Source organism: Manis pentadactyla, chromosome 8 (assembly GCF_030020395.1).
Source record: "Manis pentadactyla isolate mManPen7 chromosome 8, mManPen7.hap1, whole genome shotgun sequence".
In the NCBI taxonomy this organism is placed as follows: Eukaryota; Metazoa; Chordata; class Mammalia; order Pholidota; family Manidae; genus Manis; species Manis pentadactyla.
In genome coordinates, this window is record NC_080026.1 from 6,148,570 (window position 1) to 7,302,002 (window position 1,153,433).

General features: G+C 39.2%; 4 protein-coding genes and 1 long non-coding RNA gene across 7 annotated transcripts; 2 read left to right on the forward strand and 3 right to left on the reverse strand.

Annotated features, from left to right (window-relative positions):
• Positions 1-18,322: 18,322 nt before the first annotated feature.
• On the forward strand, positions 18,323-297,216 carry STK39 (serine/threonine kinase 39). Its single transcript, XM_036884016.2, has 18 exons — positions 18,323-18,678; positions 76,723-76,835; positions 91,804-91,912; positions 94,342-94,483; positions 95,720-95,775; positions 116,507-116,616; positions 116,876-116,977; positions 119,035-119,168; positions 129,167-129,215; positions 129,317-129,382; positions 175,283-175,405; positions 175,509-175,538; positions 182,576-182,638; positions 184,382-184,449; positions 228,739-228,791; positions 231,645-231,713; positions 286,529-286,593; positions 295,782-297,216. Exons 1-18 carry the CDS (start codon positions 18,495-18,497, stop codon positions 295,854-295,856), a joined length of 1,611 nt encoding a protein of 536 aa, XP_036739911.2. The 5' UTR covers positions 18,323-18,494; the 3' UTR covers positions 295,857-297,216.
• On the reverse strand, positions 231,582-250,509 carry LOC130684528 (uncharacterized). Its single transcript, XR_008998805.1, has 2 exons — positions 247,327-250,509; positions 231,582-234,162 (listed from the first exon to the last, which is right to left on the reverse strand). It is a non-coding gene; the product is annotated as an uncharacterized LOC130684528 (long non-coding RNA).
• A 66,261-nt stretch (positions 297,217-363,477) lies between the features above and the next one.
• B3GALT1 (beta-1,3-galactosyltransferase 1) lies at positions 363,478-889,444 on the reverse strand. 2 transcript variants are annotated; one of them, XM_036884265.2, is made up of 5 exons: positions 889,184-889,444; positions 708,252-708,355; positions 408,329-408,437; positions 375,112-375,253; positions 363,478-368,325 (listed from the first exon to the last, which is right to left on the reverse strand). In XM_036884265.2, exon 5 carries the CDS (start codon positions 368,096-368,098, stop codon positions 367,118-367,120), a length of 981 nt encoding a protein of 326 aa, XP_036740160.1. In that variant the 5' UTR covers positions 368,099-368,325; positions 375,112-375,253; positions 408,329-408,437; positions 708,252-708,355; positions 889,184-889,444; the 3' UTR covers positions 363,478-367,117. The 2 variants fall into 2 exon arrangements, with proteins under 2 accessions (XP_036740160.1, XP_057361438.1); XM_057505455.1 differs by lacking the exon at positions 889,184-889,444 and adding an exon at positions 888,345-888,429.
• Positions 396,210-407,718, forward strand: LOC130684521 (uncharacterized). Its single transcript, XM_057505417.1, has 4 exons — positions 396,210-396,294; positions 398,897-399,059; positions 399,256-399,634; positions 407,395-407,718. The coding sequence occupies exons 1-4, from the start codon at positions 396,210-396,212 to the stop codon at positions 407,437-407,439; spliced, it is 672 nt and encodes a 223-aa protein (XP_057361400.1). The 3' UTR covers positions 407,440-407,718.
• Positions 889,445-919,037: 29,593 nt separating the features above from the next.
• XIRP2 (xin actin binding repeat containing 2) lies at positions 919,038-978,393 on the reverse strand. 2 transcript variants are annotated; one of them, XM_057505456.1, is made up of 9 exons: positions 978,222-978,391; positions 961,381-961,541; positions 955,507-955,644; positions 936,927-937,037; positions 936,488-936,560; positions 935,451-935,584; positions 925,407-934,787; positions 923,225-923,343; positions 919,038-920,879 (listed from the first exon to the last, which is right to left on the reverse strand). In XM_057505456.1, the coding sequence occupies exons 2-9, from the start codon at positions 961,435-961,437 to the stop codon at positions 919,400-919,402; spliced, it is 11,493 nt and encodes a 3,830-aa protein (XP_057361439.1). In that variant the 5' UTR covers positions 961,438-961,541; positions 978,222-978,391; the 3' UTR covers positions 919,038-919,399. The 2 variants fall into 2 exon arrangements, with proteins under 2 accessions (XP_057361439.1, XP_036740075.2); XM_036884180.2 differs by having other exon boundaries at positions 920,742-920,879; positions 923,225-923,358; positions 925,406-934,787; positions 978,222-978,393.
• Positions 978,394-1,153,433: the final 175,040 nt, after the last annotated feature.

A 1,153,433-nucleotide genomic window follows, 5' to 3' on the forward strand; every position in this document is an offset into this window, starting at 1 on the left:
TAGTCAGCCTGAAGAACTGTCCTTTTTGTGCTGCAATCTCATTTTGGAAGTATTTCCTGACCATTTACGGTCTTCTCTGCTCACTGCAGTGAAGAGGATGCCGGGAATAGGAAATCCATCATTTCTAATGAATTAGCTTCCTCGGACCCGAGACTGAAGAATTAACATATGGAAATCCAATTCTGTTTAATACGGAAGGGTTATGTGTCCTTAAACTCTGTAAACCAACTTCTAACGTTGCCATTCTTCACAGATACCCCTGCTCCAAATTTCATATACACTTTCCTGTAGACTAAGATAATAATCTGCAAAGATGTCTAAGCAGAGTTCCATTATCTAGCCTTAAGTAAGGAATCCTGAATTTAGAAAACCAAGCGATAGGAAGATAAATATTTCAACATAGATGTTCTCAGAACTAATTATCTATGAAAAATATTTATTGGATTATCAACGGACATTCTAACAGGAAAGCCTGATGTACACTTGGCAATACTGTTTCAAAAGCCATCTTCCCTGTTCACATGTGGCAGATGTGTGATGCTGTGATATCCGAATCTCTTAGGGTAGGGAAATGGAATGTCCGAAGCCGTTGCACTATTTGATTTTTAGATTTCCAATAAATGTTCTTTGAGATGTTTTTTTCACAAACACTATAGCAACTTGAAAACAGAAATAGCACTCTAATTTACAGATACGACTTTTAGAAACATGAATGTCTTAAAGAGGAGCTGACATACCTAAGTTGCATCATAGTAATTTAAATTCAGAATATCCATTCCTAAAGAGGGTGGTTCCCAAGTAGACTGTGAAATTTGGCTTTGGCGTCTCTAACAAGTGCAGAAACCTTGTTTGAGCTCAAGTGGAACTCAAGAGAGAGTTGAACCAACATAAATGTGATCCTGATTGATGTGGCTGGGCCTCAGGAGCAAGTGCCCAGGGATTGTCCTCCGCGATCTTCATCTTCCATCTCTGCCTGCTTCTGAGTGTTGACTTTATGCTCTGACACCAAGGATCTACTTTCTCCCTATGTTTGATTTTGCTTTTTCAAGATCAGACCCTACTCTTGAAAATCAAAAACAAAAACATTTTTTAGGGTATCTTGGGCAGAATTTCTGGTGGGGGTAGGAAGCACAGGAATCTGTTTGAATAAGCACTCCAGGTGATTAAGTGCTAAAGGAGCATAATATTAGTAGTTGGACTTAAACAATGTAACTAAACCAACTGTTTTTAAATCTAATTTGCTTCTCTGATCCTGTCACATCCTTATATAAAAGCAAACAGTAGATGGACCTGGGTACATATGTCAGCATCAGTATGTTTAATTATTGGTATATTTAAATTACTATAAAATAAAAGCAGAATATTTGCATATTTATGAAAATAAGAATATATATGTAACTATTTACTGGTATTATGCTTGACATGGAAAAATCAGACACATTCAATGTAATTCGTAGTTACTATTATTTAATATTTTCCTTTCAGAGTTAACCAATGCAATTAATTCCAAAATCAAAGTAAATATGATAGGTACTGGAAAGGATGGTACAAACTTCTCATTATTTATAGATATGATATATGAAATATAAATAGTCTTTTTAGAGAAATAAAATTGCTTGAAAGAATCATGTAAAAATCTGATATAAATATGCCACTTTTCCATAACCTAATCTAGTTAATTAATGATATTAAATTAAAACCTCAAAGCAATTTTGGGTAAAATAGAAAAGAGCTACTTGTTCTATTGGTTCCTGAGCAAAAGTTGTATAAAATTCTGAAAAAAGTTTGGGATCTTAGTTTACCATGTTTTTATATGTACAAAGAAGAAAAGGAATTAAAATATGCAGTAGTTACACCAGAATAGGAGGGCAACACAACAGAACAAAATGGAAAATAGGGAATAGGACATATACGTATAAAATTATCTTAAATAAATAAATAAAATTATATATGATGAAAAGAGCATTACAAATTCGTAGGTAATGAATGGCCTAGTCAATAAATAGTGTTCATACCCTTGAAACTATATGTTTTGACCCAGAGATATGTGTGTAAATAGGAATCCCAAATAGTTACATATACATCTTTAGTACATGGCAACAGTGGCAATTTATAGTGAGAAATGGTATAGTTTACAGAATTCAGGCACTGGGATAAGTAATTATATCAAAAAAAATTATATACCTACCTGCGCTATCAAACAAAATAGCATATTCTAGAAGATTAAAACATTAAAATATTTTGGATAGAAATGCAAATTAAAATGAGATTCTTAATTACACTTATCAGACAAAAAGTTTGAAATCACACTATATTGGTGAAGGAATAGGAAAACAGGCATTTTTAAGTATTGTTTAAGTTAAAGGACAGGTATATAAGTCCCTTAGAGGACTATTTGGCAATATCCATGAAAATTAAAAATACTCATCCTCTCTGACTCAGTGTATCCATCAGGGATCTGTAAAGAAGTAGAACCAATAGGATGTATGTATAAAGAGATTTATCTTAAGGAATTGCTGCCCTTGAGAGTGGGGGCTGGCCAGCAAGCTGAAACTCACACAAGAATTAATGCTGCAATCTTGAGGCAGAATCCCTCCTTTTTCTGAAAACCTCAGTTTTCTCTATAAAGGCCTTCAATTCATTGGTTGAATCCTATTCACATTATTGAAGGTAATATTTACTTAAAGTCAACAATATTTTGACTTCACATCAGCACGTAGATTAGTGTTGGTTAAATGACTGGGCACTATAGCCTCCCCAGGTAACACATAAATCTAACCACTGCACTTACCAATTTTACTTCTAAGAGTTTACTGTAAAGCTATACTTGCCCATGTAAAGTTTTATACATATACACAAACACACATACATATATATGGAAAAATCCATTGTAGCATTTTTTTATAATAACAAAAGACTAAGAACAACCTAAATGTCTAGAAACAGAGGACTGGTTAAATATTATGTTCACTGAGATGAAATATCCATTGGTAGGTTAAAAACAAGATGCCGTTTGTATGAAAATATCTTTTAAAAAGTTCATACTCTAAGGTACTCTTAATATTCATAGACTATCTTTAGAAGAATATACAAGGACCTGTACAGTAGAGTAAGGCTAGGACAGAGACTTACCTTTTCTAGAATAGTCTTTAGCACCTTTTGAATTTTAAATTAGATCACTATGTTAATTATTCCCAAAATTAAATAGTTAAAAGGCAGCCTGTTTCTGTGTCTCCAGAATGGCTGGGATTAAAGATGGACAGCATCAGACGGCAAAGACATGGGGCAGCCAGAACTCTCATACGCTGTTGGTGGGGCCGTATGATGGTGAATCAACGTGAGAAAAGTTCTGGCAGTTTGTTTATAAAACTGAACCTGTATCTACACAAGTGTCTAAGAACTTCACTCCTAGGTGTTTACCTGAGAGAATGAAAGCATATGTCTGCAAAACCATACTACTGTACAAGAATGTTCAGAGGAGTTCATTCTCAATGACCAGAAAACCGGAAAAAGCTCAGGTGTTCATCAGTGAAAGAGTAGGTGAACCTACTTGGTATATTCATGCCATGGAATACCACTCAGTAAATGGAAGAAACTGCTTACTATGAACTAAATGTTTGGGTCCTGCCACCCATCCCCTCTCTCTCCCCACCCCCACCGCCAGTCATATACTGAAATCTAACTCCTGTGTGATGGTATTTGCAAGTGGGGCCTTTGAAGGGAATTAGATCACAAAGGTAGAGAGAGCCCTCACCCGGGGGGCTGGTGCCCTTATCGGTGAGACCTCGGGGAGCTCCTGCCGCTTCTGCCCTGTGAGGACACAGCAAGACAGCAGGCTGTGTATGAGCCGGGAGGCGGACTCACACCAAACACCAAATCTGCCAGGGCCTTGATCTTGGACTGCCCAGACTCCAGAACTATATGAAATAAAATGCTGTGGTTTATAAGCCACTCAACAGCCTATGGTGTTTTTGTTTTAGTAGCCCAAACAGACTAAGACACTACTCAGAGATGCAGCAGTATGGATAAATTTTTAAAACATTATTCTGAAGGAAAGAGCTGTTCAACAAAAGACTATAGATATCATTCCACTTACATAAAGTTCTAGAACAGGCAGAGCTGATTTAGGGTGGAAGGAAACTGGTACGGTGGTTGGCTCTGAATGGTGAGGGCAAGTATTGCTAAGAGGATAAAGGAACTTTCTAGTGTCAGTGGCCATGCCCTATATCTTGATAGGAGTTTGGGTTACATAGGTCAAAGCTTATAGACTGGTATATTTATGATTTGGGTATTTCATGAAACATTTTACTTTAAAAAATAATCTTAAACAATTAATGAACTCTAGTTAATGACATGTTTGCATAGTTCATATATAGTAAATATATGTTAAATATAATAAAGTAAATATATTTTCACCTATCATGGAAGGAAAGTTTGTGTTTGTTTTCAATGTAAAATATACAGTATTGGCTAGAAATCAGTGAAACAGGCACTTTTATACATGATTTATAGGAATGTTAATGTGTAAATAATATTTGTTGTTATTTATGAATCTAAGCAATTGGAACTGATGTCTTAAATTGACCATGTTTTCAAGTCAATTATAAGATGGGATACTAAACAAACATTTAAAAATGAGGATATCTAAGTTTTCATAAAATTTTTTAAAATGAAATTTTTATTTAAAAAAATTAATCAAATTATATTTAAAATTTTCTGTTAGAAGGTGGCCTAGAAAAACATACATTAAAATTGTATGAGGTGTCATCTGGCAGGAGTAATCATGTACTATTCCTTCTCTTGCATCAGAAGTTTTCAAATTTCTGTAGATAACATATTTTAATTTTGAATGGAGGAAAAAGTGCAGTTCTTTGAAGGAAGTAATCCCTATATTTGAGACAGGAAATGAAGGATAACTGAGAATAGTCGTTAGCTTTTGCCTTATAACAAATCACCCCAAAACTTAGTCTTTAAAACAACAACCATTTATTTAATAAATGATTCTGTTGGTCAGAAGCATAGCTTGGGCTAAACTAAGGGCTCCCTTGGTCTCAGCTGGGCACATTCATATGGCTGTGATCAGCTACCAGATTGGGTGAGGGTGGCTGATTGTTGTCTGGGGTGTTTGGCATTTTTCTGTGTTGTTTCTTGTCCTCTAGAAGACTAGCACAGGCTTGTCACATAGGCAATTTCATGAGAAATTTTGGCCATGAAAAATTCAGTTGACTTGGGTTTGTTTACATGACAATACATTCACACATGTGCGCGCGCACACACACACACACACACACACACACACACACATCCCTATACAAATTTTCCTCCTCCAAAGAGTAAATCTATTCTGTGCCTCCATTTGAACTCAAGTCAATTGACAGTTTACAGTGTTAGTATAGAAATGCTAAAGAATTTCTATCCAGTACCTTTTCCCAAGAAAGTCTAGAAAATACTGTGGGTATATACGTGTAGAAAAGTATGTTTATGTGTACAGATTTATACATGTTTAAAAAATAAAGAATTTTAAAATCTAGAGTGCACCTTGGAGATTACCTCCAGTCTCAGTTGTATACATATGAAATATTTGAGGTCTAGAAAATAAAGTGATTTAATAAATCCAATGCTGGTGATTTCTGAATTCAAGGAAGAATTTCACAAACTTTAGTAGATACGGACAATTGCTGCTCCACATCTATCCCATCTTCCTGTACCGAGGATACCAGGAAATTAATAACTATACTTGCCAGACTCCCTTGCAGCTAGTGTTCTGGACATGATTTAAGATCAACCAGTCAGGTGTTCCTGCCACTGGGAGGCCAAGGCTGTGCTTCTGTTGTCTTTTTCTCTCCATAATTGACCAAACAATGATAGAAGCATTTGTCTTTTTCTGATAGGTCGCCTGATCCTGTTGGTTTCCTGATGGTCGTGGTCTCCTGATCTTGAAGGTTTATTAACTATGGTAGAAGTGTGGTTCTGGAACTGGAGGATCCCTGCCTAGGGAAGATCCAGCAGCTACTTTGTGGCCTGTATTGGCTTGCTAGCTATGACATAAGAAAGGACCACAAACTGGTGTGGCTTAAAACAAAAGAAACTTACTGTCTCACAGTTCTGAGGCTAGAAGTCTGACATTGAGGTGTCAGTAGGGCCATGATCTCTCTGCAGGTGATTGAAGTAATGCTTCCTCTCCTCTCCTAGAGTTTTGGTGATTGCCCACAGTCCTTGGCTTGTGGATGCCTCACTGCCACCTCTGACTCCAGTTTCTCCTGTCCTTCTCTCATGTATCTGTATCTCTTCTCTTTTATCTTCTTTGAAGGACACCAGTCATTGGATTAAGGCCCATTCTATTCCATACAACCTCATCTTAACTTGATTATATCCGTAAGATCTTATTTCCAAATAAGGTAACATTTACAGGTTTCAGGTAGACATGAATTTCAGGAGAATACTCTTCAACCCAATATAGTGTCCTAATATGCAATGGTAATCTTTTTTGAAAGTTGAATCTAGCCTCATTCCCTTTATCCATCTCCCCCAAACTGAAAGTCTTTTGATATTCTGTAATAAATACTTTCCCTTTAAGTAGCTAGAATGGATTCAATTCTTTTCAAATAAACTCTGAAAATGTATCGTTATACATTTTTTTCCTTAAGTGTTCAATTTAAGGTTTTGCTTTTTATCACAGGTGTTGGTAAAAGAAAATGCTTCCTAATTTGAAACTTAAATCTTTCATAATCTCAAGAATTCATTTTTAATTGCTACCTCTGGGTCTATTAATAAAGCCCTCATTAGATACACATAAAGGAGGAGAACAAGCATTTATTAAGAGACTACTATATGCTATTTGTTGAAAGGCTTTAATAATTAATTGGGCAAGTACAATTTGTAACATGAATTTCACAGAAAAGAAAACTGAGGCCCAGAAAAGAGGTAACTTTTAACAATATTTTGTAACTAGTAAGTAAGAGTTTAATAAATTAAACAACAGTGTTTTTTTTTATTGCTCTGTTGTTCCGTGAAGTACTTTATTGGAGGAGGAGAAGGTAGTTGAAGGATTTTAAGTATTCCTGATTGATAGATTAACATGGCATCAATGATGCAATTATCCAGAATGGAAACAATTTAAAATCAGAAAGTCTGAATCTAAGAGAGTATTGTCCTGTCTAGTAAGTCACATTGGCAGCCATGGAGTAATGTCAAATATTGCCCCAAGCATTTTGAATCTTTTTTTTTGAAATTGCCATTAGAACTTGAGTCATGCTCTTTTGAATATCCTCAGTGGTGCATTTTCTTTCCTTTTTGGGTTGCTTCTTCCCTTTTTGAGTGGCTCTGATTTTAAAGACAATGGAAAAGTTGTTCAGAGCAAAGATTCATGAATAAAATGCATGACCAAGAAAAGTCTGTGCAGCACAAGATCTCACAAATGTTTTAGAATTTCTGCACAGTAAGCCTGCCTGTCTGTCTGACCTAGCAGATTAATTCATCATAGACAGTGCCATTTATGCTGAAGAAACAAATTAATATTGTCTTCATTTGTGTTTCAGGTAGGCATGCTTTCTTAGGTCACTGGTTTCTTGGAGTTGTCCATTCAAGATTTGGCACCTTCTTTTTAGTTTTTACTGGAAATATCAAGTTTACTCAAGTTTCTATTGTTCTAAAAAAAAAAATACTCCTTTGTCCAACTTCTCTTGAAAGGTCAGAATAAATGCCAAGTCTTCCCTGTGTCTGTTCATCACTCCAGATGCGGCACCGTCTTCGCAGAACCTTTGCTTCTGCTCAAATTGTCCTTTGCAATGAAGCTGTTTCATGGTTCTAAAGCACAAGACACGATGCTTTAACTCCAGGGGTCTGGGGTAAGTATGTTCCCAGCCTGGGGCAAATAAACCCGTGGAGCCGAAATCTGTCAAGGGGGAATAAACTTTTTTTGGCTCCGTTCATCTCTCTCCTGGCCGCCCCTGTCGCTCGTTTTTCTCATTTTCTGCTTGGGAGGCCAAAAAACCTCTCCTGTCCCAGTGTGTGTTCACCTCTCCCCCTGCTCCTTGTAAACACATACTGATTCAGAGATGGACTACTTCTCTCCACCCTTTGTAAACACCTATTGATATGGAGATGTACTAAGGCCAGGAGAGAGATTCTGGAAATACTGCAATTTTACCCACAGATGCTCAGCATCTCTCCAAGCAAGAAAAACAAAATTAAAGGTACAATAACACTTTTTCACCTAGACAAAGATCAGGAAGTTTAATTACCAGAGCAACTGCAAAAGGAGCCTTCAGAAATTGTCAGCAGACGTGTAAAGTAGTACAATCCCTATGGTAAGTCACTTGTCAATATCCTTTGAAATAAAAAATACACATATCCTTTGAAACAGAAATCCTACTTCTAGGAATTTTCCTAGAGGTATACTTGGACACATGCAATATCATACATGCAGATAATATTCACTACAACCATATAAGGAACAGCAAAAGAGCCCATCAACAGAGGTCTGGTTAAATTAATCATGACACATCCCTGTAATGGAATTTAATTAGCTCTTAATTACTTATCTTAATTAATTAATAATTATGTTCTCTATCTTGCTTTGGGAGGCAGTTATACCCATGTATTCAATTCTCAGAACATACAGATTGAATCTGAACATCTTTGTGAATGCATATTATACCTCAATAAAAAAATAAGAACATGAATAGTATAGTGTTAAGTTAAAAAAAAAGGAGTCCATGACACCTTTTCCAAGACATTTGTTAAGTAAAACAAAATGGGGTTATGGATCAGTTATGTATATTGCCATTAGTATAAAAAATAATATATGAACATAGCTGCATATGCATAGAGTATCTCTTGGCTGATGCAAGAATAAGGTGGTTGCAGGGCTTCTATGAAAGAGAATCACGTGGGTGGGAAATAAAGGCAGGAAGGAGATGCAGTTTTCACTCTATACCCTTTCTACCTTTAATTTTTTTTTTACTTGTTGGTGTATTACTTTTTTTAAAAGTAAAGCTCTTTCCTAATTAAATTTGTCATCAGCCACTGTTCCCATGATTAATTGCTTATTGAAAGGACAAATCTCAAAATTTGTCAAGAGGTGTATGAACCTTTCGGGTTGCTGGGCTGCTGCATTCCACCTCATGATAAACATTCTTGCTATCTTTAAACAATATTTGTGCCAATAAATAATATTTTGCTATATTTACACACATGTAAATAATATTTTATTGACATTAAGCTACCTCCATAAGCTCTTTCCTTCAGTATGGCAAATACTTCACTTGCTGCCTTAAATCCATAAAATATCTATGGAAGATACAAAATGGACCTCACCTTTTCATGAGAAAAGGAAAAATAAGGCCCTTTCTTTATGAATACAATGGGTTAAGGCAGTGACTAACCCACTTCGACAGCCCAGTTGCATAAATACTGAAAGGTAAGCCTGTTATTATTGTCAGTATTCAAACGATGTGTGCATTAAGTGACTTGAAAATATTACCCAAAATTTGTGATTTTTTTTCAAGTTTTTCTTTTATGTTTAAATGTTATTTTAAAGATTTAAGCTAATGAAAATGAAAAAATTATTGGGTTATCTACTGAAATATATCTCAAAGTTCTATAATATTACCTGGCCTTTTCTAGTCTCTTGAATCACATATGTAGACCACTGTCCTGTATATCTGAGGAAAGATTGATTCGGAAATTATTCATTACTTGATGGAATTAACTGTTCCATTTAGCTAATGGAGTCCTTGAAATACAGTCATAGAGCTTTTCGACCAAACTAAAAGTTATTTATATTGATTATTCCAACTAACAATTACCTTAGTAATTTTTAAAGCACAGATTAACAATGGTCATTGTTCACAGGGTATTGTTGAAGGTGCACAAATGTAGTTTTAGAAGTAATATTTAAAATATTTGGATGGAAGAATAGAGGCACATATGGAATTTTGTCTCCAAACTCAAAACTGTCAAAAACTGTTGCTTCCAGAAGGCATTCTCCATTCCTGGTGATTATTTCCTGTCTATATATAGCCTTACCTTCTGGCTTGAAATGGCATTAAACTTCATAGCACATCAGTAGTCACTTTTAATTAAATTTTAGTTAAGTTTAATTTAAAAATTTGTGTTTAAAGTTTTAATGTAATAATAGCAAATATGCCTTGTTGAGAGATAAATGAATGTAGGGCCGAGTTTAATTTTCAAGCTTTGGGATTGGACAGAGTGGCTTTGAATCCTAGATCTGCTACAGATCAAGTAGATTAGGGTTCAATTTAACTTACTTAACCATTGTGACCTTCATTTTCTCCATGCATAGAAATGCACAAAATATGATCTGCTTCATCAGGTTGTAGTTAAACATCAATCCAGCAGTATATCTAAAATGCTAACGACAATGTATCTATAAAATGTAGCTATTGTTATTGTTGTGAAAGAAAATGCTTTGGGTTTTTCTGAAGATTATCCTAAAGCAATATATTATGATCCAATGTTATATTTGTTATGAGGATTAAAATTTCATTCATACCCTCAGTGATTTTTTCCCATGTGGGGCTCTGACAGAGAAGACCACACCCAAGTCTCTTTATCATGGAAAAGAGGTTCTGTGGATAAACCTGATGAATTTATGGGAAGAACAGTCTTTCAAGACTTACCATTTTAAAACCCTTCATACATGAACCCTGTCTGAAGTCTCAGTTGTTTTAAATGGCCCTTCCTCTCCACTCTGCTCTTCTGTCTCAGCTTCAGAGGTCTTTCCACCACACCCGGACCATCAGAGGAGTTAAAATATGACCCTGAGGCCCAATAACTTGAATGTTCTAGTGGAATCTTCTAGGCAAACGACAGTCTTACACGACCCATCTCCCTACTCCCAGGGGACACATCATTTGCTTACATGTCTGTCTGCCCCATTAGATGGTAAGTCCATTTGAGAGTAGGGATGGGTCTCATTCATCTTTCCACCATTCCACAGCCCCATGCAGAAGGCTTACACATAGTAGGTACTAGTTTGTTTCTTCCAAATAATGCACTGAATATTATTATATTCTAACCATTTTGATGAAAATATTTTTAAAAATAGCTACTATTTCAAGAGTTCTTATTTCAAAAAAGCTTAGTCCTTTTTAATTGGTATCTTGTTCTAATTGTCATTTGTTACGTCTAATTCAGGAAAGCCATGGGTGACCCCTGAGGCTTTTAAAGTTGTCCCGTAGTTGGGAGCCCGCTGACTTGGGTGCTTTTCTAGTTGCAGCTTTCCTGTGTCACAGTGATATTCTCAGGGCGATCACAGTTATGTTCAACTCTTGGCTGCACATCAGAATCATCTAGGTGCCCAGTCCTACACGCAGGCTATGGTTTAGGAGAGCAGAGGTGAAACCCAGACAGGAGGAATTTCAGTCAGCTGCAGCAGGATTTTGAGGCCCACTCAGGCTGAAAAACAGCTGCACCATCTGTGGTTTCCTCTGGGGTGACTGAAGTGCTGTGTCTCTGGTCTAACCCGAGCAGAAACAGGCTATGCAAGGTTGCAAAACGGTGCTCTACTGGTCTGAGGTGGACTAAAAATGTTTGGCCTGCACAAGTATTATTGTTTTATAATTGTGAAATATTTCAAACATAAAGACCAGTAATGTAATAAAAGCTTGTAGACCTACCATCCAGTCTGACAAAACTTATCATTTTGCTATATTTATTATAGATTTTTATTAAAGTAATAAAACATTACAGATGGCACGGAAGCTCCTTGCATGCCTTTCTCATGCCTATCCTTTCCAGGGATAACAACTGCCCCAAATCTGGAGGTTATCATTCTGACCCATATGCTTCACTAAATATGTATTTATTCAAAGACTGTTGTGTTTTCTTGTTTTAACACATCACGTATATGGTATCAGATTCTGTACAGCATTTTATAAAATTATGCCAATATTTAAAAACTGAAAAATTTCACATAAAATCAAATTTGTTGGCTTCTCTTGAAACAACCGGAAGATCTGGCCCCAGGGCTAGCTTTCAGGTGTGACAACATGCCGTGCTGGGGCGGCACTGTTCGGTGTGGCATGGCCCCACTGTTCATACTGTGAGGACATATGTGCTTGCACCTGGGCCTTGTCTCCTTTGATGCAGGCTTGGCCCCTGATACTCAACTTCCTCCCAGTAGAATTTCTCTTTCTTCAAGGCCATTTCTGCTGTCCTCTCCTAACTGCTTAATAGCAAAGACAGCTACCTTCCAGGGTATCGCTAGCTGCCTCTAATATCTGCCTCTGTTTCCTATTTCTCCTCTCTTCTGTCTGGACTTCATTTGAATTTTCTTGCCAGTTCCTACCATGTCTTTTCAGATTCTTGACTTTAGCACCAGAAGAGAATAGTTTTATTTATATACATTTTAGACTTTGCCAGTAAGAAGTTAGTTATTTTGTTTAGCAAACTAAACCATCATATTACATTTCTGTGACTTTTGGTTTTGGCTCTTCTCCCTATTTTAAGTGTTCACATGTTTTGGTACCTTTTGGGGGCAGCTTGGGAGCTGGAAGATTGGATGCTGGATGAAGTGGGGTTTTATGGTTTATACATTTCATAAGGGCTGAGATCATTTTGTCTTTGATTTTCCCGCAGCATTTGGCGAGGTGCCATAACAAATTATAGTCTCTAAAGATGTCTTTACTGAATGAAGAACTAGTAACCTAAATTATAAGTGTTTTATTACAGAGCCCTCCTTACAAGTCAGGGCAACCCTGGCCTGCCTTTGTGTTTCAGAATGCATGCAACCCAAGGTGCCTCTCCTGATAAAGATCTGAGCCTGACAGGGAGACCAGAGAGGCAGAGGCAGAAGAATTCAGGGTTTGTGGATAGTTTGGGTGGGGATTTTTTAATAGAAAGAGAGAGGCTTTGAGACATCCTCAGTGTTTGGGAAAATCTGAAGTTGAGAGAAATGAACAAAATGTTATCAGAAGGTGCCGTCTTGTGTAATTAATGAGATCCCTATTTGTGACTCTTCAGTGGAAGAAGAACTAGAGAATCGAATTGCTTTTAATTGTATTTTTATGTCATTGTGCCTGAGACAGGACTATCAGGTTTTAGGTGGATTACATCATAAAAGAAATATACATGCCGCACAGTTTGACTATAATGCCTTTGGATGTTTTAGCAAAGGGCATCTTTGCTAAATACAGAGTTTTTCCACTCTGGTTACAGACAGTAGGGCTTCTCGGGAGACTCTCTCCATTAGGACCCAAGTCATGGTCGGGAACATCTGAGATTAATGACGAGGCATTAACTGTCACCAGAGCAATTTTGTCTGTAATATGAAATGCAATGGAAAGTCAATTTCAACAGCTGGTTGGAAAATAAATGAAAACACATGCCTGGAAGTTATAATTCATATAAGTTTAATTTCTCAAATCACATGTGATGAATTTAAAAAGCAGTGTCTTTGCAGTAATTCAGCTTAAAATACATTCAAGCCTCTCTTTCCATCTATGGTCAGGAAATAGGCACTAATGACATCTTAACACACACAATTATGTTAGACCTACTAACCCTGACTCACACCAGCTCTGGGCTTTGGGTAAGAGGCAGCATGGATGGAAGGCCCATGACATCTCGGTCAGTACACGAAGGGGAAGATAGCTTGGTCTTCACAGTTGGAAAGCTTCATATATTCTTGCATTTTTCAGGTGGACGTTTGCCATCTCCGCCAGGAATTCCCTGGCTAATGAACAAATCCTGGAATCCTGCTGTATTGGTTCGCTAGGGCTGCTCTCTCACAGCACCACAAACCGAAATGCTTAAAACAACAGAAACCTCTTTTACAGTCTGGAGGCTGCAAGTCCAAAATCAAAGTGTTGGCAGGCTTGGGTGCTCTGGGGGCTCTGTGGGAGAATCTGTTCCCTGCCTCTCTCTTAGCTTCTGGTTGCTGCCAGCCCTCTTTGGCCTTCCTTGACTTCTAGACACAGCACTGCAATCGTTGCCTCCCTGGTTGATGTGGCATCCTCCCAGTGTGTGTCTGTGACTCTGGATCCAGATTTCCTCTTACAAGGAGACTGGTCATTAGAATAGAGCCCAGCCTATGTCAGCATGACTTAATTGTAACTTGGTTACATTTCCTGAGACCCTATGTGCAAATAGGTCACATACACAAGTATTGGGGTTTAGGACTTCAACAAGTATTTTTAGGTGGTACAATTTAACCTATACTACCTGTCTTCCCCTGAGACCACCACCCCTGAGTCCCTTCCAGTCCGAAATTCTGGAGCCGCAGCAGGGTGTGCTCTGGGGGTCAGGTGCATGGCCCATCCCAGCTCATTTCATCCTTAAACAGCAACCCAGTCGTTTGGGGATGAGTATTTTAAGAAAACAAAAGGCTCAGAGACCTTAAGCTGCCAGCTAGTAGGTGCAGAGCAAGTATTTAAATCCATTTAAATTTAAATGACTTAAACCCATACCTTTTCTACTAGGCTCTGCCACCACTCTCTCTCAAAAAACGCTGGATCCTGGTCTTTGGAAGCAATTGTTTAAATAAAAATTCATCTCTTTCCCATTTTTCCCCTCAAATGTAGTTACTAAAAAGAGTAAGTATGAGAGAGTTGGAGAGAGAGAATCTGGTGATAGATTTTTCCTCCCAGCCAGAAACATTTGCCCTTTTCCCTCCGTGAAGCAGTGACTTTGTAGATTTCAGGCTGCCTATGGCAGAAAGACCAGCTGTCAATCAAGAGCACCTCCTATTCCTTAAAATGTTATAAATTGCAGATGTATATATCTACTTTTTTAGTACATTTGGGCAATTGGACTTTTAAAGGAATCTCATCTGTCATCAAGTTCCATTTCTCTGCTCCTTAAATAATTCTTAAATCTACCCCCTCATCATCACTTCCATAGCATGGTTCTGTTCACATACACATCTCTCTAACTTGGCTATTGCAGTGGCTTCCAAATAGTTCTCTCTGCCTCCAGGTTTCCTCCCATCTAACCCACCCTTGACATTGCTGACTCATTCTGCTGTTTAAAAGCATGTTTTTATACATTTGAAAAGTGTTATAGTCATTCAACAAACATTTACTGAGAATATTTTCTGCCAGATGTTAGCCCCCACACTAGGACACAGCAGTGAAGCAATGGAACAGAAATTCCTCCCCTTGGGGAGCTTATATTCTGCACAGTTCATGGTGCCATTATTACTTATCATCTTTCTCCTGTATGTTTTGACACAAATCTTGGCATGTAAGAATGACGATGCTGCTGCTGACACTGATGAGTGTTTTTATTTTATTGAGCATTTACTTTGTGTCAGCCATTATGCTGTCTACATACACATTTTATATCAACCCAGGTGAAAGTTAGTATGCTGCTGATTTGTGAATGAGTAAATGGAGACTCAGAGAGTTTAAGTAAGCCCAATTTGAGATTTTAAAAAACATGCTGGAAGCAAGATTCCAGTCTGGAACTTTCTTTCGTCAAGGGCTTGGCCACTACACTACCCTTTTTCTCTTAGCTGTTGAAGGGGTATAGAGGAGGAATAAAGTTTTCCTCTAACCTCTCAAATTTAGTAACTGGAGGCCTTCAAGTTAAACTGACAAAAGACAGATCAGCAAGAGGAAAAAACAAAGTTTATCTGTGCACACAATGCACATAGATGTGGGAGTACTTGGTGATAAATCTCAAAGGGGTGGTTGGAATTTCAGGCTTATATACCATTTCAACAAAGGGTGATAAATGGTGAAGAAGTGACTAGGCAAAGGAAAAAGGGGGTTGGACTTCCAGGTGGGGTAAATTGTGGGAAAGTGACTAGGAAATGTAAGGGGTAACTGAGGGTGGGTAAAGGTTGTTTATGCAGACTCATCTCCGTGCCCTCTCTGTGAGGAGAGTCCTTCTCCCCTTCTGGGTAAGGGTGAGGAGAGCACCTTTACACATGGAAATTTCCTTTAAAATGGAAATGCCATTTACAAAAGGGGAATTTATGCTCTGCTTTTAGGAAGATACAGGGAGGGCAGAGAGCTCTTCCTGAACCTGTTGTTTCTTAATTGCCTTCAACTCAAAATAACCATTATGCAAGAGTGGCATGTTTTGGGGTAGCATAATTTGATCCCCCTTCAGGATTTATGAATATGTAACTGAACCCTATATAAACATTTTTAAAGCAAATAATGACTGTAATAAGCTCTTTACAAAATGACAATTTGGTATATTCTCTTTACTTAAGGCAGTGGTTTGCTCTTCGAGGACATGACACTTTATCATGACAGAGTGGGGGTGCTACTGGCGTCTAGTGAGTAGGGGTTAGGGAAACAGACCTTTACCACACAGAATTCTCTGGCACAAAAATATCAGAAGTGCTAATGTTGAAAAATCCTGACATATAAGACAGATAAAAATATTTAACAAAATTTATGCTCTTTTTTTTTCTGTTTTAAAGTTGCTGACTGAATGTATTCTTTATGCATTGAAATATACATAAATATACCTTGTTTATAGTTCTGAGGCTTCCTCCCCTGCCATCTTACAGTTTAAATTTAGTAATGGGTCTTTGGGGAAAATTGCAAAGCGGTTGAATACTTTTTAAACAGATATATTTCCCAAGTTTTAAGTACCACTTTACTCAATTGTGTGTGGAAACATTAACTTAAAATTCTAATCTAATGCTTTTATATAATTTAAAAATATAATTAATGTTCTGTTCTCATATATGAAAATGATGTTAAAGGCCACTGGATGTAGACCTTCTTAAAACTGATTTATTGGTAGCAGTGATGGGTCTGTGATGAGTCAGCGGTTTTGCAAGTTAACATCCTAGTAGTTATTTAGAAAGTGGTCAGCTGGGTACTAATGTCTGGTATGTGACTGTGGAACAGCTGTTCTTTATGGGAAATTAAGCGATCTGTGTTTGACTTAAATCTGCACCATTGGTCTTGACAGCACCATGTTTTTTTCCCTTTTTATTAAGTTTCTGACCTGCACAGGCCCCCTTCATGGCTTGAAAGTCCAAATATAAAAGTCATATTCACTTAATTACTTTTCTTTTCCCTTAAAAATTATCCTTAACAGTTCTTTGGGGTGGGAAACAGCATCTGAAGAGGTGAGCAGGTATAGAGAGCTGCCCTGTTCTGCCCCTTTAAAACATCAGGAGCCTGAAATTTGTTTATGAAATTGACTGTTTCTTGATGGACATTAAAATTAATACAGTTTTTGAACACCTATACGTAAAAGAATGTACATTTTCTTAGTTCAGCATAAATTTCTGCCCACAGATCAGAGCACCTAGTTGCTTTATCCCAGCTGTTGCGTAATGCTGGAAGGGATTAAGGGATTAATATAAACTCATTTTGAGTTTATATTAATTTTTTTTGTTAGATATTGAACATTTCTTACTGAATGTCCTTTTTTTTCAATCATGTTTAAAATAAAATCTGAGATTTTTATTTGTAAACATAGGAGACAAGGTATCACAATCTTTCTCTTTTTTTTAATGCTCATTATTCTTTCTCATTTATTCAGTAGCCATCGTCAGGAAAAGATAATTTTGGCCAACTAACCGACATGTCAACTGGTTCACTGCACCGTGTCAGTGTAAGACAAGGATGGTGTAATCTTGGTCCTTTTTACCGAAGGAACACTGAGAACATTCAGGTTAAATATGACACCTGTAATTAGGAAGACCTATGGTTGTATCACAGCAGTTTTAAGGATGAGGTAATTTTGGGAGTGTTGAAAAAGCAGAAATTTTCGACGCAGTTCATGACACAGTGCATTCTCGGCCACCCAGCATGTTCTGCAAAAGACAGGCCTGCTGTTGTCCTTAAGAGTTAACGTGGCATGTTATGAAGGGTTTAGAATCAGGAACAAAGGGTCCGGATCTCTCTTAAATATCTTATTTTAACTTCTTAGGCCCTGACATCACCTCCCTGGGATCCAAGCGGCTTGGAACAAATGAAAAGTCTGTGAAAGCCAGCATCTAAGGAATCATGTTCCACTAAGAGAAAATAGACGGGCTGCGATTAGATTAGGCAAGGTGGGAAAGGGATACTGGCAGGTAGAGCGCCGGAAAGTTACAACTTGGGTTATTTTTTAACTGGCGTCCTGCAAACGGGCGGCATGTAGGCGTCTCACTCGCTAACTTGTAAATGAACTTCGGGTTCTCTTGAGCCGTGGAGGCTTCTGAAGCTGGGAACCTGGCAGCGGTTCAACGACCCCGCCCCCGGGGACCCCAGGGCCCCCTTCTGGGGAGCCGATGGTCGGGGAGGCGGCCGTCCCCGAGCCCAGGCACAGCTGCGCGCGCGAGACTCGGGGCGCGCGGCGGCCGCCGCCCCCTCCCGTCCCCGCCTCCGCCGGCGCTGCCGCCTCGCTCCGCCCGGCCCGGCCGCCCGCGCTCCCTCCCCTCGTGGCTGGCTTCGGCGGCGGCGGGCGGTGAGGGCGTGCGCCGGCCGGGAGGCGGCGGCGGCGAGGGGAGGGAAGTTTCGAGTGGAAGGTCGTGTGCCGGCCGGCGCGTCCTCCCGCTCTGCGCCGGCAGCATCATGGCGGAGCCGGGCGGCTCTCCCGTGCATGTCCAGCAGCCCCAGCCGGCGGCCCCGGGGACAGCGGCGGCGCCTGTCCCCGTGGCCGCCGCGGCAGCGCCCGCCCCGGTGACGCCCGCGGCGGCGGCGGCGCAGGTCGGCTGGCCCATCTGCAGGGACGCGTACGAGCTGCAGGAGGTTATCGGTCAGTGCGGCGGCCGCGGGGGGCGCGGGGGGCGCGGGGGCCGGGCTCCCTGCTGGCGCGCCCGGGGGGCAGGCGGCCGGCTTCGGGGCCTACCGGCTTCCACAGTTTTTTTTTTTTTTCCTACTGTATTTGTTCGCTCTGTCAGCGCCGGCGCTGCAGCAGGCGGCGCGGCGGATGTGACTCGCACTGCGGACGAGCCGCATGCTGCAAACTTTTATCTCCCGGGTCGCCGGGGCGGCGGAGCGGGGGCCCCGGCCGCGCCGCCGCGCCGCCCTCCACCCGCTCACCGGCGCCGCAGCCCGTGGCCGATGGCCACGCGGGCGCTGGGTGGGGTGCGGGGGCGCCGCCCAGGGCTTCCAGGGCCCCGGGGGGACTCGGCGGGCGCAGCCGCGCCCCTGCTCTCCGGGCTCCCCCCTCCGCCTCCGGCCCGCAGCCTCTCGCGGGGTAACGGGGCCGTGCAGGGGTCGCGGAGGCCCGGGATCTTTCCCGAGGCCGGGGAGGATGCTGGCCTGCCTCCCTGACTGCTCCGCTGCACGCCCGCCTGCAGCCCGGCCCTCCGCGCGCCCGAGGACCCGCCTCTCTCGGTGCCGGGGCGCGCCGCCCGCCGCCCAGCCGGGCCGCCCGGGCAGAGCAGGCGCCTTGGGCTCCTGCACCGGGTCGACGCCTTCCTCTGGTCCAGGGCCGCGCTGCACGAGTGAAACCCGAAGCTGTCGGTGATCCGCTCCCCGCCCTGCGGTGCCTTCCAGTCGGCTCGCCGTATCACCTTATCTTACATTTTTAAAAACCTGGCGGAGTCAACGGCAAGAAGCCGGCGTTACCCTTCCTTGGGCTGAGCACGTGAAGGGCCGGGAATTTGGGGCTGAGCCTTCGCCTAGAACCTCCCGTAGCGGATCAGCCCCTCTGGGAGTCCTGAGAACCCCCGGTCAGGGGAGCCCCCGTGTGAAGTGGGCCTTCAGCTTCTGACCTTCCTGGCGCCGGGGTGGGATGCTGCTGCCTTCCCATATGTTGATATTTAAGTACGATTATGAAAAAAGAACTCAGAATATTTATTTAAATTTTTTTTTTTTTTGCTTTTCATTAGAAAAAGTTCTCCACTCTCCCGTTTCAAAACTAAAACAGGTGTAAACCTCAGATGTTTAAATGAGCCTTTGCCATCTACAGTGTGAATGAAACACCATAGACAAATGTATATATATGTATTTTATAAATATGAGAAAATTTTATATGTATCTATGAAAACCATGAGCGGAACAGTAACCTAGGCTATGTATAAAAGCTACATATAACCTAAAATTGACATCTTTATCTAACAATTTTTGAAAACCCAGACCTTTCATTACTTTTGGCCAAAGTGTGCCAAGGGGTGGGGCTTTGTGTCAGCACCTGCGTTGAAGAACGTGAAGCGCTTCTCAAAGCCTAGAGTTTAAAGTGAAATCCCCATTAACCTGGCATATAAGCCCTTTCACCTTGCGGTTGTGCTACCTGCCCTCAGCCTGCTTGCCCTCTTCCCTGTTCTGCTCATACTGATTGTACCCTGAATACCCTGCTGTCTCGGTGGCATCTGCATTTCTGTTCCTTGCTCCCTGTGTGCAGACTCCTTTCTAAGTGCTCATCTTTGTAGTGAATCGAGCCCAGCTTCCAGTGCCAGAGTGAATGTTCCCTGAGAAGCCCTCTGCTTCTTCCCAAAGTCCCATGGCTTCTGCCCCTTTTTTTACACACTTCATAGCATTGTAAGCCCAGGGTTTTTGTTCGCACAACAAATCTGAGGGCCTGCTGTGTCCTAAGCATTGTGCTAGGTGCTAGCAGTAAAGCAATTAATTAAAAAAGGTCCCTGCCCTCAAGGACTTAGGAAGTTTATATATATGGCTCTATAGATTGTGACGTGTGAGCACTGGCAGAGCACGGAAAAGGGCATGAGTGCTAGAAGAAATGAGAAGCAGGATTTCCCACAGAAGATGCTTTATTTGAGCTGGAGTTTGATGCCTGAGTATGAGTTGTAAGGTGCCTTATTGTCTCCGTTGCTACCTTCCCAACCAGCTGTGAACCTCTCCAGGGTCTTACTTATCGCTCTGTTCTAGCATGTGGGGATGGTCCGTAAAAGTTGAATGATGGTGCTTGCCACATAGTCTTCTATAGGGTGGGGCCAGAATTTCCTTATAATCCATTTTATATGCTTTTTGGGGTTAATTATCAGGGTTAAAATGCAAGCTTTTTCTTTTGAAAATGTAATATTTTGAGCTGACCAATTTTCGTGAATTAACAAATGGAATCGTCATTTAAGTGTTGGGATTAACTGCAGGACTTCCTGCTTGCCCTACCGGCATCGTTAATTATGGTTGGTTAATTTAATTAAAAAAGAAATTTACCTGAGGACATTGAGAACAGAAACATCTGCTTATTACTCCTGTGCTGATTTTCCCATGTTCACACTGTGGGAAGGGGATTTTCTACATTTTAAATTTATCTCATGTTTAACTAAAAAGAGGTGGCCTGTGTGGAGGCCATGTTACCAAAAAATCAAACTGCTGGAATAGGGTTTTGCAAGGGCTTACTGTTTATAGGGAATTACAAACCCATTTCCATTTAGTGTCTAATGCTAGTTGGGTAATTGTGAGTGAACTTGTGGTTAAGCCCTTTTGCTTAAACATTACACTCAGAAATTAGTAGTTCAAACACTGAACCAGTTTCAACATGAATGTGGTTGGACAGCCTCTGCCGCTCCCTGCTGTGTATGCAGGTGTCACATGGTGGGGCCCCAGCAGTGCGAACGGTGACCAGCAGGAGGCGCAGGTGTGCCTGAGCAGGAGGCCAAGGGAGACACGTTCTTTTAACTGTCCAGCGTGGCACGGAGAAACTTTCTCTTCATTTCCTTCTGGGCAGAGGTTGGAGCCTCAAGATTAGGAAAGAATAGGTTTACTAAAGTCCAAACAAAGCAGGTTCAGTTGTTTGACTTCTGTTTTAAAAAAAATAAACACAGGATTTTGCAAGTCTGAAAATAAAGTTTTCCTTTTATTGTATTGTTCTTGTGTTGTAAAAGATCAATGGAGAATTTGTTCTGCTCTCAGGAGTGATCTGGTTCAGAAGTTTGTGCATGACCTGGAAATGATGTGAAGTCTGTTGGACGGAGCTTTAGACGCAGAGAGGGGTGGAAAACGTAAAACTATAAATTCTTTCTTGTAGGCATCGTTGTGCTGTTAGTAGATTTCAAATATTTTTCTCTCTTATAAAAGTAACTGGTCTTAGGAGGTTTTTTAGCCTGTTGATTCTCTTTATGCAGCTTTACTGATCTTCCTTTCCTCTCCATCTCACACTCACATTCCATCTTTAGAAGTAAAAGGGGCCCTCTGAATGCCAATTGGAAAGTTAGTTTATTTGTTGGTAATAATAGCACCTTGATTCACCAAACAAAGAATAAAAGGTGAATCGTGTAAATGTTGATGCCCATAATAGAAATGAACAACTTCAGGGAACTTCTCTGTCAAAGAATTATAGTCGTTGCAGTATCAGTGTCTGCGTTTAAATCAGAAAATTCCGGCAGGGGCTGTTAATCTTTGCTGATTTTCCTTAGAGCAACACTAATTAGACTCCTGCCTCACAGTATATTTGATTTTCTTAGTTTTTGTTTTGTATTTTTGTTTTTTAGGATGAGCCTTTCTTTAGTTTTGACCTTGACTTCTCAGTGTGGCTTTATTTTTGTCCTGGGTGGTCATTTAGAGTGGTCTAAAAGTAACACAGTTAATTTTTTGTTCTAGTCACCAAAAATAATTTGGTTCCTAGATTCTAGCCTTAGTTTGATAGAGGCCTCCTCTGAGAACTTTATTTCATTCCTGCGAGGCATTGTTTAACCATTTATGTCCTTTTTCCTCAGGCCCAGGTAATAGGGCATATGAACAGGTCTTCAAGAGGCAACACCCTTTCCTAAAATGATACATGCAAGCCTCCCAGAGCTCTCGCGCTTTGCTCCATGGAGGTCTGCAGCTCAGGCATTAGAACTGGGCTTATACATGTTCTAGAGGGATTTGAGGACAGCAGGAGTTACACTGGGTCACAGTCATTTTGTAGGACCTCAGAGGCGCAGAGTACTCAGTGTGTATTCTGATCCCCCAGACCTTCAAAACAGGCTGCTCTGCTGCTGCGGTTAGTTAGGCTTTTTTTTTTTTTAATTAAATGAGGCCTGAGATTCATGGCCTAAGACATGGCTTTTGATTTTTTGTATTTCACCTTTCTATGTGTGTGTACACATAAGGAGAAAAATGTATAGAGAAATACTCTTTTTAAATTCTTCTATTGTAAAATATACAGATAGACATAATATTTACCATTTTAACCATTTTCATGCGTACAGTTGATTAGCATTAATTCTATATACAGCAGAAACATTTCTTTTAAATGTGCTGTTCAAAAGATCATGTGGGAAAAAAATCCCTAGGTAAAAAGAAACTTATAGTAGAATTATTATAATACTTGCTTTATTTATACATTTGATTTGTGATCAATGAATCACAACAATTTTTTCCCCTGTCTCTTAGAATCTATTGAGCACAACATTTTGGATGCTGTTTGAGAATAAATTGAAACATGTTGGCTCTGGAGTCAGACGGCCTGGTCTATTTCATACACAGGCAATGGCAGTCACTGGCCTTTTGACCTTGAGCAAATTATTTAGGTGTGTCTGCACTCGGTTTCCTCATTTGTGACAAGGAGATGATAAAAATAGGGTTGTGAGGATTGAGAGAATGTTAAGCTCTTATAACCGTGCCTGGCACGAGGCATGCTCTCAATCAGTCTTAGCCATAACTACTAAAAAATTGCATTTGCTAATCAGATTCAAGTTACTGGGAGAGAACCGTTCTGCCTGCCTCTTGCAAGATTTTGGAGTTGCTTTGAGGAGTTTCTTGGCTTGCTGTCTCCCAGGGAGGAAGCAGGAGAGTTCGCTGCTAGCATCCTTCTAACTGGGGGGGAGGGAGGGGGGCTTGCAGGGGGAGCTGGAGACCCACGTGGGCCTGGCTTCACCTCCGCTGCGGGAGGAAGCTGGAGAGACCTGTGGGGCTCCTGGCGATTTGGACAGCTCAGGAGTTCAGGTGCCAAGTGGCCCTCTGACAAGCGGTGAGAGCATCGTGGGGAAGGTTGCTGGGAGGAACAACCTGGGAAGACCGCACTGCTGCTGCTGGGCTCGCCCTGCCCCTGTGCAGGCTGCCGTGCTGGCAGGAAATGCTGCTGACCACACTACAGGAAGCGCCACTGCGTGTCCCAGGGAGTGAGAGGACTGGCGTTGTCTTCAGATAGTCATCTCCATTGCCCCCTGTCTCCTCCCTTCGCTCTCTGCTGTCCCTCGGCTTGTAAGCACGCCCAGGCCTCTCTCCCACCTTTCAGAGCCGAGGAGAGCAAACTGAGACGCTTCACTACTGCTTCCTCCTCTCTCTTCCCTCTCTCACAGCTGAGCTCTTTGCTTGGCCCCTGCGATGGGGCTTGCGCTTGCGCCCGCTTGCAAAGAAACCACAGTGGCCGTCTGCAGTCTCCCTGACCCTCTTGTGGCCGGAGCCAGTGGACGCTGCAGGCCTTCTGGCCTCCTCGCTCTGCAGGCCTCGGCACCGGCTGACATTGCTTCTACTTTCTTGGCCGCCCCTGTACCAGAGCCACTTGTCTCTCCGTCTGAGGCTTCAACCACCACTTCCAGTGCTGCGGGGCTCCCTGACCTTTGGACTAGGACTAGGGTTTGGACAACCTTTTTATACATCTTAGTTTAGATGTTTCACAGAACTTCATACTCACAATTAACCTACCTGTCCCTTCACCTTTCCTCCAATCCTAATGCCACTCCCCCAACCTTCACCATCTTCCTTAAGACCCTCAAGCCAGAAACAGAAATGAGCTGTCCTGTCCTCCCATCTTCCACATCTAGTTGGTTGTCAGTCCTAAATATTCTGCATACTTGGTATCTTCCTTTCACTGTCTCTGATGCTTCCTCTTGGCCATCACTGGTTTAGTTCAGACCCTTTTCAGTTCCTGTTGGATTACTGTACTAACTTTCTAACCAGACTCCTGTCTCCGTTCTTGCTTCCAGCTCTAGTGTGCATTGTTACCAGAGTGAGCCTGCTGTGCCAACATTTCTATCTGTCACCCCCAGGATTAAACACCTTCCGTCGCTTTTCCATTATCCTTAAGAGTAAGTCTAAGTGCAGTTTTAAGGCTTTTTGGGACTTGTCTCCTGCCTCCCTTTCCAGGCATACCTCAGTCATTCCATGGTCAGGACAGACTCCCAGCCGCTGGGAACCGTTTGTGGTTGCAGAAATGTCTCGTGCTTCCTAGCCTTCTCTAGGCAGGTTTTCCCTCTGTGTGGAACACCGTTCTGCCGCCCTTCCCTTCCCTTTTCAGCTGTTTAACAGAGCTCTGTCTCTCCTTTTAAGTTTTACCTTAATTGAAGTCTAATATGCATGTGGAGAAGTGTACATATCATAAATGTATAGCTTGATGTATGTTCATAAATGGAGCACACTCTGATCTGGCCTCCCTTTTAGGACACAGAATAAATGATTTCTCTTCACAGACCGTTTCTGCCCCTGAGCCTGCTTCCCCTTTGCCCACGCTCTCCCGAGACTTTCATCCCCTGACAGTCCTTAAACGTCATGCGAGCCGTTTGCTTCCTTGCCTGTCCCACTGGATGTTAATTCCTTAACAACAGCTGCTCTGGCCTCCATATCCCACACTTCCTATGCAATATGGGCTAAATGTTTTCTGGGTGAAAGTCTGAATTCTCAGACAAATACTCCCTCCTTCCTTGTGAGAGAAGAACATTGCCTGACTTCTAAAAATGTGCCTCCCTGGATCTTGAAGATTTGATGTTGCCTGTGGTTAATGATGGTGCTTCTTCAGTTATGTTTGGGCTGGTCAGCCTCGAGGGCTCGGGGGCTCAGTCATGGATCCTCCCAGAACACAGGGGAGGCTCTTGCAGCACTTTCACCCGCCTGTGCCCTGCAGGAAGGCTGGCAGAGGCCTGCTGGGCTCGTCCAGCTGCGAGGTGGCCTCTCCAGATTAAAGGATGCAGAACTCCCTGCTTTTCACTTAGGCATGTGAAGCCGAACGGGGATGTCCCTGCACCGCTCTCCTGTCCTCTAGAGTCACCCATGATCTCTCCCTTGCTGTGCCTGTGTTTGCATGTAACCCCACACTGAGGCTCCGTGGGGTCTCTTGCTGTGGGAGATGAGGGATGCAGGCGAAACACACGAGCAGGAGATCTGGGCAGGTGGTTTTCACAGGAGTCACGATGGCAGGAGTTGTCTGTTTATAAGCAAGGGCCTGAGGGTGATGGGATTGGTGTGGTCCCTGCTAAGACCACGAAACTGAGTCTTTCTAAGGCAAAACCAGTCTAACAGGTGTTCTAATTCCTCTCTGGTGTATTTTTTTTCCTATTTAAGTAGAACCCTCCATGTAGTCCTATGAGGTCTTAAATTTTCCTACAGGGCAGTTTTGTTTAAATTACCCCCAAACAGCTCCAAGATGGTTGAAGTGACTCAACTATTTCAGGTGTTTCTTTTTCCAAATCTGCTGCTCCTGGGTCCAGTTTCTGATGCTGGAGAATTCAGTATGTTACTTTAGAAAGGCGTTTTAGATGTGGCCTACCTGGGACGTAGAGGAGAAATGGCTGTCCTATAGAGAACGGGTTGGCAGTGCTGCGGTCCTAGAATTGATGCAGATAAACGCTTTGGAATCTGCTGTGGGTAAGTGCTGATGTATTTTGTTTCTTCTCACTTGCCAAACAGTTATTTGGGAATAAACTCTGTCTCAGCTTTAGGAAACTTCTTGAACATTGAGGAATTAGATGTATTGACCTTTTAAACTGTATATTTGATATATGGGAAAACACCATTTTGTGATAGTTTTATTGTCGAACTTCTTCCATGTTACGTGGCATTTAGTAAAATTCTCAGAGCCCTGGGAGTGCTCATTCTGTTCTTCCCTTGGGTGAAAATAGACATCTTGGTGACACTTATGGAGCGTAGGTTTCCAACCTTTAGTCAGTACCGGAGCTGCATACCAGAACTACTAGTGTGGTAAGTAAGAGGTTGATGACTTTCTGCCATATTAATGGCCGATCTTCATTTGGGGAGCACTTTGGAAGCCACAGACTTGTGGCAATTCTGAGATGTCTCAAAAATCACTCTATTGATGGTTGAAGTTTTAGAAGAATCTGTGATGTTGTTTTGAACTGGGAGCACAATTTTTACAATAGTTTGTAACAAGGGGCATTCCAGTTTCTTTCTTGCCCTGTTTAATTTGGGGATTGAAAAAAGGTGATGTTTTCTGCATTGGTACCTATTGGCCTACTTAGTGTTGATTACATTTTAATTTGAATTATCTGTTTCTTCCTTCTTTTCTTCTTTCCTTCCTTTTTAATTGGTAACGTCACCATCCCTTTGCTTAAGTATGGGGTGACTCAAGAAAGCAGAGGAAGACATGTCCAGGGGAAGGAATGAGAGGTCAAGTCTGGCTTTTATAAGTCAGTTCCTAAGTGAGGAATGCCATGAAAATATAGGGACAATAAGGAAATTTAATTTTGGAGGAGACCAAAGAGAAAAGCCATTCTAGCGCCTTCATTTTACAAACACTGATGACTCTAATATCCTAGGTTGAAGTGATTTGTTTGTGGTCCCGAAGTCCTTAGAATCTCATGATTCTTAGGCCCATGATTCCTACCTCGTACAATATTTTCTTCCACTTACATCTCATTGATTCCTCACACTGGTGGGAAGGAAGAAATTAGAAATACTGACTTTGTTGAATTTTATACCTGCAATTTTACTCAAGTATAAATCTGGGAACATTTACCTTGTATATATCATAGTAAAAATCTTAATTTCCTTTAGAGGATTTCCAGTGATCTTCGTATTTATTTCTTCAGCATGGCTGAAGTTTACATGTTTATTTGACATGTAAACCTGGTGATATGTGAGCATATTAAGTAGCTTCATTTCAACCATCATCTTTTGTCTGGTCTGTTACAACAGACTATATTTTTAGTCTTTGGTTATATCCCACCAGGGAGTTGTGTTGTGGGGAGCGGGTGTGCGTTGGAAAATGCAGGCTGAGGAGCGTGCATATGAAATCCATGTGCGTCCCAGCTGCCCTTTGGCTGGAGCAGAATTTCTGTACGAGGCCAGAAATTCGAGTCTGAATTTCGACTAAGGTTCTAACTGAAACACTGGATGTTTTTCTCGCTTTGTGATGCAAAACTTACTAAACTGTAATCCTTTAATTACTCAAATACCAAAATGTCTTAAGCTCAAGGGAAAAGAGGGAACCATGACTCAAACCCACCGTTTAAGTGACTAAAATTGATAGAGGTATTATTTTCCCTAAGAAAAGTTAGTTTCACAACTTCTTTGTAATTTCATCCAAAAAAACTTACTTAGTCCCTTCTGCCCGGCCGGTACTTTATAACAGGGCAGGAACAGTCCCAGCCGAGTGCAAAGCTCTACGCTGCCCAGTACGGTAGCTCCTAGCTGCATGTGGCTATGTATGTTTAAATTAATTAAAGTTAAATACATATTTTGGGGAGAGAGGGACGAATAGGTTGAGTACAGAGGACAGTCACTCCGTGCGGGGCCGTAGTGGGGGATGCACGGCATTCTGCGTTGGTCCCAGCCCCCGGCATGTGCAGGTGCTCAGTAACCGAGTGGTGCAGCTGAGGAACTGTGGTCATTTATTTACTTGTAAGTCTGTGATCTGCGCTGTCCATTTAAGTATGTCACTGGGAAAGTGTTACTGGACAGCGCTAGATGGTGGTTTCTCAGAGACGTTCGGAAACTGACTGACTCTGGTGATGTGCGGGTCCACAGCTGAGGCCCCCTGTGTAACAGGCACTGCTGTGGACTTAGGGGCACCCCAGGAGACAGGCCGTGCTCACCTGATTTTTCATGTTTTCCTTCTCTGCTCTGCCTGAAAGCATAATTGATTCATATTTTTGGGACAACAGTTATTTTTCTGTGTGTGGTGAAACAGACACCCCTGTTGACGTAGGGAGATAGTTTTGAAGCATGAGTTTTCATCTTCCCCACTTAACTCCTTCTGGGATGTTCTTGTCATTACTGTGCACACAGAGGATCCTCCCCAATGAAATCCAGTATTTTGAGAAGTATCAAAATGTTACATTTCCTTAAGAACTCCCTTCAGAGTCTTAGGGTTGGATGTGGTAGACAGAATCACTTCAGTTTATCATCTTTTATGTTATGAAGAAATAATAGACTGAATAGGCTTTTTTTTTTTTGAGTTTGAGTCATGGTTCCCTCTTTTCCCTTGAATTTAAGACTTTTTGGTATTTGAGTCATTAAAGGATTAATAGTTTAGTAAGTTCTATACCACAAAGCAAATAAAACATCCAGTGTTTCAGTTAGAACCTTAATAGAAATTCAGACCAGTAACCACTGCTTGGGTAGGATACCTGCTTTGTTAGGAGAGGGAATTAATGACTTCGGGGTAAAAAAAAAATCTGTGAAGGAAGATTAACTGGGTTTAATTTGGTGCAGTTCAGGAACAGTCTGTACTTTTCTCACATTTAGCGTTCCCTTGGGTGACCAGGGCTGTAACAGAAAATATTTTACCATGTGATCCTGTTCTGTTTTTCCTTATGGATGCCCTTCCAAGTTCCTAAGGCCTCAATCCAGTGCCTGACCTTCAACAAGGATTGTTGTGGAAACATGTTAATATGGGACCTTTCCTGGACACTTGGGTGGCTGAAGGAGGGCGGGTGAAGTGTTTCTGTGTAGTTTCAAGTTGTGATCATTAGGACAAAGTGCGAATAGTGGTATTTTTGGCACGATTCAAGACCAGGGCTAGATGGTTTATCTTCACTAAGATAAATACTCATCAGTTGTTTAAGAAGTGACAGGCTCTAGTGCTCAGCGATAACGAGCCTGTCTGTTCATTTGTAGCCATTGTCTGGTCTGTGTCCATAGGAGCAGTGTAGCTTTTTCAGGGCTGTGATTTCAGGTCCCGCTTTTTAAAGCCCGTGAGAAATAGATAATGTAGGCAGCTCTGTAGCTTAGATTGTTGCCTACGTAGCCTTAAAGGTGGATAACTGATGGGCGGCAGTTAGGTAGGGAAGGCTGCAGTCAGGGACTGGTTTTCTTACACTCGTAGGCTGTGGTCCATTTAAGTCTGTCATATTAATAGTGAATTGTTTTGGCTATATATATTAGTTTAAAAATTAAATATTTCCTTGTCTCTTGAAGGTGCATGGAAGAAAGGGAGGGACAAAAATATGAAAGGTGGTGTTTATGAGGAATGACTGACTTTCAAACCGATTTAATTTTCAAATGAGTTAATATTCTTAAGTATTGTTTCCTTCAAGGGGGCATGGTGGGAGTGTGTCCACTTACACTTTGTAGCTACTTTTTATCATGAGTTCTAAAAGTTCCCCATCTTTATCAGCCCTCCTATGAAAAGTGAGACAGATTTTCTAATTGACATTAATTTGCTTTTACAGATAGTTCCAAAAATGTTTTAAGCAGTTGTCACTTTATTGTAATAATTAATCTTCTAAAAGATGACTCTAGCCTGGGCAGTGCCATTAGTTGCTTAAAGTTAGTTTTGTTTACTGTTGTTTTTAGTAGTTGTGCATCAATACTTCATAGAAGTAACGAGATTATCCGGAACTGTGTTTCGCGATCACGGGGAGCAGTTTGTCTAGAGGCAGGGAAAACAAAAATAAAAGCTGATGGTGGACTGAAAGGGGGAGCAGGGGATGGGGGATAGGATTCCAGAATCAGATCTGTCCAACGAGACCAGATGAGATCCTGAAAAGGCAGACCAGCACATAAGCCAGCAAAAGCCCTGAGACCAAGCAGGAGAAAGGAGAGAGTAAGAACTCAGGGGCATATCCAAGTTTAACATTTGCAGGAGTTCTGCAGGGGGTCAAGGCAAGGAGGGACAATAAAATTTTTCCCAGAGAATTTGAGTGGCAGCATCTTGCTGAAGTGGGCACCTCACTTGAAGCTTTGCCTTCAAGGGTGCTTCTGACCCGCTTAAAGGCTCCATTCTCTGAGTGTGGATTCGGCTGGTCTCTGTAGCAACTAGGTGTAGCTGTGTAACAAACTACACAGTTTGAGGTGTCAAAACTTAGAGGCTTGATATAACCACCATTTCATTTGCTCACAGTTCGGTGGGTGGTTTGGGCTGGGCGATTCTGTTGGTCTTGCCTAGCGCCAGTCCGTTTTCAGCTGGTCTGGGGCTATCTATTTACAGATGCTCTCGGGTGTGTGTGTGGTGGTGGTGGGGTGTAGGCTGTTGGCTGGCCCTCTCATTCCACTGATTCTCAAGGAGGTTTGCCTGTACTTCACCCCTTGGCTGCAGCAGTGTTCCAAGGTAGGGGTGGAGCTGCAAGGCCTGGTAGCCACACAGCTTCACTCTGCCTCATTCACTGGGTCAGAGCACATCACAAGGCCAGCTCGGATTCCAGGCGAAGGGAAGTCCATTTCCCTCCTTGCTGGGGGGAGTGATAAAGCCACATGGCAAAGGTTTATGGACACCAAGAGGGGAGGAATTCTTACTTCTATCTTTGCAAACTCTCTACCCCAGCAGCTTTATTTAGCCCAAGGGTGATGGTATATATACACTGTTTGTTGTTCATTTAACTTGTTTTTACCTTGTGGTTGGGGCCCTAATTACTCAATTACCTTCACCCTGGTTGTACAGTTTGGTTGATTGTAAGTTTCATAATCTAATATACTGTGTGAGCCATCCGTCAGAATGATTTTTTCTTCTAGAAAAGAGGCTTTAGAAATGTGTAACTTGGTAAAAAATTCTAAAGATGTTGATTCTGGTGTGACAGTTGAAGGGTGAAGGGTGTGTGTGTGTGTATTGCTGATCCTTTTTAGCCTCCCAAGTGTTTTATTCCAGACTGGTCTTCTTAAAACTCAACACCACATTAAAAATATAGATTATTTGCATGCATATGTAATTATTTCTCCTGCCACCTAGAAGTCAGTGAATTAGATCTATCACAGCCCTAAAAATAACATGTTGTCTATGCATTCCTCAGTTTAAGGGTGGATTGTTGTGTAGACAGTTATGAAAGTTTCTTTACTTTGAAGTTGATCCAGCAATATTTTGCTGTCAGTTTTCAAAAAAAAAAATTGCCAGCCTATTAGGATAAAAGGATTAGAAGCCTAGTAATAGTTGTTGACAGAATTTGTCCATTTTCTTTAGCTTATCAGATACTAAAATGGCAAAAATAATGGATAGGAAGTGTGCAAGTATACCATTTATTAAATTGCAAAGTCTTTCTGGTAAAAACCCTTATCATAAAATGTTGTATGCTTTTAGATGTGGGAAGAAGGTGGAGTGTTATCTTTATACATTTATGGATTTAAATGCTAAGTGACTTGCTGTTTGTTTCAAAGGGGAGATGGGTCTGTGCATGGATCCTAGATATGTCGGATATCTTTCCTGTGTGTGTTCCATGGCCTGTCTCATGTAAGGGAGAATGAGAAAAGCAAGTTACCTAGACCTCTGAGTTTTTAAATACTGAAAGCTTATTTAATTTTAACTTCCCAAATATTACCTAAGCAATAGATGGTCATTATAGAAAATTTGGATAGTACAGATGTGTAAAAAGGGGTAAAAAAATCACCATCACCTCATCTCCCAAGGCTAGATGCTGTTTGAATGTGGGTGTAGGAGTGTAAGTTTAAATGGGATAGGACTTTAAAAAACAAGTTGTGAATTGATATTTTTGGAAATTGATACTTTTTAGCATTCCCACTGAAAGGAAAGGAGCGACACACAGCAGCAATTCACCGGAGAATTCCGCTTTATTAGGGAAAGGTGCTGGGTTATATAGGAAGGGGCATGGGGTGATTGTGGTGTTACTTCTACGGGGCTGGTGGCTATTGGCTAGGTGCTGGGATTAGGGGGGCAAGGGGTGATTGGGGTTCAGATGGCGCCAGTGGGAACCGAGGACCCGGAAGAGAAGCAGGAAGTTCGCCATCTTATGGGTGGGGGCCCTTCATTCCCCCCTTTCTCCTCTGTGGGGTTGTGGACGTTGCTTTCTCTCTGACTGCTTCCTGCTGACCGGGGGCAGAGAAGGGAGTGAGGGCTTGAGGACTGGGAGGAAAGGGTTGATAGGACTCCCCACAGTAAGGACGAGTAGATGTGGACGTCTTCAGGTTGGAAATCAATGAAGGTTCCCTGTAACCAGAGGTCGAGGACTTGTTGATTCCAATGGTGCCAAGAGGATACGGGTGCCAGAAGCCAGGCATCTGCGGCCATTGTTTCCAGGAACAGTTTCCAGCGGGGAGAGGGGTCCATCTCAGCGCGTGGTGAGGAGGTCACGCGAGGGTGAGGGATCTTCTGTGGCTAAAAGCTGGTAGTTCCTGAGTAAAAGCTGGTTGAAAATTTGATTAGAGATTTTTCCGACTGGGGATTTGATAAACTTTACTATAGAAGGTAAGAAGAGACAGGCGAGAAGAATGATTATTATGGGGCCTGCAATGGGCCAGAGCCAGGTGAGGAAGGGGTTTGTTAGTATTGAAGAGAATGGGTTGGAATTGGAAGCAGGGTGGAGGCTGGAGGCAAGGTCGGTGAGTCTGGTCATGTCAGTTTCTACAATGCCGGATTCGTTGATGTAATGGCAGCACTCTTCCCGAAGGAAGACGCAGGTGCCGCCCTTCTCGGCTGTAAGCAGATCTAAGGCCCGCTGGTTTTGAAGGGTGACCTTAGCCAGCGAAGTGACCTGTCTTTGGAGAGAGGCCAGGGAATCGGCAGTGGATGTCAGGGCTCCCTCAAGTTTGGCGTTGAGATCTTTAATTGCCCATAGAGAGTGACCCAAGGCTCCTCCCGAAAACCCTGCCCCAATGGCTGAGGTGGTCAAAGAGATACTAACCATGATGGGAAGGAAAGTAGCCCTTTTTGTGCACAAGGGCAAGGGAGGTTGGAGCTCAAGAAATTCTGCCATGCTGTAAAGTGTAAGCTGTGGGATTAGGGTGACGGGAATGCAGGGTATATCAGAGTTGGGAGGCAGTGAGTTGAAAAGACTGCCATTACACCAAAAGAAGTGTCCCGGTTGAGTGAAAGTCTTAGAGCCGGAGGTAGGGGTGTAGATAGAGAGGCAGTGAAGTGCGCTGGAGGGGGGTGGAGCTGGGCCTACACAGTGGTGGATGGTGAGATTATCTGTGTATTCTGGTTCCCATAGGGGTATGTCTGCCAGGGGGCGGAGGGGTTGTCCTTCTGCATGGAAGGAGTAGTTGGAAATATTAAGGGGCACGGCGGCCAGCAGTGGGCGCTGTAGTGATGTGCACAAGAAACAATTGGCGGTGTTGAGGGTGTGGTTGAGAAAGATGGTGGTGTCTTGAATGAGCTGTAACCAAGAGTAGGAGTCGGGGTAAGAAGATGAAGAGGCGCCATCAAGAGTTTGGACAATAACTTTTTCTGAATGTTCGATGTCTGATGCAACTTGAGAGATCTGGGAATGAGAGGGAACATACTCTCGAGAGATATGAAGGGTACCGTGGGGGGTTGAGGACCCCCCATAGTAAACTGAGGCTGTGACCCTGGTGGCCCATCGAGAGTCCCAGGGATCTGGGATTGATAAGGAGAATGAGCTGTTGGGGTATTTTATGAAACGGTTGGAGGAGTAATACTGTGGGTACCGGGAGTTACTCATGTAGTGAATGGCACTGGAGGAGTGAATTTGGTGGAGGGAGGAAAGTGGAGGTATGAAGGCTTGGAGCAGCCTTGCAGAGGGCAGTCTGATGTGGCAATGAGGGCAGTAATTTTTGTTTGATGCTGTGTGTAAGTCTGTCTGACTTTGAATCGCCATACAAAGGAGGCTGGGGTGGCGGGGAAGACAATAGGAATGAGGAAAAAAAGCGAGAGAGCAGTAAAGGAGGAAAAAGTCATGCTTCGGGTATGGATGGCAAAGGGGGTGAACGGGATTTTGGAGGAAAGAGGACAGTAAGGTCAGGAGTCTGGAGGGAGGGAGAGTCTGTAAATTTTTGTAGGTTAAGAGATCCTTTAGGTGATGTGGGGACAGAATGGTAAGGGGCGCCCCGAATGTCAGTTTATGAGCTTCCTTCTGCAAGAGCTGTCCAGCGGCTAATGCCCGTAGGCAGGGGGCCCATCCCTGATCTGTGGGGTCTAATTGCTTGGAAAGATAAGCTACTGGGGCAAAGGATGGGCCATAATGTTGGCCTAGGACTCCTAGAGCTTGACTGGACCTCTCATGAATGTATAATGAGAAGGGCTTCGACAAATCAGGAAGATGGAGAGCTGGGGCTTCCACAAGGGCTCCATGGAGCTTAATGAAGGAGTGCCGGGGTGAGGAGGATAATGGTTCTTCAGGGGGGCCCTTGCTGAGGTCGTATAGGGGTCTTGCCAACAGGGAGAAGTTAGGGATCCATGCTCTAAAATACCCAGCCAGGCCTAGAAAGGAAAGGATTTCTGTCTTGGTTTTGGGAACGGGCAGGTCAGAGAGGAGCCGTTTTCTGTCTAAGGTAATGGACTTTCTTTGTTGAGATAGAAGAAATCCGAGGTAAGTGACAGAAGGGGAAGAGATTTGAGCTTTGACAGGGGATACTCAGTAACCTCTGGAAGCTAGAAGGTTAAGTAGGGAGGCAGTGTCAAGTTGAGACTGTTCCCACGAGGGACTGCAGAGTAGAAGATCGTCCACATATTGTAATAAGGTGGACTTGGAGTGATCATGATGAAACTGTTTGAGGTCCTGAGCTAGGACCTGTCCAAAAATATGGGGACTATCTCGGAAGCCTTGTGGCAAAACTGTCCAAGTGAGTTGTTCAGAATGTCTTGTGTATGGGTCCGTCCAGGTGAAGGCGAAAAAATCTTGGGAGGAGGGGTCCAGAGGGATAGAAAAAAATGCGTCCTTGAGATCTAGGACTGAGAAGTGGGAGGCCGAGGCAGGGATCTGCGATAAAAGGGTGTATGGATTTGGGACTAAGGGATGGATAGGGACGATGGCCATGTTGATGAGGCGAAGGTCTTGGACGAGGCAGAAAGATCTGTTGGTTTTTTTTAACAGCTAATATGGGGGTAATAAACGGGGAGTGAGTGGGTCTGAGGTAATTTTGTTTAAAAGATCTTGAATGATGGGTTGGAGGCCTATGAGGGCTGAAGTGGTTAGGGGGTATTGGGCCTGACAGATATACCGAGAGGGGTCACGCAATTTGATAGAGACAGGAGGACATAGAGCCATGGAGGGGCTTGTAATGTCCCAAACTCTGGGATTTACAGGGTGTATGAGGGCAGAACTGGAGCTTTCATTGGATAGAGGGGGGTCGTCGGCTATGAGGGCCATCAGAAAGGGAGTTCTGGGGGCTGTGGGAGTGGATATAGTTATGGAAACATGGAGGAGAGAAAGGATGTCCCGTCCTAGTAAAGGGATGGGACACTGGGGCATAACCAGGAAGGAGTGGGAGAAAGGTATGGGATTGTCTTAGATTGTGCATAAAAGGGGGGGTTTTTAATGGGAAAATCTGTTTACCTCCTACCCCGACTATAGGAGTAATGACAGGCGTGGTAGGGCCCCGGTATTCCCGCAAGACTGAGAAGGTGGCTCCTGTGTCTAGGAGGAAGGGGATGGGGCGACCGTCTACTATTAAAGTAACCCTGGGCTCCTGTTTGGTGATGGAAATGGTCGGGCGAGAAGCCCCCGGACCCCATCAATCTTCCTCTGCCAGCCCCACTACGGCGGGCTTAGGATGGGGGTTGTTCGTTCAGCCTCCCCTTCGGGTGGCTGGACAATCAGACCCCCAGTGGCCCTTTTTGTGGCATCCGGGGCATGGGGTGGTAGGAGATCTGGGGGAGGGGCACGCCCTTGACCAGTGTCCCTCTTGTCCGCACTTGAAACAAGCTCCTGGGGGGGGGCTTGTTTGTAGAGGGGCACCCAGGTTGTGGTTTTATCAGCTGGGCCAACATTTGGAAATTGGCCTGATCAGCCTTTTGCTTATGGCGTTCTTTCTCCTCCTCCTGGTTATGGAAGACTTTAAAGGCCACTGTTAGGATCTCAGTCTGTGGGGTAGCGGGGCCCTGTTCTAACTTTTTGAGTTTAGCTGTAATGTCGGGGTAGCTCTGAGCCAGGAAGTATGTCATAAGGACGTGTCTCCCGTCAGGTGTTCCTGGGTCCAGGCTGGTAACTGTAACAGGGCTTGAGTGAGTCTGTCTAGGAACTCGGAGGGAGCTTTTGAAAACTGACTATTTACGAGCTGCTTTTTTCAGACCTGCTATTAAGCAGCAGGTGAAGATATCTTGAGAGCGGAGACCCACGGCGGTGGGGGACTGAAGGGTTCTGGCTCAGTCTGTGGGGGAGAAACAGGCGATGGGGGTGAAGACGGAGGAGGCTCCTGGGACTTAGTTAGAGGGGGGCTGAAAGGCTCAGGCCTGATCTGCAGGGGGGTGAGGTGGGGGAGGAGATGGTGGGGGAGGAAGGGGGAGGGGCTGTGGTAGGAGAGGAGGGGGAGGGGAGTGGGCGGGAGGCTGCTGCGGGGGAGACGGCTCGCAGGCTGGGAGAACTTGGGGGGAGGCGGGGGGAGGAGGCGGAAAGCTTCGGTATAGGGAATCTCCTTCCATTTTTTCAGGCGCTGGCAGTAGTTAAAGGATCGCGAGTGACGTCAGGATCAAGAGCTCCCCCTGCCGGCCATTGGTTGTTATTGTCTAGGGGGCATGTCGGCCAATCTTGGGAGCAGTATTTGCGGAGAAGTTTTGGTTTTATATCAGGCGTCAGGGAGAGGGTGGCTAGATGCGTAAGCAGGCACCCAAGAGGTGAGCTTCCAGGGAGGGATGAGGAGGCTCCCATGGCTAAAGGACCGAGAAGGAGACACACAGGGGAAGACGAACGGAGACCCTCGGACTGGGAGCAGACGGCACGGAGACAAAGGGCGTCCCCGATGGTCCTTGGGGGTCTGCGGAAACTCGCATACGAGTCGGTTTCTTAGGAAGTGTGGGTCGTCACCCCGACTTCTCTAGGAAGGCAGATGCCGGAGTCCGAGGTACCTAGTATAGGAGTTTTCGGCGGACGGAACGGAAGGAGGGGGGGGGAAGGGAGCGTTCTCATCCCCAAGGAGTCACCTCGTTTATGGCTGTTGGAGGGGGGCCTGGGGGTCCGCCGCAGCCGTGAAGGCCTTAGGCGGGGGGAGCTCCCTCCTCGTCCCCGAGCGTCAGGGCCTTGCCGGACGATCACGGTCAATGGTGCTGCGATAGCTCGGGGAAGAGCGGCCCACCCCGGGGGAAAACTGACCCAAAGGGCAGAGAGGAGTGGTGAGTGTGAGGAGCCAGCGCCGGAAAAAGAGGACGAGGGCAAGCTGCTGCTGGTGTCGGGGGGTAGACGGGGCCCAGTTGGGGTGTCCCGCCTCCCGGGTTTCAGCACCAATGAAAGGAAAGGAGCGACACACAGCAGCAATTCACCGGAGAATTCCGCTTTATTGGGGAAAGGTGCTGGGGTATATAGGAAGGGGCATGGGGTGATTGTGGTGTCACTTATACGGGGCTGGTGGCTATTGGCTAGGTGCTGGGATTAGGGGGGCGAGGGGTGATTGGGGTTCAGATGGCGCCGGCGGGAACCGAGGACCCGGAAGAGAAGCAGGAAGTTCGCCATCTTATGGGTGGGGGCCCTTCACCCACTACTTTGACATTGAATTTATTTAGAGCAAGAAAAATAATCCAGTCTTAGATTACTATTTGCGTGGTTAGAAGTGATTGGTTTCTTGAGATTTGGTACACTGAAAATGAAGCATACTTTACAATTACTAGAGAGTATATACGTGTATTTTTTCATACTCAAATGTTTTCAGAATACATTTGCAGTCTATTCTTAATGTGTGTGTCACAATTTAATATTTCTTAGAAGTATCTCTTATGCTTGGCCTTTTGTCCTCTGGGTGTTATTAATCACCTTATTCTAGTATTGTTACTTTCCTGATTAGAAGGAAAAGTGTTTTACATATAGTTTGGTAATAGAGGAAAGTTAAGAGTAGGTAAATTTCTCATTGTGTAGGTGTGTTCAAACACAGTAATGACTTTTAGATTTCACATTGACCTTTCCTATCAAACCTAGAGCTGGCCATGTGAGAATTTTCTAGATTGGTTGAATATATGATATCTTTTGGTAGAACTAGCCATTTGATTTCATGGACGTGTGGGAGAAATGAGTCTCAAGAAATTTAATTTTATGATCTCAGTGTTGAATTTTTCAGTCTTTTAAATTTCAAGGATTTCATAGCATTTTGAACAAAACAATGAAGTAGCTATTGGAATGACTAGTCTTCATTAAAATTTTTAAGTTAGAAAGATTTGATTTGTACTTTTGCGAGTTACTGTAAAGATTTCCTCCAGCTGTTAACGCTAACTGCCCTCTTAGTCGCTCCCATTTCTGCTCCTAAAAGTAGGAAGGAATTAGCCCGAGAAGGTGTTTTACCTTTATCCCCTCCTTGACCCAGACCGAAAATATCCAAGACCAGGAGGAGAACGTGGTGGATGGGGTGGAATGGTGGTGGATTGGAAAAGAGACAGATGGTCATCTGAGATTAGGAAATGAAAGTTGTACCATTTTTGGGCTAAAAATATGGAATGTCATGAAGTTCATTACTGTGAACAAATTTGTGAAACAATTTTCTGAATTGGTGAAAAGTCTGGATTATATAGAATGTAACAAAGTGGATTAATATACCCTTTTGGCTGTAAGAGCCAAGGACTTACTAAAAATTACCCCCAAGTAATAAGGCTTTCTTTCTAAGGATGTGGGAATATAAAGATAGTTGTGGGTCCAGGGAGGTGTGGGAATGATCTCAGCCATAATCCCAGGTTTTGCAGCAACCTAGGGAAGACCGAGTCCCTGGGTCTTCGTGCGCGATGTGATCTCGTGAAGCCTGGAACTGCGCCAAGACCTCAGCAGCGGGAATTTTGGGACTTTGATTTCGCATCAAGGATCCTCTAACCTTGGTGTGATTGAGCCAGTCAGTGTCCGTCTGCTTTTGTTCATGTCCACCTGCTCGCCTCTAGCCTGTGGTCTCTGCTGAGGCACAAGTCTGACTTATTCAGAGCCCTCGTGGCCCTTCTGGCTTCTCCTTTCCTCTTCCCCTTTGAGCCACGGCTACTCCAGCTCATTGCTGGCTTCTCTCTGTTTCCCAGTATTAATCCCAAAGATTCAGAGTCCGGTTTTTACCACGGCCCTTGCGTAGGACATCTGCCAGCCCAAGTGCCTCCTAGGGTAAGGTCAGGAACGTGGGGAGGGGGCTGGGCTTGGGGCAGGCACCAGAGAGTTAAGTGTCTATTTAGCATTACTCTTAGGTAAGTAACCTATTCAAAGTGTAGCCATGATTAATGCACTTCTTTGTTAAAACTGTATATACTTCTGTTGTGTTTAAAAAAGTTTATTCCTTTAAGTTGGTAAATACATCTCTGGGAAGCAACCTCCCCTTTCCATAAGGAGTGTACATTGGGAAAACTTGTGCCCTCTCTCAGTTGTGAAGTACCAATGCCTGGATCCTGAGATAGGGCCTTGCCTTTTCTTCTGGACTTGAAAGTACTGTGAAATCGTTAATCCTGCTTATGTAATGATGGTGAAATTCTGAAAAATGAACCTGGAACCTGACAGTGCTGGAACAACTCATTCCCCTCCGTGAAGACTTTTATGTCAGCCCTGTCTTCTCCGTGCACATTGGGAAGAGTGTCTGGTCCTCCCGCCGTTTATTGGGTGTTTGGCACTCCAGTGTTTCAGAAAAGAAAGGTGGTTAGCATTTCTCCCGAGAAGTTCTCCGAAGTGCTTTGTTTTCTTCCTGAGGGTCACGACCAAGTGTTTCCCCCACCCCCTCACCCCCTCTTTTTTTTTTTTCTTTCCTGTTTTCCTCCCTCCTCCACGCCAATTTGCTCTTCTTTCAAAGTAATGGCTAGTGGGTTGAAAGTTTCAGTGACTCGAATTCCCGAGTCCTTAACTTAGTGCCTCTGAGCATTTTAAAGGGCAGTTTCCCTGTTATTTTTTTAAATGAGAACCATGCTCGTTCAGTGCTGTTTTAGTTTGGTTTTAGATCATTTGCAGTGTAATCTGATTTGAGAGGCAGCCTTTAAGCTCCTGTTTACCTAAAGGTTTTGATTATCATCTTGTAAGAATTTTTGTTCGGGAAAAGAAAGACAAACAACACATCTGCCTTTAGAAAACACAACCAAATGGTCTTGTTCCCTTTTGGAAAGTTTCTTCTGGTGGTCTTGAATTCGTTTGTTTTAATCTGCTTAAAAACGCCTTTTAGCACATAGGCAAAATGAAACATTATTTTATTAAAATCCGTACTCTTTATTATGTAGTAGAAAAATCTTTTGAATGCTTGCTGGTAAGGACGTGTGTAATTTAAAGCTTTGTTTTCGACAGCCTGGTCTTAGCTGACAGGCATGTTAATCTCTGATTGGTTTTGGGGAGTTGAGAATCACCTGGTGCCTCGCTTAGAGTGTGTTTATAAATGGGCTCCTTGGGTTTTCATCTTGTGAGATAATAAAATGAATTTTCCTGCCTGTTGTTTTGTTACAGATTTGACTGTTTATCTGATTACCAGATTTAAATAAAAAGTTTAACATTTTCTCTTTTGGCTCTATGTGCTTTTGTTTATCCTTTTTTTTTTTTTTAAATGCTGGTCTGGTGTATGTGTGTATCTGTAGTGGCCTTCTGTTCGTTTAGTTTGTAGCATGGTAGTGCTCCAGGAAAGTGAATTTTTTTTTAAGAATTTCTCATTCTTTTCTACTTTGGTTTAATTTTCATTACACTCTTGTCTTTCTCCCCTTGGAAGCGCCCAAGTGTGTGTAAATATGATTACATGTAGATTATACCACTGTGTATCATTCTCTTCTTTATGTGTATCGGGATAAGATTACATACAACCAAAGAAAAATGGTGGATAATAAAAATTATTTGACTCTTGGGGGAGAATTTTATCGTATCTCTTGAGATACATAATCTTTGAAAAAGGTGTTTAGAGTTAAAATTCTGGGGACTGGTTTGTTTGCTGTATGGAGACTTGAGGACTTGCAATGGTGATTCAAGCCGTCGGGAGATTCTGGCTCTCGCGTGTGGAGCACCTGCTGTGGGCCAAGGGCCGGGCCAGGTATGTACGGGCTCTATGCCTCCTCCTTACTTCATCCCTGCCAGGGTTGATGTGATTATCCCAATTTTACAAGTTAGGGAGCAGAGACTGGGGCCACATCACATGATCTTTTGAAGGTCACACAGCTGGATCTGAACCCAGTGAGGTATGGTTGCAAAGCCTGTGCCCTCTCCTGGGATCCCTTTGCCTCCCCTGCTTTTTCTGTCTGATCTGATTTTAGGATTCTCAAGCTATTAAGATGAGGTAATTTTAGGAGAAAGTCTCTGTTTTTAAGGCAGCATCACATGGGGGTTAGAGCTGAAACTTGCACATCCGGCAGGCTTGGAAGCCATTGGCCTGATTGCCAGCTTGGTGACTGTGAGCCAGTTCTTGACCTCATGGTGCTTCACAGTATTTCATCATCAAAAGGACCATCCTGTCAGCCTTGCAGGATAATATTAATGCATAATCAGTGATAATGATGGTTTTAATAAAAGCAGCTAGCCTTGTGGAGCTATTACGTGTCAACCCCTGGGCCAAAAACTTCTCATAGTTCATTTAATGCCCAGGACAACCCAGTGAGGCAGGTCCAGTCACCCCTGCTTCCCATAGAAAGCCCTCTTTCTACACAGGCTATTTTTACTATTTATTTTTTCCATACCAGTGCACCCTTCTGTTGTTGGGGAAAAGGGAGTATAGATAATTGAACATTCACTTAAGAAAATTCACTGCCATTCGGTAGACTTTAATTAATACCTACTCTATGGTTATTAAGGTAAAGTTTCTCCCTCTAAGCTTTTTAATCTACTAATAACTTTTTACACGTATAACTAATTTTGTAACGGGTTTCTTTTGTGTTAAAAAGGATTAATCTCAGGAAAACTGAAGCACTTATTTAAACATTTCATAAGCAGGAAAATTGTGGGCAGAAGTGCCTATATTCCAAAGCAGTTGTTTTGTGTCCTCACAGTAAATGGATGCTGCCATGTTGGTAGAAAGGGCTTTGGAGATTGTATGAGAGGATGATGGATCTTTAAAAAAATGCCCTCAACTATCTGTCCTTTTATCCTTTCTTCTCTACCACACTAAGTACCTACAAATTTAGTCAATAAATAAGTTGGGTAAAGCAGGAATCCTCATGGCCTGTCATCTCCCTGAATCAATGGTGGGGACATCAGGAGGTTCAAAAAAGTTATTAACATTAATACTCAAGTGTTGACAGCTGTAAAGGACACAGAATTCTGTCAGTGGACTCAAATGCATTTCATTATAGCAAAGAGAGAAAATCAAAAGGCTTTTGCTCATAGGCTTCCTAACATTGAAACCAGACTAAAAAAATCAGCTCAAACAGCAGACTATTAAACATTTAAAAGGAAAAAAAAACAACAACATGAAAACATACTGCTCTCTAAACACTCCCGGAATAACCTGGAATTTACTGGCAGGTAGTACAAGGCCTTGTATCCATTAAGGAAGTTCTTTCTCACTTGTTGGAGAAAGTGGAGCTGTGTTTCTCAGAACACCAGAAAGGATGGGGTGTGATGAGTCTAGAAAGACCTGAGCAGCTGTGAGCTGGCTGAAGGGCAGAATTTATACCTCCCTGCTTTTACCTGATCAGAGGGTGGCTTGATTATCTGCCATTGTACCAGCCATTGCTACATCTTGGTGATGTAAAGAGGAAACTCCCTTTGGGGTCTGACCTGGAGGAACTTTGAATGTCTACAGGAGCAAGCAGGGACCCACGTACACCCAGAGAGGTAATTCTCTACTGGCGGTGTGCAACTAAAGTGTAGCGCTAATCACCCCATCTCCAAGGTCCTTCAGTCTTTCATCAACAGCATGTCATATAGTTATTGTCAGAAGCCTAAAGAAAGGGGTTTCAAATCCAATTTAAGTTCCTGCCATCCACTGTGTATTGTAGTTTGTTCCAAGGCAGAACTGTAGTGAGAGATAGGACTAACGTTTTCATCGAACTTGATAATTCTCTTCATAACAATATCTGAGGTTCAGTGCTGTCTATACAAACATGGGTTAAATGCTACCAGTAGTTGCATATATATGTAAGTATGTGTATATGTATTTGTGCCTGACTCTTTGATGTGCATGTGTTAATATCATGCTTTTATCTTGTATGTAAACTGTGGACTCTGAGACCATTAGTGTTTAAACTTTCAACAAGGAAGAAAAATAATGAAAAGGAACAATGGTTTTTTTTGTTCTCTCCATAACTAAATTTGCCATTGTTCTGAGAGCTCAACAATGACCACAGGATGTGGATTTAATCAAGTTGTGCCTTTGAACAAAGGCATCCTGGTTGCAGTGGAATTTTTTATTTTCCGTCATCCTGTTCACATGTTCATTGCTTCCCTGTGCTAGAATCTATAGCAGTTCACTAGGATTCAACCAAGGTAACAAATAATAATTTCAGTGTAAGAGAAATGGACTTGAGAAGCAAAAGGAATGATTGTTTCTTCCTCTGTCTTCCAGATTTGCATTCATAGTCAAGGATTTTACCTGTTATTGGAAAATAAACCTTTCTGTGTAAAGTGGCCTACTTAAAATTATAACCCCTTGTTGAGTCCTGGATTTAATTGGAGGCGCTGTTTGATTGGTGGTGAGCCCTGGTGTAGAATCCTGATCTCCTTAAGTGTACATATGTACAGTTACATTATCTTTGACAAATTAATTTTTTTTTCATCCAGGAGAAACTAAAGCATTTAGTGGAAAACTGTTTAGACCAGAACTTCCCCTAGAAATACTGGCTTTCATTTTATGGACTGTTGTTCTTGACTGAGTTGCAGTGTCTTGCCCTTGATTTTGATGTCCCTCTTGATACTGCCTGTACATGTACGTGTCATCTCTTTGAGAGAAAAGCTTGTTTTCTGTGTTGTTAGTTGTCTCTGATACTCCATCAGTACTGTATTAAAAACTCCTCTACCAAGTACTTTACATGCACATCCTATTTAATACATCAAGCCAATGAGGATGCCAAAGCCCAGGATTAAAATTTGCCAGGATCAAATGTAGTTTTGGTCTCTCCGAAGTCCATGCTCCTTGCCGTTGCTGCTGTGCGGCTTGGAGTGGTTCTCTGCCCCAGGAGAGCGCTCATCGGCTGGACTGATAGCACAGTCACTACATCGCCGTCAAAATGCTTTGTTTGGCATTTATTGCTGTTGGTATTGAGCTGTATAGTTTCATTCCATTACTTTTTCTCACACTGAAATTTACCAACAAAGAGCAACATTGATGACCATGATTATTCAAGTAGGCAAGGTGATGATGATTCTTCCTTGCTTTTCTGTGCAGGGCTCCACAGCCGTTAGGGTTTGAGGCACAGTACGCAGGGAGATAAGCACGAAATGCTTACAGGATAAAGCAAGCTTGTGAATCAAAATTAGCACCATATATAAAAACTGTAGTTGAAAGCAAGACACACGGCGTAAAGAGCCTTGACTAGTCCTCCGTCCTGACCCCAAGCTGGGCAAGGGCCTGGACTTGGCACCCACGAAGCTGTGAACACGGTCCCATCTTTTTAAAATTAATTTTTTATTTATATATTTTTATTTTGCTATCATTAATGTACAGTTACATGAACAACATTATGGTTACTAGGCTCCCCCCATTATCAAGTCCCACACACACACCCCATTATAGTCACTGTCCATCAGCATAGTAAGATGCTATAGAATCACTACTTGTCTTCTCTGTGTTGTACTGCCTTCCCCGGGTCCCCCTGCCGCCACATTATATGTGCTAATTGTAATGCCCCTTATTCCCCTTATCCCTCCCTTCCCTCCCATTCTCCCCAGTCCCTTTCCCTTTGGTAACTGTTAGTCCATTCTTGGGTTCTGTGAGTCTGCTGCTGTTTTGTTCCTTCAGTTTTTTCTTTGTTCTTATACTCCACAGATGAGTGAGATCATTTGATACTTGTAAGTCCCATCTTTTTAAAGATTCTAAGAATGGCTTCTTTTGTTCCTGAGCCTGGATCATTAGACAACACCGAGCTTGCCTGGGAATCAGTTGAGAGACCAGAAGTTTTTTTGCACCGGGAGAGGAGTGCTAGCTTGCTACAGACCACTTGGAGGGAAGATGAGGGGTAGTTTTCTTTAGCAGAGGGCATCTGTGTGATTGGCAGTTGGTCTGGGCAGCAGAGGGACAGAGGAGACCTAAAAGACAACCCTCTGTAACCTAGTTCTAAGGAGGGAAGTGAAGGAAGCTGAGAGAAAAGTGCTCCCCTCTCTCAGGAAGGGGACAGGTGGAGACCGGGCCACAGACCTCCCGAGCGTGGGTTGGGAGGAGGTCCCACGCGTCATGACTTACCTGCGCTGTGCAGTCCAGCTGAGCAGCACATTGAGTCAGGTCTGTATGGAAAGTGAACACAGCCAAAATACCTGAAAATTTCCTTTCTTCCTTTTTTCCTTGCTCCCTCCCTCCCCAGACATAAAGAGACATGTTTGGGCCACCAGGGTGCTTAGGTATCATATAGGACTGGTAAGAGGGCTGAGATTTTGTCTGGCCAAGGTAACAGTGCCTCACCAGGACTGGTGTTACCGTCGTGGCTGCTCAGGATCATTGCTCATCTGTTAGACCCACTGGATACCTATTCTCTCCTAAACTATTAGTACTTGATGGAAAAGGGACAGAGAAAAGCACCAGTCATCCCACATCTGTACTGCTCTGCTCTATTTCATTTTGAAGATAGAGCAAGCAGTCTGGGACAACGGGTGATATCGATTGCCCTGATGTATTTCTGCCGCTGCTACGTCAGGTCCTGCTAGTCTGCTCTTGAAGATTTCATCCTTTTTTCTTGAATATTATTTAAGTCCCTTCATGATCTGGTCCCATTTTACTTCCATTTTGCTTTGTCAAGTAATCTTCCATTGCTCGTCACTACTGTTCACCACTTCCACAGCCCACTTCTGTGCCTTTGTTGTTGTTCAGCCACTGTCTAGAGTGCTCGCATCTTTTTTTTTTGCTCCTAATATATGTTATATGAATCTTTAATGGTTCAACTCAAACGCCCATCCCAAATTCTTGATTCATACAGTTCTTGGGGAGAATCACCTGCACTTGGATAATGCAGCTATTTGGGCATAACGCTGATTTGCTCTGGTAAAACATAAAGCTTTTAAGTTCCTTGAGAATAAGAAACATGTCTGTGCCGGGTTCTGTATCCTGAGTGATGTCTGACGCGGTTCCTGGCTCCTGGGTGGGAGCTGGTCATTCCTTGGCTGCTGCGTGAACATCGGCCTTTTGATTGTCTACTTGTTTCTCTGTCCACTTCAGGCTTTCCCTTCTTTCTTTTAGATTTTGGAATCTGCTTTTATTTTATTCTGTTTTTTTTTGTTTTTGAGAAGTCTCTTCTGTGCTCTCGCCTTTGCTTTCTGTGCCCAGAATTACCTTTGGAGAAATAGGATAGCTTTTTGATTTTGTGGCTCAGCCTTTCCAGTCGGATGTTCAGGGGCCTCTGTTGGGACGGCTGCGTCCTGCCGCTCACCCACGGTGGCCACGCACTTGCTGCGGAGAACTGGGGGAGGAAGGACACGGACACCTCTGTGCTTCGCTTGGTCTCCGTAGTGCTTCTGTACCCCAGGGCCACTGTTTGGATGGTGGGACCTTGTCCCATGTGGGTACTGTGACAGCGAACTTCCCAAGGCATTCTTTTGCCATTGCCATAGCTTCTGTGGTCGTATAAATCACTTGCCTCCTTTGGACATCAGTGCAGGCCCCTGCACCTGCTCCGCTGAAACAAAGGCTTCTCCCTTCCGAGGGGGGTGGCCAGCAGCCGTGCTCTGGGGGACAGAGCTTAGCTGGTGGCACCCCCTCCAGGTTCTCTGGGCTGGCACTGCCTAAATGCTTCCTCTGTCAGGATTCCATCAGCAGGGGGCATCCCAGCAAGTTCCAGTTACGGCCTCCTTACTTACACCGTATTATAAGCTGTTTGTATGATCCCTTATATATCCTAGTATTTTGAAAGTAGAGTTTAAGTGATTTGTTGCTAGTAAGCTCTTTCTGAGTTATGATGCTAACATGTACTTGACCTTTGAGATCAGTAGGCATGCTTTTTTTCTTTTTGTAGGACAACATTTCCAGGGCTGGCTTTGATATCTATGTATCTGTATCGCCTGTATATGAATCTCCTCTCATAGTGAAGGTCAATAGGACACTGAACAAGGTAAATCTATAATGGAATGCATTTCCTGTATGACTAAGGAATTCTAGCGCATTACTTTCCATGCACCCTTTGTGGAATGTTGTGAGTTAACTTGGGAGAGTGGGGTGCTTTTAAAGGTACTGATAGAGCTGCAGTGCACACATGATCCCCCCCTTTGAGTTTTGGGAGTTGGTCGATGTCCACAAGGAAATGCCTTGTGGCAGTGCCGCCCTAGCAGGTGGAAGAGATGACTCCTCTACCTGATGCAGCCCGTCTGCTGCTGCTGAGAACCCAGGGCTGGAGCTGACCTCCCTGCAGCCAGCAGCCGCCCACCCCCACCCCAACACCTGGGCTGAGTTTTTAAAGAGCTCTGTTCTGGGACAGTGTTGGGGGAAGCTTTCTGGTACCGGACTCTGGGGGTAGGCACTATACTGGGGAGACCTGCCTGGGAGACCAGAGTCTTCTCCTGCTCCTGAGACTGTCCATGACTAAGAGCTGCTGTGGTTAGAATAAGCTTTGCCTTTAGAAGGTTGAAAGCACCGAATAATGTCTAGTATTGAAGGCGGCTTATAACAAAGTTTCCCTGCCTGAAGACTTGTATTTCTCTAAGGTTAGCTCAAGCTAAGAATGGCGATTCGCCATGTCATAAGGTGACTCACCTTTCTGAAAAAAGACCTTAAGTCCCTTCTCCTGGACTGCCCCAACCCAGGAATTTCTTGTAGGAATTCCAAGGAGATCTTTAAAAAGCCAAACACAACTTTTGCCTTGGTGTATAGGCACGCTTCTGTTTCTGTCAAAATAAATTAGGCTGGTAAGTCATAAATTTGGAAAATATTTTGTGACTTGTGTTTATTATTTAAGAAGTAGAATAAATGGCTGGCCTCAAAAACAACAACAAAATGCCAAGCCAATCCCAGGTCAGTTGACAGATCGTTTTACTGTCTGCGGTCAGTAAGGATGCACCTTCTTTGGGGGACAGGAAGCCCTCCCACTGTCACCCTCAGATTTTATTCCCTCTTCCCTGTCCATCTTTCTTTTGTGACCTTGGTTTTTCTGCCTCTGAATATTGGGTAGGCAGATGAAGGCCCAGCAGGGAAGTGCTGGGAGCCAGTTCCATATCTCAACTGTTTATTTCCTGTCTTTCTTCCATGTTCCAAAGTTTCTCCTTACTTTGCTTTAATTAAGTCTATGAATGACACCCTTTGTCAAGCTTTTTGGAATGCCCTGTGGGAGGGATGCTATGCAAAAAAACATAATTGTATTGCATAACTGCCCAGTCCTTAGAGATTCCAGATTGCCATTGGCCCTGAACAGACCCTTCTCCCTGGCAGGTCCTATGAGGGCAGGGCACAGTGGCTCTGAGAGGCGGCTCTGACCCAGCCCTAGTACCATGGGGTTGACCTTTACCCCTGCTCTGATAAAAGGCTAATTTTAGATTTCTAAAATGCTTGTCTTTCCTTAGCCGAGAAGAGGATGTTTCTGTGTGTGTGTGTGTGTGTGTGTGTGTGTGTTTCCCTGTGTGATTTTTTCCAGCTGCCGTTTCTTCACAAATGTCAAGTTTGTCTCTCCTGTGTCACCTCAAGGCAACTGACATTCGTGTCTAATTATTAAAAAGGGCAAACTTTTAGACTGTTCTGATGAAATCAGAATCCCAGAGAACTCTGTTAGCTACACTGTAACTGAGCAGGTGACATGTTGCTGCTTGGCTTTGGAAAACAGATCCAGAAAGAAGTAGAGTTTCAGGCATGGCAGTTGGAGGAGCCTGGGGCCCCAACGTGAACTTCATGGACTTCCACTGACACTGTGTGTATCCTCTAAACGAATTCCAGCCTTTAAACTTAATACCAAACAGCCCGGCCAGGAGGTCACTGGGTTTAGGGAAGGGCCAGCTTGTTGCAAAGAATCGGACTTGAACTTGAATCATGCTTGAGCTCATAACCAGCTAACATATTTCTTTTTTCCTGTAAAATTAAATCAGCTCAGTTAGGAGTCTTGAAACAGGACCATCATTGCATTTTTTTGGCAGTTTGGAGATGAGAATAGTGGTTTGTTCGAGGGGCTTGGCTACGAAGGATGCCTATAAAACAGCTCTAAAAATTAACTTATTTCAGAACAGGGTTTTATTTTGGCAAAGGCAGTTGCATACCATGTTCACCCTTCACCATGAAACCTTCGTTATTTCGCATGTCATGTATGATCAAGTGCAAAATACTGAGTAAAGCAGGCTGAAAACGTGCAGATTCTGGTCAATCCCTGCCTTCAAAGCAACCCCAAAGGGTGTCAGGTATTAATGCAAAGACGGCCCCATGATATCCCAGTGGGTAAAAACAGTAAATGGCAAAATGGAGCGCAAAGGTGAATGCCATTTCTTTAAAAAAAAGGCAGCCAACCAAGATGGGGTTCTGGCCCTCAGATGCAGGGGGCCTCCTTCGGGCCCTGCTGGCGCTGGTGCTGGTGCTGGTGCTGTTACGGGGCTGCGCAGGGCTGCCTGGGCTTCTCTCCAAATTATGCTGATTCACATCATCTTTGGATTTCGCTTAGGTCTATTCCTCTTTCTCCTTTCCCCCTTTTAACCTTCTTGATTATTTATATTTATCCTTTAATTTGTAATATATATTCTTGTAAAATGTGTTGTTTTACACATGTGTTTTTTTGTTGTTCTTGAGGTGAAATTCCCGTAATACAAAATTAACCCTTTCAAAGTGGGCAAGTTATTTGCATTTAGTGTTTTACAATACTACATAACCACCACCTCTGTCTAGTGCCAAAGCTGCCATCCCTCCGGAGTGAAAGCACAAACCCGTGCAGCGGCTGCCCTCCGTCCCCTACCCGTCAGCGCCTGGCAACCATCCATCTGCCTTCTAAGCATTTACCTGCTCTGGACATTTCATATAATTAGAAGTACACAGTATGTGACCTTTTGTGTGTCTGCATATATTTTCCAACCAACTGTGTTGAGATTGAATTTACATAAAGTGCACACATATCTTTTAGCAGACCTTGTGCATAGGGGTTTTTTTTTGTATTTTTTTCATCAGTTGCATTTATTTACAGTAACTCCATCAGGTGGGCATATCGTCACCTCATTTTGCAGATGAGGATTAAGGTCAGGGAGGCTGAATGACTTGCCTGAGGTCACACAGCTTCTGGGTAGCAGGCAGGATGTGAATGTGGGTGGGTTTGCTCCAGAGTTCATGCTACTGACTGCTGCTGTCCATGGCCTCTCAGGTCTCTTACGTACATGTGCAGTTAGAGAGCTTGCTTTTCCCCAGACAACTGTATGCAACACAAACCAAAAAAGTGACTATAGAATATTCTGCTGTTTGTACCATAATTGAATAAAACCCACATTGATTTGTAGGATGGTTTTGTTTTGTTTTCAGTCATGCATCATATTGAAAGGAACAGTAAAGACCAATGAAAATTCTGAAGTAATAAATATTCGTTGTAGAAATATGGCCAAATAAGGAAAGCCACACCCACAAAGCACATACATAATTCCCCTCCAAGGAGGCCACTGCAGACATTTTTTAACATAGCTTTCCAATCTCTTCTATGCATTTTTTTAATAGGGGAAGAGAGAGCCCTTTAGGAAAAAGGATGATACTGCAAATGAAGTATTCTTGAAGGTTTGCAATATAGTGTGGACATATTTTTATCTAATTAGCAATAGTGAATATTTACTAAGTGCTTAAGTTGCCACCAGGGCTTTTTTAAGTATTTCACCCCATTTCACAGGACTCGTGGAGGTATGTTGGTCATTGTAGCTGATGAGATTTATGTATGTTTTAAGTTCACATAAATGGTTGTGTGCTCTACTTCATATTATTTCTTATTTTTTAAATTTAGCACTATATTTTTATGATTCATCTATTTACCTTGTTGTGTTTTGACATTTGTTCCCTGAGGGATTCCTTATCTTTTCCTCCAACTTGGGGTCCCCACCCACAGCACCACAGGCAACATCCTTGTACATGCCCTGCTGGGCCTGCGGGAGGGCTTGCTGGGATACATGTCCAGGGCCATGATTCCTGGGTCATGGCAGTATATATGTACTTAGGACTAAGGGTTGACAGAGGCCGATTTTTATGCACAGTGGCTGGGCTAGAGCTCACACCTCTATGCTGTATGTTTCTGTGGTTGCAAAAATAGGCACTTAGATGCTTATAGAAAGGACCCGAAGGGTAGACACCAAACTGGCAATACTGGGAAGATGCACAAGGGGATCAGGAAGGAGATGAGCCTCATGGTTCATGATTTGATACGTTATAAGGAGAATGTCTTCATGTGTCCCTTTTCATTATAATTTACTATTTAAAAACAGGTCTGAAAATGTAACCTTTAGCTAAAGTTTACTATTTTATGCCATGACCGCATTTGGAATTGTGAACGTGTGGGTTAGGATTAGTCCAGGTACAGGGCATGAGTTCTTTTGCAGCTTGGAACCTTTGGAAGCATGCTCTCAGCAGTTACCCGAGTGATACCTGCAAGCCCTCTTTAGACATTGCCTCGAGGTCCCCCACTGTTCAGGTGACTCAGAGAGGTTAAGTGATTTTTCCCAAGGGCGCAGGGTCAGGAGAGCTGGCCAGTTTCCATGCGGAGGGTGGTGCTGGAGAGGCAGCCTGGAGTAGAGAGCTTCTTTCTGGAAGGGTTATTGACTGGAGGTCAAGGTTTGGGAGGAAGGTGGGTGCTGTTTTTCCTTAGGCAGGTGAGGAGGAAGCATTCTCAAGAGCTGTAAGTTGCAGTAACTTCCTTGTGTAAACACTGAACTGAATGAATGTATGAGTTTGATCTGTTTACTGAGCACAAGGTATTAAGATAATCTCCGGCTTGTACAGGCTGCTTCTCTGTGGGACGGAGTTGTGCGCCGTCTCAGGTCAGGACTCGGGCTTCCTTCTTTTGACCTCTTCAGAAGTAAAAGCAACAGATGTTCCGGATGACTGAAGAGGTGCTTTTTAAAGGTGCCATTCAGGTTCCTCTTGGATGTTAGATTCAACTGAGACACCTCGTTTTTCTGTGGAGCCCAAGAGAATAATGATCAAAAAGTCACTTTTAAATAACTGGTAGAGCAGGGCTGTTACCTGAAAGGACCTCTCCCATCTCTGGCCCCCCTCACCTTTACCCACATGGTGAAAATGGCCTACAACTTGGTTTATAACAGACCAGTGGGTATTTGTGTCTGGATTTTACTTTCAGACCCAGGAATAGGAATCTTTACCTGAGCGTCGTGTGCAGGAGGAGGAGGTGCTTATGCACAGCTACACCGATAGGCTCTTTTCCACTCTTGCCCAGTGATTATACAGGTTTCCTCTGATGAGCGATTTGGAAATAGAAGACAATGTTGATGACGCTTTATGTAGTAGATGTAGATTTGCTACTTAAAATTAAGTAAAGTAAAAAAATAAGAGCAAATTGGAAGGCACATGCAGATATGAAGTCACATCTTTAAATTAGGAATGTTTCCTACCACCGAATATTATCCGGAACTCACTGGTTTAGAGGTTAAAGGCACAAAGCGTGGCTGAGAAGGCGGAACTTCTGGCTTATCTGTTCCCAGGGTCGATGAACTCTGTGTAAACTCTGCAACAGAAATGACCCTCAGAAACAGGTGCACACATTTGTTAAGTACCTGATGGTTATGTGCAAACCAATTAATAATTAATACTACTTCCTCTTGACTCATGGTTGAAATGAAGGATAATCACTTTGATTGAAATAGATACTTGTGTTGAGCAGAGAAGTCGAGCAATCCTGCCATATTTAGTAACAATCTCAAGAAGAAATAGGTGGGTGGGAGAGAGAACAGTCATGCCTTGGCTTTTGGGTAAAATCTAAGTTAGAGCCTTTTTAGTTCCCTGATTCATAGCTACTCGATAATCTTCTGCCCTGGAATAGCGAAGGCAAGATTTTTAAACGGGGTTGAGAGGAGCGGATGTTTGAGATTGTTCGGTGTGATGAGATGACCTTGGAGAAAACGGGTTAATTAATTGCCTCTCCTTTCTTAACAGTGTAATGCATGCTCACGATTGGTATTTTGGGGAGTGCATTTTTGCTTCATTTCAGAGAAAGACAAATAGAATAGTAATTAAATTTTTTATCATTGTGTGTAGATTGTCTTTCAGATCAGAAGAAAACCTTTCTGCCGTTCCCGCAGAAAACAAAAAGGAGACTAAAGAGCTTTCTGAGTGCAGATTTTAGATTCATTCTTCAAAGTGTGATTAACTAGAAGATAAACACATGGGCGTGTGTGTCTTAATGTTTCGCTGCAGCTTATATGATCTGGAAACGGGTAATGGCATTTACAACACCTCCAGGACAGAAACTTCTCTGAAACCACGCTATATATTTTTGTTCATATCTATTTTCTGAGCCTGCGTGTGTGGGCCCTTAGCAAGAAGGGGTGGGAAAAAAATGGTGATAAATGACCTTTGAAGCGAACTTTTGATATTTGCCTCACAATTCTGTGGGCTTAAGCCTTTAATTTTTACAATTGTGGGTGTTATTTGTGAAGACTCTGAGTATTTTCTGTATATTCTGAGTAGCAGCATTATGGCCCTTAGAAAAATGGAAGCACGTTTGTATGTCTATTTCATTTGCTCTGAAATCTCTGCAGTTGGCGTGCCCTTGCAGCGTAGGAATTGAGCTGTTTTTCCAATCACATTAGTGTCTTATGGTAAGAGTTTCAAAGTTACATATCTAAGTAGAATTCTAATTCAACTTAATGACTGAGTCTTATTTTTTTTCCAGAATAAATGTTTTTCTGGTGGTTCCTTGACAATTTCTATCATTCTTTTAAAAATCTAGTTGATTAAATTCATTTGACTCTTGCCTGACTTTCATCGCCATCAATACAAATTTATCAAACTGCTTCTGTGCAGTTTGTTCATCCAGGCCTGGGGATGGGAAGGAGAGGGGCAGAACCGAGGATTCCAGGGGTTTCCCGGAGGAGAAGGTGGGTGGGCCTCGTGGGTTTCTGTAGAAGAAGGTGGAGGATCTTTGGTGCCCGTGGCAGGCTCACTAAGCTTGTTCTCCTAGTCAGGAGAGGCCCGGCTGTGGTGTGGTAACAGCCAGCCCCCGGGATCACAGGAGCACAACACAAGGGAAGTGTCTTTCTTGCTCTCAGAGTCCTCTGTGAGTGGCAGCCGCCCCAGGTCCGCTGTTCTTTCTGCAGCCACTCAGTGACCCGGGCTGCCAAGGTCCCGTGGCTCTGTCCTCTGATAGCGGGAGGAGGGGAGGGTGGCAGGGGCTTTCCTCTGCCTCAGTGACGGTGTCAGTCCTCACTGCTCACGTGCCATTGTCCAGCCGGTCATGCGCCCCGCCCACGGCGAGGTAGTACAGTGCTTTTGTGCTTAGGAGGGAGGTACTGGTGAGCCTGGCAATGTCTGGTACATGTGTCTAATTGAGGATTGGGATCTCAGCAGAGACTGGAAGTAGAGATGAGTATTTGAGAGAAATCATTTACAGGAAAGGAAACCAGAAAAAGAAATAGGGGAGCGAATTAAAAGGGAAAGTGTACACTCTGAGTTCAGTCTTCTGTGATGGCTTCTCTGCATGTAGGGTCTTTATAACCCAGCCTGTATGCTGCCCTAGGAAAGTGTGAGGATGCAGAGCTGTGCAGCTCTCAGGAAAGTCAGAAAGGTTCTGTTGGTCCTGTTGTTGATTTCATGCTGTGTTGACATTGTCTGCTTCCAAAAGTGTACTTGGACTTGATTGATCGATATTTTCGGGTGGTGCAATCTTTTCGGTGAGCAGGTCCTTAAATCTGGATGACAAGAGGTTGTCCTGGCCAGAACTTAGGTGTTGTGGTGGCGAAATGCTCATTCCTACTACTGTTTTATCTCAGTGGTATTAGGAGAGAGTTAGTATGTACTCCTGTGCATATTAAACGTTATGAGGGCACTGGCTGTTATCTCTTTTAACAAGAGTATTCATTACTTGACCTTGACGTTGGAATGTGTGCACATACATCTCCTTTGCCCAGAACACCCGCAGAGAAGGGACCTACTGGGTCAGGCAATGAGTCGGTTATGTGCGTGTTCACTGCCCTGCTTTTTCATCTCTGATCTTGCCTTTCTGACCTCTATTCTTTCTTCTTAATAACTTGTCCTGTTTACTTTGCCTCCATGGTCCCTGGGAGTACACAGATCTGAATTTGGAGTTTATTCCTGTGACCAGGTGCTTGACATTGGGTAGATCGCTGCCGAAGCCTCAGCACCCTTATCTGTAACATGGGGCTGAAGAGCTGCTTCCTGAGATTCTTCGTGCAGTTGGCCCTTGAACGGCATGGCTGCTGCGGTGCCAACCCCCATGCACCTGCAAAACTGTGTATAACTTTGGATTCCCCTGAAACTTAACTTCTAGTAGCCTACTGTTGCCTGGAGGCCTTACTGATAACAGTTGATTATCAGATATTTTTTGTGTTGTCTTGTATACCGTGTTCTTAGAATAAAGTAAGGTAAAGAAAAGAAAATGTTTTTTTAAGTTGCTCTGAATCTCCAAAACATTTTCCAACGTATTTACTGAAAAAAGTCCTCATATAAGTGGACCTGTGTAATACAAACTTGGGTTGTTCATAGGTCAACTGTATTTAGTGATGTGTGCAAACTACTTCATTCATACTCAGCACATTTTCATTGCCCCATACGTGTTAGCAATGGTTAGTAGTATTGTCATTTCCCATATTTCAAGGCACATCTTAAATAACTATTTCATGAAGACGTGTTCTTCATTATTTCGCCAGACACTGCTATTACTTACTTCATTGGGCTGCCAAAGCACGTTAGACCTCGGCTGACATTTTGTGTTTTTCTTTTTGCTTACCGTGTATTTGCATTTGGAGACTTAACATCCCACAGGGCAGCAGGTGTCCCTCACCCATCACTGAACCTGCTGCATTGCCTTCATTTCGTGGTGTAGTAGGTGCTCAAGTAAAGGTTAAATTGAGTCAAAGTTGAGATGTAAGGAGAGAGAACTGATAAATTTATAAAATAGCTCACTTATTTGGGTGATTTCTCCTAAGTGGGAAGATGTAACTACTTTTCAAATAGTGCTCAGTTATTTCCCTAGAGTATGTACACGATTCCCTGTTTATGTAATTGAAACTTTAATGCAACAACAACAAAAAAGGAAAATTAAAGAAGTAATGAAAGCAGTGCAGAAGTCTGGAAAGATTGCCACAATCACAAAGTAGCAGTTCATGAGTACACAGAGGAGGACTGAGTGTGACCTTGGTCATTTACAGAGCTGAGCAGCGGCTTTTATTTTTCGGAACTCAGCTGCTTGCAAGGCCCGCAGCTTTCTGACTGGGAAGTTGAACCTGGTAAGGCAGAAGATGGGTATTGCATGAGTCTCTGGAAGTGGGAATCTCATAACATGAGTGGGTTTATGGGAGTTACGTTCCCTTTGTGGACCCGGTTTGTGTGAGTGGAGCCGGTCTCCGTCCTCTGGGAGAGGCATCATGGGTCTTCCAGCCTGGCCCCAGGAAGCTTGGGGATGGGTCTGAGTTCTCTCTGCCCTCCCTCCCTACCTTGGATTGATCACCGTTTTTGAACACTGGATCCTCAAAAATATCCTTGAGAAAACTTCTGTTTTTTCATTCCTTTATTCTCTTCCGGAATCTAGTGGAATGTTGGGTTTCTGTCTCATAAATCTATAACACTAAAAAGTGTTAAAAAATACAGAGAAACTTGGTATGTTGAGACAAGTACTCTCATTTTACAGTTAGGGGTCATGTGATTTTCACAAAGTCACCCAGGGATAAACAGTCTCAATCTCTTTGTACCACAACACTTTTGTCTCATCAGGTGTATTTTTGAGCTTGTTCTAGGAAATAGGTGTTTGCCGTATGCACTGGACAGAGAGACCTGGGTAGGCGTGCCAGGTATGTTCCCTTCTGGAGACCCTAAGGAGGACCCCCTAAAGACACGCTGTCAGGGATTGTACTGTGTGCTGGGTAACCAGATAGATGTTATGGGGCTGGTGGAATTACACAAACAGGGGCTTTGACTTGAAAATCTACCCAAAAGGAACTCCCTGCTAAAATACATTTCCTCATTTTCTTGCCTTGATTGTAAGCATAGGGCTTGTAGGATTATATTCTGAGTTGCTTTTTCAAAATCTGCCAAGGGAGTTGAGGTTTTCTATATAGAAAACCCACTATAATAAAACTTAAACTATAGTCCATATGATTTTCAATATTGAGTAATTTAGATTTGGCTTCAGACATTGTCTTTTTCTAAACTTGAATATTACAAAGTGAATTTTTAAATTGCAAAACAATATATGCTCACTGAAGAAAAACTGGAAAATGTGGAAAAGCACAATGAAGAAAATAAAAGTCACCCATAATTCCATTTCCAAAAGAGAAAACAATATCTTGGTATTTACTGTATATTCACAAAATTGGGACTATGTTATAGATCATGTTTTATAACCTGTTATTTCTATTACATATATTATTACTTTTCCCCTTGTCATTGCATATTCTAAGATACCTGCTGTAGAGTTACTTAAAAATTGCCTTCAGCATTTTCTTAGGAAAAATTTTCAAACATGCAGCAAAGTTGGAAGAAATTGACTGAATACCCGTATGTCCATCACCTGTGTTCTGCCGTTTATGTTCTGTTGCTTTATTACTTTCCCATCTGTCCATCCCCTTTGACCATTCACCAGTCCATCTTACTGCTTTTCCCTGCATTTCACAGTACAAGCCAGTGTGGCCTATTATTTTTGACCGAGCTCCTGTCCCTTCATAATTGTGTTTGGTTTACACCAGTATTCAGAGGAATTTGTCTTCTCTGAGAATACACAAAGAAAGCCCAGAAAACTTGCCAAGAGGATGCTGCCGGGTGGAGTGAGAAGGAACATCCAGGGATTTAAACTGCCTTGGAGCGGAATGCGCAGCATTAGCATCGGAAGTGGCAAACAAAGACCCTGGGAGAATGACCTTGTCGCTCACCTGCTTTTATGCCTAATTTAGACTCAGCACAGGGACAAGAAAAGCCCTTGAGGGGCTAATAATTCTCTCTCATGTTCTCAATGCTGTTAGAGGCCCCAGTGCTGGGGAGGTAGTGAACGTGGGTGGGCTTGTTGACGGAAAAGCACCTGAGCATGGTTTCCACGGCCTCCAGGAGGGGAGGGGCGGCCGACTCCAGGCGCCCTGGGGACCTGGGATGGAGCTTCCCCCACTTCCTTCTGCCTCAGGTTTGCTGGGCAGGAGATGGATGCACCGGAGCTCCACTCTGTAACTTCATTCTTGTTTCTGCTGTGGATGGATTTTCTGCCGGTTTACCTGCCTTTCCTGTCTGAGTGACAGGCTCTTTCTTCTGTTTTGGTGATGATAGTGGCATGTTCGGGGCCAGCGAGGGACAAACTTGGTGGGCACAGAAAGCTCCTCCTGCTTGTATCTCTCCAGTGCCGGCCTTTAAAGTTGCCTTAAGCTGTGTATCCCAAGGGGCAGGGCCAGGGCTGGTGGCCTTTGTGTACAGGTCCCCTCATAGCACCTTGTGTGTTTAGGCACTCAATAAATGTTGATGTGCAAGTAACCTGTCCCTGTTAAACCCTCTAGAATCCCTATAGTCCTGCTCTGTGAACACGTGGGACCTTCCACAAGCATTTCAAGAACATGCATGGGCTCTCCAAACCTTATAACCTCTTGTGTTTTCAAGTGGCTTCAGGCCTTCCAGAGAGAGAGCAGGCCCTTTATCTTTACCCATGTTTCACATCCCAAGATGTTCAATCTCGGTGTCACGTCAGCACCATTTAAAACGATTAAAAGCATCGACTTTGACCCTGGTGACTGCTCTGACCTGTTCTTTTTTCATAGACTCAGCCTTGGCTAAAACACCTTCCTGGGAACTGAGGTGTGTGGAGCCCTGACTTTACGTAACCAGGTCCCATAAGGCAAAGTGGTTCCTCTTCCTGTCTTTTGTCTCCATTTCTTCCTTTCTGTTTTCCTGAGGGCAGTTGGTCCTTGGCCCTCTCAGGCAGATCCTCCAGTTCCTGGGTTATCCAGGTTCCTTGACTTTTCCCTCAGGCCGTTTCAGTTCTCAGTGGCGGGGTTGGCCAGGACCTGGATACTTGGAAAGGACCCACTTTCCTCCTCCACCCGACACCTTCCTTTGCCCTCTGCAGGCAGAGAGCCCTCTCTAACTTGCAGAACTGTAGTCCTCTAGTGGGAACATTCTGACGACCTCTCCCCTCACCCTCTGGGACATTTGTCATTGTCTAGAGACATGTTTGGCTGCCATAACTGGAGAGGTGTGAGGGAATTCTATTGGCCTCTAATGGGTAGAGAATTATCTGGCCCAAAATGTCAGTAGTGGCGAGGCTGAGAAACCACGCCCTAGGTATGAAGGTGCTTTTTCAAAAATCTTGCTTGTCAGTGACGTTACATAACCTCCATGCCAGTATCACACTGTTCCTTATCGGAAGGATCCTCTGCACAGCTAACCTGAGTCCCGCAGGCCTCCGTCAGTCGCTCTGAGGCTGAGATGGAAATGTGCGCTCACCGCCTTTTGCCTGTGATCATGCTCTCCCAAGCTGATCGCAGTTAACTTATAAAATTTATTGTTTTATAGCCTCTTTTCTCTCTCTTTAGTATTTCTCGAGAAGTTTTCCAGATTTTTCACGTGTTATGTCTTAATTTGTAGGGATTTGATCCAGAGGCAGCATCCTGGCAGTGCGGCCACAGCTGCAGTGATGGGACTGGTTATCTTTGGGGTGGAACGGGGCCATTACATTTACAACAATGTAAGTGACGGTAGGAGACCAAGAAAGCAGTTACTTCTCTCACTTATTAGGGAGACATGTGGAGGGAGAGGTTATCCATATCCCGGAGAGCTGGATACAAATCTTAACTCTGCCATTTATGAAATGTTTGACTGTGGGCCTCAGTTTCCTCAGGCATAAAATGGGGATGAAATACTTAGTAGGTTTGTTGGAGTATAAAGTGAATGGGACTATGTCGGTGCTAGTGGTCATTAGCACTTGTTAGCAGGGACTTGGTGATTTATTTAACTGTGTCCATGATTTCTGCTGGAGAAGAGAGTTGAACCTTTGGGAAAACTGCAGAGGCAGTTTTCAGTTTGATGGCGGTTTTCAAACTTAAATTCTGCAGAAGAGTTCCCAGGTGGCTTGTTAAAGAAGTAGGTCCTCAGGCTACACCCCCAGAGACTCTACTTGGGAAGTTTGGCAGAGTCTTGGCATTTGTCTTTTTCATGGTAACCCATGTGGTTCTGAGGCAGGGGGTCCACAGGAAACGCCTGTGGAAATCCTGGTTTCACGGCTGCAGGTGGGCACAGAATGGGGGGCCTCAGCCTCCCAGGAAGCCTCCTCTGAGGCTGGTTGTGTTCGGTTTCTCTTGGGGCTGTTGACAGAGAGTGATCTTTTAGAATTGTTTTCAAGCAAGACAAAACTGTTCTTTGTCCTTGCTTTTAATGACAACTAGATATTTCTTTTCATTGGATGGTCTCCTTGAGCATTATTTTGACTCAAGAGTCCGAAGTCTTTTGGAAACCAGTTCAGGAAGCCAGGCTGGGACAGTCTCCTTGTTCATTGGCTGATGGGATTGTGATTTGGGGTGGGGAAGGAGCAGGTTGGATGGAGGTGGTGTTTATTCTCAGTGGGGGTTTTGGAAGCTTTTGAGGGGAAAAAAAGTGAAACATGGACAGGATTTCTCCCAGCTCCAAAGTGAGTTTTCCCAAGTCCTTTAGGAACGGGATGAAAATGACCATATTCCATCCACTTGCAAATTATCATGTCCAGCTTCTCTTATTTCACTGTACTGTGCCTGTCAGTCAAGAATATTGAGTTCATTAGTATTTTAAAGAGTTTCCTTTAACAGTCCAGGTTTGAGGGGTGGGAGGCTGGCTCACTGAGTGGGGGCTTATGATGACCACATCTTGCCAACTCCCAAAATGAATGTGATTTCCTGACATAACGACAAAATTAACATCCCAGGCTTGTGCAGAGATATATGTCCGTGCTTCCCCTGGGCCACGGTGCTGGGTCTGCACGTGCTTTGCCGACCTCCCCCTGTCGGATTTGTTTTACCCACACTTCGCCCTCAAGCACAGTGTCTCTGTGCCAGGCAGGGTTTGCCCCCCCCCCGCAATGTGGGCTGTGAATTCAAAATATTTAAAGAGAAAATCTCGGAAGGAATTTCCATCATTTATTTAATAAATGAAAATGTGAGGGAGAAATTAAAGGTCAACTGGAGAGTGTAGTTGGAAAATGTAAACTGTGTAAGATGTGCCTTTAAAGTTTTAACTCTTTGTTGGTAATTTTCCCTGACCAAGAACTCCCTTTAAAGTCCTGTCTGTTGAATCTAGTGAGTTTGAAGCTGTGGGTGTGAATGTGAACATGAAAAGTGTGTAAACCAGTCAGGTTCTTCAGGATTGGTGTTTTTCACTCGCACATATGTTTGTTACTCAGGTGTCAGTCTGCCTGAGTTACTGGAAGGTTGTTCTGCCTGAAAATGTTGGGTCCCTGACCCTGTGACAGGTAGACATTTCTGTGGATTTCATGTAATAACACCAAGGAGAGGACATATAATTCTTTATACATTGGTATAGAAATAAAAGGTGAATGTTTAATGGTTAAATGATGGTGAAAAATGAGAAAGAATTTGCTTAACTGAATATAGTTTTTATAAAATTCCAGTTTTGGCTTGTGGTATCCTTTAGATATATTTGTTTGAGAGCTGAGAGCTGGGTAAGAGGATAGTTGGGTATGCTGGTGTCTTGTAGCTTTGAAGTCTGCTGATGTCTAAGACTAATGGCATTGCCTTTGATATTTCCATGAATTTTTTTTTTCCTGATCAGTCATAGCCTTTCCCACTTTTTAAATATTGAGATTTGTAGTTTTTGATACCTAGGTGAAAAAGCCCATAAACATGTTCCTTTAATGATCAAGAGAGAAAGGAAGGTGAATGGAAAATAGAACATTATTTTGTTGGCCTTATTTGGTCATTTTGGTTCTTGCTGGAGAATGTGAGGAATTGAAATGCAGGTCAGATACTATCGTGAAACATAATATGACATCCAGATACTCTCAGAGCCCAAACATTTCCAAGGCCCTGCTGACAGCTTAATTATTTCAAGCAATATTTGATATGGCTGAATACCAGTTGTCCAAAGAATTTGGATGTCCTTTTTAGAGTCTTTGTTCAGCATAAGCCCTGGCACAGGACGTGAAAGTATGCATGCACATAATGTTGACGTACAGGGTTACCATTTTCTTTCACAAAGGGAATCGTGGAATTCTTTAAAGTGGTGGGTGCTTCTCCACCAGTGACTTTGAAAGACGACATGGTTTGCAAAGCTGAGCCATGTCTTCAGTTTTCCAGGATGGAGTTCAGGTTCTCCCTTGGTGGGATCTGGTCTGCAGACAGCCATGCTTTTTCTCCTTCAGACATTTCTTCTGAATGGTTGGACTCACCACGTAAGGATGGTGAATAGGAAACATGGAAAAGGTGACGCTCTGGTCTTCAAGGCTGGCGAAGAGTCTTCATAGACAGGCTGCTGCTGGGCTCCTCCTAAAGCTGAGAATGAACTTCAGTGGTATCAGCCTCATGTCTGCTACATAGAAAACCCCTTAAGTTTCAGGGTATCAGGGGATATGGGATTTTTCTTTCAAGCACTTTGTGAGGCTAAAGCCTCTGAAGCTCGCCTGTGACCTTCTGCTACTTTTAGCTTTGCCTAAAATACAATGCCGTAGTAAGAATGTGGAGGACAGCTGGGAAACGCAATTGCATGAGCACATGACACTTTTTTAGACATGCATTAAGGAGGTTGGATGCCTTAAAGGAACCTTTAGAATATGATATAATATTCTCTCTCTGTAATGTCTGTATGATTGTATATATATGTATAATTCCTAAGTTACTTGTACATTTTTAAATACAGCAAACTATTTTAATATAGAATGATACTCAAAGATTTAGAGAGTTGTCTTGTGCAGTGTTTGATCTGAGGACTCTTACCTCTAGTCGTTAGGCACCAAATGAAGGCTGAGACTTTGATGAAATTACCATGCAGCGAGAACCTGATTTCCCCTCTTAAGTCCCTATTCCATTCATTCATTAAAAAAAAAAAATCGCCACACTCTCTGGTGCATCTTTAGCTGATTGCCTGTTGTGCTTTGTGAGTTATTCTAGTATCCTAGGTAAATAATCCCCGATTGAGATTGATGTATTTCTTTTTTACTCACTTGGTTTGGCAAATCATTGACAAATAAATGATTTTATAAGCAATTTAATGAGTTACCAAGTACAGTGACTTTACAATGTCCTTGAAGACTATGCATTTGGCACTGTTTTAGCTTTTATTTGCCAATGGTGGGTTATTCCTTTGAAATTATTATACGAAACTGAGAGAAAGGAGGAATCAAGTGCCCAATCTCAGGATTAAAGGTGATAGTTTATGATTCGGTAACATGTTAGGATGTTGTGTTAGTACTAATATAATTGTAAGCATATTTTAGAAACATGGAAAACGTTTATGATCTAATTCACAATGCAAATAGCAGAATATGGAGCCCTAATTATTGTGATATGTATGTGAGTGTATGAGGGTGTGTTTATGAATAAGGGATAGAATGTAATATACAACCATGAAAACAGTTGTATGTGGGTAATGGGACGTTTATTATGATACTCTTTTTCGTTCTTTAGTGTGTTTTAATTTTAAGGAAGGGAGGAAAAGGCTTTCAGTGGACTAGATATTTCCTTGAGCATCTGAAAGAAAAAGCATAGGATGGAAAAAAAGTACCTACAAATACCAAATATTTGTATTTCTTCTTTTGATTTTGTAAAATGTTTCTTCATAGGAGGCAGTACACTCAGACATTCCCTTGTAAGAGGTGACTCAGAAGTTATTTTTTTCTCTGAAATATCTCTTGACTGTGTGGAAACACATCCCCCTCTCTTGCTTGCCTCTTCCCAGTAAATGGGAGACGACAGCAACTTGGTTTTTACATCTTCTCCCACTGTATGCTCATCCTTTCGTGTTCTTGATGTTGGAAGGTGATTGAACAATGCGTGGCAGCCCCGGCCTTTTCATTTATCATCTGGAGCAAGGAAAATATATTCTGGTGGCTGGCCCAGCTCTGGTGGCAGACTTTTGGGAAGGCAGAAGGTGAAGAGAGAATCAAGCCTATTCATTATAAAGCGGAATGATAAGTAGAGTAGAGGCGATTCAGCTTTAGTGCCTAAGTGTTTTCTTCCATAATTAACTTTCAGTCAGCCAGCAAATCCTGCAGCTCTGCCTCCAAATATGTCCCAAAACCCAATCAGTTTTCTCCTCTCCTCTTTAGTCATGCTAGCGCTGGCCATTGTTAATTTGTGCCTGCACATCTGTGGCAGCTCCCTAACCCGTCATGCTGCCTCTGCTCATGTCCCCGAAACAGCCTCACTTCCACAGCGTGGCCCGAGTGAGCTTTGTACAGCGTGAGCCAGATCACGCCATCCTTCTTTTCAAAACTCTCCTAAGCACTTGTTTTGGTCTCCAGGGCTCTCTCCATGTGTCCAGTCCCCTACCTACCTCTGGCCACATCTTTTTTCACCCACCCTCGTAGGCATGAAGCTCCAACCACGCTGCCCTTGTCTCTGTCCCTTGAGCTCCCCAAACTCATCCCTGCCTCAGGCCCTTTACGTGTGCTGCCTCATCATTTCTTGGAATGCCCTGCCCAAAAATCTTCGCAGGCAGCTCCTTCTCATCAGCCCAGATGTCACCACCTCAGAGAGGCATCCCTGACCACCAAAGCTCAAGTGCTTTCCCCACAGATCAATACTATATCCACTTATTTTTGTTTATAACCTTATCACGAAGTGGTATTATTTGTGATTTTTTAAAAACCTAGGCCTCCTCACCCATTAAAATGTCAACTCCAGGAGGGCAGGCACCTGTTGCTCTCTGCCTCTTTCCCAGTACTTTAGTGCCTGACATATTCTAGAAGCTCAATGAAATCTTTTGAATGAATCAAAAGTACCTCGTCTCTATCCTTATACGACTTTGTGAGCTGTACACTGAAGTATCTTCGAGTGCCAAGATGCTGTTACTCTTTGTGGGTTGGAGCCACTCTTACAATCATTACACAAAGTAGATCCTGTGCACCGCATCTCCACGAATGGTGGCGGCGGTGTTACATCTGTCTGTCCATTTTGTTCTCCTTACTGGGACTGGATGGGCTAAAGTAACAAAGTCAAGCTGACTGATGAGGAGACTGAATCTGGAATTTGGGCTTCTTCAGGATTTTCATTCACACACTGTACCTACTAGCCCACAGCCCACAGCCCAGAGCCTAGACCTGAGGGCCTGGCCATTATCACCAACAGGCTTTTATTGAATTATGTACATGGGGTGTCCTCTTGGCAGTGAGCCAGGCAAGTCCAGAGTGTAAGTAACTGCCTCTTAGAGCTTAGAGGTCAAGGTAGAAATATTAGTCAACCAGAAATTTGACAGCAAATATATAAAACTAAATACTTCCAATCATTTGTCAAGTAAGTGAAACAGAAAGGAGATAAAGAAGTTGATCTCTTAAGAGATTGATAGCAAGTACGTGTCAATCTAATCAGCCTAGATATTAAAAAAAGGTGATAAATGAGTGAGAAGCGTATGGCAACACTGTCATCCTAAGCAGCTCTTCATAGCATGTGTGTCCTCTTCCAGTTAGATACGGTCATAGATCTGGGGACCTGGGCCTCATGCTGTAAGAAAGTAGTTTCAATTAAAAAAAAAATGACTATTTGTAATAATCTTTTTTTCTTGGACTGTCAAACCAGGTGATCTGTGTATATTGAATTTAGACACAGTAATACTACTGTAAAGTTTAATTGTTTAATGTGAGTGTGACTGGGGACCCAATATATGTTGAATCAAAGTATTTACAGTGATCTGACTGTTCACCTTTGTTTATTATGCATCCTTAGTTGCCCATAATCTTTGTGAGATCATGTTTTGTAGATTAATAAAAGAAATTTCCAGGTAATTGAAGCCTGACTTAATTTCAACCAATAATTCAGGAAAGAATTTTGAAGTTGAATTACATTTTTCCTGCTGAGGCAAGAAAGTAGAGTTGTCCTCATCTTTGATTTGTGGCAAATTTCTGAAAAGTACCTGAAAAATCAAATAATAAACTTCCATGTTAGGGGGAGGATCGCTGAATCTTCATTTTTGAAGAGCTAAATAGACATAAAATCCCTGAAGGTGGTTCCTTAGGGAGGCACACCCTGTTGTTTCTGGGAGTCCCCAGGCGGCTGCTTTCCCGTGGCTCATGCCGCCCTGCCTGCCAGCACTGGGGGCTAGGAGGCGGGTCAGGAGGTTTCTAAACTTTCTACTCCTCAGTTTGGTTAGGAGGCGGTCCCTGGACCCTCGGGGGGGTGGTCTGAGTCAGCTAGCACCCCTGTGCCCTCGCAGTTCAAAGCATGTGGCCCGTGGGCCAGCTGCGTCATCACCTGGGCGCGTAGAGAATCTCAGACCCCACCCCAGACCTACTAATTCAGTGTCTTCACTTTCCCAGGATACACATTTCCAGTTTGTGCCTCATCCTAACCCTTTGGCCCCCAGCCCCAAGCCCACGCAGGAGGGAGTTCTCCTGATGTCCTGGGGGACTCCCGCCCGTGGCACCGTGGGGTCTCGCAGGTGCTTGGGCCTCGAGGACCCAGCGGGGTGGGGCTGGGGGAGGCGGACACTCACAGCTCTCGGGTGCTCCGGGGCCGCTGGTGCAGTGGACACGCTCTTTCCCCTCCCGCTGCGTGGTTGCCTCCTTAGAGCAAGTGCTCCTCTTGCCCCGCACCTCTTCTCTGTCCTTTCGTATTGCAGCACCATCACCCTGCTTCTGGGTGCGCCCCCGAGAGGGAGCACCTCTACCCAGGGGTTGCCCTGGAAGACTGCAGACGAGCGGTGAAATCAAATCAGATGGAGAGGTAGGCAGAGGTGGGCCAACGTTAATACAGTGGACTTCTTCCCTCCGAACTTGAGCGAGGAGAGATCTTCTGGTCACTTCCTGCTTTATGGATGTGCTAGCCAAGGATATTTAATCCCTGGGGAAATGGATCTCGAACAATGAATTATTTCCCTGCACAGTATTCTGTACACTCAATGATTGCAGTGTAATAATGAGTTGACTGTGAGTGCTGGCTGCCAGGAGTAGGGCTGGGAGAGGTGGGGTTAGCAGGAAGCTAGCAACTGGGGCTCCGTGGGAGGGGAGGGCCCCAGGGAAGGGGGACAGAAAGGCAGTTTTTTTAAATCTCTTACACCTAGTTCTAGTTCCATAGAGTTGTCTGGGATAGTCCAATGTTGATAATATTAATAACAGTCAAAACATAATGAAATGTTTATATGTCAGACATGGTCATTTATTACTACATTTGTGTGTATTATTTAACATTTACAGCCAACTGTGAGGTGCCACAATTCCCTTTTTGTAACTGAGGAAACTGGGGGACAGGTACCCAGGCGGCTTGCCCAAGGCCCCACAGCTGGGAGGGCTGCCTGGCCCCAGACCCCCACTCAACTACTACATGACCGAGAGGAAGTAGAATGGGCCTGGGCTGGGTTTGGAGGTGCAGAGTGAACATTTGGGGAGTGTTAGCTATTCAGAAGGGCCATTTTAGGAACTGTGTTCAAAAGCGGAGTGAAATGAGAATGTTTAAAGGCTGGCCTTTGCTAGGCGGAGCTTGGGGTAAGTGCCCACCTCCTGCTGGAGCTGACGGATGGCCTGCTCCCTCGGCACCTCCTTATTAAGTGACTGTCCCCAGGCGCTAGATAGACCCTTCTAGACTGGCTGTGTACTGGCCTGGTGCTCGGCAAACCACGTTCCTCCTTTGCATGCGCTCTGCTCCTGGGGATGCTGGAGAGGGGAGAAGGGCCAGGCTTCATCCTGCTGGCTTGCTGTGGCTGTCGGCTTCGTTCCAGGGAGGGTCTCACTCTCTTAGCCGCGGTTGGTTCTGGTCTCCAGCTTCTTTCCACATCCTGGAATCAGTCTCCCAGTGCTCCTCAGAGAATCCATCCCTAGTCGGTCCTCAGAAGTGGGAGTCCCAGGCCCAAGTGGACCCTCACTGAGACCCTGAGATGCCAGCATCTACTTCTGAGAGGGCTGGTGGGTCTCCTCGCCCACACTGGGGGAGTCTGAGCCGCCTGCCTCTTCCCTTTGACTCCCCTGGCCCTGCAGGTGGGGGTGGCTTCCTGCAGTTACTCCCTATGGCTCAATCCTTTCAGTTCGCTAACACTGTTGAACCATTTCTGTATATTGAATGCTATCTGTCGCAATACTTTATGTGGTTTCTGTCATCCTAGCTGGCCTCTTATTGCCCTGGCAGAGGAGGGGAGGGGGAAGCTGCTACCAGAATCTCTGGGTTTCAGATTTAAGGGTATAGGGGAATCACTGGAAAAGCTTATGAGAAATGCAGATTCCAGGCCTCCAGTTGTAATAATTCTGATTCAACAGGCTAGACATGGGCTCAAGAATCTGCTTTTTAAATGGACATCTTAGATGTTTCTGATATAATTAACCTGTCTCAGAGGCTTTGAGAAAATCTTCCCAAATCTGGGGCCTTCTCATGGGGCTGTTCCTTAGATCCTTAGATCTGCGGTGGGGGGCTGTGGATATGCTAATCTTTGATTAAAGGCCGCCAAAGTCGCACATTGCCCCTGGAGGCTGCATCCAGCCCACTGTCAGCCCTACAGGCTCTGACGCCTGAGCACGGAGAAAGGAGCATTTCCCCCAGTGTGCATTTCCCACTTGGCAGGCCTTGAACCCCCAGGTGTGTGCCCATTTAGAGGGATGCCTTTTGCTTATTCGTCCAAAGGCAGCCTGCATGCATCTGAGACTGGGCGAATGGGACTGACCCTTGAAGTAGATACTGGCTCTTACTTGTGCATTTAGAGGCCTTCCCGTTTCCAGGTGGCTTCGGGTTGGAACAGTAAGGAATTGGAGGCCGCCACCCTCCTGTGTGAGAGCACTACTGTGTTAGGAAGAGGACTCGTGTGTCTTTCGGCCTTTGCCAGTGGGTGTATCTGGGTGAATAGCAATGGACATTCCTTTGTGGAATGTTGGCTTCTCTTTGGTTGATTTAATCAGTAAAACGAGTGGGTTTTGCTGGGAGGAGTTGTACTACCCCCTCTGAGCAGAACAGGAAGTTTTTCAGTCCTACCAGATCACGGGGGTTTGAGTTTGCAAGGGGCAAGGACTTCAGTGTGACCTTTAGTTGAATATGGAAATCAAATTTGCTCTGTAGGAACGCGTCCCTCCTGTAGGCCAGGGCCTGATGCAGTGTTTCCTGAGATGGATTTAGAGGACTGCTGATGGCTCCTGTCCATCACCTCTCTACATTGTTAGGCGTTTTCTATCACCTCTTTATACTCAAGTGGAATCATCAAAGGCCCTACTCTATTTGTGTTGCTCCTGCATGCTGAGCTGTGGCCAGGGGATTCTATTTTTAAAAACTGAGGTTCCCGCCCCAATCTGATGGAACACTGCTCTTTAGTAAGAGCTTTCCTGTGACACTTGATTCCAGAATTGGAACAGATGTTCTGCAAATCAGAAATGCCTTGGGGCAGATAGCTTCCCAGGGCTCCTTCCTTGAAGTGAACAGCCACATCCAGCTACCTGCTTAAAGCACATGCAGTGAGCAGCCCAGAGATAACAGGCTGAGTAAAATTGCTCTTCTTGCTTCTAAGTTATATAGCTCACCTCCTGTTTGTGCAGACCCATCTTTGAACACAGTTGCACTTCCGTTGTCTCCAGGTGGCTTCCCTGGGGAGGAGTTGGCAGCAGTGAGTTACACTCACTTAGGACACTTAGAATGCCTCCTGGGTGCCTCAGATGGGGATCTCAGTGGAAGGGCTGATTCTGCGAGTAAGTGTGTGAGTGCTACCACGAGGCCCTGCTGAGTGTTTGGAGAGGAGAGGAGGTGACCAACTCTGCACACAGCACCTCAGGGGATTCATAGCCAATGCCTGAGGCCAGGTTGTCAACCAGCCCACATCAAAATACGATGGTCTTGAAAAAATAAATGCACGATCACAGATTATGTTTTCTACAGGTTTTGCATTGGTCAGTGTCCACACTAGGCCTAGAATCCTCAAACACAGTTTCATCTTCGAGGGTGGCTAACCTTGAATTGAGTGTTCTTCAGGCTAATTGTTAAGTTTTTGGTTTAGCTGACAGGAATCATATTCGTAGAGTGATTTTTTTTTTTACTCTCCTGTATGTCACTAAGAAAAAAAAGAAAATCTAGGAGTCAATCCCAATAGCAATGACATTGAATTAGATGGAAATTAGAGTCTGTTATTTAACAAATCCTTATCACATCATACTTCAGCCAGGTGCCTAGGATTTACCAGTAGCCCCTCATAACTTCATTATTGATTTTCTTTACGTTAGGTAATTCCAGTCCACATGCCTTCTGAGTTTTGTAAGTATAGTTGTAGGCTGTTTTTAAATGTTTTTGTGGTGGCTGTTGCTTTGGATGTCGCTTGGGGTCCAAGGCGAGCTTCTTGATATTCATGCCGATGTGATGCTGCACACCGGCTGCCTCTGTCTCTCCGATCAGGTCCCCAGGCTGTTTTTGTTTGCTGGAGGTGTTATCAGATAGTTCTAGCTGTCTTAATGTGCAGTGGCTGCTTTTCTTTGGTGAGACCTGTGATCTCTAAAGATTTTCACAAGCCAGGTGTTCCCAGTAAGGCAATTTACCCAGGTCAGTGATGAAGTGTAAGTTCATTCACTGAGTAGCTATTTCTCTACCTCAGTGGTCTGTCTGTATTTTTCAGTAGGCTGTAAATCTGCTTCAACAATCCCAGAAGGTGGCTCTAACTGGCCCTTTTGTTGGAAGCAGGACGTAAGTCCAGCCAGTTTGGCTGTCACACAGACCAGGCCACTCAGGAGGGTCATGGGTTTGTAGCTTCCTTGAGAAACGTGGCCTTGCTGTGCCCAGCCCTGTGTGGACATTGTCTGTGTACCGTTCATGCAGACAGACCAGTGGTGGTGCCTGCTTTGTAAAGGGGTCTGTGCAGCACATTGCTCAGAATACCTGTGTCCCTGTTTCTGCTCCTTGTGTTTGACTTGAGAGTTTACCATGCTCTGCCTTTCACATGGGATGCACCAAATGACAGGAGAATAACTTTATAACCAGTTATCTCTTTGTGTGAAATGGTAGGATGAGGTGGACAACGATATATGCCTGGATCCTAGGTACATTCACATATTTTTGATATAGTAGAACGGCAACTTCACATATATGTAATCTAATCAATAATTAAAAATTTGGACCATCAGGTAAGGAAGGATACATCTTTGAACCCAATTTAGCAAAATACAGCCTGAGGCAAGCTTTTATGTGACACACAATGCTTTTGTTTTTAAAAAAGTTAATTGCAAACCTTATGATATTAGGAAATCTTACACACAATTCTGAATTTTCCGTTTTTCTGTAAAAATCAGTCTTGCCATGCTGGGGCAGCGATCTCCCATGGCGAAGGGGCAGAGGCCGAATGCCTCTGTGCCCTAGCAGAGTGCAGGTGTGCGTCCATTCGCCCGCTGCCGGCTTCTGGCCCTTCCGTGACCTGACTGGTCTCATGGGCTTGGAGGCTGGGTACATGATAGAACTCGAGTACCTAGAGTAAGGCGAATAAAGAGAGAACTGGAAGAAATCAGTTGGACCAAAGCCCTTTCTGTTGTTTATTTACACACCACCCGCCCGCACATCCAGAAGCAAAGCCTGATGCAGCTCTGGACTCTGTTCACGGAGGAAGGACCAGGGAGGCATGATTAAGGAGAATGCTAATAGACGGGCAAGCTCTTGGTAAAGTTTTGGCTTGGTGCTCCGCATTTAAGTAGGATATGATGATGGAATGTCCTTCCACTGGGCACCATTAATGTCAGAGGCTAGTGTAATGCTTTTTGTTTTCAAAATCCCTACGTTTATGGGGAGGGGTTGCTGGACAATTGACCACATCCTATCTTTAGCATAAAGAAGAAAAATTCTTATGGACTAATACATGTTTTTTAAAATGCCAGATGTTTAATGCTACACTGCACTGGCGGGTGGGAGGCTGGAAGTAAAGAGAATGCTCATCAATAGAAGGGCTGAATAGCTTATAGCATATCAACATCGTGAACTATCACATAGCATTAAAACAAACTGGCAGGACACATCCATTGACCTGGAGGGATTTCCCTGAGGAGTAATACTAGCTAAGATTAATTTGTGTTTCCTATGCAGTATGCACAGTTCCCAGGGCTTTCCATGTATTAATTCATTTGATCCTCACAGCCACCCTGTGAGCTCAATGCTGTTATGCCCATCTTACAGATGAAGAAATTGAGGCATGGGGAAGTTAAGCCAGTCATCTGAGGATAAGCAGTTAGTATGTGGCAGGGCTAAGATGTGAACTCCTGCAATCTGGATGGATAAAGATTTAAAAAATTTTTATTTTGGTATCATTCATGTACAATTACATGAGCAACAGTATGATTACTAGACTCCTCCCATTATCAAGTCCCCACCACATACCCCATTATAGTCACTGTCCATCAATAAAGTTTTTTTAAAATCTTTTTTTTTTAGGCTAGATATCAAAGTACATTGTCAGTGAGAAGTTGAGCTATAGAATATTAATTCATAGCTGTTACTGAATTCTCCGGGTTCTTCTGTTTTAGACTCTTAGATTATTCATGTCATTTCACACCTTACAGACTTAGTTTTCCAGCTTCGTCCTCTTCCTCCTCTTAAACCAGCTGAATCTTCCTGGTAAGCAGAGTGAAGCTTTGTGCTGACCCATAACTGCTTTGCCCTCTTCCTTTTCCCTTGGGTGCTGTGAATCTATCTCCTTTAGGTTGCAGATGGAAAAATGAGTCCCAGAGAAGGAGCACCAAATATTTATTGGGTTGATGTTTCCAGGGATGTGACACATGTTATTGGACTTCATAGGTAGATTTTTTAATGCCCATTAAGGGCACTGAGGTTTAGAGAGAAATTAGGCCCAGCCTCACAGAGGGAATCAGTACCGGTGTCAGATGGGATCCTGTTTAACCTCCTTTTCAAGAATCTTCCTAACCTCAGACTTGGGAACTACAAGGAGCCTTCTAATGACTCTTGTCACTTATTGCTGTTGAGTTAATTAGGAAGTTTTTGAAAACTTCTAATTTGTAGGGCATTATTTACCACAAGTGAGAGTGAGAGAGTGACTTAGAAAGGCTTTTGTACTGGTCAGCTCGGGCTGCTATAACAAAACATCACAGACGTGGTGCCTTGAACAACAGAAACTTACTTCTCACACCTTTGAGGCTGGGAAGTCCAAGGTGTTTTCCATTTTGGTGTCTGGTGAGGGCTCTCTTTCCTTCCATTCCTCAGCCGTAAAGTTAGGGGTCAGACTGGATGGTCTTTGAGGCTCCCAGCACCTCTAACATCGTTCTTGACCTCTCTTGTAGTTGAAGCAAACCTTTAGATTCAAAGTAGAATCTCCAGAATTGTCCAGTAGGTGGTTAAACCCATCCATACTCTGACAGTAACCTCAGGTCATGAAGTTTCGCATTTATTCTTTCTAGAGAGAAGCTGTGGGCTGTTGTTCTTCAATCAGCTGTAGTTGTAAAGCAGTAACAATTATCAACTGTAAATTTCTCATAAAAGGCTTTCTCCACCCCTCCCACCCCCATCTTTTAGGTGTCTTATTTGTGCATCCATCTTCCACGTGTCTGTGGGTCTGTCTTCTATAGTCAGGGACTTCGCTGACCATGGGTGGTCGCCATATTAAATGCACTTGTTTTATCCTTTCTGGGAATTTGTCTTCATCTTCCCTATTTTTCAGTTCCTCTGACTTGAGAAGGTTCTGGGATGTGGATTAAGGATGGAGGTGTCAGACTGGGGGAGATTTACAGCAGGAAGACCTGAGAATGGTGTCCTATCAGCAGCAGATTTCTCTGCTAGGTGCCAGGCCTGGTGCTAACCAGCTACACCACTTTGTCTGTGGCTCCCTTCAGGGATGGTCGCTTCTTCTGGACACATTGGCTGGAAAATGCACTGTTCCGTCAGTAGGGCCGTGGCAGTGCTCGGCTCTGATGCCTGGAGCGTCTGGACTGAACCCCACGTGCCGTGCTCCTCAGGGCCAGGGAAGACGTGAAGTAGCTGATGGAGGAGGCACTGAGACGACGGACCTCCTCTGACCGTAGCACTCTCTCCTTGCACTGAACTCTGAGAGCGAGGCTCACTAAAGCCTTCCCTTTAGGTATTTCTCTTTTCAACCATGTAGGAGAAAATATTTTTCTAGCGAGGCCAAAGCCAGCGAGGAAGGGAAGAGGGCGCTCTGGCTTGTAGGGGGTTGAGGAAGGCGTGGAGCTGGGTGTCTGGCAGGCCTGACTCGGATCCTGGCTCAGGCATGTAACCGAGTGGGCAGGCTTCCCAAGGCTCAGTTTTCTCACGTATATAACATGAGGCTGATGACGAGAAGCATACAAGCTTGTGATGAGAATTACAGGAGTGAAATGCCTGCTGCACAGTGTGGGTGCATTTTCTTCTCCAGGAAACACAGATTGGACTTCTTGGAATGGGAGGCTTCAAGTTGGGGTTCCGGGTTGGGGTCATCATGAGGGTGACCTGCTCAGGTCACCAGGTCAGGGGCCCTGCTGCTGATGAGACCACGAGGTAGAAGAAAGGGCAGAACCTCAGCTCCAGACACACCCATTTGGGCCCTTCCTCGGGGTGGGAAGGCCACGGTTTACACTAGAAATGTGACACCTTTCCATCATGTATATAAGGAAAGCTAATACTCTCTCTTCCTTATAATCAAAAGGTGCCCTCTCCCCCATTTTGATGATGTTTGATGACTCATTTGAGAAGTAGTACCTGAAGGAAAATTTTAAGGAGAGAGCTAGCTGGTGACACCCGATCCCCTTTGCACAGTCCTGGGGACGGGCTGTTTCTCTCGGCAGTCCTGCCAGGGATAGAGGGTTTATGTGATCAGAATGAGATTTTTCGTATTCTTTGCAGAACTGAGATGCTTTAACCTGGAGGTCTTTTCGCCCCTACGGAATATAAATCCGATTAGGAGCTCTTTGTTCTCTGCCACAAATCATTACACGTCTACATTTTGCTCTTATAAAATACGGATAATGACATGACTCCATCTCCTAGGAGTTTGAGTGCATTAGCTAATGATCACGAAACCTTAGAAACAGGAAAATCATATGAATGCTGAGAGCTTTTGTAATGACACATTTGCATCATTTTCTTGGCATCCTTGAAATCAGCCCGCATATGGAGGATTGATTCCTGTTCTTCTAATTGTAGAGCAAGCTCACAAAAAATGAGCTCAAAGAGTGCTCACGGCAGATACGTTGTTGCAGCGTCTCTTGGAGGCCCTGAAGGAGCCCGGGCTGGAGTAGTTTCCTTTGGGCTGAAGTGGAAGAAGTGCTTGAGATATTTTATGGGCACTGAAGTTAGAAAACATAGGAGGGGAGGGTCCTCTGCACACTGACAATGTACGTGTCTTGTGCGCCCGTGACCTCAGACCCGTCCCTCTCAGCCTTCGCTCTGGGCGGCCATAAACACGCTGTTTTGCAATGGCTCTGGTGGTGTGGGTCACCTACCTGGATTATTAGCCTTTGGAGCACAAGATACTGTCTTTGCATCCTCCCAAATGAAGTCCAGTTTTTCCATTTTCTCCTCTAGATAATTACTTTGGGACTTAACAAATGGCAATGTTCTGAATAATCTTGAGTAGAAGACTTTCAAAAATTACATATTTATCTGTGAAGGAGGTCACAAATAGTAACTGGCCAGGGTGCCATTTGCTAGCTCATGTCGCTTTCATTTGATTTCAGGCAGTGGAGCTACGGCGGTGGTCCAGGCTGCGCTATGCAAACCCAGGCAAGAGCGCGTAGCGATAAAGCGGATCAACTTGGAAAAATGCCAGACCAGTATGGATGAACTATTAGTAAGTAAAAGCAAAGGGGGTCACCTTCTGGTTGCTTTCCTGAGCTTCTGGGTTTGTGGCGATGGGTGGGAAAAGCAGGAGGGAAAGCAGAGGCCACCTGGTATTGTCTCCAATTTGGACACCTGTTTTCCTTGGGAAGCAGCCACGCCTCTGCCTCTTCCCCTGATGAATTGTTCTGTACCTGGTGCGTGTGTTGCACAGTGTAGCAGCTTTGCTCAGTCCTCATAAGCCCCTGGGAGGGAGGGTCTCAGTCTTGACGCTCCCTTTTATACAATGAGGGAACAGATACAGTTAGATGCCCTAAGGTCATGTCACACTGAGCATGGAGTTGGATGGAGAGCATCTGGCCCTTGGTCTAGAATCGTGACACAAAAAGGAATTACACCCCCAAACAACTTGCTGGTCCTTCTGACTTGTCATAAATTACAAAGTCACCTACAAATTTCAGTTATCCTTGATACTGTTGGGTTGTTTGCATTTGGCTAATAAGGGGAGTTTGATTTTCGTACAAGACAACTTGTACTTCTTATTCTAAATGAAGTACATTACATAAATAATCGGGGCTTGTCAGTGTGGATATGGTTAGAGCACCATTGGTAGGTTCACGGGACATTCTCTCTTGGCTTCACTGACTTGTTATTAAGTGAACAGCTCTGCAAATAGTTATTAGTTGCCCAGCAAACTGTGAAAGGTTTGAGAGTTTAATCTCATAAATAGAGCTGTCATGCTGCCTGCCAATTTTCTTTTTTTTCTTTTGGCCATTTATTGAGGATAATAGAAAACTGCGGTGGAGAAGTTAACTGATTGGTCACCCCTTCACTAATCCCAGCACAAATATTAGTCCAGTCGCTCCATACAAGCTACAAAGTGTAATGACAGTTGGCTCCAGATGAAGCAGCCTTTGTTATATTCCACACTGAGAATGGAATGTCATTAACAAGAGCTTTTTGTCTTTATGCAGAATATAGCTTTTCTTTCAGGCTTAATTACAGTACACTATAGTATAAAGTAAGTACAAGGGTAAAACTGTACTTTTCAGATCTGTTTGGTCTTACATTTTAAATTAGGCTGCGCAAGTCATAGGTTTCGCTGGGATTAAAGGAACGGATTGCCAGCTAAGACTCAGGTTAAAGCAAAGACTCCCACAATTTAATGCCAATTGAAAATGTGTTTTTCTTGCATGCATTTAAGGCTTTTGCCCTCTTCAGAATTTCAGCTGTGTTTTGCTCTTACTGAAATTATGTCTGCATATTTCTGTTGCCTGCAGTCACGGTGACCAGTAAAACGGTGCCTTTGTCATCTAAGCAGTTTTCAAGGGCACTTTCCCTGAGGGGAAAAGGTGTTAAGCTGTGGGCAGTCAGGTCCTGCTCCTGCCACTGACTTTTCTGACTTGAGTCAGGTTGCCTAAGAGCTCTGTACTGTTTAAACAGAGAGTTGAATTGGAAGATGGCTAAGAGCCCTTGAGGAGTCCTCAAATGCCATGGCTGTACTACGTATGCATTACTTTTTTAAAAAATGTGGAGTATACATTTAAACTTCTGTTCTGTTTGGAAATAGTGCTCATGAATTTGCCCATGATAATTATATTTGGTTGTGGTGCTCTGTTGGAGGTCTTTTCACTATCAGCAGAATATTTATAAGAATCTGTATGCAGCTTGTGTACATGCGTATGTGACTGTTCGGGAACCAGCCTTCTGGGCCGATACTGCGGTCTCTGGCCTCTGCCAAGCCCTTAGTGACCCACAGCCTCCATCATGTTTTCCCTCTGCTGGCTTTTTATCAGCAGTCAGCTGCCTGTAATGGTCACTAGCTTATGTAAGGGTCCTAAGGGAGGCCACAGGAAGACCCTCATTCCAGACCGTTTCCTCTGTTTGTCTGGGACGAGGAGCCTTAGCAGTATCACTTGGAGGTATTCCGGATTTAGGCAGAACTATCAGTGTAAGGACTGGTGCTTGTATGACTTTGTGTTCGGCTCCATTGACACTAGGTTTTAGGGGTTATGAATTTTCTTATTAGCAGCGAACTAATTTCTTTCTCTCATTCCTTTCCCTGCTAATTGCCCATGTTCTGTTAATGTGGCATATATGCATAATTATCTGTTTTCATTTAAAAAGGTACATTGATTTATTGCTTTGATCTTGACTTAATCTTGAGTCTTCGGCCTTTTGATATCTCGATATTTCCAGAGATGGGGGAATGGCTCTTGTTCTTGAGGATGTCCCGGGTCGTTTGCAAACAAAAAGAAATGGAATTTACAGCATAAGCTGCCTTCTGCTGCCTGCTCTTACGGCCTAGCTATTGATGTATACGACAGTGTGGGGCCAAGCTGCTGTAATCCTTTCGATTTCTAACACTGCTGTGGCTTGCACTTTTATTCTCTCTCTGGGTTCACATTTGGCAGAGTTTGTACATCCGGTATCCTAATAATCCTTTAATTCCGTGTGTATGTGTATTGTATACAGGCCAGTGCTCTGCATCGTTCCACATGCTCAGCCACGTGTTCACTGGAAACCGTTGTTCTTGTAAGAACACATCCTTAGCTTGTGAAAGTGTTATGTCATAGAAGTCACAGTTGTCAACTATTTGCTGGCTGTGGGGACAGCTGCCTCCCCTGCTGGAACTGTATTGTCCCCCTGCCCCTCTCTTCCCGGTCCCCACCCACTTGTCCTGACTCCCGTAGTACCATGGGATGTAAACAGGTCGGGTGTGATGGCGCAGAATAGTTTTGGACTGGCCTGGACTCTGCTTCTTTCTGTGGTGGAGGCTTGCAGTGGCTTTTCCTGTGGTCACAGAGTTTGTTCCAGGTTTGGCTGAAGAAGTATTCAAGCGGCCAATGACTTCTGAAGCCAAAGTGATAATTACAGTGCCAGCTTCTGTGGGAACGAAGGGAGGACAGGAAATGTTTGACACGATCACTGATGCTAAATAGTTGGTAAACCAAATTTATACTTTTGAAATGAGTGCTATAATATTCCTCAAAGTTAATTTGGTTCCAGATCTAATAGACATTTATTAATGTATTTGGAATATCCGTAACACGTTTCTACACTGTGCTTAGGCCCCAAAACAGGATGAATTTTGGATGTATGTACAGGAGGACAAAGGCATTTGTTTAATAAAATTCATTTTATTTTATTTCAATAGCGATTAGATTAGAACATGCTAGAATAAATGTTTTCCTTGGCATCACATGAATAGCATTTAATTAATCTAAGCTAATTATTTACCTATGCATTCTTTTAAATTTTCATGCATGTTTTGGACTTAGAGTTTTAACATAACTCTCTAGGTATGATGATCTCGGTGGTTAATTTTCCAGGAGCTGTGGGGTGTTGCTGATTTGTTCTATATTCCTGACCATCCCAGCCTAGATGCTTTGATAATTTCTGAAATGTGTTATTCCAATATTTGTTAACCCCACCTTTGTTAATCCCACAGTGGTTGTAAATGACTAATAATTAGCTTAACACTCTCTAGGAGTTATTGGTAGTTTTAGAACATAACTTGTTAACTCTATAATTATTAAACCCTAACCAGATGCTAGGCACTGAGCTAGGTGGTGGGAAAACAAAGGTCCCTGTATTTGGGGACACTGGGGCTTGGTAAATGAGTTTCTTCATTTTTGTATTGGGTTGGTGAGATTTTTGAGCAAGGGATATGTTTCTTCACCTTTTCCCTCTATTTGCCTAGAAATGGTTTAGCAGATTGATAGATTCACTAATGTGTATTCCATCGAGGGAGCTCTTGCTTTCTAGTAGGAGTTTAAGGCTTGCTAAATGGGTCTGACCCGTTGACATGTAGACTAGCATATTCAATAGGAAGACAGCCTTGAGGTTTCTTGAAAGAGCTTAGTTCTCTGGGCTGTGATCAGCCTCAGAGGTTACGGGTGCTCCTCTAGGGCACACTTGGCTTCCTTTAAAACCTATTACGTGAGTGAAGCATTAATCTGCAATTTTCTGAAGCCATCTCTGTTTTTTCAGTCTCTGTCACCAGGTGATGCTGATTTTTCATAAATGTGACATAGTCCTTCCTTGCATTTATCCTGAAGTCCACTTGCTCCAACCTTCAGGGGACTCTCCTTTATTTTTACTGAGGGACCAATGAACATTATCATTCATTACCTTACTTGACTTGCTGATTTTTAGACTTTAACTCTATCCTTCTTAAGTTTGTTCTCTGGACTCGAGCTTCTCATATTTTTAGCTTGTCTTTAGCACCCAGTCACAGAAAACTGAGTAGCATTTCCTTGTACCTACACATACATCAATTGATGCCACCAAAACTTAGTTTAATTCTTAGGGGCAGGAGTGCTATATGAGTAGGAGAAATCAAGGTCCTGTGGCTGGCAAACCACTTAATTCTTAAAGAAAAAAGCCTATTTAAGTGATTACAATATGAAATAATATGTAATGATTATTAAAATCCTTCAGCTTGTGGTGGTTGACAAACCCGAGCAAAACTGCTTCAGAAACGATGGCCGCACACAGGTGATGAATGCTGAAACTTGCATCAGAGGGAAAATTGCTTCCGGGGTCAGAGGGCCTGCGGTCTTCACTTGGATCATGAACTTCCGACAGAGCAGTTTCACCTCTGGCCCTCAGTCTTCTCATTCGTTCAATAAAGAATTATGTTCAATGGCAAAATTTAATTTTTGTCACCGAACTAATACGATTCTGTGCATTTAAAAAGTAATTCTGTTAACCAAATCCCAATTTCGAATCATTTGAACAAAAACACGAATTACTAGCAATTTAATGCTTTATGGCTCAGGGTGGCGCGAAGTCACTCCAGCATTGTGGTGTAACGATACAAACCCACTGTGAATTCGTAGATGTGGGCACACAGCATGCCATCCGTTTCTCCATGTGCAGAGTGAAAGAGTTCCCCCTTCTCGATCTGGAGAATTCCAGTGTTTGCCCTTCTCTTCCTCTGTCATCTTTAAAAAGATATTTTGCTCTGTCTTACTGACGTTATTTGTAGATAGAGCAAGAACTTACTTTCCTCAGGACTAAGCCACTGCCCTCATTTTCCTCTCTGTTCTAATGTTATTTTATTGATTATTTTTCGTTTCTTGTGATCTGCTGTTTGCTCCCTACTCCCTGTTCTCTTCCTCTCTCCCTCTTCTCCTACTTTTCTTGTGCTCTTTAGAGGAACAAATCATATGACTGGCAGGTTATTTTGGAGAATAAAGCTCTAGATATGTACACAGGAATCTCTTATCCTTTAAAAAATAAATTGTAGTAATTGGGGACCTCTGAGCAGTCTAGTCAGAAGGTTTTTTTTTCTTCTTCTTTTTAATTGAGGTTTAAAAAATTAACAGAAATAAAAAACTTCTTTGCACTGTTTTACCTTATTCCCGTAACTGTGTCAGTACTTTTGCAAATCTAGTTTATTGTAAGAAAAATGATATTCCAATTTGAGGACATCAGCTTGAAGAGCTGGAAGCTATTATTTGTGTGTGTTTTTTTACTGTATCAATGAAAGTATTTTTCCATTCTTTTTGAACTAAAAAATTTTTAAATTAGTTAATTAATTATTCCTATTCCTGCTTATTCCTCATCACATGTGGTAATAAATTACATTTGGCTGTGTCTTATAGAATCTTTTATACCAAGAGTGTAACATTAAAATATAAGTCTACTTTACTGAATGTAATACTATTTTGAACATTTCAGGTCTCAAACATTAAATTTTGTACTGTTATTTGTCCCTTGCCACTTGACTTTATAATTATTTTCACATGGTTTCGTGTTTGTGTTTACCCAAGTATAGTCCAATTGAGGGCAGGAGTAGGATGGGAAATTTTTAAGAATTTTGAAGGTGTACAATTTTAAGAAATTAGAGAATAAATACCATATATACAAAAGTTATTTTTACAGCTCTAAAGTTACATTAGCTTAGGAATATGTATGATTTAGTTGGAGAAAACTTTCGTTTTTGGAACATCAAATTTAAAACTCATAGTTGATTCAGATGATAATTAAATATACGAATTGAATTTACTCTAAGTGTTTTTACACATTTGTTAGAAAATGGCTTGCTGAAATGTTTGTTTAACACCTCATTTTTTTTTTCAAAAAAGTGAGCAGAAATTAACATTGTAAGGACACATAGGTCTCTGGACTTGTATGTGCTTCATACCAAAGGGACCCTGCACACCCTCATTCTTAGAGTAGGAGAAAATGGGGCAAGCACTCCCAGACTGAATACAACTTCAGCTATGTCTCTCTCGTTTTTTTTTGTAACTCACTTTTGCCATCCGCATAGACTTCTGGGACATGTTGCTGCTTGGGTTGAGACAAATTAGTTTATCCTTTCCTATGTTATCTTTTTTCTTATTTTGGTTCAGTTATTCCCACAATTAATGACACTGTTGCTGAGAAAGGAGGGCTCTGCGATACTCAGAGAGAAGGTCAGAGAGTGACTGGCAGGGTTTCTGCCACTTTTGTCGGAGGGTTTTCCCCTGGGGGAGTGAGCCCCGGGCTGCAGATCAGACCCAGACACGGGCCGGTGGACACCACAGAAAAGGAAATGCCACATTTCACCTCTCCATTCTCATCATTTGTTGATGAAGCCAGATACACTTCTAGAAGTTGCCCTGAGGTTTCCACAGCATAAATTGGCTGACAAAAAAAATAAGGTCTTCATGTTTCTGTGTTTAATGAAGTCTTCCACTTTACCTTTTCCAGGATTCGTAATAAAGACAACTGAACGATCGCACAGCAGTTGCTGATAGCTGAGTCTGGTTCAGATTGCACGAGGTCAGCTTAAGAGCCTGCGGTCCCACGGAGGCATCCTAGTTACAGTTTGCTGAAGAACTTTTTAAGCCAACTCTGAAAGAAAGCGGCTCTTCCCCACTGAGTTTTGCAATAGCATTTCAGCATCACTCTCATTCTTTGCTTCCTTTCCTCACCTTGTTTCTCTTGAAGGCTGTGACTATTCCAGTGGCTCACACATTTGCAAGCAAAGTTCTTTATTTTTGTAGACTTTGTTTTGCAGAATGCCCACCTTTGTGGGATGTACATTGTATTCCGTCAGCAAGTAGGTCTTTAGCTGGTCTGATTACCCTGCTGATTTCAAGGGATTTTCCAGACCTCTAATGCCCATGACACTACCTTTTAAAACTGCTCGCTTGAGTTCTAAATCCTTCTCTAGGATTTAGAGAGGATTTTGTGATGAAGGCTATCACAAAATTTATGCTTCCCTTTTCCTAATTTCTTAAAAATTAAACTTTTCCTGTCTGCAGAGTATCTGGACTTTTCCCATTTCTAATCTTGCCTTCAATTGGAATGTACTTAGATAAACACAGATACCAAATTATATGAAAATAATTACAAAACTAAGTGGCTAGGAGCAGGGGGTGGTTCATTATAAGTGGCATAATCAGAGTATTTGACTACTCTTCCTTGAGTAGGTTTTCCCTGCTAATACTCTTATTCTCAAAGAGTCAAGATTTTGCTACGTATGTGGTATATAACTTTTTATAGGTAAAAAAGAAATCTCTGATATTTTTCATAATTGCAAATGACAATCCAGAAAATACGTCGCTCTTACAAGAGCCTTGTTGATCATTTTCTTCCATTTCTTGGCTGACATTTGAAATCATTGAAGTTTATGGGTTTTTTTTTTTGTCTTTTTAAAAAAATTCTGCTACTTACAGCATTGGGCTATTTATGAATATTGATTAGGTTACCCTTTATAATGACACTGATGTAATGGAAATGCAAACTGGAAAATGGCTTTTTGCAAAGTGTTTTTACTTAACATGGTTATCCTGTATCATTTAAGGAATTCTTTAAATGCTTAGAGTATGTTGCATAGATTTTAAGGATGTATTTGGTTATCTCTTGCGTTTGGAAATACATGTTTTATATGGTAGTGTTCATAAATCACATAGAGTTTTTCCTTTTTAGGTTAAGTTGCAGTGTGGAAATGTGCCTGGGTGTTAGATGTTTTTCTCAGCATTTTACTGAAGGAATAATGCATCTCAGTGCCTAGCTTGACAGCAGTGGTTCTCATCCTTGCCTGTGCATCAGAATCACCTGGGAGCTTTTGGAAATTCTCATTCCCATGCTGTATCCTAAACCATCACCATATCTAGGGCTGGGATCCAGGCATGGGTATTTTTTAAAGCTCCCCAGACAGTTTCAATGTGCAGCCAAGGTTGAGAACCGCTGCTTTAGAATAAAGTTAGAAATAGCATCTTCTCAGATTTAATTACACATGAGGTTGGAATTTCAGTAGGTTTGATTTTCTTAACTAAGACGGAGGAGAATATTTGGCCACCAATATCAGATAAAGAAGAGTTTATTTAGGATTTATGTAACTTATGAAAATATGCTAATTCAGTTAAGTATAGTTTCACATTTTGAATCCGGAATCCATTTAAACTGTTCCCTTTCAGTAATGAAATCTCCTTCCTTTCAGTGCTTTATGAATGTCATGGTTTTAGAGACAAAAGGAACTGGGTCTTACCTTATTCCTAATTCTTTCATCTTCAAACTTTAGTACTCTTTTCTGAACCCTTTGCATAAGCATATGTTTAGACTCCCTATTCCACAAGGGTTTGAGGTAGTGTATACCCAGGGTACATGAAATATAAATTAAATGCAGGGTGAGATAATCAGGAAAACCACAACAGGGGACCATGTGGAGCCAGGAATAAAGCTGCGTTCGTGGCCCAGTGACCTGTATGCGTGTTTACGGGACACTCCTGCAGCCTGCAGGGCACTCAGAGCGCCTCACGTGATGTTTCTGTAGGAAAAGGCAAGCGCTGCCCCTGCGAAGGTCTGTCTCTGTCTTTGAGGCGGAGGAAGTTGGGATGCTTAAGATGAGTGGTCGGTACGGGGATGCTCACGTGCAAAGGAGGGACTGCGACACTGAGAGCCTGACTTTCAACCCTCATGTTCTATGCTAGGCCCTTGGCAGGGCGCTTTATATATAGATCTTATTTCACAACAATCCTATGTAGATGGCGTCATTAAGCTCCTTTTACAGAAAAGGAGGCTGAGACTCAAAAGATACTGGATAACCTGCCCAGATGGTCAAGCCAGTTAGTGGCGTAGCCAAGCCTCCAAGCCGGCTGCGTCTTAGGGTGTGGAACTTCTGAAGAGGCCCCAGCTGAGTCGCATGCTTGTTAATCACGGTTGCTGGCCTGTCCATATTTTTTATAGGAGAAATACTTTCTTGAGGGTACAGGGGAAACAAAGGCCATACAGTAATATTAGAAAATCCCTTAAATAAATATTTAAGCACAGTATTTCTTTTTTTATTTTTATTTTTTTATTGAAGGGTAGTTGACACACAGTATTACATTGCATTAGTTTCAGGTGTACAACACAGTGATTCAACATTTATATACATGATAATTCTAGGTACCAGCTATCACCCTACCAAGTTGTTACAGTATTTTGACTATATTCCTTATGCTATACATCACATCCCGGTTACTTATTTATTTTACAATTGGAAGTCTGTTTATATATATATATATATATATATATATTTTTTTTTGTGAGGGCATCTCTCATATTTATTGATCAAATAGTTGTTAACAACAATAAATTTCTGTATAGGGGGGTCAATACTCAATGCACAATCATTAATCCACCCCAAGCCTAATTTTCGTCAGTCTCCAATCTTCTGATGCATAACGAACAAGTTCTTACATGGAAAACAAATTCTTACATAGTGAATAAGTTACATGGTGAACAGTACAAGGACAGTCATCACAGAAGCTTTCGGTTTTGTTCATGCATTATGAACTATAAACAGTCAGTTCAAATATGAATACTCATTTGATTTTTAAACTTGATTTATATGTGGATACCACATTTCTCTATTATTATTATTTTTAATAAAATGCTGAAGTGGTAGGTAGATACGAGATAAAGGTAGAAAACAGAGTTTAGTGTTGTAAGAGAGCAAATGTAGATGATCAGGTGTGTGCCTGTAGACTATGTGTTAATCCGAGCTAGACAAGGGCAATAAACATCCATGTATGCAGAAGATTTCTCTCAGAACATGAGGGGGGAGGTTCTAAGCCTCACCTCTGTTGATCCCCAATTTCTCACCTGATGGCCCCCCTGCGACTGTGCCTGTCTTAGGTTGTTCCTCCCTTGAGGAATCTTACCCGTCTCTGGCTAACCAGTCATCTTCCGGGGCCATACAGGGAAATGTGAAGTTGGTAAGTGAGAGAGAAGCCTTATTGTTTGAAAAGGTTAGCTTTTTACTTCTTTGCATATTTATGCCCTGTGGCTTCTATGCCCAGCATTTGTCTTGAGGTGTCTTTACCACTTGGAAGAATTATGATACTCGGTAAATTCGACATGTGGCACGAGTTCTATTTAAAGGTTGTGATTAGGTAGGAAGAAGAAAAGCTATAGAAGTAGCAGGCGGAAGAAAACCTGGGAAGACTGATTATTTCTTTGATGTATCTTCTTGTAGAGTAACTTTAGCATCAATAGGTTTTAAACTACTAATTAAATTGTGCACACACATTAACATAATAGGAATATAGTTACATAACCAAAGCATACCTGTAATTACCAGCCATCTCCAGTGAAACCAAGAAAACCAGTTAGGCACCTTAGGCATTTGTGAAAACTTATCTATGATATGGTGGATATTGTCCAACTGAACTTGAACAGTCTGAGAGAATTCAGATAAATTAGAACAACCCATTCCTGGGGACTGTTCACATCCCATATGTTCTTTTAACAGTAAATAGTCTGTGGTTGTAAGATTTTGGAGCGCTACACTTTGCACTTCTCCTAATTCTTGGTTGAGTTCCAACAGTATAGATCCAGTCAAATTTGTTGTTTTACTGTATGCACAGGCCAGCTTAGATATCTCCTTCATTCCCATGGCAAGTTCAGGAACTGGTGGGATGAGTGCATCTACAACTGAAGCACAGTATTTCTTAAAGGGAACATTGTGTGTGTGTGTGGCAGTTTTTTCCCCTCCCAGTCAACACTATTTCTGGAAGGATACCCAATTTTTGTATCCCCCTCCAAACCGGGTATGTCACATAGAGGCCCGTGTCATGCCCTGGGCTGGCCCAGCAGCAGTGTGGGGGCCCCCCTGGCATGATCTGCCTTCTGCCCACTTCGCTCCCGGCAGGGGGGCTGCTTTGGCTGCCGCTTCGGTTTTAGCAGATGCCCGGGCTTCCTCTTTGCTACTCCATTTTAGGTGGGTTTTCCCACCCTTGTGCAGTTTCACTTGTGACGTGTTTCAGATGGAGCCGCATGAGCAGATCCGGCTCTGGAAGCCACAGGGAAGGTCAAATGCTGTGCGACAGCTTGGTCTGGCCCTTGGTGACCCGTCTGTCTTATTTATCGAGACTTCCCGGGGAGCCCCTGGGTTGTCTTCCTTGACTGTAGGTGTGCCCAGTGTGTCAGCGGGTTTCAGAGCTCAGGGAGTTCCTCCCCCTTTCCTGGTGCTTTTCTCACCCTTTGAATTTTTTACCCTTTCCTGTAGTTGTGACATTCAAACTGCATTAATATCATACCCACTTCCTCCCCTCTCCTGGGGCCAGCTGCTGCGGGGTGGCGCCCCAGGCCGTGTCCCTGCCGGGGTCTCCCCCCGCCTCCCCGTGGCTGCTGGTGCTCCTCCCTTGCTCATCCCTCCGCCCAGGGGCCCCTCTGCCTGCCTCCTACTGCTTTGCCACCGTGAGACTGGCTCTGGACCCAAGGCATCAGTGTCAGTTGGAAGCCTGTTAGAAATGCAGACTCTCAGGCCCCAGCCCAGACCTGCCGGATCAGAATCCGCCTTTCCCAGGGTGCCCAGTGATCTCTGTGAGCATCAGGTTTGAGAAGCGGTGCTCCAGATCACCCTGATTCCCGGCTGCATCCTGGTGATGGGAATAGCCTTTGAACCCGTTCATTCTGTAAGAAGAATGGCATAAAAAGGTTTTTTTGTTGTTCTCATATCCAGTTCATTCATCTTTGGGGAATACTTGCATCCTTTTTAGAGAGAGGAAGAAATGAGTATGCTCGGGAATCAACGGTTTTGCCTGTCCCGTGAGTGAAGGCCGGGCACGGAGAACTGTGGGTAACGTGGCTGATAGACTTTTCAAGGAGGGGCTCAAACAGCATTGCTCATCACTGGTTTGAAAAGAAACGGAGACAGTAGTTCTGCCAAAAGAATATTTAATTCAAGAAATACTTACATTTTTCAGTTTAAAATATAAAAAAAGTATAAAATTTTCTTAATTTGGGCTTCAGTAACAGCAATACCACAGACTGGGTGGCATATGGTCAACAGAAACTTGTTTCTTACAGTTCTGGAGGCTGGACATCGTAGTCAGGGTGCCGGCTGGATAGGGTGGGGGCCCTTGTGCAGGCTCAGACTGCCCCCTGCTTCCTCCTGTGGTGGGGGGGCGGGGCGCTCTCTGGGGTCTCCCCAATAAGGGCACTAACCTCATTCATGAGGGCTCCACCTAGCGACCAAACCCCCCTCAAAGGCTCTGCTTTAATACCATCAATGTTTGAATTATGGGGACACAAACTTTGAGACCATAGCAAAATAAAAACATAAATTTTGTACCTCTCTAGAAGGCAACTAAACAAAAAGTTTATATATACATGAAAAGAAGGGCAGATAGGTAGAGCGTCTAGTTCTTTCTTACTTGCATTTCTACCCTGTTTGTGGCAGTATTACCTACAGGAGTTCAGCGATGGCGTAGGTCATGTCTCAGGCAGAGCCAGAAACCTTAGGGGGTTCTGTCATGTCTTGCAGCGTGAGAGGCTGTGCTGCGTGGAAAGGCTGTGCAGTACAACAGGTGGTGTAGGAGCGGGGACTCCGACCGCCTCGCCCCCCTGGTGAAGAGGGACCCCGGGGCAGCAGGAGGAAGAATGCGAGGTTATGGGTGGTCAGACGGATACAGCTGCCCCGCTGGGCCCCTCCTCTTCTTTGATCTGCCCTTAGGCTGCTCCTGAGGGGTATTAGTAGGGGTGGTATCTGTGTCCCCCCTTTTTTTCTTTTAAATTCCCAGGTCGTTTAAATGTCCATTTGGTACGTCTAGGATCTGCAGTTTTGAAGGCGTAGAATTTGGTGTGTTATATCCAGAGGTTATCTAAAAGAGTTTCTCTGTCTCCCTCACTCTGTCTGTCACATAACACACAACACACACACAGTTTGCTCACTGGGATGTCAGGGAACCTGATACTCTGAATAGGAAATGATACTGGCTACTAAATGCAATGGGCTAGAAAATGTGTTTTTCCAGATTCTGTCCCAACTTTGCTTCAATGCAAAGGATTTCCTTACATAGGAATATTGGTTTTTTATTGTGCATGGTGATTAATGATTTACAAGTTTGTACTTAGGCATTCCTTTACATCAGATACAAAGCAGGGAGAGTATAGAGCACACTTACTTTCAAGAAACATTCTCATTTCTGTGAACAACGGGGGCATCTGTTTAAACTGGACCCTGCTTAAAGCTCAGGGCTTCCAAGTGGGACAGCCCCACCGTGAGCAGATGCTGGTGACTTGAAATAGGAATGGCCTGGGCAGTGTTCCATTTCTGCTTTACAAGCATCTTATGGTATCAAAACCTAACACCACAAACAGATGGAAACTGGACCTCAGGTTTCAGATCTTGTTCAAAGGACAGGAGTAGCCAAATTGAAAAGTGTCAGATTTAGAAAACCTGTCACTGGTTAACTGGATGAGGGATATGAAGAAGGGAAAGTGTTGTTATATAATGAAAAGAAAACAGAAAAAAATAGTAATTTTTTTTTTTAGGAGTTTATTCTTGGTAAAAAGCACTTAGGTAAACACTTTTATTATGGTGTGTGTATATGTTACATGTCTTGGTATTTTGGCCAAGTCATCGGACATATAGGGCCTGGGTGGTTTGAGGATTGAGTAGTAATTAATATATGCAGATTGCTACACAAATGGAAATATTCTGGCCAGGAGATTTTAAGTTAATTCCAAGTTAACGAGATGTTCATTATTATTGAAAATATTCATAGGCTACATAAAAATGCTTTCCTTTCATCCTAAATACATAATAGCATAAATGAGGTTCCCTTGATGGCTTAGGTTATTCTTAGAGCCTTTGGGCATCACCTTGAAAGTGAGTTACCCGTCTGGTACCTTTGGCTGAGGGTTAACACTGACTGGGGCTTTATAGGAGTCCTCTGGCAGTAACTTGAAACACACTGCAGCAATATGAACGTCAGTATTGCAGAAAAATGTGGTTTAATGAAGTTGCCCGTTTGTTTGATTTCAAAGCTTTGTTATTTCATGTCTCTCTCTAAAACTACTCTGCGGCAATGTTTCCTAAATGATGACCCACAATGCATTATTTTCCTGCACTGTTCATGTAGATTCAACCTGACAGTTTTATTTCCTGTAGGACTTCCCACAGCCTCTCACAGTACTAATATTCCCTGTGACTCTTTTAGAGTGAGGTGTAATATCTGATGTTTCCCAAATTTATTTCACTTTGCCTCCCCACATGTATTTTTTTCCCCCCCTTGATGAAATATCAGCCGTGAGATAGTTTGGGAAGTGATACGCTTCACATTTTCACATGTATCTTCTCATTTACCATCGCAGCGGTCCTGAGAAACAGAAAGAGTTTAGTTGTCCCCTTTTGGGTAAGGGGAGAGCTGAGGTCCACCAGAGCTCAGGCTGGCCCCGGGGCCTCAGTCCCCTGATTGCTCACCCTGTCTTTCTTCTGTCTGTCAGCCTTCAGTTCAGGTAGGAGGCACTTAGTCGTGTAGGGTCAGGCTTTGTGCAGCGTGATATGCTGGTCTCAGGTCCTTCTGTCCTGTGGCTGGTTCCCCTATGAGAGTTCGTTCTCATGTCTCTTCTTTGAACTAGGTTCAAGCAGCCCCCCAGCTATGCTTCTGAGTAGGAAAGGGGTCCAGGGAGGTACTCCACTGGGGTTCCCTTGTGTGTTTTGCTTTCTGATTTTCAGTCCGTGGTACTATGTCATGTTTTGCTCTTTATAGAAAGAAATTCAAGCCATGAGTCAGTGCAGCCATCCCAACGTTGTGACGTATTACACCTCTTTTGTTGTAAAAGATGAACTTTGGCTGGTCATGAAATTACTCAGTGGAGGTAAGTGGGTTTTGTCATCGTTTACCTGCGTTTTGTTTGTTTTTTCCCCCTTGGTGTGAGCCAGCATATTAAAACTTTAGATTTGATCCATTCACTCCTGTATTTAAAAGTTTTGCTTGGTTTATTATTTGCCTAGAGAATAAAGTGACATTGTTTTCATTCTGTTTGTGCACTTGGTAAGGGAAAGCAACTCTCTTGAGCCTCAGATCACTGTTATAAAAGCCACTGACTATTTCATTTCTAAGGTACTTTCACATTCCTATGTTTTATTTCTTTCCATCTTTTAATATCACTATTTGATAGGGAATGATAAATCAGTTACTTTGTACTTAGACTGTGGCTAGTTCCTGTTTCAGCAATTCACTTTCCCTATTTCATATAATCTGGATAACATCCTTGAATGGCAGGTGTCACCATCCCTGTTTTTCAGAAAACACACCAAAGCTCAGGAGTCAAGCAGCCTGGCCAAGGTCACACACATAGTGACTGTTAGTGCTGGAATTTGTGACTGTAGACCTGTTGATTTACAAGCTATGCTATGCTGCAAATATTACAACCTTCACTTTACAGACCTGAAAATTAAAGTTTAGAAAACTCAAGTGATTTCCTTTATAACACCCAGACCACCTACATCCCTCACTCCTTAGGTATCTTTCTGAGACATGAAGTAGGGTTTAGGAGCAGAGAACATTTTGTGGTGCCTTGGACAGAGCCAGAACTGGCATAGCAGAGTTCATATTGCAGAGCCTGTTTTAACCTGCAGACCTACTTCCAGCTAAGGCTGAATCGGGGAGGCATCTGATTTTTTTTTGTAAAGGAAACCTTCTTGGGTCGAGCAGAGGCCCAGAGAGGGGATGAGGAAGGCACTGTGATTGCCTCTGGTCTACTTCTGTAGGTCTCAGTGGGGAGCCTGGGCGGGCTGAGCTCCGTTCTGTTCCCAGTCCTGTCAGTCCTGTTAGTCTGTGTTTCCTTGAGTGCCTTTGGTTTTGAATGAAAATGGGAAGGAAAAAAGAACAGGGAAGCCTGCTGGAGCCCAACCGCATGTTGAGTGCTGGGACTGCCATGGAGTTCTGGGAAGATGGTGGTTTGTCAGTAAGATGATCTCAAACCTAGTCTCTTCTTGTGAGGTTCCATCAGCTCTGAGGAAATGAGAATTCTGGTGACCCGGGATCCTGGATAGCCTCAAATATTCTGCTCAAGCTGAGGATTTTGCTTTCTTTCTTTATTTTCATTCCAATTAACCTTTCATAAGCTTTGGGCTTTTCAATGTCCTCTTGCCTGAGGACTTGATAGAACATTTCATTGTCCTTTTAAAATAATCCAGTTTAGTTTCCTTGGGCTTTAGGTAAGAAACAGGTTCCCACAGGTAAGGGGAATGTAGGCAGATGTGAACTCACTCATTTTTCTTTCAGCAAGCCAGAAATGCATACGTGTTGGTATGGTATATCCTTATAAGATAAAAATCAAATGGTTTTGGAAGTATCATTTTCTAAGTTATCCTAAAATCCTAGAACCATTGAATAAAATAGCTGTTTTGTTTCTCTCTGAGGGGAAAAATATGAATTTGTTTTCTTCTGTAATATTCCATCACATTAAATCTCTTAATGAGAGGTGGGTGGCTTGTCTGGTACAGTCATACGTGATGGGGAACCTCAACCCTCTTGGCTAATCGGAGAGTCAGGAGCCAAATTCCGGTGCTGAGGTAAGCTGTGTGTTAACTCTTCAGAAATGTTGAACCCTCAGGTAATTAATGGCTTTTAAAATGACCTTAAAGTTTGGAATATAATTAATATGTGTTGAAACATGAACTCACAGTGCCAAGGATACTAATCTGTTTATAGTAACAAAGAACTCTATTTATTTCTTTATTATAAGCCTGTACATTACGCATCAGGTAAATGAAAATAAAGATTGCCTAGAGTGGCACAGAGGACTTGTTGGGTGCCGAGCAGGGATCCAGAGGTGACATGCCCTTGCCCTCCCCTCCCACTTGTGCTGTAGGCGTTAGGGAAGGGCTGTGCTTCTCTCTCTCGGCAGTTCAGTGCTGTCTGTCCTCCTGGTCTCTCCTTTCTATTTCAGCTCAGACATCTTAAGCCCATTTTTGAATCTATAACCAATTTTATGTCTAAATCGACATAAACGGACTAACCCCGAAGGGACTCTGAACAATCTTCTGCCTCCTGACCCAGAATCCTTCTCATTAAGTTCACACTGAAAGAGCTCTCACCAGCTTGGATTAGTGTTTCTGGTCGCACACTTGCCATGTAATTGTCTGTATGCCTTGGGAATAATTGCCTTAGCTAAGTGAACAAAAAAAAATATATAGTTTGATGTTTGCATTTAATTTTCTGAACAGTGGCACCCTATCCTGGTAATGTGTAATGAAAGTGCTTACACAAATTTTTCAATTCTTCTGTCTGTCCACTTAGGCTCAATGTTGGACATCATAAAATACATTGTCAACCGGGGAGAACACAAGAACGGAGTTCTGGAAGAGGCAATAATAGCAACGATTCTTAAAGAGGTTTTGGAAGGTTTAGACTATCTACACAGAAATGGTCAGATTCACAGGTATGATTTCTGCAGAGATGTTTGAATTCAGCTGTTTGTATCTTTAGTCCTAGTTTGTAAAGAATATTAAGGAGACACCTATTTCAGGTAGGTATCCACATTATTTCTAACAGCGAGAGGCTAAATAGATGGGGGGAAAAGTACTTAGGAAAGAAATAGGGAATCGATTTTGATGGATTATTTTGGTATCCTCAGGACTGGCTTATCTACTTTCTCTGAAATAAGAACAAAATATAAAAAGTACTGAGTAAACTCATTTAAAAACCAGTTAACATACTAGTCTTGAAGTGTGCTCAGTTGAACTGGATAGCATCTCTAACTTTCTAATACAGGCTGAACAGTTCCAAACATTGTATTGTGCTAATTATTTCTGGCATGGCAGTGAGAGGGAAGGACGCAGCACTAATCTCATCTTCTTTGTGACATAAAGTGGGAATTCCTTAAATAGCCAAATAGCAGAGAATATGAGTGCTTGATGTTTCTTTTCAAATGGGTTCATGTTACTTGGGCTCTTAGGAATAATTGCAGGTAAATAACTATCTTCTAGTAATATTAATATTGTAATTCCCCTGCCTTGAACTATAAGTGAGCTATATATATATATAATATATATATATATATATATATATATATAATATTTACTATGTCTTTCAATTATTAGAAAAAATATTACTTTAGATAGAAACTTATAAATCGTAAATTTTTCTTTTTTAAGTGTTATGATTTATATATAGTGAAGAAGTTCAATATAGAATATTATAATTAGTATTTATAATCAGTATCCCCCCAGAGGAGATACTGATCAAATCCATTGTTTAAGGCGCTGGTGAGATTTAGAAAAATTATACCACAGACACTTTTAAGTAGCAGGAACACAACTCTACTTAGAATGGGCTTTCATTCTTGGTGAAATGATAGTATTGTGAGTTTATGGACAATCTCTAACTCTGTAATGTAAAATAAAGAATCTACTCACCAGTGATTTAATTTAATCTGGATAATGATGTCACATAAAATATGTGTTACTAAAACACTGAGCATCCCCTAAGAGCAAAGTATAAAATTGTAATGTACTCTTGTAACTATAAAATCTGTGATATAATTTTAATATTTATAAAATAACAGTTATGTTGAACAGCTGAATTATATGACAGTTTTTAAAAATCTTTCTGAGTGAATTAAAGCAACATAATATCTGTACCCCACAATTCATTCTCCTTTTTTTTTTCCTAATAGGGATTTGAAAGCTGGTAATATTCTTCTGGGTGAGGATGGTTCGGTACAAATAGCAGGTAAAGCTAATAAAGAAAAAATCCTAACTTGTTTACACAAGTATCACCATTTCAAGGAATGTAGAATTGTTTCTAAGAAATTAATAAATGCATTTATTCTGTTTTAAGAATGTATCTGAGCTGCTCTGTTACAGAGTATTTGGATCTGGGACTGAACATGTGTCCCTATCATTTTGATAAATCTTTGTTAGATCATCCTATAAATAATGCTATTTTAGAATATAACCTTTTGAGAAAGGACAATTTTACTTTAAATTTTATTGTTTTTGGCCTTTCAGATTGAATAAGGGTGATCTTTACATACCTGCAAGAAAAGCACTGTTGAGAGGTTTTTATTTTTTGATGTGTTTGGAAGTTTAAAGCATGGTACACATGAATTTAAAACCTTTATTTCTGAAGAGGAGGCTGAAAGACTTGTGAACTCTTAAAGCCTGTGGTTTATATTGCTGTGAAAATGACCTGCGTGGCTGTCCTTGACAAAAGGGAGGTCTGGAGGGGCAGTACGGGCATCCTGAGGGCGTGCCCCAGACCAGCACCTTCGGTGGGCAGAGCCGCTCATTTTGTTACTGTTCCATGAGTAGCCAGAAAGGCCCGGGGCGAAATGCAGCCCGTTCCTCAGCGGGCCTCTCAGCCATCGCTGCTTTTGGCGTCTGAGGCCCAGTCGTCCTTGCCTGTGCTGGACTGTCCCTGTCCTCGCAGCATCTTCAGCCTCTGGCCTCTAGACATTAAACATCACTATAGCACGTTCTAGCAACATCCTTGCTAAGAATCACTGATTGGTTTTTGCTGTTGACGAGTGTTGAAGTTTACTCCAGGTGTTTAATCAGCCTGATCTACTGCTTTTTTTTGGGTGGGAGGGGAAGATTTCTATCTTCTAGCATAGGGTCTTTGCATATCTAGTCCTTAGACCAAAACGATCACAGTCCGCTGTCCCAGTCTCGTTTCTAGAGAAATATGAGCATCTGGGGTTATTAGAAATGTGAGAATCCAGCAGAAAGCAGACACACCCCCAGCACAAAGGAGAAACCTTGAGTCATCTCTTTGATTCAGTGTCTGCCCCTCTGTAGGTGCTGGAGAACCTGTTGGGTGATGTCCTGGCCTGTATGACGAGGATGATGCTGACTTGTTTTCTCCTGTGTGACTTGGGGCAAGTTATTGCAATCTCTAAGCCTCAGTTTCCCCATTTGTTAGAAGATTTCCCATGCAGTTAAAGATTCAGGCCCCCGTGAAGTGCAGCATGTTTTGGGGAGTTGCAGGAGAGAACCCAGTTTGCAACCAGCAGGTATTTCTATATGTAGGCATTTTTTTCAGTTGTCTAAAAAGATATCAGAATAAAGGACCTTAATCTTTAGGACTCCAGTGAATAGATATGAGTTTTTAATTTTAAAGAAATATGCCCATTTGTAACTACTTTTTTATTTTCTATTTTTAAAAGGGTCTTCCAAATTGTACAGGTTTCATGTCCTATGAAACCTGGATCCACTTCTGCTTATAAGGTTGTTGCAATAAGTCAATAAACGTGAGAAAGGGTTGGTACAACCAAAAAATAAAAATGGGCAAAAGACAGGAACAGACAATATAGGTTTATTGATTGGAGCATTGTTTGTGATAGCAGAAGGCTGGAAACAACTTAGGTGTCCCAGTTAAATGGGGTATATGGTATATCTACATTATGGTATGTATATCTCCCCATCAACTATAATGGAAAATGAAAAACTCTCCATATACTGACATAAAAGAGAATTCCTAGGCTACCTGCTTGAGTGAATGCAATCAGGTGAGATACAATGTATATATTATATGTACCTTTTATGAAAGAAATGGGGAGAAATAATATCTCTGTATATTTGTACAGAGAAACACTAGCAAGATAATTGGGGAGGAAATTATATAATAACTGCATAGTGCATGTGTTTTATAACATTTTGAATCTGGAAGCATGTAAAAGTATGATCTAGCCAAACATGAAAGGAGATGACTCAATGAACATAATCAACTCTCAACAGCTCAGAGCCATGTTTATGCCTTTTATTATGAAAAAATTCAAACATAGCCCAAAGTAGAGAAAAATAGGAAGACCCTCCTGTACCCGTCACCTGGCCTCGGTAACTGTAGGCCTTCGGCCACTCCTGCTGCTTCTGTCCTCACTTCAGCGGCTCTTAGGATTCACGCTGAGTTTTGTTCTTGAACCACTGAAGTTAGCGCCTTACGTATGTGTATCTAGTCCTTACTCCAGAGAATGGCCCTTCTCCCGCGGGCTAGGGACATGATGGAGAAAGCACCTCAGCTAAACAGAGACAGCCGAACAAATTGTGGACAGAAGCTTTAGACTGTCCAGGGCCAGAGCGCTCTAGATGTGAAGAGGATAAGCTCTAGCGTCCCCGGGCTTGGTTACAGTTCCCAGGTCACTACCCAACCACGGTCAAGTCACTCAACCTCTTGAAGACTGAGTGAGTTTCCATAAAGGGGGATACACAGTTAACCCACCTCATCTTTCATCTTCTCTTGTGAAATCACATGTAGCTCTTCATATCCGGGCCTCTCAACGGCAGCCGGCACGTACGGGGCACTCGGTACTTACCGGTGGTTGTTAGGGTCACTGTTACTACTGCTGCTGCAGTCATCAGGGTCACCCCGAGGCTCTGAGGGGCTTTAGGAGTTATAAAAAGATACTGCTTTTTAATTATGGAACTTGGACATTCACTTGTCATTAATCTTGCTCTAAGATGATACGGAAGTATAGCTAATTTTCTCAGTTTTGTGCTGCAGTGATGATTTCTCACCAAGAGGGTCAAATGTGAACTGACCCTCTGCCTCTGAAATGCGAAGTCAGGTCAACCCCTGCCTTATTCTGCCACTTGGTACCCTGCCAGCCACTTCATCCCATTATTCTTGTCAGGTTAATGACCTGAGCTCCTCCTCTGATCTCGTGCGGGTTTTCCCATGTGTGTGCGGGTGGCCGTGCTGTGTGTAGCCCAGGGCGCATGTGCCCTGTGAGGGCTGCTGGGTCAGAAGGGCACGTGCAGGAAGTTGCCACCTGGGTTGTGCTGAGGATTAAAGGAGTCACTGTGCAAAGTGCTTAAGGCAGCGCCTGGCACATAGTGAGGACTTTGTGTACAGCCGTTCTGGGCTTCCCCTGGCATCCATTCTGTGTATGCAACCTCCTGCTTTTGTAATAATGAACTGGAATTACCATTTCCTGGATTGTCATGTGGGTTAGTAGGCATTTAAATGTGCACTGTCCACTTCTCTGGAGCTATAACTTTTTAGGCTTCACATTTAATTTCTTCCATATCCTCTGACCTGAGCACAACATTGAATTCAGTAGAGTATTAAAAAAATTTTTTTTGGTCTTAACTATAAAGTAGGGTTATTGATTTAAAAACATTTTTGTAATGTTTCCTTGGGACAGGTAGATGCTGCTGCTATTTCTGTTTCACAGGAGTTTGACTTTCTTGGTGAGGGACTGTCTGCGTCCTTTGCTGGCGTCTGGGTCTGGTAGGTGAAGCCGTGGAGGCAGGAGGAGAGTGAACAGCAGAGACTCGGCAGCAGAGCGAGGCTTTCTCTTTGTTGTTACCTGTTATATTTGGAAGAAGAATACATTGCTTTATTTATTTAGGCTGTTTATGCCCTTTCCCTTTATATCTTTATGCTTTTTAGGGACAGTTTTTGGAAATAAAAGTGAAGCAGGGGAGAAGTTTGCATTATTTCTTTGAATGTAATGTTTGTTTACCTTGAGAGTATTATTATGAGCCTTTTTAAAAAAGAGTGCTTTTGCTGTTCTAATAGAAAACAACAGTTTTTATTTAAGTAAACCACTCATTCTACCATATGTATATTCTCTTTCTCAGAACTTGTTGTTAGAAAAGGGAAAATTAAGAGGCCTAGTTGAGACTGTGAGAAACTCTCACCTTATATGCAACTAACAAGTGTGGTGACTAAGGTGACCAAGGCTATTAAGCTGGGTTTTATTCCTAACAGTACCAATTCTGTGTGAATTACATATATTTCTAATGACTGCAGATATAAACTCAGTAGCTAATGTGTATGAGTGCTTCCTGGGCCCCAGGCCAGCTTCCCCGTGCTACTGTGTTGTGACTCAATTCAGTCCTCACCATAGCCCTATGGGTTGTGCCCATTTTCCAGATAAGAAACTAAGGTACAGAGAGCGAAAGTAAATTGCTCAGGTCACAAGTAGGCTTCAGATTTGAGGAGTCTGGCTCCTGAGCCTGTGATCCCATGCCTGTGGAATTTCCAGAAAGAGAACCCTAAGTCTAGATTTAAATGACCACAGTTTCAGATGGAAGACCAATAGCAATTAATTATCAGCTCTTTTACATCTTTGCGTAAATCCGTTCCACTCTGGTGCCAGGGAACATGTTCAGCACCTTTTTCTTCTGCTACTTCAAGCTGAGACACACATCACAGGTAAGGTTTCAGGGAACAGGAGAAGCAATCATCTTAGGTGTTATTTGGTGCAGAATTGAGCACTGTGGTGTAGCCACACTCTTTTTGAGACTGGAAAATTTCAGATTCGATGTAATGAATCAAAACCCGAGGACTGCCTACTCATAGTTTAAAAGAAAATGCTTCATTTTACTTACTATTGTGTCTTCTGTGCTCAGAGAACCTACGTGTGTGACATTGTCCCGATAATAAATTGGATAGTAGACCTTGGTGAATGTAGTTTTTGCTGCACTGTGTAATGGGAGTGGCTAATTGAGAGTCAGGCTTTTGCCGTGGCCTAGCATTTTATTTCCATTCTGATGCTTTCTCATATTGTGAGGAAGAGCTTTGTGCTTTGGCAGGTGACTAAGCCTGTTTGTCTGGATTTATTGAGAGAGAGTATTCTAAGCAAACAGAAATTCATATAAAACAAGTCACTTTGGGGTGATCACTGCAAATGGGATTATCTTAGAATTCTTTTAATAGTGACTGACCACTCTGAGTTACATTAAAAAAATGTTGATTTCAAAACATTTTGATTTCTGAAGAACTTTTCTAGAAGCATCCTGCTACATTGTATAAGGTGGATCTTATGCTCATTTTCACTTACTTTTTGCCTTTTAAGCCTGCATGTATATGTGCGGGAATGTGAATTTCCTATCCCTAGCTCTCAGTAACAGTCCAATCTGGTACTGAGCTAAGGCAGCCCAGTACTCTAGAGAGTCGTTACCACATCTGTCTCAGTGTATCTGAGACCATCCAAATCAAGTTTACAGCTTTTCACTAAGGCGAACTGGTATGACTTTGGGTGATTTTCTGGGAGGGAGATTATCTTTCTTAGTCGGTCTTTGAATACATTTCCAGCTCCTGTCTGCATCCTGAACAACTGAAAATCCTATGACTAAACCTTAGGCTGAGAAAATATGCTGCCAGACTTACCTTGCTTCCAGCACTTGGATATTATTCTCAAGAAGCCAGAGGAAGGTGTGCAGGGTAGTGGGGTTTATTCTAGAGCTGCCAGATTCTTTCATCCTCCTTTTGTAGTTCTCTGCCACTGGCACTTTGATAGGGGAAGGAAAGGGTATTTGTATGCTGTAGAGCAGAGAAACCACTTGAAGCAAGGTGATAATGGTGTCCTGTGTGAGCTGGAGGTAGGCTCTGATTAATAGTAGGAAGCTCTAGAGGCCCCTGAGGTGGCCAAATCAGGAAGCGATGATGGCATTGTATTTATGGGTGCCTTGGCCTAGAGCTTACGCTCCAACACCAGACTGCTGTAGTTCACATCCTGGCACCACTCCTTTTAGCCCCGTAATCAAGCTAGGTAACCTCTTTGCACCTCAGTTTCCACATCTGAGCAATGAGAAAATACTAGAGGGTTAAAGGAGTTTACACACCTGCCATTTTAGGGTTAGTTTCTGTTGCTTTTGTATTGAAATGGGGGTGGTTTTCGTTATTCAGGGTGTCATAAGATCACAAACCTGTAGGCACCCTGTCTGACCTCATGCATATCATTTTGCCCTTCCTTATTTCACCCATCAATTTCCCCAATATGACCAGAGTGAAGATTCCACAATGCAAGTCTGACCATGTAGTTCCCTTGCATAGAGCTGGGAATTGCTGCTGGTGGACTAAAGCCCAAACTCCCTAATATGGCAGATGACGGCCCTATTTTTCTAGTCCCATCGGCTGGTACTTTCTGCTTCACTTCTTCACAATCCCCTTTCTTTTTTCCTGGTTAATTTCACCTTCACACCTCATTTCAGGGCATTCTTTCCTCGCGGAACCTCTTCCCAACCTTCCCTCCAGCCCCCCACCATCAGCGGGTTAAGCATCTTACCCTGGTGGCTAGGAAGTGCCCCAGACTCACTCCATCTGGATGGCCTGTTACACAGTGCTGAAATTGGGTCACCACATCCCCGTCTGCCCTCCAGATGATAGACATTCCGTGTTGTTCATCTTAAGACCCCCAGAAGTGCCTGACACATAGCAAGTATTCATGGACTTTTGGTCGACATGCTAGACCCGTCTCAGTGGTAAGAGGCTGCAGACGCAAGGCAGAGCTGAATGTCCAGACAAGTGAGGGTATGTCTGCTTAACAGGGAGGTGAAAATATTTAAAATATTTAGGGATGAGCTAGTGCAAATTTCTAAAGCTGAAAATAGTTTTCTTTACAAAATTTTTCAGCTTTGATTTTAGGCAAGCTCTGACTTAGCAGGATAGCAATGAAACGATTAATAAGTTAAAAGACTGAAAAGTTGGCACACTCAGAAAACAGCCTGCAAGTGCAAATTAAGATCTTTGGGGGTTTATAAAGTGCATTACAGCGAACCAAAATACATGTTTGGAGTTTTATAATCATGCAAATTATGGCTTAATGAATTATGCCAAAATCCACATATGTTAGTTTAGCTCTTTCTGTTTGTTTGTTTAAGTAAATAAGGACAGCAAATTAATGTGGTTCCCTGAATCTTGGGATCTTGACAAATCAAATGGTAACAGTTGGTGAAACCTCCTGAATGAATTAAGAATTCAATACATTCTGGGAACTTAGTTTTGCATTCCATCTGTATACCGTCGGCGAGAAGTACTTGGGGAGACTTTAAGTAGCTTCCCGTCCTTTAACAGCTGCTAACCATGGTTTCAGCGACAATTTAAGGAAGTCTCCCTGGGCGAACACACAGGGAGAGTCACTTTGCCCGGCCCCCGGAATATTCCCTCGCGGGGCACGTTCAGCTGCACGGAGGACAAGACTGAACTGCAAGGAAGAGCGTGCCGAGGGCAGGAGGCGGATGGGACTCAGTCTTCTTGCTTCCCCCCTCTCTCTTAAATTTTATATCTTACCACAAACTGCTGGGTCTGGAAGAGCAAGAGTCTTTGGCCCGAGAGCAGAGCAACCCAACTCAATTCTTCGCCGGGCAATTAAAAAAAATTTTTTTTTTCTGTTTCCCAGAACTTCCATTTGTTATAACAAAAGAGGGTGCTTTGCTGGTGAAAAGGTGAACATGAGGTGTTTGGGTTCCATACGTTTTAAGTGGTTAGTTGACAGATATTTACCGACCATTGACTGTGTTTCAGGTGTCGTCCTCTGAGCTGATACAGTGGTAAGCAGGGGGGACATGCTGTCCACCATAGTGGAGTTCACAGGTCAGGGGAAACAGACATTTGTTTAATATCAAATTTAATTTCAAAAATTTGTAAGTGGAGGGAAGTATTTATACCTGGAGAATCTAAGTTATCCACATTAAGTAGTTTGATAAATTGTCTGGGGGATGATTCTTAAATTTGTATTATAAATCTGAAAGATTTGGGAGAAGTGTTTTTGATCAGTAACATCTTTTAAGTTACTACCTAAATCATAAGTAGATCAGAGTGTTTTAGGAAATTTAAAGAATGAACATGTATTCATATTCTATGGGATATGAATTTAATGCGAGATCACACAGAGTATATTTGAGGGCACAGTGTCACCTCTAAAACGAGGTTCTTGGGCTCTCACATTTTCTCCTGACCCTAAAAGTTGAATACAGAAAAAAACCCTGCAATCCCACATCCCCCGACAAACGGCCCTTCTCACAGTCCTACCCGCTTCTTTTAATGGCAGCTCCGTCCTTCTGCTGAGCAGGCCAGAGGGCTGGTGCTCCCCGGCCCTTCTCTTTCTCTCATGCCTCTTGTCCCATCCAGCCTGTCAGGAAATCTGTCTGTGAACCACGGCTCACTGCCTCCCCTGTGGTCCTCTTGGTCCAAGCCACCACCTGTTCTTGCCTGGAGTGTGATGGCAGCCTCCTAAGAGGTCCTCTCCTGTGCCTGTTCCTCTGTTCTTTACACAGCATCCAGAGTGATGGTATTAAGCTAAGTTGGCTTCTATCACGCCTTTACTCAAAACCCTTCAGTGCCCTCCCATCTCTGAGTAAAGTCCAAATCCTTAGGGTGACCCACCAGGCCTTATGAGATCTGGCCCCTCATTGGCTTGTGGACCTCATCTCCTACTTTTCCCTTTGCCTGACTCCACTCCAGTCAAACTGGCCTCCTTGCCGTGCATGCTTCTGCCTCAGGACCTTTGCATTGACTACTCCCTCTATGCTGAACACTCTTTATCAGTTCCTCCTTCAGTTCTTGGCTCAGATGTCACATCAGTGAGGTTTTCATGGTTCTCCCGTGGTAAATTGTGGCCCCCAGTACCCCATACTCCCTATCACTAATCTAGTTCCTTTCTTATACATGTCAGTGTATCTGTATCAGTGGTTCTGAAGGTGCGATCTCAGACCAGTGGTACCACTGTCACGTTGGGAACCTGATAAAAATGCAAATTTTTCTTCTGTTCCACCTGCTGAGTCAGAAACTCTGGAGATGAGGCCTAGCAATCTATTTTAAGAAGCTTTCTAGTGATTCTAATGTACATACAGTCTGAGAATCACTGCTGTATATTTTTGTTAGAAATTTTGTTTATTATCTGTATTTCTCTCTCCTCCCCACCCCTGCCCCAACTTAAAGCTCAGCAACTTTAGGAAGGGCATATAGTCCCAGTGTTTAGAACTGGGAATGGCACTTAGTAGGAAGTCAGTACTGAATGAACACTGAACTATGTAGTACATTTAGATTAAAGGAGTACTGAGGAGCAGAGTTCAATGTATGATCCTCATATTTTAGTGACTCTTCAATGTTAAGGGTTTTAATGTGAGGTTCTCTTCTTTGCAGATTAAAAAAATCTGAAGATTCTTTGAAGGTTGTGTTAGCCCTGACTGATCCTTCTCAAAACTTTGTGGAAATGATGTAAATTGTTGCTTTAAATACTGTGGCCACTGGAATCATGCTATTTTAATCACTCCCATAGGGACCATCTCTTGAAAGTGTACAGATGGGTCATTCTGGTTTATCAGAACTTCTGATAGTAGAGCCAGTTGAGTATAGAGTTGTATGAAAAAGACCACCTGCAGGTATATGAATATTGCATTGCAAATTTAGACTTATTAATATTTGATCTAAGTTGCTTGTGCCTGTCTTTGCGGATATGGGCAGCCAGGAGCTCCCATTGACTTCAGAGCATGCCTGTGGCTTGGGAAATGATAATGCCTGTATAATATCCTTCCTGGTGTCCTTACAGGAGCTCTGTCAGTTCAGCCAAGTAGGTCTTGGTTAAGGTCATTCTGAAGGTCATGAAAGCCATCCCTCTCAGATCTCCTGACATCACTTTCAGTCCTTGGCTACTTCCTTGCCCTTAGCCACTCCCTTTCCCCCTCCCCCCTTGCATCTTAACTTTATGCCTTTTGACAGTCCAGCTGCCCTGGGCTCAGTTTTTGCAGCTGTAAAATGAGGAAGGTTGACAAGACTTTGTCCAAGGACCTATCTTGCACCAAAATGTTTGAGTTGGACCATCATTAAAGACATTCTCAGTTCTGTTTCAGAGCATTCGAATCACAATCTTGGGCATGGAAGGCAGAGTAAGCTAAGTATCTGTCCTCTGCCTACTTCTACTAGAACATCTTTAAATATATGTTTCCTACCCCTAACTGGGGAGCTAGGGAAAAATGGATTTGTGATTTGGGGATTATCTGTGCTTTTTCATTGCTCACTGCAGTTATCATAATTTCATAGAAAGTTGATCACTAGCGAGTTCTTGGCCATGGCTACCAATGGACTTGAGAAAGCTGACCTTGTACCTTCAGGACAGGTGGTCCAGGATTAATGTTCCAGCATTCCTGGGCACCTCTCTTCTACTGCTGCCCTACCAGGTGTGGCCTCACTTCTCACCACAAATTCACGTGTTTTGGGGAATGGTTCTGTGGCTCTGACCTTGGTGGGCAGAATTTCTGTGGTTTTTAAACTAGTGCCCTCCTTCACACTGTGCTGACTGTATTAGCCAGCTTAACCGTGAGCCGAGTGTAAACTGACATCAGCCACCACTTACTCTTCTGTCCTTCTGTCCCTTCTAAGCCTGTGCTGTCCTGATTGTGAGAACGGTCGAGGAGTAGGGTGTGAGGGGCAGCTTATATAAGTGTGTGGCGTTTTTACCAAGAATCCTCCTGTTGAAATTTTCCTGTAATTTGTCTTGTATCATTGTGAAGTGATGTTGGTTCCATGTTTAAAGTGCAAACAAGTGCTAACACTTCTCCCTTGTAAATAAGACTCTAGTGCATTAGATGGAAACCTATTGCTGGCAGTTTTGAGAGCCTATGCCTACCACAGGAGATGGCAGTCATGGGAAGGTTTTGGGTCTTTGTGTTTCTTTTATTTTGAAAGCTAAAACTCTATCTTTAGGGAATAAAAAGATGATGTCTTCTGATTCCTTTCCTTCTTTTGCTGTCAGCAAAGGCTATGAGATTGTCATTCTCTGAGGTCTCAAAAAACATCAGAACTGCCTTTCCCTCATTAATAGATGGGAAACAGATTTGTCCAGAGCAGCTGAGAAGTGGCTCTCCAGGGCCCAGACTCAGGAAATATGGCCAGTGGTGTTTCCTGACAATGAATGTTTGGGTCACGTGTTGGGGGCAGCTGCCCGTAGAGTCAGAGAAGGCCGCTGAGTACTGTGTGCTCACAAGGAATAGACGGAAAGCAAAATCAAGAGTCTCGTTTGGGGAAAGAGATTGGGTGGAGAGGGAGGGTTCCAGAGAATGCTCCTTGGTTCTGTCTGGTCCCTCTTGGGGTGCTAGCCTCTCGTCACCCCCAGCAGGACTGGAGGTGTGTCCCAGTCTGCAGTAAAGCGGTATATGACTAAGTGATCACTAACAGTTGATAGAGGGCCAGCATATGACTGACTTAAAGGGTGAGCAGATTCAGGGTTATTGCTTTAATAACAGTGTTGTCACCCTCACATACTTGCATGTCAGCGCTTCTCAGCGGGAGAAGAAGGAATGGAGTAGTACTACAAACCTCTGTGCTGAGAGTGGCACCCGCAGCCTGTCCCCTCTAGGCCCTGGCACCTCCAGGGAGCGGCTGCTACCGATGGACTGTTAATAAGTGTTATGATTAGAGATTATTTTCATGTATTAAAAAAAAGATTTTTTACAAATCTGAGTATTCCTTTCGTGGTGTGCCATGAGTGTGAATTTGCCCTGCTTGGCACAGTGGGTGCCGTCAAGAGTCCCTAAGTCAGACAGTTCTGTGTGATACACATTTTTAGTATTACACCTTGTGCTTACTGTGTCATACAGTACATGAATGCTCGTACATAAACACCGTTACCCTGCCACTGTCTAGCCACTCGTGTGTTTCTCTGCATGAAGAAGGGAAAGATGGGAGCCATAGAGTGGGCTGTCCTTGGAGGCCTTCCGGTCCTCCTGACTCATGCCGAAACCCCCTCCAGGAAGACTTTCTCGACTGCTCTGCACAGCCAATCAACTGGGGATCTCGCTGCCATGCACATTCTGATTTCATAGTTCTGACGTAGGGCCCAAGATTCTGCATTTCTCAGGGGCTCCCAGTTGATGCTGATAGTTTAATTAACAAGGGTCTAGACCACACCGTTGAAGATACTTCTCTCCTTTTTTTCCTACAAGTGTATTGTTCTGCTTTGAGGTTTATGTAAGCATAGCTCCAAACAAAAACGATTGGCAAAACAAGTGAATCGGACTCTAATCGCAGTGTATTTTTTTCCCCTTGAGACACCGGTGCACTTACTTGTTTTGATTTGTGCCCCTGGCATTAAAAGGCATGCTTAATACTAGAGCTGTTTAAAACTGCACAATTGCACTGTGTGCTAAATGGTCTCCTTTCTGGTTTTTACCAATACCTTTTGGGGATTGCAATGACTTTGGCCTCTAACGCAGTGGGTAACCCTTACCAGGCAGAAATATGAGTAGATGTGGCTGAACTGGGGAAAGAAAGGGGACTGTAAGAGTTAAAAGCTTTCGAGTGCAAACAGCGGAGGGCTTGACTGGCAGGAGATTAAGCAGCACAGACAGTCATTCTCTCATAACAGAAGTCTGGGGCATTTGGGTCCAGGGTTGATGCAGAAGCCCGGGGTATCACAGGGGTTGTGGGTCTTTCCTGCTTTGTGTTCTGCATCAATGTATGTCGGCCAACACCTGTCCCTGTGGGCTGCCTTTGCTGCCAGCAACACCCACCCCCGTGGGCTGCCTTTGCTGCCAGCATCCCAGACAGACGGGGGATGGGGAGCAAAGGAACCTTGTAGGGTGGTTCTTCTCAGACGGACAGTCTCCCCACAAGAGCTTGCACCACGTTCCCCAGGAGCTCCTGGGCCAGGACTAGGGCAGATCCCCAGCCCACCCACTGGGGAGTGCAGCCAGCGCTGTGACCGACTTTGATTAGTAGAATAGTCCCCTGAGGGCTGGTAGGGAAGAGTGGGGTGCAGGTGTTGGGTGTGCTACTGACAGATGTGCCACAAGGGCTCCTGTTATTGAGAACCTACTATGTATTGTGCTCCCTGTTTTATGCTTGAGAGGCTGTTGCTCAGAGAAGTTCCGTCAGCAGGGAGTGTCCTTGGGATTGCACACAGGCCTGTTCGGTTCTGAAGGGCCTCCTAGCTGTGGCAATGCAGCCCCTTCGTGCCCTCCGTCGGCACCTCCCTGCTCTTTGGTCTCATGGGTTGTTGGTGGAAACTCACTAGAAACCGTCAGGACCCCATGGTGTGCCTCTGAACAGGGCCATGTGGCCCACACTGAGTGTGTCACTATCTGGACACACTTAAGAGTTACACTCAAATTCATGTATGGAAACCCCACTGATTTCATAGTTCTGACACAGGGCCTAAGATTCTGCATTTCTCAGGGGCTCCCAGTGGATGCTGATAGTTTAATTAACAAGGGTCTAGACCACACCGTTGAAGATACTTCTCTCCTTTTTTCCTACAAGTGTATCATTCTGCTTTGAGGTTTATGTAAGCATAGCTCCAAACAGAAACTATTGGCAAAACAAGTGAATCGGACTCTAATCGCAGTGTATTTTTTCCCCCTTGAGACACCAGTGCACTTACTTGTTTTGATTTGTGCCCCTGGCATTGCGAATAGACCATGATTCGCAAAGGGGCTTTATTTCAAGAAGGGAACGAGCCCAGGAGGTGTTGACAGCCACTGTTTGAGGTCTTTCCACCTCAGCGCGCCGGACTCTGGGCCTCCTGTTGTCCTGGTTCTGCTGGGTTCTGCTGAGCACAGCACAGGCACCAAGGCACGGTGTCCCCCTGAGGACCTGAGGCGTCCCCTCTGCCATCTCCGAGCCAGCACTGCACCGCGCTCTCTGCCTCAGTTTGCAGGGGTCCCCAGTAGGCACACGGATGGCCCTGCCCCTTCCCACTCAGACCTGGCTCATAGTGCCCAGAGGTCACAGAAATAGCAGGGCTCCAGGGGAGTGAAAAGGTGTTTCTATTTAATTCAAAGACAAAAATAAAACAGGGAATCTGGTAGGAAAGGACAGGTGTAATTAGACATTAAAAAGATGGTGATTTGGGAGGCTGAGGAAGCCACGAAGCACTCCGCCAGAGCAGGTGGCCGTCGGTCTGCTCTGCCATGGAAGGGACCGGTGCTGGAAGCTGTTGGCTGCCGCACGCGCGCCGGGTTCCGGCGGGGCCGGGCTGCCTCGCTGTTGCTCCGATGCCCTGTGCGGAAAGAGTGCTGGGCTCAGCACTGTACTTCAGGAAGGTTAACCTGGGAGGAATGAGTAGCGTAGGTTGCAGCTGGAGGAAGCAGGCTTCTGACTGTGTAACTGCTGAAGCCTTTGCTTACACTCATCTGTGTTTTCCATCCCTCACCAAGAAAATCAGGGAGGAAGGGGCACCTGGGAACTACCAGCAAACAGAAGGTGCCTTTAGTGCCAAGCGTGGTATGGTGGGCATATGAATACATTTCTTGTAGCCATGTTGCTTAGGTCGTGTAATCATCACTCTATTTAAGTTAATATTGTATTTTCCCACGGTAGCTCTCACCAGAAGGCCAGAGTTGTGTCTCAGTCAAAGCTCTGTAGGCCCCATCGTGTCTAAACCCACACCAGCTAGACACTATTGTGCACAATAGCCCCATGCTTCCCCAGCCCAAGTGGGGTGCTGTACCACCGACCCACATTCTACTACAAAAACAACAAAGAAACAACTAAACACACGTTTAAAGCAAAAAGCTTCCCGTGGTTTGTTCCTAACAGAATAGAAGAAAAGATGTGCTTCTGTTTATGTAGTTGGCATCATTTTAACAGTAAGACACTTCTTCATGTGTTTCCTGATGTGTCCAGGAGTGGTGCTAACACTTTAGGGTAACCTGGGGACTCCGGAAGGCTGGATGCTGGCAGCCCTAAACAGGTTTCTGGGTGTTTAAAGGTACATTTCAGTTTTGTCAGTAAAGGCTTGAGAGTCTCATGAAAAACAAAAAAAAATTGGGGAATTAAACTATATTATGAAGGGATTATTTTTGATGATATAAATATGACATTTAGGATTAAGCAAAAAACCTCAAACTAGTTTTTCTGTGTTGGGTAATCACAACCTGATCTTTAGGAAAGAGCTTAGGAGGTGGGGAGTATTAGGTCCATTATTCTATTTTGCATTTCCTTTTCAGCAAAGAAAATACACTGAATTTTCTGGAAAAGGAAATCTAGGCTAAGTGATGAGTTCCTCTGTGAGGAACTGTAGATTTTATTCAGCCCCTCAGAAACTTGCTGTGTGGTCTTTGGCAAGAGGTTAGTCTTTTTTATTCCTCTTTTTCAAGTTTAATTATCCACTAAATCATCATATTTTCTTAGGAATTTATATTTGAATTCAAATACAGGCCCTGCTGGTCTTACTGCTGGGCTGTGGCCGTGGCCCTCCCTGCCCTAGTCCTCTTCCTCTCTTGAGCATCCTGCGCGGTTAGTTTTCCCGGACTTGGCTCCTCGCTGGAGAGAGGAGAGCGGCGGTGGTGCAGGGCGCTCAGTGGGTCAGCACCGCTTCCCTCACCTGGACCCGGACCCTGGGGCTGGGCCCCTCGGCTCTCTCCCTGCTTCCATGCTTTTCTGGGTCATGGCCTCTGGGGGGGGAAAAGCAGCTTCTCACAAAGAACTACCGGGGGTCCCTGCAGCTAAAGTGGTTCCCTCTGCCCAACCAGCCACCTGGAAGGCTGAAGGGACCAGCATCTGTACCCCAGTACAAAAAAACTGACCTAAGCCAGTTTTTTTCATGCACAATTCAGGTGCCTTTTCATAAATTTTAGTAGCTGTTGTAGATGTTTGAGGTCGGTGAAGGTTAGCAACTCACCCATAGGGCCACTCCCAGGTTTCAAGGATATCAAGTTTCAGACCAGATTTTGCCATTCACTAGCAGGCAAATCTTAAGAGTTCTCCCAGTTGGTGCTGTACGTGCATGGAAATCCCTGCTCTGTCCTTCCAGGTGAAGGGAAGAGCCTCTTGGAGCAGACATGCCAGAATTCCAGATGCAGTATTCTACACTTGTCTGACGCTGACTAGGTAGAGAACTGGTTAGCAGTTTAGCTTACACTTAGATTCTTTCTTTCTATTCATGCAAGAGTAGGCAGTGTGTCTACACCACTTGGGCCCCTCTCTATGTACTAACCATCTTAGCTTTCATCAGTGAAAGTCCATTTCTAACATGCACTGTGCCTGCCAGCAGGCAACTCTCTCCCCCAGTAGCTTCTTCTGGGCATTCACCAGCCTCATACTTATCTACGCTTAGATACAGGTGACAGAAATAGTTGTAGCAGCTGCCTCTCGTGTCTTGAATCAAATGCTTCCAGAAACTTCCAGCACTGTGTAACCTGGGTGTAGAGAAAATGAAAGTTCCCACTGCCAGGATTCTCACCTGGCCCTGACCCACTCGCCCACTGCACACGTGTGGGCATATGGTATTATTGACTGTATAAAGAGCTTGCCCAGGGCTCTGTGCTGCAGGGCTGCAGGAGAGCGGAGGCTGGAGGGGTGGCAGCTCTGAGGACAGAGACTGAGACGGCTGCGGGGCAGAGAGGCCCGGAGGCAGAGACCGGCCTGCTGCCTGCAGACCTGCCCTGAGGTGGACGGGATTCTAGCGCTTGACCCGCCACTGTGGGAATAAAGCCAGGTATAAACCCTTTCAGCCCAAGAATGTCTGATTGTCATTTTTTGGTCTCACCGAGTCCAGAGTGAACTTGTCCGGGGCTGAAACCCCTTGGTGAGACACTGGGTCAGAATGCCATCTGACCATCTGGGCTGTGGTACTGCAGAAGCCGCATGGTGTGTGTTGAAATCGTTTAGGTAAATTTTAGAAACCATAACCGCTCAGTTGGCAGACTAGTTTTGCAGCCTAAATCAGGCAGGTGAAGTGGCTTAACTTTGCTTTTCCACTTTAAAAAAGATGAATTTGTTGCCAACAACAAAGGAAGGAGGTTGATCTGGGTGTTCAGCTTTCTCCAGGGAAATCGGGGCATCTCGTCCGTAGGCCTCCCGGCAACTTCCTCTTCCAGCTAAACAGCAGCGCCTGCTTCGGACCTGGGGGGAGGCCCTGTGAACAGACTCCCGGGCCGCCCGGCAGCTTGTGCTGTTGGTTTCCAGGACTGTCTTCCCTCCTTTCCATTCCTGCCTGGTACCTTTAGATGTTTGAGTTTTTGACCCTTGACGCTGTCAGTTTTTCTTCTTGGCTCCGTGCGTGTGCTTTGCTCACACCGTGTCTTTGTGTGGGATGCTGTCCCCTTTGAGGCTTGCCTCTCCGAATCTTAACCTCATCTTCAAGGCCAGGTCCAAGGCCCGCTTGGAGGCAGGGTCTCCTGGCTCCGCTGCCCCTGCACAGACAGCATGGCATGGCATTCCACTTTGCACATTGTTCTGTTGTTAGTTGTTTTCCTATGTTTTCCCTCCTAGATGGTCAGGGATTCTTAAGGTCAGGACACACATTTTTCTCATATTTTATATCTACCTCTGTAAAAATGTTCATGCTTCTCGCCTCGGCACCGTTAAATGGCAGACAGTAGTAGTAGCTTGCTGATCTGCCCGACAATTATTGTGGGGCATATTTATACATAGTGCAAAGAAGGAAGAGGGTTATAAATATGAAAATACCTCAAAACAGGCATCTCTGAGAAGGCTGTAAGGAAGGTCAAGTGCCTGGCTGGAGTCCCACGGTTGGGAATAGCCTCATCTTTGGCCTGACTGCTGGGGGCCTGGCCCTTGCCAGTCAGGGCTTCGCTCCCTCCTGGAGGGTCTACCGCTCTCCAAATCAGGCAGCTGTGCTGCAAAACCTTGCAGATCCTCCTCAAGGCTTAGCATTCACCTATCAAAGGACAACTCCCAGAGTTACTTAAATCGTACACAACATATTAGGCAAAGGTGGATGCACTGCAAGCGAACCCCCACCCCCCCTTAACGTAAGGGCTGTCCCAAAGCCCCAAGGCACCAAGTATCAGGATGCCAGAGACCTTCTGTCAGTAACAAGACAAGCAGATTGGCCTCTCTTGATAGCCCTGCCCTCAGGGCATGATGTGCCAATCAACCAGGAAGCCTCGGGTGCCAGGCCACACTGGTGGGGGCGGGGATGGGCATGACAAGTCAGTAGTTGAGGAGGGCTGGAGCATAAGCGAGGTCTGAAGGTGGGAGTGGTGAAAGGTGAGGCAGGTGAGGAAAGGCAGTCAGTTTGCATGTTGTGCTGAGGATTTTGGCTTCTCCTCGGGGAGCCGGGAGCCTTTAAAGACTTTGTAGGGGGGGTCAGGCCTGTGACCTGGAAAGGTGGGGATGCTGGAGTATGGCTCTGGGAAAAGGAAGGGGGTGGTGGCTTAGGATGCCATAGGAATCCTGGCGTAAACCTATGCAGTGGCTGTGGGGAAGGAGAGAAGTGGATGGGTTCAAGCTGTGTCAGAGCTGTTTAGGCCCCAGGATGGTGGCATCCTTTCCGGTTGGATGCGGTTCCTGCTGGAGGCAGGGAGATGGGCTGGCTAGCTGTAGCCTTAGGTTCCATGTTGCCAGAGCAATGTCCATGGGTCTGACCCGAGCGTGTCTGGCTCCACTCTCTTCGGCTCATAGACGTGCCCCTAAGGAAGCAGGGATGCGTCTGCTCCGCCAGCCCCTGTTCACTGTCGTCTGTAAGCTGTCTCGACAAAATATACCAATTTTCCTGTTTACACAAGCACACCATGTACTTCAGTCAGAGTGCGTTCTGTTTCTCAGTACGTATAAATCTTCCTGTACACACATCAGCCATACATGGGAGAAGATTGTGTATTTATTCTGTAGTCATCAGGGTGAGTAGATTTTGGGTTGGTGTTTTCTGCTTCTGTAATTTTTGTTCTGAGCTTTAACGATGTTTAACCATCTGTTTATGACTTTAACGAGAGTGTTCTAAGTGGAAGCTATGAATAAATATGTGAGTCATGAAAGATACAGCATGAGGGGTATCGTCAGTAATGAATTGCTACTATATGTCTTTCTCAGCTGTTTTTGCAGCTTTAAAAAGGGCCCATGTGACCAGAAGAAATTTTTAAGGAATTTTAAGAAAATCTAATGTTAACTATGGATTTCTGTCTGGATTGTATCTTTTAGGAAGAGACTTTGGAGTTAGGGTTGCTCTGATTGCATTTAAAAGAATATTTTTCGTTAAAGCAACTTTCACCCATATTCTTCATTATTTAAAGATGAAATATTTAATATTACCATGTTACAAAATTACTTTAATAGAAATGGAGTGTTGGATTCATTGTTGAACTTCTTTTCAGAAACATAGATTAAGTTGGAATTAATATTTTTGAAAGCTCTGCCATGCTGTCTTTTCCTCAAGCTGAATATGATAAATGCTTACAAATGATTCCGGTCACCCAGCTCTTCTGTAAGAGAATTAATTTTATCCCCTCCCACCTGTGGGAGAGAGGTTCACTGGTGCCAGGGTTTTCTTTTCACAAGGCTTCATTTTTCTGACTTCCCTATAAGAATTCAAAGAATTTTAGAGTTTGGCACATACGTGCAAATTAAATTGCATAGCATTTTCAAGATATACTTGTGCTCAGTATTAACATGAGAGTAGCAGTTGGATCAAAGTCCATTTGTCAGTTTTTAGTCCTCTCACTTGTTGAAATCTTACCGCAAGCTGAGTGAATGTAAATGTAAATAAAATGAAACAGTCAACATACTTCAACTCAGGCACCTGCTCCCAGGGTTATTGCATAACTTACTGTTGCAGGACCTGAAGCAAAGGCTAACACATTTCTGACCTTGATGTTGTCCCTTGGCAATTGCTTGTCACCCCGGCAGTCAACAAAGGTCCCCCAAAGGGGAGCTACATGTGAGTGATTTGAAGGGGCTCATGCTGCAGAATCTGCTGCAGTGTTTAAAGTGCTGATTACCCTTTTTATTACTGTTCTCCAGCTTACTATCAAGCTGTCCTTGAGTTGGCTCCCACTAGCAGGTCTGGACTAGCCCTGGGTAGTTGGTACTTTAACTTATTAACTAATTGTAACCGTTAGTAAAGATCTGAGCAGAAATGCAGGCATTGATAATCACTGGGTGTTGCCTTCTCTGCCGTCACAGATACCCTTTTTGCATATTCGCGTGCACATATATGCAGTGTGCCTAAATAATTCACCTCATTAAAAGAACTCTTAGTGTATATTGTGGATGTTCAGAAGAGGATGACTTCATTCTACCAACCGTTCCACATGTGACCTATGAAAACTATCCAGAAAGCAAACATTGAAAAAGACCATCTCTGCTGACTGAGCCTCTCCTTTTGTGCTGACTACTACATGTGGGCACACCTGGGCATGCTGATTTTACGTGCCTGGGTTTGTGCATTTGGCATTACGATTTGGCTAAGATGTTAGCGCTGTTTAAGTAAGGGCATGAGAATGTGGAAGATGGATGTTATCCATCTTATATTTAAAAAGAAAAATCCCATCCCCAAATATTGGTGATAGGGAATTAAAGAGGCTAGGAAATTGTCATCATCATAATAAAAGAAAAATGTAAAGAGTTTTTATACCATATTTATAGTTTTCTTTTTTATTCTCATACTAGTTTTATGGCCTCCGGTGCTGTTCTCATGAAAGTTAAGATCCTTTATACTTAGGGCTTTGGGGGAATGTGTTTATATTTTATTGATGTAACCCTTTATGATTAGTTATGGCTTTTGATACCTTTTTGGCAGGAAATGTAATTCGGTGTGCTGAGCCTTGGGCGCGGTGGGCTTGCTGACCCGTTACTCGTGATGGTGTTCTCCGGAAGTATGGGGTATAGCAGGTGGCAGGACCGCCCTGCCCTATACCTGAGAGAGCTCTGTGGTGTTGGAACAGTTCATCACTGTTGTAAAGCTCACTAGGAAAAAAAGGTGTTCATAAGTCAGAATTTGTAAAAGCAATAATGTCTCACATAAAATAAGGGTTTTTTTTTTTTTGCCTTTCAGATTTTGGGGTAAGTGCATTCTTAGCAACAGGGGGTGATGTTACCCGGAATAAAGTCAGAAAAACATTTGTTGGCACCCCATGTTGGATGGCCCCTGAAGTCATGGAACAGGTAAAAAAAAAATGAAGGTTTGATTGACATAGTATAGTAGTATATAGATCATTAATTAATACACTAACATTTCACTCAAAGCAATCATTTTACTGGAATGCATCACCTAACTAGGATTTAATTCCCAACTGCTGGGCCTTAGTACTGAAGTAATATCAAAGTTGTGCATACACAGCTGTGAACTTCCAACATACAGTGGTCTTCATGATATGTAACGTGTCAGCTGTATAATCATGTTTTTCCCTGTTTCCTTTCTTAGGTGAGAGGCTATGACTTCAAGGCTGACATGTGGAGTTTTGGAATAACTGCCATTGAATTAGCAACCGGAGCAGCGCCTTATCACAAATATCCTCCTATGAAAGTAATTACTGTTGGAAATAACATGTTGGGTTTGAAATATGATTTAATGGAATCTGTTCTGTAATTCTCTTAAACACTGTCATTTTTCTCTTAGACCTGAGGAGAATTAGTGGAGGAATGCAGCCAAGTTAAATGTGGTTCAGTGTTAAATTCCCAGTTTTGAAGCTTGCTTTACATTCTGCATACAGAACTCACTAAAGAATGAATCCAGTTGATTGATGGAGCTTGAGAACTGTGACAGATGCTGGTCATTATTCTCTTGGTAGCAGAGCCCTCCCAGCCCCCAAGCAACCTAAAAATAGTTTATAGTGACATCTTTGCAGATAGAGTTTCCAAATTTTTAGGTCTTCTTTTTTTAAATGGTCTTTAACATTTCACCCCTGTTTGTGCAGTGTTGTGTTAGTGACTCATTGGAAATAAGTGTTTTTAGGAAATAACATACATTTGGATACTATTTTCAGATTTTTGTTACACTTTTAACCAGCCTACATCATTTCTCTTAGTTCTGAGATGGTGGTATTAGGCCTAACTTACCCAGCTAGGTTTTGTTTTGAGGCTGAAATAGTTTAGTGGAAATTTATATAACAGTATTTTACAGAGAATGTGGTCTGTGTTTGTTTTTACTTTTTCTAGGAAAGTATTGGAAAAACTTAGGAGGATTACAAAAGACGCAGAAGGATTAAAAAAAACGTTAAAGTAATTTTTATTGGTGAAAAAGTTAATGCATTCTTATCATAGACAATTTGGAAGAACAAACATAAAGAAGAAAGTAATCCATATTTAGCCACAGACAGTCCTTATTAAGATTTTAGTGTAATTTGTTACATTATTTTTCTCTATACACTTTTATACATATTTTAAGATAGCCAGGATTTGGGGGTGTCTGTATACATACCTGATTTTGATAACAGAAAATTTAAAGTTGAGGTGTAAACAATTGAAATGATCTTTTAGAGAAGAAGCCCTGAAGCAGCTCTTGGGAACTTTTTCTTCCACCTGGTTTTTCTGTATTCTTTTGTATTTCTTGTTTCCTTTCTTCCCCCACCTCTTAAGTGTTTCCCACCCGAATCTAAAGCCACATTGCTCCTCCCGTTTCAAGTCCTGCAGGAGTTTCCCCAGACTCCCAGTCCCCCCACTTTCCTCTGATTGCTGTTACCTCGACCAGCTATAAACTCATTTTAATCCTTCATCTGTTCACACATCCAAGAGTGTTCGAGGAGTCGTGGCGTGTATAGCATTTGCATAAATTAAGGCTGATTTATGCATTAATGAGGTTTAGTCATTTCATAGGTCAATAGCTTACTGCAGATTCTACCCTTTTTTAAAGCAAATCATTTTGATCTTACGGTGGACTTTTTTCCCTTTTTTGATTTGAAGGAGTATTTTGATTTTGTTTTGTCCCCCTTCGAAAGCAGCATGGGCCTTTGGCTGTGGTTGTGGCTTTTAATAACACTCTTGTATTCTGGCTTTTCAGTGTCTTACTGACTCAATTTTGCCCAGCCTTTAAGCAGTTCTCTGCATGTTTTCTCAAAAAAAAAAAAAAAGAAAAGGAAATCATGTATTAACTCCTGAGAAGATGTGTATTTATTTCCTAGGGCTGGCACCGTGTCACAGAAGCCTCGAGTACAGGCAGTCCCTTACGTATGAATGACCTGGCTGCCCTGGGCCTCTCTTGCCCTCCCCTCGGCCAGCCCCTCTCCCAGGGGAAGGGAAGGGCCCCGCCTGCACTAAGCCCGTGGGGATCTGTGCGCTCCTCAAGGCTGTGTGATACCAGTTCCCAGGACGCCCTGGGCTGCTCGCTTTGGGAGATCATTCTTAACCCACAGAGCAGATTTTGTAAGTTCTGTCAGTGGAATAACAAAAAGGTTAAAGGGCCCATGAACAGATTTGCAGAGGGAAATAAGTGCTTTGAATACCCACTTTCTTGGAAGCTAAAATCATGGGAAAGCACATTTATGTCTGATCAAGGACTGTCTTTGAGGCTTTATGGAACATTAAAAACTCAGTTGTAGGAATTGCTCTACTGAGATTCTGTCTTCCTGTGTGTTTTTGTTGCAGGTGTTAATGTTGACTTTGCAAAATGATCCACCCACTTTAGAAACCGGAGTAGAGGATAAGGAAATGATGAAAAAGTACGGCAAGTCCTTTAGAAAATTACTTTCACTGTGTCTTCAGAAAGACCCTTCCAAAAGGTATGTCAAACGTGTGGAGGAGCTAGTGACCTGGTCTGAGTCATGACAGCTTTGTGGGTGGACGGGGAGAAGGCGCCTCAAATGTCCTCTCGTTCAGGGGAAGTCCTGTTCTGGCCCCGATTTCCAACCTGTTAGTGGAAGGCAGCATGGGTCCAAGAGCGAGAGAAGTGAGGATGAGGGGTGGGCAGAGGAAAATTTTTAGAGTTTGTTAAGATTTGTTGTTGTGTAAGTTGAGGGCTCTGTCACCAAAGGAAATGAAGGAAAACAGAAATCAAAAGAAATTGTCGGCGGCACTTTCAGAAGCTGGGCTAATGCTCCACCTGAGTGTGAGGGCCGAGCTGGCCTCTGAGGAGGTGAATATCCTGCTAGTTCTGGTCTGAGCCTGGCAGGGCTATTGAATTTTGCATGAGCTTCCTTTGAGTTGCAGAACAAGTTAGTTGTGCTGTTTAAAAGATGATCAGTAAAGAAGATAAAGATTTTTACATTAGAAAGATTGATCACAACATAAACAGCAAATGGTTTTAAAGTAACTTTAGCATTTCCTCTTTATTCTTGGGTTATTGCCCTGCCCTGTACTGTGTCTATTTTCTCAGTTTGTTTCTTCTTGATTTCTGTGACTTACAAATATCCTGGGTGGTGATAATAGAGCCCAGGGCCTCTACACCTTAAAGGAAAACAGGAGTAATCGAACCAGCTGCAGGCATTGTCTGGGTAGGGTCCCTGTGCAGGGCCGTCCGTGCCTCGCTGTCCTAACAGAGTGAGTGTAGATTGCATGCCTGCAGAGGCCTGTGAGAAGTTACAGCCTCATCACCTGAGGGTCCTATTTGATACTTACACTTTAAGACATAAATACTGGCTTTTCTTCTGAAACTTTCTTTTTCAGGGAAGGATTCCTTTAATTTTATTTTAAATTCTTTATGAAGTTTAAGCCTTTCACCTTTACACAGTTATCTGCTGTTTGAGTAAGCCTACCCTTCTTTAGAGCAAACACCATTTCCATTATTTTACCCATTTGTAGCTACTCTCTTCATTCCATTACTTTTCACGGAATTTGCCTTAAATCTTTTCTGTATCTGTCACCTTTCTCTAGGAGTCGGGCCTGAAGACTGTGTACTATTAAGCCTCTTGAAATTATTTATTGTAAAGGGATGATTATTTTATCACACCTGTAAACTACTTCTGCTTAAACATCTTGGTTACCCTTTTCATTTGATCTGTAGGGCTAATTTTTCCTCCAAAGTTGCAGTGACCTTTTCTGGAGGTCACCTCTTCACTGTCCTGTTGGGTGAAATGCTCTTAGGTTCTAATTTTGTTCTGGAACACTTGCTTCCTTCGCCTGTGTTTGGTGTCATCTCCAGGCATAAATTTTTGGTATCACCAAGGCAAGGAAACAGAATTTGGTTCTCTAAACCAAGTGAGAGAAGTGTAGGCATACCTTGTTTTATTGTACTTTGCTTTATTTTGTTCTGCAGATAATGTTTTTTTTTTTTAAATTGAAGGTTGGTGGCAACCCTGTGTTAAGCAAGTCTATTGGTGCCATTTTCCAACAGCATTTGCTCACTCCTGTCTGTGTTGCATTTTAGTAATTCTCAATATTTCGGTCTTTTGTGTTTTATTATCATATTTGTTATGGGGATCTCTGATCAGTGATCTTTGATGTTTTGCTATTTTAATTGTTTTAGGGCACAATGAACTGCACCCATGTAACCTGGCAAGCTCAGTTGATAAGTGTGTGTGTTCTGGCTGTCCCCTGGACCGGGGTTCCCCCATCTTTCTCCCTCTCCTCAGGCCCTCCCCATACCTGAGACAGAACAATATTGGAATTAGGTCAGTTTATAACACCATAATGGCCTCTAAGTGTTTAAGTGAAAGGAATAGTCGCACATTCCTCACTTTAAATCAAAAGCTAGAAATGATTAAGCTTTGTGAGGAAGGCAGGTCAAAAGCCTAGATGGGCTGAAAGCTAGGCCTCTTACATCAAACAGTTCGCCAAGTTGTGAATGCGAAGGAAAAGCTCTTGCAGGAAATTAAAAGTGCTATTTCAGTGAGCACGTGATTGATAATAAAGTGAAGCAGCCTTATTGCTGATATGGAGAAAGTCTGAGAGGTCTGGAGAGGAGATCAAACCAGCCACAGTATTCCCTTGAACCAAGTCTAATCCAGAGCAAGGCCCCAACTCTCTTCAATTCTATGAAGGCTGAGAGAGGGAAGGAAGCTACAGGAGAAAAGCTGGAAGCGAGCGGGGGTTGGTTCCTGAGGTTTAAGGAAAGAAGCGTCTCCATAATATAAAAATGCAGGTGAGGCAGCAGGTGCTGATGGAGAAGCTGCAGCGAGTCACCCAGAGGATCCAGCTGAGATCATTAATGAAGGTGAGGACACTAAACAACAGATTGTTAATGTAGACTAAATAGCCTTCTATTGAAAGAAGAAGCCGTCTAGGATTTTCATAGCTGGAGAGGAAAAGTCAAAGCCTGGCTTCAAAGCTTCAAAGGACAGACTGACTCTCTTGTTAGGAGCTAATGCAGAGGGTGACTTAAAGTTGAAGCCAGTGTTCACTGACCATTCTGAAAATTTTAGGGCCCTTAAGAATTATGGTAAATCGACTCTTCTTGTGCTCTATCAATGGAACAATGAAGCCTGGGTGACAGCATGTCTGTTTGCAACATGCTTTACTAAATATTTTAAACACACTGTTGAGACCTACTGCTCAGGAAAAAAGATTCCTTTCAAAATATTCTTGCTCATTCACAGTGCACCCGGCCACACAAGAGCTCTGATGGAAAGTTGTTTTCCTGTCTACTAATACGACATCTGTTCTGCAGCTCGTGGATCAAGGAGTCATTTCAACTTGCAAGTCTCATTATTGAAGAAATACATTTTGTAAGGCTATAGCTGCCATAAACAGTAATTCCTTTGATGGCTGTGGGCAAAGCCAGTTGAAAACTTTCTGGAAAGGAGTCATCCCTCTAGATCATTTGTGATTCATGGGAAGAGGTCAAAATACTAACATTAACAGGAGTTTGGGAAGAGTTGGTTCCAACTTTCATGGATGACCTTGAGGAGTTCAAGACTTCAGTGGAGGAAGTAACCGCAGATATGGTGGAAATTGCAAAAGAACTAGAATTGGAAGTATGGCCTGAAGATGGGACTGAACTGCTGCATCTCAGGATCAGACTTGAATGGCTGAGGAGTTGCTTCTTATAGATGAGCAAACAAAATGGTTTCTTGAGATGGAAGCTACTCCTGGTGACGTTGCTGTGAAGATCGTTGATGACAACCAAGGATTTAGAATCTTCCATAAAGGAGGTCGATGAAGCTGCAGCAGGTTTGAGAGGATTGACTCCAATTTTGAAAGAAGTTCTACTATGGGTACAGTGCTATCAAACAGCATTCCTTCATGAAAGGAAGAGTCCGTCCATGCTGCACACTTAATTGTTGTCTTAGTTGAAAAAATTGCTGGGGGCACCCCAGCCTTCAGCAACCACCTGCTGATGAGGCAGCAGCCATCAGTATGGCAGCAAGCCCCTCTATCAGCAAAAATTTATGACTCCCTGAAAGCTCAGATGATAGTTAGCAGTTTTTAGCCATGAAGTGCTTTTTCATTAAGATATATATATACATTTTTTTTTAGATGTAATGCTTTTGTGTACTTAATAGACTACAGTATAGTGGAACCATAACCTTTATATGCAGTGGGGACCAAAACATTCATTTGGCTCCTTTGCTGCAGCATTCGCTTTATTGCCGTGGTCTGGAAGCAAACCCCCTGTATCCCCGAGGTCCCTGGGCTTGTCTTCCCTTAGCACTAGGTGATTACCGATGGTCTTGGCGCTTCTCAAACTAGTTGCGGTGCCACCTAGTGGTGGTGACGTGTAATGTTGCACAATTCAAGCTCTTTCAGAAAATGGTTCTGTAGGGGAGACTTACTACTGTACTTAATGATATAACAGTGTTATTTCTTTAGGTGATTTGTAGTTTGGCCAAGATAGATTAGATCACGATACGTTATATTTATATATATATAAGCTATATATATATAAATACCTAATGCAATTGAAATAACAATTTCAATAAGAAATAACAAACCATCCTTATTAATAATCTTGAAAGTCTTTTCAGGTTTTACTAATTATATGAGCTCAAATATCAGGGTCCTGCCACCCCACCAAAAAGTAACAATAAAAAAAAAAATCTTTCAGAAAGGAGCCATACACCATATATTCAAATTCTTAGTGTTTCCTTCGGTGTTCTCTTAGTAACGGTATTGATTTACAAAGTGTTAGTCATTTAAGGACTTCTTCCAGACGTTCTCTGTGTACCACGGTCCGTCCTCACTACTGCGCAGCCGCCCTCTATGACAAACGGTTAGAGATGGCAGCGGGGCAGACTTTCCAGGTCACTCTTTGTTTTGGTGAGAAGACATGCATGTGGGAAGTTTTGGGGAAAAACATTCTTGAAATGTGAGGGTGGAAGAAAGCAATACTGTTGAATTGTTTATTATATAAGATGCAATTTTAAGGCAGCCATTCGTTACTGAGTTAATGAGTAAACATTCAAGTGCTGCGCAATTCTGAAAGAAGCCATGCCTATTTCCTGTCTTCTCTGCCTTTGCTTATGTTGCCCAAGGGTTCTTCCTCTTCCTCCGTCCCCCTATTACCTGCCCTTCAACACTTGGTTCAAAGGCCCCATCTTCGTAGAGCTGGGTACATTTGGGTGAGATTCCTAGCTCTACTTTATCATCCTTTGCACGACCTAGTTTCCTTGTCTGTAAAATGGCCCTAATAACACCTATTTCATAGGATTGCTGTGGGGCTGGAGTGAGGTAATGCACTTGATTGAGGTAGCCACTGTGCCTGGAGGATCCTAACTATTCAGGAAATTGGGACACTGGCCATTTGTTTTTCACCTTTTTCTCCCTGTCCTAGTGGAGGTATTGCAAATTTGAGTTTTTTCTTTCACTATGTTAGAAGATACATCTCTGTTATAGTATGGACAAGATAATCTCTTGTAGTACTCATCACACTGTGTCTATTTACTGTCTCACACATCCAGTTTCCCATGAGTGTGCAAGTGTTTTAGAAGGAGAGTGTGTGACTCTTATCTCTGCATCTTGCATCCACAGTGTCTAGTGTGTAGTACATACTCTGGTATTTTCTTGAACAAAGGGAGACAACAAGGAGCTCGCAATTTTGGAGATAATTTGGACTCTGAAAAGAGTTTCAGAGACAAACCAGGTTCTCCTGGGTTGAGGAGTTAATTTGTGCAAGATTTCTGATATTTATATGTATTTCTGTTGCCTGCACAGAAATCGCCTGCTTATCATCTGAAAACAGTTGACTGGTACCCAAACTCTGGTCTCGCTGAGTACCCTTTTAGCGATGAATGGAAACATATCACAGGGGAACAGTGGCCAGGACAGATTCGCTCTTATATGCAGGAGCCCTCCGGCTAGTTGGGGAGGAGCTGGGCTTTCTGTCAACCTTGAGAGCTCAGGGAACTTACCTAATAAGAGAGAGCTGAGGTGCTGGAGCTCTTTGCCTCATGCAAGTCTGTGCCCTGCTTTGGCAAAGATGAAGAGTTGCTTATATTTACATACAGAACATTTTGCTGTTCCTTGAAAAAAGAATGAGCCTTAGTCTTGTAGATTACATACTTCCCATGGATGGCAACTATAAAAGGAACCAGCATTTTCTTGGAGTAGCAAGGGCTGGATGCTGCACAGATAAGTCCATTAGAAATGAATGAAATTTAAATACTTCTTTTGGGGGAGGGGAGGCGTTATAAAATGCAGCTCTGCCTGAGGTCAATGAGCTGTTAGAAATTTATAATGCAAATTGTCAGAACTGTTTAAACTGAATCATATTCCTCTTTTGAAAATCATTTTAAGTCTCAGTGGACTTTAGTTCATTCATATGTATTAGCTGAATCCTTTAAGAGGTTTTCTTCTGAGAATGTTGATACTTAAAGGCCATTGCATTGTTTTTAAGGATTTAAAACTGAATAATCTTTTAAAGCCTGGACCATTATTTTGCTTGCTGGTATAGCATTTTAGTTGTTCTTGTAAAGCAGTGTTTGTACTTATGTTACATTGTATTTCTTGGCATTGTTAGCAGCCCTGTATGACGTAAGTGTGCTTTCCTTGTACTCACGTAGCTAAGAGGCAGGCAGCGCTGATGGCTCCACATTAACCCCGCACTGCTGGTCGCTATAGCATGAAATTCAAACTAACAAACATGCAAACAAAACACCAACCAAAGTCAGATGGGCAGCATTTGCCTCATATTTTCCTGTACTTTCTATTCTGTTGTTCCCTCGCTCATTTTCTTCATTCTTCCAGTTAACTTTTGTCAAACTTTCTTACGTAGGATTTTACTCCAGCGTGTAGGCACTTGAGCTGATTTGAGCATGCAAAGGACCTGCTTTTTAGTTCTTCTCTGTATGGAGTAGAAACTGCCTATTATTTAACATAAATATTAAGCCTATAAAAAAAGGATGTAGCTTCTTTCAGTGATTTATCATTTCTTACGTCATTGTGTTTGTATATTTTCGATGAAGGCTAAGACTAGAGAATACAGAGAAAGTTTTCTCTGCTGCCTGCTTTCCCCCTTTACAGTTTTGCTTACCACAGAGATGACCTTGCTGGGGAAGGGAAAGTATTTTCCCAGCTCTGTATCTCAAGGTATGTGTGGCATTTCCCAGCCTTCTTTCTGCATTGGTCCTACACTGGCCCCTCAGTGTGCAGGAGGCGGTGGCAGGAGGCAGCCGTGCAAAGGAGAAGGGGAAGCGGTTAGCTCTCCACCTTCGTGCCCCCGTCGCGCACAGACTTAATGCTTCCTGTTTTCTGAACGTGAGTCTTTCATTTTCAGTGCAGCATTCTCCAGTCCCCTACTGCATTGAATCGATGCTTGGGATTTGGTGCTGACTAAATCTAGCCCCAAAGGAGTTGTGGGAAGTCCAGGAGTGTCCAAAAGTCAAGTAGCCTTACTTTTACCCCATGTTTGATGATGGTATGAAATCGAGCTATAGTTTTCTGGTCTGCGCCAGGCATTGGGGATGCAGAAATGAATACTGTGCATTCCCTGTCTTGGAGAAGCTTCTAAGCTGGTGGGGTGGAGGCAGGGAGACATGAGAATAGATAGTTATAGAATGCGAGTGTGGGTAGGTCGGTGTGTGAGCATCAAGCAGGGAGCGATGACTCCTGCGTGCAGGAGCCGGGGAAGGTGCCTCGGAAGCTGGGTGGCATTTCAGTTGGCTCTTGACTGATGCAAAGGCTGTGTCCCTTGGTTACAAAACATTTAAAAGCAAGAAAAGCAGCGTGTGTATTGTCATGAAAGAGCAAGGGATGGGTGAGGACGCAGGTAGTCGGCGGGTGGGGTTCCCGTGGGGTGCGGAGGGAAGGGAGGCCGGAAGCGTCAGTAGGTGCGTCAGGACTGGCTTTCTGTAGACGCCGACTGAGCAGTGTGGGCGATGGGGGAGAGAGGGGGCAGAGAGCCTGGCTGGGGGGCTTTTGTAACTGTATCGGCCAGAGGTGAAGAGGGCGGCCTTGAGTTCTGTAATCGGCTTGATTTTCTTGGGTTTCTTTTCACTTAAAAAAAAATGAAGTCGAAGTTATTTTGTATGCCTCTTGGTTTTCTAAGTTTTGTTTCACGTTGTGAGGCACCAGACATGACCGCAGGCCTTGCCCGGTGCCTTGTGTAAGGGCCGCGGGTTCCCTGCGTGGAGAGGGCGGGGGCTCTCCCTCTGCTTCCACCCAAACACAGTGCCGGCGTTGGCCTGTTCGGGGCCCCTCTTGCCATCCAGCAGCGCCCTTGAGCTCTTCTCTGCTAGGTTGCCTCTGTCATATTCACTGTGGTAAGTCTAGCCCCTGGCATCAGGCCTGGCAAATAGCAGATGCTCCTTAACTGTTCCCTGCGAGATGGAGGGATGAACGTGGAGTTGCTGGAGGCCATGAGCCCTCTGATGGTCAGTAAGAGCGCACATTGAAATGACAGCTCGAGTTAAATCATGTAGAATAGTTGCGTCATATTTAGTTCTAGTGCCTAACGGTACAAATTTGTGAATCTGAATGAGCTGAGGGTGTGTGTGGCACACTAAATGTAAAACGTGCCCCTCTTGTTAATTAGACCTTTATTTACAGAAAGCCATTAGCAGTTAGCAGCTGGGCACCATGGTGGCCTGGCCTCTCTGTCAGGTTCCTGTCGCCAGTGTTCCACTTGAAATGGAGGAAAAGAGTGATAACAGTTTAACTAGGAAATTTCTTTGCACAGCAATAAAGTTTGTGACCCCATAGACTTAACATGCTTTCTAAAGTGACGCACTTTATGACGTTGCCTAGTTCCAGAGCAGCAGATCCCAATCTTTCCAAGTCTGAAGACTCTTCTTAAATTGGCATCCCCTCAGCACCGCATTATTTGTACCTCTGGTCATCATCATGGAGAGAATACTGAATGATACTCAGTAATGCTTCCCTCCCCCCATTCTAAAATCTTTTTATTACGAAAAATTTGAAATGTACAGAAAAGGTAAAAAAAAAAATAGTACAGTGTTTACTTCAATACCACCACTTAGATTCAACAGTTATTCACGTTTTCTGTGTCTGCTGTATCTATTTATCTACATTTTATTTGCTAACAGTTTGAAAGTAACAGACTTAATACTTCAGCTTGCATTCTCTACAAATAAAGACATGTTCCTATGTGACCACAGTACTTTTCCACACATGAGAAAATGAACGGTAATTTCCTAAAATTGCCTGATACCCCAGAGTATTCACTTATCTTTATTTCCAATTGCCTTTTGTAGCTTCTTCACTTTCCCCCTCAAATGCAGGATTCGGGCAAGGGTCATGTACATTTGGTGCTGTTTCTTGAAGTCTGTTTTCATCTAGGACAGTCCCCTCTCCTCTGGTCACTGACTTTTTGAAGAGATGAGGGCAGTTGACTTGCTGACTGCCCTATACTGTAGATTTTTCTGATTCTTTCTGCATGGCTGCATTTTTTTAGAAGGAACTTTGATAAAGGAAGCTATTCTCTATGGAAGAATGTCAGTTAATACAAATAGAAGGAATGATTGCAGTAGAAAATCAGTATTTTGCCTCCTGTGGAATAATTTTTTAAGGCAGAGATGCTACAACTATTGGTAACAGGTCTCGGGGAATAGGATATTCATACGATGCCAGAGTGTCACCGGACAAGAATGCTTGCCAGTGGGAGAGCGGGAAATACACTCTTACAGTGGGGAGGTCTTGGGTCTGGGGATGAATTGGTTAAAGTTAGCATTACTCCAGTTAAGTAAGCTCACTGTGTATGCCTCTAATATGCTTCAGGAAGAGCTGTGCAGCATATCATCTATCAAATATTCTTTCCCCAAGGACTTGGTGGAACCTAATCAAGCCTTAAGACCTGACTCTCAGCTGATAGAAGGTAGAGGGTAGAACAGGTTAAGTGACACCATCAGGATATAATCAGACCCATCCAGTAATGCTTTTAAGTGAATTTGCATTTTATTAATCACCATCACATTTACTCTCCCTGAAAAACAGTCTTCCGTGTACACTTGAGACAGGGTTACTCAGAGCTTGCGCACAAGATAATGTGGACCCTTTGCAGTAACTGCTACTTTTGGGGAGTCACAGAACAACAGCTTCTTGTACAGCTTCTTAATAAATACAGGAATTTAGCTCACAGACGTGTCAGTCTGCCACCTTTTAGAAGCAGTGAATTTGCTCAGTGAAGTGTAAGGAACAAGGCTGGAAAATTGATATCCTGCCCCACATATTTAACTTATAGGAGTTGATGAATCTTGCAGCAGAGATGTTTGGAAAGAACTAGAAAATGGGCACCATTGTATTGAGTTGCTGCTCATGATTAATTTAGGTTCTGGTTTTGCTGTTCCTAAAACTGGTTTTCAGAAATACTCTAGGATTGAGTCATTTCATCAAGGCAGTGTAATTATTGAGTGGTCATTGTTTCAACTTTAATTTATTATTGATCTTTCAGGCCCACAGCAGCAGAACTTTTAAAATGCAAATTCTTCCAGAAAGCCAAGGTAACATGTTTAAAAACCCAAGTAAATCTGCTATTTTGAAATCACTGTGAATTTCTACTATCATATTTGATGTTAAACTGTGTGGAATGTTTGTTTTGCAGAACAGAGAGTACCTGATTGAGAAGCTGCTTACAAGAACTCCGGACATAGCCCAGAGAGCCAAAAAGGTGAGTGTTACCCGCGGCCTGCGGCCTGGGGGCTGTGGCCACCCAGGGAAGTGGAGCCTGTCGGGAGAAGGGAAAACATTTCCACGGACTCAGGATGTGTTACTTAGAGGTTATCTGCTTAGTGATAACTTCAGACACCCGCGCTTTGCCTTTTGGTGATCTCAGCTTGCTATTATGTGCTTGGGTGTGGAAACAATGTGGAACTCAAATGTTTTCATTTTTCCATTTATCAGCTTTGCTCAAAGAAGGTCAGAGGGGAGGGGATTGTAATGAGTTTAAGAGGTAAAATACCCTTCACCTGCATTTTACAGAAATGGAACAGCCATTTTTTAAACAGTTTGAAATGACAAAATGAAAAACAAAACTTGTTTTTAATGGTTATTTTCAGCATCTGTGGGATATAGGTTTTGTCCTTATAAAAGATGTATGGCCCCTATTTTAGTCTACCTTTTATTAACTAAGTTATGTTAATGATTACCTGAAAAACTTCCCATTCTAGATTTTAGATTTTTAAAATGGTATGTATGTTTGTGTATATTTATTTATGTATTTATCCAGAATTTTGTTTATTTGTAATTACTGCTTCCATTATGGCATGAAACCTAAAAAAATTTAACATCCGGTTTGCTTTATAGTTTCTTTTAAAATTTTATTAGCGATTTATAATTAAATATATTTATGTAGTCATGGATTTAGAAAGGGACGTCCTTTTTTCCCCCTTTTTACAGTTAATACAGGGAAAGCTGATAACAAATCTTGAGTTGTCTACTCTATAAATAAAATCATCAAAGAAATATGCATTAGAGATTGCATCTTATCATGCTTAGGTTAAGTAACTTTGAGCGTTAACTTCCAGACATTGCCTTTTCTAAAACATAGCAAAATGAATTTAGCTAATGCTTTTGAATTGCTTTCAAAACAGACTTTAAGAAGTGATCTGCTTGTGCAGGCACTGAGCAGGTCTCCTGGACCAACAGGATTCTTTGGGGTGGGCTGGTTGCTGGGCTGTGGGTCCAGGCTGGGGATGGGGGGCAGCTATGGTGAACGCAGAGAGCTGAGCCAAGGGTGGTCGGTGGGACCCGAGGAAAAGGGAAGGTTTGGCAGGTGGTCCATCAGAGTAGCACGTCCCAAGGGGCAGCACAGAGAAGCTAAAGCCTCGGTTTGAGGCACAGCAGGTAGAAGTCCCCGACCAGTATTTGAGGACTCCACACCAAAGGCTGAAGGAGGAGCCTCGGGGGTATTGGAGTCTAGCATGGGGTGTTTTGATCAGAAACCTGAAATGTCAGCCGAGCTAAAAAAGCCATTAGAAAGCCATTAGCATGTGCAGTTTGTGTCCCCAGAGAACATTTTTTTTTTCTATCTCTGCTGTCTTTGCTAGAAGTTTCATCAGCTCTCATCCTGTAACCGTTCCCTGAGAGGGGGTTTTCCAGGCCTGCTTGCTCTCCAGGGCTTTGCCTTCACACCCCTAGGTCCTCTTTCCAGCCTCTGCAGGGCAGTGTTTCCGAACGGTTCGCCTTCCCTCCCAGACCTGACCTCCCCGTGCCCTGTGTCTCCCTCTCAGTCACCTGACCTCAGAACACTGGGATTATTTTTATGTTTGAGACCTCCTCCCTCCCTTGTCTGGCCGTCCGATCCCTCCCCACGTTTCCCTCTGCCACACTGCTGGGATGTTTCCCTCCCGTTTTAACTGGACAATTGCCGGAGATTTCTCACTGTTCTCCCTCCAGCCCTCCTTTCCATTCTGTGCCAGGTGCTACCAACACAGTTGAACTTTCTGATCATGTCTCTTAATTGCTCCAAAGTGGTTCCCAAAATTAAAGAAAAACAAGCACAGGAGCAAATAAAGGGAGTTAAAAAAAAAAGGGTTCCTATCAGATGAAGGCCAAACTCCTTAGCCTTGGATTCATGGACCATTTCAACGTTCAGCCTTACATTCTAAACTCAGCTATAGTTCCCCATACATAACCCACGCTTTACTTTTGGGTCTTCCATCTATTTGAGAAAATGAAGAATCTGTTTGGGCTCTTTTTTTTTCTTTCTTTAAAAAAACATTTAAATTAGTTGTTACATATTAATATGCTGTACATTCCAAATCCCATTTTGCCTGTAAACACTAAGCATCTAGAGTTTGGGGAGACGTGACTTTTCCCAGCCATGTCTTCTGTCACTTACCTGCTCCTTGATTTTAGACTTAAATCTTGGGGCTCGTTTTCGTCATTCATCCCTTCAAATGGAAAGTGGCCACACAATCTTGGTGACACCATGAGGGGTAAAGGGAGGACAGACAGTTCTTTCAACAACTTGTAGAAAAGAGAGTGGCCCATAGTAATGTTCTTCTGGCTCTCCAGCCGTGTTCCTATCCTATTCTCGTTTTAAGGTGCACGTTAATGGTCAGCTACATTCCACGTCTGCCCAGAGGTTCTGTGGGAGGCATGCTGAGCAGAACATCAGTCCCACTGTGTAACTTGTCCATAGTATGTGCCGGCAAATATTTGCTGACTCAGCGGACATATATGCATACGTGACCACAGGAAGGCCATGTGACACTTTCACACTGGCCAGAAGCCCAAATACTTGCCATACACTTGTTCCTAGGATTCCTGTTAATAGCAAGCATCCCTCCTTCCCTGGGGCTCCTGAAACACCGGTGCTGTTCTTTTTTTTTTTTGAGAAAAAAGAGCAAGCCTTCTTGGTAGGCTTGGCTGCCAGGAAGTAAATTTTGTTTTAGTCACCATGTGCATTAAAGACCTTTGCCGTAGGGCATCTTTGCTTGTGTTAGGTTCTTACAGTGTTTACGTACATTGATTTAAAAGTTGTTCCGGGGGCCTTATTTCTGTCTTCGCATCATCGTCCGTTTGGGGCTGGACTTGTCTCTGTGGACTTCAGCCCAGCTGCTTCCAGCCCGTCTGCAGTGATGCCTCCCACTTGGTCATGGTCTGGGTCCTGCTGTAGATTTGTTCCTCAGAGGCTGCTTGTTGATGTTGGTCCTTTGAATTTTGTCTCCTCTGTTGTTTCTAAATCAGAAACAGACAGTCCATTGATAGACCAGTGTTTCCATGAAAACTGGGCCTGCTGACCAAATTCTGGGCATTTACACAACCTTGTTGATTTGAAATTTATTGTCGTAAGCACCAGTCTCTGCTTCTCCTCCCTTATGGTAACCAGCATCCAGAGATGTCTTCTAATAGGCATTTATCTTCAACTTGAATAATTCTCATATTCGGGAGAGAAAGGGGCTGGCGTGGTAGCGGCTCTCAGGAGGCCCCAGGAGCCCGCTGGAGCTCTCCTCCGGCGCCAGAGAGGCACAGGCCCGTCACGTTCAGGTCCGGGGACAATGTGAAGCATTCGTTGGGAGCCACGTGATTCCATGGTGGCCCGACTCCTCTAGATCAGGAAACAAATAGAGAAACAGACTCGTGTGGCTTCCCGGATAATTTAGCGACATAAAATGAATTTTGCGTGTGCAGTGATTGTAGATATTAGGGATGTTTGTTTTCTTCCTGGACACAGGGTATTTGGTCCATTCTGGGTTCTCTGGCTGACAGACACTGTTTGGGGGGTATTCTTTATTTTCTTCTGCCTTAATTTTTCTGTCTGTGAAGTGGCAGTTCTGACTCCAGGCATGTGGTAAGGGGTGATGAGAAATTTGATGTTTCTGGACCACAAGACAGTCTGTAAACTAAATGAGAACCTGCTAACAATGACCATAGAAACTAGGTTCAGAGCAGCAAACCTTACTTTTTCTCTCTGCTTACCCTTTCTTTTCACTTAACCTTGCACATGAGAAGGCTTCAAAGCCATTCCTCCTTATGTGCTTTCTGGGGGTCTGTCTCCAGCCATCTTTTAGGGTTTGAGAGCTTGACCATGTGGTGTTCCCCCATTGATGGATTTGCTGGGTGGGGAGAGCAGAAGTCATTTTGCTAAACTTGACTGCAGCCAATCAAGGCTGTGCGTTTCTGTAGTATCTCTGTGCCTGAGTCGGTGGTGTCTGCTTTATTAGTAATGTAAACCTTGCATCATCACATTCACACTCACAGCTGTAACTGTCTGTGGCTTAAACCCACCCATGGCAGGACAGGGGCAAAGGACTAATAAGTACACAGATGTCTAAATACTACATGCTTGGCCAAAAAGCATAGTGGCCAGATGAGGGCAAGGCGGGGAAACGTAATATACACAGTTCTTCTGTTGCGGTTGCCTGTGTTTTCATGGAAGTAGACTCGCTGGACGATTTTGTTTGCATTTTTTAAATCATGCAATTGAGAAATTAGAAATGGTTAGTATTATTTGAAGGAGGAAAAGGATATTGTATCACCGCTGCATTTGGAGGGAACTATTGTGAAGTGGAAAAAACGAGGACAGTATTTGTGGGCCTCAGAATTTCTTGTATTAGGCTGTACGACTGGCTTCATGTGAGGGGTCCAAGGTATTGTCTTCCTTTAATCTCCTGTGTGCATGGGGATAAATGGGTGGGAATATTACAATTAACTTTTATTTAATACTTAGTATGTGTTCATAATTTGTCCCTCCTGTTTTTACTTTTTTATTTTGAAAAAACTTAAGACTTAAAAAAAGTTATAAAAACAGTACAATTTCTGTACATGTTTTCTCTTGAAACATTTCAAAAGACACATGCTTCAGTCTGTATTTCCTAGACACAAGACATTCTCTTACATAACAGAATAATTATCAAAATCAAACATTGACACAGTATTTTGTGAGTTTTGCCGCTACTCACTTACCTAGTCCAGGATCAGTCCACAGTCATTGAGTTGTTTGCCTGCATTAGCCTCCTGTAATCTGGGATAGTTTTCCTTTTTCTCTCACAACTGTGCACCATTGAAGAGTACAGGCCAGTCATTTTATCGGGTGGTCCTCAGTTTGGGTCTGTCTAGTGTTTCCTTATGATCAGGTTCAGGTCATGCACTGTTGGGCAGGAACGCCTTGGAAGTGGTGCTGGCCTGTGCACCAGGTCAAGAGGCACGTGGTCTTGACTTACTCCGTGACTAGTGATGGTAACTCGGGTCACGTGCTTACAGTGGCGGCTGCCAGCTGCTTCACTGTAAACACAGTGACTTCTTAGTAGGAGGGATCCACTGATATTGCAGGTTTTCATTATACCGAACGTTAAAAGGTAAAGTACACTTACTATACAGGGTCTTTAGCCTTTCTTCAAGGGAACAGTTACGCCTTGTGTCACGATGGCTGTACATTCACAGGATGTTAATTACAGGACTCCCCCGTTAGTTCCAACAGTCTGGCCACTGCTGTCTGCGGACCTGCATGTCGAGGTGCAGGCGGGCAGCTGGAAGGACTGGGCCCCAGCCTGCGGGCCCGATGGGGAAGCTGCAGAAGCCGGACGTGTGCGCCGCCTGATGGCCCCGAGCCTCCGCTCTGAGCCAGGCATTACGCGTGCGGCCCTGGGGGTGAGACCTGACCCGTGCAGGGTGTCGGACACACGGCGAGCGCTCCGTCCGGCAGCCGCCACCGGGACCATCATGTAAACAAGGAGGAGAAGGGTTGTTGTGGCCACAGAAGACGGGCATTTTGGAAGTTCGTGGTCAAGCAGGGAGGGAGGGAAGTCCTGGCAGCAGGCTCGCTGGCGGGTGGGCGATGCAGGCTGTTTCCGTTACGCTGTTACCTTGGATGCAGAGGGGAAAAGCCCCTGGAAGCCTACGAAGTCAAGAAAAGAATGACCATCGTTAATTCATGGCCGCAGCCTATCCCCGGCCTTCATGTTTTCTCTCCTGCCCCGTCGCGGCGCTGGCGGCGGACGGGAGCCAGGCTTTCCCCGAGCAGCGAGGCCTCTCTCCCCAGGAGAAGGGCAGGAAGTGTGTTTGTGGAGACCGGAGAGTTGTAAGAATCCAGCTGACACACGGTGGCTGTTCCTCTACAGCGTTTAGGTCACTTCCCTGTCTGCTTCCTCCTTTACGCTCAGCCATTTCGCTCCAGGAGAGGCGGGGCGGGCGTCACCGCCATTAGCAGGCCTTGCAGGTGGCAGGTGCGGTGGCTCGGCCAGGGTCCCAAGGCAGTTCTTGTTTCTGGGTCTGTCCTTGTCCCACTAGACGTCTCAGGAGAAGAGACGGGGCAGGAAGGGTTTGCGGGAGAGAGGGCAGGCAGACGAGCGGTGGAAGAGCCGGAGAAGGCGGGGTACACGGTCATTCTTGAAAGGGTATCTCACCGCGACCCTCCCTTCCCCGAAATAACTCAGGGAGGCACGAATCCACACGACAGAGTTTAACGGCTGCCTCAGCGGAGCACCAGCTCGAGGGTGAGGGAGCGCGTTGTTTTGAGGAGTTGGGGTTGGGTGTGTCCTGCTACAGGGTCGTTGGTGATTGGGTCTTAAGGGGGAGCGGCGTGATCACCTGGTCGTTGGTGATTGGGTCTTAGGGTGGTGTGATCATCTGGACGTTTGTGATTGGAGGCTGCGGGAAACAAAATGGTTGCTCTTGATCTCAAGAAGCGGGTGCCTTAGCGTGCCGTGATTTGCCTTCATTTCTCAGAGCAAGCAGGCCGCCACGAGGGGGCACCCAGGTGCTGTCAGCGTCCTTGGGGGAACCCGGAGGACGGCAGGGTTCGCAGCTGCGGGGCCCTACGGTGAGACGCGCCTTCCAGTGCAGGCACCCCAAGACAGAAAGCTCGGGGACCGGCAGTATAAATGCTTTAGGATCTGGGCGTAGGGTGTGTGTCATGGGATGGGAGGGCCGCGGAGCTGGTAGATGGGGAACGTGGGGCGGGGAGGGGGAACCGGGCGTGCTGCTCGTGCACTGGGACGCCCCGTGCGGGGTGCTGGGGTTACGCCCAGTCGTGGCTGCCGCCTGACAAGCCCGTCGGTGGAGTCCTGGGTCGCCGGCCTTCTCTGTTCCAGGGCTGCCCGGTAGAGGACAGCGGTGGGTTTTAATCCCCTGCGGCCCCGAAAGGCCAACTGAGTCCGCGAGCGAGACCCCGTGCGGTCCCAGATTCGGAGCGCGAGGACCCCAGGTACCTTCCCCCTGAGCCGCGACGGCCCGGCGCCCTCGTCAGCTGGGCTGCTTGTTCACTGCGCCGGGGCGGGAGGGTGATGGTTTAAGCACTCCTCATTATTACAGTTGCATTTTTAATTATATTTTTATTAATGAAAGTCATATATAACATTTGTATTTTAAGTCATGTCAGAAACAAAAATCTCAACTTTGGCAATGGGATTGGAGAGCTTCTGGTGTTTCGTGGTCAAATTAGTGAATGTTCTGGGTGGCGGCAGGCTGTTCCCCAAAAACCCTTTTGGTCCGCGCCCCTCCGCCCAGAGCCAGGTGACAGGAGGGGGAGCAGGAGCACCTGGGGCTGTGGGGCAGCAGTGAGCGGACCGCGCGCACACGCTGGGTTACTCCGTAAGGTACCCGCGGGGGTTCCGCAGGGCCCGGGGGTGCACATTTTCTGGCCACTTCGTGTTTCCCCTTCCTCTTTACAGACCACCATGGGTGTTGGTGACACATCTGATTGAGGGGCTCCCAGGCTCGGAGACAGGAGGACTGTGTGGCTGAGGATGTTATTTTTCCCAGTGCGGAGAGAAGAGTTGACGAGAGAGGTTAACGTTATTGGCTTACCTGGGCCTGTAACAGGGACAGGTGTTCTCAGAGTGTAAGCTCACGGACGTTTTCATTATTGTGAAATGTTAAGTACATTGCTTTTAGTCAGTTGAGAATGTGTAGCTCTTTTGGTCTGCAGAGTGCCTTTGGTCACCAGGGGGTGCTATTAGAACAGTTCATTTCCTCCAAGAAAATGGACAGGAACTGTGTACTAGTCTGTAAAACCCTTTGTGGCCATAGATTTCTTCCTCTTGCATTGTGCCTGCCTTAAGGAGTCTTGACTGGTGTTTGTTCCGGGGGTGAATTAGGTTTGTGGCTTTGCTGACAAGAGAACAAGTAGCGGGTGGGGTGGGGGGAAGCATCATAAATTACTTTGAATTCTACTGGTGAATTGATTTGAAAGTGCACATATTCTGGGTAAGAGGTCTCTTTCTGGTGACACTGATTTAGAGCAGAAAGGACCCACTCTGGAAATTGTGATTTGCTAATCCTGGCAGCTCCATTTGGGGGCAATGACCGTATTTTCAGAATGAGGTATCTTTTAAAGACACCAATTGCTTAAGAGAGTTTTTAAAACTTTTACAGATCTTGGAGATCCACTTTTAGAAATTTGAAATCATGATACACATTCTGAAAATATTGTTAGGGATACTGTTTGTTCAACTTAGTTTGTAGAGAACTGATTGTTTTTTCTTACTGGAAATGAATGAGAAGAATCAGTGGCCATATTTCATATCTAGTTAGATTCTTGAGATCTGCTTGTTCAAATGCAGTATTAGCTTCTTTTTTTTTGCCTTTGGGAAATTTGCTAACTTTTTCTAAGCCTTGTATGCATCAACGAACTTTGAAATTTAATGGGCATAGTGTACTGGGAGGTCCCCAATTGGCTGCTCACCCAGTGTTCACTGCGCATCACTTGTGTAACATACAAGGTGCTGGTTGCCATTAAGGTGGTTTGCCTTTGTCCACCTTTCCAGCTCACGCTCATAACTAGCATACCATTTCTTTTAAAAGTAATATACCATGAAAAATGGAAAGGAATTTGACCATAGTTGTAGAAAGTTAGTGTAAAGAGTTAACAGAAGCCTTTTTGATCATGTCAAAAATCAGATATATGATCATACCCTCTTCCTGGCTTAAAACTGTTAAATGGCTTCCTGTCAATTATTGGGTAAGTTCCCACTTCCTGCTCCTGATAGGATGAGGCCCAGGTCACGTGTTGGCAAGGACCATGTGAGGCTCTCATGATCTGTGATCGGGCTGTCTCCCCAGCTGTTTGACACCTCTCTCTTGACACACCCTTCTGGAATTACCAGTTCTACTGTCCTGCCAATGAACTCCTGAAATCCACATGTGCTTTCCTCAAACGTACATGTACTGGTCTGAAGGCTTTTCCCCGAACTTGCGTCTTTCCAAGTCTAGCACCTCCTCTGTGAAGCTTTCTCATTCCCTGGCACCCCCAGGCAGTCCATCGGGTTTTTATCTGTCCTGTTGCTGTTCCCAGACACAGTTCCCCTGTTGCACTTACCGCTCATTTGCAGTTTATTTCCTCACTCTCTTGCCCTCTGTTCCAGACTGTGAGCTCTGGGAGTGTAGGAATGGTGTCCTGTTATTCCCAGTGTCCCCGGTGTCCAGAACAGCATCTCTGTCAATCAGTGACTGTTTCTGAGATTGAACGTCAGCAGGCCAGAGGGCCAAGTCATGATAATATTATGGGAGCTGGCGTGCGAGCGTGCAGGGAGGCAAAGGGAATCTGCTCTTAGTGTTAAAAGGGTATAGTTAAGATATTTTTCAGTTGGTGCTATATTCTTGCATTTCAAGCCTAGGACTCAGAGTTTATCTGATCTTAGGTTTAAAATCCTTTGTTATCTCCAACTTGCTAACGAGTCTTCCATGAGCCAGTTAAATTGATTCACCTTTGCCACTTTATTGTAAAATAGAATGCTTAGCTTTTATTATCTAACAATTTTGCATTATTCATTTTGGGTTATTTGACAGCAAAAATTTAGTCTCTTGCACTGAGCATAATCTAATTACCATTTTCTTCTCCCAGCCAGGATGTACATAAGTTTTACTATTACCTGAATCCATATCTAATTAGGAGGATATTTCAAAGGTAGATTTAAATTTGTTTTTATGACTCTCTAATTTTGGAATACCTGTTACTTACCCCTTTCTTTAGGGGAGATAATTTAAACTTAACTCTTTATATCATGATCCTATATATCTTTAAAGTATGTATGATATTTTGGAGAAGGGAAGGTGAGTGAGATAGAAAAAAATGGAACTTGTGTGCATAAAATTGGTGAAGAAGAAGTCCACAGCAATGAAAGGCATCTAGACCTTTGCCAGCCCCTCTGTGGTTATTCAGGAAATGTAGTGTGGTCAGCAGAGGGCGTCGTACACATGCTTAAAAAATGTGAGGTCAGGGGCTCTGCTTATTTTATGTGAATCATATTTATTTGATATAATAGAGGTGGATGGTGCCATTGTTTTTTTTTTTAAGTCCTGAAAAAATATGTATATACACACATGCACACACATACATATATATATTTTTTTGTAATTTATTTTTACTTTGAAATTAGTTTTAAAACAAATTAAAATTTAAGAGGCCCAGTTAAGGTTGCAGTCTGATACAGGATTTTCCAAGCTTCCCATTAAATTACTTCTGATAAATTTGAATACTAATTTAGAAGAATATAGTATCTTAATTTCTCCCTCCACATTCAGAAGGAAAGAAGCCCTTGTACAACTTACGAAGCAATAATGGAGCTAAGAAATACAAACAACAGCCTTTAACCCAAATTTGAAAGGCCTTTTGAAATTGTTTTGGTTATGCAGCCGCTTGTTAGCTGGCAGAATTCAGTCGGGTAGGAACTGGGAAGGGCCTGTTTTGTTATTCTCTTAAGGGGATAGGGACAAAGTACGGAGGGCTAAGCTATCTTAGGGGAAAGCAGTGGGAGGTAGGAAGGAGAGAGAGGAGGAGGAACTTTAGAAGCCAAGCCTGGAAAGAGGTGGAAAAGGCCCAAGAGTAGCTCTTGCTCAGGAAGCTGGACCCACAAGAGTCTGTGCCCCAGGTAAGACCAGGATTGGGGTCTTCATGTGGGCCCCAGAAGACCCTGGCTCTTCCACTTGCTTTTGGGATGAGCCTGAGCATCAGCTGAAACCCCCTATGCCTCATCTGTGAGGTGCAGACTGCCTCTGGGGTACAAATCCAGCCCTTCATCGGGCCTCGGTTTAGGCTTCCCTCCTGTTCTCCATCCCCAGCTCTCCACGTGTCCAGCTGCCCAAGGCTCTTGTAACTGCTGTTTGCTCCTCTGGAAGCGTCAGACCCCTGCATCTTCAGTCAACCTCCACTGTAGCTCAAAGAGTCACTTCTCCAGGAAACAGAATTGGAATCATGCTGTATTTATTGCTCTGTGATCCACCTGCATTTTCATTTAAGATATACCTGTGGACAATTTTTTGTGTCAAGAAATTCAGCTTTACTTAGTTGCTTGTAATGGCTGCTTTATATTCTACTAAGAGAAAGACAATAGTTAATAATCAGTTCTTTCCTGATGGAAAGCAGTAGGAGGTAGGAAGGAGGTAGGAAGGTACCACTCTTCTCTAAGCCTCAGTTTCCTCACCTTCCCATCCTCCGAGGGTTTCTCTGAAGTCTGAATGTGGCAGTTTTTATCAGGTGCTTATGTAGCATCCATAACATAACAGCGATTGTAGCGACTTAGGTTACTTGCAATTTTTTTATTGTTAACCACACTGGAATGGACATTGCTGTTCATACATTATTACATACAGTGCCACTTGTTTTTTAGAATATGTTGCCAAGAATGGAATTGCTTGGTCAAAGGATATATGCCATTTAATTGTTGATGCATATTGGCTTAGTAAGATTTAAAGTGGGAGGCACGGTATTTCAAGTCTCAGCCTGAGTCTCATCTGCAGAATAATATATCACATGCACACAAATGCATATTTTTAGCTCAATGCCTAGCATGTGGTATTTAATATTTTTATTTACTTTTTAGTATTGAAATGTTATCCATGTACATTTATCTTATTTTGCTTTTTCTATATCTGCAGTGAGTGATTTGGTAGAGAGCATTTCAGGTCTTCTAGCAGTTTTGAAACTTTGAAACTTTCTGTAACTTTAAAAGAGAGTAGAAAGTACCATGTACTTACTAAAAGCTAAACAACACTGAGCCTGTGATGGAGGTCGGAGGTCCCAGCCTGGGGTCTCGAACTCTTAGGACCATTAAACCAAGTCAACAAAGAGCTGTTGGTGGTGAAGAGCACAGGGAGCCCTATGGCTCTGCAGCCTCTTCTTGGACAAGGAGGTGTTGTCCCTGTGAGCACTGGGCCAGTGTGCGTGTTACGGGCGTGTTTGTCCATTACCCTGTCACTGCAATCTCTTCTGTCCAGAACAAATACATGATTAACTGGCCGCCAGCCTGAGAGTAGCCATCAGACCATCTCCACCCTCCTGTGCTCTGTGGTTCTAAGGTGCTCCTTGGGGAGGTCAGACGCCAGCCATCCGTGCTGCCCCAGGGACTGGTCATGCCCAGCATCTTCAGTCAGGGTCGCACCACCCAGCCTGGATGCTGAGTTTCTCCTCTCTTACTTTGTTATGTACTGGTGTCCGGTTCAGATCCCCTATAATGTTAACCAGTTAGAGCTTTTACAGTCGGAAAGCCCATTGTTCTCTTTTTTTGGAATCATTGCACAGGGCATTTAAAAAATGTATGACCTTGTGGTTATATCCTTATTGCCCCTTGGCTGGCTGGCTTTGAACCTTAAGTGAGTCACCACTCTTCTCTAAGCGTCGGAAGTCTGAATGTGGCAGTTTATATCAGATGCTTACGTAGTGTCCGTAACATAACAGCGATTGTAGAAATGCTTTTGCCTTCTGCCTGCATTGTGCCCCAGGGCATATTTTGTAAGGAAGGAGCCGTGTGTGATACAAGTGAGCATAAGAAAGTATTTAAATGTCGTGAGAAGCTTGTCTTGTTTTCTTATGGAAATTAACATCTGAGGTTAGTGAATGTCGCCCTGCTCTGTCCTTCTCTCTTCCTGTCTCTGCACAGCACTGGCTGTGAACATGTGTTCCGCAGATAAAACTCTCTCGCTCTGCTGCCAGCACACCCAGCCGCACTAGTTTCCTGAAGGACTTCAGATTATTGAGGTTTATTTAGAACTCTGTTACTTATTTCTGTTTTAATTGTAAGATTTCCAATTCCATTTATTTATGAACTTTTAAGTTATAATTAGAAATGTTCCCCATTTAATGTACATTTTAAAGTTCTAATGAATCTGTCTCTTAGAACAAAATAAAACTTTCCCAAAATAAATGACCTCAGACCACCCTCTCCCCCACTGACATTTCCTGTACTGTTATTTCTGTGGGATCCCTCCTGGTTTTCTCTTACTTACCACCTTGAGAGAGATTCTCACATTGCCCTTTCTTACAGAAACTTAATGCCTAGTTGTTGGGAAGCTTATTGTGCAGATACCCAGGCCCTTTAACCAAAGAGCCACATTCAGTAGCTCTGGGGCCATGACCCAGGACTCTGCATTTTTAATAAGCAAGTCAGTTGGTAGTGGTACAAGTGATTGTGACAGATCTGGTCTGTTTCCGGATTCAGAAGAAACCATATTGCTAAGCTCACTTTACAAAAAATTATTGGATAGTCCTGCTTTATGTAGACAGAGCTGAAATGCCCATATTTCACCCACTGTGCCTCTCCCTTTGCCCTCTGGCCTTGGGGCAGTGCTGTGCCCGCCTCTGTCCCTGACACCCTGAACTCTACTGGAGCGGCCCCTCCTTGTCGGTGCCTGTAAGGTCTCTCTCACCTGCATTCCACCAGCTGCCAACTAGGCTCCATTCGTGTGTAACAACAGGAAGAACCGGGCTGCCTCGGATCCAGGCACGGCACCTCTGCTCTCTAAAGGCTCAGCAGTGGTCAGGCTGCCTCACCTTCAAAGCTCAGTTTCCTTGTCTGAAGACTGGGGTGACTGCAGTAGTACCTACATCATGGAGCAGCTGTGATTACTAAATGGGACTTTCCACAGATGTAAGTTAGTGCCACGTTAGGAAGAAGTATGCAATATATTTAGCTTTTGTTACTTCATATCTTTTTCTTAAAACAGGGTGTATGGTGCTACCCATTTCACTTGGAATTAAAGTGGGTAGTGCTCCCTTACATAATGTACTTTGGTTCTCATAGTACGATAGAAGTAAGATGATCAAAAAATGCATTTAAATATGCATAAACCTTATAGATCTTTTCAGAAGGCTTAATGCATTTAGTAGAGTTTGCCTCTGACCAAAGCAGAGGGCTTCTCGGGGTAGGAGCAAACTTTATGCCCCCCTAAGTCTTCTAAAGTCTGGAATATTAGCAAACGTACTCCATCATTTCTTAGCTACAGGGAGAGAATACTGGGGAAGGAACTTTTCCAAAAGTGGGTCATAGGTAGCTGGTACCCTGGGGTCAAGATAGCCCCGAACTGTGCTCTTGACTTAGAGGCAGTCAAGTTCAACTCCAGCAGTTAACGAATGAGCTTGGTAATGCCAGAAGGTATTTTACAAAGTGTGCAGTTCCAGTGGATAATTTAAAGCTCCATGTGTATTCTGTAGTAAATAGGGTTTTGCCAGTTATGGAAACAGATGTGTTGGGATTAGGAAGAGAAGTTTTTTAAATTTGTTGGGCTTGCAAATGTTTTGACAGAGCACATTGGGAAACACTAAACTGGATTTGTCAGTAATGGCATTACTGGTGCAAGAGCAGGAATCACTATAAAGTGATTTTTAGGCCCTTTACCCAAAGCCTAGGAAGGTATAAAAATTTGTGTTATATGTGGTCAGAGGACATAATCACTATGTATGATGTTAACAGTAGCTATTCCACTTGTCAGATGAATAAGGAATGTGAAAGTGAGTAAAATCCCCAGTCACGTTCCAGAGTTTGCATTACGTTCACTGTGCTTTCATTTCACTATTCAATGTAAGTGAGGCAAAGGGAAGCCAGATATTTAATTCTGTGTATTATAAAGTTGAATGTAGGTACATAAATATGAAGTGATATTTTTAAGGTCAAGTAGTGAGTCATTGAGTCCAGATCTCCTTTGTTTTGTGGCAGCTCCCTAATAAGAAATGTTCAAGCTAATCCCACATTTAGGTGCTTTGCAGAGGCGAACCAGCAGGGCTGGTGCAGGCCGTGCACTGAGTATAATTACCCTGGCGTCCTTCAGGACACATGCTTCTTCTTTCAAGGCATGTGGTCAGTGAGGTGGAACATCCTTCTGGAAAGTTCCAAATCCCCAGTACCTTTCAGAAGGTTTCCTTATAGCTGTATCACAGCAGACACCCGCCAGCCCCGTGTTCAAGACCAGTGTTTGAAAGACCAATTCATCATGTTACAAAGTTATTCATCTGGGAAGTAGAATCAGAAAAAGGCAAAGTTTAGAACATTTGAGATCAAGACCTGAGGATAAAATCAGCCAACCTCTTCTTTTCAGTGTACTAGCTATGAAATTAACTAATGATTATTTTTAAGGTATTTTGTAAGCAATGCCACTGATGATGCTAGGTAGATATAAATATATCTGGTAAAATAACAGAGAATTTTTTAAACTTAAAGTTGTCATATGAAACAGCTGCCATCCTCCAAGGTGACCCCTCTGCTGTAAAAACAGCAGATAACGTGAAACACCCCCTCAGGTTCTTCGGAGTGAATTTTATATTACTATGAATTCCATGTGATTCTGGATTATAATTTAAGCTTTAACCCAGGTGTTGCTTAATCTGGGATGTAGTCTGTTCTTTAAAATTGTAGTTCTGTCCTATGTGCCGTCAAAGGAGAGGAAGTACTAATAACAACAAGAACAGAAACAAGAATAGTAACGATAATAGCTAATCTTTATTGAGCTTTAAAGAGATCAAATACCGTGCAAGTGACTGGCTAATGTTTTCTCATTGCATCATTACAAAATCATTTAAGTCAGGTACTGTTATAGCTCCCTGGTGCAGACGAGGAAACACAGGTGTGTAGACTGTAAATAATTTATCTGGAATCTCACAGCTGCTAAGCGTTGGAGTGGGAGTTTGTACAGAGGCAAGTCCTACTCTAAAGCCAATGGTTTAAAATATTACACAATCCTGCCTCCACACTGAGTGTCATTACTTTAAAAGTATATTGGCGTCTTGATATGTTACTGTTCTCAAGGTCTGTACACTAGGACTGCACAGCAAGACTGCCTTAAATGAAACCCTCATTGTTCTTTAAAGGAAGTCAGAATTCTTGTCTTGAATTTCATTGCTAAAGTGAGGTTCTGGAGTAAATGGAGCCCTTCCGTAGGACACAGCCAATTTCATTTCTCCCAGAATTGGAGTCATTACTCACAGAAGGCCTTGCCCTTTTGGTTATGAACTCTGCAAACCCTGGCTTTAAAAATTTTCAATTAAACGTGTACAGCTCCATGCAGTCTTCCTAAAAGATATGATTGGTATTTCCTGCAGATGTAAGCTCCTCTAAGAAATGGTGTTTGCTTCTTTAAAATTTTCCCTTTAATTTTCAAGGTTTTATGGTTGCATTTTGTCAGCCGGCACTTGCATTTGAAACTGATTTACAAGCCCAGACCGCCTTTCCCAAGACCCTTTACTCTATGCCAATTAGATAGCATCACATGTGGGAATTTTCTGAAGTGTGCCCTGCTGAAACAAGGGGTTGGCCTGCCTTTCAAAGGCCTGATCTGCTGACTGTGTTGTTTTGTAGAATGAGTTCAAGGTACCTGCGCGGGTCAGAGCTGATCTGCAGTTTGCTGACTCGTTTGGCTCTGTTGTCCCTAGAGGAGCACAGGCCTTGTTCTGCTCCTGGAGGCTGTCAGGCTGGAGGAGAGCACGGGGAAGCTTTGAAGTTCACCCGAATGCGTACGGTGGGTTGAGTTCTCTCTCATTTTCATGTGAACAAATTTTCCAGCAGTAATTAGAGGTTAAAATGAAGAAACACTTTGAACGTCCAGCCTGCCTTCCACTGCCAGAATTGCCTTTTCGAAATTATTATTCACATGTTGTTCACCTTCCCAATATGAACAGTTCTCATTCATTTTGACCCCAAAAAGTGAGATATTACACAGTTCTTTACCTTGCCTTTTCTCACTGAATGGATTTCCACCTCTGTACACAACACCCTCACTCTTTTTTATTGCTACTTACTATTCTGTGGTAAGACAGAACTTCTTTAACCAGTTCCCTATTGTTAGACATCTGGGTGTTTCCAAACGTTTGCAGCCACACACATTGCTTCATTATGCTTATATACATGCCATTTTGCATGTGTTTAAGTTTCTCTGTATGAAAAATACTCAAGGTAGAAATGGGCCATCAAAGGGTGTATACGTAAGTATTTTGGGTAGATGTTACCAAATTGTCTTCCAGATGTCATCGTTTTTAGCATCCTTACCTCCCACTGCTCTTAAGTCAGAATGCTAAGCCTCAGTAAAACTAAGTAGGAGCCCTAATAGTGGCCGAGGAAAACAATACAGATTTTTACCACTGCGCCCATTGTATGAATTTCTGAAAACCTGACTTCCTTCAATTCCATTCTTCACCTTCACAAATCCTACACAAGTGTGCATGTGCGCACACAAAACCTCTCTCTCTGGTGGACTCACAGCTTCACGGTTCATGTTGCTCTCAGCCGACTTTTTATGGCCTGTACACACTGTTCTCATTTTGAAACTCCACCTTATACTGCTCGCAGCTTAATTGTTTCCTTTGTCCCATCTGGCCTTCCCAGCAGGATTATTAGCTGCTGGAGCACTCTTAGCTTGCCCTCATTTTGTGTTCCTTCTTAATGCCGAGGGCAGTGCTCTGCACGTTGTGGGATTCCATTTTACTCTTCTCAGGAAAGCAGATTCGTTGTTTGGTAAACAATAATACATGCATATAATGAGAAAAGGATTGTGCATTCGAGTGCCGGATACCTAAAAACTCTGAAAAACCCTGATACAGAAGTATCCACGGTCAGCATTTTGTTGCACATTTTCCTGGTTATCTCTGAATATGTCGGCATGTTCACGGGCGGACATGTACAGTTTCACATATGACTCACACTGTTCTAACTGTTGGGTGCTTTGCTTCTCTTCAATAAAAGATGTAGATCTTTCCCATGTCCACCGATGTGATTCTGCATAATTTTTACTGGATATATAGTAGTTGTTTCTGTAAACACACCATAGTTTAAGCAGTGCTGAACTGATTGACATTCATTGCTCATAGTTTTCTGTGTCAGTGCATCTGACAGGTACTGGTAATTATCTCCACAGGGAGGGAAAATCTTAGAAATGAAAGAGCATGTGTTAAATCTTGGGTACACATTGTGGGATCTAAGGAAGTACTTATACAAGAGAGGAAAGTTTACGGAAATGGTGAGTACTGCCTCCTAGGCAGCCATCAAATTGTAGTTGTCTGTGGCCTTCAGTCGCAGCATTCAGTCATCTAAAATCATCAAGAAATTCTATACATAAATAAAAGGAAAAAAATCTCCAAGAGATACTCTAGGAGAAATAACCCTTGAGTGTATTTGTGAGTGTTCAAGCGAATCATTGCTCTCTTCCTCTTATCCTGCTGGGCAGTGGCTACTTGTCTTTCTCCCTTCCCCAAACTGTTTTGGAAAGCTTGTCTAATTTAGGATATTATACAAGCATTTTCCCTCCTGCTAAGTTGCAGGAAAGAGCAATGTTTTCTATTTCTTGGAGAATAGTTTGCTTAGGAAAGTACACAGTCTAATGAAAGGACTTCCAGCTATGGGTTCTTTTGAAGCCTACTTGAAAACATTTTGGCGTGTTTATTTCTTTACTACTATACTTTATTTCAGAAAAGATGGTTTACAAAGATGCAAACAATGGGCTGGATGAAATTTATTTGACAGATGAGAGAAAGGAGGTAAAGGGGAAAATAAGGATAGAAAAGTAAATAGCCAGGAGTAAGGTTAGTTTGTAAAATGCATGTAAAACATAAAATCGGCAACCATTGGAGTTCAAGAAAAGTTGAATATGAGTGATTTTGTATGGTTTATTTACAATACTAAGTCCCATGAAGTTGCTAGAGGTAGACCTCAGATTTGGCCCTGAGCCAGCATGATGGGCTTGTAGCCTTATTATCCTTGTGATTAGAACACAAGTCTCCTACTCAGGAGAAGTCCAGGTACCCCTGATATTGAGGCCAAAGAGAAATTCACCTAGAGAAGAGATTTTTGCAGTGCAAAGTCACGATCCCAATATGTCACAGCTGGAAGGGCCTCAAGAGGCCATCCTCTTCAGCCTTCTTAGGGTCATGGGAGGCCTTGTAGTGAGTGGTGCATTACAGGGGCCTCTGGATGGCGCACAGTCTGCTTAAGACTCCCACCTTGAATCAGTTGCCTAACCTCTCCTATCTACGGTTGCCTTGTGAGCCCAGTAAGAATGAAGGATTAATTCTTTTTTAAAAATTTATTTTGGTATCATTAATGTACAATTACATGAGCAACATTATGGTTACTAGATTCCCCCCATTATAAAGTGGATTAATTCTTATAATGCTGTCATGAGGATTACATAAGGTACTGCAAGAGAGGGAAATGCAAGTCAAAACCACAGTGAGATAGCACTTCATACCATCTATGTTGGCCATAATGAAAAAGACAGACAATAACAAGTGTTGGAGAGGCTATGGAGAGGTGGAGAAGTTGGAACCCTCATACTTTACTGATGGGAATGTAAAATGACTCAGCTGCTTTGAAAAAAAGGCTGGTGGTTCCTCAAAACCCAGGAATTCTCCTGCTAGGTACATACTGAAGAGAAAACATCAACTTTTGCATACAGATGTCCATAGCAGCATTATGCACAAGAGCCCAAAGTGGAAACAACCCTAATTAGCATGAGCTTATGAATGGAAAAAAGGATGCTATATGGCATGATTTATTTATATGAAATGTCCAGAATAGGCAAATCCATAGAGATAGAAGGTTAGTGTTTGCCTGGGGCTGGAGGCCAGGGGGAAATGGAGAGTAACTGCTAATGGGCGTGGGGTTCCTTTTTGGGGTGATACATTTTTTTTTCTAAAATTGGTTATGGTGATGGTTGCACAACTTTGTGAATATACTAAAGACTGTTGACTTGTATGTACACATTAAGTAGGTGAATTGTATGGTGGATGAATTATATCTCAATAAAGCTGTATATATAAAAGATAATGCAGGACAAAGCTCTTAGCATTATGCGGTAAGCAGAGATGCTATGTAAGTACTCAAAAAATGTAGGCTTTTTGTTTCTTAAACAAGTGGGGAAACCGAGGCCCAGAGGGGTGAAGTGCTGTACCGTGAGCATGTGGCTCCGCCGGCCTAAATGGGGTCGAGCTGTCCTGGAGACTGGATGAGCATGCGCTTCCCTGCAGGAGGGCGGCTGCAGACGCTGGCCTGGCGCTTGCTTGCCCTTCCCACCTGGAGCTTGATCTGTGTGACTTCATCCGGCCTTCATTTGGTCTTGAACCTTTCTGCCATAAAGATTTTCCCAATTGTGGATGCAATATAAACTTCAAAATAGTCAGCAAAAATAAATTCCAATTAGCCATGATAAACTGTTTGAAAAATTGATTCGTGACCCTGCCTGCTATAGACTTTCCAGAAACTGATTAGCCCATCTAAGAATTACCAGGGGCTTTGCTTTTTCCCCTTTCTCCCCACCAGCCTGTCTCTGGCCATTTCACTTTTCCGATTTTTCTACTTGAGACATGCTGGGCAATTAAAAGCAATGGAGACCCCTGTCTCTTCAGTTTTCCCAAAAGCAACTTTTGAATCTGTAGTGTTGGTGTGAAGTGCACTGTGGGTTTCCTATTAGAATATTGTGTGTGTGTGCATGTATGTTATAGTGTAAAAAAAAGCAACAACTTTGGCCACTGCGTCTGGGCCTTGTCGAATCAGTGTCACATGAAGGAACTACAGAGGTCATCATCAACCTAGCATTCTCACCCCAGTTAAATTGACAGGGTTTTAGATAATTCGAATTGCATTAGCTTGCTATATATGGATTGGTGTTAAGAAACATAAATTTTCAACAACCTGGACAGTGTGTCACTTTGTATAAAGCTCAACACCTTAAAAGATAATAGCTGAGCATTTGACAAATGTCATAGTAAAATGGAAGCTTTCTGAAAATTAGATTTCAGGAATACTCAGGTTTCCAGAGTAGCTCCCAATTGAGAAGCAGTTGGGGAATAAAGCAATAGAACCCGTTTTTGGAACATAAAGTAGCCACCAAGTAATAAACATTAATACCACTAACAAAGATATTAAATCTCCATGTTAACAGCCCCACTTGTGTTTGGACAGGCGGATTCACTCTCTAGATGTTAAGGCACACTCTGATTTATTAGGTCACTGTTGGTTATAATCAGTAGGGTGTCTATTGCTGGGTAATGAATCACCCCCAAACTTAATGGCTTAGCTCAGCAGCTGTCATTGTATTGTGACCTCTCATGGTTCTGGGGCACGACTCAGCTCAGCTAGGGGGACCTTGCTTGGGCTCTCATGTAGTTCCCCGTGACTCCCTAGTGCCTTCAGCGCCAACCCACTCCCATGGCTCTGGAGGCAGCGGGAGGTGGTAGCTGTCTGGTACCTCAGTGTGGACGGTCAGCTAGGCATCTCTGTACGGCTTCTCCATGTGGCGTCCCTTCCCCACAGCGTGGTGGGTGTGTTTCTAGAGCGAGCATCCCAAGTGGGCCGGGCAGAGACTCTGGCCTTTACTGACCTGGCCTTGTGTGCCACGCATGTTAGCTGTCTTTGGTTACAGGCTTTCCCAGACTCAAGAGGGGACTGAGACTACCCGTCTGTGCAAGGAGTGTCAGTGACACATTGTAGAAAGAGTGTGTGGGATGAGGAGTCTTGCGATCGTGTTGGAACATACCATCCGTGCAGTCACTTTTACAATTAAAGGCAAAAAGAGGAGACAAGGAAAGAAAGAAGGAAGAAGAGAGGCCTGGGGTTGGTGGTGCAGTGGCAGCAGTGAGCCGCAGAAGCCAGAATGGGCAGGAGGCGGACAGCTCAGGTGCAGGACAGACAGCCCCTGGGGAGCTGGGTGTCCCTGAAGCCTTCTGGGCCGACAACGACAAGAACTACACCTGAGGATGTATGTGCCTTTGATGGCCTCCCAGGCAGGAGTGCAAGGCCTGCTAACCAAACTTGTACAGCATCTGGGAGAGGACAGAGCCTCTGTCCAGGTGCTCTGATAAGCTGGCCACGGTCACATGTGGTGAAGTACAGTAGGTGTAGGATCAGAGTCACGCTGGGAGGGCAGGGATTTCTAGTCTCCTTAGAAGGGAGGGTGAATGGTGTGGGTATGAAATGGTCATGATTGTGCAGACCCCATACGTGAAGGTGGACACTTAAAGATGTCCTTTCTCATTCTCTCCTTACTTGGCAACAAACATTTATCTTGATTATTAAACTATGTGCGCTTGAGTAAAAGTAAAATATTCATTGGGTGTTTACAGTACACTAGGAGGAGGGAAAAATTAGACTGGTATCGATCTGGGTGGCAGTTACATAATGAATACACGCGTTTGAGTGCATACATGTGTCAAAATTCATCAAGCCGTGCACTAAGATTGCATTTCATTGTATGTACCTCACTATAAAATATTTTTTAATTAAAAAAGAATGCAAGTAAAAAAAAGCTAGTTATTGCTTTAGGTTGGGGTGTTTGACTAAAGAAGAGTAATCTAATGATGACTGTAAGTTTGGCGAAAGGAAATTCTGGGACAAAATACCCCTAAAAACCAAAATCAGTCAAAGGGAGAAATAAAGTTTAAAATCTGTTTATTGCTCACAAACTGCAGTCCCAGGCTGTCTTTCTTCTCTGCTCAAGCAGCAACCACACTGGCCCTCCTCCTTACTTCTCTGGTACAGATAGGCCCTCTGTTCCCCAGGTAATTACTCATTGGTATAGAGATGAACTTCTCCACCCATGAGGAAAGGTGCAAATGCACTAAAGCCTACTTGTTTACACTTCTGAACATCTGTTTATATGCAGATGTACCAAAGCCAGGCGAGAAATTCTGGAAATGTTTCAATTTTACCTACAGTCCACCCCTCCAGAAATCTCACCTTACAATTTACTCAATGTCCCTCTTCTGACCAATTTAGTAACATGCAATAGCAACAGCAATAAAATCTTGATAATCCTCAAGCAAGAGGATTCAGCCTATGCAGATTAAGTAAATGTACTTTATAGCACAATCTCTCACTAAGCACAAAATACGTTTCTACCCTTGTTTACTTATTCCTAACAATCATGCTAGATTGCTCACAAAACTTTTACCAAATATTAGACAAAGTCAAGCCTCTCTTTAAACATTATTTTCCTGACAACAGCAACACAATCATAATTCTCAAGCCAGAGATTTAGCTAGGTTACTTTACAGCACAATCTCTCACTAAGCACAAAAATACATTTCTACACTTGTTTACTCATTCCTAACAATCATGCTAGATTGCTCACAAAACTTTTACTAAATATTAGAACAAAGTCAAGCCTCTCTTTAAACATTATTTTCTTAATAACAGCAGCACAGTCATAATTCTCAAGCCAGAGGATTCAGCTAGGTTCAAAGTCCCATGCAGATTAAGTCCAAAGCTCGTCCATTCCAGCCATCATGGGGCAGCTGCAGCCAGGGGGTGCATCTGGGACACAAAGACCGTAGAAGCAAATAACCGTGATTGTCGGGGGCCAATTTGCTATTATTATAGGAATACACAGAAAGCCAGCTTCCAGGCCTTTTCCCCAAGGTGTCAGAAGAGCCAGCCATCGCGTATCTATGTGTTGAAATGTCCAGGGCTACATCCATTTTACTCTTAATTGCTGCACTCATCTTTGCAACACATGTCCAATGAAGTGGGTGCCTCGATTGCTCTCAGTAACTGGCAACCGACCATAGGCTGCAGAGAGACGCTCTAGGCCCTTCTTGGTGGTTTGCTGATCTGCACAACGTGCAGGGCACTCCTTCCAGGCTTGGCTGACTTCTTCAAAGGTGAAAGACAAGCCGCACCAATGGGCCCACATTGTCTTTTGAGGTGTCTGTGCCACGCCACTCCTTGGCCTTTGGGTCCAGTCTCGCACCCACCCCACGATGGGATAGGAGGTTATTACCTTGGTCGGAGATGTTCTGGTGATGGGCTCTGTAGCCAGCAAGGTGTGGCACACAGCAGCCAGTTGCTTCAAGGTGACCCGGACCTCTGCTCCTTTCCGTGGTTGTGGCCAGACTCCGGCGGCAGCAAGAGCAGCAGCAGTGGCAGAAGCAGTGGCCTTAGGCTCGGGCCACGGGCCGGGGTCGGAGTGGCCAGCCGCGGTGGTGGCGCCTCCACGACCACACGAGTGTAGACATAGGTCCCTTGGCACGAGTGCTGCTTCTCCCCATCATTTCTAGGGGCGGCCCTCCCAAAGGTCGCACCCATTATGACAGGTTTCGGGTTCACAGGAGTCCTGCTGACTATGCCAATTGTAAGTTTGGGGAAAGGAAATCCGGGGGCAAAATATCCCTAAAAACCAAAATCAGTCAAAGGGAGAAATAAAGTTTAAAATTTGTTTAAGCAGCAACCACACCGGCCCTCCCCCTTACTTCTCAGGTACAGATAGGCCCTCTGTTCCCCAGGTAATTACTCATTGGTATAGAGATGAACTTCTCCACCCCTGAGGAAAGATGCAAATACACTAAAGCCTACTTGTTTACACTTCTGAACACCTGTTGATATGCAGATGTACCAGCCAGGCGAGAAATTCTGGAAATGTTTCAGTTTTACCTACAATGACCTAGCAGTATTTCACGCAGTTGTTTCATTTACCCTGTATCCTGTATGTGTCCTGAGAACTGGCTAATACTAACTTGTTGTGAGGTCTGTAGTACATCATTTAGCTGCTATGTGACTCTGTTTTTCTGACTCCATCTGTGATAAACATCTGCACAGCTTTCAGACATATTGGAGACATGTTTGCAAGATGAAAAGCACACAGGAAACATTAAATACATGCTCCCTTGTGGTACCTTTTTAGACTGTGATTCAGTCAGATGTTCTAAAGCAGAATCATGTGAGACAGTGGTACAAACTCAAGCATTGTATGATTGCATTTATTCACTTCACTAATCTTGGTTGAACACCTGGAATGTCCCAGTTATTGTCCCAGGCTCTGGCATTCAGGGATGAGCAAGCTGGACGATGTCTCTGTTCTGTGGAACCTGCATAATGAGGGTTCCTCTGTGCTAAAGATCTGAAAATGCACGTGACTTCATGAAAAGATGAAATGGGTACATGAGCAAAGTCAACAGTGTGCCTTTTCAGACGGGGTCCTTAACGTTTCAGATAGAGGTGGTGTGGAAAGGGTTTTGCGTGGCTAGAAAGCAGTCTGCAGTGGTGTGATAGAACACTGGCCTTTTCAAAGTCATCATCTCAGTGCCAGGCGTGGCTTGAATAGTCTCAGAGTGTCAGAGGGCATGGTCTGCTTGAGGATACTTAACAACTTTAACCCAGGCTGGTATTAGGAAGTCAAGTTCAGTAGGACAAAGACACACAGTACTATGTGGTATGAAAGGGTCCTAGAACAGTAAGTTAATAGCTTGTTCTTATCTTTCTCCTTATAGTATTTTGGAAAGAATCAGATCTGTTGTAAGATTTTTTATTTTCCTATGCTTAGTAATTCAACACATAGAGTTGTAAGAGTATAATTTGGAATATAATAATATGGAAAAGGTCTCATAGGGAAGTTTATCTTTAACCTAGACATTATATCATTAATACTTTAAATCTCATTATACCATTATAACCTGAGTGCCACATCTTTCTTCCTGTATGGAGATTTTAGAGAAAAATTGTGACGTGATACCATCTTCATCCATTCATTTATTATCCATGTTCATAGTGATGATCTCAACTATCCCAAAATAGCTATATTAGGCTGCACGTGTTTCTAAGAAAATAGATAAGTCTACAGCAGGTTTTTAAAACCCAGGTATTTGGAGTCCACAGAGATTCATCCTCTGAGAGTTCTTGAAACTGAGGACACACCCAGTTTTTTCTTTCCAGTGTAGAATTCAATACAAACCAGCATTTTTGAGCATGCTGTTTTGGGTGTTGGACTAGATGTTTTACACGTTACCTCATTTTTCCTAATAACCTGATGAAGTAGGTGTTTATAACTCAGTTTTACAGGTGAAGAAACTGAGGCTTAGGCTAAGTGTTGACGTCCAGTGAGTAGTAAAGCTGGAATTTAGCATCACATCTGTCTCATGTAAAAGTCCTCTTATTAGCAACTGCTATGTTATACTGTCACCTAGTGGGGAGATTCTAATTACATCTTAATTCTTTCGTTGATTTCCTAAATGTTGTATAATAAATGTGAACCAATTTTAAATGCCAAAAACCTCAACCAATATAACTTAACACGTGTATTGTAATGCAGTTAGAATAAAAAACAAGTTTTTTTGGTGTGGTGTGAAAAATATAAAACTACACCCACTTGGACATTGTAACCCCATTTTTAGCAATTAAATAGATGCTGTAATTAATGCTTAAAATAAAATGCAGTAGATATTTAAGTATTAAGGTTTCTGCTTCAGTTATTTTTCTTGGGGAAAATAGCACCTATTGATTTAAGATCTTCAGTCCCAGATTCTAAATTGATTTTCTTTCATTGTCAGCGTGCTTAGGGGATTGTCTTGTAAGAAGAACAAGAGCATATTCTCTCTCTTTGTAGGCATTTATGTGTATAGAAAGGTTATTTCTATAGGTGATTTTTGAGGAAGTTTGGTGATTAAAGGAAGAGAGAGATGCCTGCACGGCTAGAAGGCTCAGTAAAGATTTCTGATGATAGTGGGGATTTGAACATTTTTCCCCTCTTCTTTTTCTCCTCCCACCACCATAATTTGACTTCAGGAGTATCTGTCGGTACAGTGGAGGCAAATTCACTTAAAGATTATCAGTGGATTTCAGGCTGTTTCTTCTCATCCCCCCACTCCACCCTGCCCCACACTTAGTCCCAGCGGCTCCTTCCTCTTTGACATTGATCTGTCCCAACCGTCCCTTGGAAGTTTTGCCTCAGTGGATCTTGGGAAGGACCCAGAAATCTGCAGTTTTAACAAATGACCAAGGTAGGTAAGTTGTATGATTAGACACACTTGAGAACTCCTGGGCTAGAGAAAAGCCTGCAATAAGAGAAACAACAGGCAGTGAGATTTTAAATCTGGATTGGGTCCAGAATGTGAAGAGCATTAGCTTGTAAGCCGTGGGTTTGGGACCTGGTGCTCCAGGCTGCAGGGAGCCGATGGCAGGTGCCCTGTAAGGAGGGAACAACTGTGCAAGTTGGGTAGTCCGAGGGACTCCAGTGGAGGTGTGGGGGGAAGGGGCAGGGGGATGTGCCGCTGGAGCTCTGGACTTGGAGGATCCTGGTGAACGACTGGATATGGGAGGTAAAGCACAGAAGGGAGACAGCAGAGTCCGAGGCTGTGTGGCTGGGAGGATGTGGAGGAAGGCCGTTTAGGAGGGAAGATAAATGCCAAGTTTGTTGGCATCTATTTGGCTTTGAAGCTCCATTGGGACTCCCGTTTGAAGGTCTGTAGGCAGAGGAAATGTGTAGCCAGGAGGCACGATGACTGAGGAAAGCTGGGTTTAGCAGTTGTCTCCATGGAGGTGATTAGATGACACCGCCAAGGAGGGCGTAGAGGACAGGTAAGTCCCGGGGAGCAGTTACGGGACAGGTGGAGGAAGGAGGGCGCTGTCACAGGAACCAAAACAGAGGTGCTCAGCAGTTTTGAATTCTGCAGAGATGGTAAGGAAAATGAGGTCTTATGGCCTTTGGGTTTTGCTCAGTTTTAATAGTAAGGGGAGAGGCTGGACAGTCCGAGTTCATGAGTAAAGAGATGACAGGAAGGGTAAGTGGGTAACTTCTCCAAGTTTGATGGTAAAGAGCAGGAAGAGGCTTCCCAGCTTGGGACATGAGGTTTTTGAGGTCAGTGGACACTCATGTATATACAAAAGCTCCATGTGGAAGAGGAGAAAGATGGGTGAGGTCGGGCGTGTGTCACGGAGGATCCTAGTGGGCAGTGGTTCTCAAGGTGGTTCGCAGGCTACTCACTCAGCGCAAGCCTGCTGTTCATGCGTCTCGTTCCAGGGCTGCACGTGGTGCTTTAGCTGCCCTGCGTAGGGTGTGTGGGGGACCAGCACAGCAAGCACTTGGAAATGTATTGGAAGAGTGATTTATGTCTGGAGTAGAGGGAAGGTACTCAGAGGTGAGGCGGGCAGTGCAGGCAAGGAGTCAGAACAAAAAATGCCTTACATATCTTGATGAGCTTAGGTATTTATTCTTTTAATTTTTTTTTCCTGAAAGCTCTGGGGAAGTGAGATAAGAATTTAAGCAGAGATGAACAAGGATGTAGTTTGCCTTTACAAAGACCAACCTGGCAGCCATGGAGGATGGTTTCAGAGCGGCAGGACTGGAAGCAGCAGTCAGGTTATCAGGATTCATGGGGACTTGGGGTAGAGCAGGCAGAGAACAGGCAGAAGAGCTACTTGGAAAGCAGAGTTGACATGACTTATGTTTGAAAAGTTTTAGTGGGATGGAAGGGTGAGAGGGAAGTGAGAGAGAGGGGGAGATTTTGGAAAAAGCCGGGGTTGACTTCCTGCTTTCTGAGACTGAAAGGTAGGAAGAAACACCTACTGGGGAATGTGTTGAGCTTGAGGTGCTCATGCGACGCCTCACCTTAAACGGAGAGGTCCGCGGACGCCCTCAGCACAGACAGGAGAGCTGAGACCGGGTGTAGCGCGCACACACACACACACACACACACACACACACACACACACACTGACGCCCTCAGCACAGACAGGAGAGCTGAGACCGGGTGTAGCACGCGCACGCGTGCGCACACACACACACACACACACACACACACACACACTGACGGCACAGACAGGAGAGCTGAGACCAGGTGTAGCGCGCGCGCACACACACACACACACACACGCACACACACACTGACGCCCTCAGCACAGACAGGAGAGCTGAGACCAGGTGTAGCGCGCGCGCGCGCACACACACACACACACACACACACTGACGGCACAGACAGGAGAGCTGAGACCAGGTGTAGCGCGCACACACACACACACACTGACGCCCTCAGCACAGACAGGAGAGCTGAGACCAGGTGTAGCGCGCGCGCACACACACACACACACACACACACACACGCACACACTTAGTTTTACTACTGATTATTAGATGTGATGAGAGGATTTGATTTTGGGTATCAGATCCCAGAGGGGCACTTGAGTGACTTGGGAATCCAGGTACGTATGCTGACACTTGCTCTCCCCCATCCCTTACCAAGGACTCCAAAGCTCCGATTTTCAAAAAAAAACAATAATAATAACCCTGTGAGAATATACAACTATGTTATTTATTGGTTTCTTTTTTAAATCAGTGGTTGGACAGATACTGTCTTTGTTTGGAAATACATGAATTGCAATAAATAGCTTTTCGGAATCTCTTACAGAGAAATCTGGGTTACTTATTTTGCTCCTCTGCTGAACTCCTTTTAGTGCTAAATGAACTAACAAAAATAGAATTTATGTCCCTTTTCAGTACTGAATCGAAGCACAGTTGAGACATGGCCCCAGAAATAAAACCCTGTTTGGAGCATTTTTACTCTGGAGCTTTCATCAGAGCTTGCATTCACTGTTGAGAATTAATTTTCCCCGTGAGGTAAAGAACGTGCGTGTTGTCCCTGTGGAGGTGGTATTTCTGTTAGCAACAGGTAAACAGTGAAGCTCCTACATTGTTCTTTTAGTTCGAAAAGCAGCATGTAAATCAGAGCTCAAGTAAGCGGGTATGATGGCCAGCTTCTTAAGAGGTGCCCTAACAGGCACTGTGACAGATGTGGGAGTGTGCACTGTATGCAGGTCTTGTTTAGACCCTGATTTGAATAAATAAAAGGCATTTTTGAGACAGTGGGAAAGATGGAACATAGATTGATACTAAAGTCTAGCTGTGAATTATTGGCGATTTTGTTCTTTGTGAAAATGATACTATGATGTTTTAAAAAGTCCTGATCTATCAGAGATGTTTGCTGAAGTATTTACATGTGAAATGATAAAATGTCTAAGACTTGCTTTAAAAATACCAAAGCAAGAAGCGTTGAGGTGTAAAGATGAAACGTTAATGGCAGAATGTTGGTAACTCTTGAAGGTGGGTAAATTAGGTTCACTATTCTGTTCTTAACCTTATGAACACATCATGAACAGTTCCATTAAAAAAAGCTTTAGCAAAGTGAATATAGTAAAATGAGAAAGCGAAGAACCCGAGGGAGTTGGTCAGTTTCTCGCCTGTTTTTGACATTTCTATGGCATCCATGGCACTCTTTCTGCGTACAGAGTGACAATCTTGCTGCCTCTGACCCACGAACCCAGGAGTCTGGGTGATGTCACTGTCCCAGCCAGCTCCTGGGCAGTGGTCCCCGCGCGTCCCATCTCCTCCTCCTCCAGGGCCTTAGCCTCTAGGCGACGTGGCCGTGCAGAGGATTCCTTGTCTCCTCACATCTTCGAGACTTTCAAATGAGTGACGTGGTGGAGTGATCTGTAAGGAGAAGTGAATGGGAAGGAAGGAGCAGAAGTGTAAAAGAGGTGTGTTTCCGCATGTAGTTGCTGTGATGACTTTATAATAATTGACTTTTCTTTCTTTCAGTTCAAACTTGTGCTGGAATCAGACCCTCCTCTCTTCCAAACTGAAGTGTCGGTGCTGTGTGTGTGCTTTTTCTAACTAAATTTCCATCCAAAGTCTCTGCCCTTTGCAGACATGTCTGGCAGGATAGCAAAATGAGTTGGTCACAAAGGGAATATGATTTCAGCGAACCAACACGGACTTGTTGGTGTCTCTGAATTTTCCCCAGCATGGTAGATGTCGCCAGGTCATCACAGAGGCAGACGGGCAGGGTGCATCCCTGTGGATCACCAACTTTGCTGTCAGTGTGGCTTTTAGAACTATGCCTTTCCTCTCAGATCTTCAGATTCTCAGAGGAAGACTCGATGTTTTCTTACTGGCTGCTGCTGTGTTTAAGGTGGAATAAATTCTAGCCCTCTAGCTTTCCTTTGCTCATCTATCAACCACATCACAGTGACGGGGTCCATGATGGCTGCAACATCTCTGGTACCAAATGCCATGGTGTGTTTCTTCCCTACATATGTGTGTAACAGTAACAGTATTATACCCAGCAGTAAGAGTGGTGTAACTTCATCTGGGTACCCAGACCCCATTCCAGTGTATGTAAATATGTGGGACGGGGTCTTCCCACACATATTTACACCAAGCAATCCTCGAACACCAGCAGGGTGTTGGAGAGATCAACTCAGTTCTGATGCTGTCTGCCTGGTGACAGCACCAGATTCCCAGGTTAAGGGCTGCGTCCTACAAGACTGCCCTCCACCCCCGACTCCAGACGCGGTCGCAAGCCCCTGGCAGTTCCCTGTGCTTCTGACCTGCCAGCTACAGAGTGGAGGTTCCCACAACCTCCTACTTAGGTTTGACTAATATGCTAGAGCAGCTCACAGAACTCAGGAAAACACAGTTACCAGTTTGATAAAGGATACCAGGTAACAGCCAGATGAAGAGACGCATAGGGCAAGGTCTCCAACTCTCCTCATGGAGCTTGGGGCCTTGGCTCGGTGGCACGTGGAGGTGTTCTCGTTCCCCGCGCAGAAGCACTTTCCCACCAAGAAGCAGGATCCAGCCGAGCCGAGCAGAGAGAGCATGAGCTCTTCTCTGAGGTTCTTGTGAGGGCTTCATCACACAGTCATGACTGACTAAACTATTGGCCATTGGCTGACCCGACCTCCAGCCCCCACCCTTGGTGGAGGGGTGTCCTAAAGGCCGTCATTAACATGAGAAAACACCTGTTTCACTTTTAAGATTGCGCTGTTTTCAGGACCTGTGGATGAAGACCAGTATACCTGGGAAATACATATTTGGTCATATGAATGACCAAATAGGTATTATAATTCATTATATCACAGTGGCAAAGGGCAGTAGTTTTCTAAGGATAAGACAAAATGCCTTTGAGTTGCAGGCTGAGATATTTGGCCCCAGAACTTCCTGTGTCTTATTGTTTTATCCTAGGGTTACTTATTCATTCATTTGTCCAACCAACATTCTTAGTAACTTTTAGGCACTAGTGGTCTATATTGGGTGCTGGTTCACATAGCAAGGTTTTCTGTTCACTGCAGCAAATTTCGGTTATGTTCTGGATCTGGGGATCATGGACATGAGGAGCTGCAGGGGTCTCAGGAGGTAGTGGGGTCTTAACTTGCCTTTGCCTTCTATGCCTCTGGCACCTGTGTGATGCAGTGTCTCCAGCCCCTGACATCCCTTTCCAAGGGAGGTGGTGGCCGGAGGATGGGGAGAAATTCCCTCCTGGTGCAAGGTTTGCCTTGGCAAAACTTTTTTGGAGAGCAGGAGAAAAATGTTCATTTATGCAAAAACTTTATAGTTGGTACCTCCTAATACCATAAATACTTGGTACTCTGCACATGAGGACTCAGAATAGGTTTACCTGCATCTTATGTCCAGGGCATGTGCTTTCCCAGCTCCAGTGTCTTACATATTTGAATATTTTCTTAGTATCTTTGGAATTCAGTAGCAAATACCAGATTAACATAAATAATAGAATCGATTATTCTATAGACATAAAATGGAAGAACATAAATCACCTACCTGGCTAAGAGAAATGTAAAAGGCAGAGCATTAATAAGCTTGCACTCTATCTACATTTCCTATGTGTATAAAAATTTATTGATATTTTCATTGACCAGAATTTCACGTATTACAATTCATTTATTGTATTGTAATGTGAATCTTTGATAGAGTTTGCTGCATAAAAATCAAATACTAAAAATGTTGGAAATCCTAAATGGTTACATTTATTGCAGTGCACGTTGTAAGTTGATGTCCTTGTTTTTTGCCCCACTGTCATGCCAGGGTTTTAGAAGTCTTCTCATGTTTAGTTCTTTAGTTTTTGAAAACTTGTTAGGCAACTCATCTTTTCACCACTTCTCCCCATTCTGGAAAAGTCACAATCTATAAACATTCTTTGGAATTAGGAATGGTTACTTGTCTCTCTTTTATACTACAGTGTTGTTCGAATTTTTTTTAAGACGTACATACATCTTTAATTTTTCAAATACTTGTTTTCACTGACAGCGTCATACCTAGTAATCATACAGATTCAAATGATGCAGCAGATACATCAGGTGAGCAGGCAGAAGGATTAACTGTTCCTTCAGTGAAGCATTCCTGGCCTCTCTCCATCAGTGACTTACCTGACTAGTGAGTTTGAAGAGAGAAGTGGGGCCCGCAGGGCCCGGTCTCTCTCCCTCCCTTTCTCCTGCAGCTGCCTGTGCATAGAGGGAGGTGCTCTCTGTCACCGAGGCCCTGTCTGTGGGGAGGGCTGTGCCAGTTATCCGTGCTGGTGACGGGAGAGGTAAGTCTTCTCTAAATCCAGGGATCAGTTAGTTCTCAAGGAAGGCTGCTGGCTCAACATTGCAGCTACATTCTCAAGTGTCACCTTTTTAAGGAGTAAAGAAGATGTTTTGACCCTTGTATGTTTATTGGTCTTTTTTCTAAATTAGTTCAGCTCTGGAGAGGGTGAGGGGGATGTTATGTATTGTGGTTCCTTCAGGGACACCACAGTGAAAACGAGGTCCCCTCTCCACACAGAAGCCATCACCACGTCCTGTGGATCCTTCCAGAAATGTTCTGCACATATACAAACGTATTAGAGATGTGTATGTGTGTACCTCCCCCATTTCTATGTTAAGCAGTGAGGAATTCTCTGTTCTCTACTAGCGTTTTCTACTTCATACATTTTGATGATCTATTTGATACTTGTTATTGGCTGCAGACTGTTCCACAGTACGGATGTTGTCTTGGCTCTACAGCGTAAGGACAGAAAGAACAGATGTGCCTCGGCTTGAGCCTCATGCCTGGTAAACAGTGAGAAACTGTAAAGCTGTGCTGCTGGCTGACGGGATAACAACTGCTTTCTGTGCTTTCTTTCTCATGGAAGAGGCATATTTATGTCAAGGGGAGAAGACTTGGTCCTTGCTAATGGGGAACGTACTAGAAATCTTCTATTTAAGGACCTACTTTTTCCAAGAACCTTTTGGTGACATTTTACTGGAAACTGTAAGATGAGTAATAACTAAAATGTATCATTAGGGCAGTTAGTGAGAATTTTTATAAAGGAACTCCTTGATACTGACATCTAAAAGTTATTTCAAAATGTTTGTTTAAATGTGTATATTTTAGAAGTCAGATGTCTTAGCGAAATTATAATACTACAGATATTTTCTGTATTATGTTCTATGTAAGAGTTGCTGGGTCTGGATGCAGTTTCTTTTCTACAGAACTGAGCACATTTGGGCATGTTTCATGGGTCATAATTTCTTAAGCAGATTGAGTTCTTGCCAGAACATTTTCCCAGGTGGTGGTGTTGATCATATTACTACTCCGAGTTAACGTGAATGATGCTTAACTACCAACTAACCCCTGATCTTTACACTGGGTGTCTTTACAAGGTAAGAATCCAGTCTGTATCATGGTAGTTTATATAACTTTGGTTACTTTTCCTTTTGTTGTTCTTTCTGTTCAACACTTTCTGTATTTCATTAGGAGACATTAACATATTCCATTACCAAAAACGAGTGGATGCCGCGGGCAGATCGTTCTGCTAGCTGATTTGGCTTTTGTGTTTTAATTCCAATAGTGAAGGTGCCGGATTTAGTGTACCAGTCAGGCTTCAAACTGAGAAAAATAACCAGTGGGAGATATAGAGAGAGATTTATCACAAGGCCTGGGCTCATGCCATTATGGGAGTAGGCTAGGCAAGTTTATAATCCACGTGGCCGGCTGACAAGAAGGGCAGGCTGGAACTCCAGGGCATGGCTGAAGCAGTTGTCCATGGTGGAATTTCTTCAGAGAAACCTCAGCCCAGCTCGAAGAACTTCAGTTGATTGAATCAAGCCCCCCCGGATTATCAAGAATAATTCCCCTTCTTTAAATCAATGATGGACTTTAATCCTGTGTGCTAAGCCTTGCATGTCTACTACGGTGCCTAGATGCGTGTTTGGTTGGATGACCACGGACTGGCGCTTAGCCAAGTTGACACCTAAAACTGACCATCACATCGTATTTCTTGGCTGCTTGTTAGAATTCTGGTTCTGGTGGTCCGTTATGCTCTGCCTGGGGCTGTGTTCAGTTGGCTGTGCGCTCTTCTTTCTCATTCCCTCCGCTCCTTCTGCAGTTAAATAAGTTGACTTTGTGACCGATCGCTGTGCCCAGGGTAGCCTCCACTCTGCTCTGGTGCCAGACATTTATCTTCTCTCCTTTGCCTTTGGTTTTACATGAAGTCTCTTTTCTCCTCTGTGTTATTTGTCTTACCAGGACAGAATGTTCCCATTGTTTTCTTTATTAGCTAAAGTTACAGATCAGCTTGGCAGCCACTCCAGCAGGAGCTTTAATTCTCAAAGACAATAGTTGCAAAATTGGATGCCGCTTTCTTGGCTGCTAGCTAGCTGTCATTGTTCTTTGTCACCCTAACTTGGGGAAATGCCATATTGGAGGTTTGGTAGGACTGAAACAGAGTAAGAAATCTAATTGCTTCTCTGTGTTTTGTGCTGCTGCTTCAGAACAGCTCCCTTCCAGCTTCCAGACCATTCTCTTTCAAGGCATTGCCCTTTCATGTTGGATTTCCAAAGTTACAAAATCCCATTATCATTATCTGACGAGAAACATTTATCAACTTTGATTCTTTTCACCTTAGAAAATGTTAAAGCATTGTAGGGAAGTTGCTACAAGTGTGTCCTTCACTGAACTAGCCCAGTGTTTTTGAATTGTTATTGAATTATAAGTCTTTCTCTAGAATTTTTTCTAATTGCCTACAGGACATTTTAATATACTCATTCCTTTATTCTATCATTTTACATTCTAAAAAGGGGAATGCCAAATTTTAGCAGAACTAGATAAGCACTGAATTCCAAGAGGTCAAGAAAAAAAAAGAGAAAGGAAATGTTAATGTGAATCACTGGCAGAAAGGTCCGAGATGTAGCTGTAGCCACTTATCTACGATTACGAGGAAGGGACTTTTTCTTCTTGGTATTTTAATGAGTAATAACATGGTAAGTGGAAAAAAAAAATTTTGTGTAAGTAGAAATTAAAATCTGAATGTTCAGAGGTCCAGAATACCCATAGTCAGAAAACACTAAGCTAAAAGCCAGGCACTGTAGGGTCTGTTATCTGTCATGGTAAGGAGTATCAAATATGATCTACTAATTGTCAAAGAACTACTAAGTATACAAAATGAAAATTAAATTCAGTTAATCACCTTATCAACGTCCTTACTCTGATTGCTTATCTCCCTACTGCTGTGTGACAAGTCACCCTAAATTTAGCAGCTTAAGACATCCACATCTGTGGGTGTCCTTTATTAAGTTCCTGTGAGTCAGAGCTTTAGGAGAGCCTAGGCAGGCTGGCTTCTAGTCTCGTGCAGCTGTAGTTGGATGGCGAGACCTCTTCATGGTGGGCTCAGGGCAGTCGGACCGCTCATGGGATGGCTGAAGGTGTGTGGTATACTGAGGGCATCCCGGTGAGCAAGGTGCAAGTTACATCACCTTCTCTGACCTGGCCCTGGGAGCCACATTGCTTAGCTCTGTTGATTACAGAGAGGCACAAACCCACCCAGATTTAAGGAGAGGGCACTGGACTCCATCTCTTGGTAGTGGAGTGGCAAGATTCTGGAAGGACACGTGGGATAGGAGATAGTGGTATGGGCATCTATGGAAAAAAACAATCGCCCTGTCTACTCTGTGGTCACAATAATTCTCATTCCTCCCCCGTGCAAAGGTACAGTCTTGTGCTTCCAAGACACTCCAGAAATCGCATTCCCTCTGGCTTCAGGCCCAGGGTGAGAGTCAAGGACCTTGCCACGTAAATTGGGCCTGGGTACAAATGAGGCTCCTCAGGACCAGTTTCCTGGATATACCTCCTTGACTACGGTTCTCAATAATCTGCCCAGTTCACACCCAAAACACGGCAGGAGGGCACACATCTTGAGGTCCGTCCTGCCCCAGAGGGGGAAAATGAGAGGCCCCCAGATCCGTGTTGCTGTCCCTGTTCAGCTGTTCTATGTGCCTCTTAATTCCACTCTCTGGGCTCTTGGTTCTGCTCTTTAAGGCATCTGTCCTTTTCCATAAGAAAGAGCCCGCATGTATAGCTGAGTAGCCTTTCTAGACTGCTTCCTGTCATAGAAGTTGAGAGATCTGAAGGTTCTCAAATTTTGTACTCTCTCTATTTCTTTCAGTCTAACCTGGCCACAGTTCCATAGTACATATATCTAAAAAACTGTGGGTTTTCTGTGAATCTTGGTGGGCTCATACATTGGACAAGAGCCGTGACCCCAGGATGCTCTGTCTGCCGTAGGGAGGCTGCTGAGGGATGACACTCGTAAGGTGCTCAGAAGCCTTACTGTTAGCGCAGAGCTTCTGCACGCATGCTGTTATGATGATCATGACTTAGGTCTGTTTGAATGTGTTCAGGAGTCACTGCCTGAGATCTTTCTGAAGTCTTGTCAAAGTGTCACACACTCACACCTTGGATTTGATCCTTGCTCGGAAGCCATTTCTTGATTTGAGAATTCCTTGACATCTGGGGAGGCTGAGAACGAGAAGCGGTTTCATATTTAACAGTGTTCTTCAGCTCCTCTCTCTCCGCTCACGTTTTGTCAGAGCAGTGAGCAGAGCCCAGGTGTCACTTGAAGCATTCTGCCTGGAGATCTTTTTAGCTAGATCACTGAGTTCGCTCGGTACGCTTCCATTTCTCACTTCAGCGTAGACACCAGCGTGGCTAGCTGTCACTGCACAGCGGGGTCCTCTTGTCCTCCAGCTCCGGTGACGCTGGCCTCACTTTCCTTCAAACCCTCGCTGACAGCCTTCTTAAAACAACAGTCTCATTATCTTGCACTGGGTTATGTCAGGAATTTGGTAAGGGCACGTTCTGACTCAGGGTCCTCATGCATCTGTGCCAACACCAGGGACGCAAGTCTGACAGCCGTGCGGCTTCCCTTGTTATTTAAGACCCTCGGTTTGGGGTGATTAGTCACACATCAGTAGTAATTGGAACACAGAACAATACTATTTTCTTTCTAGCCTTTGTCACCCTCGGGTCCCAGGACGCGGCCTGCTCTCCTTCCAGGAGCCCAAACTCCAACCCTGCCATGCCCACTGCCTCCACCAGGCCCATTCAGGGGCCTTCTGTGTTTTTCCATTGTCTGAATCCTAAGCCCTCTGCCTTGGTGTACAACAGAGCTGCAAATTCATAGGCCAAATTCATCCCACAGAGACATTATTCTTTAGACTGTGCAGAGGAATTTTTTTAACTCAACATACTTGTTAACATTAAAAAAATCAAGAGCATTCACCAGAAAGTCCAAATTACCCACTTCTTTGGTAGCATCTGATCGGCACCCTGGGGCTGCCTTCCAAGGCAGAGTCAGCTGAGGCCAGCACCCAGGTGGGACGGGCCCTCCAGGACAGCCGGGTCCCCGCTGGGCCGGCTTCCCATTTCCGGCCTGGCTTCTGGAGGCCCTGGATTTGCCAGTCTTGCAGTGCAGGCTTCACACAGCTCTTCCAGCCATATTCTCAGCTGTCTCCTTCAGCCCAACCCCTAGACCCCAGTACCTTGTGATCCAGTCACCCTGAGCTCGAGTCTAGAGTCAGTAGAACATGGTAAGTTCTAGCCTCTCTGGGGAGAATAACTTGTCCCCTGTTTCTGCTGGTGAGTTCTTACCAACCAGCCCTTCACACTGTCCTTCCGCAGACGGGCGTCCTCTCTTCCACGGGCTCCCTGTGTTTGTTCCTTTGTTGTTGTGCTCACATTTCACTGATGTTGTTAGCTTAGGTGTCTGTCCCCCTCTCCGAATGGTGAACTACTCCAAGGCGCAGGCCCCTATTTCCTTTGTCTTTTGTCTACGACTTGACACCAAGGTAGGTATGAAATAAAGCTTTGTTGACTGGATGAATGAATGAGTGATTCTTAAAAAAGGCTAAGGCCAGCTTTCTGCCCTGAAGGAGTATAGAGTATAGAGTTGAATATGTAATGGATATTACATATCCATTAAATGTAATACAAAGTTGGATGATATAAAGGTGCAGGGAAAATACCAGTTGGGAGAATGAGCAAAAGCTTCTTGGAATAGAAGAAAGAGGTAAGTGGAGAATGTGGAGGGCAGATCAGGCAAGGTGTGATGTACAACCTGAAAAAAAGTGGAGTTGTGAAAGCCTGTGAATTGTACACAGATGGGCTGTGGGGGATCTAAAGGTTTTTGTGGGAAATTAGCCTGGAAAGGGAATTTAGAGCTGGGGTGCGGAGACTCTTGAATAATGAGGCACTGGACTCATTCTGCAGTTAATAGTGACCTCTTTCCATTTTTTTTTTTTGAGAAAGTGCTCGTGTGTGCTGGCCATGTTTTTTTTTGTTTTTTTTTTTAACTCAGTAGAATTTTATTTTAATTGCTTTGTGATGGAAATAATTTATAGGAAATGTAAGCCAATACTTAGTGAATGCTATATGAAGACAATTTCTACAATCCCATATCTATCTATCTATACATACATACATATTTAGTATATAAGTAAATACAGATATATATATATATAATGTATATATATGTATACACACACACACACTTAATAGAAATAATACATTTCTTTCTGTTTTTCTGGGATTAGATGGCACAAACAGAAGCAGTGTATCTCCATCTTTCACATTTTACTCCTCCCAAGTATTCTATCAAATAATCAAGATTCCAAATTGTTATAAACAGAAAGAATAATTTTGCGATGACATCTACGTTTACCATTGGTCTACTGTCATATGACTAGTTATATTAAGTTTGAGAACCTAATTTCAATTTCATACCTTAACTGGCAAGGATCTGTATTTCCATTTTTGAGAAAAAAATTTAGGTGTAAAATGTTTTATTCTGTTTGCAGAATCTATCATGCATTCCTAATTATAAAGGAAATTTGAAAATAAAAAAGTTTTCCAGTCAGTTTGAACATACGAACACTTAGGGTTATAGATGAGGTAACAAACTACTGATAACTTACTAGTATAATTATATATAACTATGTTAAATAATGTATTATGTAACACCCTTTTATTTAGATATTTATCATTTGTTTTCCTTTCATATTTTGTGTCACTCAATATTAGGGCCTGACTTGCAGTAACGGCATTAATCATCATAAAGACAATTTTTGCATCATCTGACGGTTTTTCAGAGGATGCCCTTTTCATTTTCATCTGCATTTAAAAAAAATATAGCACTGTGTCTCCTCATGATGCTTTCACAGAAATGTTATCCTAAACCGTATGTATCATTGAATAATAATAAGATAGTTTTCCTCTCCAGGATTTATATGGCTATGTGTTTGGTACATAAGAATCAAGTAGTATATGTTGCTTTTAAAGATGAAATTTGAGAGGCTTGTATAATAAAATTGAGATATTTGCCATTGTAAAGTAGTTATTCCCAGATATAACTACTAAGTTTGTGTTAAATATCTGTGTCAAGTTTGATGTTTCCATGAGCTGAGTCTTACCAGTATTGTGCTGGTAAAACATCAAAAGCTGGTACTCTGGCAGTAAGGGGGAGCACAAATCTTAATTTGTACTATTTTCTGACTTCGATTGTATAAATATTCTTATCCTACTCAGGCCAGTTTTAAGCGACCAATGTGAAGTCAGCTGTCTTGCAGACTTTCTGAAATTGTAGCGGTGGGCCCTCCTGGGCCAGCGTGAGCCGACTCCAGCACGGATGTGTTCGTTCAGACAGCACCGGAGAAGTGGCAGGCTGAGGCTGGGGGTAGAGCATTACCACGTGGATGGAGGTGACCAACTAGAAATTGCCCAGATGTTCATACCCGACAGAACATTTGGAAAAGGACTAAGAGGAAGTTTCCAGGGTCGTCGGCTTAGGTGGGAGAGGGAAGGCCATGGGGAGCGTTCACTTGGGGAAGCAGTGTCTAGTGAGCTAAGAGCATGTAGCGGGCTGGGAGCAGCCATGTTTACGGTAAAGACTGAACAAAGAAGAGTAGGAGATGGGGAAGGACAGGAGAGAAGTAGCAGGAGAAACGGGACAGGTCTGGAGAGAGCATGAGGTGATAGAGGGTGGGGTTTGGCGGTGTCTGCAGCTTAGCATTATAGCAGCAGCAGAGGAGCGCGGAATTACATGACTGGGAAGCCATCGAATCTTGGGGAGCAGAAGAGTCCCCAGTGGGGACAGGTAATATTTTATAGGAGATGGAAGAATGAGGGTGGGCATAAGAAAGTAAGGGCAGAAGTTAGAGACAATCTTTAGAAGAAAGAGACGCTGGACGCAGTGACTGGCCTCAGAATAAGCTAGTCTGGGCCCCTCCTGGCCCATTTGGGTAGAAGCATTGGGGAGAATGGAGCATGTTTGTGATGGATGTAGGGGTGCTAAGGCCTGACCGTGTCTTGGAAGAATAAGTGGATGGATAGATGCGGAGCACAGCGGCAGGCATTGGTCTTTAAGGGAAAAGGGATCCATTTTTCTAGTGTCTAGGAGGGAAAGAGGCTGTAAAGGAGAGAGAGTGAACTTTATTAGGAAGAGAAGGGTCGGGTCTGGGGTGGATGGACTTGGTGTAAGGAGGTCCATCAGGGTAGCGGGTCAAGTTACTCGGGCTGGCAGGGCTGAGTGAAGGCGCATCCCCGGTGAGCAGCACAAGCTGAGCCTGCACGGCGGGGCCCAGACGTGAGCCACTTGCTGAACTTGCCCGTGTCCCAGTTTCCCTCTCACAGATGGGGGGATAAAATGATTCTCAGCTCACAGGGCTACTGTGAAGATTAAATTGGCGAACCTACTTAAAGTGCTCAGGCATAGGACTGTTACATAGACAACAGCTGCTGTTACAGGCTGGGGAAAGGGACTAGGCCAAGAATGCATGAAAGTGCTGGCTAGATCAGGGCTGACCAGGCTGGGGATCTTGCTGAAAGGAAGATTCTGAGTTAGTGGGCCCCTGAGTGGGACCCAAGAGTCAGCATTTCTAGCAAATTGCCAGGTGATACCATCGCTACTGGTCTGGAGACCACACTTGGAGGGTTGTAGCTGTAGGAGCACCGACGTCCCAGCTGGGAGCGGCCGGTGGTCATGCCGGGCAGGGCTGTTCTCCCCACTCTCTGCTGAGCCAGCAGCCTTCCTCCCAGGCGTGGACAGGACAGGAGGGGGCCTGCGTGCACGGGGCGCTAAAAAGTAGCATCAAAAGATGAGCTGTGGGCTCCTGCCCTTGGATGAGGGGAGTGAAGCCAGGAGGGCTGGTGGAAGGGGCAGGAGAGCCCAGTGAGGCCCTGCAGTAGGTGGGGGACCGAGGTGGCAGACGGGTGGTGGTCAGGCACAGAGGCCACATCAGAGTGGAAGATCGGGGGACAGGAAAAATTTTACTGCTTAAACCTTGCCGAATCTAATTTTATTGTTTTATTTTTGATGATTTAGAAGGCTTTTTGTTTGCTCAGGGGTGCCTCAAGGACATAACAATGATTAGAGACCTTCTTTATACTTCTGGGTAGCAGAAAGCCTGATGAGAGAAAAGCGACTGGGTGCCGCCCTCTGCCATGTGCAGTCGGCCCGTGGGGCCCTTGGCGGGGGAGCTTCCTGGCTCACTGGAGCCAGTGTGTTCAACAAGGGGAGTGCAGGGCTCCCCGTGATGGGCAGTCCTTCCAAGGAGGAGTCAACCAGGCAGTGGAAGCACCTGGCAGCTGCGTGGGAAGGGGGCACGCGGGGCTGGACAAATGCTTCTGAATTTCGGTTAGTGATTCTTTGGGTCCCCTTCACCCATCACTGAGGACTGTGCTGGAGAAACACACTCCCACTTCCGACGTACCTGACACCCTGTATTACTGCGTGAGTTTGATCCTGGACTCTCTTACACTGCCCTTCGTATCCTGCCTGTTCTGGGTCCTGCTAGTTACAGGAGGCTCCCGTTAGAGGCGCCCACCGGGAAGATCAGTCTGACAGCTCCAGAGGCTTTTCCCTCGTTGCTGGGACTCCCGCTCCCTGGCCGCTCAGCCCTGTCCCGGCTCTGCCTCTGACATCCGACCCTGGGCTTCTGAGCCATACTGTTTCTCTGTCTGTCTGGCTGAGCCTGACTTCTTTTCTTGTGGGAATCAGAACTTCAGTTCATTTCTTTTGTGGGTTTTCATAAAGGTGCTGTTTAGAGAAAGGGAAGCAACTTGCCTTTTCAGAGGCATGGGGTAGGTAGGACTGCTCAGTTGTATTTTATTTCCAGGCTTGGGAATAAATGTTACTACTGGACGTCTTAAAACTGTTTAACCTAACTGTTGCCAGCTCTGACCTGAGGACTTTGTGGGCTTATTACTCTCTAGCTATCACTCACATTGAGCTCATTTCTCTGAGAAGCACATATTTTTTTGTAATCCCGACAGAAAAAACTTCGTTCTACCTCCCACCTCTTGGCTTTACTAAGTAACAGAATAAGAGCCATGTGATGGTAATGCAGTCAGTTTTAAGGATGAACGACCCCCATTCTATTCTTCTTATTGTAGGGAATGGGGGAAGATAGAGGCTTTTAGAAACCTTTTCTTGAAGTTTTTACTTTGAAGAGTGTTCTTCAGTTACTAAATAAGAACCCCATTTGTTAAACTATGTGAAATTTAGTTGCCTTGTCTGTAAAAGGTAGAAGTTGTTTCCTGTTGTCCCTACAAACTCCCTACAAGGATGTAGCTTTGTAACATTGCTTTCTGGCTTCTTCAGCAGAGGTCACATTGTCACATAAATGCTCCATGAAACCTGGGGCTTAAATCATGCTGCAGGTTTTTCCCCCTTGCAGTAAATTGAGAGGATGTTCTTAATGAACATATTTGTATTATTCTTGCTCCTCTTAGACCAATTTTTTATGCTTCATAGATGTTTTTAATGTTCTTTGTCTTAATTTCTACATTTATTTAACATTTATTACTTGTAGGCTCCTCACCATTTCTTTCAATGTCTGAGGTTATAATCCTAAACGGGTTTTTTTCCCCCTCTTCTAGCAAATAAAACTAAGTGGGAGACAGGCTTTTAAATTATGGCCATATTATTGTCTATGGTTGGATTCTGATTGTAAAAATGGAACTGACAGCCATGTAAACATAGAGTGAGAGGAAAAAGAGCATAAACTGAATTTTATTTTAGGGTGGGAAGCTGCTCAATTTAAGTATTTTCAGAAAGCAATTTCCTTTGTATAATCTCTTGGGTGAATATTTGAAGAATACTAATTCATCAACCATGCTTGGTTTTTTCAGTTCCAGCAAAGACATTTTGTTTTGTTTCTGATACACAATTTTATCTTTTATTCTCACTTCTTAGTCAATAGTATGCTTTGTAATAGAGGTGGCTTTAAATTTTTTCTTTTAAATGTCATTGACAGGCTTTCCTCTGTGTTGCTATCATCATGATTAATGTTGCTAAGAAAATAATCAATTTTATTGTATATTTTGACAGAAAATTATTTTCTCTTCCCCTATGCATTTCTTTGTAGCTTTAAAAGGAGCAATCCGTTCTGAAAATCCTGAAGTACATTTCAGCATTTTTTTTCTACAGTACTTTGCTAGCATCTTTAAGCACTATTAAAATCACTATCATTAGAATAGGTCTTTCCAAAGACTCAAAATGCAAGTGGAAAATAATACCTGTCAAGCACAGAAGGGGTTGTTACTGAGGTGAATTAGTTGTTAAATGTTTTTTCTGAGTGTAGAAAGCAAGCTTTCTAAAAAAGAATTGAGCATAACTGCAATTATGAGTAAGAACTTTTTCCTTTTTGACTTCTCATGTTGGAGTTCCAGTCTTCTGGATAAGTGGTCAGGCTTACTTTTATACATTGTGAGCCCACGTGGCTTACGACTTCCCATGATCAGGCATGTGTTAAATGATTCCTTGACATTTAAGCTCTGTAATATTTTCCTTGGCATTAATGAAGCTCCTGTGATGTAACTAAGTTTCTGTTATGGAAAATAGTCTTAATTCACATCATCATCTTTCAAAGTCTTCATGGGACATTTTTAGACAACTTCTTTTTCACAGTTAATGTTCAATGGCACAAGCCGACTCACATCTGAATGGAAGTCTGAAGGCTTTCTTTCTTGCCTGAATTTTGTTCTTACAGCTGTGTGATCTTTGGTCCCTTCCTGGACTTGCGTGTCATCTGTAAAACGAGGGGCTTGGACTAGACCGTCTCCAAGGTCCCTTTCAACTTGGAGTTTCTCTGAATCACTAGATCACTGGCTGTTATGTTCACATCATGTTCCTCTGGTACACTTTTTTGTTTAATTGCTGGATGTTTCAGTTCATTTTTTTTAGGGCAAATTACTTTTCTCAGGGACTTTACATTCTCAGTCGTACTACCTTTTAAAACTTTTTTTTTCAACCACAAACACTTGTGGAAAGCATGCCCATGGATTACATCTCTACCCTCCTTTAAAAAACAAAAAATGAAATAATTGCAGAAGGCTGATTATAATCTGTGTAGATTACCTGGCGTGGCTGCTCCTGATTTTGCTGGGTTCCTAGCAATCTCACAAATTCTAAAAGTGCTCCGAGATGTTTAAGAATAGTTTGATACTGTTTTGTTATGCTCAAGTAGGTTGAGCAGAATCCTGGGAAAACAAGCATGACGTCGGGCTGTGAAAGAGCAGGGTGGCCCCACAAGGGCAGTTGGTCTTTTGCCTTACATTTTAGATCATTGATACCCCGGGGAAGTATGCTTCAGCAGCCTGCCTGATGCCCCTGCCTCACTTCCGTCCACAGTCCCACTGCTCACGTGCATTTCCTTGGGCAGTTCTGACACCTACCATGTGACCTTTTATGTATAATGATTAATCAAGTGTTCACTGAAGCCTGAGTGAAGGACAGGCTTGATCCTTCATGGCTGACGTGTGCGGTATTCCTCCAAAATATTTTCGTTCTACATGTTGCTTGGTAATGTATTTCAAGAAGGCAGACCCTTTGGAAAGAGCATGAGTGTGGGAGTCTGGAGGCTGTGTGGTCCTTTTGTGTATTAACTGCTGTTAGCTCTGAATGTACACCCACAGGTTCTTTTCAGGGAATGCGTTTGCTATTCACCTGCGTAGCACCGCGAGCTGACACTAGTCATATTCGACTAGTGAAGAGTGGGGTGGGTTTGTTTTGATTCAGGTAAGAAGAGTTCCTGGGTCAAGCGGTCACCTTCATAAAACTGAAGACGGCGACTGGGAGTGGAGTGACGACGAGTTGGATGAAAAAAGTGAAGAAGGGAAAGCAGCTTTTTCTCAAGAAAAGGTAAATACTATTGGTGATAAGCTTACCTGTGTACATTTTACTTTTGTGGTATTTTTGTCTGTGTGTGTATATATATATTAATGGATACATAATTGCTTTACAGTCACGAAGAGTAAAAGAAGAAAATCCAGAGGTGAGTGGTAGTTATTTATTTTCACTTTTTTTTTTTTTTTTTTTGCCACTGTCCCCAGCTCCCACCCCTGAATACCACTACACGCACACACAGTTACAAGAGTCTAATCCAACTGGAGAAGAGACTTCAAAATTCTGTTCTCATGGAGTAAAGAAAAAGAAATGGCATGTGCACGTTGCAGGACCCGTGTCTGAGTTTCTTTGGGGCTGATTCCTTTAGTGTCTCAGCCTCAGTTTTGTCCCCTGTGAACTGGTGATAATCAAACTCTTACAAAGTCGCTGTGAGGATTGATGAAACCACATACGTAAAGCATTCACTGGAGTCCTTGGCACAGACTAGGTACTCAGTTGATGTCAACTCAGTCATTACTGTCATGTAGAAAATATAGTAGGCATGCAGGTGAAACTTCTTCAAGATTTTTAGTTGACAATAAAGCAAGATATGAAAATGGCTAGAAAGCCTAGGTTGACTCTGTTGGTCGTGATTTGTCAATACCCTGGGTGACTTAGTGATAGGGAGTGCTCTTCGATGAGCTTTCTGGTGAGAACTGGACATCTTGTTTACATTTACTTCCTCTTATGGTTGATTATCCTAATGCCTAAGCTCAAAGGAGTTGGTAATTCTCCTATGGGAAATTTGAGCCTATTTAAATAGCTCCAAATATTTTACAGACCTAGCAATTTATACCTAAAAAACAAGACTTTGGGGCCAACCAAATGATGTCCATCCCAACTCTTTTTTTAAATACCAGACATTTTCCTTTAGATTAAATGGGGTAAATCCTATCAGTCCACTTTAAGTGGCAACAGCCACTGGACCTTCTTAAGACAAAACAGAGCTCCAGCCACTCCTTCCCTTGTGGTGCCTCCCTCCCTCTGGCCTCTTCCCGTCCTTCATGGCACATTGACAGGCCTTGCCTAGGCCAGGCACATGCACACATGTTATGCTAGGTTTTGAGCATGATCTCAACTAGGTATCGTCAGCTCTGCCCTCTTCTTGCCCACCTTCTATTTTATCCAGAGTCAAGTGCGGAGTCAAGGTGTTTCATCTAAGAGTGCCTCTAACTAAAAGCATCAGTGCCTCTAACTAAAAGCATCAGTTAGAGTGCCTCTAACTAAAAGTACAAAAGAACATGACTCAGGGAGCATTACTGCCTCCAAAAGCGTTTGTTACGAGTTCACTGCAGGAACCTTCATGGGGTGACACCCAGTGAGTCCTGCCTTACTCGTGCAGAATGATGGTGTAGGTCTTTCCTCATGAGGATTTGTTAAGTTTATTGTGACAATATCTTACTATGTGCTGGGTGAAATTGCTCCAGTAACTGATTTGTTATTTGGAGAATAGCCGTATCTTTAGAGCAAGAATTTTTCCTGTAGAGATAGGAAAGACTCATGTATAGCATGCTGTCAGTTGATCACCAGGCATCACTATTGACCTTCTTGGGTGGGAGATTTGAAAGTCTTCAGCACTTCCCTGTATTTAGACGCACTACCCAGTGGTATATCTGTGACTCCAAACTAGCTTATCATTAAGGAAACAGAGAGACTTATTTTTGTGAAAGAATACATGTTTTGAATGTAAATACTCCCACCAAATTTTAGGAACAATCAGCCCACCTGCTGTTGTATAGCTTCTCAGGCCAGTTTTTTGTTTTTTTTGCACATCGGCATTTCAGTACCATGGGCTGTGTAAGAGCTGCTACAGTGAAGGTTCCTCTGTCCTTTAAGCTTTTAACTAAAGTAGCCCCTGATTTGCCAGCCACCCCAATTCACTGTAAATGAAGTAAAAGGCATTTTTAAAATCTATTATAAAGGGAAATAAAATTGTTGAATATGTAAATATTCAGCAAACATATATATATGCCTACTGTTTTAGTAGGTGTTGGAGATGCTTCTGTGAGAAAAACAGAGTGAAACCCCTGCCCCCTGGAGCTTTCATTTTGATGGGAGTGGATAAAGAACATGCAGTAGCCTCATAAGTAATAAAGCATGTGTTTGTTACAGTGGAATAGGATTAATAGAGAAAGATGGAATGCGTAGACTGTACAGGTAGTCTGGCAGGGGTCAGTCATTTGAAATGGCTTGGTCATGGTAGGCCTTACTGAGAAGGGACATGAAGACTTGTTAAATGTAGGGTAGAATTAAATAGGGAAAAAAATGAGGGACCCCTTCTACCCTGCTGGTCCCTCTCCCCCTGTGACTGTCCTGTCTTTCTGCAGACGTTATCCATTTGCGATGTTTTCTTCCAGACTTTTTTTTGCTCATTCACATTCAAATAAGTACATAAATCTTTTACATCATTTTAAAACATGAATAGGATTATAAAAACTATAAATTTTCTTTTCTTTTTTTTCTTTTCAACTTGCCTTATCTTTGAAATCTTTCCACATTAGTTGTTGTAGATCTGCCTCTTTATTGTTAACTGCCAGGTCTCATCACCTTGGGTTGATTGAAATGGCTTCTTTCATTATTTCTTACTTGGTAAGCGTTAAGGTTGCTGTTACAAACTGCCTTCTGCTAATATGTTTGTGCATGCCTTTTGAGGGGCTTACATGCAGGTAAAGTATAAGTAGGTAGAATTGTGATTGCTTTGTTTGACAGTCAGCTGATTTTGAATTTTTATAGCTGCTGTCAGAAGGTGTACCACTTCAAATATCTTATATTTCACTTGTCAGTTATCCTCAGTACAGCTAAAAAAAAAAAGCTGTGTCATATATACAGCCTTTGGTAGCATATCTTATGCCTTTAAATACCTTTGAGGGAGAAAATGCTTATCTCTGCCAAATGGCATGTTTAAATGTCTGAGTGTTTATATTATAATAAGCTTTTCAATAATGCTTGTCATTTAAATCACAGTTTGGTTATTTACTTGACTATAAGTCACTGTAAGATTGGGATAGTATTTTATTCATATTTGTGTTCCCTGTGCATCCAGTAGACACTGTATACATGTCTGGTGACATGGATACCCACACACTGAAATACAGACATTAAACAAGCGCCTGAATAGGCATGTCATATTTATAAGTAGGTGGAGTGTGGGAATGATCAGAACATGTTGTACAACTGAGCTGAAGTTCAGAGAAAAGAGCCTTAGTAGTTCCATGTGCAGGTGAAGTTAGATGCGATAAAGGAATATTTTAGAAATGCTTGTAGTAAGGCAGAATGTCCAGGTGTTACAGCATTAGAGAAGATTAAGAAGGCCAAGGCTGGGTGTTTGTCAGAGGACACTGGGTGACATGCCCAGTACTGGGACATAATTGGAGATCACCCTCAGTCCAAGAGAGTTTCCAGGGAGAACTATAAAGTCCCAGAGTGACACCATTTATCTTGAGAGTCATAGCCAGACCCATTGAAAATTGGTTCTTCTGTGTTCCTAGCCTGATTTTTTTAGAACTTTTCAAAGAATTAGTTACCGACTGGTAATTAACACTTTGCAATAAGTAGGTGACTTATGCTAATTTCATTTATTTACTATTCCACTTGGGTGGTGGAAGTCAGTGGTGACTAGAGGTTAATAATGTAGCAATAATATTAATAATGAAGTTAATCGAACAAATATATTTCATCTGTGCCTGATTTCTACATGGAGCTACTGTGTTAGGCACGGTAGGAGTAACACAAAAGAAAGCAAAGAGCCTACTCTCTAGAAGCTTCTTATCTCTTTGAGGGTGGGGATCAAGATAGGGGGCCAAGGTATTTGCAAGCACTGGCTTCCTAAGGAAAGTAGTGTTTCCTAGCTTATATGGCATCCTAGCTTGTATAATACCTTCCAACTACTATTTCATTTTTTATTTCCTTTTTGACCAATGATTTCGGAATCTCTTTTTTCAGCCTCTGAAATGATATGTGCTTTATATTTTTGAAAATCAATTTTGCCTCATTCCCTAATTTTCTATATAAAATTAAAACTCACAAGTCCAGTTTTCTTTTGGTTTCCTTTAGCCAAGGAGGGCATTTGTTAAGGTTTCTATTAGGAAGCATTCTTTTTATATCAGTCACTCCACTAGGTGATGTGAAAACAAATGGTTTGCAATCCCGGCTCCACACCAGAAAAAACAAAAGCTTTAAAAATGCAGTTGCCTAGACCTAGTCCTCCGGGTGTGATGTGGTAGTTTGGGGTGAGGTTCAGGCAATTCTGATTTTTAAAAAGCTGCACACATGATTTGATATGTGGCTGGGATCAAGGACCACCGACTGGGAAAACTGCACCAGTCACTCTGAATCCAGAAGTCCACGCTGGAATCCAGGAGGATTGTGTGCTGAAATCCCTGAAGGTTTATTTTAAATATATGTCTATAAGAAATATCAAAAGAAAAGAAAGATGCTTCACAAAGCCCATGGAAAAGTTGTCCTTATTTTAGAAAGTGTAATGAATCCAGGTGGGAAGGTTTATTGACTGAAGCCCAAAAACGAGAATATTTGTAAAGAGAGTCTAGGCTAGGTTAATTGTGAAAATGTTCTGTTTCCTAATTCTGGTAATTTTTTTTTTCTGAGGAGAAGATGCATTGGGTATGCGTTTAGGTTGAGTTGATTTCACTAGAGATTAGACACAATGTGAAAGGTAAAATTATTGCTTATGTTAGTCATTGCTGTTGCCTGTTGATTATTAAAGCTGCCTTGAGCTTTTTAAAGTTATTTCTGATGACATCATGTTTTCCAAATGCCTGTCAGCTCTCATATGTGTGTGTTTGATATCCATCTGTAGATGGAGGGGAAGATTTGGTTTCTCCCTCCGAATTTATTATAGTTAGCATCAGTCATCACAGACAGCTTTCAACCTGACAGGTTTATGATACCAACTCCTACAAGGGATTCGGGTGGCAGGGGATTGGCTTCCCGACTAGTTGTCAGAAATCTTCCATACTTCTGAACATAAGCCTTTTATTTTGGACTAATTTTAGATTTAGATCTAAATCTAGATTTAGAACCTCACCCAGGTTCCTCCACTGTTAATTTCTTACATGGCCTGGGTATGTTTGTCACAAGGAAGAAACCAACAGGGCTTTGTTCCTACCAACTACACCTCACGCTGTATTTGTAGTTCACTAGTATGTCCACTAACATCCTTTTTCTGTCCCAGGATCCAATCTAGGATAACACATTGCATTTAGCCACAGTATTTTTAAAAATAGAAAATGCTAAGATGGAGCAGAGCACTATGAAACGTTGGAAAGCAGATGTTGTCCCAATCTTCGTTCCAAGTTCTTTTCTTCTTTTACTCGATCCCAGAGGCCTGTTCCCAGGGTGATGTCCAACATTAGTCTCCTCTTTTTCTCTTCTCCCTCTTGTCAAAATACCCGTTCTCTCCAATGTCTCTTACAACAAACTGTTTAAAAGCAAACAACAAAAATTCCAATAGACAGTTTATGTTATACTGTTGATGAATGACATCTGCTTAATGTATTAGCTTTTACTTGTAAGTTTATACATTTAAAAACGTATGCCCAAAAGGCATGCCCTAAACTGACAGAACAGGGTCCATAATGGTGAAATTTGGGGATTACAGTTTGTTGTCCAGGAAGATGGTCTGTACAGGGAACTCCGTTCCCCCCACTCCTGTGCATCTCTCCGCATGTTGTGAGGAATCATTTGTCTTGCTTGTGCACCCATGAGCCAGAGCCTGATCCCTTCCTTCCGTGCAGGGTTAGAGCTGCACAGTGCGGCGGCACAGGGTTCCAGCCCCCGGTCTGGGTGACTGGCTCTCTGTTCTGATGACCACCAAGAGTGAAGGAGCAGGACAGGAGATGGGGCTTTCCTAGGGGAAGGAGTTGGCACCTGTAGCACATGCATGCCATCAAAGTTTCCTAGATTACAGTAGTTCTCGGACTAAAGGTTGGCTGTTCTGTAAGTGCTGATACAGCTTTGGTTGTATTGCAAACCTTAAGATTGTGGAATGAGCCCAAAAGACTCATTACAAGCCCAAAAGAGTCTTTACTACAAGAAATCATTTGGTGTAGGCCCTGACCTTCTGGCTGGTTAATGAATACAGGCTGGTGGTTCTTTTAACATAGTCATTTTCCCACAACATTTCACTATGAAGATTTTCAAAATATAGCAACATTAAAAGCCTTTTATAGTGAACACCCATGTACCTGTCACCTGGATCCTGCCCTCTGTTATGTGCTTTATCATGTGCACATCCATTTACTCATTCATTAGTCCACTTCATTTTTCTGATGCATTTCAAAGTCAGTTGCACACATCAGTACTCTAACCCCCAATTCACTTCATTTCTAAATAACATAATTGTTCTTAAGGAAGTAGAGTATGAATTTTATGTCTTAAACGTTAGCAGACTCTTGTCACAGAGAATTTCTGATGACTCGATTATTTTAGAATTGATAGTTCAGAAAGTAATACATATATTTCATTCTTTCCACTGCTGTTTCTCTTTAGGGCTTTTGTCTTTCAAGTTTTGGTCAAGGGCAGAGTTCACAGTAGTAGGGCTTGAGGAAAAATATCTTTGGTATCACATTAGGGTCGTGAGAGAAAAAATACAGCCTATCACCTTGGCTTTTCTTTTGGGGGAAAATGTGTTTTAAAAATCCAACTGCCTTTATATGTTTCTAATATCCACTTAGTAAATTGTTCAAAGTAATGACTAAAGGGGCAAGTTTTACTAATCTGAACATTTTCATTGGTGGCCCTTAACTTTAGGTGAAATGATGTGACAAGAAAAAATGGTCCTAGGGCATCTTTCTGTTACCAAGAGTCAAATGTCCAGTAGTTCGTGCCTTTTCACTTTAGCTCAGTGGTCCTCAAAGAGCATAAGGATCACCCAGGGCACTTATTAACGATGCAGAGTCTCTGCTGTGTCCGTGAAATTCTGAATCATAGGCTAGGCAGGGCCCAGGGATCCTGAACACATGTCCCAGTGAGTCCAGTGAGGAAGGCACAGGGCCACACTTTGAGAAGTACTGCTTTTAAGTTACTTAAATTATTGATAATTTTTGTCTCTGATACTTGGGGCTTAATGTAACCACTCTGACCTTAGTTTTGGGTTCCTCAGCGCTGTAACGGCTGCTCTCTCCACAGATGGCGGTGAATGCCGGCAGTGTTTCAGAGCAGGTTCAGTCCCTTTCTGTGCAGGACTCTCAGGTACGTTTCTGTGCCCGTCATTTATGTTCACGATGCTTTGTACATAGATCTTTAGAAAACCCGGTATTTTAGAAAGACAATTTCAGGGTAGTGCTTCCAAATCAGGGGCTTGTAAACTGTTCTTTAATAGGTATGGTGAAGAGAGTCCTGTGACTATTGACCGTGATTTTCAGGACCTCCAACCTTTAAAATGATAGGTTCGAGATCAAGAGTTGATTCCTGGACTACTTCAGAAATTGCTGGTACTGTGTGAAATAAGCAAAGGAAATAAAATGACCCCCCACTTTGGTAGATTCTAGCCACAGAACATGGTAGTTAATTGATACTTCTCTGCTCTTGTTTGGATTTCTATGACCTGTTTTCATAATTCTTTTATCATTGAATTTTATGGGCCAGTTTATCTCTACAACTTGCCTTGTAAAAAACAATAGCCCAGTGACTGTGAAATACATTTATATTAGATGTTATATGACAAAAAAAGTGTGCTGTGAGTGGTGTTGGGGGCTGATGAAGGACGCCAAGCAGTGCGGGGGAGGAACTATGGGTATGGAGCTGGAGTGCAGGCCCCCGTTGTGCTTTTGCTGCGCAGTTAATAGGCAGGCCCTTTGGTTCTCAACCTGAGTGTGTTAGGAAGCATCACCCAGCCTTGGGATCACAGCCCCCCCACCCCCGCTTGCATATTCCACTTAAGTTCATTGCTATGGTACCTGATCTGTGTTTCTGAAAGCAGCTGTATACTGAGGAGACAGAATGATAGAATTTTGTGGTTGCAGGAAGCCTGTTTGAGGTGAGATAGCTAATCCTTGGCCCTTCCTCATAGCTGAGGAAGAAAAGCTTGCGGGGGTTGAATGCAATGCCTCACCTGCGGTCGCGCAGGTGCCTAGAGGCGGAGTCAGGACTCAGTTCCGGGCTCCACACTGCCTCCGACAACTCAGTGAAACACCTGGCGGTGAACTGTAGGGCTTGGGTGAATGATAAAAGGAAAGTTAGGAATAATAATGGGTCAAGGAGAGTAAAAGAAACAGGAAAAAGGATTAGAGTAAATAATATTGTATAACATGTTATATACATTTTCATATACGTTGCTTTGTTTTTCCAACAAACTTTTGAGACAGGTCTACGTCCAGTTTGTAAATGGGAAAATAGTTTCAGAGAAGGACTTGCTCATGGTTATGTAATTAGTCGGTGGCAGAGCCAAATCCCTTCTTTTTCTGCTCCAACAGGAAGGTCTGTTCATGTCGAGAGGTTCGTTGGAGTAGAGAGGGCCTGTTTATTTAGATGCATTCACGGTCGGTGATCTGCATTCAAGGAAACAGGTTCTAGGTGAAAATGGCAGGAGGGATAAGGTGGCCTCATCCATCAGGTCCCGTCTTCCTCCACATCCTGAAGTGCCGAACCTTTGTGTCTCCCCAAGGCCCAGTGGGTCTAGTCCGCGGCTCAGGGTACACGGCGCTCCTTTAGACGGCTGGCCCTGCTTCTTTGGACTCACTGAAGTTTATGCCATTTTGTCCACAGTGCCCCTCCTACGACTGAGGCTTGATGTGTGAAACATTTGTATCTGCATTTGAAATGGGAATTAGGCATCATTCCAACCTTCACACAGAGGTGTTATGTGGCTAAATAAGATCTTCTTGTGTAAAGACCTATTTCCATAAAGAAAGGGCTGTGTCAATCGAGGGATATCATGAGTTCATTCATTTGTTTGCACATTTACAACACTGTTTTGCTGTTCTGTTTTTCAAGGGCCCACCCAATGCTGGTGAAGACTGTCGAGCAGCTTCCTGTGCCGTGAACCTCGTCTTAAGGTTAAGGTAAATAATATTGTTTGGTTTGTATGGCCTTTCCTACTGTACAGTAGTCTGATCTCCTTCATTAACTTTTCATAATATTAGCTTAAAATAAAGTTGTTAACTTACTTGATTTCCCTAAACAGCCAGGGTATGGTGCATTCCCAGGACGAACTGCTCTCTTCTAACTGCTTACTAAAGAAGAATAAAAACAAAAGGCACCATCCGAGGGTGTCTGCAGGCTCAGTGTACCCTTATTAACTGCTTTCCCCTCGCCTTTTCTTTCTTAGGTTCTTCTTTTCTTTTCTTTCTTTCTTTCTTTCTTTTTTTTTTTACAATGTAACATCACAGTGAGAGATTTTTAATGAGTTTCTTTCACACTTCAGCAGTCAGTCCCTGACAGAAATAAACCATGCTTGTACTACAAGTAGCCTGTTCAGAACATTTTCCAGTGGCAGGTTTGATCAGCCGCTGTGGAGAAATGACAGGTATATTTTGAAAGAATCCTCTGTCTTCTAGGAAATGGAAACAAATGTAGTGCCTGGCAGGATAGTCTTTGTATCTAGTAAATGAAACCAGTCTCCATTTCAAGGATTTTCAGATTTTAAGGTCCATCTCAATGTATATTCTTTTTTAAGAATATGGTATCTCAAGACAAAAGAAATTGGTTTAAACTTAATTGCAAACAGCTTAATTTACTGGGTCAGTCAGAACACTGTCACATTTTTGAAGGTGTTTTAATTAAAGTAAGTTTATATACGTGTTCTGCTTTGACAGTTGAACAAGTGAAACACATGGCTAATGGACCGTTTTCAGAGTTGAGGCTGTAAAAAGTGGATTCATTCTCAAGGTCAGCGTTCAGCCCCCTGAGTTATCATGGTCTGTCAGGTAGACTGTTGTCACCATAATCTCCCCTTCCCGCTGATGGTCATCCACAATCTGTGGTGCGTATCACCTACTTACCAGGGAAACCTCCTAACAACCCTTGGTGTGGTTTAGTTCAGAGTTGATTTCCCCATCTAGAAGAGAAATTATTACAAGACGATTTTCCTTGTATCTAAAAGTAGCCTTGATTATGACCCATGATTAATGTACTTAGCAATCTCCAAAGAATAAAGTAGCCCCATTCCCTTTTTGTTCCCTTGGGAGCCAGGTACTCCTTTTATTTATTTTTTTCCCTTGTTCGTTTGTTCATTCATTGCACCAATGTTTATGAGAAGCCCACTCTGTGCTGGGCTCAGAGTCCGTTACTGAGATGCAGGGGTGAGCGAGGCTGCAGAGGTTACAGTCCAGACCACTGAGTGTGCAGTGTTGGAGATGACCTTTAGAATCCAATCATCCTGTCTCCTGCCTTATATATGCAGGACTGTTTTCTTTAGTGTCCCTGTTGGATATATACCCAACGCCTGTGCATCCTCCAGCTCATTATTTTTCTGTGATCACCCCTCTGACACTGAAAAGCTTTAACTTGTTCGGGTTTATCTTCCTCCTAAAGATGGAGCTGGTCTTCCTCTTCGGGGCTTCTTGGCCTCAAATTCTGCCCTTTAGAGCAAGTCAGGCTCTCCGGGTACAAGTCTCCTGGAGAGTGTTAAAGCACACATTCCTGAGCCTTACATCCAGATACTGTTTTGCTTTAGGTACTAGAACAATGGAGAACAAGTGCATTTCTCCATTTTTCTGAGAGCTGTTTGTATATTTACAAGGCTTGTTCTCTTTTCCTAGGCATACAGTGCAGGCAACGTAAGCCCTGCTTCTCACTATGGTTCTGTATCCCTTTCACAGTCCTGGCTGTTCACCTTCGTTGACATTCAGTGTGCACCTGCTCTGTTAACTTTTGCTCATAGGCCATGGTGTGTGTTCCCTGAGTTCATGGCTTAGATCCCTAGTATACAGGATGCTCCAAGAAGAAAGGGTTCCATGTGCAAATATGTTAAGATACACGGCATAGTATCCATCCTTCTGTGCACATACATACTTTCTGGGAAATCATAAGGAATTTTAACGTATTAAAGGTACTAAGAAGTTCAGTAGGAAAGGAATTTGTATTATACTCACCCCAAAATCTGTTGGACCTCAGAACTCTTTTCATGGAGTTATTTTCCAGTTTAATGTCCCTTTTAAATGCAACACCTGTATTTAAAAGCAGACCTCCAGAAATGGTCTTGGCAAGATGGAATATGATAGTAAGATTGTGTGATGTTTTTTTCAACTGCACTGTATATTTTTCCTAGATCAGCCCACATTTTCATTGCCCTTTGAAATAGCCTTGTCCTTGGTGACAATTCATCCTGACCTAATAAAACCTCTGATTTTGTTTTTTCCATTTGTAGGGCTATCAAGCCTAATTGTTTTTTGTTTTTTTTTTTGTAATTGAAGTATAGTTGATCCACAATCTTGCATTAGTTTCAAGTCTACAGCACAGTGGTTCAGCAGTTACCCACATTATTAAATCCTCACCCCCTCTAGGGAAGTTACTATCTGTCAGCCTGGGAAGATGTTACAGAATCACTGGCTCCATTCTCCACGCTGTACTACCATCCCTGTGACCAACTTATATTATGATTGAGAATTTTTATTCCCTTTTATCTCCCTTACCTCCCCTCCCACCCACTCCAACCCCTCCCCCATGGTCACCACTATTCACTTCTCAGTGTCTATGAGTGTATTAGTATTTTGTTCATTTTGCTGTGTTTTGTTTTAATATTGCACAAATAAGTGAAATCATAAGGTATTTGTCTTTCTCCACCTAGCTTATTTCACTTATCCTAATAGCCTCTAGGTCCATCCATGTTGTTGCAAATGGCAGAATTTTTTTTTTTATGGCTGAGTAATATTCCATTGTGTATATGTACCACCTCTGCCTTACCCATTCATCCCCTATCACACTGGCAACGTTGGTCCACTGGTTGTTTTTATTCCTGCTTATGACATGTTTCCTGCTCAGAATGAATGCAGTCAGTTTACTCTGCCTCCAAACAATCTCATGTCTTGATTTGTCACTTCCATCAGGGATCTACTCGAATATCAAACATCAAATAACTTTATTTAGAGAGCCCTTCTGGACATATAAGTTGCTTCCCTATCTTAGCTATTGTAAATAGTGTGTCATAAACATAGGGGTGCATGCATCTTTTTGAATGAGGGATATTATCTTCTTCAGGTAAATTCCTACAAGTGGAATTACTGGGTCATGTGGCATTTCTGTTTTTAGTTTTTTGAGGAACCTGCATACCGCTTTCCGCAGTAGCTGCACCAACTGACATTCCCACCAACAGTGTAGGAGGGCTCCCTTTTCTCTGCATCCTTGCCAATGCTTTTTATTTCTTTATTGTCTTTTGGATAGTGACCATTCTGACTAGTGGGAGGTAGTATCTCATTGTGGTTTTGATTTGCATTTTCCTGATGATTAGCGATGTGGAGCATCTTTTCATGTGCCTGTTAGCCCTCTGTATTTCTTCTTGGGAGAAGTGTCTGTTCAAGCCCTCCACCCATTTTTTAATTGGGCTATTTGCTTTTTGGGTGTTGAGGTATATGAGTTCTCTATATATTTTGGATGATAACTCTTTTTTCAGATAAATCATTAAAAAATATAATATCAAGCCTAATTCTGGACTGCAACTTGTGTTTTAAAACTCTCTGTGTGTCTTAACATTTATCATTGTAATAATGAGCCTGGTGGTTTTCGACTCATTGCCTGCCTACCATACATTTCACTCAGGATTGTCAATGTGTCATATTATTTACATATGGATATATGTCAGTTGCAACCTGATGAACTTACTTTTTACAACTTTATCCAAAACATGGATTAACATGTTCAACAGTTCAAATAGGGAAGACCTACTGGCATCTATGAGAAACCACTCACATTATGAGTAGCTTTTAATAATTAACTAGTATTGTTTGGTACAGTTGCTCAACCAGAAACAAATCTTGTTGACTCCACTGTCTTTCACTGGACATTTACATAACTATTCAGAAATATATGATAAAAGGATCTATTAAAAGTATTGCTGAAATTAAAACATATCAGTGGTATATTCCTGAATCCAACCATCTAGATACACTTTCAAAAAACAGAAATGAATTTTCAGTGAAGTTATGTTGATGCCTAATTGTTTGTGTACTTTTTTCCCTAAATATTGATAAGGTATTTATTTAACCTAGTGTTTTTCATATTTGAGAATTCTTGAATCTCTAAGAATATATTGTTGGACTCCTCTAAGGGCAATCCTTGTACTTTACTTTGAGAAATAGCCTTTGAAAGTTAAAAGCTCAGTGCTATTAAATTTTTGTGATATATTTCTTGAGCACCTACTCCGTGCATGCACTGCTCTAGGTGCTTTGATGTAGCAGGGGGAAAAAAATAGACAAATTTCTTGCCCTCTGGGAACCTCCATCCTAGAGTCAGGGAGAGGAATTACTCAAATACTCATATTACTCATATATCAGGCTCTCCGAAGGAAAAGCAGAAGAATAGTAAGTATAGGAGGTGTGATACTGTGTTAGGGAAAGCATGTTAGCTTTCTGCTGTGTGACAAACATAGTGGCTTGAAACAAAACCCATCATCTCACGGTTTCTAGAGATCAGAAATCTGGGCGCGGTTCAGCTGGATGATCAGCTGGGTCCCACCAGGCTGCACTTACGGCACGCGCCTCTGGAGCTCGAGGTCTTTGTTCAAGCTCTGTGGGTCTTAGTGTTCAGTTTCCTGTAGTTGTGGACTGAGGTCCTCTGCTCCTACAGGCCCCCCTGCACAGACAGCTTACAACCTGACTGCTTTTTTCGAGGGCAGCAGCAGGAGGCCATCTCCCCTTCCCTCCGAGGGCTCAGGCCTTCTGTGAAAGGCTTTCCACATGATTAAGACGGTCCCTTCCAGAGTGATCTCCCTTTTGATTAAGCCAAAACCAGCGGATTTGGAGCTTTAATTACGTCTATAAAATTTGTTCCTCTTTGACTCTTAGATAGTAAAGGAATTATCCTTGAATCTTTGGTAACCACGAATCTAAAGCCTGTAATGGCAATAAGTACACACCTATTGATAATCACCCTAAATGTAAATGGTCCGAATGCACCAATCAAAAGACATAGAGTCACTGAATGGACTGTCCATATGCTGTCTACAAGAGACTTCAAACCCAAAGACATACACAGACTGAAAGTAAAGGCATGGAAAAAGGTATTTCATGCAACTAACAGGGAGAAAAAAGCAGGAGTTGCAGTACTTGTATCAGACAAAATAGACTTCAAAACAAAGAAAGTAACAAGAGACAAAGAAGGATGTTACATAATGATAAAGGGGTCAGTCCGACAAGAGTATATAACTATTATAAATATATATGCACCCAACACAGGATCACCTACATATGTGAAACACATACTAACAGAATTAAAGGGAGAAATAGAATGCAATGTATTCATCCTAGGAGACTTCAACACACCACTCACTCCAAAGGACAGATCAACCAGAAAGAAAATAAGTAAGGACACAGAGGCACTGAACAACACGCTAGAACAGATGGACCTATCGGACATCTACAGAACATTCCATCCAAAAGCAACAGGATACACATTTTTCTCAAGTGCACATGGAACATTTTCAAGAATAGATCAAAACTCATGGTTTCTAGATATCAGAAGTCTGGGCGCAGTTCAGCTGGATGATCAGCTGGGTCCCACCAGGCTGCACTTAAGGCACTTGAATCTTTGGTAACCACTTGAGGCCACAAAAACAGCCTCAGTAAATTCAGAAAGATTGAAATTGTACGAACCAGCCTCTCAGACCACAAAGTTATGAAACTAGAAATAAATTACACAAAGAAAATGAAAAAGCCCACAGACACATGGAGATTTAATAACATGCTCCTAAATAGTCAATGAATCAATGACCAAATAAAAACAAAGATCAGGCAATATATGGAGATAAACAACAACAATAATTCAACACCACCAAATCTGTCAGACACAGCAAATGCCATGCTAAGAGGGAAGTATATTGCAATACAGGCCTACCTCAGGAAAGAACAATCCCATATGAACAGTCAAACTCACAATTAATGAAACTAGAAAAAGAAGAATAAATGAGGCCCAAAGTCAGTAGAAGGAGGGACATAATAAAGATTAGAGCAGAAATAAATAAAATCAAGAATAATAAAACAGTAGGAAGAATCAATGAAAGCAGGCGCTGGTTCTTAGAGAAAATAAACACAATAGGTAAACCCCTAGACTTATAAAGAAAAAAAGAGAGTCTACATACATAAACAAAATTAGAAATGAGAAAGGAAAAAATCGCTATGGACACCACAGAAATACAAGGAATTATGAGAAAATACTATGAAAAATTATATGCTAACAAACTAGATAACCTAGAAGAAATGGACAACTTTCTAGAAAAATACAACCTTCCAAGGCTGACCCAGGAAGGAAAAGAGAATCTGAACACACCAATTACCAGCAATGAAATTGAATTGGTAATCACAAAACTATGTAAGAACAAAATCCTGGACCAGGTGGTTTCACCACTGAATATTAGCAAACATTTAGTGAAGACCTAATACCCATCCTCATTAAAGTTTTCCAAAAAGTAGAAGAGGAGGGAATACTTTCAGACTCATTCGATGAGGCCAGCATCACTCTAATACCAAAACCAGGCAAAGACACCACAAAAAAAGAAAACTACAGACCAATATCCCTGATGAACATAGTTGCAAAAATATGCAACAAAATATTAGCAAACCGAATTCAAAAATACATCAAGAAGATCATCCATCATGATCAAGTAGAATTTATTCCAGGAATGCAAGGATGGTACAACATTCGAAAATCCATCAACATCATCCACCAAATCAACAAAAAGATGGACAAAAACCACATGATCATCTCCATAGATGCTGAAAAAGTATTCGACAAAATTCAACATCCATTCATGATAAAAACTCTCAACAAAATGGGTATAGAGGGCAAGTACCTCAACATAATAAAAGCCATATATGACAGACTCACAGCCAACATCATACTTAACAGAAGCTGAAAGCTTTTCCTTTAATATCGGGAACAAGACAAGGATGCCCACTCTCCCCGCCTTTATTCAACATAGTACTGGAGGTCCTAGCCATGGCAATCAGACAAAACAAATAAATAAAAGGCATCCAAATTGGTAAGGAAGAAGTCAGACAGTCACTGTTTGCAGATGACATGGTATTGTACATAAAAAACCCTAAAGAATCCACTCCAAAATTATGAGATCTAATATCTAAATTCAGCAAAGTTGCAGGATACAAAATTACTACACAGAAATCAGTTGCATTCCTATATACTAACGATGAACTAGCAGAAAGAGAAATCAGGAAAACAATTCCATTCACAATTGTGTCAAAAAGATTAAAATACCTAGGAATAAACCTAACCAAGGAAGTAAAATACCTATACTCTGAAAACTACAAGACACTCGTGAGAGAAATTGAAGAAGATACCCACAAATGGGAACACATCCCGTGCTCATGGATAGGAAGAATTAATATTGTCAAAATGGCCATTCTGCCTAAAGCATTCTACAAATTTAGTGTAGTTCATATCAAAATACCAACAGCATTCTTCAATGAACTAGAGCAAATAGTTCTAAAATTCATATGGAACCACAGAAGACCCTGAATAGCCAAAGCAATCCCAAGAAGGAAGAATAAAGCAGGGGGGATTACACTCCCTGACTTCAAGCTCTACTACAAAGCCACAGTAATCAAAACGAATTGTACTGGCACGAGAACAGACCCATAGAACAATGGAACAGAATAGAGAGTCCAGATATTAACCCAAGCATATATGGTTAATTAATATATGATAAAGGAGCCATGGATATACAATGGGGAAATGACAGTCTCTTCAACAGCTGGTATTGGCAAAACTGGACAGTTACATGCAAGAGAATGAAATTGGATTATTGTCTCACCCCATAAATAAAAGTGAACTCAAAATGGATCAGAGACCCAAATCTAAGTCATGAAATCATAAAACTCTTAGAAGAAAACATAGGCAAAAATCTCTTGAATATAAACATGAGCAACTTTTTCCTGGATGCGTCTCCTCAGGCAAGGGAAACAAAAGCAAAAGTGAACACATGGGACTACATCAAACTAAAAAGTTTTTGTACAGCAAAGGTTACCATCAGCAGAACAAAAAGGCTTCCTACAGTGTGGGAGGATTTATTGTAAATGACATATCCGACAAGGGGTTAACACCCAAAATATATAAAGAACTCACACACCTCAACACCCAAAAAGCAAATAACCCTATTAAAAAAATGGGCAGAGGATGTGAACAGACAGTTCTCCAAAGAAGAAATTCAGATGGCCAACAGGCACGTGAAAAGATGCTCCACATCACTAATTATCAGGGAAATGCAAATTAAAACCACAGTGAGATATCCAACATAATCTCATTAGGATGGCCAACATAGAAAAGACTAGGAAAAACAAATGCTGGCAAGGATGCAGAGAAAGGGGAACCCTCCTACCCTGCTGGTGGGAATGTAAACGAGTTCAGCCATTGTGGAAAGCAATATGGAGGTTCCTCAAAAAACTAAAAATAGAAATACCATTTGACCTAGGAAATTCACTCCCAGGAATTTACCCAAAGGAAACAACTTCTCAGACTCAAAAAGACACATGCATCCCTATGTTTATCACAGCACTATTTACAATAGCAAAGATATGGAAGCAACCTAAGTGTCCATCAGTAGATGAATGGATAAAGAAGATGTGGTACATAATACACAATGGAATACTCTTCAGCCATAAGAAAGAAACAAATCCTACCATTTGCAACAACAAGGATGGAGCTAGAGGGTATTATGCTCAGTGAAATAAATAAGACAGAGAAAGACAAATACTAAATGATTTCCCTTATTTGTGGAGTATAACAATGAAGCAAAACTGAAGGAACAAAATAGCAGCAGATTCACAGAGTCCAAGAAGGGACTAGTGGTTATTAAAGGGGAGGGGTGTGGGAGGGCATGGGGAGGGAGGGAGAGGGGTTTGTGGCGTATCATGATTGGTGCACATGGTGTGTGTGGGGTCACAGGGAAGACAGTGTAGCGCAGAGAAGACAAATAGGGACTCTGTGGCATCTTACTACACTGATGGACAGTGACTGCAATGGGGTATTTAGGGGGACTCAGTAAGGGTGAATGTAATAACCACATTGTTTTTCTCGTGAAACCTTCATAAAAGTATGTATCAATGATACCTTAATAAAAAAATGATTAAATGAAAAAAAATTATTTTGTCTTTGCTAGTCAGGTATTAGGAAACAGTGTGCTTGTCTTTCTTATCCCCTGAGGCCACGTGGACATGACATTTCTGTGTACTGAGCTCCATAGGCTTAGTGGGCAGAGACCGGTGTTCAAGCCGGTCTTTCGTTAGTCCTTAACTAATGCTATGTGGGTGACTGCCCTCTCCACATCTTGGAAAGGTCATTCTGACTTTTTTTTGACATAGCGTTTTGCAGACCTACCTGTTAGGAATACAGCTTCTTTCCTCCCCAGCACCCCATCCTCTTAAGCTGCCAGGTAAAACCCTCCCCTTCATTCTGTCAGTAGGAAACTGGGAATTATTTTACTTCTAACAATGTCACATTGTGTAAGAATTATTCATTCTGATCATCATAGGCAAAAGACTGAGGAAGCAAAGGCAAATTCCTTCCTTGAAAAAAATACAACATTGCTTAAACTTGCTTTTAAAACTGACCCGTTGTATGTAAGGCTGAAGAAAAAGGATTAGACCTTAGGCCTCAGTGTTATGTGCTGGAACTAGTTAACATGTAGATTTCCCTTTTTCTTGTATGTACTTTTCTGCAAATGTTCTCTTGTCCATTATGAATCTGGTAACCTCATCTATGTTATCAAAAAATTGAGAATCACAAAATTAGGTATAAGATAAGGCTATCCTCTTAAGCACAATCTCAGTGAGAAATATACCAAATGGCTCACCTCATAATATATGCCCTGTTGGTAGATGGTAATACAATTTCTAGTTTGAGATACACATTGTACAAATACTTTGCCATTAGTGTATTTTTCATAAAATAGAACAGTCATAAATTTGACATGAAACATATGTTTTTGAGAGTCAGACTCAGTGATTTGGAAAAATGATAAACTTATCAGTCAAATTATTAATTCCTTTGTGTCGGATGCTGTTCATAGTTCTGACAGCTCAGGCCTGTGGATGGCAGTTAGTTTTGCTCTAGGCGACTGAAACAGTTGTCGTGCCGAGATGCTCTGGGAGGGGACAGCCCATCGGTTTGCTCATAACATGTGTCCTGTTACCAAACAATATCACTAGGCCTTGATGGGCCTGTTAAAGACCCTAGACCAACAAAACAGTTTTCCTACTTATAGGGAAAATGACCTCTGTAATAGAATATTTTTTGAACAGAAATCCTTTACTATGTCAGTACTGCCTAATTTGGCTCATTAATTTAGTTTCTCTGTTAAAAAGTCAATTTAGCCATTGGTAATATATATACTTAGTGAATTATAATTTCATGAAGACAGCCGAAGCTGATAAAAACAATGTTGATCAGGGTTTCGGCATCAGTAGGCCTGAATTCTAATTGCACATTATCAGTCAGGAGGGATTAGAATTCTGAAGTGATTTCTCTAGCCTATAAAATGGGGTTAATTGCATAATTCTTATTAGTCAAGTGGTTGGGGGCTTGATTAATTTCCCCTGAAGGGTTAAAGAGTGTAGGCATAGTGTTCTGTTAAGGCAGTGCTCTTTAGGGCATGTTCTCTACCTCCCACCCCCACCAACAAACTACCTACTTAGGCTTTCTTTGTGCAAGGCTTTGTTGGAAATTCAAAGATGAATAAGGCAGGGTTTCTGCCCTCAAAGCGCTTCCTGTGTAGGTGGGGGGATCAGACTCTGCCCAAATGACTGGAACACAAGGTAAAAAGTGATCAATGTGGTAAGAAGACGAATGCAAAGAAGAGCTACGGGTGGTTAAAGGAAGGTGAAAACCCTTTTGTCTGATCGGCATCTTTGGGTTACTTGCTCGCATAGTAACCAGTGTTTATTTTTTTCAACATCCAGACTTGGAGAAGAGTAATAGTTAGGTAGCATCCAGGGGCAGCATAGGCTGTGATCTTTGGTAAGGGCCTTACCACACTTAAGTGATTTCTGTCAAGACCGTGTTGTTTTTCAGTGGAGTGATACATATTATTACGTGGGCACCAAGTTATTAGAAATATGATTCTTTAATATGAAAAATATTTGACATTTTACAAATTTTTTTTTTTGAGTGTTCTCTTTTGGCAATTTCCTTTCTTCTGAGAACTGGAGTCATTGTTGCACATCTTGGCTTCGCTGTCAGTGAGATCCTTGGAAAAGATGAGGTTGTGACTATGTACCGGACGCTGGGTGTGCTATGTCTTCTTTAATCAACATAAACCCCTACAGCATCGATAGTGTTGTTACTGACATTTCACAGATGAGATTAAAGTGTAAAACAATGGTGGTAATTTCTCCAGTATCACACAACTCAAGCAGAAAGGGGTCTTGAACCTAGGTACCTTGAACAGGCTGGCCACGTTCTTTTCCACTTGAGCTCCATTCAGTTCAGTTTTGAAAGTGCATGTACTTTTGAAGGTACACCAGTAAGAAACTGGTGTCCTTTTTAAGACTGTTCCATTTATCCATATGTCCATCAACGTTTCATGTAAATACTCTTTTAACAATGTTTCCTGATAGACTCATCATTAAATATTGTGACAGGAATACCTAAATACTCTGGAGGAGATGCTAAAGGTGACAGTGCTGATAACAATCAACATTTACAGTGTTTTATAGTTTTAAGAGCACTGTCCCATCACATGCCTTGTTCAGTTTTTCCTTTCGTCCTATTCGCTGCCCACAGACAAAACACAAAAGATTGGAGACGTAAAGTATCTTTCCTACAGTCACAGAGCTTAGTACATCGGTGGGAGACTGGGTCTTTTGATGTTAATCTAGTGTTATTGATGACATAGCACAGATGAGACAGGATGGTGCTGAGTGTAGGCCTTTTGCTTATACAAAATTCCTCAGTGAACATGGTAAAGGAAAAAAGATTGATAATCATAAAAATTTGGAACTATAAGGAAAGCAAAAGAGAATTAAAAACTATTCATTGTGAGATGTCATTTTTTTCTGACAATGGAGCAAGAAGATGTTTCTAAGTACAAATACTTTCAGCAATAGGGAATGTATTGAGTTCAATGTTTTCAAGCAATATATGGTCATCTTAGAAATTTTAAAAATCAAAGTAAATTAAAAAAAAGAAACAAAATCCATGATCTCAACACTGAGAAATACATTTTATTACCCTCTTGATAAATAACCTTATAGTCTTTTTTCTATACTTATGTTAATGAATACTTAAAATTATTTGAATGTTATTATTTTATTTCACATGACCTTATTTTTTATAATCTGCTTTATTTTATTTCACATGACCCATATTTTTTTAAATCTGCTTTGTTTGGCAATGTCTTTTCATACCAGTGAATATAAATGTACCCAATCCTTTTCAGTGGCTGCCTTATATTTTGACCAAATGTACCAAAACATGTTACTTGTAAAGTGTTATTTGATATTACTTAAAAAATATTATTTGATATTTGTAAAGTTTCATATGGTAGCATATAAAAGCTTATATATGTAAAAATGATCTGTGAACACTGGCCAGTAGAAAAATCCCTTTCAGCACTGAACTTTGACGTCGGTGAAATGCGCAGACTTCGAGGAACCTGAGGCCCCATGACTGAGTAAGCACCTGGGGATTATATGGGCTATGTGTGGCTTTTGGGTCAGAGGAGGTCACTTCATGTAGCAGCTGGCATTGCTTTCTCACTCTGTTAGGGCTCAGTTCTTAGAGCCGGATGTAACTAAAGCACTGTGCTAAGAAGTTGCAAAAGTGAAAGATTCCTGAGTGGACGATATGTTCACCAGCAGCAGAATACAAACTTAGGGTTTCCATTTTGCAGCATTCTTTTGGGTTCTTCTAGTGCATATTCTTCAAGAAATTTTCCCTTGGCTTACTTTGAGTACCCTGGGGTTAGAGGACGTGACATGTGGGACTTCATAGTCAGAGGAGATGAGAGATTGTCCTTATGCTCTTATACAATGCCTAATGTATGATGGACTCTTAATAAATGTGTGTTATATAAGTGCCAACTGAATAATCTTAACTAAAGGCATGTGTATCACAAACTTAATACCAGGATGCCTCACAAGCTGTTTTTCTGGTAGTTCTTTATTTTTTATTTATAGCCGAAATGTGTATGAAAAATCCTTTTTTATTAGATTTCCTTTACAAAAATTCCCAAGCAAGGTAATACTTCGGATGTCCCCTCTCTATTGCATATGGACTCCATGCTGTAAGAACTGCGAGACAAGTGTCAGCGGCAGCGAGAGAAAAGAAACCTTGTTAACTCAGCTCCTCCCAGGAGCACTCTGCCCTTCCCACAGACCCCGCTGGGAACACTTTTCCTAGGGTTGTCACCAGTATCCTTTGGCTGTGCCTACCTACCTCTCTCTGGGTCTCAGGGCCAAGTCTCAGTGTGCAGGTTTTGAAGTGTCAGTGTGATCTGCTCCCTGCAGAACTGTCCTCCTGATTTCTATAAGCCACTTAAACGTGGAGGCTGGCGTCCCTCTGCGGTGCACACCCATAGCTGTAGCTCTGACGTGGGGTGTCTTCAGGGGCTCTGTCTGTCATCTAACTTCGGAGAAGTGCAGTAAATGGTGCAAAGTCACATGACCAGTCACTGTCAGTGTTAGGAATGGAACTCCAATATGACCCTACAAGGTGTGGCCTCTTTGCCCTCCTCTGTCTCATCATAAGTGCCATAGTGCTCTAGCCAGAACCGATCTTACTTGTTGGTCCAAATGTTTGGTCACGTTTCCTGTAATTTCACATCTTCCCTGAACTCTTGCTGCTTTGTCATGAACTTTTTAATGTCATTGCACCTATAGGCATGAAGAAAAGATGTCTTAAAAATAGTGGGTACCTTAAAAAGCTCTGGTGGTATTTAAGTCAATGTTAATCATCTGCTATCCTGCCTGGCAATAGCCTGGAATTTTCACAAACACCTTCGTATTTTTAAGGTACCCTTTCTGTCACCATGCAGAGGCTGTCTCCCTTACCCTTTCTTATATTCCACCTTCCCTAGCTGCTGATGTGGTGACCTGCTGCTCTTAGTAAAAATTCTCCTCCCCAGTTTTATCCCGGAAGATTGTCTCTTAGGACTTGTGCTCTTGTTAAGAGCTGAATAATTCTTTTTTTTTAGATAATTATTTTTTATTGAAGGGTAGTTGACGCACAGTATTACATTACATTAGTTTCAAGTGTACAACACAGTGATAAAACATTTATATACATAATTCTAGGTTCCAGCTATCACCCTACCAAGCTGTTACAATATCTTGACTATATTCCTTATGCTATACATTACATCCCGGTTACTTATTTATTTTACCTTTGGAAGTCTGTCCTTTTTTTTTTTTTTTTTTTTTTTTGTGAGAGCATCTCTCATATTTATTGATCAAATGGTTGTTAACGACAATAAAATTCTGTATAGGGGAGTCAATGCTCAATGCACAATCATTAATCCACCCCAAGCCTAATTTTCATCAGTAAGAGCTGAATAATTCTGAAGACTGTTTGCTAAGTTACATTTCAGTTCCCGGTTACCATGTCCCTGGAGATAATGAGCAGTAAGATTTCTTCCTTGAAATGTTGAGTCTTGGAGAGGTAACAAGCATATTTCAGTTTGGGGGCTTTCTTCGCATTAACTCTTCTTTCCCCATTGAAATGAGACTCCCTGGAATACACTTTCAACTTTATTTTGCAATTCCCAGAGTGTTAGAAAGCTTTGTTCTCCTTGGTAAAATTCGTATAGTTGTTAACTGGTGGTGTAGTGGGAAATCTCTGCTTCCCAGTGAATTTCATTGGTTGGTCTTTGATTTCGTTTTCCTCTGCTGCTATACATAGCAAGTTAACACAAACCTAGGGGCTTAAAAGAGCACAAATTTATTGTCTTACATTCTGTAAGTTGGAAGTCTAATATGGTCTCAGTGGGCTAAAATCAAGGTGTCATCAGGGCCGTGTCCCTTTCTGGAGGCTCTAGAGGAGAATCTGTTTCTTTGAATTTTTTTTGCTTTCAAAGACTTTATTTTTTGTAGAGCAGTTTTAGCTTCAGAACAAATTTAAGAGGAAGGTACACAGAATTCCCATTTACCCTCTGACCCCACATATGCATAGCCTCCCCAACTATCAACATCCCAATAGAGTGAAACGTTTGTTACAGTCTGTGACCTACATTGATAGGTTGTTATTATCCAAAATAGTTTACATTATGATTCACTCTTGGTGCTATACATTCTATGGATTTGGACAAATGTGTAATGACATGTTTCTGCCATTACAATGTCATACAGAGGAGTTCCATTGCCTTAAAAATCCTCTGTGCTCTTCCTGTTAACCTGTCCCATACCCCTGGCAAATTCTGATTTTTTACTGTCTCCATAGTTTTGCTTTTCTCAGTATGACAAAAATATTTATTTTTGTAAATATTCTTCATTAAGTTAAGGAAGTTCCCGGTATTGCTAGTTTGCTGAGAATTTTTATCATGAATGGGTATTAGGTTTTGTCAAATGATTTTTCTGCATGTATTGATATGATCATATGATTTTTCTTTTTAGCCTGTTGTGATATATTAATTGATGTCCCAATGTTGAAACAACCTCACATCCCTGGGCTAACTCTCACTTGATTGTGGTGTGTGATTCTTTTTATACATTGTTGGATTTGATTTGCTAGTATTTTATTGAGGATTTTTGCATCTTTGTTCATCGGAGATATTGGTCTATAGTTTTTTTAATGTCTTTGGTTCTTGTGTTAGGGTAATGCTGGCCTCACAGAGTGGCTTAGGTATTGAATGGATTAGGAAGTGATCGCTCAGCCTCTATCCTCTGGTAGACATTGTAGAAAATTGGCATAATTTCTTCCTTGAATGTTGGTAGAATTCATCAGTACCCTTCTAGTACTGGTACTTTCTGTTCTGGAAGGTTATTAATTATTTATTTAATTTCTTTAATAGATATAAGCCTATGCAGATTGCCTATTTCTTCTTGCATAAGTTTTGACAGATTGTCTTTCAAGAAACTGTTCCATCTCATGTAGGTTTTAAAATTCGTGGAAATAAAGTTGTTCATAATGTTCCTGAAGTATTCTTTTAATGTCTGTGGGCTGTGTAGCAATGCCCCTTCTTTCATTTTTGATATTAGTAATTTATGTCCTCTTTTTTTCTTAGCCATCCTGGCTAGAGGCTTATCAATTTTATTGATCTTTTCAAACAACCAGCTTTTGATTTGGTTGGTTTTCTCTATTGATTTCTCATTTTCAATTTCATGGGTCTGATATTCACTCTGTCTCTTCAAATTGTGCTTTTGCCTTCTGGTATGCCTTGTAATCTTTTTCTTGATTGCCAGACATGAGGTCCTGGATAAAAGGAGCTGCTGTAAACATGCCTTTAGTAGAGTGCTGGGGAGGTGTGGGGGAGAGGAAGGTCCTGTAGTGCTGTGACTAGGTGTCAGTCTTTTAGTGAGCCTATGCTTGTAGACTGTGAACTGCCCAGAGTTGCTCAGTTTTTTCTCCTGTAGGTAGGACAGGATGGCTGGAGGTGGGTGTCTCCCTTCCCCCAGTTCAGCTAGGCTCTGCGAATACCCTTGCAGGTTAGCCCTGGTTAACTGGTTTCCCCTGAGGGCAGGCCTGTTAAGGGGAAGAGAGTTCTGTGGTGCATTTCAAAATGTTTCTTTTTCCCATCCCCCTGTCCGAAGCCTGAGGATTTTTTCTCAGGTATTTACTGTGGGAATATGGTCAAGCCCCTCAAAGTCAATCTCTTATGACTGTGTCTCTCTGATGTTTTCAACTCTGACCTGTCCACATTGAACCTCCAGCAGTCTGTCAGTTGTAGTTGAGACCACAGCACTGGTGTCCACTCATGAGCCTCTGTTCCTGTAAGCCAAGACCCCCTGTATCTGCCTGTCTGTTTCTCTAGTCTTGCGGACCACGGGTTGCCCTGTGTCTTCCCCTGTCTTAAGGATCTAAGAGGAATTGCTGGTTTTCAGTCTGTTCAGCTTTTCACTTGTTGCTCGGATGGAGTGATGACTTCTCAGCCCCTTTCTTGTGGAACTAGAAACTGAAAATGTCTCCTTGCCTTTTCCAGCTTCTAGAGTCCGACCACATTGCTCAGTTCTCAGCCCCCTTGGTCCATGAGCAAAACCAGCAACTTTACATCTCTGTGACCCTGCTTCTGGCATCAGATCTCTTTCTCTGACCACAGTGAGGAAAGGTTCTCTAATTTTAAGTACCCATGTGATTAGAATGGACCCTGGATAATCCAGGATAATCTCCTATTTTAGGGTCCTTACCTTAATCACATCTGCAAAGTCTGTTTTGCTATGTAACCTATAGATTTATGGGTTCCCATGATTAGGCTGTGGACATCTTTGGGTTGGGGGGTGTTATTCTCTCTGTCACATTCTTGAATGGTGGGGATAGTGTCTATCTTTAGTTCATGATGTATAATTTCTAACTTTTGTTATGCCTTCTTCCTGGTCCCACATTTCTTAAGCCACTTTCTCAGCTGTTAGGAGGGTAATTTGTGAAGGTAAGCCTTCCCACAATATCCCCAGGGTAGCAGTCTGCATCCTTGGTCGACATGTAGGCCCCTCTCTTGGGATCTGACACTCAGTTCTCTACTGGTATACATGTAGAGTTTTTCCAGATACTCACTTTTCTAAACAGTTGCCACCCTTTGCACATTTAATTATTTCCTAAGGAAGAGTGTGAACACAAACATAGCTCAGGGAAGTATCAGACATAGTCAGGGAGTTGCAGGAGCTCGGTCTGTGACTGGGAGTGCTAATTTCTGTGAGAACATAGACTGCTCACCCAGCACATGCAGGGCAGCGTGCAGAATGCCACTGCTTTATTTCCTTGGCTTCTCCTAACAACCCTGAGAAATAGATACTAATATTATTCTCATTTGTAAATGAAAAAATACCACCAAGTCTCAGAAGTTAATTTCCTTGTCTAGAGTCACAGTCCTGTTTAGCACCGAAGTAGGAATTCCAACTTGTGTTATCACATCCTGGTGGACACTTATTTAAATACTGCTCTGTAAAGCTTACATTGAAATAAAAGACCAGAAAGATACAGTGGTAAAGACCAGGTTATGGATTTTATGTTACAAAATTTTTTTTATTCTGTAGGTAAGGGGAAGGAATGAAAGTATTTTTAGAGTGATAGGCAACACAGTAAGAGAATTATTAGGACTTTGACTTAGAAATTGGGGTTTCTTTTTGTTGCTGCCTTCATTCATGTCATTATCCAACATTAGCTATGGTTTTAGATGTTGGGTGGCGGCTGGGAGAGGATTGGCTCTCTTGGGAGTCTTCACCTTCAGCTCACTCTCACCACCCTTGAGTCCTCTGTCCTGCTTGTTTCACACTATTCTCTGCATCAACTGACAGTGCAAAGAGCACCTGGGTAAAGGGCCCGATGGTTTGTGAGACACTCAGTGACCCTGCTGCCAGGTCTGTCTCTAGTCATCCCTTTTGCAAGGAGTGGTGAAAACCGTCATCTCAGAAGCAGGCTGCATGAGGCTGTCTGCTGGAGTTGATGACCTTTAGGCTGGAGGCTGCTGTTGAGGGTACTACATGGGTAAGGGAATGTCTGCACCTGGGGGCTGGAGAGGGCCTCTTCCAAACGGCCTACCTGGGCCCTGTGTTTATGAAAGATGATGTGGAACGTGCATTTACCTGAACTTGAAAGTGTAGACTGGGAAAGAGGCAGATACCCGCTGTATTTTAGGGAACCGTGGTAAAATAAGATCCCATCATTTGGGAAGGATCTTAATTTAATGATAATTTGGCTGCATAGAGATTATCTTCTGAGCTCCCAGCCTCTGGGTCACATGGAAATTAGACTGCCACACAAATGTTGAGAACTACTCTTTTTAAAATTAAAAAAAGAATTAAACTCTACACTTTTCTCTGGTAATCTACTTAGCTCAATGAGTTTTCCCAGTGAGGTAAACAGTTAAGTAAACATAATCTCCAAAGGAAAACAAGAATCTTGGTGGAATTTTAGTGAATTTAGGTAATGGAGATGCTATAAAGCACAGCTGCCTACAAAGTATGTAAATTGTATTAAAAACTCTTTGGTTTACATATAGTTGTAGAAATAATAACCTCCTTTCAAGGTAGTGCTGGAGGGCATCTGCCCTGAGCAAGAAAGCAAATCACTTTCTCTGCTGTTAGGAAGTCCTGGGGGCAGGTGGCGCTCCTCGCCCAGAGCATGCTGCGGGGGGCGCTTTAAGAGGACTGCAGTTCCTTACGTGGGGAATGTGCCAGCATGCCAGCTGATCGCCGTGGTTGTCTTAAGGGAGATTTTCCCTATAAAATCAAACTCTGCTAATTTGTCTAGAGTTGGCTGTAGATTTTTCTCGCAGTGGCACGGATGTGAGGTTAGCTCGATGGGAAAGCTGTGAGAGCCTTTGTACTTTGATCCATTCTCCTTTCATTGCTTGATTGTACCATTTTGCTCATTCCCCCGTAGAGGGAGAGCGTCCTCTGAGAATGTTCAGGTGAAGTATTAGTACTTTAAGAGGCAGAAACTGAGTGTTTATTACCACAGCATGGGCAAGCCCGCTTTAAGTCCTGACATAGTGAATCACGCCAAGGATCTTTGTCAGGTTGGCCTTTAGACTGCATTAGGCTTACTGCTCTGTGGCAGGGAGGTGTGGTGTTTGCTTGGGGTGTTTTTAGCAATATCCAAGTAGCTGAGATGAATTTTTTTGTCCTTGGATACTGTCTCCCTCACCTCCTCCCTGCCAGAAGATCTCAAAGGAACTGGGGAATTGAAACAATCCAGGCTAGAGGAGATTTAATAATCATTCATTCTTTTGTAATCAGTTTATTGAATAAGCTATACTTTCTGGGATGAAAAAAGAAAGTTTCATTTTTCTTTCATCACAGGTGTTGGATTTGTTGGTTCTTCCTTTCCCATTCTTTCCCATCGTTTCCCATCCTTTAATGGTATCTTGGGTATTAGGCCATAACTTTGCAGTCAGTCAGGATGTAAAGAAGTTGAGTCTAGTCTGAACGTCAGTCTCACATTCCGTGTGGCCGTTGTCCGCTCCCTCTCCCGGCTGCCCCCCTGGCTGAGGAGGAGACGCCACCCGCTCTTCCGCCCTTTCCCACCCTCCCCTTTTCACACTACTTTCTCCTCTGGCTTGTCCCTGTGTGTCACAGACTGCCTGCGAGTGTCTCCTGAAGTCAGTGTGCAAAGGCTCGCTCTGTAGTGGAGACCTTGGTGGGATTTTTTGAAGGGTTCCAGGCCAGCCCAGCTCCCCTCTTTCTCACCTGGGCAGGTGGTGCTCAGAAGTGGGTCCTGGCAAGGTGGCTTAATGTAGGTGCCTTCCAGCTGACCCCTTCGGCGCACCAAGCCGAGTGTGCGCAGGCAGGCTCCACAGCTGCTGCTCCTCGTCCCCACTCCGCTAGGCCTCGCCCAGGTAGCTAAGGGTAGGGCCAGGTGACAGATTTGCCGCATAAGCAGATGAACACCTGGGGAGCGAGATGCCAACCTGCCCTCCTTGCACGCACCTCTGAGGGCGACTCCCAGGGAGACTCCTGCAGTGCATGTGTGGAGGCGGGGAGCCTCCAGCACACTCTCCGGATGGACCGTTCAGGACTGAAGACCCTCTGTTGTTCTGCCCCCTCACCCCCCTCCAGTTCTGCTTACTAGATAGTTGAGGGAGTCAGGGGCCGTAGCCGGGGCTCTCTTAGCCATTCCGGCCATACATCATTAATAAACACTGGAGTGGCCGACCTCTGATCGCAGCACTCGTTAGACTACGGTGTACCTGACGAATGTTTGTTCTTAGCTTAGCATCTGGGAACCGACTCTGGAGCAATAGGAGAAGCTCCACTGAGCATCTGCTGATAATCATTCTCCTCACGCGGATCGGCCTGCTTGTGCGCAGGCTGCTGTGGGAATATCTTGAAGCATAACCCTTGGCCTTTAAGGATCATATTACATTTTAGTGTTAGGAAATAAAGCTATAAACATAAGATATATTAAATAACCATATCAGGCAGCATGTTATGAACTGCTTAAATAAATATAATTGATAATAAATGGTGTTTTTCTCAAATGTTAGTGGCCACTGGCAAAGCCCACCAAGTCTGCCTCTCGGACGTGTTGTGAGGGCTGGGGCAGCGGGCGCATCGGGAGGCGGCTGAGCGCGGTGCCTCCCACCTGTGCCGTGCAGCTCCTTGCGGGGCTCCGCAGGTTTTAAGGAACGGGGAGGGCGGTAAAGGAAATGTGAAAAGATACTAAGGCACAGTTTTAGGACTAACTTGATTTTTTTTTTTCCAGACTGAATTTTAAGGTGATGTAATTGTATTTTTGTTTATGCCTTTTTCGGGGGGTGGGGGCTGCATGGTTTCTCAAGCGTAAATGGGAGCAATGTGTGTTTGAGAATTGTGCCTGTACTTTTCAAGTCTGAAATAGAAGCCGTAGGAGCTTGCTGTTTACTAAGTGCTATTCGTTCTTGTCTCTATTCGTATGTTTCTGTATGTACTCGAAAGGAGAATCTTATATAACCCCCTCCTTTGGCAACGGCCCTGTTACACTTGCCCGTGTCCGGGCCTGTGGGTCGTGTTGGTTGGCTTGCGCCGGGTGTGAGGCGTGCTGGACTCAGCCTCTGGCCCGAGTCTGGTTTGTCTCCCGTGACGCATGCCCAGCAGCTGAGCGCCGCCCCTTTCACTCCCAGGCAGCCTTCGCCCACCTTCCCGGAAAGCTGTCTTGGTCTTGCTGCGCCTGCCCACCGCGGTGCGGTGGGGAGTGCGTGCATTTGGGTGTTGGTAGAGTCAATGGCGTGTACGTTTTATTCTGCTGCTTTTGCCTCTGTCTGAAAATGCCTGGTCTTTCTATGCTTCCCTTTCTGTTTCTTAGCAAATTATTAGAGGCTGCTCTTTCCGGTGCTTTCTCCTTGTATGTAAGCAGCATTTGGTCATAGTCCAGTATTCTAAAAAGATTACTATGATGACTGATCAAGCTGATACCCAGTAACGTCTCTAAGACTACAGTTGACTTTATGGTGCTTATTAAATCACCATGTGTAAGGACTCTAAATTAATCTAGTAGCCTCGGACTTCAAGATGCATATTGAGCGATAAGTCATATATTTTTCTCTCATTTTATTCCCTACTATTTGTGTTGAAACTGTGAACAGTCCATGCCTAAGGTCACCTTAAAGGGAGTCTATCTGCCATTAGGTGGCAATACCCTTGATGCACTCACCAGTATTTTGGGGACTTCTCCCATCTCTGAAAGGTCAGCTGTTATTTACTTATGTCCCTGTATAACTCAGGAAAAAGGAGCCACATAACAGTGACACAGTAAATGGCCTCTGGATACATTTAGTAGGTATCCGCAGTGAGCTGCTCTCAAGGAACATGGACTGTGGGCGCCATCTTGGTGCGGTCCCTGTGTCTCGCTCCCGCTTGCTGGCATATCTTAGAAAGGAGCTTATACACTCATCTGCACCCCAGTTATTGTGATTGCCACCCATGACATATCAGATGATCCAGCTCAAGACCAGCTGGGCTTATACTTGCATGTATGTTTAGACTGTATATGTTTGCATTCTTTTAAAAGCAGCTGTTTGTAGATCTGACTTCCAGTCAGCCCGAATCTAGGTGCCGAGATACTCCCTTTTAGGAAACTGACAGGTTCTTAGCATATTCTCAACTACTGGGAGCTATTAAAAATATAATAGGCTGCTTGGATAAGTATAGATGTTTGAAAAACAAATAAAAGCTGGGGCAGGGCTGAATGAAATGGTTTGTCTCCTATACAAGGCTGCTCCTTCCAGATTGGGAGAGGTGGTTTGTTTATCTATTGTTTAGAAACCAACACAGCAAGTTAAGCAAAGTGAAGAAATAAAGGAATATGTTCCAAATGAAAGAACAAGATAAAAGCTCAGGAAGAAACTTAATGAAACAGAGATGTGTAATTTAATTATAAAGTTCAAAGTAGTGATCATAAAGATGCTCACCAAACTGCAGAGAAGAATGTATGAACAAAGTGAAACTTCCACAAAGATGGAAAATATAAAAAAGTACCAAAAAGAAGTCAGAGAACTGAAGAATATAATAACTGAAAATACACTAGAAGCATTCAGCAGCAGACTAGATGCAGAAGACAGGATCAGTCAGCTTGAAAACAAGACCGTGAACTGTACCCAATCAGAGCAGAAAAAAAAAATAGTGAAAGAAAGCTTAAGAGACTTACTTGACAGCATCAAACATCATGTTCACATCATAGGGTTCCCAGAAGGAAAAGAGAGAGAAAGGGGTAGAAATTATATTTAAAGAAACAGTGGGCAAAAACGTCCCTAATATGGGAAAAGAAACATATCCAGATGATGGAAGTCCACAAAGTTCCAAATAAGAACCCAAAGAGACCCACACTCAGAGATATTATAATTAAAATGTCAAAAGTTAAAGACAAGGGGAAAAATATTAAAAACAAAAAAGGAAAAGAAACTTATTATGTACAGTGCAACCCTCATTAAGACTATCAGCAGCTTTTTCAGTAGAACTCTGAAGGCCAGAAGGGAATGGCATAGCATATTCAAAGTACTGAAAGAAAAAAATTTCCAACCAAGAATACTCTAGTTGGCAAAGTCATTCAGAATTGAAAGAGAGTTGTCCAGAAAAACAAAAGCTAAAAAGAGTTGATCAGCACTAAACCGGCTTACAAGAAATATTAAAGGGACTTCTTTAAGCTGAAAAGAAAGGGCACTGAATAGTAGCAAGAACACTTATGAGAGAGTAAATCTCACTCAGAAAGTAAATATATAATAAAGGTAGTGCATTAATTACTGAAATCTATTTTGGAGGTTAAAAGACAAAATTAGTGAAAGTAACTGATTACAATAATTAGTTAAGAGATATGCAAGATAAAAAGATGTAAAATGTGACATCAAAAACATAAAATGGGGGGGTGAGTAAAAATGTAGAGCTTTTGAATAGGATCAAACTTAAGCTGTTATCAACTTAGACTGTTACAGATGTTGTTACATGTAAGCCATATGGTAGCCATAAAGCAAAAACCTCTAGTAAATACACAAAAGATAAAGGGAATAAACATACCCTTATAGAAAGTCATCAAACTGTAAAGGAAGAGAGTGAGAAAAGAACAAAGAGAAATTACGAAAATAGCTAAATAATTAGCATAATGGCAATAAGCACATACCTATCAATGATTACTTTAAATGCAAATAGATTAATTCTCCAATCCAAAAACATAAAGCAGCTGAATGGATAAGGAGAATAAGCAAGACCCCACCTGTATGCTGCCTACAACAGACACACTTTGGATATAAGGACACTTACATACTGAAAGGATGGAAAAAGATATTCCATGTAAATGGAAGCCAGAAGAAAACTGGAGCATCTATTCATGTATCAGACAAAATAGACTTTGAAACAAAGACTATACTAGATACAAAGAAGGGTATTACGTAATGATAAAGGGGTCAGTCTAACAAGAAGATGGCAGCATTTGAAAACACTTATGTGCCCAACTTAAGAGCACCTAAATATATAAATCAAATATTAAAAGACATAAACAAATGGGCATCAATACATTAGTATTAGGGAACTTTAATACCTCACTTATATCAATAGATAGGGCATCCAAACAGAAAATCAATAAGAAAACATTAGCTTTAAATGACATGTTAGACCAGATGGACTTAACAGGTGTGTACAGAACAGTCCATCCAGAAGCAACAGAATACACATTCCTTGGAAGTGCATGTGGAACATCTTCCGAGATCAAATGTTAGGTCACAAAACAAGTGTTAACAAAATTAAGAGGTGTGAGTCTTTTCCAACCACAGTGGTACGAAACTGGAAATTACTTACATGAAGAAAACTGGGAGATTCACAAATATGTAGAGATTAAACAGGGATGGGACCTAGCATTAATGAAATGAAGGACAAAAATATCTCAATAGATGCAGAAAAAGCATTTGATGAAATTCAGCATCCATTTATGATTAAAAACTCTCAACAAAGCAGGTAGAGGGAATATAACTCAACATAGTAAAGGCCATATATGACAAGCCCACAGCTAAAAACATATTCAGTGTTAAAAAGATGAAAGCTTTCCCTCTGAGATCAGGAACAAGACAAAGGTGCCTATCTCACCGCTTTTATTCAAGAGTATTTAGAAAGTCCTAGCCAGAGCAATTAGGCAAGAAAAAGGGAAAAGCATCCAGATTGGAAGTAGGCAGTAAAACTCTCATTATTTTCGGATGACTACTATTATATATAGAAAACTCTAAAGACGCCATCAAAAAATTATTAGAACTAAGAAACAAATTTAGTGAAGTTGCAGGGTACAAAATCAATACACAAAAACTTGTTGCATTTCTTTACATTAATAACAAGCCAGCAGAAAGAGAAATTAAGAAAACAATCCCATTTACAATTACATCAAAAAGAATAAAATATCTAGGATTCATTTAACCAAGGAGGTGAAAGACCTGTACATTAAAAGACCACAAGACATTAATGAAAGAAATTGAAGACACAAGTCAAAGGGAAGAAAGTTTTTGCTCATGGATTGGAAGAATTAATACTATTAAAATATCCATACTACCCAAAGCAATCTGCAGATTTATTGCAATCTTACCAAAAGTCCAATGATTATATTTTACAGAAATAGAGCAAACAATCCTAAAATTTATATGGAATCACAAAAGACCCTGAATGATCAAAGCAAACTGAGAAACAACAAAGCTGGAGGCATCTTGCTCCCTGATTTCAAACTATATTACAAAGATACAGTAATGAAAACAGTATGGTATGGGCATAAAAACAGATACATGGATTAATGTAAATTAATAGAGAACACAGAAATAAACCCATACAGGTACAGTCAGTTAATTTATGACAAAGGAGCTAGGAATATACAATGGGGAAAGGACATTCTTTTTAGTAAATGGTGTTGGGAAAATTGGACAGCCACATGCAAAAGAATGACACTGGACCACCATCTTTTTTTTATTTTTATTTTTTATTTTTTATTGAAGGGTAGTTGACAACAGTATTACATTACATTAGTTTCAGGTGTACAACACAGTGATTCAACATTTATATACATGATAATTCTAGGTACCAGCTATCACCATACCAAGTTGTTACAATATTTTGACTATATTCCTTATGCTATACATTACATCCGGTTACTTATTTATTTTACAATTGGAAGTGTGTTTATATATATATATATATATATATATATATATATATATATATATATTTTGTGAGGGCATCTCTCATATTTATTGATCAAATAGTTGTTAATAACAATAAATTTCTGTATAGGGGGGTCAGTACTCAATGCACAATCATTAATCCACCCCAAGCCTAATTTTCATCAGTCTCCAATCTTCTGATGCATAATGAACAAATTCTTACATGGAGTACAAATTCTTACATAGTGAATAAGTTACATGGTGAACAGTGCAAGGGCAGTCATCACAGAAGCTTTCGGTTTTGTTCATGCATTATGAACTATACACAGTCAGTTCAAATATGAATATTCATTTGATTTTTAAACTTGATTTATATGTGGATACCACATTTCTCTATTATTATTATTTTTAATAAAATGCTGAAGTGGTAGGTAGATACAAGATAAAGGTAGAAAACATAGTTTAGTGTTGTAAGAGAGCAAATGTAGATGATCAGGTGTGTGCCTGTAGACTATGTGTTAATCCGAGCTAGACGAGGGCAATAAACATCCATGTATGCAGAAGATTTCTCTCAGAACATGAGGGGGGAGGTTCTAAGCCTCACCTTTGCTGCTCCCCCATTTTCTCACCAGATGACCCCCTGCGACTGTGCCTGTCTTAGGTTGTTTGGACCACCATCTTATACCATACACAAAAGTAACTCAAAATGGATTAAACATTTGAACATGAGACCTGACACCATAAAACTGGAAGAAAACAGGCAGTAAGCTCTTTGACAGAGGTCTTGGCAATGATTTCTCTTAGTCTGGCACCAAAAGCAACAAGGTAAAAATGAACAAGTGGGACAACATCAAACTAAAAAGCTTCTGGGCAGCAAAGGAGACCATCAGCAAAATGAAAAGCCAACCTACTGAATGGGAGAAAATAATTCCAAATCATGTATCTAATAAGGAGCTAATACCCCAAATATACTAAGGACTCATACAAATTAAAGCTAAAACACAATCCAATTTCAAAATGGGCAGAAGATCTGAATAGACATTTTCCCAAGGAAGACATACAGATTTCTGACAGGTACAGGGAAATATGATCAGCATCACTAGTCATCAGGGAAATGCAAATAAAAACCCCAATTAGCTACCACCTCACACTTGTTAAAATGGCTGCTATCAGAAAGATAAGAAATAAGTATTGGTGAGGATTTGAAGAAAAGAGAACACTTGTGCACTATTGGTGGGAATGTAAATAGGTGCACACTATGGAAATTTCTCAAAAAAGTAAAAATAGAACTATTATATACTCCAATTACACTTCTGGATATGTATATCCAGAGAAAACAAAACCACTAATTTAAGAAGCTCTGTGCATCCCCATGTTCAGTGCTGCAGCATTTACAATGCCCAAGGTATGGGAATAACCTGTGTCCCTTGTTTGCTGCACGGATAAAGATGAAGTTTACATATACACGATGGAATATTATTCAGCCATAAAAAAGAATGGAAGATTGCCATTTGTGACTACGTGGATGGACCTTAAGGGCATTATGCTAAGTGGAATAAGTCAGAGGACAAATACCACATGATCTCTTTTATGTGTGGAATCTTAAAAAAATACTAAAACTAAGCTCATAGATACAGAGAGCAGACTGGTGGTTGCAAGAGGCAGGGGCTGGGGGTTGGGAGAAATGAGTGAACTGGTTTTATTTTGCTTTGTTTTTAGATTAAGTTGAATAAATGTTTTTAGATTTGAGGTATAGAAAAAATGATACATGTTAACCTGTTGCACATACAGACAAGGACTTTAAAACCATGTCTCCTGAGAAAGGAATAATAATTAGTTTTATGAAATGCTGTCCTCTCCCCTATTTGAAGTGTTGCTTTCAACTAAGTCCTCGGTAACATCTATGTCTATTATTGTCCTGATAAAGAATTATGAGTGGGGAATCATTTTATATAAAGAGATCCTCACTCTAGGGAACTTCTATACTGGATAATTTGCAGTTCCTGAGTGAGCTTAAAGGAAAAGTAGAAATTGGAACCCTCTAGCTTTCAAGAAGAGATAATACTGCCCAAAGTGCAAGGTCAGGAATTGTGAGAAAGTAAATATCTTTACAAAGTAGTAGTATGTGCTTATGACAAAGTTCAGGGGAGAAAGCAGGAAGGTAATTGAGGAAGGAGTGTGGCGGTGTTAGCTGAGGCCTGCGTCTTTCACAGTGATTGGAATTGTGCCTGTACTCTGCTTTTGACTTCACCATAAGCTAATGTACCTCTTCCTTTTTGTCACTCCTGCATGACTTTGCAGGAGAAAATTCACATTGGCATTGCCTCTGGGTTTTAAGGTTTAGAAGCAGCTGCTGCATGATTTAATCAGGAGGAGAAATAGTGAGCTGTATCTGGGGGGTTGTTTGCCTTTTTTCTATACGTACACACATAATTGCTCCTATTACTGCAGTTTACATTTATTTTCAGTAAAAAATTTAGGACACATCAGCCTACATATTAGACTTCTCTCTATTAGTTTTATTATTATTATATTATTAGTTTTTGTTATTGGTGTGTTTTTGCTATTAATGGCTAATAAATAGAATTCCTCAGATTAATTAATTCCATTTGTTCATCAAAATTCTTTTAGTGCCCACCATATATGTTAAGCACTGTGCTTGGGTGTACAGAAATGAGTATAACAAGTAAAAAAGATTAATGGAACATACTCTGGTTTCTGAGTAAATGGTGGCCTTTGAACTGTATTTTGTATTTGTGGTGTAGATTCTGGTAATTGAAGATTGATTGGGTGGAGTTGGGTAGTAGATATAGATGGATGGAAAAGGTAATAGTTTTTAGCCATTGTGGTTATAGACTTTAAAAAATCAGATCAGAGCTATGGCCTGCCTGTCCCCACCTCCAAAGTGCGTATTTAACACATGCAGCATTTTGCATGCAGTTTAGGTGGGTTCAGAACCCTTCCATAGACCTCGTAGATCTAGGTTAGGAGGAAGGGAGCTCAAATTAAAACCCGTATAACCAGTTGTTACTAATTTTCCACAATGCCCAGACTCCATCATAACCCACACCTTTGAACTGAGCTAATGTGACTTGAAATACGAAGTGTTGTATATATTTGTTTGTTGTTTTGAATATATAAAAGGTGCTTGCTCGCTTCTGTGGTTGAGTGTAGGCTGTCTGCAAAGATGATTTCTAAAGGGAGATCTCTGTCAATAGGTGGATAGATGGGGGTGGTACTAATCCAACATCAGAGCAGGAAAATGGAAACTGCCATAAATGTTCTGAAAATAATTTATGTTCATTTGACCCCTTTGTAGTTTTAACTTCTGCTTATTGCTCATTGAAACAAATATTTGTGAGAAATGGAGCAGCGGAGATGGTATGCAACAACTCGAGCTAAGAGACACGAAGAGCAAGAAAAACACCTCAAGTAAACCCTGTTCATTTAACAGAATCCAGGTGCCCAGGAACTTTAATCCGCAGTTTCTGTTACAGACCTTTGCCCAGGTTCCCACCCCCTTTTGGCTCTTGCTTCTTGCTTGCTTCCCTGTCGCCATCCCCAGAGTCTGGCTTCTAAACTGATTTTTGGCTGATGTGGCTTAGGAGCCCCCCTTGGGTTTCCTTCTTGAGTTTCTTTTGGTTCCTGCATAATTCTTAGCTCTACCATCTTCTCTGGGCCTCTGTTCTCCTTTGTCGGAGACCAGGAGTACCCCACATGGGCCGCCAGTCCCCAGGCTCTCTATGAAGGATGCGGGTGGACTTGGGCATATAATTCATGTAAAACCATCTCTAGGCACATGTGCTCCACATACTAGGTATGCCGCCTGTTGGAAGTGGGAGGAGTAAACATTGTGAGAAAAACACTTTTTAAAAATTGTGTTGTTTTAAGCTAAGCAAGAATTACTTAACTAGAGGAGCTTTGTGATATGCACAGAGAACAGCATATTGAACAATGACTTGGAAAAGGGGATTGATGTGACATACTATAGAGCTGTTCAGAGGTGCCCAAACTTAAGTAAGCATTGATTTAACCACAGGATGCACGTGAGGCATTTGTTATTCCTACTGCCTTTTTTCAGAGGAGAGTGACGGTAATTTACAATATGAAAACATAAAGTAGAAGAAATAAAATGGAGCTAAAATGAAATTTTAAAACTATTGTGAGAATGGAGAGAGAATTGGACACCAGGAACCCAAAGTAATAATAATTATAATCACTGAGAAGTAAATGCAGCTCTTAGCTTCTGAGCAACCGGGAAATTACAGCTGTCTGTCTAGTTCTCCTTTCCTGATAAAAGTAAACCTGTATGATTCAAGGATTATACAGAGAGGCAAGTTTTTGCTTGAAACTAAATTCAAGAGAAATGTGTCTTATGGTTTTTTCTATAAAGAACCTTGGATAACATAGCAAAAAATTTGATCTGCAGTATTTTTGCAAATGTGCAAAAATGTTCTTGAATTGTTTTTCTTAGATTTACCGTCTTTAGAAGTCAAGGGCTTGCCCTAATTGAATTACAGCATAAAGTAATTTCTTCAGGGGCTAAACCAGGCTGAGAGCTGTTTTCGTTCTCCTCAACCCTTAGAGAGTGCCTGTGGTCAGAGATGTTAAGGAACTGCCTTTGGCAGGGAGAGAACAGAGTTAGTCCCGGTTAAGAGTGTGGCCACCAAAGTGCTCCTTTTCAGTGTGTTGGTGAAAGGGAATTATTTGGGGTAGCTATTAAACGAGCACCTAGAAATGTTGCCATTCTCATAGGAACGTTCAGAAAGCTGATGTTCATGTCCTCCTCCATCCAGATGAAGGAGCTCTCATTTGTACACATGCTGCAGAGAAGGAGCTGTGGGGATAGATCATGTAATTTTCTAATGAGCCTCTAATACTTTTTCCCAAGTATTCAGTTTATATCCCATAACTGTGAGTCATACAGTATAGAAGTGCTTGTAGCTTGAGCAAATCACTTTTCAAGTAGATGTGATCAAGGGCAAGTTGATCAAGTAGATGGAATCTTCCACAAGCCTAAGGGATGTCCTTTAGTACTTAGATTGTATTAAATGTTGCATTTGAAATACATCTCCTAGAGTTTCCCTTTAAGAGTTGGAAGGATCACATATTTTTCACTTCATTGTTAGCAAATGTTAATCACAAACCATAATGGTGGTTTTAGCATGCTAATGTTGAACTTGTTAAAACAGTCAACAGGCTCAGCTGCTTTGAGAGACTCCTGGTGGCACTGATGCTGCTCCTCAGACTAGGCCGTAGGCTCCCAGCAGGCAAGGGCCAGGTGTTTGTGGTTCTGTTTTTGTTTTTAATTAAATTAAATGCTGTTCTGTTTAACTCTATATGATCAGCATTCATTTAAATTTATTTTTTTAATCGATAGAATTGGCAGGTAACAGTTACAGGTGTACGACGTAATGATTCCATTATTTGTATATGTTGCAAAATGGTCACCACAGTAAGTCTACTTAACATCCATCATGTCACATAGATGTTTGTTTCTTGTGATGAGAACTTTTAAGATCTACTTTCTTAGTAATGCTCAAATACACAGCACAGTATTATTAATTGCTGTCATCCCGACAGTAGGTCTGTTTTGCTCACCTCTGTAGGTTCTGTGTTTAGCAAGTTCCTGCCACAGAAGAGCTTATCAAACACTTGTTAAAAATGTAAATGAACCAGATTCTAACCTTCCTATATGCTATGTAAATAATCAAGACATTATTTAGATGTATGAATGAGAAAGAGTTAGAAAGTAGCCCTTTTGAAAGTGGGATTGATATGTTAGGATATATTAGGAGGTATATTATACCTTCTGTTCCCTTAATAGTATAAAATTAAAAGGGTCATGTGCATGGGATATGTGTGACTTTATCTGTCAGCGGTTTTCACCTACTACTTTGGAGAGAGCTCTTTTCACTCAGCCTAATTGTTTTGAGATTTATCCATGCTGTTAAATGTATGAAGTCCATTCCTTCCTATTGCTGAGTAGTATTCGTTGTATGGGCAATAGCACACTTTGTTCATTCACCTATTGGTGGGCATTTGCTTTTCTAGTTTTTGCTGTTACAGATGATGGTGCTGTGAACATTCATGTATAAGTCTTTATATGGACTGCATTTTTCTTTTCCTTGGGTAAATACTTAGTGTGTGTCTGGGTCAGATGGCAGGTGTGTGTTTAACTTTTAAGCAATTGCCAAACAGTTTTCAAAAGTGGATTTCCCGTTTTTTACTCCCATCAACAGTGTATGAGAGTTCTGGTACCACCACATCCCTGCCAGTACATGGTGTGCTTGGTCTTTCATTTCAGCCCTCTAAGGGGTGGGTAGTGGCCCCATCATGGTTTTAATTTTCATTCCTCTGATGAGTGACACTGAGCATATTCTCATGTGTTTAATAGCCACAACAATGCGTTAAAACCCTAAACAAGTGGAGAAGTCTGGGCTCAAAGTCTCAGATTTGTGTTTAACATACTTCAGGGATAGTGCAAAGCACATAATCAAAGGTAAAATATATATCTTTGTTCAAATCAACACTTTATTGGATTCTTTGTGATTTCTGACCTGTAGGAATTCTTTATGTATTCTGAATATAAGTCCTTTATCAAATGTATGTCTTGTGACATTTTCTCTCATATTATGGCTTGCATTTTCTTTCTTAATGGTGTCCTTTGAAAAATGAAAGTTTTAAATCTTACTAAGTTTATTAATTTTTATTGGTTGTACTTTTTATATACCTAAATAAATTTTCACCTGTCTCTAGGTTGCAGAGATGTTCTATTTTTTCCCTATGTCTTCCTCTGGAAAGTTAATCATTTAGCCTTTAACATTCAGTTTTGTGAATGTTTTAATTTTTATGTATGGTATAAGGTGAAAGTCTATGTTCGTTTATTTTCCTTACAGAAACTCAGTTGTTCCAACCTCACTTGTCCGGTGAGCGGAACTTGTAGTAAATTTGTCACAATAAAAATAATGTGGGTTTTTTTGGGAGGGAAGGTAAGTTCAAAAGACTGAACTCAGATAGTCTCCCACCTAAGCAATCCACCTGTTAACATTTGGTGTCTTTCAAGGACTTTCTCCATACTTGTATGTCTGTGATTATTCCCATAGACAAGGCTCTAGTCTAAGCCAGTCTAGCTACCTTCATGTCCCATTTCTCTGAATGTTTCAGATTATCACCTCACCTCACCTGAGGATCCCCCATTTCACTGTTTTTCGTCCCCATTGGTGACCAAAAACACATAGGGTTGCTTTTATTTTTAAAATTTTAGCTGAGTTCTCTGCCTTTTTTCCCCCACCTAAATGATGATGAATCATTGTAGCACAGCTTCTCTTTCAAATCTTAGCAGACCTTTTTAAATGAACTTTTTTCCCTGCATTATAAAGGTAACACATATTCATTAGAGGAAATTTTAAAAATACAGAGTTAAAATAATCACCTATGAGACCGTCACTCAGGGATAAGCAAGATCAACATTTTGGTATATTTCCTTCTATTTCTTTTACTTTGCATATATTTTTTATTGTCCCAATTATACTACACGTGCAGTTTTGTGCCTTGCCTTTAGACTTAGTATTAACATTATAACCATTTTCTCATGTCAGTAGAAATCCTTTATAAACATTTTAATAGCTACATAATAATTGCATTCCATGGTTATTCTGCTGACATTTATTTGACTATCACCCTATCATTGAAGACTTAATTTGGTTCCAGCTTTTTGCTACAAACTAAGTGCTCTAAGGAGTGTCTTATACAGAAAACTGTCAAATTTATAATTTATTATATATATCAAGAGTCATAGATGCAGAATTGGTCAACAAGGGGTATAACTATTTTAAGAGTCTGGAAACATTGCCAAATGATCCTCTCAAAATATCAGTTCATACTCTGAGTTGCAATGAAGGAAGGTCTGATGGACTCCATCCTTGCCACTGTTTCATGTGTCCTATTATCATTTTGCAGTCGTTGCTAATTTTTTTATTTGGTAGATGAAAAAGTAGTGATTGGGTTTTGTAGTTTGCATTTCTGGCTGAGCCGCATGGCAAAATCCCCAGGTGGAAAATCTGAAGAGGGTTTGAAAAGACCTTTTCATTGTTACAGGGTTCCTAGGCCTAGTAAAATGACTTACCCCTATACGAGAAGAAAGTGATACGTTTATTATTACTGTGAAAGAATTCACACCATGTCCTAAAATGTGCATTAGTCTTAACAAAGCAAGCTTAAGGCTTTTCCTTGAAATTGAAAGGTTTAGTATAATAGCAAAGAAAGGAATCAGGCTATTCCCAGCTTATTTGCTCTTTGCGGTTACCTGCTGAGGTCCAGTGGTCATTATTTCCTCCTCTGGGTGCTCACAGATTATCCCTTTGATACTGAGGTGCGGAGGAGCATCCTCCTCATAGCAGTCTCTTCGTTTCTTCGCCTTTCCTAACTTCTCCCTAAAACGACTGTGCGTGCTCTTGCTTTATCACTGAGCAGTTGGAAGCCTGTTGGTAGACTTCCCAGTAGGCCTGTAGAAGGCAGAAGTGGGGCATCTGAGGGAAGCCCTTGACTTAGGTATCCAGTTGGTGCCATCCTTCTAGGATCCTGACCAGCCAGAGATGCCCAGATTGGTCTAGGAATATACGTCACCTGTTCCCCTTAAAGCCTCTGCTCCCGGACCTGTTGTCTAATTATATGGGTAAACATTCTTGCTCCACCCAACTACAGTAAAGCCAGTTTTAGAGAGAGTGAGCAGAGCTATTGGGCTGATACTGTTTTCTCAACTCTAGGGCTAGAATCATGAGGCTTGCCTGATGCCAGGAAGAAATCAATAATTGGGCACCTCTTTTCCCCCAAAGACACATGAGGATATATTTCTGACCCTGATGGAGTCTTGTAGTATCACCTTCTAAGGACTAAAAATTACTAAATTGGGTTAGAATGGGAGCCTGCTCCGTGAGCCTTCCTCACCAGCACCATCATCTTTCAGCCACATCAGTAACTCCCGTCCTTGTTCTCACGGTCCTGCAGGTTTGTACCAGCAGAGTAACCACATGGCTCTGGGCTAATTCCTCAGAAAAATATCCTGAGTTACACATTGTTGCTTAGTAAACCCATCCTCATCTGTCTTAATGTAAGAAACCTGCAAAGTGGCCTTGAATTTCCTTAGTAATTCTCCCGCCCACCCCCGGTTTGATAGACTTGAGTTTCCTCTATGCTTAAGCATTTATTTGCAAGTTCATTTTAGCAAATGTGAAGGCTGGGAATGACCTTCAGTCTGTTACCACTTCCTTCATCATGTAAGCAGTCCCCTTGGTCTTTAATGTGTGTGTTTAAGCAGAGGATGGTAGGATGGTGGGGATGCAGAGTAGCCGGTTATGATGGAGCAGGCATTTCAAAGGTGAATAAAGTGGCGTTCGTGATCCCAGTGTCTGAGGTGAGAATTCTCTTCAGGATATAGCACAACCTGTGCCTTTGATGTACCCCAGCTTGGTCACCTGCAGAGGTTTTTCCAGTTCTGAATTTTATAATTGGTCATAAAAAAAAAAGCTCATTGAGCACAGTCTGTATTCGTTGTTTCACCTCTGTCTTCTCTCCTCCCACACGCTGTCTGTGTGTTCTATGTATCTGAGCTGAATGAGTGAGTTTCTCTGCTTTTGTCATTGCTAACTCACAGATCAGTGTAACATCCATTTTAGTTGTCAGATAGATCTGATCACCTCTCCTCAATTAAATGTCCTGTTAACATTTTGTTTGAAGTTTAAAAAATTATATTTGATGCATATTTTTACTTCAGCAGCTTTGTCAGAAGAAGGGGAAGGCAAAATAAGAAAGGATCAAACTCCTCTCTGATTTCGCTTTCCAGAACTACCCATTCGAATCTTTTAGAATTGGAAGAGTAGTAATAGTTTACTTTAAATTATTATTCTAAAAGCAGAAGGAGCTTGTAGGAAAGCATATTGGTGATCACTTGTCAAATACTGAAATGAAATTAAATCAAGTCTTTGTGTCCCAGGCAAAGCAAGACTGTCACCACAGACATCCTTACTCTCAGCCTTTAAAACTCCTCAAGGGTGGAAATCTCTTTTCATTTTGTAATCAATCAAAAGTGTGGACAGCATTCTGGATGTGGGAGGTTCTCAGAACAAGCTTGTATCATCAGCGGTCTACTTTGATACCATTCCAACTCTTCCAAATACAGAGCTGTTTGTCAGCCAGATCCAGGCTCCGGTTTATAAAAAGCCTTTTCAGGTCATTTTAAAATGTTTTATTAATAGCCGCATCAGCCGGCTGAAGGAGGTCAGTATGCTTTGGCTGAGATAAAAATGAGTATTGTATTTTTTTTCCTCCCAGTTGGCTCAGTGGGAGATCCTATTAGTGCTCTAAAAAGTTAAATAATTAGCATGGCACCCACTGCTCACTGGGTGAGCCAAGCTGGTTTTTAATGTTCAGAATACAAAACATGGAAATGTCATCTTCACAATGCTGCGTGCTGTCACTGCAGAGAGCATTTCTGAATGATAGACATGTAATAACGGTGATGATGAGAGTCACAATTAAATAGCACTCCGGGCTTGGAGCACTGTTCCTCAGGCCATCCTGAGTCCAAAGAGGCCCTGGATAGTGGTGAGGATATCATTTGAATGACGTGTGTGCTGTCTTCTGGTGCAAAGGAAGAAAGTTGCCAGAAATGCTGGCCATACTGCTGACAAGTGGGGGCTCTCCGTGTTTCCTTTCTCAGGGAATTCGCCGAACCTGGCAGATGGGATCGCATACCTCAGGCACGTTCGGACTTCTGCTATACCTTTCTGCCTTCCCACAAACTCAGGCCTTTGACTTGATCCCACAAATTGGGGGATTTCAGTTATTTATAAGGGAGCGGGGCATGGGGTGATTATCAGGAGCCTTACCCGATCGTCCCAGTGATGGCACTCCCTGTGGATTGTGAAGGATTCCAGGGCAGCTCCGTTACTTGTCTCCTAATGTCATTTATTTATTTAATGCCATTCTCCAGCTCCACATGCTCAGGCCCCATTTATTCAAGTATTACTGGGATTCTTCAGTGGATACAGAAACCCGTATCCCCTGAAATCCTGTTGTGCATGTTGGGGTTTGTGGTCAGCAGCTGCCCGGGTGAGGTGAAGACATGAGGAAGGACAGTCCACGGGCAGGGCCCACCCCTGGCCTAGAGAACTTAATGGCTAAGGATTCTATTTATTGTCCCTGTTGTTGCTGTTCAGCTAACAACTGAACAGTTGCTGCGTGCCAGGCCCTCCCAGGCCCTCCCTCTTAGCTGCCTATGAAGTAGTTCATGCTACCACCTTATCACAGGTAGAGATACTAAGACACCAGTGACCTGCAGCCTAGTCAATGTTACAATTGGTATTTAAACTCAAGAACCATTGTCTTCAGAAACCATCTATGCCGTGCCGATCACACCCCAGCAAAAAAGCTTGTTTTGTTCCCCTTTGACTCAAAGGTTTTGAGCAGACGGTATATGAGGAGGAACGACGGAGAAGGAGGCTGCTATAAGGGCACATGCTGCTCCCTTGCCTTCTACACGTAAGACAAAGTAAGCGTGTTGTGGGTGAGAGAAGAGCCTGGGACCGAGGGACAGGTGGCGCAGCGGCAGTCTTGCCTGGTGGGGGTGTGAGGCCTTCCCGGCCCCCCAGAGACCCTCTGTAAGGCAGGCTGGGCCTGGCCCCTGGCTTGTACTGACTGTGAGTCTTGTCCAGTGGAGCCCACCTCCCCAGAGGTGACCCGGCCCAGTGCTCTCAGGAATAGCTTTGGGGCCAGAAATCTCATCCGCATAACAGACCCCATTTACCTCTCACAGGTTCAGGCCTCACGTGACTCGCACTCTGTTGAGTCGCTCTGGCCCATGTGGCACCTTAAATGCCCTCAGCCCAGAAGGTCATTGGTTGTTTCTTTGTCACTTGGGCATCTATATATGTTTGGGTCCCTCCCTACCTAGGGGTTTGGGCAGGTGTGCTTACACTTATGTCATGCAGCAGGTAAGAAGGAATAGTGGTCTGCTCGGTGCAGCGCAGTTCCTTGAGTCTTTGTGGAGAGCCTGCTTTGTGCCAGACCCGCTGCTGCCACGCACTCCGGGAGACACCCGGCAGGGCCCCAGGGCGCCTCTGGCCTGGCATGTGCATTCTGTATGTTTGCTGTGAATGCTTATCATGCTTCCCCTTTACCATCCCTTTGTCTTTCTTACTGATACTCAGTGACTTATTTTTTTTTTCACAACTAATTCTCTTAGATTAAATTTGATGAATAATGAGTGGTTATTTTATTTTGCCTCGAACTAATAGTGCAAGGCTCTATGCTACATTGATCATCTTGAAAAGGGCCCCCTGACTTTTCCTTCTGGACCCCCCCTCCCCCAGGCTGTGGTACTGTGCTTTGTACTTCCTTTATGAAAAGCACATCTGCCACTTTACAGCAAAGAAGCAACTTGCAAGTTCTTTACAGAATGCTTGGTATAAATATTCTGTAAGAGCTCATCTTTATTCAGCCTGCCATCCCTTCTAAATTTTTATTTAAATGTAGAGATCTAGAGAACTAAGTTAGTCTTAACAACTGGTCAGAGAGCAACAGACTGGGTGTAAAGGTCAGTCATTGAGAAAACCATCAGGAAGGAAATTACTGGGTATATCTTTTTTATTAGTGATTTTTAGATAAGAAAAATGCATGCTGTTAAGTCCTCCATTCATGGTGCACTTACACACACATGGGAGTTGCTTATTCAACCTTGTCGAGCATGTTTTTCAAAATCACTGAAATGTGAGTATGGCTCTAAAATGGGGTCCATGACTCTGACATGAAAATCAGCTTCATTTTTATTGTTGTTAACAACCACATGATCAATAAATATGAGAGATGCCCTCTCAAAAAAAAAATTATTATTTTCCTTGTAATAAAGAGAATTTTGAATTTTGGGTGGACATAAATAAATAAATAAATAATAATAAAAAAAGAATCAGCTTCATTATTTGACAGTCATACAGCATGTGTTTGAACACAGGCAAACAATTGTTTCGAACATTTGGAATAATGTAGTATATTACACTGCACTAGTCTGCTTTTGAGTCTTGTCCTCAGATACGCCCTTGTGATGGAAGTGGCATTGTGCCATTGCAGCCCAAGCCTCGTGATGAAGCCAAGGGTCTTTCCAATTTTGGCGAGCTGTGGAAGTTTGGAATTTTCCACTTTTGACATGCCAGTTGGTCAGTGCCATTTTGTTTATCTGGGACTGTTGAAAAAGTGGTTTCTTCCTGAAACATTGTAGTAATGAATCCTGTAAATTAGTGCTCTGGAAGTTGAGAACAAATTCAGCATGTGCTGAGGTATAAAGGTTGACTTTTTAAAATTTGCCAGGATCCAGAAGAGAAGGAAGAAGGCAACTGAGGTGATTGTACTTTAAAGATGACTCTATAGTAATAAGAATTGTGCATTCAGATCAGCAATGGGGTTTTTGGCAGGCCATCCATCAGAAGATAAGACTGAACTTCAGATTTCCTTTCTCTCACTTGCAGCAATCCTCAGGTTTAAAAAGAAAATCAATTTTGTAAAAACACCTGGGACTATTTTCAGGTATTAGCCCTCACTTTATGTCCTTTCATGCAGATAATGAGCTCCTTCACATCCCCTTGCCTTACTGGGATCTGTTGCCCCAAAGCATGCTTCCCCGACTCTGTTCACAGGTTCCTGCCCTTCACACTCTTCCTGCTTTTCAGCCCTGCTAGTGCCAGTTATTGGAGCCAATCAACTAACTCCATTTTGGAACAAATTGCCTAACTCCAACCCTCAAAAGAAAAAAAAAAGTTCTTTTTGCCTTGAGAGAGTCTTTGGATTTAAAAAACATTTTTTTTATGTTATTCTGAATAAAAGTCGTTGCCTAATCTACCGTCCTGAGAAGTGTGGCCCCATGTGGCTCTAATATATGTTTATTTCCTTCTGATGCCCATCAACAACCTATCCAATGCCTAGTTAACAAGGTTATATTCTATGCAACTGTGTATTTTACAAATAGCATTTGCTGAAGTAATTTCAAAAAAGTCTAGTTTAAGGATTTATGATGTCTTTGCCAAAGGGTCATCCCCATTAGACTGTAAATACATTTACTTATAGGCCATTTCTCCAAAGTGGATCAAAAGGGAAAATACCTGCTCAATCTCATTTATCCTTAAATTTAATTGCCTTAAGACACCACCTGTGGAAAAGTCAGGGCCGTTTCTGCCTGCCTGTCTGACCTAGAGGACACTGGTACTAACACTCATCGTTCCCTGGTCCTTCATAGGCTTCTCCTTTGTTGGTGGGTATTTTGCACCTAGTTGAAAGTGATCGTGTTCCCTTTAAATTTGCTAATCTTTACTATAGTTTTCCCTGGATAAGATTACACATGTAAATTAATAAGGAAATTAGAAGAATAGGAGAGTTAAAGTAAAGCATGGTTCTTGCTACTTTTGTGATCACCTGGCTAAAATCTAAATAATTTTACTGTCTGTGCACTTTATATCACTGCAGTTACACTAAAGTTCTCTTATGGCTGCCACTCTTAATTAGAGCACTCTTTAAAACTCTTAAAACAAAAATTGTCCTTTCTGTGCTCTGAAGTAACTAAGTTGAGAGCCTTGATCGCCCCTGAGAGGGAAACCAGGTAGTTGAGTGACGGCAGTGGGTGGGCTAAGATTTCCAGAATACCGTATGGTGCCTTTCGGCTTCTACAGCACGTGATTGATTATATGACCTATTTGAAAAAATTAATTTTCTGCCTCAGCCTTGTAGACATTGGTATTTGTGATACAATATGAACATAGAATGAGAAATAAGAGGTGTGCCTTAGCAAATGTTCAGAGTTTGGTTTGCATTTTGTTTCTTTTTTTAAGGATTAAAAGAGATTTTAATAAGAGTTATCAAAGATAGCCTGGGTCTAGAGGCTGTTACTCTCAGGTTTTTACCGCTCCCTCTGTATAGTTGCACAGACTTCGTTTCTGGCATTAAATCAAATCTATTTTCAGCTTCCCCAAAATCAAGAGTATCCTGTGCCATATCAATTAAAGTAAATGTACTTTCAATTAAAGGTGTTAAGTATGAGTCTGAAAAGATTAATCCTTTATAAAAGGATGACCTTCAGTAGTTAGATCCAATTAGGCATTTTTCCAGCCATATTTCATCCTGATGGGACATGTCTACTACTTGCAATCAATCATTGTGATGTTTTCAAAGGCATGTATTTTAGGTTCAGAGTCGTAAAAGGAAGACTGGACTATGCAACCTCCCGAACTTGAGCCCCAGTTGATGAAGATAGAGATTATGGGTACTGGATATTACTTTTGTGGTATTAATATTTAAAGAATCAGGATGTGCATGATGACATTCTGGACATGGTTCTTGACACCTCTATTTTCATAGCCTAGTGGAACAAACTGATTTAGACAAGACTGATGAAAAGAAAAGGAAAGAGGGCAGTGACATAAATTAGCATCAAATCAAATTCCTTTTTATTCATTTTCTCCTGCTAATAATGTCACGTCATTATTAAATGCACTGTAAATACTTGCTTTCCTAGGGCTGATTTTTTTATTGGACTATTTTAGTTCTAATTCAACCTTTGCTGACATATACCTCACAAAAACCAAGGCTATTAAATAAATTGAATGCTTGCTCATCTTAATATAGGAACATGTGAAACCTTAGGGAATAATGTTTTTTCTCAAAAGTGGAAGAGATTGAGCATTTATGTTTGTGTTAGATTATTTCCAGTATGGAATTGTCCATCCTCACAGTGGCACTCATTAAATTTGTAAACTTGGAAAAGCCATTGGATGTACTCACCTAAGAAATGGAAAACAATGAATACCTACTTTGCATATCTCAAAGGTTGTTTTTTGGAACCAGAGGAGGTTTAATTCATGAGATTTGATGCCAGCATTTCTCAAAGTGTTGTCTTGTGACTATTCGGGGTCCTTGAGACCCTTTCAAGGAGCCCAAGAGGTCAAAACTATTTTTACAATAATATTAAGAAATCATTTGCTCTTTTTACTCTCATTCTTTCATGCACCATACAGTGGAATTTTGCAGTGGCTGGCTACATGGCATGTGATATTATAACATTGAATACAGAAGCAAATAAAAGAATTCATCTGTTTTAAGCCAGACATTACAGAGTTGTACAAACATAGAAAACAGCACTTGCTTTTCACTGATTTTTCTTTTGTAAAGCAAATTTCATTAAATAATTTTTTTATGTTATTAGGTGATGGATTATTGTCATTGTCTTGAAATTTATGTTTTAGTTTTCAATGCAATAAGTATTGAAAAATGTAACCAGTATAAACAAATCTTCTTAATTGCATTTAAAAACCCAAAGGGGCGCTAAGACCAGAACGTCTGAGGACTGCTGAGATGTAGGAAAGCCCTGTGTAAATGTGTGATGACATAGGTAGTTGATGAAGGGAATTCAGGCTGCTGAAGCAACGCCCCGTGCTAACAGTCCTTCTGCTGGAGGCACTGATTGCTCATGACCTGTTCCACCTGCAGGGCAGGGTTGCTTATCTGGGGTCCAAGATGATCTCTGAACCGTGTACAGTTGTCTGCAGTTCCCTATGTCCATCATGTGTCTACACTTTTAGAGTGAGAGTCCACAGTTATCACAATTTTCACATTCTCAGAAGGTCCTAAAAGAAGCCCAGCTGCAGGAATTGCTAACATGCTCTAGTCCTTTTCTGTCTCTGAGAGGAGTAATGATAAAGTCAAGGTGGAGACACCTGAGAAGAGATGCAGAGTGGTTCAAGGCCCTTAAGTGCTCTTGGGCGTCTCTTGAGTTCTTGACCCTTTACTTCTGTGCTTGTACTGTCAGACTTAGGCCAGCTTGTACAGGTACCGGGGGAAGGGCTGTCTGTTGGTAGGTACCACGCCTTTGTTGCCTCTCTGGGCCTCCTAGCACTTAGTGTGATAGGATGTGGTATGACATAAAGAACCAAAGTCAGACTGTGGACCAAAAAGGGCCCAGAGACTGGCATCATGATTTGGTCACTATATGTAGAAACCAGGAGATATTCCCCTACCAGAGTTTTAGAGCAGACTGCCAGCACCAAAGGAGGAGGTTCATGAATAGGTATTCAGGCCATCTGTGTCTGTCTTGGACACCTTTGGCAGCTGAGCAAAAATAGTTGAGAACCTAAGGAGTTGTTATTAACTAATTCTGCCATCTGTTGACAGTTACTCTGTTCTTATGAGAATTTAAAACCATTCTAATTACAGCTCACTGTTCCTTATTATCATTTCTTGAAATTAATATGAATTGAAAATGCATATCTTAGATATTTACGTGGTCCATATTTCCCCAGTGTCATTTAATTCTTGAAGTATACATGCATAAAAATTTAATGGAAGCATTTTATATTTAAAGCTTAATATATTCTATGGGTAATTTCACAGCATTCAGCGGTCCCTACTATTTGGATAAAATTTTTTATGACAAAATCCGTACTTTATTTTTGTTTTTGCATGATTTAAGCAAAGTGCTGTCATGAGCTTCATCACTAAGAGTATCTACCCTGTTTGTTTTCACCTAAAAATAATTTGATAAAATGCCTTTTCCCAGGTAAAATATGAAAAATGTGTATTATTTACTCTAAGGGCTTTTGAAAATTTTAGTTATGAAGTTATATTTAAAGATACTGCTTTAGTGTGGAACTTATAAAATGAACGTTTTATTTTTGGAGTTTTGTGATATGAGCCTGTTTTTATAAGGTTAATTCAATCAATTCAATAAATTTCTCCTTTTATTATTGTCAAACTGTCTCCTCCCAGATGAGGAAGCATTTGGAGGTAACCCAGACTGTAAAATGCTCTCTGTGCATTAGTAGCATCTTGTAAAAATCGGAATACATTTGGTTTGATTAAACTCTGCTTCATTAGATTTTAATGTGCTCTATGTTATGTATTTCAGAAACTCCAGAAAGGAACTTAATGACATACGATTTGAATTTACTCCAGGAAGAGGTAAGTTTTAATTGAAATTAGTATTTTATTGCTGCAAAGAGCATTTCAGAAATTGATTGCAAGTGTGTAGTTATAATTTGCTATTCAAAAATGCTCTCTCTAAAAACAAAGGAGGGAGGGAAGGTAGGAAGGAAGAAAGGAAGAATTTGTGTAATTGTGGGGAATCCAAACAAAGCTATACTGACTGTGAATTTCAGTGACACGTGCTCCACAGTATGTATACACATACAAATTAAATGCATTTGTTCAACCATGACAAGAGGTACATAGTGATGTAGGGCCTAGAGGACATTATGATGAGTGTAATCAGAAACATACAGCAGTCCTAATGAGGGCCGAGTAATGAACGACATCAGACCAATTATTGGGGTCTGTTCCTAGTTCACATCGCACAAAGCCTATGTTGTGGAGTGTCTTAGCCTCTAAATTGCTGCAGCCTCTGCTGTTAAGCTTGGTAGGAACAATGTGATTCTTGCAACGTGATATAATTTCAATATTTTAAATAGTTATTAAAATGGCTTGCAGGCCAGACTGGTTGCTCTTTAAGCTCCTGGATCCCTGGAAGTGATAGAACCATGTCTCACTTCTTGGCATCTCTAGCACCTGGCAAGTGCCTGCTATGCCAGAGAATCTCAAGTAATTCTGGTTTACTAATGGGTAAGTAACATATATGAACAGCCTTTGGAGACCACAAGACTAGTTATTAAAATAAAAATTGCTATTTTCACTATCGAGATTATGACCAGAACAACCTAGATAAGTGAAAATCAGATGCTAATGCTAATAAGACTGTTAACTGTTTTCCCTGACCTCTGGTTTCAGATTTTTATGTACATGAAAACAGCCTTGATGTCTATATTGAGTATATTCCTAAAGTATACTCATCTCATATATTTGAATCTATTAATACATGTAAGCTAATAACACGCTGTAATTATTTCATGTCCTAGATTTCATGTAAATTTTGATTTGATTTAATAAATTGTATTTGCTAGAATTTTGAAAACTTGAAACTTTCTAGCTTTGTATCTTGTCAGTGAGTTAATTGCTTTGACCTCCCTGCCAGTTTATCACCGAGTAGTTAGGAACTCAAATGCTTGCAGGAGACTTCAGGAAATCAGAGAGTTCTATCTAAATACATTCAGGTTCACTTGTTAAAAAACCCCTGCTAGCCAAACAAAATATTGAGATTGTAAGGCTGAATGTTCTAGCCAGCTTCACAGGGCTAAGTCATGTTCAGAGTAGAGTGCTTCATTATGCTACCCTAGGTTCCATGCTATGGGATCATTTTTATCCCTAAGAGAATTTTTAAGGTGTTTTTTGTACTTCTAACAGTGAGTACAAAACCTCAGGTAAGCCTACCTTATATGGAATTGCACAGTTTAGTAAGTTTCCTGTGTTTTTCTTTTCCATTTTTTTCACTTTATTCTATTTCATTCATTATGAAATTGAATGAGTAAAGTGATAGGATACCACAATTTCTCTGGAAGTACAAAGAGTATACATTGACTCCCAAATGTTTATTGGATGTTTGGGAAATTGGGCCACGTGTGAAAGTGAGAAAGTGCACAGAAACGTAAGGAAGGTGCCTTTCAGATGATTGCTGGCTGCTTCATCATCATGGCTACACCATTTAATGAGAAATCCCTGTGCATCAGACACTGGGCTGATAAATGAACACATTAAAGCCCAGGGATTGTGAAAGATAGTGTGCCTTCAGCTACATAATTCACACGAGTGTGTGCGCACATGCCCGCACACACACGCACACTCAGACTTAGTCACCACACACACACTCAAGCCAACACAGATGAAGTTGGGAAACCCTGTCTGTGCTGAGGGCATCCTTTAGCATAGTGAACTGCAATTCCGTTTAGATGATTCAGCGGCTGTACTTGCTTGCAGTGCCTTCCTGTCTTTTGAAGACATAAAAGTCAAACTTTCATCGAGGTTGTTACCACTGCTGAGCCAGTTTGTTTTTATCCAGCTCTGGTTCTGGATGATTGTGAGAATATCAGAAGGCTTTTGGGACCACATCATCTTCCTTGTAAATACAGGGGTTCATGATGGTTCTTTTGAGCACATTGCAATTTATCAATTTCTTTTTATAAAGTCTTCAAACAGACTTTCCCTATTATGTTCCTTCATAACCTTTCAATTAAGTTATTTCAGTTATATTCACTTGCTACAGCCTTTTCAGTCCCATCTTTATGAGATTGCTAATTCCTGTCACTTATCTTTGAGAAACTACATTCTTTTATTCAACCACATTTTCTAAGAGAATGAATCTGTTGCTATCAAATGATCAATGTCATGTTAAAGGAGGCTCTTAATAGCATAAATTTAAATAGCTCTTCTTAATAGTCCAACAAGCTCATAGGCTGTTTGTACCAAATATAAGCTTGTATCAAATGCTACCTATTCAACCTTTGCCATAAATTCTGACTCAGTAGCTATTCATGAGAGAAAAGGATTGATGATGGCTGGAATTAACCTTGGCAAGAAAGAAAAGCAGTGTCACAGGGACCAGTTATGAGCTAACTTCTAGAAGTGCATGTGAGCATTAATTCAGACAGTAGCCAAAGGGCAAACGTTTCTTGGTTCACCAAAAATGACACAATAATTTTATATAACTTCTGTTGAATAAATAGCAAGATGCAAATTGTATATGGCAAAATGTATTTCACATTGCTTCTGATTTCTCCTCCTGATAGAATCAGAATTGTTGAATTTTAAAACACATGAGCATGATTTTCATAAATGAAAGATATGTATTTTACATCGAACTGGTTTGTTGCTTTTTATTATTTTATTTTATTGTTACTAATACATATTCATTACGTATTTGGACAGACACGGCAGATGGTGTTTCTCAGGAGCTCTTCTCTGCTGGCTTGGTTGATGGGCATGACGTAGTTATAGGTAAATCATTTTTTAGTATGAAGTGTTTTATTGATATATCAAATGGACATCATTTAGAAACAAGTTTTCATGAAGGAATAATTTACTCTGGGTTTTTGAAAATTTCTTCTTGCTCTTTTATATGAAAGAATTGTATTTAAGAGTCATATTTAATTTTCTTTTTTAAAAAGCTCTTAATGTAATTCTGTCTAATTTATCTGGACATGATTTATGTGATGCAGAACCTTACTTGTTGGAAATATAGCAAAGAACCTAGAAGACTCAAATGTCTGTGACACAGCAAAACTAAAATTCCATGCACCAATGTACAGGATCCTCTGAGGTCCTTTCTCAGAGGCTTTCTATTCCTTCCTCGATATAGTTCTAATGAACTTTGATGTTAGTTTTCCCAGCCCTTAGCGAGATTTATCATAAAGTCTTAAGGTTGGATGAGACTTAAAAGATCATTCAGGCCATTTCTTTCATTGAATAGACAAAAATCAACAGATTTCTAAAGTGATTCAGTATTTTTTGCAAGACCATGAAGCTGGGTTGTCGCAGGGACACTTCACTTTGAGACGGAAGCTCTTTCTACCCCTTTTAGAATCAAACAGTAGCTGCATGGAGATGGGGAGCCTGCTTCACACTAGCCTGCATGTGTGTTTCATTTCTAGGAGCAAGAAAATGACTGGTAGCCTCCTGACAAGGCAAGGGAGGCAGAAAGCTATAAGAGGCAGACCCTGTCATCTAAGAAAAAATGTAGCCTGGTTCTACCTAAGGGGAGGGTAAATAGTTCCATGCACAGCAAATTCTGAGTTTATGAAGATTTTATAATGTAGTCTGTTAGAGTATTCATCATGCTGACCCTAAGTAATCAAGATGAGTTAACATTGTAGTAATGTTAACTACAACATAGTAATTATATTGTTAATTATTATAATAACATATTAAGGGAATGTGTATTATGATAAAACTTCAGAAATATTCCAATCAAAACTGATGCTTGAAATTATTTAAATGGTATGTTTTAACTTAAAAAAAAAACCACTTAGCTGAAACTGGTCATTACACGATAAATGCTGGAGTGCGCGAGAGTTTGTGGCGGATGTAGTTAGGGGCCAAGAGTATTGTGTTCCTAGAACCTCTACATAACACACTCTACATAACGACACCATTGTAAAGTGAATTTATTCTGTTTAAATAAGAGCAACTGGGGTTTTAGTGGGAGATGAGAATTCTGACTAAAGAATCAGTTTCAAATGTATTATTGATATATAAACAATATGTCATAAATGTAAGTATACAAAGATAGATATCCAATTTTAAAGGAAAGTGATGTACGTGTCCTCATATATTCTGTCTTTTCACACTTTCCTATACGGTGTTTGAGATCTCGTGACCGCTAACGTCTTACCTAAGTTTTCTGATCCCGTGTGAGAGGGAGTTGAGTAAAAAGGTCAGTTCAACTTAGGTGTCTGCTGTAAATTCCATCTTAGACTTACTTTTGTTAACAATTCCTTGATAAAGGTAGATACTCATTCACATTAGAAAAAATAAGCACACACCTTTGTGTCTTAGTTTACCTGAAGAAATAAGGAGAAAAGTTAATGGCTAGATGAAGATACCCTGTAAGATATGCTTTCTTTAAAGAGAGCTGTGGTGTGTGGGCCATACATGAAGCCGCCAGAATGAAAAATTCCTTAGTAGATAAAAATGAAAATGAAAAATCTTTTTAAAACACCTACTAATGTTTCCTATTGGGCAAGAGGCTGAGGATCAAATAGTCTTTGATTTGAGTTGATCATGGCAAGTGGTAGGGAACAAAGAGAGTAAGAGATTCATGGAAAGATACCAGGTCATACCTTTTTTTAAAACATTGTCTTGCTTGAGGCCCACACTCAGATCTAGTGTACTACTTTCATTGCCCCAGGCTCAGCTGAATCTAAAGTCAGTGATTTCTTGGTTTTTTTTTTAAGATGGAAAATAAGGCATAGTTCATGTACAACTTAATGAATATGTTTTAAATACAAAGATAACCAGAAAACTTCTATCTTTCTATGCTTTAATTACTTTTCCAGAATTTTTCATTTTGCCTTCTTTCTCCTTGGGGCTGATGTTGGGGTAGGACGTTGGAGTAAGAGGAAGCATGTGCCTTTCTTCCTTATCTTAGTGTCAATAAAAATGCCTCAGAGGAACGTCCCACCTCAGAGTCATGTTTGCATATTTCATTTGATCATTGCGTAAATTCTGCAAGGTGGAGAGGACAAGTTGGTTTTAATGAGTGTATTATGGACGAAAAAGGAGGTCAAAAGAAGTTTCCAGGATATTGTCGCTTATCATCGTCTTTGAAATCGGGGCTCCCTGCCCAGAGCCTGGTCCTGGCCTTCCCCTCTGTGTACGATTCATCCAGTATCTTCAGCTTTGAAAAGTAAATCCAGGTGACTTTAAATGATGGTGGTTTTCATGTCTTCTGGAAAAAAAGAAAATAGCTGTCCTTACTTATTTTTCCCACATCAGATGATTAAAATTTTAATCATTGAGTATTTAACAAACAGATACATGTGTTTAACTTTGTCCCCTCTGACCCACCTCTCAGTTCTCCACTCGCTGCCTTATCATTTGTTTCCTTCTTTGTGAGATTTGTCCCCTCAGCACAGGAATCTATTTTTATTTCTTCCATCTTAGAACAGCCCTCTCTTCACCCCACCTCCCATTACAGCTATTTCTCTCCACCCTGTTAGAAAACTTAGACTCCTTCAAAGAACTGCCTCTGACTTAAATTCCCTTCTTACCATTGTCTCTGGACCCTACTCCAGTCAGGCTTTGACCTCCCCACTCCACTCAGACCGTTCTTTGTTCTTCTCAAAGCCCCACCGGGGAAGGCACGCACCCAGCAGGTGAAACGGCAAGCGCAGGAGTGAGTGTGGCTGGCGAGCAGCGAGCAAGAGGAGAGGGTGGGAGGTTGTGGGCTGTGACCGAGCGCCTGCGTGCTCCCAAGTCCAGTGGTTTATTCTCAGTCCTCACCTTGTGTGAACTTTAGCAGCACTAGCACCCTCCATGGCAAGTGTTCTCATTTGCTTTTTAAGACTCCTTTGGTCTGTCACGTTACTGATGTCCCCTCACTCTGCTGGTTTCTCCTCATCTCTCTGACCTGTAAACATTGACAGGTCTAAGGACTCTGCCTGGAATCTCTTCTCTGTTCTCTAATCACTCGCTCCCTTGGTGATCTCATCTAGTTCCGTGGTACTACCGCCTCCCAGTCTCTGATTCCCAGATTCATATCTCCAGCCCAGACCCTCCTTGAATTCCAGACTCATATCCAGCTGCCTTCTTGGTATCTTCACATGGAAGGCCAGTAGGTATCCCAGATTTCATTAACACCACCTCCGTAATCCAGCTCCTAGTGTCTGCTCCCAGCCAGCCCACCAGTTCCTCTGCGTTCTAAAGTGATGTCAGTTCCATCTTCTCAAGTTCTCAAGCCAAAAACCCAAGAGTTATCCTTGGCTTTCTTTCTCATACCCGACATCCAGTCTGTACGAATGTACCCGAGATCCAGCCATTACCCATCATCTCGCTTCCCATCCTATTTCAAGTCCTCGTCATCCCTCAGCTGAATTATTGCCTCCACCTCTGTGCTGGCCTCCCCACTTCTGGCTTTGTCTCCTTTCCACTTATTCTCATCCTAGCAGCCAGAGACCCAAGAAGTCAGCAGGGACAAAAGGCCACATAGTGTGACTGTATTTGTGTGAAATGACCAGAATATGCAAATCCATAGAATCAGAAAGTAGATGAGTGTTGCCAGGGCCTGCAGGGAACAGGGAAAAGGGGACTGGCTGCAAAGGGGTATGGGGTCTCTTTTTGGGGTAATGATGAAAATGTTCTGGAATTAGAAGTGGTAATGGTTGCACAACCTTGTGACAACTAAAACCACTGAATTGCCTACTTTAAGAGGGTGAATTTTATGATAGTGTGAATTATATCTCAATAAAAAAAGTAAGCTAGATCACATTAATGTTTCAAGTAAAACCCTCTAGCGGCTTTCCATCTCACATCTCAGTGGCTTACAATTCCATGATTGTCCTGTCACTTCTCAAACCTTTTTGCTCTCTCTTCCTCTCCCCTGTAGCTCGTTGCACCCCAGCCACTCTGGCCTTTGTATTTGTTACTCCTCCTATGGGGATGCCCCTTCCCAGGTACACCTGAGCTTAAATGTGAGACTGCCTCTCAAATGGGCCTTTCCTGGCCAGCCTACTTAAATTTGCTCCCCGTCTGCATCATCTACACCTCTTCCTTCCTTAATTCTTTTACCAAGTCTCTCCCCACCTAACAGGCTATATGTTTCATTCATTTCAGTAACTACAAGGGATTTTTTTCTTGAGCATTAACTTTCTTGAAGGCCAGGTTTTTAAAATCTGTTTATTAATTGCTGTGTTCCCAGTGCCACATGTGCATTTCACATAGTAGGCATTCAGTCAGCACTTTTTAGAGATAAACAAATACAGTTTTGAAATAGATATCTCATAACATTTACTTTAGAAACAAAGTCTATTTTGAGTATGAAATTCCAGTATTTTAAGAAGCTTACTTTCAAGAGTACAGAATTCAAGTAGCATTTTATAAATATGAAATATGTTCGCTTCACAAAGGCTGTGCAAAAAAATAGTCCAGTTCAGCTTAGAATGTTGGCATTTGGAGGTTTGAATGATTTCTTATATGTGTATTTTTTCAGCTTTTAGAATATAAAACAGCTAACATTTAAGTAGATTAAAAATCTTTTTTTTCCCCATCAGAGTTTTCTCTTGAATTGGAGTGAATGCTTAAGGCAACACACAAAAAAACCCTGGAAAAAGCAATAGTATGTGTTATGGAACAGTGAATGTTAAACCTTTTCCTGTAATGTGGCAAAGATATGTTACCAGAAGTCTTCAGTACCCAGCTTCAGGGTGATCTCCCTTTAGTGCGCCCACCTTCACAAAGCAGAGAGGACCCGGTGTAGTGATGGGATGGTTGTGTGCAGACGCAGAGCAGTGCAGAGTGAAATGTAAAGTAGACTGAAATCGCAAGGCCACTTAAGCTGTGCTTAAAGGCAGCACAGCCTTAGGCAAGAAACCGGGAACAGTTTTAGGCTTGTGTAAATGGAAACTGATAAGATTGGCGAGGACTCCTGGCTGGGTGTTGGTTTAAAAAATGTAAGTTAACTTGGCAAGATGCAGAACCTGATGGTATGCATGTATAAATGTGCATATCTTGCTTGGCTGGGATGGCTGATAAGCGAAAATAGACCAGATCTGAGCCCCCAATCCAGCTGTTTCAAAGACGGAACCCAGGGTTCACTGATAAAGTAAGAGCGGAGAAACTTGTTTATTTTGCCTCATACTTAAAATGTAGCCGATCAGAAGTTTTCCCTGTAAAAGAAACGCAGGGGAGAGAAAAAATCCAAATTCATATGTACAAAAGACATCAAAACTTCTGAGTTCTCTTCAGGCTTTGTGATGCATGATAATTTTGAGACTCTGAGTAAGTGTTAGAACCTCCACCACAGAAGGCACACCAGTGCATGTCGAAAGTAGCCAGTGGTCTGTCCTGCTCAGCAGCTCCTGCGAAGTTGTTGGCCTCTGATCCGCAAAGCTTGAGCCAGAGATCAGGGTTTGGCAGCGAGCAAGCAGCGAGTAGGAGAGGAAGCTGCCTGGCAGCTGCAAAGAAATGCCTACTGACTGCTCTTTGCTGGGGTTTCATAGCGTTTCCTGGCTCTGTAACAACGTATGTGCATTTTTTCCTTCAAGTGGAGTTTAGGACCAGGTGTCGGAATTTCTGTTTCCTGAGAAGGGAAATGTGTGTCGGCATTCATTTGTGCAGGTTTCCTCTGATGGATTTTGAGCCTCGCCGACTAGGTATCGTTGCGCAGGAAGCTGATATTGATGATAGAGACTCATAAGCCATCTCAGCGGGTCTTCTGACATACTGTTTATGTTCTTGAGGGGCTCTTTTCCTGCACAGGGAGAATCCTATTCAAAACCTGTCTGCCCTTCAAGATTCACCATAAATGCCACCTCCAGGAAGACTTCTCTGATGCCGGTCCCCACCTCAGCAGATTCTGGAGGGCAACTCTACCTTGTGGCGAATGCGAGCCAACTGTATTTTTAGTGCCATGTGGCTTTCATCCCACACTGCGTGCTGGTGCCTGCCTTCCCTTTGTGTGGAGGTGAAGGTGCCTTTAGGGCAAGACCTGTCTTCTGTTTTGTTGAGTCTTCCCCCTTCACCACACACTGGCACTTAGTAAACATGCCTATGTTTAAATGAATACATACTTGGCACATTAATGCTGGAATAGTGCTTGAGTTGATGGTACACTTAATGTTGCAACTTCTCAAAACGGAAGAGTAATTCCCCATCATGATTGATTTTTCTTTTCCCCCTCTCTCTGCCCCACTTCCCCTTCTTTCTCTCTTTCTAAAGAATGACTTGACAATCTTGCCTCTCGGGAAGAAAATGTGGTTGGTCTAGAAGACCTTCTGTCCCCTAGCGCTTGCTGAAGTTACACTCTTTGTCTCCGAGTGTGGACTCCGAGATGTCTGAGTCAGAAATTTTATCTTGGGTGCTTATTAAAAATGCACATTTCCAGGTTCCAGCCTAGAGCTATAAAATCTGGATTCTTGAGCATAAAATGTAGGAATGTGCATTTTTAATAAGGTGATTCTTATACACAGTAGCATTTCATGGCCACTTCTTTAGTTTCTGCTTGCAGTAACCTCTGGAGACTGTTTCAGCTTATCATCTGTATCTTCTTTCCACTCTCAGTGATCTCCTTTGTTTTTCTACCTTATTTGATTCTCTTTTCCCTTTAGGAGTATATTTTAAAACTGTGCCAGTTAACTTTTTAAAATTGTGAGTGTCTAAATGGTATAGATATGTGGTGGAGCCTCTGTGGTATAAATTTTTATGATAATGAGCCATTACATTTCTTTTTTTTTTTATTAAAACAGCTATTGCTGCTCAGGGTGCAGTAGATCCTCCAGGTGGCCTTCAGCTTTTATACTTCCATATAATGGAAAAGTGTCTTTAGGCTCCAGCATATGCAAGCAACAGTATCTTTGCTCATTCATGAGCATATGGTTGTATGTGTGAAGTGCTTTGTTACCCTGGCTGTAGGCGGGGATATGTAAGTCTGTTGTGAGTGATCCAGGATTTATTGAGCAGCAATGTACTTTGGCAGTGAAAGTCTTGGAAAAAGAGTGAACATATTCTCTTATATACAGTTCAGTGATGATGCTGAGATGTTACTGATGTTGAAATTCAGTTAAGGAAAACTTTCATTAAAAAATAGTGTCTTTATTACACAACCATACCATGATTTTAAAATGATGACAGATGATAAAAAAGGAAGAAAACTCATGAAGCCTTTTCTGGGTTTGACAGGCTTGGGATTAGTTGAATGATGCCAATAAATACAGTTGAGTGATTCTTGATTAAAAGTTGTCTGTATGTTAAGTTTAGTAGTCTAGGGAATTAGAGACTCCTGGCTTGGGAGAACTGCTACTAATTACTTTCCTTGTATATATTTACCATAATAAATGTTGAATAGTTTAATGTGGTATAGAGTTACCATTTTCAAAAATGTGCCACTGCCAATTTGATTATAACTCATTTTTCCCAAATAACTATTTTTCTGGTTTGCCAGATATCTATTTCCTGATTTCCCAAATATCTGTTTTTCTTTTTAAAAATTTTATTGAGGTATTTATCCCTTAAATAGGAAAATTTAATATTTTAATATGAAAGATGAGTATACAAAAATTATTTTTAAGTATTTACGAGTGACAAGCTGGACTAATATAAAAGTACCATACGTTCAGAAAAATGACTACCCTTTCTAGCTGAATCAAAATGTTCAGCTATTGAACTCATTGGGGAGGTGGTAGAACTACCATGTTGCTGTTTGAATATCCAAAGAGCTGTTTCCTTTGTGGAATGCTCAGAACCAGGCCTGAATGCATGTGTGGAGCTCACACATGTGTGTACACATACACACAAAGCACTAATGAGGTTGCAGACCTAAGAGTTAATACATTTTTAGTTTTATTTAATTGTAACAGACAGGCAGAAGCAAAATATAATTCTCTTTTAACAGAGTATCATTTTTTGTGACCTGGTGACCATATTCACCCTGCCCAGAAACATTCAAGGGAATTAAGTGGGAGAAACGTTTTCCTAGAAAACCCAGTCAGAAGCTAAAATGAGCTGCCCACTCCTATGACCGAATTAACTGCCAGTCCCAACCACCCTCTCTGCTCACTTACCTGAAAATTCTAGAAAATGATTGACTAGCCAGGTAAGGGTTGGCAGTCTTATTGTTTTTAAAGACGTTCTGATTTGGTGGGATTGGGAAAGAGCAATTCAAAATTACCTCTCCAAATGGGGGCAGCTGTTATTTGCAGGAAGATCTAAAACATAAAATAACACCTTTAATCTCCCCACAGGTGTTCTCAGTTTCTGTATTGCATGATTATGAATTAGTGTACCAGTAAACCATGCTATAAACCCTCATTTTCTAATTAACTTTTATACTTTTCATTTAGTTAGGAATGTGGATCCCTTTAAAACCACTGATACAGATCAATCCTTAATTTCTCTTAAAGTGAAGCAAGAGCTTGCTAGTAGATTACTCTTAGATATTCACTAATTAGTAGAGTCTTGCTTTTTTCAATTTCTTTAAATTGTCCTATTTAATTTATTTTAATCTGTCTTTTAACTCTAGAATCAGATGTGCCTGGGGATTATATTCAATCCAACCAAATTTTCTGACTTTAGAATTACAATAATCCCAAATTACCAGTCACTGCTTGTAATGAGAATATCTTTCTGGCGAAAGTCAAGTAGGTTTACTTTGGTACAAGAAGCCGAATATTTGTGATATTATACATTTTTCTAACATTACCAGGGGTGTAGGGTCTGAATTAAATGGCTCTTTTCCTGAGTACTGTGTTCCATTTGCAGATTGATTTGTCTCTGGCTCTATCTAGTTACTGTGTATGTTTGGTGTTTACCCACTTCAGAAATCTCTGGGCTTCCGTGAACTTTAACTATTTCATTCACATTATAATATTGTAGATACAAGTACATGCCCAGCTTTGCTTGTAGTAGGCTGGCAGAGTGGCAGGCAGATCTAATCTTAAACCAAATTTCTCTGCTGTTTTTGTTTTTTTACTCTATTATTGAGATAAAAGAGAAGTCACTGCCTGCTAATTTGCTATATATTTGAACATAGAACTCCTTGTTTACCCAATCAAAAAAAATTTTTAAACCAAGAAAGAAAATTAGGTCAACATTTTTAACACAGTGTGGGCTTACTCTCACTATTTTTGGCTTCATGTCTAATTATAATCTTAAATTTGACTTTGTACCTGGCATTTGGTTATTATTTAAGAAAAAAAAAAAAACAGCAAAGAGGACCTTCATGACCATTGTAAGAAAACCTAGTTCTTAATCTTGAACTCCTTAAGTTTAGCATCCCAAAGGTGCATAAGAATGCTTTCTCCCTGATTCACTTTATTTATTTATTTATTTATTTTTTTAAGATAAGTATTTTTTTTTATTGAAGGGTAGTTGATGCACAGTATTACATTACATTAGTTTCAAGTGTACAACACAGTGATAAAACATTTATATACATAATTCTAGGTTCCAGCTATCACCCTACCAAGCTGTTACAATAACTTGACTATATTCCTTATGCTATACATTACATCCCAGTTACTTATTTATTTTACCATTGGAAGTCTGTCCTTTTTTTTTTTTTTTTTCTGTGAGGGCATCTCTCATTTATTGATCAAATGGTTGTTAACGACAATAAAATTCTGCATAGGGGAGTCAATGCTCAATGCACAATCATTAATCCACCCCAAGCCTAATTTTCGTCAGTCTCCAATCTTCTGAGGCATAACAAACAAGTTCTTACATGGAGAACAAATTCTTACATAATGAATAAGTTACATAGTGAACAGTACAAGGGCAGTCATCACAGAAACTTTCGGTTTTGCTCATGCATTATGAACTATAAACAGTCAGTTCAAATATGAATACTCATTTGGTTTTTATACTTGATTTATATGTGGATACCACATTTCTCTCTTTATTATTATTATTTTTAATAAAATGCTGAAGTGGTAGGTAGTTTACTTTTGTATATGGGGTTAGACAATGGTCCAGTTTCATTCTCCTACATGTAGCTGTCCAGTTTTGCCAGCACCACCTGTTGAAGAGACTGTCATTTCCCCATTGTATGTCCATGGCTCCTTTATCAAATATTAATTGACCATATATGTCTGGGTTAATGTCTGGATTCTCTAGTCTGTTCCATTAGTCTGTGGCTCTGCTCTTGTGCCAGTACCAAATTGTCTTGATTACTATGGCTTTATAGTAGAGCTTGAAGTTGGGGAGTGAGATCCCCCCTACTTTATTCTTCTTTCTCAGGATTGCTTTGGCTATTCGGGGTCTTTGGTGTTTCCATATGAATTTTTGAATTATTTGTTCCAGTTCATTGAAGAATGTTGCTGGTAGTTTCATAGGGATTGCATCAAATCTGTATATTGCTTTGGGCAGGATGGCCATTTTAACGATATTAATTCTTCCTAGCCACGAGCATGGGATGAGTTTCCATCTGTTAGTGTCCCCTTTAATTTCTCTTAAGAGTGACTTGTAGTTTTCAGAGTATAAGTCTTTCACTTCTTTGGTTAGGTTTATTCCTAGGTATTTTATTTTTTTTGAAGCAATTGTGAATGGAGTTGTTTTCCTGATTTCTCTTTCTGTTGGTTCATTGTTAGTATATAGGAAAGCCACAAATTTCTGTGTGTTGATTTTGTATCCTGCAACTTTGCTGTATTCCGATATCAGTTCTAGTAGTTTTGGGGTGGAGTCTTTAGGGTTTTTTATGTACAGTATCATGTCATCTGCAAATAGTGACAGTTTAACTTCTTCTTTACCAATCTGGATTCCTTGTATTCCTTTGTTTTGTCTGATTGCCATGGCTAGGACCTCCAGTACTATGTTAAATAACAGTGGGGAGAGTGGGCATCCCTGTCTAGTTCCCGATCTCAGCGGAAATGCTTTCAGCTTCTCGCTATTCAATATAATGTTGGCTGTGGGTTTATCATAGATGGCCTTTATTATGTTGAGGTACTTGCCCTCTATTCCCATTTTGCTGAGAGTTTTTATCATGAATGGATGTTGAACTTTGTCAAATGCTTTTTCAGCATCTATGGAGATGATCATGTGGTTTTTGTCTTTCTTTTTGTTGATGTGGTGGATGATGTTGATGGATTTTCGAATGTTGTACCATCCTTGCATCCCTGGGATGAATCCCACTTGGTCATGGTGTATGATTTTTTTGATGTATTTTTGAATTCGGTTTGCTAATATTTTGTTGAGTATTTTTGCATCTACGTTCATCAGGGATATTGGTCTGTAGTTTTCTTTTTTGGTGGGGTCTTTGCCTGGTTTTGGTATTAGGGTGATGTTAGCTTCATAGAATGAGTTTGGGAGTATCCCCTCCTACTCTATTTTTTGGAAAACTCTAAGGAGAATGGGTATTATGTCTTCCCTGTATGTCTGATAAAATTCCGAGGTAAATCCATCTGGCCCGGGGGTTTTGTTCTTTGGTAGCTTTTTGATTACCGCTTCAATTTCGTTGCTGGTAATTGGTCTGTTTAGGTTTTCTGTTTCTTTCTGGGTCAATCTTGGAAGGTTGTATTTTTCTAGGAAGTTGTCCATTTCTCCTAGGTTTCCAAGCTTGTTAACATATAGGTTTTCATAGTATTCTCCAATAATTCTTTGCATTTCCATGGGGTCCGTCGTGATTTTTCCTTTCTCGTTTCTGATACTGTTGATTTGTGTTGACTCTCTTTTCTTCTTAATAAGTCTGGCTAGAGGCTTATCTATTTTGTTTATTTTCTCGAAGAACCAGCTCTTGGTTTCATTGATTTTTGCTATTGTTTTATTCTTCTCAATTTTATTTATTTCTTCTCTGATCTTTATTATGTCCCTCCTTCTGCTGACCTTAGGCCTCATCTGTTCTTCTTTTTCCAATTTCGATAATTGTGACATTAGATCATTCATTTGGGATTGCTCTTCCTTTTTAAAATATGCTTGGATTGCTATATACTTTCCTCTTAAGACTGCTTTTGCTGTGTCCCACAGAAGTTGGGGCTTAGTGTTGTTGTTGTCATTTGTTTCCATATATTGCTGGATCTCCATTTTGATTTGGTCATTGATCCATTGATTATTTAGGAGCGTGTTGTTAAGGCTCCATGTGTTTGTGAGCCTCTTTGCTTTCTTTGTACAGTTTATTTCTAGTTTTATGTCTTTGTGGTCTGAAAAGTTGGTTGGTAGGATTTCAATCTTTTGGAATTTTCTGAGGCTCTTTTTGTGGCCTAGTATGTGGTCTATTCTGGAGAACGTTCCATGTGCACTTGAGAAGAATGTATTTCCTGTTGCTTTTGGATGTGGAGTTCTATAGATGTCTATTAGGTCCATCTGCTCTACTGTGTTGTTCAGTGCTTCCGTGTCCTTACTTATTTTCTGCCCGGTGGATCTATCCTTTGGGGTGAGTGGTGTGTTAAAGTCTCCTAGAATGAATGCATTGCAGTCTATACCCCCTTTAGTTCGGTTAGTATTTGTTTCACATATGCTGGTGCTCCTGTGTTGGGTGCATATATATTTAGAAAGGTTATATCCTCTTGTTTGACTGAACCCTTTATCATTATGTAGTGTCCTTCTTTATCTCTTGTTACTTTCTTTGTTTTGAAGTCTATTTTTTCTGATATTAGTACTGTAACCCCTGCTTTCTTCTCACTGTTGTTTGCTTGAAATATGTTTTTCCATCCCTTGACTTTTAGTCTGTACATGTCTTTAGGTTTGAGGTGAGTTTCTTGTAAGCAGCATATAGATGGGTCTTGCTTTTTTATCCATTCTGTTACTCTGTGTCTTTTGATTGGTGCATTCAACCCATTAACATTTAGGGTGACTATTGAAAGATATGTACTTATTGCCATTGCAGGCTTTAAATTCGTGGTTACCAAAGGTTCAAGGTTAGCCTCTTTAGTACCTTACTGCCTAACTTAGCTCACTTATTGAGCTGTTATATACACTGTCTGGAGATTCTTTTCTTCTCTCCCTTCTTATTCCTCCTCCTCGATTCTTCATATGTTGGGTGTTTTGTGCTGTGCTCTTTCTAGGAGTGCTCCCATCTAGAGCAGTCCCTGTAAGATGTTCTATAGAGGTGGTTTGTGGAAAGCAAATTCCCTCAGCTTTTGTTTGTCTGGGAATTGTTTAATCCCACCGTCATATTTGAATGATAGTCGTGCTGGATACAGTATCCTTGGTTCAAGGCCCTTCTGTTTCATTGCATTAAATATATCATGCCGTTCTCTTCTGGCCTGTAGGGTTTCTGTTGAGAAATCTGACATTAGCCTGATGGGTTTCCCTTTATAGGTGACCTTTTTCTCTCTAGCTGCCTTTAACACTCTTTCCTTGTCCTTGATCTTTGCCATTTTAATTATTATGTGTCTTGGTGTTGTCCTTCTTGGATCCTTTCTGTTGGGGGTTCTGTGTATTTCCGTGGTCTGTTCGATTATTTCCTCCCCCAGTTTGGGGAAGTTTTCAGCAATTATTTCTTCTAAGATACTTTCCATCTCTTTTCCTCTCTCTTCTTCTTCTGGGACCCCTATAATACGGATATTGTTCCTTTTGGATTGGTCACACAGTTCTCTTAATATTGTTTCATTCCTGGAGATCCTTTTATCTCTCTCTATGTCAGCTTCTATGCGTTCCTGTTCTCTGATTTCAATTCCATCAATGGCCTCTTGCATTCTATCCATTCTGCTTATAAACCCTTCCAGAGTTTATTTCATTTCTGCGATCTCCTTTCTGGCATCTGTGATCTCCCTCCGGACTTCATCCCATTTCTCTTGCGTATTTCTCTGCATCTCTGTCAGCATGTTTATGATTCTTATTTTGAATTCTTTGTCAGGAAGACTGGTTAGGTCTGTCTCCTTCTCGGTGTTGTCTCTGTGATCTTTGTCTGCCTGTAGCTTTGCCTTTTCATGGTGATAGGAATAGTCTGCAGAGCTGGGACGAGTGACGGCTGGAAGGACTTCCTTTCTTGTTGGTTTGTGGCCCTCCTATCCTGGGAGGACAGCGACCTCTAGTGGCTTGTGCTGCGCAGCTGCGCGCAGACAGGGTTTCTGCTTCCTGCCCGGCTGCTATGGAGTTAATCTCCGCTGTTGCTGTGGGCGTGGCCTGGCTCGGGCAGCTGCTCCAAAGTGGTGGAGTCGCGTTGGAGGGGGAGCGGCCGGGAGGCTATTTATCTCCGTAAGGGGCCTCCCTGCTCCCTGCAGCCCAGGGGTTGGGGTGCCCAGAGATCCCGGATTCCCTACCTCTGCATTAAGTGACCCGCCCTGCCCCTTTAAGACTTCCAAAAAGCACCCGCCAAAACAAAACAACGACCACAAAAAAAAAAGAAAAAAAATTTAAATAAAAAAAAAAAGTGGCCGCTTGTTTTTCTTTATTCTCCGGCGCCAGCCTCAGGCCTCTGCTCACCAGTCTTGCTGCCCTGTTTCCCTAGTATTGGGCTCCCTATCCCTTTAAGACTTCCAAAAAGTGCTTGCCAAAACAAAACAGCAAAAAAGCAAAAAAAAAAAAAAAAATGGTCGCGCGCTTTTCTTATGTCCTCCGGCGCCCGGCCTCCAGTGCCCGGTCACTGTTCTTGCTGCCCTGTTTTCCTAGTATCAAGGGCCCTGCACTCTGGCCCGGATGGCGGGGGCTGGGTGCTCGGCAGCCCTGGGCTCCGTCTCCCTCCCGCTCTGCCTGCTCTTCTCCCGCTGGGAGCTGGGGGGATGGGCGCTCGGCTCCCGCGGGGCCGGGGCTTGTATCTCACCCCCTTCGCGAGGCGCTGGGTTCTCTCAGGTGCGGATGTGGTCTGGATATTGTCCTGTGTCCTCTGGTCTTTATTCTAGGAAGGGTTGTCTTTGTTATATTTTCATAGATATATGTTGTTTTGGGAGGAGATTTCCACTGCTCCACTCACGCCGCCATCTTCCACCCCTCTCCCCTGATTCACTTTAAAATAAGGAGAGACTTTGGCCAGTAACAGTATAATAGATTAGGAAACGTGGCCTTTTCATCAGATTTACACTTTCTCCATTGAAGTTTATGCCCAATTTTGTTCTTGAGCTGATGCGCATCACAAGTACACACTATACTGTGTAGCCTATAGCTAGCATTCCATAAATTCAGGTTTTCCTGGAGAATTCCATGGCTGATGACCCATAGGGCCATCTAGCAAGGATTTTTCAAGAAAGCACTAGAATAGCCACAGGTGCAAACTCATGGGCCTGGCTCTACACACCTTCTGGCCAGAGGACACTATGGCAGAAAGTGAAGGAGGAGCTGTGCATTAGACTGGGTAGGCCGATTTTATTGTTTTAATTTTTTAATAGCAAAATACCTTCATCTTCAACCTTAGGGAACCTGGTCTGCCCTGAGACATTGGTACTTGGAGTAAGGACATCAGATTCAAAGTGTCTTCTCAGTAACGGACCCCCAGGAGGGCTACTTTGTAACAGATTTCGAGAGTTCTTACCTGTTTGTAATTGTTTAGCTAGGTCTGTAGAAACTCAGTATGCTCCTGACTCCTTTCTTCTTTGGATGGATGGATCTGGGCCCAGAATTCTTCCCTGTCCCTCTGTGCTAGGTGGGGTCAGAGGCTAACGAGCCTTGCTTTCCTCCCTGTGAGCTGAGTTGCCTCCCATATCCTTCTCACTGTTTTGCTTCTAGTTCTTGTAGTGTCCGTAGAACTGAGTGATGGGCATGGCGTACCCTGGAAATCTAACGTCTAATAGAAAGGGAGAGTAGTTAGTGGGCATGACTGGGAAAGCGCTGCTCTTGGGAAGCATAGAAATGCCATCGGCTATTCTGACTAATGGACTTCCTGGCCCCTGGCACACTAGGCTGACTGGAGCTCTCAGGCTTTCTTTTTTAAAGTTGGTGGTTTTTTTTTTAGTGCTCAGGAAAATTTTTATTAGGTAAGGCATGGGTATGAGAAATTAACTTTTGATATTTTTTTCAGGATTTTTTTTTGTCAAAAATATAGAGCTCTGTACTTAAAATAACTCGGAACAGTGGCTTTGTATGGTTAATTAGCAGTAATTAAATATAACAGCTCTAGCTTCTTGGCATAATCTGAAATATCCATGGAATTCAAGCATCTGCAGATGAAATAGTTTTCAGCCAATGCTAACAGACACTCCCCTGGGGTGTTACTGGGTGTGCCCCGAGGGTGTGTCCCAGGGGCCCTCCCATCGCCTTGTCAGTGCCAGTTACCACGGGGCGGGCTCACTGGCTCCTGCCTGTTCCCTGCCCAAGAGCCTTCCGGAGAATCCTCGCCGGCATCGCCAGCCAGCATGACAGATCTAGTGCTGCAACAGCGGTGTTGTGCCCTCAAGGTCCCAGGTGTATCCTGTCATTGAGCCAGAGTGGGACCTGCTTCTTTGCAGAAATGAAGAGAGGGGCCTTCTACCACGCTTGGCCATCAAGGGCCTGAGGCCGCCCTACTTCTTTGTTCAGTAAATAAAGCATCTAATCTACTCTGCTGGGTGTACTCCAGGTGAGGAAATAGACAGGCTTCCTTCCTCCATGAAGCTTCCAGTCTAACAGGAGAGACAGACATTAGGTCAGTCCATGCACGGGAATAATGTAAGTGGAATGAGAAACTGGGAGACGTGCTGTGAAGGGAAATCCATGTGCCAAAAAGAAACAGTAATGAACAGGGGGTCCCCATTTAGATTCACGAGCAGAGTAAGCCCCTCTGAGGGACAAATATGTGAGTAAAGTCTTAGATCTTGCCTGGCCATGTTGGGCAGAGGCACAGCACGTACGAGATAATGAACTGTATGAAAGATGACCATGTGCTGGAAGGAAGGGACGATGTGAAATAAGGCCAAGGAGGACGCAGGGGCCAGATCGCACAGGACCTTGTAAGTAGCCATCGCCTTGATGCCTTGGGAAAACTATTCCTACTCATTCAACTTCGATACAGTCTCTTACGTACGTGAAGTATAAATCTTGCACCTTTCCTGCCTTTTTCCTATCAGGGCAAGTAAATGCTTTCCTTTAGCCTCCTCATTCATTCTGCAGAGAGTCTAAACATACAGTCTGCGTGGGCTCAGATCCCTTTGCTGCCTGGACTTGATTTCCCATTTGACTGAGGTCAATAGGAGCCACAGACGGACAGGACAGTAGCTCTGGAGGACTCGAAAAATAAAAACTGAAATTATGTTTCAACATTCTATGTTCATTTAAGTTCAAGGGCATTGAAAAGTGACTTGTAATTTCATGTTCGCTAATCAGAATTTCAGAGATACCTTCAGTAATTCTGAATCCAGTTATTCTGTCAAAGGGAAGATAGTATTCCTAAGAAAGACACAGGTTGGCCACTAGTTGCAGGTATTTTCTTTAACCAGGTTAACTGGTTTTATATATATATATATATATATTCATATGTATTCCCAAGGAGGATGAACTATATTCCCCATTTCATAATACTGCCTTATTCTCACACAAATTGTGGTATGGGCTAAGGTATCTATCCAGTAGAACAATTATCATTACAATACAGCACAGACAACAAAATATTCACGTACAACCGGTTAAAGCAAACTTACCATTTCAAATCCATTCATCGCAGTTGAATTTAGTGAATTCTCTTTCAGGAACTAATACTCTAATTACCTAAATTAAAGTAGACATTCAGGTGGCCTCATGTTCAGAACACAGGCATAGTAAAATCAGTTCTTGTTTATTTAACCTTTGTCCTGACCCAGATTTAGAGCTGGGACAGTGTTTTCTCAGAGTAGTGATTTCTAGAGTGATTATAAACTAGTAAAGCTGTCTGATAGTACTGGTCAGTACTTTTTTTAAAACCCTCCCTTTATTGGCTTTATTCTCTATGCAATACTTTCTTCTAGTATTGCTTTCCAAACTTCTGAAGAGTAGAGGTAACAAAAACATTGAATGGCATAGAAAATTGGCATAGAAAAAATTGAATGGCATAGAAATTAAGAACTCTGTGTGGGCTCCATTAACTTCTGTAATTATTTAAGTAACCAATTCAGATGGATTGGTTATTGGTAAATTTTAGTAAAATTAGTTTTTACATGTCTGTTGATGACCACATGGCTTTCCACATTGTTTACTGCTTTTTGTGACTTAACTGCTAAAATAGCCCCATGTTGTTGCTTAGACTTCCTCTCCAGATCTGAAACGTGCAGAGAACACGTGGTACGGGGAAGGAGCACGGCTCTTGCACCAGGCCGTCGCAGGCCCAGTCCCAGCTCTTTCGGTTAGGACATGTGACTTGGGGAAGTGACCTCATTTCTCAACGCCTCAGTTTCTCCTTTGCTCATAGCGTGTGATCAGTTAACTCATAGAGTTGTTACGAGTCGTGTTTGATTACACAGAGAGGTTAGTGTGACGGCCTGGAACGGCACTGGGTAAGTGGTCATTCCGTCCCCTTTCTGTTTAGAGCCAGTTCCTCTGGCCATCTAGCTGATACAAGACTTCTTTTACTCCAGCCAGAGAATGCAAGGCAGGCCTGGGCTTCCCCCAGTGCAGTGAGACTCGGGTCTTCCGTGGGCAGGGGAGACAGAAACTCCACATAGGGAAGAACGGAAGCACCATCATCTGCTTAGGGTCCCTGCGAGTCACCATGCTCGCCCAGCCCTCTCTGTGCTGGCTACTTACCCCCTCATTGCTCAGCCCCGGCCGTGCTTGCAGGTGGTGTAACAACAACAAAAGGAAAATGGGTGCACGGGAAGAGGCAACTAAATAACTGGTCCTACCAAATAAATTTAGTTGTGACGTGTCTTGTTTAGTTTTATGTCTGCTTCCCTGTAACTGAAGTTCCCCTTCCCTGCTGCCTGGGAGGATGCCACATTGTGGACGCTGCTTGACGAAAGGAGAGGTCTGGGGAGAAACGTGGGCCCCCTCAGCCTCCAGAGGCTTGCCTTCGGAGCTCTCCTTCCACAGCTAAGGGTCTGCCTTTTTCCCTGACTTCTGAGTTCAGACCCTTCCCCAAAGACCTACCTGTTTCTCTGACACTTGGCCCTAGTAATGCCCAGCAGCCTCATGGAGGAATTTACACTTCTGTCCCACGGGAATGTGGCAGTGCTCCTCAGCCTCAAAGGGCAACCCAGACAACCCAGACAGACAAGGACGCCGTAAGCCTAATATTTCTGTGGCGGGATAGCCTCCTCCATGAACTTGACCCGCTAAATTGAGTGATGCTGTCAGCTCCCACTGTAAAACGCACGGCTGATGCCCAGGGCATGCTGGGTGCTCGCGACTGGGAGATGACACTCCGGCATTGCCCTGCACGACCCCCATGTCTGCTCCCACCATATAAGTTCTGTGTTTCACAAGAGTTTGTTCCCAGCCTTGTGTATGCCGATTTACTTCTTACTAAAGTTATGTCATTTAAATAAATAAAAGCCACTTCTTAAGAAAAACTTTAAATGCTTTATTATGAAATAATTCAAGTTAATAGAAAAATATGTAAAATACCACAGAATTACACATTGAGATTTCATTGTGGACAGATTTGCTGCAAATTGCTCTCTCCCCCCCAGCATCCTCTTTTACAACATCTTTTCCAGCTGGCTGCTACTTAACCCAATGTACTCTGCTTCTGTGTTTGTATGGCTGAGTTTTTGTGACCTGAAGGCTTTGTCTGTCTCATATGATTTCATTTGTTTGCGCCTGTGCAGAGTCTCTGAGCTGTACTAGACACTTTTCTCCAGGGAATTCTAAAACCAAGAGTCTTTCTGGTCTAATTTTTAAGTTTATTAAAATTCTATGAAATGAACCTTGAAAACATTATGCTGAGTGGAAGAAGCGAGACAGAAAAAGGTCACAAATTGTATGATTCCATTTTTATGAAATATCCAGAAAAGAAAAGCTGATGAAGGCAGAAAGCAGATAAGTGGTTACAGGGGGCTGAGGGGAGGGTGGGGATGGGAGTGACTGCTAGTGGGTGCGGGGTCTTCTGGAGTGAGGAAATGTCTTGAAACTGGATTCTTATGGTGGGGACACAACACTTTGAATGTGCAAAATGCCATTGCATTGTTCACTTTCAAAGGGTTACTTTTATGTGCATCTCAAAAAAAATTGTATGAAACAATACTTAAGTATCTGGAATTTAGCATTATATATATGTAAATATTAAAATCAGCAATGTTGATTTTTCAGTAACTGCATTATTAGTACTATTTATTACATATCCAGCCTGAAGTACTTTTTGTTGGTAGGTGGGAAGATCATTAGCAATCCCTGCAGATAAATATTATTTTAAGAATAAATTACTATATTTCTTTAGTATTAAAGAAATATAGTAATTTAAAACCGTATTTAAATTTAGTATTTAGTATTTAAAACCGTACTTTCATTGTGCTCAGGGCAGTGAAAGTTCTGTGACTTTTTAGTAATGTCTTGGTTTGTACTCTCTTTACCATTCACTTATTTAAGCTGCTCACTGGTGGGTGTAAGACTATATTCTAGAATGGCAACTGAAAGTAGTTGGGTCAAATCCAGAAAGTTTTCCTTTGGGGAGGTTCTGAAGGAATGTCTTTTTGGACAGAGTTTTAAAACATGCTCTGTTTGTATGTATCTTATTTACAATCATTTCCAAATAAAATGTATCATTCCTAGTAGGTTATGGTGTGCAAGAAACTGGCAAGAAAATAAGACAAAGGGCATCTTCTGGTTCTATACGCTTTTGTGTGAACACAGTCAATGCCTGGGTAAAAATGGACGCTTAACATTTTGAAGAATTGAATGATTCTCCAGGAAAAAGTGTATTTTAAGTTGGAGTAATTTAAGCTGCAAATAACAGAAAACTGGGAAAATGGTTTTGAACAAGAAGGACTTCCAGCTTTAACTAGAAATCCAGAGGAAGGGAAGGTTTCGGGGTTTAGCTGATGTTTTGCATCCAACAGGGATCAGTCAGGACCTGGGGTTTTCCCCTGCCAGCCCGTTGTTCACAGTTTGATACCACGGCTCATTCCCTTCCGTGTCCTGTGGGGCTGCCTGTGCCAAACAGTGCCACATGCTTCCTAACTCCTCTTTAGCTTTGTGTGGTCCTCACTGAGGAGTAAGAGCGTTGCTCTCTTAGAAGACCCCACGGGCTTTTCCTCCTCTGCCGTGGGTCCACAGTGGCTCACTACCACCCCTAAGCAGACCCAGTGCAAGTGGGGCATGGAGACCCCCCCATGAACTCATTGTGGGGCATCAGCTACAATATCCACTGCTGGCCCCAGCATAGTCTTCTTGTTAAATAGTCTCGGCTCTTCTTTTTAAATTTGCCTGTGTTCTAGGTGTAGCCAGGTGTTCAGAATACTCATGTTGTTTTTAGGTTATGCCATGGAAGTGGGAGGTATCTTGCAAATGTGCTATGGAGCTGTGTGGTTTGCAGCCCATTTTCGAAAAGTGAGGAATGTTCCAGAGGAGGGAAAACCGCAGTGCGCCGTCATCCGTGCTCATGTTTCATTGATGAGTGTCTCATACTTGCCTGAAGCACAAAATCTAGTTTATGTGCCTTTTTTGGACTTTGCAGGCTATATAAATTTGTTTTTAACAGACAAGCCCTCTTTTAAAGTTGGTTTACACTCAGCGCTTCTTTGCTAATTTTGTTGTTTCTGTCCCATTTTCTTAACTACATTTAGTATGCAGACACCCAACTGTAATCATCTGTTACAGACTTCCCCTGACTTTGTGCCATGACTCCTTTTGTTTGAATATGTTAAACACTAAAACCCAAACTATGAAAAACTAATTTTTCAAATTGCTTCAGCTCGCATTTGCTATCTCAAGTCTTAATTTAATCACAGTTCTTGAGGAAATGAAGCTAGGCAGTCTTAATTGAGCGTCTCTGTGCCTGTGGAATTCTTTTCCTCTGTTGGCATACCAACACTGAAATCTGTTGAGTTTCGAGTTTTTACCGCAAAGCCTCTGAACTACATTTTAGTCAATAATCCATCCCACATCCTTTTTTCTGCTCTGACGCCAGTTCCCAACAGTTATTTCAGTTTTTCGCGGTAGCACAGAGGTTACAACCAAGTGGTCCAAGGCCTGGATCTTGCCTACAAATGTATTTTGTTTGGCTTGGACAGTGTTTTAACATTTTGGAGTTTGTGGCCAACACTCAAAAAGTGAGAGAGTTGACATGAGAATTCAGGTCTGGCTTGGCTTAGAAAAACCAAACATCTGAAAACAATTGAGCATAAATACTAAATGGTACCAATTCTGCCCCTTCCTCTCCGACTGATTTTCGTATCTTCCTGGCCCCTGAAGACATAGGAGTTTCTGACCCCTGTAGAGGGAGGGCATTAGTGCTAACTGGCGCCATCCTGTTTTCTTCCTATAAACCCAGCATGTCATCTCTGCAGACCTAGATAAAGTTAAAAGAATATTTTTCTAAGCACAACACAAGCATAATTGTTGCCTCTTTAATCAGGCTATCGATGTAAGGCCCTACAGCTCTATAAAGACTCCCATCTCCCTGATGACTCATTGGAAGCATCTTCAGACAAGATCTTAGACTAGAAGAATTCAGTGTGCACTTAATTGTCCAGTTTGGAAAAAGTTTGATTCCAGATCAGAACAACATAAAGTCCTAAACGACTTCCCACAAGGGAGAAAAAACTGATCTGTGTCCATGATAACTGATCATAGATAGCTAAGGAGACCAAATTCTCGGGAAGCCAGGTCCTTCGTCAGTTGTAGCTTGGCTGCCTGCAGGAGCACCCCCTTAAAGCATACCCAGTGTGGGTCACTTCTGCTGATAATCTGCTCTGAAGATACCCTGGTCACTTATTCACACTTTATTGATAGAGCTTATAAAACTCAAATCCATATGTACTCCCCACCTAACATGAAAAACTGCAGAATTAACACATACATGCCTTATTCATATTATTAGATAGTAAATAACGCAGCAGAGCAATACATGGTGTTCTTGCTCAAAGGTGATTACAGTATCGTCCTAACATCCCTGTAGTGTAGACCTCTCCCATCGCACATACTCATTTTTAAACTCTTATATCCCTTTACATTTTTTTTAGGCAGACTTTCACAGCTGGTCACCATTCCCTTCCCTTCCGCACACCAGGGTGCTGCCCAGGGCTGAGTATTCCAACACTAACGGCAGTCCCAGGTCAGGGACACAACTTCATGTTCTGTTCTTGGCTTAGTTTTTCTGGTCTGATCTAGGTGTTTATCACAGGAAGTCCCATCCCTGGGGAAGTGTGTCATTTGCGAGAAATTCTCTATGATCTCTCAGTTGTGACTTAGTTGGGCATTATAACATTTTTGTGATTAACAGATTTTGCGGACCAGTGAGTTTTGAAAAGTATAACATCTGCTAAGAGTCCCCTTGCCGCATGCATTTGTTCCATGACCCAACTAGGTAATCTGGGTTGTCCTTAAAATCAAAGTCCGCTGCTCTGTGCCATGCCGCCATGGCACCCCCTCATCATACAGGCTTCCAGGAGTAGGTTGCCACTTTGGACTCTGTTTGAGCACGGTGGGTAGTAATGCCTGGCAAAATGTAATTTCTGGAAAATACTGGTTATTCAGTGCCTTTGTTGAAAAAGTTCACCAATCACTGGACTAAGCTCCTTGTACACAGGTTTTTTGCCTGCTTTGTTGACTGGTATATCCTAAAACACTGGAATACAAGAGAATAGTAAGTGCTTTGTAGCTACTCAATAAATATTTGTCTAATGAACGAATGATTAACTTACACCATTGTTCATACTATAAAAATGGACACGGTTCTTTCTGCCATTGGGTTTTGTTGGTCTTAAATCACTGGCATGTGTTAGCAGCAAAAGTTGGGGGTCCGAATTGGTTCTGTTCAGATTTATGGACTAAGAAGGGTAAGTGTTCCAAAGGTTTCTATCTTCCAGAATTACATCTCAGACACCAGAAGCCGGAATGCAATCCTTTTTACTACATTATGCAGGCAAGAATGAATTCATCATTTTTATCTTACTGTTTCTCATTAAAAGCCTAACACTGCCAATGTCTCATCCAGAGCAGTGCCAAGTTTTGCACTCTGCTCAACTAAGAATTGAATGTACATTTGAACAGACACTGTGGGCCTATGGCAGGTTAACTCACTGGAAATGGAAAATATCTATATTTGACTGACCTCCAGCCAATCAGAAATAAATCCTCAACGTAATCTTGCCAAAATGTCATTGGTTGTGAACAGATTCCTCGTTTGTCTTAGGCGATCCTGCGTATCAGTTGTCAGTCCGCTGCAGTCTTTTCTGCTTCTCTCTGGCTCTGCCAGGCAGCTGCGTCTTTGATAAGGTGGATCGGTGAAGGAATGTCTTTGTCATCCTTTCTTTGTCATTAGCTGCACTCTCATCTTATTGAAATATCTGGTGGATGAGGATTTTTTAAAAATGTAGCTTCTAATAGCTATTTAATTGCTGTTTAACCATGTTTCTAATTTGTTTTTAAGTTTTCAATCTATTGCTTCTTTTCATTTAGCCCTGGTATTATATTTCATATTAAGTTCTATTCTAATAGCAACTGAAACTTTTAATCTACCATCACTATGTTTGAAAATAAATGCTCTAATGCATCTGGGTGGATAACTTTAATCATGATTTTCCTACTGCTCAACACCCTGTTAGCTGTGCTTCTAATGTGTGATTGATGTGTTTTCTTTTTTTTTTAGTTCAGAATTTCCTGCAATTTAAAAAAATTCCCTGTGTCTGATGTAAATAACACTTAATTGGACTAAGTGACTATTTCATTTTTGCTCTTCTAGAGAAACATCCCTGTTTCTGAATATATAAATAGGGTTGAAAACCTACAAACAATGTCCTTTTTAAAGTTCTTTAGTAATTATTCTGTGCTTAAAGTCCAAATCTTCAACTCAGCCCCATGAACTCCACCAACCTCTACTCTCTGGCCATCCTCACTAGGGACCTCTTCAAGTGTCAAGTTTACCAGCAGCGGTTGAATACTTAGCATCCTGATTTTGTTTTTCTTGTTCTTGTGCAAAAATCAAATGAACTCCGTGAACCAGGTACTGCTGGCTCTTTGGGGCCAATGGATAGGCATGTATTGGTAGCAGAGGGGATTCCACCCTGACTGGCTATTTGGTGAAGACAGTTCACACGATGATTCATGGTAGGGATTGGTTCCTTGGTGTGATTACCAAGCCCTGGAATTTTAAAGACACGTGTGTGGCTCTACCTTCACCACAGTTTTACTATTCCTTCCTCTGGGGAATGATTAGCCTTATTGCTTAAAGGATGGTCCGGGTGGGGGTCCCTCATGGTGACAGGGAGCAGGTTTATAGCCCTAAAGCCGCCGATGAATGATGGAGCTGGGGTCACACTCCTCAGCCCTTCCCTGGCCTGGCCTCAGCCGGAGCTCACGGATGTCAGTGTTGAGAAAGAGAAGGAGCAGCTGAGGGTGCTGCTCACCTTGGGCCTGTGGGCTGAGCCCTCGAGGCTTCAGTCCTGCTCTTGGTGAAAGCCCCGAGTGGTGGCTTCTTCTCTGTTTGCCCCTGTGCCCTCCCTTCACACAGAGCAGAAGCAGGCAGTGACTGGAAGCATTTTCTTGCATAGACACAAATACCACAGTTTTTTATAGGTGTTTTTAAATGTGGTAATGATCTCAGGAATTTAGTGTGTGAATTTCTAAGGTCATTCTTTAATGTAAGCTAAATATGCTCCATCCCATCTTCTATTCCAGCAATACCCTTTTTCCTTATATCAGCAAGATGAAGCCTCCAGCTAAGGAAAAAAGTGGGGTTTCTTTTTCCTTAAGGAAGAAAAAAAGACATAGACACATCAACAAACTAATCCTCAACACAGCTTACCCTCTAAGAGCCTGAATGGGACTAGCTGTCAAGTTTTTGAGTGTTCAGGTGTTTGAAAAATCTTGGCTGTAAGGCACTAAGATCAAGAAGGTGATGATATTTGTATGTTGGGAAGTATTAGCCCCAATTCTTACTAAAATGGTCGTGCTGGAGAACACGGAGGGCTTTTTGATGTGCATGTCACTTCCTGCCCTGGCTCACTAGTCAGTCCCCAGCGGGGTCTCCGTCTAAGCCTCACCCCGCCGCACGGCAGCAGAGGCAGCTTTTAGACGAGGCAGAAGCCATTCTGGCACCTGCTCTTTGAAGTAGAAGAAAAGACTCCATACACAAGGGGCACCAGTAGTGCCTCTTAAGTCTTTATTTTTATTTGAAGTACCTGCCTTAAAACAGTAACAATTTGTTTTAAGAAGTCTGATCTCTGAGCAGCAGAATGCACTGTGGTCATACACACAAGCTGGGAGACCTGCTGTGCTGTGTCCATATCCACCCTGGGCCCCTCCCTGCTGTGTGGCCTTGGGCGAGGGGCTGCTTCCCTCCGGGCTGCAGTTCTCTCTGTAAAATGGGGCCAATGCTAGTTCCAACCTCATAGGGTGGCTGTAAGCATTACAAGTTGATACAAATACAGCATGGTAAGTCTCAGTAACTATGTTATCGTGAGCCATTAATAATAATTGTACTTATTCAGTACTATTTCATTGTTCTGGTTAGCAGAATTCCTCAAAGTCAAAATGAGGAACTGTCAGCTCTGGAACGTGCTCAACCAGTGGTCACGAGCAGCCAATGAAATTAACACTCCCTAAAAGGAACACGGAAAGACCTCCTGTGGGGGTTATTTGGAAGTCTCAGCATTCCCTGAGTGGCTGAGTGCAGAATGGACTTTGTGACGTGTCAGGATCTTGGCTGGCTGGCCTTACTTCTGTCATGCTATTCCTTGCATCTGATTAGAATTTCAGGATCATCTCCTACATGGTCTGTTTTATCAAGCATTTGGGGAACGATGCACAAAATACATCATATTCTGACATCTGATTGGAATTTCAGGATCATCTCCTAAATGGTCTGTTTTATCAAGCATTTGGGGAACCATGCACAAAATACATCATATTCCTGGCATCTGATTGGAATTTCAGGATCATCTCCTAAATGGTCTGTTTTATCAAGCATTTGGAGAACCATGCACAAAATACATCATTAAAAAAAAGTATTGTCTGCCTTTTATCGCAGGGTTAGCATATCTTTATTTTTCTCATACGTACTCTACAGCCTTCGGTAGTTAACTCCACTGCCATAGAGCTTTCTATGAAGAGGAGTGAGGTAATCAGAGAGTTTAAAAAGGCTGCAGGGTCTGTTCGTCCTTGCTCTTCTCACAGTTGGCTAATCTAAATCCATTAATCCACTTCTTAACACCCTAAAACTATAGGATTATGCTAAGCCCGGGGAAGGGGTAAAGGCCGGGAGGGCGAACTGGAACTACTGGGGCTGGGAACTGCATTGTCTTCGCTTGTGCCCTGTCTTTTGAACCAGGAATTAACTTCAGTTGCAACTCTTCCAGCTTTTCACTTGATTTCTTCCAGTGGGTAGGAAAAGCCAACCTGCCTAGAGTTAATGAGCTCTTGCTGCCTTAAAAAGCTTTGGAATAAGCAGTCCTGGCTTGTTCTCTCTGAGGCTGCATGTGCAGCCCACAGTGCGGTTTGCCCTTTTCACTGCTGTCAAACATTCTTCTGATTTTTATTCCTTAGTGCATTATTGATGATCATCCCCGTATCAGCATCTCTTTTCTGGCTTCTCTTCTGTATTTTGATTGCTTGTGACTCCTTAGACCTCGATCTCATTACTGCACCCGGCATGAGCCCCTCTCCACATCCTCCTGCAAATGGCTCCCGTCCCTAAGATAATCAACAGCTTTATTTACGAGGATAGCACACTACCTGTGCCTCATAATGACCTCACGGTGGTCCTTTCTTGTCTAGTTCCTTGCCAGAAGTGTTTTGTTTGTCTCCTTCTGTTGTGTATTCCCCAGATCAATGTGGCATCTATTCCACTTATGTTTTACCTGCTTGCTGTTGTAAAAAGTCTGAATCCATTGGTTGTGCCCAGGTATTCTAAGGCAGAAAGACAGCAAATTGGTATCCTCTCTCTTTAGTAGGGAGGGAATGGAAATTTGAAATTCAAATACTTTTATTATGTTTCATGTACTGGCAGGGGCCTTGTGGTATAGGACCCCTGTATAAGTACATTAACATTTTTGAAAGTTTGGTGATCTTCTCGTTCAGAAATTCCAGTATCATATTGCAAGAACCAAAACAAAATCACAGTAGTTGTTCCCTGCTTTGGGTTGCGGTTTTTAAACCTAATGATTTGGTTCCCCACCAGTCCTTAGACCCTTAGGACATCCTCACTGCAGGCTGTCTTATTTCCCCTTATTTCTTTCAATAATTTCTAGTAACGGCAACAAAAAATATGGTTGATGATTATCTTACTGTGTTTGGCATGAAGGACAATGTCCCTGAAGTGTACGTGTAAGATTGTCCCTGCTGTCCCCGCCCGAGCAAGATCAGAATTTCTAATAATCAGTTTACTGTGCAAGCTGACACTGCTGGCCAACCACACATAACTGGTGAATCCCAATCTAGAAAAATGCCAGTGGCATAAACTCTTAGAAAAGACGTGACTATGGACTTCATGATCTCAGTTTTTGCCGTACTCAGTATTTCCTTTCTTCCCCAAATAGTGCATTTAATGAATAAGATAGAAGTGCAAGTGTCTATCTTATTCTGTGGCTGCGAAGAGTTTTGAATATAAGGTTGGCTATTGAGTTTTTAGGGTACTTATTTCCTGAAAATACCTTCTTATGACTTGTAGTAGGTGCTGAATGAATGTCTTGATGCCCTAAAGCATGTAAGTCAATATTTATTACTAGTAATACCAGTACACATGTGCAGTCTTTGAGACTGTTTTACTATTCAGATAACCAATTTTCCCTCTAAATTACTGTCCTGTATCCACCAAGAGTTTGATTAAGCTAGTAGTTTCATTAAGATGCATTCTCAGGTATTAAAAGTTGTAATCAGTGTGCTGTGGAAATAAGTAATAAAGGAGATCAGAACCTCCTTCTCTAGATGATCACAAAGTAGGATAAACAACTTCCTCTTGGTCTTAAATGATGTATACACAGTTCTGCCTGAAGAATAAGGGCTGGGGTCGGTAACCCTGACTGTCCCTTTTAACATCAAGACACATTGTAAGCTGTTTTTCCACTGCTAACTTTATTCCTAAAGCATTGTGGTGAGACAGATGTACAAACAAAACATCAATTCCGAAGTCCTCCACTGAAGATTCTTTTTCCCAGTGTTGTCTTTATCTTCTTTGCAACAATAGCTCTTCCTTCTCCGTTACTCTGATGGTAATAGAACAATATCAGGAAAGAAAAATGAATTCCTAGATAAGGGGGTTGTTATCTGTTCAATTAGGGCAACGAATACAGTGAGACACAGTGATTTCTCAATTAATAAATCATCTGGGGGAAAAGCTGTACATAAGGTTAGTTATGTTAAAACCCACACCGCATGCGTGCAGCGTCTTAGAAGAGATGGGGCCGGGCTGCCTGATGAGAGTACTGAAGTCAGGTGTTTAAATGGCTGCCATTTATCTTAATCCAGGCAATGTACTTCGTTAATTTTTTCACATCCTATGTGACAACATCGTTTTGTTTGAACAGTAAATATGAAGCCAGGCTGGTACATGTATAAAGCTTTTCATTTTAAAACATATGAAAGAGTTGACATATTTAATGATCCATTCTAATCAGCATATCACATGACTTTTGAAGCACTTCTACAAGACTGAAACAAAATTTTAGATAACTTTCTCCAAACTTTCTAAAGCAATAATAATGTTTTTCACTGTATATACTTATCAGTAAGTGGTGTCATATTTACTATTCTTTTCCTACCAGATAAAGCCCGTTCTCCTTGGTGGACAGGCCTTGGTGACTGGCCTCTAGCAGCTTCCTGCATGTTTCCCATGACCCCTCTGCTCCCGTCTCGCTCCAGCAGACGCGGTGCAGCTCTCGGACTGGCTCTGCTCCTGCCTTTCAAGTGCCCTCCTTCTCCCTGGAATGTCCCGTTCACCTGGCAAACTCCTGCTCTTCTTTCAAGGCACAGTTAGGTATCACTCTTCCTGGAATCCTACCCAGAACTACTCTCTAGGCAGTGTGTGCCTGATCCCCGCCCCTCCCACAGTGCTCGTGGGCGTGTGCTATCATTCTGCCCACACACTGTGCAAGGCAAGGTTTGCACTCCTCACGCGTGCATCTCCCCAGCATCTAGCAGGAATACCAGCTTAGGGTACACTTTTGTAAGAATGTGTTTTAACAACTGAATGAACATAGTACCTGTATTGGAACACGTGCCTGCTTTTTTAGAAAGTCACAGATCTTAATAGATAACAGCTTGGATTTCCTTCTACACAACTTTCAACACTCCATCTTCCTCCCCCCCACAACCCCACAGCACAGTGGGGCCCCGTTTTCTGTGGTCTCCTTATGAGCTACTTGATCATAATAAAATACACATCTGAAGGATTTTTGAGTAAGTACTACTGCCCAACGTATCTGGAGACTCTGGAGGTTTACAAACAAATTAGAGTCCAGAAGGCTTTGCGTTTTCAAGTTGGGATGTGAGCAGGCACAGGAGGGTAGGAGAACATAGCCCAAATCCTGTATTGAGAGAGAGAGAAGCCCCAGGGTGTGCTATCAGATACAAGGGGTAAACTTACAAGCAGGAGTGCTTGTGCTACTGGGTGCCAGCCAGCATCTGGGAGATGTAGTGCAGAAGGGAGGGATAGGACGTCTCACGTTCAGTGCACTGTAATCAAAAGGTACACTTGAATGCCTGAGTTCTGTATAGGTTTGGTCAAGTTTTAGGGACAAAGAGAGTCTCCACCTCTTCCTTCCATAAAAAGGAGAATAATTCCATCACTAGTTTCTAATTGCCTAATATTTCTTTACTATGAAATCCACCCTTCTATCCATAATGAGAAATCAAGCCACAAAGCTAATTGCAGGTGCATATAAGAGTTAACATAATAACTTTAACAAAATATGCTGCTAGTTTATTTTCATTCATTCATTCCATAATTATTAATGTGCAACTTCTGTGAGTCAGACCCAGGGCTGGTTACTGGGGTATAGCCACGAACTAAGCAGACGTTATCTCTGTCTCCATGCTAACTTGGCCTTTGTCAGTTGGAGAGGAGGAGGAGGAGATTTTGAAGCATCTAATAAGGTTGAGGAGATTACTTCTGTGGGTTGAGGCGGGTCATGTGAAGTGGAAGGTGCAGGTCTGAGAAGGTGAGCTTCGTGACTTCACCCTGCCTCGGGAGCTCTATTTCTTTTCATCTTTGGGGAGAGGAAATATCAACTTCTGAAAAAAATACTTCTGAATCCTGGCAACCAGGTATTTTCAGATCTTTCCTTTATTAATTCATTTAGCACCTACTGGGTGCCAGGCTCAGTGTTGGGGACTCACTGGGTGACATGGTATCCACATTCAGGAAGCCTGCGTCTAGCTCTTGTGTGAGCAGCATGACATACCAATTTATCATGCAAACCAGGACGTTTCTGAAAGATGAAAAGGCGTTCCTCACAGGGTAATGTGTAAACATATCTTCCGCAGCTGCACCATTAAGTCGTTTTCTTCAGGAACAACCTTTTAAAAGTAGCTGCCACCTCTTAACAGAGAATTTTGTGCTTTGTCAGGCAACTGGTCTCTCCTGGTATTCCTGGGAGTCACTGATGGAACTCCAGCACCAGAGTGGGTGGTAAACACTGACAAACATTTTGTGTGGGTTACATGGCTTCCTGGAAAAACAAGTTCAGTTCTTCACTTTTGTTAAATGTGTACTTTTTAAAAACTCATTTTCATGTTAAAGTGTTCAGTGCAAAATAAAAAAAGGATTACAAAACAAGAGAATAGTTGTTTTCAGCAAATCTCAGAAACACTATAAATAATTTTTAAACTTCCAGAAATAGAGTTACTGGATTGTGTGGTATTTCTGTTTTCAATTTTTTGAAGAACCATATGTTTTTGGTTCTTCAAAATTGGTGCCAACACTTTGTTTCCACAGTGTCTGCACCAATTTACATTCCCACCAACAGTGCTCGAGGGTTCCTTTTCTCCACATCCTCACCAACACCAACACTTGTTATTTCTTGTCTTTTTGATACTAGCTGTCTGACTGGTGTGAGGCAGTAGCTCATTGTGGTTTTGATTTGCATTTCCTTGTTGATTAGTGACGTGGAGCATCTTTTCATGTGTCTGGTTGGCTATCTGTATGTCTTTGGAAAAATGTCTCTTCAGGTCCACTGCCCATTTGGATTATTTGTTTTTTTGGTGTTGAGTTGTATGAGTTCTTTATATATGTTGGGTATATCATTTGCGAATATATTTTCCCATTCATTGCCTCTTTGTTCTGTTGATGGTTTCCTTCACTGTGCAGAAGTGTTTAGTTTGATGTAGTCCCACTTGTTTATTTTTGTTTTTGTTACCCTTGACTGGGGAGATGTGTCTAGAAAAAAATTTCTAAAGCCAGTATGCCAAAAGTTTTTTGCTTACCTTTTCTTTTAGGACTTTTATGGTTTCAGGTCTTTACATTTAGGTCTTTCCTCCATTTCAGGTTGATTTTTGTATATAGTATAAGAAATTGATCCAGTTTGATTCTTTTCCATGTAGCTGTCCAGTTTTTCTGGCACCATTTTTTTGAAGAGACTGTCCTTTCCTCAATGTATGTTCTTGCCTCTTTTGTTGTACTTTGATTGACCATATAAGTGTGGGTTTATTTATGGGTTTTCTATTCTTTTCCATTGATCTCCATGTCTATGTTTCTGCCAGTACCATACTGTTTTCGTTACTGTAGCTTTGTAGTATAATTGAAATCAGGGAGTGTGATACCTCAGCCATTTTCTTTCTCAACATAGGTTTGGCTCTCCAAGGTCTTTTGTGGTTCCATACAAATTTTAGGATTATTTGCTCTAATTCTGTGAAAAATGCCTTTAGTATTTCTAAAGGGATTACGTTGAATCTGTAGGTGGCTTTGGATAGAATGGACACTTTAACAATATTAATTCTTCAAATCCATGAGCACCATGTATCTTTCCCTTTATTTATGTCTTCTATTTCATCAATGATTTATAGTTTTCAGAGTATAGGTCTTTCATTTCCTTGGTTAAATTTACTCCTAGGTTTTTTTTAGTTTTGATACAATTGCAGTGGGATTCTTTTCTTAATTTCTCTTTCTGCTAGATCATTTTTGGTACATAAAAATGTAACAGATTTCTGTTTATTGATTTTGTACCCTGCAATTTTACTGAATTAATTTACTAATTCTAATAGTTTTTTAATGGAGTCTTTTGAGTTTTCTGTGTATGTCATCTGTAAATAGTGACAGTTTTACTTCTTACCAATTTGGATGACTTTTCTTTTTCTTGTCAGATTTCTGTGGCTAAGACTTACAGTACTATGTTGAATAGAGTAATGAGTGTAGGCATCATTCTCTAGTTTCCAATCTTAAAAGTACAACCTTCAACTTTTTGCCATTGAGTATAATATTAGCTTTGGGTTTGTCATATATGGCCTCTATTATGTTGAAGTATGTTCCCTCTGTACCCACTTTGTACCCTGGAATAAATCCCACTTGATCATAGTAAATGATACTTCTCTTATATTTTTGAATTCAGATTGCTAATATTTTGTTGAAGATTTTTGCATCTGTATTCATCAGGGATATTGGGCTGTAATTTTTTTATAGTGCCTTTGGTTTTGATATCAGGGTAATGCTGGTCTCATAGAATAAGGTTTGTTTCTTTCTCTTCTATTGGAAGATGTTATGTTTCTAGGAATTTATCCATTTCTTCTAGGTTGTCCAATTTGTTGGTATATAATTGTTCATCGAATTATTTTATGATCTTTTGAATTTCTGTGAAGTCAATTGTAACTTCCCCTCCATTATTTCTGACTTGGTTCCCTTTGGTTTTTTTTCTTGAAGAGCCTGGCTAAAGGTTTATCAATTTTGTTTATCTTTTCGAAGAACCAGATCTTAGTTTCATTGATCTTTTTCCTATTGTTAGTCTCTATTTCATTTTTTTCTTCTCTGATTTTATTATGTACCTCTTTCTACTAACTTTGGGCTTTGTGTTTCTTTTTCTAGTTCTATAGTTAGTTGTAAGGCTAGACTTTTTTTTTTTTTTTGAGATTGTTCTCTATCACTGTAAACATCCTTTGTAGGACTGCTGCATCCCACAGATTTTGAATTATTGTGTTTCTGTCTTCATTGTATCCATGTATTTTTAATTAACTCTTTAATTTGTTTTTTGGCCCATTTCTTGTTCAGTAGCATGTTGTTTAGCCTTCATGTTTTGTGATTTATCTAGTTTTTTTCTTGTGATCAGTATCTAATTTTATACTCTTATGATCAGAAAAGATGCTTGGTATGATTTCAGATTGCTTAAATTTATTAAGGCTTGTTTTGTGGCCTAACATATGATCTGTTCTGGAACATATTACATGTACACTTGAAAGGAATGTGTATTCTGCTGATTTTGTATTGGATGTTCCAGATATATACAGATACATACAGATATGGATTGTTTCAAATATATTCCAGATACATAGAGATTTTGATTATTCTGTATATATCTGTTAAATCCATTTGGTCTGTTGTGTTGATCAACATCACTATTTCCTTATTGATATTTCTGCCTGGGTGATCTGTTGATATAAGTGGGCATCAAAAAGTCCCTTACTAACATTATTTACTTTTAATTTCTCCCTTTATATCTGTTAGTATTTGCTTTTTATATTTAGGTGGTCCTATGTTAGATACATAGGTATTTATAATTGTTATTATTCTCTTGATGGATTGGTCCCTTTATCATTATGTAATGCCCTTCTTTGTCTTTTGTTTCATTTCTTTGAAGTCTATTTTGTCTGAAGTATTGCTACTCCTTTTTAAATTTTCACTTCCATTTGCATGGAATATTTTTTTTTATCCCTTCATGTTCCGCCTATATGTGTCTTTAGGTCTGAAGTGAGTCTCTTATAGGTAGCATATTGTATTTTTACCCTTTCAGCCACCCTATGTCTTTTGATTGAAGCATTTAGCCCATTTACATGTAATTGTTGGTAGGTGTATACTTATTTCTGTCTTGTTAAAGATTTACTTGTTTTTATAGTTTTACTCTGTTCCTTTCTTCTTCTCTTGCTCTCTTCCCATGTGATTTTCTGATTTTATTTAGTGTTAAGCTTGGATTCCTAATAATTTTTTGTATCCCCACTGTAAGTTTTTCATTTGCAGCTACCATGAGGTTCATATATAGCATCATATATATAATCAGTCTGTATTGTGTCGATGGTCACTTAAGTTCAAAATGAAACTGATGAAACTATTTTATTGTTCCTCCCATATAATGTCACAATTTATATCTTTTTATTTTGTGTAGCCCATGACTAATTTTTATGTATGTAATTGATCTTACTACTTTTATCTTTAAACTTCATTAGAGCTTTTTAAGTGATTGGTCTGCTAACTTTATGTTTGCTTTTTTTTTTTTTTTAATATTTTTTTTTTAATAATTATTTTTTATTGAAGGGTAGTTGACACACAGTATTACATTACATGAGTTTCAAGTGTACAACACAGTGGTAGAACATTTATATACATAATTCTAGGTTCCAGCTATCACCCTACCAAGCTGTTACAATATCTTGACTATATTCCTTATGCTATACATTACATCCCGGTTACTAATTTATTTTACCATTGGAAGTCTGTCCTTTTTTTTTTTTTTTTTTTTTTGTGAGGGCATCTCTCATATTTATTGATCAAATGGTTGTTAACGACAATAAAATTCTGTATAGGGGAGTCAATGCTCAATGCACAATCATTATTCCACCCCAAGCCTAATTTTTGTCAGTCTCCAATCTTCTGAGGCATAACAAACAAGTTTTTACATGTAGAACAAATTCTTACATAGTGAATAAGTTACATAGTGAACAGTACAAGGGCAGTCATCACAGAAACTTTCGGTTTTGCTCATACATTATGAACTATAAACAGTCAGTTCAAATATGAATACTGATTTGGTTTTTATACTTGATTTATATGTGGATACCACATTTCTCTCTTTATTATTATTATTTTTAATAAAATGCTGAAGTGGTAGGTAGATACAAGATAAAGGTAGAAAACATAGTTTAGTGTTGTAAGAGAGCACATGTAGATGATCAGGTGTGTGCCTGTAGACTATGTGTTAATCCAAGCTAGACCAGGGCAATAAAACATCCACGTACGCAGAAGATTTCTCTCAGAACGGGGGGGTGAGGTTCTAAGCCTCACCTCTGTTGATCCCCAATTTCTCACCTGATGGCCCCCCTGCGACTGTGCCTGTCTTAGGTTGTTCCTCCCTTGAGGAATCTTACCCGTCTCTGGCTAACCAGTCATCTTCCGGGGCCATACAGGGAAATGTGAAGTTGGTAAGTGAGAGAGAAGCCTTATTGTTTGAAAAAGTTAGCTTTTTACTTCTTTGCATATTTATGCCCTGTGGCTTCTATGCCCAGCATTTGTCTTGAGGTATCTTTACCACTTGGAAGAATTATGATACTCGGTAAATTTGATATGAGGCACGAATTCTATTTAAGGGTTGTAATTAGGAAGGAAGAAGAAAAGCTATAGAAGTAGCAGGCGGAAGAAAACATGGGAAGATTGATTATTTCTTTGACATATCTTCTTGTAGAGTAACTTCAGCATGTATAGGTTTTAAGCTACTACTTAAATTGCACACACACATTAACATAATAGGAGTATAGTTACATAACCAAAGCATATCTGTAATTACCAGCCATCTGCAGTGAAACCAAGAAAACCAGTTAGGCACCTTAGGCATTTGTGAAAACTTATCTATGATATGGTGGATATTGTCCAAATGAACTTGAACAGTCTGAGAGAAATCAGACAAATTAAAACAACCCATTCCTGGGGACTGTTCACATGCCATATGTTCTTTTAACAATAAATAGTTTGTAGTTGTAAGACTTTGGAGCGCTACAATTTGCACTTCTCCAAATTCTTGGTTGAGTTCCAACAGTATAGATCCAGTCCAATTTTGTTGTTTTACTGTATGCACAGGCCAGCTTAGATATCTCCTTCCTCATTCCCATGGCAGGTCCAGGAACTGGTGGGATGAGTGCATCTACAGCTGTAGCAGTGCGTGGATCTTTGTTGGGGTTTTTTGATGATCATCTACTGGCATGAGTCTTCCAGAGGGTGCAGATGTTGGAAGTTCTTTTTCATATCATATCTTAGTTCATTTTCGGGGTAGCCCAATTAGGCTTTGATCCTCTGTATAAACACAAACAGACCCTTTGCCTACACTTTTATATGCCCTTTATACCCTTGTGTAGAACTCGTTGGAGGTTACCACACAGGAACTGCCCTTTTTTTTTTTTTTTTTTTTTTTGCTATCACTAATCTACACTTACATGACGAATATTATGTTTACTAGGCTCTCCCCTATACCAGGTCTCCCCTATAAACCCCTTTACAGTCAGTGTCCATCAGCATAGCAAAATGTTGTAGAATCACTACTTGCCTTCTCTGTGTTGTACAGCCCTCCCTTTTCTCCTACCCCCCCATGCATGTTAATCTTAATACCCCTCTACTTCTCCCCCCCTTATCCCTCCCTACCCACCCATCCTCCCCAGTCCCTTTCCCTTTGGTACCTGTTAGTCCATTCTTGAGTTCTGTGATTCTGCTGCTGTTTTGTTCCTTCAGTTTTTCCTTTGTTCTTATATTCCACAGATAAGTGAAATCATTTGGTATTTCTCTTTCTCCGCTTGGCTTGTTTCACTGAGCATAATACCCTCCAGCTCCATCCATGTTGCTGCAAATGATTGGATTTGCCCTTTTCTTATAGCTGAGTAGTATTCCATTGTGTATATGTACCACATCTTCTTTATCCATTCATCTATTGATGGACATTTAGGTTGCTTCCAATTCTTGGCTATTGTAAATAGTGCTGCAATAAACATAGGGGTGCATCTGTCTTTCTCAAACTTGATTGCTGCATTCTTAGGGTAAATTCCTAGGAGTGCAATTCCTGGGTCAAATGGTAAGTCTGTTTTGAGCATTTTGATGTACCTCCATACTGCTTTCCACAATGGTTGAACTAACTTACATTCCCACCAGCAGTGTAGGAGGGTTCCCCTTTCTCCACAGCCTCGCCAACATTTGTTGTTGTTTGTCTTTTGGATGGCAGCCATCCTTACTGGTGTGAGGTGATACCTCATTGTAGTTTTAATTTGCATTTCTCTGATAATTAGCGATGTGGAGCATCTTTTCATGTGTCTGTTGGCCATCTGTATTTCTTTTTTGGAGAACTGTCTGTTCAGTTCCTCTGCCCATTTTTTAATTGGGTTATTTGTTTTTTGTTTGTTGAGGCGTGAGAGCTCCTTATATATTCTGGACGTCAAGCCTTTATCGGATGTGTCATTTTCAAATATATTCTCCCATACTGTAGGGATCCTTCTTGTTCTATTGATGGTGTCTTTTGCTGTACAGAAGCTTTTCAGCTTAATATAGTCCCACTTACTCATTTTTGCTGTTGTTTTCCTTGCCCGGGGAGATATGTTCAAGAAGAGGTCACTCATGTTTATGTCTAAGAGGTTTTCGCCTATGTTTTCTTCCAGGAGTTTAATGGTTTCATGGCTTACATTCAGGTCTTTGATCCATTTTGAGTTTACTTTTGTATATGGGGTTAGACAATGGTCCAGTTTCATTCTCCTACATGTAGCTGTCCAGTTTTGCCAGCACCACCTGTTGAAGAGACTGTCATTTCGCCATTGTATGTCCATGGCTCCTTTATCAAATATTAATTGACCATATATGTCTGGGTTAATGTCTGGATTCTCTAGTCTGTTCCATTGGTCTGTGGCTCTGCTCTTGTGCCAGTACCAAATTGTCTTGATTACTATGGCTTTATAGTAGAGCTTGAAGTTGGGGAGTGAGATCCCCCCTACTTTATTCTTCTTTCTCAGGATTGCTTTGGCTATTCAGGGTCTTTGGTGTTTCCATATGAATTTTTGAATTATTTGTTCCAGTTCATTGAAGAATGTTGCTGGTAGTTTCATAGGGATTGCATCAAATCTGTATATTGCTTTGGGCAGGATGGCCATTTTAACGATATTAATTCTTCCTAGCCACGAGCATGGGATGAGTTTCCATCTGTTAGTGTCCCCTTTAATTTCTCTTAAGAGTGACTTGTAGTTTTCAGAGTATAAGTCTTTCACTTCTTTGGTTAGGTTTATTCCTAGGTATTTTATTTTTTTTGATGCAATTGTGAATGGAGTTGTTTTCCTGATTTCTCTCTCTGTTGGTTCATTGTTAGTATATAGGAAAGCCACAGATTTCTGTGTGTTGATTTTGTATCCTGCAACTTTGCTGTATTCCGATATCAGTTCTAGTAGTTTTGGGGTGGAGTCTTTAGGGTTTTTTATGTACAGTATCATGTCATCTGCAAATAGTGACAGTTTAACTTCTTCTTTACCAATCTGGATTCCTTGTATTTCTTTATTTTGTCTGATTGCCGTGGCTAGGACCTCCAGTACTATGTTAAATAACAGTGGAGAGAGTGGGCATCCCTGTCTAGTTCCCGATCTCAGAGGAAATGCTTTCAGCTTCTCGCTGTTCAATATAATGTTGGCTGTGGGTTTATCATAGATGGCCTTTATTATGTTGAGGTACTTGCCCTCTATTCCCATTTTGCTGAGAGTTTTTAACATGAATGGATGTTGAACTTTGTCAAATGCTTTTTCAGCATCTATGGAGATGATCATGTGGTTTTTGTCTTTCTTTTTGTTGATGTGGTGGATGATGTTGATGGACTTTCGAATGTTGTACCATCCTTGCATCCCTGGAATGAATCCCACTTGGTCATGGTGTATGATCCTTTTGATGTATTTTTGAATTCGGTTTGCTAATATTTTGTTGAGTATTTTTGCATCTACGTTCATCAGGGATATTGGTCTGTAGTTTTCTTTTTTGGTGGGGTCTTTGCCTGGTTTTGGTATTAGGGTGATGTTAGCTTCATAGAATGAGTTTGGGAGTATCCCCTCCTCCTCTATTTTTTGGAAAACTTTAAGGAGAATGGGTATTATGTCTTCCCTGTATGTCTGATAAAATTCCGAGGTAAATCCATCTGGCCCGGGGGTTTTGTTCTTTGGTAGTTTTTTGATTACCTCTTCAATTTCGTTGCTGGTAATTGGTCTGTTTAGATCTTCTGTTTCTTCCTGGGTCAATCTTGGAAGGTTATATTTTTCTAGGAAGTTGTCCATTTCTCCTAGGTTTCCCAGCTTGTTAGCATATAGGTTTTCATAGTATTCTCCAATAATTCTTTGCATTTCCGTGGGGTCCGTCGTGATTTTTCCTTTCTCGTTTCTGATACTGTTGATTTGTGTTGACTCTCTTTTCTTCTTAATAAGTCTGGCTAGAGGCTTATCTATTTTGTTTATTTTCTCGAAGAACCAGCTCTTGGTTTCATTGATTTTTGCTATTGTTTTATTCTTCTCAATTTTATTTATTTCTTCTCTGATCTTTATTATGTCCCTCCTTCTGCTGACCTTAGGCCTCATCTGTTCTTCTTTTTCCAATTTCGATAATTGTGACATTAGACCATTCATTTGGGATTGCTCTTCCTTTTTTAAATATGCTTGGATTGCTATATACTTTCCTCTTAAGACTGCTTTTGCTGTGTCCCACAGAAGTTGGGGCTTAGTGTTGTTGTTGTCATTTGTTTCCATATATTGCTGGATCTCCATTTTGATTTGGTCATTGATCCATTGATTATTTAGGAGCGTGTTGTTAAGCCTCCATGTGTTCGTGAGCCTCTTTGCTTTCTTTGTACAGTTTATTTCTAGTTTTATGCCTTTGTGGTCTGAAAAGTTGGTTGGTAGGATTTCAATCTTTTGGAATTTTCTGAGGCTCTTTTTGTGGCCTAGTATGTGGTCTATTCTGGAGAATGTTCCATGTGCACTTGAGAAGAATGTATATCCCGCTGCTTTTGGATGTAGAGTTCTATAGATGTCTATTAGGTCCATCTGCTCTACTGTGTTGTTCAGTGCTTCCGTGTCCTTACTTATTTTCTGCCCAGTGGATCTATCCTTTGGGGTGAGTGGTGTGTTGAAGTCTCCTAGAATGAATGCATTGCAGTCTATATCCCCCTTTAGTTCTGTTAGTATTTGTTTCACATATGCTGGTGCTCCTGTGTTGGGTGCATATATATTTAGAATGGTTATATCCTCTTGTTTGACTGAGCCCTTTATCATTATGTAGTGTCCTTCTTTATCTCTTGTTACTTTCTTTGTTTTGAAGTCTATTTTGTCTGATATTAGTACTGCAACCCCTGCTTTCTTCTCACTGTTGTTTGCTTGAAATATGTTTTTCCATCCCTTGACTTTTAGTCTGTACATGTCTTTGGGTTTGAGGTGAGTTTCTTGTAAGCAGCATATAGATGGGTCTTGCTTTTTTATCCATTCTGTTACTCTGTGTCTTTTGATTGGTGCATTCAACCCATTAACATTTAGGGTGACTATTGAAAGATATGTACTTATTGCCATTGCAGGCTTTAAATTCGTGGTTACCAAAGGTTCAAGGTTAGCCTCTTTAGTATCTTACTGCCTAACTTAGCTCGCTTATTGAGCTGTTATATACACTGTCTGGAGATTCTTTTCTTCTCTCCCTTCTTGTTCCTCCTCCTCGATTCTTCATATGTTGGGTGTTTTGTGCTGTGCTCTTTCTAGGAGTGCTCCCATCTAGAGCAGTCCCTGTAAGATGTTCTGTAGAGGTGGTTTGTGGAAAGCAAATTCCCTCAGCTTTTGTTTGTCTGGGAATTGTTTAATCCCACCGTCATATTTGAATGATAGTCGTGCTGGATACAGTATCCTTGGTTCAAGGCCCTTCTGTTTCATTGTATTAAATATATCATGCCATTCTCTTCTGGCCTGTAGGGTTTCTGTTGAGAAATCTGACGTTAGCCTGATGGGTTTCCCTTTATAGGTGACCTTTTTCTCTCTAGCTGCCTTTAACACTCTTTCCTTGTCCTTGATCTTTGCCATTTTAATTATTATGTGTCTTGGTGTTGCCCTTCTTGGATCCTTTCTGTTGGGGGTTCTGTGTATTTCCGTGGTCTGTTTGATTACTTCCTCCCCCAGTGTGGGGAAGTTTTCAGCAATTATTTCTTCTAAGATACTTTCCATCTCTTTGCCTCTCTCTTCTTCTTCTGGGACCCCTATAATACGGATATTGCTCCTTTTAGATTGGTCACACAGTTCTCTTAATATTGTTTCATTCCTGGAGATCCTTTTGTCTCTCTCTATGTCAGCTTCCATGCGTTCCTGTTCTCTGATTTCAATTCCATCAATGGCCTCTTGCATTCTATCCATTCTGCTTATAAACCCTTCCAGAGTTTGTTTCATTTCTGCGATCTCCTTTCTGGCATCTGTGATCTCTTTCCGGACTTCATCCCATTTTTCTTGCGTATTTCTCTGCATCTCTGTCAGCATGTTTATGATTCTTATTTTGAATTCTTTGTCAGGAAGACTGGTTAGGTCTGTCTCCTTCTCTGGTGTTGTCTCTGTGATCTTTGTCTGCCTGTAGCTTTGCCTTTTCATGGTGATAGGAATAGTCTGCAGAACTGGGACGAGTGACGGCTGGAAGGACTTCCTTTCTTGTTGGTTTGTGGCCCTCCTCTCCTGGGAGAACAGCGGCCTCTAGTGGCTTGTGCTGCGCAGCTGCGCGCAGACAGGGCTTCTGCTTCCTGCCCGGTTGCTATGGAGTTAATCTCCGCTGTTGCTGTGGGCGTGGCCTGGCTCGGGCAGCTACTCCAAAATGGTGGAGTCGCGTTGGAGCAGGAGCTGCTGGGAGGCTATTTATCTCCGTAAGGGGCCTCCCTGCTCCCTGCAGCCCAGGGGTTAGGGTGCCCAGAGATCCCGGATTCCCTACCTCTGGATTAAGTGGCCCGCCCTGCCCCTTTAAGACTTCCAAAAAGCACCCGCCAAAACAAAACAACTACCACAAAAAAAAACAAGAAAAAAAATTTTTTTAATTAAAAAAAAAAAAAATTTTTTTTAATTAAAAAAAAAAAAAGGTGGTCGTTCGTTTTTCTTTATTCTCCGGTGCCAGCCTCAGGCCTCTGCTCACCGGTCTTTCTGCCCTGTTTCCCTAATATTGGGGTCCCTGTCCCTTTAAGACTTCCAAAAAGCGCTCGCCAAAACAAAGCAGCAAAAAAGCAAAAAAAAAAATGGTCGCGAGCTTTTCTTATGTCCTCTGTCGCCCAGCCTCCAGTGCCTGCTCACTGTTCTTGCTGCCCTGTTTTCCCAGTATCGAGGGCCCTGCACTCTGGCCCGGATGGCTGGGGCTGGGTGCTCGGCAGTCCTGGGCTCCGTCTCCCTCCCGCTCTGCCTGCTCTTCTCCCGCCGGGAGCTGGGGGGAGGGGCGCTCGGCTCCCGCGGGGCCGGGGCTTGTATCTTACCCCCTTCGCGAGGCGCTGGGTTCTCTCAGGTGTGGATGTGGTCTGGATATTGTCCTGTGTCCTCTGGTCTTTATTCTAGGAAGGGTTGTCTTTGTTATATTTTCATAGATATATGTTGTTTTGGGAGGAGATTTCCGCTGCTCTACTCACGCCGCCATCTTCCGCCCCACCTATGTTTGCTTTTATCATTGAAATTTTTTTCCTCCTCTAATACTCCTACTTCTAGGTATGGCCTTTTCTTTTCACTTAAAGAAATCCCTCTAACATTTCTTATAAGACTGGTTTAGTGGTGATGAACTCCTTTAAACTTCAATTTTTGTTTATTTAGAAAACTCTGTCTCTCCTTCAATTCTGAATGAAAACCTTTCTGGGTAGAGTATTCTTGATTGTAGGTTTTTATCACTTTGAGTATTGTGTTTTCACTAACTTCTGGCCTGCAGTCTCTGCTAAAACTCAGCTGACAGCCTTAAGGGGTTTCCCTTGTAGGTAACTGTCTGCTTTTCTCTTGCTGCATTTAAGATTCTTCCTTTCTTGTTAATCTTTGCCATTTTGATTACTGTGTGTCTTGATGTGGACCTCCTTGGGTTCATCTTGTTGGGGGCTCTCTGTGCTTTTAGGACCTAGATGTCTGTTTCCTTCCCACATTTGGGGAAGTGTTCAGCTATTATTCTCCAAATAGGCTTTCTGCCCCTTTCTCTTTCTCATTGCCTTCTGGAACCCCTGTTATGTGAATGTTGTTTCATTTGCAGTTGTTGTAGAGATCTGTTAGTATCTTCTTGTTTTCAGAAATTCTTTCTTTTGCTCAGTGTGGTTACTTTCCATTAGCCTGTCTTCCACATCACTGAACCATTCTTCTGCATCCTGTAATCTGCTGATGATTACCTCTAGTGTATTTTTCATTTTAGTTACTAATCTTCAATTCTGACTTATTCTTTTTTATATTTTCTAACTCTTTGTTGAAGTCCTCCCTAACTTAATCTCCATTCCAGTGAGCATCTTTGTGACCACTACTTTGAATTCCTTCTCAGGTACATTGCTTATCTCCTTTTCATTTAGCAATTTTTCCGACATGTTTTCTTGTGTCCTTGTTTGGAACATACTCCTCTGCCTCCTCATTTTGTCTGGTTCTGTGTTTGTTTCATACAGACCCCAGAGCCAAGTGTTCTAGGTGCAGGGAGTTTATCCCCTCCCCCTTCTGTACCTTATTCCTTCCCACTTACGGGCTGAGCTGGGGTGGGGTTTGTATCGTGATCGATCATGGCTCTGTCCCCTTTACGCTTCTCTATATGACCTTCTCTTCATTATTAGCTGTGGAAGGTCTGTCTGTTCTTCAGGTCTTCAGGTCATTTTCAGAGTCAGTTGTATTAAATGTAGTTGCTGCCTCAGTGTGTATATGGGAGGAGATTATCCCAGTGAACCTCCTACTTGGCCATTTCCTCCAAGAGGCTTCTTTATGAAATATTTAATTTTTGTACTCCATGAACTCTTGCACATTCCTTTTCATCTCTTATTCTACCACTTATTGTGAAGTTTCTGCAAAAAGTTTGATTTAACTATCTTACCTGTTGTTGGAGATACCACATAACACATTTAGGCAGTTTTCTTATACTTGATCCAAACCAATCTATCAAGAATGGTTAAGAAAGGATGAAGCTGGTTAATGTTATTTTGGAGCAGTCAAGGTTAGTCCTACTCAAAGTGGGATCCATGTGCTGGCTTGTGCTGCACTCAACTAACTGTATTGTTAAGCAGATTTTATAGTTACACTCACTTTTTAAAAAAATTTTTTATAGCAAGAATAGAGGAAGCAATTGTTGATTTCCATTCTGGTGCACACTCTATACCTTTCATGGACCAGTAAACATTTTGGCACTGGCTACTTTGAGCTTCACTTTTCTAAAGCACAGGAAGGTGATTTTTCAAAGTTCATGTTAAGTACTATAAACAGCATCACATTTTAAGTCCTTTAGTTTTTAGGCTATGGCCTAACGTAGAGTGAGGTCTCAGTCATATTATCACAGAAGTGAAATATTTCACCTTGTTCTGTACCTTTTACTGGCTAGTAAACCTCACTTCAAATGTACCACACATTAAGGGTGAGGAGGGTGGGGGAATGACCCAAGGAACGAAGAGAAAATAGATGTCCTATTCTGGGGCAGTGCCACATAATGTAAACTAAAGCCCAGCTCTCTCCTCTTCTGTATGGGCTGACTGCATGTGTAAGAAATGCTCCTGTTTGGAAGGTTGCCACCACACGCCAGACTCGGAGTCCGTCAGGTTTCTTCAAGCTTTGTGCTTATGCCAGATGGCTTTGCCTCAGTTGGCTGCATTGGTCCATTGCTTAAGTAACATTCCTCATATCAGTGTGTTTACTGTCTCATTAATTTTAACTTTTCCAAAGCTTTTCCCAGTCCAGAAGCCACTAGATTAAATCTCAAGCTGTGTGTTTTCTATTAATATGTGTCTATTGAAAAATCTCTTCATAAAATAGATCAAGACAAAGGAAGAGTGACAATAAGAAAAAGTTGATACTATGAAAATTAATGTTTCATTTCCCTTTGGCATTTTCCTTAGACTGATAAGAACTTTTCTAGAATTCATAGGATTTGACAAGGTTATGATGGCAGCTTAAAGCTTATTTCTGTAAGTGTTCTTGTTTTTAATCAATAATTATAGGCATTGAAGACACAACTTGTTTTTTGTCTTATTCATAGAATATATTGGAGAACAGTAGCCCTGTTGTCCTAATTTGTAGTACTTGCTGCATGTAAGTCTTCTCTCAACAGTGGCTATGAGATTGCCATTAGAATCTCAGAGTATGTTGTACCATGCCTTATGTACTTATAGTCTTGTTAATATTTCCAGCATTTGCTCCTGGGTGTAAGAATCTAGACATATATAATAAGAAGAACTTACTGCTTTGGACAGCAAAGATCTGGGAAGGTTGTTTTTTGTACCCTAGAAATAAGTTGGATGGGTTTCCTATGTCTTACCTCTTCTGATTTCCATGCTGGAATCATTTATTTCTCTTCTTTGTTTAATGTGGTCAAACTTATGACCTACACATTTAAAAATTCCTAGTGGAAGAGGGTTGAGGTTTCTGAACTACACAGTAAATTCTAGGAGATTTCCCAAGATGCAGACTGATGCTACTTGAGCTTGGTACCTTTACATGTGTGTTTTATTCATTTACTTGGTGAGCTAGAAAATCTGATAGCCACTCTGAAAATTTTACTTCTCAGATAAAGAAATGCCTTTTGTCCCTTAACAAAGGCTTTTGGTTTGTTTTAGAAAAAGCCTTCTACTTAACCCAGAAAACCACACTTGTGTTTATGGAAATCTTTAGTACTTTCACTGTCAGAAAGTGGCCATAAAAAGACTCTACAAAATATGCACATGGAAAGGTACTTCTATTAGGGAAATGCAAAGTAAAATGACCATGAGGTGCCATTACAAAGGAGTTGGAATGGCTAAAATTAAAGCTGCCGATCATACTAAGTGTTAGCAAGTGTGTAAGAAATGTGAACTCATGCACTACTTGTGAGAATATAAAAATGGTACAGTCGCCCAATAAAACATTTCACTAATTTCTTAAGAAATTAAACATGCATCTAACATATGATGGAGCTCTTCTCTGAGGTATCACCCAAGTGAAAGGAAAATGTTTTTCTGTACACAGACTTGAACTTGGAAGCAACCCAAATGTCCATCAAGAGGTGAATATATAAACTGACTATGGTATGTCCATACAATGTAATGACTACTTAGCAATAAGGAGGAATGAATTTTTGATACATGCTACAACATTGACAGATTTCAAAATAATCATGATTTGTGAGAAACTCCAGACAAGATTAGTGCATCCTATATGACTCCATTGGTATAAAATTTTAGAAAATACCAACTAATCTACAGTGACAGAAAGTAGATCAGTGGTTTCTTGGATAGAATAGGAAAAGGGGAAGGTGCAGGGAAATACAACAGATCTGGGGAAAATGTTTGGGTATGATGGGTACGCTCATAATTTTGTTTCTGGCAATGGTTTCAGTGGAGCATGCATATGTCAAAACTCACCAAAGTGTGTGCTTTAAGTATGTGCAGTTTATTATATGTCAGTTTACTCCAGTAAGGCTGTTAGAAAAATGAACAAAAGACTGTACCTCTCAGTTGCTTATGTTAGTGTAAGGGAAGATGTTTTGGGGACAGTGATTAAGATTATAAAGGACATGATCCCAGTGAGAGTCTGGTAAAAGCTGCAGAACCTCTCCCCAGAAATGTGAGCAGGAGGTTTTGCCTCCAATTTAGAAGGTTCAGGCTAAAAACCCGAGGTTTATCATCTCCAATCAATTAAATGAGGCTACCATTTCATTGATTATACCATTGCACTGCTTTCAAAATAAGTAATAATAACATAATGATTATTGAACACTTCCATTACTACACTGTGGTCCACTTCATAAAATCCTGCCTTAAATACAGTAGAGGAAATTCAGGGCCAAAATATCAATTTTATGAATATTTTTTTAAAGAACAGAGTCAATATCTGACAGTTTAGCTATTCTAAACTGTTTCTAACTTCCCCATTATGCCAAGATAATACTAAGAAGTTGAAATTTGCCCAAACCTTAAAGAGAATAACAAGTGTATCTTTTTTTTATTTTCCAAAATCCTTTCCGGCTATATATAAATAATGCTAATACTCAAGTCTGTGTGACATTTTGGTCTCTAAGGCTGCTTGCTGATAGTACCTATAATATGCCTAAAATTCTTCCAACCACTGCTTTTTCTCACCACCCAGAATTACATTTCTGAGTGAAATGCAAAGAAAAATGGCATATAACATATTCAATTCCCCTTTTCCTCTGATGTTTTATTTGCTATTTACACTGTCTTATAAATTTGATAAAGGAAACCCCCTCTAAGGTGATTGTACCACATCCTTGCATGAATGTAGTCTTAAGGTTTCCCAGGAAAAAGACCCAGAGACATAGATTTGCATTTGCAAGTTTTTTGAGGAGTGCTTTCTTGACCAACATCTGGGAGGGAGTAAAGGAAGGAGAATTTGGCAGACAGAGGAATTAAATAGCCACTCAACTACAGCAAAGGGTTTAGCCAATCCCACAGGGAGTTCTGCATCAGAGGCGGCCCTTAGGGTTGTCCCGCCCAGAGTCAGTGGGGCCTGTGTACTGTCACAGCCAGTCGTGAATGCAGCTGCCTTTAGGGAAAGAGTCTGACTTCAGGGGAGACGGCTGTCCTTAGCCTCGGAGAATTCCCAAAGAGGATGGAACTAAGGGGCATCCGCCACCCGGCGCCCCAGCCAATGGGGTAGTCACGCCATTCCTGGAGAGAAGATCGGGGCTGCACACCGCAGGATCCACTCTGTCTGCCCTTTGTATTGCTTGGATCCGCCTGGGAACAGTTCTCCCAGAAGGGGCTGCCCGCTTTTTCCTGGGAGAGTGCTAAGAGGGCAAGTTCGGGATGTGACTTGCAGTTCCCATTGCCGCAGACCGTCTCGGGCCACACGCATGCCCACCACGTCCGTCCTCTGGTACTCACTGCAGAGTCCTCTGCCTGAGCCGCCACCTGGGCTAGCCCGGGTGGTTTACCTGGACAGTGAGCTGGACTCTCATCTCTGAACAAAACCGAGTGGAAAATGGCCAGTCTGGCTGGTTCCTTGTAGATGAAATGGGGTGGAGGCAGTAGAGATGAAGAGAGGTAAACAATTTCAAATACAGAGTAAAGGCAGAACTTTGGAAATTGCTGGTGGATTAGATGTAACAGTTGAAATTGATCAAGATAAAATAAATCCTGGGTTCCAGTTCAAGGTGGCAGCGAAGGAGGATCCTGAACTCACCTTCTCCCACAGACACACCCGATCTGCAGCTACATATGGAACTGGTTCTTCTGAAAGAAAACCAAAAATTTGCTGAGCAACAACTCCTTCACTGTGGGTGAACAAGAAAAAAACAACGCAATGGAAAAGAGAGGCTGAGACACAATCTCTCCACAAACCCCACCCCAAGTGTGGCAACATACACTTACTTAGGAGGAAACTTACAGGTCCTGGCTCCTTCCTGAGGAGCAAAGGATCTGAACTCCACACCCCACTCCTAAGGCCAGCACCTGAGAGATGAGCCCCCAAAACATCTCACTTTGAAAGCCATCAGGGCTTGTGTCCGTAAGGTCCACAGGGCTGTGGCTCGCACAAACTTAGGGCTGGACCCCAGGGCCCAGCATATGGTGACGTATGTAAACTAGACTTACTGTAGTGATCATTTCATAACATGTGCATATATATATACATACTTCATATATATATAATATGTATAAAAGAATCATGTTGTACACCTAAAACTAATAAAGTGTGTTACAGGTCAATTATACCTCAATTTTTAAAAACGAAAAATGACCAGTCTTTAAGGTCATGGTTACCTAGGATGCCCAATATTCATTTGAGACAAGCCAAGAGTTAATTTAGGGAAGACAAATGGGATTATTGGTCAGGAGGCATATTTGTAGAAATTCTTGAAGATATGAGTAATTCTTCTATGGGGTCTTAGCCTGGGGCTTAGACCTGGAGCCATCTAAGTCAATACTCACTGTATGTCAGACACAAGGATCCCAGCTATGGACCAGGCAAGGTGTCTGTACCCGTTGGAGTTTATGTTCTGGGCATGTAGGGTAAGTGAAAGGCTGCCTCCAAAAATAATTCATAAACATGTAGTATGTCTGGTGGTGATATGTGCTTTCAAAAAGGAAAATCCCGGATAAAGAAATAGTGAAGCATTGGGGGAGGGTGTTACTAAGGTAGCCTGGGACATCTGAACAGAAACCGGGAGGGACAGAGGGAGGGAGGCAGTCATGGAGGAAGAAGGAATGGCGGGGATAGAAGTTCTCAGGTGGTAGCGAGAAATTTGGTGAAGGATGAGGTCACACATGGCACGGGAGGCCTGAGCAGCTGGGTTTTGTAGACCACTTAGAGACTGGCTTTTACGCCGAGCTGGAATGCTACCGGAGGGTTTTCAGTAGAAAAGTAACATGGTCTGATTGCACGTAAAAAGCCTCTGCTGGCTGCTGGCTGAAGGCTGGGCCGTGGAGGGACCCAGATGGAAGCAGGGAAACAAAAAGCTATTGTGTAAGTCTAGTCATGTGTGGGTAGTAGTAGGGGAGGTGGTGAGAAGTCGTCAGTGTCTGTATATGTGGATACATTTCAAAGGTGAACTTCTTGCACAGTTAGTAAGATTTTGTGTGTATCAAAGCGTTTGAATGTAGTGTGGAAGTCAGATCCCTAATGGCTTATTTCGGCACCCCATGGTAAGAGTGGTGTTAGAGATCTAGGGGAGGGAGTGGTTGTGGAGCTCTTCCAGGCAAAATCCAGGGTAGGAAATGGCAGAAAAGGAACTGGAGAGAGTGAGGTTAGGCCAGATGGTGGAAGGGATCGTGGACCACATTAAAAAGTTGGACTTCACCCTGAGTTGATGTGAACAGTTAAATGGCATTACACATTCCATTTATGACCTACTTTTTCTAAGTAACTCTGATGAAGGTCAAAAAGAGGGGCTCATGAGGAGTTAAGACCAAAGGCGAGGAAGCCACTTAAGATATGCCGTTGTTCAGAGTAGAGGTAATAAGCTAATAGTTAGTATACATTTGCTATACATCATGCACGAGTCTGAGCACTTCATGTTTATTAACTCAATCAGTAAAAACAACGCTCTCAGGCAGGCACTGCTTACATCTATCCACATGTGACAGATGCACAGACTCAAGCACAAGGGACTAACTAAACTTGCCCAGGTTCATGGGGCGACAGCTTGAAACAGGAGGCAGGATTGGAACCCATACTGGAGAATGCAGGCCCTTACATACTATGCTACATTCCTCTCATGAGGATAAGAGCCTGGAGATCTAGGGAAATAATTGGGCAGATCTCTACTGTGTCCCACACTGCGTTATTAGCCATCACTTCACATGAGTGTTACAGCAGGGTCATAGGAAACCCACCCTCCTATCACCTCCTTTCCCCCTTGGAGCTTGGATTCTTTTTTGGCACCCATACCTATTTGCACTCTGCCTTTCTGCAGCGATCCAGTGTACAGAGCAGATGTTCAGGTTTGGCCTTTGTGTAAGACAATATTGTCATGTCATCACTGTGTCAGGTAACCCGTCTTGGCTTCTGTCTTCGCTAAGAATTTCTTCCTAGGAGAGTACTTTAGATTTGGGTTTCATTGATGTGCATTCCCCACAGTTCAAATAAATTAACCCACCACCACTAGAAGACCAATACAATATGAGATTGTTGTGAAATATGCTAGTATCTGGGGAGAGAAGTGCATTGTTCCGCTAATCACTGGGAACATAAACAGAGACTGTAAATAGTAATTTTATAACTGTTACCTTTCCAACTGTCAAAATGTGCAGAATTTGAGTAGTACCAGGAGTTGTAGAGAAAACGGTCTGGAGAATGTCCGACTTAGTTTGTCAAAGAAACGTCAGCTCGGCTGCCGTGCCGCCAATAGATTATCGCCCCCCACAATCTTACTTCCTCCTCCGTTTAGATTCAGGGAGGTGTTGAGCATCCGCTTCTTTTTCACGTGGCTGTTAATGATATTATTACAGTTTCATAAAGCACGGTATTTACCATACCTTAGGCCAAATGTCCAAAAGAGCAAATAGAAGCTTCTAGTTCTGACAGGGATTCAAGCCTGTAAGTGGGACACTGGGACACAAAAATAGCAAGAAATAGATTACTCACACAAAAGTATCGTGTAGCCCCAGCGGTAGGGCAGAAGGCCCCAACCCTGGGGCCTCAGTGAGTATTACCTGGGTCCTTGTGACCAGGAGAAAGGCAAGGCACTTGTAAGTGAAGGCAGGGGGAAGAGGGGGCTGAGCTCAAGGAAGACAATAGAGTCTGCACCAGAAAGGAGGGGAATGAGGTTCATTTGGGAAAGTGGGAAAGGGCCGGAAAGATGTTGATGGACACTGAGGGGGCAGGGTTCAGACGCCCCGCTAGAGTAATTTAAAACCTGAAGTTCAGTGTTACCAGCACATACTTAAGAAACTCTAAAGTAACAGCCAGCTCTTTCTTCTCAGCTCACGTTCCAGGTAAGGAGCATTTTTATTTTTGAAATCCAGGTGCACAGTCAGGAGAAGGGAGAAAACAGTGACACCCATCTTTTTAATGAGCATTGCTACTGGAAGAGAAATTAGCATCACCCTGAGTTTTTTGTGATGTCAGTTAAATGAAGGTATTTTATAGCACTTTACAACAAATTAGAATCAACTAAATTGAAAATAAGCCTAGCAGCTAGGATAAGTAATCAGGTAAGTGGCCAGTTTTGCTATTTTTGCTTTGAGCTCAAGACAGAAGCTGAATCGCTAATGTACCTGAGGTGTAAGATCACAGATGGGGAGCATCATTTCTGGGATGGTGGTTTAAGACTCTAGAAGCTCTGTCTTGCCCTCCAGTCTACAGCTCACTTAGCTGGGTTCCCTGGAACGTGGCCCTAGCACAGCCGGTGTGCAGCAGAGAGCACGAGAGGGATGTGCTCTAGTGCAGGCCAGAGCTCTGCTTTTGGCAGAACGTTAGGGAGCAGACTGGAAATAGATGACCCAGAGCAAGGCAATAAATCATCCCCATTAACTGAGAGGCGCTGATGAAAGGACAGAAATTCATAGACAGACTTTATGGCCACTCGTGAAGTCAGCCCAAATCAGAGGAACCATTAGAACAGTTTTATGTTGTAACAAAGTGGTGACTGTGCTCCAGGGCTGCACTTTGCATATAGTCAGAATGACCTGACAGAATTAACGCTGGCTGCTGTGGACAGAAGTTACAGCAAGTGCCTTTCACTCCCTGGGCCAGGGTTTCTTGTGTGGATTACTAGACGACGTGAGTATCCGGAGTATGTTCGGGAAGCTGTTGAGGAGGCTAAAGGAAGCTTGGCAAGCGTAGCTGTGCTGAGGTTGGTGGCCTGGGCGCTACCCGATGAGTGCGTGGGCAAGAGGAAGAGGAGAGAGACGAGGGAATGGGAGCATTACTAGACGAAGACCTTGCCCACTGCTCAGGCAGAAGGCCGGCAGATATTCAGAGGGCAACAGATGAAGATAAAACGACGCCTGTATTATGCATTCTAAAGAGAAATAAGCCATACTGAGCATGTAATTTTCATATTTTTTTCTCCTCTCAGCTGCTGAATTAAATGAAATAAACTGATTTGCGAACCCGTGGATCTAGGTTGTTTCCTACTAGAGGAAAATAAAATTTGCACAGATTTTGTGCTACTTAAGCACTGTCTACTAGAAAATTTTTCTCAAAATATTTATAGGTTTACTCTTTCATCTTAATTTTTTATCTTAAAATATTCAGACTTTTCAGATGCCTAATTACTGAAGCAGCAGGTGATTTGATAATGATAAATGGCACCTTCTCCCCTAATTTCTTCAATAGTAACTTCTCTGACCCTAACCAATAGCCCTTACTTCCAGTAGTTTAAGTTTGGATATGGGAAGAACAAGGTTTTAAACTTCCATCAGCATTACCTTTTGATAATTCTGTTCATAGACAGCATCTTAAGCCAGCAGAGTAGGCAGGCAAAGCTGACTTCTCTACTAGCTTATCAAATGTATCATGATTCCATGGCGAATAGAACGAGTCTCTGATGAATCAGCCAATACTGAAAACACATCTTCACTATCGAGCTCCAAACTGACAGCCTCTTGTGCTTGGCTGTGGTCCACCAACTACCCCAGGGCACTTTACTGGCTTGATGGATCACTGGGCTCTGAAAGCGCTAAAACATATGTCCAGGTTGTAGAGGTTATCTACTCTATCTTGTTGCTTTGATGACAATGGATGCAGAGGATTGAGTGAATTTGTAGGACAGGAGTTCGAATGTGGTGACCCATTATTTCCAGAGAAACAGTATCTGCAGTATCTCCTCTCTGCTTTGTACTGTCCTCTCCTGGCTAATAAGTTGCTTAGTCATGAGCGCCGAGAAAAACCTAGTGGGAACACTGGGAGCTGCTGCTACTGTTTCTACTTTGCGTTAGAAAGTAATTTCTCATTTTATTTTATGAAATGTGGGGTTGATGTATCATGATTAACTCAAATGTGCTGAAGATACTAGTGTAGAAAATGTCTGCCCGAGAGTAATCTGGTCGTTTACATGTGCTTTGTAATAACATCTGAGAAAGAAATTACTTCGCAGCTTATTGTATCATTTGTCACATTGCCTGAATCACTGATGTAAAGACCCAATGTTATTGGAAATAATGTAGACATTTTCCCTCCATGTTTGTGTTTTACAGTGGCTGCTAATTTACAGAAGATTGTAGATGATCCCAAAGCTTTAAAAACATTGACATTTAAGTTGGTAAGTTGAAAGTTATGGAAAAGGTAAATACGTTATCATGCTGTGCCAGCAAGGAATAATAATATTGTTTAATAGCCTGCTCTGTAGCTTTGTCGCTATTGTTCTTTTCTTTTGGGGCCCATTTTGGCATTTGCCGTTTGCCTGCTCGACAGTTGGGAACATGTTCCGATCACAAGCAGCAAGTTCGTCGTCCCTGAGTGTAGCTCGTTGTTCTGCCTTCCTGTCTCTGAGAACAGCCATTTGAGACATCTTGCAGCCTGTACCGTTTTGCTTTCAGTTCGTTTGGCAGCTTGACTACATCTACAAAGTTAAATTGAATTCCAAGCAACGTGCTGAAGTGAAAGCCAAGTGGTTCTAACTTTTAAAACTTGAAGCTGATTGTTGTAGAAATGGTTTAGGTGATTGGAAGCGACTGCCTGCTGGAGGCTGGTGAACAAAGACATAACATTTTAACTCCACATTTCAAAACACAGAGACAGAATCTCTTAGAGGGGAAACAGTCCAGCAGCCTTTCTACACTAATAAATTTTAAATTTAAGATCTGGGATGGCCACAGAGACACAGAACACTGAACACGCTGGGATCATTGTGAAACCAAGAGATGGCGATCATGGCCAGAAATGGGGAACGGGCCAAATAGTGACTATTTTCCTGAAAGCAGGACCTTTAAACGACTCATTTAAAAAATGATAAATTAGTCTTACCAAGGGCAAGTCAGAATGCTGCAATTTAATACCTAGATAACCAACACTTTGCTGTGTACAACATATTGATATCTATTTTTTTGTGAAAATTTAATGGAAAATGTACATGGCCAAAAATGCTAAATGATTAGTTACAGTAAATGTTAGCCTAATTTCAGATGACTAGACTCTGTGGTAAAAGTAAAACACAGAGATTTTACAGAAAGAATTTATCTGAAGAGATTCATTTGGTTTTGATAAAAATATATTGTTTAGACATAGAGTGATAACTTAATTTGAAAACTCATCTTCTGTCGCCTCTGTTATGTTTCTCACTTACCTGCATCTTTTTAAACATATTTATATGAGACTGTATTGATGAGAACATGACCCCCTGTGTCAGCATATCAAGCCAATAATAATGTTTCATGATTCATTTTTCATACCCTAAGAAAGAAGTTAAACATGCCACTTTAGGAATATTTTGCCTAATTTTGAATATGTAAACAGATAAGAGATTAAAACTTCATGCTTATTCCTATTGTCTGGAACTTGCTTACCTATAAACAGGAGTAGCAGGCCCCCAGCCCTTTCCTGCCATTGAAGGTTTTATAAGAACATCTACTCTGCTTTCTCTAAACCGGAAGAATATCGTGCGTCTCCCATCCCCTGCTCTGATCGGCTCGTTGCTTCCCTGGATTCGGTGTCTGATTCTGCCCACTCCATCCGCACCTCCAGCACCCCACTGGGGTCCTCTTATCTTCCCAACCCTGAGTTTCCTGCCTCCAGCTCTGTTCCCCGCACTGGGGCTGGGGCCGGAGTGATGCTTTTACCATTTCCAAATGCCCCCAACACTTCGGTGGATCTCTGCTGCCCCTTCCTAAAACCCAAGCCCCTGAACCTGGCTCAGGAGGCCGCCCGGTCAGACCTCCCTCGGGTCACTGGCCTCACCCTTCCTTACCACCCCCACCCCTCTGTCTGTCTCGTTCTCAGGCTTCCCGTTGTCATCGGCTGGCCCTTTACATTTCCATTTCCCTCTTACTAAAATGCTCTTCTCTCCCCACGTCTCCGGGCCTCCTCTTTGTCTCACCAGCACTACACATGTTCCAATTTTCTGCTTTAATTTCCCTTTCTCCGTGAAGCTTTTTCTGACATCCAGTCCTGGTTTAAGTCCCCCTCCTATGTTCTCCCTGACAAGGGTTAAATCATGAAACCATGCAGAGCTTATTTATATCTCTAATACCTCTAGAGGCCCAAGAGGGCAGGCTTCTGTCTTAGATCCCCAGTGACTGGTGCACAGCAGGGGCTTGATAATAATTAAAATATATTGGAATAATATAAACCGCATTTACAAACACTTCAGCCCTCATTATTTACTTTTCCTTTACATTTGTCTTAATCCTTCTAAAAGAATTAGAATTGTGACTCTTCTCCATGCCCTCTTTCTTCAGAATCCCTTAAAAATGCCTTGGCTTTGCCTGCAGAAGTAACAAAAATCAATGCTATTTCTGGGGCACCCACTGCTTGCCCAGGCAGTGCCTGAGGTGTTTGAGTGACTCCATCCTCACGACCCCACGAGACGGTGATATCACGAGGTGCACCGTCTGGGGGGCTGACTTGCCCAGGGTCAGGCGGTGCAGCAGCTGGGGATCCAGCTCTGGTCTAGCATCCCAGGCCATACTCCCAGCACTAGTCATTCCCGGAGGGGGGACGCTGCAGCCTTAGGGCTTCACAGTTCTCTTGTTTCTTTGTCGAGTCATTCTTCGCAATGACTGGCTGCATTTGCAGTGGCTGAGACTGAGTATCTGTTGGACCTTAAGCAGACTGAGTAATTCTGGCCCATCTGGCACAGGATTCCTGCAGGACAGCCCACACATGCTTTCCCTTATTACCCTTACAGCTTGAGAATGAACTAATGTGGCATTTTCTCTAAATGGAAATTGATGGCTTTTTCCCACTAGAGTTAAGGATGTTAAATAAAGCCAAGTGCAGGAGCGCCCGTCTGTTTCTGTCACTTAACCTTCAGCCCAGCCCTAGTTAAAACCTAGAAGCTTTCTTTGTTGTTACCAGTTGCCAGCCAGTTTGCGATGCCCTTGACAGAGCTAATCGGAACCGATCCTTGGCCTCATCTTTTGTAAGATGCTAACTTCCTGGTAAACCACAGAGATTCACATCATTGGCCTTCATTCATCAATTCAGTTATTTTATTGGCGAATAATAAAGTTGAGGCATTTTTTTCCCTGGTGCTCACGGTCCTTTTATCTCTCAGCTGTTTAATCTGAGAGCTTTCTTTGCTTTCTAAGGGAGAAAGTCAGGGGCCTCAAAATGGTCTAAAGAACAGTGCTATCTTCAGGGATTTACTTAGGGGATGGGGTGGAGGAAGAACTTCAAAAAAATGGCTAACGCCTAGGTGCCACAGCAGGCACCCTAACTTAACTGTTCTTGGTGCAACCTGGGCTCTGGGAGCTTTGACAGCACCCGTGGTGATTGCGGTGTTGAGCCAAGTGTTTCTAATAGTGGTGGGAGTGGGGAGAGTGAAGACGGAGCCATCTACCAGTGGAGTGTTTTTCCGCCTTGGCTAAAGTTTGAAAAGGTGTCTGTCCTTGTATATCTGTTTACAGAAGGAATGGCCCCAGGAGCAAGGGTGTTGGTCATATGAAGGAGCACATTTACTTCTTCTCTCCGGAATGAGATCTTCAGCTCCACTTGGCAGATAAAAGTGGAGTATGATGCCGCTGCTGGTATGGCCAGGGACATCAGAAACCTTTTTTTTTTTAAATCACTTCTAACAAAAAGAGGGAATCTCAGCTCAAGTATTATCTGCTTTGGGTCTGACATACCCACACTGGTTTGTTGGTGTTATGAGCCTTGCACTGAGACAAGTTTTCATAAATATTTTTAAGTCATTTAAAAAATTTTCTACCTTGCAATTTTGCAAAGTGAGTCTTACCGCTTTCAACATGGGATATTTTAAATTGCATTAGTAAAAATATGAAATGAGATTGAAAACAGAATACACATTGTAAGTACATGTAATTAACATCCCATTGGCACATATTTACATGTGCATTATAGATTTTAGTTACTGAAGTTTAATCACGTGTTGCAGATAGCAATTTTATAAGCATTTTGGCAGTTAATGACTGAAGAGCCTTATTTTTAGAGGCTTTCAGCATAGGTGTAGTGGAAGGCTGAGCCTCCACCAGTGCAGGTAAAGCCAAGACTCAAATGAGATAAAAACTGTAGGGGAAGAAAGGTGAGACAGAGATCTTACGGAACTTGTCCGTGCCTCCTGCTGCATCGGAAACAGTGTTTGTCCAGTGTGGCCACACACAGACAGGGTCTGCTTCTCCTGGAAACTTGATCAGCATGTAAATTCTAGGGCCCCATCTTGGGCCTAAGAATCTCTGGCAAGTGGGCCACAGGAATCTGTTTTAATAAGCTTTCCTGGTGGTTCTGATGCCTGCGAAAGTTTGAGAATCGCTGCTTTAAAGGAAACTTGGAGTTCCACACATTGGGAAGCACTAGGATACAGTGATTCTCAAACTCTACTGAACCTGTGAATCTCCTAGGGAGCTCAGAAAATCCCAGTGCCCAGAGCACACCCCAGACCAGACCAGCCTCCAGGGGTGGACATGGGCACTGGTATGCTTCCAGACTCACCGGGTGGTTCCACAGTGCATGTAGGTTTGGGGTGGAGGGAATCGCTGTGATTGGTGCTGGATAACCCCATCTTTAGCTCCTCTACTGGACTCAGGCCATACCTGCTGGTCAGGCTAGTGAGGAGGTAGAGATTTTCAGAGTATAGACACTCGAGAGAGAGCGTGCCTGGTATTGTACTGTCATGCTGCGTGAGTTCCTGACAGTGCATATATTTTCCTTTGAAGTTCACCAAGTATGGCTCCTGGACTTCTGGGGCTCTTTGTGGGTTCCCTTTTAAAGAATCCATCCTGGATGTCAAACGTCTTCATAATAATACTAAGATGTTACCTGCTTTTTCCAGTGCTGACCTTGGTTGTAAAAACCATGGTGGTCAAAACTGCTTATATTGGTGCAAATCAAGGCAGGAACATCAGTCTGTGCTAGGAGCTATCCTGTTCTTCAGAGCCACTTAGGCATCTGCCCTCAGTAACTTTAAAAACCAGATACAGAACTAAGGCAGTTTCACGTACGCATTTTCCTATTGTGGCATGAAATACTGATTTTTATTTAATCTCTCTTTTTTTTTAATGGAACACCATTTTTACTTGAAAAAATAACTGACAAACTGGTCATTCAGACTAGGGATGTGGGAAACAACCCCTCAGTACTTGGACTTTCTGATGACATTGGCGGTGGGTGAAATTAATGAGCATGACTTGATACTGTATAGTGAACTATGGCAACATTGGAAAATGTGCGTAACTCAGTGACGCTGAGAAGTCATGGCCGCGGGAAAGTTCCATTCAAAGTGCAAGATAAACCTATGGGCCATCACACAACAGGGAATGAAAAGTTCCATGCTGTGGTTTTAGATTCCACCCTGCATCTAACCTTTAAGAAACTACTGCTTGGTGAGTTTTGGTGTAGTGACGAACAATATCCACAATTATCTGTAAAGGCCATAAAACATGATTCCCTTTTTCAGCTAGGTGTTTGGTGAGACTGCATTTTTCTGTATATACTTCAAAGAAAACAATATAGAGCAATAGACTGAATACAGAAGCAGGTGTGAAAATCCAGGTCTATTTAGCAAGATATTAAAGAGATCTGTAAAATGTAAAGCAGTGCCTCTTCTCAGATGTGTTTGCTTTTGTAAGCTGTAGTTATTTTTATGACAATATTATTTGTTAGTATATATTGGGTTTATTATTTTTAATGACTTCGTTGTTAAATATCTTCTGTTTCTATGTTAAACATTTGAATAATGTTAAAGTGATTATTAAAATATATTAAAACAAACATGTTAATGTGGGTTATATTTATTTTGGTAGTACTAAGTCAGTATAATAAATATAGCCCATATCAACAGAAGCTTTTGGAGTCCTTGATAATTTTTGTAACACTTTACTCTCAAGGAATCCTGCGACCAAAAACTCTGAGACCTGCCCTCAGGGCCCTTTGCCCCTCACTGTCCACCTTTCAGAACCATTTGCATGTTGCCCTGCAGTGAGACAAGAACTCAGCCTTGGGTAGGAGAGCGCCAGCAAGGGAGTGGGGAAGAAAGGGGCTGTGGAGTGCTCTGAAGCACTGCCCTCCAGCCCGGCCTGCGCACGAGACACTGGGACGTGGGCTGGGATCCGGACTCCCAAGGATGCCCTGTGCAGTGTACCCATGGCCACCCCTGGTTTGGTGACCCACTGTCATTGTAAATTCTCACTTCCATGACTCTCAACAAGAAGATTTAATGTTTTTCTTTTGTTGCTAGTTGGTTTACTGCTACTGGATATTTTGTTTTTATATCTAGTCATTTTATCCTTCCTTACTCACATTGCCAAATTTCTGATGGAGCTTTGAAATGCGCTGTTGTGCCTCCCGCTTACCGGTCTGACCTTTCTGTCTCCAGCAGCAGTTTGTCCGCAGACGTGTGTCATTGCCTATTAATTACACAAATTGTTTCTGCCCCTACTCAGTGGGTTGAGTAAATGACATTAACAATAGCTACATAGGAAGGAAGAAAAGGGTTAGAGAGACAGATAAGGAACATTGATAAGGGAAGAGAAAGTTGGTGGCTGGGGTGGTGGTGAATATAACAGTATCAGTTTGACAAATACCCACTGGAAAATCTCACAACTGAAAGCCTTCTATGCCTATATACTTTTTTAAAACTCATAAGGAGAGGAGCATTTCTGATCTTACTGCCCCTGCCAACACGATGAAATTACTGAATAGCTTATCTGTCAAATATAACTAGAGAAATCATTGGACGGGCACAAAGTAAATTCTTTAACTGCTAACCAGTATCTGTATCCTTTACACTACTGATTTTCTTATATATCTAACACTGAATATTATTTTATTTAAAATATTTTAGTTATAGGTCTAATTAGCTGCTTATTTTAAAAGTAAATGCTGGGGTTGGCAGAGGGCTGAGTTTATGTGCTGTTTCTTGGAGCAGTCTGATGATTGGGAAGTGCTTTTTTCCATGGAAAGTTGTTTCAACAATAATTTAGCAGGAATTAGGCCAAGAAAAGATTTACCCATCCCCAACTTTTTCTCCCCACTTACAGTACTTCATGATACCCAATTTTGATTTATGTACTATTGAGTGAAGATGCAGCTTCCAATGGTGATTTGAGTACTGTGTGCGTGAGTGACGGGGGACGGGGGAGAGGCAGTGAAAAATGACTTAGGAATTAGGACCAATGAGAAGCTCGATGGGCAGTGGCTTATTTCCAGTTCCTTTTGATTTTGAAGAGAAAAAGTATTTGGCACACTATAATTTGGGACAATTTTAGGCAATACATGTCCTAAAATAAAAATTCTGTTATGAGAAAAACAGTGTTATGGTACCTTTCCTCAAATTACTCACTGGCACTTGAATAGGAGTTAACCTATCATGAGCCACTCCACTCCTTGGTGACCCCTTTTTTTTCTGGCTAGTTTTACTAAGGAGATGGTTTTGGGGAAAACCAAACACCCCAAGGTGACCTGTTAGATCGCTTGTGTTCATTTTCACAGTATTTTTTTTTGAAGTATAGTTGACATACAATATTATATTTATTATAATTTGACTATTATGAAATGCTCACCATGAAGTGTCTGTCACTACACGTAATTATTACACTATTATTGACTATTTCTTACAATGGTCTTTCCATTCTTGTCTTTTTTTTCTAGAAGTTTATACCTCTTAGTCCCCTCCCATTTTGCCTATCCCCCACCCATATGGCAATCCCCAGTTCTCTACATGTCTGAATCCGTTTAGATTCTACATATAAGGGAAATTATGTGGTATTTGTCTTTCTCTGACTTTTTTCACTTGGCATGATGCCCTCTGGGCCCACCATATGGCTAACATTCCATTGTGTATATATACCACCTCTTTATCCATTCATCTTTGGAGGGACACTTAGGTTGCTTCTCTACCTTGGCAATTGTGCATATTGCTGCAGTAAACATAATGGCACGTACATCTTTTCAAATCAGGGATTTTGTTTTCTTCGGGTAAATTCCTAGAGGTGGAATTACTGGATCATATGTTACTTCTATTTTTAGTCATTTGAGTAACCCCTGTACTGTTTTTCATAGTGGCTGCACCAATTTACATTCCTACCAACAGTGTAGGAGGGTTCCCATTTCTCTACATCCTCTCCAGCACATGTTATTTCTTGTCTTTTAGATAGTGGCCATTCTGACTGGTGTGAGGTGATAACTCATTGTGGCTTTGATTTGCATTTCCCTGGTGATCAGTGATGTGGAGCCTCTTTTCATGTGTTTGTTGGCCATCATCTGTATGTCTTTTTGGTGTTGCGTTGTAAGAGTCTTTTCTATATTTTGGATATTAGCCCCTTACGAGCTCTATCATTTGCAAATATATTTTCCCATTTAGTACTTCACCTTTTCAATTTGTTACGGTTTCCTTTGCTGTGCAGCTTTTTTACTTTGATGTAGTCCCACTTGATTATGTTTGCTTTTAATGCATTTGACTAGGGAGTTGTGTCCAGAAAAAGTTTCTAATGCCTTTGTCCCAGAACTAGGTCTTCAATTTTGAGTTTATTTTTGTGTATGGTGTAAGAGATCCAGTTTTTCTTTTGCATGTGACTGACCAGTTTTCCCAATACCATTTATTGAAGAGATTGTCTTTTCCCTGTTGTGTATTCTGCCTCCTTTGTCATAGATTAATTGACCACATAAGCCTGGGTTTATTTCGGGCTAGTCTCTTCCACTGATCTATGTGTCTTATTTTTTTGGTGCTATATGAGCTCTTTGGGTATTTTGGATAGTAACTCCTTACCAGATTGTTTCTCCCCTCCAGTAGGCCGACTTTTTCCTTTTTTTTGGTTGCTTTTCACTTGGACTTTTCATTTTGCAGTGCAAAATCTTTTTTAGTTGGTGTAAAATCCATTTGTTTACTTTTGCTTCGACTTCCCTTGCCTGAGGAGACAGATCCAGAGAACTGTTACTGAGGCCGGGTGTCTGTCTAAGAGATTACTGCCTGTGGTTTCTCTTAGGAGTTTAATCTGAGTTTATTTTTGTGTAACATTCTTTTAATCACTTCAGTAAGTGAACATTTATATGTGGTTTCACAGCAGTCCTATGGCTCACTGGCAGTTCCCAAGCTCTGAGTCTGAGCCCAGTGGTGGTTTAATGGGAAATCTCGTTTCCCCCCATTTTCTGTACTTGACAGCAGGCTAACGGTATTTCTTACAGTAGTCTTTCAACAGAGTGGTTCTTAGGGTCTCTCCTGGCAGAGATGGGACCTGTGGCCCCACACAGACTCTACGTAGATATGCTGTCACATGAATGCTGTCACATGAGCAGCTCTTGAAAAAGAGCACTGAAGGATTCTTTCTCCCTTTCCAGGCTTCCGGCTGCGACGGGTCGGAGATTCCTGATGAAGTGAAGCTGATCGGGTTCGCGCAGTTGAGTGTCAGCTGATGTACGTCCCTCGACGCTGTCCTCTCCTGCCCTCCCCCAACCCCTCGCTCCCAGTTCCCAGCAAAATCAGAAGATTGTGAAGAGACTGGCTTCAATGAGACGGGATAAAACCAATTTTTTTGACCTTAACAATACTCCCAAGTTCTGCTTTATTCTCTAGCAATCCACAGTATGATAACATGCAAATGCCACAGCTGCGTGACTGTTGCTATTTAATATTCTTAGCAATCAATTTGGATACCCCTTAAGTGAAAAGAATCTGAAATACACTCAGGTGGCCCTATTATTGGCAACAAAAGGAATTTTTTCTATCAGAAGCCTAGTTCTTTCATCGTTCTTTCTGTTCTCCTTTAATTGTATATCTGACAATAACTGCCTCTTTATGTTGTATTTAGAAATTAATATACTTATAAAATTAAGATTTATTAGCCAAACTTGAATTCTAGTTTTCAAACTGACTGTGAATTTTATTTTTCATATATTTATGCATTACACACCTTAGCTATAAGAAGAAAAGTTTTTGATTACATGCTTCTTGCAGTTAATCTCATTATTTAAACAAAAAAAGTTCAGGTCTATCTTTGGAGTATTTATAACTTCTGATTTTTGAAATGACTGAATTAGGATGCTACTATTTTGGTTTGTTTGCCTAAAAACCAATCCACAATCTGATTGTCTTTTGGGAGAGGGAGGTGCCTTGCAAATTTTGATATCAAGAATGTGCCTGAGACTGCTTTGCTCTGGAAAAGTCTCAGATCTAAAATGTCCTCTACATAAAGTGACATCCTTAAGTTTTGCTCCACGGGAACGCTTAGAATGCTATGTAAGATGTTGCCATTCTTTTAGATCGCTCATTATGTATCCATCTCTGATTTGACTTCCCTTAAGTGATACACTTGAAAATACCAGAATCTGAGTTTTACTTGAAATTTTGCAGAATACCGAGATGGAGTGAAAAATAATAGAAAGGGTCTTGTGCAATGACTAAAGGTAAAACGCTGTTAAGAATAAATACTTTCAACCCACATAGCCCTCTGCTTGACTATATATTATGAAATAGTAACCTTAGGATTTTCAAAATTGGAGTCTCAACTTTTGGGAAGGTGGGCTCCCGGGATGGTACCATTGCTCTTTCCTAGCTAACCCTAGATATGGCAGCTCTTTAATGTACTTTAAAAAGCAACTATATATTACTAAGGAAAACAAGTTATTTATAATTGCCTTGTCATAATTGTTAAGGTGTTCTAGAGCCATTTGCCTACAATTTAATGTAATTTCATTCCATTCTATTGTTTACACGACGATTACTCAAAGATGACTGCAAAGGTGAAAGGACAATAAAAGTGTCTATTGCACAAAGCGATTGTGTTATGCTGTTTCCTTCCTCCCTTAGGTCCTTGCCGCATGGCCCGGTGCCAGTCCGCGCTCTCATACTGTGCCTCATGAAAGCATGAAAGACAAACTGGATTCAAACTGTAGGGCTGCAGGGAACCAAGAGAAGGCCTTCCATCATTTTAGCGCTGAGGTGCACAGTGATTAAGTGATTTGTCCGGAGCCCTTCCCAGGGCTACTCGCAAAGCTGGACCCCCAGGGCCCTGGTTTACTGACATCCAGCACCTGTTCTTAACAATCTGCTGCTCAACTTGTGGGCAAAAACATTGTAAGAAAAGGGTCCTCATCTACTGAGAAAGTAATATATGATGACCAACTGCAGAACCCTTATTTTTCAACATATGTACCATTTAATGTCTATAATTTATCCCCATATCTTTCCTAATGGTGTTTGAGGGGGTTTTACATATACTCATACAATAGGATAATTATTTAAAAATAGGATGAAGGGACAATAAGAACTGGTTCTCAAACTGAAAGCAAGGGTGCAGTTAGTTAAAAGACATTAACCGTGTGCTCCTGCATAAACACTAGAGGAGCACACGGTTTGGATGGGAGCTTTCAGTGGCCGTAGCAGAGAGGAATACTGATCACATACAGCCTGCTCTGTTTGTAACCCTTTTTTTTAAGTGAAGAGAAACACAATTTTTCCTAGCACAGAAGCCTGAAATGAAATTCTTCTAGGAAGTTGCAGTTATCAGAAACTCGATACAGTCCTACAGTACATAGCAAGTTTTGAACACTTACCTTTTCTAATACTTTCCGTGGTGGCCCAGAGGTAGGTTATGTGATAGGAAACACCAGTCGGCAAGTTACGAGAGCACGGTCCATGCAGTTACTCTCAGTGGGGGTCTACGAATAGGCAGCAAAGTTTTTAAAGGAATGAGTGGACTACATACCCTTCAGGTAAAAATCCTGTGACTAGTTCTCCTAATCAGGCTTTTGATTAAAGATGACATGCAGCAATGCTGTGATTCTGTTCACTGGCTAAACTTGGTAACCCCAGATAGGTGGTATTATGTATTTGGACAGAGTCATATGATTTGACAACTGGGGGTTTACAGCCTCCTAGTAAAATCAGAGCCCCCACCTGACACCTGAATATATAGAAAAACCTCTCTGCATCCAATGCGCTTTAATTGGTCAGCTTGCAAAGATGTGAAATACAAGGAAGTTCCCTTTTCATTTCAACTCCCAACATATCGTTCCTATGTGAACACAACAGTTCTCTGTATTTAAAGCAACTTGTAGAGATACCTATAAATCATGTGATGAAAATTCTTAATTGCATTTTCCCCCAAAAATTATCCTTGTAGTGTTCCGTATATGTTATATATCTTATGTGCTGATAAATCTGGTGGTTGTCCACCACATCTCCATGCCATGTCTGAGTCGGGTAAAGTAGTAGTCCTTAGGGGAAGAGCCAAAAATTCCCTCAAAAAACAGATCTAGTCCTCAGTAATCTTAAAATGGAAAAACTATTCAGTAATCTTAAAATGGAAAAACTTACATCAGGATTTTTAACCACTCATTTCAATAATGTATTTAAGGCCTGTTTTGGTGTTAAGCCACATACCTTCCTTCTCTGAGCCCTTCACGATAAGTTAGTAAGCAGAATCTACCCTTAAGTAATGAAATAACAGACAGTGAATATGAGCCAATTAGCACTGGAGGACTTATACCAAAAATTAGTATTTGCATTTGATAGTAAATGATCTTATCTTTTTTCTTGGAAGTACATTGGATAAAAGTTGTTGCTTAGTGAGGCCCATTGAGTTTGAGATTGTAAAATCATGATCAGTTTAATATAAAATGTTTATCCACCTTACAGCTGAGAGCATGCCTCTAGCTCATTCAAATGTGGCTTTATACAGTTAGGATTCAGCTTAAAGGGAACTCAAATATACCCCTATTTTCTGCTGCACACATTTACTGTCAAATGTGTCAGGAAGTCCCAGCTAGCGACTCTGGCTCTCACTGGGAGTTTAAAGGGCAGTTTGGACATAAGCAGTGTGCCATGGTGGGTGGTCCTAGAACACTTCCTCAGGGTCAGAATGTCCCAGCACAGGATTATGTAATGCTTTCCAGGCTTCTAAGTTTCAAAAGGTCTATTACTAGGCCTGATGGTCATAAACAAATGTCTTTCAAGTGACAGTTTCCACTGGGTATTGGCATGAACTGAAAGTTCAAGTGTAATGAGTTTGATTATAAGTATTTCCTTTAAGCTGATGCAATCCTTCCTGGAGTTTGCTGTGTGTGGGATGTGCACTACCAGGAACTGTAAAATGTTTAATGCATACAGAGTGTGGACTGTAAAAGCATACGTTTATATGATAAAGTGACAGACCCCAGGGGCCCTATGTACATCAACACGGAAAACACCACCAGAAAAGAGGCCAGTCCGCCAACAGACAAGGCATAAAAAATGCTCAAAAATGCCTGTTCCCAAACTTCCTGTGATTGCTAGACCAGTTTTGCCTCAAAAAATGTTGGTCAAGTGACAGTAATGTCCCTTCACCATCTTGTGCTATGCTCATCAAGCCCACCAGGGCTAGTATGGGGATCTAGGAGCAGTGAAGAAAAATCCACACAATTAGGTTATCAACTACCATGCAGCTTGTAGCAAACCAATGGATGCGGTGTTTATCAAGTATCCCCAGGTGAAAAAGAAAGATACATAACATCACCCTCCACAAATATGGATAAAATGATAATATTTCCAGAATCTCTCAGCTGGCCTTAGTGCATCTCCATATCAATATGTGATTCCGAGGGGTGGAGAGCAGTTCATCTCCATATCAATAGGGGATTATGGGGGGGCGGGGGTGGCAAGGGCATATCTGGACCAAGAGGTTGGGTGGGGTCCCTTTCTGAAGCCAGGTGGTGAGAGACACAGGAAAGCAGAAGTGGACAACTGCTTGTAAGCAATAAACGTGTTCCTCCCACTTTATTTCTCCCTTTGATTTCAGTTTCAAAGGTAATTTGCCCCAGGGTGGGAACATATTTTGCCCCGGAGTTACAGTGAGTAACAGCACAGGAAGCCAGCATCATTAACTGCAGATTGAGCCCATGTGGTTTAGCGTCTAACTCACCAGAGGGCAAGGAATGTCACTAAAGTTACAATTGCCCACTATTGTTACTTGAATTTGCTACAGTGATGAAGGAGCAGTAATAGGATCATCGTTATGGTGTGTTTATCCCTCGTGTAGAATCTGGCTTGAGATGATACCCAGACTTGTCACTCCTCACAGGTGACACTGGCTTGTTCAGGCAGAATGTTGAGTACGCTGATGCGTCCATATTCTGGGAGAAGTAGGACAGCGTGCTTCTTTAAAAAACGGGATAGACAATGCTTTGGTCCAACCAACCTCTACCCAGATGAACACTTTGGTATTGAACAATTCTGGGAGCAGGACTTAGAGACGTTAAGTGACATGAATAGGTGATCAGAGTGAGATTAAGTACATTCAGGTAGATTTTTCACATACCTAAGTTTTTTTAAATCCTTTCTTCCAATGCTGTGGGATTCTGAAAAAAAATTAATAAATGAATCAAAATGAAATGGGGAAGTGAGGAAAAACACAAGCAAGCATATAGCATACTGAAATGCCGGCACTGTTCACGTATGGTGCTGGGAAAGCCCGATTCAGATCCTGCACTCCTTATTTCCCCATTCCAAAACATTGTATGAAGCTGTATCAAATTTGTTTACACAATAGACCTGTGATATTGTGTATGTGTGTAACAATGTAAGATCTATTTCTTATTGTGGGTTGTAGCCAGAATGTTTGGAAGCTACTTTTTAAAGCCATTTTCAATATTCTCTTGTTACTTCCAGCCAAAACCGGTCACATTGCTAAGCACTTTACATCATCTCATTAATCTTAAACAACTCTCTTGGCTAGGTTTTATCACACCATCTTAAAGATGAGAGAACAAAGGCTCAGAAGGACTAAGCCACCCAAGATAACATAAAATGTATTGGAATATGAAGCAGGAATTTGAATGCAGGTGTATCTGGTTCTAAAGCCCAATGCTCCTAATCATATCAGACACCCTCCTTCCCTCATACAAGCTATGCCTTCCTGCAGGTTTGCTCTGAGCCAGGCCCTGGGGACTTCCCACCTCACCTTGCTGAAGCATCTCGACAGCTCTAGGAAATGAGTTTCATTATCTGTATTTTCCAGATGACAAAATAGATGTACAGAGAGCTTAGGTAAGTTCTCCAGGGTCAGCCAGTTACTCTCTTTAAGTATTCTTTAAGTATTGGATACAAAGTTATTCATGGAAAATTAGGTAAAAGTCTTGCAAGGGGCCCTGAGGATTGCTCCTCGCGCCTCTGCCACTGAGCTGTGTGTTGCACTTGTGCTTCATTTCAGGGTTTGTACTGAAGCTAATCGTATGTTCATCAGAGCCTTGTGTGATGCACTCTTTTCCAAATCCAGGAAGGTAATTTTCCCAAGATCAAAGAACCAGAAATAGTTGTTTGAGAAGGGACAATTTCAATCTGATTCTTTATCTTAAATGCCTTAAAAAAAAAAAGAATTTCAAAAAATGTTACGATCTTAGGGAATAAAATACAAAACCAAAATGGCTTCTGCTCAGGCTTTGTTGCTGTCGGTGTGACCTCACCCAAGCTCCATTTCATCTCACTAAGCCTCAGGGGGCTCATTTTCAGACTGAGGGGTATTCACCTGTTGATCATTAAGTCCTTTTCCGACAGGACCATCCCAGGGACCCAATGGAGCCGAGCGACGAATAGACCGGCTGCTTGACCGCACTGGTCCGCCCGTTCAGCTGGGATAGTTGGGCTGCTGGTGGACCGGGTTTCAGAAATTCTAGGCAGCTAATTAGAGCCCTTTGTTACGGCAAAGAGCTGCACAGGGAGAGTCAGAGCCCACCTGCCGGAAGTCACAGAGATGGATAAGTAGACTAGCTTGATTGTGGTGACTATTTCAGAATGTATATGTATATGGAAACATCGCATTGTGCTCCTGAAGTACAAATGATTTTTGTTCTCAATTTTACCTCAAGCCTGGGCGAGAATAAAAAAAAGGCAGACAGTCGGAGCTCTACAAGGATGCTTTCTTACTCTCTGCTTCTTGCCCTGCAGCCTCTTGAAGCAAGCCGCTGGGTGGGAGGAGGGGCGGGAAGGGGACACGCGGTCCTCGGGCCTCGGACAGCAGCTATTCTCATTTCTGGGGCTGTGACCTAAGCCCACAGGACCCCACAGGGGCCATGCCCCCAGGCTCTCTTCCCCCACAGAGCTCTTGATACAGAAGGAGCAGTAAGAAATCACGGATGGGAGAGGTGAGGAGGGCGACGCCTGACAGATGGCCCCCCACGCACCCTGCCACACGGGGGTCAAAGCCTCAGCCTCCTTTTGACTTCTGGGGTCTAAGTCAAAACCCAAATCCTGGGCATTGCATATTCCTCGGATTTCTTACATTTTTGTTTTCTGAATATTTAGTAATTACAATTATTAAGAATAATGTTGCTAAAAATAGTAACCACAAAGGCCTATCTCATTCTATGTGCTTTTCATATATATATATATATATATCTGAAGCTGATAACTACACAAAATAGACATGCCTGTGTCCAAATTACAGACAAAAAAAAGGCGGAGCCAACATGGCGGCGTGAGTAGGACAGTGGGAATCTCCTCCCAAAAACATATATACTTTTGAAAATACAACAAACACAACTAGCCCTAAAAGAGAGACCAGAAGACGCAGGACAGTGGCCAGACTGCAGCTACACCAGCGAGAACCCAGCGCCTGGTGAAAGGGGTGAGATCCAAGCCCCGGCCCCGCGGGACCCGAGCGCCCCTCCCCCCAGCCCCCGGCGGGAGAACAATAGGCAGAGCGGGAGGGAGACGGAGCCCAGGACTGCCGAGCACCCAGCCCCAGCCATCCGGGCCAGAGCGCAGACACAGTATATGCCCAGGGGGCCCTGGATACTGGGGGAACAGGGAGTAAGACCTCTGAGCGGGTGCCGAAGCTGATGCCCCTGTGACAAAGAAAAGCGGGGGCTTTTTGAAAGTCTTAAAGGGACAGGGACTTAACAGCTTGACGGAAACAACCCAGGTCACAGTACAGCAGCTGGAAATTACAGGGAAAACCGGGTGCACTAACCCCCTGGGCAACAGCTCTGAGACCCCTCACGGAGGGAAACAGTCAAGCAGCCCCCCCATCCATCACCCCACCGGGCGCTGCGAAAGCAGAGAAGCAGCCTGAGACAAATTCCGCCCACAGAAAGGGAAATTTCTCCCTCCCGGCCAGGCAAGACACAAAGACCCACTCTACACGCAATTACCCAACACAAGCCACCAGGGGTCGCAGTTGTCCCAGTAAAGAAAGGCCAGTAGCAAGTGAAAATTTTGGCCCTCCCAGCTGACAGTCAATAGCACCTGTCAACATGAAAAGGCAAAAAAATATGATCCAGACAAGACTAACCCAGACAGCTTCGGCATCTGCTACATCTTCCCCTGAGAAGGAATCTGGGGAGATAGATTTAGCCAGTCTTCCTGAAAAAGAATTCAAAACAAAAGTCATAACCATGCTGATGGACTTGTAGAGAAATATGCAAGAACTAAGGAAGGAGAATACAGAAATAAAACAAGCTCTGGAAGGACTTCAAAACAGAATGGACGAGATGCAAGAGACCATTAATGGACTAGAAAACAGAGAACAGGAACGCAGAGAAGCTGATGCAGAGAGAGATAAAAGGATCTCCAGGAATGAAAGAATTTTAAGAGAGCTGAGTGATCAATCAAAAAGGAACAATATAAGAATCATAGGTATCCCAGAAGAAGTAGAGAGAGAAGAGGGGATAGAAAATGTCTTTGAAGAAATAATTGCTGAAAATTTCCCCAAACTAGGGGAAGAAATGGCCTCTCAGACCACAGAGGTACACAGAACTCCCATGACAAGGGATCCAAGGAGGGCAACACCAAGACACATAATAATTAAAATGGCAAAGATCAAAGACAAGGACAAAGTATTACAAGCAGCCAGAGAGAAAAAAAAGGTTACCTACAAAGGAAAACCCATCAGGCTATCATCAGACTTCTCAACAGAAACCCTACAGGCCAGAAGAGAATGGCATGATATACTTAATGCAATGAAACAGAAGGGCCTCGAACCAAGACTACTGTATCCAGCACGAATATCATTTAAATATGAAGGAGGGATTAAACAATTCCCAGACAAGCAAAAGTTGAGGGAATTTGCCTCCCACAAACCACCTCTACAGGGCATCCTACAGGGACTGCTCTAGATGGGAGCACTCCTAAAAAGAGCATACAACAAAACACCCAACATATGAAGAAGGGAGGAGGAGGAATAAGAAGGGAGAGAAATAAAGAATCATCAGACCGTGTTTATAATAGCTCAACAAGCGAGTTAAGTTAGACACTAAGATAGTAAAGAAGCTAACCCTAAACCTTTGGTAACCACAAACTTAAAGCCCGCAATGGCAATAAATTCATACCTTTCAATAATCACCCTAAATGTAAATGGACTGAATGCACCAATCAAAAGACACAGAGTAATAGAATGGATAAAAAAGCAAGATCCATCCATATGCTGCTTACAAGAGACTCACCTCAAACCCAAAGACACGCACAGACTTAAAGTCAAGGGATGGAAAAAGATATTTCAAGCAAACAACAGAGAGAAGAAAGCAGGTGTTGCAATTCTGGTATCAGACAAAACAGACTTCAAAATAAAGAAAGTAACAAAAGACAAAGAAGGACATTACATAATGATAAAGGGCTCAGTCCATCAAGAGGATATAACCATTCTAAATATATATGCACCCAATACAGGAGCACCAACATACCTGAAACAAATATTAACAGAACTAAAGGAGGAAATAGAATGCAATGCATTCATTCTAGGAGACTTCAACACACCACTCACTCCAAAGGACAGATCCACCAGACAGAAAATAAGTAAGGACACAGAGGCACTGAACAACACACTAGAACAGACGGACCTAATAGACATCTACAGAATTCTACATCCAAAAGCAACAGGATACACGTTCTTCTCAAGTGCACATGGAACATTCTCCAGAATAGACCACATACTAGGACACAAAAAGAGCCTCAGTAAATTCCAAAAGATTGAAATCCTACCAACCAACTTTTCAGACCACAAAGGCATTAAACTAGAAATAAACTGTTCAAAGAAAGCAAAAAGGCTCACAAACACATGGAGGCTAAACAACACGCTCCTAAATAATCAATGGATCAATGACCAAATCAAAATGGAGATCCAGCAATATATGGAAACAAATGACAACAACAACACTAAGCCCCAACTTCTGTGGGACGCAGCAAAAGCAATCTTAAGAGGAAAGTATATAGCAATCCAAGCATATTTAAAAAAGGAAGAGCAATCCCAAATGAATGGTCTAATGTCACAATTATCGAAATTGGAAAAAGAAGAACAGATGAGGCCTAAGGTCAGCAGAAGGAGGGACATAATAAAGATCAGAGAAGAAATAAATAAAATTGAGAAGAATAAAACAATAGCAAAAATCAATGAAACCAAGAGCTGGTTCTTCGAGAAAATAAACAAAATAGATAAGCCTCTAGCCAGACTTATTAAGAGGAAAAGAGAGTCAACACAAATCAACAGTATCAGAAACGAGAAAGGAAAAATCACGACGGACCCCACAGAAATGCAAAGAATTATTAGAGAATATTATGAAAACCTATATGCTAACAAGCTGGGAAACCTAGGAGAAATGGACAACTTCCTAGAAAAATACAACCTTCCAAGACTGACCCAGATAGAAACAGAAAATCTAAACAGACCAATTACCAGCAATAAAAATTGAAGCAGTAATCAAAAAACTACCCAAGAACAAAACCCCCGGGCCAGATGGATTTACCTCGGAATTTTATCAGACATACAGGGAAGACATAATACCCATTCTCCTTAAAGTTTTCCAAGAAATAGAAGAGGAGGGGATACTCCCAAACTCATTCTATGAAGCTAACATCACCCTAATACCAAAACCAGGCAAAGACACCACCAAAAAAGAAAACTACAGACCAATATCCCTGATGAACGTAGACGCAAAAATACTCAACAAAATTTTAGCAAACCGAATTAAAAAATACATCAAAACCATCGTACACCATGACCAAGTGGGATTCATCCCAGGGACGCAAGGATGGCACAACATTCGAAAGTCCATCAATATCATCCACCACATCAACAAAAAGAAAGACAAAAACCACATGATCATCTCCATAGATGATGAAAAAGCATTTGACAAAGTTCAACATCCATTCATGATAAAAACTCTCAGCAAAATGGGAATAGAAGGCAAGTACCTCAACATAATAAAGGCCATCTATGAAAAACCCACAGCCAACATTATATTGAACAGCGAGAAGCTGAAAGCATTTCCTCTGAGATCGGGAACTAGACAGGGATGCCCACTCTCCCCACTGTTATTTAACATTGTACTGGAGGTCCTAGCCACGGCAATCAGACAAAATAAAGAAATACAAGGAATCCAGATTGGTAAAGAAGAAGTCAAACTCACTATTTGCAGATGACATGATACTGTACATAAAAAACCCTAAAGACTCCACCCCAGAACTACTAGAACTGATATCGGAATACAGCAAAGTTGCAGGATACAAAATCAACACACAGAAATCTGTGGCTTTCCTATATACTAACAATGAACCAACAGAGAGAGAAGTCAGGAAAACAACTCCATTCACAATTGCATCAAGAAAAATAAAATACCTAGGAATAAACCTAACCAAAGAAGTGAAAGACTTATACTCTGAAAACTACAAGTCACTCTTAAGAGAAATTAAAGGGGACACTAACAGATGGAAACTCATCCCATGCTCGTGGCTAGGAAGAATTAATATCGTCAAAATGGCCATCCTGCCCAAAGCAATATACAGATTTGATGCAATCCCTATGAAACTACCAGCAACATTCTTCAATGAACTGGAACAAATAATTCAAAAATTCATATGGAACCACCAAAGACCCCGAATAGCCAAAGCAATCCTGAGAAAGAAGAATAAAGTAGGGGGGATCTCACTCCCCAACTTCAAGCTCTACTATAAAGCCATAGTAATCAAGACAATTTGGTACTGGCACAAGAGCAGAGCCACAGACCAATGGAACAGACTAGAGAATCCAGACATTAACCCAGACATATATGGTCAATTAATATTTGATAAAGGAGCCATGGACATACAATGGCGAAATGACAGTCTCTTCAACAGATGGTGCTGGCAAAACTGGACAGCTACATGTAGGAGAATGAAACTGGACCATTGTCTAACCCCATATACAAAAGTAAACTCAAAATGGATCAAAGACCTGAATGTAAGCCATGAAACCATTAAACTCTTGGAAGAAAACATAGGCGAAAACCTCTTAGACATAAACATGAGTGACCTCTTCTTGAACATATCTCCCCGGGCAAGGAAAACAACAGCAAAAATGAACAAGTGGGACTATATTAAGCTGAAAAGCTTCTGTACAGCAAAAGACACCATCAATAGAACAAAAAGGAACCCTACAGTATGGGAGAATATATTTGAAAATGACACATCCGATAAAGGCTTGACGTCCAGAATATATAAAGAGCTCACACGCCTCAACAAACAAAAAACAAATAACCCAATTAAAAAATGGGCAGAGGAACTGAACAGACAGTTCTCCAAAAAAGAAATACAGATGGCCAACAGACACATGAAAAGATGCTCCACATCGCTAATTATCAGAGAAATGCAAATTAAAACTACAATGAGGTATCACCTCACACCAGTAAGGATGGCTGCCATCCAAAAGACAAACAACAACAAATGTTGGCGAGGCTGTGGAGAAAGGGGAACCCTCCTACACTGCTGGTGGGAATGTAAGTTAGTTCAACCATTGTGGAAAGCAGTATGGAGGTACATCAAAATGCTCAAAACAGACTTACCATTTGACCCAGGAATTGCACTCCTAGGAATTTACCCTAAGAATGCAGCAATCAAGTTTGAGAAAGACAGATGCACCCCTATGTTTATTGCAGCACTATTTACAATAGCCAAGAATTGGAAGCAACCTAAATGTCCATCGATAGATGAATGGATAAAGAAGATGTGGTACATATACACAATGGAATACTACTCAGCCATAAGAAAAGGGCAAATCCTACCATTTGCAGCAACATGGATGGAGCTGGAGGGTATTTTGCTCAGTGAAACAAGCCAAGCAGAGAAAGAGAAATACCAAATGATTTCACTCATCTGTGGAATATAAGAACAAAGGAAAAACTGAAGGAACAAAACAGCAGCAGAATCACAGAACTCAAGAATGGACTAACAGGTACCAAAGGGAAAGGGACTGGGGAGGATGGGTGGGTAGGGAGGGATAAGGGGGGGGCAGAAAAAGAGGGGTATTAAGATTAGCATCCATAGCGGGGTGGGAGAAAGGGGAGGGCTGTACAACACAGAGAAGACAAGTAGTGATTCTACAACAGGTTGCTACGCTGATGGACAGTGACTGTAAAGGAGTATATAGGGGGGACCTGGTATAGGGGAGAGCCTAGTAAACAAAGTATTCATCATGTAAGTGTAGATTAATGATTAAAAAAAAAAATGCAGTTCCTATGTGGTGACCTCTAATGAGTTCTACACAAGGGTATAAAGGGCATATAAAAGTGTAGGCAAAGGGTCTGTTTGTGTTTATACAGAGGATCAAAGCCTAATTTGGCTACCCCGAAAATGAACTAAGATACGATATGAAAAAGAACTTCCAACATCAGCACTCTCGGGAAGACTCATGACAGAAGATGATCAGAAAAAAAAAAAAAACTCCAACAAAGATCCACGCACTGTCACAGGTGTAGATGCACTCACCCCACCAGTTCCTGGACCTGCCATGGGAAAGATGAAGGAGATATCTAAGCTGGCCTGTGCATACAGTAAAACAAAAAGTGGACTGGATCTATACTGTTGGAACTCAACCAAGAATTAGGAGAAGTGCAAATTGTAGCACTCCAAAATCTTACAACCACAGACTATTTATCGTTAAAAGAACACATGGGATGTGAACAGTCCCCAGGAATGGGGTGTTCTAGTTTATCTGAATTCTCTCAGACTGTTCAAGTTCAGTAGGACAATATCCACCATATCATAGATAAGTTTTCACAAATGCCTAAGGTGCCTAACTGGTCTTCTTGGTTTCACTGGAGATGGCTGGTAATTACAGGTATGCTTTGGTTATGTAACTATATTCCTATTATGTTAATGTGTGTGCACAATTTAATTAGTAGTTTAAAACCTATTGATGCTAAAGTTACTCTACAAGAAGATACATCAAAGAAATAATCAGTCTTCCCAGGTTTTCTTCCGCCTGCTACTTCTATAGCTTTTCTTCTTCCTACCTAATCACAACCTTTAAATAGAACTCGTGCCACATGTCGAATTTACCGAGTATCATAATTCTTCCAAGTGGTAAAGACACCTCAAGACAAATGCTGGGCATAGAAGCCACAGGGCATAAATATGCAAAGAAGTAAAAAGCTAACCTTTTCAAACAATAAGGCTTCTCTCTCACTTACCAACTTCACATTTCCCTGTATGGCCCCGGAAGATGACTGGTTAGCCAGAGACGGGTAAGATTCCTCAAGGGAGGAACAACCTAAGACAGGCACAGTCGCAGGGGGGTCATCAGGTGAGAAATTGGGGATCAACACAGGTGAGGCTTAGAACCTCACCCCCCCCGTTCTGAGAGAAATCTTCTGCCTACATGGATGTTTTATTGCCCTTGTCTAGCTTGGATTAACACATAGTCTACAGGCACACACCTGATCATCTACATTTGCTCTCTTACAACACTAAAGTCTGTTTTCTACCTTTATCTTGTATCTACCTACCACTTCAGCATTTTATTAAAAATAATAATAATAGAGAAATGTGGTATCCACATATAAATCAAGTTTAAAAATCAAATGAATATTCATATTTGAACTGACTGTGTATAGTTGATAATGCATGAACAAAACCGAAAGCTTCTGTGATGACTCCCCTTGTACTGTTCACCATGTAACTTATTCACTATGTAAGAATTTGTACTCCATGTAAGAATTTGTTCGTTATGCATCAGAAGATTGGAGACTGACGAAAATTGGGCTTGGGGTGGATTAATGATTGTGCATTGAGTATTGACCCCCCTATACAGAGATTTGTTGTGGTTAACAACTATTTGATCAATAAATATGAGAGATGCCCTCACAAAAAAAAAAAAATATATATATATATATATATATAAACACACTTCCAATTGTAAAATAAATAAGTAACCAAATTACAGACAAAGGAAATGAAGTTCAGGGAAGTTAAGTAACCTATCCAAGGTCAACAGCCAGTAATCACAGTAGTGGAATTTGAATTCACATGTATCTTCCTAATATACTACATTGCCTCCCAGTTAAATTTGCATTTTTGCTATATTTATTAGAACTTTGTTGTTGTTGCCTGTCAACCTACCAAATAGAGTCTAAGCTGCTTAGAGAAGCTACTTCCAATGAAACTTGGTACTGGTGCAGACCCTTTCTCAGTGTGTATTGGAAAATCCCAAAATAGAACCGGCAAAACAAAAACCAAAAACCAGAAAATAAGTAGGAGACATACAATCTTGAGAACCAATGACTGCAGCCAGACCAGCAAAGAGACCAGGCTGTATATGTTGCAAGTGGTAGCTGCCGACCAACCAAGAAAAGGACAGCCTGCTGGACAGTAGCATTTTCAGCTGGTCCTCTGTGTTGGCAGCCTTTCAAAGCCACCCAGCTATCAAATGCCATTGGTGTAAGGAGCACTGTGATAACACCACAGTCAGTTTGAGCAAGATGAATTTAAAAGTGATTGACAGATAAGTAGACTTGAAGTAGCAAATTGCTAAAAAGATCAGCCCAGAACTGTGAAAACACAGAATGATATGTTAGTGTGAGTTAAGAGAGAGAGGGTTGACTTATCCATCACTAGAGCCACCTTGGAGAGCAGTCAAGCATTTCTTGAGCTTCTCGGTAACAACGTGGTATGGAATAAGGTTACACTTATCCTTAAAGTATGCCACCTGGACAATGCTCGCTACCACAAAAAGATCACCTCTGAGTCTAAATCTTTTCTGTCCCTCATTTTATATAGCTCTTTACCCTCTATCAGGAAGATAGGAGGCTTGTTTTTAAACAATATAATGCTGGGCTCTATGTAGTACAGCCCTGTACATTTCAGGAAATAGCTCAGTATTGCGTCTTCAAAAGGGTATCACCATTGTCCATGCTCCATTTGTGCAAAGAGACTGCATTTATTTACTGTGTTTTACAACACAGAAATCTAGACAAAGACAACCTCAATTAGGCACTTATGAAGAGAGCTAGGCCATGAAAACAGTAAACTCATGTCTATTTTATTAATAATCAGATACGTAAGACTTAGCTTAAAGTAATTGTGCAATAATTATTGAATGAATGTCATAGCTGATTTTTACCAATTCTCTCAAATTACTGATTTTAAAATTTATGAATTCCTATGTTTACTGTTGCATTATTTATAATAGCCAATATATGGAAGTAATCTAAGTGTCCATCAATAGATGAATGGATAAAGAAGTTAGATACACACACACACACACACACGCACACACACAGGAATATTACTGAGTCATCAAAAAGAATGAGATCTCACCATTTGCAACAACACAGAAGGACCCAGAGGGAGTTATACTACATAAAATAAGTCAGAGAGAGAGAGAGGGAGAGAGAGAGAAATACCATATGATTTCACTTATGTGTGGAATAAAAACCAAAACAAACAAGAAACAGAAACAAACTCATACAGGAAACAAACTGTTGGTTACCAGAGGTGAGTGGTTGAAGGTGGGTAAAATAGGTAAAGGAGGTTAAGAGGTATAAGCTTCCAGTTATAAAATAAGTAAGTCATGGGAATGTAATGTACTACGTACAGAGTATAGTCAATATTTTAACACCTCTGTATGGTTAAAGATGGTAACTAGACTTATTGTGGGGATCACTTTGTAATGCATAAAAAATGTCGCTATGATGCACACATGAAACTAATAGGTTATTGTATAAATAAATTTCAACCTTCAACCCACCTACCCAGCACCCTTAATCCCCCTTACTCTTTTTCTTACCCGAAGCCCTTACCTTCTAAGTCTATAAAATGTACTTGCTATGTCTAGCATATTGTGTCTCATTCTACTCCCTAAGTTTTGAGATTGTCACTTTGTTTACTGATGTATTTAGACTCCCATAACAGTAATATGGATATTTTAGTCTCTCCATGTGTACTTTTGATGAAAGCGTGAATGAATTCTTAAGGAAAAACATGGGAAAAGCTGTGAAACAACAGCAGTACTTCAAAGAAACTAGCCAAGAGAGCTCCCTTTTAGAGCTTTTTATTTTCTCTTTTCACTTAGCCTGAAATTTCAGCAATTATGCACATATTTGGCTTAAGGGCCGTTAGCTCTTAAAATGCAAATATCGTGGTAGTGGGGCTTGAGGGTTGCCAGTCACTGACACATTACTGTGAATTGATTTGAGCCCATCATTGTCTCCCAGCCTCTGATGGACCGGCTTGCTAAGGAGAACGGGAATGGCAGAGGAAGCCGTGTGGAAATCCTGGGTGGGGGCCAGAGTTGGGAAGCTCAAGGCAGCATAGTAGGGCTCAGCTTGCAAAGATGGGAATGGTAATGCCGCATTTACATATTAATGTTTAATTCTGTGATGATCTTTTCCAAATCCCTCTAAGAAAATCTTGTTTGTATCAATGACCTCCTCCCATAAATTGATAACATCTGTTGGCCAAGTACAGGCTGCTTCCCAGAATGTGCCCAGCAGGAACTTGTTTAAAGGAGTAAATGGCAACAGGGATGGACATTTGGTGTCCTAGATCTCCGATGCATCTCTTGGCAGGAGACTGGAAATGGTTATCAGATTTGCTTCATCTAGAAAGAATGTTTCTCTGTTTCCCCTGTAGCTCTCTACAGGCTGGTCCAGCTGATCAGCTATCCAGATTTCACTGCCCAACATTGTGGCACTTCCATAATTTATTTGACCGCCATGAATAATGCCAATTATTATAGCCCACACCAATGCCACATTATGGCTGTTTTATGATTGTTAGATTGTTAATGGTCAAGCTGTTTTCAGAATCAACCCATCATCTCTTGGTGTCCAGAGATTTCAGACCCAATCAAAGACCTGAACCAAACAGGGTTAAGGCAAGGGGCTGTGTGGGGCTGGCATAAGCAGTGGTGCACTGAAGAGCTCAGGCTTAAAAGTTCGTGGCCATTAAAGTTTTTTCACACTCTACAAAGATGCCGAAGTTTAATGAAATTATTTCCCTCCCATCCTTCCTTGAAACCAAATGGCCATTTGTAGCATGATTTGAAACTTTTGAGAAAAGAAGGAAAAGAGACTAGGATGAGAAACCTATGGACTCCCAGGGCATTGTGCCCTCGTGAGCCAAAATGAGGGATATATTTACAGAAAAGCTGAAAATTCCTCTCCAGAGTCCTCAGGATTGAAAGTGTTGTGTAGTAAATAATAATAGCTATCATTTACTGGATGCTAACTCCTTGCCAAACTCTGTATATGCAAGATTGCATCTAATCCTCATAATAGCCCCCAAGAGATGGATAGTGTCCTTTTCTACAGATGAAAAAAACTAAAGACAAGCTCACTAGATATCTGCCTACTTTCCTAAAATGAGGATGGGTGGAATCAGGGCCCAAACCAGTGGATGAGCTAAGGCCCTTCCTCACTTTATTACACTTCCTCACACAGGGATCACGAGGGTTATCTAGGTCTCTTGGCTTTTCCTGTAGAGGTGTTTCAAGAGATTTTGCACTGGAAATTTCCTCCATTGGAGCATGGTGCCAGGTTGAAGAATGAGAAGTCCCTTTACCCTTGTTTTTCTCATAAAGCCCTGTGACTAAGAGTGTTATGGACTCAACCTGTTCCTCCCACCTGGGCAGTCAGCTTCCCGTAGAAAGCACACATTGTTCACTGCTGCTCAGTGCTGCAAGTGCACGGGAGGCCTGCAGATCATAGCTCGACAGTGACATCACCAAGGCGGGAATATAGGTCACATCTGATTTTACTCCCTATCCAAGAACAACTAACAATTAGAGCAATCAGGTAAGAAAAAGAAATAAAAGACATCAAAATTGGAAAGGAAAAAGTAACGTTTTTATTTTCAGATGACATGAATTTTTATACAGAAAATCCTAAGGATTAAACCAGAGAACCTGAGAACTAATCAACAAATTCAGTAAAGTTTCAGGGTACAAAATTAACATAGAAAAATCAACTGTGTTTCTATACAGCAACAATGACATCTGAAAAAGAAATAAATTGATTCAATTTACAATAGCAGAAAAAAATAATAAAATACTTAGGAATAAATTTAACTAATGAACTAAAAGATCTCTACTCCGAAAACTACAATGACATCGAGGAAATAAATTGAAGAAGATGCAAATAAATGTAAAGATATCTCATGCTCATGGATAGAAATAATTGATATTAAAATGCCAATACTGTAATCCATCTATAGATTCATTGCAATCAGTGTCAAGATTCTAATGGTATTTTTTATAGAAGTAGAAACTTTACACTCCTAAAATTTATGTAAATTCAAAAAGACCTGAATAGCCAAAGAAGTCCTTAGAAAGAAGAACAAAACAGGAGCCACCACACTTCCTGATTTCAAGCTAACTATAAACCTCCAGTAATTAAAACAGTATGGTACTGGCATAAAAAACAGATGAATTGTCCAAAGGAAGAGAATCAAGAATCCATAAATAAATCCAAGGATATATAGTCAAGTAATATTTGACAAGAATGTCAAGAATACTCAGTGGAGAAAAGATAGTCTCTTCAATAAATGGTGCTGGGAAAATTGGATATTTATATGTAAAAGAATGAAACTTGATTCATCATACCTTTCACAAGAATTAAATTGAAGAGGATTAAAGAATTAAATTTAAGTCCTGACACCATGAAACTCTGAGAAGAAAACAGGAAAACAGGTCCTTGACGTGGTCTTAGTAAAAAAATTTTTTTTTTAAATCACACCTAAAGCACAAGCAACAAAATAAAAAACAAGTAAGTGGGACTACATCAAACCAAAACTCTTCACAGAAAATGAAACCATTAACAAAGAGAAAAGACAACCTATGGAATGGGAAAAAAAATATTTGCAATTTATGCATTTGGTAAAGAGTTGACATCTAAAATGTATAAAGAACTCATACAATTAAACAATTAAAAAAACAAATAATCCAGTTCAAAATGGGCAAAGGGAGGGTCCTGAGCTCACCTTCTGTCATGGACACACTAAGGCTACAACTGTATATAGAACAATTCTGAGAATAACCTAAAAACTAGCAGAACAGCTCTTCCACAGCTGAAGATATAAAGAAAAAGACACATAATGAAGAATAGGAGGGGCAGAGGAGCAGAGACACAGTTTGGTTGGGACCCACACCCCTAGGGCTGTGTCCCACAAATACCACAGGAATGGAGGTCCTCCCTGAGGAATGAGGGTCTCAGCTCCATATCAAGTACCCCCACCCTAAGACATGCACTACAAAGACAAGTCACCAAAATGTCTGTCTTTGAAAATTCGGGAGTCTTAACTTCAGAAAGCCAGAAGGCTATCTGAAACTGAGGCTTTGCTTTTAAAGGGCTTGGTCACAAAATCACCTGATCCAAGACATAGCTTAGAGGAGCAGTTTGAAAAGTGACTGGGCAATGTATGATTTGTTGTCTAATTTGAGGATGTGTGCCAGAGGGGCAGGAGTCTGCAGGCCTTTCTCTTGGAACAGAAGTGCCTGTAGGTGCCATTTTTCTTACCCTCCTTCTACATAGCTCCCTAGAGATGGCAGACACTATTTCTGACATTCTCCATGTACCATACTAGCACTGCTCACTTGCCCTCATGTTCCCCTGTAGTCCTGCCCCACCCAACCTACCCTCCCAGACAGGCATCCTTCCAAAGAGGCTCTTGCCCACAACTGGTGGGCACCTTTATCCAGGACTCACACCTCCCACAAAGTGGCTCCTGCCCCAGGCAGTAAGCCAACCCCACCCACCAAGGTGCCTGCAACAGTTTCCATCAGGCCTCACAGCCAGTTATTCAGGGGACTAGCCCCATCCATAAAGAAAATGTTAGTTTGCTTGAAATTCCCAAGGGCCACTTATACTATCCTCACTTTTTAAACAATTCTTTTGGCTTTTTAGCTTGGGTGATTTCCATTATCCTGTCTTCCAGATTGCTGATCCATGTTTTAAACATCCAAAGCAGCTGACTGAGCCTGTCCAACAATATGCAAGTCCCACCCATCATTATGCCCACAGCAGTTACAACTAGGCATTACCACCAGCCAACTGGAGACCAGCCCCATATGACTGCCTGCAGCAGTCATGGCCTCACCACAATAGGAGGGTTCATCCAACACACACAGGGGACATGCATGAAGTGCCTGGTTCTGGTGGCTGCAGGGATTGTATTTCTGGACTTCTCAGAACACCTTCTATATAAGATCACACCTTAAAGGCTTGGAGATTGTAGTTGATCTACCTAATATATAGAAACAAACATAAGGAGTCAGACAAAATGGGGAGACAGAGGAGTATGTTCCACATGAAAGAATAAGACAAAACCTAAGAGAAAGAACTAAATGAAATGGATATAAGCAATCTATCTGACAAAGAGTTCAAAGTAATGGCTATAGAGATGCTTACTGAACTAGGGAGAAAAATCAAATAACAGTGAGAACTTCAACAAAGAGATAGAAGTGACTGTTGGTTACCATGGGGGCAGGGGCAGGATGGGTGGCTGAGCTGGGTGAGGGGGATAAATGGGCACAAAAATATCCATCATAATGTAAGTTGGTCACAGGAATGGAAATGCAGCATGGAGAATATAATCAATGTCAACATCTGTGCTGACAGATAGTAACTACACTACTTGGGGTGAGGTTTTAATGATGTGTATAACTGTTGAACCACTGTTTTGTATACCTGAGGCCAATATAGTATCATATATCAACTATACTTCAATTAAAAAAGACCAATCAGAGCTGAAGAATACAATAACTGAAATGAAAAATCGACGGCAGATTAGATGTTTTAAAACATGGATCAGCAATCTGGAAGACAGGGTAATGGAAATCTCCCAAGCTAAAAAGCCAAAAGAATTGTTTAAAAAGTGAGGATAGTGTAAGTGGCCCATGGGAATTTCAAGCAAACTAACATTTTCTTTATATGGTCCCAGAAAGAGAAGAAAGAAAGAAAGGGTCAGGAAATTTATTTGAAGAAATAATAGCTTCCGTAGTCTTGGAAATGGAACAGAATCCAGGTCCAGGAAGTACTGAGAGCCCCAAACAAGAGAAACCTAAAGAGGTCCCTACCAACAACATAATAGTTAAAATACCAAAAATTAAAGATGGACTGTTACAAGCAGCAAAGGAAATAATTAATTACATACAAGGGAACCCCCATAGGACTGACAGCTGATTTTCAGCAGGAACTTCACAGGCTGATGGGGACTGTTATAATATACTCACAGTGCTAAAAGGAAACAACAAACAAACAAACAAACCCTATAATCAAGAAGAATACTCTACCTAGCAAGAGTATCATTCAGAATTGAAGGAAAGAAGAAAAGTTTCCCAAAGAAAAACTAAAGGAGTACATCCCCATTAAACCTGCATTATCAGACATATTAAAGGGATTTTTTCAAAAGGAAAATAAAAGGCCATATCTAGAAGAAAAATATGAAAGAAAAAATATCCCTAGTAAAAGCAAACCTAGAGTAATGGTAATGGATCAACCACTTAAAAAGGTAGTATGAGTTAGAAGACAAAAATAAAGTAAATTTAATGGTATCTACAACAATTGATTAAGGTATACACAAAATAAAAATATGTGAAATAGGATGACAAAAATATAAAAAGGGAGGGGAGAGTAAAATCTAGTACCGTTAGTATGTGCTGACCTTAAGTGACCATCAACTGAAAATAGACTGCTATGTACATGTAAGAAAGAATTAATACCTATCCTTCTCAAAGTACTCCAAAAAACTGAAGTGGAAAGGACACTTCCAAATTCTTTCTGCAGGGCCAAAATTATCCTGATCAAAACCAAACAAAGACACTACAAAAAAAGGAAATTACAATATCTCTGATAGACATATTTTTGAAAATCCTTAACAAAGTACCAGCAAACTGAATTCAATTCAGTTCAATATACATTATACTAAATTGTATAATTCCAACAATACATTTAAAGGGTCACATACCATGATCAGGTGGTATTATTCCAGTGATGCAAGGATTGCTCAATATCTCCAAATCAATAATCACAATACACCTCATTAACAAAATGAAGGATAAAAACCATATGATCATCTCAACAGATGCAGAAAAAACATCTGACAAAATTTAACATCCATATATCATAAAAACTATCAACAAACTGGGTATAGAAGGAACATACCTCAATGTAATAAAGGCCATATGTGACAACCCCACAGCGAACATTATACTCAGTGGTGAAAAGCTGAAGTCTTTTCTTCTAAGACCAGGAATAAGATGAGGCTGCCCACATTCACCACTTTTATTCAACATATTAGTATTGAGAGTCCTAGCCAATGTAATTAGGCAAGAAAATTAAATAAAAAGCATCCAAATAGGTAAGGAAGAAGTAAAACTCACTGCAGATTTACATGATATAAAATACAGAAAACCATGAAGTCTCCACAAAAACTTTTAGAATAAATGAATTCAGTAAAGTTTCAGGATACAAAATTTTATACAGAATTCTATTGTGTTTCTGTAACCAAATAATGAACTATCAAGAGAAATTAAGAAAGCAATCCTGTTTATAATTTCATCAAAAAGAATAAAATACCTAAGAGTAAATGTAACCATTCATGAAATAAATTGAAAATGACACAAATAAATGGAAAAATAAACTGTGCTCATGGGTTGGAAGAACAAATATGGTTAAAATGTCCATACTATCCAAAGAAATTTACAGATTCAATGCAATCACTATCAACATTCCAGTGGCATTTTTCACAGAACTAGAACAAATGATATTAAATTTGTATATAACCACAAAAGACCCCATATAACCAAAGCAATCTGGAGAAAGAAGAATAAAGCTGGAGGTATCACATGTGCTGGTTTTAAACTATACTACAAAGCTATAATAATCAAAACAGCTTGGTACTGGCATAAAATCAGACACATGGATCAATAGAATAGAATTGGGAGCCCAGAAGTAAACCCACCCTCATATGCGAAGTTAATCTATGACAAAGGAGACAAGAATATATAATGGGAAGGACAGTCTCTTCAATAAGTGGTGCTGGAACTACTGAAGAGTTATGTGCAAAAGAATGAAACTAAACTACTGTCTTACACCATATAAAATTAAACTCAAAATAGATTAAAAACCTGAATATAAGACCTCAAACCATAACACTTCTAAAAGAGAACATAGACAGTAAACTCTTGCACATTGGTCTTAGCAACTTTTCTTGGATCTGTCTCCTCAGGCAAGGGCAACAAAAACAAAACTAAACAATTGAGATTATGTCACACTAAAAGCATTTGCACAGTGATGGAAACCATCAAGAAAATGAAAAAGGTAACCTACCTAATGGGAGAAGGTATTAGCAATTGATATATCCAATAAGGGTTTAATACCCAAAATATTTAAAGAATACAACTTAACAAAAACAATTCAATTTAAAAACAGGAAGAGGAAAAACTCAATAGACATTTTTCCAAAGACAATGATGGCCTGGCTAGCGTTAAGTCTAGAGGTAACAAGAGTTGACGAGGATGTGAAGTAAAAGGGAACCTTCATGCATTGTTGGTGGGAAAGTAAATTGGTGCAGTCATTTTGGAAAACAGTGTGAAGCTTCCTCAAAAAAATGAAAATACAAATACCATAGGATCCATCATTACACTTCTGTGTATTTATCTAAAGGAAATGAAAACACTAATTTGAAAAGACATATGCATCCTTATGTTCACTGCACCATTATTTATAATAGCCAAAATATGGAAGCATCCTAAGTGTCCCTTGATAGATAAATGGATAAAGAAGATGTAGTATGTATACACAATGGAATTTTACTGAGCCATAAAAGAGAACGAAATCTGGCCATTTGTGACAACATGGATGGACCTAGAGGGTACTAAGCTAAGTGAAATAAGTCAGAAAGAGAATGACAAGCACTGTATGATTCCACATATATGTGGGATCTAGAAAACAAACGAACAAACAGAAAAATAGAAACAAACCCATAAATACAGACAATAAATTTGTGTTTGGAGAGGGTGAGGGGAATGAACAAAAATAGGGAAGGAAATTAAGAGGTACAAACTTTCAGTTATAAATAAGTCATAGGGATGCAAAATATAGCATAGGGAATATAATTAATAATATTGTGATAATTTTATGTGGTGACCAGACTTATTGTGGGGGTCATTGTGTAATATATCTAAATGTTGAATAACTATGTTGTATACCTGAAATTAATATAATAAATGTCAACTATACTTCAGTAAAAATAACTGAGCAAAGGACCTAAGTAGATATTTTTCCAAAGTTGTACAAGTGGCCTACAGATACACAAAAGATGCTCAGCCTCACTAGTCATTAGGGAAATGCAAATCAAAACCACAATTAGCTGTCACCTCATGCTTCTTAGAAGGTAATTAACAAAAAGACAACAGATAGCCAATGCTGGTGCAGATGTGGAGAAAAGGAGACCCTTGTGCAGTAGTAGTTGGAACGTGAACTGGTGCAGCCACTATGGAAAACAGTATGAAGGTTCCTCAGAAAATTAAAAATAGAACTTCTGTATGATACAGCAACTCTACTTCTAGGAATATATGCAAAGGAAATGAAAATATTAACTTGTAAAGATACCTGCACCCCCATGTCCATAGCAGCATCATTTACAATAGCCAAGACACGGAAACAACTTAAGTTGATGAATGGACAAAGAAGTTATAGTATATATACACCATAATATATTATTCAGCCATAAGAAATGAGAAAATCCTATTTGTAATAACATGGATGGACCTTGAAGGCATTATGTTAAGTGAAATATTCAAACAGAGAAAGACAAATACTACATGATCTCAAATGTGGAATCTAAAGAGAACAAACAGAAAACAGAAAAATACCAAACTTTTGGAAAAGGAGGTTAGCTTTGTTACCAGAAGTAGGGGAACTGGAGGAAGGTGGTCAAAAGGTACAAACTTCCAGTTATAAGACAGCTGAGTTCTACGATGTACTAGGCGAAATGATGATCCGTTAGCACTGCTCTACGGTATATAGCAAAGCTGGTCAGAGAGTAGATCTTCAGGGTTCTCATCACAAGGAGAAATATTTATTTTCTTTTTATTGTATCTATATTAGATGATGTCATCATCAGATGATGTTCCCTAAGAGGTATCTATGTGGTGTTAACTAAACCTATTGTGGTTATCATTTTATAATATATGTAAATCAACCATCATGTTGTACACCTATAACCTTACACAGTGGTGTATGTCCTTTATTTCTCAAAAAACTGGAAAAAAGAGTTGAATAAATTTAAAAAAGAGGGATATATCTTTGGCAGGGAACAAAGGTGTTCATATTAAAAGTAATTGAATTCATTGGGGTGTATACTCCTCTAACATAGGAAGAGTAAGAAGAGGTTTTTTTTTTGTTAATGTGCATTGTGCCTGATCAAGAAGGTTCATCTGCCTTCCCCACTAAGAAATGAAATTCTTTTGAGCATTCCTAGTGTTGCCTGTCTAGCATTAGCAAAGTGTTCTCACCATCAGTCCCTGCAAGCTTTCTGGAATAAAAGGCAAAGCTGATGAGGCAAAGTCTTGGTTTGTTTTCTTCACTAAATGAACCTAATGTTTCCTCTTCTGAAGCAAGAACCCAGAGAGTTGGCATTAGTTAGTAGCACTGATACGGGGCTTAGGCGACTTCATGTTGTCTCAAGTGTTTTTAAAATGGGTTAATGTGAATGAACATTACATTTCTCTATTTTCAAACACCTTCGGAGGTGTGGAAATAAATTATTTGGGTAAAAATTGGGAAAATATCTAAGATAAATGCCTCTCTTTGAACAGAGATAGGATGTAAGAGCTCTAATGCACTGTTATTTGTAAGGGCTTCTGGAGAACAGCCATATCTTTAAAAATTAAATATATGTTCAGAGTTTTCAGTAAACTTTATAAGTACTTATGCCATTGGGTAGCACAGAAGGGAAGATGAACTATAAAGCCTATAAAACAACACATGTGCGAAAGGAAAAATAAAGAATAAACATTTTCTCTTAATTTTTTCCTTGTCCCATAAGATTACCTGTATCATTTGACTGTTTAAGAATTTCCTTACTACATAGGCTTCCGTTGGCACTATTTACATGGCATAGCTGCTGCAAAATGGTTTTTTACTACTAAATTCATAAAAATCAATCCCAAATGAACACCACTCAAGCCCACAACTCAGAAATGAAGCATATGTATTTCCAAGTACATTAATTTTTCTGAAAACTCAACACATAAATAGCACATTTCTAAACTCCATCAAACAGTCAAACTAACCAGATGATAGTGAAATACTGTTCTCTCGTGAGGGTATTAAAACCATTTGTTCTCCGTGATAATCCTGAATGGGGAACTTCATTCACTTCTATCTTATTCCTGCAGTCCTAGCTTGGGAGTAGGTCTGTGTATGCCTCGGTCAATATATAATTTTTTCTTTATTTTTTGCTTATGTTACAAAGTATGTAGCCAACAATTATTTTTATAATAGTACTTAAACTGAGTGCCTGGAATGCTTAAAAAGAAACTGATATATATATATAGAACATTAGGAAATACAGAATACCTAGCCAGTGAAGCTCTCCATTTAACTAAAATGTGTATAAAAGATCAAGATTTTCAGATTTATCCATTCCAGGCATCTTGCTGGAATCGGCTTTCCCTTCCACGATCTCAGCTGCCAACACAGAACTGGAGCACACTTTGGAGACGACACAGATTCTCTGCATAGTCAGGAACCAGGTTTTTCCAAGCCAGCTGTGGACTAAACATGTAGACGCCCAACAAATATTTGTGGATAAAACGAGGAATGGAAAAACAGTGGTAGAGTCAAATTTAAGTCTTTAAAAATGTGTCTTCTCCCATTTTTGTTAGCTCTGGAAAATAATGGACGCATCTTAATACCTGGGAGCTTAGATTCAGGAGCACATTCTGATAGAAGTCACACATTTGAGCGATTCTATGCTCCAGTCATGTCTGGTCTCATATGGAGAAAGCTGGGCCCTGCCCCCTCAGCTCGGTAGTGGCACACCCACTCCTAGAACTCAAATGGGCACCCCCTGCTCGGGCTCTCCGCCTGCCTCACGCTGCCTTCTCCGCTGTGATCAAGGTGCAGCCTTAACCACGCTCTTCCGCCCAGACTATTCCAGTGACTGGCTGGCTTTCTGTAAGTGCTGAATCATCCGAGGAATTGGTAAAAGGGACACCTCAATTACACACTGAGGCGACGTGTAATTACACATCGTGTTAGCAGTGAGTCTTCCAGGGTCCTGAATGTTGGACAGGCCAGGGAACCGACCCACCAAGTCGAACACTGGTATCTGATCAGTTTATGTTTGACCTGCTTTTTGTAGCTGACTATCAGGTAAAAAATTATTTTTCTTTTCCAGGTTTATTGAGGTGTAATCGACAAATAAAAATTATATATACTTAAGGTGTGCAACTTGATGTTTTGATATTTGTGCAATGATCAACCTGGCAAACACTTTTACGGTGGCTTATAATTTCACAAGGTTCAACCCCAAAGAAAATGCTTTGTTGAAGAGTATTGATTTCCAAATGACAGCGCTAATGTAGCAAAAGAAACATTTTACCGGATACGTTTTGATGTGATGAAAAAGTTGATTTTTTTTCCCTTTGGAAGCTCAGTGATGCTCGTTTAGCACACGTGTTTATAGTGAGACAGCAGTTAATGCATTAGCACGTGTCAGCCATTATATCCTGACGGGAACTGAGCACACATCAATGGGACGTTACGGAAACATGTACCGCCTGCATTAATACTCAGTCTGGGAGCCAGGGAAACGGCAAAGCGGTGCACGTAAGTGCAGATTTGCATGGCTGGTAGCGGAATGATGCTCAGCTGCCTCTTTGGCATCAACAAAACCAGATGAACACATGGAGACGCTGCACACAGAACTTCTTTTAACACGGAAGTTCGGATGCATTTCTGCCACATATGGTCGTCATTTGAGTGGGAGGTTTTCTTAAGCTGCTTTTCCTTCTGTGTTAGACTGTCAGGGCTGCCGTAAACTACAAACGGGGTGGCTGAGGACAGAATTGTCTCACAGTTCTGGAGGCTGGTAGTCCTGGATCAAGGTGCGGGCAGCGTTGGTCCCTTCTGAGGACCGTCAGGGAGAATCTGTCCCATGGCACTTTGCGGGCAGCCACCGTTCCTTGGCTACCGCGGCAGCTCCAAGCTTCTCCGTCGCACGCCGTGAGCATGTAAGGATATTCTGGCCAATGAGGTGTGAGCAGGAGCAGGGAGGGCGGGCTGCTTGCTCCGTCCCCTTCTCTCCAGCTGGACACGGACGTGAGCTTCAGCCTTTGAGATGAGGGAACCGTCCTCAGGCAGTGGTCTCAAGCTTCATCCTTTCTGGACTCCTTTATACTCTTAAAAATTACTGAGAACCCCAAAGAGCTTTATGTGAATTGTATCTATCAATATTTACTGTATTTAAAATGGAAAGTGAGAACATTTAAAAACAATGAATCCATTACATGTCAATGCAAATAACCTTTTTAGTGAAAGAATACAATTAAAATGCAAGTAAAAACCAGTTCTATGAAAAGTGTGGCATTATTTTACATTTTGTATATCTCTGTAAAGTCTGACAAGAGAGCTGGATTCTCATGCCCACTTTTGCATTTGTTATATGGTGTCATGTAACCTGCAGAACTCTTTATTTATACTCATGAGAAAATGAAAATAAAGAAAGCAAAAATGCCTTGGTATTCTTATAAAAATAATTTTGGCCTTATAAACCAATGAAAGAACCCCAGGAGTCCCTGGACCAGACATTGAGAACCACTGCTGAGGACAAAACAGAAGGGACTGAGGTCCCATGTGACCACAGGGAAGTGGAACCCTTAATCCCACACACCCTGGACCACGTACCAACATACACCTTCATGTAAAAGTTAAACGGATCTTCTGTCCTAGGGAAGCCACTGTCCTTTAATCTCTGAACAGTCAAACCAACCCTAAGATGATCATTTGGCTGGTAGGGCTGTTTTTCTTAAAACAGAGTTAAGAATAAAGCAATTATTTCTTGTACCGAGTGTACTAAAGCTGGGAAACAAACTATAGATTTAGAAAGCCTCCATTTTCAAGATAAATGGGAGGAAGTGCAAATTCATATGGAAGTTACAAATGTTTTCAGCCTCTCCAATCCAAAGCGTGCCTGTTCCATGCGACCCCTCTGCCCATTCTTGATGCTTGCCGGCCCCGGTAGGCAAATAGTCCAGGGCAGAGCCCTTGGACGGTTTTCACAGGAAAGTGAAGTGATCAGAGCAACGGTTGAGGAGAATCGACCCGACAGCCCTGGGGAAGGGGGCTGGAAAGGAGAGAGGCCCACAGCGGGAGAGCCAGGCAGCTGGAAGGTCTCCCTAAGGTTCTGGGAGAATAATGAGGGGTCTGGGCTAGTCGGTGGAGGAGGGTGGGAGGGGCAGAGCAGATTAAAGATATTATTGCCTGAGTCTTGGTTACCTACACTCTAATGGTTACAGGGAATATGGCACACACACTCATCTTCATCATGGCTGATTTCCAGAGCCCTGCCTGCTGGTCTGGACCATAGGAACGTTAGGGATCCCTTGAAGTCTTTTCCAAAAGTGCCTAAAGCTAGACATGTGTTTTCTCCCAGAGCCTAGTTATTCCCCACCCACACGCACCCCCTCATGCTAAGGGAACCGGAGACAGAGGGCAGGCACACCTGGTCACATTTCATCTCTCAGGAAGAGGCAGAGGGGAAAAAACAGGTGCCCCCTCCTGGCTGTCTGCATGGTAGGAGGGCCCCATCCAGGTCTGGCCTCCCGGTCCCGGGAGGGGAACAGGGAGCCGTTACTCTGAGTGGGGGCCCTGCCTGGGCCCAGGATATCCTTGGTGGTTCTCAGAACTTACCAGGGGTGCCTCCTTCCTGAGAGCTGGAGTGAAATATGAGAAAGAATACATGCCCAGCAACAGGAAGGGCAACATAACATGTACAGATAATTTAATATGTGCCTGGTTTAAGAGCTTTACGTATGTTATTTATACCTTTATATACATGAAGTTGTTTAATCTAAATACCCATTTAAGACAGATACTAACATCATCCCAATGTTACAGAGGAGGGAGTTTAGGCAAAGAATGTTAAATAACTTGCCAGAGTCTTATGTCTAGGAACTGGAGGAGTCTGGGTTTAAACCAGGTCATCTGTCTCCAAAAGCCTGCAGTTTTAACTATAGCATTCTACCACCCACACACGGTGCCAAGGGTTCAAGCCTGGGCTCTGGAGGACAGTGTTTCCAAGAACATGAACAAAAGAGAAGCAGGGAGGAGTTGACATCATGCACTTACTCACAGCACCTGATACCCAGGCAAACAGAACTGGGGAATTCTCTTTCTGTGCTTTCATACCATGTCGCACTGCAGGGTTCAGCTCCGGGCAAGTTCACTCTGGATTTGGTGAGACTGAATAACAACAATGGAACTTTGGGGGTAAAACACCTTACATCAAACTTCATTCTCGTGGGGGCAGGTTGGGCACTAGAGTCACGTCTGCCTCTGGCAAGTCCACAATTTGCAATTTATCTCCACCAGTCTGCATCTGCTTCTGCCCCCACCTTCCCCTCCATGCAGAGCACTGAGAGGAGCTCTTTATACAGCAATGCAGGCAAGAATGGCTCACTGCCAACACGAGCGTAAGCCTGTGCCTGTGCAGTAGGCCAATTACATCATCGCACGTGTGCAGTGGACAAGTAGATTGGGCTCAGGTGAGCATCCTGGCCACGGGAACTTCCATTCTCTCTAGATACCACGTGCCCAAACTCATCAGGATCTCACATACCAAAGATAGAATGGAATCACATACAAGTCTACAGGGATGAGTTGGGGATGGACTACTGGATTTGAATCCAATCAGGAGGTTTCATTCATAACCTGCTGAACAGGTTGCTAGGAGGCGTCTAATTACACGCTACTGAAAAGAGACTCTGTCTTCAGGGCCAACATTTAGGTGCAGCCACAAACTCACCTATGAGCTCTGAGGAAGCCAGCAGTCCTCTTCTCTCTCTTCATCCTGAAGCTGACTGATAACCCAGTTGCTGGAATCTCCAGGTTTTATCAATAGATGGGGGAGAATTTGGCATAGCTGGTCAGAGGCCATCCTTGTGTTTTTCTTCCATATGATTATGAGTTCCTATTTGCCGAGTCCATGTGCATGCCTTTTGCAATCAGGCCAATTTTCTACTTATTTTTAAAATACCAACTCAAGCCTTACCAACTCTGATACTTTTTTCCTCCTGCAAGAGTCAGAATTCCCTCTGTGAGGCTTTCACAGTACCGTGACCAGAGCTCTCCCTTAGCACTTACTGAACCGCATGTGAGTGATTGTTCCTTTACTGGGTCTCCCACCAGATCATGAGCATCTCTTAGGCAGGGCCTATGCCTCATTCCTCTTTGGGCCTCTGCACTGCGTACAGTGGCCTCACACATAGTAGGTCCTTTGGTTGATGAAGAAAAAAACCAAAGAATGGAAAGTGAAAATGAGAGGCAGATAATGGCACTGACACCTTTACGCTATGATTCAAGATGTTCGGAGAATAACCCTCCTATCCCCAAAAATCTTCCTGGCCCTTCTTCTGTGTGAGACTTTCTACCATAATTAAGGGCTGATGAAAATGCAAATAGCATTGGGAAAATAATTCTTCATCAGCCTAAAGCTATTAATGTAGGATGGAATGGTTTAAAAAAGGTGAGCTTCAGGGAAGAAAGACACTGGGAAAGACTGGGGCGTGAGGTTGGCGTCCAGGGCAGGTCATCCCAGGCAGAAGGGGAAAAGCTGGAGACATTGAGTATTTGGCAGGTAAAGGAGAGAACAGTACAGCCAGGGGATGGGGGAATTTGAGGCAAATTTCCTTATATCATATTGTCTTGAAAACTAGCCCAGAGTGGAAAAATATGACTATTTTGTATATCCTGTGGATGCATTCTGGAATCCTGGTGCTTTAGTGCCAAGGTTATACGTGGACACCAGAATTAGACCACCTCTTGGCACCATGGGACCCAATGAACCAGACTGTCAAAGGGTATAGTTCAGTGTTTTCAAGGTGAAGGCAAATATTGCCATATTTAGCCACCTTTTGGGGGGGAATAAACTCATCAATTCACTGGATGAACCCACATTTTCTTTTCACAGCCAAATCCTACATAATGATTTTCTAGCCCCCAGTGGTAGTTTAGTCTGCAATTGGTTGTGCTATGATTTGGTGGCGTATCAAGCATTTCAATAGACCTTCATGCCTGCGTTAGATCTGGGGAAACAAACCACAGTGATTTGTCGTGCGCCCGGATGTGAGGCTCACTCAGCAGGACTCCCCATCTTGTCGCTCCCTGCTCACCACCTCCCTTCCACAGTCAATTGCTTCTCCTTTCCTCTGCTTCCTACCTTCAGGGTCATTTATGCTTCTAAAGCCACCTGCTCCTCCTTGCCTTTGAGCGCCCAGGCGCCAGCTTTCTAAGATTTGACCTTGGGAACCGCCAACTCAGAGCTGGATGGTTTTTCCCATCTGCAGCAAAAGCCATTTCAAAATGTGGGGCGAAAGCTCAGCTTCTCATATTTTCCTTGCTGGATGCGTCTATGGTTGTGAAAACCAATTACTGAAGCTCAGCTGTAAGAAATGAAATGTATTTAGTCACAGGTAAAGTTCATGAACACGTTATTAACTGCAGAATGTGTGTGGTGGCATCTTTCACAAATGAGTGCATATCCTAGACCCTGCTCCTTGTACACATAGGCCATCTCCAGAAGGATACTGATGGCAAAAGCAGAAGCCAGTCTAATGGCCTGGCTGCCTCAGAGCTGCTCAGAGTGACGAGCCATGGCACACAGCCCTTCGTCTCCATCAGATTTCTCCCTCTGCTTGTTTAAAGCATCCGAGATACCCACATTCCCTTGGGATCAAACAGGGTTATTGCCCTGCAGGACAGACTTCCCTCCACACTCTCCGGGTTAATATTTCAAGCTCTTTGGCCAAAAGAAATTGTTACCCAGAGGGAACTCAGAAGGCAGATGCAGGCACAAATGGATGGCATTTTGGCTCTACTGGTGCAATCCTGAGAATGACTATATGCTCCCTTCCCATTGGCCAAAAGACATTTGGAAAACAAAGGACCAAACCACCAGATTTAGCTGGCTGGTTCACACTAGATGCGAGCTTTGGTGAAAATGAATTTTTAATTGAGAGGGTAACTTGCTTTTGATGATCTGTGGTTCTGCAGAGTTAAACCTAGAAGCCACCCAGTATCAAATGTGATTCTAGGTGAAAAGGGGAAGCTTTCTAAAACCACAGATTGAAAAGGACCTTCCAGAGGCCTTGAGAAGTTAGGCTTTCCAGGCTGTTGGGTTTATTTACTGTTCCAATAATTAGATGAAAGGTATTTGTATGGCTCATTTAGGTCTTGGATTGATCCATGGCCCCTGCTGTTGCCGGTTCTCCTTGGATTGCCGCCCAGCAGGAGGCGAACAGATTTATCAGGTTAAGTGCTGGTTTTCACTGCGAGCTCCCTTATCAATACTGCTGGGTGGCATGAGGTCAGTCCTACAGTATTTCCTAATTGCTTTGAACTCCCCTTTGTTCTTTACTTTCTACTTGGAGCCGCTTATAGGATAAAAAAAGTCTCAAGGAAGTCTGAAGTCAGAAAAATAGAATTTGTGAGGAGATTTTTCAAATGCTTAGAGAGACCTCTGTTTCCCACTCAGCAATTCTCACGTTTGACCAGTGGCCTCAATGCTTCCTTTACTGGGAGGAAAACAAGGCCTCCTGTGTTTTCTTGTTCTCCTTTGGTCTCTTCAAGATTCTCTCTCTGTATAAATCTGCCTCTTCTATTTTACAACCTCAGATGGTGTGTAGCCCTGCTTTCCCGGGCTGATTAGTCAACCTGAATTCTTAAGCCCACACGCTCCTCTTCTTCCCCTCAGTGACTCTGCTCCTTTTACGTCTCCTCTTCCCCTGACACCTTCCATTTCTACTCCTGCCTTAGATCGCCTTCCTACTTGCCTGCAGATATGTGCCCACCTCTGCCTGGGAAGATTTCCCAAGATTCCTGCTAGTTTACTTCTGCGTTTCCCTACCAAGACCCATGGCCAAATGCAGCCCAGCCTCCAATTCCAGTAATAACAAGAAATGATAAGTAACATTTGAGTGCCTGCTCTGTGCCTACACTGTGCTGACCAATTTACATACATGTTCTTAGCCTCACAAAAACCCTATGACGTAACTATGGTCATTACTACCTCCATTTCTAAGATGGGAGAAAGGAGATACAAAGGAGTTAGGCAGCTTGTGCAAGATCACCCAGTGAGCTTGTGGCAGAGAGAGGATTGAGATCCGGCCGTCTGATCTCGGAGCCCACAGTGCACACCACTACCTTGGACTGCCTTTCTCTCTCATTCTGCAGTCAGCCCTCCCAGCATTCTGGACCCACATGCAGGAAGTGTGCTGACCTCATAAGAGGCTGGCATTGGCATTACCACTTTTTCATTTTCATGGACTTGTCTGCACTATTCCATCTTTTGTCCCCATCTTCCTTTCGACCCTCACCTCTCCTCTGGCTCTTACAGCACCATACTACTGTAGTTCTTATCTGTTCTCACTGACCTTTCTTTGTCTTCTTCACCAGCTCCATTTTCTTCTTGTAATAAATATGAACACAGACCAAGTTTTAGTCATTGACTTTGTCACTCTCAGTATAGAATCTCACCTCATGCTGTCAACTGTGTCATCTGCCAGTGAATCTTATTTCTATAGCTCAAGCCCCATTGTCCCCTGACACAAGGCTTGTATTTCCAACTGCATGATGGACTTTTCCACTAGATTATCTCACCTTCACTTCAAATTCAGTATGAGTTAACATAAATGAATATTTTATATTACTAGGACACTATTCTCCTCTGCCCTCTATTTCTGCTTTTGTTCAATAGGACTATTTACTTGTCTAGTAACTTGGCTTAAAACATCTCTGAAGACTCCCACATCACTACCATAGAGCATTATCTAATAGAAATATTTTCAGCTCTTACTTTCTTGATTCTCACAACTTTCTCCCCATTTCACTCTCTTTCCATTGCCAACCCCCAGATGACCTTATTAGCTAGTGCTTAGCCTACAGTTTAAGTCAGTCTCCGATCTTTTTACCTCTCTTGCTGACTCCAATCTATATGGCTGGCTGCCAAAGCATCATCAACCTAAAACACTACTTCCATCGTGATATTACCTGCTCATAAATCTAAAGAAGCTTCCTATGAGCAAAACCCAAACTCATTAGCCTGACATCTAATGTCCTCTCTAACCTGACCACAATTTATCTTTCTAGTTCTCTGTCCTCTACTGTAGGTGGGCTCTTGCCTGTATCCAAACACGTTCATCTCACTCTTGTGTCCACACCTCGCTCTCCCTCCCTGGAATGACACAGACTACTTACCTTTCAGGATCTAGCTTCATGTCTCATTTCTTCAATCAATATGTTATGACCACATTCCCCTAAAAAAATGGTCTCCTTCCTCTGAATTCTACAGTAATGATAGTCTATTTTATCAATTTAGTGCTTTGCATTTCCTGTCGATATTTTCAGGTGATATTTATTTCCTCCCCAACTACATATAATAAACACATCAAGCAGCTGTTAAAGTCTAGGCACTAAAGTAGGTGTTTAAAGTCACTATTTTAATATTATCTCAAAAGGTAGATATTTTATCTGTATTTTACAGTTAAGGCAACTGAGTCTCTGAGAGCTTAATTGGCTAAGATGCTGCTAACATGAATCTAAACAGAGAGATTACCGAGGGAATGTGAGTCTAGGGCCCATTCTCCTTCTGTTGTACCATCATATCCTTTCAACTGCCTTGAGGGCAACCATCCAATTTATATCTCTCTGTGTAATCCATGGTCCTCCGCACAGCACTTGAACATAATCCTAAAAATGTTGTTGGTTGAAAGATGTGTTGCCAAAAAAATAAAATTTCCTAACACAAAAAGACATGAATAAAATTAGAAGACAAACTATAAAATGGAAACTTTGTTGTCATATTGAAAAGAACAAGAGTTAATATCAGTAACATGGGGGAAAACTTAAAAATTTGAAATCTGAAATTTATTTATTCATTCATTTGTTTATATAAGTGATGAAAAAAAAGATTCAGAATTTGAAAGATTCAAAAAAACATGGTGTAGGTTGGGTTCTGTGGGGAAACAGACTCTAAGATGATGGTCTGCATGTAGGAAGGTTACCAGGTTACCGGGGAGAGGCTGCATCAGTGGCGGAGTGAAGGAAACGGGGTCAGGCACTGGGGAAAGCTGAGCAGCGACGCAGTTAAACAAAGGCCTCAGCCAATAACATAATCCCATACCCATGAGGGGTCCTGGAGCTGAGATACTGCTCTGATTCGTCCCATCTTGAGGAAAGAGGGCCAGTTTTTGTAACTCCCTCTGCCCACTAACTTTATTAAAGCAGTCTGTCCTGGCCAACTGTGGGCAGTGAGTGCCTCTGACCTGAAGAGGTATCCGGTGACACACCACAGCATCCACTGTGGATATATAAGGATATATACCATATCCTTCCTACCCATGTCCCCCAGGAACCAAGTTCCCTCTACCAGAGGTAACCAATGCTAATCATTTTCTTTTGTCTTTCCACAGATGTTTCATAATATTTAAGCAAACCCAAATAGATACTATTTTCCTACTTTTCGCACAATTGGTAGCATACTATACATGCTGTTCTGCTCTTGCTCTTTTCACTTAAAATACATTGGTTTCCATTCATATCAGTTTTTTAAGGAAGCTTCCTAATTTTTTTAAGGATATTTTATGTGCATGTATAATGATTTATTTAACTCATTCCTACTGGTAAATTTTTAGGTTGTTTTCAGTCACATGCTATTACAAACACTGCTGTAATAAATAACATTGTGTTTGCATCATTTCATTCACATGGGAGTATATATGTACAATAAATTCCTAGAGGTGAAGTTGCTAGTTCACAAGATACATTTAACCTACAATTTTGATGCATATGGCCAAATTGCCTTCCATGGAGTTTAGCAATGTATGAGACTGCCTATTTCCTAATAGCCTTTCAATACAATGCATTTTTAAATATTTTAACCTTTGCTTATCCCATAATCAAAACAATGGCATATAAGTATAATTTAAGTTTGCATTTATTTAATTTCTATGTATAACATTTATGTGGCTCTTAGAACATGCATGGCATTGTTATGAGCATTTTACAAATATTTACTTATTCATAACTATCATAAGAGGCAGGTTTTACTACTGCCCCTCATTTATTGATATGAAAACTGAGGGCCACTGAAGTTAAGTAAACTGCACATGATCACACAACCAGTAAGACATGGAACCAGGATTAGGAATTTTGGCTCCAGAGTTCATGCTCTTATTATAAGTGAAGTTCAGCATCTTTTCATGTGCTTAATTTGGATTTTTTTCTTGTGAACTCTCGCTACATATCCTTGTTGTATCTTTTAAAAAATGGATTCATGAACTTACTAGGAAAACTTTTTCTGCCCAGTTTTCCAAGTTTGTCTTTGCCTTTTCTTTCTTTTAACAGTAGTACATTTCCCAATATAGTCATTTCTGATTTTTATGTATTTAGATTTATCATTTTTTATTTTTGAGTTTTGTTTCATAGCTAGAAAGGTCCTCCCACTATGAAATTACTCATTCTAAATGCCCATAGTTTTTGGTAGTGATTTTATACCTTCATTTTTTTTTTTAACATCTAAGTCTTTGACACATTTTGAATTTATCCTAATGGAAGAGGTATGGTTTTAGGTGTGTTGTTTTTCAGATGAGCTGGCAATTGTTCAAATAACATTTAATAAAAACTTTCTCTCTTCTCCACTGGCTTGTGATGCCAACTTTATAATATATGAAATCTCTTCACACATTAGGTTCTGTTTCTGAACTTCTATTATTTTGCTCTGCCATACAAACCATAATTTTCTCATTATTGCAGTTTTTGTGTTTACATGTCTGGTAGAGTTAGTAACCCCTTGCTAGTCTTTTGTTGTTTTTATTGTTATTTCTCCCAGAATTTTCCTTGATATTCTTGCTTATTCATTTTTACATTAAACTTCATACAAAGTGATTCATACCCTATTTTGCTCTACCTCAAATTATGTTGGGATCACATTAAATTTATTAATTTAGAGAGAATTAATATCTTTATTGATGATGTTGAATCTTCTAAGAACAAGTTATGTTTTTCTATTTATTCAAATATATTTTTGTCTCTCTTAAGAACATTTTCAAGTTTTTTTCAGAGATTTCCCACATTTATTTATAATTTCACTTCATATTTTTAAATTTTTGTCATTGATTTTAATTTTCAACTTTAAGTTGAAATTATTTTTTACATATATATAATTTATAAATTATATATTTATATGTCTAATGGGGTCTTTACTTGCATTACATTTTATACCCAGTTCTTGTTTATTATCTGAAGGATATAATTTCTGTATGCTAATTTTATGATCAGACATCTTACTGAATTCTCTTCTTGTTTGTAGCCAATTTTCAGTTGACTTATGTTTTTGAGGCAAAAAACTACATAATCTATATTTAGTTTTATCTCTTACTAACTAGTTCTTATACATGTGATTTATTTTTCATCTCTAATTTCATTGTCTAATATCTGAAAAATATGTTAAATAATAGTGACAATAATGAAAACATTTTATCCTTAAATTTAATAAGGATGATTTTAGCATTTCCCCATTGGCTAATGATACATGTGTTTTAACTAGTCTAGGAGATATTAACTAATTCCAAATTAAGATTCTTTAAAATCACAAATGGACTTTTTATCTTATCAAATGCATTTTCAGAAAATCTGGAGGTGTTTCCATGATTTTTCCCCTCTTTGATCTTTTAATATAATGGACTCCATAAATAGCTTTCCTGATACTAATTTTCAGAAAATCTGGAGGTGTTTTTGTGATTTTTTTCCCCTGTTAGATCTATTACTATAGTGATTTCCATAAATAGCTTTCCTAATACTGAAAATTTTTGTGTTACTGGATAAATGTTAATTGGTTAGTATATAGTTTTCTTTTAATGTGGTGCATAAGACTGCTACTATTTATTTTAGTATTTGGCATAATCAGAGGAGAGACTGGCCTATAAGGACTGGGGGGTGGGATTTCTGTTGAATGTTGGTATTAGTTCTTGATTCATAAAAGAAAATATTGAAGCTCTTCTCCTATACTACAGAATTATTTGCTTTTTGAAGATTTGTAAAAAACCTACCACAAAGCCATTTGTTTGTTATGATTTTTGGGGGGGGGTTGGGGGAGATAGCTCTGTGAAAATGTTCTATATTTCTTCTATTTAATTAGTATGTTGCTATATTTTATGTGCACTTGAATCTGTTTTAATATAAAAAATAAATTATACTTAGCTTGCTTCTTCATTTTGGCTATTATACAATCGAATATTACTCATTCATAAAGAAGAATGAAATCTTGCCATTTGCAACAACATGGACGGACCTAGAGGGTATTATGCTCAGTGAAACAAGCCAGGCAGAGAAAGACAAGTACCATAGAATTTCACTTACATGTACAATATAAAAAACAAACAAAACATAAACAGACTCATAGAGGAGAGACTGTTGGTTGCCATGGAGGAGACTGGGGAGGGTTGGTGAAAGACATGAAGGTGATAAAGAGGCACAAAATTCCAACTACAAGATAAATTTGTCAGGGAATGAAAGTACAGCATAAGGAATATAGTCAATAAAATAATATCTTTCTATGTTGACAGATAGTAACTATATTTATTGGAGTGAGCATTTAATAATGTAGATAACTGTCAAATCAGTATGTTGTATACCTGAAACCAATATAACATTACATATTAAGTGTACTTCAATTTAAAAAATTATATTTACCTAGGAAATTATCTACTTAACCTGAATTTTCAAGTTTTGTTGACTGAAATTAAGTTATGTTTTATGGTTTAATTGTTTCTGTAATTTCCTCTTCCTATTTCTTACTTTGTGTATTTGGGCATGCTCTCCTTTTCTTGATTATGCTTGTTATGGATTTACCTATTTTTTTTCCAAATAACTGGCTTGTGTATTTATTATTCTTTGTATTTATTGATTGTATTACTTATTATTCTATTATTTGTTTCTTAATTTATTACTTTCTGCATTGATCTTTATTGACTGTTTTACTCTGCTTTCCTTTGGTTTATTTTGTTTTTCCTTTTTAAAATTCTTATGTTCGATATTTAGTGAATTTGTTTTTATTCACTTTTATTAATATAAATATTGAAATCTCCACATTTTCTTCCAAGTGTTGCTCTAATCAACCACACAGATTCTGACATGTAATATTATTATTGTTTTCTAGACATTCTAAAATTTAGGTGTTTCTTGTTCCAATAGTTGGTTATGAGAAAGTGTTTAAATTTCCATGCAGTTTTTTGGTTTTGTTATTAATGTCAAGTTTTAATACATTACTGTCAGTGACTATACTATTTCTAACTTTGAAACATAAAGAGATTATTTGAGACTCAATCAGTTTTTGACAATTTTATAGATTCTTGAAAAGGAGGAATGTTGTTTCCAGGATATAGGGTTTGACATCCACATTTATTGTTTTATCTACTCGCATGGTCATTGCCTGAGAGAGCTGAGTTAGTTTCCTCTCATTAATGTATTTCTGTTTTTATCTTCTTTAATTCCTGAAGCTTTTGACTTATGAATGTTATTGCCAACTTGCTTCATAGATATTCATACTCACTAAAACTGTATTACATTAGGTGCCCATCTGTGTCCTGTTCATTGCTTTGGTCCTGAATGATGCCTTTTATGGTATTCAGATTGTGACCCCTGCTTACTTCTTGTTTGCATTCTGCTTGTGTTCTAAGCGCTTTTATTTTCAATCTACCTGAAATTTCTTTTCTTGAGGAAATATCTCTTGGAAGGGGATTAAGGGGCATTATGATTAGCATACATAATGTAGGGGGGTCACAGGGAAGGCAGTATAGCGAAGACAAATAGTGACTCCATAGTATCTTACTGTGCTGATGGACAGTGACTGCAGTGGGGTGTGTGGGGGTCTTGATAATATGGGTGAATGTTGTAATCACAATGTTGCTCATGTGAAGCCTTCATAAGATTGTGTATCAATGATACCTTAATAAAAAAAAGAAGTATCTCTTGACTCTTTTGCATAGAGTTTGTCTTAGCAATTCCCATTCAAATTATTTACCCAAAAAAAAAAATTATCAGAGCTATTTACAAAGATTCATGTGCAACAGTAATGATTAAAATAAGTGCTTTAGTAAATAAATTATTCTATTACCCCAAATATGTAATGACATATTTTGTAATGCAATGTAATGACATTAAAATCAGATTGAATAAAAATACATAATGGCTTAACAAACTCTTTAGAATATAAATATATTTAATATGCTATATAAAACGTATTTTGATAAAGCCAGTACAAATAGATTGTGCAGTTTGATCCCCAAATTGGTATCCTTTTGCATATCTTTATACCTTTATATTTATATAATATAGCTATATAAAGACTAGAAGATGTGTACAAAATATTAGCAGTTGTTATCCTTAAGTAGTAGATAATAGCTTTAGTTATCTTCTTTATGCTTTTCTGTATTTTCTGATTTTAATATTTACATATTTTATAATTTACTTAAAAATGAGATTTTTTCTATAAATGAAATTTAAAAGAAAAGCTTACCATATACTTGACATCAAAATCCTGGCAGCAGTTATTGATGAGCCTCCTTAGTACCTGCTGTACTCCCCCAGCATTCTGGCAGAGTTCTAGACTATACATTTTCCTTGAGTCGAGTCCTTAAGAATTTGACACCTGTAGGAAACTCAGTCAGTGACCCCACCTCTCCTGGAGGCGTCCCCCTGACTGCTGGAAACAGGGTAGAGGAGCTTGACTCCTCTCCTAGGGCCCCTGCTTCCTTCCGGCCTGAGTGTGCATAGTCTCTGCTTCCTACCCTTGCAGGTAACTGCTTGTTCCTTGCAAAACAGTTTGCAGAAGGACAAGATGTTCTTGTTCTTCCTTTTATTCACTCACTAGTCTTTGTTTACTTGGGAGACATGAACAGTCCTTTCACAAAAACCCTGTCTTTTGCTTTTCAACTCCTTCAATGGATAATTTAACTGTCTCATTAGTTTTTTTATATGTGGATTTTAAGAGAATTCTTTTGAGTTTTTGTTGTCCTTTTACCAGTTGATGTGAAGACACAAGCTATCATTATAAGGCCTTTTAAGAAATTAAAGCCATTTCTCTAAACAATCTCCATAAAGAACGCCTAAGATTTGTGTTTCACATCTCAGGCAGGACTTCTCTTTGATTAAATTCTTCCTTTGTCTGCCCCTGAGGTAGACAAGTGAAGTCTGCACTTTGGCTGTATTTCTAATCTGGGGAGGAGGGCTGGTATGAAAGCACTTGCAGGGTGTTTGTTTGTGGAGTTTTTTTTGGATGATTTTTGCTTTAGTGTTGTGTTGTTCTTGATGTTGTTTTTAAAGGTGTGGCTATTTCCATAAAGGTTTGGGCAATTACATCATCACTTCAGGAAAAGAATTGTCTAAAATGAAACTAGACAAAAAAAAATGCAATCCTTCAAGCCATTAATTCCAACTCCTTTCAGTATAATTTGGGGTTGAGGTGATAAAGTAAAAACCTGTGATTTTGTTGTAAGTGTATTGTACTCCTTCCTCCTGCTAAATTTCTATCTTAAAGCAAGTGCTATATTGATTAGGTTTTATATCAAATCTGCTGCTAGACTGAGATGAAACCAAATACTTCCTGCTTTTTAGCTCATAACTAGGGCCAATCCTAAAAAAATACCAGGTAGGCATACAGTGTTATTGTCTCTCCTATTTCAGTCATTGCATAGTGTAAGTCTAGGGAAAGGAAATCCCGGGGCAAAATACCTCTAAAAACCAAAATCAGTCAAAGGAGAAATTGAGTTCAAAACCCGTTTATTGGTTACAAACTGCAGTCCATCTCCGTCTCTCTCCCCTGCTCCAGAAGAAACCAGCAAGCCAGCCAGCCCCCTCCCCTTACCTCTCAGGTCCAGACACGCCCTCAGTTGCCCAGGTAATTACCCAGTGACAGGGAGATGAACTTCTCTCCACCCCTGAGGATATGCAAATGCACTAAAGCCACACGAAATATTCTGGAAATGTTACAATTTTACCCACACATAGGGTCCCCAACAATACACTCCACACATCTGTATTGTCTTTGGAGACCCCCCTAAAACACACGCTGCCCACAGGCTACATTTGCCTGGCAGATTTGTGAGGACTGTATACAGTTAACAGTTTGTGTGTCATATCAAAATTCAATTGCTAGAATTTCTTGGACAACTGAAAAAGTTGGCCTGTAGAACTTAGTGTCCTGCAGCAAAGCGGCTCATCTCTTCTCTTTGCATTTTTATTTTTACAAATAAAATTTGCATATACTTCAGGTTTACATCGTGATGTTCTGATAATTACCACAAGGAAACTAACATATCCATCATCTCCCACAGTTGCCCTTTTTTGCTTGTGGTGAGAACACTTCAGATCTCTCAACAAATTTCAAGTATACAATAAATTAACTATAGCTACCATGCTGTACCTTAGATATCCAGAGCTTATTCACATATTCATCTGAATAAGCTAAAAGTTTGTGCCCTTTGATCAATATCATTCCTTTTCCCATTTTATTCTTTGTTACTATGTGTCCTACTTTTTTTTAGATTTCCATATATAAATGGGATCTTAACAATATTTGTCTTTCTCTATCTGGCTTGTTTCACTTAGAACCTATCCTCCAGGTTCATCCCTGTTGCAAATGGCAGAATTCCCTTCTTTTACTCAGGCTGAATAATATTCTATTTCATATTTTCTCATTTATTCATCTGCTAAGTGACACTTAGGTTGTTTCCAAATCTTGGTTACTGAGTATAATGCTGCAGTGAACATGGGGGTTTAGGTATCTCTTCAAGATAGTGATTTCATTTCTTTCAGATATATACCCAGAAGTGGGATTGCTGGCTCATATGGTAGTTCAATTTTTACTTTTTTGAGGCACCTCAATAATGTTTTCCATAATGGCTGTACCAATTTACATTTCCTCCTACAGTGCCCAAAGGCTTTCTTTTCCCTACAGCCTCACCAAATGTATTATCTTTTGACTTTTTTTATAGCCATCCTATTAGGTGTCAGCTAATACCTCATTGTGGTTTTGAATTGCATTTCCCTGTTGATTAGTGTTGCTCAGCATGTTTTTATAAACCTGTTGACCATTTGTAAATCTTCTTTGGAAAATGTCAAGTCCTTTGACTACTTCTTAATCTGGTCATTTGTTTTTACGCTATTGAATTGTATAAGATACTTATATATTTTAGGGATCAACCCCTTGTCAGACATATAATTTGCAAATCTTTTCTCCCATTCCATAGATTTCCTTTTCATTTTGTTGTTTCCTTTGTTAAGCAGAAACTTTTTAGTTTGATATAGTTCCAGTTGTTTATTTTTGCTTCTGTTGCCAGTGCTTTTCATGTTAATACAAAAATTAAAAAATCATTGGCAAGACCAAGGTCAAGGAACTTTTCTCCTGTTTTCTTTTAGGAGTTTTATGGTTTTAGGTGTTATGTTTGTCTTTAATCAACTTTGAGTTGATTTTTGTGTATGGAGTATGATAAGGATCTGGTTTTATTCTTTTGCATGTAACTGTCCAATTTTCCCAACACCATTGTTGAAGACACTCTCCTTTTCCCATTGTTTATTGGCAACTTTGTTCAAAATTAGTTAACCATTTACAGTTGGGTTTGTTTCCAGGCTCTTTGTTCTGTTCCAAGTGTCTGTTTCTTTGCCAGTACTATACTGTTTTGATGACTACAGCCTTGCAATATAGTTTGAAATCAGTAAGTGTAATGTCACTGGCATTGCTCTATTTTCTCAAGGTTTCTTTAGTTATATTTAGGGTCTTTCTTGGTTCCATGGGAGTTTTAGGATTTGTTCTACTTCTGTGAAAAATGTCATTGGTATTTTGATAGGTATTGCATTGAATAAATAGATTGCTTTGGGTAGAATGGACATTTTAACAACACTAATCCTTCCCATCCATGAGTATGGTATATCTTTCCATTTACTGTGCTTCTTCAATTTATTTTATAACTATAGTTTTTAAGGTATAGATATTTTACCTTTGGTTAAATTTGTTCCTAAGTATTTTATTCTTTTTGATGCTATTGTGAATAGGATTGTATTTTTCAGATAGTTCATTTTTAGTGTATAGAAATGCAACTGATTTCTTTACATTGATTTTGTATACTTCAACTTAACTGAATTCATATGTTAGTTCTAATAGTTCCTTGATGGAGTCTTTAAGATTTTCTATATATTATATCATGCCATCTGCAAATAGTGACAGTTTTACTTCTTCTTTACCAATTTGGATCTCTTTTATTTTTATCTTGCCTTATTGATCTGGCTGGGACTTCTAGTTCTATGTTGAATAGGAATGATGAGGGTGGGCACCCTTTTCCTGTTCCTGATCTTAGAGGAAAAGCCTTCAGCATTTCACTATTGTATGGGGTTAATTGCTGGTTTGTGATATAAGGTCTTTATTACATTGAGGTATTCCTCTATACCCATTTTGTTAGGAGTTTTTATCACAAAAGGATGTTTCCTTTTGTCAAATACTCTTTCAGCATCTATAGAGTATCATATAATTTTTATCTTTTATTCAATTAGTGGAGTGTATCATATCTACTAATTTGTATATGTTGAACCATCCTTGCATCCCAGGGGTAAATCCCACTTGACAGTGGTATATGATCCTTTTAATGAGCCATTGAAGTTGATCTGCTAGCATTTTGTTGAATATTTTTCATTTACATTCATCAGGGATATTAGCCTGTAATTTTCTCTGCTTGTAGTCTCCTTGTGTGACTTTGGTATCAGGATAATGCCATTTACTTTGGCCTTATAAAATGAGTTTGGAAGTGTTCCCTCCTCTTCAATTTTTTTTGGAAGAGTTTAAGAAGGACTGGTGTTAATTCTTCTTTAAGTGTTTGGTAGAATTCAATAGTGGAGCTAGTTGTACCTGGACTTTTCTTTGTTGAGATTACAGATTCGATCTATTGTTACTGGTTTACTATTCAAATTTGTATTTCTTTGTGATTCAGTCTTGATAGTTTGTATGTTTCTAGGAATTTATCCATCTCTTCTAGGTTATCCAATATATTGATATATAACTGTTCATTGTAGTGTCCTATGATCCTTAGTAGTTATATGGTATCAGTTGCAATGTCTCCTGTTTCATTTCTGATTTTGAGTCTTCCCTCATTTTTCATTTACTATAAAGGTTTGTCAATTTTGCTTATCTTTTCGAAGCCCAACTCTTAGTTTCATTGATTTTTTTTCTATTTTCTTTCTAGTCTCTATTTCATTTACTTTTGCTTTGATCGTTGTTATTTTCTTCCTTCCACTACATTGGGCTTAGATTGTTCCTCTTGTCTAGTTCCTTAAGGAGAAAGATAGGTTTGAGATATTTTTTCTTAATGTAAGCATTAATCACTACAAATTTCCATAATGGAGCTATTTTGCTTCATCACATAAGTTTTGGTATGTTGTGTTTCTATTTTTGTTTGTTTCAGGATATAAAATTTCCCTTTTGGTGTCTTCTTTGACCCATTGCTTATTTGGGGATGTGTTGTTAAATCTTCACATATTTGTGAATTTCCCTTCTTTCACCCTGTTATTTTTAGTTTTGTACTATTATTGTGTAAAAAGATATATAATTTCAATCAATCTTCTTAAATTTGTTAAGATTTGTGGCCTAACATATGATCTATCCTGGAGAATGTTTCATGTGCACTTGAGAAGAACATGTGTTCTGCTGCTGACCTGCAAAGTGCATGCTGAGAAGTTTATGAAGGCTTCTCTTGTATAAGATGAGCCACTTTTCTCTTATGCTTTCAAGATTCTTTCTATTTTTTAGTTACAAAGCGTCACGTTGAAATCTTCTTTGGGTTGAACTTGATTTGAGACCTTTGAGCTTCAGGTACCTGGATGGGAACATTGCTTTGCTTGTATCCTGTAAGTCAGGTCTATAGGCTTTTTTCATTCCTTTTCATTCTTTTTCTTTTCTGACATGATAATATTAAATGACTTGTTTTTGAGCTAACCCTTTTTTTGCTTGATTGGGTCTCCTAGTGAAGCTGTCTATTGCATTTTTTAGTTCAGTCATTATATTCTTCAGCTCCAAAATTTATGTTTGGTTCTTTTTTTATGTTTTCTGTTTGTTGAACCTCTCATTTGTTCTTTTATTGCTTTCCTGATTTTGTTTAATTGTTTATCTGTGTTCTCTTGTAGCTCCTTTAGAACAATTATTTTTCATTCTTTGTTGCGCAGTTCACGGACCTGGTATTTCTGTGGCCAGTTACTGGAAGTTTATTCTTTTCCTTTGATGGTGTCACATTTTCCTGATTTTTCATGATCTCTGTAGCCTTGTATTAGAGTTTGCATATTGAAGATGCAGTCACCCCTTCTAGACTTTATACCTGACTTTGGTAAGGACAGACCTTCCCTTGCAGGTAGGGTAATGCTGGAGCATGCTGTGGCTCCAGGTGTAGAGGTTCAGGGCACTAAGTATGGGAGCCTGTGGTTGGTCTGGGTGTGAGAGGCATGGTGTCTCATTGGCTCATCCAGGAGCTGCAGGGGGTCCTCAGTGGCTGTAAGAGCTGTTGGGGTCCTTAGCAGTACTTCTAGGTTCCATGCCATAGGATGAGGTATATGGTGGTGGTGGCTGAAACTGGTGCTGTGCTTGTGATTAGCTGTGGGAGCTGTATGCCAGTGTCTGTGTGATAGCAGGGATGGCAGCAGACAGCTGCACAGTGGTGAGGGACATGGCCATAGGCAGGGGCTGAGGCCAAGTACAGATATAACAGGAGCCTGCACAGGCTAGCCATAGGTGTCTGCATGTCAGTGACAGTCAGCGATGGGAGTTGAAGCTGATAGCATGTAGGTGGCAGCTTCAGAGTTTAGCTGTGGGTACATGTGGCAGTACAGACTAATGACAGGAATCAGGGCTGGCTCTGGACATCGGAACAGATGCATGATCATGGGCTGGCACTGCACGCGCACAGATGCAGAAGGTGGGACTAGCTGTGGGTGGGATGGCTGTGCTGCATCCTAGGCTGTCCACAGTGGTGCTGGTTAGGGGCTCTGGTTGGAGTGGGGGCAGGGGGGGCTCAGGGAGCTGGAGTCTGTGAATGCAAAAACCAGTGGGGCTTCCATAATGAAAGCTTCAGGGCGTCTGTAGCAGTTGTGATAGCTGTTGGTTTTCTCAGTGGCAAAAGCTGTTGGGGTCCCCTGTGGGGCTGTCCGCCGGGGTCTGTGGTGGGATCTTCGGGGATGAAAGCTGGGAGTGCACAGCATCCCCAAATGCTGTTGGGATGCTCAGCAGTGAAGGCTGTTGGGGTCCTCTGTAAAGCAGGCCACTGGGCACTCTGCCTGCTCTCATCAAGTGGCTGACACTAGTAGCTCCTGCCCTCTTCCTTGTTACTAGCTATTTCTAGATGTCTCAGCTGTGTTGATCTCTGGGTGGGGTGAAAGTGAAGCAAGTCTCCCCATAGCGCCCCAAAAGGCTAAGGAAGCTGGTTGCTCACCCCACTGTCCTTTTCCCAGCGAGAGGAGTTCCCTCTTGATAATGAGCTGTGCCAAATTTTGGGGATGGGCTGATGTAGGCAAATGATAGTTTTTACCCCTTTGTGTGGTTATTTTCAGGATTTTGGCTTCACTGCACTGTTGAAACTTATTAAGTGGCCTCCTGAGTTCTCCCAGGGCTATTTTCATTCATGGATAGATGTCAGATTGTTGTTCTTTGTTGGGGGTCCCCCCGTGGGGTCTCTGAATCTGCCATGTTGGTGATGTCACTTGCAGCTCACTTCTTTAGGCTGGACATGTGATCTTGCTGTATATTTTGCTACAGTTTCCATGACTCCTTGTTGTTTTGTACCTTTCATTATTCCTGTAGGTATCCGAGTCTGTGTTCCTTCTTGTAAAGCAAAAACTGATTAATACTTAACTTTAAGATTGTGGTTCTTAAACTTTAGTACATAGCAGAATCATATGGACAGTTTGTTAAACCACTGATGGCTGGGCTCAACCCTCACTCAGTAGGTCTGAGGGCCTGAGAATTTATATCCTAACAGTAGGTGATACAGATACTGCTGTTTCGTGGACTGCCCTTTGAGTACCACTGCTTTAAGGTATTACTCCTTTGAGGGATATGTATATTTTCATTCATTCAATATTTCACACAAAGTAATTTGCTCTGTATTGAAGATTCACTTGTGATAAAATATACATGGTTCTTGGCTTAATAATCAGGCAGATTTTAAACACTTTATTCATATGGCACACAGAAGTATAATAATGGGTGTGACAGTGCCGTGAAGAGTATGGCTTCCTCTAGAAATGAGATTAAGCTAATCTATGAAGGATAAACAGGATGTGGTCAATTTAGGAGGAATGGGGAGCTTTCTAAGGCGGAGGAAGAGCATGTGTGAAGCTGGCGATGCAGCCTCCCAGATCTAAATGATGAATCTCTGATGGAGATTTGGAGACTGTAGAGATATTTCAGGTTGGGATGCTTCCCAGTCATCGTTCCAAGGAACCAGGTGCCCATTTTGATGACTTCTAGGCTTGCAGGGTATGGAGCCAGGAGAGAAGGAGTCGTTAGTCCTGGCGATGTGCTCTATCATTGCTAATGACGTGTGCTGCAGAAGGGGGCAGTGGGAAAAGTGGTTTTGAAATCGCGTTCTGGGGGAAATCCCAGTGGTATGGTCGCAACTCATCTCAGTTTCCCTCTACTCTAGTTCTGGACCTCTGAGCAAGGCTAGGAAAAAAATACATATATACCAAGAAAAGATACCAACTGCCATGATAAGAGCATTAAAATTTCAGGCTGAGTTCACCTGTGCCTCTGCCCCGGCCCATCAGTCCTGTTCTTCATTACGCCAGCAGTTCACGCCGCAGGCCTCACATCTCCAGTCTCTTCTCCTCCCTCTCACCTGCAGCTGGTCACCTCCCACCTCGTCTGTGGATTCTCCTTCTGTGCTACCTGAAAGCATTTAAAAAAAATTTCTTTGGCTCATAGCTCTTTCTTCTTATTCTTGATGTCTAAGTGTAACAGCCTTTATTTTTGTGTGCTTTCCATCTTTCTTTTTCTATTTTAGCCATTATCTATTAACAAGAATGACTATTTCAAAAATGCTTTCCTGTGCTCCTCTTATTCTTCACCTATTTATGTATGCAATTTGTTTGTAAATAAGAATATCTACTTCAGATCTCTAAGATTTTGTTTTTACTCTTTCTTTTGAGAAAATGAGATGTTTTCTGACATTGCCACCCATCATTGGCACTTTTCAAGGCTGATTTGTTTCTTGCCTCTTCATTATTCCTTACAGATGGTCTTATGCCTTCATTTTTAATATAGCATTCATGTAGAATGTTCTTTAAGGTCATCTTCAGTTATGAAGTATGATTACATGGAGTTTGCTCCTCTTCCACATGAAGTTTTAATTCCCAGCTTTTAATAAATTAATTTTGGTTATTTTCATAGCATCATAAAAAAAAGGAAAGAACAAACATGCCTTTAACTTACATTTTACAAATTCTCTCCTTCCTAGCAAATTAATTGTATCAACAATACTACCAACTTCTTTCTATGTGATTTTATTCTGGACTCTTACAGCAGACCCAAAAATATATTATTTCTAAATGTACAGCTTTCACAATGGATTTAAATATTTAATTTTAGGGGTGACTTTTCTTTCCATTTTTCTCAAGGCAGTGAATCCTTATGCCACCCTATGTGCAGAAAGCACAGCAGAGCTTTAAATAACTTTCTTCTCACATTTCTTTTGGGAGTACATGCATTTTACAGATCTGATCTTACGCCCTTCCCAGGTTCTAGCTGTGCATTCTTTCCTCCATGGACCTCATGGGCCTCCCCATATCCGACTGATAATACAGAACCTCACCAGGAATAAGCCCCCTAGGTCCCTCTTTTCCTAATTAACATTTGGACGAGATGCAAACCTGTCTCCTGTCCCCTTGTATCAGGTAAACTTTTTTTTTCTCTCTTCTCAGTCCCAACATTTGCCACTTTCTTTTTCATGGTCTGGTAGTCCTGGTGATGCGCTTCCTTACCAGTTTGTATTATTTTTCCAGCTTAGGTGATTTTTGTTTATTTGGTTAAGATTTCCTTTGACCTCACTCATGTCTTCTGACTTCTTGAGTTCTAACTCTTTGCCTTATGAAGTTCTGTGTTCAACTCTTCTTTCACATTTGGATTTCTTTTATCTCTGCCTTATTATTTTAATTTTCTGATATTTTCTCAACACTCCCTTCATCCTCCCCTAAGGATTTTCAATGGAGATTGCCATTATTCTTTGATAATTGTAATATATTAATATAATTTTAAATTCGATTACTGGTGATCTTTCTGTTGAAAATGGTTTGCTTTGGATTTTGTAAATAGTCAAAACATGAAAATCACAAAGACCTTGACTCTTATCTACATTGGCTAAGGACTTAAATAAATTATTTCCCCTCATTAACAAAAAATACATTCTAGTGTTTGGCATAGTATCTGAACTCTTTCATTCAGATTATTTCCAAATCACTATTAAGTTAGTGCTATGTGCCTTATCTATTTTTGAAATATGCACTTAGTTATATAGCCATATTAGAAAAATTATCTTATTTAATCCTTTGTTTAAATATTTTCAGTGGTAATCCAGACTTTTCCAAACTTGAGTTCCATATTTTTATTCATTTCTAGATCAACTCAAACATCTTTAATTTTATTAATTAAAGTATCTGGGAATTTCTTCCTGCTGACTTCTATGAAAGACAACGTGGATATGAGTAGATTTTTAAGGATAAAATTTTTGCATCTTGAATATTCTAAGTGGAAAGATCATAGATGTTCAACATGGTGTTCATTAACCATATAGGATCCATCAATACAATAAAATACTGTGATACTACTTTTTAAAAAAAAAAAGGAACTAAAAGCTCTCCATATATAATATGGGAAGATCTCCAATTTACAACATTGCTGAAATGAAACAACATGGTATATTGCACATCCATGTTCAAAGTGGCACTATTCACAGTAGCTAAGAGGTGGAACAGCCCAAGTATCCATCCGTGGATGAATGTTTAAGCAAAATGTGGTGTACACATGCAATGAAATAGTATTTAGCATTAAAATAGAGGAAATTCTGACACATGCTACAGTGTGGATGAATCTTGAGGACATTATGCCAAATTAAATAAGCCAGTCACAGAGAGACCAGTACTGTATGATTCTAGATATATGAGGCCACTAGAGTAGTCAAATTTACAGGAGCAGACAGTAGAGTGGTAGTTGTTTAGGGCTGGAGGAAGACGACTTGTTGTTTAATGGGTGTAGTTTTAGTTTTGTACCATGAAAAAGTTGTGGAGACTCGTTGCACAATAATGTGAATGTACATAACACTACTGAACTGTACACTTAGAAATGGCTAAGTGGTAATGCATTTTTTTACAATTTAAAAAATCATGGTACACAGTATGAAAACTTTGAGGTGAAAGAATGGGTTAAAAATATAGACATTGGGACACCCAAACACACATGTCAGAGATTCAGCAGTCCCACCAAAGTGGCACTAATGTGATGTGCACATGAATTCACCCTGCCCATGCCCCATCCATCCCACGCTGTCCTGTTTGCACAACTATGGCATGGTTCCAACTTGGATTGTACCTAGTCATCACACCACCAGCTGCCCCTTTAGTTTGGCCCAGCTGGTGCCCACCCCAGAGTGTGCTTTTCTGCCACCCCCAGCTGCCCCACAAGAGGACCCAGACCATTGCCCACCTGGCATCTCCCCTGTGTCCCTTTGACACTGGCTGCCCCATCAGTACATCTCCAACTGGAAACCGTATAGAAAACCCCTGACCCATGCCCAAGGAACCCCAGCACTGAGACACCAGTCCACACCCACCTGGCCTCCAGCCAGTCAGCCAAAACAACCAGGCACATACAATCTATCAAGGGGATATTCCTGCAGAAGTCCAGTCCTTCAAGACTGGGAGAAGTAGCTCTGTTGACGAATTCATAGAACTAAGCACAGAAAGTCAAACAAAATGAGGAGACAGAGGAATATACTCCAAAAGACAAACAAAACTTCGGGAAAAAGCTAAATGAAATGCAGTTAACCAATCTACTTGATAAAGAGCTCAAAGTAATGGTTTATAAAAATCCTCACTGGACTTGAGAGAATAGAGTGAACTCAGGGAGGACTTCAACAAAGATATAGCAAATATGAAAAAGAACCAATCAGACATGAAAATACAAGAAGTGAAACAAAAAATACACTAAAGGGAATCGACAGTAGACTAGAGGATGCAGAAGAGCAGACCAGTGACTTGAAAGATAGAGTAATGGAAAGCACACAAGCTGAACAGCAGGAAGAAAAAGAATAAAAGAAATGAGGCTATGTTAAGGGAGCTCTGGGACAACATCAAACATCCTAATATTTGCATTTAGGAGCCCCAGAAGGAGAAGAGAAAGAGAAGGGGATGGAAAATTTATTTAAAGAAATAGCTCACCTAGGAAAGGAAACAGTCCAGGTCCAGGAACAGAGACACCCCCCCAAAAAAGAGGAACCAAAGGATGTCCACACCACACATAATAATTAAAATGTCAAAGATCAAAGACAGAGAGAATCTTAAAAGCAGTGAGAGAAAAGCAATGAGTTACCTTCAAGGGACCCCATAAAGCTTTCAGCTGATTTTTCAGCAGAAACTCTACAGGTCAGAAGGGACTGGAATGATATATTCAAAGTGCTGAAAGAGAAAGCCCTTCAACCAAGAATACTCTACCCAGCAAGATTACCATTCAGAATTTAAGGAGAGATAAAGAGTTTCTCAAATAAGCACAAATAAAGACCATTAAACCACCTTAAAGAAATGTTAAAGGGACGTCTTTAAGAAGGAAAGGAAAGGCAATACTAGAAAAAAGAAGAGTCTGGAAAGAAAAATCTCACTGGTAAGGCAAATAGATAGCAAAGGTAGTAGACCACTTAACTGCTATATGAAGATTAAAAGACAAAAATAGTAAAATCAATACTACTGAAAATTACCTAAATAAATGGTATTAAAGAAGACATGATATACATAAAGTGTGGAGGAGGGGAGTTAAAAATTTAGTGCTGTTAGAATGCATTTGAACTTAAGTGACTACCAACTTAACATAGACTGCTATATATGTGAGACATCATATATAAAGTACGTGGTAGTTTATGTGTAAACATATATATGTTGTTTAGCAATTAGGGAAGAAAAATAGATAAAAGACATTCAAATTAGTAAGAAAGAAGTAAAACTGTCACTATTGGCAGATGACATAATAATATATATAGAAAACCCTAAAGGTTCCACCAAAAACTACTGGAATTAATAAATGAACTCATTAAAGTTGAAGGATACATGATCAATATACAGAAATCTGTTGCATTTCTATATACAAATTATGAACTAACAGAGAAATTAGAAATCATCCCATTTAAAATTGCATCAAACAGAATAAAATACTTAGGAATAAATCTAACCAAGGAAGTAAAGGAACTATACTCTGAAAACTATAATACACTAGTAAAAGAAATTTCAAATGAATGGAAAGCTATTTAATGCTCATGGATAGCAAGAATTAATATTGTTAAAATGGCCACACTGCCCAAAGCAATCTGTAGATTCAATGCAGTCCCCATCAATATACCAATGGCATTTTTCACAGAACTAGAGCAAATGCTACTAAAAGTTGTATGGAACCATGATAGAACCTGAACAGCCTAAGCAATCCTGAGAAACAATAAAGCTGTGGATATCATGCTCCCAGATTTCAAGCTATACTACAAAGCTACAGTAATGAAAACAGTATGGCAATGGCACAAGATCAAATATAGAAACAACCTAAATGTGTATCAGTAGATGAATGCATAAAGAAGATGCAGTACATGTATACAATGGAATATTACTCAGCCATAAAAAGAATGAAATCTTGCTATTTGCAACACCACGGATGGACCTAGACATTATTATGCTAAGTGAAATAGGTCAAAGACAAATACCATATGAGTTCACTTATATGTGGAAGCTAAAAAACAAAACAAATGAACAAACAAAATTGAAATACACTTATAAACATAGAACAGAGTGGTGGCTACCATAGGGGGAGGTGGGATGATTGGTAAAATAACTAAAGGGACAAAAGTTAGTTAAAAAAGGATAATTACTTGAATATGCTCATATAGTATAGTATACACAGGAATTTGCCAATAATAACTGTAAGTGAGTAGAAGTTTGGAACAGGTAGATGCAGGAATCAGCATTAGGAGAGAAATTTTTCACTGAATATTTTAATGTTCTATTTTTCAACCATGAGAATGTATTACTAATCCTCTAAAAATAAAATGAATAAACCAAAACAGTGAGTAGATGATGCTGTTATTTTTAAGCTCCCCCATTTCAATCTCCCACTTTGCAGTGGGAGAGGCTGTGTGCCTCACAGGGCAGGGATGCTTCTTAGAAGCCCCATTCTTCATGTTTGAAATGTTTCCTTTTATTGATAAAACGTGTTTAGTGGCTATGGTGGGTAGAATAATGGTCCCCTAGAGATGTCTTCATTCTAATATCTGGAACCTGTGAATATGTTCCTTTTCATGGCAAGGGGGAATGAGATTTTGGGTGGACTTTAAGTTACTGATCAGATGACTTTAAGACAGGGAGGTTATTCTGGATTATCCAGTGGGCTCAATATTATCACAAGGTCCCTTAAAGAGGGAAGAGAGAGGAAAGAGTGGAAGTTAGAGTGATGTGATCTGCAAAAGATCTACCTGCTATTGCTGGCATTGAACTTGGAGGAAGGAGGCCATAATCCAGGGAATGCAGGAAGCCTGTAGAAGGTGGAGAGGCAAGGGAGCAGATTCTTCTCTAGTCTCCAGAAGGAACAGAGACCTGCTCCACCATAATTTTAGCCCAGTGAGACCTGCCTTGGACTTTTGACCCAGGGAACTGTAAGATAATAAACTTGTATTGTCTGTGGTCATTTGTTACAGCTGGCTGCTCTCGACACTGTCCCAGTGCACTATGGGACATCTCTGGTACAGGGGGGGAGGTATCAGTGAAGATTCTATTTTGTGCACATGCGTGGGCATGCTGTCCTCTTAGGACTTGCAGCCTCGAGGTAAGGTTCCACATGGGACAAAAGGTGTAGCAGGAGTCCCTTCCTCTCCCTCTCCTCTTCTCCACCCCCTCTGCTGTGTAGACCTGCTCTTCTCTCTCATATGGTGAAGCATTTTGCTTGCCACAGTTATTTTTACCATATGACCTCATCTGGGCTTTGTCTAGCAGAAATTCCTTTCAGAGTATAAAACTGCCGACACTTAATTCTGGTTTGCGGTACTGCCGCAGTTTTGTGAGTCGTTGTGCCTTCCCACCATTACTGCGACGGGAAAGATGAGAAGGGTGAACCGGTGCCACTGCTGGAGGCCAGAGCTCAGCACTGCGGAGATACGTGTGCTGGGTGAGTGTTTTCTGGTTTGTTCCTGGATGGAGCTGTGTCTCTGCACACCACTCTTCTATCCCTAGCTACTTGCTCTGTTTTCCTTTAACTTCCTCTTCTTTACTCATTTCTACTTCTTTCTGAAGCCCACCTAGGCTGCGTGCTCTTACAGATGCTCTGTGTTCAGTGGGGCATCTGTGCTCGCTTGCTTCTTGCCCTCCTTAACTGCAGGCCTTTGGAAGCGGCTCTGGTTGCCTATCTCCCATTCTGGACCCCGAGCACTTGGCTTCCATGTGGCCCCTTTCACCCTGCAGGCTGCCCACGATATTCTTTCAAGGAAGCCCTGCTGTGTCCTTTCCCCCATCTGAACATGCTTTTCCTGACTGTAGGTTATACTCAGATGATGTATGGAGCCCCATCTGTAATATGTCTTTGATTCTGTTAAACTCACTGAGAACCTTCGGTGTCCCTAAATGAAAAGTACTTGGCAGGTAGTTAACCTTATCTTCCTTTGCCACAGTTCTATTTTCATGCTTGTATCAATGAAACCAATTCCTAAACTGCTACTTATTACTGAAACCATCCATCCATATGTCACAATCTCTCCTTAACAAGTCATAGACTCATTGATCCTTAGGGTTGAAAAGGGCCTTAAAAATAACTTAGTTTGATACACAATTGATGGCATGATACACAATTAAGATCACGATGTGAAACTATATACATAATACAGCTGTGTGTGTGTTTCCTGGAAAGGTACACGTCACAATGCCAACAGAATTGTCTCTGGGTGGTAGGACTGCCGCTGCTTTTAATCTTACATTCACCCACATTTTCCAGATTTCTTTAATAAGCAATACCAGATTATAAGAAACACTAGAAGATTACTTTTAAAATTCCGAGGGGAAAAATTTGAGCCTATAATTTTATACTGATTAATTATCAATAGCAGGCGAGAACAAAGACATGTTACACATGAAAGTACTAAAAAATTTAGCTTCCATTTGTCCTTTTTAGGGTGCTCAGTGAAAATGATTTATTGCATAACAAGGGGATAAGCTGGTGAAGCAGAAGACGCAGATGTAGGCAACACCCTGAACCAAAGAAGTATTTGAACCAATTCCTAGGGTAACAGACCTGCAAACCATGGTGGGAAGTAATCACCTGGGAAAGGAGCAGGGGTGAGAGGGAGAGCTCATTTTTTAGCCTTGGGAGAAAGAATGAAGCAATCAGCTTTGATATGTCCCTAAACATCAGTTTCAGAGGCAGTGTTATTCACACATTCATTCACTCAGCACCCACTGATTATGCACAAATGCTATGCTAAGTGTCGGAGAAACAAGAGCAAACCAAACATGCTCTGTTTTTATGTAGCCTAAGAGAATAACATCCGTCATCTTAATCCCCCCCCCTACCACCCCAGCCCCATTTTATCCATCAATCTTCTCATATTATTCATAAGGGAGTCAAGTTCAGTGGGTTCACATAACTCTTTGCTCAAGGCTGCTCTTAGCAAGTGCTGGGGCCGGGATTCAAACACGGACCTAAGACCGGTGCTTTCTTCACTCTGTTCAAAGTATTTTCTTCAGGGGAAAAGAACAGTCTTCACTAAGAAATCTGCTTTCTTAGAACTGTACACTTAGAATCTATTTTCTCTTCTGTAAGTGTGTTCAAAACAAATCTTGCAAGGAAGCCGTGGGTCTGATTCCCCAGCGCTCTGTGTGAAATGCAACCTCTTCGTCAAAGCTGGGATTATTCTTTCTTTCTCCCCCTGCCCCACATCACCCCTCCCAGTGATCACTCTCAGGCAAGCCACTCCAGGGCGCTCAAACTCTACAGCCACGAGAGATGTGCTGGGTTTGGACAGGTGTCTGCTTAGCCCACAGCCCCTCTGATGTCAGGTTTGATTTAAGCCCCTAAACAAGCCTCAGGTTTGGTTAACACAATGGCTTCAGGTTTTTGACTCTAAAACCAGGATCGCCTGGGTTCAAATCCCAGCTCTATTGCTAACTAGCTTGTGACCTTGAACTAGCTGTATAATTTCTCTGTGCCTTGGCTTTCCGTAAAGTAGTAATGATAACAGCCCCTCTTGGTAGAATTTTAAAGGGAACTAGGTGAGGTAAGACATGTAAAGCCCCATAACAATGCCTGGCAATGGGTGTGATTTTAGGTTTCAAAAATATTTCCTCACCAACTTGCTTTTCACCCTGCCTTCTTATCCTCAAAATAATTTGTTCTGGGATGTCAGACAAAGATTCCCAAAGGCCAGTATGATCTATGCATGTGTAATTGACTCTGGATTTGAAAAGCAGTCAGTTTTCATTCCCAATCTGTTCTCCCTGGTCAGACATGTCCCCTTAGGAAGAGAAGCTCAGACGGCTCACCTCTGGTAGATGTCCTCTCCCTGCCGGGGCTAAATCCTGGGACTCCAACACTTATTTCCCAGTGGAGAGTGAGTGCTTTTCTCCGTCTACACCTGCTCCTCTCCTAGCAGCACAGGATGCCTGTTAATGTGGGACATCTGTGCCAAGGATTCTGGCAAGAATTTACTTGGTAGCTTTCTCAAAGTTTCACAGTAAGAGGTGTGTAATGGTCAAACCAGATTTCAAAAGGGAGTATACTTCTCCGACCCAGAACATGTAACCAGTGTCCTACGTTAGCCACAGAGGCTATCTTCAGTCATGAACACAGAAGGGATTCGCCTGTTTGCCAGCGCTCCGTGCATTGCCAGGGCGAGCTCAGCCCCCGTGGTTCCTCATCAGCCATGAAGAGACAAGCCTGTGGCCAGCCTGCTACTCCCATTCAAAGACTTCGCAAATCAAAGTCAACAGAACCTGTGCAGGAAAAGAAAGCCTCCCCTTTCCTTAGCGACTGGAGCTCCTGCAGGGTCTCCCAGACCTGCCCCTGCCTCCAAACCTCTTCCCCTTCCTCCCTTCTCCTCACTTCACACACTCCTAAGATCCAAATTCACATCTGGGGCTTAAAACCCATCCCTGACTCTGTGGATACCTGGGAGTAGGGGAGTCCCCGCCTTCTCCTTATTCCTCTCCCAGGCAGAGGGACGCTCATCTGACGACTGGCCCCCCACGTCTAAGGAGGCAGGATCCCTGCAAGTGGACAGATCAGCTCCTGGCTCGGCCTCTCATTTCTTTCTTCCTCTCTCCTGACTTGAATGTAAGATCAATTCTCAATCATTCGTGAGAGGGGCTTCTTGCCGCCTTGCTCTGTCTCTTCTCTCTGCACAGCTGCCGATCTGCTGCTCCAGGGCCTGCTGCTTCCAGGTAGACCTGGCCGCCATCTGCTGCTGCTGGTGATTTTCCTGGACTTCCTTTGTCTTTACCGTGGGTGGTGTGGCTAGAGCCTGGGCGCACTTTGCACGGGGGCAGGAAAGAAGCTGATGTCAGGGGTGGTTCCCAGATTTCTAGCTTGGGCGACTAGGGCTGGAGGGCCCAGTCACTGAGATGGGAAAATTGGAAAAGGAGATTTTGAGAGAAGATAAATGTCAGCCAAGTCCATGGTTGGTAACCATTGTGTTGATTCTTTCCAAAGGAGCTCATAAGGTCTTCAAGCATGAAGAGCAATGATTCGGGAACTCTCCTTAGACCAATGGATGGATGTCGGAATTCTATTTGATTATTCTAATATTTAGAGATTACATGGCAGTATCCAATGCATTTGGAAGGATTTTGTATTTTGGAAAGCTTCACAACTCTCATGATTGCCCATAATGCCATCTTTGAGTTATGGAAAGGCAGTAAAGAACATCAATGAGTAGCCTTTGACTTGAGTCTTGATGTTTGCATAAATGGAGGTGTGGGGTAGGGACATCATCCCAGACCATGCTATAGGAGGGAAGATTTTAAACAGCTCTTCTTGAGCATTTATGTGATGTTCAATAAAGCTAAGTGACAGAAGCCTCAGCTATAGTGGGGCAATTGCTGAATGGTCTGGAGATTTCAAGCCATGTGCAATTGTATATGCATAGCTGTGAATACAGATCGGACAGCAAATTCTACTGGCCACTGGGAAATCTGCTTCTCTTAATTTCACTGAAGTACATTATAGTTTTAAATTATTAAATCTGTTTAGAATTCTTTATCATCTTCCATTATTTGAAGAAACAAAATCATCAGCACATAATGTAAATTAAACCTACTGGTTCTTGATTGGGACTGGGGCTCAAATACAATTTTTGGTGCAATGAGAAGGGGTTTAACAGTTGAGAGACTCAAACATGTAGGATTACATATGGATTACTATGTTTTTCTCTGGCTAACAGACACTAATCTATCCTGTATTTTAATCCATTAGATTTATTCATGAAAGACTAAAAATTTTGATCCCATGGACCAAGATTTAAATAATTCTGGCTTGGTGATCATGGGATCACAAGTCTTTTTAAAATGAAGGATCTTGTGCTAAGGCATCTAGGGATTAGGAATTCTAAAATGCATATTCTGATTTTGAATAACAAGAAAGCTTGAATTTTGAAGAAGTTATTGCATAATCCACTTCTAAAATGTATAACCCTTGGTGCTAACATTGTATCTGATTCGCAGTTAGCTTTCAAGGAATATACTTTGAGTAAATGGCTGAGTGAATGAATGTGCCTCCTTGGACTTCCATCAGTGTTCTTCCATCTGCTCGAGGGAAGTAAAGCAAAATGACAGCTTCTCAAGTGAAACTGATTTCATGGTTTATCAGAAACCTAATGTGATTCTCTATCTTTCGACTTTAAAGCTAAGTTTTAGTTAGACTTTATAGTTAGGCTTCTTTAGGTTGTACCTGTCTTCCAATGTGGAGAGAAAAGTATCCAACAATCCCTTTCACCACTTAAAATATTAGGGATTTCACTTACTACTCAATCCATGCTTGTGGAAATCCATGCCAGTCCAACATCTAGGATTCAGTCTATTGTACTTCTGCAAAATTTAATGCAAAAGAATGTGGTGTTTCTACAGGCACCAGAGCTAACTGAGAATAATTATAAAGCAAAAAACAAGCAAAGCAAATCACACAAAAAAATCATGCTGATACACAAGAAAATGTAAATTTTACATTTACCTTTAAAGGTTTACATTTACAAACTTCTTATCTTAGAAAAAAGCACAGATTGACAACCGCCTCTGGAGAATCCCTATCCATTCCCCCCTTCCCCCCTTTTTTAACTTTTCTAGCTGGAGGAAAATTGATGGAAAGTGGACTGAAATCCTTAGGTACTTTTCACAATGGCAAAAGGGAAGAAACATTGATGAACATTTCCGGGTAAGAGGCGTGAATCTTCCCTCACTTCCGTCTCACCCTGAGTCACTCCTGCCTGCTCTATTCCCCTCCTCCTGCTCCTTGTTCATTGTCTCCTTGTGACGTTCTGTCTCTTTTGCTGACTCTTCTCCTTTGTTATTTCAGAGTCACTTTCTCCTCCCTCGGTTTGCCTTGGAAATAAAAAAGTGCATATAAAGCCCTTGCAAAGTGTTTTGTGTTCTTGTTGAAAAACATTTTATTTGTGGCTACATTTCATCAAGGTTACTTCTAGATTCAAAGTAGAGGTACAGCCTTCGCTCTGGGGGTCCTGGAACCAGCCCAGCTCATGGCAATTAAAAGTATTTCTGGACGAGAGCTGCTGCCTGGAAAACCAGGTTCTCTGTTGCCATTTAAGATTAAGTAATCCTGACGGATGTCCCGCACCTGCCTCTTTGACGCTCTCCTAGATTCTGAGGCGGTTGTTCCAGCTGTTTGCACATTCTTTGGGCTGCATATCTGGACTCTGGATCTCTGCTTCTATGTTGCCTTTCCAGACTCATCTATTACCTCCAGCCCTGTCTGGCTTTGGATATGTTGCTAATTCCAACCTTTAAAGCCAGGGTTTTCCCCTACTTTGTTGCCAGAATTGCAGATGGAGTTGAGAGCAGTAAGATAAATGGAAAACAGCATTTCGACTCCAGTCAAAAGACTCTGGGTTTGAATATTATCTTTCCAGTTATCAATTTTTGACACTGGAAAAGCCACTTAACTTCTCTAACTACTAGATTCCTCAACCCCCGAATGGTGACAATAATAAACACTGGATTGTTTACTTGGGAGGGACCACACAGATTCTGATTTCACGCCAAAAAAGCTTTTTCTCCAACCCTAATCATTATTCTTCCTCAAGAGGTCAGATTACTGATCGAAATGGTCACAGTCGATGACACTGATTAGGCCACATTTCTGCCTATGTGGGGTCACCATTTGTTGACAGATGATATATATTTGTGTTTCTCTCCCTGCTGCTTTCATTCTACTCCTGTTGTCTCCATGTTCTGGTACCAGGATCCCTGCAGCTTGGCCAGTTATTGCTATTTAGTATTCCTACCTTAGGCTTGTTAAGAGTTTGGTAGTTGGTGGGAAGATGAAACCTTGCAAAAGCCCGTGGTATGGTCTCTAATAGATGCTTAACAAATGCTAGTATCTCTGCCTAGAATCTAGGCTTGGAAACTGGAGTCTCACTACTAAGAATAATCCATGTACAAGCAGGGTTCAGCATTGGCTGAGAGCTTCTAAGAAAATCAGAACGTTGGGTTGTACCCTGAACTACTCATCTGTATTTTCACAAGATTCCCAGGTAATTACCGGGCACGTTACAACCCGAGACACGTTGCTGTAGAGTGTATGTGCCCCTCATGCCGCCCTCCCTGCTCCAGCCCCTGCTCTGCCAGCACAGTCATGCTGCCTGCAGCCTGACTGCCTTTAGGTCGGAGGGGCGCATTGTTACCAATGGCACTCATGCTTTCCAAGTGAACTTACATACTTCTGTCGATACAGTTTGAAGACAAGCTTGTGGTTGTGAAGTTATATTTTCCTAAAGGAAATGTTTACTAGCACAGGGGAAGAACCCAGAAGAAAGGAAGCACAGGGAGGGAGAGAGGCGGAGCTCCTCTGAGGGTGGGCTGAGCAGGTGTGGAGAGGAATCCCCCAGCGGAGGGGGCTTGCCTTTGTAATGAGCGAGCAAGCAATGGAGGCCTCTCCAGGGATCCTTCGCTTCCAAGAGGGAAAATTACATAATTGACCTTATGGATCGTTCCTTCTACTCGACAGGAAGGTGTGTGTGAGCTCTGAAGGACAGCAGCTCTGTTCGTCCCTGGCGGAGCTGGGCTAGACTCTGAGGGAGTGGGGTTATAGACTTTTGACTCGTGCCCTCTTATTAATATTCATTAGATTTATATATATTGAATCAGTGGTGGTTGAGTTTAAAATTCCTGAATCTTTTACCTATACTTTCACGTTTAAATATTTTTTTAAGATTTTTTGACTTTGTCTATTCTTTTTTTTTTTCTAGATTGTTCCTTTTTTGGGTACGAATTTGGTACCAAGACTCTTTTTCTAAATGTTAAACATTATAGATGATAAATATGAATAAAATGAAAACATCATGTAGATAGGATTTTGGAAAGAGATTACTGATTGCCAGAGGCTGGAGAAGGGGTTTGATTATAAAGGAGCATGAAGGAATTTTGGGAAGGTGATAGAGCTGTTCTGTATTTTGATTACGGTGGTGGTTACCTGAATTATGCATTTGTCAAAACTTAGGGAACTGCATACTCAAAGATGGTGAATTTTAAAGTATGTACATTATAGCTCAATAAGAAAGTGGGGGGGAGTTCTAACCTGAAAACAAGTTAATAATTATACCGAGTTCGATAGGAACCAGGGTGGTGGTGGTGATATTTGTTCTTTTTAGAGGCACAGTGCTGTATTGGTCAGGAACACAGTCTTTAGAGCCAGAGGGCCTGAGTTCACCCTGTAAGTTATGAAATCCTCCATTGCCTCAGTTTCCTCATCTGTCAAGTAAGATAGCAGCACAAGGTCATGGGGTCATTGTTAGGATTCAACAACAGAAACAACAATAAGCCAGAAAAATGGGTGCTGAAAATGCAAGGCTTTGCAGTGGGAGAAGGTCTCTGATGCTATTTTCTCCTTACCTCATGCCTGGTGAAGTCATCCTTGTTCCTGCTGAAAAATACTCTTCATCACAAAGCCCCACACGTAACTGCGCAGCCTGCCATACCAGGCAGCCACTGCTGAGTAAACGCTCTGGAATAAACCTCAGAGACAGAATAAATCACCTCTCATGCCATGCTTCCTCCAGGTGAGGACTGAAGTCATTGTGAGAGGCAAAACAAATAGTCAACATAATGTACCAAACTAATAGATTCTATAAAGAAAACTAAATGGAAAATTTTTCTTGAGCGCCCCTCTGGCTGAAGAGACATTGGAGCCAGTGTTATTACAGACGGAGTTCAATTAATACAATACTTTTTCATTCATTTCTTTTTCATGTCACAAAAATGCCTATTTTAACCAGCAAAGAGGTAAGGGGATATCATCGAGGGCAATTTTTCATCCTCATGTGGATTATATTTTGGGACACATTGCTCTTCTAAAGAGCTCCATTTCTTTGTTTCTTTTTTTCTCTCAGAGATGTATTCAATTCTCTTCCAGTAGCATGAATTCATCTGAAAAGCTATGACAATCAGTTAAGTAAATGAGCAAATAGAATACTTGTAATTATGATAATCAAGCTATATGAAACCCACCCTCTTAGGTCTAATACTCATACGTCTTTAAGCAATAGATTAATTAAAATTTGGGTAATTGTTACAATTAGAATCAAGCTTTTATAATTTTTAAAAATCATTCAGAAAAAAGGAAATATTTAAAAAGTATATGCAGCTGTTGGTTTTTAATGCAATTTATTACCATGACTACATTGTCATTTCCCTGGCTGCATGGAGACGATGCCAGTATGTTTTATTAATGTGACTTTTCATTTACAGTTGGAGGCATTTAGCATGTAGTACCAGTTTCCTTGCTTCTCTAAGTCAGTTAGCAAACTTTTTCTGTAAAGGATAAGATAATAAATATTTAAAGTTTTGCAGGTTAAGAGATGAAGTTGAAGATACATTAAAGTATTTACACAATAAGAAACAAATTTCTATAGTTTTATATTGATGGAATTTAAAATATGATAGTAATTGAGTACAATTTTTTTTTTCTTTTTGCAAAACACATCTGTTAATGAGAAGAGTGGATTCTTACTGTTGGGATAACATTTTGCTTTGTTGGGATTGGGATTCAATGTCAGTGTCCTCTGTCCCTGAGTCATTGCAAATATTCACTATGAAACCATCCTTAGCTCCTGGGCAGCAGGCCAGAAGTGGGTCAGAGTGCAGTTTGCCAAACTCTGCTCTGGATCAGTGTTCTCAGCTTCAGGGTGCATCATAGTCCCCTAATGGGCTTGTTAGAATGGTTGCTGAGCCACACCCCCAAGTGTCTGGTGGGACCCCAAACTTACATTTCTAACAAATTCCCATTTGACACTGAGGCTCCTGGTCTAGACCACACTCCTAGAACATTGCTCTTGATGGTGGTCCTTTTAAAAAAAATCACAATGAATATAGATCTCTATATTTTATATTTCACCATTCTCACCTGATAGACTTTATACTTTGAACTCTAAGATACAGGAGTTCAAAATTCCAAAGCTAAAGTTCCATTAAAAGTGAAGACCTATTTAGCTGGATCAAGACTGATCATAAAAAGAACTTCTGTCTCTTAAATAGCTATTAGTCTCTTGCTTACAAATTCAGGCATCAGCAATCAGCATGTACTTGTCTGCTGTGAAGAATGCCAGAATAGCTCTTATTCCAGTTTGATCAAATTTTTAAAATAGTGTGCAATATCCCGAAGGACATATGTGGGTGAAACATAAGAATGACACTTTTGCCTTAGATTTAACATCCTAATTCTCCAGTTATCAATGGTGTTACCAATGGCTCTCTCAATTGCCATCTGTTGGCATGTTCAATCTGTAGAATTTAGCACAGAGACTTTCCTGAGGGCATCAAGGGCCAAGGGAGATATCAGTTTCTTAACTCCTGGAGTAGCCCATGGTCTACCAGGTGAAATCATCTCTGAGTTGACTGTTAAGTTGCCCTGGGCTCTTACAGATGAACTCTGAAGGGTTTGAACTATTACTTAAATTGAGGTTGTGGAGAAGGTTAATGATAAATGACAGGTCATTGGCTAATTTTAATGATCATATCTTACCAAAGAGATTCATACAGAAAAGAAGCAAAGTGAAAATATGTTCTCCTTCTTTTTATTTGTCCCATGGTTAGAAAATCAGCTTTATGGAACCACAATCTTCCTCATGACAGATGGGCTTGTACATCAGCATCGTGCTTTCTCTCTCAACAATTTACATTTCAAGAGGAAGGTGAGGAAACTGAATGTAAAGACATCTTCAGCATCTGTTTGTCATTTTTCAGTTTTATAACATTGGTTCAAAAAATAGTATTCTGATTAGCAGCTTGACTGGCAACCCATGTAACCCTAAAGGTACTACAAACCTGGAGAGTGCATTTTACAGACAATTACATTTGGTGAAATAGTATGTACAATTTTGACAAATAAATACATAAATACAATCATTCCTATACAATGATATACCTAAATGTCAGTTATCATCAATCAACAAGCGTTTCAAGTAAATTACTTCCTTCATTCACAAGTTACTTTGTTGCTCATAAAAACTATCTGCACTTTGACAGAGAAATGACATAATCAATCCCCCCCGCCGCCCAGCTAACCCCACATACTAGGAAAGGTAGAAAATGAATCCCAGACCCTTTAAGTAAATGCTCCATTGTCTTTTGCTAGAAGAGATTTGATTGAAAAACTCTTTCTTTAGCTTCTCTGCAGTTTGTTTTCCCCATGTCATATTACAGAAAGGGGTTTTGTTCTTCTGAATGTAATCCAAACCGAAAGCTATCTTCACTTCTTGATTTTGGTTATTTAAAAGACAATCTCATGTACTGAAACTGGCATTGGCTCCAATAAAAAAGACACAATGCCACACAAACTGGCCACCAAGAATAAATTTAACAAAGAAACTTGAAGAATACCGACGTTACTTACTGATACCTTTTGTTGTGTTGCATAAGGAACAAAATAGTTGGGGGACAGTCAGAAGGTTTCGTAAACACAGTCTGAATGACTCCTTGTACAATACTGTCTGAAACATTTTATGGCAGAGAAATTATAATAAATAAAACAATGGTTTAACAAACATTAGAAACCATAATTTGGCCAATGTTATGAAATTAACAAAAGTAGAAAGTTAGAGCTTTTTTTTTTTCCTGATCACTTGACTTCAATATTTTTTGAACATTCAAAAAACAAAGGGCAAACATGCTTTAGGCTATTGAAACACTGGACAAATGGCCTTGCCTCACCGAACTCCATGCAGAAGAAAATGTACATAGCAAGCAGATTCTAGCTATATGTACAGTTGGGGAGAAGGAAAGAAAACACCCTTAAAATATATACATATGGGTCTTTGCTGAATATTTACATGTTTGTCACATGGGCATTACCTAGCATAAAAAAGTTAGGCAATAGTTCTTTAAGACATGTGATTCTCTGATTTGTGTTCCTTTTTAAGTTTAGGGCTCTATTCATAATGTACACACACACACACAATTCATAGATGTACATATATGATGTTGGTAATGTGCAATTCCTTGACACTGAGGGTGACTTGACTGAGCATAAGGTAAATGCAATATGTTAGCATGAGACACAGGCCTGATCAGGTTATACAACTGAAAAGTGAACCACGTACAAAATCACAAGGCTTTTCCAGGGACTGGAACTCACAGCAGTTGAGAGTCGGGGGTCAGAGGATAGTTCACTTTAGGCTGATCTGTCTCTCCTCAGGCTGACTAATGCTGCTTTCTGATCAACCCCAGCAGCCCTACGAAGGCTGTATTAAGGGAGAGGAAGGCCTGTCTCAAACTGGGTTTTTGTGCTGAGGACAAGAAATCCAGTGTTTGTAAGAAATAGGCCACCACCTCCATTTGTTGTCTGTTTGCTATCAACTACTAGGGAAACTTCCAAAGGTCAGGTTAAAAAAAAAGTATACTCTTTCAGTTGTGGGGCTTTCTTTGAATGAAAATAAACAGAAGTTTTCTAAGGAAGGAATGGTGGAAGATGAGCAATGGCTGGGTACGCTGAGAGCCTATTCTTCTGATAGAGGTGGACTCACTCTCCTGGTCCTCAAAGTTCTTACTGAGAATTCAAGATCAAATGTGTCCCGAGATCTAAGTTGACTTGATTCCATATGCATCTATATGCAAAGCATGTGCTTGAATTACCATAATGTACCCCAGCCAGAGGCTCCTCAAAGAAAGGCAAGCTGCCTTCACTATAAGCACACTGGGATGTCAAGGCAACACACCAAAGTGCCAACTTGTTCACTGAAACCAGAAGAAATGACAGAGAAATTGAAGCTTCCCCAAACACCTAACATATCCAAGGAAGGGTCAAAGTCTTAGAATAGTCAGGTGCACTTAGTTCAGATTTTATCTTTATTTTGGCAGGTTTTATATTAAGGTGATGTTACGACTAATGAGGACCATCATTGCAACGATGTAATTATTTTAGCATTTAGCATAATGTGTGATACTTTGCATTACGTAGCACCTTTTAAACTAACTTAGCTGATTTGATGTGTTCTCACAGCACCTGTGAGGTAGGTGTTTTCTAACCATTTGATAAATGAGCATATTGAAGTACAGCAAGGTTAAGATGCCTGCTCACATGACCCAAGACTGATGGCATCAACAGAACATGAATCCAAGCTTCCCCACCTTTCCTTCCATGAATGTCAATCACAGAGCCTTCAGAACACCACCGAATAGCATTGCTGCTAGAGGTACTTGGATGTTTCAGATGCTAAAGAACATTGTATCTACCAACCGTAGGGCCAAATCATTCAATAACATTGGTACTGGTTAGAAGAATTTCTCACGTGCCTTGCAAATGTGTGGGGAGGGGCATCTCATACTGTGGCTCAGCATATGTTAATTTGTACCTTCTCTGTGTGATTTATTGTTCTGCCCTCCTACCAGCTTCACTGTACATGCGCTCGCCTAAGCCAGAAAGTGTAAATTGCATTTAACGACATTGTATGGAGGGAAGCGGTGAGATTACATTTGGCTAAGTCTCCTTGGAGGTACCAGGTTATTCTGAAAGAGCAAAAAAAATTCTCATTTATTTTGTTAAGTAGCTTTTTATATACTGTCCACCGGCTGACCAGGTTTAATCCTTGCATGAGCAGGTAGCACTGTCTTCCAAATATATGGAATTTTGGTTCTCAAGTTTAAATTTCTATTTAACTGGAGCTGCTCTGCCAGTACTAAGTTCATTTCCTGATGGAGCTGTAAATGCTATACACACTACATGGCAAGATATGTAAAAATTCAATGTAATAATAGCACATGCAGTATTAATGATCCAGTGTGTCTTCCTGACTGTGCATTCTTTCTGAACTGTTTTTGGAAAAGAGTAATTTCTTATTTATTTATTTTTGCAGAGATGATTTGAAGATATTCCCTTGAATTTCAGATTTTTATCTGAACCAGATTTTTATCTCAGATGCACAGTATATAAATCCTAGTGGTTTTCAGGAAGTTGGCTTTTTGAAATAAATGCAATGCCTCAGGACTCGAGAATGAAATCTGGCCCTTCTAACTCATGTATTGTTTCTATGACCAGAGCTGAACGTTTGTAAATGGGTAATCCAAGAAAGCAACTAGGAGCAGGAAGAAATAACCTTTTTACAAAACCCCTTTACTTTCCCTGGTGACACCTGTAAAATATCAACATCCTAGGCCCCATTTCTTAAAAAAAGAAAAGAAACGTATTTACATCGGTAAAAATTTTAACATCTGAGATGTTTCTTGCTTGACATGTCATTCCAGATCCTGTGCATTTCTTCTGGGGAGATTTGATGCACCGTGATAACTCGGCGATACCTACACAAACTGTAGGCCATTTTCCAGTGATTGAAGCCACTGTTCTGAAAAGGATGTATACCCAGTTTGCGGAGACACAGTCCCACGTATACATCTTCAAGGTGCAGCAGCCTTGTGTGCAGTGAGGTCTTGTAAATGAGTTCAGCCACATCAGCTGAAAAGATATAGCCAGTCCCTGAACAGAATGGCGGGTAGTTACTGTCAGGGTACAAATCCCTTGGCATGTACCACTTACTGCGGACGTCCCGGATGGGTCCTCCGTTGATGACGTAGCCAGTAAAATACCTCCTTCTTGGCTTGGTGGAGGGTTTTAATAGTTTATAAATAAGGTTGTCCATGTTTACAAAAATGTCACTGTCTGTTTTCATGACATACTTGGCTTTTGAACAAAAAGTGGCCACCCATCTCATCCCCATTAATGTTTTGAGGGTAAGGTTATGGTAGGAGTCAATGAAGTCTTCCACGATGATGTCATGGAAGATCTGGCTCTCCTGCCCCACCATCTGATTGAGGACAGGGTCGGCATTCTTGCCCAGGAGGAACAGAGTGGCTATCCTGATCCCTTTAAAGTTGTTCTCATCCCCCCATGTCTCTCGGATTGCCTGGCGGGCGTCGAACTCTTTGTGGGTGGTGCTGATGAGGATGACAAGGAAAGGAATGTTTTTCTCACATTTGTTAGGTTCATTTATAAGAAATTCAAAAGAATGTGGGTTTATAGGTCGGGTTCTTATGTTGCCAAATGTGAAGTTTTTCCTGGCAACTGTTAGGTGGCTGAACGGCTTGGAGCCAGTGTAGGAAGAAGTAGGTCGAGTTACGCTCAAGTACCAGAGAGCGCTGGCCCAGCACACAACTGTCAAAACATACAAACAGGAGACCTTTGAAGCCATTGTTTTGAGGGCACGTCTATTGCAAATACTGAAGAATATGCCTTCTTGGCATTAGTTTCTTTTCATCTTGCAGAGGCAGCATAGTGCTAATAAATTGTAAAGTTCGACAGAAGCATGAGTGCGGAACTGTCCGTGGGTCTCAGCGGCCGTCTGGCACCTCTGCATTCCCTCTATGTTCTTCCAAACCTGATGGACGTTTCCATGCCTCATAAGTCTTCCTCTTAACTCTGCAAAATTAATAAAGTACAGTTGTCTTTCAGATTTATTTAATCATTTTACATCCTCAAATAAACACAATAAGGGTATAAATGATGACTTCATAAACAGGATGACTAAAATAAACATAATCATTCATTTCCATCAGTGCTGAAAACTCTCCCAACACAACCATCCTCCTCCTTCTCTTCTTGATAGAAGTTGTTTATTTATATATTGATACCCAGTCAACAAGTACATTGATTATAAACTCTAGATGAATATGAAGTAAACTGACATGAGTCATTTAAAGTTTCCCCCTCTTCACAAAGGGGCCTTCTTGGTGGTTAAACACTTTCTGACACTAAAGTCTTCTTTTAATCAGGAAAGTCTTCCCCACGGCCTCCTATCTCTGTTCCATTTTTCCAGGTCTGAGTTTTTGCTTGCTTGATTCTGATGAAGTAATCAGTTCTCAACATCTCTGCTTTCTCTAGCCCTGTATTTGAAAATGCCTTGACCACTGGACAATCTCTGCTAAAATGACTGAGAAGTAATTCCCTACTTTTCCCTCACTTTGGCTGGCAGGAATGTTCACTCCTAGTCCTCAGTTCTCTCTGAGGCTTCATGTGGAGAATACCCTGACCCTCGTGCCTTCAGAGCATCACCCACATGTCCTCTCAGATAGCTGTGGCATTACTTTGGAGTTGATCTAGAAGGTACTGTTTTCTGTGGTTTTCCACAGTTCAGTGATGTTCCCTGGATGAGATGACGCTGGCCCCTTTTAATTCTTTTCATTTAGTTACACGCGTCTATAATAAACATAGCAAGAGCAGAATAAGAGAGAGAATTGAGCTTGGGGACCACAAATTCAATGGAGATGTGACCAAGCACTTTAATTGGTGTCCAAATAAAAAAAGTTATCCTTCAGGGCACTAATCCTTTCTAGAACTTAGCTGATATCAAGTCAGTTAAAAACACAGGCCAGGTTACAGAGTCTATTCATGTTAAAAAAGTGTCTCTTCCTTCTCAGAGCAAAGTGCAGTTGTCCTGGAAGACAGACAGAGCAGATGATGGCAATCAATGGCAACAAAGTCTGCCTTGAAGGAAAGTATGTGCTTAAACGTACAGACTGTGTTGAAAGAATTTAACTGAGATTATAGATTGAAAATCATGCTATGAGTATTGAAAGCACAATACTCATAATGAAATGAAAAGACAGGAAAGGCAACAGCAGAGATAATATACACCCTCGTGTTGAAGCCAAGAGCTGACTGTGAATATATGATCCGTATGAGACCAGCAATGACTCAGTGTGGTCACGGTTCCAACAAAATGAATATTAGAGTGGCTTTAAGCAGCTTGACTCTAGGCACAGTCAGGCCTTCGTCCAACCCAAACTAAGTATTCTCTAAACACAGGCCCCAGTATCCTGGGACTTCAGGAGGAAATTTCTGCTCTAAGGATAAAGAGAAGGATATAAGTACAGCTTGGAACTTTAAAGAGTCAGCAAAAGATGGGGAGGGAAATCAGCAAGAGAGAGTTCAGAACAGGGCTTCTCTTCTTTTGGAAATACAGACATTGGCTCCACTTGAATTCCGCGGGATGTGCGTCTCCAGATGGTACTAGGAAACAGGCGCCCCACCAGCGTCCTCGCCTGGCGTTTGATTCTCACGCATCTGCCGTTGTCAGCACACAGCTCTCATCGCCTTTCATAGTTCCTACTAAGTCACGGGCCACCTATTACTAAGCTGTAAAAGACTACCAGAAAGTGTTGCCTGGAAGAGGCTCATGCCAAGTTCTCTCCTGGGGTCACTGATCAAGCTCTTGGTGGAGGATTAACAGCGTATTCAAGGGAAAAACAGAAATAGAAACCAAACTATTCTCAAAGAACTCATCGTCTAGGAGAGACTTCATGTCCATGCTGAAAGCAGTGGGGTAACAGTTCCCATCAGGAGGCTATTGGAGTGCACAGGAACTATGGGCTGGCAACCAGGGTGCAGGGGAACCAGGTCCAGACCTGCAGGCTCTGCGCAGTACACCTGCAAGGGTGCCATTCCCATAGACTGCAGCATGAGTCGGACCCCAGAGTCAAACAAGGAGGCTGTCTTGGGGAGGATGCAAGGAAAGTTCAGAAAAGTTATCTAAGCTGAAACTTCAAGGACAAGCATGAATTATCTAGAGGAGGGCTGGCAGTTTAGGCATAGGAACAGCATATGCAAAGGCATAAAATGAGAGCATGGTGTGTGCCAGGACTGCAAATAGTAAAGGAGGAAGACAGGGTGATGGGGAGCAGGGTGGAGGTGGTGAGTTTGGGGCTATGAAGACAGGCAGGGCTCAGATGCCGAGTGGTGCTTAGAAACTGGTCTGAGCCGAGGAGCTGGTTGCCCGTCTTTGCAATCTAAAGGTTGTAAGGTAGGATTTTAACCTCCCTGAGTCTTGTCCATGGATTTCAATAGCAATTACTTCTTCTATGTCAAGGATTTCTCTCTCTCACAGCTCTACGCCCCAGAAGGATAGATGAACAACTTACTTCATCTGATCCCTTTCAGTGTGATTTTCTTGGGTTAGGGACTCCATAAAGCAGATTATCTGGGAGATTTTGAAAGAATTTTAAAAAGAGGGAGAAATACAAGAGAAATGGTAAGAGCATGAATAAAGTTTATGTCTTTATTAACACTTTTCAAAGAAGAATGAGCATTCTTTCCTAGACAGCTAACAAACATGCTACTTCTCACCATTGCTATTGTAGGACTTATTTAAAAATGAGTATGATACACTGGGCACTGTGCTACGTGCTGTGTTATATGCCATGTATTTTATAGAGCTCCGTTCCTTACAGTGTTATAAGAGAGGTGTTTTCTCTACTTTATGGATGAGAGAATGGAAACTCAGCGATATTAAAGAGCTTCCTCAAAATCACACAGCTAGTGAGTGACTAGGTAAGTGCTCATCCCCAGCTTTCTAAGGCCTGTTAGGACAACAGGCAAAATCTTGCATGGGAAAGCCCAGGGTGGCAGGGTGCACCTCACGCTGCTCTTCTCCCAGGGGTCCAAATGTTTGCTTTCTTAGATGTGTGTCTGTTGCTTTAATTTTCATTCTAGTTTATTCTGCTTTGCTACATACCATAATTCTACACCATACTGGGCATCCTTGATCATCAAAACATGGTGATTTTCAAAGAGCACTTTAAACCTTGAAGTTGCTGGGAGAGTGGCAACTGTTGAAGAGCTCAGAAACACCTTGTAGTCCCCTTCTCTGAAGTCCAGAAACGCACACACGCGCACACACACACACACACACACGCACACTGAATCACTGTTGACTTCTTTTCACATGTGAGAAGAAAGATAGGTGTAGTTGCACATCTTAGTCATTAGTTATCATCAAAACAGAGGAATTGGATTGGGAAAAGGAACTAGTCTAGCATTTGAAGAGCGACCAAGGATTATGTGGACCTACAGCAGGGGTGCTAAAAATGTACTTTTTGCTGACAATATAGATTTCTCAGGTGGCCAAACAAGTACAGAAATACGCCTCTGGACCAGAAATAGTAATATAAGAAAAGACAAGAGAGAGTAGCATGATGCATTTATCTCTAAAGAGCAATTTCATATGTGTTGGAAGAAGTGGTTGGTAATGGGCCAATGTCCCCATTTGCTCCTTGAGTGATCCTAACTCGCTATGTGGCTTTCTGTGCATCAGTAGCCTTAAGTATAAAAGAGGGGTAAAAATACCTACTTTATCTCCACATACATTATGGGTATTAATGATCACCACCAATCCTTTGAGCTCCTGGGGAAAGGGCGCTGCCAGGGCAGCTGGTGTTTACGATACAAAGAACGGGTTCTACTGGGATGAAGGGGTTACGGCAGTTCATCAGCTCACCAGCAGGGATTCAGGGCACATATATTAATCAAGCCTTCAAAAACACAGGATGGCTGTCAGTTTTTTGGTGTAGTGACTACACTGTATGGATTTTCCTGCCAGAGAATTGTATTCTTCCTGGAAAACTCAAAGCCAAAGTTCCATTAAAAAGCAAAGAGAGTTAAGTCAGCTGCAAAGTTCTGGGGAAGGAGCTGAGGTGTCACAGGGCAGAACCTCTGGAGGCTTCTTACAGTTTCACAAGATGAAAAAAAAATCGTATTTTACAGACACATTAATGTATCAGTAAAATTGAAAGTTGCACATAGAACATTTGTCATTCCTTTTAGCAGTCCTACCACAAGCACAGACACTGATGACACACCAACTTGTCATCCATTAACTACAGATCCTGCCAAACAGAAACATTCAACTAGAACACTTGAAAGATTTCTCCCCCAGGGGCCATACTGTATCAAAGATTTCCTCATTCACAGAAGCCTTCAGTTACTACCTACCTTCACCTTTCAGGAAGTTAATGGGGCAGGATTTTCAATTTAAAAGGCACATGTTTCACCTAGAAATTGCATGGTGGGTTGTCTTTTGAGTAATGTATTAAAAAGAAAAGCGCACAAATTTGCAAAATTCTTTTCTTGTATGGCTAGAGGGAAGTCCTAGGAGCAAGGGGGTAGTGTCTCTTGGGTGAATTGTGTACAGTTTGGGGTGGCAAGTTCACATTCTTCCCTATTACGGTCCATCAGTGGCAACCATTCCAGCTGCCCTCCACCCATGGCCCAAGCTACAGGGGCCCCTTCCACAGTCTGGTGTCTTAAGGACTATGATATCTCCAAGTTCTGATTTCCCTTGGATTTTCAAATCTGCTTCATTTGTTCATCAGAGATGTTCTGAACACCTGTTAGATATTCTACAAGCTGGGAAGATAGATGGGAACTTATTTTCTAGGAAAGGAAGGCAGAAAATAAATGCATGATAAATGAATGCAAAAATAATTTCAGGTAGTGATAAGTGCCATGATGTAAATAAAGTGGGATAGTGGGATAGAGACTGAACAGAGGTGGGAGGGGAGAGAGAGGCTACTGTAGGGAAATTGACCATTCTCTGAAGGGGTGACATTGGAGGTGAGAACAGAATGCCTTGTCTCCAGTTCAGTCATTGGGTCTTTAACTGGTTTTGCTTCTTTGCTTGGCTCTGTTAACCTTGAAACTAAAACTGTCAATTATTTAAACAGCAAAAATGGGTTCATTTGGGAATAGTAAAGAATTATAATTCAGGACAAACAAGTTATGGCAAAACCATAGGCAAGTCCAGAGAACAAAGGACACAAATGCTCTTTTACAGAGGTAATGGCAATGTTGGGTGGGACGGTTATAGACAAAAGCCCATTGAATGAACTGAGAGCTCAAAGTATTGTGGTTTCTCATTGGCCAAATTGTGACAGTCTCTGATTGGCTGGGCTGTTGCTGGGGCAGAAGAAAACCCTTTCTTCCTTGGGTCAGCAAAGTAGTAGCTAAAGTAGCATAGACTTGCAAGGTATGTCTCTTCCCGTTGGGTCAGCAATTGACCAGTGGTATAGGGCATGACAGCTCTGCCTGCTGGCCTCCTGACTCCCTTTCAGGGAGGTTTCCCTTTATTTTCACAGCTCTTTGGGAGAAATTCTTTATTAGGAGCATCTTTTTTTTTTTGGTCTCTGCTCCTTTCTTGTCTTTTGGATCATCTAGGCTTCTTGTTTTCCAGACGGGGCCATTTTGCCCACTGCTGCAGTGCTGTCTGGCTCTAGAGACACAGTTATCTATTGTATTTGTTTTCTAGAGCTGCTGAAGCAAAGGACCATAAACTGGGTTGCTTAAACAACGTAAAAGTATTGTTTCAGAGTTCTGGAGCCTGGGAGTCTGAGAAGATGTTGGCAGGCTGATTCCTTCTGAAGGAGAATCTGGTCCATGCCTCTCCCCCTGCTTCTGGTGATTTACTGGCAATATTTGGTGCTCCTGGCCCACAGATGCGTCACCCAGATCTCTGCCTTCATCTTTACATGGTGTTCTCCCTGTATGTGCCTCTGTGTCCAAATGTCCCCTTTTATAAGGACACTAGTTATATTAGATTAGGGCCTACCCTACTGACCTCATTTTAACTTGATTGCCCCTGTAGAGACCCTATTTCCAAATAAGGCCACATCCTGAAGTACTGGGAGTTAGAACTTCAACATTTCATTTTTGGGGGACACAATTCCATCCCTAACACCTACTTTCCTAGAAACAAAAAACAAAATATCACTTCCTCAAAATGTGGTGCAATGAGACTTTACCTCAGAAGACCTTATTTCTCCACATTTATTTTCTGGATTTGAGCAGGAGAGTTTTTGAGTTTTTGTAAATCAACTTTTAAAGGATAAAAAAATTGGTAATTAGCATTCAAGTAAGAATGAGCCACAAATGTAAAAAGAGACAGAACGTTTGGTTTATCTTTAAATTAAAAAAAAAGAGCTAGTTCAGATTCTTTCAAGACCATGTGGAGAATAGGGCATAGTTTTAAACAGTCCTTTGACTCCCCCCTTGAGAAAAAATACAAAACCCCAAACTGTAATTAGTTGGGAAAATTAAGTCAGGACTGTGACACATTTTCCAACATATTGGGGGTCAACAGTTCCTGAGATACTGACTTGCTTTCTGGAGAATAAGGATAATTCTCCTGCTTTACCTCCAACTACCAGCATTTCTATTATTCAAAGACAATTTTAAATACCGAGACCATATGGCACTACAAACGTGGTTTTGACATTAAAATCCACATAGTCACTTTAAAACACGGTGCCAAAAGATAAAGCAGTTGAAAAGAAAATAAACCCAATTATAACAGGTTTAAAGAGAGGAATAAAAGGCAGATAGAAAATCAGAAAAACCAAAGGCGAGCAAGAGAAAGGGCTGGCTCCCCGCGCTTACGAAATGCTCTTGAGGGAGACGCCGGCTTCTGGTAAAGTGCATCACATCGAGGAGGGTGGAAGACATCCTGTCTGAAAAATGTTTTGATCTCGCATGACTTTTTTCAGAGCTGCTGTGTAGGTGAAGTCAAAGAATCTTCATTCTGTGGGGAAATACAGGGATTCAGACCACAACAGAACTAACTGATAAAGGAGCCCCAGAGGCCGGCGAGTCTACTCGGTGGCATTGATTTGGAGAATGGTTATCCTGATGGCCCACTCCCCGTCTCTCTCTCTCTCTTGCTCTTGTAATTAGGCTCTAAATAAGCACAGGAGAGGAAGAAATAAAGCACTGTCAACACTAGATAATGGCCCTTGAAGGAAGAATTTCATAAACCGTGTGTCACACAGCGTGCTGACCCACTATCTCTCCCAGTCACAGAGGGCTGGCTTTCTCTCCTGGCCTTTCTCCGAAGGAAGCCTGCTTGGCTGCAGAAGGAGCCCTGCCCACGGCAGCCTGAACCCCCGAATGGTCACACAAGTAAGCATTCGGACTCCCCCGCCTCAGAGAGACAAAGAGCTGATTTGTTCCTTTAAAAAATTTAATTATGAATCCTTTCAAAGAGACCCCATAACTGAACTCGCCCAACAGATCATTTGTGGCGAGGAAGTGGTGGAAAGCACAAGATAATATTCATCATGACTCGGCAACTGAAATAATTCCCCTCCCAAATCTGGAAGAAATTATTTGAACCTTTATCCTTTCAGTTCAATATATCTTGAAATTTATTGAAAAGGCCTTTATAAACCCCTGCACTCGGAAGAATGGGGCCGACTTGAAAGAGGAGTAGTCAGGAGAGGATGTCTTTGTGTGGGCTTAGGGCTCTTGCTATTTTGAAAGCTACACTCTATTTCACTGCAGAAAAAGTGCACTTCAAATTAGAAGGTTGGATTATAGCTTTCGTCAAATCAGCGTGTTGCCCTAGTTCTAGAATTCAGAGAATTTTTAAACATTGTTACAGTCCTCCCAGGGAAAAATGAAAATGAGGATATCTCATTATTTTAAATAAATGCTTGGCTTCCTCTGCAGTGATGGATATGGTGTCTTGACTACCTTATATGAGGCGCATTTTCAAAGACGGGCAGAGGAGCAATCGCTTATTTAATCATACAAGCCTGGGAGCCTGGCAGCACAGCCAGGCCTCGGGTAGAGCTTCTCCACTGGGAAAGGAAATGCCAGGATTTTTTATTACAGATATGGGAGAGGATGGGGGAAAGACATCCTGCTAATATAAACAGCAGCTGGGCGAATTTAAAAATGATGAGCTATGTGATACCAAAAAAAAAATTCATTTGGCCCATTATTTTGGGGGAAAGCTGATATAAATGTACATTATTAGAAACCAGAAAGATGTTAGTACGTTTACTACCTAAAATATACCATGTCTATGGAGATTTTTCTTAGATATCAAAACATAGAGAGGTAATAGTATTTTAGGTCATATTTCAAACCATGATATGAATTCCATGAGGCAACTGATAACATATGGAAGACACTTTGCAATTTTTATTTTCCTTTCCCAACTCAAATGTCCCTTTATACAATATCAATTTATTGGAATATATACTAGCCAAAAATAATTGCATATAACTGTTGTCAATGGAAATTATTTTGCAGGTAGGCAACCTTACGGCAATGGAGACCTGGATTCAACATCTAGACTTTTAGTCATGAGCTCTGAATTGTGGGCATCTCTCTGCCTTTGTTTCCTCATCTATACAGTGAGAGTGATAACATCTGGACACATTTTGCAGGGTCATTGTAGGGGTCCAATAAGCTACTGTAGTTGATAACACTTTGCAAGCTGAATACTGTGTGAATAAAAAGTATTACCATTAATAGAGACACGAGGAAGACAGATCCAGAGAGGATCACTTGTAAAATGTTTCATGAGCAGTAGTCAGTCAATGCATATTGGTTAATCAGTGCAAAAGCAGTTTTCTTACTTGACTGTTGATCAAAAGGAAAAGAAAAGCTTGGCATTTTCAGTTGACTGTTTTCATGAGAAGTTTCAATTTGATTTCATAATGCCGACATAAAAAGGTCTTACACTTCCGTAAGAAAAGCAGGGGGGAGGCACCAGTTAAAGGATGTATCATTATCACTAATTATCACTAATGTGATGTAGAATAAGAGTTTTTTCAAATATAACTTTAGAATATCAAAAATCTACCAGATTTAAATAGCCCTCTGACTCTGAATAGCATGTACACAGCTGTAACTAATATTCTATGTACTCTAAAGATAGCCTGAAATGGTCACACCACGAGTATTTTACAGATACTTAAGACAAAGCCAACAAAAGATTCATCATTATCTTTCTTTATAGGCTCATCAAGATTTTAACAGAACCAACCCAAAACATTATATTAAAAAGCATATTGTCATTTCATCACTTACCTAAGGAACTTATCAATTTTGAGTGTTAGAATTGGCTTCACGAATTGTTCTAGAAATGCACCCAAATGAAAGCCAGTCAGAGAAAAACGCCACCCTTGGCTTCATTTTCACCCTTGGTCACCTATGTTGGTTCTTCCCAGTCCTCACCTCTGCCAGTCCCCAGCAAATCCTGAAAGCTCTTCACCAAACACCTTAGCACACACTACTTCATGTTAGAGATCTCTATTGCTACACAAACACTTCTTTTTACAACTTCTTTTCTGCTAAAATTTTTATTTCCCCAGTGGGTAGAGACCCAGCCCACCAATTTTCATCCCCCTGGGACCTTGACCACTTCACCACAGTCCACTGTCCACAGCCCTTGAGTCTGCATGGGGCAGCCTGGGACCCCTCTAGCTGGATTCCCCCACAGGGACTCCAGGGCTCATCTCTCCTGAGGCGTCCACTTCACCTCTCCTTTCTGCAGTCATTTCTCCGTTCTCTCGTCTGCAGTGCATCAGTTCTCCACATTGCTGGTCATCTTTATTTCTACTCCTGTTACTTTAAAAATTATGGGTTAAGATCTCATGATCAAAGACACTGAGAGGGTTTGGTCTCCTGGACAAAGCACAGGACTGACAGTCAACAGAAAAAGGTTCAGGTTGTAGTTCTGCCGTGAAATCTCTTCGGAAACATTTCCTCCCCCCAAAATCCCTTAGCTCGGAAACTGCATTAACCTTCACTGACCAGAAATTCTGCCACTGGCCCAGGTCTTCTCAACAAGAAGGACTCTTCTCGGGTATTTGACCCTTTCAGTCTTTCCATTCCCATCAGCTCCTCTTTCATCTCCAGAGCGCTTGTCTGCCTTTGCTTAGAAAAACACAACAATGACACCTTGTCTTGGCCCTGGCCTGACTTTCAATCACTGTCATATTTTTCTCCTTCATTTTATATCCAGAGCCTCTAAATAAGTGTTCTCTCCTGCTTTTCTCCATTCCCTCACCTCTTTAACTCTTGCAACCTATGGCATGATCCATGAAAAAAGCCACGAGACCTTCCTTGACAGACTGAATCACCCTCTTCCGTCAGCTCCTGCCTGGGCTTGCCCCTTCCGGCCCTCGCGTTTCTCTGCTCACAGTTCTGGTGGTCCTCTGGATTTTCTTCTCTTCCCCTGTCTTTGGCTCTTCCCATCCCCCAAACCATCCGAGCCCGCCCTTGAGGCCCATCAGCCCGGGAGTTTGCTCTGCTGAGAAAAGGCTCCTGCCATCAGCTTTCCAACAGTGTTCACCAGGAAGGCGGACCAGACACCAGCGAGCTCCACTGACATCCTGTGCCGCTGTCAGCCCTGTTCTCTTCCTGCCAGAGTGTAAATACAAGTTTATGCCAAAGTGAGAGACAGTTTGCTTCTTCTTTTCCATGTAGAAAATGTATTTCAAAACATGTGGTTGAGTCCAGTTCTTCAACTGGGCACTTAGTATCACAGACAAACTGAACAGGCATATAGGATGTGTTTTGTTAATGACAACAAAAGGCAAAAAATGATTTTTGTGCTTTTTGCTCACCTACATATATGGGAGTTCTACTTTTTTTTTTTTTGTAGTGGTGGCACCCAGGTGTCAGTATTTTTTTATTATTTATTTATTTAGGTATCGTTAATCTACAAATACATGAAGAACATTATGTTTACGAAGCTCCCCCTTTCACCAAGTCCCCCCCACATACCCCTACACAGTCACTGTCCATCAGCGTAGTAAGATGCTATAAAATCACTACTTGTCTTCTCTGTGCTGCACAGCCCTCCCTGTGCCCCCCACGCACTATACATGCTAATCATAAGACCCCCTTTTCTTTTTCCCCACCCATATCCCTCCTTTCCCACCCATCCTCCTCAGTCCCTTTCCCTTTGGTAACTGTTAGTCCTTTCTTGGGTTCTGTGAGTCTGCTGCTGTTTTGTTCCTTCAGTTTTTCTTTGTTCTTATACTCCACATATGAGTGAAGTCATTTGGTACTTGTTTCTCTCCACCTGGCTTATTTCACTGAGCATAATACCCTCTGGCTCCATCCATGTTGTTGCAAATGGTAGGATTTGTTTTCTTCTTATGGCTGAATAATATCCCATTGTGTATATGTACCCCATCTTCTTTATCCATTCATCTACTGATGGACACTTAGGTTGCTTCCATTCCTTGGCTATTGTAAATAGTGCTGCGATAAACATAGGGGTGCATCTGTCTTTTTCAAACTGGGCTGCTGCATTCTTAGGGTAAATTCCTAGGAGTGGAATTCCTGGGTCAAATGGTATTTCTATTTTGAGCATTTTGAGGAATCTCCATACTGCTTTCCACAATGGTTGAACTAATTTACATTCCCACCACCAGTGTAGGAGGGCTCCCCTTTTTCCACGACCTCGCCAATATTTGTTGCTATTTGTCTTTTGGATGGCAGCCATCCTTACTGGTATGAGGTGATATCTCATTGTGGTTTTAATTTGCATATCTCTGATGATTAGCGATGTGGAGCATCTTTTCATGTGTCTGTTGGCCATCTGGATTTCTTCTTTAGAGAACTGTCTATTCAGCTCCTCTGCCCAGTTTTTAATTGGATTATTTGCTTTTTGTTTGTTGAGGTGCATGAGCTCTTTATATATTTTAGATGTCAAGCCTTTATCGGATCTGTCATTTACAAATATATTCTCCCATACTGTAGGGTACCTTTTTGTTCTATTGATGGTGTCCTTTGCTGTACAGAAGCTTTTCAGCTTGATATAGTCCCACTTGTTCATTTTTGCTTTTGTTTCCCTTGCCCAGGGAGATATGTTCATGAAGAAGTCGCTCATGTTTATGTCTAAGAGATTTTTGCCTATGTTTTTTTCTAAGAGTTTTATGGTTTCATGACTTACATTCAGGTCTTTGATCCATTTTGAATTTACTTTTGTGTATGGGGTTAGACAGTGATCCAGTTTCATTCTCTTACATGTAGCTGTCCAGTTTTGCCAGCACCATTTGTTGAAGAGACTGTCACTTCCCTGTTGTGTGTCCATGGCTCCTTTATCGAATATTAATTGACCATATATGTTTGGGTTAATGTTTGGAGTCTTTATTCTGTTCCACTGGTCTGTGGCTCTGTTCTTGTGCCAGTACCGAATTGTCTTGATTACTGTGGCTTTGTAGTAGAGCTTGAAGTTGGGGAGTGAGATCCCCCCCACTTTATTCTTCCTTCTCAGGATTGTTTTGGCTATTCGGGGTCTTTGGTGGTTCCATATGAATTTTAGAACTATTTGTTCCAGTTTGTTGAAGAATGCTGTTGGTAATTTGATAGGGAATGCATCGAATCTGTATAGTGCTTTGGGTAGGATGGCCATTTTGACAATATTAATTCTTCCTAGCCAGGTGCATGGGATGAGTTTCCATTTGTTAGTGTTCTCTTTAATTTCTCTTAAGAGTGTCTTATAGTCTTCAGGATATAGGTCTTTCACTTCCTTGGTTAGGTTTATTCCTAGGTATTTTATTCTTTTTGATGCAATTGTGAATGGAATTGTTTTCCTGATTTCTCTTTCTATTAGTTCATTGTTAGTGTATAGGAAAGCCACAGATTTCTGTGTGTTAATTTTGTATCCTGCAACTTTGCTGAATTCCAATATTAGTTCTAGTAGTTTTGCAGTGGAGTCTTTAGGGTTTTTTATGTACAATATCATGTCATCTGCAAATAGCGACAGTTTGACTTCTTCTTTACCAATCTGGATTCCTTGTATTTCTTTGTTTTGTCTAATTGCTGTGGCTAGGACCTCCAGTACTATGTTGAATAACAGTGGGGAGAGTGGGCATCCCTGTCTTGTACCCAATCTCAGAGGAAAAGCTTTCAGCTTCTCGCTATTCAGTATGATGTTGGCTGTGGGTTTATCATATATGGCCTTTATTATGTTGAGGTACTTGCCCTCTATGCCCATTTTGTTGAGAGTTTTTATCATGAATGGATGTTGAACTTTGTCAAATGCTTTTTCAGCATCTATGGAGATGATCATGTGGTTTTTGTCCTTCTTTTTGTTGATGTGGTGGTTGCTGTTGATGGATTTTCGAATGTTGTACCATCCTTGCATCCCTGGGATGAATCTCACTTGGTCATGGTGCATGATCCTTTCGATGTATTTTTGAACTCAGTTTGCTAATATTTTGTTGAGTATTTTTGCATCTACGTTCATCACAGATATTGGTCTGTAGTTTTCTTTTTTGGTGGGGTCTTTGCCTGGTTTTGGTATTAGGGTGATGCTGGCTTCATAGAATGAGTTTGGGAGTGTTCCCTCCTCTTCTATTTTTTGGAAAACTTTAAGGAGAATGGGTATTATGTCTTCTCTGTATGTCTGATAAAATTCCGAGGTAAATCCTCTGGCCCGGGGGTTTTGTTCTTGCCTAGTTTTTTGATTACCGATTCAATTTCTTTGCTGGTAATTGGTTTGTTTAGATTTTCTGTTTTTTCCTTGGTCAGTCTTGGAAGGTTGTATTTTTCTAGGAAGTTGTCCATTTCTTTTAGATTTTCCAGCTTGTTAGCATATAGGTTTTCATAGTATTCTCTAATAATTCTTTGTATTTCTGTGGGGTCCGTTGTGATTTTTCCTTTCTCGTTTCTGATTCTGTTGATGTGTGCTGATTCTCTTTTTCTCTTAATAAGTCTGGGTAGAGGCTTATCTATTTTGTTTATTTTCTCAAAGAACCAGCTCTTGGTTTCATTGATTTTTTCTATTGTTTTATTCTTCCCAATTTTATTTATTTCTTCTCTGATCTTTGTTATGTCCCTCCTTCTGCTGACTTCAGGCCTCATTTGTTCTTCTTTTTACAATATCTATAATTGTGATGTTAGACTATTCATTTGGGATTGTTATTCCTTCTTTAGATATGCCTGGATTGCTATATACTTTCCTCTTAAGACTGCTTTTGCTGTATCCCACAGAAGTTGGGGCTTTGTGTTGTTGTTGTCATTTGTTTCCATATATTGCTGGATCTCTATTTTAATTTGGTCATTGATCCATTGATTATTTAGGAGCATGTTGTTAAGCCTCCATGTGTTTGTGAGCCTTTTTGCTTTCTTTGTACAATTTATTTCTAGTTTTATAGCTTTTTGGTCTGTGAAGTTGGTTGGTAGAATTTCAATCTTTTTGAATTTACTGAGGCTCTTTTTGTGGCCCAGTATGTGGTCTATTCTGGAGAATGTTCCATGTGCACTTGAGAAGAACGTGTATCCTGTTGCTTTTGGATGTAGAGTTCTGTAGATGTCTATTAGGTCCATCTGTTCTAGTGTGTTGTTCAGTGCCTCTGTGTCCTTACTTATTTTCTGTCTGGTGGATCTATCCTTTGGAGTGAGTGGTGTGTTGAAGTCTTCTAAAATGAGTGCATTGCATTCTATTTCCTCCTTTTATTCTGTTAGTATTTGTTTCACATATGCTGGTGCTCCTGTGTTGGGTGCATATATATTTATAATGGTTATATCCTCTTGTTGGACTGACCCCCTTATCATTATGTAATGTCCTTCTTTATCTCTTATTACTTTCTTTGTTTTGAAGTCTATTTTGTCTAATATTTGTCTGCTTTTTTCTCCTTGTTGTTTGGATGAAATATCTTTTTCCATCCCTTGACTTTTAGTCTGTGCATGTCTTTGGGTTTGAGGTGAATCTCTTGTAGGCCGCATATGGATGGGTCTTGCTTTTTTATCCATTCTATTACTCTGTGTCTTTTGATTGGTGCACTCAGTCCATCTACACTTAGGGTGATTATCGAAAGATATGTACTTATTGCCATTGCAGGCTTTAGATTCAGGGTTACCAAAGGTTCAAGGTTAGCTTCTTTGATATCTTACTGTCTAACTTAGCTCGCTTATTGAGCTATTATAAACACTGTCTGATGATTCTTTATTTCTCTCCCTTCTTATTCCTCCTCCTCCATTCTTTATATGTTGGGTGTTTCATTGTGTGCTCTTTTGTGTTTTCTTTGACTGCTTTTGTGGGTAGTTGATTTTATTTTTTTCCTTTAGGTAGTATTTGGTTGGTCTGCTTTCTTTACTGTGATTTTATTTTTTCTGGTGACATCTATTTAGCCTTAGGAGTGCTCCCATTTAGGGCAGTCCCTCTAAAATATCCTGTAGAGGTGGTTTGTGGGAGGCAAATTCCCTCAACTTTTGCTTGTCTGGGAATTGTTTAATCCCTCCTTCATATTTAAATGATAATCGTGCTGGATATAGTATTCTTGGTTCAAAGCCCTTCTGTTTCATTGCATTAAGTGTGTCATGCCATTCTCTTCTGGCCTGTAAGGTTTCTGTTGAGAAGTCTGATGATGATAGCCTGATGGGTTTTCCTTTGTAGGTGACCTTTTTCTTCTCTCTAGCTGCCTTTAAAATTCTGTCTTTGTCCTTGAGCTTTGCCGTTTTAATTATTATGTGCGTTGGTGTTGTCCTCTTTGGGTCCCTTCTGTTGTGGGTTCTTGTATTTCTGTGGTCTGAGTGACTATTTCCTCTCTGCCTTTGGGGAAGTTTTCAGCAATTATTTCTTCAAATACACTTTCTATCCCTTTTTCTCTCTCTTCTTCTTCTGGTACCCCTATAATGCAGATATTGCTCCTTTTGGATTGGTCACAAAGTTCTCTTAATGCTGTTTCATTCCTGGAGATCCTTTTATCTCTCTCTGCATCAGCTTCTATGCATTCCTGTTCTCTGGTTTCTAGTCCATTCATGGTCTCTTGCATCTTATCCATTCTGCTTATAAATCCTTCCAGAGATTGTTTCATTTCTGTATTCTCCCTCCTTAGCTCTTGCATAGTTCTCTGCAAGTCCATCAGCATGGTTATGACCTTACTTTTAAATTATTTTTCAGGAAGATTGGTTAGGTCTGTCTTCCCAGATTCCTTTTCAGGGGAGACTGTCTGGGTTAATCTGGTCTGGATCAAATTCTGCCTTTTCATGGTGATAGAGGTAGTTGTGGGGAGCTGGCGTGTGTGTCAGCTGGGAGAACGTCCCTTCTTGTTGGTTTGTGGCCCTCCTCTCTTGGGAGAACGGCGACCTCTAGCGGCTTGTGCTGGGCAGCTGCACGCAGATGGGGTCTCTGATTCCTGCCCAGCCGCTGTGAAGGAGGCTCCGCACACGGTTGCTGTGGGTTTCTCTATGGTGAGGTTGCGCCGGAGCGGGAACAGGCAGGAGGCTGTTTATCACCATGAGGGGCCTCCGAGCTGCACTGCCAACCAGGGGCTTGGGGGCCCGGAGTTCCCCGGGTTCCCTGCTGCTGAGCTGATTGTGCTGGGATGCCTCTGTCCAGCTGTGGGGTCCCTGTCCCTTTAGACTTTCAAAAAGCACTCGCTTTTCTTTGTCCTGGGTGCCGGCTGTGGGGACTCATTCACAGGTCTTGCTGCCCTGTTTCCCTAGCATCCAGGGCCCCCTGGGCACGCACTGTGTCTGCGCTCTGGCCCGGATGGCTGGGGCTGGGTGTTCGGCAGTCCTGGGCTCCGTCTCCCTCCCGCTCTGCCTGCTCTTCTCCCGCCGGGAGCTGGGGGGAGGGGCGCTCGGCTCCCGCAGGGCCGGGGCTTGTATCTCACCCCCTTTGCCAGGCGCTGGGTTCTCGCAGGTGTGGATGTAGTCTGGATGTTGTTCTGTGTCTTCTGGTCTCTCTTTTCAGAATAGTTGTATTTGTTGTATTTTCAAAAATACATATGTTTTTGGGAGGAGATTCCCACTGTCCTACTCACACTGCCATCTTGGCTCCACCCCCCTACTTTTAATTTATGTTTGATACATCAAATACCCAAGAAGAGTCCTTCTTGTTTCTGAAATTGTAAAATATGTTGTAAAGTCCCATTCAAAGTGTGTTTTTACTTGGCCCATTAAAAATGATTTTCCATAAAATTCTGGTGTTATGTTTTTTGTTTAAAGACTCCATCTTAATAGTCATTTTTTTTCAGCAAGTCCTAGAGAGGTGATACGGGTGACTGTTCTAAGAGATTTCAAGCTCTTTGCTTTCCCTCTCTCTTATTACATAATCTGAAAACCCATCAGACAATTTGAAAGTTTTGTTAAAGTAGAATTTATGAAAGGTGTCCTAGTATAACTGGAAACAGGCCAGTTGAGAAAGGAAAGAGTCCTCTTTCAATACATGGAACTATACAAATGTAAAGCCATCAGAAATTAAGAGAAAAAGAAGTTTTACTTGGCATTTTCTACAGTATCTCTTCAGTCAAAAGTTGTAACCATTTTCATAACTGGACAGATTATCATGGCACATCATTATTAAGATTTGTTAAATTAAAATTATGACATTAAGTAATTACTTTGAAAGAAGTTTTTAAACAATAGTTTCTATTTAATCACTTACTATATGCCAGGACTATATAAAGTGCTTTACAAATAACTATTTGTATACATCATTTACATATTTAGAGGACACACATCATTGCTTGCTCTGCCCCTACTCACACTTGTGAAGTTCTTTATAATTTACATAAAATTTTATTAACAATTACAGGAAACAGTATCCTTGTTCCCATTTTTCAGCAGAGGAAACTGAGATCCAAAATGATTTAAGCAATTTGCCCTGCATATACAGGTAGTGAGCAATTAAGCCTGGATATGAACTCAAGTTCTGTTCAACTGTAATGTGCAGGTCCTATTCTATATTCTGTATTTCACTTTTTACATGGTAGTAAGATTAAATACATATTTTAAAACTTCCTTTAATTATCCATGGAGTAATGTGAGATGTAGGGAAAATGGACTTATAGCTTCTATGCATCCCAGACGGCTCAAGGGTATTTCTCTCCCTGAGATCTTTAGTTTCCTAATGGAGATGTATACTCGTTATTTTTTAATGAGAGCTGGAGAAAGGATGGGGGACTCATCTTCATTCACAGGCTACTCCCTTCACAATATTACGATATCTAGAAAACCAAACCAGTAATGATGCTTGGAGGCAGTTCTATCTAAAGGAAACAGTTGCTCTTATGGGATATTTTAATTAAGCTCTGAAGGCCAGATGAGCTACTTCTTTCTACCGCAATGAAGCAGTCATTTTATCTTGGCACGAGTTAAGACTTGGCATCTGAGGGTCTGCCACTTACTAGCCATGGGACTGTAGTCAAGGAAATTCTCCATTTAGGGCAGATTTGGCAGCTTAGCCAACTAATTTTTTATCCTGATGCCCTTTAGCTTTTCTTCCAGGAAGTGGGGCAGTTCTGAAAAAGTGGAAGTCCAAACCACATTTTTCAAGCCCCTTTACAAGTAGGATAAAGGCATTTGACTGATTTTCCTCCAGTCAGCGGCCCCTCGGCAAGACCTGGATGCAGAAGTGAGCAGAGGAACATGGCCGTTGCTTCTGGTAATTTGGACTGAGCATGTGGAGAGACAACGGTGTCTGGTCCATTTAGAACTGCTCATAGAATTTCTAGTGTCCAGAAGTGAACATCACCGGTGTGAGTAGAGGCAGTGGAAACAATGGTGTGTCCCCTAAAACGGCTCCAAAGAATTGTCAGGTGTTGTCTGGACTGCGTGGGTCATGGCCATACTGTTCTGGCTGGTTAATAACCAAACCCAGGTCTGACCCTTCTGGAGATTCCACAAGCCACCTAATGCCCCTCTGTAAGCTCCTTTCTCCTTAGCCTGGCAGAGTGCATTCTGCTGTTTGCAACTAGGAACCCCAAGCCATATGCCATTCTCTCTACTTCTTTAAGTATAAAATGAGATGATGATAATACAATTTTCAGGCTGGTGGTGAGGTACACAGTAAATTAAAATGCCTTATAAAGTGGAATTTTTGTTCTCATTAATTGCTGGCCCCTTAAACATTGCTTAAGAGAACTATCTAACAGCATAAAATAAATTAAGTTCCTGCTGTGTTCATCTTGAAAGATGCTACGTAGTGCTGCTCATGTGAGAGGCCGCTTTTTGAATTGAGGATTATGTTTGAAAACTATTTTCTTTCTCCACACTGTCTAAAAATGTATGAGATATGTCTTTTGACTGGAAGTCACATGAACTTCTTGTTGTGCTCTTGCTCAGGGCAAGATGCTCTGAATAACTGACTACTTCTTTCAGGGTCTCGCACCCCTTGCTCCTGGGCGAATTCACTGAAAAACCACACAGTCTTCTTGTAAAAAGAGGCCACGGTAAATACACTCAAAAATTGCAGAAAAGTCATTTGGTTCTGTTTTCATGATGTATTAATTTTACTTATATAATTACACATGGCATCCAACGTGCCTACGCTCAAGTCTAGAGATATGCTGACAACTCATTATTCTCTGTCCTTTTGTTTTGTTTAGGTTTTTGGTCCTGAGAAAGGACCACTATGCTGTTGTTTGTGTTTATTCATTCAATATGAATGAATACGTTGACAATCTCATAATTAAAATTTATAATGCTATACTAAATATTCAAATTAAAACACAAATCTCATACCTTTAAGGAGCTAATAGTTATTTTAAGTAGTCTATGTGGGAAGAACTAAGGAATAATTAGAGTTACGCTGCTATAACTGAAATAGTTAATTCTTGATGAGGATAATTGGGTTAAATTCATGGAAGAGATAAAAATTTGACTTGGAGCTCATAACTTGGGTGAACAATGAAAGCAGAACTGGAATGCCTGGGAAAGGCAGAAGGCTAGGGAAGGAAAAGTTGTGCTTCCATCTGCTCTATTTATTGAACCACTACTAAGTACCAAGTATTGCCAGTGTTGGCTTCTACATAGGAGTCGCATCTTCCCTGCACATTTTTTGTATTGCACATTCTTTGTTAATATCCCCCATGTAAATTTATAAATAAAAACTCAGGAGTTTGGGCATTTTAATCTTTTTAAGGTAGCCTGTAGTGGGGAGTGGAAAAGCCAGATGACATGCATTGCTATCTAATTCTGTCAGTGACCATAAAACCTTGGACAAAAAAAAAAAAAAAATGAATACAGCAATATCAATAGGGGAAAAATGAGTTCTGAAGAGAGACAGTCAATGGTAAAATGAATGCATTTGCAAAGAAAAAAAGGTGTTAAATTATTTGATTTTTTGACCAGGGAGCTGTCCGGTATGACAGAGTGTTGGATTCATGGTAGAATATAGTCGAAATCGAGAACACAAAGGGTGTTGCTGCTCACGAGTGTGTTTTTTCTCCTCCATACCTTTATCATTTCTTCATCTCCAATAACTTTACCACTGATTGTATTGTCTGTTGATTGTTTCTTCATGTAACACGGGAAGAGCCCCTCCATCAGTGCGTTAGTTTTCTCAGCTGCTTTTATCTGTGTCTCTTCAGTAAAGTGTAACCTCTGTTAAAGGCAAAGATGCTATCTGGCTTTATTACAATTTTTATTACTCTTATTCTTATGCTTATCACCAAGCCTAAGTATAATAGCACAGTGCAAGAAATATTGTAGTTGATGAATAAATAATTGTTGAATAAATGGCTTCTCGATAGCCATAAACTATTCTCTGTCATCCAGTAGTGGCATCAACAAGAGTCCTTGTTGAGGGCTTTTGGGAGCTGAGATATCATAGATGGAGGGACCATATTTTAGAGCAAGTATCTATGCAATGCAAAGATACACCAACGGTCTTTTGTGGTCTGAGTATATATTTTCTCCTATATTGGCCCTTTTTACTATGTCATTTGAAGCAAATTTCTGCCTCTGACTTAATTCCTGAACTCATGAGTTTGCTATAATGAGTCTAAATTAAAAAAGATTTTTCTGGATAAAAGATAAAGTTTTTGTGATTGGCCACACACACATACACACACACACACACACACACACACACACACACACACACACACACACACTAATCCAGAAATAATAAAAGAGAAATTCAGGAAATATAACAGAGAATATGAATCTTTTCTTGGGTGAATATTTTTCAAAGTTTTCACAAGTTGTCAACTGTCATCCTTGAATTATTCTTTCTTGAATGTCTTTCTGAAGCAATTTTTTAATAAATTATCTGGCTTGCTGTTGCTGTGGGTCATTTGTGATTACATCCATCTTGTCCAGTTACGGCAGTAACATGTGTAAATTGGATCTCTAAGGAGTGATAAAATGATGCAAATAGTGCTTTTCACCTTGGGTTACCATAGCCACAGTCATTATTTGCAATAGCTACTGTGCTGAGTTCTTCCATGAATCCCCTAACAAGATGCTTCACCTCATGTCACATCCAAGCTACTGATAAGAGTATATAGATTGAAAAGTTTGGAGCTGATATAACTTCACTGCTAAAATTGCCCTTTCAGGAAATTATCTTCAGAGCTATTATTAGGTTAGTTTTAACATGCTTGGAAATTCTTTACAGTGACAATATGGTGCCAAATTCAAGAGGATAATTTGCATTTTTGGGTAATAGGAATGGGGTGAAGAATAACCCTCTAACAACTGGAAAGTTTTCAAGTCATGAAGCATAACTGCAGTAATGGGATCCATGGTTCCCTAGGCATATGTCAGTCCCAGAAGACTGACAGGCAAGTGTCCCTGGGGAGCTGTAGGGCAGTTCCTGGGGCAATTGTCAGAAATCTTCCTCTTGGGTCAGAGAGTTAAGCAAATAAATGAATGTCCATAGGAGTCATGTATTCATGTGGTCTGAAAGAAGAAGTTTTTCAAAGTAGTGTCTTATAGTCAGATTGTAAAAAAGTTTCCTTTTTCCCTTTTTTTAAATTGTCAGATTATAAATCTGATTATATTGCAATTGCTGGCATTGTTTTGTGCATACATTTTATTTCAAAAAATTTCTTGTACTTTTAAGAAGTGAAATTATAAATGCAAATAATAAAAATGCACACAGTATAGGAGGATAAAAAAATAACACCAGTTTTTTCTCTCCTCTCTCAACCCAACCCCAGTTTATATCCTTAAAAGTAACCACTGTTTGTTGAACCCACGTGAGGGTGGGCCTATGCTTACAGCTTCTGAGGGAAGATTTTTTTTTCTCTATCTAGTCTAGACCCAGTAGAAAATCTCCCTTGCTAACTCTCTTTATAAGTAGATAGACTTTTTCTCCTTAATTATTCATAAACACAAATATCAGCCAGATTGTATTTCAATATCCTTATTACTTTGGGTTTTGAGATGCTAATGGGTGGTACCCCTTGGTTAAATGAAGTTCTTTGAATTGATTCACTGCAGGACTGCTCAGAACCACTAATATGATCTTTGAGAAGATTCTTTGAGAATCTCAAGTCAAAGATAAAATGTGGCTCACTGACTTTTGTTTTTAGTAGAAGATCCTGGCAATAGTCGGGCAAAACAATGCTGTGTCCTATTGGACAGTTAAGATGCTTCTTGATTTCCCTTTTGGAATTACAAATGACTACATACCATTTTTTTTGTTACTGTATTTTTCTGCTTCTTAAAAAAGGTGTCTGAAGAACGGTGGTCACACTTTGGTTACTTTATAGGGTAAACATAATCCTACTAGAGTATCTATTAAACAAAAAACCCTGTAAGCCTAGTACCTTATTACTCTTGATTTGCTTAACTTTTCCCTAACAATGTACTTTAAGATGTTATTGCTTTTGAGAAAGCTTTTGTTTTAGTACTATGAAAATGCTCTCAAGACAAAAATTAGAAGATCAAAATTAGCGAAAGGAAGAAAATGAAAATCACCCAGGCTGTCAGGCAGGCAGTAAGCACTGTTGACAAGCAGATGTGCATCTTTCCTCTATTCGCATTTTTTCTTTCATTTATAAACATAGGATCATACTGTACGGACATTCTCATGTTTCTTTGTTCTGACTTAGCCAGCATCACCAACATCCTTGCGTGCTATTATCTATTCCGATGCCATTTTGTTTTCAATGACTGCGGTATTTCATTTACATAATCATACCTCCACGGTTGGACATTTCGTCTAACAGGCTCCCAGCTTTCCCCGAACTTACTCTGTTAGCACTAGTGACTCCAGTGATGTATGAGAACACATGACTCTGTAACACCTCGTCCTAGAAACCTCACATGTCTCAATTGCAGTGTCAGAAAACAAAGGCACCAACAATGATCTGCTGCTTGGAGTCCCTGAAATCATACTCATGGTGCTACTGACAGTCATAACTTCTCAACCTGGCTCATTAATCTGCAACTACAACTTATTCCCAGGCCACTGATATTTCAGAGGAACAATACAATCAGTCTAAATCTGCAATTTATGGGTCAAATGCACAGCGCAGCACTAAGCCAAGCCTTCTGGCTCCTGGGATGAGAATAGGATGGGATCTGGGGGCCTTTATGGCAGCAGGAGACAGTTTCCTCCAGGTTACGTCCTCCAAGTTACTTATCTCAGAGCCTGTTCTGGAATGAATGCCCCCGTCAGTGACATCATACACAATGCCTCCAGCGCCCCAGGGGCAGTTCCCAAGAGGCTGAAATTAGTATGCTGACTGATGAGCCAAATTTAATAATAATTTAACTGACTGCCGAGTACTGAGGCTTCGTATCTGGAGATTCACCCTGGAAGTCCTTCCGGGCATCTGGTCAGGCATAACAAGACGGAGCCTGTGTGGAGCTGCACTCCAGGCATGCCATCTTGTGAGGATAAGATCTCGACTGCCTTTCATCCGAGTTTCCAGCTGTGAAGCACCTTGAATAATACTTCAGAAAAAAGAAGTCAAATTGGAAGAAATATCTCAGCTATTTCTACATGTCAAATGTTCACGGAAATGTGCAGCTAAAACTTTAATTTTTTAACGCCTAGGATTTTGGATTTTCTTAGTAATTTTTAAAAGCATTTGTCAAGTAAGGGATTTGTATCAAGAGGTAGTATTGTGAAGTGTTAAAACTACAGATCACGTAATCAGACAACTCAGGTTCACATTTTGCCATTTACTAGCTGTATTTCCTGAGCTGGAAGACAGAAGAAGTGTACCCACTTCAGATTCATGAAAACGAAATGAAATAAAACATCAGGAAAGCCCTCAGTATCAGTCTTGGCACCCATTAGTGCTTAATAAATACTATTACTATTAATTTTAATATTTTAAGAAAATTGTGATACATTTATATATTTTAATACAATTTATTATCAACAAGGATGCTCTTATTGTTTCTACTACAGGCACTACTGTGCTAGTGCCTAGGGGTAGAAAGTTGAATAACATACTGTCCTCTAAGGAGGTGAAGTCTAGAGGGTAGTCACCTGCAGTTTATTTCAATAACGTATCATAAGCAATAAAATAAATGACACAGAAGCATGTATGAGATGTTGCGAAGAGGCTCCGCTTAGAGCAGATGGGTGTAAGGAAGACCTCATGGCACAGGAGGGCAGTTTTCCTTGCCAGGCACTAGTAAGGCTTCATGAAATGTGGCTGCTGCTTCTCCCCAGGGCGTTCCCCTCCCGCTTAAATCTAAAGACCTGGAGAGACTTTATGTGTTTTTGTTTTGTTTTGTTTTGACCATTGGTTTTTCCTACAGAAGAGGTGACAGAACAAGTCCCTACTAGGTCTCTGGACAAAGTAACTTTTATGACAATACGTATCTTCATATAGTCTAGCTCAGGGAATACATTTTAATTCATTCAGGGTTTTTTTTTCAGCTTCTTAAACAGGTACCACCAAACCACATTGTATTCAAGTATTTAAAAACGTATTCAAGTCTAGTTAATAGTTTCTGGTGTTTAAACAGAAACAAGCAAAAACAAAACAAAAAAATATTTTAAAGGGGGAAAATTACTTAAATATATTACCCTTGCATTCATTTATTTTTATTTTTATTTTGGTATCATTAATATACAATTATATGAGCAACACTGTGGTTACTAGATTCCCCCCATTATCAAGTCCCCCCCACATGCCCCATTACAGTCACGGCCCATCAGCGTAGTAAGATGCTGTAGAGTCATTCCTTGTCTTCTCTGTGCTATACTGCCTTTCCCGTACCCCCCACCCCCCTACATTATGTGTGCTTATGTAATGCCCATTATTCCCCTTATACCTCCCTTCCTACCCACCCTCCCCAGTCCCTTTCCCTTTGGTAACTGTTAGTCAATTCTTGGGTTCTGTGAATCTGCTGCTATTTTGTTCCTTCAGTTTTTTCTTTGTTCTTATACTCCACAAATGAGTGAAATCATTTGATACTTGTCTTTCTCTGCCTGGCTTATTTCACTGAGCATAAACCACAATGATATCACTTCACACCAGTTAGGATGGCCACCATCCAAAAGATAAACAACAAATGTTGGCGAGGTTGTGGAGAAAGGGGAACCCTCCTACACTGCTGGTGGGAATGTAAATCAGTTCAACCATTGTGGAAAGCAGTATGGAGGTTCCTCAAAAAACTAAAAATAGAAATACCATTTGACCCAGGAATTCCACTCCTAGGAATTTACCCTAAGAATGCAGGAGCCCAGTTTGAAATAGACATATGTACCCTTCCATTCTTATTTCTTGTGGTTTACCATATTTTTCCTTCTCTCTGAGATATTCTCTGGGCAAAAAATACAGCATCTCAAATTATACTTACTATAATCATTTGGATTTCTTGTGTCTTTGCCTGGGGCATTTTACTTTCCTAATTGGGCACATGACTTCGGTGGCTGCTGGCTGAAAAGCAGCCTGGTATGACTTCTCACTCCCTGATAGGAAAAGGTGGAGGCTGGGACAGGTTTGAGCCTCATTATATGGCCGATATATCTTATCTGCACATTCTGCAGAAGCTGCTCGGGCAAGTGTGGCCAGGTTTGCTAAATGGAGAACGTGAGGGCATCCATACAGTCTCAGTGTCTTGGGGAATTTGCCAGATTGTAGGTTTAATCTCACTGTCTTTTTTTATCCTAAAGCCATGGAAAGGATATCTCAAAATTTGGTCTCCATTCAGGCACAGCTCACCATGATCAAATGTCAGATGGAAATGAACCACAGAGGTTGACCTTCTTGTCTTAAGGGTGAAGACCTTGAGCCAATCCATACTGTGTTCTGACACAGGGTGGAGGTGATTGCTCTGGAATAGCCTTTTGAAACAGTTCAAGGTGATTCTGAGGATCCCATAGTATGTTTATCAAGTTGTCATTCAGAATGACAGCATGTAAGGCAGTGGCAGAGTTTCTGAGCTTGGATAAGAAGGATTTCAATGTGTTTATGTGTATGATTAGCTTAGAAACCTACTACATTTCATAGGGAGCAAGTCTGCAGAGAGATTAACCATTTGTGACCAAAGTAAAAGAACCAGAGGGAATCTAAAGCTAGAACTCCAGTCTCGGATGCTATTAAGAGACTTGTCTTCTGGAAAAGGGATCACACAGTACCTTTCAGAGATAGACAAGCCACGGTAAGCCGGTCTTTCTCCATCTTCCCATATTATGTCCTTACAAATAATGCACATGAAGAAGACCATTATTCAGACATGGCTGACTTTTAATAAAAACAAATCTAGGTTTCATTTTGGTGCATCTGTTTGTTGACTTAAAGCTTAAATTTTCTACTGTGGGCACAAGTGTTTAAACAGAAGATAGTTACATGCACTGCCTTCAAGACACAAAATGGAGCCTCCTTTTAGTCTGAGTAGATATAAAGATCCTATGATCTACAAGAACTCCATTGCCCTGACCTGGTTCTCCTCATTTGAATTCTGACTTGTGTTAGAGAGTATTTCTGAAATGGAAACCAACACATCCTATTTGTCCAGCAAAGTTCTTTCAGATAATAATTTACTCAACAATAAAATTCAACTCTTCACTGGCACAAAAATCCAACACCAAGCTTGGTTTTGTTAAAAACTCTGATTTCATTCTTACGGTCTACATTTCAATCCTGGAAGTACCCTTATGAGGTGCTTTAAGACAGTCATCTACCCCAGGAGTAAATCACAACACTTTAGATATGAATGTATCTTAGGAGTTACAGGAGGACAGTTTCCAGAATTTTCCTTGGGAATTTGTACTAGGATTTTGTGTACTTAAAGATGTTGTTTCATATACGGACTAGCTATTACTACAATTTTAGTGTGTATCTTCCAGTTTTAACCTGGGACTTGGTGGGAGAGAGTCAAATCAATTATCTTTTATATTACTTATGTGAGAACAGAGAAGTAACTTCCAGCCTCCTTTCCCCAGATTAAGACATGCCTATTTCAACAGTGGGGAAAAAAGCAGTTTACACCATATATAATTGTTCCATTGGTGCCCAGTGTCATTTTCCTATGAACAAATAAAGAAATAACTCTCTTTGGTTTTCACCTGATTCATTGGCACAGAAACATCTTCAGGATCTTTTTGAATTTCCTTGAAATCCGCACTGCAAGTGCCGCTATTTTTGTTTTTGTTAAATTAACTTCCTATCTGAGAGTTTTGATTTTATAACCTCTGCAAGGAGACAGGGCCATCTGCTGCACAGTTTAGCCTCTGAGCTGTGGGCTTGGAGGAAGCTATATTTCACGGACAAGGAAGTCAAGGAGGGGAATGGGAACACGTTTTCACTTTTCACAGACAACAGTGGGAGTGAATCTAAATTCTGGCAGGAGACTGCATTAGGTGCCAAACTGCCGCTGTCATATGCATAATGTGTAATCTAAGGTGTTGATTCATTTCTGATAGACAGGCTTGTTTAGTGAGGGGAGACGAAATTACACGTGGTCCCTCTGCCTGCCCCTTAAGAAACCAATCACATTCCTTCTCTCCATCAGCTCCACAGAGGCAGGGACCTTTCTGCTCTGTTGAACTTGCTTCTTGTCTCTACTTAGCAAACTGACTAATGGCGCTGGCTTTTCCCCTGAGGCTGGCTCTGATGCTGTTAAGAGCAGAAGCAACAGCACACCTCCAAGAGGAACGGCTCCCATGTAACTGTGACTGGCTGGTTGGAGTGCCTTTTTTTTTTTTTACTTTACTTGTGTAAAATTGCATCCCTCCCCTAAACAGAACTTACATTTGGAAGGTTACGGAGGACGATGATGGAAAGTGCTGTGCTATTAAAATCAAACCATTTGACATTAACGTAATTGCACAGTAACTGATTTTAATAGAATGTGTGTTGAAGGTGGGTATTTGGTGTAGAATTTTGGTTTTAGAGACTGGATATACATCTGCATATTTTGCAGCAGCAAATACCCTTGCTTTAATAAATGGGTCCTATTTTAATAAAATTCCTAACTTTATTTAGTGGAACTTGGATTTTTAAATATGCAATAGTTAGAAGGGAGACTCCCACACCTGACTTTTGTAACACTGACTTAACCTTGAACCCATTCCCACTATACATTAATATTGTTTAGTACACTCGCCCGGGGAGACCAAGGGCAGGAGGTTTCTATACCCCTTCTACCATAAACATATTCTAAACATTTATTGTAAACATCTTATAAACATTTTCTCTAATTCTCAAAGAATCCTCCTTTTTAGCAATGAGAAAACTGAGTATTTAAGAGACTTTTCAAGTTCTTTTTGGTTGAACCACATGAAGTATTTAAGAGACTTTCCAAGTTCTTTTTGGTTGAACCACATGAAGTATTTAAGAGACTTTCCAAGTTCTTTTTGGTTGAACCACATGAAATTGCTATTTACGTAGCTTCAAAATGGTTGAGCATCAGAAGCTTCATTTGGCTCAACCGAACAGCTATTCAAGAGAGCCAGGATTCAAACTCAGGCCAGCCAGAATCCCAGTCAGCCTGCCTTCCTCTGTGCCAAGCTGCTGCCTTGATTACTCACATTCTGTGTTGTTCCAAGAGCCTAGCCTTGTATGTATTACATACTCAATATAATATGTGGTTGCCTGGCTTTCTAAAACTGGCTTTAGAGGAACACCAGAAAGCTGTGTTTTGTAATCACTTAGCAAAGTATTAGGTCTTTGTTTTTATCACTATAAATCTGTGTGGTTATAAAGGGCTATTAGTATCACTCGAGTCATTAATTCCTCTCCCCACTACATATGGCCTGATCTCCCAACACGCCAATAGCTCTCACTAGTGACGGGCTTTTCTCAGAATCAGTGGGATCCTGCATCTCTGGCTGCTCTCTCTGCCACCTGTGTCTCCTCCTACCAGCAAGGCTTAGCGATTCCAAAGGTTTTATGAAATGACTGAGAAAGCACTTAGATAATCCACTTTCAAAGTATCCCTCCCCTTCTTTCTCACTCTGTTAATGTCTCCTTTCCACACTTTAATTTCTTCCCTTTCCAGAACTTTCTCTCTTCTGGAGATAATACTTCCATTTTTGGGCCACAGGTGTTTAGCTCAAATCCTTATATTGGCCATTATAAAAATGTGCACATTTGGAAGAACCCAGGTGGTGTTCATATGGAGTGTGTCCACAAGATACAAATTTTGAGAGCAAATCAATGACCACACAATTTCTAGTGTAATTACATAGTAATTACTCAATTTGCTTGTGGATATTGAATCCTCTATGGGTTTTAAACAGATGCCATAGCAGATGCACCTCGTTTAAAGGAGAATTTCTATTAACTGCAGCAGTAGTTGGTTTTATTATCTTCAGTGGTGCTGAATTCAACTGGTAATAAAGGGCACGGCTGACAACTATCAGGAAGTATGATTCAGACAGGAGAGGGACAGAAGTTGTGGAACATGAGACGTTTCCCATGAGAAAGTGTTATCAAATATAGTGTCAGCATTTCAAAGGATTCACGAATACTTGGCTTTGGGGTTATGTGACAGTTATTGATGGTAATAACTGAGTTTCATAGAGAACTTTCTAGCATGCAAACTAATTCTAGCTGTGTCATCTTGTTTGCTTATCACTGGAATCCAGGATGTAGGTATGAGTGTCCTGAGGCTCAGAGGTCACTTTGATTCTTAGGGAGGGCGTGTGGCAGAGCCCAGACAGAGCCCAGACTGCCTGACCCCAAGCCACCTCTCTTCCCATCACACCATGCTGCCTCTTCAGGCGAACAGTCAGCTCAGTAAACGAATTAGTTAGACTGTGTATGTGTCTTTAATCAAATTGACTACCTTCTGATTTGTTAATTTATGATCATAGCGATTGAATCAGCTGTTTGTGAAAATACAGGTTAAGAAGCACTTGTTCATTTTTATATCAAATCCTCAGTTTAAGTACCTGTTTTCAAAGATCTACAGTTTGAAATTAGTTCTTTGTGCAACACAGGAGACTCCAGACATGCACTAGTCTTTCCCACTAAATCCACACGTATGCAGGCTAAGTACCACTAGCGGCTGCATCACCAGTTATGTAGAATCATGTGCCCATATTGATATTGATGATTTAAAACTATGCAAAAGTTTGAAATAAAAGAATGTACAAACTCCTCAGCTGAAGTCTTGATAGCATTTTGCAGAAGGCTGAGAAAAACCTGCATACGTCCTTGATCTTCCTTTCTGACCCACATCTTTACTTTTTTTTTTTTTTTTTTTTACCACGAATGGATCCCTACTCCACCCCCTTCCACTTAAATGTCTTCCCTCATCCCAGTCTGGACAACGGTGGGTTTGCCCAACAGCCGGGCACTGCTGAGCTCGGCTCCCTGCTCTGTGCACAAAGCTCTGCCTCAGCTTGTCATTCAGGGGGCTGCTGCCGTGGCAGAAGTCCAGGGAATCCCCTCGCGCTTAGTCCTGAAGGCACCTCCCTGGGTGGGGTGGGGGGGTGACTGCCAGACGCTGGCGGTGACCGGCCAGAGGCTGGGGGGACGATCCGGTTGTCTGTCCAACAGGGCTTCCACCAAATGTCAGAGCTTGGGTGAGAAAAACTGCCTTTTCTCTGTGTGGTTCTCTCTCATAAACAACTGTCAGCGCTCCCCAGAGATTTCCTTCCCCTCCCCGCTCCTCCCCAAGACTGGGTAACTTGCAGCCCCACCTCCCACTCTGCTGTCTTGTCCCCTTTCCCCCCGGTGCCCCACTGTGCTCTCTCCTCGCTCACCTCTTACCCCTCCACCTTTCTCCTTTTTCCTACTTGGGATTTGCACCCTTTGGGGACGCCTGCCCCCCTCTGGCTCCTGTCTCTGACCTTCCCTTTTCTCCCAGCTCCCGCCTGCGTGTGCGGGGACTGTTCTCCCAGCGCAGCTCATCCAGGCCCGGTCAGCCACGGCCCGAGTCTCTGCTCCGGGCCGAGATGGAGATGCAAACAAGAGGAGGGAAGGCGCCAAGCGAGATGCGCAGAGTGGGGGCGGGGAGATCAGAGGCCCTGGAGCCCAAAACGGACCTAGGAAGTGCGGTGAGTCTTGGCTTTTCCGTCCTGCTCCACCTTTACACATAACACTTGATATATCCATTGTATTTGAAATCTAATATCAGTTAATGTAATATAAATAAATTAATATGATACTAGAAATAAGTAATATTAATTAATGCAATGTGATAAATAATGTCTGTAAAATGTCTGACAGGATGAATGGAAGATAATAGACACCAATAAAAGATGGTTATTATCTTATTGCATTTTAAGACCCAAAGTGACTCAAATAAATAAACATGCAGCAAGATCCAGTTTTGATAAAAGCAGCACTATTGTCTTGGCATAACACAGGGCTGTTATGACACACAGCCTGTGGCAGTCAGTTATGAGGGATGTCACAGGAAATTTATAGTAACAGTCACCAAGGGCTGCCTTTGAGTATGATGATTTTGGACACAGGAGTGTAAATGTAAAGACTGGACTCCAGTCCTCCACTTGTGTTAGTCTTTGAAACATTCTGAAAAATCCCTAACCTGCAAAATGAAGACGCTCTAAAATCAACCACACAGGGCTGTTTTAGCTCAAATGGGATCCTCTGTGCAAAGCTCACTGCGCAGTGCTTAGCCCATAGCCGCCCTTATTGGGTTCCAACTTCTAAAATTACAGCAGATTCAAGTTTATCCTTGTCGTCACTGATCTTACTCACTGGCCTTCTGATTACTTTCCTGAGAGTCAAAGAAAGGGGTGTGGCTTAGCGGACCCACTGGGAGGTGTGACCCATGAGAAAGTCACCTCTTAGGCGGACTGTGACAGAAAAAATAAAATCAGGAACAATGATGGTAGGTTTCTTATCAACTATGTGACCTCGGCCTGTCATTTTTCTCGCCATTTAAAATGCCAGTAGACCATTTTTCAGCAGGGTGTTGTTCATTAATTTATAAGGCAGCTCGTCGTATGCTACACTTATTTCACTAGGGTTTGAGGGATACTGGGTGCTATCAGGAGAGATAGGAGAAGCCATTCGTGGGATCTCCGGTAGACTTTACTGGTGAAGGAGGATTTGTTGACCATTTCATATTACAGGGCATTTTCCAAATCCTGGAACTATATGGATAATTCATTTGACCAACTATTGGCTTTGGCCTGGGTGCCAGGGAGCCGGAGGTGCATGAGACATGTCACAGCCTGGTGAGGAAGCACGGGGCCTGCACCCAGCTGAGGAAATATTTGTTGAGGTGACAGGGAAGTAAGTCCCTCCTTAAGCATCATTGCTGTGGGTTGGAACCCGTTTGCGGTTGGAGAACTCTCTACTGTGCTTAAAGACCCCTCGGTGCTGTGTCCAGGGCTCACTGAAGCCCACCTGACAAAGCTCTGGGCTGAGCGTGGCAAACGGCCAACCCTGACCCCAATCCCGCCCCTGGACCTTCTCTTCTCTTCTCTTTCTTTCTGAAACCTAGGGGTTATATAATGTTTCGATTTCCATTCTAGTTTGTTCTGTGGCTGTGGCACAGCTTGGGAAGGGCGCAGGTTCTTGTGCACCCAGGGCAGTGAGCACAGCCTCGGGGAAGCAAACTCTTGGGCAGCGGCCGTGCAGTAGGGGCCGTTATCCGCAGGGAGCACGCCTGGCTCTCCGAGCCTCGCCCGCCACCGTTGCTTGTTCTGTCTCCTCGGGTGCCAGCCTGGGCCGATGCACTCCCTAGTCCCTAGGTCCTTAAAGCCCTGCAGGTGCACAGCTGCCTCCTGCCTCCATAGATCAGGGGACCTGAGGCCAGTACCACGGTGCCTGAGGTGCTGACCACGTGCTCGGCCTCTCGGCGTGGAACCCCGTACATTCCGTTTTGTTCTCTGTGACTGGATGGTCCGTCTTGTGCGCTGCCTACTGTAACGGGCACCTGCCGTGCTCTGTGCGCTCACCCTCTGGGGCCTGTTCCTCACTGGTCAGGTGAATGTGCGAACACTACTCACAGGGCTGTTCTGGGCAATAAATGGGGTGACTTGTGAAGCATCTGGATGGGAAGATGCCCCATTTGTGTTGGTGTCTGAGTCTTGACGTCTGTATATTTTGTCACCTCACGTTCTTGGGGCCTGGACTTGTGCCTCTGCATGTGAAGCATGATGATTTTCATGCGGAGGACACATGGTGGGCCACAGTGTGAGACCAGGTGTTCTAAGTGGCCAGTATTCACGTGCACTGTGGGCAGCTCTGATCTCAGCCCATCCCTGACCTTCGTCTCTCCTCTCGCCTCACTGGGTGCCGGGCATCACCTCTTCCTTTACCCTCGCCCTTTCCTGGTGGCATTTCCTGAGCGGTCTCCTCGAGGGTTTGGGACTCAGAGACCCCCCCAGGGCCAGAGACAGGCAATTCGTGGCGAGCTAGAGCGTGGGGCTGGTCAAGCGGAGAGCCTTCTGTGCCTCCTCTCCGTCTGCCCAGGCTCAGCTGCTTGGGGAGTTACCCTGGGGGTGGCCCTCCAGGGACCAAAGGACGCTGGCTCCTGCCCTTCCTGGGGCTCTGGAGGCCTGAGGGGAGACCTTACCAGGTGCTGGGTGTGCGCCGGGAGGGTAGAGGGGTACAGTGGGCAGAGCACAGCCTGAGAGTCCAGGGACAACTCACTCCTGCCCGTGTGACCGAGGCCTACCCGCAGGTCCCTGGAGGAGTGTGGGAACCGAGAGGGGGCGGGGCCACCACTCTGCCCGCTGGAGGATGCCAAGGAAAGCCCACAGGGGGTACTTCATGGCTCTGATGTCTGTCTGAATAACAAGAAACAATGCCCAAGTTAACACCTTGCCTTGCAGGACTGAAAGAGAAGGAATCAGAGAGAAAACAGTGGAAAAGTTAGCTCTGAATTTGATACAGTCCAAGATCTTTATTGATATTTCATTTAAAAAGAAAAATAAAACAATGTGCCAGCCTCACAGTACATATTGAATTATAAGCTGGATAATTCATCAAATACCTCAGCAATATCTGAAGAGATCAGAGAGTGAATAAGCACTGTCACACAGACCTCCGTGCCAGTCCTGGGAAAGAGGAGCAAAGGTACAGCCCCCGCTTCTCCCGTTGGTGCAGGGGCTGCAGCGAAGGGTGGGGTGCTTCCCGACAGCTGCTGGGGCAGGGCAGAAGAAAGGGGGCGGATGCCTTTCCCAGAGTGGAAGTGAACAGGAAGTCCTAAGGGGAAACATTTCTGCTGGGCTCTGTACTTGCTAGCGTGGAATTTACAGGAGTCTTTCTCGAGTCTCCATCCTGCCAGCCTCCCCTATGAGATTTTGTTCTCGCCAAGCCTCCATAATCATGCAAGCCAATTCCTTAAAACAAAACTCTTCATATATATGCCCACGTAATTGGTTCGGTTTGGAGAACTCTGACCAATAAGGTCTCCCTCAAGTTAGGTCCTAGCCCTCTCTTCTCAGTCTAAATTTTACCTATTTTCTAAATAGTTTTTTTTCCCACCTATGGCCTTGGTTGCTATCTATATGCCAACAACTCTTACATTTATCATCAAGTTCAGTTGTGTCTTCAGAGGTCCAGAACCATACATCCTTAGATATCCAGTATCCGAGGGCAGCATGTACAAAAGTAAGTGCCCGCTCTCGCAATGCGGACCTCCTTTCGGGCTCTCCTGGCCTGTGGGGCGGGCCTGGACCCCTCCGAGGGACTGCGGGCCGTTCTCAGCGGCTCCCTCTCTTCTCTGTGTGCTTAACCCGTCACCATGTCCTGCGGATGTCACTTCAGAGATGTCTCATCTTTTTACTCCTCCATCTCCACTGCCTCCATCTTACCCAACCTCAGGTTTCTCATTCTGACACCCACAGCAGTTTCCAAGTGGTCTACACGCACGCACTCTGTGCTGCCTCTCATCTGTTTTCTTCACACTCCAGGCACAGTGATACTTTCCCCAAAATAAAGCTGATCATCCTGTGCTGCCTTCTGTTTGCAACCATCCAGTGACTTCCCACTGTGCTCAGGACGAAGGCTGACTCAGCATGGCTGGTCCCAAGGCTCCGCATGGTCTCCTCCTGTAGCGGTTTCCCCCTTATTCTCTATATTTCTTCTACTCTTTTTTTTCTTCTTTTTTCAATTCCTCAAAAATGCCTCTTTATATTCCTGGTCCTTTGCACATACTGTTTTATATTTAATCATGGGCAGCATTATACTCAAACTCTCACCTCTCATATCAGCAGTTACTTCAAAGGGGAAATGGTTGCATTTCAAACACCCTTCCATTAGTCTAGTCAGATTTCTTTTTCTTAAACAATCTTATAGTGTTTATCTAAATTAATATGAATAATAATAGCTAAGATTTATTGACTGTTTATCAAGTTCAACTGTCAAGCACAGTGCTAAATGTTTTATAATCATTACATTTAAATGCTATCTGATTAAAAAATACAAAAGCATCTGAGAAGCATGTAATACTATTAATCTTTTACAAATTAGGAACCTGAGGACCTGGGTGGGGACTAAGTGCATTTTCAGTCGTGTGAGGACGTGGTGGCTGTTTGGTTCTCCCACTGGACTGTGTACTTGGAGTGAGCCGGGGGCCAGGTCTGTTCTTGATCGGCAGTATTAGAGGACTGCCTGGCACGAGGCATGTGTTCAATACCTCCTTGTTTATTAAAATAATGACAAATATTTGAAATAATGAACTAGACACATTTTAAAACAGAAACTCACTGGATTTCCCTTTTATTCTCTATTCTAAATTTGTTGCCTGTAAGATTCTATACAGTTGCTTACAAATGAGAAAATGGCACTCCCAATATTACAGACCATTTAGAGTATTCCCTCCACTCTTCATTTTGATGACCATGTGCTCCATTCCCAAACAAGGCAGTTATTTAGTTTAATTTTGCTCACAGAGAAGGATGATGATTTTTGGCCCAGTCCTTCCAGGTCTTCTAAATAGGGGAATCACACATACAGAGATACCCACTTTCAAACACATACCCATTGTGTTAGCTAAGTCTACACTAGCTGCTTTAACAAATAAACACTGAATTTCCGAACTTAACACAATAAATGGTTATTTCTTATTTATGTAACCTAGGGGGGGTTCTCTCACTCAGCTAGATAGCTTCGTATCTGATGACTCAGGGGCCTCGACTCCTTCCATGCCTGAGGGCCTCAGAGCTTCCCTGACTCAGATGGTAACAGGAGAGGAAGCACAGAGAAGGCACACCTACTTCCTAGCATCCTCCAACTCATAGTCCATTGCTGGAAACTCTTGATGCGGACACACCTAACTCTAAGGGAAGCAAGGACATGGAAGAAAAGAGTGAAAGTACATCTGAGAGAGTCATCAGCCCTCTCTACCTTACCTCCCATCCCTGCAGTACAAGCAGAGAAGCTGCAAGATCAGCACAAGGCACCCTCAGTTATGGGGAGATGGAGCTTAATTTTAACAGTGATCATCTGGGAAGGCCTGTAGGGGACAGTCTTGAATAATATGTCCTTCATAGAAAAATATACTAACAGGTGTGACCAAGACTAGTGCCAAAAATGGTAAAGTCTGAAGCCAGGGGGAAGTGAGGGTGTGAGAAAAATGTATGCATGTGCCTGTTTCTATGTGTACATATCTCAGTCAAGTAGAAACTTAAAAAAAATCTTTCTTTCCCTGTTTTCCTAAACTCCTTTGACAAATAATTAAATAACAAACCAAATTATCCCCTCCACCATGGGAGTATCTTAGTCCCTAATGTGAAGATATGAAATAATTAGAGGGTGTGCCATGTAAGAATTTTAATGCCATGGAAAACTTCTATTTTTAAGACTGTGCTAATTATACAGGATGAGGCTGAACAAAGGGAAGCTGTACAATTAGCAGAGTGCAACTTCCAACTCTGTTTAGAGGCTCTTCTGAATCTAGATATATAATAAATGAAGAGTGACCTAGTATTTATCTTTTAGAGGATAACTCTGGGGGTTACAGAAATGCAGTATCTGGCCATTTTGGATTTGACTGTGATGATGATATAGGGAGTCTTTTACACTGTAGTCTAAGTGATAGAAAGGAAAGTGCAGGGTCTTTAGAGGGAGAAGACCTCTGTACCTTCCTTAATCCGCCCCTCATTGGCTGGGCGGTCATAACCCCCCTGTGCTCATTCCTCCACTGTAGGGGGATAACACATTGGGAGGCACTTAGCGCTGGCCCTGGATTAGGTTTAGGACCCATTTTTTATTTTAGATTTATTTCCCTTCCCTTCTACTTTTTTTTTTTCTTAAGCAGGATTTCATTCACCTCAATAAAAATCCTTAAGACTTTAAGAACTCTACAAGAATGACTATAATATCAGCCAGATGTACTTCCTCTAAGTCTACCAAACTTCAATAAAGGCAGTTACTATATCAGTGGCTCTATCTGAGCAGTGTCAAGGATAAAGAAGTACCTTAGTTGTCAAATCCCAGCACGGCTGACTCAGCTCTTCTTTTCTCCCAAAGAAGATAAACTGCATCTCATGCAATTTGCTTTTTGCTAGGGGTTTCTTGTTTGTTTTCAAACACAATCTTCCGTGCAGAAGACAATCTTGCCGACATATACATTAAAGGGGCTATGATGAGTCCTACAAAAGCTTGGGCTTTTCCTTAGATTCTGTTGCCAGAATATTAGAAATTGATGTGAAAAGCTAAGAGCTTAAAAATTGTACAGTATTACAAATTATTCCATTGCAAAATGCTGTGAGCTACTCATCCTGAACCACAGCTCGGTTATGAATGGCCTATATACTCAAGTGCATCTTAGTATTGACTGAAAGGATAGAGGCCCTCAGTTTCTAGAAGGCATTAGCATTGCATTATCATATCAATAGCCCACATGCAAAGTTCTTGATAAAAACGATCATAATCCAGAGGCAAGAACTAAAATACGAGAGTTTGATTTGTGTAAACAAATCAAAGACATTTAGAGTCAAACTACTTAATCTGTCTCAAGGCATTGCCAGGAATATAAATATCAGAACAGCCTCAGAGCCAGAGCAGACAAGAGTTGAGAGAGTAGAAGGAACTCTAAATATTACTTGCTACTTTTTCCTGATTTACTATAATCAGCCATACTGGCCTTCTTTCAATTCTGTGAACCAGCTAAGCTCAAAGACTCTTGTCTTAAAGCCTGTATAAATCAACCTTCTGCCTCTTCAGAGATGCCTCTTGTAATAGTCAGGATTGCCTCTGTTAAGTTCCATTACCAAATAACTACCATAATCTCAGTGGCTTAAAATGGTAAAAGCTTGTTGTTTTCTCATGCTACAAGCTAGCGTGGGTGGGCTAAGGGGCGCTCTGTTCTTTGACGTCTCACAATTTCTAGGCTAAGGGGGCCACCACATCTTGGACCACATCACCTGTCAGAACGCCACAGGGAAGGAGACTAGAGCGACGAGGACTAGATGCCCTGGCATGGAAATGACACCTGTCTTTTCTATGTAGAGCTGGTGGGCCAGCCCGAATTACACAGCCCCAGGGAGCCTCCGGGAGACGGAGGCAATGCACCCCTGTCCTGTAACCGCCAAGGAGGGGAACGGGAGCAGCTGCTTTGATTCTCACAGCCCCCCAGACCGCCCGTCATGAAGCAGGCTCTACCTCCTTCCTCAGTATTCCTTTTGTTTTTCCATAGTGTTTATCACGATTTATAATTGCATCATTTATTTATTTTCCATTTTGGTTTTATTCTTTTTCTTCCCTTGGACTGTAAGTTCATTGAGAGGAAGGACCATGTCAGTCAGCAGGCTAATTCCATGAAAGAGTTCTCAAAAAGGGCCCGTCTGCCTACTGTATTTAAATATTGAACACATTTGTCTTGAATTCATAGAATCCTTACGGAGGAAAGGAATTTGGCGAATTGATACTTTGTTGAAGCTGCTTTTGGTAAATGAGCCTGACGGGAAGAAGCTCAGAGCCACCCCCTCACCTTCCACGAATACCTGGCATCGCGCCGTCCAGCTGCGCCTGGGAGTTAGAAGACACTGTGCGGTGACTGTCCATTTGGTGCGCCGGAAGCGGTAGTTCAGAGACTGGCCCAAGTCGCAGAAGGGGTGGTGCGAAAGACGAAGTATGAGGCCAGTCTCTGTGCCACTCAGGGGCGCCTTTTTCTGAGTTACACTTCAGGAAGGCTGCGATCACTTTTATAAACTTAGCATGCTATTTAGGGCAAAAGATTGGTTTGTAAAAGAATGTTCTGAATATTTGTTTTGCTAATTATCATTTTAAATAAAAACATTTTAATGATTACTTGTTATTTTAGACACTTTTTTTATGACTGTGCCATCATTTTCTATTTAAAAATGCTAGTATTTTCAAGCAAAATAATAAATAATTGAACTATAATTGCCTGTGGGACAAGGTTATTTCAGCGAAGAAGATTCAAGAATCAATTAGCTATAGCCTTGGAGAAATGGATTTTTAAATAGGCATTGTCTCAGGTCACGTAAGGCATATCTTTCGTTCCCTAATGTTCCATCTTAAAAGAGGCCACCACTAAAATCAGTCAAAGGTTTCATAGACATTTGTAAATATGTATTTTTTTAAATGACTTTTAAAAAAATTATATTTTTTTCTCCTGTATTATTCAGGTACAAGGCTTTTATAGCATGCTATATTATATAGTAGGTAAAGATTAAAAGAAGAAAGAACTAAACTTTTCTCCCTGTCATTAGTCCATAGGGATTGCTTCCTGGTTTTATAGAAGTGTTGTAATCTTTCCCCAGTATCGGGCTACATAACTGAACAGCGCATCCTCCTCCTACCTGTTGGCCCAAGCTTGCTGTGTACTCCCTTCTTCTTACCACGGGAGCAGGAGATTTGCAGTGGCTCGGACCAGGAGAAGCTAGCTGCTGCTTAGCAAACCACAGGATCCTGTATGGATAAGAAGAAGAGAGAAAACTTTAGAAGCAGCAGTAATGAACCAGGCTCTGAGAAATGAAGACAGAATTCTGTCACTTGAAAGAAAGATTTACATTTTGGTTCTAAGTACAATATGTAGAAGGGCATGTGGGTTGAGCAAATGAAAAGAAGAATGAATAAATGAACAAACGAAGGTCAGAGCAGGTCCTAGGACTGCAAACCCCCCTTGCCTGCAAGACCCGGCAAGGAGGGTAGTTGAGGGAGCCGACTGGGTGTGGGACCATGGAGAAGGGTGGGCCGCGGTGGACCAGTGAGCACACGTCCCATCTTGAAGGGGCAGCCACTGCTCAGGTCCAGCTGACGGTTCTCACCGATGCCATAAGGAAAAATGGTCCCAATGATGCTACAACCTCACTTTTCAAAGGAAGACAGAAATAAGGATTTTTATGTAAAATCTCTAGAGTTTTGTATCTTAGAATGCAATTAAGCAAAACAAAATTTGGGGTAAGTCAAACAAGGCTAAAGCCAAATCCTACTTGAGGGCCAGGCTTAGCTCGTAGGTGGCCATCTTCTACCTAAGATCCAGCAACATCTGCAATTTGCGAATGAAAAAGGGTCCAGAAGGTGGAAGCCCCTTGGGCAAAAAAAGCCAGTAAGTGGCCTTGCTGGGGCTTGTAAGCAGGCGCAGTTTCCCTTTGCCTTTCCCTTATGACCACTCCCAGACTGGCTGATTCTGATCAGACCTGTTTAAACGACAGAGAGAAGGCCAGAGAGAAGCTGCCTTCAGCTCATCTGGTCCTTGGGTCTCAAGCCATCTTATATAAAACTTCATCATAAGGGGTACAATTTTCTTTCTCACCATTCATATTATGGAAGGAGTTTGGGGTAAAGCTGAGTGCCTGAAATATGCTGATCCCTCTTATGAAATAACACTCCGCTTACAGGCATTTGTTTGGGAGGGCATTTCAGGAGTGTGGCCAGCAGTGAAATGTGGCAGGGCCAGGGGCATGGTTAGAAGCAGGAGTGGATCCCTTTGCTAGGTCCACTTTCTGCTAAAAGGCTGCTCTGCTTATATGAGAGGTGGTGTTGGGTGATAGTTAAATGTATGGGATCGGTTTAAATATTGACTTGGCCACTTAACTCTGACTTAAGCTCTCTAGGTCACATGTGCAAAATAATGATAACAACAGTACCTGAACACAGAGTTGTCCTGAGGTTTAAATGAACCAATCCGCAGAAAGTGCTTAGAACAGTATGTACACAAGGTAGGCACTCAGTAAATGTTTGCTAGTATTTGTAACAAACACCAGCATTTACGGAGTGCCTACTATACACTCAATTTACTTACATTTATTGTCTGTAATCATCACCACAATCCTCGTCACTTTATATGACTGTCTTCCCTTTAATAATGAGAAAACCATGATCTTGGGAGATAAAACCTCCTGTGCAATGTCACCCTGGCAGGCAGAGCCCATGTTTGAAACTACTCAGTTTAGCGATTTGTTTACTCAACTCTTCAGTGCCTTATCAGTGTTCAACTGAAGATACAACTCAGCTATTTACAAGGAGAGAAATCAACTTTGTATTGGTGTCAAACATCAAATACTTGTTGAGTCAAACACCAGAGCAAAGGAGTCCCAAAGCAAAAATCAAATTCCCTGCAATGCTTGATAACCTTCCATCCTTATGTAAAAATGTATTGTTTTAGAAGGAACGTGTGCCACGTGACTAAGAATAAGCTAGGAGAGCAGGAGGTTAACTTTGAGTCCACATAAATGCTCAGACTTATTGAAAATGCTATGGCTCTCAACAGATTATCTGCTTAATATTGATAAATCAGTTTCCACGGAGGTAACCTTAGGAACTGAAACACACATTGAACGTTGACGTTGGGTTAACAACACCTGGAATATTTTACTTCAGCACATTTTTTTAAAAGTCCTTGCTTTTATAGAATTTTCTAGGCAAAGAAAGAGTGAAATAAAATATAAACATTAAAGTGTCTGAAGCATTAATATGAAGCATCCTATATAAAACATTATTGAATGAAGGAAGTAAGGGATGGAGGATATATACATATATACATAGCCAACTCGATTTTCCATGGGCAGGTATTTTAGTTTAACCATCTCAAGTGTTGTTAGACATGACTCCATACCTTGATAACCAATTGTATTTGTTTGACTTGAAATATTAAAAAAAAAATTAATTGTAGCCAAGCAAGGACAGGGAAGGAGTGTTTCCTTTCAACCAACATATTTAATCATTCCCAGTGCTTTAGGGAAAGCAAAGGGAAAATATAAACTAGGAAACATTTTGATGCAAATTTCCTTCTGTTTAGGATGAACTTCACACTCTCTTAAGAGAGAATGATATCTATTCTCAGCAATAATACAGACAGGAGGAATGTACTGTACAAGAGAAAGTGAAAAATATGACTCACTTTCTTCAGTAGGCTTCCTAAAATGTAATTTTAGTATTTAAATTCCAGGCATCATAACTTTCTAGAATCTAAAATGTAACCACTTCAAATGTTACTTTTAGAATACAAAACAATATTTAAGGTCGAACAGAAATGAATTTGTTCATTATCTACTCTTCTGGATAATCACCATTAATGCTATCACTCCTTGGGGAGAGAATTGAAAACTGACTATATAAATTGTTGTGTTTTGCTGGAGAAAGAGCTATGATTCAAAGTTTGTCACTCACATTTGCATCTAAGTTACAATTTTACCAGGCCTAAAATTTATAGCTACTTTAGTAGATGATTGTATTACCTCTTCTTACCATCTTTCCTTCTTTTTAGCTTCATGTGGCAGAAAGGTATTCTGCCAGAGCCATTTCTGTCTAAGGAAACCATGTGTTTTGTGCATCTCCGCACGAGAGTTAGCTAGGAAGTATTTTAGTAGCATAATAAGACAAATATGATAATAACAGTATCTGAGGTGAGATGCAGTCTCCCAGTCGTGCTACTGCCCTTTCAGCCCTAACGAAGGAGTCTGCCCTGTGACTGGATGTCAACAGAGGGGCCGCATTTGATCCTGGCTCGTGGTGGTCTGTCTGTTACCACGGACTTGAATAATGACTCACAGAATGAATCAGAAAGCACTGCATTGTTAACGTATCAAGAGAAATTCTGTGATTCATCAGGAAACCAGGTGGATATAATAGTTGATCTAATTAGCTAATGAATTTAGGAGAGAGAACACAGGGTTTATCATTTTCCATGTTTCAGTGCATGACTCAACTTTCCATTTCTCTCTGTCATAGGTTGGGTCCCTGGGAAAGGGACTTTGAGACTCTGAGATACTCATTCATGCAGCAGGGTTTACTGGAGCATGTTTTCAGGAGAAACAGCTGTTCTGAGATGAGAGGGAATGAAGAAGGGAAGGGAGAGATTGAACTGTGATGCAGTCACAGGGGAGGCCTGAGCGCACCGTGCAGGGAGCTCTGGAGCCGGGACGGGCCCGCAGAGGTCCAGGGTGTGCGGGAGCCACTCACACGGGCTTGCGCGGAGCTCACAGCTTCATGGTCAGTGACACGTGTTGATGACTTGAAATTGGAGGCCTGTGTGGGGGGCACAGTAACTGGTGATGCTAGAAATCAGGGCTCTCTTCGCTCCTCGCTCCCAAGTCCTCAACCCCTGTGGAGCTGATTTGCCAGCAAACTCCCTGTTCAGAAAGATTATCTACACATCTCTGTGCCCAAATCCATGTGATAAGTTCTTAGTAGCACATGGTGCTGTATGGAGGGAATGCCACACTATACTCCCAGGTCTTGAACAGCTGTAACTTCTCCAGGCTAGATCTCTGTTACTATTCTAATCCCAGGATTTCTAGCCCTGCCGTGTTGTCAGTGATCTTTATTGTTGCCTTTCTGAGAAAGGCAACTGAATTCCCTTGGAAACAGGACCATCCCTACGAGATACAGCTTAGCGATACAACCACCAAGGCCTAAGTGACACAGTCAGCAAAGGAATAAGTGCTGCTGCTGATTGACAATGTCCTGGATACAATGCTTAGAAAAAAGCTGGCTGAAATGATTTTGTTTAAAAGCACTGCCATTTCTTTCCTTGTAAGCATCCCCCTTCATACCAATAAAGCAGAATGATAACAACAGCATGTCTTTGCTTAATGAAGTCACTAAATATTTCTGGAGTGTGTTTAGGATATATGCCAGTTAGGTGGGAGGAGATTTTTAGCTTTTTAGCCAAGCAACACAAAGAAAATTTGGGTTAAAATCATTCCAGTGTTTTTAAAAGTTAATTCCAAGAAGATGGACGAAGCCAGTATGTATTTGCAAATACCAATGTTTAGGAAATTCAGAGATGTGGTGTGGGAGTTCCCTACTAACTGGGAGAGCAGAAAGGTTTAGGGGGGCCATTCTGAACAAGCCACACACACATCTGTCAAAGTTCTTTCTTCTTCTGAGTCCTTTACTCCATAGAAAAAGACAATAAGGGAGACCTAAGGATTGACAGAGACAGATGTACAGAACCCCTTCTCAGCTTCACCCCTTGCATCCTACACCCACACTGAATTTTGGCAATGTAGTAATCGCAAAAACACCACTCAGGCATCCAATTCAGGAAAAACAATGGATATCAAATGGAGGAGAACTTGTCATGATTGTAGTACAAGAGGCAAGAATTAGGAAAATCAGTAAGAAAAGGGAAGATAATTCTGAAATTCACTAATTAAAAAGTGACTCAGTATTGACTCTATTCTATTGTCTATCATATTTCTGTAAAAGGCATCAAAGCAGAAAGGAAGTGAGTTTTTCAACAAATGTTCTTTTATAACATAAAATCATTGGGCACAAACTCTGTCTGGTGTGTCGCAACTTGATGAAATATAGCTAGGGCCACATTTAGATTCTATAAGCTACTTAATTCCTTTCCTCTGAGGTCCATTGTTTCACTCAACAAAACCATGTTAAGTATTTTCTATACTGTGGTTTTCTACTAGGAGCCGGAAATACAGAGGAATTCATATCCTTCTTGAGACAGATAAAATTCAGATAATAAAATATAGTAATGGAGATACCAAACCACGGAAGAGAGACCCTGAGCCCTATGTGTATGTGATCAAATGAATTTTTCTCTCGAATGAGGTGTAAAAATATTGATAATTAAGAGCAATAGCTTCAATTGTTTTGACTGAAAAATACAAATGCAGCTATTATTTCTGTTAATCAAACAAAGATATTGTGAGGTTATCTTTGTTTGACTGAAGCACCAATAGCATCTTTTAATTCAAAGGGTTAGCATGGGGCCCTAAAAACTATCTGGGCTATTTTTCCAGATTTTAAGCTGAAATTCATTTGAGCTAGTCTTCTAGTAGTTCACTAATTATTTTCATTTTCCTTTTAAGTGGAAGATAAAATTATAAAAAATTCTTAGAAAATATTTTAATTTTCCTGTTAAGTGCAATTCACATAATAGGTCCTGGAAACTTAAAGAAGAATGAAGCAAATCTAAGTTGCTATCAAAGTCATACTAAGCAAGAAATTTCATATATCTGATAGGCTATGAGTCTTTTAAAAGTTTGGTATAATTTCATGATACTTTTCCAAAGCAGAACTGTTCTAATTTATGTCTGTAAAATTTTAGCCTATATAAATGAGCTGTTTCACTAACAATTCGAAGACTAGAGTTTACCTTCATCCCAAGCAGACAAAGGTATAGATCCTTGTTTGTACTTGGCTTCAAACTTTTCAGCTACAGCTTTAGGTCTCTGCCTTTATAGATGGCAGAAAATGGTTCTGAAAATTAAGACCATTCCAGGGCATATGTGCAGAAATTTTGCAAAGCTTGCACATTGACTGAATTAATGACTGCCTTGCTGAATTTTTCAGGTCATACTCAGCAAATCTTGCAAACACGGTTACAGTAAATCATGCCATGTAAGCTCATGGAATCTGAACACAACTTCTGATTTTGAGATAGACTGTCTGCAGCCAGTTTGCTTCAATGAGAATTTAGTGTGACCCATCTGTAGACAGTTGCTTTGCTTTTTTTCCCTTTTTCTCTGGGCATTTTAATCTAGATAAGTCTTTTAGAAATGGATATGGCATCTGTCGCTGGAGACAGTGAGAGAACAGGCCAGTGCCTGCACAAATACATCACCGTCATTAAAAAAGCAGCAGAACAGAACCAACAGCCTGAAGTGCATGCCTTCCTGCAGATGACTGAAGGAGCAACAGCATCTCTTAATTCAAAGGGTAGCCCCTTGACCTGACATGTGCCTAGAAAATGATCCTCCTTTTGACTTAAGAGGCTCCCCACCACACTCAGGCCCATTTGATGCCGAGGCCAGCAGCCACAGTGATCAGAGAGAGGTGTGACAGAGAGCCTGCAGCAGTCCCTGCATCGGGGGTGAGGTGGGAACTTACAGAGAGGTCATGCTGAAGGGGGATTTCTGTACTGAAGGTCAGGGAGACTTGCTGAAGCCCTGGCATGGCAAGCAGTAGGTCCATTTTGGGAGCAGGGCATCTTTGCTCAAAAACATAAAGCTCTTCTCTCACACTGGGATGTACTGATGGGCACTTGGATGTGAAAAGAAAGGCACATCTATTACTTCCAAACTGGGCACATTTTCCTCAGTAGACCTTCCAAAGAAACGGGGAGTTCAACCTGCACTCTGAAAGGGTTGCCCATAATCGGCTAAATTGGGAGGGAAATCAGTTCAGAGATGTCATGAGTAAACAGGGGAATGTTTGCAACTCCTGTTAAAAAACACTAGTCCTTTTATTTGGTAAGCAAAAGAAAAACAGTTTACCCTGCGATTATGCTGCATGAATGCAATGTATACGTGTTATTCTAGTACTTTGACTAGTGCTATTTTTTCAAGAGATCTGGAATTCCCTGTTCATTCAGGGTCCTGGAAGCCAACACACCTCACTCCCATGAGAGCAACACAACTTGGCCTGCTTTCCATTCTTTGTCACCTTGAACTTCTTCCTCTGAAGCACAGGCAGCCCACACTGGCTCTGAGAACGGGGCGAACAAACTACATCCTCATGCTTTTTCTTCTTGTGTTATTTTGCTTGATTTCTTCCCAGGAGGACTCTGTACATTTTAAATGGACAGATAGGAGAAAAAGAAACTATTTTTCTCCCAAGATAACAATCAACAACCTTGGGCAATATGTGCAGAGTTTTCTGGAATTCTATTAAAAAGATATCTGATCAGCGGCCTTTGGCTCTGTGTGTTGTTCTCTTTGTGTGGGGCAAGAAGCAGGACCTACGAGACTTAGTCCGCTTAGCTGTGTGTTACTTAAACTTAGGGAGTAAACCAAGATGGGCAATGCAGTGCACAGATGGCTGGAACAATCAATTTTGGAGTTGAAAGCTACATTAACAAGTACTTGGTTCCGCCTCTATTCATTAAACTTAGACCAATAGTAGCCCCCAAGCGATGGTACCTTAAGCAGTCTCTCTGTTCCCTTTATTAAAACCTTCTTGGTCAGGCTCCTAAACACCAAACAGTTCATTTTTTAATTTTCAGTGAAAAATAAAAAGGAAAATTTTGAGAGAAGTCAAAAATCAGGGCAACTGGGTATATATATACTCTTTGTAATACATTTTACGCTAGGAAAAAATGGTAATAAATACAAAAGGACCTGTGAGATATGCCCCCATTAAAGTGAAATACAAGCCTTTCACCAGGCTAAATGCAGACCTCCAAGTGCTCACTACTCCATGAGATCGTGACATATGTGCTGAAAGGAGGGTGTAAATGGGTCACTCAGGGTGTACTTCATTTAAAAAAATGTATTCCTTGGGGGAGTTTGGGATAAATGGACTGAATCTTCTTTCATATCTGAGGGCTTTGCTCAGGAAGCCAATGAAACCAGCTATGAAGACTAAAACCATCTGCTAAATGGCAAAGGGATGGTGACCCGCTGCCAGTGCCCACCTGGACGAGGGCCTTCTAGAGGCACAGACACCAGCCCCCTGTCTCCTCTTTCTTACCTGGAAGAGGTAGATACCTGATCATGCAGAATCAAACAACATGTTTTCCAAAATCAATAGAGCTAAGCACTTTGTGAACTCTCTGGGATGATAGAAAACACCACATATGCCCATACTACCACGCCACAGCAACAGTTTTTATTTTTGTAAAGCAATTATCAACTTATGTAGGACTGATTACAGTATTTGAGTTCCAAGATCCTTGGAAAATCTGATGTTGCAATCAAAACATAATTGAGCTATTTTGGAATAGAAAGCCGATTTGCTCTTCAAAACACACAAATATCTAAAAATTAAACGACCCATTTAGAACAGTATGACTTCACTGCAGTTTTTTAAGGGTTTACTTCAAGTGATGACAAGTTTGATGGAAAGTTTCCATAGTCTGATACGGATACTTCCCATCCCATGAGGTGTGTGTGTGTATCTGTATCTATATGTTGGGGAGGTGGGTGTATGTGGTCAGTAGTGACAAGTTAATCTCCATCTGCACACCAACTGTTATTTGCAGCCTAAATAAATGTCTTGCATGTGTAGGTACTATTATTTTTTCAAATGTGTAGATATGCTCTTGTGATAAGAAAAATGTACATTTATTTTAAAGTGATGTTAGCTTCACTGTAGATTTCTGTTACTACTATTTTTCAATCCATAGATTATAAAAAAAATAGCAGTTACCTATAGGCAATCACAACATTTTAAATGTTAAGAAGTTCTCCCTCCTGGATTAGATCCACTGAGGGAATGTATTTTAAGAGTTATTAATAAAATAGTTACAATAGGAACTTTTTTACTAGAGATATGGAATACAATGGGGACATGATACAGTGGAATTCTCTATTATGAATGAGTCCCATTATAAGAATCACTAAACCATTTGGTTATATCAAGTTTGAATGTTTAGGCCTAGCGCCAAAACAAAACACTTAGAAAACAATTACAGTCATTACCTCCAGGAGAGGAGTGGAATAGTTCAAGAAGCCACTGCAAAGGCACTTGCTTCTATTCTCTATGTCTCTATGCTGCTTGAGTTGTTTACAACCAACATGAATTCAAATACTACTTTAATATTTAAAAAAATGATTAAAATAAAGACAACCACACCTGACGAAATCAAGTCTCTCTGGAGCCCAGGAGGTGCTCCTCCGAGGTGCTTCTTGCACACGCATTCTCTTCCACGAGGCTTGTATCAGGAGCCCGAGTCACTTCTCACTCCTTATGATGTTGGAGGTGCTCCCTACTGGACACTAGTGCTCACATATGCTAAAGCCCTGTCCTGGGCGGTGGGCACTTCGCAGGAAGTCTGGGCTCAGAGGGAGGACTACGGCGCAAGCTGCCACATCAACGCGTCCACGTGCTCGGGAGCTCCAGGACCACCCCGTATTCTCACTCAACTGCATCTTACGGTACAGCTACCTGTGATGCAGAGAGAAAGGTGGCTCTTGCTTCCTGCTACCAAACATGCTGGGACACCCCAATGATCATTTATGAAATCCTACTCTGTTCAATTTCAGGAGGAGATCACAGCTGGCTGATCCCAAGGAAGAAACTCTCTGAGGGCGGAGCTGGTGTTTAGCGTTAGGGATGTACAGTGATCACGTGACATTTAATGCACTTAGACTCAAAAAGCTGTAGCAAATTTCATGTAACACTGTTAATATGGTAAATTAATCTAAAAAACTTAAAATTCTGTCCAAAAAAAAAAAATGCTGCCATGCCAAATTACCCCAGGTTAAGTATTGCCATGTTGAATCACAGCATGACATTCAGGTAGCTCATAAATCATTTATAGCAAATAAAATCATTTATATCCTTTAGGGAGATCTCATGGGAGGCAGATGCACTATTATTTTTTTCTGAGGAATTCAGTTTGATTTTAGTAAGTCATATACAAAATGGATAAAACATCACAAATACAAGTTTTTAATTTCATGCTTAAACTAGACATTAAATTTGAAGCATGGTCTGGGGCAAGTGAATTGTTTAAATCTAAGGTTCACATTTCCTCTTCTGTCTCCCCTGTCTACATGATTTTCCTGATTTGTTCAAAGGGGTGATTTTACTGATTGACGGATTTTTGATTGAGGACCAATATACACCAGCTGGCTTTGTTTTCACTGTTGCCTTTCAGTACCTACAGAGAGCCTCAGGCCCTGATCTTCGCAGTAGAGTACTGACAACTCTCTGTTTTTCTCTACACATACGTATTTGAAAACTACACAGACAGAGTTTTTAACATTCTCCTCCTTCGATCCTCTATCTCTGGCTCTATAATCTAGTCAAGAGCACACATTATTGTGGAGCCGGTGATTTGGTTTGAAACAATTGTCGAAATTCTCTTTACATTTGCTGGACAATCCTTTTTGGCAAAAGTTAGTAAAGTAAAAAAAAGTGTTCCCATTATGTTAATTTTTCTTGGTTTCTGAAAATGATGGTTTTTGAAAGTTGATTTTGATAAATTTCATTAACAATGAGACAAATGTTTAGATGTGAACTTTCTGTCTGATAATGATCTCTTCATAGATGAAATGATTATAGAATCAAGAGGCTGCATCAAACACCATATTAAGGAAATGGTATCTATGGTAACAAATGAGAATTCATTGATGTCACAGGATTGGAAAGCACCTTGAAATATTTCTTTCCAGATTAATGCCTCCGAATAGATGAAAACTCATTTGGCACTTAAAACTATTTATTGAAGCCCTACTATGGGTCAGGTATTGTGCTACAGTCTGGGAATGACTAAAACATAGATCATATTCTCAAGAGGCCAGCAGCTAATGGGGGAGTCAGACACATAGACAATCTAATTATAACTGTGTTATAATGATGATATATTTCAGATGATGTGAAAAATTGCCAAAACTGTTCTCCAATTTCATGGCCTCTCAAAAATGTTCCTGCAATCTCCCTTGTCAATCTAGCTCACTAGAGAAAAACATTTATCTTTACTAATTACTGCTTAATGGTTAGCACAATCCACACATTCATTTCTGTTTTACACTGTTCTCAGAGAAAAAGATAAAATATCTGATTATAATTTCCTTATAAAACCCTTCATATGTTTTAAAATCAGGAAACTGACCCAAATAAGAATATTTTGTTGAATTTACTTATATACCATCTCTTTCCAAGAAAGATTTCAGGAGCATAAAGCAGAAGATAAAATCATAAGGCAAATAAAAAAGAAATGGAAAAATAGACTCCGTGCTATAAACAATCAGATAAGTTAACCATAAGAGTTACTGTTACCAATAGCTGGAGGCCATTTTTAGATTTGCATTTGAGCTTCCTGGCAGCCAGTGTAAAAATAAGAAAGGTGATAAGTTGGGTACACAGTTTTTTTTAAAATATGAAAGGAATGAACATGCTAGTTTCTCAGTGGAGATCAAGTTATTTTTGACTTAATACTCTAGAATAACTTTAACGTGGAAAGGGGAGATTAAATTGTATTATGGCCACTATCCAAATGTTGAAGCATATTTCATACAACCAGTTATTAAATCAAGTCCAATAAAAGCTAAGGACAAATATTAAAGCACAATTTAGTGACGGCAGCTCCAGAAGGAAGTAGATGATTATGATATGAACACATGGCCCAGGATATGAAACACAGACAGATCAATTACCTTCCATTTTCCCTCAGATCCCTCTTCCCTTTGGCATTAGAAATATCTGCATTGCTGACAATTCAAGGTTAACCCTCTGGAAAAAACCTTTTGGAGAACTGGTTTTCCATAATGCCGATAGACTGTGGATGGATGGTCTATAAGTCTTGAAATTTAAATCGACCAGGGGCAGGACTGTCAATTTACTGTGAAAGATGAGAAAACAAACCAGCATGTATTCCTACTTGTACAGGATGTAGGTAACAGTCCATCTTAGCAGAGAAATGAATGAAAAGAATCAGATTCTCCTCAGACACAGCACTGCATTGATTCTAAGACTTGCATAAATATCCCAAATATTACCACAGAACACAGAAAAATAAAAAGGTTTTATGGGGGAGTCATTCTTCAGACAGATAGAAAGGAACTAATTATTTTAATTAATTCTGGCAAATAAAAGGGTGATTTGACCAAAAAAGCAATGAAGACTCTAACCAGGACAAAAAAAAAAAGCAACCCACGTGTAAGTGTTCTTGGAGGCTTTTCCCCCAGTAATTAAAATTTTCACAAGGGAGCATATTGGTGTCATCGGCCCCAGAATATTCTTCCCTATAGGTTTCTTTTCTGCAGCTATAGAACATCAAATTGTTTCTACCTTTCCTTATAATTTTGCTCTCTTCCAGTAATTAAAAAATTCTCTTCACCGTATTTCTGCTACATAGGTTCTTGGGAAAGCATAAATTCTAGTTTGCCAAAAAAATTTTAATCGAAATACTCATAAAGCAAAAGCAAGCTGAGCTTCAGGGTGGAAACCTGTTTGTGTGTCACGGTGTCACCGAGATTGCCTAGTAACCAGGGTCCCTCTCCTTCCCCCACTTACTTGTCCTTGTTCAGAATCCATTGTTTGCCATCAGAAAGCAAGCGAGTACTTGAAGCTCTGAAATTTATTCTACATCAATCCATACATAATTTCAAAGGTGGAAGGGGAAAGCCACTTCTTTTTTATCTTGATATTGGTAATTGGAGCTCAGTGTGACTGTTTACCTTCCGTCCTCCATGGAGGCAGTGAGATTAAAGCAAAAAGGTGAGAAATAGCTTGGTCCTTGATCACTTTGACTTTGTGGAACTGGGTGCCCAGGATCAAAGTCAACAGTTTTGCACATTAGTGCATTCTAGGTTAAACTTTTTAAAAGGGGGAAATAAAAAGGATTTGTGCAATAAACAGCATCTTAGAAAAACAGTGACAATGAAGTCGACCTTTCTGTTATAACAAAAGGCCTTTCTGAGTGCCTTCTGGACAAATTTCAAGGTTGAGGAATATAACTGCTATACAGCAAAGCTTTTTGGCTTTTTGGCCTATAGGCTCACCTAGAGAGGGTCAAAACCTTAAACTATCAGTTAAACTGGGTGCCTGCTAAATAAGGGACTTTCCAATGTATAGTTTGTTTACTTAATGCTCTGCTTTCTGTTATGCGAAGTACAACAAAGGAGCTGGACTCCTACTCTGATTTTTACATAATGGTGAATCAACAAAAAGAATTTTATTCTTTTACTTTATGAAAGAAGGCCATGTGTTCCAGAGTGTGTGTTTTTTTATTAAAAAAATCAAATCAACCAGACTTATTTGAAAAGGACATACATTCATTAGGATCACTGTAAAGTTTTTGTTTATCAAGTGATAATAAAGCTGAAAAAATTGAGTCAGTCCAACTTGTGTTACACACATGAGAAGAAATCTATGTTTCAAGAGACATCAGAAATATTTCTAAGTAGTTAGAGAGAGACCTCCGGAATATGAGAAGGACCACGAAGACGGAGGTGTTCAGCTGCACAAAGTGCAGAGGCACCTTCCTCCTACTCACTGGTGGTGGAGAATCATCAAAATGCCTCATTTTTGGAAAATCTCATTTGAAAAATGGGCTGGTTTTGAAGTAAAAAGTGCATCAGTTGAGAAGTAAAGTCTCCTCTTGGGTTTCTCCATCCATCCCCTGTGGGAAGGGACTGTATGTAAAAGGAAGAGAGTTCAGGGAATTTATAGACTCTGTAGCCTAGCATTTGAAAAAAAAGGTGAATGAATATCCATTATTCAGATGTGTGCTAAGTATTTTGGGCTAGATGCTGTGCAGGTCAAGCATCAGGTTGGGTCTGTGTTTTTCTTTTCTAAAAATAAAAATGATGGAAGATGCTTGCTTTATCCTGAGTCTGCACAACATTGATCATTTGGGTTATTTTTATTTGGGAGCTTTTACTTATCACCTTACTTTTATAGTGTTTCCCCACATGCCTTCCTGCCACGACTAGACCGTGGAGGGAGGGCAGCCAGACACGTGGCCTTTCCCGCTCCTGGGCAGGTCGGTGTGCAAGCTGGTCCCCGTTCCCCTCTGACTCCCCCTCGGTAATGGGGTTTCTCCTCTCTGCACTTTCCTGCGCTCCAGGAGCGGCAGCACAAGCCCCAGCAGGGCGACGCTGACCCGGGCTGCTCTGCGGTGACCCCGTTCCCTCCGTCAGGGGGTTGGGCAGGGCATTAGTCTCAGCTCTTGCCCTGAGACCTGACAGACCCGTGAGGACTTCTGGGAAGGCGTCCTGCACTCTCAGAAAGAGGTGCTCGGGCGCACAGCCTCCCATTCGTGCTGCCGCATGCTGGCGTGTCCACACGGAACGGGGGCGCGGTGGCTGTGAGCCGCGCGGGCCGTGGGAAGACGGAAGGAAAGGGAAGCTGGGCTCTGACGGGCGTGGTTGAACTGACCGATCATAGGCTTACCTGACTTCCCCACTTGTGGTTACCTGAGCTGATAAATTCCCTGAAAGTACCTTAACTGATAAGTTTCCACTCTCCTCAACTACACAAGAGAGTAGGCCACTTCCATTTCTTTCCCTTTCCCACCCTCCAATCCTGTCTGTCTGTCTGTCTGTCTATAACTCTGTGCTCCTGTCCTGGCTGTGCGCCTACGTGTCTTCCTTCTGGCGCCTACAGTGCTTTCTAATCGACCTCCCTGCCAGCAGCCTTGGCCTCTGGATCTAACAGACTGCAGCCATCCTGCCCTTTCTAGAGGGGAAACTAAATCACATTATTCTTCCACTTCAAATTCTTTAATAGTTTCTCACTGTTGGGAATGGTGAACATAAGTCCAAGTATTTTCACATTTACAAGGTGTTCTATAATGTGGCCCTTGCCAAGTTTTCAATCCTGATACAGTCTTTACTTAGGCTTTGAGCAGCCGGCTCCTCCTCATCCTCCAAGGCCTCGCTAAAACGCAGGCAGTCCCTTCTGGGCGACTGCGGACCCGTTCTGCTCAGTTGGCCACTCCTCCTTCGTGCCTCTTGGATATCTTGTTGGTGATTTATCGCACAATATTCTTTGCATTTGTTTGTAAGTCTGTTTTCTTTAATAAACCACAAACTCCTTGAAGCCAGGGCCATGCCTGACTTATTTCTGAATCTCTAGTGTTCAATCCAGTGTGGAATAAGAATATTGCAATTGATCGTAGAGGGAGGACTACACTGCAAAAGTGGGAAATTTTAATTCAAGAGAGCTTGAGTTTCAGTGGGAGACGTGTACATAGCACCCCTGCCATCTTTACTCTGAGCTGATAAGGCCCATGTCAAGATATGGGGGAGCTCAATACCACAATCCAGCCCCATCAAAAAGGATTAGAATAAGTTACTTTTTTAAAAAATTTGCATTTGTTTTGGAAAATCAGTCAGGAGCTACTGATAAAAGGCCTCTTGGAAGTCATAAATTGAACTACGTAATGATCAAAGTATGAATTGTTCAATAGTTCAGTCCATAAAGAAGTAGTCATTGCATGTCCAATAATTTTGTTGTTTTATGTCTGTTTTCTTTTTAAGAGCAGGTTAAATGACTGTCAATCTTTGGAGATTCTTTTGAGAAAATATATAAAGTAAATACAAGTTTAAATGATCCAAAAGTCAAAACAACATAATTTTTACCCTTTTACAAGGAGAAAATACAAATTTGGTTAAGGGTATATTACAATGTTCATAGAAATATGACAGCCTTGATCCATGCTCCCTTTATTTGGGATAATATATGGCTTTCTCTGTAATTTACACAATGGATTCATTATAGGACCCTCTGGGCACATGTGCTCTGCTTTAGAAGCCTGATCAAATGATTATATGGACAGCAAAGTCGAGTGAGTAAATAAAATTCTATAGTAACAAATCCTTCATGTCCACCCTTCTGAGACTACCTGGATATACCCAGGCAAGCAGAAAGCAGGATACTAGAGCCAGACTGCTCTGCCTTTGAGATCTGCCTAATTGTGACTTGGAAAAAACATTCAACTATTTAGAGCCTAGTTTCTTTCACATCTAAAAATGATGATAAAATGAAATACATCAGGACTTTTTCTTCAGTGAGATAAAGAATGAGAAAATAGCTGTGTGGCATAACCAAGGAGGATGGCCTGTTGGTTAAAGCCGGGTCCCCAGGGCAAGCTGCTTGCAAATGAATCCTGTTGCTCACTAGCTGTACGCTGTTGGGTAAGTTCCTTACCTACTCTGTGCAATCATTTCCCTAGGTGTAAGTGGGGCTGATAATAATGCCTAACTATAGGATTGTCATAAGGAGTAAATGTGCTAATGTTCGTAAAATACAGAGAACGCTGACTGACACGTAGGAAGTGTATGTAAGCATTTGGAGGATGGACAGAGATTTGTATTCGTCTCCTTATACAGTTTTGGCAAGTCAAAATCTAAAGTGGAGATCTGCATTTAAGCCACATCTATGTAAAAGGGAAACTAGAAGAAAATAATATAATAATAAAAATAGGAGAAAAGGGAGGCACCCTGTTTAAGACCTTAATTAGGTCAATACAAGTGGTAATTTCAAAGCTTCCACTAGGTGTGTTTTGTAGTGAAGGGAACAGCCAGTTAAAAGGTAGAAAAACTGCTATTTTAAATAGTTTCTGCTAGAACCAGGATTGTAAAGATTAGACAGGAAAAGGAACAAAGGGTTGATGGAAGATGCTAACCAGGCTTTGTGTAAGAACGTGGACACTGACCCCATTCTGGGGGCTGGGGGTGGGGGTAGAGAGATGGGCTTTTCAGCTGGAGAAAGGTTTTTCTTCCTCTGTATCAGTTTTGAAGCCCTGTCTGAGTTTGTTGCTGGGAGGTGTGTGGTTGTATGGGTTGCGGATGGGATGGGGCTAGTGGTGGGAAGGGTGGTCCAACAGTTAACTGCTACAGACTTAGAATAGGAAGGCTTGGCTGCAGCTTTCCCAGCAGGAGAGACCTCACAAAAAACCACTCTTCACCCTCGCCTAGCAGGCCAGTGGATGGAGAATATGCATGTCCATCCTGATTGCCTTCGCTGGGCCCCAGGGGAGTGTTGTCTAGATCAGACAACTCAGCCTGGGGAGATAGTCCTTTTTGAAAAAGGCACTAAAACATTGGTTGAGAGCAACTCACTAGGTAGAATAAGATTTCCTGATAGGTGGGCTGAAACTGTCTTAGTAAGCGTGAAAAAGTAGTGGTGGGCAAACTGGTGTTCAGCAAACCAACCCTGGAGCTTGATTGCTCCTGGAGCTTTTACTGTCGTGGGGGATAGTCTGGGAAAGTATACAGTTAAAAAAAAATCCCTGCCTCTTCTGTAGTTTTCTTTAGTCTTTGCGAACCCCAGAGAAGTCCGAGCCACTTGTCCACTCTTGTGTGGTGGTGTTGGTTGTATAGAAAATATTAGAAAAGGCACACGGAAAGTGGGCCCATCCCAAACTCGCCCTTCTCTTCGCATTTGTGCAGATTGGATAATCTTGTTGTAATGGGCCTACGTCTTTAGTCTTCGCACTGTGACCACGGGGCACAGAGTGACTGCTGACCCATGGTGGAGCTGGAAGCTGTGGGAGGAGCACGGAGATAGAGAAGCAACGGAGAGGGTTGGAAAGTTCTGGAGGGATCTATAGTATTCTTATTCTTCCCCACTAGAGGAAAGTGTATTTTTGGTGGTGGGGTAATAGCACTTGTTATTACCCAATAATAAATATTACAGTTTTCTTTGGAAAAAAGCCTTTCAATAATAACGGTTATTATTGTGATTATTACAACCATAATTTATTGTATTGGAATCTGCCATTATTGAGCACTTACATGCCAGGCACTGTGCCAAAGGCTTTATTCACACTCTTTCATTTAACCCTTGAAATAATCCTATAAAGCAGATATTATGTCCATTTTGTTGGTGAGAAAATCAAGGTCAGAGAGGTTAAGAAACATACTAGCGTTGCAGAGGTAATGACAAAGCCAGGATTAAAACCAAGATCTGTCTGACCCCCAAGCTTGTGCTCCCAACATTCTCCATACCTGTGTATATACTAGGGGGTCTGGGCCCCTGAGGAAAAACGCATTACACAACAAAGGCACAAAAACATGGTGATTTTTTCCGCTGAAGCTGCAGAAAGAACCTGATGCGTCCAACGACCTGTCTCCTAATGCATCGTAAGAAGTGAGTATGTTACGTAACATCGAACTGATGGCTGGTACTAGTTTATAAAATATCAGGAAACTCTTCGGCTTAAAAGAAATTGAGGGAGCTGTTCAAGGCTGTGTCAGAAGAGACCTAATGTCGTTTCAACGTCCGTGCACTTAACACTCTGGCATTGGCCAAGGGAGCCCTGGACCCTCTGCCCAGGAGGAAGTACACACAGGAATACAGTACGGGCTGCACTGGGGAGGAGGCAGTCATGAAATAGCATTCACTTTCCTCACATCATTTCCCCAAATCTGTTCTCTTGGTTATCCCTTTATCGCCCTTCATCATTGTTTTGGGTTCAGCCCATAGATTTTCTGGTCACTTTAGGGGCATCAGAAAAGTTATTGAAGAGGCAAGTGTCATCTAACTGAAAACTCTTCTCTCTCATCCAATGTAAAGAAACTGTTACCCAACTCAGACTGGGCACACCAGGTGTGGCAAGGGGGTGGCATCATCTTTTCCTTGGCTGCTTTCCTCTCCTCTGCCCCACTCCCTGTGCTGCCTGGGGCCCTGCCAAGGTCGCAGTAGGGATGAGAAGAAGACAGCAAGGTCTCACTTAACTAGGGCATTGCATCTTGTATCCTGGCATTGCTGGCTCTGGCTCACTGGGCGGGTTCATGATCTCTCTAGGTCTCTGCCTACCACCCCACTCCTCACCATCGTGCTCATTACTGACATAGTGTTTGCTCTCTCCAGCTGACCTCCACACAGCCTCATCATTGGGCTATGACTGTCCTACCCTCAAGGGAACTCTTGGGAAGCATCCTTTAAAGATGGCTCTGGCCCACCAGCATTTAGCGACATGCTCTGCTCTGGGAGAGGGGACAGGGTAAGGAGTCACTGAACCGAGCCCGAATGGTTAAGTGCCTCTCTTTGACATGTGATGGTACATGACTCCTAATGGTCAGCTCTGAGGCCCCAGGTAAGACTTAAGACAATAAGAAAAGTCAAGAGCAATATGATCAGATCCCACAGATCCAGAAACTTTTCATCTGATCTAGCTGCTAGACCCAACTGCCCAGTTTAAGCAACGCAATTTCTCTGACCTTGTTTATTCAGCTTGTTCACTTCTGATGAGGAAACAGGGACCTCGTCTGTTGCATTAATTATTAACAGAGCTATCATTTTGAAGTGCCTGCTAGTGGGTATGTCTCCTGATATAAACTTCACAGCAGCCGTGTCTGAAAGTTGCCCTTATCTCCATGTTACAGACAACAACAGGAGGACAGATCACTGCTGAATCATGGTCAGAGTGAGAATGGGCACATTGCTCTCCAGGTGTTGTGACTGCAGCCAGGACTGAAAACCACTCCTTCACACAGAAATAATGCTTACTTTAAATACCCGCCTGGGTGGTAGGTGAGAATCATGGTCTCTAAGGAAACAGACAGAAGCTTTGAGAAAGAAATACCAGGAGATGCTTCTATACAGTCAAAAGGGAAGTTACAAGACAGTGCATCTTTAATATTTCAGTTATCAATATTCCACGTTCCTAAATGCCACTTTTTGCTAATATATGTGATAAAGGAATGAAGATGGACTTACTATATTTATTAATGCCTGCCACATAACTTAATGTTACCATTTAACTTAGTAAAATTCTTATAGAGAGAAGACCAAAAATACAAGTAAGATTTTTCTGGCAATAACCTGAGGTCATGTTATTAAATAAGCCCTGAACAAGGGTAGTAAGGATGCAGCCAAAGTAGAAAATGAGCACATTAGCTACCACAGCACCATTCCTGTAAGGAGAACCCAGTAATGCTGTAGAACTTCCTTACCATTTCCCCATTCATTACCATTGCATTTGATCCTCATAACATTCCCAGAAAGCAAGAGATGCTATTACTCCTGTGTAACAGGTACGGACCCTTCCACTCTGTGTATGAACAACTTACCCAAGGTAGAATTAAAACCCAGGTTTCCTGGCTGAAAATGATCATCTTTCTACTACTTCACACGAACAGGAATGATTTAGATTCAACAGATCTTTGGTGGTGTCAGAGCTGATCCAAATTCACAGAGTGAGAGGCAGGTCTGCCATTTGCATCTGTGTTGATTTAATAGCTATAGTGATTCAGAAAGCTGACTAGTGGGAGTGATTGGAAACGAGCAGTGGAAATTGCTTTCAACGTAGCACCCATGAATCAATGGTTCCTGCTGATTCGAACAGTTGGAAAGAGTTTACTGATATGAAATTGGAAAAGCAGTTGTAGAAAAGCCCTAAGGGTTTTGTCAATCTTCACAGAGGGCTTCTGACTTCTCATTTGGCTTCAGTGAGCAGGGGGAAATGGAGGTCACTCCCCAAACAAGAAAACCACAGAAAGAAGAATCTGGGTTTTAGCCACTAAGTTCTTAAGGAAATCCTTACATGAATAATTCTAGATCCAAGCTCTCCTGTTAAATGCTCAGAGAAGCATGACATTCAAGGATTTTATGCATTTTATTCCAATTAGCTACTCGATTTATTCCAGCAATAGGAAATAAACTATTTTTAATTATATGACCTAGACCAGTGCATTGAGTTGTTAATCATTGAAAATTACATGATTTGAAGTTCATAATTCACATGACTTTTAAAAAAATTAAAGTATCATTGATAAACAATCTTATGAAGGTTTCACATGAACAACATTGTGGTTTCAACATCCACCCATATTATCAAGTTCCCCCCAACCCCACTGCAGTCACTATCAATGTAGTGAGATGCTATAGAGTCATTACTTGTCTTCTTCATGCTGTACTGCCTTCCCTGTGACCCACCTGTATTGATTCAATGACTTCTTAACTGCAACACAACCTGACTGGGTTGGCTAGAAAAGCTGTCCAATGGGGTTGCTTTGTTACTATCATACCTGAAATCTGAATTCAAGGACTCAGAGGAATAAAAGCTGCCCCTGGCGTGATAACTTGATACCCAAAGTCCCCTTTGGGCTGTGTTTCTCAGTAAGTCCTTTATTCCAGTCTGCATCTGCCTGTTTCACTCCTGTGATCCTGACCATCTTCCCACAGATCACTCAACTGGGCATCTAACTGGGGTCTGGTTTTTGGGTTCTGATCCTCCCTTTGTTTGACAATTTGGCTGTGGAATTCTTGACCTTGACTTCTATCTTGATTCAAACGGCGATCAGTACCGAAAGCAAAATTAGCCTTTGCTTTCAGGTGAGACCAGCTGTATAGAGCTTTAATGCACCGGCTTCTCCAGGACTACAAATTTCTGTTGATCCTGTGGTATAAGTCAGATGTGCACGTCACGTGAATGGGCAGACTAACATATGTGGAGGGTTTCAAAGCTTTTTTACCACAGTAATAGATACTATCTTCAAATACTGTATTTTAAAACAACTTTAGAGTTTGGTGTTCAAAAAAAGAAGACCTTAAACTACCACAGAAATACAAGGTCCCCTTTTACTCTGAGCACTAATTATATATAAAACAATGGCCTCTTCTGTTTTTATCATTGTTCAGATGTGGTTTTAACATTATAATGACAGTTCATCATACTATACTTGGAATATTGTGTACTCTCCTTTTTAATATAGCATTGTTTTTACAGAGGCTTTCTAAATATTTACAGAGTCCACATATATTCATCATTTTCATTGCCATGGACTTTATCACCATACTAAATTTCCCAAGTTTGTTTAATTGCTCTCTAATTGTTGAGCATTTGGGTTGTTTCCAGTTATGCGCTATTACAAATAAGGCTATAAACATCTTTGTACAATTAGGCTTAAAAATTATTTTCTTTAGTAAATTCCCCAAGGTGGGGATACTTGCTCAAAGGGCATAATGATTTATTTAGCTCTTTCAATACCAGAATGCTTTCTAAAAACAACATGTGAAGTAGCAGTGCCACTGTCCATGAAAATGGGTACCTCTATCCTTTTTTATTTCCATGAGTATTTGCATTGTTATGAAAAAATGACATGGCTTCAGATCTCTACAAACACAACAGGCTGTGAGCACCATTTTCTGCAGCCAAGTGTGTCCGCAGGACTCCTCAGAGGCGCACGTCTCCTAATAGTTGACCCCCAATCTGCAGGCCCTGTGGCACTGTGTATGCTGATGACCTGGCCTTATGCCTTTGGTGCATTTTAGCTGGTCTGCTGGAATTCAGTACTCGGGGGAAAATTCTGGAAATAGAATTAGGGACCAATAGCTTGGAGTCTGGGAAGGAAATGGGCTAGAGAAAGTGACCTGAAATTCTCCCAGTTCTCCCAGGTCCAAATTCCTTAGGCCCCCCATTTCATACCCGTTTGCAGCTACCCTCCCTTGGTTCCTCCCCAAACTGATGCATCCACTGCTACCATTGCAAACGGTCATGCTTGCTTCTGCTCTTTGCAGTCGTCAGCCCTGGCTTCCGCCGGGGGTTACTGGCCTGGAAAAACTGCTTTTGCATCTAATGAGATGGATGTTGTCCTTAAGACAGAGGAGGTTAATGACCACAGCAACTTTGCTGAATTCCATTTCACCTGACTGCAGGACTTGGCATTTGAAAGCAAGATTAACTAGAAGGGCACATTGTCTCTTTGACCTCGATTTCTTCCCTTTCAGGGGCACTAGGGAGCCATACGGACAGGATCATAGGGTTTCTTCCCTCTCTTCTCTTCCCCATGCTAAGTAGTCACCTTTCCTTCCTTATTTGTTCTTAAAGGCATCACCTACATGGGGGAAAAGAAAATAAATTCCCAATTAGCTTAATGGTAAGAAAATACGTGGACAATGACTATCCTTTTTTTTTCTTTCAGATTCCAGGAAAAGAACTCCCACTCTGCTGGTGGAGGCATCACATAGTGGCTCAGAGTCAGGTGTTCGATGGAGGTGGGAAGGGAATATGACGGGTCTGGCACCTCACTTGGCTCAGGGAAATAGTAATTGCATGGACTCTCATCTTTTACCATCTTTTCCCTCACCACCAGCGGTTGTAGTTGACATGGTGCATGGAAAAACGTCCCCCGGTGGGACACAAACATTTGGCATGTTTTCCCTCTGTGTGCTCCCAATGAGTTCAATGGTTAAACCTCATTGAAAGACATATTACATTTTTTGTACCCTCTTTACTCTTTTTAATCACTTTTTCTTTTCTCTCAAACTCCACTTGCTTGGTATTAGATTAGGGGTACAACAGAAGGCAGAGGTGGTAATTTAAACTTGTCTACCTCATTCCCCCATGAGTACAGAACTGCAGCAGACAGCCTGCTTTCATATCCTCTAACAAACCACCGTAAATTAAATGTCCCACCAGATTCTATGCCCATACATTTAGGAGAACTCTCCAGCATGCAAATAAATCATACAGCCAGAAGCTGTGCTTAGTATTTAATCTAAAATGTTTATTTCTTTAACATATTCTTATTATTTTCTTTATTCTCTCTAGTAAGTTAATTTAATGACCTTATAAACCTAACTTTCAAAGGAACACTGAGAGATACTATAATCTTACTCACACTTTTAAGAAGTCTTCAAAAGCAATTCCAGGTTTTTAGAAATTATATTTAGAAAAAGAGTTGCATACTTTCCTACTGAGCATGTTAAAGCACATGCTTTGCTAAAATAACTTTCTCTCCAGGAGTTTGGAAGGGTATATAACTGCCTATTTTATTTATGGAATAATCAAGATATACCACATTCATTTGGATGAACAGATCCATACATTGTGTTTCTGTATTTATGAGTATAGAGTAGATTTTGTTTGGAAAGGATATTTGTAAGATGAGATTCATATAATGAACATGTGAAAAACTAGGGAAGGAAAAATATTTCACTGGTGAGAAAAACATACAGTAAAGGTAGCACAGATCAATCACTTATAAAGCTATTGTGAAGTTCAAAAGATAAAAGTAGTAAAATCAATTACATATGCAAAGTTAGTTAAGAGGGGCGGAGCCAACATGGCGGCGTGAGTAGGACAGTGGGAATCTCCTCCCAAAAACATATATACTTTTGAAAATACAACAAACACAACTAGCCCTAAAAGAGAGACCAGAAGACGCAGGACAGTGGCCAGACTGCAGCTACACCAGCGAGAACCCAGCGCCTCGCGAAGGGGGTAAGATACAAGCCCCGGCCCTGCGGGACGCGAGCGCCCCTCCCCCCAGCTCCCGGCGGGAGAAGAGCAGGCAGAGCGGGAGGGAGACGGAGCCCAGGACTGCCGAACACCCAGCCCCAGCCATCCGGGCCAGAGTGCAGACACAGTACGTGCCCAGGGGGCCCTGGATACTGGGAGAACAGGGGGTAGACCTCAGAGCGGGTGCTGAAGCTGATGCCCCTGTGACAAAGAAAAGCGGGGGCTTTTTTGAAAGTCTTAAAGGGACAGGGACTTAACAGCTTGACGGAAACAACCCAGGTCACAGTACAGCAGCTGGAAATTACAGGGAAAACCGGGTGCACTAACCCCCTGGGCAACAGCTCTGAGACCCCTCACGGAGGCAAACAGTCAAGCAGCCCCCCCATCCATCACCCCACCGGGCGCTGCGAAAGCAGAGAAGCAGCCTGAGACAAATTCCGCCCACAGAAAGGGAAATTTCTCCCTTCCGGCCAGGCAAGACACAAAGACCCACTCTACACGCAATTACCCAACACAAGCCACTAGGGGTCGCAGTTGCCCCAGTAAAGAAAGGCCAGTAGCAAGTGAAAATTTTGGCCCTCCCAGCTGACAGTCAATAGCACCTGTCAACATGAAAAGGCAAAAAAATATGATTCAGACAAGACTAACCCAGACAGCTTCGGCATCTGCTACATCTTCCCCTGAGAAGGAATCTGGGGAGATAGATTTAGCCAGTCTACCTGAAAAAGAATTCAAAACAAAAGTCATAACCATGCTGATGGACTTGCAGAGAAATATGCAAGAACTAAGGAAGGAGAATTCAGAAATAAAACAAGCTCTGGAAGGACTTCAAAACAGAATGGACGAGATGCAAGAGACCATTAATGGACTAGAAAACAGAGAACAGGAACGCAGAGAAGCTGATGCAGAGAGAGATAAAAGGATCTCCAGGAATGAAAGAATTTTAAGAGAGCTGAGTGATCAATATAAAAGAAATAATTTAAGAATCATAGGCATTCCAGAAGAAGTAGAGAGAGAAAAGGGGATAGAAAATGTCTTTGAAGAAATAATTGCTGAAAATTTCCCCAAACTAGGGGAAGAAATGGCCTCTCAGACCACAGAGGTACACAGAACTCCCATGACAAGGGATCCAAGGAGGGCAACACCAAGACACATAATAATTAAAATGGCAAAGATCAAAGACAAGGACAAAGTATTACAAGCAGCCAGAGAGAAAAAAAAGGTTACCTACAAAGGAAAACCCATCAGGCTATCATCAGACTTCTCAACAGAAACCCTACAGGCCAGAAGAGAATGGCATGATATACTTAATGCAATGAAACAGAAGGGCCTCGAACCAAGACTACTGTATCCAGCACGAATATCATTTAAATATGAAGGAGGGATTAAACAATTCCCAGACAAGCAAAAGTTGAGGGAATTTGCCTCCCACAAACCACCTCTACAGGGCATCCTACAGGGACTGCTCTAGATGGGAGCACTCCTAAAAAGAGCACACAACAAAACACCCAACATATGAAGAAGGGAGGAGGAGGAATAAGAAGGGAGAGAAATAAAGAATCATCAGATTGTGTTTATAATAGCTCAACAAGCGAGTTAAGTTAGACAGTAAGACAGTAAAGAAGCTAACCCTAAACCTTTGGTAACCACAAACTTAAAGCCTGCAATGGCAATAAATTCATACCTTTCAATAATCACCCTAAATGTAAATGGACTGAATGCACCAATCAAAAGACACAGAGTAATAGAATGGATAAAAAAGCAAGATCCATCCATATGCTGCTTACAAGAGACTCACCTCAAACCCAAAGACGCGCACAGACTTAAAGTCAAGGGATGGAAAAAGATATTTCAAGCAAACAACAGAGAGAAGAAAGCAGGTGTTGCAATTCTGGTATCAGACAAAACAGACTTCAAAATAAAGAAAGTAAAAAAAGACAAAGAAGGACATTACATAATGATAAAGGGCTCAGTCCATCAAGAGGATATAACCATTATAAATATATATGCACCCAATACAGGAGCACCAACATACCTGAAACAAATATTAACAGAACTAAAGGAGGAAATAGAATGCAATGCATTCATTCTAGGAGACTTCAACACACCACTCACTCCAAAGGACAGATCCACCAGACAGAAAATAAGTAAGGACACAGAGGCACTGAACAACACACTAGAACAGATGGACCTAATAGACATCTACAGAACTCTACATCCAAAAGCAACAGGATACACGTTCTTCTCAAGTGCACATGGAACATTCTCCAGAATAGACCACATACTAGGACACAAAAAGAGCCTCAGTAAATTCCAAAAGATTGAAATCCTACCAACCAACTTTTCAGACCACAAAGGCATTAAACTAGAAATAAACTGTTCAAAGAAAGCAAAAAGGCTCACAAACACATGGAGGCTAAACAACACGCTCCTAAATAATCAATGGATCAATGACCAAATCAAAATGGAGATCCAGCAATATATGGAAACAAATGACAACAACAACACTAAGCCCCAACTTCTGTGGGACGCAGCAAAAGCAGTCTTAAGAGGAAAGTATATAGCACTCCAAGCATATTTAAAAAAGGAAGAGCAATCCCAAATGAACGGTCTAATGTCACAACTATCAAAATTGGAAAAAGAAGAACAAATGAGGCCTAAGGTCAGCAGAAGGAGGGACATAATAAAGATCAGAGAAGAAATAAATAAAATTGAGAAGAATAAAACAATAGCAAAAATCAATGAAACCAAGAGCTGGTTCTTCGAGAAAATAAACAAAATAGATAAGCCTCTAGCCAGACTTATTAAGAGGAAAAGAGAGTCAACACAAATCAACAGTATCAGAAATGAGAAAGGAAAAATCACAACAGATCCCGCAGAAATACAAAGAATTATTAGAGACTACTATGAAAACCTATATGCTAACAAGCTGGGAAACCTAGGAGAAATGGACAACTTCCTAGAAAAATACAACCTTCCAAGACTGACCCAAAAAGAAACAGAAAATCTAAACAGACCAATTACCAGCAACGAAATTGAAGCGGTAATCAAAAAACTACCAAAGAACAAAACCCCCAGGCCAGATGGATTTACCTCGGAATTTTATCAGACATACAGGGAAGACATAATACCCATTCTCCTTAAAGTTTTCCAAGAAATAGAAGAGGAGGGGATACTCCCAAACTCATTCTATGAAGCTAACATCACCCTAATACCAAAACCAGGCAAAGACACCACCAAAAAAGAAAACTATAGACCAATATCCCTGATGAACGTAGACGCAAAAATACTCAACAAAATTTTAGCAAACCGAATTCAAAAATACATCAAAACCATCGTACACCATGACCAAGTGGGATTCATCCCAGGGATGCAAGGATGGCACAACATTCGAAAGTCCATCAATATCATCCACCACATCAACAAAAAGAAAGACAAAAACCACATGATCATCTCCATAGATGCTGAAAAAGCATTTGACAAAGTTCAACATCCATTCATGATAAAAACTCTCAGCAAAATGGGAATAGAGGGCAAGTACCTCAACATAATAAAGGCCATCTATGAAAAACCCACAGCCAACATTATATTGAATAGCGAGAAGCTGAAAGCATTTCCGCTGAGATCGGGAACTAGACAGGGATGCCCACTCTCCCCACTGTTATTTAACATTGTACTAGAGGTCCTAGCCACGGCAATCAGACAAAACAAAAAAATACAAGGAATCCAGATTGGCAAAGAAGAAGTCAAACTGTCACTATTTGCAGATGACATGATACTGTACATAAAAAACCCTAAAGACTCCACCCCAGAACTACTAGAACTGATATCGGAATACAGCAAAGTTGCAGGATACAAAATCAACACACAGAAATCTGTGGCTTTCCTATATACCAACAATGAACCAACAGAAAGAGAAATCAGGAAAACAACTCCATTCACAATTGCATCAAAAAAAATAAAATACCTAGGAATAAACCTAACCAAAGAAGTGAAAGACTTATATTCTGAAAACTACAAGTCACTCTTAAAAGAAATTAAAGGGGACACTAACAGATGGAAACGCATCCCATGCTCATGGCTAGGAAGAATTAATATCGTCAAAATGGCCATCCTGCCCAAAGCAATATACAGATTTGATGCAATCCCTATGAAACTACCAGCAACATTCTTCAATGAACTGGATCAAATAATTCAAAAATTCATATGGAACCACCAAAGACCCCGAATAGCCAAAGCAATCCTGAGAAAGAAGAATAAAGTAGGGGGGATCTCACTCCCCAACTTCAAGCTCTATTATAAAGCCATAGTAATCAAGACAATTTGGTACTGGCACAAGAACAGAGCCACAGACCAATGGAACAGACTAGAGAATCCAGACATTAACTCAGACATATATGGTCAATTAATATTTGATAAAGGAGCCATGGACATACAATGGCGAAATGACAGTCTCTTCAACAGATGGTGCTGGCAAAACTGGACAGCTACATGTAGGAGAATGAAACTGGACCATCGTCTAACCCCATATACAAAAGTAAACTCAAAATGGATCAAAGACCTGAATGTAAGTCATGAAACCATTAAACTCTTGGAAGAAAACATAGGCACAAACCTCTTAGACATAAACATGAGTGACCTCTTCTTGAACATATCTCCCCGGGCAAGGAAAACAACAGCAAAAATGAACAAGTGGGACTATATTAAGCTGAAAAGCTTCTGTACAGCAAAAGACACCATCAATAGAACAAAAAGAAACCCTACAGTATGGGAGAATATCTTTGAAAATGACACATCCGATAAAGGCTTGACGTCCAGAATATATAAAGAGCTCACACGCCTCAACAAACAAAAAACAAATAACCCAATTAAAAAATGGGCAAAGGAACTGAACAGACGGTTCTCCAAAAAAGAAATACAGATGGCCAACAGACACATGAAAAGATGCTCCACATCGCTAATTATCAGAGAAATGCAAATTAAAACTACAATGAGGTATCACCTCACACCAGTAAGGATGGCTGCCATCCAAAAGACAAACAACAACAAATGTTGGCGAGGCTGTGGAGAAAGGGGAACCCTCCTACACTGCTGGTGGGAATGTAAACTTGTTCAACCATTGTGGAAAGCAGTATGGAGGTACATCAAAATGCTCAAAACAGACTTACCATTTGACCCAGGAATTGCACTCCTAGGAATTTACCCTAAGAATGCAGCAATCAAGTATGAGAAAGATCAGTGCACCCCTATGTTTATCGCAGCACTATTTACAATAGCCAAGAATTGGAAGCAACCTAAATGTCCATCGATAGATGAATGGATAAAGAAGATGTGGTACATATACACAATGGAATACTACTCAGCCATAAGAAAAGGGCAAATCCAACCATTTGCAGCAACATGGATGGAGCTGGAGGGTATTTTGCTCAGTGAAACAAGCCAAGCAGAGAAAGAGAAATACCAAATGATTTCACTCATCTGTGGAATATAAGAACAAAGGAAAAACTGAAGGAACAAAACAGCAGCAGAATCACAGAACTCAAGAATGGACTAACAGGTACCAAAGGGAAAGGGACTGGGGAGGATGGGTGGGTAGGGAGGGATAAGGGGGGGAGAAGTAGGGGGGTATTAAGATTAGCATCCATAGCGGGGTGGGAGAAAGGGGAGGGCTGTACAACACAGAGAAGACAAGTAGTGATTCTACAACAGGTTGCTACGCTGATGGACAGTGACTGTAAAGGAGTATATAGGGGGGACCTGGTATAGGGGAGAGCCTAGTAAACAAAGTATTCGTAAGTATTCGTCATGTAAGTGTAGATTAATGATTAAAAAAAAAAAAATGCAGTTCCTATGTGGTGACCTCTAATGAGTTCTACACAATAATATAAAGGACATATAAAAGTGTAGGCAAAGGGTCTGTTTGTGTTTATACAGAGGATCAAAGCCTAATTTGGCTACCCCGAAAATGAACTAAGAAACGATATGAAAGAGAACTTCCAACATCAGCACCCTCTGGAAGACTCATGCCAGAAGATGATCATCAAAAAACCCCAACAAAGATCCACGCACTGCTACAGCTGTAGATGCACTCATCCCACCAGCTCCTGGACTTGCCATGGGAATGAAGGAGATATCTAAGCTGGCCTGTGCATACAGTAAAACAACAAATTTGACTGGATCTATACTGTTGGAACTCAACCAAGAATTAGGAGAAGTGCAAATTGTAGCGCTCCAAAATCTTACAACTACAGACTATTTACTGTTAAAAGAACATATGGGATGTGAACAGTGCCCAGGAATGGGTTGTTTTAATTTGTCTGATTTTTCTCAAACTATTCAAATTCAGTTAGATAATAACCATCATATCATTGATAAGTTTTCACAAATGCCTAGGGTGCCTAACTGGTTTTCTTGGTTTCACTGGAGATGGCTGGTAATTACAGGTATGCTTTGGTTATGTAACTATACTCCTATTATGTTAATGTGTGTGCGCAATTTAAGTAGTAGCTTAAAATATATACATGCTGAAGTTACTCTACAAGAAGATATGTCAAAGAAATAATCAATCTTCCCATGTTTTCTCCCGCCTGCTACTTCTATAGCTTTTCTTCTTCCTTCCTAATTACAACGAATTCTTAAATAGAATTCGTGCCTCATATCAAATTTACCGAGTATCATAACTCCTCCAAGTGGTAAAGATACCTCAAGACAAATGCTGGGCATAGAAGCCACAGGGCATAAATATGCAAAGAAATAAAAAGCTAACCATTTCAAACAATAAGGCTTCTCTCTCACTTACCAACTTAACATTTCCCTGTGTGGCCCCGGAAGATGACTGGTTAGCCAGAGACGGGTAAGATTCCTCAAGGGAGGAACAACCTAAGACAGGCACAGTCGCTGGGGGGTCATCAGGTGAGAAATTGGGGATCAACAGAGGTGAGGCTTAGAACCTCACCCCCCCTGTTCTGAGAGAAATCTTCTGCATATGTGGATGTTTTATTGCCCTTGTCTAGCTTGGATTAACACATAGTCTACAGGCACACACCTGATCATCTACATTTGCTCTCTTACAACACTAAACTATGTTTTCTACCTTTATGTTGTATCTACCTACCACTTCAGCATTTTATTAAAAACAATAGTAATAAAGAGAGAAATGTGGTATCCACATATAAATCAAGTATAAAAATCAAATGAATATTCATATTTGAACTGACTGTTTATAGTTCATAATGCATGAGCAAAACCGAAAGTTTCTGTGATGACTGCCCTTGTACTGTTCACCATGTAACTTATTCACTATGTAAGAATTTGTTCTCCATGTAAGAACTTGTTCGTTATGCTTCAGAAGATTGGAGACTGACGAAAATTAGGCTTGGGGTGGATTAATGATTGTGCATTGAGCATTGACTCCCCTATACAGAATTTTATTGTTGTTAACAACCATTTGTTCAATAAAAATGAGAGATGCCCTAACAACAACAACCAAGAAAAAGTACACACTTCCAATTGTAAAATAAATAAGCAACCGGGATGTAATGTATAGCATAAGGAATATAGTCAAAATATTGTAACAACTTGGTATGGTGATAGCTGGTACTTAGAATTATCATGTATATAAATGTTGAATCACTGTGTTGTACACCTGAAACTAATGTAATGTAATACTGTGTGTCAACTACCCTTCAATAAAAAATAATTATCTAAAAAAAAAAAAAAAAAAAAAAAAAAAAAAGACATACAGAAAATAAAAAGATGTAAACTATGATATCATATACACAAAATGAGGAGGGGAAATAATAAAAAAAGTAGTGCTTTTAGAATATGTTTGAACTTAAGTGTCCATCAACCTAATATAGACTGCTCTAGTGTAGGATGCTACATATGAACCTCATGGAACCTGCAAACCAAAAACCTAGAGATAGATATACAAAAATAAAGAGAAAAGAGTCCAATCATAACACTAAAGAAAGTCATGAAATCACAAGGGAAGAGAGCAAGAGAAGTAGAAAGGAACAGAGAACTACAAAAACAATATTAACAATGATAAATATGGCAATAAGTACATACTTACCAATAATTAATTTAAATGTAAATGGATTAAATGTTCCAAACAAAAGACAAAGGTGGATGAATGGATAAAGAAAGAAGGCCCATCTATATGCTGACTACTAGAGTTCAGACCTAAAGACACATATAGACTAAAAGTGAAGGGATGTAAAAAAATATTTCATGCAAACGGAAGTGAAAAAAAGATGGAGTAGCAATACTTATATAAGACAAAACAGACTTTAAAACAAATAATGCAACAAAAGAGAAAGAAGGGCATTACATAATGATAAGGAGATCAATTCATCATGAGGATATAACAATTGTAAATATCTGTGCACCCAACATAGGAGTACCTAAATATATTAACAGATATAAAGGCAGAAATACAATAATATAGGGTACTTTAACACCCAGTTTACATCAAAGGGTGGATTATCCAGACAGAAAATCAACAAGGAAAAAATAGCCTTAAATGACACATTAGGCCATATGGACATAACAAATTCCTACAAAAAATTTCATCCAAAATAGCAGAATACACATTCTTTTCAAGTGCACATGAAATGTTGCCCAGGATAGATCACATTTTAGGCCACAAAACAAGTCTCAAATTTAAGAACATTGCAATCATATCAAGCTTCTTTTCCTGTCTCAATGATACTAAACTAGAAATCAGTTACAAGAAAAAAGTGGAAAAAAACACACAAACTTGTTAAGGCTAAATAACATGTTTCTAAATACACAATAGGTTAATGAATAAATTAAAGAGGAAATAAAAATACTTGGAGAATAATGAAAAAAGAAACACAATGATTCAAAAATCTTTGGGATGCATCAAAAGCAGTTCTAAGAGGCAAGTTTATAGCATTACAGGCATATGTCAAGAAACAAGGAAAATTTTAAATAAGCAATCTCATCATACACTTAAGGGAAACAGAAAAGGAACCAACAAAGCCCAAAGTTAGTTTAAGAAAGGAAATAAAAAAAATCAGAATGGAAAGAAATGAAATAGAGCCTAAGAAAAGAATAGAAAAAATACCAATGAAACGAAGAACTGGTTCTGTGAAAAGATAAGAAAAATGGATAAACCTTTAGCCAGACTCATCAAGAAAAAAAAGACAAGACAGGACTCAAATAAATAAAATCATGAATGAAAAAGAAGTTGAAACCAACACCACAGAAATACAAAGGATTACAAAAGAATTCTACAAAATAAATGCCAATAAATTGGACAGCCTAGAAGATATGAACAAATCCCTAGAAATATACAATCTTCTAATATTGAATCAAGAAGAAATAGGAAATCTGAACATACCAGTTATTTTATTTAGTAATAAAATCTAATCATTAATAAGAACAAATCCCAACAAACAAAACTTTAGGACCTCATGGCTTCACAGGTGAATTGTATCAAACATTTAATGAAGAGTTAATGTTTAACTTCCTTAAACTATTCCAAAAAATAGAAGAGGAAGGAATGCTTCTAAATTCATTCTATGAGGCCAGCATTACCTTGGTACCAAAACCAAAGAAACTACAAAAAAAGAAAATCACAGACCAGTATCCCCGATGAACACAGATGCAAAAATCCTCCAAAATATATTAGCAAACTTAATTAAGAAATACATTAAAAGAAACATTCACCATGATCAAGTAGGATTTATTCCAGGAATGTAAGGATGGTTTGACACCCACAAATCAATCAATGTAATACACTACATTAACAAAAGGAATGATAAAAACCACATGATCATCTCAATAGATATTGAAAAAAAGCATTTGAAAAAATTCAATATCCATTCATGATAAAAACTCCAAATTGGTATAGGGGGAATATATATCAACATAATAAAGGCCATATATGACAGACCCACAACTAGACTCATACTTAACGGTGAAAAGCTGAAGGATTTTTTCTTCTAAGATCAAGAACTAGAAAAGGATGCCCACTTTCACCACTCTTATTCAACACAGTACTGGAAGTCCTAGCCACAACAATCAAACAAGAAAAAGAAATAAAATCCATCCAAATTAGTAAAGAAGAAGTAAAACTGTCACTATTTGCAAATGACATGATCGGATGTATAGAAAACCCTAAAAACTCTATCAGGAACTATTAGAACTAATAAATACATTCAGTAAAGGTGAAGGGTACAAAATAAATATTCAGAAATCTGTTCCATTGCATCAAAAAGAATAAAATATTTAGGAAAAGATGTAACTAAGGAGGTGAAAGACCTGTATTCTGAAAAGTATAACACACTGATGAAAATAATTGAAGATCATACAAATAAATGGAAAGATATATCATCTTCATGGATTGGAAGAAGTAATACTGTTAAAATGTCCATACTACCCAAAGCAACCTAAACTTATCAAAATACCAATGGCATTTTTTTATTTAACTAGAGAAAATAATCCTAAAATTTTTATGAAAACATAAAACACCCTGGATAGCCAAAGCAGTCTTGAGAAAGAAGAATGAAGTTTGAGGTATCATGCTCCTTCATTTCAAATGATACTACAAAGCTATGATAACCAAAGCAGTATGGTACCGGCAAAAAAACAGACACCTAGATCAAAGGAATGGAATAGAGAGCCCAGAAGTACACCCACATTTATATGGTCAGTTAATCTACACCAAAGGGGGCAAGAACATACAATGGGGAAAAGAGAGTTTTTTCAATAAATGGTGCTGGGCAAACTGGACAGCTATCTGCAAAAGAATAAAACTGGACCACTTTCTTATACCATACACAAAAATAAATTCAAAGTGGATTAAAGACCTAAATGTAAGATCTGAAACCATAGAATTCTTAAGAGAAAACATAGGAAATAAATGCTTGGACATTTGTTAGCAGTTTTTCTGTATGTGTCTCCCTGGTAAAGGGCAACGAAAGCAAAAATAAACAAGCAGGACTACATCAAACTTAAACAGGTAAGGGAACTATCAACAAAACAGAAAAGTAGCTTACTGAATAGGAGAATATATTTACAAAAGATATACCTGACATATCTAGTATCTGAAATATATAAGGAACTCACACAACTCACCACCAAAACAATAAACTGATTAAAAAATGGGCAGAGGAACTGACCAGACATTTCCCAAAGAAGATAAACAGATGGTCAAAAAACATATGAAAAAATGTTCAACATCACTAATCATCAGGGAATGCAAATCAAAATCACTGCAAGATATCATTGCACACCAGTCAGAATGGCTAGTATCAAAGAAACTAGAAATAATAAGTATTGGTAAAGATGTTGAGAAAAGGGAATCCTTGTGCACTGTTGGAGGAAATGTAAAACAGTATGGCCACTATGGAGAGCTGTCTGGAGGTTCCTCAAAAAATTAAAAATAGAAATGCCATATGATCCAGTAATTCCACTTCTGGGTATTTTCCTGAAGAAAACAAAAATACTAATTTGAAAAGATATATGCACTCCTACTATTGCAGCATTGTTTATAATAACCAAGATATGGAAGCAACACAGTGTCCACCAATAGATGACTGGATAAAGAAGATAGGGGATGTATACACAATGGAATATTAGCTAAAAAGAGAAGGAGATCCTCCCATTTGCGACAGCATGGATGGACTTAGAGGGTATTAGGCTAAGTAAGCCAGACAGAGAAAGACAAATACCATATGATTGTACTTATATGAGGAAAACAAATGAACAAACAAAAAAGAAAAAGATTCATGAATAGAGCAAATTGGTGGTTGCCAGGGGGATGAAAAGAACAGGTGAAGGGGATTAATAAGTACAAATTCCCAGTTAAAAAATGAGTAAGTTACAGGGATGAAATGCACAGCATGACAAATACAGTCAATAATATCATAACAACTGTATGGAGACAGATGGTAGCCACACTTATCATGGTGAGCATTATGTAATGGGGAAATGTTGAGTCACATGTTGTACACTGAAATATCAACTATACTTTAATTTTTAAAAATTGTGAAGAATTTGCCTAGGTTATCAAGAGTTGTGTGCCACTTTATCAGACAGATGTTCATATTTGTTGATGCGTACACTTAGAAGATGCCATGCCTCGCCTCCTGGCCCCTTTGCTGGGTCTCAGAGTTCCCCATGTCTGTCCTCCTGTGCTCCTTTAAACAAGCCCTGTACGCCCATCCAGACCCACTCAGGGACGATAAATAAAGTCACCAACGGCTTCACCATTCTTCTTCAGAATTTCTCTTGGCCACCTTCATTTGCCTTCCCTTCTGTTGCTCTCTTACCTTCTCAGCTTCTCCCTCAAGCCTGGAATCTGGGTTCATGGGGTTCCTGTACTGCACTCAGGCCCTGCATCCAGGACCTAATATGTGACTTGCTATGCTAGTTTTAGTCTTCAACCATCTGTAGCCTTCACAGATTCTTGTCTCTTACCTTTGGCTTCCTCCATTGCCGCCATGGGCAAGAGGCAGCCAACACCTCTCCTGGCCCATGGTGTCCAGATCGGGAGAAAGCAACCACGGTTCATTCCCTGCCTGAGGGGACAGGATTAAGGCACTCAGACATAGCTGAAAACATCATGTGGAAATGAGTTTGAGTGAAAATCCTTTTGATTTTTCAGATGCTTTGTGTCTCCATCTTCCTTTTTTGTTCCCAAAGCTTTATTTACAGACATAACTTTCCAGCGAATGACCATGTGCCTTATTAAATGGAAGTGCTGTACTCATCTGGGCAGACTTTAACTTCGAATAGCAACAGGAGACAAACCACTAGCTCTGGGAAAGAGCTTGTAAAGAAACCAACTAGATTTTGCCAGGGGAGAAAGGAGGACACCACCTCTTCTAGGAAGAGCCACTGCCTGAAATGTTTTAAAAGTATTATTCTTTGTTTGGTCCAAAAAATCGTCACACAATTGTTCTCTTTCTTCACCCCTAAACCTAATGATATTAGAACCCTGGGTACTAAAATATACTAATAATCCTTAGCAGGGCTTATTTACAGTCATTCATGTATTACAGATGACTGATAAACATACCAAGTGTTTAAAAATTTTTTTTAGTATAACTAGTTGTCCTGAGAGATTTTCTTCATCAACTACATGCCTGACTAGGAGGGTACCAAGCTTTCTCTAATATTGCATTTCTTTGCCTCCAAATGAGTGTGTACTTTTTTAACTTTTAGTTTTTTAATTAGGGTGAAATTCATCTAACATAAAACTAACAATTCTGAAGTGAACAACTTGGTGGCATTTAGTACACTGACAATGTTGTGCACCACCACCCTTACTGATTTCCAAAATATTTTCCCAAATATTTTCCAAGATCCCAAAAGGAAACCCAGTATCCATTAAGCAGCCATTCTCCATCCTCATGTACCTCCCCTTGGACCACCAATTAGTTGGCTTTCTGTTTCTATGGATTTACCTCATCTAGATATTGTATATAAATGCAATCATAAATGTGCAACTATCTGTTTGACTTCTTTCACTTAGCATAATATTTTTGAGGTTCTCCCAAGTTGTAGCATGTATCAGTACTTCATTCCCACAAGTGTTTCTAGTAGTATATGACTAATTTTTTTTTCCAGACAAGTCTTGAAAAATAAATGTAAGGATAACAAATCCACGGGGTCATATTTCAACTTCTAGATAACAAAAGTACTGTGGAAAACACAGGTGTACCCAAGAGCTGCAGGACGCTTGCCTCCACCACGTGGCATCCCCATTTATTGGACCATTCCTGGTGTTATGGAAAGAAATAAATAGCCTTCAGCCTGGAGATTTTCAACATTGAAAATTCTTTTTGGATTTGAAAGAACTTTCTTTCATGACCTTCAAGCCTGTGACTTACATATAAGAGCATAGCTACTTTTTGCAGGTGGTAACTCTGGTCCCTTTTGGTATATTCTTTTTGTGACCATGGAGTGATACATCCCACACTCAACTCAGGCTGCCTGTCAGGTATAATAACACCCCCAGAGCTGAAATCAAGTTGAAGTCCAGCACTAAACTTTAGCATGAAACACTTCTCTGATTTCTGAAAAGTGGCATTTTAGTAGTGTCAGGAAATAATTCAAGGACAACTGTGCTTCCAAGATATAGTAATCTAATAAAAAGGTAGGGCTTTATCAACAAAGTGTGCATCTGTAAAAATATGTCAAGACACACTAGAAAAAGATGTGAAAGAGACCCTAGAAGCTTATGGGCAGAGTACTGCAGTTGTAATCGAATTCACTGCCTATTTGAACATTTTTTGCAACAGACAGCTGTGTATAGATGTCACAGCTTTGTTAGTGAGTTTGTAAAATTTTAGCGGACCTTGCAGAATACAAAATGCCTTTCTTAGAGCATGATTACTAAATCTGATGGTTGAAAGCAGCACTCTCAACCTTTTTTATGCTAGCACACACACAGGAAGTGATAGCACACTGGGGTCAATGGTCAAAGCTGATCAGGCCTGGAGCTGACTGGACCAGGGGTTCTGGCCACTCGGGACCCCATGAGCCACTTTCAGGGCTCAGAGCTCAACATCTAGCACGACAGGTTGGAGATGCTGATGTAAAACATGGTGTACAATGCAGTATCGTCCATCAGTATTTGTCATTCAAGATTCTCTTAGTCACAGAAAGTCTGTGTGCAAAAACTACTTTGAAATCTTATTCACTGGCTCGAGGCACTGCCTTGAATATAGTGGAGGTAACGCAGCGAAGATGAAAAACAAACTCTCGTATTATGTTTTTCCTGAATATCTTTGAAGCTTGCCTGAGATTTTTGATCCATGCAGTGAGATAAAATTGTAATCTAACAATTTTCCTCACATTCACAGTGACATTTTGATATAGATTTAAACATTTTGAATGTTTTTAGGATATGTGATATTAAGTGGAAGGGACTGCATATGTAGCAAATCCTTTAATAGTGCTCCACAATTGTCGGAACAGATGGATAGAACTCTATCATCCAGTGATTACTCTGAAATTAATAACAGTTATCGCTTTGAGTGGCACTGTGAGAACAATACAATATGTGATCCTCCAGTTCTTACTGTTCTTTTTGATGGTTGTTTTTGCAAACAGATATTCAGACTGGGCTTTGCCTGCTGGGCACTGAACCACAGGGGCCCCTGACACACGAAATGACCAGTACCTACAAATTAGCGAGGCACTAATGGCCTCTCAGAGCATATGCAAACCAGGAGGTTTGTATTTCAACAGACATTCTCAGTGTAATAGCTATGATCAATAAACACTGAACAATGAAAATAAAGCTTATTGATCCAAGCTAACTACATCAGAAAGACAGAAAAAGACCGTGGATATATTTTATACAAGCCAGGGCCTTTCCACAATAGAAAGGAAATGCACCTATCATGGCAGGTAACTTAGAGAAATCTGTTGGTCTTAAAATATTTACCAGCCTGAAACATTTCCACCACCTTCCTGATGAGCTGGCTGTTCCCTTCTCATCTTGCAGATCATTAAATTCAGATTATCTACACATGATAAGTAATTCCAAGTGATTCCAAATGTCTTTCTTCTGCTATGTGGATTGTTTAAAAAGCCTGAGAAAATGTGTGGAGGGAGGGAAAGTAAGAGAGAGAGACAGGGAGAGGATGATAAACTGGACATGCTAGTCAAACACTTCATTTTTTTCTGGAATGATTGGATGAAAAGAGTGAATGAATGAATAAAAAAAAAAGATGGATTTCTTCTTCACAAACCCTTCAATGCTTTTCTGGACTTTCAGGTGATAATACACCTGCACAGACCTAGCCTTCTTCCAATTTCATGGCCAAAATCTTTGCATTTGATGTCATTATTAATTGAAAAGCCCTGCCACATTCCCAGGAGGTAAACAGAAGAGGGGTGTAAGAATCAGCCTACGTATCCTGACTTTTTCAAGAAGGTACTACAGACTTGCACTGATTGGGACCCCTTCAGTCCAGCAGAATGGGATGAATTAGGGAATACGGCTTGCTTTAATATTTTTATCAATCCCAACAGAATTTCCTGCTACAGGAGTTGTCAGCCACACACATTCATGCAGGTTGGTGAATTCTCTCCTTGTGAAGATGTGGCCTACAAGGAAATACAAGATTCTGTATTTTGCAAGGATTTAAATTACTTATCCAAAGTTTTCTCAAAATCCTGACACAAGAAGAGAATAGGCAAAATATTGAAACAGTTGTTGCGCCTCTATTTTACGTGCTGATGGGAGAAGTATACAGTGCCTCCTTGTTTGTACCACCAATGAGCCTTAGCTCTCTGTTCCCACACCCTGCACGCCCACTGGGCAGGAACGCTCAGGCACTTCAGTCTTAGAGGAAAGGACAAAGCAACAGGGAGATGAAAAGTGCAGGAGAGGAAACGTGTGGGATGTGCTGTGGAGAAACAAAAGAAAACGGAGGGGCAGGAGTTGCTGGAAGGGAGCAGGCTGGGAAGGAGGAGAAAGTGAAATGCAGAAGGGGCGGTAGGGAGCAGAGGGGAGCACAGGAAAGGCAAAGCCAGGGGGTGGCGAGCTGATGCAGGGCTAGGGAGAGAAGCCTGTTGCCTGCTACTCAACTGCGAATAGTCATCCGCCAAACGTGTCAGGGTCTGTGCCACCCTGCAGAGGTGTTCAACGCAAGCGGATCGAATGAATGGGCAGCTCACAGGACCATCCATTCTTGTTCTAGGCCAGCGCTTCTCAAATCTGAAACTTGGCAGTTTGAACCAGATAATTCTTTGTTGTCGGGCTGACTTGTGTACTCTGGGATTTTTAGCAGCCTCTCTGGCTTCCTCCCACTAGATGCCAGCAGCCAGCATGCCACCTGCCAGTTGTGACAAAGAAAAATGTCTCCAAACATTGCCAAGTGTCCCTTGAGGGCACAATCGCCCCTGATTGGGAACCGCTGTCCTGGGCACAGGGACACACTGGAATATACCTACTCGGTGCGGTGGAATGTCCTCGGCCATTAATGGCAATACACTGTGTAGGTGTCAAGATTAAAATATGTCACACTGCTTGTAGTTGAGAAATTATGGTATTTCATTGTTCTCAGGGGATTATCAATGTATATAACATTTTATCATATCATCATTTTTTGCGAATATACTTTTTACTGGATAAAAGAAGATGCCATCGTTGGTGTAGACTGTAATTTAATTTCATATTATGATCATTTAACTAACTTGAAATTTTTGTCTCAAATAAGAGTATAGAAAACTTCCTTATTCATGAATCTTTCTATTTTTATCTTCCTTCCTATAGAGTTGTAGAACTCATGTTATTGGATAAAAATAGGCAGGAAAAGGCAGGCAGTCTGTTTGAAGGCTTTCCAGGAAGGTTAAGTTTACTGCTACAAGCTGTACATGGGAATGATTGTCTACAGTACCATCAACATTAAACATTATCATTTAAAATTTAGGGCTTCTTCTCTGAGAGGCAAATGATAACATCCTATTGCTACTTTAATATGTGTTTTTTCAACTGTTAGTGAGTTTGATTTTTAATGTTTATTAATGTAACTTTAATGTAGTTTAAGTTCAAATTTTAAACATAGTTTAAGTTCAAATTTTAAGAATAAACACAGGGAAATTACAGAGGCAAATATTCAAAGGATAGCGGTTTCTCCAGAGTCACATAGAAAGACAAAAACTCTTAGAACGACAATGGAAAGGGAAATGGTTCCTCAGTCTTGACATGTTTTCAGTAATATCTGCATTTGGGTAAGGGCTCTGGGTGCTGGCCTAGGTAAAGTTACAAGGAAGGTAGAGGGCTTTGGCTCTTTAATCCATGTTTATTCTAACGCTGACAGTAAATAGTCAAGGATGGTCATATTAGAACTTGAATACACTGGGTCACATAGTTGGTTTACTGTCACATGAGATTCTTGGCCCAAATAGAAATGACTTTTTTGGTGATTACATTATCACCTGCTTACCTAATAATAAAGGTCCTGTAAGTTAATGCATAAATAATAGTCTTTCAAATACTTTTGAAAAATGGGAGCCATTTCATCTGGACTCTCTGAAGCATGGCCCTTTAAAGTGAGCACTTAGAATGGCTAGCTATCAGCGTAACCTTTCAATCAGCTTATTAACAAAACATCCTCGCTTGGGGCTGGGCCTTCTCTAGGTCAGAAGAATAAATCTCCATATTAGAAGATTGGAAAAAATGAATGACCATTGAGACTTGGTTATAATTGCTCCCACATTGCAAAATACATGTGATTGGATGTGGCTTCCACTGTCTTTGGAATAATTTTCAGAACAACTAAAGTACAGCAGGTGAGCAGCCTGTGTGGAGTGAGAAATCTGCCAAAGGAGCCCAGAATTAGGTGCTGACTTCTGTAACTTTTAGCTTGGAGACAGTAATGTAGAATTGAAGGGTCTGACCACCATGACGGACAATGTCTTGTTCTTCTGCAGTTAATATTTTCCTCCTTCTGTTGTTTACTTATCATTAGGCCTACACAAGGCCCCAAACCTAAGGATGTCTGCTGCTCATGATTTCTTTTACTTTATGCATCTTTTATTCAGTTCTTTATAAAGGTGATCCAGTTTATATAAACCATTTAAAAGTGCCAGTCTTGGAGACATGTCCATGAGCTATAAATTTATTAAGTTTATAATGAGAATGCATATAAATTAGGGAAAAGTAAACTCGATACTAATGTTTGCCTTAAAATACATACATAGGTATAGATACATAGATATGTAATATATATATTTGTTTTTATACCTTCAAATATAGTATCAAAAGTTGTTTCCAAATTATCTAATTCTAAAGTTCATTCTAAGTGGGTAAAACTATTGCTCAGTGAGATAAAATTTGCAAACAGATTAATTAATTAATTAATTCTTCTATCCAAAAAACTTTTATTGAGTTAAAATTTGCTGACAGATTCATTCACTCATTCATTCATTCATTCATTCATTCATTCATCAACACAGCAATCATTCATAAATTCTCTCTTCAAAGTAATGGACTATGTCATGGGATATTGTCCTTTTTCTAAGAAGCTTATAGAAATTTTTGATAAAAGTGGTATTAGAGGCTCAAGATCCTCCCTGCCTAAGGGGTTAAGGGAATGTTTTCTTTTGCCTGGGGAAATTCTGCATTTAGGAATTAGGAAACATTTGGACAGCTCTGTTAAGTGATAATTACCTCTTGGCAGGTATCAATAAAGTTTAATCAGTAGCACTGCATATATTTAGATGAGCTTGATAAGAGTAACATGGTTGGCATGTTATGCATTTGAAAGTGCTAAAATGTTTAGGAAATTAATAAGGAAACATAAAACTAGGTGACCTTTAATCTTGTAATTGTGAACTGAAATACATGTGCACCTAATCAAAAGACCCTGAGCTGCATACCTAAAAGCTAGGAATTACTGATTAACTAACTGGGTCTCCAAAATTGGGACTGCATGTTTTAGAGAGCATTTCTATAAGTAAACCATGCAGAGTAGAGCGATATTGCATAGCAGTTAAAAACAGGGCTTTCTAGTTGTACAGACTTGAGTTCAAATTCTGAGTTAGTCATTTATGAATAGTGTGACCTAAGGGCAGATATTTAACCTAAACCTGCAATTTCCTTGTCATAAAATGAGAATAATAACACCCACTTTGAGGGTTGTCTTGAGAATTAAATTAGAAAATGTACACAAGTCTTGATACTGCCTGGCATTGAGCAAGTACTTAAGTATTAGTAGCATTAATTGAAAAAAATATCATCATGACTTTCTTTTCAGGTTATTTCTCAAAATAACCAATTTAGGAGCACCTCAAGGTACTGCATTAATCTATGCTTCCAAACTAATCGGGGGGTTTACTTTGTAGCTTGTTAATCAAATAACATGATTATCCAGTTTACCAACCTGTCTGGGACTAGAAACTCAGCCACCCTTTTTGGTTCCTTCAGTCAGTCATTAATGAACTATTTGAAATAAAGACATTCTCATATTTCAATAAAAATTTGAGATATCAATAAAAGCATAACTTACATCTGATAAGTTATTGGTAATGATCTGGTGAGCAAAGCATGAGCAGAGGCATTTTTCTCTAGCTTGTATTTAATTCTGAGTTAGCTTATCAGTTGCCGGGTTCTGGCTAAGGCTGCCTCACCGGATTCCTACATGTGCGCAAGTCCCACGACACGACACCCCCGACGCCATCCCGGCTCTGCCCCCCCTTCACACGCCCTCCCCTCGTGTGCAATAGAAAAGCAGTTCTAAGAAGAGAACTTCCTGAAACTGCCATGTGGGACCATTGTAGTCATTTATTAGCTAAAAATAAATTCATACATGAAAGAATATATTCAAAGAGCAGATAGGGAATATATTGATTTATAGCATGATAGATATTTTCATTATTCAGAACCATAGCTATTCAACTGTTAAGACACAGACATATTTAGGATTGGATGAAAATAGGAGAAAATAACTCTTCCCAGAGTTCCCAATATTCGTTAGGCACTATGAAGGTGCTTTCACGGGTTACCTCCTCACAAAAATCTTAAAATGTATTACTAGTCCATTGTTTTAAGTCAGGAAACCTTCCCCAAAGAACTTCAGGGAAAGTGCCTGCCCATGGTCGTGCAGTCAGTAAGGTGTGGGGCTGTAATGAAAACACAGCACTAACTGCAAAGCCTACCCTTCTTGTGATACACAATGCTAAAATAGTAAGTCCACCTCTTTCAGAGGACTTATCAGTTCTTAATAAATGTTTATTGAACACCTAGTTGCTGACAAGGATGGGCTAGGGTGAGACATAGTGATGCCAGTGTGAGATGTAGCCTTGATTACAAGGAGCTAAAAATCAAACTGGGCATTTAAAAATTTCTTCGACATCTGAATTTTCTATTTACAATACTCAGAATTCTGTGCACTAAATGGCCTATTAAAAGGGGGCACTAATACAAAAAACTGTAAGACTTTTAGAGGAAAACAGAGAAAAATCTTTGTGACCTTAGGCTGGGCAAAATTTCTTAGGTTTAGTACCAGGAGCATGATCCATGAAAAGAAAAAAGTTGATAAACTGGACTTAATATTAAGATACAAATTTTGCACCGAGAAAGACACTGCTAAGAGAATGAAAAGACCAGTCATACATTGGGAGAAAATATCTCTAAGCCACGTATCTGGCCAATGACTTGTATCCAGAATATCTAAAGAACTCTCAAATCTCAGTAACAAACAATCCAACTGTAAGATGAACAAAAGATTTGAATGGACAATTTGCCAAAGAGGATATACAAATGGCCAAAAAGTATATGAAAAAATACTCAACCTCCTGAGTCTTTAGGGAAATGCAAATTAAACCCACAATGCATTGCTATATACCTATTAGAATGGCTAGAATAAAATAAAGCAAACAAAATAACTGACAATACCAAGTGCAGAGGAGGCTGCAGGCCAACTGGAACTTTCATGTATTTCTTTCCTGCCAAATGGTACACAGTTTGGCAATTGCTAATGAAGCTAAACATACACTTACCTGTAACCCAGAAATTTCACTCTTAGATATTTTAGATGAAATGAAAATCCATGTTCACACAAAACCCTGCAAGTTCGGCTCATATTTGTCCAAATCAGGCAACAGCCCAATGTTTTTCAGCTGACAAATACATAAACCAATTGTGGCACAACCACCTAATGGATACTACTGCTCAGTAATAAAATGGAATTAACTATCGATACACGCAAGAACACATGTCAACATATATATCATACACAGTGCACTTGGAGGAATCTCAAATGCATTATGCTAAGCAAAGGCTATATACTGTATGATCCCATTCACATGATATTTTGGAAATGACAGACTATGGAGACCAAGAATCATTCTGTTCTCTTCTAAGGACAGGGAGAGTTTGACTACAAAAGGGTAACGAATGGATTTTGAGGGGCAGGATGATGGACTTATTCTGTATCTTACCACTGGTAGTGGTCATATAATTCTACATTTGTCAAAACTCATAAAAATATATGCCAGAGAGTGAGTCTTACTGCACATAAATTCTTAAAAGATGAAAATGAAAAGTCGAAACAAACAAAAAGAGGGCACTGAGATTTAGGCAATTCAGCCAAAGACTATTCTTCCCACTCAGCCTTGGAGGAGAATGGAGGGCCCCCGGGGGGGCTGGGGTTCGGCTCCAGCCTGATCGCATGCAGTGTACCGTGACCCCACACTCTGCAGGGTCTGTGTGGCTCAAGTTCCAGCTAGAAGGCCTCGGAGCTCAGGAGCTTCTCCGCCGCTTCCGGGACCGGCCTGGGACCCTCAGAGCGGCCGGACTGCCTGTCCGCGGGCCCCAAATACCCCTGGAGGATCCAACTAATTCAGTGCAATTTCAACTATTTTTTGTCTACTGTTACCTAACTCTTTAAGCATAGATTCAATAGAAAAAGAAAATCTTACATTAGTTAATCTTTCACAAGTAAGAAAACTAGGCAAGTCTGGGATTATAATGCCTTTCTAAGACAACTAGGCTCCTGTCGAGCAATAATTTCCTAAATGGAAGAGCAAAGGTAACAAGATTCTAATTTATGATTAAGGCACCAGAAAAAGCAAATAGGACCCAAAGGCACCTCGGTTATTATTAGAATCTTCCCACAATTCCTACCAAGCACAGTCAAACCTTGTGATTTCCAGATGTCTCCCATGTACTTCAGATGACTTCAAGTGCATTTTAAAAACAGGGAAATTTTAGGTGTCAGGGTGAGTTGCTGGTGAGAACACCAAGAAAAAAAGATGCACATTCTATGAACTTGTCAGAGGCAAATCTCTGCCTTCCACACTGGGAATAGCCTTTGTTTCCTGGGATGTCAGTTTGAGAATGTAATGTTTTAATTTATGTTCTGGTATCTTTGAGAATAAATGTGTTCCTGTCATTCAAAATAATTGCTGCTGCTACGAGTGGCATGTGGAAGTGCATTGTTGTTGCCTGTCCTCTGGCCTAGAGTGGACCTGCCACGCGAGTTAGCAGGCTTTCATCAGAACGTAATGACATAAATGCCGAGTGGGGAGGTCGCTGTGCCTACCATTTTTTAGACTATGATAACTTTTATTTTCTTAAAAAAAAAAAAAAGGACTCCAGTCAGACAGAAATAAATCCAGTACTACTATTCATAGTAGAGAATCTCGATTTTGGTTGCAGGAAAGCAGAGTGAATACATGACTACAATATTTACGAGTTGCTTCATACATTAACAAATGCCTTCCTAGTTAGCTGTAAAGATTTATGAACTTTTTCTTCATATAGTTCTCCTTTTGAGAGGATACTATTATGGAATTTCCTTAATTAAGGCCAAGTTTAACTAAATTGCTCCTCAGCCTGGCAAGTTAACAGATGTAAGGGGTTGTGCTACATGGCTGAGGTTTCTGTCGCTGTTTATCTCATTTCCGAGGAGGGATGAGCGGAAGAAAGGCCGGGAGGCTCATGTCTTGTCGGCACGCTCACATCACTCAACTTTAAATCACCCCTCCAGCCAATCGCCAATCCCGTCTTTGACACCGGTTCCAATTCTGACTTCCCACGGATAGGTTTGTCAGATTCAGTCATGCGTTCCTTCTTTCTTCAGATAGAAAACCAAATAGTGGAAATATCTTTAGAGCATCAGTAACCTAAGGTGGTCAAACCATTTTGCACGCAGCCTGAGATGGGAACAGAGCTTGCATGTCTCTGGAAGATCCTTAGCCAGATTATGAGAAAGGTATCAAGGAGGCAAAAACCTATCAAGATGCTACAAGGTTTATCAGTAAACAATACATCTTAGTCTAGAGAGTAAATAAACATCCACAATGTGTTTGTTCTATCTCTAGTCGATGAAGAAAAGGCATTTCTAAGATGCATTATCTGAGTTTCATTTAGGATTTAAAGCATTTTTCAGTGGATTGTCTAATCAAATTTGGTATCTTGTTACATTATCATGAAAATGTATTTGCTCCTTATAGAAATGATATCTTTAATTTAATGCAAGCCAATTAAGAAAATAATAATGTTCACTGGGCCAATAGGCAAATTCTGGTTATAAACCCAAGAGTTTAGAAATTAAACCTATTCCAAATTTCCTTGGGTCAAGAACAAGAGATTTATTGGCCATTCCTATTTTCCCATTAGCAGCATGTCGTCTGTTCCAACCAGCCCCGGCAGAGCTTACGCCTACGGGCTCCCGCTTTCTTTTGGAGTCACAGATTTGCCTTATTTCCAAGTGGAACAAGGGGAGAGCAGATTCTCGTTAAACTTTCTACCTGGGCTTCTATTTCTCTTCAGTGTAACTGCTCATCTTACACGCACACACAGGCACACACCGGCGATGACAGTCAGCATGTAATAATTCCATAATGACTCATGAATCCTGACGCAGCCCAATCGCAGGCGGTAATCGCCCTCACACCATGCTGGGTCTCCAGGATGCATTTTTAGGGAAACCACTTCACACAGTCACAGTGATCAAAGGGTGACATTAAACCAATCTGGTGACCTGACAACTGGACCGTATCTCTGCTCCTTTCAAAATATCAGTGGGAAGTAATTTCTGAAGTGGGTCAAGTTTTCTGCTTCCATATTATCTGGTGAGGGCCACTCAAAGGCACGGCATGCTGGCAATACCCAACAGGAGAGCCCATAGGACCACCTCCCTCACTTGCTTCCTCTGGGCTTTGTAAGTCACGGACTACCGTGGCTCTCCTGGGTCACGGCCAAGCAGCAGTCAGTCTACGGGCATGGACCAAGATCCAGGGTAGGAAGCCATTAGCTGTTTTCCTTACATCACGTACTCATGTTCTAATAAATCTGGGGTTGAAGGAAAGCAATATTTGGAGTCTTTCCTCATTTTTATTCATTATTTGCTCTGTTATGTTTTGGGCCCTTTAGCTAATTTGGAATAAATCAGGAAATAATTATTTTTCTTTTTTCTTTTTAATCAAAAAGTGTGTTTATTTAGGAAGAGAGTTATAAAACTAAACTCTCAAAGTGTGTTCACTTTATATATTTATAAAGGTGTATTCAAGGTGCATAAATAAATATGAATTCTTTCTGGCACTTAGGCCAACCTAATTGAGACCTTTCTAGAACGATAACAAAGTCAGACTATTCTGGGACTAACCCGATCATATCTTCGGGCCCTAGTATGCTGTTGCATCTGTGTACCTACACCTGAGTAGGCACCTCCTCCTCGGTGGTGCAGACAGTTACTACCCTGTATACTTATGTGATTAATAGCTCCACTTAGTGAAAAATATGAATTATACTACATAACTGAAAGGGAAAATTGAGAGGCCCACTTGGAAGGATGACAAGCTATCTAGGATGAATTTATGAATATGACTATGAGGGTTAACACCGTACCCCCAAGAGGGTTACTCGGAATCAATGACTTGGGCAGACCAGAGGAGTTTTGTGAGGGAAAGGGGGCACTTGATGTTTAATGTATGCTACGGTACTGTTTTAAGTATGTTAGGGTTCCCTTAAACCTAAAAAAACAGGAACTTATTTATTACAACAAATCTCACTGTTGGAAATCGAGGGGATTGTATAAATGCAGGGTACCTCTTCCCATAGCACTTAAAACTTGAGGCCTTTATATTCCCTATTTTTAAAGCATAGTGTGATTTGATTTCCAAAGGCATCTCATATACTTCCATGGAAATTATTCTTGGCTGAGTTTTATTACTAACCTTTGGTCCTGTGTGAGAATTCATAGGACTAAGGTCCTTTGTCTTCAAGTGTATGCTTGCAACTCACGTTTCCTTTGTTCCTCTTGAGACTATATAGTATTTTTCTTTCAGGGATGGAGATGACTCCAGTGACCACAGCTTTTATTTTTTAACAAAAAAACACTAGCTTCTCTTTTCACACCTGAACAGCTTGCCAGTATTCTCCAAAAGACTCTATTGGACATAGAGGGGGGCTACAGGGGATGAAAAACAGACCGTAATCTGTCTCCTCTCTTGTCTTCACAGATCCTGTCCAGTCAATGCTTAGTTTAAAATATGCAGTCATTACATACATTCCAAAGAGTTTACTTTTTTATTGATATGCTTATTATACCAAAGTTGTTCCTTTCTGCCCTTCCAATCACTCTTAAGAGAAAAAGCCAACTCAAAGTTAAGAAACTATTAGTTTTCCTGATCTTTACTTTCATGAATATTGCCAGCATTTATTGTATATTTCAAGACAGTCTGCATAGTTACCCACTTAATGGCACTTTCAGAATTCCTAGTATCATTTTGTATATACCCCAGGTACTTGATAAGTACTCATTGTTTTAACCACAGAGTTTATTTATTACAAAACCTAGAGATTACTTATAGACTATTTATCAGTACCTATTATGAAAAAAATATATTTTATTAACAGATATAATTTTACTACATGGCTGATGAGTTTTAGGTTAATTCACCCTCTAGGCAAGAATGATGGCAATTGTTTCAAACATCACAACTCTAACAGAGCTCTTTTTGTGCTCTAAAGCAAGCATTTTTTGGCAAAAGATTAGTTTTTATAGAAAAAAGAATTTTGCTGTTGGGATCTTATTGGTTTTTCTCACTATTGGTTTTTCAACCTTAAGTTAGCTAAATTGAGCCACTTCTGAAATCCATCAAACAAAATGTTCAACCCAAATTCCTCTCTAGCCTCTCAGGGAAAATTTGGTGGAGTTCTTTCTTCACAGAGGAGCCTGGACACATCCCAAACTTTAATTTTAAAGGGCTGTCTGCTCAGTTAGCACGTAAATAAATCATTAAGCAAGAAATAGCTATCTTCTTAAATCTTACCTTTTCAGTTCTTTTTTTTTTTTTTCTGGTCTACACTTCTTTTGCATTCACAAAACAATTTCTTTCTTTAAAATTGTCTTGAGATTCCCAGGGCATTTGCTTGAGCTGCACTGCAGGCATAGTGGCCTGCTCCAGAGGAAGGAGACCCATTTTCACTTTTTTGGAAATTTCTGAAGTTATAATCCTAGCATTATCATGGGTACATTTTCTCTCAAAAGATAAATGTATTTGCAAAGGAATCAGAGTGGAGGGAGGAATAACTCCCTTTTGAAATGTTGTATACTTGGTCCTAGTCATCTACATTTTATGTATGGTAAGTACCGGTATTGGTTTAGTGGGTTGACACAAAAATATCTGAAATTTTTATTTTCATTTCAGTTTATTATCAAATGACAGGTTATTGTGCTAAGAGCAGTAGTGAATAAAAGTAAACTATTTTGAATCTAAAACGAAGAGACTGAAACTACTCGGTGGTGGATACAGGGTTGCTTGCTTCTGAATTACTTTTTAAACAGTACAGGTATATTTTATGTACCTTTTGCTATTTATGTTTTTTTTTTAATTAGAAAAAGGAAAAAGAGAACTTGTAGTCTGATAACTTCCCTTTCAAATCTGGCTTCCTCTCTCCTTCAGAGTTCAGAGCCCATTCAGCTAACACGGACCGTGTGCCTAGATGTGCCTGGCATTGCGGTGAGGAGTCACAGGTGAGCAAGAGGCAGATTACTTACGACTCGGATATCTAACAGACATGAGAAGCCATGAGTTCTGACCCTGTTCTTAAGTATGTGGAGATTAAATGCCTTGGTTGAGTGTATTTGTAGGAGTCAGAGACTTCTTAACCTGTCGATATGTTGGGGGTGGAAAAGAATCAATTTCCTGTTTCTACTTCCAGATGTTGAACTTCATTGCTTTGGAAAGAGTGGAACCTCTGAACAAAAAATTAGAAGGAAGACTATGAAATAATGGTGGTTTCACTTTCCCTGGCTGGTTAGAAGTCTAGGAAGTACTGGCACTGCCTGGGGTTACCAGATTGGAGCTTTTTTCAAACAATCTCTCCTCTTCTCATGCTTTTGCTTCTCCATAGACATCCACTGGAAAAATGGGAAAATGTCTTGATTTACAGTATCACCCCATCACACCATAAGAATGAGTAAAATTATTTAAAAAATATACATAGAGAAAAGGAAAATGCTGTAAATCCACTGACTTGAAACGCATTTTTCCTAGGAACTCATGTTTCTAACTCTTACAGATACCATTTTCACATATGCCATTTCCCAAGCCGAGTGTGTGTGTGAGCAGCGATGTTCTGAGGAAGGTGGTGCTTTGTATTAATCCAGCAGCATCATTTGAAAATCTTTCTTTTGCTGCAGAAGAAAAGCCTGCTACTGAAATTCAAACTTGAACTTGTGTTTATTATTACAAAATGCTGATAATAGGCTAAACCATCACTGGCTGACTATTATGTCACTATTTCAGAGTATTTTCTAACAGTTTTTCATTTGGAAAAGTTATCTAGAGCCTTGGAAGAATGTTTCTAAGAAATGCACCACCTGCAAGAGGCTGTCCTCAGGAACTAAAGGTCAACAGGCTTGCATAATATTGAATTAAAAAGCACCCTGCCACACTCCAGATTCAATGTGTTGTATCCCAAATCCTGTTTCTAGTGCCTACAATGGTATAAGTAGTAAAAAATGTGAAAAACACTGCAACACGAATATCAATGACATGGGTTACATTCTTTTCCCATTTTCTTCCTTTTGTTAAGTTATTATCACATATTTGTTAAGCATCCTAATGCACAGATGATTAAAAAATAAGAGTTATACTTACTAGGTAGCTTAAGAAACTGCTAAAGAATTCAAAGGCATGTAAGTGTCAACTGCTATTGTTTAGATCAGCCTATGTCTTAATAAATTTACAATGTAAAATTTTCTGGTAATAGAAGATAGTTTCCTTAGTTTAAAAGGAAGACTAAAAACCAAAGAAAGTCCAGCATTTCATTTTATCTCAGAAAAAAGGGTGGCTGTGATGTGGCAGCCTGATTTGTAGCAGTTCTTTCTTGTCATTTTAATGGGTGGCACTGGCCCTGATGACCTGCTTGCTCGGCAAGCTGCAGGGAGCAGGTGAGCCTGATGATCGCAGGGGACAATTGCTGCTGTGATATCGGCTTTCTTAATTCATCACAACATTCACTTTCCCACACCCAGGGTCCTGAGACTTTGAGTTATTCATGAAAGTGTCACTGTCATTATAATTCCAGGCATGTTAATATTATAAATTGTGACCCTAGTCCAACCTTAGTTCTCTTCATTTGTTATGACAGGAAGCTTAGACAAGTATAAGTTTTAATAAGAGGCTTAAACAAGTATAAATATTCCCCCTCTGATCGAAAACAACCACAGAGCAGAAACAAATCTTTGTAGCTATTCTGTGTTTACCTTTTCCTGTGAAGTAAACTAACTAAGGCTGTCTCCTTAAGTCAACTCTCAAGTCCTTCCCTAATCACCTTCTTGGCTGTTAATTAGACTTTCCAACTGGTACCTTGGGTTGAGATTTCAATGATGAGAGAAATACTTGAGTTAAATAAATCCAAGGGCTCAGTCATGTATTTTTCATACTATGCATTCCCCAGGAGCAGTTAAACTTAAACAAACCCTCAAAATGGTGTCTCAGCCTTAATAACACCCTTATAGGCCTAGATGAACACAAAAAATCAATGCAAATCTATAGAAATTGTGAGCACTCCCCTTCTAACAGGATATGCATTTTGCAAGATAACAGAGTAGCTTAGGCCAGACATGGCTGTGGTTGGCCTTTAGCACATGGTCTGGCCTCACTTTTTCCCTGCGTGCTCGCCTCTTGCTCCCTGCTGGGATGAAAAGCTGCAGCAACTCAGGTGGCACAGCGGAAAAAAACCATCACTTTGCACCTGAGCTTCAGCCATGGCCCTGCCACCTTGCTCAGAGCAACCATTTCTCAGTAGGAGCGTCTCTGACCTCCCCTTCCTCTTTTTTTCCCTTTCCATGGTACTTTATGGATACTTTTGTTTTAACATTTAGGTTGCACTGGAAAATAAATGGCCATTCTTCAGTAAAATCCCCATGTGCCAGACACTGTGTTATGTGATTTATGTACAAATGTATGTATTATAACACTGTGCAAGTAAGGAATTGCTATTGTCGTATTCTGGTTCTCCACAAAGCACCAGGATGTGTGGTTGCTGAGCCCATTTCTCGGGCATCCTTCTTTCCCCAAATATGCCCAGAACAAGGCTGTTCTTTACAAATGAGGAAACTGAAGGCCAGGGAAGTTAACGGTGCTCAGCCAGGCAGTAGAAAACCTACAATTTGAACTGGTCACCAACGCCCTGTCTCTTAGCCACTGTCACACGCTGCTGCTCTTAGGGGTTGACTCAGCTGTCGTTCGCTAGTCTGCAGTGCCTTGAGAATGGAGACAGAGCTGTAGTCACTCCTTCTCTCCTTTGTGTCCTGTAAAGTGCTGGGATTTGGCAGTTGAATAAAGGCTTCTTGCTCATCCTTTCAAGGAATCTATTTTTTTTGTTGTACCTCAAGTGAAGGCCCAGCCCCTAGAGCCAGTCAACTATTCAGGAAACATTTTGGGAGGGTTGTTCTTTGCTGGAGGGTAGGGGCTGCAAGGCTGAGGATGGACCACACCCAGAGCTTCTCTCTGTACAGGCCACTGCTCAGCATACCGGGACCCGGGGACATGCTTTGTCACAGGTGTGCAAGCACCCCAAAACTGACTGAGTCGGAGATCTGAGCTTGGCCAACTGTAGACCACCCTGTGGCCTATGAGACAAGTTCACGAGACAACTTGTGTAATAATTAAACCAATCAAGTACCCACCCTGGCAGTGCGAGTGTGAGACACACAGAGAAGGCACTAATACCACGATATGCAGGAAAAAAGGGCACTGAACAGATGTTAGGAGATGACAAGCTGGGAGCTGGAGGAACAGAAGTTTGGGCAGAGGTGGGGCAGGAGGAGAGGCAGCAAAGTCGACGAAGAGGCTGGAGTGTCCCCAGGGAAGACCCAGGTCTCCATGGGGCACCAGGCAGCACGCTTCTGAGCCGCACCTGGGCTTCCTTTCTTCCTGTGTGTCCCCATCCCTGAGATCACCTCAAGGCAGCTCAGAGCCATTTGCTGAAGCAGCGAGGGGTGGAGACAGGGTTAAAAAAAAATGATGAACACACCTGAATTTTTAAGGAGCTATGATCTATCCCAGTCTTTAAGGAGTTATGTTCAAATGAGGCAGATGGAGATGTTCATAGGTGATTATAATCCAAGACTAAATACGCTTGCATGGGCCGGATTATGTATCAAAGGCTCTCTCAAAGGGGCTCCCGAGACATCATCCCATGTTCTCATTATAGGCCTACTTGACAGAGCTGGGACTGGAGGGAAAGGAGAAAAAAGACCAAAAATTCTAAAACCTATTATAATTTTGTCCCCATTTGAATCCATATATGGCAGTAATTGCCTGCAGTGCTACCTAAGCTTTTCTTAATATCACGTTTCATAAAAACTATCTCAGTATATTTTGAGTGAGTTCAGTGCTCATTAAAGTGAGGGACAAATAGCAAATGAGTCACGGTTCTGCCTAATGAAGCCGGAACCGGTGACGACCTCTCCGATCCTGAACCAGGAAATCTGCTCCTCTCCTTCATCTCAGGGAACTGAAGTAATACCCTGAATGATGGGCTGGCTTTCTAATGTGCACCCTGGGTGTCCCAGTGCTGGACCTGGCCCACAGTTACAGAGCAAATAGGAAATTAAGTCAAATCCACCACAGGTGACCTTTACATACACGAGACCTGGGAAAGAAGGGGGCCTTTCGCTCTTTTCCAGATTGTGATCAGTCCACTCCTAAGATTATTCTGGAGAAGGCCACACCCTTCCAGAAACAAACAAAAAAAATTGTTGACTTATTTTTTTTTATTGAATTGAAATTATATGATGTATAAAATAGCTATATATATGTTTTATTATATGTTATATTAATCTATATATAATATAGACATGGCCATACATATATACATAACATTTATGGATTTAATGCATCATAACATATACAATTATCTTTAAAAAGTCAGGATGTAAGCTACTATTCTTCTCCAGCCTATAACCAAGCTACCTGCACAGTCAGAAACAAGGTCACTGAGAGGTAGCTTGGAGAAAGTGCGTCTTCCCACTCCAGGCTCCCAGGCTCTTGCGGGGGCGGGTTGCAGAACTGGCCTACCATGTCATGATTATGTCTGGACGGGGGGACTAGGATGCTACACACAGCCCATTCTTACAGCAACTGAATGGCCCCACAAGCGGATCATGTCACTCACTAATAACAGCTTACAGTTGGTGAGTGTGATGGAGTGCCAGGGCCTCGCAGGCATGTCTTCCTGGGCATCACGTCCTATGATTGAGTGGATGGTAATGACTATCCTTAGTCCCATATTGCAAATGAGAAGAAGGATACTTGAGCAAATAAGGAACTTATCCCAAGCAACGTGGCTAAAATAGCATTGAAGAAATGGGATTCGAACCCACTCGTGTCAACTTGAGAAGCCCCTCTACTTACTGCTCTGACACAAAGCTGCCCGACATGAGAAAGAGGTATTTCACTCTTACAAAGAGAATGGGGTGAAAAGGATGAGTGTCCAGCCATAACTGTCCAGTCCTTCCAGGTGATTTCAACTGAAGCCCCAAGATTCTCTTGTTTATCTATGTTATTTTTTTCTTTTTCTCTCTCTCCTACAGTGATTACATTTTTTCATCTCTGCAGAGGCTCTCTGGTTGAAACTCATCAGCAGAGAGCAGTGGCGTGAAGTGATTTCTCCTACCTCCCAAAGCTTAGGCATTCACCAGCTCAGTCCACAAGTAAAGTGATGCATATTTCAAATTCTCTTCCTTGGGAGCCAGGGTCTGCAGTTTTAGCCTGCCGAGCCAAATTAATTAGAGATGAATATCATAATAGAACCGCATTGATTGTAGCATATCACTAACTGTTAGTCTGTGTTAATTAACATGATTCACCATCGACACTCAGCATACTTATATACAATCAGCATGGGTATTTGTCTACACAGATCAATATACTTTTCATTAGTAGAAGGACTCACCTCAGAAATAATCCATACATTCAAATGCATGTCCCTTTTGCCTCTACCCAACCCCTGCCCACCACCACACACCCATTGGTGGCCTAATTGTCTCTATTTGGCTGCTTCAAAACATAATGCATTACCTTTGGAAAAATCTGAATATTTGGAAGTGGAGGAATAGAAATTGTTGGTACAAATGTGAGAAGCATCTGGGGGATGGAGGAGAGGGTTCCTGGGCAAATCTAGCCTGCCCATAATCGCACTTTCTCAAAAAAGAATCTGAATCTCTTATGTTCATATAGTTCTAATATTATGCCACACTACTAATATTATGCTACGCTGTCTGCCATTTCAACAATTAGAAACTAATTCTTTTAAAAATGAACATCTCTGAAATTGGGGATCAACAGAGGTAAGGCTTAGAACCTCACCCCCCAGTTTTGAGAGAAATCTTCTGCATCCGTGGATGTTTTGTTGCCCTTGTCTAGCTTGGATTAATACTTAGACTATAGGCACAGACCTGATCATCTACATTTGCCCTCTTACAGCACTAAATTATGTTTTCTACCTTTATCTTGCATCTACCTACCACTTCAGCATTTTATCAAAATAATAATAATAATAATAATAAGGGAGAAATGTGGGATTCACATATAAATCAAGTATAAAAATCAAATGAATAATCATATCTGACTTGATTGTTTATAGTTCATGATGTGTGATCAAAACCAAAAGTTTCTGTGATATGACTGCCCTTGCACTGTTCACCATGTGAGAACTTATTCACTATGTAAGAACTTGTTCACCATGTAAGAACTTGTTCATCATGCTTCAGAAGATTGGAAACTGTTGAGAATTAGGCTTGGGGTTGATTAATGATTGTGCATTGAGTCCCCTATACAGAATTTTATTGTTGTTAACAACCATTTGATCAATCAATTTGAGAGATGCCCTCTCAAAAAAAAAAATAAACATTACCAAATGCCCACCAAAAAAAAAAAAGTAAATGTTACACATTTCTATTTATAACATATAACACACACACACACACACACACACACACACACACACACACATATATATGTATATATATATAACAGGTCTCTTCATACTTCATTTTAGCAGTTTTGTCATCTGCCAGTTAACTTACAAATCCAGATCCTTGTCCTGTGGTCTATTATCACAGACTCTAGACCTACACAGCATTATAAATTAAGTAAGGTTTATCAGTTGGGAAAAAGCATAGGTTTATAAAAGGATTAAATTAATTTCTGTAACTCTCAAATATACTTGTACTCCTGTGACTTTTCATCTTTAAGCAATATACTCTGTGTTTCTGTGTGTGTGTGCATGTGTGTGTATGTTGTAACCATAAAAGTTATTTTCTTTGGAAAAAAAAATGAACATCTCTGTACAGCAAAGGACACCATTAGTAGAACAAAGAGGCATCCTACAGTATGAGAGAATATATTCGTAAATGACATATCCAACAAGGGGTTAACATCCAAAATATATAAAGAACTCACATGACTCAACACCCCAAAAACAAATAACCTGATTAAAAAAATGGGTGCAGTATATGAACAGACACTTCTCCAAAAAAGAAATTCAGATGGCCAACAGGCACATGGAAAGATGCTCCACATCACTAATCATCAGGGAAATGCAAATTAAAACCACAATGAGATATCACCTCACACCAGTTAGGATGGCCAACACTGAAAAGTCTAGGAATGACAAATGCTGGCAAGGATGTGGAGAAAGGGGAACCCTCTGACACTGCTGGTGGAAATGGCAGCTAGTTCAACCATTGTGGGAAGAATACAGAGGTTCTTCAAAAAACAAAAAATAGAAATTCCATTTGACCCAGAAATTCTACTCCTAGGAATTTACCCAAAGAAAACAACTTCTCAGATTCAATAAGACATATGCACCCCTATGTTTATCACAGCACTATTTACAATAGCAAAGATATGGAAGCAACCTAAGTGTCTATCAGTAGCTGAATGGATAAAGAAGATGGGGTACATATACACAATGGAGTATTATTCAGCCATAAATGAAAACAAATCCTACCATTTGCAACAACACGGTGGAGCTAGAGGGTATGAAGCTCAGTGAAATAAGGCAGGTGGAGAAAGACAAATATCAGGTGATTTCACTCATTTGTGGAGTATAGCAAAACTGAAGGAACAAAACAGCAGCAGACTCACAGATTCCAAGAAGGGACTAGCGGTTACCAAAGGGAAGGGGTGGGGGATGGTGGGTGGGGAGGGGGGAATAAGGGGATTGAGGGCCATTATGATTAGTACACATGGTGTGGGGGGTCATGGGGAGGAGAGTATAGCACAGAGAAGACAAGTAGTGACTCTGTGGCATCTTACTATGCTGATGGACAGTGACTGCAGTGGGGTGTGGAGTGGACTTGATAATATGGGTGAATGTAGTGACCACAAGTTGCTCATGTGAAACCTTGATAAGATTGTATATCAATGATACCTTTATAAAAAAGTTTAAAAAAAAAACCTAAAAAATAAATAAATAAACAGCATCTTTTGAAGGCCAAGTTATCTCCTGGAAAGTTAGGGGGTTACCATAATTTATCTACTTATTCAAATTTGTTGTCCAAATTTCTCATTTATGTTTAGTTCAGACCAACTGAATTCAGGGATGTGAGTTTTAACTGGGGGTGGGTGAGGGATGCAGATTCTGCAGCCGGGGTCATGGTGAATAGAGGAAGGAAAAAAAAAATCTTCCTTTCCTCCTCCTCTTCCAGAGGGCTTCATGGGGGTGTCCTGCTTCTACAACTCAGCTGGGTCATTTCCTCTATTCCCAGTTTATGGGTCTGCTATGGATTAGAGAGATGTTTGTGGGTTGGCTTGGGCAGCGAGCCACTGAATGAACACAGTTTCCAGAGGAAACTATGCTCTGAACATCTAAGTTACGAACCAGTCTTGGGACAGCATCTGTTTGAAATTGGGGGAACTGTGGGTTCATGGCTCTGGGCTATCTTCACCCTCCGCCCCACAACATACTCATCAGACACTGACTGTCAAGCATGGAAATGCACATCGGAGCAGAAGGCTCGAATGTGTTGCATGGCTCTGAACACGAAGCTGAAACATCTGGATGAGTTGCAGACGAAGTACGCGACCCAGATGTTTAAAAATAATTAGTAGGGAAGATAGTATACTTGTGTGATTGACGTTTTTACCATTTTTTTGGTACTGTGTAGCCCTAGCGTTTGTAACGCAGTGTTACGTGACTGAAGCCTGCGTTTCCTCCCAGGCAGCTCGAGTGCCGAACTCATGGAAGCTCTGGAGACCAAGCGGGATTAGCCCTGAGCTCTCCTGTGAGGCGTGGACTTGGTGCGTATCAGGAAAGGGGAGCAAGGTGAGTGGCCTGACTAAACATATTCCTTTTTATCCTTTTCCTCCCTTTTGGCAGTCCGCTCTGAATCAGAGGCTTAATCTCAGCTCTGATTTCAGCTATTTTAAGCCTCTTAACTTTCTGTCCTCGTTCTTTTATGTGCCCTGTGAAACCCGATTCAAAAGCAGGACGTACTCTGTTGCAGTTTTTCTTTAAATACGCTGAAGGTCCACAAGCATAGGAACAGGTCGGCTTCATAGTGTGAATGCTGACTCCTGGGCGGATTCTCTGGAGGGTATGTAGTGGGCATCTGTCTTTTAAATAAACTCTCCAGGTGAATCTGCTGCAGACGAAAGAGAACTGCTGCATTATAGCCTTGGAAACTTGTCACTCTTGAGTTTTATTAACCTACAGAATCTAGAAATCAAAGGAATGTAAGACAAGTTATAAATCTAAGTATCAGGGTGCTTCTGAAAATGTAATAGAAGCAGTTAGAAACTTGGTAACGATTCATCATGAGATATCTGCTCTGGAATCTATTCTTAGGTACGGGTATTTGTCTATCTGAAATCTGATTTCCAAGAAGATCAATACAGGAATATTTACATTGCCAATATGGTAACTATTATTACTTGATTTTTACAAAATCCTTGCCGCTAAGCAATTGGCATTCAAAATAAATCATTCCTTCATTAGCCATAACAATACTTTATTGCCTTTGTCCCAAAGCATTCATTTTATTTCTCTTATTCCTCTTGTATAAAGCAGTCAGAGAGCTAGCAGTCCCCAGTTCATCACGGTGCAAATTGAATGGAGAGGCCAACTGAATCTGAGCTGCTGGGCTTTCCCCTCAGAGGAGCAACTGAAAGAGTTCATCTTGTCTAACAGCCCCCAGATGGGTCTGTGGGGAAGCAGGCTGAGTGGAGGAGGTCTGCGATACAGAGCTGTGACTCTTCCAGAATAAGGGATAAGCTAACTGACCGCAGTCAGACCAGTTACCAAGTAAGCTGGGCTGTTTGGCATCGAGACAAACCATCTGCTGAGTAAGTGAATTTGTCCTGTTTCCACGAGAAGGGCAGAGGCAGGGCTCTGAAGGCTGTGGGGATGAAGTGCGCCTCAGAACCTCCACAGGATGCTGGCTCAGTAGAGACACAAGCGCTCCTGGAAATGAAAACGTTTCACTGGGTGTGTTACTGTCGGAACTCAACTCTCTGCATGGAAAATGGGAAGTGAAACATGGCTTAAGGATCAGGAACTTCAGAGCCAGACCCAGGTTTTCACTTCTCAGAAGGCTGTGTGGTTGGGTTTCATCTGCTGGTCAGTAACTCTCCTGGCCTATCATGGCCCAATACCAATACTTACACACAGGGCTTGCTAGCAATTTCTGCAGGGGGGCCTGACTCTGGGTATTCCTCTAGTCTGGACAAGTGTGAACAGCCTTTGCTATTACCTTGTTTTTCCTTAGACAAAGTGGGTGTAACTCACATTACTGTTTCAAGCTAAGGTGTATAGTTGGACTAGGGTTCCCAGTTTCCTCGGAATGGCCCCTCTCTCCAAAGCTCTGCTTGCAGTCGGACCTTCATCAGTGTTGGTGGGCTGCTGGCGTGTGGTTATTTTCCACAGTCACCCACGCACTGGGAGGTAGGTAGGTATTCTAACGCGGCACCGACCCGGGCCCCACTTTGCACGTGCAGATTTATCCTGGGAGCTGTGGCTGCTGATGCACAGTCAGTACTGCTTGCATTCGGCAGCCGTATCTCCCCGGCTCCCTTAGCGAGCATCTCAGTTCTGCCAAATAGCAGCTCCCCAAAGGGGGTTGCCAAAGACCCATGTGACGAAAGTGTCAGTCCTGTTGTTTTCAACCGTTGGGAAGTTCTGAGCTGAAGTTTTTTTTTTTCTTCTTTTTAGAGTTTGTTTAACTAGGAGATGTTAATTTCTTGGACTTGGAATGTACGTTTTCTTTTGGGCAAATCTTATCTACAGAAGCCGCTAATTGTGAAGTGAAAGGGTAGCTGTTATTCTTCACCAATGGCAAAGTCTGAAGTTTATTAAAGAACAAATAGAATACCTCTGTTTGGAAAATGTATGAAAACCTGCACACATGGTACCAAGGTCACATGGTCTCCTCATAGATATAAAAGCAGTATGCTTTACATCTCTACGGCTTTTATACAAATGATATCATGCATCCTTCTTGGCTTTCATTTGTAAGTACATTGAAATTCTTCTTACAAAAAGTAGAAATGTTTTATGAGTGCTTAAAGATACACACAAAGGTTAAAAGTATTCTTCTTTTTATTAAAAAATTTTTCTCCAATATAATAACTCATCTCAACTTGAAATGCGTACTGAACATAATACCTATTATGCTGTTCTTTGTTTCCACTTTTCGTGTTGAAAATGCTTCCATTTTCAAGTTAAATTCTCACTGCATCTTTTAAAACCTTTGCACAGTGTTAAAGTTCTTTAGTGTCAAAAAGAAAAGCAGACAATATGACTTCTCTCTCAGGGAACAATGCAGCGTCAAGCATAGTGTCTGATTTTCCTGCCGAAGTATCAGTGAGACTTTACAAAGGACTTTATTTCTGTCCCTTGTAGTTGCTGCCCTATGCGAGCACGATGCTGAAGACCCTAATTCGGTCAGCGGCTGCCTCATTCCTGGATGCTGATGACCCCCTTCCACAGCCGCCGCAGTGCTATCTGCAGACATCTACCTGATCTGTAGGTCGGAAGCTTGGTTACACACTCCAGCACTACTGTAATTCAAAATTGCAACAGGCCGGGAATCAGGTTGTCTGGGAAAACTTTGGGCATCTAAGCTAGCTGCTGAATCACAGGAGTTTCTACTTTCCTGACTGTCTCATCAGCCACCCGGTTCCTGCTCCCCTGCCTTCACCTCCATCAGCAACTCCAGCCCTTCCCCACCCCTGACACAGGTACCTTCCATCAGGTTGTACCTGCCAAGCAGACCAATGTCCCTATGGGACTGACTCTCGCCTGTGAACATCCAGCAGTCTAGGGCCCCATTACCTTGAGGGCTCCTACTTCCTTAAGCTCTTGGATGGGTTCTTATTTGGGATGGACATCTTGGCAAGAACAGTATCTGGTCCCAACTTCTTCCATGGCAGAGACCCCCTCCTCTGCTCCCACCCCAATGCACTCGACCCCACAATTATCAATACCTGGGCAACACTGGGTGGGTGTGCCTGTCTGGAGCCTCTGCTCTGGTCTCCCCTGGTCCTCCTTGTCCTTTACTCAAGCACTCATTACCTAGTTCCCTGCAAGCCTTGAGCGAGGGCTTGTACGGACACATTTTAAATAACTTTTTAGTATCCCAAAGAATGCAACATGTTCTCTGTAATGAAAGAGAATGTTCTCTCATGTACAAAAACCTGACATTTTCTTTACATGTACTTCATCTGTACTTGATGTGAATTTCTTCTCACATGAAGAAATGTATGTAGTCACTAATTCTTCAATAATGTGCCAAAATGTGATCCCCAGAGGGCTGATATCTTATACTAGGGGTTAGCAAACCATGGCACATAGACCAAATCTATCCTGCTCCCTGTTTTTGTAAATGAAGCTTTGTTTGAACAAAGCCATCACTGTCCATTCTTTACATGTTGTGTATGTCTATTTTCCTGTGGCAAAAATAGAGTTGAATAGTTGGGACAGAGACCTTACGGCTCACAAGAACCAAAGTTTTTACTATCTGACCCTTTACAGAAAAGGTTTGCCAAGCTCCACCTTATGCCCATCCATTACTTCCTCTCTCTGCTTGGATCCTAAATATACAGGATAAATATAGAGGGGCACATAACCAGGTGTTCAGGTGCCAAATTGCTTTCACTAAGAGCAATGAAACCTATTTTCGAATTAGTGACATCTGACTAAAGACATTATTATATGTGGGGGGGAGAAAACCCAAAATGCAAAGCCAAGCTCAAAGACTTCTAGAAGAAATTACTTTAAAATAACAGAACCTCGAGAGGAGCAAACTTAGGATAAATTATTAACAGTTATATTATAGTGCAGCAGCGATTCAGAAATACTGGCCCCACTCCATAGTTGTTGCATTTTTGCAGTTCATTTTCTTTGACCACACCCTGCTGCTGGACCAATTTAGCCTCGCTGGGTCACAGAGAGAATTGGCATTGATTTTTCTCCCATTAAATGAAATATTACAAGGGCATGTTTTTAAAGGGTTACATCACTAAGGCTTGCAAGTAGACAAGAGAAAATTTTTTACTTAACCTCATTTGCTAAACTGAACCTGATGGAAGAAAGTAGAATTTCTCACATATAACAAATGACAAGATAGGCTGACATGGTTCCCCAAAGTTTCACACATAACTACTAAAATTTAAAATGGCTGAAGGAAGGGGTTTTACACCCCATTATGTCAGGTTTTATTTTTTTCCTCTGTACTGATTAAAATAAAGGAATCATCACTGCCCATGGGCAGGGCCTGTTACATTGCTTTTATCAAATGCAAGGAGGTGTAAATACAAACTGCAAAGCAGAAGAGAAAGATCATGACTCACTGTCTCACAGCGAAGCTACTAAACATAATCAAAGACACAGAGTGAACTCACATTGCCTTTCAACACATTGCTAAAAAATCCTTTTTGCTGCAAAACTAGCATAAAATGTCACAATCCTGACATTGCTGTTGGAGAAACTTGGTTAAAGGCATTTAAAACGACTTCAAGATGTCAAATGAAGAGGAGTTACTTACCCTACGATAAATCACACTGCATTTAGTCTGGACCCAGGGCCTCTCAAACTGTAATCAATAACTGATTGAAAGTTGATCTTTCAAGGCATTATAATCTGAAATTTTAGGATCAAAATACACAGTTTGAGGAATGAACGCAGGCTTGCATATGTTAACAACAAAACCAAATATTTGTTGTCTCTTGTGGCAAACAAGGACAATAGTTTATTCTCAGGAGGTCAGCTGGCCCCTGGGGTAAGGTAGCTCATTCTATATTGAGAAGTGAAAAGCCTGCTCCTGGTGTAGGATTCCAGGACCTTGAATGAAAGGAACAGATGGGGAGGAGAATGGGACGTGCAAGCACACGAGAACAGAAATGACCGTCCACGGGGTCCCTGAGTGCTACCCGGAAAGAGGCTCCTTATTTTCTGGTCGTCAGTCCTTCAAAGGCATGTGTCCTCAAGGTCAGCCTGTTACAACACATCAGTCTGTGAAAAGACTGTGACCCAAAGGACGTTTATAATTAATTGTGCGAGCTCTGTGGGCAGCTTCATCATGACTACTCAGAAGCTGAAGCCAGTCTTTGAAGGCTAAAGCTCTTGGCCAGCCTCACAAAAATACATACAGTCTAGCTGTGTCTGGCTTATAGGTGTTCTATACGTGCCCTTTGGGCTCTAGGTTTTGGAGCACCAACTATTTCCACTCGATTCCACCGCACATTCAGCATGGAGCCTGGGACACAGTAGGTGCTTAACAAATGCATGGGATTAAGTGAGAATTCACTAAGCAAGAACAGACGACTGCAAGGATGATTCTCATCTTGATTAAGCAGTGTCAGAACACAGACAGGCATGCGGGCCCGTCCAAGGAAGACGCTTTGACTGGCAATATCCACTCAGCCCCAACCCAGGAAGGTTCGACCTCTGACCTTATTCCCCATACTCCATGAAAGGAAGTCAGAAACATGAACACTTATTGTGGGGTCCAACGTGACTAACAAAATTCTGGCTTCATACCCTGACTTCAGTACCTGCCTCTGGCTCCTTCTAATTTGTGGTCCATTAAGTTTCTCCTTCTGACACTCTGGATCATGAACTTGCACAATGTGGGCCCTTAGCCTGGGTCCTTTCGGCTACCTCAGCTCAAAAATGCTCTGACCTCTAGCATTCTGGCATCTCCCAGACCCACTTCTACTGAGACAAGGAGGGATCCTGACTGGGAAGGAATAATCTCAGAAAAAACTTCGAGAGATATTTTCACTTGTTTCCTTCCTTGAAGGCTTATGGATCTTTGAGAATTTCTAGCAAAGGTGGAGGCAGAGACTCTTCATAGATGATGAATTCCCAGGGTTTTCTGGTTGCCTCCCATCTCAGTAGGTAGCTGATGGCTGGCCTTAGGTCATCTGCATGAAACTAACTGCCACCCGCAACTGCCAATCTCTGTAGCAATGGTTGAATAGGTTATTTACAACAGAAGGGTTGATTATTACTTAATGCTCTGGTTATATCACATTGTGCTCCATCTGTACTTCCCAGAGAGCTCACATCATAGCCTACCTTGAAGTATAATTATTGCTTTATTTCCTTGAAGATTTTTGGTAGCTTCCTGGGGACAGCTCTTTTGTTTTTTTTTTTAATTCCCTGTATTCCCCCAAACATCAGCAATGAAACTTGTACAAATAAGGACACTAGAAATGCTGAGTAATTATGAGAGAGAAAAAGGGAACATATGGAAACATACCCAATTCTAGTTTGGTGAAATTAATACTTAACTGTTGGACTGAAATGAGACTTTTGACCAGTTTTTGTTCCTACCTTTAAGAGTCATTATCAGAATTACATATATGTTCTAAAATCCTGTTAATGAAATAAATAGCCTCTACCCTCCCTCCCAGCCTCACACCCCGTGCTTTTGATCATCTACCCGTTAATTTCTATTGATGTTTCTTCCATGCTCTCTGAGTCTTGCCTATTGTGATCCCAGATGAAATTATGCAGGAAATTTAGTCCCCTGCTCTAGGTTCACAGGATGTTCACACGGATTCCCCCTACCCTTTATTGAAAAACAGTTCAACCCTGGGAATAAGGATGGGCCAAATGGGAACGAGATGAGCTTCTCTTGAGCTTCTTCAGCCTCTGATTGTTCTTTCTTTCTGCCCGCAGTGGCCTTCAACTGTTTTGGACCTTCTGTGACTTCATCTAGTCTTGAAGCTCTTTGAAAACGAATCTCTCTAGTTCTTCTTACATAATCTGCTCTTAGCCTAGTTCTGTTGGAAGGATTCCAATGTATGAATTAGTCATATGATGTTAATGAATGATAGCAGCTTAAGGCATTTTCTGGTCCAGAGGGATTTGCATTTTGATGAGGGGCAATGCCTTAACCCAAAGGATCAAATTGCTAATGGGAGAAGGGAAGTCTTCAGGGATGGCATCAAGGGTCAGAACGCCCTCCAAGCCCATCATATTGGCTGCCAGCTCTAACAGTGTGGAGGGCTTTCACTCCCGCAATGCGGTTGGTTCCCTTTTATCACCATGCATAATCAAGAAGTTATGTTCTGTATAAGCCCCAAATGCTGACACTAGCAAATGCTGAACTCATTATAAAAGGGGAAAATGTCAACAGAGTGGCTCCAAATAATTTCTGGATTTGGTGGGAGGGGGAGAGGGGAGAAAGGAAAGCAAGAAGGGAGGGAGGAAGGCAGGAAAGGAGAAGGACTGTCAGCATAGGGAATGAAAGAAGTACCTTTTTAATCTGAATGTTACGTTATTAGACGTATAGAATGCAAGTGTTTTTAGCATCACTTCTGAGATCAAATTGTATGTATTAATTTAATTTCTTAATAAAATAAAAAAGACTGATTTACAATCTGTGGAGAAGGGGGACTTAAAAGACACATAAATTTAAGGGCTGTTAAATGTAATTCAATAAAATTTAAAAATAAATTTCACAATTGAGCTCTGTATATATATTAAGTTAGTATATAACAAGGAATCCTAAAAACTTTGAAAAACAGGTGCCTTAGGGCTATTTACCAAATCATTACTAATTGAAGTATATGACCAATTTGTCGTTGCTGAGATTAGTGGGAAGGCAGTTCCGCAGTCACCTAGCTTTGAAGAAAGTCAGTAAGAAGTGGATTTGCTCAATAGTGGGAGAATTCAGCTGCATTTGTTGAACTCAAGATTTTAAAAATCTTTTTGGAGAACAATAAATCACACACTCACAGAACATGGTGCTGGCCTTTAGGCAGGTCATGCATATCCTCTTAGAGATGCAGGTAAAAGGCCTCAGAGGGCTTGGGAGATGCTCTCACATCAAACAGATCAATGCAGTACGCCTCAAGTACATGTTACAGCACTGATTCGTAAGTTTCTTAACTAAACTTCAAAACTTAAAGATCACATTCCATTGGTCTTTTTAAAGGAAAAATTAATGCAATAATTGGAAAGATACGTTAAAATTTATTTTCAAGTAAGTTAATTTGGCTAATTGTACAGCATCAAGTTTTTTAGATATTCTAAAACAAACAGAACAATAAAGATAATGGTTTATTAATGCATGTTAGAAAGGAATTAACCTGTCTCCTGTATCTATGAAGTGACCCTACCCCTTCCTAAATTATCCTTTACTTCTCCATTTTCATTCACAACCAATTTATAAAACTCAACAGATTACATGCAGATGAGGACTTAGTTCTCACACAATTATGAAGACATAAGAAGATGGAAATTATTAGAGAGAAGTTAAGAGACATGGAGAATAATATGAGAAAATAAAGCATATATATAAATGTATATATATATATATATACACATATACATACAAATGTACTCTAGTTAGAGAAACTAGAGATAATGTAGGAGATGCAGTATTTAAATTCAACATTTCATTGAAAAATTTTCAGAGCTGATGAAAAACATAACTTCACATATATTAGAAGTATATTATATGCCAACAAAATTAATTTCTACAAATCCATACCTAGACATATACGGCAAAACTGCAGAACACCAAAGAGAAAGACCTCAACATAGCCAGAGGGGGAAAATAGAAAAGTTACAAAGGATGAGTTTGATGGTAAGATTCTCTACAACAATGGAACCTACAAGCCAGCTGAATAGTATCTTCAAAGTGCTGAGGGAAAATAATTTTCAACATAAGTATTAAAACTATCTTTTAAGAAGGAAGATAAATAGAGACATTTTCACTTAAAAAAAATGAAACAAACAAGAAAATGAAGTTTCTATTAACAGGCAATCATTAAGGGAATACTGAAGTTATAGGAAAATGATCTCAAAAAGACAATCTGAGATACAAGAAAAAATGGTGAGAAGAAACTGTTTATAAGGATAAATCTAAATAAACACTGTCTACATAAGTAAACTATAATCATCTCTAACATAGGGAATTAAAAAAAGACTATATGGGAATGTAAACTAGTTCAACCATTGTGGAAAGCAGTATGGAGGTTCCTCAAAAAACTCAAAATAAAAATACCATTTGACCCAGGAATTCCACTCTTAGGAATTTACCCTAAGAATGCAGCAGCCCAATTTGAAAAAGACAGATGCACCCCTATGTTTATCGCAGCACTATTTACAATAGCCGAGAAATGGAAGCAACCTAAGTGTCCTTCAGTAGATGAATGGATAAAGAAGATGGGGTACATATACACAATGGAATATTATTCAGCCATAAGAAGAAAACAAATCCTACCATTTGCAACAACATGGATGGAGCTAGTGGGTATTATGCTCAGTAAAATAAGCCAGGCGGAGAAAGACAAGTACCGAATGATTTCACTCATATGTGGAGTTTAAGAACAAAGAAAAACTGAAGGAACAAAATAGCAGCAGACTCACAGAACCCAAGAATGGACTAACGGTTACCAAAGGGAAAGGGACTGGGGAGGATGGGTGGGAAGGGAGGGATAAGGGGGAAAATGGGGCATTATAATTAGCACACATAATGTAGGGGGATGGGGACATGGGGAAGGCAGTATATACAGAGAAGACAAGTAGTGACTCTATAGCATCTTACTATGCTGATGGACAGTGACTATAATGGGGTTTGTGGGGGGGACTTGATAATGGGGGAGTCTAGTAACCATAATGTTCAAGTAATTATACATTAATGATATTAAAAAAAAGACTATAATATGAAAGTTAGGAGAGACGGTAAGCCATAATTAACATTACATATCCAAGATCCTTGTGTAGTTATAGGATAGGGTAAATATATTGATTAACATTGGACTTTATTAAGTATGCATGGTAAAATTTGTAGAGCAACCACTAAAATAATATAAATAAGATGACTTCCAAGCCAGTAGACGGCAAACAACAGAATAAAAAAAAAATACCCTCTGCCAATACAAACAAAAAGGGGAAAAAGAGGCATAGGAAAAGTGTAAAGTAAAATGATAAACAAAGTCCAAGCATATTAGTAATGACAATAAATGCAAATGATCTTAAATTTCCCATTAAAAGTAGAGCTTATTAGATTGAATATGAAAGTAAAACCACCTAGGTATGACTTAAGGGGTATGCCTATAAGAAAAGAGAAAAATAGAAAATGAAGGGTTGATAAAGGCTAACTGCTAACCAAAAAAAGGGTGGAGAATATGAAATATTCTTAAAGAAGAAAAGCCATTGGAAATAGGAAGGGTTAGTACATAATGATAAAAGGGTCAGTTCACTCGAGAGCTGTAACAGTTGCAAAGCTGTATGTCCCGAATTAAAAAAAAAAGGAAAAATAGAACTATAGCTCTAGTGTAGTGTTAGAACTACAAAGAAAAATCTCTCACTATCATAAAAGATTTCAACATAATCCTTTAATTATTAATAGATCAAGCAGATCAAAATAATGAATATACAAAATATTTGACCAATACAATTAACAAGCTTGATTTACTGAACCCTGCATACAACTAGAGATACTGGATTCTAATTAAGAAACATGCAACTTGTAAAAAAATTCACAACCTAAGTCATTAGGCAAGTCTCAATGCTGAAGTCAGTGCACATAGACCATTTCCTCTCCCACAATTTAAGTAAATCAGAAGATAATAGTCAAAGGATTAATACAAATCTCAATGCAGTTGAAATTAAACACACACACACTCCTGAGTAACTCATAAGTCAAAACATTTGTAAGAGAAATTAAAATATTTAAATGGAATGATAATGTTATATTGAAATAGTACTCAGCAAAACTTTGCAAACAACATGCTTGTGGCTAAACCATCAAATTAAGAAGTTAGAAAAACAGAATAAGTCCCTAGAAAGCAGAGTAACAGACATAATAAAGATGACAGTTTTAAACATAAGCAAAATCAGGAACAGACTAAAATAGATGGTAACAAAGTCAGACTTGTTTCTCTGAAGAACTGTTAAAGTAGACACTGGTGGCCAGATTGATTAAGCAGAAAAGAGAGAAGACACAAAAATACTTGGAATACAGATAAGTATATAACTATAGATCCATTTGAGATTTTTAAAAAATGAAAAGATAGTCAGAGAAATAATGGCAAAAATCTAAAAATTTAGACAAAATTGATGGGAAACATCCATACCAAAACTGATTTGAAATATAAAAAACTGAAATAGTTTTATAACTATGAAAGCATTTCAAATGAAAAATGGGCAAAAGACAAGGACATGTCTTAAAAGAGATATAATGGCACATAAATATTTTTAAATGCTCAATTCCATTTGTACTCATGGAAATATAAAGATACTAACACGATAAATATTTTGTTGTTTCCTTGTCTGGTGGAAAACCAAAGAGTTTGATTCTACTAAATACTGCTGCTCATGTGGTTCAATGCTGGCCAGTGTTTAAATTGCTTTAACTACTTTAGAAAAAATATTCACATAATTTTGTAACATAACACCTTCATAAATGTAACTTTCAGCAATTCCTTTCCTAGGTATATACCTGAGTAACTCTTGCTTTTGCATACTAAAAGATATTGCTCATAATAATGAAAAATCTGGAATGTTCATTAGAAGGAATATGGATAAGTAAAAGTGGCACATTCACATTAGCATATTAGACAGTGAAGGAAGTGAGTGAACTCTAGCTGTAATTAATAACTATATATCAATACATTTTGAAAATAATATTCACAGAAAAAGCAAGTAATGAAGACCACATGGATATAATTTTCATAAAGTTCAAAATGAAGGAAAACCAAGTGATATATTATTTATAGATAAATACATGGTAAATCTTTTTTCTTTTTAAATAGCAAAGAAATGATAAAACAAAATTCATTGCAGTAGATAATTGAGCAGAAAGTAAAAAGCAGATTAGAAGGGAAGCAAAGTATACATGCAATGAGATTAGAATTATTTTCATTCTTTACATTGAGTGGTAGGTTCAATGTTATTAATCATGTTATTATTCATGACTTAAACATATATTTCAAATATGTTTTTGAAACAGAATTGTGTAATTTCTGTGGTCACACTTTGTATGACTCCTTAATATTTACTAAATAAAGTTCTAAGTAATTAGCATGACGTTCTAGATGCAACTTTTTTCTGCTGTTAGGTCATCTTTCTACAGTGTTAGAACAGCTTTCTTTCCCTCACATATACTGCCACATACTCCTAGTTTAGTCTTGTGTCTTTACTCTCCTTGAAGGAATATACAATATATTTTTATGTTCTTCTATCTTGAGCTATTTCCTCAGCTTTCAATGACTTTACTTTCTCCCCCTGCTGCTACAAGTCTTTCTCATCTGTCAGGATCCAGTTTTTCCTGGTCTCCCCAGTGACAGCTGACCTCACTCACCAGCAGCAGTTCCCCAGCCCCCACTCCATATTACCTGTACCTACACTGCAGTGTAACTTGCATCCATCAGGTAGGAACTAGCTAAGCTGTAATGGTGAAGTGACTGCCTTCCATCCTACAATGGATAAAGACTACACTTAAAGCAATTTTGGAGCAAGCGTTCATAAGAAAGTAAGAGTACAAAATACTCAAAGTAAAATGACCTTCTGACAAGGCCTAGATTGCAGCCAGAATAGGAGATGCACAGAACAGCATCACTGGATTAAACCACTTTAGCAGGAACTTCTGGAGTCAGCTGAGTCACTACAGAGTCTGTTCTCTTAGCCACAGACGGCTGAAAGATGTCATTTATTCCTTTGAAAGGACAAACTGGAAGTATGTATCACCTGTGCACTTTACAGGGTTAATATTTTGTGGCAAATAATTTTCCCTATCTCATTATGTATCTTCATACAGTTTCAGTAGGTTCCTGAGTCGCCCTCACACAGTACTGAATTAAATATTCCCTGTTGCCAACATTGTTACAGTTAGATAGTTCTCCTTCATTTTTGCAATCAAGATTTTGGTTCCCATATGATCAAAGCGCTGTTTCAAGCTCAGTACGTGAGTTTCAAGCTACAAAGATGATTTAGTGTGATTCATAGGCAGTCATTTGACAATGGCAAACAAGATGTGGGGTCCAGGAGGCACTGGGAATGGTCCACCCTGGCAGGGAGGATTATATGATCGCACTGATACTAGAATTGGCGTGCATGGTGGTAATAAAAAGAAGACTGACTTTTCGTCAATTTTATCATTTTTAAAATTCTCTTTAAAACCAACGCACGTCTTCACTGCCTGCATCTGTGATGGGCCACCCTCACCACCCTACCCTGGTATTTACTTTCTGCTGCTCCTACCAGATTGTAACTTCTCTGAGGGAACGAAAGAGATCTTAATTACCTTTGGAATTTAGTATCTTCTTAGTAGATATTTGTAGAAAAAAGGAATTTCAATTGTTAGAATGTGCTTGGTGATAAGTAACCATATACCCAATTTACACAGATATTAATGAAGTAATACGTTGACTCACAAGAGGAATTTGGTTCCAGGATGTTATGAAACACCCACTTTCATTTTGCTTCTCCACTCTACCCTCTGGGGTGTCAGATCACCCATGTAGATACAAATGGCTGCCAACAACTCCAGAGGCTACAGAAATTCTCACTGAGGACAGAGAGAAATAAAGAAGAGCAATTCCGGAAGCGTCCTCACAAGAGCAAGGAAGTTCTTTTCCAAATCTTGTTTTCCATTCTCCTTGCCCTGACCTGGGTCATGTGCTTACCCCTGAACCAATGATTCCTAGAGCCAGGGAAAAAGGGAGTTCTTCCCAGAGACTGGATGGAAAACTGGAATATTTACCAGGGGAAATGTGGATGGAAATTAGAGGCCATCCCATATCCAAAGGAATAAAGGATAATTGGTTGAATAGTTCTGAAGAGAGGTTCTGGCTTGGAACAAAGCTTGTAATAGCAAAACCTAAAAATGATCAAGTGTATATGAACCGTTCCCAGAAAATTTTTTATCATTTACATATTTGGTTATTATTATTGCTAATATTTTACTTTTGTATAAAGATAATCTTATCTGTTCCTTGTTATTATCCAGACTTTTTTCTACTCTGTACCCTTTTATTCCAATTTACTATGTCAGCTGTTAATACAATGCATTTGCAAAGTATCTGAAAAATAATAAAGTTATTCATTATCTTGTTCTAATAATATTGTTTTAGCCACACTTGACTTTGATTAAAAGAAAGTCCACAAGTGTTTTATTCAGTGTTATTTTGCATCCAGTTAAAAAATGCAAGCAGGCCAAAGACATCGCACTATAAGCCATTTTTACTGGTGTTCAAGAGCAATAGATACTAACATTCCTGGAAAGAAATAGGACAAATAACTCTGAAAATTCTGCATTTATACATTAGAATATACGTTTCACTTTCTGGCATGAAATTAGAGAGACTGTATGTACCATCCATTTTTTCTGTTACTAATAATGAGTACCTCAGAGAAGCTATTAAATGGGACCCATTTATCCTAGTTTGAGTAGTACCAAACACATTGCTTTATAGGTTTCCCCAAGAATTGCTTTTAATGCAATGTGGATTATAATTAAAAAGGCAGTATCACCATTCATTTTTACTTTCACTTCACAATTATTTATTGAACTCCTACTACGGGCTAACTTTAGAATGATGGGGAGCTTACAGTCTAGTGTTATGGAGGCTGATAATAAACACACAGTACATATGTTAGGTGGAGAAAAGCACTATGGAGAAAATAAGGCATTTTATTTTCAGAAAGAAAGGAGAAAATACTAAATATCTAGAAAAAAATGTGGTTGAAGGGAACACAAATCATTTCCCGTACTTTTCTAAACATAGGAAATAAAGCCATTTGGACCACATCCTTTTGACAGCAGCTTTCTGGAAGAGTCCCTAGCCTTGGCGTTATGACAAATGTTTCTTGATTTCCATCTCCACCATCTTCCTGGACCAAGGAAGCTACTATATCTTATGGACAGCTCTCTGATCTTTACCTTAGGGAATTATTTACATTTTCCATCACTACACCAAACTGTCCTGTAAGTCACACCAGAACTCTATGTGAGTCAAAAATTTAGAAATCAAGTTGCTTAGGAAAAAGTTCGAAGCAGTTTAATTTAAAATTCTCCCCATTTGATAGGGTACAATTTAGGATCATAGCTAGTTTATCCCTCACAGGCCCCCAGTTATAATTTAGGCAGTTAAAAGAAACCAATTCAACCCGCAGCAACAAGAGCAGGTGGAATGGAATCGAGACTAGAATTAACCGTCATGAAACTGAAAAATAGGGTAGGTTGGGCTTAAGGAGAAAGACTATTTCATGTCTAGCCATAAAGGAATGGCTGCTATAATACTGTCTTAATACTTACACATTCCAATCCAACAGCTATGAAGGGAAACCCGGAAAGATAGTGAATGTCAGAAAATGGAAGATGCAGGGACACAGGGAGTTCCAAAGGGAATTGTTCCCTGGTTTCAAACAGAGATAGGAGTTGCTCCCACAATGGAAAGTACACAAACAACAAGACACTCAGAAGGGAGAGTTTGACTTTTCTCTGAAATTTCTAGCTATTTTGAAAGGCTAAGAAATCTTGAGGTGTTATTTGAAATGTCTCTTTTCAGAGATTTGAACGGTAACACTATCTGGCAAAGGATTCTAACTAATTTTTGTGTGTGTATATCCATGTGTGTGTTTCACATAGAAGATATTAGGGTATTTGAGATTGAAAGAAAACATAAAAAGAAAACACCATAGTGACTTCTTCTTTAGGAAAATATCAGTCGAGAAAAGATAAAGATGAAATTAACCCCAGCTACAGGATATTTGCTGAGTGGATTTTATTATTCTCATTGTATTGATTGAAATTGATTTTACTGCACTTGAAAATGAATTCGATCTTATCAATCTTATTAATATGAATTTTATATTAATTAATTGATATTATGATATTTACCATTTTAGTGAATTTTAATGAATAATTCAGTAGCATTAAGTATATTCATAGTGTAGTGCAACAGATCTCAGGAACTTTTCATCCTGCAAAACTGAAACTTTTTAATGACAACTACCCTCTCCTCTCCATCAGCAACCACCATTCTACTTTCCAGGAATTTGACTACTTTATGTACTGCAGATGAGTGGAATTATCCAACTATTTGTCTTTTTGTGACTGCATTATTTCACATAGCATGGTGTCTTCAAGGTTCATCCAAGTTGTAGCATATGTCAGAATTTCATTTTTTTAAATAAGTTAAATAATATTTGATTATATACATGCTATGTCTTTTTATCCATTCATCAATTGGCAGACATTTAGGTTGCTTTCACCTCTTGGCTATTGTGAATAACTGCATGGATTTTCTTTCTTTCTTATTTATTTATTTATTATTTTGTTATCATTAATCTACAGTTACATGAAGAACATTATGTTTACTAGGCTCCCCCCTTCACCAAGTCCCCCCCCCACCACACCCCATTACAGTCACTGTCCATCAGCGTAGTAAGATGCTGTAGAATCACTACTTGTCTTCTCTGGGTTGCACAGCCCTCCCCGTGGCCCCCCCCCCCCACATTATACATGCTAATCGTAAGGCCCCCTTTCTACTTCCTGCCCTTGTCCCTCCCTTCCCTCCCATCCTCCCCAATCCCTTTCCCTTTGGCAACTATTAGTTCATTCTTGGGTTCTGTGATTCTGCTGCTGTTTTGTTCCTTCAGTTTTCCTTTGTTCTTATACTCCACAGATGAGTGAGATCATTTGGTACTTGTCTTATAACCTTGTCTATGTCATATTAGAACTCAAGAGCAAGAGCTGAAAGCTGATGCTACCATCATTATAAATTCTCTGTCCTCCCTTTCTCCTGGAGGCTTCTGAAGATGAGCAGATGAAACATGGGACCTGAGGCTCATGGGGTTTGTAATTATGAAGTGTTTATATGTCATCTCCTGGACTGTCCAGTCTGGGAAAGGCATCTAGTTTAATCAATCACCCTATATTTGAATTTCCTCTCCAAAATTCCTGCCAAGAGTTTTTCTGATCTATGCTAGAAAACACAGTGATGGGTTAAGTCTGAGGCACAACTGTAACCATTAGATCGCTCTAGCAGAGAATTCTTCTCCAAGTGAAGCTGACATGCAGCCCCCACCGGCTCTACTCTGCTACGGACTGGGTGTCTGTGTCCCCCCCAGACTCATATGTTGAAACCCCAGTGAATGGTGTTGGGAGGTGGGCCCTTTGGGAGATGATTATAGTATGAAGGTGGGGAGCCTGTTACGGGACTGGTGTCTTTATAAAAAGAGGAAGAGAGCTAACCATCTCTGTTCTCTGCCACATGAGGATACCAGGAGAAGATGACCCACACCCAAAGAGAAGAGGGCCCTCCCCAGACACCACTTCTGCCGGCATCCTGAGTGCACACCTCCCAGCCTCCAGAGCCATGAGACAAATGCTTGTTCCTCACACTGCCTCGTCTCTGATGCCTTGTTTCAACTGTCTACACTGAGCAGTACTCCCCAGATTCACGATGAACATATCACCGAATCACAGAATTACAGAGAACCTTGGAAATGCTCTTTCCGTCCCCTCTGTTCACAGGCTCATTCACTTCCTTTAGGGCAGTTTTTTTCAAATATCTCAGTACAGGACCATACTGAGTCTTCTCTTCTGCTAAACGCTGCTGGCTACTGAGATTCCTCTCAAACTGATGTGGCTGTGGGGCCTCTGCCCTTCAAGGGGCTCTTTTCTGAGCACACGCCAATTGATCCATATTTCCTTCAAAGTGCAAGATGCAGAACTGAACAGTATACAGTCCTTCCATGCTGACAATGATCTATTAATCTATACCTTTTGAATATGATCACTTGACCAGCTATGAATTCAATGAATACTGATTAAGAGCTCAGGCTTTGTAGTCAGAAGTGACCTGGGTTTGAAGCCAAGTTCTTTTTTAGCTATGTGACTCAGGAAAAATTAATGCCATTAAGCCATTGTTTCCTCATACATTTCATAGAAATTACATAGTTCCCACCTCACATAACAGAATGCAAGTGAAGTACTTGGTACAGTGCCAGGCACACAGTAGATACTCAATGCAAGTTCCTGTAAACCCACACTTTTCCATTGATTGAAACTGATATTGTGAGAGACAAGGAGATCTAAAGAGTTAAAGGGACAAATAATTATTAAAATATTATAAAACCTGCAATGCTTGTTAGGATAGTTCATCAAAGGAAAGAGTGAGTATGATTAATTGCTTTAACCCTATAAAAGGGATTTATTAGAATGAGTTAACTGGTTTTGTTCAGTTTGGAGTCATAATATCTGGAATTTATTCTAGCTGGGTTCATGCAATCTTTTGAATTTATTAATCCATTTCAACAGCAATCTGCTAATCCTATATGAGCAATAAGAGTTAACTGGATATGCTGACCCTGCACTTTTAGGATGCTTTTTCTTCTCCCACCAATATAATTTTGAACTCCCAATATATTATGAAGGGTTCCTATGGGTACTGCAGTGATGACAAGATGCTATGAACACTTTCCAGTCATGCAGAATTATCTTCTGACACAACCTTTTCAGTACTTGCATGGCACTGGCATTGCAATTCATATCTTGAATGAAACAGAATTTTTATTTTTCTTAAATATGGCACTAAAATATATCTTTGGTCTTGAATTTCCATTTCAAATGTCTCAAAAGACATGGCAATACACTGAGAACATGTGGATTTGAAATAGGCAGGGTGGAATCAGAAGTTAGTCAGCTGTGGGTCTAATCCCAGAGTTTTCACCCATTAGCTCTGTTGACTTGGACAAATTATTTTGCCAAAGCTATGCTTTAGTCTCTAAGCAATAAAATGGAAGTAACAAAATTATCTACTTCAGAGAGTTGTAATGAAATAATGTTTATGACATGCTTAGTACAGGGTCTGGCTCAGTAAATGTTTCTCCTCCTCCTCCATCATTATCACCATCAGCATCATTGGACCCATAGTAACTCTATGTGACCACTGGCAAGTTACTTAACCATGCCTTCACTTTCTTATCCTTTTAAGAGGTGTAACTGTAAGTACTTCATAGGATAATTGTAAGATTAAATGAGGCAACAAACTGAAAGTAGGTGGGACAGAGTCGAGGCACAATGAATCACCAAACATTATTTCTTTCCCATCCTGTCCTCAACCTTTTTTTCATTCTTCACTTATATCTACATCTACATCTGTCTGTATCCGTAGGAAGCATGGAGGACAGGTGTTTGTGTTCTGATTTTTGCCCAACTAGCTTTGTGCCAGGGAAAATGTTTCTCAAATATTATACTATATTTTATCAAATAGAAGCAGTCCTTGCTAAGATGGCAGGGGTAGAAAAAGATGGGAATTCGTACGCTCACTGCTTCTGCTCCACGGTCGGCCCTTTGAGATGTTTAGCCGCTGTTGGGGCAAGAGGTCTCTAGGCAGTCTATTTGAATTTAATCTGCCAAATACTGGAGCTGGCAGAGACCAAGGAAATATATTAAAAACGCATGGCTCCCAGAATTTATTGGCAAATCCAAAGAAAAAGAAAAGCAAAATTTGATATAAGCTGGGGCTCTTCATACTATCATTTTTCACCTTTGCCGCATCCTCTAGAGCTGACCTAAGCTATTTCCCAGTGTGGTCTTGGGAATCAGCAAGGGGGTTTCATGCCTTGCTTGAGAATGCTTTCATTTGGCTCAGGCTGATTTATATTTAAGATTATATTCCCTTCTCTGGAGACAGCTGGAATATTGTCGGAATGATTGTTTAGAAAGATGAGAAGCACGTGCCAACTCAGTTACTTGAAGAGAGAGCGAGGAGATGATGGCAGTATAAGCAGAAAGGGAAGAGAATACTGAACATACCAAAAACAAGAAAGGCAAAAAAGGCAATTATTAGTGAGCATTTGAAATAGTTGAAAATCCAGCAGAGATGGATGGAAAAACAAATATAAAAGAGAAAAATTGGAAGAATCAAAAATGTAGAAACAACATGATAAAAAGATGTCGAACAACCTTTGAGTACATCTTTCTGTCTCCTCTTTGTATTATCTTCTAGATCTAATAGAAAAGAGGCCCAGGCATGATATCCAAGGAACTGGATTGTTAAAGAGAAGGAGATTTTAAAAGAAACTTTCATGAGTCATTCTCAGTTCTCTAAGATCCGTATTTGAGTACTTTTTAAGAGTGGCCAGTGCCGCCCGCTGTTGCGGCTGCCTGTACAACTCGCACACCCTCAGGTTCAAGTGCATCATGCGATGCTGATTTCCTCGCCACGGACTCATACAGCACATGGGACTCTCGCTCACAGAATTCGTTTCTTGCTGATTTCTGAGTAATCTCTGACATTCCCCCACACATTCAGGCCATACTGGAGGCCACTGAAAAGTCGCGATTGTCTTAGAACCATGATTGCCTGGAAATTGCTTTAACTTGATGTTACAGAAGCAGCCACAAGCACACAAACTTGTAAACTGGTAGGAAATGCAATCAAAGAGCACGGCTCCTTTTTTTCTTTTACATCCTGGCTGAGTGAATAATAACTGGACCGACATATGTTTACTCCCTTAGTGACTGGCGCTAGAAAATACCACTGGGGGGTTTATTCTGCAAAACATTCCATGGACTCAAGTTTCTAAATCTTTGAAGCAACTAATAATTTTTATACACCTGTAAATATGACTCTCAGATGTCAATAAACCAATGCATTAAATGTCCTGCCTGTGCACAAGGGAAAGGAACATGTTGCTTATGGACTGGAATAACCTGGACCCTACTCTCTGGTTCACTTTATGACCTTGAACTTACTTTTAAGGTCTGCTTCTTACTTTCCTGGGCTTGCCAACTGGGTAATATTACCTTTGTTAAACCAGGAAGTGGCAAAATGCCTGGTGCTCTCAAGTGAGTTTAGTCCACTAACATCACCATGTTAACAGCCTTTGCCTAGCACAGTGGAGAGCGGAGGGGATGACAGGGTCTCATGGATCCTATCGGTCACCACAGAAGCTCTCAAGATCATCAGAGACAGGGTGAAGCATTCCCTGTCATCCTAGTTTGTGGGAACCAGAGCCGGAAATCAATGTCTGTGAAGACTGTTGAGTTTCACAGTAGAATACCGTTCCTGCGTTCCCACACTGACTCTACTGGCAACCAGCTTTGTGCTTGTGGCGAGTCATTGAAATCTCTTTGGGCCTCTGCTGCTAGTTTGAGATGGTATGTCTTGCAGGGTTGTTATGGAGATGAAATTGCATGTGACTGAAATAATTTAGAAAGTTAATAACTCTTTGAACAAAGGAGGCAGCAAGAGGTAGGTTACGATAATGGTAAAGAGCACACGGAAGCCAAACTAGCTGGTTGAGAAACATCCAGGCTGTCGTGCACGTAAGTGAACGTGCAGGTGCCTACAAACTGCCTGCCCCCAGACAGCCTGCTGATAAGAAGATCAGGTTGTCCTCCTGCTCCCACCCAGCGGGTCTCCAAACCTGTCCTTACAGGGGTCACAGGTCAACCTCCTCTGTCCAGATCCAGATCCAGCAGACCCTTTCGGTCCAGCTGCCACTTACCAAGTGTGTCACCTCCCTCTGCCTTACTCTCTTTGGGTGTAAAATGGGAATAAAACGAGTTTCTAATAATGGCGGGTACATGCCGTCGCACATTTGTGCAAATGTACAACCTTAAGAGTGGACCCTAATGTCAACTGTGGAGTTTGGTGCTGAAACACCAGTGTCGGCTCACCAGCTGGACAGCCGTGTCGCTCTGGCGGGAAATGCCGGCGGTGGGAGGGGCGGAGGCCGTCTGAGAACACTCCGTGCTGGCTGCTCAGGTGTGTGCACCTCAAAGGGCTCTCAAAATCGAAATGTATTGAAAGAAAAATAGTATCCCTCTCACAGGGTGTCATGGGGATTTAGAAAGATAACATATCTAAAGAGCTTACACCATCTCCAACATACAGGAAACCCTCAGAAAGTGTTGTTTTTATTAGCAAGGCTTGATTTTCATGAATCTCCCCGAGAATATCCCTTTCTCCCTCTCTTTCCTTTCATGGAATTATCTTCAAAGTAGGGCCCTGATAGGTAATTGCTATACCAACAGAGTACCGGGGCTGCGAGTCCGAGAGCACCGCTACCTTCCAGTAAAAACCACGTTGCTTTGCTCACACAAAGTGAATGACCGATTCAGCGGATGCGTTTGCCTCCTTTGTGCATCTCTCTCCCGCTACTGCATTCAGTTACGGGTTTCCCACCAAATCCACCACTGTCTGAGCCCCACACAGACACGCTGAGGACTTAGAATAAAAGCACTGTTCTGCTGAAGTTGCAGCCTCCTCGCTACCAGATTCAGCAGTTTTCACCCCACTAGCTTGTCTCCAGGTGAAGTCAAAGCCTGGCCCGGGGTGGGTCGTGCCGCATGTCGGCGTCACGGCTGTGGAACAGGCCCACCAGGACTTCATTCCGACCATCTGCTGGAAGTTTGAAGCTGTAATTGTCTCGAGTGAGTGCTGTGAATCCGAATATGTTCAGCTTCTAATTACGTCAATACTGCTCACAACTTTTACTGTTTTTTTTTTTTAATGTGGTGCCCAAAATGAGATCTGACAATAAGTTTTACAATACCAATAAAGCTTATCCACATGTCCAATTTACAGTTTTATGCTTTTCAGTGTATTCTACATTGGGCTATGTTGGCTGTGTGGATTGAGTTTACAGAAATACTCAGATCATAAAAATGTCTGCTGCAATTAAAGGCATTTTGCATTTGTTTTATCATAATAGCATCAGACTTGATATTGAGCTTAGAATATTTGTTCTTGGCCATATTTGTACCAAAAAAGCATTATGTCAGTTGCAGTACTGTGTATAAAACACCAGTCTTCCCAGGGAGTCCAGCAAGGCTGACAAAAGTATTTCACTAATCATCATAGGTTGAGAGCTAAGCAAAAGCTTGTCAAGTAAGTTCTAAGGGCAGAGGAATGGGTGAAACAATCCCTTGGGGAACGACACTTGACAGGCAGGGCGAAGGGGTCTGGAAACAATCCACTTAAATATAGAGAACCGCAGAGCACCACTCTTCTGGTTGAGGCATCAATCAGCCCATGATCCAGTCTATAGGTGGAAGAGAAAGTGGAATAGAAAAAAAGAGGGGGAACTTGAGATGGAGGACTTTGATTTTAAATCATGCCGTGTAAATGGCAGATGTCTGTACAGAGACAGCCCGCTCTCCTTTATGCATATGAGAAGGTGTCCTCAAGTAGCCTTAGGAAATAGTGAAATGAGTTCTGGCATTTTGAAGGAGATGTTCGAAGGAGATAGAGTGGTAGGAATGTTGCGAAACCAGATTCTGGAGTTACAGACTCATTTGGAACAATAGCAAGGCTCGAGCTGAGCAATCCTGACTCCATATGGCAAGAGAATTGCTCAAATGCAGGCAAGAAGGGAAAGCGCCTGGGTTGCCTTGGATGCCGGTGATCTTGGGGATGCAGGAGAGATGCAGCTTCTAAAAACTGAGTGTGCAGAGAAATAGAGAGCCGGGCCCACACAGCCAGTGTTCCACGCGGATTTGAGAACGTAAGAAGTAAATGGAGCTGTGTGTCGCACTAGTAGAACCATACTGGTTAACACTTCTTGGCTACTAATTAGATGCCAGTTTTTGTTAAGTTATTCAATCATTTTGCAGATGGAAAAACCTATATGAAATACTTCCCCCAATTTCATGCAGCTGAAGTTCTAACCTAAGCCTGATTACAGAACCAGACATCTTAATCTCTGTGGTTTAGTGGTTAGGAATGTGCTCACTGGAGCCATTTTTCCCAGGTTCAAGTCCCTACCCCACCACTTACTCTCTTGGGTGGCTTACATAATCTCTAATGACTCTGTTTCCCCATCTATGAAATGGGGATGATACTAGTTGTTATGGATGGTTTTGTCCCATCCCCCCACCCAAATTTGTGTGTTGAAGCCCTAATTCCTCACATGTTGGTGTGTGGAGATGGGGCCTTTGGGAGGCAATTAGCTTTAGATGAAGTCATTGGAGTGGAGCCTCAAAGATAGGAGTAGCGTCCCTACAAGAAGAGGGAAGGATCTCTCTCTCCCCACTGTGTGAGGATACAGCAAGCAGGCAGCTGTCTGTGGACTAGGAAGACGGCCATCACCCAGAACCCCAAGCATAATGACACTTTGATCTCAGACTTCCAGCATCCAGACCCGTGAGTGACAAACTGTTGTTCAAGCCATCTAGACTACAGTATTCTGTGACAGCAGCCTGAGCTAAGCCCCTAGGACTTTCTTTCACAGGTTTGTTATGAGGACGAATGAGACAATATTTGGAAAGCACTGCGTATAGAGTATGGGGTGTTGTAAGTACTCAATAGATGTTAGTTAGCTATTAATATCTTTAAAAGCCCCGGCTAGTGCTTTTGTGTGTATTGTTTTCATGTTAACGGGAGTAAAATGACATATTTTTGACCAAAACCTATAGTTGGAACATCTTTCTAGACACTGTGATCTATTTCCTTACTTGTTAAGTAATACTTCTATTCGCTTCCCATAATTTCTTGCCTGGAAACACATGAATGGGCGCTACGAAGCACTGTGGGATGGGAGGGGCAGCATGGTGCTCGGAGCCAGAGGCCAATTTCAGCCTCAACTCTTGTCAGTAGTTGTGTAGCCTTTGACAGTTATATCCTCAAGCCTAAGTCTCCACCTTGTAAAAGAGTTCTGAATAATACTCCTTCCCGGGAGATGATGGGTTTGAAAGTATTTCGCAAACTCGAAAGCACTGTACAAATATTAATTATTATGTTAACACAGTTGAGAAGGTTTGAAAAAAGCAAGAAATCAACACAGTGCTAGTGAAGTTTGAAGAGCTGTCTAATTTGGGAATTGCTGCAGATACCATTAAGAACTGAGACACACTGCACTAAATTTAGTTTAAAACAAACAAAACATGAAATGTGATTCAACCTCAGTAAGTAACTTGGTATACACAAGAAGAAAGGACTCTGAAATACATGCAGAGAAACCTATAGAGCAACACTGTGGATGAGTGACCCAGTGGTTATAGTAAGTCAGAAAATACATTTGAGCTTTTACAATGTCACGCAGCATTTGAAAGGGCAGTTCTATTTCAGGCTTTTACCAGGAGACAATGGGCTCCTTTCCTCTTTTTTTGGAGCCCGGACAATGCTGGCTGAGCACCCTTTGGGGCACTGCAGGTCAGCTGTAAGTCCAGGATGTCTCATATCCAACACACACTAACAAACCCTCCCACCTCCACCTCCTACACACCGGATCCCATGGATGGTGGAGAAACGGGTCTAATTGGAGAAGGAAGAGCGGGGCAGGCTTGCAGCAGCTCTGCAGGTCATTGGAATGCCCCTTAGGTCTTTCTGTGCTTTTCCCAAAGGAATTATGCCCACATCACCTCTGTTCATTATTCTTTTGGATCTGCTTGAGTCTGTTCTAAGTGTGCAGGAAGAACGTAGGAAAGAAGAGACCACTGAGAATACATCAGAAAAGATGGGAGGATATGGTGATGGATAAAAACGAATCATAACATTTGGTAAGGCAACACGTAGAAGAATAAACCCAGACTTCATTTATTAAAGATTTCAAGAAGAGTCTTAAATATAGGGAAATGGATACGTTTACAGATCAGACAAGTTTTATACGTTCGGCAGAAGGTTCCATGGCTGGCCCTAGTGAGGTGCGGCCCTGAATCCAATCCCAGGCTTCTGCCTTTCTCCCACACTTATAAATACAATCACTGAGCCAGTGCTTCAGGGGCCAAGTTCTCCCTTCATTTTCCCATAGTTCTTCCTGAATTCCCTGACAACATCCCTGTGCTCACTATCTGCACCTGCCCTTTTGCATCAGAGAAAAGGTAGTGGTGAGTGTGTTACATTATGGGTGCTTATCAGCTGAACCTCTAGGGCATGCTAAGATGGAGACAACGTTTGCATTCCACCATCCTCCATCATGCTTGCTAGCACCTGTCACCACCGGCCCATTCAACAAACTCGTCCCCTCCGAGTGGGCAGGAATGTCCTTCACCGACATCCCTCACGGTCCAGGCCTTTCCCTTTAATCTCTCCTCTCCCACAGTCACCACAGCCACGCCTCCTTCCTTGGGTCTTTCTAGTGCATTGAAACTGATCTACCAAACAAGTATGTACAGAAGGTGTTGATGATTGATCATGACTTAATGGTCTACCTAGTCAATTTATTCAAACAAAGAATATACTGGAAAGTTAAAATAAGGGTGAAGAAGAAAACAAATAAGAAATGGATACAAAAATGGCATTTTCATTTGCATATTAATCTAAGACATCTTCTTAATTCCCACTAAGATAATTTCTGGAATAAATGTTAACTATCTGAGCTCTATTTCAGTACCAGAATATTTATTGCGAACCTCAAAGAGAGAAATATTGAAAATAAACCAATTTTTAATAAGAGGCAGGTTGTATCCATGCATAAAGTAAAATAATATGCAGTAATTAAAAGTGATACTGTAAAAGAATATTTAATTACATGGGAATACCACATCACCTTAAGTCTAAGATACATACGATTTGCTTAATGTTTTTGAATCTGAGAATATCTCACAACCAATGCTGAAACAATTCAACCGCTACTAAGCAGATGAGTAAATTGCGACTTAAGATGTTGCCTACATGTACCAATGTATATAAAGAGAAAGGTTTTTGTTTATCTGTGTGTCATCTCAGTTGAGTTATTTATAATGGTACAAAGATGGATGAATTTTAACTTAAGTTTGTACTTCTGTCATTTTAGTTGTCATTTTAATTGTCTTAAAATACACTTTGATACAGCTTTGACATAAAAATATTGTGTATGCAGAAGATTGTGTCTGTCGCATGCCAGACAATGCAATTAAAGGCAATAGAAATAGCCAAATCTTCAGGAATAGATTACAGGCTTTTCAGAGCCAATAGAAGCTAGTGTGACTGATTCATACATCATGAAAGACTCTCAATCAGGCGGCAACATATCAAAAGCTCTGGCTGACTTTCAAGAGATGCTGTTTAACTTTCATCCATTTGTAAAACAATTAAGCAAAAAACAAAAGTGAAGCTAGCCAAAGGAAAAAAAAAAAGCCTTTGAAGATTTTGGGGGCTTATGACTTGCCTCAGAATTTTAATACCAACCCTGAAGATGGGCAGATGTTAAGAAAAAGATCCTGTATTACGAGAAGTGACTTGTCCCCGGGAAACAATGCAGAACTGCTGGTAGCCAGTATGGCCCAACTGGGTGACTGTGAATGACAGACCACAGCTGTTTCTTTTTTTCCCCTTTGAGAATGGGAATGTCTTTAACTGCTATTTTAGGCTTATCTTACTACTGTGTTGTGGAAATAGATTTGCTCTGTGAGGGGAGGATGCTGGGATGGGATGTATTTTGCATATGGGGTGGATGTGAATCTTTGGGGACCAGAGGATAGACTTTGGAAGGCAGAAATAAATGCCACTCCCCCAAGAAGGCACATTTTCTTTCTAATCCTTAGAACCTACAAATATTACCTTAGACGGAAAAAGAGTGACTGTTACCTTACATGCCAAACAATGGGATTAGACTAAGGATCTTGAGAGTGGCTTATCTGAGTGGCCCCTAAATCTATTTGCAGCTATGCTTATGAGAGAGAGGCAGAGGGACTTTTGAAATAGGTATACACGCATACAGTGGAGAGGCATTATGAACACAGAGGCAGAGATAAGAGATAGAGCCACCATCCGAGGAACACCTGTACCCGCCGCAAGCTGGAAGAGGCAAGGAGCAGATTCTGCCTAGAACCTCAGGAGAAATACAGTCTGCACTTCAGACTTCCAGCCTCTAGAACTGGGAGGTAATACATTTCTGTTGTTTTACTATCAAGTTCATGGAAATTTGTTTCAGAAGCCCCAGGAAACTAATGTAGAAGATAGGGACATATAATAGCATGGTGTTATCAGGAGTTATGAAGTTAAATAGATTTGAAAATATTCTGTGGTATAATGCGCCTTTAAAAGTAGCAGGTATAAATATATAACTAAATAAAAAATAAAGACTGCCGTAACACAATACTATAGAATGGGTAGCTTACACCACCTGATTTTTTTTTCTTATAATTTTGGAGACTGGAAGCCTGAGATCAGGATGCCAACATGGTTGGATTCTGGTGAGAGCTTGTGGGTAAAGTTGAAATATTTCCAGAATCTCTCGCCTGGCTTTAATGCATCTGCATATCAGTAGGTGTTTCAAGGGGTGGAGAGAAGTGATCCATCTACATATCAATAGGTAATTACAAGGGTGTGCAAAGGTTTATCTGGATCAGAGAGGTTGGGTGGGGCTCTCTTCTGCTGCAACCTGGTCAAGAGAGAGACAGCAATGACTGCTTGTAAGAAATAACAGGGTTTCTTAACTTTATTTCTCCCTTTGAGATTTGGTTTTAGTTTTAGGGGTATTTTGCCCCGGGATTTTCCCCCGGAGTTACATAGCTTTCCTCTGGGCTTGCAGTCTTCCTACTGTGTCCCAACAGGGGAAAAGAGAGAGAGAGGGTGAGAGGAGAGGGGCAGGGGGAGAGAAAGGGGGTTCTACTGTCTCATCTTTTTACAAAGACACTAATCCTATTAAGAGGTCCCCGCCCTTATGACCTCATCTAAACCTAGTCACCTCCCAAAGGCCCCGCCTCCTAATACCATCACACTGGGGATTAGAGCTTCAACACAATGAATTTTGCAGAGACAAACATTCAGTCCTTAATACCATATATATAACATGGTGCTTCTGGAAACTGGAATTTAGGTGGCATTTAATCATATCCTTTTATATGAGTGAAATATGAGTATTTAACCCATTAATGACATGAAAATAACTCTTCCCCTTGAATTGATCATTTGGTCCATTCAGGGTAGGGAACACCACATTCCCCAGGAAAGAACACAGACAATTCTCTTACTTTACAGGGAATAAAGGTTATGTTCTGAAGAAGAAACTCATTACCCTTGAAAAGGAGGAAGCATTTTTATCCATTGTTAATGATTCAACTCTGGTTTTACTAGATTGTCAAATAATTCCAGATAAGCCAAGAATCGCCAGTGATAAGAGATGAGGGCTTTGATGGGAAGGGATTAAAGGGAGGAAAGCATAAATAGAGAGTGTGGCTGAGGAAGAAGGGTAAACGGAGAGGAGTGCAGCAGGGCCAGTGGTGTAACAATGGCTCTTGCCAGCAGACAGTGCTAAAGCTGTTGCTAAAAGAAGGACTGATGCTTACAAAGGGTCACTGTTCTAGAGTCCCAGGGACATTTTGCATCAGGTCTGGATAACAGGCTGCAAGGTCTTTGGGTGGGAACTTTACCACAGGAGTGGGACCCAAGCCCGGGAGACAGCAAAAGTCTCAGCTCCATGACCATCTAGTAACCTTAGGATGCCTTCTGGTCCTTTACGAGTAAAGAGGACTGTCACATATTCTGGGGGTGGTGAGGACAACCTTGACTGCCATACTTGGCAGTTAAAATGGAGTCCTCAACTAGGGACAGAGGAGGATGGATGCCCTTTTTCACAATTATTTTTTACAGTAATTAGGTAATATTTTAAAAATAAGAAAAAGTACAAAAAAGAAAATAAAAGCCCTATAAAATGAGGTAAAAGAGGATTCTACATATCTACCAAAAGCCATCTGTTGAATACTTTTAAAAAAGAATGAGGAATCCTTCATCAATGACATCCTATCATTGTTTAAAATATGAGCTGGCTCCTGAATGTAAATGTGAGCAACTTCTTCCTTAACGCATCTCCTCGAGCAAGGGAAACAAAAGCAAAAATGAACTCATGGGACTACATCAAACTAAAAAGTTTCTGTATGGCAAAGGACACCATCAACAGAACAAAAAGGCATCCTACAGTATGGGAGAATATATTTGTAAATGACATATCTGACAAGGGGTTAACATCCAAAACATATAAAGAACTCACAGGCCTCAACACCCAAAAAGCAAATAACCCGATTAACAAATGGGCAGAGGATATGAAGAGACAGTTCTTCAAAGAAATTCAGATGGTCAACAGACACATGAAAAGATGCTCCACATCACTAATCATCAGGGAAATGCAAATTAAAACCACAATGAGATATCACCTCACACCAGTAAGGATGGCCAGCATCGAAAAGACTAAGAACAATAAATGCTGGCAAGGATGCAGAGAAAGGGGAACCCCCCTACACTGCTGGTAGGAATGTAAGCTAGTTCAACCATTGTGGAAAGCAATATGGAGGTTCCTCAAAAAACTCAAAATAGAAATACCATTTGACCTGGGAATCCTACTCCTTGGAATCTACCCAAAGAAAACAACTTCTCAGATTCAAAAAGACATATGCACCCTTATGTTTATCGCAGCACTATTTACAATAGCCAAGATATGGAAGTGACCTAAGTGTCCATCAGTAGATGAATGGATAAAGAAGATGCGGTACATATACACAATGGAATATTATTCAGCCATAAGAAAGAAACAAATCCTACCATTTGCAACAACATGGATGGAGCTGGAGGACATTATGCTCAGTTAAATAAGCCAGGCAGAGAAAGGCAAGTGCCAAATGATTTCCCTCATTTGTGGAGTATAACAACAAAGCAAGACTGAAGGAACAAAATAGCAACAGACTCAGAGACTCCAAGAAGGAACTAGAGGTTACCAAAGGGGAGGGGTGGGGGAGGGGGAGAAGGGGACTGAGGGGTATTATGTTTAGTACATATGGTGTGTGTGGGGGTCATGGGGAAGACAGTGAAGGACAGAGAAGGCAAATAGTGAATCTGTGGCATCTTACTACACTGATGGACAGTGCCTGCATTGGGGTACAGGTGGGGACTTGATAATATGCATAAATGTAGTTACCATATTGTTTTTACATGTGAAACCTTCATAAGAGTGTATATCAATAATACTTTAATAAAAAATTTAAAAAAATATGAGCTGGTCAAGAGAGTGTTTAGCCCAGAGTTCTGAACCTTGGGATTCTGAAATTAGAAGAGGCTGAAGATTAAGTGAAACTCGAAAATGAGCTCTAAAAGTGTGAACAAAAGCTGATGGAGGTAATCACATACAGCTCCCAAAGGACAAAGCTTAAATCCATCACTTCCAAAACTTTCCTTCACTTTGGCTGTGGGGCTGTGTGGTGTAGATGGGTTCTGTAAGTCCAGGGAGAGGAAATTCTGGGGCAAAATAGCTCTAAAAACTGAAATCAGTCAAAGGGAGAAATAAAATTTTAAATCCGTTTATTGCTCACAAACTGCAGTCCCTGCCCTTCTCTCTTTCCTGCTCCAGAAGAAGCAAAACTGGCCCTCTCCCTCATCACTCAGGTACGGATAAGCCCTCCAGTTGCCCGGGTAATTAGCATTGATATGGAGACGAACTTCTCTCCATCCCTGAGGAATGATGCAAATGCACGAAAGCCATACGTCTCTCCACCCTTGAGTGCCTGTTGATATGCAGATGTACTAAAGCCAGGCAAGATATTCTGGAAATAGTACAATTTTACCCACAGTTTCTAAGCTCAGAAAAGTACAGATGGCTTGTGCTGGTCAATGAGTTTCTGGCACGGAACAAATCACTCTGATGTCATTGCCTGTTACTTGGTACAGAAAAAGGGGTTAGATGTTAATGATGACATAACTTTAAACTTAACACTCAAATCAATTGGTTTGCAAAGAACATATATCTTCCCTATCCTCAGTCAAGTATGAGTGAACACATGACATAGAAATGATGAAGTTCTTAACAAAGAGATACGCAAGGCCAAATGCCAAACGTTGCTTACATGTAAGCAGCAATGAATTTAAGGATGCCTGAGGTTTTTTAGATTCCATTCTGTAAGAACAAATGATCTGGGTATAGAGTCATCCTTGGTCCTAAGGATGAAACTGCATCTACTACATTCTACTTGTGCTGAATTGGATATGGTATTAGCTTCTTTGAGTCTTAATTCTCTTGATTGTGAATTGGGGATAATAATATCTATCTCCTGTGAATGTTAAAGTATCTAAAGTGTTTAATTGAGTGCCCTTTGTAAACCCAGTCACTGTTGTTCTTTCATGGTGTATCACCAAGTATGAGTTCTGTCACACTGCAGGTCTGCAAGGAGGAGGTGCTTTGTGGCAAGGCAGGTTTTCCTACCATCCTTAAATCATGCTTACTGCTTACTCTTAAATAAGTAGTTGCTTAGTTGGCCGCTGCTCCATTGCAGGCAGGGCGATGTGCCTGGGCCAGTGAAAGCCAAGCCAGAAGGAGAGGCTGGTGGCAGATTCCTGACAAAGATAAGGCCGCCACACAGAGGGAGAGGCGGAGGCAGGGGTGGGAGCAGCAATATTAACTTGCAGGATAAGGGTTTGGGTATGAAAGACATAACACATGTCAAGAAATAATCATGGCAGGACTCACAAAGGAGCTAGGTGTTCTAGAAACACTTGGAAGCAGGGCAGACCTAACGAATCTGGCAAAGGAGGTTGAACAATGATGGCGAGATGAGGGGCATGGGGAGCTCCACGGGAAGCTCTTTGTTCCTGAAAAGGAGGCAGCTCAGGATGATTCAAACCAATTTTACGGAGAAGACAGAATCTCTGCCTTAAAGGACCAAGATCTAGTAAGACATATTTAATCCCTAACATCAGAGGAAACTTTGGTCCATTCGTTGTTTCTAAATATACGTCAGCAATAGTACAACATCTAGACAGAACTGTTCAGAGCTGGCTCTCCCTTGTAGAGATCTACTATGACCTTAATTGGTTTGACTAAGATTGCTCTTCATTCTTGGAGATTCTAAACAAATTCACAGTTCTGACAGAAGGTACCCTCCTCCCTTAACACTCATATGATGTTGGAGTTTAGGGTTTGTCATGGCTGCAGAATGTTTCAATGATGTGTGGCCACGAGTGTGGGAGAGGGCCCCCTGGGGTATAGTTCTAGGGACATATTTATTCCATTGCACTTTATAGTCTAGCCACATTGCTTTTAAGGGTCCATAAAGGGGTGGATGTAAATTCTGCTCTACTTTCTGCGTACCCCGGGAAAAGCCATTTGTCCTTCTTAATGCCTGTCTTCTAATCTGAATCATAGAGGGATGATATCTTAGGGGAGATAAGAAGTTCCATTAGAAAAGTGAAGTAATTAGCGGTATGGCTTAAAATTATTAGTTCAGAGATTCCAGACATGCAAAATAGATCCCTGAAGAAGAAAAGAGGTGCAAAGGTATATAGAATAAGGTCTCAGCCAAGCACTTCAAGGACCACACACACAAACAAATCAAGGCATCATTGGCAAGGGGGTAAAAGAGCCATAATGTGCTTGTCTGCAAAAAACTATGGTGTCTGAGAACTGGGACAAGGGTGGACTAGCCCTTCAGATCTCTACACCAGAAATTAGAAGAAATACAGGCTTTACATTACAGCTTTGAATTGACAGTTGTCCTCCAAGTGTCAAGGCTTCTAGATGACAGAATGTAGTGATTTATGGAGTCCAAAATGTCTGAAGGGCAGGGTATCAGAATACAGGCGCAAGCTGTGGGCTAGAAAGACCCTGCTAGGGTACGCAGGCTTTGAATCATAGAAACCACTCTTAACAAAGCAGTGTCTGGCTGATGGGTTTTTATGTTTTCTTGGAAAAAGGAGTTTCAGTGTCGTTTCTGAATAATGAAACTGGGGCTCCTTGTGTTCTCCAAGTTCCGGGTGGAATAGGCACTGCAATTTCTGGAGCAACCATGCTCAGGTGGGTCCTGGATCCCTGTTGTGCCCCTGGAACCATTTTGGGGGGCCTATACTACCCTCCCTTTCCCAGTTACATTTCTCCAGGAGGCCTGGTTTTCTTCTTATATTTCAAGTGAAATAGTGGCTCACAGCAGAGTGACTGCAAAAGCAATAGGGGAATCTGGTAATTTTCTTTGGAGCCAGACACTAACAAAATTTACTAGAATATGAAAAACAGTGCCATCTTCTCACTAATTTGTTTTGGAAAATGTGGTGATTTTTTTTTTTAGGGAAGTTATCTGTTTTTAATATATAGTGACTTTACTGCTTCTTACAGTTAATTAAGCAAAAACATGTATCTCTCCACTTTGATTTCTAATATGGTAAGAACTGACAAATATTACCCACATAATGAAAAGCCTTTGGGAGCCTTCAATAATTCTTAAGAATGGAAAGGGATCAGAATATTTGAGAACCACTGTTGCAGAGGCATAAGAATTCACATTTTTCTGAATAGTGAAAGTGAGCAAAGACTCTTGGTTTCTGAGTTTATATGAGACAGTAAGCTGCCTGGGAGATATGGGGGGCTGACCTGAGGGTATTAGACTGTTTGCCTGGTTTGCTGTGGGCTGACCCATCAGCCACAGGAGGTCCCCTGGCAGGACTTGGAGTCCCTCCACCTTGGTCAGCTTGGAGCTTGGAGTTGGTCTGACAGATCTGAGTGGGCATTGCACTATTTGCCTACGTTTCAGCCTCTAGAATAACCCAGTGATGACAGAAAGTGCCCTACAACCAGGCATGACTGAGCTGAATGAAGAAAAGCTTAGGATAAATGCAAGGAAAATCATGCTATTAATGTCAGTGAGAAACACTACATGTTAAAGTATGATCATGAGGTAACTGGTTGAAGCTTCATCCCTTGGATGTATCAAGTGTAAAAATATCTCTCAGTATTTTCACTGGAGTAGAGTTTACAGGAAATAGTAAACAATACAGTGAAGCTTTGTCTTTGGAGAACAAGATTTATGATTATGGGTGAACCTCAGTGAAATAGACTACTTGAGATGAAGTCCAAACTAAGTATATGAAAATAAACTTAGGAAGGAAATACTTTCAACTAAAACATTAAAAGACGCAAGTATAATGTTTTGGAATATATGCCATGTTTCCATCTAACATACAGTGAGATTTTAAAAATGCTTATGTGACTGGATCTAACTTTAATAAAAGCAAAATGATTCTTGGGCTTTGTGATTCTTGGGAAAGTCATTTAAACTCAGTCTTTACATCTACTAAATAAGGAGAAGATGTCAATGATCAGTAGGTCTGACATTCATTCCCATGTAGGCCGTTACTGAGTAGGTTTCTTAACTATTTTGTTTTCCCGAGCAATAAAACACGTCACCTGCTATCTTATAATTCTTTTTGTTTACTCTATTTTTACTATGAAGTTCAAAGGCAAAATTCATCACAAACTTAGATCAACCATCACAAAATTGTGAATGGTGATGTCAGTTCAGTGACATTTTGTGGAAAACCTAAGACGACCTTCACAGAAAACTGTGGTATTTCAGGCAAGGATAAAATTTTTATGCTTAAATAATTTAGATTTTTAAATCAAGTAATTTTAGACACACTCAGTCATTGAGTATTCCTTTTCCTTTACACACTTGCTGGGCCATCTTGGGGCTGGTAGGAGTGGGGTACAGATAGAGGTGGAGGGAAGATCTAGTTCTGGGGCCAGTTCAGTTTTGATTTCTCTGGATCACTAAAATTTGTGTCACTTGATTTAAGAATTTTGATTTTCACTACTCCTGGGTTTTATCCAATTCTAAACAACTCTTGCTTAAAGTATGATGGCCATGACAATGGAATAAAAATCCTATCAAAGACCATGCTAATTCAAAGCCATCATCTTATAGCTCGTCGGCCATGCTATTGCATTTTAAGTCACCAATTATTTTGCAAAATTCTGGCTTTGATGGCATTAAGAATATGTAGAGGTCATGAACTTTCTATCATTACAAAAAACTTGAATCTTCATTAGAGGAGACAGAAAGCTAATCAAAAGCTAATTAAAAAGAATGAGGATTTTTGAATAACTGATATTCTCTATTTATTCAGTATATCTGAAAGTTGAAAACTGTGGTTAATGTCAGTTAAAAGACACTAAAGATCTTCTCTTGAGGTAATTTCAGACTCTTGACTTTGAGAAGAGGGTCAATTGTTTAATCCACTCATATCATATCGAAAGGAGGAAGGAATACTCAGTGTGTGATGTATTGCACAGATTCATTAACTTCAGAGTACCTGCACAGGGAATTCTCTAATATACACGGACTTTATATTTACACTACAGTGCATTAGTGTGGTAGCCTACATCAAAGTCTGTGATCATTCTACAAAGATTCCAAGTAAATAAGTACTGGTACTACAATTAACACTTGAGAAAAGTAATTAGCTGACTCCTTACCCTGCTGACATAAAACAGATTTTCAACAAAAGCAACCATAGCCAAGGGTGATATCTGTGACAAAGACAATCAAAATAAATGATAAAGTTAAGACTTATTAGAGAAAGATTGGGGGCATATAAAATTACTCCCAAGGAGGTCAGAAATTAAAAAGAAAATAATTCTGCTAATATGACAAGTGCTTGTCCCTGCCTGCTCTCAACCTCTACATTATGCAGGACTGGAGTTCATTAGCCAACAAAACTGGCCTTGCCCAGGTTCACAGCCATTGCGGCCTGCTGGTCAGTGTGTGTGTGGAGCCCCAGGTGGCTATGAGTCTGGAGACAGGTCAGCCAGGTGCATCCCTGGCATTGTACCTTCATTGTACCTCTCCGTCCTGAAGAGGATCTTTCCTGTTTTGAAACCTTGGCTTGGACCCTGCCTGGCACTCTGCAAAGCTTCCCCCAACTTTCTCCTCCCTTCCCTGTTTTAAGGTCTGATCCTTGTCCTTTCAATTCCTAGTTGCCCTGGATTCTTGTTCTCATAAGCTGTTCATCCAGAAAGCACACACTGTTGTATTCTCTTAAGATACACCTGTCATTCTCTGACAGGGGAAAATTTCCAATATTTATGCTGCTATTTTCTGTTTCTGCCCTTGCCTGTCCACAAGAGAAATTTCTACAACAGAAAAAAATCAAACGCAGTACAGACAGGGAGATATAAAAACTCTTCCCTTCTGCACTGCTTCAGCTGCTCATAAACTGTTTCCCATCCTCTCCTTTAAATGCATGTTACTCAGTTCTTTCCTGTTGTCCTCAGCTCCTCTCGCTCCAACTAGGAGTTATGATCAGATACCAAAACTTCCTGGTTACATTAAATAAATTGTCTGTAACTGTGTGTATTTGATCTACCACATAAAGTAAATTGTCTGTAACAGAGTGTATTTTCAATGATGAATAACACCTGCAGAACATTTTCTGGTTGAGATGTGAGAGGAAGAGAGAGAGAGAGATTGAGAAGGAGAATGAGAGGATGCCAAACAGCAACAATAAAAGTTAAAGCAACAGGATGGCTTATGTGAGGTCCTCAGTACGTCCTCCAAATGGATGGTGCACCCTTTGCTCCTCTTCTCTAGGGTAACTTTTAGAATAATGTATTTATTCTCAGTGCATAAAGGGCAGGAACAAGCCAGTCAATAGCCCCAGGTAATATATTCAGTCAAAAATGAACCAAACCAAAAGTTCAAGAATGGTAAAGTGGAGGGTAAATGTACGGGAGAGGAATTTCCTCTAGGAGGAAATTTAAATATGCAAGTCTAACACATCATTTCCAAATCAAAGTCTGACTTCATTGCATATACTTATTGGATAAGTGATCCAGGAAGTGAGCAGTATGTGAGTGGGGTGAGAGCCAAGAATTCTCAGGAAGTCCTACCCCTGGAATTCTTCCTTGGTGACTGCGCAGCAGTTTACAGCCCTCTTTTTGTTGAACTCCCCAACAGGGATACACTGCATGGATGCCTTCCAAGTTGAATGACCCCAGTATTTTAATGCAAGTGGTGCTTATCGACAGTGATTGAGTTTGCTATCATTTATCATCATCTGAACAGAAATTGAGAACAATCTCTAGTGTCCAGATGTTTGGCATGATGTAGTTCAAGCATTCAGATAATTGAATGCTGAACATCCACATAAGATGTTTTAGCTGGTATCTCCACAATGTGCCCTCTCTCGACAAAGACCAAGTGAGTAAATTAATACAACAGTCAATGTAAAACAAAGAGCTGAACAGGCAAACAAAAACCAATGGATTTGATAAATGTCGAGATAAAACAACTATTTTTATCAAAATGGTCTATCCTGCTATATCTCCAGAGTTACATTCCAAGAAAACCCATTAAAAAAAAATCACATTTATTCACAGTATATGATGGAAAAGGGGAATGGAGTGCTAAAATTTTAGACACGGGATAACAATGTCGGTTTTCATGTGTGAGTTTCAATAATGCAGTTGTGCTGACAGGTACATCATTGGGTAGATCAGGAGCAGAAGCGCGGCTCACTTTGCTCAAGAGCAGTGGTTACTCTTCCTATTCACCCAGGCACCTGCCGCCATGCCAGGCTCCTTACAGTTCCTCATCACCCCCAGTACCCACCGCTCTGATGAAGAACCGCGCCTCTCAAACAAAGCAGTTGTGTTTAGTGATGAGCAATATTTTCTTTTTTTAGGTAAGAGATAGGGACTATGATTCTGCTGTAACAGATGGCAATCATACACATGAATCCTATTTCCTACAGGTTCGACAAGCTTATGTTAAATGACATTATGCAAACTTGAGTGCAGAAAAAGGCTGCAATCACTTAGTTTATTGGTACTGTTATGGCATATCAAGAACAAATTCACCGAACCTGCCTGTACTTCAAACAGTGTATTATTTGACAACATTAATAACTAAAGTAACAAAACTTATTTATATCATATAAAAAACATTTTAATAATCGAAGTAGTAAAGCTTATTTATATATCATTTTGAAAACATTTAAAAATCACACACACACACACAAACACATTAGACAAAAAACAGAAAATCAGTAAAATCAAGTTAAATATCATCAAGGAGCCTGGGATAATTTCGAACTCTGAGTAAGGGTGCTTGGTAGTCATATGGAAATGGCACTATTTTACTCAACCTTGACTGCTGTTAACTGATGCTGTTTTTAAAGTTATTTCCATACTGACAATCTACTACTGGGATGATATTGCATTACTCACACGTGTTACATAATTTAGTTTATGTTGTCACTTGGAAGCTGGAATACTTGTGTGCTTGTCCTATATTTAAATTTCAATGATGACAAAAACTAACACTGATGATCTAAAATAGTATTAAGAATACATTTCCCATATGCAGAAAGACACGAACCTATTTTTATAACACCTTTGTCCTGGAGACCAAAGAACCTATTTAATTGTTTCATGAATCATGAGGAAAAGAGGAAATAGGATTATCCTTTTTTTAAGTGAGCCAACGTGTATAAATCCTATTTAAGAAATGTTAATTCACATCTGCCCCAACTCTTGCAAGAAAAGAGTCCTTAAGTCTTGTTTAGGAAATTGTTTTCACTTCTCTGACCTCTATGATTTGCTTTACAGTTTTATGCATATCTTTATTTTCTGTACCCATCCTCCCATGCGCTCTATAACTCAAACAAATTTATGTACTCTGAATTTATGTACATGTGGCCTTCAACTGTCTATGTTTTCTGCTGAAAAGGCATCTCCATAATGGAAAAAACTCATTTAAAAACTGTAACAGATCATACAAAAAAAAAAAGAAAAATGATTATTATATAACATGTTATAATGATGTCACTATTAATCAAAGAAATGGAAATGAAGCCTGAATAAAATATTAATCTTTTACTTATTACATTTCAGAGAAACAGATGGACAGTTGTCCCTTTGTTGTGAAACTGAGGTGGATCTGGAATCCTTCAGTATGTCAGAGAAAGGATCATTTTGCCTTTGCAAATTAACTTGGCATAATGTATTAAGAGTTGTAAAAAATGTTCAGAAGCATAGATCTGATAATCCCACTTTTGTAAATGTAGCCTAAGGAAAGAAACCAAATGAGGAAAGAAATAAATCTTACCTGTAAAGATGTCTACTTCCAAAATTATTTTTGATATTGAGAAGAACTTAAGTGTCAAATATTAATTAAATTAAGGTATAGCTACATGATAGAAATATTGCAACCAAAACATAATTGTGAGGACAGTATGGCAACAAAGAATAGTAATTTTGATAAGTAATTTTAATAATTTTGATAACTTTTTAACTAAATAGAGTGTATATAATATGATTATCACTATATAAAATATGTATACCTGTGAAAATATGCCTGAAAGATATATAACACACATAATAGGTTTCTTAGGATGATGGAATCATGGGTGTTTTCCAAATACAATATAATATTTTCATGTCATTTTATAATAATAATAATTAATTAAAATAAGTGGAATTCATTTTTTAACTCTCAGTTTAAATAGCCCTCCCTCCAAGAAAACTGTAATTTATATATGTTCTTGTATTATAGTTATTAGTTTACTTAGTTAATAAGGTGTGCAATAATTTGGTCCTAGATTTTGGAAATGAGCATGTGAGTTTGTGAATGGATCCTGGATGTCATTAATAGTAAGCACTGTTTGGTTAGGCATGTTCTCATTTTTCTCTTCTGCTCAGAAGGGACAATAATTGCCATGTGTATACCAGCAAAATTCATGGGGCCTCTTTTTCCAATGACTGATTATTCCCTAGTATTTTCATATTGAGGTTCTCTTCAAAATGGTCACTAATTTTAACCCTTGATATTGTTTTCTAATGACAGCAGAGAATTTAAACAAGCTTAACTTTGAACATGGTATTTTCCTAAATCTCTGCTAATTAAGATGGAGTCATTCTCAACAGAAAGCAACACTTTTTCCTAGAGTTTAAAATGGTGGTAACCTCACTCCTTAACTGGTACATGCCTCACAACTCAAAGAACACATATGCAATGAGATCTACAACAAGATCTAAAAGAACTAAAGGAAAAGGGCCTGGTTTGAAGTCTGAGTTTTCCCAAATAAGCACCGAGTAATGTAATTTGATAGAGATTTAGTCCAACATGGCTAATGAGTTTGTACTCAAGTACCTTCATATTAAAAAGAATTACACACAATGACAAAGTGAGATTTATCCAGGCATGCAAAGCTGGCTCAACAATTCAGAAATCAACTAATATAATCTACATCAACAGCCTAAATAAAACTCATATGATCGTATTAATAGATGTAGAATAAGGATTTGCAACATCCAGTCATGATAAAAACTCTCAGGAAACTAGGAATAGAGGGGAACTTCTTCAACTTGATAAAGAATATCTACAACACACCTACAGCTAACATCATACTTAATGATGAGAAACTTGAAATTTTGTCACTAAGATCAGGTGCAAGATAAGGGTCCCCTCTCACTTTTCCTTTTCAACACTGTACTGGAAGTTCTAGCTAATGCAGTAACACAGGTAAAGGAAATAAAAGGTATACATATTTGAAAGGAAGAAATAAAGCTGTCTTTGTTTGCATGACATGATTATCTATACAGAAAGTCTGAAAGAATTGACAAAAATATTCCTAGAACTAATAAGCGATAATAGCAAAATTTCAGGATATGTTAATGTAAACTGTCAATTGCTTTCCTATATACCAACAGCGATGAGTGGAATTTGAAATTAAAAACTCTATATTATTTACATTGAACCATAAAAATGAAATACTTAGGTATAACTTAACAAAATGTATACAAGACACATAGGAGCAGAACTACAATACTCTGATGAACAAAATCAAAGAAAAACTAAATGAATGGAGACATATTCCATGTTCATGGATAGGAAGTCTCTGTGCTGTCAAGATATTAGTTCTTCCCAAATTGATCTATAGATCCAATGAATTCCCCATCAGAATCCTAGCAAGTTATTCTTTGGGCATTGACAAACTGATTGTAAAGTTTATGTGAGACAAGAGACCCAGAATAGTCAACACAATATGAAGGGAAGAAGAACGTCAGAGGGATGACACCACTGGTCTTTAACTCTTACTATAAAGATACAGTAATGAAGACACTATGGTGTTAGCTAAAGAGTAGAAAATCAAACAATGGAACAGAATAGAGAACCCGGGGTCAACTGATCTTTGACAAAGAAGCAAAGGCAATACAATGGAGCAAAGACAGTCTTTTCAACAAATGGTGCTGAACAACTGGACATCTGCACACACAGATAAATGAACCTAGCCACAGACTGTACACCCTTCACAAAAAGTAACTCAAAATGGACAGACCTAAATGTAAAATGCAAAACTATAAAACTCTTAGAAGATAACACAGGAGAAAAAAATCTTTGATTTTGGGTATAGTGATGTCTTTAGGTAGAATACCAAAGGCACAATCCATGGAAAGAATGAACTGACAAGATGGACTTCATGAAAATTAAAAAGTACAATTTGGGAGGGAGGGGGCAGTGAAAAGATGTTAAAATAGTGGTCAAGTGTCATTATGTATTTGTCCAAACCCACAGAATGTACACCACCAACAATGAATCATAATGTAAACTATAGACTTTCAGTGATTACGATGTGTCAATGTAGGTTCGCCAGTTGCAGCACATGTACCAGTCTGGTGGGAGGTACTGATGATGGGGCAGGCGATGCATGTGTGGGGTGAGAAATACATATTGGAAATCTCTGTAGCTTTCTCTCAAAATGTTACTGTGAACATAAAACCACTCTAAAAAAATAAAGTCAATTTTAAAAAAAGCCAAAGAAAACTCATCAAACTTAAGACTAAGGAAGCATTCTTTCAGGAATGGACCAAGCTGAGGCTCAGGCTTTTCAGAGGAAACGCTGGGCTTTGCTCTCTCTAAGGCTGCTGGCTGGCTGTAGTCTATGGGAGACCTGGTTGTTGGGAAATATGAGTGTGAGATGCTATTTGCAGGCTGGTGAACTCACTGGATCCCACATTACTTTTATTCTCATTTCTTCATTTCTTTTCTTAATTATGTGTGTTGGTTTGTTCTTTGGAAACATCTGGTACGTATTTCATTTTGTAGCATATTTAGAGGCTTTCTTTGAAATGCAAATAGTAGGTCAAAAAATAGTAGGTCACTCAAAGAGATGAACCCAGGCTTTCTTTGAAATGCAAATAGTAGGTCAACAAATAGTAGGTCACTCAAAGAGATGAACCCAGGTTTGGGACCCTATTTTACCGATCTCTTTCTCTTTTCCCACCACCCTATTATTAGAAGTTTGGATTAAAACTTGGAAATTGGCCCACCGCGTTTGAAAGCTGTAAACATTCAGAAAGGAATGTTTCTGAAAGGCTTAAAAGACCTAAGTGATGAAAGCCAAAAACATAAAATAAATGTTGGGGAAAAATTCTAGATAGAAGAGCTAATACATTTTACATTATATTTCCAAGGAAATGTTGAAAGTTTTAAAAATTATTAATTTTATGAACAAGATTTAGGCTACTTATCTAGATCTGGTTGTGATGAAATTTCTTACCTCCTGGAAATTGTATTAGCAGGTTTTAGGCTTAGGAAAAAATACTGAGGAATTTTATTTTGGCCCTGAGACCAGAATACAGAACACAGTTAGTGCTCCAAGTCTCGCACGTATTCTTGTCCATCTGCAAACCCCTTCAGACTAAGAGGACTTTCATGGGTCACTTTTTCTACCTGTAGCACCGTTCATTTGTTCTCTCATTACAAACTTTTACTGAACATCTGCTATTGTCAGACACGGATGTAAGTGCTGAGATTGTGATAATAAACCAAACAGATAAATGAGACATGAAGATATCAAACTCTACAATGAAAATAAACCAGAGTGATGTGACAAGAGTGTGAGCAGGATCTTGTTCAGACTGGATAGCTGGGGGAGGCATCTGGGAGGAGATGACCCGGAAGTGGACCGGCAGCGAGTCATTAGACACAGGAGACCCTGGTGAGAGAGCATCCAGCAGAGGCAGCGGAGCTCTAGAGCCGTAGGTGGGAATGAAGTGGGGGTGTTAAGGAAGACAATAAAGTATTATCCTGCCCAATACGGGCGGGAGCATAGGGCTGCCAGGAAGATGGGTGGAGCTGAGTTTGAAGAGGGTGACGGGGGCCCAGATCACATAGAATCTTGTAGGTAGTGTGACACATTTGGATATTATTGTAAAGGCCATGCAAAACCCTGGAGGGCTTTTTCCAGGGCCACGACAAACTGATCTACACTTAGAAGCTCACCGCCCTCGAGGGGGTGAGATGGAAGTAATGACAGCAACTGGGAGGCAATGGCCTTGGCCCCAGTGAAAGATGATGGCTGACCCCTGAGGAGATGGGAAAGGAGTGGATGCATTTGCTGTGTGCTTTAATGGCTGACTTGCTGCTTGGTGTGATGGGGTGAGGGATAAAAGGAAGGGAGGACTCAAAGACAGTCATGTTAAATGGCTTCAAAAAAATCAGCAAAAATATTCCCCTTCCCAAAACTAATGGGACACAGGGAGCTGCACTTGGTGAAATTTTAATGGAGTGATATCTGAATTGCTTAGGTATATGCGTTTCATTTTAGACGTTAATGCCCTAGGGGGTTGGTCTCTTGTCTGCTGAGGAGGGGCCACAGACAACACCGAGCAGCGATCTCCTAACAGAAAATCCCACAGCACTGTGGGTAGCTTCAGCACCCAGACAGGAGTTTCATTGTTGAAGAGCCACAGTTTGTCTGTAAAGTAAGAAGTTTTAAATTAAATGATCTCTTAGGTGGCTTCCAATTTTTAAATTCTGTGTTTTAAAACCCCGCTGGGTCTATTCCAGGGATTGTAAGTGTGTAAGCCTTAAATCATATGTAAGTTATAGTAATAAAGATAATTCAGGTGTTTTTCATTGTTTTCTTCCTACACTTAATTCCAGGTTTTAGAAAATGTGTTTCTTCTGGTGTAGTATTTATAGTCCTTCTGAAGTGATAGCAGGTCAAGTTCTTTGTGCTTGAACACTAAGTACCCTTTGCAGCTGGGATAAAACTACATCTTTTCTTTAGAGGTACATAAACCCTAGTTGTCCTCTTTCCTGGTACTCTAGTAAGTAATTTTTTGTCTTGCAGCATCAACTCCCCTGAGTGGAAAAGACACAGCATCTGTACTTACACACATGCATTTGCCACTGCTGAGCATGTGCTGTGGGAAATACATGCCCTGTGAATAGTGATTTTCACCTATGAATTTATTTAATCATCACAATGAGAAGTGGTTGGTATATTTATCCCATTTCACAACTGAGTTAGCTGAACCCCAGCATGCGGCAGAGCTAAGATGTCAGGCCAGTTCTGCCGGGTCGTATCGTCGGCCCAGGTCACTCCCTCCCAGGTAGACCCTGAGCTGAGCCAGCCGTGTCCGACATGCAGCCCCACTATGCCTCTTATGCTTTTAAGGCCTTTGTCTTTCTAAATTTTTCAAAGCATTCATAACTCTGCCCCACTAAAATTTTCAATCCAAGCTGAGTTCATCTTCCCCAACAAATATTAGCACAGTTTTAACACAGGCAAAACCCCAGTGCCGTCTTGAGCCCTCAGGCACCAGTTAGAGGAGGGTTTCTGCTCCACCCGCGGCCTTTGGGAGAGGTTTGTGCTTTCCCTAGCCACCCTTCCTTCCCTCTCTTCCTCATCTTATCCACAATTCAGCAGACGTCCACAGGGCACACAGCTCAGAATGTATTACCCGGTTATTAGTTTTTAATCTTCCTTGGAAAGTCTGAAGTGCTCCCGCAGACTCTGAGTCACATCTGGGCTCCTCTCCTCCGGCCTTGGCAGGCTGCTGCTCTGGGCCGGGGCCAGCTCCTGGCAAGAACACCTCCTCTTGTTTCTTAAGCCCCCATTACCAGGTACCTCGCCCTGTGGATCAGAGCTTCCTTTGCTGGCTTGCTTTGTCTGCTTTTTGGTCTGTGGATCACACTGGGGCTTGAGATGGTCAGGAGCAAAAAAAAGAGAACACAAGAAAACATCTCTCCCCAGGTCCCCAGGTCCCTGAATTTCCTGAATATCAGTGCTGCATAAATATTTTTCTTTATGCTCATATAACTGAATACAGGGGAAAATATATTTTAAAGCAAAACAGACAGTAACGTTTGCTGCCTTCTAAAGGGGTAAAGGGCAGTAATGATATAGGTTCCCCTGCTTTTCTAAAGTTTGCGTTATGCCACTTGCCTCTGACGTTAACACCTGCTTCCACTAAATGAAAGAAATCTGAAGAGGGTTTTTGCTTTTAAGAAACAAGGCAAAGAGCAGAGACAGCATTCAGGGTGTGTTTTACAGCAAGCCCACAGCAGCACCGTGCAAGCTGAGCGGCAGGAGGGGCCCCACCAAGCTCCTTCCCCAGAACCACCTCAGCCCCTTGGCATCGAGTCACCGTAGCCGTAAATTGTGTCTGGGAGCACGTGTGCTTTATCTCTGTTTGGTGCATCCATTAGTGAGATGTGTCCTAAGGTATCAGAAAAGCCTGAAAGGTTATTTTTTGGGTCTAGGAATGTTCAAAACTTCTTCCATGTAGATTAATGGTAATTGCTTTTTTCCCTTTACACCATTTTGGCTTATGAAAGCCTTCATAGGAACGTTCTACTTTTGGATAGTGGGGGAAACTTGTACTGTTTACATTTCTCTGGAAATAAATCTTGTTTCCTTTTGTAGGCACTGCTGAGGGAAAAAGCAATGAGAAATGGGGAATGTCAATGAATTTTGGGTAAATACTGGGAAGGCTGGTGCTGAGCTTGAGGTCAGAGGCTGCAGGGAGATGCCTCCCTCCGCGTGAAGCAATAGATGACTACAGTTGCTTTTGTTTTGCTCGGAAAAGAAAGCTGTGCGTGTGGGGAGGCTAACCCGGTGGAACTGGCATGTGACCAGATTGTCTAAAGTTCAAATATACATTTTTCTGGGGATGTGCATGCACTCTCTCTATTTCCTCACACTTTCTGCAAAATCTTTTTGTGTGCTTTCTATTTTATTATATTGTGTTTTATTTGATTTGCTCTTTTGTGGAAATGCAGGAAAGGAGGGATAGTATATCTAAGTGAGGTACAGTACAGAGCAGAGATGTTATATGTGGGATGGTGAGAAAATTGATAAATTCAACAAATTTAGGAGATGGAGACCTATAAAAATACGGTGGACTCAACAATGTTGAGATTCCAGCCAGAATTCCAGCCATGATTGGAAAGAATGTGAAATGTTCACTAACAATGACAATTGAACCAACTGCACTTAAATCTCAATGGATGGGGCACCTCAGTTGATATCTAGGGGCCATTAATCAATGTAACTGTTATTTTAAAACTATAATGCTGATTTCATTGATTCATGTCTGGAATTATTGCGGTAGCAGAGCGACAGCCCACATTCTAGCCCCTGGAACCTATGGATATGTTGGGTTAACATAAAGGAGATTTCAGTTTGCAGACAGAATTAAAGTGCTAATCAGCTGGCCTTAAAATAGGGAGATCATCGTGGAAATCTCTGGGTGGACTCCGTGTAATCATCCGGAAGAAGGGGACAGAGGCAGGGCCCGGGTGACCGCCACGAGAGGACTCCACGCCACTTCTGGTTTGCAAGGTGGAGAAAGGGAGGCGTGGGGTAAGCAACGCGGGAAGCCTCTAGAAGAGGGCGGGCAAGAAACGGGTCCTTCCCCAGGAGCCTCCAGAGGGGGCCTCAGCCGCGCCACCCTACTGATTCCGGCCCACTGAGACCCATGTCTGACTTCTAACCTGCAGAAAGGTAACCTAACACATTTGGGTTGTTGGAAGCCACTAAGTTTGTTATGGCAGCAAAAGTGTAGCTGTATCCGTTATCTATTGCCACATAATAAACCACCTGACAATGTGGTGGCCTGAACAACAATTATCATTTATTTTGTTTGTGCAGCTGCCCCCCGGCCAGGGGTCACGGGCAGTTGGCCTCAGTCCCGCGCCCTGTCAGCCTGGAGCTTCCCCGCCGGGGTGAAGGGACGGTCCGTGCCTACGGCCCTGTGCGTGTCGGCCGTTTCCCGGGAGCTTGGCTGTGAGCTCAGCCGGGGCCGAGGGCGCGGGCACTCCCTCCCTCACCCCGGCTGTCTGGGCTTCCCCAGTAGGATGCGATATGACTGCGGGATCCCGCATCCCAGGAGAAGCAGGGGGAGAAAATGCAGAAATGCGCGACATGTTCATGACTTAGCCTGGGAAGTAATGCAACTTCCCTTCTGCCATACGCTCCTGGCCTGCCCAGGAGGGGGGACATATATCCACCTCTCGACAGGGAAGGGCAAGTTTCTAGTCATACATGGGAGATGGGAGATGGGAGTGAGTCCTTCTTTGAAAGCTACAGTCTGCGATGACAGTCACTCATGTGACATCTCGGACCTTTGCGCACCATCTCCCAAAATTATTTCTGGAAGACCACAGTGTATTTCCCAGGTGTGTTTAAAGATACGCTTGGTATTTATCTCTTGATACAGGCAGAAGAGGAATGCAGTTTCAGTCCTCTTCTCCTTTCCCAATGCTTACAGCTGAATACTGAAATATCCACTCTGGACAATGGAAGGTTTGCTGTAATGCCGGCTGTATTCTCACTCTTCAGGAGCCCAATGCATATGGCAGGCTGTAATAAAAGAGGAACCTTCCATCTCTCTGCTTCTGGGGTCACACAGTTAAAGAACACCCAAACAGAACATCTGTCTTTAAGAAACTCCTCAGTCCCTTATGCAGATGGAGTCTTTCAAGTCAAGACCTAATTAAACTTTGAAGTATACATATTAGGTTCCGACTCACAATAACAGAATGAAGATTTAAACAGCCTTTGGGCTTTAATTATTCAAGGTACATGATCTCACATAATCTTAGCTGATTGGCAATTACAAGAATTAAACTCTCCTCTGCTTTCTTTGCCACAATATCTTTATTTCTGTCTCTCCTATCTGGAAGATTATGCTTGGTTGAATGATTGATAAAGTAAGTAAAATGACAGATGTTAAATTTTCTCTATCCTGTGCTTTCTTCTATCAATTAAAGTAGCTCCCACACGGAGATCCCACACTTAGTAATTGTCCTTTTGGGCTTCTTCCTTTTCAAACAAGGGCCTACAAAATTTTGGCCTCCTGCGTGAAGATGACTAATGAATAGGTCTTCTCGCTTGTTGTCAGTGCTATTCAGTAGATGTATTCATGACGAAGAAGGTGTTTTGTGTCTGAGCCGTCCACTGTGGACCTCTAGGCACATGGGCACATTAGGCATTCGCAATGTGGCCAGTGTGACTAAGTGGCTTTTTGATTTAATGTCATTTGATGTCAGGGTAAACAGCCACACATGGTTAGTAGTTCCACTACCAAGTGCTGGATATTATGATTCTAAATGATGGGCTCCCAGTGTGCCTCCAGGTCCTCAGTTTCTGTAAGCCGCCTCACAGCCAGGGAAGGAGGTGTGAAGCTGTCAGAGCCCCTGGAGGATGTGGCAGCATGTAAGGCTTTTATATGTGCTGATAATTCCAGTTGCGTCACTGACTTTAAAGGCATGAAAAGCTCAACTGGACTCTGGCTTTTCCCTGAACAGGTTTATTTGCTAAGATGAGCCTCATTTACCAAAGACACAGCTAAGCCAAGTCTCCTGTGGTCACAGATCTCATGGCTACTCTCCCTAGAAAGAACATCCTGGTTCCTCCAGAAGGCTCCCCAAATCTTGCTGTGATATGAGCCAACAGCCCCAGGTCTGCATCACCTTGCTCCCAACCTTCCCAACCTGAGGGCTAGCTCAGCAGGGTCCAGAAGAAGACTCCTTCAGGGCTTAACACTGAGACGTGCTTTCACATTCAGTGGCTTAAAACACAAAGTATATGTTGGCTGCATTCCTTGAATCAGGCTGAGTAGGGCTGCGTTTGCCTCAGGGCTACAGGATAGGCTCAAGCCTGCTGCATGTATTGCAGGATATATTCTCACAGGGATGTTGGAATCTCAAGATACAAAGCTCAGCCTTGCAAGCACATGTCAAGTCTTTGCTCAAATTACACAGCCTAACATTCCATTGTCCAGAGCAAGTCACATAGCCAAGCAGAGTCACAGAATAGCAGGTAGACTTCCCACTATGAGGCCATGGAGAGGGTATGGATATAGCGCAGGAGTGCAAGAGAATGAAGAATTAAAAACAATGATTTAATTTACCACACTTATACCAAACTCAATCCTTCTCCCCACCCGTCTTTCAAACACACAGACACATATACACACACTTTTCTGGTAATGATAATAAAATCAAGGCTTTTAAAAAACCTTTTCTACACAGAGAGAAATGGTGCTTTGATGCATCTCTTTTTTAGTTTCATCTTTGGGAAACTTTTCTTATATCACATTTTTTATGGCAAACACATCAACTGTGATCTCCAATGACTCATCTGATATTCTCAATGTGATGTGGTAGAATAATTAGTCTTATTGCATCAATTTTGTTTAGTTTTCTCTTTTTCTTAAAGCCTTTGATGTTCATTTAGTTAAAAAAAACCAACTGGTTTAGAATGCAGTCTCTCTGGAGCTATCCCACCTAGAGTTCTATGGCATTTGTCTAAAATTAGTCCAGCTTAGTCTAAACTATTTAACATCTTTAAAAGCCAAATCTTTAATATTAATGGTGTATTGTTATTTTTAAAAGTAGATTATGAAATTAGATAGATATTTAGAATGATGCTATTTATATAAATAAATATTTGTGTTTATATGTGTTAGAAGAGATCAGGAAGGTTAGGTTACCTCTGGGAAGAGGTGGTGATGTCTCATTTTCACTTTATCCTTCACATACTATCACATTGTTAGATTATTCAGCAAGCAAGTATTATTTATATGTAAAAAAGTTGAAACAAATAAAAACCATGTCATTGTACTTCAAATATTCTGACAGGCTGTCATAGTTATCAGGATAGAAAGAAACTTCATAATTCCATTATTTACAAGTTTCTAATTCTGAGTTACCTTTTCAGAAGAAGAGAAAGGGGTATGGTTGTTTTTGAGGGTCAGGGGGAGTCTTTGAAGGGTTCATGAGGAGTTTTTATTTGGTGTTACTCAAGTTCCAGTTAAATTTTTCTTTAGGCCTTGATTGCTAAATATTTCTTACTCTAAAATGATCCACTCTTGCAGCCATTTCTAAGAATTCCAGATTGAGCTCAACTTCCCATAAAAGGAAACAAGAGTTTGTCTTTGCTTATGAATGCTCCCTGGTCCCTGTGGTAACATTTTGTGTCACCTTAAAATGAATTGTAGCCAGGCAACAGATGCCATCTATTGTAACTGAAAAAGCTTCTTTTTGCATTGCTCAAATATTCTTATTTCTATGTTAAAATAATCTCAATCCTCCAGGACTAACTTTCAAAGAAAACAAAATGACAAAACACTGATTTCCCAGGACGAGGCTCTCTGTGGCTCACTTGAGCATGTGTCAAATTTTCATAAATCAAATTCATGACCATTCATGGAAGCCAGTTCCCCCACTCCAGACATTTGCACTCTTTCTAGGGGTCTAATGGTGAGGAGAGTGATCTAATGGTTAGAACAGTTTTTGATTCCTGAGTGTGAAACTTGGCTCTCTCCATCACTATGTTGTATAACTTCTGGCAAGTAACATATGCTTCGTAATGTTTCTTTTGTAAACTTTTCTTATGTCATTACAGAATATATAAACGACTGAGTAAAAGGAGCCAATGAATCCCTTGTTTTGGACATGAAAATCACTTTAAAAACTGGAATTAGAAGACTATAAAGCATGCAAAATTGCTGCAATTTTATTACAATGTACATCAGGGATCCAATTTGATTTTCTGAAATATTTCAACAGGAGTAGCATCATTTTCCACTTTCCAGGGTTTTAGCTATATTGAATTACACACCTTTGGATGACATCACTGAATTTTATTTTCGTATTATATATTACCCCTCTGAAATCAATATCTGGAACATTTAATTCCTGTAAATGGGAACTTACTTATTTAAAATGCATAGAATGTAAAAGAAACTGATGACTATTTCATCTATATTGCGCAATACCTTGCTTTACCCTTCAACATATATGCACATTATGTTAATCTCACTCGCCCAGAAACTGAAAATGGAAGAATACTGCCTCATCGAGTAGAACATTTCTCAGAAGAAAATAATGAAATGTAGAGATATTTTATACTAATTGGTGGAAACAGGAAGAGATTTGAGTCAGGCTTAATAAATGAACTCTTTTCTCTTCTGCCCTGGTTGCTTTTTCAGAGAGTTGCTGGTGAATGACCAAAGGAGATTCTGGGCTTTTGGTATGTTGGCGTAATAAGTGAGCTAAGAGTTCCCCAGGTAGCCACTAAGGAACTTCTGGTAAAGAGAGGATTGTATCACTTAGAGATCATTATAAGCCACTGCCATGGAGTTTAGTTCAAAGGCTTGCAGGTCCTAATGGTATGAATGTAGAATGTTTATTCTGCAAAGGATTCCATACAGCCTCAACTTCTTCAGAACTCAATCATAACTCAGGCTGGTGGTTGCCATGCCAAATTTTGGTGAGCCTAATTTGATGAGACATTATCCCAGGTGTTAACAGGTCCACATGTGACGCAATAGTAAAGCACCAAAGCTCTCACAAAAGACTCAAAAGAGGCTCCATGTGGCATGTTGATGCTTGCCAAATAACATCTGTCTTCAAAAAGCCTGGCCAGAAAATGTTATGCCAAATTAAAAGTCAATCTGAATTTTAGTCAAAGAGAAAGAGCTTTGTATACTGAATGTTACTTGCAATTATCAAAACTTACATATTTCTACTGTAACTAATTAATTTTTGATCATGTACATTTGTTTCAGTCAGAACAAAGGAATAAGATGTCATAAGATCTTAAATTCTTTTCAATTTAACAAAGCTTAGGGAAAAAATCAGGTTCATGACATGCTTTATTTTTATTGCTATGGAACCTGGCATTCATTACTCTGTCCATGTACTTGGAAAGGAAACTTTATGACCACCATGGGCATCTTCATAGGAAGTTGCTAATTTTCTTAAAGAAAACGTTGAGAGCTTTGGCTACTGTAAGCATCAGTGCCTATGGTCTCTTTGCCCGGGAAACCTTCAGTCACTGACGCTACCTTGCCTAGGGCCAAGGCTGCCCCTGAAGAATCCCCCCTGCTCACCAGCTCGGGCAGCCACACCCTTCATCCTCCCCGCGCCCAGGGGAGGGACTGGTGCCACGGAGCGCCATTCCCCAGCAGCTCCTGCGCACTCCTGACTTTCCATCCGGCGCTAGGGGGACCTTGCCAAGCGGTGTGACTCTTGCTTGCCCCTCTCCCTAATGGTGGTTCCCTGTCTTTTCTGTTTCTCTGGTTTTTTTTTTGTCATCTACGAAAAAAAACAACAATTATGCTTGTCTCATAGGTGGTTGTGAATATTAAATTCACGTAAGCATCAGGCACAATCCATGCCTGGCATACAGCAAATATTCAAGAAATTATCATTATAAAGGCAGGTATTAGTACCTTGATTCTGAGAAAGGATAGTCTGTTGAATCACGTTGCTACGTAGTGTTTTGCTTCAGTTAGAGTCGTTTCCCCTGAATGCTTTTTTACGACTGCAGTCACTCTAACTTAAAATTTACAGGCCTCTCAAAAACAATGTCACAATGAGCATTAGATAACCATGTGTGAGGTCAGTTGCTTTGCATAATGTATGTAATCAAGTTTTAAGGGTTTACCAATAAAGAATGTTTTTCTTCACTGCAAAATAAACAAGTCTGACCCATGTGACTAGCATGTCACACTTTCTTGGAGACACTTTCTTCTAACCCCTCTTCACTCCAGCCCCCCTGAGGCATCAGTGGCAGCCTAGACCCGGTCTGCTTTCTGATTCAGGCTGTGAGTCACTGTCCTTTTTGGTTCTCTGTTGAGAATTCAACATGCTTTTTAAATCCATGTGAATTATGACAGCAAGCAAGTGTTCCACTAATTTACTCCCTATGTTTCTCTTTGCATAAATTTTTATGACCAAAATAAATTTTAGAAACGCATCCACTGAGAAGTAGATGTTAAGTCTCAGAAAAATGCACATTTTTTTTCTAGGCTATCAGTTCCCGAAGTTATTATTTCAAAAGGAGATCATATCTTTTACATGGGTGATAATAAAGATATACTTTTCTTTTTGAAGGAAGTTATTTTTTTCTAGATTATTTTAAAGTGATGACAAACTAGGAAAACAAAAACCACTAAATAATCAAGAAAAGCTAAACTTTCCCATTTTGATTTTTATAGTGACTAGTTATATTTGATAAATTATTATATAGCAATAAATCTACATTAAACTCTAATTAAAAATTTGTCTAGACAGAGGCGGAGCCAACATGGCGGCGTGAGTAGGACAGTGGGAATCTCCTCCCAAAAACATATATACTTTTGAAAATACAACAAACACAACTAGCCCTAAAAGAGAGACCAGAAGACGCAGGACAGTGGCCAGACTGCAGCTACACCAGCGAGAACCCAGCGACTGGTGAAAGGGGTAAGATACAAGCCCCGGCCCCGCGGGAGCCGAGCGCCCCTCCCCCCCAGCTCCCGGCGGGAGAAGAGCAGGCAGAGCGGGAGGGAGACGGAGCCCAGGACTGCCGAGCACCCAGCCCCAGCCATCCGGGCCAGAGCGCAGACACAGTACATGCCCAGGGGGCCCTGGATACTGGGGAAACAGGGAGTAAGACCTCTGAGCGGGTGCCGAAGCTGATGCCCCTGTGACAAAGAAAAGCGGGGGCTTTTTTAAAGTCTTAAAGGGACAGGGACTTAACAGCTTGACGGAAACAACCCAGGTCACAGTACAGCAGCTGGAAATTACAGGGAAAACCGGGTGCACTAACCCCCTGGGCAACAGCTCTGAGACCCCTCACGGAGGCAAACAGTCAAGCAGCCCCCCCATCCATCACCCCACCGGGCGCTGCGAAAGCAGAGAAGCAGCCTGAGACAAATTCCGCCCACAGAAAGGGAAATTTCTCCCTCCCGGCCAGGCAAGACACAAAGACCCACTCTACACGCAATTACCCAACACAAGCCACTAGGGGTCGCAGTTGTCCCAGTAAAGAAAGGCCAGTAGTAAGTGAAAATTTTGGCCCTCCCAGCTGACAGTCAAGAGCACCTGTCAACATGAAAAGGCAAAAAAATATGATCCAGACAAGACTAACCCAGACAGCTTCAGCATCTGCTACATCTTCCCCTGAGAAGGAATCTGGGGAGATAGATTTAGCCAGTCTACCTGAAAAAGAATTCAAAACAAAAGTCATAACCATGCTGATGGACTTGCAGAGAAATATGCAAGAACTAAGGAAGGAGAATTCAGAAATAAAACAAGCTCTGGAAGGACTTCAAAACAGAATGGACGAGATGCAAGAGACCATTAATGGACTAGAAAACAGAGAACAGGAACGCAGAGAAGCTGATGCAGAGAGAGATAAAAGGATCTCCAGGAATGAAAGAATTTTAAGAGAGCTGAGTGATCAATATAAAAGGAATAATATAAGAATCATAGGCATTCCAGAAGAAGTAGAGAGAGAAAAGGGGATAGAAAATGTCTTTGAAGAAATAATTGCTGAAAATTTCCCCAAACTAGGGGAAGAAATGGCCTCTCAGACCACAGAGGTACACAGAACTCCCATGACAAGGGATCCAAGGAGGGCAACACCAAGACACATAATAATTAAAATGGCAAAGATCAAAGACAAGGACAAAGTATTACAGGCAGCCAGAGAGAAAAAAAAGGTTACCTAGAAAGGAAAACCCATCAGGCTATCATCAGACTTCTCAACAGAAACCCTACAGGCCAGAAGAGAATGGCATGATATACTTAATGCAATGAAAGAGAAGGGCCTCGAACCAAGACTACTGTATCCAGCACGAATATCATTTAAATATGAAGGAGGGATTAAACAATCCCCAGACAAGTAAAAGTTGAGGGAATTTGCCTCCCACAAACCACCTCTACAGGGCATCCTACAGGGACTGCTCTAGATGGGAGCACTCCTAAAAAGAGCACACAACAAAACACCCAACATATGAAGAAGGGAGGAGGAGGAATAAGAAGGGAGAGAAATAAAGAATCATCAGATTGTGTTTATAATAGCTCAACAAGCGAGTTAAGTTAGACAGTAAGACAGTAAAGAAGCTAACCCTAAACCTTTGGTAACCACAAACTTAAAGCCTGCAATGGCAATAAATTCATACCTTTCAATATTCACCCTAAATGTAAATGGACTGAATGCACCAATCAAAAGACACAGAGTAATAGAATGGATAAAAAAGCAAGATCCATTCATATGCTGCTTACAAGAGACTCACCTCAAACCCAAAGACGCGCACAGACTTAAAGTCAAGGGATGGAAAAAGATATTTCAAGCAAACAACAGAGAGAAGAAAGCAGGTGTTGCAATTCTGGTATTAGACAAAACAGACTTCAAAATAAAGAAAGTAACAAAAGACAAAGAAGGACATTACATAATGATAAAGGGCTCAGTCCATCAAGAGGATATAACCATTATAAATATATATGCACCCAATACAGGAGCACCAACATACCTGAAACAAATATTAACAGAACTAAAGGAGGAAATAGAATGCAATGCATTCATTCTAGGAGACTTCAACACACCACTCACTCCAAAGGACAGATCCACCAGACAGAAAATAAGTAAGGACACAGAGGCACTGAACAACACACTAGAACAGATGGACCTAATAGACATCTACAGAACTCTACATCCAAAAGCAACAGGATACACGTTCTTCTCAAGTGCACATGGAACATTCTCCAGAATAGACCACATACTAGGCCACAAAAAGAGCCTCAGAAAATTCCAAAAGATTGGAAAGCAAAAAGGCTCACAAACACATGGAGGCTAAACAACACGCTCCTAAATAATCAATGGATCAATGACCAAATCAAAATGGAGATCCAGCAATATATGGAAACAAATGACAACAACAACACTAAGCCCCAACTTCTGTGGGACACAGCAAAAGCAGTCTTAAGAGGAAAGTATATAGCACTCCAAGCATATTTAAAAAAGGAAGAGCAATCCCAAATGAACGGTCTAATGTCACAACTATCAAAATTGGAAAAAGAAGAACAAATGAGGCCTAAGGTCAGCAGAAGGAGGGACATAATAAAGATCAGAGAAGAAATAAATAAAATTGAGAAGAATAAAACAATAGCAAAAATCAATGAAACCAAGAGCTGGTTCTTCGAGAAAATAAACAAAATAGATAAGCCTCTAGCCAGACTTATTAAGAGGAAAAGAGAGTCAACACAAATCAACAGTATCAGAAATGAGAAAGGAAAAATCACGACGGACCCCGCAGAAATACAAAGAATTATTAGAGACTACTATGAAAACCTATATGCTAACAAGCTGGGAAACCTAGGAGAAATGGACAACTTCCTAGAAAAATACAACCTTCCAAGACTGACCCAAAAAGAAACATAAAATCTAAACAGACCAATTACCAGCAACGAAATTGAAGTGGTAATAAAAAAACTACCAAAGAACAAAACCCCCGGGCCAGATGGATTTACCTCAGAATTTTATCAGACATACAGGGAAGATATAATACCCATTCTCCTTAAAGTTTTCCAAGAAATAAAAGAGAAGGGGATACTCCCAAACTCATTCTATGAAGCTAACATCACCCTAATACCAAAACCAGGCAAAGACACCACCAAAAAAGAAAACTACAGACCAATATCCCTGATGAACGTAGACGCAAAAATACTCAACAAAATTTTAGCAAACCGAATTCAAAAATACATCAAAACCATCGTACACCATGACCAAGTGGGATTCATCCCAGGGATGCAAGGATGGTACAACATTCGAAAGTCCATCAATATCATCCACCACATCAACAAAAAGAAAGACAAAAACCACATGATCATCTCCATAGATGCTGAAAAAGCATTTGACAAAGTTCAACATCCATTCATGATAAAAACTCTCAGCAAAATGGGAATAGAGGGCAAGTACCTCAACATAATAAAGGCCATCTATGAAAAACCCACAGCCAACATTATATTGAATAGCGAGAAGCTGAAAGCATTTCCGCTGAGATCGGGAACTAGACAGGGATGCCCACTCTCCCCACTGTTATTTAACATTGTACTAGAGGTCCTAGCCACGGCAATCAGACAAAACAAAAAAATACAAGGAATCCAGATTGGCAAAGAAGAAGTCAAACTGTCACTATTTGCAGATGACATGATACTGTACATAAAAAACCCTAAAGACTCCACCCCAGAATTACTAGAACTGATATCGGAATACAGCAAAGTTGCAGGATACAAAATCAACACACAGAAATCTGTGGCTTTCCTATATACCAACAATGAACCAACAGAAAGAGAAATCAGGAAAACAACTCCATTCACAATTGCATCAAAAAAAATAAAATACCTAGGAATAAACCTAACCAAAGAAGTGAAAGACTTATATTCTGAAAACTACAAGTCACTCTTAAAAGAAATTAAAGGGGACACTAACAGATGGAAACGCATCCCATGCTCATGGCTAGGAAGAATTAATATCGTCAAAATGGCCATCCTGCCCAAAGCAATATACAGATTTGATGCAATCCCTATGAAACTACCAGCAACATTCTTCAATGAACTGGAACAAATAATTCAAAAATTCATATGGAAACACCAAAGACCCCGAATAGCCAAAGCAATCCTGAGAAAGAAGAATAAAGTAGGGGGGATCTCACTCCCCAACTTCAAGCTCTATTATAAAGCCATAGTAATCAAGACAATTTGGTACTGGCACAAGAACAGAGCCACAGACCAATGGAACAGACTAGACAATCCAGACATTAACTCAGACATATATGGTCAATTAATATTTGATAAAGGAGCCATGGACATACAATGGCGAAATGACAGTCTCTTCAACAGATGGTGCTGGCAAAACTGGACAGCTACATGTAGGAGAATGAAACTGGACCATCGTCTAACCCCATATACAAAAGTAAACTCAAAATGGATCAAAGACCTGAATGTAAGTCATGAAACCATTAAACTCTTGGAAGAAAACATAGGCACAAACCTCTTAGACATAAACATGAGTGACCTCTTCTTGAACATATCTCCCCGGGCAAGGAAAACAACAGCAAAAATGAACAAGTGGGACTATATTAAGCTGAAAAGCTTCTGTACAGCAAAAGACACCATCAATAGAACAAAAAGGAACCCTACAGTATGGGAGAATATCTTTGAAAATGACACATCCGATAAAGGCTTGAAGTCCAGAATATATAAAGAGCTCACATGCCTCAACAAACAAAAAACAAATAACCCAATTAAAAAATGGGCAAAGGAACTGAACAGACGGTTCTCCAAAAAAGAAATACAGATGGCCAACAGACACATGAAAAGATGCTCCACATCGCTAATTATCAGAGAAATGCAAATTAAAACTACAATGAGGTATCACCTCACACCAGTAAGGATGGCTGCCATCCAAAAGACAAACAACAACAAATGTTGGCGAGGCTGTGGAGAAAGGGGAACCCTCCTACACTGCTGGTGGGAATGTAAACTTGTTCAACCATTGTGGAAAGCAGTATGGAGGTACATCAAAATGCTCAAAACAGACTTACCATTTGACCCAGGAATTCCACTCCTAGGAATTTACCCTAAGAATGCAGCAATCAAGTATGAGAAAGATCAGTGCACCCCTATGTTTATCGCAGCACTATTTACAATAGCCAAGAATTGGAAGCAACCTAAATGTCCATCGATAGATGAATGGATAAAGAAGATGTGGTACATATACACAATGGAATACTACTCAGCCATAAGAAAAGGGCAAATCCAACCATTTGCAGCAACATGGATGGAGCTGGAGGGTATTTTGCTCAGTGAAACAAGCCAAGCAGAGAAAGAGAAATACCAAATGATTTCACTCATCTGTGGAATATAAGAACAAAGGAAAAACTGAAGGAACAAAACAGCAGCAGAATCACAGAACTCAAGAATGGACTAACAGGTACCAAAGGGAAAGGGACTGGGGAGGATGGGTGGGTAGGGAGGGATAAGGGGGGGAGAAGTAGGGGGGTATTAAGATTAGCATCCATAGCGGGGTGGGAGAAAGGGGAGGGCTGTACAACACAGAGAAGACAAGTAGTGATTCTACAACAGGTTGCTACGCTGATGGACAGTGACTGTAAAGGAGTATATAGGGGGGACCTGGTATAGGGGAGAGCCTAGTAAACAAAGTATTCATCATGTAAGTGTAGATTAATGATTAAAAAAAAAAAAAATGCAGTTCCTATGTGGTGACCTCTAATGAGTTCTACACAATGATATAAAGGACATATAAAAGTGTAGGCAAAGGGTCTGTTTGTGTTTATACAGAGGATCAAAGCCTAATTTGGCTACCCCGAAAATGAACTAAGATACGATATGAAAGAGAACTTCCAACATCAGCACTCTCGGGAAGACTCATGCCAGAAGATGATCATCAAAAAACCCCAACAAAGATCCACGCACTGCTACAGCTGTAGATGCACTCATCCCACCAGCTCCTGGACTTGCCATGGGAATGAGGAAGGAGATATCTAAGCTGGCCTGTGCATACAGTAAAACAACAAATTTGACTGGATCTATACTGTTGGAACTCAACCAAGAATTAGGAGAAGTGCAAATTGTAGCGCTCCAAAATCTTACAACTACAGACTATTTACTGTTAAAAGAACATATGGGATGTGAACAGTCCCCAGGAATGGGTTGTTTTAATTTGTCTGATTTTTCTCAAACTATTCAAATTCAGTTAGATAATAACCATCATATCATTAATAAGTTTTCACAAATGCCTAGGGTGCCTAACTGGTTTTCTTGGTTTCACTGGAGATGGCTGGTAATTACAGGTATGCTTGGGTTATGTAACTATACTCCTATTATGTTAATGTGTGTGCGCAATTTAAGTAGTAGCTTAAAATCTATACATGCTGAAGTTACTCTACAAGAAGATATGTCAAAGAAATAATCAATCTTCCCATGTTTTCTCCCGCCTGCTACTTCTATAGCTTTTCTTCTTCCTTCCTAATTACAATGAATTCTTAAATAGAATTCGTGCCTCATATCAAATTTACCGAGTATCATAACTCCTCCAAGTGGTAAAGATACCTCAAGACAAATGCTGGGCATAGAAGCCACAGGGCATAAATATGCAAAGAAATAAAAAGCTAACCATTTCAAACAATAAGGCTTCTCTCTCACTTACCAACTTAACATTTCCCTGTATGGCCCCGGAAGATGACTGGTTAGCCAGAGACGGGTAAGATTCCTCAAGGGAGGAACAACCTAAGACAGGCACAGTCGCAGGGGGGTCATCAGGTGAGAAATTGGGGATCAACAGAGGTGAGGCTTAGAACCTCACCCTCCCTGTTCTGAGAGAAATCTTCTGCATATGTGGATGTTTTATTGCCCTTGTCTAGCTTGGATTAACACATAGTCTACAGGCACACACCTGATCATCTACATTTGCTCTCTTACAACACTAAACTATGTTTTCTACCTTTATCTTGTATCTACCTACCACTTCAGCATTTTATTACAAATAATAATAATAAAGAGAGAAATGTGGTATCCACATATAAATCAAGTATAAAAATCAAATGTGTATTCATATTTGAACTGACTGTTTATAGTTCATAATGCATGAGCAAAACCGAAAGTTTCTGTGATGACTGCCCTTGTACTGTTCACCATGTATCTTATTCACTATGTAAGAATTTGTTCTCCATGTAAGAACTTGTTCGTTATGCTTCAGAAGATTGGAGACTGATGAAAATTAGGCTTGGGGTGGATTAATGATTGTGCATTGAGCATTGACTCCCCTATACAGAATTTTATTGTTGTTAACAACCATTTGATCAATAAATATGAGAGATGCCCTAACAACAACAACAACAACAACAAAAAAAAAAAAATTTGTCTAAAATACATTGGTTCATAACCTAGCCTTTCTAAATTAAGTATACTGAATGTTTCCCAATATTTTATTGGGAGCTGCAGTGACTAAAATGTTACAAGTGACTAAAAGTAATTTTTCATGAACTTCAATCTTGCTTTTAAAGATTTAGACAAATTATAGGAGACCAAATATGTTCTTATAATGGTATATTTGAAAAACTTTAATTTTTGCTAAAGTTTCTTATTCAAATTTTTTGGTTATTTACTCTTTCAACTGAAAGCAGAGTGGTTCATAATCTGGTATTTGTGGTTTTATTTAATTGATATTTTTTAAGCTAGGGATAATGGCAAAAATAGATTTTTAAAAAATCAGGGATAATGGCAAAAATAAATCAACAACAGAACACCTATGTATTGTGCCCACTGTGGTAACAACTTTAGTAAGGCAATATATAAATGATGCTTGTGGATCTATCCTTATATAGATATGTCTCTATTAAGCAGTCATGTTTTTAAGTGTGTGAAAAGTAAAAAAGTATTATCTTAATATTAGTATGTATATAGCAAATGCTTATATTTAAGAGGAAAAAAAATATCCAGATCTCTGAAAACTTTCAGTAACTCTATGACATATATTTTCCCCATAACCGGAAATGCTAGGGATTCCCTTTGGCTCCTGATGATTCTTTAAATATAGAAAAAGATAATTTAAAAATTATTTTAAAGACAAGGAGAGCCTTTTTGCAGATCTTTACTTTCTCTTCATTTTCATGCTGAACATTTAAGATAGATTTCCTTAGGGGTTGGAAATTCCACAAATAATCTCCTCAGAAGATTTACTATGTATTCAAAGGTAAGTGGAGAAAAATATAGACATATGAAGAGACCAGATTCCTGCCTTAGACCATGTTACGGGCCTAAAGGGTCAAAAATGCAAATGTTAAACCTCCAAAGGCCAAAGATTTGTTGAACAGCAGCATTTTCGTTATTATTTTATTGTGAATAATCACCCACTAACATTTACGTTTCAAGGTTTTTTTGGTGTAGTCTAACCTGGAAGGAACTTATCAAAGTCCTGTCCTTCACTCAACTTTCAGAGGCTCTAATATAAAAACCAATGAGTCCATTTTACTTTCTTTTTCCTCCTTGATTAAGAATGAGAATTTGGTGTGAAGAAAATCCTGGTAGACTAGGAGGTGGTAATCTCAGTGGTTCAATTCTTTACTCTGCCTGGACTGGGGAAGTCCCTTAGCTTGGAATTGCTGAGATAATTTATAAAATGAGGGACTTGGAGGGACATAATTTTTATTGCCCCATTTTTTTAATCTTTGGAAATCTAAATCTATTTACACACTCATAGTTTCCAGAATAGGAAGTAAATGACCTAAAAAAAGTGCTGTAAACCTCACACAAGTTAGAATGGCCACTGTCCAAAAGACAAGAAACAACAAATGCTGGCAAGGATGTGGAGAAATGGGAATCCTCCTACACTGTTGGTGGGAATGTAAATTGTGCAACTGCTGTGGAAAGCAGTTTGGAGGTTCCTCAAAAAACAAAATAAAAAAATACCATTCAATCTGGTAATTTTACTTCTAAGAATTTACCCAAAGAAAACAAAATCCCTGATTTGAAAGGATATATGCACCCCTATGTTTAACACTGCACTATTTGCAATAGCCAACATATGGAAGCAACCTGTGTTCATCAGTAGATGAAAGAACAAATCAGATGTGGTTCATATACATAATGAAATATTATTCAGCCATAAAAAGAAAAGAAATCTTGTCATTTGCAACAACATGGATAGAGCTAGAGGGCATTATGCTCAGTGAAATAAGCCAGGCAGAGAAGACAAACACCATATGACTTCACTTATTTGTGGAATATAAAAACAAGGCAAAACAGAAGTAACAAAACAGCAGTAGACTCATAGACACCAAGAAGTGACTAGTGGTTACCATGTGGGAGAGTTTGGGGCAGGTGGGAGAGAGGGTAAGGGGGAAAAAGGAGCACAATAATTGCAATCACAATATAAGTTGTTCAAGGGGATGATAGTTCAGCATGGAGAATATAGTCAATTATTGTGTAACATCTTTCAATGTTGATAGATAGTAATCGCACTAGAGGCAGTGAGGATTTCATAATATGGGTACTGTTGAACCACTATGTTCTACATTTGAAACCAATATAAGATTGTATTATCAATTATACTTCAATTTTTAAACAAATGCTTTAAAAATAATTTTCTATTCTTTCCTCACTAATTTCATTTATCAGAGCATTTCTGAACCTGAAAGTATAGCTTAATGAGCCATAAATAAAACTCAAACCACAAACTGTGAGTTGTTTATAAGCAAGATACCCACATGACCAAAATTATTCAAAATACTTTCCTTATTTTCATAAAAATTACTAATTTACAAAACCACATGGTTAAGTAATGTAACTAACTCCTTGTAAAACCGAAACTTTCTAAGGCTAGTTCAAGAATAAACATGGTCTTTCAAAATTTCAGTTATGAAGCTTTGCCAATCATGACAATAGCCAGCAAATAAATATATTTTCAAGGCTATGTATAACTTAACCTTTTTAAAGATTTTCCCTAGAAGATAACCCAGGACTGAAATTGTACAAATTAAGTGTTTCTGAGGCAAAAGCAATGATATTGGTAGTTGAAATATCAATTCAAGTCTAATTATACGTGATTATCTGGTTAACTCTCTCACCCTGTAAGCTCCTTGGGGACAGGAATTAAATCTTAACTGGAATGACAAATAGAATCCTTGTGACCCAGACAGGTAAATCAAGTAGGATTCACCGAGAAACCCAGTATAAGAGAGAGCAAGTTGTTGTGTTGCAGCTGTTGTGTTGTTTGGAAGAATCTGTCAGTGTGGAGGACTCAGTGCATTTCTCAAACAGGAAACCATGACAGTGGGTTTCCTCACTGAGCAGGACCACAGATGTGATTGGCAGTGCAGCCACCCCACTGGAATCTGAACAGCCACTGCAGCCTGTGTGGTACAGGATGGAACAGGTGGTCCTCTACAGCTGGATGGCCATTCAAGGCATGGTTTGCTTCCCCAAGCTGTCTGCCTCCTTGTTTACTTATCTCTACCAATCCTTCAATCTTGAATGACTTCAAATATCATATTTAAACTTTGCAAATAGGCATATAATTGTTGTAACTATTTAATTTCAACATATACTCATTTCCATGTAATATGTTCAATTCGATCTGATTCAGAGGCAGAGCTGGGATTTGAATGTTGCTCTGTCCAACTCAGAAAATAAGTAAGTTTTGAAATATCTAAATGAAAGTGTGGCAGAGAAAACTTTTTATTCCCAAGGTGCATTCTCCCCCTCTTTAGGAATAGAGTCCTCAACTTGTAGTTGGGCACATGGATGCCAGGGCAATTATACTTTCCTTTTCTCTCCTTGCATCATGACGTGGCTGTGTGCCTATATTTTAGTCAGTGGAGCATGAGGTAAGTGATAGATGCAACTTCTTAAAAGAGAAAGAACACACATTCTTTTTTTCCTGCCTCCTTTCCCTCTGGCTGGAATGTGGATGTGATGGTAGGATCTAAGGAAGTCATCTTAGGTCATGAGATAAAAACTGCATGCTGAGAATGGTGGGAGTTTCTAATACTAGTGGGTTGCAGTATCAGCCCAGAAATCACTGTTTTATTATACATATAAAAAGTTGCCTTTAACTTGTTTAAGTCACTGCCATTTCAGACTTGAATACTGCAGGGTCCTACTCTCAAAGAATTCATCTAGTGGGGCACTAAAGGGTAAGTGGTGGAAGCAGTAATAAACATAATAGAAAAAAAGTAAAGCCGAAGGTACATTTGATAAACAGCAGGAAATACTTAGATATATAAGAGGTGGTCAGGTTGTGAAGGGATTTCCTTGGTCGGGCTGAAGATATACAGTTTAGTAAACAAGAGCAATTGAGGGGCTTTGAGCAGGGATCTGTATTCTTATTTATTAACCCATTAACTCCCTTATACAGCAAACATTTGTTGATTCTCTATTCTGTGTGATACAATGAAACTATTCTTAAAGGTTAACCACTGATTAAAGATAACAAATAATTAATCATTTGGGGAATGACTAATAAGAAATAGCCAAGAAACAGGAATGAAAATTAGGAGACTACAAATCTGTATACATGATTGTATGGTATCTACTAGGGGTATATACAAATTAGATACACAAATGAGAAACTCTGACCACAGAGTGAATTGAATTCAAGAATTAGAGAGAAAATGGAATATTACTGGAGTGCACAGGCTAAAACTAAACTCTGACATGGATGATCAGAGAATGCAGTTCTAGAAGTGATGATCGGAGAGCTAGAGTGATTAAGTGTAGGTCAGATGAGGAGAGAAGACACATGGTAGAGGATGTTGTGAGCGGAGGTTATGTGGCACCGCTTGGCTCATTCTAGGAACAAAGGCAGTTCTTTAGGATCAGAATATAGGAATTGCTGGGAATTACTTGAAGACCTTTCAGACGAAGTTCCCTAACTAAATAAATTTAAACAGAGGGAAGTAGAGAGTTAAGGTTCAACTTTTCAGCAATAGAAATAGTTATTGTTTGCAAAGATGAAGAAGAATAGACAGATGTACTGTATTAAAGGGGGCTGCAACCTTTTTGCCATTCTTCTCATTCAAAGATACAGCCTATGATCCTTCGCCTTGACTCTTGGCTATCCCTTGGATCTGGTGACTTGCTTTTACCAGTAGAATGTGGTGGAAATGACATGGGGTATTTTCAGACCTATATGTGGGAAAGTCTCTCAGCTTCCATTTTTTGTCGTATTACAGGGCTGACACCTGATACCCTGAGGGAAAGAAAGGCCCAGCCGACCTTCACCAGGTCCAGCCAGCACAGACGAGGCTCCATGATGTGAGTGAGGCCAGCTTGGAGGTTCCTGTCTCATCTGAGCTCCTCGTGAACATAACTGCCTAAGAAAACTCAGCCAACACCACTCGGAAAAGAACCACCCAGGTTAGACTGAGAGTATTGTGAGAAAGAATAAATTGTTTAGGCCTCTGTTTTGGATTGATTTGTTATACAGCAGCAGCTGACTGACAGAGTGGAAGAAAGTGAAATCTAAAAGGGCTGGAGATAGATCAGAATCATGTACTCTTATGGCAGCAGAGGAACGGAGGCCATTTCAAGTAAGGAACAGTCTACAGTATCAAATGTTATAAAGAAATTAGGCAGCATCTCACATTTACAAAGTGTAAGCATTATCTGAGGGCCGATTAGCAAAGTGAAATATCTGAAATTGCCATTAGTGTAGCCAGTTTGTAAAGGGGCCATTTTCTTTTTTTCACCTACTGAATGAAGCATCACTTTGAGAATTCCTTTCCCCCAAATTGTGGTACTGTTTTCAAAGAGAGTATTTGTTGATGGAGTGTCCAACAGCAGATGGCCTTTTCAATATTTGCCACTCTTCATAAAAAGCTGGTAGGAGCCTAAAGTTTAGCAGATTTTCTTGCCTACTCAGGGTTGCTCAAATTCACTCGGTCTTCCCCTTAGGAGCTTAAATAAGGGATGAGCCTAAGGGTACAGACCTTTTAAATATCACATTTCTGCTTCCTTTACTTAGAAACAACCATGCTTATTATCAGCATTTGGTGCAACATCTACTAATAATCCTGTTTTTGTTTGTTTCTATCTCCTGCTGATTTTCAAGTTAGTATTCCATTGCAAGTCTGGCTCTTTAAAGAAAAAGCCTCTTGAAATAACTGAGATTAGATAACCACTTGCCCACACTCGACTGGGTTTTCCACCAAGACCTTGGGCGCTCTTGGGCTGTGAATGCTCATTTGCCTTACCAACATCTCAGCACTCCCACCGAGAGCCCCAGTCAATTCAATCACAAGTTCAGCAACCCTGGAGGTTGCTCTGGCTTCCTTAAGGGCTATAATTTTACTTATTGTGCTGTCAGTGTGCACCACTGCGGCCTTGCTTCCTTTTCTCGGCTCATCAAACTTGTTGGAAATTGGCCTGAATTGCATAGCTTGGGAACTTGAAAGAAGAGCACATCTCATCAGTTTTCTCCTGGATTACCCACAGGCTATAATGTCTTCACTGAGTTAATAAAGCAGAGCCCAGCGGTTTAAAAAAAAATTTCATTTAGAATCATTTATTTAGAGTTATGTTATCAACTTAGAAGATACTTGGCGTTTGATTTTTATGATTTGAAGTAATTTAAATACTCTTGAAAAGTTCTATTATTTTTAAGTTATTATTAATCAGAAATATACCCAAACCCATTAAGATGAAAATATCTATTTAAATGCAAAGGAAGACATAAAATTTAAACTACAAGGCACTTGCAAAGCTTGTACCAACTATGCTAACAACAAGCACCCTTTGGTTCTCAAACCAACTCACTGGGGAGAAGAAGAGGGAATTTACTAGGCTCCAAAATTTTGAAAAATGAGTATACATGCTCTTTTTATTATAAAGTAATACATATTTCACATATATACTAATATCATGAAAACTATGCCATATGGATATGTTGCTAGGTAGACTCTAGGTACATGATTAAATAAATTACCCTAAAGGGCATGGAACAGAAAGGCTCACAAATGTTAATATAAAATGTAACTTTTCAGTATTACCTGTAGGCAATACAGGTAAATGTAACACTTGCAGATGGGATATTAAGCTGTGATTAGAAAAAGACCCCCATCACAGGTTGGCAGAATTAAATGAGATAGTCAAAGCCAGCTTAAATTCAATACACTTTGGAACAAACGTGCTGCTGATGCATCTACAAAGGTAAGCTATGACTAGCTCTGAAGAGGAAAAAAAAGTGAAACAAGAATATGATCTTAAACACCTTGTGAGGACTTTAGGTTTTGAGAGCTTAGCTGTAATTACTTAAAAAAAGACACTAGCACATAAAGTTATTTTATTCATGAATTTAAATATCAATTTTCTCCATCAGGGATTCTAGTATTTTGTGCTATTTTAAAGAAATGAAATGCTGATATTTTTGTTGGTGTTCCTATTGCTATTTCGGATCTTTTAAAAAAATCTGAAATTTGAAGCAGGCTTTGGTAGTTTAGCTGTAACTACTTAAATAAAGATACAAGCTCAGAAAGTTATTTATTCCTGAATTTAAATATCAATTTTCTATAATCAGGTATTCTGGTATTTTGCACTATTTTAAATAAATGAAATGCTGATATTTTTGTTGGTATTCTTATTGGTATTCCAGATCTTTGAAAAAAATCTGAAGTGTGAATAATTTCTACTTTATAATTCAGCAAGTTTAAAAATGACTAAATTGTATTTAAATAAAGGTGGACCTGCTTGGAAAGCATTCTTCTATATGTAAATCATTTCCAAAAGGAAGAGAACAGTGAAAATCAACAAAGATTCTATTACACAAATAATTCTCACTTAGTCTTTGATGGCTATTTCCATCAGTTGATGGTAACCTTATGCTTCCAGCTGTTGAAAACAAGAACCTGACATCATACTCATTGAAGATCCACCTTGTTATACAATCATCAATTGCAAATTCTGTTGACTGTACCTTAAAACCATCCAAAAATAGACCATTTCTCATCACCTTTCTGCAGATGCACTGGTCTGGCTGTCAATCATCTCACTGTGCGTTACAGTGTCCCTCTCTCTCTCCTTTCACTTTGGTGCCCCTACAGCAGCCAGGAAGACTTTCTTAAATGTCAGACAAGATCACATCACTCCTTCTTTGGCTTCTGGAGATTTACCCTTCCAATGACTCCTTATATCTTTCGGAGTCCAGAAGTTCTCACAAGAAGATTAGCCTTCACCTCTTGATGAAAACTCAAGAGGAAAAGGAAATTCTATTACATTTACTCATATTTTTGCTTATCATCCTCTTTATTCCTTCCTGATGCTCCAAGATTCCTCCTTTTATTGTTTCTTTTCTGTTTAGAGAACTTCCTATAGCCATTCTTTTGGCTATAGGTCTATTGATGACAATTGTTCTCAGTTTTTCTTCCCTTGAAAATGTCTTGACTTTTCTTTCATTCCTGAAGGATATTTTTGCTGGATATAGGATTCTGGGTTGACAGTTCTTTTTGTTTAGTATTTTAAAAATGTTGCACCACTTACTTCTGGCTTCCATCATTTCTGTTGAGAAGTCCACTTCAAGTTGTTTTTCCTCTGCAAGTACAGTGTTTCTTTCTTGCTGTTTCAAGAATTGTTTTGACTTTTATTTTTGAGAAATTTAACTGTGATGTTTTTTAGTGTGGATTTCTTATTTGGGGTTTGCTCAGCTTCTTGAATCTATAGGTTCATGTGTTTTTTTGGGTCAAATTTGGGAAATTTTCAGCCATTGTTTCTTCTAATACTTTTTCAGAACTTCCCTCTTTCTTCTCTCCTTCCATGGCTGATGATATGGGTGTTAGATCTTCTGTATTAGTTCTATAAGCCTGAGGCTCTGTTCATTTATTTTTTAGTCAATTTCCTCTCTGTTGTTCCGAATGAGTAATCTTCTTTGTTCCATCTTTCAGCTGACTGTTTTCTTCCTCCTCTGCCTGTGCCATTCTGCTGTTGAGTCTATCTATTGAGTTTTTATAGTGGCAGCTATTTTATTTTTCAGTTCTAAGATTTCCATTTGGTTCTTCTTTATATTTTCTATTTATTTGCTGAGACTATTCTTTTTTCATTTAAGTGTGTTTATAATTGCTTCTTGGAGCATTTTTATGATGGCTGTGTTAAAATCTCTAGCAGGAAATCTAACACTGTCAGATCTGTTTTGGTATCTATTGATTATCTTTTGTCATTAGTTTGATATCTCCTGGACTGAAATTGGTCTTTTGCTAGGGGTGCTTTTATTATGTATTTTTTTCCTCACATAAGGTAATGGACATTCAGATGGGTCCCAAAACACACCTTTAGAAATGGGACTGAAAAGTGAAATTAAATCCAATTTTATCTAACATTAAAGCTAGGCTCTTAAGTTCCCAAATTATAGACAAGTCAGTATATTGTGTTTCTATTTTTACAGGAAAAGATCTACAGCTAGATTTGGATTTCTAGCATAGAAAAAATTTAAGAATAGACCTCAAAATGTTAGCAGGGATTCTGAATGAATATAATATTTGCATGATTTCCATTTTTAATCTTTCTATGCCTTCAATTATCTACAGTAATCCCAATTTAATCACCTTTCCCTCTTATGATTTTTGAATGAATCTCTGAATATCTTGCATGCTTGCTTAAACTTATTTAAAGTTGTGTTTTAGAGGTTTTGTTTCCATATGAATAGTTATAAATTATGTGCTATAAAAGCAGCTCATATAAATGTTAAAAAATACAAAATTACTCTTCACTTTTAGATTCTTACTTGAAGGAAGTAGATTTACCACATTTTTGTAAAGTAGTAAACTTGATTTGTGTTTAATTTCTCATATTCTTTAATATCAATTCTGTTTGCAGTCAGATTTATTTAGAATTTAGATCAGATTATTTGAACAAGTGTTTTTGTAATGAAAATAAATATATTCCCTGGCTCCTATGTTCTCTCATTGTTTTCTTTTCTTTCCTCCTCTAAAGTAAGTATTAAAAGTAGCAACAGAAACCTTTAGAATGATAACATTTTTTTTCTAATAGACTTGAATGACATGGCATATTTTCACATTATGTTGCCATGACTACCAGAACTTTGAGCTCATTTTCATTTAAATATGTTCAGTTTAATTAGAGATATCACTTAAACAATTTGGGATACTCTTAAAGTTTTCTTTAAATCACTGGTTGTATGATAAGTCTCAAGTTAGCTCTTTCAATGAGAATAATGTCAGAGAGTTGCTGGCTATAGAACATTTATTCTCTTTCATAATTCCTCCAAATGCAGTTAAAAAAAAAAAAGGCCAGTACTTGCCTAAGAGAACTTTCCAAGTTTTGTATAGGAATATGTCACTCAGGTACATAGCAAAATTTATGAATGCCATGCAATAGGTCAGGAAGTTTTTGTTAAACTCCAAGATATCTGGATTCATATTGAGACTTCTTAAACACACCCACAAACCTGCACCAGAAAGTTGAAAACCCCTCAAATGACAACAAAGGTTTCTCCTTGGCTGATTTAGAAATGTCTGCTTACACACAGCCTCCCTTTTCCCCTCTATGCAGGAAGGTGTGATGGTTGCACATTGCAGGTCTTCCCCACTAACTTGCCACTCAGGAGGGAACTGTGAGGAGAAAGCAGAGACCCTAAATGGAAATAGTCAGCACTCAAAAGTTTCCACTTGGTCACCTCTTTTCTGGGAGCCTCACATGTTAAAGAATGAAGGTATGGATTTACCATGTGTGTAAGCGTGGGTGCAGGCATGCTGGGATGAGCATGGCATCGGACCAACATGTGATTTTCTACACTCCAGATGCTTAAATACTATTTAAAAAATTAATTCTGACTAGCTTCAAGGAGGAGTTGAATCTTATTCAAATATTGTTTTTTCCCAATTGATAACAAAAACAAAATCTTTAAGTAGCAACATAACATGGAGAAAAAATTGGTTTGATCCTGATAGTTCTTAGATTTGATCCTTAAAATGTTACTTCTTTAAATTTTATGGAATTAAAATGCAACAAATACATCTAGATTCTTCTAGTGGCTACTCAGAAATTCACATGAATGAATAAGAATTGTTTAATGTGGTAATATTGTATTTCATTCTCTGACTATTAAAAAATCTTAATTTAAATATATGAGGTTTTTGCTATGGGTAAAAACTACAAGATCACGTTCTAAATAACTATAAAACTGTAAAGCCCAGTAAAGAACTGGATAAATGGATGGAAATACTGGGATGACATGCAGCATATGTTTTTATTAGTAAACCTAATTTTGCATAAAGTATTAAAAGTTTTTTTGTGAAAATGAGGTATCCATAAATCCTAATGTACTGTCTAATCTTCCTACCTCCAGTTTTTTCTCACAACAGAATACTAAAAATAATCAACAAGTCAAAGCAAGGAAAGAATTTTAATCCTTCATTTTGAAAATCAGGATCACTTTGAAATATTGTAAATGACTTCTTACTTTGGTTTTCAGTAAATCAAACCAATAATAAATAAATTAAAAGTGAGCTTTTCATTTAAATGAAGTAGGTGGAGTGAAATATTTAACAGGTTTAATAAAGCCAACAAAACAGTGTGTGTGCTTAGTTGGTTGAAATTTGCCTGTGAGACTGCTTGTCTGCTTATCCCTTTCCTCTGAACGGAAAAAGTAGCTTTCAGAGAATTACTCTGGGGCTACTGAGCATATGCGTACATTGCTTTAGGATTTTCTGATGATATTCTGCTGCACAGAATAAAACCCAAACTCTTCTCTTTGGCCCCTGCCTCTTTTTCTGTCTCATATTCCACTTGCACATCATTCTCTATTTTTGAGTATCACCAGCTCATTTCCATCCCTTAAAACATACCAAGCTCACCCCTGCCTCAGGGTCTTTGCATCTCTTTAGGATGCTCTTCCTCAGATTTTCACAGCTCTCAAATCAAATGATAACCTGTAGGTGTTTCCTGAGCTTCACTGCTAAAGTAGCCTTCTCATGCTGAAAATTATTTTAATGATTTGTTTACTAACTCTCCTCTGTGTGTTTTCTATGTATTCTAACTAAAATAATACAAATACTTCTTTTAGGACCATGCCTAGAACTATGTATGACATATAATAGGTGCCCAATAAATAGTGAGTAGCTGACTCTCGTTCTTTCAAAGGTAAGTTCTGTGACAGTCTAATTTTGTCCAAGAACTAATATTTGCATAATTATTCTACAGTGTACCAAGATTCCCATGTACACTATCTTGTTATATCCTCAGGCCTTTATACAATCCGAGGAAATTAAGGTCATTTCTACAGTTTAGAGCAGGAAGAGACCGTGCTGTAACTCATATCCAGATTTAAGTGGTGTGGCTGATGTCGATTTCACGCCCTTCACTGTCATTGTCCACTTTCCGTGAGCCTCAGGACAGTTGGCTATGATTAACGGATGGGACAGCGACACATGTACCTCGGATGACCGTGGGGACCCTGTTAATCAGCCCACCCACGACTGGCATCAGCCTGATCTGACCACCAGGCTTCTGCCGCCCACACCAGGCACAAAGTCACCTGTTCTTTCTGTCATATTAATTCTGCTTAGGATAAAGGGGGAAACTGTTGCGTGCTTGAAGCCACTGGATCTTCATTAACTTTACAAAATAGTCATGAAAAGTTTTATCACACCCTAGGAGAACAAGAGAGGCTTATACTTATCATTGGAGTAGGTATTTTACCTGAAATAGGAAGATTTCTTTTTGGACTCACAGAATCTTTGGGCTTGAAATGAGCTCTTCTAGGTGAGGGAAGTAAGGAATAGGCACAGTGGTCTGTAAAAGGTCACTTGTCTACTTAAAGGACTGAATGCAGATGTTGCCCCTCCAAGATTTCCATTCTATACAATTTATGCCTCTTTTGGAATTAAATCAGACACTGGGTCATTTTTTAGGGCTTGGAAGTATGAAAATGAGGACAAGATAAAAATGTAAGAATTTGTTTCAGGCCTTAATTTCTCATTTTAATGAGTTTAAAGTTTAATATTTTATTTGTTTTTTTTGCAAAAGTGCATTCCATTGGATCAAAATGCCTTCGTTAAAATATCAGGCAACAAAGCTGACAGAGGACTGGAGCTGGGCAAGCATACAGACGGGTGGGTGCAATGATCTAAGCAAGAGAGAAAGAAGATGAAAACTATGGCTGTAGAAACAGGTCGGAGAGGAGTCAGACATCGAGGGGAAAATTGAAGGACTTGATCTCCAATTGGATGGAAAGACAAGGAGCAAAAATAGCTGTGGCTTTTTAAAAACAGTAACAATCCATTATTTTGTAATTACTGGGATATGGAACTGATTCAATATGATTTACCTTAATGAGATCACTTTCTGAAGTGGTTCAGTGGAAAGCAGGTCAAAGGAAAGTACAACGCGGCGCCATGCTTCACTGTCCTGAAAATACACTGCGCCGACCAGAGTCTGCGCGTACCTCGGACTTGGCTTGTCCCCGGGCTTTGGGCCCCGCCCTGGCCGTGCCGCAGCTGGGCACCTGCTGCTTGCACTGCACTCCACGGACTTCGGCGGTGAGACCCACCCTCTTCTCTTATCTGCATAGTGACACACCTCCAGACTGGGCTGTAGAATCCACAGACTGATTAATTAATTGGAATCAGCACTTTCTGGCTTCAAATGACTTCCCGAGAGCCCTTAGCGCCTGCCTCTGCTCTCCACCAAGGCCATCCCGAAACACACTGTCCTCTGGCAGGGTTCCTGTCCTGGAAAATCCAAAGGAAGGGTGTTCTAGCCTGTCACACAGTTAGTTAGGCCGCTGTATCCTGACAGCCTGAGCGTGAGCGCCCTGCAGGAATGACAGCAGATGGCTTTCCAGACGTTTCTCCTGTTAAACAGATGCCATCAGTTTGACTTTGGAGAAATGACTGGGGTTTGCCCATGGTCTTTCAGGTTGAATTCCACAAGACTTTTGCATTAAAGAGTATAAGTACTGCTATTTGTAAAGATTACAAGTTATAGTTGCTTAATAGAATTAAAAATAGGAATTTTTAAGCTTTAGATTTGCTTTCAAGACTTTACTTGCTAACTTTTTCCAGTACAAACAATTCTTGAGTGTTAGAACTGAATGGAACCTACAGGATGATTCAGTCCAGTCCCTGTCTTACAAATGAGGAAACCCATGTCCCTAGAAACTGGGTGACGTGCGTGAGGTCTGTGGCTCACTGGTGCAAAGGTTTAGAATCCAGTTCTTGTGGTAGTTTGTTCAACATGTAAGGATTCTGTTTTATGTTTATTATGATTAAGTGCATATACTACTCTCTAACTTAGGCCTATTGTCCATTTCTTCTGAAACCCCCCCTATTTTTTGGTGTTCATCCCTAAGTTCTTCATGATTTGTGATTAATAAACTTCAGTCAAATGGAGTAACACTTAGTATAAACCAGTGAATGTTATTATTGCTTATTTGGTGAACACCAAATCCAATCAATTACATCCATGGTACGTAGTGAAACTGAGAAAGAGATTCCTCTGGTCTGATGAAAATGACTTTTCAGTGGATCTGACCTTGAATCAGTGAAAAGCATTTGTAGCTACCATTTGTTTAAATGGTAGTATTGTGCTAAGCCTTTCACATATATCTTTGTATTTAATTCTTAGGGTGAGCATATGAGGTAAATATGATTATCTTCATTTTAAACATTAAAAATAAACCAATGCTCAGAAATATTAAATATTTTGTCAAGGTCACACCACTAAAAAGTCACAGAGCTCAGCTGGTAGTCTGGAACTATAGCCTCTTCATAGAAACGCCTGAGAAGCTCATGGGCTGCCATTTGAATCGTCTCTCAGAGGGTCAGCAAGACTCTTGAGGAGAGAGTGTTGGGAGGTATTTCACAACAGAGATGGCTTCACAGACCATTTAGGTCATTAAAGTAGAGTTAGGGAAAAACGATGTGACTCAAATTCTCTACTTCATCAAGCAGAAAATGGTGATGTAAAACAGATTTTTGGGATGCATAGAAAAATAGTGTATCTGGTGGCTGCAGTTTCACTCCTTAAAGCAAAACACCATGACCCGGGTCAACATCTCCACACCATGTGGCCTTCTCCCTGCCGCGTGCTCGCCCCAGAGTGGTTGCCCCTCCACTTTCTCTCCACATTTTCATTTCATCCCCTACCTAACCTCATTTCTGGTATGCAGGGTTCCCTGTCATAGCCTTTGTTGTCATGTTTTATGCCTTTAAGGTAAACAACAGCAACTACCTTGTGATTATGTTTTTAAAAATTTATTATTTCTCTTTAGAATTTTTAAATGACTGAAAACTTTCATAGAAAAATTTTTTAAAAATTCTGTGCTAGATTAGATTTCTGCAAATACATGTAATGCAATTTGCATGATATTTCATTTTCTCTTATATATTTGACTTTCCCAGAAGTATAAGAAACCTTTCTTAATTCTTTCAGTTATTTGAAAGAAGTAAATTCTGCACCAATAATCACGGAAGACATGAGAAATGCTCCAAGTCTGCATTCTGGCTGTGCCCCTGACCTTTTCTGTGGCCTTGGCTCAGACAAATCCCTTCACCTCTTGAGATACCTATTTCACCCTCTGAAAAACCACATGAATCATAAATACTTAGCTCTCTCAGTATCTGTGAACTTAGAGAATATTGGGGAAACAGTTAAACTATGTAAAAACATCAGGTAAAAATGAAGGGAATAGGTTATTAATCCCTTTCCCCTATTTAAAAAAAAAAATCCCCATCCAGTGCCCCAAATGCTTTGGAGACCCAGTTACCTAGTGACCAAGTGTTTGGCAAGGTCGCCTTCCCACCAGGCGCAGGCATCCTTCAAACAACTGGCAGATTCTGATATATGCTTATGAGTGTGTGCAAAGCACCATGCCTGCCTCTCTCTCTGTGTTTGAAATATTTAGTTCTGGATTTTAGCACAAACATCTTCACAGACTGACTTGTGGTGAATAACTTCTTACATATCAGCTTCCTGATATGAAACGGGAATACCTTCTTTCTGGGTTTTGGACAATATGGCAACTTTAAATCACTGGTGCATATTTATAAATCTGTTCCCTGTGTCAAGAAAAAGAGTTTAACATTTTATATGATATTTTTCATTCACAAAAAATTTATGTAGGACTAATCCTTCACCAAAAGTGATAGAGGAAAGAAATTAGCATTTAGAAAATGTCAGGTCCAAGGGGTCACTAAAGAGCAGTGACAAAAAAGTTATTTAGATGTTGATATGATTTATTATGTAGCAAGAATATGTTTATGAGTTAGCAAGACCAATATCAGAGAATATATTCTGTCAATATAGGGAAACTACAAAAGAAATATGTGTTGCTTGCACAAGGGAAGTGATAAGGACACTCAGTCTATTAGAAAGTTGAGATACTTATTTTTAAAAAGGAGCGTCTCCCCCCAAGATTAAGATAAAAGTTAAAAATAACTAACATTTACTGAGCATATAGTGTGAGCCAGTCATTGAGTTAAACTTTTAAGACACTGAGGTAGGGACGATCACAATCTAATTTTACAGATGAGGAAAGTGATGCTGAGAGGTGACGGGTGACTTTGTTCAATGTCTCCAGGTGGCAAGCGGCAGAGCTGGAGGCAGACCCACAGTCCCAACTACTGGGAGCCTTAAAATCCCCAAAGCTGCAAAACTCAGTCTACAAAGGCCTGACTTAAGAGAATATGCTGGGGAAACAATGTAATCATACAAAGAGTTGAGTAAAAGCATAGGTATAAAAAAGTAAATTACACACAATTAATTAAAAGAAAATGAGTCTTTGGAAAAATCAGAACACAAACATGAATGAACATATTCCAGTGCATTCCTATGGTAAAGGTGGTCAAAAGGTGCAAACTTTCAGTTATAAAATGAATAATTCATGAGGACATAATGTACAGCATGGTGACTGTAGATAATATTGCATATTGACATTTGCTAAGAGAGTTGTTCTTTAAAGTTCTCATCACAAGAAAAGAATCCTAACTGTGTGGAGATGGATATGAACTAGACTTAATGTGTCCATCATTTTGCAATATAGACAAATATCAAATCACTGTGCTGCATACCTGATACTAAGACAATGTCAATTATATCTCAATTCAAAGATGAAAAAAATATAGAAAGCCCTCCCCCAAAAGAAACATATTTCTTATTTTAGGATAGCGAAAGGAAACTTTTTTAATACAGCAGCACAAAACTACAGATTACATGAAACAGATTCCCTGTTGAACAAGCACATTTAATAGATGAACAAAGTTTGTTCAGGAAACTGCAATCTGTCAGTTGAATTTACTTTTAAATATTTTTAATTTCTATTATCATTGGCGCTGTATACTGCTGCGCACTGATCTAACAGTTAGTTTTATCAGCTTATAAGTAATAAAAGTGGGAGAAGGAGAAATTATTCTAGGAAGGCCAGTAAACATTTTATGAATTTTTGAGTTAAAGTCTCTCACTGGGCTGAACCCACGAAGAAAGCACTCATTTTGGTTCTTTGGGCAGCATTTTCTGATGTTTATTGAGCAGGGGAGGTAAGATACGACCTTCACTTCAAGGAGTTCCCAGTGTAGAAGACAGGGGGTGGCGACAACAAAAAAGGGCGTGATGATCGATCAGACTGCGGTGCTTCCGCTTCCTAGTCACGAACAATCCTGGGAAAGTCATGTAGCTTTTCTGGGCCTCAGTTTTTCCCTCTGCAAGATGGGGGCACTATTAGTACCTGTGTCATAAATAAAGGATATATATCATAGGGCTGTTAGGACGAAGACTTTGTGAAAACGGGAAAGGGGTTAGAAAAGCCCCTGCCACACCGCAATCAGGCCATCGCTGTCAGCGGCCATGACTGCGCCTGTGTGGAGGGCAGACAGCGCGGGCTGGGGGCACAAAGGATAAGGAGCCTACGGTCTAGCTGCGTGAAGGAGGGCATCCTGGAGCGGTGAGAGCTGGCAGAAGGCCGGGAGCCATCTACCTGGGTGATGGGTGAAGGAGCCACGGAAACAGGCACAAAGGCCAGTCCACTTGGAGGCGTGTACTTAGCTGCCCGCAGCAGGGTGCGCTTGGAGGCAACGGTATGAAGGTGCCGACACCGATGGAGCGGTTCTGGGTTCACAGAGCCATGCTAACAGTTAGTCCCGAGTCCTGGGGTCAGTCCTGCTGAACGGTGCTCCCTAGCGCCCCGTGACTGCCAGTGCTGGGGGGATGCCTCACACACCTCCAGGGGCCGGCCTGGGTGCGGGTGTTTGGGTGTGTGTGTCGGGGGGGGGGTGCCTGGTCTCCTCTCTTGTTCTAACCAGAGCAGAACTGCTTTGATCACTTTCATGTACTGTGTTTCCATGTAAGATTTTTATTTGAAGAAAAAGATCGGCTCCTTAAAAAATACCTGAAAAAAAAAAGATCCACTGAAGCTGTTGATGGAGGAAGAAATATGACCAGATTTGAATTTTAGGATAACTCTGAGAGTACTTGTTTAGTTATTTAGCAAAGATTATATAGCACTTACAACATGCCAGAGACTGTTCTAAACATTTAATAAATATTAATTAATGGAAGTTGCATAGAAGGCTGTGCAAAGATAATGGATTTCCCCCAAAACTCAGTGCCTTTACCACTGAGAGTCCTGATATAGTCACTTAAAAAATAAGCCTTTCACAACTTTCTGTTCTTCTGAACCTTATATTTTCCTTTCACGTATTTGTGAGAATAAACTTTTCAAAAATTGGGGGTTAAATTTTTTTTTCACTATTTTATATGCTGGAGTTGGTGGGAATTATTCTGATAGAGTCAGTGTGGGCGCAGTTTAGGCTTTACCAGGACTGGAGCAGAGCAGAAGGGATGCGTGATCACCTGCTGTGCAGAGAGCCAGGCACAGCTCTCAACGGCATGGGTACCAGTCCGTGGGTGTGTTTTGGGAATCTCTGTGGATGATTCTGGCTGTCAGAAAAGCAGAGAGGATGCTACCGGCATTCGGTGGGTGGAGGCCAGGGATGTAGGCACCGTGCAGTGTACAAAATAGTCCCCACCCCCGCGGCTCTCACATATGCACGAAGGTCAAGTACCTGGGCACAATTCCAAAAGCCTGCACAAAGTAAAATACAATGTATTTTTGGCATGGTTTTAGTACATACAAAATTTATCAGGAATGGAGCTACTGTGTGAAGGGAAGAAAGACTGTCACTGGTTCAGGTTTATTTTTACTTGCCAGTTGTTCACTGTTTTGAAAATAACATCACAAGGCAGCAAAGCTGCTCGTGGCATTTGGGTTCCCAGGACGCTCCCCTGTATCACTTGGCCTCTGCAGCTGGTGTGTTCACCACGAGGCTACAGTGGGTCCACCCCGGAGAGAGGCGGGTGTCTCATCACGTCACGATGTCGCCCGCCGGAGCTGTGCTCCAGGGCATTTACGTAGGTGTCCCTTTATATTACACGTAGGGCACTGTACTGGTTTCTTCAAAATAGTCTGTGCAAGTAGGTTATCTCAGAATTTCTTTCAGGTGGATAAAGATGTCTCACACAATATTGGCTGTAAAGAGGAGCTTGGAGTATGGCAGGGTTGAGAATCAATGTGTCAAAGTACCACAGAAGCATTTCTGAACTGCTAGTTTCTCTCTTGCAATGGTGGATTGGGAATCAAGTTCAGTTCTTGATTTGACTTTAACTTTTCCAAGAAGAGGCCATTTGTATTCACATACCATAGAAAGTGGAGGATGATGGGACACTGCAAAAGCAAGAAGGCTCTTGCTTGTTTGCCACCCAAGGGCCCAGCCACCAAGGTGCAGAGGAGCTCACCTGAGAGGTCCACACCCCAGCCCTGGGAAAGACGCTTATGTCTGTAATTTGGAAAAATACACTTTCAGCATCAGGTCCCATGTCAAAATAACTTTCAGGAAGTGATATATTACAACTTTGCCTTTTTGTATTGGAGGCAAATTGTAATAATTTCCTAATGCACTTTGTATACATATAGCTACAAATATGTGACTATCCCCGACATGCTAAATTGCCCAGCATTTTAAAATAGTCAAAATGCAAATTATTTTTAAAAATTACTGTCTCTTCCAAAAAAAAAAGGCAAATTTTGCTTATCTTCTCTGGTCCTTCATCTCTTTGGTCTAGAACTTTCATCTAATTGTGCCAGTTTATCAACAATGCATTTGCCGGCATATCATTTACGTACTTCCAATGCAGGATTTTGTTTACTCTTTTGAGTCAGTCTGGGTCTATTCATCGCTGAAAAGTGAACTCAGGATGGACTGTTTGGTTGCTTTATATGCTTGTTATTCTTTGACAAAAGCCTCTCTGGAAGCTGCACCAAAATGTGTTTTAGTCCATACGTGGCCCCATGCTCACTATCCCAGTCATTTTATGTTACAAGTACATTTCTAAGTGTTAATCCTTTGCTTACATAAAGTAAATTGACATTTATTAAAAATGTTTCCAAAGAAAATGAAGAAGAGATGTGTATCCATAATGGGATAGAAAGTAGGACCATGCTTTCTACTCATTAAGCTTTCAATCATAAACAAAGATAAATTTTGCTTTATTACTCCAGTAGGTCTTTCCGAACAGCTTGTTGGCAGGAACCATTTTAATAACAAGTAAAAGCATTTGATTCCCAGTCCTAAAGGCCCTGAATATCAATGTAAACTTCCTTTCTCTTTTAATACCACTATTTGTTATATCTAATATATACTAAATCCTAATCATTGTTAGTTCATGTAGATCCTAAAGCCACTTACTGCTATTTACTATGGTTATGTCTTTAATTAAAGCAATAATTTCCCTGGGTAAATAGAATAGCAAAGCTTAATTCAGAACTAGTTAATATCTAACTTCCAATTTGTTTAACTATTAGGATTAATCATGCAAAGCAAATGTTACAATAACCAGTCATTGCTTTTTAATCTTTGTTCAGCAATGTAAATGAGGGGGACAAATTTTCTGATTATTATGAGGTCCTTAGAAATAGATTACCCCCAAAGGCTTTCCTAGATAACTAACTAGACCATAATATCTAACTATATCCTATGTATTCTAAATATGTAACTAAATAATTCTAAAGTAGACAATGCTTGTGACTCTTAAGAATTCTAAATAGACAATCTAGTATCTCAAAAAATGTTTATTAGACCCTTTTTGAGCTCTCATATTAAGTATTTTTTGTCTTAATTTTATAAATATGTATTTAAAAATATTTACTCATTATAAGCAAGGTAGTGTGTAAGATGCTAATCCTGTTTAAGAGTGTCCCCTAGTGCTGGGCTTATTGGGAGCAAATGGGAAGAATTATAGAATTTAATCAGATTAACAGCAATTATTCTCACTAAGGAGCATAGAATCTAAAAAGTATCACCCCAATCTCTTAAAAGAGTCAGTATCAGTTTTTCTTATTTAAAGATCAAATTATTTTCTGCCTGGATAACATGTTTTCTGTCTTTCAATATTTTTTATACCTCATATTCACAAGACAGGGCTTTAGTTTATCATTTATGGGTCACAAGATGATCCAAAACCTGCTTTTTCATTCATTTTCCTCTTTTCCTCTCATATTCTGTGCCATCACCTCTTCTATGAAGCCTTTTCTGAGGTCTTCTAGTAGAAAGGGCTCTTTTCCCCCCTGATGCTCCAGACATTCTCCCGCACCTCTTCACAGGAATCACACTTGATCAGTTTTCTAATCTTTATGTACATGTGCTTCCCCATTCCTAACACTGTTGTATTTCTGAGGTTCTGAGGGCAGGGTGTTTTTACCTGTGTACCCTTACGTGAAGCCCCCTGCCCTGCCCCGCCAAACAGATACCTCAGGACGCGCGCACACACGCACACACACTCTCTCACACGCGCGCTCTCGCTCTCTCGCTCTCTTTCTCCTGGCCCATCCTCAATAGACTCTATTTGTGCTGGAACAAAGCTTTCTGAGCAATTTTAGATAAAAATTTCGGAGATGCATGATGTAGAGTATTTTCATAAAATACTAATTTCCATTATAATTCAGCAGCAATGCTAACGTCATGTTTAAACTACTACTCAGGAAGCTTTAGGACCTGTAAGTTAGAGTTTGAAACGCAAAAGCACGATGACATACCGAAGAAAGGAGAACATTTATATAGGCGGAATGAAATTTGTAGACGTCACTGTTTTCTTACGTGACAAGAGCTTCCAAAATTCCCCTGAGAACTTCAGGCACATCCACTCAGTGACATTTATGGCATGTGGTCTGATAGGTGGGTACCTGTGGCTTACCAACTGTTAAATATTTTGAATACTGCCTCATACAGATCAACTCTTGCTTCAGTGTCAAGTCACAGGGTCCCTTTTCCCAGGATGTTGTTTGAATATATTATTGGACAATACAGAGAAGAAAATCCAGTTTTTTTTCTCCAGGGTAAACTGAGCCAAAGCATCTTAAAGCGACTCTAAGATCAAGGGATTTCATGAAAACACAACAACAAAGCAACTATCAACTGAACCAACAGCAGGAGCGCTGAGGAGAACACGCTCATAGGAACTGTTGAGCTTTGAGGGGTTCTGAGAAAATCAAAGTTGTGGGACTGTATCGGTTTGGGGGCACTACATTCTTTCTCACATTTGACTATCACTCCTTTAAAAGAGTAGTTCTGAAATTTGTTTAGTCTCCTTTCAAACACTGTATACAAGACTAAAGTAAAATTTAATAAATCAGAAGTCCCTCCTTTGAAAGATGTTACATTTATATTGTTTTTACAATGAAATAGAAGTGCACTCTTACAGTTGTCATAATCTTTTCCCCTTGGAATTTGCATTCTTCTTTAAATGGAGAGTTTTCAATAGAAAAACCTTCAGTGATTTTTTTTAAATATAATTTTTTTGACATCTCAAGTAGTTTTTGAAATAGTCATCATTTTTTCTCACATACAACATATTATTGCTTTTACTTTTACTTTTGAAGACAATGAAGATGCATATGGTTTTATTCTAGAGTCATTAGGGAAAAAAACTTTAATACCTAGGAAACTGTAAAGAAATGTGGAATACATTGTGATGGTATATTTTATGGGTCAACTTGACGGTATTACAGGGTGTCCGAAGAGTTGGTAAAACATTATTCTGCTGTGTTTGTGAGAGTGTTTTGGATGAGACTGACATTTGAATCATAGGCTGGGCAAAGCAGATTGCTCTCCCTCATGTGGGTGGGCCTCATTCAGTTAGTTGAAGCCCTGTAAATAGAACAAAAAGGCCAACCCTCCCTCAAATAAGAGGGAAACTCTCCTGCCTGATGGTTTGAGCTGGAACAATATTTTCCAGCTTCTGGATTTGCACTGAAATGCTGACTTTTCTGGGGGCCCCAGCCTGTTCTCTTTCTAACTGGAACTTACACCATTAGCTCTCCTAGGTTCCTGGTTTACTGACTGAAGGTCCTGGACTTCGTAGCCTCCATAACTGCATAAGCTGAATCTCTCATAATGTGTTTTTTTACAAAAATAAGATATTAAAGTAATATATTATAGATCCATCCTTTTTCCCTCAATGGGAATCAAGGCAAATGATAATAATCTAATCACTGGCATTCTTTCACAAAATTTACATCCACTCCAAAACCATGATGACTTAAAAACATTTAATATATTTCATATTTCATAATTAGGAAATATTTTACATTATAAATTATTCCTCCCAATAATTCATTGCTTTTTTTCTTAGAGTAATAGGGATTAAAAACAGGCCATATGAAATATAATTTGAAACTCCATTCTCCAAAAAAACTGATTATCAAGATATCTTCTTCATGATCTTTGAGTTTATACTTTGCAAATAAATTCTGATTATGCTATTACTTGTTTTTATGATCATAGATCCATCCAATAAATATGTGTATTAACAGCCCTTATTATGTCCTTGTGATGTAATAGGAGATCAAACAGCAAAAAAATCTTTGTCTTCACTGAATTTTGTTCTTGGGAGGAATAGAGAATACAGACCAAACCACAAAGGAATTAACATATTTGAAAGATAGATATTAGGGGGAAAAATCAAATTGGAGTGAGTAAGGGGGAGAGGAATAAGTAGATGAAACTGGAGCGGTGGGGCCTTGCAGACCATTCTATGGCCTTCTGCTTCTGTTCTAAGTAAGCTGGGAGCCATGGATGGACTTGCTACAGAGAGGGCTTACATGGTCCCCTCCATAGTTAACAGGATCACTGTGGCACAGTGGAGAGAAGAGAATCTACAGGGCAAGGTGGAGCAGGAGACTAGGAAATGGGCTGCCGCAATAGTCCCTGTGAGACACGATGCCATTCCATACTGGTGCCAAGCAGGTTACCACTATTGCAGATGGTAACATACTTGATTGTAATACTGCAGCTCTAGGGGAAGTACATTTCTTAGACCATCTCTTAGAGATATTTTTCTGTTTGTGCAAAATAAGAGTGCAGTTGTTTGTTCTGGCATATTGTAAATATAATTGTTTTAAAAAGAAAGTACAACTAACTGTAGCTGCAGTGAACCTGTTGAATCACTGAGGAATAGGCCATTTATATGCACAATGATGTCCTTCAGGGCAAGCACCTAGGTGACATATTTTCATGCAGCTGGGCAAAGCACTAATGGGGTAGGAGTAGTGTTATTCTAACAACATTTTCATTTGAGTTATATGACAGTTTGTTATTTTTTTTTGTTCTCATTCTTTATCTTGAAAAATTTAGGTTTTTTTGGTCTCTTAAACAATATATAGGATCAAGACAGTCTAGAATGAGTAACATTGATTTTGTGTACTTTTGACAGTTTACTCACACTTCTGAAACTTTTAGTTTTTTCTTTACAGAAACTGTGTGAGAGGGAGAGAAGTGTATGCCACCCTTTCAGTCTTCAAAGCCACCCGACATTAAATTATTTCAAAGGGTAGCATCATGTTGCAATAGTGGGCCCATAAACCGAAAGCATGAATTTTACTGCTTCATATAACTCCTGGCTTGTCACCCTTTGGCTGCACATTTGTTCATCTTAACAATGATGAGAACTAATTTTCAAAGCATCGGATCCTTGTCCTCCAGAGCATCCCTAACTAGAAGAAGAGGGAGTGCTCCAGAACGATGGCCCTCAACCAGGGAAGTTCTGCGCCCAGGGAGACGTTTGGTAATGCACGGAGACATTTTTAATTGTCACATTTGGACAGAAGGTCCTTCTGGCACCTCGTGGCTAGGAATTCTGCCAAACATCCTATAGGGAACTGTCAGCACCCGTGGACATAGAATTATCTAGTCCCAAAAGTCAACAGTATGAGACTGAGACCCCTCTGGAGAACAACAGCTTAGAAGCACTTGAATGAATGGAGTGGACGGCATTCCAGGCAGATAGAACTTTTCATCAGTTTGAAGAAATCGAGCTGTACAGATCAGTCCTCCTGGGGCCAGGGAGAGCTAATGCTCCTCCACAAGGGCTTTTCCATAGACTGACTCAAACAACAGTTCAGCACCTGCCATGGTGTATTACAGAGATTGCTTTGGGATTGAATGAAACACAAGGAACTATAAAAGCATCTTCAATAAAATACTAGTGAGATTTCACACATTGTAACTGAGGGATAAGAGAGTGACAATATTGCTTCCCAGACTTAAAGGAATATTTTCCTATTTATTCAATTAATTTCTTTTGAGGTCTTTTGATGATGGTGAGTGTCCGTCCTGCACTGAGGATTTAAGCTCTATTGCACAATGAAGAAAATCCAGTGATTATAGCCTATTTTTCTTCCTTTTCCTTCTAGTTGATCAAACACACATCAGAAGACTACAAATTGCATTAACAATGACAAACTATCAGGAACAATTCATCAAAAGCTATTTATCAAATTTGTAAATGTGGCGGGGCAATCCAGGAAATTCTCCCTCATTATCTTATTTCATCATTTCTCAGCAACACATATTTTCACTTTTTAACCTTTCTGAAATAAGGTTTATCTTACAATGCAATGTATCATGCAATCATTGTCAGCCAGGTAGCAGTCATGCATCAGTTATGTGAAAACCTTCTGATAAGATGAAGAAAATGTCACCATCAGTATATTCTTCATTCAGTAAAATAAGGATCATTCCCTAGAAATTTGCTAACAGAGGTATAGCCAACACCTGGCCACAGCGAACTCAGATGCATGATGAAAGGAGGATTGAAACCCTCACAAATTTCATTTTGAAAGAGTCTTCATTGATATTAATACTCACAGTCCCTTCATGAGTTATTCTAGAATAGTATGCAAGCAAATAGAAATATGCAAAGTAATTAGGCCTCTGAGACCCAGGAAGCTGAATCATAATAACAGAATATTCTCTCAAGATTCCTTTGGACCATAGAGAATAGTAACCTTGTTTCTCCTACTGAATCTCACTTTATCTCATCTGAACTGCACTAAACTTCTTACCAAACTATTGGACTGTTCCTGGTCCCTTAAAACACAGGCCAGGGACACATTCTATATAGAGGAGAGAACCACACAAGTAGGGGAGAAGACAAAACAACAACTAGAGGCAGTTTCTTGCAGTAACTTTCAGGGTGTGCATCTGTGTTATGACTTAGGAACAGCTATGAGAAGAGAGAACTTTAAATGCTCAAGAGAAAAGATTAACATTCCAAATATACTTCATAAACCTCAAATTGCCCTACCAAAGAGCATTGCTATGTTTATGAAATGTCACTTAATTGACTAACAGGAACACCTTCTAACTGGAGTTGGGCCAATGATACAGAAGACAGCTGTTTCCTGAGAGCTCCTTCCCCAAAATAATCTTCTTGGGAAAGGCCAGACTCAAGAGAAAAACTAACAGTCTTCATGAAACTGGGACAAAAATTGGACTGGGGTACCACTCGCTTCTGGAATCGGGGAACCATCGCTTCCAGTTGTCATGCACCTGCAGGAGCTGCTGGGGCTCTGCTTCTAGCACAGGAGTAAAATATTTTCTCCACTATGGGAAGAAGGGAGGAGATTCTCTCTCTCTGAAGTGCCCTATGACTCAGCTATTGGTGATCACATAGAGATATCAACACATCATCGTCTTGCTGCAAAGGAACCCCCACATAAGAAACCCACAGCAGATTACAGAAGCATTTTACAACTGGAGTGGTTAAAATAATCTCTTCAGAATCAGTCCTTGGGTTCTATCACAGGATGGTAATGGTGCAAGAGGAGAGACCCTAGAACATGAGGACTTTTCAGTATTTGCATCACTGCTCTACAAGCCACTGCAGACATTATTTTGCTTTACATCTTTTTCTGCAACTGTATAATTTATGCAGTATCTGAGGAACCAAGGTCATCTAGATGGTTTTGAAGAAATAACCAGTAAAATAAATATTCTACAATGTGGTAGAAGAAAACGTCTAATATGTATAGTTTCAGTTTTTAAAGTTTTCCTTATAGTTTATTTTGACAAAGTTTTAGTGTTCTTGTCTAGGAAGATTTCAATATTGAAGTTTTCATCTGATGGGTCACTTGCCAAAAGCTTTTGTCTAATTATACATAAAAAAAAAGTTTGAACTCTTCTGTAGTATCTGTGTAGCAACTTTGAGTCAAAGAAGTGTAACAGAACAATTGTTAACAAAGGTAAAATTAAAATATTTTTAAAAATTGCAAACAAAGGATTATATAGAACTAGCCCAGTGAGACAGGGACTGTGGGTTTAGGCAGAGTAGGGTGAGGGTCTTTGGAAAAAAAGCAAAGCAAGATAATCACAGTCAAAACAATGTAACAATGTGCAAAGAAGTTCCTTTGAAACTGTGTTAAGATAGACATCTTCAGTGAGATCACTTAAAGCTCAAAAGGCCAGCAGCAACTTGGCCTGGAATGTTTGAGGGTTCTGCAAATAAAGAAGGGTATCTCAGCATAACCTGTGACTTCTCTGTGTCAATTAGATCATGACACTATAAGATTTGCCTTAGCCTGCTAAAAGGCCCAGCTTATTTTTAACTGTACCTATGTGCTGTTTTTCATTCTCTAATCCTAATCAAGTAACCTGCAACCTAGGCAAAAGACTAATTTGGTAAACAATCCTAACTATAAACAGCCCAAGCAAACAGACAACAACCCACCCCATCTTGGGGGCAGGGCAGGCGGTCTTACAACAAGCCTGCACCCTTGGCCCTTTAACCCCATTCCTGAAAATCCTCAGCCCCTAGACAACGCACCACCTGGAGTTCTCTTGTCCCCTCCTGGCCTGAGCCAGGAGCCTGTCCTCTCACTTTATCTCTATATAAAAGCCTCTACCTTGAATGTTTGCGAAGTTCATTCTTCAGCTCTGTGATCAAGAATCCTGGCATCACCAGGATGTTTTTTTCTAATTTAATATTTACTGAGTTAGTTATATACCATTCAGATATACTTCTCGTCTCCATCCCTGATTTGGTTCTTTTGTTTTTCCAATTTGCAATTGAGTTCTAAATCACGGAATTATAGACTTTTTAAAATGAAACTTAATGAGCAATTGAATAGTAGTGATAAGAAATAACTGACATAAAAATGACAAGTGATGCATATTTATACCTACAATTCTGGGAAAACAATTTGGAAAACTAGTTTAAAAAGACAAAAGTGAATTAGAATTTGTTGCTCCTCAGTAATCACTTTTATAATATTATCATATATTCTGAGTGCTGGGTAGGACTTCTAGGATCATCTGCTTCATGCAATGCCAGCCAGATACTTGAATCTACATAGAATCCAATGACAGCAGCTGCTCAAATTTTATTTAAGTGCCTCAAATCTCCTATATACCATTCAGTGTATGATTTTGCTTATTACTTAATAGAAGCAAATAGATAGCAGGCAGGAATGCCTAATCTTTCTAAGATGAAATAGATCAACCCACTCATATACTTAGCCGGTGATGTGCCAGTAAATGTTTAACAAATAGGAGTCCATGAACAATAAAAAAGCCTTATTAGTATCATTTGCCAGTTCCCATGGTGTGAATAGTAATGTCAGGTGGATTTGGGAAGAGATACACACAATCTGTTCTCAGGTGCAGACAGTTCTTCCTTTTTGTTACTCTGATGAGGTTGGTCTGTTAAAGGCCAATACCTCAGTTTTAGCTCTGGGTCTAAACCCCTCTTATTTTCTGAAAATTTCACTACAGTTAAACTTCCTTCCTTCCTTCTAGATTGCCAATTTATGCATTTCTAGAAGAATTTCCCTACAAGCATCTGACATGATACACATGATCACAGTGCTCTTTTTTATTCAGTGGCACTCATTACTACTTGATAGCTTTTCTTGTGTGTTTAAAATCCTCATTGTACTTATATTCTGTCTCACTCGGAAGCCTTACAAGTTCATGGGCCTGTTTCTGTCTTGCTCAAAGCAGTATGTAGCCCACAGCAGTTCTAGGCACATAGTATATACTCAACAGTTACTGGTTTATGGACACACAGAAAACTTCATAGGACAGCCTTTTGCTTTTGATTGCACTTATTGTTAGATATTTCTTCTGTTTGTTGGTGGGGATGAGCCTTCTCCTAATTCTACCTGCTTGTCTCAGCTATGCCCTGATTATTATAGACAGATTAGTAGAGTCTCTGTACTGGCTCTCTGAAGAGTAGGGACAGGATGCTCAAGAGGATAGGCACGGATCACCAAAGTCCTTTAGCCAATGGCTTGAGGGAATCACCCATTTGAAAGTAATAAAACACATTCTTATAGCGTATACCACATTAATTTAAAAGGCTATTTATTAGTAAAGGTCCTAACCGTTCACGTAAGGAAGGATTCAAAAAACCTTACGCTTGTTCCTTGGTTATAACTCTTGGCAAATGAATTACGAGATACTTGTCCAAATCTGATGATGTGTATTTTTACTTTAGAAACTACATTTAGCTGATAAAATTTTATATCGATTCCCAGCAGATGGTCTTTCTTACACAGTTTGGTAGATAACTCACGGAGATGACCTCTGCCCCCTTGCTGCGGACACTCACGGGCTGCAGCAGCGTGGTGCTGCCCCCCACTCAGGATACTGCGCAGGCTTCCCTGCCCCCGCCCACCGCCGACTTGCCCGGGCTCTCTGCTCTTTCCGGTCTGCACACCCCCCTGAGCTGATCTCTGGCCGTCCTGATGCTCCCAGGATGCAACGCGGTGCTGACAATGAAAAGCTGACAGTTCCCCAGCTCTTACTCCCCAGCCCGAATATCTTTTGAGCTTCAAAATTTGTGAACTCAAATGTCTACCAGACATCTCTGTTTGAACATTCCATGGGTATTTCAAAGGAATAGGTACCAAATTGAACACGTCTTCCCCCAATGCCCTCTGAGTATGTTATTTGCCAGTTCTGCATATCTCAGAGAATGGCACCACCCTTCAGCCGGCAGAAAACCCCTGTTTCCCCCTATCCTGGACCTTTACCACACTGACTCTGAGCTGCCTTTTTCCTTATTATCTTCCTCACTAGAGGGTGAGCTCTGTCTCCTTCGCGGTGGAATCTCTCGCACCCAACACTGTACTTAAATACAGGTTCTCAGTAAGTATTTACTGAGGACCTGTTTTTCTCTAAGGTATTAGAGAAGAGATCTATGGATCCTTTCAGGCTTCCATCCCTCTCTAAAATCCAAACACTACATCTAGTAGGGAAATGCCCAAACTGAGTATTTATTAAATGAATGTGGTAAAATTCTGTATAGATCATACACTATAATCAGTTTTCCCTTTGCTTCACCAACAATAAGCTTTAGGATGGTTAATCCAGTATAAGTCACAACTCTCAAATGTGCCAATTCGATGCCTGAATGACTTGTCACTATTCTCATTTTTGATGCCTTTTCTTTCCAATTACATGCTTGAAGCACAACACACTGAAGTACGATTCTTATTCCTTAATATCACAGTGGTTTAAATTTAGATTCCTTAGAATTTTAAGAGAAATGCGTATAAAAGAGGATTGAAAAAGTTGTTAATGCTTCACAAGAAAATTCAGTTCTGCTAAGTGCCATTGCAAAAGAAAAAAAAGCCAGATCCTGAAAATTCCTCTATTCAACAACAAGCTCTAAAGTTAGATTTGGTATGGTTACTTTGCTTGCTTTTGCTCTTTGTCATAAAGTCTCTATGGATCCATAGTATGATCAGACCCAAGGGTTGAACCAGGAGAAAGACCTCTGAATGATTAACTTCTCAAATTGAAACTGACCTCTTCTATAACCTGGGGAGTGAAAGAGGACACATTTGAGTGGGGAAATTACCGGCAGGAGGAGAAATATTAACTGGAAAACCTCCACTACCTTAGAAAGCCTGACATTCTTCTCTCACATGAATCTAGAACACATCTATGGGGAAAACAGCACGGGTATCTGTGTCCACTAGGTTGTCTAATTACTAAAATGACAGTGAGACACATTGTCTTCTGTGCTTTCGGGGAGAGGAACTCCCGAGTGGCTTGTCCAATGCAGGAAATACTTAGGTTCTTAAAGAGCTGGGGTATTGCATTTATGTGAATGAAAGTGTTAGTGGCATGTGAGCACGGATATTTACACACTCAGACATTTTCATTGCTTTGCTGACATTTGATCAGATATTTAAAACTCTTTTAGAGTGACTAACTTACAAACCTACATCATCAATTTTTACAAGTACTAGACAACATAAAATCAGTCCTAATAACAGCTTTGACAGGATTTAATAAAGTACACAAAGAAAACTTGTAATTTACACAGGCTAATTTACACATATGTATAACTGAGAAACGAATTTGGAAGATGTTAGCCTCCCATCTGTGCCAGGCAGAGAAAATGGGGGAAAAAAATGATTTACCAACTGTCAATAAACAGTTTCAAATCTATTCTCTTATTCGCATCCTGAAATAAAATTTCCAGTGCCCAAAATATATTTTCTGAGCGCCCCTGCTCAAGTGGTATTTTATTTCCATATCATTCCGTAATTTCTATATATGTGCCACAATACGTTGATTTTCAGAACCTAATGATTATTTTTTAAGACTGCATAATCTGATTTAGTCAGTGTTGTGACTGAGAAACAAAAAGGGATTTGGCCAGGTCAAACGCATGGGAGATTTCTTCAGTTTTACATTTTCTCTGAATTCTTGAAGACTCACCTTCCATTGAGTTTATAATTTCTACTTGCCTGAGTTACATTACGGAATTGCAATATACACCAGCTTAATTTAGGCTTCCATGTTAAATTGAGATTCTAGATTACAGAACTAAGCAGTTTTGTTAATCTGTTTGCTTTAAGCTCTAACTTAAAAACATGTACAGTCAATAATTTTTGCCTGCATTCAAATGAGATTTGTGTATCTCAGAGTATGGTAAAAAGTTTTTTTTTAGGATGAAATAGTTTTGAATAATATATTAGTATAGCTCTCTGGATAACAAGTATAGTTGTAGATTTATATGACAAAGTACCATTTCCAAGAACATTAATCATTTCCCTTTGCCTCCCCTTACTTGCGGAATTTGTTCATCAATTCTACTACAGAGGCCTTCTCTATCCTCCCCAGACAATTAGACAGAGGCACTAATTGTTGATTTAGTGGGTAGTTACTTGAGGTCAGAGGAATATGAAAGGTACTTGAGAGAACCTGAGAGTCATAATGACAGTCTTAAGTTTAAAAAAAAAATGAATTGATCTAGATAGAAGAGAGAAAATTCTGATGCAGTCTTGAAGAATAAGTTTTTAGCTCCTACTTCTAACTCATACCTGGGCTGGGAGAGTTAGAAATACTGGAAGAGATTTCACAGGGTCAGGTCTCAGAGATCAGCCTGGACAGCCAGCATCACAGCTTGCCAATGGGGCAGAGGTTGGTCGTCAGGAGCTCTGGGATTGTTCTCAGTCCACGCGGTGAGGTTAATACAGCTGTAGCATCAAGCGCATCCTAAAGGCCACGCAGGCTGAGTGTGTTATGAGTAGCAATTAATTTCATCCTTACAAGAATCCTATAACAAGTACTATTATTATTTCCATTTACAGAAGGAGAAACAGAGGCACAAAAAAGTGGCATGAACAAGATCACACACCTAAGAAGCACCGAAGCCAGGATGTCAACCAACCAACCCGACTCCAGAGGCCACACTCCTACCACCACTCTGCGGCCCTTTCAGGAAGGTCCATTCAAGTAACCAGCCATGTGTCACCATGTCCTGTCCAGTGGGAATGATAACAAAGGCTTTGCCCCTTACCCCACAGACCTACTGTGTGCAGGTAGCTCCCATTTCAGTGGCCCAGGACGATCACTCCTAAGGCCCGAAGAATGCATGGTGAGGCCTCTGGGTAGGTGGGAGCGAATGGTGATGAACTGGGCAGGGAGGGACTGGGTGGAGCCCCCTGGTGAACTCCCTCCAGCGCAGTGGCAGTAGAGGCACCCGCATTTCTGGCTGATAAAACAGTTTTCACACTTTACTTCTAATGGTTTTAAGGAGACCCAAGCATAGGACCTCCATACTGGATGCAGAAAATGCTTAGCAAACAGGGATGGCTATCTGGAGACTGAGCCTGCCGCATCTCATACATAACCTGGTAGAGGGTTTTGGGGTGTGGGAAGAGAAGCCGAGCCTGCTGGCTTCCAGAGCTCTTTCATTTTTAGAGGCTTGATCGTTTCGTGGTTCCAGGCAGGTATTGCTGCTCTTTCCACAGTTTCTGTCTTTTGATGTTGGCAGCTCAAACAGGTTGTGGGGTGCTGGAGTAAAGCTACTTATTAAAAGATAATTAGCAGTGAGATCATCATGAGAGAGGCTGGATTTTAACAAAAGAGCTCACGGAATTTTCACGGTTTTAAAAGTGCTGTATGTGTGTCTAAAGACTAAAATTAGCAACAGTGAATAGAAAATGGGGCACACTGGTTAATGTACAAATTGGCCACAACTGGGTAACATCCTGCTGTTTCAAATCCTAGTCTTTTTAGGCCTTTTGGTATTATATACTTTTCAGGACATAAATATACAAATATTCATACAGATTACATGACTGCATTTTATTTTTGAAGCTCAGCAGGGGAGTCTTCTTTATACGCTTTTATTACTGTTAGCATTTAATATATATATAAACATTTTTGTAGTCCCATTTGTAAGTATTCCCTTCAATAAATAGGAAAGGTATTCTTCACAAATCTTTAGCATATGAGGACACCAAGCTATTAATGCATATGAGGTGGTTTCTCCTTTGCTACACAGACACAGGCATGTGCACATACATATATACCATGTGCATATGCAAACATACACACATGAAATACTTCACTTTTCTTGTGAGCTGACCCTTCAAGAAAAAATGTATGAAAACATGGCACAAAGTAATGAAAGAAGAGGCATGCAAAGTATTAAATTTTGTTGAGCATGCACTGTGTTTAAAAACTATGACAGTCACTAGAGGCAAAGACGAATGAAGCATGGCTCTGATCCCAAAGAGCTTCTAGGATGGCAGGGACAGAAGGTAGAAGGTGGAAGGGAGTCATAAATATATGACGAATATGTAATAAGGGCATCATCAGGTGTACCACATTTAGGCAGAAATGAACCATTTAAAGGCATCTGTGAGGCAGGCATCCACATCTGACACTAGACTCATAACAGCAAAAGATGTGTTAGAACTTCAAGAACACTACCAAGGGATTCATTTGTGACGATGGAATACACACTTCAAAATAAAAGTGGCTGCCATTTATGGAATGCCTACTTTATATTTATTTTCTCTAATTCTCACAATGTTGTAAGCTTGTTTTACAGGCAAAGAATCCAAGCTTTGGAGAGGTTCAGTGGCTCGCACAGAGCCACAGCAGGGTGGTGGCAGCGCTGGGATTCAGTCCTGGGCCTAGCCCCGTTCCATGTCACTAAAGGAAGAACGAACTGGCCCAGCCTCGGCCCCACTGTTGCTCTGCTTTGCAGGCAGGGCCGCTCCTTTCCAACCCGGGCTGTCTACGCTGAGATCGGCTGTTCCTCATTCTGCGCTCCGAGCTCTCGGTAGCCTGTCTCGCTCTGGGCTGTTGAGATGGATCTGGTACAGCATCTGTCAACGGCTTCACGGTTTTGCTTCCCCCCAATATGCTCAGCAAAGGGCTGGTTTCCTGCTTTCCTTGTTAACCCCTGGGTTGGCTCTTGTTTGGGTTGATCCTGCAGCCTTCTCTCTACTGCGAGCAGTCAGCACTCTGCCAGAGCGGTGGCGTGGGGCATGCTGGGGCAGAGGGAAGGGATTCATTCTACTCCCTTTGGCAAGAAGAATGGCTTCTTTGTCAAGGTTAGAGTTGCAAACAGATGGCCCTTTGTACAGTGTCATGATACTTCCTGGACAGCACCATTAAATGTTTCCCGGGCAGCAGAAGTTCTGGGGCCGCTGCTGAATGACCATTCAACTTTCACTGGTACGTGAGCCTTCAGCTGTCTGTCTTGTTCACGGTGCTGTTGAACTCTGCACATGATGAGCACAGTGCTCCCACGAACAGGGTCCTTGACAGAAGGCATCATGACCTGAATATTTGACAAACATGCCTGGTTCGTACACACTGGGTACTCAAAAGTCTAACATAATACATGCATGATAAATAGTATGTGTTCAATAAATGTGCACTGAATGAATGGACTTGAGGAAGCAGAGGCTGTGTACTGTATTTCAGTAGATACCTCCTTTTCCCCGTGAGTGGAGAAGTATAATGATCTGTGCTGACTGCACCCATTAAAAGCTAATTTAGGAAACCTAGATCATAATAGGTAATGGATATATAGGGAAAGTAAAAAGATGTAGGTTAGATCAGAAGATATTTTGGGGTATGGGTAATATTACCCTGACTAAATTCTACTTCCTTTCAGTGACCAGTGAGCACAGTAAAGTGGTTATTTACTCTCTCTTCACATACACACACATACACACCTTTTCTGCTCTTCCAGGAATATATTTGAATATGCATATAAGGCTCATACATACTTTCTGGGAGAAGCAAAATGACTGGAGGACTGGAGTGATAGTATCAGGAGCTCTCTAGCAGAACTTCATTGCATAAAATTAAGGGCCAGTTATTACGTGGAAGGTAGAGATATTTTCTTGTCTAATTTAATTAGTTTTGGGGAGGAAACTAACTTAGCTCTAGTTAACATATTTCCATTTAGATTTACTTTCAAAAAGGGTCATCTTTCTCTTGACTTTCAGCTTTATGTAAGATTTGAATATGGAAGGAAAAATAAAATGTGATTAAGGAAGTAAAAGATTCAGGAAAATAGAAACTTCCAAAATGGCTTCAAGAGAAATAGAAAATCTGAACAGATCTCTAAAAGAAAAGAGATTGAATCAGTAATCAAATGCCTCCCCAAAAATCCCAGGACCAGATGTCCTCACTGATGGATACCAGAGGAATGTACAGAATCGTGTGCGGTAAAAAGGGGAGAGAATATATCATATGGTAATGGTAATGATGGGATTTATAATGTATCATAAGGAATGGGTTGGAATTGGTCACAGACAGGAAGGGTAGAGACACCACCGCAAGTAAGAGGCAGACTGAGATGGCCATGGCAGGGAGACCAGATGACACACAGTGGGGACTTTGCTAAGAGCAACAGTTTATGTTGTAAATGGAAAGAAATTAAGGTTGGATATGTAGTTTAGGATTAAACAAATGAAGTCCTTAAGTGCCGACATGAAGAGTATGGACATTACATGCAGACAAGATGCCCTAGAGGATTTTGAGCAAGGCTACAATATTATAAAAGCAGAATTACAGAAGATAAATCTAATTGTATGCAAGATGAAAAGATGAGACATCTTAATAGGGAGATGACTGGTCAGCAGATTCTGGTGGTTATCCAGGCAAGGTTGTCATGGGGCTAGGACGGTCACACTGAGACGGAAAGAAAAGATTTCATGGATGTGAAACTTGGTGACTGGTCACTATAGCGGTTGAATTAGAGGTGACAATTCTTTGATGATTCCAGGTTTGTAAGATGAAAAACTAGAAGAACAGTGGAAACACTATAAAAAATGGAGTGATTGGAAAGAAGGACTATATTCGGAGTGTGATCAGTGAGCCCAATTAGAAACTTAAGAGTTTGAGATTCCAGGGGCTTCTCCGAGTGGAGAGTTCCTATAGGGCAAATATCCAGGATAGGAAGTAAAGAGAAAATCCAGGTTAGGAGACAACAATTTAAAACTCCTTGTTTTAACTCTCTCAAGGGGTTCCAAATTTTTGAGCTACCCTGGATACATGATTTAAATACCACATTGCATCATTATTTAATGCAGGGAGTCTTTGCCTTTGCTTTTGCATTTGTGTATTCCTCTTGCATGTGTGTGTGCTTGGGGTCCTTACAAAAATAGTGGCTTTCAAAATTCATTGTTGGAAGAATCTTACATTTGGCTAACAAACGATCACTGACCAGCTTTATGCTAGTTCTTTCTTTCCTTGCCATTTTTATTGCTTCTTCTCACTCACCCTCAGTGAATGAATGGTTTCAGAACCCTGTCTTCAGTAGAATTATGGCAAAAAGGAGGCTTGCTGTGAGATGGAGAGATGGAGAGGCCTTCTGCCATGGGGTCAGCCAGTGAGTAGGCTGCGGTGTCTCCTGATTGACTGTCTTGTAGCCTTCCCTTCCTTCCTGCTCATGCTCGGCTCAGTCATGAAGACCTAGGAGGAGTCTCTTGTGGAAGGTTCACTTGGTACTATGAGAAATAAAAGCCAAGTAGGAAATACAAACTCAAATGTCTTTAAGCTAGTTGAACTTTGTGGAAAATACATGAGCATGTCTGGGGTCCCTACTTGCCCCATGAGGCGAGCTGTGTGGGGGGCCTTCATGGGGGACACTGCCACTTCCTCTCTAAGATGTACACTGAACACAGTTAAGAAGATTCATGTCCAGTTGTAAACTGGCTTATCTGGCTGGAGTCTTGGGAAAAATCTATTCTAACAAAGGCAGTGTTCCAGTATAGAAGGTGATATGGAGACAATGAGTGTCAAAAGCAAGCACAGTAAGAAACTAAACTAAGACAGATGAACTTTATACTTATGTTCCCAAAGAAGAAATCTTTAGATCAGTTCTGAAGACCCAGTGTCACAATGCCCATCAAGTGAATCCAGAGATGACGAAAAAATCAAACTTTTGATTAAGGTCTTATAAATGATGCAGTAAGATCTACCATAAATCTATTAATAAAATCCACTAGCTTTCAAAATTCATTGTTAGAAAAATGTATATTTAGCTGACAAAGGATCACTGACCAGCTTAATGCTGCTCCTTTCTTTCCTTGCCATTTTTATGTCTTCTTCTCACAAGGCTGAGTAGGTCCTCACGCACCCTCAGTGAATGGATGGGTTCAGACTGTGCCAATTCAGATTTGCTCGGTGAATGCATTTTTACAAGTATCTGATTTTCCACTGCGGTGGTTATGGGTTTAATTGGATCATGTGATGGTGGAAGAGGTTGAGGTGGGAAACAGCAAAAAACAGCAACCAGGAACTCAGAAAAAGGAAGTTTCAGCTGTGTCAGCAGCTATACTGAGGGGTTAGGCAAGCGCGATTAGACACAGAGAACGCAAGGTGGCCAGTGACTAGGAGGAGGCGGGGGGCAGTGGAGGAAGAGGATAACAGTAAAACAGCTCCCTCTTCTCCCTTCACTCCAGGGAAGAGCTCCTTTCTGATCAGGAAGACTGAACTGAGGTGTGCTTGGTAGAAACCTCCAGTCCTGCTCATGAGAGCCCAGAGCCTAAAGGCAGGACTACCTCTATTTCTTGGCCAGCCTTCCTGGTCCGCTTCGAACTGCTCTCCGATCTTCACGAGGCCTGTGGTGACTTACTGACGTCGGGTAGCCTCTCACAGTTTATCTGTGGCAAATTTAATTCACACTTTGTACCAAACCATTTATTTTCACCGAGCCCCAGATGCCTTTCTGTAAAAATAAGGTGTGGAAGGAGATAATCTCTAAGCTTTCTTCCAACTTTTAACATTCCATGATTTCAGAGAAGGCACAGAAAACTGTTCACTAGGAAAGGGAATTCAGGCTGACATCAGTTACCCACAAGTCACTTCTACATTTTCACTCATAGTTTATGAAGCCATTCTCCTGATACTAAACTCACACAGATATTTCACAACTGACAGGAGCCCCCAGTAACAAATTTGTATTGGTAACAGCGAGGGTGGAACATGTACAAACACTTCTAAAACCACTCAAGCATTATGGCACTTGCTGGAGACTTACTTCTCAGTGTACCAGCCTGTTTCTTTCTGATAATGGCCACAACTTTCCCCTCTGAGTTCATAGATTGATAGTTAAATATTATATCTTGTCTGCATCACCCTTTTTCTCCAAGAAGCTGTCAGTGACCTTTCAGAGAAGAGTGTATGAAAATATTGTGAAGAATTTTAACTATGGTTCATTTTAGGAATTCCTTTTTTTCCTTTATTTTAAAGTATTGCTTGAAAAGGTATGGAAAAGTTGTGAAAAACAAATCAGAGTGGTGAGCACATGGTGGTCAGGTCTGCAGGCAGCCTTTCCTAAAGAGCAGTGGACGGCTGAGTCCAATCCAAGTCAGCCCCTAAGCGTTGCTGGCTTCCATAGGAGTTTTGCTTAAAGATAATAAGAGGAGTAGATTATGGTGAAAGATACAAAAAGCTATTGGCCCTGGGCTCACTGTAGTGCTATATACTCAGAATAAATGGGAAACATATTGGAAAATATTTTAAAACTGAAGTTTCAAACTTTCCCCAATAAATATTCAGTTGCAATTAAGCACTTTAGGTGAACATGGCTTTGAGTCAGAATGGTGCTAAAGCTTAGATAACAAAGTCAATATGGTAAATTCTAGAAAGAAGGCTCTTGTTTGGAATGCAAAAGAAAATCTATTAGGAATATATTAGTCAGAATAAAAGCTGGTAAAATGTTTTTCAAATCAGTTCACTAGGTGGTCTTGAAAGATATTTCTTTTAGTTACTCTGTGTACAGTGTCTTCAGGGCTTTTTCTTGGAGAACGATGTGAGTCAAATTAATGGGGATACTCCTTTCAAGCCTTCTAGAAAAATAGCCTCCCCCACTTTTTTAACCAGATAATAAGGATTTTTGTTTGTTTGTTTTCTACCAGTAAGAACTTGTTCTCTCTCATAGAAAACATGTCAATTAACTCATTCGTACACATTCTTCCTTCAGATCCAACTTTCTGAGTTTTGACCATTTACTCCAAAATTGGCATTCCATTGAGTGCCCACTTCTGGCATTATCAATTATTATCAAAACAATAATCGACATGATAAAATATAATTATTCCTAACAGTACTAAACCCCACCTTCATAACTGCGAACCCTGGGTGTAATGCTTAATCTTGTGCTCTCTTATCCTACTGTCCACTTCAGTTTTAGGTTATACTTTTGCTTTTCTCCTTTCTTCTTCCTGCAAAGGTAATCCTACCCACTTTATAGACAATGACAATGTTTATACAAAAAAGAAAGATGGATGCAATGACAATTCACAACAACTGCTTCAGTCCTCTAGTTCACTTTGCGCAAAGAATTATAATAAAAAATTACTTCTATGATGATATAACCAGTTTGCACATGGCACCTGAGGTTCTCAGACCCACGTCATTCATGTTGCCAATTCCCTGCACCTTTTATATTTGTGAGCAGATAAGGTTCATCTTGGCTGAGCCTCATGAAAGGGAGAATGGGTTATATTTGGAAGCATTGAGTATGTGTGAGGATCTCTCCCATCTAGCATGATGACTATAGGGAAAAGGGCTATGGCATGTCAGGGTAAGTCTTGAGTAATTTGCCATTATTATCCTTTTCTTCCTTTCTCTTCTTCTGTCATCAGTTGCCTGGGTCAACATTTCAAATTCAGGTTTCAGTAGGATCACCTCCATTTCCAATAGTCAACTTTGACTGCATGCTTTTCCTTTGCTTGCCTCTACCATTTACAACCTTATATATAATGATAGCCTTAGCTCTTAGTTGGGGAAATGATGCAGGATGAGCTCTCAGAGAGAATTCACTTGGTTTTACATTTTAACACATTAATAGCATTCATTTATTTATACATTTTCATAACTATTTACTGCATGGCTTAATATGAGGCGATGATCAGGTACTGGGAATACAAGAGGGGCACAAAATATGAAGCCCCTCTTCTTGTGGAGCCTGTATTCTTGAGGAAAAAGACAGAAAACAGTAACCACCACCACAATTGCAGTGACAAACAGCTCGACAAATAAATATATTACATAGAAGACAAATAAAACAGGGAGCGAAAGAACAGGGTGATGACTACTGTTTCAGATCAGGTAGTCGGGGACAGCTTCCCTAATGGGCTGAAGTGGGAGCAGAGGGTTGAAGGGATGTCTCATGAAGGACAAGTTTGAGAGTCACTGAAAGAAGGTTTATCTCCTGATGGGTTGTATTCACACAACGCTAACCCAACACAGCAATCAGAAAGTAAAATTAAATCAACACTTGGTTTAATAAACACAGCCTAACAGGTGGTTTGTCCTTTGAGTTTTTAATTCTTTATATCAGCTGTTCTAGGGTACATAAATAAAAAGTAAGATATAGTCTTATATTCATTGGTTCTCAGGGTAAAATAAAATCTCTGGCTGGAGGCCACAATGGTGAAAAGTTTTTAGTGGTTATCACTCTTTTTTATTCAAGAATTCCAGTAGCAAGTGGTAGACCCAGAGGGTGGCTGGAAACCGTGAATGCTGTTGAATTCTATCTCCCCACGTCTGCAGTGAGAGTAAGTACCTGTCACACACCAGTAGGGATGTCATCAACCTAGATGGTGCTCGTAGCAATCAGTCAACCAACAGAGATGCATTGAGAGATTTGAGACTTAAAAAAAAACATCATTCTGCTGCTTTATGGAGAAGGGACCCCCTGTAGAGAGTCAAAATGGAAGACACAGATGAGTGAAGGGAGTCAGGAGTTCAGATTGGAGATGCCCGAGAGAGATGCTGAGAAGGTACTGGGATCATGCAAAAGTCAGGGATGCAGATATAAATCTCACAGTTATGAGAGCATAGATGACATTCAAAGCTACAGACTAGACATGACTGCTGTGGAAAGATGGGAAAGGGAAGAAGGCTCAGTACCAAGGTCTGGAGCATTCCAATAGTTACAGGACTCACAAGGAGAAGGAACCAGCGAAGAAAATCAAGGCCAGTCACATTACAGGGAAGCCAGGAGAGTGTGATGTGAGGAAAGGCATGCCGACAGAAGAAAGTGGTTCGAAAAGAAGAGAATGCCCATTTGTGTCAAATACTGCTGCAGAAATGACTAGTAATAGTACAATAATAATGAAAATAGCTAACATGTATTATTCCCTTATTACCTTGCAAACATTGTTGTAAGAGTTTACATGGACTATCCCATACAGTCCATCTTCACATGAATTATCTCATACAACTGTATGTGGTAGGTATTGATATTATCATAATTTTACAGATGAGGAAACTGGGGGACAGAATTAATAACATACCCCTGGTCATGCAGTCTGACGGCTGGATTTAGGAAGATGGAGAAAGTTGATGGCCACAATCAGAGCTATTCCAGTGGAGCAGAACCTAGACTGACTGGTTTGAAGAGCAAATGGCAATAAGAGAGAGTAGATATGGACATGCACAACATCACTATGTCTAACACTCAGAATATTCAAAACTTGACGGCTATTATTAAAATAGTGCTGAGAATATTTTAATTGTTCTTTCATATAACTATCTTTCCTGTGGAGCTACGAGCACTCTGAGGGCACACTGTGTTTCTTACCTCTGTATTTCAGTCCTTACTCCCATTTCTCTACTCTGCTAAGTGTTCAATTAGTGTTGATTAGGGTTAAGATAAGGGAGAGGTTAATGGAAGAAATCAGTTTTGGAATGGCTTTATAGAGTTTGAATAGATAGAAAGGTCAAATACAGTATCAGCAAAGATGCTCAGATTATTTCTAGTTCAATATATAGAAATTTACGAAATGTAAAGTCAATGGTTTGTCCAAAATGCTCAAATATGGGATGATAGGTCTGTCTAGATCAGAAGTCCAAGGCTCAAAAGCCTACAGAAATAAATAAGGCTGCAGTGGAAATGAGTGAAATGAACCGGTTGTAAACTTTGGGATAAGCAGATTGGGGTGTACCAGAGAAATGCCAGGAATTGGGAATTTTTATATGAAATCCTCCCCATTTTTTAATGCTGGCATCTAACTCATTTTTTCAAAAATACTGTTCAGTGTCAATGCACACATACATCTGTGGGATACAGCTGGTCCAAGGGGCACTAGTTTATGACCTCTGGTATGAACAATGTCAGCTCAGCTGACCAACAGAAGTGATCGTGGGGGGCAGTCAGCCAAATGTACAGTGAAACAGTGAATTAAAGAAATTGACACAGAGTATCAGAATTTTAGAGAGCAGGACAGCTGGTAGTTTAGATGCATGGGGATAGCTGAGGGCCACTGCACAGTACACAGTGTGCTGGACCTTTCTCCCCTTTGAGGTCACAGCTGAGGGCAGCATTCGCTGATGTGGAGGGTGTGAGGTCAACTTTTTCTAAGGGAAAATGTATCTTCTGTAGTCAGGTAAATATTTTATAACCACTTGGCACATCCTAATCTCAAACTACTTAGATCAAAAGAATGTATCTACAGAGATATTCGGAACGTCACAGTCTACAAAACAATTGCTTGTTGTAATGCTGACAAATAATATTCTAACCCATCTTTTAGTCTCAAAATGATTTTCTTTTTTTTTTAGCATCTCCAATGACAATATCTCCCAGGTAAACTCAGAAGAAATTTTCTTTCATTTGCTTTCACACGTCACACCATTTCTCCTGGTGGGATCTTCGGGGTGTCACATTAAGGAGGGGTGGAACTCAGGTGCTATACGCAGGAACCAGCTAATTCTTCAATGATCTGGACGCCAACTACAGTATTTCTTTTGATCAACAAAGCAGCAGTGCTTTGTTGTCTGGATCCACAGAATGGGAAATGATTTACACACAGAGCAAAGAAAGATTATGTAACCTAAAAGAGAGGCAGTACTGGATTCTTAGAGTACATTTGTGCTACAAGTTCAGTTTATTCACACGAGAATAAGACAGTGGGCAGCTGATTAACCATAATACTGCCTCTGTATCTAACCTCTGTAGGCTACCTTTCTAAGTCTACAGTAATTAAGTTACATTCATTCCTGGGTCAAATTGAGCCAAAACAGTACATGGAACTTCAATTTATTCATGAATTTGGTATGAACAAACAATGTGAAGAAATTACCCAAAAGAATAGGCTTTCTTTCTTTAATGTGTTTCTGTTTGGGCTGAATAATCTTTATAGGTTTGTTACTCAGTATAAGTTATTTCAATAAGCCTCAAAGTTCAAATTGGGAATGTAAACTGGTTACTAAAATGTAGATTAATTATCAAATCATAGATAAATCAGGTATTAAACATCTAAATAAAAATAGCCAAATTTGCAACATGCCATTTTTTAGGTCTGATATTATATACAGTGACCATTAAGGTTTATAATATATAACTTTCTATCTTTATGTCTCCCAGAAATAGTATGTCCTGGAAGGAGAGAATACACAGACTTCTTATTTGGGTTCCTGTGGATACTTATTACATCTAGTCATGTTTAAGCATATGTAAGACTTATGTCTCAATTAGAAATTTAAGCTTGTGAGACTATTAACTACACACAGCTTTTTGCTCTCACCACAGCCAGGTCAATGGAATTAAAAAACCCTAACCACGGAATGTTAGAACAGAGTTATTAGACCAGAAAATTAAGGGCCAGAAAAGTAATGTGCCCAAGTTTCTATAGCTAATCAATGGCTTGGTTATAACTAGAATCCTAGTTAGTGTTCTTTTTACTGTAGTGACAAACTCTTTTATAATTAAAAGCATGATATTCAAGAAAAACTTGAAAACTATAAACATTCTAATTCAAATTTTGTATATAATGGAGTCACAGACATACACAATAAAATCTTAAAACTTAATAGACCCAGTGTTAATTTCGAAATAATAGAACAAAAATGCAAAAGTTTAGGATCTTGTATCACTGTCATTCTGGATGATGGATAAATTATCCTACACTGAGTTCTAACATCCATATCATGGCTTTGAGCCATTCAAGTATGCATCTCCTCCTTTCTCTTTGACTTATGAGGCTTCAAACAAATCTCATTGCGTGGGACAGGGAGACGTGGAACAAGACAGTTGCTGACTACAGAAAGCCAAAGAGCATGGCATCTTGCTTTAACGGAGATTGTTTAAAAATCAGTTTGCTTGAAGTTCATAAATGTCATTTCATTAAACTGTGCTTTCAGTTATGAAATATGACTGCCATGCCAATGCTGTTTTATTTTAGCAGTGAAGATATAAAAATGTGTCTTTACTATACAATAGCACAAAGCATGTTTTATTTACATTTTGTTGAAATATTTATGAAATCATAGATTTCCCAAACTTAATTTTACAATCGATTTTGAAAGGACTGCCCTATCCATGGACTCACTTCAACAGTCCCTCTACAGGCCTGGAATTTACAGATGCAGCATTATTGCTCTGAGTCTGTATCCACAGAAGTATTATACAGCGTCGAGTACATGTTGATGAAAGAAGCAGGTTGCCTGATTCTGACCTCCTGTCCTGGTCACCATTGCCACTATTATTGATTTATCCTCTTAAAAAAAAAATCCTCCGATTATTGCCCCAAAGAATACGGGTAGAGATTTTAGAGAAGGAGTTCTCGAGTAGGCATGCACACCAGAAATGAATCAAAGGTAGAGGCAGCCGTCAGTATGATGGTGGTGGTAGGTGGGCAATCGGGGTATTGGTGATAGAAGAATCCCTGGAAAGTTTCCGGCTCCTAAAAAGTCGTAGAGTCATTTAGGCCCTTCTAGGCCTTTAAAGCACCATACATAACACAAACTAAAAAAGGCACAAGAGTAGAAATTCGTCTTCATTCAAGATGTGAGTGGGTGTCTGGTTATGTTTGCCATATGCATTCCTGAACATGGGAAACATACTCAGGGCATCGTCAAAATACCTGACAGATGGGACAGCCTGAGCACTAACCAATCGGAATAGGTGGGAACAGCCATAGAGGCGAAGGGCTGATCACGCACCTTGACGCAGAGAATGTTTTCAGTTTGGTACAGAGAGGGTCCCCTCCGCTTTGGAGGTGCGGCGGGGCTAAGCCTCTTCATCCCGCCGCCCCCGAAGGTGCCTGCTTCGAGCAGGCAGAAGAACTGGGGAGGGGAAGTTGGCATTGCCTGGAGAGTCTCTTCAGCTGCGGGCCGAGAGGTCCTCAGTCGGCCCACTTTTACACGGCTCAGTTCAATTTCTTGTTAAATCTCTCCCAGAAAGGAAAGGTTGGTACGGGTGGGGAGGCTTAAGGACACTGCTGGCTATCCATACTCTAAGCTAACTAAGCAAACTGCTGTGCAACTTAGCTAAGAAACTGTAGCGCAAGACTAAGTTTAAAAATTATATTTTAATAGTAAAATGGCCAAGCAATCTATGTTTTTAAAGGCAAATTGTAGAAAATAAAGAGCAAGTATCTAAAACTTCTTCTATTCAGATGAATGACAGGTGTTAGAATGCCAGCAGGTTCTCTTCAGGTGTTTGCATCCTGATTAAACCCTCATTTTGTTTATGGTCAAATCACCATCTCCAGTTAGTATGCGGCCCAGCTTGATACGTGGTGAATATTCAAACAATATTGAGAGCAATCAAATGAGAAGTAAAACCTCCTTTTCCCCTCAGTTCTGATTCTCTTCTACAAATAAATCATGACTTACAGTTTCTTGTTTATTCTTCCAGAATTAAAATTTTAAAAATGGAAAGAAGGCAGGCAGGCAAGAAGAAACAAGAAAGATGAACACAGTGGACTATTCTGTATACTCCTTGGCTTTATTTGCCCTGTGTGTATCTTGGAACCCTTTCCCTATTTTGAAAAAAGTGATTTAAGTTTTTATCTTGAGAATTTTCAAATACAAAGAAAAGTATAGTTTAGTATAATAAGTACCAATATACTCCCAACAATGAAAGCTGTTTACATTTTGCCCAATTTGTTTATCCTACCTTTCAATCACCTATCTTTATTATTTTTGCTGAATCATTTCAAAGTAAACTGCAGATATTGTGAGCCTTCCCTCCTGAATACTTTAGGACTTATCATTTAAAACCAAGAACATTATCCTGTATAGCCATTATTCTACCTATCAAAATCAGCAATAATTCTCATATGTAATATAATATCCAGTGACTACTAAAATGTCTCCAATTATTTCCCAAGTGTCATTAATAGATTTTTTTTTGGAACTTGTATTTAATTAAGACTAATACCTTGAACTTGAACAACAAGTGTTTTAAAATTCTTATCTAGAACAATGCTCCACTTCACACTTAAAAAAATTTGCAATGACTTCATGAAGAGATCAAATTTGGTTGTTTCTTTAGGGTGTGTGTTTTTAACTTGTTCCCCTACTCATCTTCTTTATAACTAACCAATGATGTGCTTACATATCATGAATTGCAATGATAATTTTATGCATTTAATCTCATTTAATCCTTACAACAATCCTAAATCATTAATAATAGTAGTGCATCTGTTTTACTGATAAGGAAATGGAAGTTAGAGAGATTAACTCAATTCTCTAAGGTCACATGTCGTCTGTTTTCTTCCTCACTCTTTATATGTGTCTCACATAGTTTTGTCTAGTACTTTAACATTCAGAGTTGGAAAAGACAACTTTACATAGAAGAAAGAGGCCCAAAGAGACCAGCTGTGTGATATGCCTAGTCATGTAATTATTTAGTACATAATTTTCAAATGTTAAAAGCACTTAATGAGCTGTTGGCATTGGGGAAGGTCAGCTGTTTTCTCACAGTGTCATTACATTTGTAAATCTGCCAAGCTATAGGTCAGTGTTAACAAAGTGAGATGCACAAGGTAATTTTAGGTCCATGCACAATTTTTATTTTTGCAGTTATTCATTTTAATGCATCGTAAGGAAATACTCCAACTAGTGCACTAACCTGGGATATTATTCTGTAGCCTGAGGCTCAGTTAAAAACAAAGGTAAGTTAATTGAAAGTCAATTTAAAGAAAAAGGTTAAGAAAATGTTGGTATCAAGGACATATAGTTAGGGCAAAAAATTCATGATGTGGAGGGCAATGACCCCCATAGAGGAGATGACATTTAGAGGAAGCTCATGTAACAATAATTGGAGATTTTGATCAAATGGTACCAGAAACCAACTTTCAAATAAGGAAATGATTGTAGAAACAACTTTCTCAACTCTGTTCCCCCAAAGTTTACTCTCACAGGCTTAAGTAGACTTAAGGTGGAATCCATATATGCATTGACACACAAAGGATCATTTCCACTAATAAGAGTTTTAGCTTATTCTCTCTAATTCACAACAGGATGCTATGGAAGGGAAATCATTTGGGATAAAAAAACACAATGCATACTCTTAAGAGAAAATAGATGAGCCACAGACAGAAAATAGTTGCAAAACACATACATCATGAAAGATTGTTCACTAACATATGTAAAGAACTCTCAAATCTCAGTAATAAGAAAACCATTCCAATTTTAAAAAACAAGGGCAAACTAATTAAACACAAACTTCACTAAAGAATAGAAGCAGATGGAAAATAAGTACTATTCAAACTATCAGTCTTTAGAGGAAAGCAAATTCAAATCACAAGACACCACTGCACACCTATTAATTAGAACGTTTCTATTAAAATTCAGTACCAAAGTTAGCAAAGATGCAGAGCAAGCAGCACTACCACTATCATGCACTGTTGGTGGTGGGAATATAAATGGTACAGCCACATCAGGAAATGGTTTGGTAGTTTATTTAAAAAGTGAAGTATTCACTTATCATATGACCCATTTATTCCACTCCCAGTGGAACAAAGAGAAATGAAGACACTGGTCCACACAAAACCTGTACACAAATGTTTCTAATAGCTTTACTCATAATTTTCAAACACTGGAAACAATTCAAATGTCACCAGCTGGTGAAGGGATAAACAAATTGTGGGACATTCACACAATGGCATACTACTCAGCAATGAAAAAGATGAACTGCTGATACATGCAGCTCCATGCATACATCTCAAGTGCATTACGCTGCGAGAAGGAGGCCAGGGTCAAAAGGGGACATACTGTGTGATTCCATTTATACAGGTGCTCTGGAGAAAGGCAAAATGAAGGGGCAGAAATCAATCCGTGGCTGTCTTTGGGAGGCGTGATGGAGGAGAGAAGATCGATGATAAAGGAGTAAGAGGGAAGTTTTTGAAGTAACGGAAATATTCTGTATCTTGACCGTGGTGATGACAACAGAATGTACGGGTTTGTCAAAACCCACAAAACTGTATATTAAAAAAGGCCACAAGGTATTGTATGTCAGGTATACTCTAAAAAACCTGACACACACACACACACACACAAATACACAAACACATACACATCACAGATGGATATTTGCATAATTGATGCCCATGCCTTAGTGACCCCAAACCACAACTATACCAAGAGCTTCTGTCATTTATGGCCTGAGAATGGAAGATTTTCTGATCAATGGGAGACCTAGTTTAGTAATAAGGAAGAAACTGAAAGAGTAGTACTAATTTTTAAGGGTCTTTTTCTAGTCAAATGGATGAAAACTGAGAACGTACTATTAAGCAAATTGAGGACACACTATGTGTCAGTATTTAACTCTAATTGGCAGAATGAACACTGCAGACAAAAACCTCTGCTCACATGGGTAGGGAGTTTTACTTAGAGAAGACAAAAGCAAACAACAGCCTAGATAAAATATACTTGTGTCAGATGGTCATAAGTTCAATGCAGGAAACTGAAAAAGCAGAAAAAAGGGGTAGAGAGAACCATGTCATGGAGGGAGAGGGTATCTTAAAGTTCCATCATGAATCATCAAACACGCATGTGCTCTGCACTTGCTGGTGCTGGAGTTGACAGGAAAAATAGACATGGTCAGTACCCTCCAAGGGCATTCATCTAGGGGAAGAGAGATATTAATTAACTATATAAGTATGAAGCCACACACCATAAAAACTGCTCTGTGGTTTGAAGAAAACAGCATAAGAAAAGCACTATGTGATCAAGTCTGGGCGATGTACACCCTATGCGACTATTTCTAACCCCCCATTAAGAACCCCAGCAGTCTCTACAGTGACTGTAAATATATAAACACATTTAAATAAATAATTACCAAATGTATTTGGGTATAGAATCATTTGCTTATCAACATCTCACAGAATAGTCTATGTACAGAGACACAGGAATAATCATAATATGTTTTCAATTATTATTTCTTCACCAAATTGACATTAACAGAAAGATAGAGGCAAGCCAAAACCACTAGTGAGGAAAAAATACAGCTTTGTTCAATATCTCTCTGGCTTTTGGTCTTTGAATAAGCGAGAATCAGAAACTAAAAAGAACTGTGTGCTTTCTCCAGATCTATTTCTGATGAAATCTGTCAGTTTGGTAACACGTTTAGCTCCAAAATATAACATTCAGACACTAAACTTCTTGACATAGAATCATATGGAAATCTTGACTTTTACTTAACAAGTCTGTTGTGGTGTATTACAGGAATGGAACAAATGAGTTAATATATTGATATTGTTGAATGCAAAGGTTCTTGCTGTGAGATAAAAAATGCATAAATATTTAGTGAGGGAAGCAGAGAAGATCCATAAGGGGTTGATGAGAATTACAGTTATAATAATATGAATGTATAATTTTAAAAGCTTCTTGATATGGCTAGGGGCAACTGTCACAAATTAAAAAAAAAAGAAAAATATGATATTTATTAAAATAGATTTTATGCTGATGGACAGTGACTGTAAAGGGGTTTATAGTGGGGACCTGGTATAGGGGAGAGCCTAGTAAATCAACGATTAATGCATGCTTTAAATATTCTTAATTTTGATCACTTAAAGGGTGTCAGATGATCGTCTATGGAGGTACACTTTTCTGATAATATTCCTTTCTCTTAAAAAAAAAAAAAAGCAGTTCCTGTGTGGTGACCTCCAATGAGTTCTACACAATGGTGTAAAGGGCAGATCAAAGTGTGGGCAAAGGGTCTGTTTGTATTTATACAGAGGATCAAAGCCTAATTTGGCTACCCCGAAAATGAGCTAAGATATGATATGAAGAAGAACTTCCAACATCAGCACTCTCTGGAAGAGTCATACCAGAAGATGATCATCAAAAAACCTCAACAAAGATCCAGGCGATGCTGCAGTTGTAGCTGCATTTATCCCACCAGTTCCTGGACTTGCCATGGGAATGAGGAAGGAGATATCTAAGCTGGCCTGTGCATACAGTAAAACAACAAATTTGACTGGATCTACACTGGTGAAACTCAACCAAGAATTAGGAGAAGTGCAAATTGTAGCGCTCCAAAATCTTACAACTACAGACTATCTACTGTTAAAAGAACATATGGGATGTGAACAGTTCCCAGGAATGGGCTGTTTTAATTTGTCTGATTTCTCTCAGACTGTTCAAGTACAGTTGGACAATATCCATCATATCATAGATAAGTTTTCACAAATGCCTAAGGTGCCTAACTGGTTTTCTTGGCCTCACTGGAGATGGCTGGTAATTATAGATCTGCTTTGGTTATGTAACTGTATTCCTATTATGTTAATGTGTGTGCACAATTTAATTAGTAGTTTAAAACCTATACATGCTGAAGTTACTCTACAAGAAGATATGTCAAAGAAATAATCAATCTTCCCATGTTTTCTTCCGCCTGCTACTTCTATAGCTTTTCTTCTTCCTTCCTAATTACAACCCTTAAATAGAATTTGTGCCTCATATCGAAATTACCGTGTATCATAATTCTTCCAAGTGGTAAAGACACCTCAAGACAAATGCTGGGCATAGAAGCCACAGGGCATAAATCTGCAAAGAAGTAAAAAGCTAACCTTTTCAAACAATATTGCTTCTCTCTCACTTACCAACTTTACATCTCCCTGTATGGCCCCAGAAGATGACTGGTTAGCCAGAGACGGGTAAGATTCCTCAAGGGAGGAACAACCTAAGACAGGCACAGTCGCAGGGGGGCCATCAGGTGAGAAATTGGGGATCAACAGAGGTGAGGCTTAAAACCTCACCCCCCGTGTTCTGAGAGAGATCTTCTGCATCCGTGGATGTTTTCTTGCCCTTGTCTAGCTTGGATTAACACATAGTCTACAGGCACACACCTGATCATCTACATTTGCTCTCTTACAACACTAGACTATGTTTTCTACCTTAATCTTGTATCTACCTACCACTTCAGCATTTTATTAGAAATAATAATAATAAAGAGAGAAATGTGGGATCCACATATAAATCAAGTATAAAAATCAAACGAATATTCATATTTGACCTGATTGTTTATAGTTCATAATGCGTGATCAAAACTGAAAGTTTCTGTGATGACTGCCCTTGTACTGTTCACCATGTAATTTATTCACTATGTAAGAATTTGTTCACCATGTAAGAACTTGTTCATTATACTTCAGAAGATTGGAGACTGTTGAGAATTAGGCTTGGGGTGGATTAATGATTGTGCATTGAGTCCCCTATACAGAATTTTATTGTTGTTAACAACCATTTGATCAATAAATATAAGATATGCCCTCTCAAAAAAAAAGAAAATAGATTTTAGTCTGCTCATAGCCACCTGCATGTTCCTTTTCAAATCACCTTTTCTTTCCTTTTCTAACCCCACTCTGTAGCTTCAGCTGAGCTGATAATTGTTCCCTTCAAAGTGAAATTGTTTTAGAGGTTTCAGCAATCACTGCCATGGCTTAGATTTTGAAATTCCTAATGGAAAAAAAAGGACAAAGGAGCCAAGATGTTGATTTTTCTGTCATCTGCGTGGTTTTTAATTTATATGACCTGGCTTCAAGCAGAAAGCAAATATTACAAATACATCTACATTCATTGATTTCTACAGCCTTAATTTGTCACACTCAGAGATAATTTTGAAGTCAATAGGCAGTAATTACATGAGACGGAGAAATTAAAAGGGGGAAATTAAAAGGGGGAAACAAAGCCAGTTTCCAAAGACTAAAAAGAAGAAAATTAATTACAAGTATGGAGAAACTATAGTTTGCAATGGATCATGCCATACAGGTAATGATAACACTGACCTAAAGCTCTCCTTTGACATGGAAACTAGATGTGGGTGTCAGTGGATTTTCCCTTCCGAGTGTGAAAATCCAAATCAGTGTGTGGGTTGGTTTGGATTAATGTTTAACATCCTATTTCTTCCTCTGATATTAGCCTTTTTATATTTTTATTTTACAGATCAAATAATCATATTATAGGAGCACAGATATCTGCTTTGTATTGCTCCATTAAATACTGATGTTTGGTTAAAACAAATGTTTTAGCCTATTATATAATATTGAAAAGCACTTCAAATAAAGGAATAACAAAGCTGTTATAAGAGGACTAAACTGATAAAGGTCAGAGTGATTGTGCCCAGGTCAGCAGTACCTCAAAGGTCAGCCACCCATTTTTATTTCTATGGCATTTTGTGGCCTTTGGAGTTGCAGACTGGTCTATACTTAAAAAAAAAAAAGCATACAACTTGGGTTTTAAATTGTTTGAAAGAAAAAAAATGGAAGGTTTCACATTTTTCTATTGTACTTGCACTTGAGTCTGCAGAACTCCAAATTTTTTTCTGAAGTTCAAGGTACCTCCATGACAAGTTATTTGTAGAGAATAAAATAAAATCTATATTCTTCATGATGCATGCCTGAGATTTATTCTCCAATTAGGCTTGGCCCTCTGTTCCTTATGGAATGTGATTTGGCCCAAGGGAACAGTACATACGTTAAGCTGATAGAAAATCACTAGCTAGTTGATCAGTTGGGACTGACCAATCTTTAGACAGCTATTCAGTAATATTTTAATGAAATAGGTAATTATAGGTTATTTCCTAGTAATAAATACTAAATGTTATTCATGAACATTCTTCATAAGGTTTAATGCAAATAGGAAAGTACAGCAAGACTTTGCAAGAAAAAATAGAGAAATAGAAAAGTATTTACAAACCCCTAACTTAAAGAAAAAAATTCCTCGAAATCCCTTCCAATACAGCAAACCAAAGAGCTAATCCCATTGATGTAAAGCCATCCTTGAAGAGAGATCAGAAGACACTAAACACAGGGATATCAATTTTTTTTTTGCCTAATACGCTAAACCCTCTACTGTGGAAAGGAAAGCACCTTCCACTTGGTGGGGGGGAGGACAGCACATTTTTGAGGTTCTTGAGATAATGGTAAGGTAAAAAATGTGCTTTTATAGGCTGGTTAGTATCAGTATTACAATTTGGTAGAGAAGACATCCCCTCCCAGAGAATGATGTGATAGCCATTGAAAACCTATTAAATATATGTCACAAGAATAAATCAAGCCCACACTAATTAAAAGATAGTATCAAACACAGTGTGTGTGTAATAGTTGATATCAGTATCATTCTTTGAAAGATTTCACAAAGAATCATATTTAAGTACTTAGCTAAATATTTAGTTAAATATTACATATGAATCTGATTATCTTATAACGTAATAGCAATTATTATATAATGGAGAACTTCCTTGAGAGAATGGGATCGTAGGGTCCTGAGTGCTCTGGGCAACTCAAGAAAAGGAACTGAGGAAGTCAGGGAGGGCCCCAGAGACACCTTCCCTGGGACCTTTACCTCCAGTCAACCCTAATCTCTCAAACATGTGTCCTTGTAACCGTATGTACCACAGTCCCAGTACATGCCACCTTCACCTCCCACACTGGCCACTGAAATATTTCTCCATAGGGCTTCCTACTTCCACTCTTTTTCATCCTTCACACTCCATCCTGCAGCCAGCATAATCTTTTGAACAGATGTCATTGATTCATAGCATTCATCAAAGTTAAGGTCTATATGCCTGCAGCGAAGACTGAATTAGCAAATACTGAACAACTGCTTCCAGAGCACATGCCAGGTTAGGTTCCTGTGACTCTGGTCATTTTGTAACCTGATCAATGCATAACCTTATTTTATCTGTGTTGCTGTTTACAGATCCCTTCTTTAATATATGCTGTTGGTGTATTCACATCGAATATATGGCTAGAGCACTAAGACCCATGCCTGAATCAAGTTTATCTAACACACAGATTTTCTCCACAAGGCACATCACAGCCTTCTTGCACTTAGGCAAACTAGACGGCACTTCAGCACTGTGCTTAGGGGCGATTTCACACAGTTATATCACTAATAAAAAGCACAAAAATGGGTAAAATGTGTTACCAAATACACTGAAATAGATATAATTTGCAAAGGAAAAGCTCAAACAGGAAGGCAGAGTGGCACCTTGACAGTGAGCTGAGACCTGTGTTTGTCCAGCAACTGTAAATTTTCACCTCAAGTATGAATTTTGCACTTACAAATAAATGTTAGCAAGTAGGCAAATTTGTAAATACAGAATCAGTGAATAATGAGGACTGACTCTACTATGAGTCATGTGATTCCAAACATCACTCATGTGATGTTCTACTTGAAACCTTTGACTTCTCATTTTTCTTAGAAAAGAAATACAATCCGAAATCCTTAGCACTGCCTACAAGGACCGGAACAGAGACTGCAGCCTCTCTCTGCCCCTCTTCTCCAGCCCCTCTCTCCCTGGCCTACTGTAGTTCAGCTGCAGAGTTATTTATTGATCACTTCTTGGGACACCCCAAAGATTTCTTCACCTGAGGCTTACCATATTTTTATACTTCTATTTCCTCATTGGAGTTCTCCTTTCTTTTCTTCTACACACACACACACACGCACACACACACACGCACATGCACGCACACACACATGCACATGCACACACACCTTTCTCTCTTTCTCACCTCATACAGTTGCTTCTTTCTTGTCCATCACACCTCTGCTAATATATCCTCTCTTCGGAAAGGATTTTCCTAACCATACAATTTAAGGTAGGTTCTTCATGTTATTACTTCTCATAGTATCCTTTCTTTATGCTTTTTAATAACTTAGTGCAATTAGTAGTTAGGTGTTTATTTGTTTAAAGCCTATCGTTTTACTGGACTGCAAACTCCATGAGGATGGCCTATTTGATTTTTGATGTGTACATATCCCTAGCATCGTGCATAACCACTGCAGTCCCTCAATAAATAATAGCTGTCCAACTGACTGCCTGATTGACCAAAGGAATGAATTGTGTTTTAAAGGGTTAATTACTTTGCACTACACAAAAATCTGGCAATTCACAACTACTAGCTGTGCAAGACTCACTTTTACAAGACTTAAACCATTCCTCAATCCTACACATAGCCAAGAAGTCTGAGCTGGTGACATTTGCTTACAATGTAGACACAAATACCATTGACAGAAGGATGCTACCCCACAGGCACTAGCTTTGCTCTGTACTTCTATTACATCCAGTGAAAATCAGAACTACTAAAAGTTGGGAAATAAAATATACAGACAGACATGATAGAGTAAAATTACCTAAGACCAATGGCTATTTTAGAGGAAGACACACATATTTACCTGCCCTTGTTATTTATCTAAATAGCTTTTCAACTTCATGTGCAAACTCAGTCATTCAACAAATATTTACTGAACATCATCTACCTCTAGACACTGAGCTAGACACTGAGGGTAGAACAAATTACAAATAATTCACTAATATAATATTTCATTTGCATAAGAAATAATGTTATTTCTATATATTGGGATCTCCACATGTAAACATCCATGGCAGAGTTCCCACAGAATAACCTGGGATATTCTACCTCATCACACAGACAGAACCAGTGAATATTACCTTGCAATTGGTTTCTTTAGCCTTTAAGCTATGTTTTGTCCAGGGTAAGCCAGGTATAAGAAGGCACAGGGAAATGTACATGCGGGTTTATGCCCTTAAAATATCGTGATGTACAAAAGTGTTCTTCCAAAAAGCAACTGTGATGATCAGACGTCACACTGGATGTTGGGTGATTGAGATAAATCTGGTCCCTGCCCTGCAGTTTAGTATCTAGTGTGAGGGTGGGGCCCGTTATTAGACAAATTATATAAAAATATAGAATTACAAAGTGTGATAAGTGCTAGACATCAAAATAAAAATGTAAAGAGGATGTTCAGTGGGGAAAGAGCAGGGGAAACTAAAGGTGTTTCCAAGTTGGAGTGGTACTTGCTAGAATCATCCAAACCTAGGTGGTTTAAAACCATGGGAGAAGGTAGGTTCTTAATAAATATATGTAGGACAGAATAAAACTAAGGTAAAAATTCTCACAAGTACCCAAGGGAGGATGTTCTAGGCATCTAACAACTGGATTCTAACAGGCCAATGTCATCCTGTTCTATGACTTTGTGAAAATATATAGCACTTGGACAGGAAGAAAAAGATCAGTCTGCTCACATTTAAGCTGAATTCTCATTAATCTCAGCCCCATTTTTATAGAAATATCCTTGGTAAACAGTCATGATGAAGGTTGTTGAACATCTGCAAAGAGCTAGGTTTAGAGCCAACTCTTTATAAGCAATATCTCAGGTGGCCACACAATTTTGGTGTGATATTTTGAGATAATGTTAGGTGCTGTACACATTGAATCACTTTAGCATTTGGATAAAGATACTGAAGCTTGGAGGAGTTAGGTAATTTACCCCCAGGTTATGCAACCAGTAATGGGTAGAGCTGGGATAGGAATCCATCTCTTGCAAATATGACAATCTCAAATCTTCAGAAATTGCAATAAATAATTAATCACCTGAAAACTGAGATTTTTCTGCCACTTTCTCATTGGGATGTGTGTGTACACACATGGATGTGTGTGTGCACATATGTGTGCTGAATTACAACTGTCAACATACCATCACTGTTTGAAATTGAGGTTTTAATAAAAGGTATTACAGAGGAATCACACTTTTAAAGCTATAGTTCAGCAGTTCCAAGGTAAAGGATTTAAACAGAATTGCAATGTGGAGAATTCAAAAATCAGTTCTAAACGATATTACAAAATTATTTTTAGAATGAGGGCATCTGTGTAGTTTTTTCCCCTGATACATATACAAGTGTCTCAACTTTCCATGAAATTTTATTTTTCCTGATCTTATACAGTAAGTACCTAGTTAACATATAGGTACATTTCTACCAGCTTGGAATTTAGATCCTACTATATTTAATATCATTGCTGGATCACTTATCATAATGCAAAGCATACATAAAAGTTATTTCATCTGAAGCACTGATATGTTTTAACACTAAAACTTTAAAGACAATTTACTTATCCAATATTTGGTAGTGAAAAGAAGCAATTCTAAACCAGCACTGGGTAAGAAGGAAAAAAAGAGGGACATTAGGACAGAAAGTTTTACCAGTTTGATTCTCACACGATGATAAAGGAACAGGGAAGGACTGGACAGTATCTTACAGGTTTAATATTTGAGATTGAATTGGTAATAAAGTTTCCAAACTATATTCCATAAAACATGTCTGTCATCCTCTGTCCATCTATCCATCCATCCATTTATCCTTCCAACTTCTTATCCTATGATTCAATTCTGCAATTTGTGGAATGTGTTAAACCATAGACATCTGTATAAATAATATTTGTACATTTCTTTCATCATTTAATCCATTATGATGTTTCCCTGCATACTTTCACTCAAGCATATATACTTTGCAAGAACTCCGGTTGGTTTTCCATTGGTATGTCATACCTTAAATGATTCCATGATTAACAACACCCGAGGAACAATAAAAACACCTAGTGACCAGATATTGGTTTTTACATATTGTTCTCTAATAAATGGAGCAAGGACCCTTGAACAATGGCTGGTTGCAGAGCTGGGGAAGTGGGATGGGAAGAATGGCTAAGACCTGTTGAGAGGCCCCAGAAGCCTGTTTGAAGGGGTTTCAGTTGGCAAAACCAGGATAATTTGAGTGTCAAAATAAATAATGATAGTATAACTTGTAAAATAAAAACAAAATCCAGGGATCCATACTGACATAAACGAATGAATGAATAAATGGAAGAGAGGGGAAGCTTGCTAACTAATAAATATACTCGAAATAATGGAGTTAGAAAGTCATTTGAAACCACCATAGTAATAATTGTTTAGGAAAAGTAATGGGAGTGGGAAATGAGAAAAATATTTAACTAGTTTCAAAGTATCTCCTCACTAGATATTTATTAATTGCAAAGAAAATATGTAATAACTTTAGAGTAGAGAAGGCTGGCAAAACACCTTTTTAAAATAAATGGTCAAAAATAAATAAATAAATAAAATTAAATTAAATAAATGGTCAATGTTAACATCATCCATAAAGGAAAAGTTGACATCATCTGCTTCCTGATGCACTGAGAACACAACTTCATTTCTCTGGTATTTCTACTAAAAATGCTTATCTAGAATCTTATTATGGGTGACATAAGCAAACTAAATTTGAGAGATATACTACAAAACAAAGGACCTTTAAACTTCAAAAAAAAAAAAAAAGGCAGGCTAAGGAATTGCTCTGGATAAAAGAAGATCATAAAGACATAGGAATCAGATGCAACATGTGACCCTGGATTGATCTAGAGTGGAAAATTTTCTTTTTCTTTGTTATGATAACTTTAGTGGTATCATAACACTGTATCCATGTTACTTTTCTGATTTTGATCATTTTTGAGTCTGTTTATGTAAGACCATGCCCTTGTTTTAAGAAACACATACTGAAGTGTTTTGGAGTAAATGGGTATCATGTCCATAACTTGCTCTCAAAAAGTTTAGGAAATTCTATGTACATACACACACATATATATCAAATGTGTAAAATGTGAGAAATATAGATGAAGTATACATGGAAATTCTTTGTGCTACTGAGATAGAGCAGGGATATAGGACAAGGGTCATGCCACTGTAAAATCTACTTAGCCTGAGTAAAAGGCGCAGTTTATTCTTTAACTTAATCTATATGCTGTTCTTCTTCCAGCCCCTTAATTAGTTAAGTAACTTTGTAAACAGGACAAGAGAGAGATTTCCTGAGTGTAAATGAACCTACATGGGTAAAGAATGCTGAGATCAGGATCAACACAGTCACCTAAATAACCCTATTCTTAAGACAAAACTTCAAAAGAATTGTGAATCACCTGTATACATCATGCTTTATACCAACCCCTACCCAAAAGGCCATATAAAACCCCAAGCCTAAACCCTTAAGCACACCTCCTCTCTGAGGTTGCCTGCACTCATATCTGAGTGTGTACTGTCTTTTCAAATAAATTTTCTTGGTGCATAAACTTACTGCGCTTTCTCTCCAAATTCCTTTCCATGATAAACACAGGAACTCTCCAACCTCCACCTCTGGTGCTTATTATCTTTGTCACTTTACAATTTCATTCCGCTTTCTAGTCTTAACACAATCGTTTCCTCTCTCCCTGTTTTATTTCAGACCAGTAGTGAAGTGGACATTCTCAGAACATAAACTCGCTCTATTAAGTGCTCCATGGCTCCCCCAGATCCTGGGGGTGTTAGGGATATAATTCCCAAGCCACGCAGATTCAAGAGGACACTGGACACCAGGTGACCCTGGCTCTAGGAGTTGGCAAGGCATCTGCCCTGTGCAGAGCAGGAGTTCAATGAGCTTCCCTTTTCTCGCTCTGTTCTTCCTTGCTCTCTACTCCCTCCCACTGCTGCTGACATGCTTCTACTCTTGCTTTAATGAATTCTGTTTTTGCTGGCACTTATTTGACCTGGTCAATAATTCTTTTTCAACCAGAGTCAAGAGCCCTCCGCTGACTCGGCTGAGGTTTCACCTAGCACGCAGCGAGACACGTCCCCAGATGCAGCTGCCTGGCAAAACTACTTTTGCAACCTTTCTGTAAGTTTGAAATCAATAAAAAGTTACAAAAATATGCCATAGTCCAATACGTTTTGGAAATGTATTAGAGGCAATTATGGAAGTATTAACTATTAAGAATCAGAAACTGAGGAAATATCTCAGGCAAAGAGGGTGAACAAAGGTTCAAAGAAGAGATTTTCATAGTGGTAACAAGAAGGAAAATGAAGTTCTAAGTGTTCCGCACCTTCACTTCTGTTTGTCTTTGTTTGTCTGTCTTTGGCCATGGTGAAATGTGACAGGTTTTCATTTGGATTTAATAAGGGCTAAATAAGAGAAAGCCATTAAATGGTAGAGAAAAAAATCTTAATCCAGCAAAAACTCTGAAAAAACACAGTAAATGAAGAGGAGTGCAATATAACATTGCTTTTAATGATCTCGATTCAAACATGCTAGAGGCAAAAATATGGGAGGCTGTGTCCTGAAGAGGTGATCAGGAGGCTGGGCCTGGCTCTTTAATTATAAAGCCAAGTGATGTGAAGTAGATTAGAACCTGCTGGACCCCACTTTTCTCATTAATTAGTTAAGTGGATTAGGCTGGTAATTTTTAAGTTTCCTTCTAGTTCTAAATTCCTATGATTCTGTATCTCCCAAACTACAAATGATAAAAGAATGTGGTTGAAATGTGGGCTAGTCTATTTCTCCAGTAAAAGTCTTACAAAGACTTTTGGGTTTTGTTTTACTGTGTCAACAAGAAGATTCAGTTTTTGTGACAGATGTTGCCTGTGGCCTACCTAACAGCCTTCATCCTTTTTTTCCCAGTTAACAGAACCCTAATTCTGAATAGGTGAGGGTGGAGGGGATCCTCTCTCAGCCCCAAGGGGTGACTCATAATTGGCTTTATAAGCAAGCAGCGGGAATCCCATGCCCCCGTGCCAGGGATAGGTCTAAGGGTGGATATGCCAGTTTTGCCAGGACAATAGGGGTTTGCTGAGAGAGGGATACTCTGAGAAAGATTTTCTTTTCAGATAAAATGTGGAAACTCACAAGTTAAAGGACTTCATCCTCCCTCTCTACTATTTTCCTGACATGTGGTTATATAACTAAAGTGATGGTTTAAGTTGTGGCAATTATCTTATAAACATGAGGCTTTAAGTTAAAGTAGGAAAGCCAACATGCTGAGAGTGATGGAAGAATAAAATGCCTGGTGTAATGGATTGAATACTGTTGTATCCCCACAAAATTCACACGTTCACCTCCTAACCTCCAGTGTGACAGTATTAGGAAGAAATCAGGGACTCAGAGCTCTCTCAACCTTTCTGACAGGTGAGGACGCAGCAAGAGCAGGGCCATCTGTGAACAAGGAAGCCAGCTCTTAGCAGACACTGAACCTGCCATGACTGGATCCTGGACTTCCCAGCCTCCAGAACAAGGATAAATAAATTTCTGTTGTTTATAAGCCTCTCAGACTACAGTACTTTGTTACAGTAGCCCAACTTAAGACACTTGGGTACTTAATGGCATTGCTTAGTTACAGGACCAGACACGGAATTGCCCGTCTCCTAAGGTCAAATTATGTGATCTATGTAAATATTTATATTTCCTGAGCCACCATTGTTTGATTATTCTATTTCAGTCAAAAGCATTCCTAACTGATACAGTTCTCTGTTTCAAAGCTTAAGTTAATAAGTAATCTTTCCATATAAATGAGATTTGAATTACACACACACACACACACACACACACTTGCTTAATAATTTCCCTAGAGCAATAATTACTTGGTCAAAGTATGTGATTAAGAAAATTTTTTTCATATAGTTTTCAAAGAGTCCCTCTAGAAATGCACTATCAACACAGTGTAAGAGTCCTGTTTCCCCACATCTAACATCTCAGGAGATTTAATCAATGTTTTAATCATTAGTAGTATGAAAAATTAAATATTCAATCACTTTTTATTTTTCATTCCTTGATTACTATTAACATTTTCTAAATGTTTATTGATGATAGTATTTCTGTATTTTGTGAACACTCTTTTTTGCTCGTTATTCTATCTCGAAGTACTTCTACACTGAGCTCTTAGGAGAATTTGGTTCATTGGGTAAATAAAGCACTTATAAAAGTGCCCGACATATGGTAAGTACCACGTAAGTGCTAGATGGTGTTAATATTACTTGTATTGAAGATACTAGTATTCTGCTATAAATTTTGTTAATATTTATTGTTTTTCAACTTTTTAAATGTCCTGTGTGACACACAAAAATTTATATTTTCTTATAGTTAAATCAACAATCCTTTCATTCATCATTTCTGGCTTAGATACTATGCTTAGGAAGTTCATTCTCAGGCTAATATTTACTTTTAGACTCATGTGTTTTTTTTTCATATTTATATGTTCTTGCTTTTCACATTCAATTCAATCTGGAATTTATGAGTAAACTAGGAGTATAACTATATAACTACTTACAAGTCTGTTTATCTATCTATCTATCTATCTATCTATCTATCTATCTATCTATCTATCATCTATCTATCTATCTACCTATCTATCTAACCTATTTACTGTTGGCCAATTGTTTCATTTTGATATACTAAATCTTTTATCTTTTTCTGATGTATTAAAATTATGTTTATTACATTGTCAGTTTGGATTCAAACTTCAGTCAGCTTTTAGACATTGTATTATGTCCCACTGAACTACATGCATTACTTGAGTATGTATCAGTTCCACAGTGTTCTAATTATTAGAACTCTAGAATACATTTTTAAAAGGTCATATGTATTAATCTGTTTTTTAGGATTCTTAACTATTTTAATATTTATTTTGCTGGATGAATTTTGGATTCACTTTTTTCTAAGAGCTCTACACTTCTTCCATAACTCTACTAGATGTTCATGAAGATTTCTTTGCATTTACAAACGGATTCATGGAGACTTGAGAACTCTTAAATGTTTAGACTTTCCATCCAGTTTTGTTTTTTAACATCTGTCTTCAAGATTTTGTCTGTCATTTTTATCCTAGAGGCTTTGCTCCCTTTAGTTTCTATTTTTCATATCTTGTAGTTATTTTTAATAGGAGAGGTTTTTTTCCTTCTCTTTTGTACTGCTATCATGATTAACATATATAGGAAAGCATTGAATTTTTGTGTAATAAAATATAGCCAAATTAGTAAATTACTTTATAAAGCATTTATTTGCTGATTTACTTAGGTTTTCCTTGATGGACATTCATATCATTTATAAATAATAATTTTGCCCCTTCTTTTCCAATACTTATAAATTTAAATTTATCTATTGTTCTTGTTGCATTTCATTCGCTAGAACTTCCAGAAAAATACTGACTGACAACAATGTTAGTGGGATCTTGGTCTTATCTTTGCCTTTAATTAACATGGCTTCATTATTGCCATTTCTTGGTTTCTGGTAGATTATAATTTCAAGAAAAAATGCCTTTATTCCTAGTTTCCTAAGAAATTTATTGAAAAGCATGTTGATTTTCTAATGAATGAAAATACCCTTGGTGTTCAATTATCTTTAAATTCTTAGAAGATCATTTTTATACAGTAAGCATATCAGAAAATAAAAAATATAGATTAGTTTTGCAGTATCTTAACTGATGTTTTATTGTGCCTTCTGAAAGACAAAGCACTGAAATAAATCAGTTAATTGCCAACTACAAGTTCCGTGAAGTCTGGACTTACCTTCCGATGTATCTGAACAGACATCCACAGAGGAAATGCACTTGAGAATATTTTTTTAAAAAAATTCTTCCTAAAGAATTAATATGCATCCATTATTTTTAAAATTAGAATTTCAATCAAGAGAAAAAATGAAAACTCATGTGCTTGAAAAAGGAGATAATTACTAGCCAGTCTTGCTATTTGTTTTTCATAAATTTTCTCTCCTCTTTCTAATATAATATCTTAAAATAGAGGTATTTTATCTTTCTAATATAAAAACTTTCTATATAAATATTTATCTTTCTAATATAAATACCTTATATTTCTTTAAAATACCTTAAAATAGAATTATATATTTTAAATCCTGCTTTCTAAATAGGATGAAAAAATAGAAGATACTGTATGAAGTACAAAAAAGGAGATTTAGGACTGCTCAAGGTGGTAAATCTTCATAAATTCTCCCAGATCCTTCGTCAGAGCCTGACATTGTTATCAATACCAATATCATTCTTCAATGCAAAAAGGGCTTTTAAAATTTTCCTACAGTAAAACTCACATAAAAGTATTACAAAATACCTGAAAAATAGGGATAATTATTAAATACTTTTAAAAAACAAATGAAAACGATGTTTGGAATATGAAACTTCAGGACCTAAAGAAAGCTGGATCATTTAACCTGTTGTCAAGCAAGTACACAGCCTAGTGGATCCAATGTTCTAATGGGAATTACAGCACAGAGGATTATCAGAGAAACGGTAGTTTGGATTAAGGAACTCGATGCTCATCCTAACACAAAGCACAGTGAGCAAGCCGCAGTGGAAAGCACGCTTCGGCACCTCAAAGAGAAAAAGTCCCAATAATGTCTGTTAAAACCACTTGGCTCCTGGTTCCCGGCAAAGATTTGAAAAGGTTAATGTCTCGCTTATTGCAAACATATTACCACAGGGAGAAAATATTGAATTTTTTAGGTCTACTATTCATAAATTAACTATCTAGTGATAAAAGCTACAAACTACATCACTCAAAGAAATTGGTAATTTTCTTAACTGCCCTTTAACAATGGAAGATGGATTTGCATACTGCTTTAGAATGAAGTAAATTAATTCTTTTGTTTATCCACAGGCTATCAGCAACCCCCTAAAAAAGTCCCACTGTTAATGATTATGTATAAAGACATTTTTGTCAGGCTTCTCCCAGTAATGTTAGGAACTAAAGCAATTCATCAGCAGGCCACTTGTTCCCCTTTTCAAATTAAACAATCTGTTAGATATTCTTTTCCATCAGAGAAGAAATATGATGGATTCCATTTCCCAGACTGTAAATGATTTTTGAGTCTCCATGTCTGAAGTGTTTCTGCTTAAACTTGACAAGGGAAAAAAAAAACTTTCATAAGGCAAAGTCATCCTTAAGGTTAAAGTAGATGTGCCCCAGGTGCACTAGCCCAATTTTCCTGTTGCTGCAATGGAATATGAGAGAACTAATAAGGAGATATTAGGTGTTCACTTTAGAAACCAATGAGTTTCAAACATTAAAAGATTAGGCTTTACTAGGTAAAGAAAATTGCTTTATGGTGAATTGCAGGTCTGTGATAGTCACTAATTCATTTCTACAAAGCTTTAGCTTGTTTGGCCAAAATGGAACTATGTGACCGTAGGGCACTCCTATTCCTTAAAAGTTGGTACCCTGAAATTTTCACAGATCTCCCTCTCCCTGCATATTGCAGGCCACACCATTTCTTAATGACAATTCACTAGCAATGTAGACATAGTCCTTATATATATGTTTCTAGAGAAACCAGCTATCTTGCCAGGCCTTAATGCAAAAATGACTTTATGTGAAATATGTGAACACTTTCATAAGGGAAACTTCATCCTCCAGCCCACATTTGGCCTGAAGAATTTTGAGGAAATGAAAGAAAATGATGGAGAGTTCCAGGTAAGCTCCAAGAAGGACAGCTTCCTACAATTTAACAGGTACGAAATGTTATATCATAAAAGACCCAGTTTTTAAGAATAAACACATTTTGAGAAACTGTACATATGCCTAGGGTAGGGAAGCACATATACACCCAACTCAGTCCACATAAACATTAATCACGATTGAGGTCTCAACAGTCAGCTTTCCTTTGCTGTCCAAATAAAGCAGGAAGAGAACTTTCTAAAAAATCACTTCCACCCTAAGGTTGGCTCTGTGGCCCTTGACACGGCACAGTTTGCTTGGCTTGGGACACGGAGTTTGGTCCCTAGATTCTGTCTTGGATGCCCGTGTGGTTTCCTCTTTGGTTCATCATTAGCCATAGACACTTGTTCCTCACACAGAAATCTGCCTCATTCCTTAATTTTGAGGTCTGGGTTGACTCAGGATTAAACTTGTTGATGAGGCACACATTTTGGAACGATTGCCACTACCAGGTGTGGTTCTTATTTGCCCCCTGAGATGCTGCTAGAGGGAACCTTGTGGTCATTGATACTTACCTAGGGCTGGCCCTAGTGACAGCTCCTGCTATGGGCAGGGGGATTTGTCTCTCCTACGGCTATATACTGATACGTTTGGATTCTGATAGTGTATGTTTTGGAGCTGCTACCCACAAATAACTTTGATTATGAAAGGTAAATCTCTCCCTGTTAATGGAAATCGTGGAAAGGTTGTGGAGCTAGGTTTTCTATAAAACACACAACATACATTTTCCAGTGCGCACGGGAGAAGGCCCATTACAGGCCATCACAAAGACAAGCCCATTGATTTTAAGTATGGCTGAATTTCTCATTACCTATACTCTGCCTACTTGTAACAACCAACCAATATGTCAACACTTACCTGGTTAAATCTTTTCATACAAATGAAATAGATCCATAGAAGCAGGATCAGTAGGTTAGCCTTTCTTATATGTAACCGTTATCCCAAATCATGAGTTAATATTAACTAAAATCACTGATTCCTTTTTTTTCTCTTACCCTCATCTTCCTCTCCAAAGATGAAAATGTCTCTATTAACAAATTCTTTCAGAAGTTTAGCATTTCCCACTTTTTAATGAAATAGTTCTTACCTATCTTTTGTCTGTCATTTCTTCTCCTTTTTTAACTTCACTGTTTGCTTGGCTTGTGTTGTTCCTCCTTCCTTCTGGTTGAAGTGTGGTGCATTTCAGACTACAGCGCCTTCATTTCACATCTGTTTCTCCCTTCTCTCCCTGTTATTTTCCTTGCACTAATCCCTCTGTGGTAAAAATTATGTTATGGCTTGTCACTCAACATCTATCCCATTCCTTTTCCATGAAGAAGCAAAAAAGCATAGGGGGATTTAGCCTTATTGTGATCAGCCTTTGGGAATTCCAGCTACCTGGGCAGTGATTAGTTCAAGAACTGCATGTGGCACAATAATGGATGTTGAGATATAAGAGGATACATGGTGGTTGTCTCTGAGAATGTTCTCCTTGTCTTTTACTAGAGAACAGTTGTGCTAAGCTCTCATTTCCTTCTTGACTTGTACAGGGACTATGTAGCAACCACTGGAATTCATTCTAAATCAAAGCGGAGCCAGCCTCAGGATGAAGACAACACTAGAGAAGAGAGAGAGGAAAACTCTAGGACCTAAACTCATTATTGAGTCACTGGACCCAACCAATCTTACACTTTACTTTCTCACTGCTTCAGTCAACTTGAGTTGGCTTTTCGGTTACTTGTAGTCCAAAGGACCCAAACTGACATACTTTAATCCATATGTTACTAGCTGGTATAGTAAAATTGTCACATTAGTAAAGACAGTGCAAGCTAGGGTTTTACTGGTGTATAGTTCCCCTTTAAATCTAAGTCATGAAAACACAGAAGAAAGTAGATTGTTATTGGTTTCTGCATCTAAGCAGTTTGAATATCCAACAATATTTGTATGATCATGACAACTGGCCAGCCTCTGCTTAGGTCTACAATCATAAGCCAAACAGTAACCCTGAGGGTATAAAGATAAGACACGTGTTTTATGCTCAAGAAGGAACTTTTAGGATAAGAATGGGCAACAGCTAAACAGTTAAATCTGTAATTATAATATCTGTTTCTCTAATAGTGAAATACTCTAGGATCCTGAGGAGGAAAGCCCATCCCTAAGTCAATAAGGGCCTTTCATCTGTTAGATGAGACCAGCTCCACCTAGAGGACATAGAGTGTTACTTATATTCATGTCAGAGATTCTGGGATAATGCCACTGATACTAGGGAGCATTCCTTAATCTCAAGATTATGGGCTACCTTTAGAGTAGTTAACATCCTTGTTATGCTATCAGGACAATTTCAATTCCAATATTAAGTTGATTTTTTATCTATGAATCTGAACACTGTCTAAAATTTCTAAAGTCTTTAAATTCAAAGACAGCAATTTTCAGACCATTGATTACGATGTGGTTTTATTCAACTAGTTATCCTTCCTATTTATGTACTTACATGTATGTTAATTATACAAACACACACACACACGTAAATACTCCAAAGGAGTATAAAATGTAATAATATAAAACCCCAAAGGATATCAGAACGTGTCATCTCCAAATATGCTACTTTGGCATATTGATTATTTTGAACTGAAGAGCAAATGCTTGAAAGGTTCTCTGACTTCCCTCTTTCTACCTAAAAGCAGGGCACAAATTTCTCATGACAAAGATTCCCTTGTATGTGGAAGAGGAGAACATTCTTATCACCACAGATGGGGAGTTCACACCAAATGAGTCTGTACAAACCTACTAAAATAACCCTTATTTTCCATTTCCCATTTCCCTCCACCCCCCAACTATATATTTCCTAGTCACCTTCCCATGACTTAACGCCCTGGCCCAAACTTCTATTTCCTGTCTTGCCATGTCTCCATGAGTTGGTGTTCTTTGTTAACATGATCTGTAAGCTCTTCAGACTAGCTGTTCCCTTGGGTCTTCATTCCTCATATATGAAGGCCTCTATGTATATGTACAAATATCAGCAACAAATGAAATTCGTCTGTCTTTTGTCAGCCTAATTCTCAGGCCCACTCATAGAACCTGAGAGGGTGAGCAAAATAAAACACCTTTCCTCCCCTACACCTCTCAAGTTTTCCAAAAATAATGGCTCTTTGTAAATCTAACAGTTTCCTTTGAAAGCTTTGTTTCTGTATTTCAAACTAAAATGAGTGGTAAAATTATTTATGTAAATAAAAAATTCATGTAGTCATTTGAGATTAGTCCTCTAAGTGTTTGATGATTTGTTTTGTTACATTTAATGCTTTCCATCATGTCAATAGTATAAAGATCAGAAATAAAACTATGGATATTAACAAATATTTGATCACCATCTCTTACATTTTACTCTTTATTACTTAATGCTAAATTAATAGTTTAATAGTAAAATTCATAGTGAATTCAGAATTAGTGTTAGATATAACAACAATTTGGGAGGGAATATGTTATACAATCATTGGCAGATTAAGCATACATATACACATAAATACAAAATCTAGACATTTAAGATATCAAAACATCTTAATTTAAAATATCAACAATTAAACCTCAAATGCAAGTTTCAACTCTCTAAGGTAATTGAGGCATCTTATAATTCTAATGTCAAATTTATTTAAGTCTCAACAAATAATAAGCTATTTAAAGGCAAAATATGCCAGAAGGATATACATTATGAAAATGCTTTAAATGTTTCCCATGGGAATAACTAACTTCCTGAATCCCTGTTTACTAAGCATCTCCCTCTCTTATTAGTTACCCATTTGCATTTGTTTAATTTTGATGGATTAAAAAACACTGTTGGTAATTTCTCTTTTTTTTTGTCTCAGGGGCCAGGTAATCATAATATTAACAATCTATATATTTTGATACACTCTATTTAATTTACATGGACAGTTAGACATATCAGCATGTTGGAATGCTTTCTTTTCATAATTTAGTCTATGGGAACACTGTTGCATAAATTGTCTGCACTAAAGGTAGCCATGGGTGAAATGGTCTTTCTTATTAAATGTCACAAGATTTAATGTCACAGTATAATTGGGATGGAAGTATAATTGCACTAAGCTCAACATGTCTTTTTCTGCTAACACATTATTAATCCACAGGAGTGTTAAAATTTGTCTAATAAAGGCCCCATTCACATGGAAATTGCTGGCACTTGTTAAAAATTGCACTATTTCATTGCTCAGCCCTAAGAATTTCTAGAGGAATTCACAGCAAGTTTGATTTTCAAGTGAAAATATAATAGGAGTCCACACTAAAAAAAATTCACCATTTGTTTTCAAAGTATATTTTAGAAAGGATTAAAATTGGTCTTATACTTAAAGCAATAATGCATTCTAGTATTACACTGCCAGTGCTATATAGTTCATGCTTAACAAGTGCTTTGAAAGAAAGTATGTTTGGATTATACTCTTGGCCTTGTTCTTTTCTCTTGCTTACACACACACACACACACACACACACACACACACACTCCTGGGAACACATCCAAGTTACATGTACTAGCCTCCTTGATGTCAGGTAGAGTCATTAGGACCAAGTTCTGACTAATGAACTTGGGCAGAAGTCATGACCCACAAGTCCACATGTTTTCTTCTAGTCTGTCTACATGAAACAGAAGATGTATCTGATACTTGCTGAATATCCATACTGAATTATTAATGAACAAAAAAAGAAAAAGTCTATTGTTAGATTTTGAGAATGTCGGACTGATTACAATGCAGGTAAATCACCTTGACTTTCCCTTCTTTCTTCATTTCTTCTTTCCTTTTTCCCTTTTATCTTTCTACAAAGAATAGAATCTACCAACTGAAAAAGAAGGGACAAAAAATCATCTTCTAATACTGTTTTGTTATCTTGATTCAGTCATTGACCTTGATTAGCTACTTAACTTCATTGGTTTAAACATTCCCAATCCTTAACTCAAGGATACAGAAGAATTTCATAAAATCATGACCCACAGGACTTTTTGCAGGCAAACTCCTCCATCTCCTTGTCTTCATGCAGAATCTGTCCTCTCAGGGCTACAGACTATTTGAGAATCTTCATTGTTGTTAAAAGAGCTTATGGTAAAAAAGTCTGCAACTTCATTTAAAAGGGTAATCTAGCATTTACAAGACTGGTTTTGGCAAAATTTACCTGCAAAGAGTCTAACACCCCATAACTGTCATTTCCACACATTTGCATTTGTCTTACTTTCAACATAGCACAGTTCTTCCTATCAATGAGAATACTAAATTTTTCCCAACTTTTCTAGGCTAAACTAAATCACACCAGCTTTTTAATCTTCCTTATAAATGAGTTTCAGAACTTCAAACACTTGCAACTTTTCTCTCTCTTTCATAAGTTGTAGTCGCATAATTGATCTATTTGATGGAAAAGTAAACTGAAGCAGAAAAGAAATCTATCCAACCAGCTGTTCATATAGACAAAACTACTTTTGAACTGAATGTTTCTTTTTTTCCAAATACTTTTTATAGCCTTAAAGAACAAAATCTGAAATGGATAGCATACTCAAGGAAAATTACAATGAATGAGTTTAAGGAAATACTTTGCTTATGAGCTTAAAGTGTTATATGTCGACACATATTTTATATATTCAGATTTAATTTAGTTGTAATAATAGTTACTTTCAATTCACCTAGGCACATTTCCCATAGGTTTCTATCAATTTACGTATATTTGATCAGGCCAGAACTGGACATGATAAAAACTTTCAGGTCATATTTGCCCTAATCTATCTTTGTAATTGTCCAAAGTTCTTGGTGTTCTTGGTAAGAACTCAAACACCAATTTTTTTTTTTTAAGAACTGGGAGAAGCAAAGTGAGCTAGTACAGAAAAATTGTGCCATAGAAATTTTTAGACAATTTAACCAGCTTTATAGGCTTTACAACAAATAATTTTAATAATCTTAAAGTAGTAAAAATTGGGGAGGGGAGTCAAAGAACAGATTGGGACCTGCCAATAGAGCCTTACAGCTTACCTAACAAAGGTCCAGGCAGTTTTCATCCCTGCACTCTTTCTCTATGGGTTACCGGGGGCTTTGGAGTCAGACTTGAAGTCCCATCTAATCCAGTTATTAGCTCTGTAATTTAATATCTCTAATCATCAAATTTCTTGCTTGATACACTGAGAATAATGATATTTAACTTGCTCTGTGGTTCTGAGGTTTAGATAAGATACAATAGATGAAGCACTTGGTAGTGTCTGCAGCACAGCGGGCAGTTGCGGCGACAGGACGGGGGCTGCCCTTGCCACTCCTCCCGGCTGGCGCGGGGATCTGTTTCTCCCGGCCGGTCGCTAGCCCGCCCCCGAGGCTGACTTGCCCAGTAGAATGCAGCAGCCATGCTGTGGAATGACTTCCAAGGCTGGGACTTAAGAGACACGCAGCTATCGACCTCAGGCTGGGGATGATCCTCCGGTGAAGCCAGCCGCCAAGCCACGCGAAGCCCAAGCCACACACACAAAGGCCACGCGTAGGAGACCCAGGGCGCTCGGACTGACAGCCGCACGTCAGCTAACAGTCAGTACCACGCACCGACCATAAGAGCGAGCCATCCTGCTTGTTTTGGGCCAAATCCCCAGGCGACTGCAGCCTGCTGTTCCTCATCTACCCACAGACCTAAGAGACTGTCGTTTTGTTTTCTTAAGCCACAAAGTTAAGCCATTAAGGCGTTAAGTTCTTTAGGCAGTTCGTTACATAGCAATAGATAGCCAAAACAGTGCTCAATAAAAGGAGCGATTATTATTATTTTTCCCCAATGATGAAGGAAAATAGTGTGCTATTTGCTCTATTTGACGAGCTTAGGGTCAGTGCATCTGGGGCTGCTCAATGCCTAAGCACTGGGGCAAATAAAAAGTAGATGCTTTGCCAAAAAAAAAAACAAAAAACACAAAGAAGGAAGATTTCACCTATATGAAAGATCTCTAGGAGGAGTAGTGCTTTCTTCCCACTGTAGTCTTCACTGGAGTGCATATCGTCTTCTTTTATCACATACTGGGGAGTCCTTACCTGACTATATAATCTCAGGGCAGAGAATATGTTTATGTTTGCCCTAAAATCAGGTATTCCAATGTGTTCAAAGGGTGCAGCTCTTAAAGACTTCCTCACTCTTCTTTGCCTATTGCCTTCCCAGATTTATATTCCTTTTGCCCCCCGATCCTCGTTCTGCCTATTTTTGAGGACATCACAGACCTAGCACCAAACCTGCCTTTCTGCCCGCTTCCTTACCTTTATAGACTTCCTGTAACTTCCTTATAGTATTTTTTGAACCTCTCCCTATGCTTACCGTCTCTCTGCCTCCCCAGTCCTTGAACTTGACTAGTTACCTCCGCAGATCTATTACATCTAATGAACACTGATTTGAGATTTTCAGTCTTGGCCTTTCGTGCTCAACCCTGAATCACTGCTGGTATGTTCAATGCGGCACTAGAAACGGTATGATCTTACTCGCAGGTATATAAATGCACAATGTCTTCTTTCCCCAGGATACAAATGAATGGAAATTACAGTAATCTACAAGACAAAATGGTTATATGATTCTAGATAAGCTTCCTAATAGAGGTGACAGTATCAAAATATACAATTGTATATTCAGTAACCAATCATACTCTTTATTTTCAATAAATAGCCAACCTCTTGAATCTCTCAAAATTTCTTCTTCTAGGGCAGCGAATTCTTGCCGTCATTGGTAGGGGCTGTAATCAAATGGTAACATGGTGGCAGCTAAGCAATGATCGTGGCAGGCTTGGCATCAGCACATTAAAGTTGGCCTGTTTGGGGAGCTACTTTTCCTGTAACAAAAGAGGCCACAACCAGTGTCGGAACAGAGTACTTATTGTGCATCTGCAATGTGAAGAAAATGATTACTGTAGATTATAATGATTTAAGATTTTTTTGTATGAATAATACATTCAGTTCAGGAAATTTCCTCTTACATGTAGTAATTATTTTAATTATTTCTTCTCTGGCAGTTTCTCTATTGAAATTTTCCCAGTGTGTTGTTTTAAATTGAGATAACTCAATTAAGCCAGAGAAATTTTAAATTAGAATTGCGGCAGGTTTTGTTCCATGTGGATTTGAAAAAAAAATTTTTTTTCTTTTAAAGACTTCAGTTTGAAGAAATGTTTAACACATTTGGTCCTCAGCTTTGTGGTTCTCAGCTGCCTCGATCTACTTCAGTCTAGATGGTGGCAGCCTTGTGCATTTTACAATCGCATATCTCTCAGTAAGGACTATTCAAACTGTAAGGAAAGGGATTTGATCCAAAAGGCCAGTGAAGTAAGGATCACATGTAGAGGCCACTGGCTGTCAAGTAGGGACTTCAACAAGGAGGCAAAGAAAGCAGTTTTAACAACTTGTTAGTACTCATGAGTAGAAATATTTAGATAACTAACTTGTAAGGACAGAGGTGTGAAGGAAGGAACTTCCTAATGAGTTCCCTTTCATCTCTACATTTGTGTTGTAACGTTCAATTTACAAAGAAATTCCAAATCTTTTCTCTAATTCCTTTCTTATAACAACTTGGTGATTGAGGCTGGGATACAAATGTTTTCCATTTTTCACCTAGGAGGAAACCAAGATTCCAAAAAGATTGCTGACTTTCCTAATATTTGCTCTCATTTAGGAAGTAATTCAGACAAAGCAAATAAGACAGAGCTGGCCTTTATCTGTGTCTTGTGATTCCTGGGCTTCCACTGCATCATTCTGTGGTTTCAATTTTGAGATACATACAGTTGTGAGCAGAGGTGGATAAGATTTTGAAATCACATGAAAGTTCACATCTGCCCAGTGCTAAGGCAGAACTAGAATTGGCAACATGAACTGGTTACCCTAACAGTGGGTATGTGTTGTAAACACTTCTTTATTAAAATGTTGATGGCATATACAGTGGAAACTATACCTGTGTGTGCCATCCATGCTTACTGCCAAGAGGAAAGCTAAGGAAGCTCTCCAAACAAGAGATCTGGCAAAAAGGATACTTTATTTGATCGTGCTAATTATGAATGTGGTAACCTCACTCACGTAGATGGGTGTGTTACCGGTTGACTATGTTCCCCTCAGTCCTTGTCCCCGCTGCAGTAAAGAACTGAAAGGCAGAGAAACAATAGTGAAGCAGAGGGAAAGTTTTATTTGAATGCACTCCAAGGAGGAGTGGGGCAGAGTCAGGGGAGACAAAGGCCTCGATCTGTTAGGCAGGAGGCTTATCTATTGCATTCTGGTTAACAGGCACCTCTCTGAATGACAAGGTGGGGTTATTTGATTTACAGGCCTTCCTATCTAGTCCTGCCTCTCAGTGATCACGTCCCTTCCCCATGTGAGGTGGGACTCGGGCAGTCCTTCGTTCTGTCTGTTGGGATCTAGTTGGGGAGGAAATCATGTCCCGGCAAAGCCTGTGTTGTCTCCACGTGGGACCCCCTCCCTGGGCAGGGTTTGGGTGGCTTCTTCTTTGAGCCTTATCTTCCTCTTTTCCAGCTGTTCATGTCTATCTTTCTACCTAACATTCCCTAGCAGGTGCCCAGCCAAACAAGACTAGCTCTTGTTAAAGGAATATTATACAAGTGGAGCTGCTTACCTTATTTGTCTTACTTAGTGGCAACTGTTCGTTGGGACCAATCCACCCCATAGCCATAGCCATCTCTAAAAGTATATTGATTTATTTTTAAACTCAGGATTTTGTAAAGGCAACAGAAAAATTGAGGTGTACAAGTGATTACTATGGGCTGAGAATTTTGGTAAGGAGCTAAATATAATCTGAATCTACAACAAATTACATGTAACATGTATGTGGTTAGAGCAAAATACTCTTCTCCATAGAAATGATGGGAGCCTTTAAAAAAATGCATCCAAATGAAATATTTCTCATCAAGACTAGTATTCGTATTATACCTTTATCCTTGAATATTGATTTGCTTTCTGCTTCTTCTGAGCCTACACTGATCTGTAGAAGGTCATTTCCTTCTATCAAGCTCTCTAACATAAATTGCAGATTACCCTGCAATTGTTTCTAAATTTGCAGTTGTTTAAAAATAAGAGTGTTAGCTATGTTTCTAAAGTGGTTCTCTTTCCTTCAATATGCCTTAAAAATCGCCCGTGATTAGCTGCTGATTAATCTGGAATCCTCCATTCGTGTGGCACTGCGACTCTTAGTCTCTCTGTCCGCTTTCTTTGCTAGGAGCTCATTTAGCTATGAAAATGCTAGTGGAAACTGCTCTTTCTCCAATCTGTCTTATACTCAGCTGCTCTGTGGTCCTCTGGCAATGGGAAGGATTTTCGTAGTCCCTGGCTATTTTTCAAGGAAAAAGAAAAACTTGCAGATGAGTCTGTGATAAAAAAATAATAATAATCTGCCCTTACTGCAGATTCTCTATGCCAATGGCTTTCAAATTGTGCTTAGAGACCCACGGGCCCTGATACCTGCGTGGATATGAACCATGCTTGATGCTTTCAGTCGTTAAGTCGTAACTGGCTTTTGGGATAAGATGTATTTCTTATTTTGAATGATTAAAAAAAAAAACTTTGAAAATTATTCTTTGTTACTGAATGTATAATATTAAGTATCCAGGTCTTGGTGGATATTTGAGATTTTACTCCTAAATTCACTGTTGGGTGTGCCTATGTTGAAGTAAATAGTTGAAACAGTTACATAAGAATAACGGAGAAAATCATTTTATTTGGTGTCACTGGTAAAGACTTTCCATATGGGCCTGCCCAGGACGGGAGAAGAACCCAGGCTTCTGAGCTGGCTGGCCTTTGGTTTCTAATCTGTTTTTACCACTTACTTAGCTAGAGGCCTCGGGTAAGTCACCAGTCACCTGTTTTCTTTGAGCCTCTGTTCCACCGTTTTTGATACTGGAATAATATTTATCTCACTAGTGCTTAAAAGATTAGAGAAATGCACATAGAGCATTTAGCATAGTACCTGAACAAAGGATATAGTCAATAAGTGCACACTATAATTCTCATTGTGGAAGATTGGTTTATAAGAAGTGTAAGAACAAGTTGTGGAGATATTAGAGCAACTCCAGCTTAAAGTAAATGTGACCAGGGCAATAGATTTTAAACATTTGAAATATTCAGGGATTTCAAATTGTTTAATCTGGAATCAAGACAAAGAGAAAAGTAAAACTCTCTATGACCTGAGAGACAACAATAAAGGATCTAATTGTCTTACACAGAGGTTAAAACAACATAATCTGACAGTAAGAGAATCTAGATAGACATAAAATGAATTTTATTAAAAAGTTTAAAAGTGGCTAAACAATCCAGCAATTTCACTCCTAGAGGTGTGTGTATGTGTAATGTACATATATATATTATATATGTGTGTGCATATATATATGTATATATATACTCAAGAAAAATGAAAACCTGCATTTCTAAAAACACACAAGTGTTTAGAGCAATATTATTTGTAATAGCCAAAATTTGGAAACAATATCCTTTAAATGGGTAAACAATGGCTTGAATAAACAAAATAAAATACTGATACATGCTATTGATTAACTTGGATGAACACTGAAAATTTTATGTTAAGTGAAAGAAGTCTGTCACAAAAGACCACTTGTTCTATAATTCCATTTATATGAAATGCCCAGAATAGCCAGATCTGTAGAGACAGAAAGTAGATTAGTGGTTTTGCTTAGCGCTGGGGAAATGGGGTAACAGGGTAATAGTGCCAGGATACAGGTATCTTTTTGAGGTGATGGAAGGGGTTGAAAATTGACTGTGCGATGGTTGCACAAGTCTGTGAATGTACTGCAAGCTGTTTGATTGTGTTCCTTTAATGGGTGAATTGTATGATATGTGAATTATATTTCAAAAAAGTTGTTAAAAAAGTAGTGGCCAACCATGACAAAAGGCTAGAGGGCTGGCCTCTCAATAACGTGAGACCTTGGAGTTGTAAGAGAGGGGTGATGGCTGATTTATGAGATGTTTCCCTTGTGTCTATTTCTTAGATTTTTGGTGAGTTTTGTCCTACTTTGGTTTTGAAGCTCCATTTCACTCGTGATCATGCTTGCAGAATTTTCTCCCTTTAAGATGTTTATTATACTAAACCGGCTCTCTCTGTACAGAAGAGAAATACAAAATGTATCAAGTAACACAAAAGTAGATTGGTGATGTGTAACATCAAATGCTTACAAAAGCATGAATCATGTGGAGACACAGTTCTGCTACGTACAGATAAAGATGAGATAAATGGCCCATTTTGCTTATTGCTGTCTTTTTCCATATCTATAATTAACAATCAACAACCAACTGTTTACTACCCTGGATACAACTAACTTTTCCACAGAAATAAGCTGTCAGACATGGGAAAAGCCACATGGGCGATTGGTAGTACATCAGAATCATTCAATTCTGTAGCAAGAACAATTTTAGCAGTAAAGCGGGGTACTTTGTGATAAAGAATCTGATTTTAGTTTATGTTTATCTAAAGTTAGGTATATATAAAATGTAAAATGAAATGTTCTGCCACAAACTGACTCATAGTTTGGTAACATATAACAAAAATATTTAATTTGGGGATATTCTTAAAACATGTGGGGAAAAAACCACCCACAAACTCACAGCTTTCTTCAACACATGCCTCATGAAAAATTGCCCATCTCTCACCACCTATGCAATGTGAAATCTAATTTATCACAGAGCTTGTAATGGGCTCCTAAATGTGCTGTACAGATGGAGATGTTGATAATATCACTGAAACTAAAACAGCAATGTGATCTGTCTGTTTTTGGATTTGTTATCTTCATAAAATGGAATCTCATTATTTTTCACTTTTTTGGCTATTTTATCTACTATTACGGATGAGTTATGCTCCAGACTCTAAAAGTCACACAAAACATAATGGAAAAAAATGAAACCCTATTCATCATAAAGTATTATTAGTTATAATAATTCTGGATTCCGAGAGAACTAGACTGCAGCTAATAACCAGTATTGAAAGTAAATGCAGATACAATGTAATAGGGAGACTCGTGAAGGGAGGAGTCCTATTTTACTTGGTATGCTCACCTAGAGCAAGTCACCACTCTCTGAGCCTCATTCTTCCCGTGTGTAAAGAAACGGCCGTTTGAACCAGATGGCCTGTATGTATATGACATTTTTTTTAAAGCTTTGGCAGTCTACGGTCCTGTGGTATGGCACTGGAGTGTCCAAAAGATGAACATAGAGAACAGAGTGCATGTCCTTCCAACTACATTTTAATTAAGCCACATTTATAAAAAAATAGTTTATCTACTAAGAGTTTTCAGTAATTATCATTTTAAACCAATAAAAATGGAATAATTGAAGGCAGTTCAGGCACTGTACCAAAGGGGACTATTATGTATGTAATAAACACCCAAAGCAATAAAGGGAACTCCCACAAGACACTAATACTGGACACAACCCCTGAGGCTGTGCTAGAGAAAACCAGTTTCTTTCTGTTCTTTAGGGTAGATTACATTAATTTTACTTGAGTCTCTATCTGAGCTTATGATATTAAAATTTTCCAAATGTTGCTTTAGAGGTTCTTGGGGTTTTTTTTCTGATAGAATTATATCCCTATTTTATGAGTACTGTTCTTTATTAATAATAAAAGGCTAAATTCTGCATTAACAACTGATATCTGAGACAAGTGACATTGAACTTTTTTGCTTGTCACATTGGGTGTAGTGAACTAATAGTTTACTTAGAAAATTCTTTGGAATATTGAAATAAATAAATATATTCTATAATATGTAGTATGTACATACAAATACATACAAACTAGATATGGAGTATGTAATACATATATATGTATATATTATGTACATATACATATGTGAATATATACATGTATATTTATTACATATATATGCAATGCATATGCATGTGTATGTGTGTGCATATATATATGGAGAGAGAGAATACATGCAAAACCGGAACTGAGTATTCAAACATAAAGGTGACTTACACTGATAAATTTATTTGGGTATGTATTTGTTTTGCCTCAATTTTCCAATAATGGAATAATTGTAATTCCATCTACCAGCCTACATCCAAATGATATCTTCTAGAATTTTCTAGTTTGCACAGACAGCTCTCATCTTCTGAGATCTTATATGTCTTATATCCTATCTTTTTACTTTCTCCCTTATATAAAGATCAAGAAATCTGATGAGATTTAAGTTTCTGAATAGAGCTTGGGGATGCTAACTATTTTGAGACAGGCAAAGTTGCTCCCAATATTCAGTAATGGCATAACCGGACTTTCATTTTTCTGTGTTCTTTCCCAGAAGCAGAAAGAGTACCTTCTACATGTATTTACAAAATGACTGCCTAAATTTGGAACCATCTTGGTCCCCTGAATGAAACTACAGAATCCTAGGGTTTTAACTTCAATAACGCCTCACTCTAAAACAGTACCAGACAGCACATGGTAGTCGCTTTGCAAACTGGAGAGCTAATTCAGAGAAAGCAGGTGATGTGGTGACACAGGGAACTCTCAGAGCTCCCTCATTTCTCTAAGACAGAGCCAGATCTTCTTCATCTCGCTTTGGCAGCACTATTTCATACTGATTTTTACACATTTCACACCTTCTGCCCCTGAATAGTGGCGATAGCAATGTAGTTTTAGAAAACTAGAAGGATATTAAATGGCCCATTAAAATATGACAAAGGATGCACATTATAAGCATTAGCAGGAGATACTCTGGAATAGTAGTCACTAAATCTAGAGCTGTGCTCGGCTACTCAGAGCACATCATGCGCTCTTGAATAAGTCATATCTTCTCTAATTCTCATTTTTATAAACCATTAAATAAGGGATTTGAATGAACTCTAAAGTGCTTTCCAGGGCCAAATTCACATTTCATAATCTTTTATAGCTTGCAAAATATTTCTACAAATCTTATGCCATTTAATTCACAAAACTCAGTTATGCCATTCCTATTTTATAAATAACTACAGTGAGGCCTCCTGCAAAAACACCCTATAATAAATGTGTCATTTAAGGTCCCTTTAAAATTATTCAGTGGTGTGGGCACTTATGTGATTACTTTAATACATACTATTCAAGTGTATTACAGTTTTCCATAATATTCTCTGTTAATTTAAATTTTATATATGACAAGGGGGAGAAAACTAAGGGGTAGATAAATTAGGTGGATCTCAATAATAATAAGGAAAACTCCATCATTTATTGAAAATTTACTATGTGGCATATATTACACTAAGTGTTATATGCAGATTATTTCTTATTCAACTATCCTTCTAGCATTTAGTAATATTACTCCTGTTTTGCAGATGAGAAAAATGAGACGTGGAAGGTAAGTACATCTTCCAAGGGTGTGCAACTACTAAGTGGTAAAGACACATTTGGAACTTACATACAAATGGCTCAAAAGCTGGTGTTCACTCACTGCCTCTCTTTTTCAATAAAATGAACAGGTATGTGAAAATGTAACCATATATACAGTCCAATTTTAAATCCCACAGACACCGTTAAATAAGGCACCTAACATCTCAGGTACTTACTGTGTTATAACTGGTGCTCTCAGCAAATGATCTGTCATTCTCTGAGCTGAGATTGTTCTTACTGCATTTGCCTCAATAGATGCTAAGGCAGTGCCCTCAAGTCTAAAGAAGATGAAGATATTCACAAACTATCCATGCTCTTCTAGGCTAAAAGGAAGAAATTTAATTTCCCTCCTCAGGAGACCAAACTGCTAGTGCACAAACTAATTAAACGTTACCAACTGATGTGTGTCATGCTGTTGAAGGAGACCAGGGAGTCTGTACAATTGTCTCTTCTAGGAAGGCTCCTAGGAGTGTTTCCTTCTCTTAAGAAACAGCAATAATAGGAGGTAAGACGATAAAATCAGAAGAACTGAAGAGCTTAAATCCCTCTGGAATGAATGGGAATAACCATTACATGCAAATACCAGCACAGAAAGAGACAAAACAGGCTTCTTAATCTCTCTTGCAAGCGTCTTTGATAAAATCAGAGAAACAGCTTTCATTTACTCTACCAAAATACATAAGCATACATTTCGGTTCACTTAAGTACTGAATTGTGTGCTAGTCACATTTTGGAAATTATATTTTTAAGTGACATTTTTAACCTTTTTTCCCCTCTCCCCTATGGTCATTGCTAGGAGTTTCCATGGTGTTTTGAATTTGAAACTTTGTGATTCTCCAGTGTAGTTTTTAAATGTAAAACAGAATAAAGAGTGGAATATTTTTACGAATTTCTCCTCCATATATATTATATATATACACACACACACACAGACACATGGATATTTCAATATTTCACAATATTTCAAAATACTCTTGGACAATCTGAAGGCTTTATTTGCCTATGATTTAACAGGACCATCTTTGCCCTAATTATGTTTAATTATAAGAAGAATTAAAGTCGCAAAATATATAGGTAGGACAACATACGACGTGGGTGGGCGGTGCAGAGCAGATGCCTCCCACGACTTACTTCTGCCTGTCGCTACCCTCTAGCTGCTAGAGCTTTACAGCCCACCTGGGCCCCCTAGTGCTGCTCCTCCCCTGCCGTCTCCACCGTGACTTCTTCTCCGTCCCTTGCCACGGGCTCCGAGTCCTGGATTCCTTGCTCTGCGCCCTGACCTCTCAACCTGCTGCAGCCTCTCCTGTCCGCCTGACTTCCAGCTCCACTGTTCACGTTCAGGGCAAGCAGTGGCCTACACCTTTGTCCATTTTCCCAGTTTTACATACACATTTGTAATGCAGGGCTGTGAAGGCTTAACAGATGAAGTGACTACTTGATTTCAGAAAGTTTAAAAAACACTCTGGAAAAAATTGTTTTGGTAGGATGACAAATCTGGCTATAAGATACACATCCAATCATAATGTGGTAATGCCACCTATCAGAAATGATTTTATTCTATAGTATTTCAGCCAATCAATTAATCCAAAATATTATTTATAATGATACAGCCTTGAAGGAAAAAGAAATTTATGGAAATAAACAACATATATACAGTAAAAGAAAATAATCTATGATGTATTGAACACTATGTACTAAGGACTTGCTTTGCATCCCTTTGTTTAAGGCCACCTGAGTAGGAAGTAGTGAAGTCTGTGACGATGACATCTACACCATACGGCTGCCCAGACCAAAAGTTCTCTCTACCCAAGAAAACCACTATTAACATATTGCTTTCTATCTTTCCAATCTTCTTGGGTTGTATGCTTGTAATTAAATGGGTTTCTTTTGTGAGCCAGATACATAAAAAGTGCATTTTCATCTTACAAGTGTAATAGCTATGATCAAAGAAAAGTAAGTGGAGAATTTGATTGTTTTGTTTGTTTTCAGTTCTATCCCTTGTGTGGTTATCCATTCTTACGGTTTCAGCCTGTCTCTGCCTGATAAATTCCTAATTTCCATCTCTGGTACTCTCCCCCCTCACCTTCACTCTACTTCAGTTTTTGCATTATCTTAACGTCTCTCAGTCCTGAGAGCTCTCTTGTGAGATGGGCTCCTCCCCCTGAACTCACTGGGGTTGAACCACAGCACCCATCATCCAGGCTGGGACCCTGGCGCTGCCCTTGACTTATATCCTCTTCTTCACCCACATCCCCTTATACCAGTGGATTGTGACTTCAACTGTTTCTTGTACCTATTTCTTCTTTTCAATTATCATCAATTTACCTCAGTAATTTTATTTCTGATTCCTTCAATATTTAACCACACAAGCACACATGAATTCATTGTTCTTTATTTTTTAAATTCCAAATATACCAACAAAGCTGAAATCATCTGACTGCTATCTCAATCCCAGTTCCCTTCACTATTATGAGTTCTACAGAAATACTTCTAGATTTTTAAAAATCATTTTTAATATACAAGCTTTGCACCCTTACAAAATAGAATTATGGTGTGTGAGTGAATGTGCACACTTAATATAAATGGTATTATTCTATATAGGTGTTTCTGCAGCTTACTTTTTTCATTCAGTACTATCTTTGGATCCATCCACATTAATACATATAAGATTCCTACTGGTGCAACAGGTTCTGGCCCTCTTTACTTTCAACACAGCAGCTAAAATGAGCCTGTTCAAAGTCACTCTTTAGGCAATAGCCTCCAGCGTTTCTGTGAGAGATAAAGTCTGTCCAGCCTCATTACCTGTGACTCTCTTCATCTCCACCTCACTTTGTTTCACCAACACCGCCTCCTCGCTGTGCCTCAATATGTGTGGCATGTCCCCGAATCAGGGCTTGTGAAGAACAAATCTGATCTCAGATGACATTCTCAGTGAGACTTCCCACAGTCCTCTGAAACTTCCACCTTCTCATACACACTCCCTATCCACTTTCCAACTTTCCATTGTACTTAGCAATGTCTAACTCACTTATTCTATTTACTTTTTTGTTGTTTCTGTCCTCCCATAAGAATGTAGGCTCCGAGGCAGTAAAGAGTTCTGGCTGCGTTGTTCATTGCCATAAATCCAGTGCCTGTCCCAGCGGCCTGCACAGCAAGAGCTCAGTAGGTTTTATGTAGGGATGAATGAGGGCATGAGTCCCGCCAGCCAGTTCTGGCATGTGGTATGCACCGGATATCACTCTGTTGTTTTATATCCTCTACTTCTCTAGCTGAGTGTTTTTATTGCAGTTATCTTGAAACTTCAGCATTATGCCATGGACTTTATGGGTGGTACTTAACTGGAGCCTCAGCCTTCTAGACATTAACATTTTAATTTCACATATACTTCTGAAAATAATGTCATTGCTGTTTGGGTCATGCGGATTTTCTTGAATAGATTGTTGTCAGGAAATTTGTAAAGTGATATTCAATTTGGCCATTAATGAGTCATTCTAAATGGTCTAGAACAGGGCTTCTTAATCTTTATGTTCATAAATTTATTTGAGACTCTATTGAAAGCTTTTACATATACTTCTGAATCATTTCAAAATAGGAGTGAGGTGGTTAGTAGATGCAAACACAAAAATATTTTTAAAAACATAAATTATATGAAAAGATTCTCCACATTGCTAGTTATCAGGGAAATGCAAATTAAAACCACACCAGTTAGGATGGCCAACATCCAAAAGACAAGGAACAACCAACTCTGGTGAGGATGTGGAAAAAAGGGGAAACCTCCTGCACTGTTGGTGGGAATATAAAATTAGTTCAAACACTGTGGAAAGCAATATGGAGGTGTCTCAAAAAAACTAAAAATAGAAATTCCATTTGACCCAACAATTCCACTCCTAGGAATTTACTCTAAGAAAACAAGATACCTGATTAAAAAAGACATATGCACTCCTATGTTTATCGCAGCACTATTTACAATAGCCAAGATATGGAAGCAACCTAAGTGTCCACCAATAGGTGAATGGATAAAAAAAATGTGGTTCATATACACAATGGAATATTATTCAGCCATAAGAAGAAAACAAATCCTACCATTTGCAACAACGTGGATGGGGCTAGAGGGTATTATGCTCAGTGAAATAAGTCAGGTGGAGAAAGACAAGTATCAAGTGATTTCACTCATTTGTGGAGTATAGCAAAACTGAAGGAACAAAACAGCAGCAAACTCACAGACTCCAAGAAGGGATTAGCAGTCACCAAAGGTTAGAGGTTGGGGAGGGAGGGTGGAGAGGGAGGGAGAAGGAGATTGAGGGGCATTATGATTAGCACACATAATTTAAGGGGGTCAAAGGGAAGGCAGTATATCATAGAGAAGACAAGTAGTGACTCTATTGCATCTTACTACATTGTTGGACAGTGACTTCAGTGGGGTATGGGGGGGACTTGATAATATGTGTGAATGTTGTAACCACAATGTTGATCATGTAAATATTTCATAAGATTGTATATCAGAGATACTTTAATAAAAAAAAAAGCTAAAAGAAAAAACTCCACAAATTATGCAATGGAGACAAAGAAGAAATAAAGATAGGAAAAATGATAAAGTTGGAGACAGGGGTGATGTACAAAATGCGTACTTTAATGGCCTGTAGACTCATGGGAGGTGGGCCCAAGGTTTTTTGCTGGGCTTCTTACTACTCAGAGCATTATGGCTTTCAATAATAATGAAATAAAAATAAAATCATCTTTTTTGTGATATTAGAAAACTGCCTTGTTTTACTGTATCTATAATAAAAATTTAAAGTAGGTCACAGTGATTTTTTTCCCCAAATTATATATAATTTTAATGCAATGTGATTAAAATCCTGAGTGGTACTAGTGTCAGAATAGGAAGGCAGATTAATGGAATGAAATAAAGTTTAGAAAGAGATCCAATTATATCAAAATTGTGTGAAAAAAGCAGAATAATATATTTGTGGGCAAAGTGTAGATTATTTAACAAATGGTACTAGAATAAGTAGACAGTCATTTTATGAAACAAAAGTTTCAAACTCTACCTTACATCTTACAACAAAATAAATCTTAGGTTAATTTTGAAATAAAATTATAAAACCATTACAAGTAATTGTGCTTTTATTGAAACCTGGGGAAGGGAAGGCTCCCCTAAGTATTACAATGAAGGTAAAAACCATAAAAGAAAAGACTGATAGATCTAAACACTTATAAATTTCAAGCTTATATATTTCAAAAGCAGCAAAAAGAAAAATTTTTAGAAATTCAGAAAAATATTTAGAAAATAGATCCATGTATATATGTTATAGAGAGAAAGGGACAGAGAGCAAAAGAGGTGAAAGAGAGAGAGGTAGAGCATGTGAGCACATGGGTGGGCAAGATAACGTGATCTTACAAATTAGTGAGCAAAATCTGAATGATATAATAGGAAAAAAGTGTCAGAAAGAAACAATTTTTTTCCCGAAAGAAATTCACATGTCAATGAACACATGGAAACATTCAACTATCAGAGTAATCAAAGGCAAAGTAACATATAGAGATACCACTGAATATGATAAAGATTGAAAAATAATAATCATTGTCGGTCTGGATATTAGAAATTGATGTTCTTATATGTTATTGTGGGAGTGCAAATTGGTTCAAAATTTCAAGAAAGCAATTTAACAGTATGTATAAAAATTCTAAAATTGCAATGGTACTAGCAAGTCTTTTATCATTTAATATACATAACAATTTTGAATTATGCAAATATATGTGAAATCTTCTTTTATATTTTGGTTTAATTAACATAAAGGTTAATATTGTGTAGCAGAAGGAGACAGGAAGTATACACCTTAATGTTAACAGTTGGCATTTATGAGATGCCAGTTTTTGAGATCTCAGGTGATTGAAGGTAGTTTTCCGTTTGTGTGCCCATATGTTTCATCTAGAAGCCCTATTTGGAAACAAGAGGCATACATCTCTCCGTATAGTCCTGAGATGGTTATTTTCAGAAGCACATTGGGTTTCTGAGCACACTTAATATGGGGAAGCTAAGAAGGGCAAAGAATGTTTAAAGAGATACAATGACTTCATCAGGATCAGTAGGCAAATTCTGATCAGTGCTAGTCAATTTCTGATCCTCAAATATTTAAACATTCACTAAAACTTCCATCTAATTAGCCTTTGGGATACAACATGGCAGCTATTTCTCCAATTCTACAATGGGAAATGAATTCTGCTTCCAAAGGACAGTAAAATAATTAGTTAAGATTCCTTTTTCAATTGTACTCAATGGTAGAATTTTTTACTAAGAACACATAATATATTAATGTACGAGAATGGAGAATTTGCAAAAAGAATAATTAGTGGTGAACAGTTCAACTAGTTGAAGAAATTCAGGCCTAAATTTTAATGATATAATTCAAGTAGTCTTGAAAAGAAAACACAAATTCTATATTCACTGGGACTAGACCTTATGTTCCATAGCTTCTGAAGTAAAGAAAATTTTGTTTTAATTAAAAAAAAATTCTTTATATTCTTGAGGAAAATGCTTTAGACTCTTGAAGAACTTTGAAAGGTATTTGTTCCTGATGTACTGTGCTAGGCCCAATAAGCAATCAAGAGGTAGCATTAGGTAGATTTAAGAATATAGGCCCAAAGTCCCTGTACTTACTATGTGACATCCCATAACCTATTCTCTGTGCCCTAATGACCTGATTTATAAAATAAAGATAATAATAGGAAGTTCATATGGTTTTAGTGCATATTGAATATGTAGCATCTAAGAACATGTTTTGACCAATAATAAGTATTCAATAAATAATAAACATGAGTTCAATAAATTATAAAATTAAATATTCAATATTTAATATTTCCCCAACACGACAAGTTTCCCAGGTATGCAGTAAAATATTTCAAAGAAAAATAACATGCATAGAAACAGAACTGGGGCTGCACACCATATAATATCAATTAAGTGATAACAAATAATAATTGAGCAACTGGAGTTCAGAGGCAAGAATAGTAATCAAGACTTTATAGAGAAGGTAGGGTTAAAATAAGCCCTAAAAATAGAAATAGGGTTCAATTTTCTAGGAAGAAGGTAGGAATATAAGACATTTAACTAAAATTCATAGCTAAAGCAAATCAAATTTTATCATCCAATTTTATATAATTTCATTTTGACTCTTCTTTTTCCTCCTCTCTGGGAATCCATTTTTGATATAATTTGTTTTATGTTATTGAGTAGGCATGTCTTTATGTTTCCGTTCTTTTGAAAAAACTTATGAAAAATTTCAAACATACATCAAATAGAAAAATAGTATAATGAACTCTCATCTTTCCTAACTCAGCTTTAGACTGTTTATCAATATTCTCACCTTCTTATTCCAAGTAGTGTATTGATTAGCACAGAACGTCATACAATGGGCTCTTTGTTATAATCAGCTTTAAATGTTTAGTTGAGAGGCATCTACGAAATGAAATAACTTTTTTCTTTATTGTGCAGGATGCCCCAAAGAGACCTCCTGGAATTTGCTCACTGCTTCCTGGAATAAGGAAGAATTAAAGGATTTTGTTCAAAACCGATAGTCTCCATAAACTGAATAATTCTTTTTAAGTGAAACGTTTACAAATTCAAAAAATATATAAATAAGGAAAAATGCACAAATGTACAGGCAGGTTCATTAAATACTCCAAGTGAATGGGCCTGTGTAAATATCACCCACTTCAAGGCATAGCCCATAACCCAGATGCTCCCCTGGCGCTGCCCTAGATGCTCTCCCCCAAGCATGACCCCTGTTTTGCTCCCTTTCCTAGATCAGTTTTGTCTCTCTTTGAGTTCAGACACAATACATGTGGTATGCATTCTTTTGTGCCTTCTTCACTTGAACATTATCTTCATGGCAAGCACCTGTATTATTTTTATTATTATATATTCTTACATAGTGTGAATATAGCAAAATTTATTGTTCCACTCTATTCCTGATGGATATTTGAGTTGTTTCTGTTTTTTTCAAATACTATAAATAATGCTTTTATGAACTTCCCCTTCTGTGTCTTTTGGAGCTGTACACTGCTATTGTGTACAAATCGGGGAATATAATTATTGGGTCATATAGAATGAACATTTAGTTTTGGTAGATTTAGCAAAACAGGCCTTCCAAAGTAGATACACAAATTTATATTCTCACCAGTTGTGTGTAAATGTGCAACTTGATCCAAGTACTTGGATGTGTCATTTTCTTAAACTGTAGCCATTCTTATATGTTTGTAGTTGTATCTAATTGAGACTTAATTTGCAATTTCCCAATGACCAAAGAGGTAATGAGATGAGCATGATTATTGGCCTCTTCTGTGAAGTACCTGGTTAAGTTCGTTGTCCAATAGTTTAAAGGGGCTTTCTATTGTTTTTGTTTAATTGTTTTGTAGGACATACTAATATATTTTGGACATGAATTCTCTGTACATCCTGAATATGGTCCCTGAACTCCAATTTCAGTTTGCTTAAAACCACGACACTACGAGGAGTTTTGCTTAGCCTTTTAGCTTGGTGATTAGCAGACACTTCAATGGGAAAGGGCTTGTGTTTCTGTGTCTCTCTTCCCAGGAAATCTCGGCTCCATGGATCCTGGTATCACTGTTAGTCTTGTGATGCAGAAAGACAGACATGAGTCGGGTGGAGAGAGAATAAAGCCAGTAAAGCCCACTAAAAGGGACCCAAAAGAGTTAACCAGATAAAACCAGAGAGCCAGAAAGGACTCAGAGTTAATTAATTAATTGGTTGAAGTTTCAAAGGCCAGGAGTAACTTGGAATGGCCGGTTATTCCCCAGATGAAAAACAATTCCCCAGATAAAGAAAAGTATCAGAGCGGATAACCCTGTACCAATTAGATCAGGCCTCAAGGTCAAAGATTGTCAATCTGGGGCTTCTCTGCCATACCAGTAGGGCAGGAAATGGGACAAGGTTCATGCCATTGTAAAATCTATTTATCCTGTGAAAAAGGTCCAGTTTATTCTTTAACTTAATCTATATGCTGTTTTTCCTCTTCTTCCAACCCCTTAATCAATTAACTTAGTAACCAATGTAGGAGACAGACCTCCAAAGTGTAAATAAACCTATGTGGATAAAGAATGCTGAGATCCAGACCAAGAGTCACCTAAATAACCCTATTCTTAAGACCAAACTTCAAAGGAATTATGAATTACCTGTGTATATCATACCTTATGCTGACCCTTACCCAAAAGGCCCTATGAAGACCCAAACCCCAAACCCTTAAGCATGCCTCCTCTCTGAGGCTTCCCGCACTCCCCTTTCTTTGAGTGTGCTTTTTGCCTTAAATAAAGACTTCTTACTGCTTAACTTACTATGTTTTGTCTCTGCTGTTCTGGTAGTAAGCTTTGTCTCTAAGCTATTTCATTCTATTCTCCACACTTAAGTACCCGTCCTCACTCTCTCTGTTCTACTCCAGGTAAGTAGGGAAGAGCTGCTGAGAGCTCTGACTTGGGCTTGCTGGTTCCCATTGCCTAGGTGACCTGGGCAGGACTGAAGCTGTAGGACTGTGCTTTTTAGTAGCCTGCCTAAAAATCTCCTTTCTTTGCCTTTGGGAAGCTCTTAGAACATAATCTCACTCCACCCAGTACCCTGTGACTCCCCCAAATCCTGGGGTGAAGGGGACTTAATTCCCATACAGTGCATATTCAAGCAGACACTGGACACCAGGTGACCCTGGCTTCAGGAGTTGGCAGGCGATCTGCCCTATGCCGAGCACGAGTTCAATGAGCTTCCCTCCCTCCCTCTGTTCTTCCCTGCTCTCTGCTGCCTGAGGGGCAGCTGCCATGCCCTGCTATTCTTGCTTTAATAAATTCCTTCCGTTCTGACTTCCTGCATCTCCGAACCGAATTTCTTACCAACAGTCTTAATTCTGATTTTCATCTCCCTAGTCTCATGAAGCTGCTAAAAGCTCCAGGTCACCACATTCTTCTTGGCCTCCCAGCCCAGGATACTGGAATGCATTTCCCCTCTCCACAGGATCTTGGCACCCCTGCTCCTGGCTATCCTGGACGGTTTCCAATGTCTTCAGACAGCTTTATTATTATTATTATTATTTTGCTATCATGCTGTTTCTAGAGGGATGGTTAATTTGATGTAAGTTATTTTGTCATGAGTGGGAGCTGACTCCAGATGTAGAATTCATATATGAGTTTAGTTCTTAAATTGAAGTGGGATTTTGTAAGAGTGCAAGTTTTGGGGGGAGAGAAAGGCAGAAAATCCATTAATTTCTTTATTAGAGTCTTAAAAATATAAGACATAAAAAAACTAAGAATTGCTGCTGTGGATATTTAAAATGACTCATTGAGATTAAGATTTCACAATATACAATTAATACTGTAGCACTGGGAGAATTTTCCCTTTTTTCCTTTTAGTTCTTTGGCTGGTCTAATAATTAAATTGATACAAGACAAATTAACAAGAGAAGAACAAATTCCACATGTACAGGAGGCCCACAAATTATGAGACCTGAAGGGCAGCTAGGTAATGAGGTTTACATAACATCCTGAGCCCAGCAAAATGGTGGGAGTCTCGGGAAACCTGGGGGAGGCGCGCAGTGCACAGGAAGACAAAGATGAGCTTCTTAGGTGAAAAGGTATCTCTGATAAGAGCTCTCTTCCTGATACAGGCCTCCTTTCCCATGTAAATTTAGTTAGAGGGAAAGGTAAAGTGCCTTTCCTGAATTTGCTGGGTTTTTGATTACTGTTAGCTCAAACTAATCCTTATGCCAAAAAGACATATTTTGGGGTAGCCAAACCTGCTCCCCTCCAATACTAAAAGGGATCAGAGAATGCCACTCTAAAATATGGCCCTCTGACCTACGGGTTATGTTGCTCTAAAGGCAGTTGAAAAGAAGCAGACACACACAGTGGGAACTCTCAGTCCTGCTTCTGTCTACCGGGAAGAGCAGGATGATTTTTAATCTCCGGAGGCAGCTCTAAACTCTTACAGCCCGAACACTGCCCGCTCCCCAACCCCAGGAATAATCTATATGACAAACCTTATAAACCAGCTCTTATCTTTCATTAGTTTCTTCATATATTTTCTTTCCCACAATTGACCACCCTTAAGAGCCCAACCCCCTTTTCTCTTGTTACTTCTCTAAAAATTTATTGTTCTTTGTTCACATACTAGCTATGCCCCAAGTTCAAACCACCCCATTGACATACTCATCACTAAGTTCTCCCACACGCATGTGTAACACACTTGCTAATAAACTTTTTCTCTTGTTAAGCTGTCTTTCATTAATTTATTATGAAGGCCCAGCCACTGAACCTGAGAGTAAAGGAATTTTTTCCCTCTCCTGCAGTTTTAGTGACCCAGATGGGATGCCTGGGACATCCCACTTACTCCAGAGGCTACAGCTAAGGAGTGAATATTCTTGTCCAAATTAGCCTTCCAGATTTCTGCCTGTAGGGTACGGTTGAGAAAAAAGTGGTAAAAATTTCTCCTTTCCAAATTTAGATGAATAGGAGAAAACATTTGTGTGAACTTCCTTTCTGGGTGTGTGTGGCATTGGATATTTTTTACTGATCCACTTATCTCTTGGGCAGCTGCCATCTCCCTTTGTCTCTGCCTTTGGTGTTATTTGTCATACGGAGGAGAGTGAAAGGGTGAGACACAGGCTTATACCCTATAAGCCTGTTCCAGTTGGCACCACAGACTGGCTAGTGCACAGTTCTCACCAGACCAGAGTCTGTTTGCACAAATTTCACTATGGGTCACCAATTTTAAAAATCAGATGAGGTTCTCTGTCTTGTTTTGTGTCTTGGCTCTTGGCTTGGATTGGTGACAGGGTACTCTTCCTGACTGTTCTGGGAGGCCCAGGTTGTTGGGGCTGCATCTGCAGGTAGCCATCTGTCAACTTAGGGACCTGAGACATGTCCCTGCTGTGTTTACCAGCTCTCAGCGGAATGTCTCATTAAGGGGTCTCAGCCCACAAGAACCCTTTTTTGTCTTTCCCTTCACAGCCTTGTTGCTGTGGGAAAATCTCAACACCAATAGTCTACAGGGTATGCTTTTCATATTCCTGCAAATTCCCTTTTTCTCTGAAGTCTCAGACCTCACCCCGCTCCCCCTGGTTCAGGATGACATACATACCTCACTGTCCCTGATGTCTTTGGAACCCATGTCTATGGATTCTGTACACGTATGTAATTAAACTTGTTTTTTTCTCCTGTTAATCTGTCTCATGTCAATTTGATTCTTAGATCATCTAGAAGAAACTCAAGGGGTAGGGGAAATTTCTTTCTCCCCAGCACTGTCTGCGAAAACGAAGTCTTTGCTTTCTTTTATCTTCTTCGGGGGTGACTGTGTGGGATCACGGCGGCTCTATCATCTGTATTTGGATCATAGAACTCTTGGATCCACAGTAAAATTTACTCTAAGCCTGGAAAGCTGCCCCTGGGTCTTTCCAGAAAAAGGTTTTATGGTTTGTGCCACAGGTGGAACAGGAACACCTTAGGAGAGCCTACCCACTGAAGGCTGACAAGGCTCTGCCTTCCGGAAAATGTCTAAAAGGATTGTTTGAGAGCTCTCATCCTAAACAAATGTTCTGTTGGTACCTACAGGAAGATCAGGTTTTTTAAAAAGAAAGAAATAAGACAGTTTCTTTCCTGGCCCTACACAAGGTTAGGAGGTAGAGATCAGCCTTAGAACAAAAGAATTGCAAAAGGCACTTGGGTAGTTGTGAGACAAGAACATACTGATAGGAAATAGTGTGAGTAAAGTTAGCATTTGAATTTTTATTGTCATTTTTGTTATAGATAACCAGGAATGTCTGAGTGATCTGTGATCCTACTTAAACACATGGTCAAAACTTTTGACATTTTTGACAAACTTCTAATTCTGAATTTTGATAAAATCGAATTTTAAAGGAAGTCAAAAGGCGTTGAACTAACGTTGAGATTTCCCTGAAAGTGTCTGGAAAATCTCAAAGGGTTTATTCTCTCACCTTATCAAAAGAGATGTTAAACTGACTAGGTTTATTTGATATATTAAATTATATGGGTAACTGTCAAAGAAGTGATGTTTAACTTCTTTAGGATAAATTTCTACAAATATGTTACTAACACAAGTGTTTCAAAAGTCTTACGAAATTCCGAGAAAACTGTCACTGTCTTTATGGTCCATAATATGTCCTGATATGTTATCAGACATAATTCCAGTTACCTCAAAATCTTGTATATCACAGAACTACCTAAATATCCTTGTCAACTGCACTATAATGAACTCTCATCAAATTTTTAACCACGACCATTTTTTGCGTCTTTTGCCACTCACTGTTTTCCGTTGACTCTTCTCTGAAAGCATTTGCAATCAGCTATCCAAAAGTACTTTGTCTTCAAATAGATTCATGTAAAAATCTGACAAGTACTCCAGAGTATAGATTTCTGATAAATTTTAAAATCATGCCACTGGACTGGGTAAGAATTTCCACAACTCAAATGGAAAAACTGATGGATTCACCAAACTGCTAACCCAGGATCAAGAACAAAAATTATACCAGACTGAATGAACTGATGAGGATGATTATAAATTTTATGACTTTTTGTTTGAAACATTAATGTTTTGTTTTCCTGATTTAAGAAATCATTCCTCTCCTTTCTCTTAAATTATCTATGGTTTTCAGCAAACTGGTGGATTATACTTTTATAAACAAAAATGAAACATTTATTTTTCTCCCTAACTGATCCCTCCCAAACTCAGAAAACTCTAATTGAAGTTTTACATTATTCATGGTAATACAGTTCTTTGCATTTGTTCAGTAAAAATCTCTTCTCTTTGTAACAGGACACAATTGAAAACATTGGCTGCATTACCAAGACTTTGACTGGAATATCATATTTGAGCATGATGTGGATAGAATCAGATAATGACCAGGGAGACTTAAGGAATTAAGATTGACTTTACAGAACTCCTCAGAAAAACTGGTCTGGTACTGGCTTACATGGTTCCTGGAGTTACAGGTGAGGAAGAAAAGTCACTTCTTGGCCAGTCCAAGAATCTTAAAATGCTTTGGGGACCTCAATAAGAGAGAAATTCACCAAATTTGTAGGTATGGAAGGAAAAGTATGATGGCAGGCTCTTGGGCTTACTTCTCAGCCATTCATTATCACTGAGCTATTTCCATCTCTTTGCAAACTGGACCTTGCATTTTCTGTATTTTGTCAGTAATTAAGGTTTCCAAATTTTCTTTCATTCTCTTGACTTGGCATCACTGACAACTAAAACCCGACTGCCCAGATCCTTATCTAAAAGAGCCCTGCAAGCTGAAGCTAGGGCTTCCACACTCTGCTCTGAAAAATAACCATGACAATGACAGTGATGTATGTATGCCATCAGCAGAGACATTCAAACTACAAAACAAGAAATTTGTAGGTCTGCCACTGCTTGGCCTTATGCTACTTACTGTCCAGGAATACCTAGGAAACTTGGTTGACTGCCCTATTCAGTCAAAAGCTGGGTTTACAGTTTGTTATAACCATTAAACTCCCCGCACACCCGAGAAATGCCTCTCATTAAAATGCCTGGCTGCACACACCACCTGGAGCCCTAACTTCAGTGGGTGCCCTTTTTCCAACTGCACACCTGCCTTCTGAAATGAGACACAACTATTTATCTGGGCTGACCTATTCTCATGACTGAGAGACTGATTTAATAAGATATGGAGCAATGTGCTTGGATTTGTTCTTTTCTGCTTTTTCCAATCTATGTTTGTCTCTGCCTTTACAGATGGCTAATCTCACAACTTCGAAATCAAATCTCTCCTCCCAGTCATAACATGATTTTTAGTAGATGAAACTTCCTAAAATCTCAAAAGGGTTTCAGAACCAAAGTCCAAAATAAGACAAAATGGGACCTTCTGACATAGGAATTATTTTGAACTAAAGTAATTGAAAAGAAGCATGCGTGCACACATGCCCTTCCCAACCGCTGACTCACAAAGCTCTCTGTCCTCTCCTCTACCAGGGAAGAAAGAGTGAGTCTTAATTACAGGAGATGACTTTAGAGTCTTATCAGCCCAGAGACAGCACTGAGAGGGAGCTACATGACAAACCTAAAGAAAATAACCCTTACCTTCCATTAGTTTCCCCATATATTTGCCACCCCTAAGAGCCTAAACGCATTTTCCTTTGTATTGTCACTCCTCTAAAAATTTATCATTCTTTGCTCAGATCTTAAATAAGCCCCAAGTTCTAACCACCCCACTGAGTTATTCATCACTGAATTCTTGCATGTGTTTACATGTAGCACTTGTTAATGAGACAATGTTTTTCTCTTCTTAATCTGTTTTTATCAGTCTAATTTTCAGAGCCTCAATTGGAGAACCTAGCAGGGTAGAGGGGGAAATTTTCTCCTCCCTTACAATACCAAAAATAATTTCTCAAGTACACTGATGTCAAGTTTAATTGTAATTGTGCAAATGTCCCAGATGATGTTAACACTATCTGGAGATACTCACAGTAGTTGGAGGTGTTGATATATTAAGATGGATGTGGAAAGTACAGTAAGGTAACAAATATAATATTTGTAAGTATATACTAGTGCATTGTAACTTACCCTTTAGAAAAACATCCCCTCAGCCTTCTAACATTGCAGAGAAGGGGCGGGTATCTGATGCTGCTAACAAAAAAAATGACCTTGACAGGCAAGGGAGAGAGGGGGATAAGGAGTGAAAAGAGGGAAACGGGTAAAGAAAGAGAATGAATTACTAACTTTTTTTAAACATATAGACAAGAGCATCTAATCACGAAAGTAAAAGATTGTAGGAGTTCTGCCAGAGTGCAGAGAAGATGCTCCTCTTACAACTATATCATGAAGCTTACAGTCATATGGAAGAAGGAAGAAATGATACAGGAAAAGAAAAGGAAAGCCGGGTGCTTGCTCTTTAAGGGACAGTGAAAAAAAAAAAGGAGAAGAAACAGTGATAAAGGAGGTACAGTGCCAGGCTCCTGAGCCCTAATCCTGTTTCTTTAGCTGAAGCTGCAAGTGGGTTACAGAGGTTGAAGGCAACAGTAAGAGGAGAGTATTCCTTGTCTCTCTCTCTGATGGTGCCCTGAGGAAAGAAGTACTATGGGGCTGTTTTTCCAACAGGGAGCTGCTGCAACCACATCATAAAGTGGGATGAATGGCCAGGCATAGAGCACACGGTCTCGGGCTCTTCCAGGGCCCACACAGCAGGGATGCTGATTGACAGCCAGTGGGCCACTCTGGAGATGGCGGTAAGAGCTCAACGTGAATATGAGACACAGCCAAGGATCATTCCTGGGCCTTGACGCAGGTCTGAGAGGTCCGACCATAGATGTACCATTCTCTGAACTGAGCAGCACGTCCCTACAGATAGCCCAGAAATGGCTGCATGGGTCATGTGTAGATTCCTGCCGGCACCAACTCAAGGATCAGCAGGGTGTCTGGAAGATCACTCCTTGCCAACGTGCTGGATCATAAATCCTCCTATGGCCCAAACACCATCTTAGGAGGGACTGAGGTAAGAAAGAGAGGAAATGGTACACTGAATAATTTTTCAAAACAGTTAAATCAAGAGAAATTAAATTATTGGCTCAGGCTATGTTTGAACTAACTCTAGTATGTCTCTACCTTCTACTATTTAGTGTGTGGAGGTTAGTAAAAGAGATAAGAGCTGTTTTACAGAATAATGACACTGTATTTCCTTGGCACGTCTGAGCAGAGAGTGAAGAAATGCATGATACCACTGCAGTATTAACTGCAAAGCCAGTTGCATAGAACACTTACTACTGTCATAACACAACAGCATAGCAATTCTGTGAGCCCATGGCAGGCAATGACACTAACTTTTTAGGACCCTTTGAAATTTTCTTTTGCTTTGGGGTGAGTTTGGAGAGAATGAAATCCCCGCGTTGGCTAAAAGAAAAGGAATCCAGCCAGATGCCAAGATAATCAAACTGATCAACCAGCTCCAAGATATGAATAGCTGCTGTTTTAATGACTAATGAGATAGTGAGTTTCTATAATCTGGGAGATGGACCAAAAACCATGGGCTTGGTTTTCCTTTCATGTTAAATCAGTTCACTGGTGAAGAGCTATGCTCCTATCTTAGTATTGTCACTCACAAGCTTCTGCTAACCTGTGGCAGGGAAGGAGCCCTGCTCTACCACCAGGACACACATGTACAGAGGAGAAGCATAACAAGTTGGATGGTTATTAACAAACACAAACACAATACAGGCCTAAGAAATTATTTCTGCACACTCTGATTTGCAGGGCCCGTGTGATTCCCCACAAATACATCAAAAGGAAGGGTAGCTACCTTCTGGAAATATTTAGAGTGTGGCTCCTCAAATCATTTGCAAACCTCTTTATGGTTTTTCAAAAGCCTCTGTGTTTCTGAAATTAATGTTTAGATTTAACAGACATTATGTTGGTCTTACAATGCAGTTCTCTGTCATTACTTTGTTAGTCATGATTTTCACTTGACATCATTGTATGAATGGCACAGGAAGTTTGTCAGGGCTAGAATCAAAACACCCAGTTCACAATAACTACGGGGCCTAATGATGTCTAAATGTATCTGCTTTTAAAGCAAAAGACAATCAGGAGAGGTATTTTATCTGTTTCAATTGTATTTTTCCCACTGTATATTTCCCACTGGATTAAAAATCTCAGAGAAAGAATGAATAAGGGAGTGATGATAAATTGTTGACTACATTAATAATAGAACAGTCAGTGGGAGAATTATGACTCTAATGATTATTAGCCATTTATTCTAGCATATCTAAGGCATAATGCCCTTAAACATTTTGTATGTACCTCTACTGCAGCATATAATACGTAATATATTATATTGAAATGAACTATTTACATAGTGGTTTCCATAGGTACATGTAGGCATGTTTTGGACAGTGACAGTTTTTAAAATCTTATTGTGATGATGGCTGGCATTTAACCAACGCTACTGAACAAAAAGACGATCATTTAATCGGTAGGAATGGAAAACTTCTAAGTTGTTTTCCATCTATCAAATAATTTTCAATACTATCAGATGATTTTAAGGGCTTATTAGGATCAAATATTCAGGGATAAATAAAAAATAGTATTTCTTACACTGAGCCTAGAATGGAGTGAAAGGAGGAGAGTGTGGTTTATATAGTAAGAGACTTAAGAAGCCATCCTGACCACCCCCCAATTTTTTTACGAGAAATGATGGGAACTGTAGTGAACATCAGCCCCAGACCTTCCTCTTCAGCCCCTTGGACCCGCCCCCTTCATACCGCCCATTTGTGCAAGTCTACACGGCTCCGGGAAAGCCTCCTTAATCTAGTTTCATCTCCAAACAAAACCAGAGATTTGATGAGCAAAATCTAACTTCTCCCCACTGTGGACCATGGATGTTAGCAAGTGGATTTTTTTATCAGTTGAAATGAAATTAATATATGAAAAGTAATGATTTGCAAGATCTTGTTAATATGGTGATGGACAGACAGGCCCAACAAAGAGCCATTTGCATTTCTACAGGGTGGTTGCCTCGGGTGGACCCCGGGGCCTGTCTCCTCGGGAAGTTAGGTATCATTTCTCATTGGGGCTGTAGGGACTTTCTCTTCAGGGTCCCACGTCTTGGGAATAGTGTAAGAAAAGGAAGGAGTGGCGTTTGGCCGTTGCTCCTGTGACCAAGAGGAGGAATGGAGCACTTAGATGCCCAGCTAGCAAGAGACGCCAGCGGAAGGAGACTGTGTTGTATTATTAATGGGCTATTTTTGTTTAAACAGTCAGGTTTTATTTTAAAGAAAAATATGTTTCTAAAAGCATTTTTGTTTCAAGTTCACCTAAAATACTTCAAATTTTAGTGTCCTACTTAATCTAAGTAAAAGCAGAAACATATTTTAAAAGCTACCCTTTCATGAGCCCATTGACAGCTTATCATCAGACTTGTCTGGCTGCAGAAGGAGACGCAATACAATACTGAGGAACTACATCAAAATATCTTTATTTTACTCAATGCTTTGTTTCTCAGTATTGTAAAGATGATGCAGGAGTGAATGAAATTTGTGAAGCGCTCATCTCATTTGTCACTTGCAACAGCCTAAATTCGGTTAAAAGAAATTGAACTCCACCACTCTTTTTCAATCGCTATATAAATAGGCTAGAAACTTGAAAGAAAAAATATGTACTAAAAAAATCCCCATGCTCTTGCCCTTCAGGAGTTGGTTTTCAACAATGTAATACGTAAAGGCTAGGAATTTGAAAGACAGAGATATTAAAATCTAATCTCTGCCTCCATTCCCGAGAGAGACACACACAGAAAGCAACAATGGTGATAACCTAGGATAAGCACTATGATAAAATAAGCCCTTGGTACCGGAGCATCAGGGAAGAATGGCTTCTAATTCAGCTAAATTGCTCCTTTTCTCAGCAGTGCATCAGATGGCCAGTTACCACAGCCTGTGTAAAAAGCCTATGTCGGACGGCTTTAACCCAGAGGTTATCAACACTTCTTGAGTATCGGCATCCCTTGAGGGCTATTTGAAAACATACATATGTCCAGACTGCTCAGGCTACAGAGAAATCTATAGATTTCTAGAGATTTAATTGTCTTTGAGTGGAGACAGATTATCAACACTTAAGGGGGGGAAAAAATCCCCAACTTATTTTGCTGTACAGTTAAGACTAGAACCACTTCCTTCTCCAAGTTTTTCTGGTTATTTTGCAAAATTTAAAAAGAGAATAGTCAACAGCAATAGTTGCTCTTTATACAATTCCATTTAAAAAGAGGAAAGGATTGAAAAGAGGGTCCTGAAACCAAAATTGGGGTCATAGGGTTAAACAATTCATCATAGGACATGAAACATTAACAGAGAAAGGCAAAGTCATGCTGCAAATGAAAGTTATTCTCTGAAAAACTTATTAGTACACAAAGAAAGTCAACGAGTAATGTAAAAAATGATTTAAGCCCTTCTACTGCCATTCTATCTGGGGGCAAACTGTCGAAGACTATTTAGTGCTTCGCCCTATTACCACAGACTTATCGCCATCTGTTCCTTTTGTATGTCCCTCTCTTTCTGCTGAAAAGAAATACTTCCCACTATATTATTAGGTCTCCTATTATGTGCATCCCATCCTGTGGTTTGAATATCAGAGCTTTGCAAGAAAAAAGCAGCATATTTGCCCTCCAAACGTCCCCACAACTCTCAGAAGTTGTTAATTTCCATAGCATCACTGATTTTCAACTCCTGGGATTTCCTTGAAACATGTTGAAATGAGAAAAAAGATGATGTTAAAGCTCATGAGCATACCTATATTCTGACCCAGGCTATTTTTGTTTCTTCACCTCCATTAAGACACCTGTTATGATTTTAAGAGAACTCTTTTTAGAACATCCGTTTCAGTTGCTCTGTTCTCTGCAGAAAATACATTTATTACAGAAGCTGATGATATCAGTGCTTGATTTTCAAAAGTGAGGGATTTTTTTTTCCTCCAAAATACTGCAAGGAAAATTTTGTTTGAATATGTCGATGCAAATAGGGGAAATCCTGACCTAATGCTTACTTAGACATCATTCTGGTGGCACTATAAAATTCAGTTTCTCATCACAGAAATAACACTAATGGAGGAACATGGGTCTGGGGAACCCACAGTGTGGACGCAACCTATTGCCATCGTTAATTCTGATTTGCCCTTGCAGATACTTGGAGCTTTTCATTAACCAAGTTTTCATATCTGTTACTGGGCCATTTTCCCTCTTATTCCACTGAAATGATTTGGGTATATTCTTCATGCCAGGGAGCAAGGCTAGGTGGTATCTGGATGTTCCCTTCCACACCTCAGTGCTGTGGTTTACAAGCACACAAGAGGCACTGCTCACACGCCAATATAATAGGAGTGCTGAGTACTCACGCAAGGAAAAAATAGTAAGATGTATTTGGTAACATACCTGTTGCTTAAGGTTTATGGTAGATAATAATAAATCTCTGAATAGAATTATGTGAGACAGAGAATACATTTGATTGCTTCATTTATGCAAGGTTTTATGTACTCATTTTCAAAGGGCAATTTGAAAAGTTAAGTCTCTAATAGGGTTATAGAGGCAAATTTTTGTTGTTCACTAAGAAACATTTTGCTTGACTTCTCTTAAAACGTTTTTCAGTAAATTATTATGGGGATTGTAAGTTAATTTTATAATTAAGAATTCTCTTGAATGAAGTAAACTTTGTAGGCTGCCTGGTATTTCTTCCAAAATGTTTCAGGACCCCTAGGTAATCCATTTCAATGTTTGTAACCCCTGAGGCCATATTCCACATGAAAAAATATTGCTATGTTATATACAAATCAGGAATATGATTGAGCTTAAAGAAGTACAGGCAAGTCAGGAAAAGAAACATATTCATTATGAAGGCATTATGAAGCATGGACTAAGTGATCGATCAACGCACATGGGTTGGTTAATTGAAAGTGATTATCTTTTTGCTCCACCATTCTTAAGCTTCTGCACATTGTTCTGTCACTTTATACAGATGTGACTCATCAAAATAAAAATAAAGATATTCATTTTTAACTGATTGATATATGATTATTAATCTAGTCCTGGGTTTCCATTTTATAAGAGTATTGTGACATACAAAGAAGGAACCCAGTGTAACTGAGATACTATTGGTATTAGTATTAGAATGCTAGTCTCTTAGTTTCAATTTAATCATTTTCCCATCATACAAATCCTTCTATATGCCAGGCATTTATTTATTTTAATATTTTTTATTTTTTGAAATAGATCACAGTGTTTTATTTTTTTAATTTTAATTTTTTAATTTTGGTATCATTAATATACAATTACATGAGCAACCTTGTGGTTACTAGACTCCCCCCATCATCAAGTCCCCACCACATACCCCATTACAGTCACTGTCCATCAGCGTAGTAAGATGCTATAGAGTCCATACGTGTCTGCTCCATGCTATACTGCCTTCCCTGTGCATACCGGGCATTTACTGAATATTGTGGTGGAGTGAGTTGGGTGCAGAAAGTAGTAAATATATTATATATCATACAAAGCAGAGAAAATTTCTTAATTGCCTTTTGAGGTTATTAAGATTGCATATTCACTGATGCCAAAGGGTCATCAGTTTCACAAGCTATTTATCTGTCAGAATGGTGGCCTGTTCAAGAAGGGAGCACTTAGTATGTGAGCCAGGGAAAGACAGGCGAGAAGCAACAATGACAGGAAGTCCCTGAGCACACTTAGCCTGTGCTCCTGGGCACCTAGAATACTGGTAGATGGGCAAATAGGTACCATCACACAAGGGCAGCAAGAAGATTTTCATTTATGGAATCTCTTCAAAGTATAGAATTATTTAGAGATAATTATATATGGTTGATGGGCAACTACAGGGCAGAGGGACATACAGATGTATTTCATGTGTATCTTAGAATTTAAAGATGTTAACCCCAGTTTTTAAAACATTTGGGAAGCCATGAAATCGCTATAATGATGATGATAATAATTATGATTTATTCTATTGGTTCACCCTCCTTTGTTCTTTGGGAGTGGTGGTGGTGGAAATATACAGATACTCTGCAATGAGTGAAAGAATTGAGTAGGCCTATGATGGCCTATATAAAACTTCAACTAAGAGATGATTTGGAGACAGGCATTGTTAGTTTTATAAAAATATATTTCAGAAAGCTATTCCACAATATCTGTCATGATATTCTCATATACAAGACAGAGATGTGTGAACAGAAAATCATCTGGTTAAGCAGATGCCAAACTAGTTGAACTACTGTATAAAGAGTGTGAGATTAGTGGATCAGTTTCACCCTAGCAAGGAGACCCCCGTTGGCACGCCAAAGGGCTCTGTGTGCAGCCATGTCTTGCCAAACATTACTAGGAATGACTTGCACGAAGAAGTAAAGGAAATCTTGTCATATTTGCAAATCTCGCTGTGCTAAAAACTGTAAAACAGCATCAGGGTCCTAAAGCAACTTAACAAGCTGGCAGGATGGATAAAATTAACAGGAGTGTATCAGTGTTCTGAGAGAACCCATCTTCAGGCTTAAGCCAAGACTGTACAGTCACCATTTGACAATCAATTCCTGATATAAAAAGAATAAAGGCAATAATATTAATGACAACTTTTATTTTAACCCTTACTATGTGCAAGGAATCTTCTATGTGTTTACTTGTACATTTAAGCCTTAAAACAGGGCAAGGAGATAATTACTGTCACTCCCAATTTACAGATGAGAAAACCAAAGCAAAGAGAAGTATAAAGCTATTTTCTGCAAGTCACAGAGCTAGTATGTAGAGAGGAGGTGAGAATAGATTACAGGTCTTCTAATTCAAGAAGCACTATGTCATAAATTCTGCTCTTGGGTTTCAAAACCTAAGTACATAACCACAGGTTGCTGGGCAAGACAGGGTTAAGAGCCAACAGACAAAGTTTTCTGTGACAGGGAGTTCAACATGAGGTGTCAGTGTGGCCATAATGGCATCTCCAGCAGCATTCGTGGAACAAATATGTCTAAAACAAGGGAAATAACATTCCTGTTCTTCCATATGGTATCATTCCTGCTTCAAATTCATTCATAATCTAATTTTATGCTCTCCACACTTCCTGCATTTATACTGACACTGAAAAAGTTATTTGCCTCACTGATGAAGAAAGAAAAACACAAAACAGCACAACATGAAGTCCAATACATAAAATGTTGAGAAAATTTGAATGATTATTCAATAAAGCAAGCTGATAAAGGCAGCAGTCTAGGTAAAGTGAAATTGAATCCCATGGCATAGTTCATTCATGTCTTTTTCAATCATATTAATGTACATTTACCACACAGTGTTGTGGATCAACTGGGTGATCTGGGATCACTTTTATGTTTCTCAAATAACCAGGCCTTATTTTAACATTCACTTAATTTGATCACATAATCCCTATATTTTTTTCTTTTTAGTTGAATGCTTCTGGTTCAGTTATGCTAAGAGGGAATTGGACCTACATTTAGTTGGCTTCAATCTATTCCAAATATTCCACATTAACAATTTTATCAGATTTTAGTTTTGAATTTTAAATTCAGGACTGGATTGCTGAATTCTCTGTAGTCTGTTTTTGAAGATATTATTTAAATGCTAAATACCCTTGCCTTATTGAGTAAGTGAATGGCTTATATTTTATAGCATCAAATTAGAAATTAATATTTCTCTAATTGAAATTAATGCTTTCTCTAATTGTTAAGAGGGTTGGTGGAAACTTGAATTATGTAAGGAAAATAATTTTGGAAGCAAGATCAAAAAGATTCTGGAAGCAAAATAAAATTGAAGGTTCAACCCTTTCAACAAGGAAGTTGTATTACAGTCCATTTTGCTACTTTTTCATATAAGGCTGTTTTTATAAACTCATATGGTAGATTATTTATAGAATAAAAAAAATAAAATTTGACCACTGAGTTCAGACTACTCACAGGAAGCAGAGAAGCTTAGTCTCTTCATCCCTCAGGTTGTTTCCCTTCAATCACTCCCCGACCTGATAAACCAAGAGTCACACTCTGTGCACTTCATCCCAGATTCTTGGAACCGGTTATTTTTGAAGCCCATTCCTTTATATAATGAACTTCAGAAACTATACATTAAGTTAAAAATTAAGTACAATAGCCTAATCTTAAACATGAAGATAATACTAATTAAAATTCTCCAGATAAACATACATAATTATAGTGATTACAGTTCAACAATAACTCACTGGTACTTCCTATTACAAACTCATAAACTATTATTCAGTACCCTATAAAATTCAGAATCTAATTGAAAGTCCTAGTTTAGCGTAATTCCCACAAGCCATCATTCTTTAATATTCTGGAATGAACGAGGTTTTGGTTGAGCTATTAATTGATACTGACAAGCAATAACCGCTGGGATGAAACTGCAATTACGAGTGGCAATTAATCACATTTGCTGTCATCGCTGGTGTCAAACAAAATTCCACAATATTCTAAATAGTTTAAAAAAGTTTATACCTTTTATGTTTCAATTTACTGAATGGAAAGTAAAAGCAGTTCCCTGAGATAACCAAGTAATACCCAAAGTGTATGTATGTAAAATAGGAATATTGTATTTTCTTAGTTTAAAAAGCTCTCTTTTTTCTTCCAAAATTATTTTCAGGAGAAATCCACATCTTTGCAGACTAGGACAATTTCCTCATCTCACCTCCCACCTGCCTTATCTCAGCACATCTTTTTGACTCACAGATCACCTTTGGACATGACAGAAATCGTCCATGGGGAAGAAGGTGCTCCGAGCGGACGCTTGAGAAAGCATCATTGCAGGCTCGAGATAATTTGAGAGGGAACTTTTAAAGCTTCCATTGACCAATGTCTCTTTGAATCAGGGCACGGAGGCAGGGTTTCACTTCCTTTCCCTCATTATTTCTAACTAACAGGGTGACTAGTAATGTTTCTTCCCTCTAACCTAAGGCATCTATGCACCAGTACCACTCGGCAACCAACTAGGGCTGTTCAAAAGCCGTCGGAGAGGTGCTTCTTGGTACCAGTGCTGCCAACTCAGGACTGAAAGACAGGAATGTGTTGTAAACTGAGCAAGGCCACCTACCGGAGGATCACATCCAGGGCAGCATGAACAGCACAAGATCCAATCTCAGATAAATGAAGCATTTGTGCAAAGTGAAGGTTCTGACCTCTACAGGAGCATGTCTACCAGGTATTCAAGCAGATACACAGGCTCTACTTAAATATTCATGAATCCCAATTCTTGTCTGGTTGGTGAAAAAGGGCTGGGAAAAAGAAGGTCCTGTTTCGTTTTTTAGTCTTACAATTTGTGGCAAGTTTAATGTACTGGGATAGCTAATCCTCAATAAACTAAGAAAGTCAGTGAAGCATCTGGTACACTGCAAACTCCAAATCTGAAAAATGTTTCCTGGAAGGGTCTTCCATAAAGCTGAAAATGTCAACAACTTAAAATAAAAAGCGATTTATGCCCTATCATTAAAAACTTGAATAGTCATAGAAAACTTATTTAGAAACATTTCTAAACTCTTGGCATTAACATATTTTTCATGGAATGTTATTAAAGTGACTGGACTTACTAACAAGCAGATATTTAGAGAAGGAAAGAGCATTTCACTAATTGTTTACACTTATTAATAATGTAAATAGAATGACCTTCACTTTAATTATTCTGTTTTTCCCTTTACTTCTGTTTCTACTAATTGTATTTATGCTCATTATTGACTTATGATAACATAATGAGGTAAGGCCACGACTTCCATACTGTTTTACAGTTGAATCACTATAATATGACTTTTCTTTCTTGTTATTTACATTTCTGACGCGTCTAGGTTATGGTATCTTCTGTTTGTTTTTTTCAAAAGTTACTTATGTTCTACTGTGATTTTGGATTATTTTCTCTCTCTTCTTCCTTTTCTCCTATTGTTTTCCTAATTGTAACATTATGAAATTTTAAGTGCTAAAATTACCCAATTAGGAGGTCAACTATTTTCAGTTGCTTGGAGTTGTATGTTTTGGCTGCTTCATGCTGGCAGGTAACCTGCAAAGAAAACCTGCTTGAATGCAGAAGCACAGCAGCAGGAGGGCTGCAGTTCTTCTGGCTGATTCGAACTGCTAGTTACTCTTGATCTTTAAAAAGTCCAAGTTGAGAAATCTTGTCCATAGCTTGGAACTCTGGGTTCTTAACTGAATCCTAATCCAGGTACTTAAATCAGAACCTGCGAGCTTCTAGGGGCAACTGTAGAATAGCTCTGTGTAAGGTGCTCTGGGCAAGATTTGAGTGGGATTTTCTTCTTTCCTAATTAAGTATCAATCCTGCCTTTGCCTGCTTGTTGCCTTTCAATCAGAAACACAGAATTTGAACTCAAAGAGCATAATCTTCTATGTGCTCATTCCAGGCCTATCAAATGTTTGGCTGCCTAAAATGATATATAATAAAGAGATTTTTTTTCAATGCAGCAATTTTGCTTTATAAGAGACCTTGTTAACTCTCAGCATTTTTTAAAAATACTGATGTATAGTTGACATAATATTATATTAGTTTCAGGTGCACAACATAGCGACTCGGCTTTTATATGCATGACAAAATGCTCACTGGGATAATTGTAGTTACCATCTGTCACCATACAAAGATATGACAATACTATCGGCTAAATTCCCCATGCTGTACATTACATCCCCATGACTTATTTTATAACTGGGAGTGTGTAGCTCCTGATCCCCTTGATCTATTTCACCTACCCCCCATCTCATCTCCCCAAGCCCCCCAGCACATACACACATAACCCCCCTGGCATCCACTAAGTAAGGGAAATCCTGTTCTGAGGTGGTCTGAGCTCCAGTCTTGTACCAAGTACATGAATGAAAAGGCACACATCTGAAGACATGAGATTCCCCCACTACAGAATCACCAATATAGAATTATACTTTAATGTTAATGTAGATATTCATTAACAGCAGATAGAAGAGATGATTATACGACAAATTATGGGTTTTCTGTTGCAGTTCCTATCTGCTATGCTGTTTAATATCCCCTGTAAATGTCCCCTTTCCCCCATGGTGAATTTTATTTATAGTGTGATACGTTGGAGAAATATCTCTTGAAGAAATAGAATGCTTCCTTTCATAGAATGAGAATTATGTAACTTGACAGCTTCCAAAATAGTTTTAAAAGAAAATTATTGTGGAGGATGTTATTATGTAGGAAAAGTGAAAAAAATCTTTGCTTGTGAAACTAAGTTTGTTTAACAATTGAACCAAGATTCAAAACTTGAACAGGTTCCTTTTAACCGTAGGGTGTCCTCGAGACTTAGATTTGCTGATGTGTATGTACTGTTAGTCTCCAAGATTTAACAGTCACATTTCCTGCTTGCCAGAAGATATAACCTTCTTTTCAGAACACCATTAAAATGTTGCTAAATAATTAAAGAACTAAAGACAACCTAAAAAACATGGTTTTGAGTGCTAGGATGAAATTTTTTTTGCATTGCTTTTTGACATATCTGCTGAGAAGCACAAAGCTAAATATACCACTCAATCAGAGTACCCAAAATACCTCTTAAGTTAATATAATTCCTCTGCCACATTAACAATTATAACACTCTTATCATTATCTACTACAATATCTTGGAAGCGAATAATGTATAAATATAAATGCATAAAACTTTAAAAACATTTATAGCATTACTGAAAACACTACAAAAAAAGATGCATAGGGACAGCAGATTTTTAAAAAAATCAATTCACTCACCAATGTCACTATCATTTCACTTTATTAAAAATACAAAATACTTCAAGGATGATCCCTTTGTTCAAATGATACAGAGAGCTTAATACATCCTTGAGATGGCCTTGGATTATCAAAACCAAATAAAAATTTCATGCATAACAAAGACAACCAACTCCTATATTTAAATAAAAGGATTATATTCATTTGAACACTCTGAAAAATAATCAGATTTTATTACCTACAGTCTTGCAGATTAATTCTATTTCTTTTTGTTTTGTTTTAAAATACAGTTTCTGAGTCATGGAAGCCACTCTCCTAATATCAATTTAATATAGCCACACTCTCTTTAGTTCCAAAAAAAAAAAAAATTCAGATCCCATGCAGGGAGGGGAACATCATTCCCTTTAATTCAATTTCTTTACAAATACTTTCTCAAACCTGTGTCCACATAAGTCATCAAAGAGCTATTTTAAATGTAGATTCTCTGGGTCATTTCCCAGAGATTCTGATTCAGTAAGACGGTATGAGGTCCTGGAAATTCCATCCTTAATAAGTATCCAAGGTGATTCAGATGGCAGTCCATGGTCCAATATTCAAAAATTGCCTTTGAAGAGCGTGTTGCCAGGAGAGACCAATTTCAGTCATTTTTTAAACGCAATTTCCCTCCCGCTCAAAGGCATAGCCTCCAGCATTGGTTGGGAAAGGTCTTCTGGGTCACTCCGGACTTCAGCATAGAAACACCCATGCTTCCTCACTCCAAACGCCCCTCTGAATCCCGTTCCATCCATTCTCAAGCATGTTTGTTCAGCCTGGAAATGTGGGTTTTAGTCCCAGCAATTCTATTAAATAGTTATACAACCCATTTAGCAAACCCCATAACTTCACTAAAACCTCATGCTATTCCAAAAGTATGCTAGATTTTATTATTCCAAAAAGCATGATCAGATTCAAAGTTCTGTGAATCAGGTGTAAAACTTGATTTTTCTTTTACTTTTCTCTCCATGCTATTTTATCTAAGCCAGATGCCTTCAAAATGATCTTAAAAGCAGTTTTTTTCTGATAACCTGAAACTTGTCTTTTTTCATAATACAACACATTGTCTCCATTCTCTTTCAGAGGTAAGACATAAAAGTGTAAAAAATTAGAGAGCATTTATCGAGAACTCAGTATTATTCCTCTTCATCCCACTTGGATTCATGCATGACTTAGCAAGCCCACCAGACCAGAAAAAAAGGTTTACATTCTGAAGGAGGAAACAATAAACATTTAAAAAAAAAGTGACTGACTGGATTTTAAGCTCCTCCCCAAACCCCCACACCTTTTCTCAAATGGGTAAGCTAATTGATTTACTTTTGAGTTTGCAATGATTTAGACTTAATATAAAACTACTGTGAAAAAGATACAAGCCAGTAGGTTTCATTCTTCCTCTGCAAGGATGAAATTTTGATACACACCTTTCTTGACCCGTCTCCAGTCAAGCCTGGATGTCTGCTTAGGTGGGAAAGAGAAGTACATAAATGGCCATTTGGTTGGGCTGTGTTGAGGAATCTGAAACACATGTCCTTTTCCTTCTACACCAGGTACCAAGGGGGAAAAAAAAAACCAGGCTTCTGTGGACTGTGGGATGGAGCCCTGTCCACGATCCCCTCATAGTCAGCCCAGAGCTGGGCTAGAACACAGGATTCTTCACTGCTGTGTTCTGTCCTCTAAAGAGAAGAAAGAAAACCAGGGGCTACGCTGTGTCCTGCCCAATATAGGTTTGTTTTTGAGATCTGAGATATAACGGTTCTTGGTTCTACTGAAACAGAGTCAAACAATTTAGATATTAAATATATATAACAAAATGTAAAAGTTCAATCAGGTAGAGTAACTTCCATTCTGTAAGCCAAGTATTTTATTACTTTGCACTAAAATGGTATGGTTTTAGATAAAAAGGTAAAAAAATAGCCATCACTTTTTATTAGGAAAGGTGAAATTCTTGGCAACAAAGAATACTTATTGGTTGAGGTTAGTAATTCATAAAATATACAAAATAAGGTGTTTACATTAAATTAAAGGTCTTTGTTAACATAATCCATCTCCAAACTCCCCTTACAATTTACTTCAGTACAAACAGAATTTTTTTTTTATAAAAGAATTGTGTGTGGTATATATATAGCTAGCTTGTATCACCAGAAATGCTGGTGGTTAGGTGTATGCTATTATTATTCTGCAGTGTAAAGTGATCTACAGTATTCAGCCAAATGACTTACATTAAGGGATGGGTTCCGGAATTACAGTGATTCAGAACTAAACCCAAGCGTGACCCAAGGCACATTTCCTCATTTCTCCAAGTCTTTTTACTTCCTTAAGCTTCAACTGTAACAGGCACAATGTTACCGATAGGGACCTTATACGTAGTAATGAGTAAATCAGTTTTTCCCACAAGAGAACAATTATTCATAAACAGCATCCTGAAGAGAAGCATAACTGGAATATTCATTCCTCACTGAAGCTGCAGTAAAGGGAAGTTTCCCAACTAAGGGTGTCCCTGACTGACGAAGACGAAGGGTGAATAGTCTAGTCACTACATGTTTCTGCCACGCTTTAGTGAATATGCCCTTATTGTGTTGGCTCCAGACTTTAATAACGCAGTGAAATTCTTGAGTTCAAATATTTTGATTTAAAAAATCCATTTTTTAATTGAAATAGTTTTAAATGTAATAGAATTTATGAAAGATCCTAAGAAGACCTCCTTATGTTATTTTCTGTGGTATCCTTATTACATTTTTTAATACTTCAGCTTGAAAATTGACAATACTGTTTCCAAAAAAAAAAAAAGTACATTTCCACTCTTGTGCACTATGGATAGGAGAGATCTTTTTCATGAAAAACTTTTAACTGTTTTCTTCAGTTCTTACAAGAGGGTTTAGCCTTTTCCATTTGAATGCCTCATCTGTGCTGAAGTTTTGAGCATTATGATTAAATCTGTATTCTTTTCACCTAACCTTGAAGTAGGTGAATGTTCCACAATTACGATATTAAACATAATCTAGAAAATGTTGCCAAATCCTTTCATATGGGGAGATTTCCCTTTTCATGACTTGTCTCTCAGATTACCAGTGAAGATGTGAAACTTTATTGTATTATAATTATAAAAACAGCAGTTCACAAATAAGCTGCTTTTGGCTTTGTTCCCTTCCATATTGTCCCTGAGATCCATGGAATACTTCTTGGAGATTCCGTCTTGTTGAAATAATTTATATTTGACTGATATCAATAGCCGGAGAATGGCTTAACGTGCATTCAAAAATTCTGGCATTATCGTCATGGAGTCAGGGCGGTATAATCACAATGCATTCAGACTCATGATCATTCCATACACTCTCTGTCCCTCCTTAGGGCACTCTCCAAGGAGACGGAATATGTCGACACACCCTAAGGCAAACGGAATCAGTCCCAGCACCACACTGTGTCTTCTATCATGTGCACCCTCACAGTATGACATGCTGCAGTTCTTTCTGATGATGCAACTCCTGATACAGATTTGGCAATGTCACTTGCTTCTCCCCCTTTCATAGTCATCCCTGTCATTACTATTAGTCTATTTTTCTGTCTGAATAAAAGCTTGTGTTTCTTCCTGGAACGCAGCATTTTTATAACAGTGTATAAAAGTAAAATGTAAGCAAAAAGATGAAATAGCTCCAGATGTGGTAATTCAGTGACAAGTAGTAGAGCTATACACTGGTAGGAAGAAAATGCCCATGAAAGACTGAATTTTACTTTATCCTAGAAATGCAGTATAGGGGAAACAATGGGGACCTGGACTCTTCTGTTTTAGCTTAGGACTCACTTGTGGGACATAGAGGCAAGTTACTTCTGAAATTAGAGAGAGGGGGGCACTCACTTCATGAGACTGTGGTGACACTTACGTAAGATAATGTGTGCAGAATGACTAGAGCACAGTGCGTGGCACAAAATTTGACGGCAACACATTATAGCTGCCTTATTTCCATGCCTTCTGTACCCGCTTATGCTCCCCTGAGATTTCCCAGGTAGACTGAATGGAAACTTTGGGAACTGAAGCTTACAGATAATGGAAGTCTTTTATGTATTGTCTTTCTGTAGTTCAGTTACTTGAAATATAAGTCCATCATAGAAATATGGATTTGTATTATCACTCAGCATGTTATGTCATTATAGTGTCATCTATTTTGTCGTAGAAGACTCAGAAGGTAGGCCCATGCTTCTTACCTTCTATTTCCTTGCCCTATATCATATGGTGATTATTTAATAAAGGTTATATGATGAGTTGCATGATTTTTTATGGTGACCAAATGGCAGGACATGTCAGGAAATACTATGCAAGAACAGAAGGAATTAGTCAGTTGACGAAAGGTACAAGTCCTTTGCAAGTAATTCAAAAGACGATTTGACTGGTTTTATACTTTGGTGAGGAGAACATAAAGAACAGGCTTAAACTAATCTTCGGGGAAATAAGCAAAAAAATCTTCTATGAAAGATTTGCTGTGAGTTTTATGGGTGAGCAATGAAAATCAAGTGTGAAACCTCGATTTCTAAAATATTACACATTCTCATTTCATATGCACATTTTTCTTCACACCATCCTTGTAATCAAAGGGGAGGGAAAAGATGAACACTAATAGCACATATACTAAGAAGGAAGACAATATGCAGATTTTCTGCATAATACTGGTTCCTACTGGTTTTGAAACAATCCTTGGTGTTATGTTGGTGTGTTATTCAGCCATCTAACCATCGGTCTATCCAGCCACTACGTACTGAGCACCCAGGAGGGAGCTTCCAGCAGGCCAGGGATGTCTCTGCTCAGTGATGCTGTGTTTCTTCCCAATCACCCTTCGTTATAGAGACGGGCGATGTTCAGAATATTTAACAGCTTGTACAGGATAGTAACTAACTATTGAGAAAGGATATTTCCTAAGTGTTTACTACATGTTAAGCATGACACACTAAAAGTTTATGTACATTATCACCATTTATTCCCTTACCCACCATGAGGTAGATACTACTTTTATTCCTGTTCCACACACGCGAAAACTGAGGTTTAGAGACTTTGCTTGTTCAAAGTCACATCATTTATAAGCAGAAGGGCCGGAACCAGAATCTAGGCCACTGACCACAGGTCATGCTCCTAATACACACAGATCTCATGGAGGAAAATCCGTAATATGGTAAATCTAGGTATAGTTCAAATGCCTGATGGATGCCCTTATTTCTGGCATTTTGCCTACATGGTTGTTTACTAAATGCACCATATAATTAGGCCTCTCCTATCTGTCCTTTTACCTTCTTTTCAATCACTAGGAAAAGTGATTGCAAAATTTGTTTTCTGATTTCTGAAAATTGCATCAGCTTAAATGTCTATAAAAAAAATGCTTTGATGATTAAGAGCCTCATATCCATAGTTATGGTTCCAAAATTATAAGTTTAAATTGTGCCAGGGAAAAAGATCTGGTTTCTATTACTGAGAAAAATGAGCCATGGCAGGCATTCAGAGCAATTTAGAGCTACCACAGATCTAAGCCTTTATTTGGTCTCAGTCTTATCATTTTATGGATGAGGACGGCCGGCCCAGAAGGGTCCATGGCTGTTTGCAGGTGCTTGTTAGGCAGAGCTGGGAGTGGACTGCAGCCCCAGGATTCTCTATGTTCTCTTGGAGGTGCACACAACAGAAAGCAAAAGTGACCAGTCAAGGGGTCGTGTCCCCTACATCTGCCACTGAATGGCTGCTTTCTCTTCAGGTAGTCATTTATGCTTTCTGGGTCTCAGTTTCCTAGTGTGAAAAGAAAGGGTTTTTACTTTTTGATTTCTTGGTTTGCTTCAAATTTTAATATTTTATTATCCTGAGTTTCATTACATCATGGTCAATTTGATTCTATCAGAGTCATGGCCACACTGACACAGCTCATGTTTCAGTTTCCCACCATTCTGACTCAGAATGCAAATACTGCCCTCACTCACTCTTCTCATGTGAATAGTTTTTATGCTAAGATCTAAGTTCTGCTTTGGATCTGGTTATCCTTTTTAAAAAATCTATAAAGGTGGCTTAAAAATTCTTCTCTGTATGGGGAATAAATACCTTAATAATGATGATATGAAAAATATTTGATGATATGTTTTGGTCATATAATCAGGGGTAAAATCATACACCCTGAAGATTGTAGAGTAACAACACATTCATGTGCTGAAGGCTTGATTAAGACTGCTATTAAGGAATAAGAAATGAGAGATAAATGTGAGTATTGGAAAAATTCAAGGACTAGAAGCACCCTTAAAAAAAATAAGCAAACAAAATGTGACATACTGTAGGACTAAAAACACAAGGACTATCTTGCCTGGAAATCCATGCCACTTTACTGTTCTTTGTCATTTCAAGTGGTTTTTCCAAAGGAAAACATTTCAGTGTGGGCTCACTAGTGTCCTTACAGAAGTCAATGCAAGGTCAAATATATGAAAAGATTTTCAAGGTCACCCAATTAATTAGGGGTAAAGTTTGACCAATTTCTTCTTGATTTCTAGCACTGAGAATTTTCACTACAAGAAAAAGTTCGTAGCAGTAACTAGCATGAAGGTAAGACTCAAAGAACAAAAAGCTTCCTTATAATAGATCTTTCAATCTCTGGGAAATGACAAAAATGTTCCACAGTTTGTCTAAAATACTGGGGAAAAGAAAGTAATTTCAAATAAAACAGCAAGGGTATAATGTAGGACCCAGCTCAGGGACTTGACAACTCCAGTGTGTTCCCCGACCCCACAGAGGGGAGGTGCAACACTGCTTCTCATATATCTGCTCTTATGTGGTCCAAGTCACCCCTAATCTTGAGTAGGGCCACTGTCAGCCTGTATGGCACCTTGTGTGAATTTAGGAAAAGGTGCCCCTCTGTATGGCTAAAGTAAAAAAAGGCACCTCATCTAGGTGATGTGCAGCCCCTTGGCACAAGATGACTTTGTGCCAAGAAAAATGTACCTCTTTTCTAGGAGGATGCAGATGTTCCCAGAGCACACGGCTTAGAGGGCAGACCAGAGCTCATTTTCACCCCCTTCTGCTTTTTTTGGCAGGGTGCCTTTGTGCAACACACACACTGTCCGACTCTGCAGATCCTGCTCTGGGATCTGCTGTCTCCTGAGGTCCCCTGGAAATTAGAAGGAAATGCGGTGGTTGTAGAGTCCTCTATACAGTGCCTATGGACACGAATGTTTTCTTCACTCTTTTCTAGAGAACATGTTTTCTTATACTGTTGTTCAAAGGCAGCATCTTCACCAAAGCCTTCTGTCTCATCTCCTCCCAACTCACCCAAACAGTCTATTTTTGCTTATTCATCTTCACCATTTCTGTACCCCGACTCCTCTCCCATTTTCAGTTATTACAGGTAGCTGTCCACCCAAACGCTTCCTTTTCCCTCCTGGACTTACACGCAGACCACACATTCCAGCCTCCCTTCCAGGGCTTTATGACTAAGATCCAGCAACTGAAATCAAGTACGCCGGTTTATGTGGGTCTAGTGTACAAAACTTCCTGTACAATCCTCCCTGTTCTCAGTCTTTTCTCCAGCGTAGGAAATCCAGTAGAGGTCTGTGGGCCTTGGGCGACAGTAGGTTCATGAGATCAGAGGAGCCTGAGGCCCTGAGCAGTGCAGAGGTGGCCACCTATGACAGCGCTCCCTGGATCATCATAGAAGTGAGAACGCTCTCCGGGGGGAGCCACTGTGATCTGGCGGTGTTTGTTATATATGGGCACCGGAGCACCGCTCTGCGGGGAGTCAGACAACCACTGGAGGCAGCTGCCCTGCGTGTGTACAGGAGATGCAGTGACACCATGCCTTCTCACTCTGCTCCCAAATACATCAAAGCTTCAGGAATATGAAAAGCAGCCCCCGTTTGTCAAGATTTGAGAGATCATCATGCAGTTCCTACTCTTTCATGCTGACACTGTAGAACGGACTGAGCTTTCTGGGCTTGAGAGAACTTCCCTATTACTTTAAAAGAACACACGGAGTTTGTAACCACCACAGGCTATTCCTGTAAGAAAGTGGTTTTCAGAGACATAATTGCATTTTAGATCACAAAATCCAGTATGCGTGCTTTCAACTGCATGACGTTCCCCCAGTGCTCAGGCTTTTGTATAAAGTATAATAAATGCAGTTGATTATTTTGTTTAATGTACATACTGTACAGAATTACTTCATTATCTGAGACTAACTTGCATAGACCATCTGCCTTCTCCCACCCTTTTAAGGATAGCCATGCAGAGAGATGGAAGGATGTGTACTTTTGAGATCAGAACTACCTGTTATGATTAATTTTGAGTTGGTGGTAAGATAAGGAGGTTCACAACAAAGTAGAAAGTGGATGGAAATATTACTGTAGAGAATCAAAGATTAGAGTTGAAAATTGAGCCCTGAAGACCAAAAACCTTAAAAAATATGGAGAATATATCAAAATGCAAGATAGTTATGGCACAGCTGTTCATAACCACAAAGATTAAGAATAGAGTATTTTTAAAGCTTTTTTCCTTACAACTACTTCTATTTTTAGAATACCCTAATACAAACACTAAAATGGAAAATGAAATTATGAGCATTTAACGGTAATAATACTTGAGGCTAAAGTTAGGTTGGCAAGAAGGCAGCACGCCTCCGCAAGCTTTTCAGATCATACAGATTCATACTCCCGGACCGTGTAAAATACTCGCTGATTGATACTTGGTTGGCTGTGAGGCCTAGGAAGCCCCCGGACCATTGGGTGCCGAGAAATGGAACCCTAGTGACTAGACGGCATCACAGGCAGGAAGAGAAGCTGGTTGCCACCTTCCGGTGACAACACCGTCAGGGAGTGGGGGCATGTTTGCTGTGTGGAGCTAAGCACTTTCGCCACTGTCCCCAGCGATGTAGCTGAGAAGAGAACACAGCGAGGGAAAGGAATAGTTCTTTTCTAATAGGAAAGAATTATCCTATTAATGATTCCAATGGGGAGCTCCCACCCGACAGGGACATCATCTAAGCCACATTGAGTGAAGAGCTTAAGTTATCTGGGAATTTAAGGCCCCCGGGTGCAATGCAAAGTCTACGCAGGTTATGAAAGCTGGGGTTGAGTCCTGTTTACTCTTTTCCGGGAGGAGCATTCTAGGAGGGCTGTCTGCCAGTTTGAAGTTCTTCAATTCTGTTTCTTTTGATGCAAAATAGAGAAACTATTATGTGCCTCCTGACTTTGTTAGCTACACACACATACATATACATAAACATTGCTGGTTTTAACTATTATAAATAACTTACATTGATAACAAACATCAATAATTCATTTAATACAATTCCCTAAGTATTTACTGAGATGCTTATGCGTTCTCAGTATGAAATTAGAAACTATAAGTGATTCTAAGATGTGGCTGGACCTTGGTCTTTAGGAGGAGATTACAGCTATTTGGGGAGTCAAGATATACTCAAGAAGCAATAAATATTTATACAAAATCATGTTATTAAGAGTGAATGTGGGTAGTGGTTGATGAATAATACAAAATGACAGGGAGACCTTGAACCGTGTGAAATATATTCCTAAACAGGAGGTATTAAAAATTAGGAAAGTAGAAGACAAATTAAAAAAAAAAAGAGCCCACAGGTTAAGTCCTTTTATATTTATCTTAATCCTAGAAATTCAGTTGGATAGCTTTGACTACGTGTGACTGAAAAACCCAGTAAGAGTAGTTTGATTTCTGATTTAAGACAAAATTTTATCTCTTTATCTCTCTCCCTCCCTCTCTTTCCCTCTCTCCCTCCTTCCTGACTCCTGCACATACGTGTGTGTGTGTACATGTGTGTGTGTGCAGACAGGCAATCCAGGACGGGCACGGCATCTTCTCGGTGTCGGATCCCAGGTTCCTTCTATCCTGATGCTCCGTGGGCTTGACAGCTGCCAGAGCTGCACCCACACCTCGGCACTGCGGACGCCAGGAGGGGAGGAAGGGCCAGTCAGCCTCTTCTAAGAAGGCATCCTAGAAATGAACTGCATTTCCCTTCACCTCTCATTTTTCAGAACTTAGTCCTGTGGCCATACGGAAATACAGGGCTTCTGAGAACTGGAGTCTGAGCATTTATTAGAGCAAATAGAGTGGGTACCGGGTGGCAGAGTGAGGGGCTTGTATGGCTGATGAGTCCCTCATAAGCTGGACTTCTATTTTGTTTTTCCTTTTTCAATCAGAAAACTAAAACATGGCCCTAGAAGACACTGGGGCAGAGAGAAGGCAGATCGGGGCTCCTATTCTGGCTCTCTCATCATTTAGGTAAGATTGTTACATCTCTCTTTCCTTTTCTCAGCTATAAAATGAGAGCTAGATCTTTTAACCGACCTGAAACTCTTTAATTCTATCATGGGTGAAAGTAGACTGAGCTGGACCCAGTGACTTAATAAAATGGAAAATGTTCAAGAGTTTAAAAGATGAGATTAAGTCACTGATCTGGAAAAAAGTTTTACAGTCCAGAGTCATGAAGGGAGGGGCCTCCTTCCTTGGTGATTTTGGTCCTGGCACACATAACCAATGGGAATCATTGAGTTGTTGATTCGATACTTGATGAGAAGCAAGCAAGCAGGAAGATTTCTGCAAGCAGAGAAGTCTATGCAGCAAAGACTGCTGGGCTCAATTCTTTCTGGAAGGCAGCCTAGGGGAGGCAGGGAAGGAAACTGGAGGACCTCGAATCCTGTCTCGGCTTTATCATCACGACCTCTGGGACTTTCACCCAATCGTTCAACTTCTTTGAATCTCAGTTTTACTAAATGCAACATTTTTGTAGGTATTGTAACAAAATATTGTAGAAACCCAGAGGTCTCTCTCCCTCCTACTCAGGAATTTGACAAAGATTTTAATGTGCTGATGTATGAGGTGGGCTGGCTACATGGGAAGTAAATGACCCCTGAATGATCTGGTGAAACATGTGGCTGCTGGCTAGGAGGAAGGTTCCAATAGCAAGATGCCATCTAGAGCCGAACAACTCTGTGTGGCATTGAGAAGACCAGATATGTGCAGCAGTGGTAGGACTGAGCCAGCACAGCTTCCTGAGCTACGGGGGAATCATTTCCAGTAGCCTGTACGGCAACCTCAGAGGCTGGGCAGCGGAATCCAAGATATGAGGCTGCATGCTGGGGAGCAGCCTGTGGCCACAGTGGGGTGAAGGAATTCGAAGGACGAGGATGCATCTCGACCTTGAGGAGGCTTGGCTCAATGCAGAAACCCTGGGAATGACAGCTGTTTTCTGGTGCTAAGAACATATCAGACTCCTCCAGGCTGGAACTGTTGGAAGATGCTCGACTGCACCACAGGAGAAGATGTGAGAGGGAGGAAAAGGTCAAGGTAAAAACAATTGCAGCAGTGTGGAGAGAGATGTTCTGTATCAAGCAGGAACCCAACATTGTAAATTGCTGGTACATTTAGATGCCAGGATTATCTGAGAGCAGAATCAGAACTTCTTTTCAATTCCCTTTGTGTAGTGAAGATTAACTTTAACCCAAAGAAGGGTCTGGGCTTCACCCTTGGGTGCTGGGAGGTGATCTCAAGCCCCTCTAGTATCCTGCCTAAAAGGCGTGTGTTTGTTTGCCTGGGGGCTTTGGTCACTGGACATAGATTCTAACTGTGTGGAATGTGATGGGGCTTAGAAACCACCATGTCTGGTTTGACATCGGGAGGACTATAAAATAAGGGTATGATCCCTAATTTCCAGGATGGTTGAGGACTAAAGGTCAGCCATGGAGGCCACATATGAGGCCCAGTCAAAACTCTGGGCCCTGAAGACGAAACTGAGCTTCCCTGTTCGCAATACTCTTTGAGTCACTGAGTCTCGATGTTGAGTCCTGAATCAGAGTGGGGAGGAGGCCATGCCACCCATTACTCCACAGAAGATGGCTAGAAACTCTGTGCATGGACCCCTCCCTGAAATTGCGATGTATCTCTCCCTTTGGCTGGTTCCAACTTATCTCCTTTTACTAAAGTAAAACAGTAATTTTAACTATAGCATTTCCTGAGTTCTGTAAGTCATTCTACTGAGTTATTGCACCTGAGGGAGTCCACAGTGAACCCAAATTTGTAGCCAGCTGGTGTGAAGTGAGGGTGGCCACGAAGACCTCTGAACTGTGGCTAGTGTCTGCTATGAAGGCTGTCTTGGGGCAGGCAGTGCCCTTCCCAGGGCTTACAGTCCCCTGAATGATGCAGCCCAGACGGCCTCCTCCCTCGGAACCCCCCCTGATTAGGAGGATCTGTTCTCTTTTCACTCCTCATTTAAAGCTTTGCTGGTGGCTCTGTGCTCTTGTCTGTTGGCTTCATTCTTTGTTGCCTCCAAGACACAATCCTGGGGAAACAGCAACTCAGCTGATAACAGAATGCCCGCTGCTGACTTGGCAGTCTGGAGATCTGTGCCCTTAACCTTGAGTTTAATTAATTCCAGCTGCCCCTCACCTAGAATCTCTTCCCTTTTTAGAGTCTGCTGGATCCTTGTGGTTGGCACTGTTCACTGGCCATTCAGAATCCATTGCCCTTTTCCTGACCTTATTAAGGGCAGTCAATGAACTTATCTGGGCCAGGAGTTGGATCAAATTTGGGCTAAGTCCCTCATGCCAATTCTGTTTTTCACTCTCCCAGCGTTTCCAAGTGACCCAGCTTTGGCCACGGAGCTCTAAACAGGCTTCTCCTGGGGGTACATGCCTCCTGGGAAAGTTCTTGCCATCCTGAGAAGAGAGTACAGACAGCTTTTCTCCTGGTGTTGCTCTGCCTTGGATGTGACATAATGGCTGGAGGGCAGAACATGAGGCTAGAAGCCTACAAAATAAGGAGAGTTGGATTGAGCCTGGAGCGCTAATGACATTTTTTGAGCCACTGCGTTATCCCTGGGCTTTCTATTTCAGAACTTTTTACTACATGTAAGAAAAATAAACTTGGATTTGTTTGTTTTTATTATAAACTGGCAAGTTTATGATTCAGTACATATCTGCTTCTTTGTTGTTTGTAGCCAAACGCACTTACAATAGGCACAAGTCTCCACAGAAAGAAGAGGTGAGGCACCATGTTCAAAGTCACAGGTAGCACAAGACTGTGCCGCCTATCTTCTGGCTCCCATCGCAACACCCTTCTCAACACTCCTTTTTCTCTATGCTGTCCCTTATCTTATGATATGGTTTTATGAATGATAATGAGGTTAATGTTATATATACTATTCTGCACAGTAAATGGAATATACTTCCAGTTATAGAAAGTTAAAGTTACATATACTTGATGTTCCATTACCAGATTCTCAAATCAACAATGGAAACTGAATGATCAGTTTGTTTTTTTTCATAAGTTTTTTCTTATATTTTTACTATGGCTTTCTCTTGACTTTTACCAACTCCCATCCCATCATTCTCAACATATTCATATGTAGTGCATAATAATGTTATATCCATTCATATGAAAACCACCTTATCCTATTTTAAAGAACTTCAAAAATTTATTAAGCTATTAATCTGATTTCAGCTGACTGAAAGCATCTATGTACTCCTTGCTCAAAATGAATTTGTTTCTTATTTGATTTACAATAAGTATTAAATTTACTGCATTTCTAAGTAATTACTAAATAACTTCATTGACTATGTCCTGTTTACTTACCTAACCAAGCGCACCTGTTCTAGAGGATAATTCCCATAAATTACAATTTCTCTCTGTTACTGACCCAGCTGAGAACATAATTAGTATATAATTAATATATATTTTCCTTCCTAAATGTCTGAAATAAATAACAACTGGTACATCAATCACTTCTCAGTCTCTCTAATCTCTTAATATTAATGTTTAATTAGGAAACCTCCTATGAGACTATTTTTAGTGAGAAAATATATTTTCACACTAAGAACTTTAAGCTCCCACTTGAAAATGTTCTGTTTTGGAGTATTTTTAAAAAGTGTTTAACGTAAAATGTAAGAGACAGTATGCATGTACAAAATACAACTGACAGTTTTAAAATCTACCTGATATATTTCATCTTAAAAAAGAAAAAGCCTTAATACCAAATCATACACAGATCCCTAAATATTATAGTACTGAAAAGATTTTGCCTCTCTTGTATAGCAGCCCATGCATTTCAGAAGCAAAATAGGAGAAGCCAAATTCTACTTTGTGGGCTTGTTTTTCCATCAACACCCTCACCACCTCTTTGAGAACAAAGTACATTCATATGAGTAGACCAGTGATTACTAGAGCTATTCCAGATATTCTTCCATTCCTTTGTAAAAGCTTTCTGCTGAATTTATATCCCAGTTTATTGGCATAAAAACAAGTAAAGACTTCTAAATCACTATCTATAGTTTTGTCCATAAGGAAGAAACTGCCAGGGCTTTTTCCTCCCCAAAGGAGATTTTCAGGTAGAAAAGACAGACCCTGACTTGCACACATTCTAACAGAGCAAACATACAGCAAGCTCACCATCTGGGCTCCACATTAGACAGTGATGTGTTTTGTGGGATATCTCACAGCAGAATCACTTCCCAAGCCTTATTTTAAATCTTGAAACTTTCCTTAGAAAAGAAAATTGAATACAACCAAACTAAGTTGAAAACACAAAGAGACTATAGATAAATTACGAAAGGGCAGGTCTTTCCCTTTATCTTTTATCAGAGCAGGCAGAAAAATCATCTTACATCATTTATACAGGATAATGAGTAAAACATATTTGTCTCACATTTTAAAAGGGTATAGAAAAAATGTTAAGAGAGTCAATAAAAGTGGTGGAAAACAGTTAATAGTTTGGATTTCTTTAAACACTGAACTTGTAAAAAAGCATTTAATGTGTTTTCACAACATCCAGGTTCAGTGTCATTATTAATATTGCCATTAAAAAAAAATGGAGCTCAAGCAGCTCCTTCTAGGGTATTAGTCACCCAAACAGCAGATTAAGGATCAAAAGTCTTGTGCTGTGACCGCTGAACCCAATTCCGTTTCCACTAGATGATTTGTCTTTTAAGGAATGGGTCATATTAAGGAGATTAACCACCACAGAAATTCAAAGCATAGGTTAATTAGGAATAATGAGTTAAACAAGTACAGCCTGATGTAGCCACAACCAGGAATCTGGTGAACTGGGAGACATTCATGGAGGATGATATAATCATAGCATGTAAAAATCTGATAGGCCCTCAATAAATGTTCTGCAGGACTGCTGCAGGGATTGCAGAAAAAAAAGATTTTCTATGATTTACAGGAAGTAGAGAATTGAGGTGATTTCTAAATAGTTCAGTGTCTTCCAAAAGCCAAAACTGAAATGTTGAAACTACCCTAAAGAAAACCTGAATTACTTCATATCTCATCTACTGCACTGTGTGTAGATAGTATAAATCCTGTATGACACATCTTCAAATACCTACAACAAAGAGGTGGAACAAGGAAAAGGGCACCATGAAAACTTTTACTATACCAAGTTACCTAAAAAGAGTTTTTTACTTCTTGTCTGATATGCTTATATATAATTTGGTTGTTATAAAATAAATTACTACTTAGAGATGAGGAGAATAGAAATGAAAGAAGCATGGCTTAGGCAAGCAGCAGCATAAAAATGAGTCAGAAAAGCTAAAAATGACAGTCTATCCTCTTGATCATATAATCAGAGCACATTCAGAAAGGGGAATAATTGTTTTTCAACCTTAAAGGGAGGAGGGCAGGGTAAGAACTCAAAATGAGTAGCCTGTTTGAAAACGAAAGCCTTAGAACTTACTCTTCAATAAAAAAAGCATATGCATGAAGAGATGATTTAAAAAATAAGAACTAACCATTAATTCTAAAAATGCTACCACTTGGCAAGAACAAATGATTCTGTTTTAAAATGATTTCAGAATCTCAGCCAAACAAAGCATGACTAATGCTTTTATTTGGGGCTGTTTTAATGATTGACTTATACATGCCAAGATTGAAAAGTGATCACCTCAATGATTTTCTATTAACACCCTTTGTTCTCATTTGGTGGGAGGCCTTGTTTGAATGAGGGTACTTCATATTTCTGGTATCCCTGACTCTTCTTTCTCAAGGCTTGATAGAGGAAATAATTAAGTTTCCAGAACTGCATTTAGTGGGGAGTAAGAGAAAATTTAAAGTAGATTCAATGGTACTTCAGAAATAATAGACATATGTGAGGTGAAACACACCTGCCCACCAAAGAAAGCCAATGGGGAAAGGACAACAAAACAACCACAAAAGCAGGTAGGTTAGTTTAATGTCAACTGACATCTCTACAATGTAACAGAAAATAAGCATCTGGCTTTTGGCATAATTTGGATCAAACAAGGCACGATAGTTTCAATACTTAAGAGAAAAACAAAGAGCATTGGAGTTGTTAGAATGTAGATTCTAGGTCTGGGGTGAGACCTGGGGTTTTTGTGTCTCCAACAAGCATCTAGGAGAGCAGGATGCTCCTGGTCTGCAGACCATTGGGACAGCATGTTACACAGCACAGGGACACATGAAGGCGCTTTTTTGGCTTATGGGTTGAATGAGTTAATCCAGGATTGAGGCAATCTGGGCATCTTCTGGCCAAAATGGTACTCTTTGTTACCGACATTGCCCTAGGGTGACTGGGCCAGCCAGAGAGGAGATAACCATAGACTCAGCAGGATTCTTTTGGAAATAGAAAAAATGACTAGCATTCTACCGAAAACACAAGACTGAGGAAATGCCCATTTGTAAACGCTTTAGACTAATTTGTTTTAATGGATTCTACTTTTTCTTAATAAATAAAATCTAAATTATATTCTTTCTCTTTTAAGGAATAGAATTGTGTAAAAGAGAAATTCATTTATTGATTTGATTATTGTGCCAAAGTTTGGAAAGCAAAAAAGAATCAGAGGCTTTCCAAAAGGCTACTTGAATTAAATTAAATTTAAAATTGTATGTGATGATTTCTTCTTTTTGTTCATATTTTGTGTAAACCAAATTATGTTATCTTTGCTTCAGCTCACTTTTTGATCATCTCAAAAACAAAGCTGTGAAAACAGAACGAAAGCTATTTTTGGTTAACTACAAACAGAGTTATATGAGAAGAGAATGGGTATAGCTCTGCAAGTGATTTTACTGTAATTCAATTTCTACCTATTTATATGACCTCAAGTTTATGCTGTAATGTCAAGGAATAATCACCACTATCCTGTCTTTTCACAGCATATACCATAAATCATATCAGGCTGAGGCTCAAAATATAACACTTTGTTTGAAGAGGGCAACCTGTTTTTGCAACGTAATGAATTGTTCTGGTTTACTTGGAATAATGAATAATTTTTGTTAGTCTTTGCTTGAAGTGTATACTTGCACCATTCTGGGAAATTGCAAATAATTGCATATTTGGTTTTTTTTTTTGTCCTTGGAGGTCTCTTTTTCCTGCTTTGTATTGATTACAAAGATTGTTTTCATTGATACAGCTAACTCTGGTCTTGCCCAAATCTTTTTAAAATAGTAGTGGAATGACTATATTCTACTTAGGCTCTTTTTGAGAATTCTAATCATGGTTATACCATTGGGGAAAGAATAGAGGCTGACATAATTCATATGAGCTTAAGAAGATTAACCTACTTTTGTTGCTCTTATTGTACTGCTTTCATTTGTCGTTAGTTTTTATCACAGTGTCTTTAACAATTAACAAAAAATAGTATATCTTTTTACCATTTTTTACCTTCAGTATTATAAACTATTATAATCAGATGTTACCCCTGGATTCTTTTTTTTACCAATAATAAGGCAATAATTTGGAGCACAAGAAATATGTCACATAGATTTTGAAGTATATTAGGACTGCTGTATAAATTAAATTTTTAACATTCTTTAGTAGGCCGTCAATTGTGATTATCTATCACTCTCTAGAAACAGTATAGATTTCATGAAAGCTAAGAATCCTTAGGTATTTTTAAATTCTTGCAAAAACTCTTTTTAGTTTCATATTTGATTCAGCAGTTTCTATGATTTATATAATGTAAGCTACTATTTGGGCTGTACAAGGATGAACTGAAGTTATTTTCTTTTTTAATTTTTCATGTTGGTGAGCCAAGTGAACCCAGTTTGGATAATAATCGAAGCTGTTTTCTGTGAAGAGAATGATAAGATCACCACTCTACCCAGGGTGACTCAAGGAGAATATGCTCACTAATGTGTTAAGTCTTAAGCAGTCAACTCAACTGCAGAGTAGCAAAAAAGTGAGACAGTATTTACAGAGACAAAAATGACACCTTTCGTGTATTCTCACCAATACTGCGCATGGTATCTCCTCTACCACCTCACTGTTTGCAAGACTTCAAAAACATACACACACACAAAACATATATACACACACACACATATGGATACACTTTAAAAACATATACGTACACATATATATGTATATGCATCCATAAACGTGTGTGGTTTACTCAAGAAAACCAAATTTTCTTATTTACAGTTTTTTAAATCTTTTGTTTGTTAGTTCTCTAGTATGCAGATATAGTCTAAGTCTTAGAATAAGTGAGCTGATGATGATATAGCTCAAAGAAGTATTCACAAAGGCGGGAAGCTGAGAACAGAGAACATAGCTGACTCCAGAACGAACATCTAGGTATTTAAAGAAATATGTTTGGAAAGGGCTTTCTATTCCCAGAGATTACAGATTTTTTTATTATGTCAGACCTCCAATAAGAGCAGAAGCAGGGAATCAGGTTAGATAGGTGGCAAGATGAGGTCAGAAAGGTTTTGAGGAAAAGGTGAGAGAATGTGCTGATGCTTAGAAATGGGCTGGGTCTGAGGGCCTCGGAGCCTGGGAGGGAGTGGAACTAGAATGGCTCCGATGTCTTGGCTTCAACCACTGGGTGGATCATTGTTCCATTTACAGAAACAGGGCTCGGGGAAACTGAAGGGAGATATATATTAAAAAACTACCATCTCCTTAGACTTTAAGTCCTTCCCTCGATAGTGTCCCTTCCTACTCTACCTTCACCCGGTTCTCTCAGAGACATAGCAATTCATAGATAAATACTACAATGTTTTTCCTGACTTCGCGCTCATTATTTCAACCTTCAGTTACTTGCATCAGTGACCTGGGACTTCTTTCAGGCTTTTAGAAATCCCAGTTTGGCAAAAAGTAGGCAGATGAAATTTACGTTCCAAAGTAGGCTGTTGGAGTGTGGAGGTGAAAGGGAAGCTAAAACTTTCACTTTTTTCTGCAACCTTACTTAGTTTCCAGTCCCCTAGTCCCTGCAGTTGGGGTAACAGGGAGGAAGGCCCTGGGTATACTGCTTCTACAGGACTCCTGACTCTCCCGGAATCTGCAGGGGACAAACCCTGTATAAGAGGAACCAGAAATGCTTTGTTCTTCTTGCACACTTTCCTTTCTCTTCTCCTTCCTCTCAACACACAAACACATCCTGTGTCCAACACTAAAATTGTTTTCTTGAGGGCTGAAGGGTAGAGAGGCAGGAAGGGAAGGGCAATGAGTGAACTAAGGGGTGTTCAAATACAGGTTGGAGGAATTTATAGAACAATGATGCTTAATAAGATCGTATGTATATATGTCTATATAGATACATAGATATGTCCTTTGTGTGCACGTAGCACTTTAGGAGAAATTAAAAGTTTTGCTATCTGCTTTACAAAAATTATGTCTTTCTAAATGACAACTCAGTTGATCTGATGCCATTTAAGAATTCCTCTTTCTTGCCTCTCTCCCCTTTCCTTCTCTAATTTCTTTCTTTCCTGTTCTCTATTTCTCTGTCCTTCCTAACATTTTAGAAACTGCAAATCTGGTATGAATTGCGATATCTAATTGTAATACTGTTACACTGAAGAAATTTTGTCAGACAAGACACTCTGAAACTGAATTTTTTAACCTTGTACATTAATTAAATGCAAAATACACTTTCATATTATTATTACTGTATTTTATAAAATAACACTTATTAGAAGTTACACAAACAGCATCTTTTTTTTAATTATATAAGAAAAATTCCACAACCTAATTTCTTTGAAAATCCAAATTATGCTAGAAGTTTATTTCTAAATAGCATAGCATTGGTTAAATTGGGGGGCAGGGGTGACAAGGTGTACCACTTCTTCATATCCCTATGCTTTTTGTGTTTTGTTGTTTGCTTTCTTCCCAGACTGAGAAAACTCAGAGGACTGAGTCACCTCTTTCTGTAAGACCCAGGCAGTAAATGGTAAAGCCCTCAATTATCTCCGCCAACCGACCAAACCTGATTTTCCCTGAGATCAGTACCCCCACCTCGAAGGCACTCTTAAAATTACATTGCAGGTTGTACCCAAGAGCTGGGAAGACCGGATGGCCATGTTTTCCCTAGTGGGAGCTTCACTGCACAGGTTATAGACCCGAGAACGCAAGGGAGCCCTACTTTCATCTTACCCCCGGGGATGTGCAGAGCTCGGCATGTGAGGCCCTGCTCTGCGCCTTGCAGCCACTTCATCCCTACCATGAATGAAAGTCTCCTCTAACAGAAAAAACCAAAAATCTATAATTGTATGATTTACTGAACTGATTCTTTATACTCTCTAGCTACTTACTCTAGGATAATAGGATAATATTTTCCCTCCTTCTGCTGTTTCTCTCTGCTGATAACTTGGGGTATAGAAACTATGATAAAACAGGATGCTTTTGTTAAAGAGCATGGTCTTTGGAGTCAGACTTGGGTTTGACTCTGGCTCTGTGAGACTGCTAGCTTTGTATTCATGAGCGTCTGTATCTTCAAGTGGAATATCTTCTTTTGTAAAATGAGGATAACAAAATTTTCACCTCAGGACCATTTAAGGGTTAAGTCTATATGATGCCTAATGCAGAACATCATAAATGCTTAATAAATATTGATTTCCTTCTCCCTCATATCTGCCAGACAAGATTTGATTATTGAAATTATAGGAAAAGGAATACCAATAACATTTCATAAATCTCCCCAAGATAACCCAATTTAATGTAGCTATGCCCCCAGAATATAAATATCTACACACATAAATATTTTCTCTGTGTGTTTATGTCCATTGGTTGCTTGACAGAGATGCTGAGGACGCTCAGGGTAGCTCGTGGATCAGTCCGGTTAATATATTGGGGTCTCCCTTTGATCCTCCTCCTAAGATACGCCTTGTGTTTGGATCTTCTCACTTTAGAACTAGATTTTTTAGCCTTACCATGGCTTACAAAGATTTTTCCATTGAAAATGCTCATCTAAACACGTTTCCAACTAATGTATGTAGCATGTAAAAACAAGGCAAGTCCTGAACAAATTCCTTTCCATTCTTTAATTCTCTGAAATTTCAGTATCTTCACCTTTACTTCCTCATTTCCCCCCAATAAAATCACCTTTTCATTTAAAAAAGTAAGATAAATAAATGAATGGGAAATGCGTGTGTGTAGGTGAGAACAGAGTAAACTAAGAAAATATACAAAAGCGTGGACAGAAAACCATGTTTTATTTGATTTGCAACAAGAAACAAAAAAAAATTATCTTATAAAATAAATCTAGGCAGAATAGTATTGCCTATAAAGAAAATGATTCTTGATATTTTATTTAGAAAATATTTGGATGGGACCTAAACAAAGGGTATTTTCCTTCCATGCTACACGGTCTTGAATATTTCCTTATCATTCCATACTAAGTAAAACCTGATGGAAAAAACCTGTATTGGATCCAAGACCACAGAGTCTTGTCCTCATAACAGAAACTATTTATGGAAAATGTAAACACTAGGACTCAAATAGATAAACTGACACATTGTGTGAACAAGTCCCCAAATAAGAAACACAAATGGCTAATAAACATGAAAAAACGTTCAGCTTCAGTAGTAAACAAAGCTATACAAATTAAAATAACAATAGGATGCAGTTAGCAATTTAAATATTTAAATTATCAATTTAAAATAAAATTTTGAGAAATGCGCAAGACCAAACATTCACTACTAGTAAGAAGACAAGTTTTCAGATTGTTTGCCTTATATTATTTTTAAAAAGGAACTTAACCCTCTAAAAAATTTTAAAGTTTTGGGCAAAAAAGTGTAACACTGAATGTGTGAAGTAAATAATAAGTAAATGGCTAAGTAAATTAACATACATTGATAAATCATGAAATATGATTGTATGATCATTAAAGTTAGACATTTGTAAGGAACAGGCATATATTGCAGTATTAATTAAAAGTGGTGATATGTAATTATAGAGTATAATTAATACTACAGACTCATTAATACATTAAAATATTGCATAGAAGGAAAGAAATGCAAAAATATTAACAACAATTCTACATAGATGGTGGCATCATGGTATTTCACTTTCTTTCAAAAAATTCACATTTTTACTTTCTAACAGCTATATATATTATTTTAATTTTAGTGTATTTATTATTTATCAGAAGTAAGCCATGTACTATTTAAAGAAAAAATAATCATTAGACTTCCCTATCCTGGCAATAATGCCTTTACAACTGGCTATAGTAATAGCCAAGGGGTATTTGGCAAACAGTCCCCAAAAGCAGCCCTACTCTGACTTTAGCTCAGATCTTCATACCTGATGGCTGAACATTTATTTGGGTTTGTTTTAACATATTATGGGAATAAAACAATGACTGAATTATAAAAAGCTTCCACCCTTCCCTTAATCTTTTTCAAGGTAACAAACATATAAAGTGACCATCAATTTCTAGAAATGATCTTTCTTTCTGCTCTGTTCACCTTCTATATTCTTGCCATTTCCACCCTAACCCATCCACAGATATATGTTGAGTGCCTCCAGGAGCCAAACAGAAGAGCTATTATTTAAAATTATAATATGATGCTGAGATGAACTATTACTTTGCTATGCAAGACCTAGGGATTATTATTTTTAAATTAGTGGGGTTTATTTGCTAGGTGAACTTCTGGTATCTGTGCTTTGGTAGGAGAATAAAAACAGTATGTGAAGCTGAACAAAAATGAATGAATAAAAACAGATCTCATGATTAAAAACCCTAAAGAACTTGAAATGGTTAAAAAATTCCTTCTTGTTCCCATGATTCATTTCACAATATTCAAGCAGCAGCATTCCTATTATGCACCCCTGTACTGAATATGAACACTCTTCTACTGAAGCATTTTGTTTGCAGAATTAATTTTCTATTTTCCCAGAAGATCTCTTAAAAAAAGAACTTAAACTTGCGTGATCAAATCTGATTTGACTTAAAAATAGATGTTCAACTGAAATAATAATTAAATATTGGAAAAGATTTCCCATCAAGGTTGTAAAATGCTGGAAAAGTAGTAAAAACAAGACAAACATTCAATAAAAGATGGATGGTTGCCTGAATGCTTATATAAGCTAGTAGTTGGTCACTGATTCAGATGAGTTTCTGAGTTTTCTTCCACCCTTGATTCTTAAAAAATTTTAGTGGCTGTTTCATAGTCTCACTTAAAAATAACATCAAATATCAAAAAATATAGATCATTCAGTATAATTCAAGAAAAAAAATTATGACTTTAAGGAATTATAGCAGTGTCTATATAACACATTTGTATAGAGGTCATTCATTATTTCATTCTTTCCTTTAGAAGATGTTTAATGGGCATCTTTTGGGTACCAAGAACTGATCCAGCAGATGAGAAGTTATAGAAACACATGTTTTCACAAAATGCATATTTTACCATAAACGAAAGTCTCAAGGCAACAAACAAAAAAAGAGATTAACAAAAATTCATAATATATCAGGTATTGTAAGTATAATAACCAAAAATGAATTCTGGTAAGAGACAGAGAGAGACATGAGCACTGTTTCATTAGCACTGGGTGGTAGAGAGCTGATACCTATTTGAGAAGATGATATTTGAGCAGAGAGCTGAATAAAATGAGGGAGCAAGCCATGCAAATATCTCAGAGGAGACCATTCCAAGCAGAGAGGACCAAGATCAGTATCATCAAGACTGGAAGGTCGTTTATGTTTAAGGAAGGAATGGATAAGGGGAGACTGGTAGAATTATACAGGGGCTATATCAAATAAGGTCTCATGGGCCATGGTACAAATTTTGGATATTATTTTAAATATAATGGGACTCCACTAGAAAGCAAAAGACTGACAAGACTTGGTTTATGATCGGAAAGAATTGCTTTGGCCAATCTACGAAGAACAGACTTGGGGATAAGGGTGGAGATAGACCGTATAAGAGGCTATGAAGAAATCCAGGTGAGAAACATGGCGACTCACACCAGAGTGAAAGCAACAACATGGCGAGAGTAGTAGCCACAAAGCAGCGTGAGAAGTACGTGGGTTCTAGGTAGGTTTTAAGATATAAACAACAGAATTTATGGAAGAGTCAGATTAGTAAAAGAGGAGCAAAGGATGATTCTAAGCATTTTGGCTTGAGTACTGGAAGGATGGAGTTGCTGCACTGGACGGGGCAGCTCTCTGTGATGCCCGTTTGGGAGGAGAGTGTGTTCGGGAACTCAGTTTGGATATGTTGAATGTGAGGCTCTTATTAGACGTCTGCTAGAGATGTCAAGGAAGAAAACGTTCAGAACATGGCATCACTGCAGAGGTTTGGGTTGGAGGTTGCCAATGTATGGACAGCAGTTTAAGATACGTGACCAGTAAATCACCTAGCAAATGACTGTAAATATGGACAGAATCGAAAGTTTCCCCTTGAGATGTGCGAGCATTTAGAATTAGGGAGATGATGAGAAAGGAGTAATAAAAACTGAGAAGGCATAGCCAGCGAAATAGGAGGAAAGCCAGGAGGGTATGTGTCCTGGGGGGCTAGGTAAAGGATTTGTTCCAAAAGGATCAGGTGATCAATGTGCAAATCCTGTTGACACGTCAAGTACTGGGACACCTGAGGAATGACATGGGTTTCAAGGACGTGGAGCTCATAGAAGACACTGATTAAGTGGAGTGGTAGGAAAGGAAAAATCCGACCGAAATGGGGTCAAGATACACAGGGAGATGGCAGGGTGGGTAGACAACCCATAGAAAGTTGTAGCATAAAATGGGTCAGAGAGAAGCAGATTGAAGAGGCCAGAGTGCAAAGCTGGAAAACAGGAGACCTAGGACTTTGAGGACTTCTATTTAGAAAACACAACAAAAGCAACTGCAGCAGTCTGGGAACAGAGTGGAGGCCAGCTCAGAGGGCTGAAGAACACTGAAAGGGCCGTGAGTGGGACAGATGGGGTTAGAGAGACAGGCAGGAGCTAGATCGGGTTCGGACTTGGGTAACAGAGTAGTAGGGTGGCTTGTAGCGTAAGCACAGGTGCGAGATCATGTCTACTTTATGTGCTGGCTGCTCCTAAGCTAAACCAGTATGTATGACCAGTCTGGCAATGTTATCTAGTATTTTTGTATGACCCATTTGTCAATGGTTAGCTAGTATTTTGCAACATGCTTTTTCTCTTGTAACCTTATATCTGACTTAATGTTACCTTTCATATTTACCCAATTTCCTCCTTAACCAAAATCAAAAAAGAACAATTCCTCAAATTGCTTTCTTTTTAAAAACAATTCTGGGAAAAACTTAACACAAACAAGTATCTTTAAAAGTATTATTTTCTTCTCGATCATAATGTAAGTTGGTCACGGGGATGGCAGTACAACATGGAGAGTACAGCCAGTGATTCTGTAACATCTTCCTATGTTGACAGACAGTAACTGCATTAGCTGGGGTTAGGATTTAATAATAGGGATAACTGTTGAATCACTGTGTTGTATACCTGAAACCACTATAAGATTGTATAGCAATGATACTTCACTTAAAGAAAAAGCATAGTTAGAGTGGGCACCCTTCAGATTCTGAATCTAGTATTGTCACTACAGAGGCCGCTAATTCTGAAAGCCACTTGACCTTATAATGCCTTGATTTTTTAAATTCTTAGAAATGAAAAGCATAAGGTTGTATGGGGACAGGATAGGATTATGAATGAAAAATATTTTAAAAACTGTATACAAATGTACTCTATTATAATTAGTATTGTGCTATAAAGTATCATGAAATATGGGGGGTCAAACTTGAGTTTTTTTGATGAATACATTTGTGTTTGGAAATAAAGTCCTCTTATTTGTGTTTTATAAAAAGGAAGTTAATTAATTTACTAGTCAAACTCATCCAAATAAGTTAATCTTTTATAACTAAATGACAAAATATGATCTTCAGTTTTAGCCTGGGAAGTAATCATAAATTTATTAGCCTTTTTCCACTACTGAGTACAGTAACTTCACATTTTCTCCCAAAGAAATCAGAAATGGGTAAAAAAAAAAAAGTGGAAGGAATGTAAATATCACATCAAGGATATGATTAAATACATTATGATAAATTCATAAGATGTTGTAAAATCAAAATATTAAATATATGAGAAGAAATTACAGAAATATTCTTTATATATCATTTAGAAATACTATGTGCAACTGAATATATAGTTAGAGGCAAATTTTAAATAAAATGCATTGAAATATATATTCATAGAAAAAAATTTTGGAATGAAATACAACAAATTGTTAATAATGATTATGTATATGGTAGATAAATTGGTAATTTGGATTTTCTTTATTTTGTTTTCTAAAATATACAAAGACCATGAACGGTTTTTATAGTCAGTAAAAAAAAAGAACATAATGATAGAATATGAAATGAAGTGATGCAGCCAAAATATTCAAAGTTTCAAGAACTAAACTGGCCACATTATAGTACTTTATTGAAAGATCCATAAAGATAAAAATGCAAATGTTTGCATGTGCCCGCATGTGTGCCTGAATTCTTGGGTACTTGTGTCTACAAGACAGACACACACACACACACTCTGTGTGTGACACAGTGATCCATTAGGACACAATACATACTTATAGAGACTTAAGAGCTTAATTATTTTTTATAAACATGAGTGTCTCAATTTCTGTTTACTGAGTTTGTCTAATGGCTTTATACTAGGTTGGTAAACTACAACTCATAGGCTAAATGAGGCCCTTGGCTTCTTTATATACTGTCTATGTCCGCTTTCATACTAAAATGGCAAAGTTGAGCTAATGTGAAAGACTTTATAGCCTTCAAATCTCAAAATATTTACTACCCAGTACTTTAGAGAAAATGGTTTTTGACCTCTAACAGTCTAACAGGTCTGTAATATATCCCTCAAGTAAAAATGAATGGTATCCAATTAGTTGAAACTACATTTTCAGATGATTTATATTATATGCCCATTAAAATAAAATTAGGAATATTTATAATATGATAAATATTAAAATATTAAGTTTAAAAAGCCAATATGAAGTTGTGTATATAACAAAATCAAAAGATAACAATAACCCTATTAATAGAAAAAGACTGAAATAAAATACATCAAAATATTAATAGTGGTGATTTTTAAGAGGTGAGAAAATAAGGGATTTCCCTCTCTTTTTTCTAAGTTTAGTGTATTTTTCTCAAATTTGTCATAATGAATATGTTTTGCTTTTATAATGGAGAAAATGTTAAATGAATTCATTATAAAAATAAAATTCAATATATAAGCATCAAAAACATCCATTTTGGAACATATCCATACATTTAAAAAGCCAAGCTAATTTTTAGAAATTAAACAAGCTAAGAAATGAAATAGCTGAATATTAAATAATTAGAAAATAAAATGAGTTTATATTAGCTAGTTTTTTTGTAGATTTTATTTTTGAGGGGAAATAGAGAGATTTAAGCTAAGTGTGTTTATACTGGAATCCATTAGAACTGTGTACTGTACAAGTTCATGTTTAAAAAAGTCAAGGGAATGAAAGGTAATAGATAATTAATGACCACCAGTTAACCTTCTAATTATTTGTCTAGGACCCACAGTTCAGTATTGAGGCCTTAACTGAACACTTCAGAGAAGCACAGCTTGGTTGCCTAAGTTAGGGGAACTTTTATGCTTCATGTACAGGAGTAGAGATTTATTTTGGGAATACTAAACATAGAAGATATCCATAATATTAAGATATTTGTCAAATGAGAAATCTCCCAATGGTTCACCACAGCTTAGTCCTGCTGTAATAAAAATCCAATGATGCCATAACAGGCATAGAACCTATGCTGTAAAGTACACTAACCACAGTATGTGACTGAGGAGCAACTAATTTGCAGAAGATACTCCGGCTGGTCCTGAGAATTAAGTAATTAGGTATAGAAGAAAATTTTGCAGATGAAGACTGTCAGATGATTTCCCCCTAGAAATGAAACCATCATATTATGTTTTGAGTTAGGTTAGTTATAATGTGGTTTGAATTTTCTTTAAAAGTTTTGCAATAATTTATATTCTGACTAGGATATATTCTGCTAGGAACAGAGTTAATAAAAAACAGAATAAAAATCAGGCAAACACCAGTTCTCACATAAGTGGAATTTTTGGCCACGTACTTAAAAAATACAAGATTTGGGTACATAAAATAAATGAAATTACCCTTTTATATGATTTGGTTTGAAAAAATATTATTATATGTAGCTGTTTTGTTCAACCATTTAGAGGATTGTGTATAAACTTGTCCCCCAAGTGGAAAAAAAAGGTCATTAAAAGTTTTACCCTGGAGGGGGATCGGAAGATGGTGGCATGAGTAGAGCAGCGGAAATCTCCTCCCAAAACCACATATATCTATGAAAATAGAACAAAGACAACCCTTCCTAGAATAAAGACCAGAGGACACAGGACAATATCCAGACCACATCCGCACCTGAGAGAACCCAGCGCCTCGCGAAGGGGGTAAGATACAAGCCCCGGCCCCGCGGGAGCCGAGCGCCCCTCCCCCCAGCTCCCGGCGGGAGAAGAATAGGCAGAGCGGGAGGGAGACGGAGCCCAGGGCTGCCGAGCACCCAGCCCCAGCCATCCGGGCCAGAGTGCAGGGCGCTCGATACTAGGAAAACAGGGCAGCAAGAACAGTGAGCAGGCACTGGAGGCCGGGCGCCGGAGGACATAAGAAAAGCGATCGACCTTTTTTTTTTTTTTTGCTTTTTTGCTGTTTTGTTTTGGCCAGCGCTTTTTGGAAGTCTTAAAGGGATAGGGACCCCAATACTAGGGAAACAGGGCAGCAAGACCGGTGAGCAGATGCCTGAGGCTGGCGCTGGAGAATAAAGAAAATCGAGCGGCCATTTTTTATTTTTATTTTTTATTTTTTTAATATAAAATTTTTTTTTTTTTTTTTTTGTGGTCGTTGTTTTGTTTTGGCAGGTGCTTTTTGGAAGTCTTAAAGGGGCAGGGCGGGACACTTAATCCAGAGGTAGGGAATCCGGGATCTCTGGGCACCCTAACCCCTGGGCTGCAGGGAGCAGGGAGGCCCCTTACGGAGATAAATAGCCTCCCAGCCGCTCCTGCTCCAACGCGACTCCACCACTTTGGAGCAGCTGCCCGAGCCAGGCCACGCCCACAGCAACAGCGGAGATTAACTCCATAGCAGCCGGGCAGGAAGCAGAAGCCCTATCTGCGCGCAGCTGCGCAGCACAGCCACTAGAGGCCGCTGTTCTCCCAGGAGAGGAGGGCCACAAACCAACAAGAAGGGAAGTCCTTCCAGCCATCACTCGTCCCAGCTCTGCAGACTATTCCTATCACCATGAAAAGGCAAAGCTACAGGCTGACAAAGATCACAGAGACACCACCAGGGAAGGAGACAGACCTAACCAGTCTCCCTGAAAAAGAATTCAAAATAAGAATCATAAACATGCTGACAGAGATGCAGAGAAATACGCAAGAGAAATGGGATGAAGTCCAGAGGGAGATCACAGATGCCAGAAAGGAGATCACAGAAATGAAACAAACTCTGGAAGGGTTTATAAGCAGAATGGATAGGATGCAAGAGGCCATTGATGGAATTGAAATCAGAGAACAGGAACGCATAGAAGCTGACATAGAGAGAGACAAAAGGATCTCCAGGAATGAAACAATATTAAGAGAACTGTGTGACCAATCCAAAAGGAACAATATCCGTATTATAGGGGTTCCAGAATTAGAAGAGAGAGGAAAAGGGATGGAAAGTATCTTAGAAGAAATAATTGCTGAAAACTTCCCCAAACTGGGGGAGGAAATAATCGAACAGACCACGGAAATACACAGAACCCCCAAAAGAAAGGACCCAAGGAGGACAACACCAAGACACATAATAATTAAAATGGCAAAGATCAAGGACAAGGAAAGAGTTTTAAAGGCAGCTAGAGAGAAAAAGGTCACCTATAAAGGAAAACCCATCAGGCTAACATCAGACTTCTCAACAGAAACCCTACAGGCCAGAAGAGAATGGCATGATATATTTAATACAATGAAACAGAAGGACCTTGAACCAAGGATACTGTATCCAGCATGACTATCATTCAAATATGACGGTGGGATTAAACAATTCCCAGACAAACAATAGCTGAGGGAATTTGCTTCCCACAAACCACCTCTACAGAACATCTTACAGGGACTGCTCTAGATGGGAGCACTCCTAGAAAGAGCACAGCACAAAACACCCAACATAGGAAGAATGGAGGAGGAGGAATAAGAAGAGAGAGAAGAAAAGAATCTCCAGACAGTGTATATAACAGCTCAATAAGCGAGCTAAGTTAGGCAGTAAGATACTAAAGAGGCTAACCTTGAACCTTTGGTAACCACGAATTTAAAGCCTGCAATGGCAATAAGTGCATATCTTTCAATAGTCACCCTAAATGTTAATGGGCTGAATGCACCAATCAAAAGACACAGAGTAACAGAATGGATAAAAAAGCAAGACCCATCTATATGCTGCTTACAAGAAACTCACCTCAAACCCAAAGACATGTACAGACTAAAAGTCAAGGGATGGAAAAACATATTTCAAGCAAACAACAGTGAGAAGAAAGCAGGGGTTGCAGTACTAATATCAGACAAAATAGACTTCAAAACAAAGAAAGTAACAAGAGATAAAGAAGGACACTACATAATGATAAAGGGCTCAGTCCAACAAGAGGATATAACCATTCTAAATATATATGCACCCAACACAGGAGCACCAGCATATGTGAAACAAATACTAACAGAACTAAAGGGGGAAATAGACTGCAATGCATTCATTCTAGGAGACTTCAACACACCACTCACCCCAAAGGATAGATCCACCGGGCAGAAAATAAGTAAGGACACGGAAGCACTGAACAACACAGTAGAGCAGATGGACCTAATAGACATCTATAGAACTCTACATCCAAAAGCAACAGGATATACATTCCTCTCAAGTGCACATGGAATGTTCTCCAGAATAGACCACATACTAGGCCACAAAAAGAGCCTCAGAAAATTCCAAAAGATTGAAATCCTACCAACCAACTTTTCAGACCACAAAGGCATAAAACTAGAAATAAACTGTACAAAGAAAGCAAAGAGGCTCACAAACACATGGAGGCTTAACAACATGATGCTAAATAATCAATGGATCAATGACCAAATCAAAATGGAGATCCAGCAATATATGGAAACAAATGACAACAACAACACTAAGCCCCAACTTCTGTGGGACACAGCAAAAGCAGTCTTAAGAGGAAAGTATACAGCAATCCAAGCATATTTAAAAAAGGAAGAACAAGCCCAAATGAATGGTCTAATGTCACAATTATTCAAATTGGAAAAAGAAGAACAAATGAGGCCTAAGGACAGCAGAAGGAGGGACATAATAAAGATCAGAGAAGAAATAAATAAAATTGAGAAGAATAAAACAATAGCAAAAATCAATGAAACCAAGAGCTGGTTCTTTGAGAAAATAAACAAAATAGATAACCCTCTAGCCAGACTTATTAAGAAGAAAAGAGAGTCAACACAAATCAACAGTATCAGAAACGAGAAAGGAAAAATCATGACATACCCCACAGAAATACAAAGAATTATTAGAGAATACTATGAAAACCTATATGCTAACAAGCTGGGAAACCTAGGAGAAATGGACAACTTCCTAGAAAAATACAACCTTCCAAGACTGACCCAGAAAGAAACAGAAAATCTAAACAGACCAATTACCAGCAACAAAATTGAAGCGGTAATCAAAAAACTACCAAAGAACAAAACCCCCGGGCCAGATGGATTTACCTCGGAATTTTATCAGACATACAGGGAAGACATAATACCAATTCTCCTTAGCGTTTTCCAAAAAAATAGAGGAGGAGGGGATACTCCCAAACTCATTCTATGAAGCTAACATCACCCTAATACCAAAACCAGGCAAAGACCCCACCAAAAAAGAAAACTACAGACCAATATCCCTGAAGAACGTAGATGCAAAAATACTCAACAAAATATTAGCAAACCGAATTAAAAAATACATCAAAAGGATCCTACACCATGACCAAGTGGGAGTCATCCCAGGGATGCAAGGATGGTACAACATTCGAAAGTCCATCAACATCATCCACCACATCAACAAAAAGAAAGACAAAAACCACATGATCATCTTCATAGATGCTGAAAAAGCATTTGACAAAGTTCAACATCCATTCATGATAAAAACTCTCAGCAAAATGAGAATAGAGGGCAAGTACCTCAACATAATAAAGGCCATCTATGATAAACCCACAGCCAACATTATATTGAACAGCGAGAAACTGAAAGCATTTCCTCTGAGATCAGGAACTAGACAGGGATGCCCACTCTTTCCACTGTTATTTAACATAGTACTGGAGGTCCTAGCCACGGCAATCAGACAAAATAAAGAAATACAAGGAATCCAGATTGGTAAAGAAGAAGTTAAATTGTCACTATTTGCAGATGACATGATACTGTACATAAAAAACCCTAAAGACTCCACCACAAAACTACTAGAACTGATATCAGAATACAGCAAAGTTGCAGGATACAAAATCAACACACAGAAATCTGTGGGTTTCCTATACACTAACAATGAACCAACAGAAAGAGAAATCAGGAAAACAACTCCATTCACAATTGCATCAAAAAAAATAAAATACCTAGGAATAAACCTATCCAAATTAGTGAAAGACTTATACTCTGAAAACTACAAGTCACTCTTAAGAGAAATTAAAGGGGACACTAACAGATGGAAATTCATCCCATGCTCATGGCTAGGAAGAATTAATATCATCAAAATGGCCATCCTGCCCAAAGAAATATACAGATTTGATGCAATCCCTATGAAACTACCAGCAACATTCTTCAATGAACTGGAACAAATAATTCAAAAATTCATATGGAAACTCCAAAGACCCCGAAGAGCCAAAGCAATCCTGAGAAAGAAGAATAAAGTAGGGGGGATCTCACTCCCCAACTTCAAGCTCTACTATAAAGCCATAGTAATCAAGACAATTTGGTACTGGCACAAGAGCAGAGCCACAGACCAATGGAACAGACTAGAGAATCCAGACATTAACCCAGACATATATGGTCAATTAATATTTGATAAAGGAGCCATGGACATACAATGGTGAAATGACAGTCTCTTCAACAGATGGTGCTGGCAAAACTGGACAGCTACATGTAGGAGAATGAAACTGGACCACTGTCTAACCCCATATACAAAAGTAAACTCAAAATGGATCAAAGACCTGAATGTAAGTCATGAAACCATTAAACTCTTGGAAGAAAACATAGGCAAAAACCTCCTAGACATAAATATGAGTGACCTCTTCTTGAACATATCTCCCCGGGCAAGGAAAACAACAGCAAAAATAAACAAGTGGGACTACATTAAGCTGAAAAGCTTCTGTACAGCAAAAGACACCATCAATAGAACAAAAAGGAACCCTCAGTATGGGAGAATATATTTGAAAATGACAGATCCGATAAACGCTTGACGTCCAGAATATATAAAGAGCTCACACGCCTCAACAAACAAAAAACAAATAACCCAATTAAAAAATGGGCAGAGGAACTGAACAGACAGTTCTCCAAAAAAGAAATACAGATGGCCAACAGACACATGAAAAGATGCTCCACATCGCTAATTATCAGAGAAATGCAAATTAAAACTACAATGAGGTATCACCTCACACCAGTAAGTATGGCTGCCATCCAAAAGACAAACAACAACAAATGTTGGCGAGGCTGTGGAGAAAGGGGAACCCTCCTACACTGCTGGTGGGAATGTAAACTTGTTCAACCATTGTGGAAAGCAGTATGGAGGTACATCAAAATGCTCAAAACAGACATACCATTTGAACCAGGAATTGCACTCCTAGGAATTTACCCTAAGAATGCAGCAATCAAGTATGAGAAAGACAGATGCACCCCTATGTTTATCGCAGCACTATTTACAATAGCCAAGAATTGGAAGCAACCTAAATGTCCATCGATAGATGAATGGATAAAGAAGAGGTGGTACATATACACAATGGAATACTACTCAGCCATAAGAAAAGGGCAAATCCAACCATTTGCAGCAACATGGATGGAGCTGGAGGGTATCATGCTCAGTGAAACAAGCCAAGCGGAGAAAGAGAAATACCAAATGATTTCACTCATCTGTGGAATATAAGAACAAAGGAAAAACTGAAGGAACAAAACAGCAGCAGAATCACAGAACTCAAGAATGGACTAACAGGTACCAAAGGGAAAGGGACTGGGGAGGATGGGTGGGTAGGGAGGGATAAGTGGGGGGAGAAGAAGGGGGGTATTAAGATTAGCATGCATGGTGGGGTAGGAGAAAAGGGAGGTCTGTACAACACAGAGAAGGCAAGTAGTGATTCTACAACATTTTGCTATGCTGATGGACAGTGACTGTAAAGGGGTTTATAGGGGGGACCTGGTATAGGGGAGAGCCTAGTAAACATAATATTCGTCATGTAAGTGTAGATTAGTGATACCAAAAAAAAAAAAAAAGGCAGTTCCTGTGTGGTAACCTCCAATGAGTTCTACACAAGGGTATAGAGGGCATATAAAAGTGTAGGCAAAGGGTCTGTTTGTGTTTATACAGAGAATCAAAGCCTAATTGGGCTACCCCGAAAATGAACTAAGATATGATATGAAGAAGAACTTCCAACATCAGCACTCTGTGGAAGACTCATGCCAGAAGATTATCAGCAAAAATCCCCAACAAAGATCCACGCACTGCTACAGCTGTAGATGCACTCATCCCAGCAGTTCCTGGACTTGCCATGGGAATGAAGAAGGAGATATCTAAGCTGGCCTGTGCATACAGTAAAACAACAAGTTTGACTGGATCTATACTGTTGGAACTCAACCAAGAATTAGGAGAAATGCAAATTGTAGCGCCCCAAAATCTTACAACTACAGACTATTTACTGTTAAAAGAACATATGGGATGTGAACAGTCCCCAGGAATGGGTTGTTTTAATTTATCTGAATTCTCTCAGACTGTTCAAGTTCAGTTGGACATTATCCACCATATCATAGATAAGTTTTCACAAATGCCTAAGGTGCCTAACTGGTTTTCTTGATTTCACTGGAGATGGCTGGTAATTACAGGTATGCTTTGGTTATGTAACTATACTCCTATTATGTTAATGTGTGTGCGCAATTTAATTAGTAGTTTAAAACCTATACATGCTGAAGTTACTCTACAAGAAGATATGTCAAAAAAATAATCAATCTTCCCATGTTTTCTTCCGCCTGCTACTTCTATAGCTTTTCTTCTTCCTTCCTAATTACAACCCTTAAATAGAATTCGTGCCTCATATCAAATTTACCGAGTATCATAATTCTTCCAAGTGGTAAAGATACCTCAAGACAAATGCTGGGCATAGAAGCCACAGGGCATAAATATGCAAAGAAATAAAAAGCTAACCTTTTCAAACAATAAGGCTTCTCTCTCACTTACCAACTTTACATCTCCCTGTATGGCCCCGGAAGATGACTGGTTAGCCAGAGACGGTTAAGATTCCTCAAGGGAGGAACAACCTAAGACAGGCACAGTCACAGGGGGGTCATCAGGTGAGAAATTGGGGATCAACAGAGGTGAGGCTTAAAACCTCACCCCCCGTGTTCTGAGAGAGATCTTCTGCATACGTGGATGTTTTGTTGCCCTTGTCTAGCTTGGATTAACACATAGTCTACAGGCACACACCTGATCATCTACATTTGCTCTCTTACAACACTAGACTATGTTTTCTACCTTAATCTTGTATCTACCTACCACTTCAGCATTTTATTAGAAATAATAATAATAAAGAGAGAAATGTGGTATCCACATATAAATCAAGTATAAAAATCAAATGAGTGTTCATATTTGAACTGCTTATAGTTCATAATGCATGAGCAAAACCGAAAGTTTCTGTGATGACTGCCCTTGTACTGTTCACTATGTAAGAATTTGTTCTCCATGTAAGAACTTGTTTGTTACCTTCAGAAGATTGGAGACTGACAAAAATTAGGCTTGGGGTGGATTACTGATTGTGCATTGAGCATTGACTCCCCTATACAGAATTTTATCGTTGTTAACAACCATTTGATCAATAAATATGAGAGATGCCCTCACAAAAAAAAAAAAAAAGTTTTATCCAGAATGCATAACTTGAATTTTGAGAAATTATCTATTTCAAAAACTGAAAACCCCAGCAGAGTCTCTCTAAAAATGTAATTTATTTAATAAATTAAAGTTCTATTATTCTGCGAAAAAGTTAAACTAAGTAGATATTTTATGTAACATTTAGAGGTTCTAACAGCCTTACTAATTAACCGTCTATGAAATGGATTAATTTAGTACTTTATAATCATTGGGAAAAGAATTATTTATCCTGGAGAAAAAAATGTTGAAGCAATATTGTCATGTTATAAAGAAATCATAAACAGTGGTTACCCTCCTATGCATATATCTGGATCTTTAAATATAAGATATAATTTTTGTTTCTCATTGGCCAAAGAAAAATGTTTAATGTGCTCAGTTGGTAGAGGTAAAGACAAACTTTGATTAGAAATCTATTGGTAGAATTTCTATGGAGAGCAACTTGGCATTATATAGTAAAATTTTAAAAATATTCACATCCTATGATAAAGAAAATTCTACATATATACAAGAGCAGTCATTACAGTACTGTTTATAAAAGTCTAAAACACCTTAAATACCCAATAAAAGTGACTGATAAAATAAATGGTGCTGCATCCATCAGTGGACAGTGAAGCCATAAAAAAGAATGAGGCAGTTTTATATGTAATAAAATTAAAAAGTTGGGATATTATTATATTTTAAATTAACAAATTACAGAATACTGTGGCTATATTGGTCTCATTTGTGTAAAATAATATAAGGAATTCACATAAATGCTTACAAATGAATAGAGTATTTCTGGAAGGATACACAAGAAACTTGCAATAGTGGTTGTTCTAGAGGTAGGAATCTGAATGACTGGGGGACGTGAGTGGGATAATGACTTGTCACTTACGCATCCTTCTGTACTTGGTATGATTTGAAGCATTGGTCCAAAATATTTCTTTGACTATGAGATTATAATTCCCACCACAGAAGTCATTCTTTGAGGATTTAGATGTGTTTTCTAAAAATCTAAGATAATTTCAGTTTTAGAAGCATGGAACTATCAGTGAGATTAGATTGGGATAGGATTGAGACTGGTGGGGAAATAGAAGAGGCACAGTGTATGGGCGTCCGTGGGGCAGCAGTCGATTTTGGTGGAGAATTGTGGATATTCAATGGCATCTAAAGGAAGGAAGGGCCAAGGATTCACCCACTTGAATACCCCTGGTTTACTAGTGCACTCGGGGCTAAGCCTACACTGCAATTCTCTCTAAAGTACTTGTAGATTTTTTCCCTACTTTAAAGTACTTTCCTATTTACTATACAGTCTTGAAGGACTTTGGTGACTTCCATTCTTGGTAAAGGAAACTCAGTCTTTAATTTGAAAAACAGTGGAAGCCATAACAAATCTTACAGTAGTAGCTATTGATGGAAGTATTCCATTTTGAACTCAGGATGATCAGGTAAAGACTTAATCTGTTCTTTTTAATGTACACTATGATTTTCTATTTCAGATTCTTAAAAACTGTTTAGGTTTAATTTTCATTTTAATTTGTGAATTTAACACACAAGGAACACTGGGAAACACATTACCGGGTAATCTTTCTTCCTTCTGATTAAATATGTCTTTGGTGAAAAATTATCTCAACATTGAAAACTTAGCTCAGCATAGAACTTTCCAGAGAAATCTGGAAAATTCTAGAGGAATTTAATTAAGCATTTTTAATGGTGCATAATGTTAACCACAAATGAACAAAACTGGGAAAAGAGGCAAGCCTGGGCAGCATGTTTGTGAAGGCGAACTGTCACAGGGGAGGAATTTGTGCATTGAGTTTTCCCCCTCAGATAATCTTAATAGATTTCTCAAACCTGTCCTCCAAGAGGTAGAGTACTTAATGTAGTTAATGACTTTAATCTTTAGTGAAAATACCAAAATCTTATATCATAAACATTAGATTGTCATTTCTGTTCTAGAAATCTTATGGCAGGTTAAATGACATTATAATGTCTTTATCTGTGGTGCAATGGCCAAATTAATAATACTTAATATATTTTGGTCAACACTTAAATAATTTTAAATTTATATAGATAAATACATAGCTATCTTATGTTGATAATTTGTATTCATCAATTTACAAAAACCTAATGTTACTTTGTGGCTAGAATAGGTCTTTCTACATAATATCTGCATGATTTTGGTGTAATGAAATAAATACACATGAATTAGATGTCTTTTAAAACATAAGTCAGCCTAGAAATTAAAGGGGGTTGCAGGAAGGAAATTCTAGAAATTGTATAAAATTTTAACAACTGTGGTTTTTTAAAAGTAATAATAATGTGGTAATACTGTGAACAAGTGAGTGTCCTTGTTTTCTGATGGTGGTTGAATAAATTAGGGCAATTTGTGGAGGAGAAGAGATTTGGCAATTTCTGATCAAATACTTGAAAATATTTAAACCTTTCTACCCAACAACCTTGGTCCTAAGACAATACAAAAAACCAAGGTAGACAATCATGTGTACAGATTGGACAGATTTGGAGACAAAGATGTTCACAGCAGCATTATTTCTAATAATGAAAGAAATTTTAAAAAACACCATAAATTCTAAGATTGGGTAATAAGTAAGCAAATGACAATATATACCTAAAACAGGACTGCGGATAAAATGAGAGTTCCTGTGGCCAGGATTCTCACCTGGCCCTGGTTGACTAGCTCACTGCACACCTGTGGGCAATACATTGCTGTTGACTCTATAAAAAGAGCTCCTCCCAGTGCTCTGGGCATGACATGGTGACAGGGCTACAAAGCTGCAGGAGAGCAGAGCAGAGGCTGGAGTGGTGGCAGTGCTGAGGACAGAGGCCCAGAGGACGGCTGTGCAGGCAGAGGGGCCCAGAGGCAGACACTGGCTTGCTGCCTGCAGACTCCTTCTGAGTGAACAGGATTTTAGTGACTGACCTGCCACCTGGAAATAAAGTTGGATATAACGCATTTAACCCCAAGAACATTTTGCTGTCATTTTCTTTGGTCACTGAATCCATAGCGAACTTGCCCGGGCCTGAAACCCACTGGCAAGACAAGGATATATACAGTCACTAAAGTAGTATTCTGAAGAGCAACCAATAGGAAAGTGGGGAAAACAAACAGTCTACAACTTTGCATATATATATTTGATTCTATTTTTCATGTTAATTCATTTTTCTTATAAAAGGAAAAGAAACATAAAGGAAAATATAAGGCATGATTATTGGTTGAAATTATGAGTACTTCGTATGTTCATTTCATTTGAACTCTTACATGTTTTCCAAATTCCCTATGATGACCATATATTTCTGTTAAAATAAAACTCTAGTTTTTAATTTAAAATATCGAATAAATGAAGACTAATTTAATATAACCAGCAAACCTAAAATGAGGTTGGGTCTTTCAATTTTAATTTTAATATTCCAACAGCTAACATGCAGAAAACATGGCACATATAAAATATACTCACAATATCCATGTTGATTAGCTATGATTTGCCATATCGGAAACAAACAGGGTAAAATTACACTTAATATAATTGTTTTTCTTAGAAGATGTATCTAATAAAAATATGAATATTTTTCAAGTTTATATTACTCAGTTTGATAGTACACTTACAGTAATTAAATCATAGTCTTAACAATTGCTCTAGCAGGGGTAGTTTCTCAATTATTCTTTGCATTGTGCAGCTCTGATCTGGGCTTGGTATTCCCAGGGATTCTGTTTCCAATGGTACAGATGACCTACTCTAAATTATTTAAAATTTTTGCATCTGCCCTTTTTTTTTTTTTTTCCCAAGGAAGAACAATTTGCCATAAGCCCTTTACAATTCATATCCTAGTCCTCCTTTCACAAGAATTTCATTGGGAATCAAAATTATGGCTTTTGAATGGCTTTCTTCCACATAAGATTAATTAACCCTATATGGGAGTCAAACCTGCAATCTTAATCTCATTAGCACCATATTCTAACCAATTTAGCTGATTCCCATTTATTCAAAACCCAGCAAATGTAAAATCACACTACTCATTTTATTCTTTCCAGGAAAAGGCTTACAATAATGAAAGATACCAAAGTTACTAGGCCCTTTTGCATGGAGTTGTACAAGAAATGAATGGAAACATTAATTCAAGAAAAATAAATAAGAAAGAAAAATCTATAGGAAATTGGGTAAAATGTGAGGGGCCTAAAACGTACATACTGAATATTTGTTCTATCTAAGTAATACAAAGTAGACAATTGGTAAGAATTCAGCATTTAGTAGCTGATATCAACATGGACTTGGAACTGTTTTCACAATGTTTTGTCTTTGTTAGAAAGATGTGTGTCTGTTACACTAAGATGAAAATCTAGAACGAAATCTCATCATTCAGTCAGTCCGTCAGTCAACTCTTCACTTGCCATCTGTTAGGATTTCCCAGGTGTGCCAACTTGCTACAGTGCGCTTGAAGGAATTGAGTTAATGCCCGGTCTTTTCTTATAGCCTTAGCCTTTTTCCTTGCCCCAGGACCTTATCTTTTCCCAGAAAGCTACTTAAATCAAAGTTCTATTGATGGTAACACATTGCATCCTCTGGCCAGGAACCCCTGGGGTAAGGTGAGTTTACAGAAGCTTGGATCAAATGAGATTATGTTGGTATACTAAAATAGTTTTTACAGACTTGAGTACCACACAATTGGAGGTAGAGTTCATAAAATTAGAGAGAACGATTTTCTCCTACGATTGTTTGGGACTAAGTAGCAGACTAACATTTGGAAACACCTGCTTTGCTTGTGGATATCCAGCGTCATGGTGTTCGTGGAATCACTCATAAGCCCCTGTAAAGGCAGGTAGCACGAGGTAATGAAGCGAATGGCAGGAGCTCACGCCCACTACAAAGCTAGTCTAGAGTTTCATTTTTAGTTTGTCTGGTGACTGTTGAATCTTTAGAGAGATTTCCAGTTCACCTTAATTAAATTAGATAATGTAATTCATGGGTTGTTTCTGGACCGCTGCTCTTCTCACTGTAACAGAAATCAATGAAAAAGTAAGAGGCTTACTTATAAAATAGGAAATAATGCTTTTAAAATTTCAGAAAAGCAGTTCCTGATTATATGGGCAGTATACTAACTGGCTAGAATTGGTTAACAGTATAAATTATTTCAGTTTAATATTTGCAATATTTTTAACTCTTTCTGGACTAAAAACTATTTTGCTTTGAGAAGATTTTCTTAGAACTCCTATAAATAAATAGCGTTTCCATTAGAAAATACAAAAGCTTGTCAATGACCTGGAGTTGATGCTACTAATCTGTTAGTAGCAGGATAGGCAGCTTCTGTGTATTGGGTTATTTTCTCTTTAAGTGTACAAAAAAAAAATGTCAATAATAATAGCATCCTAGAGTTGGAGATGGTAATTAGCTTCATTTTTTTATTAAAGTATTATTATTGATATACAGTCTTATGTTGGTTTCAAATATACAACACAGTGGTTCAACAGCTGCCCATAGTATTAAATCCTCAGCCCCTCTGGTGGGATTACTATACATCTCTTTCATGTTTTAACAAAGAAAATCCATTTGAAGAGAACCTTCCTCTCTGCCTCTTCTTCACTTTTTTTGCAAAAACAATTATTTAATTATTTATCAAGTACCTAGTATATGGTGACCTCTGTTTTGTTAGAGGTACACAGATTTAAAAAAAAAATCCCAAACAACAGATTCCTGCCTTTAAACTACTATAATTTTGTAGGGAAGACAGTCAAAAAGGTGAATTTTTATGCATATAAAGAAGTACTTGGGTGGCATCTAGGACAGGCAGGTAACCTATACGGGGGGGTCACAAAACTGAAAACGGAAATAGATCTTGGAGAGCAAGTAGGACTTACAGGTATGACCAAATCATTATGGCGGCAGCATGACATGTTTGTAATGGCCTTGACAGGGCAGTGATAGGAAAAAAACCCAGCAAAAACAAAGCAGTAACAGATGAAATTATATAGTTTCTCCTTTGTGCCAGGCACTGTTCTAAGCATTTTACATATGTGAACTCATTTAATACACCTTTCTCAGTAACAGTACTATTATTTCTAACATTCTACAGCTGAGAAAATTGAGGCCCACAGAAATTAAATGACTTGCCAGAAATGACCCAGATAACAAATGATTGAACTGAAATTTAAGCTTTACTCTGACACTCCGGTTAGAGCTCAAGATGAGAGTGGTGAGCACAACACATCACAGTAGAGTCTGGAATGAATTCTGAGGGTGATACGGAGCCACTGAAACAATTTGAGCCAAAAAAATAGTTCGGATTTAAAAGGCAGAATTGTTGAGGATGGCTTGGAGGGAAGCAGGATCCAAGCAAGAGAAGCATTCAAACTTTCTGGAAACAGTCCAAACAAGAAGTAATAAGGGCTTCAAGAAGGCAGAGGGCAGATGTCAAATGCCCCTTGGCAGAAAAAAAAAATTTCAGTTGAATTTTTCAGCATATTGAACAGAAACTTCTAGCTTATGTATAGTATCACAGGGTTAAATAGGGGGTCCAAAAGTATACTAGTAGCACAGATGGGGAAAACCCTATGGGCAAATATGATTAATGTCCATTCTGTCTAATATTTACTTCACAATAAGTATTGCTAGAATACACTGAGTACATAAAGAGGCCTGGAAAATTTATGTAGTTTATCTTGTGACCTAATAAAGTCAGTTTTTACTAGAATAGTTGTTTTCCTAGACTGTTTTTTTAACCATATTACATAAAAGTCACTATAATAAAAATATTTTGATTGTCCTGTAAGGTTGAAGAGATTCACTAAATAAATATGTCCTGAAGAGGTCAAAAATTTAAGTCAATTGCATCATGCATTTTAGAATAAAATTTTTAGGTGAACTTGCTTTATGATGGGTTTGAGTTCCTTGGGAAATCAAAGTAATTGAAGATAGTGAGATCAGAAACAAAGCCAACGTAAACATTCCACCCTATTAAACAATAATGAGGTGGCTTTACATTCACCATAAAAACAAAACAATGAATAGCTGCACGTCCTTACTGAGACAGTAATCTGCTCACAGGGGCACTTCTCAGCATTTTGATTTATGCTTCACTATAATATGATGGTTTATCAGCTGATGCTTGAAGTTAACTTAACATTAACTAACACTACTGAATTACACACAGCTAGGAAATCTTTTGTAAACTCCAAAATAAATATGAGGACATTTCAAGTGAGCATCCCCCATCCCAAGTGTATTTCTGAGGGTTGCTTGATGGGCCTTAAACATACTGAATGAAATAGTAATATTTGAAGTAGATATGTACATCTGACCTATGGGTACCTAACTAAAATCTGTGTATCTCCTTCCCTGCAGAGGAAAATTTCTTATGTATCTCTGGATTTTCCAAGCTCCATTAGGTTAGCTCAGGCTGAAGACATTAATTATTTTCATTCCTTAGTAATATTCTGATTATTAAATGCAATATATTAAAGGTCATCACCTGTAAAATGAATGTGTGAATGATAAGATTAAAAATAGTCAAATTAGTTACTAATTATCAAAATATTCATGCTTTTCATTTTTTAAACTAAACTTTGGGTGTATTTTTACATTAAAAATACCAATCACAATGATGATCATAATAGCAAGATGATAATTATAAAAGTGGTACAGGAGTTCACATTTATTAACCAGGTATTATATGATCGGGCAACTCATGTTACTTCACTGTTTCTTCACCACAACCTTAGAAAGTAGGTATGATTATTATTCCCTTGTTGTGCCTGAAGAGACTGGCTTGCAGAGAGCCAGTAATTTACCCAAATGCAAGTCAGGATGTAGCAGCTTTCTAAGTCTATGTTATTAGTCATTATTCTATAAAATTTACATTATTTGATGAGAAACAAAACAATAATACTAGATGAAACTTCAGTGCATAAAAGAACAGATACCGTGCTTGGCAGTGATTATTGTTACAGTCCCAAATTTACTCATATGTGGTGAAGCTGGGTTTGGACCTCGGAACTTTATTTCTCCTTTGCCACATGATTCTAATTAGAATCTTTCATTAAAGAGAGATAGTATCACAGAGAGAGAGAGAGAGACAGAGAGAGACAGAGAGACAGAGAGACAGAGAGAGACAGAGACAGAGAGAGATTGTAAAGCAGGAAGAAGAGAGAGAAAGGACAATCTTTGTTCCTGTTTTCTGCAGGGAATTGTTACTGGTTGACGATCATCTCATTTTCAAAAATAAATATTTTTTAAAACTGCCATGATTTTGCTCATTCAGTTTTAAACATTTATTTTCTTCTCTTACAAGATGAGATAATTGATATCTGCTTTAAAATGTGCTTAAAATGTCATTTAAAAGTAGCTAGTAAAATATGTATCAATTCTAAACATTTTCTCAAAGTTAAACTTGCATAGAAAGGAAGAACAAGGTAAATTAGCTTATGGCAGCAGCAGAAATAATACTGTAGCAAAGACTACATTTTGCAAGCTAACAATACCTTTTTATTCTGTTTTATATAAAAAATTTAACTCTTTACAACAGACATTTTCAATATGCACAAAAATGAAACAGAAGAGTATACTGAATCTACACATAATCGAGTTTTAACAAATCTTGTAATTTTGGTTCATCTATTCCACTCCCTCTCGCTTTTTATTTTACTTTTTCTCCAAAGTTTTTTTAATCCCCCAAATCATATAATTTCTCTTGAAATCTTCAATATATATCTCTAAAAGACAATCATTTTTTAAAACTATAGTATCTTTAATATGCCTAATAAATTAAATCACAATCTCTTAATATCTTCTACTATCCAGTTTATGTTCAAGTGTCCACATTGTCTCAAAATGTCTTCTTCTTATGATTTGTTCAAATTAAAACCCTATACTTGCATTTGTAAAAACTAGTCCTTTCATTTCTCTCTATTTTTAGCAGGGGGTAGGAAGTACAATTTGAAATAGAAGCTGTGATAGCAAGATTTCAATTTTTCACTATTTAATTTGATGAAGAAAACAGGTCATTTAGCCTGCAAAACTTCTGTTATTTATATTTGGCTGATTACTTCTTCATGTGTCATTGAACTTGTTTCTAACTCTCCTAGATTTTCTGTGAACAGATAGCTAGATTTAGAGGTTTGGATAGATTCCACTTAAATTTTTTTTGAGGGGGCAAGACTACTTTATAAATGGTGCTATGAATTCTTCCAAACATTTAAGGAAGAAATAATAGCAATTGTACTCAATTTTTTCCCACCAAATATAAATATATTTTAAAATTAAAATATAAGCATGTGTATTTATATAAATAACACATAGAGATTTACATGAATATAAAAATAAATTTGCATTTATAAGTACACAGTTATATAAATTTATGTAATAAATATAAACCAAAGTGGGCTTAATGCAGGAATACCGTGTTGTAGCCTTAACATTGTTTAATGTATTTTACCACATTGACAGAATGAAGAAGAAAAATATTAGCTCAATAAATACATAAAAAAGAATTTGATAAAATTCGAAACTTATTCATGGTAACAACTCAGAACACTACAAATATAAGGGATACTCTATAACCACTACAAAGTTTCTACAATCTGTAGCAAACATCATATGTAATAGTTGGAATATTAACATATCTTTTCACGTAGGTAACGAGAAGCATTGCTTTGCTGTCACAGGTTCTATTTCAAATTGTGCTTTTAATTCAAAGTGTGTCATCAATGTAACGACTAGCCCTGCGTCCTGCTTCATTTGTCTCCAGAGAGCCTATCGCTTCCCAAGATACTGGATGTTTATTTTTATGTCTCTTGGGGTCAGAAAGTGAGCTTCACAAAGAAGGGGCTTATTTGTGGGTACTGCTGTATCCCTGTGCTGGGCCCTGTGGGTGCTCAATAATTGCCCTTCGAATGAGCTAAAATAGTAAGTTAAAAAATGTTATTAAAATTCGAGTCCACCTTAGTAGTTGTCTTTACATTTTTCCCAGAATTCATTGTTCCCTTGGTTTCAGATAACTGTTTTTTCTGAATATATAATTTAGGTAGAAAATTTAGAAAATACAGAAAAGTAGAAAAAGGAAAACCTACCATTCAATAATAATTATTTGCTAAATTTGGAAGACTCTCCTCATTAAAAAGAAAAATCAATGCCAAATTTCATTTTCTGGTCTATCCAAAAATCACATAGATTCTTACTCTATTTTTCTTATTTTCATTTTCTATATATTTGTCCATTATTTTTAAAGAATGAATGAATAAAATAGTTAGCTATTTTTTATCATTTGTTATTTTTAATGCCTTCTCACTAAAATAACACTACAATAAATATACTGCTACATTTCTATGATTATCCCACAGGGTAAATTACTTAAATGAAAATTTCTGAATCTCATTTTTTTAAATAGTTAACTCACATGATTATAAATTGGAAAAAAAATACGAAGTGTAACCAGTGAAAAATTTCCCTCGCATTTTTCATTTTAATCATCTCCCCTCTCCCTCCAAAGTCATCAGTATTATCAGACCTTATGAAATAGTCCCGATATATCCTATGTCTACATTCTGATTCATCCTCTGTATGTGTAGATTTACCCATATTCCTTTTTATTTGTATTTATACAGATAGTAGCATATCACGCATACTGATCTGCATCTTGCTTGTCACTTCATATATTTTGGAGATCTCTCTGTATCACTATATAGAGAAATAATGTATTTCTGCTCTTTTATGGCTATACGTATTATTTTGCATAGATGAACCTTAATTTACTTAATCAGCCATCAATGGAAATTGAAGGACTTTCTGATACGTCATTTTTTAAATATTTTTTCTTTATTAATAGTTTAAGAGAAAAGAAGTTACTGTATTTAGCAAATAGTCCTATAATTTGCCTTCCCATGAAAACCAATCACAATGAAAACAGTAAAAAGTAGACCTTTAACTTGAGCATGATTTATTTTGAGATCCTTAAGACTGATTAGCGCTTATTTTCTTATCTCACATATACTCGTATTCAATATGGAATCTTGAGTTACTTATACTACTACTAAGATATAGACTCTAGGGTAGAATTGTATCCATTCCAACTCAATGTTCTACACAGTCTCAGGAAATGATTACCCCTAAATAAATAAGGCTAGCTAAATAATAATAGACATTCAATCTATGGTCTTGGCACAGAACTAAGAAACTTCATTATGATTCAAGTACAGCTTCTAAATTCTGAGAGTATTTTAACTTCTTTACGATTGGAAGCAATTAATCTGCTATAGAATTGTACCCACTGCATATTAATCCAGGGAGCCAGAAAGTTCTGGCGATGATGCAGCAGTTCTTTTGCTTGCTAGTGGTTATTAAGTCTCTGTTCTTTTTCATCAATCCAGCAACATGCATTTATTGGACAGTGAATATGGGCAAGTACCCTGACTTAAAGTCAAAACACCCAGGTTTAAGTATAAACTAGAAAGTTGGATTTGAAACATAAAAAGGATACCTAGAATATAGGACAACAGAAATCTGTTCTGCAAACAGAACCTATGCACAAAAGGAAGATAAGAAAGTGCACATGAAATTTAACACAAGAAAAGCAATCACACTTTTGCAACTGCTATCAAGCAGATGGGCGTCCAGGAATATGGAATGGTATTAAAGAACTTGTGTGATTTCTAAAATTGGAATTCAGATAAAAAAGCACTCTAGTGAGGTGACCAGAGATGATGTTATGAAGACTGAGTAGGCAGGCTTTTGAAGAAGAGAAACTGCAGGAAGAAATTTTACCTGGAGGGATGGAATTTCTTAAAGGTGAGGTAACTTCAGGTATATTAGAAGAAAAGTACATGAACTGCTTTGGCCAATGCATAAAATTTGTGTTGGGAAGTAGTAGGTGACATGCTGGAAATGCAGTTTGGAGATCACATTGACTGTAAAGAGTTTTTAGTGCCAAGCTACTATATTTTGACATTATCATATAAAATACATCAGCTATTAGAAGCTTTAAAAAGTCTATGATGATAAAAAACTTAACAGTAAGCTCTTCTATTTTTTGCAGGTGTTCAGGAACTGGGAGTGCAGCCTGTGTGAATCTGACATGGAAGCAAACACAGCAGCAGATGATCGGCAGATCTTGATCTGAAGTATACCCACCTCTGAATTTTTCATGAATAATTAGCTCATGAACATCCATCAGGTCTATTCCCTGCTTGTAAACACTTTTGTAATAGCTGGGTCAATCCATGAGATTGTGTAGGAAGAAGGATTATGAAAAGAAATTTAAGAAGTTCTAGTATGTCCATAACCTTGACTTTAAAAGTATCATGAAATAATCTACATAAATTGAAAACCTTTACAATTACATTTGTGGTCCTATAGTTTTGTTCAGGAAACATCCTAAGGAATAAATCCCAAGACCTTTCTGGTTGCTTTCCCTGAGATGCTCCCCTTCCCTCCACCTGTCTTTCTCCTAAAGATTCCCACCCCTCTGACAGTGCTAAGGCATTCTGTGATATTTGTTCTCTTTATGGCACTTCTCATAATTGCACCTATAGAAAGATTGATAAAATATTTATCTGTTTATCCACTACTAAAATGTAGATATAAAACAAATTTATTTCACTGAGACACTTAAAGCTTCAAAGGAATTAACACTTTAAGAATTTAGAGTGGAAATGAGACTCTAGAGTCTTTCCATAAATGTCACATGTAATTCATTCATGTACCTGTCTCAAGTTCAACACTACTCTGAAGGCTAAATGCCAAGAAATAAGCAAGCACTTCAAGGTAAAGTCCAAGGTACTTAATTACAGCAAGAGCAGCACAGTGGTGGCTCAACTTCATTGACATTCTTCGGCTGCTACAGATGAGCTAACCTTGGAATTACTATTTTTTTTTTTTGTAGATAATTATTTTTTATTGAAGGGTAGTTGACACACAGTATTACATTAGTTTCAGGTGTACAACACAGTGATTCAACATTTATATACATGATAATTCTAGCTACCAACTATCACCATACAAAGTTGTTACAATATTTTGACTATATTCCTTATGCTATACATTACATCCCGGTTACTTATTTATTTTACAACTGGAGTGTGTACTTTTTTTTTTTTTGAGAGGGCATCTCTCATATTTATTGATCAAATGGTTGTTAACAACAATAAAATACTGTATAGGGGAGTCAATGCTCAATGCACAATCATTAATCCACCCCAAGCCTAATTTTCGTCAGTCTCCAATCTTCTGAGGCATAACGAACAAGTTCTTACATGGAGAACAAATTCTTACATAGTGAATAAGTTACATGGTGAACACTACAAGGGCAGTCATCACAGAAACTTTCGGTTTTGCTCATGCATTATGAACTATAAACAGTCAGTTCAAATATGAATACTCATTTGATTTTTATACTTGATTTATATGTGGATACCACATTTCTCTCTTTATTATTATTATTTTTAATAAAATGCTGAAGTGGTAGGTAGATGCAAGATAAAGGTAGAAAACATAGTTTAGTGTTGTAAGAGAGCAAATGTAGATGATCAGGTGTGTGCCTGTAGACTATGTGTTAATCCAAGCTAGACCAGGGCAATAAAACATCCACGTATGCAGAAGATTTCTCTCAGAACAGGGGCGGTGAGGTTCTAAGCCTCACCTGTGTTGATCCCCAATTTCTCACCTGATGACCCCCCTGCGACTGTGCCTGTCTTAGGTTGTTCCTCCCTTGAGGAATCTTACCCGTCTCTGGCTAACCAGTCATCTTCCGGGGCCATACAGGGAAATGTAAAGTTGGTAAGTGAGAGGAAAGCCTTATTGTTTGAAAAGGTTAGCTTTTTATTTCTTTGCATATTTATGCCCTGTGGCTTCTATGCCCAGCATTTGTCTTGAGGTATCTTTACCACTTGGAAGAATTATGATACTCGGTTAATTCGATATTAGGCACGAATTCTATTTAAGGGTTGTAATTAGGAAGGAAGAAGAAAAGCTATAGAACTAGCAGGCGGCAGAAAAACATGGGAAGATTGATTATTTCTTTGACATATCTTCTTGTAGAGTAACTTCAGCATGGATAGGTTTTAAGCTACTACTTAAATTGCGCACACACATTAACATAATAGGAGTATAGTTACATAACCAAAGCATACCTGTAATTACCAGCCATCTCCAGTGAAACCAAGAAAACCAGTTAGGCACCTTAGGCATTTGTGAAAACTTATCTATGATATGGTGGATAATGTCCAACTGAACTTGAACAGTCTGAGAGAATTCAGATAAATTAAAACAACCCATTCCTGGGGACTGTTCACATCCCATATGTTCTTTTAACAGTAAATAGTCTGTAGTTGTAAGATTTTGGAGCGCTACAATTTGCACTTCTCCTAATTCTTGGTTGAGTTCCAACAGTATAGATCCAGTCAAATTTGTTGTTTTACTGTATGCACAGGCCAGCTTAGATATCTCCTTCTTCATGGAATTACTATTTTTGACAGCTGTCTTTAAGGGCAAAAACGTTTCCAAATTTGGGAAATATCTAATTGATTTTATATTTACATGGCAACTAAAAAGCAACTGGAAACTGTCTCATAACATTTAAAACATTGGTTTTGTTTTGCAAATGCTCTGGTGTTTTAATTATGGTGTACTGTTGTCTAAATTTGAACTGCAAGCTAAATTAGGAAGTTTTTAAAAACCTATTAAAAGCTTAAGTAGAAAAAACTGAAAACTTGAGATGTGAAACTAGAAATAGTTATTGGCTATCTTTTCTATTAGTATTACTGAAACATAATAATTATAAGGTAATATTAATATATTTTTGAATTTTGAGTTCGTAAACATATTTCTATTTGCTTTCATTTCTTATGTAATCGATATTAAAACATGAATTAGTCAAAATATCCACTTTAAGGCATTCTCTCATGTTGTAAATCAAAGCCCATTCCATTTGCTTCCACTATACACTATCTTATAAAGTCTGTTAAAAAGAAAATAGTTTTATAGTTGCTGTACTTTATCACAATATATCATTGAAGTGTTTACCTAATTGGCTCCTTAAGTGTCAATTTTTAAAGGGTATCCTATTTTTTTCCTATAGGAATTTATCAGCAAACCAATGAATGAATCTAATTATTCAATATACAGTTAGTAGTTCCACTATCCCAGATAGCACGATAGGCCTACTATCAGTAAAGAATTGTGGTTCACACAACCAGTCATTACTAAACAGCCTATAATTACCTCTTTAGGATCATTCTCTTCCTATGAATCATTCTTCAAAAGAATTTTCAGTTCTCAGCCAAGAATAAGTTAGAATCAGCAAGTGAACTGAAAGTTCCAATAGCATTAGCCAGGAGATGGTCAGCCACGTTCACCTTGAGATCTATGTACTAGCAATGTATTCAAGAATTGCTGATGCTCACAAAAATGAAGCTGTGGGCAAACACTCTTGCCTTTTTAACAAGCGCAGTGAGGGAATTTTCTGCCCCCCTTTTCCCTAAATCAAGTTCTACCTGGGGTCCGGGTGTGGCACAGAGCCTCTTAGATGCTTGCAGTTACCATAGTAATGGATAAGCCATATTATCCATATATGGTCAAATCAAGGGAGGAGCCCACAACACATAAAATGAATATACAGGAAGAGAATTTTCTTCAAAGACTTTATCAGTTTCATACCATGAAATTTTTTTCTGATTAGTTAGTGTTTAAAGTAGTGAAATAAAACTGGGCATATTGAAGCCATATTTTAGAAGTGCCATTGAAGAAGGTCCACTTGTAATTTTCTGGTCATTACATAGCTAGCATTCTAACAGTTTCTAAAGAATTATTCTTGCTGCCTTCTATTCTCTACAACTGATAGTTTGATAACAAACCCATCAACTTCTCAGTGTTAAATTAAGACTGATGGAGGCTGAGAACACCTTTGCAAAACTACATCTTCTATTCTGAGAGTTCTTAAAGGCTTTTAGCAGAAACTATTAAATTGTTCCTGTGAGGCTATTGTGACATTTAGTGGATGTTTTTCTCAGAAAAATTCAGATGTAAGAAAGTGATATGATGTTTCCAAAGCAACAAAAGCCATTGTGAGTGTCAAACCATAAACTTGAAAGATAATCAAATATCTCCTTCTGTTTGGAACTCAAATTCTTCTGAGTTTGTTTCCTGTGGCTACCTCTTAGATTGTCTCTCTGACACCCCCCACCCACACACACTCTCTCTCTCTCTTTCTCCTTACCCCTTCCCCACCTTCTACACAATTTACTAAGATTGTACTTAGTAGTAGAGCAGATAAATTAATTTAACTATGGAGTCTCTAGGTTCTAGCTCAGTCATACATTCTCACTAGATTTGTGTGTTTCCTCCATCCAAACTGCAAATTGCTCTTTTTTGCTGCTCTTTGCTGGAGAAGGAAAGACAATTCATCTTTTAATGCAGAGTTTTGAGATGCTTTGATAAAATTTATCTTTTCTCTTACACTTGTTAAAATCAAAACAAGTGAAACTAACTTTAAAAATTCTGTGAGCAGACAAAACCAGTTTAGTCATACAAGAAAATACGAGAAAAGCCTGATTTCGCTTATTTTGCAAGACTAACCTGACCTGGGTCATTTCTTGCTTATGCCTCTGGAAATCACAAGCAAAACTTAAAGTGTTTTCTAAGGTGGATATGAGGTAACCACTGACCAATTCCCTGTCATTTAAGAAATTTCTAAAATACAATCAATTGTGAAGAATAAACAGTCCCTGAACCTCATTCCATGTTTCGGTTCAAGGGCTCCCAGTTTACAAATTGTCTTTTTGGTGTGTGCACAATAAACTTTCACTAATTACTACTTAGGTGATTCATTGGTTTTACTTCTGTTATTTCTGAATGTTTGACATTTCATGGTGTCAGAAGTAGGATTCAAACAAGACCCCCTCAATGGTTCTGAGGCTGAACAGGAGCTGGTCCCCACAGAGCTTGCTGAGCTCACTACTTTCTTGCTGACCCTGGCATTTGAGAGTAAGTCTCTCCTGGACCTGAGCTCTGCCCCCTTTGCATTTTGAGCTCTCCAACTTTATTGTGCATAACCATATTTTGTTTAGTGAAGCTTATTGGTAAGTCACCCTACTCTGTTCAAAAGGTGGGAGGAAATACGTGATACCCTGTGTTTTGGAAACAAGAAAACAAGGCCCTTTGTAGTTAGGACGTCATAGGGCATCTACAGGCAAAGATGGTTTCTGCCTGGTCTATGGCCCAGGATCTTGTGCCTTTTGGAAAAATGGATGAGCTTTTGGAATTGTAGTGGTCACTTTGGGGAGCCTTTAACTTAATAAGTTTACATTATGGGATACCTTAAAAGAGAAGATCCCAAACTTCTCAGAGACAATGGAACACATTCTTTGGTATGATGAGTTTCTTATGACAAAATTACTCCAAAAACAGCTCTAAAAGGATCCTTATAGCATGTGAAGGTAAAAAAATCTTTAGTAAAAACTCTTTGGCCATCTAAGCATGAAACCTTAACTTAGTCCATCTGATTTATTTTACAGATATGTGATTTTTTTTTTACCTCCAATGGTATTGCCAAAATTAATTTGTAAAGAGCTCTATTTAATTGGCTTGAAGAAAAACAGCCCTTATATAAATTAGATATTCCTAAAGCTCTTGGAAATATAGAAACTAACCCAAATGTCTTTCAAATTCACATGATCTGAGACAATCTTTGATGTGTAATAGCTAGTTTAAATTTGTTGGTTTAATAAAAACAGGCATGTCTTCAGAATTATGAATATTAAATGTAACACAAACTTACAACTTTTCCTAGGTGGGTTTACCAATCAAATAAGCTCCATGCTATCTCCAATGTCTTCAAAATTTGTCAACAAGAAATTCAAGATGATGATTAAGTTTTTAATGTCTAATCCAAGCATAATTGTTAAAAACATGTTATTTATTTTATTAAGGTATCATTGTTAGACAATCTTATGAAGGTTTCACATGAGCAACACTATGGTTACAACATTCACCCATATTATTAACCTCCTGCTCTATACCCCATTGCAGTCACTGTCCATCAGCATAGGAAGATGGTATATATGGCTTCTTTGGAGGAGACTACCAGTCTTCTCCAAACAGCAAATAATTTAAATAAAAATAAAAAGGATACAATTTATATTAAGTTAAACTAAATAATGGATATTCATTGAATAAATTATTTCCAAGTAAGATAAACACTAAATGCTAAACATAAGTTTATCTATTTTGCCTTTCAAATTTTTTTACCAAGAGACAAAAGATATTGGGGTCTATTAATAAATGTTTTGTGCAACTTTGAAAATTTACTACAAAGACAAATATACTCAAGAAATGATAAATATGCCATCCCACACTTGGCTTACTTCTGAAGTTTTCATTGGAAATTAAGGATTCTAAGGGTTAAGAGTTCTAATTTATATATGTAACTAAAACTACTAGAAATAATAAGGGTGAAAGAAAATGACTATATATGAAAAGTAAGGAAAATAGAATTTTTTTGGATAAGGAAAGGTCTGAAGGACTTTTTTGTTTGTTTTTGTTTTATTGTTTCCTTTGTTTTTGGCAAGTAAAAAAGGAAGGTAATTTAAGTATGACTGTTTCAGAATAAGAAAGGAAAAAAGACAAAAGCTAAAAAATTATAAAAAGTTGTAGAAGGTTTGTGAAAAGGAATTTTGAGAAGAAATTTTATACGTGGCCATGCTAAGACTGGAATAGATTTATTTAACTCAAAAAAGAAAAAAGGAGTTTTGTATCAAAAGTACAGTGCAAAATTAGAATTTTGTTCTCTGTGTTAAAAGGATAAAGTTTTCTTATACTAACTGTTTGCTCTTAATCAGAAATTATAAACAAATGTTTTTCTTTATCTTTAATGTAATCTGCTTAAGAAACAAAGATTCTAGGTCTTCTGAAAATAATTTCCTGTACTTCACATTGTCTTATCAGGTCTTTGATGATTTCAAACAAACTGGTTCTGCTCTATTAAAAGAGCTAAGGGTTTTTTACAAGTATATAACTTTCTGTATTTGCCTTTGAAATCTTTTAACTGTCATTTTGTTAAACAGCTAACAAAGCATTATTTCACAGATCCAATTTGATCAAGTATTTAACTTTTTTGACAGATCTTAAACAAACTTCCCTAAATCAAATTCTGAGTAAGTAAAAGAACAAATGCTATTTAGTTTTGATATATTAAATTCCATGAGAAACATTATCAAATAAAAGGCAATGATTAACCATCTTAGATCATATTTATATGGTACATATATCATTAAATAAGCAATTTAGAAATTATATGAAATTAAAAAAATATGAAATATCCTGGTATAATGTTACCAGTCATAATTTCAGCTATTACTGTGAAATATTTTATATCACAAAAATAACCAAATTGACTTTTCAATTGCATCATTTTTGTGTGTGTGTATATGTGAACTCCCACCAGATCTTTAACCATGGCTATTTTTAAGTCTTCTGTCACTCAGTAAGTTTTTGTTTTACCCTTGATTCTTCTCTAAAAGCATTTACAATCAACTACAGGAAAAGTGTTTTGACTTCAGGGCAATTCAAAACTGACAAAAACTCTAAAGTGTAGATTTCTGGTAACATAAAGCTTATAATACTGAACAGGTAAGAATTTCTAGATTTCTAATGGAAAACTTATTGATTCATAAAGCTGCTAACACAAGACAAAGTAAAACAAGAATACATAATACTGAATGAACTAATGAAGATGATTATAATTTTTAGGACTTCTTTTAAAATATTGCTCATTCTTTATTGTTTTGCTTTCCAAATTTAAAGGACCCCTTTTCTTTCTCTCTTTTAAGCTATTTATAAGCTATTTACAGCAATTTGGTAAAGTGTATCTGTGTAACAAAGGCTGACACTTTTAATTTTTTTTCTCCTTACCTGATCCCTCTAGAATTCATAGATTCTTATTAATTTTTCATGATAATGCATGTATTTGCATAAGTTCAATACAACTTTGTAACAGGACACAATTGGACAAGTCTTTCTGAGGTAGAGCAGGGACATGGGATAAGCATCGTGATTAATTTTTCCTGCCTATGATGAAAAATGCCAAGATATAAATAGTGTAGTAAGAACAGGAGGGACTCCATCTTAAGGCTAAAATCCCATTTGAAAAAGCAGGGAATTAGGAGATAATAGTCCTAACGTATTTTATGGTACTCAACCAGTAACCTACCCTACGTGAAGACAGGGCAAGCCATCCTAAATGATATGTTCCCACTGCTTAAGGAAAACCACTATCTTGGAGAACAGGATCAATAAATTCCTTGTGTTCTTTATCTTATAGAATATCTAGAGGACACACTATGGATGGTGACATAAAGTCTCTCACTGGAGACAGACATCATTAGACTACATGTCAAGCCTATGCTCCCAAGGCCCTTTACCCCATTCTTGAAATCCTGAGAAGACACGTATCCTAAGACTTTAAGCATACCTCTGCTCTGAGGCTGTCCATGCTCCCCTTTCCTTGACTGTGCACTTTGCCTTAAATAAAGCCTTCTTGCTGCTAATCTTACTATATTTTGTCTCTGTGCTCTCCCAAGCCTTGAGGGAGGTTAAGGGAAACCCCTTTCCCAGTGGTAGTAACCACTTTTGTTACTTCACTATTTCATTTAATTTTCTAGACTTAAGCACTAGTCTTCAGCCTCTCTGTTCTACTTCAGACAAGTACGGAAGGGCCACTAAGAGCTCTGATTCGGGCTTGCGAGTTCCCGTCGCCTGGGTGACCCGGATGGGACTATAGCTGTACCTTCATGCTCTTTCGTAGCCTGCCTGAAAATCTCCTTTCTTTGCTTTTGGGAAGTTCTCAGAGCATAACCTCACTCCACCCAGTGCTCTGTGACTCCCCCAGTTCTGGGGTGGTAGGGACTTAGTTCCCATAACATGCAGATTCAAACACACACTGGATGCCAGGCGACGCTGGTTCAGGAGTTGGCAAAAGATTTTCCCTCTCTGAACAGGAGTTCAGTGAACTTTCCTATCCTCCCTCGGGTCTTCCTTGCTCTCTACTGCCTGCATGGCTACTGCCATTCACTACTACTGCCGCTTTGAATTCCTTCCTTACCTACAATCGTCTGACCTGTTTGAGAATTCTTTCTCGATCAGTCAAGAGCCCTCCCGTGTCTGGGTTGAGGCTCAGCTAGTGTGGAGGGAGGGGCCTCCCCAGACGCAGCTGCCTGGCCACTCTTGGCTTCTCTTCCTAGCTTTGAGAGACTCCTGAAAGTGCAACCTGAAATTCCTTTGGAAGAGCTTCAGCAAGGCAGGTTTAAAAGTCATGGTCACTCGTGGCCAGTCACTACATGTCTATTACTATTCCTGCTTCATTTATGTAAATATTCAGGCCAAGTTCATTGAACCTAAACTTAATGTACAAAGATGATTAGTCTTACTGTGGTTACATTTGATAGAAATGGAGATGATCATAGAGAGAGAAAATTTATGAATAATAAATCTAGTGCTTTAACTGTCTTTGGGGTTTTGCTTTCTACGTGTAAACTGGACTGGACCCTGAGTTCTAGTTTCTTCCAGTATTTGGCTAGAATGAGCCAAACTAACATTTCCAATTTTCTGCCAACTCTTTTGACTGGGAATCCCTATGAAACTAAAACTGGCCTTTTTCCTGAAGCCATGCAAACTAAAGCTGGGCAACTTGATACAAACTTCAGAGAAATCACCACAATAGTTCATGTGTGGACAACCTTCACGTCTGTGGCCATGAGGACACTCAAAAAGATCACCAGAAATATTCATACCACAAACGAGGAAAACCTGTCAGATCGCCACTGCTTGCCCTTGATGCTTGGAAGCAACATCTACAAATCTCAATGGGCTCCTTTCCAAACTCAGGATATGAACTTTTAATTTGCTCAAACTTCTAATGCTTTTCTTTTGTTTCCATAGAAAAGTCTCTCATTAAATTACCTTTCCCTCGCACCAAATAGAGGCCTAATTTAGACAGATATTCACTTCCAACACCATCTCCTAAAATAAAACATCCTCAGATTCATCCTAAGTAGTCATGAGGATATATATTTGCTAATACATCATGTTGTGCTTATGTAAATAACTTTTAAAAATTATAATCCTTTTGAGTTATTTAACTGGCTAAATCTTGACTCCTAGGAATCTGTGCTCCAGAGAATTTTTCAATTATTGGCTATTGTTCTCCTTGTAGTCATCATATTAACCTCTCCAGTGGGTTGTACACTTTTGAGGGTTTTTAATGCCTGTTGGCAGCCACTCACACACCAAATGGTATGTATCAGCATCAGAAATTGGATGAAATCAACAATAATCACATAGAAGATGGAGATGGTGACTACATGACCTACCAGCCTGATGATTCAACTAGATGAAAACACCCAGTGTGTGATTCTTTAGCCTGACTGCATCAGCAGAGATAAGCAAGAATAATGCTACACTGGTTGGTCAAACACAGCCTCCTGGAAGAAAAACCAAAAGCGGGCAGTTGTTTAAGACAAAAAACAAATAGAGACTGGCTTTGAAAATCCTCTGAGTGGACAAAACCAGTTTAGTCATACAAACAAAGTTAATTTAGCTCATTTGCAAGACTAACTTGACCTGGACCATTTTTGGCTTATGCCCTTGGGCCTCTGGAAACCACTGACCAGTTTCCTACCACTAAAGGGAATTCTAAGGTCATAACCAATCGCTGTGAAAAACAAACGGTCCCTGCTTTCTCACTACATGAGTTGCTTTCTAACAATATACTCCGAAGCCTCATTCCGTGGTTGGGTTTGTGGGCTCCCAGTTTACAAACTGTCATTTTGGTGAGCACAATAAACTTTTACTAATTACTACCTAGGTGATTCATTGGTTTTACTTCTGTTGTTCCTGAACTTTTAACACTCTGTTTCTATAAAATATATGTCTTGTGTATTTCTGGATATTGAATAATTTTTTAAAAATGCACACTTCTGTGCTTACAAAAATTAAGAATGCTGTTATTGGTGCAATTACAATGACTAATTCAAATAAAAAGCTTTAAGAAAGGTTTAAAGTAACCACTCTTAGCGTTGCCAGATTCACAAATACAGCAATTCAACTCTCTTCCTCTGAGCAAAATATGCATATTTTTTCTTCAGTATGATTTCTTTTTACTGCTAAATTCTGGGGTATCATAATACCAAATACACTAGATTACTATCTTACCACTCTGATGAATGGTCTTCCCCTTCTGAGAAATGACACCAATAGTGCTGCCTTTCCAAAAATATCTGCCTTCAAGGAAAAAGTGGTGATTTTTATCACAGAATAAAATCTGGATTTTAATATTTTTCCCCTTTGAAACATAATGATGGACATATCAAATAGTACATAGGAAAAGTAACATGCAACTACTGCAGCTATCATTTTTCATTTGCTAACATATTTGGTTGAATTAATTGTGGAGTTAAGAGAGAAAAAGTCAGGTTCATTAAAAGTAAGACAAATCTCATCATGTTGCAATTACGGGAACTACACAGTTTCTGTAATATAAAACAGTATCAAAAAACAAATATAAATGTGCAGCCACCAAGTCAAAATACAACCCCTAAAATACCTGACATCTTACATACAGACTGAGCAGGCCGATTTGTAATTATTTTAAATGGTGACACAACCTTCCTTTCCTGTTTGAAATATAAATACACCTGAGAGAATAACACATGGATTTAAATTCATATGCAGCTATAAAAGACTGCCAGTGGATCTATTCCTGAGCACAGGTTTTAATAGGGACAGGGTGATAGGAATCTGGGAAGAGGAAAGAGAATAAGGGGCAAAGGATTGACCTTAAATATTAATCCAATCTCCTTCAGAAAGTTCTTGCAATCAGTCCTGAAATCCCACCATCGATCACCTCAACTTGCAGCCAGTCCTGAAATCTCACCATCGATCACCTCAACTTTAACACCCTTTCCCTATTTGTATTCCAGAATAACAAGCTCATTCCTTTTATTCTATTACGATGTTCTTCCATTCTTTAAATGTCTAACATCTCGCTGCTTTCAAATAAATTTTTTGATAGCTCACTATGTAACAAAAAGATATTTTAAAAAATGGATTCTAGGTCACAGCAGAAGGAGCAGGAACCACAGGTGATTGTACTAATTTTATAAATCCCTGACTTCTGCACAACTTTGTATTGACATTCTGATGGAAATGTCATGATTCATTATTTATTGTTATATTTTAATTCTTGCGGATTTTAAAAGAAATCCAATAAGGGAGCTAATGAACAGTCAATGATATTGATAGGATCCACTCTTACTCCTATGATAACCGTATGTTTCTGCTGGTTTTTTGAAACCAGAACATCACTGTATTCTAGCAAAAGGCCTGATGCATTAATAAAATACAAGCTTTGTGGATGTACTAAAGAAAACTATACAGTTGACCCTTGAAAAACATGAGAACTAGAGGTGCTGTACACCCCCCACCCCCTCAAGCCATGCAGTAGGAAATTTCATGTAACTTTTGACTCCCCTAAAACTTCACTAATAGCCTATTGATCTTTTCACCACATTTGGCACCCAGGAGCCTCCTTTTCTCGGCTAGGGCCTCTTTATATATACGGATAGACGCCACCGTTCTTCTTTTTGTTTTTCCTGACCGCTCCAGCCTCCTATGCTCTCTCTAACTGGCTTTACCTCTGGGCAGGGCCCACGGCTGGCTCTTCTTTTTCCCAGCTCTTTCATCCTTGAGGAATTTAATCCCATTTGGCCTGAAGCAGAACCACAAAGAAAGAAGAGTCTTCCTAGCAGCAAAATCCTCTGTCTTGATAGTTGGTGATGCCATAACCGGGCATCTGGCCTTGAGATAGATTTTAATCTCAACACGTGGCTATTCTTGAAATACTCTCGGCACACTCCCAGTTTAGGGTCTTCTCACTTCCTCTTCCTTCTGTCAGGACTGTTCTTCCCTCGAGGCACTGGATCAGTCTTTCAGCCTTCTCGGTGAGGCCTCCCCTGACCGTCCTATGTATTGTTGCAAACTGCTGTCCCCCCACTCCCCTTGATTCCCCTTACTTGGTCAGATTTGTAGTTTTTTTATAACACTTGCGACTTGCAACATGTTAAGTTGTAGCTCTGGGAGGAGGGAGTTCCCCGCCTGGGGCAAGTTCTCTATGAATTTTGATGAGACTGAAGAAAGGCAAAAAAGCTGGGGGGAAAGGAGGTACCCCTTTTACTCTCACGGTAGTCACAGGCAGCTCAGTGTACACTGCTGGCTCAAATGCACTCCCCAGGCCAGCTACAGGGTCTGCTCCCCAGCACGAGTCTAATCCTCTAGGCAGTAGGCCTTAGCATCCCCTGGCTCCCTGCCCTCCGAGCTCCCTGCTCCCAAGCTCCGGTTCCATTCTCCAGGAGCACTGGGACCCCACATCTCTCTCTCCTCTTTCCCTCTGGCACCCAGCACCTACCACACTCCAGGAACAGCTCTGTGGGTGGGTCCCTGGTGACCAGCAGATGCCTGACCAATTACATCCCAGGAACATGGGCAGAGGACAGAATGCCTGTTTCCTCTCTAGCCCTCCCCTGGGCAGGTGCTCCTGTGACTGGCCAATGGCTCTGTTGCTGGTAAACATCCTATGAATGTGCAAATGTGATCCTATTACATACCCAGTGGGTGCTATTAAGGCCAGGGGGAATCCTGGTCAGAAAGTTCAATTTTCCCCACAGATGTATATTATTTATTATATTCATTCCTGGTCCTTGTGTCTGTTTTTCCCTGATAGAATATATTCTCTATTTTTTTCACTGATGTCCCCAGTGGTCTAGAACAGTGATTGATACTTAGTGGGTGATTAATCAATATTACTCTAATCGAGTTGAAAATCTTCCCTAAAATATCCACTACCTTCTTTCTCTTTTCACTACCAGCAGCCTCATCCAGGTTTCCTCTCATGGTAATTAGCTAATCAGCATGCTAATTGCATTTCTGCTCCCCCTCTCTTTAATCCTCTCCGTTACTGTTGGCTGATTTTCTTCCTCAAAACCCACATTTATCTTCTCATTATGTTTTTCAGAAACCTTCACAGTAAGGCCAAGTCAGAGTTCCTTACGCTGGGACTTGAGACCCTGCTCAGTATAACTGCCAATCACATCCAGCCTCATCTATGCTCAGTCCTCAGCTGACTCTAGCCAAGCTAGTACTGGCTTTTTCCATTTAAGAAATATTTGTCGACCTCCTTTGTCCTAGGTCCTATGTGGCATAAAACTAATTTACTGTCAGTTTAGGTAACATGAGCAAGAGGAATGCAAACTTAAACATTTGTATTAAGAAGAAATTGAGTCCACAGAAAAAGACTATTGGCAGGCTTAGATATATGTGGTCCCATCCCTGAAATGCCTCGCACCTCCACCTTTCATGTTTTAGGAAAGCAAAACATACCTATTTGTAAAGGTTCAAGTTCAGCCTTACTCTGTGATTGAATTTCTGTCTTTTAAAGGATGTAATTTCTTTTAATAAACATAAAAAATAAATGTTTTGTCCTTCCACAAATATTCTGATGTGCTTTTCTCATCTTCCTTTCCCTTACTTTAAGAAACATTGATTTCTACACTACACATGCCTCCCTCCCCAAAGTGCTGATTAGCCTCTTCTCCCAGGAGTCATCCCTTGCTCAAAGGCAGGATTCATCTTGGGAGTGAAACCATCTTGGGAGTGTAAATATTCTATTTACAAAATATGCTAACCAATACTACCATCAGTAGAGTATTTGCACCTGCAGATTCCAGGGCCCAAACTCAGATCTGCAGAAACAGAATCACTTGTCTAGAGTCTAAGGAATCCATATTTTCAAAAAGTGCTCCAAATGATCTGATAATTGGCCAGATGGTGGTATCAGTGTTTTTGATAGTTTACTTGGGGCTCAATATAGCATAATCTCAAAATGCCTTTTGACTTAAACATCATTTCCTTTTAATTATTAATAACTCATGGCCAAAGCTTCTGATTCTGGATGTTATTGATTGACTTCAGTTACATTTTAGATTCTAGCATTTGATTTTGTGAGCACCATATATTATCTAAGAAAATTGCAGAATATGAAACAACCAAAATTTCACCACATATACATATGTATTTTATACGGAAGCAGACACATCAAACATACATTTGTGGATTCTCATTTTTCTTCTGATGTACCATTATGTTAGGTATTTCCTAAATTTCTTTCTAATATTTCAAAGCGTGAAAATAATACTCAGTTGGGATGGGGGTGCTAATTAACTTCATCATTTCCCCACTTTTGGACTTCTTGGATATTTATCACAAACAATTAATTAAGCATTGATATAATTATATTTTATCATAAACAATTAAATATTGATATAACTATACTGATATATTTTACCTATTTAGAAAATATTCTATTTACAAAATATGCATTTCATTCTTCTTAAAATATTCTAATATTGGACACAATTTTTGTGCTGGTCCCTCCAATTAGACTGTTTTCTCATTTATAGACTTTTAGGACAATCCTCTATCAACCACACCGCTGTGCGTGGCCGTGAAGTTACTTAATCTTGTTGGCACATTCTCATTTCCTGTATTTGGGCCGATCTCCCTATCACCCTGTGGTCAAGGGGTGCTTTCTAACACCAATCATACTCCAAGGAGGAAAACTGTAAATAATACAGATCAGTGCTTTTAAGGCATGGTCTGCAGATCCTCTATGCTTGTAGAATAACCTGATATGCTTGTTAAAAGTGTAGAATCATGGACCCTTCAAGGTATAGATATTAAAAGAGTGAAATTTAAACATGATTCAAGGTAATTTTTATGCACACTTATGTTTGAAATACCGGTCTTCCATTTTCCACAATATCAATGAATTTGTAACTTAGATTTAAGATTCGTTCAACCCCAATACAACTGTTCTACTTCTCTATACAATCTGCGAACATCTGTATATAATCTGATCACTAACACACTAACGGAACACACACTTCTTCTCCTGTCATCCACATCCCTCCTCCACTCCAGTGCATCTTTTTTAGAGAGAACATGTCTACTTTATCTTTGCATTTCTGTTACTGCTGAGATTCTATTTTGCATAAAGAAACAGCTGATTAGTTTAATTTTGAGCCAGATCCACACTCTATTAAATAGGTTAGTCTCAAACACTACATAGAACTATTTACGTAATTCAAGTGATTTCCCTCTTTTTTCCATAAATTATATTGTTTGTTTGGTGTCTTTAGGACTTTCCTCATAGGTTTCTATAGTATGTGATGTAGAGCTCTCTATATAATAACACAATATGTGTTCACTAAAATTCTACATATCAGGTGACAAAGACTTGACCACATCTGGGTCAGATGCCTCTGAACTCTCTTCTCAGTGAGGCTCTAACCTTGGGTCCTCATCTTGACCTTGCTTAGTCCAGTTTTGGAAAGAATTCTGCTGCGTCAGTTTAGCAAAAATCCTCTTCCCCTGGTATCTTATCATCCTTGATAGTAGATCAAATTCCTCATCCTCCATCCTGCATATTTTATCACCTTGGCCTGGCTTCAGCAAGGGTCTTGTTGAGTCAAACTTGTAAGAACTGCCCTAGCCTGGGTAATTGTCCTTCCACTGATCCTCACCCCGATCCTCAGCTACACATCTCCACTTGTTCATGTCATATTTATTGTTGAGTGCAATGTCCCTTCCCTACTGCAAAACTCCATTGCAGTAGTCTGTCTTGAATAAAGTCTTCCTTAACATCTTTAACAAGTGTCATGAAATTGTTTTCTTTATTTTAGAGACAGAAATATGAAAGTAGTCTTTACACTGGAGAAAGTAACCCTCTAGCATGGAAGTTTACCATCAGAAATATTTACAAAGTAATCAAATCTAAAGTAGAAACATACAGCAAGCATACAGAAAAACTATTATTTTAAAAGGAAGATTATGTGAAGAATCTTCCTATGGCTACATCTGCATGGCTGAATTTAACTGAATACAAAAATTTGGAATGACAAATTTGGTGTGGCTTATATATAACACTGTTATTCACACCAGAAGGCTAGCTTTAAATAACATCAAGCATGGGCTGTTTAAACATCAGGATCTATAAAATACTCATTTATCATTTTTTGAAACAAAAACATCTGCATATTTTAATTGTGCATTATTAGCAAAGTCTTTGCCTATTGTGAGTTCTTCCTGTAATAGAGAATAGTAGGTATACAGAGACACATGTACATACACACTTAGGTGTACACACACACTCATCTCATAAAAATGCATGACCAGAGTGGATATTGCCAGGGTAAGCACAGCTTCTTGACCGATGTCATTACACTATAAGTAAATACCGAAGAAATTTCTAGTGGCTAAGTGTCCAGAGTCTTGTGGGAAGTCATAATCCCTTTTGTAATTAATTAAACTAAAAACCTAAGACAATGAGAAAGCACTTACGTATTAGAATAGCTAAATTCAAAACGCTGACACCACCAAATGCTGGAAAGGGTATGGAGCAACAGCAACTCTCATTCATGGGGCATGCAAATGGTATGGCTACTTTGGAAGACAGTCTGGAGGTTTCTTATAAAACTAAACATACTCACACCACATCATCCAATACTCACACTTTAGTGTACACCCAATTGAGCTGAAAACTTACGTCCACACAAAAGTCTGCAGGGCAATGTTTACAGCGGCTATTTTCGTAACCGGCAAACTTTAAAGCAACCAAGATGTCCTTTAATAAGCAAATGGATCAGCAAACCATGGTACAGCCGTACAATGGAATATTATTCAGCAATGAAAAGTAATGCGCTATCTAGTCACAGAAAGACATAGAGGACACTGCTCAGTGAAAGAAGCCAGTCAAAAAAGGCTCTATCCTGTATGAGCCCAGTCACATGACACTCCTGAAAAGGCAAAACTCTGGAGGCAGTAAAAGGATCCGAGGCTGCCAGGGTTTCAGTGAGGGAAGGGAAGGGAGGAAGGGAAGGGTAAGTAGAGGAAGCACATGGGAGTTTTAGGGCAGTGAAAATACTCTGCATGATACAGTAACAGTGAAAATAGGTCACTAGATATTTTCAAGTCCCATGGAATGTACAGTACCAAAAGTGAGCACTTACTTAATAACAATGTATCAATATTAGTTCATCAATTATAACAAATGTACTGTACTAATACAAGATGTTAATAATAGGGGAAATTAGGTGTGTTTGCAGGGAGGGTATGTAGGAACTCTTTGTAGTTTTCAATTAAAAATGTAGGTTTTTTTCCTGTAAACCCAAAATTGCTCTAAAAAAACCTGTTAAAGAAAACTTTTAAAAAGCTAAACCTAAGACTCAGAGGTTATAAAACCAAACCAAACCAAATCAAAATAAAACAAAACTCCCAGTAAGGTAAGCCAACTTCTAGAATTATGCCCAATGGTGTTTTACACCAGGCTTTCATGGAGACCCCACTGGGCACCCAGTTGCTCCCACTTATTCTTGGGGTGGTAACTGCGGTGCAACCCGAGACAATATTGGAATAAGGCATAGAAGAAAAATACCAGAGCGTATCCAGGTCCTATTAGCCTGAAACCTATGATTCTGCAATTCAGTCTGGATTTGAGACAGGCCCCACATCTGTTGAAACCTTAGCCAATTTTTGAATGACACCTAAAACAGGTCTTACCAAGACTAGACCAAATATTGAAGTGAGCTCTTCAAAAGTTATACAATTACTTCAGATGATAGGGAGTCCTTGTGACCCTTGGGGCAGATTTTGTCAGCAGTAAATTTTCCCAGAGCCCCAGGATAACAAGGAGTCTTACCATAAGTGAGATGCTCCCCTGGATTCTCTAGGAAAGGTGTTTTTTTTTTTTTTAAATCATTGTGCTGATAAGAAGGAAAACATTTTAAGTTCAAGTTTCTTGATACAAAACTCAAGGAAACTGATCAATCTTCAGGTATAAAATTAACTTCATGTGAAAATTCAGAACCCAAAATATCATTTCTTTTTCTCTAAGAACAACTCTAAACCTGAACTCCAATCATTCAGATACCTAAAAAGCAGGGGATGTGAGGATTTTCAAAAAGGAAAGCAGAGCTCCCCGAAACAGTGGATGACAGATGTTCTCAATTGCACCCCCTCCACCCTGGAGCTGCTCAGGAGCTGCCTGCCAGGCCAGGTGTCTCTGCGAGGGAGCAGCCTCTGCAGTGTATCACAGGAATATGAATATTTCCAATGAGGGCATGACAAGAAAAAAATCTGAGAAGCACCTCTGAGAGAATCTCTGCTAATGATATTTTAATCAATATTGGCGATATTGGTACTTCACAAACCCCATGGTTTCTACATATCATCCTATGTCAAACATGGGTAATATCTGCCCAGGAATTATTTCTGAACATATTTCACATGAAAAGTATAAAGCATGTATAAGTATATACTACAAAGCTATAAACAAATTCACAGCGCCCTTCCTACTTCTGGTAATACTGCCTAATTCTGCATCACAATTCATTAATTTTCCAAAAGCTACAAAACCCAAAAGTAAGACTCGGCTATTACCTTATAATGACAACGTCTGCACTCATCTCAGGGGAAAGCATTCATGTCATCACATGATCCCTCCACGCTGGGGCTGAGCAGTTCTTCAAGCGTCTTTACTGGGTCTAAGGGGAAAGAAAAAATACATAATTTCCTTGGTGTGCTGCAGCTGACAGTAACACTTCTGTTTTAAGTTATTCAGATTCTCTTTTTTGCCATTTCATGAAATTTCTACAAATCTAACATCAAACTATCTTGTACAAAATAATCAGCATTATAGCCTTGAGGGGAAATTTTTCTTCCTTTAAATCATTTATAATCTCCCCTTATCCATCTTTGAATGAATGATGTCTTTACCTGTTACAACATCATATTAACTATCTCCCATGATTATTTACTAACTTGCACTAGATCACAGTTTTATTCTTTGGTCTTGTTAGCAATAGTAAATGTTTCTGCAAGAGAAGCTGAAAATTGTTAGGTTTAGACAGTCCTGTCTGTGGCTTTGCTAGACCATTTTATTGCTTTACCCTGCTATGAAATAAATGAACACATTTTGGAACCTAATCTCCTGTGCCCAGTTTTTTTCCTAACCTAAAAATCACTACTAGAGCCCTAAGTACCCCCATCAAGTCCATCGTAATACTGACCTGAGCAGAGAAAAAGTGTGCTCTGCCAGCATGTTCTAAAAGATAGCCTTCCATCTCCACAAAGTTTCGGGCATTCTTTTTTGGAGCTAGCAAGAAAATAAGCTGGCTTTGGCAGTCAATCATGGACTGCTCTAATTTGATGAATCCATTTTCTGCAGGCTTTACTTGGTGAGACTCTTTCCACTGCCAGCAAACTGACTACAGTTCTTTGCAAACTTCCTTGGCAATTCTACCCAAACACCACCCTCTACACCCAAGAATTGTGTTACTGAAAAGATAATTTAAAGAAGACTTTTAACGTAGATAAATAATTTTGGAGCTCCTCCATTAACCTCTACAACCTGTTACACAGATTGTTTACCCACAGAATGATCTCAAGGATAAGGAAAACCAATGGTGTGGTGCTGTGCAAAGCTCAGAGAGATCAGGAAGATGAGTTGTATGCCTGGCTTTAGGATGGAGCGCTCTTTATCACTATAGTTTGTCCGATGATCTGCTAATGGGGGCTCAAAGTACAATGACGTAAGTTTGATGGTGCTTCTGACCTCTGCTTCTAGGTATCTTATTCTGCATATCTTTGGAATTCTTAAGAGCACATGGTTGGGGCAATAAATCCTCCAAGGAGAGGCATATAGTAGTTATTTAAATAACATGGCCCTTCCTTATTAATCTTATTTTGAACAAAAGAAAAGTACAAACTTTTCTATTTTTTATATGAAGTTCTAGAAAAGGGAAAAAAAGGCTATGGTCAGAACAGTAGTTACGAGAGATGAACTAGAAGTGACATAATAGTGGAAAAATTCTGTATCTTCATTGGAGTAGTGGTTAGTGCATAGATTACACTTGATAAAAACTCTAAGGAACTGCACCCACAAAATCTACATTTTATTTTAAGTAAATTATACTTCAGTTATAAACAAACAATAGGACTCAAAGAGATCAGTCTTGAGTGACTGAATCATGCAGCCTGTATGAAGGAGTCTTTACCTCCTTCCTGGTCAGTGAAACACAATGATTCATTCTTTCACTTATGCATCCACGTAACAAAGATTTATTAAGCACAAATATATCCAGAGTTAATACAGTGGCAGTTAATTACAGAGTTTAGAGTCTGTTAGGGGGAAATAGATAATGAAAATGGACAAAACAAAGATTTATGACTACAGTATTGAGAGAAGACCCATGTTTTAACTAAGGGCTTGCATTGAAACAGAATGAACTATTTTATGCTAAATCCCAAGATAAACTGAGCTGAAAATATTGGTGTTCTCTGAGTCATTACAAGCTGTTAGAGGGGTCAGACCAAAGCAAACCAAATAAAGTTTTTCCATTAAACATTCCCTCAATCAACTGAATCAAAATATCAGAATTCTTTTCATGTCAAATTTCATTTGTACACTGAAGTCTTTTTTTAAAAAAACATAATTTTAGGTCTTCTACACCCTAAGGAAGCTTATATATACAGCTGTCCATAAGGATAACATGGTGTTAAATGATCCTCTTTCTCATGAGCAAATCCCAGCTGGGAAGACAGGTGCATCTACTTCTGGTGATTCTGTTGCCAATGAGGGATTTGCAGTTTCTCAGCAACAAGCATTATGTATACTCGGGATAAATCCAAGCTTGTGACAGGTGCAGTATTTGATATACAAACAAAGTATAACCATGAAGAGGCCAGCATTCCAATATGAAATACTTTCAAGTAAATACATCTCCCTCACTACTCCACCATTTTCAAATGAAGTCTCTCTGTGGGCAATCCAATTCCTAAAGCCATGAAAGTTTTCCTTAGCTTGACTGGTATAAAAAAAACATCTTACTCCTCTGTATGTCTTTCTAACCTATTCAAAATTCTTTCCAAAATGGGAGAAGCTGCTTATGAGATTAAAAAGATGAAAGACTATAATTGAAAAGCAAATAAAGAAAACATGAACCATATGATTACTGAATTTCCAAGTCTTCTAAGGAAGACTAGTTTATTGTTTACTTTGTGAAACTATCTAGAAGAAAACCAACTTGATTTTTTAAAGATTGTCTAAAGATTGTTTAAAGTAGTTCCGTAATGAGAAGCTTACTTTATACCAAGGCCATAATGGATAATCAACCAAACATATACAACATTTCCTGTGACTGGTCTGTACTGTCCTTCCCAGTCTCTGACCAGACAACTTAAGGTTTTAGTTGCTGGCTGGACAAAGAATGATCACTAAAACTCTGAAGTAACTGGAACTCTGAATAACTCTCAAACATGACAACCACTCCATATATCTATAGAAAATTCTGCCAGATTGCAATGCAAAGTATAAAATGACACTTTCATTGCTTTCTTACTCTGCTCAGTGATAAATTCAAAAGAAATCTTCTTTTGCTGATTAGGAACTATAGATCCTGTTTGTATATGCTGAACATATTTAAGATTATTTAAGATTTGAGAAATGTACACCATTTTGACCAATTTTTTAAAAAAATCCTATGTTTTATTTTTATTCTCCAAAGAATTGATGATTGGAATAGTTAACACAATGGAACATCTTCTTAAAAGTTTAATGTAATTTTCCTTCCACTTTTCCAATTTTTATTCCCCCAGTCTCACTTTAGTTTGGGTTTCTAGTCTTTTTTGCCAATGTGAATATCAGCTCTCTGTGTTCCCAATTCTTCCCATCATTCTTTGAAATTCACTGGTATTTTAAGAAATTTTTTAACGAAAAAAGTGGTGCTGAGTTTGTGAGATTTGAAGAACCTTGTGAAGTACTGGCATTTCAGAATTTCTCAGTCTCAATCCACTGGATGCATAATTGTGGTGCAAAATTCTAGACGATTTCTAAAGGTTTCTGCATTGTCAGTTTTCTTCCCCAACCACTTTCAAAGATGTCACATCATGATACTCAGTCTGCAGGCCTGTATCCAATGAGATAAACCTTTCCCATGTGTCCTTAGAGCACATTTTAAGCAGATCCAAATTTAATAAATCTGTTAAACAATAAAATCTTCCTATGAGCATTGAAACATTTTGAAAGAAGAAATAAAATATTTGGAACTAGTGATTTAGGACTGAATTTTTCATGGTGGGGTGGGGCTCAATTTTAGAAATTAACTTTACCATGTATACACACTTAAGTTCAAAAGCATATATTTAGCACATAGCACATGCCAGTCACTGTGCAAGGAAGGCACTGCACGTGAATTAAAAAACATGGCCCTTTCTCTAATTCATATCAGTCAATGAAGGTAAGGAGACAAACACATAAAAGAGATGATTTAATGTAATGCCATTTGGCAAGTGCTATGACAAATGTGTACATGGGCTATAAAAAAAGGTAGGTTGGCCGGACACTTAATTTCTCAGATGAGGTGGGAAGGACTAGGATGTGTTCCATAAATTATTGACTGAGAATCTAATTTCGGACAACATGTGTCATCTAAACCAGTCCTTAAGACACTGTCCTGCTTATTCGTTGCAGATTTCATTAAATACTTCCAACACTTGGTTTTGCCCTGTTTTTCATTCAATAATCTTTTCTTTAATATTTACCATGTGGCTAGTTCAGACAGAATTTTCTCACCTGTAAAATGCAAAGGCCTACAGGGTTACTGTGATACTCAATGAAATTCTCTATGTACAAAGACTAAATGCAGTACCTGCTGCAGCTCCGGGTGAAGTGCGTTCCCATGCCTGGGTGAATAAACTAGTGAAAACGGTGAAGCCCTCCCCGACAGCCTCTCCGCTCTCGGCCATCCCGGCAGGGCACGCGCTCGCTCGCCTCTCCCCAGCCCCTTCCGGGGAAACTGCACAGGCAGATCCCCAGTGACTGACAGGCGCCAGACCAATCGTGCCGCAGATGGTGGAGAGGACAGCCTCTCTCCCCCAGGCTGCCGGAAGAAACACCTGTGAGCGGGCTAAGGCCAGGTTCTGGGAATACTGCAATTTTACCCTACACCTGCTATGCGGTAATTGCTCTTCCCCTAAAAAAAGAAGTAGAAGAAGGACAAAAGCTCAATCATCCCTACCAAAGATTTGACTTATTATAACTCTCTGCCCTTGGACAAAATTTTCATATGTAAAAGATCTGGGCTTATCACAGCTTTCGCCAGACAAGTCACCCAACTCATCCAAACAGGTTGCTTGGTGTTGCTTGGTGTTTATATCTGAAGGGAGAACTACATATTCCTCTAAGACGAAGGGCTCACATGGATGATTATCTGTAGCTAGGGGTCAGTTCTGGAGAGAGAGAACTGAGCTGAGGACATCTTTAAGGTTTCCATACAGATCCATGAATAGGTTCAATGAGATCTGTGTATTCCTTTTAAATAGACTGGATGGGAAAATTGTGAAAGGCTTTAAAATGGACCAAAAGACTATTTTTTTTATTAAGGTATCATTTATATATACTCTTATGAAGATTTCACATTAAAAACAACGTGGTCACTACATTCACCCATATTATCAAGTCCCCCCCCCGACCCCATTGTAGTCACTGTCCATGAGCGTAGTAAGATGGCACAGGGTCGCTACTTGGAATACTGAGTACCTTTACTGGAAAGGGGGCCTTATCTAACAGTCTTCTTGGTTATCTGGTTCTTTGAAGGGCAATTTGAGCTATTTATAAAGCTCTAAATTATAGACAACTGATAGCAGTTAAAATTCCTTTATGGACATGCAAATTCCTTCTAATAGAGGGAAAACTGATTTCCCTCCCATTACAACTCGAGGGAAAAATCCAGTTTTGAATTTATTTGTAGATTCATTTCAACATTCCTGAATCAACTATGTATGTTTGGTATTTTGAATTCCCTGAGCCAGTTGACAACATCTCATTAATAATGAAATTAAATTCTTGATAGTTTTTTTCATATTTGTATAACAATCTTAAGTGTGCCCCTTTAAAAACTACCCTTTAATAATATGTTTTTAAAATATTTGTTTTGGTTTCCTGTAATTTAAAAAATAATTTAAGTGATTTATGGGTCTGATAGACTACTATCTTATAATCACACACTCTCATATGAACCCAGTGTTCATGTTTGTAAATACAATTATTTTGGAATCAAGAGGTGTTAGTAAGAACAGAGACAGAAAAAGGCCAACATGATTTTGTACAAAGAGAGTTTCCACAAACAAATATTAAAATTGTCACAATACTGCACATTGTATTGACATATTTGGATATAAGAATCTGTATATAGCAAGCCAATGCTGTACTCACAAGGTGAACAGATATTGCACTTTGGCAAAACATCTCCTGCTACATTAAAAACCAAATTGTGAAATTGAATTTCTCAGATTTGTAGATTTGTTTTTACTTTATTTGCAATTATGTTCTATAACAGGTGTAAGCATAAAGGCAATTATGCCTGACTTTTTTTGCATATTTTTAAGTAACATTATAGTAAAAATGATTTACTACTGGGGTTCAAAGAGGAGATTTTTGTCCTTGTTTTTGTTTTTCCCTTTAAAAGACTACATATTATGTAGACTTCAGAAACACTGACCTAAAAGACTGTGGACAATGCATATTTTAAGTTTCACATGTGTGGAATTTAGTATCTAAGAGACAGAGATCTGGTGTACAGAAAGAGTTCATTTATTTCAATCCCATGATCATCTTTAATTTATCCTGACTTCCCATCAGATCATGTACTATAAGAATAAAGAAGGCTCAAAATAAATGTTATTGTTTAAAAAAAAAAAACAAGTCCTAATGGAGCTTTGAAAGCTCCCCTGTGTAGCTGTAAAATATCATTCATCTGTTCAGATTTTGATATATTATTAATTTCATTTTAGAAACGTTAGAATCAGACTATGAGATTATTTTATTAGCAAAGGACTGCAAGGAGAGATGGATTTATGATGTATTCATTTGTAATATCTCTGACACCAAACGCCATGGTGTATTTCTTCCCTATGTATATGTATAACAGTAACAATATTATACCCAGCAGTAAGAGTGACATAACTTCATTCAGGTATCCAGACCTGATTCCGATGTGTGTAAGGATGTGGGAGGGAGTCTCCCTACACATATTTACACCAAGCAATCCTCGATCACCAGCAGGTGTTAGAGAGCTCAACCCAATTCTGATGCTATCTGCCCGGAGACAGCACCAGATTCCCCAGGTGAAGGGCTGCGTCCTACAAGACTGCCCTCCACCTCCAACTCCAGACGCCAGCGGCAAGTCCCAGGCGGTTCCCTCTGCTTCTGACTTACCCACGACAGAGAGTCCACCTCCCCCTTGGTTTCGATTAATTTGTTAGAGTGGCTCACAGAACTCAGGAAAACACTTAACGTTTACCAGTTTAATAAAAGATACCATAAAGGATACAAGGTAACAGCCAGATGAAGAGAGACAGAGGGCAAGGTCCCAAATAAAGGAGCTTCTATCTTCGTGGAGTTTGGGGCCTGGCTGGGTGGCACATGGAGGCGGTCTGGTTCCCCAAGCATAGAAGCTCTCCCCGACTGACGAGCAGGACCCAGCCCAGCAGAGCCCGTAGAGATAGATAAGTTCTTCTCAACGGTTTTGTGAGGGCTTCACTGCATAGGCATGATTGACTAAATTATTGGCCATTGGCTGATTCAGCCTCCAGCCCCTGCCCTTGGGTTGGGGGTCTAAAAGTTTCTCATTAACATGACAAAACACCAGTTTCACCTGTAAGACTGCAGTGTTTTCAAGAACTGTGGATGAAGACCTAATATACCTGGGAAATATGTATTTCTTATAACTTATTACATCGCACCATTTTAAACCCAAGAAGAATGGAAATAAACCAAATTTGTGTTGTTTAAACTGACAGAGTCGTTTTCTACTCTTCTAAAACCAGTTGCATCTTGGGAAATGATAGCTATTAGTTGAGAAGTATGTTTTAGTTATTTAAAACATGCATTGCTTTCTGCGTATTATTCATTTAAAAGAGCCTTTTTCAGAATTCAGCCTTTAACTCTTTGGGGAATTGAACAGAGCACTCTTTGTAGTGGTGGAAAAGGAAATACCAAATACACAGTCAACTCTACCACCAGACGGAACAAGGGAAGATTAAAGGTGTGGCTTTGAACTTCATATAAAAGTAGGGTTTGGGAGGTTCTGTTGTGTGGAATGTAAGCTTGAGGAATTTTGATGTTCAGGGAATTCTCAGCATTTAGTAGGTTTAGGGACATGTCCGTTGTTCATTTTCACTTATTTATCCCTAGTTCCTGATATATAGTAGACATTCAATAAATGAATCAATGATATTTATAGCTGGAAGGGTTCAACCCAGGACAGCATGCTTATGTTAAAGATTTTGAAAAACACTTAGTGATAACATGTGAAGCTCTATTATAGCAAAGACATTTTAGCATTAATTGTTTTAATTAGAGAACATTATTCAAGTTAGAATATAAAATATAACTGGCACATTTATTGTTTTGTTTTTTTAGCTTATAGAGAAAGGTAAATAGATATATGTACAATACACCTATCATTTTATTCCATTGCGAATTTCCTTCTGTGGTGCGGTAGTTTGTTATTAAAGTTAGTGTCGGTTTTTTCAATTTATTTTAGTTCTATTTTTCTACTATAAGTAGCAAAGAGGACTTTCTCTATGCCTCAGGGTATGGTTGATTCAGAGAGAACAAAGAATCACATTTTTGGCCTTTAAGCAATTAACTTGACCTTTGTAAGTCAACAGTGCAGACAATAGTCTTTAAAACCATGGCTTTGAATTGCAAGTGCTAGCAGCTTAAAAGGAAAAAGAAAAATTCCAAAAGCTTAGATTTAAATATCAAGAGACAAATCCTGGAGGATTTAGAGCAAAGGTTTAGGCTATAGAGAAGCTGGAAAAAAATAAGTGATGCCAAAGCAACAGTTTTCCTACAAAACAGAGAAGTGATAAAAATAAAAATCCTTTCTGGACTAGAAAAGGAAAGGGAGGCAGGGATAGGAGAATAAAAAGTATAGATAGTACGGGTGGCCTTATTCTCTGAACCTACTTTGGGGTTGGAAGACTGAAGAGTCGGGAGACAGAAAGTCCCCCAAACATTCAGTAACTCTCACACTGGTGACTCACCTCACATCTACTCTGGAACTTGAGAAAATAACCTTGCCATTTATCTTTCATCGAAGTCGGCTACAGAATAGTCATGTCACCCAGGCAGATTAGGTAAGGAAGGGGCCTGAAATAGACCACTATCCTACCCAAATTTTCTTCGGCTCTCATAAAGCATGGAGGGAATAGTGGAAGTCCTCCAGGCCGTGACTAAGGAACAAGAGCGTTGAGCTCGGGATCAGGGAGCCTAAGGGGTGCTCTAGCTGGATGTGAGCGGACCCCACAGCTGATGGGCAGCTCTACCTGGGAGTCAGACGGAGGGGCTGGTAAATCCCAGGGGACCACCATATCAGCAAAAGCCAAATAGGAGCCAGGGTTTGCAGTGACAGAACTCCACGGTCCCACAGAGCAACTTCCATGTTATCAATGCCGATGGGACAGAAGTCAAATGACAACCAAGACTGCAGATGACGGAGATGCAACCACAGGTCAGATGCTTTGATTCTAGGACAGTACACAGAGCCCAACAGAAGGAGTAATGCAGTGAGGTAGGGAAGGGAATGACAGGGTGAAGCAGACAGAAAGTCTGAGCTGGCTTGACTAACCTCACGTGGGAACAGTGGGAAGAGGGCCTGAGACTGATAAGCAAGATGGATGGCACTGGCTAGAAATAGATTAAGCCAAGATGGCATCCAGTTTGACTGGGAATAGCCCTTTAACTTCGCTCTCTGAGCTCTGCCTTTCATAAATTTGCTTCACACCGTACCTAGCTTTCATTTGATTTCCATCTTGTGCATAGCCAAGAACACTCCACTGTAATGGAGGCCCAAGGGCTAGGGCCTCCTGCTTTCTCCCACAACAGCAAGGGATAGAAAAAAGTGGTGGTAGAAAGTCCTGCATTGAACAAAATGTGAATGAACAGGAGACAAGAAGTGATCAAGTTACCTTCAACTAACAAGATCAGATTTTCTCCTAGCAATCAAAAAAGGACCAGAAACTTGACTTACACTTATTAGATAAATGAAAGTTGTTTTTTTACACACTTGCATCTGAGACTTGCTACATTTTTTTCTTAGTCATACATATGTTTTTAAAACAGAAGTTAATATATACAAAATATATGCTGTCACAGGAACACATAATGATCAACATTTAAATAATCAAAGAGCAGCCAAGAAGGAGAAGAAATCGTTCTGCAACTACTGGATCCCCAGCATTTAGCATGATGTTAAAATACACATTACTGACATAAAATACACATTAATATTTTGAATAAGTAATCGAAGAAGAAATTAATCATTGCCATTATACTAGAGGGTATTACGTTCACTGAAATAAGCCAGGAGGAAAAAGACAAATACCATATGATTTCACTTTGTGCAATTTAAAAATAAAACAAAACAAAATGAGCAAAATAGCAGTAGACTGAAGAGACACTGAGAAGTGACTTGTGGTTTCCACGGGAGAGGGCTGGGAGTGGGTAGGTAGGAAGGGTGAGGGGGATAAAGAGGCACAAAAATTTCTCAGAAAGAGCAAAGCTGGGGGTATTATGCTCCTTGATTTCAAGCTATACTACAAAACTACAGTTATCAAAACAGTATGGTACTAGCACAAGAACAGACCAGGCTTGTGCTTATGTTGAAGAGATTCTTGCCTATGTTTTCTTCTAAGAGTTTTATGGTTTCACATGTTACATTTAGGTCTTTGATCTATGTCATTTACTTTTGTGTATGGAGTTAGACAGAAATCCAGTTTTAGTTTTTTGCATGTAGCTGTCCAGTTTTCCCACACCAATTATTGAAGAGACTGTCTTTTCCCCATTGTATATTCATGGGTCCTTTATCCTATATTAATTGACCATATATGCATGGGTTTATAACTGGGCTCTCTATGCTGTTTCATTGGTCTATGGGTCTGTTCTAGCTGGGAGTCAGATGGAGGGGGCTGCTAAACCCCAGAGGACCATCTCTCCTTGCAACCCTTTACTAATAAAGTAATCTCACAGTTTGATTCTAATGTTTCTAAAATGAAGTTAATAATATATCAAAATCTGAACAGATAAATTATATTTTACAGTTACACAGGGGAGCTTTCAAAGCTCCATTAGGACCAGTTTTTTTTTTAAACAATGACATTTATTTTGAGCCTTCTTTATTCTTATAATACATGATCTGATGGGAAGTCAGGATAAATTAAAGATGATTATGGGATTGAAATAAATTAACTTCATTAAAATCAAATTTACATAGTAAAAATGCTCATCCATGTCATGACAGTTTACAATTATACTTCCCCTGATGATCAGCAATGTGAACCATCTTTTCATGTGCCTGTTGGCCATCTGTGTTTCTTCCTTGGAGAAATATCTGTTCCTGTCCTCCACCCATTTTGTAATCAGGTTATTTATCTTTTTTGGTGTTAAGGTATATGAGTTCTTTATATATTTTGGGTGTTAACCCCTTATTGGATAAATCATTTATGAATATTCTCTCCCATATTGTAGGTTGCCTCTTTGAAGAAGACATAGACAAAAATCTCTTGAATATAAACACAAGCAATTTTTTTCCTGGACACACCTCCTCAGGCAAGGGAAACAAAATAAAAAATGAAAAAGTGGGACTACATCAAACTAAAAGACTTCTGTACAGCAAAGGGCACCATCAGCAGAACAAAAACTCATGCAACCAACTTGTCTTATGATTGAGAATTTTGTTCTTTCTTAAGATTGCTTTGGGTATTCTGGGCCTTTTGTGGTTCCATATGAATTTTAGGATCATTTGCTCTAGTTCACTGAAAAATATCATTCATATTGTGATAGAGATTGCATTCAATCTGTAAATTGTTTTGGACAGGGTGGCCATTTTGATAATATTAATTCTTCCATTTATTTGTGTCTTCTTTAATTTCTTTTATGAGTGTCTTATAGTTTTCAGAGTACAGGTATTTCACTTTCTTGGTTAGGTTTATTCCTAGGTATTTTATTCTTTTTGATGCAACTGTAAATTGTAAGTTGTTTCCCTGATTTATCTTTCTGCTAGATTGTTAGTATACAGGAATGCAACAGATTTTTGTGTATTAATTTTGTATCCTGTAACTTTGCTGAATCAAGTTAGTTCTATTAGTTTTTTGGTGGAGTCTTTAGGGTTTTCTATATGTAATATCACGTCCTTTGCAAATAGTGACAGTTTTACTTCTTCCTAACTAATTTGGGTGACTTCTATCTCTTCATCTTGTCTTATTGCTGAGGCTAGGACCTCCAGTACTATGTTGAATAAAAGTGAGAGTGGACATCCTTGTCTTGTTCCTGATCTTAGAGAAAAGCTTCCAGCTTTTTGCCATTGAATACGATGTTCACTGTGGGTTTGTCATATGTGGCCTTTATTATGTTGAGTACTTACCCTCTTTACCCTTTTTGTTGAGAGCTTTTATCATGAATGGATGTTGAATTTTGTCAAATGCTTTTTCAGCATATATTGAGTTGATCTGTGGTTTTTATCCTTCTTTTTGTAATGTGGTGTATGATGTTGATTGATTTACAAATATTGTACCATCCTTGCATCCCTGGAATAAATGTCACTTGGTTGTGGTGGATGATTCTTTTGATGCATTTTTGAATTCAGTTTGCTAGTATTTTGTTGAGGATTTTTTTATCTGCGTTTATCAGTGCTATTGTTCTAAAATTTTCTTTCTTTGTTATGTCTGGCTGGTTTAGGTACTACAGTGATGCTGGCCTCATGGAATGAGTTTGGAAGTATTCCCTTCTCTTCCACATTCTGGAATACTTTAAGAAGGATGGGTATTAGCTCTTCTTAAAAGGTTTGTTAGAATTCCATGCTGGTCTTAATTTTAAAAAGTTGTTTTCAAATATTTGAAGCAATTTTGGAAACCAGGTTCTACACTATTATTTGATTTTATTAGTTTTTTACAGTTTTTATTTTAGTGCCCTCACTCAGCATTGTAACATTGTAGATGGAGGGTGGGTTTATAGATTGAGTGGTTCAGTCCTCTGTTTAACAACTGATGAAATTGTCTCATTCAAGGGTACAGAGCAAACTAGTAGTTCTTCCTTTAGTAAAAAAAACCCTGTTCCTCTCTTTCCCTTCAGGTTTTTTCTCTTTTTCCTCACCCATTTTAATAACTGTTAAAAAGAGTCAGAAAGGTAAAGAGTAGTGGCATTTAGGATTATAAAGGACTGGGAACACAAGATCAGTCAATGCAGGATGAAGTTAGAATTGGTAAGGCAACCCCTTTGTATAAATGTAGTAGTATAAACTATACCTAAGCTATGCTTTCAAAGAGCTTGCTAAGTCTATCCATTATAGAGAAAATCTTTATAATGGCATGAATACTACTATCTCAGACCTTCAAGTTATTTTATCACAAAGTAGATTTTCCTATTTTGAAGATCTATTATATATATATATATCCATATTCTGGGTCAACTTGCAAAATGTTATAAAATATCAATTCTGTTTGAAACAATAAATAGATTTTCCAAATGCTATTCCCACATTGTTAATATTTCCCAGTCTATCATTGCAAATGTGTTTAGTTTACTTCTCAGTCAACTTACTGAAAAGGCATCGGTGGACAAATAGTGAACTCAAAACTGATGATTCAATGGAAAGTGTATGAGGAGAAATGGTATCTTTAAACTGTCGAATAGTGTTCACAACCATCCATTCTTTAAGGCTATTAGACACCAAGGCACACTGACAAATGGATCTAACAGTGTCTCTGCAGTGGTCATCACAGGCGAATTGTTAATGCACTCTATTATTTTGTTAGACTTGCACTTCCAGTGGCATTATAGTGCCCATAAAATGGTCTGATAACTTACAGTTGGGATACAACTAAAGTAATATATTACAGACTTCATAAAAATGTTTCTTGAGAACTCCCTTTCAAATTATTATAGGATCTCACTGCAGCATTCTTGCTCTTTCTTCTGTCTAATCATCTCATTACATTCTTCTTATGATCCTTAGACTGTTCTTGCAGCTAGTTTTTGTTTAAAGGCTCAGGTACTATTATTACATGTGGTCAATCACTGCTTGGCCTGGAGCAACAAATGTACAGCCAGACCAAGGATGTGGGCACATGGGGACAGGCTGACAGCAGGTCACTTCTTCCTGCACCTCTAGCTTTACTTGCTGACATGGCTTTTTAAGCAGGTTGAATTTATGCCCTTCTTCCCCTTTTCCCAAAAGGTTAAACTGCCAACCTCCTTCCCATGTACAGGGTTTAAATCAGCCCAACATTCAAAAGCACATACATTCCTAAGTAGGAGAAATCTTAAACATAAAAGGCATTTTCCAGTGTCTTAGCTTTTGCTCCTCCTTTTGAGTTATGCATTAGGATTCTTTGATGACTCCGAAAGCTGGAATTATTAATGAAAACTTGGATGTGATCAAACAGTTTGAAAGTAATTGGCCAATCTGTTCCTTTTATCTTCTGCAGACAGAAATTATTTACAGAACTACAATACTTACTTAAGAGAAGCTTTCTGAAAATTCAAAAACAAAGTCTTTTCTCTTTTTTTCTTTTCTTCTCATTTGGTCATCCCCTTTTTCTATTTTTTTGCCCTTCCTTTCTTAATTTCCTTCTTCTTAGTTATTCCATTTCATCAATTAAAATTAAATATAGATTGTAGGTGATGAAATAAACTGCTCAGTTTAGCTCAGAAATTTAAGGAAGTCATTATCTCAGTGAGAGGCATAGAGGATGGAATTTCAAAACTCTATTTTGAATGGGAACTTATATTTTTATATGAGGGAGCAGACGCTTGCTTAGAATGTTTCATTAAGATACTGAGACCCTGAAACAGTTGACAGAATTTGAAAACTGTTAACAGTTTCCCCCACCCCGCCTAACAGGAAAACCCAAGAAGCTGTCAAGGTTTAATAGGACAAGAAGGGTCATGTTTTGTACCTTTCAACATCAGTTGCTTTTGTAAAGCTGCAGGCCCCGGAACTGAAATGGGCCTGGAGGCCACAACCTGGTGGCGAGAGATTTTTTTGAACTCCAGACTATAAAAATAATGAATGTTTATAACTAAGTCCACTGACATTAAAAAAATGTTCAGTACTTTTAGCTGTCCTGACTCTGGCTGCGCCTATTAAGATGAACACCTAGTGCTGCTGACTTTAATTCTAAGCACTGTCCACAATAGAAGCAAGCCAATGGCATGAATGTCATAGTGACCTTTCTGCTCCATTTACCATCATGCATTGTGAAGGGTTGAATTGTGTTCCCTCAGAATTCGTATTTTGAAGTCCTAACTCTCAGTACCTCAGAATGTGATATTACTGGAATGTAGGGATCTTATCCAGGTAATTAGTAAAGATAAGATCATAGTGCAGTAGCATGGGCCTAATCTGACTGGTGTCCTTGTAAAATGGGTTAAGTTTGGACACAGACGCACACCCAGGGAGAATGCCATGTGAAGACAAAGGTAGACAGGACGAAGCAGCAGAAGCCAAGGTACAATGAAGACACCAGGGAATGCCCAGAAGCTGGGAGAGGAGAATGTGACCGCCCTGCCACTCCCTTGGCCTCACACTGCTGTCCCCCAGACCCGTGAGATGACAAATGCTTTCATCTGAGCCACCCATTCTGTGGTTCTTTGTCATGGCAGCCCTAGCAAATTAATACAGTTGTTCAGTAAGACGATGTCTAATTTAAGATGTGATATTTACAATGCAGAGCATGTATATTTATTTGTTATTATGGGGAGATAAGATACTCAATCAACCAGTAATTATATCTGAATTGGCAATTCAAAATTCTAGAATCATTTTAGAACCACATTTATGTACTCCCTCTGGCGAGCAAACTGCATGTGGAATAATTTACATTTTAACATCTGGGTCAACATCACATTAACCTTCAGGAGCCTACCAGACAGTGGTATTAAGAACCTACAGATAAGAACTGACCCATGTGCTGTTGACAGCTATCTCTGCTTGTACCTCATGATTTGTATCTGAGATAACTGCCGGTTTTATGAGGTCTGAATCTTATGTAACTTTGGGATCCCTGTTGAAGAGAAAAAGAGAAGATTATAGGTCAGAAGTTAGTTTCATATGAAATGGGCCCATGTAAGTGATAGGTTCTGAAGCTTAGTCTTAATTAACTTCATATGAAACCTACTTCTAGAGATAAGACAGTGATGACAGAGCCCAGAGACAATACAACCAATTTCATGGATGAAGCGATGCTTAGATCAACACAGTTTTGCTAGGTGATAACTGGGTAAGACACAGAAGTAGGGACACAAGAGAAAAGAGAGATGACTACACCTAAAGATATTGCAAATGTTCTAGACAAATCAATCTAGTCTGATTTCATGCCAGCATTTTGAGACGTCAGATCCATTTAGCTGGCTAGTCTGGCAATCTAGTGTTAACAGTAAGTCAAAACAGTTGTTGAAGTATGAGCCCATTGAGTGATTTAAAAATTTTCCATATTTCAGTGGTGCATCCCATAGACATAAGCACATATACTAACATTCCACTCTGCTACTTTCCTTTTCCCTGTGTACAATATTCAGTACCAAGCCTTTTGGCATTAGCTCAAGAACCCGCACTGTTCCATGTATTTATGCCTCTGTCCATTCTGTTTCTCTGTTTGAATGTCATCCCTCTTTGTCTTCTCAGTAAATGTCTGTTTACCTGTCTGTGTTCCATATGATTTTCCACAGTGGGTTGAGAATCCATTACATTACTCTCCAGTGCTCCAGGACAGTCATGCTCATGAACCCATAAATATGACACATAGTCTAAGAAGAGCCATACTTTTCAAAACCTCCACCTTCTTTCCTGTTTATTGTCCTCATATACAACAGCAACCCTGACTCGTATTCCTTCTAAATTATCTCCAAACCTCTCCTCCAGTGCTGATTCATTCACGTTTTGCCCTTCCTCATTTTCTTGATTTGATAATCAAAGAACTGATCAGCCAAAGGCAGAACCTTTCTAGGAGAGCAGAGGACAGAAAGGAAGTAAGAAAACCACCTCTAGCTCCAGGTAAAAGGGAAAGACAGAACACTATGTTGATAATATGTGTTCCTTCTCTTTTCAAATTCAAATACTCTCAGAAACTCCAGGAAAACCTCCCTAATGACACACTTCCACCTCTCTCACTATTAATTGATTACTCCCCCTTCCTATTTTTTTTTTTACCACTTCTGTACTTTTAAAATGTTTATTGTATTTATGATAATACATTGATATTCCTGCCAAAGAATATGAACTTCTTAATCAGGAGCTCTATATTCTTGATACCTCATGCTGTCATGGGTACATGATACATTCTCAGGTAATGTTTGCAAGAAAGTGAAATATCTTTACAAGTTATTTCCTGTGCATCTATTCCCATGGATCATGTTTCTTTAGAATGATATTGGAAATGTGTATGCTTTTAGAGTCACTGACATATAGTAGTTGCCCAATAAATGTTTATTGATCAAAGAATGAATTTATAAGATTTAATTTTGTGAATAATTAGCCTCTGGAAATAGACTTTAAGATCCTAAGTAAAACTCACTGCAGATTTCTGAATACAGAATATGCCAAATACAGATTTCTTAATTATATAATTAATATCAAATCCAGCATAAATTTGCCTTTGGCAATTTTAATGTTCCGCAAAGAAAATGCCTTAATATTCCTTTCCTTTTTTCACAAGAAATACAAAGGACATTTAGACCTCTCCCTTGCCATGGAGATGACAAATCTGTCACAAATAATTCCAAACAAATGGGAACATTGACATCCCTGCAGGTGGCTGCCATTTTTTACCCTGTTTAACTTAACATTTGACAGCTCTGCCCCTTTGATGCTGCCAAGTGAAGGCTACACTTCAGGTCTAACAATGAAGAGTGAGGAAGCACAGGCAGTGAGCAGAGAGAAGCACAAGGGAAAGACTTTGAACCAGGAGGACCTTAGAAAAATTCAGAGAAGAGCAAGGATACCTGGGTGTGTCCTAGAAAACTGTGGTAGTTTGGTGGAAAGGGTTAAACTAGCATAGAATGTTTTAGCCCATGATCAGAGGTTTGAACTTTACCCTAAAATTTAATCTGAAGCCATTGAAGGTTCAGCAGGGTATGAGTCACCAACCTGGATTTACTGGACCCAAGGGGTGGAAATGACAGTGAGACTACATTTTATGGGATATACTGGATTAGATCCATGAATTAGGAGGGTGCTGAGATAGGTTGGAAAGGTCCAGAATACTTGGGGGCTACAATCTTCGGCAAAGAGATTCCTGTTCATTCTTGTTAACATCTCCACCTCCACTTTTATTCTACACCTTTCCAAACACATACATTGATAGAGCAGGACTAACTGAAAAAGGTGTATGTCTGAATTCTGACTTGAAATCCCATGGCAGCACCTTATCAGTATCAACAGATAAATGTTGCCTCATTTGTACGTCTTGTAAAACCTACAGCCAGATGTGCAGGAAGAGCAGAGTCAAATACGCACTAATTATATTAACACACTGAAAACATATGGAAACACCCACGGAAATAATGAACGCGCTGAAATTAGCTAGTTTGTTCATAGTCGATCACATCCAAGAAGCAAACAGCAAAACTGCTAAGGAGCACCAATCACAGAAAGGGAGTTCCTTATGCAGAGTACAAGAACTCTGAGTGTTCATGGTCCGTGAACCCTTCCTCCTACTACAGGGGTTCATACCGTCTCTCTGCTCTGCTAACACCTGGTTGGAGGCTCTGGTCCTCCCACTGAGAGCCCTCGATCTGGATGTTATCCATGGGCTTGGCCTAGACAGCCACCATGAAAGAGAGGCCATCCATAGCTTTATGGTGACTAATGAACCACACAAGTCACCCACCAAGAGTTGAAAGTCCTGTGAACTTTTTACGCCTGCTTCAAGAGGGGTAGTGTGGTGTATATATTAGCAGGAGTATTGATTCTAGAGGTACTGAGTACTACTACACTGGACAGCCTTTGGTAATGTTGAGCAATCCTCTAAGTATTTGGAAAGGCTTCCTCTGGTCAGTCTCTGTGGGCCACCTACAAGCCAGTCTACTGTAGGTGTCAGACACCCTGTAGTTTTGATAGTAATCTATCCAAATTCGGTATCAGCTGGGTTTCTTCAAAGCTCATTAGTTTCTGATAGGGTTGCCAAAATCTCAGTTTCTACATCTGCTCTGTTAAATCTTCAACTGCAAAACCCATCTTTCATTTTCAATGGGAGTCATTTAGAAGATGAGTTCAAGCATATCAATTTTCTTTCCTTCTCAGCTAACTTTGAAGGGATAAAACTATTCCAAGTATGGAACAATAATATATATATGAGAATGAGTCTTCCCACCAAGTCTTAGTTCTATTTATGCAGTATAAATGAACCAAATGTCAATTTTTACTTTCAAAATGCACATAACTTAATATGTGCTAATTAATTAGCAGGTCCTGTTCAGAAATAACAGTTCCCACAGGATTTTTCAGGAAAGAAGCCTAAACAAGAAAGGGTTTCTTCATTTTGTGTATCTAGCATTCTGCTTATCTATTTTTAGCAGATTTTTCTTCACTTTTCCCCACTGGATGGGATCAAGGAGCTGAAACTACATTATAATAAATCTCTTCAATCAGCCTGCTCTTTCCTACCTGTAGAAAGGATAACAAAATATCAAGCTGCCAAAAGCCACAAAGTCTGAATTCTATGTAGAATAATAAATCCTTAGGACAGAGGCTCTGAATGCTCCCTTACAATAGCTATGTGAAATTGATCAAGCTATATGGAAAAGTAGGTACACATTTTATTTTTAATTTTACATTTCCCTAGTGCTTTTCAAAGTTTTTAAAATAGAAATAAGCTCCCAGAAACTGGTCAACTATATCTCACAAAGTAAAATGAAATGACTGGTGACTATAATTCTAAGTAATACTGTAAAGTCTTCAACATGGGTTGAATGGATCATGATCCTATGCAATCAGGAAAGTAGTATTCGGCTGTAGAGAGAGATTATGGGGGTGGGAATAACCTCACGTCAGAAAGATGAGTTCCAATCCCTCTCCAGTTCCTTCTGTTTCCAAATGTAGTTTAGATAGCAACAATAAAAAAAAAAGAAAACAGAATACTTAATAGCTATTACAGTTTATTAAAATATCCTTACATCACTTTATATAATATTATTTAAAATCCTAGTCTTTGTAACATTTCAATGAATTACACTGGAGTACAAACATATCTGTATATTATTTACATTTTAAAGTTAGGATGCTGAGACTAAAATATATTTCTTAATTCTAAGGAGGAAGACGGACATATTCAGACTACTATTTCTAATTAGTGTTTAACTGCTTGAATGCAAAAAATGAGTTAAGCAAATTTTAGTTTTTTTCTGGATTGATCTGATAGCAGAAATGATTAAGGGGCCCATTCTAGGGGATGATTATACCAGTGAACTTACTGGACCTTCTTGGTATTATAAAAATAATTGCATCAAATAAAGTCCCTTTGGGATAGAGGAGGAATCAAGTAGAGACATTGGGTTTGAAGCTGGAGAGGTGTACTGCTAAGCCCTTGGTCCTGGGAGTCATGAAAATACATCAGGACTACGGTTCAGAGGGAAGCTACTGTGATGGGAGTTTACTTTTGAAAGTGGACAAAATGAGTGTTCAGGAAAAAAAAAAAGCCTGTCCTTGAGAATCAACATTGTGGATAGTCTTGCAAATCTTACAGAAATAATTTTATACTATTTGCTTTTAATCTTTTGAAGATATAGAAGGCTAGTAACTTCTTAATGCTAACAATAGGTTTTTCTTGTCTGCCATGAATTTTTAATGAGCATACATATTAATTAAAGTCATGTGTTCATATATAAAAAATATGAATGATAATTAGAAACTGCTTTCCAGTATAGCTTCATGTTTCTGTAGTTGGACAGTATGTTATCAAAGTCTCTTTAAAAGGTTTACAGTGATTGAAAATGTCTGGTAAATCCACTTTCAATACTATTAATAGTGATTTAAGATGCACTTTATTAAGATTCCAAATATGTTCTTACCATGAGCACATTTGTTCACACTACCGCTTAAATGTACCCAACGAGTACTAGTCTGTCCAGACACAGTACAGAGAACATTTTAACTCTAAACAGGAACTCTCAAAATAGTTCAAATTTTGCTTATTTTCCCAAGATATTATTTAATAACTACTAAACATACAATAAAAACATACAAAGTATAAATACATATTAAATATTTATTTAATCAGTATATACTAAATCAATACATATTTAGGTACTAGTCTCAATGCTTTTGAAGCATCAACTTACTTAGTCCTCACAACAATCCCCACAATCAAAACAGATCCTGTTTGCCGGATGAGAAACTGAAGCACTGAGAAGTTAAGTAAAGTTCCCCAGCTAGCTAGTGGTAGGACCGGGCTTTTACAATCAGTAGTCTGGCTCCAGCGTCGTTTTAATGATGACACTATGTCGCTCCTCAGGACACCACTAAGTAGCTTATTTTACTGATTTGGCTTCTACAACTCTTAGTTGTAGAATGAGTGTTTCAGGCTACTTCAGGAATAGCAGCCCCACGGAAGACCTCCTTGTGTCTCCTCACACACTCTTTCTTCCCAACAAGTCATCATTATTGTGACTTCCAACAAGATTAGTTTAGCTGTTGGATTATTATACATTATATTATATATTAGTTTAGCTGTTGGATTATTATTATTATATTGGAAATGGTTTATTATAGATGGTCATAAAATTTTTCCCTATAATATTATAGTCCTTCAAATTGTGAAAATCGGTAGTCTATAGAATTTTCCCAAGATTGACTTCATTCCAGAAAGCTACGCTCTTTCACAATTTCACAGCTCTCGAGCTTCCTGTTGAAGAAGTGATACCACTATCTGTCTCCTTTCTACCCCCTTACTAGCTTTGCATACCTTCCAAGCACATATCATTAACCAACATATTATATGTGTCTTTGAATGTTCATTGTCTATTTTCCTCCACCAGAATATAAGCTCTATGATTAGGGTCTCTGGTTCACCCCAATGCCTTAAGCAGTACCTGGCACATACTAGAGAGTTAACATATATGGGTTGAATGAATGAATATATTAATCTCATGCTTTAGATTATCTACATGTATATATATAGTACCAAGTTTATAAAGTGTAGGCTGAATTAATTTGCTTGTCTGCTTTTTTCTAGTTGTTTTTTTGACAAACATTGTCAAATTTTTTGACAAATATTTTTGACAAAATACAAATGCTTCACAAAATGGCATCGTGAGTTAAAAGCCAACTTATTAATCTTCTCATTATTTTTACCTTAGGATGTCCTTCTGTTCCCATCCTCTGCAAGGAGCACAACCCTGCCAGGCATATGTCATCACGTCAAAACTCTGGCTGACAGAACAAAACAAAGAATCACAGCCAAGGGTTTATAACATAGGGTTTATAAATATGTAGGAGTAATAAGTCAAAAAAATAAAGCAGTCTTCTTTTGAGAATCCTAATGTGACATTTTTGTTTTGTACTGTTTTCTTTACTACATAATATTATAACTCAACATGGTGGCTGCGGACTACTTACGAGTTATCAAAAGCTATGACTAGGAGATGCCCTACATTAGGTAATAAACCAAGGGAATACCTGGGTTTCTGTACTTCTCTTCTACTTCCTCCCAGAAAAACAAAGTATTGTTTTAGGTAAGCTCAGATAAAGATGCATGATATTAATAAGACCCCATGGGTCAGTCAGCTCTACTCCTTTCATTGCTAAGCATACCTCCCTTCCCTTCAACTCTGCCTTCCCTCCAGAACGTGTCTCCAATCCCTGCTGGTCATTAGATTGACTAAAGGGAGCTGTAGATGAATTTGTATCCATCCAAAGGCCCATAGCTAAAGCACAGTGGTATAACTTTTTAAATAAAGGAACTTGACAGGAGTTAATAATTATATACAAATAAGATACATAGATTACTGAGGCCAAGTTAATAGTTTATTTTTCAAGAGTAGCCTGCTTAAAATATTCATAGATATCATGCATAGTTCTTAATATATCCATATTTGATTTTCACAGTTACTGCTTCCTTTTTTGATACCTTAACATCTTTTTTCTTTTCTTAAAAAAAAAAAAAAATCCACAGCTCCACTAGACATATCAATGAAATAGGTCATAAGTAACATTTCCTTTGAGGAAGTCATTGAAGTACAGATCTTCCACAATTTATGACGAGGCAATATCCTGATAAAACCCATAATATGAAAATTTCATAAATCAAAAATGCATTTAACATACCTAATCTACCAAGCCTCATAGCTTAGCCTGCCCTAGCCTAAACATGCTCAGAACACTTACAATTGCCTACAGTTGGACAAAATCATCTAACACAAAGACTATTTTTATAGGTAAATACTAAATAGTAGTATTTACTATTTCATGCAATTTATTGAATACTGCATGAAAGCGAAAAACAGAGTGGCTGAATGGGTGCAGTGTGGTTGTAAGGGTCATTTCCCCTCGTGACCACTCACTGCCACTGCCCGACATCGTGAGAGAGCATTGAACAGCCTATCACTAGCCTGGGAAAAGATCCAAATGCGAAATTTGAAGTATGGTTTCTACTGAATGTTATTGTTTTTGCAACTTGGTAAAGTAAAAAAATCACAAGTCAAACCCTTGTAACTGAGGGCCCATCTGCATTTCAGTCTGACTCAAAGAGATGGGGTTGCATTTATAGGAGGGTGAGGCTTTCTGAAGAAGGCAGGCTGAGCTGTGATTGGGAGCAATGTGTTTTCTTGCCTTAAAGCAAAATCTGTGACTGACTTTAGAAGCAGCAGATGATTTCTATAGGCAATGTCATTGAGCTTTCCTTTCACAAAGGTCATTGCGAGAAAGGCCCTTGGAGATGGAAAGAGAACCTTATTGAAGTAGAGGAAAAAAAAATCCAGTCACATCTTCATTAAACTGTTCACTTTCCTTGTGCGTGATATGAAGTTATTTTCGATCACTTAGCATTATTCTCTTTTACAGTTCAATCTCAATTACTGAACAATGTCTTAGATAATTAAAAATAATGTATATTTGTTTTTGGAGTTCTTTTGGAATACACTTAAATACATACATCTTGATCCTTTTGTGAATACTTTAAGCTATATTAAAACACCCCATTCAAAGAGGTTCAATGGACTGATTTTTTCCTCATAAACACTTTTTTGTTTCATAATATTTAAATATTTCTTAATATCTCACATTCCAGAATGGAACGAAAATCTTAGAGTCATACCAACGGCTAAAGTAGAGCGGTTAGCAGTTACCTCCAAAATAACTGGGAATGCCTTGTCTGCATAAACAAGGTATGTATTTATTTCCTTACTTGTTTATCTATTTACTCATTTATGTCAAAAGACCCTCCCTCTGGAAACCCATGTGGATGCTTTAAGATAGTATCTTATTTATGTCATTAGAAAGAATTAAGCAGAATGGACCACAATGCCAATACAAATTTGAAAAATGTTCTTGTGATCAATTATGCTGTGAATAATACATAAATGAAAAACAGAATGTTTATTACAATATTGCAAATTCCATTTATTGCACGTGGCACTTCGTATCTATTAGATCATCTATTTCTTACAAAGATCCTTTGAGTCACTACTTCCATTCATATCCATGTCAGAGATTTGGAAGTAGAGGTTAAGGAAAATTAGATATCTTAACATCACTCAGTCAATAATCAGATAAATGAGCTTCTAAGTTAAGACGATCTGACTTTAACTTCCTCTGCTCACCATCACTGTCCTGGAGTATTGCTGTACTCTATACTGGGTGAATTCTGAGTCTACTAAATAGATGAAGACTGGTTACTATTAGCACTCAAAATTTTTATTTTTTTCTTTCTAGACAGAGGTTGGATTATATTTTTCTTCTTAATTGGAATGTCATGGAACTTTCATATGGCCAAATGAAATCTGCTGTAGGATACAATTTTAACTTCGCACAAGGAAAAAACAGCCCATTCTAAATAGTATGAATTCTATTCTTGTCTGAAAAGAATGATTATTTCATTGGGGCCAAGAACTTGCCTTTCGACTGTCTTTGTTTTCAGGTGATCTGTTTTAAGAATTAGCTGAAGCAGTGGCATAAGAGCATTATATGATTATCCTCCTGATGCGTTGAATTTTTCAAATCATTATTTTAAATGAAAAGAGATCCTTTAAAAAAAAAATCTCATAGGACTATTGGTTTCTAGTAGTGAATTCCTCATATAGATCATTTAAGTAAACTACGTTTCAGAAAGCTCCTCTCTTTCAGTTTGACTTTTCTTTGAAATTATATTGAAGATTAAAAATGGAATAATTAAGTTTCTTAGACCTTAGGAAGGCAGAGTTTTGTCCTAGCTCTTGATAAGACCCTCTGGGTGAGAGGCCTTGCAAAAGACTTGAACTATAGTTCTAAAATGTCAGGTCTGATCTTACAAATGTTTCCTGGTTTTATAATAAATTTTTAGCAAAGGACCATACATCTCCTGTTTCTTGAATTTTAAGGAGCTCAAATCAAGTGTTTATATTATTCAATTTATTCTCTTACCCACTCTTCTCTTTGGTCTTACAATTGCCATTTTCATATCTTTTACTGGGTGACCTCTAGAGATCTTCCAAAACTCTGAATTCCATTTTTACACAACCTTAAAAGCACTGAAATCTATCAGGGTTGAAATTTTTGTTGGTAGACATTTGAAATATGTTGCTACTGCTTAATCATGTATGTCTGTGAGGTGGTAGAGTGAATGACTACAGGTGCAGATTTTAGAGTTAAACCTCCTGGATGCCAGACCTTAGTATGTGATCATGGGATAATTTTTCTTTCCTACTATGAGAGTTTGTGGTGAATAGTCTATGAATAAGCCCTGCAAAATACTTGGAATAGTGCTTAATGTTATTAAGCATTAAATAATAGTAATAATGTATTTTATTTAATATTATAGGGAGCTGATGGTATAGACCCATGTGCAGAATCTTACACTTCTTTCTAATAAACTTTACAAGGCACTGTATACTATGTTCCCAATGCTGGTAAGGGTTATGGGAGATAAAAATAAAGTAAAAGATTCTGCTGTCATGGATCTTAAATTGGTGGAGGTAAGACGGTAATGAGAAAACAGTAGAGTTCTAATTTTGCCAGGAAGAAAGTATAGTAGATTCCAGAAAAATAAAAGTAAATAAACTAGGGAAAGTCATTAGGAATGATTTTGCAAAGAAAATAGGACTTAAGTTATGCCTTGAGGTAAAGATTTACAGTGTTTTCCAAAGCTTAAATAGAAAATGAATTTTATTCACCAATAAATTCACATTTGTTCTGTTATTATTATGCTTAAGAGGCTCCGAGGAAAAGTGCCACAGAGCAAACTTATGCAGCAATTATCTTGTTGTCATACTTGAAATTTTGTTACCTAGGGTATTTCCTTGGATATCCTTACATGAGATAGTAGAGACAATACATAGGCAGAATGAGTTATATTACTCTTCATTTATTTTTTATAATACACTATCATGAGCTAAAGATTACTATGAGAAAAGCTTATACTGAGGGAATCCATAGAATTGTGAAATGATCCAGCCAACAGAAGAAGCATTTAAAGTTTTATTATTCCTGTCTCCTCACTGAAGTTAATGACACAAAATTACACCAACCCTTGGATAACAGATAGTTTTCAACTCCACTCTTTCCTTCGGTGTCCAAATCCAATTTGTCAGGCATATGAGGACAAAGACGGCTACAGTCACCAATTTTTAGGGAGAAAATAGTTTGAATATGAAAAAGAGGAGTGGATGAAAATCAGATTTTCTTCTTTAAAGAGAGAAGTTTAAGTAGTCCAGAGGAAGGATAAAGGCTTATTACATTGGCTATTTTCTCTCATACACTTAGAGTCAGCAGTAAGCAAGGGGAATGGCCTAAAACGGCGGCTTTCAAACTTCCTGGCAGCTGAGCTGGCCCATACCAGCTCATAAGGGCTGATTATTAAATTTCAAGAATGTTGTGAGCCAGTTGTTAAAAAATGGCCATTTTTAAACATTAAGTAATTTAAAATCAAATATGTCAGAAATAAAGGTAATAAACAATCAAAGGCTTAGCAATTTCTAAATATTTTATTATATTTTATTATATGCTCTTGAAGTTATTTGCACATGTTATATCTTTATGGTTGAAAGAGTAAATAATGGTGTGCTTTGTGCATCTTGTCCATATATACTTTCAGTGGTGTCACATTGGGGGTTTGACATCTGCTATTGGCAGGACAGGCATGTACTCTTTATGCTGTGGAAACTGACAAACTATAAACCAGAGTGGTTTGCTTCAAGACAGCCGGTTGTTAAGCGTTTGATACTGCAACCTAGTAACACATATGTATTTATACATGCAGATATGCATTTGAATCAAAATTTCACATTGCTGTACTCTTATTTTCTATTCTATACTCTATATTAAATCTAAAATATTAAAAAATTTGGTCATGATTAAATAAAATAATTTCTTTAATCATCTAAAAAGATCACAGTTCCAAGTAGGAAAAATAAGCCATTCCAGATAAGAATTTATCTCATTTAAAATATACTCCAAGAAATGACATTTCACTACTTTAATTGATTAAACATAATGCTTTTGAAAATTCTTCACTATCAAATTAATATACCTTGTATGCTTTTTGTGTGGTTGACTTTATGGCTTTACCTATTATACATATCACACCTTTCCAATTAACTAGTAGCTGCATAGTTTGGAGCTTTGACTCCAGCTCTCCATGTAGCCTCTGATAGTCAAAAACAGAGGTTCTCAAATTGTAGTATGCACAGAATCTCGTGTAGGACTCAATAAAATACAGGTTGTTGGGGGCCCTCCCCAGAGATTCTAATTCCTCCAGTCTAGAAGGAGGCCCAGGAAATTACAGGCCAAATAAATTCTTAGGTGCTACTGGCAACTGCTGTTCAGGGATCACACTTTGAGAAGTGCTGGGCTAAATTACTCCGGGTAACTCCAGGCCACTTGCCCCAGTGATTTCATCCAAGATAAGCAGCTCAAGCCAGGGCCATTACCTTGGTAACAAGGATTTGCTCAAGAAATGGGTGCTCGACAGATTTCAGACCAAAGACATGTTAGGGCAGGTCGGATGATGGCCCCTGGGAATGCTGCTTCAAGTACAGACCAAATTTCGAAAGTCACTCTCCGTGCCTTGACCTACTTACAAACGTGAAGCAAGGTACAGGGGCCATCCTGGCAAGAGCCTGAGATGAAACTCATGCGGAGGGGGCGGAGTCACAGGAGAGAGAAAAAAGCTTGCCTCCGAACCACCTTTGAGTTTATTCAGTTAATAGAGACATCCTCCTCCCCCCAGAATTCTCAGTCTCGCTTAAACTGGTTTGAGTTGAATTCTCTTTTCCTTACAGCAGAAAGCAGGAGGAGAGGCCAGGGTGACCACAGAGAGGGCGGGACTACAAACAGTTTCCACCTGTGAGAAAATCCCCAGTGGGAGGAGTAAAACCAGACATTCTACAGCTAGGGTCCAACTGCGCATGCTCTCGGGATGTCCTGAAGTGACCTCTCCTCACCGCAATGTCTTTAAAATAAATCAGTATTGCGGTTTAGTCCCACTGGTGGGCAGAGAGAATTCTGGGAAAGAGCATGCGCAGTAAAAATTAGTATATATTGCCAGTCTGTCAACCCACGCTTGTTTGCATAACGCTACCCCTCCTAAAAATCTCTTGCGAACCCCATAAAAAGGAACTCTCCCCGAATACTCAGGGCCTGTCTGTCACTAGGTCGGGAGCTCTATTATAGAGCGTAATAATCTTCCTTTCTTGACTTTGGTTTCACATTTACTTTATCTGACTTCCCTGCGACTGGGAACAGAGTTCCTTCCCAACAAAACCATCTTACCTAATACACCCATATCCTTGATGAAATAAGTATTTAAAAATCTCTAGAAATACTTCTAAAACATATATACTTTTCACAATTATCTCTGTGAACTGAGATATTGCCTTGGGGACCCTTCATAAGTGGATGCAAAACTGCCATCTTACTGCCACTATGGAAAAGTGTGCATTTTGCAGTCCATGAAGAAACAAAAAACCAAGGTCACCCTGAATGATTGAAGGTTCCCCCCAAATGAAAACCAAAGTATTTTACCTACTTTAACAAAACAACTTAATCCTGACTTTTGAATGCTTATGTCTTAAGATATGTCTTACCTTTTGCAGATACGATATTCATTTGAGGGAAAAAGTTGTGACTTTTCCACCATGAACAGACTGGTCATGAATGTGGTGACCTTAGAAATTTTGCAAGGTTTTTTTTTTCTTTTTCCATTGAGATACCTGATGCTTTATAGTTGATGTGCCCGTTCTGAAGTCTGACTCTCTTCAACTTAGTAAGGAAATGTCTTTTTTCTTTTACAAAACATTTTTGTCTCTCAATTTTCCTTTACTCCATTTTCTAGACCAGGGATCAGCAAACTACAGCCCACAGGCCAAACAGAGCCTCCTCCCAGGCTGTGCCTGGCCTTGTCACTCTGAGTGGTGTAATTTTGATGAACCAAAGTTATTAACCTTAATATGGTCCTATTTATTTTTTATTTCTTTATTTTTAATACTTTTTGTTTCCTATTTAAGAAATCCCTACTTACTCTGTGGTCAGGAAGATGTTTTGTTTGTTTTCTTCTGAGAGTTTTATAGTTTTACTTATCACATAGAGATCTGAAGTTATCTGTAGTTGATTTATTTGTATAATATGAATTAGAGGTCAGATTCATTTCTTTTATATCCAGTTGACAATTTATTGAAAAAGATCATCTTTTCTTCACTGCACTGTTTGGTCTCTTTGCCATAAATCAGGTGCCATAAATGTGTTGGTTGGACCGAAATTTTAAGGGAATGTGACATGTTGTACTCTATGATACTATAGATATTTATTAAGAGTATACCATTTAGAGTAATCCATTAAAAGTAAATGGCTGAATTCTGCTTCTATATATATATGTCTGTATGTATGCATATATATATTTGTATAATATGTAGTGTATGTGTGTATATATATATGTATATGTATATATATTATTATCCACCTAATATCATTTGAGGGATAAGGCAAGTTCCTTATTTCATTATATATTGTTTATTGTAATTAAAATATAATAATATATGTATATATGTTATCATTCTGAAAGGTTCAATGTATGAGCATATTTTTTAGCAGATTTCAGTCTATGGGAATCATGGGACACAGGAAAAATATAGAATTTCCCATGTGTGGAAACCCATGTGTGGATTTTCAGTTTGGAAATGTTGAATTTCGGTACGTGAAATTCTTGCAAAAGGAGTTAGTAAGTTGAAATAATAGCTTGGTGTTTAAAACCATGTTCCCCAGGGGGAGTCCGACTTATTGTTGCTCTTTATTTGGTATAAGATACAGGAAAGCACAACCTGCAGGCCCCTGGATGTGCCCCTGGACCCCTCAGGGGTGTTTGAGGCCAAGGAGGTGGTAGGCATTCAGTATATATATATGTTACACTGTTTTTAGCATGTTAGAGAGTAATATTTATTGACCCTGATGTTCTCATATGAAAACCTGGTGTTACAGTAACAAACTGCCACCTCATTTCAGAGGGATGTTCTGAGTAGCAAATGAGGTAACAGATGGCATTTTTGTTTTGTTTATTACTAAAAATCCTATTCAAAGGGGTTATCATTCCTAATATTGCTTTCCTCTCTGAACATACTCAGTTTTCCAGGAGAACAAGGCTGACACTTAAATAAGCAAATGATATTTACATGGGGCATAAGTCTAAACCACATTTCTTCTGCTGTATCAATTATATCTGAAAAATTGATCTCTGAACTTTTAAAGCATTTTTCCTTCCAGATAGCTCCCCAGATTCCCTTTTCTTTTATTCTCTCTTTTCGAAAATAATAAGGTTTATTTTAGGTCTGCCAAGGCCAGCAGATAATGAAGTAGAAGGACACTGTGGAGGGCAGAGAACGCTATCTGCGTTAATTTTATATGTCAACTTGGTTGGGTCACAGGTGCCCGGGTACATGGCTAAACTTTATTTCTGGGTGTGCCTGTGAGGGTATTTCCAGGTGAGGTTAGCATTTGAATCAGCCGACTGAGTAGAACAGACTCCCCTCTGCGATGTGAGTGGGCATCATCTAATCCGTTGAAAGCCCGAACAACAAAAAGGTGGAGGAAAGGAGAATTCCCTCCCTCGGCCTCCCGGCCTGGGCCGGGCCATCCCGCTCCTCCTGCACTGTGACTGGAATTCGTGCCACCTTCTCCCCTGGGTCTCAGCCTTCAGACGCGGACTGGGCCTCAGCACCGGCTTTCCTGGACCTCCAGCTTGCAGACTACAGACCACGGGACTTTTCAGCCTCCATGATCATCCCATGCACCACTTCTTTAGTATATGTAACTTCACTGTGCTAAAAACAATTTAACACACATACACTGAATGCCTGCTGTTTTCCAGGCTATCATCAGGCCTCACGCACCCCTGAGGATTCATATTTCTTAATTTTATTGATTTTGGTTGGCTTCAAGATAGGGGAGCAAAATTCCAGTGCCATTTCCCTATCATGTGTATATACTGTTAGTTCTGTTCTCTAGAGAAACCTGATCCTTACACTATCCATCGGGGCCATACTGCCATGCCTTATAGCTTCTCCAGAAGGTCCCTCTGATACCCTATGCCGAGCTAATATTGTACTTGCAGATTGTTGGCTTTGTCTGTGGTTTACAAACACACACACACACCATTCTTGTTAAGACTGTACCGGACACCTTGGGTTGTGTGTTGCACAATCTGCAGTTGTGTGTTGAGAACATGTGAATATAACATAGACACAGTTATGACATTAATAAAAACTTAGACAACGGATTTAAAGAATGTTAGGTAATTTTGGATAACTCTCTGGTGTGGACAAATAAAACTCTAACCATGCAAGAGGCCAGTCTGGACTACTTTTTAAAAATCTGTAATTTGTATGCAAAACAACTAGAAGTGGAAGCTCATTTAAAGTCAAGGTAAATGACAGCTGTTACTTCAACTGTTATAACAGTCCTTTCATTCTGACAGAGAGGAAAATCCAATTAGTTTGACAGAACTTCATAAAGAAATCCTGATCACCACTTCTTTCCTTTCACATGTTTTTAACTGACCATTTGCTAAGATTTCTCTTGAGTTTAATGGTAGTAAAAATTTATCTCCCAAAACAAAGTAATTCTTGGTCAACCATTTTCCCACCTAAAAGAGAAGGTCAAATACTCCACTGGCACTTGTCCAATTTTCAGGGTGAAATGCCTTTGTAAGAAAGTACCTTTGTACATACAATTTCAATTTTATGTCAAACGCTTTTTCCTAAATGACAGAAAAATGTATCATTCTATGACCCTAAGCTGAAAGTTCTTCTACTCAATTTCATTTCAGCTTTGTCTTCAAATGTTGTAACTCTTACACCAACTTTGTGAAAACTAACAGAATATATACATTGCATTTCATATAATCACCTCATCGATACTGAAGAAATGATTCAGGAAATATAAAGTCAGCAGGGTTGTCTAGCAATGTGGAAATAAGTCTTACCTTCTAAGGAAGAAACTTAAAAAAAGAAGAAATACAATAGGAAATACTAGACATACATAAAGCCAATGCACCCTAAGGCCTGAACTATGAAGTGGATCATGGGGGAGAAGTTGGAACATCCTCTTTCCGTCAAGGGGGACTAAGCATTTTAGGGAGCAGGAAAGAGATGATTAAAGTCAACAGGAATAAGTGAATAAAGTGCAAGTCTTTGTGTGAGATGTGTGAAAATATGTCTTAAAGAATCAAGGAACACAACAGAGCTGGGATAGTGTTCTTTAGTGTGGATGATGGGAGCTCAGAATACAAGAAGACATCAATTGAAGAGGGGCACGAAGGGTCTAAGCTGCACACGCACCTCCCCAGCAAGTGTACCCCCTCCTGAAGGTGTGCCTATCAGGCTCGATGAGGCCAGCTGCACAGGTCACATAACCCCTTACCTTGTGACTCTACATTCCCCACGCAGGCCACCAAGTTCATATTAGTGTCGTACGTAGACACCTCTTCAGGAAAGGGAGTATGCTGATCAGGTAACGCTGGTATTTGATCTGCTTGGCCCTGCAATCCTTACACCTGTGTATCCGAATGACTCTACCTGCAGATGTACACTCCCGAGCCCCACTGCACTGAACACAGTGAGCCGCTGACTCTGCCCCCAGGCAGCTTCTCACTGTGACTACTTTGTCACCAATTTCTCTTTCATCAACAAATATTTCAAATACTCCTGAGAGACACAGACAACCATGATCATGAATTGTTTAAAAAATATGAACTATTTTAAAATTAATCACCTATTCCACAAATACTAGAAGAGTGGTAATTTTCTCTCTGATGAATCTGTGTTATTCAGCCATTTAGAAACCAGCATGGCGATAAAAGTAGTTACTAAAAAGGAATAGGGAAAATATTTTAAATATTAAAAAATATATATTTTACATTGAAAAATGCTGTCATCAAGCTATGGTTATTCATGCAGCTGGACAGAGGCTCTATTTAGAAGAAAATAAACCATCCAGCATTCAGATGGAATTGGTCATTCTACCCAAGCATTCTGAATAATGTATGAGGGATCCAGGAGAGATTAATTTGAGTGAAAGAATATTCTGAATAACTTTCATTTAACTCACATAAAAATGGAAAACACTATTAAGTGCTAAATCATTCATTCATTTTTGTTTACATTCTGAAGGTTGGATGGCTGGGAATCTCTCCTGAAAAGGACAACATATTTTAGAAATTACCCAGTGCACATTCATTTTTCTTTCTTATATGGTAGAAAACAAGCCCCTAAATTCTTGTGTTCTTGTACAACAAGAGACTGAAAGATCCTTTCATCATTTAAGCAAAAATTTAAATGTGGCTAACACCTGGTCGTCAATAAGAGTACATGCCCCTGACCCATGAAGAGCCTCAGAAAGAAAGCCCTACCACTGGAAAATGATTTGAAAACAAGCTTTGCAGATATGATTCCTCTCAAACACAACTGCTTGATAACAGAATGATTATCAAGTGTAGGGTGTCTTGCCATGAGCATTTCCCAGCAGAGTAAATCCTATCTTTAATGTTTGTCTGTTTGAATGAATTTTAAGATGCAGATATGAAAAGGGGTTACTGCCATTATTTGCTGGTAGTATCAAAAGAAGGTCAGTTCTGTCCACCTTCATATACTGGCAACCTTCCTTGTTTGAGCAGGATGATAGCTTCGGCCTGGATATTTTGATCTGAATTCAGGAAGTGAAAGCAATGCAGCTGATACACTTCCCGAGTATCTTTGCTTCCGAATCTTGGAAGATTTTCAGGGTGTCTCCCAGTAAAAGTTAACAAATGTGAGAAACAGAAGCCCTAAATAGCAAAATTGCCTACTGTAACTCTTAACAAGTTAATTAGTTCAGAGAATTGGACATCAGAATCAAAACTGACCCAAATGATTATTCTGTAAATATTGCAAGATACCTTACATTTAAACCACAAAAAAAGGATGTATCTGCTCTTTAATAATCAGATATCTAAATCCAATAATCTGAGTCATTAAAACCAGAAGGGCATCTGACTATATCATATCTGTCCTTTCCAAACCCCACTGAAATGTTAAAATATAAATAAAAGTAAGAATAACATCAGTATGCTAATGGTTAGCAAGGAAGGGTGCCATGAAATCAAATCTTGAAGAAATTCTGGAAGATAACAGATGTATGATAATAAGTTTGATGGAAAAAACTATGCAAAATAAGAACTCACTATACTATAAAAATTGCTTTAATACTGTAAAAAAAGAACTGCGAAAAAGTGAGTTTTCTCAGAAGACCCTTGTAACAAACAGAAGACAAGGTAGCAGGAACTGGGAGCCATCAGTAGACCCATTAATAAAAAGGCAGTACAAACCTGTTTAACTCCCCTGCTCTCAGAACCGCTGGCTTCAGAGTTTGATCCAGCTAACTACAAAAGAACAGCCCTCTAAAGCAAACAATCTGCCAACAGAGACTCATACTGGTGGGTACTAGGACCAAAGCCAAAGACAGAGTCATGGTCCAGGCAACTTCCGCATCTCTTCAGGAAACTTGCAATTCAACTACTCAAAGAATGTAACGCTAGAACCCATTTGACCAAACTCACACCCAGTCCACAGTGATAGCCGTAGGGATCCTGCAATCAGAACCTGGGTTCACCGTGCTTAGGCCACTGGAGAGAAATAAATCCAGTCTAGCAGCTAGTACAGTCTATCCTTTATAATATTAATGATCAAACATATTTAACTAGAATTCTCAAAAATTAATCATGATCAATCAGAAGGTTGACGAAAATAATGGCTATGGCTAGAGAAAAACAATAGAGAAATAAAAAAGCAAAGCAAAAAGATCATGTTAGGGATCCTGAAAGCTGAAACTAGAAATTCTGTCAGAACACAATTAAAAGGGAAAGGGGGGAAAAAAAAGGTATGAAGGAAAAGCTGTGAGATATGGAGCATCAATTTAATAGATCTAATAACTGTCAAAATGCTAATTCTGTAAGGATATAACTGAGAAAATGGAAAAGAAGAATTAATGAAAGAAAAAAATAAAGACCAATATTGAAAAAAAGAAAACACCTAGAAATAACTAAATTAAACTAAGGACCAAATAAAGAAAAAAATCATAAAACCATATAGAAATTTTTAAATGTTTTTCTATAGGCAACAGAAACACATTTACACATTCTTAACCTAAAATATGAAAATTTAGTTAAAACCTGCTGCAATATCTATAAGGCTCAAGGAAAGGAAAATGCAAACCTCAACTCTTATGCCCAATTAAATCACTATTTTGAATTTATATTCATATTCATAAGAAATTTAACACCTCAAAAATGTTACAATTTATGAACCTTAAGATTTTTTTTTTGCTGATATCTGTTAAACTAGCAAAACAAAAATTTAAGTTATTAAAAGTATACAGGATCAAAGAGAGGTAAGTTAACAGGTTAGAAAAATGTGTTTTTAATGCCAAATAATTGTTAATATTGCAGCTGTTGAATACACTGTTTTTATTACATAAGGATTTATGAAAGAGGCATAATGGAAAAACACAGTATAATATATTGGGGAAAATGTTGTAAACAATCACTACAAAATATGAAAGCTAAATAAAAAGGAAAAAGAAATATATTGAAACGAATATTTTAAATGGGCTAAGATGACATAATAGCTACATCTTTGTATATACAAAGAAAAATGTGTTAGTGTAGAAGAAAATTGAGGAATCATATTGAATTTCACACTACTACCTTAGGCATCAGAATATGAGGACAAAATACATTTAGGATGTAAAGGATCTGAATAACAAAATTAACAATGTTGACATATATGTGCATATATGTATATAAGGTACATGTAATTTGTACATAATGTATTTATAAGGTAGATTATATAAAATATACATAATACATATATGTACATATGTACAATACATGTGGCATAGTCAAAGGGCAGAAGAAAGAGGCAAAATAAGGCAACATTTTTTTTCATGGCTGCCTCTGAAAATTCACTCTGGGGGGGCTTTTATCCAAGGTGTCTTCCTTGACTTCGGATAAAAGAAGATCCCAACTTTCATTTACTCACTTTTAAATAGTAAAGTTCTTCTCGGTGCTAGAGCTAGAAACACTTAAACGGGAAAGGGGGACATAGTTACATCTTCTCTGTTGCCCCATCTGAAGCTATTGTCTCTCCCCTATATCAATTCACTGAACTGCCAATGCTCTTTGAAGTTTGAAAGACGGTGGGGAGTGGTAAGGAGCAGAAAATAGCTCCCTAAACTGAAAGAATTGTAAGCTGGCCTCAGTTCTTTCTTAGCTTGTAGTATGTTAAAAGCTGACCTTCACTCCCCATGTGCTTTGTGGACTCCATGAATGCTCGTTGCCTGCAATCATCGCTGAGATTCTCCCACGCCCTCTCCAGCTGGCTGCCTCTGGTGACCTCCCACCCCGCACTTCAGTTTTTAGTTCTCAACAACCTAAACCAATCTAAGTAGCTCCCTTTTGGAATTCTACCAAATTGCCAAGTTGCACTCTTAGGAATAATCCCTGTAAGCCAATTCTAGGCAATTCTCTCTGTACATATGTCCACAGGAAACATGCATGTTTGATCAATCTTTGAAAAAGCAGTCATTCCCGAATCACAGCCTTCTAATGGGGTGCTGTAAGTGACTTCCATTTCTTGCCCTTTAGTTTTCTCAGGCATCTGAATGATCTCCTTGAAACTTCTCTCAGTCTACTTGAGGTTGGAGGAGGAGCACCTTCCTTTCCTCTTCATGGTGTGTGGGGATATGCCACAGCGTTCCAACAAATTTTACAAAGAAATTCTCTCTTCAATCTCCAATTCCCTTTCATCCTCTCTATCCTCTTTTTTATATAGGTTGTCGGTCAGCTAGAAGTTGAAAACTTCCTTTGCAAGGTTATGTAGGTGGTCTAACACCTTAATTTAGATCATGGGAGAAGCTGTCACCAATTTTCTACTCAGTCGTTTGGTCCTTGCTGGAAACTAAGACCGATGTCCTATTTAACATCTTGTTATGCAGTGAGTTGGCACTGGGGACAACAGGTCTAGCCTCACAGACTCTAAGTGTCCATTACAGATCAGGTATCAGTAATGAAGATGTGAATTTCTCTGTTCCCCATATGAGTTAAGGCAATTTGGGACTCAATGGTGGCATATGATACTCTTGCAGAAGGAATAACTGAGCATTTGGGAATTTAGCTGTGGCTGAGAAATATGTGACACTGGGAAAATCTCCATTGCCTCCATCATGTCAGGCAATAAGGAAGAAGAACAAACAAAAGTTAATTGAACAGATGGACCAGGCCCACTTCCAGTGCTTAAAAATGTCACGTGGGTAGTGAGTTCATATAAGGGGAAGGTGTGGTTCTCAGGACAAAGTCAAAGGATGGAGCATCTCCCTGATTTTGAGAACAGCACATGTTGATTTTGGATATCTGAATGGGGGCACAAACTTTAAAATTAATCAAGACAGTGATTTTTTTCACTCTAAAATTGCAGAAGTTAGATCCAAATAGAACATCTGTGCCTGTTGCTTCTTGCAGAATGTTCTGCTCAAAGAGGTAGCATTGGAGTTAGAGTGTATCGACCTTTGTGATAAAGTAGGGAGTACACTTGCAGTGCCTGAACACTTCACCTGGTAGGGCCACCTCATCCTACCCAGGATCAGAAGGCACAAATGAATGCTCATTTACCATTGTGTGAGCTACTGACTCCGCTGGGGAGGATTTCCAGGACCCTTTGGTGTGGACAGTGCTCCACCTAGTGGGAGTTCAGAAATCCAGAACCTTCCATCCCTCAATAAGAGACCTTCAACAAGAGAGATTTAATGAAAATCTACTAAATATCTTGAGAGTGTTTTTCCTAAGAAAAAAATGGCATATACAGTGTTCCTCCATAATCCCATCAGAACCATGCCATTGCTTCCCTTCCTGTTTTTATGTTGGGGAAAACCTCAGCTATCATGTATTTCTGCATAATGGTATGAATATTATGAATATGAAATATTATTTCATATTTCTGCATAATTCCAGAAAATAGTATGCAGCTAACCTCAGTGACAAATTTCAGGAACAATACGTCTAACTGTCAGTGTAGTAGTTAGGCTACTTAACCTATGATAGTGAACTAGAATGAATGCCCCTGAATTGGGGACTGATGGGTAAAAGCACAGTGGATGATTACTAGAAGCCCATACTGTATGTCATATTAGGGTGATGTGGATTTTACCTGCATGTAAAGTGAGAGATGAGAATGGGTCACATTCACTAACCAAATACTGAGTAAATGCACTGTTCCAGGACCTGGGGGTATAGCCACATAGTTTGTATTCCAGTGGAGGGAAACAAATAATAAGCACACATATTAAATAAATAATAAATAAATATGTCAGTAATAAATATGTAGTGTTCTGGGTAGTGATTAAGGGCAGTGAAGAAAATTACTTCGGAGTAAGGGGATGGATAAGGGCTATTTTTGTTTGGTTGTCAAAGGATGGGCCCCTGAATCTGGACACATATTAGTAGAGACCTAAATATAAGAGAGGAAGTCATCCACATGTTTGAGAAAGAGTGTAATAGACAGCGAGTGATACATGCAAAACTCCTGAGGTAACACAATTCTTGGCAGGTTGAAAGAAGAGCAAGGAGGCCAGTGTGAATGGAGCAATTAGCAAAAGAAGAATAGTAGGGGGGGTCAGAGAAGTTGCCAGGGGCCAGATGATGGTGTGCCATCCCGGGTTTGGTAAGCTGCTGAATCCATCCATCCATCCATCAATCAATCAATCAATCTTTCTATCTATCTATTCATTTTCCTTCCTTCCTTCCTCCCTCCCTCCCTTCCTTTCTCTCTCTCTCCCTTATTTCTTTTGTTCCATTACTTATTTAATTATTTTTATTGAAGTATAGTTGATATACAATCTTATGTTGGTTTCAAGTATACAACAGAGTGGTTCAGCAGTTACCCACATTATTAAATCCTCACCCCAACTAGTGTCACTATGAGAAGGTGATACAGATTGTCCGTGCTGTGCTACCATCCCTGTGACCAACTTATATTATGATTGAGATTTTCTGTGTGCCTGTGACCCTCATCCTCCCTTCCTACCCACCCGAACCCCTTCCCCATGGCAACTACCAGTCATTTCTTAGTGTCTATGAGTCTCCTGATGTTTTGTTCATTTTGTTTTGTTTTGTTTTAAATTCCACATATTAGTGAAATCATATGGTATTTATCTTTCTCTACCTGGTTTATTTCCTTTTGTATAGTGCTCTCTAGGTCTATCCATGTTGTATTACATAACAGGATTTCTTTCTTTTTTATGGCTGAATAATATTCTATTGCAGATATGTACCACATCTTCTTTATTCATTCATTTATTGATGGACATTTAGGTTGCTTCCATGTCTTGGCTATTGTAAATAATGTGGCAATAACCATAGGGGTGCATATAAATCTTCTAATCAGGAATTTTGTTTTCTTCACGTAAATTCCTAGAAGTAGAATTACTAGGTCATATGGTGTTCCTACTTGTATTTTTTGAGGAGCCTCCATACTGCTTACCACAGTGGCTGCCCAAATTTACAGTCCTACCAACAGTGTAGGTACTGTCCCTTTTCTCCATATCTTCACCAACACTTGCTATTTCTTGTCTTTTGGAAAGTGGCCATTGTAACTGGTGTGAGATGATATCTCACTGTGGTTTTGATTTGCATTTCCCTGATGATTAGTGATGCTGAGCATCTTTTCATGTGTGTGCTGGCCATCTATATGTCTGTGAAAAACATTAATTTTGATCCTCTGTTAAAAACCTAATTTTGTAATGGGGTTATTTGCAATTTTTTTTTATGTTGAGTTGTATGAGTAGTTACATATTTTGGATGATAACCCCTTATCCGATAAACCATTTACAAATACTGACTTTTATTTTGAGTGAGATGAAGGTTTTGAATGTCCTCCCAGTATGAATATTCTGATGAACTTGAACCACACTTTTCCCCCTTTTACTCTAGGACTGATATATCCTCAGTGTGAGATTGTTAATGTTGACTAGGAAGTGAGTGATCATTAAAGATGTCCCTTCATTTAAGGGAATGAGAGTGTTTTGTAAAGTGAGAGTGTTCACATGTTCTACAAGTAGAACATGAGTCATTTTCAAAGGGATTATTCTCATTATGTAAATACAGGAGGGCAAGTGTTGGGCAGGGAGATCAGTTAAATGCTCCTGCAGTAGCCGAAGTGGGACATGATGGTGACATGGACGAAGAGGAGTATGTGTGTGTGTGTGTGTATGTGTAGGGCAAAGATGGAGAAAGACAGAGATCAAGACAGAAAGAGTAATTCATGTTCTTCAGACAGGGACTCAAACAATTATGATGCATTCAAAAAAGGAGTCATTTACTTTGATATCATGACTGAATCAATTCTAAAGAGTAGAATGGAAACAGGCAACATGCTCCAATCACAACAAAATTAAACTAAATATTAACCCTGATAGACTAGACAACAAATCTAACCCACAGGAATATTTTAAAGTCCACTGTATAACTTTTGGCTGATTAACTGACAGTCCTTATTAAACTAGAATCTGCATGGCCAGCCCTCACGTTTGTCCAAGCCTAGAGTAAGACTGCAAACCTAGGAGGCTTGCATTTCTCAGACACATGTCTTAAAACATTTTTTCCCCTGAGCCCAGGCTTTCTTATGATTTCTCCCCACACTCTATCTCCCAGTATTTTTTAAAGTATGTATCTCTTTTTTTAAGTATGTATTTTTAAAGTATCTATATCTAGTAAAGCTTATCCCTGCCTTCTTTTCTATTTTATGTGTTATCCCAATTCAGAGTTTTCTTGTGCATACCAAGGCTGGAGCTTGACTAAAGTCCCCTTCACAGTGATTGATTACGTAACTGGGAGGCCTCTCCAATGTGAATCTGCTCATGTTCTTTAAAGGATAAATTATCAATGAAAGCCTTTCCATAGCAGTTATCGACATACAACTCCACCATGTGTTCCTCAGGGTAAATAAAGGTTAGCTCTCAGACTGACATCTTCCCCACATCTGTTTTATGTATCTCATTATTCCCCCTGTGTGACTTTCCTGGTGTCTATGTAGGTATATACTATTGACGAAGGCTCGTCCACATTCATCACAGGGATTCTCTCTAGTGAGAAGTCTCTGATGTTGTCTAAGAACAGAGTATGCATTAAAGGCTTTCCCACACAGAGACGGGTAGTTTCCCTCCAATATGAATTCACTTACATCACATGAGCATGAATGATCACTAAAGGCTCAACCACACTGATCGCAGACATAGGTTTTCTCTCCTTTGTGAATTCTTTTTGTCAGGACAGGGAACTGTCTTGGGAAATACCATGTAATTCATGCTGGAGATGCAATTCACTGTGGTAATGCTGGAAATCCATCACTCACACAGCAATACTTGTAGAACGTGTGAAGACTCACACGTGACAAAACACTCTCATTCCCTTCAATGAGGGGACATCTTTAATGATTACTCACTTCTTAGTTAACATTAACAATCTCGCACTGGGAATATATCAGTCCTAAAGTAAAAGGGGGAAAAGTGTGGTTCAAGTTCATCAGAATATTCATACTGGGAAGACGTTCAAGAAAGAAACCTTTAGCACCCAAGTGAGCACCAAGTTCAGACTTTTTGCTGAACGACCTATTATTGAAAAAAAATGTTGAGATAAAGATGCGGTACTCTTGGAAATGTTGAGCCTGGAATTTGGTAACAAATAATAAACAATTAGATAAATCTTCAGTATATTTGTATTTGTGATTAATATTTAGCAAAAGTAGTTGAAAAAATTTTCAAGTATACCTCTTAAAACTTGCTTTCAGTTTTTTAAACTTTGCTTTTCTAATTATCCACTTTAAGCATGAAAAAGAAATGTGGTGACTCTACTATAAAAAGAAAAAATAAATCAGTTCAATATGATTTTACTGAAATTATGTAGGATTACAGACTCATACATTATTTATCTTTGACTTTAAGAACCAGTGATGATATTTTCATTCTACTTTGTAAGGGAGGCTTATAATTTTAAGATTTAATCCTATTTTTATTACCAGTTTTATATCATGTTTGCAGTTTGAGATTCTTTGTTTTCATAGATTTGCTGTTTGCTTGCATTTCAGGAAAGGCATATGGATGATACATTTCCTAATCTCATGAACAAATAAATGACTAGTTGATTAAATTTAGAATTTTCAAATCACTGTGTTTTCCCCCAAACTCTGTAGAATGGAGAAATAAATAATTCCTCAATAAATTATAAAGAAAAAAAGAATGGGAGGAGACATCTATTGATTAAATTATGCTTTAGTGATTTAATCAACCAAACAATCTGTGAATGTATTTGAGATACTGATTTGAACAAACCATTAGTAAATACATAAAATTTGGGAAGATTTATCACCTGATTGGCTGTTGACCAACAAAGCCATTTTTTTTAGATATGGTAATGGTTTATAGTTATGTTTTTTATAAAAAAAGATTCTTTATTTTAGAGGCATGTACTTATATATTTATGAAAGAAGTAGTACAATGTCCAGAAATTTCTTCCAAGATTGTGGAGGGACTGGGTGGAGATATACATGAACCCAGGTTGGCAGGAGTTGACAAATGTTGAGTTGCGGAATGTGTACATATGGGCTTATTATGCAAGTTTACCTACCTGTGTATATATTTGAAAATATCCATAACAGAACAAGAAGGGAAAAAAAATGCCAGCTATTGTTCATTCTTTTGTATAACTGTGGAAGAGAGATCTAAGAATATAGTTGCCTTGACAAGAAAACTTATTTATTTACTATTTCCTGGTGGAATGCTTCAATTTCAGTATCTTTACTATATCCATGTCTTACTTTTAAAAAACTAACTATATAAATTTTGTTAGTCCAAATTACTCCTTCAGCTATGTAATGTTTCCTCTATTGTTTTAATATTATTTTTAAATATGTCCTGTTTTCTTCAGCAATTCTGTGTTGTTTTCCACATCACTTATCCTTTTGCTGCTCAGTTAAATGTCTGTTATTACTGTCTGCATTCTGAGATGTGCAATACTCGTTCAGTTTTCTGTTGTATAATAATTGGTTTTAAAACATTTTAAGATTCTTCCATATCTTCATAAGCTCACTTCTTTGTATTACAAATCTCTCTTCAAACTTCTCTTTGTCCCTCAGACAGCTCCATTTTAACAGCCTTTTTACCTTTTATCTCTTGCCTTATATTGTCTCTGTTTTCTCTGTCAACAGGACAGAGGAAATAGAATCTGAAATTTTTCACTGTAAAATCCAGCTTTAACAATAAATGAGCTATCAGACTAGGAAAATGCATGGAGGAAGTTTAAATGCATATGACTAAGTGAAAGAAGCTACTCTGAAATTGTACATGCTACATGATTCCAACTTTATGACATTTTGGAAAAGGCAAAACTGGAGACAGTAAAAGATCAGCAGTTGCCAGGGAACACAGAGGGTGTGGGGAGGATGAACAGGCAGAGCCCAGAAGATTTTTAGGGCAGAGGGAATTCTCTGTGTGACACCATAATGATGGATACATGTCACTATACACTTCTCCAAACCCACACAGTGGAGAACACTAAATGTCAACCATAATGTAAATTATGGACTCTGAGTGATGATGAGGTGTCAATATAGGTTCACCCCAGTTGTGACAAATATATCACTCTGGTGGGCAGTATTAATGGTGGGCTATTTGTGGGGGCAGCGGGTTTACAGGAAACCTCTGTACATTCTGCTCAATTTTGCTGCTCTAAAAATAAAGTCTATTTCTTAAAACATGGTTTTCCTCTGCCTCTTGAATGCTCTGTGCTCCATTTTATTATAATATCTTTCCATAGGCCTCTCTTAAATTTTTTTTTCAAAGGTGGCAAGGCTAGCTGTATCTGGTATTTCCACATGAAAACAAGGCATGGGGCTCTTCTTAGGTTTCCTCATTTTCCATTTGCATGCTGTAAGAGAAATTCTCTTAAAGTTCAGCCTGGAGGACTTGCTGCTAGTGCGCTGGCATCGTGTTGTGAGGGGAGGGGCCCACTAAGGCTATGAATGAGCTCAGCAGGGCAACTTTGCCCGCTTTCTCCTCTGTGTTTGCAGAATCCTCTGGGTCGGCAGCTAGGATCTAGTGAGATCCAGCCTTCTTCCAGGTACACTAACAGTCTGATTTCTTTGGGACACTCTTACTAACCTTCTGGTCAATAAAACTTCCCACTAATGGTATCAGGATACCACTATTCCAGATCAACAGCTCCTGGAGGCCGATTCAATTTCATCCTGGAAGTCAATGGAGTGTTGAGCCAACTCGCTGCTGTCATCCATGCTGCAGCTTTTCGGTTCCTTTCACTCTTCTGCATTTCCCCATCTGGTGCCGCTACGGTGTATGGCTGGTCCATGTGACTCAGTGGGGCCCTACACGGGGCTTGCCTGGTCAGTCTCAGTTCACTCCTTCAACTCCAGGAACGCTTGAGTCCTCCAGGATATCGACTGCATTCTTCTGCACGCAACAGCCCTCTTCTGGGCCAGTGGTTTACAAATAGTTTCTTCTTTGTTCATGCCCCGTCTACACTGATTCTAGCAAAAAACATTTCAGTTAGCGGTAATTTTATGGTATTATTCCCTAGTTTCCAGTGGTGTTGCAGATTTCCTCCTTTTTTACTTTCTCAATCTTTTTCTTGGAATAGAAGAGGATACTCCCCCACAAAATTTTCAAGCAATCGTATTTTCCAGAGAGATTGACCAAATTTCAGATAATAATTTTAAAGTGGTCTGAAAGAGCCGTGTGCTTTGCTCATCTTTTGTATCTTTATGATTCGAGACTGCTTTTGGCCCACAGGGATGCCGGCACCTCTGCCCCAGTAAACAGGAAGTGGCCAATGATGTCTTTTTAGTATCTCAGAGGAGGAAGTCTCAAAGACAACTGACCATGACGCCCAGTTACTGTCAAAAAACATAACTGAAGGACTAATGTCCTAAAAGCAAAAAAATTCCACTTGAGCGAGATATTCTCCAATACTAAACTGTCTTGTAACCATCACATCTTATAGAAGGTTAACACACTTAGCTACTTGGAGATGCATTTTTGTGACTTAATTAGTCCTGCAGAATTCATCAAAAAGTTCTATTACTCTAAAACTAAAATTAAAACTCTCTTTCAACAAAAACTTCATTAATGAAATTTTTCTGTTAGGTGATTGGTAATGCTGCTTTGAAATTCTGCCAGGTCAAAATTATTAGGAGCAATGATCCAAGGAAAAAAATTGGGGGGCCTTCATTTTCCCATTTGTCTAAGTATTGTTTTCTGAGGAAAATATTTACCCCAATCATTTACTCCCTCACCTTCCTCAGTGCGAAGGGGAATCATTATCTCTTCAACTGCAACTCTTTCTTCATTTTCATTGTACACAATTAATTATATTATCCACTCAATTGGCCATCAAGTACATGGATTTTCCCTTGGCAGTAGCATAAAGAACATGACAGTTTCATGCCAAAGAATTTTCCGTTGCCCACCTATTATCAACTTTGCAGTTGTAAGAAATAACTTGGAAGGTTGCCCAAAGGACAAGCAATTTATTAATTTCTCCTAATACATGGAATTTTATCCTTGCTTTAGGTCAGTTAGGCCATCAAAAAGCTGCACTTTTCTCCTGCCATCTCTCAGATCCTCACTGAAGTGTTTTCTCCGAATTACGCTTTGGGGGTCTGACATCACTTTGCTCCAAGAAAAACAGTATTAATGCTAACAACGATAACGCTGGTGCTGACATCATTCTGCCTGAGACTATTGCCACAGTCTTCCCGTTGGGATTCTCTGACTTCAGCCAGTGGGTATCAACTCCATTCTTCCACTTGCTCAGGCCCAAAACTTTGGGGCCCTAGCTGCCCCCTCTTTTGCTCTGATGTCCTGCATGGAATCCTTCATCAAATTTTGTTGACTTCAGAATAAAAAAAAAAAGCCAGATGCTGACTAGTTTCGACCACCCCCACCGACACGTACCATCATGCTGCAAGCCACTGCCGATGCGCACCTGGGTAACCCCACAGCCTCTGACAAAGGACGCAGGTGACCTCACTGAAGCTAAGTCAGGGCACATCACTCCCCCACTCAAGTTCTCCCGAACGCCAGTCACACTCAGAAAGCAACAGGCTTTACAAGGTCCTACTGGGTCTGGCCCGGGGTTTATCGCAGTCCTCATCTCCTGTCTCTTTCCCCCTCATTCCCTCTCCCTCCTCAGCCAAACGTGTCCCCTTGCCGTTCCTCAAATACTCATGAACGGCCATTCCGCTCCGTCTGTCTGGCTTGCTGTCCTCCGATCTTCAGAAGAGGCCTCCCCCACTACTTTATTTAAAGGGGACACCACCCTCGGCACTGTTTATCCTCATTCCTGTTTGTTTTTTCCCATCGTATTTATGGTCTCCTACCATACTATGCAATTTATTTAAATATTTTGATTTTTGTCTACCTCCTCCTAGTTTAATTCAAGCTCTCTGCAGGCAGAAATTTTTATCTGTTTTGTTCTCTGTTGCATCGCCAGTGTCTACAACTGTTCCTTGCATATAGCAAGTGTTCGATAAATATGTATTAAATGATTTTGAAGAATAATGACAATATTAGAGGCTAACATTAATTGCTTTTTCATATTGGCTGGACATGGTCTTTATAGGGATTATATTCACAATCCTATGAAGTTGGTGCTTTTGTTTTGCCTTCTGGGAAAAAACTGAAACCCTGCACAGAGCAAATATAACTAAAGTCACACAGGTGGCGGTGGTTGAGCTGAAATCGAAGCCCAGTCTGGTGTACCCCAAGTCTCTGCTTTCTTAATCACAACACTGTACTTGCTGTCATTAGAAACTCATGACACTTGTGTGTGTGTATAAGTAGAGGACATAGTTCACTAGTTGAGAAAGTTTCTCTTTAATGTAGAACTATGGAAGGAATTTCTCTTAGGTCTCAAAAATAGACAAGCTATATTTCTCATTTTCTCATACGTGGCTCATTTTTATCTTTTGGACACTGTGAAGTGTCTACTTATTTCTGTCTCCCTCTGAGTTCTTCTCTAGGAAACTAAGAGAGAAATTTTCAGCTCAGCTTTAGCAGGCAATGTTGGATGCTGATCTTAACCTTGGCTTTATACTACTTCCTGAAAGTCCCATTTCCACACACATTCTGATTTCCTTTATTAGGTATTTTATCTTTTGTAGTATATAGTATTTGCGTAAACTTCCCCAATCTCCTTGGGATGAGATGGCATGGAGTTAAATATATTTATTTATAAATTAAATCAAAGAGTTGTATTCTTGCCACAGATTGTTTTGACCTCTTATAAAATTGCTCATTCCTCCACTGCCCTTTAGCGTTATGTTCTCAGCTTATATTGTGGGTGAGATACAAGCAGCAGCCATGAAACAAAATAGCATGGAAGGATTTCTTGCTTTTGTTTTCCAGATGCCCAGATCCTTTAACTAATGTAAAAAGATTTGCGGAATAGGGAAAGGAAAAGACTTCGAGGGTGAAGAGAGGGGAATGGGGGAAATCCGGACAAAGGCTGCCTGGGGAACCCCTGAACAGAAGAGGTGGACTCGGCCTCTGGCTGCACCCTGGGAGACAGCCGGGCCCTGGAGAAGCTCTGCGGAGCATCTAGGCAGCCTCACAGAAAACCTAGGGTCTCTAGGTAGGCCCAGAATCAGTGGAGAGCTGAGGGGTTATGCAGGCAGGGGCCAGAGCTTCCCTGACGCCATCTGTTGAGATGGTGACCAGAAACGGAACGGCCACGGCCCGCTCAAAGACGCCACTGCTGTGGAGCCATCCAGGGACGAGGAAGAACACAGGAAGCACTGAGGTTAATTTTTCTAAGAGCTCCTCCAGCTTCAGGGTTAGAAATTGAGCAGAGTCAGAGAAAATAATTCTTTTTTTTAAAGTGACTTCTTTTGCAAATCTGAGTTTGTGGACCTATGTATATATAAGCTGCGTCAAATTCCTTTTGGAACCAAGCACAGTCCAAACTGACCAATCAACCCAGCAACAAATTAATACATAAACCAAGAAGAAACTATGTGAGTAAAGGGATATGATTGGAAGATAAAAGAATTTGAAGTTAGAATGATTTTGTGTTGAAGGTTTTAAGTTTAATCTTTAAATGATACTGAAATGATCTTTCAATTGAGTACCCTGAAGTCTGAATCAAAATCTGTTTTATCAAATTTGTTTTCTTTAATCTTAATGCAGTTGTGAGGAACAACTAATAATTAAATGTGAAGCATTTTATTAGTCTAAGTCCTTGGTAAACAGTTGTTACTATTATTAGTCATGCATTTTCAGTTTTGTACTCTCAATTTTGAAACATGATCTTCAGGCCCTATTTCCTTTCATTTGTTCATTTGCTTTTTCTTTTAAGGACTGGATATAGCACATGGGGAACTGAATAATAGTGATCACATCATGTTCTAACAGTTTACTGTTAAAGTGGTCAGTCACATAAATGTTGCTCTCCTGTACGTATAGAACAGACACATCTTGCAAACTCATTCTATCCCTTTTAGAGCCTTCCCAACTCTACTTCCAGTTAATTCTGGGATGTTATGTCTGAAATCCGGACCATTAAGGAAGAACAGCACATTCCCAGAATGAAGAGTCAAAGATAAAACCTGCATTTCCCACTGATTCTATCAGAACAACCTGCTTTTGTCCCTTGAGCTGTCTGAGGATTGTAGGACTGGGAAACGCAGTTACCGTGGTAGTGGCCTCTTACTGATGTTCACAACTCTTTTGAAAAAGAAATCGAGATCCATTGCCAGGTACCATACTTCAAAAATATCCTGTACTGACTTCCAGTTTATAAAAAGTATCAGAATAAGTAGATTCTCAGGCAGTTTATTGTATCTTTCTAAAATGTACTTTCCTTTAATTAAACGGTTGAACTAAAAATTGAATGTTATATAAAGACTATCAAAATATCCAAAGTCTTTGAGTTTTAGTCCTAAACTCCCTTTTTTATTTATAGAAACTCTATAGGAGCTATTGCAGTGGAAAATGGCATTTTTGTTTATAGGTTCCATGGTATGTGCCTTTTATAAATGTTAACATTTATGATGTCACATTATATATTTTTTTGAGATTCAAAAATAAGTCAAAATTCACACAAAAAGAAAAGGCTGAGTTTTCAGGTGAAAAAGTCAATCTGTAACCTCATAAATGCTTCTGGTAAATTTTTTAGTAACTCTGAGACTGAGAAACGTTTTGCTCAGGGTGGATTCTCCAGCCCACTGTGTCACATGCAGCTAAGCCCGATCTGTGCTTCCCTGAACCACAGCATCAGAACCCTAGGGATATTTGTTCAGAAGGGGTTGCTGTAGGGTCTCACCTCAGTTTGTTAATTCCAACCATAGATTCTGAGTCTAATGGGCTTTCTCTGATACTCAACAACTTCTGCATCAATCTCAACCTTTCACCAGAATCTTCACCGGAGCCCCCTTCTGCACAAAAGCACTGATAAATTTTGCATGCAGTTTAGCTCTTGGTAGAATTATGGTAGGTCATAGCCCCATTCTACTTACTCTACTGCAGCTAGACTACAAAAGGAAGAAAGTTGGGAAAAGACATATTGTGAGGTGAACAGCCACAGGGCCTCAAAGGGAAGAAATCTGGAGCCAGAAGGCAGAATGAGCATTTTTCCCTTAACTTCATTAACAGAATACAGATTTAGGAATAACATGCCCCAGGATTAGAGAAACAAGAGCGACACTTCTGGCCTTTACCACCGAGATTCACCTACACTTAGCCAATTCCTTTTGTTTTCGATGGCTTCATCTGTATAGTCACAAAAAGAGTTGGACTACATGACTGTTGACATTAATATTTTATGATTCCTATATTAAAGGTGACTATGATGACTTAAGTATAGTATTAGTTATCAAAAGAAGTTATTAGCAATCTGTTGTTGGTGATCTATAATTAATACTGTATTATGTATTTTAAAGTTAAGAGATCATCTCTTAAAAGTTCTCATCACACACACAGATACAAAATTGTAATTAAGTGAAGTGATGGATGCTTTACCTAAACTTATTGTGGTAAACATTTCACAACATATATATTTATCAAATCATTATGTTGTGTACTTTAAACTTACACAGTTAACCCTTAAAAAACATGGGGGTTAGGGAGCACCACCTCCCTGCAGTCAAAAATCCATGTAAACTTTGATCCCCCCAAAATTTAACTATTCATAGCCTACTGTTAACTACAATCTTTACCAGAAATGTAAAAAGTTGATTAACACTTATTTTGTATATGTATTATATATTGTAGTCTAACAATAAAGTAAGTTAGATAAAAGAAAATTTCTTTTTCAAATTGTTGCAAATCTCCAACAATTTTACCAATATATTTACTGAAAACAAAATCCATGTCTAAGTGAACCCACTCAGTTCAAACCCATGGTATTCAAGGGTCAACTGTACAATATTACATACCAATTATATTTCAATCAAGCTGGGGAAATAGCTACTTTTTGCCAACAGCTCCTTGCACAGGGAGTTCATGATCAATATACAGTCCAACTGCTTTAAACAGATACTAGTAAATATAAGTTGGATTGAACTTTCTCCTTGTTTTACCTTTTTCCTTTGAAATATGTTACATTTACAACAGAGTATATAAAACCTTTATAGACAGTTTAATCAGTAATTATAAAGTGATCACTAGTGTAACAATCAATCAGGTCAAGAAATAGAATATCACAAATGCCCAGATACCCTCTCCAAATTGTGTATCTTTTCCAACCACAGTTCTTTCTTTTGCATATACCCTGCCTTTATAGTATTAATTATCTTGTTATCTTAATTGTGTTGCCCAGTATGCTCTATCTAAACAATATAGTTTTGCCTATTTTTGAGCTTTGTATAAATGGAATTGTATTTTGTTGTTCCTTTGTGCTTTTCAGTTTTATTCAATCTAATGTTGCAAAATTGAGCTATAGCAAGTTTTTCATTGTAATTGTTATATAATATTCGACTACTTGACTATACCACACATATTTATCCATTCCACTCTTGGGGAACATTTAGACTGAATCCAGTTTGGGGCTATATTAAAATATGTTGCTATGAACATATTTTCCCTTGTATTCTGTACCACATAACCATACTCTTCTCTATGATATATACCAAGGTGTGGAATGCAGGGGCACAGACTGTTCATATCTTCAGTGTAACTATCCAGATATCGTACCTAGCTTCAAGATAACTATGTTAATGCCACGCCATTGTGCAAAATGACTTCAATTTACATAATTATCAGCAGTGCAGGAGCATCCCTGAGAGCTTTGTCACTACCTAATTGTGTAAATTTGTCAAGTTACTCAATATATATTATACTCATTCACTCACCCATCCATATTCATTCAATAACTTAAGATTTTCTGTGTCTCAGTCAGTGTTCTAGGCATTCGGAACATAGATACTATTTCACTGTGTCTACTGTAAATTGAAATAATGATAAACAAATCTTGAATGCCCCTCCAGATTCAAATTTTTATCAACCCTCTGGGGGACCAATAAACTACAAACATGATTTTTCAGGAAAGAGTCCTACTGCAGAGATACAGAATCTAACGCATCGTCCTGGTAACGATTATAGATTATATTCAACAGCAGTTCAAGTTGCTTCACTTCCATTCTATTGGTTAAATGTGTGCACCCCAAGTATAGGGAGTATTTTCCTTTCATGTCACAGGAAATATTTTTTTCTGGATTGCTATAACCTTTGAAGGTTATAGGTTGCAAGGCTTAGCTTGACAAATTAGATGGAATGAAGATAAGGTGCCTCAAAGCGGCAACAAACGGTATATTATGCCTCATGTCATAGTAATATTTAATTAACTCAGTTTTTAAATAGGAATTCTGATTTCATTTAAATTCTATGGACATACTTTTCTAAGTGCCTCTGTTTTTGCACATGCATCTACCATGCTCATAATTAAAAAATTAGTTCATATAAATCATGTACAAAGGCACTGAAAATCATTATAGCTTTGGTACTCAGATACAACTACACATTTGTGTGCATAAGTGCAGAATGAAAAGAAAAAATAAAACGAACCTGAGAAAATCTGGCACTGAATATCAAGTAGAAGACTATGCAGCATAGCAATTCTCTTATTCCCATACTAATTTGCCATAGGAGTTAATCCTGATAACCCAAGTCTGGCAACGGTCCCCACAGCATGCAATTGGAGAATTACGTATCATCTGGAGATATATGAAAAAGGGATTTTTCTCAACTATATTACTTCTGTCCTTAATCCTTTAAGATTCTTATTATTTAAGATAAATGTTTCTTTTAAATAGGTGTGTTTTTTCCTTTGGTGAGATTCACTCTTTGATATTCCATGGTGGGCACTTAAACCTATACCGAGTCTCTTGCTTATTCAATGCAACGTGTCACTGCATTACTTCCAAAAATGTGAAAAAAGTATGAATCACATACAAAATAACAGCCAGAGCAATTGTGGCCTTCAAATTTAGGTTCAAGTGGTAAATGACAACTGCCAACAGAATGTGTGAAGCCCAGTTTGGTATCTGCACTCAGGACGGGTCACAACCGGCAGGGCCCTGTCGGCCACAGACAGGACGCTCCGCAGACTTCGTCCAAAGCCTTAGATCCAGAGAGGTTGCCGGCACTGTTCACAGTCACAAATACAAATTATTTACTGCAGCATATGAAGTAATAGGGTAGATTTATAGTAACAGGAGAGGCTGATAAAACCACTGGCAAGATGCAGCTTGTGGAAGTAAACAGATTAACCAGAAGGAGCAGCTGGGGAAAGAAGTGCAGGCATATGTGTGTGCATTTGGTTAGGATGCAATGTTGATTTCAGACTCATGGGAAAAGAATTCTCTTCCTTCTCTTATGCTCACCCTACGGCACAGAATCTAAACAGGGTACTTTCAAATTTCATGGTCTGTCTGTAGCTGGAAATCAGGTGTAGTATATGTAAGGCTTCTATTATTGCTATAAGGCTACAATCCTTCAGAACAACCCCCTTGGCTATAAAAGGGAATGGCTGTTACTAAAGTGTCTATTTCCATTGTCAACCATAGAAAAATGAGCAGGGGATAAGAGAGCCCTAGGACTTACAGACTTGCCTCAATCTCTAAATATGTTTTGCAAACTATTTTTGGTTCATCATTTTGGAAATCACTACACACACACACACACACACACACACACACACACACACATTACTGTAGAGAACACTTCTAAAAGTTTCGAGTTGGAAAAAAAGGCTTGTTCTTGGATTACATAATTTTAATTATGTCTTCCTTCTGGCATTTTAGCAGGTGGCATTTCAGTGATCAATGAAGCCCTGGCATCTGCACTTCCTTGTATATTATGTGAGTCCAGTTCACTGATTGAGAATTACATTACTGTCACCATCATTTTTGGATGCCTATAAAAACCAGGTCTTCTGGCACCTTTCCTCATTTTTGTAGCATGAGATTTATCCCAAATTTATTTTCCTTATCTCTTTGGCTCCTTTAAGGACCCTTTAACTTATGGTACATGTAGTATTCAAGACAGACTGGAATAGATACATCAAAGCAAATAACTTAACATACTAGGCAATTAATAAATTTGTAGTTGAATAATTAGAGATGCCAGATATGTCCAGGAAAGATGGCATCTACACATTTCGAGTCATTGCATTCTGCATAAAGATACTTTGTTGGTTTGGGGGTAGCACTTAAAACATGTCATGTCTACCACCTCATCTGGTCTTCAGTGTATTCTTGTGAGCTAGGCAGGAAAAGCATTCATTTAATGTTAATGAGCATCTCCTACGTGCCAGATAATGTTCTTGGCACTAGGAACAGAGAGAAAAATAAGTGAAAAATTCCCTGTTTGGGGAAGGGCGGTTATATTGTGGAGGTTATCATTACGGATCTGCAAATAAAAAAATAAAAGCACCAAGAATTCAAGGTTGGCCCCTAGCAAGCAGTTGCTGAGACACAACAGGTCTTCAGGTCTGTGTCCTGCTTTTGGTCCCCAGGTTAGTCATAATCTCCCTTTAGACTGGTACTAATTCTGCAAAGAATGATGGTGGCAAACCTGGGGCAGAAATATTCAGTTTGTTAATTTGAATGGAAACCCTCAGCTTGTGTTCGACAATAGGTCATGTCATTTCTTAAAGGTTCTTTACACTGAAGGATTTTTAATTCATTGCACTGGGGAGAAATACTTCTGGTGTGTGTATCTGGGTTATCGCATAAACTGGCCCTGTTGGACTGTAAGAAGAAAGAAAGCAAACAGGTGCTTTCTCACCAAGTCCTCTCTAACCAATCTTTCTTCTTTACTTCTTTTGAAGTTGCTTTCTGGTATTTCAAAGATCAGCCCAGTTTGAGGTAGTCACTCAACCTAGTTGAAAATTCCTTCTCTCGGCTGAAGCCTGGACTCAATACCCCCATATGAACAGGGGTACAGTCCACTTGTTTACTCCTCACCACTGGTTCTTCTCCCATTCATAATGTTTCCTCTTGATCTCCCAGGTTGGGGTGGGGAGACGAAGGAGAAGAAAAAACCACATGCCACATGGGTCTCACTTGACTGGTACAGGCATAGCCTGATGGATTTTGATGTCCAAATGCTGCTTTTTCTGTTCTGGGGTATTTTGAGGGATTTTCACACTCCTATTGCTGAAGGTCTTCCTGCTACAATTTTCTGACATGGACAGTCTCCTCTGGCTAATGCTTCTGTACCTCTCCTCTGCCCCGTTTGGCAGTAGTTGACCCCTTTTGACTTCCTCAGCAAAATACTCCACCCTCAAAGGTAATCTACCCATGACTCTTGGCTGGTGTCCACTTCAAGATGGCCTAAGCTTGGCTTCCTTCCATAGAGTCCACATCAGGTTCATGGAAGAAAATGCACCTTTGCCCTGCCAATCTCTGGAAGGGGAGGTGAATCCCAGAATGACACTCTTTGATCCACTGTCCAAACTGGGGTGTCTGGCCCAGCCACCAGCTGCTGACCTTTACACCCTCATAAGCATGACTCAGATATCCATCACCTCATCCCCCAATCTCCAGGGGACCCAAGTGAAGCATGCCCAAGGTTTCTTGGAATTCTCTTTCATTTAGCACGAAGTGAAGGGAATAGAACCCTTTTTCCCTGCACTGAAGATGGGAAATGACTCAGCATTACATCTAGCTTGTCTCTGAAGAAATCCTATTTACCACGTTTCATCAACCTGTAAGCTAAAAGGAGGTTGTCTTAGCTCAGGCAGCCATAACGAAATGCCATGGACAGAGTTGCTTAAACAACAGACATTCATTTCTAACAGCTCTAGAGGCTGGGAAGTCCAAGATCCAGGTACCAGCAGATCCAGTTCTTAGTGAGGACCCTCTTTCTGACTGTGTCCTCCCGTGGAAGAGAGAGGCCTCTTGTGTCTCTTCTTATAAGGACACTAATCCCATCATAAGGGACACACCTGCACGACCTAATTAACTCCCACAGGCTCCATCTCCAAATACCATCGCACTAGGGATTAGGGCTTCAATATATGGATTCCAGGGGAAAACAGTTCAATTGATAGCAAAGGCTGATGCTCCAACACTCGTAAAATAATCTTTTTGGTCAACCCTTTTGAAGAACTGCATGTACAATTCAGGAACTCTCTTTTTAGATGGGGGTATGGGTATGTAAAATCATTTTTCTCAACTTTGGGGGTTCCTCTGACATGCTGAGACAGAAAGAATAACATTCGAACATCCTTTTAAATATATGAATGCTTAAAAAACTAACATTTCTCCTTGTAAAGCTTTGTCTTTTCTTTTATACCAACAGTTGCCTCCTTCTTCATTAAATCTTTCACAACAAATTCTATACATAGAGAATGACTACATAAATTCCAGCAAAGCCTGAGAGTTTACTAAATATTTTTACATGCAATATTAACTGTTTGCATTTGCTTTATTGTTTTGTGTTCCCTGTCTTTTTCATGTAGATAGAAATCATTTAGCTCTGAACTAAGTGACCTCTTCAACAGAAGTTTTTGTAATGATGGAGAGGTCTGCCCTGTCCAACATGGTGGCCAATATCCATCTTTTTGACTATTGAACATCTCCAATGGCTAGGGCAATTACAAATCTAAATTTCTAATTTTGCTTAGTTGAATTTAAATTTAACTTAAGTTTAACTTAAATAAAATTTAAGTGTACATTAATTTTAATTTAAATTAAATACTCTCATGTTTAGTATCTACCATACCAGACAGTACAGTACCAAATGATTAAGATCTTCATCTCTTTTTCCCTTGTACGATACCCAGAATGATGTCCTACTCACAGTGCATTACGTTAGTCAACTCAGTAAATACTGAATAACTCTGTCTCTTCATTTTCACATTAGATTAGCACTTAAATGTTAGTTGGTGATATCAGCATAAACCACTTATTATTTTTATTGCAGTATCATTGGTATACAATCTTATATTAGTTTCAAGTATACAACACAGTGGTTTAACAGTTACCCACATTAAATCCTCACCCCAACTAATACAGTTACTATCTGTCCACTTAGAAAGATATTGCAGAGTCATGACTCTATTCTCTGTGCTGTATTACTATTTCTGTAACCAACTTATATTATGATGGAGAATTTTTGACACCCTTTATCCCCCCTCACCCTCCCCACCTACCCACCCCAGCCCCTCCCCCATAGTAACCACTAGTCACTTCTCAATGTCAGTGAGTCTACTCTGTTCTGTTCATTTTGTTTTGCTTTGCATTTATATTTTACAAATAAGTGAAATCATATGGTATTTGTCTTTCTCTGCCTGGCTTATTTTACTTAGCATAATATCCTCTAGAGCCATCCATGTTTTCACAAATGGCAGGATTTCTTTCTTTTTTATGATAAGCTGCTGACTTTTGATAATATTGCAATGATGTCCATAACTATGTGCTACCACAACTATGCCTATGTCCTTTCCCTTTATGTAATAAAGTAATTTTGGAAGGTAAGACTTAGAGTATGCACCATTTATTCTTCAGAGAAGATGCTTTAGAGCAATGACTATACTGTGCTCTGAGACTGAGTGCATGTGCAGCTGGTAGAATGGACAAGGATTATGGTTCATACGGTTTCTAAGGCCATCCATCATAGATATGGACAGCAATGGTCATGTCGGGCATGCGGTAATTTATATCTACTTCAAAACACTCAAGAGATGCAAAGGACATATTTAAGTCACACAGGCTCACTAGCCTTTTTTAGGGTTAACTTCAGTGTGCAGTGAGCTTTTCTGATTTATGGATCTGTCCTTACTTCTTGAAATGCACAATGTCTGTACAAAGAAGCCACATGATCTCTGATAACTCTACTTTATGTTGAACTAGCTGCTTCTGAGGTTTACTAGGAGCCCACATTACTTTTAGTTCATCTAGAAGGTTTACAGTAATTATGCTTCTTATTTCTTGTAGCTACCTTTGTTACTTTGTTAAACCATCCAGCTTCTATCTATTATTCACCAGTTTAAGTAGAATTATCACCAACATTTTTTTTTTAAGTTTTAATTGGTATGTTCTGGGCACATGGCAGGATTTCATTGTTTAGGAATGCTATCATCTCAAAGAATGGATGGCACAGAAAACTGATGCCAATGCACAGAAGTTATATGTGAATTTTGAATCATATCTAAATCTCCAACAGCCCTTTAGATTACTTCAAAAAACTCCAGTTTGTTCTAGAACTTCACTTTAGAGTTATTCTCTGCTGGATGGAGGGAAGCCATATAGCAATTTTCTGGGACTAATCTTGTAGGAAGTATCTCATCAAGTGACATTTAATAATCTTTTAAATCCTCCTAGTAAATTCTAAAGTAAAAAACATATATTTTGTGTAACACTGACCATTCTGGCCACAGCAGTGGTTGCAGTACACTGTGGTAGCTTCTCACGACTGCTGCAATCTGCTGGGAAGTAACATCACTAAAGGACTCCGTGGTTTTGACTCTATCAGGCCCATGGGACTCTTTCAGATGATGGTGAATAAAGTCAGTGGCCACCAGAAATAGTAAGTGCTATCATCACTGCACACTTTCAGAGTCGAAAAGGCTATCAGATGCATCTTGATGCATTAATAAAGCACATTAGCAAGTATGACTTAAAATTCTTCATGCTTTGAGTGTGAATGATGATATGAATCAAGGCATTCTGTCCCAGCTTCTCTCTAGTGACCACCCCAACTGCTTTACCTTCTATCAGTCTCACATTTTCCAAATGCCTGTGGTATTGTTGTTACTGACTTGGCGATTTAATGACGTTTTCCATTGTCACCTCTCACACAAACTCTGTTATGGACAGGATGCGTGTCTCACATGTTTTCTCTATTTTTCAAAGTGCCTGGCATGATGCTAGGCAAAGAGAAGGCATCTAAATAAATACTTGCTTATCCGTAAGTAGTAAGTATAATGCCAGACTTGGACTTTTTTTTGGGAAGGAGAAAGCAGATTTAAAGGTTGCTATATTTCATGGGCAGTGATTAGGCACGAACACCTCGATTACTCAGGGAAGGTACTCTGTGCTTTAAATAACTTTGCAATTTTCTTCTCATGTGATTGCATTTGAAAGCATAGTAGCTCCTCGCAGGCTGAATCCTGGGGTTTATTTATTAGCTCTTTGGTAAGACTGGCTCTCCTTCTCATTTAGATATACCTTCATGACCTCTGGTCAAGACACTTCTCATTTCATTGCTCTATTCCTAAGCCAGAGAGCACAGAGACACTTTCCTAATAATTTATTTCCTGGAAATATAAGAAACCAATTTAGCCTAGAGAATCATCTCCTTCCTACACTGGGACATAAGGAGGCAACTGCAGCACCCGGAGGCTAGGTGATCACGTGTGCCACTTATCAGAAGCAAACACACAGTACTGCCCAATGGGGCAAAAGCCACAACAGCATCTTCACCCTTCAGCCAAGCATCCTGCATCTCAGATGGGTGGGGAAGAGAGGAGGAGGAAGAAAGGAAGGAATTGGGAAAGTGTCTTCATCTGTTGCCTTTGGTAAAATAACAGTACTGTCTATGAGAGAAGGCTGGGTAACCACTAAGTACAACCTCCACTCTACAGTTGCCTTTAGGGTCACTGGGGTCTATGGAAGATATGCATTATCACCCAAGATATTGGAATATAAAGGAAAATTGTTTTTATGGTCCAGAGCAATTGGTTCTCTTCTGTATGTTTCCTTCAATCACCATAGATAGAAAACAAAACAAAACAACACTAATCCTCTTTTTCATCATCGTTTCCCCAAACTCATGCTTTACACCCATACCTTGCTCCCCCAATGTATTAGGACAATATTAGACTTTGCATCAAGCTATTTTCTGAGGTAAGTCACTGATTTTATACCCATACCCAAGGAGAGAAAGTTAAAGAAAGTAGTAGTCAGAAAGTTCATTCTGGAAATATGAGCTTTCCAGAAATGCTTGAAAGGTTTGGGGACCAAGAGCTGTGTGCCACTCTGAGAGTTAGTGGCATGATGGAAACAAATATAAATGATTCTTGAAATTGCTTTCAATCAAAGGAACATAAAGTGGCCACAAGGTGGAGGTCCCAAATGGAAGTAAGTCACATGCAAATTTTGTCTAAGTGAATATTAAACTATGACCCAAATCTGCTATTTTCAAGAGCTAAGAAATTCTTTTAAACAGCAGAATAGTATGGAAACTTTGTGACAAAATAAATAGTGCTTAGTAATATAAACGCATCAGGAAATCCTACTGCCAGATTTGTACAATGCTCATTATAACATCCAAGTCTGTGATAGCAAAACTATCATTTTCCAGACAACATAGCTCCTGTTTTAGTTAATGTTTTCAATAACCATGATGATGATAGTTTGTGATTCATTGGGCCTGATGAGTTAAGCAAAATCATGAAACTATTCACTGGTAAACTAACCATTATTTCTAAGGTCACCTCTCAATGGTGGGTGAATGAGCCCTAGAAATTTCCAGGAAAACCCTAATAGTTTTAGTTTCCTTTAACCACTTAAGAGAGCACAGATCATGATTTGACAATTGATTGACCATGTAAATCTGGCCAAGTGACATAACTCTGAGATGCAGTCTCTAATCTGCAAAAGGGGGATAACAATCTCATTGAGTTGTTACAAAATTGAGATAATGCATACAGGACATACAATAAATATGCAGTAAATGTGGATTTCCTTTTCACCTGAAAGCATGAAACATATAATACTTTCAGAAATGTCTGTTAAAAAATAAAACCAAGTCTGGGCTATGCACAAAGGGAATATACCTTATATTCCTAACACATATGGCTGGCAAGATCACTATATTTGTGAAAGCCGGGAGAAAGATGAAAAGCATATCTGACTGAATCTGTGGCACAGTCGACTTATTTTGGTGGCATGGAAAGGAGTTGTTGATTGATGTTTTTCCAGTGTTTACCGCACTACCCTAGGTTCATAAGAATGAGTATGCATTCATTTCAAATGTAACAGATCTTTAACATAACTTACCTCTTTAAGATTCAACAGTTTATGTAAATGGCTTTTATACAGAAAGTCCATTTTACTTTCTTCATTGAAATCCAAGATGATTCAGCATCTTTAATTTATTCTGGATCTTACACAAAGCACTGAACCAAGAAGAGGACCCATGCTTAATTATGTGTCGCTTTAAGAGAAATGTAACACACAGTGAACAAACATGGCTTCATAAAGTGAATATTATAAACTAATTGGCTATTTGCATCTTGTACATTAGAGCTAATTAGCAAAAAGAAATTTTCCTTCTCAGAATGGTTACATTGCTTGGCCAGAATTACATGGCCAGTCAATTGCCAAGTCAAGATTCAAGCTCAAGTTTTCCATTCATTCTATTTGTTGTGTTCTCCTAAGAATGAATAAGAAGAAATTAGTAAGAAGTAAGTAAAAAGTAAGGACAAAAGTGGTGTTCAGGGTTTTTGTGAAAATTGCTAGGACTTATTAACCCAAACTGGGCAAAAATAAATTGTCCTTTCTGTTTGTATTATCTATTATAAAAGCAAAGCTATTCTTTGCTAACTTGAATCTCTCCCATTTTCTTCAGTTCCCCTCTTTTAGTAAATGAGTTTTATATTTAACCTATACTATGGGGTATTATGAAATTAATTTTTCAGCCAACTTTGAAAAACTTCTGCTAATCAAAACATTTTAAAACATGTACAACAGGAATACTGACCTATCAAAATAGATATTGGCAGTACCTAATTAGGACAGAGTGAATAACAATTTTGTTTATTAACTATTGAGAAAAATATTACTGGTTCCAATTTTTAATTAGTATACTAATTCTTAAAGTTAATGTATTATATGAAGTGCAATAACCTATTCTGCAGATGAAAGTAAAATTTTTAAATGATGCAAAATGAGAAATCAATTTAAGAATGAGGCCTCGGTATCAGCAGTAAGTCATTAGCATTCCTCTTCCATTGATACTGATATTACTCTCTATCCTGAATGACCTCTTATTTCCATTAACAGTTACTGATTAGACAGAAGGAGGTCGGCTGTATCTTCCCCACTATATCTTTCCCACTCGATCAGATCATTCCTACAGGTTATTTTTTTTTCTTAAAAGAAACATAAGAAGTAAAATAATTTGCATTTTTAATATTTTTTCTTTTTTTGAAAATATTTCCAGATATTAAAATAACTGTAATTTTTCTTTTGTTTCTTTTGAAAACATTTCCAAAGATTAAAATAACTTATCATTATGCTTGGAATATCTAGAATTTAGTCAAAGAAAGCAGACTGGTTTTTGAGATATTCCTATTATAAGTTTTGTACCTGAACGCTGTTCAATCATTCTGAGCACCACTCCCTGCTAGGTGTGTGCTGCAGTAAATATCCAAATAAAAATGATTTTGGAAATGCACTGGGGCAGAGAAATAAACTGAAGACCTAAAAGAAATACGCTAACCTTCTAAAAAAGGCATATAAACTAGACTCATGGCTTTCAATGTTTTTGATCATTAGCCACAATAAGAAATACATCTCACATCTTGATCCAGCACACACATAGATCAATATTAAATGACCAAACAATAGTTTCCCTCAAGTACAGAAGTGTTTATCTTGTTAGGGAGAAAATGCTGATACATTAAATATAATAATATGGGTAAATAAAATGAATATGCTTCTTAAGTGTATGGCAACTACTAATAAACAAAATTAAAATGTACAACCTGTAAGCCATCAGGAAAAACCCCCAACAACTTGAGCTATTCTAAAAAACAAACAAAAAAAGAAACAAAATGATAATATAGAAAGCTGAAAATATGGACGAGAAGATAGCTAAGTCCTAATAAAACAGCAATTACGATATTTGTAAATGACATAGAACAAAAAGACAGAAAATATAATAGAATGAAAAAATAAAATAGGCAAATATCAACCCAAATAAAGCTCTTAGAAACATAGAACTTAAGGCAAAACCAAAAAAGAGTACAAAGAAAGATATTGTATAGTTTAAAAACAAGTAATAGACGAACAACTTACATTCATCATAAATATGAACCCAACAATACATCTTCAAAACATACAAAGGACTAAATGACAAAACAAGAGGAAGTGATAAAATAAAAAGTTGGGATTGAAGATGTTATCATACTCCTCTTAGAATGTAGATCATGCAAAAAACATAAGCAGTGATATAGAAAACCTCAACAAAACAAGTTAATCTATTGCTTGGTTTGAACCCTTAGACATATGTGAAATTCTGTCTCTCCAATCAGAAATACAATGTTTAAGTACACATAAATATTTTAAAAATTGGCAATTAAGGTAAAAAAGAAAGCCTCAGTAAATGCTGAAGGATCAATATGATGCTTTTCCATTCCCATTTATTTTCCCTCTCTCTCTCTCTCTCATGTTCCTCCTTTCCCCTATCTGTAAATTTCACTGTGACACAATCTACATATAGAAAAGCACACTAATCAGGTATACACTCAGTTGATGTTTACAAAGTGAACTAAGTAGTATAACCAGTCTTTCAAGCAAGAAATATATTACCAGAATCCAAAAAGCCTCAAGTTCTCTTGCAGATGCTATACCTCTGCAAGGGATACCTTGATTTCTAATACAATAGATGGAATCATATAGCATGTACTCTTCTCTGAATGATGTCTTTTGTTCACTATAATGCTGTGAGATCCATTCAGTTTGTAGCTTTCTGACTTTTTTCTTTCATTTTCTTCCCACATTTGTAATGTACTCAACTATACTGCAATATATTCATGGACATTTGAGTTCTTTATAGCTATTTCCAGTTCCAGTGCTTCCACAAAAAGTCATTTGTACATGACTTTTGGTAAGAAGATGTGCATATTTCTTTTGGCTCTATAATAGGTTTGCAATTACAAGGCTATAAGGTATACAGGTTAAACTTTAGTAAATAATACTAAACAGTTTTCAAAGTGGTCATACCAGTTTACACTATCATTACCAATGTATGAGAGTTTCAGTTGCTTTATATCTATTCGAACACTTGGTATAATTTTCCCTTTTTAGAGTAACCATTTGGTGAGTATGTATGGTATTAGGTTACAGATTCAATTTTTGTTTCTAAAATGAAGTTGAACACATTTTCATATTTCTATTACTCATTTGGATATCCTCTTTTACAAAGTGCTTGTTCAAAACTTTTGCCCATTTCTATATTTATTGTCTGTGTTTTGATTATAGATGTGTAGACATTCTTTACATATTCGGGATACAATTCCTTTGCTAGATTAAGGTATTGAAAGTATGTTCTGCAATTTCATGGCTAGGTTTTTTCACTGCTTAATGGTATCTCATATGATGAACAGACATGTGGAGTTAAAATGTAACTTTGTTTACCTATTTTTCTTAATTTTTTTTCAACATGGTTAGTGCTTTCATTTGCTATTTATGTAAGCTTTGCCAATACCAGGTCTTGAGAAGATTCCTTTATTATTTCCTTTAAACAGCCTTATTGTTTTGCCTTTCACATTTATTTTTACAATCCATCTGGAGTTGCTTTTTGTGTATGGTATGAGATAGAGTCAATACAACTCTCTAAAAAATACGTTTTCACAAGTTGGCTCATAGCTTTAAGTATTATCTTCAGTTTTGAAGCAAATGCTATATAGTGCCACCAAGATAATATGTTGTGTGATTTAAGTCTCATTTATTATAAAATTTATTTTGCTGTTGGCTCTATACAATATGCCAATGTAATATGACACCAATATAATAAAGTTTAATATACACTTACTTTAAATCTAGAAATGATCTAAAAAACTTCAGTGTTCTTCCTTGAACAATGATATGCTATAGTGTGTTGGACTGGAAATCAGGTGATCTTTCATCTACCACAGCTGTCAAAATAGAAGCAAATCTGGAAGAAATAGTTTCTGGACATTATTCTCCTCAGACACAATGTGTATTTTTTTGATCCAGGTCTCTGCTAAGATCTTTCCTTCCAATTCTAGCCTGTTTCCTCCTTGCATATTTTTATGACATCCTGCATAAAGGCAAGAAACTGTATTGGGTTCCCATTGTAAATGATTACTTTAAAATATTTAAATTATGTTAAAAAACTGAACAAAATAAAAATATTTCCCCAAATACCATCCATCCTTACACAATGGCTGCTTTATTCCCCAATATTTCTTTCTACGACTTTTCTTTCATTCTACTTATCCATAAATGTTTATATAATTCATGTATTCAACCACAGTTTTTTTAAATATAATTCTATTTTTGAGTCCTTTGAGTATATAATTCACTATGGTTTTCTTGAGCTTCTCTGGATAATAGTCAGATTTGTTTATTTCATGATTCTCTATGGTAAAGTTCAACTTAAATCATAGCCAAAAGCAAAATAAGCTTTAAAACAAATGAGACTGAATCAAACCACAAAATTTATTTTTCAGATTTCATATAAAAAGGGAAGGCATGAGAAATCTAATGACTAAGTAATTCTGTAACTCCAAATATATATATATGAAGAAAATCCTTTGTCTGACAATGTAAAAAAGACAGTCAGATTCTCTTTATCTTGATTCATCCTACTTTTTAACATGAACTTGCAAATGATTTCCTTATAAGGAATAATACCACCCCAACTTCTGACCCATTCTAACCCAATAACAACACCCCAGGATATTGGCCTCATCATTTTTTAAAAAATGATTACTATAATTAGAGTAGTAGTTGGAAAATAATTATTGCACCATAATAGTTAAAATTAACAATTCTCAGAAATTCAATCTCCTTAAAGCATTCCTGACATGATAAATGGGATATATTTAGGGTTACTAATATTTTTAAGTAATAGTAATTATTTAATACAATATTTGCATGTGATATAATTGAAATCCACTTTATGCTTACAGATATTTAAATAACTGAATTTGTAAATCGGCTGCACCTATAAGAAATCTTGAGTTTTTATTCTATAAAAATTATTATAGTATAATGATGCTTATCTATCATGACTAAAATGACACAGTCATGCAGTGCAGTCATCAAAGGGTTACTTTTCCTATCTAAGGAGAAGAACAAATGTATCATTAGTATTGGTGGGCACAAAATGATTAAAACATTGACTTATTGACATTCAGGTTTTCTTTTTCTTCTGCTCATAACAGCCAAAATGAATTTATAAATTACCTGTGTATGTAATGCACATGGTTTGAAAGCTGCTCTTTAACTGCCACAACCCAGTGGAAATAAAAGGACAGCAATTAAACAAGCATCCTAATTATCATAAACTCTGAGGAATACATGAACAGAGTGCCAGGAGGCATTCATTCATTTTCATGCCAGGATGTGCTTTATTTAAGCAGAGCACAAATCACCAAAGCATTTGAAATCTATGCTAAGGTAAGACATTCTTGTTAATGGAGATGTCTTTGAGCAAACTGAGTGAAGAATGACTGTGCCATCTAACATCAATTTTCACTATGAAAAGAGGACTTAGAGTGAACATATTTATACTGACTGTGATGCATCTTCACAATTTCAAAATAATTAGTCAAGTTGGCCATATCAGCCAAAATATGCTAGGCAAACAAATTCTATTGAACAGTGAAGAAATAAAACAACAAAAGAGAACAACCTTTAATTAGTGAAATTTTCTCCAGTTTACCACTTAAAATAATCACTCATCTCAAAAGACTCCATTTTACTTTTGTCAGCTTGTGAAAAAATACTTCCTTATATTGTCCTGAAACCTTTTATATCCATCTGTCCTTGCCTCTGGAGATCAAGAGAAAAGAAATTCTAATTCCTTTTCATGAACAAACCTTAACCTTTACATATTTTTAAAAAATGACTTCCTCCTCTTTTCTCCCCCTTCATCCAAGATAATAGTCGACTATTTCTCACAACCTGGTTTCAGGTTCCTTCCACATCAGTTGTCTCCCTTAGAATTACATCCAGTCTGGCCCTGAGAGTGTGCAGTGTTTCAGTCTGGTCATTGCAGAGCAGATTGAGCAGGGCTTCTATTCCTGGTTCCATCTACTCCTCACATAGCCATCATCACAGTATGTTGAGCACATCATAATACTGATCATAGAACTCTCTGGCCTCACACTGACTCAACTAAAGCCGTATTTGTGCAACCAAATCTCCAGGCCTTTTTTTAAAAACATGCTTCTACTTAGCCAAGTCTTACTCATTATTTAGAGACAAATACAAGTGCTTCCCATTATTCCATATTGTGCTTGTTAGAAATTTTGTTCATTTTAATCGAAATATCAGAATTGCATTGCTAAGTACTTATCCCTATTGGGGAATCAAATCATCTTCCAAAATCTCATGCCACAGAAATGTGACCAACTCTGGCCCTTTAGAAATCTGACCCTTTTGTGTTGGTTGACTAAACTAGCAGGATGACTCTCACTTTTCATGAGAGTTTGGTTGCTTCCAGCAGCATAATTATTAAGAGCAGAGCTCTGGCCCTAGATGGCCTGATCTTTAATTCAAGTTCTGCCACTTACTGGTTATACGCTCTAATGGAGTTAAACTCCCCAAGCCTAATTTCTTTACCAATACAATGGAAGTGATAATAATTCCTACATCATAGGCTTTTTTGTGTGTGTGTGTGTGTGTGAAGATTCATTTAATTGAAATACATTAGTTCTAAGAAAGTACCTAGTACACACAGCAAGCCTTTAGTAGGTGTTATACTATTAATTTGAAACTTACTTGTCAAGACATGAGCCCAGAATAGTGGTCCAGTTATGTACAGACGGTCCCCAGATTAGGATTGATTGACTTACGATTTTTCAACTTTACAATAGTACTAACGCAGTAACACATTCATTAAAAGCATGCTTCATATTTTGAATTTGGACACTTTCCTGGGTTAGTGTTATGCAGTAAGATATTCTCCAACTACACTTACCAGTCAGCCATGCAATCTTATGGGTAAAGAGCCATCGGCACCTGTACAAACACTTACTTTTTCACTTTCAGTATAATATTCAATAAATTACATGAGAGAGTCAACATTTTGTTATAAAATAGGCTTTGTCTTAGAAGATTTTGCCAAATTATAGAATGCAAATGTTCTGAACATGTTTAAGGTAAGCTAAGCTAAGCTGTCATGTTCAGTGGGTTAGGTGTATTAAATGCATTTTGACTTATGCCATTTTCACTTGACAATGGGTTTATAGACATGTAACCCCATCACAAGGTGAGGAAGATCTGTAATCTACAAAACAGCAGTTTTTCAGAATTTCTTATGCTTCTGGATAATTTTGCTTAAATGCATATTTCCAGGTTCCAACTCATTTGTCAGGTTGACTTTTTGTTTTTCTAAGTAGGGTAAAATAAGACAATTAACAGACATTTTTTAAATTATACTTCTGAGTTTTTCAGGTTGATAATTTCCATTATTCATAAAGATCAAAATCAAGCATAGTTCTTTTGTGAAATTTTTCTAGAAATTAAAATTATTTTATCATATTAATAGGATTAATTAGTAGGTATTTTAACAATTCCTTCCATTTAGCTCCCCTAATGAAATTGTTTGTTTTTATTACTTAAAACTCCTGACCAATTCTTATTCAAACTCATGCTGTCTGAATTTCTTAAAATAGACTGTCCATTATTTTTACCTTTCACTCAGAACTTTTTATTTCCAAACGAGTGACTCCCTCAAGCCATTTATTGTAACAACTCATTCATTTCCATTTAATTCCTTGCTTTTAAAAGATTCTACTCAGGTTACAGAATCCAAGCCCAAGTAATCTTCCTCAGTTCACAGAGTATTCCAAAAGTTATTCACACTTGTGCTCAATATTATATTCTAAGAAGTACAAGCCTGTGTACATAACATGTTTTAAAAAACGTGACTTTTCCCTTCTCAGTTTTGGCTGAGCTGTGATGGCCCTGGGTGACGCTGGCCAATAGAAGTCTGAAAGTGATCACCATCACTGCAGAAATGTGGAAGGAGAATTTACTCGAGGGGAACTGGGCTGGGAATCCATCCCCAGAGGCGGACGGGTCAAGGAGGAGTTACAGCCTAACCTCAAGCAAAAGCAACAGCGAACTCTTAAGGGATCAGCCAGGAATCCCAGTCACTCCGAGAACTCGAAGTGCACTCCCGGCACTGCTGCTGCGGTGGATCAGGGAGAGGGTCAGGCTGGGGAGAGCCCCGAGAGCAAAGGCACCAGGGCAGGGGATCCTCGTGGTGAGAGCCTGGTGAGGACAGCGTGGAGTGGAGCTAGGGGCTCGGGAGAAGCTTGGCGCCATAGAGGCACGGGCAACGTCCATCTCAAGACAGTTGCAGAATGGAAGACCCAACAGGGGAGTCTCCACGGAATTCACCAAGGTCCCCCTGAGAGGGTCAGTTTTACACATCTGCTGAATCAAAGAATGCATGATCCTCTTTCCAGTTCTTCTAACTGCAGATGGGCTGAAAACTGAGGCTATGCTGCTGAGTAAAAAGGAAAAAGAAAAGGCAGAAGACTAATTTAAATAAAGTTGGTATTTTAAAATATTATCTAGGACCAAGAAATTTTAATTATGTAATTGAGACTCTGGGTAATTTAAAGGGACTCTCGGTTTGTCTTGGGCTTTTTTCAGTGGCAGGAACATAGAGTCCCTCACTGAGCAGATTTAAGGGGACAGTGGAAGACAAAAATAATGCTGATTTCTAACTACGTCCTATGATGCCTGCCTACTCAAACTGACTATGTATGTGTGCATGAAAAAGAGGGAACTTAAAAAGACTGAAGCAAAATAAAATTCTTGCTCTATATTAGTTAGTCACTGGCAAGTCGGCTTGAAGCTCTAACTATTGGATTGCGTACAAGAATTTCCTATTTAATTCAGGTCTACAGAAGTTTAGGTTGCAGTTTCTATTTCCTGTCTGTGATAACAATTTCGGAGGGATATATTTCCTACACAAAGTCAGATTTCTAGTAGACTCTAAATCCAATTAAACTACCAAAAATGCACATTCTGTTTGCTACAAGATGGTCAAACTGCTACACAAGTTTTCCCTCCCACCCTTTCCAAATTCCCCTGAACTGACAGTAACGATGCACAAAGAAGAGTATAAGTCTACAGCAGTGAAGAAAACAGAAGGAGGGAGGTCTTTAATGAATGAGTTTATAACAAATTTCTGAAGATGATATATCTCCAGGGTCTAGTAAGAGTACAGGAACCCAGAGGCTCCCTTCCACACACCAGCTGAAAATTTCAAACTGGAAAAGCAGGAGGGAAATGGATGGAGATGTGCTGAAGGATTAAATGGAATGGTAGAATTTATATAAAAATGTAGAAGGAGATAGACGACTATATAAAGTGAGCAAAATATATAAAGAAATAAAGAGTTCATTCAAGAGATCAGAGATCTCTTTAAAAATATTTCAAGAAAAGAAGGACAGAAGAAATCGAGGGGAAGAAATTATCAAAGATGTGACCCTTCAAAATTACACAGCACATTTCCAAGGAAGAAAGCAACTCCTTGGATTGAAATGGCTCATTTTTTTCCAAGAATAATGGATAAAGCAAGTCCTGTTCTGTCATATATTTATGAAATGTCACGACTCAGAGGAGAAAGAGAAAATCCCTGAACTTAAAGAGACTAAAAAATCAGATCTCATGTGATAGAGTATGAATCATTCTGGTATCACACTTCTGATGAGCAAAAATAAATGTATAATATTGGAGTGATGTTCAAATTTTAATGGAGAATGATTTTCATTTATAATTTTATGTCCAATGAAGTTATCAATGAAGGACAAAAGTACCATAAATATACTTTAGACATGCAACTATCAATTTTTACTTTTTTATTCTTCTCTTGCTCCTTCTAACCCACTTAAGTATATATTCTAACAAAAGAGGGCCAAACAAGGTAGAAAAAAAGAATAAAGTCCCAGAAAACAGTGCCTCTAATACAGAAGTACATCTAAGAGAAGTGTCATAATAACATGTTTGAAGCATGCCTAGAAAACAAATAATTCACGAGAGGGGAGATCAAGAACTATGGGGGAATCTCACTGGGAGGGAAGAATTCTTTTTGTTTAATTGAAAAAATGGATAATTTTGAAGAATAAATAAAGGAATATATTCCTTCTACAAAACAAAGCAAAACAGACAAAAAAACAAAACAATGAATGTTAAAATATGAAACAATTTAACAAAACTTTAAACAATTAAAAGTAATAGAAAAATAGAATGCAGGAGAGAAAGAGAATGAGTATGATGAGCCGTCTGGCCTTGATGTTAGAAACATGTACTTTCAAATGGCACAGGTGTTATTATTTTAGACTTACATTGCTTCATTTATACTTCAGAGGGGAAAAAAGGGTGTTTAAACTTTGTTTTACCCAATCAATTTCTATTCATGTTACAAATTAACAATTATTCTGACCTCTAAGAAACAGAAGACATTTGATAACATTCTAAGGGACACTTGTTACTTGTTTTGAAGATGGTTCCTGGCTGGGACTTGCAACTCAATTAGCTGTGTGTGCAGCTCCTGCTGGCCCCAGTGCTTCTAGAATCTTCGAGCTCTGTGGCTGACTGTATTCTCTGATGCACCTAGTGAAGCCATCTGCACTACTGCTATTCAAGGCATCTCAACTGAATCTGCCCTGTATTGGCTGTAGACATGCTTCTGCCAGACATGGCCATGGCAGTGTCGCTCAAACTGCTGGGAGTTGTGAACCCTGTTGGTTGATTACAGTCAGAAGTCTTAGCATACGAAGGTCTTTGCTGACAGAAGCACCTTGGCATTAGATATACTGGTGTCAGAACAAACATTTCTGAAGAAAGAGCTCCAGCATGGAAATGCAACACCCACTACAGGAAACAGGTGAGGTGGACGAAAACGAATTTTCCTTTGTTTTGTAACTACAATGATTTTGGCATAACTCTTGATATATAGTAGGCACCTAAGTTATCCCTGATGAATGAAGGGGGTGGGGAGTAAATTAAATGAGTGATTATGTAAATGATATTCTGCCCAGTTGGTTTAGTCAGACCTGTAACCTTAAAGGATATTTCTTATGAATATCCTCAGTTGGTATTCCTCTCATGAATGGCTAACACTTTACAATGTAAATTGATGTTTATTTTTCAAAATGCTTTAAAATGCAACAATTGCTTTGTTTTCCATCTTACCCAAATCTTTATCCCCTCAAATCTAAACAAGATTCATGTAAGATTTATACCTGGCACACATTAAATACCCAGTAAAAGTTAGGTATTAACTATCATCACTTTTTAAGAGTTGGAGAATAATAGAGAGAGAAATAAAGATAGAGCTTGAGAGGTATAACACTAAAGAGGAAGTGGAGGAGAGAAGAGTGACTAGAAAGGCAAAATCAAATCAAGTATTTCTCTCATTACCTAAATGAATTTGTATTTGCCAAGCCTGGGCTAACAGTGTAAAGATCTAAAACTTTTGGTCATTCTGTGGAACCTGATCCATTCAATTGCATACTACTAACTTGAACTGGCTCTGATTATATCCTCAAAGATTGAGCTATAAACTTTGTTCACAGTAGTAAATAAAACACAATATTCATAACTAGAAACCAGTGAATTGGATTTCAAATGCAGGAGTATATCACAATGTTCCCTGTTACTATTTTGTATGAGCAATAAAGATTAATTGTGCCCCCACATTCGAGGTCCAAGAAATGTCACATTACTTTGCTTTTGTACAAATCAAATCAAAGCTAGGGCTGAAGACATTCACGTAGTTTAATAACAAGTCCAGTCTCAGGGTTTCTTGCCTTCTTCCTTAGACTATGGTAGAACATAGGATTTCACTACTTAGAAAATGGAGGAGAGGACATTCTGCTCACTGACCTGATGCCTTTAATGGCTGAAGATGTTCTTGGATGGACTAAGGATAAGCTCTATCCACCCGTGGGACAACAAAATCCAGAACCTACGAACACAAAGGCATGAAGGGGGAAACAACTTTTCATTCTTTAGGTGATGAATTTATAACCTCAAGAAAAGACAGGACACCAATACATTTCTTAATAAATCATTTGTTACATATGCAATATGAAATGTTTGAATAGAAATGATCACTCCCTCTTAATTGTCTCCATTTCCTTTCTTAACTGTTGAAGAGTCTTTTTGTGTTGAGGGCTGGTTAGCACATTCGGGCACCAGTGAGAATAAGATGTTCTAAGAGGTTTTCAAACCACATTAATGACATTCCAACACAGTATGTTCTGAATTGAGAAGGTTTTCCTCTCCCCTATTCAATACCTTGAGAAAAATTTAAAGAATTTTATTCCTATCAGCTCAAGAAAATGAGATGCATTTGCTGGAATGAAATGAAAAAGAATTTCTTCATTTAGCAGTAACAAGTTGTATTTCCTTTTCCTTTTTGTTCATGCATACTGAATCATATAAGTGGTGATATCACCCCTTCGTATTCTGCTTGCTGTGACCTTACTTGGCCATGTCCTGGATTTCATATACATTCATGCTTTACACATCTTGACAAGCCTATTCTTGTGTTCTTATGTTTTGGTCCAAGTAAGTAGTGTCTTGGTAGTACAGTAGCAATGAGAAAAAAGTTAATTTATATTGCATATATTATTTAAAAATCACAAACAAGTATTACTTATATATTATGAGTTTCCTTCCAAACTGTTTAAAATCAAAGAGCAAATATGTCAACATACCTAGGGTATGTATATGGCTTTTTGATTAAAAGGAAAAAGTCTATTCAGAAAATGTCCTGATCTGGAACAACTTATTTTTTTGGAGAGTTCCAGGTAGGAAAGCTTTTAGTCTACTTAATAAACTAAGTTTTTGTTCCTCCAAAGGTTCATTCTCTTTAATAAGCATTCAAACATGTTGAGTAAAGCAAACCAGGAAATGTATTGCACAATAAACTTTATAAATGATATAGTGACTTAACATCTTAAAATGAAAACACTTTGGGATTCATAATAATCACCTCTATTTCCATTCAACTGTTTTCCATGAGAAATTCAAATCAAATTATGCTAAGTAGCAATTAGTTATAAACTCTGTTCCCAATAATTATTTGGTTTTATTTCCAGTAAAAACCAAGTCTTCAGAAAAGCCATTAATTAGTGTAACTTTTGTCTCAGCAGGGAAACTAAGAATTGAAGTCCTTAAATTTCATTTTACCTTCAGTGGAGTCTCTGTAGGTCTAACCTGAAGTGTTCTGGAGGAGTGAGGGTGGGTGACACAGGAGAGAAACTACCCAGGAAAACTAAGAAGAAATTGGTTTGACACAGTTTTTGGACACTTGTCAAAATAGCCTTGTCAAACTGCAAAATTTCTCTTCTTTATTACACAGTAATGTGTCACAGACATTACTGACCTTTACTTCATCTCCAACTCTCACCCCATTACAAAGTTTTATTTTCTGTGTTTGTTTGAATTTTTTTCAAGAAGTGCAAATTTAATATCCCAAAGAATGATCAATTGTCTACCAGAATCCATCATTACAAAGCAGTTTCATATGATCCCTCTGTATTAGTTTCCAGTGCTATTGTTACAAACTTGGTGGTGTAAAACAACATGAATTTATTATCTTTGAATTCTGGAGGTCAGACATCTGAAATCAGTTTCACTAGGTCCAGGTTAAACTGCCAGTGGGGCTGCATTCTTTCTAGAGGCTTTAGAGGGTGATTAGTTTCCCTGCATTTTCCAGCTTTTTGTTGCTACTTGTTTTCCTTGGCTTGTAGCCTCTTCCTCCATCTTCAAAACATCTTATTGCAATCTTTGCCTCTATTATTACTTCATTTTCCCCTCTAATTCTGATTTTTCTGGTGTCCTTTTATTATGGAGCCTGTGTATACATCAGGCCGAACCAGATAATCTCCCAATCTCAGAAGCCATAACTTGGTTAGTTCTAAAAGTTCTTTTTGCCTTATAAAGTAAGTTTCACAAATTTCAGGGACAAGGATATGGCCGTATCTGCCATTATTCAGCCCACTATAGTACACTTCCTAGCCCACAAAGATTTCATCCATCTCACATGCAAAATACATTTACCCCATCCCAATATTCCCCAGAGTCTCAACCCATTTGGCATTAACTCAAAGAAAGAAACTCTCATCTAAATATCATCATCTCCAAAGTCCCAAATCCTATAATCTAAATCACTTGTGGGTGAGATTCTGGGCCAGAATTCCTTTCTACTTGTGGTCTTGTGAAATTAGAGAATAAATTGCTCCAAAAACACAATAGTGGGACAGCATAGGGTAACAGTTATAGGCAGTCACATTCCAAAGGGAAGAAAATGGAAGGAACAAAGGTCATATGCAATACCAAATCCAAATGGGTGAACACCATGGGGTTTCAATTCCTGGGAATGATCTTCTGTAGTTTACATTTCTGCCCTCTGAGACCTTACTCCACTCTCAAACCACCTCATTCCCAATTTCTATGGTTCGGGCATATATTTGATGGACTATGTCTCAGGGTTGAAGGAAAATATCTATTTTACCCAATACTTAGTAATGAAATGCTTAAAATAATGCTTCATTTAAAAAAAAATGTATAATATATAAAAATGTCCTCAGAGCAAATTGCTCTTAGCAAAAAGACCAAAGCATCCCCCAAATTAAAAAAAAGACCATTCATAAAAAGCCTCAGTAAATTCAAGAAGACTGAAATTGTATCAAGTATCTTTTCAGACCACAGTGTTATGAAACTAGAAATTAATTACAAGAAGAAAACCAAAACAAATCCCACAAACACATGGAGGCTAAACAACATGCTTCTAAATAATCATTGGTACAAGGAACAAATCCAAGAGGTAATTAGACAATACACGGAGACAATGAAGAATGGTTCAAAATCTATGGGATGCAGCAGAAGCAGCTCTAAGAGGAAAGCACATAGCAATACTGGCCTAACTCAAGAAACAAGAACACTCCCAAATACACAAGCTAACCTCACAACTAAAGTAACTAGAAAAGAAGAACAACAAATCTCAAAGTTAGCAAAAGGAGGGTCATAATTAAAGATTGGAGCAGAAATAAATAACATAGAGAATAGAAAACAATAGAAAAAAAATCAATGAAACCAAGAGCTGATTCTTCAAGAAGATAAACAAAATAGACAAACTCTTAGCGAGATTTATCAAGAAAAAAAGAGAAGACCCAAATAAATTATATCACAAATGAAAAAGGAGAAGTTACAACTGATGCAATAGGAATTCAAAGAATTATAAGAGAATTTTATGAAAAATTATATGCCAGTAAATTGGACAACCTAGATGAAATGGAAAAATTCCTAGAAATGTACAAGCTTCCAATACTGACCCAGGAAGAAACAGAAAATCTGAAAAGACTGATTACTAGTAACAAAATTGAATTTGTGATCAGAAAAACACCAAACCACAGGTGAATTCTACCAAACATTTAAAGAGCTAATACCCATCTTCTTAAAGTATTCCAAAAAATAGAAGAGAAAGGAATACTTGCAAACTCATTCTATGAGGCAAGCATCACTCTAATACCAAAACAAGACAAAGACACTACAAAAAAAAGAAAATTATAGACTAATATCCCTGATGAATATAGAAGAAAAGTCCTCAATAAAAAATTAGCAAAACAAATTTAAAAATACATCAAAAGGATCATCCATCATGATCAAGTGGGGTTTATTCTAGGGATACCAGGAGGGTACAATATCCACAAATCAATCAATGTGACACACCACATTAACAAAAATAAGGATAAAAACCGTATGGTCATCTAAACAGAAGCTGAAAATCATTTGACAAAATTCAACATCCATTCATGATAAAAACTCTCAACAAAGTGGGTATAGAAGGAACATACCTCAACATAATAAAGGCCATATAGAACACACTTACAGCTAGCATCATACTCAGTGGTGAAAACTGAAAACGTTTCCTTTAAGATCAGGAACAACACAACAATGCCCACTCTCACCACTTTTATTCAACATAGTACTGGAAGTCCTAGCCATGGCAATCAGACAAGAAAAAGAAATGAGAGACATCCAAATTTGTAAGGAAGAAGTAAAACTTACTATTTGCATATTACATGACACTATACATAGAAAGCCCTATAGACTCCACCAAAAAACTATTAGAACTAATAAATGGATTCAGTAAATATGCAGGAAACAAAACCAATATACAGAAATCTGTTACATTCTTTTACACTAAAAATCAATTAGTGGAAAGAGAAATCAAGAAAACAATTCCACTCACAATAGTATTTACAAGAATAAAATACTTGGCAATAAACTGAACCAAGGAGTTACAAGATCTGTACTCTGAAAATTATGGTGTTGAGAGAAATTGATGAAGACATAAATGAGTGGAAATCTATCACATGCTCATGGATAGGAAGACTTAATATTGTCAAAATGACATCCTGACCAGAGCAGTTTACAGATTCAATGCAATCCCCATTGAAATATCAATGGCATTTTTCAATGAACTAGGGTAAATAATACTAAAATTTATATGCAACCACGCAATACCACAAATAGACAAAGCAATCTTGAGAAAGAAGAACAAATCTGGGGCTATCAAGCTCCCTTATTTCAAGCTATACCACAAAGCTATAGTGATTTAAACAGTATGGTACTAACACAAGAACAGACACCTAGCAAAACCTAGATCAATGAAAGAGAATAGAAAGAGAAATAAACCTATGCATATATGGTAATTTAATATATGACAAAGGACACAAGAAAAAATAATAGGAAAAGACAGTCTCTTCAGTAAATACTGTTAGGTAAATTGGACAGGTACATGCAAGAGAATGAAACTGGATAAATCCCTAACACCATACATAAAAGTAAACAAACTTGAAGACCTAAACATAAGCCATGAAACGATAAAACTCTTAGAAGAAAACAAGCAAAAATCTCTTGAACATAAACATGAGTAATTTTTTCTGGCTACATCTCCTCAGGCAAGGGAAACAAAAGCAAAAATAAACAAGTGCAACCACATCAAAGTAAAAGCTTCTGTACAGCAAAGGAAACCATCAACAAAACAAAAAGGCAACCTATAGTATAGGAGAATGTATTTTCAAATGATACATCCAATAAGGGGCTAATATCCAAAACATATAAAGAATTCATACAATGTTTTATTGCCCTTGTCTAGCTTGGATTAACACACAGTCTACAGGCACACACTTGATCATCTACATTTGCTCTCTTACAACACTAAACTATGTTTTCTACCTTTATCTTGTATCTACCTACCACTTCAGCATTTTATTACAAATAATAATAATAAAGAGAGAAATGTGGTATCCACATATAAATCAAGTATAAAAATCAAATGAGTATTCATATTTGAACTGACTGTTTATAGTTCATAATGCATGAGCAAAACCGAAGGTTTCTGTGATGACTGCCCTTGTAATGTTCACCATGTAAGAACTTATTCACTATGTAAGAATTTGTTCTCCATGTAAGAACTTGTTTGTTATGCCTCAGAAGATTGGAGACTGACGAAAATTAGGCTTGGGGTGGATTAATGATTGTGCATTGAGCATTGACTCCCCTATACAGAATTTTATTGTTGTTAACAACCATTTGATCAATAAATATGAGAGATGCCCTCACAAAAAAAAAAAAAAAAAAAGTACACACTTCCAATGGTAAAATAATAAGTAACCGGGATGTAATGAATATACTCAAGCTATTGTAACAGCTTGGTATGGTGACAGCTGGTACCTAGAATTGTCATGTATATAAATGTTGAATCACTATGTTGTACACCTGAAACTGATGTAATGTAATACTGTGTGTCAACTACCCTTCAATAAAAAAATTATTATCTAAAAAAAAAAAAAAAAAGAATTCATACAACTTAACCCCCCCTAAAAAAACACAAAAAAACACCACAAAAGCAACACAGATAACCCAATTAAAAAATGGTTTAGAGGACCTGAACAGACACTCTCCAATGAAGAAATACAGATGGCCAACAGGCGCATGAAAAGATGCTCCACATAGCTAATCAACAGGGAAATGCCAATCAAAACCACAATGAGATACCACTTCACACAAGTTAGAATGGCTACTATCAAAAAGACAAGAGATAACAATTGTTGACAAAGAGGTGGAGAAGAGTGAGCCCTCCTACACACTGTCGGTGGGAATGTAAACTGGTGCAGCCTCTGTGGAAGTTCCTCAAACGTATGGAGGTTCCTCAAAAACTAAAAATAGATAAACTATATGATGCAGTAATTTCACTTCTAGGAATTTACCTGAAGAAAACAAAATTCCTGATTTGAGAAGATACATGCACTCCTATGCTTACTGCACCATTATTTACATTAGCCAATATATGAAGCAACCAAAGTGTCCATCAATAGATGAGTGGAGAAAGAGGAAGTGGGAAGTACAATGGAATATGACTCAGCCATGTGCAAGAAAGAAATCTTGTCATCTGCAACAACATGGATCGCCCGAGAGGGTATTAGGCTAAGTGAAATAAGCCAGGAAGAGAAAGACAAATACCATATGATTTCACCTACACGTGGGATCTAAAAACAAAACAAAACGAACAAAACAGCAATAAACTCAGAGACACTGAGAAGTGACTTGTGGCTACCACGGGGGTGGGGTTAGGGTAAGTGGTTGTAATAGGTGAAGGGGATAAAGAGGAACAAAATCTCAATATTTATATAGTCACAGGGATGAAAGTACAGCAGGGAGGATATAGTCAATAATTTTGTAACCTCTATGTTGACAAAAAAAGAACAAAAGACCCTTGCTTTTATAGGGCTGTACCAAAGTTATAGTATCAAAATATCACGTACACATGGAGTAATATAGTAAACGTTCCATTGCTGCAATTATACTATTTCAGAAATAGAGCACAGCATACCTTGTGTAATGAGGAATTTGCTTAAGACGGTCCTGTTTCTGAACCACATGCAATGATTATTTTGGAATCTGGCTTTTGTAACGACAGATGGAATTTAGAAGAACTGCCAAATCTCTTCGTCACTGATACAGAAAACAAAGTGTGTTTGACCTAAAACTATGAATGTCTAAATCAGTAGAAGGAGGGTTTAGTTTTCGTTTTTTTCCTGACCCCAAATTTTTGTTGGATACAACCTCATTGGAAATCTTTGTAAGTCAGAGATAGATGGCATTGTTAAAAGGTACACGTTAACACAGCTATTTATTTTGTTTTTACTTTGGATTACTTACACAGCTAAAATTGAATATGAAGAACAGTTTGTTTATTTTCGGTAAGAATTCTCACTAGAATAAGGCCATGATGTCTCTGGAATGTTAGCCTCCTCTGCCTTTAATCAATAGGCTAGCTTTAATAATGAAGTGGGATATTTGGCCACAGAGTAATAAATTGTAAAACATTAAATTATATGTAAGTGTATGATAAAGGACAACACTGTTCACTCCACATCCAATTTGGAATAAATTAGAGCAAAGTCAGATGAATGGGTAAGGGCTCTGAATCATGAGGCATGTTCTGGTCCATTTATTGCCTTAAAGTCCCGCCCTATGTAATGAGGATTAGGAGGTGACAAATGTAGGCCTGCAGTTGAAAAAATACCACAATATGTCGAAAGATTTTGTTGAGATGGCCTCCAAAATGTTATACCGTGGATTTGTATCTCTTTGAAAACAGGACATCTTTACTGAGACAAAGTAATTCCTCATTTCAAAAGGAGAATGTAGATAAATTGTTTTCATAATCATTTACCGTTTTAAAAAGGCCTGTACAGTTGCATTTAATTTTAAGAAAAGAAGTAAGGATTATAGAGATGGACCTTCGGTTGCTTTGTCTTCTACTAGAACTTTGTTTAATTTGTGTTCCTTTGACGAAGAAAACAAAGTGTATAACAGATTCCTGCTGCCCTCATGCCTCCTCCAATCGCAGAATCACCACTCAGCATCCAGGCTCTGCCTGCCCCTGAGCATCTTGCTGTTGCCCAAATCTGCCTTAATAAATTTGGTGCTCAGGAGGGGTTCCACCAGATCACAGATGTGATTATAATAAAAACAAACAGAACAACACAAACAGAAATATTCATTAATGGTTCCCTTTCAGCCCAGAATTGTATGGCTTTTTCAGAAGTTTTCATTCTAACGGAGGTGAGTGTGTTATGATATTTCCATCAGTATCATATCAGTATCATAAATTGCTTTTGGCATAACTTCTGTTGAGTTTTAAAAATTACATATTGAGTGAAATACATGTATTAAAATCCTGTCTGTCATTATCTTTAAATTTTAATGCTTTTTTGTGCTACTTTATGTTGTTTTCCAAAAAACTGTGTTGTCAGAGACAGAGTAGCTACTTAAAATATTTACCAAGTAATTTTGATTATCTTACTTGATTTTAAAATGAATTCAGCTCTAAAACAGCAATAAGACATCTCAAAATAAGTTGCAAAAATTATAATCTACAATTGTTCTATTAACCCTGACCTTTCCTACCCACATAATAATAAAGCCATGACAACTGAAACTGAATTGCTTTTATCATGAGTTGCATGTCACAATTACCTGGAGCAGTCTGAGATACAATAGATTACACTCTGGTGCCCAGTAGGCTTACATTCTGAACAAAAGAGATGAAAGAGGCAAATCATGAGACTGGGAAAAAATATATATTCCTAAAGTAAAAGATTACCATATTTGGGGGATTTTTTTGGCTTGGTCTTTTTGGCAGATTCTCCCATATTCCCAACCCTTTTGTCCTTGAGAGAAAAGTTCCCAAGCTAGATAACTGTTAGAAGTTTACAGAAGTAGTTTGAAGGGATGAGTTTGCAGAAGAGCGAAGAAGAGATATTTCTGGTCTCGTTTAGTTGTAGGACCCAGGGGGAAGAAGAAAAGAATAAGGAAGGTCACAGAAAAGAAAGAGCGGTGGTCAGCCTGGACAGTACAGATGCCACAGAAGAATATTACCTACACAGCACTGATGAAAACTATGGGGTTCCAGAGACACCAGGAAGTCCTGTCTGATAAAGGCTGTAGAATACAGTAAATATTTAGTCACTTCTGAAATGTGTACTTGCTAATCAGATTCACCCTCACCTTTATTCAAAGTTGGATGGTAGTTAAGGTTACATTACTTAATGGCTCAGCAGGGGTTTATTGCATGTTTTCATTATCCTAGGCTCTGCGTTAGGGGTCAGAGATCAAAAGCTGAGACAGAGTAGACAACCTTCTCTCCCTATAGAAGTTATCGTCCACTTACAGTTGGATGGAAATAAATCAAAGAAACTGGGATTGAAGCAGGAGATGAGGATTAAGTTCTCAAGGACAAAGAAGCAGAAAGTTTAAGTAGCTGGGAGCACAATGCTCATACTTACTGATCCCCTAAGAACAGGAAACGAGCTCACATTTGCCACAAAAATCGATTAGGTCAGGTTGATCTAGACTGAGCTTTAGCAAAATCACACCTAACTGATGCCAGCCAGCCCGCAGTGGGTGCAAGCGCATTCACTGTTCTTTCATCAGTTATTCCCACGACTCACACAAGTGTTCCTCCTCAACTGACTTACTAGGCCTCCAGTCCTGTATTATAAGGTAAACTAAGTCTTACTGAAGCAGTGAAACTATTATGTAAAAGTTTCTGAATAATAAGTGTGCTATAATAAAGAAACAAAAAGCAAGCTCCAGGGACCTCACTAAGCTAAAAAAAAATCATGACACAGTAACTACTGAACTATAATTAAAACTACCATACAAATGTACTGTTATCTACTTCACTTACTCACCTGCACAATGCTGCTGTTCTGAGGAGAGAGAATTTCTATAACATGATAAAATCACTAGTCAAGCCAATGATGGTGGTTAATAGGACGAATAGTATAATCACCATAGGGAAGCCAACAAACCAGGTAACTTCACACAGTATCCGCATTCCTCTCCCTTCAGTAATTCAAGGTGACAGAGATAAGAAATTCTGTCTCAAAGCAAGTTTTGCAGTATATTTCTGAATAAATATAGACCACTTCTATTCTCCTATGTATAGAGCCATATAAATGAGAATGATGGTTGGAGGTAATGTAATAAAAAGAGTAAACAAAAAGACCTGGAATGTTCTCTATGTATGGTTATTAAAGCAGGAAGGAAGATAGATGAACATGTTGAATTAAAAATGAATAGACCAGTGGTTCATCCATTCACTAAGATATTTACTAAACGTTTTCTCTGCTTCACAGGTTCCTCCTGCATAGAAATCACCTTAGCAGAGAATAAATACATAATTGCAAGTGTCATGAATGACATGGAAAAAAAAGGATCTCAAATAGGAACTGCTTCTGCATTTTGTCCAGGACCTGGGTAGGGGGACTGAGAGATGGAGGGACAGACCACATTCAGAATTTCCAGGAAAAAAAGGAGAGAAAGCGAAGGTCACGAGGTATGTGTAGTTTGAAAAAATGCCCCAAGATGATGCTACTGTCTGCACTTCAACTGACAGACGCTGCCTGGAGCCCACAGGTCAAAGTCTGAGACCTTTAAATAGAATCTTCTTCATCCAATGTATCTGGTGTTCATCTCCTTTAGCAGAGGAAAGACGTACATGGTTTTGGCAGGTGGGAATGAGGTCCTTTTCTTTAAAGAAGTGTGGTGTGCCTACTGTTGGCAGTTTCTGGAAACAGCAAGATCAGGATCATGTACGTGAGAGCAACTCTGTCAGTTCTTGCCTCATTTCTTCTGTATCTCTGTAGCCCTCCTGTACTTGAATCAACTATTTAGCCCCACCTGCACACTAACCTAGCTTCAGTCCCCAGGATAAACCCTAGCAGGGAGAGCAAGTACTTGAACAGTCTTAGCCTTACCTTTTCCCGGGGCTTGGTGGTTATCCCTAGAGTGCAGCAATGGCTTTGTCCTGAGACCCTACTAAGCTGCTATTTTACCCTCATTCCTCCAAAATGGCCCAATGAACAGGTCTGGGCTTCTTCCTTAATATAGTTGGGGTCCCTCTCAGAAAGGTGCCATCTCCAGAACCTCTTCTCATGATTGTTCTCTTGCTAACTCACCTGGCCCTTGTCATTTTCCTATAGGTGGCTTTTGCTTCTCATACCAATGATCTCTTACTAGGGTCTTTCTGCAAATAAGCAAATTTCCTGCAACCACCATGCAACTCTAGTTCACTGTACAATTGCCTAGACTTTCTTTTTTCTGGGCCCTGTTCATGCATGACATATTTGTGCTGGCCTCTGTAATGCCTGGAAGTATTTAGTTGACTTCACTCAAGGTAGCAACAGCCAGCTGATTAATTTACACAGTCTAGAGCAGATGCTCTTAATGGACACTCTCTTTATTCTTAAGGTAGTTGTTTCCTACAGGCATGCCAGTTACTCAAATTGACATCAAAATAATAAAATGCCACAAATGACTGAAAAAAAAATCACTTGAATTCCATCAGTGGTGTGTTTACTGACATTTTTTATTTTTCTCTGCTTTCTACTGAATGCAGCTGGTAAGGTCTGTGCATCTGAATTTGTTCTCTGATTTGCAAATAATACAACCAAAATGCTTACCATAGACAAAAATCTCAAATTCCTCATACACGATGCTTAATGTGCTAGGAAAAAATAATCTAAGACTTGTATTCACCATCAAAAATATTCATGAGCACACCAGAGTCACAGAATTAAGTCTATGACAAGATGTTCTTATATAATATACTGGCTCTCTCTGTAACCAGATTGTGACTTCTTCCTGCCAGCCAAAAAGTTGATATATTCTTGGAAACGTCTCTTCCAGAATTAAAAATATGTATATAAGTTACACTCTAGGAAATTATTTTGTCCACAAAAGAAACAGATGCATTCTTCCTCAAGGGACAAGACCTCCCTGTCCTTCTCTTACATTTATGTATATCAAATCTGCCAAATAAAAATGTATGGTTTTATTAGGGAGATGGCTCTTCTTGTTTCTATGGAAAGTATTATTACTGTATACTTATAAAACAGACCTTCTCAAGGCTGGATGCACATTATGTCACCTGCAGAGTATTTAACAAAGCCTTCTAACACCTATGCTTCACTCCTTAGGGTCTTTGATTCAAATGGCCTGGGATGGGGGCCCAGGCAGGGGGATGTTTTTTCATAGCTTCCCAGGGAATTCCCGTGTGCAGTCAGGGCTGAGGACCACGGCCCCAGGGTCAGTTTGTCTCTGTTTTTCCTTCTTACTGAGCATTGGAATCCTGCTTACCCGGACAGAATATTGACCTCAGGTTTTTCACTTTCTCTTTCCCGGGTATTACCTTCAAGTCCAGCTTGGTCACACTCAGTAATGAACTTGAGAGAGACCGCGGGGAGCATCAGCTGCAGTGAGGCCATCCTACCCCTAAACCCCAGGAGCCTTTCTGGAGATTTCCTCAGTCTCTCTCCTTCTGGTGCTTTGGAACAGATGGACTGTCTTAACAAAACACTTTGCTATTTTTAATTTGTTGGATGATTTAAAGCCAGGTTCTTTCCTCACTGCCCGAAGCCTTCAGTGGGCTCCTGTGCAATCTTAAATCCTACCAGGTAAAGCTCGACCTCCCCTCCTCGGTGAATTTCATAGTACCAAGTCCATTCTCCCTTTGTTTCGTGATATCTATTTATCTCATCATCCTGCATCTCCCAATAAATGCAAGATCTAGCATTCTAATGCCTCAGAAGTTCTCCTCCCTCTAGAATCTTCCTTTTAAAAAATTATATTTGATGCTGCTGACAGGAAAGCTATCTCTCTGCCAATGTCACCTGCTAATCAAAAATATTGAATATTTGTTTTACATTTTTATTCAAGTTTTGCTCTTTAGGAAATGCCACTAGTGACGTAACAGGTGGCATCCCATTAAGTTACATATGTTCCTTTCAAAGGTGCTTCCACGCGCTCATGAAATAGAGAAAATTGAATTTTGAAATGCATTGTTCTGTATTCTGCCAGCTGCAGAAAATAAGCATTACCAGCCTTTCAGGGGAGGGCTGGCAATGGGATTTACATTATCCTTTTCTCTTTTCCCTTTTCCAGATAAAATATATCCATGGTGTTACATGGTTTAGAGTTACTTAACCTAAATTAAATGCATGTAAATTAACACATTCTATGATTTAACTAGTGAATAGGTATATTTAAAAATGAATTGTGCAGGTTAAGTAACAACTTAAATTGAATCAGTCCCTTTTTGGAAGATTTTAAGGTAGGCCCAGTAATTACTAAAGTAAGGAGATAACATAGAGTGGTTCTGTTTTCTAAACCATCACCATTTCCTTTTGTAGTGCTTCTTAGTCTTTTTTTTCTTTGAGTGGAAGGAAGGGGGTCTCCACTAACTTTTACATTTTGCAATTGAATGTATCTAACAGAAACTGCCATGAGATTTCATATGATGAGACAACATATCTTCTCCTCTGCCGGGCCCTATCCAGGTCCAGTTTCACAATTTTGAAGCTTCATTATATTACTGTACTTAATTAATATAGCATCTGATTTTATTAGATTTTTCCCAAGTGACAAAATCAAATGGTTCCTTTAATGGGATACTAGAGCTAATTTAATCTTACACGTATTATTCCATTTATTTTAGCAATCATAAATCCGATTGAGGAATGGCATGTTGTTCAAAGTGTTAGTGAAGCCAGTGGCAGCCAGTTATAACTCTTCATGCTCTCTCCTGGCAGAAGTAAATAAATACAATAATGGAAAGCACATTAGACTGGCAGCGAGGACTCTCCTGCTCTGACGATGGCTTCCAAGGCAAGTCGCTTCACTTCTCTGCTCCTCAGGTTCCTCACCTATGAGGTGGGATGTCAGACCATCAGTGGTTAAAACTGTGGAGTCCTGAGGGCACCAAGGAGGCCACCCAAACCCCAGAGGAAGTGGGAAGCGACCGCACAGCCCTGACTCCATCCAGTCGGTCTCCTCCTTCATCTACTTTATAGTCAGGACTACTTTTATTAGCAGGCAAAAAAAAAGGCTTCTGTTTCTTAAACTAGTTTGGTGCCCTATTAAAATAAAGACCGCCCAATTCCGGAAGAGGAAGGACACTTTACAATAGGCTCTGAGCTCCCAGGCCACGTGTTCTAAGCGTCAGGGATATTGCATTGAACTTTGATATTAAAGGATGAAGTCATATGGCTGTGTAGGACTAGTAGTACAGTTTGAGAGAATCACTCTCATTTATAATCCAGTGTACCAGAATTATCTGGAAAGCTTTTGGGGGAAAAAATTCAATTTTGGCACCATCCCACATATACTAAGTCAGAATCTGGAGGAAATGGGAGATGGCTGGGTTGGGACGTATTTTGAAAACCTGTTCCCAAGTTACTCTGCTGTTCACCCTCTGTAAAGAACCATAATTTACATTATTATTTTATGTGTATCCCCTCTTTCATTTCTATTCAATTTCCCACCACAAAATTAATACAACCATTTGCAGAATTCTAATCAACTAGGTTGGAAAGGAGAATTTTCATTTTATACTGAAGAACTTCTTTCTTAAAGAATAAACAGTGCAATCCTACACAAAATGGCCTGACCAGGCACCCAGTAAGCTCTCAAAACCTAACAGAACTTCATTAACATTCTCTAAGAAACAGTAGCTTTAGGCTTTGGCAGAATAAAAGATAACTGGACTTCCTACTGTGCATTTATTTAAATTCTAGTCTATGCCAAATGGGGAAGGCCACTAAAGGCTTAGCGCCTCCTCGTGGGGCACCAACGGGTTGACCTAACAGCTGCATCCCGCAAAGCAAGTAAGAAGAGACCAGCACACTGGGCCTCAGGTGCTTCACTGGACTACGTTCCTCAAGAATGTAAATGAAAGCTTGTAAACAGTGCTCCTTCCACTCCTTCCTCTGTTTTCAGGATGGAAAATTTGGGAGATGGGCTGATAGAATCCTTTTAAAGGTCAGCCTCCAAGAAACCTGGGATCAGGCTGCGAAATGGAATTCTATGGGAGCCAACAAGTTTTCTGGGATGGACTTCCAACCCTTGCTACTGGTGTCCATCAAAATGACTGTTTTGATGAAAACTGTCATTGTGTTATCTCATTTTCAACCCCAGAAATGTTATTCCCTAGCAGTGTGGTCTTTGGCATCTTGCACAACACCTCTGCCATGGGAAAGATGGGGTTTGGGCAGCATCTCAAGGGATTCCCTGGAAGTCGGCCAGGTGGAGAAGGGGAAGGGCACCTGGGAGAGCGTGGGTGGGGAGGGGGGAGAAGAATGGCCAGGGAGGAGAGCCTAACAGCTCTGGCTCTGGCTCGGGAGTCCCAAGCTGGGGTCCTGCCTCCAAGCTTTTCCTGAGAGTCCCTAAGCCTCAGTTTCCTCCTCTGCACCACTATTGCACTCAGTTGTGGTAAAGACTAAGTGAGATGCCTCCGGTTCTCAGCACAGTGCTTGACGTAGGGTAAGTGGTTGCTGTGGTGATGGTCCAAATGAGGATCACAGTATTGGGGGCATCAATATCAATGCTAAAGATTTGGAGGAAGATGGGGCTGAAAAACTAGAAGGCGGCCAACCACCTCCTTTTGGTAACGTTTGGGCCACAGAGAGAACCAGGTTTTGAGTTCACAGGGACTGTGAGATGGAAATGTCGTACATGAGTGAAAGGTGTGAAGCATGGGCGATGGCTCGGGCCAGAGAAAGGAAAGGCCAGCTGCTTAGGAGGGAACTGAGGGGTACAGCAATCGTGCGGGAAGGAGACGCAGAGGGCTGGCCCTAGAGTGGTGCAGTGTGCACGGAGAGGGGGAGATCATCCTACAGACATTTTATAGGCACCAGGCGACTGGCAGCAGCAGGGAAGGAGGGCACGCAGATCGGAGGTTTTTAGGTGGGGCGGCTGACTGGATGATGACTGCTGACAGGCATATCAGGGAATACAGAAGTGTGTGAGGGAATGAGTAGGTGGGGGTAGAGAGACGGTTTCAAAAATAAATGTCCAGAGGCGTAGCCAACATGGCGGCATGGGTAGGGCAGTGGGAATCTCCTCCCAAAAACATATATATTTTTGAAAATACAACAAATACAACTAATCCTAAAAGAGAGACCAGAAGACATAGGACAACACCTGCGAGAACCCAGCGGCTCACGAAGGGGGTAAGATACAAGCCCCGGCCCGGCGGGACCCAAGCACACCTCCCCCCAGCTCCTGGCGGGAGGGAGAGGGAGCCCAGGACTGCTGAACACCCAGCCCCAGCCACCCACACCAGAGCGCAGACACAGTGCATGCATGGAGGTCTGGAAACTAGAGAAATAGGGCAGCAAGACCTCTGAGCGGGTGCCGAAGCTGATGCCCCTGTGACAAAGAAAAGCAAGTGCTTTTTGAAAGTCTTAAAGGGACAGGAACTTAACAGCTAGACGGAAACAACACAGGCCACAGCCCAGTGGCTGGAAATTACAGAGAAAACTGGGCGCACTAACCCCCTGGGCAACAGTTCTGAGACCCCTCACGGAGGTAAACAGCCAAACAGCTCCCCGTCCACCCCTCCGGGCGCTGCGAAAGCAGAGAAGCAGCCTAAGGCAGACCCAGCCCACAGAAAGGGAGATCCATCCATACCGGCCGGGCAAGACACAAAGACCCAGTCTACACGCAATTACCCAACACCAGCCACTAGGGGTCGCAGTTGTCCCAGTAAAGAAAGGCCAGTAGCAAGCGGAAAGTTTGGCCCTCCCAGCTGACAGTGAATAGCACCTGTCAACATGAAAAGGCAAAAAAATATGATCCAGACAAGACTAACCCAGACAGCTTCGGCATCTGCTACATCTTCCCCTGAGAAGGAACCTGGGGAGATAGATTTAGCCAGTCTTCTTGAAAAAGAATTCAAAACAAAAGTCATAACCATGCTGATGGACTTGCAGAGAAATATGCAAGAACTAAGGAAGGAGAATTCAGAAATAAAAAAAGCTCTGGAAGGACTTCAAAACAGAATGGACGAGATGCAAGAGACCATAATGGACTAGAAAACAGAGAACAGGAATGCAGAGAAGCTGATGCAGAGAGAGACAAAAGGATCTCCAAGAATGAAAGAATTCTAAGAGAGCTGAGTGACCAATCAAAATGGAACAATATCCGCATTATAGGGGTACAAGAAGAAGAGGAGAGAGAAAAAGGGATAGAAAGTGTCTTTGAAGAAATAATTGCAGAAAATTTCCCCAAACTAGGGGAAGAAATGGCCTCTCAGACCACAGAGGTACACAGAACTCCCATGACAAGGGATCCAAGGAGGGCAACACCAAGACACATAATAATTAAAATGGCAAAGATCAAAGACAAGGACAAAGTATTAAAGGGAGCCAGAGAGAAAAAAAGGTTACCTACAAAGGAAAACCCATCAGGCTATCAACAGACTTCTCAACAGAAACCCTACAGGCCAGAAGAGAATGGCATGATATACTTAATGCAATGAAACAGAAGGGCCTCGAACCAAGACTACTCTATCCAGCACGAATATCATTTAAATATGAAGGAGGGATTAAACAATTCCCAGACAAGCAAAAGTTGAGGGAATTTGCCTCCCACAAACCACCTCTACAGGGCATCCTACAGGGACTGCTCTAGATGGGAGCACTCCTAAAAAGAGCACACAACAAAACACCCATCATATGAAGAAGGGAGGAGGAGGAATAAGAAGGGAGAGAAATAAAGAATCATCAGACCACGTTTATAATAGCTCAACAAACAAGATAAGTTAGACAGTAAGATAGTAAAGAAGCTAACCCTGAACCTTTGGTAACCACAAACTTAAAGCCTGCAATGGCAATAAGTTCATACCTTTCAATAAACACCCTAAATGTGAATGGACTGAATGCACCAATCTAAAGACACAGAGTAATAGAATGGATAAAAAAGCAAAACCCATACATATGCTGCTTACAAGAGACTCACCTCAAACCCAAAGACATGCACAGACTTAAAGTCAAGGGATGGAAAAAGATATTGCATGCAAACAACAGAGAGAAGAAAGCAGATGTTTCAACTCTGGTATCAGACAAAACAGACTTCAAAATAAAGAAAGTAACAAAAGACAAAGAAGGACATTACATAATGATAAAGGACTCAGTCCAACAAGAAGATATAACCATTATAAATATATATGCACCCAATACAGGAGCACCAACATACCTGAAACAAATACTAACAGAACTAAAGGAGGAAATAGAATGCAATGCATTCATTCGAGGAGACTTCAACACACCACTCACTCCAAAGGACAGATCCACCAGACAGAAAATAAGTAAGGACACAGAGGCACTGAACAACACACTAGAACAGATGGACCTAATAGACATCTACAGAACTCTACATCCAAAAGCAGCAGGATACACATTCTTCTCAAGTGCACATGGAACATTCTCCAGAATAGACCACATACTAGGCCACAAAAAGAGCCTCAGAAAATTCCAAAAGATTGGAAAGCAAAAAGGCTCACAAACACATGGAGGCTTAACAACACGCTCGTAAATAATCAATGGATCAATGACCAAATCAAAATGGAGATCCAGCAATATACGGAAACAAACGACAACAACAATACTAAGCCCCAACTTCTGTGGGATGCAGCAAAAGCAGTCTTAAGAGGAAAGTATATAGCAATCCAAGCATATTTAAAAAAGGAAGAACAAGCCCAAATGAATGGTCTAATGTCAAAGTTATCGAAATTGGAAAAAGAAGAACAAATGAGGCCTAAGGTCAGCAGAAGGAGGGACATAATAAAGATCAGAGAAGAAGTAAATAAAATTGAGAAGAATAAAACAATAGCAAAAATCAATGAAACCAAGAGCTGGTTCTTCAAAAAAATTAACAAAATAGATAAGCCTCTAGCCAGACTTATTAAGAAGAAAAGAGAGTCAACACAAATCAACAGTATCAGAAACGAGAAAGGAAAAATCACGACGGACCCCACAGAAATACAAAGAATTATTAGAGACTACTATGAAAACCTATATGCTAAGAAGCTGGGAAACCTAGGAGAAATGGACAACTTCCTAGGAAAACACAACCTTCCATGATTGACCCAGAAAGAAACAGAAAATCTAAACAGACCAATTACCAGCAACGAAATTGAAGCGGTAATCAAAAAACTACCAAAGAACAAAACCCCCAGACCAGATGGATTTACCTCAGAATTTTATCAGACACACAGGGAAGACATAATACCCATTCTCCTTAAAGTTTTCCAAAAAATAGAAGAGGAGGGGATACTCCCAAACTCATTCTATGAAGCTAACATCACCCTAATACCAAAACCAGGCAAAGACCCCACCAAAAAAGAAAACTACAGACCAATAACCCTGATGAATGTAGATGCAAAAATACTCAACAAAATATTAGCAAACCGAATTCAAAAATACATCAAAAGGATCATACACCATGACCAAGTGGGATTCATCCCAGGGATGCAAGGATGGTACAACATTCGAAAGTCCATCAACATCATCCACCACATCAACAAAAAGAAAGACAAAAACCACATGATCATCTCCATAGATGCTGAAAAAGCATTTGACAAAGTTCAACATCCATTCATGATAAAAACTCTCAGCAAAATGGGAATAGAGGGCAAGTACCTCAACATAATAAAGGCCATCTATGATAAACCCACAGCCAACATTATATTGAACAGCAAGAAGCTGAAAGCATTTCCTCTGAGATCGGGAACTAGACAGGGATGCCCACTCTCCCCACTGTTATTTAACATAATACTGGAGGTCCTAGCCACGGCAATCAGACAAAAGAAAAAAATACAAGGAATCCAGATTGGTAAAGAAGAAGTTAAACTGTCACTATTTGCAGATGACATGATACTGTACATAAGAAACCCTAAAGACTCCACCCCAAAACTACTAGAACTGATATCAGAATACAGCAAAGTTGCAGGATACAAAATCAACAAACAGGAATCTGTGGCTTTCCTATACACTAGCAATGAACCAACAGAAAGAGAAATCAGGAAAACAACTCCATTGACAATTGCATCAAAAAAAATAAAACACCTAGGAATAAACCTAACCAAAGAAGTGAAAGACTTATACTCTGAAAACTACAAGTCACTCTTAAGAGAAATTAAAGGGGACACTAACAGATGGAAACTCATCCCATGCTCGTGGCTAGGAAGAATTAATATCGTCAAAATGGCCATCCTGCCCAAAGCAATATACAGATTTGATGCAATCCCTATGAAACTACCAGCAACATTCTTCAATGAACTAGAACAAATAATTCAAAAATTCATATGGAAACACCAAAAACCCCGAATAGCCAAAGCAATCCGGAGAAAGAAGAATAAAGTAGGGGGGATCTCACTGCTCAACTTCAAGCTCTACTATAAAGCCATAGTAATCAAGACAATTTGGTACTGGCACAAGAGCAGAGCCACAGACCAATGGAACAGACTAGAGAATCCAGACATTAACCCAGACATATATGGTCAATTAATATTTGATAAAGGAGCCATGGACATACAATGGTGAAATGACAGTCTCTTCAACAGATGGTGCTGGCAAAACTGGACAGCTACATGTAGGAGAATGAAACTGGACCATTGTCTAACCCCATATACAAAAGTAAACTCAAAATGGATCAAAGACCTGAATGTAAGTCATGAAACCATTAAATTCTTGGAAGAAAACATAGGCAAAAACCTCTTAGACATAAACATGAGTGACCTCTTCTTGAACATATCTCCCGGGCAAGGAAAACAACAGCAAAAATGAACAAGTGGGACTATATGAAGCCGAAAAGCTTCTGTACAGCAAAAGACACCATCAATAGAACAAAAAGGATCCCTACAGTATGGGAGAATATATTTGAAAATGACACATCCGATAAAGGCTTGACGTCCAGAATATATAAGGAGCTCACACGCCTCAACAAACAAAAAACAAATAACCCAATTAAAAAATGGGCAGAGGAACTGAACAGACAGTTCTCCAAAACAGAAATACAGATGGCCAATAGACACATGAAAAGATGCTCCACATCGCTAATTATCAGAGAAATGCAAATTAAAACTACAATGAGGTATCACCTCACACCAGTAAGGATGGCTGCCATCCAAAAGACAAACAACAACAAATGTTGGCGAGGCTGTGGAGAAAGGGGAACCCTCCTACACTGCTGGTGGGAATGTAAATTTGTTCAACCATTGTGGAAAGCAGTATGGAGGTACATCAAAATGCTCAAAACAGACCTACCATTTGACCCAGGAATTACACTCCTAGGAATTTACCCTAAGAATGCAGCAATCAAGTATGAGAAAGACCAATGCACCCCTATGTTTATAGCAGCACTATTTACAATAGCCAAGAATCAGAAGCAACCTAAATGTCCATCAGTAGATGAATGGATAAAGAAGATGTGGTACATATACACAATGGAATACTATTCAGCCATAAGAAAAGGGCAAATCCTACCATTTGCATCAACATGGATGGAGCTGGAGAGTATTATGCTCAGTGAAACGGGCCAAGTGGAGAAAGAGAAATACCAAATGATTTCACTCATCTGTGGAATATAAGAACAAAGGAAAAACTGAAGGAACAAAGCAGCAGCAGAATCACAGAACTCAAGAATGGACTAACAGGTACCAAAGGGAAAGGAACTGAGGAGGATGGGTGGGTAGGGAGGGATAAGGGGGAGGAAGAAGGGGGGTATTAAGATCAGCATGCATGTGGGGGTGGGAGAAAGGGGAGGGCTGTACAACACAGAGAAGGTAAGTAGTGATTCTACAACATTTTGCTATGCTGATGGACTGTGACTGTAAAGGGGTTTATAGGGGGGACCTGGTATAGGGGAGAGCCTAGTAAGCATAATATTCATCATGTAAGTGTAGATTAATGATAACAAAAAAAAAGAAAAAGCAGTTCCTGTGTGGTGACCTCCAATGAGTTCTACACAAGGGCATAAAGGGCATATAAAAGTGTAGGCAAAGGGTCTGTTTGTGTTTATACAGAGGATCAAAGCCTAATTTGGCTACCCCAAAAATGAACTAAGATACGATATGAAAGAGAACTTCCAACATCAGCACTCTCGGGAAGACTCATGCCAGAAGATGATCATCAAAAAACCCCAACAAAGATCCACGCACTGCTACAGCTGTAGATGCACTCATCCCACCAGTTCCTGGACTTGCCATGGGAATGAAGGAGATATCTAAGCTGGCCTGTGCATACAGTAAAACAACAAATTTGACTGGATCTATACTGTTGAAACTCAAACAAGAATTAGGAGAAGTGCAAATTGTAGCGCTCCAAAATCTTACAACTACAGACTATTTACTGTTAAAAGAACATATGGGATGTGAACAGTCCCCAGGAATGGGTTGTTTTAATTTGTCTGATTTCTCTCAGACTGTTCAAGTTCAGTTGGACAATATCCACCAAATCATAGATAAGTTTTCACAAATGCCTAAGGTGCCTAACTGGTTTTCTTGGTTTCACTGGAGATGGCTGGTAATTACAGGTATGCTTTGGTTATGTAACTATACTCCTATTATGTTAATGTGTGTGCGCAATTTAAGTAGTAGCTTAAAACCTATACATGCTGAAGTTACTCTACAAGAAGATATGTCAAAGAAATAATCAATCTTCCCATGTTTTCTTCCGCCTGCTACTTCTACAGCTTTTCTTCTTCCTTCCTAATTACAACCCTTAAATAGAATTCGTGCCTAATATCGAATTAACCGAGTATCATAATTCTTCCAAGTGGTAAAGATACCTCAAGACAAATGCTGGGCAAAAAAACCACAGTGCATAAATCTGCAAAGAAGTAAAAAGCTAACCTTTTCAAACAATAAGGCTTCTCTCTCACTTACCAACTTTACATTTCCCTGTATGGCTCCGGAAGATGACTGGTTAGCCAGAGACGGGTAAGATTCCTCAAGGGAGGAACAACCTAAGACAGGCACAGTCGCAGGGCGGCCATCAGGTGAGAAATTGGGGATCAACAGAGGTGAGGCTTAGAACCTCACCCCCCCTGTTCTGAGAGAAATCTTCTGCATACGTGGATGTTTTATTGCCCTTGTCTAGCTTGGATTAACACATAGTCTACAGGCACACACCTGATCATCTACATTTGCTCTCTTACAACACTAAAGTGTGTTTTCTACCTTTATCTTGTATCTACCTACCACTTCAGCATTTTATTAAAAATAATAATAATAAAGAGAGAAATGTGGTATCCACATATAAATCAAGTATAAAAATCAAATGAGTATTCATATTTGAACTGTTTATAGTTCATAATGCATGAGCAAAACCGAAAGTTTCTGTGATGACTGCCCTTGTACTGTTCACCATGTAACTTATTCACTATGTAAGAATTTGTTCTCCAGGTAAGAACTTGTTTGTTATGCTTCAGAAGATTGGAGACTGATGAAAATTAGGCTTGGGGTGGATTAATGATTGTGCATTGAGCATTGACTCCCCTATACAGAATTTTATTGTTGTTAACAACCATTTGATCAATAAATATGAGAGATGCCCTCACACACACACAATATATATATATATATATATATATATATATATATATACACACACACACTTCCAATTGTAAAATAAATAAGTAACCGGGATGTAATGTATAGCATAAGGAATATAGTCAAAGTATTGTAACAACTTGGTATGGTGATAGCTGGTACTTAGAATTATCATGTATATAAATGTTGAATCACTGTGTTGTACACCTGAACCTAATGTAATACTGTGTGTCAACTACCCTTCAATAAAAAATAATTATCTACAAAAAAAATTTAAAAAGAAAAAGAAAAATAAATGTCCAGAATGTAAACTCAAAGAAAACGGCAGTGTGTCAATGAGCAAAGTTTACCAAGCATACAAGCATGTACTCCACCACCCAGGGAGGGAGATGCTTCTTAGTACTGCTTCCAGTCTTTAAGGATCCAGGAAAGATAATCAGACAGCACCATTTTACTAACACTGTGTGCTTTTTAGAGTTTTCAAACTCTTCCAAACCCATTATCTCATGCCATCTCCCCCACTTCCCATCCATCAAAGGGATCAGATTTTGTCAGTATTATTTCAAAACTAAAATCAAAATGTTCACTTGAATAAAAACTGCTTACCATAGGAGCTGATACTCTTCACACTAATCCATACTGTTTCTAACCAGAGCTATATATTTAACATATATGTAAGGATGAATATGTAAATCTTTTCTATTTTAGAAGTATGGCATCTACTATAGAAAATGGTATAGTAATGTTATACTACATTTTAAAACATACGATAAAATTTTTAGCAATAAGCCATGAAAATTTGATCATAAAATTTGGAACCTGAGAGAAGTTACATTAGAAGAGAGTGGAGAAAAACTGGTATTAATGACTGAAGGGTTATACTGCAAAGGGCTGCGAAGAACTGAAGTGGCTACTTGGCTTGCCAGTATTGAAGTGGCCCCCAGCAGAAGGGAACTGTGGACAACTACAGCATCCAGATGGAAAACCACCCAGATTTGCTTTAAAAAATTTAGTGTACATGTGTGACAGCATGGATGGACCTAGAGGGGTATAGGGTATTAACTGAAACAAGCCAGGCAGAGAAAGACAAGTACCACAGGATTTCACTTATTTGTGGAATATAAAACCAAACCAAAACAAAATGAACAAAACAGCAGTAGACTCACAGACACTGAGAAGGGATTGGTGGTAGCCGTGGGGGGCGGGTATAGAGTGCATGGGTGGGGAGCGTGAGTGGGATTAAGGGCAACAAAATCTCAGTCATAATATAAGTTGGTCACAGGGCTGGAAGGACAGCATGGAGAACAGAGCGAATAGCTCTATAACATTTTCCTACCTTCACAGACAGTAACTGCATTAGTGAGGGCGAGGGTTTAATAATGTGTGTAACTGTGGAACCATCGTGCTGTTAAACCACTTGAAACCAATATAAGATTATATACTAACTATACTTCAATAAAAAAATTATTGTGCATTTACAATGTGTTTCATACTAGATTATATGCTGGTGTTTCAGATCTGAAAAATATGATCCCTGATCTCAGCTCGTGGAGGGGTCAGAAAAGTACATGAGAAATTATTATTGTAATACTGTGTGTTCCATGCTACAAGGGAGGAATTCAGAGGGGTGCTTCCAAACCTAGGCGGTAAAGATAAGGCAGGCGCACAGAGGAGGTTTCTTGAGTCTGAAGGATGTGTAGGGGTTACTTCAGGATAAAATCTAAGCAAGCATATTATTAAATCGTGGAAACTGTTTAGGCCTGCTTCCCATTGTTTGGAAACATCCTAGTTCCTGGACAGATCTGTGATGTGGGCGCCTCATACTGACTGACTTTGGAGTGCCTTTCTTGCACAGCTGTTTCTCTTATGTTAATTACTCAAAATTGAATGAGAGTTGACCCTGTCCTCTGGTAGCAAACTTTGGTAAAGAGGTTACTGAATGAATTCTGGTCAAAGTAAGGTACTGTATATAGAATTATAAATTGCTAGAGCTGGAGGGGAATTGAATACAACTATTTAGTTGATATAGAAGGATCCTAGGAATGTAGAACATGTTTATAAATAAGATATAGAGTGCAGCCATCTAAGATTAAGGTAGATACAATCCTCCCTGATGACTAGTTCAAGGTAATTCTAGGCACACATGCCAACTCAGACATGATTTGCTCCCCCATCTCCACCTTTCACCTCCACTCTTCCTTCACTTCGCCTGCCAAGAAGTGGGCTAAGTTTCCATATACTATATTCATGCAGTTTAATTTTTAGGTGTCTGTGAGCGAGAGTATGCCATTTTGTCAAATCCACCAAGTTGACCGATGGACCACCTTTACACTCCCTCTCCTTTGACACACAAGTACTCCTTAGGTAGTATGAGCTTAGAACAATTAACATTGTTCCCTGGGACATAACTCCTTGCTCTAAATTGCAGCTATAATACCTGGATGGTAGCCCCTGCTCACTGTGCACACAAGTGGTTATCCTGCACACGGACCATGTCTACTTGCAGCCATACATCAGCCTCCCTAAACACAAAGCTGTGTGGATGTCTGTCTGTCCTGCAGCCTTCCAGGACCCGCTTCTGTAGGTAAGAGACCCTCAGTAAACCTCTGTGGTATTCACACTAGACTTGTCAGCCTCTTTCTTTGGTCTCACAGCCTTTGGCTTTGCTTTTTACTCCCTCAACTGGAACTCCAGGATGCAATTTGCTGCTGTTTCTTCCACTTACTGTATTTCTAACAGTGATTGTTTTTAAAACTACTGATTTCCATTATAAGGTAAATCCCAATTAGCTCTTGAATGATCCTCATAAAAGAAGCTGTTGATAAATATATGAAGGGAAGGAAGGGCAAACAAAGGAAACACAGAAAGCCTGGGGGTACAGGAGGGAGGGAGAGGCAGGGACCCAGTTCAAATACAATTTTTAACCATAAGCAACATCCTTAATTAAAGAAAAAAGTAATGGAAAGGCAGTGAAGAGGTTAGGAGAGGGTACATTTAAAAAAAAAAAAGAAAGGAGGAAAAACCTCCTGTAGCTGGGTAGAATGGAAAAAAGCTCTAATGCCAAAATCATGACTGTGTTAGTGTGGATAAAACTGCAATATTTGCAGAAACTCTCACCTGGCCTTAGTGCATCTCCATTATCAATAGGTGTTTCTGAGGAGTGGGGACAAATAGCCATGTCCGTGTCCGTGTCAATAGGGGATTACAGAGTGGGTGGGGAGCAGGGACACAGCTGGACTGGAGAGGTTTGGGGGCATCCTTTGCAGTCAGGTTGTGAGAGACATAGGCGAGCAGAAGTAGACAACTGCTTATATGCAATAGACGAGTTTCCCCCACTTTCTTTCTCCCTTTGACTGATTTTGGCTTCAGAGGTTATTTGCCCTGGGCTGGGACTATATTTTCCCTCTGGAGATACAGTTAGGCAGAAAGACAAGATACGAGTAGATGGAGGGAGAAAAAGGTCAGTGGAGCCCAGTAAAAAGGACTCAAAGAGTTAATCAGATAAAATCAGAGGGCCAGAAAGGACTCACAGAGCTCATGAGTTACTCAGTTGATGTTCCAAAGGCCAGGAGTGACTTAGGCTGCCCATATATTCCCCAGATAAAGAAAAGTATCAGAAAGCAGACCATGTCTTCATTGTACCAATTAGATCATGCCATTGTAAAATCTATTTAGCCTGAAAAAAGGCCCATCTTACTTTTTAACTTAATCTGTATGCTGTTGTTCCTCTTCTTCCAGCCCTTAATCAAGTAAATTTGTAACCGAGACAGGAGACAGACCTCCAAAGTGTAAATAAACCTACGTGAACAAAGAATGCCGAGATCTGAACCAGCACAGTCACCTAAATAACCCTATTCTTAAGACAAACCTTTAAAGAAATTATGAATCACCGGAACACATCATGCCTTATGCTGACTCCTACTCCAAAAGCTTTATAAAACCCCAGACCCCAATCCCTGAAGTGAGCCTTCTCTGAGGTTGCCCATACTCGTTTTTCTTTGCCTTTCTTGGAGTGTGTCACTCTCTCTGTTTTACTCCAGTTAAGTAGGGAGGCCCTACTGAGAGTTCTGATCCGGGGCTTGTAAATTCCCTTTGCCTGGGTGACCCGAACGGGACTGCAGCTGTACAGTCTTGCTCTTTAACAGCCTGCCTGGAAATCTCCTTTCCTTGCCTCTGGGAAGTTCTCAGAATATAATCTCACTCCATCCAGTGCTCTGTGACTCCCCCAAATCCTGGGGTGGTAGGGCCTTAGTCCCCATGCAGTGCATATTCAAGAGAACACTGAATGCCAGGTGACACTGAGTTTAGGAGCTGGCAAGGGATGTGCCCAGGTTGAGCAGGAGTTCAGTGAGCTTCCCTTTCCTCCATTTTTCCTTCCTCTCTGCTTTATTCAAGTAAACCTGCCTTTGTCTCCCCTGACTCTGGGGGGCTCCTCCCTTGGAGTGCATTCAAATAAAACTTTCACTCGTCTTCACTACTGTGTCTCTGCCCTTTAATTCTTTGTTGTGATGGGGACGAGAACCGAGCAGTACAAACTCAACCCCCAACAACTGGACCACTAATCCTAAATAACAGCAATGTAGTTTTGCTACGTGAGGGAAAAAATATTTAATGGTGGGATCACTAACATCATATAAATCGGACTTGAAGGCACTTGATAAGTCTTTAAATGGAGAGATGGGAAAATGACATCCTGTAACCATAAATGAATAGCCTCAAATTTAAGCTCAATAACTTATTCCTGCTACTGTTGTTGCAACCAGCCACCTCTGGCTCACACCATCAACCTCCAATAAAACACAATTGGCTGCTCTGGTTACGGAGGTAATAGGTGTGCCTGACATACTTGATCCAAACTCTAAAGGCTCCTACTGTCTACGTTGTCAGAGTAAGAGAAATTGATCAAAATTATAGGTAAATAAACCATTAAATGAGATGTTGGCTGCCAATTTTGCAGCCTCAACATGACAAAGGCTTTTTTTATATGATCCTTAAAACAACAGTCCCTCTGTGGTTAACAGTTGGCATTACTTGCTCCCTGTAGGTTCCCATTGCATAACGCCTAATACACCTTCATGAAGTTGGCAATGGTAAATCAGATTTTCAGGGCACAAATTCAGCACAGTTTATGTAAGCTTCCCTCAAACGTAGACTCAGAAGTGTAACACATATGAATGTCAGTCAGAGCATTGGTTCTCAGCTCTGCCTGCTACAATCACTAAAAGTTTCAGATAATACTGACAGCCCCCCGACCCTCACAGCAGTGACTCTGGTTAGGGATGGAGCCTGAACAATGGTGTTTTTAAAGGCTCCCAAGTGATTCTAATACATAGCCTGCACTGAAAGTCTTAGGTTTAAATATTCTGATATATCAGAGTGCATTTTAGAAAAAAATTACATTAAAACAACTTCTATTATTTTGCTTCTTCATGATTTAAGTTCCATCTTTTATGAAGTGTCTGTTTAACTCCTTTGCTTCTTTTTTCATTTGCCTCTTTGTTTCTCTTAGTGATTTATAGGAATTATTTATATATTCTGAATACCAGTCTTTTTTTAATGTATATATTCAGTTATTTGTCTGACATGTACTAAGAATATTTTTCTCTCCCAACATACAGTTTACTTTTCATTTTTTTCTTAATGGTATCTCTCAAAGAACAAATGTTTTAAATTTAGATGAATTCAACTTATTATGTGTTTTATTCTTTGTGCTTTGTTTGTCTATCCTAAAAGTTTTAAATTTATTCTTCTATATTTTCTTCTAAAAGCTTCAAATGAGTCAGCTCTAAAATTTAGATTTATCATCCATCTTGAATTAATTTTTAACATATAATATGTAGTGGAGTTGGGGCTCTTTTTTATCCCACCAGCTTGAAAAGACATTCTTCTCCCAAGGGAATTATTTTGCCACCTTATTCAAATATCAATTGGACATAGACGTGTAGGTCTATTTCTGGGTTCTATGTTATATTCCATTGATGTATTTGACTATCTTTATGCTGATATCACTCTGTCTTTATTATTGTACCTTTAAGTAAATTTTAAAATCAGGTACTATGAGTTCTATAATTTTCTTCTTTTACAAAATTGTTTTGGCTCTCCTAGGTCATGCCATTTTTATTTCCATATAAATTTTAGACTCATAAATTTCTAGGAACAAGTCTTCTGAGATTATGACTTACAGGTGTTGAATCTGTAAATCGATTTGGGGAGAACTGGATTTTAACAACGTTGAGTCTTCTAATTCATGGACATGTTATGTCTTTCCATTTACTTAGGTATTCCTTAATTCCTTGCAGCAATGTTTTACAGTTTTTCATTTATAGGCCTTCTGTCTTTTGTTAAATTTTTTCTAGATATGATTTTGCTTTGCTATTACTGTAAATGACTTTTTAAAATTTCATTTTCTAAAAAAACTATGCAAGTGATTTTTATATATTTACTTGAACTGTAAGCTTGCTAAATTCATTAATTTTAGAAAGTATTCTTTAGACTTGTAAGATAGTCTAAATAAACCATCATAATTTTGTTACATTTTTCATTTCCAATCTGTAGGTCTCTTATTATTTTTCCTTCCCTTATTTTATTGGCTTGAGCCTCCACAAAGAGGGACAACAGAGGTGGAAAGAGGGAGCTTCTTTGCTTTGTCCCTAATCAGGAAAATCGTTTACTATTTCACCATCTAGTATGATGTTAGTTAGGTTTTTTATAGATTACCCAAAGTTTGAATTAATTTAGCCTGCTAAAAGTCTTAGTTAAATCTATCTTTGAGAGTTTCTCAAGTACCTCACAAGTACATTTTAGGCAATTTTGGACTTTATCATCAAACATGGAATGGAGAGTCAGTATTACCTATTTAATCATATTACTATTATAATACAACAAGAGCTTTAAGATCCAAATGTTGCCCTTTTAGAAATATATACTCCTTAGTATTGGACCATATTTATTACATTTTGAAAGAAATTAAAAATGTGTGATTTATAAAGACTAAATAATTTTATGACATACTATGTCAACTTTCAAGAAATATTTTTGAACACATACTATGTACAAGGCATCAAAGATACAGAAATGAAAAACAAAAACAAAAAAGAAACCTGCTTCACAGAGTGACTATTCTTGTAATGCAAATGAGAAGAAAGAGATCAGTGAATCAGACAGGACATTCTTGACTCACAGTAGACATTTTATGAAGCTTTTTCTATTGATTGCTATACTGTCTTTTTTCTTTTATCTCTACTGCATCCCTGCTGCCACACTTCCTGGTGAGGATATCTGGTGCACAAAACTGAAATTTTGTAATTCATGGTTAAAAAACATTCATTCAACATTCAGTTCCTGGTCTGTCATTCAATCCCTGAAGATGTTACCCTTAGGCGTGACATATGCCTCTGCAAGACACATGCTTAACAAAATGAACAACCATGTGAGTAGGCACAGAAGTTAAATGGTAGTCTTGACCTTTTAAGAAACTGGAAACTAAACTAAAACCCTATGTATGTACAGCAATGAGGTATTCACATATTCATTACAAAGCAGATTAAATCTTGTAATACAAGCAATGGGAATGCACTAATATTGGTCTAGCAATAGAAACTTTGGCTTTAAAAAACTAACACTAACCTGCTCAGCACTTAATTACAGTTAATTTCAATGATCACTGCCTTCCATTACTCAAAAAAACGAAATAAAAAACAACAACAAAGAAAACCCACAGAGAATTACTGAGCCTCAGTTATGGAACTGAAATCTTCTGGTTTATTTTGTTAATTGAACTAGCACAATAAAAAAAAAAATCTTTAGCTAATAAGTACATTTTTAAAACCACCATGAAGGATAGTATTTTTATCTGCACTATGCTGAATTTCACTTTGCTGCCTGGTCCAATGTGATCCTGCTATAATACTTTCTAAAAGTTGGTTTTTATTTATTCAGAACCACAATTATACTTATTATCACATATTCCTTTCATTGAGGGCTGGTACATGTACAGTAGTGAAGCTAAAAGCAATCCTATTCTGGACATACAAAATCACCCCAGCCTCATTTCCTCCACTTAATGTACTCCAGTCTCTGCTTGGGTGGTTAAGACAAAATTGCATATTACTATAACTACCTTTGTAAAATATGTCATTTTACTCAACTATTTCACAGCTCAGTTGACTTGCTAGCAAGTGGATGTCAAATATTTTCCAAGCCCTAGTTTACTCCATGCAATACTTCAAATGTTAATCTTGTCTGTTAGCATTCAAAATGAAGTATGCTGAAAAACCTCTTCCATCCTTCATACAACTACTAAATACAAAATATTGTGGACATTATCATCCTAAGCAACTTTTAATATGATTTCTGCATGCCCGGGTTCAAAGTCATAAAATATTCTACCCCTCAGTCTTTCCAACTATTCTCAATATGGAGATAGTAAAAGGCAAGGTCTTCAGAATAACTATATTCTGTTGTGTACATTAGCACACAAAGGCCCCACTGTATGCAAAGCCAGGCACACATAAAAATAAGACTGGTCTCTCTCCCATTCAAAGGTACTGACTACACACACATACATAGACACACATGCACACAAGGATATGAGTTGCATCTATCCAATACAAAAACGTCTTACTATATTGGGCTGAAAAAGTAAATTTTGTGATTAAAAAAAAGAACCAAGCTAATTCCTTATAAATAACTGATTTACTCGTAAATACCTCATTTAAAACTGGCTGCTTTACACCCCATCTCCCATCTCAAGAATACTGATGGGTTGGGCAGGCAGAGAAGTGGTCACGAATGGGCACACTAAAATCCTGCAGCATTCTGCGTTGGGGCTGAGGAGATGCAGGGTCCCTAAGATTCAAAAGAGCATGGGTTCCTAGCAGGCCCATCAACAGGGAGACAAGACAGCAAGGATAGTATTTATTTGGAAATACACAAGGTTAAATTTAGAGGCTTAATTGTGAATCATATAAAATCTTAATTAACACTTCCTAATCAGGTGTTTCAGGTGAACATAATTCCTCTCTGCAAACTGCTCAAGGAGGAGCGACAAAAAGTACCAGCCTTCAGAGACCTGGAAAACAGGGATTGCACAGCAAATGCTGGCTGAGAATTTTATTTTACATACGTAATTGCTGTACAACCACGAAATGATCATAGCAGCTCTAGTTGCTCCTACCACCTGGGAACGAGGTAAAGGGACTAGGGACAAGGCACATGGAAATCATGGGGTGGAAACAGTGGGATTTTTGGCACAAATAATTACTCAGCAGAATCTCATTTTTCTTAATAGCTTCTGGACTTAAACCATACATCTTGTATTGTTAAATAAATCAATAAGGGGGGAAAAAAAAGGATGAAATGTCAAGGCACCCAAGGATGAAACTTTTGTGAACTTGAGCATTCTGAGTCACACACTCCAGAAGACAATGTTTCCCTCAAATCAGTTTTTTACTTGGCCCAAATTTAACTGCTTCCAGAATCTTCACATTCTGGTCTGTAGATTACTTGAGATGAAGGTGTCATACTTTTCTCATTCTTAGAAAAAAGTCTTCCTTTTAACTCTGTGGTCCTCTTGCCCTTCAGCCTGGCTGCTGAAGGAAGGCGGGCTCACAGCAGAGCGCTACAGTGCAGTGTGAACCGACAGAAAACTCCTCTTCCTGCCCACAAGATTGGTAGAAGAATAAACAGGAAAATCTTGCTTTTGCAGTCCTATTATATTTGATTTGCTATGCCTTGGAATACTCCAGAGATTGCTATTTATGATTTAAAGAATGACTAGACCAGTGCAAGGTGATGATAGCAAGGGAGACATAGGATTTGATAAATATCCCATGAAAGAAGCTAGTCTTACTCAGGGGAGAGCTTGGTGTTTTGTTTTTGTTTTTGTTTTTTTAGTTAGTTAGCAAATACATGTTCAAATTCTTGATCAGACTCCTTCAGGGCCAGTCTAAATGTTTAACTGGAAAGAACGTCATTGCCTTTCCCACATGTAAAGTCGGTAACAATAGCTGATTTTCCATTCTTAGTAGAACTGCAGGTTCCTCTTGTTGAATAGAGCCAAATACATCACAGACAAACCTACATCTCATCTCTGGCTTATTAGCTTTTTCTTCAAAAATGTGTCCTCCATAAAATATATAAGTGACTTCTGCACAGTAACACAATAATGTGAGTGAGAAGCTATTCTCCTGGTTCTATATCGAGTAAAGAATGCTGGAAAATGCTGGGCACTCCCCCAAAGGGGACCCCAAATTAAGAAATTGCGTCACCCATCACAGCTTCACTGAAAGATCTAGTTGAAGTCAGATTACCAAACTGCTAAAAAGGAAAAAAAAGTTAGGATACTCTTTCAAATTACAGTGCATCCTGTTACCTGGCTCACTGGAAGAAGTAAAAGATCCTTCCCGTTAACTAAAACTCATTTTTGTAAATACCTGGGTTGTCGGAAACCTTTCAAAAAATGTGTACTATGTCTCCGCCCTTCTTAATCAGAACTTTCTAAGGGCTCTATGTTGCAAGTCAGTTACCTCGGGGTCCCCGGCGGCCCCCAACTCCCATTATTTACGTGCTTGTGTAGTTCCTCCCCTTGAGCCTGGATGAGCTCGGTGACTGGCTGGAGCCAAAAGAATGCGAGGACACGGCGCTGTGCCGATCCTACGCTTAAGGCGTAAGGGCCCGGCTGACAGCACCAGCCAAGCTTCCCGCCAAGAGCCAAAGCCAACTTTCCAGACATGAGTGATGCACGTACGAGGGGACCGTCCAATCCCCGGTGAGCTGAGCCCGCTGGTGTCCCATGGAGCGGAGAGAAGCCACCCGCTGGAGTCCTGCCCAAAGGGCAGACATACGAGCAAATACGTGATTGCTACTATCCTAAGCCACTCTGCTTTGGGATGACGGACAGCTGATACACCGACCTTGATCTCTGCTTAATGGCTCACGGGCATCGTGTTTTTCAAGAGCCAAACAATAGACATCAGAAGATCTGGATTCTTGTTCCGGGTCCACCATTTATGTTCTGCTTTCTTGGCTATTCATATTTTCAATTTCCTCATGTATAAATCTTGACTATCCCACAGGATGGTTGTACAAATCCAGTGATACAAAACACACCACAGTGCTTTCAAAACCATCGTCTGCATCTGAATCTATTCATGGTTAACGTATTACCTTTCATTCCAAATCTTAATTTCTTCTCTATTATTACCGATATAAAAGTAAAGTTTTGGAGCCAAAGAGGTAACTTACTTTTTCTTTGCATAAGTATACTTGATTCTGTACAGGATTTCAAGGGGGGGGGGTGCCACAATTGCCAGTGGTTTGAATACTTTATGAGAAAAAAAGAGATTGATATGCACAGAGTGAGCCAGTTTTCATTTTAGAGAAGCAATTACAAGGTGTTTCAAAACTTTTAGTCTGTCCAAAATTTTTCTCAAAACTTTACAATGCGTCCTTGGTAAGCCATTCTGTGCAAGCAATTGTGCTCTTTCTCCCTGCTTTCCATAGTGCTGGATAAAAGGAACACAGGAATCTCACATATGTGTAGCCTTTGGCCAGTTGTTTAATCAATCTGAGATTCAGTTTCAGTCTACATAAATTAAGGATAACTATTTCTGCCTTGCTTTTTATGTAAGTACTTATTAGAGGCACTACAAAGGCATTCGATAATTATTGTCACTATTATCACACTGACTTCTTTGTGTGTGCCATATTAGTAAGCACACCTTCATTTTTATGGTTTGGAGATTTTGGGGCAATCTGTTTATATATCCCCACTCAGAAGAAATAAAATGTAAGAAAACAAGAGATGTAAAACCAGCAAAAAACAAGGCAGATTATTTTTCTCCCCAATAATTTGGCAAAAGGCATTTATGTGTATGTGTACCTTATATTATGAATACAAGCTCCCTAAGGAAAGAAGTATGATCTTCTTATGCCTTCTTGTTCAGCATCTTGCAAACTAGGGGTGATTAAGAAAAGTATCATTATGACAACAGCAGGCACACACAGGAAGAGTGTGTCTGATCCTTTGGCAACAGAATAAGCTCTTCATATTTTAGTGAGAATTAAATAAAACATAACCTGAAGACATATGCGTTGTTTTTGAAGCAGGTTTTGAGGCAGCTTTACCAAATGCTCCAAACTGAAAGGGCAGGAAGAACATAATCCTTTCTGATCTTTTCTCACTCTGAGACTGTTTCTAGACTTCAGGTTCTGATCTATGAAGGGAGGTGGGCAAAGATCCTAGACATAAGTCCCTCGTTCTGACTCCTCAACTGTAATTCTGTAATTCATTCTCTGAAGCCCCGGAAACTACCGGCAGCCAAGAAATCAAAACTGTCTTAGAGTCTGTTACTGAACTAATATAAAAAGCCAGACACAGTGTAAAAGCCCATCAGAAAAGTGAATTCCTATAGCTCACATTTTATTGCTGTTGTTGTTGTATTTCAGGTATTTAAACTCCAAGGAAAATCTTCCACCTACCAATGAGGCATTCTTTTTTTTATTAAAGTATCATTGATCTACAATCTTATGCTGGTTTCAAATATACAACACAGTGGTTCAACAGTTGCCCATATTATTAAATCCTCACCCCCTCTAGCACGGTTACTATCTATCAATGTAGTAAGATGCTACAGAATCATTGACTATATTCTCCATGCTGTACTACTATCCCCGTGACCAACTTATACTGTGACTGTGAATTATTGTGCACTTTTATCCCCTTCACCCTCCATCCCCATACCAACCCTTCCCCCCTAGTAACCACTAGTCATTTCTCAGTGTCTATGAGTCTATGGCTATTTTATTCCTTCTGTTTTGCTTTGTTTTTATACTCCACAAATAAGTGAAATCATACGGTATTTGTCTTTCTCCACCTGGCTTATTTCACTGAGCATAATACCTTCTAGATCCATCCACATGAGGCATTCTTATAAAGTACTTTGAGGCCACCTAGATTGCTAATCAAAATAATACTCAATGCTCCCAGAAGAATGCGTTTTAAAAGAATCTTACGCATATTTGATCTAGTCTAGCAATATACAGGTATCCAAAGTAGAAAGGACAAAGAAAATGGAGATATGAGCTAATATCAACATTTATGCTAAATATAAAATGCAACTGCTGTCCATGTGTATGTGTGCGTATGAAAACATGAGCCAGAGCACACCTAGCTATAGATGGAGTCCAGTCGTTAGGCGATGCAAACTACACCTCGCCACGACGCCCAGCCACCCTGGTGCAAGTGTGTAGAATGGCAGAAATGCCAGAAGTGAAGCTGGGTAGATATTTCTTCTGTTTTCCTAGGAGGCAAAATAATGGATTCATTCAGCGCTTATTCTTTCATTTAGCAAAACTGTTTTGAGAACTTCTGCTGCGCACTAGGTAGGAAGACGTTGGGAGTCAAAGATGGATATCCTGCCCTCAAAAACTAAGGAAAGTAAGAGTCAAGTAAACAACCACTTGAGAATAATAAGTGCACGAGACACACAGCAAGGGAGGAAACGGTATGGAGAATATGGGGAGGGGGGAGATGTACGTTAACTTGGTTCAGCAAACACTGAGTTCCTCTGGTGCGCCAGGCACTGGGCGTACGCAGAGAAGCGCCCCCAGGAAAGGTGGTAGCATAGCCCTCGGGAAACCACAGAAGCTGGAGGAGGAGTGAATCAACTTTATATGGACCTGGAGGTTTACAAGGTGAAGCGTGGGGCTTGAGGAGACAAGGGGAGGGGGCCCCAACCTGCGGGAATGTCCGGCCCGCAGTGTGTGCGAGCCTGGACGCAGACCGTCCTGCAGCAGCAGAGAACACTGTGGCGGGGCTTGGAGGAAGAAGAGACAAGTGAGACGGTGCTACGAGTCAGAATGAGCCGAATCATTGTCCCCAAGTATTCAGGGCCCAGCTGACAATGGCCAGGACACATTTCAGAGGCACGAGTCAAAAACGGAGAACGCTGCCTTCTTTGTGGGCAAGGACCACATCTTATTCGCTCTGCTATGATGAATGTATGTTCAGAACATCACATGCACTGTACATTTTTCTCAGAGCATCAAGTATTTCGTTGAAAAAGAGTGAAACGGAGAACTGGAAAAAAAGGGAAAAAAAATTAAGATACAGAGAGTGCTCAGAGGGGCAGGAGTCAAAGACAGTTAAGGCCCAGCAGAAAGAGGAGCACTGATGCCGGCAGAGAGGGAGACAAAGGGGTGTGGATGGGAGCACAGCGATGTGGGTGAATGGACCACAGAAATAAAAATGACTGTGTGATGAGCAGATGAGACAATCAAGAAAGAATCTGATGCTCAAGAATTAGGGGAAAAGTGCTCATTTTAAAACAGAAAACTTGGAAAAGGCAGGGAACAAAAGACGGGATGATGAGGTGAAAGTGAAAGGAAACATCCCAGAGCTAGGAGAAGTAAATGTGTGAAGATAGGTAGAAACGAAGAAAGAAAGGAAAGAGAATAAAGGCAAGCACAGAAAAAGAGGGGAAAATACCGATATATTTCATGGCACCAATTAGATCTTATTCCCATTTTTATGTATCACGGCATCTTTGTCAGCCATGCAATGACTAAAGACTTTCGTAAAGTCCAAGTGGAAAAAAAATAGGGAATTTGGAGGACTTGCATGTAGATCTGAACTGTGGAATATGTATTTTCTTTTTAAAAATCTCTGCCATAGTGACAGGTAATTTTCTTAGAATCTGAAACTCTGACGCGGGACCAAAAAGGTTCCAGAATGAAAAACAAAGGAGGGAGAAAAACAGGGAAACATTTTAAGTGTTGATTGGTGCTGCTTCTCAGCATGTTGACAAGGAGGAAACAGATGAACAGTCACCGAGAATGCTAAACAGTGCGATGCTCTGACAAAGGAAAAAGCGCAGAGATTTTTTTCTCCCAATGTGTCCTTCTGGATTTTTGTTCAAGGATCCCGCTCTGTGTGTACGGAAGCTCCGCGATTGCCAGGACCCTGCCCCACACCTGACTTCCGTCTCTTTTCCGTTTGCCTCTTGCGGCTTCCACAATAATGGGCATTGTCAGTTTTTGCTGGGTTACTTGATTTCTTCCCTAATGAAGAATTTTCTCTGCATCGTGTAGAAGAGATGATTCATTGAGAATTTTCTTGCTTTCTTATGGTACAACTGGTCATACACTCCCATTGTAAGTGATATTTCCAGGTATGCAGATCTGTGGTTCTCAAACTTAAAAATGCATCAGGATCACTAGGCCTCCTGCAGTTTCTGACTCAGTAGGTTTGAAGCGAGGCCCAGAAATGTGGATTTCTAAAGCGTTCCAAGGTGATACTGATGGTTCTGTGGTCTGGGGACCACACGCGGGGACCAACTGATGTACATCATCTCCACTTAACAGATGTGCTCAAAATTCAGTCCTGTATCTAGAATGACAGCAAGTGGACTTAAGTTCCCTTGATTAACGTTTTCTGCTCATATCATTAACTGAATAGAATGACTAATATATTCCTCACCACTATTAATAGCAAAATAGTTGCTTACTACATACCTAATTGTATCTGGCTGAATATAACAGTTCCTAATCTACAAATTCTCTACTTCAATGTATGTGAAAATCAGTATTTTGCACTTCACAATGTATTTCCTCATATACAGCCCTCTAATATTCCAGTTGATTTTGGCTTGAATAAAAAAGAAAAGCCTTTATATACAAAATATCAATGGGACTCCAAATGTTTTTAACCCTTATTTTCTGTAATCAATAATTATAAGAAAAGCAGACAGTATACAGAGAGGTATTAACCTTCATTGAAATTGGAAAGAGAATTTTGAGTGTTTCTTTATGGCAGTACTTAAATTATTCTATCTCAATTCATTTCAAAACATATGTCTCAATTTTTTCTGATAAAATTTTAACACTACTTTTTACTCTTTCCAGGAAGGGTTTCTGGTAATTTTTTTTTTTTTTTACCACTGAAATTAGGAGAAATGCATTGTTTTCTTGGTTTAACAAGCAAATGTTGCAATAGGAAAAGAAAAAGGACAAAGGTTATATAGACTAATAAATGTATTTCTTAAGACAGATTCAGCCAAACTCTCCTGGGATTGGGCGCAAATGGTGTATTGCTGAATGGGCAAAAAGAGAAAGGTGTTCAGTGTTCACTTAGGTTAAATGTTTTCCATTGTCAGCCACCGGAGGGCACTGTTCACAACTGACAGCTTGGGTGCTCGTAACCAGTTCTGTGATGTCCTCAGAATGTGGCCTGTGCATCTCCTGCAGCAGAATCACCCAGGTTGTTTGTATGCAGTGTGCATGTATAAGAGATACTATACCAAGATGGACATTTAAAAACTATACCTGGAAGTCTGCACCCTAAAATTTCAGAATCACTGAAATTGCGGTTAATGGCAGAGATTTACCATGGGCACTGCAGAGGGGAGTAGTAGGCTGCTGGCATCTTGTACTTTGGGAGAACAGAACTTTTTGGGCAATTTTATTTCATTTAGAAGGATGATATTTTTAACAGATCTTTGCACATAAAGTGTGAATTATAATTACATTAATTCAGCTAAAACAATTCTCTGTTACCTTATACAGCTAATAAATGTAATGTCTAATTTACTAGAAATTAGCAACCCATATAGATAAAATTTATTAAAATCCTGTCGCATAATAGAGGATGGTGCTATTGATTTCGGTATCACATCAAAATAAATATATGATTTAATGAGTGTAAGGTCCGACAATTTCAAATTGAGCCTCTTGCAAAATTCTCATGTTGTTATTAAAAAGAAATTCACCAGCAGGTTCTACAAAACTGGACAGATTTTCTTAGCTTTATTCATAATTAGAAAAAATATTTGTGTGCACTGTCTCCAACACAACAAGACCCGCAGAGTTAGAATTTGCTTATGGCTTTGCCATCATGCCACCTGAATCCACCCTTGTACTCCTCATGAGCAGCCCATGAGAGTAAGTTCTCAACTTCAGTGTCACATATTACAATCACCCAGAACCCTTCTTCTCTTACTCCCTTTTTTAAATTGTACTCTCTCCTTAAATTGCATGCTTCTCATTTTGCTTGGAAAACTTGATATACTTAAAAAATAACATGTGAATACACACAGGCTTCTGCCTCTGCGACACTGCATTTGTAAACTTATCTTGGTTCCCCTGCACTGACATGGGCTCTTTCTAAAGGAACAGCTCAGACTCAATTTCCAACAGCCTCAGCTCTGTCTCCCAGCATTCATTCAAGCGTCATCATATCTATAGGTTTTGCTCCATCCCTTGCAAAAGAAAAAAAGAAAACTAGATAGTAATTTTGATGGCAATAAAGTGGACTTTTTTTTTAGTCTCCGATTTATTTATTTATATTTAAAAATTTTTCTTTATGCTAATGAGTGGTAGGTGAATATGTTCTCATAAAAGATGTCGCAAATATGGTTTGCAGGATAGTTATTTCCTTTTTACTTTTAGTACAAAGATTCTATAATCCTGAAATCCTATGTTGTAGAGTGTGTTGAGTGTTGCTTTTTATTTCAGTGAGACAAAAGTAATGTTCTGAATGTGAAAAGGATTAAAACAGTATTTCTCAAATATCACTTCTGAACCTTAGTGTAAAAATAGATATATTGCAGAAAAAGCTTCAGAGAAAGAAAAACATGGAGCATTGTGGGACTAAAGTGGACTTTTTAAAACAGGCATCTGCATTTTAAACCCTTTTCAAAATACCCAAATTTTGAAGATTTAACCAAACCAAACAAAAATTCACTTTATCACACTTCCAAAATGCTCTTAGTTTGATATCCCATGACTTCTGTAAATGTTAAAAATGAATTTTGGATTCATATTAGTGAATAGTTTTACCTATCATTTTTATTGCAGTTTACGAAGATAAATGTACAATGTTTTATTAAAAAGCTATGAACTGTGTCCAAACAGATATAAAGAAATGTTGAAATAGTTTCCATGTAGGAGAATGTATGGCTTTTATTTTCCAAATAGCAACTTCAATAAATTAAAGTGCTCAATATTGTACCAGCCTGGTGTCAGAAATGAATAGTGAAGCTGCCAGCAGAAAGGTTTTCAATTTCTTAAGCACCATCCTGGTTCCTGACAGAATTGATTGGCTTTCTGACACAAAGTTGTAGGGGCAGAGATTATAAAAAGAAGAAGAAAATTCCTCTTTAACAAACTATCCAAATGTAACTCAATACAGCAAATGTTCTATTTTAGAGTGAAGCTAAAATGAATACCAGCACTATTTTGCATTAAAAAATAATATTGAAGTGAATTTCCAATAGAAAAATATGTTTAGAAGTTAAATACTTGTTTTTTTTCAATCACAAATTTTTCTCCTGGATTTGCAACATGAATTAATTAAACATTCTGAAAAAAATCTTTAATCATAAAAGAAATACAAGTTAATTGAAGAAACTTGGAAAATATAAAGAACTCTTGTGATCAATTAAAAAATACATATTTGAATGATATTAAATATAAATATGATTGTGTATTTACCATATACTTTTTATATAACTTATCCACAAGGTTCTAGAAAACAATGGGAAAGTAATTCTGTATCATGCATATTCACAGGTGTATGTTTATGGTCATATATGTGTACATATGCCCACAAGTTTAACTGGGGAAATTACTTCCAACAGTCATGTTAAATGTAAGGGTAACTGTGTATCTTTTTTGTTCTTTTGTTTAGTATGTTTATGATTTCCTCCCTTCCATTTAAATCATAAATCCATTTCAAAGTTATTTGTGTGTGACTATCAGTGAACTGAAATGCATCCTAATGATGCTTGACTCACCTATTATTTGGAAACCAGTAATATGCTGCTGTCCATATATATTTTCACACACACAAATATATGAATTTATATATATTAACATGTGAATATACACATTAATGAATATATATGACTATGCAAATTTTATTTTAAAAACCATTAGCAATTACCTTAGAGCCAAGGTTTAAGCAAATCTATTAGAGAAGTCTGAAATTCTAAAATACTTCAAATAAAAGTATACTTTTCAGATTACCAAAAAATTTCACTTTACAAAAGGATTTGCAACTAGCCTTCTTTAAATACAACACTCCCAATGTAGTAGTGTTTGTTTATATACCACTACCTATACAGTGTTACAAAGAAATTTAAAATTAGAATGATAGAAGGGATGTAATTTAGCAGTTATGTAATACATTTTTATCTACTATGAAAAATAATAAGCCTTGTGCTACAGTTTCGAGACAATAACACTTCAAAAAATCAAATTCTTCATTCTAGTCTATGTCCTTATCCATCCTTCATTCTCCACATTTTGGTGAAGGACATATGAGTGTACTGGGGTCTATTTATTTTCATTAGCTGGTGTAGTCAGTATAAAAGCAGAATAACAATAGGTACCAAGATATGTGATGTGCACAATATCTCCGTCTCAGGCACCACTGTTCATAATGAATAATAAATGAAGTATCGACCTTACCAACAAACTGAGATCAATTCCGACAGTGAACAGGGGACAAGAGTTAGGATAGTGAGGTGACTCTCTTGCCAGGGGAGATTTAACCAGCCTTGGGCTTCACACTCCACCAGTTGTGCATAGCTTCTTCTCATTTTGCTTGGAAAACTTGATATACTCAATTGCTATATGCATTAATGTGGCACACTTGGACATGCTGTGGTGCATGAGTCATTCCTAGTGCTACGGTTTGATCTCTTCCACAAGGAAAACAAAAATACTCTCCCACCCTTCACCCAAAATGCATGGTTCAGTATATTTACCATTAATTATCCTCTTTGAAGAAAAGGAAAGCTGTTAATATTCATTTTTCTACATATCAAAATATTAAAAATGTCCATCATGGATATCTGGGATTCAGTACAAATATTCAAACATAATGCACATATTTTAAACTTAGTGGTTGAAAAAAATCTTTGGTCTAAAAAACACAAGAACAGGTAATCTGAATTTCAGAAATATAAAAAACAAAGACAGGGACTCATTTTAATAAGTATTTTTTATAAAAGATAAACAAGTTCTAGGCTAATGCAGAATAACAAATCTAGGAGTATATATATGTATGTATATATATATATATATATAATGGCATCATATTTAAATATCATGGAGCTGAGATTGCTTAAGTAAAAGATTGATATTTATAGGCAATACTCTATATGCACTGGCCCTATAAAGTTGCCAAGTATAACCCATAGGTATGTGTCTGACAATATCTCATCAAATTCAACTTTATAAGTTAGGATCACCCAGCACACCTCAAGAGGGCACTGAGTCCACTCAGCCCTCACTTCTGCACCCATGTAATGCAATTTTAATCAATCCAGTTTCCACTTCTAGATTAACTGTAATTTGCAAATTACTTGTAGGGCTCTGTGAGCCTCCTGAAGTCCTTGAGATAGTAACCTACAAGGTTAAACTGAAAACATGTCATCCTGAGACATATTGTTGAAAAGAGGGGAGGGTAAAGAAACGCATGTTTCTTGGCCACTTTCTATGTAACAAATTCATCTAGTCTCCTAAATTATTTTATTTAAAGCCTGTATGAATGCAGCTTTTGTTGGGCCACACTGATGGACTTAGCAAGACTTTATGGAGGAGATAAAATTTGAGATTAGCCATGGAAGAAGGGAAGAATTAAGATATTTTAGGAAAAGGAAGAGAAGGAAATGTTGAATGAGCAAAAGCATGGTGACAATCTAGATTCTGCATGACATTTCCTAGTGAACCAATTTGTTGGGAACCAATGGTTAGTGTAATGACATTAGGATGGAAAAATATGGAAAAATAAGTAAGAATTAGACTGGCAAGACAGTTGTAAATGTGGTACAAACAATGTAAGACAATTGAAGGATTGTTAAGCAGAGAATAATTTGCATGGAATATGACAGAGTGAAGCATAAAGTTCTGTTAAGGGGCTCTTGATAAACTGAGTAGTACATTATAAGGGTCTGATCCTAAGTAGTGGTAAAGGAAGTAGAAGAAAAGGACAGTTACAAAAGATTTAATAAAGGAATAAACAGCTAAACTTGTGCATGTATTACTGTGAAAGGGAAGGAAATAAGAAAAGCTGGGAATAACTTGGACAGGTTTTAGCTATTTTAGAGAAAGACTGGAACTATGGCTTGATGATAAGTCAGGAAAAGTATACAAAACGGAGAGCTATTATAAACCCTGGCAACTCGGCAGGCATGGTTCTTGAATATGCCTATCCAACAAAGGGGCTGACCCTCCGCAGGCAGAAGCTTCCTCATGACTTACTGCATTCTGAGACTTCCAAAATGGTAGCATTTTTCCAGAAGGAAAATACCAGAAAACTATATTAGTATCCACATTTCATGCTTTTATGAATTGAAATAAATCTGTAAGATTTCACTGACGAACCTTATTTATGGTTATATCACTTTTTTATCACAAGAAATAAAGAGGTTTGACACTCCATCATTCAAAAACTTCAACACTCAATTCCTTCCCCAAAGCTCTAGAAGGTATCGGAGCACCGATATCACACCTATTAGGCAGGTGTTCGGTATTCCAAGTGACTCAGCCAGGTGCACTACAGTGGAAAACACAGGGAATTGAAAACTCATGCAAGTCTCCTAAATATGACTTCAGAATTTAATATAGATTTTATACTGTTAGTTATTTATCTGATGTACTTGGGTTTTGCAATAATATAAGCTACAGTAATAAAAAATATTATCCTTTCTGACAGTCATATTAGCTTTGTTATTTGAGTTGTATATATATACTGAATAGATAAGATATCCCAAGACCTTAGAAAATATCCTACCTAGTAATGTTTGAGCAATGCTTATATAAAAGTAGCTAACCACAAGACAGCCATCTGTCCCCCTGAAAAAGCAATCACTAGAAAAAATATTAAGGTTCAGCTTCAAGCAAAATTTGGGAAAGCTGTAAAGCCCAAAGCCACAGGTCACCTACCTTGCAGAATGGCTTGTATTTTCGTGGATACCTCTGAACCAATTATCGACTCTGTATTTAGAACCCTGGCCAATCTTGCACCTAAAATACACCATCTCAAGACTTCAAATCACCAGCTCCTAAATAGAAGTCTAGAAAATAGCTGCCCCCCAATCATCTCACATACCATCAGTTTTGTTCCCCAGCTGAAAAAGGAATAAAGGAGGAGGAACTACATTTACCTTATTACCATTTGAGTGAAACCCTAGCCTCTGAAGGAAACCCATTTATTGTCATAGAAGGACTAAGCCTGACAACGCAGTGAAAAGGTGGCGTATTTACAATACTTCTAGAGATGCAATCTCTTTCGTTTCTGCTTCTTCTCCCCTAATTTTTCTCCCCAGAACTTCTTTTTTTCAACCTCTATTATCAATAATCCCTTGACACCAAAAATCCTACTGGCTTTACTATTTATAGTAGTGTGCCTCATTGTCAGGATATTATAATTATTGTTGTTACCCTAAGATTCACTCTCTCTGAAAATGGGAGATGTCTACTCAACAGTCAGTTCTCCTTTTGAGACTGTTGAGTAAACCATCACTTTCAGACATTCTTCTTGACTCTTTAAGCCAGGTTATCAAGTGTGACCACAGGAGTTCATTATTCTATTAGTTCTCTCTCTTGGCACAGTCTCTACAGAACTATCTCAAATACTCTAAGTCTATTTACATGGACAAATTACAGACATTTCCATGATAAAAAGAGAAACAAACTATTATTCATCTCTTAATAAACTGATGAAGGTAGAGAAACAAATAGCAATGGACTTTAAAACAATTCAAGAAGAGGTTTCTCATTTCATAGTATTGGGAGATTCTGCCAATCAAGCAAAGTGATGTTTGCGTATGTCTGCATACCCATGTAAATGAAACTAGATAATACTTTTAAACCATGGAAGGAGGCATGGGAAGTAAAGGAGAAAGCAAAAACAAAATTAATATTTCTCTAAGTTTTCAGTCCCCTTGATCTCCATCTTTTATCAGTGTGTTGCTTATTACAAATGCAAAATTCAGATATATAAAAATATTCCTGAACACTGAACCCGCCTTCCGTCTTGCCCATCCTCCACACACGCTTGTTTACTGTATTTGAATCGCCATACCGAAGCCCTTTTCACAAAGCCAAGGCTGCCTTTGAAAGTGGAACTGCTTTTGCCACGCCATTAATAGGAATTAATGTGATACTACAAAGACAGATTTTTATTGCATGAGATACAGTTTATTTTGTTGTAGAAGAAACTGGATGAATATCATTTTTATCTACAACACGAAGAAGTTGTAACACAGACTGTACACAAACAACTCCAGGGTGACGATACAACTTAAAATGACCTAAGTGGTCAGGATGTGCCCCAGGACAGAGTATAATGTGAGTGTGGTCAAGTTTAAAAGGTAGGTAAGTGCCTCCCAGGGAAGAGACCAGAGCATGACTGGAGGTCCCTAAGAACAGACAACACGCACAGCAGGCGCAAGTGGTGCAATGTTTATTTACAGCAAAAGGGCAGGAAAAGTACATCCAGCCCCTTGACACGCACTGCTCCTCCATGACTGGTGGCACCACTCTGCAGCCAACACGGCAGTGTGGCCATATGTGCCATACTTCGGGCTACAGAAGAATGAGCCCAAGGGTCTGAAAATCAGAAAGCTGGGGGCATATGCAAGGGCCATAGGAGCAAGCAGCTAGGCAGTTTCAAGCGAAGTTTGCATGTGTGGGATGCTGAGGGAACAAGGATGTATGTACTGGCTGATCTGAGCACTTTGCATGTGACAAAATTTGTGAGTTTGCCAGTAAGTCCTGTATTGATCATAAGGTTCTTGGAAACACACAGAAGGTGCCCAGCCACACTTGAACCCCTCCTACACTACTGCAAATGATAAGTATAATCAGTTATAATATTTGTATTTTATAAGCAACTCAGAGATTAAAAGTTCCTTTGCTTATAAAATCACAGTTGATCTCAACAACCCACAGCCTAGGCAGGCCATGTGCTATTATTCTCATTTTAAAATGAAGAATAAACAGGAATTCAACGAGATTCAGGAATCTATGAAGAAGCCCATTGTAAATAGGTGGTGAAATTACTTAGCATTATGATTCTGGTCAGTTTGACATGGATTTAAAATCTTCTTCAACTACTATCCTTTAATTAAGGTTGAAATGGTTGGAAATAATGTTTTGCTATCTCTGTGAAAATGTGATTAGTTCTTATTGGCAATTACAATTGTGAAGATATATTTAAAGTTCTTTGCATTGATACAAAACCTTTTATAAAACATATTTTATAAATGGATTTCTATTTTTGTATTCCATTAAGGAATGCATTGATTGGAATTAAGGCTTAATGGTAAACTTCAGGTCTTCCATATTATTTATAGAAGAATGTGTAGAGAGTTCATTTTAAAGAAAAAATTTATGAATGTGAGTATGTTCCATTAAAAATACCTATAAGAAGTTACAGACTCTGTCTATATAGAATACTGAATATATAGTTATCTATCTCATCACATCATTTAGTATGATATTTCAATACCTATATCCTGAACTGAGAAATTTGAACTATGACCAGTTCAACAAACATGTATAGTATGCCTACCAGGTATAAAGCCCTATGCTCACTATTGCAGGGACACAGAGATTAAGCATGGATCCCACTTTCACAGAGCTTTTGCCAGAATAAGAAAGATGAAACATGAGGAATGTGATTGTGTTTCAATGCAGAAAGATAGATACTATAAAACCTCTTTAGAAAAATAACAATGGAAGGCCAGAGGAATAGCAAATACTTTTAGTAATGGAATCTGGGAAGGTTTCTTGGAATAGGTGACTTTGATAAAAGTCTTTTAGAAGGAATGAAATGTGAACATACTCAATGGGGATGGAAATACTTTGTGTCCTGAGTGAATAAAAAATAATTCATGATGCCAGGAAGTGAAGTTCATCTTGCATATTGAGAAGTAGATCAGTAGAAGGTAAATTTGGAGCAGAAGGAACCAAGTCATAGAAGGCTTTGTTTTGAACAACAAAATAAAAAGTTTAGAATTAGGTCAATAAATGTGGTTCTAAGCATAGCAGATTCTAGCAATTGTTGCAATTTTTTTGTAAATCTTAAACCCTAAGATCTTCATCATTAATATTTGTCTTACTGAGTTTTATCTATGCATGAAGATATTCTATACAATTAAAGGTAGTAGTGTCTATTAAGAATATTTAAAAAGTTAACTTTTTCTCACTATATATTACATGCCAGGTGCTTTGCAAAATTTAGATTTACATAACACTCTTTGATCATCACAACAGGTGAGTAGTTTGGGAATTATTAATACTCTTTCATAGAAAATGAAATTAAGATTCAGAAATGCCCAAGGTCACACAGAAAGTATGTTTAAAAAATTAGTGTCACTTCTATTTACCACCCTAAACACCAAACTAGTAATTCTTGTGGTAAATCTGGTTTCTGAAGATATTAATACATTTGGGTTTGCCAGATACTAATTCAACTTCCAGAATAAAAAATAAGTGAATTATTTTCTATTTTGTTATTTCACCTGATCACGGAAATCAATGATATTTTTAAGGAAAAGCAGCAAGCCCATGACAAGACAGAATCACAGATTCTGTAGGAACCCATTCTCTGCACATTTTTGGCACTGATGCTAATGTTGAAGAATATCAAGCCAGTTTCAGGGATTTCAAGTATAATCAGTTCTTGTGAATCCAAGTCACATAGGGCTTGAAGGGTGATACAGTACACACAAAATATAATTGTCCTATATTTTAAAAAATGCCCTCTGCTCTTTCAGAAAGTCAAATACGATTCCTAGAAACCAGTTAGGGAGATGATCTGATAATCAGAGAGGGAACACTGGTGCAAGGTCCCACAGCAAAGGACGTTTCTTACAAGACTGAATTTGCTTTAAGAGGCTTCTTATAGATTCACCCAGTCCAGCTCACCCTCCTCAACGCTAGGCTCCTACATCTGTTAGTGATGGTATTTGCAGGCGGGGTCTTTGGGAATTGATCAGGTTATGAAGCTGGATCCCTAATGAGTAGATCAGTGTCCTTATAAGAGACCGCAGAGAGCGCCCTCACCGCTTCTCCCCAGGGAGGACACAGCAAAGACTGCTGTCTGTGCACCAGGAAGCGGCTCTCATACACACCTCATCAGCCGGCACCTTGATCCTGGACTTTGTAGCCTCCAGAACTATGAAAAGTAAATCTGTGTTGTTTATAAGCCACTAGTCTATGGTATTTGTGTTTATAGAAGCCCAAATGGACTGACAAGAACAAACCACAACCAGGATGGCTACGTTATTTAAATTAAGAGCAGAGGATCCCACAGGACTTGGACTTAACAACCTCCTCCTGGCTGTGACTTCAACATTTAAGACATCCCCCAACCAGCATTTCTGCCGGGAAAAATGCATAATTAATAATATTCTTGTCTGTAATATATTTTCTTACAATAGTGGAGATTTATTTAGAACTTTATTTGAGGTAACTTACAAGGTTCTTTTGAAACTACTTCAGTGACTCAGAAAAGTCTTTTGCCTAAATCCTAAGGCATGATGAGAAATTTATATTTTAAAAAAATTATAGCATTACTATTTTCCTATTTAAATTGGTAACCACCTTATTATTGAAATTGGTGTAGATATTTCACTTACATTAAACTTCAAATTACAGCTTAAACTTTTTAGGTTCTACCAAGTAAAATATTGAGGTTACTATTCATTCTCCACTCATGTTTACCAAATATAATTTTTGAGGTAATTCTCTAAAGTACTTCAATAACTTATCACCCATTCTTTTTAATCAATTTTGATACAGTACTTCTAGGTCTCTTACTGAGGCTTCACTATAAAGCTTATTGTTAATCTAGTAAGATTTGATTCCATTTAAATGGAAACAAATTCCACCAAACACAGATAAAGAGAGAAGCACTTACTTTGACGAAATCTTTATTCACTTAATGTCAGGGCCCACTTTTTAAGATTTGTTGTAGTATCACAGGGATCAAAAAAAATTTTATTTTTTAAGTAGCATTTTGCTCTGGACCTAGATGGATTGACTAACAACATCTCCAAGGAGAGTTTGTGAATTTTCATGTGTTCATCCACCCAAAGCCCTCAGTGTTTAATTTCAGAGTGTTTGATTATTATGAGAAGGAAGAAAAAAAGATGCTGATTATAAGCATAATCAAAATACAATATCAGCACAAAATAGGATGTTAAATGGATTTAAATGATATAAAAATAGTCCTCGATTATGCCTCTTATCTTGTCCCTTCACTGCTGGAAGTGAAGATGAGTTTGTTTGGGGGGTAAGAGGACAAGGTTCTTTTTAACCAGATTTTTTGAGATATTATTTGACACATAACATTGTGTAAGTTTAAGGTGTACAAAGTGTAGATTTGATACATTTGTAAACTGCAAAGTGATTACTAGACAAGTTTCCTTTCAATCACATAGGAACAAACTGTTGCTCAATAGGCTCATCTTATTTTTACAAATTAAGTCCTAATTTATTTTGATTATATTCACAGATCACATTCTCTGTTACGTTATTTTGCTTATTTATTTGTCATACTCATCAATTTTAATTCTTATGTATTATTTTTTGTAATTATTTTTAAAAATCAAGAAAGAAATGGAAACAACTGTAGTGGACACTGCAAATTGTCCACTCAAAAGCCATATAATACTCTCTTCTCCCTCATCTTTCTCTGCCATAGAGGCAAGATTAAGAAATATGACCCAGTGTTGGCCAATGGCATGTAAGTAGAAATCATGGGCTCTTTGTGAGGGGAAGACTTGAGCAGGCATTTCTGAAAACATGTCGTCTTTATCCTTTGTCTTTTAGTCTTTTCCATCTTCCTTCCTTTAATCCAACCTGAAAAAGAGAACTGAATCTAGACACAGAAGTCATCTTGCAGTCATAATGAGGAAGGTCATATACTCATAATCCACACTATTTTTCTCATTCCTTTCATTACCAATAAAACACACTGACATTAAATGAAACTTGGGGTTCCAGGGAGATGAATGTGGTAACTGACAAATTTTCTTTAGGTATATTAACAATTAACTTACATAGATGAAGAGCAGAGCACCCTGCTAAGTAGTGGAAAAAAAGGTTTTCTGTTTCCATAATCATAGAAGTGGCTGATCAGGAGAGAGAAGGAGCTGGGTCCCTTCTAACACTGAGTGATCCTGCCAGTCCTGGGTGGCTCAAAATTAGTTAATGTTAGATAAGCCACTGCTGTCTATTTTTCTGATGTTTATAGCTGTAGACATTTTGTCTCAGGTTGCTAAATTCAGAAAAAGACATTAAAACTGATGAATTATGTTTATTTAACATTAATTATATCCCTTTACCACTTCAGAATAAAAATCCTCCTAGAGTTTCAATAGAGTACATAATTCTTAGCACATGTGCAAAAACATGGATATATTAGACCCAATGTTGTCTAATGTCCTAACGCAAGTCTGCTCTTTTGTGCTTTCCCTGGACACGTATTTCATTTTTCACTCCAACTGCTTCACACTTCAGGTGTTATAATTCAAACATTATTAGAGAAAAGACGGAACAAAAATAATGAAGCTACTTCTTACCACTACAAGATTTTCCAGTTTTATAATATTCAGACATTTAACCCAGTGGACAGGACAAAGAACTCATTTCAAGAAAGATAAATTAATAAATCCTGAATGCCCCCCTTGAGGTGACATGTGTTTAGACCACCTTAAGAGCTCATTTGATTTTGTTATTTTTTTTCTCTTTTGAGCAAATTTTAGGAGCCCAGAGCCTAATTTTCAAGAAAATGAAAAAGAAAGCTGAAAAGCAGGTGTTAAACACTGTAACAGTGGCCACAGAAAAAGACACCCCCATCCCTAGTCAAGCCCTTTATGTTCAGTACATACCAGGATGTGTAAACTGGAATTGGAATTATAGTTGAAGGAACAGGAAACAAAAAAGAGGTATGAGGGAAAGAAAACAGAAAAGAGAACTAAATAGCCAGAGAATGTGATACAGACTCATTTCCAGCAATATACAAGTTGTCCTTTTCCTGTTGATACACTTCATCTCAGGAAATAATGATTTCAAGACTTTTTGTCCTTTCTTAGACATTTTCAAGATGTATCTTTCTTCCTTAATGTTTACTTTACAATGTTCACTTTATTTTTCCTTGGAGCCTTAGATTTTAAAAACCTTACAAATTTCTAGCTTAAAGCAATCTTTCAGATGCTCTCTAAGACTTTCTGACTCCTATTATTTTAGTTATTTCTGCTAGGCCTCAATATATTTTTATGTGGCTTGACTACATATCACTGATTCATGAAAAACTGGACTAAAGTGATGATTCAGCCAAATAAGCAACATTCATCAATTTATTTTTTAAAAACTCCCAAATTTACTAGAAATTTAATAAGGTGAAGAAAATTCTGATTTGCCAGAATTCCTCTCTCAAATAACACTCCATATGATTGGAATGAAGATTGATAAGCTCCTTTATAAGTGGTGAAATATGAAAGTCATGCTTTAATTAAAAATTAATTAAAAGGAGGGTCTGCTGACTATATCCTCCTGAGGAAAGTGAGTCTGATGAAGAACATCTAGAGGGCTGAATGAAGGATGCATATTTGGAACCAGAGCTGAATTGTTCACTACAAAGAATGACAAAAGGCTGAGCAATGATACTCATTTTTGCCTTTTAAAAAATATATCAGCTTCTCTTCTAAATAAATGGTAAGAAGATATTTATAGTACATCAGACTTCAAATCATTAGTCTCATCAGAACATCCTCATATGTCAGTGAAGCCCTGGAGTAAAGCACTCAACCAGACAAAAACAAAAACAAGAAACACTATTTCTTTGCCCTGGTTGAACTGTTTGGGTGTTGTTTTTTTTTTTGCTGTTGTTTTTTGTCTTCATACTCCAGAATGGTCTTTCCTATTTATCTATGTTTTTTTACATTATTCAATTTGGATATTTTCTAATATCCTGTCTCAAGTTCTATGGTTCTATTTCTGCTGCTTGTTAAATCCATGAGTTCTTGTTGCTAATTTTCAGTTGCAGAGTTTCAGCTTGGCTTACAGATGCTGCTCTGAGTTTTCCTGGTACAGCCTTCCGTCTTGTCATCGTATCCCTATTGTCTTCTGTTATCTTCTGTAACTATATTTAACACAGTTATTTTCAACTGAATACCAGCCAACACAAATAACTGACTCACTTATTATTTTTTTCATGATCTACTTCATGGTTATCTTTTCTTTCCATGCCCAGTAATTTCTGTTTGAATGCTAGACACTGGATTTTTATTTTAGATGGTAGAGGCTACAAATAATGGTATCTTCAACTAAACAGGGCTTACTCATTCTTCTGCAAGGGAGAGAGAGGGAGGTGGGGATGGAATGAAGCTGATCACCTTAATGCTGTCACAGAGGGAGTCATGTCAAGGTAAGGAGGCTACTTTGGTAAGACCCAGACTATTCGTGGTTTCCTTACAGGATGCCTTTCATGACTCCCCTTGAAAATTCAGTGAATCTTTGGCTCCTCAGCACTGAAAGAGTAAAAATAATCCACCTTTTTCTAAGACTTTAATAACCTAGTCTTTTGGTGCCTGCCTTGTACAATTTCAGATTTTGACAAAGGTCTTGAGGAGGAGATGGGCTGTTGTTTTGAGGCCTCTAAGTCCCTGATTTTGTAACAGCAGCCTTGATCCAGGGTTGAAAGCCCTGTGTGGTTTTTGTTTTGTTTTTCCTGTCCCACAGCAGTTGTCCCCCCTCAAGGGTTAAACTTTCTCTACTATGGCAGGATTTTTAAGTGACCCTAGGGATCAAGTGGTTGAGATGATCGAAGTCACGTTGCTACCTCTTCAAGTATTTTCAACTCTTACCTGCTGTTCTCTGCACATCTCCTTGGCACGTCTTTATTTCCCAAAGGCTTATGAATGCAAGTAACTTATGCTGCTTTTACAAAATTTTCACTCAAAGCTGTGCGGCTTCAGAATTCAGCAAATGTCAGAATCAGAGATTGTACATGTGTTTGAGACTCGTCAAGTTCCACTTTTGTTGCTGCAGCCTTCTGAGGTTATAAAAACTTCTGCTAGATTCTTTGTTTCTATCAGTCACCTTCTATATGAACCTAGCCCATATTTGCAATTTGTAGCCTGTGTATAGATTTAGCAACTGCCCCCAAGGACCACTGGAGATCCTCAGCTTAAATCTGAAAGATTTTTCCTGTCTGTAATTTTACTCTTTTTAGTCTTCATTGCTTTATAATGCCTTATTTTTTTAAATTGAAGTATATTGGCATACAATATTATATTGGTTTCAAGTGTACAACATAGTAATTCAGTAGTTATATATGTTATTAAATCCTCACCCCAACTATTGTAGTTACTGTCAACACAGAAAGATGTTACAGAACCACTGACTAAATTCTCTACTCTGTACATTCATCCCCTTGACTAATTTAATTATGATTGAGATTTTGTGCCTCTTTATCCACCTTCACCTGTTTCATGTTCCCCAACCCCTCCCCCATGGTAACCAGCAGTCACTTCTCAGTGTCTATAACTCCACTGCTGTTCTACTCACTTCGTTTTATTTTGCTTTTAGGTTCCACATGTAAGTGAAATCCTATGGCATTTGTCTTTCTCTGTATGGCTTATTTCATTAGCATAATACCCTTTAAGTCTATCTGTGTTGCAAATGGCACGATTTCTTTTTTATGGCTGAATAATATTCCATTGTGCATATGTACCACATCTTCTTCATCCATTCATCTAGTGAGGGACATGTTGATTCCTTCCATATCTTGGCTACTATAAATAATGCAGCAATAAATATTGGGGTGCATATATCTTTTCAAATCAGGGATTTTGTTTTCTTTGGGTAAATTCCTACAAGTGGAATTACTGGGTCATATGGCATTTCTTGTTTTTTTTTGAGGAACTACCATACTGCTTTCCACAGTGGCTGCCCCGATTTACATTCCCACCAACAGTGTAAGAGTGTACCCTTTTCTCCACATCCTCACCAACACTTGTTATTTTTTGTCTTTTGGATAGTGGCCGGGGTTTTGATGTGCATTTCCCTGATGATTAGCAATGTGGAGCATCTTTTCATTTGCCTGTTGGCCATCTGTATCTCTTCTTTGGAAAAACTGTCTATTCAGGTCCTCTGCTGATTTTTAAATTGGGTTATGTTTTTGTTGAGTGGTATGAGTTCCTTATATATTTTGGATGTTACCCCCTTATCAGATAAATCAGTTATAAATATATTTTCCCATACGGTAGATTGCTTTTTGTTTTGTCAATGGTTTCCTTTGCTGTACAGAAGCTTTTTAGTTTGATGTAGTTCTACTTGTTCATTTTGCTTTTTGTTTCTCTTGCCTGGGGAGACGTGTCCAGGAAAAAGAATTATCATGGTTATGTTCAAGAGATTTTTGTCTATGTTTTCTTCTAAGAGTTTTATGGCTTCATATCTTATGTGTAGGTTTTTAATCCATTTTGAGTTTACTTTTGTGTATGGAGTTAAACAGAAATTCAGCTTAAATACATCATTTTTGTAATGAACTGGCTTCTCTATTTGTTTTTAGTGAGAGTTCTGGCCTACTATGAACTATTTAATCCTTCTTGGAAATGGAAGGCTCCTAATGTTTTGAATTTCCATTACCCAAATGAAACTCTCCTTTGCCTATAAACTATTTTCAGACTAGCAAAAGACATTTAGAGAAAAATGTACCAAACACCGATGTATACTCCATCCAGCTTAAGAAGTAAATATTTGCAAATCAACTCACTTACCAACTTAACAAATAAACCACTGAGAGTACAACAGAAGTCCTTGTAATACCCTCCCCCAAATTATTCATTATCTTGAATTTAATATTTATCATTTTATACATATTTTCATGCCTTTTATTTATACCTACCCACAACCACACACACTCCCAATCCTCCACATACATGCATTCAAATTCATAATTTACTTAGTATTTTAACATTTCTAAACTTTATATAAATAGCAAATGTTATATTACCTTGTGTAACTTGCATTTTAAAAATTTAACATTTTTATTTTGAAATTCAATTAATTGATACATGTAGTTTTTGTTATACACTTTCATTGAGCATTTGAATTTTTTTCTGTCCTTTTCCCATTGCAATCAAAATGACTATGAATATCCTTCTGCAGTTTTTCCTTTCACATATGTAAGAATTTCTCTGGAGTATATATTTGGAAGAACTACTAGATCAAAGTTTATGCACGTCTTCAAATTGAACAAATTGCTCTCTAAAATGACAATAATAATTTAAATAGCATCCACATTTTATGGGAGTTACTTTTCCTCTACATTCTAATACTTAGATTATTTCACCTTTACCATCTTGCAACAGGTATTTCATTTTGTTATTTTTTAATTTGTATTTTCTTATTTACTGAAGGAATTTAATTAATGCTAAGTATCAATGATTTTTTTAAATTATATATATTACAAAACCTTTCCTCAGTCTGTGGTTATCCTTTTTCACTTTGTTTATTGGGTCTTTTAATGCACGGACATTTATAGCTTTAATGTATTAACTTTTGTTAATTCTTTATGTCTTGTATATTTTTGTCTTACTTAAGAAGTAAATCTTTCTCTAAATTTTCTTCCAAATGTCACAAATGCATACTTCATACATTTTCTTTTTACTACACCTATAATTAATATCTGAAAAGGCACACAGTAAGTATCCAGCTTAATTTTTTTCATAGGTGTAGCCAATGGACTCAGCCTCCTTTCACTGATTTGCAAAGCTACTATATCATCTACTAAGTTTTCAGGTTTGCACGTGTTGTTTTTTGAATGTGTATTCTCTTCTGTTCATCTATTTCTTCTCTCATTTTATATGTTTGTCTTCAAAATTAGCTACTTATTCTTGACATCTTTCTGCTTTGTATAAACTTTTCATGTGAATCAGAAACCTGGACTACTTCGTCTGTCGCCATGGTCTGTGGCCTTGTGACCATCTCAGGGGCCTCGAGCTCAGGTCCAGCGTGAGGTGTGTAAGTTCCCCTCCTGTTCTCCTGGCTGGTGCTGATCACCTGGCTAACAAACTGCACACGAAGCTGGGAAATGCAGACGTACCCAGTTTCTGTTATACATAAAAACATTAATGCAAAACCCATTATAATTTTGGTTCTATTCTACTGATTTCATAGATAAATTTTGAATTGATTTTTAAAATTTAAGACTTTAATTATTTAGAGCAAAATTGAAGGTATGAAATTTATCCTTTACTCTCAACCCCTCCAACACATGCACAGCCTCCCCATGATAATTAAAACTATCAACACCTCCCACCAGAGTGGTACATTTTTGCAACTGATGAACCCACAATGACACATTATATTGATTCAAAGTCCATAGTTTACATGACAGTTCACTTTTGGTGTTACATATTCTATGGGTTTGGACAAATAATTCAATAACATGTATCAGTCATTGTGGTAACATACAGAATACTTTTACTGCTCTAAAATCTCTATATGCTCTGCCTTCTTATCCCTCCTCCCACCATACCTCTGGCAACCACTGATCTTTTTATTGTCTCTATAGTTTTACCTTTTCCAAAATGGCATATAGAGAAATCAAACCTGCATATATAGTAGGCAACCTCTTTCAGATTGTTTCTTTCACTTAGTAACATGCACTTAAGTACCTCTGTCTTTTCATGACTTGATAGCTCTTTTTCTTTTCAATGCTGAATAATATTCCATTGTCTGGATGCACCATAGTGTGTTTATCCACTGGTCCACTGCATGACATCTTAGTTGCTTCCAAGTTTTGGCAATTATGAATAAAGCTGCTATAAACATCTTTTTGCAGGTTTTTGTGTGCATATAAGCTTGCAACTCCTTTGGGTAAATACCAATGAATGCGATTGCTGGGTCATATTTTAAGAGTATATTTAGCTTTGTATGGGACTACCAAAACATCTCCCAAAGTGGTCATACCATTTTGTATTCCCACCAGCAATGATTCAGAGTTATTGGTGCTCTGAATCCTCATCAGAATTTAGTATTTTCAGTGTTTCCAATTTTAGCAATTCTAATAGATGCATAGTGCTATCTTCATTGCTGTTTTAATTTGCTTTTCCCTAATGACATATGATGTCAACCCTCTTTTCATTTGCCTACTTTCCATCTGTAAATATTCTTTGGTGAGGTGTCTGCTAGGAACTTTGGTACATTTTTTAATTGGGTTGTTTGTTTTCTTATTGTTGAGTGTTAATTTCCTTTTGTATATTTTGGATGACTTTTATCAGATGTGTGTTTTATTTTTTTTTTGAGAGAGCATCTCCCATATTTATTGATCAAATGGTTGTTAACAACAATAAAATTCTGTATAGGGGACTCAATGCACAATCATTAATCAACCCCAAGCCTAATTCTCAACAGTCTCCAATCTTCTGAAGCATAATGAACAAGTTCTTACATGGTGAACAAATTTTTACATAGTGAATAAGTTCTTACATGGTGAACAGTGCAAGGGCAGTCATCAGAGGTGTGTTTTGAAAAAATTTCTTCCCAGCCTATGGCTTATCTTCTCATTTGCTTGACATTGTCTTTCTTAGAGTAGATATTTTTAATTTTAATGAAGTCCAGCTTAGCAATTACTTCTTTCATGGATGATGCCTTTAATGCTGTATCTAAAACACATCACCATTTCCAAGTTCATCTACATTTTCTCCTGTTACCTTCTGAGAGTTTGATAGTTTTGTATTTTACATTGATTTCTGCTGGTTAATTTTAGTTAATTTTTATGAAGGGTGTTAATCTGTGTCTAGATTCATTTTTTTATGTCTTGATGTCCAGTTGTTCTAGCATCATTTGTTAAAAATACTATTTGCTCCATTGTGTTGCTTTTGATCCTTTGCCAAAGATCAGTTGACCAAATTTATTTTGGTCTATTCTGAGTTTTTCATTTTATTTCATTGCTCTATTTGTCTATTATTTTTCCAACATCACACTATCATGATTATTGCAGTTTTATAGTAAGTTTCGGATCTGTTCTTCTTTAATATTATGTTGATTGTTCTGGGTCTCTTGCCTCTCCGTATAAACTTTAGAATCAGTTTGCTGATATGCACAAAATAACTTGCTGGGATTCTGACAGGAATTACATTGAATTTATAGATCAAGTTATCAGAAGTGAATCTTTACAATATTGTGTCTTCTTATCCATGAACATGAAGTATCTCTCCATTTATTTGGTTCATTAGTTCATCAGCATTTTCTTAGTTTTCCTCATTAAGATAGTGTACCTATTTTGTTAGATTTATACCTAGGTATTTCATTTTGGGAGATGCTAATGTAAATGTAAACGATATTGCATTTTTAATTTCCAATTCCACTTGTTCATTGTTGGTATGTAGGAAACTGATTGACTTTTGTACATTAACCTAGTATCCTGCAACCTTGCCATAATTGCTTACTAGTTCCAGGAGTTCTTTGGCCAGTTGGCTTGGATTTCCTACATAGACAATCACGTAAACACAAACAGTTTTAGTTCTTCCTTCCCCAATTCTAATTTATTTAGATTCTGTTTAGGAAGTTCCCCACTTACAGAAAAGAGGAATTGGCTACAGAGGTACAGAGCCATGTGGCTGTTTGTATCTGTGTGCATGTGTTTGAGGCGTGTAGCAAAGGAATGGATCATAGATGGATGCTCTCTATCCAGAAATACTTTTACATACTGCGATCCTCATAGCATATTACCTATATTCCCTGGTAAGCACCTGAATTATAGGAAGACATAAAAATAATATCTTTAGACTTTCCTGTAGTACAATGTAATTTTCAGTTAAAATTAAAGGGCAAGTTCACATTTGATAGCTTTGAACCAACTTTCATGTAATTGTTCAACATCTGATGCTACTCTAGCCAGTCCTGGCTTCTCCACACCCTAATCCTACCCATGGAAGAGGGGCATGGAGGCAAATCTTGGAGACCCAGAGGGGAACTGTAGAAGTTCTGCTGTCTCCACCTACCCTACTGGATGAGGAAGGGATTTCTAGGTAGAATTCTATCCTCAATTGTGGCTACAAGCTGAGGTTACAATCAGTTGGGCCTCCTGGGCCAAATTCAGAACAAATATCAAAATGGGCCCTGAGGGAAAGTTTAGAACTTTAAAAATTATTATAGGCCATTTACTGATTTAAGAAAAACTAAAATTACAACATAGCCTCATATATCAGTTTAGAGACTTTATGGTATGCTGATAAACAGCTTAAAGAAAAGAGGAATTAATTACTAATAAGTATCTATATTTTCAAGGAAATTAAGAATGCACTTAGGAAATGGAGACACTTAACTTCTATACCTGTAAAAAGGACTAGGAAAAATTATTACAGATCAATTGTCAAGCACCTAGAAATAAAGGAACAGAGAACAGTCATCAACCTGCCTTATCTACTTCAACCCACTTATGTAAGAACACCCCAGCTGACCCAGGTACCGTTTTGCTCACAGTACCATAACAGAGATACCTTTCAGAGATTAATCTGGATGCCAACTCATCAATTAGACTGATCAGCATCTTTGTTGATGACCATTAGAGGGAGTGCCTTCTGGATGGCAGACTTGCCTTTCTGGGTAAACCCTAAAAGACTCATCAGACACGACTCCCGATGCCCACGCTCTGAAAGTGTAGGGGAAATGTACGCGACTTTAAGGACTCCGCTTCATGGTGTTTACTTTGTGATCTTAGATGCCCTAAAACAGTAGGATCCAGGCTGACATGTAGAAAACTATGTCATTCTGTGAGTCACATAATTAACCATAAATTTATGGAAGTAAACATCAAGCTTTCCCTCTGGGGTCCCCACCAACAAGACATTAGCAAACAGTCCACAGCCTGGCAGACATAATTGAGACAAGGCAAGAACAAGCAATAATTTATGCAAAATAAATAGTTTTTATTTTTTAACCAAAGCTTTTTATTCTCTCCCAATAATGCAATCACCAGTAAAGTAACAATCAATTAAATTTTTTTTCTTTTTGTTTTTTTGGTATCATTAATATACAATTATGTATATAGTGAGCAACATTACGGTTACTAAACTCCCCCCATTATCAAGTCCCCACCACATACCCCATTACAGTCACTGTCCATCAGCATAGTAAGATGCTACTCAATTAAATTTTGCAATCATTTAGCTGGGGATCTCTGGCTAAAATCCCAAACTTCCTTGGGTCCTCATTTTCTCATATCTAAGTTGAGATATCCTAAATATCAATGCACCACTAAAACCCTATGGGTTCTTATATAAACTGGAATTATATGCTTCCTATTATGTCTATTTATTAAAAACGTTAAGTAAGTATAAGCTAAGTCGAGAGTATTTATCAATAGTTATTTCTAAAACGTCAAGATGGGGAAGGTGGATAGTATGTTTTGAAGCGGTTACCTTATGAAAATAAGACTTCTATAGTAAATGAATAGATGGCCAAAAATACACCTCTGGACATTGGAAAGACACATAAGGCAGTTCACTTTTTAGACTAAAATAAGCTGTGCTACTTTGTATTTTATTTTTTCCTTTTGAGAAGGTTTTGGAGATAATAGACCAAGAACTAAAGGGTAAGGAGACGTATTTTAGGCTTTAAAGAGAATGGAGCTTAACCTGGAGACCCAGCCATGTAAGCAAAGTCAGAAATTACACCTACAGTTGAAACATAAAAAAGGAAATAAAAAGCTTGAGTATCCTAGCAAGACAGTAATAGCAGCAGAGCTTCAGCAGAAATGAATATGAACTAAGGGCAAATACAAAGAAAACAGAACGAATGATGGGATACAATCACATGGAACTTAAGAGACAACAGGTCTAAGAAAATTATTCTCCACAAAGAAAAGCAATCTCTATCTATAATTCTTAAGGGATGATGCCAGAATTAGTCTGTACAAATAAACTTTTGGTTTTGGAGGCATTCTCAATTGTTAAAATATCTCTGTATTCACCTTATTCACCATATTTTATCTGTTTTTGTGAATAAAATTTTTAATTCCTCCTAAAGAATGGCATCCTAAAACACCATCCTGTTAATTAAGGAAGAGAAGCTATAGTATTATCTTTCATTTAAGGATTGCAAACTTCTCTTTATTGCCCAAGTAACAAGGAGAATATGTTTCAATGTTAGTGTGCATGTATATACTCCATTCCAAAACATCTTTGGTTCAGAGCGGGCTTCGCAGGGAATTACAAACCTGAATGAATCAGCTCATGACCTCCTTTAAAACTAACTTCAGAAATGACTGCTTCATGCTTCATCAACTGTCTTTAACATAATGAATTATAAAGCATGGTTAAATCACCTTGCAGAGTCTATTTAAAAGTGAATAGAGTCCCTTTATTTTCTAACTTATTATACCTCTTTGCACAAGATTAGGAGGAGATACCAGATGGCTGGTTGTCCATCCATACTCATCTTAAAGGCAGTCAAATGTCAAATGATCTCCACTATTTCATAATAAAGTTATTTTGTGCTTAGTGTGCAAGTTGTCTATGAGGGTGTCTAGCAGACCAGTCATAGTAAGTAACTAAAATACCTGTTGCATTGCATTGTATTATATTTATTATCCAATATGAATAGGGTCATGTGCTAAACTGTTATCAATATAATAAACAATGCTAATTGACATAAGTAATAAAATAGAAATAGGCACCTGAATAAAAGTTTTAGTAAGCCATTATCTGGAAAGTAAGAAAATGAAGAGACAAAAGGTACAATGCTCTCACACCTCAAAGACAAAAAATGCTCCTAAATTGGAAGATTTCTCAGAGCCACCTAACACAACTGAGAAGAGAGGTTATTTTTAAGTGTTTTACATATGTCCTTATCCTTCCATTCCCAGTAACTGTACCATAGTTTGGGCTAATCTAGCTCACTTTCTCCCTGAAATACTGTACTAGATGATTTCCCCTACTACTATCTAAATCTCATCTAGTGCATTCAACAAACCACCGACTGATGACTTCTCACGACGTTGTGCTGCCCCAAATCTTGAACTGCCTATCCTGTTACCAGCAGGACATACCAATAGAGGCAAAGCATTTCCTTGCAGAACCATTTTGGGTTCTCAGGTCATTTCAGTACAGGTAGAAGGAAATTTAGAATCCATGCCTAATATAGTTTCATTCACTAACTAGCTATCTGAGCCCGAGAAAGGCCCCATAGGCTCAATATTCAAATACAGCCTAACGTTAACATTCAGAAAGTAAAATTCTGCAGCTGCACAGTACTTCGGCAGGCAGAAAGTGTAAGAGTTCTGAGGACTTAACCCAATTTTAAACATAATTTTGACCAGTTTTCCTGGTTTTACCCCTGCTTTATCCTTCCAGAGGTCCCTCTTAGCACTAACTGAAGACTTCTGGAGACCTATAAAGTTAAGCTGTGCAGTTTCTTGGCTTTCTATGCAATTTCCTTAAGATTTAGCTTTTTTAGGGCTGCCAGGTTAAGCTACTACTTGTCCATCCACTTTTGGGTTTCCAAAATTATGTTTGCTTTTGTCTCCTCTTCTACTTTTTGTCCCTGTGGCTTTATACCTGTAAAAAGTTACCCATACTGTCACTTTAACAGGACTTTAGAAAAGAATGAAAGCAAATGCACACATCCAATTTGCCATCATCACTTATAATTAAGTTTTCTTAAACTTGTTTCAGAAAAGGTATGACATGAGGGCTAATTCCAACAGACCTCGAACTGGCCTGAGTTGTGTTACGAAAATATGTGTACCTGCACAGCACCGACATTTGGTTAAAAGATGAAATATAATGATTCATAGTGTTGTTTTATAATCATGGGTCCAAGAGGAGAAGCTTGTACCAGCTGGTCAGCATTGTTCATTGATAACAGTGAGATCGATGACTTGCTCTGGGTCTCCATAAGACTCTCACAGGGCCTGCTGTTTCAGCTAGTTATGTAGCAAAATCTGTCTACGTGATTAGTGGTCATCTGGGCTGGGGCTCCTAGGTTGCAAGGACTTTTAAGTACATGTCTATGGTTTCTGACCTGAGAATGTACACCTAGTAGGGCCTTTATTAAGGAGAGCAATTGGAACTGGCACTTGCCCTTTCCTGAGTCCTGATTCTAAAATAACTTTTGGATGTGATGCAGATCTTAAATGCTATTCCTATATTTCATCATTTTTCCTGCAATAAATTATAATTTGCAAGCATTATCATTTTTGGATCCTGTGACTCTTTTTTAGCAATCTAAAACTTTTTAACTGCTCCTGTGAGCACAATAGGTAACCTTGCAATTTCACATTTTCACATTGCTTCAGTAATTTTTACACAACAAATTGGTGTGTTATATTTATGAGATAAAATCATTCTTGTTGGCTTCAGGTCCTAATTTTTTTAAAAAACCTCAGGTATGAGTAAGTCATAACATGCTATTAGTTAATCTCAGAACAAACAGAAACTTTAGAAACAATGACAAATGAAGTCAATACCAGAGAGCAAAATTAAGTACATTTTTTTGGTACCATGTGACAAGTTATAAATAATCGATTATTCATAATCATCATCCTGACACTCCATCATCTATCAGAATGTGCCTTCTACTGTGAACTCAATGTCATGAACTAAAGCAGTGAGAACTAATGGAGAATTCCATAGATAATAGATTTTCATCTAAATGCCTGAAAATTTCTACCAAACTACTACTATTAATGTCAGCTGCTAGGCTACTAAAAAGGAGAAAGAATCATAGGTGTGATAATTCTGGGCCATATTCCTAGGAATCTCAAAACCAACAGTGATAACTTGAATTGCATTGTGAATCATTAGCTTTCACTCGGAAGCAGGGCACGAGTGCATTTCCAGCCAGAAGAGTGTAGCCAAATCTTGCACCTGCAGAAACACTAATCCATCAGAGCTACACAAGAGCCACAAAGCAATAAGCCACCATGGAGGTTGTCGGCGGCCTGGATTGCTTCTATCAAGCTCCCACTAGCAAGATAATATCACTGGCCATGTTTTAAAAAGGAATCAGTCAACTGAGTCAGCGTTAAATTCCAGACTCTCCAGACTCTAATTTGAGCTTTGGAGCATCTTAGTTAAGTCCCAGATGTCATAGGTAAAGGACAAGCACAACTTCTCCAATGAAGAAAAAAATAATCTAGAGTTTTTGAATATCTATCAAATGTAAAACACCAGGCTAAGTGTTTTATACACAAAATCTGATGAGAAAAACACAATTATTTCTATTTTACAAGTGAGAAAACCAAGGCTTAGTTTTATCAATGAGGAAACATAGAATATAAATAATTGGCTGACGTTCTCAATGCTTGAAATGTCACAGAGTCTGAACATGGGTGTGCATCGCTGCAATGTGCTTTTTCTGCTGCATCACAGACTCTTCCTAAAAAAGCTCTATTACTCTTACATCCACTGGCTCTGCATGTGCATGGTTAATATCCCCTATGTATTTGTTAAGTTTACCATTGCTGTCTATCTTGCTCAGTTATTGAATTTCCTAATAACCTAGCATTTCAGCAAAGTGGCCACTCATTCAGTCATTCATTCATTTAACCACACATACATTAAATCAACATTTTCGGAGTACCAACCTATTCAGAGTGAGAGAATACATGCAGTTGTATGCGCAAACAAGAATACAGAGGCCTTGACCAAGGATTTCCTAGAATAGAAACCAACTTGCATTTATGATATACTTTATCACCTAAAATGAATCTTTCACATATCCAACAGGCATGGCGCATACAGTTTTACACTTCATATACTCACAGTCTTAAATATTTTTCCTTTGCTAAATTATGACCTTTATAACTTCAGCTGGTGAACCAATATTTCAAGCTGCTGAACAGAGGGCCTACCTGCTTGCCTTCTTCGCATGGCTGTGCCCACGTAAAACACGGCAATGATTGTTTGAGCCATCACAATAATGTTTTATTGCACTTTGCCTCTATTTTATTAAAAATGACCAGAAAATAGAAAATGAAGGCATTGTTTTGGAGATAATACAATTGAGACAAAATGAAAATGGTTAGTCATGCCAAAAGTGATGAGTCCTAAGCTGACTGGCTCTGTTTAAAATTGTGAGGAAAAATAACACAATCCAAAATCATGAAAAAGAACTGCCAGGCTTCTATCACTGAAAATTTTGTCTGAAAGCCTCCATTTAGTGTTGGATAAAATAAATAAGCATTCTAAATCATATGCTTAAAAATCAAGGTTCAAAAGCTCGCCAGTAATTTGGATTCAGACAGGCTTCCCAGTCCCACAGAGCTAGAGAGCTATACAGTTGCTGGAAGCTCTTACACCAAGAGAAAAAAATGTGTTCGTGTTTCTTTTGATAAATCCTTCAAGGAAGTTGATAAGAAGCCATCAAAGTGAGCAGCAGGATGTCTTGCTCTTTCCCTTGCAAAATCATTATCAAATACTTCTTAATAAACAAATTGCTTATTTTGACTTTCCTAATTGTCATTCGAGTAAACAGAAATCACCTAGTAATAGGAAAAACATGGCCCATTCATGCATTTTAAGAAGTAGATCAAGTAAATTATTTTAGACATTAATTTTTCTGTATCTAGGACTTAATCCAGTTTTTAATCTTTAAAAATGTTACAAATCATAAATAATAAAATGTCAGTATCTCTAGAATAATTATGGATTTTATCCCTTCTTAATTCAACTCCTGGGAGTTGAATCTCATTTGTGAGGTCCTACTGTTTTTCTTTCAGATATTCAACTATTAAATACATTTTTCAGCCATCTATTAACTGGAACGCAGGGGCAGCTTACATCACGATGATCCTTTTAAAAATATTTGGGGGAAGAACTTTTCATAGAAATTAGGTTATATTTTAGTAATAAGAAGTATTTCTTTTCCTAGAAATTAAGCAATATATTTAATCATTAAATTAACTTTAGGTGTTCAAAATAGATTCTAACTTTCCTGAGAATACGTGTCTTTACTTCACAGACGTAACACACAAGAGGAGAAAGTCTCACCTTTAGCATTTCACCAGGAGTAACTAGGTCATTGGCTGGATATATAAAAAATTAGATTCCCTGGCCTCAGAAACAGTTGATTTCTCAAATAAAATATCCCTGTAATTTTTACTCCATGTTAGTGTTCCCTTTATTAAAAAGCTTATAAATATTAGATAGCACATATTTTTGAACTTGTTAAATATATTAAATTATCCCCAGATAGCTCAATCTAATGGAATTTATTACAGGTCTTTGTTACATTAGAGTCCTGGAAAGACATGCCCTGTTCTTTATGGATTGTTTCATAACCATACCTTTTTAAGGACAAACATCTCAAGATGCAGAGTGTACTTCTCATTGGTGGGATGGAGAGATAGCTAATAATTAGACATCCATAATGTGGGTATATCAGTACCTACAACAAGAATTTATTTTGAAATATTCAATTCAGTTTTTGAGAAATAAGAAAGGTAACAATTTCCTTGATGTTCTGTTCTAAAAGTGTGTTTCTTTATTGTTTTCAAGTCTATTACAATAAAGTAGCGTAATAGCTTTGCATGACATTTCTCTTACAGAAAATGCAATCTTATAAAATGGCATTTTATCATCCTTTCATAATGTAAATGTGTGCCATAAAAATATGGAAGGAGGAAAGGAAAAAATCACCATGTTCTTAGAAGCACAAAGATACAATTCTAGTGTTTCCACTCCTGGTCTGTTATTTCTTTAACCTTCTGCCACCTAGTCAATGTTAATGTGTACATGAAAGCTGTGAAGTTATCTATCATTTTATAGTAAAAATATAGCACACTGGTGCGTTTAAATCATTTTGAATGCAAGGTTTTGAGTCACACACTCTTGGGAAGACATGGGGCCGGGGGAGGGGGATGGAAGGAGGGAAGGAGGAAAAATATCATCCTGACAACTGTGATGTACTTACAGGCAACACAGCCATGAAAACATGGCTGGTTATGGGTAGATTCTTAAATATTAATAGAGTAAAAGAATGAATAAAGATCTGAAAATATCACTTCTATAATTTAAAGAACTGACAGCAGAAGAGAAGCTACAAGAGAGACTGAGATTAAGCAGCCACACCCCACAGAGAACATCGGGATATCATAATGTCTTTTTTCCCCCTCCCCCTGGATATCACACTGTCTTAAACACCAAGGAAGAGCTTCTAAGTAAGGAAGGGACGACCAACGGCCCTGGATGGTGCTGAGATCTCCAGCAGGACACAGACCAACACATGCCCTATATATGTAGCTGCTCAGATGTTAATGGTGACCTCACTGAAATATTTTCAAGTGAGTGATAATGAGAGAAGTTGGATTAGAATTGGATTGGTTGAGAAGTGAATAAAAATTGGGAAAACAGACCCACATTTAGATTACCACTTCAACAAATTTGTAAGTGGAAGGAAAAAGAAAGGGTGGCAATTAAAAATGAGACATGGGATAAACAGATACTGTTCATGTTATCATTTCAAGATGGAAAGAAAATCTTTAAATGCACATTGAGAGGCACCAATAAAGAGGAAGGCAAGATTCTGAGAAAATACAAAGGAAAAATCTTGACAGCAAAGGGGAGGCATGTTTCTCCCACCCTCACCTGGTTAAATGATCGATGAATTGGTCGGGATACAGGTGTCTCAATAGATGTTTGGATACTTAGAGAGATCTGTGTTTCTGACTTTGATTTCCCTGCATTGGCCAGACATGTTAGAAGCTGAAAATGGTGGGAGACGTAATTCAAAGTTGTATAGGTAGATGGTGCAACAGAAAATATAAACATCATATACAGTAAATATTTAGCTTCATTGTTTAATACAATTCATTTAATAGCTGAAATGCGAAAACCAGTGACTTTATATATACAGGAATATTTTTCTAAGACTATTTTCTGTACAAATGAAAAAACTCAGATTTATTTTCCCTAAGAGGTTTATAAGTACTAATGTTACCATTTATTCCCTTCATACCAATAAATATCCTTTCTTAGTTTTTCCTTTAACTTCAAAAGTATAGTATACATTAACAGATTTTGAGGGTCACATTATCTTTTGTTAACACTGAAAATTATATATTAAAAAATAATGCATCAAAAATAATAAAATACTTAGGACTAAATTTAGCCAAGGAGGTGAAAGAACCAATTCTAAAATTTGTGTGATCTTCAAAAGACCTCAAAGGGCTAAAGCAATCCTGAGAAATAAGAACAAAGCTGAAGGCTTCATGGTTCCTGATTTCAAACTATACTACAAAGCTATGGTAATCAAAACAGTATGATACTGGCATAAAAACACACATATAAACCAATGGAACAGAAATGAGTGCCCAGAAATAAACTCCCACATGTACAGTCAACTGATATTTGATAAGGGAATTCTTAATATTCAATGGGAAATGAACAGTGTCTTCATAAATGGTGCTGGGAGAAATGTAACCACCTGCAGAAAAATTAAATTGGACACCTATTTTATACCACCCAAAATGGAATAAAGACATTCATGAGAGATGTGTAATTATAAAACACCTAGAAGAAAACAGAGAATAAAAGCTCTCTGACATTGGCAATGAATTCTTGGATATAATACCAAAAGCACAAGCAACAAAGGAAAAAATAAATGAGTGGGACTACACCAAACTAAAAATCATCTGCACAGCAAAAGAAAAAATCAACAAAATGAAAAGGCAAATTATGGATGTAATGGGAGATAATACTGGCAAGCCATGCATCTCTTAACTAAGGAGTTAATATCCAAAATGTATTAAGAACTCATACAAACTAATAACAACAAAAATCCAATTTTAAAATGGGCAGAGGGATTGAGTAGACATTTTTCCAGAGAAGACATACAAATGGAAACAGGTATATGAAAAGGTACTCAACCTAACTAATCATGAGGGAAACGCATATCAAAACCATAATGAGATATCACCGCATACCTGTTAAGATGGCTATCATCCAAAAACCAGGAGACAACGAGTGTTGACAAAGATGTGGAGAAAAGGGAAGCCTTATGTACTACTGGTGGAAATGTAAGTTGGTGTGGCCACTATGGACAACAATTATGGAAATTCCTCAAAAAAAAGTCTAATAATAGAAATAGCATGTGATCCAGCAGTCTAACTTCTGGATATATACCCAATGAAAATGAAAATATACCAAAAACATATTTTCACCCCCATGTTCATTAAAGCATTATTCACAATAGCCAAGACATGGAATAAACCTAAGTGTCCATCAAAGGGTAAAGATGTGATATGTATACACATACACACAATGCAGTCTAATTCAGCCATGAGAAAGAAGGAAATCCTGTTTATGACAACACAATTCTTGGGGGAATTATGATATGTGAAATAAGTCAGACAGAGAGAGACAAATACTGTTTGATATGTGAAGTCAAAAAAGCTGCATTCATAGAAATTGAAAGAAGAATGGTGGTTACCAGGGGCTGAGGGGGAAGGGATATGCGGGTATGCTGGTCAAAGGATACAAACTTTCAGTTAGAAGATGAGTAAGTTCTGAGGATCCAATGTACAGCATTGTGAATATAGATAACAATACTGTGCTTTTTATTTGAAAGCTGCTAAGAGAGTAGATAGCAAATGTTCTCACCACAAAAATGAAGTGGTAATTATGTGACATTATGGAGGTGTTAGCTAACACTGGTGGTAATCATATTAAAGTATATGTGTATCTAATCACACTTTGTACACCTTAAATTTACACAAATATGCCAAATGCATCTCAGTAAAGTTGGAAAGAAAAAACAGTAATCAAGTGAATTAGAAAATAAGCTGCAGACTGGGAGAAAATATTGGCAAAAGACACATCTGATAAAGGACCATTCTCCAAAATATACGAAAAATTCTTACACGTGACAAGATACCAGACAACCTGATTAAAAAATGGGTCAAATACCTCAGCAGGCACCTCATGGAAGAGATATTCAAATGCAAATAATCATATCTGAAAAGATGCCTCACATCATACGTCACTAAGGAAATGCAAATGAAAACAACGAGGTTCCACTACACACCCATTTGAAAGACCAAAATCCAGAACACTGAAACCAAATGCTGGTGAGGCTGTGGAGCAACAGGAATGCTCATTCACTGCTGGTGGGAACTCAAAACGGTACAGCCACTTTGGAAGACAGTTTGGTGGTTTCTTACCAAACTAAACAGTCTTACCTTACAATCCAGCAATCACACTCCTTGGTAGTTACCCAAAAGAGTTCAAAACTTAGGTCCATACAAAAACAGGCACATGGATGTTTACAGTAGCTTTACCCTTAATTGCCAAAATTGGGAGTAAACCAAGATGTCCTTTAGTAGGTGGATGGATAAACTGTGGCACCTCCAAGATGATGGAATATTGTTCAGTGCTGACAGAAATGAGCTATCAAGCCATGAAAAGACATGGAGGAAACTTAAATGCATATGATTAAGTGAAAGAAGCCACTCTGAGAAAGGCTACATACAGTATGATTTCAAATGTATGTCTTTCCAAAAAACGCAAAATCATGGAGCCAAAAAAACCCCAGATCAATGGTTGCAGGAGTAGGGGTGGTAAAGAGATGAACAGACAGAGCACAGAGTATTTTTAGGGCAGTTAAAATATCCTGTATGATATTGTAATGGTGGATATGTTATTACATAGTTGCCCAAATGCATAAAATATACAGCACCAAGAGTGAACTGTAATGTCAGGTATGGACTTTGATGATTATGATGTGTCAATGTAGATTAATCCTTGGTAAAAAAAAAAGTCCCATTCTGGTGAGTGATGTTGATAATGGGGTGAGCTATCCATGTGTTGGGGCAGGGTGTATACAGGCAATCTCTTTACATTCCTCTCAATTTTGTTGTAAAACTAAAACAACACTACAAAAATAAAGTCTTTTAAAAAAGTGACATGAAAGCCTTGGCTTAACTTCATACTTCTATTTTAGTTTTTTCTCAATTTTAATGTATACCAGCTTTTCGACCAAGGTTCACTTTTATTTTTAAAATTTCTGCCCTAATTACCAAAGTTCCTTAAAAAGATGGGACTTTATATTTTTCATTGTTTGGGATATTTGAGAGTTGGGGTTCTACTCTATGGTGACTGATGGATTTCAACTTGGCAATATTTCTTGTAACCTAAAAAGTAAACATGAGATGAACATTTTTCTTCAAGAACCAGTATACAATTACAGTGCTCACTCCTGAATTGAGTCCCATTTACCCACTTAAATGTTTCCGATTGATTTTTTTTAAAACATGTTGTTTCCTTAAAATACAGTTAAATAATGTCAGTTTATAACCTATTTAGGAAATATCACTTAAAGTGTCTTGAAAATGTCTTTACGCTTATATGTACTGCGGTGGGGTCACTTTGGAGGGAGGAAAAACAGAGACAATGGTGGAAAGTGTGTTTCACTGTAAAATAAACGTGGCGCTGTCCAGCTTTAGGATGAACCTGAAACCTAGATCTACAGCGCCCCAAGGCAAAGCTTAAAAAATAGCCCAGAATGCTGACTTGCATAAAAAGAGAAATGGTTAAAAATTTCATATCAGAACATTCTTCAACCCTGTTGTAAAGGGCAGGTGTTACTGTGTTTCAAGAAGAACACAAGCCAATGGGTACTCACTTCCTTTTATAAGATGAGTTAAGTTCTGAGGTTCTAATGTACAACTTGGTGACTAGAGTTAATAATGCCAAACTGTATATTCAAAATTTGCTGAGAGAGTAGATCTCAAGGGTTCTCAGCACACACACACACACACACACACACACACACACACACAGATTGCATCAATGTGAGGCGGATGTGTTCATTAACTCGATTGTGTGGCAATCATTTCATAATGTATACCTATATTAAATCATCACATTGTACAGCCTTAAAGAAAGGAGACAAGCAATATAAGACAGTGATTAATTACGCCAGTGTAGGATGCTAATAGATCTGTGTTCAAGTCATAACTTCATCGCTTTTAAGGTATAGAACCTAAAGCATATAAGTAACCAAGTCACTTAACTGCGGAGCCACAGTGTTTCCACCTGAAGATGGAGCAAAACCATCTCCTTCCTAGCCTATTGGGACCCAATGGGCAGCTGGAACAGAGGGAACAGAGGGCCTGGCCCGGGGCCTTGGCTTTAACCAGTATAATCATCAACAGACTTTTCTTTATGTATGATTAAGTAACTCTACCTGAGAATTTACAAACAACATAATGTGTTATGACTTTTTATGCCCCTCTTTTAAGTGATAAGGGGATAAATCTCCTTATTTGAGTTCCGACTAAGGAGAATGTGTCTCTTTTTTTGTCCTCCATGCTAAAAAAGTAATTAGGTCAATGGTGTTCTTTTTGTAATTCTTTGACAGTCCGATGTGTGGCTTATAGAGATTCTGTGCTCTTTTATTTACCAGGTACAGTGGATACTGCATGTAGACATTTTATCACTTCATCCCTGCACAAGCATTTGATAACTGAAAACCATTTCAAGCTTTTGCTGAATTCATGCATAAGTACCATCTCCAGAGCATTAGGGAAGAAGACACCGTCAGTTGTCTTCCTGGAAAGGAACTTCGGCTCTCACGGAAGAATACAAAAGGCAAACTACAGAGAGGAGAAGAGGAAAGGCTTAGAAGAGTCCTCTTAAAAGTTTAGAGATGTTTGCATGCAGACCTGCCTATTGTAGAAAGGAGATTAAGGGCAAGGAGATTAATGGAAGCTTTGCCTCTAATGTGCTCCAAACAGACATCACGAGCAGAAAGAGGTCAACTTTCAGTTTGTACTAGCTATTATTTGTACTATTATTATTAGTCCTCACAGAGTCCCTCACAAAGCAAGCCGATGGTGCCTAATGCTGAATTCTCTAATGCCAACATGACCCATCTAAGGCACCTCTAGAAGTCATTCCTCTTCACAGCTATAAACAGAAGTGGCTCAAGCTCCTCTGAGAGCAAAGGTGACCAAAAAAAAGGTGTTCTTGATGGTAAATGGCACCTTGCAGGCCCCGACAGGCTAAACCCCCAGGCTGCCCAGGGGCCCCACCGTCCCCTTTGCTGCTGGCTTTCTGGATTGATTTTCAGCTTCGGTCAGAGAGACCCTTCTCAGCATACGGGGGTCTACTGGCCACAGCAGCTGAACATGCCTCCCAGGGAGGCTGGCCGAGGGCCCGGGCACCTCCGAGAACCCAGGAGGCTGGAGATGGAATGCTTTTCCGCCTCTGCCTAGTCAAAGAGTGCGGGTGGCCTGCATTTCTGAATGCAAATTGGATCATTAAGATCAACAAATGTTAAATAGTTGTGAAGTCTTAATGAACTTAAAAAAAAAATCACCTTTTATAAAAAATAAGTGCAGAAACACAAGTTGGATTTTTTCGTCCATCCTAAACATCACATTTCTTAATAGGATAAGGGGCTAACTGGGGGAGGAACCAGTGGTAGAAGGCTAACTCACTCATTTGCCTCAATAAAAATAATAATAGGAATTGGGAAATCCGACTTGGGTAAATATCTGCTACTATTTGGGTTTCAACAGTTTGGTTTTATTTTTAATTAAGCCTCGGAATATTAAGGTTGCATAAAAATTAAACATGTATAGGATAATAATTTTAGTATTGGGTATAATTAATCATCTGATTTTGACTATACTCACAAAACTTTCATTAAGTTTTATTCAGCTTCTAATAGTGGATTTTAGGTTTTTAGGTTAGAGTTGGGTCTATTTTCAAGGTGGAAACTCACCTTCCAGGAATTCTGGAAATACATTTTCACTTTTTTAAATGAAATAGCCTTAGTATTTAAATTCTGTAATTTGTTATAAGAACAAGTATCCTGTTGTTATCTTTATGCACAAGTAGGAAACTTTTGCATAAAAACCATATGAGTCATTGATTTCTTTTACTGTACTGTGACAAAATCATACTTCATTGTCTTTCATTTTTTTAAAGGAATTTATAAATATGCTAGATTGCAGTAATGAAATTATTTGCAATTATGAAAAAAATGAAATATATATCCACCCCAAATTGTGATGATGCTACTCAAGGAGAATATGAAAGTTTCTTTTGGAAATTCAAATAGGTGCCTAGGCTTCTTTATTCTGGTTGTCAGTGGGCACTCAGAGGGTTCACATGCTTTTAAATGTGTCCTCAATTCACCCCTAGCAACAATGTGACTGTACTATGTTGAAGGAGTTAAAGCACCCTTTCTCTTCTCTACACTTGGAGAGCAGAGGTTGGCTCAGTCTTATTAAAAACATGCTTCTCTTTAAAACTTGATTTACCCACTCAATTTGTGTGTTCAACTGCCATGCCAGGTAGCTGAGCTGATTATCCAGATGCTCTAAAATGTCTGCATTGTTTGTTTATGTTTTGATCAATGCTGGAACAACCCGCACATTTCAGTCTATCCTCTGACGCAAACACATTATTTATGTAGCCCTCTAAATGTTTATATTGCTTCACAGCAAAATAATCAGAGCTGTTTTCTTTGTTTATTCCTTTCATCCTAAGATATCCACCCTAGTCAATGCTCGTGGCTGGGAAAATGGAATATCTTACCCAGTCTCAGAGGCTTGACACAAACTGAAAACTAGTGAAACAAAACTTAAGCAGTGTATCACTTGAGTATCTGTGCTATGAATTTTTCCCTTGTTATGTCCTCAGAATTTTGTGGAAGGTGCTTGTGATAGTTTGGATTACTTCAGTATTAGACCTGTGAGGAGGGTTTCAGGGCAAGTAGTTTATTCTGGAGCTGATCTCAGGAATCACTAATATGGGAATGCACAAGTGAGGTAAAGAAGGCTGGAAGTCAATGCCGGGCTTGTTGTTGGATAAGTTATTACTGCTTTAGGAAACAGTCTGGCTTGGGAATGCTGAGAGACAGTACAGAATATACCTCGGATTCATCCCCCGCGGGGAGAAAGAAGCTGGGTATTTACCTCCAACTTCATTAGGTAGTTAACTCAGGATATTCCTGGGAGCACCAACTTCTGGACACATACAGCCTGCCCCGCCTGGGGTTTATCCATTCTCACGATCTTGGGGAAAAAGCACAACTGTGCTAGAAATACAGCAAGATTATTTTTTTTTCCAAGGCCTCGTTAAATACAAAAGAAAGTTCTGGTCAACTGTCTTATATTTATTCTCATTCTATTAGGAATTATGGACTGGGTGTGGAAAAACATTTGCAGTTTATTAACAGGCAAAACAAATATATTTTTAAATATATAATAGAAATGCTTCTAAATACACCCTGTCATATCAAACCAAGTGAAATATGTTCTGTACCTGTATGGAAATTCAGCTATCATTACATTTTCTAAAGATTTTCTCTCAGTATTAGCCTCAGAAGTAAACAAGAAGGCTGTAAAGTCAGGTCTGCAAGCAGTTAATTCTGCTGGAGTCACTGAGCTAAAATGGGATCACTTTTGGCAATGGAAGCAGAAGAGGAGAGAGGGAAGACACTGTGGATTTCATAGTAACGATAAAGTGCTTTGTCAGTCTAAGACTGCAAGGTACAAGTATCTCATTTTATCCTTGTAAAACTTTTCTAGGGTGACGTGCTGCTTCCTCCCATTTTCCAGGTAGAAAATTCGGTGAGCAGTGAAGAGCTCCCTGCCAGCCCTGAAGGAAACCAGAAGGTAGGGGTGGTGAAGTCGGTGGCGGCTACCGTGGCACATCCTGTCCCGGTCACAGGAAACTAAATGTAATGCCCGAAGTCATCAGGCAACGCACTCTGAAAGCACCCGACCCAAGACTGGAAAACTCAGTGTTTCCTATTGACATAGAAACACAACATAACAAGATTATGTGAAAAAAACTCACTTCATTTTGTATCTAGATTAGCAACTATTCATAGTAGGTAGATTTATACTTAGTCACTATGATACTAAATAGGGATTTTAAATATGGTTTACATGGAGCAAAAAGCATGGTTTATTATTCTTCGACTTATATTTTATTATGTAGAACAAGCTCTTCATTTTTAAAAGGTTTAACTAATATTTCAATTAAGTGTCAAGAATCAATGGATGTATATCACTATCCCTACATTAACAGGTCTTACTAAATATGCATGATTTATTTTAATAATGTTTAAGAGGTATAATTTATTAAGCATTCCTGTTCTGGAGATATTTTGCAATCTAATGGACACACTGAACTGAGTCAAGAAATAGATCTTTAATTAGAAATGGATAGTCAATATATAACAACCTATTTATGTAAATTTAAGTTTTATTAGGATATTAGATTATACATCCATATAATTTATGCAAAATATCTCTCATGACCTTTATTTGTGAAAAAGGGAGGTCCAGAATCTTGAAGGGCTTGAAAATACAAAATGGAAGCATTGTTTTAGTCAATATAAATGTACCAAAACATTGCAGCAGCCCAAGTTAACAGCATTATCACACTCAGAAAAAAAAAAATGTGTCCATATAAAAATATTTCTGATTTGCATGCAAGCCTACCTCAATAAAATAAAAATTATATTGACAATTTAAAATGATAAATCACTATTAGTAATTTTGAATATTTTTTAAACAAATTATAGTTTGATTACACACAATTAATTTGATAAAACCAAGAATGATATCAATCCCAGGCACAAATGTCCTTATTAAGAGGATCTAGTGGACATATATGACTGAAGGAACACTTCTTACCACATTGGCATCATACCAATTAGCTTATAATGTTCTTACAAGTAAAAATAAAATTGTATATGCTACTCACAGTGAGAGTCTGGCACAGGAATAATCTCCAGTTTAAATTATTATAGGGAAAATACATCATTTGAGCAATTTTCTCCCCTCCCAAGCAATTCCTAGATTCCTTAGCATCTAGGCCAATTTTCCCCAAACTTCCTTTTTAAAAATTTTATTCTTTCCCAGTTTCAACCTAGAAGCCAACGCCGAGCAACATTTATGCATACCATACATACATAGGGGGTGTTTTTAAATGTTCACTTCTAAGCTTAGTTCAAAAGCACTTCAGGATAATACTGCTGACATTTTTGTGTGTGTGAAGAATTCAGACCCTCTAATTTCCCAGCAAGAGATGCTCATAATAGCGTATGATCTTACTGAGGATTTTAACCTAATGATAAAGCCATGTTACTCTTAGTGGGTGCAGAATGAGAAAAGATACTCTTAACATACTTCAGGATTTAAGATAACACAACCAAAAGGTACCAGTACACTTTTCTTTTGTCAAAGGGAAATAATGGTAAAGACTTGGGCTTTCTCAAGACTGCAAAGGAAGGGTATCTGTTGTTAGGTAGACTAACTTGCTGTGCATCCATCAGATGCACAGTTGTTTCAATTGTGCATCTAATAATTATCAACAAATCAATTATTTTCTCAAAAATTGATTGAAAGAAATAGGACCAGAGACCACTTGCCACAGAAAGACAGTCTGAAATCAGGCAAGTCCATATGACAGCATCCAAATGGTGGGCTACACAGGAGAGCTGCCCTCTCTCCTGCCTTTACTCAGCTCAAAGTAACAAACTGAATAAACTGAATGCCTTGCATTGGAAGGGATCATTCTCTGACCTCCTACTCTAAGGTCACCAAAGAACCAGCATCCTTAGAGTCCCCTTGGATTGGGAGATCCAGCTGGGATGTACATAAAAATACCCTTAATCTTTCCATCTATTTATGTTTAAATTAAAATTGCTGCATTAAATCTGCTAACATGTTGATCATAGTCAAGAATAGTCTGTCAATTTTCAAGATGAGGTTATGTAAATCACACTGAATCATATAGTGAAAGATGGTTTAGGGATTGGGATAGGGACTTCATAATACACCACATGCCTTTCTTCATAAAAGGCAGAGAACAGGCAGACAAAAATGTATAGCATTTACCCTGAGGGGAGAATTAGTTGAGTAAGATCTCCATAGAAAATGGCAGAACACTGGTTTTTTATGAATGAAGAAGAAAATCAGAACACGATTCATCTAAGATACTGCAGCACCCATCAAGGCAGTCACTCTACCAGGTCACTATATTGGAACATTGCTTAACACAATTGAGTATACTTTGAGAGAGGGAGGAAGAAAGAAAAGAAAATTCCAGACAAATGGGATAAAATTGAAACAGAACTGTAATAATAGTTTAATAGTACATTTTTATGTCTGTTCTTTGTAATATTTTTAAACTAACTTATGTGAATTAAATCTTGTTTTATCAGGAATAATTTTTTCCAGCTTTACTGAGATATAATTGACATATAACATTCTATAAATAAATGTAAAGTACATGTTGATATGATGCATGCACATATTGCAAATGATTACCACATAGGGCTAGTTAACACCTCACATAATGGGACACATCTCCCCACCCTCACCCTCAGGCAACTACTATTCTACTTCCAGTTTTTATGAGTTTAGCTTTTTGAGATTCCATATATATGGAAGATCCTACCGTATTTGTCTTTCTCTGTCTGTTTTCACTCAGCATTAATGCCTTGAAGGTCCACCCACGTTGTTGCAAATGGTAAGATTTTTTTCCTTTTTATAGCTGAGTAGTATTCCTTTGTATTTACATCCCACATCTTCTTTATTTATTCATCTCCTGATGGACACTTTGGTTGTTTCCATGTCTTCACCACTATGAGTACTGCTGCAATAAATGGGTGTGAAAATGTTTAATATCCTGTTTTCCTTCCCTTCAGATAGATATCCAGAGGGGAATTGCTGGATCACATAGTCATTCTATTTTTAATTTTTTGAGGAACCTCCATACTTTTTTCCATAGTGACTGCACCAATTTACATTCTCATCAATAGTACACAGTTTCTCTTTTATCCACATCATTGCCAACACTTTATCTTTTGTCTTTTTGATGATAGCCACTCTAGCAGTTGTGGTTTTGATTTGCATCTCCCTATTACATCACAAATAATTTTTAAAAAAACGATACTGGTTTAACACATCTCCTTGATTTATAAATGTGTAATGTTTAAATTAGCATACCTAAATTGATATGCTAAATTGAAAAAGCCTTCAGTACCCACCCATACAGAATTAGTGATAACTTTTTCTTTCAAACTTACCAAAACCTAACATTTTAGATAGTCCTTTGTAAACAGCATATACATTTTCTGACACAGCCCAACAATTTTTGTTGAGATCATTTAATCAGTTTATATTATGTCATTACCAAAATTTGTTGTGACTTCACCATGTTGTCTTTTTTATTTGTCCTGGTTGTGCTATTACAATTTCTGTAATTCTGGGAGGGAGGTCTCCTTTTAGATTGTGTTCTTTATGATTCATATTTCACTTTTCCCTTTATTATTGTAATATGCTTTTCTCTCAGATTTACTCTAGAAATTATGGCACACATCTTCAACTTATTCAAAGGCGTATGTACTTCAGATAATTCAAGGACCAAAAGAATCAGAGAGGCTTTTCATTTTCTTCTGCCAGGTACTTGGGATGCTAGATGACTTGAAACACCTTAATCTGATTTGTGATAAGGCTTGCAATGTTTTCAGGCCACCCACATTACACGGAGGTGGGTTGAAAGTCTGTGCAAGAACAGGCTTGCTTCCAACAAACTTAACCCTAAGGTGCAGCTCTTTAGAAGTCCATTTAGCAGAAGGTCAACTAGTGAATCTCCCTATGAAGGTTCTTGGATTCCACCCAGACCCAAAAGACCACCAAAAATGCAACTCCCCTTCTCAGACATTTCTTCCTGATGATGAAAATATCCTTGAATGTTGGCTTCACCTCCACAGGCTCTGTCCTCTCCCAGAGTTCAGCACTACAGTTCTTCACAACCTTTGCTGCTTTTAAGAAGGTTTTATTTTTCTTTCAAATTCCATCCAACTTTTCCTGGTGCTCTTGATGAAATTAATGTGTGTATCATTGTTGGAAGCAATATTTAACAGAAAATGATCTACGTATTGTTATCTAGCAGTTACTGGACAATTTCTGCATTTGCTTAAATGACAATGAGGTTTGTTCTGTTACTTCAAACTCTAAAAACCTCTTCTCACATAAATTAAGCCCCAAAAATATAGAGTGGTACGTTCCAAGAAATCCAGAAGGTCTGAAATGTATTTGTAGTAAGGCAGTTAAAGTGGATATAATTTCTTTTTGTCTCCCTATCAACTTTCCTTACGGTCATGATCAGGCCTTATAAGGAGTTCCAGAAAGACATGTATAGACGCCTGAGTCAGCACTTTCCTCTCTTTGTCACATAGATCAGGTCACATGACCTAAACTGCGGCCTTTCCCAGAATCATTGGAAAAGAACTTCATTCCCTTTCTGGCGTCTTTGATGTGGAGTTTGCCGGTTTCAGGGGAGGAGACTTCGAGGAGGGAGAAGGAGAGAGAAACTGCGTGAGGATGAGGCCACGCAGAAGCTGGCCAGAACACAGAGAGGCAGGTTTGAAGAAAAACCCCATAGCACTGGATGACACCTTTGAACCTGATCTGCCTGAATGCACATACCCCTTGCGTTGCTCGGTTGTTCCAGCCAATAAATTCTCCTAAAGCTATTTTGAACTGGATTTCTGTCTCTTGAAACTCAGTCTGGAATGATTAAAAAGTTTTGAAATCTATGTACAATAAGATTTTCCGTGTATAACTATAGATAACTCGCCTCTCAATTACTCACAGGTCAATGAGCAATAATCAAATGAGAAGGCATATAAAATGATAAACAGTGTCACAGGAATGAAATCAAGAGGAGAAAAGATGGAAATGCTAATTAGCACATTTAATTTTCATGTAGTCAGATCTTTTAGTGGTTTTATTATTGATAAGTTGCCTCAGGAAACATAAAATGCACATTCATGATTAGGGTACAATATTGCACCCAAATGAGTCCACAGCAACTTGGTTTCTGCCATTATCTTTACATGACACGTGGAATCAGAAGTGAGACCTTAGCAAACAAGATAAATCATTTCAGAAGTGCCTGAACACAGCTGAGGAGTTCCTAGTCCATGCCCCCAAGGCCACCATTCTCTCTCCCAAGCGTCTCTGAAATAGCCTCTCTCATTTCCTACCAGGCTCTTTTTTATCCTATTGTCAGTTTTACACATGGCAGCCAGGAACACATCATCACCCTACCTTCTCAGTCAAAACCTTTCAACATCTGATACTTCAAACAAGCTCCATAATCCTTTCTACAGCCTACAAAGGACTCATTCCCGGGCCCGGCTACTTCTCCAACTTGACCTCCTACCACTCCTTCTCCCTCATTCCTTCCAGCAGCCCGGGGTCCCTTGAGGTGCCCGACACACAGGCTCATTTCTTCCACAGCACCTCTGCCCGGAGGGGTCTTCCCCAGAGAGACACCTGGTGTGGTCCTTCATTTAACTCAGGTCTCTGCTCATTGTCAAAACTGAAAAACCTCTCACAGCCACCCCACCTAAACAGACTGCCCATTCTTCCATCAGTCCCTTCCTTCCCTCTGCCTGTGTGGATTCACAGGCCTCACAACACCGGGCATGCTACCCTGCTCATTGCTTCTCCCTCCCTTCCTCTCCCTCTTTCATAGCACCCACTCTCTCTCTCTCTCCTTCCCTCCTGTCCTCCCTCCTCTCTCTGAAGCATACGTTCCATGAGAAGAGGGGCTTTCACTTGCTGCTGCATTCCCAGTCCCTGGAACAGGACCTGGCATATAAAAGGCACCAAGTGAACTGTAATTGAATATATAACTGCATTTGAGGCAAAATACTTTTGAATTATTTTCTTTTAAGCTAGACCAAAAAAAGAGAAAAATAAATAAATAAGCATTCTATAAGGAAGATACTGATTTATTGGGGCAAATATAAGTTGCTCACTGAAAACAATGCATTCCATTAAAAAATTAAGTCATAAATACTGTACATCACTAAAAACTGTTTGCTTTTGATGTCTACTCAGAAAATCTTTTATATATCTTGTCTACTGTTTTTTGTGGTATGTGTAAGACATTTCCATTAAAACTAATGTGTATCACATGTGTACAACATCCAAATATCCATTTATCCTCTGAGTGACTAGTTGAGTTGTAGTTTTGCCTGTTTTGGACAGCATTATTTGCTGAAAAACAAAATTTGAATAACACATATACATATAAGTAAGAAGTATCTGAATACTTTTTCTAATTGTGAAACATAAATTTGAAAAGTGCACACATATTATTAGCTTTGTCAAATATGCATTTTCCTAATGAATTTTTTGAAATCATCCTACAGTTTTTACAAATGTTTTTTATCATTTTACCCTTCATTATTAATGAATTGGACTCTTGGAATTATAATGTGATTTGACAGGCAACAAAGAACGTTGAGCATTTTCTAAATCATCAAATGACTGAGATTAGGAAGCAGCCTAAATAATTTTCAAGAGGCAGGTCAATGCAGCTATGATGTTCCATTAGAACATATTATCCTGTGCACAACATACAGTATTCTGCTACACAGAAAAAGTGGTTTGTGAATATAAAGTAACACAAAGAAGTGGGTATATAATTTCAAGATACATAAATTCTTAAGTTTCCATCTCTCTTATGTTCACATATTGTCTTTTTTTCTGTATTCTCAGAAATTCTGAAATCTTGCTATTTATTTGGGATCTTGCAGACATTAATTTAGTTTTGAGCTAGTCCTGGGTGTATAAAAAGTAACTGCAAAAAAGACAAAGCAAATGTGAGGAAAGAAAAATTGAGTAACAATAATTAATGCCAAATCTAACCTTTCTGTTCTGGAACACTGAGTGTCAAAAATAGACAAAGTTACATTGAATAGTGTTCTTCAGTCATAAGCTATGAGAAGTGAGTTTCTTGAAATACATTAATATATTTAGTTTAAAAAAATCACGATTGTGATTCATGGCCCTTTGGATGGTAAGCCAGGTCTCGCCGGGTAAATTACTTTTGCAACTGGTAAAGTTGCAGATATAAATATGACAATGAATTTAACATCAAAAAAGCTGGGAAACAAGGTGGCAGGTGTATCTGCAGCTCAAACAGGAGTTAATTATGGAGTTCCTGAAAATTGAAACCACTGCTTTAGATATTTTTGGTTATTTTTGAAGATTTCATATGGATGAAAAAGATCAGCCATCATAAATATTTGTCAAGCCCCTGACAGAATAATCTAGTTCTCACATCCTATCTGAGTTACAGAGGAAAATTAAGTATGGGATGTCATTTTCCCATTACCAACTTAAAAAGGGACATGAACTGTCCACATAAAATGAGAGACTTCAAAAAAATCTAATAGTGATGCACTCAACTCCCCACTCCCATTCTCACCTCACCGAAACACACACACACACACCGGCTTTGGTTACCCAAATCCCCATCTCATTTTTAAACTGACCACATAGAGGGAATCTTGTTGGAAGGTTTTTCAAATTTGATTTTAACATACCGCTTACTTCACTTCCCAATTTTAAATTAAAATGTGAAATAAAAAAGCGGCACAGTAAACTGTATGACAGAGGATATGAATAATGGCCAGAGAAATGGCTGCCAAAGTCTGAGGAAGAGGGGGCTGTTTTTCCCGTGATTAGACTGCCCTGAGTCTGTTCCCTTAGAATCTCCTTTCTAGTGATAGATAGACATACATACATACACACTGTCCACATATATGTATATATGCACGTGTGTGCATATGTAAATGTATGTATGTTTTAAATTTTACCTCCTTTATTGAGTTTGTTCAGCAGAGGGAAAATGTTGAAAATTCAGTCCCTCTACACCAAAAGCCAGTCAACAAAATTAGTGCACTTTTTGGATTCATGTCAGATTCCTGGCTCCATCAAAAGCTCATTTATTGGCCTTGTGAGTGTTACAAAATCTCTATTTGGCTCTCAGTTTCAATAGCTATATTATGGGGATATTGACATCTACCTCCTGAGGTTTTGCTAAGTATTAAGGCACACTTAGTATTAAGGCATGCTAAGTATATAATGCCTATAAAATGATTAGCATTCTATATCTAACACATGGTAACACTTCAGAAATTATTTGCTGTTATTATTCTCAATAAAAAGCTTAAAGAGATAGGAACTGTTGACCTATTTACTTAAATGATATTTAAACTTCATTTTCAATTTTGTAATATCATTCTTAATTCTAATCATAGACTGAACACTTAACTATAAATGTAACTTTAAATAAAAATGTTTTTACAGCTTGAGAAGCTAATGAAGGCCTTTTTAATGATGGTACCCACAACGTTTCAAACTATTCACTAGTGTTGGTGGGCAATTTGGAGTAGATGAAAGTGAAGTCTGAGTTTGAGTAGGAAAAGATAAGGGAAGGGACGATCTTGGCAGAGATATCCCTGAAGGGTACAGTAGAGGAAGAAAGAGGAGTTTTAGCACTTGTAAGCAAAACAATGCTTTAAATTTAACCCAGTCTTAGATGTTAGTCCAGGCAGACTATGGATGGGGCACTGTCCAAATCAAGTCCTTTACACAGCTACACACTACCTACCACTGTCACTGCAAATGATCCATCTACTCACTGGTGCACTGTCTTAGGAAATAACATCTTTATTATGGAGAAATTCAAAATCAGTTCACTTGACAGTAAAGAAAAGTAGACACAACTATAAAACATAGCCCTTCAAACATGAGATAACCCTCTTCTTCTCACTGCAGTCTTTTTGAAATTAACTGTGAGCTTAATACTTTGAAGATAATATGATAATCAACTGGACAAAGATAATATTTTATGATATCAATTTCATTTCAATAAAGAGAGAGAATACTACCACAGTCATTTTCCAAAGAGTAGGGGAAAAAATACTTCACATTGTTCCTTCCTACTTCACTTCAACTTAACAAATTAACATACATAAAAGAGTGTTTTTCACATTATGTTTCAGTCGTTTGCTTTTTCTTAAAGATATACAACTGTCACGGGAAATCTTATCTAATGTCCATCTATTCCACAAGGTAACTATATTGATTTACATGATATATTTGCTATGTTACTTTCCTTCAGTATATTTTAATGAAATATGTAGAATTTTATAAAGAATAAGAGACAGTTTCATTTTGCTCAGAGTGTTTGAGGAAGAGAAAGATCAGCATGATAAAACGCTTAGCGAGCAGGGGGGAGAATGTCAGGAGATGAAGTCTAAGAAGTAGGCAAGAGGCAAGTTCAGTACTGTTCCAAATATTTGAATATTTCTTCCAAAGAGAAAAAAATCTCACAAGGGTTGAGACTGAAAGGGAGTTCAGTGACTAAGATGTCTTTTGATACGTAGAAGGGAATGAGAGACCTTTGAAGACAACACAATGGGGTTGCCAACTCCAGGATGAACTCATCTATATAAAAAAGATGAATAATCTCACCTCACTGGACAGTGACAAAGAAGTTAGGACCATCAAAAGCTATGACTTATTTATATACAGTGCAAAACATCAAAGACAAACAGGGAAAACCTAGTTGTGTTTTTCCATTTTAAAAAATTTTAATGTAAAACATTATAGAAAACTGGAGAGAAAAAGACAGGTAAGAAATCATCTATTTTCCCACTATTTTGTAACACATTTGTAATTTCAGTGTTCATATGTATAGATTTTCCCTAGCTATAGCAGGACTTGTAATTTAGTGCCATGTTTTCACCAAGAACCAGCATAGTATATGTATTTTTATTTTATTATAATCTTCACATTATCCTCAAATGTACATGCCTACATGTATTATTGGCCATTTGCATTGCTTCCGATTTTTTATTTTACATAATACATCTATCAACATCTTCAAATACATGACCTTTTCCATATTTTGTACTATTTCCTTAGGAGTCCCAGAAAGAATATTAATGGATAAGACAGCATGAATATTTTTATAGTTTTTTCCCTATATACTGCCAAATTGCTTTTCAAAAGGGCTGTGCCAATTTTAATTGCAATGAACAGTTTCTGAAAGCACCAGATTCATAGCATCCTTGCCAACATGGGACATGATTATTTTTAATATTGTCATTTAGTAAATGAATAACAAGTCCTCATATTGCTCATATAATGTATTAGTCTAGTAGACCAGAGGATGAAAAAGGACAATATTTTAAATTAAGGAACAATTTGACATAATCTCCCTATTCTAGTGGCTATCTTTGTGGTCAAGATGGTTAAGCAGATGCTGGAAGATCCCCAAACAAGATAAGTTCACAATAAATTGCCTACATACAAAGCATGCTGATAAGTAAACCTGGGCAAGGATCCCTAGAGAAATGTCATGAATCCAAGTCTTTGAACTTGCCCAGTTCAGCACTGTTAATCATGCAACTGAAGACAAGGAAATTAAAAACATCAAATATGAAAATAAACAAATCCATGTACTCTTTTAAAGTAAACACACACACATACATTTTAGTGAAGTGATTCCACTTCTAGTCCCAACAGATTCTTGCACACATGAAAATAACATGTAGATTATTCATGACAGTGTTAGTTGTAGTATTCAAAACATTTGAAAAATATAATTGTTCATCAGGAGGAGACTGTCTAATAATAAATAAATTATGGTGCTTCCAATACATGTAATACCATAGAGTTTAAAGATGAATGCAGAAAATGTGTATCAACTCTGACAGTCCTCCAAGATTGCTGAGTAAAAATCAGGAAGTAAAACATATACATAAAATGTCACCATTTTTATACAAATTGAAGAACAAAAAGAGTTCCAAAGTTTAGTGTTTCCATGTGATAGGGAATCTCTGAAAAGATAGCAAGAAATTAATAAGAGTGATTAACCACTTGAGGGGATGAGTCCTGGGTATCAAGAGAAGGGACATGGGAGGGATTTTACTATGTATTTTTTGAACCACGTGTATCATCCATTCAAAAATTAAATACAATAGATTCACAAAAGAAAACAATGACAACAAAAGTGTCCCTACTCTATACCCTGGAAAGGGACTAGCTGTCAGATTGCACATCCCCATGAGCTGCAAGAAGGCGATGGCTGTTCAACGGAAACAGTGATCAACCACTTTTCTTTGCCTCTTTCCTTCTTCTCCAATAATTGCGTTATTTGCTCAAGTACAACGTGAAATCATCAAAATCATCCCATACAGAGCTCAGCCAATATGTCAGAGTAAACTGCTACTCAAAAATGTATTACAGCAACAATGTTTTTATGCTTTTAGGAAAATTCCACCCATTCTGATATCCAGACCCCTTTATCCTCCTGTGGCAGTTCCAATTTCTGGGCTGTAGGTAAGAATCAAGAGGGAGAAAGAATTCAAAGCAGTCAGTTGTATTTGCTTCCTGATTTATATAAAAAATCGTGTTTTCTGCCTTCTTATAATCAAATTTAACAAAATGTCTAGGCGTATTTATTAAGTAACTGGACAAGACTATAGTTTATCCTAAGATATATTAGCTTATATTATTTCAATTTAAGCATGAGCTATTGAGAATTATCAGGGTAACTGATAAGATATATATACATATCACTGCATGTTATTATTTTTATCTTTTTTTAACTGGCTATGCCAACAACAATTCCACATCTGAACTCCAAAATGCAAATGCATTTTAAATTCTATTACACTGAGATAAAGATTTGAAAAAGCAAAGTCCAAATGACTCCTGAAAAGTTTCCTACGAAGGAAACTTGCCAAATTTCACTTACAATAACTAACTAATCAGGAAAAAGGAATGTTTTACAATTAGCTCCTTTCCTTCTAAAACTAAGTGTAACAGTCCAATGTTTGGCTTCTAACATAGGCTGCAAGTCCAAAGCCACTATAATTTCACCAATTATTCTTTTGCTTGTTTCAGTATAGATATTAGTATGATTATTAAAGTACTACCTATTTCCAGCAAAACAAAATTATATACTTAAAAATAAAACCTCCATAATTCTACTCTCCTTAAAAAGTAAATGTTGGGGGGTGGAGCCAAGATGGCGGCGTGAGTAGAGCAGCGGAAATCTCCTCCCAAAACCACATATATCTATGAAAATATAACAAAGACAACTCTTCCTAGAATAAAGACCAGAGGACACAGGACAATATCCAGACCACATCCGCACCTGAGAGAACCCAGAGCCTCGCGAAGGGGGTAAGATACAAGCCCCGGCCCCGCGGGAGCCGAGCGCCCCTCCCCCCAGCTCCCGGCGGGAGAAGAGCAGGCAGAGCGGGAGGGAGACGGAGCCCAGGACTGCCGAGCACCCAGCCCCAGCCATCCGGGCCAGAGCGCAGACACAGTACGTGCCCAGGGGGCCCTGGATACTAGGGAAAACAGGGAGTAAGACCAGTGAGCGGGCACCGGAGGCCGGGCGACGGAGGACAGAAGAAAAGCGAGCGGCCATTTTTTTTTTTTTTCTGTTTTGTTTTGGTGAGCACTTTTTGGAAGTCTTAAAGGGATAGGGACCCCAATACTAGGGAAACAGGGCAGCAAGACAGGTGAGCAGATGCCTGAGGCTGGTGCCGGAGAATAAAGAAAAACGAGAGGACATTATTTATTTATTTATTTATTTATTTATTAAATTGTGTGTGTGTGTGTGTGTGTGTGTGTGTGTGTGTGTGTGTGTGTGTGTGTGTCTCTGGTTGTTGTTTTCTTTTGGTGGGTGCTTTTTGGAAGTCTTAAAGGGGCAGGGCGGGACACTTAATCCAGAGGTAGGGAATCCGGGGATCTCTGGGCACCCTAACCACTGGGCTGCAGGGAGCAGGGAGGCCCCTTACGGAGATAAATAGCCTCCCAGCCGCTCCTGCTCCAACGCGACTCCACCACTTTGGAGCAGCTGCCCGAGCCAGGCCACGCCCACAGCAACAGCGGAGATTAACTCCATAGCAGCCGGGCAGGAAGCAGAAGCCCTGTCTGCTCGCAGCTGCGCAGCACAAGCCACTAGAGGCCGCTGTTCTCCCAGGAGAGGAGGGCCACAAACCAACAAGAAGGGAAGTCCTTCCAGCCGTCACTCGTCCCAGCTCTGCAAACTATTCCTATCACCATGAAAAGGCAAAGCTACAGGCAGACAAAGATCACAGAGACAACACCAGAGAAGGAGACAGACCTAACCAGTCTCCCTGAAAAAGAATTCAAAATAAGAATCATAAACATGCTGACAGAGATGCAGAGAAATACGCAAGAGAAATGGGATGAAGTCCGGAGGGAGATCACAGATGCCAGAAAGGAGATCGCAGAAATGAAACAAACTCTGGAAGGGTTTATAAGCAGAATGGATAGGATGCAAGAGGCCATTGAAGGAATTGAAACCAGAGAACAGGAACGCATAGAAGCTGACATAGAGAGAGATAAAAGGATCTCCAGGAATGAAACAATGTTAAGAGAACTGTGTGACCAATCCAAAAGGAACAATATCCGTATTATAGGGGTCCCAGAAGAAGAAGAGAGAGGAAAAGAGATGGAAAGTATCTTAGAAGAAATAATTGCTGAGAACTTCCCCACACTGGGGGAGGAAATAATCGAACAGACCACGGAAATACACAGAACCCCCAACAGAAAGGATCCAAGGAGGACAACATCAAGACACATAATAATTAAAATGGCAAAGATCAAGGACAAGGAAAGAGCTTTAAAGGCAGCTAGAGAGAAAAAGGTCACCTATAAAGGAAAACCCATCAGGCTAACATCAGACTTCTCGACAGAAACCCTACAGGCCAGAAGAGAATGGCATGATATATTTAATACAATGAAACAGAAGGGCTTTGAAACAAGGATACTGTAGCCAGCACGACTATCATTCAAATACGACGGTGGGATTAAACAATTCCCAGACAAACAAAAGCTAAGGGAATTTGCTTCCCACAAACCACCCCTACAGGACATCTTACAGGGACTGCTCTAGATGGGAGCACTCCTAGAAAGAGCAAAGAACAAAACACCCAACATATGAAGAATCGAGGAGGAGGAATAAGAAGGGAGAGAAGAAAAGAATGTCCAGACAGTGTATATAACAGCTCAATAAGCGAGCTAAGTTAGGCAGTAAGATACTAAAGAGGCTAACCTTGAACCTTTGGTAACCACGAATTTAAAGCCTGCAATGGCAATAAGTACATATCTTTCAATAATCACCCTAAATGTTAATGGGCTGAATGCACCAATCAAAAGACACAGAGTAATAGAATGGATAAAAAAGCAAGACCCATCTATATGCTGCTTACAAGAAACTCACCTCAAACCCAAAGACATGTACAGACTAAAAGTCAAGGGATGGAAAAACATATTTCAGGCAAACAACAGCGAGAAGAAAGCAGGGGTTGCAGTACTAATATCAGACAAAATAGACTTCAAAACAAAGAAAGTCACAAGAGATAAAGAAGGACACTACATAATGATAAAGGGCTCAGTCCAACAAGAGGATATAACCATTCTAAATATATATGCACCCAACACAGGAGCCCCAGCATATGTGAAACAAATACTAACAGAACTAAAGGGGGAAATAGACTGCAATGCATTCATTCTAGGAGACTTCAACACACCACTCACCCCAAAGGATAGATCCACCGGGCAGAAAATAAGTAAGGACACAGAAGCACTGAACAACACACTAGAACAGATGGACCTAATCGACATCTACAGAACTCTACATCCAAAAGCAACAGGATACACATTCTTCTCAAGTGCACATGGAACATTCTCCAGAATAGACCACATACTAGGCCACAAAAAGAGCCTCAGTAAATTCCAAAAGATTGAAATCCTACCAACCAACTTTTCAGACCACAAAGGCTTAAAACTAGAAATAAACCGTACAAAGAAAGCAAAAAGTCTCACAAACGCATGGAGGCTAAACAACACTCTCCTAAATAATCAATGGATCAATGACCAAATCAAAATGGAGATCCAGCAATATATGGAAACAAATGACAACAACAACACTAAGCCCCAACTTCTGTGGGACGCAGCAAAAGCAGTCTTAAGAGGAAAGTATATAGCAATCCAAGCATATTTAAAAAAGGGAGAACAAGCCCAAATGAATGGTCTAATGTCACAATCATAGAAATTGGAAAAAGAAGAACAAATGAGGCCTAAGGTCAGCAGAAGGAGGGACATAATAAAGATCAGAGAAGAAATAAATAAAATTGAGAAGAATAAAACAATAGCAAAAATTAATGAAACCAAGAGCTGGTTCTTCGAGAAAATAAAGAAAATAGATAAGCCTCTAGCCAGACTTATTAAGAGGTAAAGAGAGTCAACACAAATCAACAGTACCAGAAACGAGAAAGGAAAAATTACGACAGATCCCTCAGAAATACAAAGAATAATTAGAGACTACTATGAAAAACTATATACTAACAAGCTGGGAAACCTAGGAGAAATGGACAACTTCCTAGAAAAATACAACCTTCCAAGACTGACCCAAAAAGAAACAGAAAATCTAAACAGAACAATTACCAGCAACGAAATTGAAGCGGTAATCAAAAAACTACCCAAGAACAAAACCCCGGGCCAGATGGATTTACCTCGGAATTTTATCAGACACACAGGGAAGACATAATACCCATTCTCCTTAAAGTTTTCCAAGAAATAGAAGAGGAGGGGATACTCCCAAACTCATTCTATGAAGCTAACATCACCCTAATACCAAAACCAGGCAAAAACACCACCAAAAAAGAAAACTACAGACCAATATCCCTGATGAACGTAGACGCAAAAATACTCAACAAAATATTAGCAAACCGAATTCAAAAATACATCAAAACCATCGTACACCATGACCAAGTGGGATTCATCCCAGGGATGCAAGGATGGCACAACATTCGAAAGTCCATCAACATCATCCACCACATCAACAAAAAGAAAGACAAAAACCACATGATCATCTCCATAGATGCTGAAAAAGCATTTGACAAAGTTCAACATCCATTCATGATAAAAACTCTCAGCAAAATGGGAATAGAGGGCAAGTACCTCAACATAATAAAGGCCATCTATGAAAAACCCACAGCCAACATTATATTGAATAGCGAGAAGTTGAAAGTATTTCCGCTGAGATCGGGAACTAGACAGGGATGCCCACTCTCCCCACTGTTATTTAACATAGTACTGGAGGTCCTAGCCATGGCAATCAGACAAAACAAAAAAATACAAGGAATCCAGATTGAAAAAGAAGAAGTCAAACTGTCACTATTTGCAGATGACATGATACTGTACATAAAAAACCCTAAAGACTCCACCCCAGAACTACTAGAACTGATATCGGAATACAGCAAAGTTGCAGGATACAAAATCAACACACAGAAATCTGTGGCTTTCCTATATACTAACAATGAACCAACAGAAAGAGAAGTCAGGAAAACAACTCCATTCACAATTGCATCAAGAAAAATAAAATACCTAGGAATAAACCTAACCAAAGAAGTGAAAGACTTATACTCTGAAAACTACAAGTCACTCTTAAGAGAAATTAAAGGGGACACTAACAGATGGAAACTCATCCCATGCTCGTGGCTAGGAAGAATTAATATCGTCAAAATGGCCATCCTGCCCAAAGCAATATACAGATTTGATGCAATCCCTATGAAACTACCAGCAACATTCTTCAATGAACTGGAACAAATAATTCAAAAATTCATATGGAACCACCAAAGACCCCGAATAGCCAAAGCAATCCTGAGAAAGAAGAATAAAGTAGGGGGGATCTCACTCCCCAACTTCAAGCTCTACTATAAAGCCATAGTAATCAAGACAATTTGGTACTGGCACAAGAGCAGAGCCACAGACCAATGGAACAGACTAGAGAATCCAGACATTAACCCAGACATATATGGTCAATTAATATTTGATAAAGGAGCCATGGACATACAACGGCGAAATGACAGTCTCTTCAACAGATGGTGCTGGCAAAACTGGACAGCTACATGTAGGAGAATGAAACTGGACCATTGTCTAACCCCATATACAAAAGTAAACTCAAAATGGATCAAAGACCTGAATGTAAGTCACGAAACCATTAAACTCTTGGAAGAAAACATAGGCACAAACCTCTTAGACATAAACATGAGTGACCTCTTCTTGAACATATCTCCCCAGGCAAGGAAAACAACAGCAAAAATGAACAAGTGGGACTATATTAAGCTGAAAAGCTTCTGTACAGCAAAAGACACCATCAATAGAACAAGAAGGATCCCTGCAGTATGGGAGAATATCTTTGAAAATGACACATCCGATAAAGGCTTGACGTCCAGAATATATAAAGAGCTCACAGGCCTCAACAAACAAAAAACAAATAACCCAATTAAAAACTGGGCAAAGGAACTGAACAGACGGTTCTCCAAAAAAGAAATACAGATGGCCAACAGACACATGAAAAGATGCTCCACATCGCTAATTATCAGAGAAATGCAAATTAAAACTACAATGAGGTATCACCTCACACCAGTAAGGATGGCTGCCATCCAAAAGACAAACAGCAACAAATGTTGGCGAGGCTGTGGAGAAAGGGGAACCCTCCTACACTGCTGGTGGGAATGTAAACTTGTTCAACCATTGTGGAAAGCAGTATGGAGGTACATCAAAATGCTCAAAACAGACATACCATTTGACCCAGGAATTGCACTCCTAGGAATTTACCCTAAGAATGCAGCAATCAAGTATGAGAAAGACCAATGTACCCCTATGTTTATCGCAGCACTATTTACAATAGCCAAGAATTGGAAGCAACCTAAATGTCCATCGATAGATGAGTGGATAAAGAAGATGTGATATATATACACAATGGAATACTACTCAGCCATAAGAAAAGGGCAAATCCAACCATTTGCAGCAACATGGATGGAGCTGGAGGGTATTATGCTCAGTGAAACAAGCCAAGCAGAGAAAGAGAAATACCAAATGATTTCACTCATCTGTGGAATATAAGAACAAAGGAAAAACTGAAGGAACAAAACAGCAGCAGAATCACAGAACTCAAGAATGGACTAACAGGTACCAAAGGGAAAGGGACTGGGGAGGATGGGTGGGTAGGGAGGGATAAGGGGGGGCAGAAAAAAGGGGTATTAAGATTAGCATCCATAGCGGGGTGGGAGAAAGGGGAGGGCTGTACAACACAGAGAAGACAAGTAGTTATTCTACAACAGTTTGCTACGCTGATGGACAGTGACTGTAAAGGAGTATATAGGGGGGATCTGGTATAGGGGAGAGCCTAGTAAACAAAGTATTCGTCATGTAAGTGTAGATTAATGATTAAAAAAAAAAAAAGCAGTTCCTATGTGGTGACCTCTAATGAGTACTACACAATGATATAAAGGGCATATAAAAGTGTAGGCAAAGGGTCTGTTTGTGTTTATACAGAGGATCAAAGCCTAATTGGGCTACCCCGAAAATGAACTAAGATACGATATGAAAAAGAACTTCCAACATCAGCACTCTCGGGAAGACTCATGACAGAAGATGATCAGCAAAAAAAAAAAACTCCAACAAAGATCCACGCACTGTCACAGGTGTAGATGCACTCATCCCACCAGTTCCTGGACTTGCCATGGGAATGAGGAAGGAGATATCTAAGCTGGCCTGTGCATACAGTAAAACAAAAATTGGACTGGATCTATACTGTTGGAACTCAACCAAGAATTAGGAGAAGTGCAAATTGTAGCGCTCCAAACTCTTACAACTACAGACTATTTATCGTTAAAAGAACATATGGGATATGAACAGTCCCCAGGAATGGGTTGTTCTAGTTTATCTGAATTCTCTCAGACTGTTTAAGTTCAGTCGGACAATATCCACCATATCATAGATAAGTTTTCACAAATGCCTAAGGTGCCTAACTAGTTTTCTTGGTTTCACTGGAGATGGCTGGTAATTACAGGTATGCTTTGGTTAGGTAACTATATTCCTATTATGTTAATGTGTGTGCACAATTTAATTAGTAGTTTAAAACCTATCCATGCTGAAGTTACTCTACAAGAAGATATGTCAAAGAAATAATCAATCTTCCCAGGTTTTCTTCCGCCTGCTACTTCTATAGCTTTTCTTCTTCCTACCTAATCACAACCTTTAAATAGAACTCGTGCCACATGTCGAATTTACCGAGTATCATAATTCTTCCAAGTGGTAAAGACACCTCAAGACAAATGCTGGGCATAGAAGCCACAGGGCATAAATATGCAAAGAAGTAAAAAGCTAACCTTTTCAAACAATAAGTCTTCTCTCTCACTTACCAACTTAACATTTCCCTGTATGGCCCCGGAAGATGACTGGTTAGCCAGAGATGGGTAAGATTCCTCAAGGGAGGAACAACCTAAGACAGGCACAGTCGCAGGGGGCCATCTGGTGAGAAAATGGGGAGCAGCAGAGGTGAGGCTTAGAACCTCCCCCCTCATGTTCTGAGAGAAATCTTCTGCATACATGGATGTTTATTGCCCTCATCTAGCTCGGATTAACACATAGTCTACAGGCACACACCTGATCATCTACATTTGCTCTCTTACAACACTAAACTCTGTTTTCTACCTTTATCTCGTATCTACCTACCACTTCAGCATTTTATTAAAAATAATAATAATAAAGAGAGAAATGTGGTATCCACATATAAATCAAGTTTAAAAATCAAATGAGTATTCATATTTGAACTGACTGTGTATAGTTCATAATGCATGAGCAAAACCGAAAGCTTCTGTGATGACTGCCCTTGTACTGTTCACCATGTAACTTATTCACTATGTAAGAATTTGTACTCCATGTAAGAATTTGTTCGTTATGCATCAGAAGATTGGAGACTGACGAAAATTAGGCTTGGGGTGGATTAATGATTGTGCATTGAGTATTGACCCCCCTATACAGAAATTTATTGTGGTTAACAACTATTTGATCAATAAATATGAGAGATGCCCTCACAAAATATATATATATATATATATATATATATACATATATATATATATATATATGAACACACTTCCAATTGTAAAATAAATAAGTAACCAGGATGTAATGTATAGCATAAGGAATATAGTCAAAATATTGTAACAACTTGGTATGGTGATACCTGGTACCTAGAATTATCATGTATATAAATGTTGAATCACTGTGTTGTACACCTGAAACTAATGTAATGCAATACTGTTGTCAACTACCCTTCAATAAAAACAACAACAACAACAACAACAACAAAAAAAACTCTCAGCAAAATGGGAATAGAGGGCAAGTACCTCAACATAATAAAGGCCATCTATGAAAAACCCACAGCCAACATTACACTGAACAGCGAGAAGCTGAAAGCATTTCCTCTGAGATTGGAACTAGACAGGGATGCCCACTCTCCCCACTGTTATTTAACATAGTACTGGAGGTCCTAGCCACGGCAATCAGACAAAACAAAAAAATACAAGGAATCCAGATTGGTAAAGAAGAAGTTAAACTGTCACTACTTGCAGATGACATGATACTGTACATAAAAAACCCTAAAGACTCCACCCCAGAACTACTAGAACTGATATCGGAATACAGCAAAGTTGCAGGATACAAAATCAACACACAGAAATCTGTAGCTTTCCTATACACTAACAATGAACCAACAGAAAGAGAAATCAGGAAAACAACTCCATTCACAATTGCATCAAAAAAAAAAAAATACCTAGGAATAAACCTATCCAAAGAAGTGAAAGACTTATACTCTGAAAACTACAAGTCACTCTTAAGAGAAATTAAAGGGGACACTAACAGATGGAAACTCATCCCATGCTCGTGGCTAGGAAGAATTAATATCGTCAAAATGGCCATCCTGCCCAAAGCAATATACAGATTTGATGCAATCCCTATGAAACTACCAGCAACATTCTTCAATGAACTGGAACAAATAATTCAAAAATTCATATGGAAACACCAAAGTCCCCGAATAGCCAAAGCAATCCTGAGAAAGAAGAATAAAGTAGGGGGGATCTCACTCCCCAACTTCAAGCTCTACTATAAAGCCATAGTAATCAAGACAATTTGGTACTGGCACAAGAGCAGAGCCACAGACCAATGGAACAGACTAGAGAATCCAGACATTAACCCAGACATATATGGTCAATTAATATTTGATAAAGGAGCCATGGACATACAATGGCGAAATGACAGTCTCTTCAACAGATGGTGCTGGCAAAACTGGACAGCTACATGTAGGAGAATGAAACTGGACCATTGTCTAACCCCATATACAAAAGTAAACTCAAAATGGATCAAAGACCTGAATGTAAGCCATGAAACCATTAAACTCTTGGAAGAAAACATAGGCGAAAACCTCTTAGACATAAACATGAGTGACCTCTTCTTGAACATATCTCCCCGGGCAAGGAAAACAACAGCAAAAATGAGTAAGTGGGACTATATTAAGCTGAAAAGCTTCTGTACAGCAAAAGACACCATCAATAGAACAAGAAGGATCCCTACAATATATTTGAAAATGACACATCCGATAAAGGCTTGACGTCCAGAATATATAAGGAGCTCACACGCCTCAACAAACAAAAAACAAATAACCCAATTAAAAAATGGGCAGAGGAACTGAACAGACAGTTCTCCAAAAAAGAAATACAGATGGCCAACAGACACATGAAAAGATGCTCCACATTGCTAATTATCAGAGAAATGCAAATTAAAACTACAATGAGGTATCACCTCACACCAGTAAGGATGGCTGCCATCCAAAAGACAAACAACAAATGCTGGCGAGGGTGTGGAGAAAGGGGAACCCTCCTACACTGCTGGTAGGAATGTAAATTAGTTCAACCATTGTGGAAAGCAGTATGGAGGTACATCAAAATGCTCAAAACAGACTTACCATTTGACCCAGGAATTGCACTCCTAGGAATTTACCCTAAGAATGCAGCAATCAAGTTTGAGAAAGACCAATGTTTATCGCAGCACTATTTACAATAGCCAAGAATCAGAAGCAACCTAAATGTCCATCGATAGATGAATGGATAAGGAAGATGTGGTACATATACACAGTGGAATACTACTCAGCCATAAGAAAAGGGCAAATCCAACCATTTGCAGCCACATGGATGGAGCTGCAGAGTATTATGCTCAGTGAAACAAGCCAAGAGGAGAAAGAGAAATACCAAATGATTTCACTCATCTGTGGAGTATAAGAACAAAGGAAAAACTGAAGGAACAAAACAGCAGCAGAATCACAGAACTCAAGAATGGACTAACAGTTGAACAAACAATGCTTTGAAGTCTCCAGCTGTGCCGATTGTGCCACATTATCCTCTGCTGTTGTTTTCACCTTGTAAAATGAGTCGTTTTCTTTGTGCCAGGCAGTCTGCTGGGTCTTTGCAAACAGGGTGCCCTTAGGGACCCCGGTGTGACGGAGAGGGTGGTGGCTGTGTTTCTGGAGGCAGGACACTCATGCAAACACAGCGGCTCCCTCGCTGTTGGATCGTGGCCGAGTCTCTCCAGCTCCTTCTCTGGGGGACCTGGTTCTACGTCATGCATCCCTGGCACCAGTGTCACCTGCTGCCTGCACTGGCAACCATAGGTGTTTATGGAATGAATGAATGAACGAATGTGAGGGTTACTTCACATAACCTCAGCTCTGGAAAGACAACATCCCTGCTGGCTTCAATTCTTTATGGCTGTGAGAATTCCAGTCCAGACCTCTTAGAAAGCCCTCCCGTCTCACAGGGGGATAGAGCTGGAGGTGAGAAGATGCTGCGGCCATATTTCCAAAACTTAGCGTCATGTGCAAAAACCTCAAGACTTCCAACCTCAAAAACCCACCCTTTTCACCATTGACTTGGGACCTCACCAGCCTGCCTCCAGGGGCGCATATTTCACCAACTATTTAAACTTGGTGTAAAAACAGCCATCACCTTACAAAGGTCAGTCTTCTGTAGACCAACCAACTCTTTTGCCCTTTTGTGATTTTGCAAGATGGGACCTGGGCTTGACCAAGTCACACACTGTCTGATTTGAGCTTTTCCCACTAATTAAATGCAAATCATTAATCAGAAAAAAAAAAAAAAGTAAATGTTAATATTTTATTTAATGCCTTTTTGTAGATGTGAATGTACACTTCTCCTTCATATTAAATTTTGTAGTGTTTTTTTCACCATTGTTTCATTAGCATTTTCCAATGTTATTACCAACCTTTCAAAAATCATGATTTAATGATATATATCATAATTTAGTTATTCCCATATGACTGGCCAAATAGATTATTTTTATTGTCAAACCACTAAAAATGGCATTTTAATGGAAGCATGTGTGTTTTTAATTAATTATATGGAATGAATTCCTAGAAGTTGTATTACTGAAACAAAGGGAGCATTTTTAAGGCTTTCTGAACACACCGTGAATATCTATTGTTTTTTACCTGTCCGGCATCCATGTTCCCTTCTGCTGACATCATTCCCTTGATTTTCCTTTAAAAATCCTGATCGGTCTGGCAATCAAGGCGCCCAGTTATCCACTCACTGAAGCCTAGGCATGAAACCTGAGCTGCATCAGTCACACTTCTCAGTCTAGGAATGTGGGTCTGGAGCAAACTGACCCGGGGACAGAGAAGGACTGGTGCTGACTCACCACAGTGATGGTCCCTGGTAAAGACATCATCAGTTTCCCCTGTGATCTCTGCAGCTGTTCTGATTCTTCTCCTTTTCTTTTGATTATGTAAGCTACAAAATACCTTCTTTTCATTGTGGATCTTATTCCTTAAGTTAGTCATAATTAACTTCTGTAGCGTGAATATGAAATGTTATTAGTAATTTGTGTTCAAAATATCCCTGACTTATCTATGGCTTTTTTTACTTAAAACTGTTCAATCTTAAAAGGCCAAATCTTTATATTTTTCCCATTATGTTTGTAATTATGAAATCCTTATTTTCTTCTAACTTGACTTAGAGTTTCTTCATACTAACTCTCCACTTCTTCTGACACTATTCTGGAATGCAATGTGATGTAGGAAGTATACATTTTTCACAAATAACTACTCAATTTTCCTAGCACCATCTATTGATCATTTTTCATTTTCCCAGAGATTATGATTATTGGATTTTATGCTTCATTTTCATGGATCTTAAAGTTTGAATCTGAGTTTCCTTTTACTTTCTTCTTCATGTTTGTCTACATTTATTACTTAATTAATTACTGCCATTTTTAATGTTTATAAATAGCAGTGCAACTTTGTCTCAAGGCTTTTTCTTTTTGATTAAAAAAAATTTTATAACCTAATTGCTATTCCAGATGCGCTCATAATCTCTAAATTTTTACAAAATCTCTTTGGATTTTATTTTGGCTTGTCTATACATGTATGTATGTACATATACATATACAGTCAGTGATTCTATTTTGGAAATTTCTCTAGTTTTTCACATTTATTGTAAATGTCAATTAATAAAGGTTTGAGTCTTAATACCCTGAATCTTGGTTTGCTATAACAAAAGTAGGGAGAAATAGCTCCATGTGACATTTAAAATATAATGTTAAGTATATATATATATGCATATTTAATGTTAAATACATATAACAGAGAGAGACAGAAAGACACAAGAGAGCTTGAGAAGGAATCAACACAGAGGGTAAAAATGACTACTTTTAACTACCTTCAAGAAACTGCAGGATTGGCCTAGTTTTATTTTAGTCAGCATGATTTGAAATAAAGATCATCTCTTATTTCTTTAAATAGTAGGAATTTGGCCAAAATAATCACTAAAATAACTATCACAATTCATTAGTTGTCACTTATAAAATACAGCACCTCTCCTGCCTGTAAATTGATGGCTGTGTTCACTCAGAGAAATCAAAATGTATCACTCATATTTGATTCATCTAACTTCTCAAAAATTGTTATTCAAGCGATCAGTAATGCGCTCATCGTTTTACAGACAGTGAAAGCAAGGTGGTGACAGGCTCTGGTGGGGGCTCACCCGCACTGGGCCAGGCACAGACAGGTGCGGGATAGGGGAAGGGTATTAGCTCAGAGGCCCTGTTCATGGGGCCAAGTGCACTTCTGTACTTTGAATGCAGTTCTTTGCACCACGTCACAATTAAATTTACAACTAATCATATACAATCAAACTCTGCCTTTGGCAATCATCTTTGACTAAGTGCTAGGGCCCTGGGAGTCACCCACAAATTTTATTGTTCAGTGAAGAATTGATTCAGCCCTGATGTCATCAATATATGTTAGGAAAACATTTCATAGCTAGAGACCAAAAAAACAAATGCTAACTGCAGTAACTCAGAACTAAGTGCCACACATCAGTTATAAACCATCTCTTAACTCGCAAATTTACATTTTAGGACAATGAAGTATCTCTTTAAACCATAGTGGGGTTGTTTTCAGATGGAATCTGGTGATAGTTTTTTGGGCTTTTTTGTTTCATTTTCTTTCCTTTGAGCAATAAGAAAGAGGTACTGTTTCTTTAAAATCCTCTCCCTATACACTCAGGTTCCCTCTTTCTGCCCATACTTTGTTTTTGTTTTAACCTATCTTACAGTAGTAACCCTTAAGCTTTTCTTAACCATTTCCCCTTACTTTGGAACATTCAAGACTAGAAAGATCTTGCAAACAATTTTAATATTTCCTGTAGTCCCTGAAGCTCACCTATAGATCACTGTGTAGCCTGTAGACTTCTGGAAATAAGAAATCCTGTTTTGGAGATAACTCATAAATATTTAAAACGAATTCTATGGACATAACAACTGAATTGTACATGCCAACTTACCTCTAGGCCTATACATCTTGGGTGACATCTCTAAATGCACCCCAGTTCATCATTTTCTTCATCTCAACATAATACAGTGTAATACTATGTCAGATGTTTAAATACTTAAGTACAAAAGTTGGTAGATGCGGTCATCTCTTCTTACATTACTATTTTACAAAATGTTGAGCTGTTTCATGGGCAACTGGCATGGTGTTAACTTACACACTTAGTAGTTGACAATGTTTCTAGACCTAGCTCTACTTTCAACTGGCTGGACAATTACCAGCTTCTCAAAGGAAAGTTCTTCCTTATACATATGGGACGCTGAATTAAATGACCTGTGTGCCTCCCAAGTCTAAATAACTGATCTCTTCTTAGCTCTCATCCTAACACTTTCGTAATCAGCCAAAGTTGACTTTGTGTATTAACAGTGGTAACCACTGGTTGATTTATTTGTTTTTTAAAAACACTGTTTTCCTGAAGTTTTACATTTTGGGCAAAAAGGATACAAGGGCAAAAGGGTTAAGGCTTAAGTGGGTGGTATGTACATTCTTGAATCTGAATAAATAAAACACTAAAATGACATTAGCAGAAGACTTCTCCCCCTCTCCCAAAACTGGATTATACAGGAGTAACCTTGAAGGTTTTTCTCGCATGATGGAAATCCACTGATAAGTGATTGTTAGCACTGTGTGCCCTGCACTAATATATTCTCAAAATAGAACTTTTGAATTATTATGTGGTGTGGCTTCTTGGCGGTACAATTTCAGCTTTCCTCTAATATGAAAATATTGTACGCAAACCAAGTTTTGGAAATCAAGTTAGCTTCTTGACTTTCTTCATGTGAGGGTCAAAAAAAGACAATTCTTTTGGGGTGTAAGCCAAAGATCCTAAAGAAAATAATCAAATGGAAAGCACAGGAAGAGAAACTAGAACCGTAATTGCACTGTTTTATACGTAAGAGAATAGAACCTGGGAAAATATTACAAGATGTTATCTGTAATCAGACCCACGGGATACTAAATCGATTATGAATTAAAGACAAACAATTTGAAATTGTAAGTGTTTTGGCATTTCTTAATAAAGTAACCAAAACCTGTTTGTCTTTTTTTTTGATGCGTAAACTTTAGGGAAATCTTGACCTCAAATCCAAGGGATTTTTGTCAACTTGCACAGAAATACATGAATATGTAATTCTCAGTGTGGAAGAAGCAGAATGTTTCTCATAAAAATTATGCTTTTAAGTCTTTTCTCTCTATTTCCAAAATTCACTCATCCCCTTTAAATGAGGTTATGTAGATTTGACCTTAGATTGTCATAAATCCCTTTTAAAATGTTAATTTGAAGTAAATATATTGAAGGATAATGTGTCTCACTTTAGTTCCTCTGGAAAGTTATGATTTTATTTTAAACACTTTTTAAAGGGCAGATATCCTGTCATTTCATTGCTTAATCATCTCTGAATACCTCTCTTACCTTTACCTCATGCAGTGCTGTTATTGGTCAGATACACAGCTTCAGGAATAACATGCATTATAGTATTACCATGACTACTCACTAGTTTTTAGGTTAATTTGAGTATATTTGTGTGGGTGTGTGGGTAGGGTGTATTAATTGGAGAGAAAATGAAATGGAAAGAGACTGGGCCAAGGTATGGGGGTTTAGACAAAACAGATTGGTAGGAGATAAATATTCTACAAAAGTTATTAATTATATTTTTTGTTTATGAACTATTTCATCCCAGTAAAATATAAGCTTCATGAGGGCAAGGGTCTCTATTGATTTATTTTCTGATATAATCAAAGCAACTAGTACAGTGTTTTGTACATATTAAGAACACAGTGCAATTTGTTAAATTATACCTGAATAAACCAGTAGGATAATTAATTGGTAATAAATTACTTAAGAGGATGAGAATTTTGCCTTACAAAGTACATTCATCATTCAGGATGGGTTGGTGAATTTGTTTCAAATGCAGGAGGGTTACATCCTTACTGAGAGCCTTCCAGTATACTAAGAGAGACAGACAGGCAGGCAGGCAAGCAGGCAGACAGACAGACAGAATGACAGAAAGGTACAGAGAAACAGAAAGAGAATGCAAATGAATTTTTGATTTAATGAACTGTTTACAATAAAAAATGTGTTAGATTTTTTTGGGGAAAAAAATCCCATCATTAATTAAAAGAAAATACATTACTGTTAAATAAAATAAAATAAACCTCACTATCTTACCTAACAAGGCAGAAACTCTAATCAGGACTATTTGACAAATCAAATACATTTTATTTAACAAGTTATGGTTGGTATTTATTGCACTGCTATTCATAGTAAATGTGATCTTTTTAGAACAATCATGCAGTATTTAAATTAAAATCTGGTATAGGTCAAAAAGTGAAATTAGCGGCCTAGAGTCTTGACAAGTTGACATTTACTTGAGATACTAAAATCCATCTAGAAAATATGGCAGTCTGGGGTCATGGGCTGCCCTCCAGCAAAACAAGTCAAAACTGAAGTGAATTTGCAGAATTTAAATTCTATTAACTAAGTGGCTAGCACTGTTTAAGACCTCCCATGGGGAGGCGCCCTCCCCATCCCCACCACACACACACACACAAGTACACACTGCATCATTTCTGTTTTCAAACATAGACCCTACTGCTTTATGCTAATATTATGCTCATTGACACAGTTCTCTGTACTTGATTACAATTTTGTTCTGGTGGTTTTGAAAGTACATTTATTATTTGGAAAAAAAAAATTTCCTTAAAGTAAAAGTCCTCCTCACCAAAAGCAAAAACCTTGAAATGAGTACAAAGGTTCTGTTTCTGTTTAAAGACTGTGGCTTACCCCAACACATAATGCTGCACGGATATGCAAGGTGTTACTTGATAACAATGTGAAAAACCACTTTCTTAGCTAAGTAGTCACAATTTTCTTTAAAAATTCCACTTTCATTATTGGCTGTTATTGGTAATGTGGTTTTAATTTTAAGGTTATTTTTAAATTATTGATTAATAATGCTTAACACATTCTAATCCAATTTCCCCTATATCAGCCAATAGGGAAACCAGTTTTACCAGCTTGTAGCACTGCACAAATGAAACAGAGAATTAAAGTCAACTGCTTAATATGTTAAATAATCTGAAGTCCTGACAATTACAATTGCAATATTGCAATATTAAAATAATCACAAGGCACCAGGTGAATTTTGTCAATGTAACAAACACAAGCTATACTCTCTATATCAAAAAAGTACACTTTCAACCCAGATGTGATGACTACTAAGGAGAAAATATTTACTACTAATTTTCTACTAACCCAAATGCAATATATGTGTTCTACTAAAACAGTACTAAAAATTCCATCTATAGTTTATGAATCAAGTGATGGAAACTGTGCAATCATCCTCGGACATAAAACTAACTTTACTGCTAGTTTACCAGTAAGTTATACATCTGCTTCAGAACAATTTACATTACGAAACTGGGATAAAATGGAATCTTTACACACACGCGCGCGCGCGCGCCTGCGCGCGCGCGCACACACACGAAACTGACAAAAAATGCTGACATTTTGGACAGCTCCCTCCTGATTTTTCTACAGTATTTCTCTTTGGTGTCTTAATTTTTTCTGTTCTCCCAATTCAAAAATGAGCCCAACCAAGGTGGCTTCTGCGGTTTGGATCTGAATTTATTTTTGTTGTGTTGTCTTGTGCTTGGGGACAAAAGATCCCTCCAGTGAAAGAGATTTAGGAGCTACAGTAACAGGAAAGTGCTGTTCTCAGTTCAAGATCCGGCTCGCTGTACGAAGCCAATTTTTATTTTTCCAAAGATTCTAGCTGGCAAGCAGGGACGTCTGCGGACAGTCATTAGTGCCCAGACATTTCAAGAACTTTCCCAAGCTGACCCTCCTGTGGAGACAGCGGGCCACATACAAAACAATCGCCAAGAGTAAGTTTGTGTGTCCTGACGAAGGATGGAGAACACACTGCCCTGAGCTACGGGGATTCGGCTTGGCCGGCACCACCACCCATTTGCAGCAGCGCCTACAATCCGCCTTCTGCGGAACGGTGTGCCGCGCAGGTGGAACTCCCAACGGCTTTCCAAAATACAATTTAATATAAAACAAAAACAGCACGGGCCCTGGAGAAAGCTGGGTGCATAAGCCTGGTTACCTGGGTGGTTTCCGCGCCCTGTCCAGGTCCGGATGCCCAGATCCCAATGGGCCGGAACTTTCTCGGCGGGCGGAGCCGCCCGGCATTCCGCAGCGGCCCCCGCGCGCCCCGCCGGCCGGGCCCCAGGGGGCATTCGGGCCAAGGCAGCCCCGGGGCAGCGGCTCCACCTGGAAGCGCGCGCGGGCCCCGCCGCGCTCCGGCCGTGCAGTCCGGGGTTCACACCCGCGCCGCACGCTCAGCCTCGGTCAAGCCCCGCAAACCGGACTCTCTCAGCCCCCAGATCCGCGTCCCGGAGAAGGGTGGCGAGCTTCCCGCCGGGCGCATCTGGCCCCGAAAAGCGGCCACCCTCTGAGCCTGGTTCCACTCCCCCTCCTCGTTCCTCCTTTGCCTCGGCGAGGCGGACCGAGCCTTACTTGCCCTCCCCTGCGTCCCGCTCCCCTCGGAAGTCCCCGGCGCGAAGCGGGACCTGGCGGAGCCCAGGTGGCCGCGCCTCTCCCCGGGCGCGCTGGACGCTCGTCCCTGTCATCACAGCAATGAAGTTCCATCTGCCCGGCGCTTCGGGGACGCCGCGGACTTGCCGTGCCTTCCTTGCGCTCCGCCGCCCCCGGGCCGCGGGCGCCCTCCTCCCTCCCTCCCAGCCGGGAGCCCCGGGCCGTCGGTTCCCGTCCGAGGGGACCCGCCGCGCCCCCCACGCGGGCACACACAATGCCGTCCCCGCGCCCTCCGCCGGTCCGCGCCGAGGGCACACGGCGCGGGCAAGGACCCCCCCCGTCAGGACGCCCCGGGCGCGCCGACCCCGCCACCCCCCGAGACGCCGGCGGTCCCGGGCCGGGGCTTACCCGCGGGGCGCGTGCTCCCCCGCCGCTCGCCGACCCGCGGGCCACGGGGCCGCCGCAGCCGGGCTCCCGGAGATGCCGCCGCTCCGCCGCCTCTGCCCGCTGCCCGGAGCCAGCATCACCGCCTCGCGTCCGCCCGCGCGCGACTCTCCCGCCGCCCTCCCGGCGGCGCCTGCGGCTGGGCAGCAGCGTGGGCGGCGGCGCCCGCACGAGCTCGCAGCTGCGCCCGCTGAGCAGCCGCGGCGGCAGCCGGAGCCCCGGGCCGGCTGCGCTTCCCCGGCGGAGGCTCGGGCCTCGGCGACTGACAACGCCCGGCAGCCAATCGCCGGCTCGCCCCGCGCGGCGGGGGAGACCAATCAGAGCGGAAGGCCCAAGGTGCTCCTCCGCCCGGGCTCCGCAGCCTGGCTTCCGGGAGGGCGGCCGGGGGCTGGGGGCCGGGCGCCGGGGGTGGAGGGGGGGCCCGGAGGGCCGTGGGGCTCCCCCTGGGGGCGTCCCGGGGGCGGCCAGACCGCTGACCGGCGGGCCTGGGGCGCTCTCCGACCGCGGCGGGGAGGAGAGGGGCGCCCCGGGGTGCGTGTCCGCAGAGGCGCGGCGCGGCGGGTCACCGCCTGGGCATCCCGGGGCAGGGCCGTGGGACCGAGCAGCCGGGCGCGGGGAAGGACGGACCCCCGGGGGTGGTCGCCGCCTGGAAGGATCCGCGAACAGTCACCAGACAGCGCCCCCGTCCTCCTCCCGTTGGCAGCCTTGGTATCCGAAGGGCGGTGCTCCTGCGCCTCCGAACCGGAGCCCTGAGCCCTGGAGGGTGCCGAGCCGCGGAGGAGGCACCCGGGGACACGTTCCCGAAGTTGCAGTTAGAGTGGACCTTCCCTGCCTGCTTCCAAGTAAACGCTCTCGCCTCCCCCTCAACAAAGCAAAATACCTCAAGAAGCAGTGGAGAGGCAGTTTAAGCAGACACCTAGTTGGTTTTCCCTTGGAGAATCACTTCGGGGTGTGAGTGTGTGTGGAGGGTGACACAAACGCCAGAGAAGTGATGTTACTTCTCGAGGAAAGAAAAAGAAAATGAAAGTGGCAAACTTTTCCCATACCACCGTCCCCAAAACTTGATCTCTCCTTGTGGAGCATTTTAAGTCCCTTCAGCACAAATAAGTCTGAATGTTACAGAGTTTTAGTAAGTCTGTAATGCCCCGTTGCAGGAAAAATGTAAAATAAGTTGTACCCAAAGACTTTAATGGGTGTAGGTCTTTCCCCAAGTGACCTATCTTACAAGGTTGTGAAGGTAAAAAATGAAATGTATAAATCACCTACATAGTTGTTTGACAAATAGCTGGAATGTAGCTAGGCTGCTGCTGTTTCTCATTATATTTTAAGTGATCCTTTTCTGTTTTCAGTAATCACTCCTTTCTTCATTTACCTTTCCTTTAAGACAACTCCATGTATGCTGTGATACCCAAAATAAACACTGCTTAAATTATATGAACACCATAAAGAAAATTTGCAGATGAGACTTGTGTATTGCCATGTTTTAGTGCTATAGAAAATGTGTGCATCTCAGGATCCTGCTTCCCGATTTTCTTGTGCCCACAGCCCCCCTTCAGTCATTTGGCCAATCTAGTTTGTGAGGCAGACAATTTATTTTTAAGGATCCAAGTATGCTAATGCGGATAATGGGAAGTTTATTTTTTAGGCTAAAAAAGATCTGTACCACATCATTTTGAATTTTTAATTTAGAGAAGTTTTTGTTGTTTAGGTTTTTAAAGTTGTTAATTGTTTATTTGTTGTTATTGTGTAACTTAAAATCAACATCTTCATTAACTACATGAGGTGATCATTAGAGGAATGGAATTCAAGTCTGGGAGAGGAAGAAAAAAATTAGAGTTTTACTCACTTCCTGGGGGAAGAGGGAGCTGATACATGCGAGAAGTAGAAATGTTAAAACTTAAATCTTAAAATTGGAAAATTTAAATGCAACAATTTAGAAATACCTCTGATAAAAGATGTTTAGGATGATCTTCAATCAAAAGACCAACATGACTAAAGAAAGCATGTAAAATATGAAAATACTAGTTTAGAATATTACAAGCTATTTAGAAACTCCCAGAGATGTGCAAGTGCATGCACAATTACATAACTTTTCCCACCACTCTTCCATGCCCTGCCAAATATACTATTTTCCAGTATCTTGTAATATTTTCTTCTTGTTACCTGACATTTTGCAACAGTTAATTCTGAAAAGATATGGCTCCTACATACCATATTCCGTAGTAAAATAATCAAATGACTATCTTACAGAAGCAAAAAGTTAAAGAAAATCAACAGAATGCATGCAGATATAACAGTAATAGTATCTCACCATTCTTTGCATAAGCAGCTCTGATCAAAATAAACTTGCACAATAAACAGTCTCCTAACAATGAAAACTGAAATACTTAAAATCAGTGAAGATGGGAAATTAAGAAAATAAATTTAAAGAAGTTGAAAAGATTGCATACTTACGTGAGGCTTTCTGCATTGCTATGAATTTCACAGGATGTACTGGGCAGAAAGCCTTGTGTTACTTAATTGCATGAGTACTTAATGAGCTAATTATACTTAAATAACTTTCGATGTTTCCCTCTTTCTCCCCCTCCCCCCCTTTTTTTGCTCACTTAGATATGTCTGTTTCTCCCCTTGCAATGGCGAAACTCACTCAACTTGGTAGTGGAGGAAGAAATATGGTTAGGCACTATTTAAATCAATGACTTCTGCCCAAATCTTGAAAATATGTAAAATAATTTTATATTATTGATGCAAAAAATCTATATCAAGATAGAAACAATATTTGATTGGAGTCAATTCTGGCAAAAGCTACATCCAGCAGGCAGGAAGCTGAATTAAAAGGAAAGAAATGAGTCCCGCTCCAGCTCTGCTTAACGCCGGGTGAGGAATCACAGGTCAGTCACTTAAACTTGTCCAGCATTCCTTATCTGTAAAATAGAGATTAAAAACAAAATCAAACCTCTAGCTGCCTTTCTCATATGTGAGGATTAACTTATGATTGGAACGGCAAGCCACAATGGGCTCTTTGCAGAAAAGTCTTTCCAAAAAGGTACAGCTCTGCAATTCAATGAATATTGCCCTCTTTTGAATCTGACTTAGCTTTAATTCTCACAATGGCTCTGTTCATTATGAATACATAATACCTAGTTCTACAGATGAACATATTAAGTCCCAGAGAGGATCTTTTACCAATTTTACAAGAAATTAACTATCAGGTATACTTAATCTGTTGATGTCCAGCAAGAATGGTGTACCCATGGTTCCTTCACTATGCCATTTCCAAAATGGTTGAAATATGCAAATTTAAAGGCTGACACCTTAATTTAAATTTAGGACAATCCATTTTAATATTGGGTGTCAGTGTGCCTGAAAAACTATTTCCCCAAATAATATAATTAGATACTTCAAAACATATAAATCCTCTGTTTTCATATTTAAAACTCTAAAACACCTATAACAACAGGTATCATCGATGTTTATGTTAAAGATTACTAAATAAGTCTTTACATTAAAATATTAAAGCAAAATTAAGACATGAAAACCACCAGAATGGAATAGCATTCTATTCATTCATCATAACCAGTATTTTTTTAGAAATATACTTTATACAGGATCTGTGTTCTCTTGTTCTTTTTCACACACACACACACACACACACACACACACACACGTAAATGGAATAAAGTCACTCATCAAAATTTCACAGGAAACAGGACCCCAAACCAAGCAAATACTAAGACGCCTATCCTTACTGCACTTTTTCCACCACATCATACTCTTCTCCTGAGATTTGGAAATTATCAGTAGAGAGGGTATCACTGAAACTAAGAAAATGTAAAAGATATCCAAGAACAAAGGGTAGGCAGAAAAACAAGCCTAGGAGACCACTTAAAATTAAGAAAAAGTAAGGCTGGTTTGTGGGGGTGTTTGTTTGTTTCCAGGGGGAAGCAAACTGTAATCTGAAATCTAGGAAGGCAAAAAGTAATTTGGTATTGTAGGGTCCAAGGAAAACCAAAGGAGTGGAAGTTGAATTATATCAACTTGACTATAAGTATTGGCAAGACATAATGAACTAAGTGATACGTTTTGGTTTCTTTTGAAAGGACAGTTATGGTAACGTTATTAGGGTGAAAACATTGGACCCACACAGAATGGGGAAAGGACTAGTTCAAGTGGGTATGTTTCTATTATATCAGGAAAGAGTTATGTTAAGTTCAGTATTCTGAAATAGAGGTGGAGTCATGATTTATGCAGATGGCTGTATAAAGAACTTTAATCGACATAATGGCTCATAAAGTCTTAAATTATTGACAGTCTTTATTGTTATTATTAAAACATTATCATTTGCAAAGAGAAGCAGTCTTCAATGAGTGTGTATGTTATAGAAATCAAACCATTACCAAAACTGAAGAAAAGATATTTCTTTACCCTAAACATTCCATTTTCAATTTTTATAATTTAGAATTACATTCTTGCTTGAATAAGAGAATCCAACCTCTTTTAATAACGAGTTTCTTTTTATTTTTCTTTAGCTGTAATCACTAAGGAGCAGCTAAATATTTTCATTGGTCCAGCATGAGGAAGAAAACAGGAGAGGAGGCATATATGCAGGTGTGTGTACTGTGGGGCCCGGGGGTGGGGGTGGTGAGGGAGAAGGGGGAGATCAGAAGAGTAAGAAGGAGAGAAGGAACAGAGTTTTTGAGTTATTTGGGTAGCAGTTCTCCATGGCTTCACTAATCAGTACTTCTTTCAGAAGCCACTTGAAGCAGAGAACACTAATAAAATTTAAAACATTAATGACTTCCACATTATCACAAGAGAATGGTATTTAATTGCTTAGCATAGTGTTAGGAGCTCAGTAAATGTTTCATCAAGAAAATGGGAATGTGCAAATGTTGCATAGGGATTTTGGTTTGCGGGCAGAGAGCTGCTGCTAAAAGTTCACACCAACTGATAACATTTAACTTGCTTGTAGTTGTGACCGTTTTAAGTTTACATAAATGAAATCATAACATATAATTTTATTTTATTTTAGTTAGTTTCCCAGGATTGCTCTACAGATCACACCATGGGTGCTTTCTTTCACTAGACTGAATCTGCATTTTCCCTTAGCATCCCAGCACCTCACCAGTCAGACTTTTAACTAATTCTCTAGGTGTTTTCAGGTGATTAGGAACTGTGCCTGTAGAATGATCCTATCTGCTTGGAAGAGAAGTGCTAATAAAAGGTCAAAGCTAAGTTCCAAGGGACTGGGGCCACTGAAGCTAACAGCGTGAATCATCATTAGCTGTTACTGATGCTAAGTCATGCAAGCCTGTGAAGTTCATATGGAAAGAGAAATTTGGATCAATAGGGCTTTATGCTACCATGCAGCATGATAATTACTTTCTGGAAGTCAAGTTTATAAAGCTTTTTTCTTTCTTAAAAAAATTATTCTCTGCTCTGAAAGCCTGCATTAGTCTCTGTACCTACAGTGCAAGATAAATCTATGTTTCCTTTAGCAATCTTTTTTTTTTTTATTTTACTGTCCTATTACTATGGAGGTTGGTTGCATGCATACTTTATATTTAGTAACTTTTGGTGTCTATTTAACAAAGAAACAATTTTAATTATTATCAAGTACTTTCAAATGCGACATTAATTATACATGTAACCAGGACATTGCGAAACATGGTTGCACGGGATAAGTCAGATTCCCACTACTAAATGTGATTTCATAACAGGATTGATGTTTTAAAATCCATTTCTGAATTGTCTGAATGTCTGTAACACCAAGTCACGAGCATATTTTAGTACTTTGTTTGCAGTTTACTAGGATGCCAGCTGTTGACCTGTTGATGCAAAGGGCAGATGGACTGTGTTGTTTAGTTGGTAAGGGAAGCATGCAAGCCATTGCTGCTCGTTTTATTTATGTTAACTACCCAGAGGCCCTGTGAGTGCTATGGAATAATTTTACATTCATGGGGAAAAATATAATAGACTTGCACATCCGAGTGTTGATGGCCTTAAATAAAAATACCCAACAAAATATTTTATGTCCTTGCTATGTCAAGAATTTTGAGGCTTTTAAAAAAAAGGGAGATAAGAGCATGTGTTTATGAGCTTAGTATCATAGAATATAAGGTACGTTGCAAGTAGATTCAGGCATGCCCATTTGCCTTTACCGGCTAGCAGGAAGGACTTTCAAGTGTGATAAGAGAAAGTGGAAATACATTTTTTAAAAGTAGTAGAAAAACCTAATTTCCTTATTAGCATTCATTCAATATAAAAGTAAAAATCTGTTTTCACATTTTGGATTTTCTTAAAATCTAGCTTATATAAACTAGAATATTAGAAATCTTATGGTCTAGATCTTTTATGTCCCAGGCTTACAGTCCATTCTAAAATGCTTATAACTCTATTCCTCTCTACATGGTTGTTCTCTCCCAAAAGATGTGACTTCTTAACAGTTTACATGAATGTCTCCAAAGAAAAAACTCATTGTTTTTAATTTCAGTTTAAAACTTGTAATAATAATGACTTCTATTTTTGTATGCTTCAGTGCTTTGGTTGAGCTTTTATGTGTATACACTGCATTCAGGTTTCATTATATTCAACAGTGAGACCTATATAATACTTGATACTTCATTCTTAGAGAAGAAATTCTCATTATTATCAAGCACTTATCCATTGAGACATGAACTATAAATATTATAACAAGGATATCACAAACCATGGTTGCATAGGGTAAGATAGATTCCCAACATGATACGTCTCTATTATACTTTAGGCACTTTAGAAATGTGCTGTATTGGAATTAATGTTAATATGTATGAGAAAGATAGATGACAATGTATTTTATTTTGCTTGTATTTAACTGTGTCCCCCACTGCCTCCTGGATGGTCAACTCTCATAATGCCACTGCCCCACTGCCCTGTGGTTTTTCAAGCCACATGCCATCTCAAGCCCTTCTAATGGCACCTCAGGGTTACATCCCCATCAAGTACACCAAAGATAATGTAACAGGACAAACCCATTAAATGTTATATAAAGTATCAAGCAGTTGTAGCAACTTGGAAATCCCTTAGCAGAACATTTAAATCAGATACTTTAATGTAACTAGTGACATGTTAGCCTTTGAAAAATTGTTATTTCTGGGAATTGAATAGGAGACCCTGGAATCTAAAAGCAACAGATCGAATTTGAGCTGCAAGATAATTTTCAACAGCTGGTATTGGCACTAGACCATAGATCCTCTTTGTTGGGCTTTAGCCTCTGGGGGCAAGAACATCATAATTTTCTGAAAAGTAATAGGATAATTGCATGGGGCACAAGTGCAGATCAGCTGAAAGAAGAAAATAAAAGAAAAACCAAGAAATGTGTAAATATCCTCTTTTTTTTTTTTGGTGGATTTTTAATTAGAAACTTGTGAAAATTAACCACTAAGTCATTAATAGTCTATGTCTCTATTCACTTGAATGGAGTGGCTAGTATAAAATGAAAAACACAGGTGAGATACATATTTCATGGGCTTTTCTGGACATTTACTGACTGACAGTGGTACATTAAGAAGAGCGCTGGTTTTGGTGATCAGCTGAAAATGTGCTTAAGAGAAGCATAGCTTGGATCATTTTGGAAAAACCACAAAACCCCAACCATCCCATGCACATTTTCATTTATATCAAGTGGATTATGGCAGGGACGTTTTAAAGTGGTTTGCTTTATAAGTAATAGAAATGTGTAATTAACAATGAGAATTCTGGGCACAGAGCAACCTGAGTTGAAATTCTAAGTCTACTTCTTATGAGATGTGTGACCTAAGCAAGTTACTTATATCTCTGTGTCTCAGTTTCCTCATTTGTATAAGATAAGACTAATAATAATAGTTCATCAAGTGACAACATTTAAATGAGATAATCTGTTCTAAGTGCTTAGTTTAGTATCTGGAAGATAACTGTTCAATATAAAGTAGCTATGTAGATAATTCTCATTATTATTAATCAATATGTTAGAGCAGGGGACTCGTAAAGTTGAGATGGTTGACTTGGTCCCACTTCCATCCATTCTTTCAAAGGTCAATCTAGTCTAAGAGTTTCTGCTCATGCTTTTTTCCCACTAAAGCAGGTATGTTCCTTCATTTCAAGTGGATTTCAGGAGTCATTTCACTTCTCTTTCTTCTGGGATGTCCTACCTGAAATATTGCTGGGACGGCCACTCTGCAGCAGATGAATACCAGCATGGCAATGCTTCACACAGTGGGAATTCCTTTCTCACTCATTCCTGTTCTGTTGGTGCCGTGAGACGGAGAGACAAAGGGATCTGCTCCACGCAGATGCTTGGGTTCTTTCACCTCAACACACTGCTTTCAGAATGATGCTGGGAAGGAAAATGCGGATGCAAGACAGAAGACGAGGCAGGAAAGGTTACTCAGCTGGGGGCTCTGTGCCGTTTCCACTGACGTTCTATTGGCCAGTGAACGCTCGATGAGTGGCCACATCGACTGGAGGGGAGGCTGGGAATGGCGGTCCCAGTGCAGAGGACTCAGAAATGCTTTCTGTGAGCAGCTTGCCAGTTTCCACCACAGGCAGACCTTTTTCAAAATTTCACCCGATACCTGCTATGGTCAAAAGATAAACTAATACCAAACTAGATACTGCGTTTGCCTCAAAACCAAGATACCTGTGTGCTGCTCATTTTTCTCCATCAGAATCTGATGTGCTTCCTCATAAACTATAATGAACTAAAAGACTACTTGTGCCCAGTGAACAGTGGTAAATTTAGAGGTAATTAAAAAACATCTTAGAAATAAGAATATGGGAGATACCAAGGATACAATGATCCATGGCTATCAAGGAAACTTCATTATGGGCTTTGAGGATCTGATTCCTGTTTCTGGGAGGAACGCGCTTGTGCTTACTTCTCTCTGGCCCTGCTTCCACCTGCAAGGAGAATCCCCCTTGTAAATTATTCTCCATGGTCCCATAGGAAGCTGGTGATGGTGAAGACGTTCTCCTTTTGCACCCTGCTCTTGCTGGTGCAAGTTTGGAAATTTTGATGGTTGTCTTACAAGTCCGAGTTTTGTTGTTTCCAAATCTTGAAATTTTGATTTCTTTGATAACACAATTTATCAAAGATTTAATAGGCTTCTGTCTTATTTGTTTCCAGACAGTGCTGTGTATTAGCATTCACACTTTAAGTTCCTTCTTGGACATAATTCTCAAGCCTAATTTGTTTGTTTTTGTCCTTGCCCTTCCATCCAGTGGGAGTTTCTTTGGGATTGACAGACATGGATGGAGTGAATACACTCTAAACCAACTAAATGAACCAAGCTGCTCAATGTATTTTTAGATTGCATTCCCTAATATGTGAGGAGACGAATCAGTCAACTTCCTCAAAGCTAAAAGTCCCCAATCTTTTGGGTTTTCTCTGTTCTTTTTCATTTCTGCTTGTAACACTGTCAATTCTTGACTGAACTCATCTCCCTTTTTTGTTCAATACCTTGCTAGGTTTAGTTATTAGCAAATTATGCACACTGTTACAATTGCACTTTCCAACTTCTCCCCCTAGGTCTAAATGCTTTCTGGATATTCGGTGTTATTCACTTTATTGCTAACAACTTTTCCAAATATTTTTCCTGCACATGGTATCATTCTAGATCTTTCAAACTTACAGTATTAACTTTCTTGCAGCCTACAGTCCAGTGATTAAGCCAGTGCCACACACTTAATTTTTTTGTTTTGTAGCATTCCACTTCTGGTACCAATTTATGTGTTAGTCAAGGTAACATTAGCTTCTCTGACATAAATTTAGAAATATCATTGGCTTAAATTAGTAGTTTATTTCTTGTTTACATAAAGTCCAATCAGGAGTAGGTAGTACTGACTTCACTCAGCCATTCAAGAATTCAGGCTGATAGAAACCCAGGGAAAGAAAAGGAGGAAGATGATTTAGGTGATTTTTATGGGCCAGGCATGAAAGTGATATAGTCATGGCCAGACTAGCTGTGTGAGGTGGGCTGAGAAACATAGTCTGGCTACCCAGAAGGGAGAGGAAACGGGCTTGTTGAACAGCTTAGTAGCTCCTCACCTATGTACTTCAGTTCTTACTGGCCTTTCACCATTCTTACTGTGACACTATGTTTTTCATCACATCAGGAGCTACATTTGTGTCACTTCTGCCTCATCTCCTACCCAAATGAGAAGTATTTATATACAAACATACAATATACACTTGGCTCTTACTTCTGTATTGGTAGTTGAAAAAACATGCTTTGGAATCAGTCAGGCCTGGGCTCAAAATCCAACACCATTACAAATTAGCTGTATGCCATTGGGTCACTGCATTTCCCAGAGTGTCGGTTTTCTCATTTATAAAATGGTAATAATAATCACTACTTTGTAGGAAAACTGGAGACTACAAGATATAATGGCACAAGGCAAAGTATCTTTTTTCCTTAGTACATATTACATATACTAATTTACTTAGTTAACAGGATCAGAATTGAAAGGCAGTTTGTGTATAAGTTCTGTAATGGTATAACAAGTGCAAGCCTTTAGTTCATAATATCTCATTGTCCTGATTATTATCAATCAAAGGTGATCCAAGGGACTTAACCCATATCTTCATCTTGCTTGTAAATTTCATCTTTTTTTGAAAATTTAAGTATTGCTGATATACAATCTTATATTGGTTTCAGGTACAACACAGTGGCTCAACAGTTCCCCATATTATTAAATCCTCACCTCCACAGTATAGTTACTATCTGTCAACCTAGGAGGATATTACAGAATCATTGGCTATATTCTCCATGAAGTACTACCATCCCCGTGGCAAACTTATGTTATGATTTAGAATTTTTGGGTCCCGTTATCTTCCTCATCCTTCCCACCCACACCCTCCTCTCTCTACCCCATAGTAACAACCAGTCACTTCTCGGTGTCTTTAAATCTATTGCTATTTTCTTCCTTATGTTTTTGCTTTATTTTTATATTCCACAAATAAGTGAAATCATATGGTAGTTTTCTTCACCTGGCTTATTTCACTGAGCATAATACCCTCTAGGTCCATCCAAGTTGTCACAAACGGCAGGAATTCTTTTTTTAGTGGTTGAAAAATATTCCACTGTGCATATGGGCCACATCTTTGCCCATTCACCTATTGATGGACACTTTGGTTGCTTCCATGACTTGGCTATTGTAAATAATGCGGCAATAAACAAACATAGGGGTGCATTTAGTTTCTTGAGGAACTTCCATACTGCTTTCCACAGTGGCTTCCTTAATTGACATTCCCACCAACAGTGTAGGAGGGTTTCCTTCTCTCCACAGCCTCGCCAAGACTTGTTATTTCTTGTTTTTTGGAGAGTGGCCATTTTAACTGGTGTGAGGTGATATCTCAGTGTGGTTTTGATTTGCATTTCCCTGATGATTAGTGATGTGTAGCATCTTTTCATGTGTCTCTTGGCTGTCTGTAAATTTCATCTTTAAATCAGACCCTCTGATTCAAATTCACCTCCAACTAAGTTCTTTCTCTCTGAAGTCCTGGTTTTAGATTTCAAAGCTGTTGATATCACAAAGAACTAGGTATTACTTTAAGTAGTATAACTGGAAGACATGTTGATATTCTGTTATTTGTCAGCATCCACCTCGACAGGGTAATAGTGGTAGTTGCAGAACGGAAATTAAATTAAGGAGAGATAATCAGAAAATACAGAGAATATAATGGAAGTTGTATTTCAAATAACACATTCATTTATTCTTAAAACCAAGACGGGTATTTTTTTGGTACTAATTTTATGCTTAATGAACTTAGAAAACATTCTTTTCTCACTTGTTTCTTTTCTTTGTCTGAAATCTTTTTTTTTCTGTTTTTTGAACTATGAACGTATATTGATTAGCAAGGAATATGTTCAAAACATTTGTAAATATGTTCAAAATATTGTCAAATGGAAATAGCAAGTTAAAAACAACAATCTTGAACCAAGAAAGAGGAAAAACTGATGTTGGGCTTAATTAAATTAAAAACTCTGGAAAACCCAGTAAAAAGAATGGGAAGAAAAGCCATGCATTGGGAGAAAATATTTGTCAAATATATATGTGATAAGGCACTTGTATGCAAAATATACAAAGAACTCTTAAAATGCAACAATAAACAACCCAATTTAAAGATAAAAAAAAGATCTGGACATCTCAGCAAACCAGCATATGAAAATACGCTCAAATCACACGTCACTCGGAAACTAAGATAATACAACAATGACAATCCACCACGCCCCTATTGCAATGGCTACAATCCCCAACCCAACTGCTGTTGAAGATACGGCATAACAGGAACTATCACTCACTCCTGGTGGGAATGCGAAAGGGGACAGCCACTATGGAAGAGAGTTTGGCAGTTTCTTACAAAGCTAAACATCACAAATCATCAACAATTATGCTCCTTGGACTCTACCTAGCTGATTTGAAAATTTATGCCCACATGAAATACTTATGCCTGCATATAAATGTTGATAGTAACTTTATTCACAATCACAAAATCTGAAAGCAACTAATATGTCCTTCAATAGGTGGATGAACAAACCATAGTTATCCATTATCCATACAATGGAATACTACTCAGACAGGAAAAGTACAAGCAATTAATTATCAAAATACACAAAGACATGGATTAATCTCAAATGCATAATGCTAAGTGAAAGAAGTCAGTCTGCAAAGGTTGCATGCTTTGTTATTCCATTTGTATGACATTCTAGAAAAAGAAAATCTATTGACATATTAAGCAGACAGATCAGTGGTTGCCAAGGGTTTAAGGTGGGAGGGTACTGAACAAGTAAAGTACAGGGGATTTTTTTAGGGTGGTGAAACTATTCTGTGACATTACAATGGTGGATACATGACACAATGCATTTCTCAAAACCCATAGAACTTTATAGCAGGAAGAATGAACCTTAGTATATGACATTAAAAAGAATTTAGGGGGTTGGCAGATCCCAGGATGAAAGGTATATAAATTTATACCTGGAAATAGCAATAATTATCTCTTGATTATGAAATTACCTTGACTTTTTAAAGAAAGTTATTTTAATTATATCAAAATGGGAGGAATAGGCACCATTATAACAATTCCAAATCCTGCTTGAGGCATTTCATTGCTTACACAATTTCTACTCCTCCAAAGTCAAGCTTGTGGAGACGTCTCTAAACCCAATGAGTATTCACATGTGACACCTGTAACACCTTCCTCACCAAGACCTGCACACTCAAGGGCATCTCCACAACTAGAGCTGCTGAAACGCCTTGCTCATTTCTGCCCACATCTTCAAATATTACAAACAGGTCTTCATCCTATACATGTCACCTCTTGCCACCTGAGGTCTTAGTCATTTATCTACCAAGTGAATTCTTACTAGGCTCCCAGCTCACGTGGCTGCACAGCAGCAAACAGCTGTTGCCAAGGTCATCCACACTTCCTTTGGTGTCTGAGCTTCCGGCAGTCTCCCGGCACTGATCTGTCCTGACTGCCCGGCAGCAGTTGGCAGGCAAAACCCTCATTTAACTCTAAGTGTACTCTTAGCTCACAGTGTACAGCATTCCCTGTGTTTTTCTTCCATTTTACTCCTATCTCTTTATCTGACACAGACTTGGGGATTGGACTGTTAGAATACGCTCCCACGGTACTGAAGGATGAAGGACCTTTGCTCTAGAATCACTCTTCACATCTTCAAAACAAAAACCTCTTTTGGTGATCTGTCATTTTCTGTGAGTGTATTTTTAGGAAACTATCAAGAAAAAAATTGTCTTGTTGCGGCATCTAATTTCTTTTATTTGTTTTGCTTTGAAATAACCATTAATGCTGCCATCAGGGTTTCCACTGATAAAATTTTAAGAAGGAGATATGAGGAGGAGATGCCATTTTTTGGAATGTAAAAAGGACGATTGAGTCAATATTCCACTCTTTACCTGTCCTTGACTACTTCTCAACACCTTCTCATCCCTTTGTTTCCAAAGGTTTTTTTTTTTGACAGCATCAGTCTAGTTCTCTTGATGTCCTTAGGCCAGGAAGCAAACTGGCACCCCTCTGTGGACTCTTTCTGACCTCCCCACGTTTCTTTTTAAGACGATTAAGTGTCTTAAGACACTTTAAAATGCTAAGCCATAACATTTTGGAGATTTAATATAAAAATTCAAATTTCTGGCTCATCTCTTTTTTAAAGATGTTATCTGTCCTCACTGTGTCCACATTCTCCAAAGCCACAGTGATCTGTCCTGAGCAGCTGCAGCCCTTCTCGCGGGCTCAGCACACTCCAGCTCGCTGCAGGCCCTGCGCTCCCACGGCTCCGTCAGGCAGGGTGAGTGTTAGTGACTGTTCATGACCGCGCCGGACTGACTCTGCAGCCCATCCGCATCATGTTCAGAAGCCCCGCGGGCCTCCGTGCGCATTCCCGGTTGCTACTCCTTACTATGCATTTTCAGATCTAGAGGAGAGAGAGGCAAGCGGTGCACCAAGTCCCTGACAGTTTCTAAATCCCAAGCCTCCTGGGCCCCTTGGTACTTCAGTCCTGAATCCACATATTCAAAGTGATGGAGAAGGGTTAGACTCTTTTACTTTCATTCAAAATGACGAGTGTTTCAGGAGCAGTGATGATGGGTCAACATCTGAAGTACCTTTTTGTTTGTTTCTTTCTGTTGTGGAAAATTTGATGAATCCAGGGGCTTTTCTTTATTTTTTATTCACAAGGCAAAGTTACAGAGTCGTGGAAAGACCATGAGATCTATAATTATAAAACATGGTATTGCATTTTAATTCTGATATTCACTTAGATGTGTGCCTTCGGGCAAGCCACTACAGTCTTATGAACACATGCATAAAACTCATCTATTAAATGGATGTATCTCCCTTATCTTTTTCCCAGGATTGTGTTAAGGCTAAAGCATGATTTTGAGTGTGAAAATGCCTTGAAAGTGTGAAGCACTTAATGAAAGGGGTTGTTTTTTCATGGAAAATAGACTCTCAATTACAATTGGATGAATGAAATTCAGATAATTGCCTATTTTCATTATCTTTTTGATTATCTGTGTTAGGCAAAATAATGTCCTCTCCAAAGACATATACAACTTCATCCTCAGACTATGGCTATGTTACTTACATGGCTAAAGGGACTTTGCAGATGTACCTAAGTTAAAGATACTGTGATTGATTACCCTGGATTGCTGCTATGCTGACATATGACCCAAGGATTCCACAAAGCCTCTAGAAGCTAAAAGGGTAAGCAAGTTACCTCCTGGAGCCACTAGAAGGGACACTGTCCTCTGATTATCTTGGTTTGGGAACTTCTGACCTCCAGAAATGTAAGATTATACATTTGTGTCATTTAAGTCACCAAGTTTGTGGTTATTTGTTAGAATGCAATAGGAAACTAAACATTCAGAGTCTAAACCTTAAAAATGATAAAGAAAACATGCCACAACCAATATATTCTTTTCTGTGTTATTTGGAAATTTTATTGCTATTGTCTTAATCCAGTTCCACATGCCCTGGGCACATTTACTTTAGCACACTTATTCTTTATCTGATTATAATACTCCAGTTTTCATAATCAACATCTTATTCCTGGCATTACTTCCCATTTCCAGTATTTTATCCACCTCTCCTCTTCTTGGTGTCTAAATATTTCTTCAAATACCATTCCTTATATTTTCACAGTGCAAGAGTAGTAATATCTAAAAGCCTTTGGGTTTCTCTTACTCTTTTTGACTTGTGTTACTCATTGAGCATGTATTTGCATGCTTTTGTTTTATTTGGTTGTGGCTATTTATTAGTTTGTTGGCATAAATTTTGTCTTAAATCCTAAACTCATAAGACTACATGCAAAGTTCAATAATTCATTTTGCAAGCTAAACATATTGTCATGCTCATGTACAATTCTAATGTTTTCAATTAGTCCATCCTTATATATTTTGTCTAGGCAATTTCTTCCATAACCACATTCATTTTGTGTTCATGAATACCAAGTTGATGCCTCTGGTCTTCTAGCTATTACCTGCTTTATTGCTATAACTGAGAATATAGACATGATAAAGACACAGTTTTCCAACCTCAAGATGTTGGACAGTTTGTTATATTTCCAAGTACAAAGACAATAGGAAGTCTAGAGGATAGGCACCTTAGTCAATCTAAAGTGGTGAGAAGAATGTTTTCAAAATGGAATGATGCTTAAATTGATCTTGAGAGACACATATGAGATAAGACTTAGCCCAGTGAGAACAGAGAAAGGGTCTCCCGGGAGAGTGAGCAAGAGACAGACAGACAGACAGATGAGACAGAATGACAAAGAGAGAGAAGGAAATTAAGGATGATAACCAGCTTACTGAATTGAGTCTGTGGCCATCCTGTTCAATCAATACATGTAACATGCAGACATACATATATGTAAAAGGACAATGCTTGTGGAGAACACTTGAACCTGCTGTGTTTAAGGTCTTTGTGGAAGAGCAATTAGAAAAAATGAGCTAGAGCTCAGAAGGAAGGTCCAACCTTGAGAGCTAGAGACAATCAGTGGGATCTGACCACACAAGGTGATACAGGGGGGGATAAAACTGCCTAGGCAGAATGTATGCTGATAGAAGGGGAGAAGACTGAAAAAGAAAAATCTGGAGAATACACATTCCAGGGATAGACAGAAGAGAAGCTGCACAAGGAAAAGGTGGAGGAAAAACAACTAGAGCTGGAAGAGAACCAGAAGAGATGTGATTCAGAGGTGCTAAAGCAGAAGATGGTTTCAAGGAGGCAGCAGTCAACAATGTCAGGTATTGCAGAAAATTGAAGTGAATTGAGCCAGTCCTCCTATCTCAGGAGCTGCTTCCAAGTAATTGGCTTTAGGAAGAGTTTCCACCATTTGAGGGACCAGGTCCACGACCCCTGCATGAAGGAAGGAGCTCCAACACAGAAAAGGAGGTGAAGCTAAAGACCACGGAAAGCACACAGGTTAGAAATGCCAAGGGAAGAATGAAAAATGTGAGTAGGTCCAGAGAGATCAATAGAATGCATGGAAATACATTATAGATCCAGTATAATTATAATTTAGCTTCTGAGCTTTTTGATATCTAGAAAGAGAAAAAAAAGGAAACTTTCATCTCCTGTGTTTTGTCCATGATAATGATGACTAACTTTAAAAGCACAGTATGACAGTCTTACTGCACCATTCAGAGGAGTTTATGCACAACATATTTTACCTAAAGATGCAATGCAACACATTTCTTAAATAATCTAGGCTTATTTAGTATGACAGATCAACAATTTATTTTTAAACTAAGCATTGAAAAGTCAACTCTATAATAAGGTGACACCTGAATCTATTAATTATATTCCTATTTAGTGTATCTTATTTATTTGGCAGGGAAAGATAAATAACTCCTCTTTCACAGGCACCATGGCTTCCTTTGCTTTTCCCAAATTCTTTCAACTTCTAACACATAGTAGGTGGCAGTAATTTTGTATCTAATAGAATTAACTTGTTAGTTAATATGTTTGAAGTGTATTTTGACAATTAGAATTCAAATAGGCTTTAGAAAACACCTGTGTCTGATTAGGCATCTAAGCCAGGTATCTCTATAAATATAGTTGCATTTTAATATTTGAAAGAAAAAAAAAGTATCCATTTATATGTTAACAATATCTGTAGTCTGTTCCATGCACCAAGGCTCCTAAAGATCACTTTCTTGTTGTTTTCTTAGCAAGAACAGAATATGAATCTTCTTTCAACACACATGAAGACCTGGGTTGCAAGTAAAGACCATACCTGCCAAAGTATTCACGTATGTTTGCATCCATAGCTTAAATAAGCACCCAATTTGTACAACTACAGGAAAAAATATGAGGGAACATATGAAACACACAGATATAACTACAGAACCAAATTAAACAGTCTTAGATGGCCACATACCAAGAGGTATCCATGCAGAAGGAGAAGGGGGCAGAGCCCAGCAGGCGATGGTAACTGCAGTAACGTGATGTTATTGTTATCTCTGGGTGTATCTATCATATGCCCTTGGCTGCCTCCAAAAAGGTGGAATTCCCATAATCTCCTCCAGCATGAAGACAGAGGTCACAGATAACGCAAAGCGGAAGATAATGCCAATGCCAAATCCATCTGTGTTTGGATCTAGAATGCTTTTTCTCCCAGCACATTTGTCTAAAATCACTAAGGGTCAGTTTTGGAAATTGCCTCTTTTTCCCTCAGAATTTGAAGCTGGAACTGTATCTTGGCTCACCCATTCGTCATCTCTATTCTCATCATGTTTCTGCTTTCCACATTCTTGTAGGTTCAGCAGCGACTGTCCAGTTTCTGGCAAGGCATCTTTAAAGACTCCTGAAAGTGAGGCTGAAATCGGGACCAAGTCAGTTATGCCCCCGGGCCCACACCTGGGCCCTCAGCTTGTGCTCAGCAAGTGATCCTTTGCTTTGGATCTTGGTTCTTGTAGCTGAGTCATTGTTATAGCCTCTCTCCTGCCACATGGCTCCCCCAGGGCAGCCTCCTAACCCTTTGAAGGTCGAGGGGGCTGCTTTGAGCTTGTAAATCTTCCAGAGACTCGTGTTCGATTGAAATCCCAGAGCCTGCCTTCCTACCTTAAGTTTTGTGATGTGAGGTGCCTGCCTGCCTGGCCTCTACTTAGCCTGTTAACTTCTGAACCCGAGGGCTCCTGGCCTTTTGGGACACCTTTGAGCTAACAGGTCCACCTCCAAGAAACTGCCTACATGTCTGCTTTGACTTAGATCTACTTGTACATGTAAAAAATATCTATGGTGACTTTCTAAACAGAAGCCTACAAACCATACAAGTACAAATTTTAAGGAATAATATTCAGCAAAAAGGTATCGAGAAATAGACGTGATTGGACATCTGAAAGTCCGGACCTCCACTCATCTCGTGGCAGAGGTTCAGTTACATGCCTGTTTTTATTTTATCTGTGGGTCCAAGATTGCCTGCATTTCCTAGGCTCCCTTACAAGCAGGGGTGGCCATGTCACTGAATTCTGAACAAGGAAATGCAGGCAAAGTGACGTGCCCCGTTTTCCATAGAAAACTCCCGCTGGTGATCCTCCTTGTCTTCTCCCTCTCTGCGTGCCCACTGATGGGACTCGGGCACCTCGGAGGAAGGCAGTGCCAGCCCCCACACGGAAGAACTGAGTTCCTGAAGGACTTGACGTATGGAGCAGAATCTCTTCCTCATCAACCCAGGGGACTGTAATTAGCAATTACAATTTTCTTGTAATTCTTAACCTGCTGAGATTTCAGGGTATGTCTGTTACACCTGGGGTTACTGACCATACTGGGCACATGACATCAAACTGCCTTCTTTGCTTCTGGGGTTTCAATGCCAGCATCTGAGCCAATATGTTTTTCCCTGTCCTTACTGAGACACTCTAGTTATGCTGTTGTATCCTTTACTTTTCCTTCATCTGCTCATTACCACCTTCATTTAAATGAAAAACAAGAGCAAAAATCAAAACATCCTCTTAGGCTGTTTCTATGGATAATGTTTTCTCTTGCTACTCCCCCCCATGTATCTCTGCCTCCCAGATCTCCCAGATTAATTCATGACATACTGACTTTTAAGCCCGTGTCCTTACGGTCTCTCACAACTTACTGTGGTCTGCCACCTTCCAGCTGGGTGGCCTTGGAAAAGTAGCTAGACCTCTTCAAGACAGAACTCTTTACACAGAAATAATAATATGTCATCTCAGAAGTATGTTGTCAAAACTGAATGAACATCAGGTATCTCAGTTATAAAATCAAGACATTAAATGTATACCATGTATCCTGATATAAGTAAGTGTCAAATGAATATGAATAAATCTTTATTTTGAAAAACCTGAACTATGGCAAAATTTAGGCATTCCATGTATTTCTTCCCTCCCTTCTTTCTTCTCTTTCTTCCTTACCCTCCTAACCTCTATTAACCTATCTTTGGGGACAAAGGACTGAAGATGTCTCTGTAAAGTGCTGTCATTCGCTGCCCTCAGACATTCATGACATTCATTTGTTCATTCCTAAAATATTCATTGAGGTCTCATAATGCTAGGGTTGAGGGAAACAGAGGCAGGAAGCCATGGTAAAGAAAAAGCTGGGACAAGAAATAACAAGTGTTGGCGAGGATGTGGAGAAATGGAAACCCTCCTACCCAGTTGGTGGGAATGTGAGTTGGTGCAGCCACTATGGAAAGTTCCTCAAAAAACTAAAAATAGAAATACCATATTACCTAGTAATTCAAACCTGGGAACTTGCCTGAAGAAAATAATGTCCCTGATTTGCAAAGATACATGCACCCCTATGTTTATCGCTGCATTATGTACAATAGCCAAGACATGGAAGCAACCTAAGTGTCCATCAGTAGATGAATGGATAAAGAAGACATGGTACATATACACAATGGAATATTATTCAGCCATAAAAAAGAGAAATCCTGCCATTTGCAACAACATGGATGGAACTAGAGGGTAATATGCTCAGAGAAATAAGCCAGGTAGACAAAGATAAATACTATATGATTTCTTTTACTTGTGGAATCTAAAAATGAGACAAAATGAACAAAGTAGCAGTAGACGCATAGATCCTGAGAAGTGACTTATAGTTGCCATGGGGGAGGGGTTGAAGTGTGTGGGTGAGGAAGGTGAGGGGGACAGAGGAGCACAGAATTTCTCAATCATAAAACAAATTTGCCACGGGGATGGAGTACAGTATGGAGAATATAGCCATTGATTCTGCAACATCTTCCTATGTTGACAGAGAGTAACTGTATTAGTGCAGGTGAGGATTTAATAATATGGGTAACAGTTGGACCACTGTGTTGTATACTTGAAACCAATTTAAGATTGTATATTAATGCTACTTCAATAAAGAAAGTAAAAATAAATAAAAAAGAAAAAGCTGGAAAAGCTGGTAGGGGCGGAAGTGGCTGCATACCCTGAGGGCAGGAGCAAAAAAACGACAAGGACCAGGGGGAGAATGTTTAGCTGGATTCGGTGGATTGCCATTAAAACCAGAAGAGCAGAAATCCGGGGTAGGCCATTTATGCTCACAACTCCCTTCCTTCTGCCTTGGAATAAAAACATCATGGAAATTATTCTGTAAATGTGGCCATTATGTTTTCGTTCTGCTGATATTGAAGTTCGTTCTTATGCCCCGAGGACACAGGTGAAGGTGGAAGGGAGGCAGTGGTCTGAGAAGGTTGGAGACGCCAGCCTGGAATTTAATATTTCCTGTAGGCAATCTCTTCATGGGTAATTGAAAGTGGGCTCTTTGAAATGCAACTGATTTAATAATTTTCTTATGAATTAAAAAATAGGCACATGCTCTCCTTTTTGTCTTTAGAAAGTTGCCATTTAAACATCTTCCAGTATAGGAAGTATTTCTAGCTTAAGTATTTCAGAACTTCGAAAATTAAATGGTTTAGTATTTAGGGCAAATAGTTCCTGTCCTGTTTCACATAACTCGGGCTGAACCTTTAATGTCCTGACACTTCCTGGCACAGGGACAAATGCTGCCATGTTTAACAGCCACACGGAGAGTGAGGTAATCACTCGCTGCGGAGGCTTTGATGTCTTTCTCTAAGTTATTCACAGTCTTCAGGTCCCACGTGTGCTGATTCCTACCTGACATCTCTCTGCCACATTCAATTGCTTTTGTTAATTTCATCGATTTAAAAGGAGCAGTTCTGCTTTCTGCTTGCCTTTAAGGTAGGCGAGAGGATTGATGTATTTCGTTCACTTCCATTCCCTGCGGTTGATGACATTTTCAATAAGTAATCTTATTTTTTTGTTCTCTACATTATAAATGTGCCTTCGGAATGCATGGGCAGAAGCACCTGGCTGTACACATGGTATAATATGCATTGTTTGCAAACACAGACATGCCCAGAGGTACACGTACACACACGAAGTGCAGGATGTAGATATGTACATTATACATATGTATCTTCGGTACAATGCATAAATTTAGACAGCCATAGGGACATTAGTGATGCATATTTATATTTATTTGCATATAAGTGAATATTTCATGTATATATTTTTTACATACAGCGAACTGTTGGGAGGCCAGGTGGATGTGGAAAGCCAAATATAATGAACATTTTGGTCAGTTTTGGTTAATTTCAGTCTGTGTCTCAGCACTTACAATCTGGGTAGCTTGATAAACTCCGTCAAGTAACTTAAACTCCCTAATCCACAGATTCTTCACCAGAAATAATAAAACCTGATCTCCTATCATACTCATGGGATATTTGTGAGGATTAAATGAGATCAAGGACCACAGCGTTTGCCCTTGCTGTGAGCTTGGAACACAGCAAAAGATGAGTGCTACTGGCTACTAGCTTGTATTATTTTTGTATGGACATGCATAGCCATTCTCTAATTAACAGTACTTGGTTCCCTGCCCATCTGTAATTTCTGGTTAAATAATGGTTAATACAGATCTTTTTTTTTGTCAATTCTTGTTAAAAATCTTCCCAAACCAATGGACTCCACAGGTAATTGCAGTTCATTAAAAATGACCAACATGCTAAATTTCTAAATATATTGAAATTGTGAGTATGTATGTGTGAAAAGTAATACATCCTATTTCTCAACCAACTCATGAACAGGACCTTGGTTAAGCAATGGATGTTTCATTTGTTTTTAGAACATTAGTGTGCATGTACAAATACATGCACACATATGCATGAGATATGTACACCTAAATATACATATATATGCATAGGTGAGATACACATACATATAATATGCGGCACAATTATATACAATAATAAATGAAAAAGCATAAAAATAAAGCTAAAGAGCAAAAGTTAAATGCATGATTTCCAAATCACAACACTTTCACAGAGGCTACCTGGATGGAAGAAAGGGAGTGGGACTTCAACCATAATCCTTTTCATGTCTTTGGGTTACAGTGTCCTGATTTCCTGGTAATTAGGGAAATCTGGAGAGTAAAATCAAACCCAGTTCCTTTCTTTGTAATGCCTCTAGTTAGTATGGGGGTGGGGTGGAGTGGAGCACCACATCAAATGACTTACAAAAACATGTAAAATTACAAATGTGTGTTAGGAAGAAAAGATGCGAATGTGCCTATCTTAAAGGTACTACTTTCATTTAAGTAATATTAATCAACTGGATCTGGTGAGAGGTTTTAACTGGGAATGCATGAAAGAAATAAGAGCATAAAATATGTGTCTCCTTGTTTTCTGGTTTAAGCTACTGGATATTGATATCTGAGGTAGGAACACTGGAAGAGGAACAAGTTGGGGATTGGAGGCAAGGAGTGGGTGATGCTCTGACACAGACATACTGGATTTAAGGGGCCACTGAGACACCCGAGAGACTCTCAGGTGGGCAGTTGTTCTATGATTCTAAAATTCAAAGGAGAGCTCGGGAAGGTGACATACATTTGGGAGTCATTGGTTTTAAGGAGACAATTGAAGCCTCGGGCATGGATAAAATTGCTAAGAATAGTAGAGATGAGGAAATAAAAGAGATTAGTAAAACGTTTTGAGTAACTGTAGTGTAGTTATAACAAATTATGTTAATAGATGTGCATTTGCTTATAAGCACTAAAACTACATAAACGACAACAAATGTAGGTATTAATGAAATTGAGAGGAGTAAAATGCAGAATCTGAGTATTATAATTGGTAACATAAATGTAATCCATTTGATAATAAATATTTATCCAACTAATTGTTATTAACTTATGATAAATATGTATTCAGAATCAGTGATTTTGAGCATTATGATTTAATGTGTTGGCTTGTAACAGCCTAAATAGCACTGAAAACTGCTGATATTGATATTTCATAATTTGGGCATTAACTATTAAACACATAATCATACACTTACATTCACACATGCAAACACCATGTGAAATATAGGAGTTCAGATTTAAAAGAGATCAGTTAATGAGCTAGGGTACGGCAGTTAATGATTTTTTTTCATTACATATATTATATATTCTTAGATATTGCCAACATTAATTGTGTCGTATATATCATCTCAGCTACAAAATCACTGAAACTGTTATTGAACAATAAATATTTTAGTTTAGAGTCCAGGAAATAATAAATTGTTTTGGAATTCACTTTTAAAATGATTTGTTTAAGGAAGTTTCTATACAGGCAAATAAATACAATACAGTAAAGTTATGTTCACCAGCAATATCCTTTAAACAGTCTGTCCTCCTAAAGGAAATGGTTTAATGGGGATAAAAGGAACATCATGGTAATTAATAAATAAACATCTGCCACCATCTTACAAAACATGCAGTAAATTCACATAAAACATGCAAGAGTGGTCGTTACCAATTACTGCCTATTCGAATCTTTTAAATCTTTATATATTAGAAACAAGGTTAATTTAAAATGATAATGTGAGGGGTGGGTCTAAGCCCAGCTGGACACCTTCCCTTTGTTCCCCCAAAGGATCTTGTACTCAGCAAAGGGCAAGCTAGCAAGCTCACAAATTGCATTACATGCAAAGAGCTCAGCACACAACCAGTTCATAAATGCCTGTTCCCTCTGGGTCTGAAATAAGCTTTCCTTGGACTACTTAGCTATGGTGCATCAAAGGCTCTCAGGCACACCCTCAGCTTTCTGTATTTCAGACCCCTTGGGCAAGGGTCAGGGTCCTTCTATTGCACCATGGAGTGGAGTGTTTGCGGCTTCACTGCCCACACCAGCTGTGCAGTGGGTCCACCGGCCCCAGGGGAGCAATGTGTGCTTGGGACTGGATTTGTGTACTCTCTCTCTGCCCTCTTGCTGTACCACTGGATCATTCCAGGGCTCTCTCACCCTGAACACCTGCTGTGACCTTTAGAATGAGGCCGAAGTAATGGTGTGCCAGGGTCTCCCTTCTCCTTTACTTCTGCCATCACCATGAGAAGGGCATCCTTAGACAGAGGATGAAGCTCACCTAGTGCAGGGCTGCCCCAGCAAGCCCAGGCTGGAGCAGAGTTCCCAGCAGACCAGCTGATGCTTGCGTGAGGCCAGCCGAGACCAGCGGAAGCTCCCAGCTGAGTGAGGAGCGGTGCTCACAGCAGCACCTCTGGGGAAGAACACAGATGTGACACCTTTAACAGGAACGGGCTTCTTCTATAGGCTCCAGGTTCAGAGGAATCTCCAGGGTTTCAACATTTTTGGTCACCTCACCCAGTTTATCTTCATATATGTGCTGGGTCCCATTCTTTTCCAAACAAGTTTGACCTTGGCAAAAACTTCAACATTCCATGGGCCTCAGTTCCTCTTAAAATTAAATTACATTTAGCCCTTGTTGATTTACACTTTCAGCTTTTTGTTAAATTGTTTCCCAGGTCTAGGGCTTAGCAAAGGGAGCTCAATTCCATTTTCATAGTAACTACTCTTTCTCCTATGTGTCTCAAGCATTGGATACATGGTGCCAAGCTAGGCATTTGCTCCGAGCTGTATAACCATCTCAGTTCACCACTGCTGCCGATTTTAACAATTGTACTGCCATCTTGTGCCCACTGTCAGCCAGGCAGCAAATAGTTCAGGTCCAAAAATCTCATCCCCATGTCTGCTTTCTTGGGCCTTGCATCAGCTTGCCCAGGTTGGGTTCTCAAAGATGTAGATGCTGAGACAGGGGCTGATGTGGAGGAGGCTTATCAGGGTGTGCTCTTGGTATTCAGGGGAGGGAAGAGATGGCGAAGAAGCAGGATTGGACAGAGGGAGAAGCTGAGTTGTGATGTCGGCTCAGGGGAGACCTCAGCCGACCCTACAGTGAGATCTGATACAGTGAGCCCCTTTAGAGCTGTGCTGAGCTGTCCTTTCCTTGGTCATTTATGGAATACAGTATATGTTGGGGGAAATGGCTCTCTTCAGCCGAAGCAATCCTGGCCAGGGGCTGAAAGGTGAGGGCTTTCTGTGTCCAGCATCAGTGGAAGTAAATCCTTCCTTCCTGAAGGGGGATCTTGGCTGTGCACTGTAGTCTACAGCCACACACTCACATCTAAGTATATCATGACAATAGCAAAATCAACAGAGTTTGGTTTTCAAACCTGAAAAATTTCCCCCTGTATAACTATTATTCTGAACTCTTCCAATTTAAGAGAGCTCTTTGTGGTTATACATTTTCCTGGGTTGGTTCTCTATACAGCCATAAGCATCAACTGTAATTACTTTTCTTAATGCCTCTCTTTCTAGTCTGAGAGCTTGTGTGGAAGATGCCATGATTTATCCTTTAAAGAAAAAAATCATTCTACCAGCACACACCAAAGGCTTCACCGTGTTCGTGGAATGTCTTTTGACTGGGTGACATCACAGTGTTGATTTATTAGGCTTTCTACCCACTGGTTTACTTTCTACAAACAGGTCATATATTAAAGGATAATGACCTATAGATGTTTCACTACTGGTATTTTCCCTCTATCCCTTCATTTGCGTGCAAATCCCTAAAGTTTAAAAACTTCTTATAATATGTTTTGGGGAAAGCATCCACGGTAATGGGCCTTGTTAGGGGGCTTCCGTTAGCCTCTCAAAGGCCCCCACTTAAACTGAGATTAAATTACTCTTTATCCAAAAATATTGGATCACATTTATCCAAAAATATTTTTTGTCTTTTGTTGGAGTTTATTTCCAGGCAACTGAGCTGCCGCACCTCTCAGCACCTCTCGTGACTCTCATGGCTCTGATTTTGAATCTGAGTATCATGTCCATGGCCTATTTCTGATCTCTATGTAAATTTGATTTTTCTAAAATAAGATTTCATATTATTGTTAATACCTGCAGATTTGAAACGTTTTACATTAGATCTGGAAATCATCTTTGTTTCTCAATAACATTTCCAGAGAGAAAAAAGTCTATCATACTTCTCTGTCACTTCAACATCTGTGATTATCTTTCTGTAATTTCATTTTCTTGGCAATGGAAGAAGGGTTTTCTACTCATTAGTTGGATAGTAATCAGCAGTTAGTAAGTATCAAAACACCACAGAGAAAGTATTCTTTTCCTGCCTTCTAGTTCTTTAAAACATTAATGTGCCTTTAGAAATTAGAGATGTTTATAGAAAATTGTTAGTTTGGGGGGAAATGTGCCAGATGCACATGTTGGTTGCACCTTAGGGTTTGAGTAAGAGGTTTGCAGTTGTCAGTTTTACTGCCCTGTGGGAAAACCACTGTCCCAATCTAAAGAGCGTGCTGTCCAGAGCCCCGAATCTGTCACAAGGACTGATTGCATGCAAAACTCCAAAAGACAATTCGGCACAGTTTTCTGGGTAATAGAACATTTTTACAAGATTCCTCGGAAGGCCCAGTCTTGAATAAATAATGCAAACTCCCTTACATGCTAAGCTCTGCCATCACACAGCCTCTTCCGATAAAGCATTTGGTCCCTTGAAAGGGGATCACACAGGCCCATTTTGATTCCCTTGAAAGAGAATTATGTTCCTGGAAATATTAATTTTTATAGCATGAATCTATATATGACATAGTTCTGTGATATAAGTCCCAAGTGAAAAATTATTGGGAAGTTGTTTTGTAATATTAATAGGCATTTATGAAAAATAGAAAATAAAGGTGAAAGGTGGTTAGTGCTGTTATGGGCTGAATCGTGTCCCCCTGAAATTGCTATGCTGAAGTCTGAAATCCCAGTGTCTCAGAAGGTGACTGCATTTGGAGTGAGGGTCTTTAAAGAGATAATTAAGGTAAAATGAGGTCATGAAGGTGGGCCCGAATGTAGTATTACTGGCATCACTATAAAAGGAAGAAACTTGGACCCAGACCTATATAAAAGGAGAGCAAGCACAGAGGGAGGAAGATCGTCTACACGCCAAGTGGAGGGGCCTCGGAAGAAACCCACTTGCCAACCTGACCTTGGACTCCTAGCTTCCAGAATTGGGAAAAAATTAATTTCTTTTCTTTAAGCCACTCAGATCTTGGCATTTTGTTATGGCAGCCATAGCAACTAATACACTGTCTACAACAACAAAATTTAATGAATTTTTCATTTGTAGGTTCAGCTATATTTTACTTCCTAAAGCTTGCTATTTATTTAGCTTGAAGATTTGGTTATATTTAGAGTGGGCCAATAACCTTACTAAATAAAATGGCATTTGGATTTCTTAAGCATATTTGAATTTCTTAAACTTCTCCATGTCGTCCAAAGAAGGTAGGACAGCTATCGGTTTTGATATGATACTGTTTCTGATTAATAAGATTTTAAAACAATACTTTGTTGATTAAATGAAAGGTTAACACAAGAACAATTCATATTTTTCCCCTGATGTGCATATTAGCTTATTTTAATCCCAAGTTTTAACCTAATTGAACAGTGCAGACTGGGCTACCAAGATTAATTGGGCAGAATCCAAAGAGGACATTTTTGAAAAGCAAGTCACTTTTGTAAAAGATCTACGAATGTTAAGAGAAACTATACATTAAGTCTACGTTTGTAGTGATTGTTGATAAACTACATCTTTCTCTAGGGAAGCTTTTGTATTATCTTAGCATAAATGATTGCAGAAACAATGTCGTTTCTACATCATTAAGAATATATGAAAAGAAGTGCAAATGTGCAAAAATTCAGTTTAAATAAAAAATTTGCTATTGTAGCTCCACTGCTTGCCATTTTCATGGTAGACTCTCACAATATTTAATTAAATTGGGTAAAATTGCTTAGGACCTGAATGTGTCCCTGCAAAATTCATATACTGAAGCCTTATGCCCCAGTTTGGCTGTATTTGGAGATAGAACCTTGAAGGAGGCAGTTCAGGTTAAATGAGGTCATATGGGTAGGGCCCTAATGCATGAGGACTCGTGTCCTTAGAAGAGGCGGAGACACCAGGAGGGCTCATGCACAGAGGAACAGACTGGCGGGGGCACAGCGAGAAGGCCGCCATCTGCAAGCCACGGAGAGAGGCTCCAGGAGACACCGAGCCTGCCTGCTCCTTGACCCTTTGGTGTTGACTTCTAGCCTCCTGAACTGCGATAAAATAAGTTTCTGTTATTTTTTCTACCCAGTCTGTGATATTTTGTTATGGCAGCCTGAGCAGACTAATAATTCAGACTGTAGGTATCTGTTGGAACATACTAGCAAGAGAGAGTCTATTTTACTTTCTAAAGAGAAATAGTTTTCAACACTGTATTTTGGTTTCATACTTAATAGACTAAGTCAATTTTGTGTTTATGTAGGGGAATATGGGATAAGGCCAGTTTTCATGTATGTACACTGTAAATGAATGTGAAGCCACCAATTTATATTCATGTTTTTTTCTCAGAATCGTCAAATGTATTTTCAGAAAGGCAGTATCAGCAGAATATTTGAAGACAAGTTTTCCAGAGACTGTTTTTATAAGAGAAAAATTTAATATCCATTGACTATGATGAAAAAAATACCTGACAAAAATCAGCGGTATGATTTGTGTACTTATCAGTTGCATATGGTAAGCAGTGAAAAATACCATGTGTATAATTTATTTAAGTAACTTCTAAAATCTTTCTAGTTCATTTGATTTCTGAGTATGGACTCCATGTTATTTTGGAGGAAAGTTGGTATTTTTCATTAAATGTTTATAGACATATACCATGATAGTTTAATATGGGTAATTATTTAAAGAATCATAACAATTCTCATATCTTTAAAATACAGAGCAAAAAAAGAAGGTAAATTTTATATTTTCTAATAATACTGTAATTTTAGTATACTATTTTTTTTCTTTCCAGGATTATTTGCTTATGCATGCATGTTTGTGTGTTAAATACTTGCTCCATGACAAATACTTCCTAAATTATGGAAAGCATATATGTTTAGAATGACAATATATATGGAAAAAAGTTACAGAAGTGTTTTGGTTTGTATCCCAGGTGATTGAATTTTATTTCAGCAGAAATTATAGAGAAGGTATAAGAATTATGATAAACATTAGCAGAATAGAATCTCCCTGATGATGCTCTCTGGCATGTTGAAAAAGAGAGCGATACATTTAAGTGCCACTTGACAGAAAACATCGCCATATTGTTTCATTTTTTTTCATTCCATTCAGATTAAAAGTAGGTTCAAATTGGGAAAATCATACGGTGTAACACAAGGAATATCCCATTGTGATAGTCATGAGATTTCTGAACATTAAGCTTTCAAGTTCTACTAAAGGTCATCAAAATCCCTCAAGTCCATGCCTGCGTGTGTACTCCAAGTGGCCAGAGATGTTTTACTCTGTGTCACTGTAGCACCTATTCCTTTTAATTTGCTCTTCCACAGTGAGTTGTTCAAACTGGTCCTCCACTCTGGGAAACGAAGGCTTAGCTGCACATTCACTGCTCAGAGTGTCAGAGCTTGTGTTTCCTGGTGCTCCTTCTTCACCATGCCAGTGTTTGATGTTCCTCCCAAGTCCTCTTAAATACAAACATGGCATGTTTTTAATTGGATCTATAGACTCTGTTAAATCAGTGTTCTCATTCTTCTTGGAAAAAGCAGCAATTTTCATAGTGTTAGAAAAGAAGAAGCGTAGATTCTTGTTATCTGAGTGGTTTTCTGTGATGCTTAAGGTATTTGTGTTAGGAGGAGAGGCCATTGAGCTGTTCCTCTTTCCTCTTAAGCCGCCACTGAGGACTGACTTGGGGGCAGACTGCGCAGGCCTGTCAGCAGTAGCTCTGCCAGCCTGCTTCTCGAGAGCCACAGCTGGGACAGTCCTCGAGGATGTCTCTTCAGGTTCAAACACACCGAGTAACTCAGAGATTCTGGATACGCTTTCTAAGTCTTCAATCGCATAGTCACTCGCAACACAGTTGGCTTCACTTGACAGTGGAAATAGATCAGGAAGTTCTAAAATAGATGCCTTCTGCCCACCATTATTCAGATCCAAGACTGCTACATAATTGTTATTATTATTCTTATTCAAATTCTCTTTATGATTTTCTGGTACCACCTCATCATCAGTGTCAGTAACCCGTATAACTTCTGCACAGTCAAGTTCATTACTTGGTTCATTTTTCTCCTTCTCAGCTATCTGAACAACCCCATTATTATTCTTGCTAACATCCATTTCACTTTTCCTCTTATTCTTTATTTCTTCAGCCTCATTCAGCTTATCTGGCACATTCTTATTTCCTTCCTGCTCATCTTGCCTTGCTTTGTATACTTCCATTTCTTGGATTCTGGTAACATCTTCTTTCTGACACATATGGATGGGCTGCAGACATGCCTCAAAGATAGAAGTATCTTGCTCTTGTCCTTTATTTTCCAGAGTGTTATTGTGTTCTCTTAGTTCATCTTTAACTTCAGCAGATGCAGGGGCTGTCATTTCAGGTGGCCATTTCGGTTTGCTCATTTTGAGTTCTTCCTCAAGGGGGAAGGTTTTCTCAGGCAGCTCCCTGGATGGGGGCCAAATGATTTTTAATTTTCCCCTCTCCCTGACTTTTCTCAGATCATCCCTTTGCCCTTCACTGTTATCAGCATCTACATGTTTGTTAAGATCCCTAAGTGTGGGGGTGTTTTCTGTACTGTTTTTACACATAATTGGTGCTTCATTAGGAATACAGTCCACTGAGCTGCTCTGAATTTTGCAATTCCATCGGTCTTTATGCTGTTTGTGTCCAAAACCTTCATCATAATTTCCTTTAGATTTGAAAAGTTGCTTAAAGTGTGGTTTACAATATATTTGTCCATGCAGTGATGCATAATTTCCCAAACTGCCAAAAAGTGAAAAAGAAAAAAAAATTAAACATTCTACATAGGTACTCTTCAAGTTCATAGGGAATAAGAGAATTCATTATTTCCAAGAATGAGTCAGAGATTCAGTATAATTAATTTACTGGCAATAGGAAGAAGGTGCTTATTGATTCAGCATTCCTATTAGTTAATAGTTATCACTAATATCCTACATGATACCTGTCCTACAGTATTTAGAATTTCATGCTGTATGTCAGCTATTGGTACAATAGATATGATAGTGTAATTAATATGCAGTTATAGGGGTTACAAAATGATAGGACTTAATCTTTGCCAACTCAGTGATTTATGTGAAGGGTTGCAATTTTTAATAGTTTCTGAATATCACACTCACAAAAATCAACTATTTGAACTTCCTGGGTAACTGGATTTTGAATGAAATTGAAAGCTTGCCTATGCAACTATTTGTCTGGCTTCTTTGGGGAGGTCACAGATAGAGAATCTGTTACAATTAATAGCAAATTTAGTTGAAGACAGCAGTATTGTTTTTGAACACCTCTGAATCTCCACATAAAAACAGATATATCAATAAGAAAGCAAAACTTAAAATTTATGGATAAAATCTGTAACAAAGCTAAGTGACAAGGTATCTCCACTAACCCCAAAATACCAGGAGGTAAGGAAAAGCCCCAAAAGCCACAAGACTAGCATGATAGTCATCACATCTGTATGGCTGACAGCAGAGGGAAAAAAGAAGGTGCCTGCTGGACCTGAAAATATGAGACCACGGAATAGCCAGTCAGCATTTCCTGGAAAGTATCACATGACAATCAGAGAACAAGAGCTGAAATGGGGAAGGGCTTTGCCCTCACCAATCATCAGTAAGTGCAAGGGCCCTGAGGTAGGAAGACTGAAGAGGCTAGAGAAGTCAAATTCCCAAAACTGACCCACTGGAATCTGGGTTTTTTTGGAATTGGGGAGAGGAATCTGGGCTGTGGGAGAGGAGAAAAGTATACATCTCAAGAGGTTTGTGAGACAGAAATTATAGGACTTGGTCATTGTTGGGGGTGGGTAGGGAATGAGGGAGAGGAAGGACTCAAAGGTGACTTCACATGTCTGTCATTGAGTTACTCTAAATGTCATTTACTGAGAAAGTAGCACACAGATCAGGAAGTAAAAGGAAGGAATTTCAGTAGACAGAAGATAATGGGACATATTGAATTTGTTGTACTTATGAGAAATCTAATTGGTGATACATACTAGTCATTGAGATAAAAGGATCTGATACACAAAGGAGGGAGCTGACTCATGGTACGGATTTCAGTTATTGACACATGAATGAAGACTAAAGTTGTGGGAGTGGCTGTGATAAACCAGACAGATTATATACAGTGAGAAAAATAAGTGCCCATCGCAGAATTGTAAGCATCTCTACCACCTTGGTGATGGACAGAGAAAGAGTCCACCTACACAGGGTTCTGAGAAGGAACCCCAAAGGCGGGAGGAAGACGGTTATACTCTGGCACCATGGAACCCCAGGGAAAAGAACCTTGCAATGATGGGTGGTTGACATTGTCAATTAAAGTCAGACAAGATACAGTCTGAGAGATGTACATTGGATTCAGCAAAATAATTACATTTCAGCACCTCAGACTATAGCTACAAGTGCCACATTCATTTAAGTACATTTACGTCAAGAGTTTTGGAAAAATGAGTGAGCTTGTCACTGTGTTGACTTAGTGCTTCTGCTGCACCAGAGAATAAACAGAGTATTTATCTGAGAGTGACCTTATTCTAAATTCTATGTATTTATTAATTTGTTAACATACATGGAGTAGCCCAAACATAGGTAAACTCCAGCCAACCACCTAATTTGTGTCTGAAGTTTCACCGGACTAGAGCGGGGACCATCCGTTTACAGCCACGCCCATTCGCTTAGCTGTCTGTGGCTGCTTTGGCCTCTACAGGAAAGTTCAATAGTGATGGAAACAGTATGACTTGCAAAGCTGAAAATATTTACTATCTGACTTTTACAGAATAAGCTTACTTACTCCTAATGTGTAATCTAGACTTTAGATGAAGGTAATAATTTTAAAATCTTGATTTGCACAGTAACCCTTGATTTTTCTTATCAACGTGGGTTCCATATTTGGGCAGAAGGGACCCTTCTCAGGGTCACTGGGAAAGCACAATCTCAAAAGGAGGAAGGTCACAGCCATCCTGGGTAAAACACAACAGAACACGAACACCTTTTGGTGGCTGTGTTAACTGTTGACAGCAAGATCTGGAAAAGTCTAAATCCTCATGTTATTAGACTAAGGCAGGTTCTTCAAAGATCTGTACCGCACAGCACACGACGCTTTACCTCAGTTTACTGTTACAGTGGTGGCATCGGAAGCAGGACTCATGGAAAATCTGCTTGTCGGCTACGAGGCACTCCACTGGATAAACTGTCTTGTGACAAAGTATACATATTTCCTTGTCCGGGAGCAGCAGTTTCTAAAAATAAAAATTTACAAAAGCTTATGAGGTGCTAAGTTTAAGCACATTGTAAAAACAAAAGAGATGACAACATACTAATTGGCCATGTAGTGCAAGTAGAAAGCTCTCAGACTGGTGTCCCCATTTTGTTTCTCTGGACATAGTCCATCCTCAGGCTCTGGTCCAATCAACATTTCTCTAGTGTCTGTACTATTATTTATGCATTGAACAAGCTGACTTCTTTTTAAGGAAACATACACGCATAAAATATGTTCACTAACTCAATACGTTAGAAAGAAAATACAGTAAACTCACCACAGAGAGCCCTGAGATCATTCATTCTAGATAACTGGACCCCTTATGGACATGAAGGTTTACACCCATCTTGATCCAAAGTTTTAGTTTCTTAAAGCATGCTGGAGAGGTTTTTCTGAAAGACATGCATATCTTCTCAAGCTAAGGATATTGCATTTGCTTAAATATTTCCTTGGTGACTTAGCGTTCACTCTCTGACATCAATTCTTAACTTTAATGCAATGAGACTTTTGAATACATCAAAATCAGGGCCATTTGTCCTTAACATAAATGGCTTTAGATTTTAGGGCTTTTTGGATTCTTGAGTCTGCCTTCTACAGTTTTCCTTCCTCTTCTCTTGCTCTGAAGCACCTACAGCCCCATGTGGCCACTCTCCTCGAATGCAAGTCCTGTGAATAATAGCAGTCATATTACTAGCCAGTGTTTGCATGTGGTTCAAAACTGGCATGGAACTTTCACCTCAGTATTGTTTTGACCCTCACAAGGACTGTGTGAGAATAACTAAGATCTCATACTAGTTATACAAAAGATCATGTGTGCTCAGGGATTTTGTTGCAAATACATATATGCACTTCAGTGCTTGATGTTCAATTTGGGCTACTAAATAATCTCCTTTGTGGTTTTTTTTTTTTTTTGGTTCTAGGAGGAGACACATTTCTCTATTTAACAGCAATTTTTTGTGTATTTTCTGTATCTTTTCTAGCCATCTTAACAGAACTGAGCATTTGAAATTAATTAGACAGCTTTGCCTGATCATGCCAGAAGCAAGCATATTAGAAATCATATTAACCTGATAAACTAGACACATATGTTGCAAATAGGCTAGAGGCATAACTATTCATCTCAGCGGTCATTTAAAGCTTGCTATTTCTTTCAGTCTGCCTAAAGAAATGGACTACACCAGTGATGCATGTTAATTATGTCAAACCCTTTTATTGTGAAGCCTTGTTACTTGTAAAAAAGCAGGGAAATGTAAAGAAACCAGCTATTCTCTGATGCTAAAATTATGTACTCAGTTCATATGTTTTAAATCTCCCTCCTTCCAAACCTAATCAAATATTAAAAATGTATTGTCCATGTTCATCTGTGAACGAGGCCAACTGAGCTGTCATCTGGGGTTTAAGAAAGGTAAAAAAAATCAGTTGTAGGAAAGAAAGTGGCCTGAGGCAAAGCTAACTCTATCCAACTCAACAACAATAATTAAGTATACAAAAGACCTAATTCCATACCTACTCTTTTTTCAGAGATATCAATCAATAAAAACCCTTAAAGCACTTAGGAAGGCCGTAAATTCCTCCTTGTACTATTACCAGGCTGCATGGAAATCAAATGCGAACTCTACTTAGTTCTGGTAGTTAAAATTACCTCAATAATGGGTCAAGGGATATACCTAATATTGTCTTAAAAAAGTACTAATAATGTACTATAGGTATACAATTATTAATAAATGTATAGTTAAACAGAATCTTGAATACTATCACAAAAACAACTATTATTATATTATCAAAAGCCTATTTACCTTAACAAATAAATGGTCTCTATAATCTATATAATAGTATTTGTTATTCTCACACAGTGCAGGTGAGCCACGTTCCATGCTTTTGTAAAGAGAAAGTAGTAAAAGCAAACTTTGTAAGAAAAGGGTGTCAGCAACCAGGGGAAGCTGTTAGTTTTCGTTTAATATGAAACTGCAAGTCATCTTAGCTATGGCATGGGTTAATGTTACTTCACGCTTTCCAAGCTCATTTACCACTTATAAATGCAGATTCTTCTTGGAAGGCAGTTCTCATCTCTGTTGCAGAAGCATCTGAGGTTGCATATCCCAGGTTTTTAAAGACTCTTTGACTCTCCTGCCACGTCTCTTGAAAATTCCTCCTGAGTTCTTTAGGTGAATCAGAAACATCTAAAATGTGGCCAGCGATGACGTCTTCATAGGTTGGTGGGGCGTGCTTGAAGTCAAAGCCAGATTTGCCAGCTTCTGAGTTATGTGGTGAAGAAACTGTCATCTTCGACCCCACAACTTGACTCTCAAATGCATCCACACCTGAGAAATGCTCACTTAGGGACCTTGTTTCAGAGCGTATGCTAGACTGCTTAACAGGAATTTTTTCTTGTAGTTCCCTAGGATGATTGCATGAAAAGCCTGTAAAACTAGTGTTCTCTGAAGATGTTAATCCAAATTCCTCCTTACAAAATGTATGACTTTCTTGTGTTATATTATGGTTTGCTTCTCCATTTACATAAACTCTTTTCTTCGACTTTGCTTCAAAAACTGGGCCATCCTCAAATTCCCTGAACCATCTGTTTACTTCATTTTCATGGTCATTCATGAAATTTTCAGCCATTTGAACAGTTTGGTTGGCTGCTTCATATCTCTGTGTGTTTTCTGACCTGAGGGGACCTTCAACTTTGTGGATGATTTCAACTGCATCAAAACATTCGGTATCTGGCCCTATACACCCAGAGGAATTTATTCTGTCTTTGTGAACGTAAGTCGCCCTTTTCCCTACTTTCCTAACTTCCTCTTGAGCGTCCATGGATTCTCTGAAGGAACTACTATCGACATGATTTACACTTACCGGTATTGTGATTGTAGGTGGAGAGTCCCTATGACAAGTTTCTATCTTAATTTGGTGACAAAGTGTTGCAGGAGATGTGATGATCTCAGACCTTTTCTCTACAATTGGGACAGGGGTTACTGATGAACATGGGATGGTACCTCTGGATAACTTGGCAGTGGTGTCTCTGAGTTTGACAAGTTGTTCTGAGCGACTCCTGGGTGGAGAAGGGGAGGCATTTGCTCTGTGAATTGTAGATGTTTGTGACATGGGCCTTCCTGGTGATGATGGTTCAGGTAAACTGTCCTTTTTAGGAGACTGAGAAAGCTCATCCTTAGTAGAGGTTTCTGTTCGCCGGGCAGTAGACTCGATTGTTATAAAAGTTGGTGATGGTGGGCGTGTTTTTAAGGAGGGAGGAGAAGTCTTACTATCATCTAGTTTAATCTCCGGATGGGTTTTCACATGATTCTGAGCAGTTGCTTCATGATGTGTTGCTCTTTGATGGTGCTCTGTTTCTTCTACGATTGTATTTTCTTTCTGTTCAGTGTTTTTGTTACAGCTGACATTAACACTAGATACTTTAGATGATGTTTCACTGAACCTAGCAGGTTTGTTTTTCTGAATTCCAGCCTTGGAGGATGTCATGGCTGTATGAATTATATTCTCACAGGACACAAGCATGTCCTCTGCTTGAGTTTTAATATGCATGATTTCTTCTTTGATTTTCTCTATGTTATTCTCCACAGCAATGCGAACTCCGTATTTTCTTTTTTCTTCACTTAATAGCCATACTGGAATAATACTTAACAATGTCTGAAATGTCTTAAGGCCATTTTTATCTGGCTCCGCTTCAAACTGCTTTACCCTAGACAAAATCTGGTGTATTTCTTCACGTTTTCTCAAGAATTCCAATATGTTCACAGCATATTTTCCATTATCCTGCTGGGATTCTTTCACAGAGGAAAATAAAGATTTGTTCTGTGTAATCTCTTGCTTTGAATCTTTAGTATTAGAAAAGATTTGTTTCTGTTTTGGACCCTTGACTCCAAGACATTTTTCTTCCTGCAGATTATTATACAGCTGAGGCAATTTTTTATGCTCAACTTGATATTCAGAAGTCTGTGTTTGCTGAATATTCTGAGTCTGGGAGTCAAGATGTGCATCAGTAACCATTTGCATGACCACCTTCTGTGCTGATTTATTCAATTGGTCTTGTTTTCTTTCAACTGTAAGTCTCTCTTCCTTTGGACCAGTCATCAGTGGTCCCTGAATTGTTTCTTTACTTTCTGGAAGTTGCTCACCATCTGATTCTCTGAATTCTCTTTGCTTCTCATGAACTATACTGAGCTTATGTTTGTGGCTTTTCTCCATGGGTTCTATAGGCAATTTTACTGTTACTGTTTTCTCTTTCTTAGGTACCTGATAAGATTTTTCAGTCACAGATTTCTTATTACTATACTCAGTGCTTCCTTCTGTTTTCTTCATTTCCTGGTACTGTTGTCTGGTAACAGTTTGAACGTCAACTTCAGATTTCTTTTTATGGCTTTCATAGCTTTGATCTGTCTCATTTAATTTATGATCTAGAGTTGGAAGCTTGATGGTTTTAACTTTGAAACTTGGGGACACTGGCTTGTTTTGGGGTAGGGGCAACTGCTCCAGATACTTCTTCTGTTGTGTCTGTTGTGTCTTTTGTGTGGTACATTCTTTGTGACTCTGTTTAATTTTGCAAGCTGATGTAGACTGTATCATGTCCCTTGAGCTCTGTAAAACTTCCTTTTTCATGGTATCTTTGTCTTCTGAGGCTGCAAGAACATGTTGGAGCTTCTGGGCAGCCACTGTCACTGGTGGCATTGTGGAAAGCTGGTCATCAATAATATCATCAATACTCACACCTAGTACTTGGGAATGACTTTGAGAGTCTGGGTTGGATTGAGCGACAGAGAGTCCTAAATCCACTCCACGTAGGGGAATCTCCTCATCTGCTGTTCCTAATAGCACTTCCTTTTCCAACTCCGATATGTTTTGATTTTGGCTTTCTGCTTTGAGGATGTTGTAGCGAGAACTCTCATGTTTCTGCTTTTCCAGCTCTTCTCTTTGTTGTCTGTATTTTTCTTCAGCAATCATTAATGGTGTCTTAAATTTTCTCATGTAAGGTTTTGGACTTGGTTGTCCTGAACCTGCTGGAACTGAATGAGATTTTACAAGAGGTGCTACTGTTTTTCCCTCGGGTGATGATGGTTCTGGAAGTGTCTGTGAGAGAGACCTTGTAGAATCCATAGATAATTGTTTTCTTTCATCAAGACTTTTTCTACATATGTTCTGTTTTGTCTCTTTCTGTTCACTGCTAGTTGCCATCATTTCTCTTTTCTGATCCTTTGAGAGAGTATTTTTACACTCAATATCTTGCAGGGAGTTTCTGGATCCAACTTTCGGGGAAGGAAGATTCTTCGTATCTTCTGCCTGCCTGGGCAATTTGGGTTTGGGGAGTGTGGGAGGTGGCACAAGGACTCCTGATTTTCCTGCTATGATTTTAGTCTGAGAGTGAGTTTGCTGAGAGCTTGAGGCTTCTTCCTGGGAATAGTTTAAGAATGCTCCTCTGTGCTTTTCCTGAACAGAGGAGGGAAGGAGATCTGCTGGCTTCAGAGACGGAGCTGGAGGAGGGGGAGGTACAAGCACAGGTGGATATTCCCTTTCACATTTCTCAGCTTCCGGTGGTGGAGGAAGAGGGAGGCCTGGGAAACTTTCAAATTCAGCCTTAATCTTCTCTGCGGACAGTGAGAGTGGAAACACATTTTCTTCAGGCAGTATCACTGACGGAGGTGGGGGAGGAAGAGGAAATTCAGTATCAGATGATGCATTGGAAAGTGGCGGAGGAGGTGGAGGTGGAAGAGGGAACTCAGTTTCTTTTACACTATTTTCAGGGTTGAAGTTGACTGGATTAAAGGACATTCCCATCGCCATTTTTAAATCTGCAGAGGTATTTGTCTTCATTAGGAAATCCTGGCTCTTCAGATGAACATTGGTCTGCTTTTTGTCAGTTGCCTTTAATTTATTGTGGCTTTTTTGGGTGACTTCCACTTCTGTTACATTTGATGTGTCTTGATCTACAGGCAAAGTCTGCCATACTAGTTGGGGGCTCACATTCTTTTTCTTTACATCTTTACTAGAATACGGCACTTCTTGCTTTGACAAAGTTTTCTTCTGAAGGTCCCCTGAAACTTCACAAGGTTTTCCAAGTGTCTTGTTGACTGGACCCTGGGTTGGACGGGACTTAGAGCTCTGTGTATCTGTAGATATTTTGGTGTTTTTAGTATTTTTAGTGTTATTTACAAGAAAAGTCTCAGTCTTCTTCTGGTGGTTGTTCCTTTGTTCCCAAGTTTGAGTCTTTTGATTCCCAACTGTTCTATCCATATATTGGGTAGAGTTAAAGTCAGCATCCTTCTGCTGTTCTCTTTCTGATTCCTTGGTTTTTAGGTTTTCCTTATCCAACACAGTGGAAGTCAATTGTCTGTTCATATGTACATCTCTAACATGCTGCTCTGTTGTATCTGTTATGTCAACACAGACACCCATTCTGTCCTCTGATTCCAACACAGTTTTAATAGCTTTGTGCTGTGAATTAGATAGTTTCCTAAGGCTTTTCTCAAGAGCATCATTGTTTTGTTCACGATCTATGACAATCTTGACGGTGCCTTTGGGGGCTTTTGGAAGATTAACCTCACTTCTTTCTTCTATTAAATTCCCATGATCAGATTTACCTCTCGTTTGATTAAGAGCGTCTGTTCCCCCTTGCCACCTGGCTGTCGGCTCAAGTGGTCCTGGTCTCGGCTGAAAAACACTATTTTTGTCCCTTTGGAGAGCCACCTGATGAATCTCTGTTTTCTGCTCTTCTGAGGATCCTGCCTTCACAGTTTGCACATCTTTTTTGATTACAGCTTTTTTATCTACCTCTTTGAAAGCTCTTTGTGTCTCTTTCAGATTCCTTAATGACGTTTCAAGGTCATCTCGGATGAGCTCCTTTTTCAGGATTTCTGTCCTGGTGTTTGTGGTCTTCTCAAGGCATTCGATCGCTTTCTCAATATCACCAGGGATGGCATTGGGCTGTTTAGATTCTTTCCATGGGTGGTTTGATTCCTTAAGTGTTTTGAGGGTGGCCAGCATGTCACCTTTTATAATTTCTTCTGTTTTAGCTACTGTTTTTTGATTTATGGCCTGGCTGAGGGAATTTAGGGTTGATTTCAAATCACCTTTTATAATTTCTTTGGTTGTCTTACAAGATGTACTCTGAGGCTCTGTCATGAAAACCCTAACCACATTTTGCACATCTCCTGGGATGATGTCCGTCTCATTAACAGTACGTCCAACCTGCAACTGCCTTTTCTTTAATAACAGCTTCGTGCCCTCTACATCGCCACCAATGACTTCTTCCTCTCCTTCTTGTTTCCTCATTCTTAGTGTTTCATTTGACCCTGTCTGGAGTTGTTTGAGATAATCCAAAGCTCCAGTTTCTATGCATGTTGTGAAAAACTGTACATTCCCTCTCTCAGAGGCATCGATTTTAGCCCTTTCAGATATTTTATTGTCTGAGAGGGAGGACAGCAAATTATGAATGGTACGTTTCACATCACCGCCTATTACTTCTTCCCGCTTAATCGTGTCACCAGCATTTTCATGAAGAAGACAATAGATAGTCATGTTAATATCTCCACTTTCATCCTCCTGAATTAAAATGCCTTTCTTTACAGATGTTTCCTCAGAGAACAGATTTTTTATTGCTTGTTGTACATCACCACTCACTATGTCTTCTTTCTCAGCATGGAATTCTGTTGATCTATTTAGTAATTGCATTTTGGTCAAATTAACATTTCCCCTCTCTTCTTCACTAACCAAAATCTCTCTTTTTGTATGGTCTCTTCTGGAAAGTAAGTTCACCATTATATTTTTGAGATCAACCCTGATAATTTCTTCTTTCTGTATCTCAGGAGAGGCTGGATTCATTAGCTTATATTTTGCCATTCGAACATCCCCAACTTCATCAGCTTCAATAATGATTCCAGGAGCCTCAATAACTTTTTGGGAGCAGAGTTCTTCTAAGGTTTCTTTAATGCTCTTGCCAATAATTTCCACCTTTTCAACTCTATTCTCATTAAATTCATGAAGGGGTGTAGTTTCAAAGAGCCATGTAGTTGTCTTCACATCAGAAGGAGGGATTTCTTCCCTGATGATTTTTGTAATGCTTTCATCTACTTCCTTAATAGAATCCAAAGTTTGATTTTCAAAAAGCCACACTGCCTGCTTAACATCACCTTTCTGCATATCTTCCTGGGTGACTGTTTTGATATTTTTATATTCTGACCCTTCTCCTCTCAGCTCATCTATCATATGGGTTTCAAACAGCCAGGTAGATGTTTTAACATTGCCCTTTTGTATTTCATTGACACTTACTGTTCTTATATAAGTATTCTTATCAAAATTGTCAGACTCAAAGTATTGTTTACTTGTCTTTACATCTCCACCTTGAATATAGTCTATAGTGGGCACAATATCACGTGATTCTTCTGAAATCTGATCCAGTGGCTGGGTTTCAAATCTGTATCTGACAGAACGAACATCTCCCTTCGGAATGTCTTCTTGTGTAACAGATTTAATAACATACACAGTCTCTGATTGATTAATTAGGTCTAATGGTTTTGTTTCAAAAAGCCACCTGGTCCCTCGTACATCTCCATGAAGTACTTCTTCCTTTTTAACTGTTGTCACTTCATGGTAATGCCCTTCTTGGTCTTGAATTGCATAGAGGGGCTGGGTTTCAAAGAGCATTCTATAGCTTTTTACGCCACCCTTTGTTACTTCTTCAGTGATTGGTTTTTTGGTGCTAATACAGTCAGCTTCTTCTTTAATCTCATCTAAAGAAAAAGTCTCAAAAATAAAGCACCCCTTTCTTACATCTCCACCTTGTATGTCTGTCACTGTCTTAACTAATTCCTCACCATCTTGGCTTTCTTTTATCGTATCAATTGGTTGATTTTCAAAAAGCCACCTGCAATTTAAAACATTGCCTTTCTGAATATCTTCAGTCTTTAGGGTTTTGATCTTTTTCAAAACTTCCTCTGAACTGGAACTTATAGAGTCTAAGGACTGATTTTCAAATTTATGCCGCATGCTGGAGACATCCCCAGCTTGGATATCTACTTCCGCAGCCTTGATTTCCTTTCCTTCTTCTCCTTGTATGCTGTCCAGATTTTCTGTCTCAAAAAGAAAACACGCTGAGCGAACATCCGCACCATGGATCTCCTCCTGTTGTACAGTCTGTGATTCGACTGTTTCTTCAGAGTCATCTTTTATGGTATCGAGGGGCCGAGTTTCGAAGAGCCAAGTACAGGCTTTGACGTCTCCCTTGGGAATTTCTTCACTGTCAGTCATTAATGAGACTTTTTCATAAAGAGACTCCATTGGCTGGGTTTCAAAAAGCCATCTACAGGTTTTGACATCCCCTTTAACGATATCTGTAGCTTGTTCAGTTTTACCTTCTACTTCTTCCTTGTTACTAAAATATGTAATTGAATCAAGAGGTTGGGTTTCAAACAGCCACTTAGCACATTTCACATTTCCAGTCTGTATTTCCTGAGCAGATATTCCTCTGATTATTTGAAAGTTATGAATGCTTTCATCAAACTGGTCAATGGGCCTTGTTTCAAAAAGCCACCTGCAGCTTCTTACATCACCTCTTAGGATTTCTTCTTGCTGGACTGTCTTCACCTGATGGTATTTTCCAAGGTGATCTTGAATAGCATATAATGGTGTTGTTTCAAAGAGTGATTTATTTAATTCTACAGCACCTCTTGTGACTCCTTCCACCTCTATCTTATGTGATGCATCAAATTTAATTAAATTGTTTGACTCAAAGATATTTGTGTAATTCCTGACATCTCCTCTGTCAACTTCTTCAAGTTTCACTGTTCGTATGTACTCTTTTTTATCTTCTCTAATCTGTTCCAGAGGTTGGGTTTCGAAAATCCACTTTTGGTGCCTAACATCCCCCTTTTCTTCTTCAGAGGTGGTAATTTTTTGAAGTTTTCCTACATCAGGGCTATCTTTTAAAGCTTCTATTGGAAGTGTTTCAAATAGACGCTTGGTAGTTTGTACATCGCCCCCTATTATCTCTTCAGATCTTACAGGATCTGCGTCGGGAACATCTTTTAGAATGTCTAACGGCTGTGTTTCAAACATCCAACACTTTCTGGAGACATCTGTACCCATAACTGTTTCCTTCTCAATCATGTCCTCTTCTGACTCTTTGATTTTCTCCAAAGGCTGAGTTTCAAACAACCACTTTACCCTACTCACCCCACCTTTGACCTTTTCTTCCATGGATATTCCTCGGATGACTTTAATTTCTGTGATATCCTTATTGATTGTGTCCAAGGGCTGTGTTTCAAACATCCAACGTGCTGTTCTCACATCCCCCTTTTCAACATCTTCTCTGTGAACAGTTTTAATTTCTAGCATTTGACCTAAACCATCTCTAATAACATAGAATGGTTGAGTTTCAAAACATTTTATGCTTCGCTTAACATTTCCCTTAATTTCTTGGAGCTCAGACCTGAGCTGCAGTAAGTGAACCTCATCCACTGTATGAAACTGTCCAAGTTGATCCAGATGTTGAGTTTCAAACATGTATCTCACATTCTTGACATCCCCGCCAATTATATCCTTTATGGAAGATACCCCTGGTTCTTCTTGACTTTGATTCATTGAATCTAATGGCTTTGTTTCAAACATCCATCTGGCTGTGCGAACATCCCCTCTGGCTAGCTCAGGAATTTTCTCAGCTTTTTCTTCAGGGCCAGCAGAATGATCCCCCAGCATGTCTATGGGTTGTGTTTCAAACATCCATGTGGTATATTTCACATCACCACCAGCAATGATTTCTTGATCAGCAATGCCCTTGGAGATGTTACCTTCCTCTGGAGAGCCATTGTTGATGGCCTCTAATGGCTGATTTTCAAAAATCCACCTCATGGACTGCACCTCCCCCTTCAGAATCTCATCCCACTCCAAATGTTCTCTTTCTGAGTTCAGGCCTTTTTGAGAACTGACATTTGTGTTTTCAAAAACATACCGGGCTTGCTGAACATCTGCTGAAACTGAGCTGCTTGGATTCGCTTGACTAGAAACAATCTCAGAAACCTCACTGATATAATCTTTTTCTAAGTTCTTCCTTAACTCCGGATGGATGTGTTTATATAAACGGTTTAGCTCATACAAATTTCTTTGTTTAGAATATAATTCTTTGGGGACTGGTGGCATTCTAGGAGGGCTGGGGAATTCAGGGGACTGGGAAAAGGCCGTCACTTCTATTGGAGTTTGAAGGCTGCCAGGTGGGGGAGGAGGAAATTCTTCTGTCCCTCCTGAAGGAATGGTATTATCTTGCACCAGTGTTGAGGAAGTGGCACTGTGGTCACTAGATCGTGTGGTCGATGTTTCCTTCCTCTGGCTGATTGGAGTACAAGAAGTCGAAGAGGTACCCACAATGGATGATGGCTTAAGAGTCTCTTCATATTCATTTTCAATCTTTAAGGGAGAGAAAATCAGATCTTATAAAGATGAGTGTAGTGGTAAAGACTTAAAAGGCACTGCCCTTCACTGGTCCAGCTGCTATGACATCCCCACTGGGGGAACAGATGACATGCTCTATCTGGAGGCCTACTTAGGAGCAATATTCAGTGTCTGCCTCTGTCTCTCCTATAAGCCATTTGCACGTTTAGAGTTATACTCCCTAGTCAATACATTAATGACTCAGTATTTTAACATTTACACATAATCTTGGTTATTTTTCCTCCTGTACTTCATGTGCTATGCAGAGTAATCTAGAGGGAAACAATAAAAGTCTTAAAATACTTTTGAGGGTTGTTTTGTTTTCCTTGGAATTTTAAACAGACCAGAGTAAGTATCTGACATTTAAAATTGACTTTGTTACTTTATCTAATGTTGGTTATTAAACTTTAGGGCAGACATATTTTTTACTTCCCTAATTTTATCTAGTGAGAAAAGTTTAGATTTTCTCTACCACTTTTCTCACATAGAGTAATATTCTACTTATAGAACAGAATAGGTACTGGCTCAGGATATTTTTCTGTTGGAAAAAACCTCTGTCAACATTCAATAACTTGAAAATGCTATGTATTTACATCAGTTTTGCATTTAATATGTTTCTGTGTAGAGAAATTGCCTTACCTTATTAATCTGCTTGACTGGGACTGTCTCTTTGTCAGAATAAAGGGTCTTTTCCTGAGCAAACTTTTCAAATTGCTCTTTTAAAACCTTAGCCGAAATCTTCGGAATGTCTTCATCCTCATGTGTATCAATGACTACAGACAGAGAACACCAGGGATATTATGTAACTAAGAAACACAATGTTTGACAAGAAATTATAATGCTAAGGGAAACATCCCATAACATAAGTTAAGTAAAAAGATTCAAGGCACAAATGTATTCATGTGGCACTATTTCATTATGTAAGTTAGTATATGTCAAGAAATAGAAGAAAATGGCAGTGGTTATCTCTGGATGGGAAGTCATAAGTGATGAAACTTGTTTATTTTAATGTATATATTTACTAGATTTTCTACAAGCATGTTTTAGTTATTTATGCTCAGGAAAAATAATAAAAAGACAGCAGAAGAACAGGAAATACCTACTTCTTTAAGCAAAACCAAAATACAGATATAGTCAAGTAATGTTTGGGTCACAGTTGGCTTAAATATTCCCTTTTAGCTCTTCAGGGAAGTCAAACTTCTCGCTCCCCTTTTATAGGCAAGACAACCTATACCCATCTTTTGCAAACTTACACCAACTTGCCTGTAGTCTAATCTCATATCTGTAGATTGAAGAACTGGACTTAAGAGTGCTTATATCTATTATTAAAAGTAATGCAATCAAGATAATATTTCTATAATCAGGGAACTGGATACACACCAAGTTTTATTCTAGGTCTGTGAGGCAAGAAGCAATTCAGAGGTGACTGGTTTATCCCCTTCTAGACTTTTAGGATGAATACATCACAGGGTTGATGGGCAATGAACTATTTTAGAAGCTCATTGCATCTATTACCACAGTCAGAATCTAATTATATATAGAAATCCTACCCTGCCCTCTTTGGGGCCATGAGTCATAGTTACTAACTTTACTCAGTGAGAGGTTTGTGCTCTGGAAGTTCTCCTTTCAAACACAGGAGAAAGATATACTGGGGTCAAATAATACTAGATTGTTACCTGTTTCTTGAATATATTGATGGAACTGAGAAGCTTGGTTTATTTCCTCAGTGTGCTTTTCAAGATGAGAGACCTGTGTTTAAAGATAGTTTTAAATAAATAGTTGTTCTTAAGAAGTCAGATATTTCAGTACTGCACACATATTTTTCATTTCACAGTGATTTTTATCCAAGACTTCAGTGTACCCTGAGAAATGCTAATTAAACATCTATCACTTATTTTAATGTGTGGACTTCTGCTGGAACAGAACATGTATGAATTGGCACCTAAGATGCATTCGTCTTTAGGGTGCTTGCATTATTTGCCAGAGACTGTCAACTCCAAAGTGAGGTAAGACACTGATCTGTGTGGATATTAAATACATAAGGACATTAAAAGCAATTGCTTGCAACAAAATTCTGGGAACTGTTTGGAAAGTATTGTCTTTCTAAGTACTTACCGTTTCTGTTCCAAGAACATCGATTTTGTGTGTTTTGGAAGATTCTTGTTCATTTCCTTCCATTTCCTGGCTGCTTCTTGAAATGTCGACCTGGCTACTATGGATCACCTCCTGAAAATGAATAAATGAATGAATGAATGAATAGACACTGCCTTAGTAAAAGTTGGCAAAGTTTAACTTCTTTTGTTAATGCAGTTTCAGTGATAAAGTCTCTGGAAAAAAAATAGGGTTGCTCAGTATCATAGTTTGCTTAGCTGCTATAACAAATTACTACAAATGTAGTGGCTCACAACTGCACAGACTTAGTATCTTATAGTTCTGTAAGTCACAAGCCCTGAATGGGTCTCACAGCTGAATGAGTGTCAGCAGGTGTCACAAGGCATGCTTTAGGAGCCAGTATTCCACCTGCTGTCCTCAGTAAGTAACAGTATGAGAAAGGTGAACTGCAAAAAGAAAATGCACATCCTTGATAAAAAAGAAAAACATTTTGTTGTTTATTACCCAAATTTTCATGTTATAAAGAGACATGCCAGTCTTCAAGTTGGCCATTTAGTTTGATGACACTGCCAGAGTTCTATTGAAGAATATAACCATTAAACGTAACTAATATAAACAGACTATAATTATGCTAGCATGCATCTTTCACTCTTTACTCTTGATTTTGGTTCAGTTAGCACAGGTGACTCTGGTTAAACTGGAGGCTTAAAGCTCCTGTTTATTCTGGCGATCCAGCCCTGCTGTTCCCACAGAATGTGATACGACACAAGTATATGACTGGTTGACTGATAGATATGATGAGGCAGTTGGCATCCTGCTAAAAATCTTAACATCAAAATACAAGGATGTAGACAGATGACTCCCCAAGAGGGCATGACTTTCAACTTGTTTGAAGTTGTGAGTTCACCTTTCTCTTGAGATCTACATGACTCTAAGTAAATACTATTTTTGAGGTCTGATTTTTAAAAATTTGTCTTAGAGAAAAGTCAGATGAGCAAAGCTGCATTATTATTATAAGCCAAATAGGAGCACTAAAGGGTTTTTTTTAAAATACAGAGTTAGTTTTAAGCTCTCAAACTCTAATCATTTAAACCAAGGATAAGTTTAAAATTAATTTATGAGATCTGACTTGTTATATATTTATTTATTTTTGCTAGTGGACTTGTAGTGTCTGGCTTTTTTCTCCTAAGGGTATTTGGTAGATGGGGTGAAAGAAAGTTCTGATTAAGTAAGTGATAGTCAGACATTGACTGAAAGACAGATGGCAGATCTGATCTTTTTACACCTTTCCAGAAGGGAGAATCAAGAAAAAATGTTGAGACCCTCCAAAAAGTCCTACAGAAAATTGAAGGCAAAATATAAGTTTATACTTGAAAATTTAGATTATATTTAATTAGATGTGCTAATTAACAAGATGGAGGAATCTTTTCACAATATATACATTTATCAATTCATCATGATATATATTTTAAATATAATTTTGTCAGTTATACCTTAATGAAGCTGAAAAAAATGTAGATGATCTCTCATTTAATTGAAGCCCAGTGGAAGTTTTTTCCCAAGAAGAATGGTTTTCTAGTCCGTGTTAATGATTCACATGCATCCAATGACATTTAATAACATGACTGGCACACAGTATGCATTAAGGAAAAGTTTACTTAACGAATGAATGACTGAAATAGCAAATTTCTATTAATCAACTAAGTTCATTCAACCTCCTATTTGCCAGAGAATGTCCTAGAAACTGAGGATAGAACAATGAACAAAACATGTTCTTTACTTTCTCAAGAGGGAGTACAGAAAATAACCTATATTCTTTAACTTCAAAGAATCATAATTTTATAAAAGAAGAAGCTTTGAATAATCAAGTTTTATTTAAGGATATCAATAACATTAGCCTAGAGGGAACAATAAGAATCCTTGAAGACTGCAGATAGAAAAAAAAGCATAACAAGTCTTTACAACTGTGGCAAGTCTTTCCATCTGTAGGGATATATGGAAATATTCTACGACTTTCTTATGACTCACTGAGAAAAATTGGAAGTAATGATAAAAGAGCAAAGGACAGTAGGAGCCTGTCCAGTATTATGACCTGACCAGTTTGAACACTGGGTTCAAATTCCAACATGGCAGTGTAACAATGGAAGGGCCAATTTTTCTAGAAGTGGCAAATACTTTTCAATTGGTCATTGTTCCCATCACTCACTAGTTTCAACACAAAGTTCATGGTTTTAAAAAATCTGCTGGGAACACATAGAAATTTCAGTTGCTGATACTTGCTGCTTATCATCAGGCTGATGGAATAGTGTTAGTGATGTGAATGTGTATGTAGAAGACAAATGCAAAGTACTGAGAGCAGAAAAATACTAAATAAATGTATTTTTGACACAAACTTTAGAAACTATCATTTGCTGGAGCACTTTATACTTAATGTGTATCTACTTCAGTGAAAACAATCTATGCCTGTCACTCTACATATATTGTCTTGTAGAAGATGATACAATATAAACAGGACAAGGGTACATAAATTTAGCTTAGAGTTGTACATTTCTACTCCAGTGCATATGTTCTATTACTAAATAAAACTGTAACTGCTACACTAGTTTGTTATGTTAGTATCAATGTATCAATTTTACTGCCCCCTGGTTACTATAATTTACATAAAGTTTGTCTTAAAATATTCCAATATTTTATTTCCATCACTTACTATGTCTCATATTTTGTAACTAGTTTAGTTTAGATTTTCTTGCCAATTGCTGGTGTCTGTTGAGCGAAGGGTTAGCTAAAAGGATGGATGTCATAATGCTCAGGAAGAAATCAAATGACACAAAGTGTAACCAAGAATTCTGGCCAGACTACCCTACATAAATTCATACAAAATAATTAATGAATTTCATAATTGGTTCCTGAAAATGAAATTCAAGTTTAGATCAGGCTGTGAGAGACAAAAATACAGTTTTGTTCACAGGTGGATTAACCAGGAGGCAGAAACAGGATTAGTACTAACTTCCTCCTCTACTAGGTATTGTAATCTTGGGAAAGTCACTAAATCACACATAAACTGTTCTTTTTTTTTTTTCATTCTTCCATTAAAAGAAAGAAAAACATGACATGCATGCTCTTATTTGGGAATCTCAGGGAGAAATGTGGTACAATTGCAAAGCAATATCGTGATGTTTGCATCACTCATACCAATTTGATGTCAGCTCACATATTAACCAAATTTACTACAAACCTCTATCCCCATACATGCTTCTCCTCAGGAGATGACCTCAGTATAGGGAACAGTTCGCTTCTGCCTACCCAACCTGCCATTGTTATTATCGTTATAGGAAAGACATTGTACATTTCAACCAAAAATACACAAGCTCATCCTAGCATAAAAAGGAAAGAAATTGTGACTCTTAGAAGTATACCCAATAGGAAAAAATGTAATAAAAGACTGGCAGAACATAGTACATGATAACTACCTCACTAGAAGTGGAAAAACCAGTTCATGCTCAATGTCAGTGATTCAGTAATTTCACCCATCACTAATCTCATTTTTAAGAAAACTACAAAGGGTTATGATGTACCAATACTATTTGCATCTTTGTTAATCAGATACAAACAATATCAATAATGTGCTATTTATGTTAGCAAAACTGTCGAAGGAGTCAAGGTTTGGAAGAATAATCAATTATTTATTTTAAGCGATGGGCATAAAGATTTGTGGTTGATGTATTGTGTTTGTCTAGATTTGGATATATTCAAATTCAAATATATATATATATATATATTTGCCATGAGTTTTCTTTATTTTTTCTAAATTTACTTAAAAAATTACAGTATAAAAATTGACATCCCTAGGGTCTTAGCTTCAGATTAAGGCTTTTCCACATTCACTTTTGAAGTCTTCACTCGAAAAATATTTTCTCTTTAAAAGCTTTCCTGACATTTGCATGTATAAAATACCTATCCCTGCCTCTTTTCATATTCTCATATTGTCAGTATACTTCTTTGTTGTCTACTTATATTTAATAGTCATTTGATAATATGACCCTCTCCTTTAGCTGAACTCATGCATCCTCAAATCTCAGTATTTAGCTTTGAGAGTAGACGCCTCCCCAAATATCAAGGAGTGCCTGCATGAGCAAAGAATCACATCTTTTTTCTAGAAATGCAAAATTTTTACGAATTTGTGAAAATCTAGCTTAAACTTTGATATTCTAAATTTATTCCACATAAATCCTATGATTTTATTTTTTGGTATTTCCACTGACAGTCTTTGATAATGAACATTTCTTAATTGGTCAACAGAGTTACTGAAGCTGATGTGTAACAGTAACATGTCAATCACTTTACAAAGTGTTCTCAGGAAAAGGCCCCTTAATGACATTGCAAGTGATCAGAACATCCATGGAAAATCTGGGCGGTGCTGGGGTGCTGCGGAGAGGACCTGGAACCACCGGGGGGAGGAGAAACCTGGACCAAGAGACCGAAAAATACACAAAGGCAACACACCACACACACACACTCACACACTCACAAAAGTAAAGAAGCCTTCAAAACAGGGAAATATATTTTCAAATAGCCTTTTTATAGAAAGGTCTTTCATGGTACTAAGCAAACTAGTTTACATATGTCCTTTCTCTAGTGAGTTGTTGGTGATTGAGCTGATTCTGACAGGTTGTCAAGCATCATGTAGAAACTGCAGTAGAAGGCCTTGGGCAGAATCACTGACATCAAAAAAATAAGCTGAGCTATTTATGGTGACAATGAAAGACACTACTTTAACCTCATTTTTAATTCATATAGGAAAAAAAATGAGTGGAAAGGAGAATCAAAGCAATTTCAATTCCTGATCTTTTTACATAAGTTAATACACTTGTAAGCGAAGCCTCCAGTTTTATATGGTTCAGCAGTAGCCCTGCCCGAAGCTGTGAGCAGGTGCTAGTTGGATTGCTGGATCCTTAGACACTGATGATGCAAAACACCAAAAAAAAAAAAGTCAAGGTAGTGACTTTCTCCTTTGAAATCACTGAATCTCGAAACCTGAATCATCTTATACAGCTTCACCTAAGCATTTAGTTATTTTACCAAAGCTACTGAGCACCAACTATCTCCACAACATTGTGCTAGGCATAGGCAGTATTGTTTTACTAAAAGTTTCTATGATTATTTCTCTACCTACCACCTATCCATTGTCTATCTCTATAACTGTGTAATACCTAAAAATATACACACATCTGATGGAAGTAAAAATGCTCCTGAAATTCCCTTGAGTTAGGACTTGTGATATATATGGATGCATGAATTATGTAGGTTTATTGCATAAATCTCTTGAGAGAAGTATTAGCATTCAATTAACTTAAACTCTTGACTCAAAACAATTATGCTTTGGTCATATTTATAAAGAGAAAAATTTTAAATAAAAGTACTTAATTTAAAAGTAGGAATATTTGACTTCAAAACAGAGGTCTCTGAATAAGCAATGACAGCTTTAACTGCTGGAACTCTTAACTATTCTTTTCCTTCCAGAAAGTATATATAGAGCCATACTCCAGTGTCCAAAAACGCTGAAGATTCATAAAAAAGAACATATAAAAGGTACACTTCCACTGGGTGATGAAACATATTAGTTATATAAGTTAACAGTATTTATTTGACAAACTAAAAAAGCAGGATATATAAAAATATTCAATTTGCAGTAAAGGACATTTCCCAGAAGTTTTATATAGATGTATGTTAAAGACATAGATGTATACAATATTTCGATCTAACATAGATATAAAGCACTTTAAAACCAAAGAGTCACTGGAATATAAACAAACATAAAAGTACAATAACAGAGGCTAAAACATAGATTTTCAAGGAGCAGTGCAATTCCAAGTAAAAAAATTGCAAGAAAAATGAAAATATTAAAGAAAAAGAGGTAACATGTATCTTAAGTTAATTCATGCAAATTAAAATAGAGAAACAGAATTCTCTTCATTACTACCCCTCCCTCATCACTATCTAACTGATTCGTTGGCCCTGCTGATCTGTTTTTAATAATCTCTTGAGTCAATCAATGACCTTTGTACCCTAGAAATTCTGACCCATTTAAGTCTTTGTGTATTCAATCTGCTATTTCAGTAGTCTCCTAATTTATCATCTTCCATCTAAGTATGACCCCCTTTATATCAATCCTACACAGTCAGAAAAATCTTTCTTAAATGCATGTCTACTTATCTTATTCCTCCGTTTATGTTTTTTCAATTTTGCCATCTTCAAGACTGACTTACAGGAAAGTAAAAATTCTTTAACATAACATAATTTTCTCTATTATCTGGCCTTTGCCTACATCTCCAGCTCCATGCCTCAATCATGTCTCACTATATTCTCAAATACATCATGCTATTTTTTTCTGTATCAAACTTTTGCATAAAATGCAATTCTATACTCATGAAAAATTACTTCAAGCCTCAGCTGGAGCCTTCTCTGCCTTCAGATGTCTTCTTGCACCATCTTTCATCCAGGGTGAAGTTTATCACAACCTCCTTGTGTCCCAGAAAACCTTGTTTATATTTTCTATCATAGAATCTACCATACTGCACTGTAATTATTTGTTATATGTCTGTCTCTCTGATAGAGTGAGCTCCTTGAAGGCAAAATAATATCATCCTCATCACTGATTCCTTTGTGCCTGAAATATGATGGGTGCTTAAAGACTATCAGCCAAATAAAAAAAATATAAGGCACAGAATCTGGTGTCAGCCTTCCTGGGTTAGGATCAGGTTTGCTCACTTTCTTTGGGTAAGTTACTTAAACCTTCCATGTGTCCATTTCTTGTCCAAAAAAACAGAAAAAAAGGTGGGGTAGTAACAGGGCCTATCACAGAAGGTTATTATGAGGAGGAAGTAAGTTCATAGACATGAAAACCTGGCTCATAAGTGCTACCTTAGTTTCGCTATCTTCATTAACTAATATTCATTGCACATTTGTGTTAGCTATTTTCCCAGTAACTTAGAATACATGGTAAACAAGCTCCCCCCCGCCAACAAAATGATTGAAAGTAGATTGTCTGTGGTTATGTCTGTGAATTTTACCATGAATTTTTCGTTATAGAACTAGGCCCAGAAACTAAAGAAGAAGTGAGTTCCAATATGTATATATTTTTCTAGCAGAAAAGTAGTGAACCTGGGGGTTTGTTCAAAGAGAGAGAAGCAACAAAGTGCCTGTGCATGTTACGACTCTTCCAGTCACTCTGGTTCCTAGGACCTGGACACATTCTGCAGAGGCTTCGGCCAGGGCGTCATTTTGTGATCACCTATCCAGTTTTTCTATGGTTCAACTTTCATGAACTGGTACCTAGTGAACAATCAGTTCACAGCGATTCAATCTACTGTTATACAATTCTTCCCATGCTTACTCCTTCCTAATAGTTGTTTAACTCTGATCTAGAAAACAAATTAAGAATGTGAGATATGTAAATTATGTATTTTTATATCACCCACAGCTCCCAGTTTCAAGCATCAGAGTCTGATTTAAACAGGAAAGGTAATCTGTTGAAGAGACACCGGGTGGCAGGTGGGGAATGTAAGTCATGGGCTTGCCAGGATTCCAGAGAATAAGACTGGGAGGTTTTGGAGCTGGTCACAGTGTAGAGTAATGCCGCAGAGCTGTCCAGTGAAGGTGCTCAGGCTGCTGGCACTGGACACCACACACATTCATCACCAAAGCCATCAACTAGATGATGGGTGCTGTTTCTAGAAGATGGGTGTTATTTTTTGAAATTGGATGTAGTTAATCTCCTGTAACCAGCCACCTTCAAAATTGATCTTGCATAGTGCCCACTTCTCATGTCACGTCCTCACTTCTCTACACGAGCCTCATGGGGTGGGGAGTCCCCACGCATAGGAGGAAGTCCACATGACAGAAAGTGAAAAATGCCCCATTACCCTTGCTGAGAAAGTATAATCTGTGAACACTGAGGTCTTCTTAAAATGGACACCAACACAAGAGCTCCAACCCATTATGACAGCAGATAACCTAGTAGAAAACACTTTGCGTGTCTTGTAACACACCTATTTGGGTTTATTTCTTAGCAATATATATTCCATGTGGGATCACAAGTGCCTGTAGGAAGACTCTGAGGCTGCACAGTTTGCCTGCTGAGAGGGTCACAGGAGTTTATGGGACACAGACTCCTCTTCCTTTCACTGTTCCTCTGAGTCTTTATGGCCATCAGTCTTGTTCACTGGGAGGAATGACCTTTTAAGTCCTTACATAAAAACCAAACAGAAGAAAGAAGCACAATAAAACAGCTTTGGCTCTAATGCAAGCATTCCAAGATTATCTGTGCAAACACGGCCTCCCAGGGTAATTATTAATTATGACTACAAGAGAACTATTCTGATCACTGGGGTTTTCTTCAATATAAGTAAAAATGGGGGAAAATGAAAGGGTAACTAGCTGCAATTTCCCTGATGAATATATCTACTAGCAACATGGGGAATGGAAAGAGATTGAAGAGGCAGACAGGAATGTTGGATTATGGCTGGAGTTTGTCATCAATTCAAGCAAGAAATCAAGTAAATAAATGGCAGCTCACTTCAGTCTCACTTGGACTCCTCCTCTGTAATCTGCTGGGATGGACGGGGGGGGGGGGAGCAGCAGAGGAGACAGGCAGGAAGAGCTGCCAGGGATTGAGTGTCACATGCATCAGGAAATGTACAAGGCCATTTACACTTGCATAATGTCTCATTTCTTTAAAATTCTACCAATCTTAATTCTGCATGTTAATCACACATGAACATAATCAGTAAAAGGAGTTGAAGGAAAATCCTATGCAACATTTAAAAAATATCAAACATACCATGAATATAGTGTGTTAATAAGAATTCCATCAGCCAGATATTTTGAGCCAATATTTTAACACCTAAAAGCAATAGGTGGTGTATTCAACACATACTTGCGATGCACCTAATGTGTGTTTAAAGTAGGGGCAAAAAAGAAGGGGGGCCATTATCCTCAAGCAACTATATATGCTGAAGAAGCACATGAGTTCTGAAATGCTCAAATAATCCAAAAATTAATAATCACATGCAGTAATTTTTATTGTCTATTAATTCTTTAAAAAAAAAAAATCACTGGGTCTTTCACCATAATATCCTCTTCACTACTATTGTAGATAGCTACACATTTTGCTTTCTTTTTTTGAGGGTCAGTGATTCAGTGAAACATTTTTTCTATCAATATAATATTAACTGGTCATCAAGTACAAACATTCAACAAATATAAAAATAAATGCCAAAAGTTGCAGGGGTTGGGGGTGGTGTCTCAAAATTGAAAAGAGAGTCTTTCAAAAAAGAAAAATAATTATTTGCTTTGAGTAGTTGCTTAAAATAGTTTTCATTTTACACTAAAAATTGTACATTAACAAGTAACAAAAGTTGAGCCACCCAACTCCTATAAATGTATGGAAATAAATCAGATGAAATTAAATTTAAGGATGATCTGCACTGGATTTCCTCCCAGTTAAGCTTATCGATACCAGTACAATGTGAAGGACAGAACACACTCACTTGCTGCAGACTCACTACTGAAGATCAAGTTTATTCTGTAAGGATGGTTCAGGGCAGGTGAGAGTCAAACAGCCTTTCATAAAAAGAAGAGCTAGGTCTTTCAAACTTATTTCAATGACAGTGATCTATGAAATACTAAAAGATAAATATTTGATCACAAATCTCAAAATTATAAGAAGAGAGATTATAGTTACCATAGGTACCAAACTACCAAATACAGCCCATGATCATTATATTTAAGTAATTTAACCTGCATTTTCTGCAAAATATTATATTCTGTCTCATACATTGATTTGCATTTGAATCTTATATAGAAATGTATTTGCATTTGATTCTTATATAGAAAAGCAGTCCTATATGTAAATGTCTAGAATTCTCTCATCTATACTTTACATTATCTTCTAAATTATTGCTTTTCTTTCTTTCTTTTCTGTACCCAGACTTAATGGTATACTTCCTCATTATTATAATTCCCTCTCTAGTAATGAAAGGCCTAGATAAAATAAGGACAGCAAGGAAAAGGAGTTGAGGAAAAAAATGAAAATTCCTTTTCTTTTTTGATCCACCAAAGGAAAAAAACAGCAAAGAAAATATGATTTGGGGGTACTTCATTGATATTTTTAGAATAATGGTAAGAAATATTTATGATAAAAGGCTCAGAAACTGAACCCCAGCCTCAAGTACTGACTTCATCAGACCCCTCAAATCTCCCCCAAATGTTTCTGAACACTGTGCAATGTAATGGATTGTGGTGTTTGATTATTTTAATTTGTACTCTGATAACAAGGAATGAATTTCTAATGCCCCAGTAAAATGATGTGTCTAGGAGGGCCTGGTGTTTACCCGAGGCTCAGGAAGATCGACTGGGGACTTGGTTCCTCCGGTCAGTCCAGCGGCTGCTCTACGATGTGCCCTGTCCTGATGCAGTTCGCAGATGAACTAGCCTCCCCTGCTTCCTAAGAACTTGCTCCTTGCATGCCTGTGCAGATCTCTCAGGACGGAGAGGGATAAAGATCACACACGAGGGAAGGCTGTTGGGAGATGAAGTTGTTCTTCATGTCCTACGATGTTGAGATTTGCTTAAAAGCTGGAAAACATGAAGAAAGTCCCAAATACTACCCTAAACAATATTTCTGTTAACACCTCTTTCTTTTCTCAGGCCTTGTGATTTTCCAGGGTTTTTTTGTTTAGCATGATAATTCACTTGTAGTTATGCAAACAATAAATAAATGAACATCCAAAAGGGGAAACTTGACTCAATCTAGTAATTTTCAAAGACCCACGAGGATGAGTTTATTCTGAGAAATGCCGGGTCTAGAAGCTAAAAGAGCTAATAATATCACCTTGTTTTAAGTACTTATAGAAAAGGCCCATTTTCATAAAAGTAACTGTGGAAAAAACACTTTGCTGGTTTTACTAAGTTCTATAAGCATAATGATTCTGTACTGTTCATAGTTTCTTTTGTTATAATTTGCTCTCCTCAAAAACTAGCAAAATTTAAGAACTTAAAATTCTGAAGCTTTCTAGTCTAACAAGAATAAATTTAATTAGATGACATATTGTCTACATACTTGAGAATTCTGTTAAGTGTACCTATACAAAGAGCACATTTACATTTCTAAATCCGAGACTACAGACTGAAGAAGAGGCTATACAAAAGTATTTCTTTTATTCCAACTTTTCCTAAATGTCCATTCCCTCCTATGAAATATATTAAATTCCATTAGGTCAACATCTGTGTTTTACATCTTTATTAATATCAAATACTTTTGGAGACCCCCTGTTCAAGCTCTGAGAACATGAAACTCTGTGCTGTGATTTGTGCTTGGGGGAAGGGTCCCAGCGACCCTCCTTCAACAGCTCCAGGCCCTGAGATAAGAACAAAACCACTTTTTTCCTAAAGCGATCCCAATTCATTTGCTCTAAAGGAGTGAAGGGTGTATCTCTAAGTGCCCTTACCTTCTGAAATTGAAAATGGGTTCTGTAAGACCAAACAGATTTATAGGAAGAGAACACCCACAATACCTTTAGGAAGGAGAAAAGCTGTGGAAATGGTCCTCTAATAATTGGGGTAAACATTGCTCCTACAAGTTCTATTTTGGAGGGCTAGTAAGAGGAACTACAGAAAGAAAAGCAACCAATTCAGGATTTTTTTAAAGCACCTGAATCTGCCGGCAACTCGGTCTTACTTACAGGTACTGGTACAATACACGGAGGCCCTGACTGGCTGAGCAACAGTGTTAGGGCACCCTCCGTATGCTGGTATTTCTACACCCCTCCAAGTCACCAGGCCGATTAGTTTGTTTCGTTGCTAACAGCAGCGTAAAGGAACTGCAGCTGAATGCATGTGCTGGATGAACTGCACAATTTCCACCACAGACCCTAGGAAACATTTTGTCGACGTCTTAATTGTGTGGGACTGGGATGAGTTTCCTTGGGTAAGGATGCACACGAATGGCCTGTAGTGCTGCCGTGGGAAGGAGTGAAACCCTCTACACATAGCAAAACTCATATACCAGCAGAGTCTGCAGAAAGGAGCTGCAGTTAGAAGTTGCAAAGGGATTGTGACTGTGACTTTACGGTCACGCCTCAGCAGACAGTTAGCAATTACCATCAGCTTCATTTGGGGACAGAAGAGGATGTGAGGCACAGTTCACGGCTCTAAAGTGGTGTGAGTGATGTCAGTAGATCACAGAGACAGTCTTATTATACTTACTGGGCACATCTTGCAACCCAAGGGGAAGACCAAACATTGCTTTAGTTATATAAAGAGCCAAATGTTTACATTATTTAATAAGCATGTTTACATTATTTAATAAAGTTTATCACTTTAAAATTAAGCCCTGTGCCTTTGAGAAAATATTATTTACATAGAAATATCAAAGGTACAAGTCATGTGACATTAGGTGTACAGATTGTATAAGCCTATGAAATTAAAGTTTTTTAATGAAAGCTTGCAATAATTAAGGAGTTAAATGTCAGTTTTAAGTAATTATTTGCATATCAATGAGGCCTAAGTGAATAAATTCATTAATTTTTTTAGTTTAATTTTATTCTGATTGGTTTATTTTAAACATTTGATATATTTTCTCTTTAGTTCATTTATATTATTCTATTTTTAGTTTATTTTAACATTCAAGCATATTTGAACATATATATAGAGAATGTGTATTTAATATAAATACTTACATTGAATATATATTTGCATATATACATTCAAATACATGCTACTTCATTACTGTCTGTCATTAACAAAGCAGTTCCCTGGGTTTGGGGGCTGCGGGCAGTACCTTGGTTGTTTAACATTTATTATATTCACTATGATTTCTCTAAGCTCTTGGTTTCTCTGTTCTCTGCAGTCCCTGTTTTACTCCTTGACTACAGTAGGCATCTCAAGAGAAATGTCAATGTAAACAGAAGGGCCCTGCTGTCAGAGCAAAGAACGAGGTGGGTAGGTGAGAAGCTATGTGGGAAGTGGTCATCTTGGGCATAACCAGTCCTGGCTCAGGTTTGCAATGCCATGTTTATTGCTGCACATTAGAATCATCTGGAGACCTAGAACATTCCCTGATCCTTGACCACATGCCAGGACAATTAAATCAGAATTACCTGGCCTTCCCGGGGAGTTGAGGACTGTTGTTACTTTGCCGAGGGCCTAGACCACCCGGGTGAGCAGAGCTCCCCTTCAGGTGCCTTGTCCCAGCCCAACGGGGAGAGTAAGTTGATCCTACAGACTTGCCAGTCAGACACCAGTTAGGGGCTGACACGTCAGGGGCTTTGAAAAGATGTCCTGCATCTGGGACTGAGCAATGTAGAAACCAGGAGAGAGAGGACTCACTGAAGCCCCCTATCACTGCATTCCTGTGCCCCCCTGGGGTAGAGGCACTAAGTAGGCTTCTTAAGGAGTGTGGGGCACAGTTTAGACAAAGCAATCTCCTCTTTCCCTTCCATACATCAGCCAAAACATACTGAGAAACCACAACACTTGCAGAAATGGAAAAATATTCAACACGCCCTCCAGTCTTCTTCTTTTCCTCATTTATTCAAGCAGTGTAGCCTTTCCTCTCCTGCCCGATTCAATTCACACACTAATTATATTATTTTCCTCTTAGTACATCTTGTCAAAATACTGTGAATAAAGCTGTCTTCAAAAGTAAATGTTATGTTATTCATTTGCTCCCACCTAAAAAACAAACTTTTATGCATAATGGCGTCCCAGGGCTGCCATGTACCTGTGTGAACTATGTCTTATACACATTCCTCTCTTCGGCTTTCCTGGAGTCCCCTTATCTTGTCATTTCCTAGAGCTGAGGTTAAGTGCTTTTTCCTCCAAAGATGACCTGTTATTAACAATTTTTAAAATATGCACTAAATACTGACTATTGCAGAGCAACATATGCCCAAAGCATACATAAGGATGTTAATTTTCTATTAATCTTTAACTACCTAATGAGTTCCTGGGAAATGATTCTGTCCTCTGGGGCCAAAGAACTGAAAAGAAAGCTACAGTGTGAGGCAGAGAACTTTAACATATACATAAAATGTTTATGACCTGCTTTCTCCTTTGAGAGTAATTGCCACTTGGTTATGCTCTCTGGGCTTTCGTGGTGATACTATTGCTGATGATACTGGTGTTTATCCAACAGTTCATATATGTCAGGCATTATAGTAGGAGTTTTACATGGACCATCTCATTTTATTCTTAAAACACATCTGTTAGATGATCCTTATTTCACAGAAGAGATGAGGTGGCCACAACATGATAGAATCTGGACTGTCTGACTCGGGAGCCAGCATGCCTAACCATTTCTCTAAACTGCTTCATTTTAAGCGAGGCTACTCTAAATTATAATAGTCATTTTAAAATAGTGCACACAATTAAAAGGCAATACATGGGTTTGGTCACAACCTTTTGTGTTGATGGAGATGTAGGTTAGTTGGAGCTGTTAGTAGTAATGTATGACTTTGAAAATGACTAATGGCAGAAAGCTATAGGCAGGGGGCACATACATGCAAATGCTTTGCAATGTGGAAGCTGACAAAGAAACATGATTAGTTTATTAGAAAATAATTATGGGCCACCATTAAAAAGTCTAAAACACACAGATGTCACATTATATTTGTCACAAGCTGCCAAAAATGTTTTCTATTAATCTTAATTTGTCCAGGGATTGTTCCAAATCCACATAATCCACATGCACATTTTACAGGGTGCCAATGTTTACACTGGGATTTTTGAAGCCGCAGATCTATGCAGAAGGTGCATACTGTTTTGCAGCTCCCTCCTGGTCCACATCAGCATTGGCAGCAGGGAGCAAAGGTCAGGAAAGCTTTACAGCCTTTTGACCTGGATTCAGTGCAGCTATTTCCACACAAAGGCAGTTACCTAAGCCTTGTGTTGCACTGATTATTTCCAAAATTTTTGGAGCTCCATCAACTCTTCCCTACTTAAGCCACTTAAAAAAGAAAAAGCAACCCCTGAAAAGAAAAGGTGTCTAGGATTTCCTAATATGCAAACAGCCTCTCAGTACTCAGCATAAATACAGGGGAAAGAAAAGAAAGAAGAAATTCATCAGAGATGGTGAAAGTCAGACCCTGAGTGTGAAAATACGGTACACAGAAGGAACGTCTCAGACTGCTAACGGGTCTGAGGTATACTCTTTGGGGGAATGGGAATGCTCTAAAATTAGATTTTGGTGACACCACAGGACTTTGTAAATATACTAAACAGCAATTGAATCGTACACTTAAAATGGGTGAATTTTACAGTATGCAAATGATATCTCAATAAAGCTGTTAAGAAAGTAAAAAAAAGGAAGAAAGTCTTTAAAAAAAAAAAACCACCCAGAAACTGTAGAATGGGAAAGTGAAAATAAACTCAGAAAAGAGACAGTGGTGGTTTTACACCAATAACACATTATAGTATCTTCTCCAGCTTATTTCAAGGGACCCTTTTAAGAATGAGGGGACAGGTCATGTATTAAGAATGTTCTTCCCAAATAGAGCCTGTCATAGTGAGTGGATTAAAAACATCCCTCCTAAGTGGTCCTTCCCATTCTAGCATTTAAGATCTAACTGATTTTCACTGACATAGAACGCTGAGAAATCAATCCTAAAATAAAATCAGAAACAAGGCTGATAGAATATTTTTAACCTAAAATTATCAACAGGAGACATGCTGAGTGGGTTATAATCCCTTAAAGAAGGTTGAATTTCATTCATATCTACTGGAATCAGTAATGACTGTTTTGAGAATCTAAATGGGTGATGTTAAAAGAAAAAAGAATATTACCAGAGCCACTTAATAAGTTTCCCCAATACCTACTTTTAAGAAGCTGATCCCTGGCCCCACAAGGCACCCAGAGGCCCTGATTGTCCAGAAGAGCTCCTTTTCCTAACATACAGAAGGGTACTCTACAGGCTAGGAGCAATGCTGCTAACTGTTGGCCAGGCAGAACCATAAAGTGTGGCAAGCTTAGAATATATAAATAGGACATTATCTCAAAATTTAAATGTCTGGCATAAAGGAATGTTCCTGTATTTTTACTTCCTTTTTTTTTTTTTTGTCTATTTCAGAAACCCCTTTTCAATAGGTATAAAATAGTTTGGTCCATTAACAAACAGAAGGGCCTTTTAACCTCAGAGATAGCTTAATTTTTAAAACTTGTTTAGCCCCATTGCTGACCTCCCAAACTGCTGCCAAAATAGCCAGTTAGTTACCCAGAAACATCTCACTTCAATACATTAGGAAGGAAAGAGGCAGGTTGGACTTGATGATTGTACATTACAAAATTATTACTCTTTGTGACATTAAATGCTGTTGGAAATACAAAACAAATGCTATTTCTTCTACCTCTAATTAAACTTGATTTCCAAATTAATATTAATTTTTGTATGTCAACAATATAAATATTTTTTTTTGGCCTGGGCACAGACTTAGGAGGGAGATAAGTCTTTCAACGAGCAAAGGGACACTATCAGAGCCGACAGCAGTTCAGGGAAGAGAATTAACTGTCTCCACCACTACACGTGTTGTCCTCAATCCCTGCTGATAAGGAGGGTAATTTTTAGAATGCATTTAGATAACTTTAAAAGATAAATGAACATCTATGACACAATTTTTCTACATTTTGCCCTCTACAACCGAATTTGACATATATCTCAAATTTCCAATAAGAATTATAAATTAGTCCTTTTATTTTCTGAGGTACACATGACATTTTCTTTCATTTTCCCACTAACGCAGCATACAGTCCAATAGAAAGTATTTACTAGTTTATTCTTACCTATGTTTCCTTTATATTTTATGTATAAGTAGTTGTATTATGATTTAGGATTAGTCATTTATCATGGGATTACCAGGTACTGTTAGTGTGTCTAAAGGTATACAATGAACCTGAAGTTTAGAGAGAACACTGCAGGTCCAGGGTCATGCAGATATAGACTTCTAGTGCCTGTTTTTAAAAAAATTATTCTCACACATATTAGTATTTCATGGTCACAGGGTGGGAACTATAGCTTATAATAATAAACTATATTTGCAAGGAACTTACAGTGGAGGTATATACACACACAGTTATTTGGTTTTGTTTTACCCAGTATCCACTGATTCTTCCTTGATAACTTTATGCCGAGGACTTCCATAGACTTGCATAGATAAACAGGTGCAGAGGCCTTAGCCAATTAGGATCCTCTGCAGTGATTAGTTGTAGGAGGAGCAAATCTGTTTCACCTAGAGCCAGTTAGATGTGGTAAAGATTGTTCCTGGGACTTCTGGGAAAAAGATTTTCACCCTTACTCTGCATCTTTTTTACTATGATGTTGGGGAAACCTGACTAATAACAGGGCCAGCCCAGAGGAAGTGAGGCTGAGGAAATTTTAAGAGGAATTTGTTACTTAAATTATTAAAGATAACTGTATTTCCCATTGCTGACCAATTTCAAATAAACACAAAATGACTCACTTAAAGACTCCTTTGTTTTAACAGCTATATGTTAGATCACAAGTGTTTCCAATCTTCATTTCTTATTTACATTATGTTTCCCTTAGGCAAAATTAAAATAAGTCTTATCGTAAATTTATAGGGCTATGGATATTGCCCATTTTTTCAGACAAACACAGAAAAAGAAAAATACTATTTCATGGTAGATTTTTAATCATTCTGTCTGATATACCACCCATCCTCCACCATGCTTGCTTAATTGCCTCACTTTTTTATTAAACTTAAGTAACTCTAAATATCCTAGCAATTTTCTTAAAAAAAAAAAAAGAAAGTTTTATCTCCCACTGTAGAATTCAGAAGTACTCCACTTACTTTCTTCCTCATAGAAAACCTGAGCCTACATACAGCTGTTTATAGTGCAATCACTATTTTTCAAAGTGCCAAGCTCAGGGTAATGAGTTTTATTACTTAGATTCTCACATTCAAAAATCATTATACCTCATGACAATACTGGTGATACATGATAATGGAGGAATGAAACTGGAAAAACATCTTTTATATAAGATAACATTTAGAAGTTACATTATGCAGTTTTATGTTACATCTGGGTTCTACTACTTAACTTTTGATGATTTTAAAGAAAACAGAAAACACCACAATCAACAGCTGAATACTGCTTCAAATTTAATCTATGTGAGCAACCAGCCGATAGTTTATCATGAATTATAACCTTGAAGTGGCATCTCAATATAAACATTGTTCTCAACATTTCTATTTGCCTGTTGACTAACTTAGACTATTTAAATTTTCACTTATGTTTGAAACATTAGAAGCTGAGAAAAATATTCCAGTATGGTTCCCCACAAAAAGAGCAAAATTGAGGAAGTAAATTTAAAAAAAAAAATTATAATAAACCACTACATTAATATGTTTTAAAGATGATTTTATAAAGCATTTTAAAATGACAATTTTTGTTAATAAGTAATGAAAATACATGTATCACCAAAGTGGGGGGAGAAGGTGGTCTGCATAGGCACTGAAATAAGAATGCTTCAACCATTTATGATTTATCCATTACCTATAATTGGATTACCTGCTCAGATCTGTCCTGGTGCTGGTGCTGGTACTGAGAAAAGGTATTACAGGAAGAAGGAATTTTGTCCTTCTCAAATTGTTTCTTCATTCTGGCCAAACCAGCAGGCACTGGGCACATTTCTGATTCCTCCATCATCTAAGACAATTCAAGACAAAGGGAAATTCAGTTTTACATTTATCCAGGATGGGATTTTCAAGCTATGTTTTTTTTTAGTAGTTGGCAATTATTAATAGGTGGTTTAGTAAAAAGATATTAACATACACAAGCATTTCAGTAGGCTCTTAAGAAAAATAATCTCTCCATGTTGTTTTCTCATTTATCAGTTTTTTTATATTAAGCCAAACTATTGAGTAAATTCTTATCTCAGATTTTGATGTCTGGAGATTAGACCTATTAGATTGTATTTCCCTAATAATACACAGACAAGAGGAAATTAGAAAAATGGATTCAATTTTAACCCACAGTAAGGTTATCATTAAAATCCCAAATGTCTGTAGAGACAACAAATTATTAAGAATATTCAAAACATTGCATTCATTCCAAAATATATTTTAATCATTAAGAATGAGAAAAATAACCCTCTCATGCAAAAATATTAGTATCAGTAATAATAACTCATTAATACTAGTGCTGGATGATTTTCTATGTATTTACATATGCTTTGCCATTTGATGCTTCTCCATATCCTGTGAGATATGGACACATATTTTCCTCATTTTAAAATGAGGAATCAAGGTTTGGGGAAATGAGGCAGCTTGTGAAGTTCTCACAGCTAGGGTACAGGTGAGTATAGGGCTGGAATCTGAGTTCATACCCGGCTATCTTAATCACAGCTGTTTGTCTTAATCATTAGCCTTAAAGGATGGGCAGAAAAACAGTTTTGCACCAGGATAGGCATACCCCGGGTCTCAGCTCAGTATTGTGTTAAGAATCAGCGGGTTTAAGGTTAGCAGGATTCTAGTCTATCACTGGCATTGTACAGATGAGAAAGTCACTTTCAGCAGGCATCACTGGGGCAATCTGAAAAACGCTGAGGAGTCTTATCAGATCTTATGCCCCTGTGGGAAGTGCAGTGATTTAAGGGCTTTGGTTTTGGTGATTCAGCACAATCCCCAGCCCAGCAGGCACTCAAGCCCAGGCAGGATGACAACTCTCATGCAGGAGGGCCCCATGCCAACCAGCCCTTCTCTGGCTGGAGGTCTGCTGAGAACTGGAAGGAGACTCAGCAATGGTTCAAACCACAGGTGGTCTCCTGAGGTCTCGCCCAGTCCTGACATAACCTGACAGATGAGACCTGAAAGTAACTGGAAGCCCGTAAGCCACAGTTCCCATAAGATGGACTGTGGACTCTTCGGGATCTGGAGTCTTTATCCTAGTATGCAGTTTCTCAGATACTAAGAATATGACTGCTGTCTCAGGGTTTCTCATACTCCAGAACACTGGAGACTAAATTAATACTCAGGATTAACCGAATCACTAGCAAATGCTCAAGTGCTTGCCTTATTAAGTTCAGAACCTTTCCTCAATCCATGGACTGTCAAATATTTAGGAATATGCAAAGGCAACCTACGGTATGAGAGAATATATTTGTAAATGATTTGTCCAATAAGGGGTTAACAATCAAAATATATAAAGAACTCTTACACCTCAACAACCAAAAAAAACCCAATTAAAAAATGACCAGAGGACCTGAACAGATATTTCTCCAAACAAGAAATACAGGTGGCCAACAGGCACATGAAAAGATGCTCCACATAGCTAATCAACAGCAAAATGCAAATCAAAACCACAATGAGATATTACCTCATGACAGTTAGCATGGCCACTATCCAAAAAACAAGAAATAACAAGTGTTGGCGAGGATGTGGAGAAAAGGGAACCCTCCTACACTGCTGGTGGGAATGTCAACTGGTGCAGCCACTATGGAAAGCAGTATGGAGGTTCCTCAAAAAACTAAAAATAGAAATAGTATATAACCCAGTAATTCCACTTCTAGGAACTTACCCAAAGAAAACAAAATCCCTGATTTGAAAAGATATATACATCTCTATGTTTATTGCTGCATTATTTACAATAGCCAAGATATGGAAATACCCAACGTGGCCATCAATAGATGAATGGATAAAGAAGAAGTGGTACATATACACAATGGAAAATTATTCAGCCATAAAAAAGAAAGAAATCCTGCCATTTGTAACAAGATGGATGGACTTAGAGGGTATTATGCTAAGTGAAATAAGCCAGGCAGAGAAAGACAAATACCATATGATTTCACTTATTTGTGGTGCCGAGGGTAAGGGTGTTAAAAGGGCACAAAAATTCTCAATCATAATATAAGTTGGTCACAGGCATGGTAGTAAGGTATGGAGAATACAGCCAATGATTCTGTAACATCTGCCTATGCTGACAGATAGTAACTTTAGTAGTGGGAGTGAGGATTTAATAACATGGTTAACTGCTGAACCACTGTGCCGTATACTTGAAATCAATATAAGATTGCATACCAACAATACTTCAATTAAAAAGAGAATGTGCACACTGGCTCTATGGGAAGAAGGGATTGTACACTTACTAGATATATATGCTATCAAATTCTGCAATAAATTTCAAATGTTTGGTCAATTTCTTCAAATCCTGGTCAGTTTCTACCATTTGATACAAGTTAAAGCAATGAGAAAGCCTGGCATCTCTTCTAAAATTGAAGATAAGGGGAAGGGTGAGTTAAATCTGTAATACTTTCACCTCCCTCTGCCATTTAATTTATATACATGGTCTTCCTTGATTGATCATATAGAGATAATATATAAGTATTAAATTCTATACAGTAAGCTTATTGTTAAGAAGAACCTTATCCTTTCCAACAACTATAAACAATGTCCACATCATGTGCAAGTTAATCTGGTGAGCCTCAGTAGTTATGCTAATGACCGGATGCTTTCCTAGTGAGTGCACTTTCATGAAGTTATCAGTTCCTATACTGAACAGGTTGCCTCTCAACCACCAAATAATTAAAAAGCAGATATATCCGTTCCTGTCCTTTAGCTTTGTGCTTTGGAATTGGATCACGTTTCACACCCCAACATGTGCACAGTTGACTATCTTTACTGCTAATACGGCCACTAGCCATAGTATTACCGCTACACACTCTTGCTGCTGTCCAGGTAAGTGAGGAAGTCCTTTGAGCGTAGTTGAATGGTGATGACAAGCTCCCTTATTCAGCTCAGCTTGTAAATGCAGTTTTATGTATGTGAGTCGGCAGGACTGGCTCCAAGGGGTGGTCTGTGGCCACGAGCTGGAATGAAGTTCTCTTGCTCAGATGGAGATTACCCCCAGGACTCTGCCATGTTTACCACCACGTACTAACATCCCAACGAATCCAAGTTATTGTAAATAACCACATAACTTAGATTGCTTTGTGTTGAATATTTTATGCTTATAATCCTTATTCTATGTTTCTTATTCTTGACTCAGAAATGCGATTTCTCAGAAATAATCTAATGGGTATGCTGATAATAATTAAATTAATTTAAAGACCTAACACAGAACCTACCTATTACTAAGTTAATTAAATAATAATTTGAATACCTAACACTTAAACCTGGGTATATTTTTCACATAATGATCAATTTCCTTTACAAAGAACTGTCCTTGGGTTCTAGGGCCCACCCAACAGGAAGAGCATGATTTGGGGTGTTGGACAGACAGTGGTTCTAATCTCAGTTCTGACACTTAAAACCTTGGATTAGAATTCCTGAACCTCAGTTTTCTTTCTTGTAAACTGAGAGTAACATTGTATTTATCACATATTTCTTGGGAGTGCTAAAAAAACATAAAGGAAGGAAATTGCACAGCACAGAATCTGGCGATTGAATTTGTTGCTTAGCCAATGTCACCACCCCTTCTCTACTAGGGGGCTTCCGCAGACCACAGTCTTTCCGTGGGCCTAATTTTCATTTAGGTTCAACTAAATGCCATCTGGATGAGGCTAGGACCAAGAAAAACTGATTATTGTTAGCTATCTCAGTGTGATTAAAATACAATGGATTCAGCTTGGGGCCCAATCAGTGACTCCCAGCTTTTGCACATAAACTACTCAGTTTACTGGTGTAGACAGAAATTTTCTTGCAGAGTTCCCATGATTTTTTAATTGAACAAACATGGATGCAACTGACTAAATAACACAATTATTCTGTTTTTCTTTTGTATTTACCAGGATTTCTCTGAAAAAATATAGTGCTCTTTTTTTTGCTGTACAGTATTACCTTAGGACCAAGCTAAATAGTAGGACATTTTGGGGGCCAGAGATGCTTTCTTGTATGAGAAGAGGCAGTTGAATATATTTAAAAAGATACTGGAGTCAAGAGACTAGGAGTCTAGACTGACTTTGTCACTATCTAATGCATGATCTCTCATAAATCACTTTATCTTAGTTTGTTTTATCTGTAAATGGGCAGGAAAGAGGATTTTTAAATTCCTTTTATGTTGCCTATATTCAGAATAGCATTAAATTTTTTAATTTTTGTATTAAATAGTGGGGTGATTTAGTTTTTTTATATGCCCAATTCACATATTCTCTTTTTAATACATTAGAAGTATAACTCATGCCTTTACAAATTTGTTTTATGGTGTATTTTCATAGTGCCTGGAAAGATATAAATATTCCTAAATTAAAGGTTGTTTACTAAATAGCCAGTCTCTAACTAGGTACTTTAAAAATCAGCTTGTTTCCCCAAGAATCCTTTTTCCAAATTAGGACACTAATTTGTAGTAAAGTTCCTCAATGGTCCAGCAGGGGGTGCTATCTAAGAAGACTGGAAGAAGACACTGGAGTGATAACTTTTGGAAGAGATCTAAGTACTTATGTCATTTCTGTACACTCATTCAAAATCTATGCTGCACCTAAAATGTATTTTAATGACTGTATAAAAGCTTAAATGTCATCTAGAATTGCAGTATTGTTAATGAGTTTGGCACAGTCAGCCTTATCTCTAAATAATTTGTAAAGAATGTTAAGTGTAGCTATTTTTGAGTACCAACCACCCTTCTTGGCTATTCTGTCTCTCTCCTCTTTTAGTTAAATGAACAACTTTGCTAATTCGGAGATTATAATTATAAAAGAATATCCTTATATTCCTTTAAGCTATAAAGCTGCTACTAATAAAATGACTCATCAAATCCTGTGGATTGAAGGCCACAGAATATGAATCCCAACACATTCTTTAGAATATGACTTTATTATGTGTTGGTTCTAAAAACTGGTGGTCTTACCAAATCCTGCTGTTTCCTATCATCATAATTGGTTTTAGCAGAGTGCCTACATTGCTAATCTCCCTCATTTCTATGTTGATTAAGCTATTCCTAATGGATTTAGTGCATACAGAGAAATGAGGAAAGAAAAAAAAATTACACTGCCAGTGAATTTAAATGAACTGTACATGAGACCAGGGAGGGCAGCATGCAGACCCACATTATTAAAATTTGAAATTAATTCCCAACCTTCCTGAGGAGAATAGCTATAGGTTAAGTGATAATGATGGCAATAATACCACATTTATACAATGCCTTATGGCTTCCTCATAAATTATCGCTGACTCCTCACTGCAGACCCTCTGCCATAGATGGTTATTCCCATTTTTTGGTTAAAGAAACTGAAGCTCAGGGAGGGGTTCAGATAGTAGCCCAAGTTAACGCAGCTAACAAGTAGCAAAGCTGAAGTTTAAATTCAGATCCTCTGAATTTGCTTCACACTATTTCCGCGCTGCTTCTACTTGGTCCCGCTGTCCAGTGGCGTTCTTATGCTGCAGCGAAGGAGGGTGTGTGAAGGGAGGAGCACAGGCACATGGCAGTGCAAAGCCATCGGGAGAAACTTACGTTGGCAGAGGAACTGCGGCAGTCACCCCTGGAAACAGCTGCCTGGTACCTCGCCATCCGCTCCTTCAAAGACACCACCTCCTGGAGGCCTGACACCTCCTCACTCTGTGCGGCACTGTCTTCGGCAAATCCACCCGCAGGCTTAACAGGGCCAACAGTCACTGAAAACAAATACGGCATGCTCAGATATGCATCAGGCTTTGAAAGAAAACAGCATCACCTTATGAACAGTGTAGGCATTTAAAATGTCTGGTCTAATAAACAGGCTGCAACACTTCACTGGATTTTCTAAGTTTCATGGCCACCTCTTTCCTTTAAGCTTTCAAGCAAAACTACAATCTGTCTATATAGGAACATAAGTTTATGCAAACATCAAAAGGAAATACTGTCCCCACTCCTACTCCTGCAATTATTCTGATGAGAAATCGTTATTTATTAAGTGATACATAATGTTAATAACGAGCTTTCCTGAAGCACTAGCTATGTGTTGGATTTATGCTAAATGCTGTAAGAGCATTATCTCATTTATGTCTCTAATAATCTCATGAGGTTGGTGCTGTTATTCTCTAAAATTTACAGATAAGAAAACAGGAAGCTTTAGTGGTTAAAAAAAATTTCCCATGATTGCATCCTTAATATGTGGCAGATTTGTTGGTCTGACTCAATCTTTAGCAAGTCTAAAAATTGCTCTTTGCTTCTCTTCCCACCCCTCAACCCCCAACCTGGCTGAGATGTGGGAATGCTATGAGAATTACAGACTGTGGGTTTATTTCTTCTGTTCGTTAGAGGCATGTGTTACATAAGAAAGAAATAATAGTCTCATGAGAAAAAAAGACCCTACCAAATTGTCTCATAATGAAATAAAGGCTTTTATGCTTGTTTCCTATATATTTTCACATAACCCATACTGGGTAGGCAAAAGGGGAGAGAAATGAGGAGACTCACAAAGGGAACGTAAGGAGCCCCTCTGGTCCCGTGGACAGACGCATACATCCCGGGAAGCAGAGCGTCTGCACCGAAACGCGAGGACTGGGCCGTGTGAATATGCCGGGGAGCCGAAGATGCAGAAGGAGGGTAACAGACCACACTGGGAACCTTGGGGCCTGATTTTGAGGATAACTTTAAAGAATTCCTCACCTCCACACAGTCTCTGCAAATGGAGAATTGGATGGACTAAGGAGTTCAGTGTTTTTTAAACTGATGAAAAATCTTCAGAAATTTAAGTAATTTATAAAGTGACTTCAATTGGACTTTCTAAGCATGGAAAACTCTCACTAACAATGTTTTAAACGAGACAAAAGGAAAACTGGAGAGGGACCATTGTAATAAATAGGCTGAAGTGTTGTTACTTTTCCATAAAGAACACTGACATTTGGGGAAAAACTGCTAACATTATTGAAAGAATGAGCCACAACAACAAAAAAAATTAAAGAAGTATGTATAAACTGCTTTCTCTGTGTCAGGCATTAATCCATTTAATGCTCTTAACCACCCTGTGAGGTAGAGACTATTTTTATTTTTTATCTCCATTTTTACAGATAAGGAAAGAGAGACACAGAAAGGTTACAGAACTTGCTAAAGGTTGAAGGGCTGCTGAGCTTCAGAACTGGCTCCAGGTTCCGTGTCTTAACTACAATTCTGTGATGCCTCTCAAGACGGGTGGGTGTCCCCAAACTGAAGAGATCAATCTCAACTATCACCTTCTCCAGTAATCAGAAGAATGAAAATTCAAATGACAGAGAGGGGCTTTTTTCTGTTGTGAACTGTCTTATTGCAAATGCAATAAAAAAAATTAAAAAACATTCCTAGATAGCTAATCCAGTGTGGAATTACGCCTCAAAAGAAATTTTAAGGTTTAAGAGGAATCTGAACTCATGAGCAGAAAAATGAGGATTCGTGACTTATTTTCTTCAAAACTTTCTAAAATCAGTCCAAGAAGTCTTTATTAGGTACAAACTAGGAGCCAGGAGAGAGTGAGCTGGCATGTCACATGGAAGCCTACAGGGCTGACGCAAACACAGATACCAGCTTCAAGAATGCAAACACCCTTGTAGTGACACACCAGTAACCTTGCTATTATATTCTGGATGCATTATAAAGAAGTCAGCTGCTTAAGTTGGAAAATTGATTGAGAACTAAATTGGGAGAGTGATGAACTAAATTCTGTCAAATCTAAATGTATGATCTACAACCCAGCTTGGATTTATGGACAGGATATCATACCAACAGATGTATCATAGGCTCACAGCCACTAGCATGAATATATTCTCTATAATTCTTAATATTTGCATATCCCTCATCTAATAATAAAATTCATCTCTTTAAAAGGTTCAGAATGCTGCTGTCAAGTCAAATTTGTAATCAATTTGAGTTTTTTATTTTTACCATCATTTGAATATTATAAAACCAAGAAATTGATGGAGAACAAAATGAAAGAGCAAGTATATAGCATCATCTTGCAATAAATTTACAGGTCTTAAAAAACATGGAGAGGGAGGGCAAAGAGTAAAATGAGTGGCAGTGTATGCGATGGCAACATAAAAACTATGTCATGGCATCCATCTAGCATATGAACACAGTGAATCAGACTGTTTTTTAAAACTAACCCCCTATGGTCCTATTCTCCCCCAAATGCACCGTGTTATTGCATGTTCATTTGTCACCTTCCCCCAAATTCATCCATCCATCTCATCACTATGCTTTATACATTAACAAAAACAGATCATCTCTTAAGGTATAGGAAGGATTGGCCACTGCTTCCTTCCTAACCTTCCCCTAATCAGTGTTCTAGTTCACCAGATATGCAAGAGATCCTGTATTTCCAGCAGCATGTTAGAAGAAGAAGATATGATTTAGCAATGTGGCAAGCAAAATACTGGTCTTCCAAAGATATTTACATTTTTTGGGAGGGAGTGGGAGACGGAGGGTGGGGGAAAGGAAGGGGAGAGAGAGGCAGTGCGGATTCTACGCGCGACTAGCCTTGAAAGCAGAGGAAAGGTCCCACAAATCAAGAAGTGTAGTAGCTTCTAGAGGCTTCTAGAGGTAAGGAAACAGACCCCCACAGAGCTGCTGGAAGGAGCCTGGCCAAGCCAACACCTTGGTTTTGGTCCAGTGAAACCCATTTTGGACTTTGGACCTCCAGAACTGTAATATAATAAACTTGTGCTATAGTAAGCTCCTCCTTTTGTGGAAATTTGTTACAGCAGCAATAGGAAACCAACATAAGCATCCAGTGTACACATGCATACACCTCTCCAAGTCAGAAATTGCCACACAGTAGACTATTTTTAAGGTATATTTTAGTTACACCTCCCCCAAACCACAGATTTCTATACGCAAGCCACTCTGTGATGAAAACATCTTTGAAGTCATGTTCCATAGAAGAAGTGTCTACATACTTATAGATAAGACTCAGTTTAAATGTCTGTTTAGATTTTCATCTCTCTAACAGAACTGCCATTTCTAATTGTAATAAACTTCTTGTTATATAGACCTGTCCTGTTTTCCACAGCTCCTATCATCTTGCAAGAACTACTGCTGGTAATAGAGTGGTTATGAATGAGTAGAATTTAGCCAGGAGTTAGATAGTCATTAGTACATTAAATATTGCTAGTTTTAGTTTAGGCATATTTGAAAATTTAATCATATTGCTGTTAAGTACTTTTGAATTAATGCTCAGTTTAGTTAAATAATTGGCCAGTTACAAAATCAATAATTGAATAAAATAACTGAACTTTCTTTGAAATGATCATAGTTAGAACCATTAAATGTAGATCACAGCATTAAGTCTCCTGTTAAACCTTTCCCTAGCACAACCAGACTTCCAATGCACTATAACAATGATACTATCTGTTAATGAGTATCGATTATGTGTTAATCATTTTACATGTATTCTTATACATCTACATTCTACACCTAATTCTTGTAACAACCATGATGGGTGGTATTATTTCCCTTTTACTTATGAGGAAAATAACATTCAAAGGATAAAATCATATAGTATGTGACTGAGGCTGGAATTAAGTTCAGGTATTTCTGAATGCAAAGCTATTCAATTCTACACAGTCCATTATGCAAATATTTTCATTAAAACATAAAATTTAATTATAAAGCAAATTTTTAATTAAGGTACAAATCCTCCTTTCTTGCTTCCTAAACATCTACAAACAAACCCTTTCCAGACATACATTCCCGTGAGCCTAGGGATAAATCAAAGGGGAACCATTAAGTTGAATTTCTATGACTCTAAGTGGCTGCTCCTTCATCTTTATAAGCTTGAGTTTAGAATTAGAAATCAAAGCAAATTCTTCAGTTATGATTCCTTGGTGGCTACAGATATCAAACTTGAGACCCGGGTAGGTACCAGCCCAAGTGAACAGGAGAAGGGAGGAACTTTACTGTGAGGGAAGGAAAATGCAAGCAGGCACCCCTGCTCTAATTTTCTGTTGCTCTCTTCTGCCCCGGCACATGGGAGGGGTGGCCTGCTTTCATCAAAGTGCCCTCTTGTTGAAGTTTGCATCCCAGATATACAGGAAAGAGTATTTGATCAACTCTTCTCTTGAGGCTTCAGTCAAGCATTCAATAAATGTCTACCCATCACTGTTGGCCAAGCACAGGGCTCAGAACAAGCACTATTATATTCAGTCCTGCTCGACTTGAAGGGAGAAGAAAAGAAAAACGCCAGAGAGAACCTCAAGAAATACTGTATTCTAAGAAGGGCTGATCTGGCTTATCTCTAAAAACAGAAATCACAACAGGTGGCCTCATGTCAACGTGCTGACTTCTGAGTAAGTTCCCCGTGCTGGCCGGCCCTGCTAAGCAGGTTGGCTTGTCTGAAGATACACCCCGTGGAGCCCCACTGGGTGGGGAATCCTGGGGCATTTGATGGCATGCACTCCACATCCCCACCCCCAAAACCACATTTATTTATACTGAGATGAAATCACATTAAAACGGATCAAGCCCAATCACATTTGATGGGGTTGAAAAGTCCCTTATATGTGGCCTCAGAAAGGTTTGATCTCTCTTCAGATTCCCCCACGTAATCCAGACAGTGAGAAGCTCTCTCTGCTACCCTCCCCCAACATTTACAAATAATACTTCCATCTGTGTGACTTACTCCATCTTAGTCCGTCTGTGAGTCCCTCTAGCCTCCCTGCTTCTCTCAGCCTCCACCAGCAATGCAAGGTCCTCCAGCAAGGGCAGAGCTCAACCAGTTTTGTAAACCTGCTTTACACCAGTTCTGTCTTGGGCCTTTTATCTGTGTTCTTGGCACTGGCCAATGAACCACCAATTTTGCACCAGCGCGCACAGGGCAGTCCTTAGATGATGTCAAGTCCACGAAAATCGTCCTAGTGTGTCACAATACAGGGACACACAGGCTCCATTCCCTGCCACCCCCTGAAATGGTTCCTCACATTTTCCGTTGTTCTATGTATTTTAGGAAAAACCATGAAACCATCGCTCACATTTTTCCCTTCGTGGTGGAGCCTTAGAGCAGCAGGCTTGGCACATTGCACCCTGGTCCAGACCAGCTGGGTGGTGATGACAGGCCACCCCCCAAGCCTCTGCTCCCCTTTCACAGCCTACACCAAAGGCAGAGAGAAGGATTCTGGATTCCTCATTTATGATCCCCCCCACTGTTCCGCTCCTACCTTTGTGTTGCTAAGTACCTCTACTAAGTACCATATTTTAGGTGTTAAACACCACTAAATTCAGTTAGTTTGAATATAGGTATTTCTATTTAATTTGAGTATTCCTTCTCTTTACATTGATTTCCAACCGTTCTTCCTAAAGACTCTGTTCTCGAAAATCCTCAAATTTTGTTATCAGTCTGCATTTCTTGACCTCTCCCTGAGTAGCATGTCTTTGATGTGACTTCTTCTCACCCATTATTTCCAAATGTTCTCCTATCTTGTTCCGCCTGCTTCGTTTCTGCTTTTCCTTTTCCCAGGCTTCCCTGGGATTCCCAGGGCTCCAAATCTTCCTGTATGTGTGGCCCAGTCACAGGCAGGCAGTGCTTTGGGAGAAGGTCATCTTCCTTCTGTTTTTCTCGGCTGGAACTTGAGAAATGCAAGCAAACGTGCTCACTCCTTCAACCCGAGAGAGCCAATCCACAAGCTTCATCTACAACTAGCAGCAAACGAGCAACGCTTCTGAAGGGCATTGCTGAAACATCTACCAGCACCTCTAAAACCATCAGGACCTTGGCTGAATGCACAGGAAGTGATTGCATTCTGGAATCAGAGCTGTTTGTTAGTATATGGAGATGACTCATGCATACTAGCTTAGAATCTGTCTTTCCCTAAAAGGATCCACGTCTCTCTCACAGGCTTTGTAAAAGTCCATGTGAAACTAGTTCATGTGTATTGGATTGTTTTGCTTGCTCCAAGTATGATGTTGGCACTCAACAGATCAAAAATAAGCAACAGTGATATAATGGAGATGAACCTTTAAGAATTTGCACCTTTGGACAACATCCTCCTGGCATGCCCACCTTTAAGGTGCTTCAGTGTAGGCAGAAGTAGGAGAGTTAATTACTTACTATTACCTTAACTCATTTCTGTTCCAGTTGCATTCTGGAACAGCCGGAGGTTTCTGAATCTGTAGGAATTCCCTGATTCTCTACCTTCTTTCCCGTTTTCCCTTCCCTGATAAGGTTAGCATCTGAGATTTATTCTGGCAAAGAATATTAAAAGAAAGCCTACATTATCAAATTCTGACTCTCAATGAATAAGGCAATTCAAGTTATGGCAGCTTTTCTCCTACTAATCATCCTTTTCCTATGGAAACCAAACGTGTTTATCCATCTTTTGTCTTAGAGAAATTCAGCCTCTGAATTTACATAAATTACCTTCAGTGACCTTAAATGAGTCTTTGTTTAAAAGGCTGTCTCTGCCTAAGTTCACAAACAACACATACTTGATATGTTTTTCTTTTGAACTTAATGACTGATAGACTTGATCAAAGAAGGGAAACCACACAGACAATTCCACTTTCTTTTTTGAACATTATTTGGCAAAGCTACGCAATCCAGGAGAAAAGTGTAAATAATAATACAACATATTGCATGGTGAATAACTAACTCCTTGGAAAGTAAGTTCACTCTTTCAGAGCAGTGATGTACTTAGAAAAATTCTGTCTAAAGAAACAAACACTTTCAAAACAATGTGGTGGCCTTCAAGTATTTAATCTCAAGTAGGAAGATAAAACTGCTAATTTTAAGCAAGTGGTTTAATTTAAGGTCTTCTTATTAACCTGTGAGTTTTCTCTACTTTACACATGTCAGCCTCCTCATCCCATTTACTTATAGTTATTTATCTTTAAAAATTTGGCAGTGGTATTTGTTTCTTTTTCCCCAGATTCAGACCTAATCTTGCAAATGCACCATAAGTGCAGGAGCACAGTTTATGCTGCTTATTTCACTCCTGCTTTTAAAGCGCGAAGTGTAAAAATTAGCCTTTAAATGTTATTCAGATTGAAACTTGCTCTTTTCCATGCACATTAAGACAGTAACATCTGTGAACAAAGAATTTAATTAAAACTTGCAAACAAAAGTTTTCCTAGGCCAGTGTTATTTAAACTCAAAGTGTGGAAAAAGGTGAGAGAGGGGGAGTTGGAGAGAATAAAATGTAAAAAGCAATAAAAAAATAATATATTGGGCTTCTTTGTGAAATTCCATTTGGAGCTAAGCTTTCACAGCCTTAAAATAGAATTACTTTCCAAGGCTATTCCTTTCGGTCACCAAAGCCTTGGGCAGATCGACAAGTCACTTCAACTTAGTGTGCCCTCCCATTGTATTAGGACAACTCACCTGAAAGGGAACTCAGACTGTGAAGTTAAGCATCTCCTTATTTGTTTTCAAATGTTATTTAACTGTGACAGCAGGTGATCAACCACTAGTCAGGAGCTCAGCATCAGTTGGCATCTCTTAAGTATTCTGGTAGCAACATACCCGTGTCTACCACGATTTCAGCCGAAGACTCTCTTAGCTTCATCAGTTTGCAAATTGGTAACACAGACATTGTGACTATGCAGGGATGGCCATCACAAAGTGGACAGAAATGCTCTGTATGGGCTGTTACGTGGGGATAGGAGAAATATAAGGCTGTCTAAGAATGACATGGCTGTGCTTTCCCTAACATAGTGGCAGGGACTTTCCCAACATTTTTTGCAAAACTGGTTGCTAAATTTTTATTGTTATCTGAAACTAAAATTCCTAGGTAGCCAAGAAGCAAACTGACACTTGAGATTAAGATGGCCAACTCCACAGTATTTAACCTTTCACATCATGATGTATACACAGTGGATGCAGGTTAAGCATTTATTGAATGAATGGTTCCTGTTGACAGATTTTGTTACTTTCTCTTGCTTACTCCTTTTCAAACAGTAGAAAAGAAGTTACAAATTCTGCAACAGAGTTATTTAAGTGGCACAGAGATGTGAATGTTGGGATTAGAGCTTCCATGAGGGAGCAAAAATAACCTTCTTGCCTGGGAACCTGTGAGTCTCCCACAATGAAATCCATCTCATCACCAAAAAACGCTCAGCAGGAAGCCACATGAGCAGGTGAACATCAGAGCTGCATAGAAATGTTTGCTTGAAAAGTAAAACCAGTCAACTTTGGGCTTTCTGCCAAATTTAATTTCTGCCAGAAATTCTCCTGTTATTACATATCTGCAGAAGGCAATTAGAAAGGTATTTTAGCCAAAATATTCCAAATACATTCATATCTCCATCACAGTTCCATCCAGAAGAAAACAACCAGCCTCCCCAGCCCAGTTGTCCAAGTACAGGCATACAGACAGGATGTGCAAACCCTAATATAGATACACACTTTTCCTGGGAGGACCATTTAATCTCAAGCATCACCCTTTTTGTTTTGTGAGACTGGGGAGGAAGCCCTTGGTAGGTTTTCGTCCCAGGGCACGTCGGAGTTGAAAACCTGCCAAGGAAAGCAGCTGTAGCCGAAAGCCCTGGGTCGCATTCACCAAAGGGCCGGGCCTGAGGGAACTGTCATAAACCGCACCAAGGCAGACACTTGCCAGAACAGAAAGTACCTTAGAAGGAGGAGCACACTCTACATTGCTCTTTATAAAAAATCTCAAACCTGAGTGTGTAGTTAGTGGTTTAGATCTGACACAAATAACATTGATCTATCATGTGCAGTGCCCTGAACCACACACACACACACACACACACACACACACACACACACACAATGTCCTGACACCTAGCCAAGTGTAGTTTCCAGAGCACCATCCCGTTTTCTGTTTTCGTTTTACAACACACGCGCCATCAGTTTCCAGCTTCATCTATGTTAGATCCAGTGCACGTCTCTAGGTACTACCTAAGCCCTCATCTTATGTTGCCAAACCTTTTAAAATATAACATGGCTTTTAAAAAAAAATATTATCTCCAAACTTGTTTCCATTCTCGATTGTATATTAGAATAGAGAACATCTGAGACTGTCAGCAATAATGGTGAATGTGATAAGGCATCAATTAAAAAATGAATAAAATGATGGTTGAGTACATGCAACCTGAAAATAGGAGCAAAAATAGCAGATTATAGGAGAAAATATTTAATTGGTTTTGGTAAGGTGGACTTAGTTCAAGAATGTGTAGACAAATGAAATAGGGGATCAGTGGAGGTCTGCTGTTGCAGCTGACAATGGGGTCCCGCTGAGTGGGCTTTAGGTCTAACATGATTGCACTGAGCACTTAGATCTGTTCCCTAAAGCCTGGAGTTAGGAGGCTCCAGGCTTCCAACACTCCTGGATTGTTCTTGGCCTTAGTTTGAAATGCATGCCTTAGTCCATCTCAGGATCCATCCCATCTGGTTCCTAGTCCACCTTACTCTGACCCTGTGATGTATCTTCCTGTCTAAGCTTAGCTTCATCCCTCTAACCTGAGGCTTTTCCCCTTTACACTGGCTCCTGGTCTTCAGCTCCTTCTCTAACTCTTGGCTACCTCTTTGCCCCACTGCCTTAGATTCCCTTGATAAATGGTCTGGCCCCCATAGCCCCCCTCTTTCAGTACCTCTCTCCTGAGTAAAAGCTCTCCTTCCATCTTTACCAGATCTAAAATATGACAAGATGAGCAAATAAAGACACAGGGGCCAGTGAGTGGGATGTGTTAGGGATGGGAAGATCATGCTGAGGGTCAAATGCAGGTTTAGCTGAAAAGAAAGAAAACTGTGATTTAAGAAAATATGTTGAGAGTCTAGAACCAAGTCAAAGTAATGACAAGGTCCCACATGTGGCTGTGAGCAGCTCCATCAGAAAGGAGCCAGTCTTTAGGGTTGAAGTAGTTGAAGAGTTCAGCTTATTGAAGTACTGTGATGTTGTCTTCACCAAGGATAAGAGAAAGGTTATTAGTTTCAAGTGTTGGAACGATTGTAATAGAAAGAGGGCACTTAATAGCCTTCTACAATTCCAGAGAGAACAGACATTTAATTTGAGCTCAAGAGTGCATCCCTGAAAGCTAAGGATGCCTTTAACAACAGAACAACCTATTAAATCGGGTAGATGATTTTCCCACTTAAATGGTTTTGAGTGTGCTGTTATTTTGAATGTTCACCATAACTTGGTACTTTACAGTCTTATCCTGCTCTCTGTGAGAGATATTGGTATTATGTTATACTGGCCTCATATATTAAATAATAATAATGATGATGACAATAATAGCAAAAGCTTATATAACACCTACTAGGTACCAGGCACTATTGTTTTAGTAATTTTATAAAGTATGAATTTATTTAATCCTCAAAACAACCCTATGAGATAGATACTATTAAGAGATACTGTTAGAATCTACATTTTTTTGATGAGGAAATATGCACAGAGATATTAAGTAATTTGCCCAAGATCAACCAGTTGGTAAGTTTAAGAACCAGAATTCAAACCATGCAACCTGGTTCCGAAATCTGTGTTCAGCTATTTAGAGTTTACCTGGCAGTATTTTCTGGTTTCCCAGTAAAGTGGTACACAGGGCACTTTGGAACCTCTTCTGGCCTAGGATGTAATGTTTTGTGATTCTTATAAACTGAGGACACTATGTATGTCTTAAGGGTGATTATAGGTCTAAGGTTGAAGAATATATTCCAGAGGTCTTTAGTACAGATAACATCAGAAAAAAGCAAAAAAAGAAGGCAGAAGAAAGGTTTAGAGAGCAGAGCACATCATTTGTGAAATCTTTCTAGTTTCCAGGGCTATTGAGATTGATCAAAGTAGAAGGACGGTATCAATAATGAAATGTTATATATCAACTCTAAGAATGACTTGTATTTAGCTATCTGTGGGAGAATAATCCTGTAGAATATTTTTATTGTTGCTATAAAGATGTAGCTTAACACTTGCCCAATACAAATGCTTACAAAATTCACATCAAGCTGCCTACGTAATGTCACACAAAGGGTAAGAAAAAGACATCAGTATGGATGATACTGTGCTCTTGGTTGTTGTTTGACTACTTGTCTTTCCTCGAACTTCCAAATGACTCTCAGAATATGAAAGGAATAGAGAACAATGTGGAGGCACATGCTTTACAGAAAGAATAGACACACATATACGTACACAGATGTACATATATGTGTGTACATATGAACACAACGGAGCATAATTGAAAGAAATGGTGGTGGCATAACACAGGGACATAGTCAAGATGCTGGGGCCAGTTGATAGGAAAAAGTGAAGTTGATGAAAAGAGGTGTAAATTAAAGTTTGAGGTAATTTATTGCTATTATTTAAAGGGTGGAATATCAGAAACCATAAATACTAGTTTAGACTTACAATAACAATAGCTTGTAACCGGTATACAAACACATGCTTCCTTTCAAATTTCATTTCTCTGATATTTTACAGAGTAAAAGCTGGGGCTGTTGTCCAGCTCTGAATGACAGATGGATGATGAATCCTGAAATGATTCCCATTCCAGAATGAGTCAGTGACTGAAGCAGACATGCACTAATCCAGTTACATCCCTACAAATAAATGTCTCTGGGCCCTCTAGGACTCAGAGAGCTGGCGGAGTCTCTGCGGGAGCGGTCAGGGCTGGAACGAGGTTCTGTTCCCACCCTGAGCGCTAGGGACCGGGCAGCCCATCAAGCTGCTGCCTGCTGTCAGTCACTCCTCCTTTGGCATCCCCAGATCTGGCCTCTCTGTTCCAGCTTGAAGCTGTTGTTGGGCTTCACCTTCACTGAAAAACAGCAGACTTCTAGCACATACAGTATTCAGAGAAATAGCTCCAAACAGAGGCAGAGGCAGTGCATTTTAAAGAAAGCTTGTGGCTGGAATTAGTAACTTGAACAAACTCAGTCCCTTTCCTAGACTATTCCACCTTGACAGTACAACCCGGGTGTGGACAGCAAACATTCTAACTTACAAAATAGACAAATTAAAAGGTGATCCTTAAGCTTTCTGAAAAGATTTTTTATTGCTTCTCTGGAGCACTTACCTACTCTAGTTACTTATAAACCTGTAATTACTTGACAAAAAAGGTTTACTAGTTAGAATGGCAAAATTGAATTCTTATTATAACAGTGCTGATGAAAAACAAACAAAATAGTCAACAACAGAGACAGGAATAAAGCATCTATGAAGTTATAATGCAAGTCAGTGGGGAAATGTGACCATTCAAAATCTAATATACATAGTTTTTTAAGACAAGCCATTTTATAATGTGAGCTCTATCTGCATTTTATTTCAATGCAATTAAGCACCTATGAATCAAGAAATAAAAGGATTGTTATTTGAACACTACTTTATATTCAGTCCATATTTACTGAACTTTAAAAATAAAATAAAATGATTGTTATTGAACATTATTTTTATATTTGATCCACATTTGAACTTTCATTGAGAGCATGTTTTAAGAAACTATTTAAAGTTCTGGACTTTACTTTTAAAGTTAATGGTGTTTTGTTTGTTTGTTTTTAGCTTTCGGTTTTGGTAACTACCAAGTTTATGCATTTAGAAATATACACCCAGGTATATTCAGATTTTTGGAGAAGATGTTATCTGATCTTTGACAAACAGAAATTTCCCAAAATAAGTTAATTTAGTATTATATTTATCTTAAGTCATATGTATGCCCGGAGCAATATGGCAATTATTTTTGAACAGTGAGACATTTTGAACAGTGGGACATATCTAAAGCCTTCAGTTCACCGGGCAACAAGATACATCCTGTATACAATTAGGAAAATACAGAAGACAAAAACCTCTTTGAAGGTTTGGTGAAGACAGCAGTGATAAATGATGTGTCCAGTGGCGAGACAGTGAGGGTATGGGAAGAGCTCACCTGACTTAGAAGATCAGCAAACTTAAATGCTTATTAAAGTTAAAAGATAAACCATAAACCAGGAGTCATTTTTTCAGTTTTAAGTGAATATGTGGATCAGGTCTCCTTTTCTACAACTCATACTAATTTTAAGAGAAATACGAAATGCAAAATAAAAAGCAAAAAAAAACCTTGTATGGGGGACAAAAGGGCTTCACCGTGATGTCCCTTGAAATGTGCCCCCATTCAGGGGCTGGGTGCGCTGGGTTGAAGTCATAGCACAAAGCTTTGCAGAATTACACAGAGCACTGAAATATAAGCCAAGAGAACTGGTTTCTAGTTCTTTCTGTGTAATCTGGTAAATTACTAGTTAATGTTCCCATGCCTCTCTTTTCTTATTTAGCACCAAAGATGTTAAACCAAACAGTCACTGAGATTCTTCATGTTATTTATGTAGTAACTTCCTTTTATCCTTGGTGACATTTTAAGAATTGCACCTAGTCTGCCAGGAATTTGGATGACCTATTGTACTGCTCACTGGCAGATTATTTTTATGGCCTCATTTAGGCCCATAGAAGTCACTAAATATAGCCATGGTGTCATGTGTTGTATCCAAACTGATACAAATAATTCATTGAATTTGCTGATATTCAACATTTTTAAGGAAACAAAACCTTTGCTCTTTTTTTGTTGTTGCCTGTCTGTCATTGTTCCTTGTGCTTTTACTGCTCATATTGCACAAAGGGAATAATACTCAGGTTAGTTAAATTTTTAAGAGATAGATTCCAAAGATTAGGAAAATAAATAGTATATTTTTACTCTGGAACTAATAGGTAGCATTTCAGAGGAGAAGAGACATTGTGGACATATGTGGTACAATAAAAATGTCTTTGTCCCTGGCTCCTAACACAGACCTCCCAAACCCCTTAGCATCTCCTGAGTGACGGTGTCCTTGGGATGCTGGTGAGATGACTCCTGGCCTCCAGCAGAGGTGGGGAGCATACAGATAGCTTTAGGATTGGGGGCTGGCTACCAGAAAAACCAACCAAGCGATTAGAGAGTTCAACATTCAGCCCCACTTCCCACCTATGAGAAGGGGAGAGGAGCTAGAGATTGAATCCAATCACCAATGGCTAATGATTTAGTCAGTCATCCTATGCAATGAAACCTTGATGATGAATTCCCTAAACATGGGGTTTGGTGAGCTTCCAGCCTGGTGAATGGGTAGATGGATGGTGAGCCCAGAGAGGGCACGGGGGCTCTTTGCCATTCCCCTTTCCCTTAGCCCTGTGCAGCTCCTCCATCTGGCTCTTCCTGAGTTGTAACCTGAGTTAGTGGCTGAGGTGTGGGCAATCTGGGGGGTCTGCTCTCTCAGAGTTAGCATGAGAATTAGAATTGAATTGTTGTACACACAGTTGGTGTTAGAGAATTGGAGAATCACTTGGTGTCGGGAAAAGAACAATACATCATATCACACAGTCATATAAAGACGGTGTATCTGTATGGAGTAAGTCAGTGTTCTAAATTTGTTACTCCTGAATAAGAAAAGTCTGAAAGTACTCACCACTTTGCAAGGAATGAACCTGTAATTTGAATGAGTATTTTTTCATAAGCACGAAAAACAAAATTTCAAAGAGTAACTTGAATGCTTTCAAAAGAGGGGGTGGGAAGCAAATAAAAAAGACAATAATATAAATTAATTTCTGTGCCTCACAGACAATTCAATGAAAAATGCTGGAATTACACTGCCAGGCACTTACTAAGTACTAAGTGCCAGGCACTGCCCTACTCTATAAATTACTGTATCTACACATGACTCCTGCCAGGCCTGACAACATGGTCTTTTACTGACAAATTATGATGAAAAAGAGAGAGAAGAGAGGAAAACTCTGTGTCTAGTACCGTCGCCAGGGCAGTTCAGCCCCAAGTTCCTCACTGTGAGTCATCTGTTACCAAATGCATAAAAGAGAACACTGATGTGCATGCAGAAGGTTTTCAATTGCGGTAAGTGTGAGATACAGAATGCTGGAACTGAATACTGAACACCTACCAATGGCAAACAACAGTAAATTATCTATGAACTTTGGGGCGTTTTATCCAAAAGTTAACCTGAGGAAAGATGAGCCACTTTCTCTCCTATAATCACAGAAGACGGGAGGCCCAGGGCTGACATTTTTACCCTTTCTGAGGTAAAGCCCGCTGTGATCATGAAAGAATGTCTACTTGTATCTCTCAGATGGCTGAGCGGAGCAGCATCTGAAAGCTGCCCAGCAATGGATGAAGGCAGAAGTGTTTGCCCTGGACTCCAGACGACATTTTCCCCACACAGCTGGCGCTTTGCCGTTTTGCAGACACCTGGAATGCTGACCGACTTTAAAAAATGGATCTAGTTGTTCATTTACATGTTAATAGCAAGAAGGTAAAATATTCAAAGATTAGGCAGAGAAGTGGGGAAATATTTAAGTACAGAGGTCAAGACCTTCTCATTTCTGACCCAGTATTTTTGCCATTCAGTGGTAATATCTTCTCAAACTCAAAACAGGTGTTCTTTCATTTGAAAATTCATGGCTCTGAATGCAGCTAAGGCAAATATTTTACTCATCCTTTGGCACCCCACACATAAAATTTTAAAATAATTCAAACAGCCTACAGCTTGTCAGTGACCAAATAGAGCTCTGGTAAAAATAAAGTATCTTTCAGTTCAGCACCAGCTGGCTAAATTTAAACCCTGCATTATGTAATCTTAAAGTGTCCTTGCTTTTAGCTGGTGTCTTAAGAAATTCTGTTATAATGTCTCTCTGGAATCACTTCAGTCTCTAACACCTAAACACTTAAGGCACAACAGGACCAAATTAAGGTGTTCACAGGCAATTGAAGACAGAAAATAATCCATGTGAAACAGTACATAGGGCATGGTACCTTTAAAATAAAATCTCAGTCTTCTCTCTTTAAATTTGTAGTTACTATAATTAGGGCTGGCAGATCCAACTGGCAGTGCTTTTCTTAATTCTGCAAAACATGTAAGAACCTGGTTCTTTAATCCTTACTCCAGTAATACTCCCAGAGGAGATGAGACTGTGGCTGGAGCAAGAAGTACAAAATCAAACGAAGGCTGAGGAAAGAACAATTTTGTTCAAAAGTATTTTAAACTCTTCCTTTCCCTCACCAAATTCCAAGAAATACAGTTTATGTTTTTAATATATTCATTGTATGGATTATCAACTTATGCTCATAAAAGATACACTCATTTTTTTTAGTTTTCCCTTTTAGCTGTAAGCTGAGGTGTAATTTTTACTCATGACCGTTTATCAAGTCTGGCTCACTTTCTTCACTACTAAATATGAAAAATGCTTACTGTTTTGCAAAGAGCTTAATACATGAAGGCCTAAATTTGCTAATATAAAGTAATGCTAAATATTGTCATAGAAACAAAATCCAAGGTAATATTTTCCTTCATAGCAATTACAGTTTGGCCCATGGGCCTCACTGATCTTAAGCAATCGGCAAGAACATATTACAACCCTAGAAGCAGACACGTATCAATGACTATTTACACGTACCTTTTGCAATATTTAGACTTAACCCCAAGTCCGTGGAAATGTCATATATCTTTACAGTTCTTCACAGACTGGTTTCCTCCCTTGTTTCATGTACAGCAAATTTCCCAGTCCCCTGGAAGGGATAGTTGGAGTGGAGGCCAGCTCCACTGAAGGGTCTATCAAGAAGTAGACGGGATGGCTGAATTTATTTTAGCCCCGAGTCTGAAGGATGCAGCTTCGCACCTATTTTTAGGAACTGAGCTCGGTATAGGTGGGGCCTGAGTCAGCGACTCTTTCAGAAGCGTGTCTCTGAGGGCACTCTGCCGCGGCTACGCATGCATGGCTCTGACACCTGTGCAGTCAATCAAACACCCTTCTGCAGCCAAGACCATCAGCCCAACGCTCAACTTCTCAACAAAGTCTAAAAAAGAACCAGCACTGATGAGGAAGGGGAGGGATTAAAGCCAACATTCATTGGTTTTATTAATTTCAAACTTTTAAGAGTTAGGAATATGAAAATGAGGCATGTAGGAAAAGTGCCAATTTATTCGTGGAAGAATTTGGGTTCTCGGGAAGATGAAACTATTTTATTTACAACATGTCCTCAGGTATGGAAAACATTAGTTTGCTTTTAGAAGCTTCATGTATAAAGCAAAGCACTACTGCAGTGTTTAAGTCAAGAAAGTGCTCTTTTGGTTAACAAAAGTCGGGAAGAAGGGGTGAGAAGGGATTCTAGAGAGAATAAACGGCACACCTACCCGGGGCTTCCTGTCCATTAATAAATCAGTTTAAAATCTGCATGAGGACAAGCAGAGCCTCCTCACGTGCTCCTGCGAGAGTGGGGTAAGTGTCCTTTACTGCCACCCTGCTTCCCCAGCGCAGCCTGCTGACCTGCCTCAGGAGGACGCAGAGCTCACCTACAGTCGCTAGGACTCCGTAAGGCTCCATCTCAGCGTGTCTCAGTCAGCTTCCCCGACCTTCCCTCTCCTCTCTTACTTGTGGTGTTAAGTGTGCACACTAACGGCCTCACAGCAAACCCAAATAAAGAAAGAGGAAATTATTTTTTGGCTTAAAGAAAGCACCTGAGTTATGTACTGTTTATTTCATACAAAATGCTTACAAGTAAACTATTTACCATATTATTTACTAATAAAGACTAGTGTATGCATTGTTATTTTTCCATACACAATATTGATTTCTATTAAAAGTAGGTCAAGGAGTGTTATTCCAGCTGATTAAGAAAAAGCTTCTAAAATGGTGTCCCTTTGTATTAAGATAGTTCAGTGCAAGAGCCAGTATAATTAGTTTAGAACTTGTACTGCCCAGTGTAGTAGCTACTGGACACATGTAACCATTTAAATTTTAATTGATTAAAATAAAATAAAATAAAAAATGCAGTTCCTCAGTTGCACTATCCACATTCCAATACTCCATCTCCATGTGTTGTTAGTGGCCATGTATTAGTGCAGATACAGAACACTTCCATTACTGCAGAAAATTCTACAGGATAATCCTGTTTCAGAGCATAGGATTTCAACATAGCTTTGACACTAACTGAACTCTGTGACCTGGTAAGTGTCACATGTTGTCTACACTTCACTTTATTCATCTGTGACTAAATCAGACTAAGTTTATCTACTTTGAATGGCCATTTGATGATTAAATGACATAATATATATAAAATACTCAGTATGGTCCAAATCTAGGACACAATAATTATTACTATTATTATTACTTCACTTTGCTCTATACTTAAGAAAATGGCAGTAGATCTAAAACCGCAAAAGTTCAGTTTAAGTTAGGAATTATTGACTTCAATGTAAATGCAATCAACTTTACTCTTGTATTTGTGTATAGACAGTAATGATGCTTAAAGCAGTTTTATTCTTTTGAAATATTGTTCATTACTCAAACACATGACTTGTAGCTTTTTCATTTACACTCCTTATTCAAAACTCCTACTTTCTCATTGCATTGTAGAAATATGTTTCTTTTCAAGTTTCACTCAAGATAACCCTTCTTCAAACTTTCCATTTTGGCCTTTCAGGAAAGAAATATATATTATTTAAATACATATACATAAATAAATGTTTTTCTTCCATATTTTTCTCCTTGTAAATTTTCCATGTTCGTAATTGTCTGAAAACTCAATGATTATACATTGTTAAAAGAGAAAATAATAATGGATAGGAAAAGATATCTTTGTGAACATTATAAAATCGTTGGTAATGAATTCAGAGCTTTACATGTTGATCTATAGCTTCATGCATAAACTAACTAAACATCCAGCAAAACTTTTCAGTTATGGAACTGATTAGTCATCATCCCATTTGACCAGAGTCAAGAAGACAATGAAAATATCACCATTCCTTATTTGTTTTTTCAGATATGATTTACAGTCTTTATCTGATAGTAATCTAATCAACTACTATCAAATTACTATAAACACAAGATGGATGGATGGGTGGATAGGTAGTTGGATGACGGATAGATTCATAAAGTGATTCCTTCTATCAAAAATCTGAATTCAAATGGAAAATTGTGCTCCCTCTCCAATCCACAACCATATGTTATCTTCCCAGTGCCTAGATACCTCTCCCTATTAAAACCTGTATTGTACTCAACTAAAACCTACATAAGACTGTTGCTTATAGTGAGATGGACTAATTGGCATTAGATCAATGCTCCCATTGAGAATAATTAGAAAAGCTAGATATATTACAAAAATAACATATGCAGGGCATCAGGGATCAGCCAAACAATAAGGACCAGGGGAGTACCATTTAAGAAAGGCAAGAACTTTTCAAATATGAGGTGAGTATCTGAAGCTGTCCCTGTAGGTTATTTGTCAATTCTGGATATAGCTAGAGGCTGAAAATTGGGGCTCAGCCCAGGAAGAGCCCTGCCATTGGGGGATAGAGAAACAGAAAAACTTTTGGCAGTTACATGGGACAGAAGTGACAAAATTAGAGTGTACCAGGACTTCAAATTTGTTTTTCTTTCCAATCTATTTGCTAAGTTCTAAAATTTCACAGGATAGAAGGCTGTAATCATAAGCTCAATTATGGAAAAGTGGAATAGCCCACATTTTCATGATATTTAGGAAACAAGGATCTACTAGGAGGACAGCTGGAAGTCCTCACGGGAGAGGGAAATTGGCTCTGAAATCATCTATGATAACAGCTTTGACAGTGTGGACTTAGCTAAAGGCCAGGTGAGGAGCCGGTCTCTGCCCTTCAAAGATGGAGACAGATGAAACAGCAAAGCTTTTGGAATGTGATTAGTCTTGGGTGATAAAATTAGTGACTTGAGTAGACTCAAACACGGCCAGTCTCCCCTTCAAGGCATTTGTCAAATTCTGAAGCTTCACAATGTGAGGCTAAATATCCAAGCTAAGCTACCTCTAAAAGTGGAGTGGAGATAGGATCTGATAGATTCTCAATTAAACCCTAAATTAAGATGGTCAGCCTCTCTCCCCCTTCCATTCTATCTGCAAGTAGAGGACAGGCTGCATCTCTCTAATGAAAGTAATATCATCTGGAACTTTTTTACCTTTGTTTTGGAAAGTACAATGCTTAACTTTCACCTAATAAAACAGTGAGCATGCAAAGAAGAACACTGTGGTAAACAACAGGGGAAAAAAAACAGGGAAAAGAAGAGGATATTGTAGATATTTGAATGAGCGATAAGCTTAAATTATCATGACTGGTATATTTAAGAAAATATAGGAAATACCATACAAAGTAAATGAAAAGATGATTTTACAATAAAATTAAAATTATAAAGTAGTAATGAAATGGACATTCCAAAATTGAAAAATACAATATCAGAAATTAAGAATACAATGGGAAGTTTAACAGACTGGAGACAGCAAAGACAAGATTAGGAATCTGGAAGACAGGTGGATAAGAAATAGGAAGTTTTGGTTTAGATAATTTGTATTAAATATCAAATAGGGCTAACTAGATTTTCTACAGCAATATGACATTGTTGAATCATATAGCTACAGTGTATTAACATCTAAGCCTTTTTGGCATGTCACTCATAAGCCACATCTGCAGCCCCTTGCATTTGTTTAGTTTATGCCTAAGTGAATAACAATAGTGCCAGTGCATTGTTCCACTTGCTTCTGCCATCTAGCATAGCTGCTGTCTTCACAAGTGGCAATCTATGTCTCACCTGAGTCTATGATGAAGAATATTCAACAGAACAGTGCCATTACCATATATAAAGTCCTTCGCAGTAAAGGCCTTCCTCTGAGGGGACACTGATATATGAATTTAGGTATCTACATTTGTAGGTGTTCTTGATAACCCACAATAAATGTGGTTAGGGGATTTCAAAATTCTATGTGCTTCTTACCTAGGTCATCAGTTATATTGAATTTATTCTCTTTTCTACTTTGCTGGTAATACCATTTGTTGGCTGAAGCCTGTTCTCCTTGACATAAAATATAGACATCATCTGGAAATTCATTTGGTTCTCTTTCTTTCCTTGTTCATTAATATTAAAACTTTTGAAGACAAGCAGTGAATCTTTCTTCTTCCTTTAATTTTTCCCTAGTAATAACATCTACCCTTTATAAAGGAATTGTGCCAGGGATTTCGTTAGGTGATTTATATTTACTTTCTTTTATTCTCAAAGTGACCTCAAGATTTTGGTTTTACTACTCTTTCACAAAAGGCAACTCAGGATGAGCGAAGTTAAGTAACTACTCCACAAGTCAATAATCAGCAAAAGTGAGGACTGGACTCAATTTTGTTGATTCCATACATTTGGGTTATTTGGGATATATTATTTCTCCTCACCTTAACCTAAAAATTCCATCCAAATGGTATTATGTGTGCTGCCAATATGCTTTGAGAAGGATCACCTCTTTCACATATGAATAAACACTGTGATTAGGGCATAGTGTAGGAGGGCAATAGGCAGCCTCTGCAGAGCTCTTCTGTGTGTGTGTCGTAGCACAGTGAACCACCAGTGGACACGCCAGAGACAAGAGTGGATGAGTGAGGGCTTTAAGGCTGGGATAACTATATTTCAGATAACTATATTTGATATGTAATCTCTGGACCAATGGGGATAATCTAAGACTTTCAGAATTGAAGAATAAAAATTCAGCATTTTTAGAACTAAAGAACTTTGAATATGTAAATACTCAAATTCTACATTATTATCTAGCATACATGAAATACTAGTCCACTGATAAGGGCTTAGCAATCTGCTCTGAGCCTCATGGGTGGCATGGCCCATTCAGGCATCATGCGAGCAGGATTAGGATATTAGTAATTGAATTGTAGCTGAGCTTAATTAACTGTAATTTCCACCTGTTCAAGTTTAATTCCAGTATGTAATTCTGGTGTCGTGTTATTAAGGAAGCGTGAATAAGGCCTTCAGGCATATATGACTTGTTTGTAAATAGTACCTCATAGTCTTTTGTAGGATGATCATGTCATGCATCTTGCAAGCCAGGGTGCTTTTGAGAGTGACAGGTACACTATTAATAACGATGCTCACACACAGCACAAATGGGATGGCCTAGGGCGGAAGGACGGGAATCACCTAATAAGTCAAATGCCACCCCGTCCGTGGCTCACCACCGGGGTCCACACTCAGGGGGATTTCTAGTGACATGGCTCTTAATATAAGAAAGAAAAAGAAAAAAGTTTCTTTAGTAAGTACTTGAGTGCATGGACCATGCCTATCATGTAAATATAATTTCGATTAAATATATCCCTTCTAACCAAGACTGGAATGAATTAAAGAACTCTAGGGAGTCTATAAAATTTGATCCAGGAAAAAAGAGGCACATTATAATTAGGGAGCTACTTGGATAAAATATGACAGACATTCCTGATAGGCTTCTTAACTTTCAATTAAAACAGAAAAAAGGAAGGAGAAAGCAGCACAAATCAGCATGAATTGCTGAGAGAGAGACAGAGAGAGAGAATTTGTGTTCTTATGTTTGTGTAAAAGAGACGAAGAAGAATACAGACAAAATGAGGGGGAGCAGAGGAAGGAGAGAACAGGAGGAGGAAGTGGAGGCGGAGAAAATGTGTGGCCCCTTGTGCAGCATTCCAGGAGCGCTCATCACGGAGCGCAAACCAGCGTGCACCACGGTGTCAGACGACCCACTGCACAGAGCACCCTCTGGACCAGGAGGTGATGCAGTTTCCCCAAGTAACAGGGAAAGGCTGGTTTACTCCACTATTTCAGGTTGTTGGGACCAAAACCTGGAGGTCTTCCCCGTATACAACGTGCAGTTCCTTCCAGACCTATGCAAGCTCTAGTCCTGACCCAACTCCACTCCTGCCCCTCTCAGTATGTATCTATCCATGCACCACACCTCTCAGAACAGAAGACAGAAGATGGAGCAGGTAGTTAGGTTCCTATGGAAACACTTTAGAGAGTACACGGTGAACTTTGTGTAATTTTTCATGCTTTGCACCATACAAAAGAAAGTACACGCACTGTATCTGACAACCTAAGTTAATGCTCTATGGTACAAGGTGGAAGTTTCAATCTCCATTCAGCAAATTTGGGTAGGACCAAAAATGAAAGATTTTTGATGTAGCTCAGAGGGAAAAATGAAACGATGTGGAAGACGTTATAAGAAGAAAGTGTTCCGTGATGGCAGAATAAGAAAAATTCACCCACACTCTCTGAAGGAAACACCAAGCCTGAATCAATCTCAACACAATGCAAGGAAAGGAAATAAATCAAGGTGACGTAGGGAGATACCGCTGCAGAACCTGATGAGGCAAACTGATGACATAGCTTTTAAATTTAGTTGAAAATTTTACATGTTATAGTCTTTATGTGCTCACAAAGATGCAGGAGGAGAAGCATCTACAGAACTGGAACAGGTGTTATTAAGGAGAGAATAGGATAGGATGAAAGAATGGGAAAAATCAAGGCTAAAATAGGCTGCCAGAAAATGCAAAATTAAATAGAAAATTAAAATAGCCTTTGAGCCAGAGAGCACATACGAAAAAAATAAATTCAATCAAGGAAGCAGGGAGTTGAGAAAAATTTGTCAAGCAGGAGTAAAATCAAAGAAAAGAAAATGATGACCTAGACAGTGATGGATATGAAGGACAGAGATATGATCAAAGAAACATACCTGCTTCAGAAGAAGGGAGGGGAAGATAGCGAGGTCATAAGGAATTCAATTTAAAAGAAAAGAGAAAGTTTTCAAGCTGAAGGAAGATCTGAGATGACAAAACAAAAGTCTCTCATCCAGACACGGAGATGTGCCCTTATACATTCTTGAATTTTAAAGATAAAAAGCAGTGAATAAGGAAAAGACAAGCTGGCCTCACATTCTTTGCTAAGACATTATGTACTGTGATAGAGTGGAATGCTGTGGATGTGGTGTTTTGCCTTTGTTTTTATGAAGGACATGAGATTTGAATGAAGAATTCTCTTTATAGACTAGCTTCTGTTATTTGTGTATGAGGATATAGAGCATATGTCTGAATATATAAAAAACTTCTCAGATAAAAGAATGATTAGTAAAATCAAGACTAGAACAATGAGAAATGTATTGTATAAAAAGACTTATTACTTGAACTAAAACAAAACAAATATGGTAAATGCAGTTCCAAAATTGAATGTAAACCCCCCAAATTGAAAAATTTATATGCAAAATAATATATTTTTTGTATTGATGACATTTATATTATCTTAATAATTTAATAGTTCAGGGCTCTAATCACAGATTAAAATAAAATCTGTGACATGAAATATCAAGGGTGGAGAAAAGCATGGGAAATAAAATTGAGTTGGATTTTTTGGACATATAATGTATTTATTCAATCATTTACTTATGCATTCATTCCTTGACTAAGTCATTAAATATTAATTGAGCACTTGTACGTAATGTGCTGTGCTAGATATAGTGTTTATAGGATGAACAAAACATCCATGTACCCTAGTAAATACATACATACATATATATATATATATATATATATATATATATATATATATGATAAGTTTATGAAGGAGAAGAAATCAGCAGAATAAAAAAGAAAACACTTCAATTTGAGTCATCAAGGTAAGCACCTTAAGGTAGTAACCAAATTTTAAATTTCATCACAACAATAAATACAGAAAGAAAAAAGAATGAGTTGAAAATCTTGATAAACCAATACAGCCCATTAGCCCAACAAAAATTAAAATTTACAAAGCTATGTTAATTGAAATGCTGGCATCGAAACCAGCATTCCTTTTAGCAGAATAAAGTGACCATTCTGAATCAAACAACAGTGCCTAGCACATGTAATGAAATGGAAGAAATTACCCAGAGTTTGGAAACTCAATTAAATAATTGGGAAAAAAAATATTACAAAGCTCACTTTATACTTCACTGCAAAATATATTCCAAGCTAATAAGAACACCAGTAAATACTTAAGTCTTAAGTCTAAATGTAATAAATAACTATAAGAAATAGAGGGATGTATTATTTTCAAAGTTATATATAGTTGATATTTCATACAGCACAAGAGAGTAGGCATAAAATAAAGCTTTTCTTCTCACCTAGACACTCAAGCCATTTTCATACGGGCAAGAGGCTGCTGTTCAGTTTTTCATATATCTTGAAATGTTCTCTGTGTGTAAAAGCATAATGTCTTTACATATGCATAAAACACATTATACATATATGTGTATGTATGAAGCCATACTTCTCATTTTTAAACAAATGGGAGACTTATATACCCCATCACTTTACATTTGCTTCTTTCAACCAAACAATGATGCAAATCCATTTTCATATCCAAAGCTAATAGTCATTCACCATAATTACATTGAAATATTTAAAAGATATTGATCATTCCAATTACTGAAGAAATGTATTTGACAACATCCAGTACCCACTTATGAAAAACTTTCAACAAAGACTAAAAGGTTTTCAAAACTTCATAACCAGCATGTAAAGAAAATCCTATTGCTAACAGCACAATGATAAAAAGTGAATGCTTTGTCTTTATTAAGGATGAGATGAGGATGTCTATTTTCACCCTTTCCACATGGCATCATACTAGAGTGCCTTGCCAGGATAGTAGGACCAGATTAAGAAATATGAGACACAATAGTTAGAAAGGAAGAAGTATAATCATCATTACTCACAGAATGATTATGTATTTGAAACCCTCCCAAGAATTAATAACTAATAAAACCACAATCAAATACCACCACATATCTAGCAGAATGTTGAATGCCACTATACATCTTGTGGAGCACCAGCTTTTTAAAATGAATATATGTGAAAGCGCATGCATAAAGAAAAATCTAGGAGGAAAAGCACCTGTTTCTGAGTAGGAATGTCAGTCATCTTTATTTTCTTTAAACTGCCTCTAGCTCCTAATAGAAAAATCACATACTAGATTTATAACAGAATGAAACAATAAACTTCATCTAATTTTTTTTTCAAATAATAAACATGCTGTCATTTGCCATAGGACAATCTGCATTTACAAGTAGATGAACTTTTTGTGGCTAGACATTTTTTGTCTTATTTTTCTGTTGCCTATACACATAAAAAACAAAGATTGTTTATAGAATTATTTATTAATAATCTCCTCATCCTAAATCCTCCATGAGTCATCCTACTCTTTTATAGCATTACACATGTAGGAGAAAACTCAGTGCAGCTTGCCTTTTGTTGCTTTGTATATGACTGACTTTCTTCCCATGAAGCTTGTCCATTTTTATTCTTTATTCTAGATATTTAAGGATTTTTAATAGAAAAAGTAACTCAATATACGATAACAACAGCAGTCTACAAATGAGCATTATGTATGTGCCAATTACATTCCAAACATAATGCAACCATCATCCAATTCAATTTTCTTAAGAAATGTATGAATCAAGCCCTGTTTTTCCATTTGTTTGGTTGTTTTTAGTAAAGAAGCACCACCCCCTCCAGTGAGGCTGGGTTCTAGCCTTGCAGGGCAGAAGCCCATTTCCATATTTGTTTCTTTCTCGGTGCTCTGTGTTACCCATAGAGGCCGAGGCTGCTGCCTATCTCTGCTGTTTCTGTATTTCTTAGTTTCTTTACTCCTTTGAGCCTAATGTTACTCCCATTTCCTGTTATAGTTAATGATTCTTTATTTTAAACTTTCCCTGTTGAAACTACTGTCTGCTTCTTGTCTCCCGATTGAAATCTTACTGGAAAAAAAAACATTAAGTGCAATAAAATATACTTGTGTGACTTTTTTTGTGGTTGACTGTACTGTGTATGTATTTGTAATTATCTCTGAACCTCACAGACTTAGAACTTCCAAATTTTAATAATCTCATTGATATGTTGAGAATAACAACACCTAACTCAAAGGTTAAGGAGTAGATAACACACATTTGGGACAATGCTTAGATGGTATAAAGCAATACACAATAAAATACAATAGGAATATTTGTTTTTATTAAATGGTAAGCTCTGTGAAGGCAGGTCCAGTTCTCTCCTGCCATTCCTGAAGCTCAGTGCCTTTCATGGGACTTGGTACACTGTGGGTGCCTGACAAATACTGATTTGGTGAACAGGTGCATAGACATTTATAATACTCCATTTCATGTTTGTTGAGTGCATTTGAATTGAATTTCAAAACTGTCACATAAATAAATGTAGTGCTTTCAAAGGTAAAATATATGATAAAAAATACACTTAGTATCCTTCAACTGCATCCCACAATCTTCTAGAATCTTGTCTCAAACATACTTGTAGTTATAAGTGAGGATAGAAAATATGGAGAAAATTATGTAGTATCAGAGACTAAAACTTTGGTGTATTGTTTGATTAGCTATTTACAGGTGCATTTTATAAGAATACTTACTCTTTGTAACCAAAACCACATATAATTGAGTACAATTCTTTTGTTATCTTCAGGTACAAATTATACGTTCTGATGGCAAACTGTTTATGTTACAGCATAACCTGAATGCTTGTCTTAAAGCATTTATTAAGTGGATAGATAACTTGACAATTGACGCCCTTTATTTTCAGGAAGAAGAGAAAGTGCTTTCATAGATATTTTTTTCAGTCTTAATAGCATCTCTCCTACAGTATTTTCAATGAAAGTCTAGACAGCTCTCAAGCTGAAATACGCCACTATGGCCAGGATTAAGCTGCACAATTTTTTCTGCTTGCATCAGTACGTGGGCTTGGTACACATATACTGTTTGTGCTTCCTATTGCAACATTTTTCATAATGATCTCCAGCTGCCTTGTCAAGGAATTTTCTTGTTTGCTCCAAGAGCATGGGATTAATAACATTTCACAAGTTGCTTTTATTGTAGTGGGAAAGAAAGGGAAGGATTCTGGACTCCCAAGTTTCTAAAAGTAATGAAAAATCACTTATTTTAGTGGGCTTCTGTGTGCATGTGTGTGCTTGGTGTTTCTTAGGAAAAAAATGGACACAAAGGATTCCTTCTGAGGTATTGTGCACACACACACACACACACACACACACACACACACACACACATATAGTATGAAATATGTGTAGGCTTCTTCCCTTTGCCTCACATAAATGAAGAATATCTATATACAGTAGATACTGGCCTTGTGATATAGGAATATCCCAGTGACTGTACTAGGATCAACTGCTATTCCAAGCACGAACAATGAGAAAGTCAAAAGCACACATATTTATTTTATGAAATACAGAATAAATAAATAGAAAAATGAATGAATGAATGAATGAATGAAAGTTACAGGGATTTGAGGGATAGATTTAGTCATACACAATTAGGAATATTTGGCTCTGTTGTGAGTCCACCACTTTTCTCAAGAATGTCATTTGAGTGTCACAGTCTGCTTTGTGCATCTATTGAGAATGTTTCTTTCAGTGCATTCTGTTGCACAGTATGAAACAGTGAACACAGTAAACATGTCTAAACCATATTTGTTTTGTTTACACTGGGAATTAGGAAAATGTGTTAGCAGGGTTTAGTATGGGTGTTTTTAGACTGTGAATTGAAAAAAAAATAAGCAAGAAGAAAATATAAATTAAGAAAAGATGTAGTGGGGCTTGGGAGAGGTAAGTCAAGAACCGTTAGTGACATCTTTGAAGTCTTAGCTAAGAAGTCTCTGTTTTCTTACTCATTTTTACTGAATAACCAGATGCATTCATGTTTTGCTTCAATTGTCATTTTAGGTTGACAGGTCACTTTTCTTATTCTTCAAGTCTCCATTACAAAAATATTCTATTGACAGGTCATACAAATATGGATATGGCACACTGGCACAAATACTTTTTTAGAACTTAATTTAAGTTTATGCCTCAGAAGTGCAATCCATGACTGATCCCCTTAACAAAAACTGGGAAATTATGTATTCACACAAATAACATTCCTTGGATGTCTACAAGGCACCGGGTATGCAATTTCACTTGTCTTGCACTTACTGAACTTACAGTTGTTTATCAATTCAAAGGACCTGGAAACATCTTAGAAAGATGCTTTAAAATAGTTCACCCTAATTATAAATAAATCTCATAGAAGTTTTATAGAATGCATTTTCCCTGATAAAACCAGTGTTTTAAATCTCTATTAAAACTAGTGCCATTTTGAGTGTTATTCAGTATACAGTTATTTTTATGTAATATTCCAGGTAATAACTACAACATGCCAAAGAGATAGTTATTATTAATTTCTCTATTTTTAAAAGTCAGAAACTAAAGCTTAATGTAGGTAAGTAACTTTCTAAAGGTAGCACAATTTTTAAGTTCCAAATATAAGATTTCACCTGGGCTTGCTTATCATTAAGGTGCATGTGTGCTTGATCACATGAGTCTGTATATGAACGAGAATACTTTCAGATGTTCACAAACTACAACTATGGTCAATGACTCGTAGTATTTCAACATTCATTTATTCATTTGAAAGTATTTTGAACATATCCTCCATACAGAGCACATATTGCTATGAAATTGTGAATAATACAAATGGACCATTACGCAGTATAGAACATGGCAGAATCCTTGCATAGATTATGTAGAGGTTGCCCTTGCAGTTGGGGGAGGGATTGCATTTGAGGGAGTATCTGAAGAAGACATCCTAGAATCATTTTATCTGTTATTTTGGTGTCAGTGGCTCAGAACACCAACTTCCCTTTAAGCCATTCTTAGCATTTTCCGTTTTGTAGTCTTGTATTTCTCAAAGTGATTACATAGGGGGCCATCAAAGTGGTGAGCAATTCTCTACAAGCCTGTTTTCTCTTACTGTAATAACTACTCACATATCTAGAGCTGTGTTTCTATTACACTGTTTCTCTGGTCCTGATGAACTATGATTTGTCTTGTCTTCTTGCTCTTCAAGCCCAGGTTATGTTGGGCATAGAAGACATATCAAATCTACTGCAGTGGGGAAGTAAACTATTTTATATATATAACCGAAGACTGTAAAAAACATAAGCAATAATACCCAGCTGGTCTAAAAAACTAAGCCTGAGTTGAATGAAACAAAATTATGTGGTTGGAACATTCCTCACAAGAAAGAACTGTCAGCCACTGTTGTTCAGGCATTGCTATAAGTTGATTTACAAAAATGACAGGAAAAGATCTCTACAATCATTTGACAGCCTATGAACACAAACATTTCAGGAAATACCTTGCCAGACTCTAGAGATAATTCTTTTGAAATCCTGTTAGATCTTTTATTTTAAAGATTATGCTGAATGGTTCCTTTGTCCCTGCAATCCCAGAGCAACCCTCACTTTTCTTCCTTCATTCCCACAATTTATAATTGTTTATGTATGTGTTTATGTAATTATTGTCTGTCTTCCCTACCAGAATGAAAGTCACATGTGGGCAGAAACCATATTTTTGTTCACTGGTTTATCTGGTACTTGGTACCCAGTAGGCAATCTGTGAATTTGTTGCTAGAATACATGCATAGTGATCTCTATGGCTCTGTTAGTGTTTATCTCAATATATTTCTAACCATGTCCATCTTTTCCACTAAACTATGAGCTTTTTGAAAGCAAGATTATAGTCTCATCTCATATCTGTGTTTTGTCCCTAGTCTGTAAGAGCTGCTCAGTCATTTAGTGTTCAATGGATTAATTCAACTCAGATCTTGCACATTGCTCTCCTCACACAAATAATTCCAACATAAACTTTTTTGAAACTATAATGGAGAGAAAGGGAGGATCGTAAGATCCACTTGAGAATACTTTTCCTCATTTCTCCCTGTATAAAGAGACTTTTTTGCTAATGTGAATTTTTCAGTACTTTTTGTTCATGTTCTTCTGCCTCATATTGTTAATTATTTCCATGCTGACTGCCCCATACCCAAAACTCAAAGCTTTGACTCCATTCCAGCCCAACTCCAGGCTTTCTCCAAACACAGATATTGGAGCTGCTAAAATTCAATGGTATTTCCCTTAGCAAACAAAAGTTCAAGATGATATAGTTAACCAGTCAATTAGAATGTAAAGAAATCTCTTGGGAATTTTATTAACATGAATTGATATTCAGAGAGTCTAAGTCAAAGATATTAAGTCACATTTTCCTTTAAACTGTAGATTGTACTGAGAAATCTCCATGCTGGCAGCATGACTTGAGAAACTCTGGGCCAGATTATGAGACTTGAGAGTTCAGACAGGATCTTTTTGCATCCTGGTATTGTCAGTGTCTCCACTTGATACATAATTGGTGTTTATATCCTTCCTTAAAAGGTAGAAGCCTGTGCCCCCTAGAGAATCTGTTTTCTCATAATCTGTCTTCTTTTGCTAATCTTTTTCTGCCCCCCAAATTAATTTTCTACTATTTCTTAGCCTGTGCTATGTCCTGGCCTCAATAAGAAACCAGCCTGCTGGTTTGCATTTAATGAGAGCCCTCCTTATGCCATTAACAATTTTCAGTATCACTTAAGATATCTGAGTTGTTTATTAAAAGCCAGTTGAAATGCAAACAACCTAGGCTTAGTACCAGTCACTGTGACCCAACCCCAGTGATAAATGAACAAACACTGAACCCACTCCTTTGCACATCTGTAAAAGAATCTAGACTTTGTTCCTCAGACCATGCAATAGCATAAATTGCTGGGTCCAAAAACAGATTTTATTTCAAGTTGTATGATTTTATATTAACCTCACCTATAACACTTAATTCACTTCTATTTTTTAGACTTGCAAATTTCTAAAAAACTTACACTAGATTGAAACAGTGGTCTCAAAACATGTAGAATAAAACAACAAATGGCCAGTTTCACTGCCCAAATGACAATTTTAATGTGATAGTTCTGTTTATATTGCTCTTGTGAAAGTTAAACAATGTTTTAAAGCTTTTTACAGTTCTTTAGTACATAGGTATTTGTGCTATGAAAATTTTAATATCCTTACTTAATGAAAAAGTCATACTCAGGGATTTTCTATTTTTAAAATTATATTAGTAATACATGAACACTGCTTTCTTGCTGTGAAATATTAAAACAGCACAACAAACTAACAATATATCTTAGAAAATTATGTCAGTACCAACTGAACTATCTCATACTTATTAATTCTATGTAATATTTTGCAGTATGGATGAACCATAATTTATTCAATCATTCCCCTATTGATAGGCATAGAAGTTGTATCCAGTTTTTCTCTTGTAAAGTCACTATTCAATAAATATTCTCCATCATGGATGATTGTACACAAATGCAGTATTTCTTTTGGATAGATAAAAATGTATGTGGAAATTTTGGGGTGGCATTCTGGATTTTAATTAGCATTGTTAAATTGTAACTCCAACACATCATACCATTTCTGTACTAACACCACCACCATGTGAGAGGGTCTATTCCTTTATACATTTTACAAACTGTTACACAACTTAGTTTTTCATTCTTATGGAGTATTCACCTTAATTAATATGTTATTATCCCAATAATTATTCACATTTTCATAAGATTATTATCCATTTGTAGTTTCAGTTTGATTTATTTATTTTGCCCAGTTTAAAATCTAGTAGTTTCTTCTTTGGCAAATGCTTCCTATATATCTTGGGCATTAATGTTTTGTTGGTTATATGTGTTGTGATATTTTCTTTCATTTTTCTAGTGTTTTTAATTAGTCAATATATTGCTCATAGAACAGAAGTTTAAATCTTTTATAGTTTCTCTTTCAGGTTTCTGTTTTTGGTATTCCTTACAAATCCCTGCCCTGCTCTGAAAGCATAAATATATCCTTGAATAATTTTCCTAATATTTGTTAGAGTTTTGAGTTTTATGTTTACTATGTGAACTATCTGGAAGAACTTTTGTGTATAATGAAAGACAGAATCTCTTCTTTTTTAATGACAGACAAGTATCCACATACTAGTTTACTGCCTACTCCAAACATTTCCAACTAAACTGGATGGTGGATATTTTAAAACCTAAATTCAATAGTATACAGAGTTCCCTTTCTAGAAGCTCTAATTCATACCTGATGGCTATATATAAGTATAGTGCTGTTTTATTATACTTACTGACTCTTACATAGCCTTGTTTCTTGTCTGTATTGTGGTTTTTTATTGTGAGCTCATGTTTATTGAAACTTTATCTCTGGGACTTTATTGAGGCCCAGTTGAAGGTATATTCCTCCAGAGAGATGTATATTTTGCTTCTACAAACTGCAACTGGGTCCACTATATATTAGTATTAAAATTCCTTAATAGTTTTTGTCCGTAATATAACTAAAAGTTATGGGCTCCATGTTCTGACACTGTCTTCCCATAGGCCATTATGCTGTGAAGATATTGAAGCGCTGACTCAAAAGTATTGTGACTTATGACGTAAAATAAGTTTGGAGGTGGTGCATCAAATTCTTCCCTGATGTTTATGAAAAACAACAGTCTTACCAAACCACTGGAGAGTGGCTACATATCCCTTAATAATTCTGGAACTATGTAGAATATTAAGTGCTGAAATGTTAGACCCAATAAACTACTAAAAAAAAATGAGTTTTACCTCTTATGTCTGGCAAAAACTGAATTTTAAAAAATAAGTGGTCTTCAAAAAATGGGACTGGCTTTTTGCCTTAGGCAATACAAAGTTATGTGGTATTTTTCAGGAAGTCCTGAGACCCCCTGGCCAGGACTCTATGTCCTCTTCTAAAATCTCATATACTATTTCATCAGTTTGGAAGTTGAAAATAAAGCACTGTGACATGCAGAATTTATTCATAGAACATTATTTTAGCCCATCCCCATATTTATAGATGTGAAAAAAGCTAAATATAGAAACATGTAGCTCCTTGCAAATGCAACATCACAAAGATAAAAGTTCATGTGCTATTATTTGTTTCACATTTATTATTAATAAGTCGTTATTCTTATAATTCATCATGGACACCAGATATTCTAAAAGGGCATGTGAAGCCATATAAATGAAATAAAAAATTATGTTTAAGGATTAAATATTTATAATTAATTTTTATTTCAAATCAGTAAGATACTTGAATATTAAATGTCCATAACAAACTGTGTGGAGATAATACATATTTCAAATAAAAGTATTTGGCTCAAAACCTGAAAATATAAATGCCTAACAAACTTCATACTGTTGGGCCCCGTTTCCTTGAGTCCCCCGTGTGGAGCCGCAGCCACCAGCCTCAGTCGCGAGATGTAAGAGCAAAACAGGTCTTTATTGCTACTTCGAACTAGGGTCCCAGGGGCCCGTCAAAACACAGGACTCGGTCTGAGACCCTGAACAAAGTTGCCTTTTTGCTTTTATACTGTAGCAAAAAAACAGGTAGGGGCTTTCCAAGGGGGGTGGTTTATTGTGACCTTACCTGATTGGCTGAGGAGGGTTGCTGGGCAAGGTTTCCACGGGAATGGGCATGGCTTGAGCGGGAAACTCAAAATGGGGGACACAAAACAAAATGGAGGGACATAGTTATTCAAAATGGAAGACACAAAATGGAGGTAGGGGTCATGTAGGGAACACAGCTATTCAAGATGGCGGACACAAAATGGAGGCAGGGGTCACGTAGGGGACACAGCTATTCAAGATGGCAGACACAAAATGGAGGCAGGGATCATGTAATTATTCAAGATGGAGGACACGAAATGGAGGCACATAGTTATTCAAGATGGGGGACACAAAATGGAGGCGGGGGTCAAGCTAACCTTCCAGGGGTCCCACAATACACCTTAAAAACTAGATTCTTAAAATCTGCTAAGTAGTTAATACACTTGGTAGCTTCTTTTCCTCTCCCCATATCTGGGCATATATAGTGCTTAAGATTGTCTCTAGAATGTTATTTTTCTATCATGGTAAATTAGGCAAATACTCCAGTCTTTCAATTTTGTAAACATTGTTGAACTACATCAATAAACATTTGAATCAACTCTGAAGAACAGAAATCAAATCTTTGCTTTTCAGTCAGATCATCCTGCTTAACCTGGCAGCTGAGCCTGATTAACTTGAATTGTTTCACCCTCAACTCAGAATCTAGAACCTTCTCTGCCCCCAGTTTATGGGGATGTAAGGACATTTATTGAGAGGAACTGCGGAGCATCAAGTCTGTGGAGGCCTCCCTACCCCACCCCCAGTACCGTACTTCCAGGGCGCCATCAGGATCTTGCTGGACGCCCCCCCGCCCCCGAATCATCACCCTCCCTCTCATTCCTCCCTCTCACACGTGCCTTCTTTCTTTTCCTGCTCACCTCCCAGTCACGCTTTAAAATTAGCCAAGAAAAAAAAAAATCTGCCCTTCTGGGCCCGGGAGCAGCAGGTGCGTCCTGTGCGTCCCTCTGCCGCAGCCCCGGGCATCTTCCGGGGCTGAAACCCGTCTATGAACCGCCTCTCGTCCTCACCGGAAGCTGCTCAGGACCCGGGCCGGACCCTCTGCACCCTGGGCCTCAGCACGCGCGCGGAGGACCCGTGGGCGGCGCTCGGGGAACGTTTGCGGGATTAACGGATGTTGCTGCGTCTCCGCTGAGTTGGTCTCCGACTCCAAAAAAGTCCCTTGATAACTGGATTCTAGCTACTTCTCAAAAGCTTCCTAGAACTCTCTATTATTGTTTTCTCTTTTCTTCCTCCTTCCCTGTTTCTGTCTCTGTCCGTTTCCCTTCCTCCGTTCCTCTCTTCACCTTCCTTTCTTTTCCCTCTTCCCTTTCATTCCGAATCACTGCCTCAAAGGGCAGGGTTCACTTAGTCACGCGCCGATCCCTCGTGACCGGTTTTCTTGTCCTTAAACCCAGCCAGGATCGCACCTGCCGGCCGGCTTACCCAGCGCGGACCTCCCGCGCGCACGGGCCTCTGACGCCGCCTCTGGAGGACCGACGCCGCACGAGCCGTGCCAACCGGGTGAGCACAGCATCAGCTGATGACGCGGGGTTGCTGGGCTTCAGCTGCGCGCTAACATTCTGATTCCAAGCCTATCAGGTAACGCCGTTCTCGCGTCCCTTCCCCGAGAATAACCGCCCCCTGGTTAGGCTCCCGTGTTCGGGCTGCCAGTCTTCAGCCAGCCCCGGGATTCCGCCTGAAAAACTCGCCGCCTGTGTGGGCCTGTCCTCTGGAGACCAGGACAGAGCAATCAGTTCCCCAAATACACGGGACTCCTGCTGCGGAACAGAGGGAAGAACAGTTCCACGCTCACTGCACTGGTGCGGGCGGTGAAGTAAGGGTTTTACTGAGGTGTATCTTTCATCTGCTTCAAGTAACTACACAGGAACTAGCAATATAGTTGGTCCGGTCATGGAGCCTGGCATCACCAGGAGGGATTCAGCCTCAAATCTGCCTGGATAGATTTGCCTTTAACACATAAAAAAAAATATATATATATATGACTTCGTATGCTTTTAAGAATGAAGAAAAAGAGAAAAACATTTTATTCAAGACTCTACTTAAATGTCACCTTTCTGTTGTGGCTGATCACGACCCATCCTAATGAAAACTGTAAATCTGCACCATGCCCACCCCCTCTATCTTGGTCTATATTTTCTAGAGTTCTTAATACCTTCTGACATGTAATTTACTTCTTCACTGTTTTTATTGTTCATGGTGTGTTTCTCCCTGTTAGAATGCAAACTATACAAGGGCAGAATTTTCCTTTTTTCTCCTTTTTTGTCTGTTTCATTCATCAGTGGCTTCAAGCACCTAGAATACAATCTGGCACATATAGGTACTCACAAAATATTTGCTGAATGAATAAATGGACAGGTGAAAATAGCACATCAAAAATATTCTCTAGTAATAATATACATTTCTGATTCTACCATCAGAATATTTATAAGTGATACTGGGTTTTTTTTCAATTGCAAGGAGGTAACATAAATACATGGGTTTCAAGAGAGATATTTATATTTGTTGTTCTCTTTCTTTGATGGCATCATGTTTTAAAATTAAGCATGACCGTGCAAGGCTCAAAATGAGTTCCCGGGATTTTGATTATTAATCAATGGAAATTTTCCAGCATTCCAAGGGGCTGATTTATGGCCACCAAGTGAAAGACCTCATGAATAGACCTTTCATACAGTTCCCTTAGAATAGCAAACTCCCAGCTGCCCCTTCGAGTAGAGCCCATGATTTAACTCTGGAATTTGCTTTGACTCACTGCCTGTAAAAGCGACTGAAAGGAACATGTGGAGTCATTGAAACACTGCAGGTGAAACCTCCTAAGAAAGAAAGAAAAACAGTCCCAAACTGAGAGAGCCGATCAAACCTATCAGAGACTTTTGATATGGTGAAAGGATTCTTCACTTTGTCAAGGGCATCATCTCAGGATTATTTTAAATGGTGATTCACTGACAATATTTTTACTAACGAAATGTCTCCTCTGTGAATTAAAATAACTTGGCTGTTTTACAGAAGACTTTCAGGGGCATGAAGGAAGGAAGGTACAGATGGGGAAGGAAGCAAGTCTGGGAGCAGGCAATGTTGGGAGTCTCAGGTCCAATGTGGTCTTTGTCTAGAGACTTGGGCTAAAAGCCTGTCCTCTGAGTCGCATTAGAGAGAACAAATCAGTCAGTTAAGAACAAATGGTGCCAATGGCCTTCGCTGGAGCTGCTCTGTGACAAAATGTCTGATTTATTTATAAGTTTCCAAAGGAAGCCTTTTTTTTTTTAATCAAAGGAATGGTTCTGTTAATTTTAAAGTATCCTGCTACTGCATTTCATTCCACATTGTTGACCTTAGGTATTTAGAAAACGCTTCGCTTCCTGACCTGAGAGGATTCACATTCCCAAGGCAATTAACTTCCAAAGAAGATGTTATGAAAAAATGCTTAGCCTCACAGTAGACACGTGCATCTGTTCCTATCGTAAAACCATTGGTTTTCGGTGCACTGAAAAGAGAGCACAGACATTAGCTCTTGAGTGCAATCGTTTTAATTTGTGGATTATTGCTACTTATTCATTTTGCTGACCTGAATTCTCTTTACATTTATCCACATACATTTTAATAAAGGTGTATTTGCAGAGAAAGGACAATGTAGAGTGAGTAGCTAATGCGGATTTCCCTTCCTCTGAGAAGGGTGGACAGTGAGTTCTTTGGAGAAATGACATTTGCTAAACCTGTCCTGTCCAACACAGCGGCTGTTTACATTTACATTAATTACAATTGAATAAAATCAGTAAGTTGCTCCACCTCAGTAGCTACTTTTCAAGTGTTTAGTAACCACTAGTGGTTAGTGGCTAGTAGCACATGGAACAGTACACATGTGGAGCACTGCTATAACACAAAAAGCCTTATTCTACCATGCCTGATTTTAAACAAAAAAGACATAGAAATAACAATCACACACCAATACATATATTGCATATATGTCACCATTTTAGAAAGCTTAAAAGCTTAAAGGATCCCACCATTTAAAGAGCAGAAGAAAATTTAAAAGAACAGAATGCTCAGTTGGTTTTGTAAAATCTGTCAGAGGAAATGAATGGCTATTATAAGCATAAAGAATGAATTTAGCCTTAATGGCACAGAATAAACAGAGAAATACAGCAGGTAATTTCTAAGGTTTATTACAAAAGCCTTGAAAGAGTGAGTTTGAATGTATCATGTATCTGTTAGCATTTCACATGTTGAGGATTTAGAAGATTAATGTTAAAATTATGGTTTAGAGAATAAAAGTGAAAAGCAGGTGATTGCCTTACTGAAAAATCCCAAGTAAACTTGATGAGCATTACCTGATCACCTGTGTTACTCAATGCAGCCCTTGACCTGGAATTTTTCAGCAGAAAAAACAGAATTTTTACTTTACATACAGATAGATCAAACGTAAGCAGATCAAACCATGGAAATCAGTACCTAACTTGAAATATTCATTTTTCCAAATTGCTAGTTTAAAAATATCTAAAGGAAATTCCACAAATAAAATATTTAAATTACTACACTAGTTAGTCAAACTATTTATATGGATTTAGTTTTTCTCTCATATCTATGGCTTCACACAAATTTGTCAAGTTATGGATTTGTCATGTGGTGGGATTGCAAATTGGTGCGGCCACTATGGAAAGCAGAATAGAGGCTTCTCAAAAAATTAAAAATAGAAATGCCATACAACCCAGTATTTCCACTTCTGGGAGTTAACCTGAAGAAAACAAAATCACTAATTTGAAAAGGTATGTGCACACCTATGTTTACTGAAGCATGATTTACAATAACCAAGATATGGGGCAGCATAAGTGTCCATTGATAGATGAATGAAGAGGATGTGTTACATATATACAATGGAATATTACTCAGCCACAGAAAGAATGACCTTGTCACTTGCAACAACATGGACGGACCTGGAGAGTAGTATGCTAAGTGAGATAAGTCAGACAGAAAGAGGAATATGATACGGTTTCACTTACATGTGGAATCTGACAAACAAAAAAATGAACAACCAAACAGAACTGGATGCATAAACACAGAGAACAGATAGTTGGTTACCAGGGGGGTGCTTGGGGGTATGAAATAGGTGAAGGGGATAAAGAGGTATAGAATATTATAATGATATATATACATATATATATATATAACTACAACATATTAATATTATAAAATAAGTCACAGGGATTACAGCATAGGAAATACAGTTAATGATATTGTAATATCTTTACATGATGTTAAGTGTATTTATTGTGGTGAGCTTTTAGTAATGTATACAATTGCTGTGTTGTACACCTGAAACCAATCTTATGTTGTATATCGACTATTCTTCAATAAAAATATAAATTCAAATGAGCCAAGTCTTCCTAAAATCCCTGGAATGACTAACCATGAGAGTACATCCCAAAGAAATGTGAGTGGAATGCCCCACTCTGCACGCAAAGAACTGTGATTTATCTGATGCCAATACATCGGTGAGGAAAGTGGAGCAAACCAAGTAAGGGGTGGTGGAAGCTATTAAACCCGGCCTGGGAATGGACAGTCAGGCATAGAAAGGATTCCGGGGGAGTCCGAGTGCCTTTCTATGGTGCTGCCCAGAACCTGCAAGTTGAGGATGAAAGGCGGGAACTCATCCAACAGCCATTTCTATTCCTACACCCTGAGATGGAATTAGCAATTTACATCGATTTTACTGACTTCCAAATATGCGGACTAGGTTGCTACATTTGACTGTTTATGAAAGAGCTGTAAATAAATAAATACTGCCTTTAAGTACGAAACTTGAGACTATTGAAGACATTTAACTAGTATGTGAGGCTATCACAGTCACTCATATGATGATATAAACTCTGACATCTTTCAGTTACCATATTTTATTCAGACACAATGTTGATCTTTTTGGAATAAATTTTCTCTTTGTAGCAGAAGAGCAATATCAGTCGTGTATGCTCAGGTCATGCAGGTTTGTCAAGCTTAGATACAACCTGCCGAAGTTAACTGTAAGTATTAAAAGAGCTTATATATTGTCCCACCACAGACAGAAACTGGGGGCATGATGGAAGAATTAACAGGCTCCCATAATAGAAGAAGACTCTGTCTTTTAAAAGTAGCGATAATAGGAATTAGAGGCTTTAGGCAATGTACAGAAAAATAAAAGTTAGCTGCTATGCTCATCCATAGACCAATTTTCCCACCCTATGTTTTTAACTTTAGCACTTCATATTTTTGGTATACCTGGATGTTCAAGTCTGAGGTCACTCTTAAATCTATATCTTGACACTAAGTAATAGTTATCTTCTAGAATGTCTTTTCTAGGCTTGTAATTTAAAGTGGTTTTTAGAACACTTTCCATGGAAATCAAAGAACACACAGGAGAGAAGTAAGATGAGTGTAGTTGTTTACCTCATGTAACTTTGGTCAGTTTGCCAACCTCATATTTGCCTCCCTGTGCAAAGATCTCCACAGGTCAGCACCATCAGAACATAAATCATTCCATAAAGCTTCCTTTTTATGGCCTCTGCTAATCTAATTCTTTTGCATTCAGCCAAGTGCACATAAAGTTTAATCACAGACCAGAGACATGTCGAGTGAATGCCTCAAGACTGATACTAATCATATTAGGATATCAATTGGGCATGCAAACATGAATTGAAAATGAAAACTAAAGAGATTGAGACCCCACGTCACATGTATTTTGAAATCCGTGCCCAGTTCATCATTAGCAAACTCCCACCCTGGACCTCCCACTCTAAATTACATACTTATGTACAACGACCAGAATGACAATGGGCTGCATCATATGTAAATTATCCCGAGGCTCAGTCCGTGCTGTCAAAGAGTGAGTGTAGCTTCTCACACTTCAAGGTGCACAGGAATCATCTGAGCAGCTTGTAAAAATACAGACTCTGATTCAGTAGGACTGCTGTAGGGCCTGGAACTCGCATTGCTAATACATCTCCCGGTGATGCTGTCGCTCTGAGTCAGGGGGCACTCTGAGTACCTGTAAAGCAGTGTGTCATGTGCTTCCCCATATTGTAAACTGTCATTTTCCATAGACTATTCTGTACCATTTATGTTCACTGGCAATTTGACAGTTGGATATATATATATATATATATATATATATATATATATATATATATATATATCAAATGACAGCCTAAAATTTTCATAATTATGATTGTTATAACAAACATCACAAATAATATAATATGCATTACTTGCCTAAAGTAGAAAAATCCAGAATGTGACTAATCAGTAATGATAAATGATATCTGCATTTTCCACTAAATTATTTATTTTTTTGCACTCTGTCATAATTGAAAATCATATTAATAGTGCAATTTTTAACATGTGAGCTATCAACATTTTAATGACATTTGTAAAACATTAATCAAATTGATGAGGTTTTCCCCTAAATTATGACACTCTTGTGTCACTTTTTATTCTGAATTCATTAAGCATATTTAGTTTGTCTAAAAAGATGCTGAAGACATTTACTTTTGTTTTTTGCAACTGACAGTTACTTACATTTTTTATCCTTTTATTATTCCTCAGACAGAGGGATAAATATTTTTCCTTTCTTTTCAGGAAAAGGGAAAGGAAAAGCCAGATGATGGTCAAATGCATTGTTCTAAAATCTTAATACTGAAAATGCTTGTTTTACACATTTATAATCAATTAAAATATATTTATTTAGCTTGTAAAATTAAATATAATAGAGATATAGTATTTAAGCATACCTCTATTCTTCCTTATGTTTCTTGTGCTATATTCTGTCATCTAACTTATTAATTTTTAAACAGAATCTTCATATATTTTATTTATTAACCACCCATGTTGTACAATGTACGATCCCAAGAAATCACATGAAAATATTATGCTAACCTGTAAAGATGTGTCTGTGACCCCTTTCAGGTGACGTCTTGTCAGAAGACGTCTGCATGCCTTTCTTGTCTGAATCTTTCACGGAATCATTGGCCTGGCTCCCAGGGTGACTCCTAAATGTTGGTGAACACAAACGTCTCTCAATTTCCACTTCCTGTTAGAAGACATGAAAGGGATGCATGTTAAAAGCTATCAGTGGGAAACAGATGTGGTTCTCAGGGGATTTGTAGGCAGGATAAGAGGGAGGGCGTTTCAGCGAGTGATGGTTTCCACTATGCTTCAGGTAAAATTTTGATGACTTATCCAGTAACTGCAAACACCTATATGAAGCTTCATTTACTTTCCACCACCAGGTCCACTTCTGAATTAGCTTTTCTTTCATGTGGGTTTTCTTGCTCTCATAAAAGAGAGAAGGTGGAAATAAGGGTCACAATACAATGTAATATATGTTAATAGATGCAGCTTCCTAAGGCCCGAGAAATGTCCATGAGGGATTTCAAAAAATAGCAATATATCAACATTATACACAGACAGAAAGAAATGAGTTTTTAAAAAATGTCATGTTCCCTCTATAATGATAATGTTAGTAATTATAGAGCTCCCAAATTACAAACCTGTTCAGTCACCATAATTTTGTCCATTCATAAAGATTGTGAAATTACTTTTTTGAGATAAAAGTTTCCCAAAGGAAAAAAGCATAAAGGATATTTCACATATAGGGAGTCTAGTGTTCCTTATTTTATGATTCAGTAACATAATTTAATAAGACAAACCAGGTCAATTAAACTAGTTATTTTGAATCTTAAGAATTGCAAAACTGTAAGTAAATGAGCCATGACAACTTGATAAGCAAATTTTAAAAAATCAAGTAATATGTTGAAAGTATTTTCAATAGCCACTCGTAACTTTTAGATTTTTGTTCATGAGGTATTTTCTAACAACAGCTGTTCAAACAACGATATCATGAATTGCTCTTCACTTTTGTTACATTTTAAATACACTGGCATGAAAAAAGTCAAGTTTGAGAGACAGCTAATCACTCGAAGCTGGTACTTTTTCTATGCCTGTGATATGACTGGAAAAGGCAAGACTGATAGAAATACAACCCGTTAACCTGTTAGCAAAGTTATGTTTTCTAATTTTCACACTCATATACTGTATACGTACATTGTATATGACTAGAAAATATTTGTATGGGTTTGATCATCTCAACTTTAAACACCCCCCTAAATATATGATGCACATTTATTATTGTGACATTTAAATGGAACTAAAAACATGTACAGAAGAAAAACAGGAGATGAAGTTGCCATTTTTTTCAGAGTATTGCCTTTAACGTTTGTATTTCCAACTATTATCAAAAACCCCAAAGCGTTCGTTAACAGTAGTGGTGTTTTATGTTGTTGAGACACAAAATCAGGCATGCCGCAGCACGTGCGCGGGAGCTTCTATGCTCGTGAACACGCATAGGATCCGCACCGCAGTTCCTTCTGGTGTCCTCTCTCCCGCTGCCACCCAGGTCACTAAAGGGACTACTATAAAACAGATGTAGTCCTTTTGTCTGCTTTTGTTTCAGCAATCTAATCCCACTCCCAGCATTGGCAAAAATAAAATAAGATAAAGACAAATGAAGATGCTTAAAAAGTAGTGATTCTTCAGAAAATTTTTGTGTTCACAGAGGGTGGAATGTTGAGCAGAGTCCATGGACTTGACTAATGATGTAAAAGTATCATCTCTCCATGTCCTAGAGGAACATGGAAATGTGATTTAGTGAAATTGTTTAAGCAAATAGTTCAGCCACTGATGACAACTCATACTGTGTTGGTATCGCCAACTTTGAATTCACAAATATCAAGAGTGCCTCATATACTGAGGCAGTAAGGGACCCTACAGGCAGCCCACATATGAATATAGCAGACCTGTTTCTAAGCTCCAGTCATCAGATCCAAGTCCTCCTGTGGCAAGTTCCTTAGGACCCTGACAATAGGTAAGGAGGGACCTGTGTAGAGACGCAAAAGAACTTCTTAGATGAGGTTGAACTGAGCTGTCTCTAATCAGAGCAGTGATCTGCTTCAATCTCTTTAAATCTATTGTGTTCCTACAAAAGATTTACTTTGAATAAATATATGTAGACTTAAACAAATGCACAGCACACCAGTTTAAAGGGAAAAATGCAGCACTTGGTGATGAGAAACTTAGAGTCCACCCTCCCTCCACTAGTTATCAGCTGCATGGCCTTGTGCTGGTCACTTGATATGTCTGGGACTAAGTTTTCTCATGTTATGTGAAGAGATTTAGTCACTGAATATCTAGCATTCAACAACCAGCCATTTGTAGTGCACTTCTATTTGAAGTGAGACAAAATAAAAAAATACTGTTCATCTTTCACTTTCAGCCTACTGAGGGAGACAAAGAGTAATAAAGTACATAAATCAAAGTAAATATCCAACCATATATAGATCAGGAAGGAGAGACACATAAATTCTGAGTATCTAAAATGGGGGAATTCACCTAGTGAGGAAGGTCATGCAAAGCTCCTCTGAGGAAAATATCTGTGGCTAATATTTGAAGGATAAATGGAGTTTAACTAAGTGAAGAACTTTCCAGGTAGAAAGAATAATATGCAAATGTCTTGGGCTGGGAGGAAGCCCAGGGAATAGACGAGTGGCTGGAGAGGGGGCCTGAGGGAAAGCCTGGCGCTGGGCGACCTGCCCAACACCGCATCACAGAGGACGCACAGGCCGTATTAACTGGTATGGTCTTAGTCCAATGGGGAATGCCTGAAGAATTTTAAGTGAGTGTGTGTGTGTGTGTGTGTGTGTGTGTGTGTGTGTGTAAATGTGCACACATGGAATAATCAGGTCTGCAGTGTGAAAAGCTCAGTCTACTTCTAGAGTAGGTTTTCTAAAACTTGGCACCATTGACATTTTGGAGCAGATAATTCTGTTTTGTGGGGACCAGTTCTGTGCATGGAAGGATGTTTAGCGGCATTCCCCACTAGATACCAGTGCACTACTCCCAAATTGTGACAATCAAAAGTGTGTTCAGACATTGCCAAATCTCCCACAGGGAACGAACTTCCCCCGTTTGAGAGCCACCACTCTAGAGTAGGCTAGACGGGAGGAAAGTCAAAATATACGTGGGAAGATCAGTCAGGAGCCTACGGCAGTTCTCCGGGCAAACAATGGCCATCTTGCCAAGAGGTGGTGCTGGAGATAGATGTAAACTACACTGAAAGCTATTTAGGATGCAAAACTGAGAAAGCTAGCTAATGGATTGAACCTCAGGTTTGAGAGAGAGAGAATTTCATTTTTCTTCCTGATATATAGAACTAAAGGAATTGTGATACCATTAAGTAACATCAGAGCACCAGAAGAAGACTAGATTGGGAGAAAAGACAGATCATGAGTTGGCCACCAAGATGCCCAAAAAGCAGGTGAATGTGCAGCCCCGGAGCTTAGAACAGAGACCCTAACTGAAGGAGTGATTTGGGAGTCATCAGCCTTTTAGTGATGATTGAAACTGGACGTGGATGAACGTGCTTCAAGTGTCATGAGGAACTAGTTCAGAACCAGGTCTTGAAAAACTCTGACCTTTAATACTTTGGCAGGAGCAAAAGCAGACAAGAAGGAAGATAATCAAAAGGGAAGACTATCCTTAACAATAGTGAACTCTTGCTGAGAGCGTAAACTTAGTAAGGACTCAAACTCCTTTGAGTTTAGCAGTATGGATATAAACTGTTGAGCAAAACTGTTTCCGTGCAAGTAAAAAAGGCTGGGAGGCAGATTGAAGTGGGCGAAGGATCGATTGGGAGATGGTGAATGTAGATAATGCCCTGTGTAGTTTAGTGGTAAAGTGGAGAAAAGAAACAGAGCAGTAACTTGAGAGTTTTGTGTTTTGTGTAGTTTCATTTTAAAGGGAGAGACTTGCCTATGTTGAAAAGCCAAGTGGAAGGATTTAGGAAGAGGGAGAGGTTTCACTGCACAGAGTGGAGAAGGAAAAATCAGTGATGTGAAATTCTTGAGAGGTGCAAGAAGATGGAAGCAAAAGCATACATAGAAATATAACCCGAAGGTAAAAGGACGTACAACATTCCTGCTGTCTCCGAGGGGAAGGATGTGGAAATGAAGTAGACAGAGATGATTTGTGTGCTTGGTAGCTTGATAATAAGTACATTCCAGTATGAAATCATCTATTTTCCTTGGTTAGGAAGTGAGATCTAGTGAAAATGGGAAGGATATTTGAAGAGAATGAGGAACGTTTAATTTCATTGCCATGCGGGTGGGGAAGCGGGGTGAGCAGGCAGAGATGGCCGCCGTGGCTAATGCAACTTTGGGAGCCCATTGGAGGTCGGTGATACTAAATTTACAGGGTTACCAGTAGAGCTTGCTGCGTGACTTTGTCTGAAAATTCTCCACAGTTTACTTTAGGCAATGATAGCTGACTTCAGCCAGGTAGATTTTGTGAGGAAAAAGAAAAAAGAAAATGTGTGTTGTAGGGTAGGCTGAGGTGGGGGAGGGGACAGGTACACGGCAATTTAGGTTACTGTCACGAGAACTAAGAGTGTGATTGAAATGGTAACACCATGGGATGTAAGATGGAGTAAAAAGGGTGGACGAAGACAGAAAAAGGATCAACAGACTGGAATCCTGGCGAGTTGAAAGAATCCATGTCCTGAGAATACTTGGCAAAGCAAAGTGGACAGAGAGGTGATGGAGATGTTTGCTTTAGTGATTTGGGAAGTAGAACAGTTATAAGAGCCAGGGTGGGGTTGTGACCATGAAAATGGAAGGGAGCAAAGGGGAGTAGAGGAGAAAGTCATTAAATGGGAGGAAAGCTAGGAATTCAGAGGCTATGATGGTATCTCCGGATAATGTAAGGACTTAAGACAGAGAAAGACTGTAAGTGTCAACATCCCTGGAAAACAAGGGGACCTTAATTAAAATTTAATAAATAACAGTGTTGAAGTTGGACAAGTGGGTACACTTGACTGGTATGAAACTCAAATGAGCAGAGCAGGTTTTTTAGTAAAAGAGTAGGAGAGGAGGGGTTAGGAAGAAGAATGGCCTCATGGGAAACTCACATCCAACATGTCAAAACTTAATTCTCTACCAGCCCCTCAAAAATGGAACCCAGGCATCACTTTTAAAGCAAGGTAACTGTTGTCCTTTATCAGTATTTCCATGGAAGAGTTCAGTTTCACTTCACAGGTGCAATGTGTACTAGGAAAAACACAGGAGTACATGTGGGATTCCCTGTGGCTTCCATCCCGAGTAGCGCTGGCCCCAAACTGAGAGGGTTCAGAGTGTTTCCAGGGTAGAGCCGAGAAGATAGAGGAGGCATTTACAGAAGAAGGTGAAGGTACAGAGGAAGTTGCTGATTATGGAAAAGTAATTCCAGCAGCTCTGGCTTAAATAGTTTCTAACTATAAAATCTCTCAATAATGTCTACAGTCTTTTCTAGCTTTAAGACACCTTGAAACCAGGAAAGCAATGGAAAATAGGGGGAATTTAAACTTAAAAGAGAATGAGATAATTTTTATTATTTATGTGTACCTTTTTCTTTAAAATAATGTAAATTATAATCCTAAAAGATGAAAAGTATATTTTTAAAAAATACGAGAATGGAAAATGCCAAGCTGTAATCATGATCTAGCATCTACCTGCACAAGAGGCCATGGAACTAGGCAGGATCACCTAAACTGGTCAGAACGTCTCACCAGGCATTTCAAAAGAAAGTGGTTTGCTCATTACCTTCTATTTTTTCATCTCAGTATGAATCCATGAGTGAAGAGGTAACTGAGGTTAGAGGGGACAGAAGATGAGCGTGGACTAATACAATGAAAATGTTTGGACTGGTCTGTATTTTAAATGCTGAGCAGCTTGTGTACATCCCAGACTCAGCGTGTCCTTGCTGTTAGAGAAATACAAATATTGAAATAGATTTAAAAAAAAAAGGGAAATTACCAAAATACAAGAGACGAGAGAAGAAGCCTCCTCATAACTAATTCTGCTGTACTGAGGGACAAAGAGAACTCCAGTCATGGCTTGAACAATTCAGGAATGAGTAACTCCCTTGTTTGTTCAGTCCTTTGAAGTTTTACAATCCTTTTTACCCAGATCCTTTTCTAGAAGCTTTACCTCCTCCCTCTGTGTATTAAAAGCATCTGTTTTGGCATAACCCAACTCAGTGTGGCCTCGTCTATAAAGCTCCTTAAATCATTCCATTCCACAATCATCTTCCATTCATTCAAAATATGCTTGGATATTTAATATGTCTCAGGCATGATTCTAGGCACCATGAACCCAAAGATGAGCAAGACACAGGTTAGGCCCTCAACAAGCTCATAGTCTAGAGGCAGAGAAAGATATACAATATGCAGGCATCCACATCCTTTGGGATTTTTTCACACATAAAATATACTTAGACATAAATGAAATTGAGTTTTAGAAGTATGATTATGAATCATTTTTTAATATTAAGGTTTAAAAATGGTCTGGCAAACAAGTAGTGACTCCATAGCATCTTACTACGCTGATGGACAGTGACTGCAGTGGGGTGTGGGGGGGGGCTTGATAATACAGGATGTAGTAACTACAATGCTGCTCATGTGAAACCTTCATAAGACTGTATATCAATGACACCTAAAAATTAGTCTGGCAAAAAAAAAAAATTATAATCTGCAGGCATCCTGGACACACAGATGGAGGATCCATGGAAGGCAGGGTTTTAGAAAGCGTCCTGAAGAAGGTTGTGCCAGAGCTGAATCACGCGCTGGAGCTGAGCTCTGTCCTGTAGGGAACAGGAATCCCAGAAAATGAATTAGTGGGAGTGACAAGGTTAGATCTGTGAAACAGGGATATCTGTCAGCTATATGAAAAACACATAGCAATAGGATATGACGGCAACATCTTATACAGTAAGTATAGTAAAGAGTTCATTAAAATTTCCTATTAAGAGACAGAACAAGACCACAATAGGGGAGTGAGAAGGAGAAATGAGAGAGAGCACATTAAAAAGTCTATAGGCATAAAATTAGTAATTTGTAAGATAAAGATAGTGGAGGAGTGGAAGAAATCTAGCATAACTCACAGATATTCTAATTTGGATGCTCTATGAAATTAATAAAACAGGATGAATCTTCCCTAAACCAATCAGTGCCTCAGAAAGGCCAATTCCAGGTTCTCTGTGGCCCCACCACACAGAGCAAGGTGGTCTAGGAGGGATCCTGGGAGATGAGGCACATGCCACCCCCTCAGTTTTGAGGCACCACCTCTCTGGATGGGAGCCGCAGGGAGGGCCACCTATACTCCTCTGTTTCTCCCAGGACTCATTTCACACATGAAAGGGAAATGAACTTTTCCACGGACATACTGCTAATGAACAGCAGTTGCTTTAAAAATGATCCCCAGGTTTCATTTCACTGTAGCAAATTAAGTTTCTGATATGTGGAATATGAGTTTTCCCTGAAATATCCAGATGAAAATATCCAGGAGGCAGCTAGAGTTCTCAAAAAAGAAGTCTGTGCTGGAATGAAAGATCTAGGACTCCTTAGCAAGAAGGTGATAGTTACAATAGTAAGAGCCTATTGAAGTACCCAATTAGAGTATGTTGAGTAAGTGCAGACAGCTGAGGAAAGAACTTCACTGTCATTTCAGGGACAGGCAAAGGAAGACTATCTGGGGAAGGCAGTAGAGGAGGAATGGGCAGAAGTGGGGCCACCCCAAGTCCACGTGGTGCCCTTGTGTGAATTAGCAAAAGGTGTCTCTTGCTCAAGACACTTACTCCATCTGTCACAAAGTTGGCCTAATAAGTGATGTTGTTAGACCAGAACACATTACTGCCACCTGCTGGAGAGTGTCCGGATAGGTACACCACACTACCTTCTGATGTGCCCCCTTTCCCCTCTTTCTGATGCGTGTGACTCTGAGCAGCTTACAACCTGTACAACTATATGTAGGTGCCAGAAGCAGCCGAGGAAGAGTGAAAGTAATAAATGCCAAGAACGTGGGGAATTTTAAAATGCAACATGGAGTTCCAAGCAAAATAAGCGATGAGTAACACCCCCTGGTTTGGACAATTAGGAGGTGATGGAGATGAAACCACAGATGAAACCGTAGAAAAGAGTTGGTTTGGGAAGGACTGACAATGAGGAGAAAGAGACAATGATATAAATTCCTATCCTAATCCTGTAGATTCGAATTCTAATAATAACACAATAGCTAGAAAGTATGCAACACTCATTAAGTAGTAGGCACGGTTTTAAGTGCTTTACCAGTATTACACTCATAGAATCACCATTTGAACTCTGTGGGAGGTGTTATTATCCCTATTTTAAAGATGATGAAACTGAGGTTCACAGGAGGAGAGAGGCGAGGGCCCGGATACAGAGGTGGGTGACATGCAGGTGTGCTGGGCGTTGGGAGGAGAGCGCTGCTTCGGGTCCCGAAGGCTGCTCACGGTGAGTTATGTAAGGAGAGGCAGAGGGTGGTTTCCCCAGATCACTCCATCTGGATTCAGAAGGCCTGAGTTCAATGTCAAGTTCTTCCCTTTAATAATGACCTTGGCTGATGCTTACCATCCTGGGCCTCAGGTTTTTCATCACAAAAATGAAGACAACTATTGTCTACCCCATCTATGTTTATAGGACACTTATAAGGATGGGCACAATGCAGCAACTCTGTCCCTCATGCGCGTGTCCAGGTGCAATGTCCCCTCCCACTCTGGCAGGACGTGAGGCCTATTTCTTCACCTCTGTGGGCCAGGGTGGCCCTCATGGCAGCTTTTCTCTGTGACAAGGGCAGGCGTGTTACAAGCAAGACTGCTGTGGAGCCAAAGGCCCTGGAGAGCGAGAGGAGAGAGGGGCAGGGAGGCGGGCAGGGGCAGAGGGGCAGAGCTAGAGACAGCGAGCAGCACACAGTTCCCAGACACGCGAGGCAAGAATCCTCAGGGGGCTTCCTCCCCAGCCTCTGGGAATGCTCCCTTTCGGATGCTCCCTTTCGGAAAGCACCACTGTGCTTCGAGAAGCTCAAGCCGTCTGGAGAGACCGTCTGTAGGTGCTCTGCTCCGCTCGGCAGCCCGACCTGATTTCCCAGGCGACAGGAGCATCAGCCGCCTGCAGGGTGTGCGAGCATCCCAGATGTCCAGCCCTGCGTGGCCTTCAGAGAACCGCGGCCCTGCCTACATCAAACTGAAACTGCATGAAACAGTCCAAGTGAGAACTGCCCGGGTGAGTCAGGTGCCATAAGAGATCAAAATAAATTGCATTGAGTCCCACCAAATTTGGGGAATGGTTTGTTTTGCAGTAAAGAACCAGTGAGTATTATTGTCCCGTGCTACATATCCTATCATTCAGCTTCCGTGGCCCTCATTTTTTTACTCAAAAATGAGAAAACTGGAGAAAAGAAATACTCCTTAAAGAAATATAAAGGCTAGCATTCCTTAAATATTTCTTTCTGGAAAGTGTTCTGCTCTACATGCATGCTTTTATTCAGCACTTTAACCGTTATTATGAGGCACCTACCTCTATTTTACAGCGAAGGTTAGAGAGCTTAAGTAACTTAAATAACTTGCCCAAGGCCACACACTTGAAAGTGACGGACCGAAGTCTCAAATGCTGGTCTGTCTGAAGCTAAGTTGATATTTTTCCATTGCTACATCAGCTTGTCTCCAAGTATAATGTTTTTATTTATTTAGTGCCATTTATCACAGAAACAGAAATAATACTGGCTAGAACGGGATAACGACTCCTCAACAGCTATAACAATGCCATTCCCCCTTCTGCCTCCCCCAGCATTGTGCCTAACACACTGTCGGCGTTTAAAGTTGAGCTGAATTTTCAAAATCTCATGACATTTTATATTCATATAGCATCCAGGAATAGGAGCAGAGAAAACAGGCAAATACACAATTAGATGGGAAATGCTAATGGCTGTCATAACGTTATCCCATTCTACTGCACACATCACCCAAGAAGGCCCAGGGGAAACCATGGATCTTGCACCCTCATCTCAAACACTTGGGGAACAATTTGATGCTGTGCTAACTGGGCCGCTGATGTCCCAGTAACTTCTCAAGAACTTGGCATTTAAAAACATTTTGAGCTTCTAACTCCTACCACCCGCCCCGTGCTGGCCTGGCCCTCTGGCTGTTCTCAAAGGGCCAAGCCTGAGTGGCTCCTGAGCCTTCTGCACCTTCTCCACCTGCACGCAGACGTGTTTGGCTGGGGGTACTCTCCTCCCTACCTCTGCTTGCTGTGTTTTTCTATAGAAATGCCAGCTGTCTTTTCACACAAGGTTCGAGTGCCACTTGCTTTAAGGAGCTTCCCCAATCCACAGCTAAAAGCCGTCCTGCCGCGTGAACCCTTCCAGTGCTTGCAGGCTCCCGGATGCCTTTCCCATGCTTTGTCCTCGAGTCACTGGACACCCTTGCTTCCCCCGTGAAGCTGTCAGCTCGTTAAGGACACGCTTTATTCGTCCTTACAGCCCACATAGGCTCTGACGTACTGCCCTCTTTGAACACTGCAAATGACTTACTAGGTGTTTGTTGAGTGGACTCAAATAATTTTTGAATTGTATACTCACCTAAAGCATTCAGGAGAAAGTACAATCTAAACCTGTACAAAGACGGTGAAGACACGTATCACAGAGTGAAAAGGGCGGACGTGAAACTGGCTCGCCCCCTTGGGGGGAGGTGGGAGACAAAATTCATCCTCTAAGCAGGGCAAACCAAACCTTCACTGCCAAGGCTTTTCAAATGTCCCTTTTGATAGAACTCAGCACCTAAAATATGGAATAATTTTATCATAATGTTTAAAACTTTAAATGAAACAATCCATGATACATGAGAGAAAGCATATGAGTACTAAAATTATTGTCTATAAGCAAGAAAATATGCATTTTTTCCTGAAGTACAATAAATAATTTTTTAAATAGCTCATCGGTTCTCATGGTATTTCTATTAGTCCTTCCAGGGTCGGTTTAAATATTAAATCACAAAATACAAGCTTCCATTTTCCAGGAAAGAATATGCATCAATAATTTTTATGATTTTTCACATTGATTTTATCAACGCTTATCGACTGTACAGCTTCAAAATCAATGCCATGCATGTCACTCCTGCAGGCCCCCTTTTCCTGAGCAGCTCTGTGTTTTTCTGTTCTACCCCAGGGCGCTCAGACAGCATATCCAGCCACACTAATTAATTCATTTCACTTCCAACTAGCATGGGCTGAGCTGTGTATCTCATCAAATTTGTAAGTTGAAGGCCTAATCCGCAGGTCCTCAGGATGTGACTGTGTTTGGAGATGGGGCCCTGACAGAAGTGACTAAGTTACAGTGAGACCATTCGCGTTGTCCTCTTGATGCAGCCTGACGGGTGTGCTTACAAGAAGAGGAAACATGGATGCACAGAGACGCCAGGGGTGCCCGTGCCCGGAGGGAGGACAGCAAGAGGCAGCAAAAGGGCGGCCGTCTGCAGGCCAAGGGGAGGCCTGGGGGGGACCTGAGCCTGCCAGCACATTGATCTTAGACTCCCAGCCCCTTAACTGTGAGGAAATACATTTTTGATATTTAAACCCCTATCTGTGGTATTTTGTTACAGCAGGTATTTGTAATGCGCTGCACTTGGACTTGGGGAATAATGGTACAACTTTGCACTGAATATGTCTATTAAAGTGAACAATTTCCTCAGTAGTCTTAAAAACAATAGATATATTTAACTGGTTGTTTCTCTACACAAGGCCAGACAGAAAATCCCAACGAATATAACAGAACAACTATCAAATTAGTCACACACACATGGTTTCTGAATGCACATTTACTTCACCAGGTTTGGTGTGAGGCATTGGGGGTGAGGCTCACATGTGATAAAAGGTACGCAGGCCCTAGATTCTGAGAAAAAGCCAGAGGCAGAAGGTTTCCTAGCTATTTTATAACCTCCTAATCAAACTGAGATACGTTCTTAAAATGCTGAATTTTTCAGTATGTTCCTACTATGCTGCTGCCTGCATTCCAGTCAATCTGATTACCTTCTAACAGATTTGTAGGTCCTCAGGTGAGACAAATGCAAGCCCTATCTGACCCTTGACATGCCAGCACAAGTAGAGGCCCAATCCCACAGGATTCCCTAGCCTAAGACCTAACCAAAAAAAGTATCAATGCATAAGTATCACTGACCCTCAAGGTCATTCTATGCTTTATTTTATGTTACATTTAATTTATTTTCATTTAATTCTAGATTCACCACTTAAAGCCATTCTTCATCTTGACTTAAGTCCCAGAATGATACAAAGACATCCTGAATTTTATCACTCTGGCATATTGTGCACTAAAATTCTCCACAGTGTTTCTTCTTCTAAGCCCTGAGATGGATGCTGTGGTCCTCAGCAACAGGGCTACACTTCCTCCATCTTTCACCTTTCCCTCTTAGTGCCCTGCTCAGGGCTAGGATTGGAGAAGAAAGGCACTAAAACTGCCCTCCAAGTAAATGACACTCTCTTGAATTTCTGTAAATCATCTAGTGTCAGGCACCTATCAAATAATTTGTTAGATATATTTATTAAAAAAGGGCCTCTCACTCACAAATGCAGCTGGTGGGCAGCCAGTTGGCTGCAGGACCCAGAGAGCTCAGCCACCCTTGTGGGTGTCCCCAAGGGCAGATTCAGGTATTTGAGATGATGCTCTCTGGTGCTAGTGCTTTGCCAGAGAGGTCAGTGAGCCTGATGTCCAGGTCAACACTGTCACACGAACTGCCCTTCTGGAGCTAGAAACTGTCACTGTGAACTGTGGGTAGACCTTCAACCTTTCCAATGCCTATAAAGTTATTTCTCTGAAGAATGAGCCTGTCCCCCCTTGCTTCTGGTAGAATGTGTGAATGGGTATAAGTTAAGCATATATTCACCTGCTGGGTGCAAAACAATGTACTGCACCCTATATAGTTAGCTAAATGTCATTATACCCATTTTCTAGGTGGGGGACACAAAGCACAGAGACATCACAATTATAGTCATGGTTCATGCCCTGTTTTTTGTTGGGTCCAAAATCAAAACTCACATATCCCAACTTCTTAAAGAAAATATTCTGCATAGGTATGTACATGATTATTTAATATTCTTGGAAGACTCTTTGGGGAGAGGAAAAGCTGATTTAGGTCTTATGTGCATGTTTCCCAATTTCTTTGGATTAATCTCATTCAGAAGCTGGTCATGAATATAATTATTTTGCTATTTGCTACAGACCTAGCAGAAAGAATGGTGCAAAATTGAAAGAGGTATGTTTCCAAGTTACCTGAAATTCTCGAAGTGCAAAAAAACCACGTTGCTATTCGAGCTTTGAGTGGCAGAGCACATCACTGTGTCCCTTCATTTCTCGCCTCTGCAGAGACCATGCTCCCTGCACTTCCTGTGTGCATTTTATGCTCAGGGAAGATGGAACACAAATTCCCCATGAGATGCAGATTTTTACTGCTATGCACTCTTATTTTCATGCTGGTATTGCAGTTAGGCAGCTAATTTTCCACATAAGGCAAAAATAATGCCTTCTTTCCCTTCTCAGTCAAGAAAAAAATCCTGCAACTTGCCCTAGTCACTCTCATTTTCTTAAATAGGGCCCTAAAGTATTTTATGATTATCTTTATTAGTTGGAGACTATATCTAGGCTTGAAATAATTCTAATGAAAAGATAACGTCTATTAAAATATTCTAACTAGTTTCAATTGACCATATTACTGGCAATGGAAAAAATCCCTAATGGCTAAACCTTTTAAAGCTAATCTGCTTTAACACATTTTAAAACTGATGTGCCATTTGAGATTTAGGTGTTAGCATGCAAAGTGTTTTCTTTTTCTATTCTTATGTTCACTTGTTATTTCATTCCCCCTTAACTTTTTGAAAATGAGAAAACCCAGTGATATTCCCTGGAGTTGCATGAGTAAGTGAAAAATGAATCTCTATATTCAAACTATCATAGTAAAAATATGCCAAAGAATAAAGTGAAAAACATATATTTTTGTGTAGATGATTATCTAACAATGCTTATACCGAATCAAACTGTGTTTACCTGAGGAGAACAAAGTTCTTAACAGATAGAACATTCACATAATTGTGTTGAGTTGGGGTAATATGGTGGAAAATGGCTGGAAGCTAGTCAGATCTGGGTTTAAATTCCAACTTTATCACTCTTGAGCTTGATGAACTTGAGAGAAGTATTTCAGTCCTATAAGCTTCCATTTCTTTGTCTGTAAAATTATGATAATATCACACATTTTGGAGTGAATACTAAATAAGGCATTTAGTAGAGTAGGCATTCAACACCTGGTTTCTACTCCATAGGTGTCTTGATACACAATTTTAACACTCATCAATGAAATGCTAAGAAAGAAACCAAGTTTTCCAAATTCAAAAAGACACTTAAGAGATTTCTTGAGGAATGTATTTGATTTCTGGCTATGAACTCTCTTCTAGACACTATATTGAATATTCAGGAAAAACTTGATCCTTGTAAGGTATAAATATTTATATTCAAGGGCTAATTATGCCATGTTGAGATTTTGTTAAGCAAAAAGCCTGAGATACATGCTCTTATGAAGCTTCGGGCTGTCTATGTTTTATAGAAGATAGAGTCTTCTAATTATAAAAAGAAAAAAAATGGGTTTTTTCTTCTTTCATCTCTTTTGAGCTATGGGAACTTGAATATATCATAAACTCCCTGTAACTCTTTTACTTTACCATAAATTGATGGCAGTGATAATTCAGGACTGCTGTAGTGATAATTAGAATAATTTCTTAAGACAGTACCTATAAAATGCCTTACATGCCATGGAGGCAGAGTGCTCTCATTCAAGTAACTTAGAATTGTCCTCAATCAAGAGGTAGAAATATTGAGACTTGTGAAGGTCTTGTACACTTTAGCACAGTCCCTTGCTATACCAAGGGAAAAAAACACTCAGTCCATGGAGGAACCGACGGCAGAGAAAGCTTTCTCAGGCCCCTCCCTCCTTGGGGCCTTGAAGAAGTGCAGAAAGGACCTCATCTTCTCTGAAGCTTTTCCTGAGAGAGTTCCTGTTTCTGCATTACTGATCTACAGATGGTTAAGAATTATCAAGGGAAATCAGTCCCCCAAATTCTTTCAGAGGCGCAGTAAAAAGTGGAAAGCACACTACACTCTATGTTTTCTCATCTCTTAGGATCTCATTTTATAAATCCCCATGAACAACATAACAAGCTATTTTAAATATAGTAGCACAGAAGGGGAGGCTCTAAGTGGATTATCCATAGAACATCTTTATGATGCCGAAAGGGAAAAGAGTGCTTTTATAGGCCAATTAGATCAGCACTTTGCACGCGTGACAGACTGATGTCTAACATTCGCAGCAATGAGAGAGAGAAGCAGAAACAAAATCATCCTATAAATAAACTGCTGAACTTTAGCATGTGCTATAGTAAGAGATTTTCAATCTTCTTGACCCTAAATCTGGGTGCTTTGATTTCTCATTATTGCTGTAGTCTTTGGGACAATTGTGGGCATTTTAAACCGAATCCATTCATTCATTCAACAAGCATTACTGAGCATCTATTAAATACTAGAGATTTTGTCAAATACTGTAATTTTACAAAGATGGGCAGTCAAGAGCTCGTCCTTCAAGGGCTCCCAGTCTGGCAGAAGTACCTAAAGGCTGGTGCAGTGGTTCTCAGAGGTGGTGACTCGTGAGATTGTGCGCAAGTACTGACCTTCGCAAGTGAGTCTGAAATGCTCCCTCCGTGCTGTTCATGGTAATCCCCAAAGTATTTTATTCTTGTTTCTCTGCATTTCAAAGCATTATCTTAATTGAGAAAAGGGTGAAAGTCCAACGAGCAAAGTAGAAAACCACAAGCTCACTTAGGAGAATGCATCATTCAGTGATGAGCATCTGTCACATACATTTATAAATTAAGCAACAAAGACTACTCAGCTTGAATCAAAGTGGAGAAAGTCATTTGTCACTGGATGCTTTGCTCTGAAAACTGGCTATTATTTAAGAAATCATACTTCTAAATAGAGAACACCTAAGAAGCTAAATTAAATCATCTTTAATTTAGTTGCTTAAATTAAAACAACTACAATTTTATGGTTTTTCATCATGCTCATAAGGAAACTAAAAAGAAAGGGGAGTGAAACTCTTCAACCCAATTAAAATAGAGTATTATTCCATTTCAAAAAAATTGTCTTTCTCATTGAGTTTTCAAAACTAGATGAAGTGAAATAGACATTATTTTTTCTTCAAATTCTATGACCTTACATTTACAGTCTATTCTTGCTCCTTTTCTACAGACCAATGGGGAAAAGACCAGTTATTTTTCTAAGGCTCATTCTCTTACCTGTGTCCCCATTACCACACCTTCTGTCATGGTTCTTATTTCTGGCGGCTGCTGGGGCCCCACTGCACTAATTAAATTGGAATCTCTCGGGGTGGGACCAGGGTTTAAGTATTCCAGGAGATTCTTTCCTATGTATCCAGGATGAGAACACCACCCTTTTGTCTCTTGGGCATCTTCTCCATAGTTATTCAATGTCTCTTATGCACCTTCTCAGAAAAAGTACCTAAAACTAGAAAATAAGGCCAAAAATGTGCATGGTGCATCTCAATATAAGAAATATCAGAAAAAGTACCTAAAACTAGAAAATAAGGCCAAAAATGTGCATGGTACATCTCAATATAATGTTGAAGCTAAGGCCACATTGTCTTAGGGAATGTATTTAATTCCTCACATGTTTACTACTGATCAAACATCCAAAGTGTTAGAGGAGACACATCTTAAAGTGTATGTTTTTGTCCAAGAGACATGAAAATAATGTCTGACTGATAGAACTGATAACCCCAGTGACTTACGCCCTGCTGGACATGAATAAGGTTTACATATAACCTGGTAATCTTATCTAACATATCTTTATTAGATTCCCTATTACGGGGAAAATGGAAGTGACTATGGCCAGGATCCTCACCTGACCCTAAACTGCTTGATGATGTAACTGGCCTCCTGCTGGGCTACTGCTCCCACACCCGTAGGCAACAAGCTATTACTGACTGAGTCACTGTATATAAAGCTCTGCCCAGTGCTCTGGACGGAGGCAGAGACTGCGGTGGATTATGGACCTGCGGACTGCTTGATGCAGACGTAATTACAGTGCTCAACCTGCCTTCTTGAGAATAAAGCCAAGAACATTCCGCTGTCATTTCTCAGTCTCACTGAATCCATAGTGCACTTGCCTGAGGCTGAAACTTCCAGGCAAGACATCTATAAATATCCTAGCTTCTCGGACGCTGTAGGAACAGGTCATAATGTGACACTACTTTCTTCATTAATTAATGAGTTATATAAAATCTTTGACTTTATATTGTTATTTGTCTGTTATGATTTGAAAATTTAAATAGCTTGGTTATTTGATGTGTTAGAAGTGGAAAATTAACATCTGTGGGAGTACATAAGTGTAAATTGAAAGTATTCTTCAAGGATAAGTGGCTATTTTGGGGGAAGGAATCAAATTGCTATGTAGGGTTGGTGAAAGTGGGAATTTATAATTTTTATTCTGTATCCTTTGTTATTTTTGAACTTTTTGCCAGTATTCATTTCTTTCATTCTCTATCACTCTTTTTTTAAGCTAACTTTAAAAAGAATGAAATGGGAAATAAAAATGAAACATGAAAAATACTCAGATAAATTCTACTGCAAAAAGATGATTATTCCAACCAAGCAAAAATACTAAAACCCTTTGTGAGAAAAACCTAGAGAATAAAAGACAATAATTTATTGAGAACTGATCATAAAAGAATGTCAGCTCATATCAACTGGTATGCTGGTAGCTTAGTTTTGTTCTCATGTAAAAATAAACTCAAGTGAGCACCCTGTACGAGAAATGCTAAAGGAGCCCTAACAGTAACGGTAACTGTGAGAATTCACCAGGAACTTCAGCTGACGCCTTTTTCCAATACGGGAATACAGATTCAGGCAGAACAACAATCCCTTGTGCTGGTAATATGCAGTAACTTAATAGAGCCTAGTGATAACAGCAGTTTCATTCAAAATTAGCCACAGTTTGGCCTTGGCATTTTACATTTTTTTTTTTTTCCTATAAAGTGAAGTCATAAGTATGAGTTTTTTCAAAGCTGGGCAAGGACATAGTTAGTGTTTGACTCCATTTAGCTAAAGTGCTTTCTGACAAATGAATTTCTGTATTTCCTTAGGTATAACTACTTTATGAACAGTTTCTGTAGAACCAAAATATAAAGAGTAATCTGTTTTTCTACTCTGTAATAACATCTGGTCAAATCACAGCTTTCCGGTAGCCTGGAGCATTGCAGTAATGTTGGCTAAGTCTGTTTGCAGGCTTTGGGCTACATCAGTTCCTGGAAGCAATGATGACTTCCTCAAACTTGATATTTGTTGGAAAAGCCTTTTTGGGCAAGAGAGAAAGATTTTACTGTGTAAATCCAGAAGAGGCCAATTCCAAAGAACAACATCAACAGGAAAAAGAAAAGTCAAAACAAGGTGTGTCTGTGACAGACCATTACCCTCTTTAGATATCACAGCCAATGGTCTTTACTTTGGAAAAGAGAAAAGCCCATTCGCCAAGAACTGTACCAAAATAGAATATAATTATTTCTTTGAAAGTAATAATAGTAGAAGATTAATCTGTTAGATTGCAGTAGGCAAATCCAAAGGGCTTTATTCTTTTTATTTGCAGGAATTAATCTTTTGTCTGACAGGCCAGTTATAGAAAAATCATATTTTAATAAAATGGTCCATGAGATAAAAAATTAAGTCTTGAATCCCAAAAAGAAAAATCATTCATTTGGAAGTCTGCTATATCCTGCAGAAAGACAGGAATTTGGGGGCATACATGTGACACTGAGAACTGAGAAGACCACGTTCATGTGCAGAGGGGGTGTGCAATGAGAACTGAGTGCATGGTCTCTTCAACTTCCTGATATTTCTGAAGATGTTTCTTTTATGGAGATTAAAGGAGAGCCTATATTACAGTTTTTGTTTTATCTGCAAACAATGATATCGTCACCATTTTACATGCTAGATTTACAATGAAACTCTTCATAGCAACAGATTTGGGTTAATGATAAAATTGAGTGTGGTTTTCACACATAGCATGTTTTCAAGCCCTAACTATAATTCTTAGTTTTCCTGAAGCTAATTGCTTCTCTGCAATGTTTACTTGCAATGTTAAGTTGTTAATATGAATGCCGACAAGCATACTTCTGCAGTTAATTTTGACAGAAAGTGGCTCACACATGGTCATGTTAGGATATATAAAGATGGCCAGTGAGAAAGAGTGAGCTTTAAAATCCACAATCCCAAAGTATACCTTTGCTTTAGGATTCTGATTATGTCATCCTTGCACTTATTCTTTGCAACGCCCCTCTGTGTCTCTGATTCTGGTAATTGTTTCCACAATCTCTAGTTTACTCCCTGTGAACTGGTGTCCAGATAATACAAATCCAGCAGCTATTACCAGGGTTCAACAAGCTCTCCATTTACTTCCCTTCCTATATAATTGAACTCTTTAGTTAAGACCAGTAATCTGCACCGGAACAACATGGACACAGAGTGTGAAATTCATCTTGGCCAGCTAAGCATTCACTGTTTACTTTCAGGAATGTTGATGCCACCTCCTCTAGTCATTGTGCCCTCGGGGCGCACTGATCCCCTTCCTCCCCAGCCTCCCCTGCAACAGTAACTCAAGTTTAATAGTCAGCACATTATGGAGGGTTAATAAATGGTTCTTGGATGACTGAATGGATGAATGAATAAATGCATTATATTTATATAATCATATTTTGAGAAATCTTGAATTGTATCACTTTATTAACTTTTTTTGATTGAAATTACCTTAAGCATTTTATAAAAATTTTGAATGGAGCAAAAAAGTACATGAGTAAAAAGCGAGTTTCCCTTGACCTCAGAACTCAGGAACTACTCTTATGTATCTTTTCACACATAGTCTATGATACCAAAGTGCAGATGGACATTAATTTTGTCACTTTTTACAAATGAGATTATCCTCTACAAACAGTCCTATATCTTAGTTTTATTTGATAATAAATTTCGTAAATTATTTATATCATCATATAGATCTTTCTTTTTCACAACTAGATAGTACTCCAATGTATGAAATATATAATGGATCTTGAATTGTAGTTAAAGAATTAGAATACAGGGAAGAAATGAATAAAGTAAATCTCAGTTTTGCAAAATTACAAACTCAGAGGTTCAGTAGACTTTTTTAAAATTAGTCTTTGAGTGACATTGGGCATCTGAGTAAAAATATTAGAAAAATAAAGAACAACAGTAAAAACAAAAAAGAAAGTATGACAAAAAAGATTTCTTTTTTATTAGAACTTCTAGAAATAAACTTCTGATTTATCTTCTTCATAACTCATTTTCCTGGCAAGAAATGAGGAGATGTGTTAAGACATGACTCCACCCAGGACTTGGGAGCAGGGAGTTACTAATGATGGAAGGAGAAGGGAAGGGGGTAGAGGTCTGAGGACCAGAGGAGCACACGCAGACCCGACCGGAGGGAGCTCTCTGATTTCATGTCAGCCAGTGTTTCTGAGTGATGACTGCAGGTGAGATGCTTACTTGCTTTTAATCTAGAAAGACAAATGACAATTCAGAACAACATATGCTCAGTCCCAGGTGAGTGATAATGGACTGTTACTGGTAAAGGAGTCACTACAAATGTTAACCTACATGCAGCTCCCTTCCTAGGCCAAGGGGGAGTAGTAAAGCTCTTAGCGGTCTGCTTCTAGGGGGGAGAATTTGGTGCTACTATCTAGGAGAGTACCTGTTCAGGATGATGATCCAGACAGGATAATATGTCACATATGCTTCAATGATTTCCCTGTTACATTATTTATTATTCATAAAAATCTTGAATGTTAGAGATTTTATGCACCTTGATGAAATATATTTTTTAAAAATCTGAAGTCAAGGTTTCTCAAAGAACTTTATACTAATTAACCATCCTAGCCATAAAAAGGAATTCTCACACAGTATTTCATAAATTATATATGTTCTTAAACACTAGTATCGTACCTGATTTTGCATTTTTTTCCCTCCTATTTGATGATATGGTGTAGTGGGAAAAGCATGGTTGGGGGGATCAGATCAGCCTGGGTTCATATCTCACTTCAACTATACACTGATTGAGTGATATCTGTGAAGTTATTCTCAGAATAACTGAGTTCTCTCTCTATATATATATATAGTAGATCTAAAAAACATATATGCTGCTATAGTGTTTTTATATTCCTATTAGAGTTCGTCTTCTTCAGTAATGGGTGTTCTCTTTGTAGATCAGTATCTGGCTTGTAATTTGGGTACATCTTTCTCTAGAACTCACACATCATCATCAGTTTCTACCACTATGTATCTTCCTTAAAACCAATCCCTGGATAAACTATAGTGGAGCCATGGCATTGACATACTTAATTATGAAATCTGTACATGATGTAGTCAGTAAGTCAAGCAAGTTATTAAAAATAATTGGAAATAATTATTATAGTGCCCAAGAAATGCTGCCTAGTTGGGAATGTTGTTAAGATACAATATGCAAAGTAAAATCAGAATGCAATCAAGGATAGACTAAAGTAAACTGCAATGCCACGTAGGAAAAAATACTTTTTCTCTAAAAAGCACATTACTTGGTGGGATGTCTTTTATAAAAGTATTTTGTTTTCAGTGTTAATATTGTACAGTTCTTGACTGTTTATAGTTCATAATGCATGAGCAAAACCGAAGGTTTCTGTGATGGCTGCCCTTGTACTGTTCACCATGTAAGAACTTATTCACTGTGTAAGAATTTGTTCTCCATGTAAGAACTTGTTTGTTATGCCTCAGAAGATTGTAGACTGATGAAAATTAGGCTTGGGGTGGATTAATGATTGTGCATTGAGCATTGACTCCCCTATACAGAATTTTATTGTTGTTAACAACCATTTGATCAATAAATATGAGAGATGCCCTCACACACAAAAAAAAAATATTGTACAGTTCTGTGTAATTAAGATCAGAATATGCTTGAGACTTAAAAGTACGATTGATAAAGCCTTTGTTCTTCAGGAATGAAAATGCCACTTGCAGATGGAGAGGTTGTAAAACTTTGCTATTGTTAACTGAAATCCATGATATTAAAAAGTAAACACGTCAAAATATTCGTGGATATGAACTGTGGTTTTGCAAGATAAAGAATGTACAAAGTGAGCTAATGGAGAATGATATGCAGAATGGGCTACAACAGAGATTACCATCCAGAATTTACTTCCAATAATTGTGGACTAGGTAATTTTGTTCAACTGTCCAAATAATAGCAATCAGATGAAAAGCTGGACAAAATATTTAAAAGTTGTTTGAAGGCATTGGGAAGCTTTAAAAGTAGGGTAGATTTATGAAGCCAAGATGAGGAGAAGGGAAGCTGGACAGGTGAGCTGTTCTCTTGGAGTTAGCGGCCGATACCATAAATGATGGCAGAGAGATGAAGAGGTTGGGGGCAGAGCTGTTGACAACTATGGAGGTTAGAGTGACACATACTTCGAGTTCAGAGTCCACTGAAAAGGGGGATGATCTAGTAACTGTCACAGGCTTTGAGATTGAATCCTGAGGTATTATAAACTAACAGGAGGGATGAACTGGCAATTGACTAACACTAAAGAGAAAGAGAAACTGTTTCAAATGATGTCATTCCCTGCTTGGGTTATGGTGATCTGGGATATCTAGTACCTATAGCAGCCTTCCAGATATAATCGTTAATTCCTTCTGGAGGAAGAAAACCTCCATGATTATAGTCTACAACTTTTCATGCAACATCTAAACTAATGCAGAAATAAGTAGAACATGAGAATACAAAGTCACAAGACCAAGAGAGCTACAGACAATAGAACCAACAGGAAATTTAGAGTCATTGGATACAAATGTAGAGTCATCAGATTTTGACTCATCAGATAGATGTAAATAGCATGGCTATATTCCAATAAAATGTTATTTTTGAAGTATGACTTAATATGTTCAAGGAAATAAAAAGACAAGTTTAAGAATTTCAGGGGAGAAATAGATAGGTTTAAAAAGAGCCCAGTGGAAATGCTGGAAGAAAAAAATGACAATACCTAAAATTCAGAATGTAATGTAATAGTTTAAAAAATACTAGACACAGTAGAGGAGGAATTAGTGGGAAATAAATCAGAAAAGAATAAACAAACTGAAATATAAATAAAAAGGTATGCAAATTTCAGAAAAGGACATAAGAGATATGAGAGGTACTGTGACAAGGTTCATATAATTGGAGTAAAGGGATGGAGAAGCTACATGAGGGAGAAAAGTTTAAAGAGATAATTGACTTGAAAATTTCCCAAACTGATAGAGACATCAAATCCCAGGTGCAAAGGTTTCCATGAAATCAGGAACTATAAGGAAAATGACACTAAGGAAACATCCTAGAAAAACTGAAGGTCAAAAGAAAGCATCTGTATCACATTCAAAGGAGCAACAATAAGACTGTCAGTTAACTTCACCTGAGGAACCAGATCAGCCAACCAGCAGCGGAATAGTATCCAGAGTTACAGTTATTTCATGTCAGCATCCTGAAGGTACCATCATGCCTTACCCAGGAAAATATCCTTCCAATAGGAAAATGAAATAAAGATACTTCAAAAAAATAGGAATAGCGTATATCACCAGCAGCCACAGTTCAAACCAAGTGCCATGGATGCGATCCCCAACAGAAATCTGGGGATTCAGGAAGCAATATATGAAAAGATATTTGAGTGATATTAACTGCTTAAAATGAAAATGATAATGTTATGTAGAGCTTAAATAGAGGATTCATATCAAAATGAGCAAATCAATTGTGAATGGAGCAAATGGAGTTAAAGTACTCTAAATGTTTTGCATTGTCTGAGAAGAAATAGCACTACTGATTTGTATTAGATTTCGCTAAGAAGGCATGTTGTAATCTGAAGAGCTATTCTCAAAGTGTAGTCCACAGGGCTAAAAGGTCTCCAGGTCCAAAGAGGCAATATTATTTCCATAATAATTATTCTCACAGTTTAGACAGTACATGCACTTTTCATTTAGGTGGCACTTGATTTCACGGTGCAGAGCCAAGGTGAGCAAAACTGCTAACTTCTTAGCCCAAATCAAGGCAGAACCAGCAAATTCGACTAGTTTTTATTTTACTTTCCATATTATGTATCAGCAATTCTTTTTCCTGTAAAGGTCTATATAGGAAATGTTTGAGACTTTGCAACCCATACAGCTTCTCTCTCAGTTAATAACCTTTGTAGTGAAGAAAAACATCTGTAGATAACATATAAATAAATGGACATGGCTGTATTCCAATAAATGCCATTTTTTAAAAAGTAGCTATGGGTTACATTTTCCCTGTGGGTCATAGTTTGCTGACTTCTAGGACACACATTTGCAGTAAAGACAAGTAACACACACACACACACACACACACACACACACACACACAAACCACTTACTTAAGAATGCCCTGCTGAGGCAGTAGAAACCATTGCTTTTATTAAAGCTTGACACTTGAATACATATCTTTTTAGTATATATGATGTAATCATAAGTAAACTTAAGGCATTTTGTGTGCACGCTGAACTATGATGACCATCTTGAGGAAATGCACTTATGCAATTGTATCATTTGTGAGCTGAATTAATTGTCTCTTTGTGGAATGCCATTGCTACTTGGAAGCACAACTAACAAATGAACTATAATATCTAGATTAGCCAATGAGACATGAAGGGAACTCGTATAAAGGGCTTTGGGGAAAAGCTGTCTTTGGTATTAAAAGAGACACCCTAATGGTTGTTTTTCCTCCCCTGGACATTAACCTTTTTTGCATGTAATACCCAGAATTGTGCCAACTACCTCATAAGGCAGGAAGTGGTTTACCTGAGGAAAAAGCAAACAGCATCTTAAGTGACACATTTCTGGTACACTGAGTTGACCAGGATTGCAGTACAGAGTTATTATTCCACTTTGATGAGGTCATTAATTTATCTATTTATTTACCAAATATTTATTGAGTGCTAATTACATGCAAGGTATGGCAAAAAATGGCAGAGACCCCCACCTCCAAGAAGCTGAATTCTAGAAGGGAGACAGAGAATGACTCTGTAATTAGATGCATGAGGAGAATTCAGGGTGCTGAGGAAATGTGGCCTAGTCTGGGGCACAATGAATGCTCTTCTGAGAGAATGCAAAGTACAAGCTACACCTGAGGGATGAGGAGGAGCTGGCTAGGATAGGGGATAGGAAAGGGTTTCCAGGAGGAAGACCAATGCACCTACAGAGTGAGAAAGCAGGTAAGTGAAGGGAGACCACGGTGCCCGGAGTGCAAGGGACGTGGAGCAGCAGTCAGAGAGGCCGGAGAGGTGACTGCTCACCCTGCAGTCTCAGCATGCTGTAGGCCAAATTAGGGATTTTGAATTTTATCCTGAAAGATACACACATTAAATGAGGTTTTAAAGCTGGGCCTTGATGTGTTCAGAGTGGCATTTTAAGAACTTTCTGGCTGCGATGTGGAGCATGGATTAGATCGGGCCTGCGTTGGAAGCTGGGACCTGGGTAAGGGGCCTCCCAGCGGTGCAGGAGAAAAGACGTGGCTTTCTGTGGGGTAGGGGCAGTGCTGCTGAAACATGGAGATGGAACCCTGCCGGAGGCGTGGTGATGAGAAGGAGAGATGTGAGCGAACCCCTGCAGGGCGCCTGAGAGTTGGCGAGGATAAGGGACAGGGTCGGGGAGTTTGTTGAAAGACTTGCTTTTTTCTTGGGTTGGGGCAGAGAGGGAGCATATGGAAAATGTTGTAGAATAAGTTTCACACCAAAATTTATGTACTTTTTGTCTAAGTTTATAATGTGCTTGATAGTTTTATACATCTCAGATTTTGCCCATCTATACATCTTATTCTTTCCAAAGGAAACGTTTTAAGATCCCTGTTGACAGAAATGTAACTGTGCCCAGTGAAATACAGGAAATGTGACTGACAAGCTCATAACCTTTCACGTGATTAAACTTAACTGGTTAAAAGACCTGGTTAAATTGGTGTAACTGCATGATTCCACGACTCCTGGCTGTTTGCACTCCCTCACGTGAGGTATCAAACTTGATATTCCTTGAATATATTTCAGGAAATCTAAAGGAAATCATACATCAAAACCAGTTATACATTTTAGTGTGTTTGTTTCTGTTACTTCTTGAACAGCTTTATTCTAATAAGTAAAGGGATCTATATTTACATAATTTTTGGTTTCTGACCCAGTAAAGATCTCTTGTTCATCTTAGATAAATATAACAAAAGTAACACATTAATTCTCAAAAATCAAAAATGCTTTATGCAAGAACAGTGTTCATTTGATTATTTTAATAATAAAACACAATTTCTTATTGAAAGTAACCATGTAATATATATTTCAATTCCTTTTAACTGAAAGGACTGAATTTTCTTTGGTTTCTCTCTGAAGCTTTAACAGTGGTAAGTGATCTAAATTATATGCAGTAATTTCATTTAGACACAATTCTTTTGCATCTGGGTGAGTTTTAAAAAGACTTAAAACAAATCCTGTGTTATTTCTTGGTCAAATCACTTTATTTTATTTTTTTAGAAAAGTAATTAAATTGAATATTATATATTCAGATCAGAAAGTTATTTCTTACTGTTGTTCCAAAATCTTCAAAATTTTTACGTTTAATATTTCAGGAATTTGTATATTCCCTTAATGAAATCTTAAATATCTTATTTATTAAAATTTTATAGGAATTTGGGTTTAATTAAAAAAAACAAACTATGATCATGGAAATGGCTACATTTCTCTCCAGAAATGGTTTTTATCATATAGGAAAATATTCCATTGAAATCATAAGTTAGAGAAAATTAATTTTGTTCCCGGACTCCAAAGCATAAACTGATATGCACACAGTAAACATATTCATGAGTTAATTCACTTAGTCAAATATATATGAATGTGTTTTTCAACCCCTCAAGCGCCCTTGAGATGTTTCCATTTTTCCTTCTTCCCTCTCTCTGCTCTGGAGTTTCAGGGGGAACTGACTCCTTCTAGGCGGAATTCACCACAAGGCTCTTTCCCTTCGGGGCTCTCCCTTCTGCGCATGGGATCCCGCGGGACGCGGCCCCTGGCGCCCTCTGGCGGTCACTGCTGCCCCCTCATGGGGGGCCCGTCCCTGCCTGCGCCCCTGGAGCGGGCGGGGTCAGAGGACCAGCCAGGACACCCCGGGCCAGCACGGCTGGCGCGCCCTGTTTCATCTCTGGAATGCTGCTCTCTTGGGGGATTTGTTCTAACACTTCTTGTCATCTGGTCGGTTCTTCGAGGATTCACAGAATGATTTTTATTTTTTTTCTTTTTGTCTCCCCACATCTTTACTTCATTGTTAGTCTAAATAACCAGGTCACCATGATAGCAAACAAACAGCCACAATCAAATCACTGTATTAGCTTTTCTTTTGACACCACCACTTTGGCCCAGCCACCATTATATTGCCTGGATTATGCCAGTACCTCCTAACTGGGCACTGTTTTTATTGTCCTTGGACACCAATGGTCTATCTTCAACAGGACAGCCAAAATAATCCTGCAAACACTCAGAACAAACTGTGTTACTTCCGTGCGTCCACAGCTTGCCCTGTCCCTCTGGGTAACATACGGACCCTTAAAAGTGGCCGGCGTGTCTTCTCTCTGACACCCGTGCCATGCCCCTGCCTCAGGCCTTGCTACGCACGTGCTGTTCTGTGGAGCTGAGCTTCTCTCCCCCCGGCTCTTCATCAGCTTACTTCTTTGTGGCTTTTACAGATCTACTCAGACGGATTTCAGTGACTTTCCTGGGTCACACTATTTAAAATTGCAATCCTGTGTATCAACTATACTTCAATGTAAAGTGCATATATCAAAAACTTTTTTTAATTAAAAAAAACTGCAATCCTTCTTCCACCTCTGCAGTTCCTATGCTGTCTCTAGGACTTAGGGCATACTGTGTATTTATTTATTTTATGTCTCCTCACCTGAAAATCAGCTATAAAATGAGAGAGTTTTACTTTTTACTGCTCCATTTTCGGTGTCTGATCCAGCACCAGCCACAATATGGGATATCAGGGAAACATACACCTTCCGTTGAAATGATGATAATACCAGTTCTTAAATGTAATCTGACAAACTTCACCTAACTATTCCATTCAGTTACAAAGGTTCACCTTCACTGAATAATTGTTTTTCTTCCCACCAAAATAATTAGGAAAAACAAAGCAAAAGCAAGTAAATAACCATAGTAGCTGTTACTTGAAAATGGAAAAATATTTTCTTAGCATCCCATTGCCCAGCAAAATGAATAACCATTCAATGCTTATGAGCACAGGGAAGGTCCCATATCACAAACTGAACGTGCAATCAACTCACCTACACTGTTCAACCTGAAGTCTAACAAAGTATGGCTACAAAAGAAAGAGTATTTCTTGAGATGATAAACTGTAATTAAGGAAGAAGATACTTGCTCTTGTTTTTATTTAATAAAATCTCTTCTTTCTCCAGTTTGCATTCTCCTTTCTATATATTAGCTAGCTGTCTTTATTTCTTGATTCATTTTGCAAGTTCATTTCTTTCCTTCTATATGTTTTCTCTAGCACATTATAGACAATGTTTTCTGAGCATTCATCATGTATTTTATAACAGTTTATTTACCTCCCTCTGTTGCGTTATTTTAACTTCAACAGTAACTGAAAGACTTTCAGCTTGAGGTGTCAGCGTTAAAATAAAAGACTGAGTCTACTCTGAGGCGGAAATTGCCTGGATGCCATATAAATTGCTTCTAAATTTCTTTGGAAATGTTACCTTAACTTTCACCTACCATTTGAACACCTAATAACTTAAGATCATTTACATTTCAGAAAAATAGAAGCTAGAGAAGTGAACCACCATTTTCTATCATAATAGAAAGGTTGCACTTTAGGACCCCATTTTCCTTCCAAAGAGAACTCCAATAAAGGACTGCCAATTTGGCAGGATTGGCAAAGTGAACACTCATTGGACCTCATTGAAAGACAAGTCTTACTAAATAAAAGAGGCAAGAATATTCTTTTAAAAGATTGGTCCTGGATGCAAATGGTGTTTAAAAAAATGGACAGGGAAAATAAAACCCAGAGACACTGAGAAGCAAAACCTTTAACAGTTGAATAAAACTGGCTCTCACTAAGATGACAATACCCGTATCAAAAAGTCATGAAACTGTTAAATCGAATGATGTGCCTTGATGTGAATGAACTGTTGTTCCAGATGTGAGGGAAAAGGCCTAGACTATAGAAAGCAAATAGCTCCCCAAATCCTTCTTTGATATTGTTTTGCCCAGGTTGAAAAGTCTACTAAATAAGTGATAGTCCTTATTTACTGTCACCCTAAACACCCCTCTCTCCCTCCCCTCCTCCACTCCCCTCCTCTCTTCCTTCCTTCTTTCTTTCCTCCCTCCCTTGTACTAGAAACTAGGACTTCTGATGTCTGGGCCAGTTAATTTTCTCCTAAAGCATGCTGACTTTCAGTGTAAACAAAGCTTTTAACTAAGTAGTGAAATGAAAGTTTAAAGTGGAAAAAAGATTATTAAAATGCTAAACTGAGCTATATGATTAAAAACTCAAGTTGCTGTGACATTCAAAGACAGAGTTCTAAATCTCAGATGTTCACTGTTTAAGCTTTTATGTTTTTTCCTGCTTAACATAAAAGGCATTATTTAGTTTCAGAAAAAGGAAATGGAAAACTGGCCCCTCTAGTCTGGGCCACAATATATCAAAGTATTCCCTACTTCTGGGAATAGAAAGCTTTGGACTTACATTCAAGGAAACTCTTTTCTAAATTTTTTAAATCTATTTGTTTCTTGTCAAGCCTCTAATTTTACCAGTAGTTTAGACAGGTAGGCATTTGCTACAAAAGAAGGATGGCATCTTAATGAAACACTAAAGAATGAATGTGACGACACTGGTATCTGGTTTCCAGGATTGGAAAGATCACGACAAACTGAAATAAAGGTAAGTGACAGATCTTGTAAAGTAGGTTGAAAGGACACAGATTATTGGAGGTACCAATAAGCCACCATAGGATTCTCTTACACAACTGGGGCATGGATCCTACATGGATAAGATTTTTATTTGTTTGATAGTGTTTTCACAATTTAATACAAATAAAATAATTGTTATTTATATTATAAAGGTATTTGTTCACTTTTTTTTTTCATGGATATCTTCTCCAGGGCACCTAAGTATTGGTTTACTAATGACTTGTTAGAGCAAATGTAGGATAGAAGAAACTAAACGATCAAAGGTCAAGTTTCAAAGATAATTAAAGATGATTCAGAGAAAAAAATAAACCATTTTTGAAATAACTCAAGTGTGGAAGTTTCAATTAATGATCATTTGAAACTCTGAAAGGGGAGTTTAGTACTCCAAAAAGGGAAGTTTTTTATTTGGGAGAACATAGAGTTCAAGGAGCATTTATTGAGTGCCTGGCACTCCAACTGGGTTAAAAATACATAGCAATATATATAATTAGTCTATATATGCTAAATAATTTTACATAGGTTTTGTCATATTGAAGAAATATAATCAGTGCCAAGACAAAGGAAATCAGAGCACTAGAGGATTCCATAGCAGAAGGATGTGACCAGTGTGAAGAGTGAAGGCCGCCATATACGAAGAAAAAGCAGAGCCCACCAGGTGGACAGTGGGGGGAAGGGCAATCCAGTCAGAAAGTACACATTTACTAATTTAATATTATCAATTTTTTGCATGGTATTAATGAAAAATATATGATATTAAAATAAATCAATGTTTTCAATATACATTTTCCTGTGAAATAACTCATACATAAACCAATCTTCTGAGAAGTAAAATGCTAGTTTCCACAAACAGGACAATCTGTATGTATTTACTCATATACAGAGACACTCACCACACACACCCTCAAATACATAGACTTCTATATGTGTGTACATGTATTAGTTATAAGTTTACTATCCATAGTATGTATTTTTAAAAATATTTATCCTATTGTACTGCTATATTAAATGACCATTTTTTTAAACATTGTGTTGTTCTGTGTGTGGCATATAGCAGTTCACTGTTAGATTCCTACTAATTCTACTAATTATTTCTGAGTATAATGCCTCACACATATTTTTGAGCAAAGTCTCTCACCAAGTACAGTGTTGTTACTGGCTTATGTGTTGTGCAGGCCCTTGATTCTCTTCCCGTGTACCACTGCCCACTGAGAATGACCGAGGCTCAATTTTCTTCTGGGAAATGCCGTCTCTGTCACACGCTGACACCAGAAATATGCCACATTCTCAGGAGCTCCTCCTACAGGAAGGCCTGCTGGCTTCCAGAAGAAATGGGGTTCATTATACTCTCCCCCTTTTTTTATTTTTCATGTTCTTGTTGTCCTGCCTTACACAGCTCAATAGCTATTTAAATTTTTTCTTACAGATACAAGTAAGTGAGGAAATGGACAAGGAGTTGAATCTGGGAGACAGACCCACCCTATGTTCAGAATCCCCTTTCCCTTAACAAAAGGATGGCTTTAAAATGAGAGCGAACTTCTCTTATAAGTTTGTTTCAATTAAAATATTTTAGTCCTGAGTAAAACAGACTTCTGACAATAATCCTCTTTGGTTCCCCAAGCATGCTTGCTCAGCTAGGCTGGAACCACAGCGGTTTAGGCACCTCAGGCTTCTCTTGGAGTTCTTTTATTTGTGATGCATATTACTTTCCAATAATGAACAATTTTTAATAGTTTCAGGAAAATGCTTTGGTTTTATTAATTCATAAACTTTTCTAGGTAAAATGCCATTCACATCAGTTTACACTCAAAATGAGCATATTCTGTTAATCCAACCCAACACTTTAAATCACATATGTTCGTTCATGCTATATTATTTTAATTTGATTCCTTTCTTAGTAAGTCATCACTGGTGACATTCCATGCCTTGGTAGAGAGCTAAAATAATAACTCATACTGCTAACTGCCCAGGCTTTGTAATTAAGACAAAACTTGGTACAGTCGTCATCCTGGCATTTGCAGGATGTTTGATCTTGCCTTTGGCAAACTACTTAAATTTTCCAAGCATCACTCACAAAGTGAGGGTGCTAGAGGTACTCACCTCATGATGTTGCTGTGAATTTTAAATGAGATATAGTCTGGACAAATGCTTAGTACAGTGATGACACCAAAATAAACTTTCAAGAAGTGATAGTTGTTGCTATTGCATATTGTTGTTTCTTTAAGGTAATTTCTCCTTCTGAATCAAAATGACATCAAGATGAATTCATCCTTTAAAGGAAAATGCTGGAATCATAGTATGGATAAAACAACTTTCTGTGAACCTCAATTTGCTACAAGTTAAATCTTTAAAAGTCTTAATGGCAGACTTCTCCCCAGCATACATATTACCTCTCCCCAAAATTAAAAAAAAAAACTCATAAAAGGAAAAGAACAGATAAAAATGGTAAGAATGGCTATTTTTATTGACTGATAAGATGGCCAGCTGGGGTCCTACGGACATTTTAAAGAAAATTGTATCTGAATTTAAATTCTTAACTATATTTAGTCATTAAATTCAGAATATGTCAAAGATAAAGATTTCAATTTCACTAGCCTGTTCAGCTACTAAAATTCAGTTAGATATCAGATTTTCTGTTTGTTTAGTTCTGTGTGGCTAAGCTGCAGGTCAGAGAGCACAAAATTTAGATGCTTTCACCAGGAAAAAGCCTAGCTAATAAAAAGCTTATCTGGAACTGAACTTTCCGAGATTAATAAGTCATAGAAAGAAAGGGCAAGGGGTGTCAAAAGACTAAATAAAGGCTACTCAACTGAGATCATCAAATATTTATTGCATTCTTGCTATGTGCAAAGTTCTGAGCTCTGAGACATCAGGGAAGACAAATATAAGTAAGACTCGGTCCCTAACTTCAAGGAGCACATGACTGCATGACTATGGAGAACTGTTAAGTAGATCTGACTTCTACAAGCAAAGATCCAGAGAGTTAGATTAAGGAACTGCAGTCAGGAACAGAGAGAGTGTATTTGGAGCATTCAGCAAGTAAGAACTGAATCATTACATACACTTGATTGTTGAGATATGACTAGACATAGGTTGAGGTCAGACTGTGGAAGGCTAAGCTCATGATTTTTTGATTAAATATGAAACTATCTTAAGAAGCCCTGCTTCCAGTGAGACAGGGTATCTCATGAGAGGACAGCACTCCTTCTAGGAAAACAAGGAAAAACACAGAATCATCACTGTTGGAAGGAGGTGAATTACAGAAGCAATGAGAAACAGGAAGCTAAGATGAAAAAGAGGGTATCAACCCAGAGAAGCGAGCTGGCCTTTGCCAGCTCATCCTAGGGGTGTATGCAAATTCTGGGCACGGGCAAGAAACTGAAAATCCAGGTCAAACATTGGTGGGAATCCCTGGGAAAGACCGCTGTTGGATGGAGAGTTGGGGGTGGACAGCAGAGGCCTGGGAGGCTTCACATTCAGGGCAGATCTTCCCTCGGGGTGTTTACAAATACTTGGGGATACAAGGAACGAGAGACCAAAATTCTGAGTAGAGAGTTCTGAAAGCAGGGTAGAAATGTCGAAATTCTGACAAGAAAATGATTGGAGTTTAGACACACTGGGCAAGGGGCAGGAGTTGCAGGTTACACCACGTTCTTAATTAAAAATGCCAGAGGACTGTGGTTACAGCAGAGACAGACAGAGCATTATCAGGTTTTTACTCGACTTTAACTCAGCATAGTCCCTGCTTACAGTAAGGTGATCAACCACTATTCTATCTGCCAAGTCAAAGGAAGGATAAACATTCTGTAATAGACGATAAAACTCCCTAGAGCAAGGCAATAAAAGAATATTTTACAATAATAATCACAAATTCTGCATAAGGTAAAGATGATATATATTTGTTTCTGTATATAAATATATATATATATATTCAATGGTTGTAAATTTTCATTAATTTGTCTATTGAAGGTGACAGTTGTGTATTACATGAATGTGGAGTTACGGACTTTGAACATTATTCTTATTAGTTTAAATGACTTTGAATAGTCTGCTCTGTAAATACATATTTAGTCATTCAAAAGAGTGTGTATTATTATTTGGTTGACTTTGTCCCAGAGCTTGACAAAAGCAGTATTTTATTCTCATACTACTCTGAGGCCATGCCAGTATTCACAAGGAAGTCTCAAACACATTATTTACTGGTAGGCATTTTTTGTCTCTATAGAAGTCTTTCGGATAGAGTTTTCTATGGGAAAAACTGCTATTTTGTTGAACCCTACCTTTACCTTTGACCTTGCCAAAGACTGTCTTCTTGAAAAAATACCTGATCTTGACAATAGTTATTTAATTGCCACCTCATTTCCGGCCTCCCCTTTAACTCTGCTTTCAGAAAGATGTCATTATCAGCGCCCCTGGCACTCTATTTCCTACTTTTCACCTCTTCGATTCCAGCCTCTCAAGACTTCACAGTCCTGAGCTAATTATGACTACAGTGCCAGTCACCATGGGCTTAAGAAACTATGTCTGCTGAGACAAATCTGCTATGGACTATTTTTATATAGCCCACAAATTCTTTTTCATTGTTAAGGGGTTTTACCAAACAGAAAGAAAAATATGAGACAGGGACTGTATGTGGTCTATAAAACCTAAAATATTTACTATCCCCTTCTCTAGAGCTTCTACAATTATTTATACATACTGTTGGACATTCATTTAAAGAAAATTATTCTTTATCATTTTAATATCCATTTTAGTAGCTTTGTTGGTTATGTATACTTCCTCTCCTTCAACTGTGCTATATGTCTCTTATGGTTTTAAATTGAAGTTGACATACAATAAAGAGAAATTGTTCTCGTAAAAGAAAGGATCACATGACTGAAAAACCGAGACAGAAAACAAACAAGGAAACTTCAAGAAATAATAGCTGAGAATTTCCCAAAACTTAAGAAAGGAGTGGATCTCTGGAGAGTACATAAAAAGAGAGTTCCAGAGATGTGTAGACAGATCTCTCAAGGTTTTGTCTGATAAAGAAATCTAAAAACTATATAAAGCCTAAGAAAGAGCTCTTGGAAACGTGCAGGGAAAATGATTCCCAGACGTTAATACAGTAATTATATCATCATAGCTTCAAAATACCTATTATAAATATATCTATATTTTTAAGAGGGTAGAGAAAAACATGAGCACAGACAAAGAGAAATGAAGAAAAACTGGGAATTCTAGACATAAAAAATACAATATATGAAATTAAAAATACAACTAGTTTGGATTAATAGCAAATTAAACATCGCAGAATAAAAGATCAGTGAACTTGAGGAGAGCAACAGAAACTTGAATATAAAGCATGGAGAAAAAGAAAGACAAAAAATAAATAAACAGGCCATCAGGGAGCTGGGAAACTTTCAAATGATCAAAGATAAATGTAGTTTCTGAAATCTCAGGAAAATAACAGAGAAAGGAGGCAAAACATGTATTTGAAAAAATAATAACTGAAAAATGTCCAATTTATGAAAATTATAAATCCACATGTTCAATTCAAGGAGTTTAATGACCCTAAGCAGAATAAAGATAATAAAACTAACCTAATGTGTATCTTAACCAAATTGCTTAAAACTAGTAATCATGAAAAGAAAAAAGCCAGAGGAAAAAAAACACATATGTAGAAGACAAAGATAAGAATTATCACAGATTTCTCATCAGAAATTATGCATGTGAGAGCACATCACAGCACAGAGACATATCCATATACTGAAAGAAAACAAGCGCACAATGTGCACACTTGCATGCATGCACGTGCGCACACACACACGCGCACACACACAAACTATGTTGGCCCTAAATTCTTTAACCAGTGAAAAATATCTTTCAAAAATGAAAGATTTTCTGAGCCAAACAAAAGCTGAGAAAATGTGTCACTTGAAGACATGCATGACAAAAACTGTTACAGAAAGTTCTTCAGACAAAGCATAGCACATAGAAATTTGAATCTATACAAAGAAATAGTGAGTCAGAAATTGTGAACATGTAGGTAAACATAAACACATTTTTTTCTTTAAAAAACTTTTAAAAAGAAAATTTAAATGACACTGTACTTAGCAATGATTTCTTGCATATGACAGCAAATGTGCAGGCAACCAAAAAAATTGATAAATTAGACTACAACAGAATAAAAATTATTTCTGTGCATCAAAGGATACAATCAACAGAGTGAAAAGGCAATCCACGGAATGGGAGAAAATATTTGGATATTATGTATCTGATAAGGGTTTAATATCTAGTATATAAGTGAAACTCCTAAACTCAACAACAAAAAATAAACAACCCAATTAAAAAATGAGCAAAGGACTTGAATAGACATTTCTCCAAAGAAAATATACAAATACCTAGTAAGCACATGAAAAGATGGTCAACATCACTAATCATTAAGGAAATCTAAATCAAAACCACAAGTTAGCACCTCATACCAATAAGAAGATTGGCTACTGTATAAACAAACAAACAAACAAACAAAAACAACCCAGAAAATAACCAGTGTTGGTGAGATTGCAGGGGAATTGGAGCACTTCTTGTTCACTGTTGGTGGGAATGCAAAGTGATGCAGCCACTATGGGAAGCAGTATAGTGATTCCTTAAAACATTTAAATAGAATTACTATATAATTTAGCAATTCCCTATCTTTATATATATATATCCCAAAACTGAAATATGGGTCTCAAGCAGATATTTGTACACTCATGTTCATAGCAGTCTATTCACTGTAGTCAGAAGGTGGAAGCAACCCAAGCAATCTCAACAGGGTAAATGGATTAACAAAATATGGTGTGTGCATACAGTGGAATAATATTAAGACTTAAAAGGAAAGGAAATTAGACAGGGGCGGAAGATGGCGGCGTGAGTAGAGCAGCGGAAATCTCCTCCCAAAACAACATATATCTATGAAAATATAACAAAGACAACTCTTCCTAGAATAAAGACCAGAGGACACAGGACAATATCCAGACCACATCCGCACCTGAGAGAACCCAGCGCCTCGCGAAGGGGGTAAGATACAAGCCCCGGCCGGCGGGAGCCGAGCGCCCCTCCCCCCAGCTCCCGGCGGGAGAAGAGCAGGCAGAGCGGGAGGGAGACGGAGCCCAGGACTGCCGAGCACCCAGCCCCCGCCATCCGGGCCAGAGTGCAGGGCCCTCGATACTAGGAAAACAGGGCAGCAAGAACAGTGAGCAGGCACTGGAGGCTGGGCGACAGAGGACATAAGAAAAGCGCGCGACCATTTTTTTTTGCTTTTTTCCTGTTTTGTTTTGGCGAGCGCTTTTTGGAAGTCTTAAAGGGATAGGGACCCCAATACTAGGGAAACAGGGCAGAAAGACCGGTGAGCAGAGGCCTGAGGCTGGCGCCAGAGAATAAAGAAAAACGAACGACCACCTTTTTTTTTTTTTTTTTTTAATTAAAAAATTTTTTTTTTTTTTTTTTAATTACAAAAATTTTTTTTCTTTTTTTTTTTTGGTGGTCGTTGTTTTGTTTGGGTGGGTGCTTTTTGGAAGTCTTAAAGGGGCAGGGCGGGTCACTTAATCCAGAGGTAGGGAATCCGGGATCTCTGGGCACCCTAACCCCTGGGCTGCAGGGAGCAGGGAGGCCCCTTACGGAGATAAATAGCCTCCCAGCCGCTCCTGCTCCAACGCGACTCCACCATTTTGGAGCAGCTGCCCGAGCCAGGCCACGCCCACAGCAACAGCGGAGATTAACTCCATAGCAGCCGGGCAGGAAGCAGAAGCCCTGTCTGCGCGCAGCTGCCCAGCACAAGCCACTAGAGGCCGCTGTTCTCCCAGGAGAGGAGGGCCACAAACCAACAAGAAAGGAAGTCCTTCCAGCCGTCACTCGTCCCAGTTCTGCAGACTATTCCTATCACCATGAAAAGGCAAAGCTACAGGCAGACAAAGATCACAGAGACACCACCAGAGAAGGAGACAGACCTAACCAGTCTCCCTGAAAAAGAATTCAAAATAAGAATCATAAACATGCTGACAGAGATGCAGAGAAATACGCAAGAGAAATGGGATGAAGTCTGGAAGGAGATCACAGATGCCAGAAAGGAGATCGCAGAAATGAAACAAACTCTGGAAGGGTTTATAAGTAGAATGGATAGAATGCAAGAGGCCATTGATGGAATTGAAATCAGAGAACAGGAACGCATAGAAGCTGACATAGAGAGAGACAAAAGGATCTCCAGGAATGAAACAATATTAAGAGAACTGTGTGACCAATCCAAAAGGAACAATATCCGTATTATAGGGGTCCCAGAAGAAGGAGAGAGAGGAAAAGAGATGGAAAGTATCTTAGAAGAAATAATTGCTGAAAACTTCCCCACATTGGGGGAGGAAGTAATCGAACAGACCATGGAAATACACAGAACCCCCAACAGAAAGGATCCAAGAAGGGCAACACCAAGACACATAATAATTAAAATGGCAAAGATCAAGGACAAGGAAAGAGTGTTAAAGGCAGCTAGAGAGAAAAAGGTCACCTATAAAGGGAAACCCATCAGGCTAACGTCAGATTTCTCAACAGAAAACCTACAGGCCAGAAGAGAATGGCATGATATATTTAATACAATGAAACAGAAGGGCCTTGAACCAAGGATACTGTATCCAGCACGACTATCATTCAAATATGACGGTGGGATTAAACAATTCCCAGACAAACAAAAGCTGAGGGAATTTGATTTCCACAAACCACCTCTACAGAACATCTTACAGGGACTGCTCTAGATGGGAGCACTCCTAGAAAGAGCACAGCACAAAACACCCAACATATGAAGAATCAAGGAGGAGGAACAAGAAGGGAGAGAAGAAAAGAATCTCCAGACAGTGTATATAACAGCTCAATAAGCGAGCTAAGTTAGGCAGTAAGATACTAAAGAGGCTAACCTTGAACCTTTGGTAACCACAAATTTAAAGCCTGCAATGGCAATAAGTACATATCTTACAATAGTCACCCTAAATGTTAATGGGTTGAATGCACCAATCAAAAGACACAGAGTAATAGAATGGATAAAAAAGCAAGACCCATCTATATGCTGCTTACAAGAAACTCACCTCAAACCCAAAGACATGTACAGACTAAAAGTCAAGGGATGGAAAAACATATTTCAGGCAAACAACAGCGAGAAGAAAGCAGGGGTTGCAGTACTAATATCAGACAAAATAGACTTCAAAACAAAGAAAGTAACAAGAGATAAAGAAGGACACTACATAATGATAAACGGCTCAGTCCAACAAGAGGATATAACCATTCTAAATATATATGCACCCAACACAGGAGCACCAGCATATGTGAAACAAATACTAACAGAACTAAAGGGGGATATAGACTGCAATGCATTCATTCTAGGAGACTTCAACACACCACTCACCCCAAAGGATAGATCCACTGGGCAGAAAATAAGTAAGGACACGGAAGCACTAAACAACACAGTAGAGCAGATGGACCTAATAGACATCTATAGAACTCTACATCCAAAAGCAGCGGGATATACATTCTTCTCAAGTGCACATGGAACATTCTCCAGAATAGACCACATACTAGGCCACAAAAAGAGCCTCAGAAAATTCCAAAAGATTGAAATCCTACCAACCAACTTTTCAGACCACAAAGGCATAAAACTAGAAATAAACTGTACAAAGAAAGCAAAGAGGCTCACAAACACATGGAGGCTTAACAACACGCTCCTAAATAATCAATGGATCAATGACCAAATCAAAATGGAGATCCAGCAATATATGGAAACAAATGACAACAACAACACTAAGCCCCAACTTCTGTGGGACACAGCAAAAGCAGTCTTAAGAGGAAAGTATATAGCAATCCAAGCATATTTAAAAAAGGAAGAGCAAGCCCAAATGAACGGTCTAATGTCACAATTATCGAAATTGGAAAAAGAAGAACAGATGAGGCCTAAGGTCAGCAGAAAGAGGGACATAATAAAGATCAGAGAAGAAATAAATAAAATTGAGAAGAATAAAACAATAGCAAAAATCAATGAAACCAAGAGCTGGTTCTTCGAGAAAATAAACAAAATAGATAAGCCTCTAGCCAGACTTATTAAGAAGAAAAGAGAGTCAACACAAATCAACAGTATCAGAAATGAGAAAGGAAAACTCACGACGGACCCCACGGAAATGCAAAGAATTATTGGAGAATACTATGAAAACCTATATGCTAACAAGCTGGGAAACCTAGGAGAAATGGACAACTTCCTAGAAAAATATAACCTTCCAAGATTGACCCAGGAAGAAACAGAAATCTAAACAGACCAATTAACAGCAATGAAATTGAAGCGGTAATCAAAAAACTACCAAACAACAAAACCCCCGGGCCAGATGGATTTACCTCGGAATTTTATCAGACATACAGGGAAGACATAATACCCATTCTCCTTAAAGTTTTCCAAAAAATAGAGGAGGAGGGGATACTCCCAAACTCATTCTATGAAGCTAACATCACCCTAATACCAAAACCAGGCAAAGATCCCACCAAAAAAGAAAACTACAGACCAATATCCCTGATGAATGTAGATGCAAAAATACTCAACAAAATATTAGCAAACCGAATTCAAAAATACATCAAAAGGATCATACACCATGACCAAGTGGGATTCATCCCAGGGATGCAAGGATGGTACAACATTCGAAAGTCCATCAACATCATCCACCACATCAACAAAAAGAAAGACAAAAACAACATGATCATCTCCATAGATGCTGAAAAAGCATTTGACAAAGTTCAACATCCATTCATGTTAAAAACTCTCAGCAAAATGGGAATAGAGGGCAAGTACCTCAACATAATAAAGGCCATCTATGATAAACCCACAGCCAACATTATATTGAACAGCGAGAAGCTGAAAGCATTTCCTCTGAGATCGGGAACTAGACAGGGATGCCCACTCTCTCCACTGTTATTTAACATAGTACTGGAGGTCCTAGCCATGGCAATCAGACAAAATAAAGAAATACAAGGAATCCAGATTGGTAAAGAAGAAGTTAAACTGTCACTATTTGCAGATGACATGATACTGTACATAAAAAACCCTAAAGACTCCACCCCAAAACTACTAGAACTGATATCGGAATACAGCAAAGTTGCAGGATACAAAATCAACACACAGAAATCTGTGGCTTTCCTATATACTAACAATGAACCAACAGAAAGAGAAATCAGGAAAACAACTCCATTCACAATTGCATCAAAAAAAATAAAATACCTAGGAATAAACCTAACCAAAGAAGTGAAAGACTTATACTCTGAAAACGACAAGTCACTCTTAAGAGAAATTAAAGGGGACACTAACAGATGGAAACTCATCCCATGCTCGTGGCTAGGAAGAATTAATATCGTCAAAATGGCCATCCTGCCCAAAGCAATATACAGATTTGATGCAATCCCTATGAAACTACCAGCAACATTCTTCAATGAACTGGAACAAATAATTCAAAAATTCATATGGAAACACCAAAGACCCCGAATAGCCAAAGCAATCCTGAGAAAGTAGAATAAAGTAGGGGGGATCTCACTCCCCAACTTCAAGCTCTACTATAAAGCCATAGTAATCAAGACAATTTGGTACTGGCACAAGAGCAGAGCCACAGAACAATGGAACAGACTAGAGAATCCAGACATTAACCCAGACATATATGGTCAATTAATATTTGATAAAGGAGCCATGGACATACAATGGCGAAATGACAGTCTCTTCAACAGGTGGTGCTGGCAAAACTGGACAGCTACATGTAGTAGAATGAAACTGGACCATTGTCTAACCCCATATACAAAAGTAAACTCAAAATGGATCAAAGACCTGAATGTAAGCCATGAAACCATTAAACTCTTGGAAGAAAACATAGGCGAAAACCTCTTAGACATAAACATGAGTGACCTCTTCTTGAACATATCTCCCCGGGCAAGGAAAACAACAGCAAAAATGAGTAAGTGGGACTATATTAAGCTGAAAAGCTTCTGTACAGCAAAAGACACCATCAATAGAACAAGAAGGATCCGTACAGTATGGGAGAATATATTTGAAAATGACACATCCGATAAAGGCTTGACGTCCAGAATATATAAGGAGCTCACACGCCTCAACAAACAAAAAACAAATAACCCAATTAAAAAATGGGCAGAGAAACTGAACAGACAGTTCTCCAAAAAAGAAATACAAATGGCCAACAGACACATGAAAAGATGCTCCACATCACTAATTATCAGAGAAATGCAAATTAAAACTACAATGAGATATCACCTCACACCAGTAAGGATGGCTGCCGTCCAAAAGACAAACAACAACAAATGTTGGTGAGGCTGTGGAGAAAGGGGAACCCTCCTACACTGCTGGTGGGAATGTAAGTTAGTTCAACTGTTGTGGAAAGCAGTATGGAGGTACATCAAAATGCTCAAAACAGACTTACCATTTGACCCAGGAATTCCACTCCTAGGAATTTACCCTAAGAACACAGCAATCAAGTTTGAGAAAGACAGATGCACCCCTATGTTTATTGCAGCACTATTTACAATAGCCAAGAATTGGAAGCAACCTAAATGTCCATCAATAGATGAATGGATAAAGAAGATGTTGTACATATACACAATGGAATACTACTCAGCCATAAGAAAAGGGCAAATCCAATCATTTGCAGCAACATGGATGGAGCTGGAGGGTATTATGCTCAGTGAAACAAGCCAAGCGGAGAAAGAGAAATACCAAATGATTTCACTCATCTGTGGAATATAAGAACAAAGGAAAAACTGAAGGAACAAAACAGCAGCAGAATCACAGAACTCAAGAATGGACTAACAGGTACCAAATGGAAAGGGACTGGGGAGGATGGGTGTGTAGGGAGGGATAAAGGGGGGAGAAGTAGGGGGGTTTTAAGATTAACATGCATGGGGGGGTAGGAGAAAAGGGAGGGCTGTACAACACAGAGAAGGCAAGTAGTGATTCTACAACGTTTTGCTATGCTGATGGACAGTGACTGTAAAGGGGTTTATAGGGGAGACCTGGTATAGGGGAGAGCCTAGTATACATAATATTCGTCATGTAAGTGTAGATTAGTGATACCAAAAACAAAGCAAAAAAAAAGGGCAGTTCCTGTGTGGTAACCTCCAACGAGTTCTACACAAGGGTATAAAGGGCATATAAAAGTGTAGGCAAAGGGTCTGTTTGTGTTTATACAGAGGATCAAAGCCTAATTGGGCTACCCCGAAAATGAACTAAGATACGATATGAAAAAGAACTTCCAACATCTGCACCCTCTGGAAGACTCATGCCAGAAGATGATCATCAAAAAACCCCAACAAAGATCCACACACTGCTACAGCTGTAGATGCACTCATCCCACCAGTTCCTGGACCTGCCATGGGAATGAGAAAGGAGATATCTAAGCTGGCCTGTGCATACAGTAAAACAACAAAATTGGACTGGATCTATACTGTTGGAACTCAACCAAGAATTTGGAGAAGTGCAAATTGTAGCGCTCCAAAGTCTTACAACTACAGACTATTTACTGTTAAAAGAACATATGGCATGTGAACAGTCCCCAGGAATGGGTTGTTTTAATTTGTCTGATTTCTCTCAGACTGTTCAAGTTCAGTTGGACAATATCCACCATATCATAGATAAGTTTTCACAAATGCCTAAGGTGCCTAACTGGTTTTCTTGGTTTCACTGGAGATGGCTGGTAATTACAGGTATGCTTTGGTTATGTAACTATACTCCTATTATGTTAATGTGTGTGCACAATTTAATTAGTAGCTTAAAACCTATATATGCTGAAGTACTCTACAAGAAGATATGTCAAAGAAATAATCAATCTTCCCATGTTTTCTTCCATCTGCTACTTCTATAGCTTTTCTTCTTCCTTCCTAATTACAACCCTTAAATAGAATTCGTGCCTCATATCAAATTTACCGAGTATCATAATTCTTCCAAGTGGTAAAGATACCTCAAGACAAATGCTGGGCATAGAAGTCACAGGGCATAAATATGCAAAGAAGTAAAAAGCTAACCTTTTCAAACAATAAGGCTTCCCTCTCACTTACCAACTTCACATTTCCCTGTATGGCCCCGGAAGATGACTGGTTAGCCAGAGACGGGTAAGATTCCTCAAGGGAGGAACAACCTAAGACAGGCACAGTCGCAGGGGGGCCATCAGGTGAGAAATTGGGGATCCAACAGAGGTGAGGCTTAGAACCTCACCCCCCCTGTTCTGAGAGAAATCTTCTGCATCCGTGGATGTTTTATTGCCCTGGTCTAGCTTGGATTAACACATAGTCTACAGGCACACACCTGGTCATCTACATTGGCTCTCTTACAACACTAAACTATGTTTTCTACCTTTATCTTGTATCTACATACCACTTCAGCATTTTATTAAAAATAATAATAATAAAGAGAGAAATGTGGTATCCACATATAAATCAAGTATAAAAACCAAATGAGTATTCATATTTGAACTGACTGTTTAGAGTTCATAATGCATGAGCAAAACTGAAAGTTTCTGTGATGACTGCCCTTGTACTGTTCACTATGTAACTTATTCATTATGTAAGAATTTGTTCTACATGTAAGAACTTGTTTGTTATGCCTCAGAAGATTGGAGACTGACGAAAATTAGGCTTGTGGTGGATTAATGATTGTGCATTGAGCATTGACTCCCCTATGCAGAATTTTATTGTCGTTAACAACCATTTGATCAATAAATATGAGAGATGCCCTCACAAAAAAAAAAAAAAAAAAAAAAAAAAAGACAGACTTCCAATGGTAAAATAAATAAGTAACCGGGATGTAATGTATAGCATAAGGAATATAGTCAAGATATTGTAACAGCTTGGTAGGGTGATAGCTGGAACCTAGAATTATGTATATAAATGTTCTACCACTGTGTTGTACACTTGAAACTAATGTAATGTAATACTGTGCGTCAACTACCCTTCAATAAAAAATAATTATTTTAAAAAAAAGGAAAGGAAATTATGACATGGTGCAACACAGATAATCCTTGAGAACATCACGCTAAGTGAAAGAAGCTAGTCACAGAAAGACAAATACAGTAGGATTCCACTTATATGAGGTACCTAGGGTACTCATATTCACAGAGATGGAAGGTAGAATGGTGATTGCCAGAACTGAGGTGGGCAGGGGCAGTGGAGAGAAAGGGCATTTGTTGTTAAATGGGGATAGAGATTTGGTTTTGCAAGATGAAAGAGTTCAGGAGATTGGTTGCACAATAATGTGAATGCACTTAACACCACAGAACTGTACACTTACAAATTTCTAAAATGATAAATTTTATGGTATATGTATTATACCACAGTTAAAAAGGAAATAGGGGGAGGGGATAAGAGTAATGGTGTTTAAGGGTACAAACCTGTAATGAATAGTAAATAAGCCATGGAAAGCAACTAAATGCACAGTATAATGAATATAGACAATACTATTGTACTATAATCATGTAATGTGATAAGTATTGCTACACTGGCAATCATATTACAATATATAAATGTATCAGAAGTACCACAGAGTACAGCTTAAATTTATACAATGTTGCACTTTAGGTTTATTCTATTTAAAATTTTTTAATTAAAATAAAAGATAATTTAATGTTTAAAGCAAAAATGCTAATGATCTATTTAGATTATCGACAGAGGTAATAGGTATAACAATCACAGGAAGGACAGAAGGAAGTGGATAGAAGTACACTGCTATGAGGTTCTTATGCAAATAAAGTGGTATAACTATTTGAAAGCCAAGTGTGATAAGCTGGAGATATGTATGGTAAATCCCAGAGCTACCACTATAAAATGAAACAGAGGAATAGCAAACATGGCATTAAAATGGAAACTTTAAAAATAATCAAATAACCTTTCAAAAGGCAAGGAAAAAGAAAAAGAACAACAAAGAGCAATAAGCGCACTGAAAATAGAGATACAGAGATTCCAAGTGGAATGAAGGAAAATATAAACTTAGAAAACATAAATTTAAAAAGCCAAAGTGGTTATACTAATTTAGACAAAGCCAATTTTACAAGAATGAATATTACTAGGACTAAGCTGAGAGAGACATTTCATAATGAAAAGGTACCAATTCATGAAAACATAAGCATTTTGAAGGTGTGTATGCCCATGATAACAGAGCTTCAAAATATATGGAGCAAAAACTGATGATAATATCACAGACACACACACACACCATAATCATAGTAGGGCATTTCAATCCAACAATTTCTGTAATTGATAGAATGAATACAAAGAAAACCAATAAGGATATAAAAGGCTTGGATAACAATATCAACTCATTCGAACAAATTGACATTTATAGTGTGCCCCATCCCCAAACAGAAGAATGTATGTTCTTTTCAAGGGTATACACAACATTCTCTAAGACCAATCATGAATAATTAGCCAAGTCTCAACACATATGAGATGATTCAAATTATACAAAACATAGTCTCTGAACATAGAGAAATTAAACTGGAAATCAGTAACAAAAAATATTTTTGGGAAATGCTCAAATATGTGGATATCAGTGATTTCTTGATAAAGACAAATTCTTAAGAAAAATTAGGAAATATTCTGAAGACTGTATTTGAGGGGTGTAGCTAAAGAAGTTCCTGGAGAGAAATTTTGAACTAGTAATGCTAGTAAAGGATATCAAATTAATGTTAGAAGGTTCTGTCTGCAAACTAGAAAAAAGAAGATAAAATAAAATCAGGAAACAATAAAGATAAATAAAATAAAATAAAATAAATAAAATAAAATAAAAACTGGAAAATCAATAAAATCAATAAATCCCAAATCCAGCTCTTTGAAAAAAAACAATGAAGTCGATATACTTCTACCTAGACTGATGCAAAAAAGAGAGGGTAACAATTATTAATATCAGAAAAAGAGGATATCATTCCTTTTAGGTAGTGAAAGCAATATAAAGGAATTTTGTATACAACCTATGCCACAAACTCAACAAGTTAGATGAAATGCACACTTTAATGATGAAATGCCACCTACTACCACAGTCACCCAATAACAGATAACCTGAATATCTGTTAAAGATACAGACATCATAGTAAAAAGTTCCACAAAGAAGTCTTCACTAGTGAATTCCACCAAATACTTGAGGCAGAAATAATACTAATTTTACACATTCTTTTCCAGAAAAAGAAGAGTACAAAATAATTTACAACTCATTTTATGATGTCTATATTACCTGTTATCAAAACCAGACAATGACATAATGAGAATACTGTGCTATAATGGTCCTCATGAACAAAGAAACAAATAAAACTCTTTATAACAAAATCTTAGCAAATCAATTCCAGGAAAACATAGAAAGAATAGCACATTGTGACTAGCAGATTTACCACGGCAATGCTAAGTTGATTTAACAGAGTGGTGTCTGGTAAATGTGTAACATGCCTCCAGAAAGGGGAAAAAGATAAACTACCTGGCAGCATTTACCATTACTGGTATGATTACTAGTGTAACCGGAATTACTGGTGCAATTACCACTGTGGCCAATTTCCTTCTGACCATCACTGTTCATTTTACTGAAGGCAGAATTGGAAAAGATGTGCACCATTGGCACACCACGTGTTTAACATTTAAAAATCAATTCAAATCATTCATCGTATTCACAGACTATGATAGAAAAAAAAATTTGTGATCCCATCAAAGAATGCAGAAAAACCATTTGAACATATCCAATACAAATTTATCAAAAACTGTGTGTATTAGTTTCTTAGAGTCACCATAACAAATTACCTCTCACTTGCATGGTTTAAAACAGCAAACATTTATTGCTTTACAGTTCTGAAAGCTAGAAATCCAAAATCAGGTTGTTGGTAGGGCCATATTTTCTCTGTCACCTTTAAAACTCTTCCTTGCCTCGTCTTACTTTACGGCAGCTGCCAGCAATCCTTGGTATTCCTCGGCTTGTTGATACACCAGTCTGATCTCCGTGTCCATCTTTCATGGCTTTCCTAGGTCTATGTCTGTCTCTCTTCTCTTATAATGATGTCAGTCATACTGCATTAGGGCTCACCCTGACCAATATTAGCTTGATTATATCTGTAAAGACCCTTTTTCAAATAAGGTTACATCTATAGGCACTAGGGGTCACAATTTCAATCTATCTTTTGGGGGAACATAATTCAACCCATAATACTGAGTGAACTTGGGCAAATGGCATCTACAAAAATGTCTTCCACTAACATCACACTTAAAAGATCAAATCAGAATTGGCTTATGTGAATAAGCCTTTGGAGTCAATGTGAGAGACAGAGAAAGGTATGAGTCCTGGGAGGTATGATTTGTAGGTGTAGAAAATGGGAGAAGTTGGCAGTTCTAATAGGATTGAAGGATGGAACCAACTAGAGTTATTTATCTCATCACCACAGAACATTATAATGGACAAAGCCTATGTGTCTATTTTACAGAATTCCCCCAAAGATCAGAAAAAAGGCTATGCTTTCTAGTCACACTATTTTTATTTAACATTTTACTGGAGGTCTAAACTTGAGCAATAAGGCAAAACAAAGAAATGAAAAGAACACATATTGGAAAAAAATAAAATTATGTTTATTCAAAAACAACCTGTAGAAAATCTTAATATACAAATTAGCTGTTAAAGCTAATTTATGAGTTTAGTATTGTCAGAAGATATAAAATCGGTATACAAAAGTCAATTGTACTTCTATATACTGACAACAAATAATTGGAACTTGACATAAGAGAGTTTCATTTTCAATTATATAAGACATGAAATAAGTTGGGATAGATTTAGCAATACATGTTCAATATTCTGTGCTTAAAAATTATAAAATACTGCTGTGATAAATTAAAGATCACCTCAATAAATGGAGAGAATGCATGAACATAGATCAGAAGGCTTAACATAGTTCAGATGTAAATTATCCTCAAAGTGCTTTAAAAATTTGATACAATCTCAATTAAAATTCTTTCAAGTTTTCCATAGAAACTGATAGGCTAATTCTAAAATTTATATGAAAATTGGAAGGCTGGATACATATGACTTATTTGAGAAAGGACTTATACTCTCTCATTTCAAGAATTCTATAGTAATTAAAGTAGTGCTATATTAATGTGAAGATAAACATATAGATCAGTGAAACAATAGATTCCATAGTGGAACCCGCATGTGTATTATCGAAGATTCTTGAAAACTTCAAGCATAGTAAGTTGGGGAATTCCAACTTACTTATGGGCCAGTGGGATCTCTATGTGCAGAAGAATGAACCTCAGTGCTTACTTTATACTATATATACCACAAGTATCTCAAAATGAATCATAAACATCAGAGCATATAGAAATAAAACTTATAGAAGAAACCTTAGGGGAAAGATGCTTTCCCCTTTTGTAGGCTTAGCTGTCAGTGGGAAGCACACCCTTATAGGAGGAATTTGCCTCAGTTGTAGAAGAGGAAGGCATGAAGACCCCACTCCCCCCAAGCTGCCGTACTGCGCAGGCGCAGTCAGGATTTTAGTGGTTTTCCCTGATGGATGTAAGTTGCCTTTCTTTCTGTTTCCTTTATACCCCACCTCATGAATGCTCTATACATATGGAATTTTATACATTTCCAGTCTTTTTTTCCCCAATCATCTATGTTTGTTTTCGCTTATCCATTGCTGTTTAACAAGACATCTGAAAATTTAGTGTTTATAAAACAAGCATCTGTTTACTCACATTTCTAAAATTTGGGCAGAATTTGGTTGGATCTGGTTGTCTTAATTGCATGTGACATCAGCCGAGTCTACGCATACGGGTATCATCAGCTGGCAGCTCAGCTGGGATGGAAATGTCCAAATGTTCATTAGCTCCCGGCTTCTCCCCATGGGCTCTCTTATCATTCAATACTTACAGCCAGAGCTTCTGTAAGGCAGCAACATGCTAATAAAAAATTTCCATGTGGATACACCTCACTGGGGAAGCTGTCAGAAAGCCTCTGTTCGTATCATGCCTGCTAATGTCTCAATGATACAGGCAAGTCGTCAAGCCTCAGCAGATTCAGTGCTGCAGCAGAGGACGCAGGTGTGAATCCTGGAGATGCATTTCAGTTGGGGTGTCCAGTATAACAGCCTGCCATACAGGGGGAGCCCTAAGTTCTCTTCTATCAGTGTGTCACTGCTGCCTATTGCTTATTATGAGTTTTATGTAGGTGGGAGGGAGATATTTCCTTGAAAAATTCCCCAAGAGTTAATGCCTCTAACTCTATTTGATCTAAAGCTCTAGGATTCTAGTTTTTTCTGGAATAATTGTTTCCTTTGCAGAGATATTTTCCAAGCCTCCTTTGAGCACTGTTTCTCCTGCAAATCAATCAATGCCTAAGTGGCTAAGTCTTCTAGTGATATCTACTAACTTTTAAATTTACAACTACTTTTCATTTTTGTAATGGAATTGTTATTACTTTTTTTCCCTCAAATATCTTTTCCATCCTTTCTTTGGGATTTATAGTTAAAAGTAAAGTAGACACACAGGCTCTATCCACCATAATATTCTGTGGTGATGAGAAAAATGACTCTACTTGGCTTCATCCTTCAATCCTTTCTATTACAATCACCGGCTTCTCCTATTCTCAATATACTCACAAGTCATACCTCTCAGATTTGCACTTTTCTGTATCTCACATCGACTCCAGAGGCTTATTCATATGACAGACTTTGGTCAATGGGGTATTAACAACCATGATTCAAGTGGAGGCATATATATGCTTTCACCTTTGGAGTTTTCCTCTTGCAATTTCCTTCACGGAACTCGGGAGCCATGCTTTACAGTAGTCTAGGCTATTCAGCGGGAGGGGAGCCGCAGGGAGAGGTGCTGGTGGGTGAGACTTCATGTCCTGGGAGAAAGTTCATGTCAAGGGGAACTGAGGCCCTCCAGCCAGATGCCCTGCCGACTGCGGCCACGAGGGATTCCAGCCAACACCACGTGGACCAGAAGATCTGACCCGACAACCACAGAATCACTGCTTTAAGCCACTCAGTTTTGGGATGTTTTGTCAGGTACCAATAAATAACTGAAACATGTGCAGAGGGAAGCCCTGTCCTCAAACCGGACTACTCACATTTTTCATAAATTCTTTTTAATCTTGCCTTCTCTATGGTTTTCTCATGTTTTTACTTCCTTCTAGAATGCACCGATTGGCATCCTACACATCCTTCAAGATGTTATTTAGTATTGAGCAAAGTGATAGAGGCATCCTGTATTTCCGACATGTTTTGGCTTACCTCTCTTTACTTTTCACCAAGGAGAAAATCCCCCAGGATTCACGGTTGTCTCTATTTTCATTACCCAGCCAGCTCTCCAATACCATGTCATTATTTTAAACCCAAGTGATTGTAAACTGTCAGCATGACAAGAAACCTGCTATTGGAGATGCCTGAAGCTGTTTCAGGAGTTCATTTTCTTCTTCAGCTTTCTGCTTCTTGCAATAAGTAGAAAGTGGACCCAGTGATAATAATTAAAGCAATCATTTTTTGAGTGCTTGCTGCACTGTGTTAAGATACCCCAGATCTCAGCTGTCCATGCTCACCAAAGACAGTCACTATCTAGAAGCTGCCACACCACTCCTCTCCTGTTCTGGCTCCACTTATGATGCCTCTGCTCACCAATCCACCTGGTGAAATCTCACAGTGTGATTTCCCATCATGGAAAGTCTAATCCACTCTTGGAATGGGGTCTCCCTGTACTGTCAAACCTTGGGACCCCTCAGTTTGAGATGTGAGAATATGGCTGGGGAAATTAGCCTCCTACTCAATTCTTTCTTTCCCAAACTTGTTTTCCAGGTCCTGAAACAAATCAGCATGTACAGAGAATCTCATAGATGATAAAAGTAATAATAACAATATTTATTAATAATTGGCCAAGCACTTTACTTTTTATTCACAGTTCCATTTAATATACCCAGCACCTTTATGAAATAGCACAATTATCATCACAAGTTCACATACGGGAATGCAGACTAAAGAGTTTTACACACCCAAGATTTAAAAGTTTCCAAGAAATTACATTGGTTTTTGTCTGTTACTCCTCTAATCCGAGGAGCACAAATTCAGTTCAAGTGCATACATGGGTGTCATGTCCCATTCCATTTGCTTCCTCAGGTCTGATTGACACCAGACACTTTTCAGCATCCCCAGTTCTTCCTCCTCGATTTTACAGGTGAATTGGGAGAAGCTGCCTGTGTTAGATGTGAAACCAGCTCAGTCAGCTCCAAATGGCCCATTACGCCTGTATTATCTTGCTATTCTAAACTAACAAATAAAAAATATATGATGATTAGCCTCGTTCCTACTTTATAGAGGAGGAAACTAATATTCAGCATTGTTCAGCAAACTGCCCAAAAAAGTATTATGAGCAGAGTAATTAGCAGGGAAGACTGAGCTCACAGTCAGTCTGCTTGAATATATCATGGAGACAGCCTTAGGGAAGGTGAAATATAAAGAAAGCATGGTTTATGTAAACTGGTAATTTCTATTATTTATTTAAAAGAAAACTGCACATTTCTTGCTATTAATTTGAACAAAGAGACTTTTAATATCTAGAGATATGAGTTGAGATACTATGCAGAAATGGACAAGTCACCACTTAAATCAATTAGCAAAGATGTATCCATGAAAAAAGTAATTTCACATTTATGTTCCACTATTGATTTTATAACTTCAAGCTTAGCAGGAAATGAGAGGAAATTCCCCTTTTACCTCCCCCAGTGACTTAAAGTCCATGCCCAGCAACAAATCCTGTAAGTTAATTTCCTTAGCAAATGTCACCTTAGCTGTTGCTTATTTTTCATATTAAAATACTTCTAATCCAGGTAAGGTCTGTGCTCTCTCCAAGGAGAACTGACTTTATTTTTATTAAATACTTATTAATGAACATCTTAGCTTTTCAAAATGAAAATGTGAGAAAGGAAATAAATTAAGGTGAAATAGAAGGTATTACTAAACCTGGTATATTTATGAAGAAAGGTGTGTGGTATAGCACAAAATTATAAAATTTGCAAATATATGCTTGCTATATTAATGCATTTCATATAACATCTAATTCTAGAATATATAGTCCAAGGTATGAAATAAAACTTTATTCTAGCCCCCTAAAAATACATAAATGGAAAGGAAGATGATGATAACAATATAGTCTGAGATCTGGTTATAATTTTTAGGTTATATCAATTAACCACTTTTTTTTTTAAAGCATTCGTTCTTCTCCCAATGTATTTTCTTTACTGTGCGAGGCTAGTACCATAAACCATTCATTTACCTGGGTTTCTTTATGTCAGGTAAAACAAGCATATTCAGAGATAAGGCTACATCATCATTTCATATTTTTGGCCAGGAGGGTGCTGTGGACTGAATGTTGGTGTCCCTGCCTAACTTCATGTGCTGAAATGCTACGCTGCAATGTGAAGGTGTTGGGAGGTAGGCCTTTGGAAGGTGGTTAAGTCATGTGAGCTGAACTCTGTCGAATAGGATTAATGCCTTTATCATAGGGACCTAGAGAACCTTCTTGCCCTCCTACTCACACATGAGGATGCAACCGGAAGCTGCCAATTCGGAACGGGAAGAAGGCTCTCATAGAACTCGACCATTCGCGCACCCTGATCGCGGACTTGCAGTCCCCAGCACGGTGTAAAACAAATTTCTGTTGTTTATAAGCCACTTGTTATAGCATCCTGAGCTATGACAAGGAGTATGTTTTATAGTCACTGAGGAGAAAAGCTTATATTTTTAATAATCTAAAGCAAAGGAAACATAAATTCTCTCATATTTATTCCTAGAGCATAGAATTTATAGATTTTAATTTTATTATATGAGGTGATCCACACCATATCCTTAGTGAAAAAACCTTCTTAGAAGGAATCACCTCCTTCATTAAAATAGACACATAGAGCCTCAATGTTTTACCAGCAGGAAGATAATCACCAGGTGGAAAGAGGCGGTTGGACTGAGTCACTCGGCATCTGCTGCTCCTGAACTGTGTTTTCTACCCTCACTTAGTCTGCAGAAGTACACCGCTTTTTGTTGTTGTAAAATGCTTTATCAGAGCTTTTCTCTTTGTTGTCCTTAACAGGGTTGAAGAAGGGATTTTTATAGTTTTTACAATACTGAGGTACAATAAATGACATGAACATAGAAAGTACCTGAAGCTTAAACACGTTTTGATTCTACCATGACTAGTTTGCCTTCGGGACCACAGAGGCACGAGTGAGTCCAGCTGAGTTCAGACACCAAATGAGCCTAGAGCTGGTCCAGATCAAAATCGTTATCCATAGAATTGTGAGCTAAATGAATGGTGGTTGTTTAAGAACTAAGTTTTAGAGTGCTATATTTTTATTATTTAAAAAAAGAACTAATATATCATGGTTCAAAGAACCAGATCCTGATCCCTCTTGACCTCAGGACACATGCTAATCACTAGTGAGTCAAATCTATTATCTGATGACTTTTTTTTTGCTAAAGTATTCAGCAAAGATGTTAAGTGCCTTCTATCAAAGAACAGATCATTAACAATCAAAAACTGCAAAGCATCTATTGTAATTGGGGTGAAATGTAAACTCTTGAAAATACAAGCACAATAAGGATCATTCTCTGGGCATTCTGCCTTTTTTAGCTGAAATTGTAATAAAACCTATGCTAGTAAATTTCTGAAGGCAGTCGATGCAAAACATGTTAGCCATCTGGTAAAATATTAGGAGGTCATACCATTATTGGATTTTAGGCTGTCAACTTTAATTGTGGGAACTACTGCAACTGTATATTCTCAGTATGTTTAGGAAAATTTCAAGGACCAAAAAAAGGCAGTTCTTGAACCATTAATAGAGATCATTTTCCTGAAATATAATATCAGGAAACTACTCAAAATGTCACAATTTTTAGTGTCTCTTTGCTCAGCCTACTTCTTACCAAGAACATCTGGCTTTCCCAAATTGTTATTATGAGAAGCATGTCCTTACCAATGTATATTTGTTGTTTGATATTTCAGAATTAAGATGAATGTAATGTCAAAGGTTAGTAATTGGAAATTTCAAATTAAATGTTTTGTGATTGTATTACTGTACAGAATTTCTTAGAGTAAACATGATAAATTATCAAAATTTATATGAAATACCACTACATAATGAAACAAGAAGTGTGGGTATAATTTTTTTCTTTTCCTACGTTGTATGTAACAATAGATTTCTATCTAAAGAGAATTTAGCACTTGGTTATCTGATACATAAAAAGCATCATCTCACTTTTTATTAGATACTCATGTCACAGTTGGCTCTGTGAAAGATGCTTACTTACATAGAAAGATTAATAAAGCAATCTATTAGGCCCTGTCCTCATAAGGATTCGATTTTTAAAAAACATACCAGTAAGGAAAGACCCAAATGTTAAATGATATATTGAAACACAATTGAACATCACATTTTGTCAAATGAAGAAAAATTAAACTTATATTAAATATACTATATATATATATATATTTGTGTATGTATACATAAACATTATAAATAGATTTGTGCATACACACACATACATAAACACACATATAAACATAGGTAAATAACCACAAAAGCCACCAGTGTCTTTAATCTTTCAACATGCCCCATACCACATTGGAGACATGGATTCCCTCAGTTATATCCACAGCATTAGAGACATGCTTTAGAAAAAATTAGAAAATAAGAATTCATGCATTTGCACGCTAAAAGAGTGATACTGTAAAAACAATAATGGAGGCAGGACATAGGGGAACAGGTTAAGGAGATGACGTCCAAGTGGAAATATTACGCAGTATCTTTCTGAGCCTTTCATTAACTACCCCGCTTGGCCTGGGTGTTCTTCACAGGGCCTCAGTGTCCAAACATAAGGGCCAGTGTATTATCAAAAGAAGGCTTGGCTTCATTTTTGAACACCTAGACTGATGTATAATTTAATGAGCTAACTTTAAAAGGAAAAATTTTAGATCGGTCTTTCAAGAAGATGAGCTCCACTCAGTACTTCTCTGGCAATCAGGTTATTTGGGGGTCAAAGTGGAAATGGCGATTTTGTCTTTTAGTTCTCACAAAACAATGATCCTAATGTTTCCTCTATCAATCATTTAAGAAGTTTTTTTATTTTTATTTTTAGTCCATGTTTATTTTGTTCTATCGTGGTGTACGTGCCTTTTCTGCATTGTTCCCAGTTTATTCTGATTCCCTGTATGGTCCTACTCTCCATAAATAAATGAATCATCACTTTACAGATTAAGAAGTACTATCATGTAGATTTATGGAAGAAAAAATCATAGGTGTTTTATACCAAATACGGTCTCGTAGGCAACTGATTCAAGTTAATCCTTGTCTATTATTGGATAGGATCAGATGCTGAGTGAACCACTTACACAGCACGGTGACATAGTGGTATAAAAGCTATTTCATTCCTGCCCATTATGTGTACCACGCTATTAGGCCAAGGGCAGTGGGTTAAAGAAAGTCAGCATCAGAAGCAAATAGACTTTAAATGGGATTAAATAGAATTTAGTTACCTTCTCTCCCTTGCTTAAAAGTTGCCAATGTAAATTTCTATATAATAGTAACAACTTAATATAAAACAAACCCTACATATTAGTAATCTTGCTGTAGAGTATATGCAGCTGTCACTTGGGACTTGAATTTTCTTATTTATACGCAAGAATGACATTTTCCTTGAAAGGCTGTTTTGTGGATGAACTCTGTTATCACAGTGTACTGTAATTTATTTTTTCACCATTAGAAAGTAATGCCCTTGATGGTAGGATCTATGTCTTTTTCTTTTTTTATCTTTTTCTCTTTTCTGAAGGGCTTTTTTATCCTTAGCTTGTGACAGTCACTCATGTTTTCATTTCTTAGCAATAAAATGACAACCCCAAAGTCTTCATCATAAAGAGAAAAGAATCAAATTGATGAAATCCCTTCATAGTAAGAAGCTACAATGGAACTTTTCAAAAAATAGATTCTAACTTGATAGCTCAGTTTCATATTTAATGTCACCATTTGCTTACTAAAGGCAAGTTCATAGTTAGAGAAAGATTTTAAAGTAGTTAATGATTCAGATGGCCATCACTGAAAATTTCTTCAAGGGTGCTTGCCAAAGTTTCTCTCTACCTACAAAGTAGACCATTCTTATGTGTATTTAAAAAAATATTTTGTTATGAAAAATTTTAACCAAATAGGTAAATAAGGATCATAATATAACATACCCATGTACTACCATGATTCATCCAGATAGTAAGATTTTGCTCAATTGTGATAAGGCTTCTTTTTAAAGTGAATACATTTCAAAAATATTAAGTCAAAGAAGAAAGCTACCCAGAAAAAGAAAAAAAAAAAGAAGAAAGCTATAAGAATGAATATAAAGTTAGATATATATATATATACTTTTAGAACCCACAGAAAAGATTATAATGTTTAATTGATTTAACCATCCATTTATTCGTTTGTTGAAAATCACATTTTTTAGTGTCCACTATATCCAGGTTACTTTTATAAGTACTGCACACAATGCGAAATGTATAATCCATGATGTCTGTTATCAAAGAACTTACAATGAGTTCAAGGAGGTGACGCACACACTATTAATGCACGGCAACTTAGAAGAACAGGTGTACGAGGACCCAAGGAAGGGTCTTAGACATTCCAAGATCTGGTGGATTGTTCTGACTAGTGTGAGATACAGAAAGCTTCATGAAATTATTACACTAGCTGGTAAAAGAGTCAGGATTTGGGGTGGGATTGAAAGGCGGTCTGGGATCTACACATACGGGGATGGAGGGAGAGGACCAGCATAAAAACGAGTCTAAGAGAGGGCGGCGCGAAGCGTTTCCCGTGAACAGTGGGGCAGTTTAGCTCACAGCTGGATCACCTGAAGAGGACTTGTGAGAAGTCAGAGCTTTGTGAATTCCAGGACAGAGTGTCGGAACTCGTCATGGTAGACAATAACAGAGTGCCAGTTCAGGGGCCCTATCCGTCTCCTTAAAGCCTCTTTCCCTCTGTTCAACACAACAGCCAGAGCAACTATGCAAGAAAGTGCTGGCAGGTGCTCAGTGCTCATGGTGTCAGTCTGACCCATTCTACTTTCCGTCTGCATCTGCCTGTTGCCACTTCCTTCCAACCTCTGTTTAACCCTTCTGGTCCACTAATAACTTGCATTTCCCAGATTCTAACTTTGATTCAGTTTTCCCAGTTTCCAAATCTTCTCTCTTTGGTGATATGATTATCAGGAGCAATCCCAGGGCTTCTCACCCTTAGAATGCTCTCTCTAGGACTCCCTGCCTGGTGCCAGCAGGCCTGTATGTGTCTCCCATTCCAACCACTCTATACCAAAATTTCTTTTGACTTCCATCATTTGTCTGATAGAGACTTCATCTTGTAAACAGCAGCCATAGCAGAAGCAAAATGGAGACCACTGTGTTCATCAGAGGCTCCCAGCAGGAAGCTGTCTACCATAGAGTTTCCACTACTACGTTTACTTTATCTCACACTACCATTTTTCATTTGTCTTCTAATTCTCATTCTGTCTTCCTTTCAAATGAATTGGTACTTTGAAAAGAATTGTTGTCTCCCCAAAAATGTCAAGCACAAATACCAGATAAAAAGCCAAAAGATAAGTAAAACATTCTAATATTCTTTATTGAGGACGTGAAAAGATAATTCCTGTCCTAAGTATTTTCAATAGATGGATGCAGATGATACATATCTAGGATTCACAAAAGGGTTTTAGTAGATTGTGAACTGAGGAAAAAAATAATTAAACTGTCCATTTAATTATATGCATTTTTCTGGGTAGAGTCTTCATTTTTTGAAAATATATCCTCAAAACAAATACAAAGTAGTTAAGAAATGCAAACTATGGCATTCTGTACTATGAACACTTCATTTTTATGACACATAAGCAAGGATATCTAATATTTTTCTTTAAATATATGTTGGTTTTCATGTGCTAGCAAATGAAATACAGACAAAATTTTTAAATGAAAGTAAATTTAAAAATCAAAACGCACTTCAATGTCTAGCCAAGATGACAAAGCTTATACCAGACCAATAATGACACTGAGACTAATTAATTAAGCCTGATTAAAAATAAAAAGTCTGTTCAAAAACACCTTAGAGCTTCCAAAGAGTCAGAAATAGAGAAGAAGGTTTCCAGAGAGAGAGATTAAAAAACCAAACCAAACAAAACTCATCGAGGTAAGCTCAAAATACTGCATACTACTTTGCTCTCCCAGACATCTTCCTACTCTTAGGTGGGAACAAGAGGTGAAGACGCTGGAGGAGAGAAGCAGCCAAGAGGCTGAGACACCAGTAGGGCTTTCACCAATCTCACAATTCTAGGGAGGAAAAAAAACAGTGGAATTCAGAGATAGGAAAGCAGCCAGAACTTCATGCCAAGATCATGGGACGAAAAGGAGGCACACAGAAGTAAGACTCTTTTCTAGTTTCTGTATCAGTATAGAGCAGAATACAATCTGAATGGAGTACTGAAAATACAAATAATGAAAGTGCAGAAAAAAATCCATAAGAGACATGCCGATCACAGTAAATATGTATATCACTTGTGTCACTGAGACCCAGGAAGGGAGGAGATGGGAATGGCACAGAAGCAATATTTCCAGGGAAAAGAATTATGAATTTTTCCAAGATGGATCAAAGATATAAAACCACAAATTCAGAAAATCATAGAGCCTCAAGTGGTATTAATAGAAAGAAATCAATACCTAGGATTATCAGAATAAAACTACTTAAAAGCAAAGGTAAACTTTTAAATTAATCTAGAAAACAAGAGAAGAATTAATTATACGAAGATTCATCATTAGCTATTTTTGCTGACCTCTCAACAGAATAGTGGAAACCAGATGGCAATGGAATGTATCTTTAATGCACTGAGGAAATAACTGCCACTCTAGAATTCAATGTACAAGGAAAATATCAATAATAAAAGCACAATGAAAAATATCTCCAGACACACTCCTTCTCTTCCCTTAAAAACTCTAAGAATTTGTCCCTATCAGTCAACACTAAAAGTGATGCTAAGAGGAATTGCAGAAGAAAAACTACTACAGAAAGAAACACAACAACATAAGAAAGAATAAAGAGCAAAGGTCAGTGTTTGACAGGGAATAAAAAAACATCAAATGTTTAAATCAGTATAGTGACTTGTGGAGTTATACATGCATACTTTAAAAAATATAGAAAAAGTATACTTCATGAGAAGGGTTTATTCTAGGAATTAAATGGATTAACATTAATCCAAATATTAATGTAGTTGACTAAGTAAAATAAAAAGGAAAATTTTATGATTAAAAAAATCAACCCCCATATATGATAAAAAAATCTAACAAGATTTAATGACCAAACAGCATAAATTAATCATGAGTATTTATCAAAACATATAGCAAACATCACAGTTAATAGTAAAATATTTAAAGCCTTCCTCTTGAGATCACGAATGGGGTAAGAATGCCAGTTATCCCTACCTCTTTACAATGTTGTACTAAGGCAATTGTGCCTTAGTATGAACCGTGCCTTCAGGCAAGAAAAAACGTAAGGATGGAAAACAAAGAAAATTGATTTCTCTTAGATGACATAAGGGTATATGTAGAGAAATATTTTTAATGTATAGAGGAATTATTAAGAGTTAGCAAATTTCCTAGATATGCAAAGTAATATCAAAATATTACATGATAATAATTTCTAAACAATTAGAAGAGGAAATTTAAATAAAGGTATAATTTACAGTAGTATTAACAATGTCAAATACCTAGAAATAATTCTATGAAAGATGTTCAAGACAGAAAAATGCATAGAATAATTGCAAGAAATTAAGACCCAAAAGAAAGATTTATGCCATGTTCATAATATGGAAAAGTCAATATTGTAAAGATGCAAATTCTCACCAAATTGATACAGATTATATGCAATGCCCAAAGCATTCTGAGCAGGTTTTGGGTGTGTGTGTGTGTGACTGTGTATGTGTATGTATGTGAGAGAGAAAGAGGGATTGAGAGTGACAGAGAGAGAGAAAATGTGTTGTTTTATAATGATTTACACAGCAACAGATAACTAATATAGCAAACTAATGTGAATTTTATCACCTAATAGTTGTTTGAATTTTGGAAAATCACATAAATTGTATGATCTATCTTCAGCTGTAAAATAAGATGTCTAAAGTCTCTGAGATATCTAAAAATGATGCATTATTTTGAGGAATTCCTCAGCTGCGTGTGGTCCATATGTATAGCTGAGACACCTTTCTCTCTAAGCTTTTCTTTTGTTTTCTTTCTTTTTTTAAACATCTTGAATGAATGGCTTTGTAGGCAGGAAGATCATATCAGATGTTACTCTGTTGCAATACCTATTCGTGTATTTTTGATAAGGTTAACTTAGAGACAGGGCAACGTCCTCAGTGTTTCAAGCGTTCGATCTACAAAGTAAATTACTATTTTACTGTCTATAAAAATATTCTACCTTAACATTTATAGTTGTGTATATGTGTGTGCGTGTTTTCTAGAAGAAAACATTAAAGAGTTATGTATAAATCTTGACTAGAGGAATTTAATGCTGCCTTTGAAATTCTTCAAGCACTGCTAACTACTGAAGTGGTCATCATTAGATGTTAATAACTTATGAACATTTTTATCTATATTTTAGAACTTTACTTTTGTAGGAATAATAACTTTAAAATTTTAAAGGCATCAATATGATGACATACAGAAAATAAATCTAAAAAATAATAAAGTGAATATTAACTTTACAGATTTACTCATATAATCATTCTTACAATGGCAGTTAAAATTTTTTTCAACAAAGTTTAGAAACCACTCATTTAAAAAAAGGGAAATGGAGCTTGAAAGTAGTATTCCAAAAGTAAGAGCCTTAATAAAATTCCATATCAATAATAATGAATTTTTCAAGTTACAGCATGTAATTAAAATAGTATCATCTGTTGGGTGCAGAGATATCAGAATATGATTAGTAAATAGGTGTATCACCATAAAATGTGTCCTGCAAACATTACTGAAGTTATTGACAAAATAATTATATTATAAATAGAGTTAGAAAGCATAACATTCAACTTTCTTTGCAGTGGAATGATTTATTCAAACAAAATCTTACAAGTAATCATACTATAAAACACATCTGAAAGCATAGCTTTTCTAGAATGATAGGTGCAAAGTGAATACATACGAGACTCATTTAGGAAGTTTTAGAAGCATGCAAAGCAGACCTTCTCAAAGACAATTAAAAATAATAATCCTCCTAAGTGATTCTAACATGAAGCCTGGGGTGACAACCAGGGCTCTGGGAGAATTAGAGGGTGACCTGGAGACACATTCATTTAGACACGTTCACAACTAACAACTTTGTAGACCCCTGTCAACTTACAAATCCAGTAAATAGATTTTGAAGACCACAGGCATGGCAGATTGTTTCTAATCAACAATTACTCAATTACATTTTGAACTAAGTAATATTTTAATAAAAATAAGTTTGAGAATAAATATAATAAATGTTACTTAGTCCTTTGAGCAGAGGAGGGTGTGATTACATTAAATACATTAGACAGGGCTAAACAAATCATTATGAAATTGGAAAGACAGCCCCCTGATACTGAGAAAAATTTAATTTGAAGCAGCTGGAAAGAGATGAAAATAAAGCCATTGGCCAATGAATTAACAATTTGTATCGTCCAGTATGAGACACTTGGAGTTAGATATTTCTGAGGAGATGTGATTCCTACTCTCAATTAATCATAGTAAGAAAGAACATCCCAGTTAGTGTACACGTACCCAACTTACAAAATATATGGTGTTATACATTATATATTGAACTTGTGTGTTTAATACATATGTGTATTAAACACACAAGTTCATTTTAAAAAGGTTAAATGATGATCTATAGCCTTTGTTGATGGTATAAAAATATAGAATTGGATTTTTTAAATCTGTTGATTGGTTATTAGGTTTCATTATTATTTTAATATTAGATTTAAATGTTATATAAATATTTAACACTTTAGCTATTTAGATGAGAAACTAAAAAAATTATTAATAAACTTCTTGCTGAAAGATCCAGGTAGATGAGATAAAAGTGAATAATTTACTATTAATTATACACTCTTCCATCTGGATTTCTCTTTTCACTTTTAATTTTGCCAGTATTCAGTCTACATGAAAATTGAAACAAATGCTCTAATAAATATGGAAACAAGTTGATCAGTGCGCAATATTTGATTAAGGTCTCGATTATGCCTGAAAGCACGAGTGACATTAACATCTGTCCCCTAAAAGCTAATAGTGTATTTTTGTGAGCCACACAAGTTTGTTGAGCAATAGAAAATAAAAATACAACTTAAAAAAATCATCTTCCTGTAAATAGATGCACTTAGATGGGCAATATGACTGCTATAAAATGTATCTAAATTTTAATGCATTAATAAAAATGCAGTATTTTTCTCAGGTGAGGAAAGTATAATAATTTTAGGAATTCATAACCTCTGAAATATATACGCATTTCCTGACATTTTTGCCAAATGTCTTATTAATAAAAATTCAAGGTTACAGAAATCTTTTTAAAATTAAATTTGCTTTAATCAATAGGAAAATCTTCTGACATTGCACTTCTCAGTAAAAAAAAAATGAATGTGAACACTACAAATCTGAGTTTAAATTCAAGACTGAAGGTCTGAGCCCCAGCTGGCTAATTTTGGGCACATCTGACATTTGCTTTATTGCCTTGTTCTTTCTCACTTTAGATTTCTTCTTTAATGAAGACAAAATTCTTGACAACAACACTGCCCCAGAGATTATATTTGTAACATAGAGGTCAAGGCTCCCTATATTTATATTTGTCCTATATCCTCATCCTTTTTAGTGGCATTATCCACTTCTTACCTGATCTGGGGCGACTTACTTCACCTGCTAACCCTTCTCATTCATGGTTGGGATCACTATTTCTTGTAATCGGAGTGTACACCTTGTTACTAGTTCAAAGTACAACTTTTTTTTTAACAGGTTGACTCTCAGATTTTTGATTACAGAAGGGACTGAATGGCAGCTTGAGGAGTCATTTACTTCTTAAATCACTTCAAAGTGTAAGTTTCCAAACCATCTCTGAAAGCTGAATATGTTTCAGCATTTACAGAGGGATTTTAGAGTTTTCTTGGCACTTGGTTTTCATCACTGTGCAATTCAGGTTTTTCAGCATCTAAGTAGACAGACCTCTTTTGGTCTCTTGTGCACGCATTTATTCACTCAGCAAATGCTTGTTTAGCATGTACCGCATCCTAAGAACTGTGCTGGGCATTAAGAATTCAAACATTAAAAAGAAACAAATCCTTGGCTCCAGGTGCTCACATCCAAGATAAAGTAAGCAGACTTTTGGTGCACATTGGGATCCTGGGGGACATTATATTAAAGTTTTGCATGTTAGAAGGGTACAGAGAAAGGGAAGTGGGAAGGGAAGTTTTCCCAGTGGAAATGAACACTAAGCCAAATTTCGAATGATCTGTTAATGCCAACGAGGGGTGGGGAATGCTACGTGCGGCCTCTGCCCGAGAAGCAAGTGCACTGCTCAGGTCTCCTGCTCAGGGAGCAGCTGGCTGACAACCCTGGGAGGCCCTGTGGATCCCAGCAGAGCGCAGGGGCCATGCTCCCCGGGGCCTGCGCCGAGCCGGAGGACAGGGTGGGGCCTGTGCAGGCCCGTTCCCGTGGAGGTGGGACTCCTCCGATGCACGACTCCAGTCCCGCTCCTCTGGGCCTGATGGAGCTTCCCTGGAATTCTGTAGCCTGTAGTCTGAGAATCTTCCTTCCAAGGCCTTCTTCCCCCTCTCTTTCCTCGGGTCGGACCTCTTCTCATGGGCTGAATGGTCTCTCTTCTCTATTTCTTCCTCTTCCCCCTTTATCATATTTGTTTGCCCTAAAATATCTCTCTGATGACCATTGCTCCTTTGGAATCTTCTTTGTGGAAAAGCTTAATGAACACAGCTGGTACCAAGAGTCGTCCGAGCAAAACGGGGCTTGGGGCTTCGTTGTTGCCCTGGAAGTGCAGAAGACGCCATCCCGAGTGGTATCTGAGTATGGGCAGCTCCTGGCCAAGGCGGTGGCCCGGCTGCTGACGGTTCACCAGAGATAACCTGGGAAAATGCCATGAAGGAGCAGAGGTCCGGGCACTCTAAAAATGTGGGGGCAATCATTCCTTCCATGACCTCAGAGTTGACCGGTTATTGTCACACTGGATTGACTCCCTGGAATCGACTTCTTGCAGAGGCATGACGAGAAACCGAGGGAAGTTAGCAAGCAGTAAAAGGTGAAGTGTGAGAGCCGGAGGTTCTGCCCGGCGGCTCACAAGGACTGTTTGTCTCCTGCAGAGGAATTGTGGAGCCAAGCGAGGTAACAACTCATGACCTGATGTTTAGATTCCCGGGGCTCCAGAGACCATCCAAATGCTCTTTATGGTGAAGCCAGAGCTTTGGTTCGGCTGGGCTGGGAGCATCCGGTGAGTGTCCCTGAGGATCCTGGCACCGAAGAGCCCCTGAAGCACCGGAACTTGCAGAGGAGGCTCTCCTCTTCCTAACAAGGAGCAGGACATCTGCCGGGCGAAGCGGCTATAGAAGCTTCTCCTCCTCGAAGCAGCAGATGCGCCCTCTTGGAGCTGTGCCTACGTCCCCCCCTGGCTGCCAGGCTGATAACCAGGGTTAAGTTCCAACATCACTCACGTGAAGAAATGCTTGAGGAAGGAAAGACAGAATTCACCGAAGGAGACGCGAGCATTCGTCAGCAGGCACTTTATCTAATACTGAGGCTTTAAAAAGCAAGGGGAGTAACTCGGGGATTGTATTTTGAATATGTATATTCAACAGGGTGAGAATCCATTCACCTGGGGGCAGTCTGGGGGGAGCACAGGATTTAACACCTGGCATTACGCTAGGGGATGAGACGAATTTGCCGCCTAGGTGTGTCTTACAAGCCTGAAGAAGCTATGCCCATGCTGAGCAAAGCAGAAATACTTGAGATGCATTGGCAGATGGTAGAGAATTTAGAAAAGAGGGGAGGGGATTGAGCATGTTAGAATAAATATATTGTGTGAGGCCGGAAGGCCCAAAGGACACGGAATTCACCAAGGCCAATAGGAACGCACCAGGCAGAGGGGCACAGCATCACCATGGAGTTGTGGTAACTGCAGTCCAGAGATGATGCTCGGAGACATAGTCACAGAGCTGGGATCACCAGCATCCATGCGGTAGCTCCTCCCTTCCAGGATTAGGGGAGAGGTGGCAGTGCTTAACTGCCAGAATTCAGGAGACAGCAATTAATGTAATAGCCTAAAAGGCCAAACAGGTAACCAGGGAACTGGACTCAGAGGGAGTAATGGAGATGTTCAATAGAGCAGGGTGTCTTTGGGGCAACTAGACAGGCAGCTAAAATGGATGCTAAACAGCTACAACAAGGAAAAGGCAAGCAACAAGAACACAGGTGAAGGGTGGTCACTCCCAAGAAAATACCACAATACCTTGCTCCGTTCCAGAGTCAGTGGGCCACATAGAGCACCATAGTGATTGTCTAAATGCACAGGTCACACAAAACCTTGCAGGTAATACTGTGGAAGTATGGGGTGCCATAGTTAAATGATGATTTAGGATGTGACACATGAATTAGCTAGGGGTCTCTGTATGTATTTCATGCCCACTAGGACTGTATATGGGTTCAGGAACCAGGAGGGAGAAGCAGGAGTGATCTCACTCAACGTCACTTCCAGTGGTAGGCCCTCTGCACCTACTTAACTCCTACTCATAAATCTGAGCTCTTCAGAGTTGGAGAACTTTGTTTTCAGCAAGTTTCCCAATTAACTACAGATGTGGATGCTTCCAGGGTTCTGTGGACTCCTTCTATGTAGGACCAGCAAGTGAGAAGAGTAACGGAATTGGCAGGGGTGATCGGCCCCTGTCAAATGCGTAGGACCGTGTGGTCTACTTGGATCCTCTTGTTTCAGAACCTCAGGAATGAAAATTTGAGTCACACAACCAGAATTGCTCCAGTAATAGGTGAAGGGTAAGGGGAACTTAGGATAGAAAGTAAAGAAAGGAGATCAATACCAGTTGCAGGTTCCAGACAAACCTCAGCATTGGGGACTGTAGTTTGCTATAGCCACTTCCCATGTAAAAGTACTCATGAAGGTCATGGTAACAGTAGACGAGCAATGAAGCAGCTAATCCACCATCCGCCTGGCGAAGGAGACCTGCGCAGCAGAAGGCATGGACGTGGCAACTGGGCGAACGCACTGCTCAGACCTTCCACTGCAGAGAACAGCTGCATGACCACTCAGGATGCCGGCCTGCTGGGTCCAGCACCTTGCTGGCGCCAAGGCCACACTCACCCTCCCTTACTCCCAGCCAGTCACTGAACATGACAGGTGTACTGGTTTGATGGGTCACTTTGGCTCAAGGATTCCCCCGCAGCTTGCTGAAACTCACTTGAACTGTGCTGCAGACTGAGAGTCCTTTTGCTCAATTCTCCTTTTTTACCTCACTCTTTTCATAGATGTCAGACCTAAATGTTCTTCTGCCCATTACACCTGCTTCCTCCCCTTCACCTTTCATTGGCATTTTCTTCACTAAATACATTTTCATTTAATTCCACCTTTGTAGCTGCTATTCGGAGGATCAAAGAGGTAAAAGCACAGCGTGTTTGAGTAAGTCAGTGTTTCTGTAACACTGGGTTTAAGTGGATATGCAGGAGAGTGGGAGTTATGAAAAACATGTGGCAAAATGAGTGGGAAGTGGCTGAATTATGAGATCTTGTTCTGTTTTGCCTTGCCACACTCAGGAAATATGTCTTTGTTTAAAGGACTAGGTTGGCATCAAAGGAGATTACTAGATTAAGATTTGTATTTTAGAAGGTTCACCTAACTTTTGGAAAAAAGGACTGTAGGTAAATTAGATTTAAGACAGAGAATAGTATACATCTAGTGAAACTGTTAGAGTGAATAGATAAATTTAAGAGATATTGTATAATAATCAAAAAAATTAATTTGATTGATTACAGAATATGAGTCGGATACAGAGAAAGTCAATGAGGATAAATCATCATTCACTTGAACAAAAATAGCTTGGAGGATTGGAATAGGAGATAAGGGATACCGGTCATGAAGAGCTTGGGAATGTGGGAAAATGCACGTAGCATTATCAGAGAGACAGTTGGGTACATGGATTGAAGGTCATGCGAGAGTGAGTTGGTAGACATAAAGATATGGTAAATGTTATCTTCTGTACAATATGTGTTCTCGCAGTCATGAAGATTACCCAGAGAGATATACAGGGTGGTAAGGAAAGATAGCCAAGAAAAGGAATGTTATATTATCATTTCTATTTAAAAATACCTATAAATGGACACCTGTCTTCTGTAGGGTATATATATATATCATTCCCTAGAGCCTCTTCCCAAAGTTTTTCTTTCTTGAACCTCCAATTAATAGGATATTTATATAACCATTTATAAGAAAATCATTAATTAGAGACAATATCAAGCAGTGCTAATAAGTGATATTTGCATAGGAATTTTTGGGTTTCAATCCTAGTTTTACCACATGTGAGACTTTAGAAAATTTAAGCAATCTGTCTCAGTTCCTTCATCTGTAATAAAATAGTCATGAAATGAGACCTACATCATCCCACAGGGTGATGATAATAAGATTATATATATATAATTTATTAAAAAAAAATATATATATATATACACAATCCAACCTATATATATATATATATATATATATATATATAAAATCATTAGCTTGGTGTCTGGGATGGTAAGTGCTCAGCAGACATTAACTTTTTGCTGTTACAATACAAAGAAAACACTGACTCTAGAATGCTGAATATAGTTCCAGGTGGGGGAAATGGCATTCTTCTCAGGTTATCTTAACTGACCAGCCATAATATGGACTTATCAAATTTCTACAAAGATTTTCACACTATGCCTAATACATTCCATAACTGGCATAGGTAGCAATGAAAACAAAAAGAGAAAATTATTCAGATTTCAATCTGTATTGAATTAGTTTATGTGGTGGTATCTGGTGGGCTGTTTATGACCAGCTTGTGTGGGGACTAAAGGGGGTCCTGTGAAAGAACTCATTTTCACAGAAAGAGAAGTCAGCCATGCCATGTTTGAACTAGCATGGATGGTTTACTCTTCAAAGGAGACTGGTGAATGTGCAAAACTGTGGTTGATTGGAAAATCTACACAAGCAGGGGAGACTAGGAGGCGATGAAACCCGACCTATTGCAGTGGTGTTACAGAGCATGAGGTTCAGAGTGATATCTGAATCCAGCTCCGTTACCCACTAGCCATGTAACACTGAGTAAATGGTTTAAACTCTATGAACCTCAGGTTTCCTGCCTGTAAAAGAGGACTAAACACGTGGAACAGAAAATAGCATATAATAAATAGAGTATTAGTTATTATTGTTACTATTACATCATTCATTTAATTCATCAACATTTCATGGCTCCTTTATTCTGAAGCTATTTCCTCTTTGGCTCTGGAAAATTAACTTCTGTCATTTCTTCCCTTTGTTTCTCTATTTTTCGACTGATTGTTTTGATGCTCTATTGGATTGTTCTGTTTCATCTTTCCTTTTATATTGTCTGCCTCTTTGTATTTTTGCTTTTTGCTCTGAATGTCTTCATCAAATCTTATTCTCCAGTATTTTTATAGATTTTAAAACCATGTAATCATATTTCAAATTACTAAGAGCTTTCTTTTTCTGTAATTTTTCCTTTTTATGGAGTCACATTCTTGTTTTGTGGAAGCAATATGTTCTTTATTTTCTCTGGTGTTATATCTAGATCTTTTTATGTCTACCTATCTAGGCTGCTAGCTATTGTCATATTCCCTGAAACATCTGTTTCTTCTCAGTGTAGATGTTCTCTTATTTATTTCGGCCTTTTATTTTATTCAATAACTTTTCCTCAGATGTCTGGTGATCCTAGACTGTCCCTTTTAGTCAGTTTTTCCTAACGTGCATTGGTCTGCTTCTTTCCCGAAAGGGGAAGACTGACTGGACTAGCAGTAAATCAAAAATGGTAAACTAATTTTTTTTAAAAAAGGTGAAAAGAGTTTTTGTTTCTATGGTAATTCTCAAGAACAGATAATTACTAAAAATCATTACTGCTGGATTAATTGTCAGCAAGGCAATGATGAGAGCGCCTAAATGCTGAGTTTCCTGAATGCTTTCCACTCAGATTATTTCAGGAGTTCTTGTAGACCTTTAAAAAAAATGATTATAGATATTTAGTCGATACCTTAGGGTATGGTGCAGTAAGCTTAGCGAATGTATACTCAACAAAAAAGTCTTGGACCTACATGAAAAGATTGTGTCTGAATGTACATTCATAAGTTTAAAGCTAAAGTGAAATATATAAGATATCCAGGTATCATTTCTGGGATTTCTGGCTGTCAGTGACTTATTGATCTACTGATTAAATACTACTAGCATCACATCAGAAGTGTGTACTGAGACGGCAGACAAGTTTGCCTTTAACCAATATAAAGAAGAACAATGTTGTAGTTAGTATATTCATGTATATATTCACATGTGTACTCTTTATATTTTTTAGTGCTTCTTGTTTAATTACTATATTTAGTATGCACTTTTTTATATGAGGAAGAACTTCGCCATACAAAGAAAGCCCCACTAACTGGAAGTACCCTCTCCCGGAAGCTGTTAGAACTGTAGACTCTAAGCCCCTCCCACACCTACAGGATCAGAGCCTGCAATTTAACAAGGTCCCCACCTGCTTTTATGCTCATTAAAACCTGTCAGCACATAGGAAAGAGAATCATATTGAAAGTCATTATTCCTCATTCTAGAATTGGCCTTCCTTGTGATATGTTTTATGTTGAAAATCACACTCCAAATCTTGAAAGCTTTGGTATAATATATTCAGAAAAAAAGTATAGGGAAGAACAATGAGTAGCATTTCATTTCATAAATTTGCATGAAAATTATGTAATTGGGAACAGGAAAGTCCTGACAAACTAGTGAAGATAAAGGCAAAGATAAAATAACTGGCACGGGCACATCAGAGATGGCCCCACCGAATCAGAGCCAGATACAGGATGGTGGACATTTCAACCAGGTGGACAGTTTCTATCCAGCGCAAAAACAGGATGGGTTGACACATTTTTCACTTTAATTGATGACAAGGTAGATTTTGCCTCTGAGAAAGATAGTGTTACACAATTGCCCTAACATTTACATCATGGAAGAGCCCATGGATGAACTGGAAATAAAAGGACGTTGGAGAATTACAGTAGCTGTTTTAGAGTCTGTGATAATGGGGCAAATCTAGGCATATCCACACTGACAAGGTTAGATTATGGGAACTCAGTTCAAAAATTTGAAAAAATCTTGGATACTAACTCTTAGCTGGAGTTGCTAGAAGGGAAGTGGTAAAGGAGAGACAGTCACAAAAGAAGTCACTTATGATTCCCGTGACGAAGGAAGGGCTGTGGCTGAAAGAACTATTGGAGTTCAAAGCTTTACAAGGACAAAGAGAGATGAGGAGATATAAAAGATGAACATATGGTTTAGTTATGTCAGAATATGACAGGGAAGTTCAAATCTAGGAGACCAGAGCACATAAAATATGCACATTATTATGTGCAGATTGGGGTGATCTTAGACATGAGAACAAAACTGGATTACTCAACTGTAACTTTTGTTCTTTTTTATTTATATTATAATTATTTGCTCACATCTGTCTCCCTTAATAAACTGAGGACAGAAATCTAGTCTCATTCATTTTATATTGCCAGAATATAGTATAAAGTAGGAACTCATTAAAGTAGAAACTCTTTCAACTCTGTTGAATGGAAGACGAGAGAAATAAACACTAGTAACAGGGTTGCAACAACTGCTTTTAAAAAGAGAAGATATCTCTTAAAAATATTATTACATATAATTTTAAAAGCTGTTGTTATGGTGACTAATCTTTTTAGAATTTTGTAAAATTCTAAATTAGGTGAAAAAGAAGTTCTACTGAACTACTGAACTCAGAGAGCAGAGATGTTAAGTCTAGTATGCTCATCTTGATTAAATGGATCTAAAGTGATGGAGAAAGCATGAAGAACAAAACTCCAATTATCATTTTTCTTTACATTTTGCTTATATTTGAATAGATATTACTTGAACACAAATAAAATATTAGAATGCACAAAGGTACCCAATTAAAAGTGTACTTTTATTTCATGTGGATGATTTTGTCTAACTAGGTTTCAGTTCACAATTGTATATATAAACAACCTATTTTTTACTTTTGTTTATTTGTGTGATGTAAGTAAAATTCATATTATGTTTATGTTTCTACCCTGTTCCCTTCCATAGCTAACCACTTCAACTAGTTTAGGTCACCTTTCACCGTTTCTTTATGTTTCACTACATGATAGGAATCTAAATAGAAATCTACATTTTAATCCCTTTTCTTTTTATAGAAATGGTAGCATAGTATATACACTACCTTTTTCAACTTGGTTTCTGCAAACTTCATTGTGTTTTGGTAATCTTTTCACATACATATATAAGGAGATTCCTTGTTATCTGTTTCTACTTTGCATTATGGAAACTTTCAAAGCAAATATAGGGAGAAGGAAAATAGTATTATTAAGTCCCAGCAATAATTATCAATAGTCTGACACTTTTGCCTCATCCATTCACCATTTCTACTTTTTTCTTAGACTATTTTAAAACAAATCTGTTATATTATTTCATTAGTTACTACTTTGCTATATACTCTAATCGATAAGGATATTTATTTATTTACTTGCATAACCACAATGCCACTATCACACACAGCTAAATTAGTAATAACTCATTTGTATAAATCTAAAATGCAGATCATATCCCAATCCCTCTCCATCTAATTTCTACAACTTGTTTATTTAATCACTATTCAAAAAATCTATACATTGCATTTGTTCATATGTCTCTTAGAGTCTCTGTTAATCTATAACATTTCTCTTTTTTTCCCCCCTAAGGTTGAAATTTAGTTGTTTCCACATTCAGACTTGGTTGAATGTATCCTCCTGGTATTGAACATCGTCCTCTTCTGCTCGACTTCCTCTAAAGGGACAGTTAGAACTAGAGGCTTTAGATCTGGGTGCTTCATTAGATTCAAATGTAATTATTTACAAGCATCCTTCATAAATGATTCTGTCTTCTTCCTGATGGCATCTCAGCAGCATGTACATATCACGGGAGAGGTAAGCTTGTGGTGATTAATCAGTGGCTTTAGGTGGTATCAGTCTGGTTCATTCAGTATAAAATTTCCCTTCAACACTCGCCTGATGTTTTAGGGGCCATTGATGATTGTCATCTTAGGTCCATATTTCATAAGAATGATTTTATAATTCTACCACCTTTCTTACTTTAATTTGCTGCAATTCTTTGATAAAGAACTTTTAGTCACCAAGTGTTTGAATACTACAGGAAAGACAATATGATCATAAATTTTTGGAATAATTGGTGTTCCTGCATCTTGCAATTGTGATTGATGGGGTATTTTTTTGTCACTTGAACTCACGAATTTTTATATATTTCATATATTTTAATTTAATGTGTTCATAATTCCTTTGAACTTTAATTGTCCTGTATTTCATTATTTAACTACACTGCATTTTTTTAACAGATGCACACTCTTCCATTTTATGGCTGTGCCATAATTTATTTAACTATTTATTTATCCTCTATTAATGGGTATCCAGGTTATTTCCAATCTTTTGCTAAAACATGTATTACTGTATTAATAAACATATATATATATATGTTGCTTCACACATGTTCCAATACACATTAAGAATAAATTCCCAAAAGTGGAATTGGTCAAATAATATACAAATTTATAATTTTGTTAAACATTGTCCAGTGGCCTTCCGTAAGGGTTGTATCAACTTGAATTCCCATTACAATCCATGAGAGTGTATATTTTCCCTATAGCTGAGCCAAAAGAATATAATATCAAATTTGAGAGATTTTCCCTGACTCAATCGGTAAAAAAAGTTATCATACTATAATATACAAATTCAATTATCTTATTATGAGTGAGCATAAGCATTTTTAAAGTAGTTTTAAGCTAATTGAAAAATATACATTTCCTTTTGTGTGAACTACTTATTAGTTATTAAGTTATTAGTCTTTTGTAGATCTTTAGGATCCTTTTAAAAACTAAAAAAGATAATCTCTTGATCTTAGACATATGTTAAAAAACATTTTTAAATGTACATTTTGACTTGCTTAGGTGCTTTATGCAATGCAGAGGGTTTTTTTCATCTAGTTGATTTTATGACTTCTGAATTTTTAGTTATACTTATGAAGATTTTCCCATTCCACATTTATAAAGGAATTCTTCATATTTTCTTCTAGAACTCTCATGGTTTTATTTTATTTAAAATATTTAAGTCTTTCATTCATTTGGAATTCATCCTGTGTATGGCATGAGATAAGGGTCCAGTTTACTTTGTTTCAAGATAGTTATGTAGATATCCAAATACTATTTCCTAAATAGTTCATTTTCTCCCCATAAATTTATTTTGAAAATACATTCCTGGATGATTTAGCATTTATTTCTATGGTTTTACTTAGTCCCATTTTCTTGTTTGTCCATTCATTCTAGAACACTATACTAAAGAGTTTTTGTGGCTCTGTTTTAATATGTATAGGACACACTCTTTAACTGCTCTGTTTTTAAGAGTTTTATGGAGTTCTTGTGTGTTTTCTTTAATTTTTAAGTGAAATTTAGAATCAGCTTATCTAGTTACAAAAAGTTATTGTTTTAGAGTAACTGGTTAATTTTTAAATTAATTTATGGTAAATTGATGTCTTTATCTTGTGGAGTTTTCTTTTTCAAAGTGCATGGTATATCTTTCTCTTTCAAATCTTTTAGAATGTTTAAAGTTTTCTTCATATAAAACTTGCATTGTGTCTGGTATTCCCAAACATTCTACCTCATTTCTATTCTAAAAGAGAACTTTTTTTCTATTATGCCTTTACCTAGATGTTGTGTGTATGCATATAACCTAATTATGTTACCTTTAGACAATGCCACCTTATCAAGCTATTACATTTGTGCTGTTCTTTCTTAACAATTACAACATTGCATGTAATGGTTGGATTTTCTTATGTGTGTGAGGGTACAGGGATAGTCTAGTCTTCCAGCTCTGTTCCTTTCCACAACCCACTGTTTTGCTTTGTTTTGTTTTTTTTGCTGCCACATAGAGAGTTTCTTAAATATGCTACTTTTCTGGGTGATTGTTTAGGTATCACTACCTCTTCAAAGCCGAATTTGTTTCTCATAGGCTTCTGATACTGTACTAGCTCATTCCCACATTCTTGCATGTTTTATGTTTTCAAACATAAAATGCATAACTTTTACCAATTGTGCCTCATTTTTCCTATTCAGGAAGTGTGGTTTTGCTGAGATGTACTGCAGCTGGGCTCTCTCATTGCTCTCCAAGGCTCTTTATTTCTTCCCATAGGACTTCTGCTCAATCTTGGGTGATGTTGGCAATTTTTCCATGTATTTGGAGGCTGCAATTACACGTGTCTCCCAGTTTTATCCAAGATGATAGTTAAAGCTTCAAAAAACTTTTTCCTTGAAACATTTAGATGATTCCAAGAAAAACAGAAAGTAATGGCTACCAACACCCTTTTAAATCAGAAATCTACCAGTTGCCATTATTAGCCTCTCTGAGAAATTGTGAAATGTGGATAAAAAGGAAGATGAACAAAAATGTCTGTTACAAACTTTAAAGGGTCTGAGATCTGATCTATGTACAAGCTGCTAAGTTACTCTGCCATGGTATCACGCATGGTGCCAGAAGACACGAGTTTCCTGGGTCAGAGAAAAGACTTTATTACTCACAGCAAAAGTTGTATCCAGAAGTATGTTTCTGTCAGTTTCTCAAGATCCATTTCCAGTAAGTGTGCTGCAGCTGGGCCTATATGGATGCCTGTGCACACAGTGACTTAGATTATATGAGAGGAACACTGAGTCTAAGAAACCCACTACCTTACAGCATTAGCAAGCAATAGAATAACCTTTGTCCCAGGGGAAGATATTACTTTATCCTTAAAAATTGCTTCCTGCAAACACAATCCTGAGAAACTACTTAAGTAAAAGCAGTTAGGACATTATATTCTTAATATCCAGCCTTAGCAAGACATGCAGGAGAAATCCATGGATGAGTGTACCCAACAATGTAACTTTGACATTCAAAATATGAAGGGAGAAAATTCCTGCTAAAAGCACCCAAAATGTGAATAACACCATTCCTAGATAAGGTTACATATTGTATTATTAAAATGTACTTTGTGAGCACTCAAAAAAAATTACTGAAAAGAAAAATGAGTATATTAAGATAAGCTATATGGAGTTAAGAGTTTCCTTTAAGAAAAGGTTTTATTTTTTGCAGTGCAGAGAAATTTGGCAGACACAGGACATCTGAATTTTAGAGGATTTCCTTATGGAAAACTGAATAGCATATAATGGTGGATTTATACCTGATTTAATGAGAATAAGATTATCATTAAAAATGGATTCTTGCTTAATTAGTCAATTTAACTCTGGAGAGAGGTTAATTGTGAGGCTACCTCTCACCAACAAAATCTGATTTCGTCAGTTATACTATGAGTAGTATCTAAAGTGGGCTGGCAGAAATACTGTATTATAACAGTATTTTATGACTCTATTATAAATTCATCATATCACACCTTAAAGTGTGTTGACTAAAGCCATAATCAAGCATAGACTGAAAAGAGACAAATTAAGCATTTCCATATGAAAAGCAATTGATGGAACTGCGGGTACTTTCCAGCAAAAATAAGGAAGAATAAAGACTGATATGTCTATTTTGGAAGAAAGATTAAGGTCATTCTATTTGGTCTTTGAAGACTGAGATTGGATCTATGTAAAATGTATAGGTTCAAAAGTTTAGGTTCAACATAAAGAAAAAAATTCTAGCAACAGGCCCTGTGATGGGATGGCATCTGAGATAAAGTAAATTCATTCCAAGGATGGCTCACGGCTGTGTGGTGCCTCAGGCTTTTGCAATTTGGAGAGCTGACTTTAAGAAAGCAAAGAGAAATACATAACAAATATAAAAAGATAAAAAGTAAATGCTATTTAGAATGAGAAAATACCCAACAAAGTACATATTTTCAAAGATGTAAAATACCAAAAATATTATAAAATCCCTAAAGTAACCTAATGTTTTAATTAGTTAAGTCTGATCCACTTCTATATCTACCCCCTATGATTTTGACTGTACACACTTTAATCACATTTTTTTTGGATAACGGTCTTATAATATCATTTTCTATTAGGTATTGGAGAAATAACTGAGTTTTTTCTCTGGCAAGGGTGACTGAAATATACTTTTCAATTATAATTTAGAAATATTTCTATCTGCTTCACAATTCATTAGTGGTAATGTCATTTTTTCTAACTGAGATTTCTGAATCGATGACTATATCACTTCTAATATCCCATTTCAGCATTTAGATTTGGTGTAGTTTCCAGGTGTATCTTTAACTCAAGTTCAAAATCAGTCTTTTTGTATATAATTAGATACTTCTTATAAGAACATAGAAATTATTGCCAAAACATCTTTGAAGAATCAAAGATCCACAAATTAGAGAAATAAAGTGCTCTTTTCATAAACATTGCTGCTCATTATTAGCAAAGTTGTTTTTGGTGATTTTCCTTTGGTATATTACATCCAACTGTTCTAATTCTGTAATCATGAAAGTCTTCTTCATTGTTCCTATTAATTTTATTACTTATGTAGATTACCTTAGTGAAGTGTGAATAGTTTTAAAGCACACATGTTAAAGGAGAATAGAAGATGAGAAAGATAACACACCTAAGACAAATCTTTATGATGGTCAATATATTCCTCAAAGGGGAAAAATATTACAAACAGAAAGAAATTTATGATGAGATGGAATTTTAACAATACTTTCAATTCACCCAGAGGATTTCTTATCCAGCTACTGACAGGAAAGCCATGTGCATTTTTCTGGGATGCTTGGTCTCCTCTGCACCCGAAGGATTGCACATATTTGGCTGTGAATAACACAGAACCATTTTCAGCCTCAAAAGTGACTATCTTGCCCATCAGCTAACTGAACACCCAATAGTAATATTATATACTATAGCTTAAAGCAGAAATGACATAAATACATTCTATTTTCAGAGAAGAATATTTCTCATCTGTAAATAGGTGAAAAGGGTCTTCCAAAAAAAAAATGCTGCAGTTCTTCATTTTTTGTTGACTGAATAACTAAGACTCATAAGTATGTAAATGTTCACCTGTGACTAATGTTTTTTATTTTCTAATTATGCCTCTATTTTCTTCTCTAATTTTTTTAGAGATTTAAAGATTTTAGCTTTCTTTTCCAACTTGGGCAATACCACGATTTTTCCCCCCTTTTTGTTAGATTATTTATATCTTCTACACCCACCATATTTTTTCATGGAATTGTGCATTCCTTTGCCATCTACACTGTTCTTTAGATAAGGCCCAGGGGAGTGAAAATCATTGATAGCTTCTAATATCACATATAGTTTATAGAACACAAAAGTAGCAAGCTTCTCAACATTTTTATTTCCAGATATCCTTTTCAAATATCTCCTCAAAATGTTTTTGTTTTTGTTTTCTGATTCCTGGGTCAACTTCATTCATTTGATTCATTCATTCACTCAAAAATAATATTGAACATCTGGGCTATGCCTGGCATAGGCTCATGAATTTTACATCCTAAAGGAAAGACATGTAATGGGCAGAATTGTGTCCCCCCTGACCCAATTCATATGTTGAAGCCCGCAGAGCATTATTTTCTTTGAAGACAGGGCCTTTTAAAAAGGTGATTAAATTAAAATGAAGACATTTAGGGGCACCAGTGCAACCTGACTGGGGTCCTTAGCAGAGGCAATTTGGACACAGAGAGACACCAGGATCACACGCACACACATAGGAAAGACCATGTGAAAATAAGTGAGAAGGTGGCCAACCTTCAAGCCAAGGAAAGAGGCCTCAGAAGAAACTTAATCTGCCAACACCTTGATCTTGAACTTAGAGCTGCCAGAACTGTGAGAAAAGAGGTTTCTGTTGTTTTAGTCACCCAGTCTGTGGTGTTTTGTTATGACAGCTCTGGCGAACTAATAAAACAGACGTTAAATTATCACATAAATACTTCCGAAGCTACGATTGAGATAAGAGTTATGATTCCAGTGTGGCATGCATCAGACAGACAGGATGTGGAGCGGCATTACTGCCCTCACACACGCACAAACTCAGAGCCAGAAGGATGTCAAGAATTTTTAGGCTGATTGTAGTCTAGGCTCAGCAAATGCCAGTTGAGTAACGGGTCGGTTTTTCAATAAAGAGATTCTTCTGCCATACACAAAACAAGGCCAGTATTTTCCAAATGCTCTTTTTTATCTTTGTTCTTCCATCCAATTTTTAAGTTCATCATGCTCTATGCGAACCTCTGGGTAAACCGGTAACAGCTACAGAACTTCTCCTACAGAGCAATCCCTATAGGTAGAAGGTACTTGTAAGGGCATTCTATAGTTTTCTCTACTGTGCTTTGAATGATCCCCAAATCTTTATAATTGTTCTAGAAATTTTTAATTATTCTAACATTATCATCATCCACTAATTCACTGGGCGACCTTAATGTCTTAGTTTTTCAGTTCCTTCTTCTGTGCCTCATGGGCTTGAACTTTAGTCCTGTCTTAAGGGTTCCCTCCAGCTGGACCATCCTGTGAGTCACCATCCATGGTGACTATCTTGGCAAACAAAACAGATAAAAGACAATACTTATGCCCCAAGCATTTTTAACTACCTCTGTGCTTCTCAGAATTCCCTTGCACTTTTTAATCATCTTGTTACAGAACTTACTTTACTCATCATATTGTACTAAGGTTTTTTTTATTTCCACTTTCACATTTGATAATGAGAATTCCTCAAAGGGAATTATCTGTTTTTTCATCATTTCATCAAACCCAGGTGTTTGTTGACTGAATAACTAAGACTTATAAGTATGTAATGTTCACCTGTGACTAATGTTTTTTATTTTTTAATTATATCTCTATTTTCTTCTCTAATATAGACATGTTCTATTCTCCCTTGTCATTTCTACTTTAAAACTATTTCCTTATTTTATGAATTATTCAATTGGAGAAACCTTAGAAATAATGTTTTTGAGAAATATGCAAATACACTAGTGACTTCTTCTTTTCAAATTTCATCAGCTACAGGGTTAATAAGCCATGAGCACCTGACAATCTAAGCATCAAATGGGAAACACATGTTTTGAAACATATTAACATCATATTTACTACATTTGGATATTTAAAGAGCTCTTTATCAGATAAAGATAACATTATCATCTTTTGTTTTACTAACACAATTCCATTAATTAATTTTCATTCATGCAACAAATATTTCATGAATATTACTATGTACAAGACATTAGACCTGATGCTCTGGGAAATATTTCTTACTTTCAAAGAATTTAAATTCCAGGAGGTGAGATAAGGCATGCATATGAATAAGCCATTGACAAATGACATGAGGTAATGAAAGTTCAAAGTATGGAAAGATAATTTCCTCTCAGAAACAGAGAAGAAAACTTTTAAGTTTTACCTTAAGACACTAACGGTTTCCCAAAATATGACAGAAAATTACCAGACTTTCAATTTTTTGATATTTGTCTTTTAAAAATTCTTGAAGAAAAGTGACTAGATATTAAAAACCTACCATAATCATTAGACATGCTGAAATTACAATAAGAACAACATTATGACTAACATTATGATGACAATAACTGTATGAATATTAGATGTTGTGTCAAAGCCTAATTGATCTGTCTAATGATAAATTATTATGATAAGATTTTCAACAGATTTATCCAGGCTTATGACTGACTCTCCTCTCTGGTTAGGGCTGTTCAGTTATTTAAATCTGGATATGTTAGATAACTGGAATTCGATAAAAACAGCAGGAAATAATGTTGTCATGTAGTCATCCAATTATATTTGGGCCATAGTCAACCTGAAACAAGCCTTGTAACTTGAAAATTCTTTAAGAGTTATTTTTATTGCTAAGAAATCATTTTGGTTTGCAAAGAATTAGAGTATTATTTTAGTGAACAAGTTTAGTTTAGTAATAACTTTCCAAATAATATTTCATTTCAAGGAAAAATAAAGTATTTTATATAAAATAATAGGAACTAAAGAATAATTGATACAAAAGGTAAAATAAAGAAAATGAGATCATTAATCAAAGTGCTGCATTACATTTTAAAAATATCAAAAAGAGTGGACATGTCCTTCACTGATCTCTCATTCTTGATTCTTTGAGCTACTGTAATGTATTTGGGGAATTATAAATTCCCAAGAAGATAATCTGTCATAAACATAATAAGTCAAGGCCAAGTATATACATATCCAATTTCTCTACAGCAAAGGAAATCATCAATGAAGCAAAAAGGTGACCCACTGAATGGCAGAATATATTTGCAAATGATTATCTGATAATGGGTTAATATCCAAAATATATAAGGAACTCATAAAACTCAATACCAAAAAAAACAAATAATCCAGTTAAAAAATGCACAGAGGATCTAAATAGACATTTTCCAAAGACAGATGGCCAGGCACACACACGAAAAGATGCTCCACATCGCTAATTATCAAGGAAATGCTAATCAAAACCACAATGAAATATCACTCACATCTGTCATAATGGATAGTATCAAAAGATAAGAAATAACAGGTGTTGGTGAGGATGTGGAGAAAAGGAAAGTTTTATGCCCTACTTGTTGGGATTTACATTGTTACAGCCACTATGGGAAACAGAACGGAGGTTCCTCAGAAAATAAAAAATCAAACTACCATATGATCCAGAATCCCACTTCATGTATTTATCCAAAGAAAATGAAAGCATTAATTTGAAAAGAAACACACCCCCCTCTGTTTATTGCAGCATTGTTTAAAATAGCCAAGATAGGGAGCAAACGTTAAGTGTCCATCGATAGTTAAATGTATAAAGAAGATGTGGTGCACATACACGAGGACTCTTACTCAGCCATGAAGAAGAATGAAATTTTGCCATTTGCAACAACATGAATGGATAGACCTGGCAGGTGTTATGCTAAATAATAATAAATTTAAAAATTAAGCTTATTTATTTCAACAAATGAAATGTTATTAAGTCAGCAAGACAAATACCGTATGATTTCACTTACATGTGGAAACTGGAAAAACAAAACATATGAACAAAAACAAAACAAAACCCAGTGTCATAAATACAGAGAACAAACTGGTGGTTGCCAGAGGGGCAGGGAGATTGGGGGATAGGCAAAACAGTTGAGGGGATTAAGATGTACAAACTTTCAGATGAAAAAATAAGTCAGTCACAGGGATCAAAGGTACAGCATAGGGAATACGGTCAATAATACTGAAATAACTTTGTATGGTGACAAAGGGCAACTACCCCTCTCATGGTGAACATTTCATAATGTGTTGAATATTGAATCACTATGTTGTACACTTAAAAGTAATAAGATATTATATGTCAACTGTATTTCAATTAAAAAAAATTTTTAATGGTAATTTTATGGTCAGAGCTTAAGATTTACTGTATGCATAAAATGGGTCAGAAAAGATGTGAGAATATTGTTCATTTAAAAACATCATTAAATTGAAACAAGCTAGCTGCTTATAAAATATGATCCCTAATGCTCAGCCCAGTGGCTAGAATCTCTCTGAATCCATGAATTTTTCTTTCACTGTGGCCCTCCAGAATTTATCCAGGAAGGTGGGGTGTGCGTATGATGTTTGGGGAGGGGATGTGGAGTTGACACAGTTATTGATGATACTCTTTTGAACTCGTGTTGCAGTTATTTACCCAATAGGTACAGAAAGCAACATTTAGGGTTTATCAAAACGAACTCATCTGACTCGCTAAAATATTTTTGAAAGAGTTTTTCACTACACAACGTTTAAGGATATATTGAAATAATCATTATAGAAAACAACCAGAACTTGTCCAGACTTGCTTATACACATTTAATTCTTTACAACTTCTATTATTTGAGTAAGATACAGTACTGAAATAATCTTTGAGTGCTAGACTACCCATTGATACCATTAGAATTAGGTCAAAAGGACACATTAGTCAATATGAAGATGCTCTCAATGTCTATCTACATTTGAGACAATTGGAACTTAATTCAAGAATATAACTGCAAATGATTGAAATGTTTTAATTTACAAGTCAGTCCTTAATGGTACTAATAATAAAAAGTTTAAACAAATAAAACTACTGGTAAGCTTATTAGTTATTCTTGTCAAAAAATACTGCATAAAAATCGCATACAAACTCAGTGGAATAAAACAATCATTTTTTATTGCTTATTCTCTCTTGCATCTATGCAGGTTGGAGGTGGTTAACCAATCTAGGGTGGGTTTCGCTGTGTTTAGCTCTAAGGTGCGGGCTGGGTTAGGGTTTTCACACCTTTCCCACCTCCTTGGCTCAGCAGGTCTCCTAGGGCACGATCTCATGGTGCTGACAAAGGCAGTAAAGACAACAGCCCAACTGTGCAAATCCATTTAGTTCCTCTGCTTCTTTCATATCTATGTTGCTCATATTCCACCAGCCCAAAGAAATCACATAGTTAGAGCCAGAGTCAAGGGGTCAGAGAATACACTTTGCTTTTATTGAGGAATCTGTCATCACATGGCAAAAAGCATGGATAACTGGAGGTGGAAAAATTGGGGCCAATAATTATATCTATGACAGTCAAAATTGAAGGATGCCAGGAAAACAGCTTGTTTTTTGGAAAAATGGTAAATAAAGAGAAAGAACCAAATTTAATTCAGCTTTTTTAAGGAAGGAAGTTATACCTCTGGGTTAACATATGAGGGGACATGTCTCCTTATAATCACATTTTCAATCCTTAAAAATTCCATGAAACTGCACATCCCTGGCCACTAAATAATAAAAAGAGATATGTTTCTCTTCTTGGAAGAGCACATACCATTTATGAAGTAGTCTTGGCCATAAAATAAACAAGCAAACAAAAAACCAATCACACTTGGCCACCCAACCCTAGACACAACTAGTAATTTAAAGGACGTTCAGAGATCAGAAACTGAGAGATTTCGACTGGGAAAAGTAACAGCTCAGGAAACTCTACAGGAAAATTGTCTAAGTTTCTTCAACACAGAAATAGTAAACAAACAAAAAAGACATAAAACTATCTTATGAGACCCATTAAAAAATTGCATGTGTACCTTTCTTGATCTTGAGTCAAGAAAAAACTGAAATCATTTCCTTTTTTCTTTTCCAAAAAGCTTCAATTAGCTGGCAGAAAAAACACTTACAATGTCATCAGTGATCTTTTGCTAATATATTGGCTAATATTCCCAATAAACATCATTCCCATAACTCCAGTACTTTCATATTTATGACAGTAAACCCAGTAGTCAATTTAAGTTTTAACCATTATTAGGGCTGGGGTTTTTGTGATCATGCATTTGAAAAGGGATTTAACTGTCCAATACACTTGCCAACTTTATACCAAACTATTCTAAGTTAATATAAAATCATTTATAGCACTACTTGAGATCTCCATACAATAAATATTTTTTCTTAAAATAATTTCCTTGCAGCTCTAGAAAGGAAATAACAATTTCAAGAACAGCACTAAATTCTAAGAAAATAGTCACCTTTCCATATAAAATCACATCGGAATGATTTGAAAATGTCCCTGAATGTTTAGCTGCCTATGTTGGAAGAGAAAAATACTGTTGACAACTTAATTATCCTTTATTTAGGTTTATATAATGATCTGTGTTTCCCTATAAGACTGTAGATTTGAAATTAAATTATTCAATTGAGAATAAAATCTGGGGTAAATGATTGACAGTCTGTAATACTGGATTAGACACAAGTGTCCCTTGAATGACTCATGAATATAAAATTTGATATTCACTACATCTTCCAACCTTAAATTTACAAATAGAGTTTGATATAAGGACTTGGGTATGTACTGCACATACTTTGGCAATGGTGTCTCTGTTATGAGACACAATTAAAAGAAACCAGCATCTAAACACAGCCATACATGGGCTATCTGTCTTCTTCATTTTCCTTTTTAAAAGCATTTTTTCATTTCTTGAATTACAAAAGTAATTATGTGTTCAACTTAAAAAATATACAGAAGAAAAGAAGAAGAATCATTCATAGTTGTTTGTTCTACTCAAAGACTGTCATGGTTTACAATGGGAGATAGACGTTCAGGTGTTTCATATTTACAATTTCCATACACTACATGGAATCAGCAAAAAGCAACTTCTTAAAGTACTTTTTCTTGTTGTATGAAAACATTACATTTTCCTCTGATTAAATAAATGCATCTATATAGTTTTAATAGCTTCAGATATCCCATTATGTCATGTGGCAATATATTTAACAATTTTTGTAATTTGAACATTTAGATTGTTTATAGTTTCTTAATATTATTGAAAAGCTCTGGTGAGTGTTCTGACGGGCACCTACTTCCGCACATCTGTTAATGCTTAGAAGCACAAGTTACATTTAGAAAACAATTTTGACCATATATCATCAAATTGTCCTCTCCTTTTCCCCCTGCATTAATACCACTTTCCACACAGTATGCAGACACACAGTTTCCTTTTTCAGAAGTATAGTCTGGATATTTCCAACATTTTAATTTGTTTTCCTTCTTATAAGAATCAGTTGTTCATGTCCTTCATCAATTTTTTATTTATATCTTATATTCCATATTTGTTTAAAGAGGTTATAGTTTATTGCAATCTTTTTCTCTCTATGCTCTTATGCTCTTTGACTTTCTTTTTTTTTCTTTTTAACAAGGAGATAAATTAAATTTTTATGTAATCAAACTTTTTGGTAATTTTTCATTTGTACCATGGATATAATGCTTAGAAACACCTTTTCCATTCTCAAGGTTATTTCAACGTTTAAGTATTTTTATTGCTTCATTTTTCATCTAAGTCTTTTGAAAAGCCTGGTTTATTTTGGCATAATGTGTGAGCTATATTCTTCATTTCTTTTTCAAGTGATTATTGCACTAAGCAACACTTAATGATTTCTTCCTTTAAACATATTTGAAATGCCCCCATTATCACCTAGTAAATTCTCCTATATGCTTTGATGTGTTTATGAAATTTATATTAGTCCTTTGATCTGTCTGCTTGTTCTGGTAAAAATGCCTTTCTTTTAATTATCTTGGCCTTATAATGCACTTTATATCTTTGTTAAAGCCTCTATGCATCATTTTCTTTTTCAATATTTTCCAGACTTCTTCCTTCTTCCTCTAAATGCAATTGAGTTTTACTGGATTAATTGTTAAGAATTTCTTTAAGATCTTAATTTGACAGTGATAACTTATAGAAAAATTTGCAGATAAATGACACCATTGCAATACTGGGATGTCTTATCCAGGATCATGGCTGTTATGCCTCATAGTCAAGCTTTTCTCTGCATATTCTTCACTTAATTTAATACCATCCATCATATATATTTATTTTTATGTTAATTCTATATATTTAAATATTTTCTTTCATTTGGGGATAGGATTGTCCAATTAAATTTCTTTTTAAAAATTAACCTTCATAAATAACTCATATGCCTCAACATCAAAAACCAAATAACCCAATTAAAAAATGGACAGAGGACCTGAACAGAAATTTTTTTAAAAGAAGAAATACAGATGGCCAACAGACACATGAAAAGGTGCTCCACGTCATTAATCATCAGGGAACTGCAAAGAAAACCACAATGAGACGCCACCTCACACCAATGGCCACTATCCAAAAGACAAAAATAACAAGGGTTGGCAAGGATGTGGATGAAGGGGAACCCTCCTACACTGTTGGTGGCAATGTAAACTGGTGCAGCCACTGTGAAAAGCAGAATGGAGGTCCCCCCCAAAAACAAAAAATAGAAATACCATACAACCCAGTAATTCCACTTACAGGAATTTAACCAAATAAAACAAAATCCCTGATTTGAAAAGATAAATGCACCCCTATGTTTATTGCCATATTATTTACAATAGCCAAGTTATGGAAGCAACCAAAGTGTCCATCAGTAGATGAGTGAATAAAGAAGATGTAGTACATATACACCATAGAATATTATTCAACCATAAAAAATAAAGAAATCCTGCCATTTACGACAACATGGATGGACTTAGAGGGTTTTATGCTAAGTGAAATAAGCGAGGTGGAGAAAGACAAATACTAAATGACTTCACTTATTTGTGGAATCTAAAAATAAAACAAATTGAACAAGATAGCAATAGACCCATAGACACTGAGAAGTGACTGGTGGTTACCATAGGGGAGGGATTGGGGTGGATGGATGGGGAGGGTGAAGGGGATAAAGAGGCACAAAAATTCTCAATCATAATATAAGTTGTTTACAGGGGTGGTAGCACAGCATGGAGAATATAGCCAATGATTCTGGAACATCTTTCTATGTTGACAAATAGTAACTGCACTAGTTGGGGTGAGAATTTAATAATGTGGTTAACTGTTGAACTGCTATGTTGTATACTTGAAACCAATATAAGATTGTATATCAACTATATTTCAATAAAAAAAGGTTAAAGAAAGTAAAAAAAAAATTAACCTTCATTTCTAGGGGTTCTGGGGAGAAGGCAGCATGGACTGCCACTGTGATAACCTCCTCCCAGGTACACACCAAGGCAGCAACTATATGTTGCAAAAAATTTTGAAAAAGACTTGAAGACTGGCAGAACAGACCTCACAGCTAATGACAAAGAGAAGGTTACATTAAAAGGCATATAAGAGACAGAGCCGCAGTGAATTGGGATGTAAACCCTTCCACCATAACCCGTAAGTGGGAGGCAGTGAAGTATGGAAGTGAGAGGGGATTAACTCTCATGCCTGGCACGCCTGGCTCTGGGGATCTGCACTGGGAAAATGAGCTCCCCTAAGGTTTGGCTTTCAAAATCAGTGGGGCTTGACTCTGGGAGAGCTGGAGGGCCTTGGGAGTTTGAGTCTCTGCTTTTGGAGGACCAGCATGCTTTGTCAGTCAGTCTGAAACCCAACACAGAAGCGGCAGCTTGAAAGGAGATTTACTGATTAACTCTGGGGCATGTGCCAGAGGGCTGGTAGTCTGTGGGAGCTTTCTAAAAAGGGGCCAGTGGATGCCATTTTTCATGCTCCCCCTACCTGGCTGAATGCTTGCAGAAGCCAATTCTGACACTCTTCATCTACCTGCCAGCACTACTCTCTCCTCACCATTGTTCATCTGTGGACCTGTCCCACCCAATACACCCAGCCTGGCAGGTTCCCCACCAAAGTGACTACCACCTGCAAAAGGAGAAGAGCTAGCCCCACCCATCAGTATGCTAGCAGTAGTCCACCTTGCCATTGCTGGCACCCAGGCTGAGGGTTGGTCCCACCTACCAGCACACTTAGGCCACAAAACACATCTCAGTAAATTTCAGGAGATTGAAATCATATCAAGTGTCTTTTCTGACCACACAGTATGAAACTACATATCAATCGTAACTAAAAAACTGGAAAAAATACCAATAATGGAGGCTATGTAACATGCTACTAAACAACCAATGGATCAACAAACAAACCAAAGAGGAATTCAAAAATACGTGGAGTCAAAGAAAACAGAAACACAACAGTGCAAAAGCTGTGGAACCCAACAAAAACAGTTCTAAGAGGGAAGATTTCAGCAGTACAGGCCTATCTCAAGAAACAATAAAAGTTTCAAACAAACAACCTAGCCTTACATCTAAAGTAATAAGTTAAACCAAGGAGGTAAAAGACATGTACTGTGAAAACTATAAGACATTGATAAAAGAAATTGAAGATGACACAATAAAATGGGAAGATATACTATGATCATGAATTGAGAGAATTGATATTATTAAATTTGCCATACTGCCCAAAACAATCTACAGATTCTACAGATTCAATGAAATCCCTATCAATATACCAATCACATCTTTTTACAGAATAGATCAATTAATCCTAATATTTGTATGAAACAATAGAAAACACTGAATAGCCAAACCAATCTTGAGAAAGAAGAGCAAGGCTGGAGGTATAACACTCCCTGATTATGAGCAGTACTACAAAGCTACAGTGATCAAAACAGTATGGTACTAGCACAAAAACAGACAGATAGATCAGTGGAACTGAACAGAGAGCCCAGAAATAAATCCACAATACATGGCCAAATAATCTACAACAAAGGAGGAAAGAATATATAATTGGGGGAAAGGATAGTCTCTTAAGTAAATGGTTCTGGGAAAACTGGACAGACACATGCAAAAGCCCCAAATAATCTGACTTAAAAATGGGTAGAGGGATTGAAGAGATTTTTCCAAAGAAGACCTACAGATGGTCAACAGACACATGAAAGATGCTCTTCATCACCAATCAGGGAAATGCTAATCAAAACCACAATGAGATATCACCTCATACAATTCAAAATGGCTAGTGTCAAAAAGACAAGAAACAAGTATTAGTGAGGATGTGGAGAAAAAGGAACACTTGCACATTGTTGGTGGGGATGTAAATTGGCAACCACTATAGAAAACAGTATGAAGGTTCCTCAAAAAATAAAAAACTGAGCTACCATATGATCCAGCAATTCTACTTTTGAGTATTTAATCAAAGAAAATGAAAGCATGAATTCAAAAAGATATATGCATTCCTCTTTTATTGCAGCATTGTTTACAATAGCCAAGATATGGAAGCAACCTAAGTGCCCATTGATAGATGAATAGATAAAAAAGATATATTTATACATAGAATATTACTCAGTCACAGAAAGGAATGGAATCTTGCCATTTGTGACAACATGGATGTACTTAGAGGGTATTATGTTAAGTAAAATAAGTCAGACAGAAAAAGATAAATACCTTATAATTTCACTTTTATGGGGAATCTAAAAAAAATAAAACAAATAAACAGAAACAGACTCATAAATACAGACAGTAAAGTGATGGTTGCCAGAGAGGAGTTGGGGACAGGCAAAATAGGTGAAAGGGATCAAGAAGTACAAAATTCCAGTTATAAAATGAATAAGTCATGGGTATAAAAGGCATAGTATGGGGACTATAGTCAATGATATGGTAACAACTTGGTATGGTGACAGATGGTAACTACTACACTTATCAAGGCAAAACTTAAAAATGTACATAAAATGTCAACTCACTATGTTGTCCACATAAACCTTTTATAATAATATGTTAACTATACTTCAATTTTAAAAAATGGAAAAGAATTACCCTTAATTTATATAACATGTGAGTGTGTGTATATATGTGTATGCATGCACACATGTGTTTGTCTCCTGTGGCTCTAAGTATTGTGTGAAAGTGATACATATAATAAATCCTATCTGGACCCCTGAGGATCTCGAACGATACGCTTCCCTTGTGGGCATGAGTGTGAATTTGTACTAATGAATGGTTTGTAAGCACCAAATCAGAGAATAATAATAATAATAAATATGAGGAATTCTAGTTGACAGTTTTCTTATGTGCACAGAAAAATGAAAGGCAAAATAACTTTGTAGGAAAAAATTCCCAATCCAAGTGCCCCAGGACTCACCAGATCAATTCAGTGATGAAATATTAATTTAGTATAAGAATTACTATGAACAAAATGAAACAAGCTAATAGAAGTTGAGTCAATCAAAACAACATTAATAAATCTATATCTCCTAGATAGATTGAAATCTATTGATTTCAAATAATGGAATTAAGTGTAGAATATAAATGTCTATGCCTACACTGCGTTAAAAATCACTGGCATATAGGTAACATTTTATTCATATTCTTATATTGATCTCTCATATTAGTTTTAATAGCTTCACTTGTTTCTCTTGTGATTCCAGTTATATAGTCATATGATCACTTGATAACAGCACTATTTATTGCTATGGATTGCCTTAGGTTTTCCAAAACATTATGGGATAAATGCACCCATTATCATAAAGAATATACATTATTATTTAGCTCTCTACCAAGAGTTATTTAGAAGAGATTATCTTTTAAGAAAAAATAATGATTAGTTTTTTAAAAAGTCATTTCTAGTTTTATTGCTTATATGAGTTGACTTCTCCTTTATTATTTGGATGGATATGGAAACAACACATTATTGATTTTTGAGAAACATTTGCTTAGTAGTTGAAAGGAAGATGAGTGTTGTTTTAGGACACAGAGTTCAATATTTATCAGTAAGACTGTCATTACATATTTCAATATTTAATGTTTTATCTTTTGTTTTGTGCTAGCTTGATCTCCCATGGAATGACAGAATTATATTAAATTACATTGATGATATGCTTTTGTCATTTTTTTCTTACATGTTTTATGTATTTTGATGTTAATTCATGTTAAGAATGTTCACTTTATATAAAATGATGGCTCTTATTCCATTATTTTGTTTGAGATAGACTTGCTAGCATAAATACTATCCTCCCCACTTATTTATATTTTATTTTGGCTGAGTTACATTATATTTAAAAATATTCTTAGTTGCTTGATACTGTTTTTTAAATAGCATAGAGTTGAATTTTGATTTTGGTTTTCTTTCCCCAAACTTAGATCATCTATTTAATTTCATTTGTGTGACACATTTTACTCATTCACATCAGTTCTTTTTTTATAATTAGCTTTTGCTCTGTTTATTATACTTTTGTTTATATTGTCTAGATTTTTGGAAAAAAAAATCTGTTTTTATTCTAGCCACTGATTAGCTTAATTTTTTTTCAAAAAATATTTATAGATAAAATTACTTACTATATATATAATTATTTCTCTATTTTCTTCTTCAAAATAACAAAATTCCATCTATTCTTATCTGGGAATAAATTATATCTTCCTTCTTGCATCTTGTATGTTATTCTTCTTATAACCTGATGTATTTTAAGTTATTACAATTTTACATTATTTGTGTTGTCTTAAATGATTATCAATTTGACTATGCTTGAAAATATATTTATGATAATTAAATTAGTAAGGTAATTATTGACTAGGAAAGTAATCCCTTAATTCTATGCTTACACATTTCAGTACTGATAGCATTTCTTTGTGCTAATTAATCTCTTGGTAAGCTAGATAACTTGTTTTAAGTAGTTTCTCCACGAAAGGTGTAGTTATATAGTTTCTAGATACACTTGTACTTTAAAATGGATTTTTGCTGTCCTGTGAATGACAACTTGGCAGAGTATAAGAATCTTGAGTCTCAAGCTTTTCATCCCCAAATTCTATACACTGTCCCCTTCTATTATATGTTTCAGAGAATTCTGAGGCCAACTTGATTTTTCTTCCTTTTATTTTAGTTAACCTGTTTTTACTCCTATTCCTACATGGGTGTTGTAAAGGCCTTGGGAATTTGAGAGCTCTCTAACTCCTAACTTTCTTGGTATTTGGGTAGAAATTCACCTTTTATGGGTTTTAGTGGGAAATGAGCCTTCACCTCTCCCTAGGGAAGCTACATATCTAGATCTTCTCTCTCTCTTCTCCTTGGGAAGTAGAATCCATGCCCACTTTCCAAGACAGGTACTGTAACATTTTTACAAGTTCTACAAACTGTATTATGGTCCCCCAAAACCCTAGGCCTTTTCCCACTTAGCCAAAGAGAGTTTGTGTTTCATACAACTAAGAGACTAAAACACTGAGAATTCGTTCCTTTTCCTTTTTATACATATTCATTGTTGAATATATATACTTATATTATGTACATAAATTTATTAATTTTTGTTTCAGATACATTATCCTAAAATGAGACTTTTAAATGCATAGCTAAATAACAGAAATGGGGCACCCCTTAGCTCCACCTCCAGTTTAAATGGGTTTGGAGATCTCTTGCATTCAAGACTGTCAGATACTTGCTAGTTCTGAGATCTAGTTTTCCAAATGGAGTATGCATTAGGCAGGACATGAGTAACCCTATGGATAAAACCCTCACCAATGTACAATTTCTTTTCCTCTTTAGATGAAGCCATTCTCTAAAGTGCCAAACACAATGTGACACATTTTTTATCCTTGACAAATAATAGTCTTCTTTGAACTTTCTTAGTCAGCCTCATGAACCACTCACTCCCACTCCAACTCTAGCTATTGATATTTTAAGTTGTGTTGTTCAGAGTCCATAATTTCACTGACATGCCTGTGATGTAACAGTGTTAACAGTGGTAACAGGTGATTTTTAAATTGACCACATCCTTCTACAATCTAATCTAGTCTACAGTGTATCAAAGAGAAATGCCCTAAACTTAGCGATATTTCTATGGCTGTCTTCCTTAGTTTAGAGGGAAGAGAGGAATTTCCCCCTGTATGTACATATTCTGGATTAGTTCTACAGTAATTGTGGAACTTGGGGAGCAAGAAGAGTCGTGTTTTGAAAACAATATGTGTTTGCAAACCATAGTACCTTTAAGGTATTTTCAATGTTTAAAACTTACAATTAAATATTTTCAAAACACTTTTCTGTGTCTAACTCCTTCCAATTATGTAAAGCATATGATTCTGCCTGAGCAAGCAAAAAATAGCACCTGAGTGGGACTCATATATATAGAATAGCTATTACAGACCTGTCAAGTCCAGAGTCTAGTAAAATAATTCATAGGGTTTTACATTGAGCATATAATAAAAAGTAGCCACACTTTATTCCCCCCCCCTTTTTTTTTGGTGTGTATGTTTGTACATGCGTGTATAGGTTTAGTTAGGTATTTTCATGATACCAGTTTAAAAATAAATATTTAATGTAAAATCTAGAGTGGATACCCACTTACACAAAAATTCACTGAAAGGTAAAGACAATTTTAAAATAAAATTTGAATCATAAATTTAGAGATTTCAAAGGTGACTTTCTAGAAATTCAATATCTTTATATTTTATAACTTAAGTTCTCAGTTAATTTGAAAAGATAGAGTCAGAGTCACATGTATTTGATGTGTATGATGAAGGAATTATAAATAATGCATAGAGCCATTTATGAACTTCGTAACAGAACACATCTTGTCTCTCCCTATTTCTCAGGTTGAAACTCTTTTTTGTTACCTACAGAAATCAAAATATAAACCAAAAAGTCTCCCAATAATATTCAGTCAACTGAACTTCATACAGAAATTCATTGTGTACAAAGTCAAAGCATGCATTTTCTGCAAAAGTCATCTTAAAATGACATTTCTGAGTAATTTGCATTTACAGAGGGATAAAGCCCAGAAAAAAAAAAAAAAAGAGGCTATATGGAACCCGCTCCCTATATGAATGACATACTGAATGAGATTTTCTTAGTAACTAACCTACTTCCTGATTCAAACTTTTGTGTGTAGATTTTTCAGGATATACTAGTTATTAATTTGCACTCAAGGAAGAAGCTGGGACCTGGAAAATAATACATAATTTTAAGCTAAGGATCTTTGAGTAAACAAAAAATAAAAATAAAAAAGTATATAAGGTGTAAGACATAGTTCAAAGAGTTATAAAATAAATAAGGTTAAGATTGTGGCAAAGAATGAAAGGTATTTTGGAAAACTAGAAATTATCCAAAATCCTAGGAAAGTAACTTCTCATTTTCTTGAAATGTATCAGTGCTAAATGTGTCCTGATCAGCACCAAAGATGTAGGTAGGATCCTATACTTAGGTCAAGTACACATCCTCCTTCCTAGTACAAGCAGAGCAAAACAAATTTCCCTTCATTCATTTTTCTGTTATAACTAATAATTTTCATTTTACATATGTTTTTTTATTAAAGGCCACTCTATTAGGTGTAAATGTTAGATAGGAAGGACAAATATTACTCTTTCTTGAAGTAATTTGTTTTTTGGGGAATGGGATTAGGTAAGATTAATTTTGAAATGGCGATGGGATATCGCCAGAATTGCAGATTGGAGAAAGCCCTAAATTTGCAACGTGTGTGTGTGCCTTCCTGTGAATTAGCCTGGTGGAAAGAAGGTGCACTGAACTGAGAACAACAATGTATCGTTTCCTTTTGCATTGACTGTAATCTAACTGCATTATACTAGATACCGGGAATTCTGAAATATACTAAAAAACTATGTCCAGGGAAGCATTTTAGAATTTTTGCCTAGGTTGACAAAGTTTATGAGTTTGTAACCTGGGCTTGCTTTACTCTTTCTTGAATTTGACTTCTTTTCTGCATTTTTTTCTTTGTTTTGAGTTATTGCTTGTCTAAAGCAGAATAGATTTTTTTCCAGCTGTTTTGAGGTATAGCTGACAAAAATTGTATATATTTAAGGTAAACAATTTGATGATTTTACACATACCCCATCCATTGTGAAATGATTACCACAACCAAACTAATTAGCACATTTATCACCTCACAGTTAATGTTCATATTCTTTTCTCCCAGGTCATTTATTCATTTACTCATTTCTCTGTCAAATAATTCCAGCTTATCTACTATGTACTTTCTCCTACATACTGGGGATATTAAAACATAAGACTCAGCCCTTGAATAAGACTCAATACACCTTAGCGGGGAAACCTGAGCCGTAAAGTAAGTGTAAATCACTGTGGTTGGTCCCTTGATCATACTACCCAAGGGGCATGTAAGGTTGGGGACAGAGAGAAGGGGAGATATCAAGGAGAAGTAATGAGGGTGACGAATGGAAAAGTAAAGGCTGATTCAGGTTCGGCTGGTGAAGACAGAGGAAAGCAAACCTCAAGACAGTGTAAACACAGCTTTTGAGATAGGAAGTTGCCTTTGATGGCCTGGTGTAAGGGCTAAAGAATTCTCTTCAAGGAAATAGCCAAAGGCAAGGAATTTTCCTAAATTCTCAATCTGCCACAAATTACATACCGCCCTGAAAGAGCAGTAATGTGGTACAACCTCTAAGAAATTTGTATTTGAAAATAACCTTCACAATAAAACAGCTCTGTGGTAATTGTTTCCACTGTTTTTTTTCTTTTTATTTATTTTTTATTTTTTTGAAGAACATTATGTTTACTAGACACTCCCCTACCCCACGTCCGACCACACAAACCCCATTACAGTCACTGTCCATCAGTGTAGTAAGATGTTGTAGAATCACTACTTGTCTTCTCTGTGCTGTACAGCCCTCCCCTTTCCCCCACCCCCCACATTATACATGCTAATCATAATACCCCCTTTTTTCTTCCCCACCCTTATCCCTCCCTACCCTCCCATTCTCCCCAGTCTCTTTCCCTTTGGTAACTGTTAGTCCATTCTTGGGTTCTGTGATTCTGCTGCTGTTTTGTTCCTTCAGTTTTCCTTTCGTTCTTATACTCCACAGATGAGTGAAATCATTTGATATTGCTCTTTCCCCACTTGGCTTATTTCACTGAGCATAATACCCTCTAGCTCCATCCATGTTGTTGCAAATGGTAGGATTTGTTTTCTTCTTATGGCTGAATAATGTTCCATTGTGTATATGTATCACATCTTTATCCATTCATCTACTGATGGACACCTAGGTTGCTTCCATTTCTTGGCTATTGTAAATAGTGCTGTGATAAACATAGGGGTGCATCTGTCTTTTTCAAACTGGAGTGCTGCATTCTTAGGGTAAATTCCTAGAAGTGAAATTCCTGGGTCAAATGGTAAGTCTGTTTTGAGCATTTTGATGTACCTCCATACTGCTTTCCACAATGGTTGAACTAACTTACATTCCCACCAGCAGTGTAGGAGGGTTCCCCTTTCTCCGCAACCTCCCCAACATTTGTTGTTGTTTGTCTTTTGGATAGTGGTCATCCTTACTGGTGTGAGGTGATACCTCATTGTGGTTTTAATTTGCATTTCTCTGATAAAACAAGCGATACGGAGCATCTTTTCATGTGTTTGTTGGCCATCTGAATTTCTTCTTTGGAGAACTGTCTGTTCAGCTCCTCTGCCCATTTTTTTAATTGGATTATTTGCTTTCAGTTTGTTGAGGAGCGTGAGCTTTTTATGTATTTTGGATGTCAAGCCTTTATCGGATCTGTCATTTACAAATATATTCCTCCATACTGTAGGGTACCTTTTTGTTCTATTGATGGTGTCCTTTGCTGTACAGAAGCTTTTCAGCTTGATATAGTCCCACTTGTTCATTTTTGCTTTTGTTTTCCTTGCCCAGGGAGATATGTTCAGGAAGAAGTCACTCATGTTCACATCCAAGAGATTTTTGCCTGTTTTTTTCTAAGAGTTTTATGGTTTCATGACTTACATTCAGGTCTTTGATCCATTTTGAGTTTACTTTTGTATATGGGGTTAGACAATGGTCCAGTTTCATTCTCCTACATGTAGCTGTCCAGTTTTGCCAGCACCATCTGTTGAAGAGACTGTCATTTCGCCATTGTATGTCCATGGCTCCTTTATCAAATATTAATTGACCATATATGTCTGGGTTAATGTCTGGATTCTCTAGTCTGTTCCATTGGTCTGTGGCTCTGCTCTTGTGCCAGTACCAAATTGTCTTGATTACTGTGGCTTTATAGTAGAGCTTGAAGTTGGGGAGTGAGATACCCCCTACTTTATTCTTCTTTCTCAGGATTGCTTTGGCTATTCGGGGTCTTTGGTGCTTCCATATGAATTTTTGAACTATTTGTTCTAGTTCATTGAAGAATGTTGTTGGTAATTTGATAGGGATTGCATCAAATCTGTATATTGCTTTGGGCAGGATGGCCATTTTGACGATATTTATTCTTCCTAGCCATGAGCATGGGATGAGTTTCCATTTGTTAGTGTCCTCTTTAACTTCTCTTAAGAGTGTCTTATAGTTTTCAGGGTATAGGTCTTTCACTTCTTTGGTTAGGTTTATTCCTAGGTATTTTATTCTTTTTGGTGCTATTGTGAATGGAGTTGTTTTACTGATTTCTCTTTCTATTGGTTCATTGTTAGTATATAGGAAAGCCACAGATTTCTGTGTGTTAATTTTGTATCCTGCAACTTTGCTGCATTCCAATATCAGTTCTAGTAGTTTTGGAGTGGAGTCTTTGGGGTTTTTTATGTACATTATCATGTCATCTGCAAATAGTGACAGTTTAACTTCTTCTTTACCAATCTGGATTCCTTGTGTTTCTTTGTTTTGTCTAATTGCTGTGGCTAGGACCTCCAGTACTACGTTGAATAACAGTGGGGAGAGTGGGCATCCCTGTCTTGTTCCCGATTGCAGAGGAAAAGCTTTCAGCCTCTCGCTGTTCAGTATGATGTTGGCTGTGGGTTTATCATATATGGACTTTATTATGTTGAGGTACTTGCCCTCTATACCCATTTTGTTGAGAGTTTTTATCATGATTGGAAGTTGAATTTTGTCGAATGCTTTTTCAGCATCTATGGAGATGATCATGTGGTTTTTGTCTTTCTTTTTGTTGATGTGGTGGATGATGTTGATGGATTTTTTCAAATGTTGTACCATCCTTGCATCCCTGGGATGAATCCCACTTGGTCATGTTGTATGATCCTTTTGATATATTTTTGAATTCAGTTTGCTAATATATTATTGAGTATTTTTGCATCTACATTCATCAGGGATATTGGTCTGTAATTTTCTTTTTTTGGTGGGGTCTTTGCCTGGTTTTGGTGTTAGGGTGATGTTGGTTTCACAGAATGAGTTTGGGAGTATTCCCTCCTCTTCTATTTTTTGGAAAACTTTAAGGAGAATGGGTATTATGTCTTCTCTGTATGTCTGATAAAATTCCGAGGTAAATCCATCTGGCCCGGGGTTTTTTTCCTTGGGTAGTTTTTTGATTACCGCTTCAATTTCTTTGCTGGTAATTGGTTTGTTTAGATTTTGTGTTTCTTCCTTGGTCAGTCTTGGAAGGTTGTATTTTTCTAGGAAGTTGTCCATTTCTTCTAGGTTTTCCAGCTCCTTAGCATATAGGTTTTCATAGAAGTATCTAATAATTCTTTGTATTTCTGTTGGGTCCGTCGTGATGTTTCCTTTCTCATTTCTGATTCTGTTGATGTGTGTTGATTCTCTTTTTCTCTTAATAAGTCTGGCTAGAGACTTATCTATTTTATTTTCTCAAAGAACCAGCTCTTGGTATCATTGACTTTTTCTATTGTTTTATTCTTCTCTATTTTGTTTATTTCTTCTCTGATCTTTATTATGTCCCTCCTTCTGCTGACCTTAGGCCTCATTTGTTCTTCTTTTTCCAATTTCGATAACTGTGATGTTAGACCATTCATTTGGGTTTGTTCTTCCTTCTTTAAATATGTCTGGATTGTTCTATACTTTCCTCTTAAGACTGCTTTTGCTGTGTCCCACAGAAGTTGGGGCTTTGTGTTGTTCTTGTCATTTATTTCCATATATTGCTGGATCTCCATTTTAATTTAGTCGTTGATCCATTGACTATTTAGAAGCGTGTTGTTAAGACTCCATGTGTTTGTGAGCCTTTTTGCTTTCTTTGTACAATTTATTTCTAGTTTTATGCCTTTGTGGTCTGAAAAGTTGGTTGGTAGGATTTCAATCTTTTGGAATTTTCTGAGGCTCTTTGTGTCGCCTAGTATGTGGTCTATTCTGGAGAATGTTCAATGTGCACTTGAGAAGAATGTGTATCCTGTTGCTTTTGGGTGTAGAGTTCTATAGATGTCTATTAGGTCCTTCTGTTGTAGTGTGTTGTCTGTGTCCTTACTTATTTTCTGTCTGGTGGATCTGTTCTTTGGAGTGAATGGTGTGTTGAAGTCTCCTAAAATGAATGCATTGCATTCTATTTCCCCCTTTATTTCTGTTAGTATTTGTTTCACATATGCTGGTGCTCCTGTGTTGGGTGCATATATATTTATAATGGTTATATCCTCTTGTTGGACTGAGCACTTTATCATTATGTAATGTCCTCCTTTATCTCTTGTTACTTTCTTTGTTTTGAAGTCTATTTTGTCTGATACTAGTACTGCAACTCCTGCTTTTTTCTCCCTATTGTTTGCATGAAATATCTTTTTCCATCCCTTGACTTTTAGTCTGTGCATGTCTTTGGGTTTGAGGTTAGTCTCTTGTAAGCAGCATATAGATGGGTCTTGTTTTTTTATCTACTCAGTGACTCTATGTCTTTTGATTGGTGCATTCAGTCCATTTACATTTAGGGTGATTATCAATAGGTATGTACTTATTGCCATTTCAGGCTTAAGATTCGTGGTTACCAAAGGTTCCAGGTTACTTTCCTTACTATCTAAGAGTCTAACTTAACTCACTTAGTATGCTGTTACAAACACAATCTAAAGGTTTTTTTCTATTTCTCCTCCTTTTTCTTCCTCCTTCATTCTTTATATATTAGGTATCAGATTCTATACTTTCTCTATCCTTTGATTGGCTTTGGGGATAGTCAATTTAATTCTGCATTTGCCTCGCAATCAGCTGCTCCACCCTCCCTACCATGATTTTACTACCTCTGGTGACAGCTATGCAACCTTAGGAACACTTCCATCTATAGCAGTCCCTCCAAAATAGACTGCAGAGATGGTTTGTGGGAGGTAAACTCTCTCAGCTTTTGCTTATCTGGAAATTGTTTAATCCCTCCTTCAAATTTAAATGAAAATCTCACCGGATAAAGTAATCTTGGTTCCAGGCCCTTCTGCTTCATGGCATTAAATACATCACGCCACTCCCTTCTGGCCTGTAAGGTTTCTGCTGAGAAGTCTCTTGTTAGTCTGATGGGCTTTCCTTTGTATGTGATCTTATTTCTGCCTCTGGCTGCTTTTAACAGTCAGTCCTTATCCTTGATCTTTTCCATTTTAATTACTATGTGTCTTGGTGTTGTCTTCCTTGGGTCCCTTGTGTTGGGAGATCTCTGTATCTCCATGGCCTGAGAGACTATCTCCTTCCCCAGATTGGGGAAGTTTTCAGCAACTACCTCCTCAAAGACACTTTCTATCCCTTTTCTCTCTCTTCTTCTTCTGGTATCCCTATAATGTGAATATTGTTCCGCTTGGATTGGTCACACAGTTCTCTCAATATTCTTTCATTTTTAGAGATTCTTTTTTCTCTTTATGCCTTAGCTTCTTTGTATTCCTCTTCTCTAGTTTCTATTTCATTTATTGTCTCCTCCACTGTATCCAACTTGCTTTTAATACCCTCCATCGTGTTCTTTAACGATTGGATCTCTGACCTGAATTCATTCCTGAGTTCTTGGATGTCTTTCCGTACCTCCATTAGGATGTTGATTATTTTTATTTTGAACTTCCTTTCAGGAAGAGTCACGAGGTCCATATCATTTAAATCTTTCTCGGGAGTTGTATTACTATCTGGACAAGGTTCCTTTGGTGTTTCATGTTTGTATATGGCGCCCTCTAGTGTCCAGAAGGTCTATTCTGGAGCTGCTTAGCCCCTGAAGCAATGTCAGGGGTCGCAGGGGAGCAGTACTGGGGGTAGGAAAGAGCTGTTCCCCACCTCCCGGCTCCTGTGCCTGTCTCCACTACCTGAGCCAGTGGGCCGGGCACACAGGTATAAGTTTTTGTCCCAGAGCAGCCAGATATGGATCCCTGCTTTCCACAAGCAGCCGGAATCCCAGTCTCCCCAGGAACTCTGCCTGTATTAACTTTCCAACCCGGTAGTCATGTGAGTCTCATGAAAGCACCATGAAATGTAGGTTTGTGCTCCCAGAGCAGATCTCCGGAGCTAGGTATTCAGCAGTCCCAGGCCTTCCACTCCCTCCCTGCTCCATTTGACTTCCTCCCACCAGTGAGCTGGGGTGGTGGAAGGGCTCAGGTCCCGCGGAGCCACAGCTCTGGTACGTTACCCCGTTGGCTGAGGTCTGCTCTTTTCTCCAGGTGTGTGCAGTCTAACAGGTCCTCTTTCCTGTTGCTCTCTCAGGATTAGTTGTGACAATTAAATTTTCTAATCGTACCCAGTTTTAGGAGGAAGCCTCTGTCTCTCCTCTCACGCCGCCATCTTTAATCCTTCATTGCTTCCATTGTTTCTGTTTTTGTTTTTATCTCCACATTGTAAGGGATATGGAAAAACTGAACTAAATTAAAGAACTGAATTAAAGTCTTTCTTTAATAGTATAGTTAACTCAAAAGAGACCTTTTCTTAATCTATTTAAGGTTAACAGCAATACAACAAATATTATCAGGAATATGGTAAATGATGTGACAAATTTCACAGAAAAGGTTCTTATTGACTATGCATTTTTAAAGCTACTGATTATCAAGCCTAATTGATTCTGGCCAAGATTTCTCAAAAGTATACCAGCAACTTAGAGAGGCAGCACTTGTAACACATCACTTAGAGAAAGGCTACTAATGTTTTTGCCTTAAAAATAAAATTTAGTATACCTCAACCATGCAACAAGCCATCTATCCAAATGCTATGTGGTCATTTCCACCATTGTATATATACTAGCCATTTCTAGAACCAATAAATAGAGCTTTTGTTAAAGTACATATTTTTCTTTGTTATTTTTTATTTTATCACATCTATAGTCTTAGAAGTTACAAATATAGTACAAAATTCCTGTAAAACCTTCAACCAGTTTTCCCTAGTGACAGCATCATTTACATAATCATAGTGCAATAACTGAAACCAGGAAATTAACACAAATACAATACTAATAACTAATCTACAGATCTTATTCAAATTTTAACAGTTTTCCCCTTAATGCTCTTTTTTGGTTTAGGATCCAGTCAGTGATCGTGCATTGCACGTAGCTGTCATCTCTCTTTTTTTCTCCTTTAACCTCAGTCCTCCCTTGTCTTTTGGGTCTTGACACTTGAAGAATACTGGCGCTTATTTTGTGGAATGTCTCATGTCTTCTCATTAGATTGAGTTTTCATACAAAATTGGCAATAATACAAAAGAGATGATGATGTGTCCTTTTCAGTATTCCACAGCAGGAAGCACGTGAAGTCCACATGTCTTAGAACTGCTGATGCAAAGACTTCCTCCAACTATAAATGAAGGGTATCTAATGGGAACATGCTTTGAAACTAAGCAAACCTAGCAATTCTTTTCTTCATACTTTTGCTCACTAGCTTTGGAAACCATTAATGATTCTTGCCTGCCACAATTGCCGTGGAGTTTGTGGAGGCACTGGTCTCATGTTCCTTTATTTTTCCACCATGCATTCTACAGTAATTAATTGGGATTCTACTATATGGAAGAATTTGTTCCTCCCCATTTTTTATGTATTCAGTTATTTATTTATGTTAATATGGATTAATCCATGGATATTTACTCTATTGGCTGTGAGTTACTTACTGTTATTATTGTTACTTATTTTGTTATTCAAGTTGTTCCATATTTGGATATTAGGAACTTCTTCAAATAGGGCCCTACATCCTTTATATATTCTTATATTTTTAATTTTTTTAATTGAGGTATAGTTGATATACAATCTTATATTAGTTTCAAGAACACAACAGTAGTTCAGCAGTTACCCATATTCTTAAATCCTCACCCCGACTAGCGCAGTTACTATCTGTCAACATAGGAAGATGTCACGGCATCACTGGCTGTATTCTCCATGCTTTACGACCATCCCAACATAAGTGACCGACTTATATTATGATTGAGAACTTTTGGGCCCCTTTACCCCCTTCACCCCCTTCACCCTCCCCATCTATCCACCCCAACCTCTCCCCCATTGTAACCACCAGTCAGTTCTCAGCATCTATGAGTCTACCACTATTTGTTCATTTTATTTTTAGATTCCACAAATAAGTGAAATCATGGTATTTGTCTTTTTCCACCTGGCTTATTTCATTTCACATAATTTAACGGACCCTCTAGGTCCGTCCTTGAGCGCACTTCCTTACTTTCCGACACATCAGAATGTTCTGTACACATCTTGTATTCTCCTCCTACAATCCCTGGAACCAGCCATTTCTCCAAGATGCTCTGATTCCTTTAATAGGATAATGGGTTTAAATCAAGATCAGGGTGGCAGCAGAATGCATACTTTCAAAATCTCTTATAGAATAAAGATTTATTATAGGTAAAGTTCATTATATTATTTACTGGTGATGCTGTCATTATTCACTGCTGCATGAAGAGCCTGATGTTAATGGATATGTCATAATTTTAGTATTTTGTTAATATTTACCCCAAATATCTCACTGTATAGACATGGGCAATCCAAGACTTCCGCCAGAGATTCCTGGGGGTTGATGGTGGTTCCCGCGCTGCTTGCTGCTGTCTTGGCCTTCCTTTCACAGCTTAGACAAGCCTCCTCGCACTGCCATTCACCTTCCCTGAGTCTTTTTTATCAATATTGGTCTATCTTTGGGTCTTATTTTTTAATAATTACTCAATACCAAGTCTCACCTCTTAGGAAGGCACTGGTCTCATGTTGCCTCCTGACTACTCAGAACTAACGTAGAGGTGATCAAGTTAGCTCACCTTGCTTTGAAGAGAACTATATTAAGCTATTTTTGTTTCTTCTTCTTGTATCAGTTGGATCCTCAGAATTTCTGACTGGGCTAAACATTGAGAGGAAAAGAATGGATTTAACTAAGGTCATATAGGTTGAATATCAGTGACATTCACCCTCCGTGCAGATTTTCAAATTTTATTTGATGCCTAGATGAAACTATTAAGTCAGTGAATTCCAGGCCTGGTGATAAACTGAAGTACAACATTTTGGGAAGCATTCTGGATAATACTATAATTCCTATAAAATCCTCCAAATGTATAAAGCTAAGTCTAGAAATCCGATGTCTTCCTCAATATGTGAAAAGAAGGGTCAGAATCTCAATGCAACACATTTGTGCTGTGCAGCCTCTGGTATAATCTCATTTACCTAAACGTATGCTTTATGACACCATTTCATAGTGCAAGTAAAGAAATTCAATACAAAGATCTCAGCAAACTCTCATGACTAGTCTCATAAACTCACATCTGGAGTATCATAAAGCATCCTTTTCCAGCTGACTGAACAATGACCGATTCCCTGCTGTCTAGGAGCTCCGGTGACGTGAGCATCTCCAGAGGACACTGAGGCTAAAGGTGGATATGGTGCTGTTTATTCTAGCACGCAGTCCCCAGCTTGACATGTATGAACCTATCATGAACAAATCACTGCAAATAAAATGCATGTCATGAAAATGTAAAAACTCCATATTGAAGGTTTTAGTTGAGATGAGCATTGATATTTTATGCAGACCTGAAAGAACTGAAAACAGTTCATAATAATCCTCTCTGAGGTGGCGACATCAGGAACACAGAGATTTTGAGATACTGACTATGTTGATCCCCACCCTACATTGACAAGATCTGAGGACCCTGGGAAAATATCTTCAAAACCACAGGGTCAGTTAGAATTTTCCCTATGTGAGGGGTCCAAAGGCACTCACTGACCATTCCAAAGTGTATAAAATAAACTGTTTAATTCAAATATCTGAAGCTGTGTCTCTTGTTCTCAAAACCTCTTCTCTCAGATACAGACATCACCAGTACAGCCGGGGGCCCGGTAGGACACCTGTGCTCCCCTGGTGCCGCCTGGCGCTGCACCCTCTCCTCCTGTGCTTGCAAGAAAGTGGATGTGGCTCCCCAGCTCCATCAGTCCTTCTCCCGGCGTTGAAGCTCACTTTGCCGACCTTGGCCATGTTTCTTCTACTCCCAGGTGACTAGACCACTTGAGCCTGGAACCACAGTGCTTCCTTCTGGTGGGGCCTGAAGTCTGAGAGTATTGTTACTGTTGTTTTCAGAGCCGAGAGTTCAGAAACTCTAACATCCCTCCACACTCAGACTAAATCTAAGAGTGACGGTTAGTTTGATGTTTAGGTAAAGATAGTGAAGTACTTATGCAATTATAAATAATACTCATAAATAAAACATTGTGGCAATGTTAGCCAGTGAGTGAAGAACAACTAAATGTTTGAGTAGCTACAAGGTTTTGCAGACGTATGGATTACTTGTCTTCTTCCTTCTCTCTCTCTGGCCTGCCTGTTATCTGGGGTCACTTAGCTGTACTCGTAATTGCTCTAATTGCTATTCTAATTGATTTCCATTTTTAATGAAGACAAAGGGGCAAAAAGAGTTGTAGCATGTGTTTAGTATCAATCCAACCACTATTAGGGATCAGACTTTGTGCAAGATGTTGTGAAAACAAAGAATTATGTGACATATCTGAAAAGAGGAAATCTGAAGTTTACTTATCACAAAAGCAAATGATTACAACTCAGTATGGGCAGTGCAGTAGAGTATGCAAAATTATCTGAGAACATTTGCCTTGTGGGTGGAGTTAAGGGTACATCAACTGGAACTTACTTCAAAGAGAAAGTAAAGTTGGAGTTGAGTCTCACAATGTGAAGAGTTCACCAGCTTTTAAGCACATGAGTGCCTTGGCCTCAGCCTAATTCTGTAACCTCAACATTAGGACTCCTGTGTGAATGGCATAAACCCAACTCTGGTATTCCATGAAATAGTTTATTCAAATATTTTACATGTATTGTTGGTTCCTGTGTCTTCATAATTATAGAAACACATTTTGCTTCATTTAAAATAGAATTCCCTAATACACCATCTTCGGTATCTTCTGAGGCCGATTACAGTATGATAGTGAATGAATAGAAATTGAGAAAGCCTAGATGACTGTATTGGCCAATACTTCAGTAAGACTGGCCACAGAGGAAACTGGAGAAATGCGGTAGTAGGTAGAGGGAGACATGTCATTTTAAAGGTTTTGTTTGTCAGTTTCTTTTTGGAAGAGATATTACAATATTTAAATATTGAGAGAAAGAACTCATAAAGATAGAGGTAAGGGACTTCTTTATCTGGTCATAATTAATACCAGACTATTCTCTCACCACACAATTATAAACATTTACAAACTATGTAAGCCAATGAATGAAACAACATGTGGCGAAACATTGAACTATTTGTGAATATAAAACTCATTAGATGAGTCCCATTTCTGTCTTGGCTCTTTGTCTTGGAACAATTTACAAGCTTCTTCACAGAGAAGACAGAATTCAGAGGGAACCCCATCAAGTTCAGAAAGATTGCATGTTCCAAGAGTAGAGAAATTTGAGAGGGTCAGCCACCAAATGACTACTGCCAGAATAAAAATAAACTCTTCAGAAGAAAACAATGGAATTAAATTTTTACAATATACCAACTGAAATGTGTATGTAATTTTGTCTATAAAAATTACATAATAAAAACTAATAGAAAAGGAATCTCAGGAGAGAGATGGGATCCATAAAAAGGATGAACTGGGACTCTCTCACACTGCTGTCGGGAATGTAAAATGGTGCAACCTCTTTGGAAAACAGTTCGGAGTTCCTTCAACACAAACACCTGCTTTATGATCTAACTTCTACTCCTATTTACCCAAAAGGGGTGAAAAATTATGCCTGTATGAAGACTTCTACATAAATGTCCATAGCAGCTTTATTTATATAAGTAAGAAACTGGGAAATACCCAAATGTCTATCCACAAGTGAAAGAATAAGCAAATTGTGGCCTATCCACATAACAGAATATTACTCAGCAATACAAAGGAATGAATTATTACTACAAGAAACAACATGGATTCATCTAAAAATAATTATGTTGAGTGGAAGAAAAGGAGTACCTTCTGTATGATCCCACTTATATATAGCTATAGACAGTGCAACATAGTACAAAAAGCTAAGTTGTTGTGTGGGGTGATGGAATGACTTGCTGCAGGCAAAAGGGAAAAAATCACAAAGGAGCAATACATACACACACACACACCAAAATGTATCAAGTAATACACTTTAAATATATATGGTAATTATGTATCAGTTGCATGGCAATAAAGAATAAAGCTGTTTAAAAATATGAGATCATCCTGGCTTTATAAAATGAATGTTCCCTCTTCCTCTATTTTCTAAAATCAAGATATATTAAATGATTGATAGATTTCACAAATGAAATTATCTCAGCTTAAAGTTTTATTTATGGAAATAATTTTTAAAACATAAAATTCTATGTGCCTTATAGGGTGATTCATGTTTTCTTATTCTTTTAAATCACTTTTGGTAAACTGGTTTTGTAAGGAATTTGTCGTTTTATCAGTTATCAAATTTATTTGTAAAAGATTTTTCAGTTATATACTGTTATTGTCCTTTCAGTATTGTAGGATCTGTAAAAATACCTAGTCTGTCATTGCTGATACTATATATTCTCTCCTTCTTCTTGATCAATCTCCTTAATGATTTATCCACTTTATTAATATTTTCAAAACAACACCTTTGCTTTTTTTTTTTTTTTTTCCTGTTCGTATGCTTTCTTTTTCAATGATGCCTGTTCTAGCTTTAGAATTTCCTACCTGCTACTTAGTTTTGTTTAATTTTTTTCATATCTTTCTAGCCTTTTAGGATGGAACATTAGATGATGTAGTTAAAATGTTTCTTCTTTTCTAACACATAAACATAGAGCTATAAACTTCCATCTAAAAACTGTATCATCTATATCTCACAATTTTTCATATATGTGATACCATTTTTGTTCTGTTTGAAATAATTTCTATTTTACCTTATGATTTCTTCCCTCATACACCTGTTACTCAGAACTGTAGTTTAATTTCTAACTACTTGGCATTACTTTGGAATTTGAATTTGCATTGTTTTCTAAATTAAATCAGCTAGGGTCACAGAATATATTTTATTATATTTCAATCCTACAATTTATTTGGATATACATTTTGTTCCACTGTAGTATATTTTGGAGACCATACTACATGTGCTCCATTAGAATGTTTACTCTGTACTTATTTGATGTATGATTGCACAAATGTCGATTAGGTTAAGTTGTTAAACAGTGTTGTTTAATCTTCTTAAATCCTAACTGATTATTTTCTAATTTTTATATCAATTTCTGAGAAAAATCTGTAACTATTGTGAATCTATTTCTTCCTTTAATTCTGTAAGTCTCTGCTTCATGTATTTTGTATCTCTTTTATTAGGTACATGTATATTTATGATATCTTATTTATGCATTAACTTTTATCATATGAAATTATACTTTTGATCTATGGAAACATTTCTTGTTTTGAAGACTTACCTGATATTAATATAACTATACCAGCTTTCTTGTATTTAATGTTTGCATGGTGAATCTTTTCAGCACTATTACTTTCAATCTATGTTGTATTCATTTTAAAAAATGATTCACTTAGAAAGTATATTGCTAGGGTTTAATTTTTATTATTTTGACTCCCTGCCTTTTGGAATGTTTCCTCTGTTTACATTTGATATTACTGACATATTTGGATTTAGGTGTATCATATTTGCAATATTTTTGTCCAATCTGTTCTGTTCTTCCTTTATTCTTACCCTTCTTTCTTTTGATATATAATCAATTTTAGGTAGTGTGTTTTAATACCTTCAGCTTTAACTCTTCAATTATTACTTTCTGTTTATTGATAGTGCTACCGTTTACCGTATATATGTATATGGGATTGCGTACATTTTTTTTAAAACCCACAATACAAGGTTTTATTTTTGCTTAAAGAGTTCATTATCTTTTAAGAAAAAGAAAAAAGAATAAGTGACAGTGTCCTGCATTTAATCCACATATTACCATTTCTGGTGCTCTTCATTCCTCTCTCCAGAGCAGAGTTCCTACTTGGTATCGTTCCTCTTCATCTTGAAGGGTTTCTTTTGTTATTTCTGCAGCTTGGGTCTGCCACAAACTCTGTCCTTGAAATCTCAAGCCAGCCAGACTAGTTTGGCTTGCGATTAGCCGGCTTGCAGTGACTAGACTGGGAGTCATCACAGGGTAAAAGCCATAGAAACACAGATCACATCAGCACATATTCCTTTTTTTCAGTGGGAAAAATATCTTCCAGTTTCTCCTTACATCTCTGGCTCTGATGGTCCTTCACATAGTTGTTTTTTGCAATGTATCCTAAATCCCTAAGTTTTATCTGCAATAGATTTGTCTGCTACGAGGCCCTCTGCTACTACTGACACTAGACTCCTTCATTTGCTCAATTTAAAAATTCAATTTTAAAACATTATATGCTTCTCTATTATAAATAACCATTAGCAACAAATATATCCACAACTTAATGGAAAATCAATGGAGACATCTCTCTGTATATAAAAATAAATTTTCAAGAGTATTTATTGAGAAATGAACATACAGCTGTATGATTTATCTTTGGTTAAATGTTCATGGATTATAGGATATACCTATCTTATCTCTCTCAGTCCTTCTTTGTAAAATAAGGGGTTTAGAACAAATTGCTTCACGTCTAACAAAATGAGTATAAAATTAGGCCTGTGTGGTATTTTTATATTTTTTCCCCTACTTCATACATGGAGACTAACTGAGACACTATACTATTTGGGCCAAGATTTGTCTTCAATGACACAAATGACTAAAAGCACTACCTCCCAAACTTTAACAGAAGCTTACTGGAATACTTCTGTTCTGTGTTCTCAGATGGGGGCTGAGAGTCTGCAGTGCCCTGAAGGACCCATGCAGTACTGAGGCTCCCAGTGCGGAGAGCACTTGCATGAGAACCTGCCTTGAAGGGTGGCATTATGTGGATGTGGGATCTTTCAGCCAGACAGACCTGTGTTTGGCACCCTGCTCTGTGACTGTGTAGCTGTGTGACTTTGGACAAATAAGTTTACTATCTTAACTTTATATACTTACCTGGGAAAAAGGGATAATCACACCTATCTGGCAAAATTGTTGCCACTTATATCTACAATGTCTGTGAGGTCCCTGGAACAAAGTCTAAAGTTAAAAGACAATAATAGAAGCTTGCATTAGTTGAACATAAAAATCTTATTATGCTTAGAGAAAACATATTTCCTGAAATTTTCTAATAAACATCAAACTTCCATATAAGCAGTTAATTCTCTCTTAATACTTCTTTCTTCAAATATCATATTCCCAATCAAATTCATAATGACGTTTCCCTTTCCTAAATGAATTTTTCATTTTCCAAACTATGGCAAACTTATGGAAAAGGAGCATGGCCTGTGAAATGCAAGTAATGTGGTAGGAAGAATTCAAACCACATTCACTCAGCTCTTTAAAGAATTTGCTAGAGAAAAGTGAGCTACAACAAACAAACAAAAAACTGCAAAATCTTCTCGGGATATGAAATCTGCTTTCAAAATTCACAGCATGTCAGACAAGTGATAATAAATTTGGAAAGCATTATTAAGACATCTGGAACCTAAAATGTTTGATTATAAAAATTGCCCCTCTTCTTTTGACAAGTTGCCTTTTAGTCTGGAATTTACCGCTCCCATTTATCACCAGCTCTACCTGAAGCCTGAATGACAACATAGTGAAATAAACGCTGTTCACACAGCCGTTCCATGCTCCCCTCTCCCAGCACGGGTGCCAAAACTGCATATGCAAAAACTTCTGATTGCATAAATTCCTTACGTTCTCTGTTAGAGAATAACTTCACTTTAATGGTTAAATAAAATTTTGCAAAATGTCCTCAGTTTACAACAATCTATAAGTATGTACTTTTTTAATTCAAAGTAATGTTTTATGGGTGGGGGCTGCATAAATGGAACCAGGTTTTAGTGCACCTTATCCAGGGCTCCACCAGAATCCAATTTTATCTCCTTTCTTCCTAACAGAATCTTTTCCCCAGCAAAGCTGTGAAGACGATCCAGTAACAGGCTTAGATCCTGGTTAGTTTAAGCCAACCCGTAGCTGGTAGCTACTTTCCTGTTGACGTCACTGAACTGCTGACTCTTCATGTGATATGAAGATCAGTCTACCTGACACGTAGTACATTAGAAAGTAAGTGTTGTTTAAGTCAGTTTGGGAAGCTAAACTCAAATACCACAGAGTGGGTGGCTTAAACAGCAAACGTTTATTTCTCACAGTTCTAGGGGCAGGGGTGGGGGTGTCCAAGATCAAGGTGCTGGCCGACTCAGTGTCTCCTGAGAGTTCCCTGCTTCCTTTGCAGAGAGTAGCCTTTCTGCTGCGTCCTCGCATGGCCGAGACAAGGAGGATTCTGACCCCGCCTCTGCTTTTAAGGACACTAATCCCATCACGGCGGCTCAACTCTCCTTTGTTCATCAAACCTAACTCTCTCTCAGAGGCCCCAGTTCCAAACACCATCTCAATGGGGATTAGAGTTTCAATGCATAAATTCTGGGAGAAAACCTTTCAGTTCATAGCAAGTGTCTTTTATGTTTATTACAGTATGTATTTTTCAGTTTACTTCTATTTAAAAGTGGCATACAAATGTTAAGCTAATTATGGGCACTAGTTTGTACAAAAGTAATGCCCTTAACCCAAGTTGTTAATTATTTTTGCAATACTATATATATGCTATGGTGTTTAAATAATCCCCTCAGAGTTTGATAATTAAAACTAATTTTCTTAAGGACATTGAAGCAACCTACAAAACACTCTTCATTAGATTTTCTGTCATAGTCCTATATTCAATCTTGCAGGTCAATGTCTGTAGAATGAGTTTTGTAGAAAAAAAACCCTAGATTTTATAGAAGGACTTAGAGAAGCCACTGCAAAATGGCCACCTTGAAAAAAAGTCATGATATAAATATGATGTTGTCCATTTAGAGAGAACTAATAAAGTCCAACAAGTAATACAATTTTTTTTCTCTTATTTACTCATAAATCACAAGCTTGTGGAAGAGACTGGCTGAAAAGGGAGTCAAAAATATCATAATTAATCCATAGTGTGCTCTAATGAACCAAAATATTTGAGCTTTAAAAATCTCCCCAAATTAAAATGATCAGAGCTCAATAAATTATTACAGACTTTATTTTTCCTTTCTTTAAACTCTCTCCTAGAAGCAATTGGATTTTTTTGTATTAGTTTTCATCTAGTCAACAAACATCTTGGGGTCTTCTATAATGAACTACAAAGTGTATTAGGTATTAAAAAACAATTAGTAAAATCATCCACAGTTCCTGCCCGCATGTAGCGTATATTCCAGGAGAAGAAATAGATTGATTGAACTATAAAAAATAAAAGTAAAATTTCATTTGTATTAAATGCTAAGAGGTAGAAATTTACTATTAAGAGAACACGTGATAGGAAAAATTAATCTCAATAGATTTACTCCGGCATATGTTCTCCTTAGTTCTTTGCTCATTCAGGCTATTGAATTTTTTAGATTACCATTGCACTGCCCCAATATTTATATGAAATGACCTATCTTTCCCCTAAAAATAGTGTTTCCCCTAAACACATTACCATATACTTGGTATATTATTTGGTTTTATTTCTAGACTTTGTATTTGGTTTCATCTCCCTTTATGAAATGTTTTCATTTTTAAGGCCTTATAATATTTTAATAGTAGGTGTCAAAATGTATTTACCTTAAAATATGGACTTCATAATATTTTTGTAAGTTATTAAGGGAAAATACTGTCCATTTTTTATAGAAATCACTTCAAATTTATACGTTAACTTGGGAGAACTGACATCTTCCTGAGGTTAAATATTCCTACCTAAGGTCGTGATAGGTCTTTTGATTTGCTCCTGTCTTCTATGAGGTCCTCCGGTGCCTATCTCTTCACTGACAATGTAACCAGTGTGTGTTCTCCTGTAAGCTCAATGAAGTCCAGAAGTGAGAACAAGTCAACCCACTACTTGAGAAAAAGTGACTAGAGAATGAGATACTAGGTCCAACCTGTCATATCATTACTCTGTCAGTTACCAACATTCATCTAAATTCAACTGGGAAAAAAAAAACAACTAAAACCCCCAAAAATGCAACAAGAAATCTTGTCAAGAACTCACATCATTTAAGACATAACGTAACAATCAGGAAAAAATTATGGTGATTTCCATGCTTAGGCAAAGTAAGTGTAAAAGAAATGCATCTTATAACCCATTTCTAAAAGGTAAATAAAATCATTTTAGATTATTCATGCCTCCCTCATCCAGACCTTTTCAGACCCTAAAGACTGTTATTGAAAAGTATGGGTGAAAAAGTTAAGCCTGGAAGTATGTAAAGTAGGCAAAGGATTTTACATAAAATACAGATGCTTTTCAAAAACAGAAGTTTCTAAAACCTACCCTATCTAGGACCCCAATAGTGTTCAAGTTCAAGTAGTCCATGAACATCTCACCTTAAGTGGGCAGTGACCCCTTCAGTCACCTAGAACCAGAAACGAAAAGCAAAAATGATCTAAATGCTAACAGTCTATGAAACTGACTTGTAGGGTTTTTTTTAGTTGCCTCTGCTTTTAATTCGCCATCCACAATGTGTACAAATGTTTCTTGGAAGGGTTTTTAAGGGTACTGAGGAATTGCTGCTTATTTAAACAATTTTAATGAAGGACTAACATTTTACATTTAACATTTGTTCCCTTCATTTGCTTTCTGGCAGTAGTTCATACTTTCTTACCCTCCCAAAGGACACAGCATAATGAACATACACGAGATTTATTTAAGTGAATGGTTTTAATGAGTTCTTTGAATAGATTCTTTAAAAAGCAAGCATGGAATTGCTTTCCCAGTTGGGAGGCTATAAAATATTTTTAGAAAATTCACATATAATGCCTTAAAATCCTAACCATTTTTAAAGGAACAATGATTGAAAGGAAGTTTTTTTTTTATTGCAGTATGATTTATTTTCTCTCACACTGCAGAAGACTTTATGAAACCCAGCAGGATTTTTTAATTATTTTAATGGCTTGTCACATTTCATATTAATAAACAGTGATTTATCAAATTTAAAGGCTGCAGCTTTCACACATGGAAACATGTAACCTCTGTAATTGGTAAATATTGACCAGACACAGATAAACATACTTTATATATTGTGAACATTGTGATGTCCCCTCAGCTCTTCTGAATGTTTTCTCAAGGTGTAACAGTCCTGAGGTTGGGTGGAATTCATCCCATCTCCTTGCCACGTGATTACTTCAGAAATTGGCATATACCTAATAGGTTCTCATCAAAGCGATGTTCAAGACCCTGTCCAATGATTTTTTAATCAATTCCTGGATGAGAATGAGGACAAGTGTAGGCCTAGAAACTTCTGGAAACTGTTATGCCACCATGAGGACTGAGGACTAAGTAGACAGGGAGCAGGGTGAAGTTGTGTGCATTACAGAGAAGAGGAAGCAAAATTTAATAAAACTCTCCTTGACACTTGCTGAGCCTCAGGCTTTCCTGTTGTGTGAGGAAATAAATTCTCTATTTATTCATTATTTAAGTGCCTCTGGAGCTAAGGACATGGAATCCAAGAGTGACATGAATTGCCCTTGGCGAATATCATTGCCCTAATTGTGAAGCCATTTGAAAGCATAAACTGTTTAATTGCTTCTGCTTAGGTTCAAATGAACTACTCAGATATCTCAGACCCTTAAAACTTGACATTTAAAAAGTTAAGCCCCCTTGTTAATAACCAGAAGTTGGAGTTGATCAGTCTTGTGAATAATATTATAACACATCACGTGCTTGTTTCTGTCAGTCAAGAACATTGACACATGTGACTGTCCTAGCTTCTGTAGAAAAAAATGGAAAATATTGAAATCAAATTTAAATTTCTTACCTTTAAGAGTTAACTGTCTAGTGTGATTTACAGATACTGTTGGAAAAAAAGAACATTTAACATAAAGGGACAGTGGGATAAAATAGAACAGCTGCTGGATATTTCCTCAAGTATAAAAAAACTTTGCAACAAATGATTGGTAAGCTTCCTTCCAGCCTTAAGGTCCTACGAGTCTCCGGCAAATGAAACACATTAGGGTTTCAGAGGAAAGGGCTGACATGCAGCAAACGGAGATCACCAGGAGAGCTAGAATCCTCTTGTCCTTTATAAATTGGTTCATTGTTTTTCTACTTTAAATTCTGAAAAGACAGATTCTGTGTCAGATCTCAGTGTGTTTTCTTCACAAAATACTCTGATGATACTATTTAGGCTTTTGTGATATTCATTAAGTGGCTTCACATATCCAATCATATGCATAAAAAAAACACTGATTTGATGTTGAAGATTTCAGAAACCTGGAGCTTGAAAGGGTCAGAACTGAAAGATTTCCTCATGTTGGGTGAACTCATGAAACAAGTCTTCCAAGACATTGTTCCGAGACATTGTTGCGTTTCCTTTGGAATTCCTTTCTCGATAAAGGACTCATTGGTGCCTAAGAATCTCATTCCACTTTCATGCAGTTCTAATGGTTAACACTTCCATCTACATCTTCAGCTAATGGATACTCCTCGGAATTCTAGAAGCTCATCTCACATTGTAGTAACTGTAGCTAAATACATTCTTTTGGAGAAATTTGCTATACTCAGTCATCAACTTGTGCTTATTTTAGTCAGACTTTCTTAAAACTTTCAGTCACTGACACAGAAATGTAATAGCTTTTGACCAAACAAGTATTTCAGCAGTAAAGATTCAGTGACTTCAAGGTCACCCCTGTCATCTTAGAATCGTATAAATGAAATTCTTTTCTACTTACTATTATATAGTTATATGGGACATGATTGAAATGGGAAAGCTATTCTTTCAGGAATTGAAATGTTCTCCTGATTATAGTCACAGGCCTGGTAAGAATATGCAGTGTGGTTAGTAGTAGAAAGTAGCATGCTTAAACACAGTGACGTGTGAGCGTAAGAGTCGGGTCCTTCTTGCATAGAATAAAGGGGTCTCACTCTACCACACACTCCTTCACCTCAGGTTTCTGATCATGTAGTGCCCAACGTGCTAAAGAGAGCAATAAAAGCATCACCACTAGTTTTTCAGAGAAACCTAGACTAATCTGTGCTGAAAAACAGGATCAATACTTGAAATGGATATGATTCAGCAATATGTCATGTGTGATTTATGGGTTTAACATGTCATAAGTGGTTCATCAAAGTTGCTTTGAACTAATTTCATAAAATTAAAGAAAACTTTAGCTTCCCAACCAAAGGAGACTCTTAACAGTGGGTCTTTTATAAAAATTTGCTACAAGTTTCCACAGGTTTCTTAATTAGGGTGATCGAATGAGTTTTTTCTTCCCTACCCTGATCATCAGGATTCTGATAACTACCAAGGGTAAGACAATGGAAAGTGGTATTTTGTAAATAACTCAGACTAGTTACAGTGATACACTGTAAGCGATGCTTCTCAAACTTTGGAGCATACAAAGATCACTCGAGGATTTTGTCAAGAAGCAGAATGAGATGGGCCTGAGATTCTAACAGGGTTCCAGGTGACACTGATGCTGCAGGTCTAAACACTACACATTACGTAGCAAGCTGTTAAGAATACATGCTAGCTAGCATATAAGCAAACCATAGATTGACTTTTGTTTGCAAATGGGCTGATTAAAGTGGAGTAAAACCATGACATGGAGGGAAAACAAAGGACTGAATGTACTAAAAAATCAGATGGGGGAAGAAGGAAAACAAACAGGGTGTGTGTACGTGTGTGGGTGGGTGTGGGTGTATTGGGCAGAGGCCCTGAAGAACATTATGATTTTTGCTGTCTGCTGAGTGTATGACCTTGAGCTAAAGGAATTAATGTACCATATTTTAAGTGGATCTGGGATCAGAGATACAGCCCTGAACCTTTGCTATGCTGTATACACTATAATACCATATTTATAAGTAAAGGATTGACTGAACAAGTCTCCTTAGCTAGAAGGATATTTCTCTTGCAGAATGCACCTTATTTCCCTTGATTGAGTACCATACTCCTAAGGTTATAGCAGTTTTAAAATGTACTCTAAAAAAACACACTTACATGTGTAAATATACCAAATATTAATAAACTAGAGATCTCCAATGCATTCACCTGTGATGCTAAATTAAGTAGTTTTGTGTAGAATTCTAAATGGTACACTTTCTGGGGACAGAGTAGCATTTTATATAACTATATCACTGTTGAGTATCCATGAAGCCCTGCGCTAGCTTAATTTTTGCTGTTGATATTTTCTAGAACTCCTAACGTGTTCATTTTTGCCTATGTGATATTATAGAAGTAAATAAACCACTAGAGGACCAGTGAGGGATATTCAATGACAAGGGAGGATCAGGTATATCCTGGTGTAATCATTGTGCAATAGTAAGTTAATATATAACACAAAGTATTGTATGTATGTCTCTCTCTCTATAGCGAGAAAGATAGGTGACAGATAAAAAAGATAGATGTATCTACATCTGTAATATCAGTAATTTTTGATGAATGACTAACATACCTCCTGACTCACATCACCAACATCAACATGGATATATAGACATCGATATATACAGACAGAGGGAATCTTTCCTTTCCTTTCCTTCCTTTCCTTCCTTCCTTCCCTTCCCTTCCCTCCCCTCCCTTTCCTTTCCTTTCCTTTTCTTTCTTTCTCTCTATCTATCTATCTATCTATCTATCTATCTATCTATCTATCTATCTATCTATCTATCTATCTATCTATCATCTATCCATCCATCCATCCATCCATCCATGAGTGTTGACGTTGATGCAGGTCAGGAGGTATGTTACTCATTCTTCAATAATACTGATTTTGTCATCTACACACATACTAAAATTGCCTCTTATGATTGGTTTAGGTCACGTAACTAGTTATGTTTGCTGAGTCATACGTACAAGTGATACACATCACCCCCGGGTGGTGGTACTTAATGACTTATTTAGGACTCCACTCCCCCTCTTGCTCTCACCTGTCAGACCCTCTTGCAGTCACCTGGCCATGTTCAGGGTGCCTACTGCTCTGACAAACCGTGCCTCTTAATGACTACAATGAGCAAAACCTGCCAGGTGACCAAGAGTGGGTATACAGCACGAGCATGAACAAAAAACAGCCCTTCCAACTATGAGCATTGTTTGTTGCTGATGCATCATCAAGTAGATCCTGAATGATTTAGGCAGGCAAGACATGGATGCAGCAAGATGAAGGTGACTAGAAGAAAGAGAGGCATATTCAATGAGGTCAGGACGGTTCCTGAGATGAACTAAACTTACTGCAAAGTATGGCCTAACATTCCTGAAATGTGTATGAAGGCTACGTACACACACGCACAGAGCTACATCTGAGGGAACCAACTGGCTTATGAAGGTGGACATGTGAGCAGCAGGCTAATTCTAGAGCCACAGTTATGTAGCCACTTAGTTGGACAAATGGTAAAAGGAGATCAGGACCAAACTTATTCTCAACTCACTTGTCAATGCCTTTTAATAGATACGTAAGTTTTCTTCTTTACTAAAAATCATTTAAAACCTATTTGTGGTAATCAGATTAAAAATATTTTAAGGTGACAGTAATATTAGATATTCATATTTAAACTAGCATCACTGACATTTCTTTTAAAAAAAGTATAGCTTAGATGGCCTTAACATTATGTCCAACAGAATCTCAACTCTAGCTTTTACTGATCACAACACCCTTCCAGATTACTGTGTGAGAAAAACAATTCACCTGTATGTTAGCAGGATGACAATATGACTAATATAATTAAACATTTGAAAATGTTGATATGATTCTAATGACATTGATCTAAACATCTGCTGTAGTCAAAACTTCAAGCCCCAGTTTTATCCATGTTTAGAGTCAGCACATCTGCAGAATCACATCACAAAGCCCTACTATAAGGACCAGTCCTACCCCAACTACTTACATACGCCAAATGTGACCTTGTCAGTCATCCTTACTTGCCCTCTTTCAGTTCCCATATCCACCTCACCTGCAAGTCCTGTCAGATATACTTTTAAAACACATCCTGACTCCAACGACTTCCCTCCACCCTTGCATCCCCTAATTTTAGAACACACCGTGTCTTCTCCCGGAGAGTTGTAACCACTGCCCATCACTGTTGCTTTTTTCCTTGCACTAGCTGGAATCGCCACCCGCTTCCTCAGCTTCAAAGTTCTCAAGGACTTTCCACTGATTAAAAATAAACAGTCTTTGCCATTAATTATAAAATCCTACATGATGTAGATCTTGCCTAACTCTCTGATCTCCTTGTTCCGTGAGTACTCACTCTCCACTTCAGTCAGCCTGGCTTTCTTTGCAATCGTTTCTGAAAATCATCTCACAGCTGCCTATGTTTTTGGCCATAACTTACCTCTATCTGGAATTCTCTTATGCAAAATCTTTGCATCAATGACTCATTTATCTTTGATCAATTATCTCTTCCTTAGACATGCCGTATCTAAGCGTCCCTTGTAAAATGTTCTCCTCTCTCATATCTTATTCTTCATTGACATTTTTTATTGCCTTCATTGACACTGATTGCTACATATTTAAAGTTAGCTTAGTTATTTACTTGATTTGGTTTACCCTTCTCTGAACATATAGCGATAGACTTGCCATCTGTGAGTCTCCAGCAGCTTGAATGAATGAATGAACAAAAGGATGAATGGAAAAATTGTCAGAATGAAATATAAATAACCAAATAGGTATTCAGTGCTGGTTTGATTTATGTTGCTTATAAATTACTCAACAAATTTTACTTGTTTTCTTTTTGCATTTTAAAAATGTTTGAGTGGTTGGCATTGTATTAAGACATTAAGATGTGAGAAATACAAATAGTCTAACGTGGTTCTGAGACAGGAATTTGGCAGTTGTTCTAAATCACAATCCTCTTTAGGAAGAAACAGATATTCCTGATAAAATGTTCAAGCAACATTTAGTGGAATTTAATGAGATTAAGAATCCCATTTGGGAAATCGGTACTCCAATTTCCCCCTATAAATTACTGACCTTGGTTCACCACTAGGACAAATTAATAAACTTTAACAAGGCATGCCTTTATTTGTATCACCTTTCTTTGATCTCATCCAAGAAAAATATTTGCATTGCTCTTTCCTAGGTTATTTTTTAGCATTTGAAGCAAGTCTGAAATACATATTGAACATATGTTAAAAAGAAACTCACAGGCCTAACATTGTGCCACTTTTACTGGGCTTCATACCTAAACCTAATTACAGTTTCAACCTCCCCGAGAAATGTAGTCAGGAATTTTCTGGTCAGCACCATCAATAAAATAATCTGTCACCTGAGCCTTCTGTGTCTTCCCTCAAAGAAAATGAGGTGATCAATATTATAAAGCCCCTGCTTTTCCCTTAAGAGAAAGTGACTTGGCCTGAACCAATCCCCTATTTTCTTTCACTAATAACTTTCCCCCCGACCTTCCCGCCTATAAAGACCCTCCATTGTGTACAATTCCTCAGAGCACCTCTCTACTTGCTAGAGGGGATGCTGTCCGATTAATGAATTGCTTAATAAAGCCAATTAGATCTTCAAATTTACTTGGATGAATTTTGTTTTCTAGTATGATTATAATCAATTGTTATAGATGAATGAGGCATTTTTTTCTGCCTCTCCAAATAATTTAGATTTCATGTAACAAACCAATCCTAATGAGATAAATTTGTCCTCAGCGTATCCTGTAGCAATATAATGTTACCCTCTTGGTGTTTCTATGGACCACTCCATGTTTTTCATATAGTTTCTGTGTTTTGCTTATGCAGTTCCCCAGAGCTGGATGGATTTGCCATCTTTTTTTTTTGCTTAGAACATCTTTAGTCTCCATCCAAGATCTATCTCTTCCAAAAAATTTCCTTTGATTTTCAACCATGGCAAGTCATGCTGTTTAGATGGCTTTTGGATATAAACAGATATCTTTAGTTTATAAGTTGTTACAAGACTGGTGGGTAACAGGAGCAAGGAACTCTTTATATAATATTATTCTGGCCAAGATACTGATAGCATCCCCATTGAGAAACTGAAAAATTGTCTTATCCTCTTTTAAACTTCTATTGCCCTCCACTGGTCCCTTTTCAGCCTCAGGTATACATTACAAGCCTTCTACAGTACTAAAGATTCCTTGACTGACTCTTGGATTTATTTCTGATTCATCCTTATTTTTCCAACCAGGCAAGTGTTCAATGGATTTCTTCTTTTTAGGTAGATGATTACATGTATTTTAATGTGTTCCACTAACCACAACACATTTGCATTTGTTAATTAATCCAAATATAGTAAAATTAATGGTAGAAATTTTAGGTACACTGAATTAGAGTTCTGTTTCAGGAGAGAAAAGTAGTAAAGATATTTTTAGGGAAATGGGGGGTAAAGATGACCATCTGGTGAATCTATAAAGAGAGACATTTCTAGGTAGATGTGATGTCCCTCTTCCAGGCTCTGACTTCTTAGAATTGAAAGTAAAATTCTCACATCATTCCTGACAAAATCGGAAAGAAGGAAAGACATTTGGTCAAGATTATTGCTACATTTCCTTGTTGCATATAGCACATTTCATTTCCATGTTTTCTAAGTAGAATACGAAGTAAATAAACAGATATATTAGCTGTTTGAAAGCTAATTCAGTTGTCAGACTTGTAGTTATTATTATTTGTGGGGATTTTTTTCTTTTTAAAGTAACTAATAATGCAAACTCAGAGGGATTATGCAGTCCCATGGTCCTGAAATTGGACATCCATTCTGAAGTGTCCAAGAAATATTCTGAGGCTTTCATTGGATGCCATTCTGACGAATTCAGCTGAGACATGTCTCAATGCTCTCTAGTCCAGCTCCTATAGACGCTGGGTAGGTCACTCTCTCCAAGGGAAGAAACAAGCTCTAAATGACAATTCATACAAAATGACTCAATCGTTTGTTGATGGCTCTGATTCTCTCACCCAGAAGTGAGGGTTAACTCTGCTCTCTGCAAAATACTCTCTTCCTAGCTGCTAGCTTGCCAGCAAATCCATGGATAACCACACAGGGCCCCAGAGAGGGGGACTGTGCAGTGGCACTTTACATTGACAGCACTGTTCACATTCATGTTATGCTAATTAACTGAGTACAGCAATCTGATGCAATGATGGTACTTAAACTGAGCTTCCTAATGGCAATAATGAGCCACAAAGGGCACAAGTTAGTGTGTCCTGCCAGTGATTTTGATTCATGCCTGGAAAAGTTAAAAGTTGGGATGGTGACAATGTGCCAGTAAGTTTTCAAACTTGAAGGCTTGGAATAACCCAACTATTCTCTCTAGGAAAGTCCTTACATACTCCTGAGCTGACTTTCATCACTGAGTACTTTGCAAATATTAATTATGCTCATGTCTGCTTCCATTGAGATGAATGATACTGATCCCAATTCTCTGATTTATGAATGTGCACCAACTATGTTAATCCCACATTAAGATTATCCCCAATAATACATGCTGTTTTTAATCTGAGGTTCATAAAGATGTTTGAAGTTAATCCTGGTAAATTTGTCCTCTGAAGAGCAGTGTTCAAATTCAGAGCAAAGAGGGTTCCTTTCTTTCCAAGATTCCTTGCATTCGCGAAAACATCCAGTAATAGTAATATGATCGTCCAAGAGGAGGGTTGCAAAAGTGGGTCCAACTTGATATTGTGGGAGACCTCGGATCCTTAGTTTTGAAACATTCATGTGCCCTTTTCATAAGGACAACTGTTCTAACCAAGTGGACACATCCATACATTCAACCTTTTCTCTCTTTCCTCCCTCTTTTTCTCTTGTTCTGCTACTTGCTCTATGGGCTCTAGCGAGGACAGACTCTGTTGCTGGCATTTTCGTCTCCCCTTATTTTTCATTTCTCTTCTCTCATTATTCAACTAATATATCCCCTTTCAAACTACTGAAACCTCCAAGGTTGTGATTTCCTTAGTTAAAAAACAGCCTCACTTTTGGCCCAGTGTTCTCACAACACATAGATATTCTGCAGAACAAAATGGATTTTCTTCTTAATAACCTCATTTTTTAAACAGTAAGTCTAGCTCTACTGAAACATTCTCAAATTACAGACCATGCAAAAGGAAACTGGCAGGGTAAAAATAAATGAAGCGCTATTATAATTGTGATTTAAAATTATTTTTAATTTACTCAATTATGCTTTTCTATTTTCCTAAACCTCAGCTGCAATTTATCTCCATTTCCTTAAAGCGACTGTTTATCAGTTCCACTAGGTCAGCTTTGTGTTTAATAGACCTTGTTTGGAATCACAAAGACAGTTGCTGGTATAGTACCCTCCGAAACAGAAGACATTTAACCTCTGGGCCTCATTCACTTCAGCACAATAATTTGTGGGCAAACTATCAAAAGCACAATAATGGTGTCAAAGTCCAACCCCAAGGAATGAACAGCAGAGAAATGAGCCCTCCTACACTGAAGTTTCAGAGCAGTTAAGAGGATTTCTTTCTGTATCCCGAAGCATATCTAATCATCATAAAGAGTCTTTAAAAAACTGTCAGCATTTCTCCATAACTGGTTGCCTGTGCACTGTTTTCCTCATTATTCGATTTTCGAACCAGAATGAAGGAAACATTTCATCGCTTCCCTTTCCCCTGCATTTCTAAATCCAGACACATACTGTAAGTACACAGCTTCTGAGAAGCAATTAGAGTTAAAGGGATTAAAAATCTAATCACACTACTGCTCTTGGCTTCTAGCTGAAGTGCCTAGTAAAGCCCAGCATTGCAAGTGCACAAAAATGAGTCATTACTCTAGTCCCTGGAAGGTCTCCATAGCCCCTGTTTTATCTGGCGCTCTCCAGGGGCAACTTTTCATGGTTTGATCAGAGAAATGGCCAGATTTATTTCTTACAACAGGGATGTTTGCACTGTCTTGCTTTTAAATTGCTTTTGATATATATTAAAGACAGTGAGAGAAGAAACGGGGGTACAACCAGACAAAAATACATAAAAAATGCATTTTCTTAGGTCTGGAGTCGTGACAGTCACCACAGAGACTCTCCACTTTCTTTCAGGAATGTTTCTACTTGAAGAAGTTGGAAGAAACAGAGATGTTTGGGCAAAAGTATTATGGGAAATGGAACACTCACTGTAAAATGCAGAGGGCCTTGTGACAAAGAGAGGATTGGAATAGATATTCTCTAAAATCCTTTTGCCATTGAAACTCCATGAGCATATGATGTAAATGAAAGCCTGCTAAGAACATTGATGGAGAAGATTATTTAATTTTTAAGATACCAGGAAAATAAAATATTCATTGAAAGAGAAAGACATGGCAAGAAGCAATTCTACCATAGAAAGATGCATGGCTTATTCTTCATGTTTTTTTGTTCAAGCAAATAAAAATTAATAATAATGATAATAGTAATAATAATTCTAATATTTATCAAGCACATCAACTCCATGGCACTGTTCTAAGCATTTTCTATGTTTTCTCCTTTAATCTCACACACCTTTGAGGAAGCTATATTATTGGTCTTTTTATTTTTTGCATAGAGACTAATTAATGCATCAGATGGTTCAGTCATTTGCCAGCTCACACACTGCAGTGCTGGGGCCAAGACTGGAATATAGGCAGTGTGGCTTCAGACTCTAGCTATTCACTACTCTGTGTAAGTGAAAATGGATGCTTGAAAATCACCAATATGATTCTGTTCATATGAGGAGAACCCTCACATGTCCTTCATAAGCAGTTAAGAATCTATTAGACAAGAAAAATAAAAGCAGCCCCCAGTTTCTCTATTAGATCTAACTGCTTTCCCTGTGCAATTGAGTCAGCTTCGTTACTGCTGCATATGTAACTAATTTATACAATTTCTCGAGCATTTTTAATGGCCACTCCCCACAGCTGTTTGGCATGCATCTAGCAACGTTACCATCATCAGCAGGCCTTGTCTGTAAGTGCATTCCTGGGGAATGCCCAGGCAGCAAACTGAAATTCATCATTATTTTAATCTAAAAAGAACATAATTTGCAAAGTCACTCATATTCTAAGGGCAAATATACATTACTCTTAGATTCCAAGATGGCCAACCATATTGGATTCTTAAGATTATCCCTCTTCATTAGTTTGCAACTACACTCAACTACCATCAACACTGAGAAAGTACCAAACAATCACATAGAGAAAGGTGTCTAAGCTATCCCAAGAAGTTTCTAACAGTTCCAAAAGGAAACCAGCTGTAAATCACACAGAATATTTTTCAGGGCAGTCATATCTTATATGGGGTTAGGTCATAAAGTCAGTGATTAACATGTAAATCAGCTAAATGAAAAATTACCCTAGAAGAGATCCTAAATCACTCAAATGGGTTTGCTTACATGGTTTGTTTTAAACAGAGTTGTCTCTTGGTAAAGGTCTATGTGCTTAATTCTTCCTCCATGCTGGGATAGACCATAGTGTGTTCTGCTGAACATAAGATTCAAAAGTTGGCTTACATTTAGGGGTTGCATTGTGTAAAAAGGTTCTCCCCATCCTCCATCCTTGGAAATTATAAATTTTCATGCACAAAATGTGCACTTTATGTAGCATCCATAAAAATGCATAAAACAAAGATAATCATTAGTGTTAAGCCCTGGGTTAATCCATTTATTGAGGCATAAATGTAAGTTAATGTGTTTTTCTAGGAAAATAGTGAAAAAATGAAACTTCCCAAGTTCTAGTGAATAAAACAAAAAAATAAAAATGCACTAAGATGACATTTTTTATCTTGGATTTTGGCATTTCAAGATTATCTTAATAAAAGGAGTAAGAAAAAGTAGATATAAATCTGGGGAGGGACATTCTACATTTTTCCCCCTTGTATAATTTAATTTTAACAAAGAATGACCTTTCCAAATTGACAATTTTATGAAGAACACAAAATGTTAATATCTTTTTGACCAGTAATTAAGGAAAACCTCCGAATCAACAATAAGTAAGGGAACTCAATGAAATGAAAATAGATGTCATTAATGGTACTTGCCTTTGATGGGATATTATACAATATTTCAGCACAATGCTTTTAAAGGTGGATAACGTTGTGTAAAATGCTTATGATATAATTAAGTAAAATTGCAAAATACTTAATGTGGCATATACTGTTAATAACCTATTGAATATTCATTCTAACCCTCTTTATCTTAATTAACAGAACTCCAATTTTTAAAGACTAATAATATAAGTAGATTCAAAATAAATGCTAGACTGCTGTGCAGAGCTGGACATGTAACATATTTCTGGCCATTGAGATATAAGTGGAAGTCAATGAGAGGATCTTCCAGTGAAACTCTTTTAAAAAGGAGCAGAATCTGTTTGTATATATTCTTTCCTTGGCTTTTCCCCTTCTTCCTGCCTGATAATCCAATGTCATGATGCATATAGAACAGCCATCTTGACACCATGAGACAATGTATGAGAATAAAAAGCTACCTTGTAAGAAGAGCTGACTGTAAAGAGAAGGAGCCCAGGTATCTGATAAGTGTCTGTCCTGAACTTCTTTTTTATGTGAAAAAAAAGAACCACTAATATATTTAAACCACTCTTTTTCACTGTTTCTCCAGATTTGTTACTTCGGTATGAAAGCAATCTATAACTGGTATCACAAATTATATGAAATGATGATCACAAACACACACACACACACACACACACACACACACACACACACACACACAATGCAGGCAGTCCTTGCTTTGCATAGTCACACTATGAATATATTTCAGTTACTAATTTAGTTACATAACACCAGTTCTCCAAAACCACAGTTCAAATTTCAGTCACTACAGGATATTAGTAATTGAATTATTGGATTAAGTAAGAAACCCACTGTTTAAGTTTAAAGATCAGTATGCAAAAAAACAGATGCTCATTGTGATCCATGACCAATCATACCACTTCTTCAAAAGTCTATTGGTAAATTGGTCACTGCACACCTGTTGTTCATTTCACACACAGAAAGCAAAGAGTATGGTTGTGTTTTCTAGTGATTGACCCAGGTGACATTTTTCAAAAATGGGTAATGAGGAGAGGAAGATGGCCAACAAAGATAAAGTTGCAGCACAGAAATGAAAAGAGGTAATGCTGGAAGTAAAGTTCCAGTCATATGTAGTGCAGTTATAGAAAAACAGCTGAACATGGGATGTTGGTACCATGGCCATTTGAGACACTTCAGATATGCAGCCAGGGGACCTTAGTAAAGAGAAACTTAGTGACATAAATGGGGAAGGTGGTCGTGATTAAAGAATGAAGATGTCCCAGAGGAAATGACCCTAGCAATACCCACCCCAACCCACTCACAGAAAAAAAAAACCTTCACATGAATTAAATACTCAGAAATATTTCACAACATTGACAGTGCAATGGGTAAAATCCTGGAAACAGATTCAGACTTAAAATGGCGAATAAGAATTAACCAAGGCACAGGAAAGATGATTATGTCATATCAGACGTTACATGGATGAGAAGGAGGCAGTCACTATTTAAACACTCTTGAGGTTTTTTAAATATATAACTTGATTGAGGTGTATTTCACATGTCATGCAATTTACTCATTTCAATTGTATCATTCAAATTTTTCTTTTTTTTAGTAAACTTACCAAGTTGTACAAACATCGTCATTCAGAATTTTAAGAATGTTTCTCTCATCTCAATAGAATTCTTCATGTTCACTTACTGTTAATCCTGTTCCTTTCAACCTCCACCCTAGGCAAACAATTATCTTTCTGTCTCCACAGATTCACTTTTTCTGGACATTTAATGTAAATGGAATCATACAGTATGTGGTCTCTGTGTTTGCCTTCTTTCAGTTAGCATAATGGTTTTGAGGTTTACCCCTGTTGTAGCCTATATAAGTAATTCATTCTTTTATTGCCAAATAATATTCCATTGTGAGGATATACCACCTCTTTCTATCCACTGAGCAGTGGGCAGACTTTTATTTAGGTTTTTCCATTTTTTGGCTCTTATGAGTAATACCACTAAGAAAATTTGTGTGATTTAGTAAGGTTTACAGAGAAATAAACACTTTAATTTTCAATATTTCTAATATTTTCAAATACAGTTTAATAAATATGTATGTTTAACTAATTACAGTTTCCATGTGTATTTATAATTGACAGCAGGAGAGTTTTTAATATTTTGACAAGAATTGTACAGATCATGGAAGATTTGATAATTTTCCCATTAATCACCAATTCTTCTGTATGCTTTAGATGCATGCAATGGTCGTTTCTGTGGTCCCATATGACCATGCATAGTGAATTCTGCCCCCATACACACACACAAGCATGCACACACATGGTGGGCTTGTGCAGCATTTTCTAATCTTAATATTTTATTACTTTTACAGTTAAAAACTAAAATGTGAAAATAAATTTTGTGAGGAAAATTACCATGATTTCTTTATATCTCAATATAGGAATATCATTCATAGTCCTTTTATACTCATCAACATGATTAAAATCATGTTTCATCTTTTAAAATGAAAGCACGATAAAAGAGAGAGACCAATTCACTGACTTATGATCACTACGCAGGAATTAGAACAGAGGAAGGAAGGAAGTTGGATGTTAGAGAGACTGAGAATGTCGTAAGAACGTCCTGTAGTGGAAGGAAGACACGAGTGGGAAAAGGGTCTGTTGAGGAGGTGGTGGCCAGAGCAGTGGTCCTGAGTCCTCACCCCAGAACCTATACAGGTTCCAGAGCTGATGGAACACTCTACTTTCTTTCCAAAGGCAAGGCTAGACTAATGAAACATGACAGTGACAGCTGCAATCAGTTGTTACTATTTTAATTTGATCAAATCCTAAAACACAGACATGTTCAAATTCCTGATGACATTCTGAGAATCCCCAGTATGACTCTATCTTCTAGATTCATGCTGATATGGTACTGAATTATTTCTCTTGAAGAGGCAATAGCATTAGCCTAGTCTCTGCAAGTGGCAATCCAATACACTGTGCATTTGCCATTGAGAACAACATTACATTTGCAGGCAGGGCAGGAACATTACCAGATGGGTTAGGGGTTCCCAAGCTGGTCCTAGAGTAGGATATTTTAGGGAACAAAAAAGTTAGTTCCTTTAGAATTATGTACGTGTTGCTTGACATATATCTATCAACTCCTGCAATAATAATAGTGTTTATGAAAATACTTTAACAATTTTTAAATTGAATTTGGAAGAATCCATATCTGGATACAATATAATTGAGTTAGCCAAGATGAAATTGGAGACTTTTAAAATCATTGTTTGACTACAAATTATACTGGCTGTGAAGATAGTTGAGAGTACAAAATTACAGTCCTTTATAAAATGTGTTGAAACACTGGTATTGTCTAAAATTCAAGTTCTATTTGAAATGAGCCTTTTAGAACCAAAATCATGGATAGTCTGAATAAAAAACACAGTAAAGTTGAGTGTTAATTATTCTTTCACATTTTAAAATATGATTAACTGATTAAAGTTGCTAAAGCAGAAACTAAACCTTTGGAAGACTAACAATTTATTATTCAGGATTCATGTGGGAATATTAATATTAATCACCAAAGAGAATTGGTGTTCATGGTGCTAAAAACCTACTCTCTGGATGTGGAGAGGTGTGAAATTTGTATAATTCTAGACATGTTTGTCCTAATTGCAAAAATCCCAAAAGAATGGGTTTTCTCATGTCTCTACAGGGTGTTTCTTAACTCTATTTATGAAGTTAAATACTGGCATGTGAAAACCTCAGCAGTTCAGATATTACCTTAATTAAAATGTGTTATAATTCAAATTTTGTTCATTTTAAACTGAGTAAACATTAACAGTATGTAGCTCTGGGCTGAAGGGGGTTTCAGCTCTGGGCAAGTTCAATCTGGATTCACTGAGACTGAAAAATGACAATGTAATGTTCAGGGTAAAAGGGGCTTATACCAAGCCTTATTCTCACGGTGGCAGGCCAAGCACTAGAATCCCATCCACCTACAGGGCAGTCTGCAAGTAGCAAGTCTCTGCTCCAGGCTCTGCCTCCACTCCAGGCTCTCGGCTCTCATGGCCAGGATCCTCACCTAATCCTAATCTACTTGCCCACTGTGTACATGCGATGATGTAATACTAGCCGACTGCACAGGCATGTGCTTAATACCAATTGGCAATAAGCTATTTTGCTGGTGTTGCTATATAAAGAGAGCTCTGCCCGGTGCTAGAGAGCAGGAGAGCAGGTGGGAGCAGAGGGGAAGCAGGAAAGCAAGCGAGCAGGAGAGCAGAGGCTGGGAGCAAGGACATGCCTGGAGGCTGAGCCAGAGGCAGAGATGCGGACTGCCAGGTGCAGGCATGATTCTAACACTCAACCTACCTCTGTGAGAAGAAAGCTTGGAATGAGCCCTGTTTCCCCCCAACATTCTGTTGTCATTATTCAGTCTTACCAAATACAGAGTGAACTTGCCCAGAGCTGAAACCCCTCTCAGCCTGGAACCAGAAACCTTCTGAGAGTCCCGGCGGAAGAGCAAAGGAGCCTCTTGCCGCTGAACTACCCACAGTCTGTGCTGTGATGGCTCAGCTACAGCAGAATCTCAGCCACCACAGCTTCCAGAACTATAGTTGGGGTGAGAATCTTGTAACAAGGGACAGTCGTTAGTAATGATGTCAGTGACAACAATGATGGTGCCTTGTATCTTTTTCTTATTTAATCCTCAACAATCTGAAAAAGTAGAAAGCATTAACTCCATTTTATAAATACCTAAACTTTATCATGTGCTGTGCTATTTTGTTCGCATATATACATGCCCCAAATTTCTCCCATCCTTGTATGAACATGACATTCCTCTTATCAAGAGGCCAAGTCTACTTCCCTTTCCCTTAATGACTTTATTAATAAATAAAAATGTAATAGAACTGCGCCAGTTCAGGCTCAGTCCTTATCATGACTGGATGTTTCAGCTTTTACCTTCTTGGAACCTAGCTGTTGTGCTACTTGGAAGCCCAGGTTATCCTGCCAGAGAGCGGTCATGTGGAGAAGCAACGCCAGATAAGACATCACACGAGGGAGAGACAATCTGCAGAGGAGCCAGGCAAGCCATTTGACTCTCAGTTCGAACACTGCAGAAATGTGGTAGATGACTTTCGGGACTTTCCAGCCCAGTCACCCACCAGCTGAATGCAGCTACATGACTGACCCTGGTGACGCATGTGGAGTAGAAGAACTGCCCAGCCAACCTAAGGATAATGAAAAATACTAAATCATTGTTGTTTTAGGCCATTAAATTTTGGAGTGGTTTGTTAGGCAGAATAGAAAACTGATAAATATGCTTATACACTTGAAGTTTATTGTATTAACTCATTAAATTCACACAATTCTAGTTATTGTAGATACCACGGACAGGCCACCCCAACCCTTGGCATGCAGACTATTTTGAGTTGAAAACCATCAGGCCCAAAAGACTCAGGAAGATGCTTTCACACTCCTCCTCTCTCCATCAAGTACATATAAAAATAATTTAGATGGAAGACTGCTCCAGGAGGAGAGCTATGACCACCATAGGTATCTAAATTATAATGTAAACTAGGCATAATAGGAAGGAATGTGACAAAGCCTATTTGTTAAAATTTCCCTTGTGCCCCATCATTTGTGTGGCCCATCAAGTATTTTGTTTATTAAACATTTACTTTTTTCATATTTCTGTCAATTACTTCCTTTGAAGTCTCAGATCCCAACTCCCTTTTCCTTGGTTCGGGATGACATATATACCCATTTTTCGAATCTGTGTCTATGGCTTCCCTGTTCATATACAATTAAACTTTGTTTTTTCTCTCCTGTTCATCTGCCTCATGTCAATTTGATTCTTAGACCACACGGACGATCCTTGAGAGGTTGTGTAGAAAATGGGGATTTCTGACTGGGATTCCCACCTGGCCTTATAGCACCCATTGTATATATAATAAGAGCCTATTTGCACACCTGTGGGATGTTTTCTGGGGACATAGTGGCTGGTCAGCCATGGGAGTACTGGCCCAGGGGAGGGGTGGAGAGGAAACACCCATTCTCTCCTCTCTTCAGTTCCTGATATGAAATTGGTCAAGCCTCTGCCAGTCCCCAGAGACCAACCCACAGAGTTCCTCCCAGTGCAGAGGAAGGAAAGTAGATGGGCCACCGAGAGAGAGAGAGAGAGAGAAAGAAAGAGAGAGAGAGGGAGCCGTGGAGTCCCGGTGCTCCCAGAGGACTAAGCCTGAGCCAGTGAGCAGGGAGCTTGGAGAGTGGAGAAGGGAAGCCTGGCAGAACTAGGAGAGATGGAGGTTGGCAGAGGGAAGCCTGAGCGGAAGAGAAACTGAGGCCTATGTTGTGAGAATGAAACCCCCTTTAGACCCCCAACTTCTTGCCCTTGCCTTTTTTCAGTCTCAATGAATTCATTGAGAACTTGCCCCAAGCGGGGAACCCCTTCCCTCCAGAGAAACAGGGTTAGTGGGAATTTCTTTCTCCCCAATGTCATTAAGACAGGGAAACGGCAGAGGCAGCCCCTGTCTGGTTAGAACAGGATAAAGGGACTCAGGAAAGAACAAAAGCAGGAAGCTTACTGAGGGCCTCAGGAATGTACAAGAACAGGATGCCTGCAGTGGGAAGGCCCTGGTTTTTTTAATCCTAGCAGTAAGGGTCACACGAGCATGCCAAATTTGGGGATATAGACAGCTTTCAATAAGATTGGTCAAAACAAGGAACAGCATTCCAGTGAGAACCAACAGAAATTAGACAACTCAGCTAAGTCTGAGATATATGCCCGTAGACAAAGCCCAGCCACAGGCACACTTGCCCCCTCCCAGCATGTACCGGGAGTTCTGTACTGTCGATTTCTCTAAATAAAAACAAGTTTTTGCCTGCCTGCCTACCTTGAGCATTTGCGAAGTTCATTCTTCAACTCTGTGAACAAGAACCCCAGTATCATTATAAATGAGGAAACTGAAGTACACAAAGGCTAAGCGGCTTTCCTGAAGTCACACTAAGTGGTGGAGCCTGAGTACAAAAAACTCTTATGACCATGTTCTGCCTCTCCTATGAGAACACCCAGTTCATAGGTGGAACTAGTTCATAATGGGATCGTACCTGAAGTCTGTGCATTGCAAAGCATGTGCTCTTTTAGGGTATGAACAGTGGTTCAGTGTAACTGAAGCTTAGAATTCATCAATACAATTTGCAGATGAGAGTAGAAAGGTCGGTTGGAGCAACATTGTGAAAGGCCCGTGTATCATACTTTAACCTCTGGTCCAGTGATTCTGTAGGAGAGCAAATTCTGCCATCCCAAGATTTGCCTCTTTGGCATATTGATTATTTTAAACTGGTTATTTTTAAGAAACTGCACGCACAGCAGAAGCTCTGAAAACCAAGTAGAAGTTACCGTTTCATAAGAGGCATTTATGTGTATTAGGGAAATCTCCACTTGTATGGATACTTCTCTGCTATACGTAGAAGAGGGAAATGACTAAATCTCTAGAAACTCTTATCAGTGGAGATATTAATGAACTAAATCTGCAGAACAACTTTACTCGTGTTTCCTGCACTTTTCCTGGTAACCCCCTTAACTTACTCTCCACCCCCAACATCTTCTTTTGTCTTTAGCTGAAGATGGTATTTGGCCATTTTGGAGTTACTTTTTCCTGAGTCTCTCCTGCAGGTTACCAAGGCCAAGCCACCCCAGGATATGCCATTTTGGCATGAAGATTATTTTGAGCTGAAAACAATCACAACCCAAAAGACTAAAACAGAAATTTTGAACTTCCCCCTAACTGCATAAAAATAATTTAGATGGAGGAACCTCCAGGATGAGTTAGCACCATAGGTAACCACATTATAATATGAAATATGTGTGGTAGACAGGTAGGAATTTAGAAAAGCCTGTTTGCTAAAATTCCTGTCTTTCTCCCACTGTTTCTAAATAACCCAGCGTTCATTTGTTTACCATTTACTCTCATATTCCTGTGAATTGCTTCCCATTTCCTTTGAAGTCCCAGACCCCTCCCCACTTCTCCTCCATTCAGGATGACATATATGCCTTATTTTGCCTGTTTTTGGAATTTCTCATCTGTGTAGATTTCCCGGACATATGTAATCAAGTTTGATTTTCTCCAGTTGACACACTGCATGCCAGTGTTAGAGGCTCTAACAAAGCCTAACTCATTCCATTTTGAAACAAGCCAGGAAGTTCCCCCTCTGCGCCCTCTAAGCGGACTTCTCGGCGTTTCAGGAATTCGGCCTGGAGCATATGCCCGAGACAGCAGGTAAGTATGCTCCATTCCCACGGGAGTTTCTGAGCACACAGCCTCCTTAGGGCCAGCAAGTCTGCCTTCCATGAGCCATTGATTTACCGTTGGTTCTGCACTCAGCCCCCTCCTGTCTCCGTGAAATTCCCCTTTAAAATGCTCTCACTCTGAACAGCACTTTGGAGACAGTCTGGGGACTCTAGTCCGTCTTCCCAGGTTGCCAGCTTCCTGAATGAAGCACCTTTCCTTTTCACCAACCCTTGTTTCTTGAGTTTTGGCCGTTTGGGGAATGAGCCCCCAAAGTGGGGTTTAGAACCAGGCAATGGTCCACTAACACCAGTTCGATTCTTAGATCAGCTGGAAGAACCTTGAAGGGTAGAGGAAAACTCTCCCCCCAGCACTCTCAGAGACACAGGAGGTATACTTGTTATTAAATTTCTGTTTGATTTTCCTCCTGTTAATCTGTTTCATGTCAATTTGATTCTCATACCCTGGAAGACAGAGGGAAGTTTTTTTCTCCACAACAATACATAAACCATAGTCCATATGGAATTTTGGATAATTCATGAAAAATGACCAAAAAAAAAATCATGAAGTATAGTATATTCCGTAGACAACATACTCGATTGCCAGCTCATTTTTTCCCCTTTAGAAGTGTTAGGCAGCAACATGGACATGAGCAGATGGGAGGACAATAAGGCCAGTGGAGGCCACTAAAAGAGACTCAAAGAGTTGACCAAATAAAACTAGACAGTTAGAAAGAGCTCACAGAGTTGCTGAGTTAGTTGAAGTTCCAAAGGCCGGGAGCAAGTTGGAATGTCCAGATATTCCCCAGATAAAGAAAAGTATTAGAGTGCAACCCGTGTCTTCATTGTATCAATTACATCATACCACTGTGAAACCTACTGAGCCTGTGAAAAGGCCCATCATATCCTTTAATTTAACTATATGCTGTTTTCCCCTCTTCCTCCAGCCTCTTAATCAAGTAACTTTGTAACCAGGGCAGGAGACAGACCTTGGAAGTGTAAATAAATCTATGTGAGCAAGAATGCTGAAATACAAGCCAACATAGTCACCTAAATAACCCTATTCTTAAGATAAAACTTTAAAGGAATTGTAAATCACCTGTATCATCATGCTTTATGCTGACTCCTACCCAAAAGGCCCTATAAAACCCCAGACCCTACACCCTTAAGTATGCCTCACCTCTGAGGCTGCCTGCACTCACGTTTCTTCGAGTGTGTCACTCTCTCTGTTCTGCTCCACGTAAGCAGGGAGGGGCTGCGGAGAGCTCTGATCTGGGCTTGCGAGCTCCCGTCGCCTGGGTGACCCGGATGGGGCTGCAGCTGTGCAATCTTGCTCTTCAGTAGCCTGCCTGAAAATCTCCTTTCCTTGCCTTTGGGAAGTTCTCGGAACATAATCTCACTCCATCCAGTGCTCTGTGGTTTCCCCCAAAGAGGGGAAGTGACTTAGTTCCCACACTGTGCAGCTTCAAGCGGACACTGGATGTCAGGTGACCCTGGCGTTAGGAGTTGGCTGGGGATGTGCCCTGTGCCGAGCAGGAGTTCAGTGAGCTTCCCTCTCCTCCCTCTGTTTTTCCTTCCTCTCTGCTTTCTTCAAGTAAGCCTGCCTTTGCCTACCTTTACTCTGGGAAGCCCCTCTCTTGGAGTGCATTCAAATAAAACCTTAACTCTGCTTCACTACTAATGTCTCTGTGCTTCAGTTCTTTGCTGGGGTGGGGCAAGAACCAAGGAGAGCAAACTAAACCCCCAACAGAAAATATAGACTTTATTTTGTAAAATAATGGAGAGAATGGAGAGTTGTATTTGTTTTCTTAACATTGCTACTTGGAAAAGTAATATCTATACATACATGTGTGAATAAGTGTGTGTGTGTGTGTGTGTGTATGTTTTAATCGCCCTATGAAATCTAAACCTCTAGGAGACACAACTATAGACAATGAACTCTGGAAGTTAATGTGAAAAATATACATATGTATTAAAGATAGATATACATATATTAAAGAAATAAATACATTAAAGACTAAGCTTAATTGGCTATGAAATTATAAATGTGTAAATACAATATTTGAGTTTGTGAGCTAAAGAAAAGCTGACCAACATACTAGGGACCACCAAGATTTCTAACACCTAAGTCTTAAACATTTCATTAACTCTGGGAGTCTCAAAATGGCCACCCATGGGAACTTAAAATTTCTAACTCTACAATTCCTTCTGTTAATTAAAACCAAGTTAAAAGCAAAATAAAGTATACCACCACACCCATTCTCCTTTGGCATCAAATTCTAGCTTAAGGACAGAAGAAAAGCAAGAATGTTTGGCTCTTCCCTTAATTCCGTTAGCACCAAGATGTATATTGCCCTGACCCTTCTTATTTTAAAGCATCACGTATTTTATGCAAATGTATGGATCCCTTTGAAGTTCTATTTTTCTTGTCTGCATCCTCAAGAGTATAAAAACCTTCATATGCCTGTAGCTCCTTGGAACACTTCTATTCAAAGTGTTAAAGTCGGTGAATAGCAAGGCATGAGCAGGGATGGGGAAGCGGACTTCAGCTGATGGTTTGCATTCGGCTAGATGCACGCTTACATTCTACCATTCCATGTAAGCTGTTCTTGCAGGATGAGGGGAGTGAGAATAGAGATAACTGATTGGTCAAAACTGGAGGAGAAATTGACCCTAACTTCACCCCAAAATTCATTACATAGTGAAAGTCATGCCCCTCCATCACTAGCAGAGTAAAGATCACACCTCCCTGTGCCATGACAGTTCAACGGGGACCAAATATAGTCAAAACTCCTCCACCATCGTGAGCTGAAACTCTGAAACGTCTCCACCTGTTCCTTTGAAACCTAACCCCACTTAATGAATATTCATCTCTCTTTATATAGAAAGGCTCCCTATTGTTTCCTTAGTGCTACCACCTCTGGGTCTGCCCGTGCCCCAAGTCTGGGGCATGTACTCTTGCCTTTTTCTATAATCTTGTTTTCCGAACTAACTCGTAAAGCTCAAGTTCTTTTATATCCATTCTTGAATTCTTTCTGGCAACAAGACCAAGAACCCATCTCTGGTAACAGCAAAAGCTGTGTCTACTGGTCTAGTCCTCAGTTTGGCTCAAATAAAAGTGTCTGTATTTCAAGATGACTTTGGTGATCATTTTGTCAACAAGTTTAAATTGTTTGTGTTGTAATAACCCTTAAATTTTAGTGACCTTCCATTCTCTACTCTTTCTTTTATTTTCATAACCCAGTCTGTTCATGCCTCACTGGAGAGTGTGTGGTACCAAAGAAGGGAGAGACAAAAAGAAAAAAAGAAAAAAAAGGCATCGTTTTTAGCTCTTCCCAACATTACTAGTTATACCAAGAGTGATGCTGAGTGCCAATTCTATGCTGTCAGTGTTTATAATAATTACTTATTTATTGATCAAATGACTGAATGATTTCTCTAAAGGGAGATTTGTATTATCTACACATTTTAATAATCATTGATATCCCTGGCCTTGAAAATGATTGGACAGCTTTTACCATACACAATAGGAAGAAATAATATTATTTCTAAAAATGCTTCAGGAAGTCATTCCAAACCTAACTAAACAAAAAGAATGGTAGCAACAAGCTTTTATTTTAGCACTCGGTCATAATTTATGAAATTCAATGATGGGCAGTAATTTAGAGAAATTGCTTGCAGTGTAAAACATGTTTTTTCCATCTTCAAATCAGTTGAAAAAATATTTTAATACAATTTAATTTTATTCTACAATAGCTCCCTGTAATTACACTTCCACTAATTAAGGCTTTTATAGTTTGGGTTTAATTCAGCCTTCAACCTAGTTTCCATCTTTTTTTTTTTCGATCTATGAGCTGTCAAAAGTAACAACTCTACTCTCATTTTTCCTTGTACAAAAGTCAGAAACTACTCCCAAGACCTCACCACAATTAAATACACAAACGGAAAGGCAGATATTATAATGGGAAGCAAATTAGTTTTTGCCTCAGTGACAACAAGTACTTGAGATTCTATGAAGATTCTTCAAACAGCAAAACAACCAGGGAGGGCAATTCAGTTGCTGAATAAACAAATACTACATGCAGATATTCTAATCAAGAACCTTGCCAAATGCTACCTTTAGCATTTGGTTTGCATTTCTAATTTAAAGTATTCAGTGTGAAGTAATATCTCGGAATTTTAAGGGACTGTGAGCCATCACATTTGTAAAGTGTATGTCATTATCATTTGTACTGATGACATATCCTTTTATAGCCACACATGAAGTCTGTTGTTCAGTATCTACTCGAGACAGCAAGTTGAAAAAGGTGAGTAAAATGAAAAAGAAAAAAAAAATGGATTCAAGACAGAATCATCCAGATTTTTAAACTACACATCTCAGATGAAGTAATTTTATATTTTTAAGCTCAATAAAGAAACTCTAGAAATGTCATAGTTAAAAACACAATGTATGACACATTTTTATATGAAATTCAAAGAACTTTATGTTAGTGCAGTGGTTCTGGAACCAATCTTATATAATCCTTGATTGATGACCTGGTCCTGGAATCATGAATATGCTTATTCTGTTTGTAGTGATATTAATCACACCTGCTGACAGACTGTCTGACATGAACACAACTACAAATAAATTTAACCAACTGGAAACATGGTTCATAAAATTTAACAGCGTTAAGTGCAAAGTGGTATTGACATGGGGCAATAAAAACAAGGTAATGAAAGCATGTCTAGAAACAAGTGAGGAAGAAAACAAAACAAAGCAACCCCCCCCAAAGCTGTAATTGCTGAAGCCCCACTTTGTGACTGCAAGGAGGAAGACCAAAATGAAGTCCACCTTGAATTACCAATCTTGGCAAGTTATTTGTCACATGCAAGGTTCCCTTAATTCCTGTAACACTTGAAGGGGTTCAGAGTAAGACTCCCCAAAACGAGTCACTTCGGCATGTGGATTATTTTGAGCTGAAGGCAATAGAGACCCTGAAGGCTCAAGAGAAATTTTGCCTCTCCCTTAACTACCTACCTAGAAGAATCTGACTCTGGGGTCCTTCCCAGAAAAAGAGTTATTACTAGAGATGACTTTTATCTGAGTGATCCATCTGTATGGCAGGGCAAACATCTGATTACCAAATGTCTGCTCCTCTTACTGCCCTGTGAACTACCCTCTGCCCCTTGGATGCCCCAGGCCCTACCCTATTCCTTGGTTCAGGCTGGTATGATCTCATTTTGCCATTATCTTGCAACCTCTCATGTATATGGGACTCCAGTACGTACAAAATTAAATTTGATTTTTTCCTGTTAACCTGTCTCATGTCAATTTCATTTTAAACCAGCTGTAAGAACCTTTGAGAGGAACGTATTTATTCCCCAGTACACTCTATAAAGTAAATGCCATTATTATTTTCCTTATTTTAAGGATTGTGAAATGAAGGCACCGAGAATTGAAGTACATTGCTTAAGGACACACAGCTAGTGGAAGGAGACAGCGTTTGAATCAAGGCAGTTTTGCTTCAGAATCTGCACTCTCAAATCACTGCTCTATCCCAAAATTGGAAGTAAAGCAAAATGGTATCTTTGATATTTTAATATCATACTAGAGCACTTGCTATTAAATCTGTCTAACTCTCATCCGACTCTCAGGGATGATGTGATTCTGTTTCACTAACAAGCGCCCATAGGTTTTTACATGTCTTTACAATGAGAGATTAATCTGCAGAGGAAAAAAATAAAAATAAAAAAACTGATTTGGGGGGTTGAAGGACTGGTAGGAAAGATAAGTCCAAAAGTTCTAAGTTTATTTCCTAATAGGTCAATAAAGTCTTATTTTTAATTGAATACTATTATATTGGTATTTCTTTCCTTACTAACTACACCAAACTGTGCTTTTCAAATACTCTCGGGGCCAGCTCTCTTTCTCTGTTGGTTGCCCTTATTAATTAATTCAATGAATCTTTGGCATATGGCCACTATTCATTTTTATGTTTTTAGAATGTTTTACTTTTATAACCTGTTGGCAGATTAGAGTATGGAAAGTCTGAAATAAAGAAGCATCACGGCATAGCAGTAAAAGTGTACAGACATAGAGTTAGACAAATTTGGGGACATATCTATAAAATGAGGATTATAATTCTTAGACATAAGGATTGTTGACAAGAGTATAAAGAATAACATTCCTGAAGTAATTAAACTGGGCTTGACACATCCTCTTTAAAATTCTTCACTTATTTCCTCTTTTTTTAAGCTGAGGTTGCTTAAATATTGAGATGAGTATTATAATATTCTTTCATCACACATTAGACTTTTGAACACCACACTTAAGCAAGTATGTGTTTGGGGGGTTGGGGGTAAATCTGAAAAAAATTAACAGAAAAGTAACCAAAATGAACACAAATGTCAAAACCAAATGAGAAAATATTAAAAGAAAATTTCCTTCTTTTCTTTTGAAAATAAGATTCTGCTTTCAGGTATATAAATAAATTTTAGACCAAGGAAATAGAACTGCTGTGTATTCTACATTTGAAGAAGTACTTGAATAAGTGATTTCATATTCCAGAGTTTTCTTCCAAAATGCTCCCTGAAGGATTCATTTCAAATCATTCATTGTGAGTCAAACACTTTTAGATTTCGATGAAAGCAAATGATTTCTTCCTATGGAAAATTCATAAATGCTGCCACATATTCCAGGTTATAAACCTTGTCTTAAAGGAACTATAAAAATGAGGAAATAATCATTGCCAAAAGTCAGAAATGCTTTTGATGTCACCTGTTTTATAACTAAAATTAATGTGATATTATACATTTGACGTTTTACTTTAAAAATATCCACTTCTTTATCTATATCTATTTGTTGATAGACTTTTTTTTCAGTAAAAATCATGAACGATTTGAGATGGACCGATAAAAACAAAGCATTCCAGGACATCCTTCAGTGTTACCAGATTCCATGGGGATGCTGTGCCTTTCATTGTTGAGATATTCCACAACTCTAGTTTCAGATATATGTTAGCAATGAAAATGAGGTTTTCTCAAATTGTATTCAGTGGAATCTGGTTACTATCCCTTGAATACTGTCCCTTGAATACCAGATTTGCAGTTTTGCATCTATTTGTAAATTAACTTAAGCACTTTTTATCTGACTATCAATATATAGTACTTTGAATTGTTCTTAGTACTGGTTGTAACTTTTTACTGGTTCTCTCCTAATTAATGAGTTAAATAAAATATTTGCTCTGCTGCAGCCAAGCTGCACGTGATCAGATCCTAGCTCTGCTGCTTATCAACTGCTGTGACCCATTCATATTAACTAATGTCTCTATGGCTTGACTGCTTCAAAACCAAAAGGAGGAAAAGGATGACAATAATGGTAACACCCGGGTCATAGAGATTTTTGTGAAGATAAGTGAGTAAAACACACAGCACTTGAAACGGTGTCTAGCATACCCTGAGTGATATGCAACTGTTAATATTATTTTTAATCCCAGTTACATGAAAATACATTGTTTTTCTTAAATTAGTTTGAGTTAGGGTCTTGTAACTTGCAATTGACACAGCCTTGATTTTTAAAGGTATCACTTGTTCCCACCTCTTCGATGACATTAATTATTAACTCCTACGATCTCTGCTGAAAGGCATCTGCTTCTGAGAAGGACTGCAACATAGTTACTAGCTCAGCTTTGAGGATGGCTATGGTGCTGGCAGCTCTCATCACTTAGCCCAAGCATGAAGTTCACTTTTTAAAAATTCTCAGATAGTTACATCAAATTGACTTCTCCCCGGGAACTTATGGAGAGGAGGAAAATTATTTGCTTTGGAGATCTGACCAAATATATAACAAAACATAATTGCTCTTTATTTTTTAAAGGAAATATGAACTAGCAACGATTTTTAAAAATAAAAGCAATCATCAATAGTACACATTAATTTGATCTAAGGGAAAACAGAAACACATTAAAATCAACTAGAAGATCCCAGTAAAGAAAAATCAAGGATTAAAATATGGTTTTAAAAAATCAGTATGTTTCAGGCCAACCTTAATTGTATCAATTATTCATTTTTTGGTTGGAAAGAAAAATTCAGATGGTCAAAGAGAAAAGGCTGCCAATTCATATTTCACTCCTCATTATCTGCCATTGTGCCCAATTACATGCATCAGGACATTTAGTGGGTGAGGATTCCTGCTGAGGAGTTTTTCTAAACTGGAAATAATTGAACTGGATAGGAAATCAAACCTACTATGGAATAGGAGTCTGTTTTCTGGAGGAAAACCACCCTGATAGAAAAGTCCAAGTGAAAGATTATCAACGACCCCGCCTTGTCTAGTGGGGTAGCAGTTGGAGAAAAGGTGAAAATGAAGAGACTAAAATGAATTTCAAAAATTCTAATTTGGGCTGCCCCCATAAAAGGGGCGTATCACTGACTGGCCTGGCAAGGGCCATAATGGACCTGCTACCAGCTAGTCATTGTCACATGGGACAACCATGCTCTTTTTGCTCAGACTGTCACATGCCCCACTCCAGAAGGTATCTCACCTTTGAGTACTTTAGCTATCTTTTAAATGTTTATGTATTGAATTACTACATTTCAAATTAAGAATGAATTATGTATCATCTGAATTATCTTTTACTTTTAAAAATAAATTAGGAGAAATGGATACAAATTTATCTTAATTATATTATTAGTTCTATGGTAAAGATCTATAGTTGGCATGTTTTTGTTACTTTTTTCCTGTCAATCCTGAATAGAAAATATTCATATTCTGAATAACAAAGGAAGCAATGTTTCTTACAGAAATAGTTCAATTAAAAATATTTAATTGTTCTCACAGCCATTTATTTGTATTTAATGGTCTTGAATTAAGGTTTAATTAAAGCTTGATTTAATTTTACTTATCTTTCTTTAGATATTATTCTTGATGATTAATGTATTATTTTGATGTTTTCATTACTAACACAAGACATGCCATTTGAGAATTTCAATTTAATTGATAATATTTTGATGTTGTTAATTATTTTTAATACTTATGCCAGCAGTTTGGTTAATGCTGTAGAGTTAACATTCAAAACAGTCCTTCCTCTAGGCATTTATTTCGCATTTGAAAAATACCTAACGCTGATATGTCTTGTTTACTGCAAGACTGTGAAAAACAGAGCTTCTCAATGAAAAGATCATAGTTTGAGAGCAATGATTTTAACATGCTCTTCTTTCAGGAATTGTTTATCAGTAGTCATTTATGAAATATGCATGATCACAATGGTCTTTAAATAATATATAGAATTTCATGCTTGTGGCTAGATTATAAAATATTTTTGTAGAAAGCATAATGAACAACCTTGGACTTGGCAGCTTATGTGAGTTCTCGCTCTACCACCTACTCAGTGCATGTCCTTGGACTGACTATAGCTGCAAAGGACCTCATTTTGCTTATATATGAGATGGAAAGAATAGTATTAGGCAATACATTTTGGTGCCTATTGAAGTTTTTCATAAAAAACGAAGTGAGATAATATCTGTGAAAGCATGCTGTTTATTTTCAAGGGCTATACACATTTAAGACAATATTGTTTCAGGGGACTACCTTTGCATGACCCGTGAAGTTATGTTTGTCCTTAGAATCCAAAATGTCCACAGGATTGTTTTTAAAGCTTGAATTGAGTCACAGCAGTTTCATGGAAAACATGGATAATATGAAGAGGGATTTGACTCTGCACCTCGATGGGGCCTTCTGGCAGCTTTGTGAGCTCTGCTAGGGCATCGGTGCTTACGAAAGTTTTGTAGCAACTCTGTTGCCTCATTTGCTAACAAAAATTCATCAAGGTGAGGATGGTAGTGACTACTGACTATTGAAGTGAATAAATTTTTTTTTTCTCTGGAATATTTCACAACTGGGAGAAATTAGAAGGGTTAGAATTTTCACGGAGAAGACAGAGAGCAGAACCAGAGAAATATGTTTTATTACTGTTCTTTATTAGGCCCTTAACACCAGGCTAGTGCTATGTAATTAGTAGTGGCTTCTAGTAAAGATTGGTATCAAAAGGTTATCTGGTAACCTTTTGACAACCAAATTATTTGGCAGGATTCTCTACTAAAAGTGAAATACATAATTGTTCTAATATAACTTAAACTACATGTTTTCAGGATTTCCTCTTCTTTTTATAGAATACTTATTCTCTCAATCATTTTCTTTTCAGATAATTTTATTTTTGGATATAAGAAATACATGCATAAAAACTTGAAAATATATATAGGCATAAAGAATAATGTAAAAATCACTAAAAAATCCCAACATTCAAAGACTCAGACATGAATATTATTAGCATTTCGATACTATTTTTTCTAGTCCATCTCTCCTTCTAGATACTTCCATCTGCTATTGATCTACTTATCTACAGGCCCATTAATCTATTAAGCATAGTTGTGAGTCACATAGATGTGACTCTCAATATTACATATTTTTTTCCTGTAACATTGTGAAATCACCATTTTCCCACATCACAGACTTATTTCCTGAATGGAATAGCTGCCATTACCACCTATTAGACATTTCTTAATATTTCACTTACATCTATAGAGACATCATTCAGACAGAAAGCCTATAAGGAAACATTGGACTTAAATGACATGTTAGACCAGATGGACTTTAACACATATTTACAGAATATTCCATCCAAAGCAACAAAATACACATTCTTCTCAAGTGCACATGGAACATTTTCCAAGGTAGATCATCTGTTAGGCCATGAAACAAGTCTTAATAAATTTAAGAGGACTGAAATCCTATCAAGCATCTTTTACACCACAATGTATGAAACTAGAAATCAATTACACAAAGAAAAGTGGAAAATTCAAAAATAAATGGAGATTGAGTAACATGCTACTGAACAACCAATGGTCAGAAGAGGAATGAAAAGAGAATTCAAAAAATATTTTGAGACAAATGAAAATGGAAATGGAACATACTAAAATATGAGATGCAACAAAAGCAGTTCTAAGAGGAAAGTTCAGAGAGATGAATGCCTACCTTGAAAAACAAGAATCGTTTCAAATAAATAACCTAGCTTTATAACTCAATGATCTATGAAAAGAAGAACATAATGTAGCTCAAAGTCAGTAGAAGGACCTTTGATAGGGATTGCATTCAATCTGTAGGTTGCTTTGGATAGTATGGACATTTTAACAATATTATTCTTCCACTCCATGAGTATGAAATACCATTCCATTTTTTTGTGTCTTCCTCAATTTCTTTCTTCAATGCCTTATAGTTTTCAGTATATAGGTCTTTTACCTCCTTGGCTTAATTTATTCCAAGGTATGTTATTCTTTTTAATGAAATTATAAATGGATTGTTTTCTTAGTCTCTCTGATGATTTGTTATTAGTGTAAAGGAATGCAAAAAATTTTTGTGTACTGATTTTCTATTATGCAACTTCACTGAACTCATTTATTAGTTCTAAGAATTTCTGATGGAGTCCTTAGGGTTTTCTGTGTATAGTAGGATGTCATCTGTATATAGTGACAATTTTACTTCTTCTTTTTCAATTAGATGACGTTTATTTCATTTTCTTGTCTAATTGTTATGGCTAGGACTTCCAGTACTATGTTGAATAAAAGTAGCAAGAGTGAACATCTAAGAGTAACTGTTCTTAGAGGAAAAGCTTTGAGCTTTTCATTATTGAGTATGCTAGTTGTGGGCTTGCCGTGTATGGACTTTACTATGTGGAATTTTGTTCTCTCTGTGCATACTTTTTTGAGAGTTTTTTTTTATCATAAGTGTATGTCAAATTTTGTCAAATGCTTTTTCTGTACCTATTGAGATGATCACATGATTTTTATTCTTCATTTTGCTAATGTAGTGTATCTCATTGACTATTTTGTGGATGTTGAACCATCCTTGCATCCCTGGAATAAATCCTACATGATCATGTTATATGATCCTTTTAAGGTATTGTTGAGCTCAGTTTGCTAACATTTTGTTGAGGATTACTGTATCTTCATTCATCATAGATACTGGCTTGTAATTTTATATCTGTGTGGCATCCTTCTCTGGTTATGCTATCAGGGTATTGCTGGCCTCATAAAATGAATTGGGACTAGATACCCACTCTTCTACTTTCTGCAAGAACTTGAGGAGGATTTTAACTAATTCTTCTTTGAATGTTTGGTAGAATTCACCAGTAAGCTGTCTGTCTGGTATTGGACTTTTGTTTGTTGGGAGGAAAGATAGACTCATATACATAACATAATTATGGGAGTAATATCTTTTACTTCTGCCACATTTTTTTTATTAGAAGCAAATCACAGGTCCTGCCCTGACTCAAGGGCTTAAATACCACAAGGCAGAGATATGGGGCTCACATTAAGATCTATACCCACTCTTTTGTGACTGTTCAAAATTTCTATTATAAACAACTATTTTTTCAACAAGAAAAAGTAAATTTTTCTCTTGTTCACAAAGGGGCTTATGTTTTAAGAGAACACTGGAATAGTTAACAACACAATAATGAAATTTAAAAAAATACCTTCCACAAATAGCTCAAATTCACAGGAATAAATCTAACAAATGATAAATTAGATCCCTACATTGAAAAATATAAAATAGTACTGAGAGAAATTTAGAAAGATCTCAGCAACTAGAGATGTTTTATGCTAAATAATTGAAATAGTCCATATTTTTAGATATCAATTCTCCCTAAATTGATACATAGTTTTGATATTTATCAATTAAAATTCCAGAAGGAGTATGTGTATATGTGTGTGCATATGTGTAAATTAACATACTGATGCTATAAACTAAATTGCAAACATGAAGAAATTAGTATATAGCCAAGACAGTTTTAAAGAATGAGGAGGAGGAGGAGGAGGAGGGGAAAGGTGCAGGAGAAAGGTGTAGGGAAAGGGAGAGAAAAAGAAAAACAACAATTAAAACAAATGGGTTGAGGATGTCCACCAGATTCTAATACTTATTAAAAAGCTACACTAATAAAAGATAGTGTGACAGTGGCATGTGGATAGACAAATACACCTAAGGAATGGAGCAGTGAGTCTAGAAATTGCTCCACCTATGAAGGACAACTTGCTTTTTGACAAATATACCATGACACTCCAGTGCATACTGGGTGGGGTGGGGGGAGGGTAGTCTTTTCATATTGTGCTGGAGCAAATAGTTGTCCGTATGGGGAAAAGAAGAAAATCTTAACCTCTACCTCATACAATACCAAAAATTAATTCAAATTGAACAATGGATCTAAAAGTAAAAATAATATTTCTAAAAGAAAACATAGAAATGTCATCATAATATAAAGGTAGGCAAATATTTCTGAAACAGATTAAAGTAAGAATTTATAGATTAGGTTTTATTAAAATAAAGCACCTCTGATGAGCAAAAACATCATTAGGAATGCAAACATGCAAGACATAATGAGGGCCATGACAATCTGACAAATGACCTGTATCCAGCATATACGAAAAAAAAATCTAATAAATCAAGAAAACGACAACAACAAAAAACAATTTATAATGCTAGAAAGATTTGAACAGACAGTATGCAAAGTAATATACACATATGTTCAATAAATAATGAGAAGATGGTCAACATCATTTGTCACTAAGGAACTGCAAATAAAACCATTAATTAGAGCACATAAGTTAAAACAGTTCATTACTACTAAACCAGCCTTAAAAGAGATGTTACAGAGATTTCTTTAAGAGGAAAAGACCCTAAATAGAAGCAAGAAATTTAAGAAAGGGAAAAATTTCCACTAATAAAACAAACATATAGCAGAAGTAGTAGATGGATTACTTAAAAGCTAGTATAAACGTCAAAAAGACAAAAGCAGCAAAAGCTGTTATACATAAAATTAGTTAAGGTATCCCTAAACGCCAAGGTGTAAAAGAAGATATTATATATATATATAAATGTTATATGTGTTGTTAGAATGTGTTAAAACTTAAGTGAGCATCAACCTATTAGATTGTTATATTAATAGGAGGTCATATTAGAACCCCATGGTAACCACAAACCCAAAACTTATAAAGATACACAACAAAGAAACAGAAGAGAACCCAACCATAACACTAAAAAATGTCATAAAACATAAGAGAAGAGAACAAGAGTTAGAAAGAATGAAAACAACAAAACAACCATTTAACAAACAGCAGTGAGTATATACCTATGGATAATTACTTTAAAGGTAAATACCCTAAATGCTCCAATCAAAAGACACAGCATGACTGAATGGATTAAAAAAACAAACAAACAAGACCCATTTATCAGATTTCTACAAGAGACTCACTTTAAACCTAAAGACACACACAGACTGAAACTGAAGAGATGGAAAAAGATAGGCCACACAAATAGAGAAGAAGGAAAAGCTGGAGTTTTGCAATACTCTTAAGTGTTTAAAGTATTTGCAATACTTGCAATACATGTATCAGACAAAAGAGACTTCAAACAGAGAAAGTAACAAGAGACACAGACAGACAGTGC

Bases quoted from the DNA above. Each gene is read 5' to 3' on its own strand.
- STK39 (XM_036884016.2), top strand. From the start codon at position 18,495: ATGGCGGAGCCGGGCGGCTCTCCCGTGCATGTCCAGCAGCCCCAGCCG. The intron at 129,216-129,316 runs GTAACATGTTTA...TTTGTTTTGCAG, and splicing joins AATTCTTCCAGAAAGCCAAG to AACAGAGAGTACCTGATTGA. The intron at 228,792-231,644 runs GTAAGTTTTAAT...GTATTTGGACAG, and splicing joins TGAATTTACTCCAGGAAGAG to ACACGGCAGATGGTGTTTCT.
- B3GALT1 (XM_036884265.2), bottom strand. From the start codon at position 368,098: ATGGCTTCAAAGGTCTCCTGTTTGTATGTTTTGACAGTTGTGTGCTGG.
- LOC130684521 (XM_057505417.1), top strand. From the start codon at position 396,210: ATGGCGCTGGCTTTTCCCCTGAGGCTGGCTCTGATGCTGTTAAGAGCA. The intron at 399,060-399,255 runs GTGGGGGGGTGA...CTCCTCCCCAAG, and splicing joins AAGGCACCTCCCTGGGTGGG to ACTGGGTAACTTGCAGCCCC. The intron at 399,635-407,394 runs GTGAGTCTTGGC...TTGAATTCATAG, and splicing joins AAACGGACCTAGGAAGTGCG to AATCCTTACGGAGGAAAGGA.
- XIRP2 (XM_057505456.1), bottom strand. From the start codon at position 961,437: ATGGCGAGGTACCAGGCAGCTGTTTCCAGGGGTGACTGCCGCAGTTCC. The intron at 937,038-955,506 runs GTAATCCAATTA...ATTCATTTTCAG, and splicing joins ACCAGGACAGATCTGAGCAG to GAGGTGATCCATAGTAGCCA. The intron at 935,585-936,487 runs GTAACAATCTAG...CTCTGTCTGTAG, and splicing joins TCAATATATTCAAGAAACAG to TCATTGATACACATGAGGAT.